The 1,144,216-nt window shown below is 46.3% G+C and overlaps 4 protein-coding genes and 1 pseudogene across 7 annotated transcripts; 2 read left to right on the top strand and 3 right to left on the bottom strand.

The window, feature by feature from the left end:
* Positions 1-69,802: 69,802 nt before the first annotated feature.
* On the top strand, positions 69,803-167,420 carry LOC144772341 (uncharacterized). Its single transcript, XM_078656590.1, has 4 exons — positions 69,803-69,883; positions 82,112-82,222; positions 100,213-100,323; positions 164,743-167,420. The coding sequence occupies exons 1-4, from the start codon at positions 69,829-69,831 to the stop codon at positions 166,170-166,172; spliced, it is 1,707 nt and encodes a 568-aa protein (XP_078512716.1). The 5' UTR covers positions 69,803-69,828; the 3' UTR covers positions 166,173-167,420.
* An 89,211-nt stretch (positions 167,421-256,631) lies between these two features.
* On the top strand, positions 256,632-808,916 carry LOC144772340 (uncharacterized). Of its 2 annotated transcripts, XM_078656589.1 has the most exons (14): positions 256,632-256,875; positions 323,789-323,998; positions 329,960-330,086; positions 332,664-332,765; positions 335,550-335,723; positions 539,529-539,636; positions 567,336-567,443; positions 583,215-583,304; positions 614,250-614,363; positions 616,455-616,547; positions 676,077-676,187; positions 694,299-694,409; positions 727,338-727,442; positions 806,650-808,916. In XM_078656589.1, the coding sequence occupies exons 3-14, from the start codon at positions 330,053-330,055 to the stop codon at positions 807,579-807,581; spliced, it is 2,082 nt and encodes a 693-aa protein (XP_078512715.1). In that variant the 5' UTR covers positions 256,632-256,875; positions 323,789-323,998; positions 329,960-330,052; the 3' UTR covers positions 807,582-808,916. The 2 variants fall into 2 exon arrangements, with proteins under 2 accessions (XP_078512715.1, XP_078512714.1); XM_078656588.1 differs by lacking the exon at positions 323,789-323,998.
* On the bottom strand, positions 319,506-319,589 carry LOC144774644 (small nucleolar RNA SNORA17; annotated as a pseudogene).
* A 115,409-nt stretch (positions 808,917-924,325) lies between the features above and the next one.
* LOC144772339 (uncharacterized) lies at positions 924,326-992,972 on the bottom strand. 2 transcript variants are annotated; one of them, XM_078656587.1, is made up of 8 exons: positions 992,694-992,972; positions 979,091-979,217; positions 971,148-971,258; positions 969,975-970,271; positions 951,723-951,833; positions 950,434-950,538; positions 938,260-938,370; positions 924,326-926,588 (listed from the first exon to the last, which is right to left on the bottom strand). In XM_078656587.1, exons 1-8 carry the CDS (start codon positions 992,715-992,717, stop codon positions 925,954-925,956), a joined length of 1,521 nt encoding a protein of 506 aa, XP_078512713.1. In that variant the 5' UTR covers positions 992,718-992,972; the 3' UTR covers positions 924,326-925,953. The 2 variants fall into 2 exon arrangements, with proteins under 2 accessions (XP_078512713.1, XP_078512712.1); XM_078656586.1 differs by having other exon boundaries at positions 924,326-926,591; positions 992,694-992,922.
* A 33,743-nt stretch (positions 992,973-1,026,715) lies between these two features.
* Positions 1,026,716-1,138,082, bottom strand: LOC144772338 (uncharacterized). Of its 2 annotated transcripts, none has more exons than XM_078656583.1 (7): positions 1,137,849-1,138,082; positions 1,100,430-1,100,556; positions 1,093,097-1,093,207; positions 1,091,855-1,092,151; positions 1,060,560-1,060,670; positions 1,029,470-1,031,428; positions 1,026,716-1,029,362 (listed from the first exon to the last, which is right to left on the bottom strand). In XM_078656583.1, the coding sequence occupies exons 1-6, from the start codon at positions 1,138,077-1,138,079 to the stop codon at positions 1,030,707-1,030,709; spliced, it is 1,599 nt and encodes a 532-aa protein (XP_078512709.1). In that variant the 5' UTR covers positions 1,138,080-1,138,082; the 3' UTR covers positions 1,026,716-1,029,362; positions 1,029,470-1,030,706. The 2 variants fall into 2 exon arrangements, with proteins under 2 accessions (XP_078512709.1, XP_078512710.1); XM_078656584.1 differs by having other exon boundaries at positions 1,026,998-1,029,362; positions 1,029,470-1,031,425; positions 1,137,849-1,138,012.
* Between the last annotated feature and the right edge of the window lie 6,134 nt (positions 1,138,083-1,144,216).

Here is a 1,144,216-nt window from a genome sequence, read left to right as displayed (position 1 = left end):
TATGCATGTTCAAAGTTCATCAACAACAATACTCAAAACATTTTCCACCGGTTTAAAATAAAATCTCTTAAATGTGGATTCACAACTCCAATCAGCTGCCTTCATAATTCCACTTAAACTAAAACCTCTCATATACGCCTTACTTGCCATTGCTCCCCTGACTGAATGTGCGCCAAACACACTAATATCAATCCCAGCCTTAAACATTACCTCTCTCACCCACCTAGCCAGAGTAGCAGATGAGACACCCTTAAAAGCCTTTCTTAAGGAAATCAACAACTGTGAACATCCAGAAGGTCTCAGACCATACGTCCTTTTCTCATACTCTTTTAAACAACTGACCACACATAACCTTTTATTCTCATAAAACTGAGGATAAAAAATAGTCCTCGTCATAGTCTTAGTTCTCTTGCGCAACTCAAAACACACACCCTCCGGTTGAAAAAACCTAGAATCTACCTCCAAAGCTCTAATATCTGAAACCCTTTTACAAGAGACCAAACATAGTAACATTGAGAGTTTCCACGTCAAAAACTTAAACTCCATCAACTCATTCTCACCCCAACTCTCTAACACCTTAAGAACCAAAGACACATCCCATAGAAAAACATATTTCGCCTTAGGGGGAAAAAACTATCCTCACACTCTTAATCAATCTCCTAACTAGAGCATGCTGCCCAATAGGAAGGCCATTAACCAAAACATGACCAGCCGAAATTGCAGATCTACTCATATTCACCGAATTATAAGCTATGCCTTTCTCAAATAAAAAGGTCAAAAAATTCACCACATTTACCACAGAAGCTGATATGGGATCCAAATCCCTCTCAAAACACCAACTAGCCCATCTTCTCCAAGCTGACTTATACACCTTTGTTGTTCCCTTTGACCAAGACTTAGTGATGAGACTCTCAGCCTCCTCCGATAATCCATGTATTTGCCAAACTCTCCTGAAATCAACCAAGCCATTAGTCTTAGCTGCCCGTTTCCCACCATGCTGTGAACATTCCCCAAAGGATCTAGAATGATTTCCTCCAGATCCGGTAGCAACACAGGATCCTCCACCAACAACTGAATCAAAGAGAATGGGAGAAAAGCATAATTCCTTCCTAGACTCCAATCCTGCAGAAAAGCATCTATCCCTTTGGCTTCCGAATCCGGTTTCCAACTGTAAAACCGCTCTATCTGACAATTCAATCTGTCCGCAAACAAATCTATCTGAAATGGACCCCATTTCCTTTCCAAACTTATGAATACTTCCCTGTTCAACTTCCAATTGCTTACATCCCTCATATACCTTGAAAACCAATCCGCTTCTACGTTGCTCAGACCTGGAATATACTGAGCTTGAACAACCATCTCCTTTTCCAGACAATAATTCCAAAAATCCTTCGCCAAATTCGCCAGACCCTTTGAACGAGGACCGCCCAACTTGTTCACATACCTCACTGCTGACAGATTGTCCATCTTTAGAAGAACACAACACTTCAACCGATTCTTCATAAAACTTTTCACTGCAAAAGACCCCGCCAGCAGTTCCAGACAATTTATATGCATCTGAGACTCCTCCAACGACCATTTCCCCCTTGTTGACACCGAACCACATCTTGCTCCCCAACCATGAAGACTCGCATCTGACTCTATCTCCACCTCTGGAATCTCTCCAAATATTGCCCTGCCATTCCAAGCATCCAGGTTCATCATCCACCAATCCAACTCCTCTCTGGATTCCTGATTTAACCATACTCTCTGAGAATACCTTGCCCCCTTCCTCAGATGAAAACCTTTCAATTTCTGCAATGCTCTGTAGTGAAGAGGAGCTGGAAAAATTGCTTGAATCGATGCAGATAACAGACCCAACAGCCGAGCTAAGTGTCTCAATGTAATCCAATCCGCCTGCAAAACTCTCTTCACCTCCTTCTTGATCGTTTTCACCTTCAACATTGGTAACCTCAACACACATTCCAATGTCTGTATCTGAAAACCTAAAAATTGAATCTCCTGTTGGGGAATCACACAAGACTTCTCTCTGTTCACCACGAAACCTAAGTCCTCCAAAACCCTGATTGCAAAATCTGTCTGATCCCTCGCAAGATCTTTTTCCTCTGTGTAACACAGCAGGGTCACCTCGAAGTAATGAATATAAAGGAATTGTAACTAGTAAAATGTTAAACACTACCTCTTCATCTCCACAGAACGTTGAAACAGAGGTAGACACGCAATCCACACACTGGCCCTTTAATTCAGAATGGACGTCGGAGTGGGAGGAGTCTCTACAGGACACGGAAACCTCATATGCCGGAATGGACGAATCAAGGGTGTGCTTGTTCACCCAGAGCGAGGAAGGAGACGAGGAGGAAGGCGGAAGCGGAGCGGAGCTACGGAAGGACGTGTATCCCGAGGACGAGCGGAGAGACGAGAGAGAAGCAAGAAGAGGAGCGGTGCGTCGGAAGACCGGGTCCGAGGGAAGACAGCCAGAGGACCGAACGGAGGACGGCAAGGAGGGAACGCCAGGAGGCCAACGACAACACGAGTCGCCCAGCCATACACCCGGGGGAGGTGTATGGCTTAACCAGGTGCGTGACAAGCTACGGGGTTGGGTCACTCGTAAAACCATAGCGTCGGACTAAACCCGGGTCCCCATTCTCCCTGGTGGTCCTACCCCCTACCCTGAGCACAAGAACCCTCACCTCGGCATTTAGAAATAGAATATCTCACGTGTGTTTGGTCCCTCACTCCCCTCCCTGTGAGCCACAAAACAGAACAGACACTGATGCACCGTTCTCTTGCCTTTTGTTTTCCCGGTCACGGCCAGTGAAGAACACCACGGAAGTAGACGGAGACCTTCCTCGGCGGGGCCCCGACCGAGGACGAAGGGTCGACTCCTCAGTTTCCGGCATCAGGAAAGCAGCAAGGAGCCGTTCTCCAAGACCGGCCCGAACCAATAGACAGAAAAGCTCAGATACACTATATACTAAAATAAAGCCCAGAACTACTAAAATTAGCGTATTGCCCATTATTCCCGTAACCGCTACAGTGGTGGAGAATGCGGACCTAGGCGCCATCTGCGGAGTCAAGATGGAGACAGTCGTAGATCAGTTAGTAAAGGGGCAAGGACGACTTGAGTGGGTGTTAGAGCAACATCTGGTATCCGCACAAGCCGACAGAGAAATATTAAAGAAGGCCATTGAAGAGAAACAGCCCTGGGTGGACCCTGTATCGAGGAGTGGAACACCGGAAAGAACCGTGTCCCATGGGACGCCGACTGTGTCTCTACAAAAGTATAGACAGGGAGAGGATCCCGACGCCTTTTTGTTAAATTTTGAGAGGGCCGCAAGGGCCTGTGGCTGGCCCGTCGCAAAATGGCCATTCTTTTTGGCACCTCTCTTAGGCGGAGAAGCCCAGGCTGCTTACCAAGTAGCGAATCCAAGAGGAGACAACACCTATGTTGAAATCAAGAAAATAATCCTTGATCATTTGGGGTTAGATCCAGAGGCATATCGCCTGAAGTTCAGAAAAGAGAGAGGATCTGTAGGGGAAAATCCCAAGACTTTATTTGTGAGATTAAAAATGGCGGCTGACAAATGGCTGACACCTACCACCAGCACGAAGGAAGAAATACTCGACCGAATATACCTGGAACAATTTCTTGAGGCACTTCCCTATGCGACGCAAAAGTGGCTTCGACAACATAACAATTTAACAACCACTGAGGCAGTGGAGATGGCCTCATCATTTACACGGGCTCAACCTAGGAATTTTCCGTGTGAGTTAGAAAGGAAGGGAGCTGTACGAATTGAGAAACCGGTGGCGCGAGGGAGAGATACCATCCGCCCCCGTACATGGAGGAGTGAAAACACGACAAATACTGGGCCGCAATGTTTCGATTGTGGCCAATGGGGACACATTGCCCGGATGTGTCCCAAGAGAAAGAATGAGGAGGAACCAATGGAGGTCGGGTACCTCCCCAGAGCTGTACTATTTTCCGCAGAGATGGGAGGCTCTTTTAGAGTAAGTGTGAAAGTCAATGGTCATGTATTGTCAGCTTTATTAGATTCAGGCTGCCGACAGTCGGTCATCCAAACTCCCTATGTCAGAACAGGACAATACATTTCACAAGGGTTAGTGAACATCAAATGTGTTCATGGGGACATTCGGCCATACCCTATTGCTGACATTGTAATTGAACAGACTGGGGAACAACCGCAAACTGTGAGAGTAGGAGTAATGTCCAACCTACCCGAAGACCTCATAATTGGGACCGATAATCCTAGCTTCCTGAACATGTTCAAGGATAAACTCGACACAGTATGTCATACAGGGAAGGAGGGTATAACCCTAATTGATCCTCCCCCTAGACGCAGCCTCCAAGTTAGGTGCTTAACTAGTAACGCGACACCCCCCACTAAAGGTTCAGCGAAAGCAGCCGGTTATGATCTATGCAGTGCATATGAATATTTGGTCCCTGCAAAAGGGAAGTCTCTTATCAAAACTGACCTACAAATTGCAGTTCCCCCCGGATGCTATGGTAGAATTGCTCCGCGATCAGGGCTAGCGGCAAAGCATTTTATTGACGTAGGGGCTGGGGTCATTGACGAGGATTATAGAGGGAACGTTGGAATCCTCCTGTTTAATTTTGGTACCGAACCCTTCCAAATACAAAAAGGTGATAGAGTGGCACAACTGATTTGTGAGTGTATAGCTGAGACTAGGCTGGAAATGCTCCACCAGCTGGAAGATACAGAAAGGGGCTCTGGGGGTTTTGGCTCTTCGGGCATTCGTCCACAGCCAGTGGCCTCGCTCTTAACACAGGACCCTTGGGTTATGGATAGAGGATTTAAATTTGCGCAGATCAGTGATCCCACCCTGTTCAACGCGTGGGAACAGGCGCATCAAAGGGCGGTGGACTCAAAGATTTTTCCCGGGTTTATTATCGATAATGACCTATTGTACAGAATAGGTGGCGAGGGACAGCCTGCCCAACTATTGGTACCTGCCTCTTTCAGGGAGCAGGTTCTTTTCTTTGCTCACAGCCATCTCGTCGCCGGTCACTCCGGCACCGAGAAAACTACGCAGAATATCCTCAGACAATTTTTTTGGCCCGGTATTTACAGGGATACCGAATCCTACTGCAGGTCCTGTGAGATTTGCCAAAAGATGAATATGGTTAGACCACAGGCAGTCCCTTTACAGCCATTGCCGGTCATTGGCAAACCTTTTGAGAGGATCGGCATGGACCTCATCGGACCACTGCCTAAAACTAAAAAGGGGTTCCAACACATCTTGGTTGTGGTTGACTATGCCACGCGGTTCCCCGAGGCTTTTCCATTGTCTGTGGCCAATTCCAGACAGATCGGTGACAAGATGATTGAGTTGTTTAGTAGGGTCGGTTTTCCGAAGGAGATTTTGACTGACCAAGGCACGCCATTTGTGTCTAAATTGATGAAAGAAATTTGTGAGACGTTGAACGTCCACCAGATCCGTACCTCGGTTTACCACCCACAGACGGACGGATTGGTGGAGCGCTACAATCGGACCCTGAAATCCACACTGCGTAAAATGATGGAGGTTAGTGGGGAAGATTGGGATAGGATGTTACCGTTAGCACTATACGCCATCAGGGCTCAGAGACAGAGTAGTCTGGGGGTGTCGGCCTTCGAATTACTTTATGGTCGGCAACCTCGCTCACTGCTAGAAATGACCAGGGATGCCTGGATTAATGAACAGGGGGAGGAAGCAAAGGCTACTCTTGAGTACGCCAGAGACCTGAAAGCCAAATTGGGTAAACTAAGGGAATTGGCGTTGGACCATCTAGAGCTTAATCAGCAGAGACAGCGGACTAATTACGATAAAGGGAAGAAATGGAGACACCTTGTTGTTGGGGACTGGGCTTTAGTTCTCCTACCATCTTCGTCCCATAAATTCAAGGCTGAGTGGATGGGTCCCTTTAAAGTGGTAGGGGTCATTGGGAGTACTAGTTATAGATTACAGGTGACACCACGGAAACAGCAATCCTATCATATTAATTTGCTAAAGAAGTGGTTGGGTCCTCCTCCTACGACCGTCCATATGGCTACTACTCCTGGATTGGAAGGCTCTACTATTGACATGCTTGTTCATAATGACGAACTTAAGGCCCAACAACAAGTAGAGCTGAGGGGGACTTTAGAACTTTACGGGGATGTCTTTTCCAACAAACCTGGAAAGACCTCCCTGGCGGAACATTGTATCCACACTCCACCCAACAAAAAGGTTAGGATTAAACCTTACAGAATCCCCGAGGCCAGACGAAATGCGATTAAAGCTGAAGTTGACGAAATGCTGAGATTGGGGGTAATTCGCCCATCAAAAAGTGATTGGTCGAGTCCCATTGTGATGGTCCCTAAACCTGATGGCAGTAGAAGGTTCTGCATGGACTTTAGGGCTCTTAATGAAATTTCACTCTTCGACGCCTATCCCATCCCAAGAGTGGACGAGTTAATTGAGCGACTAGGACAGGCCAAATACATCTCCACCCTAGACTTAACGAAAGGGTATTGGCAGGTGCCTCTGAGACCCGAAGACATCCCAAAAACGGCTTTTTCAACAGCAGAGGGTCATTTTGAATTCACGGTCCTTCCATTTGGACTTCATGGGGCGCCGGCTACATTTCAGCGCCTAATGAATAATGTCCTCGCAGGGTTGTCAGATTTTACATCGGCTTACCTGGATGACATTGTGATCTACAGTCCAGATTGGCAGTCTCACCTCCAACACCTATCTGTGGTTCTGCAAGCACTTAGAAAAGCTGGCCTCACTGTCAATGCTAAGAAATGCAAACTAGCTTTTAACAAAGTTAAATACCTTGGTTATGTCTTGGGGCATGGCCTGATCGAACCACAAATTGAGAAGGTCAGGGCCATTGCGGACACTCCATTCCCATCCACAAGACGGGAGTTGCGTTCATTTCTGGGACTAGTAGGTTACTATAGACGCTTTATCCCACGGTTTGCGGACATTGCGGCCCCTCTCACTGACGCCCTGAAAAACGCTGGGCGAGCGTCTTCACCGGTATGTCCCACAGTACCGATGCAGGAGGCATTTAGAGTTCTGAAGTCCGTGATCACTTCTACGCCTGTTTTGGTTTCCCCTGATTTCACCCGACCATTCTCATTACACACTGATGCTTCGGACTACGGGATTGGTGCAGTGCTCTCCCAAACTGGTCAGGATGGCCTCGATCACCCAATTTTATATGTCAGCCGGAAGTTGTTCCCTAGGGAATTGAAATATGCTACGGTCGAGAAAGAATGCTTGGCCATTAAATGGGCCATTGAAAAACTAGCGTATTACCTAGAAGGCCGCCGTTTTGAACTATTCACTGATCACGCTCCCTTGCTCTGGATGGCACGCAATAAAGCAAATAATGCGAGAGTGTTGAGATGGTTCCTCTCACTGCAACCATACTCCTTTTCTATACATCACCGCAAGGGCTGTGAGAATGTCGGGGCGGACTTCCTATCACGTCATCCACTCCCCGATCGTGAGTGTCCGGAGGGGGAGGTGTGTAACACAGCAGGGTCACCTCGAAGTAATGAATATAAAGGAATTGTAACTAGTAAAATGTTAAACACTACCTCTTCATCTCCACAGAACGTTGAAACAGAGGTAGACACGCAATCCACACACTGGCCCTTTAATTCAGAATGGACGTCGGAGTGGGAGGAGTCTCTACAGGACACGGAAACCTCATATGCCGGAATGGACGAATCAAGGGTGTGCTTGTTCACCCAGAGCGAGGAAGGAGACGAGGAGGAAGGCGGAAGCGGAGCGGAGCTACGGAAGGACGTGTATCCCGAGGACGAGCGGAGAGACGAGAGAGAAGCAAGAAGAGGAGCGGTGCGTCGGAAGACCGGGTCCGAGGGAAGACAGCCAGAGGACCGAACGGAGGACGGCAAGGAGGGAACGCCAGGAGGCCAACGACAACACGAGTCGCCCAGCCATACACCCGGGGGAGGTGTATGGCTTAACCAGGTGCGTGACAAGCTACGGGGTTGGGTCACTCGTAAAACCATAGCGTCGGACTAAACCCGGGTCCCCATTCTCCCTGGTGGTCCTACCCCCTACCCTGAGCACAAGAACCCTCACCTCGGCATTTAGAAATAGAATATCTCACGTGTGTTTGGTCCCTCACTCCCCTCCCTGTGAGCCACAAAACAGAACAGACACTGATGCACCGTTCTCTTGCCTTTTGTTTTCCCGGTCACGGCCAGTGAAGAACACCACGGAAGTAGACGGAGACCTTCCTCGGCGGGGCCCCGACCGAGGACGAAGGGTCGACTCCTCAGTTTCCGGCATCAGGAAAGCAGCAAGGAGCCGTTCTCCAAGACCGGCCCGAACCAATAGACAGAAAAGCTCAGATACACTATATACTAAAATAAAGCCCAGAACTACTAAAATTAGCGTATTGCCCATTATTCCCGTAACCGCTACACTCTGCTAAAATCAGAAAATCGTCCAAATACACAATCAGCCGAATTCCTCTTGACCTCAACCAAGCCGCCACTGGTCGCATCACCTTCGTGAAACACCATGGAGCTGACGTCAGACCAAATGGGAGACTTTTGAACCTCCACAATCTCCCTTTCCATCTGAATTGCAAATAATCCCTTTGTTCCCTGCACATAGGAATCGTTAAATAGGCATCCTTTAGGTCCAATCTCGTCAACCAATCTCCCTTCCTTAAAAGATCCCTTAACATGTGAATCCCCTCCATTTTGAAATGATTGTACACAACCCAATCGTTCAACTCCTTCAGATTTATCACTGGGCGCATTCTCTTGTCCTTCTTCTCCACCAAAAATATATTGCTTATAAATCTTCCTTTTACTATTCTGGCTTCCTCTATAGCCCCTTTCTCCAAGAGAGCATCTATCTATTTTGTCACTAAATCCTCCATATCTCTTGAAAACCTTAAGATTTCTGGGACCCTCTTTTGAATAGGAATCTCCGCAAAATCTATCTTGTAACCAACAGTTTCCAAAACCCATGGATCTTTTGTTATTTCCTCCCATCTCGAAACAAAAAGGGCTAGTCTGCCACCCAACTTTATTCGGATAGAAGTAGGGTCTTGAATATTGCTTACCTGAGGCCCCTCTAGTTCTCCTCTCAGAGCGCATGCCTCTTCCTCTGCCCCTCTGTCTCTGGGGGAAAAAATGTCCTTGTCCACCTCTGGATCCATAGAAACTTGATCCATAATTTGAATAGTAGGGTCTTCCTCTGCCAAAGCTGCCTCTCGACACTCCTTGCCCTCGGCCGGGAAAACGACCCCGCATTCTCCCGGCCACTCTAAAAACACGCCTAATGTCTTTCTGCGCTTTTTCTAGCGAACTGAAAGTATTCACATAACGGGACATATCTTTGACAAAGTCGTCCCCAAACAACAACCCTTCTGATTTTTCTCCTGGTTCCTTTGAAGCCAAATCAACCAACTTTGGATCGATCTTAAACAGGATTGACTTTCTCCTTTCAATACTCAAAGAAGTATTTGCATTCCCCAAAAGGCAAACAGCCCTTTGAATCCATTGACGTAATTCTGCAACGTCAATTCCAACATTATGAGTATGCGCTTCTTCGCACATATCAAAAATCTTAGTCAAAGGGCCAAGAATGTCTAATAATCTATCTTGGCACCCTTTCAATCCTTTCTCCAACCCTCTCCTAGGGTCCTTCCCTGTTTTGTTTATAAAAGCTAGCATCCTCTGATCCAGCTCCAGTGTGTATGCCACCTTACTTTCCAAACATGGTCGAGGACACTCACTACGCATACGTGTCCTTACCTCCTTTGGAATCTCCCTCCTAATCCAATAGCGAACATATTTCGCAACATGATCTACAGGAGTCCATTGGGGAGATAATGGATGTTGTATCAACAAAGGGTCAAACATCTCCTCACCCTGAGGATCATATATTTCATCATCTTCCACTTTAATCTCCCTCTCACTTATTTTCCTCTTCTTCTGAGGAACCTCTTCAAAATCAGATTCCTCTAAATTTGAGCTGCAAGTTAACTCTACATCACCACTTGAGCTCGAGTCACACGCAACCACCGTGTGTTTCATTTTCTGCGCCTTTTTCGCGCTCTTTCTCGCCTTTATAGCGTCCTCTCTTTGAACCTTATGTTCTTTCCTTTTAATTTTACCATCCATATTCTTTCTCTTTAGACCCTTTTTGTTTTGACCAGAAGTACCAATACCCATCTCTATCTCCTCAGTAGTCCAAAAACTCTCTTCATCACCAACTCTCTGTTTTTTCTGTACATTTTTCTCTAATGTACTTTCTATTTTTTTTGTCAATTGACGCTGTCATTTCTCCAAACATCGTTTCCATGTACACCTTCATTCTCTCCTCAAAATTCCCTTCTGATCCTTCCATTTCTGCTCCTTTATTAACAACCTTAAAACTATCAAGGTTTAAATCAAACAAACCCACTGTGTGAATTTCCGCCAAAAACCAGCCTTATCCGTTTTCCTTTTCGTTTTAATGCTTAATCTAAAATACAACAAACTCAACCTCGCCTGTCACCGATTCCCGACAACTGACAGGAAAACAAACCAACAACTGACACTTCGTCGATCACACCACCCCAAAATATGGCCACTCGAATCTCTTCATTAATAACATAAAGTTTCCCAATTTCTCAAAATGGCCGCCGCACGTAACGTAAGTACAGTGGTCCTTTTACATCATAAATTAATCGCATGCGAGACTACGCTCGCGCTCCCCTCGTCTTGAATTCGATTCGCGCGCCGGCCAAGGCGCACTCCCAACTGCCGTCTCCCGAAGCTATCAAACCGCCATACCACGACAGACGGTAAAAAACTTCTAAAATACATCAATTTCGAACCGTTTCACACAAATTCCTCTCCTACAACTCCGCCTCAATTATATTGTCAAATACTCTTTTCTTACGAATAATCAAGACGTTCTCTAATTCGAAATTTAAAGTTTTAAATAAATCACAGTCTTAGAAATTAACACATATCATATATCATAACTGTAATAATCATTATTATTAATATTTTTAATTCGAGGGGCGTGGCTTAAGCGCCGACGAGCATGGTCGCCTGAGTCCCGAGCTCCGGGCCGATCTCGGCGAGTTATCCTGATTGACCCCCTCCCCAGCGGCGCCACCGACCTGCTGTGGTCCCTGGAGGTCTGGGGGCGACTCGGCAGCTGCTGCAAGCCGGGGGAGCTCCGCGATCGCCTTGATTCCGGCAGCCGCCGGGAGGCTGGAGCACTGACGGACGGCCATCTTGCTGTGGGCCTGCGACCGTCCCTGATCCCCGACCTCGATTTCGGAGGGACAGCCGAGGGGTCTGACACATCGCGACAGCGTGGGAGCCGGCGCGACCGGAGGGTTGGCCCAGCTGCGGAGGACGTCGCGGACATCTCGCGCCGGCTTCCGAGGACCTGCGGCTGCACCTGGTGGGTGTGTACGGACGGAGGCCCAGACCCGAGTGGTGCAGAGGCGGCGCTGCGCCCGGCTGGTGGAGTGTTTCCCGCTGAGTAGTGCACCGCGTCTGTGGCAGTTACGACGGAGCGGGCTCTGTGTGGGGCGGCACTGGGCTAAGGTCGTGCGTCAGGCGCTTTGGGGCAGAGGCTTCTGATTTAGGGGCGGCACCGGCCGGGCGCCGGACGCAGGAGTGGGTGCCCGGCCCCCTGAGGGCCTGATTATTTGTTTGGAGGACTGGGAGCTGGGATACTGCCAAGGGCCCACTAACACCTTGGGGGGACCGTGCTGGTACTCTGGTGGTAGCGCATTGGAGCCTACGTCACGGGTCCCGGACTGCGAGCGGCCTCCGGCTGGCCTACTTCGGCGTGCCTGCTCTCCCTGGCGCAAGTCTCTGTCCTTGGTCCCGGATGTGCGCTGGTGGGGTTTCGGAGAGACGTTTGAGCTCCCCTGGCTGTGGGTTCTGCTTTCTGGACTCTACGGACGTCTGTTGGGGGCCTGGTATGACTTGGCATAACCTGCATGGCTAGCGGTCCGTGCTAGCACACGAGGGGCCGGAGAGTGGGCCTACACTATCCCCCGAAATTATCCAGTGGCCCTCAACCTATATTACACACAGGCCAGCTAGGTGGAGGTGAGTCCTGCGACCCTGGTAGCGCTACGGGACAGACGTCTGGTGCTTGCCGCAACGGTGTGCTCTGGTGGTACATCATGGGGAAGCCACGGAAGGGCGCTGGTGCGGCCTCAGCGGACCAAGCTGAGGACTCCCTTGATACGCACGACCAGCGATCAACGGATAGCCAGAACACAGGTCTTCAGCAACAGCAGATGGACCAGATCCTCAAAGCCATAGGGGACTCGAGATAGGCGCTACGCCAGGATATTGCGCTGGTCTCTACGAACCTCGGCCTACTGAAAGCGGATCACGACAAGCTTGCTGACCGCGTCAAATCCACGGAGCTGGTGCTTGAGACACTCGAACCGGCCCAGAAAACGACGGACGCTACGCTGGATGATCTGGCGCGTAGGGTGCAGCAACTGGAGAGGAGGGCGGCTGATGCAGAAGGGCGCAACAGACGCAACAACATCAGAGTGGTGGGTTTGCCCGAAAATGTCGAGGGGGATGACATGGTCTCTTATCTTGAACGCTGGCTGCGAGATGTGGTGGTGCCTGTGGGCCTGACGCCCTTCTATACTTTGGAGAGAGCCCATAGGGTACCGGCCCAACCTCTGGCCCCGGGCCGTCCCCCTCGGCCTGTCATAGCCCGCCTGCTGCACTTCAGGGATCGAGACATTATCCTACGGCAAGCTAGATCAAATGGTCCGTACAAGGTGGACAATGCGTCTGTGTCCCTCTTTCCCGATTACTCTCAGGAGGTCCAGCGCAGCCGCTTTTCCTTCGTCGCTGTCAAGCGAGCTCTTCGCGACGAGGGAGTTCAGTACTCTCTGCTGTTCCCGGCACGCCTGAAGGTGCTGGTGGACGGAGTGGCGACGTTCTGTGACTCACCTGATGACGCCTGGCAATGGCTGGAACGGTACCGAGCGGGCAAGGATGGTACGGGAACAGGGACGGAGGCTACTGAGGGCCGGCCGCGGCGGAGCAGGCGCAATCGGAAGCGGGGACTGAGCCGGCGATCCCCATCGGCGTCGCAGACGGAACTGGAGAGACAGGCCGCCTTACAGGCGGTGTCGCTTATTTCTGGAGTGGCGGCGGAGGGCCCCGTGTTGGACTCGGGCTCCCGTTCGGGCTCTGATGAAGCGGGACTAGGAGGCACGGATGGGGGCTCGGAGAAGGAATCTGGGGACTTGCCTAAGGTTACCCCCCAAACGGCCGAGGGACTGTTGGACGAGTGACCGCCAGGCGGCTGAGCTAGGAACAGTAAGGAGGGGTGCTTGGCCTATGGGGATGACTATGTCAGGGTTACTGGGGTCCTTTTCGAAGGGGTGTTGGGTGGGGCTACTTCCCTATCTTCCCGGGGTATTGATGGTGCTGTCGGGGGCCCTGTGGCACTTGATCTTGTTTGGGCGGGGGCGCTGCTTGGGTGATGGGGGGGGGGAGAGGTCCTTTCTCAATCGGGATCGGCCCATCACGGTGTGGTGGGTCTCTGGCTGTCCAGCCGGAGGTGTTGCGCTATCCCCTCTATCTCACATAACCTGTGAGTCTCTGGTGCTTTCCAGAGTTTAAAAGAATCCCTGGAGAAGATTTACTCACACACTAGATATTCTGAACCTCATTCATAATCACTGGTCACAAACTAATTTATACCGTTCACAGACTTTTTATTAAAAGAACCGTGTCACATATAAATAAAACACAATTCATTACATAATAAATTCTGAAACTCATAAGAGAGACAACTTATTAATACAATAAAAACAACGTTTAAAATAATTTATCAATGTTAAAAAATATCCACAGGAAAGGAAGCACACATTTAACACATCCTATCTAAGTTCATCCAAGCTAAATTTCAAATAAAGCACATGACATTTGCAATTGGAAACAAGACCCCAATAGAAAGAAAACATCTATAAAAAATACTGATTTCAAGATTCAAAAGCCCTTGTTATATTTTGGAACACATATCCACTTCACGAATAAACCTGATGACAGGGATTTCCTGGGCTTGAATTCTAAGGAACAAGAAAAAGCGTAGACGCGTTTCGGTGTCTCTGCCTTTAGATAATGGCACACCTTCGTCAGGACAATTTTGGAGTAGTTGGGGTTAACCTCATGTGTCCTTCCTGTGTATTGTAAAAGGAATAGTTCAATACATAGCGAAAACGATTAATGTTTTCTTCTACAGAACTGAATCTTCTCTACTAAATGCATAATTAAGACATCTATATTCCTATACATGCCTGGTAGGTACATATATATCATACTATGGACATATTGCCCCTAAGGTGTTGACGGCAAAACATAAGTAGTTATTCCAATTTTTTTGTCTACCACAGCCCTCCGTTATAACCTAGTTGATGACCAGTTCCTACTATATCTACTCATACAGTCCATTCACACATATTAAACTGACCTTTAAAAATAAGGTTCCTTGTCTTATAGATGGAGTCAGGACCTCACGTTATCCTGGATATTTGAATACGACCGTCGAAGTTTCTGCGGTCTACAAAGGCACATTATTATGTATATGTTAGTCTTAATACTTGTTCGACAGTATTTATTCCATTCCCACTGTCTCTAGGTCGATGTTACTCTGGGTATACTAAAAACATGTGTAATTACCGTTTTAGTCAAATCCCTTGCTCTTTTATATTCTCCGGTTCAGATAGGTGCCCTGTCGGGTAGATGGACGATCCTTTGGATATAGGAGTTTCCTCTGTTATAGGGATGGAATCCCTGCATCAAGAAATACCAATATATTCTATTAAACTAGGGGGATTTATGGAATATATACCTCCCTTTGATGACACATCATTCACTGCAACAAGTTTTTTAATAGACCATTATTTTACATACCTACTGGTTTTCTAGGGTCGCCTTTTTTAAAAAAGAATATGAAGAACAATTCTCAGGATGCGAGAGTTCTGTAGCTGGGGTCCCTGTATGTGAGATAATCCCAAGTGTTTTTATTACCAGGAGTTTAGAGTATAAATATCTCTAAATTAAACAGTTTCTACCGCTAGTATACATACCTACTAATGTGGGGGGATGCCTTCTCCCCGCGGTATTCCTTCTTTTATGCGTTCCCCATATATCTCTGGATAATAGTGGGTGGCTTGGACGTGGATATGTCCGTTCTATTTGGAACGTAAAATGCAAAGTTTTGCACTCAATTTTGGTTTCAATATCGGAGTGTTTAAATTTTAGCATGTGTGTATGATACCAGGCATATAGCACTGCGCTAATCCCTGTTTCTATATGTATTTAGTATAGTTTATAAAGGGTTACTCCTCCCCCTGAGTTACCTTCGTTCACGAGGACTGCTATTCCACATACAACGAGACGATCAGTTCCCCTTTTATTTAAATGTCCTATAGTTAAGACACGCTACATAGAACGCTGCACTATATACTAGTTGAATACATTAGGCGTGGTCTACAGTGATTCCTATTCCCCAGATACTGACTACAATGCCAACTGCGTGTTAGCTATACACTAGTTGGATTAATAAGGCGTGGTCCAAAGCGATTCCTATTGCCAAGATACTGACTACGATACTAACTACGTGTACGGGTCCCTCCCACTGTCACGATAGGGTTCCTTCCCGCTTACCTTCGCGTTCGTTCGATGTAATCCAACCACGGGTACGTCTGCTTCTGATTTCTGCTTCGCTGCCCGAGTATCGTTATCCCCTGAATTTATACATCTAGGGATCCTGACTTCTAATGTGTGTCAGCTGTGGACACAAAGGTTTGGGACACGCATGCGCAGAGGTGCCCAAACCAAAATTGAGTACAAAACTTTGCATTTTACGTTCCAAATAGAACGGACATATCCACGTCCAAGCCACCCACTATTATCCAGAGGTATATGGGGAACGCATAAAAGAAGGAATACCATGGGGAGAAGGCATCCCCCCACATTAGTAGGTATGTATACTAGCGGTAGAAACTGTTTAATTTAGAGATATTTATACTCTAAACTCCTGGTAATAAAAACACTTGGGATTATCTCACATACAGGGACCCCAGCTACAGAACTCTCGCATCCTGAGAATTGTTCTTCATATTCTTTTTAAAAAAAGGCGACCCTAGAAAACCAGTAGGTATGTAAAATAATGGTCTATTAAAAAACTTGTTGCAGTGAATGATGTGTCATCAAAGGGAGGTATATATTCCATAAATCCCCCTAGTTTAATAGAATATATTGGTATTTCTTGATGCAGGGATTCCATCCCTATAACAGAGGAAACTCCTATATCCAAAGGATCGTCCATCTACCCGACAGGGCACCTATCTGAACCGGAGAATATAAAAGAGCAAGGGATTTGACTAAAACGGTAATTACACATGTTTTTAGTATACCCAGAGTAACATCGACCTAGAGACAGTGGGAATGGAATAAATACTGTCGAACAAGTATTAAGACTAACATATACATAATAATGTGCCTTTGTAGACCGCAGAAACTTCGACGGTCGTATTCATATATCCAGGATAATGTGAGGTCCTGACTCCATCTATAAGACAAGGAACCTTATTTTTAAAGGTCAGTTTAATATGTGTGAATGGACTGTATGAGTAGATATAGTAGGAACTGGTCATCAACTAGGTTATAACGGAGGGCTGTGGTAGACAAAAAAATTGGAATAACAACTTATGTTTTGCCGTCAACACCTTAGGGGCAATATGTCCATAGTATGATATATATGTACCTACCAGGCATGTATAGGAATATAGATGTCTTAATTATGCATTTAGTAGAGAAGATTCAGTTCTGTAGAAGAAAACATTAATCGTTTTCGCTATGTATTGAACTATTCCTTTTACAATACACAGGAAGGACACATGAGGTTAACCCCAACTACTCCAAAATTGTCCTGAGGAAGGTGTGCCATTATCTAAAGGCAGAGACACCGAAACGCGTCGACGCTTTTTCTTGTTCCTTAGAATTCAAGCCCAGGAAATCCCTGTCATCAGGTTTATTCGTGAAGTGGATATGTGTTCCAAAATATAACAAGGGCTTTTGAATCTTGAAATCAGTATTTTTTATAGATGTTTTCTTTTCTAGTGGGGTCTTGTTTCCAATTGCAAATGTCATGTGCTTTATTTGAAATTTAGCTTGGATGAACTTAGATAGGATGTGTTAAATGTGTGCTTCCTTTCCTGTGGATATTTTTTAACATTGATAAATTATTTTAAACGTTGTTTTTATTGTATTAATAAGTTGTCTCTCTTATGAGTTTCAGAATTTATTATGTAATGAATTGTGTTTTATTTATATGTGACACTGTTCTTTTAATAAAAAGTCTGTGAACGGTATAAATTAGTTTGTGACCAGTGATTATGAATGAGGTTCAGAATATCTAGTGTGAGTGAGTAAATCTTCTCCAGGGATTCTTTTTGACTTGTTGTCTGTAGTACCCTGTTCCCTGGAACTTGTGGGGTCATCTCTCTTCTTTGTAGGCTTTCCAGAGTTTCCCTCACCTGTGGGGGTGGGAGTTTGGATGGGTCACAACTGTTTGACGCCTGTTCTGGGGGTGGGTGGGTTGGGGATGAGTTGTGGGTGTTTGATGTTGCAGGGGTTTGTCAGTGTGCCCCTAGGGTTGTTGAGGTTCTGTTACCGCTATAGATTTACTAATGGCGGCTAGGTTGGAACTGAAGTGTGTTACATGGAATGTGCGGGGGCTCAACTCCAGGAGTAAGAGGTATAAGGTGCATGCATATCTAGTGCGTAGGGGGGTTCAGGTAGCCTTTCTGCAGGAAACGCATTTGACTCTGGCAGAGGGGCGAGCGATGCAGCGGCGTTGGAGGGGGCAGCTTTACTATACTACCTATTCCGCCCATGCTAGGGGGACATTGATTTGGGTTCGGGCGGGAGTCCCCTTCCAGCCCATGACGACGGAGGTTGACTCAGAGGGGAGGTTTGTAGCGGTGTTGGGGAGATTGGATGGCCGCGACGTCACGCTTTGCAGTGTTTATGTCCCTAATTTTGACCAGGCCGCGTTCTTCTCGGCGTTATCGAAAAGATTGGCATCTCTGTTGATCGGCACGGTGTTCATGGGGGGGACTTTAATTCGGTGGTGGATGTGGATTTAGATCGCTCTCATCCCCCTCTAGTTCAGTTGGTGGTGCGCAGGGTGGCCACAGCCCAGAGGGCCTGGCAGGAGCATTGGGGCCTCCTGGACACCTGGCGTACGCTCCATCCCAACGATAGGGACTACACGCCAGGGGGTGATGGTCTCCCGGTGGAGTTCTATGCTGCATTCCTGGACCTTCTGACGCCACGGTTGTTACAGGTCTATGGTGAGGCGTGGGAACTGGGCAGGCTGCCGGAGTCGGCGAGGGAGGCGATTATTGTGCCGTTGTTGAAGAAGGGCGGCCAACACGCGGCGAGAACGGCATACCGTCCACTCTCGATGCTCACTGTGGACTATAAAGTGCTGAGCAGGATTCTGGCTACGTGACTGTCGGCCCATATGTGCTCCCTCGTTCACCCGGACCAGGCGGGCTTCATCCCCACGCGGAATACCTCTGCGTGTATACGGCGCTTGATACGGGTCATGGACGTTGAGGGGGAGGGTCCTCCGACTGCGGCTGTCCTTTCGGTAGATATTGAAAAGGCGTTCGATAGCGTGGAATGGCCGTATCTGTTCGGTGTGTTGCGTCGGTTCGGGTTGGGGGACGGCTTCGTCCGTTGGACGCAGCTGTTGTATGCTTCCGCTACTGCCAGGGTTCGCACGGGCCGTACGATATCTGCGGCATGTGCGGTGACGAGGGGTACTAGGCAGGGCTGCTCCCTGTCCCCACTTCTATTCGCCTTGGCGATTGAACCACTGGCGGTACGGGCGCGTCAGGGGCGGCACTACGAGGGGGTGCTGTTGCGTGGTGTCCGACACCACATCTCTCTGTATGCCGACGACCTCCTGTTGTACCTGGCTGACGTGACGACTTCGGTGCGGGGTGCGCGGGCCTTGCTCCGAGAGTTTGGCGAACTATCGGGCCTATGTGTTAATTGGTCCAAGACCTGCCTGTTCCCCCTGACCCCTCGGTGTGCACAGCCCACAGAACTTGGGGAGCTGCGCTGGGAACCGGAGTGTATGCCGTACCTCGGGGTTCACATTTATCATACCCATTCGTCCCTGTATGAGGGAAATGTGGGCAGGGCGCTGAGAGGCGTCAGGGGCAGTATTGGATTCTGGCGTACCCTCCCCTTGTCTGTGGCCAGACGAATAGCCTTACTGAAGATGGTGGTCCTCCCGCGCTTGCTTTATTTTTTCTGTACACTACCGGTGTGGATCCCGCTCTCCTTCTTTCGGACTTTAAGGTCGATGGTGATAGGATTCATATGGGGCTCTGGCAGGAGGCGCGTAGCTCTCTCCACCCTACTTCGATCGCGGGAGGAGGGTGGCCTAGCTGTGCCGGATTTTGAATGGTACTACCTGGCGGCGCAGCTGCAGTGGCTCACCCAGGCTGTGGCGCGGGAGTTTAGGGGCCCGGACAGCCCGCAAGACAGAATTGTACAGCGCCATGTCCTGTCCTTCATATTGCTTCAGCAGGGTCTTCGTCTGGACCAGCTGTCTCTGGAGGAACGCACCCTCCGCCTCTGCTGGCTTCGTAGTCAGAAACGGGCAGGTATCCACGTTCCGTATGCGCCGGAGATCCCCTTAGGCATTTGTACAGCCTTACCGCACGGCGGGGACTGGTCAGGGCTAGCCACTTGGGAAGACTGTGGGCTCCACATGGTAGGAGACTTGTACAGGGATGGTGTCTTGCTGTCGTTTTCCGACCTGCAGGAGGCATTTGATTTGCCGAGAGGCGACTTCTTACTCCATGCGGCTTTGGTCTCTGCGATACAGAGACGCTGGAGGAAGGGTCGGGCGGAGCCACCTACGTCTTTGGGCTGCCAGTACGTTGTGATGGCAGCTGGCACCTTTAAGGCTATTACTTGTTTGTATAGGAGATTGGCGCTAGATGGCCCCCCCCCACTGGATAGGCTGCGGGAACGCTGGGAGACGGACCTAGGCCGACAGATACCGGAGACGACTTGGCCACAGCTTGTGCGCCGGGCCTGGAAGGGCACGCGCAACGTTCGGTTCCAATTGGTCCAATACTTCACACTCCATAGAGCGTATTGGACGCCGGCCAAGATCCAGCGGGTTTTTGGTGGGGCGCGATCGGTCTGTCCCCGTTGTAACTCAGAGGGTGCTGACTTTGGACACATGTTTTGGGCCTGCGCGGGGCTTGGTTCGTATTGGGCTGATGTTGTGTCCTGTCTGAATGAGATTACAGGACGCCACGTTGAAACTGGCATGGGAGTTTGCCTCCTACTCTGGTTCCCGCACACCCGACCACGAAGGTTACCAGTAAATTTTCCGACCTGGGGCTGATCCTGGCCAAGAGGGAGCTCACCCTACACTGGAAATCTAGGGGAGGTCCCAGCTTCCTGAGATGGCGGGGGTGTTTTCAGCAATGGGCATCTAGTGAAGGGACTCTCCGCTTACAGTTGGCCAACCGCGCAGCTAATGATAAAGCACTAGAAACAGCCAGGGCATGGTGCGCGCTAGTAGCAGAATTACAGTCAATGTCAGAGGTTGCGGAGGATAGTGAGGCGGAGGCTCCAGCGAGCCAAGAGGAGGAGATGGCAGCGGGGAGGGCGGGGACGCCTGCGGGGGAATTAGCACACTAGGACTGCACACCCGTTGGCAGTTGAGGATATGGATCATCGAACCGAGGGTAGTGGAGATGGGATGTAGAGGCATGCACGGACCTGCGTAGCGTGTAGACCTCGCCTAGGCGTGGGAGTTACTGTCCAAGATCTAGGAGGAGACACCTGCCGTTTCATGCTGAGTTATGTTGCACTGCAGGAACACTGTACGAGGCACACTGACATGGGGGGGTGGGGGTAGAGGTGAGGTTCCGTGACGATTTTACTCATGTTTGTAACATTGTCGGAAATACATAATTTTGGTATCAGTGAACCGCAAATGATCCATTTAGTATATCCTGGTGTTTTCGCTATGCTACGAGCAAGAGCACTCCAGTTACAAACACATTTCTGTTCTACCCGTGACATCCATCTTAGAACACGGAAGCCATTTTGTATTCCTTGCCCTCACATAGTCAATGGACACGCAATGATCTCTTTTTCATTAAAGGACACGTAGGCTTTAACCGGCAATTCACCTTGCTAGTGACACGTGCACCTTAGGCCAGCAACGCTGTAGCAGCATGACTCGGCAAGAACTGCCTCCCCAGCCTGAGGCCAGTCCTGCTATACTGGTTCTTGTGTTCGTTGGCCTGATCATGATTAGGCGGCCGAAGCTGGTAACCGTGCCCATTTACGACCCACAAACATTTCTTATCCTGTCTTTCTATCTTCTACACCTGGCTCTGCTCCTTTCCTTCTGGGCCTTTATTAGGGGGAGGTAACGAAATTTACGATGAGGCGGTCCGGGTCTTGAATGAAGAATTGACATGGGATTATGATGGACTAGTGGGAACCCCTCATTCGTAATGTTTTGACATCAGATACTGTTGACGATTCCTGTGCAACGCCAAATATTTATTGTTTAAGACACGAATGTTTAGAACTGTGGTAACATGTAAAGAATTTGCCTGAAGCCCAATATTTAGTATATAAGGAGCAATCCTCTTTGTACAAATCGAACAGGCTCCTAGATACTGCCCATGTGTAGTTTCTGTGACTTCTGTGTCCCTGCAGTAATAAACCTTTGGTCTTTGACGCCACCATCGAGAAGCCCGTGTTTCTGTTTGTTTGTGTACCAAGACAGGTTGAACTCCGGGGTCTTCGGGTGTTGTCCCTGACACCTCTGGACGGAAACTAAAAAGTCCAGAACTCCATTTGGCGCCCAACTCGGGGCGACGTCATTCGGTACCGGTCCAAAAGCCTGAAGAGTTCGAGGAGCTTCGTGTGAAGATTTCAGAGGGAGGCGCCCCACTTCATCGATCCCGGCATATCGCAAAAGTGGCCCCGACGTCCTCTTCCACGAGGGTTCCCGTTCAGACGGCTGCAGTGCTCCGTTGCCTTGACCGTCGCCCTGTCTTGGACCCGAGGTGCAGTCCTCAGTACGGCGAAACGTGACGGGTTTCTCCTTGGTGACGTCTTCAGTGCCTCAGTTAAGTATTCAGTGGTTGCTAGTTAAATATTTTGTAAGGATTGCTCCTGTTTGGATAATCCTTTTAGTTCTCAGTTCAGTTCAGTTCTGTAAGGTTATCACTGGTTATTCTGGTTACGATAATCATTCTGTTCAGTTCAGGTATCGATACATTTGTCAGTTCTGGTAGGCCTAAGTTCGTGGTTCGAGTGCGCATCTTTTCTGTTTGTGTCTTGTTTGTCTTGTGTTCCGGATTATAAAATGGTAAGTCGGAAAAATTGTATGTTGTCTTGTTTTAGTTGCAACAGTGATTCCCGGTTGGAGGACTCGTGTTTGGTTCCTCCGATTGGAACTCCCCTTTATGATCTATATTGCAAATTTGGTGTGGGCCCTATCTCTTATAATGAGGTATGGATCCGCTACACAGAGAAAGACAGTGTCCTTAGTTGGCCACTGCATGGTAGTTTTGAACCTGAAGTTCTCGATAATCTAGAAAGAAGGTTGTTTAAGAAGAAAGCCCGGCCGGCAATGTTTGATTCTTTCCGTTATTGGCGAAAAGAATCTAAACAGAGAGAAATTAAAAAGTTGAAGAAAGAACAGAAAGAGCAAGAGTTGACTTTAGAACAGTCTGCTAGGCAGCTGCAACTCAACGAGTCTGAGAAAGCGATGGAGGTGGCCGATAGAGAGCGTAATTTAGCGATAGACAAGTGCTATCCTGCTTTGCCATCGAGTACGGCTAAGACAGTAGAGGACCCTGAAAAGGATCCCCTGTTGTCTTACTTGTTACGATCACCCCCACCGTATGCACAGGGTGCTACGGCTCCACCTATACCGAATGTTCAATTACCGGTTGCTGGACAACCTGGTGTCCCTGTTCCCGCTCCCCTGAATCTAGTTCCTGTACCTCCTGTGGTCAATATTAATGTTCCTTCGACAACCCCTCTTCTAGGGTTGCCGGCTTCTTTTCCTATGCCTGTGTCACTCACACCTGCTACTTCACAAGCTATCTTGCCTGCTACTCCTACTGTTCCTGATCTATCTATTCCAACTACTACTCTATTCACTGCCTCTGCAAGTATTATGACTCCGATTTCTGTTCGACGAAGAATCACTGATTCTGTCTCCAATATTCTATCTCCCTTCTATAAAACTCTGATTAAGACTCCTACCTCTGACTCTGTGCAGAGACGTAGTCAGCTTCCCAGTACTGAAGAAAGAGGAATACTAGATTCCACTGCCCTTAGATGGGTTTCGAAAGTTGGAAGATATAATGTACAAAATGTATTAGATACATTTATGCAATGGAACGAACCGACACAACGATATGTGTTCGATGAAATGTGTTTCCTTCTACGTGAGGAATTGGAAGAGGATGACCCTGAATCAAATTTAGGAGAATTAATTAATGTTCAGAAAGAGTTTGCTACAGGTATGATAGTTGGTCAAAATATAAAAGAAGCGATGGAACTAATTTTAAGTTATAGATCCGACTCATCCCTTCTTTCACCGAGAGAGTTAGAGAAACGTAGTACGAAACGAAATCGTCAATATCCAATGAGAGAGGTTCCACCAATTTGGCGCGAAGCTGTGCAAGCTAATGCACCGCTTGGTATTGCAGCCGCTCCGGCCCAATTCCAGAGAGTCTGGATACATATTCCATGGAAACGAGCTGAAGTGTTAGCAGTAAAACAGGCCTTGCCAGATCCGCGTAAAAATCCTGCAGGGTACTACAAAGAGTTGGCTCAAACAGTTGATGCTTGTGTATTGAATCTTGCTGACATAGATCTGCTATTTGGTAACGTAGTACCGCAACCAATTTGGGCTAAAATTCGTAAAGAGAATCATCCAGTTGCCCTAGGTGGTGACTGGGCAGCTATAACTGCAGCGGATGGTCAACAAATAGGTGGTTCCAAACCTGAACCTTTAATTGCTAACTTGCCTGGTAGAATAATCGATTTAATGAAAACCTTAATGCCTGCATTACGCGTTAACTGGGATAAATTGTCCGCATGCAAACAAAAGAAAGACGAAAGCGTCTCCGACTTTTTCACAAGATTCGAAGAGACTTTCGTAGATCATAGTGGTCAGGATATGAGCACAGAAGGGGGCCAGAGATTATTTGTTGATAAATTTGTGCACAATCTGTTGCCAGAACTTAGTGGTAAATTAAAGAATTCTGAAAGTGCGTGGGCTGTCTCTACGACTGCGCAAATACTTGCGACTGCTCAGTACTACGAAAATAGGGATAAAGAAGAGAAGGAAAAATCAGATAAAAAGACGAAAGATTTAAAAACTAAAGTACTTTTACAGCAAGCTTATCCGCCTCGCATGAATCAAACTAATATGCAGCAAGGGTCATATCAAAGAACGGATTATAATTTTCAAAGGCCACAATACCAATGGAATCAATGTGCTTATTGCAAAAAGGAAGGTCATTACAAAAGTGATTGTCCAGTTCGGGCGCAAAATAATGATGCGGCCGCTCAGAGAGGTCGTGGTAGTTCTATGCAAAACTCTAGAGGTCGAGGACGAGGTGCTATGCCTCCACAGACAAGTGATCGCCCCTCTAATTATTTCGACCAGCGTAATGGACAATCTGCCCAACAGAATAGGTCTCCACAGTATCATGTTGAAGACTATTATGAAGCTAGTGAGGAAGGTCAGCAAAGTGAATACTAGGACAGCCATGGACAAAGAGAGGGAGTAGTATCAGTACCAGTAGATCAGAGTGGGCCTTATGTCGCGGTAGCAACATCAGGTATAGTCGAACCGTTTCTGTTGGATACTGGTGCAGCAAAAAGTTCTATCATACATGCGAAACTCCCTGGCGCACCTTTGTCTGGCTCAACAAACGTTTCAGTAGGTTTTTCGGGCGCCCCTGTTCACAACCCTGTTTCTGGTCCTTTGTCTATTTCTGTTGGACCCCGTCAATTGAAAGCACCCCTGATTTTGACGACAGGTTGTAACGAAAATCTGCTTGGTTTAGACTTGTTAAAACGCCTGTACGCGACATTATACTGTTCTCCAGCAGGAGTACAGCTTACGTTGGGTAAAAGAATAATCTCTCCGATGTACTTGTCGATGGATGCGCTCCCACCAGAGCTGCGTTCACTCCCTGATACTCTTTGGGCGACTGGTCCTAATGATGTAGGCCTATTGGAAATTCCACCCTATGTAGTAACTTTGAAAGCAAATGTCAAACTTCCACGAATTCCACAATACAGAATCTCTAGTGAAGGTGAGCGTGCGCTCCTACTGATAGTACAAGACCTGATCAAGAAAGATGTTGTAGAAGAGACTAGAGGTAATGTCTGTAATAGTCCTGTACTGCCTATTTTGAAATGAACTGACCCTACAAAGCCTCCAGTATATAGGTTCGTAATTGATCTTAGAGAGGTTAATAAAATTGTGATCCCACAGTTTCCTGTGGTTCCAGACATTACTGCATTGTTAACGTTGATTCCTGCTACAGCAGCATGGTTTTCGGTTGTCGACTTGAAAAATGCCTTTTTCAGCATTCCGATAGCCGAGGAAAGCAGAGATATCTTCGGTTTCTCTCTAGGAGGACGAAGTTTTAGATTTAAACGCGCTCCACAAGGTTATTGTGAAAGCCCATCCATTTACAGTCAAGCATTAAAAAGCCAGTTAGATTCCTTCGTACTTCCTCGTGGTTCTGCTTTAGTACAGTATGTCGATGATCTTCTAGTGGCTGCCGATGACAAGGAAACTTGCAAAACAGCTACGATCTCTTTATTGCATCACTTGTCAGATTTGAATCACAAGGTGTCACCTTCAAAAATGCAATACTGCTGCCAAGAAGTGACCTACCTAGGTCATCTCTTGTCAAAGGAGGGAAGGAAGTTGACCCCAGAGAGAATAAAAGCAATTACACAGATGAACGTTCCTAGCACGCAGAGAGAAGTACGTGCCTTTTTGGGTATTACCTCATATTGTAGGCAATGGATCCCAAATTTTTCTCTTCTAGCAAAACCATTGGTAGCCTTGACTGGGAAAGGTGTCCCGAGTCCGGTACCATGGTCTGCTGAATGTCAACAGAGTTTTTCTGAGTTACGGAATGCACTGTGTTCAGCACCTGTATTGGGTACACCCGACTACAGTAAGCCATTCACGCTCTATGTCCACGAGAGAGAAGGTTGTGCATTGAGTGTTTTGACGCAGAAATTCGGTGATAAACAACGCCCTTGTGCGTATTTTTCATCAACATTAGATCCAGTAGCTAGAGCATTGCCTAGTTGCTTGAGAGCTACAGCCGCAGCTGCAGCTTCCATTCGACAATCTGCTGGTTTAGTAATGAACAACATGTTAGTAGTCATGGTTCCTCATGCTGTGGATACACTCATGAACCGAACCAAGACGCAACACCTTACCAGTGCTAGATTATCAGGTTATGAACTGACACTGTTAGCTAGTCATATTCAGATCAAAAGATGCAATGTATTGAATCCAGCAACATTGTTGCCGACTAGCGAAGAGTCGAGTGATTCCGAACCACACGACTGTTGTTTCAGAACTGAGGAAGAAACAAAAGGACGAATCGACCTAAAAGACACTCCGTTGTCAGAACCAGATGGCACGTTGTATGTTGACGGGTCTTGCTTCAAATTGGAGAATGGTGATGTGACTGCTGCTTATGCAGTAACGACCTTGAGTACGATTGTGGAGACTGCAAGAGTGAGTCAGAATTCTGCCCAGGCTGCAGAATTGATCGCGCTAACAAGAGCGTGCGTTTTAGCTAAGGGAAAGAGAGTGAATGTGTTCACAGATAGTCAGTACGCGTTCGGCGTGGCCCATAGTTTTGGCCGTTTGTGGAAAGAGAGAGGTTTCATTACGTCCCATGGGACTAAGATTCAACATGGTCAGCTAGTTAATGACTTGTTGGAATCTCTAACCTTACCGACTGAAGTTGCGATTGTGAAATGCAGTGCTCATAAAGCAATCACGGATAATGTTGGTCGTGGGAATGCTTTTGCTGATGAGACTGCAAAACAGACAGCCAGAAATATGATGAGTAGAATGTATGTTGCAACGTCTGCAAGATGGATTTCTGAGTCTGGAATGTGTGAAGACACAGTGGAAAGCGTGAAGGAAATTCAGAAAGAGGCGACTGAGGAGGAAAAACTTGCATGGAAAGAGAGCACGGGTAAATTGGACTCGAGTGGGTGTTGGATTGACTTGTCGGAACAACAGCGTTGGATGTTGCCTGATGCGTATGTGCTTGCAGTAGTAACAATGGCACATGGAACAGCGCACATCAGTTCAAAAGGGATTTGTAAGATGTTGGCTCCGGTCTGGAAGAATGACGGGATTAGTAGGTGTGCAGAGAGAGTGGTGAGGAATTGTATGGTATGCTTGATGCATAATCCTGGCAAGGGAATCCCCACACCTGCAGGTCACTTCGCTCCTCCTTCCTGCCCCTTTGAAGTGATCCAGCTAGACTTCATTCACATGGATCGTTGTAATAACCTGAAATACGTCCTAGTGGTAGTTTGTGCTTTCTCCAGATGGATCGAAGCATACCCACTGAAGGACAATACTGCCTTATCCACTGCCAAAATTCTTCTTAAAGAATACTTCCCCAGATACGGAATGCCACGGATTGTATGGTCAGACAACGGAAGTGAGTTCGTAGGGAAAGTTATGCAGAGTGTGTGTGCCGGCCTAGGGATTAGACAGAAATTTCATAGTGCGAATCATCCCCAGTCCGCGGGTTTAGTCGAGGGTTACAATGGCACCCTTAAACTGAAACTCGCTAAGATACAAGCATCCACGGGTTTGTCCTGGCCAGACGCATTGCCTTTGGCTTTGCTATCAACAAGAGCAACTGTACATTCTAGAGTAGGGCTTAGTCCCTACGAAATAGTTTTCGGTCGTCCTGCAAATGTTTGGGGGGTACCTAGACCGAAAGAATTTAAGCAGCTGGAATACCCAATGTTAATTGATTACCTTTTCGACTTGACTGCTAAATTGAGTCTTATTCACCAACAGGTTTTCGATGCATTGCCAAAGCCATCGGAGAGTCCAGGTCATCAGCTGAAACCGGGTGATCAGGTGGTCATCCGAAATTTTGCAAGAACGAAAAATCTTCAGCCCAGATTTATTGGCCCGTTCCAAGTCCTGCTAGCAACGAGAACTGCTATTCGTGTGGCCGGAAGAAGAAATTGGATCCATACGACTCATGCTAAACGTGTGCCTCTGCCACTTCCTTACGACAACTGGGTAAAGAAAGGAATCGGTGCCTCTGAAACGGAACAAATCCCCAGGTTCATACCTTTCAGCGATGCAGAACTGATCACGGATTCACCAAATTCTGACTCTCCTCCCGAAACTGCTCTTTTGAACCCTGAACATTTGTCATCTGTACCAAAAGAACATTTGTCATCTGCGAACGTGAACATTGCAACGTCAGCTGAAAATACATTGTTTCCAGATCAGACAGCTCCTGCAAAACTGAGATACAACTTACGTTCTCGCAATATGGACAAATAAAGCAGGAAACTGCCTATTTTCAGATTTGAATTTGCTATACATTGCCTCCAGCCAGGAAGTTTGCTAATACTATGTATTGTTTCTTTTTGTTTTAAAATTGCCTTGCCGTCTGGATAGCCGTAGGGTCGTGGCTGTGTGCCTAGTTGAATCTGCAGGGGTCTGACACAAGGTCGATCTTTCTGTTAGTTTTGGGAACTCCCAGGGCTGATAGAGGCATTTTCATCTACGTACACATCATCAGTGGTCGCGAACGGTCGTAGAAGATGGAGCTTCCTGAGCTACAACGAGAAAATGTAATTTATGTTCGCAGAAATAGACTGAACAGAATACTACACAGCAAATGCTTTCTAATGCAATGTGCAGTTACATTTTTAATTGTTTTAATAACGTTGGTGGGTGGAATCGTCTTTGGTGTACATTTGATTTTTATGCCAGTAACTACAGTACCTTCCCTTGATCCTGCTACTTCTACGGTTTCTTCTATGCATTCTTTTCACTCATTTCCTGAACACGAACAAGCTCGACGCTCAGAATTTATTAACAATACATTTGTACAGCTCTTGCATCAACACCAACTGATAGTTAATACTACAGACTGCTGGGTGTGTGGTTTGATACCTCACACTATGGATAAAGGCATTCCCTATCTAGTCTTGCCTTTTAGCTATAATGGATCATTTCAGGCCTTTCAGACCATTTTTTCATATGCCCTTGAGACCTATCCTCCGCGTCCACCACGGTCCACTAAATACAACTCAGCCAACAAAGCTTTAGTCCAGGGAATTATTGATATGATTAAAGACGTCAATAATACTCCATCTTATCCTAGAGATGAATTGCTGGTGTATTTGACTTGGAACTCTACAGAGTACCGCCTTGGTTTGGGAGAAAGCAAGCGTAAAAGCTCCACTTCAGTTTGGGTCGTGCCTCACCGAGGTCAGGTCTGTTTGCAAGGAAATGGGAGAAATCCGAGAGCTCAGCTAGGGAGCAGTGAGTGCGTTGAAACTTACGTATTTCCGTCTGACTCCTCCCCTGCCTTTCTGACTGCTAGGGGTACCTACTTCATTTGTCAGGACAGAGCATATACATGGCTGCCTGCTGACTTTTCAGGTTCATGTTATATTGCTCGATTGTTACCTCCGACATACACTGCTTCTTCAGATTATCACAAAACCAGAGTAGCAAGAGGTGTCTTCAGCAAGGAAGATACCGCTGGTCAAGAAGCTGGAGACTTCTTCAAAGGTTTCCTTCCGTTTTGGGGGCCTATGGCCAATAGTAGAAATCTTCGTCAACTAACACGGGTAGTTGAATCTACAATCACAGAAACTGCAGGTGCCCTTAGTAACCTAACAGCTGAGCTTCAGGCGGATCGTCTCATGACGTTGCAGAACCGTATGGTTCTAGACGTAATACTTGCAGATCGAGGTGGGGTATGCAGAATGATCCAATCGAGCTGCTGTGTCTTTATTCCAAATAATGCTCCAACAGTCTATGAAGCAATCTCTAAGCTACATAAGATTTCCGACTCTATACACGTAGATAAGGGAAACTGGTCCTTCATGGAGTGGTTTTGGACTCTGGTATCAGAGTGGGGATGGAAGGTTCTGATGGTCATTGGTGTCATCCTAGTATTTCTGTTCTCGTGCTGTCTTATTATCCAATGTGGTCCCGCTCTGTGTAGCCTCTGTGCTGCAACCTGTTTCAGAAAACCACCTACATTAGGAGAAAAGACACGAGACAGGATGATGATACAACAACATGTCACTGACCTGATGAGCATAGAATTAGACTCTGACTCTGATATAGACTAAGTAATTGCCTATGTAAGGGCAAAAGGAGGGTCTGAGGTTCCGTGACGATTTTACTCATGTTTGTAACATTGTCGGAAATACATAATTTTGGTATCAGTGAACCGCAAATGATCCATTTAGTATATCCTGGTGTTTTCGCTATGCTACGAGCAAGAGCACTCCAGTTACAAACACATTTCTGTTCTACCCGTGACATCCATCTTAGAACACGGAAGCCATTTTGTATTCCTTGCCCTCACATAGTCAATGGACACGCAATGATCTCTTTTTCATTAAAGGACACGTAGGCTTTAACCGGCAATTCACCTTGCTAGTGACACGTGCACCTTAGGCCAGCAACGCTGTAGCAGCATGACTCGGCAAGAACTGCCTCCCCAGCCTGAGGCCAGTCCTGCTATACTGGTTCTTGTGTTCGTTGGCCTGATCATGATTAGGCGGCCGAAGCTGGTAACCGTGCCCATTTACGACCCACAAACATTTCTTATCCTGTCTTTCTATCTTCTACACCTGGCTCTGCTCCTTTCCTTCTGGGCCTTTATTAGGGGGAGGTAACGAAATTTACGATGAGGCGGTCCGGGTCTTGAATGAAGAATTGACATGGGATTATGATGGACTAGTGGGAACCCCTCATTCGTAATGTTTTGACATCAGATACTGTTGACGATTCCTGTGCAACGCCAAATATTTATTGTTTAAGACACGAATGTTTAGAACTGTGGTAACATGTAAAGAATTTGCCTGAAGCCCAATATTTAGTATATAAGGAGCAATCCTCTTTGTACAAATCGAACAGGCTCCTAGATACTGCCCATGTGTAGTTTCTGTGACTTCTGTGTCCCTGCAGTAATAAACCTTTGGTCTTTGACGCCACCATCGAGAAGCCCGTGTTTCTGTTTGTTTGTGTACCAAGACAGGTTGAACTCCGGGGTCTTCGGGTGTTGTCCCTGACACCTCTGGACGGAAACTAAAAAGTCCAGAACTCCAGAGGGGGTGGGGGAAGTGGGAAGGATAGGGTATGGTTATGCGGGGTGTAATAATGGAACTATTGATCTGTAACATGCAAACAGGGAACCCGCAGTCATTTGTTTGTTTGTTGATGTGAAAACTCAATAAAATTTTGTTAAAAAAAAATTAATATTTTTAATTCGTTTTAAAACACATTTAATTATCCTACAAATAAACAGTTAAGCCAAAAGAAAGAACTTATCTCATGCCTGAGCAGCAACAAAAGAGGAAGATGGCTGCAGGTACTATGAGATTATACATGTTCAGAGTTCTGGAATGTGTTTTGGATTCTAATTCTATGTTTTTATTGTTGCTGCTGCCTGGGTGGTAATAAAAGTATAGTGCATAATATTGGCCTCCGGGCCTTGATGTAAAATACGCTTTGCTTTGCTGGAAGAGCCAAGAGGTGATAGGTTGTAGTGAATAAAAGCTCGGACAAGTGACTCCTCGCTATTTTCCCACCAGAGGAATCACAAAGGAAGCAAGTGTCCCACCGGGGATCAGAACAACGGTGAGTAATGTTTTATACAGCATCTTGTTCTTTTTTTTAATTGCAACGCAGTGTACAGATGAAGTAGCAACCATTACAAGTTGCAATAAATGCAGAAAAAAGATAACACAAAGGCGAATTATAACAGAAGATAGTAATGAAAGTTTTTAAATCTGTCTTTACAGAACCAGTCATCATGAAACTTGCTTCTCGACCTCTCGAGGCTGCGGGGGCATAGTTACCCACATTTTGTATAAATCAGTGAAAATATAAAGCAATACCAGTGAAAAATGTTGTATCAATTTTTTTCTATAAGTTCCAAGCACTCAATAGTATAAACACTGTTGTTGAATACAGTCTTTAACTCCTTCGCTGCGGCGGCTATTCCGCCGCAGCGCTAAGGGGGCGGGGCGGCCGCATGCTGGTGACGGAACCGCTCCGTCACCAGCCTCGGTTGAGCTATGCTGATGACGGAGCGGTTCCGTCATGGCACGCCCCGCTCAATAGAACGCTCAGCGCAGGCGCGGAATCCGCGCAGCGCAGGCGTGCCGAGCGGGTCATGACGGAACCGCTCCGTCATCAGCACAGCGCCACCGCAGCTGATGACGGAGCGGTTCCGTCATCAGCATCGAAGGAGTTAATGTCCAATGTCTTTTTATTCAGACAAAATCTCTCATTCTCATCCAGTTATAATTTTCATCTGTCCATAATTTTCTTTATTTGTTCAACAACACCTTAGGTCATGCCCTGTACATAATTTTCTTCATTTGTTGACAACACCTTAGGTCATGCCAACACGTCTTTCGTCCGTTTAATTTAAACTGGACTTCATCAGGGCCCATAGCAATTGATATTTTCCATCAAGCTCGTATCAATTACACATCGGCGAAAGACGATTGACCGACGGGAGTACTCTACCTTATGGTTACGATAAGGGAGCATAATCCTAACCCGGAGTCCGGAATAATTACAGACCTAAAACTAGACTTTGTAGATCTACTGAGATTTGAATATCTTATTTAACAGTAATTGATACAAGCTTGATGGAAAATATCAATTGCTATGAGCCCTGATGAAGTCCAGTTTAAATTAAACGGACGAAACACGTGTTGGCATGACCTAAGGTGTTGTCGAACAAATGAAGAAAATGATGTACAGGGCATGACCTAAGGTGTTGTCGAACAAATGAAGAAAATTATTTACAGGTGAAAATTATAACTGGTGGATGGGAATGAGAGATTTTGTCTGAATAAAAAGACAATGGACATTAACGACTGTATTCAACAACAGTGTTTATACTATTGCATGCTTGGAGCTTATCTACAAATTTTTTATAAGGAGAAGACTTTGTTCTTCTTCTGTTGTGTTGGGGATTGAGTGGCTCTCCCTCCTGTTGAAGCACCAAGATTTTGTAAAATATTTGGACTACTATTGACCTAACTGGAGTGCGCGCCATTGCCCAGCCTCTGTGTCTTAATTATTGTAAAATGTTGTTTCAGTTATGTAAAGAATATGATACCTCCCTGCAAAACAGGGAGCAGTGCCTCTGACTAAGGCATCTATCACAAACACACATGCAGTCACATTGATTGCATTGAATGCTTCCATTCACTCGATCCTAAAATCATTTAATTTATGCACCATCTTTATTTTTTGTGGTAAATTATTTTTTCCCAAACTGGGTCTAACGGTTCAGTAAACTGATTTACTGAGTACCCCAACTCTAGTGAACTCAACCAAGTCTCTAGGAATCACGCTAGATAAGGAATGCAAACTCACATCAACACAATGGCAAAAAATGCCCGCTTCCATCTGAGCTATCTTAGAAAACGGAAACTGTTCATCAATACATCTGACTTTAAAACAGCAGTACAGGCTTTGGTCATTTCGAGTATTGAGTACGGATGCGCAACTCTATCAGGACTACCCAAGATTTCAACAGCCTCCCTAAAAGCTTGCCTCAATGTAGCAGCTACACTCATAACAGGATCTAGAAAATTTGACCACATCACTCTACATCCAAAAGTGCTCAAATGGCTGCCTTACGAAGCAAGTATCCAACTAAAGATGGTATGTTTCACACACAAGGTGCTTCACTACAAAACACCACTTTATCTTGCCCAGAAAATTACGATATCTAGAGGCAGCAGATTCCCTCGGCGCTCCGGAGATCTTTTACTGAAACCAGCATTCTTTCATATGAAGAGAACATACAATGGAGCTTTCTCGGGAGCTGCACCAAGAATTTGGAATTGTCTACTTCCGAATATTAGAAGAATCACGTCCTCTCCAAAATTCAAAAAGGAAGCTAAGACCTTTCTTATGAGCAAACTCCTCCCATAACTAACAGCGGACGCTACTAGGATTCTATCTGAGACCAACAGACAATCCCTTGATCTTCTACAATCGGCGGCCTGTCTCCGGACGTAGCGGTTGCTCCCCCCTTGCCTCCTGCAGCTCTGGGTATCGTAGCGCTGCTCTCCCCCACACTGCTGCTAATTTGAAATTCCACATTTTAAGCGCCTCGCACTGCTGAACATTTATTTATTGTGCCGTGTGTTTGCCTACTAGCGCCTCGCATTGCTGGACAATTATAGCGCCGTATGTTGATTTTGATTTTAATGGTGCCTGTGTACTTAACTGTGCCCACGGAAGTATTTTAATTTGCATTACCTTTATTTTCATTACTTGTGCCCCAATATCGGCATGTTAGCCTTTGTTTTCTGTTTTCTGCTTGTTGCCATTTGGTTGTGCCTCCAGCCCGTCCCTCCCCCCACGCTCCCGCCTCCCAGCCGCCCCGCCCACCCACTGGCTATCTGAATCATCCGGTCCGACATTTCCTTGTGACCAGCCTGTCTCCGGACGTAGCGGTTGCTCCCCCCTTGCCTCCTGCAGCTCTGGGTATCGTAGCGCTGCTCTCCCCCACACTGCTGCTAATTTGAAATTCCACATTTTAAGCGCCTCGCACTGCTGAACATTTATTTATTGTGCCGTGTGTTTGACTACTAGTGCCTCGCATTGCTGGACAATTATAGCGCCGTATGTTGATTTTGATTTTAATGGTGCCTGTGTACTTAACTGTGCCCACGGAAGTATTTTAATTTGCATTACCTTTATTTTCATTACTTGTGCCCCAATATCGGCGTGTTAGCCTTTGTTTTCTGTTTTCTGCTTGTTGCCATTTGGTTGTGCCTCCAGCCCGTCCCTCCCCCCACGCTCCCGCCTCCCAGCCGCCCCGCCCACCCACTGGCTATCTGAATCATCCGGTCCGACATTTCCTTGTGACCAGCCTGTCTCCGGACGTAGCGTTTGCTCCCCCCTTGCCTCCTGCAGCTCTGGGTATCGTAGCGCTGCTCTCCCCCACACTGCTGCTAATTTGAAATTCCACATTTTAAGCGCCTCGCACTGCTGAACATTTATTTATTGTGCCGTGTGTTTGCCTACTAGCGCCTCGCATTGCTGGACAATTATGGCGCCGTATGTTGATTTTGATTTTAATGGTGCCTGTGTACTTAACTGTGCCCACGGAAGTATTTTAATTTGCATTACCTTTATTTTCATTACTTGTGCCCCAATATCGGCGTGTTAGCCTTTGTTTTCTGTTTTCTGCTTGTTGCCATTTGGTTGTGCCTCCAGCCCGTTCCTCCCCCCACGCTCCCGCCTCCCAGCCGCCCGCCCACGCTCCGTCCCCCTCCACCCTCCATTAATGACAACTGGACAATCGCGCAGCGTTCACGTGCAGCGGACGCGCCCCATGCGCGTCGAAGGTGCGCCAAAGGTAAGCCCGTCTACGCCCGTCCACGCCTGGACCGTGCCCAGCGCCATTCCCCCTGGTCCCCGCCGCTCCCAACCCTCTAGATTCACATATGATGCCGCTACTCTCCTCGCCCTCAACCCCGGACGTACACCACTATGCTGAGAAGCTACTCCTGGACGTACTCACGGCCCATTCGCTTGCCTCTCCTGCAAGTTCAACTGCTTCAGGACTCTCGCCAAATCCACGTCCTCCAATCACAGTTCCGACTCTAACCGCCTAAAGTGCATCCTACTCAACACCCGCTCGATCCACAAACACGCAACAGAACTTTGGGACCTACTCGACACTGCGTCACCTGACATCGCCTTCCTTACTGAAACATGGATGAACACATCATCAGCACCCGACATCGCCATAGCCATACCGAACACATACAAGATCATCCGAAAAGACCGCACCAATCAAACTGGAGGAGGCATCGCCATCGTCCACAGAAACACCATCAAAATCACAACCAACTCCGACGACAATCTTGCAACCGCCGAACATCTCCACTTTCATATCCACACCGACCCCAGGACCACACTTAGAGGCACCCTCATCTACAGGCCTCCAGGTACCCGCTCTCAATTCAGCGATGACATCACGGACTTCGTCAGCCCACACGCCCTCGCCTCCGAGAACTACATTCTACTAGGAGACCTCAACTACCACCTTGAAAACAAACACGACAGCAACACCACCACCCTTCTGGACAACCTGGCCAATCTCGGACTCAAACAACTTGTGGACACCCCCACCCATGTAGCCGGACACACGCTCGACCCCATCTTCACTTCCAGCAAGCACATCTCCTTCGATCGCACTACTGCTCTCCACTGGACGGATCACAGCTGTATTCACTTCAGCTACAAAACCACCCTGACCCTTAACCGTCCACAGCCTATCCCTCGGAGAAACTGGAACAAAATCACCTCCGACCAACTCCTCACATCACTCAACGAAAACCCTCCCACCATCTCAATGGACCCAAATCAAGCGGCCATCAACCTCAGACAATGGATTACCCACAGTGCTGACGAATTAGCACCCCTGAAAAAGCACCAGATGAAATCAGCCAGCAAAAAGGCTCCCTGGTTCAATGACGAACTTAAAAAATCCAAGAAGCTATGCCGCACCCTGGAAAAGATATGGAGAAAAAACAACAACTCTCATAACGGCAAGGAACTCTTCAACATCGTTAAAGAATTCACCAACCCCACCGCAGCATCCAACGACATCACTCCCTCCCAAAACCTCTGCGACGCGTTATCCTCCTTCTTCTACAACAAAATTGCCGACATCCACAACAGCTTCGAGAATACTCCCAGCGATCTACCCTCCCCACCCCCCTCAGATCCTACTCCGCCAACTAACAACCTCAGCGCCTGGAACCCAATCACCACTGAAGACACCATTCGCCTGATGAACTCAATCCACTCTGGCTCGCCCACCGACCCCTGCCCCCACCATATTTTCAACAAAGCTGACTCCGTCATCGCACCCCATCTCCGTGATGTCATCAACTGCTCGTTCAACTCTGCCTCCTTTCCAGAAAGCTGGAAACACGCCGAACTCAGCGCCCTTCTGAAGAAACCCACAGCAGACCCTTCTGAACTTAAAAACTACCGACCCATATCCCTCCTTCCTTTCCCGGCCAAAGTCATTGAGAAAGCCGTCAACAGCCAACTCGCTGCCTTCCTCGAATCCAACAACTCCCTTGATCCATCCCAATCCGGGTTTCGAGCCAAACACAGCACCGAAACCGCCCTCATTGCAGCGACCGACGACATCCGAACACTCCTGGATAACGGAGAAACAGTGGCCCTCATCCTACTCGACCTATCCGCCGCTTTCGACACAGTCTGCCACAGTACCCTTATACATCGCCTCAGCAACATCGGCATACAAGGAAAAGCCTTGGACTGGATCATCTCATTCCTCGCTGGAAGAACTCAAAGAGTCAGACTTCCACCATTCTACTCAAAGGCCACCGAAGTCATCTGCGGCGTACCACAAGGATCATCACTCAGTCCCACCTTCTTCAACGTCTACATGAGTCCTCTCGCCTCCATAGCGCCTCAACACAACCTTAACATCATCTCTTACGCCGACGACACCCAGTTAATCCTTTCCCTCACCAAAGACCCCAACACCGCCAAAACCAACCTTCACGAAGGCATGAAAGAAGTAGCCGAATGGATGAAACATAGCTGCCTTAAACTCAACTCAGACAAAACAGAGGTGCTCATCCTAGGATCTAATTTTCTAATAATCTAATAATAATCTAATCTTCCCCCTCAGCCTGGGACGACTCTTGGTGGCCTTCCGCTCTGGGCGCAGCACCCACACCCACAGACCATGCACGTAACCTTGGCTTCATCCTAGACTCCTCTCTCTCGATGTCCAGACAAGTCAACGCCGTCTCGTCCTCCTGCTTCAACGTACTTCGCATTCTCAAAAAGATCTTCCGCTGGATCCCCCTCGAGACAAGAAAGACTATCACCCACGCTTTGGTCACGAGTCGACTGGATTATGGTAACACACTATACGCCGGAATCTCAGCAAAACTACAGAAAAAACTCCAGCGCATCCAAAACGCGTCAGCAAGACTCATATTAGACATCCCTCGCCAAGATCACATCTTCGGACACCTAAAAGACCTCCACTGGCTACCCGTCAACAAGAGAATTACTTTCCGCCTTCTCACCCACGCACACAAAGCCCTCTACAACCTAGGACCCGAATGCCTCAACACTCGACTGTCCTTCTACAAACCCACCCGCCAACTAAGATCGTCCAACCAAGCCCTCGCCGCAATCCCGCGCATCCGGAAATCCACCATGGGTGGCAGATCCTTCTCCTTCCTGGCTGCCAAGACCTGGAACTCTCTCCCCACCCACCTCCGCCTTACTCAGAACCACATCTCCTTCAGAAAAGAACTCAAAACCTGGCTATTCGACAAATACTGAACCCCTTCCCCCAGCGCCTTGAGACCCTCTGGGTGAGTAGTGCGCTATACAAATGATCGAACTTGAACTAGACTTACTAATTTTAATGACAATGAAACTTTGGATAGCGCATTCCAGATCGCTTTTATTGATTTAGCTCTATCTTCTATTACCAGCTCTGTTTGATACACTCAGTCCCTGCACTAGATGACAGGAGATTTGGCTATGGACAGATACCTCTAAAAAGCCACATGGTGTATTCAACAGGACATGTTCTACTGTAACGAGCTGATTTCTAGTAATCATTAGTATACATATTATTTGTAAGTTTAAGAGCTTCCCACTGTTAGATTGAATACTTATGACTCGTAGTCTGCTTGAAAGAGTTGTATAATTACAGAAGTTGAATATTGTTTAACTGTGAGACGCTCTGATACCCAATCTTGGGTCTTGTTTGTGCTATAGAAAACACTGAATACATAAATGATGCATCCACTGTGGAGATCTGTGTTTTGTCCTGGGGTCACAGGTTAGGATCTTGTTGGATCCATTCAGCCTTTCACCTTTCTGAGGCTGATAAAATGAATGCCATTTTGGTAGGTAACAAAAACCATCGGATATATCTGTCAATAGTGCCAATAAGCCCTATATGTTTACTTCCTTCAACCCGGGTTGGCCTTTTTGTCACTTCATTCCATCGCCAAGTAATCTCCAGACTTTTACTCTAGTTGGTACCATCAACAATACTAAATGACTCTTCCCAGCCTGTGTCGGTGTCTGCGGAGCTACGTAACAATCTACCCTTGTTTACCATTCGTAGGCTCAATTTCTTACTCCATGACCAGGCTTAGATTCCATCACAATAATACTTTTATCATCTTGTTTCACCCGTTACCCTATGCACTCATTACCCTATTCCTCAGCTAACCTTTTGACTGTGTATCAGTAAGACACCAGAGATTCGGTGGCCTCTCTTTCAGCTTCCTCACACCAAAGGCTTGGAATGCCATACCACTTTATTTGCGACATTAGATGCCACATTTCTTGCATAGAAAACTATTGAGGGGAGAGGATGTAGCCCAACGGCCAGAGCTGCCGACCTTGGAGGTGGGGAACCAGATTTGAGTCTCGACGTCGGCTCAACATCCTGTGATTCTGGGCAAATCACTTAATCTCCCTGTGCCTACCAAAAAATGAATGTGTCCATGTGCAACATAACTGATGCTCATGTAAAGCGCTCCAATACCTTCAGGTCTAGTTTGCGCTATATACAACTCATCCCTAATTTGTTGTCTGCCTTATTGCTTAGTTTGTTTATCCGTTTTCCCCTTAATGTCCATGTTGTATTAGTGCCTTGATGCACTGTGAGGTTAGCAGCTGCACTTCATGAATGTTTTTTCATTCATTCATCCCATATATTTTATTTATCATACACTTATCTTTGCAACTCTCATCTCAACCATATCCTCTTTTGAATGGCTATCTTTAAACTGTACAGTGCATTCCAATGAGTGTGTGTAACCCTTGATTTCTAGAGCAAATCAAACATGTATTTGACTGCCTTATTATTCAGAACATAGTGATAGAGCTTCTATATACTTATGCAAACAGCCTTGATAAAGCCCCAAGCTTGCATGGTACCTTAAGGGGGTGAAATAGGTTTTGGATGTAAAGGAGACAGTAGCACAATAATACACAATTCCTGCATCCAGAAAATAAGAGTATAACCTAAGCCTTTCAACATGTTTGGGGAGTCAAAATAAATATTCAATAATTGATCATGAAAAGACTGTCTCTTTAACCTGAATTTGAATAAATACATTTCTGACTTGCTGTGAAAATCAAAGGGTACACGCACACCCATCAAAATGTATATATTGATTATTGAGAGTTGTTTTTGGCCCAACCCTCATGTGAGTGTTTAATACCCACCTGAACTGAATCGCTGACACACAACAAGGGTAATAAAGGCGGGTTCTGAGTGTGTAGAGCCTCAAGAAGAGATTTAATTAAACTGTACAGGGCTGGTCCTACATCTAGCCTTCTTTCCGCATCATCTTGAGAGAACTGACCCAGTGTTGTTGTGTTCCACTATGCTATATGAACAGATACTTTTGAAAACTACCTCCCTCCACAAATATCCACCAGCATTTGCAACTTACAGACTCTTTGACTTAATTTATTCTGTTCACTACTCTGCTGACCCACGGATTATGCAGAACTGTATATTTGTGCTCTGCTGACCTTTTTGTATGTTTGCTTTTCAAATGCACAATATTGTAAAACCCCATTATTCATAATTGTATGAAAACCGCCCTTTCTGCATGGTAACCCAGATTGTTCTCCTTTTGCTGGACCATATATTATTTTCTAGCTGTATATCTCTCTGCACTTTACCCTGCTAACTAGGGGTAAAGTGCTTGTGCTCCTCCTTATAACTCGAAGAAATTGGTATACTCTTAATTGGTATATTCAACTTACATAGAAGTACCCGGTATATGGTACATAATGTACCCAGGGCCTATAACTTAAATGCCACTGGTGGACTGCATCATCTCTTGTTCCACCCACTACAGAGATATTGTAAAGCATGGTTTCAGGCTTACCATTGCAGCCTAACCTGTGGCAGTTTAAACACTGCATTTCGACGTGCCAAAATCTACCCATTTGCCAGGTCAAAACCTCCCATTTAAATATGAATAAGTCACCCTATTGTGGGCCTTGTTTCCCAAAACAGGCTTCATGGTATTTAAAAGTAGGGCATGTAAACATTTAATGTTAGCATGTCTATTTTTTTGCTATGGCACCCAGCTGCTGCTCCCGCTTGCTGTCCATGCAGGAGGGGAAAAAAGAAACCTGCTGTGCTTGCGCTGCCCGCGTATAAAATCAGAAATGTTGCTACGCTTCAGTTACCCTGGCACACTAGTATCCCAAACCAGGATATCGTGGTGTAAGCAACAAGGCCCAAGCTCTTAGGCAGATGTGTACCCTGTAATATTTGTTCAGATACTGCAAAACTGGATTCCATAGTTTGATAAATTGATAGTTTTTTTTCCTGCCAGATAGTGTGCAATCTTTTCGTGACCAAGTAGTGCTCAAAGTTTGTGTAGCCAAGGTCCATAGGATGGAGGTTTGACTCCAGAGTGACAAAACAGTGTACTTCATCTGCCCGCTGATGTACGTAATAATTTACATGTTAAGTCTGTGCCTTGATTATATTTAGATCTATAACATCAGACATTACCCATCAGTTTTTGTACGTAATAATTTACATGTTAATATTGCATGCAGATGGCAGCAGTTGAACTCAGAGAGTAACATATTGTTTTCGGTTTATTTTCCATATAACAATATGAATGGGAACAGATTCCAAAATCATCCGCCACAAAATTACATCCCACTTCTAATAAACTCCGGCATCCATGCCCTTAAGAGATTAAAACAGCAATAACATACTTTGGGTCAAATTGATAATTAGATTTAGACACAGCCCACGGACCACAGGAACTAGGATAAGATGGCGGAGCCACTAGCAAACACGCTATACCTAAACAGGAAGTACAAGCCCACACTAACCCGTAGTCTCGCGAGACTACGCTTCACTCACTGACCCATGGCGCCAGATAGCTTTCTATTTAAACACCCCATTAGAACGACAGCTGCTAGATCGACAATCAGAATATATCGAGGACGATACCCGAACACATCAGGTATGCCACGCTCATCCATTTAGATAGAGGCGCGAACGATTCATTTTTTCTGTCTATCTCCACGATAATACTAGCCTAAGAAATGTATAATTTCCCCCGCTTTACGCTATCTATAGGAGATCATCCAGCACGTAGCATCCAGGGTCCGAACACGCCAGCAGTCAAACATCAAAGCAGACCAAGCGGTAACGCATAGAAGAAGTCTTAGATCAGTTTTAGGTAAGCGCTACGCTGTATCGTGTATGAGCTTCACAGCCTAACAACATTAGAAATAGATACCGCAAGTGTCCCCTTGTTTCCCAGTATAGGTCCAAAATTATCTATAGCCGAAATGCAGACCCATGAAAGAGAATGAGGCAACAGTTGTGGTGGATTCGACAGGCACTCTAAAGGTAATTTAAACATATCCTGCTCATGAGATAGATATTACGAGGATATGAGCATGATTTAATTTAAATTAAATAGCCATAACTTTGTGTCTTGCACAGTAGATAATGTAAACCACCCCCGCTGATCCCAGCAAACAAACAGGAAGCTACCCTGCTTTGCAGCAAACGAGACTGATAGACGGAGACATACAGCACTAAATAAGCATTAGACAAGGTAATCTTTCTATCGGAATAAAAACTAACGCAAACTTCCTTTTAGAACGATAAATTAAAAGGCATTCTCCGTTTCATCTAGACACATAGATTTGGGTCCTCGGCCTCTGCACAGAAGTAAACAAAATATATCTATTAGAAGCCGTTTTGCTCCTATAATCAAGGTAATAACATGCTCCTCTAGTCAACAACAACTATCGTCTCCTTGGAAAATTTAATTCACCCTATCTTGAATGTCCAACTGTTAGAAAGTCCCATTTGGTCATATAAGCCAATTAAATGTTGAAGCTCAGTAGAGTAGCTGCCATCTGCAAGCAATAACCCATACGGTGTAAGATCACATGAGTCAGAAAATGTGAATTAGAGACAAATGTACATAATGTATAGGATGAATGAAATAAATGTACAGATATTTGTAAATACAAGTATGTAGATAAGTGTAAATATGAAAGTACCTAGTTGTTGATGGCCCTCAGCGGACTTAGGAGTTTGCGCAACTGTAACAGATATAAATACAATAGTGTGTAAGGTCAAAATAGAATGAAGTAAGCATTAAGACATGTGTAATATATAACTGTATATAAGAGAGATACTAAAGCATTATTTTTTCATCATTCTTTAGCCACGTTAACTATAGTAAAGAACAAGGCAGATTTCCTGAGGAAGGCGACGGCCGAAACGCGTTGAAGGAATTAATTCTGCGTTTACATTAAGTTTCTTATAATGATTATGTGGTTATTTTAAAAAAAGCGATTATTTATGTGATAATTTCTTAATGTTTTTGTATATGACAATGTCCTTGGTAAACAAAAAAAGTATATATATATGTGCAAAAGTATAATAAGGAAAAAAAACGTAATAAAAACAGGAACTGATAATTTTCTTAAAATAAAACAAAAAAATGATATCAACTACAATTATATGAGTGAAGAATGATTTATTGTAAAATACATGTCTAAATTACTCTTAGATTAATAATACACTAAACCCGGTGTGCACTTTCTTTTCTAAAAAACAAATTTACCTTGCCAGGGTTCATCCTATTAGGCAGGGGCCCCACTTTTTCCAAATAAGATATACTCGCGGCAGGTCCGTGAGGGGTTTACGATATACACATCAGAGATGACAAACGTTTGTCTAATTTAATTAAGGTGACGGAGCAAATTCCTAAGGAGAGCGTGGGCCTCAAACACAGGGACTGTGTATGGCCATCAATACTACATAATAATACACCCCTTAGACCAGTTGTTAGAAACTAAGAATATAAATACAGCTCAGATGGCTAAGCTACCAGCTTTTGGATTTACTGATGAACAATACGCTAATATGGTGGGAAGTTCAGTCTCTTTTGGGGAATCTACGACAATGGGTCAAGATAAGAATAAAGATGTAAACACCTTATTGGGACTAAGAAAAAAATTAAAACGTATTGAACAACATGGGCATTTCATGCTCCAATATCTTAAGGCTGGGGTCATACCACAAGGACTCAGGATACGAAATATCCCAGGTTTATTTACACACATCAGGGAGTTCCTGGAGCGCTGGTCGATGATATCGAACAGGTGCTCCAGGGACTACATGATGTTGATAGTGGAAACATCCAAAGGAATGCTACAGGAACTGGCACAAGAAATAGCTGAACTTGAGGATAAAATCAAAACATCAGGGATAGTGGAGGACGTCAAAAAGACCTTAGACGACATAGAAAAAGATTTAAATTCATACACGGATTATCTTATAAAAAGAAAAACAGAGAAGCTGCAGAAAGACATTAAGTTCTTCAAGAAAGAAACAGTGTATCCTTATTTATCGGATGACTTTTACGCCAACAAAGATAACGGGGCAGAGAACTGGGGCTACAGACAAAACAGATATGGTAAAAGAGTGAACACATTTTCGGAGTCCTCAGGCACAGATAGCGATGGAGCCTCATATGATGGAGGATATCAAAGGGGTAGATCTAACTCCAGATTCCAAAGCAGACGACCTTTTTTAGGACAGCGCCCACCAAGACGCTCGAACTGGAGACCTCAATATCGTCAGGCATTTCAGAATCCCCCACCACAAGAGTACCAGTACCCAGCACATCAAGAGATGGAGTACGACCAATACCTGGAAACGAGGAACAACAGGTATTGGAGAAATTAGATCAATTACCCATCTTTAATCTTACATCTCAAACTCTTCTCCCTAACACCATCGCAGTACTCTCTAAAGGTCTCTCATTTGCTCCACATTCAGGACTAAATAAATTTGATTTATTTAGAGACCTACAAACATTCCTGAGAAAAATAAGATTAAAATTCTTTTTCTTAAACAAAGAACTAGACCTAGAACCATCTAATTTGTCAGGTCTTAAACCCAAGTCCATCTTTACCCCAACCCTGGAACAAGTGCCTCCCCAGGTAGCAATCTTTAAGCAAATCATGAACGAAAAGTTCACAGATATTGCCAACTATGCCCCCAGACCAAAATTTAATCTTACCAAAACCCAATATGAAGCAATGAATATGATCAAAAAAGACCCAAATATCACAGTGAAAGCATGTGACAAAGGGGGAGGAATTGTTGTCTATGAAACATCAGGATACATAGCAAAAATGGAGGAAATGTTAAGCGACCAACAATACTATGCACCTATCACTAGAGATCCTACAGGTGAGACCAAGAAAAAAATCAAAAGAGTGACTCAACAGGCTCTGAGGAATGGGGAAATATGTGACAAAGAATGTCAATACCTAAATGTGGAAAAACCAAGACTAGCCAGCATCTATGGTATCCCCAAGGTGCACAAAGATATACGAGACCCACCCCTAAGACCGATTGTCACAACGATAGGCTCGGTAACCGAACCCCTGGCTAAATATATAGATACCATTTTGTGCCCGCATGTAGCAAACATCCCAGGACATGTGAAGGATACTAAACAAATCATTAACCTTGTGGAACACGTACCATTTTGTGACACGGCTAATATTTTGGTTACAATGGATATTGTAGCCTTATACAGTAACATACCTATAGCAGGAGCATTGACAGCCACACATTGGTTCATACAGAAGTACCAAATACAGTGCCCGAGTGTCTTCATATTAGAATGCCTTGACATTGTACTTAATGATAATGTGTTCGAATTCAATGGTAAGCTATTCAAACAACAACAAGGAGTCAGTATGGGGGCTTCTTGCGCCCCAACAATTGCCAACATTTATATGGCCTATTTTGAGGCACAATTTGTTTTCAATGAAGTAACACCTTTTTTTGAGTCGGTATGTAACTGGGCCAGATATATAGACGACGTGTTCTTCATCTGGCTTGACAATGAAGACACGCTAGAAGAATATCTGCAATGGATAAATTTATGTGATGATAACATCAGATTCACAAGCCACACCAGTAGAGAAAGAGTAACCTACTTAGATGTGGAGATAAAACATCAAGATCAGGCACTAATAGTAGACCTGTTTGTTAAGCCCACCTCAAAAAATACGTTGCTTCACTATGATAGTTTTCACCCCACAATCCAAAAGAATAGTGTGCCATTTGGGGAATTCCTAAGGTTAAGGCGCAATTGTACTCAAATACAGGACTATGACACCAGAGCCATATCTATGAAAGAAAAATTCTTGTCCAGAGGGTATCCTAAAAAGCTAATAAGAGACTCATTCAAGAGAGCGCGCTTCTTTGACAGACAAGTACTGTTACAACCCAAAATAGAGAAAAACAGCCCCCAGTTAGTATTTGTCACTAAACACTCCAGCATCAACGAAAGGATTAGACAAACAGTAAGTGCCAATTGGCACATACTAAATGTAAATATCCCCAAACAAGACAGACTACCCAGGCCCATCTTTGCGTACAAAAGAAATAAGACATTAAAAGATCATATAGTAAGATCCAGAATGGCAACCAAAAGTGAACCGAGACAACAATCACTCACACACCTAAGACCTGTAGTGGGTAACTACAAATGCTCGACCTGCAAATCCTGCGCTTCAGCCATAGAAGGTACTAGTTTGACCTTCAATAAACAAACAATTGAACCGAAAGATCTTAATAATTGTAGAAGCACCAATGTAGTCTACCTTATCATTTGCCCGTGTGGCAAAGGCTACGTAGGACAAACAGGAAGAGCATTTAATGTCAGATTGACTGAGCATAGGTCAGCCATAAGAACAAGAAAAGAGACAGCCCCTATGGTTAGTCATTTTTTGGAAGAAGGACATACACCAGAGGATATAACATGGTACATCCTAGACAAAATACACCCAAGGGTAGGATATGATCAAGAGAAAATACGTAAAATGAGGGAAGTATATTGGATATATGTCTTGGGGACAGCCACCAATGGACTCAATGCTGAAATCCCGTGGGATCAAGCTATTATATAATAATTGTGAAATGCATGAAAGGCGATAACAAGTTGTAGCAAGGAGATGGGGAGCTAGTAGTAATTGTTTATAGTCTGTGCCTTAATTATATTTAGATCTATAACATCAGACATTACCCATTAGTTGTTGTACGTAATAATTTACATGTTAAGTCTGTGCCTTGATTATATTTAGATCTATAACATCAGACATTACCCATCAGTTTTTGTACGTAATAATTTACATGTTAATATTGCATGCAGATGGCAGCAGTTGAACTCAGAGAGTAACATATTGTTTTCGGTTTATTTTCCATATAACAATATGAATGGGAACAGATTCCAAAATCATCCGCCACAAAATTACATCCCACTTCTAATAAACTCCGGCATCCATGCCCTTAAGAGATTAAAACAGCAATAACATACTTTGGGTCAAATTGATAATTAGATTTAGACACAGCCCACGGACCACAGGAACTAGGATAAGATGGCGGAGCCACTAGCAAACACGCTATACCTAAACAGGAAGTACAAGCCCACACTAACCCGTAGTCTCGCGAGACTACGCTTCACTCACTGACCCATGGCGCCAGATAGCTTTCTATTTAAACACCCCATTAGAACGACAGCTGCTAGATCGACAATCAGAATATATCGAGGACGATACCCGAACACATCAGGTATGCCACGCTCATCCATTTAGATAGAGGCGCGAACGATTCATTTTTTCTGTCTATCTCCACGATAATACTAGCCTAAGAAATGTATAATTTCCCCCGCTTTACGCTATCTATAGGAGATCATCCAGCACGTAGCATCTAGGGTCCGAACACGCCAGCAGTCAAACATCAAAGCAGACCAAGCGGTAACGCATAGAAGAAGTCTTAGATCAGTTTTAGGTAAGCGCTACGCTGTATCGTGTATGAGCTTCACAGCCTAACAACATTAGAAATAGATACCGCAAGTGTCCCCTTGTTTCCCAGTATAGGTCCAAAATTATCTATAGCCGAAATGCAGACCCATGAAAGAGAATGAGGCAACAGTTGTGGTGGATTCGACAGGCACTCTAAAGGTAATTTAAACATATCCTGCTCATGAGATAGATATTACGAGGATATGAGCATGATTTAATTTAAATTAAATAGCCATAACTTTGTGTCTTGCACAGTAGATAATGTAAACCACCCCCGCTGATCCCAGCAAACAAACAGGAAGCTACCCTGCTTTGCAGCAAACGAGACTGATAGACGGAGACATACAGCACTAAATAAGCATTAGACAAGGTAATCTTTCTATCGGAATAAAAACTAACGCAAACTTCCTTTTAGAACGATAAATTAAAAGGCATTCTCCGTTTCATCTAGACACATAGATTTGGGTCCTCGGCCTCTGCACAGAAGTAAACAAAATATATCTATTAGAAGCCGTTTTGCTCCTATAATCAAGGTAATAACATGCTCCTCTAGTCAACAACAACTATCGTCTCCTTGGAAAATTTAATTCACCCTATCTTGAATGTCCAACTGTTAGAAAGTCCCATTTGGTCATATAAGCCAATTAAATGTTGAAGCTCAGTAGAGTAGCTGCCATCTGCAAGCAATAACCCATACGGTGTAAGATCACATGAGTCAGAAAATGTGAATTAGAGACAAATGTACATAATGTATAGGATGAATGAAATAAATGTACAGATATTTGTAAATACAAGTATGTAGATAAGTGTAAATATGAAAGTACCTAGTTGTTGATGGCCCTCAGCGGACTTAGGAGTTTGCGCAACTGTAACAGATATAAATACAATAGTGTGTAAGGTCAAAATAGAATGAAGTAAGCATTAAGACATGTGTAATATATAACTGTATATAAGAGAGATACTAAAGCATTATTTTTTCATCATTCTTTAGCCACGTTAACTATAGTAAAGAACAAGGCAGATTTCCTGAGGAAGGCGACGGCCGAAACGCGTTGAAGGAATTAATTCTGCGTTTACATTAAGTTTCTTATAATGATTATGTGGTTATTTTAAAAAAAGCGATTATTTATGTGATAATTTCTTAATGTTTTTGTATATGACAATGTCCTTGGTAAACAAAAAAAGTATATATATATGTGCAAAAGTATAATAAGGAAAAAAAACGTAATAAAAACAGGAACTGATAATTTTCTTAAAATAAAACAAAAAAATGATATCAACTACAATTATGAGTGAAGAATGATTTATTGTAAAATACATGTCTAAATTACTCTTAGATTAATAATACACTAAACCCGGTGTGCACTTTCTTTTCTAAAAAACAAATTTACCTTGCCAGGGTTCATCCTATTAGGCAGGGGCCCCACTTTTTCCAAATAAGGGCCTTGTTTCCCAAAACAGGCTTCATGTTATTTAAAAGTAGGGCATGTAAACATTTAATGTTAGCATGTCTATTTTTTTGCTATGGCACCCAGCTGCTGCTCCCGCTTGCTGTCCATGCAGGAGGGGAAAAAAGAAACCTGCTGTGCTTGCGCTGCCCGCGTATAAAATCAGAAATGTTGCTACGCTTCAGTTACCCTGGCACACTAGTATCCCAAACCAGGATATCGTGGTGTAAGCAACAAGGCCCAAGCTCTTAGGCAGATGTGTACCCTGTAATATTTGTTCAGATACTGCAAAACTGGATTCCATAGTTTGATAAATTGATAGTTTTTTTTCCTGCCAGATAGTGTGCAATCTTTTCGTGACCAAGTAGTGCTCAAAGTTTGTGTAGCCAAGGTCCATAGGATGGAGGTTTGACTCCAGAGTGACAAAACAGTGTACTTCATCTGCCCGCTGAGGAGTGCAGAGGGTATATTCATTCCGTAGGTATGCCCAGCCAGCAAACTCTGGTAATTTGCCTATGGTTTGGTTGTGGATTTGTGAGATGGTTAGGAATATTTCTTTCCAGAAATCCTCCAGCTGTGAGAGTCCATAATATATGTACCAAGGATCCCGCTTCACAACACTCCCTCCAGCAGGCTTTGGGATATGCCTGGTCTGTGGTGTGGAGATGTGCAGTTGTGAGGTGCATTCAGAAAAGTATTTTATAGAGAATCTCTTTGCCTTGGCGTGATGGACAAAATTCTTGGTTCGAACAAATATCTCACACATTGCTTTGCTTCAAGGGAGATGTTGAGGTCTTTTTCCCATTGTATCTGAAAAGGCAGTTTGCATATTTTAGTTGGGGAATTGAGCAGGACATATATTCTAGAGAATAAGTGTTTAGTGGAGAAAAGTTTTTTTAGGTATTTGTTTCAATGTGTTACTTACCTGACCTATAGCAGTCCACTGACCTTTAGTGGACTGCTCCCTTCCCTGCACAGCTCTGCCTAATAGCTGCTTTCCACGTTGCTGCTGCTGACCCTCTGGTCAGGAATTCGAGTGCCTGGTGGTCTAGTGGTAGAATGTCACTGCTCTGCTGCTAGGCTGCCCTTCTGCATCACTCTTTCTGCCTTCTCTGCATTTTGCTTTTTATTGTTGCTTTTTGCCACTTTCTGCTTTTTGCCTTGTTTATGCCTTACTCTGTTCCTTTGCACTTATCAGCCCCTTGTCCGCCCTTGCCCCTGCTGCTGTGATCCCCGCACTTTGCTCCCCTCCAGTTACTCTTTCCCGCTCCCTGCATTTTCCGCCTCCCAGTTGTCCAGCCCCCTACACACTACTTAATGGCGGTTGCTATGCCCATCCCAGCCTGGACCGTGCCCAGCGCCACGGACTCTGGTTCACTGACCTTCCACAGATACGAAGCCAGCATCCTCCTCGCCCTCAACTCAGGACGTCACACCACCTGCCACCTCATGTCGCCAAACGACACCCAAGGACCCTCCTCCTGCCAGAACTGCAGCTACATCCTCACCCACCCCAACATGCCTGCTCCTCCCTCCCCCCAGGTGACCAACAGTGCACCCGACCTTATCAGCTGCATCCTCCTCAACACGCGCTCTCTTCACAAACACGCCATGGAAATCTGGTACCTCCTCGATGCCGCATCTCCCGACATTGCCTTCCTCACGGAAACCTGGACCAACCCCAGGTCTGGTCCGCACATTGCCACTACTATTCCCGACGGCTACAAAATCACCCGCAAGGACCATGCTGACCCACCAGGAAAAGGCATCACCATCGTGCCCAAGAACACCCTTCGCCTGAACCCTCACTCGAATGACCCTACGACAACCATGGAACACCTTCATTTCCAGATCCAGACCAACTCCAACACCACCCTCCGCGGCACACAAGTATACAGGCCCCCTGGCCCCTGCTCGTAGAGTTCTTCACACCCCAGGCTCTCGCATCCACAGATTACGTCCATCTCGGTGACCTCAACTTTCACCTGGACAATCCCTGTGATCAAAACACTGCATTCCTTCTGGAGAAACTCGCCAACATCACACCCTCGCAGCCTGGCACACTCTCGACCTCGTCTTCTTCGCCAGCGGAACATCACCTACAGCTACACCACGGACCTCCTCTGGACCGACCACCACTGCGTGCACATTGCCTTCACCATTCCCACCATACACCACCACCCTCATCGCCCCCCTGCCCCTCCTGTCGTAGTTGGAACAAGGCCACTGAAGAACACCTCGCCGCCTTCTGACATCAGTAGACGCCAACACCTTAGCACGCAACTGATCGATCGCCAACTGCGCCAACACTCTGGCAACCCTCAAGAAGGCACCCAGCAAGCAACACTTCAAGAAAGCCATCTGGTTCACTCCTGCCCTCCACGAGTCCAGACACACCTGCAGACGACTCGAGAAGAGATGGAGGAGCAACAAAACCACAGAAACCCACGCTACCATCAAAACCACTGTCAACACATAACACGTTTTCCTCAAAACCACAAAGAAAACGGCCCTCCAAGACAGAATCAATGCTAACACATACAACAGCAAAGAAGTCTTCGCCATCGTCAAGAAGTTCGCCTGGCCCAACACCGAGACTACAGACATCCCAGCCTCCTAAGACCTCTGCAACAAACTCGGCACCTTCTTCCACCACAAGATCAGGCAGATCTCCAACAGCTTCGACACCCAAGACCCTGCCACAATACCCATCACCACTGTATGCAACAATGCCGCACCCCAACAGATCCTGCTCAACTGGACTCCACTCAACACAGATGACACACTCATGACCATGAAAAGCATCCTTTCCAGAGCCTCATCGAACCTTTGCCTGTATCATATCTTCCATAGAGGAACCACCTCCATTGCCCACTGAGCTTTGCCACACCATCAGCTGCTTTATTGAGACTGACACCCTCCCCGACTACTGGCAACATGTAGAGATCAACCCCCTGCTAAAGAAGTCATCCGCTGACCCAACAGGCCTCAAGAACTTCAGACCCTTCCCAGCCAAGGTCATTGAGAAGTCCATCAACAGTCAACTCTCCAAGTTTATCGCAGAGAACCACGTCCTGGACATCTCCCAATCCGGCTTCAAAAGCAACCACAGCAATAGAAATACATTTAAAACATATTGGAGGCCTGATTCCATCAGAGCATACCACATTCTCTTTGATTGTTGCATGTTTAATACTAAGGCTCAGCTTGCAAGAACAGATGCAGTACTTTTTGGTGAATCATACAATTTTTTAGCATATTAGTTCCCATTTATTGTAGGATTCACTGAGCTTCAGTGAATATTAGTGTGACGCGAGGAAAAGTTGCTAACTATTTTGTCAGCATTCATATGTAAAAAGAAATCTAATTTAGGCCATATCAAACTAAAGAAAAAACAAATCATGCATGCTATTCTTTGCTATAATCCTCAGTGCTTCATCAGACTCTGTACTCTTTAGGTTCTTGGGGACTATTCATTTCCTTGTATTCTCCTTACAATTCAAGATAATGGTTTCCTCCCTGTAAATTTGTGAATGGATTATTAAATACAGATTTCTAGTATGCAGATGTAAAAGGCTTGATTTATATCATCTCTTATAAGAAAGGTCAAACGCAATTTCCTATCTGAGTTTACATGCAACATACCTTATGGCTAATTTCCCTCGCTACCATTCCACGTGTCCATTCAGTTGCCTTTAGGAAGTTATGAGCTGGCTTTTCTATTCAGTGTTTTTGAATATTATTGAAAATCCCTTTGAGAGAAGAAAAAGCTAGTTACCTTTAACACCGTTTCTCTGTCAAGGGTAGCATCATTACATTTAAAAAAACAACCAGTCCTCCTCCCTTCGTGGAACCATGCAAATGGAGGCTGTAATGTAGTTATAAGAGTCTGTGACCTTCAGACTGTCAAAATGAACTGAGGGCATAATGGTCACTGTTCTGCACACTAGAATTGCAGATGCGTAGGGGCAGCCTGAAAGTAACAGACCAGTTTTTTCTTTACACTAAGTTCAGTGCCCAATAGATACATTTCCTTTCATATTTTTCACTTTATAAAAAACACACAGAGCGGCTTTGCTGCACAAAATCATGGTTTTCTTTTCTATTTTCAAGATACATTTTTCATTTGCTAAAGCAATTTTAATCATTTTAATGGATTTAGAGTTATTGAAAGGTAAAACATGCAAATAAAATGTTTTCTTTCCTCCTGTGTTTTTTCTGCAGAAATATGCTGGTTTAATGACTGAGGTGGAATGTTAAGTACTTATAAATTTAATAAAAATACATTTGATACGTTAGATTTTTTAATCTTCCTTTATAAAGACCGCTTATCTTTAAGCTTAAGCATAATTACTTTGGGTTTGTTTATTTTTTGTATATTTATTTGGAATATATAATTAATACTTTTGTCTCATTCTGCAGGTAACCAACCAGGGACGAGACATATGAATGAGAAGGAATCCCTGGTATGCTTTGTTGAAAAAACCCAAACTGTCCACAAGAGTGACAGAAGCTTGACATGTACTGAGTATGAAAAGGGATTTAATAAGGAAGCATTTTGTGTGGTGCATCAAAGAATCCATTCAGAACAGACATCTTTTCCATGCACCGAATATAAAAAGAGCTTTTCTGAAATGCCAAGTCTTCTTAGACAGAAAAGGTTACACAGTGTTAAAAGGCATTTTCAATGCACCAAGTGTGCAAAAACCTTCCCTTCCAAGTCAAATTTTATAACACATCAAAAAAGCCACACAAGAGAGATGTCCTTTCACTCCAATAAGAGGCAGAAAAGCTTTAATCTAAAGTCAAATTGTCTAAATCATCTGGGAATTCACACAGAGGTCATACAATTTCACTGTTCTGAGTGTGAGAAAAGCTTCACCCGAAAAAAAAGTCTTCTAAATCACCAGCGCATTCATACAGGGGTCAGACCCTTTCACTGCTCGGAGTGTGAGAAAACCTTTACTCAGAAAGACCGCCTTTTAACTCATGAAAGAATTCACACAGGCGTCAGACCCTTTCACTGCTCGGAGTGTGGGAGGAGCTATACTCAGAAGGAACATCTTCAAAATCACCAAAAAATCCACACTGTGGTGAGGCCTTTTCAATGTACGGATTGTGAGAAAAGCTTTGCTCGCAAGCCAAATCTTCGAAAGCACCTACGAACACACACTGGAGAGAGGCCTTATCACTGCAGTGAGTGTGAAAAAAGCTTTACTCAAATGCCAACTCTTCTAGTCCATGAAAGAACCCACACTGGAGAGAGACCCTATAACTGTACTATGTGTAAGAAAAACTTCACTCGAAAATCAAATCTTCTAGAGCATGAAAGAACTCACACAGAGTTAAGAGCCTTTGACTGCACTGAGTGTGAGAAGAGCTTTACTCAGGAGTCACATCTTCAGTTGCATCTTAGAACACACACTGGTGAGGTGTCCTATCCTTGCACATTGTGTGAGAAAAGCTTCACTAAACAGTCATATCTTCTAACTCATCAAAGAATTCACATAGAGACGAAGCCCTTTTACTGCACTGAATGTGAGAGGAGTTTTACTAACAAGTCAGCTCTTCAAAAGCACCTACGAGCACATACGGGAGAGAGACCATATCATTGTGGAGAGTGTGAGAAAAGCTTTACTACAAAGTTCAGTCTACTAACACATGAAAGAATCCACACAGGCGAGAAGCCCTACCATTGCACTGCTTGTGAGAAGAGTTTTAGTCAAATGCCAAATCTTGTAGACCATTATAGAACACACACGGGAGAGAGGCCCTATCACTGCACAGAGTGTGGAAGAAACTTTACTCAAAAACAAAATTTTCTAAGGCATCAAAGAACACATATTCAAAGAACACATCTAACTCCAAGACCTTTTAACATCACTGATTATTGACCAAGGCTATTTAATGGCACCAATTAAGGTAAGGGGTTAATTTGCATTCCCTACCATGTCCTGCACCAGTAAATCAACAACAAAGCACCCTTTTCCATGCTCTATGTATATATGTATATATATATATATATATATATCTCGAATACTTCCAAAGAAGAGACACCACCGTGTATCCAGACAGGCACCCACTCTCGAGATGCCAATTCTAATTTATAATGAATATATATATATATATATATATATATATATATATATATATATATATATATATATATATATATATATATATATTATTATTTTTTACACAAAGGACGCCGCACTCAGCAACTTGCAGTTTTCGTGAACAAGGCCATTAGGCTGAAACGCGTTGGTGTGTCAGACTAGGCACCAATTAAATCTTTGAAAACAAGTTGCTGAGTGCGGCGTCCTTTGTGTAAAAATTAACTTTGGCCTCTGGTCTGGCCCAATGCCGGCACCCGCTGATGTGCGATCCTGCCTTTCCTTGACCACATTGCGACAAAAAAAAAAATATATATATATATATATATATAGCCCATCTTCAGATTATATTTGCAAGATTGTATTTCTCTTTCCTTCGAAAAGATGGCAATTCTAATTTATAATGAAAATAATTTATAATAAATAATCACCACTGTACATATATTTAACTAGAAATCAAACTCCTAACCTATTTCAAAGGAAAGATGAAAGAAAATTATGCCGTTAACACAACCATCTGTTTGTAAATGCAGATACCCAACCAGAAAATACACTTAATCGAGCCATAGAAAACAACAAATGCCCAAACTTCATCCCAGATGCTGCCAACCCTGGGAAATGCTGTTTAGATGGATTGGTCATGGAAATTTCACTACGTCTTTGCTCCAGTACCACAGATCCTGTTTGTCATGAACAAGCTAAAACATTCAAAGGCCAGGATGGTGACAATGGTCTTGAGCGCTAGATGTTCACACATATGAATGCTGTGCAGGCAATCTTTTTGGGAAATTCTTGGGTCCAAACCACCACTATCTCCAACATCTGTTGGGTTTCACAGCCTGACTCCTGAACCCACCTGCTATGGGAATCTGTGTGTCTCACAAATGCATGGGCATTCTAACAGATGCTAAATCGCCTTCTTTCAAAGCAGCATACTCCCTTAGTAGGAAGAAATTACGCATCTGGTGTTGAACTTCGACCCTTTAAAATGGCAGGATGAAGCTTTTCTATTTACATATTATACATGGGTCACCCAGGGCAGCTATTTTCACAATTAAGGTACATATTACAGCTATTTTCTCATATGGAAAGCTTCCATCACCAAATGTTTTAGAGGCCCTGTTAGAAAGCATTTGCTTGAAGGGAGTAAAAAAGTGCTGCCTTCAGTCAGGATATTGTCCTCTCAAAACTTATGCGTATACCCTTTGCATTCACCTATAAAGCTTCTTTTCGAGTGGCCATAACCTCAGTACCTAGAGTTAGTGAAAATCAATTTCTGTGCTCTCATACACAATGTTCCATATTAACAAGACAGCCATAAGAGTTCAACCAAGATTCCTTAACAAAGTATTTTCAGACTTTTTTGGTTAATCAGCCAGTTTCTTAATCACCATTCTTTTATAATATATATATATAGATTTCCATATAATAGCTGTCATGAGAGCAAAGCTTTTATCTGCTTTTTAGGTCGAGCCTAGACAGCACTTGTGCTGTCTCTTTGAGACATGTTGTATGCACCTTGTGGGCTTACAGCCCACCCATTGCCTTAACATTTGTTCCTTCGATTGTGCTTTAAAAATATTTACTTGCTAGTGGTGAATCCTTCATCTTTGTCTCTCCTTTATGTATTTTGTTTCCTCCCTCAGATCACTGCCAAAGTACTGGTATCTTTGTGCTTCGGTGTTTATGTGGTTTTTTTTCGAACCTTTTTGTTTTTTTGCTTCCGGCTCGTGTTAAACTGTTTGCCTGTCTTCAGTGGGTGCATGTTCAGCTTCGGCTCCTTTCACTGCTTGCATTTTATTAAATCTTCTGTACTAGTTTATCAAATGAGCGCTAGAGAGACTTGATGCCTTTCAATTTGCACAAGGGCACCGATAAATGTCAAAGTTTTAAAAAAACAAGCATATACCTTTTCTGTTTTCATTCTACATTGCATTTGTGCCTTTGGTAAAAGTATATGCTTGTTTATTTAAAATTTGACATTTACCTGTGCTTTTGTGCAAATTAAAAGTCAGCGTGTCCCTCTCTCATTTGCTAAACTGGTACAGTATTTTCATTATATGTTGTGTTTGTGCCTTTTAAAAAAGTATGTGCTCATTAATTACTATGACATTTATCGGTGTATTTGTACAAATTGAAAGTCTGCATTTCTCCTATTTTTTTTGTGAAGTGCTTTGGGGCATCTGAAAGACAGTGTGTCTTTTCTTTCTTATTTTTGTTTTTATTTGCAAACATTGAAACAATTTTTGTATATTGGAAATGTTGCATGTGCAAACATAAACTAATTAATGTTACAATATGCCTACACACTCCCTTTCAACATAAATAGACTCTTTCTAACACGAAGAAATAAATGCGGAAGAACACGCAATCTTTCCGATATAAAACAAATTAACCTTTGCAATAAAAAAGGGAAAATACATGCTGCATTCTAATGCCCCTAAAGCACATTACAAATAAACAAAGCAAAGAGAGACATGTAATTCTTTCATCTCGTATACTCGTGCATAAAAAATTCAAGGTTATAATAAACAGACACATCTGAAAGGCACACACGTGAACTAGAAAAAAATACTGTAGCAGATGCACACAGTCTTGGGTTCTTTATCTGCTTTTGAAAGAGATAAAATGCAACATGTCTCTCTTATTTATTTGTAATGTGAATTTCTGGGATCTTAATGCAGCATTGCTTAACTTTTGAATGTAGTAATTGTTAAAATAAAATAAAGCAGCCTTTGTTTGTTCCTTTGCTGTTGCCAAATTGCATCATGTTTTATTTTTTATCTACCGCATGGTAATCTTTTACTTTCGAGAGACTAAATTACACTTAAAGAACACCAGAGGTGCCTTTTATTGCTACACCAAACTTATTTGCAAGTTGTAAACTAGGGTTATATCTCGGTGGGAAGCTTCCCATCCAGTGATGTAGGGTAGTTCACTGATTGTTTATGTTCCCAAACAAGACCCTTATGCATGTCACGGTGGAGATCTTTATAGTTATACATTTCGGAACTCTTTACCGCCGGACCTTCGACTACTGTCTTCCACCTACGCCTTCAAAAAAGAAGCCAAAGCATACCTACTGTCTAAGTTCTTACCCTAAATTATCAATGTCAGTGAATAGATTCAGATCGCAATTTATGTAGACTATCCTAGCTTAGCACTGGCTGTATTATACCCCAACCACAGTTAGCCTATTCTTAATTGTTGATTTGTTTGTCTCTCACTCATATGTTTGCATGTTGATCAGACCAAGTGCTAATCAAGTTATCTCCATGTAAAGCGCTCTGATACCCTCGAGGGTCACGTTCGCGCGATACAAAACTTTCTAAATAAATACATTATTAGTTCCCCCTGTGAAAGTGCCAGTAGAAAGTTACGGAGGGCTGGAAAGGCCACCTGGTGCAATTCCGGCAGGATAAGTATTTATATGCACGTCCCTCCCATTGACATGAAATTGCTGCGAATCGTCCCTGATCGTCGGTCCAGGACCTGTTAATAATAAGCGAGAAGTCTTTTCAAACCAGGACACCCACCCTACATGAACCTGAAGTGAATTGGGAGTGCACCACCATTTTAAAACCCCACCGACCAGTCCTCTCTCTATTTTGTCACCGAGACTCTTTACGTTCCACGAAATAACTGAAAGAGGAGGGCCATCCGTACTATGAGTCGCGGACTTCATGTTTGTCAGGGCAGTCGGTGTTGCTGAATGCAGCATGTATTGTAATGGTAAAAGGAGAACAAGCAGGATATTGTGGTAGGAGCACTGTGTGGAAGCTTTGCATATGCATCCTCAATTTGTGATGAACATTCACAATCAAAAAATATGAAACATGTAACTTTTCCCTTCTCCGCAAAAATCAAATGAGTGAAATGGACTTATAAATCAATCTATGCAAATAAAAGAACCAACTATTTCATAAATTAGTGTGAATTTCTATGGTGCATTCCAAGTAAACTCATCCTTCAGCTAATAAAAAACCACTTGGGAAGAGAGGAACACTTGCTTCTCAGCAGCATCCACGTGATGCCTTTGGGGCCCGTCCATGTCAAGTTCCTCCCCGGCCAGCCCTGCTTCAGCCTCTGGAGCAAAGTAGTTGAGATAGTGAAGTGGGGGGCTGGGCTGTGCAGTCTCATGGTCCTCGGCTCTCGTTGCTAGAGCCCGTCCTGGCTCTGTGAATGAAAGCAGCTTTTGACTCCTCCCAACCCATCCACTTCAGGGAAAGCAGACGATCTGCATGTTCACAGCAGCTGTGAAACAAACCATTCTTGTTTGTGAAGGGATCAATGAGAGCGGATCTGTTTTCTACCTGACGTGTCCGTCTTGTCTCCCACCCACCACTATCTACTTACTTTCCTGTCTCTTGTGTACTTTTGTTTGCCCCTCCTTCCCTCCCTGCTTTTGTCTCCGACCACTCTCCCGCCCTGCTGTCACAGCCTTTCAACCCCCACAACCAGTTCCTGTTTTCATGCCATTTTCTTTTCTTATAAACGCTATCAGCTTTGCTTATTGTGTGCTTAAACGTCCATTTTGGTTCCCAGCCAAAATAATACAACATGTCTTTCTTGAATTAGGCAGTGCTGTGCCTTCCGGACATGCAACTGTAGCAGTTAAACAGGTTTCTTGCAGCTAGATTCATCAAGCTTAAATCAGCTCGCAAAGGGGCAGATTCTCAGAATCTGCCCCTTTGCGAGCGGTATTTTAGCATTTGGGATGCATCATCCCAAATACAAAAATCGCTAATTAAGAATTCGCTAGATTGCGATTCTTTGCATTTAAGGAATCTCAAATTGAGATTCCTTAAATGCAATGCATGAAAGTGAGAAAAATAGCGAATTCGCTATTAGGGCACGCAAATTACCATAAAGTACAACTTCATGGTAATTTGTAAAAAATTTGAAAAATGCACTAAAGTGCATTTTTCAAAGTTTCATGTTGCGCACACACATGCCCTAAGGGCATGTGTGTGCGCGCAACATATGTGCACACATCAATTTCAGGGGTGCAACAGGGTGTCCTTTGGACACCCCTGCACCCTTGAAATCGCAATCTCAATTTGCGATTCGCTAATTGCGATTAGCAAATTGAGATTGTCTCCCCATTCATTCCTAGGCCCATAGGAATGAATGGGGAGATATTCCTTAATTGCGACTCGCTATTTGCGAGTCGCAATTAAGGAATTATTAGAAATCGCTATTTTTTTTTGTGATTTCTTGATGCATAGCATTTTGCTATTCCTTAATAGCGAATTGGTATTTTTCGCTATTAAGGAATAGCAAAATGTGTTCTTGATGAATCTGGGGGTTGGTTTATTGAATTTAGATAGTTGTGCCAAATTTTGTCGCAACAAAACAAATGGGTGGAATGCGTCTGTTGCAGATGGAAGCAGCTGGTTTAGGTAAGAATGCCACCTTGTGCGGGTGCTGCTAACTGAAACTTAAGCAGCTGCTTACGGCGAGTGTATGTGCTAGGTATTAGACAAAGGTTGTGAGTTTTCTAACGTTTCTACAGGTTCATAGGAACTGCTGGTTTAAAGTGTCTCCATTCCAGTTTTTTTCTTCATTTTATGTTCACTTTAAGAGTTAGTGAGCGATCTAAGTTTGTGGTAATCAGGTATGGAGGGTGGCGGGAGAGGTGGTATCACTTGGCATGAATGAAGATCGTTTGACGGCAGACTTTGTATTAGCTCCCAGGTGCATACCACCATATATCACAGTAACTTTGCTTTTTTCGTTAAATCCATTTGGTGGTGCACCCCAAGTGAATCTTGATTTTCTTTATTATACGAGCGTTTCTTGGTTTGGCACTTCAGTTTTTCAGGGCACATCTGCCCCTGAACTATTAACTCAAAATACAAACTTGAATAACAGCAACCGATCTAACTTAAGTTGGATGATTTGAAATGATGCGTTATCTTCTACCTCCTAACCTGTGCAGTCAAGTCACTGCCATAAACCCCAGTTGGTTGCAAAACTCCTTTGTGGAGTAACTTGACTGCAATTTATAAGTACATTCATTTAGAATTGCCTCATGCAGATGTGATATAGTTGTCAAACCCATCTATTTAGTCAGCTCACAAATGTTTCTCGATTACTTACCCTGGCCTCAGGAGGCTGCAAAGTATAAGACCATTCTTTTCTGGCTGGGGGTTCTTTTGATTCTCCAGCTTGTTTCATTGACAGTAGTCTTCAATGGTTTGCTACCTGCACCATGCAAGCTCCAGGGCACTTCTTATATCCGTGAACATATGCACACCTCCTCTTTGTTCAAACGAAAGCGAGGACGCACTTGAAGAAACAGGCGAATCCTGCACCTTGAAGCAGCACTCTTTATTCATTTAAAACCGGACATCACAGCATTTGTTATAATATTTTGCCCTACGCATTTCAGAGCTCATGCTCCTTGTTCACGGGCTCAGTGCGATGTCAGCAGGCAGAAATAGGTGAGGAACCGAGTCAGTTCATTTCTAAGCCTTTAAACATCCTCAGGTGGATCACGCCCTCTGGTGGGGTAATTAATGAAATCAGCACTCTGGGACTCGTAGTTTTTCACTTTGATGAACACATCCTTCGGTGGATTCCGCCGACTTAACATCTATTTTGGCACAATTCTTTCTCTCTGGTGAGTTTCAAACCCTGGATTCCGGTTAACTTTCATTCCTGTTTTGACCTACGAGGCGCTAAAACAGACAGTCTGTGCGCCGTAGCCCACCATTACTTTCAGTGGTAGTGCAGTCCTCTCGGCCGGGACTGGCCAAATTAAATGTTCAAACGAAAGGTATCCCCCAGCGAGGACGCACTTGAAGAAACAGGCGAATCCTGCACCTTGAAGCAGCACTCTTTATTCATCTAAAACTGGACATCACAGCGATTGTTATAATATTTTGCCCTATGCGTCAGAGCTGATGTGCCTTGTTCACGGGCTCAGTGCGATGTCAGCAGGCAGGAATAGGCATTCTGCCAGTCCCGATTGAGAAGACCGCACTACCACTGAAAGTAATGGTGGGCTACGGCGCACAGACTGTCTGTTTCAGCGCCTCGTAGGTCAAATCAGGAATGAAAGTTAACTGGAATCAAAAATTAGCTAGCATTCGCGCCAAGAATTTTCAATTCTATTAAGTACACGGAGGCGAGGATTATGCTTCTCTTTCTTTACTGTCATTTTCACAGCAGCCAATAAATGTACAGTTTAGTAAAAATAAACTACAAAGGCCATGATGCTTAGCCTTAGCCACGCCTCCATGAGCCCTATAAGAGTCCTGGTAACATTCCCAGCGTCCTCTTTCTTTGCACGAACTTGCAGAATAAGTCCAACAACCAAAAGTCTATAATATTCTCCAACATGGAATAACAGGGAACACCGTTCCAACTTCATTCTTCAACGGAAGACTCTTCATTCTGATTTCTTGTCTTTGCCTAGAAAAAAGGGAATAGAACAACCCGTAATTCCTGTATAAAACAGCCTTAAACAGAATGGGTGGGTAAGCATGATCATACATTTGAACATAGCCGGGTGGGATAATCCTCGCCTCCGTGTCCTTAATAGAATTGAAAATTCTTGGCGCGAATGCTAGCTAATTTTTGATTCTATTACAGGACCAGAGGCTTCAGATTATGCTAGTTTAACGCTGTATCAAAAACAACAGATGTAATGTCTCCCACCGGCTTATAATAAAACTGTTTGAATGTCGATTCAGATGACCAATCCGCACAATGCATGATATCCTGAAAGTTAGCTCCCAAGAAATATGACTTTGAAGCCATGGCACCACGTACAGAGTGAGCCCCAAACAGTTGAACATCAACACCAGCCTCCTTCATGATAAACTTAAGCCATCTTGCAATAGTAGCGGAGGACACAGGTTTAAATGGCTTTTGAACAGCAATCAAAAGCTGCGTGACACCAGCTGGTCTCAAAGAACGAGTACACTCCTCGTAAGCTTTCAAGCATTGGACCACACACAATTTGGAATTAGTAGGGAAAGCATTATAATCAACCTGTCTAGAAAGGGTCTTAGTACGACCTGTAATGGTAAAAGAAACTCCCTCTGGAGTAAATACTCTACCTGTAACTTCCAAGGCGCGTACATCCGACGATCTGCAAGCTGACAAACATAATAGCATGGCTAGTTTCGCAGATAGCTGTTTTCTGGAAAGCGAGTCATTAGCGGGCCAACTATCAAGGAGTTTGATGACCAAAGAAACGTCCCATAGCCCAGAATACTTGGGCTTGGGAGGATTCGCGACACGTATGCCCTTGAGGAGTTTGCATACCAAAGGGTGTATACCCACCAGTTTTCCGTCAATGTGGGTGTGACCCGCGGAAATGGCCGAACGGAAATTGTTCATGGATCTATAGGCCAATCCACTAGCCGCTTTGTCTGATAAAAAATTTATGATATGTGAAAGTCTTGCCCCCACGGGATCCAAATCCCGTTCCACGCACCAACATAACCAACCCTTCCAGGCTGAAGAATACGTTTTTCTCGTGGAAGGGGCCCAGGCCTGATTGATAAAGTCGCTAGCCGTTCCTGAAACTCGAAGGCAAACTCCATTGTTGCCTGAAAGCCTCCATGCCATCAGCGATATTCGTTGAGACAGGATCAACGGATGCTGTTCCCGCAGAGGTCCTAGGAGGAGATTCTCCGACCACGGGAGCATCCTGGGTAGGTCGCAGCACATCCCCAATAACATCGGGAACCAGGGCTACGATCTCCACAGAGGCGTCACCAGGACCACCTCCGCCTTCTGTTTGGAAATGTGAGAGGCCACTCGTGGAATCAGAAGAAAGGGAGGGAATGCATAGGTCACCGCCCCCGACCAATCCAGTAGAAAAGCATCTGTTGCTTCCGCTGCTGGATCCGGCCTCCAGCTGAAGAACCTGGGAAGCTGACGGTTCAGTCTGGATGCAAAAAGTCGATCTGACACGGACCCCATAGATCCTGAAGGCAGTTGAACACTCTGGGGAGCAGCTGCCAATCGCTGTAATCCCGAAGATTTTTCGAGTTCCAGTCCGCTATTACGTTGGACTGACCCGGAATATACTCTGCTATAATCGTGATCTGATGACTGAGACAATAATGCCAAAAATCCTTGGCTATCTCCACCAACATGGAGGATCTCGTCCCTCCTAGCTTGTTTATGTAATGCACCGTCGAGACGTTGTCCATCCGAAGGAGGATGCAACAAGAGGTCCGTTGCGGTGAGAGGGTCTTGATGGCGAAGGAGCCCGCAAGGAGCTCTAGGCAATTTATATGGAGTTCTAGCTCTTGCAGAGACCACCTTCTGCCTGTGGAAACATCTCCACAGCGTGCCTCCAGCCCCAACGGCTGGCGTCGGACTCGATGACTATCTCGGGCAGAGAGCCGAAGATGGCCCTGCAGTTCCACGCTTCCACGTGGCTCAACCAACGCATCTCGTCTTTCACCTCCTGAGACAGAGGGACCAGGATTGAATAAGCCAGACCTCTCTGGAGATGCTGAATTTTGAGTCTCTGCAACGCCCTGTAGTGTAGAGGGCCCGGAAATATCGCCTGAACGGACGATGCCAATAGACCCACTACTCTGGCAATCGTCCTGAGCGAGATCATCTGCTTGCTGAGAAGGGATACAATCTCCTTCTTCAGGTCCTTCAATTTGGACTGCGGCAGACTGAGTTGCGCCATCTGTGAGTCTATCACAAACCCTAGAAAATCCATCGACTGAGATGGGATCAGGGCTTGATTGATCACAAACCCGAGATTGGAGCAGTGAAATGGTCATGTGGAGATGTTGCGATACTAGAACTGAGCTTTGGGCCATGATCAGGATGTCGTCGAGATATATTATCATGCGCACTCCTTGCTCCCGCAGGTGCGCAACCACCGGCTTCATTACCTTGGTGAAGCACCAAGGAGCCGAGGAAAGCCCGAAAGGAAGAGCCGAGTATTCGAACCATCGACCGTTCCACTGAAATTGGAGGAAACAGCGATGAGGAGGGTAGATGGGAATCGAAAGATAGGCGTCTTTGAGATCCAACGCACCATCCAATCGTTTGGTTGTAAAAGATCCGTTAACAGATGGTCCCCTCCATCTTGAAATGATTGTAGATCAGAAAATAATTGAAGTCCCTTAAATTCAACACTAGCCTGTGACCACCACCCCTTTTCTGCACTGGGAAGATATTGCGGCAAAACCCGTGCGGACTGTACTCGCATGTGGCTATGGCTTGTTTGCGCAGCAATTCTTCTATCTCTTTGTCTATACAAATCCTCTCTGGTTAGGAAAAATGGAGAACCCTCGGGTGATGTGCCTGTCTTGGCGTCTCGTAAAACTCCAGTCGAAAGCCCTGAATAGTTTGTAAGACCCATGCGTCCTGAGTCAGGAGACTCCAACTGTGAAGGAAATGAGTGGTGCGACCCCCCAATGACAAATGGAAACAATCTATTGCGCTCACCTGATGAGTTCTGGGCATGGAACCCAGCCCTGTTGCCTCCTCCTTGGTATCTGCCTTTGGAATATGGACGTCGTGTGGGGTAAAATGTGCCACCTCTGGTCGAGTCCCAGTCTCCTCGTCCGAAGTCCCCTCTGGGGGGACCTTGATTGGCGAAACGGCCTGGCGAGCGTCCCCGACCTTGTCCGGCCCTGTTACAAAGGTGTTGCTGAAGCACACGTTTAATACCGGATTGAGCTTTATCCAGTAAAGTGAAGGTGCCCACATATTTGGAGACATCCTTCACGAAACGGTCGCCAAAAAGATTGCCCTCCGCTAGTGGCCCTGGTTCCGCCGTCGCAAGTTCTGTCAGATTAGAGTCCATTCTCATCAATAGTGACTTGCGTCGCTCTGTGGACACTGCGCAATTAGCATTGCCTAATAAACAAATGGCACGTTGGGTCCAGCCTGCCAAGATGTCGGGGTCAACCGGTACATTGGACTCCTTTGCGTGTAATGCCATTTCTAGGATCTTTGCTAGCGGGCCTACAACGTCAAGCATCTTGTCCTGGCAACCGCGCCAGGCTCGGTCTAACCCTTTTTTAGGGTCCTTAGCGAACTTCTTCAAGAAGGTAAGCAGGCTAGGGTCTACTTCAGGAGTCTCCGCTACCTTATGGGGAAGGTTGGGACGAGGGCATTCTGATCTAAGCCGGTTACGCACCTCCTTATCAAACCCCTTCCTGATATTTTGTTGAAGGTATTCCGCCACCGCAGGAGCTGGAACCCAATCTTGTGATCGAGGATGAACTATGTCAGTGGGATTGAATGTAAAGGGGGTAGTAGGAGGAGGAGCTGACGCCAAAGAGACGTCTTTCTTAGCCTTCTTCTTCGGTGGCTGTTCCTCATCTGTATCTGTGGTGTCCGTGCCAGTGGTAGTAGAGGTGTCTGTGTCAACATAATGTTGTTTACTCTTAGCCTTGCTACTGGTGTGGTAAGCATGATCTTGCCCTGATGCAGCAGGGAGGGAGTCTAGCGCGCCCGAGTGTGGCCACTGATCAGCAACGCCTGACGTCGTGGGAGCTGGTGGAGTCTTTTTAGCGGACTTATCCTTTGTAAACCCATGTCGCTTTGCAAAGTTCTCCAGCTGCTTGGTAATTGGTTTAAGTGCAGCCGCCAATGCTTGATGCACAGTCGCAGGAACTGCGCTTTCCACTGCCTTGCTGACTGAGGCCTGGACCAATGCGTCCAAAGCCTCCACAATCTTGTCCTCCACAGCAGCAGCAGGCTGCTCCTCATAAGTTTCTTCCCCCGCCTCCTCATCAAAATACACCCACTCCTCCATATCCAACAAAAGTGGGGTAAGTTTAAAGATTGAATGCAAAGTTCACAAGAGGTAGGCACTAGGGGAGTCGGGGGGGGGGGGGTCAGCCCAATGCACACAGTCCAACACTGAAATAACCAGTACCAGACCCCCTCAGCAGATGCTGTAGTCAAGTTCTTGCAGCCCAGCAGGGCGTAGGAGCCAAGAAATATATATAAGGAGCGTGTGCTCACTCCAAAAAGGCAAAACTGTTATTACAACCAGGTCAGGTGTCACTCTCCACCAGCTCGTCGAGAATACGCGGTCAAAAACGGTGGAATGGCAAAGAACAGCGTGTGCAGCCCAACGCGCGCCCAAATCCTACCAAAGGAGCATGCACTTATCTCTTGCTGTGTGAGCAGCAAAGAAAGAGGACGCTGGGAATGTTACCAGGACTCTTAGAGGGCTCATGGAGGCGTGGCTAAGGCTAAGCATCATGGCCTTGGTAGTTTATTTTTACTAAACTGAACGTTTATTGGCTGCTGTGAAAATTACAGTAAAGAAAGAGAAGCATAATCTGAAGCCTCCGGTCCTGTAATAGAATCCAAGGTTTGAAACTCACCAGAGAGAAAGAATCGCTCTTTCTGGCAAGCTCCTTGTTCTGAAGCTCCGCGTCTTGCCGGCAAAGCTATGGTGTTTGTGCATGGACTGCACAACGCGGCGCCCCCCGACCTGGATTCTGTTAAAGGTATCAGGGAGAGGGAGCAGACTGACTGCTGAGTGGGTTGCCCGGCAAAGATGCATTCCGCCAGGAACCTTTCCCGCAAACTAAAAGGAGATGGCTGACCAAAAGCATTATTATATGGGAATAGCGGGTCACTGTACCTGGCTGTGAACTTTGGACTGTCCAGTTTCCTTAAGCGGGATGTGTTGCACAGCATACGAGGATCTTTGGTTGGAAAGAGGCAAAGCACTGACGAAGAGGAACTTTCCCTGTCCTCTTTCTGTGGTGATATTCTACAGCAATAGAAGCCCTCGGAATGACTATTTAACAAAGCCCTGCGAAATCCTACAATTTTGAACTTTCAGCAATACCCGGCATTGAGAAAGGCATCTGCCGAAATGCGTCTGCCAGGGGCTGATGGTGTGGACAACGCATGATTTTAGTGTGCATCCTGGTGGCATTAAATCTTTTGTTGGGCAACCCAAGTATGTGCCAGACCCGTTTTTATTAAAGCGGGATTGAAAGCGGGATTGGTGGTATCCTCCCGTGATCAAGCCTTGTGGAAAGGCGAAACGTGTTGGGCTTGGCAAGCGTTTGTGAATAAAGCCGCTTAAACTTTCTGAATGACACGAGGGAGTGCGTTTTTACTTTTCCGATCGAACATTTGACCCTGCTGCAGGAACATTAGCAGGCTGCCTTTGCGTCTCAACACATGAGGTATATATATATATAAATATATATACCGGTATATATTTAGATATATACGGTATATATATATATATATATATATAAATATATATACACATATTTATGTATATGTACACACATAACTAACTCTCTCTCCCTCTATCCTCCCCGCCCTGTCGGGTAGGACTTTGGAGGGTGGGAGGGCAGTCGAGTTGGAACTACCACAACAGTCACAAGGGATATGTTTTTTTTTTTAAAAAAGTCCAAAAGAAGACTGGGCGGGTGCAGCCCTTACCGTTTCATGCCATTCCTTGACCGACCTTTTATTCACTACAACCTATCAGCTCTTGGCTCTCCCTGCAAAGCAAAACATATTTTCTCAAAAACGGTAAAGGCTCTAACTGCTACCCTCCACGGAGTAGGGACGGGTATGCAAGCAGGTTACTCGGTGTAAAGCGCCTTCAATTCATTGCCAGGGCACACTAGCCTCTCTCGCGCACGCACGTTACGTCCCACGTGGAGGGCGTGATCTCGCTCTGAGCGTGCGCCTTTGAGGAGTTAGGGTGCACTACACATAGAGCATGCGCAATTGAGGTTTGCCCACAGCCCGTGCTCACTAAGTGTCTCTTTTGAGCGCATGCGTATTAGACCTGTTTGCTTTCTCCGCGCGGGTACACCGGAAGCGGTCTGTTTTCTGCGGTTCTTTTCTTTCCGGGTTGTTTCCGGAGGGAGTGGAGAGGCGGCTACCCCGGTATGGAGCCCTCGCTGCATTTACAGCAGAGTAAACCCAAGGAAGGGCTGAAAAGGGGTGAGTAATGTTTTGTACAGCCTCTTGCTCATTTACAATTTTATTGGAGCGTGTTGTACACATAAGGTAGAACTATACAAAAGATGCATTCAATGCAGCAAAGTAAAACGAAGTAGAAAGACTGATAATAACATTAATATAGCGCTGTAAAGAGAATTTTACCTCTCCGGTTAACCAGCCGTCATCGAATGGCATAAAGAAGGCCGCAGGTGCCTTATTACAACAAACACTTAACTTGCACAAAAAGACAGCCTCCCAGCCATGCAGTGTGATGGCACAGGTCCCCAGGTCTCCATAGAATCTACACATCACCTTCCTATGCTAAAACACATCCTTTTTTGTGTAGCAATAATTTTATTTGCGCAAATTAGGTACCAAAAATAACAGCAAATACACTGAACCCTAAATCAGTCACAACCCCATATTAAGATAATGATGCTGTTTGCAGTATTTCTTACTACATCCATATATGTGGTAGTAGAAAAACTTTTTTTTTTCGTCCTCATATTCGCCCTTGGTGACCATATAGTAACAGACAGATAGAGGAGATGACAGGGACACTGACCCAGATATACTGGGGGGGGGTGAGGGGGGGGAATATTAATGGTTCTTGCCGGAGTTCCCCACAGTGGATAGCATCAACGTCTTATTCGTTACATGATACCATCTAGGCTAGCATGCTGCTATGTTATACCCACTTCGTAAACAAAATCACCCTTGTGGGGTATATGTAGCCAAAGGGGACCAGTTAAGGAGACCCTTCCAAGCAGCGTAATCATAGGACATGGTAGTAGAAAAGCTTTATTCGATTTCACAGAATATAAAATCATAAAAGCAGCAAATTAATTTCACAAGCAGTCAAAATTTCATAGATACAACTTTTAAAACCAAATACATAAATATTAAGAACTGATTAAACTTTTCCTTTTCCTCAAAATGCTTTTTAAAAATCCTGTCATTGTAGCAACACAGTTTACATCGTTTAAAGATTGTAAAAACAGCAATGCCAAACAACATTGTCTCCAGGTCCCTTGTTTTTTTAAAGTGGTTTTATCCATCTAGACCTTTCTACAGCATAAAATTTACAGAAACATATCACATGCAAGGTGGATTGGTCTGACGTGTAATCGCATGGACACTTACAGAGCGATCTGGACCAGTCGTTTACAGTAGGAAATGTAATTAGACGAAAAAAGACATCAAATCTAAATCTTGTCACTAAATATCTGTCAAAGCCGTCTAAACACCAAATTAAATAGGGTTGAATTGTACACGTTGCTAAGGTAAGTTGATGTTGCGATACTTTTTTTATTTTTTATTTCTAAACTTAACCTTAATGATTCTAGGTGGTTCCAACAGAGCAACTTTAAGTCCCTCCTCGTTATATTGCTCATGGATTCAGGATGTCCAAAAAACTCTGGTCTCCCCAGATCGTTAGTAAACTTACAGATGTAGGACAGCCATGGTATCTGTAGTAATCTAATTTATCTTAATACATCCTCTCAGACAGCTGCTCAGCAAGAATGAATGAGTTATGTGTAGAATGTTAGAATGCCTGATGACTGCATGTTTGGAATGTGTGAGAGCTTGCTTGTGTGAGAGAATGACAGTTGGAGAGAGTGGGCTGAGCAGCAGTCATGCAGCTCCTGGTGGGATTCCCTTTACCAACTAAGTTACCTTCTTAAGACCTTCTATGGATTAACTTTGGATTACTAATAAACCTCTACATGATTATACTACTTGGCTACACCTTGTCATCTATCCAGATTCTACCTACAACAATTTGGCGACGCTTGGAAACAAACCCTGTGAAATTCATTAGAAGTGAGAGAAATCGTGACATTTTAATGGAAATATATTATCAACTTGTGACTAAAGATAGACTAGCAATTTAAGTAAATTACAAGATAAGAAAAGAATGCCCTTGAGGATCCCACCAGTGTCCTTTAACACACGGACAGCCTACTAAGGGCAAATCAACCTTCTTGTAAATATGGAATTTAAAATTTATAGACAACATAGCAGTCACATTTGGAAGCTACTGTCTACGTTTTTAGTTGAGCGCTATGATGTTCTGCAGCTTCAAATCAGTCTCAAAAGATGTTAAAGGAAATTACTAACGATACTATTATCGGATTGTTTATTGAAGAACTTGCCATCTGCTTAAACTTTGTGAAAGAAAACATCGGAAGTACTCGTAAATTTGATTTATAGAGACAAAGAAACCCTATAAGCTTTTCAAAGTCTGCTGTTCGTTATCGTAAACTCTGACATGTGAGAACATTTTATATTGAAGAGTAAACCTCCGATGAAAAGCACAAATAAAAAACGATAACCAGCTTTAAGAACTTATTGCTTTGGCATATTTATGGATATTGCATACAACTTGTTATTTTAACTGTAAAGCAGGAATTTCAAGAAAGGCAGTGACTGTGGCTATGTGACCTGGACAATATTAACAAGGCAAATTTGTTTTTAAAATTTTTGCGCATGATGTACGCAGAACTTCGTTACCACGGAGCAGTTTGTCTTCAAATCCTTAGCGCATGCTGCGTTCTTCAAATATTCCTATTCAAGCCACAGCACGCGCCCATACCTCCGTACTGCCATTCTTCATGACATCACCAATGACACTTCATTGTCTTCACGTATTAGCAGCTACTGACCAGCACTCCTATGCACAAACGTGCCGTGAGCCACTCAGCACAGCGTAAGGCAACGTGACGCCATTTTGAGAGAGTTGGTTTTCATTGCAATGAAGATGCCTACTGTTCACACTTCAGACATTGGCATCTTCCTTTTTGCCGTTGTGCGTGACATTTGTGATGCTGATTGATCGGAGCGGAGGGTGTTTGAACTTTGACGTTTTCTTCCGAAGCAGAGGGTATTTGGACATTGGCACATACTGCTGGATCCTCGGAGAGCACGGTCCTTCTGCCGTGGTGTATGACATTCGAGACTGATTGATTGGAGCAGAAGACATTTGACATCTCGGGTGAGACAGTTCGCTCACCGGCGTACTTTCAATTTGCTGTGTTTTTTTTTTTTTTTTACAGGAATAGTTGTCATTCTTGTACTATTTGACAGCATTTCAACTTTGATTTATTATCATTCTGAGTTAGTGATGTATCTAATTATAATGTTCACTGCCATTATGTACCTGTGTATGTAATAATTAAGTGAAATATTGTATCTTAGTGTTGTTTAAGCATGATTGCTTTGTGGGTAGTGGTGTGTAGGAGCAGGTCTCCTTACTATGGTCTATTCTCAGTGTTGGGTGGTGCGCACACTCTTTCACTGGTCCCTCCCTATATATGCCTGATCTTATATATTTCACAGTGTAGGTTTTATACTTCTCGGCAGTTGTTTTGTGGTTTTGTTATCTATATTGCACTTTAGTTAGTGTAACTTAAAGTAATATCCAACCCATGTTTAAAAAATACAGCGGTGTGTCTTTCACTCTTTAGGCTGTACTTGTAATACAGCAGTGTGAGCTTTAATTTTTGCTGTGTTTTGGAATTTGCTCATTTTTAATGTCATTTAGTTTGAGTACCTTGAGTACAGTATTCAAAGGACAGTATACTCTAATATTGTGAAGTAGCTTACGCCTGAACTCTTTAGTTGTGAAAAGGTACTTCATGGAGTTTATATTTTTTTTAGGAATGGTTTACATACATTCTTCAAATTTACACCCGTAGTGATGTGGTGTGTGTTGTATATTAAGCTAGTTGAACAATGACTGTAGTGAGGAATTTATACATCATGAATTTCATGTGTATCCTCTACTTTCTTTGTTCTGCGCTTTCAGCTATGCTTACGCCTAAGCAGTATTTGTCACTCTTTACTTTAGATGTGAAAAGGCAATTCGTAGAGCTTTTTATGTTGTTGAATGATTTACTTACAATCTTCAAGTTTACACCCGTGATGTCGTGGTGAGTGTTGTTATTTTAGCAAGTTGAACAATGACTGTAGTGTGGAGTTTATACTTCATGAATCTCATGTGTATCCTCTACTTTCTTTGTTCTGCACTATGCTCCAACGCCTATAATCATAGGTGCGTTATGAGGGGTGTTTATCTCCCGGTTAACAGTGCACTTTTGTGTACTGCCTCATTGATGTTTGTTTAGTGCCTCAGTTGCATTTTAGATTTAGATATCATCCAAGGATATTGAAAGTGTTTGTGACATTGATAGTGCTTTGAGATATTTTTATATCATTACATTTTTTGCACTTTAGTCTTTGTCCCATTCATAGATTCAATTTTTTAACAATTTATGTTATTGGTGGAGATGTGTGTAACATTGATTATCCACACTATGCCTCCTTTGTGCGAAGTTCAGAAACATAGTTGGGCTAGTACTCTTAGTACCCACTTTATTAATCTGTCTCCAACTATGCTTTTAACTAGCATCTTGTTTCTTTTTCTTTTCTCCCTTTTCTTGCTTGAACTAGTTGCTAGAAAATTTATTTATGCACATTTTCATTTGTTTTCCCCTAAGAAAGGAGAAGTGATGTGCTATCTTGCATGTAGTACTTTCTCATGCTGTGTTTTCTAGCATTCTGTACTCTATTTAAATTTTCATTTATATATTCAATTGTATAATGCACTATGTATCTTGTAATCAATTATCTTGGTATTGATGCATTATCCCAATCATTATTGTTTGTTCCCTCTAAAGGAAGAGGATATGTAGTAATCTAATTTATCTTAATACATCCTCTCAGACAGCTGCTCAGCAAGAATGAATGAGTTGTGTGTAGAATGTTAGAATGCCTGATGACTGCATGTTTGGAATGTGTGAGAGTGCTTGCTTGTGTGAGAGAATGACAGTTGGAGAGAGTGGGCTGAGCAGCAGTCATGCAGCTCCTGGTGGGATTCCCTTTACCAACTAAGTTACCTTCTATGGAGCAACTATGGATTACTAATAAACCTCTACATGATTATACTACTTGGCTACACCTTGTCATCTATCCAGATTCTACCTACAACAGTATCCTGGTAGCCTTGTCCAAGCCCAACAAGTCAGAAATGATGTCTCTGTTTAATACAAGATCAGGCGAAGTCCGAACTCTGTGCCATAGTAATATAGGTTGCATACTAATCAGATCGCTAATGTAGCGCATGCCCAGCTCCGAATGACAGTTAAAAATAGAAGAACTTTGAGGAATGGCTAAAATGAATCTTAAAAAAGCGTTTTCTACCTTTTGAATAGGTGAGGAGTCGTAAATTCCCCAGACGCCTGCCCCGTAGATGGCAGTACTTATGTACTTAGCCTGGTAGATTTTTAACAGGATTTCAGGGGGTCTTTTCCCCATTTTTTTGGCAAATATCATAAGTGCGGCTGTAGCTCTTTTAAACATTAGTGACCTACTTATGATAGCTTGTCCCCGGGAACCTGAATCCTCTAATACGATACCCAGGTAGGAAAAAGTTTTAGTTGGTACTATTTTCTCTTTCCCTGCGAACAGAGAACAGCCTCTGTTCTTTCGTCTTCCGCAGGTCATAACAAAAGTTTTAGTCACATTGAGTTTCAGGCCCCTGTTATCCATGAAATTTATGTATGTATCTAATGCCGTTTGTAAGCCTATTTGTGTTCTAGCCATTATCACGGCATCATCTGCATACAGGAGCGACACAATCTGTTTATGTTTTACCTGCGGGGAATCTTTGACCTTAGCCACCAGTTCTTTTTCCAGATCGTTAGTATATAAGGAAAAAAGAAAAGGGGCGAGTACACAGCCATGCCTTACTCCTCGCTTCACATGGAACGACTTAGTGCATTCCCCATTAACCCCGTATCGCACTTTTACCCTAGCGCCTGCATAAAGTTGGATATTAACACCTCATCCACCTTCATATTTGTTAAAATCTGCCATAATCGGCTGTGGATTACACAATCAAACGCAGCGCTGAGGTCGACAAACACTGTATACAATTTGCCGTCGTATATTTTCCTATTAACCTGGAAAAACTTAAGACCTGCTCTAAAGTACCCCGCCCCTCCCTGAACCCATATTGTACAGAGGATAATATATTTTCATCTACTGCCCATTGCTGCAAGCGATTCAGTATAACCCTGCCCGTGACTTTCATAAACGAATCTAAAAGGGATATGGGGCGATAGCAAGAGGGGTTTTCGCTGTCCCCTTCTTTAAAAGTAGGTATAATTACAGAATCAGACCAGGTTTTAATTAGACCCAGTTTGCAGCTTGCCTCAAGCACTCGCGTAAGCAATGGGGACCATAGTTCTATCGTGTGCTTGAATAGATCAATTGGGGTGCCATCGGGGCCTGGAGCTTTGCCACTCTTGCTTTGTTTGATAGCATCCATAATTTCTTTATTGCTAATAATTATGTTAATTTCCACAAATTTATTAGGGGCCTCTTGGGATAATGACCCCATATCTACGATTTTATTAACCCCTCCTGGATTATAGACTTCTGAAAAAAAGTCTATCCATGTGTCTTCTGTTATCGCGACCTCAATTCTCGCATTATCCCCTGGCCTAAAAAAAGGTGCATTGACTGCTCCCCAGAAAGAGGAACTGTCCCTTTTTAACAAAGCCTCATATAGATTAGACCAAGCCTCATTTTTAATTTTACGCTTGCAGATCTTTCTAGCTATATTATATTCCTTCCTGCACTTTTATACTTCTTCATGGTTTCTCACAGTATTATGGAGGGCCCTTTTTAGTTGTGAGTAAGCCTTTGTACAAGTCGAATCAAACCAGCTATTCTTACAGGTTTTAGGATCTTTGTTTGGGCGCCGTAATTTTTCTTGTATTATCCTGATAATATCTGCGATGGAGTCCAATATATCTGAATGTGAAGTCTCCTCCTGTAGACACTTCGTGATCGGTAAGATCGCATCCTTAATTATTTTTATATTGGTGACCTCCTCTTCACCCATCTAATGCGTATCCTTTTTGCCTACCCACTGCGCATCCTTTAGTCCAGGCTAATCTTTCTACCAGTGAACGTTCCTTATCCTGTGGGAGTAGAATACAAAAGCTAAGTGGGAGATGATCACTAATTCCTATTGTGTGGGTTACGAAGTCAGCTATCCAGGTTGCATGGCTGTTAGAAATTGCAGTGAAGTCAATCAGGGTACTGTGCCCTCTCCCCACAAAAGTGGGGCTAAAGTCCACAGTAGGTGTACATAACCTGTTGACAAAACCCAAGTTATGAGTAGCCATCACCTCGTTAAAGGAATCGCCCCCATTAGGATGGGCGAAATGGGGCTGGTGTTCAGTACCGTCTTCCTCATAGTCGCCACATCCGCTCAAGAACTGTTGGCAGAGGTTATGGTTAAAGTCACCGCCCCAAATAACAATGGATTCCCTCCGCGAATTATCGGTCATGCTCTTAACATCCCCATTTAGGGCACAGACCATGTCACTTACTTTGGCCTTTTCTAGATTGTTATACATGTTGATAATTATTAGCTCAACCTTGGGAGATGCTTTCATAACAATAATCTGGTATTGACTACACATTTTCATCATTTTAATCGTTACTGTCCCCATTAGATTTGTAACATAGACACAGAGCCCCCCTTTGTGCCTCCCATGGCTGGAACAACCTGCTGGGACGTGATATGTTTTAAAACCATCAATATGGATTTCATCCAGAGAGCAAGTCTCTTGCAGGCATAGATAATGTATGTTTTTAATGAAATCTGCCCAGATCGGGTTATTTAACTTAGAACGAAGGTCCGATATATTCCAGAATGTTACCCTCAACCGTCCCTTAACACGTGTACCTTGAGATCTAGGGTGATCCGTTAAGCCCAGTTGATTAATTAAACTAGCTGCCTTTACGTGTTCTACAGCAGCAGGCTGATTTTCACAAGAGGTAACCCCGCTAATCTGTTTTGGAAGTCAGTCGACTCCTTCCATGCCATGTAGCACAGAGAAACGGTGAAAGGTGGGGATACTAAAACCATAATGGGTAAAACTAGGACCACAGGGAACGCGAGAATTAGTGGGATTATCCAACATGGATTGTGGATAAAAATAGCTTAGGTCGTGCGTAGCAATTTCACCCTTCCCTCCCGCAGAATACCAATCGTTGATGTATCTCACAGCTCCACGATCCCTAAAATTGACCAAGACAATGTCCCCTCTAAGGCCCTTTGGTCTTTTCCCCACCGATTCCAGCCTCCTAACGTTAAGGATTTTGCCATTGAAATTTGCCGGTAGTGGTCTGTTATTACACAACCACAAGATTACTTTATTCTTTAACTGATGGTAATCTTCGTCTTTTCCCTCCAGTAGTTCTGGCACCCCAGTTAAAACCACTACGTATGGTACCGCCTCGGGTGGTAGATCTATCCTATCTTGATTTTTTCTGCCACGTATTTTAGGGGAGGACCTAATATTAGTTGTCTCAGAAGTGCCCTGTTTAAAGCCCTTTGCTTCATTTCTCTCCCCCACTAACAACCGCGCCTTTATATATGTCCTGAACTACTGGATTGTTTTGTCCTTGTGCGGGATTGATATCCCTACCAATCATCTCAGTGGGTAATATCTGTCCTGATATGATGTCCTGACTAGGAGTTACATGTTTACTATGCCCTATGTCACCAATCAATTTTGAGTGTATTACCGTTTCCGCTTCTATTCGTCCTAATTGGTCACACATTCTTTTTACTCTTTCTACCACCGGAAGTGTCAGTGACTTAATCAGCTGTTCCATGCTCCCCATCAGCTCTTTTATTGTAACTGTGGACGAGAGAGACTGTTCAGGGATTTACTTTTTTATAAATGTACTTTTATTCCCTACTGGACTCTGAGATGTTTTTGATAGTTTTGCCCATCTATCTCCCTTGCTATCATTCCCACGCTTTCTTTTTTTTAGAGTGGGACCTGGGTCTTTAGATGTACTAGATATGTACTCTTTCGAGGTGTCCATCTCAAGAGTTACCGTACTATCTCGATAGATGTATCCGCTGAAGTTTCTAAAATCGTATCATTAGATTCCACCTCGTTTGGGGATATTTGAATCTGTTGGGTACTTATCAAACAGTGGGGCTGCTCAGGGTATTTCGTCCCAGAGTTATACTCGTTATCTATTCTGGAACTTGGAGGGGTAACTACTAATCTTATGTCGCCCAGCGAGGATCGCTTTTTATGTGCAAACTCTGTGGAAAGGCGTTTTTCTGCCATTACTATTTCCTTTTCCAACTCTGATGTTACCCTAGTAATGAAGCTATCTAAGGTTCCCCTTACTGCACCTCCCACCAATGTTGTCTTCCCTAGGGTATTATGTCTACTCATGGTATCTTCGGGTATGTAATCGTAGGATAATACAGTTTAAGCAACAATGAAATAAAAGAATTAAATCCTAGTGTGATTACTGTGTAGAGGGCAATGCTTTTAGACTAGGACAACGTTAAACGGTGCACTTTTAGCTCACAGTCTTTTGTCGTTAAATGTCCCGGACCCAAATGTTGGTGGGGTGGCCCAGCCCAGTCAGCCCCGGACGGCCACAGACGGTCCCGCCCTTGTCCTGGGCTTCTTCCGGCGGCGCCCGCGCGAGTCCCGCGACGCGGGAGTACTCGCGGTCTTTTGTGCTCCACTGGGCGCGTGATGTAGTGGCCGTGGTCCTCAGGGCTTATGGGAAATGTAGTTTCCCCCGCTCGGCGGCCGCTCGCGATGTCCAAACAGCGGCGGCAGTTGTCTATATCAGGAGGTTCGAGATCCAATAGAAGTACAAAAAATCTACTCCTGAAACCTCGTAAATTCCGGAAAGAAAAAACATACAAGCGCTCCTTCTCAGGAATGGCACCCAGGATCTGGAATGCGCTCCCTCCTGAAACCAGGCTTATCTCCTCCACTGCACTCTTCAAGAAAGAGGTGAAAACCATCCTTCTGGCCAAGATCTCCTGAACTTTACAGGTGCTGGATCAGAGACTCTGCATCGCTTTGTACCACTGATCACCTTGTCCTTGGCACTATACTCCTACTTGATGGTGACACTACTACGCTACTCTCTTACTACCGACCAATATATGACACACTTTGGATTATTGAATCACCCTCCCGATGCCCCCACCCAGTGTTCTCTCTATCCTAAGAAATTGATATAAGCCATCCACACATCCAAGGTTTACCTGAACCCTTCTGTAGTGGGATCAATGACTTGTGCCGTCTTATATTACTTGTTTACCTGATTGTATATTGCTATGTTTTCTGTACGTTATTGTTATCCTATTATGTTAGTGACTATTATACTGCTCCCATTATCTCTGTCCATTCCTGCTGCCCCTAACCCTGGCTCTGTGAAGCGCTCTGATATCCGTAAGGATCTTGTTCGCGCTATATAAAACTTTGAATAAATAATAAAATAAATATCAGCTTCCAATGTAGCCATTTTAATCGATAGCTACAGCTCTGCCAAGCCTTAACTCTATACCCTGTTCTTTTGTCTGACCTTCCTGAATTCAACCCTTTAGAGAGCAAGTTGCTTATGGCAGATCTGGTCCACCGCAATATTGCACAAGTTTACCAGGCGCTCATTTTGAATTGGCTCGGATACGTTCACAGCTCTCCGACTGGCATGGGAGGCCGATGTAGGGGCGTTAGAGGATAAGGAGTGGACTGGGGCTCACCTCACACTGCAGCTATCGTGGGCCAACTTAGGCTGATCCCGCTTAAATATCTGACCCATCATTGGGTGTGGCAGATGGGAGTGATTATCTCTCCAACCTGTCTCCTCTGTGAAGCGGGGCTGAGCACCTCCTTACATGCGGTATGGAGTGGCCCTGCCATAGATAACTTCTCGCGAAAGCCCAGATGGACTCGAAAATCACTCTTTCGCATCACTGATGCACTGGGGTAATCAATATAGGTTGTCCTTGTTGTTCCTTGGCCCGACTCTGACGATGTGGGACATAGCAAGAGAGTGGAACCACCCACTTTGTATTCTACGCATCCTCCGCCTCATTGGGGCTGGCTACCATCCCACTTATTCGCAAGACCACTGCCGAAGGAAGCTCCATCTTCTACCTCACAGCAAAGACCTCGAACAGCTTGTCTCTTCACCTCAGGCAATCACCTTCTCTACCTCAATTCAGGAAGGACCTTAAGACCTTGCTCTTTGACTGACCCACAGCACCTTAGGCAGACCAGCTGTTGCCCCCCTGGGGTGACCAGGCATCCCAGATTTGTCAGGACGGTCCCCGTTTTTCACCAGCTGTCTGGGCAGATTTCGAGAAATTTAGCTCATGTCCCCTTTTTTGGAGAGGGTCGACTGAAAACGGGGGATGTGTTTTTTATGTTTTACAAAGCGTGGATAGTTAGCAGTTGTTCCAAGAAAGCAATTTAATTCACAGGCAAGCTACTGGGTTTAAAAATAGCATCTTATGTATGTTCTTACTGCCTGTTTTGAAATTCTCTGCTGAGGAGCGCTGTCATTTTGTGAACTCGCTTGACGTAAAATTATAGTCCTTCTATTTTTGTGAAATGTCCCCTTTTTTGCTTTAAAATTCTGGTCACCCTACCCCCCACCCTACTCCCCCAGCGCCTTGAGACCATTACAGATGAGTAGTTGCGCTTTACAAGTAACTTGATTGATTGATTGGAAGACCGCAGCTCCCTGTCATTCGCAGTGCGGATGGGTGGTCTGGATCACGAGTATGTGTTTGGTGGTGGCAGTGTATAGGGCTCGGGGTGTCCGCAAAAGCACTCAAAGATCTGGCAGGCGGGGGCAGATTAATGGGGCATTGTGTTAAAACCTGTCTCCTCTGTACAACAACTGGTGAATTAATACATATATTTATTTGCAGGTTAAGGTGGAATCGGGAGGGAATGGACAGGGCGATTTGGTTTTCGGGCATACTATGTTTTGTTTTGCAAGAACTTGGGTGTGGGTGGGGCAAACTGTGCAGCTATTTGCTTTTGTTTCTCCTTTTATTTTATCATTATATTTCCAGTTTCCTGATTTGTTGGCATTCTGAGCTGTGTAGTTCTTGTAAAATCTGTTAAAAAAAATGGGAAACACGAGTGATCAATATTGTCATCAGGACGCTGGATAGAAACTGGTCTGTTACAACTGCCATTGTGATATTGCTTGAGCTGTATGCCTGTGAGTGCTTGAATTTTCCATACATCATATGAAATAGATGCAGAAATTGATGAGGCATGCAGGAAGCGAGATGTTCAGGACCCCATATGCAGCTATTATGTCAGGCTATGACACCACTCTTTCATATTTCTGTTACTACAGGAGAAGAGTTCACAATAGAAATGATCTCAGACCACATCAAAGAAGAGGGAGGGACCTATGCGATAGCTGATCAGAAACAAGGGGAGTTTACAAACTCCTATACTAAAGACGGTAAGCCATCTATTTCTATATATATATATATTATATAGTAGGATGATGGAATCTATGGTGAAACTCAAAAGGGTCCATTCAGAGTGATGAGGCCGTTCGGATCATTAACAGGTCACTGCTACAGTCAAACTGGCATACAGGGGCTATAAATAGATGGCGTGTGTTGTGTTCTTAGTCCAAGCCTTAGTACCAGTTTGCGGGGAAACGCATACTGAAACATTTCACAAATTCAAAAATTAAAAAGCTGTGCTTCCCACCAACAAGGTCAGTGCAATTCCTATCACATAAATTATGGTCAGACGCTCATTGGCACTGCTGCATCTTTCATTTTTTACTTCTATAACGTTTATATATAATATTCATTTCAGTCCACACAAAAATGCATTGATATTAAAAGCCCTTATTTCACAGGTAACTGAAATATGGGAAATATTTTACAGTTCTCTGTGAAGTATTGCTTTCAATATAATCACAGCATGAGATCACTCTACAGCCTTTACCATTATTAGGACTGCTGTGATTATTAGATGAAGAACCAAATTATTCAGCAAAATAATCAATATTTTGTGATCAAGGGAGTGAATATAGGACCTTATTAGAGTTTGAACCAATGTATTTTTAAATGAGCAAATTGTGTGGTAAATCAGTCATTGCTAGTAAATGCTGCAGCTACACAGTTTCATAAATCCCTGGACCCATACCATTGTCTTCTGTTTATTCATGAAAGGTAAACAAAACGTAAATATTCTAATGTCAATTAGTACCCACTGTGAGCTACACTTTGAAGTAAATAGTTTTTTAACCGAGCTCCCCTAAAACATACATGTAATATAAAAAACATTATCTTGTTTGTTGCCAGTGAGGTATTCTGGTGACATAAAGCTAAAAAAAGACACCGAGACCGCCCTCCTCGCCGCCACCGATGACATTTGCATGCTACTCAACCAGGGCCACACTGTGGCCCTCATCCTACTAGACCTCTCCGCAGCCTTCGACACCGTCTCCCAGCCCACTCCCGCCAGCATACCCCCCTCGACTGTATCCGCTCCTTCTCACTGGCAGAACCCAAAGGATCAGGCTTCCACCCTTCCTCTCCGAACCCGTAGCGTTGGGCTGTGCGAGGATCCTTGGGGTACTCCGCAGTCGATCTGACTGCGGAGTACCCCAAGGATCCTCGCTCAGCCCCACGCTCTTTAACATCTACATGGCCGCCCTCGCCGCCATTGTTAGACAGCATGGGCTCAGCATAGTATCCTATGCCGACAACACCCAGCTCCTCTTCTCCCTGACGGAGAACCCTGAAGACACCAAACTCAGCTTCCAGGATGGAATGAAAGACCCTTCTCCACCTCCTGGGACAACACATGGTGGCCTTCCGTCCTCGGAAACCCACCCACTCCATCAGACCATGCCAGAAACCTCGGCATCATTCTAGACTTCATACTCACCATGACCCGCCAGATCAACGCTGTCGCCTCCACCTGCTTCAACTCCCTCCCATCCTCTGCAAGACCTTTAAGTGGATCCCCCCGAATGCAGACAGACCATCACACGTACTCATAAGCATCACACTGGACTACGGTAACGTCCTCTACGCCGGAATCAACAAAACCCTGTTACGCAAGCTCCAAACCATCTAGAACACTGCAGCCAGACTTGTCCTTGGAACCCCACGACACAAGCACATGACCCAGCACCTACGAGATCTCCACTGGCTCCCCATTGAGAAGATAGTAAGTAACCTTCAAGCTACTCACCCACTCCTACAAATCCCTCCACAATATCGGACCCAAATACCTCAACGAAAGAGACTTCCTTCCACGTACCCAAAAGGAACCACCGCTCTGCCGACCTCGCCTTGGCAGAGACCCTGCGTATCCGCAGAACCAGAGCAGATGGAAGAGCCTTCTCCTACGTCGCAGCAAAGACCTGGAACAAGCTCCCAGCCAACATCAGACGCTCTGTCACTCTGCACACCTTCAGGAGGAGCCTCAAGACCTGGCTCTTCGACTGATCCGGAGCTCCACCTCCACCCCTCTCCCAGCGCCTTGAGACCCTCACGGGGGAGTAGCGTGCTTTATAAACCCTGGATTGATTGATTGACGGTACTGCAGTGACCAATGACCTGGCGGTGACGTTGGAGGATGCTGAGGGCAGGGCTTGCTGTAACAGTTTGTGGGCTTTCCCTGAGTGACTGTGAGGGCCCGTTGATAGAACTTTTTCTAGACCAATGGCTCTGCTCATTGATGCCTTCAGAGGCCCAGTTATTGAGCGGGCTCACTGGGCATTAGTATGATGCCCTCAACCAGGGGCCAGGCCTCGTCCTGTCATCGCAAAGCTCCTTAATTATCTAGACAAAGACAATATTCTCAAGCATGCCTAGCTTCAAGATAAGCTCTCATACCAATCTCACACTAACCTGATATTCTCTGATAATACCAGGATGGTGCAACTACAATGGCACTCCTTCTTGACAGTGAAACAACTGCTTTGTGACCTCAACATCCAGTATATGGTATTATATCCGGCTAATTTAAAGATCATTTACGTTTCACAGACTCTCTTCTTCAGGACATCCAAGGAGGTCTTTCAGTGGACCGATGAACAAATTCAGTTGAAGCCGCACACTCCCCACGCATGGATTCTGAGGAGACAGACGTAATCAACCTGCCAACACCCCAACAAAGAAAAGCAATGGATCTCGCCCCACATGGAGGAGCTACCAACAGGATGGAGGGGGCCCGGTAGATGGTGGGGAGCCCTCGGTGGGCTATCTCCTTGCCTTCTACATGACATTGGTGTTTGTTATAACTCCCTGTGGTGTCTGCAATGATTCCCAATGTTGCTGTGATGATTAGCGTCCGCTGACCTGTGCGAGTGGAATATTAGTTTCCACAGTTAGCTGACTTTGTTGGGTTTGGGGATCCACAGAGACCGGCCCGGCGGGATCCCCTGTTGGGGGCCAGCCCTGTGACAGCTACTTCCTGTTCTCTGAATTATGGAGGTGGGGTGGTTGGTTGGGACATCTCCCTTTGCCGGCCTTGCTTGCCAAACATTCTGCCCTAGTGCGTTTTTAGTGGCCCTACTGTTTATGATTCCCTTCATCTGTTAAATTTGGTAGCCTCGAATGTGAATGGCTTTCTTGACAAGGTCAAGAGAGAGGCAGTTTTGAAGCACGCTAAAAGAGGGGGGGAGGATGTTCTATTACTCCAGGAGACCCATCTCTTGGGCCGGAAAGTCCCTTGTATTGCCTGCTTGGTTACACGAAGATGTATCACTCCGGGTTCTCGAGGGGATCCACAGGCACTTGCATTTTGATCAGGAATCATACTCCATTTCAACTTATCCAGGGTCTGTATAGGGCTGTGACAGGTACGTTGTTTGGGAAATTTCTCTGTATATACCTCTCTTCCCCATGGTCAGTCCCTTATTGACTTGATTACCAGGGTGTGGAGTGAGTTTCTGGAGGGGCTCACAGTGATGGGGGGCGATTGGAATGGTGTCGGAGACCATTTGCTGGATCGGTGGCATTCTCAAGGACCTTCCCCTGCATCTGGTAGAACTCCCTCTGCCTTCCTTTGTGAGTGCCTTAGGTTTGGTCAATGTTTGGAGGGCACGCAATCCACTTCGGTTCATATTGGCAGGACCTGCAGGTATAGGGTAGACTGGAGGATGGGCAGCAGGTGCGTAGACAACTGGATCTAATGCAACCCCGCTACCAACAGACCCTCTTGTGGAAGGCTTAACAGTTTTGGCATGCGGCCCATACATCGATGGGGTGACAAGTCGAGCAAAATGCTCCTTAGATTGTCAGGGTTCTCAACACCCTCTCCATTCCTCCTTTACTTGATTCAACAGGCACTGTACTCACTGACTCCTGGGTAATGGCCTGCAGTTTCACTGCTCATTTCCAGGCTATCTACGCTTGATGGCAAGTCGTGGCTCGGAAACAGATAGTGGACTTTGTGACTTAGAACTCTCTTGGATTGCGTCATCCTGGACAGTGTGCTCACTGGGGAGGAGTTCTCAGACCTGGCTGGGCTACGCCGCGGGAAGGCTTTTGTGCTAAAATTCTAGGAACTCATGCTGGGGGTGATTCAGTTGGCTGTTGAGTGTGCTGGTCTTCCCCCCCCTCGACTGGCGCCAAGCGAAGATAGTGTTGTTTCCTTTGCCTGGCTGCCCAGTAGATGATCATTCCTCTTATTGCCCATCTCCCACGTTTCAATTTGGAGGTGAAGATCCTCTCGAAGTCGCGATTGACCTGCTTCATTCCAGATTTAGTTCATCCTGATCATCCCAGCTTTACTCCCCATTATGCTACCCGACACAATATTCTGTGTTTATGTATTGGCTGACAGGCTCACAGCGTTCTTTTTGTGCTGATATTGACAAGGCCTTCAACTCCGTCAGTAGGGTATATTTCCTAGCACTTCTTCGCCTCTTGAATTTTAGGCCATGATTTCAGTCTTATCTCAGACTTCAATACACTGATTTGACAGCGATGGTGCGGGTGGCTGGGCCTAGTTTGGACTCTTTCCCAATTTTGGCGTGAGATGAGGCGAGGATGCCCGAGCCCCCTGCTGTTCGCTCTTGCCATGGATCCCTTGTCGTGTGGGTGAGTATGGATGCTCAGGTCCATAGTTTAGAGTGGGGGGCAGGATCCGCCGATTAAATAGCACTATAGGTGGATGACGTCCTATTCTTTTTGACCAATCATGCGTCCTCGGGGCATCATATCTTACAAATAAATCATTTGCATCTTTGGTGAATCCTCTGACCTCTATCTTAACATATCTAAATCTGCCGTGTTCTCAGTTAGTGTCTGCCCACAGGACCGTGGTTGGGCGTCTGGATTGGGGATGATCGTGGGCGGATTTGTTTCTCCCAATACGGCATTGGCGTTGAAACGTAACTTAGACCATTTTCTGGCTTGCTTAAAAGAAGATATAGGAGTTTTGTCAGTTTTGCCGCTGTCCCTATCCGCTAGGTCAAAATGGTATTGTTCCCCCAATTTCTAGATCAATTGCAGAATTTTCTGTTTTCTATTTTGCGACAATGGTTTTGCTCCGTCAATTTCACTCTCAATAGCTTTCTCGGGGAGATCTTCACCCCCTGTTTTGCCCTTGATAAGTGTTTTTAATCTACTTACTGAGGGGGTATTGCTGCGGCTGCTATTGAGTCATATAATCAGGTGTTACCTCTTCTGGTCATTAATGATTGGTGGTATGATGTGCACATCAGCCCTTCTTTTACGTCCGAAAAATGGATGGGGGGACACTCCTCATCTATGAGGGGGAGGCAACTGGAATGTTCTTCCTCCGATGATTAGATTAACTTTGACTCTGTGGCGGCATTCCCTCCGATGGGTGGGGGAGACTGACAAAGTGGACACCACCGTGGCATGTTCGTTGGCTGCCGCAAGGGGCTGCGTTGGAGGGTTTCAGAAGGTGGGATCTGATTGGGAGCTCCACTCTGGGCAAATTCATGAGCAGGATGATCCTTAAATCCTTTCAGACCTTGCAGGCAGAGAATATCAACTCCATTTCAGCCATTTTCATCAGTACCTGTGGCTCCTCCATGCCTTAACTCCATACCATGTTGCTTTGTCTGACCGTCCCGAATTCAACCCTTTAGAGGGCAAGCTGCTTATGGGAGATCTGGGCGACTGCAAGATTGCTCGAGTTTACCAGTAGCTAATTTCTAACTGTTCGGATACATTCACAGCTCTCTGGGCATGGGAGGCCGATGTAGATGCGTTAGAAGACGAGAATTGGACTGAGGCTGTGGGTGACTGTGGCTATCGCGGCCTGACTTAGACCGATCCAGATTAATTATATTCAGGTTTATTTTGCCCGTCACTGGCTGTGGCAAATGGGGGTGATTGCTTCTCCAACCTGTCTCTGCTGTGAAGTGGGGGAGGGCACCTTTTTACATACGATGTGAAGCTGCCCTGCTCTAGATCACTATTGGCGTGGAGTGACATCTTGTTTGGGCGGGGCCTTAAATTGGACTGTCTTGATGGACCACAAACTCACTCCTTCACATCAAGGAAGAATTGGGGGGAGTGGGGTAATCAATATAAGTTCTCCTTGTTGTTCCTTGGCCTGACTCTGGCGAAGCAAGGCATAGCAAAACAGTGGAAGGCCACGGCTCCCCAGTCCTCGACAGTGTGGAAAGGTGGTTTGGATCACTGAATGGGTTTGCAGGTGGCAGTGTAATAATAATAACTTTATTTGATTTAAAAAAAAATTATAAAAGGGTGGACTTACCACCATGCCAGCAACATTTCCTTCATAAAAATAATACAAAATCAACTTTAAATCAAGTTAAAAACTCATGTCCTGTAATTGGCAAAATTATCGTGTGAGTTCATTCTGGGTACACTTTGTTTTTAACTCCTAATAAAGGGGGAGAAGTAAAAAGGTATGGGAGATGGCGGATTGTTCAAACAGGGGGCGCGTTAATTTTAACTTGTGATACAAAAAAACGACCGTTTGAAAAGGAGAGGAAAAGGATGGAAGAGTCCATGGCCGGCCAAGCCTGGCCTATTGTCCGGGGCCCTCTTTGGTTGCTGCCCTGTTTTCCAGCTCTATGGCGGCGAGATTCAAAAACTTTATGGTTTTACATGAGAGTTCTATCCAGGATCCACTTAGGCATTTTATCACCGCCGCCCTGCAAGTTCTCACCTGGGCTTCTCTTAGAAGTGATTGAAGAAGCGTTTTTCTAAGATTCTGAAGTGCCGGGCATATACATATAAGGTGCAGAAAAGACTCCGCGCCGTTGCCACAAAGTCGGCGGTCGGAAGTTGCCCACTGCCGTAGCCATTTAGGAGTGAGATCTTTGGACGGGAAGCAACCCAGCCTTAAAAGGCTTAGTTTCCTTTTGTAGTGGTCCCTAAAGAATTCTTTCAAATAATCTTGAGGTTTTAAGTAGGTGTATGATGGCAAAACGATCCAGGCGTGGCTCTTGCCAGCCATTGCTGCTTTGTCCATGAGTTGATCCTTGTTTGACTGCTTTCTTGGTTATCAGCTTGAAAGCAGAATAAGTCATGGGCAGAAGCCAGGATTCTTCCAGTTTTAATGCTTCGAGAGCTTGCCTCAAGATCTTGTATGTTGAGTTTGGAGGCCCGGCCTGTTTTTCAACTTCTGACCAGCAAAGTTGCGCCAAGGATTCGTCTGCTGCTTCCCTCATGCGCCAATAATACTTGACGAGTGCTCCTTGTCTTGCCGGGAGCTGGTTAGTGAGTCCGAACTCCAAACGAATTTGGGCTTGAGAGATATGACGCTGGATTGAGAAAAGATTTTTAAACAGCCTGGATTAGGCGAGATTTAACACTGCGAAGTCCCGGGTTGCCAGTAATTCAGAGCCGTATGTTAGTGATGGCAAAAATTTAGCGGCTGCGATCTTAAGAATGTGGCCGGTGGAATGTCCGTTTAATTGCTTTTGAACAGTCTTAAAAGCATATTGAAGCTGCTTAGCTTTGGATTTCCCTTGTTCCAGGTGCAGTTTAAACTTTAATCGGTGGTCCAGTAAGATTCCCAGGTATTTATATTGATCTACCTGGGTTAGAGAGGTAGAGTTTATCTTCCAGACAAAATTTTGTTTTTTCTTTCTTGTGCCGCAGAAGCATAGGATGTTTTTTTTTTTTTAGATTTATAATCAGTTGTACGTTTGAGAGGTACTGCGACAGTTTGGAGATCAAACGTTGTTGTCCAATGGGGGTTTTTGAAAGGAGCACAATATCGTCTGCATATTGAAGACTTGTTATAGGTGAGTGGGCCAATCTTGGTGGATCCTCCTGAATGGTACGTAGGTCACTTTCAAGGTCCGCAGTGTAGATATTGAACAGGCTGGGGGCCAGTACGCAGCCTTGCTTTAAACCGTTGGTTGTATGGAATTTCCCTGTCAGGCGTCGACCATCTCCTTTTTTCACTTGAACCCAAGTGTCTGAATAAAGCTCAATTAATGCTCCCAACAAATTTGGCGGCACACCCCAGGCTTTCATTTTGGCCCAAAGATTGGATCTGGGCACTTTGTCAAAAGCCGCTTTTAGGTCCAGGAAACAAGTGTACAGCGGGGTGGAGTTGTGGGTTGCTTTATTGACAAGGAGGGTTAACGCGGATAAGTTGGTCAAGGTGCCCAGTCCTGGCCGAAAGCCTGTTTGTGTCTGGGGAATTATCCCTGAGCTGATCACCAACAAGTTGGAAGCATAGATCTTGGCCTCCACGTCTATTAAGGCTATCAGCCTATAGTTGTTAGGGTCTGCACAGGATCCGGATTTGTAGATTGGATGGAGAATGCTGCCTCTCCATGATTCGGGAATGATCCCGGTCTTTAGACTGTGACCAAATAAAGGTGTTAGTTGGCTGGCCCAAAACATTGGGTCTTTCCCAAATAAGGCGTTGGGAAGCCCGTTTGGTCCGGGCGCTCCATCTGCTCTCAATGATTTTATGATGTTTGAGACCTGCTTTAATGAAAATAATTCCGTGTCTCCTGTATTCTTTGATGTCGGCGAATTCCCTATGATCTTTGTAGCTGGCTTTGTACTCAAGCTGGAACGGAGAAGCTCCTCAGGACGCTTGGCGTTATTATCCTTCAATGGATTGTGCGAGGAATTATATAGTAAGTCAATGTGACTGCTCCAGAGCTGGTCCGTCATATCTGAGTTATACTGGCAATGCTTGCCATTTAATATAAAGTTTATTTTTGCCCAAAAATCTTTTGAATTCTGCAATTTGCTTGCATGGAGAATGGAGCACGCTAGTTTTTCCCTGTGCATTCGCTTGGCCAGATTGGTCTCTCTTTTTAGTTCTTTTTTTAGAGATTCGATTATTTTCAGCGTAGGTTGTGATAGCTGAGGGTCTTTTTTACGTTCGGCCCTAAGGAATGCATTTAATTGCCTTTTTAGCTGGCGCAGTTTCGGCGTATACCATTCCCCACCTCTTTTTCTTATGGGTTTGCGTCCTCTGTTGTTGGATTGATGGTTCTTGTTGATCTCCGTTACGAAGTTTTCCCAGGTTTTAATTATGTCTCTCGACGTTTCGGATTGTTGGAGCGATACGTGGCATGACGCCATTATGCTAGAGAGATTGCCTTCGTTCCAGTTTAGCCGTTTTAAGTTAAAGATTTTTGTGTTCACGGACAGAGGCGCGGCCTTCTCCGACTTTGTAGGTTGGAGGTTGAGCATAAGGGTCTGTGGAAAATGATCGCTTTCTCCGTGTTCTTGAATCTGGAAGTCACGAATATGATGGAATAGGTCGGGGTCTGCCAGGGTGTAGTCTATGGTAGAGCCTGAGTTCTTGGAAACCCTCGTTAGGGCGGCTGGGTCTGTCCAGATGGCCTCTCCCGTTTAGGGTATGCAGATGAAGAGCTTCCAGTTCTGAGGCACATTTCCTTCCCAATGTACTTTGTCTGCATTGATTGCCCTGCCGTGGCTCAATGTGAATGGGGAGGATTCCCTCCTGTCCACGAATTAGGTTCAAATTAAAGTCTCCCGTTATAATCATGTTATCACTTGGGTAGATTGATTTCAGTGACTTGATTGTGGTGACTAGTTGTTTTATCCTTTTGCCTTTGTGTTTCCCGCCGGAGTGCATGTAGAGATTCACGATCAGGAGACCCAGGTTAGGGGAAATTTCCACTTTGATACATTGCATCCATGTAGAGTCTAGGTCGATGCAGGTTGGTGACCAAGTAAAGTCTGTTGATATGAAAATGGAAAGGCCCCCTTTGGCCCTGCCGGAGCGTCCAACCTTCTGGGCTGGGACAAAGAATTCTTTGTATCCCAATAAGGATGAGTTTTTGGTCTGCCATGTTTCTTGAAACAAAAGTATTTTAAATTGGGTTATAAACTCAATAAAGTCGTCTTCTTCCAACTTTGCATTTAAGCCATTGATGTTCCATGAGCAGATCTTACAGCCCTGCGTTTCCCCTATCTTTGGTCTGTTATCAGTTCAAGCTGCGATCCTGTGGAATTGTGCCCGACTAGCGTGTTGGGGCATTTCGGGCATATCTGCCTCTTGGTGGGCGAAAGTGATTGTAATTTGCCTTAGTTGCTGCGCTTCCACTTCGCTACTGTTTTTTAAATCTGGCCCTTTGGTGTTTTTTAAAAGGCTTATTTTAAAGTTTTGTTTCCGTAGCGGGCTGGGATATCGTGCGGGCTCCACTTTTTTTATTTCAATACCCCATGCGGCAAAGACCTCCCAATGAGACAGGATTAGATCTGTGATGGTGTAATTGGTCCACGTTGTAATCGTTGAGTCGGAGCCTGATTGAAGAGGGTTTGGTTTGAACTCTATTAACTCAAGGTCGCTTGATTTTAAGTGTCGCAGACCTGATAGTTCTTCTAGCAGTCTTAAAATGGCCCCTCTGTTCAGGATGTCATAGGACCCTCTTGAACGATATTGTGGAGTAAACTCGATTTTGTTGCTTAACGTGGACCGCTTTAGGCTGTTCAGTCGTCCGCTCTCTTCATTAAGTGGAAGGGCCGTTCCTGCCCGGTCCCCCTCTAGCTCTAATGTGTGTGAAATTGCCATCTGTGCACTGTTGGCAAAGTCTTGTTTTTTGGAGGCTAGAGCTGAAGGTACATGAGATTCTCCGCCCTGTGTGTCTTGTAAGTTGATTCCCTTGATCTTTGCGGTGTTAACTGAGATAACTTGGCTTTTGATGTCTGGGGCTTGGCTAGGTGGGTTAATGTCGCTTAATTCCTTCCTTTGATTGGTATTTATGTTTTTTCCCAGATCTTGAGGTGATGCCTTGCAGTTTGATTTTTGTCCCGCGGGTTTAAAAATGCTGAACACTTTTAATGTGTTCTGATTTGTCATTGCATGGACTATTGCTCCTTTTGAAGTTGGAGTTGAGGGTGCCTTGGTGGATAAGTGAATCGTAGGCGTGGACCCTTGCTCTGACGTAATTCTGGTTAGTGGTGGGATACTCTTGGGGTGCTGTTTGGCGTCCTTGATCCCAAAGTTGTTGTTGGATTTTTCCGAAGAGGTTTGTGGGACCCATCGGTTGTGAGCTTTTCCGTTTCTGGCTTTTCTTTGTCGCTTCCGTTCTCTCTTAGTAAGCGTTGTAGCCTGTTTGATGTGGTTAGCGATTGGCGCCACGTCGGGAATTGGCCCCTGAGTTAACTCCGCTACCTCTGTGCGGTTATCCTGGTTGTGTTCCTCTAGGCTTACTGGCGACCTGTTTTCCTTTGCTGGGGGAGAGTGTGGGTGGTCTTGGAGTTCCAAGCTCTCTTTGCCCCTGCTAGCATTGGTCGGTCTTGTCAGCCTACCAGGGCCCTCTTTAAAATGCTGATTGCAGGTTGATTTGCTTATTATTATTGGTGTTTCCATTGAAGAGTCTTTTGACGAATCCTTGACTGCCCCCAGTATCTGCGTCATCAGACTGGGTACTGTGGCCAGTTTGTCTATTATGTTGGAGCAGTGACAAGTGTAGAAAGTATGGTCCTTGTTTAGTTGAACCTTGGCAATCATGGTGTTTAAGGCTTGTAGATTAGTTTCAATCCCCTGGACGTGAAACGCCAGGAGATTGAGCAGGTCGACTTGAGTGTCCAATTTGTCCGTGTGATAGAATATGGCGACTCCTATGGTTTCCATTGTCTTTAATAATTGCGGCCAAATGGAAGTTGTTTGAATGTTCTCTGGCGATTCCCCCTGGGAGTGTCTGGGAATGGGGATGGGTGATATGGCGGAGTAGACAAAGGGGTCTGATTGAGTAAAATGCTCACGCAGTTGGTCGTTCCCTAGCCTTTTGTCGGTTCTCTCTTCCTTCCCGGGACCTTGATTGTATTGAGTTGATAGCTCGCGTGTGCTTCGTTCAGGTTTTACAGTCTCGGTTGCTGTTAAATTGAGTTCCTGTAGCTTTGGTGGCAGACTGTCTTCGATAGCATCGGTGTCTTCAATGACTCGTCCGGTGCCAAGAGCGTGGTACTTTTTTTCCAAACCCGGCGTGAGCTGGCTGGACGTTGGGCTATAAGGGTTTACCTGTGGCGTTGGGCACGGATTTTCAAAACGGGATTGCACCTGGGGCTGCAGAAGGGATTCCTCAATCGTGGTCAGGGATGTATTCTGAATTAGATGTACACTCTGCATGTTCTGCTCTAGAAAAACCGAGTCATCAGTTGCGTCCGGGGCCCAGTGTACTAGGGCACGCACCGGTGGTATGTGGGTCGTTAGTGGTGGTCGAACGGGTGGTCCCCCCTTTGCTTGCTCTGAGTCTTTGGCTATTTGTTGGATCTTTGAAGCATTTGACCAGAGAGGGCCGGACCCCTTGCTCCCGGAATTCCTTCTTGACTTTGTGGTGTGGGCTTTGCAGGATTCGCTGTAAGACCTTAGCCGGTATGGTGGTGATGCGGACCATTGGGCTTCCTTTTTTGTACCCTCCATGAAAGCATTGTGTTGTGTGCTATTGCATTTGGAGCCAGAGTCATGTAGTAGCGGTACCTTCCCACTCCCGCTCCCCGTGGAAAGTTTTTGACAAACTTTGAGGAAGTCAGTAATCAATGCCCTTTTACTTGCTTTTAAGTGCGGGCCTGTTCGCTATGTGCTGGGCGAGGTGTTACTTCTCTCAAATTATTTCCCTCATTCTTTACTTCAGGACTGCTGGTTGTGATGTCCTTGTTGATCGTATTTACTCCCTCGTCCAAACTTGGTGAACCCTGATTGACAGATTGCTGTGACGTACCTTGGGGGTTTTTTGCGAGGTCTGCCGAGACAGTGGCAGGGGCTGTTATGCTGAAGCCTTGCTCTTCTTGGGTTGACTTTGTGGGCCGCTTACCCCTACCCACGGCTGTTACTTCGTCCCTCCTCCTCCGCCTCTTCCACCACCTCGTTGGTCATACATGGGGGAGCCACCTTGACCTTTTTCGTCTTCCCCTGAGGTATGGCTGCTATGGTGTCCTCGCCTCGTAGTTTCCCCGACCTCATGCTACTTCGAGGTGGGAGGTGGGCGGTGCAGATTGACCCTTTGATTGATGATGATGTGCCCGGTGTGCAGACTGCGGTGATAGATCGATGTTCGCCTTTTTAATAATTTTTTGTCTCTGTTAGGCATTGGCTTTTTAACTCTGTTGACTTTTTTGTGATAAATTTATGTTGAATTCTGGTGAGTAGCGCTGTTGGTTTGTTGCAGAATTGTCTGATTTACTGTCTGATTTACTACTGTTTGGTTGTACCGCATGTAATAAGCATGGCAGAGAATGGAGAGTAGCAGAAGATGGCAGCAGACCGCGAGTTGCAATCGGCCAGCAGCGAACAAGCAAGCGGAGCACACGTGGGGCCGCAGGCTGGGAGGACCTAGTCAACCAGCCTCCCTGGGTCCACCCCCGGCTCTTACTTTGGGGCCGGCTCTTACTTTGCGGCCGCCTCTAACGGCTGCCGCGCTTGCTTATCGTCGTCCCCTCCGGCCGCCGCCTCTTGCTTTGCTGGCACCTGTTTGCCTATTCTCCAGGTGACTGCGGCTTCTCCTCTGCAGGCTGGCAGAAAGCGGGCAACAATTTCTGCTTGGAAGCTTGTCCGGTGTTTGCCCGACTCACTTGGTGATCCACGGGGTGTCTCACTGCGGCTCCCGTTTCCGTTGGGCCGATCCTGCTGTCCCCGCAGTTTTACAGTCCTCGAGAGCCAGCGAGAAACCACAGCTCCTGGGCAACTCCCTACGGCTCACCTCTCACTGCGGCTCCCGACTCACTCGGGCCGCTCCCGCCGCTCCGGCCGGCGTCTCTATGAGGAGCACAGCCTTCGCCTGGGTGCCTAGAAGCCCGGAAGCCTCCCGTGCTCACTGTGGCTCACTGGAGCAGTCAGGGGTCTCTGTGGTTTCTGTGAAGCGGCGGTCGGTGGGTTAGCGGGTCGGCGGTCGACTCTAGCGGTCAGCGTTGCCCCGACGTGGACACGGACTGTGGGACTCCGAGATTGCGTCTGCCTTCTGCACATGCGCGGAAAAGACTTACGTTGCAGGTGGCAGTGAATAGGGCCCAGGACTGTCCTAAAAGCACTCAAAGATCTGGCCGGTGTGAACAGATTACAAGAGGATTGTGTTAGAACCTGTTTGTTCTGTACAACAACTTGGTAATAATGACATTTTGTTTATTTTCGGGTTAAAGTGGGACCAGGAGGGAATGGACAGTGTAAGAAGCTGGCTCTTTATACTGTATGCCACTGGGTGGTTATACTGTGCATAGAGTTCAGGGGTTCCCCAAAAGTGTACAGGGCTACATGTAAAACCCAAAGTGCTCTATTAGTACAATTGTTGGGGTGCAGCCTTTGGTCTAAAACAGAGGAGTATTAGACATTTATTGCACACAAATGACCAATAAATGACACATGACTCAAAAAGGGAATCCACACCAATTTTACAAAAATAAGCTTAGTTTGTACTTTATTTTAAGACCAAGATGTTTGCAATAATGTAAGTACGTTTTTAATTTAAAATACTTTTTACTTTTAAAAGTCGACTAGGGCCTGATTATGATGCCGGGCCGATCGGGTCCGTCCAACATCGGAGTCGCATAATGATGCAGTCGGTTGGACTGACCAATGGTTCTGACAGGCTCAAGGAGCGTAGGGGCACATGCACCAAAGTAAGCTTTTGCAAGTCCTTAATTGCGATTATTAAGGAATCACAATTAGGGATTCTCAAAAGCCTATGCATGTAGAAATCGCTATTAAAATAGCGATTTCTAAACATTCCTTAATTGCGAGTCGCAATTAAGGAATGCTTCCCATTCATTCCTACAGGCCCAAAGAAATGAATGGGAAATTGCATGTGCAATTTGCGAGTACCAATAGGTACTCCCAAATTGCTCATGCAATTTCAAGGGTGCAAAGGTGTCAAAATGACACCCTGTTGCACCCCTGAAATTGTGATGTGCACCCATGTTACACATGCCCCAAGGGCAAGTGTGCCTGTGTGTAAACAAAAGCCTTATAAAAATGCACTTTAATGTATTTTTCAAGGTTTTTGCAAAATACAGACCAGAGTAATTTGTATGTATTTTGCAACCCCAAATAGTGAATTCGCTTTTTCTAAGGGGTACACGCGTTGCATTTAAGGAATCGCAAATTGCGATTCCCTAAATGCAATCGCAATTTAAGAAATATCAATAAATTGCGATTTCTTAAATTGCGAGTGCCTCACACCTTGATGCATCACAGTAGCCCTTTTTGCGGGTGCAAACTGCCGATTTTTGTGTATCGCACCATTTGCGCTTGCAAACAGGTTGATTCATGTGCTTGGTAATCCCTACAATTGAGGCGGTGCCTGCGGAGGCACCGCTGTAGGTATTACAATGCCCCCTTTCCCTCTGCCTTTACGTGGCGGGCTGATGTTGGTCTCCACTATGTGGCCGGGGGGGGGGGGCCACATGTGGTGTCCCCCAAACACCTATGCACTGTGAGCTAGGAACCGCATGGTGCCTGGCACAAAGTGCTTGGATGTTTTAAAACCTGCCTTTTTCAATTTTGACTTGAACTGCAGCCCTTTTCTAGCCCGCAGCACAAGCCGTAATTGTAAAAGGCATGTTTCTGACCGCCTTTACAGGGGGTCTCATTGTAATAAGGCAGATGGAGCCGCTGACTACCTGTCGGGGTATGGTTCCATCCGGATAAGATGGCAGTCGAACGCTCATCCGACTGCTATTGTAATGAGGGCCTTAGTGCCATTTCTGAACAGTTCAATGTTACACTTTGGAGGAAAACAATAATGCGGTTAAACAGGTTAAGTGCACAACTTACAGTCGGGGGAGGGGGAGGGCACAAAGCAGTACCAAATATACACCACCAGTGGCCCCGAGACGGCTGGGTGCAGGGTGCAATTTCAGTGTTGGGCACCCAATGCAATCCTATGGAGATTCTTCTTTTGGAAAACAGGCTGCAGGCGTTGAACTGGAGTGTGCAGGCAGAAAACCAGCTAAGTCACAGATAAGTTGGGATGTTAGGCGTCACAGGGGGACCCCTGGGCAAGCTCCCCAAAGCCAGGGTCTGTAGGTGCAGGGGTGCCTTTGGACGTCGGGTTTCTTCCTATCAGGCCGGTCACAGTTGGTGGAACCCTTTAGATTTACAATGCAGACGTCGTTGTGGATGTCAACCAATGCTAGATTCGAGGTTCAGATTGCTGGGGGACCTTCCTTGGATCGGTGGGTCATGGGTATCTGGCGCAGAGTGGGCAGGACTCACGGTTCCATATGGCACAGGAGACCTTAGAGTTGATTTCTTCTGGACAGGTCCGCTGTTCACGGGAGATTGGATTCTTTTTCGAAGGTAACAGTCCTTCCAGGGTTTTCAGAGGTCGCTGCCTGCAAGACAGGTCGTCTTTTGGTTGCAGGCACTTCGAAGCTGGAGTCAAGCTGGTAGAGCGGGAACAGAGGCAGGCATCGTCTTCAGGCTTCTCTGCAGGGTTGGCTTTTGGGATGTCTTCTATCTTCTTAGGTCGTTGCAGCTCTACTTTCAAGGTCTGAGGGAGCCTCCTAAATATTGGATTTAGGGGGGCGTAGCAGGTAGGGTCAATGGGCACCTTACCTGGGGGGACTACACCCTCAATTATGCCACCCTGCTGTGGGAGGGGCATAATCCTAGCCCTGATTGGATGAGACCCCCTCCTTTTTAAGATGGAGTGGACTGAAAAGTGTGTTTATCATCGCCTTCTCCAGCAAGGTGTGGAGTTGGCAAAGGTGGGCTCACCACCTTGTTTTTTAAAGTTTTCCATTTTCTGCTAGCAGTAGAGGCTGGGGGTCGCATTACCAAGGCGGCATGCCTTTAAAGCTTCCACTTCAAGACGTGTGCCTATCCTTGGGAAGGAGGCGTAACACCTCTGCCCAGGATGTGCATTGTTTCTGGTCCCGAAGAGCAGAGGCTCTCCACCCAGAGGTCCAGAAACATAGCTGTGTGTGGCAGGCTGCTTAAAGACACTCAGTGACCACACCAGGGTCGGTAGGTTTTCAGGGGCCGTCTCTCAGAGGTGCCCTCTGAGTACATGGTGTAATAAATCTCACACTGGCATCAGTTAGGATTCATTACAAGGAGTTGTTTGGTACCAAACACTCCTGGTTTCAGTGAAGTCATCATGATGCTGGGGAACTCGAGTTGCCAAGTTTCCAGCCCATGTATTCCTTATGGCTTCCCTGGCACTTACAATACTTAAGAATTGACTTAAGTATTGTACGGGCATATCTACTCATGCAGATATGGCCTCGCCTGTGGTATAGTGCACCCTGCCTTAGGGCTGCACTATACCACAGGCCTGCAAGAGGGGTGACTTACCTATACCGTCAGGCTATGCTGACTGGCATGGCACCCAGGCAGGGTGCCATGTCGACTTTGTAATTTTTCACCTCACCAGGGCATGCAAGCCGCAAGGGCAGTGGCATGGTTCTATTGAGGGGCCCTCTTCAGCTCTCAGGCCATAGGTACCCAGGGTACCATTTACTAGGAACTTACAGGGGCAGAAGTACTAATAGTGGATAGTTTTAGGGAAGAAGCACTGGCACAGGGGACCTGGTTGCCAGGGAACCTGTGCACTACATTCGAAACCACATCAATTGCCAGGCTAACCATGTCAAAAGAGACACTTTCTCAAAGACAGGGTCATTTCGTTTTCTGGTATACTATGTTTCATTTTGCAAGAATGTGGGTGGGGCAAACTGCAGGCATTTCTTTTTGTTTCACCTTTTTTATCTGCATTATGTTTTCAGTTTCCTCATTTGTCGGCCTTTTGTGCTGTGTTTGTCTTGTAAAATCAATAACCTTTGTTACATAAAAAAACAATGCAAAACAGGAGTGACTAATGTCATCAGGACACTAGATAGAAACAGGTCTATTTTCAACTTAGAACTGCCGTTGTGATTTTGCTTGAGCTGTATGTGCCTGTGAGTGCTTGAATTTTCCATAAATCATATGAAATAGATGCAGAAATTGATGAGGTGAGAGATGCAGAATCTCATCAGCAGCTCTTATGGTTGGCTTTGACACCACTCTTTCATATATCTGTTACTACAGGACAAGGGTTCGCAATAGAAATGAACTCAGGCAGCATCAAAAAAGAGGAAGGGGCCTATGCGATTTCTGTTCAGAACCAAGAGGAATTAAAAACAGTATATACTCCAGATGGTAAGTCATCTATTTCTATACACATTATATTGTAGGAATATGGAATCTATTGCAAAACTCAAAAGGGTCCATTTGGAGTGATGATACCACTAGGGTCATTAACAGCTCACTTCTACAACGAAGCTGGCAGTCACAGGTTATAAATATATTAACCAATATTATGACACAATTAGGGCTGAAGTTCACAGTAAGAGAAATTGTAAAATAGACCCAATATGACCCAGCATTGGGAAAAGTTAGTTGTTGGCAGGAAAAGAAAGGTCGGATGGGAGCCCAACGACATGGATGTTTCGAGCAGTACATCAAGATCAGTAACCCCGCCACAGCTCATATAAACTGGATGTTTCATTCTATAAATACTGTTGATCGTAGGAGGTATATAATATGGTAGTCATTACAGTTGAAGAAGAGGCCGAGGCATGGTCCTATTCAGGGTGCCCTAGGGGCCCTCTTCAGCTCCCAGGTGCCCTGGGTACCCAGGGTACCATTTACTAGGGACTTACAGGGGGCAGAAGAAGGGGGTAGAAGATGGTTTTAGGGATGAAGCACTGGCACAGTGACCCTGGTTGGCAGGAACCAAACCACATGAATTACCAGGCTGACCATGTGTAAGGAGACACTTTCTCAAAGACAGGGTGGTTTTGTTTCCTGGCATACTATGTTTCGTTTTGCAAGAATGTGGGTGGGGCAAACAGTGTAGGCATTTGTTTTTGTTTCTACTTTTATTCTACATTATGTTTTCAGTTTCCTGATTTGTCAGCCTTTTGAGCTATGTTTCTCTTGTAAAATCAATAGCATTTGTTAGAATTCTATAAATATATATAAATACTGTTGATCGTAGGAGTTATATAATACGGTAGTCATTACAGTTGAAGTTGAGGCCATGGTTCACGAGAAGCACATTATTCAATTTTGTGTGTACTGGTCAAGTGTCAGTTTAGTCACCAGTGCAAGTCTGAAGTTTAGAAGCTGGCTGAGCACATCTTTAGCAACAAAGATGGCCTTCATCCAAGGGATCCCAGTCTTTGATTGCTGAACATACAGGAACTCTGGCATCAAACACTGCTTTGACCTACTAATAAGAATAGCACTGAAATGTGTCTCAGCATGTTGAACCCAAGCTTTGTACCTATTGTACGAATCATGTTGTAATTCTGCCTGAATTTTTACAGCACATGATAACTTTAAACACGCTCTCCCAGTGCAAGTTCATCTTTTATTAGAGATACACCAGAAGCAGATCCGTTGGGAAAGTTAGTTAGTCATTGTTAGGCTCAGTACTACTTTATTGTCCAATAATTTACAAAGCAGCACTTTTGGAGTAGAGGTTAATTTGTGGTTGAGATTAATGTCTGTGGATATTGCTGAATCTTGATTTCTTTTTTCACCACCTCTGTCTTGTTTTTTATCTTCTGATATTTTAATGTTTTTAATGTCATTCTATTTTCTACTTGGTGTTCCTTTCATTATGTCAATGTGTGGCTATTGATTTACATATGGTTTTATAAAAAATGAATTCAACAAATCAGACACCTGTTTGAGCCTAAGTGACCTCCTAACATGTGGCATTTTATTCATTTTTTAATTTTTTTGTACACTGTCGGCTAACATGCTCACTGTTTGTGCATTTAATTCACTGAATGCGTTGAAAACAGGCTTAAGAAACACTTCTGTTTCCAATACGCTTTCATAAAGACAGCAGCTGAAATGTAGATACATTACCATAACATGGTGCCCAGTCATACTACTGTGGGCCCAGAACCCTGTAAATAAGTCGCCCACAACAAATCTGTCCAGTGAAATCCTGTGGAATTTTATAATCCTCCTCAGTATTAGTATGTGTATAATACATACTCATGTAGTGTAAAATTCCAGTTACTTGTCATACTGAGGTTTGTTGGGGACTTAATACTTTCAATGGATCTGCTTTAATCCTTCTTGCCAATTCATCGTCTTTCCAAACAATGGTGAGCAAACAGAGGAGATAGATATATAAACAGTGAATATTTCAGATCTTGTGCTCTGCTCCACTACGACGCTGCTGTAGAGGTACCCAGATTTCGTTTGGCCTGGGCCAGCGGGAGTTCATTCTTGGTATTTGGTTCCATGGTATCACTTATTTCCATTTTTCACAAATCATTATTTAAGGAAATCTCTCGAAACCTACCACTTTTATCTCAGCGCATAGGCTGGTCTGCATGTTTGCCTGTACATGTATAGCACTGGGACACTGTTGCGTAGCTGTGCACTTTCAAAATACATTCATTCATTCGCAACCCAGCTTTACTGCCCATTTGACAGCCAGAGATTTCTCATTAGAAGGGCATGAAATTACTCTGGTGGTCAGAGGGGATTCATATATAGTGCTGAAATATATTATTAATGGATGGATACAGTAGCTGCAGGGCTGTTCACAAGGTCCATTTAGATTTATTTCAGTGCTGTCAACATACAATAACTATATGATCTTGTGTAAGGGAGTTACTGCATACAACACAAAATGTGCATTAAGGGCTCTTTTCATTGCTTGGACAGACATGGCCTGTGTTAACCATATACATGCCTCACCCAGACAGGGGTCGACTACCAATAGCTAAGGCTAGTGAGATGTTGACGGAGGTGATAACAATACACAGAAAGCTGAGACAATTTGTATTGCAGCAGCTCGGCACTGAAGCCACAGATGCTGGGACCTCTGCCAGTAATTCACAAACTGTAAACACAATAATAAGGCATTGCCCACCTAAACTTCATTAAATCTCAGCTAGAGGCTTGTGGGCTTATTCCACCCCACAGGTGAAACCCAGAATTATGAACATGTGCTCTCCGATGAGATGGTGCCAAATCCACAGCAGTGGCAATCTTGGGGTAGTATTTTGTGATCCTGTGTACTACTACACAAGGAATTCCCTGTACAGCATTGCTATCTGATGGTCTAAATCATATACAAGGGGGGGGGGGCATTGGAGCTTCTCCAGCAGTAGACCTATGTATGCATGTGATGGGCATATTTGAAACAGCAGCTGAAATAGTTCTTGGAAATATCAAGAAATGTGCAGCTCTTTTAGCCATATGTCAAGGGTTTGCTGTGATATCAAGTCAGTAACAAGTGGAGTTACTAAAAATTCTCGCAGGTTTGCTCATTTCTGGATACAGCAGGGAGAACTGTATAGCAATAAGTGGCTGCTCTTTTACCATGTGTATCTGAAGCTTACAGTAAGAAGATTCACAAGAATAATGATTCACCCAGCAGAAGAATCCGCATTCACTTCCTAGGCAATAGTTTTGTTATGTGCATAAGTAGAAACTCAATACAAAGAGTGGGCAATCTTTTGTTGACTACATTTCAACAATTTTCTATACAAAAAGTAGGCAACCTTTTGTTAACTGCATTTCAACGACGAATCTACGATTTCCTTTTATTCCTGATTGGTCCATACTAGTCCTGCTGATACCACCCCACCGTCCTGAGGACCGAATACACTACTGTGAAGGCCGCTGGGAGCTGTGGCGGGGTGCTGTCCTCTGTCATTCAGTCTGCTTGACGTTGTATGCCCGACTGCCCTACGTTTCACCACCGCTCTACACGCACCGACTGCCGCTGTATGTCAAACAAATCGTTCCTGGGATAAACGCCTACAACCTGGTGCGGCTACTTCCACGTGCTCCTCGACCATTACGTTCTGTGCTGGCCTGCTATCCTCCCCCCCCCCCCCCACGGTGCACTCTGTAGACGCCACATCGCTGTAGACCAGTCCTGCATCACTGCTGCACCACGAGTATTCCTCTCCTGCTGTAAACACACACCGAGCGGCATTTACTCCCCTCTACGGCAGAGAGGCCTGTCTGTCTTGGACAACAGGACACAATGGGTAAACCTGACGATCGCCAACCTCGCCTCACATTTGACACACAAAAGAAGGCAGTGACAAGATCTAATTTGGCAGACCCTGTGCCATCCAACATGGAACAAACAATGCAGTGTAGTTACTATATTCCCAATAGGCTCTGCGCATTGGATTAATATATCCTATAGATTAGACGTAGGACTGAGGTCGACTAGGTCTCTATGGAATATATTAAACTTAATAGTGAGTGCCAGCTAGCTCAGAGGTCACTAGAAACTTTCTCTGATTCACAAGAAGGGATTAGTTTCTGACAACCGCATAAACATGACAACTCTGTTTCTCAAGAATAAGAAATACATCTTAGAGTCGTGGAAACCATAGATTAGTATTTCACTAAGTCAATCGTGCATGCTTCGTTTCTACAGAGGTGCAGAGAAATAGAGAGACAGGCGTTTTCAATAAAAAGGGTTTATTGAACAGTCTTCTTTATCATGTAAGAAAAGTGAACTGCTACAATCGTTATGCAGACTGCAAAGTATAATGCATACAGCGTAAATAGTAATCTAAAATAATACTGTAAGAGCATTGTATGGTTTCTGAGCCATATAAAAATACATACATAAATACATAGACTAAAAATACTCAACTGGTGCTTCTAAAATACGCCTACCCCAATGTACCTAACCTAAGTCTAGTACGCGTGAAGAAGTAAGTATTGTGGAGCATAGGTTTAGTTTTTGCCAAGAATCTATCCAAGATTTATCTTAGGTTTTAATCTGCTCCATACCTTAGTTTAGAATGAAGGAGGTCTGGTATCTCTGTCTCGGGACTCGATTTCCCAACACCCTGCAAGGGGAGCTTGGAAACACTGGAGCTGGATTTCTCGGCAGGGGAAGGGACAGCTTCCTGATCAGTGCGTCAGCTGGAGGGTCGACTTCCTTCGGCACTTGCTGTAGCGAGCTGCGTCGGGCAAGTAGATAGTCGAAGTGCTCCGAACCACTGTGCCTTTCTTTAGCAAGTGAAGGCATATTTATACCTTTAAGGTGTCTAATTTGACGTAAAGTTGGGCATGATAACGTCAGGAAAGAACCCCTAGGGAATAGTAGTTCTTTGCAAAGTTTCCAAGAAATCGTTGTGACGTTTGGTACGGGTGGAAGTAGCCATGCCTTTAATTGGTCTGCATGGGCTATGCCTAAATAAGGGATCGATTTCTATGCCTATATTAGGGCAATGTTATTTGTACCTATATAAGGGCATGAATCGGGAAAATTCACTCTGAGTCTAAAACGCCACACAACACCCACTCCACTTTATCATGTATGACATAACTAAGAGGCCGATTACGATGGCGGATGGAAACGGGTCCGACCGCCATGGTCGCGGCAAATATACTCCCGACCGCACCGCGAAGGGTCCGCCCGCACGATTAGGATAACCCTGCAAACACAACGGAACTCATCCACGACCGCCGCGGAAAAAAATCCATCGACAAACGGAACATGACCGTGAAAGAACCAAACGAACATCACATCTGCCGTCAAACCGAAACAAAAATGGCGGACTGAAGTAAATAGTAAACCAAAAAAAGACACACACCTACTTGGGAAAACCCACCCCCCACAACTCCACGCCCCAATGACACACCCCCAGCACAAACAAGAGCATCCAAGTCTCCACACCCACAGAACACCTGACTGCAAAAAACCATTGGGACACAACCACCACACAGATTATAAAAGGAATCCCTCCCATCACCACAATCCTTTGCATCTCAGCACAGCTGCAAGAAAGAGGCACACATCACACACTACTGACACATCAACACACATACAACCTGCACACCAACACACCAACACACCCACCACACCAACCCCGACAACACAATCCCTACATACCACACACCTGCACACCCAACACCGCCAACACCTTGCACATCACACACCATGGCCCCCCAGAAAAACCCAAAGTTCACAGAGAGTGAGTTGAAGGTCCTGGTGGATGAAATCATCCGTGTAGAACCACAACTGTTCGGTACCCTAGTCCAGCAGACCACCTTGGCAAACAAGACCACAATGTGGGACAGGATAGTGACTAGACTGAATGCTTCAGCGACCGTGCCACGCACCAAACACGATATCCAGAGGCGGTGGCACGACCTCAAGGCAAGGGTGAAAGGCATCAGGGCCAAGAACCACCTGCGGGCACACCAAACTGGCGGTGGCCCTCCCATGGGTCCAATACCATACACCCAATGGGAGGAGAAGGTGCTAGCCACAATGCACCCTGAGAGCCTGGAGGGAATAGACGAGGGAGTGGAGGCTGGTAAGTACAAACCAATGACCACCATCACACTGTAATGTCCTGCCTCGCACAACTGCTAAGACACATCTCCCAGTCTCCAATCCATGCATGTGGACCACACAGTCACCCAATTGTGAACACCCAGGGCTCAAATGCACCCACCATGATCAACCACAAATGTAGCCTCCTACGTTCCCAGGCATGCATGTGGTCAAGCAGCTAACACCAACTCCCAACAGGCCCCCATGTCCACAGGGAGGGTGGGTGGGTAGATGGGTGAGAGGCCAGCACTACAACTCCCAACAGGCCCCCATGTCCACAGGGAGGGTGGGTGGGTTGAGAGGCCAGCACTACAACTCCCAACAGGCCCCCATGTCCACAGGGAGGGTGGGTGGGTGAGAGGCCAGCACTACCACTACAACTCCCAACAGGCCCCCATGTCCACAGAGAGGGTGGGTGGGTGGGTTCGAGGCCATCACTACAACTCCCAACAGGCCCCCATGTCCACAGGGAGGGTGGGTGGGTGAGAGGCCAGCACTACAACTCCCAACAGGCCCCCATGTCCACAGAGAGGGTGGGTGGGTGGGTGAGAGGCCAGCACTACAACTCTCAACAGGCCCCCATGTCCACAATGGGTGAGAGGCCAGCACTACAACTCCCCCAACAGGCCCCCATGTCCACAGGGTGGGTGAGAGGCCAGCACTACAACTCCCAACAGGCCCCCATGTTCACAGAGAGGGTGGGTGGGTGGGTGAGAGGCCAGCATTACAACTCCCAACAGGCCCCCATGTCCACAATGGGTGAGAGGCCAGCTCTAAAACTACCAACAGGCCCCCATGTCCACAGGGAGGGTGGGTGGGTGAGAGGCCAGCACTACAACTCCCAACAGGCCACCATGTCCACAGGGAGGGTGGGGGGGTGGGTGAGAGGCTAGCACTACAACTCTCAACAGGCCCCCATGTCCTACCCCAGAGCTAAATGGAGTCCCCCCACCATGTGCTGACCAGTGCATCTCCCTCTTCAAACTTACAGGTAGGTTGCCATCTTCACAGGGAGGGTGGGTGTGAGGGGGAAGTCTGTACTCCAAATACAAATGTGCACCCTCCACCCTCATGATTGCAGCTAGGAGCAAAACAAGACATGGCTATGTAGTAACTCCATGGTGAAAATGTGACTTAAAACATGGGACAGGTGAGCACGCAGTGCCTGCATACTGCATTCGTCGAACAACAAAGTACCATATGTCTACATAAGGACCCACAAATAACAGACTCTTGGACACATGGAAGAGAAGCGTCACATCTGCACACATCAAAGAACTTGCAAGGGGAAACTCAGACATGGTGGCAGTCCACACAATCCATGTAGTAGGCAGTCTGTGTAAGATGTGAGACTTGACATAGCCACAACAGCAAGTACAATGTGTGTCCTGACACAAGGCACATGGATGCATGCAATGTCCAAAGCTTGTCACTAACACAAGGTAGACCATCCACATGAAAGACCACCACATGCCTCTTATGACAGTGACTAGACCAGGTACAGTAGCAACGTAGGTCGTCCACCGCCCTGGTGAATATGCCCTAGTCCACATTGCTGAACAACACCAACCATGTCAAAAGGACTCCAATGCTACACAGAGTCCAGGGGTACCAACCAATAGCAGAACAGCACTACACATATCCAAGTATTGTCTCCCCACCTCCACACCACCATAATGCCCAATACTGTGTGCCACACCAATCTGATGACACCAACAGCCATGTCCTGAATCCCTAGGAAATTGTAATGTAACAACAACGAACCTGTCATGTCCACAGCATTGATTTTACCATTTTTGTCCCTCAGGTGACCAAGAACTGGCAGGAGAAGCCAGCAACCGCCAGCACCAGTCGCCCCATCCCAGCATGGATACTCTGGTGATGATTCCCTGGACACCTCGGATGCGGAGGGCGATGCCGGTCCGCATACACTCCCTGGGCCATCAGGCTCCCCGGACATCCCTGCCCCCACCACCGTGGCCAGTGGAACCACAGCAACTTCTGCCATTGTGACCTGTGCAGCTAACACCACCACCACCACCACCAGTCCTGCCTGTGTCACCCTCCCTGATCCATTGGACGATGCCAGACCATCAACATCACAGGCTAGCAGGGAGAGTGGACGGGTGAGGACACTGGTTCTGGACAGGAGGGCAGGTGCAAGGCCTGGTGGAGGACAAGACCCACCCAATCCTAGGACCGAGACCCTGGATCTCATTTCAAGATTGCATGCATCGTACGAGTGGTCCCAGGCACAGGCGGATCGTGCGCGCCAAGACTCACTTGAGACCCGCCAGCTGTTGAGGTCCATTGACAACCGTTTGGGACAAATAGTGGACCTCATGGGCCAGCAAACATCTGTTTGGAGGGAGTGGTTATCCCGCAACACACCACCTCCCCCTCACCCAAGTGGCCAGCGAGACAGGACACCACCACCACCACCACCTGAGGCCACTGACAGAGAGGTGTCCCCCGAACAACCTGCCCCCACAGCTAGGTCCACTCTGGCTCGAAGACGGAGGGGCCGTCCGAGGCTGGATCCAAGACAGAGCAGTGGCAATGCACCAGCCACCCGCCAGAAGAGGGCCCGGCACTGACTTCAACATACCTTTAGCCTGGCATTCACTCTGTGAACTATCTTGCCCCACAATGTCATGCATTGGCACACGACTGTTGGACTAGGTTAACACCACACAATGTGGTGTCTACACGGTGTGATCATCTGACATGACCTTCAACTCACTCTTCCCTTCCACCACCATTTTGTAAATAGGTACTGACACAAATCCCCCCCTGTAAATAAACAGCAAGGAAACACTCAAGGCTGTGTGACCTCCATGTTTTAAACACACGTTTGTCTTAGTAGCTGTCATTACCAGGTGCAGGGATCAATAATCTTCAGAATCATGGCTCTGTGGGAGTGACCTAGGGATAATGAGAGAACAACAAGCACAGGTCAGGAAACTGAATCACACCCATCACACCACACCGTACTGCAACATCCCACAAACCACACTCATCACAAATTAAGCGGATCACAGGACACACATCAGGGAGCATTGCATGTGCACCATCTCCCACACCCATTTGCGAACAGAACATACCAGAACAGGCAGCATTCACACACCACATCCACACATCACCAGCAAACATACATCACACATTGAACACCAGCACAAGACGTACTTACTCACATTCAAGGAAAGTAGCGGTCAGTGAGCTGACGTCTCTGGTCCACACCTTCTTCCTCCCCACTATCGTCATCACTGGACATGGGTGGGATGGGAGGCGGAGCAACCTGTTGGTCTGCAGGGTCCATGATGATTTCAATGTTCTTGCGCAAGGCCAGGTTGTGGAGCATGCAGCAGGCAACCACGATTTTGCATACTTTGCCGGGTGAGTATTGCAGGGACCCTCCGGTTTTATCCAGGCAGCGAAACCTAGACTTCAGAAGACCAAATGTACGTTCCACCACCCGACGTGTCTTCCCATGGGCCTCCATTATAGCGCATTTCCACTGGGGTAGTTGGATTCCGTAGGGGGCTCAGCAGCCAAGGCTGGTTTGGGTACGCAGAGTCAACTAGGTGGGGGGATGACAGACACATACATCAGTACCAGTATTGGTGGGAACAGCATGGCACACATACAACACAGTAGTCATCACAGCACACTCACCTACAAGCCACGCACGATCTTGATGCAGCTTAGCCATCAGTTGGGGGAAATGGATGTAATCATCCTTGTAACGCATCATGGCTTCTAGCACATCCCGCAGTACCATGCTAAACATGGATTGGGACATCCCCCCGGCATGACCAACTGTGTACTGGAATGTGCCCGTGGCGAAGAAGTGAAGTGCCGCCATCACCTTTGCTGTGGGTGTAATTGCTCCAGGATATGCCCTGTGTGGCTGCAGGTGAAGTGCCAATTGTGCTACAAGGTCCAGCAATGTTGGTCGGTCAAGCCGGAATTTGCGGATCACCTCCTCTCCTACCATGTCCTCCAGCACAGTGTATGGTCGATGCACATTAGGAGCCCTCCTGTGTGGGAGTAGATGTGAGCAGATGTCAATTGTACAACACAGCACAGCTGAACCACACTAGCACATCTTGACCAACACACCACAAATAATCCATGTTGCAGACACTGATTGTATGTGTGACGTGACAGAAATATAAGGCACTACAGACCACTACACACACAATGTTCACCCACAAACAACATCCTGTGAGCAAATTTGTCCAATAGAACGTTCACACATGTTTCGAGCACAGCCGACATCACATGACGAAGTGCCCATGTGTGGACAAGCATCACCACAGACACACATGGATGTGCACTCAGAAGACGAACCTGGAACACACTTTCCTTGTCGTCATGCACCCATGAAAACACCAACCATGCTGTGCATGCTCACATGACAGGCATTGACATTCAACATACGAGACGCAGATGCATACACTGAATGCATGTATCCCCCATCATTACTCCTTGCACACACAAAACACACACTCACGACTGGATTAAACTGTGGCTGCACAGCCTTAATGGACTGTGTCTGTGTACACTTTCAAACGTGTGATCTCAAAACCAAGATGTCACCACATTGCTGTTGCACATCTGACTCAATTTGAGGTCACATCATTGTCCTTTGACGACCACTGGTGATGTGAATAGTATGATTACACATGCAACAAATGGACATCGATAAGACACATGGACACAGCCCATTTACATAACATGCTGAGTATAGATGCATTCCGGACATGCCCTGACACACATGGACAACTATTATCATTAGATGAGTGCGGATACATGCAGTGTGTCTACACACCGCGTCACAGCACGCCAACCGACATTACAGAAAATGGTCCTTACTACTGCAATCGTGCGTATCTTTGTCTGCATGGGGAAGGTCCATCACGGTCACAAACCGCCAACCGCCTATGCGCGCTACCGCGATGGTGCATCATTTGAAAATCAACACCCACTGGCATCGAAATGGCTGAGCACGCATTCCGCGGGGGCGGGGCAGGCTAACAGATACATTTGACTGTGCAAGGGGAAATGGCAGTTGGTATCCCCCCATTCAGTCACATAGCGGCACCCACCGCCGGGTCCGGGCGGTTACCTACCGCCGGGTCCGGGCAATTAGCTACCGCCGGGTCCGGGCAGTTACCTACCGCCGGGTCCGGGCAGTTACCTAACGCCACCCAAGCCACGGTGACATCAATACACATATTGGCACCCACTGCCCGGACCCGGAGGTAGGTAACCGCCCGGACCCTGTGGTAGGTAACCAGCCATGGACATCCATGCCACGGTGACATCAATACACATATTGGCACCCACCGCCCGGACCCGGCGGTAGGTAACCGGCCATGGCCATCCATGCCAGGGTGACATCAATACACATATTGGCACCCACTGCCCGGATCCGGCAGAAGGTAACCACCCGGACCCTGCGGTAGGTAACCGCACGGACCCGGCGGTGGGTGCCGCTATGTGACTGACTGGGGGGATATCAACTGCAATTTCCACTTACACAGTCAAATGTATCTGTTAGCCTGCCCCGCCCCCGTGGAATGCGTGCTCAGCCATTTCGATGCCAGTGAGTGTTGATTTTCAAATGATGCACCATCGCGGTAGCGCGCAAGTGCGGTTGGCGGTGTGTGACCGTGATGGTCCTTGCACATGCAGACAATGCAAAGAGGTACCGCGGGGCGGGTAAGCGATTTCTAAAAAAGTGGAAGCCGTGCACCGCCACAGCAAGGCCAGTCATTGGCTCATTTTGAATGAGGCAACCCGGGAACACCAATTGCTGCTGACGTGTGCCACTGCAATCAGCTCAGGGCCCTATAAATATGTGAGTTTGTGCACCACACATCCACTGCTCCAGCCACTGCTGCCTGCACCCATCACTTCGACCTGCTGCTGCTGCCCACTCCACCAACTGCTGCCAGCACCCATTACCTCTACCTGCTGCTGCTGCCCACTACACCAACTGCTTCCGGCACCCATCACCTCTACCTGCTGCTGCTGCCCACTCCACCAACTGCTGCTGTTGTGCCAGTGTCCTGGACCTTGCCATGCCGAGAGTTGGACAGATCTGGTCCCGTCCATTCAGTGCAGAGGAGCTGGAGGTCCTTGTGGACAGTGTGCTCCGCCACTATGAACGGCTCCACGGTGCCCCAGGACAGGTGGTAAGTGCAGTGGGGAACATGTTGGAGTGCATGAACTGGTCCCTGACTCCTGGCCTCTGCAATCTGGGAGGTGTTCTGTTGGAGTCAGTGTGGGTATGTCCCAGCACCCCAGGCACGTTGTGATGTGTTCCTGGTTCTGTCACTGACTGATTGACCTCTATGCTGCAAATTGTTATCTTTGGGGAGTCACAAACATGACATGTGTAGGCTTGCGGCTGTGCTGGGTCACAACCGATCACATATATCTTGTGGGTGTGTACCTCACCTGCTTTGCATGATGGAATAATGCCATATTGACCTGTCCGTCCCATACGTTGTACTGTGCTTGGCTGCAGACAGATACCTGTAACTTCTATCTGTGAGAACGGCCAACTGTTCACTGACTTGCCCCCTCTTGTCTCCCATTATGGTAGGTCAAGCTGCACCATCGCAAGGCCATGTGGAGGGCCATAGCATGTGATGTACGGGCAGTGGGGGTGTGCAACAGGCGACACACACACTGCCACAAGTGGTGGGACGATATCTCCAGGCTCAGCAAGACTGTGGCGGAGATGACACTGGGGATGATTCCAAGATCAGGCTGTCTTGCACGACATACCATGACCCCTCTGATGCTATGTATCATGGATATGACCCATCCTGACCTGTCTGCACGGTTGAGAGGGGAGCAGCAGCAAACTAGCGGTAAGCACACTGAATGGGTCTGTGAATTGGCACTGCATGCATGTATTGCTGGTCAGACACAGTAGTGACATCTGTGGTGTATATGGTGTGCTGTTATTGCATGTTGGTGGCATTAGCGGAGTGAGAGTTAGCATCCATGTCAGCCAGCTGCACATACCAGTTGCATTGTAGTGCAGGGGCCCAGGACATGCCATTCAGGTCCGTGGTCCCATGCCATCACATGTGTGGTGGGCTGCATGCACTTGCCATGTTTCTTTCATGTACACAGGGCCCACTAATTCTCTGACCTGAGGATGTCCGGTAGGGGTGGTTCATGTGCAGGATGGGTGCTACAAGTTGGTCATCAGGGAAGGAAGTTTGTATTTTGTAATTTGCTGTACGTGTGTGTGGTAATTAGGTATACCTCTTTTCTCTCTCTTTCAGCTTTGAACGAGGGCACTGACCCACATACGACGGAGCTTAGTGGTGGCAATGCATCTGGATCTGAGATCACACACACGCAAACTGAGACTGAAGAGAGCAGCCCCGGAGAGGGGGACAGAACTATCCCTGAGGACTCACATGTGGAGACCCCATCGTCCTCCTCTTCAGACAGCGGTGGTGAGTCAGCACTGTTGTTAGACACAGGGAGTGGACAATCTAGAACTTTAATAGGTACACAGGACACTGGGCCCTCACTGCCACCAACTGCAACAAGTACTGCTCATGCTCGCCAGAGTAGGGGGAGCAGAGTGGCCTTTGGTGCAGGCACCGCTGCTCCTGCCGCTGTGACACAAACTGCCCTTAGTGCTGAGGCGGTTGATCTGCTGCGCCAACTGTGTGTAGGGCAGACAAACATGATTAATGCATTTCTGGACCACGATAGGAAGTTGGGGCAGGTGGTAGCATTCATGGAGGGGATGCATGGTGATGTTGCTGGTCTCCACAGAACAGTACAGTCCTTATCCAACACAGTATCTGCAGCCATTCTACAGTCACATGGACAAGGTCCTACTTCAGTTCCCCCATCCACACCACTTACTGGCTCAGGGGAGAGTGACATTTCTGAACAGGCCTCATTTTCTGGGTATTGCACTAGAAGCAGGCACAGGCAGCAAGGCAGGCAACGGAGGCCACAGACACCATCCCCTAGGAAAGGGAAATCTTTCACAGAACACGACATCAGCTACCCTGGAGTTGACACACAGGATCCTCAAGGGGTGTCGGGGGACACAGATTCACAGGGCAAACAGGCATACCCCTCAAAAAGTACTCCCAAGGCAAAGTCACATCTCATGGACAAGGCACACAATAAGGACAGGACACCACCCACGGACACGCCTCCGCCCAAGGACAGGGACACTACAAAGGACAGGGCATCTCCCAAGGACAGGGCACCTCCCAAGGACAGGGACACTGCAGAGGACAGGGCATCTCCCAAGGACAGGGCACCTCCCAAGGACAGGGCACCTCCCAAGGACAGGGACACTGCAAAGGACAGGGCACCTCCCAAGGACAGGGACACTGCATAGGACAGGGCATCTCCCAAGGACAGGGACACTACTAAGGACAGGGCACCTTCCAAGGATAGGGCACCTCCCAAGGACAGGGGCACTGCAAAGGACAGGGCACCTCCCAAGGACAGGGACACTACTAAGGACAGGGCACCTCCCCAGGACAGGGACACTACTAAGGACAGGGACACTGCAAAGGACAGGGACACTGCAAAGGACAGGGCACCTCCCAAGGACAGGGCACCTCCCAAGGACAGGGACACTCCCACGGACAAGGCACCTCCCAGGGAGCAGGCCGATCCCAGGGCCGAGGCTTCTCCCATGGACAGGACATCCACCAAGGACCGGCAGCTATTACCCCTGCGTCCCCTGAAGCCGGTGTTAGTGAAGGAACGTAAAGCACATGTGTCGGAGGTGGAGTCGCCCCATACCTCTACTCCCATCCACACCCGGGTGATGCAGAGGAAGGAGTACACTGTTGTTGCATCCCCCATTACACATGATGCAGAGGGCAGAAGGCAGGGCGAGAGCAAGCGTCAAGCAGAGTCCAGCACATCCCCAGAGGGCAGACCCCCACCAGCAAATGATCCACCTTTGATGTGTGATGTTTCAGATGACCCCGCACCGCTTACCAGTCCAGTCATGTCCAGGGTGCCCTTACATATCCCAAAGAACGGAAACACACATCGGTGACACCTGACCACCCCAATGTCGCTCCAGTACAGCTGTCCCCAGCTCCCAGAGCCACCCTGCCTCCTGGCCCATACAGCCCTGTGGCTCATCATTTCAGTGGTCCTAGTGGGTCAGCTGCAGTTCACTCTCATTTGTCAGGTAGTGGCACTGTGTCTGTTGTTTGCTGTAATGCCTCATGTAGTAGCACTGTGTCAGTTGTGCCCTCTCCTGTTTCAGGTACTGCCACTGTGTGTGTCCGCCACTCTCATGTCTCAGATGCTGGCATGGTATTTGTTGGTCACTGTCCAGGGACATGTCCTGCCAGTGTGTCTGGGTCTATGACTCATGTGTCAGTCACTAGAGCTGTGGCTGTGTCTCACACTCCTGTATCCGGTCCTGCCAGTGTGTCTGGGTCTATGGCTCATATGTCAGTCACTAGAGCTGTGGCTGTGTCTCACACTCCTGTATCCGGTCCTGCCAGTGTGTCTGGGTCTATGGCTCATGTGTCAGTCACTAGTGCTGTGTCTCACACTCCTGTATCAGATCCTGCTACTGTGTCTGAAACTACGAGGTCCCACAGTCCACCTGATTCTGTGCTGTAAGGTGCAGTTACCATCACTAAAATCTCATTGTACTTGATGTCTGGAATGTCCATTGTAACTACCTTTGCATTCTTATTGTCCATGGGACTGTCCACATGACACACGTTCATGTGCTGCCTCAGATGTACCTGCTCTGTTGTGAACACTGCCCTGTTGCTGTTAGGATGCTGCATTGTGCCCTCTCATGTGCTGCCTCAGATGGACCTGCTCTGTGCCATGGACTGTTGATGCACTTTGCCCCTCTCATGTGCTGCCTCAGATGTACCTGCTCTGTTATGAACACTGCCCTGTTGCTGTTAGGATGCTGCATTGTGCCCTCTCATGTGCTGCCTCAGATGGACCTGCTCTGTTCTATTTAGTGTGCATGTTCCTGCCTACTCACAAAGTCAACCTCTGTGCTGTGAAATAAAGCAAGTTAATCCTGTGTTGTGGTTTATCTGTGTCATTCCTGGTTGTCTCCTTCCATTGTTGATATATTGCTGCTGTCGTACATGCTGTGTCTGCCACTTTAACATGACCATTGCCCAGCCCAGCCCTGTTTACTTTCGTTTGGCAGGGGTGATAGTCATTCCAATATGGCTGTGGACTATGTAAGGGCGGGGAGGCTTACTTTGGGACAACAGTGGCTTCCCAAACACTGCAGGTTATGTGGATGTTTTTCATATGGTGCAGGTATCACAGTCATGATTTGTGGCTACCCAAGAGGTTGTTCAGTCTCGACTTTGACAGTCAACATGTCCAGGCGTGTGTATGTTGGTTCTTGATGTGTGTGCAGCATGGTTGATTTTTGTGGTGGGTGGTGTATGGGCCCCTGTCTGTTAGTGGGGTAGGTGTGGTGTTGGCCTGAGGGTGGGCCAGATGTCTCCTTGTGTGTGCTATGCCTTTGTGTGTTGGTGTGTGTATGTGAGCCTGGGAGCTGTGTGGTGTAGCCATTCCTGCCTGCCTGCCTAGTTGATTGTGGGTATGATATCCGTCGTCTGATCCGCTACGTTGCGTTGTCCGTGGTGTGGCTGTTTGTTCGCGGTGCGTGGGGTCAGTTGTAGCCAGGAGGTTTTGCTGGGGGTGCATGTATGTGTGTTCCTGTCCAGACCTGGGGTTCTGTTGTGGGCAGGGGCTTGGACACATGCGTGGTGTGTGTGTTGTGTGTTTGCGTACCTGCGTCGTCGTCGGCGACGGTCCATGACTTGCAGGTGGTGGAGCACGAAGAGTACCGGGAATGGGTGTAGGGCTGGGTCCATGACGGTGGTCTGCCTGTGGTGGGTCTCTCTGCTATGTTTTGCCTCTCAGCTGTGGTGGTTCCACCGTGTTCGGGCTGGTGGGTTTTCCGCAGCGATTTGCTGTGTGTTTAACGCCATGGTGATTGTGAGGACGGTAGAGACGTCATTCCGTACGGCAGTGTCTCTGGATTGGTTACGTCCGCCGCGGGGTCGGGTGCATTTCCGCGGCGGTACACGTATTTCCGCGGTGTACGGAAATTTGGCAGTGCTTCCCATCCTATTATGGTAGACGGACTATCCGTTGCTTGCGGACTGTTAAATGCATTTTCCGCATACTACAGGCCGGCGGTCGGCCTTCCGACCCCTAAGTTCTAAACATAATAAAACATATCTAAACATAATGTGTTAAAACCCACCCAAAATACATAAAAATGCATTGGTACTGGTTGTACACGAAAAAGAGCAATTTGTGCTATACGCATTTAAAGCAACGTTTCATTCAAAGCATATAGTATGACACTTGAAATGCTATCCAAATGATTCATGAAAATACCTTTATGAAATGGCTCTTAATTAACGAAGAAAAAGGCAGAATATATAAACTGTTTGAGTGTGGACAAGGTCAAATATTGTCTCTTGGAAGTTTTTCAAAGAATGTCTAGTTCTCTGTGAATAGTTCTGTAGAGTAGTTCCTATATCCCAATAGGCTCTGCGCATTGGAATAATATAAACAGTAGTGTGGACGTAGGACTGAAGTCATCTAGGTCTCTACTGACTATATTAGACTTAAGGTTTGCCAGCTAGCTCAGAGGTCACTAGAAACGTTCTCGAATAAACGAGTTTAACCTCCCTGGATAGACAAGAAGGGATTAGCTTCTGACAACCATAAAACATGACAACTTTGCTCCCTCAGAATAAGAGTGTATCTCTAGAGTCGTGTGAAAACAAAAGACGGCTATTTCACTCAGTCAAATGTGCGTACTTAGTTTCACCAGATTGCAGAGAAAAGAGAGACGGGCGTTTTCAATAAAAGGTGTAATTTATTGAGCAGTCTTCTTCCTCATACAAGAGAAATGAATTGCCACAATTGCAATACTCATAGTAAAGTAAAGTGGGTACAGTAAAAGGAGGATTATAAAATAATACTGTAAAAGCATTGATATGGTTTCTTAGCCATATGATACTTTAAAATAGATAAAATATATACATACATATATACATTGACTAATCGTACTCAACTGGTGCATCTAAATACGCCTACCCCGGTGTACCTGACCTAAGCCTAATACGTGGGAAGGAGTAAGTAAGTAGCAGTTTAAGTTAAGTTTGTTTTGCCAAGAATCTGACTCAAGAATTCTCTTTAAGGGTTTAGTCCGCTCCGTACCTGGGTAATAGAAAGCAGGAGGTCTTGTATCTCTCTCTCAGGACTCGATATCCCAGTAACTCGCGAAGGTATCTGGAAACACCGATGCTGGATTTCTCGGCAGGAGAAAAGACAGCTTCTCTCTCAGGGCGTCAAAGAGGAGGGGCAGCGTCCGTGGGCTCTCGCATCAGCTGGGCTCTCGGGCAAGTAGATAGCTGCTCTGCTCCAAAACCACTGTCCGTGTCTTTGCTTAAGGCAACGTTGGTATATTTATACCTGAAAGGTGCCGGGTTTGACGTAAGGTTGGACATAAGACGTCAATAAAGATGTCACTAAGAACTGGCCGTTCTTACAGTGCTTTACAGGAGTTCTAGGACGAAATCAAAACAGAAGCAAGGGGGATTTCCCAGGTTGCTGGAGGTTTTGTTTTGTTTAGAGAACTCGTTGTGCTTTCTAGGGTGCCGGGAAGTAGCCTTGCTTAATGTGACAGCATGTGCTACGACTGAATTATGGATATGATTACTATGCCGTTGTATGGATATTATTGAATAACCGGACAAGGGCATAAAATAGAAATATCGATTCAGGTTCCTAGATAAAAACACCACACCCACTCCACGAATTAATGTCCATCATTACTAAAACTAAGCAATAGTAAACAATTAAAGGTGCATGTGTATACCAACCCACCCCAAAATACATTTTTGCATTTGAAATGGTGTATGCGAAATACATGAAAATGATTATAGGTACTGTACGCTTTTCAAGCAGTGTAATCATTCATTTAAAAAAGATGCATATATATATCAGCTGAATGATTTGCGAAATTTACACATGAAATGGCTCTTAATACAGAAAAGAAGGGCGAGAACATTCCAAGACACATATAAATACAGTTATTGTAAATGTGCTAGAGGCTGAGGTAATATATTGTCTCTAGAGTTCCTAAAAATAGAAGCTCTGTTCTCTAAGAATAGTTCTACTTTAAGCAGAGAGCAAGTGCCAGAAAAAAGGTAAATATTTTGGAATCGAGAAAAATAATTTTGCTTTCAGGGGAAGAAGAAAAAATAGTTCCAAATATTTTCAGTAGCTTTTGTTTAACAAAGCTGAAGGCCGAATTCAGAGTTCAGGGAACGCTGTGTGCTTGTTGCTTAAAGGCTATTCTTTCTGTTCAGGGGAGAACATCATTCCAGACAGACTCGCAAAAAAATGGTCGACGGCTTCAGGTGACAGTTCAATTAAGTTTGAAAATGCCGCAACTGTGCAGTCTTGAGCATGATTGCTATCGTCGATGTCAGGATCAGCAATGCTCACAGAAGGTCGTACCTGGGTGATGCTGCTCTCGTCTCGTACTTCACTACCACCTTATCGTAGTGTAGAAGTTTCAACGAATGCTGTCATCAGGATGGGTAGCCGCTGGGGACAACACAATGCATGAGCCGTTACAAGACTTAGCAAAGTATCTGTATCCAATGGTACTGCTGATGGTAGAGTAAGACAGACGTCCAACACGCATTCTACTCCGCACAGCATACATCGAAGCACAGGTAAGATACAATTCTGCCAGATGGGTCTGAATGAAAGAAACCAGGTCCTATTCAGATCTCTTAGCCGGGCTAATCCAAGGACTTTAGTTATGCGGTCCCGATAGCGTATAGCCAGGATCGTTTCTTCCATTGTTGCTGGAGTCTTGTCTGCGATTTGGCTTGCCATATCGAAGCAGAAGTATCAAAAATAAAATGCCTGCTACGAGTCCCAACAGAAGTGGTAGGCCGCCAAAGACAGAATGGACAAAATTAGGAAAAATGCCCAGAACTGTTTTGAAGGGTGTTAACAGTCCTGAAAAAATTGTCTTAAATACATGTGGGATACCACTGGTATCAGACATATTTAGGATTTGGCTTAGCATTTCTGCGAAATGCAAGGGGCAATTTGTTGATAAAAGTGTATGTATCTCTGCCGTTGTCCTTGCAACTTGCAGATCATATGTTTCTTTTGATGACGTCAAGGGCACAGTTGTCTGTAAAAGAACAGACTTCATTCTGCTTAAAGTATCAATTCGAATAGAAGAGATATTCAAAAAGGGCCACATTTTCGCCATTGTCTGGAGTGCTGTTTGGATACAATACTTGCATACAGCAAGTGACCATGGAACTAACGCTCACGAGAAGCTTTTCCTGGCACCATGCCTCAACATCTGTGGTCCACTATTAGAATATAGCTCCCGTTAGAAAGCCGTCTAAAGAATGGCTCTATTCGTGTTGCAGGTGTGCCATGCTGGTGACATGAAAGGTTATTCGAAGTCCCCTCACAGGCCCCATGCAAATTAATACCTTGATACAGAAGTATACCACTTAGTGATCTTTTACAATTGTTACCACTAAGAAATACATTTATTTTTATTTATTTATTTATTTATTTATTTAAACTTATATGCGCGACAGCTACCCGCAGTGGGTTTCCCGGTGCAAGGGATAGACTGGAGCAGAAAGAGTAGACACAACAACCATACTATTGACAACTAAAGCGGCAGAGAACCTATTGAAAGAGTAGGGTTTTCAGTTTTTTTCGGAAACAGAATATATTAGTCTCTGATTTCAGGGCAATAGGTAGCGCATTCCAGGACTTGGGGCCTAAGTGGGAGAAGGATCTACCCCCGATCTTCACAAGTTTAAATCTTGGAATTACAAAATCACAGTTAGCCGAAGATCTTAATGTACGGCTGGGCCTGTAAGCTTGAACAAGACTCTGAAGATACTGTGGGGCCGAGCCCTGCTTAATCCTAAAAAGATAGCACAGGGCTTTAAATTTGATACGGCTCGGGACCTTGAGCCAGTGTAAATCGCGAAGAGCCTGAGTGGCCGAAGATCTCCTCGGGATGTTACATAAAAGTCGGGCTGATGAATTTTGTACGACCTGCAATTTGTTAATGGTCGCTACATCGGCACCAAGGTAGAGGACGTTACCATAGTCCAGGCGAGATGTTGATGGACAACGGTTCTCCTGGTGGCATATGGCAGCATCCAGAGGATTTTCTGGAGCCATCTCAAGGTGGTAAAACAGATGGCAGCTACCTTGGTGGCTTGCTGCCTCTAAGAGAGCTTGTCATCTCTGAGAAATCCAAGATTGCGGACCACAGGGACCGGTTGAGGAAGGGGACCCATGGCAGAAGGCCAATGTTGTGGGCCCCAAAGATCTTTGTTTCCCCAGAATAACGATCTCGGTCTTGTCACCGTTTAGCTTGAGGAGATGCCTCTGCATCCAATCAGCTACTCGTGACAGTCCGATTTTCAGACTAGACACATTGTCGCCTACAGAGCTGGAGAGGGAAAAAACAATTTGAGTGTCGTCGGCGTATGAAAATATAGTCAGCCCGGCGTCCTCTACGATGGAAGCTAGGGGTTTGATGTAAATATTAAATAATAAGGGGCTGAGAATAGACCCCTGAGGGACGCCATACGCCGACGGACAAATAGCAGATGCGGCTTTCGTAGAAAAAACCTGAAAGTGCGCTCACTTAAAAAGGAGGCAATCCAGGCCAGCGCGGGACCATCTACTCCTAGGGACCGGAGAGAGTGTAAAAGAATGAAATGAGACACGGTATCGAACGCCGCACTCAAATCCAAAAGGATGAGGGCAGATGTTTCCCCGCGGTCGATACCGTGCCGTAGCCGCTCCGTCACCCCGAGTAGCGCGGTCTCAGTGGAATGATGCGCACGAAACCCGGACATTATGTTCCTTTTCACTATAACATGTGTGTGCGTAAGGTAATTTCCATGATGACTTAATGTACCCTTTACCCAACCTTTCATACTGGCCTGCTGGTATATACTCTTGACAGTATTTAAATTGGAAAGTTGTTATCGGAATAGTTATGATTCCGTGTATTATCCATTCAATGACAGGTCGTTCTGACATGGTCAATGGTAATCTCTCAAGTTTTTCAATGCTCAGAATTGTATACTCTGCTCCTTTTTGTGCCAAACTGATTTGTGTATCAGTAAGGTTAAAGATAGAGAATAATGACGTTGTGTTGATTAAACGCCAGGGCACGTAGCCTGAACGCAGATTTTGCAACGTCCAGCCAAGCTGTACAATAGAACGTAATTGGGACTGACCGTGTTGTAACATTAGTAATCCTGCTCTATTATATCAATAGCAGATGATACAATACTGTCCAGTGAATATATTCTGGAAGACAGAGTCATTAACCCATTGTCCACAACAGAAAGTGATTTTTCCAAATTGATACGGTCAATTTCCCGTATTTTTTCTGCTGTTTCAATTTGCGTTTCTTTCCAAGCTTCGTTGTAAGCTGCGTGTATACCGGCCGCTATGAAACGTTTTTGTCTCTGTTTGCGTGGTCCCATTATGAAATCACGCAAGTCAGCACCGTCTTTTAGTAAAGTCAAGTGTTGCTTAATTTCTGCCAGTGTGGATTTCTGTAGCCATTCGAGGCAGAGTTTCCCTACACTGTATGTTGTAACTATCCCTGGATGTTGTCTCTGGGAGTATCTAGGGTCTGGCCTGGTCAATTTGAACCCCTGTATTTTGTTCAGGAATCTATCTTGACAGTTATTTGTGTCTGTGGGCCAGATCAACCATTTTTGCCAATCAGGATGTGTTCTGTTTTGGTTAAAAATATGGGATACGTCTATCTCAACATCTGTAGTGCTATTACTGTCAGGTGTTGGCTTTGGTATAGACGGTTTATTTAAGTCTTTAATTTTGGCTAGGCCAAGACAGGTTAAATGTTGAATTGTGTCATTCAAGAATATAATTTGTTCTGGGATCATGCAGGCTCTAAATAATGATTCTAAACCTTGGACCTGCCAATCATTGGTACCCCAGATGGTTTTTGTTTCAATGTTGTTTTTCCAAAAATCAAAACCAAATGTAGTCATTTTTTCATAAAATGTTTCCGAATAGATTAATTTAGTGTTTGTCAGCATTGTTTTCACCCCTGTCTTATTTAACAGTTTGAAATAAAACGTTTCTGCATCACCTGTGTTAAACCCTGAGAAGTATGGGAATTTCTCGTAAAATGTTTTTGAACTGCCTTTTGGTGGAGTTGCACAATGTTCCCATTGATTATAATTAAAAACATTTCTAGGTTGAGCAGATTTATGCAAATAATGATGTGCAAAGTGGTTGTAGCAGTACATTTCTTCATAATTAGATGAACCCTGTAAGTAATCATGTTCTGTAAATTTTGCTGACATAACTAAATCTGACATCATATCATTAATACTTTCAAAGTCCCAATCATCAGAGAATGTGCTCGGTTTTACAAAGTCACTTAATGAAACCTTAAATTGGTGTGAATACTTCAAGAGTTCGACCGGGCCATAAATTTCGTAATCTGTTTTGTCCCAAGCTACCCCACCGGGTATTGGATTGGCTGTGACATTTACTGATGATAGTTCTCTTTTCTCGATGTGTGATGACTTGTGTGGCTTTAGGACCAAGTTGATGTTCTGACTTGCTGTGTCCATTGTACTGTATTTTACCTCAATGAATTTTCCCAAACAAATAACCATGATGAGCCAAAGCAGGAGGAAAAGTACACCTAACACAATCCAAAATTCAATCCATGGAGAAGTCAGATAGGTTTCTTTGAGTTGATGAAAGAGTTCAGTTACTTTGTCTTTAAAAGTTTTTGTTGTTGGCTGTTCTTCAGGCTCGTTTGGATCCTCAGAAAAGTAATCGAAATCGATGAAGTAGCCAGATGCAGTTCTGTCAATTGTTGGAATCGCTTCCGGTTTTTCATTTGCTTTTGGAATTTTCTTTGTTTTGTTAGCATTGTCCGTGGCTACATTGTCGTAGACAGGTGTTTTTTGACGAACTGATTTAATTTGGGTTTTAAGAGGTATAAGTTCTATGGCTTTGTTGCATAGTCCTTTTTGATTCACTGTAGGTTTATCAAATGTGATTAGTCTCTCAGTTTGAACCTCTTGTATTGTAGCAAACTTTGGTGTTCTGTTATTTCTTGGGAGTCCACTGGGCCTACTACTTATTATTGGCCACATGATTGTGGTTTTACCAGGTCGATGGATACAACTCGGTTCTCCTTTTTACCAGTAAGGGGCGGTAGTACAACTGATCGTGTTCCGTTGACAGCTAAGACAAGTACTGCTTTTCTGTAAGAAGGCCCAAATTCCTTCTTCACCGCGATCTTCTCTCTGACCAGATCCCCAATCTTTGGAATCCAGACAGGCCTTGCTGGGACAGGGGGTTTCTCTTCAGTGGCTGTTGGCTGCTGTTTTAGCTTTATGTTGCTCAGGTCTTTTCTTGTTTCATTTAAGTCCTGTAAAATAGCCAAACGATCTTTGATGTCAAAGCATTTTCTTCTACCACTGAAGTCTGAGTATCTAAGTTCTGAATATGCATTCTAGTCCCGAACAATAGTTCGTACGGACTGAAACCTTTTAGAGAATTTCTTGGCAGATTGTTAAGACTACGTTGGACACTTGTTAAATGTTGGACCCACCCTGCATCACCCGAACCTAATACCCTCGCCGTTATAGATTGCTTTATGTCTCGGTTTTTTCTTTCCACAATCCCGTTTCCCTCAGGATGGAAGGGACAAGAGCACCGCAATGCAATGCCCATGCTGGTCATGGCCTCCTTATTAGCTCGAGAGCTAAAAGCAGGACCCTGATCAGAATGTAGCATGCCAATTGCGTATATGCCGATATAGACCTGCAAATCATTTATAACAGTTCTGGCGTCAGCCGAGCGCTGGGGTCTACATTTTAAGTGAATCTAGTCCTAAATAATATACTTTGGGACGCATTTCTCCGGTTTGATTATGCGTATAGATCGCCTAATGCTTTCTAACAGGGGTCCTGGCACTACTCTGGCCAGTTCACTACTGCGATCTCGATTGCAGTTTGGACAATTCTTTGCAAATTTTTAATTTTGCAGGCTCATCCCCGGCCACCAGTATTCTGATTGTAATTCTTTCAGAGATTCCTTGATCGTCTGGTGTCTTAGACCCTCACCCATGTGTGCTTCTTGAATCAAGAAGATTCTCCTGTTCGTGTTTGGAATTACTCTATCCCCCACTCCAGGGATTCGAGCAAAAGGAACGGAGTTTGCATCGATTATGTATGTATAATTGAGTGGATAGTTCACGGGTAGTGCTGCACAGTCGCCTTTTGAAGACGTTTTTACCGCCAGCATGGTTTCCCCGTCTATGTATTTTTCTGAACGCTTTTTTGTGGCTACGGAAGCCGGATTAGTTGCTTCCGCTGTGGCTGTCTGAGCCAATGAATTCCCTGCAACGTGAACGCCATCACGCTGGTGACTCAGTGTATGTATCACATGAGTCTTTTGTAGTTCTTTCTGTTAAAGAACTACTTGTTCCCAAAGCGCTTTATGCTTGATTGTGGCACCTGTGTCGTCTTTGTAACCGTTTTGAACCCATTTCTGCAGGATTTGACGCAGTAATGCGAATCGCACACTATTAGTGTCGGGAATTCGCGATCAGCAATATCGAGCGCCATTGTTAAAGCCAATAATTCAGTTCGTTGACCTGAATTGTCTTTCACAGATTGAGACATGGTTACCAGTGGTCTCAATTTACCTCCGTGCCACCAGCATTTAACAACCTCGCACGTAGCATTGTAAGCTTGCTTTCCCCAGACTGAGGGTTGAGCATATCCATCTGTATATATTGCACAGGCGTAAAGTTGTATGGGCAGAATTTCGATTGGCAGAGGATATTCTTTCATATGTTAGATCTTTCAGTTTTTTCATGTTCGGGTCAAAATAGTATTTCACTTTATCTGTAGCAAGGGAATTTTCCCATTGTATCCATTTTGGATCTAGTGCCACGGTAGATAAATTGCGTGGGCTTGTTAATGCCTCAAAGGCTGATTCTGCTGTTAAAACAGTAATCTGTCTGCCTTGGGCTTGGGCTCTTTCTTTTGCTACAGCTGTTTGAACCGCATTTACAATGTTTTCTGCAAGACTGAATGTTTTTTCAGCTTCTGTGTACAAATGTGATTTGTATGCTATTGGTACCTTTTCTCCCTCATTAGAGGTCAGGTACGTGAATCCGCATCTTCCTGGGATGACTCGGATTACAAGGTTGCGTGTGTTATCGCGAGTTTGCAATTTTGTTTTTGCTAACATGTCTGTTTGCAATGATCTCAAAATTTCTGTGTGTTTTTGAGTCCAATTGATTGGTTTAAAATCAGGTTTTATTAGTTCATAGAGAGGTTTAATCCTCTCTGCATAATTTAGAATGTAAGTTCTTCCGAAATTCAGGAAACCTAGTATTGATTGCAAGTTCTTCAGCGTTTTTGGTGCTTGGAGTACAGCGCACTTCTCTAAGAAATTGTCTGCTAGGCTTTTGCCTTCACTTGATAATTCATATCCTAAAAACAGGACTGTTAGATGGGCAATTCGTGACTTTTTAAAGTTGAATTTGTAACCCTCTGCTGCGAACCCAAGTATTATGGTGTTCACCCTTTTCAAGTGAGTATCCAAGTATGTTAGATAGATTTCATCGACATAAGATAATGCCTCATCATCATACATTTGTAGTAACTTTGTTACCCTTGCTGAGAATAAACCTGGGCTATTCTTGAACCCCTGTGGGAGTCGGCAGAAATTTTTTTGAGACCCCATTATTGAGAAAGCGGTCAAATACCTGCTTTCAGGTGCTATGTTTTGACAAAAGAATCCATTAGAGATGTCTAATGTCGTTTTATATTTTTTGCTCACGATGTTATTCATTAGTGCTGCACTGTGTGAGTTTTGTACTGCAAATGTCTTGCAACATGAGTTACGGTGTCTGTAGTCCAAAACTAGACGATATGAATCATCTGGCTTGGAGACAGGAAACAAAGGATTGTTCATTTGTGAGGTGCATGTTTCAATCACCCCCTGGTATTCAAGTTGATCTAAGATCGCCCTGACTTGTTTTTTAGCTTCTTGCTTAATTGGGTACTGCCTTTGTGCAGTTGGTTGACATTTTAACTGGATTTTGTGAGGAGGAGAGTCCTCATCCCATCCTACATGATTTTTATATAATGCAGGAGCTTGCAAGTGTATATTTTCTATGAATTGGAATATGATTTGAGAAGGCAGGCATAATCATTTCTTCGCCATGAGGGCACTCCCTGACAAACTCTGGTGGCCAGTCTTTCTCAGCTAAAAGGATGTCATAGCCTATTGAAAGGTTATCCCAAAATAGACCCCTTACTCTCCTAGTCTTATCTCCCTCTATACGTAATGTTATCTCGTATATTTAATGAGGTTTGCTAACTCTGCTATCTGCAGTTTCCACTTGAATGTATTCATTTGTGTCCACTGTCTCCTGATGATTCATCAGGATCTTGCGAGCTATGGTCACTTCTGCTACGCTGTCTAGCACTGTCTGGGCCCACTCTCCGTTTTTCAGTTGTGTCCTCAGTATCCTCGGCATGTTTGATTATTTTAATACTGGCTACTTTCTTTTTTGGAAATTGTAATTTTTTACTTTGATGAGCAGGTTCCTTGTCTTTGGACTTGACGTGCTCTTCCCTGTGTTCTGACCGTCCTCTTCTTTTCGATTTCTGCGAGGAAGTCTGAAAAGATCGAGAGGGACGTGTATCAATATCTTGATATCTATCAGGTTTCTTCAAATTATCCCCATTTCTAAGGTTGTATCTTTTCTCAGAGGGCTCCCTCTGGGGAGACTTGTGTCCTTGGTCCGGACATCTTTCTCTCCGCCGAGGAGACCTTCCTCTGGACTGGAATCTTTTTTCTTTGGGAGTGGATTGTTTATTTCCATCCCAGCTCTTTTATGGAGTGTTTAGATTATTTTTAATAAATATATTTTCAGAATTTTCAGTTAGTTGGGGTTTTACTGGTTTCCCACCCAAACTATCTCTTCCTAGTTCTTCATAGGATTTTTCTATGATTCTGGCAAGTTCAAATGGCTGTTCTGTTATATCTGTTTCTTTCAATTTCTGGAGGAAAGTTATATCCTCCGTTGCCAATTGAACTAACTCTCTATATGCCTGTGTTAATTCTTTTATTTTAACTAAGAGTTCTGTGCTTGACATTTTATTAATGTCAGGATGTGGTGTGTAGCTGGCTAGAACTGGCCACGTTGCTCCTGGTCTACCTAGTGGACCGAACCTGGTGATGTGATTATTATGTTTTAGGGCGCCTTTAAACCAGAGCAGGTGCTCTTGGTATTTTAATGGGATTTCCACCTCCTCGAAAGGAGTGTACTCATCCGGAGGTTCCTCTATTTTGCAATAGTGGAATTCGTGTGTGGCAGCGTTTGCTTCTGGAAAGTTTATCCATGAATAGAATACCTCTGTCTGCCGATATTCGTGTGCCTCAATTACGAATATAGTAAGTGTAAAGGGGTCCCCGCAAGGAGAACGTGTTGTGTGGACCACACACTAACACAATAAAAATTCACAAAGACCTAAATCAAGAATAATCAAATTCTTACTTATAACCAATATTGTCATTTATTAAACAATACTGCGTTTAAATCAATCAAACATGACATATGACTTTGTGTTTAAGTAAATCGCCCCAAAGCAAGGGGGGAGGGAAAAAAAGGGAGGGAAAGAAAATAGTGCTCAAAGCGGTGTAAAGTCAGAAAAAGTACACAGAATCAGAAAAATAGAAATGGATTACAACATTCAAATCACACTTGGAATTAGTCCTAGAAAACAAAAAGCCTACACAATTGCGGCATATATTGTATCAATAACAACCTAGGGTCATTTCAACGGACACATACATAGTTCAATGTAATCAGGGGACTGTGCCGGAGGTCCCGTATTAGAACAAAGGTAGTCGACGTTTCGACCCCTAACCGTAGGCTACATTAAGTCCTTTACCGGGGTCTTCATCAGGACAGGTACAGGGGGGGGAGGAAGTAGGGTGGGGCAGTCTTATCTGTGAAATTAAAAAACCAAGTTTATTAGATGCAATCATATGAGCTAAAAGTCATCATTAACTCAAGCAGAGAACTTTATTTATAAAGAAATAGACCATGGAGTCCGGGCCAGAACAAGCCTCCGGACGTGGATAAATGAGAGAGAGCCAGCATGTGGTCAGGCTCAAACTCAAAGAGCTGGTCTTGTATCTAAAGCGTCTCTCATCACGTCCAAGGCATCCTGTTGGGGGATACTAGTGTAAAGTGATATGATGTCACACGTCACCAATAGTGTTGTTTTAGGATCAAAAGGTCTCTCATCTATCAATTTGATGATTTGGGTGGTGTCACGTAGGTTTTGGCCCTCTACATGTAGTGTTTTATTTTATTTGAATTCTTAAAGTGATCATGTTGACACCATGGCCGTTTTTGTTCTGTTTCAGCAACTGAACCCGCCACATTATCAACTGAATACACGTCGTTTTTGCCCATTTTAACACAACGAGACATAACGGCTTTTTCTTAAGGTATGACCCTCCTAGTTGGGAAATTGTGAACCGTATACAGGACAACCACATAATGATGGTTTTAATATTCCTTAACAGTGATAACTCTTGAAGCTGCATGATCTCCGGCACGACACCCCAATTGCACAGACTACTAGTGGAATCGTCCCTACGTAGTGAATGTAAGTCATTCATGCATTGGGGTACCACTATATGTACGTCCTCGCCCTCAACTGCGAATATTTTAACAACATTGTTACACCTTTAATTCACAGCTGGTGTGCTGTTGGAGCAGCTAGTCGTATCTGGAATAGCATCTGACTGGACGCTCCTTTTTACTTCAGCTCTCTGAATGTTCTAGGCTGAAGTAAGTTTGTTTTTAAGTCTTAGTTGGTTAAATCTCCCTCTGTAAAGCTTGATTTATATCATTGAGTTTGAGCCTGACCACATGCTGGCTCTCTCTCATTTATCCACGTCCGGAGGCTCGTTCTGGCCCGGACTCCATGGTCTATTTCTTTATAAATAAAGTTCTCTGCTTGAGTTAATGATGACTTTTAGCTCATATGATTGCATCTAATAAACTTGTTTTTTTAATTTCACAGATAAGACTGCCCCACCCTACTTCCTCCCCCCCCCCCCCCCCCTCCCCCTGTACCTGTCCTGATGAAGACCCCGGAAAAGGACTTAATGTAGCCTACGGTTAGGGGTCGAAACGTCGACTACCTTTGTTCTAATACGGGACCTCCGGCACAGTCCCCTGATTACATTGAACTATGTATGTGTCCGTTGAAATGTCCCTAGGTTGTTATTGATACAATATATGCCGCAATTGTGTAGGCTTTTTGTTTTCTAGGACTAATTCTAAGTGTGATTTGAATGTTGTAATCCATTTCTATTTTTCTGATTCTGTGTACTTTTTCTGACTTTACACCGCTTTGAGCACTATTTTCTTTCCCTCCCTTTTTTTCCCTCCCCCCTTGCTTTGGGGCGATTTACTTAAACACAAAGTCATATGTCATGTTTGATTGATTTAAACGCAGTATTGTTTAATAAATTACAATATTGGTTATAAGTAAGAATTTGATTATTCTTGATTTAGGTCTTTGTGAATTTTTATTGTGTTAGTGTGTGGTCCACACAACACGTTCTCCTTGCGGGGACCCCTTTACACTTACTACATTATGCCCAGGTTCCCAGCACTGCATGGGTTCAACCCCCTTTTTTGTAATGTCAATTACGAATATGACTGTACCACCTCTCGATGTTAGTCCATGTTCTATAAGTTTAAGGGTTATAGTTTTCCTTATGTTGACCGGAATGAGTATAGCATTCGGGTCGTTCTGCAAGAGACTTATGTCATCCTCTAGGAGTCGAGCTGCTATTCTAGCTGCCTCCCTTTCGTCGTCACTTTCCGTCATTTTTACTAACAGAAAGGTTTTTTGTTGCAGATCAAGTTTCAAGGAAACAAAGATTAGGTGCACAATATTTTGGAACACTGTATCCTTCAACGTTGACTAAACCAAGAACTATACATAGAAATCTCTTCCTACTAAGTTCCGGCGGATTTTAACCTTTTACCCACTCCAGACCTCTTTTTGAGTATTTACGGGAAAAAGGGTCTGTGTGAAAGAGCACGACTGAGTTACTCTAACGTCTTGCGTTAGATTTATCGCCTTACCAAACGTTGGGCGCCATGTAGTGTAGTTCCTATATTCCCAATAGGCTCTGCGCATTGGAATAATATAAACAGTAGTGTAGACGTAGGACTGAGGTCGACTAGGTCTCTACTGACTATATTAGACTTAAGGTTTGCCAGCTAGCTCAGAGGTCACTAGAAACTTTCTCGAATAAACGAGGAGGAGTTTAACCTCCCTGGATAGACAAGAAGGGATTAGCTTCTGACAACCATAAAACATGACAACTTTGCTCCCTCAGAATAAGAGTGTATCTCTAGAGTCGTGTGAAAACAAAAGACGGCTATTTCACTCAGTCAAATGTGCGTACTTAGTTTCACCAGATTGCAGAGAAAAGAGAGACAGGCGTTTTCAATAAAAGGTGTAATTTATTGAGCAGTCTTCTTCCTCCTACAAGAGAAATGAATTGCCACAATTGCAATACTCATAGTAAAGTAAAGTGCGTACAGTAAAAGGAGTATTATAAAATAATACTGTAAAAGCATTGATATGGTTTCTTAGCCATATGATACTTTAAAATAGATAAAATATATACATACATATATACATTGACTAATCGTACTCAACTGGTGCTTCTAAATACGCCTACCCCGGTGTACCTGACCTAAGCCTAATACATGGGAAGGAGTAAGTAAGTAGCAGTTTAAGTTAAGTTTGTTTTGCCAAGAATCTGACTCAAGAATTCTCTTTAAGGGTTTAGTCAGCTCCGTACCTGGGTAATAGAAAGCAGAAGGTCTTGTATCTCTCTCTCAGGACTCGATATCCCAGTAACCCGCGAAGGTATCTGGAAACACCGGAGCTGGATTTCTCGGCAGGAGATAAGACAGCGTCTCTCTCAGTGCGTCAAAGAGGAGGGGCAGCATCCGTGGGCTCTCGCATCAGCTGGGCTCTCGGGCAAGTAGATAGCTGCTCTGCTCCAAAACCACCACCCTGTCTTTGCTTAAGGCAACGTTGGTATATTTATACCTGAAAGGTGCCGGGTTTGACGTAAGGTTGGACATAAGACGTCAATAAAGATGTCACCAAGAACTGGCCGTTCTTACTGTGCTTTACAGGAGTTCTAGGACGAAATCAAAACAAAAGCAAGGGGGATTTCCCAGGTTGCTGGAGGTTTTGTTTTTTTAGAGAACTCGTTGTGCTTTCTAGGGGGCCGGGAAGTAGCCTTGCTTAATGTGACAGCATGTGCTACGACTGAATTATGGATATGATTACTATGCCGTTCTATGGATATTATTGATTATAACCGGACAAGGGCATAAAATAGAAATATCGATTCAGTTTCCTAGATAAAAACACCACAGTTCTACTTTAAGCAGATTACTGTGTGCCAAACGTAATTCTGGAAACACAAAAATTAAACATAGGAAAAAAGACTTCCAAATTAGAAACTTTGTTTTTGAAAAATTAAGGTTGAATTCAGAGTCTTTCAGAACACTGTGTGCCAAATCAAAAGTCAGTGTTATTGCTTGGGGAAAACATCAAGTCTTCTAAATCTGTAAAGAATTCGTCAACCATTGTAGGTGAAAGTTGGATTACCTCTGTAAGAAGATCGGTTGTACACAGATGCGAAACATCGCCGTCAGCGCTTGCCGCATTAGCAATGCTCGGATTGGAAGGTACCTGTGTGCCGCTTTCCTCTCGTACCGCAGCAGTAGCATGTTGCGTCTGCGAGATCTCAACGAATGCTGTCATCAGGATTGGTAGCCGCTGGGGACAACACAGTGCATGAGCCATTACTGGTCCAAGCAAAGTATCAACATCCGTTGGCAGGACTGATGGTAGTGTAAGACAGATGTCCAACACGCATTCTTCTCCACATAGCAGGCACCGTAGAACAGGTAAGATACAATCTTGCCAGATTGGTCTGAATGATAGAAACCATGTGGTATTCAGCTCTCTTAAACGAGTTCATCCCAAAATTTGGATTATGCGCTCACGACAACTCAATGCCAGAAGAGTGTTCTCCGCGGTGAATTGAATGTCGCTGGTGATTTGGCTTGCCATATCTGAGCAGTAGGCTCAAAAATAGTATTCCTGCTGCGAGTCCCAATACCAGAGGTAGTCCGCCAAACACCGAGTGCACAAAGTTTGGAAATATCCCTAGGACTGCTTGGAAAAGTGCTAACAGTCTCGAAAAACTATCTTAAATACATGTACAATACCACTCGTATAAGACATGTTTAAGATACAACCTAAAATTTCTGAGAAATGTATAGGGCAGTTTGTTGATAAAAGGGCATGTATCTCTGCAGAAGTCCTTGCAACCTGCAGATCATATGTCTCTTTGGACGAGGTCAGTGGCACAGTTTTCTGTTAAAGATGGCTTTCATTCTGCTTAAAGTATCAATTCGTATAGAAGAGATGTTCAGTGAAGGCCATAACGGCGACTCCCCGTCTGTCTTGGTTTTAGGAAACTATACTTGCATACAGCAAGTGACCCTGGCTGACACAGTTACGAGATATGCTATTCCTGGCAACATGCCACAGCAGCTGTGATCATTCAACATAAAATAACTCCCATTTGAAAGTTGCCTAAAAATTGGATCAATCACTGCAGCTGGAGAACCTTGCAGGTGGCAGGATAAGTTGTTGGAGGAACCATCACAGGCCCCGTGCAAATGAATACCCTGACATTGGAGAGAACCGCTTAGTGCGTTTTCGCAATTGATACCACTAAGAAACACTTCTTTCTCCCCACTCCAACATCTGTGTGTATAAGGTAAATCCCAAGATTGTCTTGATGTATTCTTTACCCAACCTTTCATAAAGGCCTGCTGGTATATGTTGTAAGCAATACTGAAAATGGAAAATTGTAACCGGCAGAGTGATTGTACCGTGTATTATCCATTCTGTTGCTGGCTTCTCAAACAGTTAATGGCAATCTTTCCAGTTTTTCAATGCTCGGTACCGTATAGTCTGCTCCCCTCTGTGCCAGTGACATTTGTTTATCTGTAAGGTTAAATTCAGGAAACAATGACGTGCTGTTGATTGGACTCCATGGCACATAGCCAGAACGAAGGTTTTGTAACGTCCAGCTTAAAAGCATTATAGAACGCAATTGTGACTGACCATGCTGTAACATGACCAAATCTTGTTGCATTATGTCTATGGCAGAGGATACTATGCTGTCCAAAGAATATATTCTGGATGACAGAGTTGTTAACCCATTGTCAACTACAGAGAGAGATTTCTCTAAATGAATACGATCAATTTCTCGCATACGTTCTGCAGTCTCTGCTTGTGTTATTTTCCATGCTTCATTATAACCAGTATAGATACCTGCGTACATGAAACGTTTATGATGTGGCTGTGGGAGTGCAGGGCGGATATACAGACGAGAAGGCTGGATATATTGTCGACCAGGGGTTACTTTATTATCAGTGGTCACAGTTTTCGGTTTGACTACATGGTCACAAGTCTCTTCCTTTGGGTGGGTCTTCTCGCTCTCAGGGTGGAGGGTTGAAGATGCCAGCATCGGTCTTCCTTCTTCAGGTGGGAGATAGAGGTGACGTGGATTTGGTGTGTCCGTTGCGCTAGCTTCACCCGGAGGCTCGCCAAGAGGAAAAAAATGGACCATGTCAGTTTACTGGCTCACACGTTTGAACCAGTCCCCTACACCCGGTAGTGCCTAAAGAGTTTAATAAACTGTGATTGGGGTGATATTTAGTCTAAAAAGAAAAGAGTTTAGTAACAGGGAAGGTTCAAAGGCATTATCGGGGTGTCAAGGTTTAGGGAGATGACTGTGTGGCTAAAGACACGATAGTGGTGGCTAGATCGGTGAGCACTTTATATCAACAATTCCCTTTATGCTCCCCCTTCCTCAAATTTGCCAGTGTTCCCCTCTTCCCCCACCTCCCTCAACAGTCCCAACCCACTTTCCCCAGGATGGGTTCACTCACCGGCTCTGCCGCAACTCTCCGAAGTTGCGAACCGCTCTCCAGCCTCCTCCGGTGGATACGACCACTTCTCTGTCCAGTGGTCGTCGGTCTCTTCTGCCTCCTCGCCGCTTGGGTCGCTGGCCTTACTCCCGGCACTCTGCTCCGTGTTGCGGTTCTCGATCACGGCTTCCTGCTCCACGCTTTGCTTCTCTTCCGTCTTCGGCTCCTCCTTCAGCTCCTCCCTCCTGCAGGTCCAAAACACCTCTTCCTGTGTTGCTTCCACTTTTACGGGTGGAACCGTAATTCTTCCGGGATCAGCTCCTCCTCCCACTTCCAACTTCAGACCTCGCTGCAGAGACAGGAAAGGTGTGTGTTTCTTTTCTTCGGTTTAGATGTTGTCTGTTCTGTCCCTCAGCTCCGTCTTCTATGCGCGGGGAATTCTGGCCGCGGTAGTCCCAGGCAATGCAGTCCCCCGAAGGTCACCCTCGCACATTCCCTTTCCCTTGCTGTCTTGCTACTAGGGGTTTTCCCTTGGGGATATCTTGATAGGAAGTCCACATTCCCTTGGTCTGCTCCCTTACGATGTTGTGTTCGGAATCTGTAGGGCTGTAAAGCTAGAAACCACCTCGAAACTCTATCATTGTTCCCTTTGTTACGTGCCAACCATTCTAGTGGTGCATGATCAGTATATAGTGTGAATTCCCTTCCTTCCAGGTAATACCTTAGAGTTTCTATAGCCCATTTAATGGCCCAGGCTTCTTTTTCTATTACCGCGTAATTCTGTTCCCTCGGAAACAGCTTTCGGCTAATATACAAGATCGGTTTCTCCAGACCTTGTCAGGTTACTTGGGATAATACGGCCCCTATTCCTTGGTCAGATGCATCTGTCTGTAGGACAAAGGGGAGGGAATAGTCAGGACTAGCTAACACCGTGTCAGACGTGAGAGATCCTTTAAGGGACTCGAATGCTCGGAGGATTTCTTGAGTGGATGTTTTAATAGAGCTTCTGTATTAGTTGTTTTCTGTAATAGATTCGTGAGGGGAGCTGCTATTTGAGAAAAGTTGGGAATAAATCTTCGGTAATAACAGAGTAACCCTAAGAAGGCTCGGAGATCTTTCTTCGTTTTTGGTAATGGAATTTGGGAGATGGCTGATAACTTGGAATGTTGAGGTCATATCATTCCTTCTCCTAATAAATAACCCAAGTACCCGACAGTCTGGGCTGCTAGATGGCTTTTAGCTGGGTTGATCTTAAGTCCATGTTGTCCTAATGTCTTGATTACTTGTGACAGATGGTCCATGTGTTGGTCCCAATTGTTACTATAGATGACTATGTCATCAATGTATGCGCCGGCATACTTCTCATGGGGTCGTAGAATACAGTTCATGGCCCTTTGGAAAGTAGCCGGTGCCCCATGCAATCCAATGCAACACTTTGAATTGGTATAACCCATCTGGAGTAGAGAATGCCGTCTTTTCTTTGTCTTGGGGACGTAAAGGGATTTGCAAATACCCTTTACACAGGTCCAGGGTGCTAATATAATTGGCTCTCCCTATTTTCTCTACCATTTCGTCTACCCTAGGAAGGGGATACGTGTCGAACTCTGAGATTTTGTTGACTTCTCGGAAGTCAAGGCAAAAACGGACCGAGCCATCCGGCTTCGGTGCGAGGACTATCGAAGAGTTCCACTCGCTGATGGTTGGCGCTATAATATCCATCTGTAACATCTTCTGTATCTCCTCACGTATAGTAAGGCGGCGTACCTCCGGTATACGATAGGGTCGAAGGCGTACTCGTTTACCCGTAGGGGTTTTGATGGCATGTTTCACCAGGGAGGTCCTCCCTGGCGTCAAGGAGAAAACCTCCCTAAGGGGCAGAAGGACGTCGGTTAGCATGTTTTTAAGAGTGGGAGAAAGAGCCGGGTCTAGACACTGTTTCGCAACAAGAGTCGGCATAGGTCCCTCCCATTTTTTAAATAAATGAATGCGATAGATTTGTGAGGTGCCTCGAACTGGATCCAATTCGATGCGATATGTAACAGGTGTTACTTTCTGTAACTATGTATGGACCCTGCCACTGACCAAGTAGTCTGTGATCAGACGAGGCCATCCTAAGTAAGACGGGATCACCTATGTCACATTTCCTCTCTTTCGCTTTTTTATCGTATTGGCTTTTTGGGCTGGTTGTGCTTCCTCTAAGTTAATGCGGACAATGGTCCTGATCTGACTCCGATGGGTCTTAAGACTAGATACGTAGTCCACTAAGGGCTTGGTGTTGTCAGGTTCGGTTTCCCATTTTTCTTGAGCCATTTCCAGCAGTGTTCTAGGCTGATGGCCATACAACAACTCAAAGGGTGAATACCTTACAACACCTTACAACAGCGAACAAGGCCAGGGGCAACATATCCTACCATTTTCTAGTCTCTAAGTTTAGAAGTTTTTTTCAGGGTGGTCTTAAGGGTGGCATTGTATCTTTCCACTAGCCTGTCCATTTGTGGGTGATAGGTTGCTGTTCTAATCTGTCGTATCCCCAATTGGTTGAATTCTTGTCTTGGGGTTCCCTGGTCGGTTAACATTTCCTTTGGGAAACCTACTCTGGAAAACACGGTTACCATAGCCGTAGCAATATTGGTGTCATCAGGCCGGCGTAAGGCTATCGCCTCTGGGAATCGGGTGGCATAGTCAACAATGACCAATACGTATCTACACCCGCTTTGAGAATGTAACAAGGGGCCTATGATGTCCATGTCTACTCTGCTAAAGGGTTCTTCTATGAAGGGTAGTGGATATAGGGGGGCGGTGGTGGTTTATACCAGCTGTGTCACTGACATATGGGACATTCTTTGCAATATTTTTTTACTTGTTGGAAAATGGCAGGCCAATGGAAACGTTCGGTGATCTGTTTCTCAGTTTTGTCCGCCCCAAAGTATCCCCCTAATAAATGACTATGGGCCTGGAATAACACTTGCTCTCTAAAGGGCATAGGAATCAAAAGCTGGGGTGTTTGAGTGGGACTTCCTTTCCTATACAACAACCCATTCTTAATAAAAAAAATAAGGACCTACATGAAAGGGGTCTTCTTGATCTAAAGCTTGGTATAAAGCGTTTTTCCAGGCTTCTTGTAATACAGAATCTTCTCGAAAGCTTCTGTCGGTTTCCCAGGGATTTTCTTCCGGTAAAATTGGTAATATGGTAGGGGTCTTTCCTTTCTCTGCCCTTTTCTGTTTTTTGGCTTTTCCGTGATTTGGAAATCGGCCAATCTGGTTTTTCTTCTCCGGAGAAGGGGACTACGGCCCACCAATCTTTCTCTTTGCTCGGGTTGTGCTTTATCATCTGGGGAAGGTGTGGATAGTCATTTCCCAGAATGACTTGTTCAGGCAGGTTAGAAATAAGTCACACCTTCAGGGAAGTACCAGGATCGTTTTCGTGTTGAATTTGGACTCTGGTTGTTGAATGGTAGGGCCGAATTCGACCACGAACCCTTCAGTATTTGCCCGGCGTTAGCCGCCTCTCATACCATTCGAGATTACCAAACAAAGAGGCAGGCGCTGGAGACAGAAGGCAGGAAACAGGAGTTTATTCCGACGGAGCAGAACACGTCAAATCAGACAACAGGGTATCTTCTCGAGGTGCTCTAACCGCATCTCTGAGGCCTGGCCTCTTATACACAGTTTTATGGTTTTATTGCATACATTGCATCCGTAATATTACTTTGAAGTACAGCATGACATCCTCGGAATCCCCGGTCCAGGCCCGTTCCCACACACACATCTACAGTAGAGTTCCCACCCCGATCTCAGCATGTGATGGCAATCGCGCAGCTGGACATTCCTCTGGGAACGGGAATGTGGGCGATCGGTCGGATCTAGGGGTGTGAAAGTATTGATTAATCCCCGCTCCTTTGATGTGGGGTGAGTTCCTACAGTAGGGGCAATAAACTGCAGCTGCAGGGCAAGGTGGTGACCTGGGAACGGTTCGGACAATGGACGAGGAGGAAGAGGTTATCAATGGGAAATGAGATGAAAGGAGTGTGGGGGTTCAGCACGGGATGTGGCTCTGAGGCAGGGTCGCGCTGGAGGTGCGTTTATGGCTCAGGCAGGAGAGATCGGGGGCTATCAGAGCGCGGGGGACGCTTGCGAGGCCTTAGAATGAGGGGGAGAGACGCGCTGGCTATCGACAGTGGGCAGAGAGGCCATGGCATTCAAAATGGCTGTTGCTTACGCGCACGTACGAGTCTGAAAAGGGACAAGATGGCGCCGATAATGTTTATGCCACAGTCTAGATTTTAACAGTCCTCCCTTTTCAACATATCTAGCCAACTTGTCAATTTACGTCAATCCCCATTATGTTTCTTATTTCAAGGTCATACAAGGCTTTCATGCGTTCAGTTTCAAAGTCCAGAGTCTTACGGCAGATACAGTTAGTCAAAAGTGAGCATAGAGGTGGCAAGCATTGAATACCCAGGCAGAATCCACATATTACGACAATCGGTACCAATATGATCATAAACAACCTCCACCCCCAGTCCTTTACAGCACTCCAGAACCAACTCCCAAGTGACCATTCTTCTTGTTCCTGATGAACCTCTGAGGAAAGTCTGTGGAGGTGTTCAATGGCTTTGTAGACTGAGGGCGAATTGTCTGGTACGTAGGTGCAACAGCTGGACCCGATGATACGGCATGCTCCTCCCCGATCTGCAAGAACCACGTCTAGAACGAGGCGGTTCTGAAGGGCTACCAGGCGGACCGCCTGAAGCTCGGCCGTGTTGTTCGTGAGGATGCCAGCTGTAATGTTCATTGTCGTTTCAACCGCCTGGGTCAAATGTCGGATGGCACGGCTGTTCGCCATCGGTCCCCAGAGCGGGACGAGTCCTTTAACTGCATCCAGGAATTGTGCCCCGGCTGAGTCGGCTTGCTCAATGTCTCGTGCTCGCTTTTGTGGTGATGGTTTGCTGGAGCCACATAGGTTAGTGGAAGGATGAAGGCAATATAGCAGGTACCTCCCCAGCCCTTTGGGAGCCAGGTGTAGGCTTTCGTACCACAGATGAAATACATGTTCGGGGAGGTGACGAAAGGGGGTGGATCAGTTGAGTCCAAAGTTCTGGTGATGAGGCAAGCACTGTGGCCCACCATCTGTGTCCCAAAGCCTCTGATGCACACAAGGCCCGAGACATTGACGACAGATAGGGCTACAGTTAGGGTGGCAGCTGTTCGTTTCCGGAGATAGGAGAAGGTGGGTCTGGCTGGATTGTTGAACACCTGCATCTCGATTCGCTCTTTAGCAGGGATATCCAGGTGAACGGAGGTGTTGGATGTTAGAGGGCAAAAAGGAGCAGCGTCTCTTCCTGTTTTGTTCAGCCAGACCCCATGATAAAAGTGTGACATAGTTTCGCTGGAAGTGGTATTGTCCTTGTAACTCTCTTGCAAGAGGATCAGCCAAGCAAGGCAGGAACCATGGATAGAAAAAGGCGAAGGTATGAAAGGGATGGAATGTCCAGCGGCATGTGGTATCAATCCCCAAATCCAGCAGTTTGTGGCATTGGCTGCAAGGTTGTGTTGGTGCAGCAACTGTACAAAGGAGTTGTTCCAGAACTACTTAAGTCTTTCTCGGAGTTGAGGTGAAAGAGAAACCTGGTAGTGTTCCTTCATGGTGGTAGGCTGTGCAGTTGTGAGAAATGTCTTATGAGCCGGGGCGCTCTCTTCCACAATCCAGAGGGTAGTCATGAGGAGGAGGCAAAAGAGAAGAGCGATAAAGAGGGCAATAGTCTTTGAGCTGTGTAACCTGTTTGTCTTCGGGTTTCTGTAGTGGGTCTTCGGATGTCCAGTTGCTTCCATCATCTTCGTATCGGGCGCTTCCATCATTTTCAAGGGGCTCGGTAGCGGGCAGAACCACAAACTTCGTTTGGCTTCTCTCCGGGCAGCCTTAGTAGTGTTAGGCCGCCGTTCTGAGAATTGTAACTTAGTCAGTGGTCTGCTTAGCCGAAGCTCCCTCCTTTCGTCGCAGGTTATACCCTTCTCTGGATGGCACAGTGGGATCAGGGAATTTTGCCAATTCGAGTGTCTCTGTTTCAGGGTAGCAGCTCAGGGATGGTCGGTCTTTGTTCAGGAGCTCTTCTTGGGTGGCCACGTCTTCGGTCGCCGTCAGGGTCGGAGAGATCTTCTTGCAGTGATGTGCGTGCAGCGAGTTTCGCTTCCCCTCCACTCGAAGAGCTGTTCGGGTGGTGATCAAAACTTGCCTGGGGCCCGTCCAGCGGGGTTCCAGACTCTTCTCCCGTTGGAAGTTCCGAATCAGGACGAAATCTCCAGGCTGGATGGTATGTCCGGGGCCCCTGGAAGCATCGGGGATGGCCTGCAGCACCTGATGATGAATAACAGACAGTGTTTTAGTTAGGTTATACAGATAGTCAGACATTAGGACGTCCGGGATGTCGTGAATAGATGTCGGTTTGGGTGCGGACCAGATACTCATGGGCCGGCCGAAAACGACCTCGTAAGGGGTCAAGTGGTGTTTGGTGGGGGTGGAACGCATTGACAGCAATGCTAGGGGAAGGGCATCTTGCCATTTTAGTCCTGTGGTAGCCACTATTTTCGCCAGCTTTAGTTTCAATGTGGCATTGTGCCGCTCGACCAGTCCAGCAGATTGGGGGTGGAAAACTGCGTGGAATTTCTGTCGTACCCCCAGTCCTTTCAGGATGAGCTGGATAACCTCGGCTACAAAATGGGGGCCATTGTCACTCCATAAAATACGACAAAGGCCGTAGCGAGGGAAGAACTCTTTCAGTAGTACTTTTGCAGTGGCAATGGCAGTGTTGTCACGCGTCGGGTAGGCTTCCACCCATTTGCTAAAAGCGCACACAACAACAAGTACATACTTCAGTCCTTGACATCTCTCTAACTGGATATAGTCCATCTGTAGGACTTCAAATGGATGGTTGGGGACCCCAAACCCTCCCCGGGGTACGACAGTTCCTTTCCCCGGGTTGTGTTGCAGGCAGACTAGACACTGCTGGACTAATCGTTTGGCTGAGTCTGCAATTCTATCGTTATGCCAAACTCGAGAGACAAGTTCGGTCATAGGGGCAGATCCTATGTGTGCAGGGGAGTGAGCCATGGTCAGTATAGAGACCAAGTATGAATTTGGTAGCAACCATTTGTTAGTGTCTTTCGTACGCCAGCAGCCTTCATCGTCCTTCAGTCCCACCCGTGCCCATTCAGTCAATTCGTGTGGTGCACTGGCCATCTGGATGTCCCTAATGGTCTCCCTAGTGTCTTTCCATTTTTCCGTTTGTGACCTGGTCACATATATGCGTGTTGTCGTCCTATTATCTGCTGTCGTCTGGGCGGTGACGTCGGCCAGTGCATTTCCCTGTCCAATGATATCCGTCACCTTTTTGTGTGCCTGACATTTGATCACAGCAAGTCGTTTGGGAAGGAGAACCGCTTCAGTCAGGGCGGAGACTAGATCTCCATGTAGGATGGGTGTGCCGTGTGAGGTCAGGAATCCCCACTCCTTCCACAGGAGCCCAAAATGATGAACCACCCCAAAGGCATACTGGCTGTCCGTGTAAATGTTTGCTGTTGTCCCTGCTGCTAGAATACACGCTCGTGTGAGGGCAATCAGTTCTGCTGCCTGTGCAGATTTCTGTGTGATGCGGGCGGTCTCAACTACAGTTCGGGCTGTGGTAACTGCATACGCAGCTGAGGTGGTGCCATCGGTGAGTTTGATGCAAGAGCCATCTACCCATAGCTCTCCGTCAGGATCAGGGAAAGCTGTGTCTCGTAGGTCAACTCTACTCCTAGTCTGTTCGTCCGTGAGGGTCACACAGTCATGTATAGGGGGCACACCGGGATCGTTCTCAGGCAGAGGCAACAAGGTGGCTGGGTTCAGCGTGGTGCATCTCTTCAACGTGATGTGGGGTGCAAGCAGTGTCAGTTCGTACCCAGTCAGTCGTGCGCTAGTCAGGTGCTGTGTCTTAGTCTGGTTTAAGAGGGTGTCAACAGCATGGGGCACCAGTACCGTGAGGGAATTCGAGAGTACGATCCCCTCACTTTGTCGGATAGAGACAGCAGCAGCGGCTACTGCTCGAAGGCAGGCAGGCAAAGCTCTCGCTACAGGGTCAAGAGTGGCCGAGAAATAGGCACATGGGCGTTGCTTGGGACCAATGGTTTGAGTCAGGACAGACAAAGCGCATCCCTCCCTTTCGTGAGTGTAGAGAGAGAAGGGCTTTGTATAATCAGGGGTTCCTAAGACGGGTGCTGAACAAAGGGCGTCTCGTATTCCTTGAAGGAGGGTTGGCATTCAGGGGTCCAAGGGAGTGGGAAGGGAACATCTTTAGCCAGTAGGGAAAGTAGTGGTTTCACAATGAGGCTGAAATTTGGCAACCATTGCCGGCAGAAGGAGGTGAGGCCCACTAGAGAGCGGACTTGCTTCTGGGTTTTAGGGACAGGGGTTTCTAGAATCGCCTGAATTCGATCGGGTGTGAGTTTTCTCCCATCTTTGGACAAGAGGTGGCCTAGGTAAGTGACTTGGGGTTGGCAGAATTGCAACTTCTTCTTGGAGACCTTGTGGCCATTTTCCGCGAGGAAGTGCAGGAGTTGGAGGGTGGCTGTGACTGCAAGTGGAGTGGTGTCGGCCGCCAAAAGGATATCATCGACGTACTGTATCAACACCACTCCATCCGGCAATTGGACTGCATCCAGCTGTCTCTTGAAGGCCTGGCTGTAGATGCTTGGACTTTCAGTGTAGCCCTGGGGTGCTCTGCAAAATCTGTATGAGCGGGATTTTAAAGTGAAGCCGAAAAGGTAGCGGCTGTCCGAGTGAATGGGGATGGAGAAGAATGCGTTCTTGAGGTCGATTACCGTGAAGGTGGTGGCAGTGGAAGGAATCAGGGTCAGAATGGTGGTGATGTCTAAGACTACAGGGTACTGGGGTACAACCACTTTGTTGACTTCTCGTAGGTCGATGATGAAGCGGTACGCTTTTTCATCTCCCTCACCCTGCTTCTTCACAATGGGTAGGATAGGGCTGTTGCAAACATTGCTAACTACTTCTTCTACCACTCCTGCATCTACCAGGGACTGGATGATTTTTACTAATGCCTTCTCGCCTTCGGGCGATATCCGATACTGTGGGAGTTTTGGGAGCACTGCGTCCTGTCGAACAGTTATGTGTACACGGTCTATCATCATGCGTCCTACGTCCGAGTCAGTCTTTGCCCATAGGTACAGAGGTAGGGTGTCGAGTAAGGACAAGTCAGCGTCAGTGATAGAAAACATGCGTCGTGTGGGACAAGATCTGAGCAGTGTTGGGTTGTCGTACAGAATGACCCGAACTCAGTCTTGTGAACACCTAATAGTAGCTCGAAAATGTTTCAACAAGTCAAGTCCCATAATGGCATCGGGGGTGTTGGAAGAGAGCAAAAACGTCGTGTCAGTGGTGTTATTGTCCAAGTTAAAAGAGATCGGTGTGGACAAGGGATTAGTGGAGGGCGTTCCATCAAAACCTATTGATGTCACATATGAGCCAGACAAGGGTGCCCTGGGAATCAATCGTTTAGACAACGCACTACGTGTTGCACCAGTATCTACCAGAAATGGAGACTTCGTACCTAGGACCTTAGCGGTGACATAAGGGCCTTGCTGGTCAACATAGAGCTCGACTGGATCCCTTCCTTGCCCTTGGCAGTCCTATGCAAAGTTGTGGGTATTGTCACAGTCAGACTGTTGGCACTGATTCTGTCGGGGACGGTCAAACGTGTTCGGTCTGCTTGGTCTGTCATTGTTGGTGTCGTTTGTGTGCCCTCGTACCTGTCCTCTATTCTTTGGCCCGCCCGCTACGTCTCTCGTGTCTCTATTTTTGAGTGCTTCTTGCATAATTGGGCATTGGGACTTCCAATGACCATAGCCTCTGCAAAACGCACATTGGTTCTCGTCGATGTCTGTTCGCGGAGCGTTAGGTGCGGATGTGCGATCTCTAGGGGGTGGATGTCTAGGAGCATTCGACTGGTAGTTTCCCCTATACTGTTCCCTTCCTATAGTCACCCCTTGCAACTGAGCAATCATCACTCTTTTTTTCAAGTCCTTTTTCTTTTTCTCAGTCGCTCGATCGTTTTCGTTCTTCTGTCGCTCATAGTATTGAGCCATCTGAAGGATAGCTGTGGGCTTGGAGGCCGCCCAACTACTTTCGCTAGTCTGTAGTTTTTGCGAAACTTCTGGTGTCAGGCCTTTCACATAGTTCTGGACAAACAAGTGATGTCCGGTTGCAGTGGTCATGTCCTGGCCGCTGTAATCGGAGAACACCGTTTCAAACCGGGAGAAGTATTCCGATACGTCTTCCTGGGGTTTCTGGCGGCAGGCCGTTACTATCGACCAGTCCACCTTCCTTTCTGGGACGAGGGTTTTCAATTTCTGCACAATCTTGTCGGGCAGGTCTAAAATGGCCTTTAAAGGTTTCTGTCCGGGCTCTCGCTGCTTGTCTACGTCACCGAGTTGTGTCCAGGTATGTCCGAACAGCTCAAGGTGGTCGACTTTCCGGATTTGCTTCCACACATCAGCTGGCAGACATAACCCGAAAAACAAGTCGATATCCGCTAGGGTCATAATCGTCGAACCCAAAGCGGTGGCTAATTCTGTATAGAAGGCTGTGGGGTTCTTTCGCAGATCAGGCAAGGACTTTCGGAAAGTCAGGATGTCTTGCCGATCCCATTGTTGGTAAACCCAGTTGTAAACCACCCTCCCTCTCGCATCTTGGTGGTTAATATCGTCGTGTGTTCCCTGTCCTCGTGGGGGAACCCAGTAGGGAGCGGCCCTCTTTATGGGCATCATCGTGTCAACCTTTTCTACTCTGGGTTCAGTCGCTACAGGAGTCGTAGTGTTTGGTTTCAATTCAGTGAGGTGGCGGAAAACTTCAAGCGTACGCGTGAAGAGGTCCGTCACATCACACTCGCCTTCACCTCCAATGTCAACTTTCCTATACAGAGTCGTTAGGTTTTCAGGGCCTTTGTCTTGGTACCGGTCTTCGTAGGCATTAAGGGTGTGATAGCAAAGGCGTACGACAAAGTGTCGCTTATGGCTATTGGCATATGTATTGTACATATCCGTTATATAATCCTCACTTTCCTTTCGCACCACCAGTGTCTTTACAATCTTATCGATCCCAGCTCGTTCATCCTTACTTAATCTATTCGATCTAGCAGGGTCTTTCCTCCCAGCTTCGGGATCATCTGAAGTCGCTGCTCGCGCTGCGCTGAGTACGAGGGGTTCGGTCGGCGCAGAGGCCATGAGGACCGAGGCTCCGGCACTACTCTCGCCTGTCGGTGAGGGTTGCGGGTGCTGCACTAAGGGTTGGAAAGGGGCGTATGGAGGGGGCATGTAGATGATCGGGGGACCTAATAGTAAATCATCATTCGTTCGCTGTTTCGAAGGTAGCTCGGGGTAAAGTGTAGAGGGTGTCCTGACGGGACACTGGCCTGATGATTCGGAATCTTGTTTCAGCTTAGATTCCTCTTTCTTTTATTTCTTCCTTTAATTTGTTAGCAACCAGGTTAGCTGCTTTGCGTAATTCCTTTTCTAACCTGACCTCATTTCTCTTCTTCCGCTGTTCTGTTTCTTTGCGCCACATGCCGAAGCTATCGAGCATAGTGGGTGTTGTCTTATTGTTATAAAGGGCTGTTTCCAGCGCATTTATTTTGTCGTTCTCAAAGGATCCTATCAGTGGCCACTGACTTTCCTGATCCTTTCTCGTGTATTTATGCCACAGCTTACTGTAAGCCACGGCGACTAGTCCATATTTAGTAAACATGTCCTTATTAGGGGTGCCCTCCAGTGGAGCCGGATGGTTTACCTCTAATAAGCGGTCCGGGCTGAACCAACTACCAACAAACGGGGCAAAGATAGGCATGACGGGTTACAAAGGGGACAAAAGTCTGCACTACCTATCCTTCACTATCCGCAAAGACTAAACAGAGTATTGCAACTCTGTGCTTATTTGTGAATGGAGAATAACCCAAAGAGAACCAATTCCGAACGATCAATGTTCGGTCAAACAATCAATCAAATGAGGGATAAAAATAGGCACGATGGATTACAACGGGGCAAAAGCCTGCGTTACCTATCCTTCACTATTCACAAGGACTAAACAGAGTATTGCGACTCTGTGCTTATTTGTAAATAGAGAATGATCCAAAGAGAACCAATTCCAAAACAGTAAATGCTTGGATAACAATCAATCAAATGGAGAGGGAAGTAGGCACGACGGATTACAACGGGGCAAAAGCCTGCGTTACCTACCCTTCATTATCTGCAAAGACTAAACAGAGTATGGCGACTCTGTGCTTGTTTGCAAATAGAGAATCTCTCAGAAACAATCAAATGAGTAATACTAGTATTTTCAAACAATCAATTCGCAATTCGTCGTGTTACACAACCTTACCCGAACCGCATGGACGGTTTCTCGTCTTCCGCTTCCAGCGCCCGATCTTCCTCTATTCTCCGTAATTGCTGTGGCACTCCTGATGGTTCCCAGTCAGGACCGTAGATCACTCGAGAGAGGTCTGCTCGGAACCAGTGAAGTTCGGATGATCGGCTGCCAGACGAGGGTCTATCGGGCAGGAGCTCTTCCCGATCGTTGCAGTCGTTCACTCTGTCGTTGGGACCTCTCCCACTGGATCCACGCGTCGCTGATGGGCCCCACGTTTGGGACGCCAATTGTTGAATGGTAGGGCCGAATTCGACCACGAACCCTTCAGTATTTGCCCGGCGTTAGCCGCCTCTCATACCATTCGAGATTACCAAACAAAGAGGCAGGCGCTGGAGACAGAAGGCAGGAAACAGGAGTTTATTCCGACGGAGCAGAACACGTCAAATCAGACAACAGGGTATCTTCTCGAGGTGCTCTAACCGCATCTCTGAGGCCTGGCCTCTTATACACAGTTTTATGGTTTTATTGCATACATTGCATCCGTAATATTACTTTGAAGTACAGCATGACATCCTCGGAATCCCCGGTCCAGGCCCGTTCCCACACACACATCTACAGTAGAGTTCCCACCCCGATCTCAGCATGTGATGGCAATCGCGCAGCTGGACATTCCGCTGGGAACGGGAATGTGGGCGATCGGTCGGATCTAGGGGTGTGAAAGTATTGATTAATCCCCGCTCCTTTGATGTGGGGTGAGTTCCTACAGTAGGGGCAATAAACTGCAGCTGCAGGGCAAGGTGGTGGCCTGGGAACGGTTTGGACAATGGACGAGGAGGAAGAGGTTATCAATGGGAAATGAGATGAAAGGAGTGTGGGGGTTCAGCACGGGATGTGGCTCTGAGGCAGGGTCACGCTGGAGGTGTGTTTATGGCTCAGGCAGGAGAGATCGGGGGCTATCAGAGCGCAGGGGACGCTTGCGAGGCCTGAGAATGAGGGGGAGAGACGCGCTGGCTATCGACAGTGGGCAGAGCGGCCATGGCATTCAAAATGGCTGCTGCTTACACGCACGTACGAGTCTGAAAAGGGACAAGATGGCGCCGATAATGTTTATGCCACAGTCTAGATTTTAACATGGTAGTCTGATATTGTTTGGTATCCCCGTGTACACAACGTATAGCAACGGCTCCATCGATGGGTCCAATCCAGGGTTCCAAATCTTGAGGACGGATAACACTTTAACGACATCCGGTGTCCGCTAGTGGCATGGTTTGTCCATTTACCTTCACCGTACAGTGATCAGGTGTGAGTGGCTTTTCGGATGAGGAACAATAGTAATTTCATGCCATACCTATTTCCATTGGTTCCTCTTTTTGGGGACAGAATCTAGCAATGTGACCCATTTCGCTGCCGTGGAAGCATTCTGGTCCTGGATTCGGTGGTCGGAATACAGGGGTTGCGGTAACCACTCCAGGGATAAGGGTTACTGGTTCTGGTTTCTTGGGAAGTGGGGGACGGGATGAACTATGTGGTCCGGGACCACCGGACTTCCATGGTGGGTCATCTTTTCCTTTTTGGATATCCTGTGCACGGCTATATGCGCCTGCTATCTCCACGACGGTCTCAAGCGTGAGGTGGGCCTGTTGTCGAACCCATCTCTGTATAGGGGGTGGAGGGAAGCCAGATATTGTTCCAAATAGATTTTGGACATGATACCGTCTTTGTCGGTGGTGGCTGGTTTCGACCAACGGTCAGTCATGTCCTTCACCCGAAAGTACATAGCACAAGGTGTTTCTTGGGGACCTTCCTTAATCTGCCGTAATTTTATCATATTCATCATCCACTCCCAGCCTCTCCATGATACACTGTTTAATGTCGGCATAGGGAACTGTTCTTTGTACCGTTGCTGCCTGGTAGGCTGCTGGAAGATCGCCCGACAGTAGAGGCCCCAGATATTGTCCCCATTTATCTGCAGGCCAGGCCGCCGCCGTGGCTATTCGCTCAAAGTTGTTAAAGAAGTCCGGATCCTCCCCGCTAACTTATTTCTGTAACACCATAGAAGGTAGGGAGGTGGGACCTCTCTGGTTTCCCAGGACTTCAGCAATCTTATCCATGGCCGCTCCATGTGTCTGGCTTTGCCCTGTTAGGGCCTTCTGTATCTTATCTCGGTCGTCTTCTACCACAAGCAAACATTTCTCCATCACCTTACCCAGGTGTTCTGGTTCTCTGCAATCTTTGTAAGGGCAGCCTTCATGTCTCCGCTGTATCCCACTTCTGACACCACTTGTGGGAGTGCAGGGCGGATATACAGACAAGGAGGCTGAATATATTGTCGAACAGGGGTTACTTTATTATCAGTGGTCACAGTTTTCGGTTTGACTACAGGGTCACAAGTCTCTTTCTTTGGGTGGGTCTTCTCGCTCTCAGGGTGGAGGGTTGAAGATGCCAGCGTCGGTCTTCCTTCTTCAGGTGGGAGATAGAGGTGACGTGGATTTGGTGTGTCCGTTGCGCTAGCTTCACCCGGAGGCTCGCCAAGAGGAGAAAAATGGAGCCTGTCAGTTTACTGGGCACGTTTGAGCCCGTCACCTACACCCGGTAGTGCCTAAAGAGTTTAATAAACTGCGATTGGGGTGATATTTAGTCTAAAAAGAAAAGAGTTCAGTAACCGGGATGGTTCAAAGGCATTATCGGGGTGTCAGGGTTTAGGGAGATGACTGTGTGGCTAAGAACACGATAGTGGTGGCTAGATCGGTGAGCACTTTATATCAACAATTACCTTTATGCTCCCCCTTCGTCAAATTTCCCCGTTTTCCTCTCTTCCCCCACCTCCCTCAACAGTCCCAACCCACTTTCCCCAGGACAGGCATCACTCACCGGCTCCGCCGCAACTCTCCGGCATCGCGGCCCACTCTCCAGCCTCCTCCGGTGGATACCACCACTCCTCCGTCCAGTGGTCGTCGGTCTCCTCCGCCTCCTCGCCGCTTGGGTCGCTGGCCTTACTCCCCGCGCTCTGCTCCGTGTCGCGGTTCTCGATCTCGGCGTCCTGCTCCACGCTTCGCTTCTCTTCAGTCTTCTGCTCCTCCTTCAGCTCCTCCCTCAGCTCCTCCCTCCTGCAGGTCCAAAACTCCTCTTCCTGTGTTGCTTCCACTTTTACGGGTGGAACCGTAATGCTTCTGGGATCAGCTCCTCCTCCCACTTCCGACTCCGGACCTCGCTGCGGAGAGACAGGAAAGGTGGGTGTTTCTTTTCTTCGGTTTAGATGTTGTCTGTTTTGTCCCTCATAGCTCCATCTTCTATGCGCGGGGAATTCTGGCCGCGGTAGTCCCAGGCAATGCAGTCCTCTGAAGGTCACCCTCTCACAGTGGCCTATTAGGTCCTTGTAAGAAGTCCCTCAAGTCAACGCCATCTTTAAGTAAAGATAAGTGTTGTTTCACTTCCCTTAGTGTAGATTTGTGTAGCCACTCAAGGCACAGTTTCCCTACACTGTATGATGTTATTATACCTGGATGTTGTCTTTGGACATATCTTAAGTCTGGCCTAGTTAATGTGAACCCTTGTGTTTTATTCAGGAATCTACCTTGACAGTTTTTTGTGTCTGTGGGCCAGATTAACCATTTTTTCCAATCAGGATCTGTTCTGTTCTTAAGTAAAATAGTATTTACATCTACGGATTTGTTTGTCAACCTCCGTCCCTGCTGGGAATCCCAGGTCGGCTCTTTGGAAGACGGAGAATGGAGTGAAGCGCTTATGGCCCTGAGGGAATTAGCCATATTATCCCAGCCCCGGATGATTAGGGTGAATGTTCTCCATACTACATATCTGACACTGCTAAGGTTATGGAGGGCGGGCGAGCTTCAATCGTCCTCATGTCCTAGATGTGGAGCAGAAGGGGCAGACTTATCATGTAATCTGGTCATGCCACATCATACACAGGTACTGGTCCCGCCTCCTGGGAATGTTGTCAGGGGTGTTGGGAAGGCCAATTGAATGCACACCACGGATTGGCCTCTTGGGGTTGTTAGAGGACCTGGTGGGAGGCGCCCTGAGAGAGATCTTTTGGAGCCGGGGGACGCTACTTGGTAAAAGGGATATATCCCACATTGGAAAACAGCCTCTGTTTCATACTTGCAGGCCTGGCAGAAGGGCTATAGACTGGTGTTCCAAAATGAAGCGGACAGTAAATGCAGCACAGAGCTGCCTCAAATGCATCAAACGATATTGGGTCCTCGGTGGGATTACTAACCGAATATTGCAGCACAAGTCGAGGGTAAAATATAAAAAACCAGGGGCACCTTTGGTGAATCATTTTCAAATGAACAATCACTCGGAAAAAGATGTAGAGTGGTCAGTATTGTGTATAGTGGCCAATACAAGAAGAGGAGAGACAGAGATCAGACTTAACCGACTAGAGGCGAGACTAATGAAAAAATACCAGACAGCAAGGCCTCAATGACAGAGATGAAATCTGGGCGCTATTACAATGAATTTTCTGTCTGTTCTCCTTATTCACACATGCATTATGGAGATTGTTGTTTTTTCTGACCCTCAACAAATTGGGAACGATTGTGAGTTTTTGGCATAACACAGGGCTATAAGGTGTTGTATTGGCTACATGTGGACTTGTTCATGTCATTATTTATATAATTTCACTTATTATTTATGTTTATTATTTTCCTTTATAAGTTATCTTTTATAGTAATGAGGACCTCCCTGCTGCGAGCATTTATAATTGGCCAGGACAGGTTAGTCGTTCGATGTTTTATTGCCGAATAGTCTTTTTTCCAAGGCTGTACCGAGATCGTCTCTGGGAAAGGATATTGTTGTTATACCTAGTCCTGTGTTTGTGTTCATTTCGGAAATACCTAGGATTACAAATATCGCGGTATGTCACAGGGAAGGGGAGTGTTGTTTTACTTAGTCCTGCATTTGTGTTCATTACGGAAGTATCCACGATTACCAATATCGCAGTACGAGAGCCTGAGTCTTACTTGGGATCGTGACGGCGGCCCGGGAGTTTGCTCGACTTTAAATGCACTTAAGGTAATCCAGCGCAATTGTGTAGTTCAAAGATATTCCCCATTGTCATTATTTATGTTTCTCTCGAGAGCCTATAGTAGAGAGTAATGCCGGTATATTAACTTTTAGGAATACCGTTTCTAACGAGTTGAGAAGAGTGAGAACTCTGATCTTGCTGACGGAGGGTGTAACGACTGTTTTTTTCTGGATACGGTGGCACATCTAAGATGGCTCCCTCAGCCGTCACCTAATTACACTCCTCTCAGGCCACTATTTACAAGCCTATATTTAGAAGACTCACCTGAGAAGACGATAATTAGCTATTTACAAGCCTATATTTATAAGGATAGAACTAACATCTAGGGGATCCCTTATCTTATATTTACAGACTATTTACTTACCTGATTTAAAGTCGCCAGACTGTTTACTTACCTGATTTAAAGTCGCCAGACTGTTTACTTACCTGATTTAAAGTTGCCAGACTGTTTACTTACCTGATTTAAAGTCGCCAGACTGTTTCCCTAACTCTCGGGCCAATTCTATTCTACACTTCCTGACGGTATACCTTATGTCTTCCGACAGGGCATTCTATTAGGGCCGACAGCACACCTAAGGTGCGCTGACGATATTAACTGGTCTCAATTTAGAAGAGTTATAACATTAGAATATCTGAGAGTTCCTTCCAGCCAAAGGCTACACTGTCTCCTATTTCTCAGTTACCTGCTAGAAGGGTCCAATCACCTGCTAACCCACCAGTATCTGGTTGAAAAGAAAGGTTAGTCCTGTCATGGAAACAACACTCAAATATATGTATTGGACATTATCTCTTTTATTCTATACATAAACATAGTCATAGAAATTTAGACACTATTACAAGTAGTTATCATCTACAACCTAAGAAGGGAGGAAAGGTGTATTATTAGATGTATGTTTTCTACACTAACTCAGAACGCCTCACCTTATAAGTGCGTCTTTCCATCTCAGTAGCGGAGCTGATCCCTCTCTCCCTCTCGGGTCTTCACTCGCTCGGGACTCTGCTCTCCCACTATGGCTCACGGATACACGTCTGCACCGCTACACCTCATCTACGCTGCCTTGGCTCTGAAAACTCGAACCCTCTTCTGGATTGCGTCTCGGCTTTTACCACTCCTGCATGTTGATCTCACAGGACCCTTGATCTCTTCCTCCTCTTTGTTAAAAGCTAGTAGTTAATCACCAGCTCTTAGGACGACTTTATCTGTCTGCTCCGCACGTAGCTCTCTCTCTGTCTGCTACTTGCACTTTGATAATATATCTCTCCCTTTCTCTATGGAAATTTCCAATCGTAGGCCGACTCCCACCGAATTCCTGTACCAGCCTCCGGGGTCTCACGCCGTCTGCAGTGGCCACCTGCGTATTGCGTCTACCGCCAGCGAGCAAAATATATTCCTTCGATAAGGGCCGGTCTTGACCGGTTTCTAACTAGCGAATAACAGCTCTTCTCTAAATATGCCCTTTGCTCTACAAGCACCTCGCACAGACGAGGCAGCTATCTATGATGGATGAACAGCATCCAAGATGCCTGCTCTATGGTTTTGGGCCTACAGGCCTAACTAACGATTAAAAGGCACTAAACCCTAATAAAGCGCACAATTAAGCCCTATTAATGAACAGAAGGGTTACTTAGGCTGAAATGGTAGTATATTATAGTCACTTTTAGTCTGATAAAGGCTAGAAATTAGCCGGGCGTTACAGAGGGTAAGCATTAGATAGAACTAACGGTAGCATATAGATTGAGTACTCGGACGCTTACATTTGCAATTGGTTTTTTATTTAATGTCTTTTTCAGTAATGTCAAGTGGTATACTTGGGATCGAAATGAGACCCTAATACCGAGACTGCATATGAATGCATGACATGACGGTATGGATCTTTTAAGTGTTGATCGATAACATTGGGTGTTGTTTTTCACTTTTTGGTTGCACGTGTATATTATACCGTGTATGCTCCTATTTTGTTCTGGTGACCTGTTTATAAGGAATGTTCTTGTATAATTGATTGAAAAACATCCTTTTGATATTATTGGGGGCAAAGAACCCTGAAAAAGGTTCAAGGATATTTGTGTTTGTTTGTACACAATAATTTTGTTTGTATATTGTGTATATATATGTAGGAGTTGTGTCTATATATATGTGTAAAATAGAGTAACAAATGATATACAATTAATCCTTTGAGAAAGAAATGGTTTATTAAATGAAATATATAAACCAATAAGTTGAAATTAATCTTTTGGATTGCCAGTTAGTTGGAGAAGTCTAAAAGAAATTCACGATTCATTTAAAAAAGAATAACTTTATTTAGGAAAAGATAATTAATGGTATCTGTTCCTAGAAAATATATGCGTAAATGTTCCGTAGGCACCACATCTATTATCTTATGTATTGTTTTTCCAGATGCCTGTGTGTTAATTGGGTTCCCCTTGTAGTATATATAACCTTTTCCTAAGCATGGTGTAAAATTAATTTGTATTTTCACTCACCCATATATGCCAATAGACCCAATTCAGGTGGAATATTCCGTTTTTTAAAGCCAAACAATTGCTTTATTTTAGCTGTCTCCTGTCTCGGTTTCAATAGAAGTCAATAGGGAAACACAGGCCCCTTTTTTTTGTTCTCTCCAGAATCTCCCACTTTCCTGTTATATAATGTTGGCAAGTTTGCTCCCCTACCTCCATTTGAGGCAGTTTGTGAAATATACTCGCCCACTCCATGCCAATATGAATTGTACAGAATGTGAATGTGACTGACCTTGTCCACTCTACACCTCAGCTACCACAATAATATATACTTTTGTATGTAATTAATAATAATAATAATAATAAGGTAGTTTATAAAGCGCATGGTTACGCTATCCCGGCGTGTCCCCCGCGCTGTGGAGAGCAGACAGCCCACCAATCACCATACACATAGCGCCTTTCCGTTTGACTGCACCCCTAAATAGTTAACAAATAAGTTTTAAGGAGATTTCTAAACTTGGCCTCCGACCTTTCCAGTCTGAGACTGGAATTAACCTCCAGAATATGAGCTTTTTACTCACTATAACAGGTACGTACTTGTGGTAAAAAGATTTGTAAATCAACCAAGACATTTATTCAAAACACCATGTTTATGGTACGTTTTCTCCGCGCAGAAGGGACGGGCACGTGTAGAATGAGCAGACAGAAAAGTAGTCCACACAAGACTGCCTTCCACAAGGCAATAAGAAAAAGGGGTGCTAAGGGATCAAACCGCCAACCCAACTAACCAGTAAAACCATCAGTAAAGATTAAAATATTAAATATACATGCAAATTATTTACCACATCATAACACCTCTCACAGTGCTTTAATACCTGCATATAAAAAATACATATTCCTTCAAACAGAATAACACTAATAATTAAAGAGTTCCAAAATCACCTTGCATACTATACCATTTTCTCTCCAAATATCAGTGAGAGGTGCACCCCAAGGGCCTTCCTTTAGTGTTTCGCCTTAACAGTGGGACATGCCCCCTCTTGAAATATATTTCTAGCCTTCTGCCATCTGAACTACCTCACAGCTTTGGATAAAGAAAACATAATGCGATGTTCACAAAGTTTGAAACTCCCCCTCTTTTATTGTTTGAGATTTTTTCTTGAGACTGTAACACAATTTGCAAATCTGCGCGCAGTTTCATAATTAGAACGATAACATCATGTTCAGCTCCTCGTCGGAGTGCTCAAAATAAAATGTGAGCATCTGTGTATTGGAAAAATAAATAATGCTCACTAGAGCTCTTTGCGCAGTAAAAGTCAAATCTGCACTAGTGACATTTGTCGCAAGACATTGGCCATATGTTAAGACATTTCAAGAGTTGTTAAGCTGAAGGCTTTAAGTGATAGAAACATACCTAACTTCAAACTGGCCTTAAACGTATTGCACATTCCGCACCTGTATCACCCGCCCAGACAAACTACAACAGAGGGAGACCATATGTCCGTGACGTTTAGACAGCTAGGATTGAAAGGACATGCACCCCAATGTGAAGTCCACGCAGGACAACACATATGTTGGTCCTTCCAAACACTGAGAGAACGACTAGGTTTACCACATGTCGTGCCATCTACTCGCGTACCTTGTGCGCTAGTTCAGCTTGGCACTCAGTCAAAAACAAAGGCATACGTATGCTGTATGCATGTTATGGCCCAGCAAAAGTCCTGACTGAGCTAAAATGTATAGAATTCCTCAGAGGAACTTGCATTTGCTTAGGTAACTAAGGAAATGTGCATAGGGTGGGATTTAATTCATACAATGTAAGCACATACACCAAAAGACGCATGAGAGCCATACTGATCAAGAGTACGTCTTTAAGTGACACAAGGTGAATGAGCAATGCTTATGGCAGAGTCAGATTGGGAACACACAGAGCGACACTGGAACAGTTAAGCAAGACTTGTGAAGGAGGTTGCCCGGGAGCAGAAGGTGAGCCTGAGGCACAATGTGAGTATGTTACTTGCCCACAAAGAGGGGGGACCCACAATGAGATTCAAAACTGCTTTCTTAATTTATGAAAATATCCTTATTTCAGGGAAAATGCTAAGCATTCTTTGTAAAGAGCCTTTTAAATCCATGCGTTCTGAAGTATTTTAACTTATATTGATTTTTCGAATGAAAGAACACAAGTGTTTTGAAATGAGTTATTAGATTTCCTCACCATGAAAGTACATTCATTATTTGCAGCACCCGTAGATACAGTGCAGTTTGTCAGTAAAATGTTGAAATTTTCATACAACTGGCTTTATCTGACTAGAGGTTGCTACTTCCTTGCAAGATACTGCCAGCCTACGATCACCCGAAGTGATCAGCTTTCCGTGCTCACCCCCAGGCAGCAGAGCCCACGCCGCAGACCCTTCTCACACTGCCACCCAGGTCTTCGCGAATTGCTGCCCAGACGCATACTGGTCCATCACTGTTGTGACCGCAGTAGCACCTGCAGCCATCACAGGGCCCTTGAAGAAGGGTACCTAGGTGTTCCTGTCATTTGTCGTCCTCTGCCTACACTTATTAAGCACTGTCACCAAAAGAGAGAGGGTGATTTTTCATGCCGTTCATTTAAAGAAATAAGCAGCTGAATACTGTACTTTCTCTCCTGTGTAGTGTGTGCTCTGACGTGCGTGCTACCTGAGCACGTCCGCGTGCTAAGTGAAGGCAGGGATCGTGCACACCATAGAGGGAACATGGGACATATGTTCGAATTTGTAGAAAAACCTTCAACGACTTCACAGCTAAAAGTAAAATATTGGCATCTGCATCTATTACAAACAAATCAACATCATGCCAGAAAAAGAAACAATAGAACTGGTCCTTAAAACACAGAGGATCTTACGGATTTACACTCATTTCTTACTCATAAAGAAGACAGGAGTGTGAACACCGATTCTGGATCATCGTAATCTCAACAAATACCTGAAAAAGCACATTTAGCCTGCATTGCAGTCTGTTCTACAATTTCTATGGCATGTAGACTTCAAGATAACTCTCAACCTACTTCCATATACCTATTTACTTTTAGTTTCCTATTTACCCCACACAGAAAAATTATAAGATTTATTATACATGCACCCAAAGGGCCCCTTAAAAGTGCTCCCTTAAAACCTACTGACCGCTGGTGTATTGACTGACTGGTACTGAACAGCCTGCAATCACCAACTAGTTTCTGAGCCCCTGGAGGTGAGAGCCTATGCTTCCTGAGGTCAGAAACAAAGCCTGTTCTGTGCAGTGGTGTTACCCCCTCCTCCAAGTAGGATGGCTAGTTATCAGAATATCAAGGCAAAATGCTTCAAAGCCTCTGCCGTCTTTATGTGACCCTGTCTTCCCCAGTCTGGAGGTACCACCCCACTGCCCCAGCCCATTTGGCTCCTGGGCAGGCACGAAAATTAGCGCATGTTCACTATCAGGCTATTTCCACCCCTAAGGTGGGCTACTTGATGTGAACATGAAACTTAGAATACCACCATTTTGGTTTTTGGTGGCATTAGGCTCACTGGGTCAGGGTTATGCCCACTCCCCACAGGAAGTTGTCATACAGAGGGTTTAGTCACCCTAAAGGTGGGCAGCCCATTGGCTACTACCTGTCATACCCCCTAATGCCCCTAAATCGAGTATTTAGGAGGACCACATGAATCAAGGAACTGAGATTCAAAGGATACAGAATAAAAGGACTAAGAAGAGCTGCAAGAAAGTGAGAACAGAGTACTTGCTGTGGACTTTTGGTGCCAGGCCGCCTACCTGCACCAGTCTCGACCATTGCCACAAAGTGACTCGTGCTGCATCTGAGCATCTGCCAAGTACCTCAGTAGACTGCCAGCCCTTTGTAAATTGCCAGAAATCTCACTTTGAGTAGAGGAGATACTCTCCTGCAGTCCACAGGCACCGAAGCAGCGGAGTCCAGCCCAACATTTTGCAGCTCCCCGGCCAGCCCGACGATGCAGCCGCCCAGGCAGAGGTACCTATGCCCCAGAAGGCCAGAACTGTCGCCCCACCCGCTGTGGAAACACCAGGACCAACCAGAGCTACAGAGCACCAATACCTGGGCTACCATATGCCTTGCAACAGGTCAAGCCAGTGTGAGTCCAATCCGGACTCTCCTGCATCAAAACGAGCAGCCGTTGAGGGAAATCGCCACCAGAGGGACCCACTTCTAGAGTAGCCCAGCTGTCCTAATTTTTGCACCTTCAACTGGCGAGACCGACAACTGCGAGGACCTTTGGTGCACCGAGTCCAGCCGACCTATCTACTTTGCACCGGAGCGCCCCAGCCAGAGTACCCAAGAATCATGTATGCCTTCTTGCTCCCAGGACCCTTGCGACTGAGTCCCCCATTGGGAGCTCCTGGACTTGTCCCCCTCTGCAGCCTCTTTCCACCGGAATAGTGGGCAAAGCTACCAACCCGACCAGCACCTCTGCACCTGGAGCACCCAGAGCAGGTAACAAATAACTGCTGGTGGTACCTTGAACCTTGGCTCCCCCTACATCCCTAGGTCCCGAAGAAGACCTCCAGAAACCAACCATAAAAAACTGTATGAGACATATGCCCTTGTCCCCATAAGAAAGCATTGCTGTGTAAGGACGCATTCAAGTGAACACTTTCCTTACCTATAAACGATATTTTCAAAAGTACTTACTTGATAATTACATACTTGGTATCAAACTTTACATAATAATTCTTGAGTGTGTGTCTCATTTATTGCTGCTGAGTACAACAAATGCTTAGCACTAACCTCTGATAACCCTAAACTACTCCCAAAGTACTGAAAAGCTCTTCCTGTTGTGGCTTTGAGGAAGAATTTGTTACTGAGCCTGCCCATTGATTAATTCAAGAGGGACTCTCCAACCTTCAACTAAATAGATTAGTTCTGGTTGTTTTTTTGGAGACTCGGTATGGAAGAGATAGGAAAGTTTTCCCTCCAGACGAGGAGCCGGCTGGCTTTTGTTATAATTCATTCATCAGTCCCCATACTGGAGGTTATATTCAATCAATCAATCAAGACATTTATAAAGCGCACTACTCACCCGTAGGGTCTCAAGGCGCTAGGAGGGGGGGGTGCCGTTACTGCTCGAACAGCCAGGTCTTGAGCTTCTTCCTGAAGGAGAGGTGGTCTTGGGTCAGGCGCAGGTCGGTCGGGAGGGAGTTCCAGGTCTTGGCGGACAGGTAGGAGAAGGACCTTCCTCCTGTTGTTGCTCTTCGGATGCGGGGGACGGCGGCGAGGGCGTGGCTGGTGGATCTGAGGTGGCGCTTGGGAGCGTAGAAGTTGATTCGGTTGTTGAGGTATCCTGGGCCTTGGTCGTGTAGGGCTTTGTGTGCGTGGGTGAGGAGACGGAAGGTGATTCTTTTGTTGACGGGGAGCCAGTGCAGGTCTCTCAGATGTCCGGAGATGTGGCTGTTTCGTGGGATGTCGAGGATGAGTCTGGCTGAGGCGTTCTGGATCCGCTGGAGTCTCTTCTGGAGCTTGGCGGTGGTTCCGGCGTAGAGGGCGTTGCCGTAGTCCAGTCGGCTGGTGACGAGGGCCTGGGTGACAGTCTTCCTGGTCTCGGTGGGGATTATATGACTCCAGGTTGCTCCCCTTTTCATTGTGTACCTTGTCCTGATGAAAACTCATGGTTAATGTCCTCACAGGCCTCTTCCCCTTTTTTCGTGTTGAAACGTCGACATTCCCTGCTTCAACTGCCTGGTTTGAATACACTGACAATTACCTCTTAAGAGTGGAACAAAATCAAACTGTTTAATTGGATATATCAACAGGCTCTGTTGTAAAAAAGATTAATTATGTTATGGGTCTTTCCCCTTCTTTTTTTTTTTTACTTTAATCTGTACATATGCACTTTTTCTGAGAAATTTGTTGTCCTGAGTGGAGCAACCATTTGTAAATAATGTATATATATATCATCGATTTCAAATGCAATCTATATTTTTTGCATCCAGTTTGCATTTCTTTTTGTGATGTATTTCTGTGTCTACTCTTCCCTTTGGAGAAATTAGATCTACGTCTCCGATTTCTTGTGGAATTATGTTGTGATAGTATATGTTAATTGAGTTAACCTTTCCAGATTGTCTCACTGCTCCTTTCTAACTGTAAAAGTAGTATTTACTGTTAACGGTCACTTGCCTTTGACCTCTGTCAATGTCGAATTACTGCGATTTTGTTCAAAACAAAAATAAAGTAAATTTTTAAAAAACATATCTGGATTGTCCGTTTGGACCATTTTTGTAGTATGTTTCGCACTATACCCGGGTCCTTCTGCTTTAAGGGTAACCCCATTAGTGTGTAATGGCACATTGCAGTGTTTTACTTGTATTCTGCAGTACATAGGAATTTAACAAACCCTCAATTAATGGAATAGAGCTCACAACCTCCTCATTGCATTCTGGTACATGAATACGCATTTTGGAACATCTGTAGCGATTCTCCAGATGGTCTTGTTCATTGAGCAATGCTAGTTCCCTTTCCAGTTACTCAATTAATTTAGTAGTGTTGTGGATTTATCCTCACAATCTTGACACTCGCTGTCCCATTTCTTCAGTTTTAGCAAATAGCCCAATCATCTGTTCCTTCATACTTCTGAAACTCTTTCATATCATTTGCCGTCTGCAACTGGGTTGATTTTAGCTCTATCAACACTTCCATACTAGAAGCAACATGTTTTTAGGGGCTGATTTGCGTCTCCCCCTACTGTGTTCAGTGGATCTGCCTGTGACTAGCTTATATCTGATGGTTGCAGCAACCCAATATTCTGAAGATTCTGAGCTCCCACTTCATTTCCATTTATTTTAATGCCAATTGATTCCTCAATTTGATGGTCTTCACCACAGGTCTAATTGGTCGTAGCTTTGTAGCATCTTTACAGGCTGGAATAATGCAAACATTCCACTTGTTGTAAAGGCGACCTTAGAAGGAAGAACCTGCGTAGGTCGCTCTGGTTTATTGTCCATTGCTGCATCTGATTCAGTTTCTAGTCGAGCTGTCTGGAGCTCTACCGAGCCCCTGAATTTGATGTTGAACCAACTAAAATGCTTCTTTTGGTGTGTCTGGGATTGTAGTAGAGTTAGGGGCTAAAGGACTGCTGATGTCGACCCTTTCTGTGAGTCTGTCTCCTAATTCTGGGACGCCTACCACTGAGAGGCTTACTTATCGGTGAATCATACCAGTGCTAGAGTCCTGGTGTCATAGGATTCACTCTGAGCTTCACTGTCACAAGATGTTTTTGTTGCTGTCATCTGCGGGCTGTGATCAAAGTTTCTACTTGTCAAGTTCATGGAGACTATTAATTTCCTTGTTTTTATCTAATTCAAGAAAATGGATTTCTCGCCATGTACTGATGGATGGATTAATAAAATGTTCTGTTTTTTAGGCTAGCAACTCCACCATAACCTCTATGCGCTTGTATTTGTTTGTTTGTACATTATGGTTAATGTGGAGGTGCTCATTTCTACTGTTTATATAATCCAGGTAAAGAAACCTCTGTCTAATTCAAGATACATATATTATCTTTGCTACAGAACTACCTCTAGAGCTTTTCAGCTGTTCATTTGGATGCGGTACAAAAGGGGGTGGTGATGGACGGAGCATCTGAACTAATCAAACACTCCCAACATTCCCATGAGGCACAGGCCAGACTGATTTACATATGGCCATGTCTGAACTGGGGTGGCAGAATGGGCTAAAGAACGGTGATGGATTAAACCCAGATCTTTTGACTGGGTGTGAGTGTTTGATTGGTTCAGATGCTCCGTCCATCACCACCCTCTTTTGTACCACTTTGTTCGCCATAAGTTGGCAGGGTATGCTCAGACGTGAGTCCCTTGCTCACTTTGCCACTGGCTGAAGACGGCTGAAATGCCAGAAACCGGACCTAGGAAGCTTGTTTCCGGTCCAGGGAAGGCATGGCTTGGCAGTTCGGGCTGGACTGTTCCCATGAGGCACAGGGTCAGACTGATTTGCATATGGCCATGTCTGAACTGGGGTGGCAGAATGGGCTAAAGAACGGTGATGGATTAAACCCAGATATTTTGACTGCGTGTGAGTGTTTGATTGGTTCAGATGCTCCGTCCATCACCACCCCCTTTTGTACCGCTTTGTTCATTTGGATGCAACAGATGCTCTTGTTATTTTGACTTAAACTCTCTATACGATATGATGAGCTACACCACCTGTCTGGAGGAGCCACCCAAAGGAAATTTTCTTTTCTCTTGAAAGATTATTTAGACTGTCAAAATGAACTGCGGGGAGAACTATCCCTGTTCGGTATAGTGGATACCTTGGAGTAGTCTTAAAGGGTAAACAGCCCTCACAACGAAGCCATCACCTTGCATGCAATTGCAGCGCAGTGTCCGCACAGACGGGAGTTGGAATAGTAAATTATACTATTCCAACATCCAGCGCCCTCAACGAAGCCATCACCCTGCATGCAATTACAACGCATTCGTTACAACAACTGCGTTGTAACAACGCATACCATTACCCTGCAAGTCGTAACAACGACTTGCGGGGTAATGGTATGCGTTGTTACAACACAGTTGTTGTAACAACCGCTTTGTAAATGCATGCAGAGTGAAGGAATGCCTAATTAGGAGGCATATTCGTCTTGTGACAGAGCGGTTTTGTCTCTGTGTGCTACGTTAAGTGCCTAAAATGTCTTTTTCCTTTCATTTTGTTCACTTTTAAAAGTGGAAAAAGGAAATATTTTGGGCGGCAAAGCTGTTCTATGCTTCTTAAGACACTTTTCAGCTGCTAAAAAACTTTTCGTATTTGTCAAATATTTAGATTTAATAAATGGTAAAATATGTTGCCTTTTCCCTTACTTTTCATTTTCACTTTATTTGCAGAATGTTTCTAATTTGAAAGTTGTTCATTGATCTTATGACTGAGGACTATTAACTCTGATGAATTTAATGAAACTACCTTTGATAGAGAAACTGTTATAGTTAATATTTTTGTATTCCTGTATTAAGACTGTTTACCTGTCCAATTTAACATCATGTGTGCTTTTTATTTTTTAGAATTAGAAATTTATATTTTTACTTCTCTTCATTCCGCAGGCAACAAATCGGAAACAAAAGATATGAATGTGAAAGAGTCTGTTCCATACTCCCACGAAGAACACCAAACTGCCCACAAAATTGACAGACTTTTGACCTTTACTCCGGATGAAAAGAGATTTAACAAGAAAACATTTCCTGTGGTGTATCAAGAAATCCGTTCAGAGCAGATATTGTTTCCCTGCACAGAGTGTGAAAAGAGCTTTTCTGAAAAGCAAAGTCTCTTAAGACATAAAAGCTTACACACAGTAGTAAGACCTTTTCAGTGCCCCGTGTGTGAGAAGAGCTTTATTCAAAAACATCATCTTTTAATTCACCAAAGAATCCACACACAAATTAGGCCCTATCACTGTTCTGAGTGTGAGAAAAGCTTTACTCGAGGGGACCTTCTTTTGATTCACCAAAGAATTCACACAGGCGTCAAACCCTTTCACTGCTCTGAGTGCGAACAGAGCTTTGCTAGAAAGCAACATCTCTTAATTCACCAAAGTATCCACACTGGTTTGAGGCCATTTCACTGCTCTGAGTGTCAGAAAAGCTTTGCTCGTAAGGCAGATTTACAAAAGCACCTACGAACACACACTGGAGAGAAGCCTCATCGCTGCAGTGAGTGTGGGAAAAGCTTTACTCGATTTTCAATTCTTCTAGACCATGAAAGAAGCCACACTGGAGAGAGGCCCTACCACTGCACAATGTGTGAGAAAAACTTTATTACAAAGTCAACTCTTCTATACCATGAACGATCACACACTGGAGAGAGGCCCTACCACTGCACAATGTGTAAGAAAAAATTCACTGCAAAGTCAAATCTTCTAAGCCATGAAAAAACTCACATAGATGTAAGGTCCTTTGACTGCAACAAGTGTGAGAAGAGCTTTACTCAAAAGTCATCCCTTCAGAGCCACCTTAACGCAAGCCATGGTGAGGGATCCTATCGTTGCACGATGTGTGAGAAAAGCTTCACTAAGGAGTCCCAACTTCTAACTCATCAAAGAATTCACACGGGGGAGAAGCCCTTTCACTGCACTGAGTGTGAGAAGAGCTTTACTCGCAAGCCAGCTCTAAAAATGCACCTCCAAGCACACACTGGAGAGAGGCCCTATCTCTGCACTGAGTGTGAGAAGAGCTTTAATCGCAAGCCAGCTCTACGAAGACACCTACGAACACACACGGGAGAGAGGCCCCATCACTGCAGTGAGTGTGAGAAAAGCTTTAGTCAACTGTCAACTCTTCTATACCATGAAAGAACCCACACTGGAGAGAGACCCTATACCTGCACTATGTGTAAGAAAAACTTCACTACAAATTCAAGTCTTCGAGGCCATGAAAGAACTCACACAGATATAAGGGCCTTTGGCTGTACCGAGTGTGAGAAGAGCTTTACTCAAAAGTCTTACCTTCAGAAGCATCTTAAAGCACATCATGGCTAGGGGTCATATTGTTGCACGATGTGTGAGAAAAGCTTCACTAAGGAGTCCTAACTTCTAACTCATCAAAGAGTTCTCACAGGGGTGAAGCCTTTTTACTGCACTGAGTGCGGGAGGAGCTTCACTTGCAAGCCAGGTCTACAAAAGCACCCAAAAAGCACACACTAAAGAGAGACCTTATCACTGCACGGAGTGTGAGAAGAGCTTTACTCCTAAATCATATCTTGAGACTCACCTTAGAATACATGCAGGAAAGAGGCCTTATAATTACGTAGATTGTGAGAAAAGCTGTGCTGCAGGTTTCAATCTTTTAAGACATCAAAGAATACACAGGAGATAAGCCCTATCACTGCACATTGTGTAACAAAAGCTTCCCTAATGAGTACCAATTTGTAGCTCAGCACATAATTCACACAGGAGAGAACCCATTTCACTGCCTTGAGTGTGAAAAGAGCTTCACTCACATGTTTCATCTTAAAAAGCACCTGAGAAAAACATACAGGAGAGAAGCCTTCTAGTTGCAAAGATTGTGAAAAAAAGCTGTACTACTAGGTACTATCTTTTAACACATCAAAGATTACGCACAGAAGAGAAACTCAATCACTGCACCACATGTGGCAAAAGCTTTCCACAGAAACAATATCTTCTAAAACATGAAAGAACCCATACGAGTGTGAGACCTTTTAACTTCACTGATTGTGACAAGACCTTCACAAGACGTCAAGTCTTCAGAAGCACCAGTTAAAGCCTAGAAAGGAGGCCAGTCATCTCAACTGCAGTACCCACCTTCTCTTGCCAACCTTCACCTCAACAAACGGGAAAGCGTTTTCCAAGCATTATGTTTCAAATATCAAGGTAGCTTTATTGACTGTCCTGTAGCTGCATCATAATAACAAGGATCACCTGTGGTTACCAAACGTTCTTCTTTAATATCAGATCCTATTAGAATAGACTTTGTCATGTAAAGCCTGTATAGATGGTATTCTTTATATTCTGAGGTTGTAAGCAAGTAAGCCCTGAGGAAGGAGCAGCGCACCACAAAACACGTTTTAGCTCCCTGTAAAAGACTCTGGCACCATTATCTCTACCCTTCACTAAAGAGCCTGGCTACTTGTTAAAGACTCTGGCACCTACATTTCAGCTCATGATTATAGAGCTTGTATGTCACATCAGTTGAAACAGAAATTTAGACCCTGATCAAAAAGTTGTGTTCTGATATATACACAAAAACTGAGTAAAAATGAAGGACTAGATTAAGTAGTTTAAGGATCCATTTTTTAAATCAATTGGATGGGTAAAAAGATTTATGGAGGTTGATATTTGTCCTAAGGGGTGATTTTAGGTGGTGTCTGAAGATGAAATATAATACAATGTTGATATATTATTTGTGATATTTTGCAGTAACTTGGTTCATGAGAAATGCTACCCATTCCTTTGGTATTTTGTAATGTGTGAGCCAGATAGGTTACATGGCTCAGTGGGTGTGAGGAATTGCAGGTCACAGAACCAGAATAGTCAAACCTTTTCTGAAGGATAACTTATTTCCAGAAGATTCCTAAGCCTTTTCTTATCCTGAACTATCACCTGTCAGTACTTGCTTGCTTTATTTATTTCTTTATTTCGGCCAACGGCCATAAAAGACACACATAAATACATTCATTAACTCATACATTTAGAACATAATACATGTGTAAGATCAATTAAAACGATAATTACAGTAATAAGGTGTAAAGTTAATTCTCACCAATTAAATCAAGGACATAATTCATTCAGCAGGCAAATACAGTTTTAACAGCAGAATTCACTATTTAGAATCTATCCATCTTCAAAGTACCTGTCCCATTTTCTTTCGGACAATAAAAACTGAATGAAGAAACCTACTGATACTGAATACGATAAACTGTGCAGTATTAGTTTTTAGGATCCTGTATGCTATATAACAAGATCTAGTGCCTAAAAGAGCACACATTGGTTTGAGCCATTTTTTTCGAGCTTTCTGGTATGCTTTGCATATGAATAACATATGCACCTCATTCTCCTTACATATATCTGAGCACATAGGGCATCTCTCACTTATATTATTAGGACAATCCAGTTTTTTATTTGTCCAACGCTCAGTATTAGATTTCAGCATGAGGTTCCCATACCTGAACTTCAGGAAGAGAGTCTTAGCAAGGGGAGGCTCTATTTCGTCCAAAAACGATTCAAAACATGGTTCAGTTTTAAAAGTTAAAAAATGATTGGTTAGGGTGCCGGTTCTACTATCATGAATATATCTGTCATTCATGAAACACCAGTATGCTCTTTTTACTGTATTTTTGGCAAGAGCTGGTAAATTCTCTGGGTTTTCCCAGAAGGAACTCAACCCCAGATTGTTAAACCATTTTTTAACATGCCCGAACCACCGAATGGAATTGAAGGAGTCCAGATTCAATACTTCTTGGAGACCATTTCTGTAATCTACCAGTTCCGGAGTGGACCAAATCCTAATCCAGAACATTAACGGTCTTATAATAGCTAGGTGGTCGGTTCGTTTAAAGTTCAAATCGAGATGAAGAGGTATTAAAGGTGTGCTGGTTGGGACCTTTACAATCGATCTCATAAATTTGTTATCGAGCCCTTGGAAACTCTCCCTGGCCCAAGGACCCCATATCTCAGCCCCATATAAAGCTGCGGATTGAATTTTAAATTTAAAAAGTTCAAGTACGGGAGTTACACTTTTACTTGTACTAGCATTCAATCTACAGATTATAGGTTTTGCATTATGGGCATATGACACCTTACTTTTTTCGATTTGCGCTTTCCATGTCAACTTTGAGTCAAGTACCACCCCCAAATAAGTAAAATTCTCTACAGTACCTAAAGTTTCCCCATTCAGGGTCAGGTTCCCTCTATCCGGTCTAATAGGATTTAAAGCCATACATTTTGTTTTGTCAATATTTATTTCTAGCCCTTTAGTCTCACAGTAACTGCTGAAGGAGTTTAAGAGTGCCTGGAGGCCCTTCTTGGTTTGGGATATTAAGATGGTATCATCCGCGAAGAGCAACGCAGGCACTCTCTCTCCATTCAGTTGTGGTGAATCGTTATTGCAAGTGTTGAGATAATCAGGCACATCATTAACAAAAATAGAAAATAGAGTTGGGGCCAGGACGCATCCCTGTCGGACACCACGCTTGATCGGGATATCATGCGTCAGTTCACCTTTCGGACCCCATCTGATATTTGCGTGATTTCTAGCATGCAATTCAATAATGTGGACCAAAAGGCTGTCTGGCAGACCGGCTATGTTTAATGATCTCCATAGCAGATTGCGAGGAACAAGGTCGAATGCCGCCCTCAAATCGATAAAGGCTACATACAGGTGTCCTTTCCGAATGTAAACATACTTCCAAATCAGACAACAAAATCTAAAGACCTGGTCTATCGTGCTGGTCTTAGACCTAAAGCCTGCCTGAAATTTGGAAAGTATGGCCGAGTCCTCCAACCAGTCATTTATCCTGAAAAGCAGATGCTTGGCATAAAGTTTTTGCAGAGTGTCCATTAAACTAATAGGTCTGTAATTAGAGGGAACAGACCTTATTCCCTTTTTTTGCTTGCTTTATTCCGGATTCCTGAGCTAGCACCATGTTATTCGATGCTTGAACATTTGCTTCTTCTGTGGTTACCTTTCTACCCAATCCTTGCCTTTCTTTCACTTTACCTTAGTTCCAGTTTTTAGTTTGCTACGTTCTTTCCTCTACTGGCTTAGATTCCAGTTTCCTTTATGTGGAGTTTACTTCCTTACTGTCTAGTGTTCCATTTCTTTCTCTCTTTTTTTGTTAAGCACTCCTCTCTAGCTCCTGGCCTATTGTGGCTGTGTATTCCTGTTTGACCACCAACATTTATCGGTGCAGTTCATAACCTAGGCAGTGTTTCTTTTCCACTGTTTTTCTTTCTTATTTTTTATAACATCCAGTAGGTATTAGCTCCTCAGATCTTGCTTTTACATCTTTATCCTATATTAAGGTGTTTGCAGTCAGTATCTATATTAGCAATCGTGGGTGTGGAACTTATTGAGCTTCAGTCTTACCGTGTGGAGCTTCTGAGTGCTTTACCTCACATTCCCATTGTTGTTAACGTTGTTACTTGCATGTCTTACATTTCATTGTTGTTCATTCTATAGAATGCAGCATAGCCTATTGAGTGCCTGTTATTTTCCTTTTGTTTCCCTTGTGCAGAGCTCCCCCCTTGGATTTCTTTATTGCTCCAACTCCCTGTGTGGTTTTTGGCAGCTATTTAGTCATTGTATGTTTGTTTTGTCTACCCTAAACCAAACACAAAAAAAGGTAATAGGAGGATGTTTGCAATAAGTGTAACCTCAGGCAATCCCTCTGAGTAGCAGTCCAACCCATTGTTCTTTTGTCTACCATGCCTCCTCTGATTAGACCCAGCCATATGCAAATCAGTCCTGACCCTGCTTCATTAGGAACAGTCTAGCCATAACTGCCAAATCAGGTACTTTCTGAACCAGAACACAAGCGACCAAAGGCCAGTTTTTCCCTGATTGAGGTTCTTCAGTCATTTGTAGTTTGGTTCAAGAGGCACAGTGCAGAAGGGACCCACGTCTGGGCATACACTTGGCCACCTGGGACGGTACATCAAACACACAAAAGATGATGGGAGGATGCAGGCAATATGTCTAACCGCTGGTAATTGCTCCGGGTACAATTCAAACCCATTGTTCTTTTTCCCACCAAGCCTCCTCCAATTAGACTCAGCCACATGCAAGTCTCTCTTGACCTGGCTCCAATAGGAACAGTCCAACCCAAAATGCCATACCAGGTTCTTTCTGAACCGGAGCACAACAACACAAGACCTGTTTCACCTTTGCCTACCTTGCAACCAGTAGTTGCCAGAGTCTCACATTTTTATAAATAAATAGAATGTAAGTGGCCTATCTGCAGACTAAATTTGCAAGACTGCATTTATTTTATCTTAAGGAAGAAAGACGTATTAATTTCAGAAAATTACTACTGTTAATATATGTGATAAAATCAAAATCATGACCTTTTTTAATGGCAGTCTGAAAGAAGATGGGGGAATCGGGGTGGGGTGGCATCGGCAGGTAACGTAGCCTGAAATGCTGGGGATATAGGAAAAGTACCCGCTCTTTTAATGGAGCCCACACCACCAATATCACATTATGCCCTTAACACAACCATCTGTTCTTAAGAACACAGGAAACACACTTCTTAATTGATTTATGCTTTTATAAAGCACACGGTGACTCTGGTAGGAACATCTTGGCACTATGCGGGGGGTGAGCAGAAGATTCAGACCGTTATGGATTTCACCAAGGAGCAACAGAGGGTGTCTGGAGTTGTAAAGATCTAGGTCTTATGTGCTTTCCTGAGGAGCATCTCTGATTCCAAGAGTCTTAGTTGTGCAGGCCAGGTGTTTCATGCTCTTGTACCTATACTGGCCACGGACTTTCCACCGCCAGATTTGAGTTTAAATGTGGGGGTTTTAAATAAATTAGCTGAGAAGGATCTGAGTGTTTTAACAGTGACATAGAGTGTAAATCTAGCAGTCAAGTATGAGGGTCCTGTTTTCCTAAAAGCTCTGAAGGTGGTTATAAGAAGCTTGAATAAAATTATCTTGTGGATTGGCAACCAGTGCAAGGTTCAGGGCTGTTCTAGACTACGAGTGTGCCGGCAGTTTCAAGACCAGTCGCACAGCCGCATTTTGAGCCATCTGAAACTATTTTAAGACCTGCTTGTTTGCCCTGGCATATAGGCTGTTGCAATAATCCAGTCTAGATAATATCAGGACGACTGACACCGTTTTCCTTGCAGCAATGGAGACGAGATAAACATTTTTTAAAATTATTTAATTAGATTAAAACACATCCCTGCCACTGCAAAGGCTTGTGGCCGGAATGTTTGACTCCCAGATTCTTGACTATGTTCACTGTATCAGGTGGAGCCGGAATATCTTCAGGCCACCATTTGACTGGATCGAACAGGATGTCTTTGCCTGTTAGCATTAACTCGGTCTTGTCAATATTACATTTAAGATGGCTGGAAGACATCCACCGAATGACCTCTGATAAGCATTTGTTAAAGTTCAATTTAGATTCATTTGAGTCCTTATCCAAGGCTAGGATAAGCTGTGTGTCATCTGCTTAAGATATAGATTTAATTCCAGATATTACCACCCACAGGCAAAAGGAAATCCTTCTTTGATAGATTGGTTATGGACATTATTTCTCTACCTCTGTCCTCCATTGCCACTGATCCTATTCGTCAAGATCAACCTAGCAAATAATATAGGGCCCGGATGGTAACGAGCATTCTAGGGTGTTGGAATGCTTACACAAAAGGCTGTAATATTTCATTTGGAAATTCCAGGGAGTGAACCTGCACACTCTTAATGTTGTTGTTCTTCACAGCATGGCTCCTGAATTCACTTGCTGTGGGTATTTGTCTGCTTCATGACTGCATTGGTGTTGTAAAAGAGGCTATACAAATTTCTTCTAGAGACTCCTTCAATTGGAAGAAATAAAGTATTTAGTAGAGGAAAAATAACTTTGACCCTTCAAAATGGCTGGAAAAAAGTAGTGGTTTCTTAACTGTAATCCTAGGTTTCTCTCAGGGTAATCTCCACTGACAACCTAAGCATTGAATAGTCCCAACCCTGTGCGGGGATCCTGGAGCAGTTCTTTCAACGTCTTATTTTCACAGTATCTTCGACTTACTTTGGGAAGGCCGGGAAGTATTTGTGACAAAAATGTAGTATTTTGTAGCCTTTGGACAGGCTATAGTGCCAATTCCTTTAAATGTACATTTAAAAAGTGGAAGAAAAGCATACAGCTTCTTTTAAAAACCACTATGAATATGTAGGAGTGTAGTTTTGAAATCTCCTTAACAAAGATTGTAGTATCCTCAGGTTGTATGCATGTTCCTATTCTCCTCTTCATCTAGCTGCTCAGCCAGTATGAGTGTTTTGGTTAGAATCTTAGTGTGAGTGGAATGTGTGGATGCATGAGAGTTGTAAGTTGAGCATGGGCTGAGGAACTAGGAGGCTGCTCCTGGTGGGGCTGCTTGTTCCAGACTTATACTTCCTGTTATTCTATTTATGGCTGAATAAACCTTCTACATAACTCAACCACATCTGCCTCGGCTACATCATTATATGTATGTATGGACTAAGATACTACAATTATGGTGACGATCTGGAGCAAAGAACCTACCATTTTCAGAGGAAAAGTCACAAGACTCAAGCAACTAAAGGAAAAGAAATCTTTCAAGCTAAGTAATCAGCCAAACACGCCTGTCTGCCCCACCAGTGTCCAACACACCGCACAGCCCAAGCCATGGCGTGTTGTGCTCGTGTACTTTCATCAGCTGTCATCAAGATGCCTATGTCTTCGCCTCTTCAAAAGTCTGCAAGCCACAAGAAAGCCTGTGCAACTTAAAGAAACGCATACAGTGCATAAAAAAGGAAGGTATCTGTGGCGGTTTGTGTTTTTGCCCAGCAGTGCGAGGTTAAAATGTACTTTTTGGCGAATGGCATCCTAGTACAGCTTTGTGTTTAAGGATTAGCAGTTCAAATCATTGTGTGCCATTGCGTGACAAATGCTAATGTCAATGCAGTGTAACCTGCCTTGTCCAATGACATTTTTAATGGATGTGGTGGAATTCTAAGTGGCAAGTATAAGAAGCGAGTGAAGTTTGATGTGGGACTTTTGTTGTCTCAAAATTGCATTTGGGAAAGCACTTTTTTTTTTGTCAGTTGAACCGCTGCATCTCTCACATGTTGATGCTCACGTTGCAACCTGTTTGAGCCTATCTGTTGTGTGGCAGTGAAGAAGCCAGATACTTGGTGCCGGCGTGTACTGTTTGGTTCTTAATATAAAGTACAGATAGTCTTCTTCTACATAATCATGTGGCAGTTTGTTCTCAAGATTTTAAAATTAGGCACTTCTTGCCTACAGCGCGTGCACTCTTACCTGGAGTTCTGTAGTAACGTCGTGAAGCCTCTGTGACGCAGTTGTCTCTGCATATGGGTGGGCTGCTGAGAGACGCTCTGAAACACAGACGTGCCGAGAGCCTTTCGGCATGACGTCCACTGCGTCCCGCCATCTTTTGTGTGGAAGCACCAACAATGTTTCTGAACCATGCTGTGTTGTATTTCACAGCGTAGCTACGTGTTCCCTGCCAACCATTGTTCATTTGTTTTACTCAATAAAGTTATTTATCCAGCGTCGCAACGTGGGATTTCTTCTTCAAGTGCCTGCTTCATTAATTCATTGTTATAGTAATCTTCACAAGTCACCGGACACTCGATAACAGCTTTTATTTCATTGCTCATTTACAAACACGACGTTTGTGGAAAATGATCTTTTATTGTCAAGGGACATTTTACACCGGATTGGGTCTCTGATGCTTGCGGTGAGTTTGGTGTGCCAAGTTTTTATCTACATCGTCTGAGAATGATGTATGCTGCCCAGCGTTTTGATGTACTGCAAAGTTCTTTGTAAATCTGCCAAGTACTTTGTTTTACAAAAAAACTGTTATCGTTAGAAGAGTACCATCTTTTGGCAGTATAACATTTGGAAATAACAAATTAGTAAAAGGAATATTTGGAAAGACGATAATTTTAAACATGAACAGTTTTGCAATGCACTGAACAAGGTTACACTGCCATCTAGTGTCTTAAATTGGAATTCTTGCTTAATATTAGTGACTAACCATCATTCAAAAGTATTTTGGTGTATTTTTACTGCATTTATTTCTGAAATGTTTTCTCTCACATGTAAAAGAAGACTATGCATTTTAGTGTCTTATTTTTGTAGTATGCCAACTTTCTTGATTTTCAATTCTCATGTGGATGTTTTGTTGGCATGGGAGTGGGTTTTTAGTCCCATGACCCCAGTCTACAGATATTTGATCCCTGTCTAGGGATGGGAGTGGGTTTTAGTCCCATGACCCCAGTTTACAGTTAATGTATCCCTGCTAGGAATGGTAGTGGGTTTTAAGTCCCATGACTCCATGTTACAGATATTAATCCCTGCCTAGGGATGGGGGTGGGTTTTTAGTCCCATCACCCCACGTTCACTTGGAATGGGTATTAGCCCCATTTTCTGTTTAAAGGGGGTCCTAGTCCCACCTTTGTTATTTTGGTGTTGGGTGTTAGTCCCTTCACTTCATTGTATGTTGTCATGTGTGTGGGTAGTCATCTTTTGGTGCCACACTGTGCTGCATTTTGTTCTTCATGCTGCACAAGTCCGTGGGTGTTAGTCCCATGAGACGTATTCCGTACAATTGGGTTTCAGTCCCCAACAATGTTTGTTTTTCCCTTGGGTCTTAGTCCCATAGTGTTCCTCACATGAGGGGTGGCGTATTGGGTTTTCGCCACAGTCTTCTCAAGTGAGAAGTACTTCCTTGGGTCTCGTTTCTCCCATTGTAGTCTTGTCTGGGGTTTTGGTTTTCCCCTCACTTCGGTCATGTTTGTCTAGCTTACTTGTATATGTGAGCTCTACATTTACTACTTACCAATTTTTTTTGTTCATTATTAAAGGAGGAGGATAGTGTTAGTGTATTTCTATCTATTCGCTTTCTTCCTTCTTTCTTTAATTGGATGTCTGTTTTCCCTCTTGCGATTTTATTTCACTTTCATCCCTGGGTTTACAGATCTCTGGCAATATTTGTATATTTTTACTGTGCATAGTTCATAGTGCATACTCCTAGTCATTTGCTCTTTTTATTTTTCATTTTGAGAGGAAGAGGATAATGTAGCATCCTCAGGTTGTATGTATGTTCCTGTTCTCCTCTTCATCTAGCTGCTCAGCCAGTGTGAGTGTTCTAGTTAGAATTTTATTGTGAGTGTAATGGTTGGATGCATGAGAGTTGTCAGTTGAGGATGGGCTGAGCAGCTAGGAGGCTGCTCCTGGTGGGGCTATTGATATCTACATCTGAAGAGCTAATAAACATCATCTACATGTACCTGGTCTGGTCTACAGCATCTACTTATGTCAGCTTAACATGTGGGACCAGCTCACTACAAAGTCTTTTTGTTATTGTAAAGAGACTGATGGGGAAATATAAGGCCATATAGGCTGCTGCATTAAAACAATGTGAATTGAAAACTTCATCTTTATGAGCCTATTGTTAATAGCAGTAAAGGATCTAAACACATTTTCTGTTTCCTGGGGAAGGTGGAATGGTTGCTTATGATTTCAGTGCAGACTCCCTGGGAGAGAAATAGGATTGCAGGTAAAAAAATATTTCTGCTTTCTCAGGGTAACTCCACTGATAATCATAAGCATTGACTAGATTAACTGGATTGAACACCAGGAAAGCCATAAGGGAAAAGATAAAAATGAAGCACAACGGAGGCAAATAGATTTCTCAGAAAGACTTGCTCAGCCTTTGTACCTGAATCAAGAAAATAGTGCCTTGTAAAGTGTGAACGTATTTCTAAGTCGCAGCTTGGCAAATCTCAAATCTGAATATTTCTAAGCAAAGCAGCAGTACCTGTTTGCATCTGGTGGAATGGACTTTAGATTTCCCAGGTAAGGTTTTGTTGGCTTTCTAGTAACCTAGAATTATGCTGAGGATAATCCTTCTAGACAAGGATTACTTCAAAGTGGTGAATCCTGTCCTCATATAGAAAAGATGCTTTGGTTTTAACAGAGACTTTGTTTTATCTGAATAAAATTTAGAAACCCTTCTTATAGCGAGAGTAAAGAGAGATCTCTCTGCAGGAGAAGAGTGGTTTTGAAACAATATAGGTAAAGAGATAGTCTGATTGACATGAAAATCTGACACTATTTTAGGCAGGAATTTAGGATGTTTTCTCATCACTGTCCTACGACTATGAAACACTGCGTAGACTTTGTGTGAACGTAAGAACTGTACTTTGCTAACTATGTACAGAGATTATAGAGACTAGGAAGAAAGCCTTCCAAGATAGTTGAAGAGAAGCCTTAGGAATGGGTTCGAAAGGAGGACGCATAAGTCGAAAAAGTACAAATTTGAATTCCCAAGGAGGAGATGGCCTTCTTAGAAGAGGATAGATTTTCTTAATACCCTCTAAGAAATACTTGACATGGGGCATTTTGAAAAGGTATTTTTGTTAAGGACATACCTGTCATGGGTGCCTTGATTGTGGTGGTGGTAAGAGGCATTGTCTCTTTTCATGGTGGAGGATTTTGGACAGCTGCCCACTCCAGGGGCCTCATCAAGACGACTGAGGAGGTAAAGGCTGCCCCACCAGTTCCCAGGAACTTAATCACTAAGTTAACTCTTCATGTTAATTTTCTCTCATTTAAAAGCATTCAGCAATATTGTTTTGTTTTGTTCTCATGCTCCAATATTGAGTTGAAAGCGACTTTTATTTAAGAGTTAAATACCGCAGTGCTTCAGTTCTGAACCTCTGTGACCCACATGGGTTATAATCTGAATAGAGCACTACTCATTATCAGGCTCAGCTATCTGCAGCCTGATAGTAATGTAAAATAAACATAGCCTTCCCTTATTTTTTCTATAGAAAACACAACACTTGCTTATTGCAGTTCTTAGTTAAAATGAACTTAAGGCTTCGAGCTACTCTGAAGGTTTCTGCAAGCTGCTTGTAGCTCGCAATTAACTGGTTGGAGTCACCTTTTCTAAACACTGTTGGAAAGGCTGCATGTAGAGACATGAATTTGTAGCCAGAAAAATGCATGCTATGATCCCAGGCGGGAGAAGATTTGTCTCGCAATTATTTTCAGATTGCAACGTTTCTGAAGGATAATCATCTCTCCTCTGAGTGAAGCACTTTTGTGGGCACTTTGTCTAGGACTGCATTCCTCCGGTAGCTAAGTGATTGAACTGTTCTTGAGATAGGTTGTGTGTGATTCACATGCAGTCCAGCTGTTTGAGAATGATGACAGTCAAATTAAAATGTTGGATTGCTAGTTCGCACAAAGATGCCGTGATGAGCCAGTCATCTAGGCATGGATAAAAAAAATAATTTCTCTGAGGTAAGCCAATACAACTCCTGTGCATTTGGAGGTCGGTGGTTTATTTGAGGCAGAAAGAAAGGACCTTGTATTGGTAATGGTCTCTTCCTACAGTGAACCTCATGAATTTTTTATGTTTCTTGGCTATTGGGATTTGAAAGTATCTTGCAGATCTATTGAACATTACCAATTCCCCAGATGGAGTTGAGGGTAAATTTTATGAGAAGCCAACATTCTGGATTTTTCTTCGCAAATCCACTTCTTTGCTTACTTGAGATCAAAAATGGGTCTGTACTGGTTTTTCGTTCCTTTCTTTTTCACCAGAAAGTAACTTCACATTCCTTTCAGAGTAATGGGGTACCTTTTCCGCTGCATGTTTTTGAATGAAGATGAAGACATCTTGTTGCAGTTCTTCCCAGTGGAATGACTGTTTCTTCAGTGGAATGGATGGTGGAGGAGGACACTACAACAAAATAGAAGAAGGCCCCCCGATGGGTAAGGATATAGGCAGGCTAGCGGGGGAAGAAAACAAAACCAGTCAGAACAAAAAGACCCTGCCAATAGTACTCAAATACGGTCCCATGTAGGGATCCTGCAGTATCAACTGAGCAACGGACCTATCATTCAGAGCCAAACACCAGATCAATTGAATAAGGATATGCATTTTTTTATTTGTTCATTTTTTTTAGTTTTCTAAATTTCATATATTGATAATACAAAAATATATAAATACATTCGTAATTCAAAAGATTAGATTAAAACACACATGATCAATATTACACATAGTGTCCCACACACACCGTACACACCCCATCATAACAGACTCACTTACTCAAAAGACAACCTCACAATCAATCTTTCACACACCCAATCATAAATAATACCACTAGTACATAAACGCCATCAAATGAACAGAATGGACCACAATTCATTAAGCAAAGGAATGTGTGGCGGACAATGCAATGGGAATCCTGACTGATGATGGAATAAACAGTCCTGCCACCAAAAAGAACCACGCCAACGCACTTTTCGGTGTTAAGGCCCACACAAGCCACACCTTCGTCAGGGCGATGATGTACCACGGAGTGGGGGACAGAATATCTGAAAATACAAAATAGGTGATATAATCACCTAGCAACTATTGTTGCATTTTTTACATTACAGTTTCTAGATCACATATGGCTCTGAATGCGGAGGTTGTCCCACATCATTTAATTTCTTTAATTATTACATAAAAACTTAAAGAGAATTCATGAGGCCGCTCAAGGGTCTGGAAACAACAGTTCATCAACCGGTATATATATATATCATATAATGATTCACATTCATTTTCTCAAACCTCATCAGTACTGCTCTTTAAAGGAATCACATCTAGATCCTAATGTTTTCAACTGTCTATAATTCTATATTCAAAGCACGACCAAATCTCCTTAAAACACTCCGAGGGAAAGTGTTTTTTTACTATCCAAGCATATTAGTTTGACCGCCCAGTGCGGTCCCACCCACAGGGACTAAGCTTGTATACATGAAACAGCCTGCCGATAAGTGCCAACCGCCCGGACGTTTCCGAATATATTGCAGGGAGAAACAATTGAAGAAACGTAAAACAGGCCCTGTCAGGGAGGGACTGCCCAAATCAGTGAGTGGGTCTATTCATGGTATCCGAAAAGATAAAAAACATATGTAACATAGTCTTCAATAGGCTAGCTCTAAATCAGTGATAATCCGGTTTTCCTGGTCCATGACCGCAAAATTATGGAACATACACTTACAAGTATGCGTTTAACACAATCCAGATACCGCACTTCGGTCCTAGAGGACTAGGTTCAGATTAAAGTCTATAGTAGGCTACTTCTCAAAGAATGCTTCCGGACAAGGACGCTCTCCAGGGTTGGCGAATCAGTTGGGCCCTTCAAAGGGGATATTCGGATCGGGGGGGGGCAGATGGACAAACCATATATGAATGCCACGTAAAATAACTCCATAATTCAGTTTAGAAGTCATTGGGCTCCTTCATTGTCGCCGAAGAGTTGAAATACCCTGGGTACAGACAGGGTAGGGCTACCCAGTGAGAGTGCTAACGATCGGAAGCGGCCCACGGAAATCCTTATGAGAACCCCCCCCCCCCCGGGGTGGGGCACACACAAACGGTCCCTGCAACTCCACAGTGAACCCTGTATGGGGGATGAGGAGGGTGCCTACCTGAATTTCTCAAAACGAGAGAGGTCCATTAGGCGTCTTAGGAATGGTGCCTCTATAATGCAGGAGCCTCCTGTATTGGTGACCTGTAGTAAATAATATAAGCAGTATCCAGGTTTAGCAAGGGTGTTTACTTTCCGTAAAGGGGCGACGAACATGTAGACAACAACTGAGCCCAGTTTGTTAGAACAGACTATAGTCGGAGGCAGTATCCATGTTCTATCTTATTCAGAACCCATTTTTCATTGGGTATTTTTCTCCACTCTTCTAGATAAGATGTTATGCATTCACCTACCAGATTTGACACCATCATGCCTTTGTTGACTTTGTCTTGGAAGTCCTGATGTCTGTCTCTGGGAAGGTCTTTTCAGCAAACATGCCAACGTTTTAGGACAGGGAATTGGGAGATTTTTAAATTGAAATCAGAAGAATGTAACTTCCCCATTGACTACTATTGAAGAAAAAGCAATTTTAGGTGGGAGAAAGCTAAAATAAACCCATTTTGGTCTCCTTCCTGAATCGGGTCTATTGGCATGTATGTTTCAAGTACTGCTGAATAAAATCCCCAAAAGACCTGTCATAATGCCCAAGAAGAGAGGTCGTGGTTGCAGCTTTCACCAAAATAGCAGAGGTACTACACACTTTTCTGCCCATAGAATACAATTTTTGACTTTCCTTGGCAGAAGGAAAAGTAGATGATGGAGCTGTGTCATGTATTTTCCAGGCAGCCAAGACAATGAAGGAATCTGTTGTAGGATCCGAGTAACTAAAATGATGGATCCTGATGGTCTGTATTTTTTCTGTAGGCTCAATGGTGCATACCTTACAGAAGCCAGTGTCAAATCTGTAGATCTTTGATGGAGTGTCTCAAAGATTACCGACATGGAGATTATGGTAGTCGATAAATCAATATTTAATTTGTTAGTACCTCTAATAAGTACCTCCTTGGAAATAAATGTTAGTATTACAAAGCACACGGTATTCAATCAGTTTTATACCACACACGTCAAACCCACCTTGAATGGGTCCCCACTAGAGCTTGTCCATCTGTTTGAATATCGAGGCATGATCCTGCCTAGAAGCTAGACTGGGCACCACACATCTCAAAACGAAAGCTCAAACTGGAGCAATACGTCGGTGGGCTGCTTAAGGTCCATTGGGGCTCCATTTTCAAACCACTCTCTCCAGCGATTCAAATATACTCCCACCAAGCAGTGGGCGTGGCTCTCTATGGCGCTGAGCTCTGGAGCCACAAGGACACAAAACCCCTAGAAATTATCGAGAATAGGTTCCTGAGGCAAGTCCTGAGCCTTCTGGCTAGCATTCTGCTAGTCCCATTGAGGCTAGATTTGGGACACAGACAAATCTCAAAAAGAATTGTAGTTAGACCAGTCATGTATTGGAGAAAACTATGGGTCACCCCGAACATTTCCATTACAGCCAGGGTCTAAAAGAGATACTTAACCCCCATGGGGCTGGCAATCCCTCCTGGATCACACACTGTCAAGCATGGGGTTAGTCAAACTATAGGATGATCCGAGGGCGATTGGTCCACTAACTAGAAAATTAGAGTTTAAGAGGTGGTTTAGAAACTTAAAAACTGGTATTCTCATGTCTAGCCTGGCCCTGGGTTCTTTGATGGACTCCTTTTTAAGGCTGAAGGATTTTTACACAAATGAGTTCCTAGATGAAGTCGAACCAAATCTGGCAAGAAAGCTGTATGTTCAGTTTAGGCACGGGTCTCTACCAATCCGACCAAACACATCGAAATGGGTGTGCTCAGATACACTGGCCGAGACAGACTGTTCATCTTGTGGCCAAGGCAAAGAAACGGTGGTCCACACCCTGTTTTTTATTTAGTATAATAGGGCCAGGGCTAAATGGATAATCTATTTGCAGGATCCTGGGAACCCCAAACTGTAAGGACGCCTGCAGAATCTTACAATCTGACCCTAGCAGGCCTATAGTATTTGCAGTCTCCAGGTTCTTTTTTGCTATGTGTCGAATGAAAAGGAAAAACGATTCACCACCGGCTGATTGAATGGATAGTACTGTTGTAAGGCCGGTAGGAGATCCCCTCATGGAGGAAGGGTGGCTTGGCTGATGTTTCAATTAATAGTCTAACTCTGATCTACTAGCCTGCTGGTACCATTGGTGCCCGGCATCAAGTTGTTGGTTCTAGTTTTAGCCTATTGAAAATCCATGTTCTTCTTTAATATGCAGTGTCACTTTTGTGTATATAGAATCTGGGGCAATGTTTTACTGATTTTATCAAATTATTTTTAATTTCCTTAATTAATGGTTGTGACCCATTGTTATTCGCTTTGTAAATTGTACATATCCACAAACATCTTGTACTTTAATGTTTTTATTTGCACCTTATTTGGCAAATGGCCAAAATAAAGATTATTGACTTACAAAAAAAGTACCTCCTAGAACGTGTTTATATCATCCACAGGAGATATTATTGCTGGAGGAGAATCTGTCAAAGTAGGAGTACAGGCTCGAAGAAGAAATGGTATGATGAGACCTTGAGGATCTTGATCTGGGGGAAGAATATTTTCTCCGCCTTGAGACAAAACGCCTGGGAGATCTTGAGTGGGTGTGGGCTTCAGATTTTAACTGGTTTATTTATTGAGAAACCATAAACTCAATCTGACTAATATAGTTGAGGATAGTTTACTTTAATGTTTGTTTAATGTTTAGATAATGGATTTTCCAAAGGAAAGTTTTGATGTACATTTATAAAAAGTGCTTTGGGTTCTCTCCTATGGATGAGAATATTCAGTGCCTGGGACTTAATTGAAGATTCCCTTGAAAGAGAACTTGGATTGAAGGTAGTAACTTTTCCTTATTCAGAAGACACATTTTCTAAATCAAATAATCCACATAGAAGAACAAAATTAAATTTATAAAAGCGCACATACAAGTTTGCCCATTTACTCCCACCATAGTAATTAACAATAAAAACTAGTTGATAAAAAAAAACTATGTTCCCATAATATCTGGAGATCTGTCTCTTTACCACCTATATCGAACAAGCTGTACACAGTGATAGATGCAGAACAAACGAGTGAGTAGACCCTAACAAATTCCAAATTAAAACAAGCATTGGAAATGCAATAGGGCTCGCATTAGGAAAGTTTGAGCTATTGGTCTTATAAATGAATTTTTTTTATTTATGTGTTATTTTTTAAAATAGCTAAATTAATAGCTTTGTCATTTACAATGCCAATAGTTATAACTTTCGCAAATGTGACACCTATAGCATTTGTAATGTACACAAAGTCTCGTGAATGAAAAATAAATTCTAACCCATAAGTTGTGCATATCGTGGACGATGGAACATGAGGTTCGTGCTACTTTGACAGCTGTGGTGTGCAATTAAGGTGCAACAACGAGCATGGTGCTCAACGAGTTGGTGAAAATGTCAAAAGGTAATAGAAACTCGTGCTAGAGCGTGGTGTCCTAAAGCTGGTATCTGGTGTGAAGAAACCGTCGGGGGAATTAACAGGGTGATGACTGAAGAACGGAGTTAGTTAGATCAAGGGAAACCGCGTAACAAGCGTTAATCTGTGAAGAAACCGTCGGGGGAATTAACAGGGTGATGACTGAAGAACGGAGTTAGTTAGATCAAAGGAAACTGGGTAACAAGCGTTAATCACAGCTAGTGAGTTGTGCACACCGGCGTCGGGTTATCGTGGGTTACAGTGATATCAAGCGTACGAGTAAACCAAGGTGGTGAAGTGCAGTACACAGTACATTACATAAAAGGGCAAGATCTAGTCTCTTCGAAAGTGCCGTCAAAAGAGATTACTTACTGGAAGTTCCTCCGTGTGGTCAGAACCGGTCGCCGTAGTTGCGGGCAAGGGTGTTATTAGAACTGTGATTACGGGATTATATGTTAATGCAAAATGCGTGATGAACATAGACATTGCTGTGGTGGGGAGGGGGGGCGGGGAGAGGCAAGAAGGGAAGAATAGGGGCCGGGAGCAGCAGCCTTTGATGTGCCGGCCGGCCGTGCAGTGAATAATTAGGGGAGGAGAAATGCCGGCTGGGAGAAGCTTGAGATGCCTGAGGAGGCTGGTGGCTTTAATGTGCACACGCTTTTTGCCAATGCGCTTGCGCATTGAGCTTGTTTTTCTCGGGCACTGCAACAAATCGCCGAGATGGTTAAGCTCTGTTTAAGCCACAATATAGCTCGCCAGCTATGCGCAAGCGCATCAGCAGGCGAGCCCTAAAAAAGGGATGACAAATTGGTTGAAGACTGCAAGAAACAATTTACTGTGCCAAAGGTGAGTGGTACAGGTATTAACAATTGAGACACTGGGTAATAAACCCAGGTATTTTGCTACTAGACCAAAACCTCATTTGAATCGTTTATAGCTAACGTTTGAGGGACCAACAGAACTGGTATCAGAATGATGTCCCCCGATCGCCACACTTTTGAATGACCCAATGTGGATATATGTGTGGACATTGTATCGTGAAATGAAAAGGGATATCCTATGGAGGCCTGAGATGCTCTGCGGAAGGACATTACATAGCATAACATCAATATCCAATGGAGGCGATCATCCCTCAAAATAATAATGAAATGGAAAATACTCTTGATAAACTGTTTCCAATAGTTCTCAGTTCTTCAGCAATGTATTCCAGGAGTTGCAGGGAGGAGGGCACGCACTGCATAATTGTTTAGTATGTTCACAAATTCAGACATCCTGGAAAACATTCTTGGCAGCCATTAAAGCTATAGTAAGGGTTGTGAAGCCCCCCAAGAATGCTAAGACCTTGGTTGTTATTTGGAATACTTCACGTTTACACCTCCATTTTTCCATGTAAGGTATCCGCACCCAATTTGATTCCTGTTTACCCAACAACAGGGGTCTTCTAAGGGTGCCAACAAATAGCAATTTGGGTGGCGGGGGATATGAAAAAGTGCTTTGCAAAAATGCATCAACAAAAGGTTTGCTGTGCTAAAATCATTGTCCCAGTTTTCAGGAACAAGCAGAGCTGCATACAAAAAACGTTTTTTACCACATTATTGGCATTTTTCTAAGCAGTAGCCCACTTTTCCTAAATTTTATGCTTTCAAACTACTGTCAATTTGTGGAGGAAACTCATGGGTGATTCCAGAAAGCTATACATTTTTGAAACATAGACACAATCCTGAATTCAGCAATGGGTCATTTCTGTGGATCCCTCAAGGTTTTCGCAAATAAACTAAAATATTGAAAATGATTAGCAAAAAACAGTCATTTGTGACCACGCTTATATCTGTAACTTCTTGTCATGATTGGTAATTTACAAAAGCAATATATCGTTACGTCCACTAGACCCTTTTGGTCGCTGAAATGTATAGAGTTTGTAGGCTCTCCATTAACCTGAGGTACCTAGAGCCAACAACAGAACCAGGGCCGGACTGTGAACATACACCAGCGCTGGCAATACAGCCGGATCGGCCCCTGTTTGGGGGGGGGGGGGTTAGTGTGCTGGTGAGAAGCACTGCTGTCACACTTGTTACAGGGGGCCGATATTGTAACACACTTTGCTGCAAAACCGACCCCTAGTAGCAAAACTGGCTCCCACCCTTCCGGCCCACTGGGAAAACGCCCGGTGCCTGCTACGGCCAGTCCAGCCCTGAACTGAACTGTACCTTTCAATGTTTTTTTTATTGTGTACCAACTATACCGCAATTTGTATGGTAACATATAAAGAGTGCAAAATGGGTGTGACGGAAACCTATGTATTTCTGAAACTTGCATCAGATATGGAGTTTGGGGGCAGTGGTTATGTGGTTAGCAGTTATCTCTGAATTTGTGGGTATGTACCCATACTAGCATATGATTTAGAGGGCATTTTTCAAAATGTCTTCTTTCGTACTCACTGACTTACATTTGTATGGCATAAATGCAAAGAAATCCAATTGGTAATAACAAATGTTTTACTATAGTTAGTGTCTTCTGATAAAAATTGTACTTCACTTGTGTGGTATTCCTTGTGCCTGCAACAGAAAAGGGCCCAAAACTTGACATCTACACAGAACATAACTCGGTTACCTGCACACTGCACTTTGCCCCGATTGTTACGAATGCCTGGTAAAGGGTTCCACGCCGCATCTGAATGTCTTTTGCTTGCCTTTAAAATTGATTATTTCCTTGTTTTCACTTTGCTGCACTTTTCCCCCACTTGACCCAAACTCTCTACAAAAAAAGACATAAAAGACTAATCAGATTTTTTCAAGACAAGGTCATGTTCTGATTAGTCTTTTATGTCTTTTTTTTTGTAGAGAGTTTGGGTCCTGATGAGAACCTCTTAAATAGGAGGTTTGAAACGCGTAGACCAGAGGATTAAACCAAACGTTGACATTTTCTACTAAATGTATATTGTGTTCATTATTATGATTGATGTAAAAAAGATTAAGTTGATCAGGTGTAACATTTTCCTTTTTGGCAACTAGGTCTGCTGTGTTTAAATATATATGTTTGGTTTATTCCAGTTGAATGGAGTAATGTGTGTGTGTATGAGTGTAGAATGTTTGAAATTGAGAGTGAGATGTGAGGTGTTGTGTAATTTGTGATTCATGGTATTGTATTAGTTGGTATTTGTATAAAGCACTGTCTATATATAAAAATGAAAAATGTCCTTTTGAAAAAATGAAGAGATATATTCTTTTATAAAAATTAAAAAAGCAATTAAGGAGCTTTAAGATGTATTGATGGTCATTTCTTATATCTGGTATCAATTTTGTTTGAATAGTAGCAGCATTGGCATTTGGTTTAGTTGTTTAGTTAGAGTGTGCTCAGCCTTGCTGTCTTTTGAGCCAGACCCTTTATTGTTATTCTCATTTTATTTTTTCCAGACTAGCGTCCGTTCTATCCCCTCACATCACCAAAATATTTAACCAGTCTCTGGAACAAGCTTCACTCCCAGACATACAGAAGAAGACAGTGGTATTTCCACGTTTAAGAAAAGCAGGACTCGTAATAAATGACCCAGCTAACTTTTGCCCCATCTCTCAAGTGCCCTACTTATCTAAAGTCCTGGAGCGTCTAGTAAATAAACAACTTACCACCTTCCTTGAAACCAACAACCTACTTGACCCCTCGCAGACGAGCTTTAGAGCCAACAATAGCACTGAAGCCACTTTACTAGCAGTATCTGATAATATTAGATCACTTGTTGATCAAGGAAGAGCTGTAGCATTGATCCTATTGGATCTTACTGCGGCCTTCGACACAGAATCCCACACCAACCTTCTCCAAATCCTGCATAAAAAAGGGATCAGTTCTAAAGCCTCTGCATGGTTCGCCTTTTTTTTGAAAGATCGGACCCAAACAATTCACATAGGACCCTGCACTTCGAAATCACAGAGTATTAAATACGGAGTCCCGCAGGGAGCTACACTAAGCCCTACCCTGTTTAACGCATATGTTTCGTCTCTGGCTGATATTAGTAGGAAATGGGGATTTGACATATGCTGATACGCTGAAGACACTCCATCGGTGAATCCCCTAATAGACACGCTGACCAACACTGAGAGTAAGGACAACCTAACTAACTGCCTCACTGAACTTGCAGGCTGGATGTCCAAACACTGCCTAAAACTTAACGCCGGGAAATCAGAAATCCTACTTTTCGGGGGTGCCAATGGTATTTGGGACAATAATTGGTGGCCCCAGGCACTAGGCACCGCCCCAAAACCCAAACAAGCTCGGGCTTTATCTTTGAAGACAGTCTATCTATGCAGGACCAAATACGCTCGCTGTGCGGAAAGGCGTATTCCATCCTAAAACTTTTAGACAACTCTTTCCCTGGATTCCACAGAATTGCAGACAAATGGTCACACAGGCTCTGCTTATGAGCAGACTGGATTACGGCAATGCCCTTTGGCATGACTGACTATCTATTTTCCAGACTTCAGGTGGTCCAGAGTGCCGCTGCCAAACTAATATGCAACAAAAGTAAATACAGTTCAGCATCATACTGCCTGAAGGAATTGCATTGGCTACCGGTCCATCAGAGAGCCAAATACAAGCGCCTCTGTTTTGCACACAGAGCCCTATACAAAAAAGGACCACACATCTTACAAGATAAACTACATTTTCATATCCCCTCGTGAAACCTGAGATCTTGTGACTGAGCCCTTGCCTCTGTCAAACGCACAAACAATGTCAGAATGGGCGACCGGTCGTTTTCCAAATCAGCCGCGGTCCTCTGAAATGGCTTGCCACTTGACCTTCGCCTAAATAGCAACTATCTTCTGTGCAGAAAAAAACTAAAAACCATCCTGTTTCCCAGACACTGATCCCAACTTTGATCATTCCAGTATACTCTATTCCGTCTTAGCGCAGTGATGTCCCTTGGGACGATTGATGCGCTCTACAAATACTAATAAATGTTTCCGCTGCAAACAAACACTTTTTTCTTTGCTATGTGGGTAGTTGTGGATGTTGGGCCTTAGCTCATCTGGCACCTTGGGAAACCTGGTAAACTTGCACATTTTTTAAAGCTAGATACCAGTGAGAGTCCAGGGTGGGGTGATTAGCATGGCTCTTAACATGTTTCCATACCTAGAATCCTTGGGAAACCTTAAACTTTTTCTGTGAGGAAAACACCTGGAATATGTGGGGAGCCATATATTTCCTAGCACTCAGCGTTCCCTCAAGTCTCCCAATACAATTGGTACCTCACTTGTGTGGGTAGGCCTAGTGACTGTGATAGGAAAGGGCCTAAAATGCAACATCAGCTCATCAAATGTTTCTGCTGACAACTGACCCTTTTTAGGTCTCGAATAGGCAGCGCATGCACTACCTCTCTGAGGCATCAAGTAATCAGTATCAGTGATGAAACTCCACCCATTGCATTTCCATTTGTTTTGTCGCTTGCCATTGGTTAAATCTGGCATTACTCTTCTTATCTCGCTCATTGATTGGCTGGTGGTCCGATACCTCACTTCCGTTTTCCTTCTGTTTTGCAGGAAGCAGCACCGACCAACTACAGTTTCGTTCCGCTGCTGAGATGTTATCTTTTATTTAGGAACTACTTCCTTGTTTTGTACTGTTGCTCTTCCCTGCGCTACAAGCCTATCTCGTGTGTTCGGTGCCCCTGCTCATCAGCACCTATTCTCTCTGTGCCGTCGCTACCCCTATCCACATGGCTGCAGCTGCATATCTTCGTGCCTGTTTATTCTTACCCCTTCTCCGTGTGGTACACTCCACCACCATCTCCCGTCACTGCCCTTATCCCCATCAGCTGTGCGCTGCACTCACTGTGGGTTTATATGGCTCCTTGTTTATAAAATTTCTGGAAGACACTTATTCATCAAGAAATGTCACAGACGCCGTTGGCAAGCGCCCCGTTGTGGAGCAGAGGCAGGGAAAGAGACTGGGACTGGCAAGGTGAGAAACCGTTGCGTGCATAGGCTTCAAGAAGTTGCTTATCTTATGTTAGTGCTATCAATTAAGCAAGCGCTGTGTATGACGTCGCCTGCACTGGTTTATTGTGGGGCGTGGCAGTAGAGGGTGTAGGTGATGTCACTGCTCTTATTCCGGTACTGGTGTGAGGACCCGGCGCTAGTATTTTGTGTGACATCACTGCCCTGTTATCTTTATGTGACTATGTGTGTGACGGGATTCAGTGCACTGATTTACACTGCTCTAAGTTTATACGCAGAGACGTCAGCGTGTGCAGGTTTACTTTGGGTCTATGGTGATGTATTCCTTCACAACACAGGTTTATAGTGCAGGACGAGCATAACTATGATGTTGCAGCTTTAATTAACCTTAGCGAGTTAAGCATGAACTCACGTGTAAACATAATATCATGTCTTTGGGGTGTTGTAAATAGGGCAGGTTATAGACGGAAGGGGAGGTGCATTCTTGTAATGGGAACTGTTATATTTTTAATTATTTAGATTTACAGCTGACGTTTTTCTTCAGTGAGATTATGCAGGCTTGTTTCACTGGTCATATAACGTCAGTTGTGGCGTCAACGCTAGATGGTCAGCTTATGCGTGGTAGGAGGTTCCGGATCACCAACCAGAAGGGTGACAAGTGAAAAAACCCCGTAAATAGGTTTGGTATAGTTGTGTCTCTGGCCTTACAGCTGCGTGGAGCTTGTCTCATTTGAGGTACGCCCAGGTGAAAATTGTTTACTTAAGGTTCGCATGACGGATGCGGTTTGTCGTATCTCCTAGCGGATCCACGGAAGGTGAACTGCAGTTAAACAGGACCTGGAAATCTTGGTTCATGACACTTTGGCAGGTTTTAAGCATCCAGGGTCGGAGATGGACAGTAGGTACTGGACATCTGTGATCCGACGGCAGTTAAGCAAGCGGGGTACTCAGCGTAAGTTGTAATTGCACGAAAGGGTGAGGTGTCCCCAATAGTGAGCACAATACATATATTGTTTAAAACCAGATTTGACACCATTAAGGTGTTCACCAGGGTGTGAAGGGGTGGGTTCCCCGATGGGGGTACAGTCCCAGGACATGGACTGGTGGTCCGCCACCCCGCTTTCACATACTCCCCTTCCCTTGTCTCAGCAGCCTGAAGCCGACCCGCGGGATGCGTGGGCAGTCCAGGACCGCTGGGAGCAAGACGAGGAGCTGGAAGTAACGGAGCCCTTTAAGTGGGAGTTTACACCGCACGTAGACACACCCCCTAAGAGCGTCTCGACGTCAAAAGAGGAGAAGACCCAGGAAGTGACGGACGGCGTTTTCCCGGAGGAGAAAGGAGATTGCTACCTCGGAGAAAAGACGAAGACCGAAGAGGAGATTTTCGAAAGAGCCCAGCAGATCAGGAAGGAAACGGAGAAGCCCGGAGGCCACCGTTCCCACGAGTCGCCCCGCCACGTGCCCACGGGAGGAGCGTGGCTCCAACAGGTACGGGGCAGAGTGGCAGGTGGGACGTAGGACACCGCCTACCGAGTAGCCTGTACAGTGTATATAACACAGCCTTGGGTATAGTCCTCGACTCCCCTGTTCCCTGCACTACGGCTGTATATTTTCACTGTGAGCACTGGTTACCCTCACTCTCGGTCCTAATCTTCCTCGAGTACCCTATCCGTCCACTAAATCTGTCCTCTTATCCTTTCTTTATTTCGGTGACTGCTCTGGAATCTGCGTGACAAGCGGACACCTGAAGTGGGAGCAAGCTGGAGTCCTTGCTTTGGTGAGATCAGCAACTACATGGGTCAATGTGAGCTCTGGTGGTCCGAGATGATCCCCCGCAGAGGTCGGAGCTAAGTCAGAGGAGGCCATGGAACATCCCTGTAAGAAGGAACTGTTCATGGCCTAAGTTCGCAGACCAGAGGGGCCTGGGTTTCATCAAACACGAGCTGATTCATGCAAATGTTAAAGGCTACATTGCTAAAATTGGGGTCCATTGTCACCATTGCCATCCAGGCGTACGCCTAGGTTAGGTTGACAAACATGGAGTGCATTTGTTACAGTTGAGCATGGACACTTTCCACTGGACATGCACAAGGCCCTAGAAAGCAGGTTGCAGGTCAGAAATTAGCTTTTTGGTGGGGTGGCTCTGGCGGCGACGGGGGGCGCCTACAGAGCTGTGGCAGAGTTACAGGGCGATCTGGAAGCAGACGGTTACAGTAAGGGTACCTCTGCTGTAGACAGGTATAGTAAGGGTACCTCTGCGCGACACAGTAGGGGTGCCATAGCCAAAGACCAGTAGCTTCAGGGCAGGTTCCTGGAAAACTGCAACATCGCCCCATTAGACCTTGGGCGGTTGGGGACCTGACCAACCAGGGGTTTGCCCTGCTACGCTCCACCCCGAAAAGGGCGTGAGTAATAAGAGACCAACGTTGTCACGTGATCCGGAAGAGGAAGGTGTAGCACTGTCTGGGTGTCGTTCCACATTGCTGGCTCATCAGGCGGTCAGGGCAGCATAGGTTGGTACAGCTGCCCGCCCTTGGATCACCCATAAGATAACCCACCCTATTGCATACTTTTTCATGGAATAAACCTGCAGCAATATTTTCCCAGAACAAAAGTGGTCTTATGTATTTATTTATTCTTGCATGCTCAGACTGTGGGTGGGGGAAGTTGCCGATAATGGCACTAAGAGACTGGGACCGGCAAGGTGAGAAATAGTTGTGGGCATAGGCTTCAAGGAGTTGCTTATCTTACGTTAATGCTATCAATTAAGCAAGCGCCGTGTATGACGTCACCTGCACTGGTTTATTGTGGGGAGTTGCAGTAGAGGGTGTAGGTGATGTCACTACTCCTATTCCGGTACTGGTGTGAGGACCCGGCGCTAGTATTTTGTGTGTCGTCACTGCCCTGTTATCTTTATGTGACTATGTGTGTGACGGGATTCAGTGCACTGATTTACACTGCTCTAAGGTTGTACGCGAAGACGTCAGCGTTTGCAGGTTTACTTTGGGTCTATGGTGATGTATTCCTTCCCAACACAGGTTTATAGTGGAGGACGAGCATAACTATGATGTTGCTGGTTTAATTAACTTTAGCGAGTTAAGTGTGAACTCACGTGTAAACATAATATCGCATCTTTGGGGTGTTGTAAAGAGGGCAGATTATAGACGGAAGGTGAGGTGCAATGGGAACTGTTTTATTTTTAATTATTTAGATTTACAGCTGACATTTTTCTTCAGTGAAATTGTGCAGGCTTGTTGCACTGGTCATTACCCCTAAGCAGCTTGTGTGTAGGCCAGGCTAAGTGTTGTACAATAGATTATCTCCTTGTAGCTGCTCAGCTAGTATGAATGTGATGAGTGAGTAGAATGTTAGTGTGCTTAGTGTGAATGTGGAATGACAGTTGAAGAGAGTGGGCTGAGCAGTGACCATCCTGTTCCTGGTGGGGTTTTCTCCTGTATATCTTATTACTATTCTACTTGAATAAAGGAACATCAAGAAACTACATGACTATCCATTGTTTTATATCCACGACACTAAGTTTATACCGTGCAAGAGAGAAAGATGTAAACCTTTTACCACAACCACGGGCGAATTAGCTCTTTGCATTATGTGTAGTCTTAGTTTTCCGGTTGTGTCGCCAGGCAGGCCTTCAAGTACTACAGCGCAAAATGATATCCTGAAATGCTGGGCCTGTTTCTATGCGTCACTACATTCGATAATACTAATCGCTGGTTCAGAACAGACACGTAAAAAACAAAGCTGTAGTGCTTCTCCCAATGCTGCGAAGGACAATGACAGGCATGCAGTCTTCAGACCATTATCTGCATCTCTGCACCCAATAAAGAGAGCGTCAAGGGTTTTCTGTAACTGCTTCCTGTTCGTCTATGCCATGGGTACTCACAAACTTTCTCTCGGGGGCCAAATTTACAGTGTGGTTTGTGTCCGAGGGCCGCACAGGTGGGGGCGGGGGCAGTGGGCGGGCAAGAGCAACAAAAAAATACTGTGACCTTGAGGTTGAACACAGGTCACTGCAGCGGACACCTTCATCCACTGAGCTACCAGACCCGGTATGTATGTATGTATGTATCTATCTATCTATATATATCTATCTCTGACTCCCTCCCTCCACCCCTCTACCTCCCTCTCTCTCCCTGTCTCCCTCCCTCTCCCTCTCCCTTCCATCACCCCCTTCTCCCTCTTCCCCCTCTCCCTCCCTCACCCCCTTCCCTCACTCCCTCCCTCACTCCCCTTCCCTCACCTCCTCCCTCACTCCCCTTCCCTCACTCCCCTTCCCTCACTCCCTCACTCCCTTCCCTCACCCCCTCACTCCCTCCCTCGCCCCCTCCCTCATTCCCTTCCCTCACTCCCCTTCCTTCACTCACTCCCTCCCTCACTCCCCTTCCCTCTCTCCCTCACTCCCCTTCCCTTACTCCCTCACTCCCCTTCCCCCCTCACTCCCCTTCCCTCAGTCCCTTCCCACCCTCCTCCTCTCCTCTTCCCTCAGTCCCCTTCCCTCACCCCCTCCCTCACTCCCCTTCCCTCACTCACTCCCCTTCCCTAACTCCCTCCCTCACTCCCTTCCCTCACTCTGTCTCCCTCCCGCTGTCTCCCTCTGTCGCCCTCCTACCTCTGTCTGTCTCCCTTTCTCTGTCGCCCTCCTACCTCTCTCTGTCTCCCTTTCTCTGTCTCCATTTCTCTGTCTCCCTTTCCCTCGCTCTCCCTCTGTCTCCCTCCCTTTCCCTCGCTCCCTCTGTCCCTCTACCTCCCTCTGTCATCTCACCCTGCCTGTGTGTCACCGGACTGAGACAGCTTCCCCAGTCAGCTTCCCCAACGCGCATAGACACACAGCCCCACCCGAGCACTTCACTGGTCTTTAAAAAGACCATTTGCATGTGAATGGGGCTTTGCTGTATTTCACCTCCTCTTAGGCCCCTGCAGCTCCACTCTGGCCTCGCTGGAATGAATCGCCCGGCCCCCACAGAGCAGCAGAGTCTCTCCGAGTGTCTCTACAACCGGCAGTGTTTGCCGACACTCTTTGAAAAGGTTTTTTTAAAACAAGGGTACGATGACTCATGGACCGCGGGCCGCCACGGAAGGCTTGCCGGTCCGTACTATGATTACCCGTGGTCTATGCGTACAATAAAGAACACCTACACCACACATATCTGGCTCTTGTATGTGCCTTTAATTCTGGGGTGAAGCGCAGCTGCCGAGGGTTTTCGTGATAAATGGGACTCAGTGCAGGCATTTTAGCCAACAGCAGCTTGCATTCTGGGACTTTGAGTTTCTTTTTCATATTGCAAGTAGAGACCCAAACATGTCAGCACGTGAAGTGTAGGTGAAGGTAAAAGCACAAGTCAAGATAGAAAGAAGCTCTTTAGAAGTCACTGAGGGAACATGGGAGAAGGTGGAATGCTCCTTGTCCCTTTTGTGTTCGGGTTGGAGATTTCTTCTGTGGAATGCTCCTTGTCCCTTTTGTGTTCGGGTTGGAGATTTCTTCTGTGGAATGCTCCTTGTCCCTTTTGTGTTCGGGTTGGAGATTTCTTCTGTGGAATGGTCCTTGTCCCTTTTGTGTTCGGGTTGGAGATTTCTTCTGTGTAGAGATCTGTTTGTAGGGAAGGAGCGCACTCTTAAAGAAATACAAGCATTTGCAATGCAATAGGTCTCGAATTTACGAGAGTTTAAGCTATTGGCATTGTAAATGACAATGCATTTATGTTATAAAAATGAAAACAAAAATAAAAGGCATTGCCATTTGCACTGTCAATAGCTCAATCTTGCGTTAATGCGAGACCTATTGCATTGAAAATGCTTGTTTACATTGTGGGAAGCTAGGGATTTTGGGCCCTAGCTCAGCTGGCACCTAAGGAAACAGCAAAACTGCATAAAGAATCAGTTTTGCAGATAATCAGTTTGACTCCACTTCTCTCTGTGTCGCCTTCTTGCCTCACAAAGTCACTGGGGCTGCAAATCGCTCTTCTGTGCACTTCCCTGGCATCAAACTTGATTGGAATCTGCCCACCGTCAGCACTGGACTTTGCATCTACTTCTCTGCCATAGACCCCGCTGAGTGGTGTCAAACCAGTGCTGTCATTAGCTCCAGCAGCATCAATCTGGAATCCACAGGCGCCCACTGTGGGGTTGCATCCTTTATCACCTGCAGTCTGTTCTATTACTTGCAATACTATAAATAAGGCACCATCCTGCTGTGTTCAAGATGATTCACCCTTTTCATGACACCAGCACACCCTGAGATAGAGGCTTTTTCTCGCATCTCATTCTTGTGAAAATCTGACACCCCAGCTAGTCCCACATGATGACAATAATTATGAGAAAGCAGACCATTTATGGCCCCATCTCTATTCTGGTGAAGACCTTATCTAGATTTACTGGACACTAGTGGTCTTAATATTTCACCTGAGTTGGCTATTGAGTATCCACATGGTCCTGCAACTGAGGAGAGTGCATCATTTACAGTGGTCATTCACAGAGCTGCAAAGGTATTGGAACGCCATCTACCTTCTGGAGAGACATGCCAGTCTGCTTCCAGAAATCCTCCTGCTTCAACTTCTGAGCTTCTTTTGCATTTTGATCTCAGCCCTTTTCTGTCCTGGATGTTAGTAGTCCTTTTTCCAGGTGACATAGACTAGCACCTGGGACCTGAGGTTATTGATACAACATCCAATCCCTGTGAGTTTGGAGCAGAGGTCTTTATACTTTTGCTCTGAGCCCCCCAAAGCAAAATGTTTTGAAGACATGGCCTCTAAAACTATATGCAAGGACTGGGACAGCAGAAGGGGCACGGATGAGTGCAAGGGGGGAGCTGCTGAGGTCATTTCAAGGATACTTTTTCTGTAGTTCATAATGTAGTTCCAGCCCCTGGTAGCAGGCGATCTCCTCTAAATCTTTCACTCCTACCCCGCCATAGCTGACCATCACACCAATCTTGAAAAAAAAAATCCCTGTTCCTTATTTTGGAGCTTTGTATGGTGTAATCTCAACCAAAGGGCATTGAGCACTTTGCATCAGCACCAGTTACATTATACAAAGTCAGATATATATTTTTAAGCATGGAGAGATTAGGTAATTTTCCCAAAATAACAGAAAATTGAGCTGAAGCTGGTTGTTGTGCTCCGGTGTGGCGCTGTTGAGGTGAAGAAGTGTGGCGGCGGCAGTGTTTAAGGAAAAGGCGAGGAAACCTGGTGTCCATTTGCCGCCGTGGTGGAGGCGCTTCGGCGTCTGAGGATCATCGGACTGACCGCGACGGCTCTCTGCCTGGGGGTGGCGTGTGCGGCGGATTCAGCCGCGAGAGCCTGGTGCGTTTGGGTTTGAATGCGGAGACGTGCCGCAGCAGGAGGGGGTATCGAGTCCTGCGGCTGTCGGCTGCTACACTGTGACGGAGGCAGGCTGCAGGCTACAGGTACCGGGGTAGCCACATAGCGAGGTGGATGTGTGCGAGTGACTGCTCCAAAAAAACAAAAGAGAAAAGTAGTAGCAAGTGAGATACTTTCTTTGTCTGGTTGAGACTGTATGCATATTTATTTTGCCTACATATGGGAGTATGATTATAATTGGAGTATAGTTTGAAGTTAACTACTCAGGCTGGTGCATTGTATCCCTGAACACTGGAACTGTTGCTAGTAGCACGCCTGTTAGCTGCAACTGTTGCAAATTTTGGATATAAAAAAAAAGGAGATAAAAGTCTACTACAATTAAACACCGGGACTGTGGCTGTATATAAATGTTTAAGTCTATTTGAGGAGTCTCTTGTTCATCGTTAATCTTACTTCTACGCGCTCCATCTCAGGTGCACTGAGAAACAGTTTCTGATTGATTGCGGAGGAGGAGTCACGACACGAGCGGCGGTGCTGCAGAGGTGCGGAGTAACGGTCGCAGCAGCTGCAGCAGCTGCAGCAGCGCGTGTGAAGAACGCCACGGGAGAAAAGCCAGGAAACCTAGCCCGGTCCCTCAGCCTCCCCCCAGGTCCAAAAGGGGGTCGAGGGGCTACGGTTTCGGCTGAACTGCTGAATTGCCGTCGGAGGCCCGAGGCAGACGGGGTTGAGTAGGGCGCGGGCGTGGCAGCCCGAGGCAGCCGAGGCAGTCGGTGGTCCGGATTGGATTTGGGCAGGGAGTCGGAGCCCTGTGCCCTGAACCTCGAGCCTGTGCATTCCTGAGCATTCCCCCGCTCTGGGGGAGAAGTGAAGTTATCGGGCAGCTGTGAGGCAAGCTGTGAAGCCGAGGTCCTGCTTTGGAGCTGGTGCAGGCTAAAGGACAAAGGAGTGGTGTGGACTGAAGTTTTGCTCCACGAAGTGAAGGCGGAGGCAGCCGAAGGAGGAGAAGGCTAAAAACTGGGAAAAATTGGCAAACACAGCGCTCAGAAACTTCCCTTCCACGGCCGTGGTGGATTGTGTTGGATTGTTGGTTTGTTTAGCGGATTTTGTGAGAATTTGAGATTTTGTGACATATAGTGAGAGTAATGTGAGTGGCGGACAATCAAGTCACGATTCACAAGCCGCAAGTAAACTTTTTGGTCCCTGAGGACGTATGGGAGAGAGGGCACGTATGTGATGAGAAAAGCAAGCCATCCATAGTTGAGCAGGGGATGAGAGTGCTGCCAGAGTAAAGCCCGGGGGCAGCTGGACTTGCCGGAGGTGTTGTGGTGGCCGTGGCCGTGGCTGTGGTTTAGAACAAGTGCCCGTTGTAAGTTTCAAAAGTGTCTCAACCGTGGTAGCGTAGTACGAGCCAACAAGATCACAAATATAGCAGGAATGATTGGATTTTGAAGGATTTTGAAGGCGGTAGGAGCTGCTGAAGGCCAGTTGTTATACCACTACCCAACTATCTTCAATCCTCCATTTCCCAGACTTTAATATCCGAAAGCATTAATTGAATTTGAATTTGAATTTAAAAAGCTTATATAGCGCATCATACACCGTTACGGTTTCTTGGCGCTTTTGACGGCATGCAGAGCAGACAGGGAAAGATCATTAGTGTGGAAAGGCCTGAGCAAACAAAAAGGTTTTCAGGCCCTTGCGAAAGAGGGAATATTGTTTTATCGCTCGTAGGTGGTCAGGCAGGGAGTTCCAAAATACAGGAGCCAAGATGGAGAAGTTGGAACCTCCCCATTTTTTCCTAGTGAAACGAGGGACCTGCAAAAGGGACCGATCGGACGAACGAAGATGTCTGACGGGAACATAATTAGTTAAAAGGGAAGAAATGAAAGCAGGGGCCGTTCCCTGTCGTGCCTGAAAGACCATGCACCCAATCTTGAAAAGAGATCGTTGCCGGACAGGCAACCAGTGCAGTTCCTTCAACAATGGTGTAGAATGGTGGAACCGGGGAAGGCCATACACCAGCCGGGCTGCTTGGTTCTGCACAAGCTGGAGTTTGCGTAGACTATATGCCGGGATGCCGTTGTACAGGGCATTGGCATAGTCTAGCCGGGAGATGACCAAGGCAGACATAATAAGTTTAAGTGCCAAAGGGGAAAAGAACCGGGAGACAGTGCGGATAGTTCGGAGCATCAGAAAACAAGAGGAAACAACAGAACCAACCTGTGAATGAAGAGTGAGCTAGTTGTTAATTTTTATACCTAGTGTCTTAACCGTAGAAGAAGGAAGGGGAGGGGAACCAAGAGTGGGGGGCCAAAAAGAAGAGTTCCAGGGACTGGAGGAGCCACCAGTAAGCACCAATTCGGTTTTATCCGGATTAAGCTTCAAATGGTTGTGGCTCATCCAGTCCCTAAGTATAAGTTATCCTGACGTCTCCTATGCAATGGTAATGCCAGACAGGGTTCTACGCTCACAATTAAAAGGGAATTCAGCGGTGACCCAAGAAGGCAGTAAGTTGAGAGATAAAAATTTGAAGCCGCAAAAAACTATTCGCCGTCGGAGAACCGGTGAGCATCTCGCACTTGTTTTCAAAAGGGATAAGAAGTTCTAAGCGCGGTAAAGGCTCAATGGATGAGGAGAATAGGGAGAAATTAGGTGAAGAATTAATGGACACAAATGTAGCACCCGGGTCTAGTGTTGAATGCAAATCTATAAAATCAGAGGTGCTTTACCCTGCCGTAATTATATGTCAGAACAATGGAGGTGAATCTGGAGCAGTATTTCCTTCAGGAGAAGTAGATTTATGTCAAGCAGAAAGAGAGGGTAACTCCACGGAAATGGAATCTGAAGGAGCGTTATTGTGGGTGGAAGGAGGCAGTCACTTCCGGGAGACGATTACTGAAAAAAAGGAAGTTCCATTATTATCTCCACTAGCTGATTTGGTAACCCTTATGGACAATACAACAACGACACAGAGATCGGCGTTGAGCTGTCAACCCACAACAGGTTTTGATCCTTTGCCTAGGACGGAGTAAATGTAAATGTAAATGTAGTATACTTGTAAAGCGCACAGCTGCCCCAGCAACGGGGCGTCCCGGCGCTGTATAACTCTGGGGAACCCGTCCTGGCTTTCCCTGTGGGATGGTCCCTTGCTGGGAGTCCCCAAGGTGGAGCCAGGCATCCCCGGAATTGGTGGGGCCGTTGTGGAGATTAGGCAAGCTAATGCCCAGAGTTGCCGAGTGGAACCCCTGATTAGAGTAAGCACCGAAGCGAGAATTATCGAGTCCGCTGACCAAGGTCCACGACCCTGCCGCGTCGGGAATTGAACCCTGGTCCCGGGCTGACTTCTGCTCTCAGGCCTGCCGCCTCTAACCAGTGAGCCACACTACTCCGTCGGTTAGAATCTAGCCTTAACCCCGGGCAGTTGAAATCGGAGGATCTTACATTACCGGATATTGCTGTTCAAATAGAAAAGAACGAAGAACGATTGAAGCAGTTGAAAAAGCCGGGAATTTCAGAGACGGATTTAGTATTGTCCCCGGATATTCAAGTGAGCCCGCCACCCACAGGAGCTCAAACACATATGCCAGCCATGTACAGTAGTACACCGACTAACTTATCTTTGGCTGGGGATTTGTTAGATCTTTCAGTGGAAAACATATTGGGAGTTTCAGCGGCTGAGGACAAATGTGTAGTGAACTCTTTGAACTCTCTGAATATAAGTGAAAATGTTTGGTCTGGGGGATCTTGGAGTGCTTTTTGAGATTGGAGAAGATTATGTCCGCAATCTTGTCCCTGTTGGAGAAAAGTACTTTAAATTCTGATCATATACTGGAAGTTCTTTCACCTATATTGATAGGGGTTCAAGATCTTACGCAGTATAAACCAGCCCCACTAATCCTGGAAAAGGCCCCTCCAGTATCCGGTCAAGTTGATCAATTATATAGTGGGATACATAACATGGGTACAAACTCAGTGGTGGGGGGTCTAAAAGAGCCTATCGATAGTTCTGAAAGAGGTTCCCTTGCAAGGAACCTAAGTTCTGATTTACCTAATTCTAATCTTAAGGAATGTGACAAGGTTCCTAGTTCTGGGGAAAAGATAAAGATAGAGGTTTCCTCAGCTTTAAAACCAGTACGTCTTTTCCCAATCTTTAATAAAATCATTTCAAAAGATCTAAGTCCACAGCCATCTGACGATTTATGCAATTCCCTAGCGTGTCCACCTGTGGGGGAGGCCTCTCTCGCAAGGAAAGGAAATACTAAAAATGGCCGTAGGGGAAAGAAAAGGAAGATGAAGAACCGTCTGTTACCGAAACGGAAACAGAAAAAACTGCGGTTCCATCCCGAAAATGAAATTGGAACTAGTGACATATCCCTCTCCCTTGGAACAAAAATAAAAAGGTCCGTGGCGCAACCTATATTGGAAGAGAGTCAAAGATATGGGCAGGAAAATGAACCTCAATGTAATAGTTCAACCATAGAACCGAATGCCCCCTTGTCTCAAGAGGATAAGGAAGTTAGTCCTCAAACTATTGGCTTATTGAGTGACCTTGGTTTAGGGAGAAAGTTGGGTAATTCAAACAGCCCTGTAATAGACCCTATTGGAGCCTCTGGAGGGGTATTACAACACCCCAGTGGGCCCGTTTTACCCTTATCAAGTGCAGTATCTGGTCAGGATTTGGATGTGGGACTAAGAACAATGTTGGTTGATAACAATAGGGGGGGTGAGCCAAAATGTAACTCACTTACGGACCAATTAGGCATGAACATAACCAGGAACATTGATATAAGTGCCAGGCAAGCGAACAAGCTTTTAATTTTTAGTTCTCTTTTTGATGACGAACCAATGTTATTGAACAGAAGCGCCCTCCTTAGACTTCTCTCTGAGATAGAGGATCTGGGGTTAATCACCACTAAAGATATCGAACTGGTATACTTAGATTGGAGGAGCTCCCCCCCAGCACTATAGCCACTTTTACCTCAAGTATAGTGTCAGCTCTTGTTCTAACAAATATTGATAGTTTTAGGAAAAGAGGAATAGACATCTTACCAAGTGTTGTCCCGGATAGAACTCTGATTAAAAATTCTGGAGTATGTCATCGGGAGCAAGGGAGGAGTTGTACTGAGTACAGGGATGAAAATGCACACGTAAAGTTTGACGCCATGGAAATAACGGTAGGAGGTAAAACAGGAGTAAGAGAAATCAAGCTTCCAACATTCAAGGTACAGGAGGCACCTAAAGCTGATGGGGATGATGAGGTGTCAAAATGGAGTTGGGTTGCTGGTACCTTGAATGGGGTAAAAACATAGAGTATAAATACCATAGAACGAGGGTAGCCAAGTGGGGACATTTATTTCATGGAACGTGGCGGGGCTAGGAAAATCTTGTAAGATAAGCTCAAATCATTGGTTGGTTGAGATAAACCCCATGATCATCTGTCTCCAAGAGACATGGGCCATGGAAGAGTTCCAGCTAAATAATTATTATGTGTTTTGCAGTTTAGCAAAAAAATCCACAAAAGGGCACCCTAGCGGAGGCCTAGCTATTTTACTCAGTAGTAATATAGCTTGGGACCCCGTGATATACAAACACCCCTCAAATTGTTGCATTTGTGCAAAATTGAATTTAGGAAATGCTAATTTAGGGTATGTAAAGTTTTTGTTTCTGGTAAATGTGTACATCCCCCCGGGGAGGGCATCCAATTCATTGGTTGACTCTATTTGCAGTTTCGCGCATAATTTGTGTAATGCGGAAGAAAATGCGCGTATATTGATGGTAGGGGATTTTAACGCTAAAATAAATAATAGTGCTGCTATAGTCTACTCTAATACGGATTTGGAGGAGGTGTGGGATATTCGAGAGCCTGTATTTCCGGCTCAGTTAAAAACTGATAAACGAGGCCTTTCCCTTTTACAAAACCTTAGGAATCTTGATTTAATATTTTTGAATGGTAGATTTCCAGAGGACTCACCTGCATCTTATACTTTCAATGGTACCTATAGTCAGACCCTTATTGATTACATGGCAGTTTCCATTCAACTGTTTAGTGCATGTACACAGTTTAAGTTGCTCCCCTCTACGATGAGTGACCATAACATTTTATTAGTACAGTTGGCTATAAATACCGAGAAGCCCGAACGCTGGAATCAGAGGATGGAAAATGTCACCTACTCCCGAAACAATGGCCGTACCTATTGGTCATATAAGGCACTGCCGAACTTCCAGAGGGTTTTTAAGAATATTGCATTTAGACCGAGTCTGGAGACTCCGATTATGAGGTATGAGAGAGTTTTGGCAGCAATCAGAAAATTGGGAAGAAACAAAAAAGAGATGAGAACCTCCCCTACAGTATTAGTCTCATGGGAAATTAAAAAACTGAATAAGGAGATTAATGAGTTGATTAGACTCCAATTCAAAGCCACTAGCTTAAAAATCAGAGAGAGATTCATAGACTTAAACAGGTACGGAATAGAAAAAAGTATCAGATCGGAGGAAAGTAGAAGATGAAAAATGGGTAACTCTTCGTGAAGTGTCCTTATCCGGGGACACCAGAAAGTATTGGGCATTGATAGCGAAGTTTTGTGATGGTAGAGAAAAATCCCAACCCATTTTAATCTCCGAATCTGAATGGTCTATGTATATTTCCCAACTGTATGCCCCTAATCAATTAGCAGACCAGTGTGAGGGAGTTCTTAAGAACTCAGAATTGGGTGTTGACGTAGGGGAACCAACAGAATTGGAAATTGTAGAGTATATTAAGGGATCAAGATACTCTAGGGCAATGGGACCAGATGATGTTCCAGTAGCCATAATAAAACAGGATTGTGAAGATTGGGCACAATTTTTACATCCATTATTTGCTTATTGTTATGACACTGGAAACATCCCGTATTCCTGGAAAGGAAGTATATTGGTTCCTTTATATAAGAAGGGTCCAAGAAATTCCCCGTCTAGTTTCAGACAAATTTCCCTCTTAGACGCAACGGGGAAACTATTTGCGAAGAGTATTCTTGGCCACTTGCAAGAGTGGGCTTTTGGAAACAACCATATACCTCTGGAACAAACAGGATTTCGCAAGAATAGTGGCACTCTGGACAACATTTCTGTTTTACAAACTTTAATTGAAAAATATCCTATGGGCCGAATGGTCCCGTTGTACACCGCTTTTATAGACTTCTCCACAGCGTTCGATAGGGTTGATAGGGGGACGCTGTGGAGGAAATTGGTGACAATGGGGATCCCAGGGAACCTTTTAAGATTAATAATTGCGCTTCATTCCTCTACGTGGACACAAGTATTATTGGGGGGATCCCAAAGCCTATCAAGGAAAATATGTACCCACAACGGGCTAAAGCAGGGGTGCCTTTTGGCACCTTTACTTTTTTCTATTTATATTAATGATCTGCCGAGTAGTGTGGGACGGAGTAAAGGTGACCCTCCCCAATTAGGTCCCCTTAAATTAAGTTGTTTGTTGTATGCAAATGATGCAATAATAATGGATCTAACACCAATTGGGCTACAAAGAAGATTGAGGGAGCTGGTTAAGTACACAGAGGAGCATTTTTTAAAAATAAATATTTTAAAGAGCAAAGTCATGATTTTCAGTTATCAAGGGTGTAAAGTGAGAAAAAACCTGAGTTGGTTTTTGGAAAGGGAAAAACTTGAAGTTGTGAAATTTTATCCATATTTAGGAAAAATATTCTCAAACAGGTGCTCTGCAGACATATGGACCATTGTAAAGGGAAAGCTATTTCACAAGCATCTGCAATTAATCGCCTGTACATGCAATGTGGGAAAATAAATTTTTCCCACATCATTGCGGTGTAGAAAATAAAAATACCGCCGACATTGAATTATGCAAGTGAAATAGTAGATGAGTGTGAATGGGCCAAATTTGAGAAAGTGGAAGGAAAGATTTGGCGCCAAATATGTAATCTGAATTATGCTGTGCCAATAGCGGCACTAAGGCTCGAATTTGGTCTACTGTCAACATATGTGTTATCAATGGCTGCCTGTTTAAGATGGTGCAATGCTTTGAATAATAGCCCCGATAACCTATTGAGGGAAGCATTGCACAGAGAAATATTTGTAAATATGAAGGGGAAAAGCGTCATTTTTAGAAACTACATAAAGGCTTTAAGTATGTTTGGTATAGATAAGGAAGGGGTAGCAGTTTTATGTAAAACCGTGTTAAAGCAGATAATTAGGAAGTCAATTTATGTGGTCTCTCGTGAAAGAGATATGACACTATGTTCATTGAATGGGAGGATGGACTGTATTGCGGGGAGCTCTATTGTCAAAAATCCCCAACCATATGTTCTGTGGAACCTGGAACATGGTGTTCATGGAGTTATTCTGTTGCTAAGATTGAATTTATTACCCCTGAGAGTTGTAACAGGTGCTTGGGAGGGTATTCCCAAAAATGAAAGATTTTGTCATCTGTGTAATTGTGGAATACAAGATTTGAATCATGTTTTGATTGTGTGCCCCGCACTTTACGCAATACGACGAAGATACTTAAGGATTGCTATTTTAAAGTATAATATTTATACAGCTGAACAGGCCCGTAATTGTCTTATGTCCCCTCCATCTGAACTGATGTGTTTTAAAAAAATTCGGTTTTTTAAAGAATTTTTAAATGTCTTTTAGGAGTGTAGGATTGTAATATTTTTAAGTGAATTGAAAGTTTGAAATACCTTCAAGGTAATTTACCTTCATCTGCTGCTATATCTGTTAAATGAAATTGCACTAAGCACTTGCACTTTTTTGTATGACGTAAAGAATTGTTTAATGTTTTGGGGTTGAAATGTCTGTATAGCTGATAGGGGAGCGTTGGTAATATCTCTGCCAAATTTTGCACATAGCATTTGCACATTTCTATGTCAATGGATTGTTTTTCCCCTTTCGCTAAACTCGGATTACATTTGGTATTGTATTGTGTGTGCATTTTTAAATTTAGGTATTCCTTATTAACTCATCTGTGTACTTCTTTTTTAGGTTCTCCGTATTCCCCATATTGTGTTTTTAACTGAAAAAGGATCTTTTATATTGATATGACGTAGTCCAGTGTATATTTTAGTCCACTGTAGGAAAGGACCTCTCCTTTAAGTATTGGGATTGTAGTATAAAATTGTACTTTTACTTCGCATTTCTGTATGTAATGAATGATGTTTTATATATGTATTTTATGTGGAATTCCCTCGGAATTCTAAATCATAATAAATACTAATTGAATTGAACTGAAGCTGGGACTTAAACCTGGTTCCGCAGTTCCAAATTCAACATCTGTCTCCATTAGGACACACCTTCTCCTTTTCAGAAGACAAATTAGCTCCCACGTGTTGCCCCATCCCCTTTTTCAGCAAAGATTCCTTTTGCTCTAATGCTAGCAAGGAGACCTAATTGTAATCCAGTGGTCCTCTTGCCCCAGTGCTGCTGTACCTGCTTCACTAATGATAGCTACTGTTTCCTCCTCCCTTTCTTAAAAAAACAGGAGCTTCCAGCTTGTTCAATCTTCCTCCTCTGCTTCAATTTTCCTCTCTCTTGAGCAGTTGCTCTGAGGCTCAAAGCAACACAGGCACAGCAAGTGTGCGCTGGGCCCTAATGCAAGCAACGATAGGTAATAGAACAGCCATAACTGGGGTTTAGTTGGCCCCTCATACTGCTCAACCTTGATGACATTGCTCCTGAAACACTACAGCTGCTCACAAAAACCGACTTGTCTAATCTGTCCACTCCGTTGGGCCATTACTCCTAAACCTGGGGCCCAAGGTTGGCTTTCTCTGCCACTTTGTCTGTAAAAGGAAAGAAAACAGATCTTGTCAACCCCAAATTCCCTTCACCTTGTTTGAGCCCTGATATGGGCACAGGAAGCATGACCTGGCCCATGATTCTAGCAAATGGGCTCCCACTATCCTTTTCCATAGTAAGCCATAATTGGGGTGCAATGACCACTCACACCCCTGGCCTCAGTGCCAAAGCACTTGCTGCAGTAACGAGTGTTGGCCCATTAACAAAAAGATCCCCATATATAGCCCCCTTCCCCAGAGGCATCTCTCAGAGGAAGCTGTCTCTGTCCCTTTGTAAACAGAAAATAAGCCCCCACAATTCTCTGATCCTATCCACAAATCTTTCTAATGTCCTATTGCACCTGAGCCATTACTTTGAGGCCCCAGGGGTCAGGAGGATCAGGGCTCTGCACCTTGTTAAGGAGAAACTGAAATAAGAAGAAATCTTGCTACCGCAGACATCAGTAGAGAGCGCTGTAGAATTATTTGTGGCTAAAGAGCAGTTCAGGCCTAAGCTTCACGGCGGTACAAAGTAGGTGAGAGTTCACTACAAATTAGAATGCAAGATCAGCAAGTTTTAGTCAAATGGAAATATTTGTTTAAACAAACCTTAAAGAGTTTATGATCATAGTACACAGGGATGTATTTCTTTCTCCTAGTTAACGGAAATGTGACCTTGAGGATATGGGTGACAGCCAACCAGTCTAGAGCAGAGGTCTTCAAACTTTTATCGACTGAGCCCCCCCCCATCTAAACCTTTTTACACATCGAGCCCCACACCACCACCACCTGACAAAAAAGTTCTGGAAACTGGTACTCTGCATCATTGATGGCCATTTCCTCCTGTAGAGCCCACGTCATAATGGGCAAATAATATTAAATAAAGTAAGAGTGTTTAGTTAACTGAAGTTTTTGTAGTGCATGTGCTGATTATAAATAGGGCTCCCGGTTTTATGGTATTTATTTTTTTACCATTTCCGTCTGTATTTATCCATATTTATTTTTGGGCCATGTTATCTGTATTTATCCATATTTCTTTTGTGTTTTGCGTATAAATGTAGTTGTAAAACTGTACATTTCAATATTTATTTAAATGATGTCTGTCGTGTTTTAGCTATTTAAGTTGCCAAATATTACATAACAGTCCATCCACCTGCCAATATTAACATTACACCATAGATGTTAGTTGACAAATGTAGTTATTTAAAGAAATGTCATCCTGTTTTTCAATTTCCCACGTTGTCCATCTGCTCTGCTGTTGGGCTAAATTCAGAAAGGACTGCACGAAGAGTCACTGAAAAGAAGCAGATTTTCTGTATTTATCCATTTTTAAAAATAAATGCAGACAGAAAACACATTGTTTTCTGTCTGTATTTATCTGTAAAACCCCGTTAAAACGGAAAACAGGGAGCCTTAATTATAAAGTTCAAATGAAAAGTCTCCAAGAGAACATTACCCCCCAAAAATTACATTGGTGCTTTATTTTTCAGGCTATTCCGAAACCCATAACGGTTTAGTGTTGAATTAGTATAGTGAAATATGAATTAAGTGGTGGATAGGTTAGTCAATTGGGCCGAGTAGCATGCTTTTCTGGAAACCCATAAAGGATTATTGGTGAATTAGTATAGTGAAATATGAAAGTAATTTGAGTGGTGGATACATGTAACCCACCCAAAAAATATTGATCACGTTTAGCAGTGCTCAACTCGTGTCTGGCAGGTCAATTACACAAGGTGTATAGCTGGCTACACATAGGAACATGGGTGAAATATGGACACGAATGTTCAGAGTTCATTTAAGGAAGCACCAGGCTCACCTCCGTTTTGAAGCTGGGTCAAGTCTGTTCACTGAGGTAGTGGAGCCAGGGTAAAGCACTAAACACGTAGTCGAAGTGACACCATTGACTGCCTTTGACAGACAGTGCAGGGATCCTACTAAGTTTGGAGCGGGATGAAATTTGCATTGCGTGCCAAAGGGAATATCTTGCTCTCAAGCAGCTGCATCAACCGTTTATATCCACAAGATTTCAGTAATGTGACTAGTAACGGTACATGAGAAAAATTAAAAATATGAACTTATGACGCAGGTAACTCTTGAATGTAATATACAACCCCTTTATAAACAACCTCAGCACTCTTCTCCAAATTGAAATGTTATTCTTGTAATGTTAAAATTGTCTTATTAAACGCTGCTTACTGTTATTTAACATGAACGTGTTAATTTTAGAGCTATAACCAGGGGGTCTGGAATTATGCCCCAGGAGAGGCCCAAGATATACATGGGTTGCACATGGTCTTTAAAGACCTGTAAAAAACTTGTGCGTGCAGGAGATAAGACTCCAGACCCTGCCCAGAGGAGCCCTCAGCAGCTCGAGCTGCAGCAGCAGCCCGGGTTGAGACACACAAAGGTTAATGGGCCTGGAAGGAACAATGGAAGGTTAGGTGGTGGGGAGGAGTGTACGCCCCCCCCCCCAGGGGATGCTGCGCCTCCCCCAAGGGGTCGCGCCCCACAGTTTGAAGACCCATGGTCTAGACTGGTCTAGAGTATACAGATTCAGAGAAGAAGGCAATAAACACTCATACACGTTTGAGGGGAAGTTAATGCTTCATCAAAACTTTGTTAGACTTACGATAAGAGAATGTGGAGACAGGATTAAGAGTTTAAAGGACACAGGTGATGTTTATGTAAAAGTATATTATTTAACCTATTGTTTGACCTGTTATTGGCTTTTTTAGACAATTGTATTTAGGACATCACCTTTTCAACTATATAAGCACCTGCCTCCAAACAGCAAATTGAGATCAGCTGTTTACCTCTGCCTCTACTTATGCCTTACCAAGATAAGTCTTGTCTCTTTTTTTATTCCAGTTTTCCTCCATCAGTCTAACTGCAACCCTGCTGACCTTTACTATGCCACCGCCTGGACTCGCCCTTTTACAAAAACAACCATACCTGAAAGGTTAAGGCTTCCTTGGAGATGCCTGTGCCTGAAAAGTGTAAGGGGAAGGGGGGGATTTCTGTGCCGTGAAGCAGAAGGAGAGTCAGACATTTCAAGCAGAAACAAGGCTTCCCACCAGGGTGCCTGCTACCTGAAATACATGTAAATGTGTGTAATTGTTTAATCCGCACATGTAAAGGCTTCCTGGGAGCAGGTATAGGCTTTAGTTGATGGAGTCACTAAAAGCTTCCTAATTGCACAGATTAATTATGTTTAAAAGGTAATGTAAGGGAGTTACCGGCTGAGTTGTGAAGTGCATTCTTTTATTGATTCTTATGGAAATGTTTATAGGCATGCTCTGATTACATATTACTAAAATGTAGATAAAAATAATTATTTACATATGCACAGTGTTTTTTCCCCACAGGCCTGGACTTCGTAGCACTATACGTAAACAAATCACTATACCGACTGTGCCAACCTGGAGTTAGTTCTCTGACTCTGTACTAACACACAAAATGCGCTAATTGCCATTAGCTAACTGAGGCTTTATAATGGAAAAGACTGTTTCACATGGATTAGTTTAACTTGCTCTTGTTCTTTCATTAAATGTGCGTGTGTGTTATTTTTATATGCAGTTACCCGAAGGTAAAAAAATTACAAAATAGTCTTTGACCCCCGCCACGCCTCGCAGTACGGGCTGCTGTGCAACATGCCTTAAAGTAAATGAAAGCAAAGTGGAGTGGTGTGGCTCACTGGTTAGAGGCGGCAGACCCGGAAGCAGAGGACGGCCTGGGACCAGGGTTCAATTCCCGACGCGGCAGGGTCGTGGACCAGGGTCAGCGGACTCGATAATTCGCGCCTCGGTGCCTACTCTAACCAGGGATCACACTCGGCAACTCTGGGCATTAGCTTGCCTCATCTCCACAACGGCCGGGGATGCCTGGTTTCACCTTGGAGATACCCAGTAGGGACCATCTCACAGGGAAAGCCAGGACGGGTTCCCCAGCGGTCTACAGCGCGGAGATACCCCATGTGGGGTGATTCATGCGCTTTACAAGACATTATTACATTACATTACAAAGCGCTATGGCGCGCCCTGCCTTTACTGTATCACAGCCCTTTGGCTTTATTGACTTTAAGCCGTGTTGTACAGGAGCCCACACTACTATGTAACATCTTTAAAAAAAAACATTAACAAAGCCAAATTGTTAATGTTTCGCTGCGAGCGTCGGCCAACGCCGTCGCGCGCACTTCCTCCGTAGTACTGCGCACGTCCGTTTGCCGATGCGGCCCCACACGCGCACGGAAACGCCCGCGCTGTGGAAGATTTTACGCCGCGGTTAACGAGACACTAACCAGCACTAAAATGTGAACTATGCTGAAAGGCAGCCTACACTCCAGAAAGCCTTTTGAATGGAACATCGGCATTCCAATGTTATAATGATTAATAACGTAAAGTAATAATAAACATGAACACAACTGAGCCTTCAGAAATTTTCCTGGCAGAATCAAATGCTTGTCTGCAAAGCACAACCCAAGAGGTGTCCAGCTTTTATCTGAAAGCGAATATTTCTGCACAGAATTCCATATTTGAGTGTGTCATGAGCATCTATAAACGGTACTCAGGATCTCAAAATAAGTTAGCCCCCTGGTTTAACTTTGGGAGCTTGTCAGACAATCAGGATCATTTCTTTGCAGGTTATGTGGGTGTTACAGGCTCACAAAAGGAGCATTCTGTGTTGTAGCTCCCAATGCCCTTCCAATGTGCTTTGGACCATGGGAACACTGTTGAAGCAGAAGCTGCATTTTCCTTAAAAGTGTTTGGAAAACAAGCATTAGCAAAGCCAATAGGTTTCGCCTATGCGAGGTCTGTTGGCTTTGCCAATTTGTTTTTACATGTCGTAAAACAGGGAAGACTGCTGTGCTACTTGGCTTAAAGTATTTTTTTTAAGTACTATGAGGCAGCCAGTGTTGACCATGTCATAGCGCTCTCTTTTCCTTTAAGCCATGTTGCTGTGCAACATGTAAACAAGAAACATTAACAAAGCCACTATCTATTGGGTTTGCCAGTGCTTGTTAGATACAGAAATGTATATCCCATTACCAAGAGCATGGATTCCTAATTATAAACCATATATGGTAAGAGTTCTATCTCCTCGTAATCGGTGTACAGACCTTGAGCTGTAATTGTCGCCTTGCTGGTAACACCGCCCATACCAGCCCAGCTTGTACTGGAGAGGTACCCAGAGGGCTTTCAAGGGACCTTGCTGGGATTGGCTTGTTATCCACCTTTGCAGACCTGACAGTCCTTGCCTGCCATGGGAAAACGTAGGTCGGAGGCAGGGGCACCTCAAAAGACCATTCGAGTATTGTGAGCATGATGGAGGTCTTCTTACAGCAAGCAGAAGGGGTTGTGTACAAGGAGATTGACTGGGCACCCAGCGTCTGTCTCAATCACCTATTCTCCCTTCCTCACAGGGCTCCTCTGATTTACAAGAAGGTTTATTAGTACCAGTCCAGGACATACGTGTTGGATAGACAGTCACAGCCCATGATCAAGCTGCGTTACCGAGCCCTCCTTTTGTATAACCACACCCCCTGTTCAGATCACAATCCAGCCATAAGTGCCCAAGGCGTTTCCTGGTCTACCTCCTAGAAAAGTACCAGCTCACAGTCAAATCTAACTGCCTTGGACACCACATTGTTTAACACACTTAAATGAGCCTTTCCATCTGCTTTTTATATCAAATTAGACCCAATCCTGTTTCGCTTATCTGCACTTGAATTAAAACTTACTGATCTAACCTTTACATTGCAAAAGAATAGTACACTTCCTCATATAAGACCACCTCCCTTAAGCATCATGGATAACAGGCTAAGTGGTAACGGTATGGGGCCAGAATATAAGTTACACCAGAGAAGGCAGAACTGGTTCTGGCTGGGCACAGACACCCTCTGCCTAGAGGATCAAAGGATTTTTGGATTCAAATACTGGGGCCCAAACCCCTGAACTTTAGAACTCTTTTGGATCAAGAAGACTGCCAAGAAGAAGAGCTGGAGAAGCTGTGAGGAGGGACTACCACTTTGCTGTGTGCTTTGCTGTGTTGGCCTACAGTGGCTGCTTCTGTCTTGGGCAGTGAAAGGACTGGACTGAACTTTATGCAATCTACTTTTGTCAGTTTCTCCAAGGGCTTGAGGTAGAGCTTTCCCCCCTGTTCGAGAAGTCTCAGGAACAGCAAAGACGTCAAGCTCTTCTGCCCTCAGCACTGGGGACTGTGTGTTTTGTGCTGCGACAGAAGAAAAGCAACTCGACGACGTCTACGACGAAGCTGCCGACTCCGTGTCTTGAAGGCACCGCAGAGGGTACGGCCGCAATGCCGCACCGCGACCCTGGTCTTACCGATGCCGCCTACTGCCACTGCTCGCACCGCGGCCTGTGGACACCGCACGCCTCACTTCACGCCGAAGCCTGGGCAACGCAGAGAGCACTGTCCCAACGCCACACTGCGACCCTGGTCTCACGGACGACACCTACTGCCGTGACCGAGCCATTGCTCGCACCGCGACATGTGGGCCCCGCACCGCCATGCTTCACGACGACGCCTTGGCCTCCCCGATGCCGCCGCTCCACGCCAAAATCGACGTCGCTGCTTGCACCGTGGTTCGAGGGCACCGCTCGCAAAGGTACACAACGCCCCGCCCTTATCCCGCACCGCCGACACCATTGACTCCCGTTCGACAGCTTTTCAGCAACGACACCGCTGCTGTTTGCACCGTGACCTGCCAGCACTGTGACGAGCACCGCCTTCACCTCGCACCGCGGCCCTGGTCTCACCGAAGACGCCATCTGACGCCGCCACCGAGCCGCTGCTCGCACCGCGACCTGAGAGCACTGCACGCTGCACTTCGCACCAAAGCACCCGACGCCTGCTGACGCCAGCGCTCCTGATCCCAACAGAAAGGAGCTCGACCTGCAACACGAGTGACTTCAAGGGCTCGGCGCCCGCATCTCTAAAAAGGAATGTTTGCGGGTCTTCTCGACACCGTAGCTGGTCCGCGACCGGCCTGAACTGTTTGGATTTGTTTGCTCACGACACCGTGATAGCCCAGGACGGAGCTATCGGCATCAAGGAACTGTTTTTAAAGCGTGTTTGATAACTGTAGATTTTTAAGTACTGTATTGTGGATTCTTATTGTCTTTGGTCTTGTATATAAAAATAGTGGCTATTTTTCTAAACTGGTGTGGTGTCCTTTTTTAGTGCTAACACTGTATTACTGTTGGTTATGTGCAAATGCTTTACACACTGCCTCTATGATAAGCCTGACTGCTCATGCCAAGCTACAAAGGGGGTGAGCATGGGTTATTTTAGGAGTTAATTTCCTGGGTGAAATGTACTCAAATGCCACAGCCAGGGTGAGATTTGGAGCGGGAGGGGAGTTGACAGCGCCGTTTAGGGTTGAGAGGGGTGTCAGGCAGGGCTGCGTCCTGGCCCCCTTCCTTTTTAGACTTTATACAAATGGTCTAGAAGCAGCCATGTTGGAGGGGTGCCAGGACCTTCCCCTTCTTCAAAATCGCCCGATACCCGCCCTCCTCTACGCGGACGATGCTGTGATTATTGGATGCACTCCCCTGGAACTACAACATTCACTTAACAGATATAACACCTATATGTCTAATCTAGATTTAAAAATTAACATTAAAAAAAACCCTACAATGAACGCAGGGCCAAGGCATAAGAAAAGGAGAGACATCTTCATCAACAATACCAAGGTGGAGAATACGAACACGTATCCCTATCTTGGAACTTTAATTGATGATAAATGCACATGGAGAAAAGCTATAGAGGCCAGAAAGCTGTTATTTTTAAGGGCCACTTCGGCACTAGTAAGCTTTACACAGAGGCTAGTTATAAGACCTCCGGCAGAAATATTTCAAATCTACCAGGCAAAATGTATTAGTCAGACCCCCCAGGATATAGCGGCATGGATTAGCAAATTTAGCGGCACAAAAATGGAAATTTAGCGGCACAAATATGGAAATTTAGCGGCAATTTTGCGGCATTTTATGTGGCCATTTTTCCTACAACAAACACAGATATCTTAGTTTTTTTACTTATTTAACAACATGAACCTATGTATATTTGGTTTCTTTACAATGTAGACACTTTGGGGCAGATTTACAAGCCCCTTGCGCTGCTTTTACGCCGCCGTTGCGTCACTTTTGTGACGCAGCGGCGGCGCAAAAGATGCACCATGGTGCAGAGTATTTACTACGTGACGCATCTCCCAGATGCGTCACGTTGCAAAGCCTTGCGCCAGAAGAGGCGTACCATTGCAGGTCAGTTTGTGTCTTGCAATATCCTTAGAGCTTGGTGCCACTGTACCTGCTGCACTAATGATGGCTATACCTATCGCCCTTTTTATTAGTAAGCCCGTTAAATAGTACAGTGTATTTTGAACACAACCTGATATCCCACCGGATGCCCATTCGACAGACCTAAACACTAGAGAAAGAGCAGTCAAAACCGCCAAGTGGTCACTTGTTAAACAGTAGCGAACTGCATGTTGGTACTTGTAGTTTCGTTGCAAAATGTCAGCCTGCAAATCGTCTCCGATTTAAAAGCGGGGACTGGTTGAAGTTGACACCCATGACATGGGGCCACTTGACGCCCGTGTTAAATTTCTCGCCTCTAGGATTTTTCCCATGGCTCACTCCCAGGGGGAAATGGTCTGCAATAGGTGAGCTCAACCCTCTGACTTCATCCCTTGTCCAGCGCGCCTCTGCAGATACCCCGTCCCGTGTGCGCCTCAGCTCTCTCGGCTGAGTGGTTCTGTCTGTTTATCTTGAGGGACAGACATCTCTGCACGGCACTCCGTCTACAAGCCAGCGAATAGGGTGACCAACTGGCATTGGTGCAAATTCAGGACGGTGAGTGTAAAAATTCAGGACAAAGGGTCAAAATTCAGGACACAAATTCAGGACAGGAGCTCAAAATTCAGGACAAAACTTCAGGACAATAGGTACGTTTTACAGACACATCAGAGGTCGCGCAATAGTATATAAGTAAGCCCAGCCATTTCCAAACATATTCAACCGTTTGCAAACCTATCCATCATGTATCCTTCCATCTATCATTTCACTCATCCATCCCTTCATCCATCCCCTCATCCATCCTTTCACTCATCTCCATTATCCATCCACCCTTTCACCCTATCCATCTGTACACTTATCCATCCACTCTTCATCCCATCCATCCATTCACTCATCCATTCAGCCATTTACCCTTTCACCAATCCAGCCATCCTTTCACTTACTAATCCTTCCACCCATCCACTATTTTAGTCATCCATCCATCCTCCCTTTCTCTCTCCATCGACCCTTTCACTTAGCCATCCTTCCTTCCATCCATCCTTTCACCCACCCATCATCCATCCATCCATCCATCCATCCATCCATCCATCCATCTGTCCTTCCCCTCATCATCCATCCATCCATCCATCCATCCATCCTTTTCCCTCATCATCCATCCATCCTTTTCCCTCATCCATCCATCCATCTACCCACCCACTCTTCATCCATCCATCCATCCTTCCCCTCATCATCCATCCATCCTTCCCCTCATCATCCATCCATCCTTTCACCCACCCCCTCATCATCCATCCATTCCCTCATCATCCATCCATCCACCCTTCCCCTCATCATCCATCCTTTCACCCACCCCCTCATCAACCATCCATCCATCACCCCCTCATCAACCATCCATCCATCCCCTCATCATCCATCTATCCATCCTTCCCCTCATCATCCATCCTTCCCCTCATCATCCATCCATCCATCCTTTCACCCACCCATCCATCCATCCTTCCCCTCTATCCGTCCCCTCATCCATCCTTCCTCTCATCCATCCTTCCTCTCATCCATCCTTCCCCTCATCCATCCTTCCCCTCATCCATCCTTCCTTTCATCCATCATCCATCCTTCCCCTCTATCCATCCCCTCATCCATCCATCCTTCCTCTCATCCATCCTTCCCCTCATCCATCCATCCTTCCCCTCATCCATCCTTCCTTTCATCCATCATCCATCCTTCCCCTCACCCATCCATCCATCCATCCTTCTCATCCATCCATCTTTCCCCTCCATCCATCCATCCATCCTTCCCCTCATCCATCCTTCCCCTCCATCCATCCATCCATCCATCCTTCTCCTCATCCATCATCCTTCCCCTCATCCATCTTTCCCCTCATCCATCATCCAGCTACCCTTCCACCCATACATCCAGCTATTTACATTTTCTCTCCATCTTCCCCTGTCATCAATCCATCCATCCTCTCTCATTATCCATTTATTCAATCTTTCATTCATCCATTCACCCTTTTACTAATTCATCCAGCCATTCAGCCATCCCTTCACTTACTTACTCGCCGACCTTTCCATATTAATTTTGAGCTGAGCCCTTTTGAGAAGAGGCCCATCAAGAACTTCACCCTCGCTGCAGGGGCCGTTCCAGGACTGGGACAGAAGCCACCCAGGGCGGAGACAGGATCCACCACAGGGGGGGGGACAAGAGCCATCACAGGTGTAGGTGGACTGGAGCCACAACATGGGGGGACAGGAGCCATCACAGGCGGGGGGTGGACTGAAGCCACCACATGGGGGGACAGGAGCCATCACTGAGGGGAGGGCAGGAGCCATCACAGGAGAAGGACCAGGATCCACCAGGGTAGGCACAGGGGTGGGCATGCAGTATTCTAGTATCATCTTGGGCTCCTCGCCCCCTCCTGCACAAGACAACGAGAAGACAGGCTCTCTGTCCAAAATGCCATCCCCCACTGTGATATACAGTACTTACAGGAGATACTCTAAGAGAACTGATTGAACTGATTGTCCTCCATACTTTGTTAATCAGTGTGGGTGCGATTGTGCCATTTCTTTATTTTCTTAAATTATAGACTGCATGTTTGAAGAACCGAGGTTTGCTTACAATTTAGTGACAGTAATTACGCTCTGTGAAGAGAACCACGTGCTGCCTCGGTGTAATCAGGGGTGTAATCTGGCCGAGTCTCGGATGTTTGGGGCCCTGGGTAGAAATGGAATGTGTGAGCCTCCCTCTAAATAGCAGAGACATGACACATTGCCTCGTATAGGAATTCACAGACGCAGGGCGCTTGCCGCCCCAGAGCTCGAGAGACAACCCTCCAACCTCACCTCTCTCCAGCCCCTCTTCCACCTGCTGGCGCGTGCTGCCCTCCTGGGACCCTGTGACCTCTGCGGCTGGCCCCTCTCGGGCTCTCCGTGGCTGGATAGCTGAACCTGTCTGCTCCTTAACAAGCACGTGCGAGCTGGGATCAATGGGGCGCAGGCTAGCCACTGAAAGGTGCTTTTATCTGATAATTAGCATCAACTTGGAGACAAATTGATTGTTGGCTCGGGGTAACAAGAGGGAAATGGCAGTCGCGGATTCCACCATCAGGCAGGGCTGTTTGCATGTGAATAGATGTCACTGCTCCTGAACCTGCAGCCCCTCCCTCTCAGTCACCTTCGAAGCACCTCTTAACAGGTCATCAAGGGCTGGAGGTGTGAGGGTTGCCATCCCGCTGTGCCTCTCCAATGCTGCTGATAAAGCAGACCTCCCAGGATATAGCGAAAAATGCCGCGATTTCTACAAAAATGCCGATTTCGCGGGCCTTTTTGTAAAAATCGCGGCATTTTTTTAAAAGTGCCGATTTCGCGGCAAATCGCGAAATCGCGATATCCTGGAGGGTCTGATTAGTACTGCCATCTATGGAGCAGGGGTGTGGGGCTACGTACAGGCGGAACCCCTCCAAAAAGTGGAGAACAGTTTTTTGAGGTTCCTCCTCGCTGTTCCGCGAGGTACCTCAACCTTTGGTTGCCACCTAGAACTAGGTTTGCCATACATTATCGATATCATAAAAATGCAGCCAATTGTATTGTGGCACCGCCTTTGGTCATCTACTAAGTTCGTTTTTACTCAGAGCTTATTGAAAGACTGTCTCGCACAAAATTCAGTTAAAATCGGTTGGCTTCTATATGTTAAGAAGTTCCTGTACCATTTGGGCCTAGAATGATATTATTATAATCCCCTACTTATTCCAGAGCTATCGAGAAAAAGGTTGAAAAATCAATGCCTGACTCATCTGGAAGATTTGCGTCTGGTGTCTGAAGTCAACAAAAACTCGGTCCAACACTCACAGCTGATCCAATCTTCTATGGCCATTCAGCCTTATTTAATCTGCAATCTGAGTGGCTACAAAAGGTTTCTGTTGACTCGTTTCAGGTTTAATATTTTTCACCGATTTGTAACCCTTCCCAAAATCAACGATTGTTCGAAGCTATTACCACCTTGCCCCTGCGATGACGTCTCAACCCAATCTTTAATTCATGTGGTCCTTTTCTGTAAATTTTATGTAGAACCAAGAAAGCTCTGGTTAATTCCAATTGTAAAAATTTTAGGCTTACGTCAATGTCGTCCTGCCCTTAACGTATTACAACTCATGGACTCAGAATGCGTGGTGACAAATATTGTTAAATTCCTGAAATTCTGTATTAGCCATAGGACTAACCTATAATAGAATACTGTTGTACTTTTTACTCAGTTTTATACTGTGCTTTCGATCGATATCTAATAATTTGTATGGTTTTTAAAAATATGTGTGTATATTAAGTTATTTTATCCAGACATACTTGTCTTTTTAAATTTGTATCAATTTTTATCAATGTATTCGGCTTCTATGTATGCACTTTTATGGCTTTTCTTAATTGAAACCGAATAAAGTAATTTTGAATTTGAGTGTAACTCCCTTATCTTGACTAGGAAGAAGAGTCCCTACTTGGACAAAGGTGCAAGCCCTTGCCAACTAGAGACCCCCATTTTTAACATTGGTTGTCTACGGTGGGATAGGACTTGCGTTTGCACTTGACTTACAGTAATCGGTGTGCACTACTATAATATTACAGACCATTACATGCCACATACTAGTCTTTTTTCTTTTTGGTCTCTTTAGCAAAATAACAATGGATTAAACCCAGATCTGTGACTGGGGGTGAATGTTTTGCCAATGTGCAACATTCCGTCCTTCATCTTGTGTGTTTTGATGTTCGCCCTATGTGGGAAGGGTATGCCCAGACGTGGGTCCCGTGCTCACTAGACCACTGTAGTCAAGCTATCCTAGCTGATGACGGCTGATAGCCAGAAACCGGTCCTAGGATGCTTGATTCAAGTTTGAACTTGCTACTTCGTCATGCCGGAATCAAGAGCATCATCCATGCATCCCTGGAAATTGCCTTTGAGGAGGATAGGTTAGAACTCTACAATGTTAGGGAATATACATCCATTTGCAAGAGCCTTCAAAGTCCAAGTCCGAGGCCTCGCTAGGAAGGACGAGCTACCAAAGGCGCTGAGGGCCTAGGTAGCAGACAGATATGCAAGTGGGCAATCTGGCGATCTTAGTGGAGAGGTGGAGAGGCGGAGAGGCCTATTCCAAGGGTGGATGTGCTTTTGGAAGGGGAGTAACCCTTCAGGCCAGGCAGCAGTAGCCTGTCCCCAGAGGAGATGGAGGACGGGTAGGAAGCAAGGTGTCGAGATCACAAGAACTCCTCAGGATCTGGGCGGTGCTCAAAGGGTCCACCTCCTGACATCCCCAACTCTGACTATAGAGTATCGAGGAGATCAGGCGAGGGATAGGGAAGGTGCAGCATGGGAAGAGGGATACCTGCAATACAAGAAACATACAATTACTATTCAGTTAACAGTCTAACTACTCTCATATGTTCTCGCTATATTTGTTCCACATACCCAAACTACTTCTTCGCTGTAGAAAGGAGAATTCCACGTTCTTCAGGGAGGCTTACTGTAACAGGCTGCCTCTCTTATCGTGGAATCATCTGAACTGGTACCTACAAAATCCAAGCACAAGTATCACCAACTCGTCCATTCAATAGAGCAACAGGGAAACATCACCACACGCCCTCTTCAAACATACCCCATGTCCGGCACTCCTGCACTTAAAACAAAAATAGCCAAAAAACAAAAGAAAAAATAGTCCCTGGATTAAAGGTTCATAAACACAAATATCACCATCCTGTTGAAAGAACAGACGGTGCTGGTCCCAACGCTATGTTCAGCTCAAAAGAAAAGAACGGTATGTCCAGAATCAAAGAATGAACAATCCCAGAAAAGGTCGTCAATACTCCATAGAACCCAGAACCAAAAGCACACAGTACCTCCTTTACTTTGAGACACTCCTCAAGATGCTTCCAGGTCCCAACTTGGCACAGGGTTCCCTCTAGAGATCTTCAGGCATGGCAAACCTGCTAGGGAATCGAGTGTGCGATAACAGGGCTGTCACACCGCAAGGCACAATAGCCGGTACTCGGCTCCAGCCGCCAGCACAACAAGGAGGCTGAACAAGACGGTAACGTTCTTCTGCGTCCCGATGGTCTCCCGATGCAGCCACAAGCAGGAGAAAGTAAATGTCCCTGCGAGTCTTGCGTTACAGCGGAATTCACACCAGATCGCTCCGGGCTGATGGGAACAACCGGAAACCAACCAAGGCCGGGGTTCCGCGTCTCAGAAGTGAGACCCAGCAGAAGCCTCATGGACAAACCAACATCAATCCAAAGTTCGGGGGAGCAGCCAATCCGCTTTGGAACAGTTCGGAAACAATCAAATACATGTACAACTGCTCCTGCGTGTACGTGATTGATATAGAGATCCCGCCTCCCAGAACAGATGGATCTGTGGAAAATGTAGTGCGTCCTAACTCGGTAGGCGCAAGGTTGTTTCAGGGTCTGACACAAGGGAGTTCGAGTTGGAAAAACTCAGGATGGAAAGTGAGAAAGAAAACAAAAGAATAGCGATGGAGGAAAGGAAGATGATGTTAGACCATAAGCGAGGTCTTAAGGAGCTGGAGCTTCGGAGTAGGCCTAGCTCAGATGGTAGCAGCAACTCATCAAGACAGGCAGACAGTCAAAGTCAAAGTCAAAAAGATTTATTGCATATTTAATTAAAATTATTACAATTTACACATAATAAAAATGTTAATTCAAAATTTAATACATTCTACTAAAATAGTTTCTCCTCCCCAGTTTGGAAATAATGTAAAATTATGTTTAAAAACCCCCTGTTCAGCTTGAGTCAAAAAATTTTTCACCTCTGCCAGAAACTTAGTTCCTCTGCACGCCATGATGATAGAACTCCCTCCCAGCCAACTTATTACAGCTTGTCTGCAGGAACGGATCTTTAGCTCATTAAAGATGAATTTCAGAAGTCTTTGCCTCTGTGCCATAAGTACCGGACAGACGCACAGGAAGTGGGGTAAAGATTCAGATTTGTACCCGCATAGTCGGTATTGCTCTGTCTGGTAGGCTCCTTTCCAGGAAGGTAGTACGTCCTTCGAGATGTGCATATTTTTATTTATTCAATTTATATAGCGCATTATCACCAGTTGGTCTCTAAGCGCTTGTACTGGAGAAAACTGATCAATACAGAAGGGCAGGTAACCAGATTAGATCAAGCCCCACGCTTCTCGGAAGAGTACCGTTTTTAACATTCGCCTAAAAGGCAATAGATTCGGTTCCTTCCGTAGGCAGAGAGGTAGTTTCTTCAAGGCTGCCGGTAAGGTAGTTGAAAAGGCACGTCCACTGAAGGTAGCCATGCGGTAGCGAGGGCAGATCAGAAGAGTGTCATCGGATGAACGCAGGGTCCTTCTTGGAAAGTATTGCACCAACCTAGCTTTAATATAACTAGGAGCGTTGCCATAGACTACCTTGTGCGCGATGCACATACCTTTAAATAAAATCCTCTGCCTAATGGGGAGCCAATGTAATTGGCATAGGAGAGGAGAGGCATGCGCACTTCTAGATTTTCCAAAGATCAATCTCGCTGCATCGTTCATCACGATTTGCAGTCTTGACAGTTGTTGCTGAGGGAGCCCTACATAAAGGGAATTTCCATAGTCCAGACGACCTAAAATTGTTGCAGACACCACAGTCCTTAAGGTAGAGAAGGACAGCATCTGCGAGATTTTACGCAGCTGCCTAAGGAGGCCAACGCAAGTGCCCACCACAGACGACACCTGATTTTTCATGAAAAGATTACCATCAATGTGGATGCCCAGGCTTTTCACCACCTTAGCTGGTGCCGGGGTCCTGCCCAACTCCTTAGGCCAGAAGCGATCATTCCACGGGTTGCCCAAGCTGGTAATGGGCAACACTTCGGTCTTCTATGGGTTGATCTTTAAGGAGTTGGTGGACATCCAGTTACTCGTGAACTTTAAGATGTTATGCAACCTAGCCTGGGCTCCAGATGAATCCTCAATTTGTATGATAATCTGTGTGTCGTCGGCGTAGTTGTAAATCTGACACTCCATATGATTGAGAGCAGAAATCAGTGTCTGTAAGTATATATTAAAAAGGAGCGGTGATAGTGCCGAACCCTGCGGAACTCCACAGGTTATGGCTGCTGATGTAGATACAAAGTCTGACAGCTGGACCCTCTGCGATCTTCCCTGCAGGAATGAAGTTAGCCAGCCTAACGCGGTCCCCCCGATGCCCAGATCTCTCAAACGTTTCAACAGTAGAGTGTGACACACCGTATCAAACGCGGCGGAGCGATCTAAGAGCATCAAGGCCCCAGGGATCTTCTTGTCAGCTCTGCATCTTAGTTCATCCAAAATGGATACCATCACCAGCTCTGTACTATGATGTTTTCGAAAGCCAGCTTGATTTTGCTCTAGCAGGTCGTTGGTCTCCAGGTGTTTCGACAGATGCGTCAAGACATGCTGCTCAATTACTTTGGCTAAAAAGGGTAATTGGGAGATGGGCCTATAGTTCTTTAAATTTTTAACATCGGCCCCAGGTTTTTTAAGGAGCGGGATCAGCCGAGCTTCTTTAAAGGACGTTGGAACCTGTCCCATCTCCAGAGACCTATTTAAGAGGGTAAGTACATCCTCTTCACACCCCGATATAGCGAGCTTAAAGACACTAGGAGGGCACGGGTCCGCCTGAGAGCCTGAATTCACTCTCTCCACCAAACTAGAGAACATCTCCTTAGTAATCAAGGGTAATGTGTTAAGGAATTGGTGTACGTCAGGGGTATCTGGCAAAGTGTATGATGGGCAGTAAAAAATTGGAGTCCGAGATATTTCACCCTGAAGATCCTCAATTTTACTTATAAAGAAATCCTGGAAGTTCTGACAGTCTTCCTGGGAGAACTCCGGTTTCTGCTCTTTGACATTTTTCAGTTCATTAAGTACCTTGAAGATTTCTTTCTGCGGGACCCGAGCTGTTGCTATTCTGGTCTCAAAGAAATCTGCTTTATGAGCCAGAATAGCCTTTTTATAATGCGCTAGTTCCTGTACATATAGGTTCTGTGCATTAGTGTTATAATCCCTCCTCCAGGCTCTTTCCACCCTCCGAAGGGCCTGTTTCTTTGCTCTTAAAGTATCGTCAAACCAGGGCGACCCCGGCCCTTTATCCACCCATTTCATCTTTTCCGCCGGAGCAACAGCGTCAATGGCTTTCTTCAGTTTATCGAAAAGCTTTTGGCTACCAGCCTCGATATTCTCATTAGCTATGTTTAAATCGGTGGAATTTAATAGCTGGCCAACCAAGTCTTCCTTATTTATGTGATTCCATCTCCTTACAGTTTTCCACACCGTTCTCTGACGGTTTTCCCCCCTGTGAAACTTCCTCTGGCCTGTGATTAAATAGTGGTCAGACCAAGCACACGGTGCGGTGATAGTATGACCTGGGATAGAGTCTGTAGTCCATACCAAATCCAGGGTATGACCCTTGACATGGGTAGGGCCAGTCACTAATTGAGTCATCCCTAAGGCCATTAGGGCCTCTTCTAGGTGAAGAGCTTGCCCTTCTTTTGGGGAAAGCTCCCAATGAAAGTTAAAATCTCCCATTATCAACAGGTTCTCATAGCGGGATCTAAGATCATGAACGATTTCCAAAAAGAGATCCAAAAAAGTTGGTTTAGCCCAAGGAGGACGATACAGCAATAAGATAACCCAACAAGTGGTGCCCATCTCAAATTTCACGCCCAGCACCTCTGCTCCCCCACAATTTTCTGCGCATACTCTTTCTGTCCGCCAGTGACTGTTATAAAAGAGCGCGACCCCCCCTCCTCTCTTGGTACCCGTGCGGTTGAGCCAGATAGCCTTATAGTTCGGGGGAAGAGAGGCCACCAGGTCTGGGTTAGAAGCATCCTCAAGCCACGTTTCCGTGACTCCCAGAATATCAAACCCACCATCCTGTAGCAACGAAAATATTTCTAGATTGTGCCTCTGCAAAGAACGAGTATTTAACACACCATACCTCAAGGTGGTATCATCCATCCCGTTTTTCCTCCCCTCCTTTAACAGCATGGATTTGTACAGTCCCTCCTGTCGTAACAGAGTTATACATTCCTGGGTAAGCTGTACATCGACCTGGTTTAACTGTGTTAAGGCAGTTCTACAGTACCTGATGGATTGGCCAGGGGTTATGGCCCCTGGTCCCGGTTGGTCGTGGATGGGCGTAGATGGGCTGCGCGCATACGGTGCGCGCTAGCATGTGGCAGGTTTAAGTAGACGTCGTAGGTAGCCGCCTGACAGCTAGAACGCTGCCCCAAGATGGCGCCCAAGAAAACGTCCCAACTATCCCCAAGATGGCGGTGATAGTCGTGAATGTGGCGAGAGACCCGCTAAATAGCGGTGAGGAGACAATTTACAGTGCAGGTAAGCGGGCATATACACTAAAAGGTGTACAGTGGGAAATAATATCCCACCAGTTAAAAGTTACACTAAAATAAAAATGCCTCGAAAAACGAGCAGAAACAAAACGCTAATAAGCCTCAGAACTCGATACTTCTCTGTAGACCTTCTCCTGAGCAATTCAGTTTAACCATATACAGGGTATACCCATCCTATAGTCCATAAAAGCTCTTTTTAGGTGCTTGTTGAAATAGGAAGTTAAATAAGCATGTGGTTTTCCTGCTGTGAAGGAATTTATAATAGACCAGCCGTGTCGCCGTTTTATAAATGTACCTTTATCTTCTTGAAAAGATTTCTTTTTTGCTGCCATGTTGGCCGATCTACTTAAGCTTACTTTGTCCATCCCGGCTTCCCATGTTGCTTCCAACTCCAGCTCTTTCACACAGACTTTCAAGTACTTTCCCCAGGTACACGGGGTTCCGGACTCCCCTTGATTTTTTATTTCTTCCCAGCTTAGCCAGTCCATTGAATCTGGGTCTGCAGATCTGAGTTTATTGCACAGTTTTACGAAGCCGCTCATGCTCCTGTATTTCTGGTTTTGCAGACCAAATTCGAGACTAACTTGCGAAGCTGAGGCACATTTTGGGAGATTAAAAACAGCTTTATAGATTTTAGTTTGTAGGTCATTTAGTACGTCGGCTTCCTTGCCACACCAGGTGACCAGACCATAGGACAGGGTGGGCAAAATTTGGGCCGACATGACTTTCAACAGATGCTTATAATTTGGGCAATCCATTTTTGCATTTAGTGAGCGGTAAGCGAAAATCAGGGTCTGAGCTTTTGCACGGATTGCTGTTTTGTGCTCCTTTTGTTTTGCTCCCTGAGATATTATAATTCCGAGATACTTGTAAGACCCTTGTTCTTCCACCTTTGCCCCGTTCGCCATCCATGTGTACCTACGTTTTTTGGGGTCCACTAGGCGGACCACTTTTGTTTTTTCTTTGTTTAGGTCCAAACCTTCCTGTTTCAAATAAGCTGCTAATTTATTTAGTGCTCTTTGTAGTCCTATTGGCGTTTTACTCAGCAATACTATGTCGTCTGCGTATTGCAGGCAAGGGATTCGATGATTAGACAATGATGGCGGGTGAACTTCATCCGAGTCCAGCACGGTTGAGAGGTCGGAAAGGAAGAGGTTGAAAAGAGTAGGCGCTAAAACACAGCCTTGTTTTAGGCCTTGGTGCGTTGGTATGCTCCTCGTTGTATAGGCTCCATTGCCCAGTTTCACTCTTGCCCAAGTATTTTGGTATAGAGCTTTTATTGCCTTTAAAAGATTGGTCGGCACACCCCAGGTCTTTAGTTTTCCCCATAATCGCTCTATGTTAACCCGGTCGAATGCCGATTTGATGTCGACAAAACAGGCGTACAACCGTGTCCCTTTGCTACCGCTATGTCCATTAATAATGACACTGTAATCAAAAAGGTCCACCTCAAAGGGTTTATTTTAGTGTGTATCCTGATGACTCTGGAATACACACATTTGTTTAAAATACCCCTCACACACCAAAAGGGCCCTTGGTGTCATGCTTCATCATCGGGGTCTTCCCGCCCGGCTGCCGGACGGGGCAGTGCTGCGACAAGCGACTACGCTGGAGCACCTTATTAATTGTGGGTGCTATGTGAGTGAATAGGAGTGAGTGTCAGTGGGGTCAGGAGTGATGGAGAGGTGATGTTAAAAAATACCTGGCCTAGTGATAAAAAAGACTGTTTAATAAACACTGGCTGGTATTGTTAAAAAGAATTAAAGTCGGAAAGAGTAAGCGGGGTTATGAGCTTACTTTCCTGTGTGGGTCGACATGTTTCGGGGCGTCAAGCCCCTTCGTCAGGACCGGGGTAAGAGATCCCCCTGTCACTCACTAGTGTGTCGCCACAGTGGGTGTATTTACAAGAAGGTGAAAAAAGGGGTCTATGTGTATGGATATAAACTTTATACTATAATACACATCCCTTTCTAGATAAGCTACTCATGTAGTATGCCTGAAAAAACAAGAGCACGGTATTAATGCGCGGATCCCAGAGCGCTATATCCAAAGTACCTGTGAAAAAAAGTGGACAAACATACATATAGCAGCGGTACATCCCTAGGGAACCCAGGGAGGGATCTGTACTTTTTCAATGATAGTTACACACATAGAAATCACACATTATATTCGTGTATAGTGCAGAGAAATTGGATAGTCTGCACTAAATTCAAATACATACTTATTATGGTGAGGAACAGTGCCTCATGAGCCAACTCTAGATCGAAGGGTATTTTAGGGGTCCAACTGCAGGTGGGAAGAAAATGAAACAGATATGCATATGTAGAGGGTTAAGTCTAAGTATTCAGGTGGTAAGTTTCTAAGAGTCAAAAATAGTGGCAGCCCATGTGCCTCTATCTACTCGTCCTTCCTTGCCGGCTATGCCGTACTTACTCAACCCCCAGCCTCGTTGTGCTTCCTCCTCCGTCCGTGGCCTCCGTGGTAATGAGGATGGAGGTGCGGGCGGGTGTTTAAATAGCTGCAATGATTGGATAATAGGGGTGGGTCTGATTGTTAAAGGGTCACTGATACCGGACACCTGTGTTGGAAAACGGAGAACCGAGGTTCGGTTACTACGGCGGCCATTGCGTCCTCCATGGTGGGAAACTAACTGGATGTGTGAGGTAAATATGTGTGTGAACTAACTGTGAAGGAAGGACGAGTAGATAGAGGCACATGGGCTGCCACTATTTTTGACTCTTAGAAACTTACCACCTGAATACTTAGACTTAACCCTCTACATATGCATATCTGTTTCATTTTCTTCCCACCTGCAGTTGGACCCCTAAAATACCCTTCGATCTAGAGTTGGCTCATGAGGCACTGTTCCTCACCATAATAAGTATGTATTTGAATTTAGTGCAGACTATCCAATTTCTCTGCACTATACACAAATATAATGTGTGATTTCTATGTGTGTAACTATCATTGAAAAAGTACAGATCCCTCCCTGGGTTCCCTAGGGATGTACCGCTGCTATATGTATGTTTGTCCACTTTTTTTCACAGGTACTTTGGATATAGCGCTCTGGGATTCGCGCATTAATACCGTGCTCTTGTTTTTTCAGGCATACTACATGAGTAGCTTATCTAGAAAGGGATGTGTATTATAGTATAAAGTTTATATCCATACACATAGACCCCTTTTTTCACCTTCTTGTAAATACACCCACTGTGGCGACACACTAGTGAGTGACAGGGGGATCTCTTACCCCGGTCCTGACGAAGTGGCTTGACGCCCCGAAACATGTCGACCCACACAGGAAAGTAAGCTCATAACCCCGCTTACTCTTTCCGACTTTAATTCTTTTTAACAATACCAGCCAGTGTTTATTAAACAGTCTTTTTTATCACTAGGCCAGGTATTTTTTAACATCACCTCTCCATCACTCCTGACCCCACTGACACTCACTCCTATTCACTCACATAGCACCCACAATTAATAAGGTGCTCCAGCGTAGTCGCTTGTCGCAGCACTGCCCCGTCCGGCAGCCGGGCGGGAAGACCCCGATGATGAAGCATGACACCAAGGGCCCTTTTGGTGTGTGAGGGGTATTTTAAACAAATGTGTGTATTCCAGAGTCATCAGGATACACACTAAAATAAACCCTTTGAGGTGGACCTTTTTGATTACAGTTACTTTTGCAAGAGGAGGACGTGCCCACCTCGGTGCCACGCAGCACCACCTCTTCCTCCCCCTTTTTGATTTCCCTACATTAATAATGACAGGCAGGTCAGGTTGGTAATTGTTCCCTGTGAGAAGTTGGCCTGATATATAATGTTCACTATTCTAGTGAGCACTTTGTATCAGTCCAAACAACCCTTATTGATGATTGGTTGTAAGTCAACCTTATAGACCAGCTATCCTAGTAGCATGGATACGAGCAGTCTAAGGCTAAGACTCTAGAGGGCGTGTTAAGCCAGCTGTTTTACCATCACATTAACCCTTGAACACCAAGTGAAAGGACACCACACAAGTTGTTATGAAAATAAACAGATATTTATTTATAACAAGACTACCCTGAACTCTTTATGAGTCAGGGAGCTAAGCACAATACAAAACTCTTAAGAAAATACTTTAAGTCGCACAATTTACACAAATGCCCTAGGGGCACGAAAAACCATATACACAGTAAGTGGAATGCGAACTTGCTAGCAGGTAAGTAATACTTTTCTAGACTTAGGAATCGCTAGGCCTACAATTCTAAACACTGAGATTAGATGCAGGAGGCCTGTGGACGTCGTGTGCAGAGTGGGAACTCTCACGCGTAAGGCGGGAAAAAGTCTATGGAGGCTAGCAGTTGCAAAGTTACTGTTCTCGGGCGAACCCGACTAGGTGGATCAAAAACGGGAGTGGATCCGAACACTTAGGGTGTTGGACTATGCTGGAGCACCGGAGTACTCAGGTTACCTAGCCCAGGGGCTGCGGCTGCATAGGGTTGAAGTTGCGTCGGAAACCCTCGTTGAAGATCCAGGAGCCTGAAGAAAGAGTTGCTGGCAGGCGGCCAGTGAAGAAAGTTCGGAGTGATCCAAGCCTGGATCAGGGAAGAAGAAGACCTGAAAGCAGAGGGGACCAAGTTCTGAATCACTAGCCAGTGATTAAGTGGGCACCAGGATGGCACCGGGCGAAGTCACCGCAGTCAGGTGAGTGGGCGCTGCTGGGCTCTGCAGTCTCTCGGACCAGGAGGCGTTGTCGGCGACCAGGATGGAGGTGCGAGCTGTCCCACGAAGGTTCTTGCTGTCGACGTCGCTGGACCCAGGATTGGGCAACAAGTCTTGGCAAATGCAAGGCCCACGCGGTGGACCTAAAATGACGTCTTGAGTGGACCAGGAGGGTCCAGGGTGCTCCTCTTTTGGAGGGGAGCAAGGGCTAGTCTCGAGCAACCAGACCAGCAGTAGTTGTCGTCGTGGAGCGTCGTGAGAGGGCCACTAGCCAACGGGCAAGCGACCTGGACAACGCGGTGAGCAGCAAAGAGCAGAAGGGCCCCACGCCGATCTCGTGGATGCAGGGGGGCTGAACTTCGGTGCTGGAGCTGCTCAGGGTTGGGGCTTCTCTTACCCCAAGGCACTCAGTCGAGGGTCACTCAGGCGTCGTGCTGGACAAGCGTCGTGCAGTTCTGAAGATGGCCGGTCCCTCGAGGTCTCGTCACACCCACGGATCACAGCTGGGCTGATGATGCAGGTTGAGGTCAGAGGTGCCAGGGAAGCCGGTTCTCATCGTGCTGGAGCAGTCTTGATCCGAAGGAGAGACTGGCAACAAACCGCGATGCTTGGTTGGTGCCTGCTGCTGCAGGGTGACTACTCCTTAGTCACAAGGGAGAAATCTTGAGAAGAGTCTTGAGTTCCTTCTTGCAGAAAGTAGTTTCAGGATTCAAAGATGATCTGATTTGGAAGGGGGCCAGTTCCTACCTTTATCCTGAAAAAGGGGGCTGGCACGCGACTAAGTCCTGCCCTATGGGTGGGACTAGGAGGGGGGTGGTTACACCCCTCTCCTTTGGCGGGCTTTCCCCAGGCCAGGGGCTGGAGTGCCCCTGGAACTGGTTTCAGCCGGCCTATGCACAGTGAGCACCGGGGTGCCACTTGCAGTCACCTTCCTTTAAAGCCCTGCCTACCTAGGATACACAAAATCCTGTCTGGGACGGTGCTGGCACCGCCCCTGACAGGAAACCCTTTGTCCTTGCCTCCTGCTCTGGGAGGACTCCCAGCAGCAGGAGGGCAGACTTGTGTCTCGGTGGCAGCATCCATTTTGTGGAGCTAAGGCTATGTCTGACTTTAACCGGGGTTACAGGTTACATACATGTCGTGTCCCTCTAGAAGGGTGGAATGCTAACCCCGTCGCCAGAATTGGCGAGGGGTTAGTATTCCAATTCGTATGACACCTTACTCGACATGTTTTGATAAAGCGATACCAGAGTTGGCATATAACCGCGAGGATTATAATGCACTTAAGAGTATATGGTATGCGATATCATGGAAATGGCTAAGGGATGGATCCCGAAAGCCGCAGACAGGCTCAGCTCATGCCAGAGCACTATCTCACACGATTCCAAGCACTCTGCCTTCAGGATTGTTAAGGCCTGCCATAGGAGTGACTGATAGGAGATCTGTGTGTCCATTTAGGTTTAGATATAGGAATACTATATCTACAGCAGAGGGTGGGTACACCACTCTGCCCCAGCTGTCAAGCATCCAATTGTGTCTGATTTAGTTAGCCAGCCCAGGGGTGGCATAATGCATGCTGCAGCCCCTGGGAGACGTCTGGGTGCACCTCAGCCCTGGGTACAGGGACTTGAGAGGGCCCAGGGCCAATTCAGTACCTGGGTACAATTTGGATTAGAGAGAACAGCTAGGCTGTGGGTCTGATTGGCAGGCCCACAGCCAGGGAAAGTCGTAAACCAGTGAAGCAAAAAGCAAAAATCTGGGTGATCATAGGATTGCAGACCCTACTCTCCTACATGACCCCCCCCCCCAAACTTTGGGACAATAAACTAACCTTGACCAGGTGAGTCTTCTTGCTCTAAGTGGAAATACCTGGAGAGCCCATCAGCATTGCCATGATCAGTACCAGGTCTGTGCTCCACTGTAAAATCCATCCCCTGTAGGGAAATGGACCACCTAAGTAGTTTGGGGTTTTCACCCTTCATCTGACTTAGCCATAAGAGGGGCTTATGGTCGGTCTGAACTGTGAAGTGAGTTCCAAACAAGTAGGACCTCAACTTATTCAGGGCCCATACCACAGCAAAGGCCTCCCTCTCAATAGCTGACCAATTTTTCTCTCTGGGGGTCAGCCTTCTGCTAATGAAAGCAATTGGCTGGTCGTTGCCATCAAAATTCAGCTGAGATAGAACAGCTCCCACACCCAACTCAGAAGCATCTGTTTGGACAATGAATGGTTTGGAGAAGTCTGGACTCTTTAGGATAGGTGCTGTGCACATGGCCTGCTTTAGGTCATTGAATGCTTTCTGACAGCTTTCTGTCCACTGAACTTTCTTTGGCATCTTCTTGCTTGTCAGGTCATTAAGGGGGGTCACTATGGACCCATAATTTCTGACAAATTTCCTATAGTACCCAGTCAGGCCCAAGAAAGCTCGAACCTGAGTCTGGGTGATTGGAGGAGCCCAGTCCTTGATGGCCTGTATCTTACTCTCCAATGGCTGAACCTGGCCTCCACCTACAAGGTGGCCCAGGTATACAACCTGTGTCTGCCCTATCTGGCACTTCGTGGCCTTGATAGTGAGGCCTGCCTTTTGCAGGGCCTCTAACACTTTCCTCAGGTGGACCAGGTGATCCTCCCAGGTGGAGCTAAAGACAGCAATATCGTCCAGATATGCTGCACAGAAGTCATCCATCCCAGTGAGAACTTGATTCACCAACCTTTGGAAGGTGGCAGGGGCATTCTTCAACCCAAAGGGCATTACCACAAACTGATAATGACCACCAGGGGTAGAAAATGCTGTCTTGGGCCTGGCTTCCTCAGCTAACCTGATTTGCCAGTACCCAGCTGTCAGGTCAAATGTGCTTAAGTAGTTGGCAGAAGCCAATCTATCTATAAGTTCATCTGCCCTTGGTATTGGGTGGGCATCAGTCTTAGTGACTGCATTGAGGCCTCTGTAGTCTACGCAAAACCTCATCTCTCTCTTACCACCCTGGGTGTGAGGCTTTGGCACTAGAACTACTGGGCTAGCCCAAGGGCTATCTGAGGGCTCAATGACTCCCAACTCCAACATTTTCTGCACTTCTGTTTTGATGCAGTCTCTGACATGATCAGGCTGTCTGTAGATTTTACTCTTGACAGGCAGACTGTCTCCAGTGTCAACCTCATGGGTACACCAATCAGTTTGGCTGGGTGTCAGAGAGAACATATGTCTGAAGGATTGCAGAACTTGCCTGCAATCCTGTTGCTGATGTTCAGAGAGGCTGCCACAAAAGACAACACCATCTACTGATCCATCATCAGGATTCTGAGTGAGCAGGTCTGGGAGAGGGTCACTCTCTTCCTCCTGTCCCTCATCTGTGGCCATGAGCAAGCTCATGTCCTTCCTGTCGACATATGCCTTGAGCCTGTTCACATGGAGCACCCTGAGGGGGCTCCTGGGGGTTCCAAGGTCCACCAGGTAGGTGACCTCTCCCTTTTGCTCAATGATGGTGTGGGGCCCAGACCATTTGTCTTTGAGGGCTGCTGGGGCCACTGGCTCCAGTACCCACACCTTCTGTCCAGGCTGGTATACAGTCAGGACAGCCTTTTGGTCATGCCAAGCTTTTTGGAGTTCTTGGCTGGCCTCTAGGTTTTTAGATGCCTTCTACATGTATTCAGCCATCCTGGAGCGGAGGCCAAGTACATAGTCCACTATGTTGGTTGCAGGCTTTTTGAGAGGTCTCTCCCATCCTTCCTTCACCAAACACAGGGGTCCCCTTACAGGATGCCCATACAGAAGTTCAAAAGGGCTGTAGCCAACCCCCTTCTGTGGGACCTCTCTGTAAGCAAACCAGAGGCAGGGGATCAGGACATCCCATCTTCTCCTAAGAGTTTCAGGTAGTCCATGAATCATCCCTTTGAGGGTCCTGTTGAATCTCTCAACAAGCCCATTGCATTGTGGGTGATAGGGTGTGGTGAACTTGTAGTTCACACCACACTCCTTCCACATTGCAGTCAGATACCCTGACATGAAGTTTGCACCTCTGTCAGAAACAACCTCCTTAGGGAAGCCCACTCTGGAGAACACTCCAACTAGGGTTCTTGCCACTACAGGTGCTGTAGTGGTCCTAAGTGGAATAGCCTCAGGATACCTGGTGGCATGGTCCACCACCACCAGTATAAACTTGTGCCCTGATGCCGTCTGGGGTTCCATTGGACCAACAATGTCAATCCCCACTCTTTAAAAGGGAACCCCCACCACAGGTAGTGGTATGAGGGGGGCCTTTGTTGTGCCACCTGACTTACCACTGGCTTGGCAAGTGACACAGGAGCGACAAAACTCCTTGGTATTCTCATTCATGTGGGGCCAGTGAAAGTGTGAGACAAGCCTGTCCCACGTCTTTGTCTGACCTAAATGACCTGCAAGGGGAATCTCATGGGCCAAGGTGAGAAGGAAACCTCTCAGAGACAAGGGGATGACCAGCCTCCTGGTTGCACCAGGCTTGGGGTCTCTTGACTCAGAGTACAGGAGTCCATCTTCCCAGTATACCCTGTGGGCACCTGTGGCATTCCCTGCAGCCTCAGCAGCAGCCTGCTGTCTGAGGGGTTCAAGGGAAGGGCAGTCTAACTGTGCCTTCCCCAGGTCTTCTCTGGAGGGTCCCCCTGAGCCCAGAAACTCAACTTGATCAAGTTCAAGCTCTTTAGGCTCAGTTTCCCTCAGCTCTCTCAGATCAGCCTCCTCAGAGACTTGATCCTCAACCTGGGGCAAGGGGGAAGGCAAAGCCTTAACCCTACTGCTCTTCTTCTTGGAAGGTGTCTGGTCCATTCTTTCAGGATCCAGCACCTGTTCAGTGGGGCATCTTCTGGCCTGTGACCTAGTCACAGCAAGCACATGTGCTGGCAAGCCTAACATTTCCATGTGAGTCCTCTGCTCCACTTCTGACCATAGTGATGACTCCAAATCATTGCCCAACAAACAATCAACTGGGAGGTCTGAACTGACTACAACTTTCTTTTGGCCACTTACCCCTCCCCAGGAGAAAGCAACAATCGCCATACTATGACTGGTAGTGACGTTGCTGGCATTGGTCACCAGGAAATCTGTACCTGGCATGATCTGTCCAGGGTCCACAAAGTTAGGTGTCACCATGGTGACACTGGCACAAGTGTCCCTATAGCCCTGAGCCATTTTGCCATTTATTAAAGGTGTCTGCCTGTATTTGCCCAATGTTTTGGGACTTACATCAGGGGACATATCCATATCCCCTGTACAGACAAGGACAGCCTGAGTGAGTGTGCCAACTAAGTTGTCAGACTCCTCAGTTCCCAAGGTTAACCCAACTAATCCCTTGGGAGGTGCACTACCACTACTGACTGTACTAGGGGGTGCAGTTGCTTTAGGGGCTGTAGTGGTAGAGGTTTGCCCTCCTCTTTTGGTGCACTCACTAAACCAGTGAGACTTACTTTTACAGTACTGGCACCACCTTTTTGACTGGCCTTCTTGAGTCTTCTTTTTCTGCTGTGAAGCCTGACCCCCACCCTCTTTGGTTTGTTGGGGACCTGTTGAAGACTTCTGGTCATTTTGTTCACTCTTAGTGTTACCCTTCTGGTCTGCTTTCTTCTGACCACCCTGGTTCTGGTTCTGCTTGATCCTTGTTCTGACCCATTTGTCTGCCTTCTTTCCCAATTCTTGGGGAGAGGTCAGATCTGAATCAACAAGGTGCTGGTGCAACAACTGGTTCTGACAGTTATTTAAAATGTGTTCTCTCATCATCAGATTATACAATACTGTGTAATCAGTAACCTTGCTACCCAGCAACCAGCCCTCCAAAGCCTTAGTGGCACTATCCACAAAGTCAGACCAGTCCTGAGACTGAGTTTTCTGGGTGTCTCTGAACAGCAACCTGTACTGCTCAGTGGTTAAACCAAACCCATCAACCAGTGTACTCTTCAGGACCTGGTAATTGTTAGCATCCTCCACTCTTGTAGTGAGGAGCTTATCTCTACCTTTGCCATCAAAGGAGAGCCACAGTATAGCTGCCCACTGACTTTGGGGAATGCCCTGCACAGTGCAGGCCCTCTCCAAAGCAGCCATCCATTTCTGGATGTCATCCCCTTGCTTAAAGGGGGGCACTATTTTTGTCAGGTGTTTAGTGTCTAAACCCTTCTCTCTATCTCTTGGGAGATTGCTGCCACCAGTGGGAGCTAACCCACTCATCTGCTGCTCTCTTGCAAAGGCAAGCTTCTCTTTGGCCAGGGCAAGTTCTTCCCTTTCAATCCTCAGAGTAGCCTGCCTCATCCTAGCTTCATGCTCCATTCTCTGAGGGGAAGTCAATCTCCTCTGGGGAGAGTTCCTTCTCCTCTGAGAAGAGGCATTAGAGTGCAGAGATCTATTGGAGTCCCTAGAAAGAGATCTATCTCTCCTAACTCCAAGGTTAGGCCTACTTAGGGTCAGTACTGGGGGTCCCCCAGATCCTAGCCCAAGCAAGTCTATGTTGGCCCTAGTTAGCCTTCTGACTACCTCAAGACCTTTGTCTACCTCATCCCCAGAGAGTTCCTCAGGATCCTCCTCCTCAACTGCATTTACAGTGTTGTGGAGGTCTGGATCACCAAGGTGCCCTTCTAAGGCTGGCATATTCCCATCTCCCTGAGATGCTTTCCTAGCATCATAAGTCTCTAAGAGACCTAACAGAAAGGGAGTGGTGGGGTTAGACCCCTGTTTCAATTTCCTGGAGGTACACAAGTGTCTCAACTCCTGGAAATTGAGAGCTGCATATCTTGAGCTGACCTGTGGAGGGTCAATAACCACAAGGGGAGTCTCTGAAGACTCTCCATGGGTAGACATGCTTTTCTAGTGAGGTGTAAGTGGTGCACTTACCTACACTATATGTTTACCTACTGATCCCTTGCTAGAGTTGTAGTTTAGGGTGTGCTAGGCCCTAGGAGCTACAACAGCTGGTTCAGTAGAACTCAGAGTATTCTAAGCTAAGTTATATGTACCTTTAGTACTTATGTGATCTTTCACAAGATATTCTTAGGATATGTGTGGTAAAACAACAGCAAGCTCAAATCCCAACCGCTGCTCACCTATGTGAGAAGTTGGCCTGATATATAATGTTCACTATTCTAGTGAGCACTTTGTATCAGTCCAAACAACCCTTATTGATGATTGGTTGTAAGTCAACCTTATAGTCCAGCTATCCTAGTAGCATGGATACGAGCAGTCTAAGGCTAAGACTCTAGAGGGCGTGTTAAGCCAGCTGTTTTACCATCACATTACCCCTTGAACACCAAGTGAAAGGACACCACACAAGTTGTTATGAAAATAAACAGATATTTATTTATAACAAGACTACCCTGAACTCTTTATGAGTCAGGGAGCTAAGCACAATACAAAACTCTTAAGAAAATACTTTAAGTCGCACAATTTACACAAATGCCCTAGGGGCACGAAAAACCATATACACAGTAAGTGGAATGCGAACTTGCTAGCAGGTAAGTAATACTTTTCTAGACTTAGGAATCGCTAGGCCTACAATTCTAAACACTGGGATTAGATGCAGGAGGCCTGTGGACGTCGTGTGCAGAGTGGGAACTCTCACGCGTAAGGCGGGAAAAAGTCTATGGAGGCTAGCAGTTGCAAAGTTACTGTTCTCGGGCGAACCCGACTAGGTGGATCAAAAACGGGAGTGGATCCGAACACTTAGGGTGTTGGACTATGCTGGAGCACCGGAGTACTCAGGTTACCTAGCCCAGGGGCTGCGGCTGCATAGGGTTGAAGTTGCGTCGGAAACCCTCGTTGAAGATCCAGGAGCCTGAAGAAAGAGTTGCTGGCAGGCGGCCAGTGAAGAAAGTTCGGAGTGATCCAAGCCTGGATCAGGGAAGAAGAAGACCTGAAAGCAGAGGGGACCAAGTTCTGAATCACTAGCCAGTGATTAAGTGGGCACCAGGATGGCACCGGGCGAAGTCACCGCAGTCAGGTGAGTGGGCGCTGCCAGGGCTCTGCAGTCTCTCGGACCAGGAGGCGTTGTCGGCGACCAGGATGGAGGTGCGAGCTGTCCCACGAAGGTTCTTGCTGTCGACGTCGCTGGACCCAGGATTGGGCAACAAGTCTTGGCAAATGCAAGGCCCACGCGGTGGACCTAAAATGGCGTCTTGAGTGGACCAGGAGGGTCCAGGGTGCTCCTCTTTTGGAGGGGAGCAAGGGCTAGTCTGGAGCAACCAGACCAGCAGTAGTTGTCGTCGTGGAGCGTCGTGAGAGGGCCACTAGCCAACGGGCAAGCGACCTGGACAACGCGGTGAGCAGCAAAGAGCAGAAGGGCCCCACGCCGATCTCGTGGATGCAGGGGGGCTGAACTTCGGTGCTGGAGCTGCTCAGGGTTGGGGCTTCTCTTACCCCAAGGCACTCAGTCGAGGGTCACTCAGGCGTCGTGCTGGACAAGCGTCGTGCAGTTCTGAAGATGGCCGGTCCCTCGAGGTCTCGTCACACCCACGGATCACAGCTGGGCTGATGATGCAGGTTGAGGTCAGAGGTGCCAGGGAAGCCGGTTCTCGTCGTGCTGGAGCAGTCTTGATCCGAAGGAGAGACTGGCAACAAACCGCGATGCTTGGTTGGTGCCTGCTGCTGCAGGGTGACTACTCCTTAGTCACAAGGGAGAAATCTTGAGAAGAGTCTTGAGTTCCTTCTTGCAGAAAGTAGTTTCAGGATTCAAAGATGATCTGATTTGGAAGGGGGCCAGTTCCTACCTTTATCCTGAAAAAGGGGGCTGGCACGCGACTAAGTCCTGCCCTATGGGTGGGACTAGGAGGGGGGTGGTTACACCCCTCTCCTTTGGCGGGCTTTCCCCAGGCCAGGGGCTGGAGTGCCCCTGGAACTGGTTTCAGCCGGCCTATGCACAGTGAGCACCGGGGTGCCACTTGCAGTCACCTTCCTCTAAAGCCCTGCCTACCTAGGATACACAAAATCCTGTCTGGGAGGGTGCTGGCACCGCCCCTGACAGGAAACCCTTTGTCCTTGCCTCCTGCTCTGGGAGGACTCCCAGCAGCAGGAGGGCAGACTTGTGTCTCGGTGGCAGCATCCATTTTGTGGAGCTAAGGCTATGTCTGACTTTAACCGGGGTTACAGGTTACATACATGTCGTGTCCCTCTAGAAGGGTGGAATGCTAACCCCGTCGCCAGAATTGGCGAGGGGTTAGTATTCCAATTCGTATGACACCTTACTCGACATGTTTTGATAAAGCGATACCAGAGTTGGCATATAACCACGAGGATTATAATGCACTTAAGAGTATATGGTATGCGATATCATGGAAACGGCTAAGGGATGGATCCCGAAAGCCGCAGACAGGCTCAGCTCATGCCAGAGCACTATCTCACACGATTCCAAGCACTCTGCCTTCAGGATTGTTAAGGCCTGCCATAGGAGTGACTGATAGGAGATCTGTGTGTCCATTTAGGTTTAGATATAGGAATACTATATCTACAGCAGAGGGTGGGTACACCACTCTGCCCCAGCTGTCAAGCAGCCAGTTGTGTCTGATTTAGTTAGCCAGCCCAGGGGTGGCATAATGCATGCTGCAGCCCCTGGGAGACTTCTGGGTGCACCTCAGCCCTGGGTACAGGGACTTGAGAGGGCCCAGTGCCAATTCAGTACCTGGGTACAATTTGGATTAGAGAGAACAGCTAGGCTGTGGGTCTGATTAGCAGGCCCACAGCCAGGGAAAGTCGTAAACCAGTGAAGCAAAAAGCAAAAATCTGGGTGATCATAGGATTGCAGACCCTACTCTCCTACATTCCCATCTTCCGCCTGAAGTCTGTTTGCATCCGGGGGATTCTGTTTGTTTCTTCAATCCAATCTTGCAGGTTTAAAAGGATGCAAGAGGCGTAGAGCTTTGCCTCCACATCTATTAAAGATATAAGCCTGTAGTTTGTGGGATTGCAGTGGTCACCATGTTTAAAAATTGGGTGAATAACACTGCCCTTCCAGGATGACGGGACCTGGTCTTCTTTATAAATATGATTGAAAAGTGACGTTAGAGTTTCTGCCCAGAAGGCCGGATCATATTTGAAGATGGCGTTTGGCAGCCCGTTCGGGCCAGCTGCACCTTCTGCCTTTAGTCTTGATATTATTTTACACAGTTCCCCTCTGTTGGTTAATACCGGGATTTCGAATGCCTCTTTTAAAACCTCCTCTGTCTCTAAGCCTTTGGTATCTATGTTATTCTCTCCAATTGATTCTTCCTCATTTGTATTTGTTGCCCTAGAATCGTTTGTGATGCCTACGGCTGATGTGCAATATAGGGTTTGTACGTGCAGGGTCAAGAATCAGCTCCCACTCCTGCTTCGTGATGCAGTTTTGATCCTTTATTTAGATCATTTATTATGCCCCAAAAGTCCCAACTGTTAGGTTGTTTTCCTGCACTTAGGAGTTTATACCACAACATTTCCTTGTGGAAGGACTTTGCTGCACTTTCTGTAAGAGCTTCTGGCTTCAATCAGGTTTCCCTTGTTTGTTTGTAACCCCAGTTTATTTTGACGGGCTAGTGCTCGGACCTCTTTGGCTACCCTTCTTTTTTTTGTTCTTAATTCCTTGTCAAACCAAGGCTCCTTCTAGAAAATAAACTTACTCTGTTTCCCTGATGTTGCTGGAAACTTGTGAAGCAAGTCCGAAATCAGTTGCTCCCAATTTCTTACAAGGTTTTCGTCTTTTTTGGACCCCAAGTTGAGTATTTGAGCTTTTGCGACAGACTGAATTTTTTCCAACCCTTCTCCTCGCCATTTTAATTTCTTTAAGTTGAATTTCGAAGCATGGAGTAATAGACTGGGCATATTCTGTGCCAGGGTGGGCACGGTGTTCAAACTAGTTATTTGGGGGAAATTATCACTTTCTGGCCATTGAGCGATTTGAAATACCTCAATGCCTGAGATTAGCTCTTCGCTTACTATGGTGTAATCAATTGTGGAGGTGACTCTTCCACTCAGGTATGTAATCCCCGCCGGCATGTCACCCCTTGTGTTTCCGTTCAAAATCGTCAGACCTAGTTCTTTGAGGTTGGTTGCTAGCCTTGGTCCGCCACTGGACAATGGTGCGTTTCCTTTTGTCCCCTTTTTGCCAATTAGGTCGCAGTTGAAATCCCCAGAAATGAACAGTGGACATCCTGAGTATGTTCTTTGCATCAATTTTATCGGTGAAGTTAAACTTGCATGTTTTTCTTGATGTAGCTTCCTGTCTGGGTGGATATAAACGTTGATAATTAAAATTTGCCACTGTTCGGGCCCGACTGTCAGAGTTTCAGAGATTTTAATCACTTGTACCCAATTAAATCCCACGTCCAGTACTTCCGCTTCCCAGTTGTATTTTTGGGCTATGTAGGTTGATAAACCCCCCCCCCCGAGGATGCCCGAAGTTTGAGAGTCTTTCTGCCAGGATATGGTGGTCCTTAAATCCTGATATTACTGTGGGTGATAGTTTCCATGACTCCTGAATCAAGATTACATCATATTGATGGAAAAGGCTTGTGTGTCATGGTCCAGCTCCATTTCTTGGAAGCCATGTACATTCCATGAACAAAGTGAGAGACTTGTTCGTTTTTTAACACACTGCGTGTCCTTTCTCGTGCAGGATGACATGGAAGATTTTTGCTCAGGGTTAGGTGTCCTTATTGCCCAGAACCAAGGGAACCCAAGACCAATCCATTCTTTCCCGGCCATGCTGACTAGTTGTTTGCTCATTTTCTTTTGGGTGTGCCCCCTCCCTTATACTTGATGCAACTGGTGAGGCAGACAGATTCGTGCACATCCCTTAGAATGTGGGCAAGGAATTCAAGAAGGGGGATGACATACAAAGGTGGTTTCAGGGGTACGAGGCAGCAATCCACATGAATGGGGTGCCTGAGGAGAAATGGGGAGTAGGATTGTGGCCTCTCTTCCCTGAAGAAGCGAGGTTTGGGTAAGGGGTATCACCTCCCCTATCCAGCCATGAAGGACACCCTCCTCACTAAGTATGGTATTGCTCCTGAAAAGTACAGGGATAAGTTCAGGGCCAGTAAGAAGTCTGATGCAAACACTTGGTTGGAATGTGTGGATGTGTTCTGCCGGTCACTGGATGGCTGGGAAGCAGTAATGTGACAGATTATCAGGGGCTCTACAATTTGATTGCATGGGAGCACTTGTCCAATCTATGGTTTGCAGATCTGCACCAGCACCTAGTTGATAGTAAGCTGACTTACCCTAGAAAGCTTGCTATGGAGGCGGACCGCTGGTTGAGTACCAGGGTCCGCAAGAAAGTGTTTGAGGGATACTCAGCCAAAGGTGGGCAGGGTACCCAATAAAAAAGTGGGGGGGACAAGGATAAAGCATAGGAATTCTCTAAAGGGCCCAAAGGTAACACCCAGCGTAAGGGTTCCCATCCCCCTGGAGATAAGAAACAAGGGGTCTCGTCAGGAAAGCCTGCTGAGACCGGCCCCCGCAAATGTTTTGCATGTGACCTGGTGAGGCACATGAAGGGGCTCCCCAGGTGTTACAGGGGGGCACAGCCACCCACTGGTGGGTAGTCCAAGGTGTTGGCTAGTGTGGCGCTTGGGGAGTAGGAAGAATACCCACAGGAAGGTGGGGACCCCGCAGAAATGACCGTCGTCTCACTAGGGGACAGTGAGATGGTCCCAGGTACTCAGGTGCCCCCTAACACAAAGAAATACAGCACCTGGGTGACCATCAATGGAAGAAGGGTAAAGGCTCTCAAGGACACTAGAGCCAGTGTGACTTCAGTCTGGTGTCACCTGGTCCCTGAGGAGCAGGTTGTTCTTGGGGCATTCCACCAAGTAATTGCAGTCAACAATTCTGAGCGCCAGTGTTTGGTGGCGCAGGTTCCCTTCAAGTGGGGGGGGGTCGCAGGTCCCTTTAGGGTATTTTTGAGCCCTTCCATGCCTGTAGATTGTCTGCTTGGTAATGAACTGGAGCAGTCCTTGTGGAAGGATGTTGAGCTCAGGTCCTACTTAGAGATGCTTGGGTTGCCAGAGTGGGCATGCGTGTCCACTCGGTCCACGGCGGCCAGAGAGGGTGATCAGAGGGACCCGGAGCATGAAACAGTGGCCCAGGTCCCTGCCAAGAGAAAGGGCAAGGGGCGCGGGAAACCGGCCCCCGAAGTTCCCACGGCCCGGGAAGAGGCAGACCTTGAGGGGGACGCCCCGGTACCTGCAGGGGAACAGGTAGCCGAACTGGGGGACATCTCTGAGCTGACCCATTGGCAGCAAGAAGGGGGTCCCACCAGCGAGGAGTTCTGCCGGGAGCAGAAAGAGTGCCCTTCTCTGGAGAGTCTGCGGCAGCAGACCGCAGCCCAGACGACTGGTGATCAGTCCGGATCACATAGGATCTACTGAGAGAATGATCTCCTGTATAGCTAGCCTAAGGCAGCTGAGCCTGGGTCAGTCCGTGTGCTGGTGGTACCCCAGCGCTTCAGGACCTTCCTACTGGGTCTGACTCATGACGTGCCTTTGACAGGATATTTGAGGCAGGACAAGACCATTGACCGGCTTGTCACCCACTTCTTCTGGCCCCAAATGCGAAGGCAGTCAGATGTACATTGCCGGTCTTACCAAACTTGCCAGGCAAGTGGTAGGAGTGGAAGGAAGGTCAAAGCTCCTCTCCAACCGTTCCCCGTTGTTGGGATCCCTTTGAAAGTGTAGGGATGGACATTGTGGGGCCACTGGATCCCAAGACAGCCCTGGGCAACAAGTACATCCTGGTCTTGGTGGACCATGCCATCCAGTACCCGGAGGCAATCCATCTCAGGACAACGACGGCATCAGTGTTGGGCCGGGCGTTAATGTGGATCTTTTCCCGCGGGGGTTCCCCCGAGAGGTGGTTCCCGACAGGAGGAGCAATTTCATATTGAAGTATATGACATCCCTGTGGAAGGAGTGTGATGTCACTTACAAGTTCACCAGCCCTTACCGCCCACATGTTAACGGTCTGGTAGAAAGTCTCAACCAGACCTTGAAGGGCATGATTACGGGTCTAACAGAACCCATGAGGCGTAAGTGGGACGTCCTCTTGCTGTGCCTTCTCTTTGCCTACAGGGAGGTACCCCAGAAGTCTCTTGGGTTCAGTCCCCTTGAGCTTCTGTATGGTCACCCTGTGAGAGGACCTTTGAGTTTGGCAAAGAAAGGCTGTGAGGCAGCTCCCAGGAAAACTCCCCAGGATGTGTTTAGTGACATGCTGGCCTGCCGGAACTAAAATGCCCGCTCAGGAAACTCGGTAAGGCGAACCTCGAGGCCAGCCAGGAAGAAATGAAGAAGTGGTATGACCAGAATGCCACTCTGATCAAGTTTTAACCTGGACAAAAAGTGTGTCATGGCCCTAGTGGAACCTTGTGCCTTACAGGACAAGTGGACTGAGTCGTTTGAGGTGGTGGAGCGCAAAAGTGAGGTCACCTACCTAGTGGATTTGCAGGCTCCCAGGAACCCTTTGCGGGTCCTCCACGTGAACCGCCTCAACCCCACTTCGAGAGGTCTGAAGTGAGCATGCTCTCAGCGACAGATGACGGGGCGGAAGAGGAGAGTGAGCCTCTCCCCGACCTCCTGCCCGCCAAGGAAGCTGACGGGTGAGTGGGAGGTGTGATCCTCTCCCCGACACTGACTGCTGAGCAGCAGAGCGACTGTCACTGTTGCTGGGACAGTTTGCACCGCTATTCTCCCTGATCTCAGGTGTTACTCACTGGTGTGCCCATGACGTGGACACTGGTGACAGCCCCCCTGTGAAGCACTAATTTTACAGGTTGGCTGGTCAGCCAACCTGTAAAATTAGTGCTTCACAGGGGGGCTTCACAGTGGGTCAAGGCCAGCATCAAGGAGGAGGTTTCTGAGATCTTGGCGTTAGGGGTGGTAGAGCAGTCCAGCAGTCTGTGGGCCAGCACAGTGGTCTTGGCCCCAAAGGCTGCTGCACCCAGGGCCACTCCAGAACTGGGGTTTTGTGTGGCCTACCGTGGGCTCAATGCCGTCACCAGGACTGACGCAACCCTATCCCCAGAGCTGATGAGCTCATTGATCGGTTGGGAGCTGCCAAGTTCCTCAGCACATTTGATTTAACGTCTGGGTACTGGCAAATTGCCTTAACCGATGGGTCCAATTAGAGGTCAGCATTTTCAACCCCAGAAGGACATTACCAGTTCCAGGTGATGCCCTTTGGGTTAAAGAATGCCCCTATCACCTTTCAGAGGTTGGTCAACCAGGTGTTGGCTGGGCTGGAGGATTTCAGCGCTGCCTGGATGACATTGAAGTGTTCAGTCCTGGTGGGAAGAACACTTGCAGCACCTCGGTGAAGAGTTGAAGGCACTGCAGAGGCCAGGCCTCATGATCAAGGCCAGTAAGTACCAGATCGGGCAGGGTTCTGTGGTGTACTTGGGACACCAGGTAGAGAGCGGCCATTTGGCGCCCCTACAACCCAAGATTGACACCATTCTGGCCTGGGAGCCCCCCAAGACCCAGACAGAGGTGAGGGCCTTTTTAGGACTCACCGGACATTCGTTAAGGGTTATGGCACTAGTGTTGCCCCCTTCACCAAGCTGACTTCCAGGAAGCAGACGAAGAAAGTGATCTGTACTGAGTCCTGCCAGAAGGCTTTTGATGCCCTGAAGGCCGCCATGTGCACGGCACCCGTGCTCAAGGCACCCGACTTCTCCAAGGAATTCGTTGTGCAGACTGACATTTCAGAGCATGGTGTGGGAGCGGTACTCTCACAGCTGAACAAAGAGGGCCTAGACCAGCCTGTAGTATTCCTTAGCAGGAGACTACTCCCCAGGGAACAGAGGTGGAGTGCCATACAAAAGCAAGCTTTCGTTGTGGTCTGGGCACTGAAGAAGCGGAGGTCCTACCTGTTTGGGACTCACTTCCGGGTTCAGACAGACAACAGGCCCCTCAGGTGGTTAATGCAAATGAGGGGTGAGAATCCGAAACTGCTGAGGTGGTCCATCTCCCTACTGGGAAAAGAGTTTTCGGTGGAACACCGTCCTGGCACAGAACACGCCAATGCAGATGGTCTGTCCAGGTTCTTCCGCCTTAGTGAAGAGAACTCCCAGGAGGTTGGGTAGTTCTCCCTACTTTCAGCTGGAGGGGACATGTGTTAGACTTGGCATCTTTTGGCGTGTTTCTCCTGAGTTTTAGCTTTCTGCCCTCCCAGTTTTTACTCTATTTTTGCAGGCGTAGTGTTTCTGCGCACTTTTCGCACTGCTGATCAGTGGTAAAGTGCAAGTGCTCCTGTGGTAAAGTAGGTTATGGATTGGTGTTTCTGTGATTGGCTGTTTGGTTTTCGTGTCAGCCCGTATTAAAGTGCACTGAGTGTGCCATGGCCTGGGAATCAAATGCTACGCGTGGGCCTGCAGCACGGATTGTGCCACCCACGTGAGTAGCCCGGAAAAGTTATCTCAAACCTGCCATTGCAGAGTCTGCACGCTGTTTGTAACTGTCATGTCGACTTGGCCCGTGCACACACTGGCCAGTCCCTAACCTTCCCTTATCTTACATGTCAGGCACCCCAAAGGTAGGCCCAAAGTACCCCAGTGGGCAGGGTGCAGTGTATGTGAAAGGTGGGACATGCCCTGGTGTTTGTGGCATGTCCTGATAGTGAATTACAGCCCATTTCGGGTTTTTTCACTATTGCAAGGCTACCTGTTCCCCATAGGAGAGAATTGGAAGTTTGTTTATAACATCTTATAAACATAACTGACCCTGGGAACTAGGTAGGAAAATAAAAATGTGCAGGCCTGAACTCTGGCTCTAACGATGCATCTTTTAGTAAAGGTGATTTTTACATTCTGTGTTTGAAAATACCACTTTTAGGAAGTAGGTATTTTCTTGCTCAGTCATCCTATGTGCCTCTGCTGGAATGTGGATTGCTGTCTGGGTTTTGAAGAACAGATGGCTAGGAAGCAAGTGTGGCTCCCGATAGTCTAGGTAGGTCAGGACAGGGCTGAATAGACCTGGGCTGCGATGGGGGAAGAGGGAGGAGAGTTCCTTGCACCTCAAAGGGCCTGGTCTGCCTCTAACAATGCCGTCTCCACCCCCTGCCGGGAAATCACACCAGAGAAGGCAGAACTGGTTCTCGCTGGGCACAGACACCCTCTGCCTAGAGGATCAAAGGATTTTTGGATACAAATACTGGGCCCCAGACCCTTGGACTTTAGAACTCTTTTGGATCAAGAAGACTGCCAAGAAGCAGAGCTGGAGTATCTGTTAGGAGGGACTACCACGTTGCTGTGTGCTTTGCTGTGTTGGCCTGTAGTGGCTGCCTCTGTCTTGGGCAGTAAAAGGACTGGACTGAACTTTCTGCAATCTACTTTTGTCAATTTCTCCAAGGGCTTGAGGTAGAGTTTGCCCCCCTGTTCAAGGAGTCTCAGGAACAGCAAAGACTTCAAGCTCTTCTGCCCTAAGCACCTCTTCTGCCCTAAGCACTGGGGACTGTGTGTTTTGTGCTGCGACAGAAGAAAAGCAACTCGGCGACGTCTACGACGCCGCTGCCGACTCCGTGTCCTGAAGGCACAGCAGAGGGCACCGCCGCAATGCGACCCTGGTCTCACTGACGCCGCCTGCTGATGCCGCCACCGAGCAGCTGCTCGCACCGCGACCTGTGGGCACTGCACCGCCTCACTTCACGCCAAAGCCTTGGCACCGCAATCCGCACCGCCTCACTTCACGCCGAAGCCTGGTCACCGCAGAGAGCACTTCCGCACTGTGACCCCGGTCTCACTGACGCCGCCACTGAGCCGTTGCTCGACCCGCGACCTGTGGCACCGCACTCCGCACTGCCTTGTTTCACGACGACTCCTTGGCCTCCCCGACGCCCCACGCTGAAATCGACACTGCTGCTTGCACCGAGGTTCGAGGGCATCGTTCGTAAAGTTTCACAACGCACCACCCTAATCCCGCACCGCAGCCTTGGCCTACCAATGCCGGCACCATCGACTGCCGTTCGTCAGCCGACGACAGCGCTTCAGCAACGACGACGACGCTGCTTGCACCGTGACCTGCCAGCACTGCGACAAGCACCGACTTCACCTCGCACCGTGACCCTGGTCTCACCGACTACACCAACTGACGCAGTCACCGAGCCGCTGCATACACCGCGACTTGAGGGCACCGCACGCCGCACCGATGCCTGCCAACACCAGCGCTCCTGATTCCAACAGAAAGGAGCTCAACTTGCAACGCGAGTAACTTCAAGGACCTCAGCGCCCTGCATCTCTAACGGGTACTGTTTGCGAGTCTTCCCAACACTGTAGCTGGTCCGCGACCTGCCTGAACTGTTTGAATTTGTTTGCTCACGTTGCCATGATAGCCCCGGACAGAGCTATCAACATCAAGGAACTGTTTTTAAAGTGTATTTTGATAACTGTAGATTTTTAAGTACTGTATTGTGGATTCTTATCATTTTTAGGTTGAGGTGGTGTGAGCAGTGCAAAGCACTGCGTCCAGCGAAGCATCTTTTGTTACTCACTTCCTGGGAATGTGAGACAGGGGATGGGCACGCGCTGGGCTGTCTGAGATTTCCGCGTGTGTGCGCGCTTTTGCTGCTGGGCGCTCGTGACTTTCTTACGCTGCTATGTGCCCAACGCCCCCCCCACATTTCTTCAGCAAGTGGATAACACATACACAGATACACACACGAGCGCGCACACGCACACGCACACACACACACGCACACCCCCCCCCCCCCTCCCCCCTCACTCACTCACTGGGTCTATCGGACTCCTCTCGTCTTGCGGTGGTGGCGGCTGCACGGGTTGGCAGGCGGCGGCGGCAGGCACCGGCAATGTGCCTCGAGCCCCCTCCGCTTCTCTCCCCAGGCCCAGCAGCAGGCGGGGCTCTCCCTTAGCACAGGAGCCCCGCTGGGTCACACGCTTGCTCTCTTCTCTTCATAGGAGTGCGGGGTAGGCTCTCTTCCGCTTCCTGTCTGTGCTGGTGGCCCCACCCTCAAGCAGGCAGCCCCGGGCAGTCCCACCTGGCTTCCTGTGTGTCGCACTGCACCCGAGCCGTGGCGGTGAAGTCGCAGGGTCCGTGGCTTTTTGTTCCTCCTGCCCCCGGTCTCCCTGTTTGTCACTCCTGGGATCTTGCCCCCATTTCTGTATTTCGATCGGTTTGACGTCTGTGCCACCATCAATGTACTGAGGGGCGACTTGTTTCAGACTTCACTTCATGCAAATTACCCTTGTCTGCTGGAGCATTTGCATACCCGACGCGGGAACATTTCTATTGTTCTCTCCTTAGAAGGGTCTTTGTACGAGATATTTATTCAACAGACACGAGAGCGCATGTGGATTAGAGCGGCTGACTTGGGAAATAGGGAAACCATGTTTGAGTCTCGGCGTCTGCTCATCCTGTGATTTTGGGCCTATAAAAGTGAATGTGTCCTGGTGTAGGTAACTGGTGTTCATGTAAAGCGCTTACTACCTCCGGTTCAAGCTCGCGCTATATAAAACTGCAAAAAAAACAACATGAACGCCACTCCCTTCTGACAACATCTGTTCTCTTAGCACAGTAGTCAGTCGGGTGAAATTACGAACTTTAGGAACCCAATGGCAAAGCCTTTCACACACGTCGGTAAAATAGCTCCTGGGCCTAAGCGCTTGCTGCAGAGACCTGTTGCACCCGCAGCCAGTGACAGCTTCGTTTCAGCCCTTAGTCCTTGCGAGAATTACATGAGTACCAGTGCCTCAGGTAATGCTAGCATCGGTTGTTAGAGTGCTTGTAATGGGAAGACTCTGGCACGAAGCGCTATAAAAAAAAGATATGTTGCTCACATCTGCTAAAAAGCGCAATGGTGACGTAAATCGGGCGAAGCACAAAGTACGTTGTGTCCTGGCATCCAAAGAATAGTTTCATTTGCCCAACAGAATAGTAATTATTGTACCCACTTCCCAAAGAAGAAAGACAGAACGTGCACCACTAGAACGCGAAGGATTAAGACTTGTCTTTATATTACAAACACTGTGCAGCATGTGTTAAAGCCGCTGTGCTAAGTCTGGACAATAAACAAGCGCGGGGAAGAAGGGCACAAATATATTTCCAAACCCAGGAATTAAACAGATTCGGAATGTGTATGTGTGACGGGGGATGTAAGTCCACCCGGCCCGCTCCTTCCCCACTGACCAGCTGCTGCTGGGGGGTATGTAACACCCTGAGCCTCGAGGACATGTCTCCCCCTAAAGTAGTCCGGGGGAGGCACCTTCTAAGACGTTCAATCGCTGGACGTCAGAAAACCTGCCAATCAATGCTGGACGGCAAGTAGGGAGCAGTCTGCGGGCAAAGGGCGGCCATATTGTACAACCCCATCCACAGGGCATGGCTTGTTTTTTATCTGATTAAGTAAGTATCTCCATTTCTGAGGCTCAATTCAAGTGGTCTTACGCGCCTGCTCTCATTGCTCCCCACAGTGCTACTTGTGAGGATGATATCCCAAAGTCCCAAAGGTGTGCAATGGGGGCGTGGCTGCTGCTACTCTGCCCTCGGCATGAGATGCAGGTGGCTGCAGCCTGGGCAGGAGCTGCTGAGCAAAAAGTTCCTCCTCAACTTCGACAGACTGGTGAGTGGGCTTCGAGGTGCTTCTGTCAAAGTGGCTAATAATTCACCCCTACTATCAGTGCCTAGTTTTCCTTGGGGTCGGGAAATATGTACATATTCTGTAGATACTGTCAAGAGAGGGTGCTCAACTTCTTCCTTGTTAACAATGCCTTGCGTCAAGTGCAACAGGCATTGTAGGCTACACTGCACGTAAAGTGGTTGGTTGTGTGTGTTGATTCAATTTGACTAACTACATCCTTAAGTTATCGGACCCATCCGCACTTGCTTGACTACTAGTTGGGTGCTGCAGAGCTCACAGTGGTACCAGCCTATAGCAGCGCACCTACTTATGGTTAAGGAATCCATATACTGTATCTGTAAGAATAACACCAGGGAACCAGCAGGACACAAGAACACAAGAATAAATCATAGCAATAAGGAAACGTGATTTAAATAAAAAAAACTCTCTCTGTACACCCCTCTCTCTCTCTCTCTCTCTACACACACCCCTCTCTCTCTCTACACACCCCTCTCTCTCTACAACCCTCTCTCTCTCTCTCTCTACACCCCTCTCTCTCTCTACACACCCCTCTCTCTCTACAACCCTCTCTCTCTCTCTCTCTACACCCCTCTCGCTCTCTCTACACCCCTCTCGCTCTCTCTACACCCCTCTCTCTCTCTACACACCCCTCTCTCTCTCTACACCACTCTCTCTCTCTCTCTCTCTGTACACCCCTCTCTCTCTCTCTCTCTACACACACCCCTCTCTCTCTCTACACACCCCTCTCTCTCCACACCCCTCTCTCTCTACAACCCTCTCTCTCTCTCTTTCTCTACACCCCTCTCGCTCTCTCTACACCCCTCTCTCTCTCTACACACCCCTCTCTCTCTCTACACCCCTCTCTCTCTCTTTGCACACCCCTCTCTCTCTCTACACCCCTCTCTCTACACCCCTGTCTATCTACACCCCTCTCTCTCTCTACACACCCCTCTCTCTCTACACCCCTCTCTCTCTCTTTGCACACCCCTCTCTCTCTCTACACCCCTCTCTCTACACCCCTGTCTATCTACACCCCTCTCTCTCTCTACACACCCCTCTCTCTCTACACACCCCTCTCTCTCTACACACCCCTCTCTCTCTACACACCCCTCTCGCTCTACACACCCCTCTCTCTCTACACCTCTCTCTCTCTACACCCCCCACTCTCTCTACACCCCCATCTCTCTACACCCCCTCTCTCTCTACACCCCCCTCTCTCTCTACACCCCCCTCTCTCTCTACACCCCCCTCTCTCTCTACACCCCCCTCTCTCTCTACATACCACCTCTCTCTCTACACACCCCTCTCTACACATCCCTCTCTCTACACCCCTCTCTCTACACCCCTCTCTCTCTACACCCCTCTCTCTACACCTCTCTCTCTCTACACCCCTCTCTCTCTCTACACCCCTCTCTCTCTCTACACCCCTCTCTCTCTCTCTACACCCCTCTCTCTCTCTCTACCCTCTCTCTACACACCCCTCTCTCTCTCTACACCCCTCTCTACACACCCCTCTCTCTCTACACCCCTCTCTCTACACCCCTCTCTCTACACCCCTCTCTCTCTCTACACACCCCTCTCTCTCTACACCCCTCTCTCTCTCTACACCCCCCTCTCTCTCTACACCCCCATCTCTCTCTACACCCCCCTCTCTCTCTACACCCCTCTCTCTCTCTACACCCCTCTCTCTCTCTCTACACACCCCTCTCTCTCTACACCCCTCTCTACACACCCCTCTCTCTCTACACCCCTCTCTCTACACCCCCTCTCTCTCTCTACACACCCCTCTCTCTCTACACCCCTCTCTCTCTCTACACCCCCCCCTCTCTCTACACCCCCCTCTCTCTCTACACCCCCCTCTCTCTCTACACCCCTCTCTCTCTCTACACCCCTCTCTCTCTCTACACCCCTCTCTCTCTCTACCCTCTCTCTACACACCCCTCTCTCTCTCTACACCCCTCTCTACACACCCCTCTCTCTCTACACCCCTCTCTCTCTCTCTACACACCCCTCTCTCTACACCCCTCTCTCTCTCTACACCCCCCTCTCTCTCTACACCCCCCTCTCTCTACACCCCCCCTCTCTCTACACCCCCCTCTCTCTCTACACCCCTCTCTCTCTCTACACCCCTCTCTCTCTACACCCCCCTCTCTCTCTACACCCCCCTCTCTCTCTACACCCCCTTCTCTCTCTACGCACCTCTCTCTCTACACATCCCCCTCTCTCTAAACATCCCCCTCGCTACACACCCCTCTCTCTACACCCCTCTCTCTACACCCCTCTCTCTACACCCCTCTCTCTTTCTACACACCTCTCTCTCTCTATACACCTCTCTCTACACCCCTCTCTCTCTACACCCCTCTCTCTCTACACACCCCTCTCTCTCTACACACCCCTCTCTCTCTACACACCCCTCTCTCTCTACATACCCCTCTCTCTCTACACACCCCTCTCTCTCTACACACCCCTCTCTCTCTACACACCCCTCTCTCTCTACACACCCCTCTCTCTACACACACCCTCTCTCTCTACACACCCCTCTCTCTCTACACACCCCTCTCTCTACACCCCTCTCTCTACACCCCTCTCTACACTCCTCTCTCTCTCTCTAAACATCCCTCTCTCTCTACACAACCCTCTCTCTCTACACCCTTCTGTTCTTGTATTTTTTTCACAATAATATACACTGAACATAATCTTCACAAAAGTTATTTACAAAAGTTTAAGCTATTGCCATTATAAATTACAATAACTTTTATTTAAGTATTAATTATAAAAAAAATAAAAGACATTGTTATTTGTAATATCAATACATCTAAGTCACGTAAATACAACACATATTGCATTACAAGTGTCACATTTGCGAAAGTTAAAACTATTGGTATTGTAAATGACAAAGATATTAATTTAGCTATTTTCAAAACCAACACATAAATACAAAATGTGTCATTTACAATACAAATAGCTCAAACTTTCCTAATGCGAGACCTATTGCATTGCAAAGGCTTGTTGGTCTTGTATATAAAAATAGTGGCTAATTTTCTAAATTGGTGTGGTGTCCTTTTTGTGGTGCTTACACTGTATTACTGTCGGTTATGTGCAAATGCTTTACTCACTGCCTCTAATGTAAGCCTGACCGCTCGTGTCAAGCTACCAAGGGGGTGAGCAGAGGTTATTTTAGGAGTGTAACTCCCTTATCCTGACTAGGAAGAAGGGTCCCTACTTAGACAAAGGTGCAAGCCCTTGCCAATTAGAGACCCCCATTTCTAACACTGCTTCTCTGTGGAGGAGGTTGTTAAGCTTGAGTGAAGCAGCACAAAATATGAAGTATTTTGGAAGTCTGTAAAAGCCATATTGTGTAAATCGCTGTTAAAGCCTTTCAGCATGGAGTGAGTGTACAAAAGATGGTTGTTTGACCACTGTCACTCTTAATATGGGTTAAGAATGGTCTTAGGGGTTTCGTTGTACCAAACCATCCAAATATTCAATTGTAAAGATCATGACTAGAGCACAAATCTTGGCCCTCTCTTCAATTGAATGTTACTCTCCATCTGCTGGAGTGCTGAAATATCAAAATACTGACTAGCATTAGGTTTCTTCGGATTAAATGGTAGCACTGTCTCCTTCCTAGAAAAAAATGAGTGTGCAGTGCAATTTAAGAGCAGCTCTAAAATCCTACTGTTTTAAATGTTTTTCTTTTTTCTGACCTGTCCTTGCTGCTTTACCTGCTCCTTGGTACCCAAGTTTTTTGGTGCCCTAAAAATACTTTCTTCACTTTTAATGATCTAGAGCATAACCCATTTATTAACCAGTGTACTTAGCTATACTTAGCTCTAATCTGCTGTATATTAATAGTTACTTTTATATACTTTTCCATAATTTGTATATGCTTATTGACCACCGTTTACAACATCTAAATCAGAAAATGATGAAAGCCAGAAAGTCCTCGCTTGAAATCCCCTGGCAGATTAAATAGAATACACACATCTGAGAGGCAGTCGAAGAACTGAGATCAAAACATCTTCTTCAACAGTACACAAGTGATTGGTAAATCTTAGCCAACAATAGCACAACGTGTATGTGCTGTTCATGGCTATGTTAATTAATTTGGAAAAACCTACGCAATGTCTGGAATTAATTTAAAAAAATTCTAAAAAAAAAAAGAATGATCTTAGGCATGTGATCATTCAGGCAAAGGTAAAGTTCGCTAAATGCCGGTGCAGGGAATGAGATAGACCGCAAACCAGTGGAATTTTATTCTTAAACCAGAGCAGAAGAGGCAAGTCTTCAAAATACTCCAAAACGTATGCACGTTTGGCTCCTGCAGCCCTCCCACCTCAGCAGCTCTGGCCCCCACAGATAGGCGGGCAGACTCACGCTGATAAATACCTCACCTGCCCTCCACGAGTTGGGAGGGCAGAGGGGGCCTCAGGCTTGTGTATAGTAATGAAAACTTTACTGACGCTGTTTTTAAAAGGCATGAGTAACAGTGTGTGACAGACTCAGCTCACCGTTGATTGCAGCAGCAGCTGTAGATCTTACTGACCACCTTTCCACACTGAACTAAGAGAGCGGCTCAGGGCCTGCCTACCAGAGCAACGCAGTCATGACCATTAAGTTCAGGGCTGACCAGTATTGGGGCAAATACAGATTGCAGCAGCAGCTGTAGATCTTATTGACCACCTTTCCACACTGAACTAAGAGAGCGGATCAGGGCCTGCCTACCAGAGCAACGCAGTCATGACCATTAAGTTCAGGACTGAGCAGTATTGGAACAAATACAATTTCGAGGAGCTCAGGAGTCCACCACTGCAAGAGACCATTACAGCAGAGCTCCAGCATTTCCTAGCAGCTGGTAAGTGGCCACACCAGAGGCACACACTGGCTAGAAAGTGATGTCTCTTTAGAGAGCTGACATTTGGTGTATACAAATGAAAGAAAGGAGTTAGGAGTAAATTAGTCTTGTGGTAATGTGTATGTAGCCTGTAGCTTACAATGGTCTGGCAACTTTGAACTGGAGACAGCAGTGCGATTTGTCTGTCGTACTGCAAGCATGTATAGTGGAGCAGATGTAAAATATAGGATGTGAGGAGACTGTACTTATGGGAGAGTTTTGGAGAAGAGTGTTTTGGACAACTTAATCAAGTGGTAGTAAATTACTGAAATTCCATTCCAGTCGTTTTGCAGAAGTTTCAAGATCTTTTGAAAGCTTATTGTTGTTCAGAAGAGTGCAATTTCTTATATTTATCTCTCTACATGCACTTCATTTTTGGTTTTATCTACCAGTGTCACACATTTGGTCCCTGAATTTTAATCTTAATTGAATTGAAAACCATGGCAATGCCAAACACAAGGAATCTGAAACTTGGCAGCTATGATGGGTGTAATTTCTTGTATTTATGTTTCCCTCGTCTTGGTTGCTTGATATTGCTAGTTAGAAAGTGTCACGCATAGTCATTGAATGTCACTCATAATTACACTTAAATTATGAAAATGTCACACCTAAGCAATCTGAAACCTTGGCAGCTAAGCCTGCCGCGGAGCTTCTAGTTCCTTGGTGAACGTTGTCTCACCTGAGACCGTCTCGGTGCATTCTTCAGGTGCATTCTCTTTTCAACGGTGCCTTTCGAGTTTTAAATAAAGGCGCGGGCACGCGTGACTTTATTTTGCGCATGCGCACATGAGTGTGTCTGCGCGTGACAAGCGCACAGGACAGTGGCTTCTCGAAAGCACGCGTTTTTTTTCTCTTCGTACACATGCGCATATGATTTGGATTTTCTTCCGTGTGTGCAGCGTCTCCTCTTTGCGCATGCTCCGAAGCAGGGGTTCTGTTGTGCGCCTGCGCTTCAGATGTGTGTCGTCAGTTTCCCCTTTTAAAAAAAAAAAAAAAACGAAAAATAAGGAGGCCGGGCTTTCACTTCTGTGTCAGGGGTTCACCTCTTCAGCTGTTGCCCATTTACAACTCGGTCTTCACATTTCTACCCGTGCAACTGCGACGAACAACAGATAAGAAATGCTCCACCAGGAGTCGGGAAAAGTGAGTAACCACTTGTTAAAAAAATCATGTTTTTTTCCATGCTGTCGCGATATAAAATGTCTGATGCACAAGAAGTAAAGTGGTTTCTCCGCAGCCATGATAGCGCGTTATCGCCACACCACATACTTATAAAAGTTGCTGCCTGGCTCCATGTTACGAAGTGTGGGACGACCCACTTCATTTTCGTTGGGTACCAGTGCACTCTGGGAGTTGTAGTTCAAGCTGAAATTGTGAATTAAGACGCATAAAAACAATGGTTTTAATAACGAACATTCCTGCAGTGGGTACTTTGCCTTTTGATGACTTGGAAAAATCTGGAAACCTTATCCATTCCTGAAATACCTTTTATTTATTTACGTACTTACTTAATAATAATAATTATATATATATATATATATATATATATATATATATATATATATATTTATATTTAATTTGCTCTCTCCGTGCGCTGTGTCTTCTTTGCTTTAATGATACCAATTTCAAATATAAATGGTGGATTTGCACTCCTCATCTTTCAGTCGTGTGACCTGCAACCTACAATAGACGCTGGTGGTAAGGGTGACCCTCTTTATCTGGTTGTCACAAGTCTTCAACCGTTCGTTGTCGCACGTTGGTAACCGTGATTGACGGCTCGTATTCTAACGCTGTTAATCAGACCGTAGTAATGCTTCAGAAAGTCTCTCGAGCAGCTACAAATAATACATGTGCGTCGGTCTGACTACAGCCTGGTTTTATTTTTTTGTTAAATTAAGATGCACAAAAAAATGTAGCAGACGCAGAAAAGATGAGCAAGTTGCAGCTCAAGATTTTCAAATACGCTTGACAAATCCCCCCCCCCCCCCCCCCCAAAATCCAAATGATCTACACAGGTTTCACCACCAGAATACACATTTTTTGTTTAAATGTTTTTTTAATAAAAAAAAAATAACAAAGACCATATACATATGTTTCCCATAATAAAAAAGGATCATTACATATTACAATGCAGTTTAAGCCAGTATATATATTAATGGTAAGTTCTAAACACAAAGTGTAATAATGTGACGTGTAATGAAGGAACGCAAGTGAAAAAGAAAGGAAGGTGAAGATCATGATGTAAAATAAGTAGAGAACCTCCCTCTGGTATCTATAGACATACAATTGCGCTAAATAACACACGTCTCGTCTGCCATAACCATGCTTGTGAAGAATATGCACCGACTCAGTCAAAGAAGCAACCAGCCCAGTGACACCTTGTTGTGTGATGGTAATCACCCATGCCTACGTGACTGATGTGTAATATTTTAGTGCCAGGGAGTATCAACAACCTCGCATATTGTATCTAGTCCTATGGGAGCTAAGTGGGTGTCCGTTGTGGTGGTGTTACTTATACATCATCATAACTTGCTGCCACGTCAGGTTCCTGGTTTGCCAAGCGTAAATCCGACCATATTGCTTCCCATGCTGATGCCAGTGGTTGCTTACGCAACCCAATCTTAGCGGTGTAGTGCAACACTCTCCGCCCGCACCCAGCACAGGAGGGAGTGTGTTAGATTTGGGGGTCTCTGGTTGGCACAGGTAGGTACTTGTGACAAGCAGGGACCCTCTCCTCTCTAGTCAGAATAAGGGGATCACCCTTTAAAATAACCCCTGCTCACCCTCTAGGTAGGGCTTATCTCAGAGCGTTATTGGTTAAGCATTTGTGAACACATACAGTAACTCAGAGACAACAACACACATGGACACCACACTAGTTTTATATAAAAAAAAATAGTATCTTTTATATAAGGATTTACCACAAGACCAATAATCGCCAAAAATGATCCACAATACTGTTTAGGCAAAAATAGTTCGTAAAAATGCGTAATTCAATAGTCTGGGGGGCAGAAGTCGCGTTGCTCGGGCCTGACAGGTCCGTTCCTTTACGTTGCGAGCTACAGCTCGAAGGGGGCAGAAGTCTTGTTGCTCGGGCCAGACAGGTCCGTTCCTTTACGTTGCAGCAAGCTACGGCTCGAAGAGGGCAGAAGTCGTGTTACTCGGGCCAGACAGGTCTGTTCCTTTACGTTGCGAGCTACAGCTCGAAGGCGGCAGAAGTCTCGTTGCTGGGGCCAGACAGTTGGGCACGGGTTTCTCAGAGTGCGCAGTGAGTTTTCATGAGGCGCACACAGCTCTTCCTTCAGCGCTGCGGGTAAAGCGGCGCTCTCAGCAGCGATTCTCCAGGTTGTTGAAGTCCACTGGCCCTGGGACTTCGTTCAGGGGCAAGCTCACTCACAAGCCCTTGGAGATCTTTCAGAATGCACAAGTTGAATAAAGTCTCTTTAGTCTTTTCCTCTCCTCTCGCAGCAAGGCAACCACTGCAGGCCAATCCCCCAGGTCGGGGACAGTACTCCTCCTTGCAGCTTTCCCAGTTCCTTCTAAGTCTGGCAGAGGTTCTTCTTGGTTCAAGCAGGATCTAATTTCTTAGGAGCAGGTCTCCTATATTTATACTACAAATCTTTTGTTATTTGTGGCCAGGGGGCTTTTGCCTAGTTCAGTCCAGTTCTTGAGCACTTTGTTGACTTGAGGCTGCCTTCTTCTTTCAGGGTGCAGGGCAGAGACATCAGATGCTCCACAGGAGGTGGAGCCACCATTGTGGTGGCAGAGCACAGCCCTGTTCAGAGTCGAGGGGCACTCCTCCCACCCATCCTGGTGTAATCTTCCTATTCACCGACTGGCTGCCCAGCCTGTCTCCTGGAATTCCCCAGCCCGGTAACACACAGAAACCAGACAGCAGATACACATCCTAGCAGAGGCCGGCTGAAAAGGTGAGGCAAGCAAATACCAACTTTCTAAAAGTGGTATTTGCAAACACAGAACATCAAAATAAAATAAACTCGAATTTCTACCATGTTCCCTGAGTCTGTTAGGATCATAGGATGTAACAATTCTAACAGCCCATTCTGGCCTATGAGAACAGGTAGCCGTACAATAGTGAAAAACGAAAATGGCTGTAATTCACTATTCGGACATGCCACACACATCCTGGCTTGTCCTACCTCACACTTACAATGCACCCTGCCCTTGGGCCTGCCATAGGGGTGACTAATATGAAGTTAAGGGAAGATGTAGGGACTGGCAAGGTGGTGCCCTTTCCCAGTCAGCATGACAGTACCAGACTGCACGCAGGTTCTGCAACGGCAGACCTTAGACACTTTTTACAAGGCTGCTTCAGTGGGTGGCACAACCAGTGCTGCAGACCCACTAGCAGCATTTTGATTTACAAGCCCTGGGCACTCCTGGTGCACTTTACTGGGGTCTGACAGTAAACCAAATAAGCCAATCATGGAATCAAATCACCATATACATTTTATACAGGGAGCACTTGCACTGTGGCACTGATTAGCAGTGCACAGTGCTCTGAGCAGCTAACACCAGCAAAACACATGAGGCACAGTAACAAAAATAGAAGGGAGACCCACGCCAATGGTGCCAGGTCTAACCGAGTGATACCAGGCCTTAACCACTGGGGAGTCCGGGGGACTTCCAACGGCTCCTGAGCAAACACTTTCCACCAACAGATCACTAATACAAAGAATAACATATATAATACAGAAACGGTGGGAATGCAACTACCAAGATAAAGTAGCACACAAGATGAACATATGTACTCGGCATACACCCCCCACCCCCCACAAAGAATGGCAAATTGCACACTAACTTTTACAAAATCGGTTTTGATTTTAGGAACCAACCTATGTAATTGTAATTGCATTTATATAGTGCTTACTACCCTTGATGAGGCATTGAAGCACTTTTTTGGTGAGTAGCATGCTACTCCAGGACCCAAAAAGAAATAGTGGTGAATAAGGGAATATGAAATTAACTTGAGTGGTGGACATGTGAGTTTGTTATTTGAATTGAAAAAAGATATTGGAGGGATAGAAAAGTGAAGGGTTTGCATTGATATAGTGATTGCTACTCCTGATGAGGTGTTGAAGTGCTTTTTGGAAGGTAGCACGCTACTCCAGAACCAAAATAGGATCAATGGGGAATTAGTATAGGGAAATATTAATTTATTTTGAGCAGTGGACATGTTCGTCTGATATTCAGATCGAAAAGGAATAGTGGAGGGCTAGATGAGGGAAGGATATAGAAAGTTTAATATTTTTTGGAGTTCTAGCAGTAGGAGGAGCGTTGGCATGAGTAAAGGGGAGTTGGAGGGGGAGAGTAAGAGGGAAGGGTTTAGAAAGGCTTGTTTGGGAGATCTGAATAGTAAAATAGGTATAAGATGATGCAAGGAGGGGTAGAGGACAGAAGAGTCTAGAAAGGGTTATTTAGGGGATCATAGTAGCAGACCGGTGTTTGGGATGAATGAGATAGTGGCAATAGAGGATCTATTGAGAGAGATATAGGGTAGTGCCTTTGAAAGAGTAGTAAAAGAGATTGGAGATGAGTCAGAGTTGAGGTAGATGATATAGTAAGAGAGGTATAGGGTCAGAAATAGGGTAGTGCATTGGAGATGCTGAATTAGAAGCAAAGTAATAAATATAAAGGTACTTGAGTACTTGAGAAGGTATATATGTAGATTTAAGTTGTATTTAATAAAGTGTTGCTGTACTTTAAATAATTACTTTTGTAATTCAGTAGTGAAGCAATTGTAGATAACTAGTTACGATAAGATTGTTATTTATGCGGGCACCTATGTACATGTTAACCCATTGCGTGCTCATGACTGCTCCACGCCGTCATGAGCCACGGGCGGCGTGTGCTCATGACGGCATGGAGCTGTCATGCCGCCGCCGCTCCTCCCACGTGGCACTAACTCCTCGCCTGTGCGGGCGAATTAATGAGCGGGCGTGGTCATGACAGAACCATGCTTTCCTGAGCACACGCCGCCAGTGACTCACGTCGAAGTGCAGCCGTCATGAGCACCGAAGCGCCACGCTTACCCCCTAGCCCCCACCCGCTGCGAAATTCACGTGCTCGGAAGGGGTTAAACATAGAATGCTATAACTATAAGTAATATGTACAGTTGCGAAGCAGAACTAACTAATAGTTATATATTTAAAAACATAATTATTATACATGTTATACAAAGCAGTACACATCTAAAGGTGCACATCTACAGTCCAAATAAATGTTTTTTAAAAAAAAATCTTTTTATTGGCAGAATAAGTAAGAGCAATCATATTAGGTTCGACATAAACATAATTTGCACATTTCTTAGTTCTCACATGTTTGTCGTATCTGTTTAGTGATTAAGCATTTTCATTTTACACAACTTCAGTTATTCCCAACGAAACACCCCCCACCCTCTCTCTCTCCCTCCCGTGGCACTTACATGTAGTCACAATAGTCATTTGTGGTACTCGGCCTAGTCTAGTACAATCAGTTCACTGTTGTTATCCCGCCTTAACCTTACAGAGGACTATATACAGTTCTAAGCATATACTGATTCTGTTTCTTGCACCCAGAACAACTCACAACATCCATAATATAGGTTGGCTATAATCATAGAGGGGGGGTTACATACGTTTCAAGTACGACGTCTTACACCTAGGCATCTGCAGTTGAATCGTTAGATGAAGCACCGTCGCCCGCCTCAAAGGACCCCAGTATAGTGTTCCAATCTAGTGATATTGGGGTCTTTCTGAGTCCCTTACGCTCTTCGCGCTGCAATGTCAAGCCCTCGCCCATCCCCCAGCGTACTACCTCAGCCCTCCACATCTCTGGATCTGGTGGTCTTCTCGACTTCCATTTCATTGTTATGGTGCGTTTAGCAAGGAGCAAGGCTAGGTCTGTGAAACGTGTAGCTACGCTCTTTTTCCGCTCTGTAGGGCCCAGCCCCAGTATGGCATACTCTAATGTAGCGTATGGTTTGGAAGGAGCCAGCCGAACTAAGGCATCTTGAACTGTCTTCCAGTAGTATCCCAGCTTCGGGCAATCCCATAACATATGTATTAGTCGCGCATCATCTGCGCTGCACTGAGGCCATGTGTCAGCTGTGTTGGGGAACATTGCGTGTAGGCGGTGGGGCGTCAAGTACGCCCTATGCAATATCATAAGCTGGATGAACTTAAATTTCGGGTTTCTCGACACCTTCCTTGGGAACTTGAGGATACGCTCCCATTCCTTATCCCTGACTGGCCTCCCTAAATCGCCTTCCCATTTGTCTCGCAATGGCTGCAACGGGACTGCCCTTCCCTCCCGTATACCATTCTTTATCCATTTCGTCAGGTGACTGCCCGATCCCATCAGGTACTGCATTGTTAGTAGCGGGTTCGTTAGCGGTTCCTCTCCGTTCTGCGCCCAAGTATGTGCTATATAACGACGCACCCCAGCATGTAAGAGAAACAGCCCTCCCGAGGCGTGATGCGTGTTCTGAAAGTCCTCTAAGGGCATAACCTGACCATCCGCAAATAAATCCCCAATCTGTGTCACTCCCGCATCGTGCCATGCAGTGAGCATTTGACTCGATAGTGTGCCCGATCCTACAGGGATTCCTAATAGCGGTATCGTGGGTGCATAAGAGGACGTAGGGGACGTGTATTTCACCGCTTTCCTCCAATAGCTAATCGCGAGTCTAAGCAAGGGGGGCGTTGACCTTGGGACTTCCACCCTTGGTAGTAACAGGGTGTGAATCCTCCCCCTATTCCGGCCCGCCTCTGACATGTCTATTTCATGCAAGTTGCGTCCCGCCAACCAGTAGGCCAGCCATTGCAGTTGACAGGCGTAGTTGTACGCTTGAAAATCCGGGACCCCCATGCCGCCCGCCGTAGTGGGGAGCTGTAGTTTAGCTAGACTAATGCGTCGTCTCCCCGGCCCCCACACCAGCTCCGTTAGTAGGATATTTAGCATCTTAAACATGGAAGCAGGGACCATGAATGGCAGGCTCGTGAAGTAGTAAAGAAGGCGGGGTAGTACTACCATCTTAGAGATGGCCACTCTGCCGGCTACCGATAGTGGTAACGCGGTCCAGAACTGGTCCTGCGATTTCAGTGCCGCGGATGCCCTGCCCAGGTTTCCATCGAGCATATCCCTTGCACCTCTATACACCTGTATCCCCAGGTAGCGAAAGGTTGTCTCCGCCATCTGGAAAGCGTGCGCCCCTGCGGCGGAGAAGCAGAACCCGTAAGACTTGTGCTCGCTGATGGTAAGTCCCGATAGTGTTCGAAAGGTTTCAAATATTTCAGGAATAGGGTCCAACTACCCCACAGATCTCGTAAGTATATGATAATATCATCAGCATAAGCCGATGCCACATGAATAGTCCCATCTCTACATATGCCCCTGTGGTGCGCCGATCTACGGAGTCTGCAGAGCAGTGGCTCTAGTGCCAAGATAAATAATAGCGGGGACAGCGGGCATCCCTGTCGTGTTCCCTTCACTATGTCCAGTTGCGTCGATATGCATCTGTTTGTGTGGACCCTGGCCGTTGGGCGGGTGTACAACAACTGGACCCAGGCAACATACTCGGGCGGTATCCCGAACTTCACGAAAGTCGCAAACATATAATCCCATCTGAGGGAATCAAACGCTTGCTTCAGATCTAGGGAAATACAGCCCTCAGTCCCCGCCTGTGCTGGTCACAGAGCATAAGTTGGCTGAGCCTCCGCAGGTTCATAGCCGTGCTCCTGCCAGGTACGAAGCCGCATTGGTCAGGGTGTATCAGCTGTGGGATATATTGTGCTAGCCTCGTCGCGAGGATCTTGCCCAATATTTTATAATCTGTGTTTAATAAGGACAGGGGTCTGTAGTCCAAACCGATCCTGCCCGGTTTCAGTAGTGACACTATTAGGGCCTGCAGCGACGATTGCGGCAGTCCCCTCGTTCGCAACGCTTCTTGGTACACCACCTGTAGACGCGGGGCTAGTAGATCAATAAAGGCCCCATGGAATTCAGCCGGGAGGCCATCCGTTCCAGGGGTTTTGTTCCGCGGGAGTGCGCGTATAGCCTGGCGTATCTCTGTGACCGTGATAGGGCGTGACAGCTAAACACTCTGGTGCTTTTCAAGCCGTGGCAAATCTAATCCCTCCATAAACTCCTCAAATGCTGTGTCAGAGAGTGGACTATGTGGGCCATTTAGTGTTTCATAGTAGTTCCTAAATGCAGTGTTAATGTCTATTTGTGTCGTGGCTGGTGACCCTCCTAGATCGGTGACCTCCATTATAGACAGATGCACCGGATCGTCCCGTATCAATCGGGCTAGTAAGGGTCCGGACCTCTCTGCTTGCGCGTGTTGTCGGCATGTGTATTCTCTATAATCCAGCACTCGTAGCTCCTCTAGTAACTCGGCGTGTTGGATACGTGCCTCTTGCAGTGGTGTGAAAGGTATGTTCGTTCCCGCAGCCTCGCTTTCTAGCATAGCCAGGCGCCCCTCTACCTCCCGAAGTCTCCCCATGACAATGTCTCATGCCCACCCATGTGCACATCGCCTCCCCTCTGATGGACACCTTAAAGGCGTCCCATTCTATTTGTCGGGAGCCAGTGTTTATGTCAGAGTAGCTTGTTATTGCGTCAGCTAGCGATGCCTAAAAGACCGTGTCTTATAGCAAGTCTGGTGCAAGACGCCACGTTGGTATAGGCGTTGGGACCCTACCCCACTGTATCATAACTTCTACCGGGTTGTGGTCAGAGAAAGTTTTGCCCATATGTTCCGCTGTGATCACCGCCCCCCATCAATGGTTTGGCGCAAAAGACACGGTCTATCCTGGTATGGAGCTTATGGGGCGGTGAGAAGAAGGTGTACTCGCTATTCAGCATGTGTTTACAACGCCATGCATCAGCCAGATTCCATCCCGCCGCCCACTGCGCAAGCGCGTCAGCCTGTCTCCTACTCTCAGTGGCCTGTAGAGGCGGGTGTGACCTGTCTAGTGAAATATCCAACACTGCATTAAAGTCCCCACCTATAATCCAAGGATACTCTGCCCAGTCCGCCAGAACTCTATTGACGGTGGACAAAAAGTCTGACTGGCTTGAATTCGGCGCATAAATACTGCCAAGCACTACAGGTAAGCCAACTAACATCCCACGGATAATTACGTATCTACCCTCAGTATCCAGTCTCACATCTACCAATTTAAAGGGAACTGAGTTTCTGAGCCATATAGCTGCCACCCTCGAGAACACAGAATAAGAGGTAGCAAACAGTTGTCCCTTCCATTTTTTGAGTAATTTCACACTTTCTGCACTGTTCAGATGAGTCTCTTGCAGGCAAGCTATCATAACATTTCTCCGGTTGAGTTGTGCCAACAGTCTGTCTCTTGTGGACTGACCCCATACCTCGTACGTTCCAGGTGCACATTTTATAGGTGTTAAGAGTCCCCATTTCGGTCTGCGGTAGGTATATTTAGTGGGCTCCGTACCATAATGAATGAGTGTGTGACGGGTAGTGACTCAGGTGCCAAAACAACGTGTAACTCTACAACTACAAGGTCCCCAATCGAAAACCCTCGGGGTCCAAACAGTATTGCCCAACATGGGCAAAAGTTAAACCGGAACATGTCTATGCGGTGGGGAGTGGGAACCACTGATACCTGCCCAGAGCCTTTTGGTGTTACTTCAGTCTGCCCTAAGCTATTGTATCCCTCACCCCCGGTCGCTCCCCGTTCAAGGTTCATACTTTACCAACCGGAGTCTTCTAATGGTACAGTCAGAATTCATTCGCCATTTGGGCCGTGATTTCGGGAAAGAGCTGCAGGCTATCTGCCGATCCCGACACCTCCGTGTGTGTGCCGGAGCGGCTGCCCACATCTGATATACCTCTCGCATCATGTGCTGCCAGTGCAGCCTCCGTCAGCTGGCTTATCTCCGTTGTCTTTCCAGATCGGGCCGATGTCGTCCCTCCACTTGCCGCTGACCCCTTCACGCGTTCTTCACGTGTGTCAGTCTGCTGCTCACCCTGGCGCGCGGGTCCTCCGCCCCGGTCCTCTTCAAACGGGTCCTGCGTGTTTGACGGTGACAGCATTATTTCCATCCACTCCGCCGCTTCGTCCGGTGTATCGAAGAAATGCGACTTGTTTTCATATAGTATTTTCAGACGAGCTGGGAACAGTAGAGCGTATTTCAAGTTCCTGTCCCGTAGTTTACGCTTTATCCCCAGGAAAGTCGACTTGGCTCTCTGTACTGCCGGGGTGAAGTCTGGGTATACTGAGATGGTCTTATCCTCGACCTCAGCGGTGCTTTTTCCCTCGCCACTCTCAGCACTGAGTCTCTGTCCTTATAATGTAAAAGGCACGCTATTGGCGGGCGTGGCGGTGCTCCCGGCCTAGGTAGTTTCGCAGGCATCCTGTGCGCCCTCTCCACACTATATAGCGGGGTAAGATCTTGTTGGCCCACAATCTTTTTCAGCCAGTCTTCCACGAATTGCGTGGGGTTCCTCCCCTCACTGCGCTCCGGAATTCCCAAAATTCGCACGTTATTGCAGCGGGCCCACCCTTCAGCGTTGTCCATCTTATCCCAGAGCAGCTTGATCTGTTTCTCCATATGTTCCAGTTTCGTGGAGTGATCCGTCTGTTGTGGTATCAGGTCATCAAGCGCGATCTTATGTTCCGAGAACTTTTCTGCCAACTTTGTCCATACGCACCTCTAGCGCTTCCCTGGATGCCTTTATTTCGGCCAGTATAAGGTCTAGTTTAGCGTCCTGCGTGCACTTGCCCGTCGGTGGTATGAACTCCATGTTGGAAGAGGCTAGTGGATCCTCCGATCCAGTGGATTGAATGTCCGCGTTGGTGCCGTGGTCTTGCGCCTTGGCCCTGTTCCTCCCCATGGCCCTCGTTTGCAGACTGGCGGTGGCAAAATCACTCCTGCTCACTGGGTGCCAATGTTTGTCTATCGGTCCTTCAGCCCCTGCACACCCAGGATCTATAGCCTTTCCACAGATGCTGATATATGTGTGGGTGCAGATGTACCTTCAGTCTACAGGGTCGTATCCGGCTCCAGCGCCAGGTTCCAATTGCGCCCCTAGTTGGTATGCAGCAGATGTTTCGCCGCTTTTCCTCGCAAGGTTCGGCTCCACGCCACAGTCGGAGAACCGGTGGACGCCGCTCACGGCACTCCCGGGATTTATACAGTGTATGAGTAGGAGGTCAGTTCCCTTCGTCTCTCCGTGGGCACTATCTCGCGCTCTGGTCTCACCAGTCTTGGGTCCCTGCTGTCTTAAATGGGCCCCACCTTCTGGATCGTGGCATGCGCAGCGCAGGATTCCCGTACGTCGTTGCTGTTGGAAGGCACTAAATGATGTTTCACTCCAGTGTCTGCACTGGCCGCGTAGGGATTGTTTCCTTACCCAGCGGTATAATGGCGGCCGGCGCGGCAAATCTAAGATGGCGCCTTTCAGTTTCAGCCCTTCCGCAATGGCACGTACCTCCGCCTGGGCTTGCATGCGGGTCCCGCGGATGGGTAGCAGCGGTATTCAGGGCACCCGGCCAGTGTTAGCGAACCAGCCGTTGTCTCCGCAGATCCTTCTTGCCGAGGTTTCCCTCTGCCCAGGCGCTCCAGTCACCGCCTCCGGTCACTCCCAGGATTTTCCTGCTGCCGGCCCGGGGATCACAGCCACACCGTGTCGCATGTACATCAATCGCGCGGGTAGTTGCGGTGCTGGCGTATACACACTCCGGCCACTCTGTCGCCTCAAGGCTCAGCCCTGCTCAGATGGTCCCCACGTGCCGCAGCTCCAACAGCGCTCGCCGAGGCCGGCTCGTTTTACCACTCCAGCCCGCGGATTGCAGCGGGGCTCCAGGCCTCTCCGGCGCCAGTCGTCGCTCTCGCTCCCAGATAGACGTCGGGGCTTGCAGTTGGTTGTCGACTGTACACCACACTCACGGCGTGTTCAGGGAACAAGTGGGCGACCGGGGAACACGGTGAAGAAGGATAATTAGCTAATATTGCGGGCAATGGACGGTGCTACCTCAGATCACGTCCGCCATGCTCGGCTCGTGGCCACGCCCCCCCGCCTCCTCGTCCAAATAAATGTTTATATACAGTGGGATATGCTGTATATTTATGTTTGAGTATGGTGGTTATGTGGGGAAGTACCAACTCTTGAGCAGCCTTCTGAAGATAAGGTAGTTATTTGTGGATCTTATGTTTGGGGTAAAAAGCTTCATAGTTTGGCTTCCTGAACACAGAAGAATGTGCCACCTATGTCTTTTTTTTCTTGTATGGTGGGATATTGAGGCGAAGTGGCAATCTAGAGCTGAGGTTTCTTTGTTAAATATATTTTGGGATTTTGTTCCTGAGGGAGAGCGGTCCTATTCCATATATCACTTTTTGGGTGATACAAAGCAGTTGGAATGTGGATCTAATGGCACCCGGTAACCAATGTACTGCCTTTAAGGTAGGGGAGATGTGGTGTGTGGCTTGATATGTAAGAGTAGTCTGGCAGCAGGGTTCTGCATCCGTTGTATTATTATTATATTAATTTTCTAGAGCGCGTAGTCACCCGTAGGTATCCCAGCGCTAGGATCAATACAACTGGCGGGTCAGCAGGGCAGGGATGGCTTAAGGGAAGAGGTGGGTTTTCAGTTGTTCGTTAAAGGTGATCCATGGTAGAGGCTATTGGCGTAATTGAGATTAGACAGAACAAGAGATAGTAGCTTGGACTGTTTGTGGAAATCGTAGGTGGGGGAATATGTGTCTCAGAGTTTTTATAGTAAAGAAGCTTGATCTTGCAAGTTTGTTCACTTGGGCATTCATTGATCTCTTGGAGTCCATGGTAATTCTGAGGTTTCTAATATCCTTTGATACTTTAGGTGGTGTTCTCAGATCATCAGGCCAGGTGGCGAGTGGGTCATAATTTTTTTAATCGCCACACATGAGTATTTCCGTTTCTAAGGCATTCAATTTGCGATGGCTTCATGTCATCCATTGATCCATGGCTCTGAGACAACTGAAATTTGGTGAGTTTCCGATGTCTTTGGGGCTTTCCAGTTTGCGGAGTATTTGTGGGACATCTGCATAAGTTATAGCATGTGAGGTGAAGTTGATTGATCAGGGCCTGTAATGACTTCGTGTAAATGTTGAAACGCATGGGTGAAATGATAGTCTGGAGGGACCCCTGCTTTTGTGAAGTACAGTGTGGAAGAGAAAGGGGTGATATGGATGACCTTAGTTCTTCTGTGAAGGTAGGATGTGATCCAGTCTAGATCTGTCCCCTCTATGCCGGCTTCATAGAGTTTTTGTATTGAGTACCTTGGTCAACCATGTCAAAGACAGCTAAGAGGTTCAAGAGAAGTAGTGCAGCAAACCCCATTACGATCAACTGTGATAAGGTCATCCCAGATTGAAACTAGGGCGCAGATTCTGTGCCTCTCTTGGACAAAATCCTGTTTGGAAGTCTGAAATACGAAATTATCTTCAATGAATTGCTACACCTGGGCGAATGCTGCTCTTTCTATCTGTTTGCCCAGGAAAGGTCCATTTGTAATCCGTTTGTAGCTGGCGGGTTAAGTGGGTCCAGGTTTATTTTCTTTACTAATGGGCATATGTATGACATTTTTAGTTCTTCAGGAAATATTCCCATACTGAAGGAATTGTTGATGGTTCTGTAGTGTCTGTTAATTAAATAATCAGACTGGAAAGAAGAAATGTAATCCGAGAGCAAGCTTTAATTAATTCCTCAGCCACAGGTCTAGCTCTCAACTGCTCAAACAACCCCGTGTATTCCAGAATCTCCACGAGATTGGAATCACAGAGAGAAGTGTTCCAACATATTAAAGTCACAGTAAACAAAATACATGTACACCATTACACATCGCCCCACTAAACAGAAGCATCAAATAGTGAGCTTTACAAAACAAAGAAAAATAGAGAAAAGACTTACATTAAATAATCTCTTAAATAAACGGGAAGTCTACGTACTCTTTGACTCCTACGAGAAGATGAAGTAATGTTAGAATCATTAACAAAATGAGAAGAAGACAAATGATGTAACTCTTGGGGAGGAATTTTTGACCTAACTACAACTACTCTACTCTTATTCCATATCCTCCCATCTTCCGTTTTAATTGCATTTCTGAAAACTTTCACCACAGTCCTTACATCAGTATACTTCGACCAGGATCTACAACCAACAGGAGCTTTTATTCTCACAAGGTCTCCCACTGAGATCTTTTGCACATTCACACAATTTCTTTTATCAAAATACTGTTTTCTTTTATCCAGTTTTCTTTCTTCCTTGCAACGCCATTCACCAATCCCATTATCCACCAAACCCTTTTCAATTTTCATCCACCCAGGACATAACCAGGTGTTGGGAGCTCTCCCTTTAAACAACTCAAATGGAGTTCTCCCAGTTGTTGAATGTGGTGCAAAGCGATAAGCATCAATTCTCTCCTTAAGAACAGACTTCCAATTCAAGCCTGATGATCTAGCTAACTGTATTGACTCCTTCAGAGTTTTATTGACTCTCTCAACTGCTCCATTCGATTCAGGATGGTACAACGAGCATCGCTTATGTACTACACCACACTTACTCAAAAACTCCTCAAAAACCCTCGAACAAAATTGAGGGCCATTGTCTGAAAGAAGACTGTTGGGAAAACTCTCCTTGCTAAAAAGGGAATCAAGAAATTTAATCACCTCCTCCGAGGTAATCTCCCTAACAGCAGAGACCTCTATCCACCTTGAATATAAGTCAATTAACACTAAAAGATAAGGCGTATCAGACACACCTGATAACGGACCAACTATATCTATTGCTACCTCATCCCATGGATGTCTTGGTAATACTCTTTTCACCATTGGCATTTGCTTCGTTTTTAAAATCTTATCACTTGCACAGCACTCAGGACAATCTCTCACTAATCTCTCAATCTCTAGATCCATTCCAGGCCACCAAAATCGCATACGTAAAATCTCCTTAGTTTTAACAATTCCAAGATGTCCTGAATGTGCATGACTCAACAATTTCTTTCTAATTCCTAAAGGTGGAACCATTTTTGTTCCACGAGTCAAAAACCCACAATTCATTGAAAGCTCATCAGAAACTAATAACCAAGGCTTCTCCAAGCGAGAATTATTACTTAAAGACAACATTACTTTTTTAATTTCCTCATCCTTCTCCAACTCATCTCTCCACTCTTTCTCTTCAATTGCCCCCTCCGTAATCTCACATACACTTATACTTTCATCACACTCATCAAAATCTTCTTCATCTTCAAAATTCTCCTTACCTACCATTCTCGACAAACAATCTGCTGATTTGTTTGACACACCAGGACAGTAATCAACCACAAAATCAAACTCTTGTAAAGAAACTATCCATCTCCTAATCCTTGACCAGATTGCATCCAAACCTTTTTTATCAAAAATCTCTTTCAATGGCTTATGATCTGAAAATATAAGTACTTTCGTGCCCCAAATCAATTTTTTGAGTTTTCTCAAAGCCCAGTAGATAGCCAGAGATTCCTTTTCTACAACAGAATAATTCAATTCCGATCCTCTTAAGCACCTTGATGAACAACATATTAAATAATCTTTCCCATACTTTTTTTTTAACCAAGACAGCGCCAAGTCCTTTTTCACTCGCATCTGTAAATAAAATCGTAGGTAAACCCGGAACAAATGCCTGAAGAGCGGGCGCTCTATTCAATTCAGATTTAATGCATTCAAATTCTTTTTTTACAGTCATCCGACCATTCAAATATGACATTCCTAGAAGTTAACCTCCTCATACACTGAGTTTTATCAGCAAAATTACAAATAAATTTACCATAGAACTCTACCATACCAAGAAAGGAAACCAATTCCTCCTTGTTCCCAGATTCTTTCACTTTATTAATTGTCTACTAGTTCTTTTTTTGGATAAATTCCTTCCCCAGTTATCCTATGTCCCAAGTAATTCACTTCTTGCATACCAAATTTGCATTTACTTTTCTTAAGTGTCATTCCTGCATCTTCTATACGCTTCAGAACCGCACATACTCTACTAAAGTGTTCTTCTAAACTATTTCCATAAATCAGTAGGTCATCTTGATAACATCTCACACTAGTCATACCTCTCAAAACTCTTGCCATTATCCTTTGAAATACAGAGGCCGCAGATACGAGACCAAAAGGCATCCTAAGTGCCCATGGGGGTGGTAAATGCTGTCATATCTTGGGAAGACTCATCCAGCTCCACCTGATGATAAGCGGAAGCCAGATCAAGAGTGGTGAAAAACTTGACCCCCTCTAACGTACTCACCATCTCATCAATATTTGGTAGCGGAAATCTGTCCACTACTACCTCTTTATTTAATGATCTGAGATCAACACAAAGTCTAATCTCACCCGTAGGTTTTTTTTTTTTACAACGACTACTGGAGCCAACCATTCAGTAGCTTCTACCTGCTCAATCACACCGTTTTTTAACAACTTATCAATCTCTTCCTTTACTTTCTCTTGTTCCCCTAAGGGTATTCTCCTTACTTTCGCTATAACCGGAACAGCATTATCTCTCAATCTGATGTGATGCTTATATCCCTTCAAACATCCTAAATCCTCCCTGAAAACCTTAGGATATTTTCTTGCTAATACTCCTCCCAAATCTATTTCATCTACTTTCTTTTCATTTACATTCACTTGATGAATTTGGACTTGGGGATTAGCATTCGGATTTAAACTCACTCCAAGTTGACCTTGATGTACCCAACCCAATAATGTATCGCCTTTCTTTGCAACATAAATCTTACCAACTATAATCTTATTCCCAAGTTCTATTTCAGCCATAAAACAACCAACCATCTTAATTGGTTTGTCACTATATCCAAGTGGTCTTAAATCTGATCTCGTCAGTTTTACTTTACCCTCAAAATGTTTTTTATATAAATTTTCATCAATCAATGTTTTTCGTGAACATGAATCAAATTTAAAGTTTATCATTTCATTTTCTACTTTCACCAAATGTGATGGATGATCAGCCACCTCACATTTTATTTGAAAAGTTACTGTTCTTACTTGTGGCTGATTCTGTAATATCTTAGTTAAAATGTTTTACATGCTTTTCACCCTCCACTGTAGAACTCTATAATGTTGATGTCACCTAGAATGTTGGGGCATGCAGCAGACAGTTGGAGAAGGGCTGACAGCCTTGCTGGCTGCTCCTGGTGGGGCTGATTACATCTATACTTCAATGCTGTAACTTATCTAATTAAATCATCTTGAAATACCACAACCAGCGTGGACTAAGTTACTACATAATTTATGGTGACGATTTTAACCTAAGAACCTACATCTGCTACCTCTGAAAACCACTGTGGACATCCTAAGTTTCTACTCTCAAGCAACTTTTCCAAATTTTGAAATTTCAACTACTCCAACTCTTCTCTGGCACATCAGCCCCACCAGTGACCACCCACCGGTCGCCCTCAACGCTCAAGTGCCAGTTTGAGTTCCTGTTTCTTCAATGAGGGTAAGCCTGCCTGTATGCGTCCTACGTGATCTGTTTACCTATCACTTGCCTACACACTTTGCCGTGTAAAAAAAAAAAAAATTTTAACGACACAGGCAGCACCTCAAACTTTTCTTGATTCAGTTTGTGTCACAGCGTTCCCTATTTACAAGAAACAAGGCGTTTCAAATTTTTTTTTTTAGTATAAGCCTCTGCCTTCTGTGTTTTCCTCAGCCAAAGTTTCTAGCACTAAATGAGGCTTACAACATCAATCTACTGGCTTTTCATTTTCCAGCTCGAGACATTTCATTTAGAAACCCTACAACTTTTAAGTTCGTGCCTTACTACGAAGCTTTTTATGAGATAATACCTCAAGCACTCGAAAATTTGATTTATAAAGACACAAATTCAGTCTGCGTAGGACTTCGACATCTGCCAACAGTTTGATTTTCAAAAATGACATTTTACCGACATTTGCCAGCAGTGTTTTTTTTGTAAAATTGTAAAATGTCATCTATTGAGTTTTAAAAAGCTGCTGTTCATGAGGGCAATTGAACGTGTTTAGTCGACATGTTTTTGCTGGTCTTGGACGAGTTCTTAATTAGTTTAAAGGATTGATGACAGTTTATTTCCATGACATTGAAAATTTTAACGGCGTCAGTTTTTACCTTTCCTCGAGCCTTGCAGCACACTCGTGGATCATTGCTGATGTCACATCATTCTTTGGACTGCCCATGCACGCCTTGCTCTATTGACGTGCTGTGAACCATCCGGCTTTGCGTGAGGGGACGTGCCGCCATTTTAGAGTACTGTTTCCTTCCTTATCTCAAGTATGTATGTACGCTGTCCGAAATGCAGTGACTCCAAGTGCGGTGAAACCTACGTGTCAGACTTTGGTAGTCGCAAAAGTTTATTTGAAGAAAAGATACTCTCTTTGATGGCGAAATGGAAGAGTTCATCCTACGAACTTTTAGACATCTTCTTGGAACTATGTCAGTCATCGTTAACTTTCAAGTGTGTCTGCGTTGAGAACACTTAACATCTCGGGTGAGAGTGTTTACTCACCGGTGTACTTTTAACTTGCTGTGTTTTATTTTCTTTTACAAGATTGTTTTTTTACTTTCTTGTGTTATTTAACAGCATTCTAGCTATGTTTTATTATCATTCTAGATTGTTGATGTATCAGTTTGTAATGCTCACTGCCAACATTTTTTGCCTGTGTATGTGGTAGTTTGGTGAAATGTTGTATTTTGGTTTCAATTGGGCACAATTGTTTTGTGGGTAGTGGTGTGTGGGAGCAGGTCTCCTTACTCTAGTCTATTCTTAGTGTTGGGTGGTGTACACACTCTTTCACTGGTCCCTCCCTATACGTGCCTGATCTTATGTACTTTACAGTGTGGGTTTTAATTTTTTTGGGCAGTTGTTTCGTTGATGCAGCTAATTCAATTATTCTACCCTACATAGGGTATCGTGAGGTCTTTGTTCTCAACATGGTGTACACAATTGTTTTTACCTTCTTATTTCGTTATTATGGGTATGAGTCCCATATTTCTGTAGTGGGTGTCAGTCCCATCTACCTTGTTGTTATGGGTACAAGTCCCATGTTTCAGTAGTGGGTGTCAGTCCCATCTACCTTGTTGTTATGGGTACAAGTCCCATGTTTCAGTAGTGGGTGTCAGTCCCATCTACCTCAGGTTATGGGTTCTAGTCCCATGTTTCTGTAATGGGTGTCAGTCCCATCTTTATTGTTCTTATGGGTTCCAGTCCCATGTTTTTGTTTTAGTGGGTGTTAGTCCCATACATTTCATGGTTCCTCTAGTTGAGGTACGTCCTCACACGAACATGACTTTTCCTTCACTACAGTGCACGTTGTAAGCCTACTTAAGCTGTCCAATTGGGTTATATGTTTTATTTTGACTGCGCACATTAGTTTTTTTATCCCTTTTTATTACCTCTGCACAATCATATTGTGAGTTGTTTTTTTGCAGTGGTCCGTATAAGACTGGGCGTTTCTCTATTTCTTCAACTTTCAGTACACTGTAGCCCAGTACTTTTCATCTTTATTCATTACTCTTATGTTTGAAAATGTATGGAGAAGGAGTTTTACATTGTAATTCTCTTTCTCTGTCACCTTCTTTTCTCCTGATGTGGATTGCTCTCTCGCATGCTTCCCTGGCCAGTTTGTGTGCAGTGGGTAATCATTGATGGTTTCTTCCTTATTCCTTGTTCTTCGCTTTATTTCTTTCTCGCAATTATCAAAATAGAGGATATGTATTTATGTTTCTTTCTTTTAACCTTTGTTGCCTTCTTTGTCTCTTCTTTTGCTTTGTTCCTTTCTAGCACTCTTTTCTCTTCTAGCTAATACACCTGAATGCGTTTTGTCTTCTCTTTTGTTTTCATTTGGAAGAGAAGAGGATATGTAATATCTTAGTTAAAATGTTTTACATGCTTTTCACCCTCCACTGTAGAACTCTATAATGTTGATGTCACCTAGAATGTTGGGGCATGCAGCAGACAGTTGGAGAAGGGCTGACAGCCTTGCTGGCTGCTCCTGGTGGGGCTGATTACATCTATACTTCAATGCTGTAACTTATCTAATTAAATCATCTTGAAATACCACAACCAGCGTGGACTAAGTTACTACAGATTCCAACTTTTCTTTGTTATTTCAGGCCTAAACAACTTAGTTCTACAAAATTTTGCATAATGACCTTTCTTTCCACACGAATTACATACAATTCTCAATGCAGGACATATTGATGAATTTGCCAAATTACCTATTTGACCACATCTGAAACAGGTACATTTGTTGCTTTGCCCTGCAAATAAATTCTGACTTGTAAGATTAGATCCGGTATTTTCTTTCTCTGGGTTGTTTGAAGTCTCAATTTTCTTCACTTGACAGACCACTTCTTCTACTTTTGTTTCTTCTTTTTTTTCATTTAACAAACCCTTTTCTTTCTCCTTCTTTAATTCTCCAACACATTTAGTCATATGTTCTACCTGTTTCGCTATCTCTAACACTTCCTCAAGAGCCGGTTCATCTTTCAACCAGAGTTCCTTTCTGATATCATCATGTGCACACCTTAGTACAAATTGATCCCTAATACGTTCATCTAAAGTCTGACCAAAGTTACATGAGGAAGCTAATTTTCTTAACGATGAGACATATTCTTCAACAGTCTCTTCCTTTTTCTGTTCTCTCAAACCAAAATTATACCGTTCCATAATAGTACTGACTCTTGGCAAATGTTTGTCAAGTTGAGCAATAGCAATCTCGTATTCATTCAAGTTCCGTTGTTCTCCAGCTGATAAGTCAGGTAGATGTTCTAGTACGTCTTGACCTTCTCCTCCTAGACCATGAAGAAGAGCTAATTTCCTTTCTGCACTTAAATTGGTTCCGTACACCCTTGCATAGTTCACAAATATTTTCTTCCATTTTTTCCATTTTCCATTTGGTTCTCCTGGACTTATAAGAAAAAAAGCTGGTTGAGTTACATTCTGCATTTATATATATATATATATATATTTCCTTTTTTTTTTTTTTAACTTTCCAAAAAATATGCCTCTCTTTTACTTTTATTTATTATAGTTTCCAAAACTATTGTATTTTTAAAGAGTCCTTTTGACTTCCTCCTATATCTTTACTCTTCAATTCTTTTCTCTTATGATGTAATTATCCAAGGTAAGCACAATTTCTTTCTTTTCTTTTAATCGACATACTGCTTTGTGACTTAACAATTTAGACTTCAATCCTCTGCGCATATTTTCCAAGCTTTGTGATGTAATAATATCGGCTTCCTTCTTCTGTGCGTGTTCTTACATTCTAAGCTCAGCCTCTGTTTATTAAATGGAACGCAGCGCTTCCCACGCTGTCCTTGAAACGTAAACGTGAGGCTTCAGAGCGTCAGCTGCTCTTGAAACGCATGCGTTAAACTTTTGGAACGCAAACAGAAGACGACGTCAGAAGTGCACCCACACTGTCCTTGAAACGTAAACGTGAGGCTTCAGAGCGTCAGCTGCTCTTGAAACGCATGCGTTAAACTTTTGGAACGCAAACAGAAGACGACGTCAGAAGTGCACCGCTTCTGACGTGCAGCTCTGCGTCAGTCGGTCACGAGTCTTTCATTTCACGAGAGCAAGCGCGTGAAACTAACGTTTTCCCAATTTCTTTATCCCTTTATATATGTATTTTCTTTCTTTTAAGGTAATATTCCGCACTCCCAACCAAACTCCTCACCGTGTAATCTTCTGATTGAATATCAGTCGCAGGGAAGACTCCGCTTCCTTTTTAAGTTTACTGCCGCTGGAGGAGCAGGAGCATTATTCGTTTCCTCGCCTGTGTTGAGGTAGGATCCAACCCGATCGTCGCCAATAAATGTAGTGTCTGTTAATTAAATAATCAGACTGGAAAGAAGAAATGTAATCCGAGAGCAAGCTTTAATTAATTCCTCAGCCACAGGTCTAGCTCTCAACTGCTCAAACAACCCCGTGTATTCTCCACGAGATTGGAATCACAGAGAGAAGTGTTCCAACATATTAAAGTCACAGTGAACAAAATACATGTACACCATTACAGGTTCTTCTTACAGGTGTGGCAGCAGAGGTAGAAGAATTATTTTCTTGAAGGGTTGTGGTGGACAAGGGTCAGAAGGGTGGCCGGATGTAGCAGGACACTGCCCTTAGCCTGTTCAACAAGTAAAAAACCACGAGATTAAGATAGACAACCAGGTCTCTATATCGGAACAGGTTAATAACACTACTCCCTCCTGCTTCTTTACTTTAAAAGTCCTTAGAAAGATTGTAGTATCCTGATATTCTCTATGCTATCCCTCTCTACCTCCATTGGAATGTTGATGTGATGCATCTATCAGAATGTTGGTGATCTGCTAACAGATTACAGTTGGCTGGGCTGAGCACCATACTGGATGCTCCTGGTGGGGTCTCTCTATACAACTTGGAATAAAGCATCACTAAATACTACTCAACGTGTGGACTTCACAACATTACATTCATGGCGACGATCTTATGAAAGAACCTACGTTTGTCAAGTCAAGAAATACTTCAAACTACAAGATATTAACAAAGAAATCAACAAAGTATGAAAGGACCTTCTGCAACAAGAAAAGCTACCCTTACTGCCAACATGACCCCACCAGTGACCTACAACCGGTCGCCCACAGCAGTCTGGCAGTCGTCCTGTGTAACAGTGAGTCTAAATTTTTTTAAATTGGAGCTGTGCCCTGACTCTGGGTAAGCCTGTTTGTATTGACTTTGGGACTCACGCTCCATCCTCACATGAGGGTGAGCATTCCTCTTACCAACTCTGCCTGTTGTCCTATTTACAAGGAGAGCCTTCTTTATGCTGTGTTGGAGCTGTGCCCCTTAATGGGTTAAATCAAAATTGTTGCTCCTGGCTCATCCTGTGTTTTGCCTAGGCATTGACTAGCGCTGTTTGGGAGAGAAATGTGGCTGTTCTTGTGCTATTGCAGCAATGACTTAATGACTTAAAGTTAATTTCTGGAGTTTTACCTTCCCCAGAGCAAACTGATCGCTGCAGTATTGGTCTCTTGTTGTTTAATGACAGTTTGTCATTTTCATCGTTTTTTTTCACCATACTTGCCCAAAGCTGAAATGTATTTGCTTCAATTTTGAGCAAAATACTACTAAAAACGAGCCAGTGAAACTATCTTCGGTTTAACTGTCATGTTCTTCATTTAAAAATCCAACGCGCGTGTGCACGCTCTTACCTGCTTTCTTCTATGGAGCTCTGTGACGTCCCTCTGCTGTTCCAGTTTCTCCGATGTCGTTTGCTGTGGAGAAGCGCCGTGAGCCACCCTGCTGAGCGTCACTGTAAAAGTCCTTAAAAAGATCTTGCCGTTTATCCCCATAGACCTCAAAAAGACTAATTACCGCCTTGATACTGTCTAAAATTCATTATTGTAACACTCTCTATTTGGGAGCAAAGAAGAGCGTGATACGCAAATGACAGACACTGCAAAATGCAGTGGCACTTTTGCTTCTTAAAATTCCAAAGTTTGGCCCCATAAGCCACGTTATTCGAGACCTGCACTGGTTACCAGTCCAGGCAAGGATTCCTTTTAAATCTATGTGCATTCTGCATAAGACTCTGCAAGGGGCTGGCTCAGCCTACCTTAACTCACATATCGGGCGCTACACACCTCAACGAGATCTTAGATCTGTTACTGCCTCTCTGCTGGTGGTTCCAAGGATAAAAAGATTAAAGTGGGATGGCAGAAGTTTTCTACATCTGGCCCCAAAACTGAGGAACACAATTACCATTAATCTCAGGAAATAAACCAATCTGTTAATGTTCAGAAAGGCATTGAAGACATGGCTGTTTGCTCACAAAGTTTAGTCAACTAGCCCGACTCCTTCACAATCACTGGACAGATAGCTCTAAGACGCCACAGCAAACACGCGCTCTATAAAAACGCACATTACATTACAAGGGCTGCCGGCAGCCCGGTTTTCTTTGACCAGGTCCATAAATTCATTGTGTGAAATTTGTTGGAAGGAATGTAGCTGCTGTGTTAGCGTACTCGTGGATTGTTGTTTTGTAAAAGGGTTGGTGCTGGTGTTTTTTCTTTGTTTTTAATAGGAGTCCAACTTGTCTGCTTTGGTTGTTTAATGATCTGCCAGTTTGTCTGTGAAATCTTGAGTAATGGGATGAGCTCCTTCTAGACAATTTGGTTTAGAAAATTCAGTGAGAATTTTATAGAATTTTTTATTTGCACATTTAGCATTTTGAATTTTGTCTGAATAGTATCTTTTAAAATCTTTTTTGATAGCTGACTTGTATAATCTGTTAAGTCACCGTAGGCGAAGTTTGTCTTGATTTCCAGGTACGTTATAGCTTTTTCATTTGGGATTTTGACGCTTTTAGCTCTGTATTTCTCCAAGGTGCCTATCTTTCTTTTGTTGTGTCGTTCTTAGTGGTATTAGGATATAAAAAGCTTCCTGTAGGCACTCATATCGTTTTTGAACAGACTTTATTGTGTCTAGTTCTATACTGGATGTTACTTGTGTTTCTAAGTATTCAAAATTGAGTTTGTTCCACGGTCGATAGGTGGATGCATGTAAGGTGGTTTTAGGTGTGTTGCTTTGTTTTGAAAAGAAAGCAAATGGTGGTCTGACCATGTGACCTGATTCATTGTTTGAAAGGTAGCTAGTTCTGTATTTGCAAAATGACATCTAGGATGTGACAAGTGATTTTCTTTTTTTTTTTTGGGACAATATGATTTAGGTTCAGTGTCTCCAGGCCAGGGATGATTGTTTATGGATTGGGCACATTGGGGTTGTCAAACCAATTGTTTAGGTCACCCAGAATGCATGCATTGATACGTACCCCTAAGTATGTTGTATCCTCAGTGACCCAAGAATCACTAAAGAGTGTTTGGTCTGTACACACTACGTGTGTCTTAGCTATATTTAACTTATACCCAGATCTTTGCAGGACAGATAAAAGTGCTGTCCTGGAGAATGTCGTTTTTTTCGTGACTATGGCTTCAATGAAAGGTTTGCTGTGCTAAAATCAAAATGTTCTCAACTTTCAGGAAAAACCAGTGCTGTATTAAGCAATTAATATATATATTTTTTTTAACCACAATGTTAGAAATGGGACTCTGGGTTGGCTGGGGTATGCGGCCAGGCAGTATCCACCACTCTAGTCCGGGTAAGCTAAATGCAAACCTAAAGATAACTTTTGCTCACCCTCTGGTAGCTTGGCACAGTGCAGTCTGGCTTATCGAAAGAGGCAATGTGTAAAGTGTTTGTGCAACACACACAGTAGCACAATGAATACACTACAAAAAGACACCTCAAAGGTTAAGAAAAATAGGTTATTATATTCTGGAGAAAACAAGACCAAAATGAAAGAAATCCAATATATAGAAGTTGAGATGTTGAATTTTAAAGGAATAAAGGCAGTAAAGCGTAGAAGCAAATAGCACTAAAAAGGTTGCTTTGGGTTGCGCTGGACCATGGCAAAGTCAAACTTTGGTGTCCGGCATGGAAAGCTGGCTGGCTCCAGGATCCATGCAGGCCCAGGTGAACAAAGTACCTTTTTCTGCTCGCAAACAGCGAGATGTTGATTCTGTCAGCAGAGTAAAGGCGATTTGTCAATTATGAAAACAGGTGCCTGAGTTGAGAGGTGTTGAGCCATGTGCCGGATTCTGCCATGCAGTCGAGGAGATGTGTCTATCCCACCAAGCTTCAGCTGTGGCAACACGCTTTGCGATGCCTCGATCTCTGGAGGCAAAGTGCTGGTTCTGAGGTGATGCGCCGATTTTACTCCTGCAACCTGGTCAATGCGCCGACTCTGCTATACGCCGACGGGAGATGTGCTAAAATCTGTGTTGCAAGTATCTGGCCCACTTCCGGTCAGCCAAGCACAGGAGCAGTGGTAGAAACTTTGATATCCCTATGTCTCAAGCCACAGAAGGCAAGCCAACAAGCCCCTGGTGATCACTTGGAGAGAAGGTGGAGTTCAGCTCTCCTTCAGCAGAGTCGGAGTCCAGCAGGGCAACAAACAGAAAAGTTGGCATTCCAGATCAGCAGTCCATTTGAGTCCTTTAAGCAGCACAGCAGTTCTTCTGACAGGGCTTCAGTTTTCAAGCCCAGTAAAGGCCTAGAAAAATCCTATAAATGTTACTAAACCTGCAGGTCTAGTGACATGACATGAATAATCTACTCTACCTAATTATAATTAGGTAATTATAATGCTCTTGACCCTTAAACTGGTTTCAAATTGTGTGATACTGGGCAAGTATTTGAATTCACTGAGACACCATTTTCTTATTTATTATATATAAGAGTACCTTAAAATATGCGAGTTCAGCATGTCTGATGTACATAACTCTTGTTTAGTTTAATAGACTAAACTTTTGCTTCATATATAATACAAATCTAGCCACTTATAGGATACACATGACCGCTGACCTGCCTCAGTTCACTAACCACATTGTCATCAGCGCAGGGGCAGGAATGTTTCTGAACTCCCGTTTACAAACAGTCACTTTTAATAAATACATAACTAAAGCATAAAGTAGCAGCACACTGTAATTTGCAATCAGCAGATTTTACATTGAAATGCCCAAAGAATTTCCCACTGACGTGGTTTTGAAACTATATAGAGTACAATGTCTGGAATTCGAGTTTCTGCAAATATTTTTGACTTGCACATCACCATATAAAGTGTTGCCATTTGTTTTGCTCCTTGGTAAATTTTGCTTGCATCCCACTGCTTAATTACAAAAAAAGTTCTTTCATAATTCCTGCTATATTTCGAAATAACTGTTCTATTCATTTACAAGCTGTTTAAATGTCCTGTTTGAAAAAAAAACTCACATTATGCAGCTTTTTTTATTTCACAATTGTCGGATAACTCTCTTGACAGAAAGTGGAAAACTGAGCCTTATGGGCCCAGCGGCGCAGGGCACGCCTAAAATCCCCGGGTTCACCTGCCTTGTCAGACAGACACGAGACACTCTGTTAGGCGTAGAAAATAAAGTTTATTAGCTGCAGCTAAGCACAGTTGTCCCAGAAGTACACCAATGGTAAGTTCTCAGGAGACTGCCACTTAATTCCGTGGCTCACAGTCTCTTATAGTACACACATTTACAATGGCTACTCACAAAACTGACAAATAAGAAAAAACAAGCTATCCAGTATCTTAAACACGCCCTCCTTTCAGACCCCGTGTGCTCTCCTCCCCTCAAGTTAATCAACACTAGTGCCCGTAATTCAATTTGCAGGTAGTAGAAAGGATAGTTTGTGTAATAAGAGAATACACGAAGAGAATAGCGAAGGCCAGTCAAATAAGATAAAGTAAGAAAGAATGGTGGGACCCAAACAGTGGAGTAAGACAAGGATTAATCAGTCTAGACATGGATTAACAAACTCGGCCAGACCCTGACATCGGCTTCGTAAACAAGGACAAGGGTTTACTTTTTAACTAGGGAGACGCAAAGCAACTGAAAAAGCAAAAATACTCCGTGCGCTGTGCTGTCTGAGTAAAATGCAACACAAGATGGCGCCGGATACAAAATGGCAGCTAGATACGAAGCGAAGTCGAAAATCACAGAACCTCAGACACTCCTTTTGCCATTACTCAGGCAAAGCACAAAGGACTCCTGTTAGTCTGAGTCGATGTCAATGGTCATGAGGTCATTGAGTTGTTGCTGCAACATCATTTTAATGTTCTCCGTTTGCTGCGACACTGGCTTTGGGACACACAAGGTGGCACAAAGTCCACAGATGGCGGGCCCACACTGCAAACAGAGACAACAAGAAAAGATGATCTCTAGAATCGCCCCAAAGAAAGTTAACGCTTTCCATCCCCATGTGGACAGTAGTCCCCAAAACCATCCCATCACAGACCAATCTCCGCTGTCCTGATGAATAGACTCTGAAATCACATGTAACTTAGAGATGGCTTGGTATACTGGAGGGGCATTATCAGGAACATAAACGCAGCAACTAGACCCAATCAATTTACAGACTCCTCCATCTGCAAGGACAATGTCTAAAACCATTCGGTTTTGCAAAGTCATAAGGCGATCCGCCTGAAGTTCAGCTGTCAGATTACCCAGGGCTCCAGAAGTCACATTTATCGTAGTGTCGACCACACAAACTAGTTGTCTAATATTTCTACTATTGACCATTGGACCCCAAAAGGGAAGAAACCCTTTTAGAAAGTCTCCTCCCTCTTGCCCAGCTGTGTCTCCAGAGTCAATAACCCCTCTCCCATATCTTTTCTGTGATGATCTGAAGGAGCAGTGTATGTCGGTGGAAGAAGGAAAGCCACATAACATGTTCCTGAAAAATAGGTGGGAAGCCATGTGTAGGCTCTATCGTGGCAGATAAAGGCTCTATCGTGGCAGATAAGATAAAATATGTACCTTGAGATGGTTCCAGTGGTGAAGAAATCAGAGGTGTATAGATGTATGTATGGGAGCAAACACTCTTTTCCTGTTTGTTCTTAGTGTTCTGACCATTTATTTGCAGACATGGGTTACCTTTATGAGGTAGGGCCCAAATTGGTGAAGCTCTTCTTTGTCTAGCCTTATCAGTAAGACTGGTAACGTAACGAGTCACGTTCCAACCATCATATGCTCGTTTCTCATGGATGGGAATCTTACTAATGTCGGCAATTTTAGCCATTGTCACTATTCCCTTTATTAACGGACTATGACTAAAGTCTGCTCCACCATTAAATGGATCACCAGGAGGATATCTAAGTTGGTTCTGGTATGCATTAGAAAACCTAGCCAGATAAGCCCAAGCAGAACCTTCATATGAAAACGGAAGGACTAATTACGGCATCCCTCTCTCTGTGTTATGGGGCATGAGCCCACAAACCCAACAGTCGGTAGTGTTGACTATCAGTCGATGCTGATGTAACAACTGGATGAACGAATTGTTGAGATATTCTGTTCTCCTAATTAGCTCATGGTCTGGGAGTGCATAGAATACATGCGGGGAAACAGTAGTAGTAGAAGGCAAAGAAACAGAAGTAGGAACTGGTGCTTGCTGCATAGTGTGGACAATCCATCCTACACAAGCTAATAAACTACATAGACTTACTAAAATACATAATGCTACGCCACATCGACTAAACAATAGTTTTTTATACTTATTTCTTTTTAGAATTGTAATGTCATCCCCTTCCACTTGGTTACCCATTCTCTAAAGGCGTTGCTCACGGTAATTTTCCTGGACCACTTAGTTGTGATTATTAGCCGTCCTATGACACTGCAAGTCCTGTTGACCTAGTCACTATTCAGGTCACACCCTAAGACTCATACCGTGACCCTGCAACTTGATGGATAGTGGAAAAGGAAATGTCTTTCAACAAGAGTAATCAAAAGGAAAAAAAAAGGAAAACACAAAAAGTTCAGTTTTCCTTTAACAACCTAGGTCTTAGGTTGTACCGTGTCTTGCCAGGTATCGTTTGGTCTCGAAATAAAGTCTCTGGATTCGTCGTATTCAGGTGCAAATGTGGTGATACAGCTTCTTGCAACACGTCGTCGTCTTCTTTCTCAGAACTTGTCCAGTCCAGGCGTGCACTACTGAATGGCACAAATCGGGGTACTTTCTCACATTCACTATCACCAACTCCTTCTCGGACCCACTGGTCATAAGGTAAAGGTAATGGTACCCTTTTACAGTGTACGCCGTGGACTCAATTTTTCTTCCCGACGACCTTCACAGCTGTACGTGTCGTCAAAAGCACTTGTCGCGGTGGCCCCCAGCGAGGTTCCAAATTCTTTTTCCTCTGAAAGTTTTTGACGCAAACAAAATCACCAGGTTGAATGGAATGACCTGGATCTGAGGAAGCCTCCGGCAAAGCGTTTTGGACCTGTTGATGAATAACACGTAATTTAGTGGTGAGGTCATGCAAGTAATCAACCAACAATGGATATGGAATATCAGAATACTTTTTAGGTCGAGGGACTACCCAAACATTGGCTGGGCGTCCAAAAACGACCTCATACGGACTAAGTCCTAAACGAGAGTGGACAGTCGTTCTTGTTGAGAGAAGCGCCAAAGGCAAAGCATCAGGCCAAGAAAGGCCTGTGCTGGCCTGAATCTTTGCTAATTTGAGCTTGAGGGTACCATTATAGCACTCTACCAAAGCCGCTGACTGAGGATGGTTTGCCGCATGGAATTTCTGCCTAATACCAAGACCCACACACACCTTCTGCATAATTTGGCCTACAAATTCACTTCCATTGTCACTCCAGACAATGCGCGGCAAACCAAACCTCGGGAAGAATTCCTTCAAGAGGACTTTGGCAGTGGACAAAGCAGTATTGTCCTCTATCCATCTGGAAAAGGCACACACCCCCACCAGGACATACTTAAGGTTATTGGAACGTTCCATATGAATGAAATCAATTTGTAATACCTCAAAAGGATACGTAGGGGGAGCAAAATGACCTACCGGAGTTGGGGTTCCCTTTCCTGGATTATGCATCAAACAAACAATGAAATGCTTTACCACATTTTCCGCACATTTAGGGATACCTTCATTCTGCCACACTGGAGCCAGAAGCTTGCATATTCCTTTCGCACTGATGTGAGCTGGACCATGCGCCATAGTAACTACAGGCAGTACATAGGCATCTGGTAACAACCAACGTTGGTGTTCTGACAATTCCGTCCAACATCCTGTCGCATCCAACATTCCTGTACTCTCTCTCCACTTACTCAATTCCTTCTCTGTTGCTTCTTCTTGAATCATTTTCACACTTTCTACTGTCCTCACACATACCTGCTTCTCTGACCCATCTTGCAGGTCCTGCAACATACATATGACTCTTGACATCTTTCGCTGTTTCTTTCGCTACCTCGTCTGCAAAAGCATTCCCGCGACCCACATCATCAGTGATCCTTTTGTGTGCACTGAACCTCTCAATCGCTATCTGAGTAGGCAAAGCAAGTGATTAGAGAAGCTCAGTCACCAACTGACCATGCTGTATTTTAGTCCCATGGGAAGTAAAGAATCCTCTTTCCTTCCACAAGCGACCGAAACTATGAGCCACGCCAAAGGCGTATTGGCTATCGGTGTAAACAGTCACTCTCTTTCCCTTAGCCAACACACATGCTCTCGTCAGTGCAATCAACTCAGCTGCTTGTGCTAAATTCTGTGTAATGCGTGCAGTTTCTACTACTGTATGCAGTGGTATATGGTAGATTTAGGAAGTGCCTTCCTAAATCTACCATCCACCATGGATGCTGCTTCTCAGATTAGTGATCCTCACGATCAGTGTTTTACTAAACTTAAAGCCCTTTTAACTCTGCCACTAAAACATGGAAAAGTGTTGGTCCCGGGTGCCCAGAAAAAATGGTATAAGAACTGCAGGATGGCACATAGTAGCCTAATAAAAGCCATTAAATCTAGGGTCTCTAACGAAATTAAAATGGCCCGCCAAACGTATAAAAAGGTACAGTGGATTGCGAAACGAGAATGGGACGAGCGCCATTGGTCTGATCTCTTTGAGGCTTGTCAATCATCTAATCAAGTAAAGTTTTGGGAAATTGTTAAATGGGGTAGGACCCTGGATTCCCAAATTCCAGTAAATTATGTCCTAGTTGAGGCATGAGTGGACTTTTATTCTAGCCAGTTTAAAGATCCAGACTTAGAACCTCAAATTATTGAGGTACAGCGTGCATCCCCGCTCGATGCCCCTAATACTATGCTAGTTTTTACAACTCTGGATACAGAGTCTGCACTCAATTCAGTACAATCAGGGAAAGCTCCAGGGATGGATTCCATCCCTGCTGACCTTTTTAAAACAAATTTTCAATTATGGGTTCCCTATATAACCCTACTTGCAAATGCCATTGCACAGGGCGCTAGGATCCCAGAGTCCTGAAAAGGGGCGGAAATCCTCCCCATTTTCAAAAAAGGGGACCGTTCGGTGCCGGGAAACTACCGTCCTATAAGCTTAATTGACTCTCTACAAAAAATTGTCGCCAGGATGGTTCTAGCTAGAATCCTGGGGTGGATGGAGATGGAAAGCATTCTCTCCCCATTACAAGCTGGCTTTAGATCAGGCACTAGTACCATCGACCAGGTTTTCAGATTCACTATGATTTACTGGAAGGTGGTACTATTAGGCGGCGGTTCCATCTATGCCGCCTTTGTGAACCTTAAGTCGGCCTTCGACCTTGTGCCCAGGGCAAAATTGTGGGATGTCCTAAGAAAATTGGCTCTACCACCTGAACTTATAGACCTCATGGTTAGATTGCACGAGGACAATTTTGCCCGGGTAAGGTGGGGAGGCCAAGGGCAAGTGACGGATAGCTTTCCTGTAACACGAGGGGTCCGTCAGGGATGTGTTCTGGCTCCTACCCTTTTTTTGTTGTTTATTGATCAGGTAGTGAAGTTTTTTGCCAACACCCCCACTGACGCACCCTCCTTAGGTTGGACCAAGTTCCCAATGCTTATATTTGCTGACGACACTTTACTCCTTTCTAAAACACGTAGGGGGCTGCAAATTGCACTTAATCGGTTTGATGAGTTTTGTAAATTAAACGATTTACAAATCAACGTAAGTAAGACCAAATTTATGGTCTTAACCAAAAATCGTCCCATTAAAAGTACAGTCACCCTGAATGGCATTGGCATTGAACAAGTGGAGGTCATTACATACCTCGGAGTGACAACAACAAACGGAAAGATTAAAGGAGGGTCCGAGGGACAGTTTAACGACCTGAGCACAGTTAAAATCCCCCTAACAGACTATAGAAAAAACAACAGATAACTGTGGGTCTGAAACAAAAGACTATGTGTGTGTGTAGAGCTGGCTATGTGTCTGCTTCGAAGTTTAGAGTAAAAACGTGAAAAAGAAAATACAAAAGGACAAATGTGAACGATAATGCTAAATGTCACCTGTTCACTTCTGGTTTTCCTCCTTAATTTGTAAGGGGAAACTGCCTCTCCTCACCTGGCAAACAGCTCAGGACATTGAAGCACCGCTCTATCCGTCGGTACTCCAGTCAGCCTAAGACCTCCCCAAACAGCCCGGTAGGCTGACTGGAGTACCGACGGATAGAGCGGTGCTTCAATGTCCTGAGCTGTTTGCCAGGCTTTTTCACGTAAGAGCAGTAGCAATCAAGTTAATGGGTCCTGAGGAAGCGGCAAGTACTAACTTGGACCTTTAATGTCCGCAGAAACATGTCGACCAGATTACCCAGTCAGAAGTTATTTGTTTCAACCATCTGACTTTTTTGCACTCTATTGTTTTTAGATTTGGAGGTGCACGACTCCAAAATAAAGTTACATTGCGTTCACTATCCAATTTGATCATAACCATATTCACTTCTCACTAATCACATATGCACTGCTTTCAGTTACAAGTAAATAACATCTACCATACATCCATTGCAAGTAACCATCTCCTTACTAAATCTGTGGAGATGGAATGGACTACCTACTGTGAAGTAGACCAGATGATGTACTGGGTGGAACAGAACGAGTAACTGATTTTTTCACAAAGGGTATATGTACTATAGTTTGCTTTTACTCTAAACTTCGAAGCAGACACATAGCCAGCTCTACACACACATAGTCTTTTGTTTCAGACCCACAGTTATCTGTTGTTTTTTTCTATACCTCGGAGTGACCCTGGATTACCGGCTTCGCTGGAAACACCAGGTCGATGTACTCCAACTTACATTTGCACGGCTTACGGGCTGTTTGGTTAAGGAGCAACAAATGTTATTAACTAAACGGGTTGCACCAGCTCTTAAGATTTACGAAGCCAAAATTTGCTCTGCCATACTTTATGGGGCTGACCTAAGGGGCTATAAGGATCTCTCACCATTAGTAACAGTCCAAAATAAATTTTTACGAAAATTGGGAGGATTGCCTCAATCCACTCCGATCACACCCCTCTTGCTGGATATGGGCTGTAAGCCCATCAACAAAATGGCTCGCAATCGGATAGTTGCACTATGGAGACGTATCTGGACTTCTCCGGACCTAAGTCTCTTTGCAAAAGAATTGGCAGAAGTTAGATCAGTATGGGGTTCTACTAATATTCCCTGGTTACGAGAGGTCAAAATGGTACTGGAGGAGATGGGCCTTAACCAGTTGTGGGTTGCCCCAGAGTCATCCACCTTCCCCCTCTAAGCAAGATTTTAAAGCACTCTACTGGGCTTCCGTTAAAAACTTGGTTGTGGCACAATCAGATGCTACTAGCTTGACGGGCAGATTCCTGGCTCACAAACTAGACCCTTCACTGGAGATCTACTGGGATGTGATCACTAAGACCCTAGGCAAAAAAACTGTATCACCAGTTTCGAGTAGGGTCCTTACCAGTAAGGTCATTTTCTAAGAAATGGTCTGTTTATCATCATTTAAATGACTTTTGTCCCTGGTGTTGTGACCGAAAGGAAAGTAAAGGCCACTTTTTCTTTGCATGCCCCGCCTATCAAGCCCCAAGAAATAAATGGATCAGGCCTATTTGTTGTAGATTGGAAGTTAGAGGGAGTATGGAGGCCTTGAGGGTGCTACGTACCAACACTTCTGAGATGGTGGTTGTGGGTGTTGCTAAGTATTTGGGGTGGGCATGGGTTATCAGAACTAGACATTTAAATGCACCTTAAATTTTTAATATTATTTGGGTGTTTATACATTAGGTCTTTAAAAATGTTATTTAATCTTTTTTTTAATTGATGGAAGATGTTCTTATATGACGATTTAAATGTTTTTCTATGTATGTTTTATTCTGTCATGGTAACTGTTTTTATGATGTAAAAATCGAAATGAAGACCTATGAAACTGAGTAACAGCATAAGCTGCAGTCGTCTTGCCATTAGGATGCTTGAAACAAGACCCATCTACCCATAGGATCCCATCCGGGTCCACGAGTGGTGTATCTTTTAAATCTATTCTGCCTTTAGTTTCCTTTTCTGTACGAAGAAAACAATCATGCTGTTCTTGTGTATCTTTCTCTTCTGGAATAGGTAACCAAGTTGCTGGATTTAAAACATTACATCGCTTGATATGTATGTGACTAGCCAAAAGCGTCAACTCATACCCAGACAAATGAGCACTAGTGAGATGTTGCGTTTTCGTTCTGTTCAGGAGAGTATCCACTGCATGTGGTACCATAACAAGAGTATGATCCAACACCAATCCAGCAGATTGACGAATGGAGATCGCTGCTGCTGCTGCTCTGAGACCACTAGGCAATGCCTTAGCTACTGGATCCAATGTAGCCGAAAAATAGGCACATGGCCTTTGTTCGTCTCCAAAAAGTTGTGTCAAAACCGACAACGCACAACCTTCTCTTTCATGTACATAGAGTGTGAAAGAGTTACTATAATCTGGAGTACCCAACACAGGAGCAGAACACAAAGCAGTACGTAAATCTGAAAAACTCCTCTGACATTCATCTGTCCATGGGAGAGGCTGGGATGTATCTTTCAGATTAAGTGCCAACAAAGGTTTAGCCAACAAGGAAAAATTCGGAATCCACTGTCTACAATAAGAGGTAATGCCCAAAAAGGCACGCACCTCCCTTTGTGTGGATGGTACAGACATTCATGCAATTGCATGAATACGTTCTGGGGTCAATCGCCTTCCCTCCTTCGACAAGAGATGACCTAAATAGGCAACCTCTTGGCAGCAATATTGTAATTTTAGAAGGTGACGCCTTATGATGTAAATCAGACAAATGACACAAAAGCGAAACAGTTGCATTTTTACAAACATCCTCCGAATCAGCAGCCACTAACAGATCGTCAACATACTGAATAAGAGTAGCACCAGGAGGCACAGAAAAAGCATCAAGCTGAGATTTCAAAGCCTGACTATAAATGGAGGGACTCTCACAATATCCTTGAGGTGCACGCTTAAATCGAAAACTTCGGCCTCCGAGAGAGAAACCAAAGAGATCCCTACTCTCCTCAGCAATAGGAATGCTAAAGAAAGCATTTTTGAGATCGATAACTGAGAACCAAACAGCTAAAGCAGGGATCATTGTGAGCAAGGCAGTAATATCCGGAACAGGAAACTGAGGGACAACAATTTTGTTGACCTCTTGAAGATCAATCACAAAACGATATACAGGAGGCTTAGAAGGATCAGTACGTTTAAGAACAGGCAAAACAGGACTATTGCAAAAATTTCCTCTCGTTTCCTCAATCACATCCTTCTGAACTAAATCAAGAACAATAGCCAACAAAGTTCTTTCGCCATCGTTAGAGATCTTATACTGAGGAATGTGAGGCAACTTAACATCAGGCTTGACAGTGATCACATAAGGTGGAATTTTGAGCAAACCAACATCATTCGGACCCGCAGCCCAGAGCGTAGCAGGAAGCGAACGCAACTCAAGTGGCAGCTGATCTTTAGACAGATACATGGGAGAAACTCATTTTGGGTGACAAATTGGATGTACACCAGAGGGGGAACAATACAATGTTGTATGTAGATGTTTCAATAAATCCAAACCCCACAAATTCTCCCCGCAACCAGTCGTTAAAATGAGCGGGGCTTCCAAGTCATAAGGACCAATGGAAATAGGCAAAGGACAAGAAACCGGGTTGCGAACTGGGGCGCCAGAGAATCCTACAGAAACATTCGTTAAGCCAGACAAAGGTGCCCCAGGAAGTTTGGAGTGAATAATAGAACTCCTCATTGCACCAGTATCCAAAAGAAATAGTTCTGAAACACCCAATGCAACAACGTTAACATAAGGCCCATTCTGATCAACTGGAACTGATACCACTCCCTTGCTTTGTCCATGGCTGTCCTAGCTAGTATGAAAATCCTGATTTTCACTTTCAGTACAATAATCGTCATTGTAATATTGTGTGGACTGGGAATGCTGTTGATCAAAATAATTCATAGTATTCTGAGGGGGAAAAGAACGCTGTTCCTGAGACAGCGCACCTCGTCCTCTACACCTAGGTGCTGACTGAAAACCACCACGGCTTCGTGGCCCTGGCAGTCCACCATTAAGCTGCAATAAAACCGGACAGCTACTTTTAAAATGACCTTCCTCTTTACAATAGGCACATTGATTAGGACCCAACAAAGGTCACGGAACAAAAGGTGTAGGTTTCTGGAACTGCAGAGGCTGTTGCATTTGACGCTGAGCAGAACGAGGGGGATAAGCTTGTTGTAAAAGAACCTTTGTTTTCAATTCTTTAGTCTTTTTCTCCACTCTATCCTTTTCTTCCTTATCCCTATTCTCATAGTAGTGAGCAGTGGCTAATATCTGGGCGGACGAAGAAACGGCCCACGCACTTTCATAATCTTTCCATTTATGCGATAATTCTGGAAGTAAATTAAATACAAATTTATCCACAAATAACCGCTATCCACCTTCAGTACTTATACCTTGACCACTATGGTCGATGAACGTCTCCTCGAAACGGGTAAAGAAATCGGAGACACTCTCGTCTTTCTTCTGTTTACACGCGGCCAACTTATCCCAATTAACACGCAAGGCAGGCATCAACGTTTTCATTAAAGTAATGATTCTACCGGGCAATTCTGTAATCAAAGCATCAGGTTTAGCACCACCTACTTGTGCTGCCTCTGCGGCAACAATAGCTGCCCAATTACCACCTAAAGCTTGATCGTGATCTTCCCTACGAATCCGAGCCCACAACGCTTGAGGGACCATATTTCCCATTAGCAAATCAATATCTGCTAAATTCATGATACATGCATCAACAGTCTGGGACAGCTCTTTATAATACCTAGTAGGATTCTTACGAGGGTCAGGTAAAGACTGTTTAAGCGCTAAAACTTCCGATCGTTTCCAGGGGTCATGTACCCATATACACTGAAAATGAGCTGGGATAGCCAGATTAGCACCTGCTTGTGGAACCGCATCTCTCCATATCGGGGGAACTTCTCGCATAGGATGGTGTTTCGTTTTATGCCGAGCCCCAGAATCGGGTTCAAAAGAGGCTTGAGAGAAAAAGGAAGACCTAAAATTAACAAGTGTCTCCTCAACATCGGGACCCACAATAAGTCCTTTATCAAATTTATCCTGCATGTCCAACAAACCCTGGGGGGGGGGTAAATCCAAATCCATATCTCCCCATCCTTTAGCAAGAATATGGCACATAGCATTAAAAACATATCTCTACGTGGGCGCATTCCACTGAAGAAAAGTATCCAAAATATCGCGCTCACTATATTATGGACCACTCATGATCCAATTGTGAGCAAGAGAGTCTAACCTAACTCGCTCGTCAGAATCTGGAATTTGACTACGGGATTGCCTTCGGGATGGACCAGGAGTAAAATTAAGAGACCCAAAGAAAGGTGATAATAGACCAGAAACAGTATCGACTAGTCGTTTACGAGCTGTAGGAGAATCTGACAATAAAACAGGAGACAATATATTAGGCGCAGCAGGAGAAGAGCTAGTAGTTAGAAGAGGAACAGACGGTAAGGGAGACTGAGGTACAGAAGTCGGCGGCAAAGGAGGTGTAGGTGGAATCACTGGAAGAGGCAATTGTGGAAGAATCGGAACAACTGGTTGAGCAACTGGAGGCTGAACAATAGGTAGTAATGGGGGTGCATTAGCACCTAATACATAAGGCGGAGGTAATCTCAACAAATGAGACATTAAGGGATCTTCGTCAAGATCTTTAGCATGTGGGGAAGTAGGCAACGCGGGATAACATTTATCTATTGCCATACGATGCTATCTTTCTGAGACATCAATCATCTGATCTGTCTCATTATTCTTAAACTGTTGAGCAGCCTGTAGAATTGTGATATCTTGCGTTTTCTTATCTCTTTTAGCCTGTTTAATTTCTTTCTGTTTGGCTTCCTTACGCCATAGGCGGAAAGAGTCAAACATTGCCGGCCAGGCTTTTCTCTTAAAAATAATTGTTTCTAAGTTATCTAATATATCAGGCTCAAAGCTACCATTTTGTGGCCACTGCAGAACACCATCTTTCGTCGTATATCGGATCCATGTTTCATTAAAAATAATGGGACCAAGACCATGTTTTGAATAGAGCTCATAAGTGGGAGTTCCAACCGGGGGAATAGGACAAGAATCCTCTAGCCGGGTATCCCTATTACAGTCAAAACAGAGCTTCCTAAATTTACTAAGCCCAGGCATTTCGTAACGAACTGGACTATTCACGAACTTCAAGGGCGTTAAAGCAATGAGCACAGCACAAACGTACTTACCCCTTGGCTTCGACTAATGCATTTGTCGAATAACAAAAACAAGACAAAAGAGTAGGCGCTACCCACAAATACTTAACTAAATGTTTTCGTACGCCAACAGGTGTTCGTCTAACGTCTCGCGATACCAATCATCACCAGAGCGCCAAGGCAGGGCGGCAGTCAGGGCAGCAGTTGTCTGCAGCCGTTGGAAAGTAGTAGCCGCGCTTCAAAAGACTTTTGGTCCACTTCGACATACAGGGGTCGCTTGACGTGGTTCGCGATTCCTCCAGAATTTTCTTGTGATGTTCCTCTAGATCCTCAGGCTGAACCGCTACCACTGAAGCCGGCCACACGTTGGGACGCCAGTTGGAGAACTGAGCCTTATGGGCCCAGCGGTGCAGGGCATGCCTAAAATCCCCGGGTTCACCTGCCTTGTCAAACAGAGACACGAGACACTCTGTTAGGCGTAGAAAATCAAGTTTATTAGCTGCAGCTAAGCACAGTTGTCCCAGAAGTACACCAATGGTAAGTTCTCAGGAGACTGCCACTTAATTCCGTGGCTCACAGTCGCTTATAGTACACATTTACAATGGCTACTCCCAAAACATACAAAACTGACAAATAAGAAAAGTTCGAAAACAAGCTATCAAGTATCTTAAACACGCCCTCCTTTCAGACCCCGTGTGCTCTCCTCCCCTCAACACTAGTGCCCGTAATTCAATTTGCAGGTGGTAGAACATGTTCGCGTGTTTCAAAGGATAGTTTGTGTAATAAGAGAATACACGAAGAGAATAGCGAAGGCCAGTCAAATAAGATAAAGTAAGAAAGAATGGTGGGACCCAAACAGAGGATTAATCAGTCTAGACATGGATTAACGAACTCTGCCAGACCCTGACATCGGTTTCGTAAACAAGGACAAGGGTTTACTTTTTAACTAGGGAGACGCAAAGCAGCTGAATAAGCAAAAATACTCCGTGCGCCGTGCTGTCTGAGTAAAAGGCAACACAAAATGGCACCGGATAAAAAAATGGCGGCTAGATGCGAAGCGAAGTCGAAAATCACAGAACCTCAAAAGCACTAACTATAATAAGAGAAAGAAAGTAAAACAAACTTTCCATGACCAGATAAGCAACAATTAGTAAAAGACAAACTGACATTTGACCTCTGCTATTGAACAGACCGCAAATATGTCAAGACAAAAAAGATTTCAGGGCGTCTTTATTGCTCATTCTATTTCTGAGTAAACAAAACACCCATTCCTTCCAGTTTAAATTAACTCTCAAGCACGATCGAGTAAATGATGAAAATAGCTCAGCCTGTTAAAATCTCACTCGTTTTTGCCAGTGGACGAGTGGATTTTTTCAAAGCCTGCAGTAGTATCTGATTTTAGTGAGTCAGAGACCCAGTAATTCAACCTAAAAGTGCCTTTGATTTGGCGGCAACATTATAAAATGGTAATGCCAAATCCAACTTTACCAGTAAGGAGGATTTGTCATTACAATTCCAAACATCTGAAACATGAAAAAGCTACTCTTCTCTGATCAGAAATTACAGATCGAAAGGATATTAAGGAATCCTCAATGCTAACCTGTGAGAGGAGTAGGCCTCACAGTAGTGAAAAACAAAATAGGCTGTTTGTCACTACCAGACATGGGGAAAACATCACAGTAAATGGCCTATCTTTCGTTTACATAGTACCCTGCCCATAGGCCTAGCTAGAGTCTATCTTGGGGGTGAATTATGTGAAATAAAAGTGGAGTTTCAAGCTTGGCAAATAGTTTTAAATGCCAAGTCGAAGTGGAAGTAAACTGCACATACAGGCCCTGCAATGGCAGACCTGAGACAGGTATGAAAAGCTACTTCTGTGGGTGGCACAATCGATCCTGCAGGCCCACTTGTAGCATTTTATTTACAGGGTATATGGTATACCACTTTACAAGGGACTTCAAGTAAATCAATTAGGCCATGTCTAGAGGAGAGAGCACATGCACTATAGCACTGGTCAGCAGAGGTCAAGTGACCAGAGTCATAAGGGCAACCAAAAGGTGGTTAGAAAAGAGAGGAGGAAGGCAAAAGGTTTGTGGTGACCCATCAGAGACGGCCATTTTCCAACACACATTTTTAGGTCTAGCCTAATCAGCAATTGTACTGTCTCTTTGAGATATGTTGCATATACTTTGTGGGCTTACAGCCCACTGATTGCTTTTCATTCATTTCTTTTAGTGTCCTTTAAAAATCCTTGCTTCCAAGTGGTTAATCTTTCCTATTTGTCCCTCCTTTTCATCGGCTGTTCATTCCCACTGAACAGCATCCCTTTATTTTGTACACTTACACTTGTCTCATTTTAGCAACTGTAAAAGGGGCTAATTTTTCCTTTGTCTAAGAGCACTCCACATGAGCGCTGAATGTCTTCTGGAGCTCCGACATCTGTTTCTGTAAAAGGGCTGTAAATCTTGTTGTCTCCTCACATTTGCTGTTCATTCAAAAACTGGGGTCGAATGTCACACTGTTTTTGAGAACGTCTCTTTAATTTTCTTTTTCTAACTTCAAAGTGAGTATTTTCCCTAAACCCCTCGCTTAGCTGCTTGTTTTCTTATACCTGCAGACAAGCCTTCCAGCGCCTCCCACAACTGGTAGTGCTGTGTGAACTGCAATGAGTGCGTGGAATCAGACAAATGTACGCCAACAATGGGGACTCTCCTTGTAAAACTCTCTAACCCAGCTAGCACCATTAACCTGAGACCGAACAATAGCATCCTGTCCCGAGTAACTGACCAATGCATTCCTAACCCAAGACACTAAATGAGGACTGGGCAATGTACACTTAACATGAAATATTCACAAGCTCTGTTAGCCCGAGCCTGGCCAATGCAACCTTCTCAGCAGACTCGCTACTATGCAGCCATAAACTAAAACCGATAATGCATCATCACCCAGGTTTAGTTATGTATTGTAATCCAAAACTGATCAAGGCATTCTTACCCAGAGACTGGCACATGCAGCCCTAATCAAGACTGACTCTGATCTTAAACCAGAGACGGACACCTAATGCCTTACTGAAAACTGATCCCTAGATTCTGACCGGAGAATAATCATGCTCATCCCAAACCTGCAACAAACACCTTCTTCACCCTACATGAAGACTACCCAGAGAATATCTCACAAATTCCTAACCAGCGATAGACCCGTGCATCCTTAATGGAGATTTATCCATGCATCTATAACCCAAGACGGCCCTCTTCATACAAACTGAAGACTGACCATAGCTGTGAGAAGTTGGCCTGATGTGCAGTGTTCACTATTCTAGTGACCACTATATATCAGTCCAAACAACCCTTATTGATAATTGGTTGTAAGTCAACCTTATAGACCAGCTATCCTAGTAGCATGGATACGAGCAGTCTAAGGCTAAGACTCTAGAGGGCGTGTTAAGCCAGCTGTTTTACCATCACATTACCCCTTGAACACCCAGTGAAAGGACACCACACAAGTGTTATGAAAATAAAAAATGTATTTATTAGAATCACAACAACCCTGTACTCTTTATGAGGACAGGGTGCTAGGCACACAACAAAACTCTTACGAAAATACTTAAGTTAGCACGTTATACATAAATGCCCGAGGGGCACGAAAAACCATATACTCTAAAAGTGGAATGCGAAATTACTAGCAGGTAAGTACAGTACTAATAGGCTTTGGAATCGCTAGGACTTGACTAGGGAATCGTTAGATTACTTCTAGGAGACCTAGGGGACTCGGGTGCAGAGTGTGCACTCTCACGCGGGATGCGGGACAAAGTCTATGGAAGCTAGTAAAGGCAAAGTTAGTGTTCACGGGCGAACCCGACCTGGTAGGAAGAAAACGACAGTGGATCCTGACCCTAGGATAGTGAGGCTATGCTGGGACACCGAAGTGCCGAAGTTACCTAGCCCAGGGGCTGCAGCTGCATAGGTCTGAAAAGGCGTCGGGAATCTCGTTGCCGGACCAGGAGCCTGGAAGAAGGAAGTTGCTGGCAGGCGACCAGTGAAGGAAAGTTCGATGGATCCAAGCCTGGATCAAGGAAGAAGGAAACCTGAAAGCAGAGGGGACCAAGTTCTTGAATCACTAGCCAGTGATTAAGTGGGCACCAGGATGGCACCGGGCGAAGTCACCTCGACTAGGTGAGTGGGCGACGCTGGCTCTGTAGATCTCACGGACCAGGAGGCGTTGTTGGCGACCAGGATGGAGAGGCGAGCTGTCCCACGATGGATGAAGCTGTCTGCGTCGAAGTTACCCAGGATTGGGCAACAAGCCTTGGCTAATTCAAGCCCACGCGGTGGACTCAAAATGGCGTCTTGAGTGGACCAGGAGGGTCTGGAGGGCTCCTCTTCTGGAAGGGAGCAAGGGCCAGTCTGGAGCAACCAGACTAGCAGCAGTGATGTCGTCGGGCGTCGTTCAGGAGGCCACAAGCCAGCGGGCTAGTAGCCGAACAACGCGGTGAGCAGCAAAAAGCAGAAGGGCCCCACGCCGATCGTGGAGATGCTGGGGGGCTACTCTTCGGTGCTGGAGCTGCTCAGGGTCGGGGCTTCTCGGACCCCAAAGCACTCACCAGGAAATTACTCGGCGGGCTTGCTGTGCAGAAGTCGTGCAGTCTTGAAGATGGCCGGTCCCTCGAGGTCTCGTCACACCCACGAATCTCAGCGTGACTGATGATGTAGGTAGAGGTCAGAGGTGCCAGGGAAGCCGGTTCTCGTCGAGCTGGGCAGTCTTGATCCGGAGGAGAGACTTGCAGCAGACCGCAGTGTTCTTAAGATGGTGCCTGCGGATGCAGGGTGACTACTCCTTAGTCACAAGGGAGAAATCTTAGGAAGAAGTCTTGAGTTCCTTTCGTGGAAAGTAGTTTCAGGATTCAAAGATGATCTGATTTGGAAGGGGGCCAGTTCCTACCTTTATCCTGTAAAAAGGGGCTGGCACGCGACTAAGTCCTGCCCTAGGGGTGGGACTAGGAGGGGGGTGGTTACACCCACTTCCTTGGCGGGCTTTTCCCCAGCACAGGGTCTGGAGTGACCCTGGAACTGGTTCCAGCCAGCCTATGCACAGTGAGCACCGGGGTGCCACGTGCAGTCACCTTCCTCTAAAGCCCTGCCTACCTACAATGCACAAAACCCTGTCTGGGACGGTGCTGGCACCGCCCCTGGCAGGAAACCCTTTGTCCTTATCTCCTGCTCTGGGAGGACTCCCAGCAGCAGGAGGGCAGACTTGTGTCTCGGTGGCAGCATCCATTTTGTGGAGCTGAGGCTCTGTTGGACTTTAACCGGGGTTAGGGGTTACATACATGTCGTGTCCCTCTAGAAGGGTGGAATGCTAACCCCGTCGCCAGAATTGGCGAGGGGTTAGTATTCCAATTCGTATGACACCTTACTCGACATGCTTTGATAAAGCGATACCAGAGTTGGCATATAACCGCGAGGATTATAATGCACTTAAGAGTATATGGTATGCGATATCATGGAAACGGCTAAGGGATGGATCCCGAAAGCCGCAGACAGGCTCAGCTCATGCCAGAGCACCATCTCACACGATTCCAAGCACTCTGCCTTCAGGATTGTTAAGGCCTGCTATAGGAGTGACTGATAGGAGATCTGTGTGTCCATTTTAGGGTTAGATATAGGTATACTATATCTAAAGCAAAGGGTGATTACACCACCTTGCCCCAGCTGTCAAGCAGCCAGTTGTGTCAGTTTAGTTAGTCAGTCCAGGGGTGGCACAATACATGCTTCAGCCCCTGGGAGACTTCTGGGTGCACCTCAGCCCTGGGTACAGGGACTTGGAGAGGGCCCAGTGCCAATTCAGTACCTGAGTACAATTTGGATAGAGAGAACAGCTAGGCTGTGGGTCTGATTAGCAGGCCCACAGCCAGGGAAAGTCGTAAACCAGTGCAGCAAAAAGCAAAAATCTGGGTGATCATAGGATTGCAGACCCTACTCTCCTACAATAGCCATGTAACTCCGGATGAAACAATAGCTCCTAACCAAAGACTGACTCGAAAGATTGAGAACAAATGTCAGACCCTGTTTTCTGAGGGCGCCTGTTCCGTGCCTCCACCCCCTCCCTCATCGCTGCTTGTTTATTTTGTTAAGAGCACTTCACACGAGTGCTGTAGCCTTGTACATAATAAATGTGACCTTTATCGACTTAGCCGATGTACTCTGGGTAAAAATCACTCTTAACAACTCCTGCCTCGCCCTCCTGACGGTATATCGTCCCCCGAGATCAACCCCGCAGTTTAACGATCTCTTTACAGATATAATTTCTGCACACAATACCAAAGAGTATTAGTAGTGGGAGATTTCAACTTACACTGGGATAAAATACCCAAAGACCCGGTAGCTCTACATCTTGAGACTCTTATGACCACACTGGGCCTCCAACAACTAGTTGATGTCCCTACACACATTAAAGGTCATACTTTGGACTTTGTCTGGACCTCCCAACCAGGGGCCATCCTTACAGATCTTGCCCCGTGTATGTGGTCAGATCACTCCCTAATCAGGTGCTGTATCCCAATATACAGCCACCTAACCAATCTGCCCCAAATATGGAAAATGGTGCGTCAATGGAAAAAAATCGAACCTGCAACCCTAGTAGATTTTCTTCTCTCTTCCACTCCTTCTTCCGTTGGACAAGGAAATTTAGATCAGGAATGCGAAGCTCTTACAAAAAGCTTACGCACAGCTATAGATCAGGTAGCACCCGAGCGGAAGCTTAAGATCAAGGATGAAGTAAAAGGCGCCCCCTGGTTTAACCACTCGCTAAGAGAAACTAAAAGAAAGCTTCGCCACACGGAAATACGTTGGCTTAAAACTAATGATCAGCAGAGCGAGAGAAATACAAGTCACTACTCAACTCCTACAAAAAATGCATCATGACAAGAGGCCGATGTGACCAACCCAAAAAACTATAGACCTATCTCCCAGCTACCCTTCTTGGCTAAAGTCCTAGAACAACATGTTCTGAAAACACTCTCACCCTTCCTGGAGGACCACCATCTCCTCCAGGGACTCCAAGCTGGGTTTAGAGCACATCATAGCACTGAGCTGGTTATGTTATCAGTGCTTGATGAGCTTAGAGCTATGGCTGACAGTAAAAGACCCTGCGCCCTGGTATTATTAGATCTATCAGCGGCATTCGATACTGTCAGCCATGCTCTACTACTGGACAGACTTACCACCCTAGGTATTCAGGATCAGGCCCACCGATGGCTTGAATCCTTCCTATCTGGTAAGCCCCAAAGGATCCAACTGGGAGATGCAGTATCTGATATAGGCTCGCTTAACTGCGGAGTTCCCCAGGGCTCAGCCCTATCCCCACCCCTCTTTAATGTTTAATGCAACCACTGGTAACAGCTTTAGCCAACATGGGCTGCAACATTTTTAATTATGCGGATGATACCCAGCTGCTTCTCCGCATCGATAATACCGCATCCGCCCAGATCCAGGCACAAAATATCCTCAGATTCACCGTGAGTTGGATGACAGCCAACTCACTAAATATCAATCCTGACAAAACAGAGATCCTGGTCATCCCTACAACAGAATCCCCCTGGAGTGACCAGTTCTGGCCTCAAGAACTAGGTCCCACCACCAGACCTAGGCCAGCTGTAAAGAGCCTTCGCATAAAAATTGATGTCGAACTTTCAACGGCCAACCAAATCTCCTCCGTGGCTGGTACCTGCACGGGCCTAATTAGGCTCCTCCGCAAACTGGTCCCCCTTCTCTCTACCTCCACACTCCACACGATCGTTTCAGCTACCATTATCTCGAGGCTAGATTACGGCAACGCCCTATACCTTGGTCTTCCCCAGATACTGGCAAACAGATTACAGGTGGTTCTAAATGATGCAGCCAGATTGATCTTTAGACTTCCTAGAAGATCTCATGCCACCCCGCTTCTACGCAAATTGCACTGGCTCCCTATAAAACAAAGAGTGAAATTCAAGAGCCTCTGCATCGCCCACGAAGCTATATAAGGCCTAGCTCCTACCTACATAAAAGAACGCCTTGAGGTTTACACCCCGGGACGCTCATTGCGATCCTCCGAGGCGCACCTCTTGTCTTGTCCTCGGTACAAACTCTCTTCAGATAGGGGGAAGAGCTTTTTCAGTACTTGTTCCCCAGCTCTGGAACAAGTTACCTGATCATCTTCGTGAAGAACCTAGCCTGCTCCACTTTCGGAAACTACTCAAAACTATCCTGTTAAGGGAAGCACTAAGCACAGCTTAACCCTCTCTCATATCTGACCCAACTACCGATCTGTTGGTGATTTAGCACTATATAAATATAAATTAACAATAACTATAACAACTTTGTAATGTTGCTTACATTAAGCATTCCAATGATAAATCAAGAAAAAAGCCTGTAATGAAACCAAATGAAAGACTGAAGAAAACAAGAAACGTCAGTGCGCGAGGTTTTCTTTGCCGTCGGCCAGAGTGCCAAATGTTGTAAACCGAGTTCAGTTTTTGTTTTTATTGCCTTTTTAGAGGCTTTGTTACAATGAAAGTAAGGAAGAAGGCACCTGAAGTTGTTGCAGCCTCATGCACTTGTTGTTTTCACTTTTATGGAAATCATTGTTGCCGTCTAAATAAGGTTGCACTACTGTCAGGATTTATAATATTCATAATTAATCAGCATATTGCCCTGTGTTTACCAGAGTGCCGGTATTGTAAAACAGCTTGCCCCAGCTGACTTTGTACAACTGCAAATTATGACCAATTTGTTGTAATTAGTTTTATGACAGTTTTTTTTAATGTTGAGCTCATGCAACTTGTGTGAATTTATTGAGTTTCACCGGGGGGCCTAAAGTTTTAAGATCTTCACCTGAACAGAAAGGGCTCGACTCTTGCTGTCTTTGTTGTCTGGTGTGTAACATGGTCAGCGACTAGCTGCCGCCTCCCCCCCCCCCAACCGGCACCCAACACCCAGAAACGTGGACACGAGACTTCTTTACTTTTTGGAAGGCGGGCGCTAGTCGCCCGGCCGTATTTATTAAGATATGAAATTAAAAAAGGTTTTAATTGCATGATCAACAATTTATACAAAAATCAGCAGGACATTAGATACAAGTTTTTTGTCAACAAGTTTGAGAGCCTGACCTTAACAAAACTCTAATACATGTTGTTTCCTAACCGAGTCTAACATCCTCATCTTGATTTTTGTACATTTCTGGCCATATGGCAAGGTCACTACCGGTGTCAGGTCCTACAAGCTGCGCCTCCCCTAGAGACGTGCGCATGCGCAGTGTTACCCCGGGAATTGCCCGGTCTACGCCCTGAACTCCATTTACCCACTAAAGGAGGGCCCTTACTCTGCGCCATCCGGTGACGTCATGAGTCCACGCGCGCGGGGTGGCTACTAGCCTAAGGAAAGCGTGAACTACTCCTACCCGCGCTCCTTTGCAGCATCAATTACCTTGCCCCTGGAGTTCTAGGAGTGGCCCGCAGGCCCCTCCCCCTGGGCGGGAACCTCCATAGGATGATGCCCGCCCCCTCAGACCTCAAATATGTGCTCACCGATAATGACCTTACCGCATGCCCCATACCTAATAAATACGACGACCTATGGGAAAAAATTCTAAAGGACAGCTACACTGGCTAATAAATAACAGCATCACCGTACAACTACAAAGGGAAAAAAGGCCTAAAGACACTTGGCATCAAAGACAATTACTTCACACAGTTTTGCTAAAAGGGGAAACAAATTCCTAAACAAAAGCATCATCAAAATATACCGACAGATCCATGTCTACTACCATGAAGGACATGTGGACAGTACCTTCGCCAACTTACCATTAAACCAGACATAATGAATGCCACAAGACTTTGTTCCAAGGGATGGTGGGTGGGAAAACAAAGAAGCCCCGAGCGCGGGGCACACGGTGCTGTGGGGGAGCGTCCAGGGACAAGGGGGTCTCCTGGGCGCTCCCCACCTCTTTATTCTCAAGGGGCCAGGCAGGGGGGGGGGCACGCCCCCCCGCCCCCCGGCCCGCCCCTTCTGTAGCCCGCCCCTCCTGACCCGGACCTTCTTCCTGGTATCCGGGTCAGGGAGGCCGCCGGCCAATCGGTGGTGGGTCGCGCCCCCCAGGGCCCGCCCCCACCACCGAGAGGCACAAAAGGAGAAAGGGGATGAGACGGTCGCCGCGCCGCCATGCGTGCGGGGGGGCCGAGGGCCCCCCCTTTTCACATGGTCAGCGACTAGCTGCCGCCTCCCCCCCCAACCGGCACCCAACACCCAGAAACGTGGACACGAGACTTCTTTACTTTTTGGAAGGCGGGCGCTAGTCGCCCGGCCGTATTTATTAAGATATGAAATTAAAAAAGGTTTTAATTGCATGATCAACAATTTATACAAAAATCAGCAGGACATTAGATACAAGTTTTTTGTCAACAAGTTTGAGAGCCTGACCTTAACAAAACTCTAATACATGTTGTTTCCTAACCGAGTCTAACATCCTCATCTTGATTTTTGTACATTTCTGGCCATATGGCAAGGTCACTACCGGTGTCAGGTCCTACAAGCTGCGCCTCCCCTAGAGACGTGCGCATGCGCAGTGTTACCCCGGGAATTGCCCGGTCTACGCCCTGAACTCCATTTACCCACTAAAGGAGGGCCCTTACTCTGCGCCATCCGGTGACGTCATGAGTCCACGCGCGCGGGGTGGCTACTAGCCTAAGGAAAGCGTGAACTACTCCTACCCGCGCTCCTTTGCCGCATCAATTACCTTGCCCCTGGAGTTCTAGGAGTAGCCCGCAGGCCCCTCCCCCTGGGCGGGAACCTCCATAGGATGATGCCCGCCCCCTCAGACCTCAAATATGTGCTCACCGATAATGACCTTACCGCCACAGGCCAGCATTGTTAACCGACGATCTGGCCTCCCCCTGCCTTGACCTACCCTAGAAAGTTCTCACTATAGCAAAAACCCTCCAACCAGGCCCTGACATTACAGACACCCAGGACCTTCCCTTCCTCCGTCTAATGGACTCCCCTCACCGGGTAGAATTATGCACCCCAAATACACCCATGTTGGATCGTCTACAACCGGTGGGGCTTGAAATAATTTGTCCCACTGTGTGTTGATCCTCTTTACCGAGTGATTCAACGCCCTGCCCGAGTCCGCCCCTCGCCCCTGCCACCGCGGGATAAGTTGAGACCCTACTACTGTGCCACCCGGGCAAGTCCTAGCGACCCACCCGCAGCGGAGATGAACTCATCAATGAGTATCCGCCTCCCAAGTTTTGGCCCAGTCATTCCCCCCCTAGGTGAAGTATCACCATTGACGGGGGGTCGGGCTGCTGAGCTAAGAGTCCCTGAAAGAAGTTCCTGAACTGACCAAGGCACAGACCCCCAAACGAAATCTTCCCTGTCCCGCATCCAGCCCGTTGCTTGTGCTGGGACGTTGTAGCTCCTCCACTTCTAGTGGTGAGTTCCTCCCCTGCGTCACAGGTTTGAGAAACTCCAAGAACCAGGAAAAGACCAAGAAAACCTGGGTGACAATCCCACTTCCACCTTAGGGAATGGGTAGCACTTACACCTGCCAACACTACTTGGGCCCTTGGGTGTCCTCTTTCTCGACGTATGCTTCCTTTTTGACGTCCACCCGCTGCTGATGTTGCGGTGTGGAGCACCCCTCAGATATCCGCCATGGACCCAGCCGTGACTGACGTAAGCATCCCGTGGGCCGCCCACCTGTTGCAGCTGTTGTGATGTGACGCACTGGAGCACTCAGGCATCCACCATGGACCCAGTCATACATAAATGGAAAAGATAAACACAAAGCATTAGTGTTTCTGGCGATAACTGCTGTACACGTGCCAGTCTTACATTACCATCACTTGCTAAGTTTTAGATAACATTAGCGCCAGATGACTACTCATTCGTGTGCAGTACAGCAACTTGCAGACAATCACGTTAGGGCTACCTAAGGGTGCCTGGTAGTAAGCCCTTCATGAAAGCTTAGACCTGTGGTCCATAGTGAATGCAATAGCCCATCCATTGTTACTCCAGGACCATACAGTGTGAAATGCCGTGGAATCGTACTGTATATTTAGGTAATGTTCCTGACTTCATACCCCAAGTCGATCCACACATGCCTGCATTCCACGTACTCAGATGCTAGGCTTTATGCCACTTGCTGACATTTACATTAGGGCTACCTAAGGGTGCCTGGTAGTATGACCTTCATGACAGCTTAGACCTGTAGTCCACCCTGAATGCAATATCCCCTCCATTGTTACTTCAGAACACTACCCCTTGTGAAATGCCGTGCAATAATATTGTATATTCAGGTAATGTTTCTGGCTTCTTAACGAAAGCTGACCCACCCATCTGCATTCAATGCCCTCCGATGATGGTACCATCATTTCTGCCCTGTAATTGGATGGGATACATATAAGCATTCCTCAGAGGCCTATTCACACTTGCCCACCCCTAACCTTATTTACCATTTCTGTTTTCACTATCAAAGCCTTGAAGCCTATTATTCAGATCGAGAGGAGGGGGGGGGGGGCACCGTCTTTACCAGTTCCACAGCAAAGTCATAAAGCATAGGATTAGCACCTTGCTATCCGTGCTGAGCTGTAAAATTGGCCCTAAGCCTCTTACCAGCCCAGTTATAGCTTTGGCTTTTGGTAAACCACTATCCAAACCAAGCTGGCATGAGGAAAAACAACCCCTGACATGTGTTCCCCTCTTATTAAAGCCCTCAGAGAAGTATAGCTCACCGTTACCCAAGGGAGCACCCAGTTCAACCCTAATCTAAACCCCTTCAGACAGCAAGTGCATGAATTACTCAATAAAGAAGCAGGGAACCCTGGGTAGTTCTCAAATTTAGGTAACAAACAGCTCCCGTATAGAGCACTGTGTGCCGCGCAACCTAGGAAACTGGCTTTCACACTATTGGTGTGCCGCGCAACTTAGGAAACTGGCTTTCACACTATTGTCAAGCCCTATACTTAAACACACGATACTCGCAAGGAGGAACCCAAGGAAGAGGGCATCAGCATGGAGAACTTACGTGGGCCCGCCACCCTCTGAACAGACCGACTCATTGAATAGTCTATACAATAAAGAGGTAGTTAGCTACGTCTGGTATTCCACTAATACCACACAAGTGGAAACATAAAATGCGGTAACTCACAAGCCCACTAAAGGAAACCCTTCACTGTAGATTTTGGAAGCAGCATCATTGAACATTCAGTTTTACCAAGTCAGTGCTGCTCGTAATTCCCTGCAATGATTGCGAAGCCAGGCTTCTGGGAGCATCAATAGTTGATGCCACCAGTATATCCAGGATAAGGACAACGCTGACCTATTCTTACTGTTACAGGTGAAAAGACTGGCCCATTTCATCTAGCCCAACATTGTTTTCATTTTGCTGAAAATATCAATGTAAATGTAAATGTGGGTACAAGACACAATTGATAGCTAGAGGAAGTTGGAGCACTACTACCTCCCCTATTTGTCCCCTAAGCGACATCTGGCGCTGCAATATATCTGGCCACATAGTACTGGCCTTTCCCCAAGATCGTAACCAGCATGCAAGAGAGGCGACCAATGGCCCCTTGTAGCAATATCAACTATGACAAAATAAACAATGCTACACAACACTTTCCCCATTAAGTAGCACCATTTGCTACTATGTCAGTGAATCAGGACAGACTATATTTGTCACCCAGACCCAATAGTTAAAAATGAAACGAACCGCCGAATGTGATTCCAGTATTTCCCTGCTGCGACCTTGTGGTTGAATCACCAATTGCGGGGATTAAAAGCATACACCGTTACTTGTGTTTGCAACGTTAAATACGCTGACTTATCCTTTCCCCCGCACTTCTTCGGCCAGTATTCACATTACAAATTCAGGCACCGAGAGATTAAGTGAATTGCCCTAGAATCACAGGATGTATACGCGACCCCGAGTACCCTGGCCTCCAGCACCAGCGTCGGGCTTCTATGCCGACGGACCACATCCCTTCCTTCTGCATTAATGCATGCATTCGCTAATTCACTTTTAAAACTTTGGCAGCTATGAGGACACCTTTTAAACAAGAGAGCAACCGGCGCCTCTTGGTTGGTTATTTTGGTATGGCAGCACCACAGTCCCACTCGGTCACCCACACCTCAGAGATGATATTTTATTTATTTTCTAATTTAATTTATTTACTTATTTTTGGCATCATTATATCGCGCAGAATCAACCAGAAGGTGTTGGAGCGCTTCACACGGGCACCATATTAACATTACACCGTCAGGCAAACCTGCACTATTCGTACTTTCAATTCCTGTAAATTGATAAAAGTTTAAAATTAAGGTGCAAGCTCTGCATATCTTTATACATACAGACAACAAGCAAAGTTATTTTCCCAACCAGAGAAGGGAAATATATTAAGGATTGCTGCAAACAGCACTCAAGGCACTGCCACCTAAGTTAGAACAGAGATAATGCCTCGGTTACTGAGCCTGAGGCAATACATGCCTGATTTGTCGGTCTTTGTCAAAGAGCCACTTCCCGACTGTTTACTTGCTACCCCGGCGTGCCCCAATATGGTGGCCAAACGCAGATTTCCGCCCTGTCCCTTCCCAAGAACGAATACCATGGCGGAATGACTCTAAACAATTTAAAAGTGTCTCCAACAAGGTCTCGACAGATCAAATACTCGACCCAATTTATTTAGAGTTACAATAGTGGGCCATACCTTAATTAAGGGCATGGTATAAGATTAACTAAAGCTTGACATCTGTGCTTAGCCTAGCGTGCTGCCCTAATTGTGCTTCGCTGTTTCTGTTATTGCATCCAGATATATGATACAACAACACATAACATCATACCTACAAGATTTTCAATGGTTGTTAGTTATAGAAGATAAATAAGCAGCAACTATGGCTCGTACTCCACTAGTGAGCAGTGAGAGCACAGGTACCTCGAAGTGCCTGCTGTCCCTGCAGTCCGGAAACAGGGCCCCCGTGCCAGGGCTCAACACAGAGCCCTAATGCGATATTTGCCACTTTACACCTAGCCTGGTTATACATGGCATTCACCCCACCAACCGCTTAGAGTAACCATTAGCGCATATTGTCGTACCCATGTAAAGAAAACCCCCTCGTAGTCATGCTAGATATCCTTCTATCTGAAACACTAAATTACGCACACACACATATTGAAGCTCATGAGTAGGGCCATAGTATAGTGCAGCATCATTGATTGCACAGCAAATTGAAAAACAGTCTACTGTAACTTTACAGATTATCACTGACTGTTCCCCTGCCCCACCAACTTTTCAGAGGCCGATCAGGGAGAAACCATCTTACAAGCACTAAAATTCAAATTCAAAATACAAATACACAAAATTCAAGTATTGCCTGAGTAAATGCTTGGATTACTAACATAAAAAACACCAATGTCCACTTTGCCATATTTAATTTCGGTGCTTTTCGTCCATGGACTGATTTTAGTTCCTTTTACGCACAAGTACATTAAACACAAAAGAGGTCAGAACCAGGTCAGTGACAGCAGTGCACCCAAGGGCTCCATGCTTTCAGAGTTTCTAAAATCGGAGAAATTTTAACTGGCAAAGATTTTTACTTTCCACTTGGGTGTAATGAGGATGTCAAGTATCTTGACCTTGACTTAATTGTGGCTGTATATCAAGAGAAGAATTTTCGAGGACTGAAAAGGTTTGTCGCAATGAAAGGATCATCTATATTGTACAGTATGCAATATTTGTTACACTCCAGTGTGAGTGAATACATTAGAGAATCCCAAATCGGCCATACACTGTGTCAAATAGTTGATAGACAAATACGTTCCCCTCACATGTCCAAACGAGGTCGGTTTTTGGAAAAATATCTGAGTATATATCATTGAGGGTACAGATGAAGATCATAAAAACCCCCATGCGCGCTACTCCCAATATCGTTAGCAGGGGAACATGGTTTTACCGGCACACCGGGTCTTTACGGGTATATACATATTACCGCCGGGATTTGAACCTGCGCCAGAACAGAGACCACTGCACAGGGCCTTAGTCACTGAGCTAATGCCGGACCCTTTCAAACAACAAAAGACAATCATTCCTTCGTGCCGGCCCCCCACCCACAATAGAGTCAGCGCTGCCCAGACTCCCGCTGCACCATCACCGGCCAGCCATTCACAGTCTTGCCATAATGTCCCTTGAAGCAGTGAAACTCACCATTCCTGTGCTGAGCACGAGAACCTCAGCTTCCTTCACAACCTTCGACTGCTTCTCAAAAAAGTTGATGCCCCGGCTGGCTGTAGACAGTCGCCCGACCCTCCGGAACCAGTACGTGGTGCCCTCGCGAAACAGGACTTTGTTCCCCTTCTTTGACTCGGGCCATGACATCCAGGGTGGGCGCCGCCGATGGTATCTCTCCTCCCTTCCTTTTTCGGCTCCCAAGACCTGCAGAAAATAAAGAATACTGCGATAAATAATGCCCCCCCTCCCCACGCGGCCATCGTGACCCGCCCTGTCCCGAGCAGGAATCCAGCAGACCTGCAAGGGGAAACAAAACAAAATTAATTACAGCCTCCTAGAGGCTGAAAACAAAGAAGCCCCGAGCGCGGGGCACACGGTGCTGTGGGGGAGCGTCCAGGGACAAGGGGGTCTCCTGGGCGCTCCCCACCTCTTTATTCTCAAGGGGCCAGGCAGGGGGGGGGGGCACGCCCCCCCCCGGCCCGCCCCTTCTGTAGCCCGCCCCCCCTGACCCGGACCTTCTTCCTGGTATCCGGGTCAGGGAGGCCGCCGGCCAATCGGTGGTGGGTCGCGCCCCCCAGGGCCCGCCCCCACCACCGAGAGGCACAAAAGGAGAAAGGGGGTGAGACGGTCGCCGCGCCGCCATGCGTGCGGGGGGGCCGAGGGCCCCCCCTTTTCAGATTCCAAAGAATGCTGTTAAGACTTTAAGGAAATAAATAATAGAAAACTCTTCATTTGTTTCCTTATTCTTATTTTTTATATTAATGCATGTTTTCATTTGGCACTTGTACGGCAAACATTAAACAGATCTCTCTCCAGTGACCACTTGTGATTTAGGCCATCAGTGGCGGTCCTACCGACATCCAGCATTGTGGGCTGACCACCGCATTGTGATGCGGTAGCGATGCGGTTGGTCGGACCGCAACAGTTGAAGGGACTGACAGACGCTTCCAACAGGCTCAACGAGCCTGTTGGGGCATCAGTCGGATCATATTCCCTACAATGAAGGCAGGGCCTGTGCAGGCCCAGCCGTAGAGATTGCAATGTCCTTTTCCGAAAGCGTTACCCGGGCAGTCCGACTGCCATGGACAGGCTGCCGCAAAGGAATTTTCGGGCCCCTAGCATGGCCTCTGTGTGTCTCGGCTATGGGCCTGGGGGGGGGGGGAGGGCACCTGTGGTAACCCCCCCCCACACCATGCCCCACACAGTGCCTGACAGTGCATGGATATTGTAAACTGTCTTTTTCCCCTACGGCCCTTTTCTAGGGCCGCAGAAGCCGCACTGAAAACAGCAGTTTTCCAACTGCCTGCATGGCGGTCACATTGTAACCGGACAGGTGGCACCACCGGCATGTACTCGGTCGGACACCTGCCTGAGGCGATGGGGTTCATAGTTAAGTCTCCTTCCTTTCACTAATTTGAACATGTTCATTTACTGCATGTTGCCAATTTCAAAGTCTTTCTTTTTTTTGTTCTAATGGGCATGAACTATGATTACTTAAACTCTCAATTTCCTGTGTCACTACGGCAGTGTTGCTCCTTTAAAGGCTGTTTGGGTGTTTTGACTGCAAAACTTATTATTCATAATTTTTTGGGGCTTTTAACAGTTTGTGGTGGAAACAGCTGTGATGTCGTAAAACTATACATTTTTGAAAATTAGACCAAATTCTGAATTCAGCAAGGAAAATTAAATAAGAGAAAAACCTATTTTGTGATCTCGTATGTAACTTCTTGTCACGATGGCAGACTTATAAAAGCACTAACTGTTATGTCCGCTAGACCCTTCTGGTAGCAGGGATATAGAAGGTTTGTAGGTTCTCCTTGAAAACCTATGTATTTCTGAAATATCCACCGGATGCTGAGTTTAAGAGTAGTAGTTTTGTATATCTCTCAATTTGTGGGTACCCATACTAGCATGGGATTCTGAGAGCTTTTTGCAAAATTTCATTTTTTTAACACGCTTGCTTACATTTGGAAGGCAGAAATGCAGAGAAATCAGTTGGTAAAAACAAATGGTCTACTAATGTGTGGGAAACACAGATCTCTTGATAAAAATGGAACCCCATTTGAATGGCTGGGCCTAGCGCCTGCGACACCAAGCACCCTAAAATGTGACTTGGAGACATTATATTTCACCCAGCAGAATCTATTCCGTTTTTTTACAGTGTGGGTAGAAGTGGATTTTGGGCTTTACCTTGTTGCCCCCCCCCCGCCCCTTTTCCTTTTATTTTTGTGATGGAAACGTCTGGAACCAGTAGGAAACCACAACAATCCTACCAATCAGCATTACCCCACTTGTCACGATAAAAATGGTACCCCACTTGCGTGGGTGGGCCAAGAGCCTGTTATAGGAAAGCGTCCAAAACACAACATGGACACATCAAATCTTTACACAGAAACCAACTGTTCGCAATGAGGCTAACTTTGGGTTTTGGAGCTTGTTGGTCACCACCCAGGGAGACCTACCAAACCCACACTTTTCTGAAAACTATACAACCAGGGTAGTCCAAGATGGCATGATTTGCGTTTTCTAACCAAGAAGCCCCTGCAAACCTCAATCTTTGACTAAATACACACATTTCCTTCACATTTCTCTGATGGAAAGTTGCGGAATCTGCGAAAATACACAAATTTCCTACCATCCAACGTTACCCTACTTGCCCTGATTGATAGCGCTGTCTCACTTGTGTGGCTGGGCCTAGTGCCTATATCCTGAACGGCTCAAAACAAGGTAATTGGGAGTCTTCGAAGCTTAGTGTTTTGTGCCTGTTGTGGGTGCTAGGCCCACCCAAACAAACTGGGTTCCATTTTATGAGGAGAGCTATGAGAACGCTGGGTGGTTGGGAACTTGTGGATCACTACATATTTCTGAACTTTCTGTCACAAAATGTAAAGGAAATGCACGATCTCTGCCATTTAGGCAGAGTTTGCAGGTCATTGTGGGAAAGTGAGTGGGATCAATACAAGTGATACCAACCTAGACACCTCAGGGTGTTCATTTTCGAAAATGTGAGGGGCTGTTCCTTCAGAATCCATCCATTACTGAAGTACAGACTTGCACCAGTTGGTTTTGGCACCTCCAGAAGTGTTAGCATCAAAGAGGAAATACTAATAACAGAATGTGAACATGACTGCTGACTGTGAGCTGTAAAGCCATGTCCAGGCACCAGCCACTTTATGGGACATTCACACGCCTTTAACGCACCACACAAAATGACTTTAATACCACTAGCCAATTTTTCTATGTTTTTGGGACACTTTTCCTGTGCCTATGGATTTATAAAAAGTTAGGTAAGATCTGTCACCTGTTTAGGGATGAATGTCCTTCATTATTTGTTAAAAAAGAAAAGTTTGTTTCCTGAAATAAGAGAATTTATTTATTTTTGTTTAATCTGAATAGTAATTAACTGTTATTTGTTTAAGGCTTTCTTTACTCTTTTGGAGATGTTTTTTCTCACTTTATGATGACATATGGTTTTTTTTTAAACATATTTTTGACCTTTCTTAGAGGCTTTGTCTGCCCTCTTTGAGGACAGAATTACACATTGCATAAAAATAGAAAAGCTTTTTCTTTCATCTTTGCATTGTTTTTGTTGTTAAAAACATTTGCGTACTGATGCGATGTGTTGAGTTGTTTTGCGTTGTGATATGTTCTGATGCATACATATGCACAACACCTCAGTACTTTTATTTTGGTGAAAATATAAATGTTTTTATATTTAAATGATGTTGGCTAAATATATTTTGTATATTTTAAAAAAAGCTAGATAAATGCATGCATAGTAAAGGTAACTTTAATGTAATCCAATGTATCTTCTTGGTAAAGGCATGCATGGTAAAGACATGCGTGGTATAGGTATATGCGTTGTTCAGACTGTGTTGTAAAGGCATACGTGGGAGAAGCATGTGCTGTTCCATCATACAAGCTTCATGACAGGCTGCATTTTGAACGACATGTCATGGTCTGTATGGTCCCAGGGCATTACAACAGAATTAACTTTGAAAAAGCAAAAAACAAAACATTTGCTGTTTTGACTTTACATCCAGCATCTGCAGTGAACAGGGGGATTTGGGGCTGCCAAGTGAGTACTCTGTCTACGCTTGTTGCCACGTGTGCCTGCTCTCTGGGTTGGCCTACCCTAGTACTTTCTCTCTGTGGAAGACCGGCCATTGGCTGGAACTCCGCTGCCTGAAAAATTGCTTCCAGACCCTGCACCATTTTCCTCATCCACTGATGCTGTCTCAGTGTCTGATCTTGCTTCAGAGCTGTCCTTCATTAGTTAAGTTAGGGCCTGGGCAGCAGTCACTCACTTAGACGCCATCTCTGATTGTCTAAAACCTTCCTTCTGAAATTCTTTGACCTACTTACAAGGCATGGGTATGCTTCTAAAACAGTGGATGGGGGTTTGCGTCTGTGAGATATCAGTGTGGTATGACCAAGTGGAAAAGTAAAAAAGCACTTCGCTTCTTGATGCTTTGATCTGATGAACTCCTCTAAAGACACTAAAAGAGACAAAGTATTACTTCTACTTTCCAAATAAGCATTACCACAGCATACTTCATAGCAAAATGAGTGAGCCCACTCCAGCCACTGTTTATTTATTGACACTTGCATGCAAGTAGAGACCATTTTAGATGGGAGACGGCTAGCACCAAGCCATATCGGAGTCCTACAGAGACAGAAAGTAGGCCCTGCCACCTCAATAAAAGTGTCCTCTTTACCAAACCAGATATGTAACCAACTATTTGCAAAGCCCGTAGATCTGGCGTTTGCTGCCAGCCTTTTGGCTTTCTCAATACTTGTTTAGTTTTGTCATGGTTTTGATTAGGTGACTTAACGTAATAAAATAAAATTGCCTGAAAGCAAAAATCTGTCTTTGGTTTCAAGAAACACAGTTTGATATGTTATCCCCTGAAAGTGAAGAGCCCTACTTTGTGTGCATATGTGCTCCTTCTAAAATGACAGACTGCTGTCACTCACAGTGAAGTTGACCAATGGTAAATGTGGGCTGACCCATTGCAATATAAGGTAGTGGGTGGACGAAAAGTGAGTGACACAACACTCCAATAGATAAAAGACTGCATGCATATGTGCTTGTTGCAGGGAACGTTTTTGGTATTATGAAGGAAATCAACTGTAAAAACATACCTGTAACATGGAAACGCACAAGGTTGTTCTGTTTTCCCCAGGAGGGAGGAGAGGTGTCATACTCTTTGGTGCCTCGATCACCCCCCAGAGGAAAATAAACTTTTATCTAAAAAACACAAAAGTTGCACCGGCAAGGGGGATCGACCCACCTGGCATGCTGGCCGACCCTCCCACAACATTTGGCTGCCCTAATGGGGGGGGGGGGCGTTCACACCCTCCTTAGGTTCTTGATCGCACCTCTCTGGAGAGAACTCCCCCCCCCCCCCCCCCCCCCCCACCCCGAGGAGGTTCGACCCCCTTACAAATATGGTGCCACTTTCTTTTCCCCTGTGGGGCACAATTGTACACTCCTTGAGGGCCATGATACCACCCTCACTCCCCAGTGAAAAATCATATTCAATAAGAAAGAAATTCCTCCCCCCCCCCCCCCCCCTTTGGAAACACTGTCATGTTATTTAAATAGAACAATATAAACCATTTTAAGTCCGCAGAGAATATTGAATATATAAAGTTTTGAAAAATGTTTAGAGCGTTTAACAACTCTGATGCATTACACAACATTCCGAATGCCGAACTGATGATCTGGACGCAATTTTCCACTCATATCCTACCTTATCGCAGCAGCGCGTGTTACGAAATCGCGGTCGTGCGTCTTGCGAAATCGCGCCCAATGCTTGTTGCATTTTGCTGCTGTGTTGTATCCCTTTGTGAGTTCCCTTGCCCCCAAATCTGTATAAGAACAAAATGTGGGATGTCTGTACCTTGTCTCTCTTGCGCGTGTGCTTTGTTTCGAATGCTGGCTGTGTGCTTTGTTTTGAATGCTGGCTGTGTGCTTTGTTTTGAATGTCCGGATTGGCGTCTGTTTTGGCCAATAATGGTGGCTGAAGTAGTCTGGTAATGTCCCATGCTCATAGGTGCTGGAATATGTGGCGCAATGTTGTGCATTATTTCGTAGCGTGGGCGAAAGACAAATCTCTGCGATTTTACCTTCTCAACATTCGGTGAATTTTGTTTCCCTGCCCTACTCATTGGGTCTTCCTGTGAAATATTTTTTTATCTGTACAAATACGATCTACTCAACTATATACTTTTAATGTGTTAACTGCTCAGTACTCTAACACGAATCTTTCTTGCCTGTTTCCCTGCCATCTATACATGTTTTCCCACTTCTTTATGATTCCACACCATTTATTTACGCTGTCGCATAACCTTTTGAATTTGTTTAATCCGTTTGTCCTGCCACCCCTGCTACACACATGAATGTGATGTAAAATACCATCGTTGGATTTGAGGGGATAAGGTCTGCTGCCCCGCTGTTGTCCATAATGCCTTCAGTCAGGGCACAAGTCCTAAAAAACGCTGTCACCGGAAGTGACGTCACGGCGGGTGGATTGCACCATCGGGCTCATTACCTCCTCTCGCTCACCCCTTAGATGCGATTGCATCTGAGAAGTTAGCGCGTGAGCAGCGTGCTGTGAGCTCCGATCTCGTCCCAGAGAGGCCAAAGAGTCCAGCTGTTTGGCAGGGGGGATGGCGTCCACCCGGTAAAATAAGTGGGCGGACGCCGTCCACCCGCCGCGTGATACCCCGACTCGAGCCCTGCCTTCAGTGTTGTCGAGATGAACGAGCAGGGCAGTTTTAGTCCCATTACAGTGGCTCATGGCCACCCCGCAGTGCCCAATTCGTCGAGAGAGTAAGCGGATTCTAAGATCATGGCGGCAAAGTACAGCAGCGAGGGAAGATGATCATTTGAAAGGATTTTAGAATCAGCCATAGATTTTGGAGCAATGGATCCGCCGCTGCTTGTTTCAAACAACTCGCGAGTATTGATCCTTAACCCCTTCCATGCTCATGACGGAATGGTTCCGTCATGAGCATCGGTGCTCCTGTGCTGATGACGGAACCAGTCCGTCATGAGGCCAGGGGCACGAAATCCCTCTGCTGCAGACAGCAGAGGGATTTCCTTTTCACCCCTCTGACCTTGGGAGCAGCTCCCGAGGCCCCCTCCCTGGTTTCTGTTCACTTTCTACATGCTCAGTGGGCTATCTCAGCCCCCTGAGCACGTAGAAAGACGGGAGGGGTATCATTGGAAAGGGGAGAATCTCCCCTTTCCAATGATACCCCTCCCCAGGAGGGCGATCCCCAAGCAGGGATCCACCCACTAGACACCAGGGAGGGGGCAGCGGCCCCTTGGGCAAGGGCCTTCACTCCCCCCATAAATAAATTTATAGTATTTAGTCTTTCTGCCCCCCCTGTGGGGCAGATGGGGCAATAGCCCCCCAATCTGCCCCCCCCAGGGGGGCAGAAAGCCCACTATACACCAGGGAATTTTTTTTAGGGCATTTTTTTAGGGTGGGGGCTGCTCAAATGGGCGCGCCAATGCCCCCACCCCCGGCACCATTACAGCCTTTCTGCCCCCCTGGGGGACAGGTTGAAAGCCCACTAAGCACCAGGGATTTTTTGTGTGCACTTTTTTTTAGGGTGGGGGCTTCCCGAAATGGGCAAGCCTATGCCCGCACCCCCGCCACCATTGCAGACTTTCTGCCCCCCCGGGGTGCAGATGGAGGCAGTAGCCCCCGATCTGCACCCTCGGAGGGGCAAAAAGCCCACTAGACGCCAGGGATATTTTGGGGCAAATCTGAATTAGGGTGGGGGCTGCCCAAAATGGGCATGCCAATGCCCATGCCCCTCCCCCACAAAAATTACAGCCTTCTTGCCCCCAGGGGGCAGATGGGGGCATTAGAACCCAATCTGCCCACAGGGGGGGGGGGGCAAAAAGGCCAGTAGAGGTCAGGGTTTTTTTGGGCACATGTTAATTAGGGTGGGGGCATTATCATGCCCGTTTTGGGCAGCCCCCACCCTAATTAAAATTTGCCCAAAAAACTCCCTGGCGTCTAGTGGACTTTCTGCCCGCCCTGGGGGGCAGTTGGGGGCCTTAGCCCCCAATCTGCCCCGCCAGGGGGGGCAAAAAGCCATCTAGAAGCCAGGGATTTTTTTGCGGGCAAATTTGAATTTGGATGATCTTCCCAGAATGGGCATGCCTATGCCCCCACCCCCTCCCCCACAAAAATAACAGCCTTCCTGCCCCCCCTGGGGGCTGATGGGGCAGTAGCCTCCAATCTGCCCCCCCTGGGGGGCAAAAAGCCCACTAGACGCCAGGGATTTTTTGAGGGGGCAATTATGAAATGGTGTGTGGCTGCCCAAAATGGGGATGCCTATGCCCCCACCCCCTCCCCGCAACAATTACAGCCTTCCTGCCCCCCCTGGGGGGCAGATGGGGCAGTAGCCCCCAATCTGCCCCACCAGGGGGGCAAAAAGCCCACTAGACACCAGGGATTTTTTTTGGGCACATTTTTATTAAGTTGGGGGCATTGGCATGCCCGTTTTGGGCAGACTCCACCCTAATTAAAATTTACCCAAAAAACTCCCTGGCGTCTAGTGGTCTTTCTGACCCCCCTGGTGGCATATGGGGGATTACCCCCCAATCTGCAAAAAGTCCACTAGACAACAGGGATTTTGTTATGCCCCCACCCCCCAAAAAATATAGCCACAATGTTTCTGCCCCCCTTGGGGGCATATCGGGGCAACCCCAGCCCCGAAATCTTCCCCCCAGGGCAGCAGAAAGCCAACTAGGCATGAATTTGTTTATAGCAATATGCCTACCTGTGGATTTTGGGCCCTAGCGCAGCTGCCACATAGGGAAACCTAGCAAACCTGTACATTTTGAAAACTAGACACCCGGGGGAATTCAGGATGGGGTGACACGACTGCCTCCCACCAGGTTCTGTTACCCAGAATCTCTTGCAAACCTTAAAAATTGACAAAAAAACGCATTTTCCTCACTTTCTGTGGTGGAAAGTTCTGGAATCTGCGTGGATCAACACATTTCCACCCACCCCGCGTTCCCCCAGGTCTCCCGGAAAAAATGGTACCTCACTTGCGTGGGTAGGCATAGTGGCTGCAACAGGAAAAAGCCCAAATCGTACGGTGGAGAATTTAAAATAACCTATAGCAAAACTACCTTCTTTTTTGGGGGTGGGGGGGGCACCTGAGTTTTTGGCCCAGGGCTCGGCGGCAAACTTGTGAAACTACCAAACCCAAACAATTCTGAAAACTAGACACCCGGGGGAGTCCAGCGAGGTATGGCATGCGTGGGTCCCCCAAGGTTTTCCTACCCAGAATTCCCTGCAAACCCTAAAATTTGGTTAAACATTTTCATACATTTTTGCGTGGGATCTCCGTGCCGGCACAAATGTCCTACCGCCCAGTGTTCCCCTTGTTCTCCCGTGTAAAATGATACCTCATTTGTGTGGGTGGGCCAAAGGCCTGTGACTAAGGTGAGGTGCTTAATTTGTCAATCCCAAACACTACAATTTTTTAAAAATCATTTTAGCCTGTTCTGCTTTGGGGCACCCACACAAGTGAGGTATCATTTTACTCAGGAGAACAAGGGGAACACTGGGCTGTAGGACATTTGTGCCGGCACAGAGATCCCACGCAAAAATGTATGAAAGTGTTTTTTTTAACCTAATTTTAAGGTTTGAAGGGAATTCTGGGTAGGCAAACCTTGGGGGACCCATGCATGCCATACCTCCCTGGACTCCCCCGGGTGTCTAGTTTCCAGAAATGTGTGGGTTAGGTAGGTTTCCCTACATGGACGCAGAGCCCCGGGCCAAAAACTCATGGGAACCCCCTTGCAAAACCAGGTTGGTTAGTGATAGGTTGTTTTGATGTCGCCTCCTTAGGTTTGGGGCCCTTGCCTGTCGCGGGTCCTTGAACCACCCACGCAAGTGAGGTACCATTTTTATCGGGAGACCTGGGGGGACACTGGGCGAGAGGAAATATGTGTGAGCCCAGTGGTGCCACGCATTCCCACACATAAAGGTGTGATAAAAATGTTTTTTTTCAGCAGAAAATTAGGTTTGCAAGGGATTCTGGGTAAGAGAACGTTGGGGTATCCACGCAAGCCATAGCTCCTTGAAAGCCCCCGGGTGTCTACTTTGTAGAAATGTGTGGGTTTGGTAAGTTTCCCTAGATGTCCATCTAGCACGGGGCCAAAAACCCAGATGACCACACTTTCAAAAGCTGGTGGGTTTGACAGAGTCAATGTTGAAGTCGCCTATTTTTATTTATTTTATGCAATTTGTTGAGCACACGATTACCCAAGGGTGTCTTGGCGTTTGACAGAAAAAAACTGAAGGTTATACCCAAGAAATGATGCAATCTAATGATTAAATAGCCAGGTCTTCAGCTGCTTTCTAAATGATATTAATGTATCATTATGTCAAAACCTCCAGCTTTTGCTAGTGGGGACATCTGGGTTTTTGGCCCCGTGCTAGACGGCCATCTAGGGAAACCTACGCAGATTCCAGAACTTTCCACCACACAAATGTGAGGAAAATGCATTTTTTCACAATTTTTTAGCTTTGCAAGGGATTCTGGGTAACAGAAACTGGTGGTAGGCAGTCGAGTCACCCCATCCTGAATTCCCCTGGGTGTCTAGTTTTCAAAAATGTATAGGTTTGCTAGGTTTCCCTAGGTGCCGGCAGAGCTAGGGTTTAAAAACAAAAGGTAGACTCTTTGCCAAAAAAGGGCACGTTTTCACTGCGAAATTGAGGTGCGACCACGTTGCGTTTTGCACTGTTTCCTGTCGCAGGCACTAGGAAGACCCACACAAGTGAGGTACCGTTTTTATCGGGAGACTTAGGGTAATTCAGATTTGTAAATCAACTGTTATTACCTATTGAGTTTTCATGCATTTCTCCCTTCCCAATGAAAGACATTGTGTAAAAAAAAAATCTTTTTAAAAAATGACCAATTCTCATGCTAGTATGAGTATTCCCAATTTTGAAAATGTGCAAATATGTACTGTTTCTAAACTCTATAATTTGTACCCAATTCAGAAATACATAGGTGTCTTTCATACCGATTTTTCCATGTATACATTTTCCAAGAATAAGTGCTCTATACCCAGTAAATAATAAAATACCATTGCAAGTTGCTGCTCAGTTTTTGGCTCTGGGTTCGTCAGGTTCTTGGTGAAACTACAAGTCCTATATATCCCCACAACCAGGAAGATCAAACGGATGTAACGGTATATTGCGTTCCAAGAGCTGTCAAAATTACAAGAAGTTATAGGTGAAAACGTTGCGACAAAAGGCTGTTTTTTTCAACAATTTTTCAATTATTCCAATATTTAACTGTTAGTTTCTATAAAGAAACCTTCATGGATTTAGACCAATGACCCCTTTCTGAATTCAGAATTTTGTCTACTTTTCGAAAATGTATAGCTTGCCAGGATCCATTATTGCTTTCAAACTCATTTCTACCATTAACTGGAGGGAGGCTGAAAGCTCTAAAAATAGCAAAAATAGTCTATGTCCCAGAAAAATGCCAAAACTGTGTGAAAAATGTTGGTTCTCTGACAAAAGACTGTCATTTCCTAAAAGCTGATATAAACCCAATAACTTGAAATATCTGCGTAAAATTCTGCTTAACTTTTCAGATTTTAGGGTGAAGGAGAGAATTCTAAACACAGCATATTCCAAGAAATCATTTAATGCAGAAGGAATAAAGAATTTTCGAATTTTCTCGGACATGTCAGCGGCTTCTGCCCACAGACGCAGAGACTTTGTCAAAATGATAGACTCTTTCAAAAGCAAGGGAGCCCAGGCTATGATTGTGCAGCAGTCAAAACTCAAGGTCCTGGCTAAAGGTAGGTTTTTTATTTTTACAAATGTCCACGAAGCCCAGTCCTACCTGGAAGGATTAGGAGGATAGCCCAGCAGATCTCCAGCTGTATCATACTCCTAGCAGATTCAAGAGTTTAGTCTATAACAGCTCTGATCGACATGGGGTGGTTGTGCATAACAGGAAGCACAAAAGGATGCAATGCAATGGCATCCAACAAGAAGAAACAGAAGGAAAGGACGGACGTTGAACACGGGGGGGGGGGGGGTTCCGTCCAACTGAGGGGGGAGGAGGGGGGTCCGGGGTGGTGAAGGGAGGTGTTGCAAGGGAAAAAACGAGAGTTCAAATGCAATATGTTTCTCGACACTTTTATGACTACAGTACGAGCAATGTTATTTTTTTTTCATACATCTTTTTTCTTTTTTCTATATCCTGCACAAATAATATTTTGCACTCGCCACTTTTGCCCATATGGATCATGATAAGTTGACAAGTTTCTTTAAGTATATTTGCCTATTTTGTACTAGAGGGCTCTTAATCCTTCAAGCCCGCGCTGCTATTTGTATCAGCCTGCTGATTAATTGCATATTTGCACAGACAATGGTAATTTATTTTTATCCAATGATCTTTCATATTTATGCGGTATATTTCAAAATTTATACATAGGAGAAAATTGCACAATGCGTTGTCTATCTGCATGCTTTGCACAATGAATGGAAGGACTATTCAAATAGCATCACTTTACATTTTTGCTGCTGGTTTGCATATTTGCACATTGCAATTTAGATTTTTATGAATGTTTCTATCAATATCTGCTGCTGCTATTATATTATTATTTTATATTGTTATATATATATATATATATATATGTATTACTTATTGGTTATATACGTCGCTGTTGTTGATTATATATTTATAGATTTGCACACTTGCACATTTTCTGAGGGCCTCGTCCATCATCTCGAGTATGTCCGCTCGCAGATTTGCACACTTAATCTCCGATTCTTTAGGAATATTTCTATGAATATTTGCTGCTATTATGCTATTGGCCTATATTGTTATATACATATATATTACCTATTGGTTATATTTGTTGCTGCTGCTGTTGTTTGTTTATTTGCAGATTTGCACACTTGCACATTGGCTGAGGGCCACGTTCAACATCTCGTATATGTTTGCTTGCATATTTCCACATTTAAATCCAGTCTCTTCACGAATGCGCCTGTGAATATCTGCTGCTATTATGTTATGGGTCTAGATTGTTATATATATATATATATATATATATATATATATTTATATATATATATATTATTTATTGGTTATATGTGTTGTTGCTGTTGACTCTATTTTTCCAAATTTGCACACTAGCGCATTAGTTGAGGGTCACGCCCAACATCTCGAACATGAAATAATATGGTGAAATGTATTTCTTTAAACGTTAATGGATTGAATAACGTTCGTAAAAGGAATGCTATTGAGTGCTGGCTGAAAAACCTTTCACCAGATGTCATCTATTTGCAAGAAACCCATCATCAAGACCATGCAGAGTCAGCTAAACTCTTCAAAAGCTGGGTGGGCTATAACATATCTGCCCCTGCTGGGATGGCTCAGAGAGGAGTTTCCGTATTAATAGGGAGACACGTAGGTTTTAATCTTGAAGGGACTTGCACGGACCTCAGAGGTAGATGGGCAGTTGCACACGGTAAATTAAATAACGTCAGTGTTATTCTTGCTACAGTTTATGCACCAATTCTGGACGACCCTCAAGTCATTTTACAAGTAAAACAGGCATTAACTGGTCTGTCTGGGCCAATAATAATTTTAATCTATTACAAAACCCGCGATTGGACTCGACTAAGAAAGACCGTCGACAGAATAAACCCCAAGCTGCCTTAGCAGTCCAAAGTTGTAAAATAGATCTTGATCTTATTGACCACTGGCGAAAGTTAAATCCTATCAAGCGTGAGTTTTCATGCCACTCAGCAAAATACAATTCAGCGTCAAGGTTAGATTTTTTTTCTGTCATCCCATGATTTAGTATTATACAATTATGCCCATCTACCTAATGCTTTCTCAGACCATGCAGCTCTTTGTATGGAGGTCAATCTGGGGAATTATGAAGCAAGACCTAAAAGTAGATGGTTTTTTTAATAAACTTAATCTCCTTGACCAACAATGGTGCACAGATATTAACGAAAGGATTGAGCAATTTTTTACACAGAATAGAGGTTCAGCCCCATTAAATATAATCTGGGATGCTTTTAAAGCTACTCTACGTGGAATAATTACATCTAAAGAAATCCCTAAACTGAGGGCAAAAAGGGAGGAGAAAATCAAACTCCAAACTGAACTTTCACAGGCAGCCCAAGAGCATTATAGGGTCAGATCTAAGATCTCTGGTCACAAACTCAACGTGGCAAAATTCAAAATGAAGAATTTTTATTATGATTTAGGCGAGACAAATAGCAACCTACATGCACAAAAAATATATGAAGAGAGTGAATATACAGGAAAGCTTTTGGCCTGGCAATCTAAAGAAAAGCAGGTCCGCAATAGAATAGATCAGCTATTAGACCCCACTACTAAAATACAAGTTAAGACCACCACCTCTATTGGTGAACTGTTTTTAAAACACTATGAGGGAATTTATCAAGCATCTGAGGGGGCTACATCTGACTCTATCTTGGAATTTCTAGAGCAACTTGAAATACCTAAATTAGACCCTGAGGGTAATAATTATCTTACTCAAGATTTCACATTATTGGAATTAGAGGAAGTGATAGAGTCTTTCCCCAACGGTAAGGCCAACGGTGAGGATGGCCTTCCCATCGAATTTTTTAAAAGATTTGGGGGAACACTACGCAAAGAACTTCTGAAATTAGTTAATAACTTACTCCAAGGAGGTCCCCCACCGGATTCCTTCCATACAGCGGTGGTGGTCCGTATTTTAAAAAAAGGAAAGGATAAGGAAAATATAAATTCATACCGCCCGATTAGCCTTCTGAATACAGATTATAACATTTTTACAAAACTTTTAGCAAACCGATTAAATAAAATAGTAGGATCCCTGGTAGCTCACGATCAGTGCGGTTTCATTGCAGGCAGACACCTCCATTCCAACACTACATTTTTATTGGAGGCACTAGATTATTTTAAAACTAATAAGGTGATGGCTCAAATTTGTTTTTTAAATGCGGAGAAAGCCTTCGATCTAGTGTCTTGGGATTGCCTGTTTTCAATTTTACGTAGTTTTAATTTCCCGAATGTTTTTATTTCTTTCTTACGACAATTGTATATGAATTCTAGGGCACAAATTATCATTAATAATACAAATATTGGGTCCTGTAAAGTCACTAGAGGCACGCGACAGGGATGTCCCCTGTCGCCAATTTTATTTGCATTATTTATTTAACCTCTCGCGATTGCCATCAGGAATATTAAAGCTGACACAGCCCCAATATTAGGAATGACAAATATAAAACTGTATGCAGATGATATTGCCCTTTTTATAGACTCTAAACCCTCTAGTCAACGGAGGATTATAAAAATCGATTTTGAAAAGCTAGGGGGTTATAAAATTAATGTAAACAAAACGGAAATTATTCTGGTTAACTGCACTATAGACACTTTAGCTCCAGAATTCAGGCGGATATATAACATGGATCCAAAAAGATATCTTGGAATATTTGTATCGGATAGCCTAGATGACATTTTTTTACAATTTTTTTTACCTTTATTAAAAAAGGTGGGCTCACTCTTAGACCGTTGGAATTTGTTACCCCTGTCTATTATAGGGCGGGCATCGCTAATTCGGATGTCGGTATTACCCCTTTTTAATTTCCTTTTTAGTGCAATTCCCTGCGCAATCCAGGCTTCTTATTTTAAAAAAGTAGAAGCTCTGATTTCTTCTTTCCTATAGGCAAAAAAATCTCCCAGACTTGCACTGAGCACTTTGTATTTATCATCTACACAAGGAGGGCTGTCCCTCCCAAATATTAGAGAATATTATTTTGCGACTTTTGCACATTATAGTCACAGGTTTTCTGTTTTAGATTTCCATGAGTCGAATGATTTTTTTATTAAAAGGATGTTGTTGGAATTGAAAATCTATGACCCAGTCAGAATCACTAAAGATCCAAAAAAAGTACGCTATAAATCCCTGCAGTGGATCTTTAAGGTGAAAACTCAGTTTTTTAAATTCTATGGATTACCTAATTTTAGCAACAAGACAAATTTAATGAATTTTAGCTTGGGAGATGCTGGATGTATGGACAAATATATATTAACTATTTGGAAGGAGAATGGCTTTGAGAAAATTGAAGACTTCCTGTTGGACAACAGATGGAAATCCTGGGATGAAATCAATAGTCAGTTAATCCATTCGCACTGTATGCTGAACTGGTTGTTTATCAGGATAAATCCAAAACTTAGAGAACTCACTATAGGAAATGTATTCATGAAAGAAAATATTTCCACTATCCTTAACAACAAAACACAAAAGAAAATGAGTATTTGGATTAAAACACTAAGAGAAGGTAAAGATCAGGACTTTTACAGCAAGATTACTGAAAGATGGAAAAAGAGGGAAGATATTACAATTAATCAACAGGTATGGGACAAAATAAATAAATTTAATTAAACCATTTTTCGAGGAGCAAATTTTAAACGTATGCAATTCTTTAATAAATGGTTAATATATAGAACTCCGTCCTTTTTGCATAATATTTTCCCCCAAGTAGCCGACAAATGCTTTCGATGTGAAGGAAAAGGCACGTGGAAACACATTGTTTGGGAATGCCCCAAAATCCAGTTATTATGGAAGGAAATAGAAAAATATCTCTCAATTGTCCTTAAAACTAATATTGTATTGGATGAATTAATTTCCGTCCTAGGTTGCTCTTCTATTCATACCCAACATGATGAGTCCCTTTTCATAGCTTCTTTAAGAGCTAAATCCCTTATATTACAGTCCTGGAAAACAGATCTTGTCCCATCCTTCCTAGCATGGAAGACAAAATTACTCCGAATCCAGGATAGGGAAAGAAAATACGCTCTAAGATCAGGGGCTCTGAAAAAATATGATACATTTTGGAGTGGGTTTTATCCTTAAATTTGCCTTGTTACTATTTAATTGGATTTAAAATTGGTTTATTAAGATCGTTTTGTATATGCACGATGCACGATGCACTTTACAAATCTAGCTATGAAAAATTAACTGAGAATTCTCACCGGGAATTTAAAGGCTTTGTATTGTTTTAATTCTAACAAAATCTTTTGAATATAAGTGAAAGACGATTGCCTGCTTGCTCTTACACAATTTTGCACTTTATAATTTAAATGTTATAATGAAAAAGTGTATGGTTGTTTTCAATATTCTTTGCTTCTGTATTGTATTAATTGGATTTCAAATATGTCTTGTCTCTTGTACTGTATTGTTATATTTGAACTCTCAATAAAAAAAAAAGAAGAAAAATAAATAAAATAATTAAAATCCGTCTTAATTTTGAAACTAGAATAAGATTCTATGGTGAGTACAGCATTTCAGGAAGGTCTGATTTATAGAGGTTGACCCTTCCTCTCTTCAGGAAATCATGGCGTTTCTTTGATCGTAAAAGAAGCCCAACTTTGACCCGGTCACTCCATTGTTTGGAGGTAATATTAGAAATTTTACAATGTGGTGGCATTTGTGTAAAAAATATTTAGGACACAATATTTTTGTCGCATAATATAAAGGTGGTTCTGGTACCATACCGTTTTAGTTCATATCAGCAAGGCTTTGATGGTATGGTTTAAGACACTATTTTGTCAATTACATGTGAACTGTGTGGGTTAGCTGGAGTTAATTTTATCCTTTTATCATGCAGGGTTTTTGAGCCAGAGGAGAATATATCTTATGTTATAATGCATTTTGTTCTACATCATGCCTGACTGTTCAGTATTTGAATAGAACATAAATGTTTATAATTGCAATATTTTCTTACAGGCACGACGAACATTCCAGGATGTTGTTGCCTGTTTCTCACGAGAGGAGTGGGACCTTTTACACAAATGGCAGAAAGATCTTTATTCAAATCTGATGAAGGACATAGATCAAGTCTTGATGATGTTGGGTAAAGTTACACAATGTGTTTTAAAGTCTGCACAGTCTATAAATTAACATTTGTCTGTTGGCTCCTTCTTGTGAGTTTTGAACAAGAAATTAACTTCCACTCACAATTTGTATGCTCATTGCACGTGCATTTTCCCCACAATTGAATTCCTTTTAAGACCTATACAAGATATGACTTGTACTACCCGGAATGTGTGTCCAAACCAACATGTTTGCTTAACAGTTATCTGTGTGGAAACACATAGAAGTGAAACTGGTCCGCAAAGAACAAACTGCAGACCCCAAAACCTCAAAAAGCACTGCCCTATCTTCCTACTTCCATTCCCAGCCAAGGTGCTAGAGAAAACTATAAATCTCAAACTCGCCACCCACTTGGAAAAGAACAACCTACCGAACCCCGTGGAATCCAGATTTTGCTCAAATCACAGCACCAAGACTGCACTAATTGCGGTGTCAGAACTCTCCTAGATGGGGGAAGAGACCGCCGCTCTGATCCTCCTCGATCTCTCCACAGCATTCAACACTGTCCCCCCAAACCCTTCAGCATGGACTCTACAAAATGAGATCCAAGGTAAAGCACTTGAAGAGGTCTTGTCCTTCCTTTCTCGACAAACCCAGAGTGTCCTCCTCCCACCTTCACCTCAGGACGGGAAAACATGATATGCGGATTTCCACATGATTCCTCTCTAATCCTGACCCTTTACCACACTTATATGGCACCTCTCGCCACCCTGGTCAGGTCCCGTGGCTTGAACATAAACTCCTATGCAGACGACATTCCGCTCATTCTCTCACTCTCTTCAGACCTGACTAGCCCTAAATCTAGCTTCCACCGGTGCATGACCAGCACCTCAAGCTGGATGCAAAGCAAATGCATCAAGCTGAACACAGAAACAACTGAAATACTCCTCTTCAGGAACAACTCCTCCCTGTGGGGTGACTCCTGGTGGCCAAACGGAGCTTGACCTCACACCCACAGACCATGCAAGAAACCTCAGACTAATACTCGACAGCAAGCTCTCAATGAGAAGGTAAATAAACTCTCCCTCATCCTCCTGCTTCTTCATCCTGCGCTTGCTCTGAAAAAGTTCCAAATGACTCCCCTGCGAAGTCAGACGCACCGTCACCCAGGCCCTCCTCACTAGCTGCCTAGAGTATGGCAACACCCTCTACATGGGAATTACCATGCAACTACTAAACAGAATCCAGATCATCCAGAATGCAACTGCCAGACTAGCCCTCAACCTCCTGAGGCGGACCCATATACCACCCCCCACTTCCCCCACCTCAAAGCTCTACACTGGCTTCCCATCAGCAAATTGTACCAGTTCAAACTGCTCATTCAAGCTTACAAAGCCCTTCACAACAAGGGACCAACCTACATCAACCACAAGGTGAACTTCACCAACCTACCTGCATACTTTGCTCCTTAGCCCACACAACCTGCATCCACAGAAGCAGGAGCGGCTGCCGTGCCTTCTCGCACCTAGCAGCCAGGTCCTGGAACATCCCAACACCTCTGCACATCCCCCACCCTGCAAGAGTTCAAGAAGGATACGAAGACCTGGCTCTTCGACTAATTTATCTCCGCAGCAACTCCCCTTCTCCCCACCCCCTCTCTGCGCCTGGATACCCTCACAGGTGATGAACAGCGCTTAACAAATCCTAGTGATTGACTGATTGAGTTAGGAGTTGTAATGGCAGCATTGAAAATCTTTTAAGTAGCATTATTTGGAGAGGACGAGAGAAGCCTCTACACTTGCCCTCAGGGTTCATGTGACATGTAAGCATCATTCAACAGAATGTAAGATTACATTAATATTTTACTTGAAGGATTATTGCTATAAGCCGACGTTGCCTTGTTAGGTTTTTCGCTCACTGCTGGATGTTCAGTTGTAACCAAGGACATATGATGCCTTGTAATGTTCTTCTTGGGGTTCAGAAAGTGTATGGCTATGAGGTCCTATTTTTATCTAAGCTCCTTTTCATTGTCTCTTTATCGCCGATGGATGGCTGGTTGGGCATATCTCACTGTCACATGTCCCTCAGAGCTGCTATAGTCCACTTGTATAGATATTTATGTAGCCATGCTACTACTAAAGACACTGAACTTTCACCTTTGTTGGTCCTGCCCTCACATTTCCATCTTCTTCCAATCCAGCTCCTTCCTAAACAGTCCTACGAGTCTATTCTTACTGCCACTAACACACCAACAAAATGGTGCCTCTTTTACTGAACCAGCAATTTCACCCGTACCAAAGAAAGGTCCACCACCGCGATGTTCCCTACAGTCTGTTATACTACCCAGCTAATGATTGAGTGATTTTTGATTTTCTGTCTTTTTTTTCTGATCTGGTCTAATATTCATGCTTTTGTTATTATTTATTCATTTTATTTTATGTTCGGTTAACAAATGGCTACAATGCTCCGCAATTCATCCTTGGGTTGATGACTGCCATTCCACAGGTCGGGTTCACTTCATTTCTTTAATCGCATTCTTCATGAGCCCCACATTTATACTCTGCTTATTGGGTCATAACTCAAGGAGCTGCTGATCTCTTATGCATTCCCTTTACAGGTCCTGTGATTGCAAGCACTGTGTTTTCATTGAGAGCGAAAGAACAGGGAGAAGTGGACACCATGGACGATGACAAAAGACACAAGGATGCCCATACCCCAAGTGAGTGAGACCAGTACCAGTCTTTTGTCCATGATCAGACAAGGCTTTTCACATAGCCACAAGATCCATATACTTGGACATCTGCAAGAATCTGATTTTACTGCTTAAGAGAACTCTCTAACATTTTTCTGGGTGCCTGGTTGGATTTGTAGGAAAGTTGGATCTGCTTGTTATGGTTACCCCAACGTTTTTGCTTGATGTCTCACTGTTTTTGACTTGTCTGACTGGGGTTCTGATTAACAGGATCCGTCTGCTTTTTCCCTTAAATTGACATACATGTACTTTGGTACATGTCCCTAGTATATGGTAAGACTTGAGATTTTACGTGGACAAGATTCTACAAGAAGAAACCACTGACCTTCGACCGCCTGGACACTCTGGACTTCGCTGGACCTCGATTGCGCTCGACCTCGTCCCCCTTTCCTTCTGAAACTTAGTTTGCACCTTTGCTCCACACAGGCTCAGTGCTGGACCTGTGGTGCATTTAAGACTACTAAAGAATCTCCCTTTGAGTGAAGGAGTCACTCCCCTGCATGCGCAGGCACCTAACCACAACTGACCGGTCTTCTGCTCCTGTGGACTCTGAAGATTTCAGCAACAGAGGAGGTGGGTTTCCGAGGGTCCCTCTCACCTCCCACCGAGTTTGAGGCCAGTATCCCTCGTGTATAACCTGAACCCCTGTGCACCACGTTCATTTGCAAGTGCATATGCTTGGTGGCGATTCACAACTTGTTCATTGAACTCCGTGTAGTCCTGACCCTGAGCAGTATTTGCACCAAAGAACCCCGTCCTCCTCGCACAGAGTGCTCAGTGGGCTGGTACTTTGCAATCTTGCTCGAGGTCCCCTCACGACTCCTGGTCCTTTGGCCTGTGGGTCATCTTTATTTCTGTTGGGCTCCAGACGTGCCCTGACTCCCTATCGCTTGGTGAGTCTCCTGATTTTGCTGGTCTACACCGTAACCTATTTGACCTTCCTGCGTGGCTTGCTTTTGCCATGGCTTGTTGGTGCTCCCGCCAAACACCCACCCCTGAGTACTCGACATCCTTCGTGGGATAGCTCACCTCTGGCTCCTGGTCATCCTTGACGTCTCCTTGACGTCTCCTGGTCCTCATGGCTGCAGAGTCAAACATCCCTTCTTCACACCTGAAGCACCCGCCATTGGTGGGCATTTTGTCTCCCGAGCCACTGGTCACTCTGAAGTGACCCAGACTCTATCCCCTCTGCTTTCAAGTTCCTTCCTTCCAGAATCCAGGCTTGGATTCCACCGGACCCTTTTAACCTTCACGGCATCAGTACTTCTTCACAGTCCTCCTTTGAGAATGACAAGAGTTTCTGATGCTACTTTAGACCTATGCACCCGTTGTCCCTGGGATAGGTAACTCTGGTATTACGGTATCCACGGGTGGGGATGGCTCTTCAAAATCTTAAGTTCCAAAGGGTTCGCTCAAAGTCCTCCAAAAGGGTCCTAAAACTTTAAAACTGCAACCGTGACTTTCCCAGAGAATTGTACGAAGCACGCGGTCGTGTTCCCACACTACACCCGTCCTCCGTGGGGTCCCTTTGTACTCATTTTGGGTGGATCCTTGGGGTCCCAGCGATCTACGCGTTCTAATCTAGCCTGTGTCTTGTTCACAGTCGTGCTTGTTATACCACTATTTTAGTATATGGTTTGGTGTCCCCCTGAGCCCACTCTGTGTTGTGCTACTTACAACTGTTGTATTGATTACGTATTGTGTGCTTTGTGTTCTATCCTTGTGTAGAGGATAGTAGAGTGTTTTATTAATAAATACATATTTTTATATAACTACTGTGTGGTTCTCCTTCATTTAGTCATTCAGGAGGTGATGCACTGGTACAACAAGCTGATTTACATTCCTTCAAGGTTAATCCTGAAGGCTGCTCGCCACTGCTACCACTAGGATAGCTTTCTAAATGTTATCTTTGACCTCATACATCATAAGGGTCATTTGGACTGGTACAAGGTGCCCACTTTATTAGTGGACAGCATATGCCACGCCAACTTATCACAGGATTGTTTTTCTGTGTCTTTTTCTCTTGATTTTAATATCCTGTTAGTTTTTCAATCCAAAGTAATCGGAAGGAATTATGAGATACATGACCTTCCAAGCCGGTGAAGCGCTGATGAAGGCTTTCGATGCAGTGCCACGTGGCATTTGTGTTCGTACTGGTTATTGTTCATCATACACCTCTACATCATACATCTCTACGCAAAAAAGGGAACAACTTGTTAAAAACTCGCAAGCAGTGCCTACAGATTCTTGATCACTGATGGAACGTTGCAGCCCATTTGTACTAACGTCGTGCACGTCCTGAAGTTGGTTATAATGCTAATGATTAAATTCTAAACTCTGTTCATTTATTCGCTTTCCAGCCGGGGTACAATCCACAACCAGGGGAGGTGTTGAATCCGATCCTCCTTTTCCGACAATTACGCAACACTTCAATCTACATTCAGAAACAATCATATCAGAGTTTTTCTCTAAATGCTTTGCTGCATTTGGACTGTGATTTCTTTTTTTCTCATTTAGTGAAGAGGAAATGTATTATAATAGAAAGTCATGACGTATAACTGTGTTTTTTCATGTTGTATAGTTTTTGATAACGTTGCATTTCTTTGACTGTTGTAACTGAGATTAACATAGAATTTTTATTTAAGTAAATTAGGTTCACCTTTTCAAACGAAAGCATAATCTCTCCTGCAAACGGATTTATATTGTATTTCGGTGAGATTGCAGTCTATTACCTTTTCTGTCCTGTTATAGGTGCATCAGTGATGAAACTGGACGTGATCACCATGAGCAGTAAAGCAACCCAATGGCCGATATATCCTCTGAACACAAAGAAAAGGGTTCGCCCTCATCTGTTCAGCACAGCCAACATCGAGAGCCCTGACCTGCTCTGCTCGGACTGGGATATCCCCAGTACCCTTGGCACAGGTCAGGAAAAAGTTTGTCTTTTTTATTATAACCAGTGAGTCTCAAGCAGTACACTATATTCACTTGCATACATTAAGATGTAAAGGGTTTATTTCGCGGAGTAAAGAGCAGGGGCGGTGTTGTTTATTTTTGTGGAGTGATTATCAAATGTGTTTAGTTTTTTGATATTTTCGGTTTGGGTAGGCTGGATGTTGAGTTGAAAGTCATTGGCACAGAGGCCATGTCCTGCCTTGCTCCTTTGATATACCTGCACAGGCCATGCATGACTTTCTTATTGCTCACCAGCAGAGTTCAAGGGAGCTGCTGTCCTCATTTCCAGGCCAAAGATGGGAAATGGTTGCTGGCCTTTGAAAGGGCTGTGGTACAGACCATAACAGCAAGTTCTGTCTCTTCCTTGTAAAACCTATATAATGTGAAGATAAGCGTACGAGCAGTGCTTAAGTACAGAGTGGGAAGGAGCTCCATCATGGATGTTTCCCTGTACAGATTACTAGGGTGCTTCATAGGACAGTGCATTCCCAATTTTCTTGCATGCTCTCTTGCACTGCTCTCTCCATTAATGCACTCCATGTATCAGCGATTTTAAACCAGGTGTTCTGTATATAGATCTGAATTCACATCTACTGGTGCTGGAATATTTCTTTACGGGGGCACTACAGTGCTACATGCCAAGATGGCAGCCTTTTGAGGGAGCTCCATGATGTGCCTGGCAAGTTGGATATTTCTGTATGATTCTGCTGTTTCATTTCAAGCATTCTGCTGAGCAAACACCTTGAAGCCTTTCCTAAACTCCTAACATGGTGGCCCTGGCACAGCACCTAGACTTGCATGCCTGCTTCCTAATTGTAAACAATAACAGGTTGATGGATGGAGTGCCCGAATTAATATTTGCCACTAGCAAGCTCTCGGACCACATTCCAGTCCATTTCCACCCACTATGCCACTTTAGTTAAAAGCCCGTTTTATGCCAGTCTGATCAAACCTGTTCCTCATGGGAACAGTGTATCTGGGGCATGACTGATTTGCGTATGGCTGTTTCGAACCTGAAGTGGCATGGTGTGCCGAATAACGATGAACAGGGATGTGGCCACGAGTGATTACCAGTGGCTGAGATTAATTCAAGCATTCCATCAATCCCTATTTTGTATACTTCAGTTCTTCCTAATCATAGCAAATGATGGCTCACTGACACATGATTTGTAACAAACACGGCATAAGTGAGGTTGTGGGCAGAGAGCTTAGTGGATCCAAGTGTGGCCACTTGACAATCCCCACCTCTTAATATGTGAATCTTTTTTTTTTTTTTTTTTTTTTGTTGATTTTATTGTTTTTATTACAGGGAAATACAGCAATACAAATAAACCATCATAAACAAAAGAAAATTTGTTATCATCTTGGATGCGTACAGGATACAAAAAAAACGTATAAAGTCCAAGAAATTAATTAAATCCAGTCAGCGATTGGAGCCCAGATTTTCTCCCCCAAAGTTCTTTTTTTGATGCCTTTTAACTTATAAATGGCAGACTCAATATTATACATAAACAGTAATTTTTCACGCCAAGTAAAGAAAGAAGGAGGATCTGAATTAATCCACTCCCTGGTAATACAGGCTCTAGCCACTGCCATACAAATAAACAAAAAATAAGTTACCGATTTTGATCTAGAGATAGAAAAATCCCTTCCTAATAACACCATCTCTGTGTTTACTGTGATATCACAATTGAGAACGACAGCAAGAAAGCTTTCAATTTGTTGAAAAAAACTCCTAAGTTTGGGACATTGGAAAAACATATGTAAATTATTAGCTGCATATAACCCGCAGCGGCTACAGCTCGTTCCAGTACTGGTGCTCCACTTAACAACCTTACTAGGGGTATAGTAAAGATCATGTATACACATGAAATGCTGGGATTTCATCATCCCTGTGATTAAACATTCCGAAGCACATTTAACAGATGACAAAACATCTATACCAGGGAGGCCTAATTTACTAACCCATTTCAGCTGACATTGTTCCATATCATCTCCACATTCTTGAATTAAGCTTAAATAGAGAGAGCCTATAGAGATTTTATTCTGAAGAAGTTCCAGTAAAACAAATGTCATTCTAGCTGAAGTAATAAATGTATGGCTCTGTAAAAAACTGCGGATCTGAAGGAATTAAAAAAAATCATTTTGTGCCAACAGAAATGTATTCTCTAATTCTTGAAAAGATACAATTTGGCCGTTGCTAAATAAGTCACCCAAATATCGTAATCCTTTCTGCTCCCATCTATAAACCGTCAAATCACAAAAAATATCGGGCAAAAGCCCAGGCGACACTAAAGGGGTATAAGCATTTAATTTAGATATAGACAGATGCTTCCGTACTTTTTGCCAAGCTCCAAAAGCTGACTTCAGCGTCTTATACTTTGTCTTTTTGTGGTAACTTGGCTCAACGACCTTGAGAAAACTACCTTTTACTTTCTCGCCCATGATTAATTCAAAAATAGATGGGGCTTGGCAAGCAGGAATGTCTGCTCTGTCACCGATTATAAGAGGTCTAATATATTGGAGCGTTGCTGCTAAATAATAAAAGAAGAAAAAGGAACGTTCCATCCCCCACACTCCTTACTCAATATCATCTTCTTTTAAGCTTTCCGATGGCGTTTATAGCCCCATAACAACCTAGAGGTGGTCCTTTCTAAGCTTTTAAAACAAGAGGGAGGAAATTCCAACGGTATAGTGCGATACATATATAGTACTTTTGGTAAAATCAACATTTTTAAAATGTTAAGTCTACCATGCAGTGACAGGTGTAAGTGGTCTAGACGTTGTAACGAGCTATTAATTCGGGATATCACGGGATTAATATTACGTTCGGGTATTTTCTCTATGGGCAATGATATTTTAATTCCTAAGTATATAACCTCTGAAATAGTAGGAATGTTTAAAGATGGATTATCTCCAGAACATAAAATCTGCGTCTTCTCCATGTTGAGTTTATACCCGGAAAATGACCCGAATTGTTTAGCGAGTTCGTTAATTGCCGGAAGAGCCGTCTGCACGTCAGTAGTTGTTATAACAATATCAGCATAAGCCAATGCACGATAGTTAATATTAGCTAAACAAATAGGGCTGATCCTTTGTTCCATAATAAACCGGTTAATTAGGGGGTCAATGTAGAGTGTGAAAAGTAAAGGTGAGCAGGGGCATCCTTGACGAGTGCCCCTAGTAATAAAAAAAAAAAGGGAGAAAGCTGGCCATTAATTCGAATACACGCCCTTGGAGCAATATACAAGGTTTTTAAAGCCATTAGAAACCCTGAACCTAATCCCTTCCTGGCTAACACATCCCATAAATAGCTCCAAGCAACCCGGTCAAAGGCTTTTTCAGCATCTAAAAATATAAGTCCAACATTGGACCGGGTTGCCTGGGACCAATCCAGAAACGTGATCACTCGTCGGTAATGATCCGCGGTGTCTCGGGAAGAAGGGATGAAACCATGTTGGTATTTGGAAACTAATGGAGATATGATGTTCGATAAACGTGAAGCAAGGATCTTAGAGAAAATTTTGCAGTCAGCATTTATGAGGGAAATAGGGCGAAAAGATGACGGTAGCAGAGGAGGTTTACCCTTTTTAAGAAAAACAGTTCTAATAGAATCGTGCCATGACTGAGGGGCGATACCTTGTTGGGCTCTTTGAAATAAGCCCAGCAGTTCTGCTCTTAAAATACTGCGGAAGTGTTTAAAGAACTCCAGGGGAATAAGGTCTGGACCTGCAGCTTTTCCAGAAGCCAGTGACATTAGCGACACCTCAATCTCTTCCCAAGTAATGGGCAGATCCAACTTCTCCCTCTCCTGCATGGATAAGATGCCATTCAAGGCCTGGTCAGTGAAATGAGTTATTCGGTCTGTGCAGTCTCCTGCCGTATCATCAGTATAAAGTTTAGAATAAAAATCGCGAAAGACTTTGAGTATATCTGCAGGATTACTAACAGTCGCCCCTGCAATGTCATTAGTTTTATCAATACTGGCAAACACAGCTTTCTGCCTTGCCCTCTTGGCCAGATGTTTCCCCGAATTTTCTCCCACCTCATAAACCTCAGTTCGAAAAGCTGCAAGTAACTGAGCAAATTTTAAAGCGAATCCCTGGTGAATCTTGACCTTATGGGCTAATAGCTCCTTAATAATATTATCTGTAACTGAGCCCTTATTACAGGCCTGCATGAGACGAATCTCTAACAATCTCAGTTTATTCAACTCACATTCCTCATTATTTCGAATCACCCTCTGTTTTTTTATTAGATAGCTCAAGTTTTTTCCTCGAACCCCACACTTAAATGCATCCCAGACTACCTCTGACGAGGCAGAGCCCTTGTTGTTAGTAAAAAACTCAGGGATCCAAGTATTCATATGCTCAACATAGGATGCATCGAACAAGAGTTTACGGTCAAAAGACCAAGGCCGGGGGCAGAATGGCATAGTTGATTCAAAACTAAACAATATGGGGTTATGATCTGACACAATTTTGGGTAAAACTCTGTATTCAACTTGTCAACTCATTAAAAAAGTTCCTTGCAACAAAGAAATAATCCAACCTAAAATGTTTTTGATGTGGGGCAGAAAAAAAAGTACATCCATAAGTTCCCCCCCTTTTCTCAAAACCCACATCTTTCAGACAGTATTCTTGAGCAATCCCTTTAACTGCTTTAAAGACATTCTTTTTTTCTCCCCACATATGCAATATTTCCACAGATATCAAATGTTTCATCCATATGAAGGTTAAAGTCCCCACATAATATTAACCTAGGTGGCCATAAAGCCAGCTCCACACTTAGTTGATGGAAAACTGTGGGGTCATCAACAGTAGAAGCATAGACTGAGCAAATAGTAATAAGCGAACCCCCAAGTTTAAATTCAGCAATGACCCATCGTCCCAACGGGTCTTCTTTAACTCTATTGACTTCCCCCACCCCAAACCTCTTTAAAATGGCCACCCCCCTTATCGTGGAACTTTGACGTGAGCATCCCACAAACTCCATTCCTAGGTCCTTAAACCATCCCCTATTTGACCAAGAGACATGAGTCTCTTGCATGCATATTAAGTCAGCCCGCATAGCTTTAAACACCTGAGCAGTTATCCCCCTTTTTCTTCTATCATTTAACCACACACATTGATAGAACAAACTGAAAATTTCACCATTATCTTGTATTAGTATAATACCACAGTTGGTCTTACAATTACAAAAAGAAAACATTCCTACAAATGAGCTCAGCCATACATAGTTCAAATACACCAAAACTAGGCATCCTTCAGCTGTACTTCCCTGCACCCCACAGAACACCCTTTTCCCTCCAACCCCCCCCCCCCACAAACCCCCCCACCCAAACCACCCTCCTCCCAAAACCCCACCACCAGAAGCTTAAGGGCGTAAGCCCTCATTGATGGAAAGTGATGATGAGCTAAGTGGTTCTACCTGATCCACCCAGGCCCATATTATATCTTACCCCCTGCATTATTGAGAAAAAAGAAAACCCCGGAAACTCAAAAAGAAAAGAAGCATGACTGGGGTATGTAGCCCTTGTCCTGGTTTCTATTGCATTTCATCTAAAAATTGCTGTGCTTTAACCTCGGACATGAGAAAAGTGCTTTTCCCCCTGTATACCACCTTGAGTTTTGCAGGGTTTAACAAAAATACTTGCGCCCCTTTAGACTGGATTGGAGCCATTAACTGCTTAAGCCTCCAACGTTGCTGCACTGTTACCGGGCAAAAGTCGGGCCTTACAAAAAATTCATGCCCCAATCCCTTTCTGGTCTTTGAAGGTCTTGCTAGGTCATACAGAATCTCACGGAGCAAGTAATTTTGCAAGCAAATAAGAATGGCTCTTGGATTCTTATTTTCCCCGCCCTGATCACGTTTTTGATTAAAGGGAAAACGATGGGCTCTTATAATTTCTTAATATGTGAATCTACTGCCACTATATCCGGATAGTCAAAGGAGGAGATTGGACTAGTTTGGCGGGTTGGTTATGTGTGAGTACGCCTTATTTGCTTGGCAGATGTTGGGTTGCAGTGCTCAGTTTGAACCCTACACCAAGGGCCCTTGATAGCTTGAGTCCATGCCTTCATCTGACCGTGTCACTGCAAGTGGAACCAAGATGGAGCTAGCTGTAAAATAAGTAGTCCTGATGTGGGTTGGTCCAGTTGTATAATAAGGAGGTGTACCTCTTTTGTTTATTTCAACAGCTGCTTTTTTGTTTTGCTTAAACTTGTTTTATTACATTTTCAGTGCAGTGAAATACACCACAAAAATAATCAGTGTTTGGTCATTATCGGAGGTACAGTTTATAAAGATAGTGATTATAGGATGTATGTAACTGGTCTTCAATTGTTTTCCCTCACTTCTTTCTTTCCATCCTTTCAATAACTTGGTCAACCAGTGTGGAGCTTCGTAGCATTCCTGCCTTTGGGAATGGCGATTCTCCAAATGAAATGAGAAGAGAATCAAGATTTTATTAAAGACATGGGGGCTAACATTATGCATAACCTCTCTTAATTCCACTCCGCAGCACCTTTAAAGAACATCCAACAGCAACAATCTAGAGTTAGAACACTTCCGTTCATAAGTAATCCCATTTTGGAACACTTTTCCGCTTTAAACCGAGATATAACCTTTCCCCTGTAAGTCTCTTCTTTCCTTAATTATCCGCGGTCTCCTGTCCTCTTCTTCTCTACGAAGTCTTTATAAAGAAAATCAAATTGTCACTTTTGATGAATCTTGCACAACTCTCTGTTTAATTTAGATATTTCACTACCCTTATTAATTTACTCTAATTATACTATTATTCCACTTTTACCTTGCTACTTTACTACTTTACTCCTGTTCAATATCTCGGTCATGGCGGCTAGATAATGTTAGCCTCTGTGTCTTTAATGGAATATTGATTCTCTTTTCATTTCATTTGGAGAATCTCCATTTAATTTTTTAAGACTGGATGCTACCATTATGATTGTTTAAATCTCTTCGTTTAACACCACATTTGACACATGCTTTATTGGTGTAAAATAATGCTTTGCAAATGTCCAAGCATTTGACTAATAGGCCGCATTAAGAATCTCTTCCAAATGCCGACCAGACATATATAAATTACGTGCCATTGCACCTCTCAGCGAGTGTGGTTTAAATTTGTTTACAACCATTCCAGCTTACTTCATATTGTCTTTTACCCATCTTGCAATTGTTGCCGAACTCACTGCCTTGTGTGGTTTAACATTTGAAATAAATAGTTGATTTTGTCCATGACCTCTATGTTCCAACGTTCTCCCTTCATACTCATGCAGGCATTCCACTAAACACAATTTAGTCTTTTCTGAAAATCTAGGATAAAAGACTGACTCCCACATGGTCTTAGTCCTCTTCCATATTTCAAAATGCACTCCTGCTGGACCATAGATTCAATTACTTACCTCCAATACATTTACGTCAGAATATCTACTACATGACATCAGACTTAAGTGTAGCCAACTTTTCAGAAAGCTTCTTTAAATCTAAATATCTATTTAGAGGTCATTCCTGAAATAGCTTCAAAAGCATATTCACGTCCATGCCCTGGGAGGTCTCCTCAACCTCCCACTCTTCAATATTCTGCTAACCAACACATTCCTACCAACCGATCTACCATCCACTTGAGCATGTCCTGGAGATACCGTTGATCTTTAATAATTCATAGTCCTGTCTCCACTGTTCCAATTAAACATTTATCACTTCCACGATAGGAGCCTCCACGAGATCCAACATTTTGTCACCATATCTATCTGACATCTCTCCTCCCTCACTTTCAATACTCTCTAGAACATCGCAAATGGAAGAAAAGTATAAGCTCTCTTCACTTTAGAAAAGTATAAGCTCTCTTCACTTGCCAAACCTGTTGGAATGCATCCTCTACATTCTCCTCTGGATTCTGCATTCCAACTTTAATAAGTTGGTAACTGGCGAATCAACCAGCTTGCAAACCTATTTACCTCTAATGGTCCCCTATCTTGTGTATCTTGCAAAAACAACACCGATCCAACTGCCAGTCGCTTAAATCCCTGAAATTTCTTTAATTCAAACACCCCGACATATTCATCTCTCCATGTAAATACTCTGCTCTGGCAGTAATCCTGTGCTCAAAGCAAACATTCCAGAAATATTTTGCCGGCTCTGACAATCCACTGGAACTGCTCCCTCCTAATCTGTTGATCTACACTACTGCTGACGCATCAATTTTCATCAACACGGTCTGTCCCTCAAAACCTCTTTGAAACTTTTAAAGGCATACAATCCCTCTGTTAGTTATGGGCAATTTATATGTCGTAACCTCTTCCTGTGATCCTTACTCCTCCTGAGCTCCCAACCGAGCTCTTCGACCTCTCTGGCTTGCATATGTTGCTAATACAAAACTCTGGGCACATTCAGATATGGCTCGGCATTTCCACGTTTGCATATTGTCCTACCACCATAGCAATTCATCCTTTGCCTCTGAACGCAATGTTATCCTGTCTCCATACCAAAGCCCTTTTCTTTGCATAGGTTGAAAGGAGAAGTACTAATAATGAAGAAGTCCTGGAAAAATAGCTTGGATAGACTATAACAATCCTATCATCTGAGCTGGATCTCTTAGTAAAAGAAACTCTTTCCTTTTTCATCTTCACCTCCCTCTCTGGAGGCTGACACATTAATTTCTTTGTGTCAAAATATTCCTAATGGCCATTAGGAAATGTCTCACATACCTGAACCACTCTATTCTCATACTCCCCTGAAGGTTCATGCAGTCCTGGATGATATCCCTATTTAACCCTGTCTCTTGGGAAACCCACACCCTATGCCACAGCAGGATTGGGCTCGTCTTAATGAGGTCTGACATGTAGACTAGGCCCAACTCTGGGTGAAACATATGTGGCGGTTGATTTAGGAACAGCCAGGAGATAACGAAGAAAGGCATTTTCACAAGCCTGAAACTTTTGCGGTGTCAGTAATGCCCCCATATGCCTGCTCCATAAATTGCAGTGGACACGCACTTAGCATTATAAATTTCAATCATGATTTTTACTGGTCTTCCCCCTAACTTAATGGTGAAATTGCGTATCGCGCCTATTGCACGCGAGAAGGCCAATGTCCTAGCATTTGCTGCTGCCACCAATTTGCAAAATTTATGCTCAGGTAAGTGAAAGTTTTAGTTTCTTCAATCTTAGCATCAGCCAAATAGATGTCACAATGTGCCTTGCTTTTTTTGACAACCCGTCTAGCATGATAGGCATTCCTAGGAAGAAACTGAAGGAAATCTGTCTCCCTTACCTGGGAGAGACTAGGTGGCAGCTGGAGAGTAAGAAAGTGTCTGTCATGCAAAATCATCTGATGTTAGAAGGCCAAGGCCCCCAGAGATACTTAATAATTACCCAGAGTAGTTATTCCCGTATGCTCTTAACTCGCTTTAGGGGGGGCAGTTTCTTCAGACTAACCACTTTTCCCGAGGTTAATTCCTGGTCAAGATCCCTGACCCCCTGTCCTTGTGATGATGTATCTCAACAATCCACGTTACACTGCATCCTATTTTGTAAACTTTACACCACAATCAGGCAAAGGTATATACTCAGTTTACTTGGGGACTGAGACAATGCAGACCTGCTCTACTCAGACTACAAATCTTGGAGGACGAATTTACCTGTATAGTGTGACAACTTTTTTAAAGAGCCTACTGCGTTTTAGATTGTCAATGAATTGATTTTCTTTTATATTGAATTTTAGTGGCAATTCGGTATGTTTACTTCTGTTTACTTCTGTTTTTATGAAATAGGTCTTATTTAATGTAATATAATGTCTGTTTTATATTTTTATGTGCTTTTATGGATTCTCGAAACTGAAACCGAATAAAGCTTCTTTTGAATTGAATTGAATTTCTTTGTGTCTCCTTGGAAGCCTAAAAGGTCCAATTTCTTAGTTGACTTCTCTCTGTTGACAATGAAACCTAAACCTTCCAACATGCTCATCACCTGCACTAAAATCTCTCTTTAGATCGTCCATATCCTGGGACATAATTAAGATGTTGTCCAACTACACAAATAACTGAGTTCCTCTCTCCCATAAATACACAATCACTACTCCCATGACTTTCGTAAAACACCATGGTGCTGATGAAAGCCTTAATGGGACGCATTGAAATTGGTCTATTTGTCCTCTCCAACAGAACTGTAAACCTCTCTAACTCTCCTGTCCTATGGGAATCGTGAAGTATGCCTCCTTAAAATCGAATTTCACCAACTAGTAGTTTCCTATCAACAAATCTCTCGGACAATGGATTCCCTACATTTTGAAGTGCCTGTATGCCAAAAATTTGTTTCATTTCCGTCTCCATCCCTTTCCTTCTTTTTTTACCCCAAAAACTGTTCTTACAAAGCACTTTGCTGTTTCTTTTTAAGCATACCACTTCTTCCTTTTGTAATATAGACTCTATCTCCAAGTCCACCACCTTTCTTAATTCCTTCTCTGCCAACTATCTTAGCTCCTTTCTCAAAGTGGCAAACTTATACATTCTATACTTTAACCTTGTATTGTCTCCAATACCCAGTGGTCCTGAGTTAACTGCTTTCACTCTCTTATGACCTCACTTAAACGTCCCCCTACTCTTTTTTGGGAAGAGCCAAAAATAATCTCCATACTCACCTTGGTTTCCGTAACTTTTACCACATGTACAGAAAAACCTTCCTCTTCCACGATTTGGATAAAAGCCAGATGAGGCCTGAAATACTCTGCCTCTAAATTGGGTGTAATACTGGTACTTTTGATAGCCCGTCCAGCTGTGGGTCCCCTTCTACTTGCCCTTCCAAAAACTGTGTTACCAAACACCTTCCTCATATTGTCTGAGCTTTATCCAAGACTGTAAACATAGCTACATATTTACCTAAACTCTTCACAAGCCATTTGCCAAAGAGTAGACCCTTAGCATTATCGCTGGGTTCTCTCTGAGCCATGTCACCCAATTTGGAGCTTAGTTTGGGGATAGCATTGCCTTCCTTCTCTCTGTCAGTAAACCAGTGTTCTCAACAGCACCCCTGCTCTCTGCCTCCAACCCCTGAGCAGCTCTACATCAAGCAGAGTATAATTCACATGGCCCTCTTCCCCATATCCATAATTCTGTCTTTTTGACCCATCACATCTAGAAACTTATCCTGACAGATTTTTTTATTTTATTTTGGAAACCGATTTTATTTTGTCGAGTATCAAATACAATGCAGGGCTCTGTAACCCAGATGCCTACTGCCTCAGTAAAAGGTACAAGATAATTGAATTGTCATTTAGAATAGAATAGACATTTTCAGAAAGAAACAATATAACGTAAACCACATAACATCCCCTGTTGCACTATTGCAGCACTAGACATTCTAGGCCGCATTGATACCCACCTCCCCACATAAAAAGTACCACTGAGTCGTCGGTCTATCACTCCATAGTCCTGAATGGTCATTACAGGATTAAAGCATCTACAGAAGGAATTGGTTCAAGGTAGAGACCTCGATAGTCTGCCCATTGCCTCCATATCTTGGGATGTTTTTGCGGACATTCTCTAGCCTTAAATATTGGAATCTCTAGGCCATTTTTCCACATAGACAAAGAAGGGGGGGCTTCCGCTTTCCATTTCCGTGCAATATCTCTCTTCGCTAATGTGAGCCCCAGTAATAATGTTGTTTATAAATATTTCCCCCGATAGCCTCCATTATATGTAGCAGTACCAATTTGGGTTAAGAGGGGAGCTTCCACCCCAACACTTCTGCAAGGCAGGCCAAAACCCCTCTTCAGAATATTGTGAGGGTCGTGCAATGCCAAATTGTATGAATGAGGGTTCAATCCTCCCGACCACATCGTAAGCATGTTGGGGTTGAAACCTGGCCTGCTCTCCACAACCTGACCCTGGTATAGTAAACCCGATGTAGGTATTTAAATTGAATTAGGCGAAGGCGCATCGTAATGGCTGCCTCCCACAGGGAGGCCAATGCCTCTGTCCAATCGTCCCCATCCAGTGGGCTGAGATCTCCCTCCCATGCCTCTCTAAGTTTGTCTAATGTAGAGGGACTAATTGTCACCAAGGACTGATAGATTTTGGAGATTGTATGGTCTTTTAAGTCTCCCATGAAGACTTTGGCTTCAATGGGACTGAACTCTGGAAGGGCCTCCAGTCCTGCAATACTGGGGGAGATGGCATGTCTACATTGGAGGTATTTGTATATTATCCCAGCCTCGAAATCCCGAAAGGGCTGCTAATTGTGGCACTCGTCCATTAAACCACAGTGGTGTTTCTTCCGTCAACCTGCCCCACCACTCCATTTTACGCAGGGCCTGTTTCCAAACCTGGAATATTACTCCTATAGCCGACGGTACAGAATTGCGAAGTGGTGCCAAATATAGAATAGCATGTACGGTAGAGTCCCCGATACGTCTTCTCTCCGCCGCATATGCAGGATATGACCTGTCCCCATACCACCATTCATTCATTATCAGGTGTGAGGCCATGTAGTATGATTGGACATCCGATGTGGCCAACCCCCCACAGTACGTCGATTGAAAGCAGATTCGCAACGCCACTCTGGACGACCCCGCCCATAGAAACTGACCCAGAGCCGCTCTGACCTGGTGAAACCATTGAGGCGGAAGAGGGTATGGATGATTCAGCAGCTGGTGAAGCAGACGCGTCAGCGCCCCCATATTCAAGATGGCCGACCAACCATAAATAGATTGGGCATGTGCAACCATGTCCTCAGCTCTTCTCGCACCCACGGCCATATTGGAACAAGGTTCCTACCACAGGACACACTTGGTGAATCTGACAAAAAGACACCTAGATATTTCAGTCCCGCCGTCGTAACTTGTGTAGCCGATACCCAAGACCCCAACTCCATCTGTTCCTCCAGAACCCACTGAGTAGATTTGCAGGGATTCATATATAAACCTGACGACTCTCCGAATACTTGAATGATACGAAGCAATCTTGGCCCCGTTTTATTGACATCTGTTAAGAAGAAGAGGACATAGTCAGTGTGAGAAAGTGGCTCTACATATACTGGACCAAAGTAAGGTACAGTGTGTATAGAGCAAAAAACACAGTTGATGGACAGAATGTAGAACAATGTCATACATTCACCCCAGTGCAAGGATCTGGGCCTAAATCCATCGTTTTTTTGCACTCCATCTGTGTTTTTTGCAATTTTCACCCCGAGTGGGCTGGGTATGCTCCGACGTGAGTCCCAGGCTCTCCACACCACTGGAGTTAAGCTATTCAGGCTGATGAAGGCTGATAGCCAGAAACCGGTCCTTGGATGCTTGATTCCGGTCTGGGAAAGACATGGCTTGGTAGTTCGGACTGGACTGTTCCCATGAGGCACAGGGTCCGAGCTGATTTGCATATAGCCAGTGTCTAACCCAGGGTGGTTTGGAGTGCAAAAAAACGATGGATTTAGGCCCAGATCCTTGTACTGGGGTGAATGTATGACATTGTTCTACATTCTGTCCATCAACTGTGTTTTTTGCAGTGTGTATAGAGTCCACAATCCCCAGAGGTATAACCGAGGTTAAAGTCAGGTCTGACCTTACTCTCTAAAGTGGTAGCTTGGTCGAGCAGTAAGGCAGTACCAGAGGACAGTGTAAAGCATTTGTTGTACACACTCAGTCAGCAAAAGGTTCACGCACTCAAGAACTGAACTCTAGGCCAATTGTTTTTATATTAAAATATATAGGTGTATCTGAAAGAAACAGGTTAGTGTTAGATTCCTTACCTTAGAATATCCCCAGACGTCTGGCTGGATCCGGAAAGTTTTCGTCAGCAGTACCCTTGCGCGTCGGTAGACGTCGTCTGTGGCTCCGCATCCGGCGTCGTAAACGCCGGAATGACTTCGTCGGAGTACTTAGACGCCACCCTCGCGCGCTGACGTCAGTTATTCTTTTTTCCGCGCCAGCTAGCGCAGATCCGGGAAGAGCAGTACTCTAGTCATTTTTGACTAACTTTTTTGATCTCTTTTGATCACTTCTCGAGTCGACCTTAGACTCGCGGTGTCGCTAAGGATGCCTGGTTTTAAACCTTGCGAGGACTGTCACCGCCTGATGTCGGTGACTGACCCCCACCATCGGTGCCTTTACTGCCTCTGGGCCCACCATGAGGACAAGTCGTGCCCCGACTGCCGGGCCTTGACCTCGAAGGCTAGAGTGGAGCAGTCCCGTAAGCTGCTCGAGCTCTGGCAGTCGACTCTGCGGCGCTCGAGGTCCCGGTCGAGGAGGAAGTCGAGGGACTGGTCGCGGAGCCGCAGTCATTGCCGCTCGACGAGTCACCACCCCTCGTCGGGCTCCAAGTCCTCGGGTAAGTCGAGGCATTTGAAAAAGAAGTCGAAGAGGCGTCATCGCTCTTCCGATTCCCCCCGAAGCTTGCACGATGCGGCCGGCGGTTCGGGCGACACCGCCCGCGCCACAGGCGTCTCGTCCAGCTCCATACCCGACGGTCCCTGGGCTGCACGCGACGCCAGAGGAGATAAGTTCCTTCCTCACGGCCATGAGGTCGCACTTCCCTCCGTCGGAAAGTGCCGAGGCGCCTTCTGGCCCCACGGGTCCGACTGGGAGTCCTAGCGGGCCGGCGGCCCCGGTGCCGTCGGGTGCTTCGGCCCCGTCGTCGACTCCGGTCCCGACGCCGCAGGGCCCCGCAGGATCCAGGCCTGGATCCGGGTCATCGCCAGTTGACCTCCCGACTCCTCCGCTGACGCCGACCCCCCCAAGGGTGTCGCTCCCGGCGTCGTCCACGGACAACGTTAACCCCAGTTTCAGTCCGGGTCCGGCGTTGGACCGGCGTCGATGGGTGAGGCCTTCACCTACGACCCGGCTCCATCATTCTTGCCTGTTTATCAGGAGATGGATGACAAGGAGGACTGGGAGGGGTCTGAGGACCCTCTGGCACAGCAGTGCCGGTTGAACCAGGACTGGGCAGATGAGCTGGGGGAGGCCAGTAGTCTGGACACTTCGCCCGACACTGAATTCATCTCTCCTCCTTCCGTGACTTCAGAGGTGGGGGCTGCTTATAGCGTGGTGTTGAGCTCCCTGTCACAGCCGTGAGGACTAACATCCTCACCGAGGTGCTCAAACCGCAGGCAAGTTCCTCGGAGCCTCTACTGCAGTTTAACGAAGCCGTCACCAACAATCTGATTGGCACCTGGTCTAAGCCCGCTACAGGCCTTCCTGTGGATCGGAACGTTGCCCGACGGGCGACCCCTGCTTTCTGTCCGTTTACCCCACCCCTGAGAGCCTGGTAATTCAGGCCTCTACGTCCCTGTTGGACTTGGCCCTTCGGGCAGGTTCACCCCTAGACTTTTTGCTTTTAATGGTGACCTGGTGATGGTGATTTTTGGGATCTGCGCACTTTCACTGTGTCCCAGTGGAAAGTGCGTGCGCACTCTGAGTGCGTGGAGTAAGGTTGGCCTGCCCTCCCATTGGAATACATGGGGAATGTCTGTGTCCCTGGTAGTTACTGATGCGGGGGGTGTACAGGCTCGAGTCTGGTATGTGCGGACTCGTGTGATTGAATGCTGCGAAATGATGTATATGGCGTGTATGTGTCTAGTGTGGAAGTGCCACTTCTAGACATGGCTGTGCCTGTGCTGTAAAGGTGCTGGCATGTGATTGGCTGGGGCTGGCTGCTGAGCCTGGCTCCAGGAGTCTGATGGGTCAGCCCGGTGGTGAGTGTGCAGATTAGCATGCTGATGGCTGGGGAGGAGTGCACCTGGGTCCTGAATAGGGCTGGGCTTTCACCACACAATGCTGGCTCCGCCCCCTGTGGTGCATCTAATGACCCAAGCCTCCCTAGTGAATAGAAAGGGTGGTTGAGCACATTAAGGGTGCTCCAAAACCAGCTGCAACTGATTTCTCCCCCACCCTGCACCTCAGACAAATGAATTTACAGTATAAGAAGGGGCTGTGTCCCCTTACAGGGAGCGGTTCTGGACTCTGCGCAGTTTCGGATTCCCCCCCTCCCCCCCCCCCCCCGAGCAGCAGATTCGGGATATTCAGGCTCTGATTCCGATCTTTCAGCCTATATCCTGGGTCTCGGTCAGGTTGACACTGCGGCTCCTGGAGCTGATGGCCTCCTGCATCCTACTGGTGCTTCAGGTTCCACTGCGGGCTCTGCAGTGGGACCTGAAGTTTCAGTGGGCACAGCACCAGTGCAACCTGTCCGACCACGTCCTGATCTCGGTGGGCACTGCGAGACAGTTGCAGTGGTGGCTCACGGACTGCGATTGGGTCAGCGGCAGATCCCTCTCCCTTCCCCAAATGGAGCACGTAGTGGTGACTGATGCGTCCCTCCTGGGATGGGGTGCCACATGGGAAAGGCGGAGATCAGAGGCCTCTGGTCTCCGGCGGAGTCCTGGCTCCATATCATCCCTTCTGGAGCTGCGGGCAATCCGCCTTGCACTGAAGTCATTCCTTCCCTCTGTCCGGGGAAGTGTAGTGCAGGTGTTCACGGACAACACCACCGCCATTTGGTACTGCAACAATCCAGGCGGGGTGGGGTCAGGGACCCTTTGTCAGTAGGCTCTGCGCCTCTGGACATGGCTGGAACGCCAGGACATCACCCTGGTGGCTCAACACCTGGCAGGTTCCCTGAACGCCAGGGCGGACGAACTCGGCTGCCGGTGCATGATGGCTCACGAATGGCGTCTGAACTCGGACGTGGCGCAAGGTCTCTTTCAACAGTGGGGAGAGCCTTGGTTAGATCTATTCGCCACAAAAGAGAAAGCGCAATGTCATCAGTTCTGCGCATTGGAATTTCCAAGGCGGCACTCGCTAAGGGACGCTTTTCATCGCGAGTGGAACTGCGGTCTGTTGTACGCCTTTCCGCCTATACCACTTCTGCCCAGAGTGCTGACGATCAGGCGAGCCCGGACCCATGTCATCCTTGTGGCTCCGGACTGGACACGAAGGTACTGGTAACCCGAGCTACTCAGCATGTCAGTCGATCCCCCTGATTCGTCTGCCTTTTCAGGAGGACCTTCTGTCGCAGCAGCAGGGGATGGTCCTCCACCCGAACCTGTCCAGTCTCCACCTACATGTGTGGAGATTGAGCGGCGACAGTTGAGGCCATTTGACTTGCCTCCTGAAGTCTGTGATGTGATTCTGGCAGCCAGGTGTCCTTCCACAAAATCGGTATACGCCTGTAGGTGGAAAACATTTGTGGCATGGTGCACAACAAAGGCTGTGGATCCACTCTCTGCCCCCTTTCAGAGGTTCTCCTCTTCCTTCTTTATCTTGCCCAGCAGGGCTCTGCTCTGGGCACTATCAAAGGCTATCTCTCGGCCATTTCAACCTTCCTAAGGCTTCCTGATCAGCCTTCTCTTTTCAAGTCCCCTGTTGTAAATAGATTCTTAAAAGGCATCACGTACATGTTCCCTCCTGTTCCTTTCATTATGCCTTAGTGGGACCTGAACCTTGATCTTACCTATTTGATGTTCGCTCCTCTCGAGCCACTTCACAATTGCCCTCTTCGTCTTCTGACTCCTAAGACTGCACTCCTGGTTGCCATCACCTCTGCCAGGAGAGTGAGTGAGTGAGCGAGCTCCAGGTTTTATCTTCTTAACCTCCTTTCCTCTCTGTCGATCTGGACAAAGTTGTTTTGAGAACTCGTCCTTCTTTCCTGCCTAAGGAGGTTAGAGCCTTTCATATCGGGCAGTCCATCACCTTGCCCACCTTCTTTCCGCCTCTGTATCCCTCGAAGGAGGAAGAGAGGCTCCACTGTCTGGACCCAAAACGTGCGCTCTCGTTCTATCTAGACGGCACACGCCAGTTCCGGGTGGACGACCCGCTCTTTGATGGTTACGTGGGCGCTAAGTAGGGACGGACGGTGCACAAACAGATCATCTCTCGGTGGGTCGTGTCGTGCATCAAGGTCTGTTACTTCTTGGCGAAAAAGGAGCCTCCTGTTGGGCTGAGGGCCCATTCCACTCTGGCCACGGTGGCTACTACTGCCCTGGGTCGGGCCTCGCTGCACACGTTTGCTAGGCACTACTGCCTGGACAGCCAAGTCCGGAGAGATGGCTTTTTTGGCCGTTCCGTTCTCCAGGGCTTTCTGGTGTGATCTTGGTTCACAGACCCACCACCTGGGTTGGTATTGCTGGGGTATCTATTCTAAGGTAAGGAATCTAACACTAACCTGTTTCTTTCAGATGCACAAATTACTTACCTTCGGTAACAATATATCTGTAAGAAACAGTAGTTAGTATTCGATTCCTTACCGCCCCACCCATCCTCCCCGTTTTACGATCCGATATCTAGGGTTAAGGTCATCCCTTTCAGGGCCCTAGTTTTATGGCTCCAGTGTCGGTTTCTCTCATGGCTCTGCGTTCCTGGCACGGAAAGCTATGTGCAGAACTGACGTCAGCGCGCAAGGGCAGCGTCTAAGTACTCCGTCATTCCGGCAATCACAACGACGGACACGGAGCCGCAGACGCCGCCTACCGACGCGCAGGGTTAGTGCTGACGAAAACTTTTCGGATCCAGCCTGACGCCTGGGGATATTTTAAGGTAAGGAATCGAACACTAACTACTGTTTCTTACAGATATATCGTTACCGAAGTTAAGTATCTAGTGCTTTATTTTTAGAACCAACAGGTATCAAAATATACTTTTCTCAATATGAGTACTCTCAGGTTGTTACATTGCAAAGAGGCAATAAACTTTGTAAACACAATAGGTACAATAGTTGCAGTAGGCAACACAATTCTAAACACAATTTAACATTGAGCTCAATGGCTTTTTCTACATAAATGCAGCTGATTACTTTATAAATTACTTTTGTAATTCCAGGACTGGATCCTAGATTCAGTCCTCGGGTCTAAGCCGAAAACAGTTTAGTAAAAACGTTTTAGTTATTGCAATGATTTTTAAAGACTATAAAGGTATTTTAAAAGTTGACACTTAGAAACTTTTCAGTGAAAAACTAGCAATGTTATCCAATGGAAGGAAATTCAAATCACATGTAAGGTAGGCTCTTGTTACTTTTGTAATCCAGTACTGGACTCCTAGGTCCAGCACTGGGGTCTCTACCTAAGACAGGTAAGTAATTACGCTTTAGTTATTGGTACGATTGTTAAGCAATATTTGTAGTTTGCAAAAATAGACAGAAGAAATTTCACAGAAAAATAGTCCATGGTTTCCAATGAAAGAAAATTCAGGTTACTAGTAAACACGGTTAGGATTACTTTTGCAGTTCAGTACTGGGCTAAAAGGTACAGTACTGGCTTCTCTCCTGATCACAGGTGAGGAATTCGATATTCGGTATTCGGCTGATTTTAGATTAATATTTTAAAGTTTCAAAACTTCACACTTCGAACATTTTTTGAGTCAAACCAGTCAATGTTATCCTATGGAAGGAAAGTGAGGTATCAGTTTTCAGGTTAGTACTCGACTGGTGAAGCTAAGGTTCTGGACATAGACTCAGGGGTTCCCAGGGTCAGGTAGGTACAGTTGGTACACCCTCAGCGGCACAGGGGCAGCTGGGTGCAGAGGTAGTTAGGCCCAATGTTATCCAATGCGAGGCAGTGGGCCTTCGGTTAGTGGCTGCTGGCTAGCAGGCCACGCGGCTGTGGGAGCTGGGCTCCTGGTCACTTGCTCAGGCCAAATGGGTAAGTAGTATAGGACAAAGGTTGCACTACCAGAGGCACTCGGGCGGGTGGGTGCAGGGTGCTTTTGAGCCGCCGGGTGCTCAATGTTATTCAATGGAGATCTTGAAAAGGGATCAAAGGCTGCAGGCTCGGGGACGGAAGATCTTCTGGTGCGACCAACACTTCGAGGGGTAAGTTGGGATCTTGGAGGACAGGTAGGTACCCAGGAGTTGGGCACAGGGGGCCGTGGGGCGCTGGGTGCAGGGGTGACTTTTGAGGTCAGGAAATCTTACCCCCTGCTGGTTGCGGTCGGAGGGGTCCTTTGTCGTAAGGCTGCAGGCGTCGTCTGGGTCGTCAAGGAGGGTCCTTGGGCACTGGATTCCAGGTTAGAATCGCCGGGGGGACGTCTTTGTGGTCTTGATTCTCTCCAGCACAGGCCAGGCTTGGCGGGTGCAGAGTGTGCAGGGTTCGTGGACCGGGCTGATGCCAGTGCTTGTTACTTGCTTTGAGCAGTTCCGCTGCTCGTGGAAGACCCAGGTAGTCTGAGTCACAAGGCAGTCGGGTCCTCTGAGGTTTTTTGAGGTTGCTGACCACTGGAGATGCCGGGGTTTAGCTGGAGCAGGTTCGAAAGTCGACAGGCCGGTAGGACTGGGGCCAAATCAGTTGGTGTCTTCCTCTTTTTAGCAGCTGCACGGCAGGTCTTCTTGTTCCTTGTTCTTTTTTCTTGTTTCATAATCTAGATCTGTGGAAAAAGGTTCAGGGTGCCCCATAATACTAAATTTAGGGGCGTTACAGGTAGGGCAAGGGCAGGGACCAATGGGTCCCTGTCCTGGGCTGGGTACACCCCCTATCCTGCTCCTCTCCTGTGGGAGGAGGCAGGAGCCTAGCTGTGATTGGGCAGGGCTCCCCATCTTCAAGATGGGGAGCCCGGGGTCATGCATCAGCTCGCCTCTCCCACCTGAGTGGTGGAGTTGGCACAGGCTGGCACACACCCCTTTCTGACGTAGGGTTTCTCGCCAGTCTTCCCGCCAGAGTGGAGGTCAGAACTAATGGGGGCCATTTGCTGAGTACAGCAAGTGGTCTGGAGAAGCTCACAAAGGCGGAATGCCTTTGAAGCTTCCCCTGCCCATCCTGGGGGAGGAGGCTTGGCACCTCGTCCCAGGTTGTGCATTGTTGCAGGCCCAGGAGAGTGGGAGCTCTCCACCCAGGGGTCCAGCAACTTGTCTGCTGTGTGGCAGCCTAGACAGCCTCTCAGACAAGACGTGGATTGTATGTTAGGTTTCAGGGGGCATCTCTAAGATGCCCTCTGTAATGCACTTTACATTAAATCTCACACTGGCATCAGTGTGGTTTTAATGTGCTGATCAGTTTGATATCAAACTTGTCAGTCTTCAGTGTAGCCATTATGGTGCTGTGGAGTTCGTAATGACAATCTCCCAGCACCATATACTCTTAAAGGCATCACTGCACTTAGTGCCCAGGAATGGCCCTGGGTACTGTAGGGGCACAAGTCTCGGGTACCTGTGCCCACACCACTGGCATAGGGTACCCAGCTAGAGGGGTGGCTGATGTATGCCAGGGCAGTGGGTTTGTGGGCATGGCACACAGGGATGTGTGCCATATCAACACTTTGTTTAGTTATGCACTAGGACACTCAGTCGCCAAAGGCAGTGTGTGTGTGTGTGTGTCGGGGTACAGGACCCCTAAGGGTGGCACAATAAGTGCTGCAGCCCTTAGGGTCTTCTCTGGTCACAATACCCTGGGTACCATTTACTAGGGGTTGACATGTGGCCAGAGATGCCAATTGGGTTTTTGGCATTTGTACAGTTTTTAGGGAAGGAAGACGGGCCCTGGGTAACTGATCGGCAGGGACCCAGGACACACCAAGGAAAAGTGCATCAGGTATCAGGTAAAAAGTGGGGGGGGGGGGGGTACTGCAACAAAAACTCACTTTCTCACAGTCTGCATATAATGCGATGTGGTCTGAGAGCCTCTTCGCCCATTCAAAGCCAGCTACCTGTGCGTCTATCCTCACCCAGGCCGCCAGGGGTTCCATTGCCTTGATGAGTGCCCCGTCCAATGTATATGATTGGGACCTTGCAATCCTTACCGATGCCGTAATGTCTGTATATAACAGTTTCAGGTAAGATAGAAAACGTGGGCCCATATTAAGACGACTCAGTAGGGCGAATAGATCTACCCAACTAAGGGAATCAAAGGCCCTATCCATGCCCGCCAATAAGAGCGCAGCTGTAGCACCCAAACCCCGGATGGTATCTACGGCTACGTGTGCTCGACGGATATTATGGCATGTGGCTCGCTGGGGCATGAAGCCTGCCTGATCGGGATGGATCATTGTAGTGATCTATGTTTGGAAGCGGGTAGCTAATGCTTTGGCCAAGATCTTCGCCTCTACATTTAGTAAAGAAATGGGGCGGTACGAGGCATGTTGATCTGGGGTTCTGCCCGGCTTATGAAGCACAACCACCTCGGCATGTCTCCAATTCCATGGGAGGCTACCGCGATCCCTTGATTCATCCACCACCCTAAGGAAGTGAGGCCCCAATATTGAGAAATATTTCTTTTAAAAAAACTCACAAAGATATCCGTTAGAGCCCGGGCCCTTCCGGAGTTCATGTCACCCAGGGCCGTACTCTGTTCCTCCTCAGTGAGCGGAAGATCTAGCTCTGCACAGGCTGCATCAGAGAGGGCCCTCTGCACAGGCTGCATCAGAGAGGGCCTGTGGTGGTAGTTCTAGAAATCGATGAACCATGTCTTCCGGCAGGAATTCCTTTGGAGCGTATAATTCTGCAAAATAGTTTGCAAAACTCTCCGCTATTAAAGAGGGGTCTCCAGTGATCTTTCCATCAGAGCCCGGTATACTTGGGGGAGCCTGGGGACGCAGGGCCCCCTGACACAATCGATGGAGTAGCTTGCTAGATTTGTCCCCCCATTGGTAGATCCTACTTTGGGATGCTAGCCACGCCACACCAGGCGGGCCTCATCCATTAGTAGATTGGCATGAGTAGCTGGTGGTGCACCTTACCTCCCCCCTACCCCCTCCCCTCTCCTCCCAGCTATCCCGCTCCAGTTGCTTGATATGGGCTTGTGATTCCTTCTTAATTCGACGTGCCACTGAGTAGTAGGAAGTGTCTACTCCTCGTATAGTTGGTTTCATTGCTTCCCACAGAGGTTTGGATGCCATTACCAAGCCTATATTGAGGTCGAGGTATTGTTCTCTATATTTATTGCCCTGCAGATTCCAAGGGGAGCGACACCATCTAAAGGGCTGCTTTGCAAGGCCCAGCCGTACCATGAGAGCGACTGGAGAGTGGTCTGATAAACCTCTTGTATTTCCGCAGCTCCCTAGCCAAACGGCCGCACCTGCTGGCACAAATATGTAGTCGATTCGGGAAAATGATGTGTACAGCTGACACATTTGTGTACCCCTGTTACTCCCTATGTAACTGTCCCAAGGGTCCGCCCAGCCCAGCCCTGACACTAGGGAGCGTAGTTTGGTGGTGTGGCAAGCAACGGGCTGTCCTTCTGGTGGCCATCTATCCTTGGCCATGTCCATTACGTCATTCCAGTCACCCCCTATAACTGCCAACCCATCGGGCATATCTGCCCAGAGTCTTGAGGCGTTCAACCAGTATCCAAGACAGCGGCAGGGGCATAAATACTGCCCAACACCACCTGCTCCTCGTAAATGGTGCCCTTAATGAAAACGTACCATCCTTGTGCATCTACCCAAGTCTTAGAATGTTTTTATGGAACCCTTCGATGGATAAGAATCGCGACCCCACTGGATCCCCTTGTAAACCCTGAATGGAATGCTTGAATATACCCATATCTAAGGAAGCATAGGGCCTTCATCCCCATGAGGTGTGTCTCCTGCAACATCAGGACATCTGCCCGGTAGCGCATGGTCTGTTGAAGTATTCCCCCTCTTTTCACTTTGTCTAGTGCTCCTCTGACATTCCAACTCATCACCCGGAGATACCCTGCAGGGGTTTGCAACCTATCAAGAGGGACCACCATCTGTAAATTCTATAACTTTGGTGTGTGGGTCACCTATGAACCAGTATACCAGCAGTGACTTCACAACTTGAATACCCCAGACCATGGTACGTTTGATAAGGAACATTCAGTGAGACTCTGGCCATTGCGAGATTAGATAACCGATGTGTGCATGGTGGTTTTGTATAGCTGTGACATAGTGCAATTCCAGAACTGAAACAACCCAACTGCCCCCCACCCTATACCTCAACAGCTGAAGTATCTGTCGCAGTGGGGGGCGGCCTGCGGACTCCAACGGGAGCACCCAGTCATCCCCCGCCAGTGGTTCCCCCCAAAACCAGCCCATTGTCAACAGCTGTTCCCTCTGTCTGCAAAGGTTCCAGCAAAGGTACTGGCCTCCCTATATGCTTCCCCGAAATGACCAATCGGCACCCAAGACCACCCCCCCTTACCGGGAGTGACAGAGCAGTGTCTGAGGTTGAGGCCCCTTGTTACAGCATCGATATGGCTCTCCTAGGATCATTGTGGGATTGACGTCTGGGTCTCGGTCTCCTGTTCACTGTGGCTTTGGATCTGGGCAGTTCCGAACCACATCACTGGAGGATGAATCGGAGTCTCTCCTGGGTGGTGAGTGAGGCCGGACCCTCACTGTCTCATCTGTCCAATGAAAGACCTCTTCAGGTGATTCGAAGAAGAAAGTTTTCTGCTGATAAATGACCCGTAATTTGGCTGGGTAGAGGAAGAGCTTCAGTTCATGCAAACGAGCCTTGGCTGCCAAGAACGACTGTCTTTTTTTTGTTGAACCAGCCACGTGTAATCCGGGAACACGAGTATTCAGGCGTTGTTGTATGTCAAGGGCTCCATAACTCTGGCATGCTTCAGAATCACGTCTGTCATGATAGTTTAACAACTTAGCGATGACAGGCCTTGGTCGCGCCCCTGGAGGGGGCTTCTGAATTAAGGCTCTATGAGCCCGTTCAATCACAAAGCAGCGGGATAAGGTTTTGGGGGGAGATCCACGCTCGAGCCATTGAGTAAGAAACCGCTCCATATCACCCCCCTCACATCTCTCTGGGAAGCCCACAAAGCGGAGGTTGTTTCGTTTGGCCCTACCCTCTGCGTCTTCTACTCTCATCGCCAGTCCCCGCTGGGCTGCCTCCAGCGAAGTGGAGATCCTGGTTTGGGCCTCTGTGATGCGCCCCACTGCATTGCGTGCATCTTGTCGAAGGAGCATCACATCGGAGTCCACTGCCCCTATGTTTTGCATCCAAGGCATCTATGTATTGAGTAATGGCTGCCATGAGAGCAGCGTTGTCCGGCATGCCTCTAGCCGCCCCACCATGCTCTGCCTTGGCAGCCCCGGGGCCGGTGAATTTATCGAGTTTGCTTTGGCCGAGCCGTCCCCGGTTTTATCTTTCGTCATGGTTGCCGCCCGTTAATGTATTCCTGTAGGATTACTTCTTTAATCTGTCAGTTTATGGAATATCTGGAGTCTGTAGGAACTGGTCTGCAGGGGAGGGTTTTCTTTGTCCCACTTGGACGTCTGATTCCGCGTAGGACAATGCCGGCTCTTTCAGGGTGTCTGGGCTCTGGTTAAGACCGCCCGCCCACAAGCTGTCCAGTGGCCTCCCTAGAAAGGCGGAACTCCCGACCCCCACCTCCCAGCCGCTCCTGCAGGTCTGGGCAAGCTTTGCGCTTGGCTTCCACCTGTCCCCCGCGTCAAGGGAGGCCACTGGGATCCGCCCGCTGTCGGAGCACTGTCCACGTTGTAGGCCAACGGGTTCCAGGCCTATGCTCTTTCCTTCGGGCCACAGTGCTCAGATCTGGCTAGGGGGAGCGGCACCACTGCGACCAATGCTGGTCTCCCTTGGTCGCTACTATATATAGGCCCCTGTTCTCACACCCCGTGGGAGCCCGGAGTCCAGTGCTGCTTGCGCCCCGACCGTAGGGCACCTCCCGCCCGGCAATCGTAGATATGGGCCAAATTATGGTGCCCCACTCCTGCAGAGCCCCAAGCAGTTGGTGTTGTGATGCTGTGTCACCGATCAGAGGCAAGGGAGTCTATTCAGGGCCTCCAGACCCCCTCTGGGGCCTCACGCAATCATTAGGCACTCACCACACCGGCCCAGGTCCCACCGAGCTCCCGCTAATGTACAACAGTCTCCTGACCCCTGGCCTCCTGTGCGATCCAATCCGGTCGCCGAGCATGAGGCTCCTGATGGGGGGAGGGGGAGAGCATCAGGAAACGCTCACTTGCTCGTCCCTGGAGCCGCCAGTCTCAGTCGGCGCTAACGCGCCATCCTCTGCATCAAAGGATCGTCTCTCAGAGCTCCCGCAGCGGTGTGCGTCAGCTCCGCCACCAGCACTCTCGAGTGTAGATCTGCGAGACCCCTTAAGCCTCGGCTGGCACCCAAGAGGCCCTGCCTCGATTTCTCTGGTCGGGTCGTCTGCTGTGTAGGCCGCTCCTGCTTCCGATCTCCTGCCACCGTTTCTATGCTGCTAGACGCCTCTATGGGATTCCGCTACTGTGCCATGTGTGAGGAGTATCATATGTGCCCAGATAATCCGGGGAACGCAGGAGAAATTAAGGATAATTTGTTTAGGCTGAGCGGAGCTCGCCTAGCACACGTCCGCTATGGTGGATCGTTCGGCCACGCCTCCCAACCTGACCAATTTTGAATGACTCTTTTAATCCTTTCCTTGGACCTCTGCCCAATTTAAATAAAAACACATTAATTCTGGATCTAAATTTGTCATACTGCACGCTTGCTCTTCCATGACTGGCCAAGAGCACTCTGCTCTCAACACCAGTCTCACCTCTTTGTCCAAAGGTTTACATATCCACTCCTTCATAAACCTACCCACATGCTCCATGGGCCACCAGTCACAACTTCTTGGGTGTTCTGAATTGAAGTGTGAATGCTCCTCCGCAAAAGAAACTTCCTCCAAACTCTGAAACTAATTTCCAAATTCTTAATCCTGCAAGTCTAAAATATATTCATCCCACTCTTTGTCATTCTCAGGAGTTGGACTCCCTTCACCTCTGCTGCTTCCATCACCATGTGTGTCTCAAACGACACCTTTACTCTGTGTGCCACTGAGGAAACCCAATTTCTGTGTGCCACCTTTCTGATGGAATTCAGGCCATCCTTCCCTCTCTTTGACAAATGAATGTCTTCCACATGCTTGGTTTTCATTAAGCTTTTTCCTCCTATTCCAACCAAATGGTCAACCTCCTCAAACAGGGAAAAAACTCTTCCCTTGACTCCCAATCTTTCCTTCTATTACTCCCCAGAATATTTGCCACAGATTCCTGCACTTTGTTTTTTGTTTCCTGCTGTATTATTCTCCTTACTAACTCATCATCCAACAAAGAACCAACAGTCCCTTCACTGCTTCCTTGCTCTGGCTCAGTTTGTTATTAATCAACTCTGAACTCTAATCATTATGATTTTAACTAAACCACTCTTCTCCAAACCCTTCTTACAATTAAGTGAGTTTCCTAATCTACGGTGACTTCTATGCAGTCCTTGTTCCCAAATACAAACTAGTATTTCCACTTCACTATCGTTCTCTCACCCAATGCACCGCTACCCTCTGGTTTAAAAAAAAAAACCAAACAGCCTGAATCGCCTCAGCCTGTTTTTGTCAAACGACGCGGACATTCCGATGTTTGCGCTTTTGTATTTCTTTTCATTGGTATGCAACTGGGCCGGTCAAATCTCGCGAGACCCAGAGAAGCTCAAGCCTGCATAAGAGTCTGAAAGCTGCTGCTGCCTCCTGGTAAGTGCAGTGCGTGCGCCTCTAGACCCCTTGGAATCGGCCTGCCTCTTTCAATCCTTAGTGAGGCCTACACACCATCCCGATGTTCACACTCGCACCTGGTAACATTATTTCTAAACCTTCAACCTCACTATAAAGTAATAAGCTTGTGTAATTTAGAAGTGTCCCGCGTTGTTTTAAATATCCAAACTGAAAACATACCTTCTTAAAAAGCTTAAACTCTTAACAATATCACAAATTTACTGTAAATATTAAAGGTACTTCTCTGTCCTATAGCAGCATTTGATAGAGGAACAGTGTGGGGTTAGTAATGGATGGCAGTGGTCCAACTATAAATTATTGAGGTATGTTCTCTAAAGGAGCTAAGGAGTGGCATTAAAATGTGTTATGCATAATGTTAGCGTCGCGTCTTGAAGTGAAATTCACTGTAACCATGTCTGTATGAAATAGGCTATCTTCTACCGTGGACATTGCATGTCAGTTTGTTTGCCAAGGTTTCTGGGTCAGTGTAACACTTCATTCTATTTGTGAACATTTTTACCAATTGCAATCATGGGAACCATTGTCCGCCATTGCATTCCAGTCTTTCAAGGCACCATTGGGTGGTGGACAGGGGGATGTCTCCCCTCCCAGCCCAAGGTTAAGGTAATTCTTCCTCTCCCAGAACAATTCCACATCCGAATGGTGTTAGAAAAATGGGATAGAGGCCCAACAGAGCAAAGGCAACATCTGAAGTGATGGGGTATCCCAGTTTCTGTAGTAGGGGATCTCTGTGTATAGTCCTAATCTAGTGAATAGCTCCGCCCATGTGCGTGGACCCCGGAGCAATACAAAATAATCTCTTAAAGTGTTGAAAAAATGCAGAACTGCACAGACACTTAAGAGAGAATTTAAAGACAGATAATGCAGCCTATAAAAGCTACACTGTCCAGTACTTCAACTAGAAATTCCACCACAAAATCCACAAAACAGCAAAGCCTGTACAGATTTTCCTTGCTTTAACAGCAAACACCCTCTGGAATGATAGAGAGGAGGACCTGGACAGACAAGCCCCGTAGGCTGCCATTATGTGGCTCAGAACAGGATACTGTGCCTTTAAGAGAACCTTCCAGAACTTCACAGTATCCCAGAATGCACTGCAGGTCCCATTTACTTTCAGTTCTTTTTTCCGGCTCCTGCAAGCAGGACCCTGGAGCATTGAGCTCTCCCTTTTTAAGGGTTTATTGGTGATTTTTCACGTTCAAGTTAAGTGCTTTTAAGTACTTTAGTGCTGTTCTTCTTGGTGTTTTTGCTCCTTTTGAAGTCAAATATGCCTGAATTATTTGACAAATGCCCGGAGTGCTCCAGGAAGAAGGCAAAATCAGATTCCCATGAGGTGTGTATCCTCTGCCTTCCCTCTTCCCACATCCCAGAGGAGTGTGAGATTTGTCAAGGCTTCTCTGGCAGGACCCTGAAGGAAAGACAGAAGATCAAGCTTCAGGGCCTCGAGGAAAGAAGGCTGAAGGCGCAAGGTGGGTCTGGAGGGGCTTATTCTGCCCATGCTGAGGCCTCTTGTGGGCTCCCCATGGGCAGGAAGACCAGCAAACGTTCCCATTCTCCGTCTGAGTCGGTTGCACTGACTACGACGTCGAGAGGGATGACTACGGTCTGTTCCCTGTCTCCCCAGGGCTCTGGGCCGAAGCGACGTCGAAGTCTCCTTTGACGATTTCGTCGTCATTGTCGGCGTCGACGTCGAGTGATCGACGTCGAAGGGCCCGGCGTCGGCGCACGCCGTCGAAGCGACACCGCCGTTTGCCGTCGGCGAAGAGGAAACGATCGTCGTTGAGGGGATCCTCGTCGTCTAGTTCGCCGTCGAGGCGGAAGAGGTCGCCGTCGAGGCGGAAGAGGTCGCCGTCGAGGCGAAAGAGGTCGCCATCGAGGCGAAAGAGGTCGCCGTCGAGGTCGCCGTCGAGGCGCATAAGGTCGCCGTCGAGGCGCATAAGGTCGCCGTCGAGGCGCAAGAGGTTGTAGTCGAGACGGTCTAAGTCGCCGTCGAGGCGGACGAGGTCGCCGTCGAGGCGTGGTAGACGGTCGACGTCGAGGAAGGGACGCTCGATGTCGAGGGACCTGCGCTCGCCGTCTGGTCTGACGTCGAAGAAGCGTGGAGAGAGGCCTGATGCTGTGGGAGGCTCGCCAAAGTCCAGGTCTGGAAAGGAAGGCGGATCACCGGGATCGGTGTACTCCGAGGTGTAAACTCCATCACAGCAGCCTCCGTTGCCGAGGGGTCTCCCTCCGAGGGCTCCGACCCCCCCTCCTTTGCCTCCGCTGCCTCCACCTGTACCTCGGCCTCAGGGGCCTGATAGGCCGCCCCCGGTTCCTCCGAGGTCGGTCTAGTTGCCCAGGCTTCCGACCCCTCCCAAGGGTACTCCTAAGCCGCAGGCCCCTTCCAAACCCAGGACTCCCACCCCGGGGAAACCGGCGGAGCGTCCCAGACCTAGGAAATCGCGGTCACGCTCCGGACGGAGACGAAGATCAAGGAGTCGACACAGGTCCTCCACTAGATCTAGGCATCGCCACAGGAGGCAAGGATCCAGGTCCCGTACGGACTCCTCCAGGACTCGCTCATATTCGCCGACCTTATCGAATTCCCCGGAGACAAGGGTGTCTCCGGTAGACGACATCAGCACGTTCCAGGAGGTTCTCCTGAGGGGGGCTACGAAATTGGGCATCACGGTGACGGCGCCTACACCTACGACGTCCGTGATATTCTCGACGCTTCACAAGAAGCATCTGTCTCGCCCTCTGCTGCCATTGGTGCCAGGGTTGGTTGAACCTGCGGAAGAGCTGTTCCTTACGCCGGCGGTGGTGAAGGCCGCTCCCTCCCGACTTCTGAAGGAGTACAGAGCACCGGATTCGGACCCGGCCTTCCTGCGGATGGACCCAGTACCCGACTCCGTTATAGTGATGGCGGCCAGGAAGTTACATTCTACCTCCCCGTCCTCCACCGTGCCGCCTGATAAAGAAAGCCGTTGGATTGATTCGGCTGGAAGGAAGGCTTGTGGGACTTCTTCCACGACCATGAAAGCCTCCAGCGATTCGGCATTGCTGGGGCGGTACGGCCGTGCACTGTGGGATTCCCTAGAACAGTTCACGGACCTTCTGCCGCGTGACAAGAGGGTGGACTTCCAACAAAATACTTAAGGAAGGGATGCTGGTTTCAAACCAGGTCATCAGCGCGGCTGCGGATATCTCGCTGTTGGTGGCCCATGGTTACTGTCACGGGATCAACCAGCGCCGCCATGCTTGGCTCAGGCTCACGTCACTCAAGCCGGAGGCCCAGCAGCGGGTAGCCAATCTGCCCTTTTCCGGAGAAACATTGTTCGGAAAACATGCCGATGATGAGATGGCCCGCATGAAGGCGGAGGCGGAGACCCTGACGGCTGTGGGCTTGGAAAAGCCCAAAGAAAAGAAGTCCTACCGCCCGTTCCAGAGACGGTTCGGTGCACAGGGAAGAGGACGAGGACAGTCTTCGGGACAACAGCAGCAGCAACAGCAGCAGTTCCGGAGACCCTTCCAGAAGCGCCAGAAGGGTAGAGGTGGACAACAGTCCTCTACAGTGAACAAAGGCCCGGCCGGGTCTCGACCCTGAGCGGTTACTTCCCCTTCATCCGTTACCCGCTCCGGTGGGGGGAAGCGTTCAATTTTTTCTGGCAGAGTGGAGAAAAATTACTCAGGACAAGTGGGTGCTGAATATTGTTTGCAATGGATACAGTCTTCGGTTCACCAGCCCTCCTCCATCGATTCCTCCGGTCAGCTCGCAGTATCAACTGCGCGAGCTCCAGGCGGAGGCCGATATCCTGTTAAGGAAAAGGGCGATAGAAGATGTACCTCTGTCTCAAAGAGGAAGAGGTCTGTACTCCCGGTTCTTTCTGGTCCGCAAGAAGGACAAGAACGAGTTCAGGCCCATTTTGGACTTGCGACAGGCAAACCAGTGGATTCGCAGAGAAGTTTCGCATGCTGTCGTTGCATCAGATTTATCCTCGGTTGCAACAGGGGGACTGGCTATGTGCAATAGACCTACAGGATGCGTACTTCCATGTGCCCATTGCACACAAACACAGGAAGTTCCTGCAATTCCAAGTCGGCACCAATCACTATCAGTACACGGTACTTCCATTCGGGCTGAAATCTGCGCCAAGAACTTTCTCGAAGTGCATAGCAGTGGTAGCAGCACACCTGAGGAAGAACAAGGTGTTTGTCTACCCGTACCTGGACGATTGGTTGATCAAGGCCTCCTCATTCTCGGAAGCTCAAGCACATTTCCAGAAGACGTGCGTTCTATTGAACAAGCTGGGGTTGCACATCAACATGTCCAAGTCTGTCTCGACTCCGGTCCAGTGCATCCAGTACCTGGGAGCCACCATCAATACGCTGTCAGCAAGCGTGTCTCCTTCGGAGGAGCGACGATTATCACTGCTTCAGAAGGCTCAGGCTCTGATGTCCACTCCATCTACAACAGTGAGGACGATGTCTTCTCTACTGGGATCGATGGCCTCTTGTATCTTCCTGACGCCACATGCGCGGCTGCACATGAGACCGCTGCAGGAGTGCTTGGAGGATCAATGGGACCAGAGGAGAGGATCTTGGGACGACAAGATAAGACTGTCTCTGCATGCTCTTCAATCTCTGAAGTGGTGGTGTTCAGCGGAGAATCTCCTCAGAGGGGTTCCCTTCCACAAGGACATTCCCACTCTCGTGACGGATGCTTCTCTCCAGGGATGGGGAGCGCACTCCGGAGATTTACAGACTCAAGGGACGTGGTCCCCGACTGAGTCCACGTACCACATCAATTTCCTGGAACTCAGAGCTGTTCACTTGGCACTGAAGGCTTGTCACCCGTCCTTCCAGACCAACTCTCTGCTTGTACAGACGGACAATACGACCACAATGTATTACCTCAACAAGCAGGGGGGTTCGAGATCACGCACCCTGTCGCAGGAGGCGCAGGCGATCTGGCACTGGCTTCTGGCTCGAGGACTGACGATAACGGCCACCCATCTGCCAGGTGTGCAGAATGTTCAGGCAGACGCACTGAGCAGACTGATTCAGGAAAACCACGAATGGGTCATAAACGACGAAGTACTAGGAGAAGTCTTCGCAAGGTGGGGAACTCCAGACGTAGATCTGTTCGCCACCGCAGAAAACAGCAAATGCCGAGACTTCGCCTCCAGGTACTATCAGCCGGGGAATGCGTTATGGATCAACTGGTCGAACAGCTTTCTGTACGCTTTTCCATCCATTCCCCTGATTCTGACGGTTCTCATCAAGCTGTCCCAGTCCAGGGCGCGGATGATACTGATTGCCCCGGAATGGCCCAGACAGTGGTGGTTCACGGACCTGCTTCACCGGTCTCTCCTTCCTCACATGAAGTTGCCGTGCAGGCCGGACCTTCTCACGAGGTTCGGGGGCAGATGTTGCACCTCAACCTCTAGTCTTTGAGTTTGGCGGCATGGCTCCTGAGAGAGTGCAATATGGCCATCTTAATCTCCCAGAAGATTGCATGGACATACTGAAGGAGGCTAAGCGCCCTTCCACTAGGACTTCTTATGCTTACAAGTGGAAGAGGTTTTGTATCTGGTGCAAGTCCAAGAACTATGACCCGACGACATGTAAGGAAGATGTCATCCTTCCATACCTTTTACATCTGGCGCAGTCTGGCCTTAATGTCCAGTCCATTAAGGTTCATCTGGCTGCTTTGACTGCCTACAGGAAATGCCCTTCACAGACTTCCTTCTTCCAGATCCCTGTGATCAAAGACTTTTTGGAAGGCTTGAACAAAGTGTTCCCTCCTGTCAGGCTTCCTTCGCCTTCATGGGAATTGAATGTGGTGCTGTCCAGACTGATGAAGGAGCCTTTTGAACCTCTTCATAAGGCTTCGTTGCAGCACCTGTCCTGGAAGGCGGCGTTCCTCGTGGCCATTACATCGGCCCGCAGGGTGAGTGAAATTCAGGCGTTGTGTTGCCATGAACCTTATACTGTATTTCATGCTGCTAAGGTTGTTATGCGTACTCACCCTAAATTTCTTCCCAAGGTTATTTCTGATTTTCATGTCAACCAGACTATAACTTTGCCTACGTTTTTTCAGAATCCTTCATCTCCAGCGGAAAGGTCTTTACATTCCCTGGATGTTAGGAGGGTGTTGAAATTTTACCTGGATAAAACCAAAGATATTCGTAGGTCAGACCAATTGTTTATCAATTATGGATCAGTCAGGACGGGTCTTGCTACCTCTAAACAGTCCAACTCGAGGTGGATTGTGTCCTGCATACAATTGTGTTACCAAAAAGCTAATAAGACCTTAGGGGGCAAACCTAAGGCTCATTCCACCAGGGGCAAAGCTGCCACGACGGCTTTGCTTCGTAATGTTCCCATTGCAGAAATCTGCAAGGCGGCCCCTTGGAAGTCGGTCCATACCTTTGCTAAGCATTACTGTCTGGACACTGATGCCAGGGCAGACGCTCAGGTTGGGCAGGCTTCGCTGCGAAACCTGTTCGCACAATAGTGGTGTTATTTCTCGTTTCTCCACCGCCGCTTTGGTGTGGGGATGGGCTTGCCATTCTATTCACTAGATTATGACTATACACAGAGATCCCCCTACTACAGAAGGAGTAGTTTCTGTCCTGTAACTCCAGTTCTGTAGAGGGGTATCTCTGTTATAGTCATTAGCGCCCGCCCTCCTCCCCGGTGGAGAGAGATATTCATGTACGGAATGCTACAGGTCTGGCGTGTTACGCCTTCAAAAAGAACTGAAAGTAAATGGGACCTGCAGTGCATTCTGGGATACTGTGAAGTTCTGGAAGTTTCTCTTAAAGGCACAGTATCCTGTTCTGAGCCACATAATGGCAGCCTATGGGGCTTGTCTGTCCAGGTCCTCCTCTCTATCATTCCAGAGGGTGTTTGCTGTTAAAGCAAGGGAAATCTGTACAGGCTTTGCTGTTTTGTGGATTTTGTGGTGGAATTTCTAGTTGAAGTACTGGACAGTGTAGCTTTTATAGGCTGCATTATCTGTCTTTAAATTCTCTCTTACGTGTCTGTGCAGTTCTGCATTTTTTTGACACTTTAAGAGATTATTTTTGATTGCTCCGGGGTCCACGCACATGGGCGGGACTATTCACTAGATTATGACTATAACAGAGATACCCCTACTACAGAACTGGAGTTACAGGACAGAAACTACTCCATTGTTTTCATAGGTGCCGGGATCTCTGCCCAGAATGGTTTAATATGTGGACAGTGCCATAGGGTATAGTCTCCTGAGAGGCTTCAGCCCCCGTCAGCACAGGGCGCTCATCATCTACAACTAGTGTTATTTTTTAATATCCTGCCCATCAGTGGACATACCTACTCATGCATGCTGTGAAGAACTCGAAAAGGGGCAACCATGACATGTACATCTACTCGGAACAAAAGGATGTTACCGTTTGTCATTTATGGAGACGTTTGCGGTGGGAGCATGGTATCTCATGGCTGAGGCTTTACCTGTGCGGCATAGAATTGTGACTGCACGTAGGAGTATTAAGTTAGATGTTGCGCTGTCAGCATTTTTGGAGCTCACCTTAAGGGTTCATCTTCAAAAGGGTCGATGAAAAACTGAGCCAGTGCATGGGGTGGAACTCCCCACCTACTGGAGAACCACAGTGTGTCTGAGTTATATAGTTATAGGAAGAACAGGAGGAAAACCCATAAACCACGTTGGGATGGGTATGTTATGTAAACAAAAAACAATTCCCAACAGGTATTATTGAGAGACAATTTCAATTATGTATGCTTAAAGACATTACTGAGAACAGAGACAAGGAGTCAAATTGGATTTTGAAGAAAGGTGGTATTATTCACCAAGGACAAGGGGTATTAGATGTACATTTACAGTTTGGAACAGCACTGTAAAGATTAGATCTTGTGACAACCCAGTGGCACTTGGTGCAAGGTGCTATATACAGTTTAAAGTGAAATAAAAAAGTGCAAGTGCTTAAAAAACAGCATTTGGTGGCGCATAGAGTATATTGTATACATCAATTACAGCTTCAATTACAGTACAAGTTACAGTCACTTGGAAAGGGTTAGTTTCTTGTAAGAGCTGAATGTGTCATATGCGTCTTTTACTTCAAGCTGTGTGGTCGACGGCGTTTCGATCCCCTTTGGTCGGGATCGTCATCAGGACGGGGTTGTCGATAAGTACAGTGCTGTGGAAGGATGAAGGGAAGAGTGAGTGTGGTTCACCTGGGGGGCGGGAAGTGAGGGTGCAGCAGCACTCAAAGGGTCTAACTCGTAAAGGTATACTGTGTTTAGGGAATGGTGGTGGTGGTGGTGGCCAGAAAGGGAAGAAGAGTGAGATTGGGGGTGCCTATTATGAAGGTTGGGAAAAATTCTAGGTGGGATCGTGTTCCACAATAATAAATGATTGGATGAACACTTACAGGAAGCCAAGCAGGGATGCGTGGCTTGTGGCATTCGGGGGAACTGTGCGCCGGTAGCTGGAGGAAAAATGGTTGGTATAAGTATAAGCACGCTTGTGTGAGAGTAACCAATGGCGCAGGGGGTATTAATACCTGGTCGCGGTGAGGTCCTGGGTCTGCTCACGTAGTTGGGCAGCGTCTATGTGAAGGGAAACAGATAGCGCGCGGTCAATCGGGAGAAATGCCACCGTTGTAGAACAGGCGTGCAATTGAGCAGCGCGAGCTTAAGGGCGTAGTCTCTGTCCAAGAGAGAGGCTCTTACCTGAAGATTTAAGGGCACAGAAGGCGGAGGCTCATCTGGCGAGGTCAGTCAGCAGTGAATGCGATAACAGACCGCATCTGCACCGTGTACTTGGAGATATGAAGGATGCCGCGAGGGGGAGGCGGGGAAGTGGGCGTGTGCCGGGGGCGGGATCTGCGACTGAATGCAGATGTGTCGCGAGGTGATTGGAGTGGTGCTGCGAGGTGGGCGGGGTCAGGGCGGGGAGGCGAACGGTTCCTAAGGAAACCGGAGAAACAGGAAGTGTCAGAACCAGGGCGGACACATTGGAGAAGGGCGCTTGGTAGCGAGACACATGATTGGACAAAAATGCGTTAGTTACATATCAGAGTGAACGCAAAGAAACCTAACACAATAACTGTTTCGCACATTGATAAATCAGCTGGCGCTTAGAGACAAAGTTCTGAGTTACGTTGTAATGTTCAGCAACACAGATTCACAAGGTATTACTAGTTAATTAAAAGGGGTTTAACATAAAGTAGGTCAAGGTATGAAACCGGGTGGTTAATTACAAAGTCACATTATGGGTGGGACAAACCTCTTATATAAAGAGGGAACTAAATTTCAGAGCAGTGGTCAATCATCAGGTTACGGTACAGGGATAGTATTATCTTAGACCATTAGTGTTGATCCAAGGCGTGTAAGCAGGAGGGAAGGCAAGGGCGGGGGGTTAGATGGAAATAGTACTGGTCCATTCGTCCAGGGTGTTGAGCCCATGATTCACCGAGTCCACCCTCGCGATCCATTTACATTCGGCTCTGTTGAGCAGGGCAGTCATGTTACCTCCTCTGAGGGGTAAGGTGGGTTTCTCAATGACTTGCCATCTGAGATCCGAGTCCATGTGGGAGTGCTCAATGAAATGTGAGACCAGGGGTGCTGTAAGTACCTTGCAGTTGATTCTGCTCTTGTGTTGTATGATCCGCAGTTTCACCATTTGGGTTGTCTGGCCGATGTAGATCAGGTCGCATGGGCATCGGATAGCGTAAATAACGTTTTGGGTCTTGCAGTTGGACTGATGGGTGAGGTGGTGTGTCTGGTCTTTGTATTTGAATTCCTTGGTGTTAGATGTCAACTCGCACACGCTGCAGGATTGGCATTTGAAATGCCCGATGACCGGGGGCAGGCCCCATGCCGCTGTGATGGTGTTTTTTTCGGTGCCGGAAGTCGGCCAAGTAATGGCACGAACGAGGTGGTTGGCAATGTTGTTGCCCCTCTTGTATGAGAACAATGGTGGTTCATTGAATTGTTCTTCTGATCGTAGTACAGTCCAGTTCTTTTTGATTATTTTGGCTACTTTATTGCTGTCTGGGCTGAAAACTGAGACAAAGGGAATCCTCTTTAGAGTAGGTTTGTTAAGATTTGGCTTCAGTAGATCCTCCCGGTGGTTGTACCATGCCCTTTTCTTGGCCTGCTTAACCAGTCGTCTGGGGTATCCCCTGTTGATCAATTTGGAGCCTAAGATGTCTGCTTCTCTAAAGTAATCCTTTCTCCATTTGCAATTTCTCCGGATGCGGAGGAATTGGCCAAATGGGAGACCATCGCGTAGGCCTCTGGGGTGGTTACTTGAGTAGTGCAACAAGGTGTTGCGTTCAGTTGGTTTGCGGTACAGTACAGTTCCAATTTTGCCTTCCTCCGCATGTATTGTTACATCAAGGAAGTGTAGGTCGTTGGTTTTTGTTTCGTGGGTAAATTTAAGGTGTTCCTGGGAAGAATTTAGCCAGTCAATGCACGGCTGTAGAGAGTTAGCTGAGCCATTCCAAAATAGTAAAATGTCGTCGATGTATCGACGCCACAGGTGGATCTGGGGTCGATGTGGATTGATTTGGTTGAGGAACAGTGATTTCTCAAGATTAGATCTTGTGACAACCCAGTGGCACTTGGTGCAAGGTGCTATATACAGTTTAAAGTGAAATAAAAAAGTGCAAGTGCTTAAAACCAACACCCTAGGACCCCGATCCTTTACGTACTTCCCAAAATACACAAAGATGCCAGAAACCCTCCTGGTCGCCCGATTGTATCAGGGTGCGGCTCCATCTTGGAACCCCTTGGCAAATATGTGGACTCTATGATTAAAGAGTTTGTACCCATCACAGACACCTACATCCGGGACACGATGGATCTAATTAACACGATCGAAGACCAACCGTTCGATATGGACAATCAAATCATGGCCAGTCTGGACATCGAGTCCCTCTACACGAACATTCCCCACTGTGAAGGACTCGAGGTAATCAAAAATCTTCTGAACTCCAGACCACAACCATCCAAGATTCCCACTGATTTCATTATGGACCTTCTAAGAGTGGCACTCCAAAACAATTACTTTATGTATAAGAATACCTACTACCTACAAATCAAGGGAGTAGCAATGGGGGCTTGCTTTGCTCCAAATTTTGCCATCCTCTATGTACATGCCCTTGAGAAATCACTGTTCCTCAACCAAATCAATCCACATCGACCCCAGATCCACCTGTGGCGTCGATACATCGACGACATTTTACTATTTTGGAATGGCTCAGCTAACTCTCTACAGCCGTGCATTGACTGGCTAAATTCTTCCCAGGAACACCTTAAATTTACCCACGAAACAAAAACCAACGACCTACACTTCCTTGATGTAACAATACATGCGGAGGAAGGCAAAATTGGAACTGTACTGTACCGCAAACCAACTGAACGCAACACCTTGTTGCACTACTCAAGTAACCACCCCAGAGGCCTACGCGATGGTCTCCCATTTGGCCAATTCCTCCGCATCCGGAGAAATTGCAAATGGAGAAAGGATTACTTTAGAGAAGCAGACATCTTAGGCTCCAAATTGATCAACAGGGGATACCCCAGACGACTGGTTAAGCAGGCCAAGAAAAGGGCATGGTACAACCACCGGGAGGATCTACTGAAGCCAAATCTTAACAAACCTACTCTAAAGAGGATTCCCTTTGTCTCAGTTTTCAGCCCAGACAGCAATAAAGTAGCCAAAATAATCAAAAAGAACTGGACTGTACTACGATCAGAAGAACAATTCAATGAACCACCATTGTTCTCATACAAGAGGGGCAACAACATTGCCAACCACCTCGTTCGTGCCATTACTTGGCCGACTTCCGGCACCGAAAAAAACACCATCACAGCGGCATGGGGCCTGCCCCCGGTCATCGGGCATTTCAAATGCCAATCCTGCAGCGTGTGCGAGTTGACATCTAACACCAAGGAATTCAAATACAAAGACCAGACACACCACCTCACCCATCAGTCCAACTGCAAGACCCAAAACGTTATTTACGCTATCCGATGCCCATGCGACCTGATCTACATCGGCCAGACAACCCAAATGGTGAAACTGCGGATCATACAACACAAGAGCAGAATCAACTGCAAGGTACTTACAGCACCCCTGGTCTCACATTTCATTGAGCACTCCCACATGGACTCGGATCTCAGATGGCAAGTCATTGAGAAACCCACCTTACCCCTCAGAGGAGGTAACATGACTGCCCTGCTCAACAGAGCCGAATGTAAATGGATCGCGAGGGTGGACTCGGTGAATCATGGGCTCAACACCCTGGACGAATGGACCAGTACTATTTCCATCTAACCCCCCGCCCTTGCCTTCCCTCCTGCTTACACGCCTTGGATCAACACTAATGGTCTAAGATAATACTATCCCTGTACCGTAACCTGATGATTGACCACTGCTCTGAAATTTAGTTCCCTCTTTATATAAGAGGTTTGTCCCACCCATAATGTGACTTTGTAATTAACCACCCGGTTTCATACCTTGACCTACTTTATGTTAAACCCCTTTTAATTAACTAGTAATACCTTGTGAATCTGTGTTGCTGAACATTACAACGTAACTCAGAACTTTGTCTCTAAGCGCCAGCTGATTTATCAATGTGCGAAACAGTTATTGTGTTAGGTTTCTTTGCGTTCACTCTGATATGTAACTAACGCATTTTTGTCCAATCATGTGTCTCGCTACCAAGCGCCCTTCTCCAATGTGTCCGCCCTGGTTCTGACACTTCCTGTTTCTCCGGTTTCCTTAGGAACCGTTCGCCTCCCCGCCCTGACCCCGCCCACCTCGCAGCACCACTCCAATCACCTCGCGACACATCTGCATTCAGTCGCAGATCCCGCCCCCGGCACACGCCCACTTCCCCGCCTCCCCCTCGCGGCATCCTTCATATCTCCAAGTACACGGTGCAGATGCGGTCTGTTATCGCATTCACTGCTGACTGACCTCGCCAGATGAGCCTCCGCCTTCTGTGCCCTTAAATCTTCAGGTAAGAGCCTCTCTCTTGGACAGAGACTACGCCCTTAAGCTCGCGCTGCTCAATTGCACGCCTGTTCTACAACGGTGGCATTTCTCCCGATTGACCGCGCGCTATCTGTTTCCCTTCACATAGACGCTGCCCAACTACGTGAGCAGACCCAGGACCTCACCGCGACCAGGTATTAATACCCCCTGCGCCATTGGTTACTCTCACACAAGCGTGCTTATACTTATACCAACCATTTTTCCTCCAGCTACCGGCGCACAGTTCCCCCGAATGCCACAAGCCACGCATCCCTGCTTGGCTTCCTGTAAGTGTTCATCCAATCATTTATTATTGTGGAACACGATCCCACCTAGAATTTTTCCCAACCTTCATAATAGGCACCCCCAATCTCACTCTTCTTCCCTTTCTGGCCACCACCACCACCACCATTCCCTAAACACAGTATACCTTTACGAGTTAGACCCTTTGAGTGCTGCTGCACCCTCACTTCCCGCCCCCCAGGTGAACCACACTCACTCTTCCCTTCATCCTTCCACAGCACTGTACTTATCGACAACCCCGTCCTGATGACGATCCCGACCAAAGGGGATCGAAACGCCGTCGACCACACAGCTTGAAGTAAAAGACGCATATGACACATTCAGCTCTTACAAGAAACTAACCCTTTCCAAGTGACTGTAACTTGTACTGTAATTGAAGCTGTAATTGATGTATACAATATACTCTATGCGCCACCAAATGCTGTTTTTTAAGCACTTGCACTTTTTTATTTCACTTTAAACTGTATATAGCACCTTGCACCAAGTGCCACTGGGTTGTCACAAGATCTAATCTTTACAGTGCTGTTCCAAACTGTAAATGTACATCTAATACCCCTTGTCCTTGGTGAATAATACCACCTTTCTTCAAAATCCAATTTGACTCCTTGTCTCTGTTCTGAGTTATATAGGCCACATTTCTGCAGTGGAGTGGTCATAATACTACCCAGGGTTCCAGTGGCCTCTGGGACATACACGTAGATTGACAACATGAGGAAGAGAAAAGAAGAAGTACTAGAGATAAAAAAGAGAAAGGAAAGGGTGGAAAAGAATAGAATAAGAAATCATCCTAACTCTGCTATGCATAGGCCATGATCAGCGGTTGTTGGCTCAGGTCATGGGTTGGAAAAGCCTTCCATCCAGACTTTCCACCTCCATGGGGCACTCCCACTTCACCTGGGCCCATCACTGTTTCTCAAGTCTGGCAAGGGTTATCACAGTTCACTTCACATATCCCCTATTCATTTCACAAACTCAGTAGCTACAGTCAGAGCATGACCATGTTACTTAATGGCGACCGATGTGCTAGTGTGCCAAAGGCAAGCCCGCCTGCACCTGTCCACGACCAGACCGCGACCAGCACCAGGGACCCTGGACCACCGACCCCTTGCTGCTACAACCCCATCACTCTCCACGCACTGAGCCCCGGATGCAGATCAATTGCCATCTCTCGACGCCGAGCAATATCGAAACAGCCATCCCTGACGGATAGAAGATACTGAGGAGAGACTGCCCCATCAGCCCGGGAGGAGGCCTCGCCATCTTCCACAAAAGCTCCCTCTGACCAACAACCTCCAACTTGGATGACGCCTCGCCTCTCATGGAACACATCCACTTCCGGATCCAGTCCAACCCTAGATTGACGCTCCGTGGAACACTAGCCTACAGACCTCCCAGACCCGCACCCCCTTCAACAACGTCCGTACAGACCACATCGCATCCCACGCCCTCGCCTCTACAGACTGCGTACTACTCGGAGACTTGAACTTCCTCCTAGACAACCACAGTGATTTCCAACACCACCACATTTTTGGAGAACCTCAGCAACATAGGACTCCACCCTCACTCATACAGCAAAACCCCAGCAGCACGCTTCGCCTACAAAGCAGCCACCACAGTAGACCACCAACTCATCAAATCGACCAAAAGAAACTTCATCCTAGTCAGAATCCGCTCCAACTCCCACAAATCCAAGAAACATTTCACGATCCTACAGGCATTCGCCAGACCCAACAGCAAAAAAGTTGACGTCCCACCTTTCCAAGACTCTGTACAACAACTTTGACTATCAAGACTACAGCACCGCCCGACTTCCACCCCCAACTATGCCACCCAACTGACCCTCCTCACCTGGCCCACTCACCACAGAAGACACCGTAAAGACTATGAAAAGCATCCACTCTGGAGAACCTGCGGATCCCTGCCCTCTGGACATCTTTCACAGGGTTGGCACCGCCATTGCACCCGAACTACGCCAAACTATAAACTGCTCCCTCAAGACCGCCACATTCCTGGATGACTGGAAATGCGCCGAAGTCAAGCCCCTCCTAAAGAAGCCCTCCTCAGACACGACTGATTTCAAGAAATTCAGGCCCATCTCACTGCTCGCTTTTTCTGCCAAAGTCATTGAAAAAGCTGTCAACACCCAGCTAGCACACCTCCATAGAAACCAACAACGTTGTAGACCACTCTCAATCCGGATTCTGCGTCAACCACAGCACAGAGACTACCCTCATAGCCGCCACCAAGGACATCGTGCGCTCCTCGACCAAGGCCACACAGCAGCCCTCATACTCCTGTACCTTTTATCAGCCTTCAACACAGTCTCCCACTGCGCACTAGCTTCCAGGCTCCACCCGGCCAGCATCCAAAGCACTGCCTTCGACTGCATTCAATCTTTCCTCTGAGGCAGAACTCAAAGAATAAGACTCCCGCCCTTCCTCTTCGAATAAACAGGGATCATATTCGAAGTACCTCAAGGATCTGCCCTCAGCCCCACACTCTTCAACGTCTACATGTCCCCCCCCTCGCAGCTGTCGTCAGAAACCACGTACTCCACATAGTCTCATATGCCAACGACATACAGCTCATCCTCTCCCTCACCAAGGAACCCAACATCACCAGGGGCAATTTCCAAGAAGGGATGAAAGACGTTGCAACCTGGATGAGCAACAGCTGCCTGAAGCTCAACTCAGACAAAGCAGAAGTCCTCCTCCTCGGCTCCACCCCCTCCGCATGGTGGCCCTCTGCCCTGGGAAACCCACCCCAACGGACCACGCATGCAAACTCGGCATCATACTTGACTCTACACTCACCATGAATTGCCATATCAACGCAGTGTCCTCCACATGCTTCAAGACACTCTTCATACTTTGCAAGACCTTCAAATGGATCTGTCCCGACTCCAGGAAAACCATCACCCAAGCACTCGTCACCAGCAAACCGGACTACAGAAACACAATCTATGCCGGAATCAACAGAAAACTCCTCCGCAAGCTCCAGACCACCCAGAACGCCGTAGCCAGACTGATCCTCGACCTCCCACAACATGACCTCTTCACCAAACATCTCTGAGACCTCCACTGGTTCCATGTTAAAAGAAGAATAACCTTCAAACTACTTGCACACGCATGCAAAGCCCTCCAGAATTTCGGACCCCAATACCTCAACGATCGAATCTCATTCCACACCCCCAAGTGAAATCTCTGCTCTGCCGACCTCCCCCTAGCCACGGTCCCTCACATCCACAGTGCCAGAGCAGGTGGCAGATTGTTCTCCAACCTCGCAGCCAAGACCTGGAACCAATGACCTACTCTCATCCAGCAAAGCCTGACACTACACCAGTTCAGAAAGGACCTCAAAACCTGGCATTTCGTGTGATCAGCGGACCTGCTTGCACCACCCCCTCCCCTGCAGTGCCTTGAGAACCTTACGGGTGAGTTGTGCGCTCTAAACATCACTGATTGGTTGATTGAGAATGAGCGTGTTCACCGAGTTACTGAGCAGACTTCCCTTTGCAATAAATGAAGCTGTTATAAGGTTGTTTGATGGTGACAGAATGAAGTTTGAATAAAGGAATGATGATGCTGTTTGAAGATTTGTCTGGCTCCTGCCTATTGTTGCAAACATTTTAAGTTGTTAATTTGAAGACCTGTATAGCATTTATTAAAGATTAAGTGGCATATGAAGGGTAAGATGACAATAACCTTTAAGGAGCTCTTTATTATGCTAATGAAAAACACGATTTTGGTGTGCTTACTTAGTATTGCTGTGTCATTACTTGGCTGACTTGCAAATTACTGGACCCAAGGAGCTTGTAGAATGTGCTTGGAAGTGGAAAGCAAACTAAGCAGACCAGAACGAGTAATGTAGTGAGCCAATGGAATATATAGTTCAGACCTCAGAAACAAACCTCCAGTAATTACTAGGTGGCTTATCAAAGGGGACAGCTCAAATAGAAGGGATCATTTCATAAAATGGATATAATCCCATCAAACATAAGTGCCCAAACATTGCTGCAATACTGACTGTGTTTAATGTACCATTCAGAAATTGTGAATGCTGCCCCAGTGTCTCTCCTAAAGTAGTGTTGATGTCTGTATATGGCATGGAGGGGAGATATCTATCTTCAAATAGTTCATTCTCCTGTGCTGCTGAAAAATTATCGCCTGCCTTAGTGGAGGACACCAATTTGAATCTGAACATCCGTGCTAGTCGGGCTATAGTTGAATTGCAGTCAGTAAACTCCAAGACAATTCCTGGAATCAATTGTCATAGAGCACTGCAAACAGTGTTGAGGTCTAGATTGGTCATGCATTTAGGAAAATGTCAGCTGGATCAAGGAAAGACCTCAGCAGACATTGATTGCAGAGAAATGAGTTGTGGTCTCTTCGAGACTGTGCTAAGCCAAGCACAAAGGACATGAAGATTTGAGGATGAACCACGATTGAGAGAGAGGTGTTTGGGGCTGGCCTAGACACAACAGATGGGTTTATACTGCATACTGAACCGTCTACCTTTTCAAGAATAAACAAGGCGCGCTAGATCTGGAGAGCCTGTCGGGGGCTTGATAATAAAGTCCCTGGGAAAGCAGAGTTTGCCAGTGTTCAGAAAGTCTTGACTCTGGGTGAGCTACAATAGAAATAATATCTTCGAAGTCGCATATAAAGATGGCCCACTCGTCGGTGAGCCCGCAAAACCTGGAATCCAGAACCTGATCACAACAAGCAAAAGAAGCACCTTAGCTTGACTAAGAGTGTGTATGAAACTTATAGTCCAGCTAATGTGCTTCTTCTGCTTGTTGTGAGTTTTCTGAATATTTGGGCATTCTAGACCGTTGACCCTAGGAGTGAAGCCCTTCTACTGTGTGAACTGTTCATTGTGCAGGAATAATGAGCCATAACCGCTCTCGTTGTATTTTGTGAATCCGTAAAATGATAGTCCTCCAGGTACATTAGAATTTCTTAATGAAGCTATTCCATTTGGTTTTCTTTTCCGAGCATTAGAAGGTTAAAAAGCGTATGGGGAGGATTTTCTTATATTTCTAATAGCCTGTTATGAACTGGATATTGAGTTGTTATGCCACTCATGTTCCTACCTGCGTGTCAAGTAGTTAGTCTGAAGGACAGTCAAAGGCAGCAATACTGGTGGTAGGCGTGTCCTTAAAGAGGGACAGACTTAACAGTGGTGATCATCTCTGCCACACAGTCTGCTGGAGTAATAATAATAACTTTATTGCGTGATTAATAAAAATCTCTTTGCAATGACTCTTTAGAAAAAGCATTGGAGTAGATACATGTTCAACAGTTAAAAACAATAAAAGAGAGTTAAAATGTGGACAAAAGACCCGTACAAACTGTTGCAATACATTGTGATTGTAAGAGAGAGCAGTTCAAGATTTGCTGATTCTTTGTTAATCAAAAAAGAGTTTTCTTAAGATGCAAAAGCAGGTCTTTTTGAGTCAAGTTCAATCGCTGGGTTCTGGATTTTGGATCGTGTTAACTGTTTTCATGAAGCGCACTAGACTGCAGGCTAATTGGATATCATCTCCCTTGAAGCTGATCAACAGGGCTTGTCTGCGGGTTCGCACACCGTTTTGGTTCCAGAGCTGTGTTAGATGGCCCCTTCGGGCTCTGTCTAGAGCTTTGCAGCTGCATAACAAGTGCAGAACGTCCTCCATTGGGTTGTCGCAAAGCCTGCAATTGGTATTCAATTCCTGGCGTTTCCATGGGGGTAGATGTACTTTTGACGGAATTACCCCCATCCTCAGCCGCAGGAAATCTTCCTTCACCTTCCTTGAGAAGCTGGTACTGAGGTATGGCTGAGGTAGGGCGCTAGTGTAGCCTTGAATCACGAACCACCCATGTGATCTCCTGATTAGTGCTGCTTTGTCTTCTTCCATGGAAAGAGTTTTCACTGTCTGCTGGAGTATATGTAGGTGGTCCTGGAGCAAGCAAGCAATAAAGTACATCTGTTAAGGATGCCAAGCCCCACTATGGCAGCGAATGCTCCAATTGGTATTTTATCATGCATTTGATTCACTCCAGTGCTGATTTCTGACCATAGGGAAAATTTCATGTCTAGCTACATGCAGCGTAAAATGTTTTCATTTAGGGGAACATTATTATTTCATGTTTTCTTTACTACATCATCTCAAATACTGTAAATAGAGTAGTTGAGCTTTAATACACAAAACGATAATTGCTATTTAAATATCAAATCTAGTCACTCAGCAGTTATGTAGACTTTCACACACATATATATATATATATATATATATATATATATATATATATATATATATATATATTTTTTTTTTTTGTCAGGGGTGACGGGGGGTTTGCATAATAAAGAATTTTCTAAATCGGATTCCAGTGTGCTCGCCTGTTTCTAACGTGGACAAGTTGGAAAGTTGTAGAGTTGTAAGCGCCTCACCAGCGCTGGCGTACCAGCACCCGGGAAGTGGAGGAGCGACGGCGGTGCAAAGGACCTGTGCTTTAAATTCTTATGGCCGTTAGCCCCGAGGCATACAGAGCAACGGAGAAAAGGAAATAGCGGGGTTTGGATTTCTGGACCCGAAGCTGACTGTTATCGATACCGGACACCGAGCATCTGTGAGCCAGCAGGAGGCAGACGTCGGCAGGCGGAACCGAATGCAGGCACCGGGTGTGGTGAGTGAACCGGCTCACACATTTAGTGTGTTTTTTGAAATTTCCTTGCTCAACCCTCATCCCGTAGGAACCGTAACCATATGCAAACCCCCTAAAAGTAGTGAGAAATCACCGCCCCGTATGTAAAGAAGCAAAAAGACTCTTTGCACTTCAAAAGCGTAACATTAAAATGATGGCGGAACCTGAAGACATTACGGGTGAAAGGGAATCCGCAGCCAATATAATGTTTAGATCCTCCAACGACCGCCCGACAAGAACTGCCGCTGCGGAGATAACGTCAGTGACGCACAGTAATTTAAAAAGATTGTTCTTGAAACTTGAGAAATTAAAAGAAAGAGAAGTGCGAAAATGGTGGGAGGCCACTTCATTACAAAGATACATAGATTGCAACAGAGTACCAAGAGGCCTCTGAATTTTCACGGTCCCATCGTACGAAAATCCGGACCCGGCACTGCTGAAAGATTGGGCGGAATACACGGCTGAATCATCTAAGGGTATGGTACGACTACTACTTAGATTTGCGTGGAGCGATCACGACAAATGTGTAAAGGAAATTGCGGAAGTGGAGGCGCATATCGCAAAAGAAAAGGACCAAAAAACATGTGAGGATCTAAGAAACAGCTTAATGAAAAGAATTAAGGAATATGAACTGGGCATACGTAAACGTAAACAAATAAAGTTCAAAAGAGATGAACAAGATTATTTATCTGGCAGAATACGGACATTTGCTAGGAAATTCGACGCCACCAGAAAAAGATTAGCACAAGTGATGGAAACTGTAAATAACGTGGACACGGAAGAATCAGAAGTGTCTGACGGCGAACAACCCTTGGCTCCAACAAGAAAAGAAACCCCAGGCGCAGAACCTTTTTTAGGCGAATATCAAGTAATCAAGGAAACGCGCCAGAGGCCGCAACAAAGAAATCATCCTCCTCTGGTGCAATCAAATCAAAAAGGAGGACAAGGCGGGGCAAAAGGGGCAAAAGGCGGTACGCAAGCGATGGCCTCACCCAGGGTAACTCGCAGTGCCTCAAACCGCAGGAGAAAGTGACATTGACAGAAGAGAATAACGTCATCAATTTGTCAAAGAGAGAACTAACAATTGATGAAATCAATGTCCTAAAGAAAGGATTGAGTTTCTGCCCTACAAGTGAATACAACATGGTGGACACGAGAATTGATTTTTTTAGGTACATTAGGAAGCTGAAGTTTAAGAAAATTTTCCTCTTACACCCAAAAGACGAGCCAGTTACAACATAGATACAATGTGAGAATGAGGAACAAGAAACTTTAGATCCTAACTCTCTGGCAAGCATGCTGCTAACTCCAACACAAGAAATCCTCAGTGAAGCAGCAAACACACAACATACGAATGTACCTATTCGACAAACACGAGATCCTAGCAATATGAAGAGCAAATCGAAAAAAACTGCCCATTGCACCACACGATGCAATAGATGTTTTCAATGAGGCAGTACTTGAGGACTTGGAGAAGTTGTCAAGAGAAAAAATAAACATGAAATCATCTAATATTTCAAGGAGAGAGTGGGAAGCAATAAAATCTCTCAAAGAGGACAAGACTCTTGAAATAAAGCCCTCAGATAAGGGAGGCAATATCGTGATTTTCAGCAAAGCACATTATGAACAGGAAGCACTAAAACAACTTCAAGATAAAGAGTGCTATGTCCCCATCCAGAGATCTGAATATGCTACTAGCATCGCGAAATATCAAAGGATGCTATGTGAATGGAAGAAGGAGGGCATGCTTAATGACGATGAGTTCCGATATTTGCATTGTGATTCACCTGTTATTCCCACCTTTTACCACCTTCCCAAAATCCACAAGCACGCCAAGAGACCACCCGGACGCCCGATCGTATCTTCGATTTGGGAGTCTGTTGGAAAATACGTCTAGATTCATAGACCAGTATCTCGCGCCTTTTGCTAAAGATCTCCCATCTTACGTGAGAGATACACAAGACTTTCTCCATATTATGGATAACATTGCCTGGGAAGAAAATTTGTTATTGATCACACTAGATGTGGTTAATCTCTATACCTGTATAGACCATGAAAAAGGCCTGGAGGCAATTGAATGGTTGCTGGACAAAAAATTGGAAAAATACAGAACCCATAGTGCAATGTTACTTGAAATGATACGTTTCTGTTTGTACCATAACATCTTCTTGTTCTCTAATCAACTATATAAACAAACAAGAGGGACCTCTATGGGCTTGTGCTTCTCCCCCAGCTACGCAAATTTATTTGTTGGCTGGTGGGAGAAGCACAATGCTTGGGCAGAACAAAATGAGATCTGGACTAATAACATTTTAATGTGGACAAGGTATATAGATGACCTTTTTATCATTTGGCGCGGTGATCGGACCTCGGCTGAGGATTACATCACCAAACTTAATGATAACACCAAAAATTTGAAGTTCACCAGCACTATAAGTGCCACTAACATCTGCTATTTGGATTTGGAGATCTATGTAAAAAATAACACACTCCAAACAAAACTCTACAGGAAGCCTACTGCAGGCAATGCTATTCTGCATGCAGCTAGTTACCATCCGTGCAGTCTGGTGAAAAATGTTCCTTATGGAGAGCTATTACGCTTAAAAAGGAACTGTTCCTTGGAAACTGATTTCCATCAAGCAAAATCTGAGGCCAAGAACAGATTCCTCATCAGGGGATATTTGAAAAGCTTGCTAAATCAAGCGTCCTCAATAGTATCTGAAACAAACAGGAGGGATCTCCTGATACCAAAAGTAGTGCTTAAAAGTAAAGATGATGTGAGAATGATCACCAGATATAATACAAAATCTGGTGATTTGATTCACATCTTGAAAAAACATTGGCACATTTTAAAGACTGACAGCGTTCTTAAACATCTAACGGAACAATCTTTCGTAACTTACCAACGCTGCCAATCATTATCAGATCACCTTGTCCACAGCCATTTCTCAGCCAAAACAACAAAACCAGCAACTATGTCTGCCCTAAAAGGGCAAAGCCCGTAAAGGGAGTAGAAAAACCTGGGAGTACCGAATAGAACTGGAGAAGGCAGACCCAATAGAAAAATCACCAAACTGCTAAATTGTAACTCTGAATTCACCATTTATTGCCTATAATGTCCCTGTAAGAAGAGGAATATAGGGAGTACCATCAACCCCACTAAACTTAGGATCTTAGAATATATGCGTGCGGTTACCAATAAAGATAAATCTTACCCGGTAGCACGCTATTTTTCTGAATGTCATCAGAGTAACAGAGATCTACTAAGATTCTATTGCATAGATCAAGTCGAGAGACAGGAACGTGGAGGAAACGGGGAGAAGGCACTTAGAATCTTGGAGTCTAAATATATAATTGATTTAAAAACCATGACTCCATGGGGTTTGAATAATGATGAGGAACTGTGGGTCCACCTCTAGGAGACAAATACATGGGAATAGGTACCACAAACACTGATACTCCAAGGTGCACAATAATGGAATATAGAACTCCCCAAGAACTGAACAATGTGGACAGTCCGCTATCATTTCGAAATGAATAAACAACAACAAATACATGCCCATACAGGGCTACAAAACAGGACAGACACAGGGCAATTATTTTTTGAAGGTTAAGTGGAATATAAGAAACTTTCATAAATTGCCTTGTGAAAATCCATTGAAAATGCTTTAATTTGATGTGTACAGCTATTTGATGAAATGTTTGTCAGTCAATATGTTTTTAATGAGCACTCAAGCACTTTATATAGAACAGCGCCTGGTTTTAAAAGTTAAATGTATGTAAAATTATATACTACAAAATGGCCGCCACATTGGCGATTGAATACCTCTTTGATGTCAATGATTTGTGTAGTGGCAAATCACTTTAAAATGGCGCGTTTTTTCACTGACAAACTGACACTGACGAAGCTAGAGTAGCGAAACGCGTCTGTCAGGGGTGACGGGGGGTTTGCATAATAAAGAATTTTCTAAATTGGATTCCAGTGTGCTCGCCTGTTTCTAACATGGACAAGTTGGAAAGTTGTGATATATATATATATATATATATATATATATATATATATCACAAAGACATTCTTCCAGGAAAGAATCAGAGGCCACAAGGGGAGTCAGGAGCAAGCAAGCCGTTTATTTCAAATGTCCCAGCGGCGGCGAATGCATTTCGGCGATAGCCTTCATCAGCGCCCTTCACTGTAATGAACCTCTCCCAAATAGGCTCCTCCTGTGTAAAATACTTGCAGTTACTTGAGTTCCCTCCCCCTAATGCAGTCAGCACATCAGTGGTAGTCCGTATCAAATGTCACGGACTCCATGTCCCAGCAGGCATAGTCTTGGCGTTGCATGGTAGGTGGCGTGGGGGGGTTGGAAAAAATATATATACTGAAAAAACCATAGGTTTCACACCAGTTATAGTTAGCTGGAAGTTTTACTCGCATAAAACCATTGAAATTCCCACGTTATAGTTAGTTGGACTCACTATAACTTGTGCGTGCAATGCACTGCTGATGACGTCACATATTACATCACTCATGACATGGTCAGTGACATCACTCATGACATCACTGATGACACCATCCAGTGAATGTCTGTCTTTCTGAAAAGTAAATATTAGTGAGTAATGTTTAAATATTTAAATATTTGTATTAGTGTTTCACTTTGTGTATAAGTGGCTACATGTGTTGGTGAGTAGCTACATGTGTATGTATATGGGTTATTAGATGTTTTTTTTAATATCAGTATGAGTCTCTATATGGTTTGGTGAGGGTATTACTTAGCACATAGATGCATGAATGACTGACTCTCTGTATGTGTTTTGAAGACAGCATATGTGCAGGACTGTATGGGTGGATGAGTGTGTATATGTGTGTGTTAGTGAGTGAATGACTGTCTCACTAGTGTCTTTATCAGTAACTACATATGTTTTAATCTAGTATAAGTGAGTATATGTGAGAGTGAGGGATTGTAAGAGTTCCTGTTTAAATAAGTATGTTTTTCTATAAGTGATTGTTTAACAGAGTAAATATGTGTATGTTTTCTTAGAAGTAAGGTGGTAGTGTGTGTATAGCTGTATATGCAAATAAATGGATGTTCAATAGTTTATTTGCATGTGTGACTGTGTGTGAGTAACTTTTGGATGACTGTCGGTGTGTAACAGGATATATAGGTGTATCACTATATATGATGAGTGAGTATATGTATGAGTGACTACATAGAACTGTTGGTGAATGAGTGGATGTGTATATAGATGGTGGAATTACTGAATTGGTTGTTGTAACTGGTATGGGTATCTCCATTTTTTTGAAAATTTTAGTTTCTATTTTTGAATGTGTTTCAAAGGTTACATTACAGTGAAAGGAGGTCTGTCACTCTGTCACAAGGATGGTGTCATCAGTGATGTCATGAGTGATGTCACTGACCATGTCATGAGTGATGTAATATGTGACGTCATCAGCAGTGCATTGCACGCGCAAGTTATAGTGAGTCCAACTAACTATAACGTGGGAATTTCAATGGTTTTATGCGAGTAAAACTTCCAGCTAACTATAACTGGTGTGAAACCTATGGTTTTTTCAGTGAATTTAATAGGTTTTTTAAATGCTAATTCCTAACTATAACTGGTGTAAAACTTATGGATTTTTCAGTGAATTTCAATGGTTTTTAATAGCAAATCTCTATAGGTATAAAAAGTAAAACATTTTATATTGTATAATTATGTAAATTATTTTTTTTTTGCCCCGGAGTGCGTACCGGTGAACGCACGGGTAAGCGCAATGTTACGGCGCGCCCCGGGACGCGTACCGGTGAGCGTCCCGTTAGCGCTATTCCCGCGAACGAAAACAACATCGTGACGTATCGCGTAGCCGTGTGATGCGTCATATGACGCACAGCGTAAGCGCACCCGGAAGCAAGCGAGCGCATACGATCGTGCAACGTCCTGACGCGCTTACGCTACGCACCCCCGGGCATGCCCCGGAGCGCGACTACGGGCGCGCCCCGGAGCGCGTAGCGTAAGCGCGTCAGGTCATGTGACCTGAAAATAACACTTTTTATTGGTGCAGAACAGTTTTGGTTTCCAAATGATGAAAGCCCGGGTCATGTGACCTGAAAATAACACTTTTCATTGGTTCAGGACAGTTTTTTTTTCTCCCAAATGATGAAAAACCCCACCTTTTTTCCTTATTCTGACTTTGTACTTTGACTGAGGAAGACCTGTTTGAACAACTTAGAGAAATATTTTGTACTTTAAAATGGCTACAGTAGCAGCAGCAGCTGGAGCATCTGCACCACCACCACCACCACCACCAAGAGGACCACCACAACATTACATTGGTGGTTAAGAAGAAGAAGAGGAGGAGGAGGAGGAGGAGGAGGAGGAGGAAGAGGAAGAGGAGGAGGGAGAAGATAGCTGCATGAAGACAATACCCCATACAAGCCAAGGCCACACATTGTATGGGAGTTTTTTTCTATCCCAGAGGGCAAGAAAAAAGTCAATGCGGCCAAGGTGACTTGCCTAATCTGTGGCATGGAACTTTAATGGGGGAACCCTAACAAGAAATATTCTTTTCGTAATAATACCATGATTAGACACATGAACCGCAAGCATCCAAACAACTACTCTGCTGCAGAGATGAGGGAACTGGCCAGTAACCTCCCCCAATCTTCAAGGACCACCTCCAAAAGAAAGCAACCCACTCCATCGGGACCAGAGACAAGTGAGACGATGCCTTGCATTCAACCACGGTTTGAGGATTTACGAATTACATGTATTTATTGTGGTAAGCTCATCTCCTATGGTGAAAAGAGCGTAAAGCTCATCGTCCTTGCTGGTGACAACCACAATTGCCCCAAAAAAACGTAATTTTTTCCGTTTTCTGTTTTTTGCTCCAGTTGAGCCATTTTCAATTCCCTTTTTTTTGTTTCTCCCCATAAAAAATAAAAAAAATATAAAACTGTTCAGAAAAGCCAAAAAAAGTACAAAATGTTCAAAAAAACATTAAAAAAATATAAAACAACAAAAAGAAGAAAAAAAACGTTCTTTTTAAAACTACCTTTAATTTATAAAAAATAAACCTATATTTTTAAAGCATCTCTGTCAATTTTTCTCCTCAGGGTACGCGCACCGGGGCGCGCACCCAAAAAAAGAAAAAAAAATTCATGAAGGAGTTAGCATGAGGGAAGAACACAAAGAAAGTAATGTTAAGAGAAAGAGAGCTAGAGGGAGAAACACAGAGGGATTGTTTATTACATAGTAAAAAACAGAGAAGGTGTAATAGGGTGAAAGTGAGAAAAGTAAAATGAATAAGGGAGCGAAAGAAGGGAAGAGAGAGGAAAAAGACTAAAGTAGAGATAGTGGGAGAATGTGAGGGGTGTTGTAAGAAAAAGAAAGGACAGTAAAAAATGGGGAATGAAGGGTAGTGATGGAACCGGGATAAATGAACAACGGTGAGGGAGGATGAGAAAAGAGCAGTGAGTGTAAGTAAAGAGGGGTGAAAGAGGGTGAAAAATTGAATAAGGAAAAGACATGGGGAGTGACAAAGAGAAAGGACAGAGAGAGTAAAGGAAACAGTGCCTGAATGGGTCTGAGTGAAACAGCAAAGAAAGGTAAGTAATGCAGTGTGTGTGACTTATAGGGAGTCAGTGGGTGTAGGTCGGGGTGTGGGTGTGTAAGGTGTGTCTATGGGTGTGGGCGTGTGGGGTGTTTCGGTGTGGGTGGAGGTGAGGGTGTGTGAGATGTGTGTGTGTATGAGGTGTGTGTGTGGTGTGTGTGTGGGGTGTATGTCAGAGGTGTGTATGTGTTGGGAGGGGATGAGGTGTGTGTGTAGGAGTGAAGTAAATAATTAAGAAAAAGAGAATGAGTGAAGAAGCAAAGGAAGGGAACAGAGGGTAAGTGAAGTAAAGAATGGGGACTGAAAGGTTGAATATGAGAGGGGAAATGGGGAAAGGGGAGTAAACATGGAGAATAAGTGAGGGAAGCAGAGTAAAGAAACAGGAGTGAGGTTGGTTGAGAAAATATTAGTGAGGTTAAAGCAAAGGGTGATGACAAACTACATTTTTTTAGTCACACTTACCATATAATAAATGTAACTTTAATTACATTTTTTTTACTACACTTTGTATCTGTGAAAGAGAGAAGAAAAAATAAGTTATAATTAGTAAAATATGTATTTTAAATTAAAAGATACAAATGAAGAGGTTAAAAATCATAACAGTGTATTTAGAAATAAAGTAAGAGTGAAGGACATAGAAAGGGAAATAAAGTAAGGTAGAAGGACAAAAAGAGAGAAAAAGAAATAGGAGAGCAAATTACTAAGAGTAACGCATATAGATTCACTGACCGAGAGGAAGAGAAGAACAGAGAAATGAACTGAAGGTAAGAAAGATACTAAAACAATGTGAGTTAGCAAAACTAAATCAGGAAACAGTAGTAAGTAAAAAGATAATGACAGACGGAAAAGAGTCTAATTAAGGATGCATTTAGAAGAATGAGGAATAGAAGATAACTAAGAGTAAGTGAAGAACAGTCATAGAGTGAAGGGATGAAGGGAGAGAGGATAATATACAACGATTGAGGGAAATGGAGTGAGGAAGTTAGTAGACAGACACACTAAGAGGAAAAACTGAGTGAGGTGGAGTACAATGAGTGAGCAAAGGAAATGAGTAAGGGAGGAAAAAAAGGAAAGAGAGGAGAAGAGTACTAAAACAGTGGTACTGAGAGAAAATAATTTGGTGATGAAAGTAAAGAGAAGGACACTGAAAGAAAGGAAATGAGGGATAGTAATGGAACCAGAGTAAAAGAAATGGGATGAAGAACGATGAGAGAGGAGCAGTGAAGTTGTTGTAAAAGAAATGATAGAAGGTAGATAAACACAAGTGAACATAACCCAAGGAGAGTGAGGCACTGCGGACATAGAGTTAGTGAACGAAAAATAGAGAGAAGAGGTCAAAAGAAAGGAGCAAACAAAGATAAGCGAGGGAGAGTGGGTGATTTATAGTGATAGAGCGACGATACTGCTGAGTGAGTAAAGAGGAATTACTAAAAGAGCAAAGGAGGAAAATACGGAAAAGGGAAGTAAAGCAGAGAGACTGAAAGCTGAAAAGTTATGCAAGGGAGAGTGGGGATGCAGACAGTTGAAATGAGAATGAGGGGTTATGAAAGAAGTGGAGTAAAGGAACGGGGGTTACAGAGAGTGAGAGACATTATAAGTGAGTAAAAAGAGCTGAAAGAAGATGGAAAAAGGAAAGTGAGTGTCAGACAATGGGAATACAATTTAATTTACACAATCCAAAGTATAGAATAACTTGTACAACATGTTACATAGTTTATTTTTGCTGTTCTCAGAATATATTGAATTTCACTTAAAACAGTGAGTTCAAATTACTCATCATATGACGGCGGGAAAAAAAAACACAATCTAAAAGATTGTGTTTTAAAAAAAACCTTAGATAATGACAAATGTACACTAATCTTTGATTCACTTACTTTTCCTTTAGGCCAAATAGTATATCATGAAGGTCCTTTTCTCATTGGAAAGTACTCTTCACTAAAAAATCCATTTCATCGACTTTCTAGAAGAAAAGCTCCAAGAACATCTGAAATATTTTCATTATTTTCATATACTCCTTTTTTCAGTCATGACTCTTTACTCATTCCTTTACTTTTCCTTTTGGCCAAATAGTGGCAGATGTATGAGTATATTTTCAAATTAATTCTAAGAAACGCTGAAATTACCGTTTTTCCGACGTTCTGAAAAAACGGCTCATACAACATTTTCACAATATTTAAGTATTTGTAAAACCATCTCTGACTCACTCATGTTCATCATTTTGTATAATACTGATATCACTTATTATGAGATCCACTTACAGTACCTATATGACCAGTCAATTTTTTGTATTACCTGGATCACTTTTACTCAGAATATATTTTTAAACCGCAAAATAACCTTTATTAACTGCTCCCATCATCATAGGCCAATTACCTTTACTTAAATTTTGGTTCTAAAAACACTAGGTATGAATTTTTTAAGTCAAAAGGCAAACGTTGTTTGAAAGTCAAATGAGTGTCATTACAGTGGGTCCAACCTTTACGACTTTTTAAATAGCATGTGTATGCCCTGATGTTGTTGAAGGACCGTCATGATAAATAATAGCTACAGTTGCAAACGTTCTTCCTGAAATTGATAACTGAGAAGCCACACATTTTTTAATAGAAGTTGACAATTTACTTCCATCAGGTCTACATCGTTGGAACATTAAAATCACATATTTACCATAAGTTTGTAAAAATAATGTGGACAGTATTGCAGACTTACATTGGGTACACACCATATTGTGATCAGCTGCTTTAGCTAGATTATTAAAAGGCACTGATTTGCAGTCTGGTAAAGTCAAATATATAAATCTTTCAGTGTCTATTCTAGTACTACTTGATAAACTACAGTTGTCGCAGACATGCTACCATTGATAAGAAAGGCTAAAAAGATTTTTTATATCTACACCTTCATCTTCCAAAACATCAAACCTATACATTAAAAATTCCTGGCAATCCTGCTGAATAATCTGTGAAAATTGATTTTGACCAGAACATATGTCTAGAAGATTTCTAATTTCTGAAACACTTTCTATTTTTGCTCTATCACTGCTACATTTCTCAAACACGGAATTCAATAAACAGCAGAATGTTTGATCCCGATTTTCAACAATCTGTTCTTGTAAATTTTGAAGAAAAAAAACATTAAGCACTACATTAGCATAGCAGTTGACACCAGAACTGTTTTCAAACTGAAATCCAACAACATCTTCAACAGAATCCTTTTTTTTTCTGCTTACAACTACAGTTTCATTTACTTTTTGTCTTTTTGCTACTACCTCACTGCAATTATTCTCATTTCTTCTTTTTCGGCCTACCACACGTTTTTCAAACAGAGGATATTGAGGCAAATGTGGAGCATACGCTCTTCTTAACCTATTGTATTCTTTAACACAATCTAGATCAGCACAAATCTTTGTTTCATCACACTCCATCAAATACAATCCTGATAAAGTTCTGACTCGTGATAATGCCACATATGCCATACCCTCTTTAAACACAGAACTTCCAATGTTCACCAAAGCACTATCTACACTTAAACCTTGAGATTTATGAATTGTCACCGCATATGCCAAACAAATAGGAAACTGTTTTCGGCGAACATATAAGTCTTTCACAAGCAAAAACCTAGCTGAACAACGACAAATTTGTTCTATTTCGTCAATGCCATCAAATTTAATTTTTAAAATTTCAATTCCATCTCTATTTTTGTAATTCACAAAACCAACAACATGACCCATTGCTCCATTTACCAGACCTCTTTCAACATTAAAATTCCTTCTCAAAATAATACGACAATTTAAACACACATTCAGAGTGTTTTCAAAACCAGCAGTTTTAGATATAGTCTTCTCTAATGAATCCAATTTTGATTTCAAATTTTCAGACAAAATAATTGTTGCTCCCATATGCTCTATTTTATCTATAGCTTCCAGTTTCACTATCTCTTCATTTTCTAACTTTAACATTTTGTTGTTAAACATGGAACATTCTTTCAGAGTTGGCATCAAACATATGCCAGATTTCTTCTCGTTACTTTCTTAAAAATATTCTCTGGAAGAATGTTTTCATTTGGATACAAATTTGAAATGAATCGTCTGTGTGAAGCTTCTTTCCCATGCTGACTTACTTTTCCGATTCTTACATCTTGTAGAATATTTTTATAATCTTCATCCTTTGCCCGCCGCATATTTTGGAGTAGTTCTGCATATTTGAAATTTAACCATATATTAACGTTTCCAATGCTTCCTAGGCACTTCTTGGTATCTTCATGCGTGACCATTTTAAACACTGGTTGTCCTTTCACTGGAGTCAACTGCAGTAGATCTCCAAAAACAATGATGTGTTTCCCTCCAAATAACACATCATACTCTGTTCTAAGAATTTCTTGCATTCTCAAATGCACAAAAGCAAGCATTAGATTTGAGACCATGCCTACTTCATCAATGATAAGAAGTTTCATTTTCTTCAGGACTCTCGAAACTTCGGAACACGCATCTCCAGATAGCTTGTGGTATTGCAATTTGTTATCATGCTCCACTGGCAGCATCAGTAAACGATGTAAAGTAATCCCTTTAATATTATGTGCTGCCAGCCCAGTTGGAGCGGTAACAACACAAGATAGCGGTGATTCAGTCCTTTTCTGCAGATAAGTTGCAATTGCTTTAATCAGAAAACTTTTTCCAGTTCCCGCTTCTCCACTCACGTACAGTTGGACAGGCTTAAATGATATACATGAGCACTCTTTTTTTCTCATGAGTGAATCCATGTTCAATCTGTTCTGTGACTTCGTCATATATCTGCTTCTGCTCAAGGTTTAGTTGTTTCACCAAATCTTCTAAATTAACTACATCATCTTGAGCTTGTTCCATAGCTCTTTCCACCTCATCCATGGCAGTGGCAGCTTCATTTTGGATAATTGGTCCTCCTAGTGGATCCTGACTTAATGAAGTAGAACTCTGACTGTCTTGAGAACTGTCTCTCGCAATCTCTGCAGCAATTGTTGCTTCTTGCTCTATTTCTTCGTTCAACATTTGCAGATAATTTGGAAAAACAAGACATTCCATGGTATCCTTGGTTGCATTAAAAGAATATTCGTAACAGAGAAAATCTCCGAGTAGTTCCTCTTCTGTGCGCCATGGCTTAAAGAGTTGCAAAAGAGCCAAATAGTAAAATTCCCTTTTGTCTGGATTTTCGCAACTCAATTTTCGATGATTAATCAAATGACCTTTTCTCTGTTTCACTAGACATCCTTCACATCCAATGACAGCATATATTCCATTATTGATATCTTCTCTGACGTTTCTCTTATAAATATAGCTTTGAAGAACTTCATAGAGACAAGCGTTCTCAAGGTGAGGACTTCTATTTGGATAGTATGTATCCAACATGTTTGTCTTCAAAATATCTGTACTTTCTGGTTCTTTCTCCGCCAAATACTCTATTTCTTCTACAGAGTTCAAAGCTCGGTTTCGTGTTGCAGCAAGACCTAGACTCACCCAAATGATGGTTCTAGATTTGGCATATAGACTTGCTGATGACAATCGATCAGAACATTTATATGCTCCAATTTCTCGATGTGACAACATCTTCAGACTGTAACTGTATAATTTCTTGCTTAGACTCTTTTCATGTGAAATGTCCTCCCACATTTACTTCAGTGCTGTCTTTTCTTTTTTTTGTGATGTAAGAAGTCACATATCGAGCCACAGCAATAGAGTTGTCAGCAACGAACTGAATGTCCATGTTAGCATTCCACATGAACAAAATCACTGGGTTGTAGTCGTTGATGTACTTGGACTCTTCGTTTCTTTTTAAATTGTATGTATTTTTTGGTGATTTCCTCGTCACAGTATGTCGTAGAGAAGACATCAAATTATTTACTCTTCCTTTAGAAATCACTGATCGTGGAAAGCCGAAACGACATTTTGTGTAGAACTTTTCCTTGTTTTTGAATTTTCGACGACAATACTTCCCACAACGATGGGATTGAAAGCGTAAAACTTGTTGCCTTAAACTGTTTTCCTCTGTAGTTTTCGGAACAGCACATGTTGAATACTCTTCAATGAAATCTCATCACTGTTTCATCCGAATCTGTTCCAAATTTTAGTGCATCTTTAATCCACAACAACATATGTATGTGAGGAGCACCTCTCACTTGATCCTCCTTTCTCCAAAAGAAATCCAAAACCTCTCCAAGGGGAGGATTTTTTTGTTGGTAATGAAAAACATCATAGCTTCAAATCTATGATTGAAATATCTGCATACATTCACTGGATCCAAAGAACACAGTTCTCCAGGTGTTTTGAATTCTATATTTTGTATATTTGCATTTGCCTCGCGTATAAATTGAAGTAAGTCGTCCCATGCATACTCTGCACAGCTAGGAGTAAGGAACCATGTAGGAGTTCCTAAGTTTCTTAGCATACATTTCAATTCCCCATGACGACTGTACCAATACTCATTTGTACCACACTGACATGCCATGAGATTGATTAGATGAGATTCCAAAATATTATTTTGCAGATTCACTTTCTCCATAAAGTCCCTCGCCGCAACATTTTGCAGATGTGCTCCACTTTTCAGTATATGGTTTACTGCATAAGAAAGCCCAGACAAGTCACTTTCATACAGTAGGTGAAACAAATATGGGATGCATTGACGAAACCTTGGATCTTCAGCATATAATCTTAAAGTCCGGTATTCAGATGCAGGAATTTGAAGTGGTCGATCGTCATATCGTCCACCTCGACCTGTTGGAAATAAATGTGGAAAACAACGAGCTTCCAAACTTTCTTCCCATACACTAATGGGACTTCCTTTTGCTGATTTCATTTGAAACCATTCAATTGCATTCCCCATTACTTCTCTGGAATGCAAAGGATGAACAGTATAATGTTCATATATTTCTTCACTTCTAGACACATCAACTTTTTCAATTTGGCCAGCTGAACAATCACTGTCTTCATCTGCAGCTGTTTCCTCTGCTCCAACACATACATGTTTGTAGTACTCATTGTTTTTGACCAAATACAACGTTGCCTTTTTGACTTTCCTAACATCCACTAAATCTTGCCAAATTTTCTTCCTCTTTGTCGGAACCCCATTAACTAGAATAACTAAAGGTTCCTCTTCCACTTTTTCTACACCAATTGTATCAATATTTTTCTTGAAATCTAGAGGCAAATAAAGAACTCTTCCCTTTAATCCTCTCTGCAAATCTGAAGGAGGCAATTTCCCTATCTTAGGCTCCATGCGAACAATAGCCTGAAAAGAATGGACACATTGAATCAGTATAGATTCATATGTATTTAAATCCATCAATTCAGCAGGAAATGTCTACCAACTCCAGATTATTATGAACAGCTCTAGCAGGCATTCTATTTTCATTTAATTTATTATAACAATATTTACAGATACGCTGATCCGAACTCAAATTAAACGAATTCTCCACCAACAAATGAGTTGCAAAATTCTTCCATTCACTATTTTCCATTTCGCATATAAATCAACTAACCTAGTCTGAATCTTTTAATGAGTCCGTCGACAACACACACAAGTAAAATTAGGCCTTTCACTTGATTTTACCTTAAACTTTGTAATTTCCTGGTCAAACTTTTCTGTACTTGAAATCTGTACATTGTCTTCCACATTCCCTTCTATTACTGTGTCTATTTCTACACTGTCCTCTTTTTCACTAAAATAACAAAACTCAATGTCTTCACAAATCATCTTCACATCTAATTCAGTTGCATGCAAAAGAGCACTGTTTAACTGTTTAAGCTTAAGTGCTGGACTTTTTGCATAATACAACCTTCTCACTAATTTCCTCATTTTGTTATGATGCACTGCTAACATCCTAAAATGATGAAAAAGACTCTGACATACTTTTCTTGAAAGACAAGCCAGTGAATGACCTTGCAAACCTGTCTTTTCTCTCACTCTGCAAGGATCTAAGTCTTGCAACATCTTTATTTTTTGTTTTAGACTTTTCTTACTTTATGTACGTAAGAAATTACGAAGCAAATCGATTGATTCCTGTCGCACACTACAAATACTACTACACTTCCAAGTGTACACTGGACCCTTAGTACGTCTACCTAAAACTTCACCAGTTAACACCTCTTCTGCATCTCTAGACACAAGTTTTTCTTTTTCAATCGCACAACCATCTTTCACCTCATATGCTCGACCACTGGTGTCAACTGCATGCACCAAATCATTCTCCTGAAAGTAACTCTCCTCATTAAAAAATGGCTCACAACTTTAACTATGCATCCATTCTCCAGAAAAAACTTTACAAAAATTAGTCCGATTAATTACTCTTTTGCATCTACTCTTTGATTTGAAAACATCAATTGTCTTGTTAAGTGTCCTAATTGTATTGATTACTAAAATAAATAATTTTTTCTTAACTTCAAAAGCCTGATCGACAATTTTCTCTACATTTTTCTTTTTCTTGTAAAAAGCAGCTCTCTGTTTACCTTGTTTTTTAACAAATTTAAAACTACCCTATTGCGAAACATTCGTTTACGAATGTCCCTAAATTGGTTTTGCCTTCTATTCCTATACATATTATTCTCTGCTCCTGCGGTATTAAAATTTTTAGGAGACCTCTCCTTCCTCTTCAAATTTGGTCTCTCCTTCTGTTTATGGACATTGTCATCAACATTTTTTTTTTATCTACATATATTCCGAAAGAAAGAGCTTTTTTCCTGTCTTTTGAAGTATTTGTTGTAGAAGAGTGCTTTAATTCCGTTGCTGTTTTTAATTTTTTCCGCTTCACATCTTTTATTCTTCTTTGCCTTGACGGCATTTTTCCTTACTATGCAAATCTTGATTTCAATCTGTGATAAAAGAAAAGATAACACATTTTAGACCACTATTACCAAAGAGCAAAGCAATGACAATAAACAAACTATATAAACACCACTATACAACATATCTAAGTTTATATCACAACAACTATGTAACTAGGATTAAGACAGAGAAAAAGATCTAAAGGAACTAACACAAAAAGACAGAGTCGGACAAAGAAACAGATAGAGGAAGAAAAACATAGAGAAGGAGTAAGACAGAAAGACTGTATAATATGTTATAAGACAGAAAAAGGATGGAATAAGGAGAGGGAGTCACTCAAAGAAATGGACATAGGGAATTAGTTAGAAAAAGGATATAACAGGGTGTAAGACAGAGACGGTGTTAGAAGGAGACAAGATGTAAAAGACTAAAACACAGAGTCTGTAAAAGGTAGATAGAGAGACTAAGTTTGAGACGGGGTGTAAGAGGAACTAAATCTGAGAGGATGTAACAAGGATTAATGAGAGAAAGGGAATACATCAGAGACAGGGTGTAAGAGAAAGTAAGTTAAAGAGAAAGTATAAGACAGTATAACACAGAATCAGGATGTAAAAAGGAATGAGTCACAAAGGATGTTAGAAGGGGACTAATGTAAAAATACAGTAAGTCAGGAACCGAATATATCAGAGACTTATACATTCTTCATAATAATTGGTAAAGAAACCTTGGTGCATAAAGGAATTGTATTTTATAAATGAGCGATGTTTCAGTACTGTAATGAAAAGCTTATACATATGACCTTTTCTCTGTTTTTAAAATGTTATTCTAAAAAAGCATGACCGAAAGCAACCGCAAAGAAGCTCAGGACCTCATTTATGACACCCTGCGTCACTTTTGCGCTGCTGATACGTCACTTTTTCTAACGCATCGGCAGCATAAAACATGTGCCTTGTTGCGCCATATTTAAAAAGTGACGCATCTATGTAGATGCGTCACTTTTTAAACCCCTGCGCCACATTATACCTGCGTCAGGTATAATGTATGCAGAGGGGGCGTTCCCCCGCAAAAAGCCTCGTAATAGTGACGCAGTGAAATCTATGAGATTTCACTGTGTCACTTTTAGGACGCTGTAACGTAAAAATCTTGCGCCTGCTTCACAGCAGGCGTAAGACTGACGCAAGCCCTTTCACATGGGACTTTCCCCATGTGAAAGGATGCATTGCTGGAGTAGCGTCACTTTTGTGACACACTCCAGCAATGCGTCACTTTTGCGCTTACAGATACGTCAGAAATACTGACTTATCTGTAAGCCCTTGCGACATGATGCGTCATACATTAAATATAACGCATCATTCGTCTCGCAAGGAGTACACAGTTAAAATTGGCGCATCGCTGTTTTCATAAATAAGGCCCTCAGTGTGCTTCCTAATCTGAAGTAACACAGGTGACATGATTGTGAAAGGTTCACATTTTTTTATGTAATCATGCACACACTATTTATTCCTTCTTAATGTAAAAGCCATTGATTTGCCCGAAAATCGATTTTTGAATAAAATTTTACAGAGTGCAGATCCTATGTACAAGCATTCCATTTCAGTACTGAAAACTCACTATTTTACAAAATACATTTCCTCTCTCTTGCAAACATTCCTACCAAGCATTACCCAAAAAATTTACACAAACCAACAGCAAAGAAACTCAGTCTGCTTCCTAATCTGAGGTGACACAGGTGACATGTTTGTAAAAGATTCAAATATTTTTATGTAATCATGCACACACTATTTATTCCTTCTTAAAAATGTAAAAGCCATTCATTTGCCCCAAATTCGTTTTTTCAATAACATTTTAGGACCAGAGCATAGGTCCTATATAGAAGCATTCATTTTCACTACTGAAACCCATTGATTTGCCCTAAAATCGTTTTTTAATTTAATATTTTATGAATAGAGCACAGATCCTATTTACAAGCATTCATTTTCACTAATGAAACCCATTGATTTACGTTAAAATTGTTTTTTAAATAACATTTTAGATACAGAATGCAGGTCCTATGTACAACCATTCAACTTCACTACTGAAACATCACTATTTCACAAAATACAAATCCTCTATCTTGCAAATCTAGAAACCATGCATTTTCGAAAAGCATCACACAAACCAACAGCAAAGAAAATCAATGTGCTTCTTAATCTGAACTCTCTATCTACATGAATCATAACTCACCTTTACAAATGCTTTGGGAGATTCAGAACAGTGTCAGATACACACACCAATATTTCTTTAGCAGAGCAAAAGGTATGTTCTCCAGGCACTGCAACCATTAATGGCACAGAAAACCTCTAATTCTACACACCTATCCCTTTTTGTTAACCAATCAAAACTCTTCCCTCTCTATTTTCAAACCAACACCCTTCCCCCCCTCAGCCTTTTCTACCTGTTACCATAGCAACTCCCTCCTCACTGAGCTGTCAGGGTTAAAAGTTTATTCTACAATGTTGCAAATGAACTCAGCAAGGATGTTTGACCTCTCAATACACCAGCTTATCCACTGCAATATTTCTTTAAATGACTTTTTCTTAAGCATTCAAATTACTTCTTTCACAGAACAGAACCATGCACCCTAACTTCCAGTTTTCAACTATCTGAATCCACCAATCATTGCTTGTGATTGAAGAGCACTGAAACTCCACAGGTTTTTTTTTTTTACAAACTCATACTGTTCCAACTGCCATTTCATTCCCACACTTCATCTGACTGCACCAGAACCTCCTCTTACCATGTATTCTGTCTGGATTATTGGACATAGCTATATCCACTGGGCTCAAAGGTATGCAGCTCTCAGAAATTTTCACAACCTTGATTTACCAAATGTGCACATCAAATGGATTGGCCAAAGAGGATTGAGATGTCATCAATTGATACCATTGGTGAAAACCTTTTTGCATCTGCCACACCCTAACCTCATAATTCTGCACTGTGGTGGAAATGACTTAGGCACTTTGGCTGGGGTAGGTCTGGAAATGCTTTTAAAGGACACCTTTGAGCAATTGATGGCACTTTTTCCTCAAACTGCCTTGGTATATTCCAATATATGCCAAAGACAGAAATGGAAGTGGTCCAACCAATTTTGTCCACAATTTGAGACAGCACGGAAACATGTGAATAAATCTGTTTCTGCTTACATGAGAGACTATGGAATGGGTTCAATATACAACAATAACTTGTGTTACAACATGCAAGATATTTACAGAGGAGATGGTGTGCACTTCTCAGATGAGGGGAATAGAATATTCCTCCTGAATTTAAGACTGTGCATTGGTACCTACTTGTAGGTACCTAAATCAGCCACACAACCCAAAAGCTCTTTTCAGGGCTACCCTACCTCTGATCACTCCAAATGAGTCTTTTTCTAACTTTTTTCACAATTTTTCACCAAAGTACGCTCCCCGGTACGCTCCCCGGTGCGCATAACAGGCGCTCCCCCCACGAAAAATATATATATTTTTTTTTGGGGCATATATGTACCTCCTAAACTCCCCTCAGAAAACCTAGGGGGTCAGGGGGTGCCTACCGTGCCCCCTTATACCCATTCCCAACGTTTTGTCCTCCATCTTCTGTCTCAAATCTACCTAAACACAAAATGGAGGACTCCCGTTGCGCTTACCGGTACGCGTATCGGGGCGCTCACCGGTAAGCGATCCCAATTTTTTTTTTAAAGTTAATTTACATAAAAACCTCTGTAGAGAAGTTCACCAAATATAGAATAGGCCATACTACATACCAGTCCCTACCATTTTCCCAAATTTGGTGGAATTCCATTGATCCATTTGGCCTGTAGCCCTGTCTAAATATCCTGAGGTAAATTACATGACAAAAACACATCTGAAGTGTTAGAATTTACGACCAATTAAAAAGTTACTTTCATTTTCTACTATTATTTCCTGACATTTGATTGGTTATGTACATGAATATATATAAAAAAAGAGAGGGAAACACAGCCATTTTGACTACTACTTCCTGAAGTACATTTAAAAAGGATTTTCACTGAGAACTTCAACTGCTTTCACAAAGGTAAGTTGTTATTTAGGAAAGTGAAGTATGTTGTGCACTTTAAGTTAATTTGGGAAAACATTTTCTGATAGTTATATGCTATCCCTCTGTAATAGTTATAGATTGAGATAGGCTTCTCTGTTATAGTTATGGATTGAGTTACTCTTCTCTTGTATAATTATGAATTTACTTAGGCTTTATCCCTTCCACTTTTTTATATTTCTACTTCCAGCCTGATACCATACACTGCCCAAAGATAACTTCACTGTTAAAAAATCTGAACTACCTGTCTGAACTTAAACCCAACAGTGCCATAACTCTACTGATATAGTGATTTTATATGCTTTTTACAGCAAGAAAATGGAACGGGAACAAGAAAAGATCAATGTTTCTTTCGAGATTACAAATAAGGAGATTCTTAATGAAGATTTTGTTGATGATGATTTTATGGACGAGTCTTTGGATCAACAATTTATTGACTGTTTACAAAACATTGAATCTTCCATTTTTTAGGGGATTCCAGATGAACTAATGCTGGAAGTCTTATTAAACTATGAAAATTCGAACCAATACATTTTTATTTCATAATTAAAAATTATTTGAGACATTATTCATTTTTATATGTAATTCATGAAGTACTACCAAAATGATTATATTTATATTATAATATAAAGTGAAACTTACAGTATACTGTGCAATTTTAAAACATCACAAGGGAGCAGGGTAGACTACCCATGATCCCTAGGTCTTCTCAGGGAGTGCATAAAGTATCTATTTCTGCTTTCCTGACAGACTATGATATGGATTCCATTTACCACAATAACTTCTGTAACAACATGCAAGATATCTACAGAGGAGACAGTCTACATTGAATTTAAGACTCTACATTGGTACCTACATGCTGGTACTTATATCACCCACACAACACAACAACTCTTTGCAGAGCTACCCTACCTCTAAGCACTTTCAAATATTATTTTACTGTTTCACTGTGTTTTCCCCTTGGTACGCTCCCCGGTGCGCGTACCGGGTGCTCCCCCGCGCGAAAATCAAAAAAAAAAAAAAAGTTTGTCCCGCGGGGCCCTTTTATGACCCCCACATCAAACCTACGGGGTCAAGGGGGTCTACCTTTGTTTTTGCCACCTCTTGTGTCTCGATCCTACCGAGACACAAGATGGCGGCCGCTCCGGACTGTTTGGAATGTTTACTGACACCCGAGAGCCAATCAGCTTTCCGCGCACGAAGTCTGTAGCGCGCACCGGTGCGCGTACCGGATCGCGGCTATAGATATATATATATATATATATATATATATATATATATATATATATATATATATATATATGTCAGCTCCAATTTCCCAAAATACCCAGCCGGGTTCGTAGAAATAACGGCACTCACACAGGCAGCGGCAATCTTTTAGCAGGGCGGTTTATTTAAAAGGCAAACAAACGCGTTTCGGGACTAGAAATCCCTTCGTCAGTGTTATCGTTTGGGCGCCAAACTTTTTTCCTTTTTAAACACTGTTCATGCCTACTGTTGACATAAACAAAGGACTAATGCATTGCGTCTATAGGGCGCGCCATCTTTGAACGCCTTACATTTCACACATTTCGTCTTAATGGCTACATATAAAGCAGTACTTCTTTTGTGTATAAAAAAACATTATGAGTGTATTTTACACTTAAAACATATCGCCGTGTATCGGCAAATTTCAATTCACATTTCGAATCCTTTCATTCCCAAAGGTGGCCAAATGTCTGAGAAACAACGCATTACTAAGAATGCACAATTAAAGCCAAACATCGCTATATTTATAAACAACGCTATTTCAAGCAAATCTTGCCGTGGATCGGCATTTGCAACCTAAAATCAGGTTGCATAATTCTCAGGACACCGGCCATGGGATCAACACAACAGCATAACTCATTAAGACGAAAAAAATTCTTTCACTATATATACATTTTCAAAAATATATAACCCTGATATATACTTCAAAGCATTCCAAAAACCTTCCAGACCAATATCGTATGATTTAGACACATTCCTCACAATATTTAGCCCAAGTGAGAGGCAAGTTCCTCCCCCATATTCAATCCCTTCGGAGCCTTGGTCTCAAGGTCGATGATAAATCTAGACTCTAATCGTCTCAAGATCTGCAACCGGTTACCTCCTCTTGGGGTCTCAGCTGCTTGATCTAGGCAGAAGTATCTTAGTAGAGTCCTATCACTTTTGTGCTTTATGGCAAAATGCCTTGCTACCGGGTAGCTGAAATCCTTGTTGGCTATAGCCCGCATGTGTTCGAGTATCCGAAGTTTGACGGGATTGATGGTACTGCCCACATACCTCAATGAACACGGGCAGATCAGGCAGTAAACTGCGTGGTCTGTGTGACAAGACATAAACTTAGTGATTTTTCTAGCTTGACTGCCAGGCACCTCATATGCTAGCGTTCTCTTGCTTGCTGAGCAGGCTTTACATTTCCCGCACGGGAAAAACCCCTTAGCCTCTTTTAGGGTACCCAGTTGTTTCCTTTCAATTGGTAGATAGCTGTGGACTAACTCATCTCGCAGAGACCTTGCCCTCCTAAAAGTAATAGCTGGCACAGCTGGAATATCAGAGCCCACAATTGGATCTGATTTCAATATGTGCCAATGTTTGGACAAGATTGTTCTCAATCTAAAAGAGTTTGCAGCATATGGTGTAATCATTCTGAACTGTACCTTTTCAGATTGAGTCAATGCCTTCTTTTTAAACAGTTGGCTGCGAGGAATTTTTCTCACTTTCTTTAAGGTTTCATATAGCTTGTTAGTATTGTAGCCTCTGTTTTGGAACCTAGTTATACTGTCACTTGCTGCTCTTTCAAAATCTGCATCATGGGTGCAATTGCGTTTTAAACGTAACATTTCCCCATAGGGGATGTTGGAGATTAGTTTGCGGGAATGACTACTTGAAGCGTGTAAAACGCTGTTCCCTGCGGTTGGCTTACGATAGAGCTGGGTACTTATTTTTCCATTCCTCACACTTACTTCTAAGTCAAGGTAATTGACCCTTTCTCTGCTAATATCCCCAGTAAATACCAAATTGCACTCATTGTTATTGAGCACTGCAATGTACTCTACAGCCTCCTCCATAGACCCATTCCATACCAGGAGCAGGTCATCAATATACCTGCTCCATGCCACTATCTTATCGTTCCATACGGCATTATTGGGGGACCAGGCTACCTGCTCCTCCCACCAGCCCACGAATAAATTCGCGTAGCTGGGGGCGAAGCAGGAACCCATCGCCGTACCGGAACACTGTTGGTATATAGTCTCCTGAAAAAGAAAGATGTTATTGTAGAGACAAAATTTTATAAGTTCTAACAGCATCTTGTTGTGCAATGCAAATTTTAGTTCTCTTCGATTCAGGAAAAACTCGACAGCTTTCATGCCTTGTTCGTGGTCTATACAAGTGTAGAGGCTTGTTATGTCAAGTGTGATCAATATGTAACTCGGTTGCCAAATAATAGACTCCATCTTTTCAATAATAGCGTTGTTTATAAATATAGCGATGTTTGGCTTTAATTGTGCATTCTTAGTAATGCGTTGTTTCTCAGACATTTGGCCACCTTTGGGAATGAAAGGATTCGAAATGTGAATTGAAATTTGCCGATACACGGCGATATGTTTTAAGTGTAAAATACACTCATAATGTTTTTTTATACACAAAAGAAGTACTGCTTTATATGTAGCCATTAAGACGAAATGTGTGAAATGTAAGGCGTTCAAAGATGGCGCGCCCTATAGACGCAATGCATTAGTCCTTTGTTTATGTCAACAGTAGGCATGAACAGTGTTTAAAAAGGAAAAAAGTTTGGCGCCCAAACGATAACACTGACGAAGGGATTTCTAGTCCCGAAACGCGTTTGTTTGCCTTTTAAATAAACCACCCTGCTAAAAGATTGCCGCTGCCTGTGTGAGTGCCGTTATTTCTACGAACCCGGCTGGGTATTTTGGGAAATTGGAGCTGACATATGGGACGCGAGCACCATCGCGCTACGCGGCACCCGCCCTGTGAGTGACTCACGTTATGGTGTGTTGGAGCTTTCATATATATATATATATATATATATATATATATATATATATATATATATATATATATATATATATTTTAACCTAAATTACTCAAAATCCACTGGAGCACATATCTTGAGACATAGCAAAGGCACATCGGGCTACCAGTCCCTACAATTTTGCCAAATTTGGTGGAAATCCATTCAGCCGTTCGGGCTAAAAGTGAGTCCAACCGCCCTATGGAAATTAACATGGGGAAAACACGTTTTGGGATATATATATAATTTTTTTTTTTTTGCTCAAATCTTTTTATTTTTCATTAATAGAGTAGACAGTTTAATTTCCATTTACACGTTTCTGGGGACATCCATCTCAATGTTATAATGGATTACTGCAACAATACATATTTGGTTCCAACACATTAGCAGCACCATACATGTCAATTACGATTTGTATCCTAGGCGCTTTGCTTGTGTCCTGACCAGCTGCATGTCTCCGTCAGTAGTGGCTTTTGTGTCGAAGGTCATCCCTGTGTACTATCTGCACTTTTCAAGTTGCTAATTAGTCTACTAACATTGGGAGGTGGAGAGTAATCGGTGGGCCAAAATAGAAATGCAGGTAGCCGTGTGTCTAACTAATACGACCCTCGATCCCGAGCTTAACATTTTTGTGTGCATCTTGTGACTTCATCATAGGATTATTTACTATTAAAACTGTGGTGAGAGGTGCACCCCGAATTCCGCATTCTGCAGGGAAGGGTTTCCAGGTCCATGTTTGGGAAGGCTCAAGTGACTTCCACCTTTTTGTGTACAGTCGCTTAGCTACTATAAGTCCTAGTCCAATAAAACAAGAGGTCACCTTTTGCCTGTTGTGTCTGCGATAGAGTTGTAGTATACAGGTCTCCCATGTGAAGGGTACTGTGCGCTCAGTGCAACGGGATAGTCTGTCTGTAACTGACCTCCAGTACTCGTGTAGGAGCGGGCAGTTCCGTAATATGTGCAGAAAGCCCGCCCCAGTATTGTGGCAACGCAGGCAGCTGGGGTCTCTGTGGCTAAAGTCTTTGTTAATTTTAGCTCAGGTGAGATGTGCTATCTGCATAGTATAATATTGTATTAGGTGAAAGTGCATGTTCCTGGGGACATGCGCTGGGCTTTCCACTCTCTGCTAAAGGATGGTGTAAGTCCTCTTCCCAGTGATGCCTCAGTGGTGATAGCCCCAGTGCTGCATGTTGTCGGGTGAGGGAGCAAACCATTTAGTGAGGTTCTTGCCCTGTCCCATGACATGCAAGTATTGGGCAGTTGGGTGCATTTGAGGTTCACATGTCATGTCTGCCCGTTGATTGGTCAGGCTGCAAGAAGCGAGCGCTGTAGCAAGAAGTGAGCGATGTAGCAAGAATTGGCCTGGGTTTAGTCCATCCTCTGTGATCAGTGTAGCGTACAAGATCAGTGTGCCGTCTCTGTACAAATCTCCCATGGCATGAATCCCTGCCCCATCTACTGGTGTAGTTCGGTTGATGTGGTGGTCGCGTAACCTCTGGATGTGCCCTGAAAAAGGCAGTGCAGTTGCAGACAGTGTCCCATTCCGGGTTTATATATAAGCTCCTACTGTAGCATCGTGTGCGATTTTAAGCAACAGGGGTTCTTTGCTTTTGCGCAGGGGTGAAATTGGGAGAGCTGGGAAGAGAGTGATCAGGGTGGCAAAATAGTGGGTGTGTCAGCCATCTGAAGACACTCATCCATCTGGCCACCCACTGGAGCTGAGCAGCAAGATAATTTTGTTCCATATTAGGCACTGCCAAGCCACCCTGGTTTGTTGGCAGGTAGAGCTTATTAATGGCTACGCAATGGCGGGAGTTGCCCTAGAGAGCCTCGGAAGGTGCCTTCAAGTACTCGGAAGAATGGATATAAAGGGGTAGATTGGAAAAATAGTATTGGAGTCTTGGCAGGACCATCGTTTTTATTAGGGCCACGCGGCCCCTGACAGACCATGGAAGAGTTCCCCAAAAAGACATCCGAGGGCGAATGGCTGTCATCATTCTCTCTCATCTAAAAGGAACGTATGCTGGCAGTAGATCCATATCCCTAGATTGCGGAAAGTGTCAATTCGCCAGGCTATGGGATTCCGTTAAGCATGTATGTCAGGTCTGGGCACTTGGAATCAAAGGGGTATAGGCATGATTTTGCTGCGTTCATCCTCCGTCCCGATGGCGTGGCAAAATCCACCAATGTTTGCGCTAGTAAGGGGAGGGGAATCTATCTTACAACTTTAACGTACAAGAGGAGGTCATCTGCATATAGTGAAATTGGGGGTATGGAATTAAATCCTCCCAAAACTAAATATATGTGCATCAGGCCCCATAAAAGTTTTAAAAATAATATCACACTAAATGGTGCAGTAATAGAGAGGGTTGATAATTTCGTTTATCTAGGAGTGACCCTAGATTCTAAGCTTTCGTGGCGCCCCCACATTAGGAAATCAGGAACGATTTTAACGCAAAATTCAGTGCCCATCCTGAAAAAACTCCATGCGACATATACCAAATCTATCACCCCGGCATTGGAGGTATACAAATCAAAGGCTCAAACTGCGGCCCTCTATGGTTCTGAATTGTGGGGTGGGGAGCAACTGACCTCAATTACTATGGGGGAAAACAGGGTCTTAAGAGCATTGATCCCGTTGCCCCAAAATACCCCGGTGATTCCGTACGTGTATGACCTAGGGTTAAAACGCATAGAGGACAGAGCAGTTTTGATGACCCTATTATATTGGATCAGGTTATGGGCTACTGATGAACTTTTTATTTACTGACCGGCACTAAAAGAGGAATTAATTGCACTAGACACACATGTATCCTTCCCTTGGTTGACCAACATTCGTAGGTGGCTAATAGACCTGGGGCTCAGCGAGTCTGGCTCCACCCAGAAAAATTTACTGAAAAAATGAACTTAAGATTTATTGGAGCCAGCCTGTACTAAAAGTAGCATCGAACAGCAGCGCTGGCCCACTTACGAATGATTACTTGATGGTTAAATCCGTCCCTTGTTTTGAGGTTTTCTTGATCAAATAGAACCTCAACTAGCAAAAATATTGTATCTAAAATTTAGGTATGGGACCTTCTAGTCAGGTCTTTTACAGCCAAGTGGGTAATGACCCGCAATGGGGAGGAAGATAATAAATGTATTCTGTGCCAGTTGTCTACAATGGAAAGCATAGCCCATGTCATTTTATTTTGTCCTATTTACATGAAAGCTAGACAGAAATGGATTGCACCATTAGGAAGGAAGGTGGGTGTGAGAAGATATATGGAAATGCTGCGCATTTTAAAGACTGATAATACCCAGGTTGTTGTTTTTGGAGTTTAGAGATTCTTACTGGCTGCTAACTTTATTAGAATGAAAAAGGTTTTGAAATTTTAAACAGGGTTCTTATTTTAACAACAGATCTGAGAATGTACTTCTTACTAGCTGAAATTTTTATTGTATATAGTATTTATATTTTATTATAAAACATATTCCTAGTAATTCTCGGAAAATCAGTTTAGGCACTGTAACTTATGCATTGAATTGTATCCTTTGTTTTAATGGCGATTGCACTTTAGTCCGGATCTTGTGCATTTGTACAAATGTAATTTCCCATGAATTAGCCATCTACTCTTGTGAATATTATCATACTGGACTTTATGAATGTGTTCTCTTTTGCACTGATTTGATTGCACTTTAAATTTGTATTGCATATTTGCACAAATGTAATATTGCATAAATTGGCAATCTACAAACTGTGAACATATCTTAACTACTGGAAGTGTTTGTGTATTTTATGATTTGCTTTCTTTTATGATTCTTTGAATCGAATAAAGATATTTTTGATTGATTGATATAGCGAAATTACATGTGTTCTGTCTCCCAGGGGGATGCCCCAACCTGCACCCCGTGCCCGGACGGCCGCTGCGACGGGTTCTATAGCTAAAGAAACAAGCATTTACAATGCAACGGTCTCGCCTTTGCAAAAGTTAGAGCTATTGGCATTTTAAATGACAACATTTTTATTTATGTGTTGGCTTTAAAAACAGATAAATAAATGGCATTGTAATTTACAATGCCAATAGCCTAATCTCTCTCAAATGCGACACCTATTGCATTTGCACCCACACACACACCAAGCATTTGCAATGCAATGGGTCTCGCATTAATTAAGTTTGAGCTATTGGCATTGCAAAATATTGCTACACCAATTGCAACCAAAGTCTATAAATTGTAAGGCAAAAAAATTTATATTTATTTTTGTAACAATGGTGACATGCTGCGGTTTAGATGAATATGTTTTTTAAAAGTAAAGTGTGCCATACTGCGATTGCTACAATAGTTAATTGTGGATGCGTTAACAATTGATGTGTGCACTGATGGCTGGTGGTGTGTGTGCCTGCAGAAATTGTGCACTGATGGCTGGTGGTGTGTGTGCCTGATGGAAGTGTGCACTGACAGCTGGTGGTGTGTGTGCCTGGTGGAAGCGTGAACTGGCGGCTGGTGGTGTGTGCCTGGGGAAAGCGTGCACTGACAGCTGGTGGTGTGTGTGCCTGGTGGAAGCGTGAACTGGCGGCTGGTGGTGTGTGTGCCTGGGGAAAGCGTGCACTGACGGCTGGTGGTGTGTGCCTGCTGAAAGCGTGCACTGACGGCTGGTGTTGTGTGTGTGCATGTTGAAAGCGTGCATTGATAGCTGGAGTTGTGTGTGCCCTGTGGCAAAGCGTGCACTGACGTCTGGTGGTGTGTGTGTGTGTGTGTGTCTGGAAGCGTACACTGAAGGCTGGTGGTGTGTCTGCCTGGTGGAAGTGTGAACTGGTGGCTGGTGGTGTGTCTGCCTGGTGGAAGCGTGAACTGGCGGCTGGTGGTGTGTGCCTGGTGAAAGCGTGCACTGACGGCTGGTGGTGTCTGTGCCTGGTGAAAGCGTGCACTGATGACTAATGGTGTCTGTGCCTGGTGAAAGCGTGCACTGATGACTAATGGTGTCTGTGCCTGGTGAGTGTGCACTGACGGCTAGTGGTGTGTGTGCCTGGTGAAAGCGTGCACTGACGGCTGGTGGAGTGTGCCTGGTGAAAGCGTGCACTGATGGCTGGTGGAGTGTGTGTGTGCCTGGTGAAAGCGTGCACTTACGGCTGGTGGTGTGTGTGGTGGAAGCATGCACTGACGGCTGGTGGTGTTTGTGCCCGGTGAAAGCATGCACTGACGGCTGATGGTGTCTGTGCCTGGTGAGTGTAGACTGACGGCCAATGGTGTGTGTGCCTGGTGAAAGCCTGCACTGACGGCTGATGGTGTGTGCCTGGTGGAAGCATGCACTGACGGCTTGTGGCCTTTGTGCCTGGTGAAAGCGTGCACTGACGGCTGGTGGGGTTTGTGCCTGGTGAAAGCGTGCACTGATAACTAATGGTGTCTGTGCCAGGTGAGTGTGCACTGACGGCTGGTGGTGTGTATGCCTGGTGAAAGCGTGCACTGACGGCTGGTGGTGTGTGCCTGGTGAAAGCGTGCACTGACGCCTGGTGGTGTGTGCACGCCTGGTGAAAGCGTGCACTGACGTCTGGAGGTGTGTGTGTGGTGAAAGCGTGCACTGACGTCTGGAGGTGTGTGTGTGGTGGAAGCGTGCACTGACGGCTGGTGGTGTTTGTGCCCGTGAAACCGTGCACTGACGGCTGGTGGTGTTTGTGCCCGGTGAAAGCGTGCACTGATGACTGATGGTGTCTGTGCCTGGTGAGTGTGCACTGACGGCCGGTGGTGTGTATGCCTGGTAAAAGCGTGCACTAACGGCTGGTGCGGTTTGTGTGCCTCACCAATCTCGCCAATCTCGCCAACCTCGGACTCAAACAACTTGTCAATACCCCCACTCACTACGCAGGTCACACACTCGACCCTATCTTCACCTCCAGCAAACATATCTCCTTCAGTCACACCACAGTTCTCCATTGGACGGACCACAACTGCGTTTCACTTTACCTACAAAAAGACCACAACCCACAACCATCCTCAACCTACTTTGCGAAGAAACTGGAACAAAATCACCATCGACCAGATCTCATCACTCCTTCAAAACCCCCCTGCCCACTCCTCGAACCCCAACCAAGCAGCCATTAATCTCACTCAATGGCTAACCAACAGCGCCGACAACCTAGCACCTTTGAAAAAACGTCAAATCAAACTAGGCAGCAAAAACGCCCCCTGGTTCAACGATGATCTGAAGAAATCCAAGAAACTCTGTCGATCCCTTGAGAAGGCCTGGAAAAAAGACCCAAACACCAGCACAAGAGACGCCTTCAAAAACGCCACCCGCATACACCACCAACTGATCCGGACTGCCAAGAAAGCCGCATTCAAAGACCGACTAGACAACAACGCCCACAATAGCAAGGAATTATTCAACATCGTCAAAGAGTTTACCAACCCCACTGCCAACTCCAACGACATCACTCCCTCTCAAACCCTTTGCGACTCCCTAGCCTCGTTTTTTTTTTTTTTTTTTTTTTTTTTTTGAAAACCTTTATTGGTCATAAACACATGAAATACAGCTCAGTGCCTACAACCCACAATCGTAGGCCGGCTTTTACAGTGTTCCGTGAGAAGATGGTCAAGTAGTCACAATAAGGGTATGGGATGCACACAGCAAGCCGCCTACAACCCACAAGGGCCGGCCGCGATGGAATTAAACATGGGTCATAGAGGAGAGTGCAGGAGATCTACTTGAGTACACTGTGATTTTTGAGCAACAATGCAATGAGGTTACTTTTTACAATTAAAACAACTTAACAACGTAGTATGTTCCTTTCCTTCCCCCTGCGAGGCCCCCATGCTGAAACAGTGGAATGGTGGAGCTTTGTAGCGCGGGGGGCGCAAAGTTGAAGTCACTGTCCAGCCTTGGATACCAGGCCATGCCGGCCGTGTCATTACCACTTCAATAATGTTGACTCAACCACGGGGAAGGTAGTTTGCACGCTTGCCATGCGGAGAGTACGATATTGTGTCGTGCTATGGGTATGTTGCAGTGAATGTTTGCCTGAATGAGAATATCCGTTCCTGAACCAAGTCCGAATAAAACAAAAGGTGAGGGGGGGGACGCTCGTCACCCCGCAATCCCGTCCCTCCACGTTCTTTACGTTATGTATTAGGGGGCCGTAACATTCGGTGCTGTGTGTGTTCGCAAACGCAGGTCCTAAAGCAAGCAATTTCCAGCAGGGGGGTAGCATATGTAGGAGGCGCGCGCTGGGGCAATGTCGTTGACAGTGTGAGAGTGGGCATAGCCCACGTGTGGGGGCGGAGCGGCTATCACTGCAATCTATCCCTCAGTTATCCCCCTCCACGGAATGTTGATCAGTGTGTGAGTGAAGTAGGTACGAAGTGAGGGGACCCCATAGATCTTTGGGTCATGATTTGGGTGGTAAGAGGTCAGCATAGTTGTGTAATTGTTCTTGCCAGGTAGCCATGCAACTCAGCCAGTCCTTAAATTTAGGTGCCCGCCCCCTGCCCCATCTGCATGCCACCTGACGTTTAGCCAAAAGGAGGCTTAGTGCAAAAAATTTGCGGTTCGTCTTAACAGCAGGGTGAGCTAGTCCGAGCAGTGCTATTTTAGGACAAGGGTCTATGGATATTCCGAGCATGGCCGATAGAGCGTCAAACACCTCCAGCCAGTACGTGGCGACTGCATGGCATCCCCACGCTAGATGTATAAAATCTGCTCCCGGGGTGCCACATCGGAGACATCTATCGTTGTCCTTGAGGCCCAGACGGTGCAACTTTGCCGGCGTGAAATAGAGCCGGTGCAAGAATTTATAGTGTATCAATCGGAGGCGTGTGTTTCCGGTTACGGCGTGTGTGTGAGAGCAGCTTGTCTCCCACTGCTCGTCTGTCATGGGATCGGGTAGGTCAGCATCCCAGTCATGCCGGGCTCTAAAGGAGGGAGGCGATGGAGCCACCTGGACGTGTTTATACAACATGGAGACTACATGCTTCGGGACAGTGGCCTGGAGCAGGGAGTGTAGAGGCGTCATGATTTCTGGTTCGTCCGGAAAATTGGGCGTGACGGATTTAATGTTTTGTCGGAGGCGAACATAGAGGAAAGTATCCATCATCGTGGGGGAGTTGTCCCCAAAAATCTGCACAGCCGTGCGGAAAGCGCCCTGCAGGTAAAGATCTCCCCAGGTGTTGATAGCGTATTTGGCAAGGAATTTACGTCCTAATTCTTCTCGGGCGATACTCACTCTGGGGTCATTAGCCACCGCCATTAGAGGCGAGTAGGCGAATAGTACTCCCATATGCCCTGCAATGCGCTTCCAGGCTCTGACAGTACAGTCCACCGTAGACGGGTCTCTATCGGTCATACTGACCGTAGTGTAGAGATACCCAGAGGGTTTTTCCGGTCTCATATAACCATCCTCAACCGCCAGGTGGGCCATGAATGGAGGGGGATGGAACCAGTACGAAGCAAAATGTCCTTGGGCACAATCGTAGTATTTTCGGAAGTCCGGGACTTCAAACCCTCCCTGGTGATAAGGTAACATCAGGGTTTTCAAACAGTCTAGCTTGTTTGCCTCCCCAGATCAGTCGCGATAGCTGGGAGTCGAGGGCCCGAAAAAAGCAAGAACCCGGGCTATAGGGTATATTCGTAAAGAGATACAATAATTTGGGGAGGACCACCATCTTTATAAGTGATATGCGGCCTGCCATGGATAAAGGAAGGTGTAGCCACCTGGTAACGCTGTCTGTCAATTTGTCCAAGACCGTCCCGTAATTTGCCCTGATAAGGTCCTCTCGATTCCTGGTGATTCTGATTCCTAAATATTTTATTTCATCGGATTCCCACACCAGGGGGTAGTCCAGAGGAAACTCCGAGGTCTTGTCTGTCAAGGGGAACATAGCAGATTTTGCCCAATTGATCTGTATCCCCGCTATAGCTCCGAATTTAGTAATCTCGCGCAATAAGGGATTTAGATTATCTCGTGGTTTGTCTACATAGAGGGTCATGTCATCAGCGTATAATGCGATCAGGAGTTGCCGTTCCGGGTAGACTAGTGCACGATGTCTGTGGTGTTGTCTAAGCTTCGCGGCTAGGGGTTCGATGGCGATCGCGAAGAGTATCGGGGACAGAGGGCAACCCTGCCGGGTACCCCGATGGATCTCAAACGGAGCGGAGCGCGCACCGTTGAGCAGCACCGTGGCTTCGGGTTTATAATATAACAGCCGAATCCAGTCTAAAAAATTAAAGGGGACCCCCATCCTTTCGAGCAGTGTAAGGAGGTAATCCCACTCCAGGGAGTCGAACGCCTTTGTGGCGTCAAGGAATACAGCAGCAGCTTCGCACCTGGGGTTAATATCTTGCAGCACTGCCTGTAAAGTACGCAAATTATGGGATGTGGCACGGTTCGGAACGAACCCCGCCTGATCAGGAAGGACGAGTCGTTCCATAAGGAGGTTGAGACGTGTAGCGAGAACTTTAGCTAAGATCTTGCTGTCCGTATTCAATAGTGAGAGGGGTCTGAAGGAATCGCATTGTTCGGGTGGCTTACCCGGTTTCAGCAGTGATGTTATTAATGCTTCTCGCATCGTGAGGGGGAGTGAGCCTTCTTCCAATGCCGCATAGAAGACCTGTTTCAGTATGGGTGCTAGCACATGTATAAAGGATTTATAAAAATCTATCGGTAGGCCGTCCGACCCCGGCGCCTTCCCTGACTTCATGGACATGATGGCATCCTTGATCTCATCAAGTTCGAGCTCGTGATGAAGGAATTTTTGCTGGGACGGTCCCAGCCAGGCAATAGCAGTGTCATCTAAGTATTCCTGCAAATTGAGCTTGTCGTTCCTATGTGAGGTGTAAAGCGAGGTGTAGTGTTCAGTTAACACTTGGAGCTGTGTCGCGGTATCGTGGTGCGGTGTGCCATGTTTGTCCAGTAAAGTTGGGACATAATTTTGATATCGAGGGGTTCTGACTGCATTGGCCAGCGCCTTACCAGGTCTGTCTCCCTCACCATATATTCGAGCATTGAAGGGCTTACCCAGAAATTTGCCTTCTCTATCCGCCGCTTCTGAGTATTCGTTCAGTTTTTCCCTGATCTGAGCATGCGCTGCGCCGTCCCTGTCTCCATTCGTCATCTCTCGCTCTAGCTGACGGAGCTCCAATTCAAGCCTGTGTATGTCTGTTCGCAGCGCCTTGAGAACTCCCCCCCCCTTTGGCGATACAGCTCCCCCTCATCGTCACTTTAAAGGCCTCCCAAACTGTAGTGAGACTAGAAACGGAATCAATATTCCGTTCAAAGAACTCTGTGATTTCCTGCTCCAATTCAGCAGTGAAGGCAGTGTCAGTCAGGTGTGTGGGATTTAGGCGCCAGTTCAAGAAAGGGGGTGTGGTAAGGGGAATGGTTAGGGAGAGAAGAACCGGGGAGTGATCTGAGTATGTGCGCGCCAGATGACTTGCTTTGGTTAACCATGGGGATAAACCTGCTGAAACAAATACATAGTCTAGGCGGGCCCATGTGGAGTGGAACGCAGAGCAATGAGTACCCTGTTTGGCAGTGGGATGCATATGTCGCCACGCATCCACCAGGCGGTGCTCCCTCAGTATTCCTAGCAGTGATCGCTGAGTATTAGTGTAATGAGAGGCATGTGGGTGCGACCTGTCCTGTGCGGGTATGAGGGCCGTGTTGAAGTCTCCCCCCAGCACCACGTGATCTATCCCCAAAGCCTGTATTTTCCCCCACATGGTGAGAAGAGCATCCGGGTCATCTGTATTAGGACCATAGTAACATGCAAACAATATTGTGTGCGAGTGTAATTTCCCCCATAGCATACAGTAGCGCCCCTCAGCATCTATCTCAGTCCCAGCTGGAGTGAAATGCGTTCCCCGTTTCACCAGTATTGCTACCCCTCTAGCGTAATTAGAATAGGAGGAGAACACCCTGCTCACAGCCCATTTAGAAGCGAATGGAGGGGAACCGCTAGGCATCAGATGAGTTTCTTGCAACATAGCTACAGAAATCCCATGCCTGTCAAGATACCCCAGTATTTGTCTTTTTTTCTTCGGGTTATTTAACCCACGTATATTCCAGGAGGTTACTCGGAACTGCGAGGCGGGCTGTGGTTCAGTTACGTCTCCCATATTTCTAACGGAAAAAAAGAGCGCCAAACATCTACAACATCCATGCACAAATAACAAATGGCATCAGATATATGAATCGAATCCCAACTACCCTCTCGGTATGCCCAACTGCTAGCGTGAACAATAAACAATTCTGTCCTGCAGGTAATATGTTGGAACATTCCACCTCCCACTCCGGCAACCCCAACTCGCCGGGCATCCTGAACCCTCCCAATCCCCACTATCCCTCCCATTCCCCAACTTAAAAACATTAGCAATGTCACATATCCCTCCATTCTACCACAAGAAGGGAGAGTTTGGGGCTCGCCCATTGGGGTACCGTACTAGAGGCACCAAACTTGCCATCCACCTCCCTACTCGCACCCACTTGGAACCAGGTAAAGACCCGGTCTCTTGGCGTGGGACGGAGGTGGGCGATCGAGCCTGCCAAATATGTATACCAAGTCAAGCAACATTTTTGATTTGTATCTCACCATGGTGTTGGCGCCTAGTCCGTCACCTCTCCTTGTCCACGGAGCGGTCACTGTGAGTATGGACTATTCCTGCTGGTTCATAGGCGAAGTGGATCTGGAGCGATGGTTTTCAGCGCTTCCTCTGGTTTCGTCCGCCCTGTGGCGTTTAAGAAAGTCCTCCACCTGCTGAGGATTTTGAAAGAAGTGTTGTTTGCCCCCGTGGGAAACCTTCAATTTCGCCGGGTACAGCATGGCGTACGTCATCTCCCGGTCCTGGAGCTTCTTCTTTACACCTGAGAATTTCCTCCTGGCTTCCTGCACCGTCGGGGTGAAGTCCGGGAAAAATGAGAGTGTAGTGTTACAGTAACCTACTGTGCCAATCTCTCTCGCTCGACGGAGCACCGCGTCCCGGTCTCTATAATTGAGGAATCTCGCTATGATGGGGCGAGGTTGGGCACCTGGCGGTGGGCGTGCGGCCAAGGATCTGTGTGCTCGCTCCACTATTAAGTGCGAGGAGAACGATTCTTTACCAAAGAGTTCGACGACCAGATTTTCGATGAACACCTCCATTTTCCCAGTGTTGGTGGACTCCGCAAGGCCCAGGACGCGGATGTTGTTGCGCCTGGACCTGGCTTCTAAATCCTCGTTTTTCTCCGCGATGATTTTTAAGAGCCTGTCCATTTGGGTCACCTGCCTGGCATTCGTAGTGGCACCATCTTCCAGATCTGATATCCTAACTTCCGCTTCTTTAAGTCTGGTGTCGTGCTGTTCCAATTTGGTAACCACACTATCCATGCGAGTATTGATCGTGTCAATTTTGGCGTCTATACTTGTCAGACTCTGTTGCATGGTCAGCAGCAAGGCTTTCCAGTCGTCATCAGGAGGTCCACGGGCGGGAGGGCTACCTTCGGGTTCTTGCATGTTTCTGGAGGCCCGCTTAGATTCAAACGGTATTTTTGTCTGTTTGGCGTCATTGCGGCCCATGTCGCGTCTAGGCGCACGCGAAGCCGGCGTGGTAGGAGCAGCCAGTGTGTGGTGACGCGAGGTAGCGTCTAGGCGACAAGGCGGAATTGCAGGGCGGAAAAGGCTCTCTTGTAAGTGGCGCTATGGGCGCAGTGTAGTTCAGAGGTGACGCCTATTTGAAGTCTTTGGCTCACGAGCCCAAAGTAGTAAAGCAGGGCTGGTGAACAATGTCGCCCCAGCCACAGGTGAAGCAGGAGACGCAATTGACGTTAGCTTAATCCGCCCTCCGCTGCTCCAGCTAGGGTCCCTCTGTGCGGACCACAACAGGAGAGGAACCAGAAGAGCAACCAGGAAAGCGACGCTGCAACTGTAAAGGGGGCCAGATTACCTTGTAGGTTATGTCCTGTAGCAGATCAAGTGGCTTTGGTCAGGTATCGCCGGCTCTGCGCCAACGTTCAGTGTAGCCGGTGGGCAAAGCCACGTATGCAGGCGAGGGAGCGGTGAGGTGGCCTCCGCGCCTCGTCGATGTGAGCTGGAAACGATGAGTTCCCTGGGCCGGTGCGGTGACAACCCCTCGGTAGTGCACGTCGTGTAATGAAAGGCGGGAAGGTCGTCTCAGGAGAGCAGGCGGGTACAGTGAGCGCCGTAGGAATTGCTTGCAGGGTCACACAAGCAGCATGGACGAGCCTACCGCCCTTGGGGTGCCAGCAGGTAGATCACAGCAATGCGAGGGCGGCGGGAAGGTCATGAATAGCAAGTGGGATTTGTGCAGCCTCAATGCGCTACAGCGCAGGATATATGTTTGCTCCCTGTCAGAGTGTAATATTGTCCCGGCTGTATTAGCACCTATGCAGTCCGTAAAGCAGTGCGGGAGGCGGCGCCAGATAGTGCGTCTTGCCACTGCCTGTTGAAATCCGCTCCGCCGTTAATGGCGTGTTCGCGCCCTTTTCGCCGTTACCGGCCGTCTGCAATCACTCCCAGGATGTGGCAGTAAGAGGAAGGGCTCACCTTCAATGTAGGGAGGTCCCCCTCCAGTAAGACACAGGCGCAGAGGAAGCGACGGCACAAAGTCTGTTTCGCAGTTGATGTGTCCGCAGCCCCGATCAGGCCGCAAATCCCTGGAGTTTCCCAGCCAGCCGGCCCAGGAGCGGCGGGTTACTGGCAGACAGCCCGAGCCGCCTCCGAGTAAAGCAGCGGATATCTTCGCTCTCAGACGGGCGATTCCGACGCCACTGGCACCGCTGAATGTGGAATGGCGCCGCGGTCACCACGGTGGGGAGATAGAACAGCTGTCCCCGGTCAGGATGGTCAGAAGGATTGATCAAAGGCTCGATCTGGCGAGAGCCTCACTACAGTGCGGCCATCTTGGTTTGGCGCCACCTAGCGCCCTCCCCCTAGCCTCGTTCTTCCACGACAAAATCGCTGACATCCACAACAGCTTCGACAACCAACATGGAGACCAACCCATCCAACCTTCTGCCGCACCTTTACCCCCCCTTGAACATCCTTAATGACTGGCACCCAATCTCAATTGAGGACACCATTCGCCTGATGAACTCCATCCACTCAGGATCCCCCACAGACCCATGCCCTCACCACATCTTCAACAAAGCAGACTCCATCATAGCACCACACCTCCGTGACGTCATCAACTGCTCCCTCAACTCCGCCACCTTCCCGGAAAGTTGGAAACACGCCGAACTCAGCGCCCTTCTGAAAAAACCCACAGCTGACCCCACCGAACTCAAAAACTACCGCCCCATCTCGCTCCTTCCATTCCCAGCCAAAGTCATCGAGAAAGCTGTCAACAACCAGCTCGCCGCCTTCCTCGAAACCAACAAATCCCTCGACTCCTCACAGTCCGGCTTCCGAGCAAAACACAGCACTGAGACCGCACTCATTGCAGCAACAGACGACATTCGAACTCTACTGGACAATGGAGACACAGTCGCCCTCATCCTCCTCGACCTCTCCGCAGCCTTCGACACAGTCTGTCATAGCACCCTATTACAACGCCTCAGAAACATCGGAATCCAAGGAAAAGCACTGGAATGGATCACCTCGTTCCATGCCGGAAGAACTCAGAGAGTCCGCCTCTCACCATTCAAGTCAGAGGCCACTGAAGTAATTTGCGGCGTGCCACAAGGATCCTCACTCAGCCCCACCCTCTTCAACGTATACATGAGCCCCCTCGCGGCCATCGCGCGCCAACACAACCTCAACATCATCTCCTACGCTGATGACACTCAACTGATCTTCTCACTCACCAAAGACCCTAACACCGCCAAAACCAACCTACATGAAGCACAGCCGTCTGAAACTGAATTCAGACAAAACAGAAGTCCTCATCTTAGGTACCTCCCCCTCCGCCTGAGACGACTCTTGGTGGCCAGAGGCCCTTGGAAAAGCACCCATCCCGACGGACCACGCACGGAACCTGGGCGTCATCCTGGACTCCTCACTCTCGATGACTAGACAAGTCAGCGCCGTTTCATCATCTTGCTTCAACATTCTTCGCATGCTCAAAAAAACATTCCGCTGGATCCCCACCGAAACTAGAAAAACGGTCACCCACGCACTGGTTACAAGCCGCCTGGACTACGGAAACACCCTATACGCCGGTACCACCGCAAAACTTCAGAAAAAACTCCAACGCATCCAGAACGCATCAGCCAGACTCATACTAGACATCCCGCGTAAAAACCACATTTCTGGTCACCTTAAAAACCTCCACTGGCTCCCCGTCAATAAGAGGATAACATTCCGCCTCCTAACCCACGCACACAAAGCACTCTACGAACTTTGACCCGAATGCCTCAACACACAACTTTCCTTCTACACCCCCCCCCCCCCCCCCCCGCCAGCTTCGCTCTTCCAATCAAGCCCTTGCTGCTGTACCTCGCATCAACAAAACCACCATGGGAGGAAGATCCTTCTCCTACCTGGCGGCTAAAACCTGGAACTCACTTCCCATTCACCTGCGCCTCACTCAGAACCACCTAGCATTCAGAAAGCAACTTAAAACCTGGATATTCGACAAGTAATTCCCCACCCCTCTTCAAGCGCCTTGAGACCCTCTGGGTATGTAGCGCGCTATATAAATTATTTGACTTGACTTGCCTACTGAAAGCACGCACTGACGGCTGGTGGTGTGTGCCTGGTGGCAAAGTGTGCCCTGACAGTTGATGGTGTGTGTGTCTGGAAGCGTGCACTGAAGGCTGGTGGTGTGTTTGCCTGATGGAAAAGTGTGCACTAGAATTTGTTGGTAGGCGGATATGTAGACACAAACAATGGCCAATTGAGTCGAGGTAGGCGCATTTTATGAGGCAAACCGAGCTGAGGATCCAATTAATGTCAGTTGTGATCAGGAAAAGGGGAATATCATAGGTTTGGTGGACTTCACTGGCTAAAGGTTCGATACAGACTGGTCTACTAGAATGATAATTTGATTCACAGTTTTGCTGTAGAAAGTGAAGAACAGGAAATGAAAAACTATGTAGGTGGAGTGTTTGAGCAAGGTGAACACCATTACTGGAAGAGAGCTGAATGTACAGTACGAGTGTGGTTGGGGAGAAAGGGAATGTGTACAAAGATCTTCACAGCCTTTCAAAATGTACTACGTTTTTCATAATTACAAATGAGGCTACCATGCTCCCTGCCCCCAACAATTTGATGTCTCAAGTCACAAGCCTGGGCCAAATGGGAAAGCTTAAAAAATGTAAGTAATTTCCAAGGAAATGTAAAAGGCATAATATACAAAACAGCACGCTTTCTCAGCTTTCACCAGCAGCTCCACAATAGGTCTAGACCTACAGATCGCTTTAGATGTCTATTGTCAACAACCTACCCTACAATTCCAGATCTGTAGAAATTAAGCATGGTGCCAAGTATGCGGTGACAGTGGTGATCTCACATAGGACGTACTATAAATGAGCGCTGTAGAAACAAGTGCACAACATCTGCGCAGTGCTTGAAGACAAGCGGTAGCAACGTGCTGTGTGAATACGAAAGCCTACAAAATGCCACCCCACTCAAATAATGTTTCCATCATTTGCAGGCTATCCATTATTTTGCTCAGAGGGGCGCAATTCTGCAAAACTGTCCATGGGTATCTGCTTTCCAAACGTTTGATGCCAAACGGGAAGAAGAAGCAAGACTCATCACTTGTATAACCAACCCCGCTGGCTGTTTAAAGTCAACACAAAGCTCGCACCGCCAGGCAAAAGCAAATCTGTAAATGCAATAGGTAGATGAAGGGAGTATCGGCCCGAAAAATAAATTACAGCAAGGAAATAGAAGCAAGGAAGCCAGGGACACACGAAAGCTGTCAGTACAGCGAGACTCCGAATTGTGAGGCAGGTGAAGGGACCCCCCTAGCGCCGTGGTTGTCTCTCAGCAGGCAGGGAAGCTGCCGGCGTTCGGCCGGTAGGGCTTGCAAGCACGCCTTCTTTGAAACGAACCGCTGAAAGAGCCCGGTGAGTGGGGGGTGGGGGGGGCGCGGGAGGGCGAGAGGGCGAGAGAGAGACAGACACACAGACACACAGACACACAGCGTGCTGTGCTTGGCCATCTCTTGTCTGAATGCTGGTTTGCCTGTGGGACAGGAGATGTGCACGTTGGCGTGCCTGTACGTGCTCGTCCAAAGACCAGTATTGCCGCGCGTGCACCGCTCTGTGTCCCTTGAGAGCGAACTCGGCGACAATAGGTCTCTATGCCGAGACCTAAAAAGGAGCGGGGACAGGGGCCTTCCCTGCTAGGTTCAGCGGCCCAACCGGACTGTGTCAGACATAAGGGCCCGTTCGTATCCACACTGTTGATTCCCTAGATAGTAGCCTAAACATGCGAAGGAACTATTTCCCCACCCCAGGCCCTCCAGAGACCATACCACGGCAGCATGGCAAACAGAAATTCTCATTCCAGCGAATCAAAGGCTTTCTCAAGATCATGTATTAAACATCCTTCATAGGGCCTCCGAGCCACAGAGTAAGTGGCTACCCTGAAAAAAAGTTGGAGGTTTAGGGAAGTGTTGCGGGCTGGCACAAATCTGTTTTGTTTAGCATGGACCAGGGATGAAACCAGCGGCGACGGTCTGCTATTATTTTCACCAATATCTTACAGTTTACGTTCAATAGGGCTAAAGGGCAATACGAAACCAGGTCGGTTGAGTCCCCATAGGGTTTGGGCAGGGAGATCAGGAGTGCTAAGCGCAGCAACGGAGGGAGAGCGGATGCCTCAAAGACCGCAGTATACAGTGTTTAGCCATTGCGCTAGTGCTGCTGCATAGTCCTTATAGTATTAGGTGGGTAGACCGCCTGGTCCGGGGGCTTTGCCCATCGCAATCACTTCTACGGCGTCCCTAATCTCAGTGAGGGCGATAGCCATGTTAAGTTCTGCGTGTTGCCCAGGGGTATTTGTAGGTAGCTGTACCGAATCAAGGAGTATGTTCAGAACAGCCTGGTCATGTTGTATTGTGGATTTGCACAGAGATGTGCAATGCCTAGTCATCTCTGCATGGATTTTGTGCTGTGTGTATAGGAGGTGTCCTGCACTACTGCGCAGTGTGTGTGTAGGGTGTCGAAGCTGCTCTTGGCATATCAACAATGCCAACAAACGCCCTGCTCTTTCCAATGCTGCCTGCACGGAGTGTGCCGCATAGTTCAGGCATCGGAGTCCTTCTAATAGCGCTGTATGTTCGCTGCTCGTCCGTCTAGCAGCTGTGTTTCTCTAGAAAACACATCTCCGCGCGTGTCTCAAGTTGCAGTAGTGTGCGTTCGATCTTGCTGACAGCATCCTCCAGCTCTTTACAGATTCCATGTGAGCCCCACACACGGCCTCGCAATGATCACCTTGAAGGTATCCCACTCAAGGAGCGTATTCTTTGTGGAACCGTCATTAAGGTCAAAATATTCCGCTGTTGCGGGACCAATGGATTCCTGAAATGGTGGCTCCTCTAAAGCTGCCGGTTGGAGGCACCACATGGGGATTGCAGGTGGGCCTACCGCCCATGTAAGTTTCAGCTACTGGGGATTTTTTTTGTGTGTGTGTGTCCCGGTATTCGGTCTGTCTCTACAATATGATCTAATCTGCCATGCAGACCATGCGTCGGGGAGTAAAAAGAATATATGCCCGCGTTGGGGTTGCTTGTACGCCATATGTCTATTAGGGACCAATTGGCAATCCAAAGGGTCAGTGCCTGGGCGTTGGATGTGGCCACAGTGAATGACAAGGGTGAGATTGAGTGGTCTACCGTGACATCAAGTACAGAGTTGAAACCGCCTCCTGTCAGAAATCGTGAATCCTGCTCCAGCAGGCCAGGACATCAGACAGTTTCCGCAGGAATGAGGCCTGGTCTGTTTTAGGGGCATATATAGAGCCACAAAAATGTGTTGACCATTCAGGCGACCCTTTGTGATCACACATCTACACTCCGCATCTGTCTCCACCTCCTCTGCCACATAAGGGGTCCCGCCTTAACTCAGACCCGCACCCCCCTGGCCTGAGAGGAATAATTATTGGTGAACACCTGCCATCGCCAGCGCCGTTGCAGACAGTCCGCCTCAATCCGCATTAGGTGGTTTTCTTGCAAATATATAGTATCGGCATGCAGGTGTATGTGTCCCCCTCTCATTCCGGGTAATGATATTGGTGGGCACCATACTAAGGGCTTACTTTTGTCCACACTGCACATGTGGCGCTTTTTTTTTTAGTTACTCATTAATTACAAGATTTGAGTGCTTAACGGGGGGGTCAGGCGGTAGCACAGGGCTCCTCGGGCTAGGGAAAAAAATCTAGGGTGTTTAACAGTAACCTTTGTAACGTTATGAGGGCAAGCCCACAACGGGGGTCCATCCAAACTGTGTTGCCCAGCCATGACTAATACCGGGTGCATTGTTATCTGAAAGGGGGTCGTGTGTAATGAGTTGTTTCTTGGGATACCCCTACAGTGTTATGCATCAGGTGTAAGGTTTGTTCCTCCGTGTTTGGGTGTAGCACACGTTACGCTGAAACATTACGTCGCCAGTTCCTGGTACCCCTTCAACATAGTCTACGTGTAAGCTGGTTTTGCACTTGTCTCACATAGACAATGCATATAGTCATTCAGAAAAACAGCATTATGGTCGATAAGTCCCTGGTGCTTGTTCATATTATATTCTTCGATGTCTGTGGGGTCCCGACAGGCAAAACCGGCATTTCCAGATCTGCCGACCAAGTGTGAGTGGAATCCTTTTCGGTCAGGCATTTGGCAGAATCTGCATCTTGGTCCAAACTCTGTGCCTGGTCCTGGATTGTAGCTGCTACATGAAGAGCCTCTTGGTGCTTTATGATCTTTTACAGGTTGGGGACTGTGGAGGAGGGCGGCTAGTTCTCCTGCCTAACCTCCTACGGTATTCTTTCCTTCGCCGCAGCCTCCGGAAGTGCCTCCAGGTGAGGAGTGCCTGACTGTTAGTCTGATGCTCTCCAGCCAGACCCAGGCATCCGTTTGGGAGTCAAAACAGGTGGTGCCCTACACCACCACACTGAGATGGGCCAGGAACAGTAGAGAGTAGTGTATGTCTAGTTGCAAAGGTGGCATTTTACTGCTTGGAAGGACCTCCACTGCTTCTGCACCTGCACTGTGTAGTCTGGGAATAGCATGTCCCAGACACTTTTAATCTTTATTTCATGCAATTTGCGTGTTTCTCTCAAGATGGTATCTCGATCTCTTTAGGTTAATTCTCTGAACAGACGCAATCTAGTATGGGCGCCCTATGGCGTTCTGCGTGCAGGTACCCTGTGGGCACGCTCCACCACAAAGTGGGGCGACTTCTGGTAATGGGCCTCGTAGCCAGTTCTCCACTTACGACACTGCATCTGGGCCCTCCTCTCCCTCTAGGAGGCCTACCACTCTTATATTGTTCCTATGTGAGCTGCCCTCTGTGTCATCTAGTCTGTTTTCTAGAGTGCCCACATGATCAAGTGGGATTTGCCGCATTGTGATGTTTGCACGGGTCGTTGGCTTCAGGTCTGCCAACACAAGCTCATTGGTGTGTACTTTATCAGGTAGTGGCCTGCACGCAGGAGTGTAAAGTCAAAAGTTACTTACTCTAGTTTAGATCCCAATGATGTACATGTTTTGGTCAAGAGTAACTCTGATTTTCTCATCCAGGGAATACTCATCAAAGTCATAAGCTATGAATAATCCCCGCCTATGTGCGGGATCCCGGAGCATATAGAAAATACATATAAATATATATGTATATATATGTGAAAACCTATATTTGCAGCCGAAAACATTTCCCAACTGGCAAAATTGCCGCAGAATTACATAAAATTAGCATACACACAGTAGTACTCTCCCAACCCCTAAGGAAGAAAGAGAGAGCAGTAAACATTTGCATACAACAATGCTTTATTGCCATAGGAAAAACCTGTAATTGCAGGCATTTGCCAGTAGGCTGCAGTAGAGTATAAAGCAACAAGAAAACTGACACCTTGTCTTTAAGGCATTAGAGTAGGGGTACCGTGCCTTTAAGACCTGAAGGCGACCCCCTGCTCCCATGGTGCACCACAGGTGGCAGTTGGGTCAGTTCTTTTTTCCGGCTCCTTCTGTGAGGATCCTGGAGCTTGAGCTCTTCAGTTGTTAACTGAAATTGTGATTTTGAGAGATTTTTTTGCGTATTAAGGCTTCTAAATATTTTGTTTTTGCGGTAACCCACAAGAATTTCCTGTCAGAATGCCTGCTTTGTTCCGGAAATGTCCTTCTTGTGACAAGAAGATGGCTCTAGCTGACCCACATGCAGTGTGCATTGTGTGCCTTCCATCAGCACACAACCCTGACCAGTGCTACCACTATCACAAATTTTCTAGACGGACTCTTTGTGACAGGGAGAGAATTAGACTTCATGTCATGCTGGAGAACGACAAAAGTCACCAGATGGGGGCCCCTGCAGTCCCCAGATCTTCTGCAAGCAAGCATGGCCAAAAACGGCGTTGTTCCGCTTCTCCTGCATCCAGAAAGAGGAAGGAAGGTCGAATAACTCCGTCGAGGTCGACATTGAAGAAGCCCAGATCACCATCGCGACGTTGAAGATCTCCGCTGCAGTCAAGTAAGTCAGCGTCTAGACGCCACGCTTCGGGCTCGAAGTCTGTGGCTGCTACCATCTCTAAGTCGACATCGAGGCTTCCGTCGACGTCGAGACACTCTCCGTCGCCCCCGAGGGGGTCAGCGTCGAGAGCTTAAGACGCTTCCAGGTCGCCGCCGGCTTGCGGGCCGCCGTCGAGAAGTTCTTCAAGATCCCACCATTCGACGTCAAGAAGGTAGACGTCGAGGCAAAGCCAGGAAAGGTCGCCGTCGACACGATGTCGTAGAAGGTAATCGTCGACACGACGTCGAGGGTCGTCGTCGACACAACGTCGTGGAGGCTCTCCATCTGACCGACGTCAAAGATCGACGTCTAGGTCACCGGCTCGACGTCAAGGTTCGCAGTCGAGCCCCTCACGGCGTGGGCGATCGACGTTGAGAGGATCAAGGCCCCGCTTGACGCCATTGGTCACACAGACGTCTTAGAAGTCGAGACTTTCGCCGTTGAGGGATCAGGTGATGGTCGTGATGGAGTCCCCTGGTTCCAGGTCTTCAGGAGACAAATCATCATCTCCCGGATTGAATATTGTGGAGATCTCCCCGGAACCTTCCCCCAGATCTGCGGACAGATCACGCAGCTTAGTAGCTCATCGTCCTCAAGGGACTGTCTCTGGCGGTCATAGTAGTCTGGGCTCTGATTACACCTGCACATACTCTCCGTCTACTGCAAGAACCCCGGCCAGACCGTCTAAGTCTGTTAGCGATCAGCGAAAAGGTTTTTTAAGTGTTTCAGAAAAAATGGCGCACAACTTGTTACGGTAGGGTAATGTTCTAATGGATTGTTTTAGTAGGTGCTTCTTGGTCAGAGGAAAACCTTAACCTCTGCGAAGGAAGAAAGACGAAGGACCGCATCCGGAAACCGAGACTCGTTCGACTTCACGAGAAAGGCGCAACACTGTCTTTACCTCTTTGAACTTGCACAACTTGCCAAGTTCAGAAGTAACCCTAATCAAGGGTTCTGGCGACTCTTCTGTTGCCGCCCCTTTTTTTCTAAACCACCCGATTAGGACCGGGTTGGAATTATCACCGGTCCCCCGAACCCGACTTTTGACGATTTTCGTCAGACCTGAAGAATCACAGCCATATGTTGTGATGAAACACGTGTCGGCTTGATTTATATTTACAGTGATTCCCAAGTGGGGAACACTGTGGTTGAATAAAAACCCTTTAAGACTACACGCTGTGTCCGGTCTATCCCTACCATCGTTATTTTCAGACAAACCAGTCTACTTATATATATTGTGTGCTCTGGACATAATCACATAAGACCGTCGAAGTCTCCTCGGAGGCCCCGGGTTTCACCCAGACCAAGATCTCCGGCCAGATCACGTTCTCCAGTGCGGCCATGAACACCTATCAGGCCAAGACCTTCTCCTAGACAGAGATCTCTGTCAAGACATCGCTCTAGGTTCAGGGACCGTCACAGCAGGCATCGTGACTGGCACCATAAGAGGCGGCGCACAAGATCTTTATCATGGTCCTCTTCCACTAGGTCATCTTTCCGAGATTACTCTCCGACCTTCTCCTCGACGCCTCCTTCACAAGTTTTTCCTATTGATGACATCGCGACTTTCTCAGATGTTCTTGGCAGGGGAGAAACAAAGCTCAACATTACGCTGGATTTACCAGCGGTACCCACTTCTGTGAATTTTGATACCCTTAATCATCGCACAGCGCCCAGACCTCTACTGCCCCTGGTTCCCGGCCTCCTAGAACCGGCTATGGCTACTTTCCTCACACCGGCGGTGGTGGGATCTGTTCCATTTCGGATAGCCAAGAAATACAAGGCCCCGGCAGAGGATCCCTTGTTCCTCAGATCTGATCCTCCTGCGGACTCTATAATTGTGGCGGCTGCCATGAGGTCCCATTTGGGGTTGTATGACGATCCATCGGAAACAAAGACCGCGCGGGAGTTTTCATCGCGGTCATAACATCGCAACAGCAGTCACATCGGCAATTTTCTCATCGCACGTTGTTGCGACGCAAATGCGGGCATTTAATTGGTTAGCGTGTCACATCGGCGACTTTACATCGCGCGACATGACAACGCAATGTTTGAGCCCAAAGAGAGAAGTGGAAATGCATCACACTTCAAATGAATGCACTTGACGTGATGTTTCTTTTTTCGCACCAGCGAGAAAGCAAAGTAAAAAAAAAAATGCTTTCTGTGCTCAAATGCAGTGTCAGAATGGAAAGCGCATCGGCGATGCTAACAAGGGTAGGTGGTCGTGTCATTCTAAGTTACAGTAGCGAATGAAGCGGCACGCTTGGATAAAAGACACCTCTCCCTCTGCATAATGAGTGCCCACATTTGTGCTCAGTCGCTGCAAACAGTGGCTTGTTGCTTACTCCGCGTTTGTGGTTATTCATTTAAAGTATTTTACGTGCATTTGGCAATTTTGGCACTGTGTTCTTTCTAAAGCCCCAATGAGCTGAACATGCGTCAAGAAACTGATACAACACCACACGTTAAATCCAGGTCGTGACGAGCACAATGAGGTTTGATAAGCAAACATTTGCTTTGTCACCCGAGTCTAGTTTCTGATTAATCTGTAATTCACTTTTCAAGTCCTTGTTTTATGCCGCAATATTGTACACTCAGATTATTAAATAAGAGTCGCCTTAAAATGCGGCTGCAGGACTTACTTTTCAGGGATTCCTGCCTTTCTACCTTCTTTGGTTGCACGTGAGGCTTTGCTTTTTATTAGGTGAATGCCCTGAATAACTCAGATTATTTAAGTTTGCCATTATGGAGTGAGAATTATCCCATTTACGATGTGCGCACTAGGCTACACCTGCGCCCATGGGTCATCAGTACACAATGAGGTCTCCATACACATCTAGACTAAAGGCAGAGAAATGTCCTTCCTCTTCTACATGGCAAAGACATTGCACATGTTGGTGAGCTTACCCAAAAATAACTCAGATTGTTTCCTTGGGCCTGTAAAGTGCACGAGGCCTGTGGAGCAGCAATAAAAGCCTCGGGGCAGCATGATATGTGCGGAACTGGTCGATACCATCGCATATGGCTGTGCTGCGTTTAAATCTTGTATATAAAATAATAAAAACATAGGACCAGATATGTGCACCTGTCACCTGCAATTATCATCGTATATGCCAGTGCTGAGCATTTTGCAGTGCTGAGTTTAAATCTTGTGTAAACATAGCACCCGATATGTGCACCTGTCACCTTGGGGCAGCATCTGCAGGCAGCAATTACCATCGCACTATGTGCAGATCTTGTCTTGTATATAAAATAATAAAAACATAGGACCCGATATGTGCATGTATAGGGAGCTTATATTCAATATTCCCCAGAAATTCCATAAGCATAATACAAGATCCCCGGGGAAAGCATTGCCCATCCCCCGCAATCCTGCTTCCTGTAGTATAGCGAGTTCTCCAGGCTCCCAAGTGACCAATAGGGACGGATGGTGTAACAATGGCAGTGCTGGGGCATACCATGGAGTTTTGTCCGCATGTGTGGCAAGTGCCTGCCAACCTTCTGTTGTACTGTACATCAAGCTAACTGCTTTAGGTGCATTCGCCGTGGGAGTGTTTGGTAATATGGCTTTGAGAGGGATGGGATAATCTGCATCAAGCTCAAGTGCAGTGTGTGGCATATAATGCAAAGGATGGTACCAGTAGTGTGCAAAAGTAGATTGTGCACACAGATAATACAACTAAAAATTTAGTACTCCAAACCCCCCTTGAGTGTAAGGAGTGTGAGGGTCTGCCAGCTGATTCTTGGCTGCTTTCCTGCCCATGCCAACGTTTTCATGCAGGATTGGAGTGTCTTGAAAAAAGTCTGCATCAAAGGGATAGGAATATTAAGAAAGAAATATAAAAATCTGGCAATACAATCATCTTCTTAATTGCTAGCCTGTGGTGCCAGAGATAAGGGACAAATTGGTCCATGGGGCTACCTGGTCCTGTAACTTAAATATGGCTATGCCATAATTTTGGCAGAGTACAACTCAGGGTCATAGCAAATCCACACCCCCAGGTATTTTAAGGAATCAGTACACCACTCAGGTGGATATTCTAGAGCATGGGATGCTGTGGAGGGGGTTGGAGGAAAAATAACTGATTTTAACCAATGAATGCTCCTTCCAGAATATCATTCATATTTTACATATTTTTGAACTGTCTGGGCTAAAATGGCGGTCAGATCTCTCACATACACCACCATATTGTCCGCACACAGTGATATGGCCAAAGGGCATTAACAAAATTTCAGGGCCACAGCCGAGTGACTTTGTCTAATGATACAAGACAGAGGCTCTAATGCTAGATCAAACAAAATCAGGGAGATTTGGCACTACTGTCTCATCCCTCTGTAAATGCTTCGGGGGTCAGATGTTACACCATTTACATGGTCACTTTAGTCCTTATTGATCTTCCCAATGTAAATGATTGGGCATGGACAAATAATTGCATATATCATGTTTTTCGTTGTGCACCCATCCACCCATCCATACACATCCATGCATCCATTCATACACCCATCCATGCACCCATCCATCCACCCATCCCACCCATCCAGCCATCCAGCCTTCCATCCATCCATCCACCCATCCATCCATCCATCCATCCAGCCACCCATCCCACCCATCCCACCCATCCATCCATCCACCCACCCATCCATCCACCCATCCCATCCATCCACCCATCCCATCCAGCCATCCACCCATCCAGCCATCCACCCATCCCACCCATCCCACCCATCCAGCCATCCAGCCTTCCATCCATCCATCCATCCAGCCACCCATCCCACCCACCCATCCCACCCATCCATCCACCCATCCATCCATCCATCCACCCATCCATCCATCCATCCACCCATCCCACCCAGCCATCCACCCATCCCACCCATCCCACCCATCCATCCATCCATCCACCCATCCATCCATCCATCCAGCCACCCATCCATCCATCCCACCCACCCATCCCACCCATCCAGCCATGCATCCATCCATCCATCCATCCACCCATCCATCCAGCCACCCATCCATCCATCCATCCACCCATCCCACCCACCCATCCCACCCATCCATCCATCCATCCATCCATCCACCCAGCCATCATTCTAATTGTAATGTTTTAATGTGAGTTGCCATCAATATTCCGGAACCAAACATTAAATAACATAAAATATTGTTCATATGCGCATATGAAGAAACCTTATTGATATGCGCTTCATATTGTCATTGGCATTCTCATGTTAATGTTTTAATGTGATTTGCCATCAATATCCAGTGTCATAAGTAAATGAAAATAGTTTAATAAACATTTCAAAAAGTCATTGCCACCGCTTACAAAAATCATTGCCACCGCGAACCGTGTCTGGCAGCACCAAAGTCTGTGTATGTTTCCGTTAGTCCACCTGTTGTTGCAGTGTCACTGCGCGCATTTAGGAAATACTTAACATTAGGGAAATTAACATTAAATAAACATTAGGGAAATTAACATTAAATAAACATTGTCGCTTCAAATTAACCTTGTTCATTTTATGAAATACTTCATATCAGCGCGCATTTGGCATTCGTATTTTAATCTTTTAATGTGATTTGCCATCAATATTCAGGTTCATAAGTAAATTAAAAGTCTGTGTATGTTTCCGTTAGTCCACCTGTTGTTGCAGTGTCTCAGCGCGCATTTTGGAAATACTTCATATTAGGGAAATGAACATTAAATAAACATTGTCGCTTCAAAGAAACCTTCATATCAGCGGGCAAATGAGCGCGCATTTATTTAATACTTCATATTAGGGAAATGAACCAAAGAAACCTTCATATCATCTTAGGGAAATGAACTTCATATTATGGAAATATTAGCGCGCATTTATTTAATACTTCCTATTTATTCATATTAGGAAATAACCCATATGACATCGCTTCAAACATCGCTTCATATGCGATGATCTTAGGGAAATGAACTTCATATTATGGCAATTAACCTATCTTTCTCGCTAGGAATCTTTCTCGCTAGGAAATAACCCATATGACATCGCTTCAAACATCGCTTCATATGCGATGTGATCGTTAACGATGCATTAGGGAATGCGATGTACTTGCATGCGCCGTGATGGCATGCGATGTGATGACGGACACGATGTAATGGCCGCGGTGCAAAGTCATCGCGATGCGATGTATCCGATGTAAGGGGTGCTTCCCCCCATTTGGGCACTACCTCCTCCTCGGTACCACCTGAAAGACAGCAAACTCATGGACTCGTTTGGCAGAAAGGTATGCAACACCTCCTCTTCATATATGAAGGTAGCTAGTGCCTCTGCCTTACTTGGAAGGTACGACAGGTCCCTCTGGGACTCCCTGACTCGCCTTACAGAAAAGCTTCCTAAGGAAGATCTGTAGGAGAGTAGGGTCTGCTTCCTATGGTCACCCCCACTTTTTGCTTTTGCTTCTCTGGTTTTCGACTTAGATGTGGATGTGAGCCTGCTGATCAGACCCACAGCCCAGATGGACACTCTCTAAATTTACACCATGTACTCTAGGTACATCCACAATTGGGAATTGGTTCACCTTATCAGCCACTGTACAAGTGTACCATAGGTGACCAGGGCATAGGTGCAACCAAGGCCTACTAGGGGCTGCAGCATGTATTATGCCACCCCTGGCTGGCCATCCAAACTGACACAACTGGCTGATCACTCAGCTGGGGCACGGTCATGTAATCACCCCTTGCTTATGTATAGTATTCCTATATCTACCCTTATATATAGACCCACAGTAACCTATAAGTCATTCCTATGGCAGGCCTTTAAAATCCTGGAGGCAGAGTGCTTGGTTATGTGTGAGATGGTGCTCTAGCATGAGCTGAGCCTGTCTGCAGCTTTCGGAACCATGTCCTTATAGCTGTTCTATGATATCTCCATACCATATACTCTTAAGTGCATTATAATCCTCGCGGTTAAATGCTAACTTTGGTTTGGCTTTATCCAAACATGTCGTGTAAGGTGTCATACGCTTTGTAACACTACCCCTTCGCCAATTCTGGCGACGGGGGTAGCATTCCACCCTTCTAGAGGGAGAAGACATGTTGTTGCTGACTATCCCGGTTAAAGTTAACCAGAGCCCCACCGTCACAAAATGGACGCTGCTGCCACAGACACCAGTCTGAGCTCCTGCCGCTGGGAGTCCTTCCAGTCACGAAGGTTTGGACAATAGGTTTCCTGCCTGGGAAGGTGCGACCACCACCCCAGACAGGACTCTGTGTATTTGGACAGGGAGGGCTGAATAGATTGAGACACTGCCTGGGGCACACTAGGTGCTCCTTGCATACCCCAGTTCAAACCGGTTGCTGGGGCACTCCAGCCCCAGCTCTGGCGCGAAACTGGACAAAGGAAAGGTGGTGTAACCACCCCCCTTCCTGGTCCAACCCTTAGGAGGGACCTAGAGAGTAATCCAGCCCCTTTTAGTTGTATAAAGGTAGGAGCTGAGTCCTGAGACTTTAGATTAATCCTGAATCGAAACTTGACACGAAACTCTGGACCTTCGACATTCTGCTGAAGACTGAAGAATCTCTCTTGTGGCCAAGGAGTGACCACCCTGGGCAACCAGGCACCATCCAGCAAATCAACGGCTTGCTTTGTCGACGTTCCCGCCGGAACCCGAGCACAGAGCCTGACAAGACCCAGACCTCTCTGACCCTCTCTTCACGACTGTAGCATAGCTGAGACCCGTGGAGGTGACGAGACACGTGGGACCGGACATCTTGGAAAGCCTGCAACTTGCTACCCGTGCAGCTGCTGAGGTACCCTCGAAGCTGTGCACTGGGGATTGAGAAGCCCCGATCCGGAGCTCCATCTGCGACGAAGATCAGCCCCCCACACTCCACGAGTTCTGCGTGTGGCCCTTCTGCTTTTGTTCTGCTCGACGCGTTGTCCGGTTGCTGGCCTGTTGGCTAGTAGCCTCTGTGACGACAATCCTTTTGAACCACCTCGCTGTTCTGGTTGCTCCAGACTGGCCCTTGCTTTCCTGCAAAGGTGAAGCACCTCAGACTTTGCAGGTCTGCACCAGAAGCCTTTGTTGTATCCTGCGTGGGTTGCCTTTGCCAAGGCTCGTTGACTCCAATCCGGAAGTCGACCCCTCCATCTGCGAGAACCTTCGTAGGGCAGCTCCTCTCCAGCACCTGGTCGTCGTTGACGCCTCCTGGTCCACGTGGCTGCAAAGACAAGCTTCAAGACTGCACCTGATTGCTCCTCGACATCGGCTGTTTCCACCCGGTCACTGGCTAGTGACCCAGACTCTGTCCCCTCTGCTTTCAGGTCCTCTTCATCCTCGATCCACCCTTGGATCCACCCCGACATCTTCCTCCTGGTCGCCTGCAGCATCTTTCTTCAAAGGCTCCATAGGACTCAACGGCGAAACCCGACACATCTTCACTCCTGCGCACCCGCCGTCCGTGGGTGAGGTAACGCGAGTACTTCAGTGATCCCAAGGGTATTGACTATCCAAGTGTCTAGGTTTTTAGTTGTTTCCTCCTAGCTAAACCGGAAGTGTCCTAAATCCTTCTAAATCTAACTTCTAAGTTCCCATTGACTTTGCGTTGACTCACGCGTGTGTGTACAGACACTGCATGCGCCGCCTGTTGGCCTCCTACTCCTAACCTAAGGTTCAGATAGTGTAGCCCCAGCGATTCTCTAGGCCCTAGGCCTTTCCTTTTCTCGTGACGTGGTAGTTATACCACTTTCTTAAAATATGGTTTGCTTCGGCCCTAGGGCCTAACTGTAATTTGTGCAACTTAACGTATCCTAACTAAGTATCTTGTGATGTGCTTTGGCCTCTGATCTCATAAAGAGTTTAGAGGAGTGTGTGAGTAAATTAATACAAACATGTTTTATATATATCCTGTGTGGTGTCCTTTCATTTGATATTCAAGGGGATTACATATGGTAAAACAGCTGGCTTTACATGCCCTCAAGAGTCTTTTAGCCTAAGACTGTTCTGTCCACGCTACCACTAGGATAGCTTGTCTATAAGGTTGACTTACAACCATCACCATAAGGGTTGTTTGGACTGGTGCAAGGTGTTCACTAGAATAGTGAACATCATATACCAGGCCAACTTCTCACATTGGTGTGCAGCGGTTGGGATTAGAGCTTGCTGTTGTTTTACCACTTGTAATCTTGAGATATCATTTGAAAGATCACATAGGTACCTGTAGGTACAAATAAAAAGAAGTCTTAGTATACTTAAGTTCTACTGAACTTAGCTGTTGTAGAGCCTGGGCCTAGCACACCCTGACTACAACTCCTAGAAAGGTTCTGTAGGAAAACAAATAGTGTAGGTAGGTGCAACACCACACCTCACTAGAAACCATGTCTCAGACAGTGAACCCCAGTGGCTATCTGCCTGCAGAGGTAGATCCCTTGAGGACTGCTTCGAGATATGAAGCCTTAGCCTACCAAGAATTGAGACAACTGTGTACTTCTAGAAGGCTAAAACAGGGTTCAAACCCTACCCTCAGATTCCTGGTTGAGCTCTTAGAAGAGTATGATGCTCAACAGCCACCTAGGACAGGTGACTCAGGTAGTACAGATGAAGTCCTTCCCTCCTCAGATGATAATGCTGATACTATTGTACCAGATGAGGAAGAAGATGGGGTAGAAGAGGAAGATTCTGATCTTGAGGTAAACAGCCAGGTCCTAGTCAGAAGATTTAGCAAGGCTAACCTAAGCATACATGGGAGTCCGTATGGGCAGCCCCTATACAGACCCCCAAGTGGGCTTAACCAGAGGCAATGGAGAGGAAGATCCCACTCCAGGGAATCTCTCTAATCTCAGGCTTCAAATGGCTCTCATGGCCCTGCTCAGAGAGGTATGACCTCCCCTCAGAGAAGGGAACATGAGGCCAAAATGAGAGAGGCTGCTCTGAGGATTGAGAGGCAAGAACTAGAAGTTGCCTTGGCCAAAGAGAAGCTTGCTCGTGCTAGAGAGAACACAGAGAGTGGGTTAGAACCCACTGGTGGCAGCAATATCCCGAAGGATAAAGATCTGTCCTATGAGAATAGACATCTGAGCAAGATTGTGCCCCCCTACAAAGAAGGGGATGACATCCACAAATGGATAACTGCTTTGGAGAGGGCCTACAAAGTACAGCAGGTACCCCAAAGTCAGTGGGCAGCAATTTTATGGCACTCCTATTCAGAAAAAGGTCGAGATAAGCTCCTCACAGTTGGTGATGGGGATGCTAACAACTACTCTGTCCTGAAGAGTGCGCTGATTGATGTGTTTGGCCTAACAATATAGGTTGTTGTTCAGGGATACCCAGAAGACACAGACTCAGGACTGGACTGATTTTGTTCATTGTGCCACTAAGGCTCTGGAAGGCTGGTTATTGGGAAGTCAAGTTAAGGACTATACAGGGTTGTATAATTTGATCATGAGAGAGCAAATACTTAATTGTCAAAACCAGTTATTGCATCAATACCGGATTGACTCTGATCTGACCTCTCCCCAAGAATTGGGAAAGAAGGCAGAGAAATGGATAAGGACCAGGATTAAGCAGAAAAACCAGAACCAGGGAGGTGATCAGAAAAAGGCATACCAGAAGGGTAATGAGCAGAAACCAAAAGACCAGAAGTCTCCACCAGGCCCCCAAAAGGCACAGGGGGAGGGTGGCTCCAGAAAGAACAAACAGAAACAAGAAGGCCCAAAGAAGCCCTGGTGTGGATACTGTAAATCAGTCTCTCACTGGTTTAGTGAGTGCACCAAGAAGGGCACAGCCCCAACCACCATTGCCCCTAAGGCAACTGTCGCCCACTCGCAGCATTTCCGCGCCCGGAGGCGCTTAAGAGTATTGTCCTCCCTCTGCATCGCGGGACGTGCGTGGGCGGCGCCGGGCTAAGCCCGGGCAAAGGGCGGGCCGTCTGTGGCAGTCGGGGGCCGGAGGAGGCTGGGCTCCCCCCCCCTTTTACTCGCACCAGCGAAGGTACTGTACACTTATCATTGGCTAACTGCATCTGGTACAATGGGGAAAAGGAAAAATCCGGAGGAACTTACTGACGCTGGAGGGGTTACTAAGGGAGGGAAGCATCCTAAGAGGCAAAAGTGTAAGATGGTCAGAAAGCGCCAGCCTCACGCAGTGGGGAATTGTGTAATGGACAGAATTGATGACCTGCTCTCAGATTGCACTGACCTGTTAGCAGCCACCCCTAATCCAGGGGTTGATGATTGTGTGGTAATTGGTTCAGGGATTGTAGAGGATGGAAAGAGTAAAACAAGGGGGCCAGTAGTTATACCTAAAATGTTTATGTGTAAACCACAATCAGGGGATAAATCACCATTACCTGACAAACCAGTGGAAAGTAGAGCGAATGCGAACCAGAGCACTGAAAATGTTCTAAATCTACCTTGCACTAACAAATTCGCTATTTTAGTCAAAATTGAAAATCTCCATCTAGAAAAGGGATTGGATATGATAAGCCCTGGTTTAAGTCAAGTTGAAGTACTCTACAGGCAGATTCTGGGGTAGATGATCAAACTGATAACCCTTTGTTTAAACTTGTAACCCACCTATGTGATTTAATAAAAGGGATGCAAGTTAAGATGGATCACCTAACTACTGTAGTTAGCAACCTAAATGTGGAACATAACAAAGTCCCTGTAGCGTCTAAAGCCCCTAGAACTAATCAGGGAGGCGTATCAGGTCAGACAGGAAACGATCCCCCTAAGTTAGGTGAAAAACCTAAAACATATGCAGTTGCATCTAGAAGTTGTAGAACTAGTGAGGCGATTAGAACAGGGAACCAAGTGTCTGAAGATAACCAGCTATCCCAGCTCCCTGTCACAATTCCAATAAGTAGCATATCAGGACAATTGGGAGGCAAACCACCTCCTAGGCTAAAACAAGCTTACCACAATCCCCTACCCAGTCGGCAGAAAACGGGCCCTATTCCATCAAACTCTGGGCCCATTAAACGCAGTCCAAATATTACTAAGTCACCTCCAGTATATCTGATTAATATACCCAAGCTCCCTGTTGGCAGAGATCGTGAATCACCTGACACTCTAACCAGCAAAGCTATTCATTGGATTAGACACGTAAGGGGTTGCAGGTCGGTGATTAGGGAAGATATTCTCCGTGCAAGTAGGCTTACTCTCCAGGGTGATGCCTACGATTGTATAGAACATATTTAAAAAAATCCAATGGTAGCCGGAGAATTACTAAACTTAGAATTTAGATCTTGCTCCCCGGATCATTCTAGGATCCAGATGAGAGCTACTCCCCCGCAATTTTGGAAGTCCATAAGAGAGAAGCAGGCCGATACCTCGCATGGGGAAAGCTTGAGACTGGATTGCAATGATTGACTTCAATCACAATCCCTAACACAAGCAACCAATGATGTAGAAATAACTGGTCAGGAACCCAATGGTATCGTAGTAAGCTTTCCAAAAAAAAAATCACTAGCTTGTTCCTCTGTTGAGGTTATTCACCCAGATAATAACCTGGAGCTTGCAGTGCAAGCTAGTCCCATGTCCAGTGCCGGCAAACCGGGGTCCGTCCTTTCCTGGAATATAGCTGACCTAAAGTCTAAATTGGAGTCACCTGAGTGGGCACTACTTATTAGAGAACATGAAATATGCCTATTTCAGGAAACCTGGACAATGGAAAAACTGCATTTTCCAGGTTATTTAAATTATAGTATCCCTGCAGTAAAGGAAGGGAGAGGGAGACCAGCCGGAGGGCTAACGATCTGGATAAGACTGGATCTTGGCGCAACGATAAAAACGATACCGACTAATCACAGGGCTCTGCAGTTAAGTCTTAAGCTCCCGAACGATGTACCAGTCTATGTTTATAACATATACTCAAGAAGTACGGGGGGTAGAAAATCTGAGGTTCTATTACTCCTGGAAGACCTATTGGAAAGTCGATATTTGCCCTCAAACGTAATCATTGGGGGAGATTTTAATGTAAATTTTGAACCTCTTTTGAAAGGAAGTTGGAATGTGTCGGACGAGGAGGACAGGGAGTGGGGGATTCCCAAATTGGATCTTGACCCAGTTAGCAAATGGACAGATATAGTGGTCCAAATGAACTCTATCTGCTTAAATAAAGGCTTAAGAGCAATCAATGGTAGGACCACAGGCGACAAGTTTGGTGCATTTACATTCAAAAGTGGTATTCGTAAGAGTAGAATAGACTACATTTTGATCAACCTGGGCCTGTGGAGATACCTTCAGGACATGATGATCATAGATAGGGTAGAGAGTGACCACAATCCCCTGTCTGAGTCTCACTTACTGGGAATCTCCTGATCATCCCGGGGCTATGATGGTTGCCACCCCCTCCCATGACATTGTAATATCTAATGATATGCGTCACGTCAGATGGTCCAAAGTTTCACTTCACAAAGAGAATGTGGATTTTATAATCAGCAAGTTTGAACAGGCGAAATTAGATTTATTGTTGCTATCTGAAATGGACAATAATCTTTTAAAACTAGGAGAAGGGACCAGGATTCATGAGGTTCTTTTTGGGGAAATAAAGAGTCTTTTTATTAAGCCCTGTCGGCGGAATGCCTCTCGCGTTCCAGAGGTATCACGGTGGTACTCCAGTGAATGCAGGAAGGCCCGCCTTAACCTGGGAAAAGCAATTCAAACAGAGATGACTGAGAACATCAGAGCGGCCAGGCTGACTTATAAAAATACTGTCTCAAGTGCCAAAAGAGATTGGGATGAGAAAAGGTGGAATGACCTTAAGGAGGCAGGATCTTGTAAAGATTCGCGAAGATTCTGGAATGTCTACAAGTGGGGTGTGGATACTAACCCGGATAAGCCGCAGAACTGGGCCCCCCCAAGAAAAGTGGGTAGAACATTTCCAGCCGCAGTATGCTAAGGGCGAGGGCTCGCAACCGGTAGTGGAAGTATTTTTGGAACCCCTATTGTAAGATTTCTTTACCCTGAAAGATGTTCAGTGCGCTCTAGATCTGGTGGTTCCTGGTAGAGCGCCAGGCATTGATGGCATACCCGCTGACCTATTTCTGCAAGATAAGAACTCCTGGGGTCGTTATTTACTTCTTTTATCAAATATGATAGCTAGGGGAGCCCCTATACCAAGTTCTTGGAACGGGGCAGAGATCATACCCGTTTACAAAAAAGGGGACAAGCCCCAGCCAGGTAATTATCGCCCAATCAGCCTGATTGATACATCTCAAAAAATATTTGGCAGGCTGGTTTTAAACAAAATTCTTGACTGGGAGTGCGACAACAAGATCTTATTCCACTTGCAGGCTGGGTTTAGAAACTCAATTAGCACTGTCGACCAGGTGCTGCATTTTGCAATGCACTACTGGAAGACAGTGATAATTGGTCATGGAAGCCTTTATGCCACTTTTATAGATTTTAAGAGCGGCAGTCGACCTGGTCCCATGCACTACGCTATGGAATGTCCTTAATGGCATGGGTATGCCAGGGACTCTTATCTCTGGTAAAAAGACTGCACGAACAAAACTATGCACAGATCAGGTGGGGGAGTCCTGGGAATGTTACCCCACAGTTCCCAGTGGAAACGGGAGTACACCAGGGCTGTGTCCTGGCGCCAACCCTATTTTCCCTATATATCAACGACGTGGCTAAAATCCTAATTGACTCCAATATTGGCGCACCGATCATTGCTGGAGCCAAAGTTCCCATTTCAATGTTCGCTGACGATTGTCTTTTAGTTGCAAAAACCCCAAGTGGGCTTCAAAAGGGCCTAAGGCTCTTTGAAGACTTCTGTACAGCACGGGTTTAGAAGTAAATGTGCAGAAATCGAAATTTATGACTTTTAATGCTTCTAAATCTTTTAACGGTACTGTGATCATGAACAAACGGCCTTTGGAAAGGGTCCAAGCCTTTACTTATTTGGGTGTCTGTATTCAGCATAATTTGTGCTGGAAACAACAAATTGAACTGGCTACCCTAAAACATAGGCAGTTATCGGTGGCCCTGAGTTTGGAACACTCTAAATCCCTTACTAAACCGATATCTCCGGTATTGGCGGTTTACAATGGTAAAGTGGTTAGTTCCACTCTAACCGGGTTGAAATGTGGGGAACTGAAAATCTCAGGGGGATGTTAATCTCTGAAAATTCATTCTTAAGGAATTTAATAAAACTACCCCAGAGTACACCCCTGAACCCTCTTTTTTATGATTTAGGGATGTTCCCAATAGCCCTTATAGCATCCTTACGCCCAGTCTTGTATTGGAGGAGAATTTGGACCACCCCGGAACTCGAAACCTACACAAAAGGACTACTTGATATAATCAGCAGTGATATTTATCACAAAATCAAGTGGTTAAGACGCATCAGGTGCCTCTTGATTGATTTGGGTTTACAGGATCTGGAGAACCGGGTTATTTAGAACCCAGCGGTGCCAGGGGACACACCCGAAATCTCCGGATTCACCTGTCTCAGAGTTACAGAAACGCGGCAACTTCTTGGTGACGTCAAATATCAAATTTATTGGCTGCAACCAGTAACAGAGGTCCACGAATATACAGTGGCTGTACATTCGTAGGAGACTGCTCAATCTTACAAAGCCAGTCAACCCTTTTTATACAAAATATTATGCTTCAGGCAAACATTCCTTATTTACAGTAAACCAATCCCATGTGTACACGACAAAAGCATTGCATGACGAACCCACATTTTATTGTCCAGCCCACCATCAATTACAAGGCCCACACTCTTCATCAGATAAATCAGACGGACCCCTAATAAGAACGGGCACCTCCTCATCGTAAAGCAGGCCATAAAGAAAGGAGCAGAGACAGGTGTGAGTAAGAGAAGACATAGCTGTGTGCAATAAAGGGTTTATGGTGTCTTGTGCCTTGATCCTCAATCTCGACCAGCTGCTGGGAAAGGAACTGGCCTAACCTGTTTGGCTTCGGGCAACGGTGTCAGCTTGCCCAGGTCACACAGAAGTCAGCTAAAGGTGTACGTGTCCCAAAGACTCGTTCGGTCTTAGTCATCGGCCTATGTGAGGGCAACCACAAAATGGCTGCCGTGCACAAAATGGAACCCGAAGGTTCAGAACGAAATCTCCGATTTCATGGTGGTCTCGTCACTCGAACATGACAAACACTTGTATATATTATACTCGCCATTTTCGGTCTGCTGACACCAAAATCGTCACAATACGATGATATTTATGAAACGGGTCCAGAATTCACGGAACCTCAGATCTGTGGGAAGATCCTACAAACACCACGTTCCCTCCCAAGAAGGTACTAAAGAATTTGTACTTGCAGTTTGTGGCTTCTAGGTCCTTTGGGTCTATTGACCCAGGGTCTTTGACTGGATTGTTTTTGGATATTAAAGATGCGCCAAAGCTGGAAACTTTTTGGGATGTCATCCTAAAAACCCTGGACCACAAATTATATTTCCAATTGAGAAATGGGAGTCTACCGGTTGGGGCATTTACTAGCAGTTGGTCTGCGGGAGCCAATGCTGCTTGTCCATCTTGTTCAGCGCCCTCGGAAACCATAGGCCACCTGCTATTTGAATGCCCAGTGCATGCGGTGCCCCGGAGAATATGGCTTTGCCCAATGTGCAGGTTGATGGGCACCGACAGGGGGTCGGTGGCAGTTAGAATTATTCGTTCCTGCACTGATATGACAGTTTATATAGCTGTGGCAAAATTCTTGGGCTGGGCCTGGACCATTAGAAGTAGAATGTTAAATGATTAACATGTATTCATGGTGCCAAACTGAAATTTTAATTCAATGAGCAAAACTTGAAATGGATATATAATTGTTATATGTAATGTACATACAAATTCTAACTTTGTTACATTTTAAAAATTTATATTTATTTGTACTGTCTGCTTTTATGACAATCGTCGAATAAAGCTTGTCTGAACTTGTAAATCAGTCTCTCACAGGTTTAGTGAGTGCACCAAGAAGGGCACAGCACCAACCACCATTGCCCCTAAGGCAACTGTTCCCCCTAGTCCAGCTGTTAGTGGTGGTTCCCAGCAAAAGGGTGTAGTAGGGTTGACCCTGGGAACTGAGGTGGACTCTGGCCTAGTCAGAGTACCAACTCAGGCTGTTCTTGTCTGTGATGGTGACATAGCAATGTCCTCTACTGTAAGTCCCAGTAATCTGAGCAAGTACATGCAGACGCCTTTTATTAATGTCAAGATGGCTCAGGCCTACAGGGACACATGTGCCAGTGTCACCATGGTGACACCTAACTTTGTTCACCCTAACCAGATCCTACTAGGTGAGACCTACCTAGTGACCAACGCTAGCAATGCCACTATCTCCCATAGTATGGCAGTGGTTAACTTCTCCTGGGGAGCGGTATCTGGCCTCAAAAGAGTTGTGGTAAGTTCAGACCTTCCAGTAGAGTGTCTGTTAGGAAATGATCTTGAAACCTCTTGGTCTGAGGTGGAGTATAGGACCCATGCAGAAATGCTGGGAATATCAGCACATGTCCTAGCTGTGACCAGGTCAGAGGCCAAAAAGTGCTTACCTGAACAGGTGCTGGATCTTGGAACAATAGACCAGACACCACCCAAGAGAAAGAGCAAGAGGGTTAAGGCAGTGCCTTCCCCCTGCCTCAGGTTGAGGATCAGCCCTCCCAGGAGGATGATTCTGAGATCCAAGAGGGAACTGTCCTAGAAGAGCTTGAGCCTGATCAGGTTGAGTTTCTTGGGACAGGGGGACCTTCAAGGGCAGATCTGAGGCAGGCACAATTAGACTGTTCCTCTCTTGAACCCCTCAGACAGCAGGCTGCTGCTGAGGCTGCTGGGAATGCTCAAGGTACCCATAAAGTGTATTGGGATGATGGGCTCCTTTATTCAGAGGGTAGAGACCCCAAGCCTGGTACAACCAGGAGGTTGGTCATACCTCTGCAAATTAGGGGCTTCCTTCTTACCTTGGCCCATGATATTCCCTTAGCAGGACACCTGGGCCAGAACAACACTTTGGACAGGCTTGTCCCTCACTTTCACTGGCCCCACATGTCAGAAGATACCAAGGAGTTTTGTCGCCCCTGTGTTACCTGCCAAGCCAGTGGCAAATCAGGTGGCACCACAAAGGCCCCCCCTTATACCACTACTTTTGGTGGGGGTACGCTTTGAGAGAGTGGGGATAGACATTGTAGGACCAATGGACCCCCAAACAGCATCTGGGCACAGATGTATACTGGTGGTAGTGGATTATGCCACCAGGTATCCAGAAGCTATTCCCCTGAGGACCACAACAGCTCCTGTTGTGGCAAGGGCCCTACTTCGAGTTTTCTCCAGAGTGGGGTTTCCAAAGGAGGTTGTCTCTGACAGGGATCACTGGGGAACGGTCTTTTGATCAGCTGGTCACAGACATTACTCTACGCCTTTCCTCACCTGCCTCTGATCCCTGCGGTGATCCAGAAATTTTACAGGACCAACACCAGGATGATCCTGATGGCGCCAGAGTGGCCACGCCAGTGGTGGTACCCCGATCTTCTACAGCTGTCAGAGGTCCCGCACAGGCGACTTCCTTGCCATTCAGACTTGTTATCCAAGGACCAGGGAAAGGTGTTTCACCCCAACCTCCCTTCCCTTCGCTTGACGGCATGACTCCTGAAGTCATCCAGTATGGACACCTAGACCTCCCAGCAGACTGCATGAACATTCTTAAAGAAGTGAAAGAACCCTACACTAGAAAGTCATATGCTTTCAAGTGGAAGAGGTTTTTCTTATGGTGTCATGAACACTCTCTCGACCTGGTACATGGCCAAGAGCAGGTGATTCTACCTTATCAGTTGCATTTAGCGAAATCAGGCCTAAAATACCCCTCCATCAGGGTTCATTTAGCTGCCATGTCAGCATATAGGAAGAAACCTTCTCAAACCTCTTTCTTCCTTATGCCTTTAGTTAAAGATTTCTTAGAAGGGCTTAAGAAAGTCTTCCCTCCGGTGAGATCCCCCCCCTCTCCCTGGGAGCTTAATATCGTCCTGACTAAACTGATGAGTGCTCCTTTCGAGCCTATACATTAGGCTTCTTTGCAGCACTTGACCTGGAAAGCTGCTTTTCTAGTGGCGATTACCTCTGCCAGTAGGGTCAGCGAAATCCAGGCCTTGTGCTGTAAGGGAAACCTTACATGTTTTTCATGCCAACAGGGTGGTCCTACGAACGCACCCAGGGTTTCTGCCTAAGGTAGTCTCTGACTTTCATATCAACCAGTCTTATTACCTTACCTACTTTTTTTCCTCAACCTTCTACTCCCCCGGAGAGGTCATTACACTCTCTAGATCTCCGGAGGGTCCTGAAGTTCTACTTGGCTAAAGCCCTTCCACTTAGAAAGTCTGACCGGCTTTTTGTTAATTATGGCAGCACTAACACTGATCTGTCAGCCTCAAAATGGTCCATTTCTCGCTGGATTGTTTTTTCCCTTGTATAGCTTTAGCTTACCAACTAGCTAACAAGACCTTATAGGGTAAACCACAGGCGCACTCTACTAGAGGGAAAGCTTCAACTACAGCTCTCCTCCTATTTCTCAAAATTGTAAAGAGGCAACTTGGCGGTCTGTGCATACCTTTACCTGCCATTATTGCCTGGACTCAGATACTCAGGTCGATGCCCAAGTAGGGCAGGCCTCTTTAAGGAACTTATTTGCATACGATGTATTTGCAATGTGTAACTTACTCAGTCTTTGATGTATTAGCAAGGAGTGGCAAATCCTCCGATAAGTACCTCACCAACCTGCTCCAAATATAATCAAAACCTCTTCGAGTCTGGGTCATAATGTCAGTTATGCATTCACGGGCTAGTGCCCGCCACAGCTGGGCATGCCACTGTGAAAGAGAAGAGACTGCCAGTTTCTTCCATGCTGCTTCCACTGCAAATTTTAGCTGCCCTGAGTCATAACCACATGATGGATCATCTCCCTTAGTTTTATGTTTTAGGCTAGGGCCACACAGCCCCAGCAAAACCAGATCCTGTACATTTATCGGGTATCCTAGTATTTGTCAGTCAAAGAAGCTTTATTCGACGATTGTCATAAAAGCAATACATTAAGACAATTCATACAATAAAAATTAAGATAAAATTCACACAAAAAACACTAAAAAGACTACAATTCATCAAGATGGGAAAATATCATCAAGACTGGGGACATCAAGAGTCATAAAGTTGATCATAGCATTACTTATCCATTAGAAGATTGCTTCTAATGATTATCATAAAAGCAAAACATTAAGACAATTCATGCAGTAAAAATAGGGATAAAATTCACACAGAAATACTACAAAAGCTAAAATCCATCAAGATAGTAATGTTTCATCAAAAACTAGGGACATCAAGAGTCATATGGTTAATCATAGAATTACTTATCCCTTTATCCATTTACTTCTAATGACCCATGCCCATCCCAGAAATTTAGCAACTGCTATGTATATTAGGGGGCTGGGATTTGTGCAGATAATTCTAAGGGCCAGTAGTCCACTCCTGGTGCCCAACAATTTAGCCATTTGGCGCAACCAAGCTCTACGCGGGGAGAGTATGCTTGACATTCAAAGAGTAAGTGGCTATTTGTTTCCTTAGAATTCGGGCAAAATGGGCAGGAGGGATTTCCACCACTAGACCACCTGGATGTAAATGCTCTGACAGGAATGCTGCAGAGTCTCAATTGAAAGTAAAGCTTTCTGTCCAGCGGTTTAGTTATGTCGTCCCAGAATGGCTCAAATGACGTCTCGTCCTTGAACTCCATGAAAACCCCGGTTAGCGAGAGTGGGGGAGTAGACCTAAACAATTTGGAAAATATAATTTCGAAATACATGCCCTTTAAGGCTTTTTTTTTTACGGGAAAGTAGCATTCGCCAGGTCCTCACATGTCTCCACCAGACCCAGCTCTCTGAGAACCGCTCCAATTCCAGAGAGCCATTTTATCTGGTGAAAGACATCACTTTTAATAATATCAAGGAGGCCTCTTGCAAAAATTTCCAGTTCCGGTGTTGCCCATATTCTCCTCCAGTATAATACCGGGCGAAGGTTTGCAATGATTTTAATCGGTTTCATACCTAGGTCCTGGTAGACAGGCCCCATGGGGGTGCTCTGTGGCAGCATGGTAAGTTTCGCAAAAAGGTATTTTCGGAACATGTTAATTTACTTAGGTTTCCTTGCCCCCAAATTTCTACACCGTAAAGGGCTGCACCCAAAGCCTCTGCTTTGTAGACCATGATTGCAGGGGCCAATGGTTTAGTCGGGGACTTAGCATGTTCTCTATTCAATACCCCGACAAGTTGCCTATGTTTTAAGGCTGCAAGGTCTATCTGATCATTCCATCGCAGGTCATGCTGGATAGTTACTCCCAGGTATAAAAATGATTTTACTTGTTCCAGGGGTTGTTTGTTCATTAATATTTTCCCTCTAAACGTCTTGTGCTGGTTAAAAGACATGCATTTTTATTTTAAAATGTTAATTTCAAGCCCCTGGTCAGTACAGAAGGCTTCAAAGATTCCCAGTGCTTTTTGCAATCCACTCAGAGTCTTTGAAATAATAAGGCAATCGTCGGCGAACATTAAAATAGGTATTTTAGTGCCTGCTAAGATTGGAGCATCACCACTAGCCTCGATCAGGACCTTTGCCACATTATTAATATAGAGAGAGAAGAACGTTGGGGCAACACACAGCCTTGGGGCACTCCTCTCTCTACTGGGAACTGGTTGGTGACACTACCGGAGGGTCCCCATCTTATTTGGGCATAGTTGTGCTCGTGTAGTTTCACAATCAGGGAAAGAAGGGTGGGAGGCATGCCCATATCTTTCAATACAAGCCAAAGGTTTGTGCGCGGAACAAGATCAAAGGCGGCCCTCAGGTCAATGAAGGCAGCATACAAACTACCCCCTCCCAATTGGACAACCTTCCAATAGAGCAAGGCAAAATGTAGGACTTGATCCACTGTACTTATGCAGGCCCTGAACCATGCTTGAAGATGAGACAAGATTCGCATCTCGCGCTCCCACTCAAGAACTTTATTTAGTACCAGTCTGCCATAAATCTTTTGGATGGTGTCGATTAAACTGATAGGGCGGTAATTGCCTGGAAGGGACTTGTCGCCATTTTTGAAGACAGGAATTATTTCTGCCCCCTTCCACGATTTAGGTATTAGTGTTCCTTTGGCTATCGAATTTGCCAATAATAAAATATACTTTCCCCGGGTATCCTACTATCTTTTTTATCTGCGATAGAATTTCCTTCCAAAAAGGTTGAATAGAGGGTCAGTCCCACCGTATATGGCGTAAGTCATCCAGCATCTCACACCCCCACCAGCATCTGTCTGTTGTAGTTTGTAGGGGATGTAAGTACCAGTCGTACCTGATCTTATAATGGGATTCCCTGAGAAACATGGATAGGTTATATTTAGAGTTATCAATATAGAGAGTACTCCATTGTTTCTCTGTAAAGGGGGTCTGCAGGGTGGATTCCCAGAAATCTGCATGTCTTGTTTCGAGAAGGTTGCACTGTGAAGAGGAGTGAATAAAGAAATGAGATGCAGCCCTTAGCCATGCCTCCAGCCTGCACAAATTTCTCAATAGGGAGCAGCTCCCTGGTTGCAGCCCGATGCATCTAAAGCTGCTGCACCCAATGCTTCAACTGAAATTACTGGTATTCCTCTGTGGGCGGTAGTTTAAAAATGGATGCACAGTTGTCAAAGGAGCGTACTTCTCCTCTTACAAACAGGTCTGACCGCTTAGGCAACCACCCGCCTTCCATCTATCAAAAATACTCTCTAACAGAGCTGGCGGAAAAGTGTGATTGAAATGGATAGAGCTGTAGGGGGAGGGGAAAGTTGTCAGGGATAGAGTTTTGGCGGTAATATCCCACACCTTAAGATTAGTAGCTGTGGGGGTGCTTAGGTAGGCATTTTCTAGAGTATCCTGTTTTAGGTTTCCAGGGAAGGTCTGTGGTCCTTCCCGCCACCAATCTGTCCAATGTTTGTTTGAGGCTTTAAGGGACCTTTCAGCCAAGACTCTGATCTGAGCTGTTCTGTAATAGAGAGGGAAGTCTGGAAGGGAAAGTCCCTGTGTTAGTCGCGGTCTGGTCAACAACCGTTGAGATAGGCGGGTCCTGCATCCCTGCCAGATTAAATTAGTTGTCATCGCCTTTAGCGCCACAAACAATTCCCTATCAATCATGATCTGGAGACCTTAAAATAGTTATAGAATCCGGGGCAACACTGTCATCTTGATCGCATTTATGTGACCAATCCAGGTGACGTACGTAGACCCCATTTTTTAACATCTAATTTAAGTTGTCGTAGCAAGGGGGAAAATTGCTTCATACATATCAGATAATTTGAGGGTAATTGTAATGCCTAGATCGGTGATTTTTTTTTTAACGTACTTAAAGGGCGAGGCGGCCGCAATGGCTGTCATCTCATCTGAGGGTACTGGGTTAAGTAAGAAAGATTTTGATAGGTTGACCTTAAAACCCGCCACCTTCTCGAAGCAACGGAGTCCGGCTTGTATAGCTGGCAGAGAGGTTCAGGGGTCTGTAATGGGCAGCAGAACATCGTCTGCAAATAAAGACATTTTGTGTTTGTCCGGAACAAACCGCATACCCTGAATTTCAGGGTTAGCTCTGATATGCGCAGCTAGCGGTCCTATGTAGAGCGCAAACAGCATAGGTGAAAGGGGGGCAACCCTGTCTAGTGCCTCTGGATAGGTTAAAGAAGTCCGATGCCACTCTGTTGACAAGGAACCGGGATCTGGATACCCAGGAAGCTATTGCCAAACCCAAATCGCCGCAAAGTGCTCATCGGAAAAGGCCATTCGACCCAGTCGAAGGTCTTCTCAGCATCCAAAAAAAGCAAGGCAGCCGCAATGTTTCTTTTGCGTTTTGTCAATTAGATATACAATCCGACGCAGATTTTGTTGTGGCCATCGTACCATCATGCTTGGAAGCGTAAAATAGTATTTTCTGCTCGGTTCGTGTATATTTCCTAGAATTTCCCTTTCAGCACTGTCACTTTTCTTTGGACCTTTACGGATGGGGCTTCCTTATGTTACTTCTCACAAGAAGCAGTTCCCCCTCCAGAGACAAACGTTCCGTATTTGGTTGCCCCTGCAGGGTGGTGGTTAAAGCAATGCACTTGCCCCGCATTAGTGCTTTAAATGCATCCCAGTTATTCAAGTGAGAAGTCACTTTAGGATCATTGTTGAGTAAAAACTCCTTATTGTCTTCCTAAGTTCATCTCGAAGAAGCCAATCCCTACTGAGAGTATTGGGAATATACCACCTCCTTTTTTTTTTTTTTAAACATTTTTATTGTTTTATCACAAGGAAAGACATAGAACAGGCATGTCATCATCAAGCAATAACCCGTGCCCCATACCACACATCCCCTCTACTTCGGTCAAGATGCAAAGTCCCAGTATCATAGTTCAAATGTTCTTCCATAGCAGTTCACCCAGTAATTCCCACCCACCTTCTTGATTTCGCATAGCTTTTCCCCCCTAACAAGCCAACTTGTGTATGCGTTGGCCTCTTCAGAGACCTCAGTCTAAGCAATGATAACATCTCCATTTACTCCATACTTTACGGAATTTCTTCGGACAGCCTCTCGCTTTGTATGTGACCCTTTCTGCCGCCATGTAGATGTCCAGGCCCCTCCTCCAGTCCCCAACCTGGGGTGTGTCAGGCGCCCCCCATTTCCTAGCTATGTCTCTCTTGGCCACTACTAAGGCCAACACTAGGAAGATTAACAGTGGGCGGGCCAAATCTATGTCATTGGTCATTCCTAACAGGACGAGCTTCGGGTCTAACGGTATGCCTATCTCCAATACCTCACTCAATTCCGCGATGATCGCATCCCAATAAGCCTGAATATTTGGGCATAACCATAGTATGTGTAGGAAACTCCCGCTCTCATGTCCGCAACGCAGGCAGCTGGGTCTGACACCCTCCCCATTTGATAGAGCCTTACTCTATCATAATACGCCCTGTGTAGGATTTTGAACTGGATTAGGCGTAGGCGTGACTTAATTGCTACTTCTCTAGGGTGCATCAGTACCCCCCCCCCCCCCCCCCAATCCACCTCATCCATCTCCCCTACTTCTTGCTCCCACGTGATTCGAAGGCCCGCTAGTGTATTCGGTCTATTATTCATAATAGTTTTGTATGTCAGGGAGACCGCCTTTTCGGGGATCCTTTCCTGTAATAGTCGGTCCTCTAGTGGCGTGTATTTGGGGAGCGGCTCTCGTAGTGCCCCCTCTGCCCGCCATGCATATCTCAGTTGTATGTATTTAAAAAAACTGAGAGCGGTGTAGCCCAAATTCAGCCTGTAGGGAGGTAAAGGGTTTTAATGCTTCATTTATGACTACATCCCCTTGGGTAGAGATGCCGATGGCGTCCCATCCCGGGAACCCTCTCAAATGCCAAGTTCTTTGAGCCAGGAGCACTCCCATAGTGGTGTCTGCTTCGTAGCTCTGCGAACCCACCCGGTGACATTCGTGGCTCTTTTCCATGCCCCCAGTGTAATTTTAGTGGCTGGCAATAGTCTGGCCTGACCCTTCCCACCATATATGTAGTGGAGGCTTGAGTGTGTGCCCATGGTGTACCTTTCTAGGGCATACGTGGGGTGAGTGGCAGGTGCGTGTAACCAATCATTAATGGGGGCCAGGTCCTCCGCCCAGTAATAGGTTTCCAGGTCAGGGAGTGAGATCCCCCCATCATATTGGTGTCTCTGCAGAGTTGCCAGTGCCACTCTGGGGGGCTTTCCCAGCCATTGGTAGGACCGGAGCTCCGCGTGTATCTCCCGAAAGGTCTTGGGTGGCACTGGGAAATATTAATTTTGAAAGGCATAGAGGAATTTTGGGAGTGAAATCATTTTGAACATAGCTGTCCTACCGAGTATTGTCAGGGGAAGTGACTGCCATCTACAAGCATTGGATTTGAAGTCCCGAATAACACGGGTAATGTTTCGTTCATATGAGACGACTCTGTCAGTTGTGACAAATATCCCTGGGTACTGAAATCCTTCTTCGGTCGTCTGTAGACTTTGCGGCAATTGGGGCCAGTCTTTACGCCCTTGTGGGTCATAGAGCGTCGATTTGTGCCAGTTAATCTGGTATCCTGACCTCGTGCCATACCCTGCCAACTCATCAAACAGCGCCGATATTGTGCTTTCCGGTTGCGTGACATAAAGCAGGACGTTGTCGGGGTATAAGGACAATTTCTCATCCTGCATGTCCGCCTGTCCTATGCGGAACCCCGTGATCCTCTCGTTTTGTCTGACTGTGCAGGCCATCACCTCGATCGTCAGGGCAAACAGCAGGGGCGAAAGGGGGCATCCTTGTCGGGTTCCTCGCTGTATGGGAAAGGTCCTTGACATTGCCCCGTTAACCCTTAGACGGGCACTAGGGCCTGCTAGGAGTAGACTAATTTTGCGTCTGTATTTGGGTCCAAAACCCATTTGTTCTAGCACTCCCTCCAAGAAGGGCCAATGGACAGCATCGAACGCCTTTTCTGCGTCCAGGGACAGGAACCAATTTGGCTCTGTTCTGCCTTCCACCACATGGAGCCAATTATGTGTCCTTCATAAATTATATCTGGTTGCCCTTTCCGGAATGAACCCTGTCTGGTCCATATGGATCATGCCTGGGATGATCCTTCTCATGCGTAGAGCCAGTATTGTGGCATAGATCTTTGCTTCCACGTTCAGCAAGGAGATGGGACGGTAGGAAGCACAGTCCTCTGTCGGCTTCCCTGACTTGTGAATCGTGACAATCGTGGCCTGTCTGATATCCGGAGGGAACTGTCCCTCCTCCTCAGCATCCCTGAATAGGCCCCGCAAGTGTCGAGTCAAGAGGTCAGCCATCTTCTTGAAGAGCTCCGCAGGGAAACCATTTGGGCCCGCAGTGGGAATATACCACCTCTTGAGTTTAGAGCGAGGTGCAGGCCAGTTAAATAGTACTTCAAGAGGTGCATGGTCCGAGAGACATATCTGATGCAATTTAGCTAGAGGGATCGCCTGGTGGAGAGACTGCCTAATATAAACATGATCTGTCCTAGAGTATGATTTGTGAGAGTGGGAGAAAAATCAATGATTGTGTGTCGAGGGATTCAGGGTCCTCCAAGTGTCTACCAATCCCATCTGGTGTAGAGTGGATTTGAGTGTCTTGGTGAAGACCCCTGCAGCCGTCCTGTGCAGATGTGTAGTGTCCACAGAGGGATCCCATATCAGATTAAAATTGTCCAGTAAAATTATATCACCAGAAGCAAAACCATCCAGTGTTGTAAGAAACGTGAGGAGAAATTCAGATTGCCCAGAGTTAGGTGCATAAACCATTGCTATAGTGCATGGGCGACCTATCAGGGTACCCTTAACCATAAGGAATCTCTCTGTTTTGTCTGTCTTTGTGTCCTGTGGCTGAAAGTGAATGGCAGAGTGAAAGAAGAGGGCAACCCTGTTTTGTTTAGTGTTAGCAGAGGACCTAAAAAGCTGGGGGTAGGATTTGTGTCTTAGTCGGAGGTCCTTGCCTCTCCAAGTGTTTCCTGTAGTGTCATATAGTTACTGCTTACCTATATACCATGTTAAGTTAGCATGAGCTTATTAAATGCTTAAACGCCATGTTTCCTTTTGCTGCTTCTGCACACGACACATAATTGTTATTTTAGCTTTCAGCCTAGAAGAGCGTTGTTATTTACATGAGAATAATATGTTATTGCTCTGATATCAGCTTTGCTTGGTTCACTGTCTGCACAGTGAGTGCTGAAGCCTACAAGGATAACTCGACACAGCGTTGTTGTGAGGTCTGATCTTCGCACCTTCCTAGACATAACATAAATGCAGCTGCTGCCAAAATCTGGCTTTACGCGTGTTTTATATTGCTTTGCTTAGAGCACACGTTAGACACTTGATGGTGCTTCGCATGCAGAGAGCTGGTGGAAGATGATGTGATCCTCTGCCACTGAGATTTTGAGGTATGGGCCCGCCCTCCTAAAACCCAGAGACCTTCTTAGATACAATATATACTAGATAGGGAGGGTGAGAATTAGGTGTTAACTCCTATTCATTTCAGCATTATAGCATGTTGTCACCTTTTGCCTTTTATGGACTAGTAACAATGCTGATAACTTTGCTTCTGATAATGTTTGCTTGTATTATCTAAGATACTGCGTTTGAGAACCTGCATTAGTAAATAAATATTTCAAATGTGCACGCGTCCTCATTTACTCCACGTTCTGGCTTGAAATGATTGTATAACGAAAGAGTGTTCATGTGTTCCACGTGACCTGAGGTATTCTAAGATCATGTTCTGGTTTGTCTAAATATTGGGAGTTTGTTATGACCAATGAGACACTGTAGCTAGCTCGGTAAGGGGATTTTTGGGTACTAAGGTGAGTTTTGGGACAGCCTAATTCACTAAGGTTCCATATCTCTATGCACAGTTCTGTAGAAGTACGGAATTCCCGCTACATGGCGCCCATACGTTGGTGGTCTTCTATCATGACACTCGAGTAGTATATCATTCAATCCTTAACCCCTTCGCTGCCGTTTCCGGAAAACAGTGGTGTCGGAATAAACCTACCTATTTGTGAAATAGGTCTTTTCAAGCTTGAATCTTTCTAAAACGGTTTCCTTGAATTACTACTCAGTTGTGCTACGGAGTTTCCTTTGTCTCTTTCCTTTTCCGTACAGTCATGGCTGCAGTAGACATTCCACAGCATAGTCTCATTGCGGTGCGCAATCATTTGCTGAATTATAATGTCACTGTGGATGGTTTAGCCGTGATAATGGTGGTGAGTGCGGCTGCAGCTTACCCATACTAACTCTTTTATTCGTGGGTAACATTTCCGGCTGTGGATGCAAATTCTAGTGTGTTCCACACGTACACTCCCACCCCTGTGCCAAATGAATATACTCCGTATAGGGCACAGGAAGTACCTATAGATACTTGGCAGCATCGCGTTTGGTTTGGTGGCGCCCTACCCCATTCTTTGACCGCTCCGAGGTTAGGTCCTTTGTCCATTCCAGGCGCAAATTGGCCTGTTTTGGCTGGATTTACTCCTCATCCTCTACACGGCAATTGTACCCTAGCTGAAGTTCGGAGGCTACTTGTGGTCTCTATTGCCGTGATTCGAGCTTTAGTGCAATACATAGCCCGTAATCTTCCGGGTGGGCCCCCGGGGGGTGCGGCGCTTCCGGCCGGACAGGGCGGTATGAAGCTCAGTCCCGTGATGGTCAATGCTGTGATGGGCAGGCGTCCCCAGGATAAGGATGATTTTCCTTTCTGGCTTGCTGAGAAATTTGACCAGCTGGGAGCTGTATTTCCTAGCACGCCTCCTGGTGAAAAACACAGGATTCTGACAATTAGCTTGCCGAAAGACTTGGCCCCTGAAATCGGTGACTGTGAGACCTGGGGTAAAATATTGGCGGCGGTCTATGCGAGGTGATACGGCACTCCGTCTATGGCTGTCTTGCCTACAGTCCTTAAACGTGTTCAGGACGAGCACAGACCCGAGGCTGCGGTTGAGTTGGGTATGCGTCTGTGTGGCTTCTATGATGTGGTTTGCGATCTCATTCTTGCTAATTTCAAGGGGGATGCAGTGAACTTTCAGGTAGCTAATGCTTTGGCGGCGCTTCCCGATGCCGAGAAATCCCGACAGTTGGCTAGGATTATTGTGGCGGCTTATAAAACCGTGGGTCGCAATAGTAGGGGTCTCAAGCCTTTCTCTGTTAACCCCTTCGATGCTAATGACAAAGCCAGCTCGTCATGCGCGTTACCTGCGCTACGCGGATGACGAGCTGGCTTTGTCATGAACCGCGCGATTTTTAAAAGTCAGCGCACAGCGGGAAAATCCGCTAGCGCGCATGCGGTTAAAGAGAAAACACAACCCCAAGGGCAGAAGTCTGAAACGGACGTTCAGCCCAAGTCCAAGAAACAAAATTGGCCTAAAAAACAGAAACAGGGAAAGCAACAGCAGCAACAACAGAAACAGGAGTCCCGTCCTGCGTCTCCATTGCCTGCGCCCCCAGAACGTATTCATGACTTGCGCGAAGATTAAATCACCTGATAGATTTCAGGTTTCTGATCAACGCTCTCCTCGTTCCTTTCAGGACTCATCGGCCTCGGCAACCGGCGGTGGAGGAGGCGGAAGGGGTCGGGGTGGCCAGCAAGGACGTGACCAGCCCCGCACGAAAGAAGGTGCAGGAACGCAGGACGGCTCAACGCCGAAGAGACCGCAGTTTGCAAAGAAAAAAGTAGCCGTTTTAACAGCACACAGATATGCCACAGATAGTGTGAACGCGGCTTCGGAATCTGACATGGGCTCTGACCTTGCTGGACAGCGCGGCGGAGATTACCATTGTGAGAGAGGCCCTGCGTCCACTACTGAAGGTGACAGCGACAATATCCCATTCGGCGAGGCCAAAGATTCCGTCGCGGCGATCCTTGAACAATTGGAATACCAAGGAGTGATTGAAACATGTGTGTCACCAATGAATAACCCTCTTTTTACTGTAACCAAGCCTGACGGTTCATATCGTTTGGTGTTGGATTACCGGCATTTAAACTCGCATTGCCGTAACTCTGCCCTTGTGGCTAGTCTTGTGCGTAAGCATTTTAAAACCACGCTTGACATTGCCAACGGTTTTTATGCCCATCGATTAGATGGTCTAAGTTCCCAATGGACCTCCTTTACTTGCGGCGGTGTGCAACAACAATTTCGGCGTTTGCCTATGGGCTATAAGAATAGTCTTGGGATTTTTACTGCCCGCATAGTCTCTCTTTTGGAGAGGATCGACCCAGATGCATGCTTGTATGTGGATGATATATATCTCACTGATGACGAACTTTGGGAGCATCTGTGTCGAGTTAACAGCGTAATTTGTACCTTTGCAGACATGGGTTACAAATTCAACTTTGCAAAATCGCACATTGCAGAATACACAGTGTTTGTTTCTGGGCTACGAGCTCAACAATGAAGGTAAAGGTTTGGCTCCTCACTTCCTGGAGAAATGCGCTCAATTGCGCGCTCCGACGACACTGAAAAAATTACAGTCTTTACTGGGTTTCTTAAATTTCGGAAGGACATACATTCCGGAATATGCCCAGCGTATCAAGCGTTTATATGCTTTGATACAACTAAATTTTACCAAATCATGCTGGCTGCCTGAGCATTCAGCTATACTGCAATCTTTGCAAGCTGATCTGCTCGCTTCTAAATTCTTACTGACTCGTGATAACCACACCAACCTGATGATAAGAATCGTTCCTGGAACGGTGGGTTTCACGTACCTCACTTTTAATGAAGGAGACACAGTACCTATTGCTTACAAGTCACACTTGTACACTTCGACTGAAATGCGGTTTTCCACTGTGGAGAAAGTTTTGACAGCTGTACAGATGGCGATTCTTAAGGAACGTGCTCTGTCACAGGGAAAACGCATGTTGGTTGTTACCCCGTGTTCTTCCTTGGAGGCAGTTACGAAAGCCAGTGTACCGAATTCTAAAGCTTTGCACCCTCGGTGGATACAATGGGCTGCTTCCTTGACGTTCCAGGATGTCACGTTTATTTTTGACGCCTCATTACGATCGCAGGAGTATTTACAGTATGAATTTGTTCATCCAGCTCCTTTAGCAATGCGACCTTTGGAGGATTTCCATTGCATCATTTACTCTGATGGTTCGGCGCAGGTTGCGCTTGGCTCTAAACATGCCTACATTTCTGCATGCGCCATTGTGGTAGGTGCCATGGTGAACGATGATTTCAAGTCCAGTGTCGTGCACACGCAGACACTTGGGGACTGCACCACACAATTGGCAGAACTTCGTGCTCTACTGCTTGCATTGGAGTACGCAGATCCTAGTGTGACAACTCCTATTGTAATTGATTCTTACTACTGTGTCCAGTCTTACAATGAAAACTTGTTCTTTTGGATTCAGAATGATTTTCGTGATTCCAAGTGTTAGAACCGGGGTCTCTAGTTGGCCGGGGTATGCACCCTAGTCCAAGTAGGGACCACCGCTTCCATAATGTATCTGAGGAGATCCTCATCTGCGGCCAATAAAAATGTGGGACAAGCCTAGCAAAGGTCTTGTCTTGGCCCAAGTGTCCTGCCAAAGGGATCTCATGGGCCAGTTCCAAAAGAAAGGCCCTGTAGCACTGGTGAACCACTAAGGCCCTTGATTGTTTTTTTTTTTAATAATTTTTATTGTAGTCATGCCTGTACAGGTCGTTACATATAGAAGTAGCATCATAAAATTTAGCAGATACACAATATGCTTCGTCAATCAGTACACAGCCGTCATGCCCACAACCCGGGGGTTGGGCGGCGATGTTGTCTCAGCTCTTCCATGCCTGACGTTCAATATTGAGGAGTGGTTAGTGTCCGGATTATGTGCATAACTACTTTTATAGTCCTACTGAACTACGCGCTAATCCCCAACTCCCATTCCCTGCGCAAAACCTAAAACTCCCCTCCCCAACCCGTCCCTCACACCACCCCCCGCCTAAGGCCACGTTGTGATCATTTCTGGATTGCTGGAGCCAGCCCCCCTGCATACCTGCTGCTCCTAGGGCCTCAGCCTGCCTCCTCCTCCCCATCCGCCCTGGGGACCCCCTCTTCGTCATCAGCCTCGCTGTCCCTAAGTGCCTGCACCATTACTTCCCATGAGGTCGCAGTGTCAGCTGCTGTCTGGCTAGGGGTCCATTCGCGCAAGCTGGTACCTATGTGTGCTGTCAGCCGTAGCCCATTTTAGAAATTCCTGCCGCCACCTCCGCGGAGTTGGCCCCACTCTCGACTTCCAGTTCCTAGTGATCTCCCTCTTAGCCACCATCAGTCCCATGTCGATAAACTTACTCGTGAGTTTATTTTTGGGGGTATGGGGAAACCAGTGCAAAAGACATTCCGCTGGTCCATATTCTATGGATCTTTCAGTCACCTCATTCAGCACCTCCCCAACTTCTTGCCAATAATTCCGCAGGGCCGGGCATGCCCACAACATGTGCACTAGCTCGGCCCCCTCTTCCGGGCATCGGGGACAGGTCGCTGTCCCATCGCCAAAATACCGCCTAATTCTACCCGGGGTCATGTACGCCCTATGCAACACATAGTAGTGGATCAGCTGAAACCTAGCGTTTCTCGTGCTGTTGCGAGCCCGACAGATAATTAACAGACAGATAATTAACAGTGTTTGCTTCACCCCCCTCCTACTTTTTTTGTGTTTAGGGTACATAGTTGTATATTTGTATATATTGTAATTACTTCTTTTTTGATTACTGTATATAGTCTGGTTCTTTTTCCCCCCCGGTTTTTTGACCCAATATTTTGTCCTGTGTTAAAATTATAATCATTTATTGGCAGAAAAGAACATTTAAAAAAACAGGTTAATAAATTGTTTCCTGTTATGAAGTAGTGTTGTTTAATTTATCCCTTTATACCTTTTTTGTTCTACTTTTTCATCTAATTGATGTTCCTTGCCCAGGTATGGGAGGGTAATATGGGCAGAACCCCTGTTCATTTCGTAGTTGCGAGCCCTACGGACAAGCTGTGCCCACGTTGTGTCAGGTACGTCCCTTCCCAGGTCCGCCTCCCACTTGGCTTTTAGGGATGTGAGAGGAGGGATATTCTCTCCAATCATTCGATTATAGAGGCACGTTACCGCCTTGATCGTGCCCGCCGCCATCATGGTGTACTGGCACGCCGCTGCCGTCCCAGGTTCCTCAAGTCCCGTACCCCAGTGGGCCTGCATCGCCCTGGTTACTGCTGCATGAAGCAGAAATCCCCCTCTCGGGATGCCGAAGCGTTCTATTAACTCCTGGAACGGGAGCAGTGCGCCGTTTTCAAAGAGGTCTCCAACCACCTGTATTCCTGCTTCCTCCCACTCCTGTAGGCGCGACCAGTCGCCGCCATGTGGTAAGGCCGTTAGCATGCCCAGGGGGATCTCAGGCGCATATGGGCGCTGGATACCCGCTCTCTTTTGGGCCCGGTTCCAACATTGACGGTACGTGCGCTGCTCCAGCGACAGATCCCGACTGTCCAACCGCTGCCGGAGGACTATATATGCCAGGACGTGTCTGGGCGTCCCTCGCAAGCTGTCGTCCTCTGGGCCCCGAAACACCCTCGCTACCTCCTGCGTGAAGACTTGCAGTTGGGCCGCTAGGTAATAGAGCTCAAAGTCCGGCACCGCCAGACCCCCCTCATCTTTCGTGCGAGAAAGCGTGGCCAGCGCTACTCTGCACCGTCCCGCTCCCCAAATGAACGTCGTAATTTGAGATTTAAATAGTCTAAAGAAGGAGCTAGGTAGCCAAATTGGGAGCGTCCGGAAATAATACAATAATCTCGGTAGGGCAACCATCTTCAGTAGGGAAATCCGGCCCGCTACCGAAAGTGCTAGCGTGGCCCAGAAGGCCATGCAGCCCTTCAGTCCGCGTACGCAGCGCCCCAGGTTGCCCTCAAGCAAGTCCTCCGGCTTATGGTAAATATGGACCCCCACGTATTTAATACAGGTAGGGTTCCAGGCCACCTCCGACCGGTGTTGCGGCTGGGCAGCGCCCTCCAGCAGTGGGAACAAACTCGTCTTGGGCCAGTTGACCCTTAGGCCCGACATCTCTCCGAAGCTCTCCAGTAGGGCTTCCGCTCTCTGCAAGTCCTCAACACCGTCGCAGAGGAACAGTAGTAAATCATCGGCATATAGCGAGATGAAATGTTGCCCGCACTCCGCGGATGTGCCGCCCCGTTCGGGCCGCAGCCGCCAGCGGCTCAATAGCCAGCGCAAATAGAAGCGGCGAGAGGGAGCAGCCCTGTCGAGTGCCCCGCTCCACTGGGTAGCGTAGGGACACTGTCGGTCCCACCCGCACCCTTGCTATCGCCCCCGCATAAAGGACCTTCGTCCAATGAATATAACCAGCTCCCAGCCCAAAGCGCTCCATGACAGCATAGAGGTAGTCCCACTCGAGGCTGGTCGAAGGCCTTTTCAATGTCGACCGAGAGAACCAGCTCCGTCCCTGCCCCGCCGTCTAGCCCGTGCATGAGACGGACAAGCCTTCTGATATTTATTGTGGTGTTGCGCTTTGGTATAAAACCGTTCTGGTCGTCGTGCACAAGCCCCGTCATGTGAGGCAGGAGCCTCGCCGCTAGTATGGAGCTTAGGATCTTATAGTCCGCGGTGAGCATAGAGAGTGGTCGATAGGACGCTGGGTCACTACCCTCCCTGCCGGGCTTCAGTAGCGGGACCACTAATGCCTCCCGCATCGATTGCGGTAGTCGGCCCGTCGCCTTGGCCTCCTTATAGACGGTCAGGAGTCGCGGTGCCAGTATGTCCAGATATTTGCTATAGAATTCTATGGGGAGCCCGTCTATTCCCGGCGATTTGTTCCTTGCCATGCGCCGCACCGCCGATCGTATCTCCCCCACGTCAATGTCCGACCCTAAGTCTTTCGCCTGCTCAGCTTCCAGCCGGTGTAGGGGTAGGTCAGCCAGGAAGGGTTCTACCAGCCCCGTCCTGTCTCCCGGGGCACTCTTGTACAGGCCCTCGTAATATTTCTGGAAGCCGTCGACTATGCCCAGTTGAGTGTGTTGTATCACGCCCGCCGTATCCCTTAGTTGAAGTATGGGAGCGCATCGTCTTGTGGGGTTCGAGAGCCATGCCAGGAGGGTGCCCGCCTTATCGCCGTCAACATGGGAGCGCAGCACATATCGCTTGTAGTCAAAGGCTCGGAGCCTCTCCACTTCAACGGCTACCGCCTCCCTAGCCGAACAAAGTATCTCCTGGAGTTCCGGGTGTCCAGGCCGCCCCCTTTCCGCCTCCCTCAGCTTTGCATCCGCCTTAGCCAAGTCGCCCAGCAACACTTTCCGCACGCCTACATAATCCTTGATACAGATACCCCTCACCACTACCTTAAAGGCGTCCCATTCCGTCGCTCTAGAGGCCGCCGTCCTTTCATTCTCCGTGAAATATGAGGCCACTCCTTCCGCTAGGGCCTCCCCGAAGAGGGGGTCCTCCAGGGTCTCAGGCCGCAGTTTCCAGAGCGGAACCCTGGGCTTCTCTGCTATCCACGCTAGCCGAACCAGGAGTGGATTATGGTCCGAGATCGTCCTTGACAGGTACTCCGATCCAGTGACGCATGGCAGCACCCCCCGGGAGCAGAGTATCGTGTCCAATCGGACATGCAGATCATGCAGTCCAGAGAAAAATGAATAATCCCTGTCAGTCGGGTGTTGCCCTCTCCAGACATCTACAAGTTCCCAGCTCTCCTGCCATTCCCTCCTACCTCTAGACAGCCTGTAAACTGGAGAGTCACGTAGAGGGGGGTGGGACCTATCCAGCATGGGGTCGGCAATGGAATTAAAGTCGCCCCCCAGCAGGACCGGGCCCGCCAGGGAGTGGGCCAGCATCCCTGAGAGTGTCGCGAGGAAAGCCAACTGGTCCGTGTTTGGGGCATAAATACTAGCTATCACAATATCTCTACCTTCTAGCTTCCCCTCCGCCACCACATACCTCCCGTCTTGGTCTACCCATTGGCGCGTGAGTTGGAAAGGCGTGCCTGCTCTAACCCATATGAGTACTCCCCGCGCATAGGCCGAGTAGCTGGTGTGAAAAACCTGTCCCCGCCATCGCCTTTGTAGCGCCGCCCCCTCTTGTCGTGTAAGATGCGTCTCCTGCAGCATCGCGATGTGTACTCCCCTTCGCACTAAATAGGCATGTACTTTGTGTCTGCGCTGCATAGTGTGTAGGCCTCGGACATTCCAAGTAATACAGGTCAACCCATTCACATTAGCCATTGTCCCAGCAATCCGGTCGAAACACTCCCTCCAGCTCCAGCCCTTCGACGGTGGTGGTGCCCCCCCTGAACAAAACAAAACTTCTCAACAGCCCTTCCCATGGTACACCCAGGGTCAACAACTTCGAGAAAAGTAAACAATCCCCAACTGTGGAGCCCCCCCCCCCTCCCCCAGAACAGGCCCCAATATCGAGATATCAGTCCCCATCCAAACTCCCACACCTGTTGACCCAGGTCTCAACTACACAGCCGTAGCTGTGGGTGCCTTAAGGGCCTACGGAGCGCGGCGTCGTCCCGAGGGGGGCTGCGCCGCCCAGCTCCTCGCTTCCTCCCCAATTCCTCATAACCACCCTGCCCTGAACCCCTCGGTGTGCCCCGACCCCCGCTATGTGCATAGGCAATGGTTCCCCTCCCAGCCCTTCAAACATTACCCACTCAGCAATGCCAGCAGTTCATATATTCAGGATCTCGTCCGCCGTCTGCGGTGTCACCAGCGGTCCCTCTGTGCGTTGAATCCCCGAAAGATCCGATTCCGAGCCAGAGGCCGATACATGAGTGTCCGAGTCCGTGGCCCCTCTAGATCCGGGGCCCTCCGCCCGTCCGAGCTTCTCCACTTCCAGCAGCGCGGCCTGCCGTTCCGCTTCAGTCTGGGAGGCCGTCGGTCCTAGCTTCCCCCGCCCTCGTTTCCATAGTCTCCTCGATTTCCGCAGCCGTTTGGGCGAGCGTTCCCGCTCCTTCTCCCGCTCTTCTCTTGCCTTGGCGCCGTCAGTCCCGGCCTTGTAGGTCTCCCACCAGTCCCAGGCTTCCGCTGACGTTGCAAAGAAGATCGCCTTGTCGTCCACTACCACTCTTAGCCTGGCTGGGAAAAGCAAGGAGTAGGCTATTCCTTCATTCCGTAGCTCCTTCTTGATTGTGAGGAAGGAGGCCCGTTGCTTCTGCGTCTCGAAGGTGAAGTCCGGGAAAAGTGTGACTCTGCTGTTCGCTATCTGGTAAGGGCCATCCTCTCGAGCTTTCCGCAGGAGCAGATCTCTGTCCTTGTGGTGTAGTAACTTGGCTATGATCGGTCTGGGTGGGAGCCCGGGCTTGGGAGGTCCTGAGGGGACTCTATGAGCACGCTCCAGGGTGAAGAATGGCGAAAGCCCTTCCGGCGCCACCACTGTTTTCAGCCATTCCTCCATGTAGGCAATCATGTCCCCCGTCCCCTCCGTCTCCGGCACGCCTACGATCCGCACATTACTGCGTCGGCTTCTATTTTCTGCGGCCTCCGCTCGCCGTTCCAGGGTGCGTATGCGGTCCAGGGCCTCAGTTAGCTTACTCTCCATCGCCTTGTGAGCCGGCGCCAGGTCATTGAGCACCGCTTCAGCATCCTTGACCCTGTCCTTTAGCTTGCCGTGGTCCGCCCGGAGCAAGCCCAGCCCCGACGCCACCTGCGCTATATCATTATGCAGCGCGTCTCTAGTGGCCGTTATGGCGTCCAATATCTTATCCTGCAAGCGCTGCAGGTCTGTCTGCTCAGCGGGGCCCCCTTCTGCTACATCTGACGTCGCCGCCTCCTCCACCCTGGCTCTTGGCTTCCCCATAGTAGCCGGCCTCACCGCCCTCGCCTTATTCGGCTGCCTTCTGTCTCCGGGCCTCCGCCACGTGGCTAGCTCCTGCGCGCTATGGGGCCCTGCTGTTCAAACACTGCGCCCCAGAGGTAGCGTCCGCCGTGGTGTGCAATCCCCGGGTACTGTGGAGGATTGTTCTCTCTCCCCCTGATCGGCGTGGTAGGTTGGCCGCGCCACCGGGAGTCTGGCGCCGCCAAAGACCCTTCACTGGCCCATGGGCTCCTCCGTTATGCCCCCTTATGCTTCGCGGGCCTCCGTTGCGGGGGTGAGGGGCCCAAGCTGCACAGCGCCGTGCCCCGTCCCCCGTGAACCCCCTCTCCGGGCGTCCCCCGCTCACCTGCTGGCTCGTGTGGCGCTCAGGGCTGGGTCGAAGTTCCGGGTCTCACCCTCTCGGCAAAGGAGTCTGTCCGTAAGCTTCGCCCGCAGCGGCGCACCCGGGTGGCCTTCACCGCTCGCTCCCGCGACCGCTGCTCACCGCAGCCGGGGTCCGAGGATCGTCCCTCGCTGTGTGGGGTCCGTCGCTGGCGGCAACCGCACCTCCCCTGTGCGCGCCGGCAGTGTGTTCTGCAGCACAGCCCACCGACCTTCAGGGCTCCGCCGCGGCCGCCATCTTGCGCGGCGCCGTCCTTCCCTCCGCTCCAGCGGCCGCAACGATCGGCTGCCGTTCTCGGCGCTGTGATGCCGCCGGCCGCCCAAACCTCGTCCAGCTGGTCACCGCCGGTCACTCTATCGGCGCCGGGGCACACACGGGCTCTCCGGCCTTTCTTTCAGGATTCTCGTGGGGAAGAGGCACGGAGCTCCGAGCTCACGCCGCCATCTCCCTCGGCGCTCAAGCCACGCCCTACTAAGGCCCTTGATGACCCATGCACAGGAGCCTTGGGCTCACTGTAAAGGAGCCCATCCTCCCAGTAAATATGATACTTCGCGGAGGCATTGCCTGCTGCTTGGGCTTCGGCCTGTCGCCTCATGCCCTCAAGGGTAGGACACTCCTTCTGTGCCCGGCAAAACTCCTCCCTGGTGGGCCCTCCTTCCACCTGCCACCCTGCAGGGGTAGGTAGGTCCCCCAAGGGAGCAACGTCCCCCTCCATGGACTCCGGTGCAACCTCCTCAGGTGCCCCATCCATCTCACGGGGTGACTGCCCCGGGCGGGCTTCCCACGCCCTCGGGCTCCTCCCTTCTTAGCAGCTGGCTGGGCCATTTTTCCAGGCTCCAGCCCTGGCTGACTCCCTTTCCGGGCAGCCATAGACCGTGTGGTAGCACAAATCCACTCCGGTAACCCCAGCATCTCCACATGCGCTTTGAGCTCTACTTCCTTCCAGGCAGTATGCTCTAGGTCATTCCCTAACAGACAGTCCACTGGCAAGGCAGGGCTCACAGCAACTCTTAAAAGGCCTGAAACCCCTCCCCACTCAAATGGAACCTGTGCTATGGGATAGTGATCCCCCTGTTGTCAGCCATCACAACTGGATGGACTGCATCGGGAATTATTTGCTCTGGGGACACCAGCTGACTCCTTACCATAGTCATGCTGGCACCTGTGTCCCTCAGGGCCTCCACCCCCTGACCATTGAGGGTGACCCACTGCCTATACTTAGTAGTATTGGAGGGCACATGAACCTTAGGGACCATCTCACTGTCTCCCAGAGACACTAGGACAAGCCCTGCCCCCTCACTCCCACCATCTAGGGATAGCTCCTCCCCAAGCGCTACACTAGCCACCCCGGGGTTTTTACCTCCAGTGGGCTGTGGTGCTCTCTTGCGACACTTGGGATCCCCCTTGTAGTGTCCAAGTTCACCACACTCATAGCACCGGACAATTCTGGGCTGCTGACCTTTGTCAGGATAAGTGGGCTTCTGGTGGCCAGATTGGGGCTGGGACCCAGACCCTTTCCCTTGTGAATTATTTTGGGGGCCTTTGGGAAACTTTCTTTTTGTCTACCCCCTCTTTCTTCTGGTAGGAACCCTGACCACCCCTTTGGGAGTCCCCCCCCAGAACCCTTGTTGGACACCCTGGTACTGACCCAGGTGTCCGCCTCCTCTGCAAGCTTCCTAGGATTGGTCAACTTGCGGTCAACCAGGTGTTGGCGCAGCTCTGAAAAACATTTCTCTAGAAGGTGCTCTCTTAAAAACAAGTCATACAACCCTTCATAGTCATGCACATTGCTGCCCCGCACCCAACCATCTAAAGCTTTACTAGCGTAGTCCAGGAAGTCTACCCAGTTCTGTGTGGGAAGTTTGTGGCTATTCCTAAACCTCTGCCTATACCTCTCAGGGGTAAGACCGAACCTCTTAAGCAATGCGGCTTTCATGACAGAATAGTTAGTCTGGTCTTCCTTCTCTAGGTAAAGGAGGGTGTCCCTAACATCTGGAGGTAGGTACTTATACAAACCCCCCCCCCAATAACTCTCTGGGACCCCATGGGCTCTTAAAGACACCTCATAGGCGGCTAACCACTTATCAATATTATCCCCCACCTTAAAACTTGCCATCACATCTTTAGGCATAAAGACCCTGGACTCACGTGAAGTTTCCATAGGTACGCTGCCACCATTCTTGTTGCTGTTGGCCCCTACTTCTAGGGCCCGGATTTCCAGTTCCTTCAGGCTGAGCTCATGGGCAAGTTCTTTTTCCCGCATAGCCAGTCTCTTGTTCTCGCGATCCTGCTCCATGGCCCACCTTTCTCTTTCCCGCTCTTTCTCCAGCTTGGCAAGCTCCAACCTGAGCTGTCTCTCCTCCCTCCTGTCCTCCAGGTCCTCTAAGGACAGGCTCTTCACTGACACACTACTGCCTGCCCTGGAAGGTACCCTTGTACCTGGTAACAAATTACCATCTCCCGCCAAGTGCAGTTGGTCAAGATTTCCTGTGGTGTCGTTCTCCGGTCCTTGCCCGTCCCCATCCCCTTCTGAGTGGGCTGTTACCCATGCTCTCAAAACTTTCTGAAGCTCTGCCTTCTTGGCCCTTCGCTTGAAGGGCACCCCTTTCTCCTCGCAGAACTCTTTGAGTTGCGCCACTGTGTAAACTTCCAGATTGGCCAGCTCGAATTCCATGTTGCTAGGTGGGGCCTCAGACGTTTGTAGAGAAAACCAAATGGGACTTAGGCAAAAGGACTTTTAAAAAGAGCAGCCAGTCAGGGAGAATTTAAAAAAAATTCAAAAATGCCAATTGGAGAGGGTAGACAAAAATTCAGTAGAGTTAGGTGTAGGGTTGTGGTGTACACTGCGTCGCTGCGTGGTGTTACACAAGCACAATTCCTATCCCACCGCTGCCACCAATGTTAGAACCGGGGTCTCTAGTTGGCAGAGGTATGCACCCTAGTCCAAGTAGGGACCACCGCTTCCGACCTGGTAGCTTGGCGCAGAGCAGCAACGGCGTAACTTCAGAGGCAATGTGTAAAGTATTTGTGCAACACACAACGGCGATGACACAGTAAAAACACTCACAAAAGGAACACCACACCAGTTTTGTATAAGAATTTCTTTATCTAAAAATTATGCGAGAACCATAAGCAGGTAAATCCAGCTCCAGGCAAGATCAATAATAAAAAAAGGATTCCAGTTTCCAAGCAAGATCAATAATCAATAAGAATGAATCCAGTTCCCAGGCCTGATCAAATCACCAAAAGCTCATGTGTGCCAAGGGCTCCTTCTGGTAATGTCTTTCTCACAGTGTCCTTGGATGGCAAAAGTTCACTTGAGGTAGGTTCTTATGGTCAAAATTCACTGTGGGAAGGTTCTTAGGCCAAAGTTCCCTTGCAGCGTAATAAGTGTGCCTCTCATAGAAATGATGCTCCCAGCGTAGGACGTGCGGCTGCCCAGGCGCTGCTGGTAATGCTTAAAAATGCCCCATGTCAATTTCCAAGTAATTGTGCCCCCGTAGGCCGGTCAGTGAAGGACGGTTCCCAGCCAAGCACAAAGCTCACACTCCAGGTACCCAGCCAACCCGCACCCCGCCCCCTCGCAGTAGCCTGGTTGCACTGAGGCGTTACCTGGGGAGGTGGGGCCTCGGGCTCAGCAGGCGCTGCACGGGTGGGGGTCACGGCCACACAGCGCTCCTTTAGCCCAGCGCTTAACAGTGCCTCCAAGTCCGGGGCAACGACGGAACCTCCTGCCACACAGCACTTCGCTTCTCAGCGCTACACAGCGCGCTCTGGTCCCAGTGGTGGTGACCTCAGGGCCAGTTTCAGTCGGCTTGCGCCAGAAGCAGAGGCAATCACAAAGCCCTCGGGAGGATCACGGGGCAAGCAGTGCTAAGGGCTGGCACAGCGTTGCAGGGCAAATCTTGAGTGTTGTTGCTGTTCCAAAGGGCAGTCTTTAAAACGCTGTGGTCCAAGGACAGGTAGTTTCCTTTAGCTTAAAAAGGGTGCAGTCCCAAAAAGGCAATCTTTAAAAGGTAGAAGACTCTTTAAAATGTGGTACAAAGAAAAGTAGTTCCTTCGGAATGTTGTGGAGACACTCTGGTGGTGGTGAAGACACACTGAAGACAATGAAGTCAATCCACTCAGGGGCCCCCACAGACCCCTGCCCCCACCACATCTTCAACAGAGCCGTCAACACCATCGCACCCATGCTCCGCCAAACCATCAACTGCACCCTGGCGACCGCCTCATTCCCCGACGACTGGAAACACGCCGAGGTCAACCCCCTCCTAAAGAAACCCTCAGCGGACCCCACCGACCTCAAAAACTACAGACCCATCTCCCTGCTCCCGTTCCCAGCGAAAGTCATCGAGAAAGCCTTCAACAGCCAACTCGCCACATTCATTGAAGAACACAACATCCTCGACTCCTCCCAATCCGGCTTCAGAAAAAACCACAGTACGGAAACCGCCCTCCTCGCCGCAACAGACGACATCCGCACCTTACTGGACAAAGGAGAAACAGTAGCCCTCATCCTCCTCGACCTATCAGCGGCGTTCGACACAGTCTCCCACCGCACCCTAATACGCAGACTCTACGATGCAGGAATCCAGGACAAGGCCCTCGACTGGATCTGCTCCTTCCTCTCCAGCAGGACGCAGCGGGTCAGACTCCCCCCTTTCCTCTCGGACCCCACACCTATCACCTGCGGAGTCCCCCAGGGCTCCTCCCTCAGCCCGACGCTCTTCAATGTCTACATGGCTCCACTTGCCCCCATCGTCAGAACCTACGGACTCAACATCGTGTCATATGCAGACGACACCCAGCTCATCCTCTCCCTATCCAACGAGCCCAACACCGCCAGACGCAACTTTCGAGAAGGCATGGAAGCCGTCGCCAAATGGATGAAAAACAGCTGCCTACAAATAAACACCAACAAAACAGAAGTACTCATCATGGGCCCAAACCCCGACGCCTGGAGTGACACCTGGTGGCCCACCGCCCTCGGAAACCCGCCAACCCCCACAGACCACGCACGCAACCTGGGAATCATCCTGGACTCCGAGCTCAAAATGGACCACCAGATCAACTCTGTCTCATCTTCCTGCTTCCACACCCTCCGCCTCCTTCGTAAGACCTTCAAATGGATCCCCCTCGAACACCGAAAGACAGTCACTCACGCCCTGGTCACCAGCAGACTCGACTACGGCAACGCACTCTACGCCGGAATAAACAAAAACCTCATCCGCAAGCTACAGAACATCCAGAACGCCGCCGCAAGACTGGTCCTCAACCTACCAAAACACTGCCACATCTCCCAGCACCTGCGCACACTCCACTGGCTCCCCGTCGAGGCGAGAATCACCTTTAAGATGCTCACCCACGCACACAAGGCCCTCCACGGCACCGGACCAGCATACCTGAACAGCCGACTCAAATTCCACGCACCCCAAAGGACCCTACGATCAGCCCAGCTTTCCTACGCTGTGGTCCCCCGCACCCGAAAGACCAGATCGGGAGGCCGCTCCTTCTCCTTCCTCGCGGCCAAAGCATGGAACGCCCTTCCGCTCCACCTCAGACAGACAACATCGCTCCCCATCTTCGCAAGAAACCTCAAAACCTGGCTCTTCGACAGACCCCCTCCTTGATGGAATGGAACCTGCACCCCCTAACCCCCCCCCACTGCTAGCGCCTTGAGACCCTTACGGGTGAGTAGTCGCGCTTTAACAAACTCCTGATTGATTGATTGATTGATGTTGGCAGCTCAGCAGGTTGTGGGGCAGCAGTTCCTTGGAGTAGTCAGTCTCCTTCCCAGTGGTAATCCTCTTGTGCAGCAGTCCTCACTCCAGCAGGGATTCTTCCAGGTCCAGCAGTGTAACAAGAATGTGAGGCCAGGACCCTCCCTTATATATCTTTTTAGTCTAGGGGCTAGAAAGTGGTGGAAGTCTCTGGAAGGGTCTGGGGGCAGGGGCTTCTGGAAGAGTCCAGGGAATTCTGGTATGTTCCCTGCCTTCCCTGACCTAGCTGTCACAGTGACGAGAGACAGGCCGTTAAGGCTACAGTGGGCAGCCCATCACAGCTCATCCCAGGGAAGAAGGTGTGAATCACCACTCCCACCTCCCAACCCAGGCAGGCTATCAGTATGCAGAGGGGAGGGGGGGGGAGTCTGCAGCCTAATCTAAGGGTAGGCAGGAAAAGGTCCCCTTTATAAAAGTGGGATCCCTAGCGTAGTAATGCCCAAACCCTATATATCATTGGAAAGGGTTCCCCGCCCCGAGTCCAACAAGACCAAACATGATACTTATTAGGTCCCTGTCAGAAGTTAGTCCATAAGGGTAGGTTCCCAATGTTAGCCTATAGAGGAGTAAGCCTTACTGTGTTAGCAGTGGCTTGTGGCAGATATGCCAGCCTCACAAGGTTTTAGGGGAGAGCACCTGCACCTCAGCACTGTTTAGCAGTGGGGAGGCGCCCAGAGTCCTAAGTCCAACAAAATATAGGATAAAAATGGGAGGCTAAAAGGGCAAAAATGTAGGGGAGACCACCCTAAGGCTGACAGGTCTAACACCAAGGGTAGCACAATAAAACATAAAATGATCTGGGTCCGAGTGGCGGAACTTAAGGAAAAGTTGCCACTTGTTTGTGATTCATACTCTCGGCCATCAGCATGTTGGAGTTCACGCTGTCGGTAACTCGCTTGCTGATGAAGTGGCGAAATCTGCAGTATCGACATATCTAGTTGCAGCAGTTACACGGTCCAAAAGTAAGATAGATGATGACATGTTGGCGGCTGTTGCTGCCACCGAGAAGGGAGGTAAATTTCCTACGGGTTTCCCTTCGAAGTACACATACCACTTAAGTCCCGATAAGGTTCCTTTTGTGAAAATTCCTGAAGTTGGAGAACGGTTGATTCCCAACTCGGATCGCAGGGCTACGTTGATTACAGCGGCGCATGAAGTTGTGGCGTCTACGCATGCGGGCGTCTCAGCCACTGTAGCTCAATTACAACAACGTTTCTGGTGGCGGGGGCTGTACAAACAGACGCGCGATTATGTCCTTCAATGTGACATTTGCCAGCAGATTAAGCCTTCGACTGCTGCGCGTCCGCCACAGATGCAGTTGTACATTTCTAATAAACCACCAGGATGCGTTTATTTAGATCACTGCAGTCCTTTTTCTTCTGATACTGCGTTTAAGTACATCTTAGTAGCAGTTGATTCATGCACATGCTTTGTATAAGTCTGGCACCATCGCAGCGCTGATTCACGGACTGTCATAAGAGATTTGCGTGTCTTTGTAGGGATTTTTGCCTGTGGCACCTTCCATTCGGATCAGGGTCCTGCTTTCGCCTCTAAGGCGTATAAGGATGCTATGATTTCGTTGGGGGTCCAAGTCAAGTTTTTGTCTCCATACAGACCTGAGGGTAATAGTGTAGTGGAACGTATGAACTGTGACTTAAAGCAATCTTTGACAGCACGAGTTATAGGCACTGGCAGAAACTGGTTGGCCCATCTCAATGGCGTGCAGCGTGCTCTTAATCTCCCTAGAAGGTCTCTGGGTGGGCGGACCCCATACGAAATGCTCTTTGGTACCAAGATGTACGTCCCGGGCCTTGACGGGCTAGACGGCGTGGCCCGCGCCACAGCCTTTGACGTAGATGAACATTGTAATGTTTTACAGGATCTACAAAAGACCAGAGACAGTCTTGCAAAGGAACATTTGCCCTCCACATCGGATGCTGAGTTGCAGATCCCGGTAGTTGGCTGGCTACCCCAAGTTGGAGAACTGGTTCGAGAAAAGATCGATAACAAGAAAGAATTTGGTCCCTCCTATCGAGCTCCGGTTCCTGTGCTTGGAGTGAAGGGCACAAGAACAGTCATTTTACCCCCTCTTCCAGGTCGTAAGGAAAACCGGTTTATCTCAATTGACAATGTCAAGATACACAGAGTGGCCGATTCTTCTTAGTAAGACACCGGTGGTCTCCTGTCCTTCGATGCTGAGGAATTCTGTTTTGGCCACTACTTCTACTGCTGAGCCAGAAGTGGCCCTCGAGTTGCCTGCTGTTTCCAGTCCTTTATGAAGTACTTTACCTGGTGATAACATTGATGAACTTGATTACACTTACCCAACTGACTTATCTATGCCTGATTTGCAGACACGTTTGGCCACAGAATCCAGATTTTCATTTGACACTGTTTCACATAATTCGAAGAGGCCCTCATGTTTTGCAATTTATGCCAGTTTATTTTAAAAACATTTTTTAATTCCCCCTTGGACATATATCTGCTTGGTACTTTTTTCAATTTACCTTTTTATGTCAATTGGTTTTGTATTTTATTTTTTTCGATTAGTCGATGGACACTATGTCGAAGAGAGAACATGCATTCGACATTTGAATGGAACTTTGGCCCCCCTTTCCTCATCGCATTCACACAGAGTGAAGAGAGACTTAACTTTTGTTAACATCACTGCGTGGCCTGTCCTTGATGGGATTGTGTGGGATGCGGTTACATTTCAAATTCATGGCCCTACTGAGGTTGTTAATGTCCCTAATGTGCTCAGGGTAAACATGGGAGATGTGGTGAAACAAAACATACGTTCTGATGATTGGGATATTCAGGCCGTAGAAGCGTTGTTTGCTGATTTGAAATATTATGCGGCCTTTGATGCTGAAGATTTATATTTAGATTCTGCTTATTATGGTGAATAATTTTGCTTTCAACATTTTGGCAACCATTATCTACATAAAACAAGTTCCAGAAGGGGTACTGTAAATTACACACAGTGGGAACATTGCCCAGCCCCTTTACAAGGCAGTTCGAGTACTTTTTTTAAAAAGTACACTTATTTTACTGACTTTAATCAGTCCAATCCAGAGTCTTTTTATTTTAGAATGACACAGAAGTCCATGTCCAAGGTTAGATTTACCGATACTAAATTGTTGTATTCGAAGTCCTTTCTAGACAAGTTTGCTGTAGAAGGCTACGAGCTATGGAAGGAGTCCATTGACCTTAAATCAGTTTGGGGTTCTAAGAGTTGGCAGGTACAAGGCACTGAGGCTTTGCACCGTGCATGTCTCATCCCAAATCATATGTTTTTTTTTAATTCTACCATTTTTCAAACCACATGCTTTGGATTGGCGACTTCAAAAAAATTAAATACACCTACAGTCCCTGATTTAGATGAATATTCCGGTTGGAATAATATTACACAATTTTCCATTAGGGAATTTGCAAGCTCTATTGCATAATTCGTCCTTTAACTTATCCAGGGTGGATCCAAAAGGTTGGCTATTGTGGCACAGGAGTTCAGATTCATGCCAACGTCGCTTTCTGGGTTTAGCTGATGGATTTACACACGTCAGGCCTGACCCCCGTTTTGAGGCTGACCATTCTGTCACCACTTATTCGGTAGGCAAATTATGTCAGAATTGGCTGAAACATTCTACATTGGCTGCTGTTAAACTGCATTTATCCAAATTAACTGATGATGTGGATTTGAATGATTTCATAAAGGGCCCGGCTAGTGGTAGATCTAAAAGATGGATAGATGCGATTTACAATGAAATCTGGAACACATCACAAATTGAGGCTGCTACACGCCTTAGAGCAATTGATCAAGCTAATTTAGAAAAAGTGCTTGCGGTTGTTGATAATAGTATTAACATGCTTTCTTCCCGAATTTACACGTTAAACAATATTGCGTCATCTGTTGTTGATATTGTGCAAGATGAAGTGTCTGTGTTATACCATGGTCAAAATCAATAACGTTCCATTATGCAATTTGCGTGGACCCTGCAGACGCTGAAGGCTGGTAAGGTGCCTTGGGATTACATGAACGTGTCCTCCCTCTTTGCCCCTTTTAATTTGACTGACAAGCAGCGCATGCTTTCCATGCGATATGCATCCTTTTCCATGTTACACATTGAGAGATTGGAATCTTTACCTTTCTCTGTGGCTGAAGCCACTGCTGCGACGTGGCTTATCCACGGGTTAATCACGTTACCATTTGCTTTGTACAAATTTACAAATTGTATGCGATATATTGCGATAGGCAGATATGAACTACTGGGTAGTTCGTTTCTCCATGAGGTGTGGTCCCTTCCATTCACTTACAGATGCCTGAAAGACGGGAAGGAAGTTTATCTAAAAGGGGAGGAGTGCACAGAAACACCAGATCACTCATTAATATGTAGACACATTCAATTGCACGGTTCATGTAACCAAGAACTGCCGAATTTAGCCTGTGTTTTGAAAGGTACTCCGGTTCCCGCAATCGTCCCCACTCTCACATTACTGGCAAACGGCAGTTATTTACTTTTGAATAACGAAGACTGTTGTGGGTTAATTAAAGGTATCGCTTATGTGGTTACAGGCTCGGAACGTGTTGTGTGTTGCAAAAACGTTCTGTATCCTCCTACACATGGGAATTCAGATGTTTCCATCTGGCCGCGGATCCCAACCTTGAAGGTAGAGTTCAATGGTATGAGTAGAATAAGAGACCTTTTGTCTCAAAAAGAGGTGGCCCTGAGTTAGTCTTGTGAAACATTTATCCTTCATGTAGCTAACACCCGCACAGAGGTACAGGCGCTTTTGAATACTGACTTACCATTGCATTTCAGCGAGCTGATGCATTCAATCTTTAATGCCTCCTCCACTTCTGGCCTCGCACAGGTTTTTAAGATAGTTAGCAGTGGTCTCGTGACTTCCTTTGTGACGATATTTGGAGTCATTCCTGCTTTCTTTCATTCTATATTTTCAAGCCTATTTGGTGGTTTTCCTGTTCTGCTGGCGATGGCTGCAGTCGTTCTGGTGATTTTTTGCTTTATTAAAAATGGATGCCCTTCCTGTGTTACACGATCAGCAGCCCCTCCTTGCACTGTTTCGCAACAGGATGCTTGGATACTATGGCACGATGCCGCTTGCGACTGTAGGAGAGTGGGGTCTGCAATCCCATGGCCACCCCAGATTTTTGCTTTTTGCTTCACTGATTTACGACTTTCCCTGGCTGTGGGCCTGCTAATCAGACCCACAGCCTAGCTGTTCTCTCTCTAAATTACAACCATGTACCTTAGGTGCATTTTACCAATTGGTACTGGGCCACCTTATCAGTCCCTGTACAGCATACCTTAGGTATCCAGGGCCTAGGTGTACCCAGGGCCAACCAGGGGCTGAAGCATGTATTATGCCACCCCTGGCTGGCCATCCAAACAGACACAACTGGCTGCACGACAGCTGGGGCAAGGTGGTGTAAACACCCTTTGCTTTAGATATAGTATACCTATATCTAACCCTAAAATGGACACATACATTCCTATCAGTCACTCCTATGGCAGGCCTTAACAATCCTGAAGGCAGAGTGCTTGGAATTATGTGAATTGGTGCTCTGGCATGAGCTGAGCCCGGTTGCAGCTTGCGGAACCAAGTCCAAATAGCTGTTCCATGATAACGCTATACCATATACTCTTAAGTGCATTATAATCCTCGCGGTTAAATGCTAACTTTGGTATAGCTTTATCAAAACATGTCGAGTAAGGTGTCATACAAATTGGAATACTAACCCTTCGCCAATTCTGGCGACGGGGTTAGCATTCCACCCTTCTAGAGGGACACGACATGTATGTAACTGTGAACCCCGGTTAAAGTCAGACATAGCCTCAGCTCCACAAAATGGATGCTGCCACCGAGACACAAGTCTGCCCTCCTGCTGCTGGGAGTCCTTCCAGCAACGGAGGCCTGGACAAAGGGTTTCCTGTCAGGGGCGGTGCTAGCACCATCCCAGACGGATTTTGTGTATTCCAGGTAGGCAGGGCTGAAAGGAAGGTGACTGCAAAGTGGCACCCCGGTGCTCACTGTGCATAGCCCGGCTCAAACCAGTTCCAGGGGCACCCCAGCCCCTGAGCTGGGGGGAGACCGGACAAAGGAGAGGGGTGTAACCACCCCCCTCCTGGTCCCACCCATAGGGCAGGACCTAGTCATGGGCCAGCCCCTTTTCTTAGAATAAAGGTAGGAGCAGGTCCCCTTCCCAAATTAGATAATTCTGAATCTTGAAACTACTTTCCACGAAAGGAACTCTTGACTTTCTCTGAAGACTCTCCCTTGTGGCTAAGGAGTAGCCACCCTGCACAGCAGGCACCACCGAAGCTCTTTGCGGTTTGCTGCACATCCATCCTCCAGATCAAGACTGCCCAGCTCGACGAGAACCGGTCTTCCCGCCATCTCTGACCTCTACCTACATCATTCAGCCCAGCTGAGATTCCTGGGTGTGACGAGACCCGTGGGACCGGCCATCTTAAAGACCTGCACGACGCTTCACCAGCACGACCCCCGAGTGACCCTCGAGTAAGTGCATTGGGGTTTGAGAAGCCCTAACCCTGAGCAGCTCCAGCACCGAAGTCCAGCTCCCCAGCATCCACGAGATCTGCGTGGGGCCCTTCTGCTCTTTGCTGCTCACCGCGTTGTCCGGCTACTTGCCTGCTGGCTTGTGGCCCTCCTGACAACGAACCAAGACACTTTCACCGCTGGTCTGGTTGCTCCAGACTGGCCCTTGCTCCCCTCCAACAGAGGAGCACCCTGGACCCTCCTGGTCCACTCCAGACGCCATTTTGAGTCCACCGCGTGGGCTTGAATTTGCCCAGGCTTGTTGCTCCAATCCTGGTTTCAGCAGCGCCGACAGCAGACACCTTCGTGGGACAGCTCGCCCCTCCATCCTGGTCACCGACAACGCCTCCTGGTCCGAGAGACTGCAGAGCCAAGCATCGCCCACTCACCTGGTCGAGGTGCCCTCATCCGGTGCCATCCTGGTGCCCATCTGATCACTGGCTAGTGATCCAGAACTGAGTCCCCTCTGCTTTCAGGTCATCTTCAACTCCGATCCAGGCTTGGATCTCTTCGAACTTCTTCACTGGTCGCCTGCCAGCAACTTCTTCTTTCAGGCTCCATAGACTTCAACGAGGATTCCCGACGTCACTTGAACCCTATGCAGCCGCGGCCCCTGGGCTAAGTAACTTGAGTATCTCGGTACTCCAGCACAGGTTCACTATCTAAGTGTCCAGATCCTTTGTCGTTTTCAGTCTACCTAGTCGGATTTGTCCGATAACACTAACTTTACGAAAGCTAGCATCCATAGACTTCTCCCCGCATCCCGTGTGAGAGTGCACACTCTGCACCCGATCTCCCTAGGCCTCCTGCTCGTAATCTGAAGGTTCAGTAGTGTATCCCTAGCGATCCTGAAGCCTCTGGATCTTGTTACTTACCTGCTAGTATTTCGCATTCCACTTTTAGAGTATATGGTTTTTCGTGCCCCTCGGGCATTTGAGTAAATTGTGTAACTTATAGTATTTTCTTAAGAGTTTTGTATTGTGCTTAGCTCCCTGACTCATAAAGAGTTCAGGGTAGACTTGTTATAAATAAATATCCTTTATTTTCATAACAACTTGTGTGGTGTCCTTTCACTTGGTGTTCAAGGGGTATACGTGACGGTAAAACAGCTGGCTTAACACGCCCTCTAGAGTTTAGCCTGAAGACTGCTCGTGTCCATGCTACTAGGATAGCTGGTCTAAACGGTTGACTTACAACCAATCATCAATAAGGGTTGTTTGGTATGATATATAGTGCTCACTATTCTAGTGATCACTTTGTATCAGGCCAACTTCTCACATTGGTGTGCAGCGGTTGGGATTTGAGCTTGCTGTTGTTTTACCTCGCACGTATCCTAAGAATATCATTTGAAAGATCACATAAGTACCCAGGTATATATAACTTAACTTAGAATACTCTGAGTTCTACTGAACCAGCTGTTGTAGTGTAACAGGGCTTAGCACACCCTGACTACAACTCTTAGCAAGGGATCAGTAAGTAAACCCATAGTGTAGGTAGGTGCATCACTTACACCACACTAGAAGCATGTCTACCCAAGGAGAATCTTCAGAGACTCCCCTTGTGGGTGTGGACCTTCCACAGGTCACTTCCAGATATGCAGGCCTTAGCTTCCAGGAGATGAGACAACTGTGTACCTCCAGGAAACTAAAACAGGGTTCTAACCCTACCACTCCTTTTCTGTTAGGTCTCTTAGAGACTTACGATGCTAGAAAAGCTTCTCAGACAGATGGGAGCATGCCCCCCTTAGAGGGTACCCTTGGTGATCCTGACCTCACTGAAACAGTTAATGTAGAAGAGGAGGAGGATGAAGAGGTAATTTCTGGGGATGAGGCAGACAATGGTTCTGAGCTAGTCAGGCTTACTAGGGCCAACTTAGACCTACATAGAGAAGGATCTGGGGGACCCCCAGTACTGACCCTAAGCAGGCCTAACTTTGGAGTTAGAAGAGATAGGTCTCATTCTAGGGACTCCAATAGATCTGTGCACTCTCATGCCTCTGCTCAGAGGAGAATGATCTCTCCCCAGAGGAGACTGACTTCCCCTCAGAGAAGAGAACATGAAGCAAGGATGAAACAAGCTAATCTGAGGATTCAGAGGGAAGAACTTGCCCTTGCCCAAGAAAAGCTTGCCTTTGCTAGAGAGCAACAGTTAGGTGGGGTGGTCCCCACTGGTGGCAGCATAATCCCCAAGGATAAAGACAGGAGTTTTGATACTAGACACCTGAGTAAAATAGTGCCCCCTTTAAACAAGGGGATGACATCCACAAGTGGATGACTGCTTTGGAGAGGGCCTGTACTGTCCAGTGCATCCCCCAGAGTCAGTGGGCAGCTATTTTGTGGCTCTCCTTTGAAGGCAAAGGTAGAGATAAGCTCCTCACTACTAGAGCTGAGGATGCTAACAATTACCAAGTCTTGAAAAATACACTGATTGATGGGTTTGGCTTAACCACTGAGCAGTACAGGTTGCTGTTCAGGGATACCCAGAAAACTCAGTCTCAAGATTGGACTGATTTTGTAGATTGTGCCACTAAGGCTTTTGAAGGCTGGTTACTGGGAAGTAAAGTTACTGATTACACAGGATTGTATAATCTAATAATAAGAGAACAAATCTTAAGTAATTGTCAGAATCAGTTGTTGCATCAGCACCTTATTGACTCAGATCTGACCTCTCCCCAAGAATTGGGAAAGAAGGCAGACAGATGGGTCAGGACAAGGGTCAAGCAGCAGAACCAGAACCAGGGTGGTGGCCAGAAGAAAGCAGATCCCAAGGGTAATGAGAATAAGCAAAATGACCAGAAGTCTTCACCAGGGCCCCAACAAACCAAAGAGGGTGGGTCCCAGAATTCCCAGAATTCCCAAAAGAAGAAGAATGGTCAGAAGAAACCATGGTGCCAATACTGTAAAAGTAATACTCACTGGTTTAGTGAGTGCACCAAGAAAGGCCCAACTCCTACCACTACTGCCCCTAATGCACCTGCACCCCCTAGTTCAGTTAGTAGTGGTAGTAATCCTCCTAAGGCTATAGTGGGGTTAACCCTGGGAACTGAGGCGGGCTCTGACTTAGTCAGAACACCTACTCAGGCTGTTCTTGTTTGTACTGGGGACATGGATATGACCCCTACACTAAGTCCCAGTACTCTGGGCAAGTACAGGCAGACGCCTTTGATTAATGGAAAAATGGCTCAGGCCTACAGGGACACTTGTGCCAGTGTCACCATGGTGACACCTAACTTTGTGGACCCTGACCAGGTAATACTGGGAGCAGACTACCTGGTGACCAATGCTAGCAATGCCACTACCTCCCATAGTATGGCACTTGTTAACTTCTCCTGGGGAGGGGTAAATGGCCTCAAAAGGGTTGTTGTTAGTTCAGACTCCCTGTGGACTGTCTTGTGGGCAATGATTTGGAATCCTCCTTATGGTCAGATGTGGAGTATAGGACTCATGTGGAAATGTTAGGTTTGTCAGCATATGGCCTTGCTGTGACTAGGTCACAGGCCAAGAAATGCCCAGCTGAACTAGTGCTGGATCCTGGAACAATGGACCAGACACTAACCAAGAGAAAGAGCAGTAGGGGTAAGATTGACTCTTCCCCCCTGCCTAAGGAACAGGATCAGCTCTCTCAGGAGACTGACCCCAAGACCCCAGAAGGAACTGTCCTAGAAGAACTTGAGCTTGAACAGGTTGAGTTTCTTGGGACAGGGGGCCCTTCCAGGGCAGACTTGAGGCAGGCACAGTTAGACTGTTCCTCTCTTGAACCCCTCAGACAGCAGGCTGCTGCTGAGGCTGCAGGGAATGCCACAGGTGCCCATAAAGTGTACTGGGACGATGGACTCCTTTACTCTGAGGCAAGAGACCCCGAGCCTGGTGCTACCAGGAGGCTGGTCATCCCCTTGACTCTGAGAGGTTTCCTTCTCACCTTGGCCCATGAAATTCCCCTTGCAGGTCACTTAGGCCAGAATAAGACTTGGGACAGGCTTGCCCCACACTTTCACTGGCCCCATATGTCTGAGGACACCAAGAACTTTTGTCGTTCATGTGTCACCTGCCAAGCCAGTGGCAAATCAGGTGGCACAACAAAGGCCCCCCTTATACCACTACCTGTGGTGGGGGTTCCCTTTGAAAGAGTGGGGATTGACATTGTTGGACCAATGGACCCCCCAACAGCATCTGGGCACAGATTTATACTGGTGGTAGTGGATCATGCCACCAGGTATCCAGAAGCTATTCCCCTTAAAACCACTACAGCTCCTGTTGTGGCAAGGGCCCTGGTTGGAGTTTTCTCCAGAGTGGGGTTCCCTAAGGAGGTGATCTCTGACAGAGGTGCAAACTTTATGTCAGGATACTTGACTGCTACGTGGAAGGAATGTGGTGTCAATTACAAATTCACCACACCCTATCACCCACAATGCAATGGGCTTGTTGAAAGATTCAACAAGACCCTCAAAGGGATGATAAAAGGGTTACCAGAAAAGCTTAGGCGAAGATGGGACATCCTTTTCCCTGCCTTCTGTTTGCTTACAGAGAGGTCCCACAGAAGGGGGTTGGTTACAGCCCTTTTGAGCTTTTGTTTGGACATCCTGTAAGAGGACCCCTATGTCTGGTTAAGGAAGGATGGGAGTTACCTCTCAAAAAGCCTAAGCTAGACATAGTGGACTATGTACTTGGTCTCCGCTCCAGGATGGCAGAGTACATGGAGAAGGCATCTAAAAACCTTGAGGCCAGCCAGGAACTTCAAAAAGCTTGGCATGACCAAAAGGCTGTCCTAACTGTATACCATGCAGGACAGAAGGTGTGGGTGTTGGAGCCAGTAGCCCCAGCAGCTCTCCAAAACAAATGGTCTGGACCCCACATCATCATTGAGCAAAAGGGAGAAGTCACCTATTTGGTTGACCTGGGAACTCCCAGGAGCCCTCACAGAGTACTTCATGTGAATAGGCTCAAAGCATTTGTTGACAGGGAGGACATGGGCTTGCTCATGGCCACAGATGAGGGACAGGAGGAAGAGAGTGACCCTCTCCCAGACCTGCTCACTCAGAACCCTGATGATGGGTCAGTAGATGGTGTAGTCTTTTCTGACAGCCTCTCTGAGCATCAGCAACAGGATTGTAGGCAGGTCCTTCAATCCTACAGACAAATGTTTTCTCTGACCCCCAGTCAGACAAACTGGTGCACACATGAGGTGGACACTGGAGACAGTCTGCCTATAAAGAGTAAAATCTACAGGCAACCTGACCACGTCAGGGACTGCATAAAAACTGAAGTACAAAAGATGTTGGAATTGGGAGTCATTGAACCCTCAGAGAGCCCTTGGGCTAGTCCTGTAGTTCTAGTGCCTAAACCTCACACCCAGGATGGTAAGAGAGAGATGAGGTTTTGCGTAGACTACAGGGGTCTCAATGCTGTCACTAAGACAGATGCCCATCCAATACCAAGAGCAGATGAACTCATTGACAGATTGGCTTCTGCCAAGTTCTTGAGTACATTTGACCTGACAGCTGGTTATTGGCAAATCAGGTTAGCTGAGGATGCCAAGGCCAAGACAGCATTTTCTACCCCAGGAGGTCATTACCAATTTGTGGTGATGCCCTTTGGTTTAAAAAATGCACCTGCCACTTTTCAAAGGTTGGTGAACCAAGTTCTCACTGGGTTGGATGACTTCTGTGCAGCATATCTAGATGATATTGCTGTCTTTAGCTCCACCTGGGAGGATCACCTGATCCACCTGAGGAAAGTTTTAGAGGCCCTGCAAAAGGCAGGCCTCACTATCAAGGCTACTAAGTGCCAGATAGGGCAGAGTCAAGTTGTATACTTGGGCCACCTTGTGGGTGGAGGCCAAGTTCAACCTCTGGAGAGCAAGATACAGGCCATAAAGGACTGGGCTCCTCCAACCACCCAGACACAGGTCAGAGCTTTCTTGGGCCTGTCTGGTTATTACAGGAAATTTGTCAGAAATTATGGAACCATTGTGACTCCACTTAATGACCTGACAAGTAGGAAAATGCCAAAGAAAGTTCAGTGGACAGTCAGCTGTCAGAAGGCATTCGATGACCTAAAGCAGGCCACGTGCACTGCACCTATTCTCAAGAGTCCAGACTACTCCAAGCCATTCATTGCCCAAACAGATGCTTCTGAGTTGGGTGTGGCAGCTGTTCTATCTCAGCTGAATATTGATGGTCATGACCAGCCCATTGCTTATATAAGCAGAAGGCTGACCCCTAGAGAGAAACGTTGGTCAGCTATTGAGAGGGAGGCCTTTGCTGTGGTTTGGGCCCTGAAGAAGTTGAGGCCATACCTGTTTGGTACTCACTTCAAAGTTCAGACCGACCATAAGCCCCTCTTATGGCTAAATCAAATGAAGGGTGAAAACCCCAAACTTCTTAGGTGGTCCATTTCCCTACAGGGGATGGACTTTACAGTGGAGCACCGCCCAGGGACTGACCATGGTAATGCAGATGGTCTCTCCAGGTACTTCCACTTAGAGCAAGAAGACTCACCTGGTCAAGGTTAGTTTAATGTCCCTAAGTTTGGGGGGAGGGGTTATGTAGGAGAGTGGGGTCTGCAATCCCATGGCCACACCAGATTTTTGCTTTTTGCTTCACTGATTTACGACTTTCCCTGGCTGTGGGCCTGCTAATCAGACCTACAGCCTAGCTGTTCTCTCTCTAAATTACAACCATGTACCTTAGGTGCATTTTACCAATTGGTACTGGGCCACCTTATCAGTCCCTTTACAGCATACCTTAGGTATCCAGGGCCTAGGTGTACCCAGGGCCAACCAGGGGCTGAAGCATGTATTATGCCACCCCTGGCTGGCCATCCAAACAGACACAACTGGCTGCACGACAGCTGGGGCAAGGTGGTGTAAACACCCTTTGCTTTAGATATAGTATACCTATATCTAACCCTAAAATGGACACATATATTCCTATCAGTCACTCCTATGGCAGGCCTTAACAATCCTGAAGGCAGAGTGCTTGGAATTATGTGAATTGGTGCTCTGGCATGAGCTGAGCCCGGTTGCAGCTTGCGGAACCAAGTCCAAATAGCTGTTCCATGATAACGCTATACCATATACTCTTAAGTGCATTATAATCCTCGCGGTTAAATGCTAACTTTGGTATAGCTTTATCAAAACATGTCGAGTAAGGTGTCATACAAATTGGAATACTAACCCCTCGCCAATTCTGGCGACGGGGTTAGCATTCCACCCTTCTAGAGGGACACGACATGTATGTAACTGTGAACCCCGGTTAAAGTCAGACATAGCCTCAGCTCCACAAAATGGATGCTGCCACCGAGACACAAGTCTGCCCTCCTGCTGCTGGGAGTCCTTCCAGCAACGGAGGCCTGGACAAAGGGTTTCCTGTCAGGGGCGGTGCTAGCACCATCCCAGACGGATTTTGTGTATCCCAGGTAGGCAGGGCTGAAAGGAAGGTGACTGCAAAGTGGCACCCCGGTGCTCACTGTGCATAGCCCGGCTCAAACCAGTTCCAGGGGCACCCCAGCCCCTGAGCTGGGGGGAGACCGGACAAAGGAGAGGGGTGTAACCACCCCCCTCCTGGTCCCACCCATAGGGCAGGACCTAGTCATGGGCCAGCCCCTTTTCTTAGAATAAAGGTAGGAGCAGGTCCCCTTCCCAAATTAGATAATTCTGAATCTTGAAACTACTTTCCACGAAAGGAAATCTTGACTTTCTCTGAAGACTCTCCCTTGTGGCTAAGGAGTAGCCACCCTGCACCAGCAGGCACCACCGAAGCTCTTTGCGGTTTGCTGCATGTCCATCCACCGGATCAAGACTGCCCAGCTCGACGAGAACCGGTCTTCCCGCCATCTCTGACCTCTACCTACATCATCCAGCCCAGCTGAGATTCGTGGGTGTGACGAGACCCGTGGGACCGGCCATCTTCAAGACCTGCACAACGCTTCACCAGCACGACCCCCGAGTGACCCTCGAGTAAGTGCATTGGTGTTTGAGAAGCCCTAACCCTGAGCAGCTCCAGCACCGAAGTCCAGCTCCCCAGCATCCACGAGATCTGCGTGGGGCCCTTCTGCTCTTTGCTGCTCACCGCGTTGTCCGGCTACTTGCCTGCTGGCTTGTGGCCCTCCTGACGACGAACCAAGACACTTTCACCGCTGGTCTGGTTGCTCCAGACTGGCACTTGCTCCCCTCAAACAGAGGAGTACCCTGGACCCTCCTGGTCAACTCCAGACGCCATTTTGAGTCCACCGCGTGGGCTTGAATTTGCCCAGGATTGTTGCTCCAATCCTGGTTTCAGCAGCGCCGACAGCAGACACCTTCGTGGGACAGCTCGCCCCTCCATCCTGGTCACCGACAACGCCTCCTGGTCCGAGAGACTGCAGAGCCAAGCGTCGCCCACTCACCTGGTCGAGGTGCCCTCATCCGGTGCCATCCTGGTGCCCATCTGATCACTGGCTAGTGATCCAGAACTGAGTCCCCTCTGCTTTCAGGTCATCTTCAACTCCGATCCAGGCTTGGATCTCTTCGAACTTCTTCACTGGTCGCCTGCCAGCAACTTCTTCTTTCAGGCTCCATAGACTTCAACGAGGATTCCCGACGTCACTTGAACCCTATGCAGCCGCGGTCCCAGGGCTAGGTAACTTGAGTATCTCGGTACTCCAGCACAGGTTCACTATCTAAGTGTCCAGATCCTTTGTCGTTTTCAGTCTACCTAGTCGGATTCGTCCGATAACACTAACTTTACGAAAGCTAGCATCCATAGACTTCTTCCCGCATCCCGCGTGATTGTGCACACTCTGCACCCGATCTCCCTAGGCCTCCTGCTCGTAATCTGAAGGTTCAGTAGTGTATCCCTAGCGATCCTGAAGCCTCTGGATCTTGTTACTTACCTGCTAGTATTTCGCATTCCACTTTTAGAGTATATGGTTTTTCGTGCCCCTCGGGCATTTGTGTAAATTGTGTAACTTATAGTATTTTCTTAAGAGTTTTGTATTGTGCTTAGCTCCCTGACTCATAAAGAGTTCAGGGTAGACTTGTTATAAATAAATATCCTTTATTTTCATAACAACTTGTGTGGTGTCCTTTCACTTGGTGTTCAAGGGGTATATGTGACGGTAAGACAGCTGGCTTAACACGCCCTCTAGAGTTTAGCCTGAAGACTGCTCGTGTCCATGCTACTAGGATAGCTGGTCTAAACGGTTGACTTACAACCAATCATCAATAAGGGTTGTTTGGTATGATACAAAGTGATCACTAGAATAGTGAGCACTATATATCAGGCCAACTTCTCACAGCGACTTTAAGCACGGCATATGGATTATCGTTTCGATTTTCCTATTTCACATGTGTCCAGCCTGTGTTTCATTGCCTGAGCTGCGATTTCGACTGGGCCCTTGATTTGTGTCTCTGCAAAATGGTGTCTCCTGACGTCGATTTTAATCATCTGATGAGTCCCATAGGTACTCACGAGTTGGTTTGTTCTGGCGAAAGGATTAAGGCCTTGGCAGCGATGCATGGACTAATGGGTCATTGGAACATACTAGCAGCGGCGCAAGAATTCTTGACACTGAGCTATATTGAGAACCCGCAGAGTTGTCCTCTGATGATGCTAGAGGCTCTGGTGCTGGAGGAGCACTTATGTTCTTTCCCGCTACTAAATTGGATGGCTTAACTGTTTTCGGATGATGATAGTGACTTCATGCTGGAGGCTCTTGCTGCATATTTTGCATATTCGGTCCTATCCTAAAGGCCTTCGGGACTTTTGATAATACCCCAGTTCTTACTTAAAAAATTTTTTCGAAAATAATAAGTACATTTTTCACATCCCAGACCTATTGACTTGAGAAAGTGAACAGTGGATTGGCAAGTTGGAATTTTTTTAAGTTGACTTATGAAAAGGTTTTTTCACCCATTTTTTTAAAATTTGAGCTAGCACATAGTTCTTGAACTTAATCTTATCTTATCCGTGCTCGGATCATGGGGGGATGTCATATAGTTACTGCTTACCTATATACCGTGTTAGGTTAGCATGAGCTTATTAATTGCTTAAACGCCATTTTTCCTTTTTGCTGCTTCTGCACACGACACATAATTGGTATTTTAGCTTTCAGCCTAGAAGAGCGTTGTGATTTACATGAGAATAATATGTTAGTGCTCTGATATCAGCTTTGCTTGGTACACTGTCTGCACAGTGAGTGCTGAAGCCTACAAGGATAACTTGACACAGTGTTGTTGTGAGGTCTGATCTTCGCACCTTCCTAGACATAACATAAATGCAGCTGCTGCCAAAATCTGGCTTTACACGCGTTTTACATTGCTTTGCTTAGAGCACACGTTATACACTTGATTTTTTTTTTTTTTTTTTGTAACAAAATTTTATTGATTTTTCACATCAACAAACAAATGATTGCTGGCTCCTGTTTAACAAAACTCAGATCAATGTCTCAAGTAGTGCGCCTTACATATCAATACCCTACCGTCACCCTTACCCCCACCCACTCTACCCCCACCCCCCCCCATGTCAGTGTGCCTCGTGCTTTGGTCCCTTGGTGCAACATAACGCAGCATGAAATTGCAGGTGACTCCCCTCAGTACTCAGACTGCGGCTCCCCCACCCAGGTGGGTTCTAAACGCCATGCAAGTCCGCACATGCAGCCCCATCCCGTCTCCACAACACCGGGTGTGATGTTCTAGTTCCTTAAGTGCCAACCGGAAAACAGTCCTAGCTTGCAGTGTCCCCCGTGGATATCCCCGCCCTCCCCGCTGACATCTCCTCCCCTTGGCTCGCTTGCGCCTCCACCTCACTATCCTCCGCCTCCTCCGACATTGATTGCAACTCTGCCACTAGCGTGCACCACGCCCTGGCTGTTTCTAGTGCCTTATCATTAGCTGCGCGATTGGCCAATTGTAAGCGGAGAGTCCCTTCACTAGACGCCCATTGCTGGAAACACCCCTGCCATCTCAGGAAGCTGGGACCCCCCCTAGATTTCCAGTGTAGGGTGAGCTCCGTTTTGGCCAGGATCATCCCCAGGTCGATGAATTTACTGGTAACCTTCGTGGCCGGGGTATGCGGGAACCAGAGTAAGAGGCAAACTCCCATGTCTGTTTCAACTTGACGTCCAGTGACCTCATTCATACAGGCCACAACATCAGCCCAGTATGAACCAAGCCCCGCGCAGGCCCAAAACATGTGTCCGAAATCAGCCCCCTCCGAGTTACAGCGGGGACAAGCCGATTGCGCCCGACCAAAGACCCGTTGGATCTTGGCCGGCGTCCAGTACGCTCTATGGAGTGTGAAGTATTGAACCAACTGGAACTGGGGCCACGTTGTCTCCGGTATCTGTCGGCCGAGGTCCGTCTCCCAGCGTTCCCGCAGTTTATCCAGTGGGGGGGGGGGGGTCATCTAGCGCCAGTCTCCTATACAAATACGTAACGGCTTTAAAGGTGCCAGCCGCCATCACAACATACTGGCATCCCAAAGACGTAGGCGGCTCCGCCCGACCCATCTTCCAGCGTCTCTGGATCGCAGAGACCAAAGCATGGAGTAAGAAGTCGCCTCTCGGCAAATCAAACGCCTCTTGGAGGTCGGAAAACGACAGCAGGACACCCTCCCTGTACAAGTCTCCTACCATATGTAGCCCACAGTCCTCCCAAGCGGCCAGCCCCGACCAGTCCCCGCCGTGCGGCAAGGCCGTGCACATGCCTAAGGGGATCTCCGGCGCATACGGAACGCGGATACCCGCCCGCTTCTGACTACGAAGCCAGCAGTGTCGGAAGGTACGTTCCTCCAGAGACAACTGGTCCAGGCGATGTCCCTGCTGGAGCAATATAAAGGACAGGACATGGCGCTGTACAATCCTGTCCTGCAGGCCGTCCGGACCCCTAAACTCCTGCGCCACCGCTTGGGTGAGCCACTGCAGCTGTGCCGCCAGGTTATACCATTCAAAATCCGGCACAGCAAGCCCTCCCTCCTCCCGCGATCGAAGTAGGGTGGGGAGAGCCACGCGCCTCCTGCCAGAGCCCCATATGAATCCTATCACCATTGACCTCAAAGTCCGAAAGAAGGAGAGCGGGATCCGCACCGGTAGTGTGCAGAAAAAATAGAGCAAGCGCGGGAGGACCACCATCTTCAGTAAGGCTATTCGTCCGGCTACAGACAGGGGGAGGGTACGCCAGAATCCAATACTGCCCCTGACGCCTCTCAGCGCTCTGCCCACATTTCCCTCATACAGGGACGAATGGGTATAATAGATGTGAACCCCGAGGTATGGCATACACTCCGGCTCCCAGCGCAACTCCCCAAGCTCCGCGGGTTGTGCACACCGGGGAGTGAGGGGGAACAGGCAGGTCTTGGACCAATTAACACGGAGGCCCGATAGGTCGCCAAACTCTCGGAGCAAGGCCCGCGCTCCTCGCACCGAAGCCGTCGCGTCAGCCAGGTATAAGAGGAGGTCATCGGCATACAGGGAGATGTGGTGCCTGACACCTCGCAGCAGTACCCCTTCATAGTGCCGCCCTTGACGCGCCCGCGCCGCCAGTGGTTCAATCGCCAAGGCGAACAGAAGCGGGGATAGGGAGCAGCCCTGCCTAGTACCCCTCGACACCGCACACGCCGCAGAGATTGTACGGCCCGTGCGGACCCTAGCAGTAGCGGAAGCGTATAACAGCTGTGTCCAGCGGACGAAGCCGTCCCCAACCCGAACCGACGCAACACATCAAACAGATACGGCCACTCTACGCTATCGAACGCCTTTTCGATATCCACCGAGAGGACAGCCGCAGTCGGAGGACCCTCCCCCTCGACATCCATAACCCGTAGCAAGCGCCGTATACAGGTAGAGGTGTTCCGCGTGGGGATAAAGCCCGCCTGGTCCGGGTGTACAAGGGAACACATATGAGCCGACAGTCGCGTAGCCAGAATCCTGCTCAGTACTTTATAGTCCACAGTGAGCATTGAAAGGGGACGGTATGCTGTTCTCGCCGTGGATTGGCCGCCCTTCTTTAGCAACGGCACAATAATCGCCTCCCTCGCCGACTCCGGCAGCCTGCCCAGCTCCCACGCCTCACCATAGACCCGCAACAACTGTGGCGCTAGAAGGTCCAGAAATGCAGCATAGAACTCCACAGGGAGACCATCACCCCCTGGTGTCTTCCTCCGTGCCATGTGCTTAATCGCCGCTCTAATCTCCCCCTGTGTCACAGCAGCACCCAGAGCGTTCCCTTGTTCTAGGTCCAGCTGCGGCAGCTGGGCCTCCTCCAAGAAGGCATCCAAACCCGTCGGGGGCAAAGGCAGCCTGCATCGGTACAGCTCCGAGTAATAAGCTAGGAACTGGCCATTGATTTCCCGCTGGGAGTAAACCAGCGCCCCGGTAGGTGTGGTCAGGGACAGAATCGGCGCGCCTCCAGAGTGGGGGTTAGCCAGCCACGCCAGCAGCGATCCGGCTCGGTCCCTCTCGGCGTGAGCCCGGACCATGTATTCCCGGTAGTCATGACAGCGAAGCCTTTCCACTTGTGCAGCTACACGTTCTCTTGCCGCCATCACCTCCTCCCTGTCGCTCCCCGCCGTGTGGTTAGCCTTCTCCACCCGCCTAAGCGAGTCCTCCTCCCGTTCCAGGTCTGCCAGCAGCGTCCTACGCACCCCAGCTGAGGAGGAGAGGCATGCGCCCCGTACCACCACCTTGAAGGCATCCCATTCGACCGCTCTGGTAGTTGCCGTGCCCGCATTCTCCCGGAAATAACGTTCAAGGCACTCCTGCAGTTCCGTGCGGAATACCGGGTCCTCTAGCATCAGCGGATTCAACCGCCATGTGGGAATCGGCTGCCGCTGCCTAGACCAGAGGACTGTGAGCAAGCAAGGGTTGTGGTCTGAGATGGTCTTCGCCAAGTATTCGCTACTGCGCACTAGTTCCTGGGCCCCAGCAGTACAGAGAAAGGCGTCGAGGCGGACATGGAGATAATGGGGTGCGGAGTAGAACGAATAGTCCCTATCGTTGGGGTGGAGCGTGCGCCAGGCGTCCAAGAGGCCCCAATGGTTTTGCCAGGCCCTCCGGGCTTTGGCCACCCTGCGCACCACCGACTGAGCTAGAAGAGGATGCGAGCGATCGAAATCCACATCCACCACCGTGTTAAAGTCCCCCCCATGAACACCGTGCCGAGCAACAGAGGCGCTAACCGTTTCGACAACGCCGAAAAGAACGCAGCTTGGTCAAAATTAGGGACATAAACACTGCAAAGCGTGACGTCCCGCCCATCCAGTCTCCCCAACACCGCCACAAACCTCCCCTCCGAATCAATCTCCGTCGTCATGGGCTGGAAGGGGACGCCCACCCGAACCCAAATCAACGCCCCCCTAGCATGAGCAGAGTAGGTCGTGTAGTAAAGCTGCCCCCTCCAACGCCGCTGCAGCGCTTGCCCCTCTGCCAGAGTCAGATGCGTTTCCTGCAAAAAGGCTATCTGAACCCCCCTACGCACTAGATATGCATGCACCTTATACCTCTTACTTATAGAGTTGAGCCCCCGCACATTCCATGTAACATATTTCAGTTCCAGTTTAGCCGCCATTGGGAAAGCTATAGCAGTAACAGAACCTCAACAACCCTAGTGGCACACTGACAGACCCCTGCAACATCAAACACCCCCAACTCACCCCCCACCCACCCACCCCCAGAACAGGCGTCAAACAGTTGCTACCCATCCAAACTCCCACCCTCACAAGTGAGGGAAACTCTGGAAAGCACCAGAGACTCACAGATTACGTGAGATAGAGGGGGTAACGCAGCACCTCCGGCTGGACAGCTCGAGATCCACCACACCGTGATGGGCCGATCCCGATCGAGAAGGGACCTCTCCCCCCTACCACCCAGGCAGCGCCCCCGCCCAACCAAGTGCATAGTGCCATGGGGTCCCCACAGTACCATCAATACCCCAGGACGACAGGGAAAGTAGCCCCACCCGACACCCCTTCGAAAAGAACTCCTGTAGCCCCGTCAAAGTCATCTCCACAGGCCAAGCACCCCTCCTTACTGTTCCTTGCACAGCTGCCCGGCAGTCACTCGTCCAACAGTCCCTTGGCCGTCTTAGGGGTGACCTGAGGCAAATCCCCAGATTCCTTCTCCGAGCCCCCATCCGAGCCTCCCTGTCCCGTGTCATCAGAGTCCAAACGGGAGCCCGAGTCAATCACAGGGCCCTCTGCCGCCATTCCAGAAATAAGCGACACCGCCTGTAAAGCGGCCTGCCTCTCCAGTTCCGTCTGCGACGCCGGTGGGGATCGCTGGCTCTGTCCTCGCTTCCGATTGTGCCTGCTCCGCCGTGGTCGACCCTCCGTAGCCGCTGTCCACACACCCGTGCCATCCTTGCCCGCCCGGTACCGTTCCAGCCATTGCCAAGCGTCGTCCGGCGTGTCACAGAACGTCGCCACTCCGTCCACCAGCACCTTCAGACGTGCCGGGAACAGCAGGGAGTACTGAACTCCCTCGTCGCGGAGAGCTCGCTTGACAGCCACGAAGGAAAAGCGGTCTCGCTGCACCTCTTGAGAGTAGTCAGGGAAGAGGGACACAGACGCATTGTCCACCTTGTACGGACCATTCGATCTGGCTTGCCGCAGAATAATGTCACGATCCCTGAAGTGCAGCAGGCGGGCTATGACAGGCCGAGGAGGACGGCCAGGGGCCAGAGGTCGGGCCGGGACCCTGTGGGCTCTCTCCAAAGTATAGAAGTTCGTCAGGCCCTCAGGCACCACCACATCTCGCAGCCAGCTTTCAAGGTAAGAGACCATGTCATCCCCCTCAACGTTTTCGGGCAAACCCACCACTCTAATGTTGTTGTGTCTGTTGCGCCCTTCTGCATCAGCCGCCCTCCTCTCCAGTTGTTGCACCCTACGCGCCAGATCATCCAACGTAGCGTCCGTAGTTTTCTGGGCCGGTTCGAGTTTCGCAAGCACCAGCTCCGTGGATTTGACGCTGTCCGCAAGCTTGTCGTGATCCGCTTTCAGTAGGCCTAGGTTCGTAGAGACCTGCGCAATATCTTGACGCAGCGCCTCCCTCGTGTCCCCTATGGCCTTGAGGATCTGGTCCATCTGTTGTTGTTGAAGACCTGTGTTCTGGGTATCTGTCGATCGATGGTCGTGCTCTTCAAGGAGGTCCTCAGCCTGATCCGCCGAGGCCGCACCAGCACCCTTCCGTGGCTTCCCCATGATGCATCACTAGTGCAGACAGTTACGGCAAACACCAGTGGCCTGTCCCGTAATGTCACCAGGGTCGCAGGACTCACCTCCACCTCGTTGGCCCGTGCGTGGAAGAGGGCAAGGGCTGCTGGACAATTCCAGGGGGTAGCGTGTGCCCGCTCTCAGATTCCTCGTGTACACAGGCCGCTAGCCATGTGGGCCACTCCAAAGCATGCCAGGCCCCCAGCTGACATCCACAGAGTCAAGGTAGCCGAGCCCAATCCAGGGGAGCTCTAATGCGCCTCCGTGCCCCCACAAACGCAAGACCTGGGCCAAGGCCAAAGAGTAGCGACAGGAAGTTCAGGTACACCAAAGCAAAGCAGGCCAGCCGGGAGCCACCCGCCGTCCAGCGCCCGTGACGCAGGCCCAAAGTGCTTCCACAGGAGCGCCAGCACAGTCCCTTCAGGGCGTCAGCGGGCCCCTGGAGGTTCCCAGCTCTCAGTCCTCCAGGCAAATAGGTTCGGGCCCCCAGGGGCCGGGCACCCACTCCAGCGCCCGGCCGGCGCCACTCCAAAGACCAAAGTCACTGCCCCAGAGCGTCCTTCCTGCGGCCTCAGCACCGCGCCGTACCCCACAGTACCTGCTCCGTCGCAACTGCTACAGGCACATCGCACTCCTCAGCCGGGAGCGCGCCACCAGCCGGGCGCAGCGCCGCCTCTGCTCCACTCGTAACTGGGCCTCCGTCTGCGCACGCCCGCCAGGTGCAGCCGCAGTTCCCTGGAAGCCTGCAGGAGAAGGCCGCGGTGTCCTCCACAGCTGGGCCAACCCTCCGGTCGCGCCGACTCACACACCGCCGCGATGGGTCAGCTTCCTCGGCAGTCCCTCCAAAATCGAGGCCGGGGATCCGGGCCGGTGGTAGGCCCACAGCAAGATGGCCATCCGTCAGAGCTCCGGCCTCCCGACGTCTGCCGGAATCAAGGCGATCGCGGAGCTCTTCTGGCACCCAACTGCTGCCGAGTCGCCCCCAGACCCTTAGGGACCACAGCAGGGCGGAGGCGCTGCTGGGGAGGGGGTCTGTCAGGATAATTCGCCGAGATCGGCCTGGAGCTCGGGACTCAGGCGACCATGCTCGTCGGCGCTTAAGCCACGCCCCCCCACGTTAGACACTTGATGGTGCTTCGCATGCAGAGAGCTGGTGGAAGATGATGTGATCCTCTGCCACTGAGATTTTGAGGTATGGGCCCGCCCTGCTAAAACTCAAAGAGACCTTCTTAGATATAATTTATACTAGATAGGGAGGGTGAGAATTAGGTGTTAACTCCTATTCATTTCGGCATTATAGCATGTTGTCACCTTTTGCCTTTTATGGACTAGTAACAATGCTGATAACTTTGCTTCTGATAATATGTTTGCTTGTATTATCTAAGATAATGCGTTTGAGAACCTGCATTAGTAAATAAATATTTCAAATGTGTACGCGTCCTCATTTACTCCACGTTCTGGTTTGAAATGATTGTATAACGAAAGAGTGTTCATGTGTTCCACGTGCCCTGAGGTATTCTAAGATCATGTTCTGGTTTGTCTAAACATTGGGAGTTTGTTATGAATAATGAGACACTGTAGCTAGCTCGGTAAGGGGATTTTGGGCACTAAGGTGAGTTTTGGGACAGCCTAATTCACTAAGGTTCCATATCTCTATGCACAGTTCTGTAGGAGTACGGAATTCCCGCTACAGTAGCGCTACTAGACGGATATGGTAGTCCCATAAGAATTTCCAGAACTGTTGTCTCTTGTTGGGGGAGTTTAGCCCCCTTACATTTCATGACATACAATTAAATATCATTGTGTCATGTGGGGGCGTTCTACCACCCACTCCAAACATCTCCCGTCATGCGCCGACCTCTTCCCCACCCTAGCCTACACTCCACCACCCCCCTACATTTCCTCTCCCATCTGGTTTTCAGTCCGACATTAAAAGCATCACAGGAAGAACAAACCAACAATACATGAAGAAAACATCTAACTGTATAGTCCCCAAGGTGAAGATAAGTCCTCACCGTTGGTTTCTCCAGGGGGCGAGTCCAGTCCGCACCTGGGGCCCTGCATAAAGGAATGACTGGACTCCATTCTCCATATGACATTAAGCAACCGGAGTGGGCAGTGCGCCCCAGACTGCTCCGCAGTGCCAACAAGATAAGGAGGTTATTAACTTATTGCTACCTTAAACCCAAGACCCCTGAACCTGATTATCCAACTTCAGCAGTGTAAGCAAGAAGAGAGGGTTTTCCTGATCACCCTTCATGTTAGAGGATACTGCCCGCATGGAAAAGTATTTGAAGCGGGGTACCGGTGCTCCTCAATGTTTTAACGTCTTGCCTCCCTTCTTTGTCCTCTGCCAGGTCCTTGGTGGGCTTTGTTCCAGTGGCCGTTCCTTGTGTACCTGCCCAGTAGCCTCGTTCTGTTGCAAAGGAGTGATATCTAGGCCGATCAGAGCCGCCGCTGCCACCTCCTCCAGCTCCGAAAAGTGACATTGCTTGTTTCCATAAGAGAAGGCAATGCCAAAAGGATAAGCCCGTCTATATTTGATCTGGCGCTCCCTTGGAGCCGAGGCGATTCGTCGAAATTGCTGCCTGCCAGCCAACGTAGCTTGAGCGACGACTTGGGAGAGTGAGCACAAAGCCCATTGAAAGGTGATAGTCACAGTTTCGAGCTTTCCGCAATACTAGCCCCTATTACCCGATAGACACTGTCCCACCCTATGTACCCGTTGCAGCCTGACCTCTGGGCAATCTACCCCCATCCCACCCCCATCAATCCATCAGGACATTGGAGAAGAGACCCGCCATCAACGTCTCCAAATCTGGCTCCTCCAGGCTCTGCACTCTTCTGTTGTCCCTGCGGGAGCGAATTTCCAGGTCTTTGCATTTTAGTAAGGCAGTGTGCAGCGGAGTGCTCAAGTTAGCCGATCGGGGGCCACGACCCAGAGATTCTCCCAGCTTTCCCACGGGTGCTCTCCCACCTGTGTAGTGGCGTCATCCGTGGGCCGCTTCGTGTAGTTTATTTCCTAGACCGGGGCAGCTCCACTTTAGTAGTAAATGTTTTTATTGAAGAATTCAACACAGTTCAGGCATCAACAATCACGAACACCTGTCGATCAGTTCAGTAGAGCTAGGGCGCGAGTACATCAGAGGGCAGGGTATGCAGCATATAGAAATCGTAGTTATGCACAGCAAGCCGCCTACAACCCAACCGGGCCGGCCGCGTTTCAAAACAGTGCAACGTTAGTCAAGGCAGTTCTGATTCCTGTCTTCAGCCCGTGCCCTCTGGCGCGGACTTACGATACGGCCCATTTCCTTCGCTCAACCGTGCAATTTGTCAACACACTATTAACCTACAAACCCCCCTCCAATACACCCCGCCCATCCCATCCCCTCCCGTACCCAACCCTCCCTTTACCCCGAAACTCCAGCCCCAACAAATTCAAACCCCAACCCCATTGCCCCCCCTTTCCACACCCCCCCCCAGTGATCCATGGTGACATTCTGGCAGATCATACCTCATCCGGTTCCCGATGTAGGGGCAGGCTTGGTGTTCCCCTCCGGTGGGGCAATCTCAGTCAACCTCAACAATCGAAGATACCTCGGACAGGTGACTTCCACAAATTCAGAGGACAGGAGGGCTAGAAACGGTTGCCAAAGTTCCGCATACTTTGCCCCTTCCCCCGCTTTATACAGAGAAAGTCTTTCCATACCCAGGACCATCCAGAGGTGGTGGAGCCACCCCTGATATGTGGGAACGTGGGTCGTGCGCCAGTGGGTTACAATGTTCTGAAGTGCCGAACCCAGAGCTATGGCTATCAGGCGTCCCCTTCGTGAACGTAAGGGGTATGTCAGTGCGTTTGGGAGCCCCAGAATGACGTAGGACGGGAAGCGCGGGATTACAGTGTCAAAATGTTTATCCACATCATCTAGAACTTGACGCCAGTACTCCTGCAGGAAGCTGCAGTCCCAAAGAATGTGCGTGAGGGTGCCTAGTTGTCCGCGACCTCGCCAACATAGGGGGTCTTTGTTACTATCCATTTCATATAGCCGTTCTGGAGTGTAGTACCAGTAGGTCACCACCTTCGTGAGAGTATCCGTGAGCCCCATATGGTATGCAGAGTGTCGTGCCCTGTAATATATACCCTCCCATTCTTTATGGGTAAATGTCCTCTCCATCTCTCTCTCCCAACGTGCCCTACTCGCGCTGTAGGTGTGTTGATGCTTGAGTGTGAGCATTTTGTATAAATCAGAGATTAGCTGCTTGTCTGACTTGCGGGTGATCAACCAATATTCGAAATTAGTCAGTCGCCGATCCGCGTCTGGCCTCACCGATTTGCTGAGGGCCCAATGTCTGATTTGAAAATAACGGAGTCGCTCGGTCTCCGGGAGGCCGAAGTCCTGGCGTAGTTGCGGAAATGGGATTATTCCTTCGGGCCCGTATATCTGGCATAGGGAGCGACAGCCGGCCGACTGCCAACGTTCGAAGGCCTTTCCATCCAGCCCGGCTGGAAGTCGGGGTTATCAAGAATGGGGGTGAGAGATGAGGGGTCGGTTGTGAGACCGAGCTCCACTCCCACTCGATCCCAGATCTCAAGTGGGACTCGTGTAATGTGGGAGGCGTACAAGTTGCGGGGCCAGTGTATTTTGCGCATAAACGGGATCCCTTGCAGTGTGCGCCCCGCTACTGCCTGGTCCTGGAATAACCAGTGTTTCCCGGACTCCCATTGGACCCATTCCGCCAGGAAGCAGAGTTGTGCCGCCTGAAAGTAGGAGGCCAAGTTTGGAATCCCGATCCCCCCCTCTTCGGGCGCGAGCATCGCTATTTGGGCTTTTAGACGCGGTTTTCTCCCGTTCCATACAAATTGGGATAGATCTGACTGTACCAGCTTAATCCAACCCGTGGGAGGCACGAGAGGTATAGTGCGAAAAACATACAGAATCTGGGGAAGGATCGTCATCTTTATCGCCGCGACCCTGCCCAGCCAGGACAACGGGTAGTGTTTCCACTGTCCTAGCTCCTGTCGGACTTTCTGCCGGAGGTGGGTGTAGTTAACGTCCACCGTGGTCTGAAGGGAGGCCGCCAGTTTGATCCCGAGGTAAGGAACTGTCTCCGCGGCCCACCGCAAAGGGAACTGGGCCTGCAGCGTGGCGCGCGTGTCCACGGCCAGTGATAGGTCGAGGGCCTCTGATTTCGACAGGTTGACTTTGAAGCCCGACACACCACCGAACCTGTCTAGGACGGCCATGCAGGCAGGGAGAGAGCTTCGGGGGTCCGCGAGTAACAACAAGACGTCGTCAGCGTATAGACTAATGACATGGACATCCTCCCCGAATTTAATGCCTCTAACTTCCGGGTCGGTTCAGATGAGCTGTGCCAGCGGCTCCATATATAAGGCGAACAGGAGAGGGGACAGCGGGCACCCCTGTCGGGTGCCTCTCTCAATCTGGAAACGCGGGGAAGACAAGCCATTAACCCTGACTGAGGCCGAGGGAAATTTATAGCAGTTAAGTACTCTGGTCCGGAATTTGGGACCCATACCTGCTTTCAGAAGGACCTTCTCGAGATAGGGCCAGTGGACCCTATCAAAGGCCTTCTCTGCATCGATGGCGAGTAGCATATATTCGCCCTGCGTTCGGGACGCTTTCTCAATGAGATGGAGGGCCCGCTTGGTGTTGTCAGAAGTCTGGCGCTCGGGGATGAAGCCCGACTGATCCGGCTGTATAAGGCCTCCCATATAGGGGCTCAGCCTAGAAGCGAGGATGCTTGTGTAGAGTTTAAGATCGACATTTAAAAGGGAGATGGGCCGGTACGCCCCACAGTCAGTAAGATCTTAGTTGGGCTTGGGTATGACCGCGATGGATGCTTCGAGCAGGTCTCTGGAGATCGCCCCGTCTTCTGCAAACGATGTAAAGAGTCTGGCCAATAGAGGTGCGAGTTGAACACAAAAGGTCTTGTAAAAGCACGCCGGGAAGCCATCCGGCCCCGGCGCCTTACCAAGTTTGAGCCGAGAAATTGCAGAGATAACGTCCTCCTTTCGGATGTCCCTCTCTAGATTATCCACTTGTTCCCGAGTCAGGGCTGGCAACGGTATCTCTTCGAGAAAGGCCAGTTCCGCCTCCGGGTTAGGCGGGTCTGCTTCATAGAGAGAGGCGTAGAAGTCGCTAAAAGCTTCCGCTATTGCGCGGTCACCGGTGACACTAGTGCCATCAGGTCCCTTCAGTTCTTTAACCTCACGTTTCTGGGCCACCGTACGTAGTTTGTGTGCTAGGAGGCGCCCGCACCTATTCCCCCCCCAGTGTAGTAGGCATGTTTCAGCCGTAAAGCTGCATACTCCGCCCTATCAATGTCCAGCGCTGCCAGTTGCTGACGGGCAGTCCGTAGTTGGCGCCAAATTTTCGGGGCTCCTGTCCTTCTATGGATTTGCTCAAGCTCTCTGGTCTTTTGGGTGAGTTCGTCCCTTTTGACCTGGCGTTCTCTGTTTTCCGCGGATGAGAGCGATATAAATTCACCCCTTAGCACGGCCTTGAGCGCAGCCCATTGCGTAGCCAGTGCCGTGTCCTCGTTACTGTTGTGGGACAGGTAATCTTTTATGGCATCTTGAATTCTAGTGACTGTGTCTTTCCTATAAAGCAAAGAATCCCGTAGTCGCCACACCCTGCCCGAACGCGGTTCTCGAGGCCCTTTTAGGGTGATCGTGACCGGCGCGTGATCAGATAGAGACGCTGTTCCGATTTCTGCATTGGCAACAAGTGGGCGAGCCGCAGTGGAGACAAGCAAGTAATCTAGGCGTGCATAGGTCCTACGCGCTGCTGAGAAGTGCGTGTAATCTGTTTCGCCTGGATGAAGCTCGCGCCATACATCCACAAGCCCAAGGTCCCTCAAGCGGGCCAAACCTGACGTTGACAAGGCACCCACCTGGCTAACGCGCTGACAGGAGCGATCCAGCAAATTGTCTAGGACCAAGTTCAAATCACCCCCAAGTAGAATGTGACGGTCTATCGTGTCAGTCGCCTCTGTGAGTGCGGAGTGTAGGAATTTTTCTTGGCCTTAGTTTGGTCCGTAGATCGAGCCAATCGTGTAATTCAGACCTCCTAACGCAAACCTGTAAACCAGCAACCGACCTTTAATTTCTGCCATCTTACCCAGAACCTTACCCCTGAATGTGCGTGCCTCCAGGATTGCTACCCCGGCTTTCTTCTCTGTGCAGGAGGAGAAAAATTGCAGTGGGAATTTACTAGAACGGAGGCGGTGGCAGTCCTTAGCTAGGAGGTGTGTCTCTTGCAATAGGCAATTGTCAGCCTTGGAGTGCTCTAGAAGCGAGAGTATCGCCTTACGTTTCACCGGGCTGTTCAGGCCTCTCACATTGAGAGTGAGCACAACCAAGTCACCCATTGTTATCTAACTAAGTAAAGACTATCGGCTGACCCTCAGTGCAGTGCCCCATGCCCGTACCGGCAGACCCACCCCCCCCTCCCAGCATTGCCGCCCTTCCAACCCCTGCAGCATCGCTACTTCACACTGCCCGCCGACCATGAACCACGAAACCCCCCGCCCCCCCCTTTGCTCAACCTCAAAGAACTCACCCAACCCCCAAGGCCCCACCCCCTTCCCCCCCAACCACAAACTGTCAATGCATGTCCAAAAGAAAGTCATAGTCTCTCATCCAGGGATGAAAAGTAGAGAAAGGAAATAAAGTAAGGTAGTCTTACTGGATTGTCCGGGAGTCTTCCTCCCGCCAACGGCCAGAAGGCCAGAGCGGACATGTGAATCAAGCAATGTCTTGAGTCGGTCATCCTGTGGGGCCCGAGCTACCATCCATGGCCACTGCGTCCACTGCGGCGCGCTGACCTGCTGCAATCTCCGTCGCCGGAGGTTTCCTGACCCGTCTCCTACGTCGCTGTTGGCTCCATTGCGGCCTCCTCCCCTCGGTCTCTGGCATGGGCCCCCGGGCTTCCGCGTCCTCAGTCGGTGTCTCAATGCCATGCAGGAAGCAAGCTTCAGCCACCGATCGCAGCTGGTATTGCTTATTTTCGAGTCTAAAGATTAGACGGAAGGGGTGGCCCCAACTGTACGGAATACCCTTCTGCTGTAGGAAGGAGGTGACCGGCTTGAAGAGCCGACGTTTGTGTAGCGTAAGCGCCGCCAAGTCCTGAAACCGCAACGGCGATGTGCCCTGAAATGCTATCGGGTGCGTCTGTCGCGCTTTTTGAAGAATTTCTTCCTTAGTTCGGTAGTCCTGAACACACACTAGGATGTCGGGTGGTGGGGCCGTCACCGCACGGGGCGGGCCAGTCCTGTGGGCCCTGTCAAGCTGCAGGGGCGAGTCTAGCGGCCTCCCCAGCACGTGGTTGAAGAGTTCCCTGGCGTATCGGAATGCATCTTGGGTAGCGTCAGACGTGGCAACATTGCGAATACGGATGTTATGTCGCCTAGAACGATTTTCTAGATCTTCCAGGTGAAGTTGCAGATCCACCTGTTGATCGTGTAGGCGAATGATCTCCTGTTGCTGAGTTGAGAGTTCTGTCTCCCGTTCGTCACCCTTGGCCTCCAGGTCCGCCACCCATTCCCATTCACCTATACCGTCCATCTCGCGCCGCACCTCTCGAATCTCGCTGGCGAACTCAGTCTTAAGGGTTTGGATGTCCTCCCTCAGGGTGGCGAAAAGGGACTCCAAGAAGGCCTTCGTAATGGGTTCCGCGCCCTCCTCCAGGGCCCGTTCCGCCTTTTTCGGTGCTGGGGCCACAGCGTCCTTCTGCTGAGGGGAGAGCGACTTAGCAAACATCTCCTTTACCGTCTTGCCTCTGGGCGGCCTGCCCATGGACATTCCTCCGTTTCGGTGGCCCAGGCGCCCCCTCCTCTGCTGCCCCCTTTCTGGTCGCTGGTCTTGGTTCGCAGCGGGCCTGCCACCAGCCGATGGACCTCCCCGGGCAGCACTCTCTCAATAGCCCCTCCGCTGGTCGTGGCGCAAGACCGTGGCACGTCTCTCACGTCCCCCGTTTATTCCCCTGTAGAAGGCCTGTCTTCTTGCCCAAGCTGTGGGGGTCGGGGCCCCCGAAGAGGGAAGAAAGTCCGGGCCGTGGGGGGTGAAGGGCGCTGCTACTGTTCGCCAGGTATCAGTGGGCCGCCGGTTCCGGTCCGAACGCCCCTCGGGTGGGATCGAGGGCCACGTGGGCAGGGGGGCAAAAACAGCTCCAGGCGCCGTTGGCAGGAGCTGTAGCGAGACGCGTCCGCTCACTCCGCCATCTTGGCCACGCCCCGGCAGCTCCACTTTAGGCTCCAATCAGGCGTTCAGCGCCTCGGCTCCGGCTTCCTTTCAGCGCCTCTGCCTTCCTTTCAGCACCTCCGCATCGGTAACTCAGGCCCTTGCAGTGGGCCAGACTGCGAGCACTCGCCAGCACCCTATCTTGGACATAGCTCGGCCCTGCCTGTTTCGAGCGCTGCACTTAAATGAAGCGGAGCAAGCCTGCCATCTTGCCAGCTCCGCCGCGTCTCCCCTCCGGGCCGGGACGCTACTTGATTTCCAACCTCCTGTCTGGGCTGCGTGATCATGCAAGTGTCCACCAATGACAGCGTGCAAAATGCCTAAATGTCAGGTGGATCAGGCACCTTTTGGCTTGCTGGGAAGCTATTGATTGCGGGGCGAGGCGCAGTGCCTACACGGAACACTTCCACGTGACCATGATGGTTGGCCATGATCCCCTCTTTCCCCCCACACTCCCCCCCCACACCCCTTCAATTATATCTTCATATTGATGTTCCCGGTGGTTAGGCCTAGGCCGAGTCCGACCTAGGGTGACCAACCGTCTGTAAATTTCATGGACCGTCAGTAATTTGGACCTCACGTCCTTTGTCTGTGAGGATCTCTTTTACGGACACCTTGTGCCTGTAATTGTGTAATTGTGTCCTTGATGGGGCGCGTCGCACTCCTCTTTGGAGCACAAGAGCAGTTTTCTCCTGAATTTTGACCTTCTGACCTGAATTTTTGTCCTGAATTTTGACCCTCTGGCCTGAATTTTTACACTTACCGTCCTGAATTTGCACCCATGCCAGTTGGTCACCCTAGTCTGACCTCTGGGACTTTGACTAGGCCGCCATTTTCGTGAAGTCAGAGCGCCGGGTAGGGGCACGCATCTCCTCCCTCCCTGCTCTCCTCAGGACGCCTTGACGCCAGCCTCTTCAGAGCAAGAATGCAGGTGGGCGCCACAATCTTGGCGTCTGCTCATTCAGGGCAGGTCGCAGTAGTAAGACACCCGCCGCGGCGGGCAGCTCTTCATAAACTACTACCGCTGTTATGCTGGCCTGGTCGGTGCGCCGCCGCTAGATCAGGGCCTTCTCTCCCCCAGTGTGGGTCTGGTCGCGGCGATCTCCCGGTTTCTCCGCCTGCGTCCCTGATGGACGTAGGCCCAATCTGACCTCCATCTTCCATCAGGGCCTCGTGACTAGGTTATCATTTCTCACTCGTTTCATTTGTTTCCTCTGCCGTCGCCCTTTCCATCAGATCCCTGTCCCAACTGTCAGGAGATGGTTGCTTGGGACTAAGACAGTGTATGGTTATTCGCTTTTTAGCCTACATTGTACCATGTATCAGAAGTTTTCTGCCAAGGCGTTTTTTTTTTTCATTTTCGGGATTAACCCTAACAGGCATTTCTTCATTGTAGGTTGCAATGCTCATCCTATACAGTATCTGAGCCTATGAAATACTTCAGCACAAAATCCTTATTGCTTGGTATCCCAATGTGACATGTATGACATTGGTTTCTTCATCTTGGCATTTAAGAGGCCCTAAGGGGGCATCAGAGGTACATTTTGCTTAATTTGATTGGAGTCAAATATGTCATATGATCATAGTTGTATTGTACTATATTAAATCATGCACTACTCAATGCTGTCCTGAGTCCCTGCCAATTGTATTCACTCTGTGTGGTTCATCCATGTACGTTTGCTACGTTTCCTGTACTTTTGATGTCATTTTTGGGCCTATCAGCCCGTAACACTCTGTGTATTAGATTTCAATTGCTGGCGATGCTAACATCACTATCCATGTTTCAGTAGGTCAGGGTGCCTCCGGAAAGGTGGTCTGTATTTCTCTGGCTACAAGGCTATCCGGACACATTGTAGAAATTGACATTTTCTGTCCCGTAGTGATCCTGTCCCCCTCTAAAGTCAAGAATCTATTCTCTAGATAGAAGTCAGTGAGTGTATGTTGATCAACATGAAGCCCATCTGAGCTGAGGTTTATAAAACCTACACAATGTTTGACAACTTACCACCTCCAAATCCTAACACTTGTTAAGACTTATTTTTTTTTTTAAACTGGCAAGAACATCATGGGTGCTTTGGAGCAACATTTAAGGAGAAAATCTAACATCTTCCCGCCCTGCTTTTATATGTGCACTTTGTCATCATCCCAGTCGTTATAACATAACATGTGTATTTGTAAAGCGCTGGTTTGCCCAAAAGGAAATCTTGGCGCTGAATAACAGATGTTTATTGTTTATCCAAATCAATGGTACTCATTTTATCGACCTCAGATGGATGAAAGACTGAGTGGACCTACCGAGATTTGAACCTGTGACCATGAGGTCAAACGCAGCCCCCTGAAGTGGACACATTCAATCAATCAATCAGGACACTTTTAAAGTGCACAACCTACCCGTGAGGGTCTCCAGGCGCTGAGGGGAGGGGGTGCTGCTACTGATCGAAAAGCCAGGTCTTGAGGAGTCTTCTGAAGGCCAGTAGGTCTTGGGTCTGTCGTAGGTTGGTGGGGAGGGTGTTCCAGGACTTGGCGGCGAGGTGGGAGAAGGGTCTGCCGCCGGCGGTCGTACTTCTGATGCGGGAGACTGTGGCGAGGGCCAGGCCGGCAGAGTGGAGGTGAAGAAGCTGAGTCGTCTGAGGTATGCTGGGCCGGTGTTGTGGGGGACTTCGTGTGCGTGGATGAGGAGCTTGAAGGTTATCCTCTTGTTGGCGGGGAGCCAGTGTAGGTCTCTATGGTGGGGTGTGATGTGGCTGAGGAGGGGGATGTCGAGGATCAGACGTGCCGAGGTGTTCTGGATGCGTTGCAGCAGTCTCAGGAGCTTGGTCAAAGTTCCTGCATAGAGGGCGTTTCCGTAGTCCAGCCTGCTGGTGACAAGGGCCTGTGTGACTGTTCTTCTCGTTTTGGTGGGGATCCACTTGAAGATCCTGCGAAGCATTCGGAGGATGTTGAAGCAGGAAGAGAAGATGGCGTTGACCTGCTTAGGGAGAGGTGTGGCGCCGCGGCCAGGGTGACTGACGTTGGAATCTGGGGGTCACGGTTCGATCCCCGGCTCTAGCGGTAGGCTAGCCCAGCACCATGTGACTCAGGGCAGTAGCTTGCTTAATCTTCCCAACGGCCCCCAGCGCCTAGAGACCCTTATGGGTGATTGTTCACACTTTATAAATGTGGATTATTAATAGTCTGTTTGAATAGCTTTATTTCGATATATTTATCATATCATAAAAGCATTGCAATACAAAAACAGTTAAAAATACAATTTAACAATACATCCCTCTATTCAATTTATACCGTTTATCAATTCTTCAATTTCTTGTAACCATCAATAAAATAACATAAAAAGGAATTCATTTACCATAAAGTTATTAAAACATACTAAATCAATGCAGATCTTGTTACTGGAGAAACAATTTCCTCACGGATCTTATCCGCCATACCCAACCCAGGAATTTTGCCAGGCAACAGGCGAACAAAGGGCGAGCATCAGATCTTAAGATGCGTAGAGCCTCCAAGTGCGATCTAGTGCCAAGGCTCCTGCATAGTGGTTTCAGCCATCTGCACCGAGGTGCTACATAGGCTGGGCACTCAAACATTAGATGGGCAATGGACTCATCCCTTTTTTGGCAAAAAGGGCAATACGGTGTGGTTTGCAGCGGTGGCTTCCAGCTTGCTGTCCACTGGCCTAAAGGTAGAACTCCCACCCTAAATTTGAAATACAATTACCTATCCATCGGGTTAAGGATCAAGTCCAGATAAGGTTCTCTAAAGGGGAGCTCCTTGATTAACAGAAAGTCAACAGCAGATCTGCATAATTTAGAATTGCTCATTCTCTCATTTGCCACCCACGACCAATATAATTTCTTTAACATCTGTTTGGGTGGAGCTGTTCTATTGACCCAAGCCTCTCCAAGGCCCAGTTCACAGAGAAGCCGCTTAACTTCCATGAGCCAGCCAACCTTGTGCCAGCCAGGGGATGAGAGGAGTTCACTTAGGGCTTCCGCATAACTCGACAATTCTGGTACATTTCATATTCGAGCCCACAGTAAGAGGGGACGTAACCTTGCTTGCTCGCATATTGGGCGTGTACCTGCATCTAATAAGAGTGGGAGTGTGGGGGTGCTGTATGGTAGCCTCATGAGATCTTTGTGGAATTTGTTTTCAAGATGAGTCAAAGTATCAACTCTCTTGACACCCCACAATTCCGACCCATACAGCGCCGCACTCACCACCCTTGCCCTATAGATATCTAATATCGAACCAATGGGTTTAAGAGACGAGGCACGATGTTCTTTTAGCAGGGCCCCTGTAACCCTCTTATGAGTCAGAAAGACTTTTTGGTGGTGAGCCTTCCAACTCATGGAGTCACAGAGTCGGATGCCCAAGTAATCAAATTCCTTTACCCTTTCAAGTGGGACTGAGTCTAAGGTTGGGGGGATGACTGTCTTCCTAGGGGGGTTTAAGACCAGGAATTTGGTTTTGCTTACATTAATGACAAGGCCCCTAGAATCACAAAAGTCCTTGAACCTGGAAAGCAACGTTTGAAGGCCTATCGGGGTTTTTGAGATCAGGAGGGTGTCATCTGCAAATAGGAGGGTAGGTATTTTTCTGCCCGCCAGGGAGGGTGCATCTGCTGGATGTTTGAGAAGGTGCTCCACCACTCCGTTAACAGAGTGAAAACAGAGTGGGGGCTAGCACACAACTCTGACGGACACCCCTATCTACAGGAATGCGAGATGTTTTTTGGCCCTGGTCTCCCCACCTGATCTGAGCAAAGTTGCTTTCATGGAACTTAATAAGCAAACCCAACAAATACGTAGGGATACCCAAACCCTCTAAGACATTCCACAATTGGTCACGTGGGACCAGGTCAAAGGCAGTCCGTAAGTCTATGAATGCGAGATACAGACTGCCTTTGCCCAATACGACCACTTTCCAATAGAGCATTAAAAGGCGAAATGTCTGTTCAATGGTACCAGTTCCTGATCTAAAACCGGCCTGGAAGTCAGACAAAACCTGATTTTCTTCAGCCTAGTCCAAAATCCTACCTAAGACTACTTTGCCCGCTACCTTCTGGGTGGAATCGAGCAAGCTAATTGGACGGTAGTTAGCAGGGTCGTCCCGACAGCCTTTCTTAAAAATCGGGACGACCTCCGCCCCTCCAGGAGTCCGGAAGGCAACCTCCCATCACGGCCTCATTCAGGAGTGAGGCAATAAGTCTGCTCCACACCTCTATATTGACCCGCAACAGATCACCTGGGATGCCATCTGGGCCTGCAGCCTTGTTAGCAACAAGGCACCTAATTGCCCCTTCAACTTCCTTAGCAGCAAAGGGGTGGTCATTGGTTGTGTTAGCAACAGGCGCTTTATGCGAAGAACCCCTATTTATTTCTAATGCGCCTGATGAAATGGAGTAGAGCTTAGAGAAATGGGCAAACCAAGCCTCCCCTGTAATGTTGCAAGTCAATTGTGAGTCGACGGGCTTATCCCTACCTCTAAGCAAATCCCAAAACCCCTTCGTGTCCTTTTTAGAACTCGCATCCATTAGCTCTCTCCAGAAGTTGGTTTCATGTACTTCCCTTGCCACGGATAGAGCTTTTTTATAACTTTTCCTAGCGAGTCTAATTCGAACTGGGTCTTTTAGTTTCACAGCTAGGATGAGTTCCCCTTTGGCAGCACGACATGCAGAGGAGTACCATTTATCTCTACCCTTGGTTGCGGTTCTACTTGTGGCCCTTGCCCTACTCTGTGGGACTATGAACAACTCACTTAGAGCTGAGACAGTTTCAGTGAGGGTCGTAAGGACATCATGATTGATGGTTTCCGATGTGTCTAGACGGAGCTTCACAGCTGTCATTATGGTCTTAGCTTGGGCCATCCTTCCCTCGTCCGCAGCAACTTTAGCCCATTTTAATCGCCTACCGCAGTTCGAAGGAACAAATTCGTGGGATGATTTCCATATAGGTGGAGACGTAGTTGGATTCCTGTCTTGCCACGGGGGGATAAGGGTTAGGGCCAGAGGGTTATGGTCACTGTCAGATGTCAATAGGACTTCCATGTCATGGAAATACGACCATAGCTTATGGTTCAGCAATATGTAATCAATTCTAGAAGTATGTCCCACCCTATTATAGGTGTGCGCTCCCCTAGGATCTGACTCGGATCGACCATTAGTTGCTCTAAGGTCGTATTCCATACAAAGTGAGTTGATATCTATGGCACTCTGGGTCCATTTTTTGATCGGATCTAGAGAGAGCATAGGAATGCCTCTCCTAGCATAGTCTACCCAGGTGTCCAAGATGTCCTCACTGGCTAGAGGTTCGAAGCAACAGTTAAAGTCTCCTGCTAAAACAACAAGGGAGTCGATGTTACAGGATCTAAGCTCCTCTTCTACTCCGGATGAGGATAGCATTGAAGTCCCCCCCCTAGCCCCCCTTAAATAAAGGTTAAACACTTCTAGCTTCCTACCCCCATGGCACTGTATTGTGAGTCTCTGAAGATCAGGAGATTGTGTGTTTATATGCCTTATGGTTAATCCCAATGCAATACTGACCCAAATAAGGCCACCCGACGGGCGACCTTTGCCGCCCTAAGGTTGGGATGCAGGCACAAAGTAGGTTGTATACCCTACCCTGTGGCGAGGTTCCAAGCACCATGTTTCTTGCAGAAGACAAATCCCGAAAGGATCCACAAAGGAATTCCAATCTGGGTTGTCAACATTACGTGCAAGGCCTGCCACATTCCAACTTAAGATCTTCAGCTGTGGGTTTCCTGTGGTTCTCTGTCTGGTCATTGGGGCAAAAGCAGGGTGATCCAGGTTAGAAACAGGGCCTACCCTTGAGCCATGATCAAACACTGCCGCCACTACATCGGCTCTGGTTGGTATTTGAGTGGCCTCTTTCTGGATTCGGATATTTGCCCTGGTGACGGTAATTTGTTTGCCAGCAGGCAGGGACAACTGGTGGAATAACATAGAAGTCGTTGGTGGTGCAACTATCTCATGCACGATTGCATGAGTTCTATGGGTATTAAAGGTGTTCGGCGCTCCCTGCACTAGCAAGACATGTGCCGTTGGTTGGACAAGTGGAGCGGAGCTAGTCCCGTCAGGTTTGGTTACCAAGGATAAGGAGTCAGGTTCCCCATGAGATAAGGAAATCTTTGGAAGCAGTGGAGGATCAAGGGGCTTGAGGAGTCAATCTACTTCTTCGAGACAGCTGTACCTGTTCGAGGTTGGTGCCCCGAACCAGCGTCTAGTTGGAACTTGCTCTTTAGTAGAATACCCCCTCCCGGACTGATGATGTACCATGGACCAGTCGCCCCCATAAGTATGTGTGGTACGTGGTGGGTAAAAGAAAGTTAGTGGCCTGGGTGCAATGGATGAGCCTTCGCCATCAGTAAACCATGAACAGATATGGTAGGCCGTGTATGGATCCTCAAACGTCACGACTATGCAATCACCAGATCTAGATTTCCGTGAGGGACCTACCCAGGGAACTCTTCGCACCATTTTAACTCCGCTTGTCCGACCATTTGGGATCGGTCTATGCACATTAAGCCAGTGCATGACCTTGTTCTTTAGAGACCAATGATTTTCGTAATGGTCATTCTCGACCTCCGACACACCCGTCAGCACCACCACGTAGTCATTGGCCTCTGGGGGGAGATCAATATAACCCCCTCGAAAGTTGCTCTTGTTGTGTGAGCCCTGAGTGGGTCGGTGGGTACTGTTGCTAGCATTCTGCCTCGGAAGAGCACCCACATTAGTATGTATGGGGGCTTGGGGAATGGGGTGCTTTGGCTTTGGCGCCCTAGGCGGGGGATCAGAGATTTTGTGATCGACTCTCTTAGTACGAGGTTTGGGGACTGGCTATGTTATAACTGGTGCTGGAGGGGGAAGGATTGGAGTCTGTGGAGCTATATTATTCTCTAGGAGACCTTGGTTTTCTAGACCTAGCAAGCCAAGAGTGGCCAAAGCTATAATGCTCTTTTCCATCTCTAATAGATGGTTCTCAATGCGTGAAAGTCTTAGGTCCAGAGGAGATAGGAGCTTTTTTAAGGTTTCCCAAACTACTCCTATGAACTCCCCATCCCTCCCTTCCTGATCCTTTGAATGTAGTCCAATTTCCTCTGCAATTAGGTTATCTTTAGTGGTTGCAGAGGCTGCACCATCACTATCTTTTCCCCGGGGAACCTGTGGCGAAGGAGCATACCCTCCTATAACGCTAGTCACAGGGATGCTACCAACGATAAGTTGTTGTGCCCCAGCAATTTTAGCCTTCTTACGTGAGTAAGCAGACCTTGAGGAACGTTTCCTTTGGTGTAGTTTACCCTTGGTACTATTACATGTAGATACATCGGGAATATCTGGGGTATGAGGAGTGGTAGTGGGCTGTTGGGAGCTGACTTACAGACGGAGGTGTGGGGCACAAGGGTGAGGGTGAGACTAGCGAGACCGGAGTGTAATGGACATCCGCCTGCGTGATTACGCTGCGCGGATTGTCCAGACGCTCCGGAGTAATGGCAGATGCTATGCGACCCAAGGATGATTTTTTAGAATTAGCAAAGTCCTGCGACAATCTTCTAGCAGCAGCCAAATCTAAAGAGACTCGCGTTTGCAATTTGGTAATTTCATTGTCTATAGCAATGTTTGTGCGTGTAATAAAATCATCCATGGGACCATTTTGTATCAACCCCCCCTTAGCAACCCTACTGCGACTAGCCCGTGTGCAAATATATAAATAAAATAGGCAACCAGCATAAACAATAGGAGGGAGCAGTGTAGACTGTATCGATGGCAGAGCAAGGGGCGAAAAGGGGGGGGCCCAGACCAGACCTCTTGGACCTCGAACGGCCTCAAACGGCCCGCTCTTTGCCCGGTCTTCTCCCCGAGCTGCGTCCCGCGCTGCGGGAGTCTGAGGCTATAAATAGGGGGCGTGTTAGGCGGGTGGGCGGGCCCGCAGGGAGAGCGGACCGGATGCTGACTATCGGTCTCGCAGGGACTCCTGGATGTTGGAGTCCCCGCACGCTCGCAGCCCCGTTGAGCCTCTTGCCCGGAACCGCCTTACCGCTCCTGTCCTTGGGTGATGCTGCCCCAGACACTCCTGGACGATGCGGCACACGTGAAGCGGGTGCGGCGAGATGCGGGCTCAATGAAGTTCAAAAATGCTGCCTTAACGGTGAAGCCTCCGTGGTCAAACAACTGGTGTCCCAGCGAGGAGAAGATGCAGGGAGCTTTTACAATCCTCAGGTGGGCGGGGGGCGGGCCCGCAGGGAGAGCGGACCGGATGCTGACTATCGGTCTCGCAGGGACTCCTGGATGTTGGAGTCCCCGCACGCTCGCAGCCCCGCTGAGCCTCTTGCCCGGAACCGCCTTACCGCTCCTGTCCTTGGGTGATGCTGCCCCAGACACTCCTGGACGATGCGGCACCCGCGAAGCGGGTGCGGCGAGATGCGGGCTCAATGAAGTTCAAAAACGCTGCCTTAACGGTGAAGCCTCCGTGGTCAAACAACTGGTGTATTATTAGTCATGGAGAGGGCGGAGTCGAGAATGACCCCTAGGTTGCTTGCGTGGTAGGTGGGTGTCGGGGCTGTTCCAGTGATTCCGGCCACCAGGAATCGGATCGGATCATTTTGGTGTACCTTTTTACTTACGCAGTGGTTTACCCTGGAGAAACACTTCAGAGCATAAACATTGGGTGGAAAGAAGAGACCTTAGCCGTATAACTAATAAGGCTCTTACTAGCTTATTTGACAATTACCTTCCCTCTAGGCATCACGATTTTAATTAGGTTGCTATGGAGTTGTCGCAAAAATTGTCAGATGCTTTGGTCAACTTGGCGCCAGTCAGGAAGCACTATTCGGCTAGACTAAAACCTTCTGCTTCTTGTTTTTCGTAGAAACTTAGAAAATTTAGATTAATGTGCCGCAGACAATAATGGCATTCAAAGATAGATCCTGCGGACAGGGAACTCCATAAGATTTCTTTGAAACATTACAAGGAGGCAATTATGGAAGAAAAAAGGCTCTATTATTCAAAGATGAAGGATTCGTCTAAATCCTCCAGGGAACTGTTTAAGGTTATCAACTCCCTTACTGTTCCGACAACAACTCATACTGTTGATTTCTCAGTCATTTTGTGATAAAATTTCGGATTTCTTCACTTCTAAGATTAGAGAGATATACCTGGCTCTTGAAGTTGCCAATGTAGGACAGTCCACGTCTTTGATCACAGCAATGGAGGAACTGACTTCCTCTGAGACTCTCCCCAGGCTCCTCACTTTTCCATTATTAGCGCACAAGGATACGGACAGATTGCTTGAAAGTGTTAAGTCGGGCTCTCCTCTAGATCCGTGTCCCCTTAAGATACTAAAACGTTGTTGAGACGTAATTACACCACATCTCACTGCTGTTTTGAATGTGGCTTTCTCTGAGGGACAGTATCCTTTGTCCTGGAAGACAGCAGTGTTAAAGCCTTTGTTGAAAAAGTCTTCCCTCGATCCTGCGGAGCTTAGGAATTATAGTCTGATTTCGTTGCTCCTGGTCCCGGACAAGATTCTTGAAAGGCATCTTAATTTTAATCTTACTTCTTATCTTAGCGACCATCAATTGCTGGATGATTCACAACACGGTTTTAGAAGCCTGCATAGCACGGAAACGGCCCATACGGTGGTTTTCAATAACATCCGTATGAAGGTGGATGCAGGTCATACTACCCTGCTGATTCTTCTCTACCTCACAGCAGCTTTCGATACCCTGTCCCCTGTGAGGCTAGTGGAGCGCCTCAGGGAGATGGAGATCGGGGGTTCAGTCCTGGGGCTTCTTGCCTCCTTTTTGAATGATCGGACTCAGATGGTGAACCTTGGGCCTTTTTTCTCTGCCCCCAATACTATGGTGTGTGGCGTCCCTCAGGACTCCTCCCTGAGTCAGACGCTTTTTAACATTTATGTGGCCCCGCTTGCGAAAGTTGTAAGACCGTTTGGATTGGAAGTATTATCCTATGCAGATGATACTAAAATAATGTTGTCCATTACCCATAATATTAGAGATGCAGCTTCTAACTTCAGGCTCTGAGTGGAAGCAGTCGCTTCCTGGATGAGTTAAAACTTTCTTAAATTGAACGGGGAGAAGACTGAGGTGTTGATTTTTGGCAGTAGATCGGATATCTGGTCCAGCGATTGGTGGCCAGATTCTTTGGGCACTTGTCCCTGCCCTGTCCCACTTGGAAAAAATCTTGCCATCATGGTGGACAATACTCTCACCATGAGTAGGTAGGTGAGTAGGACAGTCTCCACCTGTTTTGGGATTATCAGAACTTTGAAGAAAATCTCACGCTATCTTTCATTGGACTCACGTAAACAGGCAGTGGCCGCCCTTGTGACCTCCAGATTGGACTACTGTAATGCCATTTGCCTGGGCATTAATAGAGGTCTGATTCAACAGCTGTAGCTAGTACAGTACGCTGGGGCAAGGCTCGTGATGAATCTGCCTAAATTCCATTCCATCTCTTCCTCTCTTAGGGCGCTACATTGGCTTCCTATTGAACGCAGGATTCTCTTTAAAACCTTTTGCTTAGTTCATAAGGCTTTTTTTGGTACTGGTCCAGAGGGTGTCAAGACAATTTTACATCGTTATACTCCCTCTAGGAAGCTTAGGTCAGCTGATAAGAATCGGTTTATAGTGCCACGGTTCAGCAAGGTTAGGTGGGGAGGCCGTGCCTTTTCTACAGTGGCTCCCAAACTCTGGAACTCCCTCCCCTATGCTCTTTCCGGTCTTCCCTCTCATTTGCTTTAAAGACATTGCTTTTCACTCAGTCTGCAGCTTAATATTCCTTGCCTTCTCCCTGCATAGTCTGCTTTAGCGCCTTGACCTTTGGGCTAAGTCTGTGCTTTATAAGATCCAGTTTCATTTATTCATTCATTCAGGAACCGTCCCAGGCTGAAGGGGTGGAGCCGAGGATGAGTACCTCCGTCTTGTCTGAGTTCAGCTTCAGGCGGCTGTCCTTCATTAGTCCACTTGGCCACCAGACCCTTATGGTGAAGGAAAGTTAAGGTTCAAGGCAGGGAAACCAAGTTGTCTTACAATCAATGTGGTAAGTATGAGCTTGACTTCAGAAGGATAATGTTCCATTGTTTTATTATGTCTAAAGTGCATAATATCCTTCAGGCTAGACATGAGCTGCTGAAAGAACTATAAAAGTAAAAAGCAAGGCTGATTAGCTGCCATGAATTGCGGAACTTCCTAATAAAAGCTTGCAAGTTCTCCAGTATTGGGGTGTCTTTCATAGATTCACATGCCTGAATCATTCCCCGTCGTCTGAGTGGGAGTCCCATGGTACATAAAAAAGCAATAATATGCACATAATAACCAAAAACCTTGGTAACATAAAACCAGGTAGTAAAATAGCCATAAGCTACAAGGAAGAACATTTCCACATCTCGGACTGTCCAAGTCATTATATATGGTCCAAACTGCAGGCAATCAGGCGAAAGCACCCACCAGAAAGTTCTCCTCAGAGGCTCAGGCTCTCAGATTTTCTACCGCACGTCGTGTGAAGGGAGTCTCTCTGAGCTCTGCTCAGTACTTTCCTAATTCCTCAGGAATTTCTTCACTTCATAATGTCTTCTTCAAAGAAGTCTCTCTTTTAGACCTTGTGAGCCTTGTGGGAAGCTCCAGCTGTTCTCGGACGATCCCCACAAGAAGTGCATTTACTGCCTTTACCCAGATCACCAGGTGAGACTGCAAGATATGCAGGACCTTCCCTCAGAAAACACTCGGGGACAGAGAAGGGCGTCTACTTCTGTGGCTACAGAAGATTAAGGACCAAGACAACCCCTTATCTGAGGTAGGAAGTATTGCCTCTGGTTCAACTATGTCCTCTAGGTAGAGGGTTGCTGAAGAGTGTAGGAGAATAGGGTCTGCAATCCTATGATCACCCAGATTTTTGCTTTTTGCTTCACTGGTTTACGACTTTCCCTGGCTGTGGGCCTGCTAATCAGACCCACAGCCTAGCTGTTCTCTCTTCCAAATTGTACCCAGGTACTGAATTGGCACTGGGCCCTCTCTTGTGTCCCTGTAACCAGGGCAGAGGTGTACCCAGAAGTCTCCCAGGGGCTGCAGCATGTATTATGCCACCCCTGGATTGACTAACTAAACCAGACACAACTGGCTGCTTGACAGCTGGGGCAAGGTGGTGTAATCACCCTTTGCTTTAGATATAGTATTCCTGTATCTAAACCTAAAATGGACACATATATTCCTATCAGTCACTCCTATGGCAGGCCTTAACAATCCTGAAGGCAGAGTGCGTGGAATAATGTGAAATGGTGCTCTGGCATGAGCTGAGCCCGTTTGCAGCTTGCGGAACCAAGTCCTAATAGCTGTTCCATGATAACGCTATACCATATACTCTTAAGTGCATTATGTACCTCGCGGTCATATGCTAACTTTGGTATAACATTATCAAAACATGTCGAGTAAGGTGTCATATGAATTGGAATACTAACCCCTCGCCAATTCTGGCAACGGGGTTAGCATTCCACCCTCCTAGAGGGACACGACATGTATGTAGCTGTAACCCCGGCTAAAGTTAACTCGAGCCTTAGCTCCACAAAATGGATGCTGCCACCGAGACACAAGTCTGCCCTCCTGCTGCTGGGAGTCCTCCCAGCGCGGGAGGCAAGGACAAAGGGTTTCCTGCCAGGGGCGGTGCCAGCACCGTCCCAGACAGGATTTTGTGTATCCTAGGTAGGCAGGGCTTTAGAGGAAGGTGACTGCAAGTGGCACCCCGGTGCTCACTGTGCATAGGCCGGCTTGAACCAGTTCCAGGGGCACTCCAGCCCCTGCTCTGGGGAAAAGCCCGCCAAAGGAGAGGGGTGTAACCACCCCCCTCCTTGTCCCACCCATAGGGCAGGACTTAGTCGCGTGCCAGCCCCCTTTTGCAGGATAAAGGTAGGAGCAGGCCCCCTTCCAAATTAGATCATCTTTGAATCCTGAACCGACTTTCCACGAAAGGAACTCAAGACTCTTCTCAAGATTTCTCCCTTGTGACTAAGGAGTAGTCACCCTGCAGCAGCAGGCACCATCCAAGCATCACGGTCTGCTGTAAGTCTCTCCTCCGGATCAAGACTGCCCAGCTCGACGAGAACCGGCTTCCCTGGCCCCTCTGACCTCAACCTGCATCTTCAGCCCAGCTGAGACCCGTGGGTGTGACTAGACCTCGAGGGACCGGCCATCTTCAAGACTGCACGACGCTTGTCCAGCACGACCACCGAGTGACCCTCGACCGAGTGCTTTGGGGTAAGAGAAGCCCCAACCCTGAGCAGCTCCAGCACCGAAGTTCAGCCCCCTTGCATCCACGAGATCTGCGTGGGGCCCTTCTGCTCTTTGCTGCTCACCGCGTTGTCCAGGTCACTTGCCCGTTGGCTAGTGACCCTCTGACGACGAACTTCGACGTCAACACCGCTGGTCTGGTTGCTCCAGACTGGCCCTTGCTCCCCTCCAACAGAGGAGCACCCCGGACCCTCCTGGTCCACTCCAGACTCCATTTTAAGTCCACCGCGTGGGCTTGCATTTGCCAAGACTTGTTGCCCCAATCCTGGGTCCAGCGACGTCGACAGCAGATACCTTCGTGGGACAGCTCGCACCTCCATCCTGGTCGCCGACAACGCCTCCTGGTCCGAGAGACTGCAGAGCCCAGCAGCGCCCACTCACCTGGTCGAGGTGACTTCGCCCGGTGCCACTCTGGTGCCACTTAATCACTGGCTAGTGATTCAGAACTTGGTCCCCTCTGCTTTCAGGTCTTCCTCTTCACCGATCCAGGCTTGGATCCTCACGAACTTCTTCACTGATCGCCTGCCAGCAACTTCTTTCTTCAGGCTCCTGGTTCATCAACGAAGAAACCCGACGACACTTGAACCCTATGCAGCCGCAGCCCCTGGGCTAGGTAAACCGAGTACTCCGGTGCTTCAGCGTAGGCCAACTCTCTAAGTGTCTAGATCCACTGTCGTTTTTGACCTAACTAGTCGGGTTCGCCCGAAAACACTAACTTTGCAACTACTAGCCTCCATAGACTTTTTCCCGCCTTACGCGTGAGAGTTCCCACTCTGCACACGACGTCCCTAGGCCTCCTGCTTGCAATCTGAAGGTTCAGTAGATTAGTCCTAGCGATTCTAAAGCCTATGAGAATAGTACTTACCTGCTAGTAATTTCGCATTCCACTTGTATAGTATATGGTTTTTCGTGCCCCTCGGGCATTTGTGTAAATTATGCGACTTTCAGTATTTTCTTAAGAGTTTTGTTGTGTGCTTAGCTCCCTGTCTCATAAAGAGCCAGGGTAGTCTTGTTATAAATAAATATCTGTTTATTTTCATAACAACTTGTGGTGTCCTGTCACTTGGTGTTCAAGGGGTATATGTGATGGTAAAACAGCTGGCTTAACACGCCCTCTAGAGTTTAGCCTTAGACTGCTCGTATCCATGCTACTAGGATAGCTGGTCTATAAGGTTGACTTACAACCAATCATCAATAAGAGTTGTCTGGACTGATACATAGTGATCACTAGAATAGTGAGCACTGCATATCAGGCCAACTTCTCACAAAGAGGACTTATCTTCTCCTGGGGATAAGGTGTTGAGAAAACAACAACCCTCTAAGGGTTCTGAATTGCCTTCCACCTCAAAAAAGGCTCCTCCACCTTCTAAGGGCAAGCTTCTGATTTCTACGCCCCCGAGAAAACCCGCGAAGTCTCTGGCTTCAAAACGGCCTTCTGAGAGGGATTTACCTCAGAAAAAGTCCCCGTCGTCGACGACTTCTTCGTCGACTGTTTACTTCATGTCGCAGAGACCTCAAATGATTGTCATCGGCGTCATCGGTGTTATTCTCAATCTCCATGAAGCCCATCTCGTCGACGAAGGATATATTGCCTATCGTCGATGCTTCGTCGACGACGAAGGTTAGAAGAATCTCGTCGGCAGTTGCCTCGTCGACGACCACCTCGTCGATGAAGACTTCCTAGTCGTCAAAGATTACCTTGTCTTCAAACTTCCTTGTCGACGGTCACTCCTTTGACTGGAGCTCAACCGACGACTGTTGACTGCCCCCGCGTCGACGCTGCATTTATCATCTTGCACGGAATTGCAAGTCTGGTCAGCATCTACGGCTACGGCAACCTCTATATCGTCTATGACAGCATCTTCTTTATTACAGAGACGTGGTTTTTCACTGGAGGCGCTCTCTCCATTGCATATCTCTCCAACCAAGGTACCTCTGGAGGTTCCTGAGCAATTACTGGATGCGGAGGAGAGTGAGGAGGACTCTGACGAGGAGGACAGATTTCGCACTGCCAGAAGCCCTTCAGAATTGTTCATTAAATATCAGGAGGATGACCAGGATGAACAGCCTTCCCCAGAGCCTGTGGCCCCACCTTCTGATACGATTCCTACAGCACAGATGCCTCTAGCTCTGCTGAATAATCTTCAATATATGTTGGACAACTATTATCGCCGTTTCCTCCATCTGAATCGGCGGAGTCCATTCCACCGACACCTGTACCTCAAGCTTCCACCTCTGCATTCAGGTCTCCTAAGCCGCCTTCTCCGGTACCGTCTCCTCATTCTCATGATGCAAACTCATCTGATGTTGATAGGGAGGAAGGAGAAGTGGACAATAGATCTCTTATGTCGGAGTGGGACGAATACCAAATTCAAACTCCGTCTCTTCAACTCCAGCTCCCATTGATTCTCCTCCGGTGGACATCGGAGGCGTCGACCTCCTGATGGGAAGGGCAACGCGGAGGTTCCTTCTACCAATGGAAACGAAGGATGAATGCTTCCTATACGATTTCAAGGATCAACGAAGAAAGCAGATTGATTTAATTTGGAAGGAAGGATTAAAGGTTATGACAGCCCCTGCTTCCATCCCTCCGGTATTGCCTCGGCTCGACAAAAAATATAAGGCTCCAGACAACTCACCGGCATGCCTCATAGGTCAACCAAAAGCTGAGTCTGTAATTGTACAAGCGGCACAAAGACGGGCTAGGAATCCCTCTTCTCCAATCACAGCCCCTCCGGACAGGGATTGCAGACGATTAGACGCAATTGGCAAGAAAGTTTCCACCATGGCAGCGACGACAGTCCGTGCTGCTAATTCACTGGCCCTCTTAGATCGGTACGACAGACAAATGTGGTCAGACATTTCTCCATATATCAACATGTTGCCAGAACCATCAAAGGCTGAAGCTTTAAAGATGCTATACGAAGGGGGCGTTTCCCTGCGGAGATCATCGATTTGGCAGTGGATGTCGCATACACAGGATTTAGGCAGCTAGCGGGTGCCGCAGTACTACTGAGACAAGGCTGGTTGAAATCTACATCTTTTCTCCAGGATGTTCAGGCAAAGATAATTGACGTGCTGTTTGATGGAGAGTCACTATTCGGCCAGCATGTGGAAGAGTCCCTGCAGACCATCAAAAAAGATACCGAAACAGCAAGGTCTCTTGGTGCTCTTCAATTCCGTAAGCCGCCCTTACGGGGTGCTAAAGGACGTGGATCATTCTCTAATCGAGGCGGCACAACCAACAAAGATCATACCAGTCCTATCAGGGTAATCGGCGATATCCGCCCCAAAGACCACAGTCGTGCGGACAACGTAATACTTCCTATTCGCAAAATAAAAGGAAGCCCTCCTACCGCGGACGGGATTCAAATAAGAAACAATGAGAAACGCCACCTCTTCTGCCGCCATCCCATGTAAAAGTTGGAGGGAGGATCTCCCAATTTTACTCTAACTGGTCCGCAATAACATCAGACAAGTGGGTCCTGGACATCGTGGCCGGAGGCCATGCTTTAGAGTTCATAAAGATTCCTCCAAGAGGCCTACCTCCAGCTCATCTCAAGGAGCTTTTTTCCCAATTAAATTTGATGATTAAAAAAAGGAGCGATCGAAAGGGTTCCGCAGTTACAGAGGGGAACAGGATTTTATTCAAGAGTTTTCCTGATAAAGAAAAAATCGGGAGAGTGGCGTCCCATTCTCGCTCTTCGCTCCCTCAACAAATACTTAAAGAAACTGTCCTTCCGGATGTTAACGCTTCAAGATATCCTTCAACTCCTTTCAGCGGGGGTCACATGGCCACCCTCTACCTTCAAGACGCTTATTTTCAATGGCCAATTCTTTCCAGACACAGAAAAATTTTGCGGTTCAGAGGTACTGGCAGGGACTTGCAGTTCAAAGTCCTTCCTTTTGGACTACGCTCAGCATCCCGTGTGTTTACCAAGGTTCTAGCACCGGTGGCGGCACACCTTCGTCTGGAAGGGATTTAAATCTTTCCATACCTAGACGACTGCCTTATCCAGGCAAAATTCTTTTTCAGACACAAGCACCCACATCCAGAGATGTTTGGCCCTGTTTCAATCTCTGGGTCTCTCTATCAACCTCGACAAGTCTCATCTTATTCCTTCACAAATACAGACGTTCTTGGGAGCAACATTTGACACGCAGTTAACTCAAGTCTTTGTCTCAAACGAAAGACAGCAAAAGATCTGCAAACTAGCCCGCCGGTGCGTTTCAGTCCGGCAGTTCAAGTCGTTTTTAGGGATGATTTATTCTTCTTCTCATCCCCTTGATACCCAACTGCCGTCTCAGAATGAGGCCCCTACAAGAGGAACTCAACCACCAATGGTTGCAGGTTTCGGGGACATTAGACTATCTCATTCACATCACTCCTCAGATGCGAGAAGCATTTCTCTGGTGGACTTGAAAAAGAATGTGGAGGAAGGAAGCGCATTCCTAGAAGAAGCGCCAAATTTTACCATCACCACAGATGCATCCCTCGAGGGATGGGGGGCACATCTTTAAGGGCTGACTGTCAGCGGAAAATGGAACGTCCAACAGCAGACGTGGCATATCAACCTTCTAGAATTGCGAGCTATCTTCTTGGCCCTGAAATCCTTTCGAACAGTCATTATGGGAGCTTCAGTGCTAATTCGGACAGACAATACAAAGTATGCACTACTTGAACAAACAAGGAGCAACAAGGTCTGCCCTACTTTCTCAACAAGCCCAAGAAATCTGGGACTGGGCGATACAACACAGGTTCAGCCTATCAGCGATCCATGTGCCAGGAGTTTCCAATCTCACGAGTGGGAACTGCATCAACCAACGTTGGATCAAATCTTTCAGGAGTGGGGTTGTCCCGATCTAGACCTTTTTGCGACCAATCAGAACCGCAAATGCCCATTCTTCCTGGCGCTAGTCCCTCTTCTGTGTTTACTTTTCCAAAGCACACGGCCCAAAAGCTGCCTCTCAGAGAGCCACTGGTTATCAGCTATCCCGCTATACCGGACGGTATTCCCTGCAGCCCGTCGCTGGTGTCTCATTGAGGTAAGGCAATCTCCACTCATTTGTGAAGAAATTCGGTGGCTGTTTATGGCTCTGACTCCCGTTCCCAATTGTACACAGGACCAACAACCACCCGGATTGCTTTATTTAGCAGCCGAGCCTTGCAGCCCACCACCCAGCCCACCACCCAGGCTTCCAACTTCTACATTTACGGGGCACGCTGTAAAGTCTACAGGTACATTATTATTCGTGCTAGCCCTTCCGTTATTCAAGTATAACGGTTATTCCCCACTAAAAGCTTGCCTTCTCCCACAGGTCTATTTTAACACGACAGGAACGCTCAACTGACGTCCTGCCGCACAATTTTGCCCTTCAAAAGAAGCCTCATAGGCTTTTGATGTATCCGTTCAGGTAAACTTAACTCCTCGGTTTACCTCACCTCCTCCCTACTGTTTCTTCGACCTGCCTTTATTAATTTATCTTTATCCTTAGGTACATTCGCTTTTCCATGAGGCTTTGTAACTGATGCCGATGGACCGCACCTTCCTTTGAAAGAAGGTCAGCATCTCTCCCCTATAGCCAGGCGCCCTCCCCCGGCACGATTAATTCCCTACACGGCACCATATTCACCCGTAGGTCACAAGCTTTTATACACGCCAAGTGTCCACATAGGCACTTCACATAATAAAAAAGAGCACAGTCACGCCAACACTCATTCAGGAGTCATTTGGCTCACGGCCCAAACTCACTGCTCAACGTCCAGTCACCCCCACAGCACCGTGCAATCTTTACTGTCTGATAATATGTCACTGGGAACGGCAGTTCCAGAGCACCGAGTCACCTAATTTAAAATGTTTAAAAATGCTCTCAAATGCGTGACATGCTTCATGAAAAATTTGAAATGTTAGTGAAATATAATTGTCTTTTTCCCCCCCCCCTTCCTTCCATTCTTCCTGTTTATTCCCGCAGGCCAAAAACTCAGGCAATAGTAATGTATATAGTCCTGAAGATGATCCCAGTATATAATTGGAGATAGGGATCGAAACGTCACGTCGACTGTGTTAACAGTACTGCATTTTCTCTCTTGTATTAATTATTGCAGTTACTGTTAGGTTTAGCTTACACAGGATTTGCATTGTTTTGTAAGCATCCTTTCGCTCCACTCTGTTTGCCTGTCATTTTCCCCTTGTACTGTCTTCACCCCTTCCATACTTGGTACAGGCTTGTGCCCAGTTTGTGATTTGTGTTCCCTTTCATCATCTGAATTCTTAGTTTATCTTAAAAATAAAAATCTCCTCTGTCCGGCTGGACATTGGATAGAAAACATAGTTCTTATTTAAGTCTATGCTTATTACTCTTAACCGTATTTGTATGAGTTCAGGACCTTTGTTTTCTTGAATAATCATTCTTTGCAAGTTGGCTTCCTCACAAAGGGTCTGAGGGGAAACGCGTTTTCGATTAAATGGTTGCGGATATATGCTTACGCCTTTCCTCCGATAACGTTGGTTCTCAGAGTCCTCCGAAAATTAAGAGAGAACCTTGTCGCCTAATTCTCATTGCTCCCAGATGGACTCGCCAATTCTGGTTCACCGAACTTCTCCTTTTATCAGAATGCGATCCTATTCAGTTTCGACTAATACCGAACCTCCTGTCCATCCAGAACGGACAGATCTGCCACCCGGACCCTGCATCACTGAGATTAGCATCCTGGCACCTGAACACCTTGAATTCGCTCATTTAAACATTCCTGAGGATTGTAAGGAAGTTATATTTAACGCCCGAGCGCCTGCCACTATTAAGACGTACAGGCTTAAATGGAAAATATTCAGCATGTGGTGTCAATCTGCCAATATACATCCGATTCAGGCAAAACCAGAACAAAATGTACCGTTTTTTCTACACTTGGCAACATCAGGCCTCTCCCATTCTGCTTTGAAATTATTTTTGGCAGATATTTAAAGGTTTCGGCAGGACAGATCCAATTCCCTGTATTTAGCTAGGGTCTTTCAACAGTTCTTCAAGGGATCGTTTCGGATGTTTCCCCCTATCGGACGTCCACCTCTATCCTGGCATCTTATTGTGGTGCTTGCACAACATATGCAGCACCCCTTTGAGCCTATTCCTAGAGTGGATCTGAAGTTCCTTTCGTGGAAAGTATCTCTGCTTTTGGCGCGAACATCAGCCAGGAGAGTCAGTGACATTCAAGCATTCACTATTAATCCACCTTTTCTTAAATTCACCTCAAATTCAGTAGTGCTCTTAACAAATTTTGGCAGACCAACAACTTCTCTAGACCTCGAAACATATCAACATCGTATGTACAAGAGCACCAGTGGGTTAAATTTCTCAGGGAAATATTTAAAGAAGCACAAGTCCTCAAGATAGACAATTTTTAGTAATCCTCCGCAAAGCAGACTAACGAGAATTAACTGATATCACAGACCAATCAACCAATGTATGCAATAGAAGAAATATCAAACATAATAAAGAAAGGCAGAAGCTACGGTGCTCCCGGCCCGAACGGCATTCCCCAGGCAACTTTTAAATACGACTTGGAGTATTGGAGCTCGATCCTAGGGAAACTCTACATTGATGTAGAACTTAACAATCAAATCCCAGATAGTTGGCAGGGATCAATCATTACCCTTATTTACAAAGGAGTAGACAGATAGAATCCAAAAAATGATAGGCTAATTGCCTTACAGGATGTCGAAGCCAAATATTTTGCTTCATTAATGCTTAAAGACCTAGCCGATTGGTCTAGAGAACGTAACCTAATACCAAAAAATTAAACCAGCTTTAGGAAGGGTATTGGAACTATTACAAATATTCTGTCAATTTCATTGATCGCTGAAAGTTGCAAAAATAGAAAACAAGTTCTTCATCTGTGTTACATCGACGTAAAAGCCGCCTTTGATAGTGTAGATCGGAAACTCATGTGGTCTAAATTAAAATCGTGGGGTATACCAGATAGAATATTGAAGGGTCTACTACTGTTTTACACAGATACCTGGGTACGCATGAAGCTTGGGAATGGAGCTAGAATATCTAGAAAAGTGTATACCAACATGGATCTGAAGCAGGGGTGCATACTGGCCCCGCACCTTTTTAATTTATTCTTCTCAGACCTGTCAGCTAGATGAAATCAACTCACACTCACCAAAGCTGGGAAAACTACAATTATCACACCTTGCCTATGCAGATGATATTGTTCTTTTAAGCTTGACCAAGGTAGGTTTGACAAGACTACTCAACGAACTCTCCGAATTTCTGTCGGTAAATAAGTTGGAATTAAATTTTTCAGAAACGAAATCAATGCTTATCACAAATCGAACAGCCTGGACTAAACCTATTAGATTAATGTGCAATCTACTGGAGAAAGTATCTTGCTTTTAAACATTTAGGATTCTATATCAACGATAAATTATTGTTTTGTGATCAGAAGAAATATGGCACAGTGAGCAGGAGCACTAATATTCACCCTTAAAATGCTTGCAAAGAAACTGGAGGGACCGTCTTTGAAACCATGATTTACGATAATTGCAGACAAAGGACTGCCAACACTATCCTACGCCAGTGCTGCAATGCACGGTAAGGACTCAGAAACCCTAAACAAACTAATGGCACACATTTATAAAAAGGTTCTTCAACTCCCGAAAACTGCTTCACCAGCGCAGGTGCGCCTGGAGTTCGGGCTCCAGGAAATGGAACAAGATAAACATTCGCCAGCATACACATTTTTTGAATATGCATTAAAGGCTACCTGCACAAGTGAGTTGTGGAATAAACAAATGTCCTACCAAACATTCAAATTAACACTAACCAAGGCTGCAAAGTTTCACTCACTACTCGTTGATAAAGACCTTTTTTCAACAAGTCATTCATGGTCAGTGATCGACACTTCTAAAACACTGAACCAAGCGGCCTAATTGGATTCCACTTACTCTATTTATGTAAAGAGGAAATTAATAATATTAAGGTTTGGACAGTTCCCCACTCTTGCGGAAGCCCCTCATTGGAAACATAAACAACATTTAAGTTGCCGGCATTGTGGCTATAAAAATGAAGATCTGATTCATCTTGTATGTCATTGCAAGATACTGCAACCAGCACGAACCACAATTTTACGGCGAGCATTTCTGGATAGAGGCATAAAGTCGTGCAGAACAGCTATCCTAAGAGGACTGGACTCTACTGACCCCCAAATGAACAGTAAAGTTATAAAATTTTTACGTACTCACGAACTAGCACTAAAAGCTAAACATGAACACTGATAAAACATGACGTTTATTTTGTAATTACATACATTTTAAGATGTTTTAGAGATGTGTGCCTTATGAGATTTTGCTCCTTTAAAAAAATGTTTGTAATATTGTTATGGTTTTAATTAACTGAACAATAAATCAATCAATAAATCAATCAGTAGTGCTACACACTAATCCCAGTTACTCCAGTATTGGAACTTTAATAGATTCACATGCCTGAATCATTCCCCGTCGTCGAGACGGGAGTCTCCGGTATATAAAAAAGCAATGCTTAGTAGTATAGCAAACTGAAAAGAGGCCTAGGCCCATTTTCCTTTTGCAACCCATAGCCTTTGTTCTGTAAAAAAGGCCCAAACTTTTCCCTGAACCAATCAGAGCTCCTCACCCTCTAGAACACTCCTGAGAGAACCTTCTGCCACTCAGATTTTCTACCGCACGTTGTGCTAGGGAGTCTCCTTTGAGCTCTGCTCAAACTCTTCACTACAACAGTATTTTGACTGAGATTTGAGGTCTCATCTTCTGCTTTCTTCTTATTGGAATTCCCTATTCATCTACCATGTCTGGGAACGATAAAAAGGGATTATTTAAAGCTTGTTCCACCTGTTCTAAGAGGCTTTATACAGATGACCCTCACAAAGATTGCTTATACTGCCTCTATCCAGACCATAAGGCAGAGGATTGTAAGGTATGTCGAACCTTTTCAAATAAAACCTTGAGGGATCGTGAGGGGAGACTGCTGATTTGGCTCCAGAAGATTAAAGCCAGCAAAGAAGTCCTCTCAAGTGAGAGTGAGGAGGAGTCTGGATCGTCTAAGAGATCTCAAAAGAGAATTAGATCTCCTCAGACACATACCTCAGGAGAGAGACCTGAGAAGGTCCCAAAAAAGACCACCCCAGGGTCTTCAGGGCGCAGTCCCTCAAAATCTCCTTTAGGCAAAACTAAGGGGAAGAAGGGTTCTGCTTCCGAGGTAAAACAAGGGAAGTCCACCTCAGAACCACCAAAATCGCCTCATAGAGTCAAGATTACCATCAAGAGAACTTCCTCTACGCCTTCTGAGGAGAAGGGAAGTATTTCAGCGCTGTCAACGGGACAGTTGACGAAAAAGATGTCGTCATCATCGACGTCGTCGACGAGAAAGGAAGAGGTAAAAGCTTGTGAGAAGGCGCCGTCGACGCTTTCACCGCCGACGGGAATACGCCGGGATACGGCTATGCTCGTCGACGCCCTCGTCGACGAGCATAGCCGTATCTACATCGTCGACGGGAGCATCGTCGACGAGGACGACGACGACGACGATAACTACAACGTAGACGGTGGCGTCGACGACAATAACATGGTCAACGACCGCGACAGGAATCTCGTCGACTGGCTCGTCGACGACAGAAAAAGACACCAGAAAAAAGATTGGTACCCTGGAAAAAGCCTATAACGCCAGAGGTTACATCGCCAAGCAAGGTTTCTCCATTGGTTCCATCTCATCTGCTGGAGGAAGAAGACTCGGAGGACGAGGATAACGAGGGTCCTTATGGTTTTGCGAGTAGTCCTTCACAATTGCAAGTCAAGTACCAGGAAGTCGATTCTGAGGAAGAATATGGGGATTTTCAAGAGCATCCCCAAGAGTAGCACCAATATCGCCAACAGCAGCGTGAGGATATGACCAGTGTACCATCCTCTTTGTTGAAAGACCTCCAGGGTATGTTGGAAGATTATAGAAGAAGATATCCAACTACTCCAGCCACTCAGGACGTACCAGAGGCTACTCCGCGTCCATGGTCTGTACCAGGGACGCCAGTGCGTAGGAGAGAGATTTTGCCGGAGCCTACTACTAGGTCTCCACCACTAGCGTCACAACACGACACCACGGATGATGACCACGAGGATGGAGAGATTGCAGAACCGAGTGGAGAATGGGATGACTATCTCATCCTCTCACCTTCAACTCCTATGCCGAAGCCAGTAGATTCTCCTCCGGAGGACATTGGTGGTTTTCATAATTTAATGGAAAGAGCCACTAAGAGATTTGCACTCACCATGACTGAGGATAAAGCGGAATGCTTTTTATATGACTACAAGGAGTCTTATCGCAGGTTGGTGCGGTCCTTGCCTATCGTGAGTCATATTTGGGAGGAAGAATTAAAGGTCATGGAGACGCCAGCTACAGTGACACCGGTTCTGACCAGACTAGACAAAAAGTATAAAGCACCTACAGATGCTCCAGCTTGTCTTTTGGGTCATCCAAAACCAGATTATGTGATTACTCAGGCGGCACAGCAGAAGTCCAGAAATCCATCTGCTCCAATCACGACCCCTCCGGACAGAGAAGGCAGAAGACTGGATAATGCAGGAAAACATTTTTTCTTAATGTCGGCACTGCTGGTTAAAGCCGCTAATACCCTCGCTGTCTTGGGAAGGTACGACAGGCAAATGTGGTGTGACCTGTCTCCGTACATTAATCAGGTGCCGGAACCGGAGAAGCAGGAAGCCAGAAAGATTCTCCTGGAAGGGGAAGGGACTTCGGCTGAAGTCATAGACTGCGCTAAGGATATAGCGACGACGGCATTTAGATCTTTGGGAGGAGCAGCAGTCCTGCGCAGGCAGGGATGGCTACGAGCAACCGCTTTTTGGCCGTAAGTTCAAAACAAGATTCTAGACCTCTCATTCAATAGAGAAGATCTATTTGGGAAGCATATCGATGATACTCTGCAGAGTATCAAGAAGGATACCGATACTGCAAAGGCTTTGGGAACACTGCAGTACAGAAAAGCCTCTTTTTGTGGCTCCAGAGGTAGAGGGCAGTCCTCTTATAGAGGAGGATATCAACAAGGGAGATATTCCTCTTATCCTGCCTCATCGCAGCCTTACCGCCAACAGTACAGTCAGCGTCAATCAGGAGGATATACGAAATCAGCTCCAAGAGGAAGGGGGGAGCCGTCAGGGGAAGGACAACACCCGACGGCAATGGCAACCTCCATCTTCCGGCTACGTCAATATTCCAGAGATCAAGTGCTCCCCTGGGTGGAAAGATTGCTCACCATCTTCAAAATTGGCGAAAAATAACGACGGACCAATGGGTCCTCAAAATAATTCAATTTGGCCACACCCTAGAATTGCTACAAACGCTCCCTTGTACGCCACCGATGCATCAGAAAGCCAGCCATCTGCATCAACTCCAGCCGGAGATTCGGACAATGCTCCGAAAGGGAGCAATAGAACCAGTACCAAATGCCCAAGAAAACAAGGGGTTTTACTCCCGTTTTTTTCTTGTCAAGAAAAACAAGCTCCAATGGCGTCCCATTCTGGATCTCAGATCCTTAAACACCTATCTCAAAAAGCAATCTTTCAGAATGGTGTCTCTACAGGACATCCTTCCGTTATTGAACCCAGGAGATCATATGACTACATTAGACCTACAGGACGCGTATTTCCACGTGCCGATCCATCCCGCACACAGACAGTACCTTCAGTTCTTAGTAGCCGGAAGACATTACCAATTCAAGGTACTGCCATTCGGCCTGAAGTCAGCACCAAGAGTGTTCACAAAATGTCTGGCTCCAGTGGCGGCAGTGTAAGGAAGCAAAAACATCAAAACTTTCCTTAAGTTGACGACTGGTTAGTCAAAGCACCATCGAAAGCACAAGCCAGGGCGTCAACACAGGCTTGCATAGATTTGTTTGCCAAACAGGGTTTGACTCTTCACGTTGGGAAATCAAACCTCCAACCAACAAGAGTGATCACATTTCTGGGGGCAATACTAGACACGGACTGCAACAAGCAGTTTCCCTCCGTAGAAAGGCAACTGAGGATTGTGTCGCTCTTCCAAGACTTTGTAAAAAGAAAGTCTCTTTCAGTCCGCAGGTAGAAATCTTTGCTGGGCATGATGTCATCTTGCATTCCCCTCGTGCCTCACTGCAGATTAAGGATGCGCCCATGGCAGGAACAGATCGATCTTCAGTGGCGTCAAGCGGAGGGATCCTTCGACGACACAATACGAGTGATACCAGTAATGGTGCAGGCAGCGGCATGGTGGATACAAAAAGAAAATGTATCTCAGGGTCTGACTTTTCTTTCAAGAGCGGCTCCATTAGTGGTGACGACAGATGCGTCCCTAGAAGGATGGGGAGCTTTCCTTCAGGTGCAAAAAAACAAAGGTTTCCCTTTTCCTGGTTTTTGCAGATAGATAAGACAAGTTATGAACAGTCTTATTTATCAAGTTCTAAATCACATAAATATGAGGCACCCACAACTGATAACAAATTTACAAATAAAACTACTACTGAATGCAGATTGTGCAATTGTTGAGATATCCTTATTGCATGCAATTATCTATTTCAAAACAGCGATAGGTTATTGAATACTAGAGTCATGTTAAAATTCACACATTTATTTAATTTATCCGACAAAGTGATACAATTTCATTAGAGACCAACATTACATTCATTTAAAAAAATGTGAAATACAATACAGTTTAATTAAGAACAAAAAAGCACGAATACGAAGTTCGCCGGTGTTGGTAAGAACAGACAACACTACGGCGATGCACTATTTAAACAAGCAGGGAGGAACAAGATCTCTCTCCCTATCTCAGGAGTTATGGGAATGGGCTCTTAAACAAGGAATATCCTTGTCAGCAGAACACCTCTCGGGAGATCAAAATGTCAAAGCGGATACTCTCAGTAGGATCAAATCGTCTTGCCAAGAATGGGAGCTGGACCAGGGGATCCTGGACAGCATCTTTCAAAGGTGGGGAACACCAATTGTGGACCTCTTCGCCACAAGAGAGAACAGGAAATGCCGGTACTTCGCAAGCTGGCTTCCCCAGAAGGGATCTTGGGGGAATGCGTTTTCCATGGCATGGTCTGGCATCTTTGCTTACCGTTTTCCTCCAATTCCTCTTCTCCCCCACGTACTGGTGAAGATCAAAAAAGAGCCGTGCAGGCTGATCCTAATAGCCCCGTGGTGGCCCAGGCAACAGTGGTTCACGGAACTCCTGCTGCTGTCGGAGGACCGTCCAGTTCGGCTGCGACCAATTCCATCGCTTCTGACAATGTCCAGGGGTCAGGTGCTCCATCCGGACCCGAAATCCTTGCGATTAGCGGCCTTTCTCCTGAACACTGAGTTTAGTCATCTAAATATCTCACACGAATGTAGGAGAATCCTGTTCAAAGCTAGAGCAGACAGTACCAACAAAACCTACAGGATGAAATGGAAGAGGTTTTGTCTGTGGTGTAAGAGACAGAACATTCACCCTTTTACTGCTGCACCTCATCAAATTATACCTTACATTCTGCTGTTACCAAAGTCCGGATTGGCACAGGTTTCCATCAAGGTGCATTTGGCTGCGTTATCCCGCTACAGGAGGTCTTCTTCAGGCCCGTCCTTATGGTCATCAAGGACCATCAAACAGTTTATGAAGGGGTTATTCAGGGTCTTTCCTCCAGTAAAGCCTCCACCACAACTATGGAATCTCAATATAGTACTGTCACAATTGATGAAACCACCGTTTGAGCCTATAAACAGAGTGGACCTTAAGTTCTTGTCCTGGAAAGTGGCTCTTCTCATTGCACTAACTTCAGCGAGAAGAGTAGGTGAACTGCAAGCGCTCACAATTCAGGAGCCTTTCCTACAGTTTCAGGAAGATAGAATGATTCTTAGGACGAATCCAAAATTCATTCCTAAGGTACCAACTGATTTTCATCTGAATGAGCCGTTGGTGTTAAAATGTTTCTTTCCTCATCCGTCAACAGCAGCGGAAAGAGTGTTACACTTACTAGACGTACAAAGATGTGTGAAATTCTACTTAAAGGAAACTAAGAGCTTTCGCAAATCTTCTCAGCTCTTCGTCGCTTTCAGCGCACCCAGGAAAGGTTTCCCTTTATCTAATAGGGGAATTGCCAGATTGATTTCCAGTGCAATTGTCTACTGTCATCAAGCTGCTGGAAAGCCTCTAAATGCACACGTTTGTGCTCATTCCGCGAGGGCAGTGGCCACATCCACTGCACTGTTTGGAGGAGTGCCAATCCAGGATATCTGCAGAGCAGCGACCTGGGCATCTACGCACACCTTCACCAGGCACTACTGCTTGTAAGCAGCCGCAGAGTCGGATGCGGCGGTGGGAGAGGCGGTACTGCGGAATATCATCCAGTAACGGTGAGCCTTCTTTCCATCCCTCCATCCGTAATTTCTCTTGCTTTACAAAGTCACATTATATACATATACATATATACATATATACATATATATATATATATCTATATATATATATATCATGTGAATCTATGAAAGCTCCAATACTGGAGTAAGAAAACAAGTTACTTACCTGTAACTTTAGTTCTCCAGTATTGGAAGCTTTCATAGATTCACATGCGCCCACCCTCCTCCCCTGAGAGGCTCACCTTGGATTTAGCACCACAAGTGTTCTTTATGCACAAGTGTGCCAAAATCTGAGGGGCAGAAGGTTCTCTCAGGAGTGTTCTAGAGGGTGAGGAGCTCTGATTGGTTCAGGGAAAAGTTTGGGCCATTTTTACATAACAAAGGCTATGGGTTGCAAAAGGGAAATGGGCCTAGGCCTCTTTTCAGTTTGCTATGCTAAGCATTGTTTTTTTATATACCGGAGACTCCCGTCTCGACGACGGGGAATGATTCAGGCATGTGAATCTATGAAAGCTTCCAATACTGGAGAACTAAAGTTACAGGTAAGTAACTTGTTTTCTTTCATGCCAAAAGTACCTGCGGACTTCCATCTCAATGAGCCAATCATTTTAAAGACTTTCTTTCCAAATCCTCAAACTCCTGCGGAAAGAACATTACTTTCCCTTGACATCAGAAGATGTCTCACGTTCTATTTACAACGGACTGCAACAATCCGTAAATCTGATCAGCTGTTTGTGGCCTACGGGAGGATACATCCAGGACATTCAGTATCCAAGCAGATCATAGCTCGTTGGATTTCTGCTGCGATTTGCCTTTGCAATCAGCAAGCGAGAAGACCTTTGCAGACAACTCCAAGAGTGCGTTTTAGGAGATCAATCTCCTCCTCTACCGCTCTCTTTGCCGGGGTGCCTCTTCATCAAATCTGCGGAGCGGCAACTTGGTCCAGCAGACCCACGTTTACCAAACTATACTGTTTGGAGGCTTAAAGTGATGCAGATACGTCAGTGGGACAAGCGGTTCAATCTTTTTAAATAAGGCGAGCCTCTGTTCTTCCCTCCTCCACTATGCTGTTTCTCAGACGCTTATTGACATGCTTATTCTATGTAGTAACATTGCTCTGCATATGCTTACACACATGTATTTATGCAGGATTATAACATTCTGGGTATGTTATTGCATGATGTGTGTGTGTGTGTGTGTGTGTGTGTGTGTGTATATATATTATGTTACAAATAGCATCTCACCAGCATTATGTTGCTGTACTGCTATCTACTCTGATTCAGGCATGTGAATCTATGAAAGACACCCCAATACTGTAGAAGAACAATAGGTACTTACCTGTAATCTGTGGTTCTCCTGTATTGGTGTCTTTCATAGATTCACATGCAACCTGCCCACCTCCCCTCAGAGACTTGTTTATGCCCTTATCTCTTGGTTACACTCTTGTGCGAGAAAATCTGAGAGCCTGAGCCTCTGAGGAGAACTTTCTGGTGGGTGCTGTCGCCTGATTGCCTGCAGTTTGGACCATATATAATGACTTGGACAGTCATAGATGTGGAAATGTTCTACTTGTAGCTTATGGCTATTTTACTTCCTGGTTTTATGTTACCAAGTTTTTTGGTTATTATGTGCATATTATTTCTTTTTTATGTACCGACGACGACTGGGAATGATTCAGGCATGTGAATCTATGAAAGACCCCAATACTGGAGAACCACAGATTACAGGTAAGTAACTATTGTTCTTATGGAGCTTTTCATAACAAATGGTCTGAGATTTTTACTGTTTTCAAAGGCTGATTACATCAGCAGTTCTTTCGGACTTTTTTTAATATAGCGCAATCTTGACTCGAAGGTATCAGGGCGCTTTACATGAGCACCAGATACATTGCCCAAGGACACTTTCATTTCCGTTAGGTACGGGGAGATTAGGGGCCCATTAGGGTGTCTGGCGGATTGCCCGACATCCTTGCCCGCCAGCCACCAATTCCCCCCCGCCATATTACAATGGCGGGGGTACCACGGCGGACGGAAACACCGTCCACCGCTTTTCCGCCCCGGTTGCCTTGCGACCGGGGCGGAAAAGGGTTTATATGGTGGCGGTGTCTATCAGACACCGCCAGCCATATTAGGATGGTCTTTAGAAGATGCCTTTCCGTGGCGGCAAAAGCATGCGGCCTTCTAGTTTGGATGATGGGGTGTGTGCATGCACAACATGGCAGGTACCGCACGGTACCTGCCACGTTGTGCATGCACAACATGCATTTTTAGCATTGTGGCGGGCGGGGCTGAGAACAGCGCCCGCCACTGTGGCGGGCGCATCCTAATTCCCCCCCCCCATGGGACCCCCGCCTTTCATAAGGTCGGTCCCGTTATCCGATAGGATGGCGGGCGGACTTTCTCCGCCCATCATCCTAATGACTCCTGAGGTAACAGGTTTTTAGGAACCCGTTTGGTGCCAGGGGATAACACCCGAAGACCTCTGAGTTCTCCCTGTTCCGGACCACAGAAACACGGAGTCTTCTAGTCGCAGTCAGAGATCAAGTTTTATTGGCAGCTACCAAGTAACAGGTGTCCTAGAAGCACGACAAACACGGGTCATGTGTTCTCAGGAGACTGTTCGTTATTACAGAACCGGCCTTCTCCTTATATACAAAAATAATAGCTGCAAGCAAGAATTCTTACGTTTATGATATGGCTATACACATATTTCTACAATAATACAAAAGAGCGAAGTCATGTAGGCAAGCCCGTATTTTAGACGTCCAATTCGTGATAGATTACTCAGCCAAGCCCGGAACTCCCATCAGATATCGGTGAAGCCCCAATAAAAGAAGGCACCTCCTAGTCATAAAACTGGCCATAAACAGGGAGCGTGGACAGGTGTGTATGTGTGTAGAAAACATGATCTGTGCGCGGTGAATGGTTTATGGTATGTTGTACATTGATGCTATCGTGTTTGGCCACTGGGCGAGGAGCTGCCTAAACAGGTTTGGCTGGAGGCAAGGGAGTCAGTTGGGACAGGTCAGGGGGAAGTCAGGGAAGGTGGACGTGTCCTTTTAGATCAAGCTCGACCTTTAATTGACTTATCATGAGGGCAAGACACAAGATGGATACCGTTTACAAAATGGAGTCTGGGGGTTGGGACGGAAACTACGATTCAGGGGTGTTAGCATGCCTCGATCATGACGCAAATGCATAGGAATGATGTCCGATTCATTATCGGTTCGTCGACACCAAATTCGTCATGGTACGTTGAGGTTTCGGGACACGGATATCGGGCCTCGATACCGGGACAACAGTAGGGTCCAGAATTTCAGAACCACACTCCCTAAGTGATCTGCTCAGAATCCCAGGATGTCGAGCGTCACTGCCGAGACTAAACCTGGTTCCCCAGATTTGAGATCGGCCACCCGAGCCCGTTCGGCCACATCCTATCCACTTCATGTGTTTTCTTTTTTTTCGTTTTTTGATTCTGTTTTTAGCTGTTAACCCCTTAAGGTAGATCACATGAAAAGGGCTGAAGATGGGGCAAGATGGCTACTCTTGTAAGTTGAGACAGAAGAGGACAAGGAGCTCCTCCCCAACTTGTAGGAACACTAAGAGCTTAATGTCTACTCACCCAGGACAAGCACAGTCCAGGACATTAGCTGAGCTAATAATATGACTTTCCACCTGTCCTGGATATGGAGCACCAGCGGTGACTGAAACGGGATGTTATAAATTAGTGAACTCCACGTCTGTGAATGTCTGACTCTTTCCTAGATCATTTCAAATGTATACTGAAATGGATGTAGTGAGGCAAGTGTGGATGTGTCGGTCACAGCAACTGCAAATTAGATCCATGTTTGCTGACTGTGAAATCACTCTTATGTTTCACATCATACAGGAGAGTTCTCTGTAGCGATGAGCGAAGAACGCTTCAAAGAAGAGGGAGAGGACTATGCTGTGTCTATTCAGAAGCCAGAGGTAGTTAAAAACCTTCACAACCCTACAGGTAAGTCATCCTTTTCTACTTGGAATCACACAAATGTGCAATCAATCCCAGGGATCAGTAACACCGCACCAATTTAAAATGAGGCTGTCATGATGACAATTAATAAGTCTCTTTAATGCTTTAGCCGTTGGTGAAAGAATATGAATAGAATCACGGATACTATGACGCAAAAGCTACCAAAGGCTTTTCACCATGTTCACTCTTACAGCTGCTTTTGAGAGTAGAATGCAAACCCAACAGCCAAAATGTACAACAGTACTTAACGTGTCAACTAAAAGTCGTACAGTCATTTTGAAAGCATTTTAAAAATATCGCTGAAAGTACATAAACGTAATGAAATAAGTGAAGTCAATCAATCAGAAAATATCTTTATTTAGACCATTGGCCTTTAAACAGTACACCAATTTATCAGATGTACTATATACAATTCCTAATTCCTTTAAAAAAAAATTTTTTAAAACAAGTGCATAAATAACATTCAAATTCATCCAGTAAAAGCTTATAGAAATCTACTCATTAAAATCTACTGTCAAGTGAAATATATAATATGGTCCCATAAAATACTTAAAATGCCATGATTACTAAAACTCAGTGATCACAGTTCTGACTGCCCTCATGAATCTCAGTTAAAAACTGTGCAGCATGCCCTCCGGTCTGAATTTCAGATTTCCAAAATATTGGGCATAAAAACTGTCTCCTCTGTTTCTGATTTTACCATATCGTATATCTTACAGGGGCTGAGTCCAACCCTTACACTCGATAATTCACTTCTTAGCAGCTGGGTTGGTAAGGTATCCACATATGGGGAGCTCTCTTTATTCCGCCAAGAGTTTAGCTTAAATTGTACCTATTTCTTTCTTTTTTTTTCCCCCTAATTAAGTAGGATAGTCCTATTCATGGGACAGATCTTTACCTACCTCTTTTAACTCTCTATTTGAGATTTCAGTTAGTATGTTCTGTGGGAGCAACATTCCTTTCATAGCTTTACAGACAGCCCCCAATTTGATCCTAACAATTTTTGACCATTTTAATTCACTTTGCAGAATTTCATTCTTGCACCACTGAGAAACTTTCAGTACTTCCTCCCCACTCCGTTTTCCCCAGAATCTTATTAACACTTTTGCAGCCAATATAAACCATGAAATCATACCAGTTTCTAATCTTAATGCTTGGATCATGGCAGATCTGGGGATTGACCATAAGCTCTTCAAACACTTCCCTCCTCAGCATTGCTCCTATTTTTGCCTCTAATATATAGCAGTTCCGCTCCATATTGCAATTGCGGGGGGGATCATTGCTACATAAGCTTTTAGGACTGGTCTGTAAGGCATTTCACCGAAGTCCCTATTGAATTTCCGAGGCCATAGCCCTGGTCTTCAGTGACTATAAATGTGTTTTCCACTGGAGAGACGCTCTAATGGTCCTGCGCGCCCACTGCCAGGCTCCGCCTAATCCAAATATACTACCTCCACTGTGCCTACCTTACTAGAGTCCGCCTACATCGGGCTGGATTCCACCCCACCCCTAGATGCCTGAGATGCGCAGCGGAATCCCCAGATTTCTATGATATGGATTGGACCTGCACCTCCCTCACCAGTTATTGGGCAACAGTAATAGCGGAACCAAGCGACATACTGGGTTGGACTGTCCCACATAACCCCCTTGCCCTTCTCCTGAGAGTGATGGAGGGATTGGATGGTTCCCAGACCGACAGATCATTCCTGGGAATGGCCATCCTGATGACCAAAAGAGATATTGCAGCAGCTTGGAAAGATGCCCCCCTAACCCACGAACATAGCTAAATGGCGGAAAGGGGTGGACTGGTGCACCATGCAGGAGAAACAGTGTACGAGGGGAGATGTCCTGCTAAGCATGAACGCATATGGGGCATATATATCGCTCGGGTTGATGAATTGAAGTCCTGTTATCGGGAGGTGGGTAACCTGAAGTCTCAATACGCAATACATCTGGTTTGGCGAGTGCAAGAAAATGACTGGGGAACTAATCAAATGTGTCATATGTCAGTGCATTGTGCGGTTGTTTGTAAAAACCAATAAGGTTGAATATCAAAAAACAAATGTTTTCCATTTCAAGATCCTCTCAAACCAGACTCCAAGATACTTATATTCATTAAGTAATTCAAGTGTCTCAGCACCTAGGTGCCAATTAAATGTACTTTTTGTCTTCGCAAAGCACCCAAGTTTTATCCATGTTTACCACACATTTTTACACCTACAGTAATCTTTAAATAGGTCTAATTTCCTTTGCAGGCCTATTTCTTTTTGGTCTACAATCATGCGATGGTCTGCATCCAGGAGGCATGCCACATGTCTACCATTCATTCTAGGGCTAAATCCATTTGCAGCAGTTAGAGTTGAAGGCAAATCCTAAACAAATGAGGAGAAGAGTAAGGGAGCTAATACACATCCCTGTCTCAACCTGTTATTAATTTGTATTTTTTGTGTTTGAGTCCCTTCAGTGTCCATAATGATCTGGGCCCAGTTGCTTCTCCGTAGCTCCTGGATTAATTTTAGACTGTCTTTTGGGATGTCTTGTTTTGTCAATGCCTCCCATTGGCAGTTTCTGACTACCAGAAGCTGCACTGAAGTCTGCAAAGCAGCAGAAAGAGGTCCCCCTTTCCTCAACAAACTTGCATGCAATGGACCGAGTGCAAAGCATTGTTCAATTGTAGAATGATGTCCTTAAAGCCCCCCTGTTCTAGCGGCACTATAGAATTCAAGTCAGCCCACTCCTTTAACATTCACAAGATTATTTTAGCGAATACCTTTTCTGCCACACCGAGACGATTGATCAGCCTATAATTTTTATTGCCGTTTTATATCTTCCTTTTTGTGATGATTGCGCCTCTCCAGTTTTCCGGTATATTCCTTGCCTGTATCCAAAATATTTTCAAACAGCCTATAAAGTAACTCGGCCCACCAATCTGGGCAGGTTTTATGATTATTGCAGGCTTATTATCGTGTGCGGATGCGCGAGTCCGTGTTAATCTTGAGATGATAGTTCTGATGATACTCTTTCTTTACTACTCTTGACAGGGTGAAGGTGACCAATCCTATTCCGGTGGGCTGGACTGACCACTTGTTGGTGGAAGTCCTGTGTCCCATTGATGACCTGCCATTTAAAGCGGCAGAAAGATTGGTTTTTAAGAGACAGTGGCACAAGTTGAAATTGGAGGAGTTTTTTGGGTTGCTGGAGAAGGACCCCCTGGGCCTTATTCAGAATGTGGAACAAGGGTATGAATCGTTCTGTAAATGGATTTTGGATGCCCTCGACTCCCTTATACCAATGTGCTGGTCAAAATGCCATACTAAAGTACCTAGCCCATGGTATAATGACTCGCTTGCCGAGCTAAAAAGAACTTGCCGGAAAGCTGATAGGGAGTGAAGGAAGACTTATGATCCTATCCTGAAGCCCATTTATTTTGCTAAACTCAAGAACTATCACAGAGCGATTTGCAGAACCCGTGCCACATTCTATGCCCAGGAATTCCAAACCAGCTCTAATCCCTCTAAACTACTCTTTAAGGTCATCAAGGATCTTCTGAATAAAAGGGCCACCTCGACTGCTATCTGCACTGATGCTCATTGTGAAGGGTTGGCATCCTTCTTTTTAGAAAAAGTGCAGACTATTTATCGAGGATTTAACTGTTCATTGCATGACTCAGAGTTGGGGAGCCTCCACCCGTCTGAGGCGGAGACTTTGTCCTGTTTGCCGGCGCTATCCATGGAGGCCTTTGACACACTGGGTTTGAGGATTAAATCTGGATCCCCGTTAGATCCGCTGAAGCCTGATCATATCAGGATTCTTCCCCTTTCGTGCTGAGCCTCGATGTTATCTTTGATTAACTTGTCCTTAACTTCAGGAACGGTTCCTTCCTCATGGAAGCAGGCGGTAGTTACTCCTGTTTTAAAGAAGTCCACCTTGGATCCAGCTCTACCTGAAAACTACCGCCCTATATCCCTTCTTCCCTGGATAGCCAAAATCACTGAGGCACATGTAAACTCCACCCTGACTGAACACCTTGCTCGCAATAACATCTTAGATCCGAGCCAGAATGGCTTTCGGGCGGGACACAGTACCGAGACCGCGCTGCTCTACATGACCGAGCACTTACGTGGAGTACTCGATGCGGGGCGAACGGCGGCGCTCCTCCTATTAGATCTGAGCGCCGCGTTCGACACTGTGTCTCACCGCATTCTGGCCTTGCGTTTGCAGGAGGCTGGTATTTCGGGGACTGCCCTTCAGTGGTTCTGCTCTTTCCTCTCCGGCATGTTCGTTAAAGTGGCTATACCACCTGGCCAGTCCACCTTTCACTCATTGGATCTGGGGGTCCCTCAGGGTTCCTCGTTGAGCCCTACATTGTTCAACCTATATGTACAACCGCTAGCTGTGATCGTCAATCAATGGGGTCTGACTATGACCTCATATGCTGACGATACGCAGCTGGCGGTGACTCTGAGTAGTGACCCTGAGATAGATGCCCCCAGATTCCGAGCAGGACTTTTGGCCGTGGCAGATTGGCTAAGATCTAACTGCCTACAACTGAACGCCAAAAAAACGGAAGTTATGGTGTTGGGGAAACATGCAGGGCTCTGGGGTGATCAGTGGTGGCCGCCGGAATTGGGCGTTACTCCCGTCCCTGTCTCTGAGGTGAAGAACCTAGGAGCCTGGATGGACTCTGCCCTATCCTTCTCGAGTCACACGAAGAAGGTCGCAGCCACCTGCTATGGCATTTTGCGGGGCCTTAGATCTATCCTCAAGTTCTTCGACTCGGCCAATCGTGGTTCAAGCCACGGTTCTATCTCGGCTGGACTACGGCAGTGTGCTGCTGCTGGGGGTCAATCAGGCCAAAGCATCTAGACTCCAAAGGGTGCAGAACGCCGCAGCAAGGGCGATAGTTGGCCTTCCTAAATATTGCTCTGTGTCCAGCACGATCTCCGCTCTTCATTGGCTGCCGGTTAGGCAAAGAATTCAGTTTAAGTCACTATGTTTGGCTTTCAAAATTCTGAAGCTTTCCTCGCCGCCGGCATTAGCGAATCTGCTAACTCCGTATGTACCACAGAGGTCTTTAAGATCGGAGGCGCTTCATCTGGCGCTTTGTCCCCGTTTTAAGCTCAGTAGGATGGGTGGCCGATCTTACCGAGTACTTGCCGCTGGCTTGTGGAATGCTCTACCGGTGCATATCCGTGCACTGAATAATCTTACCGTTTTCAGACGTATGATTAAAACTTTCCTGTTCCCTGCTCTCGACTAGGACTCCCTCCTTTTTATTCTGTTATATTTAGTACCTGTTCACGCGCCAGGACGCCCCTTTGCTGGGGCAGCTGTGCGCGATACAAAAATTAATAACATAACATAACCTAACTCAATGGGAATTTGGACCTTAAGTCCTCACCGACTTTCTCCCAAGATGTTACTTGTTCCCCCACTCATTCCTCTTTTTTGCTATTTATCTCCTCTAGATAATCCATCCAAGCTTCTTCTACCAAAATGCTCATCGTGCCCTGTGTTTTTCCTGATCCTTCTTTTACTAGTTTCCAGAAGAGTTTTATGTTTTTAATTTCTACTGCCTCTATCATGTTTCCCCACCACCACTCTTCATGACCTCTTTTTTTGGTCTCTGATTAGTTTTATACCTTTGCCTTAACTTCATCAGCACATTACGACTTCCTGTTTCATATCTTATTTTGAGGTTTCTTTCCCCTTTCCTTACCTGCGCCTTTAGATTCCCACATTCCTCAGCATACCATTTGTTTTTCTTCCTTTGGTTATTCAAAGCTTTCTCATTCCTTATTCCCTTTCCTTTTAGAACTACTCTAACGCACTGTACCACCTGTCTGATTATATTCTCATACCACCCAGGATGTACTATCAAGACCTCCTTTAGTGATCTGTTTTGCTGAAGATGAGACCATTTTTCCATATGTTCTTCTGTTAGTCTAGTGGTCAGTCTTTTTGGATAACCCATCTGAAGAGGGATCACCTATTCCCTCTGCATAATTGTTCCTCTTAGCAAATTTAATTTCAGAGGATGGTGATCACTTCCCTCTTCAGACCCCACTTGAAAGTCCCTCATTTTATCAAAGTTCCGAGCATGCATGTGTATATAATCAATTGGCCATAATTGCTGCCCAACTTTAAAGGTCTGTTGTGCTGGGCAATCCTCCCCTACCCTACCATTTAAACAAAGTAAACCTTTTGAGCCCAGATATTTTCCCAGATCCAAATCCCACTTAGACCATTTAGTTTTAGGAAAATTTGACGCCTTTATATTGTATGATTTCATCATTTCTTTAGACCATAAATCCACTTTATTTGGGTGTAATTTATGGTTCAGATCCCCCATCGGTATAAAAATATCTTTCTGGAAATGTTCACACAACCAGTCGTCAACCTCCTTCATCCTTCCCATTTCAAACCTATACTCCTAAACTTTTTATGCATAGGGTAAAGATCCCGGAGCTCCACTTTGCATGCTACCAGGCATTTGCATCTTACTGATAGCGTTGTCACCTTCCTAGCTATTCTGATGGCTGTCAGAGTACTGCAGGACGTCCTTGCTCGCTTTTTGATGCAAACTTATGAAAAAGAAACAATTGATGGATGGAATGCTGGACAATGCAAGTATTCATCCCCAGTCACAAGGATCCCTGTTTAATTCCTCATTCCTTTGCTCACCACACCACCGCAGTTTGGACCCAGCCATATGCAAATCAGTCTTGACCCTGTTCCTTGTGGGAACAGTCCAGCCCGAACTGCCAAGCCAGGTCCTCCCTGGATCGGAAACAAGTATCCTGGGACGGTTTCAGGGCATCTGCCAGGCTAGCTTGAATCCAGTGGTGTTGTGAGCATGGGACCCACATCTGCGCATACCCTTCCCACTTAGGGCAACATATGCAAAAGAAACAATTGATAGACGGAATGCTGGATAATGCAAACATTCACCCCCAGTCACAAGGATCCGGGTTTAATCCATCATTCTTTTGCTCACTGCACTACCCCAGTTTGGAATCAGCCCTATGCAAATAAGTCCCAACCCTGTCCCTTGTGTTAACAGTCCAGCCCGAACTGCCAAGCCAGGTTTCTTTTGCAAACTTATGAACTTGCACATATTCTTCTATCGATGGGGTTCATCACATAGCCATGTTACTTGCAGACACACAATTCCATAAGTATCTATTCGCTTTTATAGGTTTCTGATTTTGCTATCTTACTGAAGCCATTTATATTCCATGAAAGAATCCCAAGGCTGTGCGATGACCCGATATCCTAATCTATTTCACTTAACCACTCCTCTTTTTCCTGGGCTGGTATAGTATGGTTCATGTATCTATCTGCTACGTTTAAATCACTCGAACCCTTTGCGGTCCTCACCCCCTATACTGTGATTCTATACCATCATTACCATTCAGTCCTTGATCAATTAGTCTTTGCCCTAGACCCACATGTTGACTGTGGAATGCTAAGCGATGGGTGCCCACCATAGATGGTTCAGAGTCTGAAACAAGCCTTTTTCCTTCCTTCTGCAGCTCATTTTCTGCTTTGATTAATGTTGATTTTACTCAACCAGACTCCATCAGAACTTTGGTGACCTCATTCCCCTTTTTATTTTGCATGAACCCTACTTGTCTACGGTAATTTGTCTCTATTTCCTTAAGGCTAGCACATTTACAGAAGGTTAACAATAGCTGGGATCGATTTCAGGGGTGCAGCTTTCTTAATCTTTTTTCCCCCGTCCTTATGATCAGATGTTTCAAGGTAAAGCCACAAATTTCTTCCCTTTTTTTTTTTTACTCATCTGGGGTTCCTTCTCATAACTTCCACCCCCCCATATTATAGGCTTACTAGTAATCTCTCCTTGGTCCATCTGATTTTCCTTCCTTCTTAATCTGCTTGAGCAACTATTCAACTTCTTACTGCTCCCATCCTTTTTTGATCTTAATCTTAATTCCTTTACTTTCTCTTCATCTTCATCCCTCATCCTACTTTCAAGCTCTTTCTTGATTTTCAGGGATTACTTTTATAAATGTGGGTTTTCAAGATTCCTCTTTCTACTGACAATGGCAAAGTTCTTGTTTTCCAATAATTTCACCCTCACTATCCCCTTTATACTTGTCACCTCCCTCCTTGCTCTAGGTGTATATTGTCTATATCTGGTTAGCTCTCCGCTCTTCTTTATGAGCATAGGTAACCTAGAGACGTATACGCTCTGTCCCCCTACTATGTGTAGAGCTGACTCTTCAGACTCCCTGTTTCTATTTTCACTCCCTACCGGTCTGAGTATAGATGGCATATGCTCGAATTTGTTTAAGCTCACCCACAATAATCTGTAACTGATCTTTTTGGGATTTAAATTTTCAACATAGATACTTCCAGCGGTCCTTGCACTGCCTTTTGTCAAATCACCATTAAATACAGCATGGTTGATAAAGGGGAGGCTAAAAATCTCTAAGTTGGGGGTGGAGTAATGAACTGAGCTTGAGGTTTCCTTTCAGGTATAGCCCCATGCTCTTAATCTGCCCACCTTGCGCAATCTCATTACCTACTCGCTCTGTTGCAATGTTTTATAATTCCAGCCTTCACCCTCTGTTAATATACATTTCCACTGGTCCAGGGGGTAAACAGTCGTGGTGATGAAAACAACTTTGGGTCGAAAGAAAATACACTTTGATTTGGTAGTATATGATTTCTTAGGATGGGTAAGCTTAGGTCCAATGGATTTGGCCTGTCTGACCCAACATTGATTTAGGCATTTATTTGTTGCCCTTTGTCACTTGTGCCATTGTTTTGCAGTAGATCTTTCCTTTTAAAATGTTCACCTACGAACTCCTTAATGGATTTAGTGACCGACACTCCTCCCTTCTAGTCTTGCTGGTGGCCTTCATGGAGTGTCCTGTAGTTGATCTGGCGTGTTCTTTACTCTTTCTCGTAAAACTGCCTTGCCCTCATCTGTGGGTCATTACTCGTAGAGTGCCCATTCCGAGTTTTGGTTCTACCAGGAGCCATCCCCACTGAGGTACTACACCTTTCTCATGCACTCATCCCAGTGCACTTTTCAATACTTACTTTGATTACTTTGCCTTACTCTACTCAGTAGGTTACTTTAAAAAACACGTTCACTTACCTCTGCTGTGCCATTGTGTTAATTCCCTCTATTGTTGCCGCCACAACTCGGATTTCCTGTTCACCAGCCTTCTCAGCTACTAATTATGTCCCAGTTAGTTGGCAATCCAGTCCTTTTGGGCTTTTCTGCAGCTATAAGCACTGCTGCTTGCCTGCTCCACCTCACAGACCCTCCCCCACCCCCGCACAGAAGCCGACACAGTTACCGCCCTGCCCAGCATTCTAGATTAACGTTCCCAATGATAAGCCCAAAGCTAAGGACAAGCAGTGGTATTTTTAGCAATAAACAGTGCCTTCCTCTGCGTTTCTCTTGCTTCTTTCGCTAACGGGCGGTTACGAGCGCGGCAGGAAACACTCAAAGGTGCTCGTCGTTACGAGTACGTCTGGCAACAGTGAAGTCATTTGACCCAAGATAAATGTCAAGGCCACATTTTAAATGGACTATTAGCTAGGTCTTGTTAGTCGCCAATACAAAATAAGTAAATATAAAGTGGGGGAAGAAGATACTGGTCCAGTCAGTCTGGTGACGTAAGGTCATAACTAAGGCTCCCAGTTTGCCCTTTTTACAGATTTTTACAGATAAATACAGGCAGAAAATAATCTATTTTTCTTTATGTATTTCTTTTTTAAATATGGAAAAATACAGAAAATTGTTTTTCCTTTGGATAATCCTCAATACGGTGAATCATAAATGCTGTGTTAATAGCTGTGCAGATTGATACATAGATGAGGTCCAAAAAAGATTTCCTAATGAAGCTTATCGAACTGCACCAGTAAAGCTGGTTCGACTGTTCTACGTTGCAATTGCGTTCAGATGACTGTATTGTGCTGTAAATGGTTAAAACACATTGAACATTCAAACATAAGTAAACATTTGTTGGTTAAATAAATGTGGATATATACTCATTGGGGCATAATTTTGTACACTTAGACAGATAAAATCCCAAAAATTATAGGCTAATTGCCTTACAGGATGTCGAAGCCAAATATTTTGCTACATTAATCCTTAAAGACCTAGCCGATTGGTCTAGAGAACGTAACCTAATACCAAAAAATCAAACCAGCTTTAGGAAGGGTATTGGAACTATTACAAATATTCAGTCAATTTCAATGATTGCTGAAAGATGCAATAATAGAAAATAAGTTCTTCATCTGTGTTGCATAGACTTAAAAGCTGCCTTTGATAGCGTAGATCGGAAACTCATGTGGTCTAAATTGAAATCGTGGGGTATACCAGATAGAATATTGAAGGGTCTACTACTGTTTTACACAGATACCTGGGTACGCATGAACCTTGGGAATGGAGCTAGAATATCTAGAAAAGTGTATACCAACATGGGTCTGAAGCAGGGGTGCGTACTGGCCCCGCACCTTTTTAATTTATTCTTCTCAGCTGACTTTCAAGTCAGCTAGATGAAATCAACTCACACTCACCGAAGCTGGGAAAACTACAATTATCACACCTTGCCTATGCAGATGATGTTGTTCTTTTAAGCTTGACCAGGGTAGGCTTGACAAGACTACTCAACGAACTCTCTGAATTTCTGTTGGTAAATAAGTTGGAATTTAATTTTTCAAAAACGAAATCAATGCTTATCACAAATCGAACAGCCTGGACTCAACATATTAGAATAATGGGCAATCTACTGGAGAAAGTATCGTACTATGATTATTTGGGATTCTATATCAACCATAAATTATTGTTCTGTGATCAGAAGAAATATGGCACAGCGAGCAGGAGCACTAATATTCACCCTTAAAATGCTTGCAAAGAAACTGGAGGGACCGTCTTTGAAACCATGATTTACGATAATTGCAGACAAAGGACTGCCAACACTAACCTACGCCAGTGCTGCAATGCACGGTAAGGACTCAGAAACCCTAAACAAACTAATGGCACACATTTATAAAAAGGTTCTTCAACTCCCGTAAACTGCTTCACCAGCGCAGGTGCGCCTGGAGTTCGGGCTCCAGGAAATGGAACAAGATAAACATTCGCCAGCATACACATTTTTTGAATATGCATTAAAGGCTACCTGCACAAGTGAGTTGTGGAATAAACAAATGTCCTACCAAACATTCAAATTAACACTAGCCGAGGCTGCAAAGTTTCACTCACTACTCGTTGATAAAGACCTTTTTTCAACAAGTCATTCATGGTCAGTGATCGACACTTCTAAAACACTGAACCAAGCGGCCTAATTGGATTCCACTTACTCTATTTATGTAAAGAGGAACTTAATAATATTAGGGTTTGGACAGTTCCCCACTCTTGCGGAAGCCCCTCATTGGAAACATTAAAAAAATGAAAGTTGCCGGCATTGTGACTATAAAAAGGAAGATCTGATTCATCTTGTATGTCATTGCAAGATAATGCAACCAGCACGAACCACAATAATACGGCGAGCATTTCTGGATAGAGGCATAAAGTCGTGCAGAACAGCTATCATAAAGTGATTAAATTTTTACGTACTCACGAACTAGCACTGAATGCTGAACATGAACAATGATAAAACATGAAGTTTATTTTGTAATTACATACATTTTAAGATGTTTTAGAGATATGTAACTTTTATGAGATGTTGCTCCTTTAAATAAATGTGTTTGTAATATTGTTATGGTTTTAATTGACTGAACAATAAATAAATCAATCAATAAATCAATCAGTAGTGCTACACACTAATCCCAGTTTCATGCCAAAAGTACCTGCGGACTTCCATCTCAATGAGCCAATAATTTTAAAGACTTTTTTTCCAAATCCTCAAACGCCTGAGGAACGAACCTTCCTTTCCCTTGACATCAGAAGATTTCTCACGTTCTGTTTACAACGGACTGCAACAATCCGTAATCGGACCAGCTGCTTGTGGCCTACGGGAGGATACGTCCAGGACATTCAGTATCCAAGCAGATCATAGCTCGTTGAATTTCTGCTGCGATTTGCCTTTGTCATCAGCAAGCAAGAAGACCTTTGCAGACCACTCCATGAGCGCATTCTAGGAGATCAATCTCCTCCTCTACCGCTCTCTTTGCCGTGGTGCTTCTTAATCAAATCTGCAGAGCGGCCACTTGGTCCAGCAGACACACGTTTACCAAACTCTACTGTTTGGAGGCTTAAAGTGATGCAGATACGTCAGTGGGACAAGAGGTTCAATCTTTTTAAATAAGGTGAGCCTCTGTTCTTCCCTCCTCCACTATGCTGTTTCTCAGACGCTTATTGACATGCTTATTCTATGTAGTAACATTGCTCTGCATAATGCATGATGTGTGTGTGTGTATATATTATGTTACAAATAGCGTCTCACCAGCATTATGTTGCTGTACTGCTATCTACTCTGATTCAGGCATGTGAATCTATGAAAGACACCCCAATACTGGAGAAGAACAATAGTTACTTACCTGTAATCTGTGGTTCTCCTGTATTGGTGTCTTTCATAGATTCACATGATTTATGCTCTTATCTCTTGGTTACACTCTTGTGCGAGAAAATCTGAGAGCCTGAGTCTCTGAGGAGAACTTTCTGGTGGGTGCTGTCGCCTGATTGCCTGCAGTTTTGACCATATAAAATGATTTGGACAGTCATAGATGTGGAAATGTTCTACTTGTAGCTTATGGCTATTTTACTTCCTGTTTTTATGTTACTAAGATTTTTTATTATTATGTGCATATTATTGCTTTATGTACCGACGACGACTGGGAATGATTCAGGAATGCGAATCTATGAAAGAGACCAATACTGGAGAACCACAGATTACAGGTAAGTAACTATTGTTCTTATGGAGCTTTTCATAACAAATGGTCTGAGATTTTTACTGTTTTCAAAGGCTGATTACGTCAGCAGTACTTTCGGAGTTTTTTTTTTAATATAGCGCAATCTTGCCTCGAAGGTATCAGGGCGCTTTACATGAGCACCAGATATATTGCCCAAGGACACTTTCATTTCCGTTAGGTACGGGGAGATTAAGGGGCCCATTAGGATGTCGGGCGGATCGCCACCGCCATGCGGGCCATATCAGGATGGACTTTAGAAGATGCCTTTCTGTGACGGCAATGCCGCCATGGAAAGGCATGCGGTCTTCTAGTTCGGGGGCCCGTTGCGGGCCCCCAGGATGAGGGGGGGGGGGGGGGGAAGTGGGTAAGGCACATGGGGGGTACCTACGGTACCCCCCTACATGTGCATGCACAACATGGCAGGCACCGCGCGGTGCCTGCCACGTTGTGCATGCACATCATGCATTTTTAGCATTGTGGCGGGCGGTGCTTAATTCCCCCCCCACGGGACACCGCCCTTATGTCGGGCGTCCCGTTATCCAATAGGATGGTGGGCGGACTTTCTCCGCCCATCATCCTAATGACTCCCTAAGTGATCTGCTCAGAATCCCAGGATGTTGAGCGTCACTGCCGAGACTAAACCTGGTTCCCCAGATTTGAGATCGGCCACCCTAGCCCGTTCGGCCACATCCTATCCACTTCATGTGTTTTCTTTTTTTTCGTTTTTTGATTCTGTTTTTAGCTGTTAACCCCTTAAGGTAGATCACATGAAAAGGGCTGAAGATGGGGCAAGATGGCTACTCTTGTAAGTTGAGACAGAAGAGGACAAGGAGCTCCTCCCCAACTTGTAGGAACACTAAGAGCTTAATGTCTACTCACCCAGGACAAGCACAGTCCAGGACATTAGTAGAGCTAATAATATGACTTTCCACCTGTCCTGGATATGGATCACCTGCGGTGACTATAAAACGGGATGTTCTCCACTATTAGGGTGTCTTTCATAGATTCACATGCTTGAATATTCCCCGTCGTCGGAGTGGGAGTCCCACGGTAAATAAAATAGCAATAACATACTAATAATATGTATAAGTAAAACATAACACATGAAATACACATTAGAAAAAAGGCAGTAAATATAGACATAATTCCACATAGGAATACATGAAGAGAGAAAAAACACTTGTAGTCTATTCCTGCCATTATGTTGGTCCAAACTGTAGCCAATCAGGCACCAGCAGCCCTCCAGAACCTTCTCCTCAGAGCTCAGTACCTCAGATTTTCTACTGCACGTCGTGTGTAAGGAAGTTTGCCTGAGCTCTGCTCAGTTTTCTCTACTTCTTCAGGTTTTTCCTGTGTTTTCAGCAGGTCTTCAAGTAAGAAGTCTCTTTTTAGACCTTGCTCTTCTTGTGGAAAGCTACGCCTTTATTCAGAAGATCCACACAGTAAGTGTATTTACTGTCTTTACCCCGACCATGATGTGGGTAAATGTAAGTTCTGTAGAACTTTTTCTACAAAGACTCTAAAGGACAGGGAAGGCCGACTCCTACTTCAGAGACTTAAGGACAAGGATAATGCACTTTCTGATGCCAAAAGTCTCATTTCTGGTCGTTCCCAAGCAGCTTCTAAACGTAGTAGTGTGCAGGAGTTGCCCTCTCCATTCATTAAGAAGAAGATGTCTCTCTCTATGGCCCCTGCGGTGTCTTCACCTCTACCTACTACTTCCACGCCCACGAGACCTGGCTCTCAGGCGTCTGCTGCATCTTCCACTCATGTTTCTGTGAAAAAACATGTTTCATCGTCGACAGGAGCGTCGTCGGTCATCCCAACGACGAGATCTGCTGTCTCCGGCTCGTCGACGGCGACAGTGATGATGTCTGCTTCAGGATCGTTGACGACTGTTTCGACGACGGTAACCCTCAGTTTCAAGACTGTGCCGTCTGTCATTCCGATTTCTTAGTTGTCGAAGAAAACTCCACCGTCTATGACCAAATCATCGTCGACGAAGAGTGTTAAGAAACCAGCTTCATTGACGGCCTCGTCGACGAGTACCCCGTCGACGACCGCTCCGTCAACGAAGAAGAAATCATCTTCGTCGTCGACTCTGTCGACAAAAGCTCCGTCGACGGCGCCATTGCCGTCGATGACGGTACCGTCGACGACTGATTCTTCCAGTGTGGTTCCATCAACTCCATCGTCGTCCGCTCCATCGACGACTTCTTCCGTGTTTGCCTCTCTGCCTTTGCTGCCACTGTCGTCCACTGGGTCTGCCACTGTCGACCCACTTCACGAGCGCCTCAAAGTGCCTATTGACCAGATTTCTATCACCAGTGATCCACAGCCTCCCTCGCCCTTGTTTGCCACGGACTCGGAGCAGGGCTCGGAGGAAGATGTACACGAGTCTTTTAGAGTGGCACGTAGTTCTTCTGATTTGGTCACCAAGTGCCTGGATTATAGTAATGATGATGAGGACCAATATTTCCAACAGGAGGAAACGCCTGTTCAAGTTCCTACTGCGACTGTGCCTTTGTCGCTCATCTCTAATCTCCAGCATATGTTGGACGACTATAACAGGCGTTTCCCGCCATCTCCATAGGTGCCTGCGGTTCATTCTGTTCGGACGCCTGTTGCAGTACCTGCTTTGGCTCCTCTGTCGCCTCTTCCAACTTCTGCTCCTCAAATACAAACGTCAGTTCGCATACACATGACTGTGTATGCCGATGACGAAGATGAAAGTTCGAGGCATATGGGCTGCTGAATTCATATCTATAGCATAGATCGCCGCCTAGTGTTGGGTCCGGATGATTGCACATTGTTGTCCTGGAGGAGTCTTCGAAGTATCACGAGATAGGTGGCTCCTCCCCTGGACTACAGTGCGCATGGGCATCGACTCCATCCTCAGATTGTTTTTTTCCGCCATTGGGTTCGGATGTAATTTCGTTATCTCCAGTTCGGAATCAACATAAACTTTTTCGAGGCCCGACGGCCTTTTTCGAACCGTCGGTATTGTTTGCGTTCGGTGCCCGGTTCTGTTCCAACTCAGTTCGAGTCGGATATCCAAGGAGTCGTGTGACTCTTCGGTGATCGAGGCCCAGTCGACGCAGCAAGACTTTCGACGGCATGGAACGGAGTCCGTTCAAGAACTGTCCCGTGTGTGGATCTAAGTATCCCCACATTGACGTCCACCCGGTGTGCAACAAGTGCCTGTCACCGGACCACGACGAAGCCAACTGTATGGCTTGTTCCAGGTTTCGTTCGCAGAAGACGATTCGGGGCGCACGGCCCCGGCACCAGTGGACATTTTCGACGACAAAGAAGCAGACGAACAAGAGGTTCAGTTGCAGATTTCACCCCCAACGGTGGCCATCGAATACGACTACGAAGCGGATGTCGAAGGCCAAGACGAAGACTAAGTCGTCGACGAGGTAGGAGACGACAATGAGGCCTATGGGGCCATGGAAGATAGCTCAGAGGAAGAGCTATGCCCCGTTCGAACAATTTCAAAGGCTCAGGTCGAGGGATCGCCACACGGCCTTACCCAAGACCTTATACCAGCATCCACGGCCCCGCCTTCCGGCCCGGCTACGGACACTTCGGCGGAGCCGCCATTGTCGAAAACGAAAGTGAAACCATCGGTGTCGACAAAAACAAAAGCGGTTGAGGCGCCATCAAAACCGAAGACGTCTGCTCCCCCTTCGACACCGTCGTCTTCCGAGGTGTCGGGGCAATCAAAGCCGAAGAAAGCCATCGACCCGGTCAAAACGGGCAAAGGCGGCGTGCCAAAACTGGTCAAGGGCGTCGAGCCGAAGTCCAAAAAGGGCGTCGAGCCGAAGACAAGCAAGGGCGTCGAGCTGAAAACTGGGGCCCCGAAGCCAGTAGTACAGACCGCCGATCCGAAACAGTCGGCGTCGACGTCTGCTGCCACGGACAGAGATCGTAGCGCCCCTAAGGAGGATGCTCCTACGCCTCGGACGGAAAGGCCAAGGTCATCGACGCTCGAGTCTACCCATGTTGGTGGACCGAGGTTGGCTGTCTGGTCGACGAAACCATCCGCTTCCTTTATGAAGCAGGTCTCGGACTCCCTCAAACGGATTAGGGACAAGGCTTCTACGGCGGGACCGAAGACGCCTTCCACCCCGAAGCAATCTGTTCCAACGCCAATCCTCTTCACGTTGCCGCCGAAGGCCTTTGCACCACGATCGGTGCCCAAGGACTCTGTGGTGTCGAAGCCGACTCACACGGCTGGGAGCTTGAAGCATCGTCCGCCCTTACTAGAGGAGCAGTCGGAGCATTTCATCGATGCCGACACCGGAAAGCTTACGCTTTACAAAAGAAAAATCACAGCATCGAAGCCTTTGGAGTCGTACACAATTCCTCTAAAGCGCAAAAGGCCTGCTTCGGAATCACCGGTCTTGGTCGAACCGATAGTGCCTCAGACTCCAAGAATTGCAACACCCTCACCCACTTATTCTGATGGAGAGGATGCCGGGGATGAAGACGAGGAATACAATTTTCCTACCAACACAGAGCCTGATGAACAGAACTCATGGGTTGTAGCAGGTGACCAAGGGGATCAGCACACCGCCCATTACCCTCAGGTGTACAACGTCAAGACCTCCCCCACTGAGGATTCTGCGGCATTTAATGCCTTAATTGAAAGGGCAGCTAGAAACCACGACGTTGAAATGCATGCTGACCCAGTTGAGGTGGACTTCCTCTTTGACACTTTCTCAACTGCTGAAAAGACTGTAAAGACTCTTCCAATGCTGAAGGGGGTCCTTAAGCATGCTGCGGACATTTTTAAGGAACCCACACGGTCAAGGGTAGTGAACCCTAGAATTGAGAAAATATACAGACCGGCACCTGGCGATCCTACCTACATCAAGGGCCAGTTGCCATTGGACTCTCTGGTAGTTTCTAATGCCCGCAAAAGGGCGAATTCACAGACCACTGGTGAAGCTCCTCCCCCAGACAAAGAATCTAAAGTACTGGAGGCATCAGGAAAGAGAGTAGCAGCTCAGGCGGCCAATATCTGGCGTATCTCTAACACGCAGGCACTCTTGGCTAGATACGACAGGGCACACTACGACACACTAGAGACCCTGTGTGAGAAGTTGGCCTGATGTGCAGTGCTCACTATTCTAGTGATCACTATATATCAGTCCAAACAACCCTTATTGATGCACAGGGTCTGGAGTGTCCCTGGAACTGGTTCAAGCCAGCCTATGCACAGTGAGCACCGGGGTGCCACGTGCAGTCACCTTCCTCTGAAGCCCTGCCTACCTACAATACACAAAATCCTGTCTGGGACGGTGCTGGCACCGCCCCTGGCAGGAAACCCTTTGTCCTTATCTCCTGCTCTGGGAGGACTCCCAGCAGCAGGAGGGCAGACTTGTGTCTCGGTGGCAGCATCCATTTTGTGGATGCTAAGGCTCTGTCTGACTTTAACCGGGGTTAGGGGTTACATACATGCCGTGTCCCTCTAGAAGGGTGGAATGCTAACCCCGTCGCCAGAATTGGCGAGGGGTTAGTATTCCAATTCGTATAACACCTTACTCGACATGTTTTGATAAAGCGATACCAGAGTTGGCATATAACCGCGAGGATTATAATGCACTTAAGAGTATATGGTATGCGATATCATGGAAACGGCTAAGGGATAGATCCCGAAAGCCGCAGACAGGCTCAGCTCATGCCAGAGCACCATCTCACACGATTCCAAGCACTCTGCCTTCAGGATTGTTAAGGCCTGCCATAGGAGTGACTGATAGGAGATCTGTGTGTCCATTTTAGGGTTAGATATAGGTATACTATATCCAAAGCCAAGGGTGAGTACACCACCTTGCCCCAGCTGTCGTGCAGCCAGTTGTGTCAGTTTAGTTAGTCAGTCCAGGGGTGGCACAATACATGCTTCAGCCCCTGGGAGACTTCTGGGTGCACCTCAGCCCTGGGTACAGGGACTTTGAGAGGGCCCAGTGCCAATTCAGTACCTGAGTACAATTTGGATAGAGAGAACAGCTAGGCTGTGGGTCTGATTAGCAGGCCCACAGCCAGGGAAAGTCGTAAACCAGTGCAGCAAAAAGCAAAAATCTGGGTGATCATAGGATTGCAGACCCTACTCTCCTACACCCTGTAGCAGCATCTACCAGACCAATATAAAGAGGCAGGAGAGATGCTTATCCAGGAAGGCAAGCTCATCTCTAACGCTTCCATTGAGTGTGCACTTGATGTTGCGGACACTGCAGCCAGGGCAATTAATACCAGTGTGATGCTAAGACGTCAAGCATGGCTTAGGATCTCCGGTTTTAAGCCGGAAATACAAACTACCATCCTTAACCAGCCGGTAAACCCTGACAGATTATTTGTTCCAGAGGTGGATACCACCCTGGAAAAAATAAAGAAGGATACCGAGACTGCCAAGTCCATGGGGGCCCTCCAGTCCCAACAGTTTCGGGGGAGCACTTTTCGTCGCTCAGGCAATAGAGGTGTTTCCAGAGGCCAGATGTCCCAACAAACACAATCCAATAAAGGTGGGGCGCAATCCTCTTACCCCAAGCAGAATAGAGGAGGATACCGGGGCAACAGCGCCAAGGGCAGAGGCAGGGGCAACAACAACTCCCGTTCCTCCGCCACCAACAAACAGTGACTCCCTGTCACTGCCCCCCGACCATCCAACACCTGTCGGGGGGAGACTCCAGCTGTTCCTGCCAGTCTGGAAATCCATCACCACAGACAGGTGGGTCAGGAAACTTATCCAGTTTGGCTATTGTTTGGAGCGAACGTCCACTCCACCCAACATACCACCAAAGCACCGTCCTATGTCCGCAGAGCATTTGCACTTATTGCAGCAGGAGGTTCTTGTCATGCTGCAAAAAGGCACAATAGAGCTTGTGCCGGTGGAGGAAGAAGGCTCAGGGGTGTATTCTCTGTACTTCTTAATCCCAAAGAAGGACGGGTCCCTCAGACCTATTCTGGACCTCAGGCCCCTAAACCAGTATATTCTCTCAGAACACTTCCACATGCTAACACTGCAGCAGGTTCTTCCGTTGCTCAATCAGGGAGACTTCCTCGCAACCTTGGATCTCAAGGATGCTTACTTTCACATTCCACTCCATCCATCACACAGGAAATACCTCAGATTCACCATTCAGAATCGGCATTATCAATTCAAGGTCCTTCCTTTCGGTGTGACCACAGCCCCCAGAGTGTTCACAAAATGTCTGGCGACAGTGGCTGCGCACCTCAGGAGACAGAACGTCCATGTCTACCCTTATCTGGACGACTGGCTGGTTCAGGCAAAGTCAGCCCAGCAGTGCGCCGCCGACATTTCCCACACCATTCACCTTCTTCACGGTCTGGGCTTCTCACTGAACTATCCGAAGTCGCACCTTCAGCCAGCCCATGTGCGGCAGTGTCTGGGCGCGACGATAGATACTCTGGCGGCCACGGCTCAGCCAAATTCAGTGAGGGTCGACAACATCCAGTCGCTAATCCAAAAGTTCAGACTGCAGCACTCACTTCCAGCAAGAGTGTTCATGCAGTTGATAGGCATGAGTTGATACGCGAGGCTGCATATGCGTCCGCTCCAAGAATGCTTGGCACATCAGTGGACTCAGGCTCAAGGACAGTTGAAAGACCTAGTGTTGGTGACCGGTCGGGCATACAACTCTCTGCATTGGTGGAATCCACACAACCTTTGCAAGGGCCGACCGTTCCAAGAGCCTGTGCCACAGATTGTCCTGACGACGGACGCATCTCTTCAGGGATGGGGAGCTCATGTACTCCACTACACGGTGCAGGGACTATGGACGACGCATTAAAAGAAGATGCACATCAACTATCTAGAACTGATGGCGATCTTCCTTGCACTAAAGTCCTTCAAAGTACATCTGTGCAACAAGGTTGTGTTGGTCCGGACGGACAACATGACGGCCATGTACTACATCCAAAAGCAGGGAGGTACACACTCTCCACAGTTGTCTCATCTGGCTCAGAGCATGTGGAAGTGGGCCATTCAGAGGAACATCTTCCTCATGGCGGAACACCTCCCGGGCAAGGACAATCAGATGGCGGATCTGCTCAGCAGGTACAGCCACCAGATGCACGAGTGGGAGTTACATCCATCAGTACTCCGCCCGTACTTCCAGCAGTGGGGTCATCCAGAGATAGACCTGTTTGCCACAAGGGAAAACGCAAAATGCCAAAGCTTTGCCGCCAGGTTCCCGCACCCACAGTCGCAGGGCAATGCGATATGGATGAACTGGTCAGGCAGATTTGCGTACGCTTTTCCCCCAGCACCTCTCATACCGCTGGTGGCACGAAAGCTAAAGCAACACTCTATGACACTCATCCTGGTTGCTCCAACGTGGGCACGCCAACCATGGTACGCCACGTTTCTAGAACTCTCCGTGGTACCGCATCAAAGGCTGCACCTCACACCCAGGCTCTTGATGCAGAACCATGGCGACATTCAGCATCCAGATCCGCAACAGCTCAATCTGGCGATCTGGCTCCTGAGGTCTTAGAGTTTGGCTACCTTAATTTGCCTCCTGAATGCATGGAAATCATCCGGGAGGCAAGAAAGCCCACCACTAGGGCCTGCTATGCAGCAAAATGGAAGCGTTTTGTCATTTACTGTACAGAACATCACATCAACCCGCTAGATGCATGCATTCCTAACATCATCTGTTATTTGTTACATCTTTACAAATGCAATCTAGCATATGCTTCCATTCGGATACACTTATCCGCCATAGTGGCTTATCTCCAAAACAGGCAGCATCTCTCTGTTTTTAGGGTGCCTGCCATTAAAGCCTTCCTAGAAGGGCTGAAACGGGTCATCCCTCCCAGGACCCCGCCAGCTCCTGTATGGAACCTCAATGTGGTCCTCACCAGGTTGATGGGCCCACCTTTTGAGCCTCTGCATTCATGTGAGATTCAGTTCTTAACATGGAAAGTGGCTTTTCTCATTGCCATCACGTCTCTACGGCGTGTTAGTGAGCTACAGGCGCTCACTGTACAAGAGCCATTCATTCAAATTCACTCCAACAGGGTGGTGCTGCGCACTAACCCTAAATTTCTTCCTAAAGTGGTTTCGCAGTTTCATGTCAATCAGACCATTGAACTGCCCGCATTCTTTCAAAACCCTGAGACAGTAGCTGAAAGAATGCTCCACACTCTTGATGTCAAACGAGCGTTGATGTACTACATTAATAGGACCAAGGACTTTAGAAAAACACAACAGCTCTTTGTTGCCTTTTCAGCCCAGCACAAAGGCAACCCCATTTCCAAAGCAGGGATAGCCAGGTGGATCGTTAAGTGTATTCAGATTTGCTACCACAAGGCTAAGCGCACTTTAACGGTCCCCCCCAGAGCCCACTCCACCCGCAAGTTTGGGGGCCTCCATGGCGTTACTGGGTAATATTCCTTTGGAAGATATTTGTAGAGCAGCCACATGGTCTACACCACATACATTTACTAAACATTACTGTGTAGATGTGCACTCAAAACAGCAAGCAGCTGTAGGACTGGCTGTTCTTAAAACACTTTTCCAAACTTCTGCAGCTGGCACAGGCGGCCGCCGTTAATGAAGGGACTGCTATGTATCCTATGCTATAGATATGAATTCAGCTGCCCACATGCCTCGAACTGAATATGCTACTTACCAGTATGCATCTGTTCTTGGCATGTAGGGCTCCTGACATTCATATCGCCCGCCCTCCTCCCCGGCGCCTGTAGCGGCTGCAGACTTTCTTGCATTTACTCTTAGCATGGCCATCACTTAAACTGTTACACTCCATCTTTGCCACAATGGCTAAAAACAATCTGAGGATGGAGTCGATGCCCATGCGCACTGTAGTCCAGGGGAGGAGCCACCTATCTCATGATACTTCGAAGACTCTTCCAGGACAACAATGTGCAATCATCCGGACTCAACACTAGGCAGCGATCTATGCTATAGATATGAATGTCAGCAGCCCTACATGCCAAGAACAGATGCATACTGGTAAGTAGCATATTCATTCCTCCAGACCGCGAAGATGGTGAGGTTCGAGATGATGATGAGGATATGGCGGAGTGGGATGACTATCAAGTTCAGACACCGTCCCCCTCTCCGGTAACGCCAGGAGATTCCCCTCCTGTGGACATTGCGAGTTTCCATCAGCTGATGGATAGGGCGGCTCAATGCTTCAAGTTACTAAGAGTCCAGAGGGAAGAGGATTGCTTCCTCTATGATTTTAAAAATCAACCATTCAAACAAGTCCATACTGTTCCCATTATTGACTTTATCTGGACTGAAGGGGTGAAGTTGATGCAGACCCCAAATTCACTACCGGCACAGATGCCCCGATTGGAAAAGAAATATAAGGAGCCTGTTGGCACTCCAGCGTGCCTCATTGGACAGCCGAAACTGGATTTGGTGGTTACGCAGGCAGCTCAGCGTCGTTCTCGGAACCCTGCGTCTGCTGTTCCTGTCCCACCAGATTGCGAAGGTCGTCGCCTGGATGCTATAGGCCGCAAGTTTTCCACGATGGCCTCCACCACAGATGTGGGCAGGTATGTCTGCTTTTGTGGCTTTGGTTCCAGACGCTGCAAAGGCGGAAGCCTTGCAACTTCTCCAAGAAGGAGAGAGAACATCGGAGGAGATTGACTGTGCCGTTGATATTGCCTGTACTGGTTTCCGGCAGCTCGCTGGAGCAGCTGTTCTACGCAGGCAAGGTTGGTTGCGTTCCACATCCTTTCGCCAAGAGGTGCAGACGAAGATCCTGGATATGCCGTAAGACGGCGAGTCACTTTTTGGAGCACATGTTGATGAGGCATTACAATCCATCAAAAAAGACACTGACACTGACACTGACACTGCTCGCTCTTTAGGAACCTTACAATTTCGGAAACAGCCCTTTCGGGGAGCACGCGGACGCGGCACCTCTTCTACTTTTAGAGTAGGAAGCAATCAATATCGCTTTTACAACCAAGGCAACCAACGCTACTCCAATAACCAGCAACAGTCTTCCCGTCAGCAGTCTTCTAAGACCTATAGGGGGAAATCTTCTTACAGAGGATATGCTCCCAAGAGACAATGACTTGCCTTTACCCGAAAGAGTTGGAGGTCGAATCTCCCTGTTCTGTTCTCAATGGTCCTCCATCACTTCAGATCATTGGTTTCTGGACATTGTAGAGAAGGGCCATGCTTTAGAGTTCATCAAACTTCCTCCTCTCACTCCACCTTCCGGCCCACCACCAGCCCACATCAAGGAACTCTTCCATGGGGTTCACCCTATGATTCAGAAGGGTGCCGTCGAAGTGGTGCCCAAGTCTCAAAGGGGGAAGGGATTTTATTTCAGTTTTTTCCTGATCAAGAAGACAGGGGATTGGCGGCCGATATTGGACTTGCGAGCACTCAACAAGTATCACAAGTGCCAATCCTTCCGCATGCTAACGCTGGTGGAGATCTTACGCTTACTCTCAATGGGAGATTTCATGGGAACCATCGACCTCCAGGACGCCTACTTCCATGTCCCTATTCTTCCGCGACATCGGAAGTACTTGCGTTTCCGCGTGGGTTGGAGGAACTTCCAGTTCAGAGTACTTCCTTTCGGCCTACGCTCAGCCCCTTGCGTCTTTACGAAGGTGTTCGCTCCTGTGGTAGCTTATCTGCGTCTTCAGGGTGTCCAAATTTTTCCATACCTAGACGACTGTCTCCTAAAATCACAGTCTCGCACGCAGCTGCTTCAGGACACACGCCTTTGTCAGGAGGTATTTCGCTCCCTCGGACTTTCCATCAACACCGCAAAGTCCCAATTACATCCAGCTCCCTGCAAGAATTTTCTAGGGGCCAAGTTGGATACAACTCTTGCAAAAGCATTTGTGTCTCGAGCGTCAGCAAATGATTCTTCAATTAGTGCCTCTTCTACGGACAAAACAGTCCGACTATTAAAGTCATTTCTAGGGATGGCATTGCACTGATCCCAAATTGCAGACTAGGGACACGCCCCATTCAAGAAGAATTGGATGGACAGTGGCGTCGGGTCACCAGTTCCTTCAACGACCTAGTCTGTGTCACCGCTCGCATGAGAGCGGCTCTCAAATGGTGGGCGCAGCCATCCAATCTTTCGGCAGGGACTTTGTTCCTTTCCATCACTCCGGAACTTACTCTGACGGACGACTCGTTGGAAGGATGGGGGGGCACACCTTCAAGGCCTGTCCATAAAGGGCAAGTGGACTCTGCCTCAGAGAGCCTGGCACATCAACAGGCTGGAGTTGATTGCCATTTTTCTAGCGCTCAAGTCATTCCATCTATTGATCCAAGGGGAGTCAGTCCTTATTCAGACGGACAACACAACCAGCATGCATTATATAAACAAGCAGGGCGGAACAAAATCTCCAATCTTGTCTCAACTGGCGCAGTCGATCTGGTACTGGGCTCTAAGTCACCACGTCACTCCCACCGCAGTTCATCTTCCAGGTGTCTCCAACATCCTAGCGGATTCCCTCAGCAGGTCCGCGTCATCGACCCACGAGGGGGAGTTACATCAACCAACACTCGAGTTGATTTTTCGGCGATTGGGTCGTCTGCCGCTGGATCTCTTTGCCACACCAGAGAACCGGAAATGCCCATCTTACGCAAGCTGGCATCCCCATCGAGGGTCACAGGGCAATGCCCTTTTGATGAATTGGTGCAATCTGTTTGCTTACGCTTTTCCTCCAATCCCTCTGGTGCCTCGAGTTTTGTGGAAGATGCGGAGACAGCCTTGCCACATTCTTCTGATCGCTCCCAGATGGCCTCGTCAGGCATGGTTCTCGGAGCTGCTTCTTCTATCCCAGTGCGAGCCCATCCTTCATCCTCTGGTGGACCTCCTCACGATGGACAAGGGTCAGATTTGCCATCCGGACCCCTCCTCTCTGAATTTGTCAGCCTGGAACCTGAGCACCTTGAATTAGCCCATCTAGCCATCCCGCCAGACTGTAGAGACATTCTCGCTCAGGCCAGAACTCCGTCAACTGTTAAAACCTACAATCTTAAATGGAAGAGATTCTGCCTTTGGTGCGCAGCTGCTGGTGTCCATCCCATTCGTTCCACGCCTGCGCAGCTCCTCCTGTTCTTTTTGCCACTGGCTCAGTCCGGACTTTCACATTCAACTTTGAAAGTTTTTCTGGTGGCAATTTCCTGCTTCCGCCAGGATGGCTCCACCTCACTCTATTCTTTCAGGATAATATGTCAATTTTTCAAAGGATTGTTACGCAAATTCCCACCGGTTCGGCGCCCTCCTCCTACTTGGCGCCTTAACATCGTGTTAGCACAACTAATGAAGGCACCATTCAAACCTATACACAAGGTAGACTTGAAGTTTCTCACTTGGAAGGTTGCTCTTCTCCTTGCGCTGACATCACGTCACGTAAGTGATATTCATGCCTTCACTATAAAACCTCCTTTTCTTCAATATCAGCCGGACTGTGTAGTGTTTCGCACTAATCCCACCTTCTTGCCTAAGGTGCCTTCGGATTTCCACATCAACAAACCTGTTTTCTTAAAGACTTTCTTTGCTAACCCACAGTCTCCAGCGGAGCAGCGATTACACTCCTTGGACATTAAAAGGTGCTTAAAGTTCTACATCAGCAGAACGGCCCCTTTTCGCAAATCTGGTCAACTGTTCATAGCTTATGGACGCTTCCACAAAGGGCGTCCAGTTACCAAACCTACTATTGCTCGTTGGGTTTCCTCGGCCATTGCTTCCTGCCATCAAAAGGCAGGCAAGCCTCTACAGTCTTTAGTGAAGGCCCATTCCACCAGGGCGATGTCGTCTTCAACTGCCCTGTTCGCCGGTGTGCCGCTGCATCAGATCTGCAGAGCAGCCACGTGGTCCAGCAGGCACACGTTTACGAAACACTACTGCCTGGGTGCCAAAACGAAGCAGATACTGCAGTGGGACAGGCTGTGCTTCGCAATCTTTTTCAATATGGTGAGCCTCTGTCTTCCCTCCTCCATTATCGTTTACCATTTTACTGTTATGACTTGCATGACTATATATATTTTGGTCTTATAAGTCTGTTCATGTGTATCATGACTATGGAAGCCCTTTTCGGCTATTACTGCTTTCTATTCTATATTCAAGCATGTGAATCTATGAAAGACACCCTAATACTGGGAAGAAAAATTGTTAATTACCTGTAAACAGGTGGTTCTCCGGTATTGGTGTCTTCCATAGATTCACATGCGACCCGCTCACCTCCCCTCAGAGGCTCTCTTCTCCTCATTGACTATATGGTCACTCTTGCGCTACGAAAATCTGAGGTACTGAGCTCTGAGGAGAAGGTTCTAGAGGGCTGCTGGCGCCTGATTGGCTTCAGTTTGGACCACCATAATGACAGGAATAGACTACAAGTGTTTTTTCTCTCTTCATGTATTCCTATGTGGAATTATGTCTAGGCATTTACTGCCTTTTTTCTAATGTGTATTTCATGTGTTATGTTTTACATATACATATTATTAGTATGTTATTGCTATTTTATTTACCGTGGGACTCCCACTCCGACGACGGGGAATATTCAAGCATGTGAATCTATGAAAGACACCAATACTGGAGAACCACCTGTTTACAGGTAAGTAACAATTGTTCTTATAAATTAGTGAACTCCACGTCTGTGAATGTCTGACTCTTTCCTAGATCATTTCAAATGTATACTGAAATGGATGTAGTGAGGCAAGTGTGGATGTGTCGGTCACAGCAACTGCAAATTAGATCCAGGGTTGCTGACTGTGAATTCACTCTAATGTTTCACATCATACAGGAGAGTTCTCTGTAGCGATGAGCAAAGAACGCTTCAAAGAAGAGGGAGAGGACTATGCTGTGTCTATTCAGAAGCCAGAGGTAGTTAAAAACCTTCACAACCCTACAGGTAAGTCATCCTTTTCTACTTGGAATCACACAAATGTGCAATCAATCCCAGGGATCAGTAACACCGCACCAATTTAAAATGAGGCTGTCATGATGACAATTAATAAGTCTCTTTAATGCTTTAGCCGTTGGTGAAAGAATAGGAATAGAATCACGGATATTATGACGCAAAAGCTACCAAAGGCTTTTCACCATGTTCACTCTTACAGCTGCCTTTGAGAGTAGAATGCAAACCCAACAGCCAAAATGTACAACAGTACTTAACGTGTCAACTAAAAGTCATACAATCATTTTGAAAGCATTTAAAAAATATCGCTGAAAGTACATAAACGTAATGAAATAAGTGAAGTCAATCAATCAGAAAATATCTTTATTTAGACCATTGGCCTTTAAACAGTTCACCAATTTGTCAGATGTACTATATACAATTCCTAATTCCTTTAAAAAAAATTTTTTTAAAGCAGTGCATAAATAACATTCAAATAACATTCAAATTCATCCAGTAAAAGCTTATAGAAATCTACTCATTAAAATCTACTGTCAAGTGAAATATATAATATGGTCCCATAAAATACTTAAAATGCCATGATTACTAAAACTCAGTGATCACAGTTCTGACTGCCCTCATGAATCTCCAAATGGCACATGATATATCCCAAAAATACATATCAGTTAAAAATTCTGCAGCATGCCCTCCGGTCTTAATTTCAGATTTCCAAAATATTGGGCGTAAAAACTGTCTCTGCTGTTTCCGATTTTACCATATCGTATATCTTACAGGGGCTGAGTCCAACCCTTACTCTTGATAATTCACTTCTTAGCAGCTGGGTTAGTAAGGTATCCACATATGGGAAGCTCTCTTTATTCCGCCAAGAGTTTAGCTTAAATTGTACCTATTTCTTTCTTTTTTTTTTTTCCTACTTAAGTAGGATAGTCCTATTCATGGGACAGATCTTTACCTAGCTCTTTTAACTCTCTATTTGAGATTTCAATTAGTATGTTCTGTGGGAGCAACATTCCTTTCATAGCTTTACATACAGCCCCCAATTTGATCCTAACAATTTTTGACCATTTTAATTCACTTTGCAGAATTTCATTCTTGCACCACTGAGAAGCTTTCAGTACTTCCTCCCCACTCCGTTTTCCCCAGAATCTTATTAACACTTTTGCAGCCAATATAAAGCATGAAATCATACCAGTTTCTAATCTTATTGCTTGGATCATGGCAGAGCTGTGGATTGACCATAAGCTCTTCAAACACTTCCCTCCTCAGCATTGCTCCTATTTTTGCCTCTAATATATAGCAGTTCCGCTCCATATTGCAATTGCGGGCGGATCATTGCTACATAAGCTTTTAGGGCTGGTCTGTAAGGCATTTCACTGAAGTCCCTATTGAATTTCCGAGGCCATAGCCCTGGTCTTCAGTGACTATAAATGTGTTTTCCACTGGAGAGACGCTCTAATGGCCCTGCGTGCCCAACTTTTCTGCAAGGCTCCGCCTAATCCAAATATACTACCTCCACTGTGCCTACCTTACTGCAGTCCGCCTACATCGGGCTGAATTCCTCCCCACCCCTAGGTGCCTGAGATGCGCAGCGGAATCCCCAGATATCTATGATATGGTTTGGTCCGGCACCTCCCTCACCAGTTATTGGGCAACAGTAATAGCGGAACCAAGCGACATATTGGGTTGGACTGTCCCACATAACCCCCTTGCCCTTCTCCTGGGAGTGATGGAGGGATTTGATGGTTCCCAGGCCGATAGATCATTCCTGGGAATGGTCATCCTGGTGGCCAAAAGAGATATTGCAGCAGCTTGGAAAGATCCCCCCTAACCCACGAACATAGCTAAATGGCGGAAAGGGGTGGACTGGTGCACCATGCAGGAGAAACAGTGTACGAGGGGAGATGTCCTGCTAAGCATGAACGCATATGGGGCATATATATGGCTCGGGTTGATGAATTGAAGTCCTGTTATCGGGAGATGGGTAACCTGAAGTCTCAATACGCAATACATCTGGTTTGGCGAGTGCAAGAAAATGACTGGGGAACTAATCAAATGTGTCATATGTCAGTGCATTGCGCTGTTGTTTGCAAAAACCAATAACGTTGAATATCAAATAATAAATGTTTTCCATTTAAGGATCCTCTCAAACCAGACTCCAAGATTCTTATACTCATTAAGTAATTCAAGTGTCTCAGCACCTACGTGCCAATTAAATTTACTTTTTGTCTTCGCAAAGCACCCTAGTTTTATCCATGTTTACCACACATTTTTACACCTACAGTAATCTTTAAATATGTATAATTTCATTTGCAGGCCTATTTCTTTTTGGTCTACAATCATGCGATGGTCTGCATCCAGGAGGCATGCCACATGTCTACCATTCATTCAAGGGCTAAATCGATTTGCAGCAGTTAGAGTTGAAGGCAAATCCTAAACAAATGAGGAGAAGAGTAAGGGAGCTAATACACACCCCTGTCTCAACCTGTTATTAATTGTATTTTTTGTGTTTGAGTCCCTTCAGTGTCCATAATGACCTGGGCCCAGTTGCTTCTCCGTAGCTCCTGGATTAATTTTAGAAGGTCTTTTGGGATGTCTTGTTTTGTCAATGCCTCCCATTGGCAGTTTCTGACTACCAGAAGCTGCACTGAAGTCTGCAAAGCAGCAGAAAGAGGTCCCCCTTTCCTCAACAAACTTGCATGCAATGGACCGAGCGCAAAGCATTGTTCAATTGTAGAATGATGTCCTTAAAGCCCCCCTGTTCTAGCGGCACTATAGAATTCAAGTCAGCCCACTCCTTTAACATTCACAAGATTATTTTAGTGAATACCTTTTCTGCCACACCGAGACGATTGATCAGCCTATAATTTTTATTGCCGTTTTATATCTTCCTTTTTGTGATGATTGTGCCTCTTCAGTTTTCCGGTATATTTATTGCCTGTATCCAAAATATTTTCAAACAGCCTATAAAGTAACTCGGCCCTCCAATCTGGGCAGGTTTTATGATTATTGCAGGCATATTATCATGTGCGGATTCGCGAGTCCGTGTTAATCTTGAGATGATAGTTCTGATGATACTCAATGAGAATTTGGACCTTAACCCTTTAAGTGCTGCCGTCGGCCAACGGTCGTCACGGGCACTACCTCCCCAGTGCTGCGTGCGACCGCTGGACGTCCAGTTCAGCACTGGATAATGGACAGCGCAGCACTGGGGAGGTTTATTTACAAGCTCCTAAGGTGTTAAGTCCTCACCGACTTTCTCCCAAGATGTTACTTGTTCCCTCACTCATTCCTCTTTTTTGCTATATATCTCCTCTAGATAATCCACCCAAGCTTCTTCTACTAAAATGCTCATCATGCCCTGTGTTTTTCCTGATCCTTCTTTTACTAGTTTCCAGAAGAGTTTTATGTTTTTAATTTCTACTGCCTCTATCATGTTTCCCCACCACCACTCTTCATGACCTCTTTTTTTGGTCTCTGATTAAAGTTTTATACCTTTGCCTTAACTTCATCAGCACATTACGACTTTCTGTTTCATATCTTATTTTGAGGTTTCTTTCCCCTTTCCTTACCTGCGCCTTTAGATTCCTACATTCCTCAGCAAACTATTGTTTTTCTTCCTTTGGTTATTCAAAGCTTTCTCATTCCTTATTCCCTTTCCTTTTAGAACTACTCTAACACGCACTGTACCACCTATCTGATTATATTCTCATACCACCCAGGATGTACTATCAAGACCTCCTTTAGTGATCTGTTTTGCTGAAGATGAGACAATTTTTCCATATGTTCTTCTGTTAGTCTAGTGGTCAGTCTTTTTGGATAACCCATCTGAAGAGGGATCACCTATTCCCTCTGCATAATTTTTCCTCTTAGCAAATTTAATTTCAGACGATGGTGATCACTTCCCTCTTCAGACCCCACTTGAAAGTCCCTCATGTTATCAAAGTTCCGACCATGCATGTGTATATAATCAATTGGCCATAATTGCTGTCCAACTTTAAAGGTCTGTTGTGCTGGGCAATCCTCCCCTACCCTACCATTTAAACAAAGTAAGCCTTTTGAGCCCAGATATTTTCCCAGATCCAAATCCCACTTAGACCATTTAGTTTTAGGAAAAATATGAAAAAGAAACAATTGATGGACGGAATGCTGGACAATGCAAATATTCACCCCCACTCACAAGGATCCCTGTTTAATTCATCATTCCTTTGCTCACCACACCACCGCAGTTTGGACCCAGCCATATGCAAATCAGTCTTGACACTGTTCCTTGTGGGAACAGTCCAGCCCGAACTGCCAAGCCAGGTCCTCCCTGGATCGGAAACAAGTATCCTGGGACGATTTCAGGGCATCAGCCAGGCTAGCTTGAATCTAGTGGTGTTGTGAGCACGGGACCCACGTCTGGGCATACCGTTCTCACTTAGGGCAACATATGCAAAAGAAACAATTGATAGACGGAATGCTGGATAATGCAAACATTCACCCCCAGTCACAAGGATCTGGGTTTAATCCATCATTATTTTGCTCACTGCACTACCCCAGTTTGGAATCAGCCCTATGCAAATAAGTCCCAACCCTGTCCCTTGTGTTAACAGTCCAGCCCAAACTGCCAAGCCAGATTTCTTTTGCAAACTTATGAACTTGCACATATCCTTCTATCGATGGGGTTCATCACATAGCCATGTTACTTGCAGACACACAATTCCATAAGTATCTATTCGCTTTTATAGGTTTCTGATTTTGCTATCTTACTGAAGCCATTTATATTCCATGAAAGAATCCCAAGGCTGTGCGATGTCCCGATATCCTAATCTATTTCACTTAACCACTCCTCTTTTTCCTGGGCTGGTATAGTATGGTTCATGTATCTATCTGCTACGTTTAAATCACTCGAACCCTTTGCGGTCCTCACCCCCTATACTGTGATTCTATACCATCATTACCATTCAGTCCTTGATCAATTAGTCTTTGCCCTAGACCCACATGTTGACTGTGGAATGCTAAGCGATGGGTGCCCGCCATATATGGTTCGGAGTCTGAAACTAGCCTTTTTCCTTCCTTCTGCAGCTCATTTTCTGCTTTGATTAATGTTGATTTTACTCAACCAGAATCCATCAGAACTTTGGTGACCTCATTCCCCTTTTTATTTTGCATGAACCCTACTTGTCTACGGTAATTTGTCTCTATTTCCTTTAGGCTGGCACATTTACAGAAGGTTAACAATAGCTGGGATCGATTTCAGGGGTGTAGCTTTCTTAATCTTTTCCCCCCATCCTTAAGATCAGATGTTTCAAGGTAAAGCCACACATTTTTTTACTTTTTTTTTTTTCTCATCTGGGGTTCCTTCTCATAACTTACACCCCCCATATTATAGGCTTACTAGTAATCTCTCCTTGGTCCATCTGATTTTCCTTCCTTCTTAATCTGCTTGAGCAACTATTCAACTTCTTACTGCTCCCATCCTTTTTTGATCTTAATCTTAATTCCTTTACTTTCTCTTCATCTTCATCTCTCATCCTACTTTCAAGCTCTTTCTGGATTTTCAGGGATTACTGTTTTTAAATGTGGGTTTTCAAGTTTCTTCTTTCTACTGACAATGGCAAAGTTCTTTTTTTCCAATAATTTCACCCTCACCATCCCCTTTATACTGGTCACCTCCCTTCTTGCTCTAGGTGTATATTGTCTATGTCTGGTTAGCTCTCCGCTCTTCTTTATGAGCATAGGAAACCTAGAGATGTATACGCTCTGTCCCCCTGCTATGCTACAGAATGCAGCAGCACGTCTGCTGTCTAGAACACCTAAGTTCGCACCCATTTCTGATACTATAAGGACATACCATTGGTTGACGATCCAAAACAGGATCAAGTTTAAATCACTCTGCATAGTCTATAAGGCACTTCACGATCAAGGACCACGCCCCCTCAAGGACCAGCTTATACCCTATAAACCGGTCAGACAGCTCCGATCTATAACTCTCAACCAATTAGTGGTTCTACGTTCTAAAACAGTCTCCTGGGGTGACCGCCACTTTTCAGTAGCGGCTCCTAAGATATGCAATACCCTGCCACAAAACATCAGAACCAGCCCCTCACTTTTGCAGTTTCGAAGAGATTAAAAACTTGGCTGTTTAACCAGTGACACTCCCCAACGATCCGCCGAAGTTATTAATATCTGGGGAAAGACAGCTGATTAGTCTAGCGCCGAGGCGCCTTCGGGTATTCGTTCGCGCTCAATAAATGTCAGAAATAAATAAATAAATAAAATAAATGTGTAGAGCTGACTCTTCAGACTCCCTATTTCCATTTTCACTCCCTACCGGTCTGAGTATAGATGGCATATGCTCGAATTTGTTTAAGCTCACACACAATAATCTGTAACTGATCTTTTTGGGATTTAAATTTTCATCATAGATACTTCCAGCGGTCCTTGCACTGCCTTTTGTCAAATCACCATTAAATACAGCATGGTTGATGAAGAGGATGCTAAAAATCTCTAAGTTGGGGGTGGAGTAATGAACTGAGCTTGTGGTTTCCTTTCAGGTATAGCCCCATGCTCTTAATCTGCCCACCTTGCGCAATCTCATTACCTACTCGCTCTGTTGCAATGTTCTATAATTCCAGCCTTCTCCCTCTGTTAATATACATTTCCACTGGTCCAGGGGGTAAACAGTCGTGGTGATGAAAACAACCTTGGGTTGAAAGAAAATACGCTTTGATTTGGTAGTATATGATTTCTTAGGATGGGTAAGCTTAGGTCCAATGGATTTGGGCCGTCTGACCCAACATTGATTTGGGCATTTATTTGTTGCCCTTTGTCACTTGTGCCATTGTTCTGCAGTAGATCTTTCCTTTTAAAATGTTCACCTACGAACTCCTTAATGGATTTAGTGACCGACACTCCTCCCTTCTTGTCTTGCTGGTGGCCTTCATTGAGTGTCCTGTAGTTGATCTGGCGTGTTCTTTACTCTTTCTCGTAAAACTGCCTTGCCCTCATCTGGGGGGTCATTACTCGTAGAGTGCCCTTTCCGAGTTTTGGTTCTACCAGGAGCCATCCCCACTGAGGTACTACACCTTTCTCCTGCACTCATCCCAGTGCACTTTTCAGTACTTGCTTTGATTACTTTGCCTTATTCTACTCAGTAGGTTACCTAAAAAAAAACTTCCACTTACCTCTGCTGTGCCATTGTGTTAATTCCCTCTACTGTCGCCGCCACAACTCGGATTTCCAGTTCACCAGCCTTCTCAGCTACTAAATATGTCCCAGTTAGTTGGCAATCCAGTCCTTTTAGGCTTTTCTGCAGCTATAAGCACTGCTGCTTGTCTGCTCCACCTCACAGACCCTCCCCCACCCCCGCACGGGAGCCGACACAGTTACCGCCCTGCCCAGCATTCTAGATTAACGTTCCAAATGATACGCCCAAAGCCAAGGACAAGCAGTGGTATTTTTAGCAATAAACAGCGTCTTCCTCTGCGTTTCTCTTGCTTCTTGCGTGGTATACGCTAACGGGCAGGTACGAGCACGGCAGGAAACACACAAAGGTGCTCGTCGATACTCGTTACGAGTAAGTCTGGCAACAGTGAAGTCATTTGACCCAAAATAAATGCCAAGGCCACATTTTCAATGGACTATTAGCTAGGTCTTGTTAGTCGCCAATACAAAATAAGTAAATATAAAGTGGGGGAAGAAGATACTGGTTCAGTCAGTCTGGTGACGTAAGGTCATAACTAAGGCTCCCAGTTTGTCCTTTTTACTGATTTTTACAGATAAATACAGGCAGAAAATAATCTATTTTTCTTTATGTATTTATTTTTTAAGTATGGAAAAATACAGAAAATTGTTTTTCCTTTGGACAATCCTCAATACGGTGAAGCATAAATGCTATGTCAATAGCTGTGCAGATTGATACATAGATGAGGTCCAAAAAAGATTTCCTAATGAAGCTTATAGAACTGCAACAGTAAAGCTGGTTCCACTGTTCTAAGTTGCAATTGCGTTCAGATGACTGTATTGTGCTGTAAATGGTTAAAACACATTGAACATTCAAACATAAGTAAACATTTGTTCGTTAAATAAATGTGGATATATACCCATTGGGGCTTCATTTTGTACACTAAGCACAACATAAATATGGATGAATACAGACAAATATCATAAAAATAAAAACCGTAAACCGGTAGCCCTAGTCATAACCCCTGCAATGCATTGCAGTCCAGCCCGGACTACCAGGCCAGGTCCTTCCTAAATGGAAACACAAGCAACCCCAAGGCAGTTTGGCACGATTGCTTCTATTGTGTCAGGGTCAAGTCTTATTTACATGTGGCAGGGTCCAAGCCGAGGTTCTATGGTGGCCAATACAACAAAGAGTTGGAATACTACCCAGGGCAATTGCCACTGTTTCTGCTCAAGCCATCTCCTGTAGCCCAGCCAGCCAGATAAACCTCAACCTGGTTGCAGCGGTTTCCTCCTATATGTTTATTCATTTTTAAAAAAAATGTTTTTATTGACAAAACGAAACAGAAGAAAATAGGAATACAATTTGATAAAACAAAACCTGCTAGGGAGAGAAAAAAACAAGAATAGCAGAATGAAAATTAAAGCAATTACATTACAGTTCAAGACATTAAAGAGTGTGACGTTGCGGGCAATTTTCCCATGATGTATACAAAATTAAGACGAATGTTTAAAGAATGAAGGTGCCCCAAATTTGATCACATTTCAATAATGAGCGGATACCTCTTAGTTTAGCCAGGGCATGCTCCATAGCATAAATTTCATTTGCAATGACCACCATTCCATGATATGTGGGAATTTCGGAGAGATCCAAGCACGTGCAACAACAAATTTAGCGCATGACAATACAATAGTTACCAAAGCTTGCTGAGGGATAGTGGTGGTATGTATATCTAGTAATACCGCAGATGCCGTGAGAGGGGGTGAACAGACCAGTTTTAATTTCATTATCTTGTCCAGAGCTGACCAGAACTCGGACAGAACTGGGCAAGAAAACAGCATATGTTCCAGATCCGCCTCGATAAGACCGCATTTGGGGCATTTGGTTCTATCACTGAACGAAATATTCGTGGACCACTTAGATATCCTTTCAGGTGTGTGGTATAACATACAAGTGGTTTTAAATTGCTGGAGTCTTAAGCTAGAAGATTGGACAAGATTGTTGATGTTACAAAGGGAGGAAGCAATCTTATTGGGAGTTATATTAAGCCCCAACTTAGTACTCCATTTTTCAGCTAATTTGGAGCAGTTGCTGACTTTATAAGCATTGAGGCACTTATAACCTATGCTGATCAAGGATTCATTCTTGGGTGAATAAAAACAGTCCCAGATTTCCGAATCCGAGATTTCGCATACTTTCATCTGGCATATGAGAAAATCATGAATTTGGACATATTTAAATCTCATTCATTCTGTCACTTTATATAGATTTTTAAGTTTCTCAAAGTCCAAAAAGCCATGAGTGCCATATAAGTCCCCCAATGTTTTTATACCATGTGCAAACCATATATTTACCATACCATCACTAAAAATCCCCGGGAGTCCGGGAATTCCCAACAGTGAAAGTTTAGGAAGAAAAAAGGAAGTTTTACAAAAAGCCAAAATATTAAACCAAATCTTAACTGTATCCCTGGCAGTCTTAAATTTCATCCTTTTTAAAGTAGTTGGGGTCATTAACTCTTAACAAAAACATGTTGGAATCCGACTTTAATATGAAAATAAAGTTGAGTGTCTGTATTAAGTAGATACCGTAGACTACCTAAAAAAGTTGCCCAGAAATATAATTTAAAATTGGGGAAATTGAGCCCACCGTTATCTAAAGAGCCTTTAAGTAATACCATGGACCTACAAGCTTTACGATATCCCCAAATAAAACTGCTAAATATTCCGTCCAATTTTTTTTTAAAAAAAAGGTTACTGAGTGATAAGGGGATGGACCGGAATTAGTAAATAAACTTAGGGAGTACTTTAATTTTAAGCAAGTTGATCCTACCAGTAATATTTAAAGGGAGCTTATGCCATTTTCTTAAAAACAAAACAGTTGCCTTAACTAAAGCGTCGTAATTGATTGTGATTATCTCACTGATTTTGGATGAGATTTTGACCCCCAGATAGGTGGCAGTCTGACACAACCCTGATATTGCGGCTATTGGTTTATAATTAGCGATTATTTGAGTTTTGTTTAAATTTAATTTATATCCGGAGACATCTTTGAATCTACTAGCCTCAGCAGTTATCCCCTGTAAAGCCTCTGCGACATCGGTGGAGAAAGTGGCAATTCCATCGGCATATGCCGTTATTTTCAATGAATGAGGGCCCGATATAAAAGGAATGATTTGTGATTGTGACTACAAAGCATGAAGGAAGGGTTCCATTGAGAGAGCAAACAGGGGTGACAGGGGACACCCCTGTCGAGTGCCCCGACATATGGAAAAAGTAGCCGACATCAGACCCGCATAGCTAATTCTTGCAGTAGGGTTATCGTATAGGGCTCGGGTCCATCCTACAAATTGGCCCCTAAAACCGATAGTCATTACCGACCAGAGATAATCCCACCCCTCTCTGCTATGTCAAGGCAGTGATGGCCATATTAATATGAGCTGTGGTATCCCTACCTGTTACGAACCCATGCTGCTGTGGGTTGACTATTTGGTATAAATGGAGCCAATCTGGTGGCCAGAACTTTAGCAAATACCTTAGCATCTGTGTTAATAAGCGAGATGGGTCGATATGACCCACATTCGTCGGCTGGTTTACCCCTTTTCAGAAAGAAGACCAATTTAGCAGTATTCCAGGATCTCTGGTCTTTCCCATTGTCACCGATAGAGCTGATGACCTGATGAAGAAGTGGTGATAGCTCATCAATACAAATGTTATAAACCTCATCAATACAAATGTTATAAACCTCTACAGTTCAAGTATCTTCCCCGGCCGCTTTTCCTGATATGGAAAGAATAGCTTGCCGAATCTCTAGCAGGCTAATATGTTCAGATAATTGATCAAGCCCAGGGATATCTTGCTTTTCTATAATATTACCATCCAAATAATCCTGAATGCTTGCCAGGGTGGGGTTGTTTTCTTGCGTGTATAGTTTTCTATAGAATTCTACGAATTGTTCTAGTATCTGTGCTGGTTGGTCGTATGTGATATTATTAGGCCCACTTAGACTTTTAATCAGGGTGTTAGCTCTCTCGTCAGCGACTTTATAAGCCAAAATTTTCCCAAATTTGTCTCCGCTCTCATATTGAGAAATTTGAAATTTATGTAATTTTACACTGCTTCTTTCCCTAAGTATTGTTGTTAGAGTAGCTTTTAAGTGTCCTAACTTTAGCCCCAATTCTGCCACATTAGGAGAACATAAACGTAAAGCGTCAGCCAATAGAAGTACATGTGAAAGGATATTAGTAGTCAGCATTTTATTTGTTTTATGGCGCTCGGAGATCTATCTAAAGAGAAATTGTTGAGTAAACCCCCGGATACTGGCTTTACAGGCGTCCCAAACTATAGTACATAAGGTGGAGTTAAGATTAATTTGAATGAATTCTATAAGATGTACTTTAAGCTGGGAAATAAACCCTGTGTCTGATAATAGATGCTTGGGAAAAGAAAACATCCTAGGGCCTGTATGGATATGTGCTACGTTGAATATGAGCAGAATAGGATTATGGTCTGAAGTGACCCGTGGGCATATCTCAATAGAACTAGTGTTCACCACATTGTCAGTTGCCCAGGCCATATTGATACGGGAGCAAAGTTTGTGTGGTGCAGAATAGTAGGTATAGCCGGCCACGTTAGGATGGATACTACGCCAGATAACCCTGATATTTTGAATGCGTCCTATTTCTCAAATAGAAGCGCGTGATCTGCGCATATATTGAAAAGCACCGTGCCTGGTGGTATCTTGCTGGTAATCCATTATGCAATTAAAATCTCCCATGATGACAAGTTCTCCTTCCCACTCCAGAAGTTCCATATTTAATTGATCAAAAACGGAAGGGTCGTCAGAGTTTGGGCCATAAACCACACAGAAAACATATTTAAATTTTTCAATAGCTAACTGCACAATAGCCCATCGTCCACTTTTATCACAAGTAGTTTTACAAATTTCTGCTCTGAGTCGTCTGTCTTTAAGAATGGCAACCCCCCTGATTCAGGCATTTAAAGTTGAACATAGCCAAGTTGTCCCAATAACTTTCTATCAATATAGGCAATGTGAGTCTCTGATAAAAAAACAAAATGTGGGTCGTACAGTCTTAACTCTTCTTGAACCAGTCGTCTTTTATTCTTGCTATTAAGACACGCAACATTCCAAGCTAAACATCTTAGCCATAACATTAAAAAAAATATATAAATCTTATCATTCTGCAAGAAGAAAACAAATCAACACCTCCCAACTAATTCCAACAAATCTCCTTCTCGAGTTGCCTTTTTCAAAAGAAAACCCCCCTCATACAACCACCCCACAAGAAACCCACTCCCCTTTCCCCGATCACTCACCCCCCTCGGGAAGGAACACCCCTCTATGTTCTGCTGCCGCTGGATTGATAGCTACAGCGAGGAGCAGCGTGAGGCTCAACCTACTAACCTACCCAGGAGTAGAAATCCAAAAAAAAAGAAAAAAGAGAAGCAGAATAAAAAGAACAATGAGATAGTAAAAGAGAAGAAAAAAAAGAGTATCATGAAAAAAGTCAATAGAGAAGTGAACATTAAAATAAAAGATTAAGTTAAAGCTCTAAGCTTATCTTCTCTTCTGATTAAGCGAATGTGGAAAGTACGTTCTCGGCCCCCCTTTCGTCAGTAAAAAAATAAGTATGACCGCCCTTAATAACTTTGAGGCGGGCAGGCTCCTGTAGGAACACTTGCCCCCACCCCCCCCAAGAGATTTGAATGGATCAATAATCTTGCGTAGCTTCCACCGTCTATCCATAGTGGCCTTGCTGAGGTCAGAGCGTACAAAGAAAGACAAATTCTCAATTATAACCGGGGAATTAGGTCTTGCTTTTAGTGAAACTGCCTGTCTCAGTAAAAAATTCCCGAGATAAATAAGAAAGGGACGGGGGTATTTGCTTTCCTTGTTCCTCTGAACAAGTGGCAGCCTGTGAACTCTCTGGAGCTGGGAATCCCAGTCCCAGTCGGATAGATCCGGGAATGCCCTCTGGAATAGTTTTACGACATATGCCCTAGAGTCTGCCCCCTCAGCCCCTTCAGGAATACCACAGAGTCTCCGATTCGATCGTCTTTGCCGATTTTCCAAATCTTCAACATTCAGCTGTAGGGACGTAATCTGGGCATCATGCTGGTTCACAACAGATTCTGTACGGTCTGACCCTTCTTCTATGTTAACTACCCTATTTTGTAATTCCTCCATTTTCTGTGATATCCCCCCCAGCTTAAGAGACATCTCTTGCAAGGAATTCTGCAGCTTGCTGTTATCACATAGCTGTAGAAAATGTTCTTGTGTCTCCTGACGGTGATTGGTTAGAGTTTGCAGAATAATATCGAGAGATGAACGAACAGTCTCTTGTTCTCCTGAGATGGCTGGCACAGAGACTGAGGTTGAAAAATCAGATATCACCTGAGCTGGTGAGGCAGGGGGAGTTGATGAAGTTGAGCTAGAGGCAGGGTTAGTGTTATTTAATATTATCTTGCTTGAGGATATTGTCTCGGTAGGCAGAGTCAGAGCAGGTGGGAACAGAAGCAAGTTCAGGGGATAGCACTGGAGAAATTATATTTATAGAAGGCAATGACGATATATTGTCGATGGAAGAGAGGCCTTTTAGTAAAACAGAACAGTCTCGAGAGGGATCAGAGTCTGTAGGGCTAGTACGAGAAAGTCGCAGAGTCCTATTTTTCACAAGCCCTTTTGCCTGTATCCATTTCCTAAGAGGGCTTTTTTCCACAAGGAGAATCTTCCTAGGGGGAGGGGCTGTGATTAAGGACGGTGAGTTTGCAGAACCAAGAGCTTTCCCTCTCTTATTCTTGGTTTTTAGCTTTAATTTAGCTTTGTCTCTTCTATCAGCCAAAAATTTGGCGGTGTGTGGTGGAGAACCGGTATCCACTAGATCCTCGTATTCCTCATTGAAACAGTCTTCACCAGCCCCCTCTTCCCCCACACCTTGTGTACATTCGGTAGATGCATAAGCTCCATCAGTAATAGAAATTAATGTTTTATCAAGTGTCCCCATTATAAGAGGGCCACACATCTCTGAGTGATCCAGGGCCAAAATCAAGGTACAGTCACCTACTGGGTTTGAGGGCTCCAGAAAAATTGTCTCAGACCCGGATCCCTCCTCTGACCCTACACCTTTAGTTTGGTCTGCGACCTCCTCCGGACCCCGCAGCACTGGCGACCCTGGCTCAATTAGCGGGGGAGTTTCAAAGCTGTTGGTTAAGCACGATACCAAATTGCCAGTATCAGTCAAGGGATCAGCTTGCTCAGTGAGTACAGTTATATTGCTCTCTCCATCATCTGCAACTGTGCCGGTAGCAGTAACGGCGTCCGCTTCGTTTCCCCTGCTACTTTCAAAGGTTCCGTCTGACCCGCTTTTAACAGAAGCAGAAGTACCCGAAACCACAAGCACGGGCGGGCGGAGAACTTGCTTACTCAATGGTACCAGGACAGCTCTTCCTGGTGATGTCAATACATTCAGAGCGGCCACCAGGTGTGTGGAGGGCTCGAGGGTCAACGCCGCTGCATTCTTCGCGGGGGCCGTCTTCCTTGCTGGACTGTTCCCATGAATCCGAAACCGGTCCCAGGATGCTTGTTTCCGGTCCAGGGAAGACATGGCTTGGCAGTTCGGGCTGGACTGTTCCCATGAGGCACAGGGTCAGACTGATTTGCATATGGCCATGTCTGAACTGGGGTGGCCGAGTGAGCTAAAGAATGGTGGTGGATTAAACCCAGATCAGTTGACTGGGGGTGAGTGTTTGATTTGCTCAAACGCTCCGTTCATCATCCCCTTTTGTATCCCTACCTCCGCAGCGGCATTCTTATTTGCGCGTGTCGCTCTGGGCCGTCTCAGCCCGAGGCACCCGCACCAAACACTCGGCGGCAGGCACTGCCGTGCGAGACAGACCCAGCCGCAGCCAAAGACTTGACCAGCCGAGCGCCGACCCGCTAACCAACCGCGGAATTTCATGCCGGGTGAACAGCAGGGGAATTCAAAGCAGCCGAAGCGTCCGCCGCAGTGACTCAGCAGCGGTAGGAAAAACAAGCCGGGTGGGAAACCCAGACTCAAACTGAGTTGAGTTGCTTCTTTTCTTATTATAACTCTCCAATCTCCAGTCGAAAAGTCTAAATAATCCGTTCGCCTGAGAGCAATAACAAACACATCTCTTTATTCCGAATTTGTCATAGCTTTGCCGGATAGGGTGGGTAGGGAGCCTCCAACTAGTTGCTGCTCCACGGCGTCCTCAGTCCGCCATCTTCCCGACTCCCCTATGTTTATTCCACAGACATTTGAATTTGGAATACAAGCATCATGGTTCTCCAGCTGGGCTTTAGTGCAGTTTGCATGTTACTGAATTTTATGTCATTAAACATTTGACCAGTGATACAAATATTTATCATTCTGAATCAGACTTTACTATAGTTGCTCATTATTTAAAAATTAATCTCTATTTATTCTCGTTTTATGGTCCACTCAGCAGCTGTGACAATAAATTGCATCTTCTGTGAAAAGGATTAAATCAAAACTAATTTGGAATATATCAAATACAGTGTTATAGTCTGAAATTTAACCGTTTTACCTCTTCCAGGATTTCTTCCACTGACCTCTGCTCCTGAGGTGAGTTGTCCGGACCCTGTAGATGAAAGCCCAAGAGACGGCTGCTCCAGTATGGATGCAGGTAAATGGTAGATCTGTGCTTTGTTACGTGATATGGGCTTCCCTGCATGTATGCACATTCCAAGCCCAGTGTACTATTGAGATATCAGAATTGTTTAAGCAGCGGTATAGGATGGAGTTGCACCCATCTTTTATTCTCAGCTGCTCCCATAGGTAACATGTTACTAAAGTTGCACATTGAATTACCATCCTGTTTCTTTCAAACATGTTGCCAAATGTGTTTTTCCCAGTTTGTCTTGGTTTACACGATCAACGCCGCTCTGTTATAATGTTCTATTTCTTTTAAAATTTCCTCCTGTCTTATTTTCCTTTTGCTTTCGTTAATATAGATATATATATATTGATAGTCAATAAACAGTTTTTACTATTGCCTTTGTGACTTTTTTTGTTACTTTCGTAGTGCCGCTTTACCCCAGAGAATATAAAGTGCGTTACATAAAAGCCAGAAATGGGGGTTAAAAGCTTGCACCTTAAAAACTGTTTCAACTGTGTCTAGGATAGATGGGTGTTTTTGAAAAGCATATGTGATTCTATGAGTTTTTGGTCTAATTAAACTATACATATTTGATTCATCTGGGCTGCTGAAAGCTACAAATATTAGCTGATTAAGTCTTACAATGAGAAATAGTCATATAGTGTCTTTTTAAAGCCCAACACGATGCACACGCATGCAGAAAGTGGGCTGGCAAAAAGAACAAGGACTTCCTGCCAGCAAGAGTTTAATAACCTGTAGGAAGATTTGGAAGAATATTTTGGATTTCCTTAACTTTTCACCTCTGAGTCTTACATGGCTCTTCGTTCATTACAGGGCATTGTTGGAAGCGGATAGATTGTCCAAAGAAGGACTTGTTGACTCCTCTAGTCTGAGTTAAGGAAAAGTGAATGATTCATGTTACGTGTACCCCTCCAATGCACTCCTATGACCAGTGCTGCTGTAAGGCTCGGGAGAACATTAAAGTTGTTTTCCATATCGAAGATGGTCTTTACACTAAGGTACTTTTTCTAAGACTGCTGACCTTAAAGGGTCATCATTCTCATCAAATACCTCTTAGGCCTACTAATATGAATAGCTATAAAATCTGTAACTGCATGTGGAAAATGAGCATTTCAACCCATTAAATGAATAGCGGTTTAACTAAGGCTGCTCACTTCCTCTATCTGAGTGTAGGCAAATCCAGACTTGCATCTTGATGCGGGAAAGAGACTCCATAAATTGTTCTAAGGAAATCAGTTGTAATGTTTCGTCCTGAGTGTCAGGCAGCAGTCCCTAATCGCGGATCATTTAAAAAAACAGTCTAAGTTCAATTTGAAGATCAGATCAATGATAATCATCTCCTGCGTGTCTACCAGTCTTGTTTCAGATCACACTGCAGAGCAAAGACCACAGCCTTACACACAATTGAGGATTACCTCTTGACCACAGATAAAAATGACCCCTGCCTCTTGTTGTTCCTGGACTTCTATGCTGTCTTGGACACAGTCGACCAAACCTCCCTCAAGGGCACCCTTGAGTCTCCAAAGGGATTCACGGTCTCTCCGTCTATCTTTCCAACCAACACAAGTTTACTCACTCAGGTATCTCCGGTTCACAAAATGTCCCTATCACCTGCGGAGTCCCCTAGGGCTCCGTGGTGTCTGCTATCATGTACAGCATGGGGGCCCTACAACGACTGGGGGCATTGACGAAGTAGCTTACCTGCAAGCCCACCTGGACATCACGCCTTCTTGCCTCGCTCTCCCCCGCCGCCGCACCAGCCACCGCGGCCGCCGAGAGGGAGGAGCACTCACCAAACCTTGCCTACATTTCTCAGGATCCCTTGCTGGGACTCAGGGACGCTGCCTGCAGCATCACTTTGCCGCGCCCGGAGGCGCATTAAAGACGCAACGCTTCTCCCGCGTCGCGGACAGAGCCCGGGTAGTGGGCGGGCCGGGGACGACCAGGGACGGGATGGGCCACCCCCCTTGGACCTGCCCTAAGGTATTTTCCGTGACTCTTTGCTGCTTGACTGAAAAATTACATACTGGAGTAGGCACACTGAAATACAGGAGGTATTAACGTGGAAATTTCTGTGCAAATTGACCAAATCATCTAGGTTAATTATAAACATCATTGGTTTAAGTATACCGGGAGGAAGGGGGGTAAGAGCCTTTATTACGATTGTGAAGTATGGCCACTAAACCTAAAACTCGCTCCACTAAGGGCAAAATAGGAACCCCCCTCAAATCGAAAACCCAGGGCCAGAAACAAGTGATGCAGTAGCCCACAAAGCCACCCCGACAGTTATCGATCTAATGCTAAGGAAGGTTGCAGGGGACATAGAGCGTGCAGAGAGATGTATATCAATGACCTGAACCTCTTTGCCCCTGACCCCTACCCAAACTGGGGATCTAAACACCAATGACACACTAGATAAAGGTAGTAGGGACAATTCATTTGATGCTGTCCCCTGTGCCCAACTAGTATTCGAGGACGATGAATCTATAAACAGAGAGGTAAATAGAAAACCTAGGCAAAGAAGTAAAAAGCGTAGAAACAAGAATTCACAAATAAAGTCCTGGAAAAAGCCTACAAAGGGTAACAAGCCAAAAGATACAGAGGATGAGGTTCTAATAATAGAACCTAAAGCCCCCCCAATTCCCCCGAGGTGGCTTGATTCTGTAATTCTAGACTTGCAAAAGCACTTGGAGGTGTTTATAACCAGCCAAATTAAACCGCGGGTGAGTAAACTAGATAAAATAACCAATGAATTGCAGAGACAGGGTAAGGCCAGAGAAACTTCTATATCTAACCAATCAGAGAAGGCTTTGCCAGTAGCCAATCCACCAGCTCATCACCCCCTAGTACCTAATAACTGTGTAAGCAATGAGCAATGCACCATTGCACAAGTGCATGCAGTGCCCAAAGGGGTAAAAGAGGGGGGGGAGGGAAGAATACAATCGCAGGGAAATATGGATAGAAATAAAACAGTAGGACAGGGACACTCAATACAAATGCAGCCAGAGATAACTGTTATCCAGTATTGGGGTATCTTTCATAGATTCACATGCCTGAATCATTCCCCGTCGTCGAGGCGGGAGTCCCAAGGTAAATACAAAAGCAGTGCCAAAAGCACTTTGTAGTAGTAGGCCCTAGAAAAGGCCTGAGGCCTAGATTATAGTAGCCTATCTACATCATTATGCTAAAAAGACCAAAGTCTTTGCTCCAACTAATCAGCTTACAGCACCCTCTAGAACCTTCCCTGCAGAGCCAGCTCTCCTCAGATTATCACCGCACGTCGTGGGTGAAGAGAGTCTCCCTGAGCTCTGCTCAGTTTTTCTTCAGCTTTACTTCTTTTTGGATACAGGATCATACCTCATTTCTCTGACCCTATTAAGGCAGTAATGTGGCAGAATGGCAGTGAACAAGGTAATAGACTATGATTTATGTCTAACCTTTTCCTCTATACTCTCACGTTCTGAGAGATGAGGCTTTGATGGGTCAGAGACTTTAATCTGCCACCTCTGATGAGGATGAAGAGAGATCGAAGGGAGAAGTCGCGCCAGTAGCTTACTGAGGGCGCGCATAAAAGCCATAAGATTCACCTTGAGTCTTTATTGGCACTTCTCGCAGAGGATACAACTCCCTTTTCATCCCTGACACTACATCAGGGAAGTCTTCTTGACCTGACATTAGGAGTATATACATAACTCCATGTCTACTATTACTGCCTCACCTTCATGATCCTCATCTACGATGATCGTTCATCTTATATGGTCGTCGACGATGGCCTCTTCTGCGAGGGTCTTTGACGATGGCCTCATCTACGATGGTCGTCGACGACTGCCTCATCTACGGTGGTCGTCGACGACCGCCTCGTCTACGACGGTCGTCGACGACGGCTTCGTCTACGACGGTCGTCGACGACGGCTTCGTCTACGACTGTCGTCGACGACGTCCTCAACGCTCGTCGACTGTGGCTTCGTCTATGACGGTCGTCGACGACGGGCCTCGTCTGCGACAGTCGTCGACGACGGGCCTCGTCTGCGACGGTCGTCGACGACGGCCTCATTCATCTACGACGGTCGTCGACGAAGGACGGTCGTCGACGACTGCCTCATCTAAAATGATAGTCTATGACTGCCTGATCTTTGATAGTGTCATCTACAATGGCAATGCCTAGCTAAGACAGTCGTCTATGACAGCCTTGTCAAGGTAGCCTCATATACATATGGCCTCATTTGTGAATGGCCTACACTACACATGGCACCATCTATGAATTGTTTCACCTATGGCTGGTCATCATTCGACGGAGGATCTCACCTATTTTAACCTCATCTATGATGGTATTGTTATGACTGTCTTCTATGACCGTATCACTCTAACAATGGCCTTGTATGCCAATGGCCTTGTCTACCAATGGCCTTGTCTACCAATGGCCTTGTCTACCAATGGCCTTGTCTACCAATGGCCTAGTCTACCAATGGCCTAGTCTACCGATGGCCTCATCTACCGATGGCCTCATCTACCGATGGCCTCATCTACCGATGGCCTCATCTACCGATGGCCTCATCTACCAATGGCCTCATCTACCAATGGCCTCATCTACCAATGGCCTCATCTACCAATGGCCTCATCTACGAAGGGCGAATGGCCTCATTTATGTTACCCTCATCTACGGATGCCCTCACTTATGATTGCCTCATCTTCAATGGCATTGTATATGGCTGTCGCCTATGACAGCCTCGTCTAGGATGGTTGCTCATGGCGGTTAGGTATTACGCTGTTCTAGTCTGCAAAAAACCTCGCCTACATAACCATGTCTACTACAAAGTCTATGATGAGATTGGCTGCGATGGCTTCAGCGGTGACAGCATCATAAATATAAATTTTTTAATGTAGTGGGCAGCAGCTAGATTTTGACTGCCAGCTACGGGTGAGCAAACAGAATATCTCCTTCATGGTTTCGAGGAGGTATGCAAGAAGATCACAAGAGTGGTACCTATAATAGACTAAGTCTATTCCAGAAGTGTTTCTGCGCATAGAACAGAAATGATGTGTACCTACTAGCAGCCCATCCGAACAGATAGGCCACCGTTCGACCAGATTCAGTAATTTCACAGACCGCTCAACGGCAATCTAAAATCCTGCAATGCCTATTACCACACCGCCTGACAAAGAAGGATGTCGTCTGGACCTTATAGTGAAAAAATTCTATACTTTGGCAGCAGCCTCTAGTAGAGCTGACAATCCTTTATTCATAATCGGTTGTTATGACCTTCAAATGTGGTTGGACATAGCGAGTTTCAATGACCTCATTACTGAGGACCGAAGGCGTGATGCAGGAAAGATTCTATTGGAAGGTGAACATGCCGCATCAAAAACTTTAGATTGCGCCTTGAACATTGGGAACACCAACCTCCTTCACTTAGCAGGGGAGGCACGGCTTAGACGCCAGGGATGGCTTAAAGCTGCTACCTTCAGCCCTGAGCAAAGACTCTAGGCATGGCCTATGATGAAAAGGTTTTGGTTTGGTAAACATTTTAATGATGCCCTCTTAGTTATAAAATCTGGCACTGATACTGCACGATCATTAAGCACCCTTCAATATGGGCGCGGATCTTTCAGATGACCGAGATGAAGGGGTTTTTCATCAAGAGGAGGATACCAAAACCAACCTAATAAGCAGTATCAATCTCAGTACAGCCTTGCAGCCAGGCATCTTGCCGTAGATAGTCTGTCTAGTTTCTCCCGTCAGGGTGGTCGAAAGAGATTTAAGTATCAAGGCTGAGACACTAATAGGAAGCCATTATCACCACAGGGCTCCAATCATTTTACCCTTTTCTCGCGTGGGCCCGAAGATTTCAGGTTTTGTTTACAAGTAACAGGGAACTATGTCAGACCAATGGGTTCTAAACCTAGTAACCAATGGCCACTCCCTGGAATTAATCAAACAGCCATATACTACTCCGCGCAGGGGTCCCCCTCCCCTCGTTTTCACAACAATTAAGTTATTTAAACGAAGGATATTTTATGGCTTCTCTGGATGGAGAGGATTGGAATTTCCTCATATCTGTCCACCTCAAACAGCACGAATATTTTCGCTTTCACGTGGCTGACGCATATTATAGGTGCGAAGTGCTCCCGTTTGGGCCGAGATCGTCACCAAGAGCCTTTCATGAAGTACTTGGTACCAGTGGCAGCAGCATTGAGATCTTGAGGAATGCAAGTATTCCCCTGTCTAGACAATTGGCTGCTCAAAGGTTCTTCAGAACACGAAACCAAGATTGCCACAGTAGATACACCCATCTCGTCTTTTCTCTGGAGCTGATTCTCAACGACAGCAAATTGCAGCTAGGTCCTATCCAAGTAAATGTATTTTCTCGGAGCAGGATTAGACACAATCCAGAACAAAGCAGTCTTGTCGCACGACCGCCAGTTGCGTTTTCAAAAATTGGCAAGGTTAACTTCAAAAGGTCAGTTTCAGTTCAAATGTTTGCATAGTTCCTGAAGATGTGCTCTTCAGCGATACATTTCATACCCTTAGCATGGCTCAAAATGAGACCTTTTCAGGAAGAACTACAGTTGCAAGAACAATAAACAATGGGTTCGTTAGATGATACCATCAAGGTTACACCGTGCATGATGAATTCTGCAAATTGCTGGTCGCAGACAGAGACTATAACCCAGGGTCGCACGTTCCTACAAACCATTCCAGGGTTAGTTTTAACAACTGATGCCTCCATGGAAGGATGGGGAGGTCACCGGCAGGATTTGCAGAATTCAAGGAAAATGGTCTCAAAGACAAAGACAATAGCAGATCAACAGGCTTGAACCCACAACGCTGTTCTGTCCCCTCAAGCATTCCTCCTGAGGATTGAGGTTTCCTCTGTGCTAATCCAGACCGACAATACCATCAGCATGTATTATATCAATAAACAAGGAGGAACTAAATCAGCTACACTCTCGTAAGAGGTTCAGGAATTGTGAGAAGGTGTCGCATTTCACAAGATGTCTTGAAAGCTGAACACGTCAGGGCTCTCCACAATGCTCTGAGCATGTCTCAGTCGGACTGTCACGAGTGGACGCCGGAAACGGGACAGGTGAACCCAGTGTTCCAAGTTTGGGTTAGGCCGGCATGGAAATCTATTTGCATTCAGAGAGAACAAGGAAGGCCGATATTATGTCAGCAGGTTCCCTTAATAGGGATCAAGAGGGAATGCCCTGTCCATGCAATGGTCAGGGGTTTGTGTGTACGCTTTTTCCCCAATACCATTGGTTCCAAGGGGGTTCTGCAAGATGAAGCTGGAAGGTTACCATCTGATCCGATTGCACCCCGTTAGCCAATATTGGTTCTCGGAATTTCTGCTATTGTTTGCAGGCAAGCCCATTCGGCTATGGCTTGAGCCTACGATGTTGTCAGGGGACGGAGATCAAGTGGTTCGTCCGGACCCACAGTTATTACACTTGCACGCACAGCTTATCATTTGTTAGAGTTAAAGGGCATCAACGTTTCAAAGAACTGTTGTGTAATTTTGGCCAAATCTCGTGCCCAAGGCACAATCAAGGCTTATCGCCTCAAATGGAAGCGATTTGGCGGTTGGTGTGAGGTGAATGCCATTCACTCAATTACAGTTACTGCAGAACAAGTTCTCCATTATCTTATCTTGCCAAGTATGGGCTTAGTTTTTCATCGAACAAAATGTGTCTTACTGCTCTTTCCAGATTTAGGAAATGTTAAAAATGTTTCTTTTTTCTGCTCTTCGGCACTTGCCAAACAGTTTATGGAAGAGCTTTTCCGAGCCTTCTCTCCAGTGCGAGCACCCTCCCAGAGTGGGAAATCAGCATTGCTAGTGCAGTTAATGCAGTGTACATTTGAGCTGATCCATAAACCAGATCCCAAATTCCTCACCTGGAAGGTTACCCATTTACTGGCTCGTACCTCGGAAATAGGGGTTGTGAGATCCGAGCTTTCACTATAAAGGAACACCTAATTTTTACATTTTCTTCGGAACTATGTAACCCTTTAGACAAATCCCAGGTTCATTCCTAGGGTACCAACACAATTTCACTCTAATGAACCGGTAAGATTAAAGACATGCATGTTTTCTTTCCAAATTCTTCAACCCCAGCGGAGAGAACATTGCATTCTTTAGACATCAAAAGATGCTTAAAGTTCTACCTCCAGAAATCCAAGATTTTAAGAAAATCAGATCTTCTGTTTGTGGCTTATGGCCAGACTACATTGGGTAAAGCGGTCCCTAAAGCTACGATTTCCAGATGGATAGCCTCTGCCATCCAGTTCTGTCACATCAAGGCTAACCGACCATTGACAAGGTCTGTTCGATTTCATTCCACAAGAGCTGTGGCAGCGTCTGCAGCTTTGTTTGCAGGTGTGACGCTTGAGAACATTTGCAAAACCAAAGGTGGTGATGGACGGAGCGTTGACAATACAAGCACTCACCCCCAGTCAACTGATCTGGGTTTAATCCATCACCGTTCTTTAGCCCACTCTGCCACCCCAGTTCAGACATGGCCATATGCAAATCAGTCTGACCCTGTGCCTCATGGGAACAGTCCAACCCGAACTGCCAAGCCATGCCTTCCCTGGACCGGAAACAAGCTTCCGAGGACCAGTTTCTGGCATTACAGCCGTCTTCAGCCCAGCTTGCTTGAATCCAGTGGCAAAGTGAGCAAGGGACTCACGTCTGAGCATACCCTGCCAACTTATGGCGAACAAAGCAAAACCAAAGGTGGTGATGGACGGAGCGTTGACAATACAAGCACTCACCCCCAGTCAACTGATCTGGGTTTAATCCATCACCGTTCTTTAGCCCACTCTTTGTTTGTTCGCCCTAAGTTGGCAGGGTATGCTCAGACGTGAGTCCCTTGCTCACTTTGCCACTGGAGTCAAGCAAGCCCGGCTGAAGACGGCTGTAATGCCAGAAACCGGTCCTGGGAAGCTTGATTCCGGTCCAGGGAAGACATGGCTTGGCAGTTCGGGCTGGACTGTTCCCATGAGGCACAGGGTCAGACTGATTTGCATATGGCCATGTCTGAACTGGGGTGGCGGAGTGAGCTAAAGAACGGTGATGGATTAAACCCAGATCAGTTGACTGGGGGTGAGTGTTTGTATTGTCAACGCTCCGTCCATCACCACCTTTGGTTTTTCTTTGTTCGCCCTAAGTTGGCAGGGTATGCTCAGACGTGAGTCCCTTGCTCACTTTGCCACTGGAGTCAAGCAAGCCCGGCTGAAGACGGCTGTAATGCCAGAAACCGGTCCTGGGAAGCTTGATTCCGGTCCAGGGAAGACATGGCTTGGCAGTTCGGGCTGGACTGTTCCCATGAGGCACAGGGTCAGACTGATTTGCATATGGCCATGTCTGAACTGGGGTGGCGGAGTGAGCTAAAGAACGGTGATGGATTAAACCCAGATCAGTTGACTGGGGGTGAGTGTTTGTATTGTCAACGCTCCGTCCATCACCACCTTTGGTTTTTCTTTGTTCGCCCTAAGTTGGCAGGGTATGCTCAGACGTGAGTCCCATGCTCACTTTGCCACTGGAGTCAAGCAAGCCCGGCTGAAGACGGCTGTAATGCCAGAAACCGGTCCTGGGAAGCTTGATTCCGGTCCAGGGAAGACATGGCTTGGCAGTTCGGGCTGGACTGTTCCCATGAGGCACAGGGTCAGACTGATTTGCATATGGCCATGTCTGAACTGGGGTGGCGGAGTGAGCTAAAGAACGGTGATGGATTAAACCCAGATCAGTTGACTGGGGGTGAGTGTTTGTATTGTCAACGCTCCGTCCATCACCACCTTTGGTTTTTCTTTGTTCGCCCTAAGTTGGCAGGGTATGCTCAGACGTGAGTCCCTTGCTCACTTTGCCACTGGAGTCAAGCAAGCCCGGCTGAAGACGGCTGTAATGCCAGAAACCGGTCCTGGGAAGCTTGATTCCGGTCCAGGGAAGACATGGCTTGGCAGTTCGGGCTGGACTGTTCCCATGAGGCACAGGGTCAGACTGATTTGCATATGGCCATGTCTGAACTGGGGTGGCGGAGTGAGCTAAAGAACGGTGATGGATTAAACCCAGATCAGTTGACTGGGGGTGAGTGTTTGTATTGTCAACGCTCCGTCCATCACCACCTTTGGTTTTGCTTGAGAACATTTGCCGTGCTGCGACATGGAAGAATGCCCACACGTTTACAAGACACTACTGCCTACAATCAGCAAATCAGAATGATGCGGCAGTGGGCCAAGCTGTTTTACGTCACCGGTTTCCATAAGGAGTATATTCAGGTACTAATGTTGGCTTATTTCATATAATGTACTCACAATTCAATAGATGTCTTATAATAGACAAACATATGTTAACATATTGTGTGTTTTTATGATGCTTAAAGTTCCTTTCAAGAAGGATATTGCACGATTTCTATGTTGAATATGAACATGATTTATTAATAGATCATTCTCTAGGCGATTGTTGGTTGTTAATTATACATTCATGGGCGTGCACTACAATAAGTCTCCCACCATCCGCAATCGACTTTGCCTGGCTTACTGCTTGCTATTCTGATTCAGGCATGTGAATCTATGAAAGATACCCCAATACTGGATAAGAAAACGAGTTACTTACCTGTAACTTCAGTTATACAGTATTGGTATCTTTCATAGATTCACATGCACCCACCCTCCTCCCCGGAGAGTCAGTTCTCTAAGTTCGGGATACTTTTTTTTTTTTTTTTTTTTTTAAACTTTATTTGTCATTTTCAGAAGCATCATACACAAACCATTAGCAATGGAAACAATACACCCCATCTTGCAGTACAAAAACACCCTGAATGACAGCTTTCGGCATAGGAACAAGTGCAAAGTCCAAAGGGATTGGGGATATCCACAACAGTTTATCACAGCCAGTAAATAGCCCCGGATGCAATAACCAGCCCAACCGGCCCCCACAGATAGTGTTCAGCAGCAGCGCATAAGTTGTACCAACAGCACAGGCTAACCCACTCCCTCCGGGTACAGTTGGTTGTCTAGCTGCGCCTGGTGGTCAGCTGCGAGTTTAGCAATGTATGCGCGGTACGGCCCCCATATGTCTAAGGGTCTAGACGATGTAGGGATGGTGGAGGAGTACTCTACGCAGTTGACATTGCAGGAGGCCAAGCTCTTCAACCAATATTTCACCGTCGGGCTTCTTGCGGAGCACCAAAGTAAGGCCACCTCGCGCTTAGCTAGCAAGAAGCCCAGCGTCGCAAGCCTGCGAACCGCTGGTGGGAAGTTCGTCACGAAGCCTAACAAAGCAATTTCAGGGGTCGGAGTTAGGGGGACGCCTAGTATTTTACCAAATGTGCTGTGTACCTGTAGCCAGTAGTCTTGCAGTCGGGGGCAGGTCCATGATAGGTGAGCAAAATCAGCCTCTGTAGTTTTACATTTCGGGCACATAGGGGATCGGGAGGGGTCTATTCTGTGGGCCAGAGCAGGGGTGTGGTACATACGCCTCAGGAATTTGAAATGAATGAGCTTGTGCCGGGTGTTCAACGATACTGTTTTTGTTACAGCACAGCACCGAGCCCATTCCTCATCCGTGATCTGTTTCCCCAAATCTCTTTCCCAAGCCAGGCGGACCTTCTCGTCTGCTGCAGGAGCAGCCGCTAAGCTAAGTCTGTATATCTTAGTTACCATGTGTGTCCCCGATGGATGTTGAATAACTGCGGTCAGGGGTTGCGCCTCCTCTGGAGCCAGTGGGAAGGTGGGAAATGTGGCTCGCAGTAAGGAACGCAGTCGGGACAGTACAAAGGAGTCCATAAAAGTACGGTCCTGGAACCGGGGGTCCTCCGTCAAACTAAAGGCATGTCCGTCTGGGAATAGGTCCCCCACCGTGTGTAGGCCGAACTTAGAGAGTGTAGTATGCACCACCGCCTCACCAGTGATCGGAAGCCAGTGTGCATTAGGGAGGGGGAGGAGTGGGGAGTATAGTATATCAAGTTTAAGTAACCTCCGGATTTTCTCCCAGGCCCAGCATGTGGACGATACCGTTTGGATATCCTGGGGGTCGCGGGGGAACCCTCTCGGGAGCAGTGTAGCCAAGGAGTGAGGCAACACCAGGTCTGTTTCCGGCTTCAAGAACAGTATGCGCGCATCTGGGTGGAACCAAGGGTATGCGAAGGAACCCTGTGCTGCCAAAAAATATCGATAAAAATCGGGCACTCCCAGGCCACCTCTTTCGTAGGGCAGGGTCAAAACGTGCCACGCAACTCGAGGGGTTTTGTTGCCCCATATCAACCGCAGCAGCAATGTTCGCAGCTGCGTGAAAATTTTTTTTGTCAGAGCTATTGGGATATTATTAAATAAGTACAAAAACCGAGGTAGCACCACCATTTTCACTATGGCAATGCGTCCCACCATTGAGAGCGGCAGCCTGAGCCACTTGGTAATGTTGTCCTCCAAAAATTCCAGCGCTCTGCCATAGTTGAGCCGGATAATGTCCACCGTGTTAAGATGGACGTGTATACCCAAGTATTTCACCGATTCGTCGCACCACTCCAAGGGGTACTCGCATTCCCAGGGCGTAGTGGCGGCGGTCAGTGGAAAAATGAGGGATTTGCGCCAATTCATGCGCAGGCCGGAGTATGTGCCAAACAGCGTGATTTCCGCTAATAATGGTGCCAAGTTTTCGGCCGGAGCCCGGACATAGAGTATTAGATCGTCCGCATACAATGAAGCGAGCAGAGGACCCGTGCGAAACTGTAGGCCCCGGAAGCTGTGGTTGTCCTGGAATTGACGGACCAAGGGGTCCATCGCTAAAATGAACAACAAGGGGGACAGGGGGCACCCTTGCCTCGTGCCTCTGGACAGGGAGAACTCCTCTGTAAGGGTGCCATTTAGGCGTATACGAGCCGTTGGCTTAGTATACAGCAACGCCACTGTGGAGACAAAAACCTCCGGCATGCCCATCCGTCTCATAATGGACAGGAAAAAGGACCACTCCAGGGAGTCAAACGCCTTCTCAGCGTCTAAAAGCACTGCGGCTGCCGGAGTGTCGGGGTCTACCCGGTGAAGCACTGCGAATAAGGTGCGCAGATTCAGCGAGGTGGATCGATGCGGCACGAACCCCGATTGAGCTGGGGATATGATGAATTCCATTAAAAGGGCCAGCCGCGTGGCCACTACTTTCGCCAAGATTTTATAGTCAGTATTCAATAGCGAAAGGGGCCTATAGGAGCCACAGAGGGCAGGGTCCTTTCCGGGTTTCGGGAGCAAGATGATAACCGCCTCCCTAAACGTGGGGGGCAAGACACCCATCTCCAGAGCCTCAGCATAGACCTCTAATAACTCCGGCACCAGTTCCTCCTTGTAGGCCTTGTAAAAATCTGCCGAGAAGCCATCGAGACCTGGAGCCGCCGAGCCTCGTAAAGCGTCTATGGCTTCCACTACCGAGTCGGATGTTATCGGGTGTGCAAGGAACTCTTGCATGTGTCTTTCCAGAAAGACCAATGCAATTTCGTCAAGGTAGGAACCTTGAGCGCGCAGGTCGTTGGCAATGGATGAGGAGTAGAGGGTAGTGTAGTAGGAGAAGAAGGTGTGGGATATTTCGGGGGTGGTATACCGCCGCGTACCATCCGGGGCCGTTATTTCCGTGATGTATTGCGCCTGTCGTGGCGGGCGTAGTAGGTGTGCTAGTAGCCTCCCGGGTCTGTCTCCCTCCCCATACTGCCGTGCCGAGTGCTGCGTGGTCAGAAAATGTAGCTCTCTATCGGCCGTTTCCCGAAACTCCAGCAGCAGGGAAAGGCGGCGCGTTTCAAGTGTCTCAGAAGGGGCTCGGAGCTGGTCCTCCTCCACTTGTCTGATGTCTTTCTCCAGGCGTGTAAGCGTGGTTCTAATAGAGCGCAGAACTCCCACATGAGTGGCAATGCATACCCCCCTTATAGTGGCCTTAAACCCCTCCCACAAGGTAGCGTGTGTGTCCACTGACCCCGTGTTCAGCTCAAAATAGTCCATGATAGCAGTTCGGAGTGTTTCGGTGAACACCGTGTCAGCAAGGGCCTTACCAGGGAACCGCCAGTGCCGTTCAAAGCCGCCAGGTCGTGGTATATCTAGCTGTAACGCCACTGGGGAGTGGTCCGAAAGTGTACGCGGCAGTGTGGTGTGTGATGTCACCCATTCAACCACCCCGGGGGAGAGCAGCCAGTAATCTAGTCTAGTCCAAGTGTTATGGAAGCTGGAATGGTGTGTATACTCCGTGGAATTCCCGTGTAGTCTAGCTTCGATGTCTACGAGGGAGTAGTCCTCACATATTTCAACCATGACCGGTCTGGAGTGTTTCTTAGTGTCTGCAGCGGTGGAAGTCCCGTCCCGTGTGGGGTTAAGGAGTAAATTAAAGTCCCCCCCGACAAGTAAGTGGCCAGTGGCTGTCGTGGTCAGTTTCGTCTGTAAGTTGTGAAAGAAGGCAGGGGTGTCAACATTGGGGCCATACACGTTTACCAGGGTAACCGTCTGATGAAACAGTGAGCCTGTCACCAACAAGTATCTGCCCTCCGGGTCTTCCACCGTGGAGTGTAGCATGAAGGGTATTCGCTTATGCACCAAGATGGCCACCCCCCTGGAGTATCTGCTAAAGTCAGAGAAAAAGCGGTGTGATCCCCAGCTCCTCGCCAGCAGCCGGGACCCCGTAGGACTCAGGTGCGTCTCCTGAAGAAACACAATATCGATTGTATGTCTGCCGAGGTAGTTGAAGACCTGCCTGCACTTCCTTGTGTCGTTTAGGCCCCTGACATTCCAGGACATCAGGGTAATCCGGGATAAGTCATGCCGCCTAGGCTGTCTGGTCATAAGAGATCGTGTCTATATGTGCAATCCAGGGTGAGCCAGGGGCTACTGAGACGTGCGATGGAATGTGGTGTGTGTCTGCCATCTGTGCGCAGAATGCTTTCAAACTAACTAACAAACTTACCCTACCCCCTCCCCCCACCCAGCCTCCAAACAACCCAGGGAGGCATATCCCTATGAACCAAGCAGCGAGCCAAACAAAACACAGAATTGCAAAATACAATGAAAGAGTATAGCTCAGCTGCATTAAGAAAGAGTAGTGAGACAACAGTGGCATCCGCCATGGGGAGTGGCAACGCCACGCCGGTCGGGGAGTAAACGATATCGGATGATCTGCGCACGAGCGACCAAACCAGTTCGTGCGCCAGGTAACAAGAGCAAAAAAATAATTTTTCAGCCCAAAATGTCTAGATAAAATGTTCAGCCATTGCCCGTCTCGGCAAATAAATCAACGCTGGTTTGGGAGGCATGTCCGAGCGGGGAAGCAGGCGGGTGGGACCCAGACCGAGAGGGGCCCTCGTCACGTCGCTTGTAATGGTGGCAAAATTCCTGGGCCTCCGTGGGTGTTTCAAAGATGCGGGGCCTGCCATCAATGTCTACTTTGAGTCTAGCGGGGTAGAGCATTCCGTAGCGCAGACCAAGATTCCGAAGTGTGGCCTTAACCCCGTTGAACTTTTTTCGCGCTTCCTGGACTGTGAAGGTGAAATCAGGAAAGAAGGAAAGCGTGTTGCCCTGCCATGTCACCTCACCACGGTCCCTTGCCGCCCGGAGGACTGTGTCGCGGTCTCTGAAGTTCATGAGGCGGGCTACGATGGGGCGTGGTGGGAGACCTGTTTTGGGCCGGGGCCCCAGCGATCTGTGGGCACGTTCCACCACAAAGCCCTGAGTGAAGGATTCTCGGCCAAAGAGATCAATGAGCAACTGTTCAACAAACGTGTCCATCCGGCCAGTTTGCGTCGTCTCCGCCAGGCCAGTAATGCGCACGTTGTTTCTTCGTCCCCGGGCTTCAAGATCCTCATTTTTGATGGCCACCTCCTTGAGGATCCTCTCCACTCTCTCCAGCCTCTTCAGGGATTTCGCTGCGCCATCTTCTACATCGGAAATCCTGGATTCTGCTAGGTCCAGCCGTCGGTCGTGTGCCTGGAGTTTGGAGCCCATGTCGTCCATGCGGCGCTCCAGACTGTCAAAGCGCCCGTCCAGCGCCTTGAAACCTGCCCTCATCTCTGTCATCATGGCTGTCATGAGGGAGGTGGTATCTTCCCGGTCCTCACCCCCAGTCGCCTCCATTCGGGCCTCCAGTGGGGGGTCGGTGACGGGTAGGGAGGCCCCAGCAAAGTTCAGTTTGCGCTGATTGAGGTCGCGCTTTCCCATTGTGGTCGCGCTGCAGGGCCACCCGGCCCAGGTCTTCGTGTGTCTTCTCGTCCCCTCGCACCGGCGCTGTCAGAAATGGCTATGTGGCCGTGCCGGGCAATGGGTCTTGTACCCTCTGTAGTGGCTGAGTAGGGCTCTGTCTGGTTCGGGTCACCCGCAGCAGTGGATGGCGTCCTGTGAGGTGTGGGTCAGGCGACCACGGAGCAATTCCTCCAGGCGCCCTCGTGGTCCGGTAGGACAGGCTGTGAGTCCTTGTAGTCCCCTCCCTAACGTACCGGGGGGGTAGAGGGGGAAAGCCGCGCCGCAGACGCGAGGACGGGCAATGCTGGCGCCAGCGGCACCCAGAGCGGCCCCACAGGCCAACCGCCAAGCAATACGCCCCCCGCGCCGGGCCTACGTCTCCGCCACAGGCCCAATGGAGCACCCGGCTTTAGCCCGCCCCCAAGGCCGCAAAGGCCCGAGAGCGGATCCGGCGCGCAGCGCCGCCCTACGGTAGCCGGGCAGCAGCGGGCCCGCCGCGGAGCCGAGCCCCCAGCCCTCGGAGCACAGAAATCGCAGCGGCCGGTCCCTGCAGGCCACCCAGGCGCCCCCCGCGCTGCTCGCCCTACCTCCGCACTGAGCCGCCGCCTCTCCTCGCGCTCCGCCCGGCCGCAGGTCGGGTCACCGTATCTCCGGATCCGCTGCCGCCACCGATCTGGAAGTTGCACCCGTCGTGCTGTAGAGGATGTAGCGCAGGATCGAGGGTGTGGGTGCACTGTAGGATCTGGGGTTACCGCATATTGCGAGCGCTAACTCCCCGGACCGGCGGAGCTTCAACAAGAGGCGGCCATCTTGGTCTCCTCCTTGGCCACGCCCCTAAGTTCGGGATACTTGTTCCCACTTGTGCTACGAAAATCTGAGGAGAGCTGGCTCTGCAGGGAAGGTTCTAGAGGGTGCTGTAAGCTGATTGGTTGGAGCAAAGACTTTGGTCTTTTTAGCATAATGATGTAGATAGGCTACTATAATCTAGGCCTCAGGCCTTTTCTAGGGCCTACTACTACAAAGTGCTTTTGGCACTGCTTTTTTATTTACAGTGGGACTCCCGCCTCGACGACGGGGAATGATTCAGGCATGTGAATCTATGAAAGATACCAATACTGGATAACTGAAGTTACAGGTAAGTACCTTGTTTTCTTATCCCTCATCAAATCGATAACCATCAAATAAGTAGGGAGAAAAATTATAGATCTCAAGGACCCCTACCATGTGTAAATCTACCCCCAGAAGCAAGCCCTTTTGTTGTTATCTTTGCTGGGGTACCTGAGCTCAGACGGGGGCAGAGAGAATCCTATATAGAACTCAAAAATAAGATCACTAACTGGTTAAACATCCACAGACCCCTGCAAGGGGGAGAAATTTTACACGTAAGGAGGGTAAAGTGGGTGGGTACCAGAAGGAAAGATATAGAAGGGAACTGTATTATTGCCAACTTCAGGAACCCGAATTTAGTGGATTATATATTGGCTAACAACAACAGAAATATAACCAGTACAATAAGGACCATGCCACTAGCGTACTTCTACCCTAGGAAATCGGCCACATATCCCCCAAATTTCCAGCAGATTAGAAGGGGTGGACTTACAGTATGGCATTCAGCCCTTCTCATACCAGGGTGGATCACAGTGGACAAACAGATTTAGCCCCTTACACTCCCTGGATGAGAATGAATGACGAGGGACAGAAGGTGAGGTGAAGGACGAAAAGGGGATAACGTATGATAGGGAAGTTGTAGTCCAAGGAAGTAAAGAAAAGCAAAAACTTGTCGAACACCACATACCCAAGTTAAAGATGCAGAGAGGGCTAGGATAGAGAGGATAGTTGACCTGAATCTAACCGAGCGGGACATAACGGTTGGTGAAGAGCGAGTAGGAAAGTTGAACATTATGTCATGGAATATAGCGGGCCTATCCAGAAAATTTGAAAACCCAGACTGGAGGAATCAACTCCGGGGTTTTCACATTCTAGCATTCCAGGAGACATGGGTAGTCCATCCTACACCATGCCAAATAGAGGGCTACAAGTGCTTCTTTGTGCCGGCACAAGAAAGTAGAGCAGGAAGAGCCAGAGGAGGGCTGGCACTCTGTCGACCTAACCCTAGAAGGTAGATGGTCAGTACCAAACTGGACGTCACACACTCTGCAAACTGTAACTTTCCAGAGTAGAGGGTTAAGGCTACAGCTGTTTAATGTTTATAACCCAGGATCTATAAATGGGAAGAATGCCGCCCTATGTGAGATAGATGAAAAACTCACACAAGAGGCGGAACCGAGGAAAGGGGGGGGGGGGACCGATGATATTATTAATGGGCGACCTTAATTGCCACCTCTGTCCAAATCTGCCCCCCGTTTCATCAGATTGGGACATCTGCCCACTTAAAGATGGGCCACATTTTGAACATAACCATGAGGGCATAATACTAAATACAATAACAGAAACCCACTCATTAGCACATACCATTGACTTAATAGACCCAGAGGTAGAGGGCACATATGTTCCAACGTTTAAAGGAAGAGGGTGTACTACTATTATAGACTACATAATGATATCTACCTTCGCCAAAAATAGAATTAAAAAGGTTAGAACGAAATGGAGCACGTTTAGTGATCATAACCCCCTAGATATGGAAATTATACACTCTAGTAGGGAGAGTAAGTTTATACAGGGGGACACTATCCTGCAGCCCACAGATCAGGGGAGGTGACTAAGGTGGGCGAAGATAAATTCCCAGGAGTTCTATAAAACATTAATCCAAAAAGGAGGGAAACCGGTTGAAGACTGCTTGGATCCCCTAATAGAAGGACCAGAATTGGTTGCATCATTTGCATCCCTGACAAATCTATTTGATAAATTACTGGAAGCAAAAAGCCCAAGTAAGGGTCCTAAGCAACCACGGTGGTTCGATAAGAGTTGTTCTAAAGCTTTGAGGAATCTAAAACTATGCCTCAAAGCTAACCCAAGGGACAAAACAGAAGTGGCATACTGCAGACTAGTCTATAAAACTAAAGTAAAGGAGAGGAAGAACACCTTACAAGCAGAAGTATGGGCTGACTTGAGAGAGGCGGGTGAAAACAGGGACTTTGCAGAATTTTGGAGAATTGTAAACAGGCCCTGTTTCCAAGATAACTCCGCCCCGGTGATTAGCACCAATATCCTACCAGAGCAATGGGTCGCTCATTTTCAGGGTCTTTATAACAAGTCTAAACTAGTAATTCAAAAAGGGGAGTGGGAGGGTACCCGGAGTGCTGAAATAGTCTTCACAGTAGAGGAGATAACAAAGGCTATCCAAGGTTTGACCCCAAATAAAGCCCCTGGCCCAGATGGTACTCCACCAGATCTATATAGAAGCAATATAGACTTATGGGCCCCAATCCTAACCAGGGTCTTAAATGCGGCTATTAAATCAGGGCTACCAGGCTCCTGGTCGACTGCATTGATCGTACCCATTTTTAAGAAAGGGAGCAGGGATGATCCAAAATGTTATAGGCCGATCTCGCTTATTGATGTCTCGGCCAAAATATTAGGTCGAGTGATCTTGAATCGGCTAATGGAGTGGACAGAGGAGCACCGAACTATAGCTGACATCCAGTACGGGTTTCGAGCCGGCAAATCAACTAGTGACCAGTGTCTGAATCTGTACCTGCTAACTGCCAAATACACAAAAGCCAGCAAGGGCACGGTCTACATGGGATTTATGGACCTGGCTGCGGCCTTTGCCAATGTGAACAGGACTAAATTGTGGGCCATGATGTACAAGATAGGCATTGATGTGGGGTTGATAAATATCTTGAAAGAGTTGCAATGGAATACCACCGCCAGGGTCCGTTTTAGCCCAGAGGGGGGGCGTACTGACCCATTTCAATGCTCAGGAGGAGTAAGGCAAGGGTGCATCCTCGCCCCTTTTCTTTTTTCACTGTACATCAATGCCTTAGAGAGTGCCCTCATCTCCCTAGCTGTGAACTGCCCTAAAGTAGGACCGTGTCATATCCCAGTACTACTGTACGCGGATTACGCGGTCCTGCTTGCTCGAACACCGAGGGCCCTACAACAACTGGTGGATGGATTTGTTAAGTTTATGGCCGACCTAGATTTATCTGTTAATCTAAATAAATCCTTTGTTATGGTGGCTAGCAAAAAACCCGTAAATAAGTGTGTGTTCAAAATAGGGTCACATACCTTGGATAAAGTAAACACTTTTCCCTATCTGGGCCTCCTATTTGATGGTGATATTCAATTTAGCCAACTGATCGAGGAACATTGTACCAAGTTAGTCTCCTCGAATGGTGCCATATTAAGTTTTGCTCGGAGGCTAGGGCGATGGTGCCCCGAACAAGTAATGACTTTATATGGTTCAATTAGCACGGCAAAGGTTTTGTACGGCGCGGAGGTGTGGGGCTTCAGGGACTGCAAACAATTACAAGTAGAGGAAGATAAATTTCTTAGCAGAATCCTGAAAATCCCACACTCCATCTCTGCCGAAATTGCTCATGCAGAACTTGGGATGCCATATATCTCAGACTATGTTAAACTGAGTCCAATTATAGCATGGATTAGAATTTGGACCAATCCGGAGGCATCACTGAGTAGGGAAATTATCTCAGACTGCTTGCAAAGGGATAAAGGGCTACAAATTCCTTGGCTAAAATATATGTTAAAGGCTCTTTATTGAACATAGACCAGTATCACCTCTTTAGCAACCCATCTTTGATCTCTAGCAGCTGTAAATCAAGGGTGAAAAAGTTGCTTCTAGAAAAATTTGAATCTGCTAGATGTGGTCTTGGTCCTGTAAAGAGATCAATAGCAGCTCATGGCTTAGTGACAAATGGGGTGGGAATGAAGTCCTATCTGTTTCTGATGTAAAGCCAGTATGATAGATTTTTAATATGCCGTTTTAGGCTCAATCTGTTACCTAACATTTTAGCTGACCCCGCTGGTTTTACTGTAACAATTGAGCAGAAGGGTGCCTGCGGCTGCGACAATAGGTCTCCGCAGGACACCCTTCATTTTGTACTTTTATGTTAATTTTATAGAAATCCTAGGCGTTTTTTTTTTGGTTGACATCCTTAGGAAACAGAAATTTTGCCATGCAAGAGCTGCACTGTTGTTCTTACAGAAAGCCAGTGATACCCATACCTTATGTGCCATTTTAGGTTTTTTAAAAGTAGCCGTAAGATTGAGAAATACAAGAAATTAATTAATCTTTGTAAATAACTATTTCTCCCCATGAATTGTGGCCCCTCCTCTCTATACTTTTTAATTTTATATTTATCAAAAGTTCAGAAATGTAATTTAATGACATTTTTATTGTGTAATGTATTTTTATGAGGATTTTTTATTTTTCGAAATAAAGATTTACTGAACTGAATGTACAGCATTAACATGGAGCCACTTGGTGCTCTACTCAGATAATATTACCAGGATTCACTAGTATGCCATTGATAAACAACTACACCTGAAAGCAGACATCCAACTCCTCAGACACTGCTTGCCCATCTTCCAGATCTGCATGTCTGGTGTCTACCTGAAGCTCAACCCGCCAAAGAAATAATTCCTTTTATTTATGAAGAACAAACAACGCAAAACAGTACAAACCTGGCTCAGTTGCCGTCTATCCCCACTACTTCTCCTTAGATCGCTTCCCCCACCCCCGTTTTATCATTGTTTGCACCACCTTCTCCTCCCTCTTGGAGACAAATTGAGGGTCTGGGTGAAGGGATACCGCTATGAGTGTATGCTGGTACTGCTGTTTGTTTATTACTGTTGGTTTGTTAGTTGTTTTTCCTTCTGTTTTGTCTTTATTGATCTAATCTAGGAATATGTAGATTTGGTTGCGTTTGCTGTTAACCATATACGTACTGGGAGATGTGTAGTTATGTGCCTGACCTGAAGAGGTTGCTGTACTGGACGCTCAGCCCCGACTGTAGATGATTGTTTAAATATTTCATTTTCTTTGGGGGCATTGTTAGACTAGGATATATTACTGTCTATGATCCTGGCATATGTAATGTACTGTCCTGAGATGTGTTATTCCGCTGCAAATAAAAACAAGTAAACATTTTTTTTTAAAACCTGGCTTAGTGACCTGAACCTTGAATTTTATTCAAACTCCGACTTTCACTGAATGCCAAGTAACTTGAATTCACCCTGGGCATGAATCTTCTCCTCAAAAAAACACATGCTAAAAACAAAGTTGGCCTGGTACCATTTCTTCCAGAAAGTGACTTCTGAACTGCTGGTCAAGGCCTTGTACTGTTGCATCTGGATGGTGGTAACTCCTTGCTTCGTGGTGTCCCAGACTCCAAACTGGCACCCCTTGGGGGTATCCTACATGCCACAGCACATCTCATTAAGGGCCTGAAGAACTATTATTACATCACTTCCATCCTGATGGAACTCCTTTGGCTCCCCTTGCCGACCCGCACAGTCTTCAGAACCAGCTGCATCGTTTACAAAGCCATCAAGGGCAGGACCCTACTTATCTTGCAGACAAGTTCACCATCTCTAGTTGCTCACAGCAAACCAGCAGCCATGATACATCATACTGTGGACTAAGAAGTAAAAACAATTTTTTTTAAAAGAAAACAAAATAGCAACAGACCTTTTCAACTATGTATCCAGGATCTGTAGCAACATCCGGGTATTCATCCGAGCTGCCCTAACGCTGCTCCAATTTAGGAACGAGTTAGAGTTGCCTTCTTATTGAATACTACATCACAGAACATTGAGTCCAGGAACCAGTTACCTTTCCTATCGCTCGTTGACTTGGACTGTCTACAGTTCTCTGCAGCCTTTTGGCTAGGTTCATGCTGTACATACATACAACTGTTTAATTTTAGACTTGATAATGTACCAATTAAATCTGAATATGAAATTTGATTACTTGTACAAAATGCATTTTTGTTTCATTTTCAACAATTTTATTAAAGCACATCTTATCTGCAAAGGTTATTTTGCAGAGATTCAGTCACAGCTGTCATTTTGATTGCAGTCTTTTCACATGGAACCAGTCTGGGATTGGCCTGTGGATTAATGTTTGAGTTCAGGATCTACTGTCTTGAGTCACAGTAAAGCCAGAATCCATCACACATGAAAAGTGATTCAGCTACAGGGGCTCCAGCAAGAGTGGTGTCCTGTGTGGCAGGTCCTTTTTCAGTAAAACACTCATTTTACACACAAGAAGGGACTGGCTGCATTTTAACATGAACACAGTAACATATTAGAGTACATTTATCAGGCAAAGGCCTAGAAATGGAACTAACTCAATTAATGAGAATGCTAACAAATGTGTGTTTGATCACCATGTTTTATATCCACATTTTGTTTTGCCTACATTCGCTAATAAGGATGTGAAGGAAAGCTTTCTATTCTCTGGTCTGCGTTTTAGAATTGCAGTAGCAAGGTGAGATGGCCTTGTGCAAATCCAAGTTTGAGGGATGCAGAGACAGTTACTTTGCTTGCCTTTCGTACATTTCTGCAACGGAGGCATTTTGTAAGGAGGTATTTAAAACCAGTTGAAGAGATGCCGGAATAGGGGAGGGGCAGAACATGTGAACCTGTTGCTAAGGAGAAATGTTGAATAACCAAATTCTACCTCACAGTAATGTCAGAAAATGTGGCTTGGCTTCAAAAGAGCTTATCTGGAAACACAACAAAAGAACTAGATTACTGCTACATTCTATATTTTTTTCTTTTTTTGTCCGAAATAGATCCCCCGGGAGCTTATCCAGGCCAGGTGCCTTATTGGGTAGAAGTTTGACGATGGCGGTTTCGACCTCACAGGAGGTGATATCCCAGGCCCCCTCCAATCGATGCTCATGGAGGAGGCCTGAGATTTGGGTCGAAGTACCGTCATCCCTTGAATATGCATACAGGGCGCCAAAATGTGCTTCCCAAACAGCTGCAGCTATGTTAGGTTCGATCGCTGATCTACCCTCTCTTCCCCCAGAGCTAACAATTGCCCAGAAAGATTTTGAGTCCTTACACTTGAGTGCTATTCTAAGGTCCTCCCATTTGTCGGCTTCCCATTCTTTCTTTTCCCTTTGTATAGCCTGATTGCACTTAAACCGACATTGCTTAATACTTATCTTATCCTTCGCTTTTTATAGCGATTAGCAAATCTTTTTTAGCTTTCCGGCAATTAGCATTATACCAGGGGTGGGCTGTGACAGATCTTGCCTTTTTAGTTCCTTCCGGATAGAACACATCAAACAGTTTAGAAGCCAGCTGTTTGTGTATTTCCAGAGGCCTGTCCTCTAGTCCTAGATGCATATCCATATCCCCAACCTCTCCCATTTCTCTCAAATGTGGCAGAGCCTGTTGGTATATACATGCAAGTTTGTTTGGGGAACCCTGTATATGTGGCCATTTACCTCTCCGCCTGTTGATAGTTGGCGAGAGAGGATATTGTACTGGGTTGATCTCTGGTGTGGGGTTAGACAGGCCCAAACTCCCTGGTTTAAGTGTCAAAACCAGGGCATTGTGGTCACTGTCATTCCTCGGATGGACCTGAAAATCCAGAACCCTATCCCAAGTTCTGGGTTCAACCAAAATGTAATCTATAAGGGAATTTTGCCCTTCTCTATTGAAGGTCGGTAAGCCAGGTCTGTCCGATTTTGTCCTCCCATTACATGCCCTCAAAGAAGATGAAAGGGTGAACGAGTTTATTTGGAGAACCAGCGGCGTCCATGCTCTAGCAGGCGAAATCTGTGGTTCAGGGATACGCCAGTACTGGTCCTCGTCAGCTAGGCCATCTAAAGTTACATTGGTAAGGGGCTCGAACTGACAGTTAAAGTCGCCACCTACTATTAGAGCAACTGCTGGGTCAAGAGTTGTAATGAACTGCCTCAGTTGATCAATTACGCCAGATTCTTGCCCGCTCTGCGTAGGCCTTTGAGTAAATGTTAAGTGGGGCAATTTGTGTCAAATCTGGGAGCGTTAGGAGGACACATTGCGCATCAGGCGAATTAGTTGGTATATGGACTGCTTTAGCACCCAGGTGAGTACCCACCCAGATGCTTAGACCGCCCGATGGTCTACCCCTACCCTTTGTTGTGGCCAATATGCTAAAAGTGGCAAAACCTCCCCTCAGGTTCTCCTCCAGCGCCCACGTCTCCTGCATTAGGCAAATAATGCACTTTTATACGAACAAACCCCATGCTAATTTACTTTTGATCCCAGTCAAATTCCAGGAGAGAATTTTAATATTTCCGCTAGTCACCCCCCACCCCCACCCCCACCCCACATGGTTTCCCCTTGTGCACTAGAGCAACTATCGTCCCCAGCGCATGGGCCTTCGCTAAGTTCCCCCCCCCCAATCCCCGTCATGATTTGACCCCATGTCCCCATGGTCTCTATCCTGGGCCCTTCCCGTTAACGACGGAACTGGAACACAGCCGACAGCCTCCTGTACTGCTGGAGGCGAAGCTCCACGCAGTGTACCCACGTATTTACACGCCCTACCCCGCCTCTCATTGGTCCTTATTACCTCCCTTGCACACACTCCCACCTGGTGACAAGTTGTAAAAATATGGCAATCATTTGCATCAGAGCCATCTCTAACTACTGGCGGGCCCTGGTCATGGGGAAGTAAGGGCAGGCAGCTCCTCGGCCGTTAATCTATTTGGTCTAAAATGCTGAATCTATTATTTTGGGGAAACATAGCCAGTAAAGAGGTGTGGGTGTTGGCTCCCTTCCAGTTTGCAAACCCAGCCTGAACACTAGGACCAAAAGAATCATGCCCCCCCCCCCCCGGAACTGGCCTCCTCTGTTAAAACTAGAATCAGTGTGGGTAGCAGGGTAAAAATAGGTTAGGGGCAGGGATTGAAGGGGCAGGGATTGAATTTGCGTAGCAGAATGTACCGGAACCCAGTTACTGATATGTTCAGCAGCCCGTCTGTTCCTAAAGTTAATTATAACACAGTCTCCATAATGGTTTTTTTCCGCTGCCACACCCATTCCACTCGTCTAGCGAACAAAATTTCGCCAGATACCATAGTGGGAAGTGGCCTATTGTAGTTAAGCCAATGGCTGCATTTATTTTTAAGCTCCATGTAAACCTCCCTTTTACCCTGGCTCATAACTGGGACCCCCGCAAGCACCACCACATACGGTATAGACTCGGGAGGGAGATCTATACATGGTAGTCCTTTTGTTAATACATCACAGGGCATATTACTGTTTGCTCGAGGTTGTTGGTTCTCAGTCCCGCTGCCACCCTCAGTCTCCGCCCTTCTACTCATTACTGTGTTATTGATCGCAGCAGTGTCACTGGATTGGAGTAGGGGGTCATTAAATACTACAGCAGGGGAAGTTAAATCAACTATATTGTTCGTGGTAGACTGGGCAGGATGGTGGCCATCTTCGTTGGTTGGCCTAGACAGCCTCTCTTGGTTTCCAATTGCCCCTTTGTCCCGGGTTCCATATTGTGCCTGGGCAGGAGTAAACAATAATTCAAGGCACGCAAGTCTGTTTTCTATCATATTGAGTCTTTCGTAGATAGGAAGACCTGTCTTAGTAAAAATGTGTTCCTATTTGGTCCAAAAGTCTAATCCCAACTCAGTAGGGCACACAGCACTAAGGCTCGTTGTAGGTGTAGTCACTTGGGTAATGGGCTGGCATACGGCAGGACTATTTGGAGTTCTTGACGTTGGACTCTCCCCCACATTATTGCGTTTCTGAATTTTTGCTTTCCTGCTTTTCAAAGGGGCTCCCCCACGCTTCCTTTTAGGAATTAGATCTACTGCAGGTTGTATAGCCCCCACTTTAGAACTATATGCAGATCGAGTTTTCAATCTTGGCGTCGGTGGTCCAGAATGCTCATAGTTGTGGTTAGAAACACTTCGAGTAACTGGTATAACATCCGTACTAGCTGAGGAAATGGGCGAACCTCCATCGGCTTGTAGTAGCTGGATCCCCTCGCCATTGCCACCAGGTGAGGTAGTTTCTATAACTTGTTGGTGGTTTGGCGACGGTACCTGGGCCAGCCTACCCATAGACGACTGTTTATCAAAGGCAGGGTCCAAGGATAACCTCCTTTCGGTCAATTCTATTTCGTAGGCCAACACGGAAGATGCTCTTGTGAGAAATTGGTCCAAAGTCCCACTATGGACGTCCTGCCCTTCCCAGCCTTAGAAGTAGTCATGACAGGAGGAAGTTAAAAGACAGCTACTCCTTTACTCACTTGCAGTAATTAGTACAGTAGAGATCTGTTAAGAAATGGCGGTCTGCTATTCATGCACTAACTTTTGTTTGCAGATATAAGGGGGGGTGGGCGGCTCGTCCCGTTCTCGAACGGGCTCAAACGGGCCCTGGCTTTGCCCGGTGTGCGCGCGCCCAGCGAAGCGGGGGCCGCGAGCAGTTATGTAGCGGCGGGAGGAGCACAGCTGTTGGCAATGTAATGTAAAGGCACATTTTTATAGCGCGGCTATCACTCCAGGGAGCATCTTGGCGCTAGTACCGTTGCCAGTTAGAGTGAGGCCAGCTGACTGTTGGGTTTCGGAAAGATCCTGCACATTTTACACCAAGGCTTTACTGGCGGTATCAGTGAATTTGAAAATCCAGGTTTTCAAGGCTTTCCTAAACTGGCTCTCTGAGGGGATTTGACGAAGCTGCAGTGGGAGCTTATTCCATGCCCTGGATCCTAATACAGCGAGGGATTTTCCCCCCTTGGTGACAAGCCTGAAACTTGGGATCCGCAATAACTTCTGATTTAATGACCTGAGGCTCCGAACTGGTAAGTAGCGTCTAAAGCCGTTTGACAGGTACATAGGTCCTTGTAGGTGGAAGGCCCTAAAAGTGATGACCAGTATTTTAAATAAAATACGCTTATGTATTGGCAGCCAATGAAGGGCATTGAGTGTGGCCGAGGCAGATGACTTCCTCGGCCAACCAAGGACAAGGCGGGCGGCTGCATGTTGGCCCATCTGCAGCCTGTGGAGTACAGATTTATTTGCTCCCGCATACAGGCTGTTGCAGTAATCAAGTCTTGATGTTGTAAGTGCAACCGCCACCGTTTGCCTTGCTGTCAGGGGGAGAAGATCTAAGAATTTTCGAAGGCCTCTAATAATGTTAAAACAGGTATCAGCCACAGTCACCGCCTGTTGTTTAAATGACAGGGAGTCATCAAACTTAATGCCCAGGTTACGGGCGGTGGAGATGGTGTTTGGGGGAGCTTCAGCATCTTCCGGCCACCACTGTTTGGGTGAGAACAGGTTTTGATGACCGAAAGGCAAAATTTCGGTTTTACCCGAGTTACATTTGAGATGGTTACTCCTCATCCAATCGAATGTGGCAGCCAGGCAGTGTTTAAGCTTTTCCTCAGCTCCAGGTGACTCTCTATCCAATACTAGGATGAGCTGAGTATCATCAGCATATGATATTGTGCTGATCTGAAAAGATGAGATTAGTTCGATCAGGGGGACCATGTATAAGTTGAAAAGAAGAGCGCGCAAACTGGAGCCCTGCGGCAGCCCTGTCATGATAACCTTCTCCTCAAAACAAAACTCTCCCAATACGGTGACTTGGCGCCTTTGACTGAGAAAATTCTTCAGCCACGCCAGCACTGCTCCCCCTAAACCTGATTTTACTAGGCGGTCGATTAATATAGGGTGCGAGACCGTATCAAAAGCCGCCGATAAATCTAGTAAAATCAGGACGGCTTTCTTCCCCTGATCGATGGCTGCCCGCAGGGTCTCAGCCGTAAACAGGAGGGCAGATTCTATCGAGTGCTTGGCCCTAAAACCTGTCTGGTTAGTATGCAGGATATCATTGTCCTCTAAGAACTTAGTAAGCTGTTTATTTGCAAAGGCTTCCGTCAATTTAAACAATACTGGGAGTAATGAGATGGGACGTAGGTTCGAGAGAGTTGTCGGGTCAGCTAATGATTTTTTCTGTAGAGGCTTTATGGCTGCCAATTTCCACTCCCTAGGGATTTCAGCGGAGGACAGTGATGAATTAATGATCGCAGTGATGATGGGATTCACCTCGTCCACTAAGGCTCGTAGAAACATCGGGGGACAGGGATCAAAAGGGGATCCAGACCTGCTTGATAAAATGGCCAAGCGGGACTCTTCTAGGCTAAAGGGACAGAACGTATTAAGACAGACAGTCTCGGAATTCTCCCCAGTCAACTCATCCATAGGGAGAAGCACCGGTTGGGGAAAATCTTTGGTAATGTGTAAGATTTTTTGCTCAAAGTAATTAGTGATGCAATTACAGAGGGTCAGGGAGGGCGGAATTTCCTGCGAAAGCGATCTGGGATTACTAAAGCTAAAAGGCAATAGCGGGGCTGCTGGTCCTCGTAGTCCCGCTGTGAGCTCACCCAGTGGCGGCTAGTACAGGCAAAGATCCAAAGACTGCTGCGAGCGGCACATTCTATTTAAATCAGGTAGGTTATAGATATGGTTTAGGCTAACAGAGTAGTGATGTGTGATGATATGTTTGAGGCATTTTTTGCGTTTACAGTGATCTTTGCAATTGCTGCTACGTTTCTCATAATCCTTATCATTGTATTAATACATATGCTTTGTAGGCCAATAAAGCGTAAATAACCATGCTTTAAAAAAATGTTGTCTTGTAACAATTCCTGTGTGTCTACTATTTTCTGGGACCAGGTACGGGCTCCATACGTAATGCCGCCTTCAGAAAAGAGTTTCTAACACACAATGCCGGACTCCTGTCTAAAGGAGCATAATTTGTTGGAAGGAAGAATGAAACACATTGCCAGTTCTCAGTTTCGACAAACCGGGTGTATTGCATATATTTCCTTTTGGAGCTAAGGGGATTTATCAGGCGTGTCCCCCAAAATGACGGGTAATATGACGGCGGAGGGTACACTCTTGGCATTTCCGTCCAACAGTATGCAAGCAGTCATGGATTCTGGATTGAGGTGCAATTAAAATGAATGTGGCCTCCACCATGCAACCTGACTGGTGGTCTTTTGGAGAAGTGGAGAAGAGAAAGCCACTGTGACCAAGAAGAAGCCGGAGATGAGAGGGGACTGTGGATCCATAACAGAGGGTGGTGTTGGTGACGCTATCGGGTGACTAGGAGTTGTTGGAAAGCAGTATGCTATTATGTTGGTGTCAGGAGGGGGACGCAATCCTAGAGCAGAGAGCCGACCTATTGCACACCACCATTGGTTTGAAGTTTCTGATATTAGGGCACCAACAAGGAAGCCTTGCCAGGGAGTGTTAGAATGTTCGGTGTTACATAATTGTTAGGTACCACAGCGCCACTGGGCAGTGGGATGTGTCAGGTTGTCAGTAGGGGAACCAAGAGCTCACTGCGAGTAGGGCATTTGCATATATCAGGGTGCTCTTGGTAGCAGGAGGCTGATGGAGCAGGGAGATTAATGTCTATTAGAACATTAGATGGGGCAGGATGTTCTAATTGCTTTATAGCCCACCATGGGTGGGGTATACCGGCCTTTAAAGGCATGCTCCCTTGGGTTAGGACTGGAGCGGGCCTTTTAATGACCAGTATAGCCTGTTGTGGCGAGCTATAAAGAAATAATGGATGCTTTTAGTAATCTAATGGTCACCTTCCTCCTTCAGGTCTGACACAAACTAAGTGTTCTAAATTTCCCTTTTCCTCTTAATTGCTGACGTGGTAAAGTCATTGATCTCCTCATTATAACAAGTTTGTGTCTCCCATCTGGTTGTTTGTTCTGAGGCTGTTGCGGATTCATGTCCTTTATCTTTCCAAACAATCATTAGTTTTTTTGGTTTGGTTTTTTACAGGACTGGAGGCTTTCACAGCTTTAATTTCATCACACATCAAAGAAGAGGTGGGGAAATCTTTCTTGGGCCGTAAAGATTCGGGGGTAAGGAAAAGAAGTATCCCTAGTCTCCAAGGTGAGTAAACGATGCTTCCCAAGTAACCGCCTTTAACATTAGATTAGGATAGTATTTTATTATATGAATTCGTTATTGCAGGCTCCTCATTCACTGGGACTTCACTTTGACTGGTCACTGCTTGTGGTTAATAAACCACATCTGGTTTGTTAGTTTTTCATTTCCCCTCACGTCTTCTCTGTTTTAGTGGATTATTCATGGGATTTGACATGAGAAATGGATGTGCTCCTGATTCTTTTATTCACTTGGAGGTGCAGAACGCAATGCTCTATTACATGTTTACATATTATTTGGTTACTAAGCGTGTGATGCCTTTGCACTACTGGAGTGCATGACGTTTGCATTACGTTTGTGCTTGCATGGTTTTGATAAAAAGTGGGGATGTTGTTCATGTGTCACAGCTCAAGCACAATGCTCTTTCTACTGCTTCCTCTGCCTAACCACCCCTAAATATTGTGTAGAATCTTATTATATGTAGAACCTGCTTACGTCATCCATGCGGGGATTCCAGATTTCCGTTCTCATCAGGAGGTTTGACATGTTTTGAATTCAAGGGGCGGCCAGTCGTGGATTGGTTGCTGATCTAATCTGGCTCAGAATGGTTGCTCTGGGGAGCAGGTTTATAAAGCTTCAACTTGTGACCACATGAACTGGATAAAGGTTGTGTGCCTGCACATCCGTACTATGAAGGAACCTCGATCACTAATGACTTTCAGTGCCTTATTCTGTTTACTTGGGCAGCCTTGTGACTCTTACCGCAGAAATGAGCCAATTCTGTTCACTGTCCTGCCTCTTCTACCTCTTTTGCATATCAGCTCAAATTACTCGCAGCACTTAAATGAGCCTTCTCCATGGTTTCTTGACCAGTCCTAAGCATGTTGGGTTATTTCATGGCCCCCATTTGGAAAGTCTGTCTTTTGCATCTCATGTGGTCGTTTTCTTCTCTAATCTGGATTGCTTAGTACTATTTCATCCAACATTGGTTAGTAGTGGCTATAAGCCTTTGGAAAGGCCAGACTCCTGATGAAGGTAACGCACGCCGTGACTTGGAGACTGTCCGTGAAATGATGCCTGTGATGGAAAGGCTCTATAGTTTCAGAAGCATAATCTCAAAACTGATTAACTCTGAGATCCGGTATTACCTGGGATCATCCTCCTGCCCGTCCTCATGCTTGTCCCATTTTGAAGTTACTCCTACGTCATAAGATGCCTGGCAGAAGTCTTGGATTTATTACAGTTTGTCATTCGGCCATCGGTCTCTATTATAACATTGTTGGACAGACTGAAGATTAGTGTGAGTTGCAGGTTGCAGTTTTAGTGACTAAGAGCCTTATTATGAGTTTGGCAGAGCTAGACCGCCCCACTCGCCCATTGCCAAACCTTTGTAGGAACCGCCCACCAGATAATAGTTTTCTCCTGGTCTGGCAGGTGGTTCTTTGGCGTTCCCATGGCAGTGCTTATGAAAAAGGCACCGCAATTGGTATCAAAGAAAGTACCTGCACTGCATTGACATATGCTGTCCATGCCGTGCAGGTACTGAGGTGCATGCATAAAGGGGGGCACCTTTTGTGCCCCCCCTGTGTGCATCCACATGGTGTGAGACACCAGGGGACCCTGTAGGATCCCCTTTGTTTCCTCTCCGCCCTGGGTTTCATGAAAGAGGAAACTCGTAATATGTTTGGCGGGTCCACGACAGTACAGCCAAGCATATTGCTGCCTCAGGACCGCTGCACAACTGCCAGGGAATGGCGGTTGCAGCGGTCTCATTGTGGCCCGACCACCTATGCCGTAATAGGGCGGTCGGGAGACCGCTATTGATAGTCTGTTGGTCCGTGGACCGCCAGACTCCTAAATATGGCCTAAGACAAACGTGTCTGGTTAAATGAGATCATTAAATAATTTTACAAAAAACTCAAATCCTTGTTGTCAGATAGGATTCAAGCAGCTGGAGATGCAGATTATATTTTTGTTTGCCTAATTTGCTAACAGACGATATTTTAGAACAGTGTGAATTCAATGTCTCCTTCTGTGCTAGACTGCGCTCTGCTGAGATTTCATAGGATTGTTCCTATTATTTTTTCTTTCTTTCAGATGATTCAGTTGCAGCTTCTGTGGCTTCACAGAGTTTTACAGATGAAAATGCACTGTTTCAGCAAGAGACAGAGGTTGACACAGTAAACGCAGGTGGGACTGAGAATGGTGCAATGATTCGGCATGTATGTGTAATTTATGCATCCGGGAAAGTTTCTTCACTGTTTTTCACTCCATAATAAAACCTCTGCTCTGGTTAGAAATTGAAAATGTGCACAAAGCCCAGATTATGTCAATTTGTTAAAAATGTAATTCTAAATATATGGGAATATATGAGAAATGGTTTTATACTAGTAGACCAGAAGTGATGTATGGATTTGGGATGATCAAGACATTTATATTTTGATTAGGAAGGAATAAGAGCAGGCATGTTATAGTTAAGCAATATATTTCATAGAAACTAATGAAACTCTGCCTACACTGCTTATGGAATACAGACTTTAGAGAGTTCACACAAAGTGGTTTGCATGTGAGCAACTTTTGTCTGTGAATGAGTGTACAGAGGTGGATGAAAACACAGGTCTAATAAGTACTCGAGACACAGTACATACAACCCTCTCATTGGGAAATGAACTTAAACTTATAACCTGAAAGCCCAGGCAGTATTGTGTTGTTGATTCATTATCTAGTGTTTCCACCTCTGACGACTGGTAGCATACTACTCTATGGGCTTGCTTGTATAGAAGAGTGTGGGTATTTGGTGTGGCACATGCAGGAAGGTCTTCGAAATCATGCATAATTTCCCTATTTTTTGTTCATGCTCAGATTGTATTAACGTTAAAGACTTAAGAGAAAATCCTGATTTGTGTGCAAACCGTTTACTGCACAACTACAAAACCAGATTTGTATGCAGTTACTGCACAAGGTATTTACAGCGAATATATGACGCTATTTAGCATGCTATTAGTTCGCATGCTTTTAGTACAATGTTTTTACTTCGCAACAACCATTACTTTGCATATTTATACTGCGCATACCATTAGTACGCAAATACATTTATAATTTAACAATCTTCGCTTACTTCGGATTATATTACTTCGCATACCACTACTCGCAAACATTTTAAATTTCAGATATTTTTTTCAAAAGTAACCTAACTCCTGGTACGGGACAGCAGGGAAATAGGGGTTTTGGGTGGGGGAGCAATTTAAAAAGGAGTTTAAAAATTAATACATGGGTATGTAAATTATTACTCACAGCTGTAAATTATTAATTATAAAAACAGTAACTTTCATCGAGGAACATGATGCCAGGGTAATGTGGGTTTTTGGTGGGGAAGTAATTTAAAAATTGCGTTACCCCCTGGGATGGGATTGCAGGGAAATAGGGGTTTTGGGTGGGGGGGTAATTTAAAAAGGAGTATAAAAAATGTAAAACCGATATGAAAATGAATACTCGTAGTAGAAATGTATTCAGTTAAATTACAGAAACTTACCCTCTGGGGCGGAATTGCAGGGAAATAGGGGTTTTGGGTGGGGGAGTAATTTAAAAAAGTTTAAAAATGAATACATTGGTATGTAAATTATTACTCGCAGCTGTAAATTATTCATTATATAGACAGTAACTTTCGCCGAAGAACAGGATGCCAGAGTAATGTGGGTTTTTGGTGGGAAAGTAATTTAAAAAATGCGTTGCAAAATTAATACACTTGTGTGAATTTTTACTCTTGGTTTATTTTTTTTTAAATCTAAAAATAAACACACCCAAAAAATAAAAATGAACATATTTAAAAATGAAGTACTAAATTAAAACCGACATTAAACGCTCAATGCAAATTACAATTTAACTATTAAACGAACATAATGTACTCAAAAGATATACAAAATGAACATGAATTAAATCACGTTTATACAATGGAAAAAGTCCTTTCTCAATTTCTACAGTTTAAGCACTAACATTCACATCACAAAATGGCTGACATTCTTAATGATTACGATAAAGTCAAATTAGAATTAAAAAAATTAAAATATAAGTTTAGTCAGTTATTAAATCGCAGTAAAAAGCAGATAAAAAAAATTATTTCACTGTAATTTATCAATAATTTATCAAAAACTTATTAAGCAGCTGACCACCATTTTGAGTTCACTTGACTGCTGTCATTCACAGTCAGGACGCGATCTTCAGGAGAGCGACCACCATTGACTTTATTATGAAACGGTGCCATCTTCTGTCAAAAGTAAGTACCTCTAAAAGAAATTAAACTAACAGCACTCGAATAACACAGGAGAAAGAATATTTTTCATGAAAGTGTTTTGATAATTCATTTGATAGTTTAGTCAATTAAGCGGTTTATGATAAAAGATGACAAATATTTTACTCTGTTTATGTTAAAAAATCTTTTTATTACTAAATGTATTTAGTACTCGGGTATTATTAATAAATGCTCGGGTATTTCTTTTAATAAAAAAAGGTGCAATTTTGAGCATCTCTAAATGCAAGACCGGAGAGTATCCCTGAGGAGAAATGTCAAAAAAGATATTAAACGAGAGTCCGATTTGAGGTGTTGAATAACTAGCACATTGCACAGAATATTCCTGTTTCATATTTTTAAATGTCAAGGTTCTGAAACATAAAAAAAATTGGTATTTTACAGGACAAATTGGAGGAAAAAGATAACTAGCTAACTGCCTCTGATCGAGAATAGACAGTCTCTGAAGGCAGATTAGAGGTAAGTGAGAAACAAATCGAGCCTTATCATTCAAATTTTTGAATGTTTGACATTGTTTAAGGAGCAGCTAGAGAGGAGGATTATAAAGGTCTATTACACGAAACGAGGCACATTTTTCAAAATAAATATGACCACATAAGTTTTTAAATGGAATAGTCATAAGGGCATCATTACAACATCGACCAGGTAATGTGCAGCGGTTTGTAGGTCACATGAATCTTTTAAGTGATTGGATGATGTAAAATGTGACGCATCATCTTTCAAACAGGGTGTAGGATATTAGAACTTAAAGCTGAGGGATTTAAAGAGTATAGAAATGAAGGTGGGCTGTGCTGGTGTTTTCAAATAAAGTAAGAGTATGATTTTGAAAATGTAATTAAATCTGAGAATATCGTAATAAATGTGTAATATTTCAATATTGTTTAGCATTTCAATTAATTCGCAAAAATGCAGCTAAAAAAAGAGAATTTAACAAACAAGAGGTTTCCAAGCAAGCACAAAAAAGAACATAGAAGGTATTGTAATTTAATCACATTTATTTAAACAGACTAAGGTGTAACAGACATAGAAAATGTAAAAGCATAGTGTAATGCAAGTAAAAGATGGTTAACATGTTTGGAGGTGGAGGAGGACCTGGATGTTGTTCTTAGAAAACCCAAAGATAATTACTTTTCAGAATGTCAAAACGATTATTTATATAATAAAAAATAATGATTTGACTGAAACAATCGAAACCAATTTAAAAGATCATTTTTTTGTCTCTACAGAATTACATAAATAACTGAGAAACAAAGTTCAAGTGTGTAAAACTAGACAAAAGAATCATTCAATAAAACTCAAAAAAACATGAAAATTAAACTCCTCAGGTGTGACAGAGAAAAGGTGGAGGAGGGTATGATATGCCCAGGGTGAGCTGTTGTTGGAAGATATAACAATGTAATATTATTTTGGAACGCAAAATACTCAATGTTTTTAATTAAATCTACAAATTGTCTACCTAAGATTTATAAAATAACAAAGTGTATATTGAAAATGAAAAACAATACATAATACCCTAGGGAATGTTTATTTGTAAAATTTACTCTACAGACACGCAGAGGAGATACTAAACCACTTTTCACAACAAGAAACACAGGAATACCATTTGAGCAAAATAAAACTTCAATTACATACGGTAATTTCTAATTAAGAAAAAAACTATAAAAAATAACGGTTCTTGTAGGATAACAGAAGAGTTTAATAGAATATTAAAACTCAAGAATGAGCATGAATAGGGAAACCGTTGTATGTCCGGACTATTTATATTACTATTCCAATCACAGCAGGTGCAAAAGTAGGGAAAGTTTTGCATAGCGGGAGGGTTTAATTTACAATTCCAACTCCAGCAGATGAAACATTAGGGAAAGTGTTGGATAGCTTGAGGGTTTTAAATTACTATTCCAACTCCAACATGCGCAACAGTAGTAAAAGTGTTGGATTGCGGGAGACTTTAAATTATTAATCCAACTCCAGAAGGTGCATCAGTACGGAAAGTGTTGTATAGCGTGAGGGTTTAAATTACTATTCCAATGCAAGCAGGTGTATTCCCTACTGTAGCACCTGCTTGCGTTGTAATAGTAATTTAAACCCTCACGCTATACAACACTTTCCCTACTGTTGCACCTGATGGAGTTGGAATAGTAAATAAAAGTCTTCTGCTATCCATCAGGTGCAACAGTAGGGAAAGTGTTGTATAGCGTGAGGGTTTAAATTACTATTACAACGCAAGCGGGTACAACAGTAGGGAAAGTGTTGGATAGCGTGTTGGTTTAAATTACTATTCCAACTTCAGCAGGTGCAACAGAAGGGAAAGTTTTGGATAGCGGGAGGGTTTAAATTACTATTCCAACTCCAGCAGGTGCAACAGAAGGGAAAGTGTTGGATAGCGGGAGGGTTTAAGTTACTATTCTTACTCCAGCAGGTGCAGCAGAAGGGAAAGTGATAGTGGTCGTGTTAAACGTACTATCACAAAACTAGCTTATCAAAAATTAGTGTAACAATTTGATATCGTGAGATAACTAATAATGTAGATTTCAATACAGTTTTGAGCTTGAATTTGAATACTCAAAATGGGCTTTTTTCTTTTTTTCAATCTTTTTTAGATTATGGCAGAAAGAAACATTGCAAAATACATCAAGTCACGAAGAGGAAACAGGCTACTCCCAACACCATGGTTATGTTTACTGTAAGGAGAGACTTACTGAGCAAAAGTGTCTTTGGATGCCATACAACATTGCTATATATCCATTTTTGTAACCTTTTTTTCTCGAAACCAATGTAAACGCAAGCAGAAGGATCTGCATATTGTTTCTTCCAAAATATCTTAAAATATGATCCATCTACAAAATTGATATTATTAAATTCTATTCCTTTAATCTTTTTATTAATCTTGTGCCCATAATCCACGGTAAAACATTCTCCTGCTTTCCCCCACAAAAAAGGTTATCTTTAATCTACTTTTATAATTTTTTTATTAACTTACTAAGCCAATATTCACCTTATCTATCAATTTTAAACTTTAATTACAAATTTTACATTAAAATGAATATTAAAAATGTTCCTACCTGGTCCGCTCACCTTCGATTCTCCGTAAAACGTTAAAACACAATTACGTCACTCTTTCCAAGCATCGCTAAAATAGAAAAAGGACCATGTTAACCATTGCAATCAATAGTAAACCGTGGGAAATTAAAATGCAATTCTATTTTAAATATACTTTTTTTTTATTTACTTACAATTTATACTTTTTTTTAAATTTAAGACCTATTTTAATTCTTTTTTTGTTTCGTATTTTTTTTAAACAAATTAATTAGATCTATTGCATTTTCAAAAATGTAAATAAAACTTATACTCTTAATTTCAATATGTTCTTTTTACAGCATTTTAAAATTGCTCTTACCTGTTCCGCGTGGTATCCGGCTTCTTCCCATCTCGCCTTCATTCATCTGTATGACGTTTTAACGTATTTGCATCACGGATTGCTAATATCATTAACATTAAAAAAGGACTAATTTTAGCACGGAGAACTATATAAAAGCGTGGGAAATAAATACAAGTCAATACATAATATACTTTTAAAGTTAATTATAATTTTAATTCATTTATACACTATTTTAAAATATTTTTTAAATACATACTTTTATTTTATTTGTAAAAATTAAAAAAATCATAATTTAATCAAATTACAAATTACAAAATAGTAATAAATAAAACGGGAACTAAATTTGTTAAGTAAAACAATGCGGAGTAATAGCATTTGCGAAATAACAGAATGCTGTGTAAAAGCATGCGAAGTAGAGTAAAATGCGGACTAAAAAATGCGTAGTAATAGCACTTCGGAGTAATGCCCATGTAGTAACGGTGTCTCACCAATTGCAGCACATGGTAATTGTCACATTTGTCACATTTCTCCAGGAAAAGTTGAATGAAATTTATCTTGTTAAAATTGATGGGAACATGGTGAAATGTAGACAAAACATTAACCCTGTATGTTATGCCCCGTTCCACCCTGCATAGCTCTGAAAAGGCAATTCCCACTCTCAGCTATCTGTATTATAGGTGGAAGTAATTGCCCACATTTATCCCTCTACTCAAGAATGGAGGCCTTTGGCTTATAGAAGTACTAGTGTACAGGGGACAAAGGTGGGGATTGTTGTGTGGCTTATATGGGAAAGACTTTCACATTGCCTGTGTATGGCAGAGGCTGCATACGCTGCATTGCTGCATATGTGTTGCTGTGCTTGTACATTTTGTGGAGTGCAGGCGAGTGAGAGATACCACCCTAAAGATGGTAGGTTGTGCCTGCCGTCCTTTGTGTGATCTGTACTAGTTTCTACTGGGCATGCTATTATTCAAGAATATGATACATACCAGCTCGTTATTTGACACAGACCGATAGTTGGTAATCTAGAATATGGTTTATAGCGCCTTACTGACCAAGAGTGACCGTCTCTGCCCAAGAGTCTTTCTTCCAGATTTTAGCCTCAAAACAGTAGCAGTCCTCCAATTTTTGTTTATTTAGGGGTTAGTCTTTATTGCACCGTTCAGGCTGAGCATATTTCGCTTGTGTTTGTGGGACCAGGCTAAGCCATCAGCTGATCATGGACATTGCTAAGATTATCTAAGGATAGCTGCTCCGTGCACGCTGTTTGTGCCTCCATGTTCATTGTCTGTAGTGTCCGCATGTTGTAGAATTGAGTGTTGTGTCCTTGTTGGAGACACTTGCTTTACTCCTGACTTTGCAGCCTCTACTTTATCCTTTGCAGCAAATACAGGCACACCCATTGTGATACAAAACAACAACATAGATGCAACGCTACAAATATAATACTGCTACGGTACAGCAGTGTAAGAAACATCACTTGCTTCAGCTACAGTACCACTAACCTGACAACATATTTTTACTGATATTTTAAGTCGATTGTTTGGCGAAATCATAAACACTGTAAACATTTTTGTTTAAGACCAGTACATATGAACATTTGAGGTGGGCTGGTAATAATTATTGGTAATAGGAGATGTACTCAACTTAGAGCACAGACCCCCAACTTCACATATGGATTTTTATTCCCTTCCTACCTCCTCCCTTTACATATCTGTATTGCTAAAGCAAAAACTGACATCTTGTACTTGTATTACAAAGTTTTACAAAAATACAGTTGCATTTGCATTAGGATATAGAAAGGTGATATCCCCTTTCAGAGATTTCTTATTGGACAGAGTAAACTTTGTTTACCAATGTGAAGTCAGCACCTTAAGCAGATTATATTGATTACACAGATCAGAAATACCCTTTATTTGAAGTCATTTTTAAGTGATCTCCTCGTATTCCCTTGATACATCATCCTTCTAGCCAGACCTTCTTCATGGGCTACCGCAGGGGCCAATGGCTACATGGTATACTCCCAGACTTTGAAATAAATTACCTTGGGTCGACCTCCAAGTGAATAGTTTTGTTGGGGGCACAACTGCTCAACCCTATAGTGGGCCTGCAAATGAGAGGTTCTATTTTGCAAAACAATCCCTTATGGGTGGCATTGATGCTACTGGGTTGATAAGCCTTGAGGAATTTACAGAATGGGACTCCCTTTGAATTACACTGCTGGGAAATGTGGCAACTGAGAATTAAAACATCAGTAACCTTACAGGAGTAGTTTGTATTACTGTGGACTAATTTCTGTCACTCCTTACAACTCGCCCTGCTCCCATCCCTGACTGACGCAGAGAACATCCCTGAATGTAGTCCTCTTGATCAAAAGATCATAGTAGCACCGCTCACAGAGAAGATATCTAGAATATACAAGACACATTCCAGAAACTTAGAAGTAATTGGAAGGAGGTTGTTGGGCAGATGGGTGCTAAGGAATGGCGAAGTGCTTCGATGGCATGCCTTTAATTTAATTCCAGATGTTCCATATCGCAAAGGGGTGAATTGAGGTGACCGTTATCTTTAAAAAAATAAATAAAAAAAAAAGCAGCTGTCTGGATTAACGGATCTATATGAAATCTGGGCCTGAAAAATTATCAAAATTGAGTGATCCATCACAGATTAAAATCCCTGAATGTGAGAGACATTGGTAAGAGCTTAGAGAGCTGTCTAGAGATTATGGTAATATCAACACCCTCATAGGGAAAGGATTTAGAAATTGGTAGAAATGGCATGGCAGTGACAATATCTGATCCTATAATTCTTGTTATTTAGAACAACAATAGGAATAAACCTGCTTTCACACATTTATTACTACATTGCAGAGGTTAAATTACAGTCTATTACAATACTACTGCATGATCAGCTGTTCATGCTTACCCAAATCGTGTGTGTATTGAGTTAACCCATCACCCATGCTACTACAAATACTAACTGTGCCATACTAATGTTCTGAGAGACATATGTAGACTATAGGTGTGTATAGAGGTCTATATTCAGTCCACCTGGAGATTTGGAATTTAGTCCTACAATGTTATGTTACGTTAATTGAGAATTTCTAAAGTGTACGTTCACCTGCAGGTCTCTTGGCGCTAACCTTGGCAGGGGTGGAACAATTCCTTGTTGAAGGAAAGAAATTGCACTCTAAGCATTTCCAAATTATTGTAGTTTTGAATTCTGATAGATACATCTGCCAGTGGATTCCTCACCTTGTGAATATCCCCCTGTGACAGCAGCATTCGGAAATTCTTTTTGTAGCTTTGCGCCGACGTGGAACGACGTCACAGAGGCACGGCATAGCGCGCGACTCCGCTGACGTCACCGACACCATATTAGGCCCACGCCGGCGTGATGACATCAGTTCCCTTTTTTCCGCGTCGTCTACGCTAACGGTGTTTCTGGGATTTTGCAGTAGCTTTATAGTAACCTTGTTACTCTGTGTTATTTTCACTGTATCTTTGTCTTCTATCGAGATGACTTCGAAGAAGACTGGTTTTAAGGCTTGCGGAGAATGTGGCAAGACTATGTCTATAACTGACCCGCATGAATGCTGCGTCTGGTGCCTGAGCTCCGACCATGATGTAGAGGATTGCCCATCTTGCAAGAAGATGACTCCTAAGAGAGGGAGACGAAGCTCCGTGTGGCGAAGCTAAAGAATGAAAAAGATAAGAAGACTTCGAAGTCTCGGTCTCGGCGGTCGAGGTCTCGATCGAGGTCACGTTCGTAGTAGTCATCAGCCCATGCTTCAAGGTCCTCGAGGAAGAAGCATAAGAGGAGGAGCCATGAGTCACGTCATCACTCAGTGAAGGACTAGAGTTCGAGGCCGAAGTCACAAGTGAGGCTTCTTCCTAAGGAAGTGGAGGCTTCGGCGTTGGAGGTGCAGGACTCTGATGGTGAGGCTTCGAGTGCTAAATGGAGAAGTGTGGCTCACTGGTTAGAGGAGGCAGACCCTGAAGCAGAGGTCAGACCCGGGACCAGGGTTCAATTCCCGACGTGGCAGGGTCTTGAGCCCAAATATCCACGGACTCGATAATTCTCGTTTCGGTGCCTACTCGAGTCACGGGTTCACACTCTGCAGCTCTGGGCATTAGCTTGCTTAATCTTCACTACAGCCCCCCCGCGGCGGGATGCCTGGCTTTCACCTTGGGGATGCCCAGTACAGGGAAAAGCCAGGACGGGTTCCCAAGGCAAGCGCCGAGATGCCTACGTGTAATCGAGCGCTATATAAGAACGCTTAATAATAATAATAATAATAATAATAATTCGCCAGGATCTCCGAAGTAGCAGGCAAACCCTTCTCCGGATCCATCTAATCCTTCTGGTCAGGAGGATGAAGGTGAGGTTGAGGAGGTTGGTGAAGTAGAGGTTCCGGTGCCTGCGGGTTCGTCTACCCCAGTACCGCAGCCTGAGGAGATCGACGTTGTGACGACTCCGCCTCCTCGTGAGCAACCTGGGGGCCCGTATCCAGCCTTTCCGGCTCCACGCCAGGATCCATCCCAGGTCCTGAATGATATGTTTGGGGTTTACTCCAGGGCAATGTACCCCTCTGGAGCACATGTTGGTCCCACGGGTCCTATGGCATATAACTTGGGTGTTCCCCAGGCTTATGCTCCTGCGCCCTTCATGCCTTTCATGCCGGGTCTAGCACCACAGTGGCGTGTTCCGGCGCCGCCGAGGCCTTCGCCGCCGACTCCATCTACGCCGGTTCAATCGACGCCGGTGCCCATGCCTTCGTTGCAGGATCCTGTTCAACCTCGGGTGAAAATTCCTCGCCCGACTTCCGGTTCGACGCTGGCTCCGACCACGGCGGATTCGGTTCCAGATCAGTCTACTTCGTTTCTGAAAATGAGGTCACGGCGTGAAGCCCAGAGACTACTGGAGGAAGAACAGTATCAGTATGCTGACGTGGAGGAAGGAGAGTTACAGGATTCTGATGATCTTTTTGATGACCTAAGAGAGGCCAGTGGACTTGAACTTTCTCCTGAGTGGGATTTGGCTTCTGTGTCAGATGTGCCTTCCAACAATGTGGTGCCATATCACGTTGATCTAGGCTGATGACGGCTGATAGCCAGAAACCGGTCCTTGGATGCTTGACTCCGGTCCAGGAAAGACATGGCTTGGCAGTTCGGGCTGGACTGTTCCCATGAGGCACAGGGTCAAGGCTGATTTGCATATGGCCATGTCTGACCTGGGGTGGTGTGGAGTGCAAAACAACGATGGATTTAGGCCCAGATCTCTGTACTGGGGTGAATGTATGACATTATTCTGCATTCTGTCCATCAATTGTTGTTTTTGCTTGTGATTAAAAAGGCGGCAGGCTTGTTGAACATTACTCTGCCCACTGCTGAGTACAAATCTGATATTCTTACTGAAGTCCTTCACTCGCCTTCTTCAGTTATTGAGCTGATGCTGCCATTTAATGATGCATTAGCTGAACCCATCTATGAAGTTTGGAAGAAGCCTTTGACAGCTCCTGCGGTTTCAAGGGCTGTTGCGAGGAGGTACAGGGTTGCACCTGGTGACCCGGACTTTTTATCAACTCACCCTCTGCCTGAGAGCCTTGTTGTGCAGGCTGCCTATTCTAAGAAGTCTGCGGGTGCTTTTCCGCAGGTTCCTGGGGAAAAAGAATCCAGGAAGCAAGATCAAGCTGCCAAGAAGGTCGTCGTCTCAGTTAGTATGGCATTAAAGTCTACAAACGCTACTTGTCTGATGGGGCGGTACATCCATGCCTTAATGGATTCCGTGAAGCAGTTGGTGCTAAATTCCTGAGGTGGATAGAAAGGACTTTCAGGAGGTAATTTCAGACACTCAAGCTGCTGCGAGGCAAGTGATTCAGAGTGGGCTGGACAAGGCTGATTCGGTGGCGAGAGTCATGGGCTCTTCGGTGGCCACTAGAAGAGCTGCATGGCTAAAATCATCGGAGTTCTCTGTTGATGTACAGTCTGCGCTTATGGACTTGCCATTTGATGGTTCAGGATTGTTTGGCAAGAAGGCTGACGCTGCCTTAGAACGTTTCAAGGACAGCAGGGCCACGGCAAAATCTTTGGGTCTTCAGACCAGAGGTGCTACTGGAAGGCGCCTCAGAGGATTTGTCAGGTCTTCCTTTCGTTCCTATAAAACAACTCAGCAGCAGCCACAACAACAGCAAAACACGCTGTACAAGTCATACAGGGGAAGACAAAGAGCTCGTTCTAGAGGTCGTCAAGCCTCCTCCTCCTCCTCTTCCCCTTCCCAGTCCCCTACCACCGCAGCAAAGCAGCCCTAGATCCGCCATTCCGGATCATGTGGGCCCTGGGGGGGGGGGGGCGGCTTACCCATTTTCTACGAGATTGGGAATTGATAACATCAGATCTTTGGGTTCTCAATCTCGTGGAGAATGGGTATGCTCTTACTTTTCGGGAGTTTCCCCCCAATTACCTTCCTTGCCAGGGTTATTGTTTGGAGGACCATCTGCTGCTTCTGCAGGAAGAAGTCCTGGCTCTGTTCGGAAAGGGTGCGATAGAGGTGGTTCCGGAGCAGGAGAGGGGTCAGGGATGCTACTCCCGGTATTTTCTGATCCCCAAGAAGGATGGCAGGCTCCGTCCAATCCTGGATCTCAGGATATTGAACTTTTATCTGAAGCAGGAGAAGTTCAAGATGCTCACTCTTGCTCAGGTTCTTCAAGCGCTGCTGGAAGAAGACTGGATGGTGTTGATCGACTTGCAGGATGCGTATTTTCATATCCCAATCCTGAAGTCGCACAGAAAGTATCCCCATTTCACAGTTGGATCGCAGCACTACCAGTTTACGGTCTTTCCGTTTGGACTTAATACTGCGCCTCGAGTCTTCACCAAGGTGATGGCTGTGGTGGCAGCGCATCTCAGAAGATCGGGGATTCCTGTATTCCCGTATCTGGACGATTGCTGATCGAAGCGGAATCTCCAGAGATAGTGCTCCGTCATTTGCAAGAGACAACTCAGTTGTTGCTCAAGTTGGGTTTTTCGATAAATGTACCCAAATCTCACCTGGTGCCCTCCCAGCGCAACCTGTTCATAGGTGCGGTACTGGACACTACTGTGTGTCGTGCATTCCCTCCTCCTCAAAGGATTCGCGACATACAGGAAATGATTCCTTTATTTTTCAATGGAGCGGTCGTTCCAGTCCTGAAGGTCCTTTGCCTGCTCGGTCTGATGGCTTCTTGCTTTCTGTTGGTCAACCATGCACGCTGGCACATGAGGGCACTCCAGTGGTGCCTCCGCAGGCAGTGGTATCAGCACAACGGAGATCTCAGGGAGTCAGTGAGTATCTCGAGAGAAACTGCAGCGGATCTGTCTTGGTGGAGCGTGGAAGGCAATCTGTCACAAGGAAAGTGTAGGAGAGTAGGGTCTGCAATCCTATGATCACCCAGATTTTTGCTTTTTGCTGCACTGGTTTACGACTTCCTGGCTGTGGGCCTGCTAATCAGACCCACAGCCTAGCTGTTCTCTCTATCCAAATTGTACTCAGGTACTGAATTGGCACTGGGCCCTCTCCAAGTCCCTGTACCCAGGGCTGAGGTGCACCCAGAAGTCTCCCAGGGGCTGAAGCATGTATTATGCCACCCCTGGATTGACTAACTAAAACTGACACAACTGGCTGCACGACAGCTGGGGCAAGGTGGTGTACTCACCCTTTGCTTTAGATATAGTATACCTATATCTAACCCTAAAATGGACACACAGATCTCCTATCAGTCACTCCTATGGCAGGCCTTAACAATCCTGAAGGCAGAGTGCTTGGAATCGTGTGAGATGGTGCTCTGGCATGAGCTGAGCCTGTCTGCGGCTTTCGGGACCCCTCCCTTAGCCGTTTCCATGATATCGCATACCATATACTCTTAAGTGCATTATAATCCTCGCGGTTAAATGCCAACTCTGGTATCGCTTTATCAAAACATGTCGAGTAAGGTGTCATACGAATTGGAATACTAACCCCTCGCCAATTCTGGCGACGGGGTTAGCATTCCACCCTTCTAGAGGGACACGACATGCATGTAACCTATAACCCGGTTAAAAGTCAGACAGAGCCTTAGCATCCACAAAATGGATGCTGCCACCGAGACACAAGTCTGCCCTCCTGCTGCTGGGAGTCCTCCCAGAGCAGGAGATAAGGACAAAGGGTTTCCTGCCAGGGGCGGTGCCAGCACCATCCCAGACAGGGTTTTGTGTATTGTAGGTAGGCAGGGCTTTAGAGGAAGGTGACTGCACGTGGCACCCCGGTGCTCACTGTGCATAGGCTGGTTGGAACCAGTTCCAGGGTCACTCCAGACCCTGTGCTGGGGAAAAGCCCGCCAAGGAAGTGGGTGTAACCACCCCCCTCCTAGTCCCACCCCTAGGGCAGGACTTAGTCGCGTGCCAGCCCCCTTTTACAGGATAAAGGTAGGAACTGGCCCCCTTCCAAATCAGATCATCTTTGAATCCTGAAACTACTTTCTGCGAAAGGAACTCAAGACTTCTTCCTAAGATTTCTCCCTTGTGACTAAGGAGTAGTCACCCTGCATCCGCAGGCACCATCTAAGAACACTGCGGTCTGCTGCAAGTCCTTCCTCCGGAATCCGACTGCCCAGCTCGACGAGAACCGGCTTCCCTGGCACCTCTGACCTCTACCCACCTCTACAGCCCAGCTGAGAACCGTGGGTGCGACGAGACCTCAAGGGACCGGTCATCTGCAAGACTGCACGACTTCTTTCCAGCAAGCCCGCCGAGTAAATTCCTGGTGAGTGCTTTGGGGTCCGAGAAGCCCCGACTCTGAGCAGCTCCAGCACCGAAGTGCAGCCCCCCAGCATCTCCACGATCTGCGTGGGGCCCTTCTGCTTTTTGCTGCTCACCGCGTTGTTTGGCTACTAGCCCGCTGGCTTGTGGCCTTCCTGACGACGCCCGACGACATTTCTGCTGCTGGTCTGGTTGCTCCAGACTGGCCCTTGCTCCCTTCCAGAAGAGGAGCACCCCGGACCCTCCTGGTCCACTCAAGACGCCATTTTGAGTCCACCGCGTGGGCTTGAATTAGCCAAGGCTTGTTGCCCAATCCTGGGTGACTTCAACGCCGACAGCTTCATCCATCGTGGGACAGCTCGCCTCTCCATCCTGGTCGCCGACAACGCCTCCTGGTCCGTGAGATCTGCAGAGCCAGCGTCGCCCACTCACCTAGTCGAGGTGACTACCATTCGGTGCCCTCCTGGTGCCCACTGACTACTGGCTAGTAGTCACGAACTTGGTCCCCTCTGCTTTCAGGTGTCATCTTCCTTGATCCAGGCTTGGATCCATCGAACTTTTCTTCACTGGTCGCCTGCCAGCAACTTCTTCCTTCCAGGCTCCTGGTCCGGCAACGGGATTCCCGACGTCTTTTCAGTCCTATGCAGCTGCAGCCCCTGGGCTAGGTAACTTCGGCACTTCGGTGTCCCAGCATAGCCTCACTATCCTAGGGTCAGGATCCACTGTCGTTTTCTTCCTACCAGGTCGGGTTCGCCCGTGAACACTAACTTTGCCTTTACTAGCCTCCATAGACTTTGTCCCGCATCCCGCGTGAGAGTGCACACTCTGCACCCGAGTCCCCTAGGTCTCCTAGAAGTAATCTAACGATTCCCTAGTCAAGTCCTAGCGATTCCAAAGCCTATTAGTACTGTACTTACCTGCTAGTAATTTCGCATTCCGCTTTTAGAATATATGGTTTTTCGTGCCCCTCGGGCATTTGTGTATAACGTGCTAACTTAAGTATTTTCATAAGAGTTTTTGTTGTGTGCTTAGCACCCTGTCCTCATAAAGAGTACAGGGTTGTTGTGATTCTAATAAATACATTGTTTATTTTCATAACACTTGTGTGGTGTCCTTTCACTGGGTGTTCAAGGGGTAATGTGATGGTAAAACAGCTGGCTTAACACGCCCTCTAGAGTCTTAGCCTTAGACTGCTCGTATCCATGCTACTAGGATAGCTGGTCTATAAGGTTGACTTACAACCAATCATCAATAAGGGTTGTTTGGACTGATATATAGTGATCACTAGAATAGTGAACACTGCACATCAGGCCAACTTCTCACATTGGTGAGCAGCGGTTGGGATTTGAGCTTGCTGTTGTTTTACCACACATGCCCTAAGAATATCTTGTGAAAGATCACATAAGTACTAAAGGTACATATAACTTAGCTTAGAATACTCTGAGTTCTACTGAACCAGCTGTTGTAGCTCCTAGGGCCTAGCACACCCTAAACTACAACTCTAGCAAGGGATCAGTAGGCAAACATATAGTGTAGGTAAGTGCACCACTTACACCTCACTAGAAAAGCATGTCTACCCAGGGAGATTCTACAGAGACTCCCCTGGTCAGTGTTGACCCTCCACAGGTCACTTCAAGATATGCAGCTCTCAGTTTCCAGGAGATGAGACAGATCTGTGTCTCCAGAAAACTGAAGCAGGGGTCTAACCCCACCATTCCCTTTCTGATAGGTCTCTTAGAGACATATGATGCCAGAAAGCTTTCTCAGTTACATGAGAACATGCCAGCCTTAGAGGGAACCTCTGGGGATCCAGACCTCCCCAACATTGCTACTGCAGTTGAGGAGGAGGATCAAGAGGAACTCTCTGGGGATGAGGTAGACAAAGGTCTTGAGGTAGTCAGAAGGCTAACCAGGGCCAACTTAGACTTACTTGGGCTAGGATCTGGGGGACCCCCAGTACTAACCCGAAGTGGGCCTAACCTTGGAGTTAGGAGAGATAGATCTCTTTCTAGGGACTCCAATAGATCTCTGCACTCTAATGCCTCTTCTCAGGGGAGAAGGAATCCTCCACAGAGGAGATTTACTTCCCCTCAGAGAAAAGAGCATGAAGCTAGAATGAGACAAGCTGAACTGAGGATTGAAAGGGAAGAACTTGCCCTGGCCAAAGAGAAGCTTGCCTTTGCTAGAGAGCAGCAGATGAGTGGGTTAGCTCCCACTGGTGGCAGCAATCTCCCAAGAGATAGAGAGAAGGGTTTAGATACTAAACACCTGACTAAAATAGTGCCCCCCTTTAAGCAAGGGGATGATATCCAGAAATGGATGGCTGCTCTGGAGAGGGCCTGCACTGTGCAGGGCATTCCCCAGAGTCAGTGGGCAGCTATACTGTGGCTCTCCTTTGATGGTAAAGGTAGAGATAAGCTCCTCACTACAAGAGTGGAGGATGCTAACAATTACCAGGTCCTGAAGAATACACTGGTTGATGGGTTTGGTTTAACCACTGAGCAGTACAGGTTGCTGTTCAGAGACACCCAGAAAACTCAGTCTCAGGACTGGTCTGATTTTGTGGATTGTGCCACTAAGGCTTTGGAGGGCTGGTTGCTGGGTAGCAAGGTTACAGATTACACAGGATTGTATAATCTAATGATGAGAGAACAAATTTTAAACAATTGTCAGAACCAGTTGCTGCACCAGCACCTTGTTGATTCAGATCTGACCTCTCCCCAAGAATTGGGAAAGAAGGCAGACAAATGGGTCAGGACAAGGATCAAGCAGAACCAGAACCAGAACCAGGGTGGTCAGAAGAAAGCAGACCAGAAGGGTAATGTTAAGAATGAGCAAAATGACCAGAAGTCTTCACCAGGTCCCCAACAAACCAAAGAGGGTGGGGGTCAGGCTTCCCAGAAGAAGAAGACTCAAGAAGGCCAGTCAAAAAGGTGGTGCCAGTACTGTAAAAGTAAATCTCACTGGTTTAGTGAGTGCACCAAAAGAGGAGGACAAACTCCTGCCACTACAGCCCCTAAGGCAACGGCACCCCCTAGTACAGTCAGTAGTGGTAGTGTACCTCCCAAGGCATTAGTTGGGTTAACCTTGGGTACTGAGGGGTCTGACAACTTAGTTGGCACACTCACTCAGGCTGTCCTTGTCTGTACAGGGGATATGGATATGTCCCCTGAAATAAGTCCCAATACTTTGGGCAAATACAGGCAGACACCTTTGATAAATGGCAAAATGGCTCAGGCCTATAGGGACACTTGTGCCAGTGTCACCATGGTGACACCTAACTTTGTGGACCCTGGACAGATCATGCCAGGTACTGATTTCCTGGTGACCAATGCCAGCAATGTCACTACTAGTCATAGTGTGGCAATTGTGGCTTTCTCCTGGGGTGGAGTGAAGGGACAAAAGAAAGTTGTAGTCAGTTCAGACCTCCCAGTTGATTGTTTGTTGGGCAATGATTTGGAGTCATCACAATGGTCAGAAGTGGAGCAGAGGACTCACATGGAGATGTTAGGCTTGCCAGCACATGTGCTTGCTGTGACTAGGTCACAGGCCAGAAGATGCCCCACTGAACAGGTGCTGGATCCTGAAATTATGGACCAGACACCTTCCAAGAAGAAGAGCAGTAAGGGTAAGGCTTTGCCTTCCCCCTTGCCCCAGGTTGAGGATCAAGTCTCTGAGGAGGCTGATCTGGAAGAGCTGAGGGAAACTGAGCCTAAAGAGCTTGAACTTGATCAAGTTGAGTTTCTGGGCTCAGGGGGACCCTCCAGAGCAGACCTGGGGAAGGAACAGTTGAGCTGCCCTTCCCTTGAACCCCTCAGACAGCAGGCTGCTGCTGAGGCTGCAGGGAATGCCACAGGTACCCACAGGGTATACTGGGAAGATGGACTCCTGTACTCTGAGTCAAGAGACCCCAAGCCTGGTGCAACCAGGAGGCTGGTCATCCCCTTGTCTCTGAGAGGTTTCCTTCTCACCTTGGCCCATGAGATTCCCCTTGCAGGTCATTTAGGTCAGACAAAGACTTGGGACAGGCTTGTCTCACACTTTCACTGGCCCCATATGAATGAGAATACCAAGGAGTTTTGTCGCTCCTGTGTCACTTGCCAAGCCAGTGGTAAGTCAGGTGGCACAACAAAGGCCCCCCTCATACCACTACCTGTGGTGGGGGTCCCCTTTGAAAGAGTGGGGATTGACATTGTTGGTCCAATGGAACCCCAGACAGCATCAGGGCACAAGTTTATACTGGTGGTGGTGGACCATGCCGCCAGGTATCCTGAAGCTATTCCCCTTAGGACCACTACAGCCCCTGTAGTGGCAAGAGCCCTAGTTGGAGTGTTCTCCAGAGTGGGTTTCCCTAAGGAGGTCGTTTCTGACAGAGGTACAAACTTCATGTCAGGATATCTGACTGCCATGTGGAAAGAGTGTGGAGTGAACTACAAGTTCACCACACCCTATCATCCACAATGCAATGGGCTTGTTGAGAGATTCAACAGGACCCTGAAAGGGATGATTCATGGACTACCTGAACCTCTTAGGAGGAGATGGGATGTCCTGATCCCCTGCCTCTTGTTTGCTTACAGAGAGGTCCCACAGAAGGGGGTTGGCTACAGCCCTTTTGAGCTTCTGTATGGGCATCCTGTAAGAGGACCCCTGTGTTTGGTGAAGGAAGGATGGGAGAGACCTCTCAAAAAGCCTGCAACCAACATAGTGGACTATGTACTTGGTCTCCGCTCCAGGATGGCTGAGTACATGGAAAAGGCATCCAAAAACCTTGAGGCCAGCCAAGAACTTCAAAAAGCTTGGCATGACCAAAAGGCTGTTCTGACTGTGTACCAGCCAGGACAGAAGGTGTGGGTGCTGGAGCCAGTGGCCCCAGCAGCTCTGAAAGACAAATGGTCTGGGCCCCACACCATCATTGAGCAAAAGGGAGAGGTTACCTACTTGGTGGACCTTGGAACTCCCAGGAGCCCTCTCAGAGTGCTCCATGTTAACAGGCTCAAGGCATATGTTGACAGGAAGGACATGAGCTTGCTCATGGCCACAGATGAGGGACAGGAGGAAGAGAGTGACCCTCTCCCAGACCTGCTCACTCAGAATCCTGATGATGGGTCAGTTGATGGTGTTGTCTTTTGTGGTAGCCTCACTGAACATCAGCAACAGGATTGCAGGCAAGTTCTGCAATCCTTCAGGCATATGTTCTCTCTGACACCCAGCCAAACTGATTGGTGTACCCATGATGTTGACACTGGAGACAGTCTGCCTGTCAAGGGTAAAATCTACAGACAGCCTGATCATGTTAGAGACTGCATCAAAACTGAAGTGCAGAAAATGTTGGAACTGGGAGTCATTGAGCCCTCAGATAGCCCTTGGGCTAGCCCAGTAGTTCTAGTGCCAAAGCCTCACACCCAGGGTGGTAAGAGAGAGATGAGGTTTTGCGTAGACTACAGAGGCCTCAATGCAGTCACTAAGACTGATGCCCACCCAATACCAAGAGCAGATGAGCTTATAGATAGATTGGCTTCTGCCAACTTCTTAAGCACATTTGATTTGACAGCTGGGTATTGGCAAATCAGGTTAGCTGAGGAAGCCAAACCCAAGACAGCATTTTCTACCCCTGGAGGGCATTATCAATTTGTGGTGATGCCCTTTGGACTGAAAAATGCACCTGCCACCTTCCAAAGGTTGGTGAATCAAGTCCTCACTGGGCTGGATGACTTCTGTGCAGCATATCTGGACGATATTGCTGTCTTTAGCTCCACCTGGGAGGATCACCTGGTCCACCTGAGGAAAGTGTTAGAGGCTCTGCAAAAGGCAGGCCTCACTATCAAGGCCACAAAGTGCCAGATAGGGCAGACACAGGTTGTATACCCGGGCCACCTTGTAGGTGGAGGCCAGGTTCAGCCACTGGAGAGTAAGATACAGGCCATCAAGGACTGGACTCCTCCAATCACCCAGACTCAGGTTCGAGCTTTCTTGGGCCTGACTGGGTACTATAGGAAGTTTGTCAGAAATTATGGGTCCATAGTGACCCCCCTTAATGACCTGACAAGCAAAAAGATGCCAAAGAATGTTCAGTGGACAGCAAGCTGTCAGAAAGCATTCAATGACCTAAAACAGGCCATGTGCACAGCACCCATCCTCAAGAGTCCAGATTACTCCAAGTCATTCATTGTCCAAACAGATGCTTCTGAGTTGGGTGTGGGAGCTGTTCTGTCTCAACTGAATTTTGATGGTAATGATCAGCCTATTGCTTTCATTAGTAGAAGGTTGACACCCAGAGAGAAAAATTGGTCAGCTATTGAGAGGGAGGCCTTTGCTGTGGTCTGGGCCCTGAAGAAGCTGAGGGCCTACTTGTTTGGCACTCACTTCACCATTCAGACAGACCATAAGCCCCTCTTGTGGCTAAATCAGATGAAGGGTGAAAACCCCAAACTGCTTAGGTGGTCCATTTCCCTACAGGGGATGGATTTTACAGTGGAGCATAGACCTGGGACTGATCACAGCAATGCTGATGGGCTCTCCAGGTATTTCCACTTAGAGCAAGAAGACTCACCTGGTCAAGGTTAGTTTATTGTCCCAAAGTTTGGGGGGGGGTCATGTAGGAGAGTAGGGTCTGCAATCCTATGATCACCCAGATTTTTGCTTTTTGCTGCACTGGTTTACGACTTCCTGGCTGTGGGCCTGCTAATCAGACCCACAGCCTAGCTGTTCTCTCTATCCAAATTGTACTCAGGTACTGAATTGGCACTGGGCCCTCTCCAAGTCCCTGTACCCAGGGCTGAGGTGCACCCAGAAGTCTCCCAGGGGCTGAAGCATGTATTATGCCACCCCTGGATTGACTAACTAAAACTGACACAACTGGCTGCACGACAGCTGGGGCAAGGTGGTGTTCTCACCCTTTGCTTTAGATATAGTATACCTATATCTAACCCTAAAATGGACACACAGATCTCCTATCAGTCACTCCTATGGCAGGCCTTAACAATCCTGAAGGCAGAGTGCTTGGAATCGTGTGAGATGGTGCTCTGGCATGAGCTGAGCCTGTCTGCGGCTTTCGGGGCCCCTCCCTTAGCCGTTTCCATGATATCGCATACCATATACTCTTAAGTGCATTATAATCCTCGCGGTTATATGCCAACTCTGGTATCGCTTTATCAAAACATGTCGAGTAAGGTGTCATACGAATTGGAATACTAACCCCTCGCCAATTCTGGCGACGGGGTTAGCATTCCACCCTTCTAGAGGGACACGACATGCATGTAACCTATAACCCGGTTAAAAGTCAGACAGAGCCTTAGCATCCACAAAATGGATGCTGCCACCGAGACACAAGTCTGCCCTCCTGCTGCTGGGAGTCCTCCCAGAGCAGGAGATAAGGACAAAGGGTTTCCTGCCAGGGGCGGTGCCAGCACCGTCCCAGACAGGGTTTTGTGTATTGTAGGTAGGCAGGGCTTTAGAGGAAGGTGACTGCACGTGGCACCCCGGTGCTCACTGTGCATAGGCTGGCTGGAACCAGTTCCAGGGTCACTCCAGACCCTGTGCTGGGGAAAAGCCCGCCAAGGAAGTGGGTGTAACCACCCCCCTCCTAGTCCCACCCCTAGGGCAGGACTTAGTCGCGTGCCAGCCCCCTTTTACAGGATAAAGGTAGGAACTGGCCCCCTTCCAAATCAGATCATCTTTGAATCCTGAAACTACTTTCTGCGAAAGGAACTCAAGACTTCTTCCTAAGATTTCTCCCTTGTGACTAAGGAGTAGTCACCCTGCATCCGCAGGCACCATCTAAGAACACTGCGGTCTGCTGCAAGTCCTTCCTCCGGAATCCGACTGCCCAGCTCGACGAGAACCGGCTTCCCTGGCACCTCTGACCTCTACCCACCTCTACAGCCCAGCTGAGAACCGTGGGTGCGACGAGACCTCAAGGGACCGGTCATCTGCAAGACTGCACGACTTCTTTCCAGCAAGCCCGCCGAGTAAATTCCTGGTGAGTGCTTTGGGGTCCGAGAAGCCCCGACTCTGAGCAGCTCCAGCACCGAAGTGCAGCCCCCCAGCATCTCCACGATCTGAGTGGGGCCCTTCTGCTTTTTGCTGCTCACCGCGTTGTTTGGCTACTAGCCCGCTGGCTTGTGGCCTTCCTGACGACGCCCGACGACATTTCTGCTGCTGGTCTGGTTGCTCCAGACTGGCCCTTGCTCCCTTCCAGAAGAGGAGCACCCCGGACCCTCCTGGTCCACTCAAGACGCCATTTTGAGTCCACCGCGTGGGCTTGAATTAGCCAAGGCTTGTTGCCCAATCCTGGGTGACTTCAACGCCGACAGCTTCATCCATCGTGGGACAGCTCGCCTCTCCATCCTGGTCGCCGACAGCGCCTCCTGGTCCGTGAGATCTGCAGAGCCAGCGTCGCCCACTCACCTAGTCGAGGTGACTACCATCCGGTGCCCTCCTGGTGCCCACTGACTACTGGCTAGTAGTCACGAACTTGGTCCCCTCTGCTTTCAGGTGTCATCTTCCTTGATCCAGGCTTGGATCCATCAAACTTTTCTTCACTGGTCGCCTGCCAGCAACTTCTTCCTTCCAGGCTCCTGGTCCGGCAACGGGATTCCCGACGTCTTTTCAGACCTATGCAGCTGCAGCCCCTGGGCTAGGTAACTTCGGCACTTCGGTGTCCCAGCATAGCCTCACTATCCTAGGGTCAGGATCCACTGTCGTTTTCTTCCTACCAGGTCGGGTTCGCCCGTGAACACTAACTTTGCCTTTACTAGCCTCCATAGACTTTGTCCCGCATCCCGCGTGAGAGTGCACACTCTGCACCCGAGTCCCCTAGGTCTCCTAGAAGTAATCTAACGATTCCCTAGTCAAGTCCTAGCGATTCCAAAGCCTATTAGTACTGTACTTACCTGCTAGTAATTTCGCATTCCACTTTTAGAATATATGGTTTTTCGTGCCCCTCGGGCATTTGTGTATACCGTGCTAACTTAAGTATTTTCGTAAGAGTTTTGTTGTGTGCTTAGCACCCTGTCCTCATAAAGAGTACAGGGTTGTTGTGATTCTAATAAATACATTGTTTATTTTCATAACACTTGTGTGGTGTCCTTTCACTGGGTGTTCAAGGGGTAATGTGATGGTAAAACAGCTGGCTTAACACGCCCTCTAGAGTCTTAGCCTTAGACTGCTCGTATCCATGCTACTAGGATAGCTGGTCTATAAGGTTGACTTACAACCAATCATCAATAAGGGTTGTTTGGACTGATATATAGTGATCACTAGAATAGTGAACACTGCACATCAGGCCAACTTCTCACAGAAAGCCTTTCCAGCTGCCTCCATCGGTCGCCACAGTGGTAACGGATGCATCCACTCTAGGGTGGGCTGCTCATCTGGGGGACCTGGAGGTCAAGGGTCTTTGGTCTCCAGAGGAAAGGTTGCTTCACATCAACTTTCTGGAATTGCGGGCCATACGTTTAGCACTCAAGGCCTTCCTCCCTTTCCTTCACGGTCGGTCGGTTCAAGTCCTGACGGACAACACCACCGTGATGTGGTATGTCAACAAGCAGGGAGGAGTAGGGTCGCAGTGTCTCTGCAGAGAGGCTCTGCGTCTCTGGTCCTGGGTTGAGGTCCATCAGATTTGTCTAATGGCAAATCTGGCCGGGTTTCTGAACGTACGTGCAGACAGTCTCAGTCGGCAGTTCTCGGCCGACCACGAGTGGAGGCTTCATCCAGAGGTAGTTCGTCACGTCTTCCGGACGTGGGGGACTCCTCAGGTGGACCTGTTCTCCACTCGCGAGAATGCTCACTGCCCGTCATTCTGCAGCCTCCAGTTTCCAATGCAGGGAGCCTTGGGGGACGCGTTTCAGTTGAGTTGGGACTCACAACTCCTTTACGCGTTTCCTCCCATACCTTTGATTCCTCGGGTTCTGAGGAAGGTTCGCCAAGACCGGGCCCAAGTCATATTGACCGCCCCGGATTGACCAAGAAGGGTGTGGTTTACAGATCTTCTCCACCTCTCCTCGTGCCCTCCGCTCCGTCTCCCTCACAGGGCAGATCTCCTCTCCCAGATGGAGGGGCAGGTTCTACACCCCCACCTCCAGACCTTACACCTTCATGCCTGGAGATTGAGCGGAGCAACCTGATTTCCTTTTCTCTCCCGCACGATGTGGTGGATGTCACCTTTTCGGCCAGGCGTCACTCCACCAAGTCCATCTATTCTTATAGATGGTCTAAATTTGTTGCTTGGTGTCCGTTGACCCTTTAAGGGCTTGTTTGTCCAATATACTACAATTTGCTCTTTCATTTGCCCAGCAGGGTTTTGCTGTGGCAACTATCAAAGGTTATTTGTCGGCCTTGTCGGCTTTCCTTTGTTTGCCAGACCAGCCCTCTTTGTTTAAGTGTCCTGTTTTACGTTTCATTAAGGGCCTTGCCAATAAATTCCCTCCTACACCTTTTATTGTGCCTCAATGGGACTTGAACCTTGTTCTTACGTTCTTGATTGGTTCTCGTTTTGAACCTTTACACACATGTCCCTTAAGACTTTTGTCTTTCAAGACTATTTTTCTGGTGGCAATTACCTCGGCAAGCAGGGTAAGTGAGCTTCAAGCTCTTAGTTCTAAGCCCCCATTTTTATCCATTCATTCTGAAAGAATGATTCTTAGGACCAGGGCTGCTTTTCTGCCTAAAGTGGTAACTCCTTTCCATCTGGGGCAGTCCGTTACCCTCCCTACCTTTTATCCTCCCCCTCACCCTTCCAAGGAGGAGGAGAGACTACACCGCTTGGACCCTAAGAGGGCGGTGAGCTTTTACCTGGACAGGACACGGGAGTTTAGGTTGGATGACCAGCTGTTTGTTGGTTTTGCTGGCTGCAAGAAGGGGAAGGCGGTGCACAAGCACACGCTCTCGAGGTGGATTATCCTCTGCATTAAGATTTGCTACGCCCTGGCGAGTAAGGACCCTCCAGAGTGTATAAGAGCTCACTCTACTAGAGCAAAGTCATCAACTTCTGCTTTGTCTAGGGGTGTTCCTGTTGAGGACATTTGTAGAGCGGCGACTTGGGCCTCCCTCCACACTTTCACGAAGCATTACTGCTTGGATACCAAAGTGAGGAGGGAGGGCCACTTTACGCGCGCTGGGCTCCAGGATTTTCTGGTTTAGGAGAGTGGACACCCTCCTCCGGGAGTGGGGACTGCTGTGGGACTCTATTCACAAGGTGAGGAATCCACTGGCAGATGTATCTATCAGAAGAACAAGTTACTTACCTTTGGTAACGCTTTTTCTGGTAGATACGATATCTGCCTGTGGATTCCTCACTGACCCAACCGCCTCCCCGTTGTCCACTCTTTTATACCTGAGTTTATTGTAATGTAAATGTTTTTATTGTCAAGGAGATGTTTTATTTCAATTGCATTACTGCATTTGCTTCACACTGTGTGTGTCATCTTGACATTTGTGTACTGTGTATACTGTGTATATATCTGCTGGCATCGGTCCGTCCGTGTGCCTCGAAGGCACGGAAAAAAGGGCGGAACTGATGTCATCACGCCGGCGTGGGCCTATTATGGTGTCTGTGACGTCAGCGGAGTCGCGCGCGATGCCGTGCCTCTGTGACGTCGTTCCACATCGGCGCAAAGCTACAAAAAGCATTTCCGAATGCTGCTGACGCAGGGGGATATTCACAAGGTGTGGAATACACAGGCAGATATTGTATCTACCAAAAAAAGCGTTACCGAAGGTAAGTAACTTGTTCTTTTTGTTCATACAGCCTGCTGCTGTGAACTCACTTACTCACATCATTCTAGTTGATACAACATTCTATATAAGATTAATAGGTCTACCGCCAGCGTATTACTCCTAAATATGGATTCACATTATATTATTATATTTAGTATCTCCAGTTGCTCCATATCAACCTTCTGTATTCAGTATTCATTTGTGTGCAAATTATAATCACATCATGGTTATTTTGCTCAGGTGGGTTTGTATGTGAACATTGTACCCTAAGAGACCACAGCTTATTAATACTAATGAATATTTTTTTTTAAACGTAATTGTGTGCTACTCTATTGTCCTCATATCTTGCTAAACCAATTAAACTTTGTGTAGTAAATCATACTGTGTGGGGAAAAAACAAATATGTGTAAAAAATAGTGGTGTCAATCCCCTAACTAAATCTATATAAATTACCCTAAGCAAGTGTAAAATTCCTCATCCACGTTTAAACTGTGTGATTCCTTTCTGTCCATTTCTATAATTTACCAGGTCTCCAATTTTCTCAACTCTATCGGTCACCTCATCTCACATCTATAGGGATTTGTGCTGTACAGTTAAAGTTCATCAAAGTCTCATCACCCGACTATCCTAGTATTTCTCAAAATGTCTGGCAACTGGATAACTTCGATCTTTGTTCTTGATCACTTCCATATGTTGGAGGATACATTTTTGTTTTGGTATGATATTACTCCCTATGTAGATTACTCCAGTATTAGAGCTTTCATAGATTCACATGCCTGAATCATTCGCAGTCATCGAGACGGGAGTCTCCGGTATATAACCAAGCTATGCTTCGTAGTAAAGCAAACTGAAAAAAAGCTAGGCCCATTTTCCTTTTGCAACCCATTACATTCGTTATGTAAAAGGGACCAAACTTTTCTCTGAACCAATCAGAGCCCCTCACCCTCTAGAACCCTCCTGAGAGAACCTTTTGCTCCTCAGATTTTCTACCGCACGTTGTGCTAGGGAGTCTCCTTTGAGCTCTGCTCAAACTCTTCAATTCATCTTACTTTGACTGGGATTTGAGGTTCTCTCATTTTCTAGTTTTTTCTTATTGAAATTCTTTATTCCTCTATCATGACTGATCAAGAGAAGAAAGGATTATTTAGAGCGGGTGCCACCGGCTCTAAGAAAAGGCTTTATACAGATGACCCTCTCAAAGACTGCATATACTGCCTCTATCCAGACCATCAGGCAAAGGATTGCAAGGTATGTCGAACCTTTTCAAATAAAACCTTTAGGGATCATGAGGGAAGATTACTTCTTTGGCTCCAGAAGGTTAAAGCCAGAAAAGAGATCCTCTCAAGTGAGAGTGAGGAGGAGTCATCTTCGTTTAGGAGATCTCAAAAAAGGAGTAAATCTCCTCAGGCACATACCTCAGGTGAGAGACCTGAGAAGGCCCCAAAAAAGACCACTCCAGGGTCTTCAGGGCGCAGTCCCTCAAAATCTCCTTCAGGCAAATCGAAGGAGAAGAAGGGTTCTGCTTCTGAGGTAAAACAGGTGAAGGAAACTGCCTCAGAACCTTCAAAATCTCCTCCAAGGGTCAAATTTGCCATCAAAAAGACTTCCTCTACACCTTCTGAGGAGAAAGTGAAAGGATCTACACCGTTGACGTCGACAAGGAAGATGACGTCGACGACGAAAACACCATCATCGTCGACGAAACAGGAGATAAAGACTGTTGCTAAGACGCCGTCGACACTTTCACTGTCGATAACAGTATCGACGAACCCAGCTACATCAACATCGTTGACGGGACCGCCGACGACAAGATCGTCGACAACGACATGAGCGTCGACGATGACCACGTCGATGGTAACTACAACGTCGACGATACCGTCGTGATGGCATATGAATACAATAGATACATGTTGTTGGCCTAGTATATACAATATAACCTTATAACCACACGTTAGCATTGTATTATTCACGTTGTATTATTCTGGTTAGAAACGATTCACTCCCTGCTTGCTCAAGCCTATTGGTGTGACCGGAGCCATGTTCTTTAGTTTCTCTGTGTCTAGTACTGTTTCCCTGAAATCACGTGATTAGGCTTTCTGCACGAAACCATGATGGCAGACTTAGCTGTCTGCTCCACTCGTTAGTTTGTAGCTCAGGGAAACTCAAGGTCACACCTGCCCTTTTAGTGGGATGCGCACATTCTAGCAGAGCCTGTTCTTGTCCTCCTCGAGCTTCAGATAGAAAGGGAGGCACCTTACTGACCTGCCCCCGGAATAGCTTAGGCCGAGCTACTAGCAATCAATTGTGCCTTTATATGGGTCTTCCTGTTGGCCCTTTGACAAACTGTATCTTTCCTTCTAAGGTGACATCGTGCTATGTGTGAAACGTATATATGCTTGTATTACTTGTGTGAAGTCAGTCTTCTCTGCGCACCTCTGAGGGTCGTGCAGACTGAGGCTCCCCTGTCAGGGTTTGTATTATGGAATAAACGATTGAACCTTCTCCATTGCCGACTGACTTATTATTTATGGATAAGATATATGGGCTATTGGTGAGTATAGTCCATTAGCATAATATTTTGGTTCCTTCAGTTGGCAACTCCGCCGGGACTCCGCAATAGGGTCGTCCCCTCCTGTAAACAGGAGTTAGAGGGAAAAGGAGGAGTTCTGGCCGAATGGGTGGACAGAAATAGGATCCTGATTTTGTGGTACGAAAACAAGTATCTCCACTCTCGAGCCAGTATCCCTCCCAGCTGCTGAAGACCCTACGACGGAGTCCTACGGGCTTAACCAGAGAGAAAAAGAACAGACTGCCGGTCTGTTTAGGAGTCGGCAGTGGAGAACTCGCAATCAACCTGAGTGCACCAGGTGAGTGAATTTTGATTGTATTGGATATGAAATACTTGGAAGAAGTGTTTCTTTGGTAGCGGTTAACTGCTTTTGAAGGTGGCCGGGGAAGCCGGACCACGAGGGAATCTGGGGATATGCCGTTGCGGCGAAGCGGCTGCGCGGGTGGATACCTCACGGACTTGTTTGGTGAAAATTTGAGACTACACCTTGTGCCTTAGCGGAGTAAGGAATTACTCGCTCGGCCGAATCCTCTTCAGGAAAGCCCTGGGAGCAACTGGGTAAGCTAGGGTTCTGGAGCTACGTGCCCAGATGCCCGGCCCAACCAGAACAGGACCATGGGATGGCCTGTAAGAGGGTTCGTGGTTCGCCTATCAGGTGATCTCAGCACAGTCTGGTGACTGTTCCTTCTTTTTGGTTGAATTTTGTTGGTCTGGAATTCTTTTGAATCGATTCCCCGAACAGGAGTCGACGGGCTCTGTTCGTATTTTGAAGACGTAATTTGCATGAAACTAGTAACGGCCTTGTGACTCTTCACAGCACTTTATTGTGGAAGAAATATGAGAGTGTGAGTGGTGAGAAGGACGCGTCAGATAGTGAATGGCTTTTGAAGTATGTGAGTGGATTTGAGTACATATTATTGAAATGCCTTGTTTTAGTAAAATATGTTTTGGGTGCTGCTGTTGGCGAAGTGCAAGGTTGGGAGAAAAACAGCCTGCCCCTCCCGAAGGCAGCCCCAGTTTCGATATGTATGTGAAACACTGTCTCCAACCGATTTTATTTAATACTCTCTGGCACAATTATACTTAAGACAATTCTGATTTGCAATGGCCTCTAACGGGGTCATTTGATGAGAAAAAGATTAATTATATCCAGAATAAGCTTTTTATGAAGAAAAGCCGCCAGTTGATGTTTGACTCTTTGAACCTATGGTTGAAGGAGGCAAAACGACAACAGTTAAGGGAAGAGAAATTAGGAAATCTCAAATCAGGACAGACGGTTACGCAGAAAGCTGTAGCTTATGATAAAGCAAAGGTGGAGGAAAATATTGTACAAATGGATAGGCAGTTCCGTTTAGAAACGGACAAAAGTTATGTAGCCCGACCTGATACTGGAGACGAATTAGAGGATTTATTAGAAGCCAGACCACCTCTTCCTTATGCCCCTCAGGGCTTATATCCCGCCGTACCTTTGGTAAGGGCGGATCAATCTGGAGCAGCGTCGGCTGTTAGAGCGCCGGCGGGAACGGTTGCCACAGCCCCTGCTGACTGGTTAGTACGGAGTGCGTTACTCCCCCCTCCCACTCTCCGACAGACTACCTTACCCTTGATATCCTTACAGCCGGACGCGGCTGTTCCTTCCTCTTTGTACCCTGTATTTCTCTCCCCTCCAATTCAGACCGCTATAGATCCCCGATATACGGCTTGCCTGGATACCACGCCCAAGCGCCTCCGGTCTGACCCAAGCGATCAGCGAGTATATACGAGGTCGCTGATGGGTGTGGAAGAAAAAAAGCTATAGTAATTCAGGCATCCCAGTGGATGCGAAATGCTATTTATACTTTGGAAGACATTTGGAGTACCATGAAAGATTTTGAACCGGTTGCACAGCAACTGGCTTTGGAAAATATGGCGTTTCGATTGATTTCACTATGGGAACAGTGTTTTGAGGAAGGATTTCCTCCTCCGATACTGCGTGATATAAAAGATCGAGCCCATAAATTCCAATTACAGTTTGAGGAGGTATATCAGAATGTAGAAACTCTGGTACATTATCGTGAACGCATGCACCGAAAGTGTGCTGATTGGGGAGCACAGCACCCCATGAGAGAGGTGCACCCCCTCTTTTATCCTGAAATACCAGAAATAAGATGCCAATAACGTGATAACTAGGGCTCGTGTGGATGCTAGGCTTCAGGAACAATGGGTTTATACCCCTTGGAAACTAAGCGAGGTTCTCACTCTAAAAGCTCAGCTCCCCGACCCCCGTAAGAATCCCACTGCCTACTATAAAGAATTACCCGAGGCCGCCAATTCTACTATTATGACAATACCCGATATTGAGCTATTTTTGGTCTTTTGATCCCGGTAGACATCTGGAGACAAATACATGACACGGACCATGTTCCCGAATTAGGAGGGACATGGGACCAATTAAAAGCTTGGGACAAGAAACCTAGGGACGAGGTACTAGCAGTACCAGATAAAATCATTACGTATATGAAAACTCTCCTCCCTTCTAGAAAAGTTGATTCGGACAAATTGACGGCCTGTAAACAGAAGAAGGATGAAAGTGTGTCAGATTTCTTTACCAGATTTGAGAAAGTTTTCATTGTCTTTAGTGGGCAGGACCTATCCACGGAAGGTGGGATACGGTTGTTTGTGAAAAGGTTTGTTACAAACTTGCTCCCCGAAGTTATGTCCCGTCTCCAAGCAGCCGAGAGCACACGGACTACGGCTGCCCCGTCAGTAATTCATAGTATGGCTCAATATTATGAACATCGAGAAAATGAGAGCAAAGAAAAGTCAGAAAATAAGATTTAGGATTTAAAGACTAGAGTTTTGTTGCAACAAGTTAGTAGAGGACAGAATACAGGACGGGGAGTACGAGGCTCATTTCAGAGGGGTGCAATGACTGGGAGGGGTAGAGGAGGTCCCCCAAACATTGGTATAAATCAATGTTCATATTGCAAACAGGAAGGGCATTGGAGGGCAGATTGCCCTCTGTTGCTAGCCAGGAATGGTCCTATTAGAGGACGAGGAAGAGGTCGAGGAAATATAGACCAGAATAGTATGCGAAGAGAAGAAATGCAACATGAGGATTCTCGGAAGAATTATTTAGACAATCCCCAGAATCAACAGTATTACAATGAGACTTACGGGGATGGGTGGGTATGATGGACAAGATTATGCATGAGATAGCCAAGGACAGAGCGGGGGCCACATTACAGTACCAGTCGACCTAGAGGGACCTTATGTTAAAGAGAACTATTGGGAGCGTCAGGAAAATTTCCATTGGATACCGGGGCAATGAATAGTTCGGTTGCCCATACGTTGGTCCCAGGGGCTGCTCTGTCTGGCCAAAATAATGTCTCGGTGGGATTCTCTGGAATACCTGTGGTAAGCCCCGTATCTAAGCCTCTGCCTTTTACTGTGGGTCCCATTTCTATACAATCACCTTTTCTTTTGACCTCCAATTGTGGAGAAAATCTTTTAGGACTAGACATCTTTACAAGATTACATGCGCATATTTATTGTTCCCCTGATGGTGTCTATTTAACAATGCAAAAACCCCCTTTAAATGCAACCCAGTATTTTGCAAAGAATGTGAAACCTCCCTCCTGAATTTTCTACTGTCCCTTCTACACTATGGGCCACGGGAGACACTGATGTTGGCTTGTTAAGAATAGCTCCCGTGTCAATAACCTTGAAACCTAATGCCCAGCTGCCTTGCATTCCGCAGTATAAAATTTCACCAGAAGGTGAACAGGCCTTGCTGCTCATTATTCGTGACCTCATTAAAAGGGGGGTGGTAGAAGAAACAGCTGCCAATGTCTGTAATAGTCTGATTTTGCCGATCTTGAAGAAAACACCAATTGATGGTGCCCTGGATTATAAAGATACATATCGTTTTGTGATTGACCTTAGAGAGGTAAACAAAATTGTAGTCCCGCAATATCCGGTGGTGCCTGACATTACTGCAATTTTAACAATGATTCCCCCTACGGCTCAGTATTTCTCTGTAATAGATTTGAAGAACGCATTCTTTAGCATTCCAATTCATCCTGATAGCAGACATGTCTTCGGATTCTCATTAGCTGGCCGAAGCTTTAGATTTACAAGTGCACCCCAAGGCTATACAGAGAGTCCTAGCATTTATAGCCAAGCTTTAAAGACTGTACTCGATGAATTAAGTTTGCCCCCAGGAAATTCCATCATCCAGTATGTGGATGATATCCTAGTGGCCTCCGATACGGAAGAAGGTTGTAAGGAGGCCACAGTTAAATTGCTGCATCATTTGGCTCACAAAGGGAATAAAGTGTCCCTTTCTAAATTTCAGTATTGTCGACAGGAAGTGACCTACCTCGGCCACTTACTGTCGAAAGCGGGGAGGCGATTGACCCCCGAGCGAATATCTGTAATTACTAACATGTCTGTTCCTCGTACTCAACGTGATGTTCGTGCTTTTCTTGGCATAACCTCTTACTGTCTCCAGTGGATTCCTAACTATTCACTCCTCTCTAAACCCTTGTTGTATTTGACCACCAAAGATGTGCATGAACCCCTACCCTGGACGGATGAATGTCACGAAGCCTTTGACTCTTTGAAATCTGCTCTTTGTTCTGCACCTGTCTTAGGTACTCCAGATTACCGGAAGCCTTTTTCACTTTATGTCCACGAGGTGGACGGTTGCTCACTTTCAGTATTGACAGTGTTTTGGCGGAAAGCAGAGACCCTATGCTTTCTTTTCATCAGTCTTGGATACTGTTGCTCGAGCCCTCCCGAGTTGCCTGAGGGCCACTGCTGCTGTAGCGATGGCCATCCGGCAATCAGAGGGGATAGTCCTGAATACGGATCTCAGTCGTGGTACCGCATGCTGTGGATATTCTTTTGAATAGAACTAAGGCCCAGCACCTTACGAGTGCTAGATTAACAGGATATGAGTTGACTCTGTTTGCACCCCATATTACGATCAAAAGGTGTGCCACTTTCAACCCAGCCACATTACTACCCCTTCCCTCAAATGATGTAAAGGACGATGTCCATGACTGCATATTTAGAACTGAAGAGGAAACGAAGGGGCGCGTAGATCTCTCTGACACCCCTTTAACTGACCCCCAAGGAGAGTTGTATGTGGATGGCTCTTGTTTTAAGTTACCAGATGGCACTGCGACAGCTGCCTACGCAATCACGACACTAATGACTGTGGTAGAAACAGCAAGGATTGCTCACCACTCGGTTCAGGCAGCTGAACTAATAGCCTTGTTAAGAGCATGCGAGTTGAGTGAAGGATTAAGGGTGAACATTTTTACAGACAGCCAGTATGCCTTTGGCGTGGCCCATAGCTTTGGGAGTCTGTGGAGCGAAAGGGGTTTCTTTACTACACATGGTCAGAAAATTCAGCATGGTCCTTTGATTGATCAATTGTTATTTGCCTTAACGTTTCCAGAAAAAGTGGCCATCATTAAGTGTAGCGCTCATAAGAAAGTTGCTGATTCCACTGGAAAGGGAAATGCTTTTGCTGATACAATAGCAAAAGAAACGGCCCAGACTAGAACGAATCCTATGTTCCCTAGTACATCGGCTCGATGGGTAGCAGAAACATCTTTGTTTGATATTACTATTGAAAGTGTGAAAGAATTACAGAAAGAAGCCACGCTAGATGAAGTACAGAGATGGGAACAGGAAGTAGGAAAATTAGATAAGAATGATTGTTGGATAGATCTTTCTGAGAAACAGCGATGGTTACTGCCCAATGCACTGGTGTCTGCTGTAGTGACACTGGCCCATGGCCCGGCCCACATAGGCGCGAAAGGTATTTGCGCTGAGTTAGACCCAGTATGGAACAACCCAAATATTTCCAAAACTGCAACACACATAGTGAAATACTGTCTGGTGTGTTTGTGTTATAATCCAGGAGGTAGAGAATCCGTTTTGAGTGGAAGCTTTGCCCCGCCATCCTTGCCCTTTGAGGCGATACAAATTGATTATATACAGATGGAAAGAGTGAATAATTTAAAGTACGTATTGGTGGTATGCGCTTTTAGTAAATGGGTTGAAGCCTACCCCACCAATGAAGCCACTGCAGTTGCCACTGCAAAAGCTTTGAATAAGGAGTATCTGACCTGGTATTGTCCAGAGTGTGTGTGAAGGGCTGCAGATCAAGCAAAAGTTCCACGCCACTAGGCATCCTCAGTCGGCTGGACTGGTTGAAAAATATAATGGAACGTTAAAACTGAAAATGGCAAATATCTGTGAAAGTACTGGACTAAAGTGGCCTGATGCCCTCCCATTGGCCTTACTGTCCCTAAGAACAACCCGTCATACTAGAACTGGATTGTCTCCTTATGAAGTGATCTTTGGTCGGCCTGCTAATGTGTGGGGAGTCCCCAGACCCCGATCCTTTAGGGATATTGATTACCCATTGATAACAGATTATTTGTACGCTTTAACTAAAGATCTGCATTCCATTCATCAACGGGTATCGGACACACTGCAGCCGCTACCAGAGGGTCCTGGACACCGCTTGGAGCCCGGCCAGTGGGTGATGGTGAGGAATTTTCAACGGAAATCAAGCCTGGAACCGAGGTGGTCCGAGCCTTATCAAATCGTCTTGGTGACCAGAACGGCGGTGAAGGTGCATGGAAGAAAGCACTGGATCCATGGGAGTCATTTGAAACGTCTCCCCCTGCCATTTGATCTCAGGAATCGAGAAGGAATTCCGAGTCAGGAAGGAGAGCTGAATCAAAGTTTTGTGCCCTTTTCGGATGCTCAAGAAATAGGGCAACCAAGTGAGGTGTTGCCCACCGTGGAAAGTGCGACAGCTCGACCAGCAGAGGCTGTTGTTCTCAGGGCACCACAGGTTTCGAATGCATTGGATACCCTTGCAGCAGAATTGTTTTCTGACCAGGAGCAACCTGGCCGTTGTAAATACGACCTGCGGCCCCGAAAACAGCGCGGTACCCCAGCTCCCAATGGTAGGAGCTAGACCGAGATCCGAGTTGAGGAATATCGGATAGAGCTACTGTGGTCCTGAGCGAGACACTGGACTGAAACCGCTGAGAACTAAGGGCATTGTGTTAAATCGCTCTGTTCAGAAAGAAAGACTGAGTTGAGGGCCGCGGTTGTACTACTGGAATATACAAGTTGGTTCTTTTTGTTTTTGATGAACGATAGGAGTCAACCTGTGAGACTCTAATGGACACAGGGAGAAGACCCCTTAGTGGGAAGAAGAGCCCTCTGTTGGTGTACGTGCTTTGTGGATACAAAGTTAGTTTTGGACTTATAGAGACAAACCGAGTTAGATTTGGACTTATAGAGCGCATGTTTCCTTTTGTCGATTTGCAATGGAGGATGAACGACCACTTGCCCCTCGAAGATACGTTGATACTATGCATTTGTTTTCCGGATGGCCCACCAGAGTGAAGGTGACATTTGTTGCTTTTATTGTTATAATCAGTGATTTTGATGTGTGTATTTGCATATTTAGAATTTCAGCACCCTGTACAGAAACTACTGCTGCCCCGGAGGAACACCTTTTATTCTTTACCCCCTCATAAGGCTCGACATAGAGAAACTTATGTGAAAAATGCTTTTATTGAAATGTTACATCAGACCCATAGTACCATGAACAAAACAAATTGTTGGGTTTGTGGGTTACTTCCCTCAGTAATGCACCAGCATGAATTATTCATTTCCCTACCGTTATCTTACATAGCTAGCTGTGAAGCCTGGTTTCAATTACTGTCATTGATGTATTCCCATTATGTAGCTGAACCTAAGATATATATACTGAAAGGGATTATGAGGCCAATTTGAAGTATATAGAACAGCATCAAGGATTTGATGCCGAGGGAAATGGAGGAGAGGGATCCCTGGATCCTAATGCTTGCATGAATGTATATACTGATTATAAAAATGTGACCTGGTTACAAGAGGAAATGCAGGATTTTGAACTTTTTAACTACACCATGTATTTTCAGCATTTTAAAGAACGAAATGTCACCAATGACAAAGCCTTGCCGATCCCTATTATTAATACTACCTCCCCCTTTTGTAAACAGGGACGAGGTCATGTTAAGGTAGGGAAGAGTAAATGTAATTACACTTACACTCTGCAGGTATATAATACTCCTCCTATGATTACTCCCCCCGATGTATATTTTGTGTGTGGTGAGAACGCGTATACTTGGCTCCCAAGGGGATGGCCAGGGCGTTGCTACCTCTCATTCCTCTACCCTCCAGTTTATATTGCCCCACCTGATTACCATAGGACATATCAATTGGTTCGGAGGGAGGTAGCGGCTAATCGAAGCATTAGGAGTTTTTATACTGAGGGTACCGATCTGTGGTAAATAAATAAATAATACCCTATTTTTGGATGAATGAATGAATAACAGATAGCTCAATAAATAAGAGTCAAGATTCGAGGTAGTAGGAGTTTCTGCAGGTTTATTACAGCATAAGGGACAGGATCAGGACAACCTGCATAGGAACAGAATGACAGGGCCCAGCAGGACAACTGGGACCCAGCAGGGGAAAAAGAGGCCCAGCAGCTGCTGGGGCTAGGTCTGGGATGAGCGCGCTAACATTTAATAACATAACATTGATATATATACATAGCGCGAACACATAGCATTACATTGCAGTAGGCGTAACAGTGGGTGGAGCAGAAGGCGTGACGCGTAACAGTCGCGAGAGATAACAGTAAAAAGAGGTGTAACTGGGAGTATACATAGACATGTGATGTGAACGTAACAGAATATGTCATGAATGGGCGGAAACATAGGAGGGGGCTACCTAAGGAGCCGGGACCTCTAACCTAATGGTGCGCGAAAACTGGCAATGACGTGTTACTAGGAGAAGCTGGGGGCTACGAACTCTGTGCTAGGAGCAGAGACTAGAGTCTGGAGGGTCGGAGCGACATGTACCTAAACCCTATCTGGTATCTAATGTTTAGGGAACATGTTGATATGAACTAGAAGTCATGAGGGGAGAGGCTAACCTGATTCTAAGACTGGACCATGCATTATTCTACATGTAGTGCGTGAAGAATATTAAATGACCATTAAATACAGTATTTCTCTAACGTGGAGCCGAGTAGGCTAGACAATGACGGAAACTATTGATGCAGTTCAGTAGCTTAGGAATGCAGAGGAGGAGGACTGAACTGATAGCAGGAACTATAACATACTTTTGGCAGACTCAGAGGCAGGCACCGGGCACTGCGAGGCAGGAAGTAAGTGAAGGGTCGAGGATACAGGTGGGGGCTGTATCGCTCCTCAGCGAGGCTTTCAGGAGACAGGAGCTGAATCTGTGGTCCGGGCCCTTTTGAGGCCTAGAAACGGGGACTTTATAATGGAATAACGTGCACACTGAGAAACGTGGCAACATTACTTACATAGGCCTGATATTCGTAGTATTCACGAGGACTGGAAACTAGCATACTAGAGGTGGACACAACTGTAATTGCGTCTTTAATCAGAAATGGGGAATAACATATGCATATTGATCATGCACACATAACATATGATGGATGAGGCGTAGGGACACAGAACATGGCAAAATTTACTTTTCCACATTCCCTCCTTGTCACTACGTTTCCATCAGGAAACATCAATATTCATGATACCGTCTATCATTTCATACAGTACCATTTGCTCGTCTCGAATTGTCTTGGAACGGGATTTAGAACGGGGCTTGGGACTGGGAATACAAGAGGTAGCACACATACTGCAAATCGCAGGGCCACATTGTATACAGAGGCAGCAGCTAAATATGATCGCTACTGCAATACCTAGGAAGGACAGGACTTTCCATCCCCATTCGGAAATTATATTCCAGAACCAACCGGACCATGTCCAGGTGCCTGGATCTTGATGTAACAGATGGGCAATTTTATGGAGTCTGGTTATAGCTGAATAAACAGACGGCGCGTTATTTGGAATGAAAATGCAACAACTGGATCCGAGAATTCTACAGGCCCCGCCCCTATCGGCCAGTATGACGTCAAGGACGAGACGATTCTGTAAAACGACAATTCTCATAAAGGATTGCTCTTCAGTTAAGTTACCTAGAGCAGAGGCAGTCTCATCTACTACTGCTTCGAGGGTTCTGGTTAACCTACGAATTAGCTTACTATTTACAACTGTACCTAAATAAGGGAAAACACCTTTATCTATATCAATGAATTGCTCTGCGGCGGTTTCAGTATAATCGATAATCGGGAGATTTCTCTTGTGTCTAGTGTGTACTAAGAAAGAATTCCTATGATAGTCAGGTGGGGCTAGAAAAACAGGTGGCAGTAGGAAAGCAATGTAACATGTTCCCTCCCAATCGAGGGGCAGACGGACATATGCAGTTTGACCACAAATAAAATAAGAATGACGTGAAGCTTTAAAAATAGATTTCCTACTGTCACTATACTGGATAACAGTAGTACATTCACTATGACCTATATGTACAGAACCATAACTACGGACACATAATTCGCCTTTGACTGGTAGTACTGAAATAGCGGGTGAGTCTGGAGTAGTATCAGACTGAACATTCAGGACCATGAAATTCGACGAATAATTTCCTATATTATATACTTCGTTTTCTAGATCTAAACCTGTTCTGTGGGGGAAACCTTGCTTGTCTGGGAAACATGTACTGTTAAGAAAAGACATATCTGTTGAGGATGACGTTAACGTGGACCATGCTCCACACGAACCATTGTGTGAGAATGGATAAGGAAACAGTGGCAGAACTCCCTTCGGTGTCTGGAAAGGGGGGAGTCGACCACACACCCAACAATTAGTGGTATTGCTGGTCTGGTGTGAATAATGTAACATACGGATGAATGTGTTATTACGCATTGCGAGGCGGTATGAATATTCGTGAGGAGGCAGATCACTAAACGTGTGCTCTACTGTAGCATGAGCAGACATATTTACATGAGGAACTGAAAAACACAGATAGAAAGCATAGCTGGTGCAGGAAATCATTATGCTGAGAAATAAGACGAAACTCAGAAAAACGATACATTGAAGTGAACTTCGACTGACTCTCTCACTATGGGGGCCTATTTTATACATGTCAGAAACAATTTAACCGTTTCACCTAGGGGAGGACTTATACAATCAAACTGGCTGACTTATTAGACCTGAGCTTTAACTTATACTCCTGTTGCGGAGTTTTCTCTAACAAGGGAGGGGTTGTAATAATGTTCGGTGCGGGACAGTCCTTTAAAACAATGTTCTGGCAATCCTTTGAATCCTGGGAAATGTTCTTGGAAATGTTTTTGAAGACGGGCTTCGGTCCTTTGAAAAGTTTTACATGAGAAAGGTGTACCCACCCCTTCCTGCCTTCCAACTTGACGGCAGTTCGGGTGGTCAAGAGGACCTGACGTGGCTCCTTCCAACGTGGTTCCAGCGGACTTGATCTGTCAAAATTTCTGATCATCACCAAGGAACCTGGAACGATCTCGTGCGGTGCCACCTCGGTATTGTCTGGAAATGCGGCAGCAACCTGTGAACGACATGAGTTGAGGGCAGACATCAAGGAAGCTAGGTAATCTGTCAGCATATTACATGAAACATCTGTAATACTTCGGGGTCTAGGAGTACCCCACATGTTAGGGGGGCGGCCGAAAACGACCTCATACGGGGACAGACCTGATCTGGAATGTGCGACCATACGCATGTAAAATAGAGCGACTGGCAAAGCTACTAACCAGTCCACACCCTTGTCTTTACAGACTTTTGCTATACGGATCTTCAGAGTCTGATTATGTCTCTCGACTAGTCCAGCTGCTTCTGGATGGCGTACACAATGGAACTTCCACTGGTACCCTAACAAAAGGGAAACGTGTTTCATGAGTTCGGATGAGAATGGCTGGCCGTTGTCAGAATATACGACTCTAGGGAGTCCATATCTAGGGAAGAATTCACGAACCAACTGCTTGGCAGTGGTCGCGGCTGTGTAATCTGGGACTGGATATGCTTCTGTCCATCTGGACAAGGCACATACAACTACAAGGACATACTTGAAACCTCGACATCGCTCCATTTGAATATAATCCATCTGGAGGACCTCAAAAGGGTGGTCAGGGGGCTGGAAACCACCTTGTTCCACCGGGACACTTTTACCTGGATTAAACTGACAACATATCATACAGGTACGGACTTTCTGCTTGGCTGCAGCTCGTAAATGCTTGTTGAACCAAATGTTCTGGATACTGTCTAACATAGCTTTTTCTCCTAAATGTGCTGGACTATGTGCGGTATTGATAATGACTTGAACCATAGAATCGGGGAGAAACCATGTGGCTCTACCCTTCGTTAACCATCCTTGATCTGTCTGGACCCCTCCTTGTACAGACCATTTCTTGATTTCATCGGGAGTAGCATGTGACTGTATATCTGACATCCTGTGTAGGGTCCTTAACTGTCATGCATGTAGTCAGATCTGGAATATGTGTCTTGTTTACTGGAATGTCTGGAGTCTGTGCTGTAAGCTTGGCTGTGCGGTCTGCTAAATCATTACCTTGGGAAATAATGTCAATAACTTTCGTATGTGCTTTGCACTTCATGATAGCAATAGATGTCGGTAAATGTATGGCATCTAACAGGGCTTGAATAAGGAGACCATGCTGAATCTTGGTTCCATGAGAAGTCATGAAACCTCTCTCCTGCCAGAGCACTCCGAAGTCGTGTACAACTCCGAATGCGTAACGTGAATCTGTGTAAACATTAACCTTCAGGTTCTTGGCATGTATACAGGCTTGTGTCAGAGCGACTAGCTCTGCTGCTTGAGCGGACAGAGTATCAATACGGTGTGTTTCAATAACTTCAGTGTCAGTAGTCACTGCATACGCGGCTACTAGTTCTCCTGTACTAGTTCTCATACATGAACCATCCACATAAAGTGTCAGGTCAGGATCTGATAACGGAATATCTGTCAGGTCTTGTCTTGGCTTAGTCGTAATGTTAACTACTTCCACACAATCATGTGGGTCTGGATTTGAACTAACTGATGGTAACAGTGTAGCAGGATTCAGAACGTTGCAGCGTCTAATTTCTATGTGTGGCTGGAACAGTGTCAATTCATAACCTGTTAAACGTGCAATTGTCAAGTGCTGAGTTTGTGTTCGGTTTAAAAGAACTTCTACTGAATGTGGAACTTGTACTGTCAGGGAATGTCCTAAAACTATGGAATCACTTTGTCTGATAGCTAGTGCTGTGGCTGCAACTGACTTGAGGCACGCAGGCAACGCCTGGGCGACTGGATCTAATGTGCTCGAAAAATAAGCACAGGGCTTGTATTGACCTGCTTGATCTTGCGTGAGAACAGATAATGCTGTACCTTCGCGTTCAGTAACGAAAAGTGTAAAAGGCTTACTGTAGTTCGGTGTAGCTAGAACTGGAGCTTGACATAGGGCTTTCTTTAACTCGTTGAAACTAAATGTATGGTCAGATGTCCAAGGGAGGACAGTCGATACGGCTGCCTCCTGTGTCGTTAACTGTATCAATGGCTTGGCTAGAAATGCATACTGGGGAATCCATTGTCTACAATAAGAAGTAAGGCCGATAAAAGCACGTACCTCCTTCTGGGTTCTGGGCTGGGGAAGATTCGCTATTAACTGGATACGGTCGGGTGTCAACTGCCTACCCCTCTTGGACAGCAAGTGTCCTAAGTATACCACTTGCTGGACACAGAATTGAAGCTTTGAAGGTGACACTTTGTGCCCCATCTCGGCTAGAAAATACAGAACTGTAAGTGATGCTCGCTCGCAAGCACGTTCAGAACGGGCTGTGATCAGTAGATCATCGACATACTGGAGCAGGGCAGTGTCAGTTGGCATGTGAATATTGTCTAGTTGTCTCTTGAGTGCTTGACTGTAAATACTAGGGCTTTCTGTGAAACCTTGAGGAGCGCGTGTAAACATATAGCTCCTTCCATTTAAACAGAATCCGAAAAGAAACTGGCTGTCTGGATGAATTGGTACACTGAAAAATGCATTCTTGAGGTCAATAACAGTGAAAAACATGGCTTCGGAATCAATGGCTGTTAACAGGGAAGAAATATCTGGGACAACTGGATACTGAGGAATAATACATTTATTAAGCTCTCGTAAATCAATCACTAATCGATATACTGGGGGTGCATTTGGATCAGTACGTTTCATGACTGGAATGATCGGAGAATTGCATACATTGGAGTCAGTTTCTACAACTACTCCTTGAGCCATGAGCTCGTCAATAATTCTGGATAAGGCTGCTACAGCCTCAGGTGGCAATCTGTACTGTCTGATTCGGGGTAACACTACACCTGGTTTGAGAGTCACGCGATGGGGTGTGATTTGCATGTAACCTACATCAGTTGGACCTTGCGCCCATAAATGCTGCGGAACATTAGACAATCTTGAATCAAAATCTCGTAACACATAGTGACCCTTAAAGTCACGTAGAAACAGACGTATTCCCTCTGGGGAACAGCAAATAACTGCACCTAATTCTTTCAGTGTCTTAATGCCTAATAGATTTTCTGGACATGACTTAGTAAGTAACAGATCAGTAGTACGGGACAATGGACCTACTTCTAGAGTAACTGGCTTTGATATCTCATTAACTATGGGTTTTCCTGAAAATCCAAGGGAAACATTTCTTGAGCCTGAGAGCGGAGCCCCTGGAACTTCGGCGTGACTAATTGTGGTCCTACTTGCCCCTGTATCGATCAAGAACTTTCTGTCTTTCCCTAATACTTGACTATGAACATAGGGACCTTCTTGGTCTACAGGTATCTCGATGAGAGGCAAGCCTACCTCCCTCTCTAGGCTGTTTCATGAATATGACTGGTACTCTGGATACTCAGACTGTGCATACTGGTACATCTGTGATGTAACGTGCTGTGTTGCAGCAATAGGCTGCGGTACTGTAACTATCTGTTGTGCATTCTGTGACTGAGGAATCTGTGAAACTTGTTCTTGTCTAGGTGGACGTGGTCTTTCTTTAGTCTTACCAGTAGCTATATTATGTTTCAGAACTGCACACTCGTTTATAAAATGACCTGGCTGTTTACAATAATTGCAGTTCCCTTTAACGGGAGCCGCAGGATGACTGGCTTGATTCGGACCCCTCTTCTGACTGTCTTGAGGAATAGATTGTGCAACTAGCACTTTCATTTTCGTGTCTTTCATACGTTTTCTCTCGTGTTCTTGCTCTTCTCTGATTCTATTCTGGTGATACTGGAGCATCTGGAGCATCTGGGACGGAGTATTTGCTTGCCAGGTGCTTTCGACTTTCAAAACTCGATTTTTAATTTGTGGACTTGAATTCTCGACTAATTTGGTAACGAAAAGATGAGGGTATGACTCACTACTTGTCTTGAGACCACTGTTAATACTGAAACATTTCTCAAATCTAGAATAAAAATCACTAATATCCTCATCTTGTTTCTGTTTACAGGCTGAGATTGCATCCCAGTCTTCTTTCCTAGTTGTCAATAATCTGGGTAAAACTTGAATCAATAATTCTGGTAATTCTTTACATTTATCTCCAAGACCGGTACCTGGTACTCGCGCCTTGTCTTCAGCTTCTAGAGCTGTCCAATCGATCTTTTTCTCTCCCACCTCCCATTCTTTTTCCTTTAACTTTTCGTACACCCCTGCGGGTAACAGGACCTTTAACATTTTAATGATATCTGGGTAAGTGTATTCTCCCATACGGAGCATGTCTTTTAATTCTCTATGGAACCCTGCTGGATCTTTGTCATGACAGGGAATTAATTTTTTCATTTCTAAGAGTTCCATCTTTGAAATCGGAGTGTATACAAACACTCGTTGCATTACGCCACCCGCCCCTTGGACTGGGTGGACTTCTCGTAACGGATTCTGTCTGTCTATGTAAAACGATTTACTTTCTGGGGGTGAGACATGAACAAAATGCGGGTTCAAAAACGTTCTATATTTGTGGCGCTGTTCTAGAATGACAATAATTAAGTCCGTACCTAGACCTCTCCATTTATACTGGAGTAACTCGTTCAGGATATCGTGTAACGGGCCTGGATCAGAATGTTGACCCTCATACAGAATAATGAGGTGCTGGATCATATACATACCCACCAGTCGTTGCTCGGCTGGGGGCAGTTTCAGAAACATTTGTGCCACTATTTCGTCTGGAAAAGTGGTAGAATCAGTAATCCATCGGACTGCTGATCGGGCTAGTTCTTGTTCATGCATGGTACTTAACTCACTATAACCGACTCGTGATTTCAGAATGTGATCGGTAGCTTGAAATACTTGTTCTAGAGAACCTTGTTCTGGTGCTGGATGATGAAAAACAGACTTGGGTTCTAGGCGTAAATGGCGATCTGGAAATCTGGATTTTCCTACATACGCTATTCTGGCGGGATTCTCGTTCTCTTCCTCTTCAGGATCAGAGATACTTTCTTTCTCGCTTACTTGTGCTGCTTTACGCTGTTCGTGTAACCTTACTATTTCTTTACGAATTTTCTTGTACATACTCTCCATGGCACTGACGGTCTTGTGCTTACCCTCGGCTATATTATCACTCCACCTTGTCAGGATTCTCATTTCGGCGGGATCTTTAGACGGGTAATCTTGTTCTCTTATTAGACAATTGATCAGGAACTTTAATATCATGAGCTGAATCTCGGCTTTCCTTTGAGACATAATCTCGCCAATACTTTCTGGATCATCCCCTGTACGGATGAAACGATATATTCTGTCTAGATCTTCTTTCATATTCGGCAAGGTGACTAGATACTCGGTCACTCTCCTTACACGTAAGGAATATAAAACCATAGTATATTCGCCTGGAACTGGATCATAAACACATTCGTTAAGGGCTTGCCTGATTTCTGTAACAGACTTATTACTTTTAGGAGTACGCTGTGATGCTTGAGCATGTAATTCGAGTGCTGATAAACGCTTGTGTGGCGGCGGGGTTTGAGGAGTAGCTCCTCCTGCGGCCCCTAAACTGGAGTCGTCTACTGAGGCTCTACGTCCTGGCAGAGTGGGAAGTGGAACTATAGGCTGGACCGGGGGTACCGTAACAGGTACTCCGGTGTCTGGAGGAACATGAATTACCTGGTTTACAGGGACTGGCGGAGCGCGAACAGGATTGGCATATTCGGGGACTGTGTCGTCCAAATAGGACGAAATAAAAATATCAGCTGCGGTCGGTTTGTGACGTAGCTTGGTCGGAACTAATGGTGGCGGGAAATTACTGGATGCCTCTGGGGTCGCTTTTTGCACACCTTCGGCAAGAAGAGGATACATACCCTTAATAAGGGCATGCCTCTGTCTGTCTGACTGTTCGGCTTTGACTTGTTCACCTATCTCGATTAATTCTCTTTCTTGGGCTCGTTCTTGGGATTCTCTACTTGACTCTGACTTTCTGACTTCCTTTTCCGTTCTTCTATGCGCTTCCTTACGCCATAACTCGATGGCATCTTTCTGTGACTGTCTGGCTTTCTTTTTCCATAATGCTTCTTCTACTCGCATGATACATTCGGCATCCCATGTACCCGATACGGGCCATCTATACTTTTCTTCTAACTGTTTGGTATACTCTACCCATAAATCTAGATACAATATGGCGCTTATGCCATGTTTCTGATACATAAAGTGACCTGGACTGTCCCTAGGCGGAACAGGAACTGCTGCTTCCAGCAGACCCTTTCTGGTTTTTAACTGACGTAACTTTGAAAAGAGCGGCATTCTAAACTTGAATCGGAACACAATACAATACACGAAAAACAATAACAATTGGGAAAACAATTCAGGCATACCACGACATTGGAAATACATTAAACAACATTATAAATAACAGTTCGAACAGAATACTACCTGAAAAAACTGAAAACAGAAACAGAACAGAATTTCTCGAGAACGGAACAGACTAGAGTTACTGGATGCACTGCTAAAACAGTACGGAACATACCGGTCCCATAAAGGAACACATCAAGACCCGTATCCACCTAGGTGAACACTTCGTTTGTGGGCTTGGGTACCACCAACCCACGGACCAGGAGTCAATTTAGACTGACCCTGTCTAGACACTACCCCAGCAATGGTACTCACCGGGCAGCACGGAACGGAAGGCCTCGGACGGGACTGGACTACGACGACGAACTTCGGACTTCGGACTTCAATTACGGGTGGACCTCCGGATACCTCGGACCTTGGACTCTCGGCTTGGGCTCTGGTCGGGACTCGCCGCGTTCCTCCACCGTCTCGTTCGGATGCTGGACCGCCTCCTCCGTCTCCTCCGTGGGCCTGAGGGATACTTGAGCAGAAATATCTGCCACTGCGCAGAAGAGTTCCGTCACGACTGCAGAGGGTCAGGGGGTCGGCGTGGCTTCACCGACGCGTGGGGAAAGGGCAAGTCCCTATTCGGGCGCCATTATGTGGTAAATAAATAAATAATACCCTATTTTTGGATGAATGAATGAATAACAGATAGCTCAATAAATAAGAGTCAAGATTCGAGGTAGTAGGAGTTTCTGCAGGTTTATTACAGCATAAGGGACAGGATCAGGACAACCTGCATAGGAACAGAATGACAGGGCCCAGCAGGACAACTGGGACCCAGCAGGGGAAAAAGAGGCCCAGCAGCTGCTGGGGCTAGGTCTGGGATGAGCGCGCTAACATTTAATAACATAACATTGATATATATACATAGCGCGAACACATAGCATTACATTGCAGTAGGCGTAACAGTGGGTGGAGCAGAAGGCGTGACGCGTAACAGTCGCGAGAGATAACAGTAAAAAGAGGTGTAACTGGGAGTATACATAGACATGTGATGTGAACGTAACAGAATATGTCATGAATGGGCGGAAACATAGGAGGGGGCTACCTAAGGAGCCGGGACCTCTAACCTAATGGTGCGCGAAAACTGGCAATGACGTGTTACTAGGAGAAGCTGGGGGCTACGAACTCTGTGCTAGGAGCAGAGACTAGAGTCTGGAGGGTCGGAGCGACATGTACCTAAACCCTATCTGGTATCTAATGTTTAGGGAACATGTTGATATGAACTAGAAGTCATGAGGGGAGAGGCTAACCTGATTCTAAGACTGGACCATGCATTATTCTACATGTAGTGCGTGAAGAATATTAAATGACCATTAAATACAGTATTTCTCTAACGTGGAGCCGAGTAGGCTAGACAATGACGGAAACTATTGATGCAGTTCAGTAGCTTAGGAATGCAGAGGAGGAGGACTGAACTGATAGCAGGAACTATAACATACTTTTGGCAGACTCAGAGGCAGAGCCGGGGTGCACCGGGCACTGCGAGGCAGGAAGTAAGTGAAGGGTCGAGGATACAGGTGGGGGCTGTATCGCTCCTCAGCGAGGCTTTCAGGAGACAGGAGCTGAATCTGTGGTCCGGGCCCTTTTGAGGCCTAGAAACGGGGACTTTATAATGGAATAACGTGCACACTGAGAAACGTGGCAACATTACTTACATAGGCCTGATATTCGTAGTATTCACGAGGACTGGAAACTAGCATACTAGAGGTGGACACAACTGTAATTGCGTCTTTAATCAGAAATGGGGAATAACATATGCATATTGATCATGCACACATAACATATGATGGATGAGGCGTAGGGACACAGAACATGGCAAAATTTACTTTTCCACAGATCAGACAGACACCTCCCTGCAACAATTCGAGGATTGTGCCAAAGGTCTTACCCCCTTTTGGGGACCTATTTTCAATAGCCGTAGTATAAGACGTTTGTCCAGAATAGTGGAAAATGTGGTTCAGACCACAACTGGGATCCTGACTAACATTACTGTTGAGCTTCAGGCGATGAGGCTGGTTTCGCTTCTGAACCGAATGGTTCTTGACGTCCTCCTCGCAGATAGGGTCGGAGCCTGCCGCGTGATCGGCAGCTCTTGCTGTGTGTTCATTCCTGATTCGGCCCCTACCATTCATCTTGCAATACAGAAACTACATCGATTAGCCAGTGAAGCACATGTGGACACTGGTACCTGGTCTCTTAGTAGTTGGTTTTGGGGTCTTTTGGCTACTTGGGGTTGGAAGATATTTATGGTCCTAGCTGGAGCCTTTGGAGTAATATTTACTTGCTGCCTATATCTCCATTGCGGTCCGGCTTGTTGTTCTTTCTGTGCAGCTAGAGTAACGTCTGCCTTGAATGTCTCACGACAAGCAAAAGTCGACAAACAGATGATTCAGAAGGAGGTGTCGGATCTGGTGCAGATTGATGAAGGAGTGTTTGTAGAATGAACTCCGTTATATTGGCTATAGTAGGCCAAAAGGGCCGTCTGATGGGATATAAATACAATAGATACATGTTGTTGGCCTAGTATATACAATATAACCTTATAACCACACGTTAGCATTGTATTATTCACGTTGTATTATTCTGGTTAGAAACTATTCACTCCCTGCTTGCTCAAGCCTATTGGTGTGACCGGAGCCATGTTCTTTCGTTTCTCTGTGTCTAGTACTGTTTCCTCGAAATCACGTAATTAGGCTTTCTGCACGAAACCATGATGGCAGACTTAGCTGTCTGCTCCACTCGTTAGTTTGTAGCTCGTGGAAACTCAAGGTGACACCTGCCCTTTTAGTGGGATGCGCACATTCTAGCAGAGCCTGTTCTTGTCCTCCTCGAGCTTCAGATAGAAAGGGAGGCACCTTACTGACCTGCCCCCGGAATAGCTTAGGCCGAGCTACTAGCAATTAATTGTGCCTTATATGGGTCTTCCTGTTGGCCCTTTGACAAACTGTATCTTTCCTTCTAAGGTGACATCGTGCTATGAGTGAAACGTATATATGCTTGTATTAGTTGTGTGAAGTCAGTCTCCTCTGCGCACCTCTGAGGGTCGTGCAAACTGAGGCTCCCCTGTCAGGGTTTGTATTATGGAATAAACGATTGAACCTTCTCCATTGCCGACTGACTTATTATTTATGGATAAGATATATGGGCTAATGGTGAGTATAGTCCATTAGCATAATATTTTGGTTCCTTCAGTCGACGACGATAATATAGATGACGGGGATCTCGTCGACGGGCCCGGAAAAGAGGTTTTCATCCTGGAAAAGAACAATAACACCAGAAATTACGTCTCCAAGCAAGGTGTCTCCATGAATCCCTTCTCACCTTCTGGAAGAGGAGGATCAGAGGACGAAGAGGAAGGTGGTCCTTATGGATATGCGAGTAGTCCTTCGCAATTGAGTGAAATATCAGGAAGATTCGGAGGAAGAATATGGGGAGTTTCACCATCATCACCAAGAACAGCAGCAATTCCACCAAGAGCATCATGAGGACTAGTGTGCCATCATCTTTACTGAAAATCTCCAGAGCCTGTTGGAGCATTATAGAAGAAGGTATCCAGTGCCTCGAACCTCTCAGGAAATTCCTGAGATTACGCCTCGACCTCGCTATGTACTGGGTACACCAGTACGAAGAAGGGAGATCTTGCTGAAGTCCATTCCTAGATCTCCACCACCAAGATCTCAACGTGATCCAGATACCTCGGACGATGACCATGAAGATGGAGAGATTGCAGAACCTAGTAGAGAATGGGACGACTATCTTATTCCTTCTCCTTCAACTCCTTCAAACCGGTGGACTCTCCACCAGAGGACATTGGTGTTTTTCATAACCTAATGGAAAGAGTCACTAAAAGATTCGCACTTACCATGATGGAGGATAAGGCAGAATGTTTCCTGTATGACTTTAAGGAACCCTATTGTAGATCTGTTCGTTCCTTACCTCTTGTAAGTCATATTTGGGAAGAAGGCTTGAAGGTTATGGAGACGCCGGCTACAGTGACTCCGGTTCTAGCCAGACTAGATAAGAAATATAAAGCGCCGTCAGATGAACCAGCTTGTCTTTTGGGTCATACAAAACCGGAATCAGTGATTACGCAGGCGGCGCAGCAGAAATCGAGAAATCCGTCAGCTCCAATTACAACACCACCAGACAGAGAGGTTAGGAGGCTGGACAACGCAGGAAAGAAGTTTTCCTTAATGTCTGCCCTGCTGGTAAAAGCTGCAAATGCCCTCGCTATTCTAGGAAGCTACTACAGGCAAATGTGGTGCAACCTGTCGCCTTATATTGACCGGGTGCCGGAGCGAGAGAAACAAGAGGCCAGAAAAATTCTTCTGGGGGTGAGAGGACTTCGGCGGAAGTCATTGACTGCACTATGGATATATCGACCACGGCATTTAGGTCTCTGGGAGGAGCGGCAGTTCTGCGCAGACAAGGATGGCTACGAGCGACGGCTTTTAGGCCTGAAGTGCAAAATAAGATCTTAGACCTTCCCTTCAATGGTGAAGATTCATTCGGTAAGCATATTGATGACACACTACAGAGTATCAAGAAGGATACGGATAGTGCGAAAGCATTGGGAACTCTACAATATAGAAAGGTTCCTTTTCGAGGCTCTAGAGGTAGAGGGCAATCTTCTTGTAGAGGAGGATATCAGCAGGGGAGATATTCTTCTTACTCCGCTTCATCCCAGCCCTACCGTCAGCAGTATTCTCAGCGTCAATCAGGAGGTTATACGAAATCGACTCAGAGAGGCAAAGGAGGTGGTCAGGGGAAGGACAACACCCGACGACAATGACAACCTTCAATCTCCGGCTACATCGACGCCTCTAAGATTAAGTGCTCCCCTGGGTGGAAAGATCGCACATTATTTTCAAAATTGGCAAAAAATAACAACGGACCAATGGGTTCTCAACATTATTCGATTCGGCCACACTCTAGAATTTCTACAGATGCCTCCTTGTACGCCACCGGTGGATCAAAAGGTCCATCATCTGCATCAACTCCAGAAGGAGATTCGGACAATGCTCCGAAAGGGAGCAATAGAACCGTTACCGAATTCCCAAAAAGGAAAGGGATTTTACTCCCGATTTTTCTCTAATCAGGAAAAACACCCTCCAATGTCGTCCTATTCTGGATCTCAGATCCCTAAACACCTATCTCAAAAAGCAATCTTTCAGGATGGTGTCTCTTCAGGACATCCTTCTACTGTTGAACCCAGGGGATCATATGACCACTTTAGACCTGCAGGATGCGTATTTTCATGTCCCTATCCATCCTTCACACAGACAGTACCTTCGATTCATGGTAGCCGTAGAGCATTATCAATTCAAGGTGCTGCCATTCGGCCTAAAGTTAGCACCTAGAGTATTCACAAAATGCCTGGCTCCAGTGGTGGCGGTGTTTAGGAAGCAAAAGCATCAAATATTTCCTTACCTCGACGACTGGTTAGTCAAAGCACCAATTGGAAACTCAGGCCAGGGCGTCCACACAGGCCTGCTTAGACTTATTTGCCAATCTGGGTTTGACTCTGCACGAGGGAAAATCAACCCTTCAACCGACAAAACTGATCACGTTTCTGGGAGAAATACTGGATACGGAAAGAAACAAGGCATCTCCCTCCAAAGAAAGGCAACTGAGGATCGTGTCTCTCTTCCAAGACTTTATAAAAAGAAAGTATCTTTCAGTACGCAAGTACAAGTCATTACTGGGCATGATGTCACCTTGTATTCCCCTTGTGCCTCACTGCAGGTTAATGATTTGCCCGTTGCAAGAACAGATCAATCTTCAGTGGCGTCAAGTGGAGGGATCCTTTGCAGACACAATCCAAGTGACACCAGTCATGGTCCAAGTAGCGACATGGTGGATGCAAAAAGAAAATGTCTCTCAGGGTCTGTCATTTCTTTCAAAGCCAGCTCCATTGGTAGTGACTACAGATGCGTCCCTGGAAGGATGCGGAGCTTTTCTTCAAGACCTTCAAGCCAGCGGTCGTTGGAGAGTGCACAAGCAGCAAACACATAAATCTGCTAGAACTCAGGGCAATACGCCTCGCATTGCAAGCTTTCCTACCAAGAATAAGGCGCTCGCCGGTGTTGATAAGAATGGACAGCACAACGGCAATGCACTACTTAAACAAGCAAGGTGGAACAAGATCACTCTCCCTGTCTCAGGAAGCCCAGAGAATATGGGAATGGGCGCTACAGCAGGGGATATCTTTGACAGCAGAACATCTCCCGGGAGATCTGAACATCAAAGCGGATACTCTCAGTAGGCTCAAATCGTCCTGCCACGAGAGGGAGCTGGATCAGGGGATCCTGGACAGCATTTTTCGAAGATGGGCAACACCAAGAGTAGACCTCTTCACCACAAAACAGAACAGGAAATGCCGGTTCTTCGCAAGCTGGCTTCTCCCAAAGGGGTTTTGGGGGAATGCGTTTTCGATGGCATGGTCCGGCGTCTTTGCTTACGTTTTCCCTCCAATTCCTCTCCTGCCCCGAGTGCTTGTGAAGATCAAGAAAGAACCGTGCAGGCTAATCCTAATAGCCCCGTGGTGGCCCAGACAATACTGGTTCACAGAACTCCTGCTGCTTGTCGGAGGATCGTCCAGTTCGTCTCCGACCGATTCCATCGCTTCTGAGAGTGTCCCGGGGACAAGTGCTCCATTCGGACACGAAATCCTTGCGCTTAGCGGCCTTTCTCCTGAACACTGTGAATTTCAACATCTGAAAATGTCAGAGGAATGTAAGAGAATCCTCTCCAAGACTAGGGCGGATAGTACCAACAAAACCTACAGAATGAAATGGAAGAGATTTTGTCTATGGTGTCAGAGAAATAACATTCACCCTTTAACTGTGGCACCTCATGAAATTATCCCATACATCTTCCTTCTAGTCAAGTCAGGATTGGCTCACACTTCTATTAAGGTGCATTAAGCCGCATTATCCCGCTACAGGAGGTCTTAATCGGGGCAATCCTTATGGTCTGCAAGGATCATCAAACAGTTTATGAAAGGGCTATTCAGAGTTTTTCCTCCAATAAAACCACCACCACTGCTTTGGCGTTTAAATATAGTGCTATATCAGCTAATGAAACAACCCTTCGAACCTATACATAGAGCAGATTTGAAATTCCTGTCATGGAAGATGGCGCTTCTCATTGCCTTGACATCAGCAAGACTGGTAGGAGAACTACAGGCCCTCACGATTTTAAGCTCCTTTTTTGCATTCAAGAAGACAGGATGATTCTTAGAACTAACCCAAAGTTCATTCCTAAAGTGCCAACTGACTTTCACTTAAATGAACCGTTAATATATTACGCTTCTTTCCTCAACCAGTGACAGCGGCAGAAAGAGTACTGCATTCACTGGATGTTCAGCGATGTCTCAAATTCTATTTGCAGGAAACTAGAGCTTTTCGTAAATCCTCACAGCTCTTCGTCGCTTATAGCGCACTTAGGAAGGGTTTTCCTTTATCAAAACGAGGAATTGCCAGATGGATTTCCAGTACGATTGTCTACTGTCACCAAGCGGCTGGAAAACCTCTTAATGCACAGGTTTGTGCTCACTCACGGAGGGCAGTGTCCACATCCACTGCGTTGTTTGCAGGTGTGCCGATCCAGGACATATGCAGAGCAGCAACCTGGACATCCACGCATACCTTCACCAGGCACTAGCGCTTGGTAGCGACAGCTGAGACAGATGTGGCGGTGGGAGAAGCAGTTCTGAGAAATATCATCCATTGACGGTGAGCCTCTTTACATCCCTCCTTCCTTTATTTTTGCTCACAAAGGCACATTTTTATTGCTTACTGTGTATGAGATTATTCATACTGTTTAGCATGATGTAAGAATGCAGAGGACAAATGTGCTTTGTTATATCACTGCTCGCTATTCTGATTCAGGCATGTGAATGCTTCAATACTGGAGTAAGAAAACAAGTTACTTACCTGTAACTGTATTTCTCCAGTATTGGAAGCTTTCATAGATTCACATGCAACCCACCCTCCTCCCCTGAGAGGTTCACCTTGGATTTGGCACAGAAAGTGTTTTATGCACAAGTGCGCGAAAATCTGAAAGGCAAAAGGTTCTCTCAGGAGGGTTCTAGAGGGTGAGGGGCTCTGATTGGTTCAGAGAAAAGTTTGGTCCCTTTTGCATAACAAATGTAATGGGTTGCAAAAGGAAAATGGGCCTAGGCCTTTTTTCAGTTTGCTTTACTACTAAGCATAGCTTTGTTATATACCGGAGACTCCCGTCTCGACGACGGGGAATGATTTAGGCATGTGAATCTATGAAAGCTTCCAATACTGGAAAACTACAGTTACAGGTAAGTAACTGGTTTTCTTCTTGGACGGGGCATTTTAATAGATCTACAATAAACTTGTTTTTACAAAGTGAGTCTGCCTCTCACTCTATTTTAAAGGGTTTTCTAATGCTAGTTGTATTGTCCCCATGTTGGCATGCCTTACATTAGGTGCATCTTATGAATCCATCAGTTGGTGCAAGCCAGGTCATCTTTTTTTCTTTTGACCGAATATCACTTCATGCTAAATGATCCTTCATTTACTTGCCTCATCTAAAACATATCTATGGGCGTCGAGCTATTTACTGCCCAATGATGGTATCATCTTACAAGGTGCCAGTGTATATTTAAAGCAGACCTCACTTTCATGTGCTTTATTGTATGTAGTGATAAATCTGTGTACATTGTTGTACTTTGTTCTTTTTCTTTGTGAATAAAGCCTTTCCCCTTTTGTATTGCCTTGCTCTCTTAGCTGCCACATCTAGGATGTTATCTGGATAGCCTTCATGTGCCTTTCAACCTCATGATATTCCTCTTCAGTACTGCACACTCTACTAGCTCTGAATAATCCTCCAAAAGGGAATCTATTAATTGGCAGAGTATGGTGGAAACTTTGAGCATGCAGCTCACTATTTCCTGTTGTGTGCTTTTTATATAATGTATTCACTAACTTGCTTTCTTCTACTCTCACCAGCACATCCAAGAATTCTATCTCTTTGTTGCTTATCTTGCTGGTAAATGACAAGCTCAAAGTATTCTTAATTTATTGTTCTACAAATTGTGTGGCTGCAGACGTAGATCCCTTCCACAGTATGATTAAGTCCTCTATAAATATCACCCATTAAACTGTATACTCAGCCCATTTTTCTGACAACCTGCTTCTCCCACCAGCTCATAGGCAAATGTGTATAGTTGGCGGCAAAGCAAGTGCCCTTTGCCCCCACCCAGAGCTGCTTGAAAATTCCCCATTAAACATAAAGATGTTTTTTGATAGGTATCATTCCATCATGCTAAGCTGCATCTCATTATGTTAAAAAATGAAGGATCTCGCTCTCAAAAAGTGTTTTAGCACAGCAAGCCCATCTGAATGTCTTATGCTGGTATACAGCGATGTTTCATTTAGTCATTAGTAGCATGTTGTCCTCTCCCCAAATATCCGTTGCAGAAAATCTGCAGTATCCTTGATATAGGGTGGCAGGGTAGCTACCACTGAGCCGAAGAAAAAATCAATAGACTCACAAACATTTCCAAACATGCTGCCCTGGGCTGCTATAAGAGGGTGCCCTGACGGGGCTTCTTTCTTTAATGTTATTTAGGGATCAAATACAAAATGGGAATTATAGGGGGGATCTGGTTTTAGAATCACATACTCATCCCAGCTCATTAAGGTTTGTTCCCTCCAATTGTTTAACTTCTAGACAAAGTCCTCTTAAAAATAATCAGCCATAGTAATCCTACTACAACATTCCTTATCATCAAGGTGCTTGTATGCTTCTTGCATATACTTATCCTTGTCCAATAGAACCACATTGCCTCCTTAAACTGAATAAATTACGAGCACCTCTGTTCTCGCCACACTGCATTAACTATAACTCGCTCCTTCTCCATGCACTAGTTATAACATTTCATATTACTTAACCTATTATTTTTTTACATATTTTATTGGTTTTATGGTATTCATGAGACATGTATATCTATCCATTTTTCTTTCCGCCAAGTTATGGAGGAGCAATATGTGAGCTCTCATTTCTGATAAATTTTCATAACAATTAATCAAACCTTCTAACTTTAATAGCCCCTCCCATTCGCGGCGCCTGTTGCAGAACAATGCCATATATTAAGGATTAGCATGTTGCTGTTTCTATTCTTCGTTTTGGTGGTTTCCCTTCTTTGCTAGCTCCCACCTCCTTAATCCAAGTATTACTTATTCTTGGTCATATCTTTGGCACCTTCAAGCCTCTCTCTTCCTGATTCTGGTTGCACCAGGCTCCTCTGAGGAGATGGTCCCATTGGAGTGAATTCCCCTGATTCGGATTCTGGGTTTTATGTACTATCAGTACCCTCTGTACTGACCCAATCCCCCGATGGGCATTCCTGGATCCTCCCCTCACATCCAGCATGTCTTTCCAGTTCTTTTTTCCATATTGAGATTCGAGGTCCTTCAGGGACCTTCCATTGTCTTTTTACTTCTCCTTTAGCAAAGATAAGGACCAGGTCCTGAAACCTGCTAGTGACCCATGTTATGGAGGTGTGGGGGAACAGGCCTTAGAGGCAGTGTGCAGGGGCACAGGGAACTGGGCACTCTATAATTGCATCAATTGTGTTTGTAATTTAATTCCAATAGTTACTTAACGCCGGACATCTCCAGTGCATATGGATTCGTTCGCCCCTAGTTCTCCACACCTCGGGCATCCCACATCCTCCCTGTGACAGAATTTGATTTGTCCCAGGGTGAGGTACGCCCTGTCTAGTATAAAGAAATGAATTAACCAGAAACGGGCATTCCTGGAGATAATAGGGGCCCCAGCCACTATCGTTTACCAGTCTTCAATAGGGGTGTTCAATTCATTTGTCCAGCTGTCCTGCAGCGCAGTCAATGGTTGGAGGGCATCCCTTCCCATGTGACCACTTTAACTCTCCCTTCCGTGGTGCTGATGTATCTACAAGTGTTATGATGCAGAGGCTCTGACATTCCCGCCCTCCAGTATTCCTGGCTCCCCATCTCTGTAGAGGCCTCCCAATCGAGTTGCCCCTGCTTCTACACAGTCCCTAAGGTCCCTCCACTGTCCCCCGTGTGGTAGTATTTGTAGTATCGTTATTGGGAGATCAGGTGAGCAGGAGATACATGTTTGTGTTTTTTGGAGCCCTTTCCTCCAGCAGTGCCATATCACCTGTAGCTCGCCTGTGACGTCAAGTGGGGCTCCGCCCACTTTCAATATCATTCTTAATAGCACGTCTGAGTCTCGCGTGAACTGTCCCGGTTCGTGTGTCTGTTTCTGTTGATCTGCCACCCAGCAGGCAAACCACTACAGTTGCCCAGCTAGGTAACATCTTTCAAAGTCAGGGACTGCAAGGCCCCCTTCCTCAGACAGGCGCTGGTTTGTTTTCAGGGCTACACGACTACGGTCAGTAGCTTATAGAAAATTCAATGTTGAGAAATGTAGGTCATTATGCCATTTTGCCAGTATGGGTATTCGGGGTACTGTGAGCGCCACCCTCCCAGCTAGCGACAACGCCAAGCCTTTACAAAACTCCATACTGGTCTTTAAGGATCGTAGAGCCGCCCCCATGTTTCCCTCAAAGAGGTCAGGTTGAGAGTGGTATATTTTTACCCCTCGAGTTCTCTATCTCTTGTCAATGTTGAGAAATCTAGGTCATTATGCCATTTTGCCAGTATGGGTATTCGGTATTCTGGTGAGTGGTGATGTGACAGAGGTAGGTGTGTGTGAGAGCTATGTGTGTGGGTGTGAGAGCTATGTGTGTGGGTGTGAGAGCTATGTGTGTGGGTGTGAGAGCTATGTGTGTGGGTGTGAGAGCTATGTGTGTGGGTGTGAGAGCTATGTGTGTGGGTGTGAGAGCTATGTGTGTGGGTGTGAGAGCTATGTGTGTGGGTGTGAGCTATGTGTGTGGGTGTGTTCACTGTGCATGTGTTTGTGGACTGCGAGTGTGTGCGCTGTGCATGTGTTTGTGGACTGCGAGTGTGTGCGCTGTGCATGTGTTTGTGAGCTGTGAGTGTGTGACCTGTGCATGTGGGAGCTGTGCGTATGTGTGAGCTGTGCGTATGTGTGGGAGCTGTGCATGTGTGGAAGCTGTGCATGTGTTTGTGGACTGCGAGTGTGTGCGCTATGCATGTTTGAGGACTGCGAGTGTGTACGCTGTGCATGTGTTTGTGAGCTGTGAGTGTGTGACCTGTGCATGTGGGAGCTGTGCTGTGCGTATGTGTGAGCTGTGCGTATGTGTGGGAGCTGTGCATGTGTGGAAGCTGTGCATGTGTTTGTGGACTGCGAGTGTGTGCGCTGTGCATGTGTTTGAGGACTGCGAGTGTGTGCGCTGTGCATGTGTTTGTGGACTGCAAGTGTGTGCGCTGTGCATGTGTTTGTGAGCTGTGAGTGTGTGACCTGTGCATGTGGGAGCTGTGCTGTGCATATGTGTGAGCTGTGCGTATGTGTGGAAGCTGTGCATGTGTGGAAGCTGTGCATGTGTTTGTGGACTGCGAGTGTGTGCGCTGTGCATGTGTTTGTGAGCTGTGAGTGTGTGACCTGTGCATGTGGGAGCTGTGCTGTGCGTATGTGTGAGCTGTGCGTATGTGTGGGAGCTGTGCATGTGTGGAAGCTGTGCATGTGTGGGAGCTGTGCATGTGTGGAAGCTGTGCATGTGTTTGTGGACGGCGAGTGTGTGCGCTGTGCATGTGTTTGTGAGCTGTGAGTGTGTGACCTGTGCATGTGGGAGCTGTGCTGTGCGTATGTGTGAGCTGTGCGTATGTGTGGAAGCTGTGCATGTGTGGAAGCTCTGTGTAGGTCTGAGTTCAGAAATAACATGAATTTGTTCTATATTTTCTTTCTTTTTTTTTAAGTGGTGGGGTTCAATGGTTCTCTTAGAAGACGACTGCCGAATGCCAGTGTTGCTAAATACCATGGCTGCTTTTATTCTCCCTACACTTAAATTGAATCTTATCTCAAGCTTGCAGGTTCTTGTTCATACCAGCTTTCTTTCTTTATCACTATTATCATGTCTTTCTCTTACTCTTTCAAAGGCAAACTCTGAAAAAATAAGTCCCTGTCCCCACAAATAAGCACAGCTATATAGATGTGCAAAGAGAACGACAAGAGCCAGAGTCTTTAATACTTTACTTTTACTTCTTTTCATAGATTATTCCAGTCTTTTGACCAGTTTTCATTCTGCCAGTTATTCCTTCGAAGAGTCAACCGCACCACTTTTAGACCCTGGAGTGCCACATTTCGTAGGAGAAGGAAAAACGGGTAGGTGAAAACATTCTAATAATATTAATGAAAAAATATTATGAATCCATTTTTATTTACATTGTGCACATACACCTCCCAGTCATCTCTAGCCACAGCCCTAAAGATTTTCTTGCCCAGGACCTCTGGAGGCTCCAGTATTCTTCTAATTTAATGGATGAGTCTTGACCGCCTTTCTAAAGGATCGTTTATGTACTAGCTGAGGCTTCAAGGGAACTCGTAGGTACGTTTGAGCTAGTCTGATCATTTGTGGGTTTGCAGAAACCCAAATACAAGGAATCTATAAAAATTGCAGGAAGTAACAGCTGCATGACATTGATGTGGGAATAAAGGAAGAATTTTCTTAAATTGACTTAACGGAGAAAAATAAGTGCTCACCACATGAGAGATACAGTGGTCAAAGGCCAGATTGTCATTAATGGTCATCCCCAGAGATTTGACCTTGGCATTTGAGGCAGTAGGATGACTACTGATGCAGCCATGTGCAGTGATTCTATGTCAGGACCGGAGGCTTCAGATTATGCTTTTCTCTCTCCGCTGTTTATTAACAGAAAACACATAGCAGCCAGAAAAGCAAAACTTTGTAAAGGATATGCCATACCACTCAACACTGGGATAAACATATCTCAAAAAACATCAACACATGGGATAAACTACAACTCCCATCAGTCCATAAACATAGTCCTTCCATAGTGTCCACTGCGCTAAGGTAGGGCATCCATCTTGTGATCCCCTCCTCTTTCTTCGCTGCTGCGCAGCCAGTTAAGTGCCTTCCCTGTTCTCTCCCTCGTTTTTGGGTGTGGTGAGAGCGTTTGGGGGTTTTGGTACTGCGTGTGTTAATACGATTGTGTGGGCTCTTGTTGTGGGGGTTTTAAAACGTTTTGTTTCCCTTACAGAGCCCGTGTTTATTGCCTTTGTCGCGGGGACGTTTCGCCCCTGACGCGACTGTCCCCGGAATTGCGGCTCGTTTCGCTTGCCGCTAGAGGGCGCTGCCGCGTCTCGTTCTCCTCAGCGCGTCTTTCCCTTCATCGGGAGCCGCGCTGAGGAGAGCGATCGCGCCAGAGCCTTCGACTGCTGCCCCACCGTGACGCCCGACCAGGGTTGTACTACCCCAGTATCTTGACGCCCCTTTGTGGGTCTGTACTTGCGGTTTACCGCGCTGACGCCTACGGGCGGTATTTAGTTCAGCACTTGCCGATTTTACTCGGCGTGATTTGCATATTGTTCTGTGAGCGCGCTGGGGGGCGGCTTGAGACCCGGTCTTGATTAAGAGGGTCAGCGCGTTACGAGGAGTGCTGCCTCTTGCTGTCTGGTGTGCCAGATATTCAAAGCCTTTGCTAACCTCTGGTTAGCCCACATTGCTGGTGCCTGGGCCAGTCTAACCCTCCTTCCCCCGCCCTAAAGGACTTAGTCATGGCAGAGGGATATTATGTGGAGGAGGAAACCCACTAATACTTGGGGGATGACTAATTTTATGAAGCTGTAGATCAGTCCATCTATAGGTGTGTGCAGGAGATCGTGGGGCCTATGGAGGATAGACTCTCGGCCCGCATTGTGGAGGAGTGCACTAAATTGGCCTCTACGGCACCGGGTACCCAGGGTTCTGCCCCTGCCACTTCTGAGATTAAACCACCTGCCCCCAAGAAGGTATGCAGGGATAGTGGCTCCGGGGGGTCGCAAGGGGTGGATAAGGACGCCTTTGAACGCCTCCGGGATGCGTTCCTGGCTAAGGCAACGGAGCCTGACACCCCTGCGTCGCTCCCAGCCCCGGGCCCTTCGGGGTCGACCGCGACAGCCCCTTCCTCCCCGGGAGGGCTCTCCCCGGCGGACACGGATGACGACGAAGATTCAGTGCGCTCGTGGCGCCCGTCCGGATCAGCGGCGGAGTTGCCTCATGACGCCTCAGGTATGCTTGACCCGGACGATATTATCCATCCGAGGTCGGCAGCCTGGGCACCGGGCGACAAAGTCGCGTAGTTCGTGGCGGGACGTCTGCGCAAGCCACTGGAGAAGGAGGCACGTAGTTGCCTCAGGGGAGAGTGTCCGCGGCCTACACTGGAGGGAAAAGTGGCCCTGACCCCTGAGTTAGACGGGAAAATGGCTACTTTTATGGCAAAGTTTGTTAAAGACCCGCGAAAAGGCATTGACCGTTCCTGGCGGTCATGCCAAGACAAGCTTTTAGATACAATAGGCCCCTTAACGAAGATCCTAGACATGGCGGAGGAGGCCAAAGTTTCCGGTTCCACCATTTCACCGGAAGTTCTCTCTAATTGGGCTCAGAGGGCAGTGATATTTTTGGGCAACGCTAATTGCGCCCTTTCAACAGAGCGTAGACGCTCGCTGCTCATTAAGTTAGATCCTAAATTGGGAGACCTAGCCTCGTCAGAGGCGGGAGCAGTAGCGCAGGGCGGCCTATTTGGAGATCCATTCATAAAAGAACTGGGGAAATTTGTCTCCACCTTTTCATCCCTAGACAGAGCACAGTCCACCATAAAAAGGGTGTTTAACCAGCGTTTTTCCCGGGGGGCCGGCCGTGGAAGGGGCCTCACGTCCGGCCGTGGTGGACAGAACCAACCGAATAAGGGTCAAGGCTCCGGCAGAGGTCAATACAACTCCTCAGCTAATTACACTAACTTCTACCCCTCCAGGGGTCAACGCTTCAGAGGAGGCCGCGGCGGCTTCAGGAATGACGCAAACAACAACAATTCTCACGGTGAGTGTAATCCCGGCGGACCAGGTCCAGATTGGGGGGAGACTGGCCTGCTTCCAGGAGGCCTGGTCAGCACTTACGAAGGACGCGTGGGTTCTTCAGACAGTGCGTGGGTTTCACATAGAATTTTACGATCACCCGATTCAATTAAGGGATCCACGGCCCATTCTTTTTTCCCAAGGGGATGCCCGGTTGATCGACGAGGAGGTCTTGGCGCTGTGCCAGAAAGGCGCCATCTGTCGTTCAACACGGCATCCTTCAGGTTTCCGCAGCAACATCTTCCTGGTGGAAAAGACGGATGGCGGCAAGAGACCGGTGATAAATCTCCGAGAGTTCAACGGTTGGTTGGTTTACAACCATTTCAAGATGGAGGGGATCCATCTTCTCAGGGACGTCCTACGGGCGAACGACTGGATGGTCCGTTTGGACCTGAAGGACGCTTACTTGGTAGTGCCCATCCACCCGCCTCACCGTCGGTTCCTGCAGTTCCTCTGGCGGGACCAGGTTTACGAGTTCACAGCCCTTCCTTTCGGGCTCTCCTCGGCCCCGTGGTGTTTCACCAAATTGTTACATCCAGCGGTGGAGGTCCTTCGGAGTCAGGGCATCAGAATGATCGTCTATCTAGACAACATCCTTTTAATGGCGCAATGTCCCAGCAAGCTGATTCTTCAGCTCAACCAAACGATAACGTTATTGCAGGGTCTGGGTTTCATCGTCAACAAGGACAAGTCTGTCTTGACGCCTTCCCAGAGAATGGTGTTCCTGAGGTTCCTACTGGACTCGGTGCAGGCCTCCCTCAGTCTGCCATCACGGAAGATGGCCAAGATCAGGCACGAACTCCGGCAGACGATCGCCAAGGAGCGCACGTCCCTGCGTCAGATCGCCAGGGTGGTGGGCCTCCTCTCGTCCTCCATCCAGGCGATCTTTCCGGGTCCGCTTCATTATCGGGCCCTTCAGCGCCTCAAGGCGTACCACCTTCGGAAAGGTCTATCTTACGAACAGTTGGTCCCATTGTCCGAAGAGGTAAAGGAGGAGATGTCCTGGTGGCTCTCCCACATGGAGGCCTGGAACGGCCGGGCGATTTTCGGGTCGGTTCCGGATCTAGTAATAGAGTCGGACGCCAGCAGATCTGGTTGGGGTGCCCGTTGCGGCGATTTCTCCACAGGCGGAGGCTGGTCGTCAGAGGAGCAGCGTCTCCATATCAATTGTCTGGAGCTCCTCGCAGGTTCTTTCGCGGTCCGTTGCTGGACCAAGGATTCAGCGTCATCGTGCGTCCTTCTACGGATGGACAACATCTCAGCGGTGCGCTATGTCAATCACCTGGGCGGCCCTCGGTCCAAAGCCTTGGCGAATTTAGCAAAGGATTTTTGGGACTACTGCCTAGCCCACCAGGTCTCGGTGACAGCAGAGTACCTACCGGGTCGAGCAAACCAGGTGGCGGACTGGCACTCGAGGTACCTGCGGGACTCGAGTCTCTGGAAGTTGGACACACAGGTGTTCCATTGGCTACAGACCATTTGGGGCCCGTTCTCGGTGGACCTGTTTGCGTCCCGTCTCGACTTCCAGTTACCAAGGTTTTTCAGCTGGAGGCCGGATCCTCTAGCGGAGGCCACGGATGCGTTCCTTCAAGACTGGAGTCAGGAGCGCCCGTATGCTTTTCCACCTTTTTCAATGATAATGAGGTCGGCGGCCCTTCTTCACCGCCAGCAGGCGGAGGTGGTGATGGTGACGCCGTGGTGGAGGTCGCAAGTTTGGTTTCCGGTTCTTCTGGAACTTTCTTGGGATTTTCCAATCCTACTCCCCCGGCTCCCTCATCTTCTCCTCAATCCAGACGGGGACCCGCATCACCTGATAGTGCAGGGTTCTCTCCGCCTCATGGCATGGAGGCTTTCCGGAGACGCTGGTCGCTCCCTGGCCTTTCGGGAGCAGCTGACTCCTTTTTGTCTAAAGCATGGGCCAGCAGTACCACGAAGAGATATAGATCAGCGTGGTCCAGGTGGGTGCGTTGGTGTCTTCGACGGGACCTGGATCCCCTGGTCGCAGGAATCGTTCACGTACTGAATTTCCTGGCGGAACTAGCGACTAGTGGTTTGGCCTATCGAACGATTAATGCCGTTCGCTCGGCGATTTCGGCGGCACATGAACAGATAGACGGTGCCCCGGTTGGGGAACATCCCCTGGTGTGCAGGCTCCTTCGGGGGGTACATCTTGATTTGCCCCCGGAGCCAAGGTATTCTGTCCTTTGGGACGTTAATTTGGTCCTGAACCTTTTCCTTTCTTGGCAACAGAATAGATATCTTTCTCTGAAAGAACTATCGGCAAAATTGGCCATGCTATTGTGCCTGGTGTCGTGTCGGAGGGTGTCCGATGTACGTGCTTTGGATATCTCAGCGAGAGTGTTCTCTCCGGATGGAGTTACCTTCACGGTGGGTCGTCGAACGAAGTCCGCAACGAGATCTATATCTTACCCGGCCTTCGTGGACGTTCCCAAACTATGTGTGGTCCAGTGCCTAAAAGAATACGAAGATATGACTTTAGAACTTCGTCCTCCGGGCGAACAGCAGCTCCTGATCGCACTGCGAAAACCGCATAAGGCGGTATCCTCTCCCACCATAGCCCGTTGGGTACGGTGGATATTGCAAGAGGCTGGCATTGATACCAAGCAGTTTGGAGCTCATTCGGCCAGAGGTGCTATGGCCTCGAAAGCTTTCTCCTTGGGAGCGCGTTTGGAGGACTTAATGCGTGCTGCAGATTGGTCCTCGGATTCCACTTTCAAACGGTTCTATTTCAAGCCAGTGGTGGATATTGCGAGTTTGGTGGTCGGTCAGCTTTAAACAAGCATAATCTGAAGCCTCCGGTCCTGACATAGAATCGAAATTTGCCTAGCATAGTAACGGTAAGTTTCAATTCTATTAAGGACACGGAGGCGAGGATTATCCCACCCACTCTCCGGCGGAGATCCCTCCCCGTATTGGTGTAAGTAAAGATTCTTGAAAGTACTTGCTTCTAACGTATTGGTGTAGTAACAACACTTGAAAGTGCTTGCTTCTAACGTGTCGGCATATTTATTGTTTCTTGCCTTGTTCAAGTCACTTATGAACGTTTGCGGCGCTGACGCTGTTGCTTTTTTCCTTCCAGGTAACGAATCTAAACAGGATCGTGGTTGATTTGGCGTGACTCGCGCGAAGAAAGAGGAGGGGATCACAAGATGGATGCCCTACCTTAGCGCAGTGGACACTATGGAAGGACTATGTTTATGGACTGATGGGAGTTGTAGTTTATCCCATGTGTTGATGTTTTTTGAGATATGTTTATCCCAGTGTTGAGTGGTATGGCATATCCTTTACAAAGTTTTGCTTTTCTGGCTGCTATGTGTTTTCTGTTAATAAACAGCGGAGAGAGAAAAGCATAATCCTCGCCTCCGTGTCCTTAATAGAATTGAAACTTACCGTTACTATGCTAGGCAAATTTCGATTCAACCTGCATTTGTCTTTCTGACATTGAGCCTTAAAGTGTGCCTCCTCCACTGTTGGACTGCTCCGAAGCAGTCCTGGAGATTACAAGATGATTGATTTAAACGAACCACACCCTGAGTGCCATCAGTTTAAGAATAGGCACAATAGCCATAAGAACAAACAATGCCCGTCAATAATTGCACAAACAGGCTAAATAGTGTGTTCGATTGTAAAATTTGAATGGTAGTGAATTTCTTAGTTCCTTTTCTTTATCTTGGGAGGCTGGAGAAAAAAGCCTCAAGATTGTGATGTTCAGGTAATACATTGAAAAAAGTAGTTTTTTTCAATGTATTCTGCAGGCACAACCCTGCAGAACTTTATAACATATACAAACAATGGAAATCACCTATGCTGCTTACAAAGAAGGCAAGAAAATAGGAGAGTACCCTGAGGCACGCCACAGATAATATAGACACTGGGAGCATCAAAGGTGGAACGTTTAAAATCTACTAGATCTAATCCAGTGCAGCGGTGTCTTTTAGAATCTCTTCTGCTATCCTATTCACCAAATCCTCATGGCCTACTGTGTCCAGTGCAGTGGAGCGGTCCAGATATATTACTCCGGCTGCATTATTTTCATTAAGACTAGTTTGGATGTGTCTACCATGGTGACTAATGCGACCTGTGTCCTTCTACCTGGGAAGAAGCCTTTCCACTAGTCATCCAGCTTGTCGCTGTCCTCCATGAAAACCTACCACAAAATGAGTCCGGTGGCACCGACGAGAGAGTGAGGATTTATTTTATTTATTTATTTTGAAAGTTTTATATAGCACGAACAAGATCCTTGCGGATATCAGAGTGCTTTACAAATACAGGGATAATAAAAACGAGTGAATGTTTAACAATCTTTTTGTGCACAGAGTAGCTGTAGGTTATAAATGGATAACAAAATAGGATAGGTAAAAGAAGGAGCATAGTAGATCAGACAAGACAAGAAGTAAAAGTATAAGTGAAGAGTCTCAAAAATCCAAAGTAAATGTTCAGGTGAATTTAGCCATGAGGATCCCTTTTACTTCCTTCTTGAAAAATGCAGTGGAGGAGACAAGTCTGGTTTCTGGAGGGAGTGCATTCCAGATCCTGGGTGCCATTCCTGAAAAGGAGCGTTAATAAGTTTTTTCCTTCCGGAATCTTTGAGGTTTCAAAAGAAGATTTTTTGTGCTTCTTGGGCCACCTGAAATTGTCAGCTTCTGAGTGAGGTAGCTAGGCGAGTTGTGGTGTACAGCCCTGTGTGTCATGCAGGCGATTTTTAGATGGATTCTAGCTTCATAAGGCAGCCAGTTCAGTGATTTTAAGTCAGGTGAAATGTGCGAGTGATTTTTTGATCCAGTAATAAGTCTCGCTGCAGCGTTCAAAGAGGCTCTTAGGGGTGCAGTTGGTGATAGGGGGAGTCCGCAGAGGGCGACGCTTCCATAGTCTATCCGAGGAATGACTAGGGCTTGTACTGCAATTTGGAAGTCCTTAGCTGGCAGGAAGGGTTTAAGTTTCCTCAAAGTATTGATTTTGAAATTAGCTCCCTTAGTTGCCTTGCTGATATGATGTTGCATATTGAGATTGGCATCAAGGGTTATGCCTAAGGATTTCGCAGAGTCCACGATGGTAGGTTGGACATTGAGTGCAGTTAGGTGTTTAAGCCAGGTTTGAGTGGTAAAGATTGTAGCGGGGGATGAAATGAGAAGGAACTCAGTTTTCAAAGCATTAAGCTTGAGGTGATTCTCAGCCAGCCACGTCTGGGTGTTCCTAAGCGTTGAGTTGAGAAGTTTGATGTCTTCGGGATATTGTATTTTGAGGTATAGTTGGGTGTCGTCAGCGTACATGTGAAAGTGTACATTAGATGCTTGCAGCAAAGTGGTGAGTGGCTCCATGACTAGGTTGAACAATGTTGGGGATAAGGAAGATCCTTGTGGGACGCCAAATGTTACAGGAACGGGTGACGACATCGAGTTGTTGCTCTTGAATTTCAGAGACCGGTTATGCAGAAAGGAGGTAAACCACTTAAGTACAGTCCCTGATAGACCCATTCTGATATTTAACAGCTTGAGTAAGTTCTCGTGTTTGACGGTGTAGGATGAGGAGGCAGGTATCGTTATGATCTAAGATTTGGAGGGCGTCATCAATTATGTGTGTCATGGCTGTTTCCGTACTATGTCCTGCTCGGAAACCTGATTGATGAGGGTTGAGGAGGTCAATGTGTTTTGTCAATTGGAGTTGTACACATTTTTCCAGCAGTTTGGCCAGGGTGGGAATATTGGCATTAGGACGGTAATTGTTTAGGTCAGTAGGGTCTGCTGTGGGTTTCTTGAGTATAGGCGAAACTTGTCCCACTTTGAGGGAGTAGGGATGAGTCCTTGTTGAAGTGAACTGTTAATAATTTTGGTACATAGTGGGAGGAGCAGTGGGATGAAGTCCTTTACAGCGTTAACAGGAAGGGGGTCAGTGAGGTGATTAGAAGGTTTCAAAGTACTGAGCAGTTTGCCAATTGTTTCTTCTGAGTAGGTGTCAAAGGACGACCGTGTGGCATTGTTTTTTGGATTGGTGGGTGTTATGCTGTGGGGGCTAGAGTAAAGGCTTGGGTCATTGAGGAGATCGTTCCTGATGTTGTTAGATTAAAGACTGCAAAGAATTATTTACAAGACGGTATAGCGCACGTTGTGCTATGTGATTGTTGGGGTTGTTCCTTGGATTGTGTTTTGATTTAGCTCAAACAGTTTTCTTGGCCAGTTTTTTGCTTGGTCGAGCTGGTGGCTAAAAAAATCTGATTTTGAGCGTTTGATTTTTCTAAAGTAGGCGTTTCTCTTGTTCTTAATAGCTTTAAGGTGCAAAGCCGAGGGGGCTGATCTCGAGTTGCGCTCTGCCAGTCGCATGGCTCGTCTATCTTCGTTGAGCCTACCATCGTACCAAGGTTTAGAGTTCTTAGCAGAGACTCTCTTAAGTTGCAAGGGGGCGACCTCATTGATTATTGAGGACATAGAGTTAAGGTAATGGTCGGTGAGAGCTTGAACGTCTGAGGCACCAGTAGGGGGAAGGAGAAGATTGCAGCTGGGGGAAGGTAATGAGTTGGGGTTGAGTTTCTTCAGGTCTCTTTTCCGGAACTTAGGTTTGGTGGATTTAACCGGGTTGAGTTTAACATTTTAATTGATGAAGAATGTGATAATGTGGTGGTCAGACCAGTCACAGGGTTGGATTGACCCAAGTTGGGTAGAATCCTCTTTGGAGATGATTAGGTCGAGGATCGAGCCTTTGTCCTGAGTGGGGCTGTTGGAGATTTGGGTAAGGTCAAGAGCGTTGAGGAAGTTTTTGAGACTATTTACCAACGCGTCATTATGGTCATTCCAGTGGAGGATGAAATCACCAAGGAATATTTGAGTGTTGTGAAGACCGGAGTTGGTTGTGATCGTGTCCATGAGTTGTTGGGTGAAGGTGAGGTTGTCCCCAGGTGGATGGTAAATAATGTGTAGAGAGCATACAGGTTTGCCCTCGCTGATGACATCAAGGCAGATGTATTCACAGGAGGTAAGTGTAGGGGAAGTGGCTCTAGTAACTGAGAGGTTGCTCCTGTGGAGGAGTGTGGCTCAATGGTTAGCGCGGCACACCCTGATGCAGAATTCTAGCCAGGGATCAGGGTTCGATTCCCGCCTCGGCGGGTTCTCGGGCTCAATTTCCTCGGACCTGTTACTTCTCGCCTCGGTGCCTATTCTAATCACGGGCCCCATGCTGCAACTCTGGGCAATAGCTTGCTTAGCCTCCACACCGGCCCCAACAGCGCTAAGGATGCCTGGCTTCACCCTGGGGGTGCCCAGGAGTGGGCACTTCACAGGGAAAGCCAGGAGGGGTTCCACAGTGGTATGTGTATCAGCGCCAGGAAGCCGCATAGGCGACACCGCAAGGTGACCGTCTGGTGACAGTGCGCTCTATAAGTACCATGACATTCCTGTAAATGCATGCGATCCCACCTCCTGTCTTGCCAGTCCTGTCCAGTCTAATGATGTGATAATTGGGGGGAACTAGAATGTCAATGATTGGCGTTGAAGATTCTGTTAAACAGGTTTCAGTGAGAATGATCAGGTCAAGGTCCAGTGCTTTGATGAGGTCAGCTATGTCGGAGGAGTGTCTAGGGGCCGATCTGCAGTTGAGTAGTGTGCACTTGAGCCATGGGGTGATAATGGAGGAAGAGTGTTCTAGAGTGAGGGGGACTTTTTTAAGGTTATTGGGGACGGAGCTTCTATTGTTGTGTGTAGGGGGCCTAAGGGGGTTGGAGTGAATAGTGGGGATGGAAAGGTGTGTGGTGGCTATGTAGTTCAGGAGAACGGGGTCATAGGAGCGAAGGAGGGAGCGTATGTCGTATTCCGAGAGTGGATTGATGGTAAGTCGAGTGTGGGTGGAGGAATTACGAGCGGGGATTGAGGTCTAGCGTGGGGAGTTTTGTGTGAGAGAGTGAGTAGGATGGGTGAGGGACTTGTTAGGAGAGGAAGTATTGGTGGGTAAGGGGTGTCTGGGTTGCATAGAGAGTAACTCTTTGAAGGTGTGAAGATCCTCTTGGATTTGGAGGAGGGTGGACATAATCTTGTCCAGCGTGGAATTAGGAATGGTGTTGTAGTTGGGGATGGGAGCTGAGGGTGAATAAGTGTCAAGGGTACTGGAGTGGGGGGAGGGGTGTGGTGGGATTAGTGAGGGGGTTGGTGGGATTAGTGAGGGGGTTGGTGGGATTAGTGAGGGGGTTGGTGGGATTAGTGAGGGGGTTGGTGGTAGGAGGGGGAGGGAAGATGCACCGAGACACCCAGGGAGTCCGATCGGGTCACAGAGCAGGAGAGAAATGCTCATGGGACCGCTCCTCACACGCGGCTCCTGCAGCTGCTCACCTCCTCTTGCGGCTCCCAGAGCTGCTATCTCTCCGCTATCTCTCCTCTCGCGGCTCCCGCAACCGCAACAGCTTTCCACCACTCTGTCACTGCTACTGCCCTCCACTTCCGCTTCCTCTCGTCTGTGCGAGATCAAGTCCTTTCTGAATAAATCTCCAAAAGGGAATCTATTATTTAGCAGAGTATGGTGGAAATCTTGAGCATGCAGCTCACTGTTTCCTGCTGTGGGCTTTTTATGTAATGTATTCACTAACTTGCTTTCTTCTACTCTCACCAGCACATCCAAGAATTCTATCTCTTTGTTGCTTATCTTGCTGGTAAATGACAAGCTCAAAGTATTCTTAATTTGTTGTTCTACAAATTGTGTGGCTGCAGAAGTAGATCCCTTCCACAATATGATTAAGTCCTCTATAAATATCACCCATAAAACTGTGTACTCAGCCCAATTTTCTGACAACCTGCTCCTCCCACTAGCCCATAGGCAAATGTGTATAGTTGAGGGCAAAGCAAGTGCCCTTTGCCCCCACCCTGATAGAAAATTCTCCATTAAACATAAATATGTTTTTTGATAGGTATCATTCCATCATACTAAGCTGCATCTCATTATGTTAAAAATTGAAGGATCTCGCTTTCAAAAAGTGTTTTAGCACAGCAAGCCCATCTGAATGTCTTATGCTGGTATACAGCGATGTTTCATTTAGTCATTAGTAGCATGTTGTTCTCTCACCAAATATCTGTTGCAGAAAATCTGCAGTATCCTTGATATAGGGTGGCAGGGTAGCTACCACTGAGCCGAAGAAAAAATCAATAGACTCACAAACATTTCCAAACATGCTGCCCTGGGCTGCTATAAGAGGGTGCCCTGACATGACTTGTTTCTTTAATGTTATTTAGGGATCAAATAAAAATGGGAATTATAGGGGGATCTGGTTTTAGAATCACATACTCATCCCAGCTCATTAAGCTTTGTTCGCTCCAATTGTTTAACTTCTTGACAAATTCCTCTTTCAAATAATCAGCCATAGTAATCCTACTACAACATTCCTTATCAAGTTGCTCGTAAGCTTCGTGCACATACTTATCCTTGTCCAATAGAACCACATTGCCTCCTTAAACTGAATAAATTACGAGCACCTCTGTTCTCGCCACACTAAATTAACTATAACTCGCTCCTTCTCCATGCACTAGTTATAACATTGCATATTACTTAACTTATTATTCTTTTTTTACATATTTTATTGGTTTTATGGTATTCATGAGACCTGTATATTTATCCATTTTTCTTTCCGCCAAGTTATTGGGGAGCAATATGTGAGATCTCATTTCTGATAAATTTTCATAACAATGAATCAAACCTTCTAATTTTAATATCCCCTCCCATTCCTGGCGCCTGTTGCAGAACAATGCCATATATTAAGGATTAGCATGTTACTGGTTCAATTAGTTTTTGTGGTTTCCCTTCTTTGCTAGCTCCCACCTCATTAATCTAAGTATTACTTATGCTCTGTCATATCAGGGGCAGCTTTGGGTCTCTCTCTTCCTGATTCTGGTTGCACCAGGCTCCTCTGAGGAGATGGTCCAATTGGAGTGAATTCCCCTGATTCGGATTCTGGGTCTTATGTACTATCAGTACCCTCTGTACTGACCCAATCCCCCGGCGGGCATTCCTGAGTAGGATCCTCCCCTCACATCCAGCGTGTCTTTCCAGTTCTTTTTTCCATATTGAGATTCGAGGTCCTTCAGGGACCTTCCATTGTCTTTTTACTTCTCCTTTAGCAAAGATAAGGACCAGGTCCTGAAACCTGCTAGTGACCCATGTTATGGAGGTGTGGGGGAACAGGCCTTAGAGGCAGTGTGCAGGGGCACAGGGAACTGGGCACTCTATAATTGCATTAATTGTGTTTGTAATTTAATTCCAATAGTTACTTAACGCCGGACATCTCCAGTGCATATGGATTCGTTCGCCCCTAGTTCTCCACACCTCGGGCATCCCACATCCTCCCTGTGACAGAATTTGATTTGTCCCAGGGTGAGGTACGCCCTGTCTAGTATAAAGAAATGAATTAACCAGAAACGGGCATTCCTCGAGATCATAGGGGCCCCAGCCACTATCGTTTACCAGTCTTCAATAGGGGTGTTCAATTCATTTGTCCAGCTGTCCTGCAGCGCAGTCAATGGTTGGAGGGCATCCCTTCCCATGTGACCACTTTAACTCTCCCTTCCGTGGTGCTGATGTATCTACAAGTGTTATGATGCAGAGGCTCTGACATTCCCGCCCTCCAGTATTCCTGGCTCCCCATCTCTGTAGAGGCCTCCCAATCGAGTTGCCCCTGCTTCTACACAGTCCCTAAGGTCCCTCCACTGTCCCCCGTGTGGTAGTATTTGTAGTATCGTTATTGGGAGATCAGGTGAGCAGGAGATACATGTTTGTGTTTTTTGGAGCCCTTTCCTCCAGCAGTGCCATATCACCTGTAGCTCGCCTGTGACGTCAAGTGGGGCTCCGCCCACTTTCAATATCATTCTTAATAGCACGTCTGAGTCTCGCGTGAACTGTCCCGGTTTGTGTGTCTGTTTCTGTTGATCTGCCACCCAGCAGGCAAACCACTACAGTTGCCCAGCTAGGTAACATCTTTCAAAGTCAGGGACTGCAAGGCCCCCTTCCTCAGACAGGCGCTGGTTTGTTTTCAGGGCTACACGACTACGGTCAGTAGCTTATAGAAAATTCAATGTTGAGAAATGTAGGTCATTATGCCATTTTGCCAGTATGGGTATTCGGGGTACTGTGAGCGCCACCCTCCCAGCTAGCGACAACGCCAAGCCTTTACAAAACTCCATACTGATCTTTAAGGATCGTACAGCCGCCCCCATGTTTCCCTCAAAGAGGTCAGGTTGAGAGTGGTATATTTTTACCCCTCGAGTTCTCTATCTCTTGTCAATGGGAGAAGTCTAGGCTTTTGCCAATTAATTTTGCATATCACATCACTTGTAGCATGTTAAATCATAGCATTCACAACAACACAACATCTCAAATGACTTCACTTGTCACAACAAAGTGCATGCTACAGTGAATAGTTATTGTTGTCCGGTTAGTAAGCTGAAAAGTGTGTGTGGAGGTTCACTACTTAACAATGTGAAGGTGGTGCATACATTATATATGCAAGTTATAACTATAACTTTAGAATTTTTTATGTTTCTGTAGTTCACATTTAGTTTATATAGGATTTTTTTCCCAAACTACAACTAAGCTTTAACATATATATATATATATATATATATATATATATATATATATTTCTCCCCACCACCGCTGGTTAGGAGATAAGCTGGCGTGGGCGGTCCCGTTGCAGCCACCAGCTGGCTGTGTCAATTCACTCCACCAAACATCAAAGATTTTCGATGAAAACGGGACTCCCAGGGCTGCAGTGTACAAAAAGTTTATTCAGCAGATGAGGAAAGTACAGCGACGCGTTTCGCCATTACGGCTTGGCAGCCCTGGGAGTCCCGTTTTCATCGAAAATCTTTGATGTTTGGTGGAGTGAAAATATATATATATATATATATCACACACAGAGTTTCCCATTTAGGAGAGCCACATCAGCAGGTAGGTTCAATTCTGTTTTATTCAAGAAGCTGCAGCAGAGCGGGTGAACAAACGCCATAGTTCATAGCGGCCTGACGCGTTTCATGCTATCAAAGCATTTCTTCAGAGGCACAAAGTCCATTACCAGCGTGCAGCGTCAGCACTCATTTGTATTCCTACCACCTGCCCCAGTGGGCGTCGGCTCTCGCTGAGCCCGATGGTCCTTGTAGTGCTGTTGGTATTGCTCCAGTGAGTTGCTGGCATGCTGTAACAATTGAGACAAAAATTAAATCCACAGTGGGTCTGGAGAGAGTTCATAGCACGCTGTGTTGCACCATACTACTTCAAGACAACAACCTCGCTGCCAAATGTGCCGTCAGTCGGGTGACTGCAGCACTTACCACAGACTGTATGGCAGGGCTTCTCCCACGACCGGGACCGGCCGTTTTAAATTTCAAACACACAGAGTTTCCCATTTAGGAGAGCCACATCAGCAGGTAGGTTCAATTCTGTTTTATTCAAGAAGCTGCAGCAGAGCGGGTGAACATACGGCATAGTTCATAGCGGCCTGACGCGTTTCATGTGTTTGAGATATATATATATATATATATATATAGATATAGATATAGATATAGATATAGATATAGATAGATAGATATAGATATATATAGATATATATATAGATAGATAGATAGATATATATAGATAGATAGATAGATATATATAGATATATATATAGATATATATATATATAGATATATAGATATATATATATCTATGTATAGATATATAGATATATATATATATATATATCCTACTGGCGATAGCCAGTAGGTATATATAGTTAGGATTTTTTTCCTATGGGATTTTTGAAAATTCTATGTCGAATAACTTTGGCGTTTGAGGACAGAATTGGCTGAAATTTTCAGGAAAATTGAACATTTTGTTTCTGAGCAGCCCCTGAAAATTTGGGGGGGTTTCGTCAAGGGGGGGCCGAATGTTTTTCCCATTCATTTTTCCATAGGGCGGTTGGACTCACTTTTAGCTCGAACGGCTGAATAGATTTACATGAAACTTGGCAAAATTGTAGATATGGTTTGCCCGACGTGCCTTTGCTATGTCTCAATATATGTGCTCCAGTGGATTTTGAGAAATTAACGTTTAAAAAAATATATATATCTGTGACAGCGCTCCGGTTAGCGCCCCGGTTCGCGTACCTGACGCGTAACGGAACTTCGCGAAGCGAAGCTGATTGGCTCGCCGGTGTCTGTCAACATTCTAAACAGTCCGGAGCGGCCGCCATCTTGTCTCTCGGTACGATCGAGAGACAAGATGTGGTGAAAAACGAAGGGGGAAATGAAGGAAAGGGGACAAGGTAGACCACTCCTGACCCCCTAGGATTGATGAGTGGGATATTAAAGTGCCCCGCGGGGCAAAAAAAAACCAAACATTTTTTTTGCGATTTTACGCCGTAGAGGCGCGTCCCGGTACGCGAACCGGGCAGCTCACCGGGCAGCTAACCGGCAGCGTAGCTGTCAACATTGTAAACAGTCCGGAGCGGCCGCCATCTTGTCTCTCGGTAGGTTCGAGAGACAAGATGTGGTGAAAAAAGAAGGGGGAAATGAAGGAAAGGGGGCAAGGTAAACCCCTCCTGACCCCCTAGGATTGATGAGGGGGATAATAAAGTCCCCCGCGATTTTTCGCGGTAGAGGTGCTTCCCGGTACGCGAACCGGGCAGCTAACCGGCAGCGTAACGGGAGTCCGCCATCTTGTGTTTTTGGAGCGTCCGGTTCGCGTACCGGGTAGCTTCCCGGTAAGCGTAACAAGGGGAAAACCAAGAGAAACAGTAAAAAAAAATTAAGGGAATAGATTTCCAGCAAACTTGGCAAAATTGTAGGGACTGTTTGTTTGATGTGCCTTTGCAAGGCCTCAAGATATGTGCACGTGTGGATTTTGTCTAATTAAGGTTAAAAAAAATATATATATCTGTAAGCGTGCTCCGGCACGCTTACGTTACGGGTTTTGTTTGCGCTGCATTTGAGCTGTCATCAGTGATGTCATCAGTGATGTCACTGACCATATCATGAATGATGTAATATGTGACATCATCAGCAGTGGATTGCGGGTGCGCGATATATAGTTAGTGCAACTAACTATATATGGAATTTCATTGGTTTTATGTCAATAAAATGTCCAGCTAACTATATATGGTCTCTAACCTATGGTTTTTTCAGTGAATATATATATATATATAATGCATGTGTGTTTATATGTATGTGTGTGTGTATATATATATAATATATACATAATATATACACATGCATATTCAAGCCTATGGTGATAAAGAAAAGGAATATGGTTTTATACTGAAGAATGAATAAGGGAAAACATTAATTACAGCAAATTCAGATTCATTGGCTTTTTGCATACCCATCTAGTTTTTTTCTGCAAAACGTAGTAAATACAAGATTGTGGAAGTGTGTTCCTTAAGTGTATCTGATTTACAATTAAAAACTGAGCCTGGCTTAGGTGGTGTGTGCTTTATAGTTTCTAACAATTACTGTTATGGTACTTTTGTTTTATTTTTTTTATCGACGTTTGAAAGTTATTGAAGCTGCTTAGCCGATTCCACACCGATCCCTGCAGAAGATGCAACAACCCACTGAGCTGTCTTACGTTAATTGTTCAGCTGTGCTCTTCGCTTTGTGTTTTTTGTTTGTAAAACTTGTTAGCTAAATATTGTAAGTGAACATGAGCTGCGACTATTGACATCAACGTGTTTTGTGTTTTTGCATACAAGTTTATCACAACATTCTTATTATATTCCATAAATGTTCACTGCAGTGATACTAGCCTATTGAAAGCTAGTGGTGCTCAATAGTGGAGCCGTGTATGTGTGTCTTAGTCTTGGGACATTAAGGATGCTGAACGGTGATGAGCCTTGTCCGGGCATCTGCTCTCAGCATGAATGCTTCTGGTGAGTGGCTATGTGACAGAGGTAGGTGTGTGAGCTGTGCATGTGTTTGTGGGCTGCGACTGTGTGACCTGTGCATGTGGGAGCTGTGCTGTGCATGTGTGGGAGCTGTGCATGTGTGGGAGCTGTATGAGGGTCTGAGTTCAGAAATAACCTGAATTCGTGCACTTTTTTTTTTTTAAGTGGTGGGGTTCAATGGTTCTCTTAGGAGACGACTGCCGAATGCCCGCCCGTGTTGCTAAATACCGAGGCGGCTTTTATTCTCCCTACACTTAACTTGAATATTTCTCAAGCTTGCAGGTTCTTGTTCATACCAGCTTTCTTTCTTTATCCCTATTTTCATGTCTTTCTCTTACTCTTTCAAAGGCAAACTCTGAAAAAATACGCCCCTGTCCCCACAAATAAGCACAGCTATATAGATGTGCTCAGAGAACGACAAGAGCCAGAGTCTTCATTACTTTTACTTCTTTTCATAGATTATTCCAGTCTTTTGACCAGTTTGCATTCTGCCAGTTATTCCTTCGAAGAGTCAACCGCACCACTTTTAGACACTGGAGTGCCACATTTCGTAGGAGAAGGAAAAACAGGTAGGTGAAAACATTCTAATAATATTAATGAAAAAATATTATGAATCCATTTTTATTTACATAGTGCACATACACCTCCCAGTCATCACTAGCCACAGCCCTAAAGATGTTCTTGCCCAGGACCTCTGGAGGCTCCAGTATTCTTCTAATTTAATGGATGAGTCTTGACCGCCTTTCTAAAGGATCGTTTATGTACTAGCTGAGGATTCAAGGGAACTCGTAGGTAAGTTTGAGCGAGTCTGATAATTTGTGTTTGCAGAAACCCAAATACAAGGAGTCTATAAAAATTGCAGGAAGTAACAGCTGCATGACATTGATGTGGGAATAAAGGAAGAATGTTCTTAAATGGACTTAACGGGGAAAAATAAGTGCTCACCACATGAGATACAGTGGTCAAAGGCCAGATTGTCATTAATGGTCATCCCCAGAGATTTGACCTTGGCCTTTGGGGCAGTAGGATGACTACTGATGAAGCCATGTGCAGTGATTCAACCTGCATTTGTCTTACTGACATTGAGCCTTAAAGCGTGCCTCATCCACTGTTGGACTGCTCCGAAGCAGTCCTGGAGATTACAAGATGATTGATTTAAACGAACCACACCCTGAGTGCCATCAGTTTAAGAATAGGCACAATGGCCATAAGAACAAACAATGCCTGTCAATAATTGCACAAACAGGTAAATAGTGTGTTTGATTGGAAAATTTGAATGGTAGTGAATTTCTTAGTTCTTTTTTTTTATCTTGGGAGGCTGGAGAAAAAAGCCTCAAGATTGTGATGTTCAGGTAATACATTGAAAAAAGTAGGTATTTTCAATGTATTCTGCAGCCACAACCCTGCAGAACTTTATAACATATACAAAGAATGGAAATCACCTATGCTGCTTACAAAGAAGGCAAGAACATAGGAGAGAACCCTGAGGCACGCCACAGATAATATAGACACTGGGAGCATCAAAGGTGGAACGTTTAAAATCTACTAGATCTAATCCAGTGCAGCGGTGTCTTTTAGAATCTCTCTTCTGCTATCCTATTCACCAAATCCTCATGGCCTACTATGTCCAATGCAGTTGAGCGGTCCAGATATATTACTCCGGCTGCATTATTTTCATTAAGACTAGTTTGGATGTGTCTACCATGGTGACTAGTGCGACCTGTGTCCTTCTACCTGGAAGGAAGCCTTTCCACCAGTCATCCAGCTTGTCGCTGGCCTCCATGAAAACCTACCACAAAATGAGTCCGGTGGCACCGACGAGAGAGTGAGGATATCACTATTCTCTCTAAATAGTTGTCTAGCCATTGTAAGAAACAGACTGGAAACCAGAATACTTTTTTCTTTTTGGACTTCTGCTGTGTTTACAAAGAAAGTCATCCTTTATGGAAGAGGAAGCCTCACAAGCCTAATAGTGTCATGCGTCACCATTGGTATCCTCTCCGCACCCTGGTAGGTGAATAGCAAGGTGGACTCGACCTCTTCGAAGACTTAAATGGTAGGAGAGAGTTCTTGAATAAGGCTGACAGGACCCAGATCTTTTTAAAAATAAATTGGTGTTGCCAAGTTATTACCTGTTATTAAGAGGTACACCAGGTATCTCTAAAAACAATTATGAACAGGTATAGTGAGGACAATGGCTCCAACCTGTTCATCTGCCAATATCTTTCTGCATGATGACGTTAGCCGAAACGCTCTGGGGCACTCTTCAGGGCCAAAGGATCCCCATCTGAAGTGAATAGGACTTCTAATAGTGTGACTTGAGAAAAATAAATTACCTAGAAATAGTGAGGGTGTGGATTGCCTTTTAACCCAGGTGATTCTTACCTGCTTCTATTACTCAGTAGACTCTTAGAAAGAAAAATAGAATGACAAAGAGCAATCTCTTCATTACAAACATATTACATGAAAAGGAAACACAGCATATATAAGCTCTATATACACAATTAGAATTTGTGGGCATGCAAGTTCAATATTACACCACAGCAAACAAAAATGTTAAAGTAAACAGCATGGCAGTCATGAGTGTGCATGCAACAATTCATGTGTGTTTATTTTCATTATTGTTTACAACTTGAAAACCATATTTAAGAAAAAACCTTACTATTCTTTAACTTGACTTTATGGGATACCGACTCACTGGTCTTGAAGGGGGTGGTGTCCTTTGTAGTTACACTTTTGATCTAATTGGTAAAAAAATATTTAGTAGTGTAGAAATATAAATATACTCATGTTTGTGAATTTAATCAGGATGAGGGCAACAGAAAAGCACCTATTTAAAATGTAATTAACGTTGTTTGACCTAACGGTACCAAAAACATGGTGCTTGCCTTTTTTTATTTTTTTTATTTGTTTTTATAAAACATGAATTATGCCTTGAAGTTTATTAGTGCAAATGGGTAACCTTCTCGCAGTTAAAAGTAGGCTTTGGGAGAGCATGAGCCGAATTGGTGAAAATCATGAATTGCTTTTGCCCTTAGCCGTAAGGGATCACATCTCATCAAGAAAACATCCATGCATCTATTAATTTCCACTGTGGGATTAGTGTTTTTGGTGATGTAACTGTTGCCTCCCCCCTCACCCCTCCCACAAACACACACGTCGCGCATTAAAAAAAAGAAATCTTGCTTTTCTGTGATATGTTGGGTGATAGCTCCTCCCCCACTTACTCAAAAGTTATACCAAGTTTGGTTACCTGTGTGTATCCCGGTCTGGACCACTGGTAGGCGTGTCTCGGGCGGCGGAGGTGTATTTGAACAGTGCGCTTCCACTCGTGCTTGTTGGTCACCGGAAGGGCATGGTCTGGAGACCAGAAGGTGACTCGCCCTCTAGGTTTATGGGAATTATAGTATCTCCCATTGGCTCAACACTTCTGGAAATCAAGGGTCGTATTACAGCATGGTTGTTCTTGGGAGATGTAGTTCTTTATTGTATAAGATGAAATATTTGTCAGACTCTCCCATAGTTTAATGAGTGAATCAGGAAGTTTAGGGCAAAAGTTCGATTTTAATCATTTTTCAAATAAAGATATTTACTGAAGATGGCCACTAGTGATGATGATATCCGCATATCCAGCGGGCCATATAAAAATTAGGTGGGGGGTGCCTGCCTGCGATTGAAGTGATGTGTTGTTACTACAGGGGTATTATTGTGCTCTGTAGTGGACCAAGTGAGAATGCTTCAAGGCAGGACAGTGTTTTACTTATGCTACTGATCCAGCGCTCAGATAGAAAAACTGTCTCACAAACACTACCTATCGCCATGATACTCACCATTAATCATGAAACACATATAAAGGCCCATAAACCAACAAGACAATTTTTGAGCAACTGAATCATGTGGCCTAATTAATCAAAACTATTCACAAACTAATTACAAAATTATATACAACTGCAGTTTATCTATTCTCACCATGGTTTTAAGCTTGTATCATTTATAATTAAGCCACTAAGGCGATTGGATCAACTGATGGAAACTAGACCATGAATAAACAAGACCAGCTTGTCTTTTCAAATCTAATTTTTATTAGCTTTAGTTTTTCAAAGAAAGAGCATTTACGTTAATGAATCTTTATTTTATAAGCAAATAGGAAAACAGCATTTTAATAAGGAAATGATTTATTAGACTGACATTCTCAAGGCAAGCTCAGAAAACATGAAAAATTCGCAGAATAACAGTTTCCATTCCCTAAATCTATTTCCCTGTCTATTTCTCACTCCACCTAGGAAGGAAAAAATAATTTAAAGTCTGCTGTCCTTACGTGAGTCAAAAGTCCAACAGCATGTCACGTCAATCAGGAATCGGAAAGCGAGAAGCAGCAGCCCTCCTGCTCATAATGTCCGGTTTTATACCTTTCTTTCTAGCTAAATTTTCTACATTTTACATTCTTTCAAGAGAATCCAAGCTTTTCATTGGCTGTCCTGTGTCAGTCCATGATAAAAATATGAAATCTCCGATTCTTGACCAAATCCAGGCTTTACATAAGCCCTATTGTCCTTTACTTCCACGTCTTTCGGCTTCATCAAGAAAGATACTTTTCCCTCGAGTTTCAAACTTTGACTTCCTAGCCTTGGCAGACACTTTAAGTTCCTGTCCTTGAGCCTGTTCTCCGAGAGCACGTTCAGCACAACCAAAAAACTGCTTTTTCAATGAATGATGACTGTGCGGTAAAAATCTCCACAGCTACGCATGTGCGAAGGCCTCACTCTGGACAAGGTTTTGCGTCTGCAGCTGTCAGCCATATTTCTGAACCACCTTCAGGCCTCACTTTGAAAACTATTATTAAACAAACACAAGACATCAATTAATTAAAGAATTAAGACCCATTCTGTTACCCACCCCCATTTCTAATTAATCCCATTAATTATGTTACATAGCAAAGCACATACAAGCAGCATCATAATTACTTTTCTTCTTTGAACTGCACGATCTCCACGAGCTTTTGTCACAGAAAGGACATAACATAAGCACATGCCATTAGTTAAACAGCCGCATTTAATACTGACAAAGACAATAGACAAGGTTAGTTTATTATTTTTCTTTGCGTTTGCAACATAAAGCACATTAGTTCATCCCGCGTGTACTGATGGATGCATTTTTAAACTAAGTTGATTAATAATTTCACCACATGCTTGTTAATTCAATTACTACTGTTATGTGAGATTAACTTCGCAAGTTTGAACAAAATCTTGTTCTTTACCTTGCTCCATCAACTCCCTCATCTGGTGATTTCTGAATCACCAAATTATACCCAAAATTTATAAATTTTCAACCCTTGAACATGTTTTGGACTTTCCTAATATTAGTATCTCTAAAGTTTAGTTTCATTCACTTTTGAGTTCTCCGAAACTCTTCTAATTCTATTTCTTTTTCTTTTTCTTTTATAAGATTGTAATTTCTTTTCTTTTCCATTACATGTTTTCTTCTTCTGTGTATCATGCAACTAATTTTTAACAAAAGTATCACTATAGCTATTAAAGGAAAAACTACTTTACCTATAATTGAACTACCAATCTCTTGAAACCAGTGTTTAATTACTGCAAATCTTTTACTTAATCGGTCTGAAAAACTATCATCTTCTAAAGGTTCAACCTCATTATGTAATTCTGTAATATTTTTAATATACATTTCTATATTTTGACTCTTGTCAGGTATGTACGTACAGCAATGTTGGACATGCAAAATTCCACAGACTACACCCTCTTTTGCTAGCAAAATGTCTAAAGCAAGACGATTCTGCATTACCATAGTTCTCATAGCAATAAGCTCTGTGTTCACTAATTGAAATCCACTAGCAGTATCTGTTGACAATCTATCAACAATTGTAGACATTTTCTAATTTTGTTAGCATTCAGGGTTATTCCTACCATAGGTATTAATGCACCAAATATGTCATCCGTTATTTCTGAAAAGCTTTCCCTTCTGAATCTATTCAGATGATTACTAATTTCAAATGAACCTTTTGCGTTTCTATCTACATGAAAACATTTTGGAAAAACTAAACCCACATAACATGTCCCATACAAGTGGTCTGGGAGATTGTAATAAGCTTTATTCCCACAAACAAAATAAATTCCAGGAAAAATTGGATCTTTGCCTCCTTTAAATCCCCATCCCCCTATAATACAATAAGTGTCTTCACATTGACTTGCACCTACAAAGTAATTATCAAACAAAGTATTATCTCTTGTAATACTGTTTATCTATATGAATAGCAACATTTTCATTTCTACCATTGAGCTTTTCATCTTCTATTTGCCAAAACTTAGATTTAGTGTGTTTCAGCATCTCATTTCGCTTGTAAATTGCCCTTCTCTCTTCCACCATATTTAAGAATGTTTTCTCTTCCGTTCTCAATTTACATGTTAAATTATTTCTAAAAGCATACTCATAAGTAAGTTCACTAGTCACCAGGAAAAATTCCCTCATCTGTTTAGCAAATTTCACTTTATTCAAGCTATTTTCAACTTTTAAATTTGCAAAAATCTCATCAAAAATCTGAATAGTAATATTCTAATCGACCTGTTTGATAAAACAAACTAGCTATTACACTACAGGTTATGCCATAAGTAAGAGGAAGCATATTATACGTAACACCTTCAGACACAGAAGTAGGTAATTCCACACATGTAGCAATCTTTCACATCCATCACCTTCACATATTCAGATAAAAGTCTTGAAAAGGTATTACTAGAAAAATCTCCTACACATCTATCTTGGTGAATCTCTGGTTTATGTACAATAATTGTATTAGTCTTATCAACTTTATCATTATTTACCACAACTTTACTAGTTATGTTAGTTTTATTCATCTCTTTGTCTATTCCAAAAGGAAAAATGACAGCTAAAATTAACCAAACTAAGATTATCAGGATTACACATATTTAAGACAATTTGCAACATCTTTTAAAAATTGAGCATCTTGAATTATTATTGAAAGAAGGCATCTTTACTTTCAAACAAGAGCCTTTGGATTTTTTTTTTTTTAATTACTAAATATACTCCCCTCCTTTTTTTTTTTTTAAACAGATAATTTTATTCTCTAACAGCTTTTCTTCGACCTTATGTCATACATCAATGTATTTTCCAGCTAACACAATTTCTTCAACCTTGTGTCAGAACAAAATCAATCATTATCACTTGCATCATCTAAATTTACTTGACTACTATTTACTTCTACTTCTGGTGGAATTATGATATAGGTCCACTCAGGTGACTTCTGATTCGGTTTTATTACTCTTTTTGCTCTGCTGTTTATCACTTCAATTTTCTTTCCTGCTTGTTTTTTCTTATTTGAGTCTTCTTCCTTTTGACTTGAAATCTCATTGACTTGCTCTTTTGTTTTATTCACTAATTTAAATTTTAGGCCTTGGTTTTAATTTGGCCAGTTATCTCCTTTTCTTGATCATTTCCTTTTTGGTTCAGCTAGATTATACTCCACTCTCCAAGCTCTTTTTCTTGATCTTTTCACTTTTGATTCATCTCCACTTTCATCTGTTTCACTTTCTGTATTATCAGCTTTAGATCCAGGTACTTCTTTACTCAGCAGTTTCACTCTGTTAGGAACAGCATCCTTATAGCTGCTACTTGGAATTTCGTCTTCTTCTTCAATTACTTCCAATTCACCAGTTTCAGAATTTTCGTTCCTTCTTCCAGAGCTTCCAATCTGCTTTTCAATACTCTCCTGATCTTGAATCACATTTTGTTCAGACTCCTTTTCTGCTTCTTGATCTAGCAGATCTTCATCATTTTCATAGTCTTGTATTACAATCTCTTCATTTTCTTCATTCGATGCTTCATTCGCATTTGAATTTTCCAGATGTCGACTTCCTTGTCGATCTTCAGGGTCTGGATTTCTTTCAGGTTCTTCTTCTGAATCTGAATCAGCTGTTTCACCTTCGTCAGGATTTTCAGGTGCTGGCACACGCATGGTATGGCTAGCATGAATCCATCTCTTCAATCCTCTACACTTTATTGCATTTGTTTTGACTAATATCACTTATCTTGCCTTCTGCCACCTTGGTACTAGGCAATTTCTTCTTTGATGAACTTTTGTCCTTACCCAGTCTCCGGGTAACAGATCATGAGCTTGTTCTGTCTCTTTTGTAATCACATCAGTTCCCACCTGATGGAACACAGAAGTCACCACGTCAGATAGCGTCATATTGGAATATTGCAAGAAACTATCATTAATGCTCAACAGTTTATCAACTGGAACAAATGCTTGCCTCATGACCCTGCCCATTAATATCTCATGAGGACTCAAACCTGTTTTTCTATCTGGAATGCTTCTCAAAGACATCAAAACAAGTGGAAGTGCATCTGTCCACTTCATTCCTGTTTCTAAGCACATCTTTGCTATTCTGTTTTTTATTGTACCATTCACTTGCTTAACAACACCTGATGCGTCTGGTTTGTAAGCACAATGTAATTTTTGCTTTATGTCCAATGCTTCACATATCAATTTTAGCAATCTGTTTTCAAAATGTGTTCCACGATCAGTCTCGACCGTCACTGGAAATCCATACCTAGGTATGATTTCTCTCAAAAGCAATTTTGCCACAGTAACTGATCATTGTGACTTGTTGGGAATGCTTCTACCCATCTCGAAAACAGACAGATTATCACCAAGACATATCTGAATTTGTTGTGAGGTGGCATGTCAATGAAGTCAAGCTGTATTCTGGTAAATGGACCACCCTCCCGTCCTATGGTTTCCATGCTCACAACTGTTTTTCTGTTTGGATTGATCTGCTGACAGATTAAACACCTCTGACAAAAAGATTCTGCAATTATTCTGAATTTTGGATTGCACCATGTCTGTCTAAACAATCTAATCATTGAATCTGTTCAAATATGTCCTGGACCATGATACATGCGTGCCATGTCAGAGATCATACTGTCTGGCATTACTGGTCTGTCATCTTTGTAAACCCAAATCTCATCTTCTTCTCTCTGTCGGCATCCTGCTTTTAACCATGTGTCTTTCTCCTCATCATCTGCCTCATCTTGCAACTCTTTTACTCCTTGCCAAGTCTCAATTACAGATGTTAGCATAAGTGAGTTCAAAACATGTTCATTGTCTTTTTCCCGATTAATGGACATATTATTCTTTGCACAGAATGTTGCTATTGAGTCAGCATATGAGTTTCCTTTTGTTATGTAATCTGCACATTTTTATGTGCTGTGCACTTTACAACTGCAATTTTCTCTGGTAGCTGAATTTCGTCAATTAATCTTTTGATTAACTTTGCATTTCTGATTGCTTATCCCACAGAAGTCAAATAACCTCTTTGAGACCAAAGCTGGCCATAGTCATGGACTACACCATAAACATATTGACTATCAGTCACTATGCTAATTTTTAACTCTTTTCCCTTTTCACATGCACGAATCAAAGCAATCAATTCTGCTACTTGAGCTGAACTAATTCCTTTGAGACAGGAGGCTTTAATTACATCTGCAACTGTGCATACTGAATATGCTGCACTCAGAACACCTTCATCTGTTCCTAAGCATGAACCATCAACAAATAAAACATAATCTGATCCAGCTAATGGGATATCTTTTATGTCTTGCCTAGGTTTAGTGCAATATTCTAATACATCCAGGCATTCATGATCAATCTCATCCCTGACTTCTGTTTCAGTACCATCAGGTAATAATGTCTTTAAATAATGTGGAAGGATTTAAATTCACACATCTTGCAATTGAAACATTATCCGAACCAAGGATAACCTTTTCATATTTTGTTAGCCTATTATTTGTCAAATGCTGTTTTTTGCTTCTAGTGAGGAGAATTTCAACTGAGTATGGTACGTATACTTTTACAGGGAACCCCATTATTATTCCTTCACTTTGTTCCAAACTTACACTTGTTGCAGCTACTGCTTTTAAGCAACCTGGTAATGCTTTTGCAACAGGGTCAAGAACAGCTGAGAAATATGCAATTGGCTTTCTCAATCTTCCATGTCTTTGAATCAGAACTGATAATGCACATCCTTCTCTTTCACTGCAATATAGCTCAAATTATTTTTCATGATCAGGCATTCCTAATGCTGGAGCTTCACACAAACTTTTCTTTAACTGTTCAAAAGCTTCTAATTCAGTTTCTGTTAGGCTAATCGGGTTTTTTATGTCTGCTTTTGTCAGTCTCTGTAGTGGCTTTGCAATTACTGAAAATCCACTAATCCATTGGCGACAATAACCTACCATTCCTAGAAACATTCTAACCTGTCTGTGTTTTTGGAGGTTGCATTGCCTGAATCATTTTTATTCTTTCTGTTGTCACTTGTCTGACTCCCTTTGCAATTCTGTGACCAAGATATTTTACTTCTTGTTTGCAAAACTGTAATTTTGCAGGAGACACTTTATGTCCCTCATCTGCCAGATGATTCAAAAGAGTAATGGTATCTGTTACACAATTATCTCTCGTTTTTGCAGCCACAAGGAGATCATCAATATACTGCACTAACGTAGATTTTCCAGGTAAATCTAGATTTTCCAATGATTTCTTTAACAACTGATTAGAAATAGATGGACTTTCTGTGTACCCTTGAGGGATTCAACACCATGCTAGGAAACGCTCTTTGAACCTGAACGCAAACATTTGTTGGCTTTCTGGATGCAATGGAACAGTAAAGAATGCATTACATAAATCAATAACTGTATACCATTCTGCATCATGCGGAATCTGATCTAAAATTACCGCTGGGTTTGGTACAACTGGGGAACATGGAACAAAAATGTTATTAACCTTTCTCAGGTCTTGAAGAATCCTGAAAGTTCCGTTTGGCTTTTTAATTTCCATAATCGGTGAATTACATGGACTGCTCTCAATTTCTTTTAGAACACCTTGTTTTATGAATTTATCTATTACAGGTGTGACACCTTCAATCACTTCTACTTTCATTTTATACTGAGGAATGTTTGGATAATCTGCTCCTTGTTTTACTGATATTTTTACTGGGTCTACATCTTTCATCAAACCCATTTCATCTCCAGTGAAATCCCAAATTTTTACATTCGCTGTCTCTTTTAATTCTTCTGGTAAATTACTTTTATCAAACACAGGAAATAATTTACTTTCTTCTGCCTCAACCATTAACATTGTTAATTTGTACTCACGCATTGATATGATCTGGGCTTCAGATTATATCCTCAGTAATTGCTCAATGGTTATATATCCAAGGGTAACATCAGACCACAATCCAATTTCTTTGACTTTCGAGGTTACTGCTGGGGAGTTTTCTCCTCGCCTTTTCTCATTTCCAAAATATTTGCTTACTGACTATGGGTTTGTGAATCAGCTTAAAGAACACATAAAAGAATTTATTAATATAAATATCCAATCCAGTCAACCAATGATAGTTTGGGATACTTGTAAGGCTAGCATACGCGGATTTACCCAACAATATATCTTTCGACAAAATAAAGAACATCGGAATCTAAATGAGAAAAGGCTTGGAGAAATTCGTGAAATTGAGCTTCAATTATCAGCGGCTCTGTCTGATGGGGCATCTAATATGGAAGTACTCAATTTTAAACTAATTGAACTGAAAGTTGCATTAAAGGATTTTTATCGAGCTAAAAGCATTAATAAATTGAGAAAATATCAACTTGATCAATATGAAAAAGGTGATAAAATTGGTAAACTTTTGGCTTATAAAGCTGCTGAAGATCGTTCGCAGAACATAGTCAAAGAAATTAAAGGAGACAATAATCAATTATTTTGCGATTCTAAATCAATATTGTTACAATTTGCTTCCTTTTATCAAGCTCTATATACACCAGAGACCATAATTTCGGAGGATTGTATTAAAAACTATATAGAACTTAATATGGTTAAAACTTTAGAGTGGGAACAATCTGTATAACTAGGGGAAGACATCACAGCAACTGAAATCAGGGACGCCATCAACTCCCTGGCAACAGGGAAAGCTGTCGGGAGGATTCCATACCTTTGGAATTATATAAACACTGTGTCGAGGAGCTAATACCTCTTCTAACGGATGTTATCCGGGCTATAGGTAATGGGCAACAGGCACCCAGATCTTGGAACTTAACTCAAATTATTTTCTTTTTAAAAAAGGGTAAAATACCTCAAGAGAGAGGTTCATACAGACCAATCTCGCTTATCAACAGCGATGCTAAAATCTTTGCTAAAATTCTGGCTATTCGGCTCGCGCCAGTAATGTCTCAGTTGGTATCTTTTCAGCAACACGGATTTATCCCTAAACGGGATACTACAGCACACATTAATATGGCCATCTCTGCTTTTGATGCTGCTCGGACTCATTCCACCCCACTCGGTATGATTCTACTAGATGCAGAAAAAGCATTTGACCGAGTGGGGTGGGGTTTTTTATGGGCAGCTTTACAGGCATTTGGTATTAACGGCCAATTTTTGAGATGGATTCAATCACTTTACGACAATCCTGCGGGTAAAGTATGCTATATGGGAAAATGCTCTCCTATGTTCTCAATTAAGAGGGGGACAAGACAGGGGTGTCCATTATCACCCCTTCTTTTTGCTTTAGGTATGGAACCTTTTTTAATTGCATTACTACGCCAGCCCCTAATCAACCCATTTCTCAATGGTTTAAACAAACTTGATATTACCGTATATGCTGATGATGTAGCAGTGTTCTCTTCGGATGTGCCTCAAGCTTTGAAAGGTATCATAATTGAAGCCGATATATACGGCTCAGTCTCTGGCTATAAACTTAACACCGCTAAAACTCAAATTGTTTCGAATTATCAGCTGGCTGTTCCCACTCTAGGAATTTGTGGTGTGGCAACGTACTTGGGTGTTAAAATCTCCTCGGATATTGACTCAATTGTAGCAATAAATTATGAAATATTATTAAAAGAGACTGCTATGCAATTTAAAAAATGGCATAAATTACCACTTAGCATTATTGGCCGCATAAATTTAATTAAAATGAAAATATTACCAAAATACTTATACTTGTTTCGTGCAATCCCTTTACGTATAAACAATTCTTATTTTCTTAGATTAGAAGGAATTATTAGCAGCTTTATATGGGGGTATAAAAAAGCCCGTCGAGCTGTCTCCTCACTCAAACTTCCGTTTAGCCAAGGTGGCTTGGCTCTTCCGGATTTTAAGCTATATTATTGGTCTGCTTTTTTGGTTCGTTTCCGTAGTTTAACAATTTTTGACAAATGTTTGTATTTTCACAAATTCTTACTTGGACAGGACGCTAATATGTTTATTTACCGATTAAATGATCCTAATTACTTCAAAAGAGTAAAATTTAAGACGGTACGAGATACCGTTAATATCTGGCGATCTATTATGATTAAATGCAATATTTCCTGTTTACATTATAAAACACCTTTGTGGGGCAATCCTTGCTTCCCTGTAATTTTTCAGGATTTAACATGTCGATTATTCTTAGAATCTGGTATTAAACTCTTGGGAGATTTGTACGATCGTCAAGGATTCATGTCATTTGAAAATATAAAGCAATGTTATAATTTATCAGAGCTTGCTAGGTTTAAGTATTATCAGATTAGAGATCATTTGGTGAAAAAATTAGAACTTACTATGGTAACTGATTCTGATCTGTGGGATTGTATTTATAGCGAATCTGACAAAGCCACGATCAGGATAGGATATAAGATATTCTCTGACTTCAATACTAGCGATATCACTAAATTAACGGAGAAATGGAGTAGAATATTAGCTTTAAATGTACCAATAGATCTAATTACTCTTTCCCTTAAGAGTCTTAATTCATCAGTTCACTCTTCTAGTCTTAAACTACAAATGTTTAAAACTATATGTCATTTATATCATACTCCCGAGCGAATTCTCAAATGGGCAAGTAATAATAATTATAGTGAACGTACGAAATGTCCGAAATGCGACCTAATTGGTGCTGATATTGTTCACATGTTTTGTTTGTGCCCCCATCTCAGTGAATATTGGGACGGAATAGTTAAGGTGGTTTCTGATAGACTTACTGAACCTATTTCTCTCTCAACAACTGATATGTTGATCGGTATATATGCGTGCTCGAATATACCTAGTGATCTATTGAATATATTAATTACTTGTGCAAGACTTGTTATTGCTAGAGCTTGGATTCAGAAAAATTCACCAACTGTTATGGATTGGTGGTGTTTAGTTAAGGAAATACATACAATGGAGAATACCCTAGCCATCTCAAAGGGCGTTCGCGCTAAACGTAAAATTGACAGAATCTGGGGATTATTTATGTCTTAAATTTAGTATATTTTACTCATCGAGGTTTTTTTTCTTTTTCTATTTTTTTATTTTTTTTTTATTTTTATTTTATTATGTATTTTTTATTCTGTATCCTGTAAGATCTCGTTACTGACTATGATTAATTTAATGTTGTATGTTCTTCTGTGACTCTACTGAAAATTGTGTAGATGGACTCTGATTATTAGGATTGATTTTCTCTGTGTCTGTTTGATGCAAATAAAAAATATTTAAAAAAAAAAAAAAAAAGAACACCTTGTTTTATGAATTTATCTATTACAGGTGTGACACCTTCAATCACTTCTACTTTCATTTTATACTGAGGAATGTTTGGATAATCTGCTCCTTGTTTTACTGATATTTTTACTGGGTCTACATCTTTCATCAAACCCATTTCATCTCCAGTGAAATCCCAAATTTTTACATTCGCTGTCTCTTTTAATTCTTCTGGTAAATTACTTTTATAAAACACAGGAAATAATTTACTTTCTTCTGCCTCAACCATTAACATTGTTAATTTGTAAAGCCCATCTTCCTCTGGAGTTTGAAGCTCTATACCATCCGATGAGCAATATATTGCACAATTCATCTTACAGAGGATATCCCTTCCTAATAGATTCACAGGACTACTGTCACAAACTACAAATCTATGCATGTCTTTAAATTTGCCAATTTCAACTTCAACTGGTTCAGTTAAATCTGTTTTTATTTGCTGATTAGCTACACCTACTACTTGGATTTTGTCTCCAGAGAGAGGAAGGTTTTCTATTTCCACTGATCTAACAGTAGAACGGGTAGTACCTGTATCCACTAGGAAAGTAATTTCTACATCATTCACTTTACCATTTACAAATGGACCAGATTGATCTACCTCAAGAGTGGCTCCAAGCGCACACTCTTCCTCCTCTCTCAGGCACCGTCAGAAGTAATCCTCAGATTCACTCCCTCCATCCTCTTTCAACCAATATTGTTGAGACACATTCGACACATTCACTCTTGGCGATCTGTTTACCTGTTCACCTCCGCTGAATCCTGTTTCTGCACTGTATCTCTGCACATTTACACAGTTTGGAAGTGGCGGTTGTGGTATCTGACTTTGCTGAATCACTACCTGTCGCTGTAGCTGTTGATGCTGATTTATCTCATTCTGCATCTGTGGATTTAATGATGCATTTTTTAAATAATTTCTGGGCGGATTCTTACATTCACACTTCCAGTGTCCAATTTCGCCGCAATTAAAACATGGGAGTTTCTGTTTTAACTCTTCTATATTTCCCATCAATTTTGGCTTATTATAATTACCTTTAAATTTTCCTTGATTCGGATCAACATTTTTATTCCCTAAAGTTGCTATTTGTTGTTCAGCCACTTTTACCTGTGCCCACATTGCCTTTTCTTTTAACTTCTTTTGTTTCGCATCCAATTCATCACTACAGTATTTTGCTTTTCTCAAAATTTCATCTACAGTGAGTGATTGCCAACCAACTATTCCGGATCTTATCATTTCACCAATTTCAGGTCTCAGGCCATATACAAATCTGTATATAAAATGGCTCATGTCTTTTTCACTTACATTTTCATAACCACTGTATTGTTTAAATACCAGCAGTAATCTTTCATAAAATGAATGTACTGATTATTTTGGCTCTTGGGTTGTTCTATCTATTTTAACCCAATCTATTTCTTTTGGGGGAATCTTGTTTTTCAAAAACACAATTACCTTTTCGTACATTCTCATTACCTCTGGTGAAGGAGCACCTGTTACCTTATGTCGAGCAAATTCTTCTTTTGGCCAATCTACAGAAATTTTACATTCTGTCCATAGATCTGATGGGACAACTATGTCCAAGAACCCATCAAGATCAACCCACAAAACTTTAGAAACTTTCACAAATCTGTCTACCTGTCGATACCATTCTACAGGTGCACATACCCTCCTCCCGGTATTTCTCTCATTGGAAACTCATTCACTACTGCTTCCTTTTCTCTGGCAGGAAAAGCTAAGCTTGTTCTGTCTTCCTCTCTTTTCTTTGACCATTTTATTCTCCATTTGCTTAATTCACCCCATTTTCTCAGAATCACAATTAATTCTTTTATATGAATTATTCTTCCAGTGGTATTCATATTTTCAATGTCTTTTTCTGAGAAATCCACTCTGTATGTTTTCTGCAAACCCTTCTGCTTACTTAAATCCACTTCTAATTCAAAAGCTATTTCCTCTAATTGATCATATTTGTTTTTCATTTTACATGTTATGCTTTTGCAAATAAATAATAATTCATCATCCTGATATGCCTTCAAACTGTCAGTTCCAATCGTTCCAATTATCAACTCCTCTATATCTTCTTTAAATTTTTGCAACATCAAGTAATTTAGATTCTGGGCTTTGCGTTAAATCTATTTTATTCAGGCTCTTTTCCGGAGTTCCGGAATCAGATTCTGCACCAGATGGAGTTTTACATGACAAACTCTGATTAAAAGGTCGGGCATCATTGTTTTCTCTCGATGTATTTCAGACCAGTCTGAATAAAAATGTTCTGCCACTTTCTGTATTTCTGCATTTAATGGAACAGTTAAAACTGAATGTCTAACTTCTCTTTGATCAAATACTGGAAGAACTGGTCCAATTGTTACTGGTACTGTTACTGCTTCCATGTTTTTAGTCAACTGCTGTATTAATTCATCCTTTGAACGAAAATATTCTGAGGTATTTGGTATTTCCTCACATCTTTCTGTTCTCATTACATTTCTTGGGGTTTCATTTCTCTGAACTGGGGTTTCAGCATAATTTCTCTTTTCTCCTGATATACTGGAAGTACATCTTGTTTCTACTCTTTCAGGTGTTTTCTATTATTCGGATTTGATTTGGGAGATATCTCATCAATAATTTCTCTTGGAGGAGCACTCGGGGAAGATCTTGGTGGGGCACTTGGGGAAGACCATGAACAAACTGGTTGATAAGGTGGCGGTTTTCTCGTATAAATTTCCTCTAATACCGCATCCTCTGAATCACTTTCTTCACTATTTTTCTTTTTCTTTTGGGCACTCTTTTGTCTAGTTACCTCATTAATTATTATCGCCGGGTGCAAGCCATCACACATGTCTGCACGTCTCCATCGACGCATTCTATCCTCATGTGTTTCCCTGTTAAGACCTAATCCAGTACCTCTTGGTATTCCTCTATGCTCTCGTTCTAATTCAAACATTTCATACTCCCATTCAGCTAAAGCCTCAAATTGAGTAGGTCTAGGCTTTGGTACAAGATTTGTCATTTTTTCTCTTACATTTTTCAAAACTCCTATATTAAATGATCCATCTTCGGCCATACTAATGCACCATCATTTTTAGTATACTTCATCCAATTCTCAATCCAAAGACCAGTAGGATAACCATATTCACCCAACATATAAGCTGCAGGTGTTTTGTACTTCTGAAGTAATCTTCCACCTCGCGTTGCAATTTTCTTGTCAGGTTTAATTTTGTTTTTTAATTTCTGAAACCATGAAAGCTTCTTTTTCTCCTTTATGTAATAATCCATGTTTTTAATCAATATCCCTTACTTCGGTAAAGATCGTAACTACTTCCTTGTTGTTCTGCAATACCAACCAATCCGTGCGCGAAACTCACCAACAAGCCAATCAGGTTAAGCTTCGTCACTATTTTGCTCAACCAATAAAATTACTGCTTTTCAGGATGAGCCAATCAGCTGTAAGCTTTCTTAGTCACATGAGCCAATCAGTGCGTGAATACTCTGACGTATGTTAGCCAATCACAGCGCGACACCTGTGACGTATGCTGCCGCTGCAGCTTCTCTGTCCCTCGCTCTGCTCCTTAAACTAACACCTCCTTTACAAAATATTTTCACTGCACCATATTTACAAATCTTTCAATTGAATTCAGTTAGTAACTCCACAATAACAAACCATTTGTCTGTTTTGCTAAAAAAAAGTGATGGCTTTCCCAAACATTCAAGTATTCTTTTTGCGTGAAATAGACGACGCTATTCTCACAGAATATTTAAATTTGTTGATAATGTAAGGCTACTTTACCCTTCTAGCAGGTAATAACGAACTCGTTTCTCTCTGAATGCACATAAAGAGACAATTCAGAGTTTTACTTGATCATATATTACAAATTCATTTACGCACATTCAAACAGAAAAATCCCTAACCATGCATACATGAATCTTTAGTAGGACTTTAACCCACTAGTAGAAATCCTCACTCGCCAGTAAGATAGACGACGCTTCCTTACCCTTCACTCAAGCTTGGATAAATTCTACTACTCTTTTCACAGTGAGTTTTAAAACAGGACAGAAGTCCCTATACTCGAAAGCTACGATTTCATAGACAATCCTCACTATGCATTCTACCTTACACACCTAAAATCCCTAAACTTGTGCTGTACGTCCACAACACTTGTGATATACGACGATACCACTATTTTGAAACAGAACAAATGCACTTTGTAACTTCACCTGTCACACTACTCATGCCGGCAAACCAGGAATTTTCACACTGCTGGAAAAAACCTTTCGACTACATATAACAACTGAACAAACTTAACATGTTTAGACATCAATCCTATGTATTTACCATGTAACATACTAGTTAACATAGAAACCAAACTCTGCTACCAAGTAATTGATCCAGCGCTCGATAGACAAACTGTCTCACAAACACTACCTATCGCCATGATACTCACCATTAATCATGAAACACGTATAAAGGCCCATAAACCAACGAGACAATTTTTGAGCCATTGAATCATGTGGCCTAATTAATCAAAACTATTCACAAACTAATTACAAAAATATATACAACTGCAGTTTATATATTCTCACCATGGTTTTAAGCTTCTATCATTGATAATTAAGCCACTAAGGCGATTGGATCAACTGATGGAAACTAGACCATGAATAAACAAGACCAGCTTGTCTTTTCAAATCTAATTTTTATTAGCTTTATTTTTCAAAGAAAGAGCATTTACGTTAATGAATCTTTATTTTATAAGCAAATAAGAAAACAGCATTTTAATAAGGAAATGATTTATTAGACTGACATTCTCAAGGCAAGCTCCGAAAACATGAAAAATTAGCAGAATAACCGTTTCCATTTCCCTGACTATTTCTCACTCCACCTAGAAAGGAAAAAATAATTTAAAGTCTGCTGTCCTTACGTGAGCCAAAAGTCCAACAGCATGTGACGTCAATCAGGAATCGGAAAGCGAGAAGCAGCAGCCCTCCTGCACATAATGTCTGGTTTTATACCTTTCTTTCTAGCTAAACTTTCTACATTTTACATTCTTTCAAGAGAATCCAAGCTTTTCATTGGCTGTCCTGTGTCAGTCCATGATAAAAATATGAAATCTCCGATTCTTGACCAAATCCAGGCTTTACATAAGCCCTATTGTCCTTTACTTCCACGTCTTTCGGCTTCCTCAAGAAAGATACTTTTCCCTCGAGTTTCAAACTTTGACTTCCTAGCCTTGGCAGACACTTTAAGTTCCTGTCCTTGAGCCTTTTCTCCGAGAGCACATTCAGCACAACCAAAAAACTGTTTTTTCAATTAATGATGACTGTGCGGTAAAAATCTCCACAGCTACGCATGTGCGAAGGCTTCACTCTGGACAAGGTTTTGCGTCTGCAGATCTGTCAGCCATATTTATGAACCACCTTTAGGCCTCACTTTGGTAACTATTATCAAACAAACCCAAGACATCAATTAATTAAAGAATTGAGACCCATTCTGTTACCCACCCCCATTTCTAATTAATCCCATTAATTATGTTACCTAGCAAAGCACATACAAGCAGCATCATAATTACTTTTCTTCTTTGAACTGCACGATCTCCACGAGCTTTTGTCACAGAAAGGACATAACATAAGCTCACTAAATAAGCACATGCCATTAGGTAAACAGCCGCATTTAATACTGACAAAGACAATAGACAAGGTTAGTTTATTATTTTTCTTTGCATTTGCAACATAAAGCACATTAGTTTATCCCGCGTGTACTGATGGATGCATTTTTAAACTAAGTTGATTAATAATTTCACCACATGCTTGTTAATTCAATTACTACTGTTATGGGAGATTAACTTCGCAAGTTTGAACAAAATCTTGTTCTTTACCTTGCTCCATCACTACCCTAGATATGTGACAATGGGACGAAACAAACATGGGGTGTAGGGTATGTGCTGAATCCAAGTAGGAGTTAAATAAACAAGGACTTTAGTAGAGAATAATATAAAAAATGGGGTTAATGCATATTGATACAATTCAGGTTCTGAGCCGTCCCCATGGTATCTCATTGTTCATTTCCTGTAGATCTGTGCGTAACCTGTACACCCAACTCTGCACAAAAATAAGTAGTGGTAACGTCATGCCTAAGCGAGTTTCTCCAGCACATTCAATGTAACTCTCATTCTGTTTTTTCCCCAATGTAGTACTGTTAGCTTTGTGGTGGTCCTGTGACACCGAATGGTACTTCTGTCTTCTGTTATGCTGGTACGTACTTTTCTGGTCGTGATCCCAATGTACAGGAGATGACCTGGACACTTGATAACATAGTCTACATTGCTGGTATTGCAATTGGTTAAATGTTTCTCCAAGATGTCCTCAAACCCACATCTAGTTCTTTGCCTCTTTTTGTCATATGGCATACACTGTACTTGCTGCATGAGGAGTGTCAGACCGGAGATGGTAGGTTCCAAAGTGTAGACTGTTTCTCGTGGTTTTTGCTCTTTCTGCACCAGCAGATCCTTTACGCTTGTCGCTCTTTAAAGAGGATATGGGTTTTTCCAAATTTAAACCACCCGAGATTAAGATGTTCCAATTCTTGTTGATCACTTTCTGAAAGGTATTGGACATTGTACTGTAGGTAGTGACACAAACCAACCTATCACTGCCTTGTTTTTGATCTGTTGAGAGGAGTTGGTCCCTATTGTTCATGGCTCTTTTTTCCACCCATCTTACACATTTAGTTGGATAAATTTTCTCAGCTAGCTTGCGACTCAGTTTTTTGGCATGATATTTGTAATCATTAACTTAAGAACTGTCCCACATGGAGGTTCTCCCTCAAACCATGGGGATGGAAACTTTCGAACTGTAAGAGGTTGCTGCGGTCCGTTGGTTCATAGTAAACCTCACTCTCCAATTTCCCATTACTCTCGTTAATCAGAAGGTCAAGGGAAGGGAGTTCACTGCCACCCACTGTCACAGTGAACCTCAAGCAGGGGTTCAGGGCATTCAGCCAGTTCTGTAGTAGGGGATCTCTGTTATAGTCATAATCTAGTGAATTGTCCCGCCCATGTGCGTGGACCCCGGAGCAATCAAAAATCTCTTAGTGTCGAAAAATGCAGACCTGCACAGACACTTGAGAGAATTAAAGACAGATAATGCAGCCTATAACACAGGCCAGTACTTCAACTAGAAATTCCACCAAAAAAATCCACAAAACAGCAAAGCCTGTACAGATTTCCCTTGCCTCAGCAGCAAAAACCCTCTGGAATGATAGAGAGGAGGATCTGGACAGACAAGCCCCATAGGCTGCCATTATGTGGCTCAGAACAGGATACTGTGCCTTTAAGAGAACTTTCCATAACCTAAGACGCCCGCTCCGGTGGAACCGGCGGATCGTCCGAGGCCTAGGAAGTCAAGATCACGCTCCGGACGGGGAGGAAGATCAAGGAGTCGGCGCAGATCCTCCACTAGATCTCGGCATTGCCATAGGAGGTGGGGATCCAGGTCCCGCACGGACTCCTCCAGGACACGATCCTATTCGCCGACCTTGCCGGATTCCCCGGCGACAAGGGTGTCTCCGGTGGACGACATCAGCACGTTCCAGGAGGTTCTCCTGAGGGGGGCGACGAAGTTGGGCATCACGGTGACGGCTCCTACACCTACGACATCCGTGACATTTGAGACACTTCACAAGAAGCATTTGTCTCGCCCCCTGCTGCCATTAGTGCCAGGTTTGGTGGAACCTGCGGAGGAGCTGTTCCTTACGCCAGCGGTGGTGCAGGCCGCTCCCTCCCGACTTCTGAAGAAGTACAGGGCCCCGGATTCGGACCCGGCTTTCCTACGAATGGATCCAGTACCCGACTCCGTTATAGTGACGGCGGCCAGGAAGTTACACTCTACCTCGCCGTCCTCCACCGTGTCGCCTGATAAGGAAAGTCGATGGATCGACTCGGCTGGGAGGAAGGCTTGTGGGACTGCTTCCACGACCATGAAAGCCTCCAGCGATTCGGCTTTGCTGGGGCGGTACGACCGTGCCCTGTGGGATACCCTGCAACAGTTCACGGACCTCCTGCCACGAGACAAGAGGGAGGACTTCCTAGAGATCCTTAAGGAAGGGATGCTGGTTTCAAACCAGGTCATCAGCGCGGCTGCGGATATCTCTCTGTTGGGGGCCCATGGTTACTGTCATGGGATCAACCAGCGACGTCATGCTTGGCTCAGGCTCACGTCACTCAAGCCGGAGGCCCAGCAGCGGGTTACCAATCTGCCGTTTTCAGGAGAAACACTGTTCGGAAAACATGCAGATGATGAGGTGGCCCGCATGAAGGCGGAGGCAGAGACCCTGACTGCGGTGGGCTTGGAGAAGCCCAAAGAAAAGAAGCCCTACCGACCCTTCCAGAGACGGTTCGGTGCGCAGGGCAGAGGGCGAGGACAGTCTTCGGGACAGCAGCAGCAACAACAGCAGCAGTTCCGGAGACCCTTCCAGAAGCGCCAGAAGGGTAGAGGTGGACAGCAGTCATCTACAGCTAACAAAGGCCCGGCCGGGTCTCGACCCTTAGCGGTTACTTCCCCTTCATCCGTTACCCGTTCCGGTGGGGGGAAGCGTTCAATTCTTTCTGGCAGAGTGGAGAAAAATTACTCAGGACAAGTGGGTGCTGAATATTGTTTGCAATGGATACAGTCTTCGGTTCACCAGCCCTCCTCCATCGATTCCTCCGGTCAGCTCGCAGTATTAACTGCGCGAGCTCCAGGCGGAGGCCGATATCCTGTTAAGGAAAAGGGCGATAGAAGACGTACCTCTGTCTCAAAGAGAAAGAGGTCTGTACTCCCGGTTCTTTCTGGTCCGCAAGAAGGACAAGAACGAGTTCAGGCCCATTCTGGACTTGCGACAGGCAAACAAGTGGATTCGCAGAGAAAAGTTTTGCATGCTGTCGTTGCATCAGATTTATCCTCAGTTGCAACAGGGAGACTGGCTATGTGCAATAGACCTACAGGATGCGTACTTCCATGTGCCCATTGCACGCAAACACTGGAAGTTCCTGCAATTTCAAGTCGGCACCAATCACTATCAGTACACGGTACTTCCATTCGGGCTGAAGTCTGCGCCCAGAACTTTCTCGAAGTGCATGGCAGTGGTTACGGCACACCTGAGGAAGAACAAGGTGTACCTGGACGATTGGTTGATCAGGGCCGCCTCCTTCTCGGAAGCTCAAGCGCACTTCCAGAAGACGTGCATTCTATTGAACAAGCTGGGGTTGCACATCAACATGTCCAAGTCTGTCCCGACTCCGGTCCAGTGCATTCAGTACTTGGGAGCCACCATCGATACGATGTCAGCAAGTGTGTCTCCTTCGGAGGAGCGACGATTATCACTCCTTCGGAAGGCTCAGGCTCTTATGACCACTCCATCTACAACAGTGAGGAAGGTGTCTTCTCTACTGCGATCGATGGCCTCTTGTATCTTCCTGACGCCACACGCGCGGCTGCACATGAGACCGCTGCAGGACTGCTTGGAGGATCAGTGGGACCAGAGGAGAGGATCTTGGGATGACAAGATAAGACTGTCTCTGCATGCTCTTCAGTCTCTGAAGTGGTGGTGTTCAGCGGAGAATCTCCTCAGAGGGGTTCCCTTCCACAAGGACATTCCCACTCAGACTATCGTGACGGATGCTTCTCTCCAGGGCTGGGGAGCGCACTCCGGAGACTTACAGATTCAAGGGACGTGGTCCCCGACGGAGTCCACGTACCACATCAATTTCCTGGAACTCAGAGCTGATCACTTGGCACTGAAGGCCTTTCATCCGTCCTTCCAGACCAACTCTCTGCTTGTACAGACGGACAATACGACCACGATGTATTACCTCAACAAGCAGGGGGGCTCGAGATCACGCACCCTGTCGCAGGAGGCGCAGGCGATCTGGCACTGGCTTCTGGCCCGAGGACTGATGATAATGGCTACCCATCTGCCAGGTGTGCAGAATGTTCAGGCAGACGCACTGAGCAGACTGATTCAGGAAAACCACGAATGGGTCATGAACGACGAAGTACTAGGAGAAGTCTTCGCAAGGCGGGGAACTCCAGACGTAGATCTGTTCGCCACCGCAGAAAACAGCAAATGCCGAGACTTCGCCTCCAGGTACTACCAACCGGGGACGCTGGGGAATGCATTATGGATCAACTGGTCGAACAGCTTTCTGTACGCTTTTCCACCCATTCCCCTGATTCCGACGGTTCTCATCAAGCTGTCCCAGTCCAGGGCGCGGATGATACGGATTGCCCCGGAATGGCCCAGACAGTGGTGGTTCACGGACCTGCTTCACCGGTCTCTCCTTCCTCACATGAAGCTGCCGTGCAGGCCGGACCTTCTCACGAAGTTCGGGGGGCAGATGTTGCACCCTAACCTCTCGTCTTTGAGTTTGGCGGCATGGCTCCTGAGATAGTGCAATATGGCCATCTTAATCTCCCAGAAGATTGCATGGACATACTGAAGGAGGCTAAGCGGCCTTCCACTAGGACTTCTTATGCTTACAAGTGGAAGAGGTTTTGTATCTGGTGCAAGTCCAAGAACTATGACCCGACGTCATGTAAGGAAGATGTCATCCTTCCATACCTTCTACATCTGGCGCAGTCTGGCCTTAATGTCCATTCCATTAAGGTCAATCTGGCTGCATTGACTGCCTACAGGAAATGCCCTTCACAGACTTCCTTCTTCCAGATCCCTGTGATCAACGATTTTTTGGAAGGCTTGAAGAAAGTGTTCCCTCCTGTCAGGCTTCCTTCGCCTTCATGGGAATTGAATGTGGTGCTGTCCAGGTTGATGAAGGAGCCTTTTGAACCTATTCATAAGGCTTCGTTGCAGCACCTGTCCTGGAAGGCGGCGTTCCTCGTGGCAATTACATCGGCCCGCAGGGTGAGTGAAATTCAGGCGTTGTGTTGCCAAGAACCTTATACTGTATTTCATGCTGCTAAGGTTGTTATGCGTACTCACCCTAAGTTTCTTCCCAAGGTTATTTCTGATTTTCATGTCAACCAGACTATAACTTTGCCTACGTTTTTCAGAATCCTTCATCTCCAGCGGAAAGGTCTTTACATTCCCTGGATGTTCGGAGGGTGTTGAAATGTTATCTGGATAAAACCAAAGATATTCGTAGGTCGGACCAATTGTTTATCAATTATGGATCAGTCAGGACAGGTCTTGCGACCTCTAAGCAGTCCATCTCGAGATGGATTGTGTCCTGCATACAATTGTGTTACCAAAAGGCTAATAAGAGCTTAGGGGGCAAACCTAAGGCTCATTCCACCAGGGGCAAAGCTGCCACGACTGCTTTGCTTCGTAATGTTCCCATTGCAGAAATCTGCAAGGCGGCCACTTGGAAGTCGGTCCATACCTTTGCTAAGCATTACTGCCTGGACACTGATGCCAGAGCAGACGCTCAGGTTGGGCAGGCTTTGCTGCGAAATCGGTTTTACACAATAGTGGTGGTATTTCTCGTTTCTCCACCGCCGCTTTGGTGTGGGGATGGGCTTGCCATTCTATTCACTAGATTATGACTATACACAGAGATCCCCTACTACAGAAGGAGTAGTTTCTGTCCTGTAACTCCAGTTCTGTAGTAGGGGTATCTCTGTTATAGTCATAAGCGCCCGCCCTCCTCCCCGGTGGAGAGAGATATTCATGTAAGGAATGCTACAGGTCTGGCGTGTTACGCCTTCAGAAAGAACTGAAAGTAAAAGGGACCTGCAGTGCATTCTGGGATACTGTGAAGTTCGGGAAAGTTCTCTTAAAGGCACAGTATCCTGTTCTGAGCCACATAATGGCAGCCTATGGGGCTTGTCTGTCCAGATCCTCCTCCTCCTATCTTTCCGAGTGTTTTTGGTGCTGAGGCAAGGGAAATCTGTACAGGCTCTGCTGTTTTGTGGATTTTTTTGGTGGAATTTCTAGTTGAAGTACTGGACAGTGTAGCCTGTGTTATAGGCTGCATTATCTCTCTTAATTTAATTGTCTGTGCAGGTCTGCTTTTTTCGACACTTTAAGAGATTATTTTTGATTGCTCCGGGGTCCACGCACATGGGCGGGATTATTCACTAGATTATGACTATAACAGAGATACCCCTACTACAGAACTGGAGATCAGTTACAGGACAGAAACTACTCCTTCCAAGTCTTGAGCCTCCTCTTTAGTGCCGGTTCAAATTAGTAGGACGTTATCAATATAACGTTTCCAAGTGTTTATTTTGTCTTGGAAAGGGTTTTACTCATTTTAGACAAAATCTGATTCAAAGGAGTGCACATAGAGGCAGGCTAAGCTTGGAGCACAGGTGCTCCCCATTTATGTTCAGTGCACCTGCTGGTAGCACTCCATGACCCTCAAAAGCTGCTTAGCCACTGACATTTCCACGTTTTTCCCAAGTGCACGGGGAGAATTATTTATTGGCGATAATTCTTAATATTAGTCTGGTTCATATCAGTCTCTTTTGTTTTGTGTTTATTTTTTTTAGCAACAGGGAGACCTCTGTTTCCAAAGTATTGTGAAGGCGCCCACATTAATATTACTTTATGCAAGCTTTTCTTTTTCTCTCTGACATTATATATTCCATTCCTTTAATACATAGTCTCTTTGGATGCTGCCGTCGTAGTCCTATGGCTTAGGATATTTGGTCATTGTTGTTTATATCCCCCATATCTGAGGCGAGAAAGAATCCGTTATTTCCTGTACCTAGCAGCATTACCACAAGTCTACCAATGTAATTAGAAATGTATGAAACTGTTTTTAATTCCACCCCACCCTCCCTCAAGATTGCGGACTGTGTGATCCATTCTCTGCCCATGGTCTCCAGAGCTCACCTGCTTCTTCTGGTCTGCTGTTCTAGTGTGGAATAGAGCTTATTTGTCTCCTCTTTCTTTATAGCTGCCAGTCCCTTTTGCACGACTCCACAGGTGTGGTCCTATCCGCCCTCGACACGTGTCTCCCACGAGCCACACGTGTCTCCCACTAGCTCCATGGGACTTCTTCGGGGTCCAGTGTTGTTCGCCTTCTGCTCTCAGGCGAGTTGCAGGTTTACATCGCCTCCTCTAATGCAATCCATTCTTTCATAGGCCTTAACTGATCCTCTTCCAGAGCAGTATTTCTTCTCCTCCATATGCTCTTCTCGGTCGACTTCCTACATGAGTTTCAAAGGCACATAAGGTAGCCTGTCCCACCTGCAAACATTGGCATGAATCAAGCACTAGCATTGATGCTGGAGGCGCAGTGCTGATCTGTACGTGTTTGTCTGAGGTCAGGGATAGCATGGATGCTGCTAGTGCCGATGAATGCTCAATAATGGAGCTGTGTGGATCTCAGTTCTGAGATGGCATGGATGCTGCTGGCGCAAATAGTGCTCGGTAGCGGAGAAGTGTGTGGGTCTCAGTTCTAGGATAGAATAGATGCTGCTGTTGCATAGTGATGCTCGGAAGCAGAGCTCTAGACTGGTCTGTCTTCTGCAATAGCATGTATGCTGCTGCCAGAGCATGCTAATTATGGCAGAGTTACATGTATGTATGAAGTCCAAAACTGCATGATGGCTTGTAGAGTGCGCTCTGTTGCAGAGTTGTGTGGGTCAGAGCACCTTGATTGCATGGTGCAGAGTTTTCAGATCACAAATTAGTATTTCTCTTCTCTTTGAGAGTATAGTCTCTGTATTTATGCCTGCAGTCCATCTCTTTTTCTCCTTATCCTAAAGGACTCTCAAAGCAGCTGTTCCTTCTAGATATACCAGTACACGTATGACCGAGACAGTCTTGCTTGTCAGACTGTGGTCTGCCTAGTCTTCTGGCATTCTGGTTCTCTGATGGTGGACGTATGCTGGTAGAACTGCAATTGTCAGATCTTGGCACCCATATGTTCAAGGCGATACTTTAATTTTGGATAGGATGAACAAGCCTTCTTATGCTTTCTGACCTCTTTCACACTGTATGCTATCGCTTCTAATGCACTGTGATCATGATGGTCTTACTTCGCTTCCATCACTTTTGGTTTTTAGCAATAATCCATCTGGTGGCTGTGTACGATTACCCTTCTTTCTGGAACATCTCTTTGGATAGGAAGGCCTGGTACATTATACTTTCCATTATTCTCTATGATTTATGTACTATATGATACTGAAAGCCTGTATTTGGGAGTTTTATATAGAGTCAAATTTCACCATGTAGCTTCTTCAGAGCACTGGATTGTTCCAGTATAGCTCAGGATTTTCGAGTCTGAAGAATCCACCCTTAGCCAATATTGGTTGTATGTAATTAATTTGACCTTTAAAATATTGATTACATTTAAGAAAAGTTGAAATTGTCAGGTTCATTATTTTGAGTCCTCCATTATCGCCTATGGCAACTCAAAAAAAATGTCACATTAAGTTTATTTTTATTTTTTTTCCCTCTCATTCATTAATTTTTTTAACTGTACCTTAATAATCCCTTAGTACTCCTTAACGCTTCTGATCCTTGAACCTTTGAAACCCTGAGCTACCTCTTAAATGCTACCCTTCCCCAAACCCTAAATATTTTGGCCACCCCTTAACGCTAAAAGCTGTTAACTATAATTTATTATAAGAATATTTGTATATTTTTATATCTATATTATATATGTATATTTGTTACAAGTTTACTCTTGAAAGCTGCAATGTGATCTGTTGCCATGGTTTGCAGAATTCCATATTCCATGTAACAGATGTGATGGACTTTCTTTGCGGAGCAGTTCCTGTTCTGTGTTCCTCTTCAATAAACCATATTTTTGTAATTTTGCATCTAATGACTACATATACCTCTTAACACTACCAATCCCTTTATGCGACCCTTCCCTAAATCCTAAAAACTAATTTCTTACCCCTTAATGCTACATTTCCTTGAGCACTAAAAAACCCCAAACTACCCTCTTATGCTACCACCTCCTTGAATCCTTATAAACCCTTTTTCTTAAACCTACCCTTCCTTGAACACCCCCCTTCCTTACCTCGCGGTAGCAGGAGGATGCCCCTTACCACTGCACCCTGTACAGAAGGCACAATTATTTTCATCCCTATTTCACTCTTTTTGTCAGTAATTATTTTTGACACAACTTCTTTCAGACTCTTTTCAATTTTCTTTTTTCCAGGACAGTATTTTTACTGTAAACGTCAGTTTTATGTAATTTTTACTCAAAGTATTTGGTAAGGAATAAAACATTGAACCAGTTTGTCTAGGACATTTTGTCAAACACTGCCAGGAGTTTTTGTGAAATGCAAATGATTGCGTTCTGCTCCCTGGGTGGGAGTTCTACATTATCTAAGCTTGGGGCCTTGGGCATCCAGTAACCCGCCCCTAGGTTTTGGTGGATCAGGTTGTGCTGTTGGATAAAGCTCAGGTAAACAAATAGAGGTCACTGTGGGGGTTACCAGGTCATGAATAAATGCAGCTCATTTGTTCCAGGAAGCCTGCAGAGTATCTTGATTTGTAGCCTCTACTGGCCCGAGAGCCAGCACTGTGCTTTCACGGCTGCTTTGGCATGACTGCATTTTTGGAGGTAGAGACATCATTTTGCACCCTTATTTTGTCCCCTGAGCTTCCTAGGGCGCTCCTTAAAGATTGTTGCAGTGGTAAAGATGCCCCGTTAATAATCTACTCCGCTCGACTTAGTGCTTGGTTTGCAGTGGAGCAAGAAGTTTACTGAGCTAGAAAAGTTGGACGCTCGCGCCCTCAAACTACTGCCATAATTGTAACAAGTACAACACCTCTTTATCAAAGCTAACCCTCACGTTTTTGATTTTCTTTGTAATATTTGTATGGCCTGGGGTGTCTGAAAGATCACACTGCACAGAATTCCTTAATTATGCTTTAATGAAGTATTGGATAATATGTGCGATCACACGTGGCAAGATCCAGAAGGTAACTGCCAGTACAATATTCCAGTTCCCAAATATTCCCAAATATTCTACATTCTACTTGCTATGTCAGAACCCACCAGGGTTGCTAAGCTACATGTGACATACTAAATCAATTACCTAATACATGTATATGCAGCAGTTTCCAGGCCATACAAATGTTTTGGAACCTCTGCTACCCTGTATCAAGATCTGTTTTTGCTTAAAATGCTTTCCTTTATCGAATAGGATGTGTGGCCAAGACATTCAGTGGTATTTGTTTAGTTGCATGTTCTTTAGATGCATATGAATTTGAGTTTCAAAATGTATTTGTTCAATGTAGTCTTGCAGTTCGCGTGTCATGCTCTTACTTTTTTTGTGTAGGTAGTTTGGAGATCAACCTGTAGATGAAGATGTCTTTTGGGTTTGCCGTTTTGTTTCTTCTTTAAAGTGAGTTGTAAAAATCTAATTTTTTAGATGACTTGGGAGTGTTCCCTTGGACTGACAACCATTTTCATACCTCTGCTTCTAGTATCAGGCGAAATTGTTTAATTGCTGTACTATTTGGCGACATAATGAAGCATACAAAAAATATATAAATGTATTGCTCAGGAAGTACCTTGTGTGCAAAATGATTGCTCGGGTTGCGGCTTTGAAGAATTACCAGTGGCTGAGATTAATTCAAGAATTCCATCCATCACTTTTTGTATATTTCAGCGTGTCACCGTAAGTGGTACGGGAATGCTCAGACATGAGCCCTGTGCACACTTTGCCCATGGGGAAATGTTAGACCTGTCTGATGAGCCCTAATAAGGGTGAAATCGGTCCTGCGTTGCTTGTTGTTTGGTTCAATGAGGACTTGGCCTTGCAGTGCAAGCTGGAGTGTTCCTATTGGAGCAGGGTCAAGACTGATAACCATATGGTTGAGTCCAAACTGAGGTGGCAGGGTGTGCAAAATAACTATGATTTATGATGCAGTCTAAGTAGTTACCAGTGACTGAGACTAAGTCAAGCATTCCATCCACCAATTTTGTATACCTCCATTTTCGAGAACACCCATAAAGTAGTCCTGAGACCGCTGGAAATGGTGTGGGAGAAGCCTCTTTAAGGGTCCAGTTAAGGTCGTAGGGCTGATGTAATTTCCAGTGGTTTATACCTATATTTGACACTACATTACTCCTGGACAGAAAATCTTACCAATGTCCCTCAACGGCAAGGAAACATCTGCCAGTGTGTTGTTCATTAGTTATGGGTGAGGGATATTGAGACCCTGACTACTGCCATGGCATGGTAGACCTTTCACTATGTTTTCTTTGCTCCAATGGAGCTCTCACAATGCTTGATGCAGGAATCTCTACATTTGGCTGCCTGACAAGCCATACAGGTGCCACTTGGTCTTACATTCTATGTGACCTCAACTAAAATCATTAACTCCAGTAAAGTTCTCAGATATTCAGACAGGCGTTTAGGGAACCTCATTAAATAATCCAATGCTTTAAGGTGTGCTACAAAACGCAAGACACTAGTGTTTTGCATCTCTATATAAGTGTGTGCCTGGGAGAAACACTGGTGTCTCAAAACAAAAGATGTGTTGCTTTATTGCTTGACGGTGATAATTTGCAAGATTTCCAATTTCTTTGCTCTTCTTTTGACTAATACGTTGGTTGGTGGCTAATTTGAAAGGTGAGAGCTTATGTGGTAGCACAGGTAGTCAAAGGGGCTACATGTCTGATCATAGGGAAGGCAACTGAACTACTGGTGGACACTACTTGGCACCCCTTACAGAGAACAGCAACTAGGTTGGCCAATTGACTCTGCCCTATTACAGAATTAATAAATAACTATTTATGCATCATGTCATACCTTAATGTTGAAATTTTTGCACTGTAAATAATGGTTGATACTTTTACCTAATGCAATATTACTCCATGTAATGACCTCTGAGGGCAGGAAGGCCGACTCTATCTTTCTGGGTTTTTTATACTTGAGATCACTGCATATAACCGGCGAGCATCAATTTATTAGATTGTAAATACATGGATATCAGAAAACTGTTTTCAGTCTGCCTATTGGATGACTCTCTGACATCTAACTGTCTTGCCTAACACTTATCATTTTATGTTAAGTTAATTATATCAACATTCACCATAAATTGATTCTTCTTGCTAGCTGAAGAAACAAGTAAACTTGGATTCACAGCCGATCAAAGATTAGTGGTTTCACCCTGCTCAGAGGAAGAGGTAGATTTGTGTAAATATTCATTGACCAAAATCTGATTTTGCCTAAGTGCCTATCTGAAGGTCTTCTTCAAAGCATGTGAGGCTTGTGCCAACAAAGATCTGAAACAATTTCTTGTCCTGGAAATTCTGTTGATCAGACAGGAAGGAAGGAGCAAAGGTTTATCCACAATGCACAGAGTTTCATATTGAATCCATCTTTAACTGGGCAGCTAGTGGTGCTAAGTCAATGTAAGAGCAGTGATTCCTCTTAAATCTGTAACAAATTACTGGATATGAGACATGAACCCACACCTCACCGGATCTGTGACATGATAAAGATTCAAATAGGGCATAATTTGTCAAGATCTCAGGACCCATAAAGACTTGTAAGGAGTTGTGGAGCCATGTCTCTTTTCAGTGCCTAGGGAACAGACCCAGACCAAAACATGCCATAGATGATAATATAGAAATTCAAAGCAATATCCAAGAATGCTAGCTTCCAGCTTTGTCTTGGGCAAAGGTCCCTAGGAATGTCCCGTGTCTGGTTCATTAGTTTAAAGGAGATGATATCATCTAAGGAAACAGTGGGGGCCGTTATGAAAAAGAGGCTGGTGTCTTTGCATCTAGTTAATATTAGACTTTTTAGCAAAATTGAAAGACAAAAGGTAAAACCTCATGTTGTGGAGCCTGGAACAGTCTTGTATCGAAGTGATAGGTGTGTATATGGGAAGGACTATAAATGTTGGCTAGAGCAGCTGTAAAGGCAGCGCCCTGGAGGATGGACACACAGTTAATACCATTACAGCACATTGCTCATTTAAAAATGTCTTTTCTTTTGTGTTGTTTTTTACAGAACATCGATCCAACACAGGAAGTATGAATGAGAATGAGGCCCATACAGGCTCACCGAAGAAACGCCAGAAAGTCCGCAGGAGTAGAAGCAGCATCCCCACAGAGTGTGAGAAGAGATAAGATAAGATACTGCATTTTTGCTGACGAGGGATATAGAGGGGCACCAGAAAATCCTACCAAGAGGGCTTTGGAATGCGGATTATGGCCAGTGCATGTGTCCCGGGAGCGCACTCGCTCCCCCACGCCCCCCCCATCAGACTTGAAAGGAATCCGCTCGTACACCACCATTTGTCTCAGCTTCGGCATCAGACTGCAAAGGCTGCCCCGCCCCCGTCCTCCCCCCCACCCCCCGCCACAGCAATGCCGAGAGCTTGTTTCACCCGCCCCTTCTCGCTTGCCCTCTGCATCATCTATCTTTATACCTGCCTTTTCCCCCGTCCATTCCCCTCTTTCCTACCCCGTCCCAGTTAGCACCCTCTCTCCCCATCACGAGCCTCTGTCCCGCCTGTTTCCATTCAACCTCCTTATTGCTTCAGCTCGGAAGTGCTCTACAGATGTTTGCACTTTTCAAAAGGCTGCTGCTCCCCCGCCCATCCCCCGCCACAGCAATGCCGAGAGCTTGTTTCACCCGCCCCTTCTCGCCTGCCCTCCGCATCATCTATCTTTTTATTACCTGCCTTTCCCCCCGTCCATTCCCCTCTTTCCTACCCCGTCCCAATTAGCACCCTCTCTCCTCATCACGAGCCTCTGTCCCGTCTTTACTTTTATCTGGAGCTTCCTTTCTCATCCCAAACCAGCTCCAGATTAGCACGCCTGTGAGAGTTTTGCTGTGCAAAATTAACAACCCATGTAATAGAATAGACTGGGATTAAAATGGCCGCCACAAAATTTGCTTCATAGATTAGAGGGAGGGGATTTTTGACATTGACCACGAGTGACTTAAAAACATTACCAACAAACCATGTTTTTAATCATAGTTTATACAGGCATTACAAATCAACACTGTGTTCTGCGTTGACCATGCCTGACCAATAGGGTGTTTACGTACCGTTCATACATAGATTCAAATGCCGAACTTCATTGCATACATAAAAGAAACGTAAATCACATGCCGCTCACTGTTGTAATATAGATCTGTTCGCCACTACTTTGGAAAGGTTGCCTTACCGTTACCAGCTGACTCTCCTCATTTCTAACCCTCTTGTTTCTCCCAGCTAGTTTAAAGTGCACTGAATATCAGCAGGTCTTTCGTGACGCTTTCAAAGGTACATACACACTTCTCACCGAAGAAATAAACTCCACCTTCCAACTCCACCTCCAACTCCACCCTCCATCACTCAGAGGCACCACCACATCACTCAGAGGCACCACCACATCACTCAGAGGCACCACCACATCACTCAGAGGCACCACCACATCACTCAGAGGCACCACCACATCACTCAGAGGCACCACCACATCACTCAGAGGCACCACCACATCACTCAGAGGCACCACCACATCACTCAGAGGCACCACCACATCACTCAGAGGCACCACCACATCACTCAGAGGCACCACCACATCACTCAGAGGCACCACCACATCACTCAGAGGCACCACCACATCACTCAGAGGCACCACCACATCACTCAGAGGCACCACCACATCACTCAGAGGCACCACCACATCACTCAGAGGCACCACCACATCACTCAGAGGCACACCACCACATCACTCAGAGGCACACCACCACATCACTCAGAGGCACACCACCACATCACTCGAGGAACACCACCACATCACTCGAGGAACACCACCACATCACTCGAGGAACACCACCACATCACTCGAGGAACACCACCACACCACTCGAGGAACACCACCACACCACTCGAGGAACACCACCACATCACTCGAGGAATACCACCACACCACTCTAGGAACACCACCACACCACTCTAGGAACACCACCACACCACTCGAGGAACACCACCACATCACTCGAGGAACACCACCACATCACTCGAGGAACACCACCACATTACTCGAGGAACACCACCACATCACTCGAGGAACACCACCACATCACTCGAGGAACCCCACCACATCACTCGAGGAACCCCACCACATCACTCGAGGAACCCCACCACATCACTCGAGGAACCCCACCACATCACTCGAGGAACCCCACCACATCACTCGAGGAACCCCACCACATCACTCGAGGAACCCCACCACATCACTCGAGGAACCCCACCACATCACTCGAGGAACCCCACCACATCACTCGAGGGACACCACCACATCACTCGAGGGACACCACCACATCACTCGAGGGACACCACCACATCACTCGAGGGACACCACCACATCACTCGAGGGACACCACCACATCACTCGAGGGACACCACCACATCACTCGAGGGACACCACCACATCACTCGGGAACACCACCACATCACTCGGGAACACCACCACATCACTCGGGAACACCACCACATCACTCGGGAACACCACCACATCACTCGGGAACACCACCACATCACTCGGGAACACCACCACATCACTCGGGAACACCACCACATCACTCGGGAACACCACCACATCACTCGGGAACACCACCACATCACTCTGGAACACCACCACATCACTCTGGAACACCACCACATCACTCTGGAACACCACCACATCACTCTGGAACACCACCACATCACTCTGGAACACCACCACATCACTCGGGAACACCACCACATCACTCGGGAACACCACCACATCACTCGGGAACACCACCACATCACTCGGGAACACCACCACATCACTCAGCCCAACCACATCATCACTCAGCACCACAACAGCACTGTCCTTGTTAAATCACTAGTGATCACGTACAGGAGTGAGGTCCTTTCACTGTGCTATCTGCACGAAGAGCTTTACTCTAAAGACACATCTGCCACAGCACCGAAGAATGCACGCGGCAGACAGATGTTTAGTACGAGAAGAGCTTTATTCAAGGGCAAGAGAGCTTCTAAATCAACAATGGTCTCATACAAGGACACGGCAGCTTCGATTTAGGGAGTGCTTTACTCAAAGGTTAATTCTACTAACGCATGAAAGAATCCGCACCGAAGTGAGGCTCTTTCACTTCACTAACAGCAGGAAGAGCTTTGTTGAAGTGTGGTTTTGTAAATCACCAAAGAATGAGAACGTTTAACTCTGTGGCATAGCTGAGTTGCCATGAGCCCTAGTGCAAGCAAAGTAATTAGGCCCCCTTACTAGGGTGGCATCTCAGTCGGTCAGCTACCCCTGACACTCCTCAACCTCCTTCCACATAGTCTGCATCCGTCATATCAAAATGCACTACCAATCTCATTTCCACTCCCTGCCCTGCATTTCTGCAGGTTACAGTCACAATTGTGTAAACTATTACCAAAGCCAATAGGTTTGGCACACACACACAACATGCTTGGTTTTGTGCATGCATGTACACTCACAATGCAGTTCTCACATAGGCACACCTCTCGCGCTGCTCTCACATAGGGATATGCTTCCCTCTGTACTCACACAGGCATAACTTACAACCTGTAGACCACTTACCCTGCATTCACAAACGATGGTAATCTTAAATTTTCACAGGCTCACCCCTCACAGTGTACTTGCAAAACATGGTGGCTATCTTACACTCACACACAGGCATAGCTGCCAATGTTTCAGATTGCTATGTGTGACATTTTCGTAATTTCAATGTAATTATGAGTGACTCTTCAACGACTATGAGCGACACTTTCTCGCAAGCAAAATCAAGCAATGAAGACGAGGGAAACATAAATATCACGAATGACACCCATTTTAGCAAGGAGAAACTCTAAGAAGTTCAAACTGCTACAAAGCAATGGAAATGAAGGGGCACTAACATTAATATTAAGAATTTCAATAGAGTCAGTTGACTTGCGGATGCTGGCGCAGAAAGGCACTGGGCAAGCATCAGGCTGAACGGCATACAGCCACAGCCGGCAACCAGGGCACTGTAGTCTATTTCAAAAACGACCCTCAACTCTAATAAAAATCATGATTACCCTGATTCGGCACCCACAGACCGCTCAGCCCTCCACAGGGCTTGGTCGCCCCACTCACTGCTGCAGCTCCTGCCTGCCTTTGCCGCCTCCTGCCTGCAGATTCCTTCGCTCGCTGCCCGCTGCTCCTGGGATTTTCCCGCTGCTCCTGGGAATTGCCCGCTGCTTCTTGGAATTTCCCGCCGTTGCCTCCCTGCGGCCCGCCCCCCTGTGATTCCATTCGCCGCCCCGCTCCCGCCACCCAGCTGCTCCTCCCTCCCGGCTCCTTACTTATGACGCCCCCAGTCTTCAACAAGGCCGACTCCACCATCGCACCCCAAATCCGGAACATCATCAACGCCTCCTTCAACACCGCCACCTTCCCGGAGAGCTGGAAGCACGCCGAGATCAGCGCCCTCCTGAAGAAACCTACAGCGGACCCCACCGATCACAAAAACTTCCGCCCCATCTCGCTCCTCCCTTTTCCTGCTAAAGTAATCGAGAAGATCGTCAACAGACAGCTCGAGACGAACGGATCCCTCGACCCCTCGCAGTCCGGCTTCAGAGCCAACCACAGCACTGAGACCACCCTCATCGCAGCCACAGACGACATCCGGACCCTGCTCGACAAGGGGGAAACAGTGGCCCTCATCCTCCTGGACCTCTCCGCTGCGTTCGACACGGTCTGCCACCGCACCCTAGTCCAGCGCCTCAGCAACATCGGTATCCAAGAGAAGGCACTGGAGTGGATCATCTCGTTCCTGGCCGGAAGAACACAAAGAGTCTGCCTCCCCCCGTTTTGCTCCGAGGCCACCGAAGTCATCTGCGGCGTCCCGCAAGGATCTTCACTCAGCCCCACCCTCTTCAACATCTACATGAAACCTCTCGCAGCCATCGCACGCCAGCACAACCTCAACATCATCTCTTACGCCGACGACACCCAGCTGATCCTCTCCCTCACCAGAGACCCCGACACCGCCAGAACCTGCCTACACGAAGGGATGAAAGACGTCGCCGAGTGGATGAAGGACAGCCGCCTGAAACTGAACTCGGACAAGACGGAAGTCCTCATCCTGGGATCTTCGCCCTCCGCCTGGGACGACTCCTGGTGGCCCCCAGCCCTGGGCACCGCACCCAAGCCAACCGACCATGCACACAACCTGGGCTTCATCCTGGACCCCTCCCTCTCGATGACCAGACAAGTCAACACCGTCTCCTCATCGTGCTTCAACACCCTGCGTATGCTTCGCAAGATGTTCCGCTGGATCCCGACCGAGACCAGGAAGACTGTCACCCAGGCACTCTTCACCAGCCGACTGGACTACGGAAACGCCCTCTACGCCGGAACCACAGCCAAGCTACAGAAAAGACTCCAGCGCATCCAGAACGCCTCCGCCCGACTCATCCTGGATGTCTCCCGACGCAGCCACATCTCCAGCCACCTGAGGAACCTGCACTGGTTCCCCGTCGACAAGAGGATCACGTTCCGGCTCCTCACCCACGCATACAAAGTCTCTCCACGACCTGGGCCCCAAGTACCTCAACGACCGCCTGACCTTCTACACGCCCACCCGCCAGCTACGGTCCACCAGCCTCGCCCTCGCAGCCGTACCACGCATCCGAAGAGCCACCGCCGGAGGAACATCCTTCTCTTACCTGGCTGCCAAGACTTGGAACTCCCTCCCCATCCACCTTCGGCTGACCCAGGACCATCTCGCCTTCAGGAAACAACTCAAGACCTGGCTGTTCGAGCAGTAGCATACCCCTCCCCCCAAGCGCCTTTAGACCCTCCCGGGTGAGTAGTGCGCTATACAAATGGCATGATTGATTGATTAAAACACTATTTTAGCAAAAAACAAAGATTTGTGCAATACACAAACGTTCGTAGTTCATTTCTAACCTCCATAAAAGGCCAGACCTGATAATGCCTCCCAGACCTTATTATCATATAAACTGTACACAATTAACTGGATAGGTCTTTTTTCTCTATCCTTCAACAGTATCTTAGTAGAGTTCAAGAAAAAGGTCACTCTAAACCGGGAACTGAGCAGAGAGGAGTGCTGAAAAATCTACATCAGAAACCTTTCACAAGAACTTTGCAACATTTTTACATACACAACATACCAACTCGCTAAAGAGCTAACCTAGCCATCTACTAAAACCATTCCATCCCAACCATCATAAACAACGTTGCCTGTTTGACAAGACGTATACCCTGTGGTACACCAGTGCACTGAACAAAGGCAAAGGGCAAAACACTAGACTTAAGCACTTCAAAGAACAGATTTACAGAGCGAAATCGTTCCAAATTTCTATCTCAATCTATAAACCTCTGCACCAATCGCAGGCAACAACCCAAAATAGCCAGCTCAGTTAACAATACTGAAAAGTTGTTCTCAGAGAAAATGTAAAGGCTTACACAGTGGGCTCATGAGCACCTATCAAACATTTCTCTCCAGCTCACCAGTGAGAACAATCAAAAAGTGTACATGATCTCAGCAACTAAACTCACAAGTACCCCAAATAAAGATTTCCAATAAGTCCTCAACATATGCTGACGACCCAATGCTAGAGTTACCATAACGAAACCTTTTAATTCTGAGGTTGTTGAAAGAAGATTGTTAGAATATTTACATTCCTGACTATAAGAAGGCTTATTCTCCTCATCACTAAAGTCTGACCAAATCGCCCCGGCTAATTTTTACCCCAGAAACTTCAGAACCTAAAACGAATCACCAACCGTCCCTTCATAGCAAAAAGCAACTTCTGACCTCCTTTTTTTTAACAACTTGCTCAATGGTCATTCAGTCCACCTGCAGACCCAAATGCAGCACTGGACCTGTACGAGTACTTGATGATAGTCTCTGAACTCTGCTGAGTTTCCAGTCATCCTGGACTGGGATAGGAGGAAAAATGTTTAAATGAATGGAAGGGTAAAATACATTTATTGAGCTCACTCTTCACTACGTCTCTTTACAGCCCAATTGCCTGTGCTAAACATCAGGCCATGAATGATGTGCAGAGAGTGCACATCAATTGAAGAGAATAAAATCAAATCAGTTTTTTTTATTGTAGATCAATTAAGATTATTACATTAGGCTTAAAATGCTTACTAAAACTCATTAGAAAACAAAGTGAGAACCCCCATTTGAACAGTCTTAACTATAAGCAACCTATTTACAAGGCAAAATAAGTAGCCTCTATCATAAATTACACGGTCCTTCGGCAACATCACTCTTTACAATCTTCTCTGTCAAATATATTGCTGTACTTATTTATGGAGCTACTTTTTCTTCTGTTTGTAAACTTTGGGTTTATATCAGGCTTCTTTAATGCAAATTGTTATGTTTTTGTAAAGAAAAAAAAAAAAGAAAACTAAGCCAACACCATCCCATTTGCAGATTTAGTTCAATTTCTGCTAGATACCAGGATATTATAGAGGGTTTTAATGAGTTTAGTCCTCCTTTGGTGTGTTCTTCTCCCTTCTTGATGCTAGTTACAAGCATACTTTTTTATTTGTACCAGAGCACCTCTGTACTAGACTCTTCCTCCATTTTAAGCTATGTGTATTGCAATTGAGTTTGTGTTTTTTTGGTTTTGGAGCCCATCTCTACCTGTCATGGTTGTGAGGTTTGAGGTGTTAGAATTTTGTTTTGCTTCCTTCTTGGTTATCAATGCTCCTTTGCTTGAATGGAGGTGGATAGCATTTGAATAGTTTCTTCTGAAATAAATATTCCATATCCCATTAGGCTGTCACAGTGTGCTATTATTTGCCTCTTTATTATGGCTGTTTTCCAAGTAACTTTAGCTGTTTACCTCGGTGCACCATTGTACTGTGCTACTCTTGGTATAAAATCTAAACTGGCAATGCTGCAAAATGTTACATATGCCCGTGTGGTCATTGCTACCAGTACTTTGACAATAGCAGTGTATTTAATGTATTGTGTTTTCTTACACTTTTGTATTCTGGGGACATAATGTGTACCGGCTCACTTTGGGGTGATGCAATCTCCTATGGTTTAGGAGCTAGTGTCTGGGCTTTTACCGACGACAAATTGTTACTGGTTCTGTTTTCTAAACTCCCATTGTTGTGCTGCTTTTTGGGTCTAATTATTGATTGCTACTTGGTAGTATTTGTAACCCAGGTTTATTTTGGAAATAATGACTGTACAAATGTGTCCAGTAGCTGGTGATAAATTACATTGCACCTCTTGGTTGATCTTTGTTTCCACTGGTATTACATCCTGGATAGTTATGTAGGATGACTGTTTGGTGCCCTGCTATGACCAGTGGTGTTGCTTGTCTGTCGCCTGAACAATTCAGTCTTTATTTATTATATCTTGTCACCAGATGCGGACTTTAGTTAATTTACTTTATTTTATTTATTTATTTTATTTTATTTATTCATTTGAAGAGCGCATGGTTACACCGACGGTGTGTCCCCGCGCTGAGACATATCCAGATGACCGTGATTGCTATTCTTACGTGGCTCTTATGCTGTCCCCTCCTCAGTTTTTGAGAACAGCCATGTCTTCAGCTGTCTGCGGAATTAACTTTCGCTGGGTTCTGTTCTTATGGTGATTGGCATAGTGTTCCAGATTTTAGCTGCTATGTACCTATAAGAGCGAGCCCCCATACAGCCTTTGAATATTCTTGAGACGTTCACTAAAAGCCATGTCCATGGATCTCCGTTTTCTTCCTGGGGTATATATTGAGTCAGCAGTGGTTGCAGGTATCTAGGGCCTTTGTGTGAGAGGATGCGATGGCAATAGCACAAGGCCTTGAACATGGCTCTCTTCTCCGCTGGAAGCCAGTGTAAGGTGTTCAGGGCTTTCTTAGCATTAGTTCTCCTTGGAAGGCTGAGAACCAGGCATGCCACAGCATTTTGTACCCTTTGTAGTTTAGCTAGGCCTTTTTGGAAGCGCCTAAGTACAGTACATTACCATAATCTAATTGTGAGGGCATTACTGCGTGTACTATCGTTGTCCTGGCTTTAGATGGTAATAGATCTATGATTTTCCTCAGGGTTTTCATAGCACCATAGCACTTCCCCGCTACCTTCCAGATCTGATTGTCAAAAGACAGCTTGGAGTCGAACCAGATTCCGAGATTTTTCACCTCTGATTTTGGGTGCAGGACTTGGCCCAGTACTTCTGGCCACCAAGCAGATGACCAGATGGTAGGTGTCTTACCCACCACCAGTACCTCCGACGTATTCCCATTTAGCTTGGGGCAGTGGGTTGACATCCAGTCAGCCACCTCCTCTAAACATTTGGCAAAGCGGGTCGCTGCCTGAGCTTTGTTTTGGGATAACATTACAATTTGCTGCGTTTCGTCTGCGTAGGACAATATTGACACGTCATGTTTCTCTACACATTCTGCTATTGGTCATACATAGAGATTGACGAGGGTGGGACTAAAAATTGATCCCTGTGGGACCCCTTGGGGCAGAGTGTAGCTATCAGACAGATGCGTCCATAGGGCAACTTGGAAGCACCGTTCAGCTAGAAACGAAGTCAGCCACTTGAGAGCGTTGCTCTTGATGCCAGCAGGATCAGCGCGGCTGTTTGTCCCTCATCAACATGTTTCCTCAGTTTCTCTGTCGCCATTAGTAGTGCAGATTCTGTTGAGTGTGTCATTCTAAAACCTGACTGCGAGGGGTGAAGTAGGTCGTTCGTATTGATGTGGTCTACCAACTGTTTATTTGTGATTTTTTTCTGCGATTTTAGCCACGAATTGGAGTAGTGAAATAGGGCACAGATTGTCTAGTCTAGTCTAGTATAGTCTAGTGATGGTTTTTTCTTAAGTGGTCTAACAATGGCCTGTTTCCATTTCTTAGGAACTATTCCCGTCTGAAAGGAGCAGGGAATAAGATCTGCGATATATGGAAGGATTATGTCCATCCCCTCCATCACTCTCTCCGGTCGTGCCGGGGCTCGAGTAGAGCCGGATTTTATTCCTTTTACTGTGGCTTTTAGTTCCTCACTTTCTTGTAGTCTAAAAACATCCAGCATTACTCTTACAGAGTTGACAGTTTTGACAACAGATGAGTGGTGCCAAGTCGCGCCTCTGTAGGAAAGATCTCATATATGTTTGTTACTTTGTTAGCAAAGAATTCTGCTATCTCATTGCAGATCTCTTTCGTGGCTGGGATATCTTCTGTCTTCGCTTCTTGGTTTTTGAGAGATTTTAGAATTATGAACATTTCTTTGTTAGTTATTAGCTTTGTCTATTTTATCTGTATAAAATTCACATCTGATTTTTTTGATCAGTGAGTGATAGACTTTCAGTTATTTTTTACAGTCTTCTTTGGATTTATTACAGTAATTTTTTCTCCAGATTTCTTGCATGATTTCCTAGCCTTCCTTAGTTCGTCATTATACCAAGGTGCTGTTGCCCTTGGCCTTCTAGGGATTCTCGTGCTCCAGGGTGCTACCTTATCTAGCGCATCAGTAATCCATGTTTTTATCTGGTCATTGGCTATGTTAATATCATTGTCCAACATTGGCTTCTGCTCCTCCAGGGCTCGTGTAAATGAGGTGGCGTTAAATTTATTTCACTTTCTGGTGGTTAATGCCTCCCTGTTATATTGCGTCTTCCTCCTCTGAGATGACACAGTGAATGAGACCAAATAGTGATCTGACCACGGAACTGGCCATGGTACTCCTATTTCTATCTCATTGCAATTTAAAGGTAGTTTCTAAATTGTGGCCCCCCCTGATGAGTTTGAGAATCCACTTTTTGCGCCAGATTTAGTGAGAGAAGGTACAAATTGCACTTATTTCTTGGTTTTCTGTGTCGTCAAAGTGTATATTTAGGTCCCCCCAGTACCAGAAAATTGTTGTATCTCAGTGCTGGCGATAAATAAGGAATCCCACTAAGGTGTTATCATCTGCCATTGACATCGTAAAGAAGAGTGCCTCACAGTTATCTAGGCCAGTTTGTAGGACCTCACATTTCATCTCGTCTTTATGGATTATGGCAATTCCCCCACCTCTTTGGCCTATCCTGTCTTGCCTAACTAGGCGATAGCCGTTTGGGATGGCATCTATCACATCAGGTGTTGAGTTCTCATTAAGCCATGTTTTAGTCAGAAATAAAGCGTCCAGAGATTTTTCACTGAGTAGATCGTGTAGCTCATGCTTATGTTTAGCCATAGACCTGCAATTTAGTAGTGCCAGCTGTATTTTTGATTCCCTAGCGATATATGTTCTGCAGGTGAATGTTGCATTGCAGTGCCTACATGTTCGTGCCATGTTCTCTACAAGGATTTTATGTCTACATGTAGTACTAATGGGTTTATTTAGTTTTAATAGTGCTTCTTTAGAGTACTTAATCCTCTCTAAGGACTTCTTAGAGCCAGGGTTTCTGGTCCCGGCCGGGCGCAGATGGGTTTGCTTCTGGCGCGCCAGCGGCGCGGTCGCGGGCACATTGATTTAAATAGGTGGGAAATTGAGGTGGAAGGAGCGCCTCTGCCTGCTAGACTGGATATGACACGCCCTGCTCCGCCCTCCACGCAAACGGCACACACCCAGGGTGGACCGGGGCGGGCAGGCTAATGCAGGTGAGTGTAACACTTCCCCGCCTTACGTTGTGCAACAAAAGCTTAGTGTCAAGAAGCTAGTGCCATTAAGAACATTTAAAAACAAAGTTAAAACAAATATTTCACAGACATTAGCGCACACTCGGCAGTCTCACCTCGAGTGTCTTTACTCTGTAACAATGAATTTTCTCTGGTCATGCTTTGAAAAGTGGTGGTCCCGGTTGTTACCTCTGCCTCCTTAATGGAGAACATTATATTTGATAAGACATCAGTAATATTCTATTCCAAAAATGTATTTGAGTTAATCTGAATGTAAAGAAGCAGGGACCCCCTGAAAAAAAGATTGTGGTCCCAAGGGCAGGGAACAATAGAACAATGCAGTGAAAAACCCCTTGGCAACCAATGGAATATTATAAAGCTACACAATGAAGGCCATGTGTGAACACAAATATTTGTGATCTTTATTGTTATAAAAAAAAATTAATTAAATATTTCATTTATTATCTCATTAGACAGAAAAAATAGTTTTAATGTTTATCTGATATAGGGTGTGTCATTTAAATATTTATCAAAAGAGACGAGAGGAAAAAAGCACAACACATCAAAGATAACCAATACATTCACAACAATCTCCTACAGCTGAGAATTCAACTTTACAACGGGAACAGGAACAAAAAAAAACACACAAATACATAAAGTACATCACCATTAAAGTGCAAACACATAACATATCGTATAATACATGTAAAATTCAAAAAATAATCTACAAGTTTTAATATTAATAACAATTAAAAAAAAAACTCCTTTCTAATTGCAGTTCATCTGTTACATAATGCATCAAAACCATAATCACTCTTCTACATGTGTTTCGAAGTGAACCCAGACCTTCTTCAGGAAGAGCCACAGATGAAGATGTTGTGAAAAGATAGCTCAGTGAAATGTAGAAAATTGTTCCCTCACAGTTATGACCTTTGTTAAGTGTTGTTTAGGTATTCAAATTCTTTATTACATATATCCCAGCTTGTAGAGCCAGTGATGTAACACGTTTGATAGTTTTGGCTATTTTAAACGTGGGGTCCGAATAATTATTACATTTGACCCCTGTACTACATGATATGTTACATTTTTGCACTGTATTGATGATGTACAATATGTATTTGTGTTTTTGTTCCTGTTCCCTTTGTAAAGTTGAATTCTCAGCTGTATGAGGTTGTTGTGAATTTGTTATCTTTGATGTGTTGTGCTTTTTTCCTGTTGTCTCTTTTTTTATAAAAAAATATTTAAATGACTTATACCCTATATGAGATAAACATTGAAACATTTATTTCTGTTTAATCAGATAATTAAAATATTTAATCTACAAAAAAATAAAATATAACCATAAATACACAAATATTTTTGTTCACACATGGCCTTTATTGTGTAACTTTATAATATGCCATTGGTTGCCAAGGGGTTTTTCATTGCATTGTGAGTTCATTATTCTGTCCCAGTTTTCTCTGATACTCAAAAGCATGCAGGAAGTATCAGCTATTTGTAATTGCTCATTCATTTCTTTAGATATATCATAAATGAGACTTTTTGGAACCGTAATTCTTTGTTGCCTTTCAGCGGGCTAGTGGAGCTCTCTATTAGTGAATTGGATTGTATTATTTCAGTGTAGCCTTTTGCCTCTGTTACCTACTCCAGGATCACATACGGTTTTTGGATTTACCTTGTTTTTGAGCAACCGTGGGTTGTGAGGGTTTGCATGTAGTCTTTATGCTTCTTTCTCTTGATAACATTTAAGTGACCATGCTAGTTTTTTTGCCAAAGGTGCTTTTCTTGGATGTCCAGGATTATTCATCACCAAAGATTACATACTACTTCCAGGGTTCAGTACATCCTTTGCAGAACACTTTAATGAAATCCCACTCCTCAACTAACATTTTTGTTGATCACTGGCCGATACTATTTTTGCAAAAATCAAAGATTTGGGCCGTAAACAAAATTCCACAGTTCGCTTCATTTCCAACTCACATAAAATACCTGACCTGTTAATATCTCGCAGACTTGGCTATCAGATACACCATAAGAAATTGACAAATGTTTGCCAAATGTTGATCATTAAATATAACAACATTTTTATTTTTATTGAATTTGCTAGTCAGTGTGTTAGTCATTTTATGAGCAATATCCGGTAGGAAAAGAGCAAATCCTTGAAGGGTATTAGTCTGAACCTCAGTTTTCACTAATTGATAGTTTGAAGCTCCTACTATGGTTTTCATTAATAATGCCAAGTACATCCCGAAGTACATTAATCTTATCTTACAAAGACCAATTTTATTGTTTCCCCTTGACTTTCCCATACTTGCCTGTCTAAAACCGGGGTCTTAAAGCAGTGCATCATTCTTTTCACTACTTTTGAATAGAAGGGGATTATTTGGATCCAAATTTCTATTTTAGTTGTCCAGCCTTGAAACAGTTTTCAGTGACCAGCGGATGTTTGTTATCTGGCTCCAATGTGTCTATTGAGGGATCTAAAAGGACAGATGCATTTGTTGCATGACTACCTACTTATTCACCTTGCCTAATTGAGACTTTTTTATTTCTGGGTGGCCGTTGGTTTCTTCTGGGTGCTCACTGGTTTCATCCATCTCTTAATGGCCAGTATCCTGCCTCATTGTGCTGTTAAATTATCGGAGCGTATAATTGGCCATTGTTATCATCACTGTTTGGATTTTACCAATATATTGTAATTCATAGTGATTCTACCTGTCTTAGGTCAGCCTATTACATTTTGATGATTATTATTTTAACTGCCTGAGTCCAAGACCACCTTGTTAGCATAAACAAAAATTGTCCTTTTTGTGTCTGTCATCGTTTTTTGGGGTGCAAGTTACTGTCCGCTTGCTTTATTATTAGGGTAGCCCGAGGAGAGAGGAACATCTTTCTTTTGCCCTTAAGGACCAAGATGATTAAGCACCTTTACTTTTGTTGCTTTGTTTTCCTCTTGGTAAATTAATTTGTACAATTGTGTGGGATTGGTAGATCATATCATCCTATTAATGTTCAGGGGTATATAACTTGTTACTGTGTGAGAAACTAATAATGCAGAGTGATACAGGGTTATTAGTTTATGCCTGGCTTAAGTAGTGTCGGCCCAATTGATAACTTGACACTCGTCTGACCAGATGACTCTCAAATGTATTGCTTGCGGGGGACAAAGATGATAGCTATGACAAACTAATGCAGTACTTGTGCCCCTCGGTCAGCTACACTCCATTTTCCCTTCCTGGTCTGCAAGGTGTGTATGAATAGTTTTCATGCACAATTGATGGATAACACTCTAGTAATTATCACAATACCTCATACACCCCAGGGGTAGAGGAAAGTCTGATAGCTTGCCCAGTGTGAGGATCTAGTGTTCCGATACTGATATTGCAGGGTTAGTAATAAAGGTTGGAGTTTTGATTTAGGGTGTTCTGCTGCTTGGGCTCTGACACGAAAGCACACTGAACTAGGATTCTGGATTCCTGGAATCTGAGTCCCATTAAAGCTCTGTACGTAATCCCATGCAGTTTACCACTACTGATCACATGCAGTTCTTTGGCGATATACACATTAGTTTTATACCAGTTAACATAGGCGCTGCCTCACCCCCTTGTTGCTCCTTCGCTGCATTTGTGCTCCTGCGTTTATTGAACTGAGGTTTTGTGTAAGATTGTCTGTGACCTGCTATCCTGGTGCCAATTCAGGAGCTGTTATGGGTCCCGTTACAAGACTCCCTATCCAGGGCTGCTTAATTTGTGTCATCGGTAGGGGGTATGACCCTTTGGCTCCTTGAGGAGGTACTGCATCATGCTCCAGTTAGACCAGTAGCGGTGCAGTCCTGTGGCAGGTTCAACTTAGTTCTATTAATGTAGTTGAAATATGGCTGACATACGGCCTATATGGTCTCCGTCACGGGCCGCCATCAGTGGCTCGGCTGCTCTGCCAGACAGTATTTTGACTGCCTCAGTGTTTCGGCCTGCAATAGTTTGGCGGATTCAGTATGTCTGCAGGCTTATGGATGGCAGATGGGGCAGCAAGTGAGCGGAACTCCGACAGTGCATGGCAACGCAGGAAGAAGGAGGGACACGGGCACGTGACAGTCAAGTTGAGAAAGCAAAAATGGCAGACTATACCCCTTCTCACCCGTGACAAACAAGGTAAGAAATGGAGTGCAAATGCCTTTATTCAGCTGATCTTCACACTTCCTGTTTCAAGCGAGAAAACACAGTTGAAGAATTTTAAACGAGGAGCAGAATAAAAGACTACAAATTTACCCTGATATTTTGATGTCAGAGTTCCAGTATGGGGGGGCGTGGGGGCGCTAGGTGGCGCACGATCAAGATGGCCGTACGCCTGTGAGGCTCCAGCCCTGCCAAGCAGGAAAAAATTCATCAAACCCATCCTGAGTCGTATTTGAGCACTTTCGACCTCACCGCGAGAAACTCACTTTTCAGCTGATGCCAAGGATACCATTAATGTGGGCATAGCTCATGGCGCGACTGAGGCAGAGACCGCTAAGGCTGGGAGCGGACTGCGGTGAGCTTTGCCTGGTGCTGTGCTGCGGTTAATTAACTCAACCAGCAAACACCGAGGCTGGGCAGTCCTGGGCACCGTCCAGGCGGGCGGAGGCCGACCGAGAAGCGTCTCCTCTCTCAAGTAGCAGCTGTACGGTGGGCGCCAACACTTGGGACCGAGAGTGCGCTAGCGCTGTGATAGCCTGAACTGTGCCTCATAGATCTGCCCTATTGGTGACACTGCAGCGCAAGAGTACGCGCGCGCTGCCCTAAAGAATCTGTACAATCATCTGGCTGCCTGTGATGCCTTGGGACTGCGGAGTAGCAGAATTTGTATTTACTGCGCCTCACTTGCACGCCAACCCACCGCTCGCTGCACGCGCTCCTCTGTTAGGACTTGAGTGCCGCCGTGTCCATTCAGCTGTGACCTCCGGGCGGAGCTGCCGCCATTTTGGCTCATCGCGGAATTGCTGGGCGAGATAGGCGGAGGTGCACAACAACGTCTGCTGCAGCCCTACACTGCTCGAAAAGCCCAGCATTCGGCTACTCCCGGCACATATCACCTTGCACAGTGGCGACCATATTGATTGCACCCTGCCATTAACTCATCGCAGAAGCTACCGAGGGCGGCCATCTTAGATGGCCTAAACGAAACTGCTCTGTTACGGTGATCGTCACCTGCTGGGACAGGGAGTGCTGCTCGTCCTTTTGTGGAGGCGTGCCCTGCATTTCACAATTAAGCATTTCTCTGCTTACTTCACTGCATTTTGCTTCCCCCTGTGGCGCCCTTAATCAATCAATCAATCAAGTCATTTATAGAGCGCACTACTCACCCGTAGGGTCTCAAGGCGCTGGGATGGGGGGGGGGTGCCGTTACTGCTCGAACAGCCAGGTCTTGAGCTTCTTCCTGAAGGAGAGGTGGTCTTGGGTCAGGCGCAGGTCGGTCGGGAGTGAGTTCCAGGTCTTGGCGGCCAGGTAGGAGAAGGACCTTCCTCCTGTTGTCGCTCTTCGGATGCGGGGGATGGCGGCGAGGGCGTGGCTGGTTGATCTGAGGAGGCGCTTGGGAGTGTAGAAGTTGAACCGGTTGTTGAGGTAGCTCGGGCCTTGGTCGTGTAGGGCTTTGTGCGCGTGGGTGAGGAGACAGAAGGTGATTCTCTTGTTGACCGGGAGCCAATGCAGATCTCTCAGGTGTCCGGAGATGTGGCTGCGTCGGGGGATGTCGAGGATGAGTCTGGCCGAGGCGTTCTGGATCCGCTGGAGTCTCTTCTGGAGCTTGGCGGTGGTTCCGGCGTAGAGGGCGTTGCCGTAGTCCAGTCGGCTGGTGACGAGGGCCTGGGTGACCGTCTTCCTCGTCTCCGTGGGGATCCACCGGAAGATCTTACGTAGCATGCGCAGGATGTTGAAGCAAGACGAGGAGACGGTGTTTACTTGTCTGGTCATGGAGAGGGAGGAGTCCAGGATGAAGCCCAGGTTGCGTGCGTGGTCCGTCGGTTTGGGTGCGGTGCCCAGGGCGGGGGGCCACCAGGAGTCGTCCCAGGCGGAGGGCGAGGAGCCCAGGATGAGGACCTCCGTCTTGTCCGAGTTCAGTTTCAGGCGGCTGGTCGTCATCCATTCGGCTACATCTCTCATCCCTTCGTGCAGGTTGGCTCTGGCGGTGGTGGGGTCGTTGGTCAGGGAGAGGATCAGCTGGGTGTCGTCGGCGTAGGAGATTATGTTGAGGTTGTGTTGGCGTGCGATGGCCGCGAGGGGGCTCATGTAGACGTTGAAGAGGGTGGGGCTCAGTGAGGATCCTTGAGGGACGCCGCAGATGACTTTGGTGGCCTCTGACTTGTACGGTGGTAGGCGGACTCTCTGTGTTCTTCCGTCGAGGAAGGAGGTGATCCATTCCAGTGCCTTGTCCTGGATTCCGATGTTGCCGAGGCGCTGTACTAGGGTGCGGTGGCAGACAGTGTCGAAAGCCGCGGAGAGGTCCAGGAGGATGAGGGCCGCTGTTTCTCCGTTGTCCATCAGAGTTCGTATGTCATCGGTGGCAGCGATGAGGGCGGTCTCGGTGCTGTGGTTCGCTCGGAAGCCAGACTGTGAGGGGTCGAGGGATCCATTCGTCTCGAGGAAGGCGGCCAGCTGTTTGACGGTCTTCTCGATGACTTTGGCCGGGAACGGGAGGAGCGAGATGGGACGGTAGTTCTTGAGGTCGGTGGGGTCTGCTGTGGGTTTCTTGAGAAGAGCGCTGAGTTCGGCGTGCTTCCAGCTCTCAGGGAAGGTGGCGGTGTCGAAGGAGGTGTTGATGATGTCCCGCAGGTGGGGTGCGATGACAGCGTCGGCCTTGTTGAAGACGTGGTGAGGGCAGGGGTCAGTCGGAGATCCGGAATGGATGGAGTTCATTGTGCGGATGGTGTCTTCGGTGCTGATCGGAGTCCAGGTGCGGAGGGTGGTGGTGGGTGGCGTTGTTGCGGTTGTGGCTTGCGTTGGTTGGTTGCTGAAGCTGTTGTGTATGTCCGCGATCTTGTTGTGGAAGTAGGACGCGAGGGAGTTGCAGAGGTCTTGCGACGGGGTGATATCATTGTTTCCGGCGTTGGGGTTGGAGAGCTCTTTCACGATGTTGAAGAGTTCCTTGCAGTTGTGTGCGTTGTTGTCCAGCCGGTCCTTGTATGTATTTTTCTTGGTGGCGCGGATCAGTTGGTGGTGTTTCCGGGTGGCGAGCTTGAGGGTGGTCATGTTGTCCGTAGTTGGTTCCCTTCTCCAGACTTTCTCGAGGGCTCGACAGTTCTTCTTGGAGCTCTTGAGTTAGTCGGTGAACCATGGTGTTTTTCTGCTGCAGGGTCCGCTGGGTGGGGTTCTCAGAGGGGCGAGTTCGTCTGCGCAGTTGTTGATCCACTTCGTGAGGTTGTCGGCGGCCTGGCTGGGGTTCGCTGAGCTGGCGGGAGGGTGCTGGCTCAGTGAAGCGGTGAGCTGGTCGGCTGTGATCTTGTTCCAGCTTCTTCGGGCAACCTGTTGCTGGTGGTGGTGGATCGTCGTTCTTTTGAAGGTGAAGTGGACGCAGCTGTGGTCCGTCCAGTGGAGTCCTGTTGCGTGGCTGAAGGTGACGTCTTTGCTGGATGAGAAGACGGCGTCGAGTGTGTGTCCGGCGAGGTGGGTGGGGGTGGTCACCAGTTGCTTGAGTCCGAGGTTGGCGAGGTTGTCGAGCAGGCTGATGGTGTTGCGGTCGCTGTTGTTCTCCAGGTGGAAGTTGAGGTCCCCCAGGAGGATGTAGTCGGCGGAGGGGAGGGCATGCGGGCTGACGAAGTCGGCGATGTCCTCGCTGAATCGTGTGCGTGGTCCCGGGGGTCGGTAGATCAGGGTGCCTCTGAGGGTGGTCTTCGGGTTGGTGTGGATCTGGAAGTGCAGGTGTTCAGCGGTGGTTAGGGTGTCGTCGGTGTTGGTCGTGATGCGGATGGTGTCTCTGTGGATGATGGCGATGCCTCCTCCCGTCTGGTTGGCGGTGCGGTCCCTCCGGATGATCTTGTAGCCCTCCGGGATGGCGATGGCGATGTCTGGGGCTGAGGAGGCGTTCATCCAGGTCTCGGTGAGGAAGGCAACGTCAGGGGCGGTGGTGTCGAGGAGGTTCCAGAGTTCTACGGCGTGTCTGTGGACGGAGCGGGTGTTGAGCAGGATGCACTTGAGGTGGTTGCTGCTGATGTTTGGCTTGGCGAGTGCTGGTGCAGGGTGAGTCCGGATGCAGGTGAACTTGCAGGCGTGGCAGCTGAAGGGTCCGTGGGTGTGCTTCGGGGCGGCTCGATGACATCCTGGGATGCGGCCGGTGTTGAGTGCGATGAGATCGGCGGCGTTGTAGGTTCGTAGGGTCGGCTTCCGTCGGTGGGGGCCAGGGGTCCTGGCCCTGGGCGCGGTCCAGGCGCGGACGGGCGCAGACGGGCTTACCTTTGGCGCGCCTTCGGCGCACAATCGGCGCGCCCGCTGCGCGTTCGCACGGTCGCCATATAAGGCGAAGTGCGCGGGTGGGCGGAGCAGCTGGGAGGCGGGAGCGGGGAGGGAACAGAAGAGAAAGGGGCGGGGCAAATGGCGGTGGTGGGAAGCGGGGAGGGAGAGCGGCGAGGTAGGCGGGAAAAGGGGAAGGAGCCGAGTAAACAAACAATTACAATACAACAGGCACAGATGGGGGGGGAAACAGATCGAGAACAGGAGGAAAAAACGTTAGCACAGCAAAATAAAATACCACAAAATACAAGCACAAATTACGGCGAAAAACAGCTGGAGCAAAACACAGGGGGAGACGCAAGGCGGCCGCGAGGCCGGCGGCGAGGCAGTAAGGCACAGCAGAGCAGAGGGGCACACGCAGCAGCTGGTGGCCGTGAGGCGCGGGGGTGTCCCACAAGTGGACCTGGAACTCTCTTGGTGGTGGCAACTGCCCGGATGTTTGACATTAATTGAGTTCTTCACTGAGCTTGTGGACATATATTCTCTGGGGACCTCGGTGTAGGCCTGCCTAGAGCTGTGCTGATTGGGGCTTGCTGCTATTGTTTCTGAGCGTGGTACCCTTGTAGCTGGCCGCATCAGCCCTCGCGGAGGTGCTAATTCTGCACACTGCCCTAAATCACTTCTGCACTTGTTCACTTATACACGTCTGCGTGTGGTGGGTATTAACGTGGATCTGGCCATATTCTCCTGCTCTACTCGCCTGCCTGCACCATGAGTGCACTGACGCCAAGCAGACCAAAATCCTGTTTGAAACGCGCAAAACACCCAGATCACACTCCGAGGAACATACCGAATATGATACTGCGGGCACGCTGGAAGAGGACTGGAAGGTGATTCTACTTGGCATGAAGCAGAGTCTTAGTCCATAGACGCTAAAATAAACACAATGAACTTGCGGATGGACTCTGGTCACTAAGCTGGATCAGCATGAGCAACACCTTAAGGAAGTAGAGACCAGGGTGTCGGATCTGGAAGAGGGCACCACTACGAGCAAAGGTCAGATGTCACAGATGGACAAGTTGCTCAAGATAATCACCGATAAAAATTAAGATTTGGAGACCCGCTCTAGGAGGAATAATGTTCGTATTCTTGGCTTGGCGGAATCCACCAACATGGGCCGTATGGAGGACTTCATTGAGAAGTTGGTTGTGGAGTTATTCGTCGGAGAATCCTTCTCGGCGCACCTCGCGGTGGAAAGAGCGCACAGATCTCCGGCGGCTCGCCCGCCCCCGGGGGAGCCCCCACGGCCAGTGATAGCCCGTTTTTTAAACTATCATGATAGAGATGTGATCCTGCTCCGAGCCCAAGAAAAGAAACAGGTACATCATGAGAACAACATTGGCCTTTTTTCCGTACTTCACGCAATCGGTGCAGGACGCCAGACGGAAATTTGCTACTGTTAAGAAAAAACTTCAATCTCAGCAAATCCCCTACGCCATGTTGTGTCCGGAGACGGAGGCACAGGACCGCTCCAGATCTCAATCGCCCCTATCGAATCCTGGTTGAAGGGCATAATTTGCAATGGTACATTTTATTAATAAACAATACAACAAAGAAAAATAACTCTCAGGTGAAGGCATTCAATTACATCATATAGGTCCATGTGGCACAATACAGGATAAAACAGTCAAAGATTAACACTAGGGTCAAGGGGATTCCTGCGCTACTTGGTCCGGCACCTGTGTAGGCGGTTCGCAGAGTCCCACATGATGATTATTCCACGCTCCCCAAATTTTCCCCCACTTCCGCGGGCAACCTCTAGCCACATATGCGCCCGTTCTCTGAGCATGCACCAGTCAAGGTCCTCCGCCCATTTATTGACCCGGGGTGGCTGACGAGCACCACATAACTGTGCAATATTGCGTTTGGCCACCATACATGCTAACGTGACCCACTGCTTCTGGTAGTCATTCAAGTCAGTTGGCTCCCACACGTTCAACAAACATCTCCGGGCCTCCAGTCGCACTTCCAGCCCTACCACATCTCTCAGCTCATCATGAATCTTTACCCAATATTCTTGTATTACCGTACAGTGCCAAAGGATATGCATCACAGTGCCCTCCTCCCCACACTCTTCTACAAGCTCCGCTCTTGGCTCGCACCATTCGCACCAGACGCGGCCCGGTCATATAGGATTTGTGCAGTATTTTCAGCTGCACCAGGCGGAGCCGCATCTGGATAGCGACTACGTTGGGGGACTCCCTGACCGTGAAGGCATGAGGAAGAGAGACGTGTGTGCGCTAAAAGAAAAATAATTGAAGAGTACATCGAAGAGTGGGCATTGGAGCGTCCCAGCTGTTAAACAGGAGTGAGTTGATAGATCTATTTAAAAAGATTTTTGCCTCTGAGGCGTCACATCCACCGGCTGGTGGTTAGTGATATACTATGTGCAACGGGTCCTGAGGATGGTCCTATGGATTGATTAACCAAGGAGGACCGAAACGTCGACGCATGACGCCGTTCTGCCGTTTCTAATATCATTGATGTTAGATAAATTCGTATGACTGTGTTATATTTGATGGTGCATGGTATTTTATTTTTTCCATGTAATGTGCAGAAGGTGTCAAAAATACTACTGAAAATCAATTACTTATAGTAGTATTCTGTTGCCATGTTGATAAATTCATTCTTTGACTCTTTTGGAAAATAATAAAACAGTATGAAAAACTGTATGTACCTTGCTTCCAGTTAAATAATTGATCACTTTCGGTGACAATATGAATTGTTGAAATTGGTGAAAACGATTCCTTTGAGGATAATTGTGTATGTGTTATTGATTATACCCAGTCCTCATGGGATTATTGGGTGGCTCTGTTTGTATACATACGTTGGGGGAGGGCACTGCTTCAGTCCAATCTTCATCATCTAATTCCAACCCATCCGCACTCCACTAAGCCCGAAGTATCACCAACGGGTCTTCTGTGTTGTTAATCAATTTCCGATAAATGAGAGAGAGATGGTTTTCTCCGGAATATGCCCATCCAACACTCGGTCCTCGAGAAGGGATGCCTCCGGGAGCTCCGAGCCCTTGGGGACATGAGTAACAAGAGCATACCTCACTTGCAGATATCGGAAGTGTTCGGTCTGGTGCAGACTATACTGTTTTGCTAGAGAGTCGAACGTAAGTACCGAATCCTTCCCCCGCACATCCTTAATCGGAGTAATTCCAATGAGGTCCCACCTATCAAACCCTTTAGTTTTCCACAAATTACCTAATTTTTCGGAATTCAACAAGGGAGTGGCGAGGGTGAGTTTTCCCTCCCACCCCAAACATTTGGTGGCCGCGTGCCATACTTGTACCGCATGCGCTGTCGGGCCTGACAGTGGATATCTCCCTAGCCTCGAATAAAGCGCTCTGTCTATCTTCCCACCTGGGGCCTGACTCCGGTCCATGGCATAGCCCGAATCTCCCAGGAGTCCGTAAACGATTTGGTTCACTGCAGCTAAGTGCGAGACCCAGTAATTCCTACGTAGGTCAGGAAGTCCTATACCCGCCAACATACCAGGAGAGAGTTAATTTATTAAAAGCAATACGGGCCCCACCATCCCACAGAAGCTGCCTCTGAAGAGCCTCTATCTCCTTGAAGTACACTACCAGCACTGGGTCCATCGAATATTGCAAGGCATATAAAAACCGTGGCAGAGCCATCATTTTAAAGAGAGTGGCTCTACCAAGCAGGGAGAGTGGAAGGGTTTTCCAACACTCCACATCCCGTCTGCACCGGGCCAGTGGGGAAGCCAAATTATTATCGTAACGCAACTTTGGGTCAAGCGTGATAAATATACCCAAGTATTTAAAGCCTACCGTCTCTATATGAATAGGACAAGACCGCGGGACTTCCGGGAGATCTCCGGTCAGCACAAAGATCACTGATTTATTCCAATTGATAGCTAACCCAGCATACCTTCCAAAGATAGCAAGTACATCAAGAAAAAAAACGGAGGGAGTCCTTGGGCCTTGTGAGATAAAGCAGGACGTCGTCCGCATACGAGATCTTGTCCTCCCAGTCAGGCGTCCACCGCAGACCGCGTATTGTTATGTCCCACCTTACCCAAGCCGCCAATGGCTCCATCGCTAACGCGAAGAGCAACGGGGACAATGGGCATCCCTGTCTGGTGCCCTTCCCGAGGGAGAGATTACTCGATTTACAGTTGTTAACAACCACTCTCGCTAGGGTAGCAGCATATAACAGGCGCACCCACCTGATGAACTCCCACCCAAATCCCAACTTCGCCAATACCGCAAACAAATAAGACCAATCCACTCTATCAAAGGCCATTGTGGCGTCTAAGGATACCAACACTGCCTGTTCCTGTATTTTATTGGCTGCCCCAAGAATACTAAGCAGCCTACACAGGTTTAAAGCCGTGCTGCGGCGCGGCATACATCCGGATTGATCTGGATGAATCAAGGTCGTAATCACCTTCACCAATCTGGTAGCCAGGAGCTGTGCCAATATTTTGGGCTCAGCGTTAAGGAGCGATATGGGCCTATAGGAGGAGCACGCCGTCTTCGGCTTACCAGCTTTGTGGAGAACCACGCTATTGGCCACTCGCTGGTCATACGGAAGTTCTCCGTTCTCCCTACTTTACACGAACATGGCACAGATGTAAGGGGCGAGTTTATTGGCGTTCAATTTATACAGTTCGACGGGTATTCCGTTGGAGCCAGTAGCCTTGCCGGATTTAACCTGCCGAATCGCCTTGGCAACCTCATCATCGGTCAGCGCCGAATCAAGATAACTCCTATCGTCCTCCGATAAGCGCTGCATAATAATATCTATGATTATGTCGCCATTCTCTTCAGTAAAGTCACTACCCGCCGCATACACCCCTCGATAGTACTCAGCAAATTCATCCGCCACGGCCTGTGGATCTGTGATCTTACCCAGCTCCGGCCCAACCAATTTGGGCACGAACCGAGGTGCATGTTCCCCTCTTTCAAGCCACGCAATCAACTTTCCCGCCTTATCGCCGTGTTCGTAAATACGGCTCTGGGTGGCATTATGCTGAGCTACCACGCATTCCCTAGCGAGATTACTATACTCCTCCTCTCGGAGTCTCAACAGATGGAGGTCCGCCGTCGTTTGTGACTCTGCCACCCTCTCCTCCAAAAGCAAAACCTCCTCCTCTTTGCGAACCACTGCCACCTGTCCCTCTTTCTTCTTCCTAGACACTATAGATAACACCTCGCCTTTAGCGACAGTTTTATACGCTTCCCAGAGTGACCCAGTGGAGTCCACAGACCCCTCATTTTCCATAAAATACCGATCCGACATCTGGAGGACTTCCTTCTTAATCGTAGGGTCTTTTAACCGCCAAGCCCCTATGGGAGCCACCCTGCCCACCGTCGGCAACTCGAGGGCGAGACTAAGCCACAGTGGGGAGTGGTCTGATACTCCTCTCCCAAGATATTTGACTTCTTTAATCGAGGGCGTCATCGCCGCCGGGATCAACACATAGTCCAGTCGAGATAGGGTGCCATGTGCGGCCGAGACATGTGTGTAGTGCGTGGAAGCTGGATTACGCACTCGCCAACTGTCAACCAACCCTAGCGTAGCCAGAAAATCAGACAGCCACGTCTGCGACTGCGTGAGCACCCGGGACGGTCGACTATCAATCTCCCCATCCACCACAGAATTAAAATCGCCACCTAATACTAGGTCTCCAAGAGGAAGGGTAAGAAAGATAGTGCTCAAATCTCGGAATGTCTCGGTCTGAAGGCCAGGCGGCACATATATCGACAGGAGAGTGATCGTCCGGCCCCCCACCTGTCCAAAAACTCCAGCGTATCTGCCCCTCTGATCAATCCAGGTCGCCTGTATGGATAATGGGAAGGAATTCTTAACCAGGATCCCCACTCCCCTGGAACCGGAAGTGAAGCCTGCGTGTACCACCAGTTTGTACCCCTCTTTATGGAGGGCCATACATTTGTTGCCCACTAGGTGTGTCTCCTGGAGTAGTACCACATCTGGGGAATGTCGTTTGAAAAGCTGACTGACCATCCCCCTCTTGATCTTGTCCCCCAAACCATTAACGTTCCAACTCAACACTCTCATCCCCGACCCATGAATATCATGTGCCGTCGAACTGTGTCAATACGTTAGTTTCACCTGAGATGAAATAATAATAACCAACAAAATCACTCACACATACACATACAAAACACACCCCCCTCGCCTCCCCCCACCCTGCACGAGGCCTTTGCCAACCCCCAACTCGCAGTGTGCCTGTCGCCCCTTCATCTAACTAAACAGCTATCTAAAAATAGATCTGAGGAGGAGTTCAGCCCTCCGCTGCGCCACGCACCCCCGGGGATGCTAGACTCAGCCTTGTCAATCTTATCAACAACATTTTACGGGAACACCCAACAACTGGCCCCCCACCCGGACCACAGAAACCAATCGCGCTCAATATTACTGTTCTTGCAAGCCCCCGTCTTCTTCGCCACTCTGTCTCGAAGGGCCTCCCCGAGAGGGAAGGCTCTCCACCCAGTCTGAAGCAATTTCGGGGTTATCAAAGAACCAGACCTTCCCCTCTGTCTCAACTCACAGCTTGGCAGGAAACATCATGGCATATTTAAATCCTTTATCGCTGAGTCTCTTCTGGACTCTTATGAAACTCTGCCGCTGAACTGCCTGTGTAAAGTCTGGGAAAAAGTTGAGGGTGGAATTCTCAAACTGTAAAGGCCCTAGAGGCCTGCAGGTATAGCGTCTCTGTCCCTGAAATTGAGCACCCTCGCAATCATCGGTCGGGGTGGGGCCCCCGGTCGCGGTCTTCCACCCGGGACCCTATGTGCCCGTTCCACCGTAAAAAAGTCACTGAGTCCCTTCGGTTTCAAGTGGTTCAGTATTATGTCCTCCACAAATAGATCAGGAGCTTGACCCTCTGCCCTCTCCGGGACTCCGATAATTCGCACGTTGTTCCGCCGGGCCCGTCCCTCATAGTCATCCAGCTTACGACTCTCCATTTCGCTGGAGGCCTTGAGGTTCCGTACCTCCTGCTGCAGTTCTGCCACGTCGTCGGTCAGACTCGTTGTTTTAATGTCTAGCGACTTCACCTTCTCACTTCTCTCTTTAGTAAGATCAGCCGGGATTAGGTTCACTTCAATGGTCAGTGTCCAGCTTATGTTCTAGTGACTCCATCTTATTCCCGAGGGAGGTTTGAACCCCTTCTATGGCCGCCATCACATCCGACAACGTAGGTTCCGATGTTTGGCCGGAGGCCTCCCCACCGCCGTCTTGTGACTTCCCAAACCCGGCAGGGGAACCCCTGGGCTGCGTGTATCGGTCCAGTTTGTTCGACTGGACAAACCGGGATCCCCTGGTGGTCTTAGGTTGCCGCTTATCCGCCTCTGGCTTGGTCGCCATTCCACCTTCGGGCTCGGGACAAGTCGCTCAACCAGAGAAGCACAATGTCTTTGTCCTCCAGGCGGACCACAACACTTGAGGTCCCTCTCAGCCCTCCGCAGCAGCAACTTTCAAATTAGAAGCACACAGGCCTCCGGGCCACTCATCCGCCCCCGGGGCGCCAAATCCGTGGTGTCAGTATGATCTTGATTTAGGCATACGTGCTAGCACGAGTCTCTACCGACCCCGGCAGGTGGCTTGAGCTGGCCCGGGCGAGAGGCGGGGACGAAACAGTGACTTCTGGTGACTGGCCCCGTTGTTGTTGCACTTGGGCTGGGTTCTCACACCCACTCGAGTCCCCGGCTTCCAGGCTAGCAGGCCGCAAACTTCCACTCGATGTTTCTCAGGACCCCGGGGTCAAAAAAGAACGCGGAGATCGGCATCCAAGTCCGCTCCACATCCGCCATGTATTCCCACCACTTGGCATCAGGATATCTCCGGAGGTGGCGGGGTTCACGGGAGCCCTAAGCTCACGCGGCCATCTTGGACGCGCGCGAAGCTCCTCCTCTGTATACCCATACTTAATGTTTGGTACAATGATTTGCCCGGCCACTTGCCTCCGTCCCGCCATAGCTGCCCGCCCTTACAGCGGTGTAGCAGGTGGGTGAGAGTATGGAAAGGAGTGGGCAGGTTGTGTGTTCCCTACGAGGGCGAACCCCTGAAGTTACGTTAAGGAGGGAAAACAGTAGTTAAATAATGTTTTTTGAGTGGGGGGGGATCATGTACCCGGCAAGTTGGGGAAGCCGGTGTGGGTGGAGGGGGGATGTTTCTCTATAGCAGATTTACAACTTGTCCGGTCCGCTATGGTTATTGTTATATGGGTCAATATTGAATATCACAAGTGACACAATGGTAGACAGCACACAAGATATTAATAGTTTTAAAGGAGCATTGTGGAATGTACGAGGTCTAAATAATCCTAGGGAAAAAACAACAAATACTTGGTTATTTAGATAGACATCACATCACAGTAGCTATGTTACAGGAAACACTGCTTCGCATCTTGCTCTACATACTCCCGGGGAGTAGCTATCTTAATTAAGAGAGGGATGGCGTTTGTACCTAGTGGGTCGGAGGCTGACGTAAATAGTAGGTTCTGCCTAGTCTGGGGGAGATTTTACTCTTATGATGTGACTTTTACCAACTACTATGGCCCCAACACCGACGACCCCCATGCTATCCCCCAGTTATGGAGCAAAATTCAGGAGATAGGCACTACTTACATGATTTGGGGAGGGACTTCAATACAACGATACAGTCAAAGTCAAAAGGTTTATTGTTTACAATTATTAAAAATTATTACAAAAATACATTAGAAAATCATTCATTAAAAATGTGCTTGTTTTATACAATATTGGATTTCACTGATCCATAAAAAATGTTGTTTATTTTTTTATTATTTTCTGTTATGTTCTTCTTTTTTTGCTGGTCAGCTCAAATCAGTCCATTTCTCTGCACTTTGAGTTGTTATGGCCATGCTGAGCTTTGTCTGTCAAGCGTTGGGTTTACCATTTTCAACTTCTATTGTCTCCCCAAGTTCCGCTTGTCGTAGGAGGGATTGTGCTTTTCTCATGTATTTAACCCCCCTACAAGTCAAAATGCGAGACGATCCCTCCAACCATCAAATTACAGCTTGCCTACATGTACGAATGTTCAATTTATTAAAAATATGTTTTAAACGTCGTCTCCTTAGGTCCAAGAGTGCTGCACAAACGCATAGCAGGTGAGGTAATGTTTCATTTCGGTAACCGCATAGGCGACAATGAAGGTCTGTATAATTACCTTTCCAGGATGGCAACAAGTCCTTCGAAAGTTGTAAGCCCAGCCGATGTTCTATATATCTGTGTTTTAGTGTCACGTTAAAGTGACTTTCTAAATAAGGCTGCGGCTTTATCCCAGAATATGAATTTATCACTGTCCACCCGTGTTGTCGCTTCGAGAATGTTGATTTATCTTCCAGAAAGGATTTACATTTGGCAGCATTATTTGTTGTTTTATCAAAGCTGGTTCTATCTGTGATAGAATCCCATGACGATTGAATTCCTAAATCCCTCAAGGATTGCATCAAGAAATCTCCCCAACTGCCTGATGTGGGCTGTTTCTGCTGGTTTTCAATTTCTTTCCAACACAGGCTGTCCAGTGAGCCTTCCTCTGACAGACGTATTTTGTGGCAAAGCTTCACGAAGGTGTCCATGCTGCGAAACTTCTGGTTCAGCAGGCCAAATTCTAGCCGAACCTGTGCTGGTGAGGCTGATTTTGGAAGCTTTAGAGCCGTTTTGTATACCTTTGTTTGTAGGTTATTTAACAACCCCGCCTCTTTGCCACACCAGGTGACCAATGCGTATGACAAGGTGGATAAGGTCTGTGATTTCATCACATTTAAAAGATGCATGTAGTTTGGACAACTCAATTTTTTTCTGTAGTAACCGGTGTGCATAGATCAAGGAGTGTGTTTTCGCCTTTAGGTCTATTTTGTGTTCTTTGTTGGTCGGGCCTCGCCCCAGTTTTAGACCTAAATATTTATAGGATGCTTCCTCCTTTATTTGGGTTCTGTTTGCATACCGTTTGAAGGTCGATTTTTTTTTTTTAGGGTCTACTAAGCGGACCACTTTGGTCTTCTCTTTATTTAATTCCAAACTTTCGTGCTCCAAGTAAGTTACAAGGTTGTTAATCATTCTTTAGAGCCCTAAAGGGGTTTGGCTCAATACAACAATATCGTCGGCATATTGCATAAAAGGGATTGGCGTGTTTGCCAAATTCGTTGGATGTCCTTCCCCTACCTGCATATGTTTGACCATGTCCGCCATGTAAAGATTAAATAAGCTGGGGGCCAGGACGCAGCCTTGTTTTAAGCCCTGGTGCGTGCTGATTTTGGCAGTAATACTGCTACCGTCTCCCAGTCTAACTCTTGCCCAGGTGTCACTATACAATGCTTATTATTGCCTCCAATAGGTTCTTCGGTAGCCCCCATGATCCTAATTTTTCCCATAGTCGATTTCGATTCACCCTGTCAAAAGCTGCCCGCAGATCTATGAAACAAGCAAACAGTCTGGTCTTCTTTGTTTCTGATTTTTCCTTAAGGAGGGCCAAGGTTGTCAAGTTTGTTAATGTGCGCGTCCTTGGCCTGAAACCCGTTTGAAACATGGGATTTATTTTTGTTTCCTCCATCCAATCTTGGAGGTGCAGCAACAAACATGATCCATATAGCTTCACCTCCACATCAATCAGCGATATCAGTCTGTAGTTTCCTGGTTCGTTATGATCACCTTGCTTGAAAATAGGATGTATTATGTTCCCATTCCAGGACTTGGGCATTTTGTTCTGGCTATAAATCAAATTAAAAAGCGGTGTTAAATATTCTGCCCAGAACTCAGGGGAGTATTTGAAAAGAGCATTTGGGAGCCCATTGGGACCTGCTGCACCCTCTGTTTTTAAGCGTTTAATTAGTCCTTTTAGCTGTTTAATGGTAACGAGGGTGTCTAGGACTGGTATTGTGTCTGCTGATGTTTTTGATGATGTAGTAATCTCGTTACCAATGTTGTCTTTAGGCCGGTTCTTGTTGCCCAGATATGGCATCCTGATATCTTCCGACAGAATTTTTTTTGTTTTAAAAAGAGTTTTTGCATGCTCCGAGTTTTTGGTGCATATTTCACACTCTTTTTTGCTATGCCACTTTTGGTCATTCTCCCTGTCAATAAACATATTTTTGACATATTGGATCCAATTACTTTCTCCAATTCCTGCCTCTTGTCTTAGTTGGTGGCCTTTTGTCAGTTTGTTAATATTACCCCAAAATGACCGGCCATTTTTGTTTTTACCAGCAATTAGTAGTTTTGTCCAGATTTCTTCCTGGTATGAATTTTTTGCTTTGCTCTGCAGTATCTTGTATTTATTTTGCATGGCCTTTAGTTTCGCCTTATCCGGTTTCTTTCCATTTTTCATCATTGTTACCTGCTTTCGGACTTCACTTGAGATCTTCCTTTTTCCTCCCGGAGGGTGAGGTTAAACCATGGCTACTTCCCGGTATCGATTCTTCCATTATTCGATTTCGTGGCTGGCGGATTTCTGGTTAAAGCGTCACACGGATATTCCCAAGTTTTTATCGGGTTTTCTTTTTCTTTAATTGTCATTTCAAGTAAGTGACTTTTATATTTATCCATTATTAGTTTTATGTCTTTTCCACCCCATTTTAGTTTCCGTAAGTTGAATTTTTCAGTGTTTGGAATGACAGTCTTTATTCTTTGAGTTTTGTAAGCCAACATTTTGATTTTGGTAATTAATGGGAAGTGGTCACTTTCTGTGCATTGCCCGACCGAAAATGTGTTTACTTTCCGCACCAGGTTATTGCTCATTATTGTGAAGTCTATTGTTGATTTCCGTTTGCCGCTTAAGAAAGTAAGTAGGTCTATCCCCGTTTACATTCCCGTTCAAAATTGACAGGCCCAGCTCTCCCAGCTCTTGGATTATATGATTCTCCTTTACTAGGTTGCTATTAAAATCTCCTGAGATGATCAAGGAATGCCATTCGTGTGAGATTTGTAGTGCTCGGATCAGGGTCTGTAAATCTTTCCTTCTTCTGTTTCTTTTCTGGGTGTACATAGACATTGAGCACTAATAAGTTTTGATTATATAAATTTGAATCGATTTTCCCTGAGTTTTGTTGCTTGCAGCCAATTTAACCCAGTATCTATTTCTTCTACTTGCCAGCCATATTGCTGTGTGATGTATGTTGCTAGGCCTCCTCTCGGGTGTCCAAATTTTGAGAATTATTCGACTAAGACATGAAACTCTATGTAACCGGGGATGGAACCAGGGCTTGGATTCCAAATTTCTTGGAGTAATATTAGTTCATGTTGTTCCACGAATTTCGCGGTTTCATGGTCTTGCCCCATACTGTTGAAGCCATGGACGTTCCAAGAACAAATGCTGATCGTATGTGGGTTCAACGCGATGTATTCGTCCATAACTTTTTGAATTTTCCCCAGTTCCTTTTGGTTACGAATTGTTATGTGCAGCTGTAATTTTTGTTCTCATTTGGCCTTTTATGCTGGTTAGGAACTCTTATTGCTCAATGCCTTCGCGACCCAGGACCAGTCGGTCCTCTTTTCCAGCATACTTTCTTGTTCCTCTGGGGTTACCTGTCTCTTTGCTCTTTGTGATATTTTTTGTGGAGTTACTGAACATGCACTCTTTAGGCATGATTTCTGATTGTTTCCGGCTTCCATTCCCGGATTTTCAGTTTTGATGGTTTTTAAAAGGGGGAATGGATATTTTTTCCGTTCATGACGCCTCAGCCCAATACCCATGCTTCAAAGGTCTGGCTCGTGGCATATATCCTATCTACTACGGCCTTTGAATACCAGGTAGTCAAGGACTCCTCAACGTCTGGATTATTTGCATTCGTTTTAAATTCTACGGATAGGAGATCTTGCGATGATATTTCATCCAATTCTGGAATTTCTTTAAAAAGCCGCATTATGTTCCCTCTGTTTAAAAAGTCTTGTCCACCAGTTGTCTGGTATTCCGGTACAAATAACAGTTTTTCAGGGGTTTCTCCTTGTATTTGGACTACTGATTTTTCTTCTTGCCGTTGATTATTTTTAGTTTTTTTTCCCTTTACATTTATCGTTCTGCTTAGCCCTTGGTTGCTTTTTGTTATTTCTCCAGTTGAATTAGTTGTTCTATTTGGCTGAGAAATGGGTGCCATAGGCCTTCCTGTATTCAAATTATTCCCTTCGTTTTTTTCAACTTCAAGTTTGTCACTCTTTGTATATTTGGGTGCTTGTGTATACTCTAAGTGCTGTTCTTTTTGTGGCAGCTTGCATGACCTCCCGTTTCCATTTATCTTTATTTTTATCGGCATTATTACACTTCGATCTTCGCTGTCTTTTTTTGTGGTTTGCCTTGGGGTGATTTTATCTCCTTCAGTTAGTTGTTTTTCCTCATTCTTCGGAGAGTTTTGGGTCCACATATCTCGTTTTGCTCTTTTGACTTCGGCCATTGGGCTTTCGTCTGCCCGTTGTGTCATTACTACCCGATGTCCAAAATCCTCTTGGTCAGGTGGCTTTTTATCACCTTCAACTTGAGTCCGATCTTTGCCTTGTAACTGTGTGATTTTGTGTTTTTGTGTGTTCGGATTTTTTATTCCTTGTATGTGGTTTGACTTTATGAGCACAGGGGAGGTCAATGATTCGTTAAGCGAATTGCGTCCATTCTCTGCTCTTGACTGGTTTGAGTGATCCAGGGCCTTATCTGTAAGGTTTAATGATTTTTTTTCCGTTGATCATCTTTTTCTTTGAAGTTGTTTGGTTGAAGATAGGATAAGTATGATCATTTATCGGAAGTGACTCCTTGGGCTGAGCCCTACCCTTTCGTGCTCGTTTTCTTTGTCTTTTTGTTAACTTTATGTTTAAGTTGTCAGTTGCGCTGTGTGTCTCATCAATTTGGCAAACTCTCTGGTCTAAGTATTCCTCGTTTGTCTTTTTTTCCTCTTGTTCCGGGTCATAGTTTATATTTTGTTCCTTGACTTCATTTAGACTCTCATTTTCCTCTTCAGCCTCCCTTGCCCCTCTGGGGCTCATGTTTTTAATGTTCCCTATTGATGACTGTACTGCCCCTAGAATATCTTTTAGGATGTCAGGTAGATTTGACAATTTATCCACGGCCTGGCTCGGCCAGGGGATTGGCTGGTCTCCTATTTGCATGATAGGCATCAGGTAGTGGCCTTGCCACCCTATAGATCTGTTATCAGAAAAGTGGGGCAAGGTGTGCCTCAAGGGTCGGCAATTAGCCCCATCTTATTTAATCTTTATCTCCGCCCTTTGGTCAAGCTGATTAAATCATTTGGTATCTCAGTTATGAATTATGCTGATGATACTCAGCTTATTTTTTCCTTCTAAGGCAGTGATGCCGTGTCTCGGGAGACTTTCCATCATTGCATGACAGCTACCGCGGACTGGTTGCACCTTAATTCCCCCCAGTTTAATGGCTCCAAAACGGAGGTGCTGCACTGTTCCGTGGATCGCATCCCTCGTCCTTTGCCTATGGATTTTTGGCCTCCTCTCTTCCAGGGTACCGTTGCGGCGGCAGGTTCCGCGCGCAACCTGGGTGTCATGTTTGGCCCAAATTTACAGTTGGATGCCTTCGCTAACAAAACAGTTGCTACATGCATGTTGTTGCTTCGCACTTTGCGTAAAATTCTCCCTATGCTTCCGACTCAAGCCAGACCAGAGGTAGTGCGCAGTATCATCCTTAGCAGGCTTGATTACTGTAACGCACTGCTTCTGGGTGCCCCTGGAACTTTGATTGGTAAGCTGCAGCGCATTCAGAACATGGCAGCTAAGTTGGCCCTCTCTCGGCTGCGTTCGGCTTCCCCTTCCTTGGCGTTAAAAGATCTCCACTGGCTGCCTGTCAACCAGTGTATCGGCTTCAAAGCATCTTGCATAGTCTTCAGGGCCCTTCATGGGCAGGGGCCTGTTCGGTTGCAGGAACTTTTTTCATGGTACAAGACAGCCAGGCCTTTGTGATCCTCATCAGCATGTCTGGTGGTGGTGCCCAGAATTCAAAGGTTACGGATGGGCGGCCGCTCCTTTGGATACACTGCAGCCAAATTTTGGAACTCCCTTCCCTTGGCCTTAAGGAGTGCTGTTGAACTCACCTCTTTTAAGAAAGGATTGAAATCCTATCTCTTTCCTAGGGCAGTGTAATTTCGCTTTCGTGTGTCAGGCCAGGAAGAGTCAAAGCGCTAGGATACCCTCTGGGTGGCAGTCGCGCCATAAAAGTATGGTTACAATGGTTACAATACAATACACAGCTTGGCTGGAAGGTGTCTATATGTTGTGCCATATCTATCCTCCTGGGTATAAGGCCTGCCATGTGGTGCCATGTGGTCCAGCTTGGTATATAGGCCTGAAATGTGTCTAGCGATGAGGTTTATTAGATCGATTTGTACGTCCATTTTATCCGACTGGAAATTCAGGGCCCTAATTGCCTGATCCAAGGTGTTTAATAATGCTTCACTCCATGGAGCCTTATGAATCTCTCCAGCCTGTATTTCCAGGACCTCCGACACTTCTTCTAGCCCGCTCACGGAGGAAATCGTGATTGGGGACGTCCGGTTTAGTTTTTTTGGCCATCCTTTATTGTTTTCGTACTTCTCATCCAATTTGTCGAGCTTTTTGTCTGGACATAGTGGTGTAGATTCCAACCTTCCTTCTCCACCCAGTCCCTTTTCCTGCTTTTGTGCTGGTCTGTGTCTGCCTTGCGGAGTTTGTTTATTCTTGAGATCTTCTTGTATTTGAGATTGGGTGTGCTTTTCTGTTTGAATGTTGGATTCCATTAATCTGTCCAGACTTGTCTCATTGGGTAAGGAAAAGGAGGTTGACCATATGTCATCTTGTGCGTTAATATGTTCAACCCCAGTTTTATTTTCCTTTACTGTAGGACTTTTATCCTTGACCTTTTTCCTGTTCTCTATTTTCATGACTTTTTCCAACACTGGGGAACTGTGATTGTGTATTTGGGCTAATGCAACAACTGACTTGCAATCTTCATTATTGCATTTTAACTTTGTAAAAGTTTGGGAAATTTGTAACTGTTCTGTTGGTTTAATTGGGGAATTATTCTCAATAATAATTTTTTGTGCGTCCTTTTCCTCCTTTTTGCTTGCAGCTGTTCACTGTTTACCCTTGATGCAGGTGTGATTGGACTTGGCAGGTGGGCTTATTCGCGTGTGGGCATAAATGGCCGCCATTGGGTCCTTTAAAAAGAAGAATTTTTGAATCCCAATGATTTTTTTCGGACTAGTTGTCGACAGTTCGGGTGCAGACACTAGTCTCTCTCTTTGTAGTGCGGCCTTCTACTTTTTTTTCCGGTCTTAAGAGGCCCCTGATCTTTATCTTCATCATTTCTTTTTGTCTCTTCACTTATCTCCTGCCGCACTTTCCCGGATCTCATGATTTCCCGCTTGCTTGCTAACGGCAATCGCTATCACTACTCCTTGTTGCTCCTCGGCAGTAGAGTGCTATTCTGCCTGTGTCACCTCTACCTCTACCTCTGCCTCCACCTTCTATACAGGGGAAGAAGTCCAGGCCAGGTCAGGCGTAACGACTCTTGCCTGAGCCTTTCGACGAGATCTTTGAAGTTATGGCACTGCTTCAACAATTTGTAGAGTTGGTCAGTGATTGATTTTTTGGTTAGAGCTAGAGGCTTGGGGCTTCAGCTATTGTGATACTTATAGTTCAATGGGGCAGAATTTAGACAAAGCAGAGGCCAGAGCGTTGGTGCTTTGCAGCTTTGCAGCGGCTGTGGGTATCTACTCAGTCTGTCTCCTTCCTCCCACAGTACCCCCTGCTGGACCAGCGCTCACTAAATGCTAACTTACCAACCTGTCTCCGTGGTGTTACTGGTGTGACAGTCCCCACTCCTGCCACCTCTGGAATGTGCACAAGGGGGCGGTGTTGGTATCGTGCTGGGGGCCGCAGGCCCTGTAATCGCTACGTGATCGCTCTTGGCGCCACTTCGCTGCCAAATGCTGAACGCTGGCTTTTCAAATGCCGCTGCACCACTGGCACCTTTCAGCTTTCAGGCGCCCGGCGTTCTTTTCCTCTTTGTGGTGTCCGCTGGAGCACACACCTCACACAGCTCACTGCAGGGCTGCTGGGTGCTGTGTGCTCGGACCTCAGAACTCTGCTCTATGCTGCTCTCTGCTGGCTGGCTTGCAGTACCGTAATGCAGGAATGGAATCAAGGTATGGGGAATGTACACAAGTCGTAGGTGTAAATCTCGGTGCCTCACCTCACTCAGAGTCCCTCCGCTTGCTGCGGGCTCGATCACCACGTTCTGGAGCCTCTCTCACACTGCTCTTGCAGCTGCACTCCGCTGTGCTCCACGTTTCCAGCAGTTGAGCAATAGGTCTGTGAGGCAAGAGTGCTGGAGGACCTTGGAAGCTTCAAACAGCTTTGCTGATTAGTCCGTGGGGCAAGATAGGCGAGGCGTGAGCCGGGGGCTGGGAGCCGGCTCGAAGAGAGGAGCAGCAGTTTGGCGTCTTCCTCGTTGTGGGCTCAGTCAAACGGTGAGGACGGTGTAGGCACACGGACAATGGCGCCAGGTGTAGTTGCCGGTGTTTGTTGGCAAAGACACATGCTCCTGCGGCTCAGTCCCAGCTCACATCAGCTATCCTTCACTCCGCTACCACTCCCGCTCTGCTCCGTGCTCCACTCCGCTATTGTGGCTCTCGTGGCTCCCGCGGTTCAATTCCAGCTCGCGGCAGCTCTCCTCTCTGTTGCTGCTCTGCTCTGTACTCCAACAAAGAACCGGAAACCAGGCGACGATACAACCTCACATGGACAGGTCCCGAGTTTCCCCAACACATTATACGACTACGCAAAGAACACTATGTGACATTATTGATGATAATTACTTGCTTGACTCCTGGAGGTACAAACACCCTACATTGCAGGAGGGTACACATTTCTCAGCGATTCCCTCATCTTGGGCCAGCCTAGACAACATTCTTATACCTGTGGGGATGACGCATTGGCTGGGACATGCAGCCCATCTTGCCCGCACGCACTCAGACCACTCCCCGGTTGTTGCTGAATTCCACGCGCCCCTCAACCACTCACCATATAATAGTTGGCGCCTTAACCCCTTAAACCTTAGGGACACGGTATTCAAGGCTGAACTGGAACAAGATACAAGATTTTTTCGAGCATAATTTGAAATCTGTTCCCAGTATCACAACTGTATGGGAGGCGTTCAAGGTCACGACCCGGGGCTGGTGTATTTCCAAGGGCGGGGCAACCTCAACACACTGCGTGATGACTTTCCCAAATTGGAAAGGGAACTCTAACACTTAGTGATATCGGCTTCAGTCCTGCTGGGAACGCCATCAGAGCCACCATACGCTGTAAGTTTACAGAATATGAAGTTCTTGCTGACAGAAAGAGTACATTTCGGGGGAAATCTCATATGGCACGGGTCTACAGTGAAGGTGACCGTCCAGGGAAAGCCCTGGCAGCTGCGACCAGACTCCCCCCAAGTTCTCCAATTATGTAACGGAGATACAAGATGCACAAGGTAATACACATAGGAACCTCCCAGATCAACTACACACGTTCAGGGATTACTATAGCAACCTGTACTCCTCCCAAAGAGGCACCCCTCTCGACTTGCCTGACTATTTTGAAAATACCGCTCTTGCCTGGCTGAGGGACACTCAGCGGAAATTCCTGAATTTGGATCTAGAATTAGATGAAATCACAGAAGCGATCATGCAGATGAAGTCTGGACGGGCCCCGGGGTCCGAGGAGCTACCAAAATGTTTTTATGAAACCTATGTTTCAATTCTAGCTCCAATCCTGAAAGAGGTATACTATGGTGCACTGGAGGAGAGATGCTTAGCTAGGACAATGAGCGAGGCCCTTATAACCTCATTATTAAAACTAGGAAAGTTCCCACTTTACTGTGATTCATATCAACCCTTTTCTCTTTTAAATTGTGACACTAAAATATTAGCTAAAGTCCTAGCCACCCGGCTCAATCTTTTGATGCAGCGCCTGGTACTACCTGACCAAGCTGGGTTCATTTCAAACCAGGCCACATCGCACAATCTCAGGACCCTGGCAGCCGTACTACAAGACATTGACCCCATTTGCTCAGTGGCTGCTGTATTCCTTGACGCTACCAAAGCGTTTGAATCTCTAGAATGGGATTACTTGCTGGGCACACTAGGATATATGGGGATGCCCCCTACCTTTCTCCACTGGATCCAACTGTTATATGACTGGTAGGTGGCCTCAGTACTCCTGAATGGTGCTAAATCCTCCCCCTTTACCAAATCCCGAGGTACACGGCAAGGATGCCCATTATCTCCTATTTTATTTGCCTTGGCCATTGAGCCCTTAGCCGCCAAGCTCCGGCAGCACCATAACGATAAAGCATTGATTTACCCGACTAGACAACTGCTCATCTCTCTATACGCAGATGATATGACGTTTACGTTAAGAAACCCCAAGATAACCTGATACTACGGGAGATAACTACATTTTGAGCCATTTCTGGGATACAAATCAATTGGTCTAAATCTGCAATCTTTCCCCTTACAGAAAAAACCTCACCACACTAACTGGACTACCCCCTAATTTGGGAGACGTACAAAATAAAATACCAGGGCATACGTGTCACCTGAGTCTCCTGATTGCTCTCTCTGGCGCTATGTTATGTGCCTCTGTTGCTAGCATTTTACTAATTACTCCTACTGCACTGTGCAATATTTTAAATCGTGTTGCTTCGCTTTATCAGTATTTTTAATACATAACATTTTGTTGGCTGTTAAGGGTTTGTGTAACCGGCGGTTGGGGAGAGGCTGGCAGTGGAGTTGCTCCTCTGAGGGTACTTCTGCCCCGTTCTGCCACGGCATGTGCCGATTGTAGCGGAGGGCGTTGCGTTCTACCTCATTGAGCTCTCTTCACCTTCCTCACTTCCGGCCTGAGCGTGATGCAGGTGGAGCGGTCTAAGGCTCCCAGCGCTCACGCTATTAAACCTATGATCAAACTGACACGCAGCGGGCGTGCCACAGGTGTGCCGCAGGCGCCCCGAAGGCAAGCCTGTCTGTGCCCGTCCGCTCCTGGACGGCGCCTGGGGCCAGGACCCCTGCTTCCCCTACGAAAACCAGGAGAGTGTTCACCACTGAAGAACTGCGGGCCCTCAGAGGTAGGGTAGATGCTACATGCTTACACTCCCTGTGGGCATCGGGTGGGCAAAGTGATTGTGAGCACTGTGGCTTCCGTCTGGCACCAGATGAGGAAGCAAGGGATAAAAGGGATGCACCTAGAACAACTTGCTCCTTCCTGTACTGTCTCTCCTTGAATTGCAGATCGCTCAGCAAACATAGGTTAGAAATCAGTGATCTTCTTAGAGACCATGACCAGCTATACTATTCTTGGTTGAAACCTAGCTTAACGAGGCATCCGCCCCTGATATCTTAGAGGCCATACCCAAAGCATATGCAATTTTGAGGGTGGACAGGATCGGCCAGAAGGGGGGCGGCATTGCTGCAATTTTTAGGAGAGATCTCCACCTTAAATTGGAGAAATTTGCGCTTTTTAGCTGTGAAGCGGCCTTTTTTAGTTTGAATATCACTAGCACCAGATCAGTGTCTGGAGTACTCATGTATAGACCACATGGCCCGGGTAGAGTCTTTATTGATGAATTTTTGGAAACTCTCCATTCATATATCTTCCACTATTTTAACTTTCTCCCATTAGGGGACTTTAACTTGCATCTGGAAGACAAAGGCTGTAAAGAATCAGCTGAGTTTTTAGTTGGTCCTCAGGCCTTGGGCCTGAATCAACTGGTCCATTCTGCCACACATAACAAAGGTCATACATTACATATTAATTTTACCAACTGTGCAGGGACAGCTGCCTTATTGCCAGTTCCTGTAGCTTGGTCAGACCATTTTTTATTATCTTTTAGCTTATTGATGCCTGGTCAGGCCCTCCTTGGTAGCTGCTCAAAACCGACATTGGTTCGGAAATGGGCGGCATTAACTGAGGAATACTTTGAAGGAGCACTGGTGGGCAGCCTTCCTGAGGTGGGGGGACAATATCCTGGATGCCGATAATTTAGTATCTATTTGGATGCTGGAGGCAGTTAACTCCCTGATTCTGTTAAAACATTGCAAAAGAGGGTGCACCTCTGCATCTGAGAAGTGGTTTTCAGCAGATCTGGCGCAAATGAAATCTAGTTGTAAGCATCTTGAGAGCCTATAGAGGAAGAGCTACAAGGATGAGAATAAACAGAAATATCTGGAGGCTCTAAAGCTTTACCGTCGTCCGATTAGGAGAGTGCGTAGGGAATACTGCTCTGGGCAAATTGATCTAGCTAAAAATTCAACGAAGGCCATGTTTCAGGTAGTGAAACAACTGTCCTCTTTGGAACGAGTGACCGCTGCGCTTCCTGCCTCTACGGACTACTTTAATAAACTTGCTGACTTTTTCACTAATATGATTGCTAACATCTATGCCACTTTTCCAGAAAGCAGTAGGAGTTATGCTCCCGCAGCTGGCTTGGATATTTCGGGGCCTGAGGATATGTTTACCCTCCGTCCTTTGGGGGAGGCGGAGGTTACCAGGCTGATGGAGGTTGTAAAATCTGGGTCACCATTAGACCCGGTCCCTCCTAAATTTTTCCTACTGGGAGAGAGCATTATTGCTCCTGTCTTCACCTCGCTATTGAACCTGTCATTCAGAACTGGTCCGGTCCCTAGCAACTGGAAACATGCAATGGTGGTCCTTCTGTTGAAAAAATAGTCATTGGACCCTGCTCTTCCTGAAAACCTAAGGCCAATATCTCATCTTCCCTATGTGGCTAAAATGGCAGAGAAACACCTGAGTGGCCATCTCTCAAAGTTCTTGGAAGAGAGGCAGGTTCTGCATGATTCCCAGTCCGGGTTCAGGCCCATGCATGGTACGGAGTCCGCTCTCCTGCTGGCAGCCGAAGTCCTGAGGGCCGCAGCTGATGAAGGTAGGACGACGGCCTTGATTCTGCTGGACCTGAGCACCGCGTTCGACACTGTCTCCCACGGCCTTCTATTAGAAAGGCTAAGGGAGGCCGGGGTCGGAGGTATCACGTGGACCTGGGTGAAGAATTTTCTGGCAAATAGATCCTGGAAGCATCCTTTCAGTTCCAGAATCTATCCTTTAAACCAGGAGGTGCCGCAGGGTTCGGCTCTTAGCCCAACCCTTTTTAATAAAATATGCGCCCACTTGCAGACAAGTTCTGAAACATGGAATTCTGCTGGTCATATGTTGATGACACTCAGCTAGTTCTGACCGTGGAACAGAAGGAACCTGAAAGGGCTGCCGATTTTAGAACCTGCCTGAGGGAACTCATGGACTGGATGAGACTGAGCTGTCTCCAGCTAAACGCAGGGAAGACAGAGGTGATGGTGGTTGGAAAACAGCCCTCTCTCTGGTCACAGCATTGGTGGCCCGAAGCATTGGGAATTAGTCCAGTGTCGAAAGCCAAGGTGAAAAATCTCGGAGTGTGGTTTGACGATGATCTCTCCTTCTCCTCACAAATAACAGCTGTGGCTGGGGTGTGTTTTGGCATTCTGAGGATGATACTTAAGATCTTTGACTTTCTCCCCCTAAATCCTAAAAGGTCGACTGTACAGGCGTTGGTTACATCTCGCCTTGATTACTGCAACGTCCTGTATATGGGGGTAACGGCAAAAATCTGAACATTCTGCAGAAGGTCCAAAATGCCACAGCCCGGCTCATCCTGAATGTACCTAGGAGGGCATCGGTGGGAGAAGTGCATTGGCCTCTTATTTGGGCTAGAGTTACTTTTAAGGCTCTATGCCGGAGTCACAGGATTCTGGGGGAGAGTGGACCGTGCTTTTTATGGCCTCTCCTGACAGCCCACCAGCCTGCTCGTAATTTGAGATCATTGGGTAGTGCAAGAGTGATTGTGCCCAGGGTGTGTAAGGCGCGGTTGGGAGGAAGATCTTTTGGCTTCCTGGCAGCTAAGGCCTGGAATGAGCTTCCAGTGGATCTTAGGACAACTGAGTCAGAGTCTCTGTTTCGTAAGAAACTAAAAACATGGCTCTTCTGTTTTCCCCAGGTAGGTATGTAGTGGTGAGGTGTCATCTGGTTGGATGCCCGCGTTTTCAGTGGCAGCTTGGGAGAGTTGTTGGGTTCAGCTATGTCCTAGCGGGGGGACATTCCGGTTGGAGTAACCATTGCGCTTTATAAGCTTACCAATAATAAAAATAGAGACAGGGACGCACTAATGACATTAAGTTATAGCACGGCCATAGACAAATTACTGACACTATCACCAAGTGGATAAGACTTCCACTCTCCATGGCAGGGAGAATCTCCTTGATCAAGATGGTATTATTGCCAAAACTTCTGTACCTATCCATTAATATACCTTACTATCCTGGACCTTTTTTTTTTTTAAGTACACTCAAATCTCAACTCACGAGGCTCATATGGGGCGGGAAACAGGCGCGACTTAACCTGAACACACTGATGTTGCCTTAACACCAGGGGGGGGGGGGTTTGACGTCCCTAATTTTGAGTTTTATTATTACTGTGCGCAGGCCCATTTCACTACGTATTGGTGTCACCCTCCAACCTTTATGCCTCACTTGGCGGTGGAGGATGGTTACATGGCCCCGACGCCCACGATGTGCTATCTATCCATGGCAGTGAAGAAGAGTGAGCGAGACCCGTCCACCGTAGATTGTACTATTTTGGCATGGCAGCGGAGAGCTCGCAAGCTAGAAAGCCCCATGTTGGATTCTCCTAAGATGCCCCTCTTAAGGAATCCCTTACTACAAGTCACCTTTGAAGGGGTATGTCGGAAGATACTAGAGAGGCTCAAATACTGTACCTGGGGGGACCTCTATATAGGGGGACAATTCCGCTACACAGAACAATTTTTTGAGGCATGCACGCCGACGACAATGGACACATTTAAGTAACCCGTCTCTGGCAGAGTGTGAGGGCTGTTACCCCTGCCTTTCCAGAAGAGCCTACTACACTTGCCCCTTTACATGGCTTACTACAAGCAGACACCCCTTGGCATATCATATCCCTCCTTTATCAACATACTCAGAACGCACCATCCCCATGCCCTGTTCGTGCCAGGCAAGAGTGGGATAACGATTTGAATGTCACATTAACGGATGATCAATGGGAGTTTAGCTGTGTGCAGACAGGTGCCGTGACTGGCAACAGTAGGCTGTGTCTCATTAATTTCACATTTTTGCACCGGTTGCACCACACCCTGGTTAAACTTTACAGATTACGTCTCAGGGACAGTGATAAGTGTTCGTGATGTGGTCAGGACGGAGCGAACTTTCTACATTTGGTGTGGAACTGCCCCCCGGTGGTGGACTACTGGGCACAGACGTTCAAAGGATTATTGACCATGAAAGGTACCCAGGTAGCACCATGCTCACTTATTGCCCTACTGGGCCTGTCCCAGGGAATAGAAACCGCTCACAAAAAGTTCTTAGTAATGGGGTTGTTACTAGCGAAGCGACAGGTAGCGTGTAGGTGGGGGAGAGGTTGTGCTCCCAAGTTCAAAGACTGGATCCACACTATGTCTACATGGCAAGATCATATGCATTATTATGCAGAAATGCTGCCCACCAAGTTGTGCCCGAAAGACATTTGGTGCCCGCTCACCTCATATCTTCTTGCACTGGAAGCAGATCTTGAGGAGGGGTGGAGAGGGAGGATCTGCAGGTGGAGAGTACAGCTAGGCCTGTGACCAGAGCTGCTGGCATGACTCCTGGGGGCGTAGTGTGTTCGCCTCCACCAGTGCGGCTCTGCGGGCTCTTAACACTCTGTGTGTTTTGGCTAGGGCCACTTTTTGATTGTGGGACTCTGCAAAGTCCCTTATGTCTGCCGCTTCTCTGGGGGGTTCCTGTGTTGATTTGCGGCACCATGTCTTGGATGGCCGGGAGCTGGCAGCTTTATTCTTCGCTCCGCTCTGGACATCTCGGAGGTGCTTAGTCATGCCATGGCTTCTTCGGTCACGCTTTGTTGACATGCCTGGCTTCGGTACAGCGTGTTCCCCGAGAACGTTCAAGAACGGCTGGTGGACCTTCTTTTCGATGGCAGTCTTTTGTTCCATGCCCCTGTGGACTCAGACATTCAGAGGTTCTTGGCGGGGCTTCGGCCTCCTCCTCCTACTACTACTCCTCCTCCCCCTCCCCCTCAGTGACCTGTGAGTTGATCTGGTTTTCGGGAGGTGTTCTTCCGTTTGGGCGGGTCGTCCCAGTTGTGTGATCTGTGTGATTACGGTGCATTCAAGTACTTCCTCTTCAGACTATGGTGCTGTTGGCTGCTGGCCGGACCTTTTTTGACTGTGTTTTGGCTTTTGCTAAGCCGTGTTGGCCCTGAGGCTAGGCCTTCTGTTATTCTTATTGGCTGATTTGCAAGCCGTCTGCGGGTTCTCCGCAAGTCTTTTTGTTGTCCTCTACTGCAGAATGTTTTTTCCTTAAAGGGTTTCCACATCTTGGGACGTAACATACCCTATGTGGGGTAATGGTAGCTATTATATAGCTCTGTCATGTGCTGGGGAGGTGTGGTCACCTTTCGGGCCTCTGCTCTCCGTGGGTTTGGGGTTGGCTTGAGTTGCGCTCGGGCTGTCTTTCTCCCTGGTCACTGCGTTGTTGGCCTGGTTTGGCCTGCTGTCATGGCTCAGCCTAGTTCCACTTCTTTTTGGGCTGTGTGTGTGGACTCCTCCCTTGGGGATGTGTCTGGGCCCTTCTTGGCCTTCCTGGTCTCTGTCTTCAACTGGCGCCTGGCTTGCCCTGAGTGCACCATTCTGTGGTGTTGTCTGCGTCTGCCCGTGCATGCCGGTGCCGACCTCCTGTTATTATGCACCATTGTGCCTTCTGGCCTTGTCCGCTTCTTCCAGTGGGCCCTGCCTTCAGTTCTGCCTCTCCTCCCTAGGGGTTGAGCTGGTTCTTGAGTTCCTTGTCCCTCTTTGGGCGCGGTCTATCCCTGCGGGATGTTGGGCGGTTCTCCCTGGGTGTCCTTGGGCTACCCTTTCTGCGACCGCCTGCCTAGTTGTTGAAGGCACCGTTCCGTCTGGCCTGTTGCCTTCTGGCTGTGTTGGGCTTGGCTGCCATCTTCACTGAGTGTGTTCCCGGTAAGGGGGCTTGCCTTTGCTCTACCTCTTTTCCTTGGAGTTTCTAGGTTGCTCTTCTTCCTAGGTGCTCCTCTTCCTTGTTTGGGCCTTGGGGCTTCTGGGGGAGGTTCTTGATACCTTGAATGGGTGTGGGGCGCTCTGGCCTCCTTTCGCATTGCCCCCGTTTCTCCGGCTGATGGACGGCGGGCTGCCTCTCTTCTCGTCTTCCCACATCCCCTCTGGGGTTGGTGGTCTTCTAGATGCAGGGCTCTTTTACCCGTGGGCCTCGTCCCCTGTGGGACCCTCTATGTCCAGACTGGTGGGGTCCTCTCGCAGACCCTCCTTCTCCTTGGGTATGGCTAGGGTATCTATTCTACGTTAAGGAATCTGCAGCTAGTAGTCTCTATCAGATGTACGAGTTACTTACCTTCGGGAACGATGTATCTGGTAGAGACTATTCTAGCCGCAGGTTCCTTCACGGCCCGCCCTTCCTCCCCGTTCTGCGAGGACCTTTGGCTTGGTCTTCTGCATTTGCCTCCCTGTGGGTGGCTATGTCTTCAGTGAGTGCATTCGGTCACTCTTTCTGACATGATGTTCGTCCTGTTTGTTTCTTTCCTCCCTTTTTAACACATTGGGAGATGGGTTTATAGGTACTTCGGTGCCCTTGTGCTCTGGTTGCCCCAGGTTGGGGCCTACCTTCCCCCCCCCCCCTCACCTTCCCCTTTCATTACTAGGAGTCTAGCCCCTTTATATTGCTATATTTAGAGTCCTGTGAGTTCCTCTGGGCAGGTGCCAAGTAGGCTTCATCCCTCACATTTATCTGACACCGTACCATTATCCGGCATCTGCTTCCTGCAAACCATGCTCTTTGCTTTGCCTCTTAACTGACATTTTATCTTTTGTGTGTAGCAATTATATTCAATAGTCAATTGTCAAGGTAGAAGGGGCTGATGTGCCAGTGGAGGGTAGGTGGTGATAGTTGTGAGGGAGCAGAGTGTGAGTATGAAGTGTATGGCAGCTGAATTCTGTATGATCTGGAGTCTTCTGGTCAGTTACGCGTTAATTCTTACACAGAGCAGCTTGCCATAGTCCAATTTGCTGAGGATGATGGCCTGGGTGACTGTTCTGCTGGTGTTGATGAAAAGTCACTTAAAAATCTTGAGTATCTTGAGTGTGTGGAAACAGCAGGAGGAGACTGTGTACACTTGGCCTGACCTAGCGAGCTAGATGCCGACTATTATTCTAAGATTCTTCACATGGGTAGTCCGGTGTGGGTCCGAGATCGGCAGGCCAGCGGGTGAAGTCCCATGGCAATGTGTGTTGACCAAATAGGACTATTTCCATCTTGTCTGTGTTGAGCTTGAGGCAGTTAGTTTTCAATCATCTAGCGATTACGGACATGCAGGAGGAGTAATTGGTTCTTGTGTTAGATGTCATGTCAGAGTGGGAGAGGATGAACTGTGTCATATGCGTAGGATATAATGTTGATTCAATAGGTGCAAATGATGCTGCAGTGAGGCCACGTAGGCGTTGAACAGACTGGGACTGAGGAAGGATCGATCCTATTTGAACTCCAAAGTTGAGTTTGGGGCCACCCAAGTGAAAGTTATCTGGCTGATTGACTGGGTATGGCCTGTGCGGAATGAGCAATTCTCTTCCAGGGGATACTCAACATTAGTCCTAGTCAAAGTCAAATAATTTATATAGCTCACTACATACCCAGAGGGTCTCGAGGCGCTTGTGGAAGGGTGGGAAATTACTTGTCGAATATCCAGGTTTTAAGCTGCTTTCTGAAGGCTAGGTGGTTTTGAGTAAGGCGGAGGTGAATGGGAAGGGAGTTCCAGGTTTTAGCCGCTAGGTAGGAGAAGGATCTTCCCCCCATGGTGGTTTTGTTGATGCGTTGAACAGCAGCGAGGGCTTGGTTAGAAGAACGTAGTTGGCGGGAGGGGGTGTAGAAGGATAGTCGCGTGTTGAGGCATTCGGGTCCAAGTTCGTAGAGTGCTTTGTGTGCGTGGGTGAGCAGGCGGAACGTTATCTTCTTATTGACAGGGAGCCAGTGGAGGTCTTTCAGGTGACCGGAAATGTGGTCTTTACACGGGATGTCTAGTATGAGTCTGGCTGAAGCGTTTTGGATGCGTTGGAGTTTTTTCTGAAGTTTTGCGGTGGTACCGGCGTACAGGGTGTTTCCGTAGTCCAGGCGGCTTGTAACCAGTGCGTGGGTGACAGTTTTTCTAGTTTCGGTGGTGATCCAGCGAAATGTTTTTTTGAGCATGCGAAGAATGTTGAAGCAAGATGATGAGACGGCGTTGACTTGTCTAGTCATCGAGAGTGAGGAGTCCAGGATGACGCCCAGGTTCCGTGCATGGTCCGTTGGGATGGGTGCTTTTCCTAGGGCCGCTGGCCACCAGGAGTCGTCCCAGGCGGAAGGGGAGGTACCTAAGATGAGGACTTCTGTTTTGTCTGAGTTCAGTTTAAGACGGCTGTGCTTCATCCACTCGGCTACTTCTTTCATCCCTTCGTGTAGGTTGGTTTTGGCGGTGTTAGGGTCTTTGGTGAGTGAGAGGATCAGTTGAGTGTCATCGGCGTAGGAGATGATGTTGAGGTTGTGTTGGCGTGCGATGGTCACGAGGGGGCTCATGTATACGTTGAAGAGGGTGGGGCTGAGTGAAGATCCTTGTGGCACGCCGCAGATGACTTCGGTGGCTTCTGACTTAAACGGGGGGAGGCGGACTCTCTGAGTTCTTCCGGCAAGGAACGAGGTGATCCAGTCCAGTGCTTTTCCTTGAATTCCGATGTTGTTGAGGCGTTGTATAAGGGTGCTGTGACAGACTGTATCGAAGGCTGCGGAGAGGTCAAGCAGGATGAGGGCGACTGTGTCTCCGTTGTCCAGTAGTGTTCGAATGTCGTCTGTTGCTGCGGTCTCGGTGCTGTGTTTGGCTCGGAAGCCGGATTGTGAGGAGTCGAGGGATTTGTTGGTTTCGAGGAAGGCGGCAAGCTGGTTGTTGGCGGCTTTCTCGATGACTTTGGCCGGGAATGGTAGGAGCGAGATGGGGCGGTAGTTTTTGAGTTCGGTGGGGTCTGCTGTGGGTTTTTTCAGAAGGGCGCTAAGTTCGGCGTGTTTCCAGCTTTCCGGGAAGGTGGCGGAGTTGAGGGAGCAGTTGATGACGTCTCGGAGGTGGGGTGCGATGATGGAGTCTGCTTTGTTGAAGATGTGGTGGGGACATGGATCTGTGGGGGGATCCTGAGTGGATGGAGTTCATCAGGCGAATAGTGTCCTCAGTGGAGATTGGGTTCCAGTCGTAAAGGATGTTCAAGGGGGGTTTAGGTTTGGTGGGTTGGTCTCCGGGTTGGTTGTTGAAGCTGTTATGGATGTCGGCGATTTTGTCGTGGAAGAATGAAGCTAGGGAGTCGCAAAGGATTTGAGAGGGAGTGATGTCGTTGGAGTTGGCAGTGGGGCTGGTAAACTCTTTGACGATGTTGAATAGTTCCTTGCTGTTGTGGGCGTTGTCTAGTCGGTCTTTGAATGCGGATTTCTTGGCTGTCCGGATCAGTTGGTGGTGTTGAAGGGTGGCGTTTTTGAAGGCGTCTCTGGTGCTAGTGTTTGGGTCTTTTTTCCAGGCTTTCTCAAGGGAACGACAGAGTTTCTTGGATTTCTTAAGGTCATTGTTGAACCAGGGGGCGTTTTTGCTGCCTAGCTTGATTTGGCGTTTTTTCAAGGGTGCTAGGTTGTCGGCGCTGTGAGTTAGCCATTGTGTGAGGTTGATGGCTGCTTGGTTAGGGTTCGACGAATAGGCAGGGGGGTTTTGAAGAAGAGATGTGGAGATCTGGTCGATGGTGATTTTGTTCCAGTTTCTTCGCAGAGAAGGTTGAGGGTGGTTGTGGATTGTGTTTTTTTTGTAGTTAAAGTGGACGCAGCTGTGGTCCGTCCAATGGAGAGCTGTGGTGTGATTGAAGGAGATGTGCTTTCTGGAGGTGAAGATAGGGTCGAGTGTGTGTCCTGCGTAGTGGGTGGGGGTGTTTACTAGTTGTTTGAGTCCGAGGTTGGCTAGATTGTCCAGGAGGGTGGTGGTGTTGCTGTCGTTGCTCTTTTCCAGGTGAAAATTGAGGTCTCCCAGTAGAATGTATTCCTCGGAGGGGAGTGCGTGTGGGGTGATGAAGTCAGTGATGTCTTCACTGAATTGTGTGCGGGGTCCTGGTGGCCTGTAAAGGAGGGTGCCTCTGAGTGTGGTCTTGGGGTCGGTGTGGATCTGGAAGTGAAGATGTTCGGCGATCGTGAAGTTGACGTCTGAGCTGGTTGAGACGCGGATGGAGTTCTTATGGACGATGGCGATGCCTCCTCCTGTTTGGTTGGTGCGGTCTTTTCGGATGATCTTGTAGCCGTCCGGGATGGCTATGGTGATGTCTGGAGCTGAAGAGGCGTTCGTCCATGTTTCTGTTAGGAAGGCGACGTCTGGAGAAGTGGTGTCTAGTAGATTCCAAAGGTCGTTGGCGTGTCTGTGGATCGAGCGGGTGTTGAGCAGGATGCATTTTAGGTGGTAAGTGTCGGATCTCTGTTTGGTGTTTGTGGATTTGGTGTGGGTCTTGGTGCAGTCGAACTTGCAGGAGTAGCATGTGAAGGGTCCATGGGTGTGTCCCGGTGCGGCTTGGTGGCAGTTTGGAGGGCGGCCAGGGTTGAGGGCAGTGAGGGTTGCGGCGTCGTATGTTATACGGGAGAGCTGGGAAATGCGGGGGCCAGGGGGTCTGGCGCTGGGCCCGGTCCAGGCGCGGACGGGCGTAGACGGGCTTACCTTTGGCGCACCTTCGGCGCGGCTGCAGCGTGTGGACGCTGCGCGTTGGGACATCTGTCTTAAATGGCTAGTGGAGGGGGCGGAGCGTGGGAGGGTCAGCTGGGAGGCGGTAGCGGGGAGGAGGGGCGGGCCAGGGGAAACCACAACAACAAAATGGAGGTCAAAGGGAAAGCGAGACAGGGGCAGCAAATGTACAATGGCACCGAGTGTGCAGCCAATGTACCAGCATGCAAATAAAGCCTCAGCAATGTCGTGCTGTAATGCAGAGCAGAGAGTGCGGCACTACGTATCAAAACGCTCAATTTGGTGAAATAAATGCTCCAAAAGTAAAGCTACGATGACAGGCAAAAAACAATAGCAGTTACAGGTAGCACAGTAAACGATACCATTTCCAGCAAGGAGTGAGTTTCAGCAGAGTTCGTTGCGAGCAGCAGCACAATGAGATTGTGGAGTCCGGGAGCGTGGGGGAGCGACCGTTCTGGAGTAGGTCCGGACGGTCACCAAGCACAGTCCTAAGCATTGAATAGTCCCGCCCAGGTGCGGGGACCCCGGAGCACATATCAAATACAATATATTATGAATGTTTTGACCTTAAAAAATACAAAGTACCATAAAGAAACAGCTATATATATGTAAATCTTTGTTATCTACTGGCGACTGCCAGTAGGTAGTTATAGTTAAGACCTGCTTGCCATAGGAAGAGCGTTTTTGTCTTGCCTATATCTTTGGCATCGTTTGACGAATCTTCAAGATATTGTCCCAAAAAGTCCCCTCCCCATTATTGTTGCGCATGGAAAGTTTCAGGGTGATCTGTCAAGCAGATGCAGAGAAAAGGGGTGGGTTCAAAAACATATATTTACAATGTTAATTCTCATAGGACCTTTAGACACTGCTACACCCTGAACTGCTGAACGGAATTACACCAAATTTTGCTGGAAGCTAGATGTTGGTCCAAGGAAGTGCCTTTTTGTGATTTGGTGTAAATCTGTTCAGTAGTTTTGGAAATATTAACCGAAATCCAAATTTGTATATATAGGGACGCAAAGGATCTGCGACCCCTCCTGATCACGTCCTGATATCCGATTGGCTGCTAACGCTTCAAACTAGGATGTGTTGGCAGCCTTCTTGGTACTCCAGTCCCAGAATTTTTTTTACAAAAAAAAGAAAAGGGTGCAAGGTAGAAATACCCTGACCCCGTAAGCCTTTTGGGGGGAGGGGCCCCACAGTCACCCTGCGGGGACCAAAAACATTTATTTTTTTATTTTTAGCGAGATCCACAGATTCTGCTGAAAACAGAAAAAAAAATGTAAAACTAAGCGCGGACTGCTGGGCTTTGTAAATTATTGCCCACCGGATGGGCCAGGTCCCAGGGACATTTTCCAAATGGAATAAAGGAGGGGGTCTCTCCTGGGGCTTATTATGCCCCGGAGACCACCACCTCCCTGAGGCTTGTTTAATTATAAATGGGGGGGGCTCTTGGCTCCCCCGGGGACCACCATTTCCCTGGGGCCATACATTAAAAAGAAAAACGGACTACCTCCTCCCCGGGGCCAAAATGAAATTGTATTGGGGGCCTCAGACTGCCCTGGGGACCACCACCTCCTGGGGTCAAGTTATTTCTTTTTTTAATGGGATGGGGGCCGTGTGGCCCTCCCGCTCAGGCTGTTCTTGACCCTGGGAATCACCACCTCCCCAAAGATGGCCCAAAAGTAAGAAAGGAGGGGAGCCACACTGTATACTTGAGTGGGTGAAAAGAAAGGTTAGAGTCTAACCGTGTTAACTATTTGAAGCACACATCTATCCAATGTGATGCTTTGCCACACATGGAGGTAATAGCTTATCCAACCTCTGACTGGATGACAATTCACTGCTAATGGTGACCTAAAGGGTTTTGCAGTTTGGGTGTTAAGTTGCCCCTGGGACTTGGACATGTTTGACAAGATTCCCTACCTCTGTATCAAACCTCCTGGGAGGTCTATTGGAGCTGAGATGAAGTATGTTGTGGCCTCTGGTGTAAGCCTCTTCCAATGCCCTGAAAGTGGTGTTACTGCTGAGGAAACTTCTGTGTGGGTGGTGCTAGGCCAAGAGACGCTATCGCTATGCTTTCCTTAAAACAAAGTGCTGAATCAATTTTTTCCCCCAAAGAGACAGGGACTGTCAAAGGGCTATCCATGAGTGATTTTTGGACATCACTTGAAACGCTTGTAAAGCGTATCTAGGTTTGGCGCTAGAACCCCACACTCGTACCAACAGCCTTACCCAGATAATTGGTGGTGGTGAGGCCCGACCTAATGACACGCTTTGCTGCAACTTGACTATCTTGAACTATCAGTTGGAGGTCATCTGGGAATGCGGGCAAGATATCAGCCACCATAACCCACAATGCATGGAAGTAACTTCCCAAGAGCCAACTCGAGTTGAGATCCAGTCTAGGAGAAGATAGCATACTCTCTCTGAATGTCTCCATGCCTTTTCATTGCGTTTATGGTGGGTGGCTGGGAATGCTTTTGTGTTCAATCTACTGATGCAGGCTTGAACCATCAAGGGCGCCGTTGTCAGGTGCTGCAAGAGCTTGTCTGTGTTTTCTGGTTATTTGGTGGTTGACAGGAAGCCAAAATCCTGGTTTTGCTTGGGCACCCCAAAGTGTGCCTGATGCCTCATTAAAAGGAAATAGTATTTCTGAGGTCTGCCCCGGCTGCAGTACCCACATGAGTACACTGATGATCACCTCCACTGAGGAAAGCTGGAGGTCAAGCACTTCCACTACCCTCCTTATCAACATTGAAAACAAGGCAGTGGTGCCAGGTGGGTAGGTGAGACCAGTGTCAGGTGAGCTATCAAGTCCACTGGCCTCTTGGTGGCATACAAATATGTTCTTTTTGTCATATAGTTGCCATGTGTTAACAGACATGGAGCTGTAAGCTGATGACAAGGATATGTTATGAAGGAACAAACCTGGCAGGTGGGCGTTTTGGAGGAAAGGAGAAAAATCGCGACCTGGCCATCGGGAGGAGCAGCAGTCCCAGTAGGGCCAAAAATATCTGCAACACGCGACAAGAGCATTGAGGACTCTGCACTAATCAGCTTCAGGATAACAACTTCCCCTCACAGAAGATTCTTTCAGTGATGGGCAACTGAAAAAACCATTGGAAATCAGCCGACCCAGAAAGAACTATACACTGTGCCCTTCAAAGACACACACTGCCCTGAGGAAGACCTTCAATTTAAACCAATCTTAGGTCCAGAAGGTCGAAAGGCATTGGCACATTACAAAGTGAAGCCAAGAGCTAGTATGCACAAGTGAACGGAGTACATTAGGCACCATAAACCAATGCGCAATTAAGGGTGCGTGGACCATAAAACAACTTAGCCCTGCTCTGACCTCAGTATGACCTCTCTCTATCATTCAAAGTGTGTGAGGACATAAGGACAATAGGTCCCAAAATGTAATTCTAGTTGGACACCTGTATATAAAGTGCACATGAAATGTCTGTGGGTAAAACGTAATGTTAATTTTTGTTTCACTAATCATGGTCATTGTTGATATTGTTTTTTGTAAAGTTCTAAAGTCCTTTGTAAATATATATGTAATATCTTGAGTCACGTGTACATATATATGCCATCTATCGCAAAAAGTGAAAATAAGATTTGAAATCTATAAAATAGAGATAAGACCTCATCTTAAGTCAAGTACCTGGCTCTTGTGTATTATTTTGATGGAAACAGATGGGTGGAAATCTATAGTAAGGTATGGGAAATCTTAGTTCTACTAAAGGCTAAATCATAATCAGGTTTGTTCATTAATTGAACTTCCAGAGGGAGAATGTTGTAGCTCCTTCATATTGAAAGTATTCAGAATTTATGGTCTCAGATGTACCCTTTTCTAGAAACACATGCTTATTTATTTGGCACGCAAGTCACCCTGTAAGGTATCATGGCACCTAAGAAGGCTATTCTGTCTAGGGTATATTGGAAGAGCCAGGTTTTTTAATTTCTTACAGAAATCTACGATGGATATGATGGCTCGGATGTGGAGGAGGTGATTGTTCCAGGCTTTGGGGGCATGATAGGCAAAGACACAAACCCTGGATGTGGCTCGATGATTCCAGGGACGAGGAGGAGGTTGGCCAAGCGAATATTTGAGGCCTGGGTGTAAAACTTGATGTGGCTGTTCAGGTATGCTCGGCCTTAGTTTTGTAGTGCTTTGTAAGTTGGTGTGTCTGAGGAGTTTGTAAAAGGCGCATTTGTGGATTGGGAGCCAGAAAAGACCCTTGACTTGTTTGGATATGTGCTTTCGGTGTGGTAGTTTGAAAGTGAGTCCTGGGGCTGTGTTTTGTTGGAGTTGGAGCCTCTTGGTGAGTCGAGAGGTTATGACATAGAGGGAGTTTCTATAGTCCTGTCTGGTGGCTCCCTTAAAGTTTGTCACACAACCACTCACCATTGAGTACTTTGTTGAATAGCTGGTAGTGTGGACGTAGGTGAATGTGACTGCTGACATCGAGATTTGGTTGACGATCACAATTCCTACGTTCCTGGCAGAGTTGGATTGCGGTGTAGTAGGTCCTAGCTCTCTGGGCTACCAGCGGAGGACCAGAGAACTGTCTTTACCAGAGAGGATCACTTCACTTCAGTTTTATCTCTGCTGAGCTTCAAGCTGTTGATTATTATCCAGTATTTGAGCTTGGAACAAGTTTGGTCAAGTTTGCTTGGGTGTTTGAAGTGGCTCAGATAGGGAGAGGTTGAGCTCTGTGTTTGTGTGATTATGCCGAGCCTGTGTGTATATATGATGTTGGTGAGAGGGGTCACGTAGATGTTGGAGAGTGTGAAGCTCAGTGATAAACCCTGAGGGATGCCGCAAATCATGTTGAAAGTAGTAGACTTGCTATGGTGACTGTGTGTGTCCTGAGAGGACGGAGCTGATTCATTAAAGTGCCGGGCCACACATTCCAGTCTCAAGGAGGTGCTGAATGAGGAAGGGGTGGGAGACTGTAGATGTTACTAAAAGGTTTAGTTGAATTAATGGCGCTGTGTCCCCCTTGTCCATTCTGACATGGATGTAGTTTGTGGCCGTGATAAGGGCTGTCTCTGTGCTGTGGTTCGGCCTGAATCCAGATTCAGAAGGGTCCAGGAGGTGGGTTAGTTGGGTGTTGATAAGCTTCTCTATGACTTTGGCCAGGTAGGGGAGGAGGTAGATGCGTCCTTAGTTGGGAAACACCATAGGGTTCTTTGAGGGTTTCTTCAACATGCGTAGAATGATAGGATGGTGGTGTGCTTCCAAGAGTCTGAAAAGATGGCAGTGGAGAGAAAGACGTTCACCTGCTGTTTTACATTTGTTGAAGGCGTCTTGGACCGCGAGCATCAAGGACTCGCTCTTCCTGTTTGAGGCTGCTGTTTTAACTTTGTTTTAGCCTTCACCACTCGCCTGCATCTACCGGAGATAGCGCTTTGAAAACTCCAGCGCTTCAGCTTCTGAGGTGGTGGGGAAAGCAGGGCTGCGAGCGAGGGGAGGCGCAGGACTTCCAGTCCCAGGAGCGCCTTACCCTCGGCATATACAACAGCTGACCCGCTCTCCCTGCTGGCTCCTCCCACACCTCAGCGCAGCTAAAGGCTGCTCGTCTCCCGCTTTGGTTGATTGCTCACCTGCTGTTTTACATTTGTTGAAGGCGTCTTGGACCGCGAGCATCAAGGACTCGCTCTTCCTGTTTGAGGCTGCTGTTTTAACTTTGTTTTAGCCTTCACCACTCGCCTGCATCTACCGGAGATAGCGCTTTGAAAACTCCAGCGCTTCAGCTTCTGAGGTGGTGGGGAAAGCAGGGCTGCGAGCGAGGGGAGGTGCAGGACTTCCAGTCCCAGGAGCGCCTTACCCTCGGCATATACAACAGCTGACCCGCTCTCCCTGCTGGCTCCTCCCACACCTCAGCGCAGCTAAAGGCTGCTCGTCTCCCGCTTTGGTTGATTGCTCACCTGCTGTTTTATTTTTGTTGAAGGCGTCTTGGACCGCGAGCATCAAGGACTCGCTCTTCCTGTTTGAGGCTGCTGTTTTAACTTTGTTTTAGCCTTCACCACTCGCCTGCATCTACCGGAGATAGCGCTTTGAAAACTCCAGCGCTTCAGCTTCTGAGGTGGTGGGGAAAGCAGGGCTGCGAGCGAGGGGAGGCGCAGGACTTCCAGTCCCAGGAGCGCCTTACCCTCGGCATATACAACAGCTGACCCGCTCTCCCTGCTGGCTCCTCCCACACCTCAGCGCAGCTAAAGGCTGCTTGTCTCCCGCTTTGGTTGATTGCTCACCTGCTGTTTTATTTTTGTTGAAGGCGTCTTGGACCGCGAGCATCAAGGACTCGCTCTTCCTGTTTGAGGCTGCTGTTTTAACTTTGTTTTAGCCTTCACCACTCGCCTGCATCTACCGGAGATAGCGCTTTGAAAACTCCAGCGCTTCAGCTTCTGAGGTGGTGGGGAAAGCAGGGCTGCGAGCGAGGGGAGGCGCAGGACTTCCAGTCCCAGGAGCGCCTTACCCTCGGCATATACAACAGCTGACCCGCTCTCCCTGCTGGCTCCTCCCACACCTCAGCGCAGCTATATATCCTGCAATTGGTACCGCAACGCGGGAGCGCGCGGGAGCGCGCCGGGAGAAGCCCGGGACAAGGGCGGGACCGTCTGAGGCCGTCAGAGGCTGCAGTAGGCTGGGCTGGGCCCTCTCCCTTTGATTTCAATTTTGTTATTTTCTTATTGGGTATTTTCTCTTGCAGACTATTATTGCTTTACTTTACTTTACTGGTCTTATGACGGCTAAAAAATTACGTTCTGGTCGTGTCCTAGTAGGGAAATCTGGGTCTAAAACTAAATCTAATCCCTTACGCAATAAAATTACATCAGCCATGCAATTAAAAGGCCAGTGTCAGCTTTTTAACTTGTGGGACAAAGGGAAAGAGAAGTCACCTGATTTGCAAACCCCGAGGGAGGGTTCTGAACACAATACTCTGGAAGCCGCTAATACGATTATTAACATCTCAGCCTGCCCGAGTTTGCTACCTAGTCAATCTTTGTTATTACCGCTCAGCCCCGAAATATTAAGTGGTTCACGCTTGTTGTCAAATGGATTTCAACCAGGCCTAATTTGTCCTCATGAGTTGGTGGGTGGTAAGGTTTTGATTGCAGATAGTATTATTTCCCCCCATGAGTCTCCAGTGGAAGTTCCTAATGCCATAGTAACAACTGGCCCTTTGCCTTCTTTACCTGTTAATTTGCCGCTCCCTGACAGTGACTTTACATTACCTGACATCAATTTAACAGCCCACAAGAATCGGTTGCTATCTCTCCAGGGGAAAGCTAGGGCAATTTTAAATTCTAATGAAGTTATAACCATCTCAAGTACGGGCCCTTTAAGTAGTACCCCCTCTAACAAATTAGATTTTTCACCGACTCAATTAAACTTTTCTTCTTGTTCTGGTCCGTTTCTGAACAATGTAGTGGAGGATTCTCCAAATGCTGATGGGAGGTTATTTTCCAAATCTTTGTTTTCTTTGGAATCCATACTTTCTTCGATTCTGAGTCTACTGGAAAAATTTGTTGGAGGTTCTGAATGTATTTTTGATACGGTAAATCAAATTTTAAAAGTGCTTCTGCAAAAGAAGAATGGTCCGGAGTCTGATTGCCCTCATTTGTTTACCAACTTGATGGAGCTCCCTAAGAAGAGTCCCTCAAGTGATCAATTAGACCTGGACCCTGTCTGTCCTGTTCTCCTCATGGACAGCCAAAAAACTTTGAATTCAGTAGCATTTTCTGCTGATCCTAAGATCCGCAAAGCGGCTTCGGCCGGTTTTAATTGTATAACTTCTATTAGTGATAAAATTGAGGCAATATCCTCGTCCCCTGTCGTCCATAAAATTGATACTCCCTCTCTCTTTCCAATATTTTCCGTTCAGTCTAAAAATGAGGAGATCTGTATGGCAAATACAAATACTGGTATAGTTAATGAATCGATCCCCTTAAAACATAAAAAGATTAAAATAAAGAAGAGAAAACCCATTCGAAGAATCTCTAAAAAAAGACAGAGAAAACTCTTATTTGATAAAAGGGTGGAATCAAGTTTAGAACATTCCCCTAAGGTTGTCCAGTTGCCTGTTCCCGTAGAAGCGTTGATTGCCTCCCCGAAAGGGGAGTTCGCCTCTACGGGTCTAGGTCCTATTAGTTCTACGAATCCTTTTTGCCTCAGGGTTACCTCACCCGCAGTTAATCCCTCCCTTTCCTGTCTTAATCCATCCGCAATGCCTTTTCAAGAGGTTCCTAAGGTCACTTCCTCTTTTGCTAATTCTTGTCGCCCCTCTCTTAACCCTTTAGCACGACCTCCTTCAGAGGTACCCCCAACTGTAGTTAGTCCTATTAAAGGAAAAATAACTGTAGATACTTTTTTTCTGGATTTTTTGCCTTTGTTTGATACTGATTTAATTTTAAATAGATCAGCCCTACTTAGTTGTTTCAAAGAGATTGTAGGTTTAAAATTAATTCAAACGTCTGATTTGGACGTAGTATTTCTCCTTAACTCTGTGTTGGGGAGATCTACAAGGGTGAAATTTTATTCAAAAATAGTGTCAAACCTAATTCTACAGTGGGCTGCGGAACTGCAAATTAGAGGAATAGATGTTATTCCATATTTTGGGGAAAAATGTAATTCTCAGGTACTCCCCAATTTGTCATCTTCTCCCCATTTGGGTTTGAAGCTGACGGAGTGGTCTAGTTCTGGGTCAGAGGATTTAAAAATATGTGTGTCCAGGAATGAAAGGCAAGTGTTGTATAAAAATCCCCCCTTGAAACAAATGTTGAAGGATGATCAATCTAAATGGAGTTGGCTACCGGGAGTCTTAGCAAGTAAAGCTTCTTCTGGCCTTAAACCGCATTTAGATTTTTAACAAAGAGTTGAAGATCATTTCGTGGAATACAGCAGGCTTTAAAGATCACAAGGAGAAATTAGCCTTTTTGTATTCACACAAGGTGGATATAATTTGCTTACAAGAAACATGGGTGGAAGGTAGAATAGCGTTGGAAAAGGATTTTTTCGTTTTGGAAAAGTGTGCAACCTCCTCTAGAAGAGGTCACGCAAAAGGAGGAATAGCATGTTTGTTAACAAATAGAATAAAATGGAATTATTCTCATTATCTCGATCCAGGGAATTTGTTCCAAGCAATTACCTTAAAAGATGTTTTTGAGGATTGCCCCAATAGATCGTTGGTAATAATAAACATCTATATCCCCCCAAATCGCTGCTATAATGATGGTCTCAAGACGTTATTTTCCTTTTTAAATGCTACGTTGGATGTTGTTTCGCCTCCTTATGTGTTATTGTTTGGGGATTTGAATTGTAGTATATCCAATTGCGGGCTAGCTCTATTCAGAAACAAAATTAGGGAAGAATCTCTAAATATCCCATTGGCCCAGTTCCCTGTCAAAGTCAAAACTAATAAAAGAGGTAAACTTGTCTTAGAAGGTCTACATAAAGCTGACTGTTTAATAGTAAATGGGAGGCTTCCTTCTGATACCCCGGCAGCTTGTACGCATAAATCACATAAGGGTAATTCAATCATTGATTATGTCATGGCTGATTATGCTCTATTCTCCAAGTTGAAAAATATGAAAGTCATTGAGTCTAATCTTAGTGACCATAATGCGTTGTTGCTTATAGTCTCCGTTAGTCTTCCGAAAGTGGACTCTTGGAGTATTGAGAGGGATCTGGTGAATTTTAACTCCATCTCTGGGAAATGTTTCTGGAATTTTCGTTGTTTTGAAAATCTGCTGCCCCTTTTAAATCAAACTGTTAAAAGCTTATCTCTCTGGGAAGGGAGAGAGCTGTTAGGATTTGCTAATTTTCTAAATTTGGTAATTGCAATAGCGAAGAAAAAACCTGGGGTGAAAAAATCGCTTGCAGTCCCTCCTTCTTTGCGGGCTTTAAATATAGAAATTAATAAAGTAATAAGGGGGCAATATTTATTATTCACTCAAGAAGCCAAGCATAAATTGTCCATTTTAAAAAGAAGCAGAGCTAGGCTTAAGGCCCGTCTAAAACGTGATAAGGAAGACTCTCTCTGGATACAACTGAGAGAAGCTTCTTATAATGGTCAAGTAAAAATGTTTTGGTCTTTAATCGGCAGGGGCTGTGGGACCAGAGCCAGTGCCTCTCCGATTGCCATCGAGGAACAGATTTGGGTCCAATACATTGAGAAACTGTACAGTAATAATAATGTGCAAGTACAAAGGGTGGAATTCAATGATGGTTCATGCGTATTTGATTGTCCCTCTGAAAAGGAAATTGAATTTGCTATCATGAACATGCGTTCCTCGGGCGCGATGGGGCCAGATAAAGTTCCCATCTCAGTACTGAAACAACAGAGTGAACTCTGGAGCAAGATTCTATTTCCAGTTTTTAAGTTCTGTTTTCTTAGCGGAACAGTCCCCCCCTCCTGGAAAGGAAGTATCATTGTCCCCTTATATAAAAAAGGGGCGAGAGATCTTCCCCAAAATTATCGTCAAATCGCTTTGCTTGACGCCATAGGTAAAGTTTTCGCAAAATGTATTCTCACTTTAATGAATCAATGGGTAACTGAATTTAATATTTTACCTATTGAACAAACAGGTTTTAGACAGAATCATGGAACTCTTGACAACCTGTCAGCTTTACAAGTCATCACAGAAAAATATGTTAAAGTTCGTGGTGGGCAGGTTTATGGGGCTTTCATCGACTTTTCCACCGCATTTGATAAGGTGGATAGGATATTACTGTGGAGAAAGCTATCTGATTTGGGTATGCCCTCATATCTCATTAAGTTAATTCGTGCACTCTATTCAGATACTTGGTGCAGAGTTCTATTGGGAGGTGAACGCGACTTATCCAAATTAATTTTTACCTCTAATGGGTTAAAGCAAGGATGCCTTTTGGCCCCCTTGCTATTCTCCCTTTATACTGTCGATTTACCTGTTGCCCTTTCATCGTGTGCTGGTATTGCCCCTTCCTTGGGGGGGGTTCCAATTGCATGCCTCATGTATGCAGACGACATCCTGATTTTGGACCTTACCCCGAAGGGCTTAAATAATCGCTTGCAGGCACTGTCTGAATACGCCGAAAACCATTACCTATTGATAAATACGGCAAAAAGCAAAGTGATGTGTTTCTCCGGCAGGAAGAAACCTAAATTTCTTAATTTTCCTTGGTGTGTGGGGGAGAAAAAATTGGAAATTGTGAAATCATATACCTTCCTTGGTAAAATTGTCACAACTAACCTCAGTGACAAAGCCCATATAGATAACAACTCCCGAAAGGCTATTTCACAGGGAAAGAGTTTAGTAGCCTTGTATAAAGCTACAGGTAGAAGGCATTTCTCAATTCTCTTAGATGTATTTAGAGCAAAAGTCCCTGCCTCCCTGTTATATGGCTTAGAGTTAATAGAGCAAAATCAATGGAGTTTCTTATCTTCCACGGAAGGAAAAATCTTGCGTAGTTTACTATCTGTTAGTTCTGCAAGTTCGACTGCTGCTATGAGACAGGAACTTGGCCTTCGTAGCAGCTGGGCTCAAGGTTTGGCTGGCTCCATTCGTTGGGTTGTAGGCTTAGTAAAAAGTGAGTCTAATACCCTGAGATTTCTTATAAAAAATGAATTGCTAGGCAATCTAAATGAACATTCTTTGATTGTAAAAAACTTTAGATTTGCTGTGGCTCAATTGAAATTGGATGAAGAAACTTTATTTTCTTTATCCTCTTATCAATTAAAATCTCTATTGAGGATTTCTTCATGGGAATTGGGGTTTTGTCATGACAGAAATTCCCGTCTGTTAAAAAAAGGTTGTACTCCTGTTATTGATTCATGCATCTTGCGGAAAGCACAACCTTATATGTACTGGAATATCCCTCATGGCGTTCGTCGCTTAATGTACTTAATAAGACAAAACCTGCTTCCGCTGAAAGTTCTTTATGCTAGATGGTATGGTCACTCTCCACTCTGTGATCTTTGTCAGAAGCATGTTCAGGACTTAAATCATGTAATCTTTGTTTGTCCAGTCCTGATGTCTTATAGGCGCAGATGGTTACGTTCAATTTGCTTACAACTTAATATTCTTTCTGCCCAGTCATTTCAGATGGCCTTGATTAACCCTCCTAATGAAATGTTTTGTTTTAAACTGTATGGCTTCTTTAAATGTTTCTTGGATTTTTATTAATATGTCATTTTTTCACTTGTGTTTGGTGTTATATGGACATTGTATGCATTTTTTCTTTTCTGTATGTATATTTTGTTTTGTGTGGACCTCGAAAGAGTTCCTTTATCATAACAAATAAAACTTGAAACTTGAGAAAGACGTTGAACATAGGCATGAAGGCTGTGCTGATGGGCTCAAGTCCTTTGGCAAAGATGAAGTATGGATCTGAAGGGTCTCCCATGTGGACTGTGAGCATGGTATTGGCGGTTTAAATAGGGGTGGTGCGAGGACAGCATGTTAGGGTGGATTCCGGGATGTTCTTGTCCTCAAAGAGAAGGGTTACAAGGGTGGAGAGGTCCAGCAGGAGTGCAAAGTTGTTGTAGATGGTGTTGATTTTGTAGGTGAAGTAATTGCAGAATTCCCTTGATGAGGTGATGGGTATGGAGCTGGCAGAAGCGGATGTGAATTCCGTCAGTGCGGTGAAGGTTTCTTTTGAGGTGTTGGAGCTGTGTTGGATCTGATTAGTGAGGGCAAGGTGGTTAGTGGTTCCGATTTGTTGGTGGTAAATCTAAAGGGCAGATCTGAAGGTGTCTTTGATGTTGTCCTCATTCCATCAGCTTACAGTGACACTTGGTGAGTTTGAGGACTTATGCATACCAGCTTGCTTGTGGCTTGGACATCGATGTGGAGGTGGTTTTAGGGAGAACCAGGGAGGCTGTACAGGTGCTGTTCAATGTATTGAGGTTTGCTAAGCAACAAGTGAGGTTGCTGTGTTGGAGAGGGCATCCTGACTGAAGCTTGGAGAATCGGATATCTTTTGTGATCCTGTTCCAGTTGGGCTGGAAAGTTTGAGTGTGAGGGGTTCTAGGCTTGTTGGGTAGCTGCAAGCTGGAACTGATGAAGTGGTTGGTCCAGGTTAGCTTTTGCAGCTTGTCCACCGTGATGTTGGGAAAGTTGGTGAAGATAGGGTTGAGGAGGTGGCCTCCTGCATGGGTAGGGTTGTTTAAATTGTTTGAGGCCTAGAATACTCTGGTGGTGTTAGAGTTTAGTGGTGTCTTTGTCAGTCTGGTCCTATAAGTTCAAGTTGAAGTTTCAAAGTAGAATGAAGGGGCTAGATGCAAGGGCCAGAGGGGCAATGAAGTCTGGGAGTATGGAGCTGAAATTGTATGTAGGTCTGTGAGACCAGTGGGGTGGGGCTTGGGGAGGGGGGTTGCTCAAGGTGCTGAGCTTGAAGCCAGTATCTTCAAGGTGGTCGCTGGTATTGGCTGAGGTGATGGAGCAGTTGATTTTCTCTCCGTAGATGATTGTAAGCCCTCTTGTCTTGTGATCTTGCAGCAGGGGGAGATCGCCACTGCAATGTCTGGCATGGATGCTGGGTTAATCCAGGTTTGGCTGAGATCTCTTGAGTCCAGGAAGCTGTCATGCAGATGTTCCCAAGCTTCTGTGGCCTGTTTGGCGAGAGGTGTTAAGGAGTAGGCAGGTGAGGGCAGAGTGTGTGTTGTCTGTTGTTAGCCTGGGTGAGATATCTGCAATGAGCATTGGCGTGGAAATCGCTAGGTGAGGGTCAGAGGAGCGCAGGAGGAATGGAGGCTCAAGCAAAGACACCTTCAGTTTATGTGGGGGAGGCCTAAGCACAGATGAACGTCTGGTGGTTCATGGCAAAGAGAGCATTCGCCCAGTAGCATCTCTGACTCTAATGTGAGGCTGGCAGATCAGGGTTCCTGGCAATGGGAATGGTCGGTCACAAATTGGCCTGACTTTGTCACATTAGTAACATGCCCGCTGCACATCAATTCTGCGGTCCAACATTAAGGTCTGTTGATTGTGGGCGGGGCTACCGTAGGGCGTGAAAATGTGTGCCTGGCCCAGCGTGAGAGGAGGGAATCGGGTGTAAGAGCAGATAAGTGCAGAGTGTGAAAAGGGACCAAAAACAGAGAAAACCAGCATGAGGCAAGCAAAGCAAAGGTGGTAGAAAAAGAGACAACCCAAGAAAAAGTGAGAAGATTGTGAAAATGGGGCAAAAGGGAAAAAGCTGGCAAGGAGCAAAAGCAAATCGGAGAGGAAAGGCGCAAAGTCAAAAAGAGTGGAAGAAGAGACAAGTAAAGAAAGAGTGCAAATGGGGGCAAGAGAAAGAAGATGGGAAAGGCAGTAAAAACTGGAGGCAGAAATCGCAGATAGGTTGGAGTCTGGGAAGGTCAGAAGCCACAGGGCACTGTGGGCCTCAGGCAAGTAAAGCAAGAGGTCGGAAAGGTCCAGTGCTGGTCTGAGGATCGGCCACTTTCATGCTTGTAAGGTGGTCAGGCAAGACCAATCCACACCTTTTTTAATTGCTTGTTCGTGCTGCTGCTGCCATAAAGAATGTCTTGTGGGTGGGGCTGGCATGGGAAAAGTTGTGCAGGAGCAGACACGAGAGGTTGGAAGTGGGCGCAGAAGTTGTAATTGCAAGAGCGTGGAAAAGGACCAAAGAAGAGAAAACAAGCTCAAGGGAAGTGAGTTAAGGATGGGAGGATACGAGGCAACCTGAGAAGTGGAAAGATGGCAAAAATGTAAAAAAAGAGCTGAAAAGGGGCAACCGTGAATAAGAGGTGAAAGGTGTAAAAGTGAAAAAGTGCAGAACAGGCACAGGTAAAGAGAGTTTAAGCTTGAGTAAATGTGAAAAAGGCCAAAGGTGGTAAATATTTGAGGCAGAAATAGCAAGATTAGAGAAGTGCAGGTGTTAAAAGTTAGGCTGCAGACGTCAACATTATCGGCGCCATCTTGCTCACGTAATCGGCAGCCATTTTGAGCACCATGGCCTCCCTGCCCCTCGCTGATAGCCAGCGCGTCTCTCTCTCCCCCAACCTCGCAGGCATCCCCCCCCCGCGCGCTGACAACCCCCCCCCCCCTGCTCTCGCATGCCCTGAGTCATAAACCCCTCTTCAGCGCAGCTCTGCCTCAGAACCCCATCCTGTTCCCAGCGCGACACCTCCCTTCATTCCTTTTCATGGTCCCAGGCCCTTTGATACAAACCCCCTTTCCTGTGTGCCCGTTTGTCTTCCTCGTTCCCAGGCCGCCACCTAGCTCTGCGGATACTGTTTATTGCCCCCCCCCCGTACAGTAGGAAGCTTCCCTCATCAAAGGACCCTCGAGTTGATCAAAGCCCCCACCCTATGAGATCCGATCAACCCCCCACATCCCGTGAATCGGCGGGATGTCCAGCTGCGTGATAATCATCACCTGTTGTGACCGGGGTGGGGACTTCAACTGTAAATGTGTGTGGGAACGGGCCTGTAGGGGAGATTCAGAGGATGTCCTTTCATACTTCAAAGCATTACAAGAATGTGTTACCTGCAATAAAGATCATGAAAATGTGTATAAGAGGCCAGGCCTCAGAGATGCGGCTAGAGCACCTCGTGACGATACTGGCTGTCTGAACTGATGTGTTCTCCTCCGGAGAGAATAAAACCTTTGTTTCCTGCCTTCCAGTCTCCAGCGCCTGCCTCTTCATTGGTTAATATCTTGTGGGTTTAAGAGGCGATACCGCCGGGCAATACTTAAGGATCTTTATTCTGGTTGGTAGCCTGACCTTTTTACAATTGGCGTCCCAAACGTGGGGCCCATCAGTGACTAGTGGATCCAGTGGGAGAGGTCCTGACGACAGAGTGAATGACTGCAACGATCGGGAGTGCACCTGTCCGATAGACCCTCGTCTGACAGCCGATCATCCGAACTTCACTGGTTCCGAACAGACCTCTCTCGAGTGATCTACGGTCCTGACTGGGAACCATCAAGAGTGCCGCGAGGATTACGAAGAAAAGAGGACGATCGGGCGCTGGATTCGGAAGACAAGAAACTGTCCATGCGGTCCAGGTAAGGTCGTGTAAACACGACGAATTGCGAAATGATTATTTGAATTGTTTAGAAAATACTAGTATTACTCTTTGTTAATTTATTTGGAGATCCACTGTCTGCAAACGGAGAAACAACAGGCTCTCTCTTTGCAAGCAGTGGAGGATAGGTAATGCAACCGTCGCGCCTATCTTTCTCCCCCACTGATTAATTATTTGAAACTGAACTATTGTTCGCAGACTGTCTTCTGGAGATTCTCTGTCTGCAAACAGGAAAGAACCCCCCCACCCCCTTTTTACAGATAGTGAAAGGGTAGGTAACGCAGACCTTTGCGGGCCTACTTATTCTCCCCACTGAATTGTTTTGACCGAACATTGACTATTTGATATTGGTTCATGAGGTATTCACTGCCTGCAAACAACGTAGAATAGGAATATTCTGTCTAGTCTTTGCACGCAGTGATAAGATAGGCAGTGCTGACTTTTTGTCCCCATTGTGCTCCGTCATGTCTGTCTTCTCCCCACTGATTGGTAGCCTGTTTAGCCCGGACCGCTTATTAGAGGTGAACCATCCGGCTCCACTGGAGGGCACCCCTAATAAGGACATGTTCATGAAGCATGGATTGATCGCTATAGCCTATAACAAACTGTGGCATAAATATACGAAAAAGGATCGAGAAAGTCAGTGGCCACTGATAGGATCCTTCGATGATGACAAAATAAATGCGCTAGAAACAGCCCTTGGTAAAAACAAGACAACGCCCACTATGCTTGATAGTTTCGGCATGTGGCGCAAAGAAACTGAACAACGTAAAAAGAAAACAGAGTAGGTTGGGAAAAGAGCTGCGAAAAGCAGCCCACCTAGCTGCTCAGAAACTAGAAGGAGAGATTAAGGAAAGAGAGAAAGCCAAACAGAAACTAGAAATGGAAACATCAAGTCAGTGTCCGGTTAGAACGTCCTCCATGCTCTACCCCGATTTACCCTCGAGACAACGAGCCAACGATGATCTGCTGTTAGGTCCTCCGACCATCTACATGCCCCCTCCATACGCCCCTTCCCAACCCTTAGCACAGCACCCACCACCTCCAGGTACAAACGAAGGTAGCATCACAGCTTCGGCCCCCATGGCCTCTGTGCCGGCCGAACCCCTTGTATTAAATACTACACAATGTTAGGCGACCCCGAGACCCGAAGGGCTGGTTCTGCAAGAACAAACAGACTAAGCAAAGATGAGCGAACAGGGATCGACAAGATAGCAAGGACACTGGTAGAAAGGAAGGAAGATGAAGAGTACATCACGGATATGTTTAACTCGTATACCGGGAGTCACAGACGACATTTTACCGTACGACTGTGTTACCATGTCTTGAACGCATACGAGGACCGATATCGAGACAAAGGTCCCGAGAGCCTAACGACTCTGTACCGGAAGGTCGATATCGGGGATGAGGGCGAGTGTGATGTGACGGACCTCCTTACGCGTACGCTTGAGGTTTTCCGCCACCTCACTGAACGAGAATCGGGAACTAAACCCACGACCTCCGTAGCGACCAAGCCACAAACTGAGCAATCTAACACCATGATGCCGATACGAGAGGCTGCCCCTTACTGGGTTCCTCCACGAGGTGCAGGGACTAACGATGATGCAAACCACCCAGATGCAAAGGGAAGGGTAGTGTACAACTGGGTCTACCAGCCATGGGACCGGCAAGAGATTCTGACATTCCGGAAATCTCTGCCTGACCTACGTAAAAACCCCACGGCCTTCTACACTGAATTGGGTACAGCCCTAGGTTCAACGATCATGACCCTGGCTGACATCGACTTGTTTTTCGGGTTATGTCTACCAGCTGATGTGTGGAAGCAAATCCGGAAAGTCGACCACCTTGAGCTGTTTGGACATACCTGGTCACAACTCGATAACATCGATAAACAACGAGGACCTGGACAAAAGCCTTTGAAATCCATTCTAGACCTTCCAGATAAAATCGTACAGAAATTAAAAACCCTGATCCCAGAAAAGAAAGTGGACTGGTCGATAGTAACGGCCTGTCGCCAGAAACCCCAGGAGGATGTATCGGAATACTTCTCCCGGTTTGAAACGGTGTTCTCCGATTACAGCGGCCAGGACATGACCACTGCAACCGGACACCATCTGTTTGTCCAGAATTATGTTAAGGGTCTGTCATCGGAGGTCTCCCAGAAACTGCAGGCTAGCGAGAGTAGTTGGGCAGCCTCCAAACCTACGGCTATCCTCCAGATGGCCCAATATTATGAACATCAGAAAAATGAAAACGATAGGGCAACAGAGAAAAAGAAGAAGGACTTGAAAGAGAGGGTGATGATGGCCCAACTGCAAGGGGTGACTATAGGGCGAGACCAATACCGGGGAAACTATCAGACAAACGCCCCTAAGGCTGCATTTCCCCAGGACCGCACTCTGACTCCCCACAGTGGACGTACAGACCTTAGAGAGGACCAGTGTGCTTTCTGCAAAGGAACTGGCCATTGGAAATCCCAGTGCCCAGTTCTTCTGGAAATAATCAGGAACAAAGACCCCAAGGACGTAGCAAGTGGACCGAGAAATAAGGGACAACAGCGAGGGCCCCCAAATGACACGACTAACGACAGATCAGGCAGACCAAATACGTTTGATCGACCCAGACAGAACCAATACCAGCAATCTGACTACGATGACGCCCACAAATTTGCATAGGACAGCCAAGGGCAAGGGAGGGATCCAGTCGAGCTCTATGTTGACCAGCAAGGCCCTTACGTCACTGCTAAGGTCCTGGGTACCAAGTCTCCATTTCTGGTAGACACTGGCGCAACACGTAGTGCGTTATCTAAACGACTGATTCCAAGGGCACCCTTGTCTGGCTCACTTATAACATCGACAGGTTTCGATGGAACGCCCTCCACTAACCCTTTGTCCGCCCCGATCCTCTTTGACGTAGAAAACAACACCACTGACACCACGTTCTTACTTTCCTCCAATAGCCCTGACGCCATTATGGGACTTGACTTATTGAAACACTTCCGAGCAACGATCAGATGTTCTCAAGACGGAGTTCGAGTTTTCCTTTACGACAACCCCGTTCTGCTTAGACATTGCCCTCCCCGACGCATGTTTTCCATCACCGACGTTGACACATCCCTGCTTGACACTCTGCCTCCGTATCTGTGGGCCAAGGCGGATTCGGACGTAGGGCGCATGTTGATTGACCCAGTGCACATTACTGTCCGACCAGACGCAACACTCCCAAAACTTCCACAATATCGGATATCGCCCGAGGGCGAGAAGGCATTGGTAAAGATTATTCAGTCACTAATAGATGCAGGAGTGGTAGAGGAAGTGGTAAGCAACGTTTGCAACAGCCCTATCTTGCCCATCATCAAGAAACAGGGAGAGGGAGATGAGAAAGCATACCGTTTTATCATTGACCTTCGAGAGATCAACAAAGTGGTGGTACCCCAGTACCCTGTGGTCTCAGACATCACCACCATCCTGACTTTGATTCCTTCTACAGCCACCACCTTCACTGTCATTGACCTCAAAAACGCATTCTTTTCCATCCCCATCCACCCAGACAGCCGATATCTCTTTGGCTTCACCCTAAAAGCCCGCTCATATAGGTTCTGTCGAGCACCCCAGGGCTACACAGAAAGCCCTAGCATCTACAGCCAGGCCCTCAAGAGACAACTGGATCAAGTCCAGTTACCCGATGGAGTGGTGTTAGTGCAATATGTCGATGACATCCTCTTGGCAGCCGACACCACTCCATTAGCAGTTACAGCCACCATTCACCTCCTGCGCTTCCTTGCGGAAAATGGCCACAAGGTCTCCAAGAAGAAGTTGCAATTCTGCCAACCCCAGGTCACTTACCTCGGCCACCTTTTGTCCAAAGAGGGAAGGAAACTCACTCCTGATCGAATCCAAACCATTCTCGAAACTCCTGTCCCTAAGACCCAGAAACAGGTTCGCTCCCTACTAGGCCTCACCTCCTTCTGCCGACAGTGGTTACCGAACTTTAGCCTCGTTGTGAAACCGCTGCTTTCTCTGCTAGGTAAAGACGTCCCCTTCCCACTCCCTTGGACCCCTGAGTGTCAAACCTCCTTCACGGAACTACGAGATGCCCTTTGTTCGGCCCCTGTCCTAGGTACCCCCGATTACAAAAAGCCCTTCTCCCTTTACACGCACGAAAGGGAGGGGTGCGCTTTATCTGTCCTGACCCAGGCCATTGGCCCAAAGCAACGACCGTGCGCTTACTTCTCTGCCACTCTTGACCCTGTAGCCAGAGCCTTGCCTGCCTGCCTTCGAGCTGTAGCTGCTGCTGCAATCTCTATCCGACAGAGTGAGGGGATCGTACTCTCGAATTCCCTCACGGTACTGGTACCCCATGCAGTTGATACCCTCCTGAACCAAACCAAGACGCAACACCTAACGAGTGCACGACTGACTGGATACGAACTGACTTTGCTTGCACCCCATATCACCCTGAAAAGATGCACCACACTGAACCCGGCAACTCTGTTACCCTTGCCAGAGAACGATCCCAATGTGCACCCTGTACATGACTGCGTGACTCTTACGGACGAACAGACTAGAAGTAGGGTTGACCTCAGAGACACGGCTTTCCCTGACCCTGACGGGGAGCTGTGGGTGGACGGTTCTTGCATCAAACTCCCCGATGGCACCACTTCCGCTGCCTATGCGGTCACCACGGCTCGAACCGTAGTCGAGACAGCCCGCATCGCGCAACGATCTGCCCAGGCAGCAGAACTGATCGCCCTGACACGAGCCTGCATTCTGGCAGCAGGAACCACAGCGAACATTTACACCGACAGCCAGTATGCCTTCGGGGTGGTCTACCATTTTGGGCTCCTTTGGAGGGAAAGGGGATTCTTGACCTCACACGGCACCCCCATTTTACACGGGGATCTAGTCTCCGCCTTGATCGAAGCTGTCCTTCTCCCCAAAAAGCTTGCAGTCGTCAAATGCCAGGCACACAAAAAGGTGACAGACATCATTGGGCAGGGAAATGCGCTAGCCGACATCACGGCCCGAACAACAGCTGAAAATAGGACGACAACACATATGTATGTGACCAGGTCACAAGCAGAAAAATGGACTGACGCTAGGGACACTATTAGAGACATTCAAACGGCTAGCACACAACACGAGCTGACTGAATGGACACCGGTGGGATTAAAAGATGATGAAGGCTGCTGGCGGACAAGAGACACAAACAAATGGTTGCTACCTGACTCATACCTGATTCCCATACTGGCTATGGCACACTCCCCTGCCCACATAGGATCAGCCCCCATGATTGAACTTGTCTCCAGAGTTTGGCACAATGATAAAATCACAGATTCCGCCAAACGTCTGGTCCAACAATGCTTGATATGCCTGCAACACAACCCCGGGAAAGGAACTGTAGTACCCCGGGGAGGATTTGGGGTCCCAAATCACCCATTTGAAGTCCTGCAGATGGACTACATCCAGCTAGACAGGTGCCAAGGCCTGAAATATGTACTTGTCGTGGTGTGCGCATTTAGCAAATGGGTGGAAGCATATCCAACCCGTGACAACACTGCTATGGCCACTGCAAAAGTACTGTTAAAGGAGTTTTTCCCCCGTTACGGCCTTTGTCGTATTTTATGGAGCGATAATGGCCCCCACTTCATAGCCGAAGTCATCCAGTTCATCTTAAAGGGGTTGGGCATCAAGCAGAAATTTCACGCAGTCTTCCACCCCCAGTCTGCTGGACTTGTTGAGCGACACAATGCCACACTAAAGTTTAAACTGGCCAAGATAGTGGCTACCACGGGTCTGAAATGGCCAGACGCCCTCCCACTGGCATTGCTATCGATGCGTTCCACCCCCACCCGACATCACTTGACACCTTATGAAGTTGTTTTCGGTCGACCCATGAGTGTCTGGTCTGCACCGAAACCAACTTCCATTCATGACGTCCCGGACGTCCTAATGTCTGATTATCTGTATAAATTGACTGAAACTCTGTCTGTTATTCATCAGCAGGTGCAGCAGGCCATCCCCGATGCTTCCAGGGGTCCGGGTCACGCCATCCAACCTGGAGATTTCGTGCTGATCCGGAACTTTCAGCGGTCGAAGAGTTTGGAACCCCGGTGGACGGGCCCCTGGCAAGTGTTGATCACCACCCGGACGGCTCTTCGTGTGGAGGGGAAACGGCACTGGCTGCACGCACACCACTGTAAGAAGGTCTCCTCGACCCTGGCCACGACGGAAAACATCGACAACCAAGAAGAGCTCCTGAACAAAGACCGACCGTCGCTAACCTGCTATCCCGATACCGAAGCACTTGAACTTTCAAAATTCTCTGATCCCACTGTGCCATCCAGAGAAGGGTATTTCCTGCGTCGAAAGGAGGGAGCTTCGGCTAAGCAGACCACGAACTAAGTTAAATCTCAGAACGGTGACCCAAAGCAACCAAGGGTTACCTGGAGAGAAGCTAAACTAAGTCTGTGGTTCTGCCCGCTACCGAGCACCTTGAAAACGAAGATGATGGAAGCGCCAGATGAGAAGATGATGGAAGCGCCAAATAAGAAGATGATGGAGGCAACAGGAAATACCCACTACAGAAACCCAAGGACAGACAGACTCCATAGCTCAAAGACAATTGCACTCTTCCTCGCAATCCTTTTCTGCTTTCTCCTCATGACCACACTCTGGATTGTGGAAGAAAATGCGCCTGCTCACGAAACATTCCTGACCACTGCTCAGCCTACCACCATGAAGGAACATTATCTGATTTCGCTCTCTCCTCAACTCAGAGAGAGGCGAAAGGAGTTTTGGAATAACTCTTTCGTACAGCTCCTTTACCAGCACAATCTCGCCACCAATGCCACCAACTGTTGGATCTGTGGGTTGCTACCCCACGCCACTGGACACTCGATACCATTCATCCCCTCACCCTTCTCAGTTCATGGCTCCTGCCTTGCTTGGCTGATCCTCCTGCAAGAAAGCTATAAGGACAATGCCACCTCCAGCAAAACCGTAACGCATTTCTTCCACGGGGTCTGGCGGAACAAAACAAAGGCACACTTCTGCCCGCAGACCTCCAACGACTCGATCCACATGGACATCCCTGCTAAAGAACGAATTGAAATGCAGGTGTTCAACAATCCAACCAGACCCACCTTCTCCTACCTGCGGAAACGAACGGCTGCCACTCTGACTGTGGCCCTGTCAGTCATCAACGTCACAGGCCACATGTGCATAGAAGGACATGGGACACAGCTGGTGGGCCGCAGTACTTGCCGTTTTACCAGAACTTTGGACTCCACGGATCCACCTTCCTTTGTGTCGTCCCCAAACATGTATTTCGTCTGCGGCACAAAGGCCTACACCTGGCTCCCCAAAGGCTGGGGGGGCACTTGTTTCATCTCCTTCATCCTCCCTCCGACTTATGTGGCCCCAGCGAATCATCATAGACATAAACGAGCCAAGGACATTGAGCAAGCCGACTCAACAGGAGCGCAGTTCCTCGATGCTATGAAGGGACTTGTTCCTCTCTGGGGCCCGATGGCAAACAGCCGTGCCATCCGACATCTGACTCAGGCAGTTGAGACAACGATGAACATCACAGCTGGTATCTTTGCTAACAACACCGCCGAACTCCAAGCGGTCCGCTTGGTGGCCCTCCAGAACCGCCTTGTCCTAGATGTGGTTCTTGCGGACCGTGGTGGAGCATGCCGCATTATTGGGTCCAGCTGCTGTACATACATACCGGACAACTCGCCCTCAGTGTACAAAGCCATCGAACATCTTCACAGACTCTCTTCAGAAGTCCACCAGGATCAGGAAGAATGGTCGCTTGGTGGTTGGTTCTGGAACACTGTTAAGACCTGGGGCTGGAGACTGTTAACCATTATCCTGATTCCTGTAGTTGTAATATGCGGTCTATGCTTAGGAATCCAATGTCTGCCACCCCTGTGTTCATTATGTGCAAACTGTATTTGCCCTAAGACTGTGGACTTTGGAAACGAACGCATGGGAGCATTATATGATGTCGAGGTTAGGAATTTGATGAAGATTGACGTTGAATAGGCAAGTTGGCTAGATATGTTGAAAAGGGAGGACTGTTAAAAGTTAGGCTGCAGACGTCAACATTATCGGCGCCATCTTGCTCACGTAAGCGGCAGCCATTTTGAGCACCATGGCCTCCCTGCCCCTCGCTGATAGCCAGCGCGTCTCTCTCTCCCCCAACCTCGCAGGCATCCCCCCCGCGCGCTGACAACACCCCCCCCCCGCTCTCGCATGCCCTGAGTCATAAACCCCTCTTCAGCGCAGCTCTGCCTCAGAACCCCATCCTGTTCCCAGCGCGACACCTCCCTTCATTCCTTTTCATGGTCCCAGGCCCTTTGATACAAACCCCCTTTCCTGTGTGCCCGTTTGTCTTCCTCGTTCCCAGGCCGCCACCTAGCTCTGCGGATACTGTTTATTGCCCCCCCCCGTACAGTAGGAAGCTTCCCTCATCAAAGGACCCTCGAGTTGATCAAAGCCCCCACCCTATGAGATCCGATCAACCCCCCACATCCCGTGAATCGGCGGGATGTCCAGCTGCGTGATAATCATCACCTGTTGTGACCGGGGTGGGGACTTCAACTGTAAATGTGTGTGGGAACGGGCCTGTAGGGGAGATTCAGAGGATGTCCTTTCATACTTCAAAGCATTACAAGAATGTGTTACCTGCAATAAAGATCATGAAAATGTGTATAAGAGGCCAGGCCTCAGAGATGCGGCTAGAGCACCTTGTGACGATACTGGCTGTCTGAACTGATGTGTTCTCCTCCGGAGAGAATAAAACCTTTGTTTCCTGCCTTCCAGTCTCCAGCGCCTGCCTCTTCATTGGTTAATATCTTGTGGGTTTAAGAGGCGATACCGCCGGGCAATACTTAAGGATCTTTATTCTGGTTGGTAGCCTGACCTTTTTACACAGGTGCAAAAGTGCAAGATGTCATGAGAGCAAGGGAGGCTGGGGGCTTCACGAGCAAAATAAGCGGAGGTCTGAAATGCCAGGCCAGGTTGATGGGCCCAGCGCTTCCAAGCGGGTAAGGTGGTGAGGCTGGGATTTGCAGCACATTCCAAGAGGATCTATTGTGTAATCAAAGCGTATCAGAATTCGAGTGGGTGCGCTAAATGTATCCGGAAGGGTATTGCAACAGGGCCTCCTTGAAGGCTTGAATCTGTTGCGGTGCTGTGGATGGCCCAAGGAACTGAAGCTGGATCGGGACTAGAGTGAAAATAAGTGGGGGATCAAGACATGGAGGTACCCTGATGTCCACATGACCTCTCCTGGATAGAGTGGTGGGAAGAAGGGGAGCAGTGTTTAGGTATTGTGTTTCTTCATTTTTTACTTAAAGGCTTGGGGTGGTGGGTTGCGACCTCTCTCTGGAATGGCTCTGGGATCAAGAATGCGTCCTAATCCTCAATTTTGTGCAAGGCTGGTCCTTCCAAGCTTTTCTGAGGTGCTCAGTGAAGTAGAGTTTGGCCTTGCAGCCAGAGTAGCCTTCAGGTTCATCTGAGTTTATTTGTCGAACAACATTTAGTCATGCGAGGAGCCTAGACACCGCAGACATACCTCGTGAGGGTCCGTCGCTCACATCTGTTTGTGACTGTCCTTGCAGGGTTTGAAACCGGTCATTTTAGGGAGATATATGTTATGTCCCGTGCACATTTGAGAAATTTAGCAAAGATCTCCGTCAGGTGACAGAAATCAAGGGAGCAAGCTACGGAACTGCGTATGAAAGGAACTGATGTCAATCTATGGCAGTGGCAGTCATATTGTTGCCCCGATGTCACTTCCAGGGCAGAACAGACCCGACATGAAGACTCGCAAATCTGATCCAGATCCATTCTGGCGCCTGAGTGGGAAGTGGGTGTGGGATTTTTACAAGGTGATGAATTTGCATGTTAGAAGTTGCCATCAAAAATTAATATTAAATAATTTTATATATTTATCTTAAATGTAGATTAATATGTTACAACATTAATAACTTAATTTTAAATTAAAAATTTCATTTTTTAATATATTTAATTAAATGAAACTTGTTCATTCCAAGTTTAAATTAAGAAAAAGATTCCCTACCTAAGTAAAAACTAAAAACATACTTTTTTAAATTATGTATTAAACATTGTTACAAGTGATGTAAAAGATTAATTAAAATGTTATTATTAATAGAAATTAATGCTGCATTAATTTGTAAAATGTAAAAAGGTTGTTAAAATAAATAATTTAGTTTTAGATTTGTTAAAGATTGATTTAAATGTATTTATAATTTAAATAGTTCAACTAAAATTATGGGGTACTAGAGATGACCTGGTACTGGCGACAAATCCATACCGAACTGAAGGCTGTGGTGTGCCGCGGGCCCCCTTATAGGCATCCTGAGCAAATAGGAGGGTAACATTGGTGCCAAAGCTCTGGTCGGACTTGGCTTCCGGGTGGCCAGATGAGACATTGCAAGTAAATGGAATACCAAGGAACCCCCTCATGTGACCGAATGGCAAAAGGACATGGACAGATGCTTGGCCGCAACAAAAACCGTTACTAATACTGCATGTATGTGAGGAAAAAACATACTAGACTCTGGGGTGTGTGGGACCACAATAGGGACCTGTGTGGTCAGGGCTGTTTAGCCATTGAGTAACGTCAAATGTGTTCTTTTTTTTTTTTTTTTATTTACTCTCATTTCATGTGCAGGAAAATTGGTGAACGGTGGGAAAAGTAAGACCTCCAACTATTTGACCTAATGTTTGTCTGGCATCTGTGCGACTTGATTATACCTTACATTCATGCTGTTCTAACCCCTTATACCTGTACTGCTTACTGGAAACTAATAAAAGCTGTTTAAATAATTTAATTTATTTAACAGTACTTTCTATCTGATTTTATTGTAAGCCCCGGTCTCCTTTATTTTCGAAGGAGGTGTTGCAGTACCAGTGTTTGGCCGTGTGTGGTGCTGCTGCAGCACCAGTAATTGGCAGTGTGTGGTGCCGGAGTACATTTTCAGCTTTTCAGGGTTCTTTTTGCCTCTAGTAACTATAGAAGAGTAATTTATAAATAGTAATGGGTTTACTTGGGTGTAGGTGGAAGCATGTTGCTTCATAAATACCTCTTTAGCTCTCTTTCAACACTCTTACTCCTCCCAAAACCCCTCCCCTTTAGTAGGAAGTATCCCCCTATTTTCAAACCACTCCCACCTACCTCTCCCATATTTTCTACTTGAATGTATACTTGCATCTGTGGATAGCTCAGCACATAGGTATGTGAATAGCATTTTGTAGTTCGTTAGTAGTACCTTTAAAGTTCTACAAAGTGAAGTTTGTGAATAGGCCCCTTTATGTTTTCTCCTTGTAGAGCTAGGTTCACAGGTCGTAAATATTAAGGAACACCAGAGAATCTGGTGTATCTTAACATGGGTAGAAGATGAGTAGTACTTCTTCTGGAGAATTTTCAGATTTAGAAATACCATTAGACTGCTCTGCACTTACTGTTAATATACGGCCTTATACTTACTGTTAATATGCTGGCTAACATTTGCATAGCCCTATTTTCTACCATGCTAATGTCTTTACTTGGCAAATTTAAGTGTTGACATGCTGTACTAAATAATGCATCTTCCTCTCCTCTGTACAACAACATAAATACCACTGGACAGGACTTATTAATCTCTGTTTATGGCTTAAATGGCCTCATTATCTGCTCTGCTAATCCATAATTGTTTCTCTCGAACACTCTCCACACTGATTTAGTCAAACCACAGAACTAGTTGTCTGTCTTGATGACTTTAAATCACCAAAGGTTTGGTTACCTTGTTGAAAAAAGTGACTTTATCAATCCCCCACCCAATCTAACTACAAATTTTTCTGATCTCCAGAACATTTGAAAAAGAGTAACTTTGAATTACTCGCGATTAGCAAATTAAAATACAATTTCTCCACTTCTAATCACCGGAGTCTGTGACATTCTGACTTTTTACAACTTCACTCCATGAAAGTGTATTTCACACATCTCCAACATTCTCCCTTCTGCCTACTATGCTATCCTCTATATAATCTTTGATCTGTGTTGGTTAGACTCATTCTATCACAAAACATCTGTGGTAAAACCTGCTGCTCAATAAAAAAACAGAAATAAATATGAATGCTCCAATAAGGGAAAGCTGGACATGTTTCTTTCATCAGAACACCCAAACACTTCCTTTAATGGCACTGAGTACCTTTGAACTGTTGTTCGTTTGTTCTTATTTCCTATTAACAACAACACATCTCTTATTCAATTTCCATGTTTCTTTTCATTCTGCAGCATGCCTATCAGAGGTTGGAAGTATAAAAGAGAATGAGTCCCATACAAGTGCATGCAAACAACAATCAAAAATCTTCAAACGTAGGAGACGCATTACCTGCACAGAGTGTGACAAGAGGTTTAATAAAAAGGCGCTTTTTGTGGCACATCAAAGAATCCATGCTGGGCTGAGGCCTTTTCCCTGCACCAAATGTGAAAGGTGCTTTTCTAGACTGTCTTGTCTTAGACTTCATCAATCAATACATACAGGAATCCATCCTTTTCACTGCAATGTGTGTGAGATGAGCTTTATGAAAAGGGAGCATCTTTTACGGCATCAAGTAATACACACTGGAGAGAATCCATATTGGTGCCCAGAATGTGAGAAGAGTTTTACTAGCCGGAATTACCTACAAATTCACAAAAGAATACACACCGGAGAGAGGCCCTTTCATTGCACAGAATGTGAGAAGAGCTTTATTAAAAAGACTGCTCTTCAACAGCACCAAAGAATGCACACAAAGGTAAAGCCTTATCCCTGCAGTGAATGTGCGAAAAGATTTAGTATACTGACCAATCTTCGAAGGCATCAAAGAATCCACACAGGAGTTAGGCCGTACAGCTGCACGGAGTGTGAGAGAAGCTTCACTACAAAAGCAAACCTTGTTAGACATCAAATAATTCACACAGGGGTGAGGCCCTTTCACTGCACTGAGTGCGAGAAATGTTTTGTTCAAAAGTCCGATCTACTGTATCACCAAAGTATACATACAGGAGTGAGGCCCTTTAAGTGCAACGATTGTGAGAAGAGCTATATTGTAATATCCGACCTTCAAAATCATATAAGAACACACACAGGCGAGAGGCCCCATCACTGCACTGAATGTGAAAAGAGTTTCTTTCAAAAGCAAGATCTTACAAAGCACTTACGAATACATAGAAGAGAGAAGTAATGTCACTGCACTACATGTGATATGAGCTTTGCTTTGAAGTCAAATCTTCGAAATTACCAATGAATACATATTGTAGTAGTTATGCAGAATAATCCACAAGCGGTGAAGCACATTTCAATGCTCAGTGTGTCAGAACACCTTTATGCTGAAGACTGCATGAGAGAAGAGGTTCAATTGCAAATAACACCGGAGGATCCGCTTGAATGAGGACCTTGCCGTACACCAAGTGTCAGAAGAGAAGTTGGAGCATTGTTTTACTATGAAATTATAATTTTAACAGCTCCTGAAAACTGAGGCCCAAAGGAAAACAATCTTCAAAGCTTTCTAAGGCCGAGCGTGTTTCAACACAATCTCTGCACCAAAAGGTATCAGGAGAAACAGTCAATCAGCTTCAATCAGCAGGAATGAAGGCCACAAAGCAGTTCTCCAGTCCCACCACAAGCCAGCACTGGCCAGCAGGATGCATTGGCGCTGTATACATGTAGGATTTGCCTAAATATACAATACCAATGGCACTGAACTATCAGCACGCTTGCACAATGCAAAACATAATCTGATGGGAATGAAGAAAAGCAGAATAAACCGTGAGATGCCTTGTTCATCCCAGCTTCATATTTAACGTAAGCAGGACCAGCACATACCCTTCCAAAGTAACAGGGGCGATAAGGGGACACCACCTTTATCTTCCATCACATCAATCATGGTGGTTAGTTTAAAAAGAACTAAATAGCATTTCAGGAATTACACACCGAACAGGCAGTTGAAAAGAAACCAACAGAAGAAGAAACTAGCTAGACTTGCCAAGACCTAACTTTTACTAGGTATGAAATCATACCGGGGACAGCAAAGAGGGAAAATACCATCTACCCGCGTTAATAAAGAATGGAACAAACCCACCGTACACATGGACCAAGAGAATGAAGAAAAGTAAAGAAGCACCTCAGCCAATATTGGGATCTGATGTAATTGCGTAACTTGTGCAATGAGGGCAGCTCATTTTCACAAAAGACATTATTGTGTTTAGTGGTGCTTATGGCTATCATTGTTGGCTCCCTGACCCTTCAGCTCTTCCCTCTTACAGGAGCACTTATTTTATTTACCACGATCGCCACCTTGATTTCCTTTTTCACAACACTGAACAAAAATGTCTGTCTAAAAAACTAAGACCCACAGCTGCCTGGCAACTCTATGAGCTAAGGAAGCAAGACATAATGTTCTACAGCAGCCGCCTCCTCACTGCAGCATGAACATGAGATGGGCCTGTGATATCCACATTCTGGTTGGTTATTAGTGCCACAAACATGTAACTTTATTGAAATAAATGAAAGTTGTCACTATTTTCCTTGTGCCTGGATAAAGTATGTTAGGTCTGTAAGAAATGTATTAAAAAAAATGCTTTTGTCATGTGATGTAATTTGCTCTCTAACACCAAACGAGGAAGATGGCTGGAAGAAATTCTAGTCCAATAGTAAGAGTTGGGTGATGTTGGTGTTTCTTCAACTAAGATAAGATGTTTACTTTCAACTCTGACTCTGTATCACATTCGCTGCAGCTATTCAAGTATAAAACAAAGGACCGCGTTCATCTTGAGATGTATTTTATTTATGTTTTTTGGGGAGATTTTTGTGTGTGGATCAGGTCAGCTGAAGCATCCGAGCAACGTAGAGTAGCTGCACAGTGGATGATAATATTACAGCTACTTTGCATACAGACAGAATTTAAGCGGTATATTGATCTGTAGCAGCAGCAGCTATGGTGAACCTGTACCAGATCCAAAAGCATTTTCTGGTAAATCCTTTACACAATATGACTTTGAGAAGCAGCACATTAGGAAATGTGTGCTCCTGAATCCTATGTGAATATGTAGGTGTCTGAAGGCAACAGTAGAGCAGTAAATCTGAAGCTAGTCTGCTCAGCCTCAATTCAGGGTGGCAACTTTGTTTTTGAAATGCAGACACTCTATGGGGTCAAAGGCAAAGATCCAGTCAACAAATCCCTGAAGAGGTAGCAGGGTTCCGGGAGCAGAAGAGGGATGTAACTGCACGATAACTTAGTATTTTTTAAAGAGGTGCATCTTTAGTCCATTCCTAAATTTGAGCAGGGTTGGCCTGGTTTTGATGGATACAGAGATGTTGGTCCAGATCCTGGGTGCATAGATGAAAAGCCCTGTGACCTTGTGGTCTGAAAGAGACTTTTGGTTATAGATTACTTACCTTAGAATTACCTCCAGGTGCCAGATTGGGTTCGGAGAATTTTTTCTTCGCAATACCCCTACGTGTGGGTAGGTGGTGTCGGTCAACTTCTCGTCTGTCATCAGCGTTGTGGTCACCGGGATGATGTGGCGGTGCCTACATAGACGCTGCCCCTGCACGCTGACATCAGTTCTTTATTTTTCCGAGCCAGCCTACAGCAGACCCGGCGACTGCTACCCCTTAGCCTATTTTTGGCTAAACGTTTAGTGGCTTTTGTCGACTTCTTTTTGAGTCATTTGACTCCTGGTGCGCGAGTGATGTCCCTATGACAAACCGGTTTCAAGCCCTGCGCCATTTGTCACAAGGCGACGTCTGTGACAGACCTGCACCTCGTGAGCCTGTGGTGTTTGGAGTGCAACTATGACCCGAAGTCGTTCTCCGATGGCGGTGCCATGGCGCCTAAGACTTTGCAGGAGCGGTCCTGAAAATTGTTGGAGGCCCGACGGTCGGCTCCACGTCGCTACCGGTTTCGTTCAATAGGAAGGTCTCGAGGCCGCTAACGGAGCCCCCACTCCTCGTCGCACTCCAAGTTGTCGAGGTCTTCGGATAAGTCCAAGCACAAGAAGACGACAAAGATGCACCAGCGCACTTCACCTTCTCCCTGTCGATCAGCTGACACGACACAGGATTCGGAGCGTTGTTGCTCTAATGCACCATCTCCAGCGCCTGTTCTTGAGATGACTCCGCGCCTCCCACCTTTTCATGAGCTGGGGCATCTCATGCCGAACTAAAGCGCTTCTATGAGTCCTTGCACCTCATTTTTGGACAGCCCCACTCTGTGGGGCCGGTCGGGGCCCTGGGCCTTCGGCGGCCCCGGCGCCAGAGGGTTCCTGCTTATCCAGGCCTGGATCTGAATCGACGCTGGTGGATCTTACTTGACCTTCCCCACTACCAATCCCGATGACGCACGTGGCACCGCCTGTGCCCCCAGCTGACGTCGACCCAAGCCTCATCCCTGACTTGGACACGGAGCCGGACTGACGTCCGTACCAACGCCGGAGGGTACCTTTGTTCCCCTGTTCACCACCCTCTGGTCGATAGGGAACACCAGCGATGATGAGGACTGTGAGGGATTGCTGGACCCGTTAACTGACCAGCTGGAAGAACCGGACTGGTGAGAGGACCTGGGTGAGGCTAGTGGTCTGGACACCTCTCCAGACCTTGGCATGCTTTCTCCCCCCTACCGTGGCTACAGAGGAGGTGGTGTCTTACGCTGCAGTGGTGCGAAGGGTGGACAATGTCTTGGGCCTTGAGTTCCCTTCAGTGGCAGTGTGGACTAACCTGTTGACAGAGGTGCTTCAGCCTGCGGGATCATCCTCTTAACCCCTTCTGCTCGTCAACAAAGACTTCACTGACATTCTCCTGAGCACCTGGTCTAAGCCCATCACAGGGATTCCTGTGGAAAGGATGACTCCCCACAGCCATCACCTGGCCCTGCGTGCCCCAGTTTTTCTCTCCCAACACCCTTCCCCAAGAGCTTGGTGGTCCAAGCCTCTAGTTCAAAGGGCGCATTCCCTTCTGCTTCTCCAGATAGGGAATCCAAGAATCTGGATCACCTTGGGAAGCGTATGTTCTCTTCCTCCAGCTTGGCCCTGTGGTCTGTGAAAACCGCATGCCACTTGGGCCAATATTCCCACACCATATGGGATATGGTTGCGCAGGTGCTGCCTCAGTGCCTGGAGGAGGCTCGGGCCATTCTCTCCCAGGAAGTGGCGAATGGAAGAGACATAGCCAAATTCATAATAAGATGTGGGCTGGATACCACTGACTCATTGGGCAGACCGATTGCCACATCGGTAGCCCTTAGGCGCTACACCTGGTTGAGGACATCTGGCTTTTCAGAGGATGTCCAGTCAACATTGCTGGCCATGCCCTTTGATGGCAGTCTGCTTTTTGGTGGCAAAGCAGACTTGTCGGTCGAGTGCTATCAAGATTCTCGGGCTACGGCCAGATCTTTGGGCCTCGCTGCATCTTCCCAACCCTCCAGTCTGCTTTTCACCCCTTTCGTGGCTACGGAAGGGGTGCCCGGCTACAGAAGCGATGCCCAGCCACGTCTGGCCCAGTCCAGCCACTTTTGCACACAAGCTTTCCAGCCTCTGCGTGGCCATGGATGTGGGACCCAGCAACTTCCCGGGAGCCAGCGGGTTGGCCAGTCTACCCATCCCCCTCCGCAGCCTTCAAACCCTCCTAGTCAAACATTTCAGGCACACCAACGGCCAGTGGGTGGCAGAATTCACCATCACCTCCCCCATTGGCCATCCATCACATCTGATAGGTGGGTTTTGCATATAGTCCAAAGGGGCTACTCCCTCCCTTTCAAGACTACCCTTCTCTCCATGCCACCGTCTTTCGATCGCATGTTGGAGGATCATTTGGAGCTTCTCCACCAGAAAGTTATGGCTCTCTTGGCCAAAGAGCTATCGAGAGGGTCCCTGCACCAGACGTAGGTGGTGGTTACTATTCCCACTACTTTCTGGTGCCCAAAAAGGACAAAGGCCTGCCTCTTATTCTAGACCTCCGGGCCCTCAACCGCTTCCTCCGGAAGGAGAAGTTCAAAATAGTCACGTTGGCTGAGGTCCTATCTGCCCTCGACCCTGGAGACTGGATGGTGGGGTTGGACTTGCAGGATACCTATTTCCATATTCCCTTCCTGCCAGCCCACAGACCCTACCTACGGTAGGCCACAAGCATTTTCAGTTCACCGTGCTCCCCTTTGGCCTTACCAGTGCCCTTCTGGTGATGGCAGTGATCACAGCTCATCTGCACAGATCAGGGGATCCAGTCTTCCCCCTATCTTAACGACTGGCTGTTGAAAGTGGGCTCGCCCCAGGCTGTCGTTTCCCACCTCCAGAATACGGTGGACCTCCTGCTCTCGCTAGGGTTCACTATCAACGTGCCTAAGTCACACCTGACTCCCTCTCAGATATTCCCATTCATCGAAGCTGTTCTGGACACAGTGCAGTTCTGGACACAGTGCAGTTTGGGGCCGATACTCCCTAGCAGCGAGTCCAGGATATTCGGGCTATGATACTGATGTTTCAGCCTCTATGCTGGATTTTGGTGAGAATGACCCTGAAGCTGCTGGGCCTCATGGCCTCCTGCATCCTGCTGGTAGATCATGCCAGATGGCATATGTGGGCTCTGCAGTGGGACCTGAAGTTCCAGTGGGTGCAGCACCAGGGGAATCTTTCAGACTATGTCCAGATCTCAGGGGGAACTGCATAATAATTGCAGTGGTAGCTGACGAACCACGCTTGGGTCGGAGGCAGATGTCAAGATCCAAAACATGAGTGAACTAACCTCTCAAAGGCAGGATACAGCAGGAGCGATGAAGATGCTTGATTCCAACTACCCCTATATGCAATACCCCGCAGGAGCGATATTATACAACTCCACCACGGGCATCACACAAGGGGAAGGGGAAAAGTGGATAAATAAAATATAAAGATGCAGCAGTGTAAATCAGCAGGTCTTGATAGATCAGGATATCAGAATCACTTCTTCCTAACCAAGGACCCTGTAGAGGAAGAAAGCACACGTCACCACACACCACGCAACACGTAAACATACAATGATAACTATGTGTGAGTGACTAACTTACAGTAACCACTGCTGCAGATGGCATTACTCAAAACGGCACAAAAAGGAAAAATAAAGAAAAGAGAAAGAAAAAGCAATAATCGCAGTAGATGTCAATTCTCTTAAAAACAGAAAATAAATTCTTGCTGCGATTTAAGACCCTTCAATACTACTTATCTTCACCAGCGAGAGTCCTTTGTAATTCTGGGTCCACATGAAGCAGTATCCGTTGCGACTGCTACACACTCGTTAAAGTCACGAGTCAGAACCTCTCTAATCCAGCGCGGCATGCGCTACAAAACTAACTACAAAGTCTTGAAATCCTGCGCGACTACTGAAAGTCCACGCGACCGTCTTTCTGCAAATACAAGCGTTTCCTCACGCTTCCGGAATCGCGCAACGGCTCCAAACAGTCCGCGCCCCAGCAACACGAAAGATATCTTCGCGGTTTAAATCCAGCGCGTCATGCGCTACCGCATAAACGGAGAAAGCAGCGTTTTCTCCTCACAGGCTCCAAACACGAGTGTTTCCTTCAAGACCAGGACTCTCACTGAAAATCAGGTGACAAGCACCGGAGCACAGGAAAAGGAAAGCCTAAGTAGTAGAAGGGAAAGAGAGAGAGGCCAACACATTTCGCCAGGCATTCTGGGAGTTGAAGTTCTAAAGTAAAATCATTCATCCATAAATGCTCATCCTCACTGAATCATGACAGAACCCCCTCACAACGACCGACGTCCCGGCGGTCCACCAGGCTTTCCAGGAAAGCGCGCATGGAAACGCCGCAAAAGGGCTGGACAATGCAGATTAGACCGGGGTACCCAAGAGCGATCTTCAGGCCCATACCCTTTCCAATCAACCAAGTACATCACCCTGCCCCTAACCCTCTTGGAGTCAAGAATTGCCCTTACTTCATACTCCAGATCTCCCTCCACATCCAAAGGGCAAGGCTTCAAAGGTAACCGAGCGCAGGGAGCGCATGGCTTCAAAAGGGAAACATGAAACACCGGATGTATGTGCCACTTAGGGGGAAGGACAAGCTTAATGGCAACAGGATTTATCACACTATGGACAACATACGGCCCCACAAACTTCGGTTGCAATCTGGTGTTCCCTTTGAACTTCAAATACTTAGTGTTCAACCACACCTTATCCCCAATTTGATAGGAAGGCTCCTCTCTTCTCTTTTTGTCAGCATAGAGTTTGTCCCTATCCCTCGCTTCTCCCAAATGTAGCTTTGCTTCCCTTAATACTGTTCGTAAATGTGCATGATGACATTGTATCGAGGGATGTGAGGAAGTGACAGGATGGGCAAAAGGCAACATATTGGGATGATAACCTAACAAACAAAAGAAAGGCGAACAACCTAATGAAGAGTGAGTAGCATTATTGTAGGCAAATTCGGCAGTCCATAAGAGAGTACTCCATTCAGAACAATGCTGGAGGGTAAAACATCGAAGATATTGTTCCAAAGTTTGGTTTAACCTCTCTGTCTTACCGTCTGTCTGAGGATGGTAACTTGTAGACAGACGAGCATCAATATTCATGCTGGTGCACAACCCTTTCCAAAATCGCGATGTAAATTGCGCCCCCCTGTCAGTTATCAAGACTGAAGGAAGTCCGTGTAATCTTACTACATGTTGCAAGAACGTTATGGCCAATTCCCCTGATGTAGGCAATTTCGACAAAGCAACAAAATGTCCCATTTTAGTCAGATGATCAATAATGACTAAAATGGCAGTGTTTCCATGAGAAGGGGGCATTTCAACAATAAAATCCATGGAAACCGTATGCCACGGGGAGGGAGGTACTGGTATCGGACGCAACAAACCACTTGGTGATTGATGACTTGGCTTGGGCACAGATAGAACATCTGGAAACATAGTCCATAGTGTCTTTTCTGATCGAATCCCACCAAAAAGAGCGAGACATGTTCTGCAATGTTTTCTGTTGCCCTAAATGACCCCCTAATGAAGAATCATGAATCCATTGCAGAGCTTGTTGACGCAAAGGACCCACAGGAACATACAGCTGGTTATCGTACAACAGCAACCCATCCTTCCTACATCGATGAACAGGGTCTGCATCCACCCAAGCCTGGGCATCCGGAATATCGCATTGTCTCCTCACATCATCCAAAAAAACTCGCAGATGTAATAACCGCTGTCAACCCCTCCTGATAGGATGCATTATGCAGAATAGATGGCGGCTCCTCCTTTTCTTCATGTAAACGAACATCTGCAGGATTTGCAGGCCTAGACAAGGCATCGGCCTTTCCGTTCTGTGGACCTGGACGATACTTGATTATAAAATCAAAATCCGCAAAAAATAATGACCATCTAAGTTGTCGAGGTGTCAACGCCTTGGCACTTTTCAAAAAGAGGAGATTACGATGGTCCGTGTATATTTCCACCGTGTGCCTAGCCCCCATTAAATGGTGTCTCCACTCTTCACATGCTCTTTTTATTGCCAGCAGCTCTTTATCAGTAATACTGTAATTTATTTCAGAGGGAGTCAATTTCTTGAAAAAGAAAGCGACTGGATGGATTTGCCCAGACTCAGGATGTCTTTGAGACAGAACATCCCCCCAAAGCATAGTAGGATGCATCTGTTTCCAGCACAAACGGTAGATCAGGGTTTGGATGACGTAAAACAGGAGCACTAATGAAGCATCTCTTCAATGTCTGAAAGGCAACCTCCGCTGCCTCGTTCCAACAGAAGGTAACTCCTTTCCGCAGCAGTAATGTCATCGGTTGAATGATGGAGGAAAATCCCTGGATAAACCGTCTATAAAAGTTAGAGAACCCAAGGAAGCTCTGCAAACTTTTCACGCTGGTAGGAGACTCCCAACGAATGATGGCATCAGTTTTCTTTTTGTCCATAAATATTCCCCCTGGGCCAATCACATAACCCAAAAACTCCACCTCTTTTGCATGGAACAAGCATTTTTCCAGTTTCACAAACAAAGTATTCTGTTGCAAACGTTGCAACACCGCCTCCACGTGCTGGACATGTAGGTCATCAGTCTTGGAATATATTAAAATATCATCAATATAGACCATACATGAAACATCCAATAAACCTCTTAAAACCTCATCCATGAAAAACTGGAGGGCGGCAGGGGCATTGCATAGGCCGAAAGGCATCACACAGTATTCATACAGGCCGTATTTCGTTCGGAATGCAGTCTTCCACTCGTCGCCCTGTTTTACTCTCACCAAATGGTATGCACCCCTGAGATCCAATTTAGTAAACACTGTGGCTCCCTTCAGCTGGTCCATCAGCACCGGTATCAACGGTAAAGGATACCTGTTCTTCTTTGTGACCCGATTTATTGCCCTATAATCAATGCATGCCCGCAAACTGCCTTCCTTTTTCGAAATAAAAAAAAGCGGCGAAGAGGCAGGCGAAGTAGACGGTCGAATGAAACCAGATGCTAACATTTTCTTCAGGTAGGATTGCAAATAAACATTCTCGGGCTCCGTGAGTGCATATATCCTACTACACGGTATGCTTGCGCCGGGTTCTAACTCTATTACGCAATCATACTCCTGATGGGGAGGTAGTCGACTCGCTTCTTTCTCACAGAACACATCCTGGTAGGCCACATATTCCTCAGGTAAAGCTGACACGAGGCACACTGACTGTACACCACAACCAGAGGCCAATAACACAGCCGGGTTCTCCTTGTTGAAGTTTTCTGATGCATATTGTGCTTTAGTACAATGCTCAGCGCAGAATATAGAATTCATTTTGATCGTTCTAGCGGCCCATTGAACATGTGGATCGTGCGTCGTGAGCCAGGGCATTCCCAATATCAATTTAAAGTTCGGGGCATCAATAAGATCAAATTGAATCTTCTCAAGGTGCGTTGTTCCCATTTGCATCAAAATAGGGTGCGTATGATAGCACACAGGCCCAGAAGTCAATGCTGTACCATCCACTGCTTTGACAGGTTCTGGCTTCAATTTTCGAATGCAAGGAATACCCAACTCATGAGCATACGTTTGGTCGATAAAATTCCCTGTAGCTCCACAATCAAGTAGGGCGTGTACCAATTCCTGTTTTCCTGCAGACACCTCCAACGTGACACACACATTCATATGGGCAACAGTGTTTTGTATGGTGTTAATCAAAAAAGAAGAGACATCATTTTTCTCAGACCTCAAACAAGGCGTCTCCTTCATGCTTGAGGTATTCAGTTTTCCGCCGGCTCATCGTCCCACTCCACCACAGGTACCTTTTTCACTACTTGCCTTTCCTTATAGGGGGTCTTGTTTCTCATGGAACAATTTTGAATGAAATGGCCCGCCTTCCCACAGTACATACACAACTTCAGCTGTCTTCTTCTTTGTCGTTCTTCTGAACTAATAGGCCCTCTAAGGCCCCCTACTTGTCTTGATTCAGTTCCTTCCGAGTTGGATGAACTTCCTTCCGCCAACACTCTGGGCCTATTATATAGGATTTTGGTTTCACCACGTTGCCTATCCCCCTTTCTCTCCTGCAATCGATGGTCCAACTGAACTGTTAAATCAATAAGACCCTCACAAGTGACAGGTAGAGGAACTACTGAGGCTAAAACATCCTTCAGTTCACTACGCAGCCCCTGATAGAATAATGAAGTGCGTTTTTCCTGAGGCCACTCCGTTTCCACCACTAATCTATTAAAATCAGTTATATAAGGCAATAAATCCTGTGTGCCTTGTTTTAAAGTGATTAGTTCCCTATCCAAAGACAGAGAATGAGCCTTCCTGTCAAAAAGCTTCCTCATTTCATCACAAAACTTGGAAAAATCAACAAGAACAGGGTCGTTTCTTTCAATCAACGGGAAAGACCATGTAGCCGCGTTGCCTCCCAAATACGACATAACGAACGCTGTCTTGGACTGATCATCAGGAAAAACAGCCGGTTTACACATAAAGTGCAGCCGGCATTGTCCCAGAAAGATGTTAAACGTTTTTGGATCCCCAAAAAATCTTTCAGGAGGTGAAAGAGGAAGTTGAAGGGGCTGTATGACCTGTATAGTAGAGGGACTAGCACCCCCACTTTGACCCTGTGGTGTCTCCTTCGTAACAGGAGGGGGAAATGTCCAACCCCTAATATAGGAACCTCCCTGTGCACCAGCAGGACCACCCCGTGAAAGACCTGCGACTTCCCTGCGCACTGTAACCATCTCAGTACGCATAGCAGCGTGTTCCCCTCTAAACGCTTCTACCTCCATCCTTAGGGCAGACAATGTTTCCAACACTGAAGTTAATACGACGTTAGAATCCATCGCTCAGGCCGTATACAATCCGTGGGCTTGTCACTCTGTCAAGATCCAAAACATGAGTGAACTAACCTCTCAAAGGCAGGATACAGCAGGAGCGATGAAGATGCTTGATTCCAACTACCCCTATATGCAATACCCCGCAGGAGCGATATTATACAACTCCACCACGGGCATCACACAAGGGGAAAAGTGGATAAATAAAATATAAAGATGCAGCAGTGTAAATCAGCAGGTCTTGATAGATCAGGATATCAGAATCACTTCTTCCTAACCAAGGACCCTGTAGAGGAAGAAAGCACACGTCACCACACACCACGCAACACGTAAACATACAATGATAACTATGTGTGAGTGACTAACTTACAGTAACCACTGCTGCAGATGGCATTACTCAAAACGGCACAAAAAGGAAAAATAAAGAAAAGAGAAAGAAAAAGCAATAATGGCAGTAGATGTCAATTCTCTTAAAAACAGAGAATAAATTCTTGCTGCGATTTAAGACCCTTCAATACTACTTATCTTCACCAGCGAGAGTCCTTTGTAATTCTGGGTCCACATGAAGCAGTATCCGTTGCGACTGCTACACACTTGTTAAAGTCACGAGTCAGAACCTCTCTAATCCAGCGCGGCATGCGCTACAAAACTAACTACAAAGTCTTGAAATCCTGCGCGGCTACTGAAAGTCCACGCGACAGTCTTTCTGCAAAAACAAGCGTTTCCTCACGCTTCCGGAATCGCGCAACGCCTCCAAACAGTCCGCGCCCCAGCAACACGAAAGATATCTTCGCGGTTTAAATCCAGCGCGTCATGCGCTACCGCATAAACGGAGAAAGCAGCGTTTTCTCCTCACAGGCTCCAAACACGAGTGTTTCCTTCAAGACCAGGACTCTCACTGAAAATCAGGTGACAAGCACCGGAGCACAGGAAAAGGAAAGCCTAAGTAGTAGAAGGGAAAGAGAGAGAGGCCAACACATTTCGCCAGGCATTCTGGGAGTTGAAGTTCTAAAGTAAAATCATTCATCCATAAATGCTCATCCTCACTGAATCATGACAGCAGATCCCTCTCCCTTCTCCAACTAGAACTCACAGTGGTGACAGATGTGTCACTTATGGGATGGGGTGGCCATCTGGGAGAGGCGGAGATCAGTCATCTGTTCTCCGGCAGAGTCTGGGCTCCCTATCGACCTGTTGGAGCTTCGGTCGATCCGCCTGGCACTGAAAGCATTCCCTCCTTCTCTCAAAGGGAAAGTGGTGCAGGTGATCACTGACAACGCCACCGCCATGTGGTATGGCAACTAACACGGTGGGGTGGTGGACCCTGTGTCAAGAGGCTCTTCGCCTCTGGACATGGCTGAAACATCAGGGCATGGCCCTGGTGGTTCAACACCTGGCAGGTTCTCTGAATGCCAAGGCGGATGAACCCAGCTGTCGGTGCCTGGTAGATCACGAATGGTGTCTACACTCTGAGGTGGTGCAAGGTCTCTTTCAGCGGTGGGGAGAGCCTTAAATTGATCTGTCCGCCACTGAAGAGAACACACATTGTCAGCAGTTCTGCATGTTGGAATTTCCAAGGCGGCACTTGCTCGGCGATGCTTTTCGTCGCAAGTGGAGTTGCGGCCTCCTGTATGCCTTTCCGCTTGTACCACTTCTGCCCCAAGTGCTGACGATCAAGCACGACCAGGCCCAAGTCATTCTTGTGGCTCGGGACTGGGCATAAAGAGTCTGGTACCCCAAGCTCCTGAGCATGGCCATAGATCCTCCGATCAGACTGCCCCTTTGGGATGATCTGCTGTCGCAGCAGCAGATGGTTCTTCACACGAACCTGTCCAACCTCCACCTCCTTGCATGGAGATTGAGTGGCAATAGTTGACAGCTTTTGACCTTCCACCTGAAGTTTGTAATGTCATTTTGCCAGACAAGCGTCCCTCCACCAAAATGGTATACACCTGTAGATGGAACAATTTGGTGGTATGGTGCACAGCAAAGGCTGTGGTCCCCCTTTCTGCCCCTTTTTCAGAGGTTCTCTTGTATATACTTTCTTTCACCCAGCAGGGCTCTGCTCTGGGCGTTCTTAAAGGCTATCTTGCTACTATCTCTGCTTTTCCTTGGCTGCCAGATCGGCCATCCTTATTCAAGTATCCTATTGTAAATAGATTATTTTCAGGGGAGAGGATGAAACCTTATGGTTAAAGCGGTCGATCTCGAATCTGGGGAACCGGGTTTTGAGTCTTGGCAAGGAAGCTCAACATCCTGTGATTCCGGGCAAATCACTTAATCTCCCTGTGCCTAACAAAAAAAAATTAATGTGTCTATCTGTAACTAAATTGATGCTCATGTAAAGCGCTCTGATACCCGATGTCTCTGGTCTAGTTTGCGCTATATAAAACTCTCAAAAATAAATAAAAAAAAAGTCATCACTCATCTCTTTTCTCCATCTCCTTCCATAATGCCCCAGTGGGACTTGAATCTTATGTGTGCTCCCTTTGAGCCTCTTCACAACTGTCCTCTCAGACTCCTTACTCTAAAAACTGACTTCCTTGTTGCTATCACCTCTGCTCGCAGGGAGAGTGAGCTTCAGGCTCTATCTTCCATGCTCCCTTTCTTCTCTGTGCATCTGGACAAAGTGGTGCTTAGGACGAGGCCCTTGTTCCTTCCTAAAGTGGTTACACCATTTTACATAGAACAAATAATCACTTTGCCCACCTTTTTCCCACCTCCACACCCTTCCAAGGAGGAGGAGAAACTCCACCATCTGGACCCTAAATGTGCGCGGTCCTTCTATCATACAGAATATTTCCGGGTGGATGATCCACTCTTCGTTGGCTATGTAGGTGCCAAGAAAGGTTGGGCTGTTCAAAAGCGTATCATCTCTCAATGGGTTGTCCTTTGTATTAAAATCCGTTACGCTTTAGCAAAAAAGGAACCTCCATTGCGGCTGTGTGCTCATTCCACTAGGGCTACAGCAGCAACCACTGCATTAGCACGTGCAGTACCACTTCTGGACATCTGCCAGGTGGCCTTGTGGGCATTATTACTGCTTGGACAGCCAGCCAAGTCCGGAAGGAACGGCTATTTTGCCCGTTCGGTATTCCAGAATTTCTGGTGTGAACTTTGTTTGCAGACTTTCCACTGTGGTTGGTTACTGGGTATCTATTCTAAGGTAAGGAATATATAACTAACAGTCTCTTTCAGATGAACAAGTTACTTACCTTGTGTAACGATGTATCTGTAAGAGACATCTGTTAGGTATAGATTCCTTACCGCCCCACCCATCCTCCCCGCTCTGCGACCAGACTTCTAAGATAGAGACTGCGCTTCTGGCGTTGAAAGTCGTGTCAGAACTGACTTTAGCGCATAGAGGTGGCGTCTATGTAGGCATTGTGAAGTCATCCCGGCCACCATGACGCCGACGGACGCAGAATCGACCAACGCCATCTACAGACGTGCAGGGGTACTGCTTAGAAATCTCCAGATCCAGTCTGACGCTGGGGGTAATTCTAAGGTAAGGAATATATAACTAACATATCCTCTTACAGATGCAGATTGCCTCCAGTCTAATGGTGTGCTGAATGATTGTCTGCCAGATAGGCAGGCTTTGAAAATGTTACAAAGATGGTGGAGACCAGCAAGAGCCATAGCCTGAGACTTGCTGCAGCATGTAGGATACCTTTGGAGGGGGTTGGTAATGTGGAGTCTTGGAGGCAAATGAGCATGGCATTAATACGATCCAGATGCAAGAGTGTAAGGGTCTGAATAGCAGTTCTGATGTCAATTTCTGGGATGAATGGTTTCACTTTCTTTAGTAGAGAAACCACTCCCAGGCCTGCTTTGTTTTCTTGGCAGTGTTTTCCTTAAGGGTGAAATTTGTGCTCCAGGTGAATTCTAGTGACTTGTCATTAGACGAAAGTTGGGGTATAAAGTGGGTAAGTTTCACGTCATTTAGCCTGGTTTTGACCAGTTGGGGCTTGTTGTTCCTGGCAGTTAACAGTAATTTTGTCTCTGTGGTAATCTACCACTACAGTGAGGGATCACTACAGCACATTCACTACAACACATTTACCACTACAACGAGTGAAGTTACAACAAGGCAAGATATACCGAATTACATTTACATTGCATTTAAGGGTTTAACAGTGGGTGGTGGTTAAGGGTAGTAAGAGGTTTTAGGATTCAGGGTGGTTAGTGGTAAAATGTGTTAAGGGTTCTATGGCTTATGGATGTGTAGTGGTATGAGATAGTAAGGGTTTTAGGGTTCAGGAATGGGTGGTGGTAAGGGGCTGTAAGACATTTTTAGGTTTCAGAGATGGCTAAAGTATAGGGGTAGTAATGGAGCTTTAGGGTCCATAGATGAATAGTTTTAAGGGGTATCAAGGTTTTTAGGGTTCAGGGATGACTAGTGAATATGGGTATTACAGGATTTCATGGATAAACAGTTTAGGGGACTGTAAGGGTTTTTTAGGGTTCTGTCAGAGGTGGTGATGGGTACTAGGCACTTATTTTTGGGCTTATACTTGAGGCAAAATGGTTTCTTTGGGTTCATGGTAGTGTGTAGGGGTGATTAGTATGTTTTAGGTTCAAGGAAGTGTGGTGCATAGAATAGTTAAAATATTTTAGTGTAATGTTCAAGAATTATTTAGATGTATTATATCTTTCTCCAACAAAATATATACATATTTATTTGTTTGGTCAGTCCTTTCCCTCTGCCTCCAGCCCTAACAATTTAGAGAGCTAATATCTTCTTGTTATGCCGTTGCACTCAGCAAAATAAAGATGCTTGTGTAGATTTATTTATTTATTATTCCCATACAGCAAAGAAAACATGTTTCGACTACTAACCAGATACTTTTTCATGGTAGCAGCCAATTTGGTAAAACAAACATTATAAACAGAAAAAACTGCAAAATTAACGAAAGTGAAGACATAATATAAAATAATATACTCCTGTCATATACTTATTTAAGGTACATAGTACACTAATCTATAATAGTTCATTTTGCTCCATTCTTAGTGGTGAAAACAAATAATTTTGAACCTTATTTGTGTGAATAAATGCAGCTATAAATATAGTAATATTAAAGCAGAATAATTTTCATGATTTAATACACAGCATAGGTTTCTAAGGGAACAAAGATTGTGCAGTATTTCAAATGTCAACTTAATGGTCTTACTTGATCCCTTGGCATTTTTAAACACTCCAATTACATATGTCTTTATGCTAAAGGTTGTGCCCATGCATAATAATAGTATTAAATTGCCCTACTGGGCACTTATCTATATGTTGAGTCAATGACTGCATTTCCTCCCCCAGTTTCGGCTATTACTATATTTATTGCTGCAACACAAATATACAAAAGGGGATGATGGACGGAGGATTTGAGCAAATCAAACACTCACCCCCAGTCAACTGATCTGGGTTTAATCCATCACCATTCTTTAGCTCACTCAGCCACCCCAGTTCAGACATGGCCATATGCAAATCAGTCTGTCCCTGTGCCTCATGGGAACAGTCCAGCCCGAACTGGGGTGGCAGAGTGGGCTAAAGAACGGTGATGGATTAAACCCAGATCTTTTGACTGGGTGTGAGTGTTTGATTGATTCAGATGCTCCGTCCATCACCACCTTCTTTTGTACCGCTTTTGTCTGCCATAAGTGTGGCAGGGTATGCTCAGACGTGAGTCCTTTGCTCACTTTGCCACTGGATTCAAGCAAGCCGTGCTGAAGACGGCTGGAATGCCAGAAACCGGTCCTCGGAAGCTTGTTTCTGGTCTAGGGAAGACGTGGCTTGGCAGTTCGGGCTGGACTGTTCCCATGAGGCACAGGGTCAGACTGATTTGCATATAGCCATGTCTGAACTGGGGTGACAGAGTGGGCTAAAGAACGGTGATGGATTAAACCCAGATCTTTTGACTGGGTGTGAGTGTTTGATTGATTCAGATGCTCCGTCCATCACCACCCCCCCTTTTGTACCGCAACACAAATATGTTCCAAATAATTTGAATTTCCCCGCAATAGATGGGAGAGTAATGGATTATTATGGATTGTAGTACTATGTAACCAAAATAAGGATATGCCAAGCGTATTTGTTACTTTATAGCATATCTTCACTGCTGAAGATTTGACTGTCGTCATTTTTTCTGTTTATAAGGTGTTTTACCAAAATGATACCTACAGTGATAAAGTCTGGTTGACAGTCAGAAAGTGTTGGGTTTTCTGCTGTGTGAAACATGAATGATTAAATCCACACTTAAGGTGACTGCGCTGTTGCTGAGTGTATCAAGAAGCTATTAGTAGGATTCTTGACCCACTGAATGCGCTCTACCTTGTTAAGGTGGGTGGAGGCAGAATGATCGGAAATAGACGTTTGTGTTTGTGTATGTGTGTATATATATATATATATATATATATATATATATATATATATATATATGGATATGTGTGTGTGTGTAAATATATATATATGCTCCCCTGCTTACTTCCTGACGCAGCGGAGCGTGTAGGTGAGCCAGACTGCTCTGAGCGAGAGCAGCGACACTACGTTGAGTGTCCATATGCTCTGCTGCGGTCTGATGAAGCAGCACTTGAATCCTTCAGAGGTTGGCTGCTTTTCTCCGGGGCAACGTCCTACCGAGAGAAGAAGTGGTATGTAGAACCACACTACACACTGTAGATAGTTTTCATTTAGTCACTAGTCCTGAGGAATAGCCAACTGATCTATTAGAGACATTTTATAGCCAAGAAACCTGTTGACCACTAAGAGGTAGAGCGTAATTTTTGTCAGGTTAAAACAAAATAGTTGCCCTCCTTCATCCTTTTACTTTTTAATCAGGTTGTGACCTCTCCAGAATAAAAATAATTATAGAGGATTCCCTTACCTGTTTTAACCCACACACCACATCTACATCTTATAAGGCCCCTCACACTCACGGCACCTATACTGCAAGTAACAAAAGATCTCTGATAAAGAGCCCCTTTATGGGTGCCCGTCTAGTACTGCAGTGCCGGCTCGACGAGGAGCAGCCCCGTATGATGAAGCATGACACCTAGCTTGCTGGGTGTGTGAGGGTCCTAGTTCTGAATGGAGGTACTCCCAACGTCCCCACCACTCTAAGAACTCACCTGGTGGCCAACTGGCCACCCAGGAACACCGTACCTCTTTTGTCTTCTAGTTCTACCCAGGGCTAGTACGATGGACCTTTATCAAGCCCTCATTGCCCCCCTTGTTTTTTACTAAATTGCAGCTAAGCCAGCCAGGGACAGGTCTGTCACAAATTTGCTCCCAGAGATTGCGACTCAGTTGCATGCTGCCGAGGGCACCTGGGCTACTTCTACCCCTTCAGTGATATTGAGTATGGCTCAGTATTATGAGCATAGAGAGAACGAGGAAAAAGGGAGGGTAGAGAAGAAGACAAAGGAGCTGAAGACCAAGGTATTGATGCAGCAGGCATCTAGAGGGCAGGGATGGGGTCGGGATATTTCCCCGGCCAGATAGCCTTCTCGTACTGGCCGAAATGCCGTACCTGTGGCCCCAAATCAAAGCACATATTGCAAGGAGGAGGGGTACTGGTGCAGCTAGTGCCCAGTTTTGCTGCAAAAGGTCGCGGCTCCTAGAGGATGGGGGCGAGAGGACGAGGCCAAGTAGCATATGATCAGGTTGGATATCCGGCTACTGGGACATCGCAGATCCGTTCCGATCAAAATTACTTTGATCACGCTCAGGGAGGATCGTATTATCATGATGATTGTGATTTGGACAAGGTGACAGGGATGTCTTGCAGCGAAGCCAGCCAGTGACAAGGTAAGGGACCAGTTCTGATACCTGTAGATCAGTGCAGACCTTATATTACTGCGGATTTGCATGGATCGGAGAAGACATTTTTAGTGGATATAGGAGAAATGAATAGTTCTGTTTCAGGGTCACTGTACACTGGGTCCGCCCTGTCTTGCCATAATAATGTTTTGGTTGTTTTTTCTGGTGTGCCGGTCGTGAGCCCCATCTCCAAACTCTTTGCTTTGACTGTAGGTCCTTTCACTGTTGATTCGCCGTTTTTGTTAACATCAAATTGGAGAGAGAACTTGTCGGGTTTAGACTTATTGAAGAAGTTGCATGCTACTATGTATTGTTCTCCTGATGGTGTTTATATGACAATGGATCCAAATGTGGTTAGTACTAAGCAGTGTTTGTCTAAAGATGCTCCCCTTATAGTTGACTTCAAGGATGTACTATCTGTGTTGTGGGCCACAAGTGACATGATGTGGGACTTTTGCAGATACCTCCAGTTTCTATTAATGTTAAAGAAAATGCAATTTTGCCTCATATTCCTCAGTATAAAACTTTGCATGCAGGAGAACAGGCGTTGTTACAAATAATACAAGATTTGATTAAGGCAGGAGAGGAGACAGCAGAAAACATGTGTAATAGTCTCATTCTTCCAATTCTTAAGAGGACTCCTGGTTTCTCTGATGATGTTGTCGATGTTTATCGTTTTGTGATTGATTTGCGTGAAGTTAATAAAATTGGGGTTCAGTTCCCCGTGGTCCCTGACATAACTGCTGTTTTATCAATGATTCCTTCTTCTGCTAAATTCTTTTCCGTTATTGATCTGAAGAATGCCTTCTTTAGCATCCCTGTTCACCCAAATAGCAGGCATCTTTTTGGACGAGCCTTTATTGGTATTACTTCCTATTGTCGTCATTGGATACCAAATTTTGCCCTACTAACAAAACTGCTATTGTATTTAACAACTAAAGATGTGTATGAAATTTTGCCTTGGACACTTGAATGTCAACAAGCTTTTGAGCAATTGAAGGTTGCGCTTTGCTCGGCTCCTGTGCTTGGCACACCTGACTACAACAAGCCGTTCATATTATATGTACACGAGTCGGCCGGTTGAGCGCTTTCTGTCTTAACACAGGCCTTTGGAGGTAAGCAGAGGCTGTGTGCAAAAGCCCTCCCGAGCTGTTTGAGAGCGATGTGGCTGTGGCCGTCTCTATCCAACAATCGGCAGGGCTTGTCCTTGATACTGATCTCACAGTTATGGTACCTCATGCTGTGAATATACTCTTGACCAGAACACAGACACAGCACCTTACTGGTGCATGTCTGCCTAGCTATGAGCTAACCATCTTTGCACCACACATTCCGATTGAAAGATGTGTCACCTTAAACCCAATCACATTACTGTACCTCCCTTCCGAAAGTAAGGATAGTGACATGCATGATTGTATGTTTCAGACGGAATAGGAGACGAAGGGACGGGTAGATTTGACTGATGTTCCCTTATCTGACCTCCAAGTGGAACTAAATGTCGATGGCACTTGTTTTAAGTTATTGGATGGCACCACAACTGCTGCTTATGCAATCACAACACTAAACACGGTAGTTGAGACATCACAGGCTCCCTATCAGTCGACCCAAGCTGCAGAGTTAGTGGCCCTCATTCGAGCCTGTGAGTTATCAGGGATTGGTGGTCAATATTTATACTGACAGCCAGTATCCCTTTAGAGTGGCTCATAATTTTGGGAGGCTCTGGGCAGAGAGAGGATTTCTAAGTTCACATGGCCTGAATATTCAATATGGCCCCTTGATAAAAAGGCTTTTGTCGGCTTTAATTCTGCCCAATAAACTAGCAATAGTGAATTGTAGCGCTCACAAAGCGATCACTGATGTTATGGGAAGGGGAAACACCTTTGCAGATCAGACAGCTAAAGAGACGGCCCGATCTAAGATGAAAAAGATGTTTGTAGCTGGTCCTGCCAGAGGTTACGATGTTTGAGGACACACTAGATAATGTGAAAGAGATACAGAGCGAGGTGACAGTTGAGGAGTTAGCAATATGGCAGAAAAGTACAGTGCAATTGGATGACCATGAATGCTGGGTAGATCATACGGGGAAGCAGAGATAGATACTGCCAGATGCATATGTCCTTCCTGTAGTGTAAACTATGGCTCATGGACCAGCTCACATTCATTCTAGGGGTAAGATGCTAGACCCTGTATGGCAGAATGAAAATATACCAAAGAGAGCTACCCATTTGGTGAAATATTGCACAGTGTGTATGATGTACAATCCCGGTAAAGGTGCTCCTACACCGCCTGGTAATTTTGCTCCCCCCCCTTCTTTCCCTTTTGAAGTCCTTCGAATGGATTTCATTGAGATGGAATGGGTGAATAATCTGAAATCTGTGTTAGTGGTGGCCTGGGCATTCAATAAATAGGTTGAGGCTCATCCCACGAAGGAGAATACAGCTTTGGCGACAGCAAAGGCTCTTTTGAAGGAGTTATGTTAATTTATTAATTAAGGGATGGACTTCATGGGACAATAGATTAGGGACAGGGAGATTGGTGCATTGTCCGAGACACTGGACGGGATACGTTGAGGGTGTCTTTCCAGGAGGTAGGGTGCCCTATCCTGAGCAAGTATGAAGTGAGGATGGTTATGAAGAATGTTATAATTTTTCTATAAAATTAAGATTTTGTAAAAAATAAGATGATGTTTTGAAGTACAATGTATATTTAAATGCAATGTTTGGTAAATTGTTTAGTCTTTGGTATGTAAAAAAAAATAAAAGAAAATGATTAATTCTAGACAGAATAAGAATTCTAAGGTACATGTTGTTGGATTCTCAGTATGTTCACCTACTAATGAGAATATAAGTGGTTTAGCAGTTGTTTAGTTTTGTGTGCCGTACAGTGCAACACACATACAAAGTCAGAAAAGGAAGGAGAAATTAAAGCATTGCTCCTTCATAGCACCTACTTGAAAGGGGCGCTATTTTCTGACGGTAAACTGTGTGAACTTTTTTAAGTAAATAGGGCTTGGAATCAGAACGCTATGGTGGTTGCATGGGAAAGCCCTTGCAACCACCATAGCTGGTCCGCTCCATTGGTGGGGGGCCTGTATGGCCTCCCCTACTGTCCCAGGGACCACCACCTCCCCAGGGCTTATAGTTTTATAAATGGAGGGCCTCTTGGACCCCCTCAAGTCCTTCGGGCCGCCACCTCCCCGGGGCTCCATCTATAAACAAAGCAGCGGCGCGTGGCTCACCACAGCCTCAGGACCACCACTTCCCTGGGGCAAATTAAAGCAAAGGAGTGGAACCCCTTCCTGGAGCCAACAATGGTCCTCGGGAACACCTCCCACTGCCCACCTCGGGGACTTTACTGTTTGCTATGGCTTGGCAGGAGCGCGGCTCCTGCAAAGCCATAGCAAACACTGCTCCCCTTTGTGCTAGCAAGATCAGAAAAAATGCTGTTGCTTGCACGAAGCAGAGCAGAATTGCTTTTGGACAGAGGGAGCTGCCTTTTAGCAGCACCCTCTGTCGTAAAGCAATGCTGGCTCCTGCAGGACAGTAAGAGCCGGCAGGCACCGAGGGGGGGCGCTGAGGCTCGCTCCCTCTGCCGTTCCCAACATTTAAAAAAGTGGGTGCCCTAGGTGGGACCAGGGCATCCAAACTACAGACAGGGGTTGGGGTCCCTACGGCCGAAATCGCCCTTTTTTGTAAATGAAAATGAAAAAAGGTGCAGGCCCTGGGGGATGAGGTCCCACAGGCTGAAAATGGCCAGGGAGGGCAGCTGCACAGCCACTCCCTTTTTTTATTTATTTAAATAAAGGGCTGGCCCCAAGGGAGGGGGGGCTCCCCGGTGCCAAAATCAGCCAGGAAGGGGGTGCTACATGGCGCACATTTATTTTAAAATGTTTTAAATAAAGGGCAAGTCCCGGGGAATGGGTCCCAGGGGCCAAAATTGGATCGGGGAAGAAATATTATTTTATCTAAATGAATCGTCTGGCCCCAGGGGATAGAGTTCACGGGCCATAATCAGCCTGGGGTTGGGGCCCCCCTACCCCATCCACACAATACAATTCCTGGCCCCAGGGGATTGGGTCGCCGGGGCCAAATACAGCCAAGGGAAGGGGGCTACATGGCCCCCTTCCTTTATAATTTCAAAAAAGAAAATGCTACTGGTATAAATTCAGAGGCCCTGCCCCCTTTCTGCGGCACTCTGCAATCGAGCCTCCTGGTGCGCTGCTAGTTGGGGATGAGGTCCCCTTGGCTGCTGAGGGTCCCTAGGGGTCAACAAGCTCCTGTTACCTCCAGTAAGTCCCATGCAGAGGGATTGATAAGAGGTGGTTGGAGGGGCCCCCTTTCTCTACCACTCTGCAAATGCGCTTCTCGGTGCAGTGTTGGTAGGGGGATGACATAGCCTTCCCTCCTGAGGGCCTTAAGACTAATGTGGACTTCGTCCCCCAACCAGTAGTGCATCAGTAGGTGCGTTTGTAGAGTGGTGGAGAGAGGGGACATGGGCTCCAAAGAACTCTCAGCAATCCCGCTGTGAGAGACTTACTGGAGGTCTTGTTGGACCCCAAGGAACCTCTACAGCCGAGGAGACCTCATCCCTCAAACAGCAGTGCACGAATATGGCTGAAAAGTGTTGGTGACAACTTTACTATGTGATTAAAGTTCATTGAAATTTCAAGTGTCTACAACATCCTTCACGTTTGAGGATTGATTTTTGGTTATATTGAGGGATCCAGAGCCCGACACAGACTGCCACGTCCTCAGCCTCTGGAACCTTGCTTTCTCAGATGGATGAGATGTATTTTACCTACTGGCAGTCGCCAGTAGGTAGAAGGACCTGACTGGGAACAGAACCGGCCCTGGCAAACTGCACCCCCTTGGGGTGAGGGGGGAGTGCAGCCTAGCAGTTTGCGAGGGCTGGTTTCGGCCGATTTTGTTACAGGGGGCCGATATTGCCAACCCCCGGTAACAAAAATGGCCCCCCAGGGATCCAAAACCGGCCCCCACCCTCGTGGCCTAATGGGGAAATGCCCGGTGCCCGCTATGGCCAGTCCAGCCCTGGTAGGTAGTTATACTTAGGACCATGTTTCCGTAGGATTTTTTTTATTTTTTTATTTTTTTTACTAGCCTTCATCTTTGGTGACGTTTGACGAATCTTCACAAAATGTTCCAAACAAACTGCCCTGGTGATTCTAGTTGTGCATGGAAGGTTTCGGAATGATCCATCAAACAGGGGCCGAGAAAAGGAGAGGAGGGTAAAACAAAGTGCATTTCCCAATGTTAGACAACTGTTGGATGGAATTACACCGAATTTGCCAGAAAGGCCGCTTTTGGTTCACAGATTATGCTTTCAGTTATTTGGTGTAAATATGTTCAGTAGTTGTGGAAATATTAAAGGAAATCCAAATGTGGATATCTCGGGTTGCGAAGCCCTAGCGAATAATAACAAGCTTCTACAGAGATCTGCAAAGCTCTCATTGGATACCGGCACTTCAACCAGGAAATATTGGCTGCCATCTTGGGACTCAGCTGAATAAATCCCCCACTAAATTATGTCATTTGAGATGTCATCCATGTTTTCACTGACCATGTCATGAGTGATGTAATCTTTGAGGTCATAAGCAGTGCATGGGGGGGGGCCGAATTTTTAGTTAGCTGAGGTACATATAACTGCTGAATTTCTACGGTTTTGTACGAGTGAAATCTGAGCCTATCTACAATTTCCCTGTAACCTTTGGTTTTATCAGTAAAGAGATATATATATATATATATACACATATACACATATATTCAGCTACGAGGGGGATGTCCAAGATTAGGCAGCACTCAAGCATAGCAGAGCTTTCCCCAAAATCACTTTATTTGGTCCAGCATACACGTTATCCAGTACATTAGAATTAGCGGACCAAAGCCCTGACCCGTTTCGAATGGCTTTCTTTTTCAAAGGGATAATTGCTGTCCTTGAGCGCCGGTAGTGGGAAACACCTTCACTTTATTAACACATATTTCTAAATCATTCTTGAGGAAGTGAGTAAATGAAAAGCGACGGATGGCGGGAGTCAGGTGTTGTAATGATGTGTGCATTTCCATAACCAATAAAAACTGTGGGGAAAAGCTGTTTTGCTCTCATGTGCCGCTCATTGTGTTGGACACTCCCCAAAGAGCTGGATATATATATATGGCATTGTTATATATCCCAAACATTACTGTCGCTCTGACCCAAGCCACTTGGAGACAGCGGTACGCGGCGGGGTGGCGAGCCCCTATGAATCCCAACAAATCGCTGTTACTTCCTCTGGTGAAAACAACACACCATGGTCCAAAACTGCTTACAAAGCGTGTTTCTTTATTGGCAAGACAACTCTAAACATTTCGGAGCACGAAGTTCCTTGCTCACGACTAACTTTGTTGCAATTATAAACATCGTTTAAATAATACACCATGTGACATTGCCTTAACAATCCACAGAATTCAGTTTGTAACTAATGCATTATTCGAGCAAACATGCTCATTCGATAATCTAAATTCATCACTTTTTGCAAGTGGGGGCAGTATAAAAGATTATAGCTGCTTATTTAAGAATCGATCAAATGAGCTGAGACGCTACTCTACATTGTCCAATAAGCGCGTTTCAATAAAGTTTGATATTTTGAAAATTTTTATTTTTGTTAAAGTTATTTTGTGAGTAAATACTTCACAGCCCACCCTGTGCTCAAATCTTCATATTAATTCATAATGTGTAGCTTCAGTCAACACACTACCTTGATATTGTTGCCCCATATCAGCGCACTAGTGTAAGTTCCTATATTTCACTGAGGCAAGATGATAATCGCTCGGTCACAGGGTTCTTTAAAACTACCGTAATGCGCATTCAGCACTTAATGATTAATTTGGTCAGCATTTTGCCAAGTGGGCCAAGATGTCACTTCTGATGCCTTTTGCGTAGTGGGTTTATTCTACATATATCATATCATCACCCTTCCAATTCTGCCCCAGTGGGCCTAGTCAAATAGAGACACATCTGCTGCTACATAAACCAGTATCCACAGGGTGCGTTCATAGTCTTAAAAAGTAGATCTTGCTACTCAGCACTTTCAAACAGAGTGACTTAAGTCTTCTATTTATAGATCTATTTTGCTTGTTTTGCCTTCCACTTGTATAGGATATTCACAAGGAAATCTGAAAAGACAGACTAAAAATGTAAATGTAAATTGATTGATGCATGTAAACCCTCATGTGTTACTTTGTTTTAGCAACAAAATAAGTGTTTATAAACAATAGTGAGAATACAATTATTGTGAAATAAAATCAAGAACATTTTATTTGCAGCTTATTTTAAATTTGGCCTTATCCATATTCACCCTAGGTGTACAGCCAGTTCCTCGTCACCATTATGACCAGTGGGGTTCTTGGTGTGACACTGTATTAAGATTCTGGATTCAAGATGCCTAAGTTCTTGGACCTGATCTCCCCCTAACAGGAATTGTATCTAATACACAAAAGGAAAGAAGATTACTGTTTTGATTATGTAGTGATCTGAAATGTCTAGTGAGGATGGAGTGTGAACAATAATGATTTCCTAGTGAGATGATCATGCGAAGATATCGTAATATTTGATTTAGATAACCATAACCAACATGGGTGTCCAGGTAGGAGGGTGAGTGCATGTGAATCAACAGCACTAAATGCCACAAACAGTTGCTTACTGGGAAAGTAACATTTTCTGTTTGATGGCATGTGTGGCTGTAGATACACCTGGTTAGCATAGACTGTAAAGCAGTTTTCCTCTCAAAGCATTGGCTAACCTGGGTGGGTAGCGTTTGCTCGAAATAATGTTCTTAGAACCGCTTGGCCCACATTGGTTTGTTGATGGGCTATAACATCTACACAGTAATGTTTTGTAAATGTATGTGGTGTACTCCATGTAGCGGCCTTACATTTGTCAGCCATGGGTTTATTGCCCAGAAAGGTCATGGAAGCTCCCTTTTTTTTCAAGTAGAGTGAGCTTTTGGAGGGATAAGAAGAGTTCTTTTAGCTTTGGCATAACAAGTTTGGGTGTGTTTTACAATTCTACATGAAATCGATGCTTTAGATATCTGTCAATATAATACATGAGTCCTCTTTTTAAGTCTAGTGTATGTAAAGCTGTTTCTGTGACTGAATCAGGCTTTGGAACCAATACTGGCAATTCAACAGATTCGTTTAAATGGAACTGTGAGACTACTTTTTGTAGAAATTTAAGGTTGGGACATAGTATCACTTTGTCTCTATGAAGTTGAAAGAATGGTTCTTCTAGAGTTAATGCCTGAAGCTCACTGACACGTCTGAGTTAAGTGACTGCAATGAGAAAAGTAACCTTTCAAGATAGGTACTGCAGAGGACATGAATATAAGTTCGAAAGGTGGACCGTATGGGGGCGTAACCTGGCATGCAAGATGGCGGACACTCCTTGAGTGAGCTCCCTGCAATTAATTCAGCATTTGACTTTTATCCTGCCATCCGGCCATTCAGGACACCAGTTGTACCCCCTGTGGCTCCAGTATTGTGGCACTAATAGATACCTGCAAATTCGAGTGTGTGGATCACGGGAAGAGTGGCGGAGCGTGGTGTGGCCTGGTTTCACTTCGCGGGCCTGTGCGGCGTTGTGGCTTTTGTCAAAGCCCAGTCAAGTCTGCTGGTAATGCCCTGAGGACTCCCCGGCCCTGCGGATCAAGAACGATGGTGAGTGAAGTGCCTGAGTAGGTCCGTGGTCGGAGGACATGACGCAGGCTGCTGTGGGGGCCTTGTGACTCACAGGCCCCGGGCTTCGCTGCCCCGGCAGCCTGTAGAGCAGCCCACACACTAAGGAGGAGACGTGTGGTGCCCCCTCAAAATACCTGAGACCTTTTGACCCGCACTGGCTGAGAACGGGTGCGCTGCCTGGTCCTGACAGAAGGGAGAGGATGGGCTGCAACATTTACCAGAGACAGTGGAGGCCGGCGGATGGGTGTGGCTGGCAGGTGCAGTGTGGCAGGCACACCCAGTTGGGGCTTGTTGACGCGGTCGGGCTGTATACCCTTCCTGCCTCAGAGGATATTGGTGCATCTGGCACGCACAGGCAGAAGGCCCCCTGCTGGCACTTAAAAGACAGCTTGGGGAGCGGGTAGATCCCAGTGGCTTGCCCCAGTAAACCCTGCTATCCTCACTCTACGAGTTGGGATGGCAAGGGAATGAGGCCTACATATGGAGCAGCAGAATATTAACGCCACTATGGTAGGACGGCTCTGACCCTGGGAGGTAGTGCCCAGCTGGGGGTGTGCGGCTGTGGTGGGCCTGCGTGAATTTCCCATCCCTCCCAACTTGCTTGGGTCTCGACTCTCCCCGTGGGGGTAGCGGTGGCAACGCAATCATCCGTGTGGCTGATACGGTGCAATGCTCAGCTAGTGGGTACAGCACTGCGGCCAACCCCTTGTTGTGGAAGTGGCCAGGCCAGGTCCTGGTGCAGTTTGCGGCTGGGGTGGCCCGAGTATAACGCTAGATGAAGGACCTGCTGCCGCTGCGGACCGATGGCCCTAGAAGTGGAGGGGAGGCCAGACATCCATCGGTGAATTGAAGCTGCCCCCACAATGTCTAAGGATAAACCACCACCAGCCTCAGCAAAGCAGAGTACTATGGACCAGTACACAAGTGCAAACTCTGGTGGTACAGACCGGGCGAGATCCCAGTCGGGCTACCCCAACAATGCCATGCTGCATGCGGCCATTAGTCAATCAAGGGAGGCTGTGGAGGCTAAGACTGGGCAGTGGGCTCCGACATGAATCTGTTTTCCCGAGCAAGGTGGTTGATTGCATCACAGAGGCAGAAACAAGAGTGTCTGGATTAGAGGACTCAGTGGCAACCTTGCAGTAGAAGGTCACAACATTAACAACCACGACCAAGGAGCTGGCCATGTGGGTATAAGACGCAGAGGGCCGAGCGTGACACAACAACCTACGCTTTGTGGGCATTCCTGATGGATGCAAATGTTCCTCTGGGGGACAATTCCTGATGCAGTGCCTGAGATCTGCGGTACCACTAGAGAGCCTGTCATCTCGATTTGTGGTTGAACGGGCTCACCGGGCCCTGGTGAGGAACCCCCCCCCCCATTGTACGACCCCAGCATTTTATTGCAAAACTCCTGAACTACTTAGATTGCGACGCTATCATGCGATATGTCCGGAGTCAAGAATCATATTTCATATATGAATCTGCCCACATTATGATCTTTCCCGATTATACTAGATTGGTCCAGCAAGAGAGACACTCCTTCCTTGCCGCTAAACAAAAGCTGTGAACCCTCAAGATTGCTATATCCAAGGTGGCTGAGCATAGTCTATAATTCCCAGACATTTCTTTTTAATACTCAGAGGTTGCCTTCCAGTGGATAGACAAATCGGTGGGGATCAAACCACATACTCTACCTAGACTAGACTCATCACAAAGTGATCAACGTAACCGTTCCAAGAAGTCCACCTCCAAGTGCCCAATAGATTTTGTTTGTCCTGGAGAAGCTCACGTACAAATGATGACCATTGACGGTCTTAAGGGGCTGACATCCTATGTGGGACTGGTATACTGATTATTATATTTCTCTTCAACTACTCAACTGTTTTTAATTTCCAGCCTTTAAGGGGATCACACGCTCTCTCCTCCTTTATATTGCCTGTGCATGAGGTGTACATTGGGTGGGCCAATTGCCTTGAGGGAGATTAGTGTGCTTACCAGACATGGGCCGGGGCAGGCGGGACGCCCTTTATAAAACTAACACTTCGGAGAGTCATTCCTAGGAATCCCTTCTAGTGGCCATGCTCCTTGGGTGTTGGGGTAGTAGGATCCATTGGTGGTGTTCCTTCCCAATTCCCCGGTTGGGGTTCAGTAGGGGAGCAAACCACGACAGATGCTTCCAGTTTCGTGTAGTATGGGTGCAGGGGGGGGGGGGGTGGAGGGGTTATTTGTTGCACCTATGTTCTGTTTCTTGAAAATTTGTAGTCCCATTGCTCATCCCACATTTGACATACACTTATTGAGAATCATTCTCTACCACCGATATACATGACTATGTGCACATCAGGGAGCACAGGGGGTCAACTCGGCATCTTAACATGGAATGTGAGAGGGGTACTGGATAAAATTAAACAAGGGGCAGTCCTCCAGCAGGCCAAACATATGGAGTCGGACGTTGTCCTCTTACTCGAGACCCACCTTATGGGGACAAAATCACCCTGCCTAGCTTGCCTTGGCTATACACAGGTATTCCACTCTGGGTTTACACGGGGCTACCGGGGCACACCCATTTTAATCCATCGCAAGGTCTCCTATATCACTCAGAGGGTCTGGGTGGATACCTATGGTCGCTATGTGGCAGTGGAGGCCGTCCTCCAACTCCATGAGTCAACAAGAGATAGGATTTGGACCTCCAGTTTGAATATAGCAGCCACCAGCTTTAAGTACCTGGGGGTATATATTGCTCCTGACCCTGCGATAACCTGTGTCCGCAATATTGCTTCGTATTGCCCCGAATAAGAGACGAGGTCAAAGAGTGGTCCCGGCAGGTCTCTCTCTCTGCTAGGCCATTCAATGATCTTTAAAATGGTCTCTGTCACAAATGTTATATCATTTACAGAACTATACCTTCACCATCCACCCAATATGGTTTAAGCAGGTCATTGCAGCCCTCACACAGTTTCTTTGGGGTGGGGAGCAGTGTTTATTGCTCTACGGACTTGCGTCCAGTTTACTTTCAATGGGGGCATTGCTAACCCAGACATCTATTCTATTATGCAGTGTCCCATCTCCTCCTTATCAACGAATAGTGGTATGCGCAGTGGGCAGATCCAGCGTACGCGATAGAGCTTTGGGTGAGGGGAGACGTTTCGCTCATACACTTCCTCTATGGTGGGAAGATTGGTAGTCCTATTCCACATGCAACCCAAACAGTATTTCGACTGTATATCGGACACTAATACGGATAGGGTGGTGGGCCTGACTGACTCAGATGACGCCACTGTTGGCTGGGAACTTCTTGGGCCAGGTAACGTCTCTGTCGTGGTTTCGGCAGTGGGATGCTATTGGCATCTTAACATTAAGAGATATCATACAGGGTTTAGTCCTTAAATCTTTTCAGGAACCACAGACACTGCATAGACACCAACTCATTAGATCTCTCCAGTTACGACATGCTATTAACCCCTGTCTATGTGATCTTCACAACTTACCAGAATTCAACTCACTGGAGGGCAAACTACTGCTGGGGATCTGGGTACCCATAAAATAAGACAGTTTTACCAGCACCTAGTGATAGTGACACATAGTGCATCTACACTTCCAACCTTGAGAATGACCGGGAGGGGCACATACCCACACTCAACAATGACAACTGGACAGAGGCCCTTATGGCGCTACGTGAAGTGGCGATACCGTCCAGACTACGCCTTATCCAATTGCAATTCCTTCATAGAGCTTACTTCACTAGCTATCGCCTGTGGCTCATGGGTGCCATTACCTCGCCGGTATGCCTAAAATGTGGGGTGACCGAGGGCACCTTCCTACACCAGGAATGGGAATGCATAACACTCTGGAGTTTTTGGCGCAGGGGTTACATGTCTGGAGAAGGTCCTATCCTGGGAGGTTCCTTTTTACCCAAAGCTGATATTCCTTTATAGCACAGAAGGAGTTGGAGGTAATAGATATAAAAGATATTTACTCTTCCCGGGCTTAACTCTAGCTAAACATGACATTTGCATGGCTATGGAAGGATGTGTCGCTACCTACTGTGGGTACATGGGAGCAAGGAATGGGTCATTGTATGGGAATGGAAATAGTGGTATATCGTGCTAGGGGGTGCCTGCAGAAGCACACAATGATATGGCAGCGGTGGGCACACCACAGAGACATAGTTTTGGCACTGGTCCCTTCAGTGAATTCCCTTCTTAACACAGAGATAAAGCGATTTGACTGAGGTTCAATAGGCTCCTGGTCCCCTATCACATCCACATTTCCCCTATACAGAGTCTAAGAACATTGTTCATGATGAAGGAAGATTTGTGTTCCTACGAGTGATACTGGACGGTAGATGCATAGTTCTGGGTTGTATTTATGCTCCTAACTCGGAGCAGTCGAAGTTCTTTCAGGATCTCAGTGGAGTGTTATCAGGTTGGGTGACACAAGACTGGGTGATAGGAGGAGACTGCAATGCAGTGTTGGATATCACACTCGACAGGTCGCACCCCCCACTACATGCTACAGACAGTAGAAGACAAGCTGAGGCACTGGCGTCCTGGGCAGACGGGTGGGACCTTGTGGACACATGGAGGGTAATGAACAGGGCTAATAGAGAGTACACATTTTATTCCCTGCCTCACAAACTACACACTAGGATTGACCGTATTTTCTGTTCACGACCATTAACCGGGTCCATAACAACAGTGTTACATATGGGCAAGACGTTGTCAGACCACAACCCAGTAGAGCTAACATTGAGATGGGGGAGGATTCCTACCCCGATACTAACATGGCGTTAACCGCCCAACCTATTAGAGGACTTGGTCTTCCGCTCCGCGTTACTGGATACTACCACCATATACTTTACCGAAAACGAGAACACGGCCAGTTCCAGACAGATCGAATGGGACACGTTTAAGGTAACGTTACGCGGAGTGGCGATTGGCATGAAAGTGGGTGTCAAACGTATGATACTGGACAAACTAAAGACGGTAGAAGGCGTACTGGCAATGCTAGAGAACGAAGCTGTGGGCACAGATGGTAACCTCACTCAACTCCAAGAGGCACATATCCAACATGCAGAACTGTTAGAGGAACTGCGGGTGATAGATTATAGGGAATATACAAATAAACAGAACACACAGGCTGATAGGGCGGGCCCTCTGCTAGCGCGCTTAATACGCAACACTCCAGAGAGCACCCCCATCACGGAAGTGAAAGATAAAGATGGGAGGACAATACGGCCTCAAATAGATATAAATAATAAGTTCAAGGCTTATTACGCGGAATTATACGGCACGCATGTCCCACCTTTCGGAAGTACAAATCCCACAACTTACACCGGCACAACGAACTGAACTTTCAAAACCCATAACACTGCCAGAAGTTAGGCAGGCCATTAAGGCAATGCCAAGACACAAAGCCCCTGGATCAGACGGTCTGCCGGCTGAATTTTATCTAACGTATATTGATATCCTGGCCCCGAGACTGCACAAGTTATACGGGGAAGCCCTGGCAGATGGCACGTTACCTGATTCGACGTTACAGGCACTGATAGTCTCCTTGCCGAAGCCGGGCAGAGATGCCCTACAACTGGAGAACTACAGGCCATTATCCTTATTAAACACGGATTACAAAATTCTCAGTAAACTGCTAGCAACCAGACTATCTCACTGTGTTGCGGACATAATACACCCAGACCAATGTGGTTTTGTTCCGGGGAGGAGCACCGCACTGAATCTGCGAAGGCTGAGTCGGCTGATGATACTGAATGGTAGAGATGGAGGAAATGAGGGGTGTATCTCCTTAGACCTTACACAGGCCTTTGACTCTCTGAGATGGGACTACATGTTCGCAGTGCTGGCCAAATTCGGCGTTCCTTCTGAATACATAGCATGGGTGAGATTGCTTTATCACGGCCCCACAGCGCGCGTCAGGACCAATGCTTGTATTTCTGAGCAATTTGAAATAGCGAAAGGTACTAGGCAGGGCTGCCCATTGTCTCCCCTACTCTTCATCATCGCCCTAGAGCCCCTCTTAATAAAGGTACGGACTATGGCGGTTCATAGAGGAATAACCAGTCTTCATACCCATCATATCATCTCCGCTTATGCGGATGACATTTTATTGTTTCTTAAGGATGTGACGGGCCCTCTAACGCCACTGCCAGAAATATTTAGAGATTTCCGGGACCTCTCAGGCCTTTCGATCAATGAAAATAAATCATATGGCTACTACTTCCACAGGCCCCTTATGAATGCCCATTTACAGTTTATGCCGTACAGCTTCAAGGTTGCACCTGAGACTTTTAAATACCTGGGTATTCAGATTTATAAGCGACCGCAGGACCTACTAGAGGGTAATCTGGGAAAGGCCCTTAGTACCCTGAGGACACAAGTCCGCTTCTGGACCACGTTACCGCTCTCAGTGGCGGGTAGAGTAACGATCTCAAAAATGGTGGTACTGCCCAGGTTGATATATTATTTCACAAATATACCTATTTTGTTACCCATGGCCTTTTTTAAGGCTCTAAACATGGTGTTGACGGAACTGGTGTGGGGCACAGGTCGGAGACTAATCATTCTAGCGAAATTACAGCTGCCGACGGACGGGGGCGGGTTGGGAGTCCCAGACCTGATTGCGTATGGTTATGCATGCCAACTACAGTGGCTGGCCTACTGGCTAGCGGGATGCAACCTACACGAACTTAATATGACTGACTCTGATAGAGCTCGAGGGACCATTCACCGGTTACTGCTCCCACGTGCCAAGATACTGAACACTGCCCCGCCTCTACTCAGGCTAGCACTAAAACACTGGAAGGCGGCAGTAAAATACACTAATAAAACTTCCACGTACGCGCCCACAATACCATTGCTGGGAATACCTCTGGGGACAGGTACACTCACGGAACGCAGGCTGAAAGCGTGGCATGATGCAGGAGTACTACAAGTCGGGGATTTTTTCTCGGAAGGGAACCTACTGACATATGCGGACTTCACCAGTTTACACCACACCCCGAGAGAATTATTCCTCACACATGCACAGCTGACACATTACATCACCACGCACTGGGCTAGAAACGGACAGGAACCAGTTACAAACAGATTGCTCACAATGCACTACCTGATGGGGACGGGCAGTCACCTGACGAAATGGCTGACAAACGGAATACGGGTGGGCAGAGCGGTGTCATTGCAGCCCCTCCGGTCCCGCTGGGAAGTTGACGCAGGCAGAGCTCTCAATCAATCAATCAATCAAAGCATTTGTATAGCGCGCTACTCACCCGGAGGGTCTCAAGGCACTTGGGGAGGGGGGGTCTGCTACTGCTCGAACAGCCAGGTCTTGAGCTGCTTCCTGAAGGCGAGGTGGTCCTGGGTCAGGCGGAGGGGGGTCGGGAGGGAGTTCCAGGTCTTGGCGGCGAGGTAGGAGAAGGACCTTCCTCCTGTGGTGGCTCTTCGGATGCGGGGGACGGCGGCGAGGGCATGGCCGGTCGATCGGAGCTGGCGTTTGGGAGCGTAGAAGTTGAGGCGGCTGTTGAGGTATCCTGGGCCTTGGTTGTGCAGGGCTTTGTGTGCGTGGGTGAGGAGACGGAAGGTGATTCTCTTGTTGACTGGGAGCCAGTGCAGGTCTCTCAGGTGTCCGGAGATGTGGTTGCGACGGGGGATGTCCAGGATGAGTCGTGCTGATGTGTTCTGGATCCGTTGGAGTCTCTTCTGAAGTTTGGTGGTGGTTCCGGCGTAGAGGGAGTTGCCGTAGTCCAGTCGGCTGGTGACGAGGGCCTGGGTGACCGTCTTCCTGGTCTCGGTGGGGATCCACCGGAAGATCTTGCGTAGCATGCGTAGGATGTTGAAGCATGACAGGAGACGGCGTTGACTTGTCTGGTCATGGAGAGGGAGGAGTCCAGGATGAAGCCCAGGTTGTGTGCGTGGTCTGTAGGTTTGGGTGCGCTGCCTAGTGCGGGGGGCCACCAGGAGTCATCCCAGGCGGAAGGTGAGGATCCCAGGATGAGGACTTCCGTTTTGTCCGAGTTCAGTTTCAGGCGGCTGTTCTTCATCCATTCGGCTACCTCTTTCATCCCTTCGTGTAGGCTGGCTCTGGCGGTGGCGGGGTCGTTGGTGAGGGAGAGGATCAGCTGGGTGTCGTCGGCGTAGGAGATGATGTTGAGGTTGTGCTGGCGTGCGATGGCTGCGAGGGGACTCATGTAGACGTTGAAGAGGGTTGGGCTGAGCGAGGAGCCTTGAGGAACGCCGCAGATGACTTCGGTGGCTTCTGATCTGAACGGGGGGAGGCGGACTCTCTGTGTCCTTCCAGCGAGGAAGGAGGTGGTCCACTCCAGTGCCTTCTCCTGGATTCCGACGTTGCTGAGACGCTGTACTAGGGTGCGGTGGCAGACAGTGTCGAAGGCTGCGGCGAGGTCAAGGAGGATGAGGGCCGCTGTTTCTCCATTGTCGAGCAGAGCTCGGATGTCATCGGTGGCTGCGATCAGGGCGGTCTCGGTGCTGTGGTTGGCCCGGAAGCCAGACTGCGAGATGTCGAGGGATCCGTTTGTCTCGAGGAAGGCGGCCAGCTGCTTGTTGACGGTCTTCTCGATGACTTTAGCTGGGAACGGGAGCAGCGAGATGGGTCGGTAGTTTTTGAGGTCGGTGGGGTCGGCTGATGGCTTCTTTAGTAGGGCGCTGAGTTCCGCATGCTTCCAGTTCTCCGGGAAGGTGGCGGTGTCGAAGGAGGTGTTGATGATGTCCCGCAGGTGGGGTGCGATGACAGCGTCTGCTTTGTTGAAGACGTGGTGAGGGCAAGGGTCCGTCGGAGATGCGGAGTGGATGGAGTTCATCGTGCGGACGGTGTCTTCGGTGCTGATCGGGGTCCAGGCGCGGAGGGTGGTGGTGGGGGGTGGTGGTTCGGTCGTGGCGTGCGTCGGTTGAGTGCAGAAGCTGTTGTGTATGTCCGCGATCTTGTTGTGGAAGTAAGAGGCGAGGGAGTTGCAGAGGTCCTGCGAGGGGGTGATGTCGTTGTTTCCGGCGTTGGGGTTGGAGAGCTCTTTAACGATGTTGAAGAGTTCCTTGCTGTTGTGTGCGTTGTTGTCCAGTCGTTCCTTGAATGCAGTTTTCTTGGTGGTGTGTATCAGTTGGTGGTGTTTTCGGGTGGCAAGCTTGAGGGCAGTCATGTTGTCCGGTGTTGGGTCTTTGCGCCAGGCTTTCTCAAGGGCTCTGCAGTTCTTCTTCGAGTTCTTGAGTTCGTCGGTAAACCATGGGGCTTTCTTGCTGCCGGGTCTGCCAGGCGGGGTCCTCAGGGGGGCTAGGTCATCTGCGCAGTCGCTGATCCACTTCGTGAGGTTGGTGGCCGCTTGGCTGGGGTTCGTAGCGCTGGTGGGTGGGTTCTTGCTCAGGGAGGTTGCGAGCTGGTCGGCTGTGATCTTGTTCCAGCTTCTGCGTGCTACCTGTTGCTGTTGGTGGTGGATCGTGGTCCTTTTGAAGCTGAAGTGGACGCAGCTGTGGTCCGTCCAGTGGAGTCCAGTGGCGTGGCTGAATGTGATGTCCTTGCTGGAGGAGAAGACGGGGTCGAGTGTGTGTCCGGCGTAGTGGGTGGAGGTGGTCACCAGTTGCTTGAGTCCGAGGTTAGCGAGGTTGTCCAGCAGGGTGGTGGTGTTGCGGTCGTTGTTGTTCTCCAGGTGGAAGTTGAGGTCCCCGAGGAGGATGTAGTCAGCGGAGGGGAGGGCGTGCGGGCTGACGAAGTCCACGATGTCTTCCCTGAATTGTGTGCGTGGTCCTGGGGGTCTGTAGATGAGCGTGCCTCTGAGGGTCGTCTTGGGGTTGATGTGGATCTGGAAGTGCAGGTGCTCGGCGGGTGCGAGGGTGTCGTCGGTGTTGGTTGTGATGCGGATGTGGTTCCTGTGGATGATGGCAATGCCTCCTCCTGTCTGGTTGACGCGGTCCCTCCGGATGATCTTGTAGCCGTCCGGGATGGCGATGGCGATGTCGGGCGCTGAGGAGGCGTTCATCCAGGTTTCCGTGAGGAAGGCGACGTCTGGGGTTGTGGTGTCGATCAGGTTCCAGAGCTCGACAGCGTGTCTGTGGACTGAGCGGGTGTTGAGCAGGATGCACTTCAGGTGGCTGCTGCTGTTGCTCGTCGAGGTCTTGGGCACTGCTGGAGTGGTGCAGGTCCGGATGCAGGTGAACTTGCAGGAGTTGCAGCAGAAGAGTCCGTGGGTGCGTCTCGGGGTGGATCGGTAGCAGCCCGGGAGTCTGCCGGTGTTGAGTGCGATGAGGTCGGTGGCGTCGTAGGACAGTCGGGTCGGCTTCCGTCGGTGGGGGCCAGGGGTCCGGGCCCTGGGCGCGGTCCAGGCGCGGACAGGCGCAGACGGGCTTACCTTTGGCGCGTATGCGTGGACTCTGCCATAAATGGCGTAGTGGGGGGCAGGGCGAGGGCGGGGCAGCTGGGAGGCGGGAGCGGGGTGGACCAATGGGCGGGAATGACGAACGAAGCTGGGCGGGTCCGCAGGGGAGCAGTGGCGGGGAGCGGGGAGGGTGACAAGCGGCGGGAAGGACACGAGGACGGCACAGGAGGCACAATGAGTGGGAAAGGGTGCTAAAATATCCAAAGAGAGTGGCGCGAAGCCCGAAGTTTAAGTACATTCAATTGATGATAGTCCATAGAGCATACTTAACTCCGCACAGATTACACGCAATGTTCCCTGAGTCGGCAGATAACTGCCCTAGATGTGGTCTGGCTGACGCAGGTCTTATACATATGTTCTGGGACTGCCCCAAGCTTGGACATTACTGGTTAACGATCCATGAGACTATGGCAGCGGTGGCACCGGGTAGGCCATACACCTCCTTGTTATATGGAATTTTGGGTCTGGGACACACCGAAAAGAAGAGGAGTGTTGCCTCTAGGTTTTCAGATTTGGCTCTGCTACTGGCGAAACGTGCAATAGCGATGAAATGGAAATCGACAAGGCCGCCAGACATCGCGACCTGGCACGGTGAGGTGCTGAGGTGGGGGAAGGCAGAAGGTTTGGAACTGCAAAGGGAGGAACGTAGAAGGCTTAGAAGGACACACATTTCACTGGACTGGAACTCAATACTATTGGAGTTTGAAACTTACGCCTCAACATACATTGAGTGAGTATCCAAGGTGCTTCATGATATCTGACTCCACACACACGAGCTTGCCGACATATGACGCCGTTGTAAGGGTAGCGCAGACTACATTCCCGACCCGTGTACAAGATGGGATGCAATGTCACAACGGGAAAGATAATGTTGTTTTGATTATGTATATGACACTGAAGTATTACTGCACCAATAAAAACATTTAAAAAAAACTAAACATTGTTCATGATAGAAATGGTAGATTTGACTTCAATAACATATGCTGATAGCATTGGGGGTGGGCAATGGGTTGTTATTGCGCTGCAAGTTTGGGTAGGCCATGTTGGCCACCATGTAATGTAAAAACAAAAAATGTATAAAATATGTTGTGGAAAAAGAAAAGTGGGCGCAAATAACCTTGTCAAGATAACGTGGAGTTTTCACACTGGTGTTGGAGGAACGCTAGGTGGGATAACTCCTTTGAGACCCTCTAGAAAAGCTATGATAGGAATTTTGAATATAGAAGCTTGTTCCCTGTTTTGTAGATATGCAGCTACTGCTGCTAGGTGTAGTCTCATGGAAGTGAAAGCTAACCCTGAGGTTTGTAAATACAGAAAGTAACAGGCAATGTCTTGAGGTTTTGCTGGAGGTTAATATCCTTTGAACTGCAATAGTGAACAAATTGTTTCCACTTTGCCGCATAGCATGCTCTAGTAGTGGGTCTTCTTGCCTTTTTAAGAATATCCATACATTGTTGAGGTAAATTCAAGTATCCGAACTCTAAGACCTCAGCACCCAGATTGGAAGATTCAGAGATCTGGGGTGTGGGTGCCTTACCGCTCCCTGGTTTTGGGTTTGTCGCTCCTGCCAATTGGGAAGTACCTGGTGTGGACTACTGAGAGTTCTAGTAGTGTGGGGAACCATGGTTGTCTGACCCATGTGGGAGCCACTAGGATGACAGTCAGAGATGTTTGTCGGAGTTTGCGAATCACTAATGGAAGCTGAGGGAGAGGTGGAAAAGCGTAAACAAATATCCCTGACCAATTCATCTATAGTGCATTCTCTTTGGAATGTGGGTGTTGTAACCTTGAGGGGAAGTTTGGGCATTTGGCGTTTTCTGCCGTCGCAAATAGGTATATGTCTGATTAACAAAACACACAAGATGATGGACGGAATGTTGCACATTGGCAAAACATTCACCCCCAGTCACAGATCTGGGTTTAATCCATCGTTATTTTGCTCACCACGCCACCCCAGTTCAGACATGGCCATATGCAAATCAGTCTTGACACTGTGCCTCATGGGAACAGTCCAGCCCGAACTGCCAAGCCATGTCTTGCCTGGACCGGAATCAAGCATCCTAGGACCGGTTTCTGGCTATCAGCCAGGATAGCTTGACTCCAGTGGCGTAGTGAGCACGGGACCCTCGTCTGGGCATACCCTTCCCACATAGGGCGAACAGCAAAACACAAGATGATGGACGGAATGCTGCACATTGGCAAAACATTCACCCCCAGTCTCAGATCTGGGTTTAATCCATCGTTATTTTGCTCACCACGTCACCCCACTTCAGACATGGCCATATGCAAATCAGTCTTGACCCTGTGCCTCATGGGAACAGTTCAACCTGAACTGCCAAGCCATGTCTTCCCTGGACCGGAATCAATCAAGAGGAGATCCACAAAGTTGTTGTCCACACCTGGTATGTACTCACATGTAGGTAAATGTTGGATCAGAGAGCATACCTCGCGATGGTCTGTGCTAAGTGAAATAATTGAGGTGACCTGATGCCCCCCTGTTTTTGCAGATAATGTTAGTCATATTGTCTGTTTGGATGAGAATTACCTTGAGGTGCAGAAGAATGCTTTCAGAATTGGAAGAATAGCTAGTAGCTCTAGGTAATATATATGGAGATGACTTTGACTGGGTGTCCAGTGACCCTGAACAGTTACCTCCTGTAAATGCGCTACCCAACCTGTGAGTGATGTGTCCGTTGTTATAGCCCTCTGTGGAACTAGGTTTAGGAAAGGCTGTCCTTTTAGAAGATCGTTCAAATTTCACCACTGCAGAGTGTTGTAAGCTTGACGGTTGATCAACACTAGATCTTCCATCTGACCATTCGCTATTACCCTTGCTACTGTTTTTGCTTCCCTTTACCTTCGCTGGTAGCTGGCTTCTCTGCTGGTCAAAGCGCCGGGACGCCCCTTTGCTGGGGCAGCTGCGCGCTATAGAAGTTTAATTAAAATAACATAACATAGCTTGAGACCAATCATGTGCTAAGCATTCCTGCAAATGGTGCATATTCAGACTGGCATATGATACTATGGCTGAGCATGATGCCATGGTGGCTAGGAGATGCATTACTGTGTTATTGGTATTAGTTGATGAGGCTGAAACTGCGGGATAAGCTTTCGAAAGGATTGAATCCTTGCTAAATTTGGGTAAGCTATCCGTGTTTGACAATTGAGGATGGCTCGAGATACGGTTGTATTTGAAGTGGTTGCAGATTAACTGCATTGACTGTGAAACCTAAACAATGAAGTAGGTTTATAGTAGTTTGACTGTGTTAAAACAATTTTGATAGTTTAAACTTTTGATGAGCCAATCGTCCAGGTATTTGAAAATGTGTATGTTTTGTCTGCGTAGATGAGCTGCTACTACTGCTAGACATTTGGTGAACAACCTGGATGCTGTAGTGACCCTGAACGGAAGTACCTTGAATTGAAAGTGCTTCCCATTCAATACAAATCTGAGGTTCTGTCGATGTTCTGGGTGAATTGGAATGTTCTGGGACCTGCTCTCCCCGGACGTCATTTTCTTCACAGAAATATCAACCTTCTTCACAGAAACCTCACACAATCAATCAGTGCTTATTAAGCACAACTACTCAGCTGTGAGGATCTCAAGGGGCTGGGTGGGTGGGGGAGAGGGGGATGCAGCAGTTTCTTGTGGGCGCCGAGTTTCAGTCGAAGAGCCAGGCCGTGAGGTCCTTCTAGATTTGAGTCAGCAATGGGGATAACCATGAGGTTAAGTGGCAGGGTGTTCTTTGCTCTGGCGGCGAGGTAGGAGAAAGATCGTCCACCGGTCCTGGTCTTGTGGATTCTTGGAACGGTGGCAAGGGCCAGTTTGGTGGAGCAGGAGTCTGGTTGGTACGTGGAATGAGAGGTGTGGTTGAGGTATTCTGGTCCGGCATCGTGGAGGGTCCTGTATGCGTGCATGAGGAGCTTGAATGTGAGTCTTGTTGACTGGGACCCAGTGGAGTTCTCACAGGTGTTGTAGATGTGGCTCCGGGCAGGGATTGTTGAGGCCCAGTCTGGCTGCTGCGTTCTAAATGTTCTGTAGCTTTCTGAGGAGTTTTTGGTTGACTCCTGCGTAGAGTGCATTACCGTAGTCGAGTATGCTGCTGCTGAGAGCATGGGTGATCGTCTTTCTGGCCTGAAGGCCTTTTGAAGCAGACGACAAGCGTGGAAGCATGATGAGGAGATGGCGTTGATCTGGCAGTTCAATGAGAGTGAGAAGTCTAGAATGAAGCAGAGGTTTCATGGGTGGTCCTCGGGGGGGTTTCAGACTTCCACGGTTCAAGTCAGAACCCACAGTCCACAGCGATCAGCTGCTGAGTGCCTCAGGAATCCTCCCTGAGCCCTACCCTCTTCAACATCTACATGGCCCCGCTTGCACCCACAGTCAAGAACCACGGACTCAATATTGTCTCCTATGCGGCCAACACCCAACTGATCCTCTCAGTCACCAAGGAGCCCACAATCACCAGAAACAACTTCCACGACTGAATGAAGGCCGTCGCTGCCTGGATGAGAGACAACTGCCTCAAGCTCAACTGGGACAAGGCTGTAGTCCTCATCCTGGAGCCCAAAACCTCTGCTTGGGAAGACTCCTGGTGGCCACCATCCACGACAAAGAATGGACCCACTCCTTCCTCACCGGCTGAATGCAGTGTCAGACTTCCACCATTCAACTCAGAACCCATAGAGATCGCTGCGGAGTGCCTCCAGGATCCACCTTGAGCCCTACCCTCTACAACATCTGCATGGCCCGCTTGCATCCATCGTCAGAACCCACGGACTCAACATAGTCTCCTACGCCGATGAAACCAAGCTGATTCTCTCCCTTACAGACGAACCCACAGCCATCAAGAGCAACTTCCACAACGGGATGAAGGCAGTCATCACCTGGATGAAGGACAGCTGCCTCAAGCGTAACTCGGACAAGACTGAATTCTTCATCCTTGGCTCCTTCCCCTCCGCTTGGGACGAGTCTCAGTGGCTCACAGCACTTGGAATACCCCCACACACAGGGACCACGCACAAAACCTTGGCATCATCCTGGACTCCTCGCTCTCAATGAACTGCAAAATCATGCAGTTTCATCCTCCTGTTTTTTAAGATATTCAAGTGGATCCTCACAGAGTTTAGGAAAAAAGTAATCCATGCGCTAGTCAGCAGCAGACTCGACTACTGCAATGCACTCTATGCCGGCACCATCCAGAAACTCCAAAAAACACTGCAAACAGTCCAGAACGCCTCCACCAGACAGATCCTAAACATCCCACGCCACAACCACATCACCAGCCAACTGAGAGACCTTCACTGGCTATCTGTCAACAAAAAAATCTTCTTCAAGCTTCTCACGCACCCCTACAAAGCCCTCCGCAATGCTGACCTGCATACCTTAACCGCCGCCTCTTCTTCTACACTCCCACCAGATATATCCGCTCCGCCCAAATGGCCTTGGCTACATCCAACAGATTTGCAAGTCCACAGTTAGTGGAAGATCCTATCCTACTTCGCTTCTAAGACCTGCAACTGCCTGCCTCTGCACCTCAGGCAATCATCACCATCACTGCTACAATTCAGGAAGGACCTCAAGTCCTGGCTCTTCGATTGAACTGCAGATCCAGCACCCCCACTCAGCGCCTTGAGACCCTAACGGGTGAGTGGTCGAGCATTATAAAATTACTGATTGAATGTGAAAGTAAGCGTGCTTTAGGTCCAATGCGGACATGAAGTCGCCTTGTTGTAGTAGTGGAATGACATTGTTTAGAGTGATCATATGGAAGGGCAGTGAGAGAAAGTATCTGTTTAGAGATCTGAGGTCTAGGATTGGCCTGAGGCCCCGTCCTTTTTGGGAATGAGAAAGTAAATCGAATATATGTCTGCGCTGTGTTGGTGTTGTGGTACAGGTTTTATTGCTCCCTTTTGAAGAGCTGTTACTTCCTGTATGGGCAGCTATTGATGGTCTGTTGACAACCTGTGTGTGCAGGTTGAATGTTTGGAGGTGTGGAAATGAGCTCCAGGCAAATACCATGTTGGATAATATCAAACACCCACTGGTCAGAGGTGATAGTTGCCATGTGGGAAAGAACTGATGAAGTATTTCCCCAATATGTGTAATATGATCGCAGGGAATGGCAGGTAAGTCAAAGTTTTGGGGTGGTAGCGGCTGTTTTATTGTAACCGCCTCTACCTCTGCTTCTGGAATTGTTCTCTCTAGGATCCTCTATGAGATCCCCTGGGGGATGTATTTTGCGAGTGGGGACGCTGATATGTAGAGGAGGTGTATTTTTTTGCTGCTCCATGTTAGGAGGAGCCATGAAAATTCCCTCTTTGGGTCGAAGTTTGTATCACCCGCTGGCTTTAGCCGTATCATTATATATTTTGTTTTTCTCAAGTAACGTGTCTACTTGAGGGCCAAAGAGATTCTCTCAATCAAAAGAAAGTGCCAGAATATTTTGTTGCACTTCTGTTTGAAGCCTGAAACCTTGAGTCAGACATGTTCATATGAGGAGAGGTGTTAGTACCTCTTGCAGCTGTATCAGTTGCATCCAGTGCACAGGGGATGAATGCGTTAGCTATTAGTTTACCTTCTGAAGCAATTTTAAGTGCCCTTTTTAAGTCTAGCCTGGCGTACGCAGCGCAAAGCGTTGTCGCCAGCGAGCTCTATTGTTGTGGACTTGCCTCGGAAGTGGGATAGGAGATGGGCACGCGCAGGGCGATTGGCGATTTGAGCAGGTGCACCCGCATGTAGAGCCACGAGGTGTGCACGTCTCCTGTCCCGCTTCCGAGGCAAGTCAGCCTCCTGCAATTTAATTTTTTTAAATGGTCACGCGCGCTCCACACGTACAACATGCCCCATTTACCGGGCGGGGTGGGCTTCCATGGGAGTTCTCTCTGCGGTGTGCGCTCCTTCACACGGGCTGCAACACGCGGGGCTCCCTCAGCTCACAGGAGCCCCGGACACTGCCGCGGCTCCATCCCCGCCCATGTCCCCGGCAAGGTTGCCAACACGCATGCTCAGTACGTAAGCGTGTGTGGATGAGTAGCTATTGTGCCGCGCTCTCAGTTTCCCTCCCCGCCCGCTTGTTTACAATACCGTTCGCGAACGCTTGTTCTTCTGGGCATGGGCTGTCTTTTCTCAGGTAACTGTTTCTAAGCCACTTAGGTAAACGGGCATTTGATAGCTCACGCAGTTGTATTTCCGATGGGCTTTTATTAGAAGAAACTTATATATGAGGGATATGTTTCAAATTTATTGTATGATTAATTAAAATCGTTACAAATATCCAAAACAATTAAATATATTTGCATCCACAGTTGAAACCAAACTACATTAAATACTATATCCTGTTGATTACAAGTACGAGTACTCTACCAACGCATAAAATACTAAGAATACAATAATTAAAATGTAGTCCAACATCTATGACACCTAACCAGTTAAATTCTAAGTATATTTAATTTTCAGTCCGTTTATTGCACAACTTGTTCCATTGACACAGTGTCCTGTCGGTTAGACCTCTCTGATCTCCTCCTGATCAGCTTGGAGTAATAGTTTTTTTAACTTCTGCTAAGTATTTTACTCCTCGGCAGGCCAGGATTATAGAGGAACCGTCCATCCAGCGTATTACGGCTTGCCTACATGTGCGGATTTTAAGTTAATTGAAAATAGCTCTTAAGTAGTATCTCCTCCAAGCCGTAACTGCAGGACAAACGCAAAAAAGATGGATTTGGTATTCCTTTTGATAGCCACACAGGCGACACTGAGATACTTGTTTGGGTTGTTTCCAGGACGGCTGTAGGTCTTTCGAATCGTGCAAGCCCAGCCTGTAGTTTATATAAGACTTTTTTAAATGCCAGCTAAAGTGAGATGTTAAGTATGCTTGTGGTTTCAATAATTTTTAAGATGACCGTCCACCCGTGCCTACGTTTAGAAGTTATAATTTTGTCCTCCAGAAAGGATTTCTTTTTTGCTGCGTCGTTAATCACTTTACTAACAGTTGCTTTGTCTAGACTTTTTTCCCACTCTGCTTGTATATCCAGGTCGGCCAAACAAGTTCTCGAATAGCTTCCCCATAAGCTTGATGTTTCTTGGCCCATCTGGAGCTTGATTTCTTCCCAGCATAGGCAATCCATTGAATCTGGTTTTGCGGAGCGGAATTTGTGGCAAAGCTTTGCAAACCCGCTGATGCTCCGAAATTTTTGATTTTGAAGGCCAAATTCAAGCCGGACTTGGGATGGAGAAGCTGACTTGGGCAAATCAAAAAACGGCTTTGTAGATCCTTGTCTGGAGATCATTGAGTAACTCCGCCTCCTTGCCACAGCAAGTGACTAAGCCATATGACAGAGTAGGCATACTTTGCGCTGACACTTTTAAAAGATGGTTATAGTTTGGGCAATCCAATTTACTTTTTAGTTGTCTATAAGCAAAGATTAATGATTGGGCTTTTGCTTTAGTGACCAGTTTGTGCTCCTTGTGGATTGTACCCTGCCCTATTGTAATACCAAGGTATTTATATGACCCTTGCTCTTCAACCTTCGTCCCTTTTACTGTCCATTTGAACTTAATGTTGTGTGAATCGACCAGGCGGACAACCTTTGTTTTTCCGTTAAGTTCCAGATTTTCCTGGTCCAGATAGGTTGCTAAATTATTTATCGCTCTTTGTAGGCCGATTGGGGTTTGGCTTAACAATACGATATCATCCGCGTACTGTAAAACGGAGATCTGCGGGGTATGTTTCATTTTTCACTGTCACCTTTCCAAACACACAACTGCACTCTTGTTCGTCTTTCATTTGCCGTCGAGGTACAGGGTTTAATTAATAGTAAAACAACAAAAGCTGAATTATTATTCAGCAAAAATCATGTCTGGCTGAACAATATGATTACGATAAAGTACCAGGCTTAAGTATTTTTCGTTTGAAGTTTAAGTTCTCAATCATTTTTTCAGCATGTTGCCACCTCTGCTAAGCACGGCCGCTAATTGCAATAAAACAAAACCATTGTTTGTTTGAAGTCAACACATGAATTCGAGACAAGAGGCACAGATCTTACGGGCGGGCTCAAGAGCATTAAAGCCGAAATATGAATTATGAAATGCAAATGTCAGACTCAGCCGGAACGCGCTTGGGGTCCTGAAAGATATTCACAGTATGCTAACCAGGCCACAGTTTCACTATGTAGGCCATTCATATTTTTTGGACTTAACTATTGGAATTGCTTAGAAAGTGCATGGGGCAAGGTGATCCACGGAGTGCATGCCTTTTGTGTATGGCCAGTGATTTTTACCATGTTTGTCAACTGTGTTTTGACAGTTTTTATTAACCCTTTTTGATGGCCATAAATGCAGGGGTATAAAAAATATGTATGTTTGTCCTCTGAGGTTAATTTGTAAAAACAATAAATGCCGGGGCAGCTTCAACCAGCCCATTTCTCCTGTTCGAGCTACCTAACACAGAACTAACTACTAACTATTAAACTTTACGAGTGGAGAGATGATGTGGCGTAATGTCCAGAGCTGCTGACTTCAGAGCTAGTTATGTCCTTCCATCCAGACAAGTGACAAGATGACGTTCGTGTCATTTCGGGTTTGCGTGATGTGTCAACCTCATGCTGTAAATCACAGTCATGTGAGCCAGAGAGCGTTCACGTAACTACTGTAGAAGTGGTTACAGGTGCATTTATGGGAGAGAGTTGTGCCTGGGGAACGTATGTAGACGCACTGTGCCCGGCTGTTTAGCTGTCACTGTTCCCAGAGACCCAGACTCTTGGTGAACACCAAGAAGTCTGCACCGGCCTTCCTGGCGCTGCCGGTGGCGGCGTGACCCAAGCGGGACCCTGGAGTTCAGTTTGAGAGCTAATGTTAAATCCGATCGGAAAAACATATTTTTGTCCACATACAGAGCAATGGATTTTACAAAACCAAAAGTTCACTGTATTTTACTGTTTGATTATATATAGCTCCTAAACTGCCAATAGGCGGCTTCGAAGCCCTGACAGTACGGCAGTGAGAGAACTGGATGTAGCTCATAGTAATGATACACAAATGCTCAGCATGCATTGCACAGAGATACGAAGTGATGGGTGAAAGCAGCAAACCTACAGCCCCATCTACTAAAGCAGGGCTTTAAGTGGGGTGAAAAAACTGGGGGGATCTCTCAAAGGGGCGTGGCCAATGTAATTAAGGGTGTGGCTTAAAAACACATAAGCGAAAAATCTGGGCTTCGCATAGTGTGCCGCCCGACTTGTATTTTGCTGTTTCTGTCATTGTATCCAGATATATGAGCAAAAAGTAATATCATACCTACAACAAGTCAGGACTATTGGCTTTGTTAATGGTTGTTAGTTGCATAGGATAAATAAGCATCAACTACGGCTTGTATGGGAGGAGCTTCGCGCGCATCCGAGATGGCCGCGTGAGCACAGGGCTCCCGAGGACCCTCGCTGTCTCCCGCATTTATCCTGTACAATATCCTGATTTGATGGAAGATCATTGAAGACACAACCCGGCTGATGTACTAGCAGGTTTTTGGGTCGAAATCGGACGCAGGGTCCCCGAGCTTTGCCGTCTTGAAATTTGCGGCCTTCTCCATGGAACAGCCTGGACCTTGAGTGGTGGCAGTGCCCGGGTCGTAATTTAACAACAACGGCTTGAGGAGATCAGACCACAGCCTCACTTCACTTTCGGTTTCGTTTCTCCGGCGCACTGCCTCATATATGAGGTGTGTCTGTTGATCGGACGAGCCCCGATGCCAGCCCATTGAGTTTCGAGCGGGCGACTGTTTGGCTGTTGACTCCACTTGGCTCAACTTTCCCTCCTGTATTCCCGTGTGTGAATTCTAAGGAGCCATTAGGACTAGTTCCCAAGCCTCCCTTCGGGGCACCGACTAGCCATGACGGGCAAGCCTGAGGGTGAGAAACGGAAGGTCAAGACCACCATCCGTGGAGGTTCAACCCAGACGAATGTCATGGATCGCTATACACTTTCTAAAGGATCCCCTGGTGGCGCACCTAAGACCCGGGAGGAGATTGTCGACGATCCTGCTGTGTTGGCGGACTTAACGCTACAAGACGTGATAGGCGCCATTGCTGGTATTCAGTCTTCTATTGGCACACAATATGAAGCCTTGGCTCTGAAGTTGGACACGGTGGCTATCGATGTCAACCTCATTCGCACTGATTTGGCCAAGATGAATGAGAAAGTGAAGTCATTAGACCTGAAGACATCCAGCCTTACCACGGATGTGTCCGACTTGCAAACAGAAGTGCGCAATCTTAGATCTGCTAATGACTTTTTTGCTCGTCGCCTGGAGGATTTTGAAGGCCGTGCACGGCGCAATAACGTGCGTATTATTGGGGTCCCGGAAGAATCTAGTCCACTCGCCACTGATCTTCGAGTGGAGGACCTCATTCTTAATCATCTGGCACCAAAGGGCCTGAGCAAATTCTTTGCCATCGAACGTGCGCACAGAGTGCCAGGGGGACAGGCGAAGCCCGGTCTTCCCCCCCGTCCGATTATTGCACGGATCTTCAACTTTAGAGATCGCGACGCCATTTTGCAGGCGGCACGGACAAGCGGCCCTACGCAGTTCGAGAACGCCGCTGTGAATTTTTATCCAGACTTTTCTCAATCGGTCCAGAAACAACGTATGGGATTTCAAGGTGTGAAAAGGCGACTAAGAGACATGGAACTAAAATATGCTATGTTATTCCCGGCCCGACTGCGTGTTGAATATGACAATCGAACATTTTTCTTTGTCAGGCCTGAGGAAGTGAGTGATTGGTTGGACACTTTGCCGACTCGCCGTGCTGGCCAGGAACATGCTGGAGGTGCGGAAGGGGGACTGAAGGGCCAGGAATGATTATGGTGCCTGTGTCCGGAACAATTTTCAGCGTGATCAGCCGGAGTTCACTGACTTTTTTTTTTTTTGATCATTCCGTTCGTATCCTCGGAGGTATCGGGGATGGTGGGACCCTTTCCTCCTCTGGGGTTTTCTTTGTGTAGATTAGTTCATGTTTGTAATTGCTAGGGCAACAGGCACACTGCAAATTGGGGTGGCTTTTGAGTCGGTGCAGAGGTGCAGGGTGGGGGGGAGTTGTGTTGGGAACCTTGGGGGGAGGGAGGGACTTGTTCTGGGATTGTTTGTTTTTTCTTTTTCAAGGCAAGGTACTTTCATTATCTTTGACATTGGTGTGATGCTCGTTTTGAGATGGGACTTCATTTTGGATTTGGATGGGGGGTAGAGGGTTGAGGGTATTATGCTGGAATGTGAATGGGTTGGGTGATCGCATAAAGAGAGGGGTGGTTATGCAGCTGTTGCGGCACCTTTCGGCAGATGTCGTTCTGTTACAAGAGACACACTTGATAGGAAACACTTGTCACGCTCTTAATAGAAGGGGTTATCGTCTTGCTGCCCATTCTGGATTTACATCTAGTTCTAGAGGAGTGGGTATTCTGCTTAGGGTTTCCCTCCGCCTCGAAGTTGATGATGTGATCCTCGATGCCAGGGGTCGATATGTTGCACTTGTCGGGGGGTGGGAGGGAAAACCAATCTCGTTGGTGTCAGTTTATGTCCCCCCGGGCTTGCAATCCACGACATTTACGGACCTGGGGCGGATGGTTCTGGGTCTCCCCGAGGGTGTTTTGATACTGGGTGGTGATTTTAACTCTGTCATTTCTGGCAGGATAGACCGCTATCCCCCCCCCCGAGATCTTCCTGCTGCGCAATCCTGGTTGGGCGACTGCCTGGAAACATTGGGCCTCATAGATTGTTGGAGACTAATGCATCCAGAGCAAACACAGTTCACTTTTCACTCGGGAGCTCATGGCAGTCTTTCTAGATTAGATTATCTCCTGATACCGGCGGCACTGTCCCCCTCGATTGGAGAGATTAGACACCTGGCCCGGGGTATATCGGACCATTCCCCTATTTGGTTTCATTTTAATCTTAGCATCGGGGCCGAAGGCAGGGTGGCTCCGATTAACCCCTGGTATCTCCTCACCCCCAAGACACGTGCTGAATTGATTAAATCATTTGATCTGTATTTTACTGAAAATGCTGGTTCTGTATCCTCACCTGTCTCGTTGTGGGAAACTTTTAAGACTGTGATCAGGGGACAGGCATTGTCTTTGATGGGGTGTGCCAAGAAATGTAAGAACGAGGCAATTGTTCAGCTCGAAACTGAAATCACAGACCTGGAGACTGCATTGGAGCGGGGGGTGTCTCGAGAAGCATTACATGTCCTCCGCCTTAAACAATTAGAATATAAAACTTTGGTTACGATGAGTAGGGAACAGCAGGGACGGCTCTATGATGTGGGTGATAAAGCAGGAAAATTGATTGCCTGGCTGGACAGCAGGGAGAGAGCGAATCAAGTGGTTCCGGTGATTGTGACATGTGGTGGTGTGAGTGTAACTGATCCTGTTGGCATTGGGCCCGATTCACAGAATGAACTTAAGACTCAATCCTAAACTTACTACTATTGTGGTATTCACAGAATGCACTTACTACTTTTGGCATTCACAGAAGTTAGGATTTTGTCTTAAGTTTGTCTTAAGACAGAATTAAGACAGACTTAAGTTAGGATGTTGTCTTAAGTCTGTCTTAAGTTTGTCTTAAGTTTGTCTTAAGACAAACTTAAGGCAAAATCCTAACTTCTGTGAATACCAAAAGTAGTAAGTTCATTCTGTGAATGCCAAAAGTAGTAAGTGCATTCTGTGAATATCAAAATAGTAGTAAGTTTAGGATTGAGTCTTAAGTTCATTCTGTGAATCGGGCCCATTGTTTTTAAAAAAAAATTTTTTTTATAAAGAACCTTTATTTCCATTAGCATGAAATTACAAACACGGGCCTACAACCAGTGTGGCCGGCCGCTATGTAAATCGAGATTCTCTCAATCAAAAGAAAGTGCCAGAATATTTTGTTGCACTTCTGTTTGAAGCCTGAAACCTTGAGTCAGACATGTTCATATGAGGAGAGGTGTTAGTACCTCTTGCAGCTGTATCAGTTGCATCCAGTGCACAGGGGATGAATGCGTTAGCTATTAGTTTACCTTCTGAAGCAATTTTAAGTGCCCTTTTTAAGTCTAGCCTGGCGTACGCAGCGCAAAGCGTTGTCGCCAGCGAGCTCTATTGTTGTGGACTTGCCTCGGAAGTGGGATAGGAGATGGGCACGCGCAGGGCGATTGGCGATTTGAGCAGGTGCACCCGCATGTAGAGCCACGAGGTGTGCACGTCTCCTGTCCCGCTTCCGAGGCAAGTCAGCCTCCTGCAATTTAATTTTTTTAAATGGTCACGCGCGCTCCACACGTACAACATGCCCCATTTACCGGGCGGGGTGGGCTTCCATGGGAGTTCTCTCTGCGGTGTGCGCTCCTTCACACGGTCTGCAACACGCGGGGCTCCCTCAGCTCACAGGAGCCCCGGACACTGCCGCGGCTCCATCCCCGCCCATGTCCCCGGCAAGGTTGCCAACACGCATGCTCAGTACGTAAGCGTGTGTGGATGAGTAGCTATTGTGCCGCGCTCTCAGTTTCCCTCCCCGCCCGCTTGTTTACAATACCGTTCGCGAACGCTTGTTCTTCTGGGCATGGGCTGTCTTTTCTCAGGTAACTGTTTCTAAGCCACTTAGGTAAACGGGCATTTGATAGCTCAAACAGTCCAGAACGCCTCCACCAGACAGATCCTAAACATCCCACGCCACAACCACATCACCAGCCAACTGAGAGACCTTCACTGGCTATCTGTCAACAAAAAAATCTTCTTCAAGCTTCTCACGCACCCCTACAAAGCCCTCCGCAATGCTGACCTGCATACCTTAACCGCCGCCTCTTCTTCTACACTCCCACCAGATATATCCGCTCCGCCCAAATGGCCTTGGCTACATCCAACAGATTTGCAAGTCCACAGTTAGTGGAAGATCCTATCCTACTTCGCTTCGAAGACCTGCAACTGCCTGCCTCTGCACCTCAGGCAATCATCACCATCACTGCCACAATTCAGGAAGGACCTCAAGGCCTGGCTCTTCGATTGAACTGCAGATCCAGCACCCCCACTCAGCGCCTTGAGACCCTAACGGGTGAGTGGTCGAGCATTATAAAATTACTGATTGAATGTGAAAGTAAGCGTGCTTTAGGTCCAATGCGGACATGAAGTCGCCTTGTTGTAGTAGTGGAATGACATTGTTTAGAGTGATCATATGGAAGGGCAGTGAGAGAAAGTATCTGTTTAGAGATCTGAGGTCTAGGATTGGCCTGAGGCCCCGTCCTTTTTGGGAATGAGAAAGTAAATCGAATATATGTCTGCGCTGTGTTGGTGTTGTGGTACAGGTTTTATTGCTCCCTTTTGAAGAGCTGTTACTTCCTGTATGGGCAGCTATTGATGGTCTGTTGACAACCTGTGTGTGCAGGTTGTGTTAGGAATTAACATTGGCAAGTGTGCTTCATTCTGGTTCGTGCATTTTCAGTTGAACCCTTAGCGTCAAAATCCGTACTTTCCTGACGCTCCCTAAGTGGGATAAGGAGGAGCTGGGCCCTCCCATCATTGCTTGGCTTACTTGCTGTGACCACGCCCCCTTCCCACTTCCTGGTTCCTGTTCGAGTTGCTTTGCTGCCGTCTAGAGCTCTGCTGGGCTCTGTCTTCTAGTCGCCTGATATCTGATTCTCCTGACCCTCTGCTACTCGCTTTTCTGCCCTGTGAGTGTGCGTGTGGTGTCTGGTTGTGAAAGCGGTATTCTTTGCCGCTTCGTTTTCAGTGAACGCGACGCCCTGCTATTCCTCACGCATTTTGCGGGCGTAATCGGTTCACTCTCTGCTTTATACTGGTTTTGCTACCACTGTTACCTCTTTGGTTTGCCCCTTTGCTTTAGTGGTTTTTTCCTCTTGAGAGTGAGCGCTCCACCCTATCCGCCTAGGGGCCGGGTGTCTCACCTCCTGAGTGGGTGCTGCTCCGCTGTATTCGCCCCCTGTGCAGCCGGTCGGTGCCCCTCACTCCTTTTCTGTTTTGTGTGTGTTTTGTCTGGTGTTTTGGTGTTACTGCTCCGCTGGCCTGGTCCTCTTTAGTCAGCCGGCCAGTTCACCTCACCTACCCTTACCATTTGCTTTGCGTCAGAGGTGTGTTGAGTCCTTCGTGAGTCCTGTTTGGACCCCTCCCTGATTTCCTGGAATCATCGTTGACGCCGGCCCGATCTACACTTGGGGTAAGATCCATGAGTGATCACACTTGTCAATGTTTTATGGTGTTTCAGGTGTTTCATGTAAGCATAGGAATTGTGTCTATTCCTAACTTGATCTTTGTTTCCTAGCCTGGACCACCCCCCCCGGAGACGCCTTTTCTACTATTCTGTTACCCCACGTATGAGGAGAGTGGTGGACACTCCTTGGGTAAATTCCCTCATACTTTTAGGATACAGCAGATAGGAGTGTGGTCTACCTTGTTAGCGCATTCCTGCTGCTGTGTCTTGGAGGTGTGGGGATTTGTCTTCGCTCCCGTGGAAGTTGGCCCTTCTCCTAACAGAAAGCCAAGCCCACGAATTTTCCTTCCCCTGAGCGAGGATGAATTCCGACACATCTATGGAGGCGTCAGGCCCTGTCCCACAGACCCTTTCCATGGAAGACTTAATGGCAGCTTTTGTGGCCCTACAGACAGAAGTAGGAAGATTAGGTACAGAAAATCAGAGGTTAGTTGCGGAAGTCCATCAATTGAGAACAGGCACCATCCCTAAAGTCCGCAAAAGTTATATCCAGCCTGCCAAATTTACACTTTCCCCAACAGAACAAGACCCACGAGCTAGCCCTGATCCTCAGGCCTCCCCTGTGCAAGTCACGGTAAACACCCCTAACCCTGTGCCCCTAGCCATGCCCGAAAGATTTACAGGGGATAGCTCTAAATACGAAGTTTTCATGAACCAGTGCCAACTCCAGTTCTTGTGCAAAGCTGCGTCCTTTCCGGACGATTCTGCTAAGGTAGCGTTTATCATATCCTATCTAGTCGGGAATGCGGCAGAATGGGCGGTGCCGCTGGTACGGAATAACGATCCCTTGTTATATGACCTTGACCTGTTCAAAGAAAAAATGAGAAGTCTTTTTGCTAAGCACGCCTACATGCAAGCCAGTGACACTGAGTTACTAAACCTTCGACAAGGGTCGAAGGATTTGCTCTCGTACATAACACAATTTAATCGCCTAGTAGCCGAAACCCACTGGCCTGAAGACAAGAGAACTTCTTTGTTTTACAGGGGGTTGGGTGAAGAACTTAAAGACCTACTCTCCCAGATAGTAGATCCACCAGAGGATTGTGCTTCCTTTATTGATCTGGTTGTTAAATTAGACCATAGATTGCATGAGAGAAAAGGAGAAAGGCCTCGCACTGTTGGGCCCAAAATGGTTTTCCACAGAACTGAGAAACCCATAACCAGAGACGCCCCTGAGCCCATGCAAATAGGGGGAATACGCGGGCCTCTATCCTCGGAGGAAAAAGAGAAAAGAAGGAAGCTCAATCTGTGTCTATACTGTGGCAAAGGAGGGCATTTTGCTCGAGAATGTCCTGTGCGTCCAAAAAATCCAAGGCAATCAGTAAGCAGTCTTACTAGTTCGGAAAACTCGAAAGCTTGAGGAACAGAGAGATCGATTCCTTAAGCTCAAAACCTCCACAGATCTCCTCTAAACCTGTCCTAGTGGTTAAACATTTTATTGTACCCATTACTCTCACGTATTTAGAGAACAAACCATACACCATGTCAGTTCTCTTAGATTCCGGTGCTACAGGTAATTTTTTTGACATCCACCTAGCCAAACAATTGGGGCTTGCCTTTGTAGCTAAACCTCAGCCTGAAGCCATTTGGGCCGTAGACGGTTCGGAATTATCCTCTGGAATGATTAGTTACCAAACATCTCCACTGACCATTGTGTTCAATAACGGACATTCCGAGTCCCTTGTATTTGACCTAATTGATGCTCCCAATTTTGGTGTCATCTTGGGTGTCCCTTGGTTGCAGATCCACAACCCTGCGATAGATTGGGAAAAACAAACGGTTACATTGGGTTCTTCTTTCTGTAGGCAACACTGCTACCAAGAAGCCCAGGAACCAGATTTGCCACTATGTTGTGCAATACAAGCAGGGGTGGATGCATGCTTACCTGACCAGTATGCCGAATACTCAAACGTATTCAGTGAGCAGGAAGCCACCAAATTGCCTCCACACAGGAGCTATGATTGTAGGATTGACCTGATACCCGGTGCTGACTTACCCTGCAGTCGCATTTATGCCTTGACTCCCTCAGAAAATGACTATCTAAAAAATTATCTGGAGGAAATGCTTGCTAAAGGCTTCATCCGTCCTTCCTCGTCGCCTGTTTCTTCCCCTTTGTTTTTTATTGATAAGAAGGAAGGAGGGCTCAGGGCATGCCTGGATTATAGAGCCCTGAACAAAATCACCATAAAGAACAAGTATCCCCTTCCTCTTATTCCTGTCCTTCTAGACCAGATAAAAGGGGCGAAAATCTTCACTAAAATCGATCTCAGGGGTGCCTACCATTTGATCAGGATAAAACCGGGCGACGAGTGGAAAACTGCCTTTCGCACAAAATATGGTCTCTATGAATATTGTGTAATGCCGTTCGGGTTATGCAATGCCCCGGCGGCATTCCAATATTTTATTAACGACATTCTGAGGGAGTACATCGATGTTTTCGTTATAGTTTATATCGATGATATTCTTATATTCTCTCAAAACGAAGCAGAACACATAGAGCATGTCCGGAAAATCTTACAGAAGTTGCAGGAGAATCAGTTATATGCCAAACTGGACAAAAGCACCTTTCATACCTCAGAAGTTGATTTCTTGGGTTTCACCATCAAACCTGGTGGCCTTCAAATGGACCCTAAAAAGGTAGAGGCATTGACACTATGGAAAAGCCCCACTTCAGTTCGAGAAATACAATCCTTTCTAGGATTCGCCAATTTTTATCGGCGCTTTATTGATCGGTTTTCTGACACGGTTTCCCCCATCACAAGACTATTGAAAAAAGGGGTACCGTTTGTTTGGACATTGGAGGCAGAACAAGCATTTTGTGCCTTAAAAGAGAAGTTCACTTCAGCTCCTATTCTTCGTCACGCAGACAACTCTCAACCTTTTTATGTGGAGGCTGACGCATCACAATATGCTGTAGGAGGGATTCTATCCCAGCGAGACACAGATACAGGTCAAATGCATCCCATAGCTTATTTTTCCAAGACCTTGCTGCCTGCAGAAAGAAACTACACCATAGGGGAGCGTGAACTGTTGGCCATCAAATTGTCCTTTCAAGAATGGCGACATCATTTGTTAGGGTCTCCTCATGTGGTCACCATTTATTCCGATCATAAAAATCTGCAATTTTTCAAATCCGCCAGAGCGCTCACGCCCAGACAGATGAGGTGGTTATTGTTTTTTAGTGAATATGATTTTGTGATCACTTACAGGCCCGGCACACAACAGGGGAAAGCCGATGCATTATCCCGGCTAGGACTAGCTGACCATTCCAACAGAGAACAACCGCTTCCCATCATCCCAGAAAATAAGATCCTTGGGGTGGGAGAGAAAGATCACACACTTCTAGAAGACCTCAAAAGCCTACTACCCACCATCCCATCGGATGAATGGTTACAAAATCCTCTTCACACCATCAAGGAAGGGATTTATTACCATGATAACAAGATGTTTGTGCCTGCTTCACCCTTGAGACAAAAGATCATTGTATGGTGTCATAGTAGCCCTTTGGCCGGCCATACGGGTGGGCGGAAGACTCTTGAGTTATGCCGCCGATGGTTTTGGTGGGAGTCATTGTCTCAAGACGTCTTGGAATATGTACACGCTTGCGCCATATGCGCCCGCCAAAAGGCTTCTCATTGTGCTCCTACAGGGCTGTTAAAGCATATAGCCATACCCCCTGCACCCTGGCATACTATCAGTATGGACTTTATGACTGATTTACCACCATGTCAGGGCTATACCACCATTTACGTAGTAGTAGATCTCTTGTCTAAAATGAGTCATTTCAACCCTCTAAAGAAAGTGCCTTCCTCTAAAGAACTGGTGGCTGTTTTCTTGGACTCTGTGGTGAAACTACATGGGTTGCCCACAGTTATCATTTCGGACCGCGGTCCCCAATTTGTCTCTAAGTTCTGGAGAGGAATGTGTGAGGTGTTGGGAATTGATCACAGGCTTTCTACCGCATATCACCCTCAAACAGATGGGCAAACCGAAAGAACCAACCAAACTTTAGAACAGTTTCTGAGGTGTTTGTTAACTACTATTCCATCTACCTGGGTTCAAGCACTCCCTTTAGCTGAATTTGCTTATAATAATTCCAGTCATGCAGCCACCAAGGTCTCTCCCTTTTACTTTGTTCAAGCCCAACACCCTAGAATGCTCCCCATTGTGTTACCCCCTGATGACACAGTACCCGCTTTAGAGGAACAACATGCCCGCATACAGAGCACATGGGAAGCAGCCAAGACAGAGCTAGAAAAGGCTAAAGAAGCAATGAAGAGACAAGCAGATAAACATCGTAGAACGGAACCAGTATACGTGATAGGAGAGAAGGTGTGGCTGTCCACAAAAAACCTTAGAATGGAAGGGTCAAAAAAGTTCCAACCCCGCTTCATAGGACCCTACCCAATAGAGAAAATTCTCTCTCCTGTCACACTTAAACTCCAGCTCCCCCCATGTATGAAGATCCATCCTGTGTTCCACAGTTCCTTGATCAAAAAATACATACCTTCCCTTGTCCCTGAAATCCCTCCCCCTCCAGTACAGATAGACGGAGAAACAGAATATGAAGTCAGCAAAATATTGAATTCCAGACGAATCCGAGGCAAACTCCAGTACTTCATTGATTGGGTGGGATATCCCCCGGAAGAAAGGTCTTGGGAACCTGCTGAAAACATACATGCAGTGCGGTTGATCCGACAGTTCCACAGATTGCACCCCACAAAGCCAGGTCCTGTGAATAGATCTTTAAGGAGGGGTACTGTTAGGAATTAACATTGGCAAGTGTGCTTCATTCTGGTTCGTGCATTTTCAGTTGAACCCTTAGCGTCAAAATCCGTACTTTCCTGACGCTCCCTAAGTGGGATAAGGAGGAGCTGGGCCCTCCCATCATTTCTTGGCTTACTTGCTGTGACCACGCCCCCTTCCCACTTCCTGGTTCCTGTTCGAGTTGCTTTGCTGCCGTCTAGAGCTCTGCTGGGCTCTGTCTTCTAGTCGCCTGAGATCTGATTCTCCTGACCCTCTGCTACTCGCTTTTCTGCCCTGTGAGTGTGCGTGTGGTGTCTGGTTGTGAAAGCGGTATTCTTTGCCGCTTCGTTTTCAGTGAACGCGACGCCCTGCTATTCCTCACGCATTTTGCGGGCGTAATCGGTTCACTCTCTGCTTTATACTGGTTTTGCTACCACTGTTACCTCTTTGGTTTGCCCCTTTGCTTTAGTGGTTTTTTCCTCTTGAGAGTGAGCGCTCCGCCCTATCCTCCTAGGGGCCGGGTGTCTCACCTCCTGAGTGGGTGCTGCTCCGCTGTATTCGCCCCCTGTGCAGCCGGTCGGTGCCCCTCACTCCTTTTCTGTTTTGTGTGTGTTTTGTCTGGTGTTTTGGTGTTACTGCTCCGCTGGCCTGGTCCTCTTTAGTCAGCCGGCCAGTTCACCTCACCTACCCTTACCATTTGCTTTGCGTCAGAGGTGTGTTGAGTCCTTCGTGAGTCCTGTTTAGACCCCTCCCTGATTTCCTGGAATCATCGTTGACGCCGGCCCGATCTACACTTGGGGTAAGATCCATGAGTGATCACACTTGTCAATGTTTTATGGTGTTTCATGTAAGCATAGGAATTGTGTCTATTCCTAACTTGATCTTTGTTTCCTAGCCTGGACCACCCCCCCCCGGAGACGCCTTTTCTACTATTCTGTTACCCCACGTATGAGGAGAGTGGTGGACACTCCTTGGGTAAATTCCCTCATACTTTTAGGATACAGCAGATAGGAGTGTGGTCTACCTTGTTAGCGCATTCCTGCTGCTGTGTCTTGGAGGTGTGGGGATTTGTCTTCGCTCCCATGGAAGTTGGCCCTTCTCCTAACAGGTTGAATGTTTGGAGGTGTGGAAATGAGCTCCAGGCAAATACCATGTTGGATAATATCAAACACCCACTGGTCAGAGGTGATAGTTGCCATGTGGGAAAGAACTGATGAAGTATTTCCCCAATATGTGTAATATGATCGCAGGGAATGGCAGGTAAGTCAAAGTTTTGGGGTGGTAGTGGCTGTTTTATTGTAACCGCCTCTACCTCTGCTTCTGGAATTGTTCTCTCTAGGATCCTCTATGAGATCCCCTGGGGGATGTATTTTGCGAGTGGGGGCGCTGATATGTAGAGGAGGTGTATTTTTTGCTGCTCCATGTTAGGAGGAGCCATGAAAATTCCCTCTTTGGGTCGAAGTTTGTATCACCCGCTGGCTTTAGCCGTATCATTATATATTTTGTTTTTCTCAAGTAACGTGTCTACTTGAGGGCCAAAGAGATTCTCTCAATCAAAAGAAAGTGCCAGAATATTTTGTTGCACTTCTGTTTGAAGCCTGAAACCTTGAGTCAGACATGTTCATATGAGGAGAGGTGTTAGTACCTCTTGCAGCTGTATCAGTTGCATCCAGTGCACAGGGGATGAATGCGTTAGCTATTAGTTTACCTTCTGAAGCAATTTTAAGTGCCCTTTTTAAGTCTAGCCTGGCGTACGCAGCGCAAAGCGTTGTCGCCAGCGAGCTCTATTGTTGTGGACTTGCCTCGGAAGTGGGATAGGAGATGGGCACGCGCAGGGCGATTGGCGATTTGAGCAGGTGCACCCGCATGTAGAGCCACGAGGTGTGCACGTCTCCTGTCCCGCTTCCGAGGCAAGTCAGCCTCCTGCAATTTAATTTTTTTAAATGGTCACGCGCGCTCCACACGTACAACATGCCCCATTTACCGGGCGGGGTGGGCTTCCATGGGAGTTCTCTCTGCGGTGTGCGCTCCTTCACACGGTCTGCAACACGCGGGGCTCCCTCAGCTCACAGGAGCCCCGGACACTGCCGCGGCTCCATCCCCGCCCATGTCCCCGGCAAGGTTGCCAACACGCATGCTCAGTACGTAAGCGTGTGTGGATGAGTAGCTATTGTGCCGCGCTCTCAGTTTCCCTCCCCGCCCGCTTGTTTACAATACCGTTCGCGAACGCTTGTTCTTCTGGGCATGGGCTGTCTTTTCTCAGGTAACTGTTTCTAAGCCACTTAGGTAAACGGGCATTTGATAGCTCACGCAGTTGTGTTTCCGATGGGCTTTTATCAGAAGAAACTTATATATGAGGGATATGTTTCAAATTTATTGTATGATTAATTAAAATCGTTACAAATATCCAAAACAATAAAATATATTTGCATCCACAGTTGAAACCAAACTACATTAAATACTATATCCTGTTGATTACAAGTATGAGTACTCTACCAACGCATAAAATACTAAGAATACAATAATTAAAATGTAGTCCAACATCTATGACACCTAACCAGTTAAATTCTAAGTATATTTAATTTTCAGTACGTTTATTGCACAACTTGTTCCATTGACAGTGTCCTGTCGGTTAGACCTCTCTGATCTCCTCCTGATCAGCTTGGAGTAATAGTTTTTTAAACTTCTGCTAAGTATTTTACTCCTCGGCAGGCCAGGATTATAGAGGAACCGTCCATCCAGCGTATTACGGCTTGCCTACATGTGCGGATTTTAAGTTCATTGAAAATAGCTCTTAAGTAGTATCTCCTCCAAGCCGTAACTGCAGGACAAACGCAAAAAAGATGGATTTGGTATTCCTTTTGATAGCCACACCGGCGACACTGAGATACTTGTTTGGGTTGTTTCCAGGACGGCTGTAGGTCTTTCGAATCGTGCAAGCCCAGCCTGTAGTTTATATAAGACTTTTTTAAATGCCAGCTAAAGTGAGATGTTAAGTATGCTTGTGGTTTCAATAATTTTTAAGATGACCGTCCACCCGTGCCTACGTTTAGAAGTTATAATTTTGTCCTCCAGAAAGGATTTCTTTTTTGCTGCGTCGTTAATCACTTTACTAACAGTTGCTTTGTCTAGACTTTTTTCCCACTCTGCTTGTATATCCAGGTCGGCCAAACAAGTTCTCGAATAGCTTCCCCATAAGCTTGATGTTTCTTGGCCCATCTGGAGCTTGATTTCTTCCCAGCATAGGCAATCCATTGAATCTGGTTTTGCGGAGCGGAATTTGTGGCAAAGCTTTGCAAACCCGCTGATGCTCCGAAATTTTTGATTTTGAAGGCCAAATTCAAGCCGGACTTGGGATGGAGAAGCTGACTTGGGCAAATCAAAAAACGGCTTTGTAGATCCTTGTCTGGAGATCATTGAGTAACTCCGCCTCCTTGCCACAGCAAGTGACTAAGCCATATGACAGAGTAGGCATACTTTGCGCTGACACTTTTAAAAGATGGTTATAGTTTGGGCAATCCAATTTACTTTTTAGTTGTCTATAAGCAAAGATTAATGATTGGGCTTTTGCTTTAGTGACCAGTTTGTGCTCCTTGTGGATTGTACCCTGCCCTATTGTAATACCAAGGTATTTATATGACCCTTGCTCTTCAACCTTCGTCCCTTTTACTGTCCATTTGAACTTAATGTTGTGTGAATCGACCAGGCGGACAACCTTTGTTTTTCCGTTAAGTTCCAGATTTTCCTGGTCCAGATAGGTTGCTAAATTATTTATCGCTCTTTGTAGGCCGATTGGGGTTTGGCTTAACAATACGATATCATCCGCGTACTGTAAAACGGAGATCTGCGGGGTATGTTTCATTTTTCACTGTCACCTTTCCAAACACACAACTGCACTCTTGTTCGTCTTTCATTTGCCGTCGAGGTACAGGGTTTAATTAATAGTAAAACAACAAAAGCTGAATTATTATTCAGCAAAAATCATGTCTGGCTGAACAATATGATTACGATAAAGTACCAGGCTTAAGTATTTTTCGTTTGAAGTTTAAGTTCTCAATCATTTTTTCAGCATGTTGCCACCTCTGCTAAGCACGGCCGCTAATTGCAATAAAACAAAACCATTGTTTGTTTGAAGTCAACACATGAATTCGAGACAAGAGGCACAGATCTTACGGGCGGGCTCAAGAGCATTAAAGCCGAAATATGAATTATGAAATGCAAATGTCAGACTCAGCCGGAACGCGCTTGGGGTCCTGAAAGATATTCACAGTATGCTAACCAGGCCACAGTTTCACTATGTAGGCCATTCATATTTTTTGGACTTAACTATTGGAATTGCTTAGAAAGTGCATGGGGCAAGGTGATCCACGGAGTGCATGCCTTTTGTGTATGGCCAGTGATTTTTACCATGTTTGTCAACTGTGTTTTGACAGTTTTTATTAACCCTTTTTGATGGCCATAAATGCAGGGGTATAAAAAATATGTATGTTTGTCCTCTGAGGTTAATTTGTAAAAACAATAAATGCCGGGGCAGCTTCAACCAGCCCATTTCTCCTGTTCGAGCTACCTAACACAGAACTAACTACTAACTATTAAACTTTACGAGTGGAGAGATGATGTGGCGTAATGTCCAGAGCTGCTGACTTCAGAGCTAGTTATGTCCTTGCATCCAGACAAGTGACAAGATGACGTTCGTGTCATTTCGGGTTTGCGTGATGTGTCAACCTCATGCTGTAAATCACAGTCATGTGAGCCAGAGAGCGTTCACGTAACTACTGTAGAAGTGGTTACAGGTGCATTTATGGGAGAGAGTTGTGCCTGGGGAACGTATGTAGACGCACTGTGCCCGGCTGTTTAGCTGTCACTGTTCCCAGAGACCCAGACTCTTGGTGAACACCAAGAAGTCTGCACCGGCCTTCCTGGCGCTGCCGGTGGCGGCGTGACCCAAGCGGGACCCTGGAGTTCAGTTTGAGAGCTAATGTTAAATCCGATCGGAAAAACATATTTTTGTCCACATACAGAGCAATGGATTTTACAAAACCAAAAGTTCACTGTATTTTACTGTTTGATTATATATAGCTCCTAAACTGCCAATAGGCGGCTTCGAAGCCCTGACAGTACGGCAGTGAGAGAACTGGATGTAGCTCATAGTAATGATACACAAATGCTCAGCATGCATTGCACAGAGATACGAAGTGATGGGTGAAAGCAGCAAACCTGCAGCCCCATCTACTAAAGCAGGGCTTTAAGTGGGGTGAAAAAACTGGGGGATCTCTCAAAGGGGCGTGGCCAATGTAATTAAGGGTGTGGCTTAAAAACACATAAGCGAAAAATCTGGGCTTCGCATAGTGTGCCGCCCGACTTGTATTTTGCTGTTTCTGTCATTGTATCGAGATATATGAGCAAAAAGTAATATCATACCTACAACAAGTCAGCACTATTGGCTTTGTTAATGGTTGTTAGATGCATAGGATAAATAAGCATCAACTACGGCTTGTATGGGAGGAGCTTCGCGCGCATCCGAGATGGCCGCGTGAGCACAGGGCTCCCGAGGACCCTCGCTGCCTCCCGCATTTATCCTGTACAATATCCTGATTTGATGGAAGATCATTGAAGACACAACCCGGCTGATGTACTAGCAGGTTTTTGGGTCGAAATCGGACGCAGGGTCCCCGAGCTTTGCCGTCTTGAAATTTGCGGCCTTCTCCATGGAACAGCCTGGACCTTGAGTGGTGGCAGTGCCCGGGTCGTAATTTAAGAACAACGGCTTGAGGAGATCAGACCACAGCCTCACTTCACTTTCAATTTCGTTTCTCCGGCGCACTGCCTCATATATGAGGTGTGTCTGTTGATCGGACGAGCCCCGATGCCAGCCCATTGAGTTTCGAGCGGGCGACTGTTTGGCTGTTGACTCCACTTGGCTCAACTTTCCCTCCTGTATTCCCGTGTGTGAATTCTAAGGAGCCATTAGGACTAGATCCCAAGCCTCCCTTCAGGGCACCGACTAGCCATGACGGGCAAGCCTGAGGGTGAGAAACGGAAGGTCAAGACCACCATCCGTGGAGGTTCAACCCAGACGAATGTCATGGATCGCTATACACTTTCTAAAGGATCCCCTGGTGGCGCACCTAAGACCCGGGAGGAGATTGTCGACGATCCTGCTGTGTTGGCGGACTTAACGCTACAAGACGTGATGGGCGCCATTGCTGGTATTCAGTCTTCTATTGGCCAACAATATGAAGCCTTGGCTCTGAAGTTGGACACGGTGGCTATCGATGTCAACCTCATTCGCACTGATTTGGCCAAGATGAATGAGAAAGTGAAGTCATTAGACCTGAAGACATCCAGCCTTACCACGGATGTGTCCGACTTGCAAACAGAAGTGCGCAATCTTCGATCTGCTAATTACTTTTTTGCTCGTCGCCTGGAGGATTTTGAAGGCCGTGCACGGCGCAATAACGTGCGTATTATTGGGGTCCCGGAAGAATCTAGTCCACTCGCCACTGATCTTCGAGTGGAGGACCTCATTCTTAATCATCTGGCACCAAAGGGCCTGAGCAAATTCTTTGCCATCGAACGTGCGCACAGAGTGCCAGGGGGACAGACGAAGCCCGGTCTTCCCCCCCGTCCGATTATTGCACGGATCTTCAACTTTAGAGATCGCGACGCCATTTTGCAGGCGGCACGGACAAGCGGCCCTACGCAGTTCGAGAACGCCGCGGTGAATTTTTATCCAGACTTTTCTCAATCGGTCCAGATACAACGTATGGGATTTCAAGGTGTGAAAAGGCGACTAAGAGACATGGAACTAAAATATGCTATGTTATTCCCGGCCCGACTGCGTGTTGAATATGACAATCGAACATTTTTCTTTGTCAGGCCTGAGGAAGTGAGTGATTGGTTGGACACTTTGCCGACTCGCCGTGCTGGCCAGGAACATGCTGGAGGTGCGGAAGGGGGACTGAAGGACCAGGAATGATTATGGTGCCTGTGTCCGGAACAATTTTCAGCGTGATCAGCCGGAGTTCACTGACTTTTTTTTTTTTTTATCATTCCGTTCGTATCCTCGGAGGTATCGGGGATGGTGGGACCCTTTCCTCCTCTGGGGTTTTCTTTGTGTAGATTAGTTCATGTTTGTAATTGCTAGGGCAACAGGCACACTGCAAATTGGGGTGGCTTTTGAGTCGGTGCAGAGGTGCAGGGGGGGGAGTTGTGTTGGGAAGCTTGGGGGGAGGGAGGGACTTGTTCTGGGATTGTTTGTTTTTTCTTTTTCAAGGCAAGGTACTTTCATTATCTTTGAAATTGGTGTGATGCTCGTTTTGAGATGGGACTTCATTTTGGATTTGGATGGGGGGTAGAGGGTTGAGGGTATTATGCTGGAATGTGAATGGGTTGGGTGATCGCATAAAGAGAGGGGTGGTTATGCAGCTGTTGCGGCGCCTTTCGGCAGATGTCGTTCTGTTACAAGAGACACACTTGATAGGAAACACTTGTCACGCTCTTAATAGAAGGGGTTATCGTCTTGCTGCCCATTCTGGATTTACATCTAGTTCTAGAGGAGTGGGTATTCTGCTTAGGGTTTCCCTCCGCCTCGAAGTTGATGATGTGATCCTCGATGCCAGGGGTCGATATGTTGCACTTGTCAAGGGGTGGGAGGGAAAACCAATCTCGTTGGTGTCAGTTTATGTCCCCCCGGGCTTGCAATCCACGACATTTACGGACCTGGGGCGGATGGTTCTGGGTCTCCCCGAGGGTGTTTTGATACTGGGTGGTGATTTTAACTCCGTCATTTCTGGCAGGATAGACCGCTATCCCCCCCCCCCCCCCCCCCCCGAGATCTTCCTGCTGCGCAATCCTGGTTGGGCGACTGCCTGGAAACATTGGGCCTCATCGATTGTTGGAGACTAATGCATCCAGAGCAAACACAGTTCACTTTTCACTCGGGAGCTCATGGCAGTCTTTCTAGATTAGATTATCTCCTGATACCGGCGGCACTATCCCCCTCGATTGGAGAGATTAGACACCTGGCCCGGGGTATATCGGACCATTCCCCTATTTGGTTTCATTTTAATCTTAGCATCGGGGCCGAAGGCAGGGTGGCTCCGATTAACCCCTGGTATCTCCTCACCCCCAAGACACGTGCTGAATTGATTAAATCATTTGATCTGTATTTTACTGAAAATGCTGGTTCTGTATCCTCACCTGTCTCGTTGTGGGAAGCTTTTAAGACTGTGATCAGGGGACAGGCATTGTCTTTGATGGGGTGTGCCAAGAAATGTAAGAACGAGGCAATTGTTCAGCTCGAAACTGAAATCACAGACCTGGAGACTGCATTGGAGCGGGGGGTGTCTCGAGAAGCATTACATGTCCTCCGCCTTAAACAATTAGAATATAAAACTTTGGTTACGATGAGTAGGGAACAGCAGGGACGGCTCTATGATGTGGGTGATAAAGCAGGAAAATTGATTGCCTGGCTGGACAGCAGGGAGAGAGCGAATCAAGTGGTTCCGGTGATTGTGACATGTGGTGGTGTGAGTGTAACTGATCCTGTTGGCATTGTTTTTTTAAATTTTTTTTTTTATAAAGAACCTTTATTTCCATTAGCATGAAATTACAAACACGGGCCTACAACCAGTGTGGTCGGCCGCTATGTAAATCGAGCAAGAGTAAGTAAGATGTAGCACATCAATCAGGTGATTAAAACCAAGCCACATACAGGTTACAGCAGAGAATCAAAACAATACGTGAGAACAAGGATTAGAAACGGTTCATTTTTAAATAACCAAAATTAAATCAGAAATCGAATATCGCATTGTCATTCCGGCTCCCAACACAGTCAGTTAAAACACATTATCACTCCGATGAGGAACATAGATAGATCGGGAAAGGAGAAGAGTACCAAAGTCAGGATAAATGCAATAGTAACATGCCAAGCACGGCATAGGAGCCCCACCCCTAAAGGGAATGAACTATGGGAGACATGAAGACGACGACATCGAAAAAAGAAAGGGCAAAGGGCCATAGAAACAAAAAAAGAAGCAGAATACAAACCCATCCCCCAACCCCCCACCCTGCACCCCTGCAAAAGGCTACGGCCTACCCCCCCAGCAGCGTGCCTGTCGACCTAAGTAAGAAACCCGAAATATAGAAAAGAAAGAGAGAAAGAAGAAAAAATGTGAGGAGAAGGGCCTGTAAATCGGTTGCCCAGTCCCTCCCATCCCCGCATACTAAAATCGTATGAACAGAAGCAATGAAAAAGTACAAATATCAGTAGGCACAAAAAACGCAATCAATTACAGCCCCACGAAACGTGCCCTTGAATCACCATTAACCAGCAAGAAGTCCCTCTGGGCCCCAAGCGAGGTCACCCCTGGCTCCTTCTGTCAATGGTAGCAATGTTAAACAGCTTTGTAGTCGGGAAACAATTCGATGCAAAAGGTTCAAACAGTCCAGGCAAACCTAGTATCGCCGCCGCCCAACATGGCCCCAGCCACCGAGAGACAACTGGCAATGCATGGCGAAGGCCAGAATGCAACAATACCCAGACCACCAACAGTTCCAAGTCCAAGAACAGGTCCGCCAAACACGGAAAGGAACGCACAGGATGTGGGAAGCACCGCAGCACAGTCCGGGCCTCATGTACCATGAATCGATGTAGCTGCTCCACTTGCTGGTCAGAAAAAGGCCCCGATGTGACAACCACCTGCGGAACAGGTGGGACGACAATAAGCTCAGGTACCAAATTATTCGCTCCTCCAAAACTGTAGACTCATCCGAGGAACATGGCACTGTGGCAGAGGGAGACGCATCGGCACCGACTCGGAAGCGAACCACTCCGTTACAAAATGGCGGGTCAGCAATGGCGGCGATCCGTCCATCCAAGTCCCAGGCTCCCCGGAGCAGAGCAGTCCGCAAGGTTGTCAGTGCAGCCATTACGTGGCTACGCAGAAGCGTTTCCCAACGTAGCCGAACTCCGGGGGTCTCAAGATCAGCGGCTTCTCTGTTCCTTGGAGGGGTGCACTCCGAGACGCCATCCGCCATTTCAGCCATCTCGGTCTCCTTCACTTCCCCTCCACCTCCGAGTCCGGTCCGACCACTATAGTCAGCAGGTCCCACGGCTGGACCGCGACAGGCGGCGCTTGCTGCAGAAAGGAGAGTCACCAAAAGGCCGGACGTGCTCCCCACAGCTCGCCGGGAGCCACCCGGTGGTTCCCGGACGGGACTATTAACATGGCAGGGCGTCTCACCCAAGGGGAGCTGGGCAACATGGGCTCTCTCCGGCTCGGCAATATCTCGGGTTCACGCGGCAGCCCACTATAGGGAGTGGGTTGGCACCAACTCTCCTGGCTCGCGGCTCTCAGGCTCCCACTGACCGGCTTCTCATCCCGATCAAGGCCGCCAACACTACGATCACTGCCGGGCAACGTCTGCACTCGAGGCCCCGGCTTCAGCGCCACGAAGGCCGGCAAGCAGACGGGGGACAGTTCTTCGGATCTACTGCACGGTGGAGCTCCAGAAACAGACGGTAAGTAGTCGCTTCCCTTCAACAATTGAGATCAGCACACCTCGGCCAGGATTATCTTCAGGATAGACGTGCGGGGAGGAAGGGACCTCGGAGCCGAGCGGTTATGCGACTGTTCCGATCGCCATCTTGGCTCCTCCCCCCCCCTGTTGGCATTGTTGAATGCTTTGCTGATTATTTTCGAAAGGTCTATACCTCGGTCTCCGACAGGCCTGAAGAGGATGCGCACTTGTTGCTTCGGGACATAGCGCTCCCATGTTTGTCGGAATCTGAGCGTGATTGCTTGGATGCCGCGCCCTCGGTGGATGAGGTGGCTCTCGCGCTGCGCTCCCTTCGCTCCGGCAAGGCTCTGGGTCCCAATGGCCTTCCTGTGGAACTGTATAAGTTACGCCCTGATACTTTAGCTCCCCATATCCGTGCTATGTTTTTGGCTGCGCGGGATAATGGCTCCCTCCCCAGAGATCAGCGTATTGCGACCATTGTGGTGATCCATAAGGAGGGTAAACCACGAGATCGCTGCTCGTCTTATAGACCCATTTCTCTTTTAAATGCGGAGCCCAAGATCCTCGCCAAATTGCTTGCTAATCGTCTGATTGCGGTTATTGGCGACCTGATTCATCCGGATCAATCGGGTTTTATCCCGCACCGTAACACGGCATTAAATTTGCGACGTCTGCATGGTGTTCTCGCGAGGGCCCCGACACTGCGTCAACTGGCCATCTTGGCGTCCTTGGACGCCACGATGGCCTTTGATACAATCGAGTGGTCTTATCTCTGGGCGGTACTCGCCAAGTTTGGATTCGGCGCGGGTTTTATCGGTTGGGTCAAACTCCTGTATGAAACACCACTAGCCCAGGTGGTGGTTAATGGCCGCGTCTCCGTGCCTTTTACTCTTGGTAGGGGCACACAACAGGGTTGTCCGTTGTCCCCGCTCCTTTTTGCTTTGGCGTTGGAGCCTCTTGCTGCTTGGCTATGTAGTGTAGTTCCTATTATCCCAATAGGCTCTGCGCATTGGAATAATATCTTCAATAGTATAGACCTAGGGCAGAGGTTAACTAGGTCTTCTACCGACGATATTAGACTTAAAGTTTTGTGTTTGCCAGCTAGCTCAGAGTTCACTAGAAACTTTCTCGAATAGGCAAGGAGGATTTTAACCTCCCTGGATAGACAAAAAGGGATTTAGTTTCTGACAACCATAGAACATGACAACTTTGCTCTCCCCTAATCAAGAGTGTATCTCTAGAGTCATGTGAAAACAAAAGACAACTTATTTTACTCAGTCAGTTCAGTGCATTCTTAGTTTCACCAGATTGTAGAGAAAAGGAAGAGACGGGCGTGTTCAATAAAAAGATGTTATTTATTGATCAGTCTCCTTTCTCATACAAGAGAAATGAATCGCTATTATTGTAATACTTATAGTTAAGTAAAGTGCATACAGTAAAGACAGAATTATAAAATAATACTGTAAAAGCATTGATATGGTTTCTGAGCCATATGATACTTTAAAATGGAAAAAATAGATACATACATATATACATTTGACTAATCGTACTCAACTGGTGCTTCTAACCACGCCTACCCCAGTGTACCTGACCTAAGCCTAATACGTGGGCGGGAGTAGATAAGTAGCAGTTTAAGTTAAGTTTGTTTTGCCAAGGGACTGACTCAAGAATTCTCTGCAAGGGGTTATTCAGTTCTGTACCTGAGATCTAGAATGATGGAGGGCTGGTACCTCTTATCCCAGGTCTTGATATTCCAGCTGCCTGCGAGGGCTGCTTGGAAGCGCCGGAGCTGGATTTCTCAGCAGGAGAAAGGCAGCGTCTCGTTCTCAGCGCGTCAGGAAGGCGGGGCAGCGCCTGTGGGCTTCGCTCTCTGCTGGGCTCCTCGGCACGTCTCGCTGCTCCAATCTCGTCACCACCGCATGTGTTTGCTTAAGGCAATGTCGGTAATATTTATACCTGAAAGGTGCCGAGATTGACGTAAGGATGGACATATATACGTCAATAAGGATGTCATATGAACGGGCTCGTTCGCACATTCTTTTGCTGAAGTTCTCGGTGAAATCAAAACAATGGCTATGCGAATTTCCCAGGTCGCTGTAGGTTTGATTTGTTTTGAGAACTCCGTATGCCTTATCAGGGGCTGGAGGAATATCGCTTGTCTAATTAGATGGCATGCGTTATGACCTAATCAGATAACGCGCTTCTGTGCCGTGGTGTGGCTTAATCAGATAATGGTTTCTGCACCGTTGGATGGCTGCTAGTTAATTATTAACCAAACCAGGGTCAGGAATAGGGGAATCGATACAGTACCTATAGGAATACATCACACCCACTCCACGTAGACTATGTCCATATTTACAAATCTAGGCATAGTGAAACCAGTAGCGTTTGTGTATACCGTACCACCCCAAAATACATTCATATGTATCCTGAAAAATTGGAACTACGAAATATACGAAACACAATCACATGTACTATCACATGTACTATATGCACAAGCAGTCTAATTATGCTAAACATATAACGCATATTTTAAATTTAGCATGAAAAAAAGCGAAAAATACACATGAAATGGCTCTTAATACAGAAAAAAAAGGTGCGAGACCATTTCATCACAATCATAAAATTATGTACAATAGTGCTAGAGGATAGCGAATGTCTCGTGACTACCTAAAATAGAAATTTAGTTCTCTAAGAATGTCTACTTTAAGCAGAAGATAAGTGTCCCAAAAAATCGTAAATATTAGTGAATTGGGGAAAAAGCTCTTGCAGTCTGAAAAAATGATGAGAATTTTTTTTTTCCATATCGCTATTTAAAAGTTGAAGGCCAAATTCAGCATGTAGGGAACTCCAAGTGCTAATCTGCTCAAAGTTATTGCTGCTGCTCTGGTGAAAACATCATATCATTTAGACTGTTGAAAAAACTGTCAACAGCTTCTTGCGTAAGTTCCACTAATTCGGAAAAAGTTGTTACCATGCATTCATGAGCCTGAGCATGATTGCCTCCATTGATGTTTCGATCAGCATAGCTGACTGAAGGTCGTACCTGATCGATGCTGCTTTCATCTTGTACTTCACTACCCCTCAATCGTAGTGGTGAAGTCTCCACGAATGCCGTCATCAGGATTGGTAGCCGCTGGGGACAGCACAATGCATGAGCCGTTACCGGACCCAACAAGGTATCTGTGTCCATTGGCACAACCGATTGTAGTGCCAGACAGGTGTCCAACATGCATTCTTCGCCGCATAGCAAGCACCTTAATACAGGCATAACACAACTTTGCCACATTGGTCTAAATGAAAGAGACCAAGTCATGTTTAGGTCTCTAAGCCGGGATAGTCCAAGGATTTTAGGTACCCGGTCCCGGTAGCCAATGGCTAGGATCATTTCTTCCCTTGTCGCAGGTGTTTTGTCTGTGACATGGTTTGCCATAGCGAAATAACAGGATCAAAAATAGAATACCCGCTACTAGTCCCAAAAGGAGAGGAAGTCCGCCAAAAATGGAATGGACAAAGTCTGGAAAAATACCCAGGATGGCTTTGAATGGAGTTAAAGCACCCGAAAACACTGCTTTAAATACACTGGAGACACCAGTGGTATCAGAAATATTTAAGATTTCGTTCAGTATTTCTGCGAAATGTATGGGGGAATTAGTTGATAACAATGAATGAATCTCTGCTGTTGTCCTTGCAACTTGGCGATCATACGTTTCTTTTGATGACGTGAGCCTGGTCGGCGTCTGTAGGAGCACAGTCTTCATTCTGCTTAAAGTATCTATTCGAATAGAAGCAATTTTCAAATCGGGCCATGACCTTGCCTCCCTGTCTGGAGAATTGTTCGGGAATAATACTCGTTCACAGCACATGACCTTCCTAGTCACGGTTATGAGATAAGGTTTTCCGGGCAGCAAACTACAACATCTGCGATCTACTATTAGAATGTAACTCCCGTTCGAGAGTCTCCTAAAGAATGGTTCTATTTGTGTTGCAGGTGTGCCTAGCTGGTAACATGAAAGGTTATTCGAAGTCCCTTCACAGGCTCCATGCAAGCTAATACCCTGACACAGAAGTGTACCGCTTAGTGATTTTGCACAATTATTGCCACTGAGAAACACTTTCTGGCCTTTATTACTGACACATTCGTGTGTATAGGGCAAGTTCCATATTGACTTAATGTACCCTTTACCCAACCTTTCATACTGGCCTACCTGTATATATTTTTGGCAGAATTGAAACTGGAAAGTAGTTATCGGAATATTTATTATTCCATGTATTATCCATTCAATGACAGGTCGTTCTGACATTGTCAATGGTAATCTCTCAAGTCTTTCAATGCTCAAAATTGTATAGTCAGCACCCTTCTGCGCCAAACTGATTTGTTTATCAGTAAGGTTAAAGATGTTAAATAATGACGTTGTGTTGATTAAACGCCAAGGCACATAGCCAGAGCGCAGATTTTGTAACGTCCAGCCAAGCTGTACAATAGAACGCAATTGGGACTGACCGTGTTGTAACATCAGTAAGTCTTGCGATATTATATCGATTGCTGAAGACACAATGCTGTCCAGAGAATATATTCTGGAGGACAGAGTCATTAACCCATTGTCCACCACAGAAAGTGATTTTTCCAAATTAATATGGTCAATTTCCCGTATTTTTTCTGCTGTCTCAATTTGAGTTACTTTCCAAACTTCGTTATAAGTTGCATATATAGAGGCCGCTATGAAACGTTTTTGACGCTGTTTGCGTGGTCCCATAATGAAATCACGCAAGTCAGCCAGTGTGGACGTTTGTAGCCATTGAAGGCAGAGCTTGCCCACGCTGTAGGTGGTTACTATCCCTGGATGTTGTCTTTGGGAATATCTAGGGTCTGGCCTAGTCAATGTGAACCCCTGTATTTTGTTCAGGAATCTGTCTTGACAGTTATTCGTATCTGTGGGCCAGATCAACCATTTTTTCCATTCAGGATGTGTTCTGTTTTGGTTTAATATATGTTTTACGTCTATCTCAACATCTATAGAGCTATTAATGTTCACTGTTGGCTTTGGAATAGACGGTTTGTTCAAATCTTTGATTTTGGCTAAGCCAAGACAGGTAGTTTGTTGAATAGTGTCATTCAAGAATATAATTTGTTCTGGGATCATGCAGGCTCTAAACAATGATTCTATACCTTGTACTTGCCAATCTCTTGTACCCCAAACAGTTTTTGCTTCAATATTATTGTTCCAGAAATCAAACCCAAATGTATTCATTTGCTCAAAAAATGAATCAGAATATATTAATTTCGTGTTTGTAAGCATGGTCTTCATACCTGTCTTATTTGACAATTTGAAATAAAATGTTTCTGCATTACTTGTGTTAAACCCTGAAAAGTATGAATATTTATCATAAAATGTTTTCGAGCTATCTTTCGGAGGAGTAGCACAATGTTCCCATTGGTATAATTTAAAACATTTCTAGGTTGTGCAGATTTATGTAGATAATGGTTACCATAGTGGTTGTAGCAGAACATCTGATCATAATTAGACGAACCCTGCAAATAATCATGTTCTGTGAATTTAGCAGACATCACAAGATCAGACATCATATCATTAATACTTTCAAAGTCCCAATCATCAGCAAATGAGCTTGGTTTTACAAAGTCACTCAATGAGATCTTGAATTGGAGTGGATACTTCAGGATTTCAACCGGACCATAGATCTCATAATCAGTTTTGTCCCATGCTACACCGCCTGGTATAGGATTGGCTGTGAAGTTCACTGAAGAAAGTTCTCTTTTCTCGATGTGTGAAGATGTGTGTGGTTTAAGGACCAAGTTGATTTTCTGGCTTGCTGTGTCCATTTTAGCATATTTTCCTTCAATGAAATGTCCCAAGCATAGTACCATGATGAGCCAAAGAATGAGGATAAATGCACCTAAGGCCACCCAAAATTCAATCCATGGAGAAATCAGATAGGTTTCTTTCAGCTGTTGAAAAAGTTCCTTAGCTTTATCTTTAAAAGTTTTTGTTGATGGCTGTTTCTTTGCTTCACTCAGGTCTTCAGATGAATCATCGAAGTTGATGAAGTAGCCGGATGCTGTTCTGTCAATTGTTCCAATTGCTTTTGGATTTTGCTTTGTTTCATTAGCAAAGTATGCAGTTACATCATCATAGGTTGTTGTTTTCTTGATGAAAAGCTTTGATTTGGGTTTTAAGAGGTTCAAGTTCCATTGCTTTGTTGCATAGTCCTTGTTGATTCACTGGAGATTTTCCAAATGTGATCAGTCTTCCAGTTTGAGCCTCTGTATTCGTAGCAAACATTGGTGTTCTGCTACTTCTTGGGAGTCCACTTGGCCTACTATTTGTTATCGGCCACATGATTGTGGTTTAACCAGGTCGATGGATATGACTCGGTTCTCATTTTTACCAGCAAGGGGCGGTAGTACTACTGATCTTGTCCCGTTGATAGACAAGACAGGAACTGCTTTTCTGTAAGAAGGCCCAAATTCCTTCTTTACCGCAATCTTTTCTCTGACTAGATCCCCGACTTTTGGAATCCAGACAGGCCTTGCTGGGACAGGTGGTTTCTCTTCAGTGGTTGTTGGCTGTTGTTTCAACTTTATGTTGCTCAGGTCTTTTCTTGTTTCATTTAAGTCCTGCAAAATAGCCAAACGATCTTTGATATCAAAGCTTTTGTCTTTAACCACTGAAGTCTGTCTATCAAGATCTTGGATCATCATTCTAGTCCCGAACAATAGTTCGTACGGACTGAACCCTTTCAGAGAATTCCTTGGCAGGTTATTTAGACTACGTTGGACACTTATTAAATGTTTGACCCACCCAGCTCCCGAACCTAATACCTTTGCTGTTATAGATTGCTTTATGCCCTGGTTTTTTCTTTACACCATCCCGTTTCCCTCAGGAAGGAAGTGAGAAGAGTCCCGCAATGCAATGTTAATTCTGGCCAGGCACCCCCCATAAGCTGCACAACATGCTTCTAGCGTATATGCCATTATAGACTCGCAAATCTTTTATAACAGTTCAGACGTCAGCCGAAAGTTGGGGTCTACATTATAAGTGAGAATAGTCTCTATATGTTAATACGACGCATTATTCATACTGGGTTTTAGTTTTTTGTTGATTTGATACATTCTGGAGTGAAACGCCATGGTATTAACCCGTTTCTCTCGCCACTGCGATCTCTATTGCAGTCTGGGCAGTTTTTTACAAAAATGTGATGATGCAGGATCATGCCTGGCCACCAGTACACTGATTGTAATTCTTCCAGAGAATCTTTTAGCTTAAGGTGTCTGAGACCCTCACCCATATGTGCGTCTGCTATTAACAAGCCTCTCCTGTCCGTGTTTGGAATTACTCTATCCCCCACTCCAGGGATTCGAGCAAACGGGACTGAGATTATGTATGTATAATTGAGTGGATAATTGATCGGTAGCGCTGAACAGTCGCCTTTTGATGACGTTTTTACTACCAGCACTGTTTCACCGTCAATGTGTTTTACTGCATGCTTTTTTGTAGCTACGGAAGACGATTTAGTTGCTACCGCTGTGGCTGTCTCAGCCAATGAATTCCCTGCAACGTGAACGCCATCACGCTGATGACTCAGTGAGTGTATCACGTGAGTTTTTGGTAGTTCTTTCTGTAAAAGAGCTACTTGTTCCCAATGCAATTTTTGCTTTATTGTTGCACCTGTTTCATCTTTGTAACCGTTTTGAATCCATGTCTGCAAATCGTTATTGTATGATTTGACGCAGTAATACGAATCGCACACTATAAGTGTCGGGAATTCGCGATCGGCATTTTCTAGCGCCATCTTTAACGCTATTATGTCAGTTTGTTGTTGTGAATTATTTTCCACTGAGTGTGTTTTTGTGAGTAGAGGTCTTAATTTACCTCCGCGCCACACTTCTTTTACAATTTCGCATGTGGCGTTGTAAGCCAGCTCTCCCCAAACTGAGGGTTGAGCATGTCCGTCTGTATATATTACACAGGCGTACTGTCTTAAAGGCAGAATGTCGATTGGCAGAGGGTATTCTCTCTCATATTCTGGATATTTTAATTCTTTCATTTCCGGGTCAAAATAGTATTTTACTTTGTCTGTAGCAACAGAATTTACCCATTGTACCCATTCTGGATTTAGTGCAGTTGTCGGTAAATTACATGGTGTTGTTAATGCCTCAAAAGCGGATTCTGCTGTTCTGACTGTAACCTGTCTACCGTCTACTTGGCATTTTTCCTTTGCTACAGCTGTTTGAACCGCATGAACAATGCTTTCCTTAATGCTGAACCTTTTTTCAGCTTCTGTGTACAAATGTGATTTGTATGCTATTGGTACCTTCTCTCCCTCATTAGAGGTCAGGTATGTGAATCCGCATCTTCCTGGGATGACTCGAATCACAAGGTTGCGTGTATTGTCACGTGTTTGTAATTTTGTTTTAACTAACATATCTGTTTGTAAAGATCTCAAAATTTCTGTGTGTTTTTGAGTCCAATTGATTCTTTTAAAATCTGGTTTTATAAGATCATAGAGAGGTTTAATTCTCTCTGCGTAAGTTCTTCCGAAATTTAGGAAGCCTAGAATTGATTGTAAGTTTTTCAGTGTTCTAGGTGCTTGGATTACAGCACATTTCTCTAGGAAATTGTCAGCCAGGCTTTTGCCTTCACTTGATAGTTCATATCCTAAAAACAGGACTGTTAGATGGGCAATCCTTGACTTTTTAAAGTTGAATTTGTAACCCTCTGCTGCGAACCCAAGTATTATGGTGTTCACTCTTTTCAAGTGAGTATCCAAGTCATCATCTGTTAGATAGATGTCGTCGACATAAGATAATGCCTCGTCATCATATGTTTGTAGTAATTCTGTTACTCTCGCTGAGAATAATCCTGGGCTGTTCTTGAACCCCTGGGGCAAACGACAGAAATTTTTTTGCGTGCCATTTATTGAGAACGCCGTCAAATATCTGCTCTCTGGTGCTATATTTTGACAAAAGAATCCATTAGAAATGTCTAATGTGGTTTTGTATTTTTTGCGCTCTATGTTATTCATTAGTGCAGCACTATGCGAGTTTTGTACTGCAAATGTTTTGCAACATGAGTTAAGATGTCTGTAATCCAAAACAAGACGATATGAATTGTCTGGTTTGGAGACAGGAAACAAAGGGTTGTTCATTTGTGAGGTGCAAGTTTCAATCACCCCCTGGTATTCAAGTTGATCTAGGATCTCTTTTACCTGTTTTTTAGCTTCTTGCTTAATCGGGTACTGCGTCTGTGCAGTAGGTTGTGATTTTAGCTGGATTTTGTGAGGAGGAGAGTCCTCATCCCATCCCACATGATTTTTATATAAGGCAGGGGCTTGAGCTACTGCCCACTTTCTTGCAAGTGTATATTTTTTATGAATTGGAATATTGTTTGAGAAGGCAGGCATAATTATTTCTTCGCCATGTGGGCACTCCCTGACAAACTCTGGAGGCCAGTCTCGTTCAGCTAGAAGGATGTCATAGCCCTTGGAGAGATTATCCCAAAATAGACCCCTTATTTTTCTAGTCTTGTCCCCCTCTATACGCAATGTTATTTCATATATTTTATGAGGTTTGCTAACTCTGGTATCTGCAGTTTCCACCTGAATGTATTCATTCGTGTCCACTGTCTCCAGATGATTCATAAGGACTTTGCGAGCTATGCTCACTTCTGCTGCGCTGTCTAGCATTGTCTGAGCCCATTCTCCGTTTTTCAGCTGTGTCCTCAGTATTCTCGGCATTGTTAATTACTTTAATACTGGCTACCTTCTTTTTTGGAAATTGTAATTTTTTATTCAGATGAGCAGGTTCTTTGTCTTTGGACTTGACATGCTCTTCCCTGTGTTCTGATCGTTCTCTTCTTTCCGATTTCTGCGAGGAAGTCTGAAAAGATTGAGAGGGACGTGTATCAATATCTTGATATCTATCAGGTTTTTTTATATTATCCCTATTTCCTAAGTCCGCATTACATATTGGACTAATTGTCTATGTATTTTTATTAATTGTTTTAGCTGTGCTAAAAGATCTGGTGCAGGCATTTCTTCAATGTCTGGATGTGGTGTGTATCCGGCTAGGACCGGCCACGTTGCTCCTGGTCTACCTAGTGGACCGAGCCTGGTGATGTGATTATTATGTTTTAGGGCGCCATTAAACAAGAGCAGGTGCTCTTGGAATTTGAGTGGTATTTCCACCTCCTCGAAAGGAGTGTACTCATTAGGAGGTTCCTCTATTTTGTAATAGTGGAAGTCCTTTGTTACAGCGTTTGCTGCTGGAAAGTTTATCCATGAATAGAATACCTCTGTCTGCCGATATTCGTGTGCCTCAATTACGAATATGACTGTACCACCTCTTGGTGTCAGTCCATTTTCTATAAGTTTTAGGGTTATAGATTTCCTTATGTTGACCGGGATGAGTATTATATCCGGGTCATTTTGCAGCAGAGTATTGTCTGCTACTAGGAGTTCAGCTGCTATTCTAACTGTCTCCCTTTCTTCTTCACTTTCTGTCATTTTACTGACAGGAAGGTTATTTTGTTTATTTGCAGATCAGGTTTCTATGGAAACAAAGATTAGATGCACAATATTTTGGAACAGTGTATCCTTCAACGTTGAATAAACCAAGAACCATACATAGGAGTCTCCTCCTGCAAGGTTTGGCGGATATGACCTTTCACCCACTCCAGACGTCTTTGGAGTATTATGGGAAAAAAGGGGTTCTGTGTGAAAAAGCACGACTGAGTTACTCTAATGTCTTGCGTTAGTTTTATCGCCTATCCAAACGTTGGGCGCCATGTAGTGTAGTTCCTATTATCCCAATAGGCTCTGCGCATTGGGATAATATCTTCAATAGTATAGACCTAGGGCAGAGGTTAACTAGGTCTTCTACCGACGATATTAGACTTAAAGTTTTGTGTTTGCCAGCTAGCTCAGAGTTCACTAGAAACTTTCTCGAATAGGCAAGGAGGATTTTAACCTCCCTGGATAGACAAGAAGGGATTTAGTTTCTGACAACCATAGAACATGACAACTTTGCTCTCCCCTAATCAAGAGTGTATCTCTAGAGTCGTGTGAAAACAAAAGACAACTTATTTTACTCAGTCAGTTCAGTGCATTCTTAGTTTCACCAGATTGTAGAGAAAAGGAAGAGACGGGCGTGTTCAATAAAAAGATGTTATTTATTGATCAGTCTCCTTTCTCATACAAGAGAAAGGAATCGCTATTATTGTAATACTTATAGTTAAGTAAAGTGCATACAGTAAAGACAGAATTATAAAATAATACTGTAAAAGCATTGATATGGTTTCCGAGCCATATGATACTTTAAAATGGATAAAATAGATACATACATATATACATTTGACTAATCGTACTCAACTGGTGCTTCTAACCACGCCTACCCCAGTGTACCTGACCTAAGCCTAATACGTGGGCGGGAGTAGATAAGTAGCAGTTTAAGTTAAGTTTGTTTTGCCAAGGGACTGACTCAAGAATTCTCTGCAAGGGGTTATTCAGTTCTGTACCTGAGATCTAGAATGATGGAGGGCTGGTATCTCTTATCCCAGGTCTTGATATTCCAGCTGCCTGCGAGGGCTGCTTGGAAGCGCCGGAGCTGGATTTCTCAGCAGGAGAAAGGCAGCGTCTCGTTCTCAGCGCGTCAGGAAGGCGGGGCAGCGCCTGTGGGCTTCGCTCTCTGCTGGGCTCCTCGGCACGTCTCGCTGCTCCAATCTCGTCACCACCGCATGTGTTTGCTTAAGGCAATGTCGGTAATATTTATACCTGAAAGGTGCCGAGATTGACGTAAGGATGGACATATATACGTCAATAAGGATGTCATATGAACGGGCTCGTTCGCACATTCTTTTGCTGAAGTTCTCGGTGAAATCAAAACAATGGCTATGGGAATTTCCCAGGTCGCTGTAGGTTTGATTTGTTTTGAGAACTCCGTATGCCTTATCAGGGGCTGGAGGAATATCGCTTGTCTAATTAGATGGCATGCGTTATGACCTAATCAGATAACGCGCTTCTGTGCCGTGGTGTGGCTTAATCAGATAACGGTTTCTGCACCGTTGGATGGCTGCTAGGTAATTATTAACCAAACCAGGGTCAGGAATAGGGGAATCGATACAGTACCTATAGGAATACATCACAGCTACGGTGGGAGCCTTCGATGAAGGGTATACGCTGGACGCCGGAATTTGAGGATCGCATTTCCTTATACGCGGATGATATTTTATTGTACCTTACCTCTCCCCAAAAATCGCTCAATGTGTTGTTTGACGTACTTACCTCCTTCGGGAAGAACTCGGGCCTCATCATTAATTGGTCGAAATCCTACATTTATGTACTTGCGGGTGATGTCCCTCGTTTGCCACGGGGCTGTCCCATCCAGTTGTCGCAGTCTGGCTTTAAGTACCTGGGTGTGTTTATCTCCATGGATCCGGCGGTTCGCTACGAATGTAATTTGCTCCCCCCCACTCCAACGTTTACGCTCCGATGTAGCGCGTTGGCGTAAATTACCATTGTCTCCCCTAGGGCGTGCGGCGCTTTTTAAGATGATGTCCTTACCGCGGTTCCTATATGCCCTCTGTGAGAAGTTGGCCTGATATATAGTGCTCACTATTCTAGTGATCACTTTGTATCATACCAAACAACCCTTATAGATGATTGGTTGTAAGTCAACCTTTCAGACCAGCTATCCTAGTAGCATGGACACGAGCAGTCTTCAGGCTAAACTCTAGAGGGCGTGTTAAGCCAGCTGTTTTACCATCACATATATCCCTTGAACACCAAGTGAGAGGACACCACACAAGTTGTTATGAAAATAAAGGATATTTATTTATAACTAAACTACCCTGAACTCTTTATGAGTCAGGGAGCTAAGCACAATACAAAACTCTTACGAAAATACTTTAAGTTGCACAATTTACACAAATGCCCGAGGGGCACGAAAAACCATATACACAAAAAGTGGAATGCGAAATGCTGGCAGGTAAGTAACAAGATCCAGAGGCTTCAGGATCGCTAGGACTACACTACTGAACCTTAAGATTACGAGCAGGAGGTCTAGGGAGATCGTGTGCAGAGTGTGCACTCTCACGCGGGATGCGGGGAGAAGTCTATGGATGCTAGCGTTTCTAAAGTTACTGTTTCCGGACGAATCCGACTAGGTAGACTGAAAACGAAAAAGGATCTGGACACTTAGATAGTGAACCTGTGCTGGAGTACCGAAATACTCAAGTTACCTAGCCCAGGGGCCGCGGCTGCATAGGGTTCAAGTGACGTCGGGAATCCTCGTTGAAGTCTATGGAGCCTGAAAGAAGAAGTTGCTGGCAGGCGACCAGTGAAGATGTTCGGTGTGATCCAAGGCTGGATCAGTGAAGGAGACGACCTGAAGGCAGAGGGGACTTAGTTCTTAATCACTAGCCAGTGATTATGTGGGCACCAGATGAAGTCACCTCGACCAGGTGAGTGGGCGATGCTGGACTCTGCAGTCACACGGGCTAGGAGGCGTTGTCGGCGTCCAGGCTGGAGGTGCGAGCTGTCCCACGAGGCTGTCGGCTGTCGGCGATGCTGGACTCAGGATTTGAGCAACAAACCTTGGCAAAGGCAAGCCCACGCGGTGGAGTCAAGATGGCGTCTGGAGTGGACCAGGAGGGTCCGGGGTGCTCCTCTCTTGGAAGGGAGCAAGGGCCAGTCTGGAGCAACCAGACCAGCGGTGAAATCGTCGTGGTACGTCGTCAAGAGGGTCACTAGCCAACGGGCAAGTGACCGGACAACGTGGCAAGCAGCAAAGAAGCAGAAGGGCCCCACGCAGATCTCGTGGATGCTGGGAGGCTGGACTTCGGTGCTGGAGCTGCTTAGGGTTAGGGCTTCTCAAACCCCAATGCACTTATTCGAGGGACTCTCGGGGGTCGTGCTGGTGAAGCGTCGTGCAGGTCTTGAAGATGGCCGGTCCCACGGGTCTCGTCACACCCACGAATCTCAGCTGGGCTGGATGATGTAGGTAGAGGTCAGAGATGGCAGGGAATCCGGGTCTCGTCGAGCTGGGCAGTCTTGATCCGGAGGATGGACTTACAGCAAACCGCAAGAGCTTCGATAGTGCCTGCTGGTGCAGGGTGGCTACTCCTTAGCCACAAGGGAGAGTCTTCAGAAGAGTCAAGAGTTCCTTTCGTGGAAAGTAGATTCAAGATTATCTAATTTGGGAAGGGGGCCTGCTCCTACCTTTATTCTAAGAAAAGGGGCTGGCACGCGACTAAGTCCTGCCCTATGGGTGGGACTAGGAGGGGGGTGGTTACACCCCTCTCCTTTGTCCGGTCTCTCCCCAGCTCAGGGGCTGGTGTGCCCCAGGAACTGGTTTGAGCCGGCATATGCACAGTGAGCACCGGGGTGCCACTTGCAGTCACCTTCCTTTCAGCCCAGCCTACCTGGGATACACAAAATCCTGTCTGGGATGGTGCTAGCACCGCCCCTGACAGGAAACCCTTTGTCCAGGCCTCCGTTGCTGGAAGGACTCCCAGCAGCAGGAGGGCAGACTTGTGTCTCGGTGGCAGCATCCATTTTGTGGAGCTGAGGCTATGTCTGACTTTAACCGGGGTTCACAGTTACATACATGTCGTGTCCCTCTAGAAGGGTGGAATGCTAACCCCGTCGCCAGAATTGGCGAGGGGTTAGTATTCCAATTCGTATGACACCTTACTCGACATGTTTTGATAATGCTATACCAAAGTTAACATTTAACCGCGAGGATTATAATGCACTTAAGAGTATATGCTATAGCGTTATCATGGAACAGCTATTTGGACTTGGTTCCGCAAGCTGCAAACGGGCTCAGCTCATGCCAGAGCACCATCTCACATAATTCCAAGCACTCTGCCTTCAGTATTGATAAGGCCTGCCATAGGAGTGACTGATAGGAATATATGTGTCCATTTTAGGGTTAGATATAGGAATACTATATCTAAAGCAAAGGGTGTTTACACCACCTTGCCCCAGCTGTCGTGCAGCCAGTTGTGTCTGTTTGGGTGGCCAGCCAGGGGTGGCATAATACATGCTTCAGCCCCTGGTAGGCCCTGGGTACACCTATGCCCTGGATACCTAAGGTATGCTGTACAGGGACTGGTAAGGTGGCCCAGTACCAATTGGTAAAATGCACCTAAGGTACATGGTTGTAATTTAGAGAGAGAACAGCTAGGCTGTGGGTCTGATTAGCAGGCCCACAGCCAGGGAAAGTCGTAAATCAGTGAAGCAAAAAGCAAAAATCTGGGGTGGCCATGGGATTGCAGACCCCACTCTCCTACATAACCCCCCCCCCCAAACTTAGGGACATTAAACTAACCTTGACCAGGTGAGTCTTCTTGCTCTAAGTGGAAGTACCTGGAGAGACCATCTGCATTACCATGGTCAGTTCCTGGGCGGTGCTCCACTGTAAAGTCCATCCCCTGTAGGGAAATGGACCACCTAAGAAGTTTGGGGTTTTCACCCTTCATTTGATTTAGCCATAAGAGGGGCTTATGGTCGGTCTGAACTTTGAAGTGAGTACCAAACAAGTATGGCCTCAACTTCTTCAGGGCCCAAACCACAGCAAAGGCCTCCCTCTCAATAGCTGACCAACGTTTCTCTCTAGGGGTCAGCCTTCTGCTTATAAAAGCAATGGGCTGGTCATGACCATCAATATTCAGCTGAGATAGAACAGCTCCCACACCCAACTCAGAAGCATCTGTTTGGACAATGAATGGCTTGGAGTAGTCAGGACTCTTGAGAATAGGTGCAGTACACATGGCCTGCTTTAGGTCATCAAATGCCTTCTGACAGCTAACTGTCCACTGAACTTTCTTTGGCATTTTCTTACTTGTCAGGTCATTAAGTGGGGTCACAATGGTCCCATAATTTCTGACAAATTTCCTGTAAGAACCAGACAGGCCCAAGAAAGCTCTGACCTGTGTCTGGGTGGTTGGAGGAGCCCAGTCCTTTATGGCCTGTATCTTGCTCTCCAGAGGTTGAACTTGGCCTCCACCTACAAGGTGGCCCAAGTATACAACTTGACTCTGCCCTATATGGCACTTAGTAGCCTTGATAGTGAGGCCTGCCTTTTGCAGGGCCTCTAAAACTTTCCTCAGGTGGATCAGGTGATCCTCCCAGGTGGAGCTAAAGACAGCAATGTCGTCCAGATATGCTGCACAAAAGTCATCCAACCCAGTGAGAACTTGGTTCACCAACCTTTGAAAAGTGACAGGGGCATTTTTCAAACCAAAGGGCATCACCACAAATTGGTAATGACCTCCTGGGGTAGAAAATGCTGTCTTGGCCTTGGCATCCTCAGCTAACCTGATTTGCCAATAGCCAGCTGTTAGGTCAAATGTACTTAAGAAAGTTGCAGAAGCCAACTTATCTATCAGTTCATCTGCCCTGGGTATTGGATGGGCATCTGTCTTAGTGACAGCATTGAGACCCCTGTAGTCTACGCAAAACCTCATCTCTCTCTTACCATCCTGGGTGTGAGGTTTAGGCACTAGAACTACAGGACTAGCCCAAGGGCTCTCTGAGGGTTCAATGACTCCCAATTCCAACATATTTTGTACTTCAGTTTTTATGCAGTCCCTGACGTGGTCAGGTTGCCTGTAGATTTTACTCTTTATAGGCAGACTGTCTCCAGTGTCCACCTCATGTGTGCACCAGTTTGTCTGACTGAGGGTCAGAGAAAACATTTGTCTGAAGGATTGCAGGACCTGCCTACAATCCTGTTGCTGAGGCTCAGAGAGGCTGTCAGAAAAGACTACACCATCTACTGACCCATCATCAGGGTTCTGAGTGAGCTGGTCTGGGAGAGGGTCACTCTCTTCCTCCTGTCCCTCATCTGTGGCCATGAGCAAGCCCATGTCCTTCCTGTCAACAAATGCTTTGAGCCTATTCACATGAAGTACTCTGTGAGGGCTCCTGGGAGTTCCCATGTCCACCAAATAGGTGACTTCCCCCTTCTGTTCAATGATGATGTGGGGTCCAGACCATTTGTCTTGGAGAGCTGCTGAGGCCACTGGCTCCAGCACCCACACCTTCTGTCCTGCATGGTAAACAGTTAGGACAGCCTTTTGGTCATGCCAAGCTTTTTGAAGTTCCTGGCTGGCCTCAAGGTTTTTAGATGCCTTCTCCATGTACTCTGCCATCCTGGAGCGGAGACCAAGTACATAGTCCACTATGTCAAGCTTAGGCTTTTTGAGAGGTAACTCCCATCCTTCCTTCACAAGACATAGGGGTCCTCTTACAGGATGCCCAAACAAAAGCTCAAAAGGGCTGTAACCAACCCCCTTCTGTGGGACCTCTCTGTAAGCAAACAGAAGGCAGGGTAAAAGGATGTCCCATCTTCGCCTAAGCTTTTCTGGTAACCCTTTTATCATCCCTTTGAGGGTCTTGTTGAATCTTTCAACAAGCCCATTGCATTGTGGGTGATAGGGTGTGGTGAATTTGTAATTGACACCACATTCCTTCCACATAGCAGTCAAGTATCCTGACATGAAGTTTGCACCTCTGTCAGAGATCACCTCCTTAGGGAACCCCACTCTGGAGAAAACTCCAACCAGGGCCCTTGCCACAACAGGAGCTGTAGTGGTTCTAAGGGGAATAGCTTCTGGATACCTGGTGGCATAATCCACTACCACCAGTATAAATCTGTGCCCAGATGCTGTTGGGGGGTCCATTGGTCCAACAATGTCAATCCCCACTCTTTCAAAGGGAACCCCCACCACAGGTAGTGGTATAAGGGGGGCCTTTGTTGTGCCACCTGATTTGCCACTGGCTTGGCAGGTGACACATGAACGACAAAAGTTCTTGGTGTCCTCAGACATGTGAGGCCAGTGAAAGTGTGGGGCAAGCCTGTCCCAAGTCTTGTTCTGGCCTAAGTGACCTGCAAGGGGAATTTCATGGGCCAAGGTGAGAAGGAAACCTCTCAGAGTCAAGGGGATGACCAGCCTCCTGGTAGCACCAGGCTTGGGGTCTCTTGCCTCAGAGTAAAGGAGTCCATCGTCCCAGTACACTTTATGGGCACCTGTGGCATTCCCTGCAGCCTCAGCAGCAGCCTGCCGTCTGAGGGGTTCAAGAGAGGAACAGTCTAACTGTGCCTGCCTCAAGTCTGCCCTGGAAGGGCCCCCTGTCCCAAGAAACTCAACCTGTTCAGGCTCAAGTTCTTCTAGGACAGTTCCTTCTGGGGTCTTGGGGTCAGTCTCCTGAGAGAGCTGATCCTGTTCCTGAGGCAGGGGGGAAGAGTCAATCTTACCCCTACTGCTCTTTCTCTTGGGTAGTGTCTGGCCCATTGTTCCAGGATCCAGCACTAGTTCAGCTGGGCATTTCTTGGCCTGTGACCTAGTCACAGCAAGGACATGTGCTGACAAACCTAACATTTCCACATGAGTCCTATACTCCACATCTGACCATAAGGAGGATTCCAAATCATTGCCCAAAAGACAGTCCACAGGGAGGTCTGAACTAACAACAACCCTTTTGAGGCCATTTACCCCTCCCCAGGAGAAGTTAACAAGTGCCATACTATAGGAGGTAGTGGCATTGCTAGCATTGGTCACCAGGTAGTCTGCTCCCAGTATTACCTGGTCAGGGTCCACAAAGTTAGGTGTCACCATGGTGACACTGGCACAAGTGTCCCTGTAGGCCTGAGCCATTTTTCCATTAATCAAAAGCGTCTGCCTGTACTTGCCCAGAGTACTGGGACTTATTGTAGGGGTCATATTCATGTCCCCAGTACAAACAAGAACAGCCTGAGTAGGTGTTCTGACTAAGTCAGAGCCCGCCTCAGTTCCCAGGGTTAACCCCACTATAGCCTTAGGAGGATTACTACCACTACTAACTGTACTAGGGGGTGCAGGTGCCTTAGGGGCAGTAGTGGTAGGAGCTGGGCCTTTCTTGGTGCACTCACTAAACCAGTGAGTATTACTTTTGCAGTACTGGCACCATGGTTTCTTCTGACCATTCTTCTTCTTTTGGGAATTCTGGGAATTCTGGGACCCACCCTCTTTAGATTGTTGGGGCCCTGTTGAAGACTTCTGGTCATTTTGCGTATTCTCATTACCCTTGGGATCTGCTTTCTTCTGGCCACCACCCTGGTTCTGGTTCTGCTGCTTGACCCTTGTCCTGACCCATCTGTCTGCCTTCTTTCCCAATTCTTGGGGAGAGGTCAGATCTGAGTCAATAAGGTGCTGATGCAACAACTGATTTTGACAATTACTTAAGATTTGTTCTCTCATAATTAGATTATACAATCCTGTGTAATCAGTAACTTTACTTCCCAGTAACCAGCCTTCAAAAGCCTTAGTGGCACAATCTACAAAGTCAGCCCACTCTTGAGACTGAATTTTCTGGGTGTCTCTAAACAGCAACCTGTACTGTTCAGTGGTTAAGCCAAACCCATCAATCAGTGTATTTTTCAAGACTTGGTAATTGTTAGCATCCTCAGCTCTAGTAGTGAGGAGCTTATCTCTACCTTTGCCTTCAAAGGAGAGCCACAAAATAGCTGCCCACTGACTCTGGGGGATGCACTGGACAGTGCAGGCCCTTTCCAAAGCAGTCATCCATTTGTGGATGTCATCCCCTTGTTTAAAGGGGGGCACTATTTTACTCAGGTGTCTAGTTCCCTCTGGATCCTCAGATTAGCCTGTTTCATCCTTGCTTCATGTTCTCTTCTCTGAGGGGAAGTCAGTCTCCTCTGAGCAAAGGCATGAGAGTGCACAGAGATGTTGGAGTCCCTAGAATGAGATCTATCTCTTCTAACTCCAAAGTTAGGCCTGCTTAGGGTCAGTACTGGGGGGTCCCCCAGATCCTTCCCTATGTAGGTCCAAGTTGGCCCTAGTAAGCCTGACTAGCTCAGGACCATTGTCTGCCTCATCCCCAGAGACTTCCTCTTCCTCCTCCTCCTCCTCCTCCTCCTCTTCTACCTCTTCTGTTTCAGGGAGGTTGGAGTCTGGGTCACCACGAGTACCTTCTAAGGGGGGCATGCTCCCATCTGTCTGAGAAGCTTTCCTAGCATCATAAGTCTCTAAGAGACCTAACAGAAAAGGAGTGGTAGGGTTAGAACCCTGTTTTAGTTTCCTGGAGGTACACAATTGTCTCAGCTCCTGGAAGCTAAGGCCTGCATATCTGGAAGTGACCTGTGGAGGGTCAGCAGCCACAAGGGGAGTCTCTGAAGACTCTCCATGGGTAGACATGCTTCTAGTGTGGTGTAAGTGATGCACCTACCTACACTATGGGTTTACCTACTGATCCCTTGCTAAGAGTTGTAGACAGGGTGTGCTAAGCCCTGTTACACTACAACAGCTGGTTCAGTAGAACTCAGAGTATTCTAAGTTAAGTTATATGTACCTGGGTACTTATGTGATCTTTCAATTGATATTCTTAGGATACGTGCGAGGTAAAACAACAGCAAGCTCAAATCCCAACCGCTGCACACCAATGTGAGAAGTTGGCCTGATATATAGTGCTCACTATTCTAGTGATCACTTTGTATCATACCAAACAACCCTTATTGATGATTGGTTGTAAGTCAACCTTTCAGACCAGCTATCCTAGTAGCATGGACACGAGCAGTCTTCAGGCTAAACTCTAGAGGGCGTGTTAAGCCAGCTGTTTTACCATCACATATATCCCTTGAACACCAAGTGAGAGGACACCACACAAGTTGTTATAAATGAATATCCTTTATTTTCATAACGAGACTACCCTGAACTCTTTATGAGTCAGGGAGCTAAGCACAATACAAAACTCTTACGAAAATACTTTAAGTTGCACAATTTACATAAATGCCCGAGGGGCACGAAAAACCATATACACAAAAAGTGGAATGCGAAATGCTAGCAGGTAAGTAACAAGATCCAGAGGCTTCAGGATCGCTAGGACTACACTACTGAACCTTAAGATTACGAGCAGGAGGTCTAGGGAGATCGTGTGCAGAGTGTGCACTCTCACGCGGGATGCGGGGAGAAGTCTATGGATGCTAGCGTTTCTAAAGTTACTGTTTCCGGACGAATCCGACTAGGTAGACTGAAAACGAAAAAGGATCTGGACACTTAGATAGTGAACCTGTGCTGGAGTACCGAAATACTCAAGTTACCTAGCCCAGGGGCCGCGGCTGCATAGGGTTCAAGTGACGTCGGGAATCCTCGTTGAAGTCTATGGAGCCTGAAAGAAGAAGTTGCTGGCAGGCGACCAGTGAAGATGTTCGGTGTGATCCAAGGCTGGATCAGTGAAGGAGACGACCTGAAAGCAGAGGGGACTTAGTTCTTAATCACTAGCCAGTAATTGTGTGGGCACCAGGATGGCACCGGATGAAGTCACCTCGACCAGGTGAGTGGGCGACGCTGGACTCTGCAGTCACACGGGCTAGGAGGCGTTGTCGGCGTCCAGGCTGGAGGTGCGAGCTGTCCCACGAGGCTGTCGGCTGTCGGCGATGCAGGACTCAGGATTTGAGCAACAAACCTTGGCAAAGGCAAGCCCACGCGGTGGAGTCAAGATGGCGTCTGGAGTGGACCAGGAGGGTCCGGGGTGCTCCTCTCTTGGAAGGGAGCAAGGGCCAGTCTGGAGCAACCAGACCAGCGGTGAAATCGTCGTGGTACGTCGTCAAGAGGGTCACTAGCCAACGGGCAAGTGACCGGACAACGTGGCAAGCAGCAAAGAAGCAGAACAGCCCCACGCAGATCTCGTGGATGCTGGGAGGCTGGACTTTGGTGCTGGAGCTGCTTAGGGTTAGGGCTTCTCAAACCCCAATGCACTTACTCGAGGGTCTCTCGGGGGTCGTGCTGGTGAAGCGTCGTGCAGGTCTTGAAGATGGCCGGTCCCACAGGTCTCATCACACCCACGAATCTCAGCTGGGCTGGATGATGTAGGTAGAGGTCAGAGATGGCAGGGAATCCGGGTCTCGTCGAGCTGGGCAGTCTTGATCCGGAGGATGGACTTACAGCAAACCGCAAGAGCTTCGATGGTGCCTGCTGGTGCAGGGTGGCTACTCCTTAGCCACAAGGGAGAGTCTTCAGAAGAGTCAAGAGTTCCTTTCGTGGAAAGTAGTTTCAAGATTCAAGATTATCTAATTTGGGAAGGGGGCCTGCTCCTACCTTTATTCTAAGAAAAGGGGCTGGCACGCGACTAAGTCCTGCCCTATGGGTGGGACTAGGAGGGGGGTGGTTACACCCCTCTCCCCAGCTCAGGGGCTGGTGTGCCCCAGGAACTGGTTTGAGCCGGCATATGCACAGTGAGCACCGGGATGCCACTTGCAGTCACCTTCCTTTCAGCCCTGCCTACCTGGGATACACAAAATCCTGTCTGGGATGGTGCTAGCACCGCCCCTGACAGGAAACCCTTTGTCCAGGCCTCCGTTGCTGGAAGGACTCCCAGCAGCAGGAGGGCAGACTTGTGTCTCGGTGGCAGCATCCATTTTGTGGAGCTGAGGCTATGTCTGACTTTAACCTGGGTTCACAGTTACATACATGTCGTGTCCCTCTAGAAGGGTGGAATGCTAACCCCGTCGCCAGAATTGGCGAGGGGTTAGTATTCCAATTCGTATGACACCTTACTCGACATGTTTTGATAATGCTATACCAAAGTTAGCATTTAACCGCGAGGATTATAATGCACTTAAGAGTATATGCTATAGCGTTATCATGGAACAACTATTTGGACTTGGTTCCGCAAGCTGCAAACGGGCTCAGCTCATGCCAGAGCACCATCTCACATAATTCCAAGCACTCTGCCTTCAGGATTGATAAGGCCTGCCATAGGAGTGACTGATAGGAATATATGTGTCCATTTTAGGGTTAGATATAGGAATACTATATCTAAAGCAAAGGGTGTTTACACCACCTTGCCCCAGCTGTCTTGCAGCCAGTTGTGTCTGTTTGGGTGGCCAGCCAGGGGTGGCATAATACATGCTTCAGCCCCTGGTAGGCCCTGGGTACACCTATGCCCTGGATACCTAAGGTATGCTGTGCAGGGACTGGTAAGGTGGCCCAGTACCAATTGGTAAAATGCACCTAAGGTACATGGTTGTAATTTAGAGAGAGAACAGCTAGGCTGTGGGTCTGATTAGCAGGCCCACAGCCAGGGAAAGTCGTAAATCAGTGAAGCAAAAAGCAAAAATCTGGGGTGGCCATGGGATTGCAGACCCCACTCTCCTACACCCTCCAGAATAGTTTTGATGTCATCCCGTTTTCGGGAAGTAGAATCGTTGTAGAGGCAACTAATATGGGACGGACGTTCGCGCATAGCTCTTCCGAAATTGACGCTCCCCTGGTATGATGCCGGTATAGCGCTCCCGGATATTCGTAGGTATTATTGGGCTTCCCACCTTGCTGCTATCAACCACGGGATGTATGGCCCGGCATTGAATCCAGCATTTGAAATGGACAAGTGGCTGCTCCCGGGTGGTGATTATTATAGGGCACTCTACTCACGGGACCTACCGCTATAGCAGTGCGGGTATGGCATAGCGCAACGGCGGCTATGGGCTGGAGTGATAAATTAACGGGTGCGACACCGCTCTATGCCTCTGCGAAGTTGGGTGGCCTATGGAGGACGAAGGGATTTGATAAGTGGGACATGATCGGTATTGGTAAAGTGCGTGATCTCTGGGTTAAAGGAAAGGTTAAGGCCTTCTCTGAACTGCAAATAGAGTATAAGCTGAGTGACAGGGAAAGATTTTGTTACATCCAGGTACGTCATGCTCTGAATTCTGTGTTGTCAGTGGGTAGTGCTGTCCCGGATTCCTCCCCCCTCGAAGATCGTATACTAGATGGCTATGTGCCGGATAGTACTATCTCACTGTTCTATAAGAAAATGATTAATGACCGATCAGGTCTGCTTGATCACCTCCGTGAGGCCTGGATTGCTGATGGTATTGAACTGGATGACGAGGATTGGCAGTCCGTGATCTCCTCTCCCAAGGAGGTGGCGATTCCGGCCCGCCTCCGTCTGGTCTAACTCAAGATTCTCCACAGAATCTATGTCACTGGTCCCCGTCTGATTCATATGGGTTTCTCTACGGATGGCATGTGTCGGCGTGGGTGTGGTCTCCTTGGCACCTATCTCCACATCATATGGGAATACCCTGAGGTGGTGCGATTCTGGAAACGTATACATGAGATTATGGATGATGTCACGGGTGTTGTGATGATGCCGGAAGCCCGACAATGTTTATTGAATGTATGGGGTCCGAATGACTATGACGTTTCGCAGCTTCGGTGGGTGACTTTGGCCAATATGGTTGCGAAGAGGGATATTGCCCAGTTGTGGGGATCCCCAAGGCCGCCTACAGTGACTGCTTGGAAAGAGAGTCTGGACTGGTGCATGTTTCGAGAGAAAACAGTATATGTTGCAAGAGGCAGGCCCAAAAAATGGGGGAAGATTTGGAATCCTTGGAACTCATACCGTGGAGATATTTGTACACCCCCGCTTACCGCTATCCAGAATCCTTCCCAGTCGCCCTGACCTACATCCCTTCCAGCTGTGGTATACTGTGCTGTTCATATGCAATCCTGCCTCTGCCTCCCTCCTCTCATCTGTATTCAAAGACTTTTTTCTCCTACTATCATCTATCTCCCGTCCTCCTTGAGCACAGACCTAATGGCTGTATTATTACTGTACTGCCTTGCTTGTTTGTTTGATGTTTTGTTTTTTGTGTTTCAAATAATAAAAAGTTACAAAAAAAAAACTACGGCTTGTATATAATATTGAAAAAGCCTCCACTTAAAGCCCTGGTGATACCACAACAATTCATTTAGTCACTACTCCTAAGTTTAAACAAGCATTTGCAATGCAATAGTTCTCGCATTTACGCGAGTTTGAGCTATTGACATTGCAAATAACAATGCCTTTTATTTTTGTTTTTAAAACCTAAATAAAAGGCATTGTCATTTACAATGCAAACAGCTTAAACTTGCGTAAATGCGAGACCTATTGCATTGCAAATGCTTATTTATATTGGGTTTTTTGGTCAAATCTTTTTATTGGCATTTATATATTTCAACATTACGTTGGGTGCACCGTTATAATCCAGGTAGGTCACCAACTCTGCCTAGTTGCCACTGCACTGGTGGTGCGGCATGCCAAGAATGCACTACAGAGGTGACACAATGATAGCACGTAGCTGAGTCTTGGGCGCCCAGACATGTCCGTGATCTATAAGAGTCAATGCGTCCCATTTCTGCGTGAAGAGACAAGTCTTACATGTGCAATCCAAACATTTGCAAGTAAACAAGAACATCAGATGCGGCACTGTCACCAGGATACAGTACAAATCACCCCCCCCCCCGGTCCCATCCCTGAGGCCCGCCTCCCCCACCCCCCGATTTTATGCTGCCCCCTTTTCACTCCTCCTACCTCCCCTCACCCCCCCCCCCCGAAGCATGCGTGCACTTCCATTCCGCACACTGGGCGAGTCACTTGCCTTCCATTTCCTTGTGAGGAGTCGCGCCGCTGTTACCATCCCCAGATCCAGGAAGCGGGACGATGCCTTGTCTTTAGGCGACCGCTTGAAACGATGCAAGAGGAATTCAGGCCAGTTACAAGGGACTGTGCTGCCAGTGCATTGTGTGAGCAGGACACTTATGTCTCTCCAGTAGGTGCCAAGCCCTGGGCAGCGCCACAGAAGGTGGAGAAGATCCGCATTCAGCTCGCCACACCGGGGGCAAGACGCATTCGCCCTGTGAAAGTATTTATTTATTAAGTCGGGGGTGAGATAGGCCCTATGAACTATGTACACTTGGATCTGGCGAAAGCGCATATTTCTGGGGATGCGCACCGGGCTTTTAAGTATCTTCTCCCATTCTTTGTCCGTTAACAGGTGTCCCAGGTTGCGTTCCCATTTTCCCCTGAGTGGGGTCAGATCTAATTCCGTGTGCATCCGTAAGGATGCAGCAAACCACTTGGTCAGATGCCTGCCCCTGCCCATGACATGCAGGTATTGCACCGTCAAGTGCTGCGCTGGTTCCTCTGTGACGTCGCCCCATCCAGCCGCCATGCGGGCCGTGAGGGATCGGTGCATTAGGAACCCCCCGCAGGGAAGCCCAGCGTCTGCGACTAACGTCTCAAAGGGAATCAGAGCTCCATCTTGATATGTCGCCCAGCGTCTGGATATCCGCCTCCTGCCACTGCTCTAGCATGTGGCACGTGAGGATACCCACTCCTCCCGGCGAGCCTTCTAGCGGCACCGCAGGTGCATAGGGAAGCACCTTCCTCGTACGAAACAGAACCCTGCGGAAGCATTTGTATGCCACTGCTAACAGTAATGGAGTGGGGCGTGCCGATGCCGCTAACGGGTGGAATAACGCAGTAATCCGCTCCAGAGTGTAGGGGGGCTCATTCGTGGCAGTGTCTTCTCTCCCCCTGTCCGCTAACCAGTGGGCAATCCATTGGAGCTGCGCTGCCAGGTAATAGTGCTCGAAGCAGGGAGCGGCCAATCCACTTTTGTCTGTGGGTAAAAACAGTTTCCCGAGAGCCAGACGGTGTCGGGATGCACCCCCAGATAAAGTCGCGCAGGATCCTGTTAAGTTTGGAGAAGGACGCAGGCACAAACAAGGGCAGAATCGCAAAATAATATAGAAGGCGAGGGAGCATCACCATTTTGGCCAGGGCCACCCTACCTGTGGGTGTCAGGGGGAACGTGGACCAGAAGCCGATGTGGGCCCTGAGCACCGTCACAGCCCTTCTCAAGTTCCCATCCAGCAGGTCTGCCGGCCGGCGGTAGATCTGGATCCCCAGGTATTTAAACATGTCCGCCCGCCTCTGGACTAGCGTGCCATGGAGGCTATACTCCGGGTCGGCAACCTCACTGTTAAAGGCGTAAAGGCAGGACTTGCCTGCATGAACATGGAGCCCCGAGAGACTGACGAAGCGGCTCAGCAATGGGGCCAGCTGCACCGGCATGCGGCCCACATCTCTAACAAAGACCAATAGGTTATCCGCCAGGAGCTGTCTCATGGCTGCGGCTAAGGGTTCCATGGCCAGTGCAAAGAGCAGCGGTGACAGAGGACATCCCTGCCGGGTGCCCCTGCCCACCGCCACTTCCTCCGAGACATACGACCCCAGTCGGACCCTGACCACAGGGTTCCTATACAGTAGTCCCACGATTTGCAGGAAACTTCCATCCAGGTCGTACGCCTCCAACACCGACAGCAAATAGCTCCACTCCAGGCAATCAAAGGCCTTTTCCAAGTCCAGCACCAGGCACCCCGCCCTGGGCCAGACCGCCGCCGCCTCAGTCGCCACTCGGAAGTACCTCCGGAGGTTCAGAGATGTGGACCTCGCTGGCACGAAGCCATTTTGGTCTGGATGTACTAAATGCGGAACCACCGGCGCCAGTCGCTCTGCAAGGATTTTGGCTAGTACCTTATAGTCAGTGTTGAGCATCGCCAATGGGCGGTATGAGCTCAGGGATATGGGGTCCCTGTCCGGCTTAGGCAGGGACACCAAAAATGCTTTTTGCAGAGATGGCAGGAGGTGGCCCGCATCGATCGATGCCTTAAATACATGAAGTAGCTGAGGCGCTAGGATGTCCTCATTTGCTTTGTAATACTCAGCCGGCAGGCCGGCAGGTCCCGGTGATTTCCCGGTCGCCAATGCCCAGATTGCATCTCCCACCTGCTCCAGCATGAGCGGGGCACCCAGCTCCACCTTCTGGTCTTCTGTGGCAGTAGGCAGTGCAACCGCCTCCATGAATTCGGCCACCTCTTGTGCATGACCAGCACCTCGAGCCCGATAGAGGTCCCGATAGTAATCAGTAAGCGCCCGGTGGATCTCGCGCTGTGTGTACACCGCTGTCCCACCCCCCAAGCGAATGCCACCAATCAGAGTGTTGCGGTCTGTTGCCCGAACCAGCCAGGCCAACAAACGGCCAGCCCTGTCTGCCTTGGCGTGTGTCTTGGCTGTGTGCGCTGCATAGTTGTGGCATCGCAGCCTCTCAAGTAGGACTGCATGCTCGCCACTTAGTTCCCCAAGCTGTATCGCATGCCTGCCCGCCCCTTCTCCCTCCCTTTCATACTGCAGAAGCTCTGACTCGATGCGGGCCAGAGACGCGGACACCTGTGCGCTGATGTTCCATGTGGCCCCTACGCAGTGTCCCCGGATAGTCACCTTGTGGGCGTCCCATTCTACCATATGGTCGCTCGCTGAATCCTCATTTTCCTCTTAGTAGGATAAAATGGCAGTGCCCAGTGAAGACCTAAACTCGGCGTCTTCTAGCGCAGCCGGCTGTGCCGCCAAGGAGGCTCCGGGGGCCTGTCCGCCACCCAGCTAATCTGTAGCCATAAGGGGATATGGTCTGAGTGTGTCCTACCCAGGTATTCTGACTTAGTCAGAAGCAAGAGCAGGCACTGGGAGCCCACTATTCGATCCAGTCGGACATGAAGATTGTGCAGCGCTGAGTAATATGAGTATGCTTTGTCTGCAGGGTGCTGCGTGAGCCAGAGGTCGTGTATGTCCCAGTGTACTAGCCAGTCCCTGAGAGCCTGCGCTGTCTGCTGCCACCGCTGCACAGAGGGGTGGGAAGGAGCGGTCCAATCGTGTGTCCAGTACCATATTGTAGTCACTGCCCAGTAGCCAGGGGAGGCCTGCGTATCGCTGAAGGATGGGGTTTAAGGACGCCAGGAAGGCAGGCTGCTCCGTATTAGGGGCATAAATAGAACCCAACAGTACCTCCTGCCCATTGAGCCTCCCCCTCGCAAAGGAGTACCTCCCCTCTGGATCTACTTGCGCGTCCGTGCATACAAAGGGAACACCTGCCCTCACCCATATCAAAGTGCCGCGCGCGTGCGGTGAATAGGTCGTGCCATGCATCTGTCCCCTCCAGCGCCTGCGAAGTCGCTCCAGTTCCACTTGGGACATGTGGGTCTCCTGGAGGAGCGCGATCCCTACCTGGTGGCGCTGCATATATGCAAAGACAGAGTACCGACGAGAAGGGGTGTGCATACCCCGTATGTTCCAAGTCATGATGTTGGTGCACGCCATGCGTTCTGTTGTAGCGTAACCACCCGGGGGGTCAAGGGGCGTGTCGTGCGGGGCCAAGGGGCAGGCTCTCGGACGGGGATCCCTAAGTGCCGCTTCTGAAACATGTGTACCATAGCTGACATTGCCACTTTATGGGCGTATTCCCAACGGGGCATGCGTCCAAACTGAATAACGTGACTATCTTTCAATGTGTCGTGACCGCAATTGAGGTGCGTGCGGGGAAACGCGCAGTCAGTTATGCCATCAGGTTACACCCACACCTAGGGACCCTTAGCACTACTGAGATGTGGTTGGTAAGTCGCAGACAGTGAAGTGAACCGGGCTGATGGGTGCCACCCACGGGGACCACCCTGCGTGTCAGTTACTAGACCCGTGACCCAGTGCAAGGCGCAATTGTGTACCTGTGCTAGCGGCTTCTAATGCTAGGCGTGTACAAGCGCGAGGCTCCAATGTCAGCCGTTAGATACATCAGCATGTTACAGTGGACATATAAAGGATACAATGGATCTGGCATATAACACAGGCAATACAGCAGGCTATCTCAGATCCGCCATCAGTCACACTATGAAGTCTGCCGTCTGGGGTGTCACCACAGGCAGTGCAGCGTCCTCCGACAGTGCAGTGGGCGGTGAGGATGATCCGCTAGCATCGATCCCACTCTGCTGTCCACGATCCGGGCTTTCATGCACATTCGCCACTCCCAGTGTCTCGACCGCCTCCAGCGCCTCTTGCCGCTGCTGCCGCATCTTCACCGGACTGGGTGCAGCCTGTCCCAGGCCCGCTTCTCGCCGGTCCCCTCTCTTCCTCCTCCGCTTCCTGGAACGCTGTTCTCGCCATCCGCCACCTTCCGGGTCCATCGGTCGCGTCCCCGTCCATTGCCCAGACTCCTCAAGCCAGTCCCAAACTTCTGACGGGGCCTCAAAGAAACGAGTGCCCTCCTTGGAGACCACTCGCAGTCGGGAGGGGAACAGCAATGAGTAAGGCAGTTCCAGGTCCCGCAACTGTTTCTTCACTGCCGTATATGAGCCACGCCTTTTCTGCACTGTTGCTGTGTAATCCGGGAAAAACATCACGCGGCTGTTGCCCACCTGAAGGTCACTCGTCTTCCGGGTTTGTCTGAGTACCGTATCCCGGTCTCTGTAGTTGAGGAGCTTAAAGAGAAACTGGCGAGGTCGAGCTCCCGGCCTCTGAGCTTGCGCCGCCACCCTGTGCGCCCTTTCCACCACAAAGTGCGGGGACAGCACCCCATCCGGCAAGAGTGTAGTGTAGCTCCTATTTTCCCAATAGGCTCTGCGCATTGGAATAGTACCTACAGCAGTAAAGGCCTAGGCCAGACGTTAACTAGGTCTACTACTGTCGATACTAGACTTAATTTTTGGGTTTGCCAGCTAAGCTCAGAGTTCGCTAGAAACTTTCTCGAATGTTCAAGGAAGGAATTAACTCCCCTGATTAGACAAGATGGGATTTAGTTTCTGACAACCATAGAACATGACAACTTTGCTCTCCCCTAATCAAGAGTCAATCTCGAGAGTCGTGTGAGCACAAGGCAATTATTTTACTCAGTCAGTACGTGCATTCTTAGTCTCATCAGAATGTAGAGAAAAGGAAGAGACGGGCGTGTTCAATAAAAAGGTGTTATTTATTGATCAGTCTCTTTTCTCATACAAGAGAAATGGATCGATATTATTGCAATACTTATAGTTAAGTAAAGTGCATACATTAATAGCAATAGTATAAAATAATACTGTAAAAACATTGATATGGTTTCTGAGCCATATGATGTTTAAAATGATTAAAATATATTTACATACACATATACATTTTGACTAAACATGCTCAACTGGTGTTTCTAAATACGCCTACCCCGTGTACCTGACCTAAGTCTAATGCGTGGGCGGGAATAGAAAGTTACAGTTTAAGTTAAGTTTGTTTTTGCCAAGTGAATAACTAAAGAATTCTCTGTGAGGGGTTATTCAGTTCTGTACCTGGAATTTAGGATGAATGAGGAATGGTATCTCTTTCTCTGCTCTCGATATTCCAGGCTGCCTGCGAGGGCTGCCCAGAAGCGCCGGTGCTGGGTCTCTCGGCTTGAGATAGCAGCGCGTCTCTCAGCGCGTCAGGAAGGCGGGGCTGCTGCCAGCGGGGTCTGCTTCTGCTCTCGGCTTCGGCAAGTATGGCTGCTCCGTCTTGTCACCACGCGTGTGTTTGCATAGGGCAAGGTCGGCAATATTTATACCTTAAAGGTGCCGAGATTGACGTAAGGATGGACATAGATACGTCAATAAAGATGTCATACGACTTGCTCGTTAGCACATTCTTTACTAAAGTTCTCTGTGAAATCAAAACAATGGCCGCACGGATTATCCAGGTTGTCATAGGTTTGATTTGTTATGAGAACGTCGTATGCCTTATCAGGGGCTGGAGGAATGTCTCTTGTCTAATTAGATCTCAAGCGTTATGACCTAATCAGATAACACGTTCCTGTGCCGTAGTGTGACTGCGTCAGATAACGGTATCTGCATCATGGGGGTTTTCTTGCCTCATGGGCTGACTGTTAGTTAACTTGATAGTTAGTTTAACCAGAATAGGGTCAGGAATAGGGGGACTGATTCAGAACCTATAGAAATACACGACACCCACTCCACGCTAACTATGGTCATATCTACTAATCTATGCATAGTATAACATAGTACAACATACTATAGAGTATAGTGTATACCTTACCACCCCAAAATACATAAATGCATTTTGAAATTTTCAAATATACTGAAAAATTGCAGTCATATATATTGTATGCACTTAAGCTATGAATTAAATGCAAAAGTAAACACGCATTTTTATGCATTATTGCTTATTGGTATATGAGAAATACACATGAAATGGCTCTTAATATGGCTATACAGAAAGGAAGTTCGAGACCATTTCATCACATAATAAAATATTCGTGAACATCCCAGCGAGCAGCTAAAGTCTATAAAGTATCTAAAAATAGAAATTTTTAGTTCTCTAGGAATAGTTTCTTACTTTAAGCAGAAGATCAGTGTCCCGGAAAAAAATATGTAGAAAAATATTTTAAGGGGCTTGCTGAAAAATATTGCTGTCCGTGAGCTGGAGTGAAATTGTTCATGTGACTTTATTTTTAAAGTTGAAGGCCGAATTCAGGGAACGCCGTGTGCGAGTTTACTCAAAAGTCTCTATTTCTGTTCTGGAGAGAACATCGTATCATTCAGGCTTTCGAAAAAACTGTCAACAGCTTCATGGGAAAGTTCCACTAAGTCGGAAATAGGGGTAACCATGCATTCGTGCGCATGATTGTCTGCATTGACATTCTGATTCGCATTGCTGACAGAAGGTCGTACCTGTTCGATGCTGCTTTCATCTTGAACTTCACTACTCTTCAATCGCAGTGGTGAAGATTCCAGGAATGCCGTCATCAGGATTGGCAGCCTTTGAGGGCAGCACAAAGCGTGAACCTTGGTAGGAACCAACAGTGTATCTGCATCCACTGGCGCATCCGATTGTAGCGTCAGACAGGTGTCTAACACGCATTCTTCTCCGCATAGCAGACACCTTAGTACAGGTAAAACACACCTTTGCCACATTGGTCGAAATGATAGAAACCAAGTCATGTTCAGGTCTCTAAGCCGGGAGAGTCCCAGGATTTTTGATATCCGGTCCCGGTATCCAATGGCTAGGATCGTATCTTCCATTGTCGCGAGAGTTTGATCTGTGACATGGGTTGCCATAACGAAAAATAAGGACTAGGAATAGGATTCCTGCAATTAGTCCCAGGATCAGGGGAAGTCCGCCAAAAATCGAATGGACGAAATCTGGAAAAATACCCAGTATGGCTTTGAATGGTGTTAATGCCATCGAAAATACTGTCTTAAATACCTTTGAGACCCCAGTGGTATCAGAAATATTTAAGATTTCGCTTAGGATTTCCTCGAAATGTACGGGGGAATTAGTTGATAATAATGTATGTATCTCTGCAGTCGTCCTTGCGACTTGTAGATCATATGTTTCTTTTGATGACGTGAGCCTTGTAGGCGTCTGAAGAAGCACTGTTTTCATTCTGCTTAAAGTATCTATTCGAATAGAAGTAATTTTCAAACTGGGCCATGCCCTTGCCTCCCTGTCTGGAAAGGAGCTGGGGAATAAAGAGCGTCCACAGCACTTGACCTTCGCCGTTGTAGTTACTAGATAAGGAGTCCCGGGCATAAGACTGCAACATCTGCGGTCTACAATAAGAATGTAACTCCCAATATAGAGTCTTTGAAAGAATGGTTCTATTTCAGTTGCAGGTGCGCCTTGCTGGTGACATGAAAGGTTGTATGAATTCCCTTCACAGGCTCCATGCAAACTAATTCCGTTACACAGAAGCGTGCCGCTTAGTGACATAGCACAATTGTTGCCACTAAGAAACACTTTCTGTCCTTTATTACTGACACATGCATGTGAATAGGGCAGGTTCCAAGTTGTTTTAAGGTACCCCTTTCCCAATTTCTCGTACATGCCAGCCTGTATATATTTTTGGCAGTATTGAAACCTGAAGGTTGAGATTGGAATATTTATGATTCCGTGGATTATCCATTCACTGACCGGTCGTTCTGACATTGTCAACGGTAATCTTTCTAGTTTTTCAATGCTCAAGATTGTATAATCAGCACCCTTTTGCGCCATACCGATTTGTCTATCAGTAAGGTTAAAGATTTGGAATAGTGACGTTGTGTTGATTAAACGCCAAGGCACATAGCCTGAACGCAGATTTTGTAACGTCCAGCCAAGCTGTACAATGGAACGCAATTGTGACTGACCATGTTGTAATAACAGTAAGTCTTGCGATAATATATCGATTGCTGAAGACACAATGCTGTCCAATGAAAAAATTCTGGAGGACAGAGTCATTAACCCATTGTCCACTACAGAAAGTGATTTTTCCAAATTGATACGGTCAATTTCCCGTATTCTTTCTGCTGTTTCAATTTGAGTAACCTTCCAGGCCTCATTGTATGCTGCATATACAGAGGCTGCTATGAAACGCTTTTGACGCTGTTTGCGTGGTCCCAGTATGAAATCACGCAAGTCAGCACCATCAGTAAGTAAAGTTAGGTGTTGCTTAATTTCAGGCAGTGTGGAAGTCTGTAACCATTGAAGGCATAATTTGCCCACACTGTAGGTTGTTATTATCCCTGGGTGATGTCTTTGGGGATATCTAGGGTCTGGCCTGGTCATTTTGAAACCCTGTGTTTTATTCAGGAATCTATCTTGACAGTGATTTGTATCTGTGGGCCAGATCAACCATTGTTTCCAATCAGGATGTGTTCTGTTTTGGTTTAATATATGGTTTACGTCTATCTCTTCATCCGTATCAGAGCTATTGCTAAACATTGTTGGCTTTGGAATAGACGGGTTATATAAATCTTTGATTTTGGCAAGGCCAAGACAGGTGGTTTGTTGAACAGTGTCATTTAAAAATATCATTTGTTCTGGGATCATGCAGGCTCTAAACAAAGCTTCTAAACCCTGTACTTGCCATTCTTTTGTACCCCAAACACTTTTCAAATCAACATTTTTGTCCCAATAATCAAATCCAAAAGTATTCATTTTTTCAAAGAATGAATCTGAATATATCAATTTTGTGTTGGTTATCATGGTTTTCATCCCTGTCTTGTTTGACAATTTAAAATAAAATGTTTCAGCATTACTTGTGTTAAAACCTGAAAAATATGAATATTTGTCATAAACGGTTCTTGAGCTCCCTTTTGGAGGTGTAGCACAATGTTCCCATTGATTATAATTTAAAACATTTCTAGGTTGTGCAGATTTATGCAAAAAATGGTTACCATAATGGTTATAGCAATACATACTATCATAATTTGTAGAACCTTGCAAATAATCATGTTTTGTAAATTTAGCAGACATTACTAAGTCAGACATCATGTTGTTAATACTTTCGAAGTCCCAATCATCAGCAAATGAGTTTGGTTTTGCAAAGTCACTCAAGGAGATCTTGATTTGGTGTGGATATTTCAGGATCTCGACCGGACCATAAATTTCATAGTCAGTGTTGTCCCAGGCTACCCCACCAAGTATAGAATTGGCTGTGAAGTTGGCTGAAGAAAGTTCTGAAGAAAGTTCTCTTTTCTTGACGTGTGAAGATGTGTGTGGTTTGAGGACCAAGTTGATGTTCTGACTTGCTGTGTCCATTTTGGCATATTTTCCCTCAATGAAGCGTCCCAAAGTAAATACCATGATGAGCCAAAGTATGAGGATAAATGCGCCAAAACCCACCCAAAATTCAATCCATGAAGAAACCAGATATGTTTCTTTCAGTTGTTTCAAAAGTTCCTTAGCTTTGTCTTTAAAGGATTTTGATGATGGCTGTGTCTTTGATTCACTGAAGCCGTCAGAGGAATCATCGAAGTTGATGAAGTAACCGGATGCAGTTCTGTCAATCGTTCCAATTGGTTCAGGATTTTTGTTTCTTGCATTGTCACTTGGTACTTCAGTATAGATTGGTGTGTCTCTGCTAAATGTCTTTATTTGGGTTTTCAGAGGTCTGAGTTCTATTGCATTGTTGCATAGTCCTTCTTGTTCTTCTTTAGGCGTTTCGAATGTGATGAGCCTTTTTGTTAGGACCTCTGTGCTGGTAGCAAACCTTGGTGTTCTGCTACTTACTGGGAGTCCACTTGGCCTACTGTTTGTTATCGGCCACATGTTGTGGTTTTACCAGGTCGATGGATACAACTCGGTTCTCCTTTTTACCAGCAAGTGGCGGTAGTACAACTGATCTTGTCCCGTTGACAGACAAGACAGGAACTGCTTTTCTGTAAGAAGGCCCAAATTCCTTCTTTACCGCGATCTTCTCCCTGACTAGATCCCCGACTTTTGGAATCCATACAGGTCTTGCTGGGACAGGTGGTGATTCTTCAGTGGTTGTTGGCTGTTGTTTCAACTGTATGTTGCTCAGGTCTTTTCTTGTTTTGTTTAAGTCCTGCAAAATAGCCAAACAGTCTTTGACATCAAAGGTTTTTTCTATTACCACTGAAGTCTGACTATCAAGGTCAGAGATCAACATCCTAGTTCCGAATAATAATTCGTACGGACTGAATCCCTTCAGAGAATTTCTTGGCAAGTTATTTAGACTACGTTGGACACTTATTAGATGTTTGACCCACCCAGCTCCCGAACCTAATATCCTTTCTATTATAGATTGCTTTCTGCCTTGGTTTTTTCTTTACACCATCCCGTACCCTCAGGAAGGAAGTGAGAAGATTCCCGCTGGGCTGTGCTCATTTGGCCATGTTTCCCCCCCAGGCTGGATTGCCTGAGTGAAAACAATGGTCGAACGTAGCATGCTCTTAGCGTATATGCCATTTAGACTCGCAAATCTTGTATAACAGTCCGGACGTCAGCCGAGTGCTGAGGATCTACATTATAAGTGGAAACTAGCCTGTATATGTTAATCGCAAGCCATTCTTCTTACTGGTGATGTTATCTGCAGTCAGATTCCACCGTATTTTATTTTTTCTTTCCCCACTGCGATTTCTGTTGCAGTTTGGGCAGTTTTTTACAAACATGGTATGATGTAGGCTCATGCCTGGCCACCAGTACCGTGATTGTAAATCTTCCAGAGAATCTTTTAGTTTGAGGTGTCCAAGACCCTCACCCATATGTGCGTCTGCGATTAACAAGCTTCTCCTGTCCATGTTTGGAATCACTCTATCCCCCACTCCAGGGATTCGAGCAAAAGGGACGGAGTTTGCATCGATTATGTATGTATAATTGAGTGGATAGTTGATCAGTAACGCTGAGCAGTCGCCTTTTGATGACGTTTTCACCGCCAGCAATGTTTCACCGTCAATGTATTTTAATGTACGCTTTTTTCGAACTACGGGAGCCGGTTTAGTGGCTGCCGCTGCGGCTGTTTCAGCCAATGAATTCCCTAAAACGTGAACGCCATCACGTTGATGACTCAGTGAGTGAGTCACGTGAGTCTTTGGTAGTTCTTTTTGTAAAAGAGCTATTTGTTCCCAGAGCAGTTTCTGTTTTATTTGTGCATCTCTGTCATCTTTGTAACCGTTCTGAATCCATGTCTGCAAATCCTTGTTATATGCTTTGACGCAGTAATATGAATCTGACACTATAAGTGTCGGGAATTCGCGATCCGCATTATCTAGCGCCATTTTCAAAGCTATTATTTCAGTTTGTAGTTCTGAATTAGTTTCTACTGAGTGTGATTTTGTTAATAGAGGTCTTAGTTTACCTCCGTGCCACACTTCTTTTGTAATCTCACATGTGGGGTTGTATGCGTGTTCTCCCCAAACGGAGGGTTGAGCATGTCCGTCTGTGTAGATTACACAGGCGTAATGTCGTAGAGGAAGAATGTCGATTGGCAGAGGATACGTCTTTTCATATTTTAGATTTTTTAATTCTTCTAGTTCTGGATCAAAGTAGTAGTATACTTTGTCCGTTGTGATTGAATTCACCCATTGTATCCATTCCGGATTCAATGTTGTTGTTGGTAAATTACACGGTGTTGTTAGTGCCTCAAAGGCTGATTCTGCTGTTCTGACTGTGATATGTCTACCGTCAGCTATGTCTTTTTCTCTAGCTATTGCGGTTTGAACTGCACGAATGATTTTTTCTGTATTACTGAATTTCTGTTCAGCTTCTGTGTACAAGTGTGATTTGAATGCAATTGGTACCTTTTCTCCTTCATTAGAAGTCAGGTATGTGAATCCGCATCTCCCTGGGATGACTCGGATCACAAGGTTGCGTGTGTTATCACGTGTTTCTAATTTTGTTTTAATTAGCATGTCTGTTTGTAAGGATCTCAAAATTTCTGTGTGTGTTTGAGTCCAATTGGATCTTTTAAAGTCTGGTTTAATTAGATCATAAAGGGGTTTGACCCTTTCTGCGTAATTTGCAATGTATGTTCTTCCGAAATTTAGGAAGCCTAGAATTGACTGTAGGTTTTTTAGTGTTTTAGGAGCTTGGATTACGGCACATTTCTCTAGGAAATTGTCTGCCAGGCTTTTACCTTCACTTGATAACTCATATCCTAAGAATAGGACCGTCAGATGGGCAATTCTGGATTTTTTAAAGTTGAATTTGTAACCCTCTGCAGTGAACCCAAGTATTATGGTGTTCACCCTTTTCAAGTGAGTCTCCAAGTCATCATCTGTTAAGTAAATGTCATCGACATAAGATAATGCTTCATCATCATATAGTTGTAGTAATTCTGTTACTCTCGCTGAGAATACCCCCGGGCTATTCTTGTACCCCTGGGCTAACCGACAGAATTGTTTTTGAGTGCCATTTACTGAGAATGCAGTTAAATATCTGCTCTCTGGTGCTATGTTTTGACAAAAGAATCCATTGGAGATGTCCAAGGTTGTTTTGTATTTTTTGCGCACTATGTTATTCATTAGTGCAGCACTGTGTGAGTTTTGCACTGCAAATGTTTTGCAACATGTGTTAAGGTGTCGGTAATCCAAAACTAGACGATATGAATTGTCAGGTTTGGAGACCGGAAACAAAGGATTGTTCATTTGTGAGGTGCAAGTTTCAATCACCCCCTGGTATTCTAGCTGATCTAGTATCTCATTTACTTGTTTTTTAGCTTCTTGCTTAATTGGGTACTGCCTTTGTGCAGTAGGTTGTGATTTTAACTGGATTTTGTGAGGAGGAGAATCCTCATCCCATCCTACATGATTTTTATATAAAGCAGGTGCTAAGGCCACTGCCCACTTTCTAGCAAGTGTGTATTTTTTATGAATCGGTATTTGATTCGAGAAGGCAGGCATAATTACTTCTTCGCCATGAGGGCACTCCCTGACAAACTCTGGTGGCCAGTCTTTTTCAGCTAGAAGGATGTCATAACCCTTTGAGAGGTTATCCCAAAATAGTCCCCTTATTTTCCTAGTCTTATCTCCCTCTATACGTAATGTTATCTCGTATATCTTGTGGGGCTTGCTAACTCTGGTGTCTGCAGTTTCCACTTGAAGGTATTCATTCGTGTCCACTGTCTCCAGATGATTCATAAGGACTTTGCGAGCTATGCTCACCTCTGCTGCGCTGTCTAGCATTGTCTGAGCCCACTCTCCGTTTTTCAGTTGTGTCCTCAGTATTCTCGGCATTGTTAACTACCTTGATACTGGCTACCTTCTTTTTTGAAAATTGTAATTTCTTTTTTAGCTGAGCAGGTTCCTTGTCTTTGGACTTGGCGTGCTCTTCTGATCGTCCTCTTCTTTCCGATTTCTGCGAGGAATTCTGAAAAGATTGAGAGGGACGTGTATCAATGTCTTGATATCTATCAGGTTTTTTTAATATTATCCCTATTTCTAAGGTTATATCTATTCCCCGAGGGGTCACTCTGCGGTGACCTCTGTCTTTGGTTTGGAGATTTCTCTCTTCGCCTAGGAGACCTTCCTCGGGACTGGAATTTCTTTTCTTTAGGATTGGATTGTTTGTTTCCATCCCAGTTCTTTTTTGGTGAATTATTATTATTAAAAAATATTTTTTCTGGACTTGTAGTCAGTTGCGGTTTTACTGGTATTCCACCTAGACTATCTCTGCCTAGTTCTTCATAGGATTTTTCTATGATTCTGGCAATTTCAGCTGGTTGGTCTGCTATATCTGTCTCTTTTAACCTCTGGCGGATCGCCACGTTTGCTGCTTCACCTTTTATGTTGGCTAGTAATATAGCCGAGACCTGCTTGAAGTCTTTCAGTAATTTCATACCAAGAGTTAAAGCAGGTTCTGGACCGTATTCATCTTGAATTTGTTTTAGCACATCTGGTATTACCGAAATGGATGGAACACCGTGCGTTTTTGTGTAGATGGAAGCAAAGACTGTACCCCAAGTGTCACAGTCCTCAATGTGTGGTGCGATTCCCATTGGGAGACATATAGTCAGAATCCTGTGTTTTTCTAATGGGGTGGTGTCAGGAAACACCGCCTCTATTTGGGTGATTTTCTGTGCCAACCAGAATGGTATCTGTTCCCGTTTAGCTGGAACTTTACCTAGGCAGGATTGGATGTTCTGTGGTGTAATTTTATTTGTGTTCCCCTGGTGAGGGGTCAGCTGTGGAAGTTTAATCGCTGGCTGAATTGTTGAAGTCCGCATTACATACTGAACTAATTGTCTATGAATTTTTAATAATTGTTTTAGCTGTATTAACAGCTCTGCTGCAGGCATTCTTTCGATGTCTGGATGTGGTGTGTATCCGGCTAAGACCGGCCACGTTGCTCCTGGTCTTCCTAAAGGACCGAGCCTTGTAATGTGATTATTATGTTTTAGGGCGCCATCAAATAAGAGCAAATGCTCTTGGAATTTGAGTGGTACTTCCACCTCCTCGAAAGGAGTGTATGTTTCAGGAGGTTCCTCTACTTTGTAATAGTGCAAGTACTTTGTTACAGCATTTGCTGCCGGAAAATGTATCCATGAATAGTATACCTCTGTCTGCCGATATTCGTGTGCCTCAATTACGAATATGACTGTGCCACATTTTCTATAAGTTTTAAGGTTATAGATCTCCTTTTAATGACCGGAATGAGTGTTATATTCGGGTCTGCTGCTTGCATGGTAGCATCAGCATCTGCGAGTTCAGTAGCTAATCTAACTGCCTCTCTTTCTTCATCACTGTCTCCCATTTTACAGACAGGATGGTATCATGTCTATTTGCAGATCAGGTTTCTTTATGGAACAAAGATTAGATGCACAATATTTTGGAACTGTTTATCCTTCAACGTTGACTTGACCAAGAACCATACATAGGAGTTCCCTCCTGCGAGGTTTTGGAGGATATAACCTTTCACCCACTCCAGACGTCTTTGGAGTATTTGGGAAAAGGGGTCTGAGTGAGAAAGCACGACTGAGTTACTCTAAATGTCTTACGTTCGTTTTATCGCCCTTTCCAAACGCGTTGGGCGCCATGTAGTGTAGCTCCTATTTTCCTAATAGGCTCTGCGCATTGGAATAGTACCTACAGCAGTAAAGGCCTAGGCCAGACGTTAACTAGGTCTACTACTGTCGATACTAGACTTAATTTTTGGGTTTGCCAGCTAAGCTCAGAGTTCGCTAGAAACTTTCTCGAATGTTCAAGGAAGGAATTAACTCCCCTGATTAGACAAGAAGGGATTTAGTTTCTGACAACCATAGAACATGACAACTTTGCTCTCCCCTAATCAAGAGTCAATCTCGAGAGTCGTGTGAGCACAAGGCAATTATTTTACTCAGTCAGTACGTGCATTCTTAGTCTCATCAGAATGTAGAGAAAAGGAAGAGACGGGCGTGTTCAATAAAAAGGTGTTATTTATTGATCAGTCTCTTTTCTCATACAAGAGAAATGGATCGATATTATTGCAATACTTATAGTTAAGTAAAGGGCATACATTAATAGCAATAGTATAAAATAATACTGTAAAAACATTGATATGGTTTCTGAGCCATATGATGTTTAAAATGATTAAAATATATTTACATACACATATACATTTTGACTAAACATGCTCAACTGGTGTTTCTAAATGCGCCTACCCCGTGTACCTGACCTAAGTCTAATGCGTGGGCGGGAATAGAAAGTTACAGTTTAAGTTAAGTTTGTTTTTGCCAAGTGAATAACTAAAGAATTCTCTGTGAGGGGTTATTCAGTTCTGTACCTGGAATTTAGGATGAATGAGGAATGGTATCTCTTTCTCTGCTCTCGATATTCCAGGCTGCCTGCGAGGGCTGCCTAGAAGCGCCGGTGCTGGGTCTCTCGGCTTGAGATAGCAGCGCGTCTCTCAGCGCGTCAGGAAGGCGGGGCTGCTGCCAGCGGGGTCTGCTTCTGCTCTCGGCTTCGGCAAGTATGGCTGCTCCGTCTTGTCACCACGCGTGTGTTTGCATAGGGCAAGGTCGGCAATATTTATACCTTAAAGGTGCCGAGATTGACGTAAGGATGGACATAGATACGTCAATAAAGATGTCATACGACTTGCTCGTTAGCACATTCTTTACTAAAGTTCTCTGTGAAATCAAAACAATGGCCGCACGGATTATCCAGGTTGTCATAGGTTTGATTTGTTATGAGAACGTCGTATGCCTTATCAGGGGCTGGAGGAATGTCGCTTGTCTAATTAGATCTCAAGCGTTATGACCTAATCAGATAACACGTTCCTGTGCCGTAGTGTGACTGCGTCAGATAACGGTATCTGCATCATGGGGGTTTTCTTGCCTCATGGGCTGACTGTTAGTTAACTTGATAGTTAGTTTAACCAGAATAGGGTCAGGAATAGGGGGACTGATTCAGAACCTATAGAAATACACGACAAGAGTGCCCGCAACCAGGCCTCGGTGTACTGTTCAGGGTCCCTCCCCTCTTCTCCTTCGGGCAGGCCTACCACTCGGACATTATTGCGCCGAGAGTGTCCTTCCGCATCCTCCGCACGGTCCTCCAGCGCATGGACACTATCAATCAGGTCTTGTAGGGCTGAGGGATGGCTGTGCACCACAGGCTGCAGTTCCTGGACGTTTGACGTTGCTTAGCTACGGACTACGACAGCTTACGATGGTTCGCATGCAGCAGCGTGAAGTCAGATGTGACTTTATCGATCCCCACTTCTAAAGAGGTCTTAGTGGCCATCCGTCCCTGTTCCTGCGGGAGGTTAGGGCCGCTCGCATCCTGTTGCTTCCCTTGCGCTCTGTCCTGAAGCCTGCGCATTACAAGTTGCTGCGCCGTGGGCATCCGCACGTCCTGCCGCGGGTCCAGGAGCGACGTCGGGTAGTGGGGAGGGGCTCCTGTTCCTATCGGTTAACCAGTCGACACTGTGCGCCAACTAGGAGAACATCAGCTGGGTTGGCCCCCAGAAGCCCAGACGTTCGAGGACAGTACACCGCTCAGTTCTGCTCCCAGACTCCTACTTAAGCCCTCTCCCGTTAGAACCAGCGAGTGCAGTCAGCAGCTTTCCCCCAAGCGTTCACTGGCCTGTTTCAATTTCTGTTGATGGCTGCGGGGGAATCAGTCTTGCTCAGGCAGGTGAGGCTGCGCGCTGATTAGGCGGGAATTGGCTGCGGTGGACCTCCGCCGTCCGACGCCTCTACCTGGACATTCGGAGGCTATCCTCAACCCAGACCAACCCCAATCCTGCGGTGGGCGCCTCGCTGCCTGGGGGCTTGCGGACGCAGGCAGCGATGTTTCCCCAGGTGCACCCCCGCTCCAATATCGATGGGGGGGTCCCCTCTCCTCTCAGTTCTGCGCTGCGGGCGCGGCCTCGGTGTCCAGCGGTGCCCACCACAAGGGGAGCGACGGTTGCGGTCCAGGGGGCAGGGGTCTTGTATCGTGTGAGGGAACAAAATGGCGCCCGAGGGGGGTGACTTCCGTGGCCTGCCGAACCTTCCTCGCCTCGCGACCCCGACCTCCGCAGTCCTGCCAAGCCCTTCGGCTCCGGCCGCAACTTCCAGCGCCCCTGCAGCCTTTATACACCCAACGCGCAGTGTCCCGGGGGCCCAGCGACTCACCGGCCGGCCACGGGCACCAGCTACGTCCTCTCCGCGGCTGCTCACCAGGGCTGAGCCTCTCCCCTGCTGTCCGCCACCGGACCACCGCTGTGTGCCGCAGGGGTCTGTTGATTCACCACTGCTGCCCTCAGCCCCGCCGCCGGCCCACAGGGCACGCAATCTCCAGGTTGGGCGCGCTGTAGCTTGTCTCCCTGCTTTCCTCTCTGTTGCCGCCCGCACTCAGAGTCCTCCAGTGGGCAAAATCTCACCTCCACCTCTCCCTCGAGCTTCGGGGCCCTACCGTGGATGCGCAGCGTGTGGCTCTCTCACTTCGTCACAGTGCCAGTCGAGAGCAACGCGCCTTCATCCGCTCTCGGCTTCGCGGAACCAGCTGCCCCGGGGTCTCTCCTCGCGGTCCCCCTCTCGGCCTTCCTGGAAGCCTCCTGTCGCCTGGTCGCCCACTCCAGGGCCGCCGCTGCACAACGCCGGCCTGCACAGGGGTCCGCAGCGCCGAGCAGGCCCGGCTCCCTCTTCCTCCGCCCCAGCGCCGAAGCCGAGGGCCTTCCTACTCGTCAAGGCCCCGGCTGGGTTTCGTGCCGTTTTATCTCCTCCGCACCTCTTCAGTCCGGCAGCCGATTCTCCTCCGCTGCGGTCTCGGTTTCCGGCGTTTCACACACCGGCAGGCTCCTCAGCTAGTGCCGCAGTTGCTCCGCCCGGTATAGGTGAGCTTAAACCACTCTCACAGGAGAAATCAGGGCCCTAGGGACGGAGCTCTAAGGAGTCACGTCCGCCATATTGCCTGGCTGGCCACGCCCCTCCTGCTTGTTTATATTGTTCTGGGAGATGTTGGAGGAGCCCCTCCAGTTCATCCCAATGTGCCCTGTCGTAACGAGAAAGGAGACCAAAGAAGTTGGCTATCCTCCCATGGTTGGCTGATTGTGCTGACATTCTTTTATCCGTAGCATCTATTTTTCTTGCCTCTTTATCTAGTGGTGGTGCCTAGCAGATGTTTGTAAGTTCACCTTCTTTGATGCTGTAGCAACCCCTAGGGAATTTAGTGGTAGATGACCCATTATATATGTTGGAGCTGTAGGGGACAGCTTATACTTTTATCCACTCACTGTGTAATGACCCTTGCTTGTACTGGGTCTTTAAAAATGTATGTGGTATGTTTGAGCAAAGCTTTAAGCATGGGCAGATATTGTGCCGACCGGTGAGTGGATGAAAGTGTTTCAAATGTAAAAATCATCTTCCACTGGTTCTGTGTGGCGCTGAACCTTATAACCAGCAGCTCTGCCTATGATGTCATGGTATGTTGTATTATCATCTGGAGGGGAAGGTTTAGATGGATACAAATCTGGGTCCATGTCTGCAGGCGGGTCTGTGTAGTATGTGTCACACAGATAGTCTTGAGGGGGAATAGAGTATTGGAAATTACTAGAACCCTCTGGGGAGAAGTGTGAGTCTGCAGGAGGTGAATGTGGTGGAGAGTATGCCCTTGGTGTCACTGGTGGTGGGCTAATTGATGGTAAACAGGTGGCCTTATCCACCCTTTTCTTGTGCTTTGGCGGGCAAGGGCTGTCCAATGCGTCCTCAAAAGACAACTGACTCATAGCTGACTTTTCTTTGGTTTGTAAAAGCCTAGCCATAATTCTACCAGGTCCTTGGTAGACTAGCAGGTGTTTTTTTCTGGCATCAGGATATTCTAGTAACATTTCAAGTACCAATTCTACAGTTTTGGAACTGGTCTTTTGTTTGCCCGAAGTATGTGACTTGGGTTCCAAAGCAGTTTTCAATGCTGATGTGCTCGGTCCGAAGTACTTGATTTCTGTGCCGAGGTACCCCTCAGTTTGGGTGACAGGTTTTCTATTTCGAGTCTCGACTCAAGGCCGATGCCTGGTGGGGATGGGCCTTATTCTGTTGCTTGGGTGCCGAGCCAGGACTAGGCCTTCCCGGTACAGCTGTTCGGTGCCGACCATGGCCTGAAGGTCAAGGTGGCCCGTGAGAAGACTGTTGTTGGTCTAAGCCAGACTGCCGACTCTTCGGAATAGTCTTTTGAGAAAGATTGTGGTTGGGATGGATGGGGCACATTACTCACTGTTTGATCCGGTAGAATGTCCTTAATTTAGAGTTTGGATCCTGAGTTGTCGCCATGAGAGGAGGTTTTCTCTTCTGCTGCAAAGCCCTGAGTGTGTGCCTTGTGGTAGTATTCTTCAGATCCAAAAATGTCTGGGGTGTTGTCGACTGTTCGTCTGGACATTTGGAGTCATCTTGACCAGGAATCTCGCAGCGTCTTCTTCGGGCGGAAGCACTTACACGCCTCACATGTAGTCTTGATGATCTGGCGACAAGCACAAGTTTCAGACCATGCATTAGTCGGAATGTGGAAATTTGGCATGGCAGCATGGGCAAAAAGGCATCTGTTCAAACACCAGGTGGGCAAAGTGTGAATGGAACTTGGAAAAGAAGAATCCACCCTGAAGGGTGATGGCTCTCTGGGCCTTGGTCGGCTGGAATGCATCAGCATCGATAGGCGACCGATGTATACTATTAGTAACCGCAATCTATAACAATACGGACATTAGAGGCTTAAATGCTACTTTTCCAACGTTGTTGAGATGGAGCAGAGGAGTACGCAACCGATCCCAATGGTAGAAAAAACACAATCTAACAATGGAGTCGAGGACCATGCGCATTGCAAACAAGAGGAGTCACTACACCTCGTGACTCAAGAGACTTCACGAAGAAAAACAACTTGCACACATCCAAGCCCAACACTAAATGGCAGGCTTATGCTCAGCATGAATATCTACAACCACTCATGCCATCACACAGTCTGTTACCTCATCTGGGATTTTTGTGGATACCGTTGATACCAAAGTATCAGATATTCTTATATTTACCATCATGTACTTCCACAAAATGTTTAACTGTACCATGGCTCAAATCTTGATTAATTATTGCTCTCATGATCCACGATCCATTTTTGTTTTACACAAAAAAGATGCTTTATGTTTTCATGCTCAAAATAGTGTTTCAATCCAAAAGGCACAGGGACTTAAAATGACCAGAGATAGATGGAAGAGCCCCATAGAGACAAAATGGTAAGAGCCCAGTCACCTGGCAACATACAATTAACTACACAAATGCTTCATCCTTGTTTAAATCTAAAACATCCATAGCAAGATGCCAGTGTTTGTACAGAAGCTTCTTTATTTGGTCACTTTTTGTTATCTTGTCTCAAAATTCATCTTACAGTACCTTCTAGACCTTATTTTTATAGTACATGATGAATTCAATGTCCCCTGACCTGGAGTTTAACCAGATTTATAATACTTCAAGAGTGACCAAATATCACGTCCAATTTAGGAAACCATCACCAATGTATTGTCTTCAATGTGTGCTATTTGTCAAAAAGGGGTGTATATATATATATATATATATATATATATATATATATATATATATATATATGATGAAGATATTCAAAACTATCCCAGCTAGGTTTGCCAGGTCCAGAGCACACCCAGCTCCTATAGTTATCTGTGACAGAGACAATAACATCTGTGGGGATCATTACCAACCTTCTATTTTGTTCAAAACAGTTCTGTTATCATATAAAGTTGTGTGCTGGGTATATATTACTATATATAGAAATTGTATTTTTAGTATGACCAAGATTTGTATCACACAGTCAAAAAAAAATCGTTTAAGCTGGTATTCAAATTCATACTTTATGTAACATAAGCACTTGTAGATGATACAACAGTTTGTATGAATCAGTCGATACACTTACAGAACGACTCCAAAATAGAACTCCATCTATAAACTATATTTCTCATTGGAAGGTTTTGTAGTGGTTTGTGAATCTCTGGTAAGGGATAGATTGTGGGAATTCTTAGATTTTTTTGTTTAGGAATTCAAGTTCATTTCGACTAGGAAATCCCACACATTATACCTCATTTGTGACACTGATCACTTCATTCTGTGGGATCACCCCTGTGCTTGGTGTAATAACCTATAACATATAACTGATGGAGAATTTCAACAGAGTTTGTAAAACAGTACCACCCCCCTTATCAGCAAGTTTGATAATGTTGTAATTGTCTATGGAGACTAATCCCATTTCTTTTTTTAGAGATTATGTTTTTAATATACTCTCACTTCTGAATCAACAAATCAATGCTTCTGAAACCAACTTGTTCAAGTGTCAAAACCTCTATAAGGACTGTGTGAACAGGGAGAGTGAATGTTGAATGAGGATGTAAACATGTGGCATGTGTAAATACTTGTTAACATTTTGGATCAAAATAATGTTTAAGCTAACCTTCCAAAAAATTGACAAACTAGGTCTTTCAGTGGGTACAAAAAGATATACTGTCTCTTAAAAGAGATATTTCTGAAGCGATAAGAGCAGACTTTGACAAACTGAATATGGACGCCATATCTAGAGGACTCCTTGGGCGTTTTTCAATACTAGTGTTCAACATTTGTAAAACTGGCATGGGTTTGTCTTTTCCCATAGGCCTCCTGTTGGTAAAATCCACTACCACAGCCTCTGCCCAGCCCTTTTCCTCCATTTATCTTGTTCTATTTTGCCTCTTTGGGAAAAAAAAGTAAAGTTGGGACTCAAGCAGTTCAGACTTATGCCACTGAGACAGGGTTGGACTAGTTACTGTTAGTAGCTTTTGGTGAATAGCAGCAATTTCATTTTGGTGGGGTTCAGCTTCAAGCCAAATGCTGAAAGCCAGATCTGTATGATATGCCGTCAGTGTTTAAGAAACGGCAGTTTAAAGTAATTTCTTTAAATTGGCAACCTTATTACGAGTTCTGGAATGATAATGGGCAACTACCAACAAATGCTCGACTCATTCACACTGCATAACAGAACACTGAGTTTTTTCATGAATGTTCTTTTTGAGGACCTTTCTTCAGTGCAGTTGTTGCGAGACCTTCAACAGGTGATAACAGTCTAGTAACGGGAAAGAGTTACAGTTGTTCTGAAACAAATAAGCAACATTTGTACATTCTGTGCCTGGTTTTGAAGCTGAATGGACAACCATACTCATTACTATTACTCATTTGTATTACAATTTCGGATTTCAGCTTTCTCATGTGAGGCAAATCGACACCCCTCATAGACCGTCTCAGTACAGACCTGATGTTACATTTGCATGAACTCTTGATTCATTTGTTCCTGTACGACTTTAAGCTCCAACAGAAGTTGTGACTTTTTAGTAAATGTTTTGACCACTTAGCGCAGCAAAGGGGTTTAATTCCTGTATCAATTCTCAGGTGCTGTTGAAGATTATTATTACAATTAAATCTCTTCTTACATTGACTTCAGGAGAACGGCTTCGCTCTTGTGTGGGTTTTCATGTGGCATTGGAGAGTTGTCTTTAGAGAAAAGCTCCTCCCACACACTGTGCAGTGAAAAGGCTTCCCTCCTGTCTGAATGCGCCTGTGACACTGATGGTCACAATGCTGAGTAAAACTCTTCTCACACTCCGGGCAAGGAAGTGGCTTCACCACTGTGTGAATTCGCAGGTGACCTTGTAGATGTGCCTTCTGAGTAAAACGTTTCCCACACTCTGTGCAATGAAAAGGCTTCACTCCTGTGTGGATTCTCATGTGACGTTGCATATCACAATATTGCCTAAAGCTTTTTTCACATTCTGTGCAGGGAAATGGCTTTACTCCCATGTGGATTCTCATGTGACGCTGAAGATTTGCCTTCTGAGTAAAGCTTTTTTCACACTTGTTGCAGGGAAAGAGCTTTATCCCTCTGTGAATCCCCAAATGAACTTGAAGAGACTCCTTTTCAGTAAAGCTCTGTTCACACACTGTACAGGTAAAAAGGTTGTTGTCTGTTTGAATTGTTTTATGCAGCTCAGTTGTGGATTTCAGCGGCGAAACTTTCTTATAGTCAGCAAATGCATGTGGCTCTTTCTCACTTGTACTGTCTTCTTTTGACTGCTCTACTGAAAATGAAAAGAAAACAAATTATAACATGTTTATTTAAAAATTATAAACACAGCATGATGTGGACAAAGTCCTACTACTGAAGTGCTAGGTAATCTACAAACATAGTGGCTCTTCGACAGAGACGTCACATCCAAAGCACCCAGATAACTCTACGGGTGACAGTGCTGTGCTTTACGAATGCTGATTGAACTTGAGTCATATGTCTTTATCTCTTTTCTTTTCACACTTTGTATTTTGCTTTAGAATTGTATGATGTACTTGAGTACTAATCATGCTTTTTCACATTGGCCAGTTTGAATTAAATCTCTTTTATTATCAAAGTAGTTTACTTTCTCTTTTTGAACTGTTATTTATGTTGCGACATTTATTGTCCAAATTGTGATTAATCTTAGGCCCATTCTAAGGAGACGTTGTTCTATAAAAAAGCGATAATTATAGCTGGTGCGGACCCGAATGGGCCAAAGGCAACTGCTGCCCAGTATAGACCGTTGTGATGATCAAGTTGTAGTCTCGACTGGCTAATAGGCAACTGCAGGTCCAACAGGGCCAAAATGATTATCACAACACACAGAACAGAAGGAGGTTGCCTGATCCTGCTTGACACTTCTCCTAGAGTTGTGCTCTGGAGCCCCCCACTCCCGTGTCTCGGTCCTCCATCCAAGACTCCGGACCCTGTTGGACCTATGATGTTTCTCCTCTAACGCCTACTGCTTCCCTTCTGTGCCACGCTTTGATGCCTGTGGTCTGTTAGTTTGTGCCTCCTTTCCATTTACTGTCCCTCTCTTTGGGCCTTGTTTTCTCCTAATACTGCCTCTCTTGTACTTTACATTGTGAGAGGTGAGAAAAAAGAGAAGAGCTAGGCACAGACTCTCTTGTACCCCTAATGCCTCTCCTCTACTGCCCTTCGTTGTCCGCCGCATTTTTTACGCTTAGTCTCTTTGCACCTATGTTTGCCTCCTGCCCCTCTTCTTCTGCAGTCTTTCCATTTGTGACATTCCGTTTCTTGCTCTTTCTTCTCTCTCATCTTTTCTTCTCTCTCCTCTTCTTAATTCTACTTGTTTTTCAGCTCCTTCTCCCTGTACGTATCTCGTTTCCCCTTTCCACTCTCCATCCTGCATTCTCTGGTCCAGTGCTGATTGTGCTGCCGATCACCCTCTCCTCTACCATCCCAGAACTCTTCTTAATGGTAGCTTCAGAACAGATAAAATCATTGGCATGGCAAAGGCAAGCCCCTTAGTGCCCAGTAGTAGACCCCCCCCCCCACTCCACCTACCACCCATCGCAGCCTGAGACGCTACTTGGCTGAAACACTTTGTGCCCTCAACCCCAGATGCCTGTCACCACACTGCACCCTAGCATCTCTAGACAGAAAGCGGGTTCTGCTGCCCCAACCCAAACCCCCACCCACTACACCATACACAGAACTGCACCAAGCTCTCCACCAACACACACTCCATCACCTGCCTACTCCTCAACAAACATGTCATGGAAGTCAAGGACCTCCTGCATGATTTCTCTCTGGATCTATTATTTCTCACCGAAACCCAGCATCTGTTCCAGAAATAGCCGTAGATATACCCCCACCCGGCTTATCCCCTCCACTGGCACAAGATCTCTGGAGAAGACATCCAACAAACCTGAAGGAGAAATCACTATCATCTACTAAGTGGGCCTCAATTGCTTCACCGCCTCAGCTACCACTAGCGACCGGCTAGATCACATGGCCTCCAAAATCAGCACCTCAGGCATCACAACTCTGAGACTAGCAATACATTAACACCCCCTCCCCACTCCCGAGCCAGATTGATTTCAACTACACTCTTACTGATCTTCTCGCTCCTCTGGTCCTCGCATCCAACTCCTTTTTTCTACTCACCTATCCCAACTTCAACTTAGAGGACAACACTGATCCCAACTCTACCCCTATGCTGTAAGACCTCAGCATGAGAGTGAATAACCCCACCCATATAGCCGGACAACTCCTCAACCCCATTTCACCAACTTTCAAGACACCATTGTAGACAAGCTTATGCCACCCACCTTGACAGACCACTTCCTCATTAGTTTCTGCCTCCACTTGCGCAACCATCTCATAACCACTCAGACAGCCCATCGCCAATGGAACAAAATCCCTAAGGACATCTGGGTCTCTGATCTTCGGTCTCAACACTCTCTTCCACCACAACAACCTAGCATGCTCCATCACAACTGCAACAAGTGAATCACCTCCTGCGCAATTCCCATCCCAACACTCCTTTGAAAACCACCCCCATGCCCCAGTCCAAGCCATAAGCAAGCTGCTACATTTGTGAACTTCTGCCCACAAAGTGCGATACGACAACTATGGCACCATTCCCACGACAACACAGACTACTACAAATCAGCCCCTGGGAACTACCACCAGTGCCTCAAAACCATCAAGCACGTAGCAGTCACCGAAAGAATCAAAAGCAGTTTCAACACCTCCAAAGAAATCTTCACCATAATGACGGAAATCACGTCCCAATCCACCAGCCCCACACCCATCACCCCATCCTAGGAACTCTGCATGAAACACAGCCACTACTCAAAAAAGAAAATCAACGCCATTTCCAACATCTCTGCCCCCCCCCGCCCCCCCCCCCCCCCCCCCCCCCCCCCCCCCCCCACAATACAATCCGGAAACCTCAATGATCCTCTGGCCAACCATCACCACAGTGGAAACCTTTCTTTATGAGAATAAGCTATTGGACCCCACTCAGTATGGATTTAGTAAAGGGTACACTACTGAGTCTGCCCTGATAAAATCAACAGAAGAAATTAGGAAAGCCCTGGACCAAGGAGGTGAGGCTGCCCTTATTACGCTGGACCTATCCGCGGTTTTCGACAAGGTCCATCATGATCTCCTGATGGACGGTTTGTTGTAGTGTGGAGTCAAGGAAGGGTAAGGCATGGATGCTATTAAAAGCTTTATTTAACTGATAGAACACAAATAGTGTCCCTAAGCAAATTCTACTCTAAACCTTTTTCTTTGCCATGTAGAGTGCTGCAAGGGTCGTCCCTTAGCCCTACCCTCTTTAATATTTATGTGGCGCCTTTGACCCCCCGGATTAGATCCTATGGATGCAGTCTTACTTCATATGCAGATGACACGCACATTGTAGTGTCACTGCTGCTAGGACAAGAAGTAGGGATGAGCAAGAAGTTTCATGACTGCATGGAAGCAGTCAAAAGTTGGATGACACAGAATTGCCTGAAAGTAAACTCAGGCAAAACGGAGATCCTCATGTTCGGAAATAAGGGCAACTTCTGGATCCCGGACTGGTGGCTGGGCATCCTTCCTAAACCTACGAGGAAGGCAAAGAATATGGATTTTATGCTGGATGATAGACTGAGCTTTGAGGACCAGATAAACGCCACAACCTTGGCCACCTTTCTTTCCCTTAAGCTGATTAAAAAGGTCAAACCTTTCCTGCCAGAAGACAGTTTACAAACGGTCATCTCATACCTTATTTTATCACAGTTGGATTACAGCAATGGGCTCTATTTGAATTTTCAAGTGCGCCACCTAAATAAATTTTAGATTCTGCAAAATGCGGCAGAAAGACTTGTGACAGGTACCCTCAAATTTGTATTGGTCGCTAAGTAAATTAAAAGACTACACTGGCTGCCTATCAGGAAACGGGTGCACTTCAAGTCTCTATGTATTGTCTTTAAGGCGCTACATGGCCAGGGTCCTGAATTCTTGATTAGCCAGTTTCAATGGTACCCGCCCTAAAGAACTCTGCGCTCACTAGGAGCCAAACTAGTGAGCGTACCACCCACGAAGAAAGCTATGTAGGAGGGGAGAAGTTTCATTACAGGTGCAGCCAAAGCTTGGAATGCCCTCCCCTGGAATCTGAGGAACTCCACCGACCTCCTCGCATTCAGGAAAGAACTTAAAACTTGGCTATTTAATACCAGGACCAGGATACCCTTGGGTAACGTTGCGCTCTATAAACATAATTAACATAACACCCAGTGCACCATCCATTCAGGAGCCCTATTGGTTCAGTGCCCATACTATATCGTTGCCAAATGCCCCAACGCCATCTGAACAGCCCTTACACCAATTCTCAACTCTTCCCTCTCCACCGCTACTTTCCCTGACTCCTGGAAACACATCACCATCCTACTGCTCCTCGGGAAACCTTCAGCAGACCCTTCTGACCCGAGCTACCTACAGGCCCATCTCCCTCCTCCCCTTTATAGCCAAAGTACTGGAGAAACTCATCAATGTCCAGTTGGCTAACATCCTCAGTACAAACCACCTCCTAGATCCTTCCTACTCTGAATAACGGCACAACCACAGCACAGAGACAGCCCTCATCTCTGCCACCGATGACATCCACCTCTTCTTGGACAAAGGGGAAACAGTAGCACTTATTTTACTAGATCTCTCATCAGCACTCAACACTGTCTACTATATCACCCTCATCCTATGTCTCCAGGAGGAGGGAATTCAGGGCATTACGATGGATCAGCTCCTTCCTCTCATGACACATCTAAGCGATCAACCTTGGACCCTGAATCTGATGCTTCCAACTTGACCTGCGGCGTCCCATAAGGTTCCTGCTTGAGCCTTAAAAATGTTCAACACCTACATGTCCCCTTTCACCTGCATCATTTGCTCCCAAAGATTCAGCATCATCTCCTACGCTGACAAAATTCAGTTCGTCCTCTCCCTATCAGAAGATACCTCCACCACCTAGACCAAATTCGTCAGAAGCATATCCTTAATAGTAGACTTAGATGAAAAGTAATTGCCTTAAACTCAACAGCAACAAAACAGAAGTGGTCCTCTCGGGCAAAGACACCTCACATTGGTTTCCTAGGTGGTGGTCCACCAAGCTAGGATGGACTATCTGCCCATTCATCGCACCCAGGATCCTGGCTATTGTGATCAACAGCAGAATCTCCATGACACATCAAATCAACACAGGTGTCTCCACCTGCTTCCACATCTCCAAACTACTCAGAAAAACCTTCAAATGACTTACTTTGAACACCCAAAGATCGTCATGCAAGCCCTTGTCAGCATTAGGCCAACTAAGGCAATGCCCTCGGTGTTGGCATTACTGACCAACTCACCCAAAAAGTCCATGTTATACAGAGCGCAATTGCAAGATTCACATTCAACCTACCACACTGCACACGTATCTAAACACCTTAAAGACCACTTGCTTCCAATCCATAAGAGTGCCCTTTTCAAAGGCTTCACACATACCTACATACACAACCAAGGCGTAGCATACCTCAACAACTGCATTTTTTCAACACAATGTTCAGACACCACTGCTAGGGCCAGCCTCCTCACTCACGTCTCATACATCTACTAGGAAAGAGGTTGATCAATGTCCTATCTTGCCCCAAAGCTTGGAATGAACTCCCCTACAGCAGAGCAGTCAGCTGTATTGTTGAATTCCAGAACAAACTAAAATCCTGGCTATTCCAATGGGTCCCTAGACAGGCCAGTAACCTCCCCCTCCTTCCTTCCCCACTTTCATACGTGCAAAGAATACCCTCCCAGGTAATATGAGAGTCCTACAAAAAAAATAACGTAACATATAACATAACGCAGCACTGACCAGATAAATGGTACAACTTCTGTAAGTGGTTCCTGCTAGGAAATAGTCGTGAGATACCAGGGAGACCCTCTGCAGGGCTAGCTCTGTCCCCTTGGGCACACTGGGCCCCTCTCCTCCTAGACAGCCAATCCTCATAGAGGGCACAGCAGATTCCTTCTCTCTCTCAGCAGGGTAGGCACAGCAGTCCTTTAAGTATTCTGTGGGGCACTCCCATGGCCATTAAAGACTAGGAACCGGACCAAAGTGAGGTGGTTTGCGTTCTACGTTTGTACACCTTCATAAACAGGGATGTGGAACAACTATGTCAAATTGATGAAAAAAATATTTTGGGTAGTTTTTCCTCAGACGTTTCCTACTCAGGTTGTTCTCCAGACACAGCCTTCGGGTACAGTGAAGCTTCTCACAGCAGAATGCACTGGGGCTGTCTCAAAACAGAAGCACACACAAAACAAGCACAAGAAGGTGGAAGGATTCTGCACCTGGCTGGCATCAGTCCAGCTGAAGTAGTCAGGGATATCTGAAGGAAGACTTGACCTAGAACTCCTACCCTTCGGACCTGCCATCATCCAAATAGTATTGCTTAGGAAAAAGAATTTGCAACCACATATTAACAAAATAACTCATAGATAGCCCTGTCTCCGTCCTCACTTCAGTGCACGTGTTTCCTTCATATAGTCGCAAAAATGTAAGCAATACAGTTCATCCATCTGCAGGAGCAGTCCTCCCCTCCTTCTTGTGCTATCCCGAACCAGGAGCAACCTAAAGGGATCCCATCGACTTTAGTTCAGGTGGTGATGGACTTGGCAGACATTGATAAGATGAGTTGGGTGTTATCTGCGTAGAAAATGATGGAGATGCTGTGTGCTCTAATGAAGTCAGTGAGAGGCGGCATGCAAATGGTGAACAGGGTTGGGCTGGGTGATAAACCTGGGGGGGGGGGGGGGGGGGGCTCTGCAGATCAGGTTCTCGGGTTCTGATGTGTAGGGTGGGAGTCTGACTCTTCTGATAAGGCTGTAGTCTGATACGCAATTGAACCCAGCTGAGAGGTCAAGCAGTATCTCCACAGTCCAGTATGGTGCGGATCTCATCTGTGGCAATGATGAGTGCTGTCTCCTTGCTATGGTTGTTTCGAAAGCTGGACTGGGTGTGGTTGTATAGGTTGTGCAGTTCAAGGTAGTTGGGTAGTTGTTGGTTGATTTTCTTCTCTATCACTTTAGTTGGGAGTGGGAGCAGGGAGACAGGATGATAGTTGCTCATCTCTCTGGGGTTGGCTGAAGGGTTTTTTGAGGAGGGCTGTGACTGCTGTGTGTTTCTAGTCTTTGGGGAAGGTGGCGGATATGATGGAAGAGATGATGATGTGGGGGAGAATTCTACTGATCAGTGGTCCTCCAAAGTTATAAATCAGATGGGGCAAGGGTCTGTTGTGGACAGTTTTCATGATTTTTGCGGCGTCTTTTTTGACGAGTGTTCTCTAGTTGGTTAGGAGAATGTCTTGGTTGGCGGTGGACAGGTTGGAGGTGATGTCCTTGGGTTGGGTTGATGCTCGAATTACTGTACATCTTTTCAATTTTGCTGTGAAAGAAGTTGGAAATGTTGGCGCAGAGTTCCTGGGAAGGGCCAATGGAGTTGGCTGTAGCATCTGGGATGGTAAACTCCTTGATGATAGAGAAGATCTCTTTGCAATTGTTGGAGCTAGCCTCCATCCATTCAGTACAGTATCTCTCAAGATATGGTGATAGTGCCCGAGTGCGGTCTTGTAGGTAGATCTGGCATTGGCTTCATGGTTGGATCTCCATTTTCTTTCCAGCTATTTGCAGTATCATTTGGAGACCAGAGCTCCTCTGTGTACCAGATGACCTGTCTGGTTGGTTCTGCAATGTTTTTTTTAAAGATCTTTTTATTTAAGCAATGAAGCAGGTTAATACACCAAATCTCATCATCATCTTGAATTGATAAACAGCGAATAAATTGCAGTACACATTGGACACGTTCTCTTCCTCCCACGCCTCGCTCTCATCACCAGTAAGTCAGCAATACAGGTACTGCAATGTTTATTCATTTTGATGGGTGCGAGTGAGCTGGCACAAGTCTATATCCACTGGTTGAAGTTGGTGATATCCTTGTCAAGGTTGTCGGTGGTGCTGGGTTGGTACGTTTCAAGGGCGTTGCACCAGTCACCTTCTGTTTCGGCTGGGAAGGTTGATGGTGGGGGTGCTTTTGCTTGTGGTCTGGAAATTTAGAAGTGTATGATGGAGTGGTTGGTCCAAGTTAGTGGTGTGGCATGGTGGTATTTAATGTATTTGCAGGAGGCAATGAGGTTGTGGAAGTTTATATGTGGTCATGGTGGTCTGTACGGTAAGGTACCTTTCAGGGTGATGCTGCTGTTTGTCCGGAGGCTAAGGTGCATGGTTCCAAGTAGGGGGTGTCGAAGTCTATGGTTGTTTTTTTTAAATTTATTTTTTATCCTCATTCCACCAAAAGCTGTGCAAATAAACTTACTAAACCCGTTCCGTCGTGGGCGCCCTGCGGCTGATGATCTTGCAATAGCCTGGGCAAACCTGCCCTGCCACTTTATTCCGAGGCATGGTGTAATCATTGGACAAGAGGCCTTAGACCAGCCTCATTTCCCTTCCCCATTCCACCAAAGGATCCCACACCATACTATTTACATTTTGCCCCAATCCAGATTCTAAGCGCGCAGTACACAGTGCCACCCGTAACCAGCTTTCATACAGGGGCGGACTGGGGTCCTTCCATAATTTACATATCTCTCTGCGCGCAATTAAAACTAAACTTAGAAATAACGCCACCTGTGCCCCCCTTAATAAGCTAATAAGATCAATATCAAGCCCAAAAAACACTCCAGCTGTATTCAAGCTTAATTGAACCTTAAAGATTCCTTCTAGTGCCTTCTCTACCATGGACCAAAAGGGGACCAATATAGGGCAATCGTAAAAAACATGCACATCGTCTGCTTCAGCTAACCCACACCTTGAACAAGATGGGGGGGATTCACAAATTTAGCTATTTTTTGGGTGTGTAGTATAGCCTATTGATGGTAAAATAGTGATTTTTCTTCAAGGAGGCTGATCTGACATATTTGTATACAAAATGGAGAGAAGTGTCATAAAGAGCGGCTGCGGCATCTTCCAACCTAGAAGTATTCCAAATATGATACATTGGGGGGGCTTCCGATTCCTCCTCCTCCAGCATTTTCCTGTACCAGAGTCCCACTTCCTTCTTCATCGGACTCTGGGATTGGAGAGAAGACTCAACATCCCAGTTTCCACCTATGTTATCTCTCTCAGCGGCAAACTAAGAGCAGATCTGGGTGTACTTGAATCTAGAGAAGGAGTCCCCAATCTTTGATCTAAGAACCTCCCATGGTAATACCCCCTCTGAGGATACTATATCTGACCATATTATTATCCCTGCTCTCCTAATAGGAAGAGAGAGACTATCATCAAAACAAGACGGCAGCCCTGGGGAGTCCCAAATTGGGGCAAGGTGTGTGTAATACTTTATGCCCCATTTCTCCTTAACTCTAAGCCAGACCAAGAGTGCATGTTTCAAAACCTTTAGACGGACCTTTTTATAGAATTTTGGCACACCAAACTTGTAGAAGAACCCGGGACCCCCACCCTCTTGTTCCACCATTGTGTTCAATACTCGCCCCCAGTTGGAATCATCGGGGCTGGAAAGGAGGCATCGAATGTTTTTCAATTGGAAGGCAAAAGAGTACGAGAGGATGTCCGGAAGTGCAAGCCCTCCCTTAATCTGCTTTTTAACTTTTTCCAGGAGATCTTAGAGTTCTTATTCGCCCATATAAAGCTGCCTATTTTCCCCTGGATTTTAGCCAAAGATTTATGCGGGAAGGTCAGTGGAATCATGTTAAATAAGTATCTGAGCTTTGGCAAAATTACCATTTGAACCAGGTTAACCCGGCCGTATATTGTGAGCTGAAGGTTCTGCCATCTCAGCAGAAGATGATCAATATCCTTTGTCACCTTCTTTATGTTGGTCTGTGATAAAGTGTTAAGATCCGATGTTATTATTATTCCCAGGTATCTAAACTGTTTACTTTGAGCTACTCCCCAGTTATCTACCCCCCAGCACATTATTTCAGTTTTTGAGTTATTAATCATATACCCGGAGTATTGGCCAAAGTCCTTCACTATCTCTTCTACTCTGGGAAGTACCTCCACCGGGTTGTCAGTGTAAATTAACAAGTCGTCAGCGTATACTGCCAACTTACAGCTGAAATTTCCAGCCCTGAAGGGTGTAACCCGATCATCCAGCCGCAGTGCAGGTGAAGTGTTTGCTTAGAGCTCGAGTGTTGAGGAGCACGCACATGAGTATCTGCTGAGAGTCAAATGTGGCGTGCTGGTCTGGGTGGGCGGTGTGGTGTATGAGTTATGGGACCGTGTGTAGGGGGGACACTGCAAGTGAAGCAGGAAAAAGGTCCTAACATGAAGTGTGGAGCCATACGGCAGCAGTGGTCTGTTCCGGGTAGCACTTGTGTTGCATTGGGGCGGAACGGACCAGTGGACGTGGTGGTGGCCACGGTCCAGGTGCAGAGGACACAGACAGACTTCACTTTGGTGCACTAGCGATGCACCCGCTGCACAGACGCTCAGTGCCTGCCATTATGTAGGTCCCGGGAGATGAGATGAGTGCAAGGGGTGATGGCTACAATGGGCAGGAAAACAACATGGGCAAAAGCAAGAAGATGCGAGAGAACAGATTAGGAGCAGATGGAGGTGGGAGGGTGAAAAGCACAGGAGGAGCTGGAGGGGTTGTGGGGGCCTGAATGGGCAAGCAAGAAGAGAAGCAGCACAAAAAGAGACAGGCCTGCCTTTGGTGCACCGGTGGTGCATCTGCTGCACAGTCATTCAGCGCCAGTAGGTCCAGGAGGGGGAGGAGTGCAGTGGGCAGTAGGCAGGGGCTTGAATGGGTGGAAAGATGAAAGTTTGATTGTTCAAGGATAGAACACCAATTTCACTGCAATTCATGCAATAGATCTTCCTGTTCTTTGATAGATTTTAGTGATTTTCCGATCATTAGGTCCGTGAATATAGGCTTGCTTTAAGTGACCTCAGAATGAGAACCTTAGGCTGAAGGACATCATGGAGTCTGAAAATGCTTTCAGGGTTCTTCCAAACTAAAAATCATCACTCGTGGATTAGAGTTCAACAAGATGGGAGAGTACGGAAGGGAGAGTACGGTGTCCTTCTTTGAACAGCTTGGTCACAATGCACCATGCAGAATGAAGAGCCAGGATTATCGTTAGCTTCATGATTCAGGGATTCTTCAAATCTTAGTCCATTTCTTTTGACTCCCAACTTCCCTTATCGCTTCCTTTCGAACCTTCTCTGTATCAGCTGCATGGTGTGTCCTCTTATGAGTCTATGTATTTCGGAATATATAAGAACGTTTTTCTTCACTGATCTTATAGTTTAGCGTTTGTGGATTTCTAAAGCTTTGTTATCCTATAAGCCCAAGGTTTTTACAACAGTGAACTTGGTCATAATATTTTAGTCATTTTTTGTTTATCTATGCATCTGTAAAGCTATCGGTAATGTTTAATGAAACATTACAATTTGTCTAGCAATGCTAACCAACCTTTTTACCTATTAAACTGTCTGGTACTGAGAAGACACCTGAATACCAAAATATTTGAGAAATCTAATGGAAGATCATTACAACACAAAATTCTGAAATGAGAAGGCTCCGCACCCCTCCGCCTCCCTCACTGGGACAACTTATATTTAGGCACAGTGAACAGAAGTTCAGAATTAGCACGGCCGTTAAAAGAAGAGTGCAGACACAAAAATGCCTAAGCCAAACTCAAAGGTACAAGTTGGTAAATTATCTAGGGCATAATGTGCCACTATATATTTACAGTCTTTCTTGGTCGGTGAAGCCACACCAGTAGCTTGTTTTTAGTCCCTGTGAGAGAACTAATACAAACTGAAGCCAAATGTTATTGCTCTCCTTGATTCGGGTGAATAATTCCACATTCCTGTGATGAGAAGAAAGAAAGTAAAAGGACATGTACCTGCAGGGCTGCGACTGTTTTTAACATCCCCTGGGTTCAGTTCAGCCATGGGAAAGGCCTCCTCCTCCTCTTTGATGCTGTTGGAGGTCATCTCTATGGTGAACTCTTGTTCTGTATTCATGGAAACATCAAATAGCGATTTCACATTCATTTACAACATCACCAAGCTCTTTAACAACCAGCAGAGAAAGCGAAGGTTAGCTACAGTCCTAGACCCCCCCTCTCTTTGGGTGAATACTCAGTGTGCTTCCGCAGACTAGGTTTCTGTTGTAATTGTACAGTGCACTGTTTTCTGCTGATATTCATCTGCTTACTTTCACCTCTGCTCATCCATCTGCAATACCACAATGAGAAATAGCCACTCTAAGTATCAATTCCTTGAAATACTTTATTCCGGCCAAAGGCCATAAAAAGTTTCACAGCAATAGAAAATATTCACAATGTATTCAAATGCCTATACTCGACTGTACTGTATACATGTGTTAAACACCCGCATGATATGGTCTAAAATTCATCAGGCAATATATATAGTATTGTCAGTAAAATGATCATCAATCTCAGGATAAAACAGTATAAGCTGGTCACGGAGTATTCCAGTACATTCCCCTGATGTACACATATTTAAAATCAGCTAAAACTTGGTATGGTACAATTAAAATAACAGTTTTGTGCAATTAAAAAAAAATTCCAATTGAAACGTGCGTTATTCATTGCGACATCACAGCTTTAGCCCCATTTTGCTTCTTATAATCCCTACAACAAAGAAATATGGGGATAAGGCAAATATTATATACGGTACAGTGCTAGCTGTCAGCACCATCAGTGTGTTGGACCCGGCCTCGTGGCGTGGTTCGCCCCTGCTCCTCCGCACCCAGTTAGCGTAGCCCTGCACCCTGAGTTCCCTGCGCAGCACCCAGTCAGTGTAGCCTGCACCCCGAGCCCTGGTCGTCCTGCTCCCTGTACGCCCAGAACCCGTAACCGACGACCAGCCCCGCTTATCCCGTCCCACTCCCGGCTCCTAGCGCCTACAACCTGCATGCCCCACAAGGCCCGGCAGCCATTTTCCCCTCCTGCGATCCCTGTCTCCCTGGGCCTAGCGTGACCACGTCCCCAGCGAAACCCAGACTCCAAAGGCGCGCCAGTTCCGGCTGGGGGGTAAAGGGCTCCCCGAGTGAGATAAGCCAGGGAGTTTCGATGGCACCTCCGGCCTCCCCTGAGAGACTGGTATCTATCACACCTTTGGCCTCCCCCTGTGGGCCAGTTTCGATTGCCCCTCTGGCCTCCCCGAGGGCTGGCCCCAGACCTGCTGGGCGTCTGGGAATTCCCGGACGCATCTTCCAAAGAGATCAAAGAGCCAACCGCCGGACCTCGCCAACGACCAGCCCCCAAGGCCTGAGGCCTCCGCCTGCGAGGGTCCGGACATCAAAGGGCCAATGGACTATATCAGGGCCCGCCCGACAACTAACGGGCAGTTGTATCTTGGACCTGAAGCCCTGCTGATCTGATCGCGGCTGACCCTGAGAAGAACTCAACCTCGCATCGCTGAGCCCTGCTGACGCTGTCGCGGCTCCCTCTTCGCAACAAGGAACTGAACCACCTGAGCCCAGCTGACGCTGTTGCGGCTCGAGCTTGAACTCGTAACCATCGGAGCCCTGCTGACGCTGTCCCGGCTCGTCCTCTCTAAGACCTCGGAGCCCTGCTGACGCGGTCGCGGCTCGAGCTAGAACTCGTAACCATCGGAGCCCTGCTGACGCTGTCGCGGCTCGTCCACTCTAAGACCTCGGAGCCCTGCTGACGCTGTCGCGGCTCGAGCTTGAACTTGTGACCACCTGAGCCCTGCTGACGCTGTCGCGGCTCCTCACGAACTTCTCCGGATCGAGCCTTGCTGACCTCGTCGCGGCTCGAGGAGTACTCTGGTCCGGCTGGACCATCGAGATCACCATCACGACCGAGCCGACTCGACGTGAGTGAAGCAGCCAGTACGACCATCACTCTTCCGTATCCCCGGCTCGAGGATTGAGAGCTGTGCGTAGGGTACGCTTCGTACGCTTCGTACTGGCCTAAAGGCTAAAGACTGTCCCGCTTCCCTCTTCCCGAACCCTCAAAGACTTTGTGATCCCTCGATCAATTGTACATAAGAGTGCTTCTTTCTTTTACTGCTTATAAAGAACCTGTAACTGAAATTCAACGGTGTGGTGTCCGTTCGTAAGTGTGGTGTGAGCTCAGTGTGTACGATCCTAGACTCGAAGTCCTCCCCGGTGAGGACCTCGCGATAAGACTCGGCAAGATCAGTGGGAGAGGTGGGTCCTGGGGTGGTCGGGTGAGCACAACCTGGCCCTCTGAGATCGCCCCTTCTAACACAGTGCATCTTGGTGCTTCCTAAATACCAGTGTTTTGCACAATGGACATATCCATTTCCTCCTTGCCCGGGCATGTGCTGGGCAGAAGAATAGGATATGTGCTGTGTTTTCGGTAGACCTTAAAGTGCATGTAGTGCATAATGTGCAGGTGCGGTCTCCCTTTGTGCCCTACTTTGCTGTATAACTCTTGATCTGCTGAATGTCATACCTTGGTTTCAAATAAAGTGTTATTGCTAAATGTGGTTGTACATTGTCAAGAAATTCTTCAAAGCTTGGGTTCAGTTTCATAGTAAGAAACTGGGTTGTTAGCCTTCCCAATCTTGGGTCACCGTCGAGTACGTTCAGCATGTGTAACCAATAAGTTCTCTTCAGTACGTTTTTACAACTTGGTATTAAGCTATACGGCGCGGTCCAGTATGAATTGAGACATAATTCTATGAGCCATTTCTTGACAAATCTTAGCCAAGGGAAAGTGAGACTTCTATCAATTGCTAGGAGTTCTCTTACACCGTCTCTATATTCAACTAATTCTGGTGTTATCCACAAGCGTATCCAATAAAGCAGCAGTCGTAGTGTTGAAATATGTCCTATGCGCTTCATGTTTGGATCATGAAACATTGGTAAATGAGTGGTGTTGATGATGATAGCCCCATTAGTCTCCTCGCAAACATATTTTCCCCATTTGTTAGTTGTTTAGTGTCACCAATACCCCAGAGTTCTCATCCATAAAATGCTGCTGCCTGCGCCAACCACTCTTAGTATATTTATATTGTTTCCAACGAAGGACGGGTAGAGAAAAGAAGTACAGGGTAAAAGTGCGAGTTACTTACTTGTACATTTTATTTTGAACTCTGGTGCTTTTAGACGGTGATCTCAAATATGGTAGCCGGATCACATGACCTCTTGTTAAGAGTGAATAGGGTGAATAGTATTAGCCCAGGAGTGTTGGCCTCCATCAAAGTGTTTCATCATCTAAACCACCTCTGTCTCATGAATAGACGTAAATATCAGAGATGACTGTGTATTGACGGAAGACACCTGTTAATTTGCCAGATAAAAAGCCCAGAGGGATCTGTTACTGATTTCTTGGAGTGAGAGCCTCATTACGAGTCCTACTGTAATCTTGATGGAGCCAGTAACAAAAGCTACCAACTCAATCGAGATTGAGAACCTTGGTAAATCAGCTTCTCTGCAATATTTTACCAGTAGACTTTGGCAGGAAGTAGGCAAGTGTCAGGGAGAAATATTGGACGAAACGTGGAAATCAGTACAGAAATACAGATTCTTCCATGTTGTTTCATTAAATCCTTTAACTGCAAGTATTTCCACTGGTCTGGAGTCAACAAGGCTCTCTGTATCAGTAATTCCAAGAGGCGAGGGGTATCGGGCAGAAAACCACCAAACTAGTCCTGGGTTCCTGAGAAAGGCATCCATTTTACTATTGTTATATGACACATTCCTACTGCACAGATTGGTCAATGCAAATGTTGTAATGGGCTGTATGTGGAGACGGATGAGCTGGTTGAAGGTTGTCAAGGAGTTCTGGAATTGAGTAGAGATGATTTCGATAGCTGTCAGGGGACATCAGCTGACAGGGAGGATTACTTATTGCCTCTGGTGGTGACCAGTTGTAACACAATACCTTTTGCCCTCTGTGATAGCGGTTGACACTTACGGCTTTAGTTATCATAAAATGCAACAGAAAATGACAATGTCATACTAGCACTATTCTCAAGACGTTGGTTGCAGTAGAATGCAATATTTTATTATAATAATTTAGATCATGCAGGAAACTGTCTTCATAGATTAATTTTATAATGAGCATTGTAATTGTTATCAGTGTCAAAGAAATGTGATGTCGAGTTTTACAATTTTAGATGGTGGATAAATCTGCACTTTTCATTTTCTGTGAATGTAGTGCCCAATTTTTGTTTTACCTTATTTTTAAAAAGCGTTCGAGTATGTACACGCAAATGGTAACTATCTTTATAAATGATTTAAAATGTAAATGGCAGTGGCTAGTCAAATGTTTTTTTCCAAAACTGAGAACGGACATTAGTGAGTTTCCTACACTGCACAGTGTTGACAGAAAATATAAAACCACAGTTACTAAAAATGCCAAAGTACAGAAACAGAGCAGTATACAACCAGATAAAATACAGACCAAAAGTTATAACTTCATTGCATTGATGGCTTCGTCTGAATCTAAAAAAGGATATTTTGTGGAAGTAATGATGGTGAGCCTCTCGGCTTACGCTAATTCCACACAAAATGTGTGGGGCATTTATGCCGTTGGTGCTTCTTATGACTACACAGTCCTGTTTGGCCACACCCTGCACTGATATGTGGTAGTTGGGGGAGAGGGGGAGGGGGCAAAAGATGGAAGATGATCAGTGCAGTGGACAGATGTTGCTTCAGAGGATCCCACACAAGCAGTCAGCCAGGAGGAACTACAAGCTACTGTGGAGAAGGATGAAAGTATTTTAGCCTCGTAGGTGAGGTACATTTTTATGCCCCATTTTTTGCTTAATGTCTGTAAAATGCACAACCCAAGGGTGTGATTTAACAGGTGAGTGACTGTCCTTCTCCTGCTGAAAACACGGACCTTAGATCCCAATAACTACTGGCCCGTCACTCATCTACTCTTCATCCTCTCCTCAAGAATAATAAAAAAGCAGTCCACACAAGACTCCAAAAACACATCAACACCAATCACCTTCACAACTACCAATCAATCTTCAGATCACACATCATCATGGAACCACCGCCATATGAGGGGTAGATGACAGCAGACAGACCACAAAGACGGCTCCTGCCTCCTGGTCTCATCAGCTCCCTTGACATCTCCAAAAAGATTTACTAACGTCTTCCATTGGTTCAATTGCAACCTATCCAACTGACAGACCTGGTTTGCCCACATAGGTACATCAAGATCCCAGATGATTTCCATAACTTAGAGAGTAACCCACACCCCTGGACTCTATCCTGTCCCCCCACCATCTTCAAGCTGTATGTAGGACCCTTTAAATGAGTACTCACCAACAACAGCATGACATTTCACCAATACGCGGATGACACACAAGGCTCCCTGCACCTACCTTAATCTCAACCCCACCAGGACTAAATACTTCCTGTTCACCAATAACAACAGACATTAACTAGCTGAAACCTGATTCAACAACATGAACCTGGGCGGATTCAACTATTATCCGCCATGTCACTTGCATTCACCCTCAACAGTGACTTCTCCCTAAAGGAACACATTTCTAAGAAGACTAAGACTTCATTTTATCTGGGAAGGTGAAATTGTGCCATCACCCTGAAACCAACTTCTAAAGTGCAATCCAATCCATCGCACTCTCACAATTGAATGGAGGGAAAAAAGCTCTAAGTTCTCTCTGATACCACACTGGCCCTCTGAAATTCTCGCTCTCTCTTCCTTCGCTCTCGTTGTTTTTTAATTACCCTGACGGGTCATGGATGCACCTGCAGTATTCTGGTTAATGTGAAGTGGGTGAGGACTTGTGTACAGGCCTGGTATGTATTGTTTAACCAGGCTGTGAGCCCACTATTAGGGTCGAACCCATGATGAGCAGTCAGACGGGACAGGGTGTATGTGAGTACCATTAAAACGAGTAACTTCTGATGGTTCCAAAGGAAAAATTAATCTTCTGCTTGTGCAGCGTTGACAAACTGAATAAAGTATGTGTGACACTGTAATCTACACAAGTACTTGAAATGCACTAAAGAAAGCAAGAGGCGCATCACACGTCTCTTCCAGTATCCTAAAAGGTATGGACAGGTTTTGCAAACTTACCACTGCAAATGGTCCCAAGGTGGCTACTGGAACCGACCTCTTCAAAGCACTACACTGAACAGTGGTGACGTTCCATGGGCATCCGGAAACAATAAGGTCAATAAGGGAAGGAGTACCATTGCCTAAACTGTAGATTGTGTGCTTAGAAGAGAAGGCAGAGCAGTATCTGGGGGATTATGAATCGTAGAAGAGCTCCAGAATGAATACGCCGGTGTCTGTTTTACGTGTCGGATGAAATACACTCCGAGATACTTATTCAGTCTGGAGCTCTTCTACGATTTGGATGTTTTACTTACTAGACCTATACCTACTTACTTAAGTCCCCCTTTGCATTTTCAATTCTGATTCAACTATCCTTATTACATTGACACCATTCCATTCAGGATATTACGATAGCCTAGCTATAGCCCTGAAGAAGCCTGTGGTCTATACCATCAAAAGACAAAACACGTGTTGGCGGCTAGATTTCGTGAGAAGAAAAGAAAAAACATTTTAGTTGAATAAACTGAAGAAACGAAGATCATCTTTCTTGTGATTTACTTGAGGAACTCTTTATAAATTGTTGTGATTAGCTCAGGATATAATTTTCTTTTTTGGACTTACATGGGGTTTTGAATTTTCACTATCCCTGTTGATTCATATTGGATGGCTATCATCTTATCCTTGGAGCTTTGTTTATTGTGACCTTAGATACCGTCACAATCCTGCGCAATTAACGCTCAGCCATCCTTCGTTCTTTGTAGCCTCCTGGAAACTGTTCTAAACTGCACACATTATACCTGCCTCTTTAAAGGGTAAGTATCCCACTGTTTTGTGTTCAATTCCAATGAAAGAACCAGCCGATCTGCAGAACCTTCTGTGCTCACAATAATCAACACATCATTCTAAACTCAAACGATTTACTGAAGCTTGAGCATGGTTCCCATGCTGATACTGTAGGAATTGAACACTCGCTTTCTGTCAGAGTGCCACACCTGCCACAGTGGGGATGAAGGAGGATGTTATTAATCAAGAATAGCTGTAAATGTTTAGTAATCGGATTCTTCATGTGAAGTTTGTGAACTTCAAGCACAGTGTGCTCTCCTAAAGATATGCACTGATTGAGACTGCAACAACAGGAACTTGTCTTAGAGGAAGGCATGATACAAAGGAGTCTCGTACATGGCTGGATTTAGTGTCTTAGTTAGCCCAAAGGAGGTTGGAAAGGCCTGTAAATGTAACATTAAGTTTCACTGATCTTGCCGTTCATTTAGCTGAATTCAGACTGTTCAGCCTCAGTTATAAAAGAAAATATACATTTGTTACTCTTAGCATCTTGAGACTCATTTGTTACAGTGAATATGAATGACTTCACCTTTACAGAAGTATTGCAAAGGTGACTTGTGCTGAGCATATTCTGACTTTTCCTTCTGTCAGTCTCGAGCAGAAAAGGACTCTCCTTTCTGTCGGTACCTAGCGGATCATGGCTCTGTCTTCTGTCTGCGTCAAGACGATCAAGGCTCCCAATTCTGCCTCTGCTGAGCAGATTAGGATTCCCCCACCTCTCTGTGCAGAGCAATTTAGAACTCTCCATTCTCTCGGTCTTCAGGGGATCCTTCAGACACGGGACTAACTCTCTGCTTACGGTACACATGTCCACTATGGAAATTGTAGCACCTACAGGAAGCAGAACCTCCTTAATTTAAATAATGAATTGTAGGAAAGGGCCCCTATTTGACAGTCACCCCCACGTTTTGTCTGGTAAATGATGTAATTTCGAATGGAAGTGAACTGGGTCCCTTCTAATCAGGCCCCCAGTGCCAAATCTCTTTCCCAAAACTGTACAAATGTTTCCTACAATTAGAAACACCTTTAGCACCCTCTGTAACTCCATAGTAAATATTATTCCTGGTACCTAGGGCTTGGGGTACTGAAGAGGGTCACCAAGGGCTGCAGCACAAATTGTTCCACCCTAGGGGACCCCTCACCAAACACATTCAAGGCTGCCATTGCAGGATACGTGTTTTAGTGCAGACAAAAGTGAAAACGCGGCATGTCACACATTCCTATGTGCCTTGTCCCCTAACACTGCAAGTAGTATTTGGAAGCCACCCTTACAGCCCTACGGCAAGGTGCTTAATATTAGATGGGAGGACATAGCTTCATGAGCAGATATGCCCCTGTGCTGGTCAGTTCTATTACTGCCAGTGCAACTGATCAGGGAAGCCATTATATATATATATATATATATTTTTTTTTTTTAAACCTTTATTGTACAAAGAAAGCTCACAAATACGGGCCTACAACCCCACGGGCTGGCCACCACACGGTAAAAAACGTAGCAAAGGAGAATAAGTTCCTCACAGGATATGACACCAGGAGCACAGGAGAAACAACAAAGGCCATCGAGCAATCAACAAAAACAGGATAACAAAAGGTTAATTTTCTAATACGGGGCGGGGGAACAGAAGAATAACGGGCCGTGGAAGGAACAACAGGGGAGGGGCCGCGGCAAGCCGCCATTTTATGAACACAGGATGAAACAAAAAGCCATACAAACATAGCTACCAAAGAATATACACATAATCGGCGTACAAAGAAGCTACAATGGCATCAGTCAAACCGCGCTCACCCTTCACCGCCCCCACCCAAATTGTAGAGACAGAACCAAAAAGGCCCCCAATGCAAAATACAATACGATACGCACCCCAACGGAAAGAAAGAGACCCCCATAAAGGAGGAAGGGGAAGAGGGAAAAAGGGGACAAAAGAGGGACTCCCACCAAATCACGCACCCCCAGGAGACAAACCAGAACAACATGACCCGGCAAGTGATATACCAAAAAGTCGATACCAAAAGAACCAGCGGGCCACAATCAGACACACACCGGAATACGAACGCCACAGAAACTCCCCAGGGGGACACATGAGGAGACAGAGTCCCGAAAAGGTGAATACACAAGAGCCATAGAACAAAAAAAGGAAGAAATGAGGGGGGAAAAAGACCCCCCAATAGAGACAGACCCCACCCACCCACCCCTAAGCCCACCCTGCACCCCTGCAGAAGGCTACGGCCTACCCCCCCCGCAGCGTGCCTGTCGCCCTAATTAGAACCCGAAATATAGCGGAGTAAAGTTAAGTCGGAAACAGAAGACAAAAACGGGAGGGGCAGGGGAAGGGAACACGGGATGGGAGACACATACATACACATACACGGGGGAGGGCCGGGAAACAGGAGGAAACGCACCCGGCCACCCGCCTGAATCGAAGCTCCAAGACCCCGGGAAGCCAGAGATTATCAGGTTAAAGTCCAAGAGCACCAAACAATTACACATAACCATACCAGGACACATTGACCATCCAAATCAGTACAAGACTACCGCACGCAGGTGCCAGTGCACATCAGCCCTGTCCCTGTTTGTCCAAAGTGAGAACAGTCCGGTCCAGCGAGGACCAGGCCACGAAGAACAGAAGGCAGACAGCAGGAAAATACAACGGCAGTCCAGAAAATACACGTGAAGTACAACACGGAAGATCCAGGAAAGTCACGAAGTGTAGCAAACGATGCAGGCACAGGTCCAAGGATATGTCCAAAGAAACCGACCCATCTGGGCCAGCACAGGAGAGATCGCCGGGCAGCGGCGGCAAAAAGGAACCGGGAGAGTCATGAAAGTCAGGCCGAGCAAAATCCAGCTCCCGGGCCAGAGGCAAAGGAGGCAGAGCCGGAGGAGGAGGCATCATCAAGGTCCGCACACCCACGGACGCGGTCGTAGCCGGGGCCAATTCTGCCAGGATAATTCCAGCCGTACCCCGCAACGGCAAAGCCACATCCGGTCGTGGGGGCCCGGGAGGCCCGTAGCGAGGAACCATCTCCGAAGTAATGACAGGCGCGGCCACCAAGAGTCGCCAGGAGAGCAGGGCATCCAGGACCTCCTTAAGTGTAGGAAAACCTTTACAGTATTCGGCACCCGGGCCATGTGGCGGGCCTCCAGCGCTCGTCCAGGCCCGGCCGAGACAATTGGGGTCGGTCGCCATTTGAGAGCCCAACAAGGCCGCGCGGTCGCCAACCTCCGCCGGGGCGACAGAAAGGCAAGTATAGTCGCGCCGACCAGCGGCAGAGCGCCCCGGGCAGGAAGGGGGGCCACCAGAAGAAAGGGACCTCACCGGCCACCCAACGCCGCCGGTTCCGTTCTCCGAGTCCGGGCGGCAAAATCAAAATGGCCGGACCGGAGAACAAAGGGGGAGCAAGCCGGATACACGAGGAGCTCCGGCAATGGAAGGCAGCGCCTCCACCAAAGGCCTCCTCCCCACAGGAATCAGCCAGGAAGGACCTCCGGCCCACACGAACAACAGCCTTCCGACCACCTCCACCGCGCCCCGAAGGGCAGCACCGCAGGCTCCGTCCGGCCCGGGAGCCAGCAAGAAGATCCAGGCCAGTCCGCCTCCGACGCCACAAAACGATCGGGGGGCACCGCTCCGGATCCACAGCAGCCAGGACAACCGGAACAAGAGGTAAGTGCCTGCAGGGTGTCGTAGCACTACCACACAGCAAAGAGGGCTTCCCGGGGCAGGATAACAGCAGGATAAATGTCAGGGAAGCCATTATAAAACATGTACTGCACACTGGTGAAAACGAGTTCCCCAGCTACATGATGGCTTCACTGAAGACAGGGTTGTTTGGTATCAAACATCTCTTATTGATAAATCCCCCACTGGAATCAGTGTGGGTTTATCAATACATGGACCAAGAGGGCACCTTGGAGGTGCCCCTTGAAAACCTACCAGCCTCTGGTGTACTTTCTGATTGGTTTCTGCAAGCCTGCCACCAGAAACACGGTTCTGCCCTAGGGTAGAGCATTTTGCTCTCAGGAGAACAAAAGCCTGTCCGGGAAGAGGGTGTCACACCCCCTCGCACAGGATGACCTGCTGAGCTTCAAAGAGCTGCAGCCTTTAAAATGAAAATCTGGCTCCCTCTCACAGGAGAGTAAGCTGACCCCCTTGTCCAGAGCCCCCTTTGGCACCTGGACAGGTGGAAAAATTAGCTAGTCAAGTAGGTGTGCCACCCCCAAGCTAGTACCACCCCTAAGGTGGACTAAACTAAGGTAAAGATTAAAAGAGCCAGCTTGCTACATACATTATCCAATTTCACTGAGATTTTATTTGTATGGTGAGTGTATATGTCCCATTCAATCTATTGAAGGAAATTCTTTGTTTTATGCAAAACGGAATGTTCAACGTGCTTATAATTACACGTTTGACCAAAGTACAGGTTTCCAGACATTTTATAAAACGCAGAGGCGTAATTCTATATGATTCATTGTTTAATATGTGTAATGTTATTCTTCACTTAAGGGTATAATAAAGCACAGTGTACACACACACATGCACACACACCTACACCTACACCCACACACGTAGTCTACCATCTCCTTAACACACTTTAATTTGCACTGTTTAGGGTGCACATTGCTAGCAAATAAGGGGTCACAAAGATCCTTCAGTGAGGGATGTAATAAAACTGGTCATGTTCACGTGCACGGAGAAGAGAAAATCTAAAGAATACCTCCATGCTCTGGCAGAGTCATTCACAAACAAGCAAATCTTCCTAGATGTCGTAAAGTAGTCAAACCTGAATAAATCCACTCTAGTGACTTACGCAACCTCTGCCACTTAATAGTCAGTGCCAAGAAGCTTTAAAGCATCCAGTACAAATGTAATGCCACCTGACACCGATTCAAAAGCCTTAATTAGCACTTCCCCTGGTTGGATGTCTTCATATTCCCACAATTCGTCTCCTAATTGCATCCGACTTAGTCTAGGTTTGAAAAATCTGAAAATATCAGACCATGAAGTAAAAACAGAGGGTGATAATTCCAGCGGCATTTTGTGTAAGAAGCAAGGAAGGTGCAGGTCTGTCCTTATGCGTGTGTTCCTGTGTCCTTGAAAAAGCATCAATTCACAAGTTATTTTTGCACCCTATCAGTTAATTCATGCAACACTTAAATCCGTTCTCACTCACTTTGGGAAAGGCTGTCTTTGTGTCTCCGGTCAGGGTCTTCATTGTCAAGAGGGCACAGACCTTCCTTTTCTTTGGATCTAGAGACAGAGTTTGTAATGACAGGGCCTAGATAAACATAAAAGGGAATGTGTAAGTGATCAAACGCTCCTTTCGTGCCGAGCAAAGAGAAAATGAGTGTACACACACAGGTTTACAAATAGCAAGATTAGTGACATGAAGAGCAACTGGACTTCTACAAGTGAACTTGGTCATAATATTTTAGTCCTGAAATGAAATGAACCCGGAGGCCTCGCAGCGCTTTAGACTGATTGCTTGTGGCGGGCTCAGGGTGAATTAACACGCTTTTGCGAACAGGTGCGTTTTTAAAGCCTTTCTGAAAGACATAAGGTTATTGTTCTCTCGAAGGGAGAGGGGGAGAGAGTTCCACAGCTTGGCCGCAGTATGGGAAAAGGAGCGACCGCCCCAGCGGGCTTTGTTCACTTTAGTAGTAGTCGCAAGCTGTAAAGAACTAGAGCGCAGAGCTCTAGCCGGGGCATAAGGCATAGATATAGGGTGCAGAATTGCCGGGCCAGTGCGATGAAAAGACTTGAACACAATGCACATGGCCTTGAACTGCACTCTGGCCGCTACTGGAAGCCAGTGAAGTTCTTTCAAAGCTTTCTTGGCTGACTGCCATCGAGGAATGTTATACAATAGTCGGGCGGCACAGTTTTGTGTAACTTGAAGCCTGTGGATCACTGCTGCCGGGGCTCCTATATATAGGGCGTTCCCGTAGTCCAGGCGGGAGAGTATATTTTAGTCCTGTCAGTCATGTTTGCTTTATCTACGGATCTATCGAGCTATCCATCTGCTTAATAAACCATTACAATTTATCCCACAATACTAATCAAAAATTGTACTGAGAAGACAACAGAATACCTGCCAAAATATTTGTTCTTTCTTTAAATCTAACGGAAGATCATTACAACACAAGAAGGCTCTGGACCCCTCTTGGGACAACTTACATTTAGGCACAGTGAACAGAAGTTCAGAATTAGCATTGACATTAAAAGACGACTGCAGATACAAAAATCTTTAAGCCAAACACAAAGGTAGGATTTGGTACATTATCTAGGGCGTAATGTGCCACTATATATTTACAGTCTTTCTTGGTCAATAAAGCCACATCAGTGACTTGTTTTTAGTCCTTGTGACAGGACCAATACAATCAGAGGCCAAATATCATTGATCTTCTTGACTCTGGTGAATTATTCCACAGTTGTGATTAGAAGTAAGAAAAGAGGACATACCTGCAGTTCCTGGAAAGTTTTTAACATCCCCTGGGTTCAGTTCAGCCATGGGAAAGGGCTTTTCCTCCTCTTTGATGCTGTCCGAGATCATCACTATGGTGAGATCTTGTTCTGTATTCATGGAGATATCAAATAGTGATTTCACATCAATCAAAGCATCACAAAGCTATTTAACATTCAGTAGAAAAAGCAAAGGTTACTATCCTCTACGCTTCTGTCCTAGACCCTGCCTCTCTTTGGCTGAATACACAGTGTGCTTCTGCAAACAAGGTTTCTGCTGCAGTGGTACAGTGCATTGTTTTCTCCTACTAATTATCTACTTTCACCTCTCCTCGTCTACAATACCAAAAGAGAAAAATCCAACCAATCTAAGTATATTTTGTTGTTTCCATGAAGGACGGGTAGAGAAAAGAGGTACAGGGTAAAAGTGTGAGTTAGTTCCGAACTCCGTTGCTTTCAGATTGCGATCTTAAAGATGGTAGCCGGATCACATGACCTCTTGTAAGGACCTACCTGGTGAGTAGGCTGAATTGTATTAGCCCAAGAGTTTTAGCCTAATCATCTCAACCACCTCTGTCTCACAAATAGACAAAAATATCAGAGATGAGTGTCAGATGCTTTGACGGAAGAGCTGCCAACCCCATTGAGATTATAAGAAGCTTGTTAACTAAGCTTCTCAGAAATATTTGACCTAGAAACTTTGGCAACAAGTAGGCAAGTCTCGGGGAGAAATACTAGATGAAACAAGGAAATCAGTGCAGAAACACATATTATTGCACGTTATTTCACAAAATCCTTTAACTGTAAGTATTTCCACTGGCCTGGAGTTACCGAGGCTCTCTGTATCAATAATTCTAAGAGGGGATGGTACTAGGCAGAAAACCACCCAACTAGACATGGGTTCCTGAAAAAGGTCTCCGCTAACCTGTTATAATACAAGGGATTCTGCAGTCCCTGCTTAAAAGCCTGTCTCTAATTTCTTTAGAATCGGCAACTTGTGACAAACCCAGTCACCGGTTATAAAGAAAAGAAATCAGAACTCGACTTCATTAAGTTATTACAGTCGAGTTCTGGCGTCACATTGCCTGCTGCCAGCAGCCGAAGTGAAAGGCAGGTCAGGTCTAGGAGCAGCTGTTTAATGTTATAAAAGTGAGGTGTTGCTTTTTTTTCCATCTGCTCCATATTTCTAGCTTAAAGTGACTAGCAGAAAGAACATGATTATTTTTGCATTCCATACATAATTATAGAAAAGTTCGAATTTTTCTGCATGTTTCTATACATTCTGAACTACTGCAGCTTTTTTTTTTTAACTGATTTGATTTGAACTGCTTCTAATATCTTTTTGCAACTAATATCTAACAGGTTTTTGGTGTGTTTAATTTTTCACTAAATGGTCTATTTATACACTTCATCTTTAAAAACATTCTCTCTCTTTCATGTGAAAGAGCTATACACCAAGGTTTTAAGTGTTTTGTGAGAATGGTGATGGTATAACCATGTATTATATGGCATACAGAACCCCCTGCTATACATGATAAGGATACTGTAAGTCACCTCGGAGTTCCATAACCTTATAAACCAACTCGGTCTTGTCCCTCGATATGGTTATAGAACTCCTCGGTGACTTGCATATCCTTATAATGTATGGCAGGGGGTACTTTATCCCTTATATATGAAGCTTTCCAAATGCACAGATTGGTCAATGCAAATGTTGCAATGGACTCTATATGGTTTACCACCACTTCAAGATGGAGGGTATCCATCTTTTAAGGGGCCTCCTTCAGCCCAGCAACTGGATGGCGCATCTCGACCTCAAGGACACATACTCAACCATCCCGATTTTTCCTCCCCACCGCCGATTCCTCCAGTTTAAATGGCGGTAGGATGCGTTGGATTTAACCGTTCTCCCCTTTGGTCTGCGTCCGCCATGTGGTGCTTTACCTAACTAATACACCCAGTGGTACAATTCCTCAGGATCAGGGGCATCTGCCTCATCAGCTACCTGAACGACATTCTCCTGATGGACCAATGCCCTCAGAATCTCTGTGCATCTACAGATGGTTTATTATGAAACCGAGAGACTGCCAACAGAAGTCGGTTCTGACGCCCTCTCAGTCTCTAGTGTTCCTGGTCTTCTTGGTGGATTCAGTACGAGCCATCCCCAGTCTTCCCTCGAGGAAATTGACCAAGATCAGGCATGAGCTGCACTGTTGGGTGGCCAAGCCTTCCACCATCCTATGCCAGGTAGCTAGCGTGGAGGGACTTCTGTCATCCTCCATATAGGCCATCTTCCCTCCATTATCGGGCCTTCCATCTACCAAAAGCCTTTCAACTTAGATGGGGACTCACATATTCTCAAATGGTCCTTTTATGAGAGGAAGTTTGAGAGGAGATTCAATGGTGGCTGGCTCATTTGGAGGCATGGAATAGTGAAGCGATATTCGGCTCCCTTCCGGATCTAGTCATAGAGTCTGATGCCAGTGGCACGGGCTTGGGGGAGCGATGTGGGGATTTCTCCACAGGAGGAAGATGATCATATCAAGAAAAATCCATGCATATCAAGTGCCTTGAACTCCTGGTAGGATGGTTCTCCGTCTGGTGTTGGACCAGGGACCAAGTGCAATGTTGTGTCCTTCTCAAGATGAATAATGTAGAGGAAGTGCGCAACATAAATCATCTAGGGGGTACTTCATCCAAGAACCTCTCGGATCTGGCCAGAAACGTCTGGGATTACTGCCTCGGGAATCAGGTCTGGGTGACGGCGGAACATCTCCCAGGGGTAACCAATCAAGTAGCTGATTGGCACAGTCTTTGTTTCAGGCTGATGGGACAGATGGGGCCCATTGACGGTGGAGCCCTTTTCATCGAGCCTGGACCATCAAATCCCAAGTTTGTAGTTGGTGACCAAGCCCAGAGGTCGCAGCCATAGATGTGTTCTTTCAAGATTGGCAACAGAAACAGGGTTGTTCCTTCCCTCCTTTCGTGATGATCATGTGCCTCTTGGCTGAGGTACGCATGCAGGGGGCAGACATCGTCCTTTTGTCCCCGATGTGGAAATCACAAGTCAGGTATCCTGTTCTATTGGAACTTTCTTGGGATTTTGAAAAACATCTACCCCATTTCCAGATCTCCTCTTGGATCCAAAGGTAAAACCCCATCATCTTGTTTTGGAGGGGTCTCTGTATCTTATGGCATGGAGGGTTACAGGGATTGCTAGAAAGTCCCAGGACTGTCGAGACAGGCTCCATCCCTCCTCCCTAAGGTGTGGGCCAACAGTACCATCAAGGGTTATAGATCTGCAAGGGCTCGATGGTTGGGCAGGTGTCAACGAAATTTAAATGCTGGGGGGGTCAGAAATTGTCCACACCTTCAATTTGCTTGCTTCTTTGGCATTGGAGGGTCTTGCCTAAAGATCCATCAATGCTTCGATCTCAGCTGGCCACTCAAATAGGTGATCATCCAGTCTGGGAGCATCCTCTGGTGAAGAAATTCTTGCGGGGCATTCACTTATCCCTTCCTCCGGAACCAAAATTCTTTGCTTTGTGGGATATCAACAAGGTTCTTAATCTGTTCTTGTCTTGACAGTCCAATAAGTACCTCTCACAGAAGGAATTTTTTACCAAGCTCACTACTCTTCGCTGCCTGGTTTCATGCAGGCGTGTCTCAGACATCAGAGCACTGGACATAACAAGTAGAGTATTTACCCCAGATGGGGTCACCTTTGATATATCACGACATACAAACCGTAATTTTCAAATGGTTAATCACCCTTCTTATCCAGATTTCTCAAAGCTGTGAGTTGCAAGGTGTATGAAGAGTTATGAAGCTTTGACGGTCGACCTCCACCCCCATGGGGAAAAACAACTATTGATAGTCCAAAGGAAACCATTGAAGGCGGTCTATTCACCTACCATTGGCAGATGGGTTTGATGGGCCACGCATGAAGCTGGCATTGGTACCAAAATATTCATCAGAGGAGCTCGTCTGGAAGATATCGTCAATGCAGAGGACTGGTCATGAGATTCTGCCGTTAAGTGGTTTTATTTTAAACCAGTCCCTAACATTGCTTCGCTGGTTGTGGGTAAGCTTTAAACCAGCATAATCCTCGCCTTCAAGTCCTGTCATAGAATGAAAAATGTCCTAATTAGCGTAACAGAAAGTTTTAACTTATTAAGGACACAGAGGCGAGGATTAACCCACCTGTTATTACATTCTCCCTCCCTGGGATGAGACAGCTTATGTGGGTATAACTCATCTCTTTTATAGTTAGAGTCATGGGGTTTTGATGCATATTGTGATGATGATGACTTCTTCTCGATCTGTTTGTGTCAGGAACTTTCAGGTTCCAGTTTAATACACTTCCGTTCATTTCCTCTAGGATCTGATGGGTTGAAACAGGAGTTAGGATGCCATTATCTGTCTGCAGTCGCAGAGAGTTAGAGCAAGCGGCAACATTGAGGAAGGACTATTGAGAGGTCCTGGCCTTAACTGACTTAACATTGTTTGTGGTTAAAGTGTTAACTTTTTCCCTAAGGGTTATGGGAACTGAAGACTTTTGTTGTTTAGCTAAATGACTGCTGTTAATGAAGTAAAGAAAGTACACCGTAATCCTCGCCTCAGTGTCCTTAAGAGAACTGAAAATTTCAGTTTCGATAGCTAGGAATTTTTTAAAATTACTATTACAAGTGATTTAACATATATGCGCGGTGTGGTGTGCCTATAATTTTGCCTTAAGCCTTTTGCCAGAGAAGGGACAATGGCCCAAAATGTTTATTCCTGTACTCAGCTGATAATACATTTCTAACCAAGTAAACGCATTTAAAAAAAAAAAAAAAAAAAAAAAAAAAAAAAAAAGCACAACCTATTCAACTTAATCAGCCATACAAACCGACAACCTCCAATCTACAGAACTGGTGTCCGGCCTCTAGAATTTCACTTATATTGGTAGCCTCACAGGCATATAAAGATTTAGGGGGAAAAGGGGCACCAAACTGGGTGGAGGTCTCCCGGAAACTGAAGTGTTCTAAATTGCACACATTATACCTGCCACTTTGAAAGCTTTGTATAATAAAGTTTTGTGTTTAATTCTAATGCAAGAAACAACAGATCTGCAGAACCTCCTGTGTCCAAGTGCAATGCCTGAATCTGTGGGGATGAAGGAGCCTGTTATTTGCCAAGCACAGCGGAGTGTGCTTAGCAACCAGTTTCTTCTTGTGGCCTGAAACTGGACAGCCTTTTTGAGGACTTTGTGAGTGGATGTCTTACATCACTGAGCTTCAAGAGCATTGTGAGTGTGCTCTCCTGAAGATCTGCACTGATTGAAACTGCCAGATGTAGATCATGGTGGACAGGTGACTGTCACAATGGTGACGGATATCCTGTGCGCCGAAATACAAATCCCATCAGATATAATGTGATTTATATATAGGCGGACTGGATATCTGTCACCGTTGTGATGGAGGCCATCAGGCCCAGATTTTGTGCAAGCTACCCCTGAAGGTTATAGCGTAGCTAGACAAGATAGAGCCTCGGGGCGAGGCGGAGGCCTAGCCATTATTTATAGGGACATTTATCGTGCCAAATATGAGCCTATTCAAAGTACCAGTTGCGAAGCCATCGCATTTACTATTAATCTTACTCATAAACAGGCTTTCAAAGGAACCCTGGTGTACAGGCCACCTGGGCCGCGCACTAAATTCCTAGCTGCACTTACTGAAATTATGGAATCAGTAATAGAATCCCCGACTTATACAATTCTTGGGGATTTCAATTTTCCTTTGGAAAATATGGAAAATAAAGATACATCCCAGCTTATTACTGATATGCAGGCAATAGGACTGCAGCAGCTGGTGAAGGGCCCCACGCATGAAGCCGGACACACGCTGGATGGCCTGTTCACTAATGATCAAAGCATTGAGCTGGGAGCAATGCTACCTCTGATATGGTCTGACCACCAAGCCATTACTTTTAGGATTCGGATGCTACCACTCAAACCCCATCAGACTAGCGTTAGAGCATCAGTGGGGGCGCGGATGTGGAAAAATGTAGATATACCACATCTTTCAAATCTTCTGTTGTCATCAGCCCCGGAAAACGGAGGCGATACTGAAACCATGTCCATTAAATTTCAGGAATGGATCTCAAAAGCAGCGAACGAAGTTGCACCTGAAAAAATCTATCGCCCCAACAGAGCGACTCCTTCTGCTCAATGGTACACAGAGAAGCTACGGCTCCAGCGCCAGTTCTGTAGAAATTTAGAAAGACGCTGGAGAAAGCACTATAGTCCTTCGGCTAAACTAGAATATAAAAGTGCTCTAGCAATATATAAAAAAGCCATCAGTATACCGAAGAATCTGTTCTTCACTGGTCGAATTGAGCACGCACAGAACTCAGCTAGGATGCTATTTCAAGTGGTGAACTCTCTGTCCAATCCTCCAGCTGGATCTACAATAGAGAATTCGCAGGAATTTTGCACCGCACTAGCCACATTTTTTACCACTAAGGTAATGGATATTTATTCCACCTTCTCCAAAGAGCTGGCAGGAAGAACCGCTGATTTAACCATTCAACCAGCACTGAAGTATCCTTCCCTTACTCAGTTTCAGTCAGCTACCGAAGATCAGGTCAACATACTTATTGGCAGGATTAAATCAGGCTCTCCATTGGACCCATGCCCTCCGACCATAATGAACCAACTACACAATGTGGTTACTCAGCCGCTGACCAACATATGCAATTCCATCTTTAAAACCGGTGTCTATCCACAGATCTGGAAGAAGGCTATTGTTAAACCTTTGATTAAGAAGCCTTCCTTAGACCCTACCATCACCTCCAACTACAGACCTATTGCCTGCCTTCCCTTCCCTGCCAAAATAATAGAGGCAATAATGAATAAACAGCTCTCTGAGTTCATTGAACAACATAAGCTCTTAGATGATACTCAGTTCGGGTTCCGGAAGGAACACGGAACTGAGACAGCATTGGTAAAAGCCTCGGATGAAATTCGAGAGATCATGGATTCGGGAGGCGTGGCAGTGCTTATCTTGTTGGACCTGTCTGCTGCCTTTGACACGGTCGACCATGTCATCTTGGTCGACCGTGTCGCAGCCCTTGGAATCAGTCATCTGGCTAAAGATCTAATAGCCTCTTTCCTAGTCAATCGTAAACAGGCAGTCAAATTGGGCAACTACTACTCGCCCACTTCTGAATTGCTCTGTGGGGTCCCTCAAGGATCCTCGCTAAGTCCCACGCTTTTTAATATCTACGTTGCGGACTTGGGCGAGGGTCATTAAATCTCATGGGATGCGATTGACTACCTACGCAGATGACACCCAACTTGTGTTGGCAGTACACAAGAATGGTCCAGTAGTGGCAGCTAAGTTTCAGGAGGGGCTACTGGATGTACAATCATGGATGCACAGTAACTGCCTGAAACTTAATGCAGAGAAGACCGAAGTGATGACCTTCGGTAAGATCTCCCCCGAATGGTCCTCAACATGGTGGCCCAGTCAGATGGGCTCCCCCCCGGTTCCTGCTGTTAAGGTTAGGAATTTGGGAGTTATCTTCGATAACAAGTTATCATTTGGTTACTGTTAGAACCTGAGATGCCAGGTCACCTAGGGTAGCCTGGCCTAGGGGTAAGACAAGCAATTCTAGAGGCACAGTGTGAAGGTTGCAGACCACCCAAAAGTAAATCCACGCAATAGCACTTAAAAAGGACACTACACCAATTTGTTGTAAAAATACGTTCTGGTTTATAAAAATAATTTCTTTGTATTTTTACTTTTAGGATTCACAATTAAATTACATTTCAGTTTGTGTGGAATAAAGCAGGAATACTTTTCAACTCTAGATCATATTAACAACCAGCATTTATAGTATAGACACTTCACTTAGACAACTGGCAGATAACTCTTACTCTTTTATAACTCAGTTAGGTAATGACTGTACTCAGCTTACTTTATATCATCTATAAACACAGCATTACTTTAAAATTTGGCAAGAACAGCTCCTAAATCAGATCAGAGCAACACTTTCATTTGCATGGAAAACATTACAGGTCTTCTACTACCTATTTGAATGCAATGGGGATAGACCCACTTAAATCAGCATTTAATTAAGCCCCAGAAGTAGTGAAGGGGGTTATTATGCAGCGCACTATACTTGTTTCCCACAGTACCAGTAACCTCCTCCTTATAGTACACAGTCACTGAGGGTTTCCTAAAGTTCCTCCCCACTGTATGCTGCACAACTGTGGAACTGATCAGTGAATAAGTTATTCTCAAGTTAAGCGCTAGCGTCACTCTCCCCCTTCAGAACACCTCCTTACTTGTTTTATACCAGGCGGTGGTATTCTTGCTGCACCAGAGGGTGAGGGAGGGACAGTGATTAGGACAAAAGAGAGCCACGTGCTGGCGAGTTATACCAGCCTCTGGGGCCCCTCAGCTCTCCTCAGTGTGACACCAGCAGCTACAGAGGCAGATTTCCCCAAAGCTCTTCAGCCGCTTTTGGGCTTCTCAGATCTCCCTCCCCGCTCGCGCCCGCCTCACTGTATGGCGCTCGAGCAGGGGGAGAGAAGCTCTTGTGTGCAGCTACCGCCGTGGGACTCCCGGCGCTCCTCCTCGCACTGGCAGGGGACGCGCTGATCTTCCGGTCATGCGCGAGGCGCTCCTTCTCGCTCTGGCAGGGGACGCGCTGATCTTCTGGTCATGCGCGAGGCGCTCCTTCTCGCTCTCCGCCTCCTCGGATCCGGCTCCGCCTCACGGAGCCCGGCGGCTCAACGGGGCATGCGCGGAAAGCTAGCGTCTCCCTCACAGAGACCGCGCTGGTTGCGCTGCGCTGCCCTTCTTCTCCGCTCCTCACCTCAGGGCTTGCAGTTGCAGGTCAAAATCGGCGCCGCCTCACCTCACACCAATCCGGGGGGAAGAACGTCACGTTGCCCACCAGCCTCCGCTTCCTCAGCACTATCACGCCGGCCCAGAGCCAGGACAGCGCGTTTTCTTGCTGCCTTCGTTCTCTCAGCCCTCAACACATCAGGTAGGAAGGGGGCCTCGGTAGGGTCGTTACAACAGCAGTTAAGCAGAACGTTTTTAACAATCTGAGAACAGTGGGGCTCAAGGATTAGCCCCTCTCTGCTGGGAATTCTTACAGCAACAGTCTCTCTGGAATCTTTATGCTGGGCAGAGGACTGCACACCGCAGCACAGCAGTCTCCTTCTCCTGAAGACTTCACCTGTACAATTTAGACAAGGGGCAAGCTAGGCGCCCAGGGTCTCCGGTAACTTCCCACAGCGGGGCCAGGACAAGTAACCAAAAGGGGAGTAGTGGGGTGGACCAATAAGGCAGCTTCCCAGTCCAGGAGGTCAACCCTAAGTCTAACCTTTTCCCACCCTTAGCTACAGCCTGTCCTTCAGCTGACTTCCACAGGTAGACAAAATGGCTGCCCCGCATTCCGCCTTTTATAGGCTGCCCCTCAGTGGTCCAGAATGGACCAGAAGGTTCTAGAACGCCCTATGCTAGGCTATGGCCAAGTTCTGAGTGTGACAGTTAGGGCAGTTGGAAGCCACCATTTTGTGTGGTTCCAACTTTCCTGTCAGAACAGGCCTCTGGGCCTGAGGTAAAAGACTATGGGGGGGGAAAAAGAACACCTATCCCCTTGACCAACACCTATAAAAAGTAGTAGACACAAAAATATTAAGGGTATGAGGGGCAAAAAGGGGACAAAATAAATAATAATGAGGAGGGACTACGCAAAAAATCCAGACAGGTCTAACACGCGTCCCCCCCAGCTGAAAGTGGGGAGAACTACCCAACCCCTTGGGAGTCCTCTTCACTAAGGCGGAAATACCTGGAGAGACCGTCTGCATTGGCGTGGTCCACTCCAGGCCGGTGTTCCACCCGGAAGTCCATTCCCTGTAGGGAGATGGACCACCTCAACAGCTTGGGATTTTCCCCCTTCATTTGCATCAGCCAACGAAGGGGGCGGTGGTCAGTCTGAACCAGGAAGTGCGAGCCAAAGAGGTATGGCCGCAGCTTCTTCAGAGCCCACACCACCGCAAAAGCTTCCCTCTCAATTGCACTCCACTTCTGTTCCCGGGGAAGCAGTCTCCTGGATAAGAAGACTACAGGCTGATCCAGGCCCTCTTCATTTAGTTGCGATAACACTGCCCCAATGCCATGTTCGGATGCATCTGTTTGGACAATGAACTCCTTGGAGAAATCGGGAGCCTTCAGGACCGGTGCTTCACACATTGCCTGCTTCAACTTTTCAAAGGCTTGCTGACAAGCCTTTGTCCAAACTACCCGTCGAGGTTGTTTCCTAGAGGTGAGCTCTGTGAGGGGCGCTACAATAGTGCCATACCCCTTCACAAAGCGACGGTAGTAACCTGTGAGGCCCAGGAAAGCTCGGACCTCAGTCTGTGTCTTGGGGGGTTCCCAGGCCATGATTGCCTCAATCTTCGCCTGCAGGGGCTGCACTGACCCCCTACCCACCAAGTGTCCAAGGTACACAACCGACCCCTGCCCAATCTGGCATTTGCTGGCTTTGATGGTCAATCCAGCCTTTTTCAGGGCCTGGAGAACGGCTTGCAAATGTTGCAAATGGTCCTCCCAACTGCTACTGAAGACAGCAATGTCATCCAGGTAAGCAGCAGAGAAACTCTCCATTCCAGAGAGGACCTGGTTCACCAGTCGCTGAAATGTGGCAGGGGCGTTCTTGAGCCCAAAGGGCATCACACAGAACTGGAAGTGTCCCTCAGGCGTGGAGAAGGCTGACCTTTCCTTTGCTCCATCTGTCAAGGAGATCTGCCAGTACCCTGAAGTGAGGTCAAAGGTACTTAGGTATTGGGCAGCTCCTAGCCGGTCAATTAACTAATCCGCCCTAGGGATTGGATGAGCATCAGTCTTTGTAACTGAGTTCAGTCCTCGGTAATCCACACAGAACCTCAGTTCAGGTGTGGTGCCCGGTGGGGCGGCTTTTGGGACTCGCACCACCGGACTGGACTAAGGGCTGCTGGAAGGTTCTATCACTCCTAGCTCCAACATCTTGGCAACTTCGCCATGGATGCTAGCCTTCACCTTGTCCGACAGCCTGTAGGTCTTGGACTTCACTGGGAGGCTGTCTCCTGTGTCCACATCATGGGTACACAGGTGGGTTCTTCCCGGGACAAGGGAGAACAGCGAAGAGTACTGCCCCAATACCTGGCGGCAATCCTCTCGTTGCTCAGGAGTTAGGGATGGGGAGAGAATCACTCCCTCCACCGACCCATCCTTCTCTTGGCATGAAAAGAGATCTGGGAGAGGCTCGCTTTCTGCTTCCTCAGCACCATCAGTCACCAACATCAGGATGACCTCTGGCCTCTCATGGTGGGGTTTGAGGCGATTGGCATGCAGCACCCGTAGGGGCTGCCGCGGGGTTTTAAGATCCACCAAGTAAGTGGCCTTACCCTTTTTCTCCAACACCTCAAATGGGCCTGTCCAACGATCTTGAAGGGCACTTAGCTCTCCAGGTTTCATCACCCATACTTTCTGGCCAGGCTCCAACTCCACCGGGTGAGCATTTTGGTCGTACCATTCCTTCATGACTGCCTGACTGGCCTCCAAGTTGTCAGCAGCCTGCTTCCACAACTTGGCCATCTGGCTTCTGAAGGACAGCATGTAGCTCACCACATCCTGGGGAGGTTTTCTGGGAGACTTCTCCCATCCATCCTTCACCAGGCTGAGAGGCCCACGCACAGGGTGCCCATACAACAATTCAAAAGGGCTGAAGCCCACTCCCTTTTGCGGCACCTCTCTGTAAGAGAACAGCAAGCAAGGTAGGAGAACGTCCCACTTCCTCCGTAAGCTCTCCGGCAGACTTCTTATCATGCCCTTCAGGGTCTTATTAAACCTCTCAACCAGTCCATTGGACTGGGGGTGATAAGGAGTGGTGAACCGGTAGGTCACTCCACACTCCTTCCACATTGTCCGCATGTAAGCTGACAGGAAGTTGGTCCCCCTGTCAGACACAACCTCCTTGGGAAATCCTACCCGGGTAAAGATTCCCATCAGGGCCCTAGCCACCACAGGTGCAGTAACAGTCCTCAGAGGGATGGCCTCTGGGTACCGTGTGGCATGATCCACCAGAACCAGGATAAACCTGTGACCAGCTGTTGTTGGTGGATCCAATGGCCCTACAATGTCGATGCCCACCCTTTCAAAGGGGGTGCTAACGACAGGAAGTGGTTCCAGGGGAGCCTTTAGCTTCACCCCTGTTTTCCCACTAGCCTGGCAGGATACACATGTCCTACAGTATGTGTTGGACGCCACTTTCATCTGAGGCCAGTAGAAGTGGAGGACAAGCCGTGCAAAGGTCTTGTCCTGGCCTAAGTGTCCTGCCAGTGGTATCGCATGAGCCAATTCCAGCAGAAAGGCTCGGTATTGCTGCGGGACCACCAAGGCCCTTGATGAGCCAGGTAGAGGTACCTTGGGTTCACTGTAGAGGAGGCCATCCTCCCAGTAAATATGGTGGTGTCCCGTAGCATCACCTGCTGCCTGGGCTTCAGCCTGACGCCTCAGTCCCTCAAGGGTAGGGCACTCCCTCTGCCCCTTACAGAATTCCTCTCTGGTAGGACCTCCCTCCACATGCCATTCAGCAGGGATGGGTAAATCCTCCAGAGAGTCTACTCCCCCCTCCATGGACTCCTGGCCTACCACCGCAGGTGGCCGATCTGTCCCATGGGGCGTGGAAGCCGAAGCAGGCTGTCCCTGTCTCCGATTCTGTCCCTTTTTGGCAGCGGGTTGGGCCATTGTTCCAGGCTCCAACCCAGGCGAACTCCCTCTCCGGGCAGTCGCAGACCGTGTGCTTACACAGGCCCAGTCAGGTGTACCCAGCATCGCAGAATGCGTCCGGTATTCCACCTCTCTCCAAGTGTTGTGCTCCATGTCATTCCCCAACAGACAATCAACTGGCACGGCAGGGCTTACGGCAACTCGAAGTGAACCTGCAACCCCTTCCCACTCAAAGGGAACCTCAGCCACTGGATAGTGGCCCATTCTGCTGTCAGCCATCGCGGCGGGGTGGAGTACATTAGGAACAACCTGCTCTGGAGACACCAGTTGACTTCTCACCATAGTCATACTGGCTCCTGTATCTCTCAGAGCCTCCCCTCTTTGGCCATTGATGGTAACCCATTGCCCATACTTTGTAGTATTTGGGGGCACCTGGATCTTTGGTACCATCTCCCGCTCTCCCAGGGACACTAAGGTGACACCCGTCCACTCACCCCCCTTATCTAAGGGCAACTCCTCCCCGAGCGCTACACTAGCTACTCCCGGTGACTTTCCTCCGGTGGGAGGGGGTGGTCTCTTTGGGCATCTGACATCTCCCTTATAATGTCCAACACCACCACATTCAAAACAGTGGGGAACCCTTGGCTGCTGGCTTTGGCCAGGATTAGGGTTTCTGGGCGGGTTTGCCCTAGGGGTGAAACCTGCTCCCTTACCTTGGAAATTATTTTGGGGACCTTTGGAGAACTCCTTTTTATCTCCTCCCTCTTTCTTCTGGGGGGCGCCCTGTCCGGCTTTTTGAGAATCCCCTCCAGTCCCCTTTGAGGACACCCGGGTACTTGCCCAAGTGTCCGCCTCCTCTGCAAGCTTCCGGGGATCGGTCAGCTTGCTGTCCACCAGGTGTTGGCGCAACTCGGGAAAACATTTCTCGAGGAGGTGTTCTTTCAAAAATAGATTGTACAGCCCCTCAAAATCTTTCACCTCGCTGCCCTTGACCCAACCCTCCAAAGCTTTCTTGGCGTAGTCTAAAAAGTCTACCGAATTCTGGGTACTCATTTTGTGACTTCCCCTGAATTTCTGTCTGTACCTTTCAGGGGTAAGTCCAAACTTTTTCACCAGTGCCACCTTCATTGCAGGGTAGTGGGTTTGCTCATCCTGCTCCAGAGCCAACAAGGTGTCTCTGCCAGCAGGTGGCATGTATTTATACAGCCCACCTCCCCAGTGAGTTTCTAAGATCCCGTGAGCCCTTAAAGAAACTTCGTAGGCGGCCAACCATTTGGCAATGTCATCACCTGGGGTGTAACTAGCAATGATATCTTTGGGTAAATAGGGTCTGGATTCCCTGGTGTTCACTTTATTTTCGCTGCCACCATTATCAGGATTGGGAGACCTTAGTACGGCTTGTAGGTCCATCTCCTTGATGGTTCGCTCATGAGCTAACCTCCTTTCCTCCCTTTCCATATCCATCCTAGCTAATTCCAACTTCATTCTCCTCTCCTCCCTCCTATCTTCTAGCTCAGCTTCAGTTAACCCCCTGTCTGAGACTCTGCTGCTTGCCCTTGAAGGTATCCTGGGACCTGTCAGCAGATTCCCACCTCCCACTTGGTTCAACAATGCAGCCTCAGGGACAGTGTCCCCTTCACCCTCTTCAGTTTCTGGTTCCTCCCTTAAATGAGCTTCTACCCATGCCCTTATGCTTGTCAGCAACTCTCCTTTCTTGGCACCTTTATTAAAAAATACCCCTTGATGCTGACACCAATCCCTGAGTTGGGCCACAGTATTGGCTTCCAGCTCTTTAAAATTCAATTCCATCTTTCGCTATGGGATAGAATCAACTCACAGGAGAAAACCAAGAAGTGACCTGAGGTTAACCTCCACCCACCACCAGAAATAAATTTAGAAAAAACAAAATTCAAATTAGGAGGGCCGCAAGGAGAAAACTCCTGGTGTAGGTTAGTGTATTGCGTTAAATTACTAGTGAGTAGCTGCAACCAAGTCAGTATCCCACCGCTAGGCACCAAATGTTAGAACCTGAGATGCCAGGTCACCTAGGGTAGCCTGGCCTAGGGGTAAGACAAGCAATTCTAGAGGCACAGTGTGAAGGTTGCAGACCACCCAAAAGTAAATCCACGCAATAGCACTTAAAAAGGACACTACACCAATTTGTTGTAAAAATACGTTCTGGTTTATAAAAATAATTTCTTTGTATTTTTACTTTTAGGATTCACAATTAAATTACATTTCAGTTTGTGTGGAATAAAGCAGGAATACTTTTCAACTCTAGATCATATTAACAACCAGCATTTATAGTATAGACACTTCACTTAGACAACTGGCAGATAACTCTTACTCTTTTATAACTCAGTTAGGTAATGACTGTACTCAGCTTACTTTATATCATCTATAAACACAGCATTACTTTAAAATTTGGCAAGAACAGCTCCTAAATCAGATCAGAGCAACACTTTCATTTGCATGGAAAACATTACAGGTCTTCTACTACCTATTTGAATGCAATGGGGATAGACCCACTTAAATCAGCATTTAATTAAGCCCCAGAAGTAGTGAAGGGGGTTATTATGCAGCGCACTAAACTTGTTTCCCACAGTACCAGTAACCTCCTCCTTATAGTACACAGTCACTGAGGGTTTCCTAAAGTTCCTCCCCACTGTATGCTGCACAACTGTGGAACTGATCAGTGAATAAGTTATTCTCAAGTTAAGCGCTAGCGTCACTCTCCCCCTTCAGAACACCTCCTTACTTGTTTTATAGCAGGCGGTGGTATTCTTGCTGCACCAGAGGGTGAGGGAGGGACAGTGATTAGGACAAAAGAGAGCCACGTGCTGGCGAGTTATACCAGCCTCTGGGGCCCCTCAGCTCTCCTCAGTGTGACACCAGCAGCTACCGAGGCAGATTTCCCCAAAGCTCTTCAGCCGCTTTTGGGCTTCTCAGATCTCCCTCCCCGCTCGCGCCCGCCTCACTGTATGGCGCTCGAGCAGGGGGAGAGAAGCTCTTGTGTGCAGCTACCGCCGTGGGACTCCCGGCGCTCCTCCTCGCACTGGCAGGGGACGCGCTGATCTTCCGGTCATGCGCGAGGCGCTCCTTCTCGCTCTGGCAGGGGACGCGCTGATCTTCTGGTCATGCGCGAGGCGCTCCTTCTCGCTCTCCGCCTCCGCCTCCTCGGATCCGGCTCCGCCTCACGGAGCCCGGCGGCTCAACGGGGCATGCGCGGAAAGCTAGCGTCTCCCTCACAGAGACCGCGCTGGTCGCGCTGCGCTGCCCTTCTCCGCTCCTCACCTCAGGGCTTGCAGTTGCAGGTCAAAATCGGCGCCGCCTCACCTCACACCAATCCGGGGGGAAGAACGTCACGTTGCCCACCAGCCTCCGCTTCCTCAGCACTATCACGCCGGCCCAGAGCCAGGACAGCGCGTTTTCTTGCTGCCTTCGTTCTCTCAGCCCTCAACACATCAGGTAGGAAGGGGGCCTCAGTAGGGTCGTTACAACAGCAGTTAAGCAGAACGTTTTTAACAATCTGAGAACAGGGGGGCTCAAGGATTAGCCCCTCTCTGCTGGGAATTCTTACAGCAACAGTCTCTCTGGAATCTTTATGCTGGGCAGAGGACTGCATACCGCAGCACTGCAGTCTCCTTCTCCTGAAGACTTCCCCTGTACAATTTAGACAAGGGGCAAGCTAGGCGCCCAGGGTCTCCGGTAACTTCCCACAGCGGGGCCAGGACAAGTAACCAAAAGGGGAGTAGTGGGGTGGACCAATAAGGCAGCTTCCCAGTCCAGGAGCGACACAGGCATCGGGTCTATTATTTCCCAGTATACCCCTGGTAGGAGCCTGCGTTCCTCCGGGAAATTGCTTCTTAAAGCCCCCCGTGTACGAAGAGCTAAATGGGGTGGCAGGGCTTTTTCCACGCTAGCCCCCAAATGGTGGAATGACCTTCCGCTTGATTTGAGATCCCTTCCATCTCTACAGAATTTCCGCAATGCTTTAAAAACTCACTTCTTTCGAGAAGCCTATATGTAAGGACGTCTGTTTCAATTTGATTGTATTGTTAGGCGCCTTGATACCTGCGGGTTATTGTTCATGCGCATTATAAATTTTTATCATATCATAACCCTAAGTCTAACCTTTTCCCACCCTTAGCTACAGCCTGTCCTCCAGCTGACTTCCACAGGTAGACAAAATGGCTGCCCCGCATTCCGCCTTTTATAGGCTGCCCCTCAGTGGTCCAGAATGGACCAGAAGGTTCTAGAACGCCCTATGCTAGGCTATGGCCAAGTTCTGAGTGTGACAGTTAGGGCAGTTGGAAGCCACCATTTTGTGTGGTTCCAACTTTCCTGTCAGAACAGGCCTCTGGGCCTGAGGTAAAAGACTATGGGGGGGGGAAAAAAGAACACCTATCCCCTTGACCAACACCTATAAAAAGTAGTAGACACAAAAATATTAAGGGTATGAGGGGCAAAAAGGGGACAAAATAAATAATAATGAGGAGGGACTACGCAAAAAATCCAGACAGGTCTAACAGTTACCATGTAAATAAGGTGGTCTCTGCTGCATTCTTCGTGTTGAAGAAAATAAAAAAACTCATGCCATACCTGCCTGCCTCGGCAGGGAAAACACTCATTACCACCTTAGTGTTTTCGAAGCTGGATTATGGAAACGCCCTCTTCCTTGGTACACACAAATACATTCTGAATAAACTACAGTCTGTGCAAAATATGGCAGCACGGATCCTACTTAATATCCCCTGGCGACACCCCACTTCAGTAGCCATACGCCATCTACACTGGCTAAGGGTGGAGAGCAGAATCAAATTTAAGGCGCTCTGTATCACCTATAAGGCCATCCATCAGACTGGACCGAAATTCCTAAAGGAAGCTTTTCAGGTGTACATACCTGGAAAGGATCTAAGATCAGCGGCAAGCTGTTTATTGCATGTCCCTCGCACAAGAACGGCCACATGGGGAGATAGACGTTTCCTGGTAGCAACTCCCAAACTGTGGAACACACTCCCCTTGCATATTAAAACAGCACCAACACTCATTGCCTTTCGCAAGGCCTTGAAGACATGGCTATTCAACCAATAAGTTCACGCTCTGAATTTTGTGCATCCCAGAGTATCTCACTGCGCCTAGACACCCAAGGGTATTAGTTGCGCATTAAAAATTCCAAAAATAAATAAAATAAAATAAAATGGAGTAACCCGTCCGTCAAGATCTAAATTAGGCCCTTAGTGTAAGGCAAGGAACAAAGGCTGCTCAAGGAAATACACACCAGCTTGCATACTGCTGTATTTTAGTGATTCAGTTAGCCCAGAGGATGCTGGGAAGGCTTGTAAACGTAACATGAAGCTTCACTGCTCTTGCTGTTTATTTGGCTGTATTCAGACCGTTCTGCCTCAACTATTAAAGCAAATATTTATTTTTTACTCTCAGCATCTTGGGACTCATTTGTTACAGAAAATATGAAAAAAATCACCTTTACACCAGTTCATTTGACTTGTGCTGAGCATATCATGACTTTTCCTTCTGTCTGTTTCGCGTGGATAAGAACTCTCCTCGCTGTCTGTACCAAGCGGATCATGCCTCCGTCTTCTGTCTGCATCAAGATGATGAGGGCTCTCAATTCTGTCTTTGCTGAGCAGATCAGGATTCCCCCACCTCTCTGTGCAGAGCAATTTAGGACCCTCCTTTCGGTCTGTCTTCATAGGATTCTTCAGACACGGGACAACATCTCTGCTTGCCGTACACACGTCCAACTTGGAAAGTGTAGCACCTATAAAAAGCAGAAGCTTCTTAATTTAAATACTGCATTAAGCAATTTCACTGAGATTGTATTTGTATGGTGAGTATACATATCCCATCCAATAAATGGAATTGAAGGAAATTCTTTGTTTTATGCAAAACAAAATGTTCAACGTGCTTATAATTATACATTTGAGCAAAGTACAGGTTTCTAGACATTTTATAAAATGCAGAGGCGCAATTCTATGTGATTCGTTGTTTATTATGTAAGAGGTTATTCTTCTTAAGAAGATAGTTAAAAAAGCACAGTGTGTATACCCCCCCACACACATACATTCAGTCACACACCCACACAGTCTTCCATTCACTTGACACACTCTAGTTTCCATTGCAGAGGGTGCACATTGCTAGAACGTCTTCTGCATTGTATTCAGTGAGGGAAATAAAACTGTTCATGTGCATGGAGGAGAGAAAATCTGAAGAATGTCGCCATGCTCTGCCAGTCATTTACAAACAAGCAAATCTTCCTAAAGTAGTCAAATCGGATTAATTCCACACTAGTGACTCGTGCAGCCTCTGCCACTCACTCCTCTGTGCCAAGAAGCGTTGAAGAATCCAGTACGATTCAGAAGCCTTAATTAGTACTTCCCCTGTTTGGATGTCTTCACATCTCCACAATCCATCTCTAATTACATCAACTTCGTCTGGGTTCGAAACATCTGAAGATATGAGATCACGAAGTAAACAGAGGGGGATAATTCAACATGCATTTTGTGTAAGAAGCAAGGATGGTGCAGGCCTGTCCTTGTGCGTGTGCGTTTTTGGGTCCTTGAACAAGCATCAATTCACAAGTAACTTTTGCACCCTGTCCGTTAACTCATGCAACACTTGAACCATTCTCACTCACTTTGGGAAAGGCTGTCATTGTTGCTTCTATCAGGGTCTTCATCGTCCAGAGGGCACAGACCTTCGTTTTCTTTGGCTCTTAATGAAAAGACAGAGTTTGCAATCACAGGGCCTAGTTCAAAATAAACGGGAAAGTGTTAGCGATCGAAAGCTCCTTGGGTTCTTAGCAAAGAGAAAAGGAGTGTACACATAGGGGTTTAAAAAAAGCAAAATTAATGAAATGAACAGCAACTGACTTCTTGTTCAATGGCAGTCATCACTACAATTGTGCACGTTGAGCGCGAACTGAAAAAGGAGTCCCTGGTAAACACACACTTTTATTGCTAGAATATTATGCCATATTAACAGGAGAAAGACAATTATCTGTAAACCACGAGCTGGCACGAGAATTCAGAAACTTCTACACAAAGAGAAGCCTGAAGTCATAGTCCTATACAATGTTACTGATGTTTTGCTTTCTAGTCCTACCCTGAGATGCATAAAGTAATTCAGTTCACAGATGCAACTTAAGAAATATAATTACTCGGAAAAAAAAGTGTACTGAATATAAAAATATGTTCGAGGCATATGAGTTGCAGATTGTACACTTAGCATTAGATCGCCACCTGGTGCTGGGCTCGGATGATTGCATGTTGTTGTCGTCTTGGAAGAAGTCTTTGTAGTCACGAGATAGGTGACGCCTCCCTTGGACGATAGTGCGCATGGGCATCGGCTCCATCCTTATATTGTTATTTTCCGCCACTGTGTTCGGATGCAACTTTTTCGCTCCGGTTCTAAAATCTACTTTTCAAAGACTTCAACGCGCAAAACTTTCTAAAAACAAACTTTATCTTCAATATACATAGACTCGACCTCATCACTTCGATTCCGGTTGTCGACGTGGGCCGTCGGGCCTACCCACGTGGCGAGGCCTACAGCTCATGGAAAGGACACCATTCAAAAGATGCCCTGGGTGTGGAGCAAAATTTCAACACAGCGACCATCACGAGGTGTGTAACCTGTGTTTATCCCCAGAACACGACGAGTCGAGCTGCACAGCTTGTGGGTCCTTTTGATCCAAAATGACCATTCGAGATCGGAGGGCCAGTCGACGTGACATGCAGAGATCAGCTCCGGAACCGGTGGATATCTTTGACGAAGGTCCATGTGTCCCCGAGGAAGATTCCGATGATCTCCAGATCGTATCTGAGGCAGACGACTCCGATGACTCCATACCATCAGGTAAACGTGTAAGTACGACTGCCCCTACCCCAGCCCCAACACCTAAACCAAAGCCTAAAGTCAGAACTCAGCCTGCGGGGCCCAGTCGATACCAAGACATTGCTTCAAAAGCCCCGCCATCGGGCTCGGCTCCGAAGAAAATATTAAAGCCTTCCGGAAGCTCCATACCGAGCAGATCGTACGTGCTGATACAACCAGCTCTCTCTGCACCGAAACCGAAAGCCCAGTTCCTAAAAAGATTCAGAAACCATCGACTCCTAAAGACAATACGATTTAGAAAAGGGGGTGGTGATGGACAGAGCATCTGAATTAAACAGAACACTCATACCCAGTCAAAAGATCAGGGCTTGATCCATCACCGTTTTTTAGCTCACTGCACCATCCCAGTTCAGAACCTGGCTATATGCAAATTAGTCTGTCCCTGGCCCAGTGCATCATGGGAACAGGGCAGACCAAACTACCAAGCCAATTCTTTACTGGAAAGGAAACAAGCTTCCGGGGACCGGTTTCTGGCATTGCAGCCGTCTTCGGCCCGGCTTGCTTGAATCCTGATGGTGCAGTGAGCAAGGGACTCATGTCTGAGCATACCCTGCCACTCCTATAGTGGCCAAAACGATTCAGAAAAGGGGGTGGTGATGGACAGAGCATCTGAATTAAACAGAACACTCATACCCAGTCAAAAGATCAGGGCTTGATCCATCACCGTTTTTTAGCTCACTGCACCATCCCAGTTCAGAACCTGGCTATATGCAAATTAGTCTGTCCCTGGCCCAGTGTATCATGGGAACAGGGCAGACCAAACTACCAAGCCAATTCTTTACTGGAAAGGAAACAAGCTTGGTTTTTGTTCTTTTCTGGTTAAAGCAGTCAGCTCACTAAGATAAGAAGGGTAAGAAAGTCACGGTATGAAATTTGATGGCGGGGGTAATGGGGGTACACGAGATATAGGTTAAAACCTGGGTGGAGGGAGAGAGGGGAGCGATCATCACGAACCAGAGCGGCTACACATAGGTCTCCTTGACCTATTTGCCAGTAAGAGGGGGGGGTGGAGGGGGGGGGGGGGAGAAGGAGTCAGGATGGGTGGGATGGGGCTATTAGGGGGTAAGAGGGGGGAAAAGACAAAAAAAAGGGACAGGAAACTTAAGGAAGCACAGAGTGACTCATGTTAGCGCACAAGGGATACAAGCAAGACAATCGATACAATTATTAACACAATCATCACTGAACGCAGCAATACGTAGGAGGGGTGTTGATCTACCCCAGATATATAATCAGTACAATAGTATGGGCAAACCCTTCCAGGTATTTTAATGAGTTGTATGATAGCTACTATTAATGTAAGTGGCCTTAACGATGCTGGAAAGAGGTTGAAAGTGGCGGCTTTATTTAGAACATTACGGTTAGACCTGGTCTGCCTCCAGGAAACACATGTAGAAGATTCCAAGGGGTACCTTCTTGACCAACTAGGATTTGACGTTCTGGCAAGAACAAAGCAAGCAACTAAACACAGGGGGGTGGCCGTATTAGGAAGACGGAGGGAGATAGAGGTGCTAAAAAAAAAAAAAGGAGGATCAATGGGCAGGTGGGTAATTTTGGAAATAAAATTTAAAGGAGAGAAATGTACAGTAGTGTCCATATATCGTTCCACAGAGGATGACCCAGAGATATTCCAATATCTAGACGCAGAACTGGCACTATGGACCGAACCAATTATTTGCTGTGGGGACCTTAATATTCATGACCCCAGCAGTTCATTCACACAGAGAAGAGGACATTATTTAGGCAGAAAGAGGAGTATATAGGGCACTGTCGGATATGGTTATACACAACTCTTTAGTGGATCCTTGGGTTAAGCTGAGACCAGGTATGGATGGCAGCACATTTTATTCAGCGCCCCATAAAGTGTTGGTTAAGTTGGACTACTTTCTGATATCCACTCCCCTGACGGTAGGGGCTCAGATTGAAAAACTGCCTAGAATTGTATCGGACCATAGTCCGTTGGTTTTAACCATTAGATTAGGTCAGATACACCGGAAGGATATACAATGGTCATTCGATAGAGCTCTATTAGAAGATGAAGCATACAGGGTCCACATGTCAGATTGGATTAGGATGTATTGGGATAGCAACAGAGGTACTGCCCACTCGGGAGTAGTCTGGGATGCTTTTAAGGCCGGGGTGAGGGGAGAAACAATGAGCTACGTACTATATAAGCAGAAAAAGATAAGAGATAAAATTAGGGAAATTTATCAAAATTTGTTGTATGAAGAAAAAGAATTGGCAAAAAATTTACAATTGAATACACCAATTGAAGAACACCTCCTTAAGATCATTGCTCTTAAAGCAGAAGCTACAGAAAATCTCGAAAAAAGCAGCAGAGAATTACTTGACCAAGAAGGAAATTGCGTATGAATTAAGTGAAAAGGTGGGACACTTACTAGCGGTCCGCACTAGGCAAAAATTAGCAGCTTCAGATATCTTGGAGATTAGGGATGGGAGTGGGAACTTAGTTTCAGAAACAGCTAAAATTAGGGAGGTTTTCAGACAATTTTTATGAAGAGCTGTACGCAGGGGGCAGAACAGGGACTCTAAGAGAGGTAGAACGCTATCTGAGAGACATTACTCCTCCAAGAACAACTATGGAGGAAAGGGAGATGCTGGACTCGCCCTTTAGTTTAGAGGAGTTCCTCACGGCACTGAAGATACTACCCTCAGGCAAGGCAGCGGGACCTGACCAACTTCCGATCGAGTTCTACAAAGTGTTTCATCAAGTCATAGGCCCAGATATGTTCAATGTAATGCTCAGAGCACAGAGGGGGGAAATTATTCCCGAAGCCTGGGGGGAGGCGGATATCATTGTCATCCTAAAAAAGGGCAAACTACCATCGCTACCTGGATCATACAGACCCATCACGCTAATGAACGCAGATACGAAACTGTACTCCAAGATACTAGCTAGCAGATTAGCTGGTGTAATAGAGGGGTTAGTAAGTCACACCCAGCATGGGTTTATCCCGGGTAAAAGCACCACACAACATATTAGACAGCTTGTTACAATGTTTGATGCGGCAGGAATCCTGGGAGACCCTATGGCGGCGCTTTTTTGGATGCCGAGAAGGCGTTTGATAGGGTCTCCTGGGAATACCTCTGGCACACGTTAAAGTGGAGTGGAATCGGGAAAGGCTTTATAATAGCAATGCAGACTCTCTATAAAAACCCGTCAGGAAGGATTAGAGTTAATAGGGGATACTCAACATCAGTCAGTATTAAAAGTGGGACGAGACAGGGATGCCCATGAGACAGGGATGCCCATCATCTCCACTCCTGTTTGCACTTTATTTAGACCCACTGATACGCAAGCTGGAGAGTAACTACAGGATTCCATCTATCAGGCTGAACGGATGCGAGGCAAAGACGCTAGCCTATGCAGACGATTTGGCCATCTTGACATCCAACCCCACCGAGGCAATAAGGGAAATGGAGATTGAGACACATAAATTTGGGCAAGTGGCAGGATACAGTCTAAATAGTTCTAAAACACAAATTGTCTGTAATCAACATGTTATTTGCAATGATCAAAGGGTGGTGGACTCAGCAATATACCTAGGGGTGGCAATTACAGCTGATCTAGACTCAGTGGTTCAGATTAATCTTGCGCCCCTGATGAGTAGGGTAAAAACAGATTTAGAACGAATGAACAACCTACATCTTTCGCTAGTTGGATGTACGAACGCCATAAAGATGCTGGTCTTGCCCAAATTTTTATACTTCTTTAGGGCAATACCTCTGTTTTTCGAGGCAAAATGGTTTAAAGAATTGGAGAATATACTGAATAGGTTCATCTGGGCTCACGGCAAGACACGTAGGGCCTACAGATTTATGTCATTACCGAGAGAAAGAGGAGGGTGGGGAGCGCCTGATTTTAAGTTATACTACTGGGCAGCTGCATTACAGTACATGAGGGGTTTAATTGGAGCGGGCGGATTAGATCAGAAAACCACCAACGATTCAGCTAGGATATACTCTGCGGAGTTGGGGTCAGATGTGGATAACTGCTTACTGAAATGTACTGACTTCGGATATTACAAAAGGACAAGATTCAAAACAGTCCAAGCTGCAGTTAAGATCTGGACTGCTGTTATGAAGAAGGTTGGAATTGGCCGATATAATTATTATACCAGGATGTATAGAAATGTTTCGTTCCCATCACAGATTTTTGGGGACATGATTATGGCAGGGTGGGCAGATAAGGGGTTAATTCAAATGGGCATGTAAGGGATATGGAGGGTGTGATACAATTTTCAGATTTAAGGTGTAAATATGGTTTGGATAGGAGGGACTTTTTTAAATATTTGCAAATAAGAAGTTTTCTCAGGGATAAGCAGGGAGGGTCAGTGGGTTTCAGTAAGGTAGAAATTATGGAGAAAATAAGATTGGGCGGAGACTGATCGATTCGAAGCTTCTATGTACGCCTCACAGCAGAAAAACCAGATGATTTGGACAAACATAGTGCCAAGTGGGCAGAGAAATTGAGTGGGGAGGCTAGCTGGTTTCAAGAGTCATTGGATCTAGGACGCACCTTATTATGCTCAGCACCACTGCAGTCTCAACAATATACAACCTTGTATTCGTTGTATTTCACACCTGCAAAGATTGCAAAGTGGGGGGGGCAGCACAGGTATTACATGCCCAAGGTGCAGCTCGCCTGACGCTGATTTGATACACATTTTTACTGTGTGTCCGCAGTTGCACACCTTATTGAAAGAGATTGAGAACTTTTTGGATTTCTCTCTAGGCATTCAAATCACTTTAAACCCTCCCCAAATATTATTAGGGTTAGTCATAGATAGCAGCATCATTCATAGAGAATTCATTTTTGTAGCCATGGCAGTTTATAGACTCTGTATCGCCAGAACTTGGTTAGATAAGTATCCACCAGCAATGCACGTCTGGTTGGCTAACCTTCTGTCAACGTATAATTTGGAAAAGAATATATATGCACGAAAAGGCAGGAAAGGAAAGCGACTAGGTTTAAGAATTTGGGACCCGGTCAGAAGATGGAGAGAGGGCCTGGGGTTATCATGAATAGGGGGAAGTAGGATTTGACAAAGCATATATATATATATATATATATATATATATATATATATATATATATGAATGAGTTGAAATGAAATATATTGTATTTGCTGAATAAACAAAATTCAGGATACAAAGTAATATTATTATGATTTTATCATATGTGTTGATCGAGGGACGTCAAGAAAAGTACTGATAATTGTATGGAAACGAATTTATTTGATGAAGTGCGTTGTAATGTGTTAACTGTGCAAAGTAAGAAAGAAAAAAAAAGAAAAAAAAAAGGAAAGGAAACAAGTTTCCGGGGACCGGTTTCTGGCATTGCAGCCGTCTTCGGCCCGGCTTGCTTGAATCCTGATGGTGCAGTGAGCAAGGGACTCATGTCTGAGCATACCCTGCCACTCCTATAGTGGCCAAAACGATTCAGAAAAGGGGGTGGTGATGGACAGAGCACCTGAATTAAACAGAACACTCATACCCAGTCAAAAGATCAGGGCTTGATCCATCACCGTTTTTTAGCTCACTGCACCATCCCAGTTCAGAACCTGGCTATATGCAAATTAGTCTGTCCCTGACCGTTTTTACAATTACACCGTAACAAAGTGGTTCTAAGAATGAACCCTAAATTCCTTCCTAAAGTAATTACTCCTTTTCATGTAAACCAATCAGTTGAGTTACAAGTGTTTTTTCAAAACCAGACTCAGTAGCAGAAAGAGCTTTACACACACTAGATGTCAAAAGAGCTCTTCTCTATTACATAGATAAGACCAAGTCCTTTCGCAAAACAAAGCAACTATTTGTAGCCTTCGCTCCACCACATAAAGGCAATCCCATTTCAAAATCAGGCATTGCACGGTGGATTGTTAAAGGTATACAAATATGCTATCACAAAGCAAAACGCACATTAACAGTTCCTCCTAGAGCGCACTCCACACGCAAACTAGGAGCCTCCATGGCTTTCTTAGGAAACATTCCTCTAGAAGACATATGCAAGGCAGCAACATGGTCTACAACACACACCTTCACTAAACACTATTGTATTGATGTGCAAGCCAAGCAGCAAGCTGCAGTAGGCCAAGCTGTCCTTAAAACTCTCTTTCAACTACTGCAACAGACACAGGTGACCACCGCTAGGGGAAACACTGCTGCACAATCAATGCTAAGAGTACAATCTGCAGCTCATATGCCTCAAACAGAAAATGCTACTTACCAGTATGCATCTGTTCTTGGCATGTAGAGCTGCAGAGTTGTACACGCCCTCCCACGGACCTGTATCTGTTCCAGTTTTATCTTAATTAGATATACACGCATGGACATATTTTCTTCTTTCTACTAACTCCATCATTTCCCATCATGGCGAAAAACAATCTAAGGATGGAGCCGATGCCCATGAGCACTATCGTCCAAGGGAGGAGTCACCTATCTCGTGACTACAAAGACTTCTTCCAAGACGACAAAAACATGCAATCATCCGAGCCCAACACCAGGTGGCGATCCAATGCTAACTGTACAATTCTGCAGCTCTACATGCCAGGAACAGATGAATACTGGTAAGTAGCATTTTCCTTACCACCTATTATAATAACCCTAAACCAGCCAACAGTCTATTTAGGTACATACTGCACAAACGTCATTGTACTTTACCCAGCAACAGGAAGATTTGGTGTATTTCCTTCATCACATTTGTATATACATCCTTCTGCCATTTGTGCAAAAGCTCCCGCTCCACCTGTGAGAAACAGGCAACAACATCCTGGAACGTAAGCAGCGCCTGGAAGAAGAAATTAAATTACAAACATTTATATCTCACTCAGAAACTGCTCAACCTTGGGTATGATGTAGAAGAAGAAAAAAAAAGTGTTCAGTACCACAGTCTTGGGTGCCCAGGTCCTATATTACAATTATATTGATGTGATGACAGGAGAGGGATGGTCTCAGACGAGACACGCATGGTACCCATGACAGATGACACACAGTGTGCCCGCTTCACACCAATACAGCATGGATAGGTCTAGGCAGAATTAAGCTCCTACTGACTGCACAATGGACCAATTAGAGATACTCTCCACACTATCTGTCTATTTTGTTTGCTGTTTTTATTGAGGTAGGAGGCAATATTCATGATACAAGGTATAGACACATCAGAGTAATATCAACATGTTTCCTAGTTCACAGTTCCTGAACATCATAGGATTAGAGAGAATTCAAAGTTGCATTGTACATTGTTTTTCTTGGAGGGTTGATCCCTCAGGTATAACAGAGATCAGATAAACAAAAAATGTAACATACCTAACATCCCCTCCCTCCAACGATTGTCCAAGTTACAGACTTAGACGGAGAGGCACTGTTGCATTTCCCTTTTTCTTGCTTTCCTTTCTTTCCCTGCTATGCTCTGCCTGGAGCATGGAATGCTGTACCTGTGCTGTACAAACCCCGTTCCATGTTCCAGACTGGGCAGTTAGATCTGTTTTTCATTGCTTCTAGACCGAGCAAGGACCGAGGACTTCACCTGCTACGTTAATTTTTGAGGCACAGGTGCTGTGAAGTCTTCGTCTGAACCCATCTGCGTTTTGGGTCTTTGATGTATCCTCCTTTCTGCTGTTTATCCTCCCGCACCGCTGCCGGTGAGAGCCTGATGAGAGATTTCTGATTTTTCCTGCTTTTCAGCGTGCTTGTTCCCGGTCTCATCGTTTAACAGATGTATTCTTCTTGCCTCATGCCTTCTGGTGGATGTCGGAGGAAGCACGGTGACGTCTTCTGCAAATTCCATGAATTTTCTTGCCTTCCTGAGGATTTCTTCGATTTTTGAGTGCTTGTACCATTTTTGTGGCCAACTGACGCTTTCTACTACGTCAGGTTCGTTGCTTGGATACCGGCTGTGAGGTCTACAACTTCGGCACAGTGGTTTACCTGGTTACACTTCCTGACGCTTATTCACGTCTCTCCTCCTATTGGTCATGCCGGCGGCCATTTTGGAAGAGGATCGAGACGGTGATTTGACTGCGTCTATCCTTTTGTAGTGCTTCTCTTCACCGCTTGTGTCGGAAAGTGCATTTGCGCTCATTTCAACTGCTCCGCTTCACCGTTAAGGGTTTGAACTTTATTTATTAACGTTTTTGAGGTACTTTTACTAATTTACTTTGATTCTATATTGCTCAAGAATTTACAACTATATTGCGACCAGGCAATTTACTACGTTCCACAAGTGTGGGTGTCCTCATATGGTATTTGGATTCCTGGCAGATTTTAATATTATTCATTTTATATACTGTTGCAACCAGGCAATTTAATGTGTTTTACAAATGTATTTTGTTAATACCAGCCTGTTTGTTCGGTGACAGGCACACGTATTACATATTAATTCCAGATTTAGTGAATCTCTTCACAATTACATTACTTTACCCTCTCATCTATTTCTTTACTGTTACATAACTGTTTTGCCACCATGGATGTAGGACGTTACCACGCATGCTGTTACAACGCAGTTTTTACAACGCATACCATTACAACGCATAGCGCTTTGGGGTGCTGGATAGTGAATAGTTTAATTTACTATTCCAACTCCAGTCCCCGTGGACACTAGGGAAGGTGTTGGATAGTAAATTAAATCTATTCCCTATCCTAGAGCGCCCCCCAGCGCAATGCGTTGTAATGGTTTTCGTTGTAAAACCTGCGTTGTAATAGCACTGCATGTTAAAAGTTGCATTGTAAAGGATGTTTCCTTCCCGTCACCATTCAATTAGATCCGCCATCTAAATTTTTACAATCAAAAGGTGAACCACCAATACCCTGGACAAGAAGGAAGAAATAATTTTTTACTTACCTCAAAGCTATGGATGGAGAGCGTATGTCTGCAGAAAGAAAAAAAAACATTTTCCTCCATTGCTTAGGCTCAGAAGGACAATTGGTTTAATGAACTCTTCCTCCAGTCAGATCCAGTGGTGATTGCAATGTATATGATGAAGCAGTTTTACGTATAGAGGGTAGATTTAAACCAACAGCTAGTGTAGCACTTAATAGATTTAAATTGTATACCAGAGTTCAAGATGATACTGAAAGTTTTGATGAGTTTCTTACAGCTCTTCGTGCATTATCTTTACACTGTAATTTTGGTTTAATGACTGACGAAATGATCAGAGATCATATTATTGTACATGTAAAGAGTAAAAAAGTCCAGGAATGAAAAATAGGAAAGCGAAAATCCAAAAACGGAATAATGAGGGGGAAGGACAAAGTACAGGAACTCAAAACAGCCCAGTCGCAAGCCCGCTCACTGCACAAGCGGCTATACCTACAACGAGCTTCAGTGATGCGGGTTCTATTGAGCTGGGAGCTGTTTTTTGGGCCAAATTGGAACTTATTTTCACAAAGACTTGTCTCCCTATCTATGAATGACTTACCATGATAGAAAACAGACTCCTCCACCTAGAATCATTGCACAAATCCGCCGAGGCATGGGATGGTTTACAGGACACAGGGGCGAATGGAAACCTTGATAGGTCGCAACATAACTGAGCTCCTTTGGTGGTACCACCTAATGACCCTCCAGCCAGACCAAGGGATATTGTTGTAATGAATAATAATGACAATCAGAAGGGGGGGGGTTCCTGGGGGGGTGAGTGGGCTTCAGAACCAACAACCCCGAGCAAGCAGAATTATGCCCCAAGAAGGATTAATAAAAGCTCTACCACGTATAGATCTTCCCCCAGAGTCATTACCATATGTGGTGGTGCTTGCAGGGGTCCCAGTTTTGAGCCAGGGGAAAAAGGAGGATTATAATGAGCTCAAAAATAAATGCATGCAGTGGCTTTACCTCAATAGGCCACTCCCCTTACAGGTCCCTGTAGAAATCTTGTTTGCAAGACGAGTAGATTGGGTGGGGCCTAGGCAAAAAACTATCCCGGGAGATTGCGTAATAATCGTTTTAGGAACAGCCATGCTGTGGAATATCTTTGAAACTGGGCTCCAGCACGGTCTGATACGCAAATTCAATCCCTACACCTATCCTACTTCTATCCTGCTCCACAGCCTGATCGCAGCCGAAATAGAGGTGGACAGCCCTGGGGGGCCCAGGACATGTTTCGCCATAGAGACCAAGTGGGGGCAGTAAATTGGAAGGGTGTAAATATATTTACCCCTATACTTGCAACATTTCCCCAAAGCAATAGATTTAGTACCCTAGATCCAAGTGGATTGACGGCTTGGGAGCAGATCGCCTACACTCCCAACGATTGATGGCCAGGGTTCAAGAGTAGTTAGAGTGGGATCCAATGTTGAGATAAATGTTATCCCAATGAATACCCAGCAAGAGGGTGCAGATGGCAGGGTGGCACCCAGGGCTAATGCGGGACAGGCCGCGGGGAGCGGCTATGTGGCCGTACATTGTGGAGCTCAATCCCCCGTGATACAGGTGGATGTTGGCGGTGTTCCATCTAAAGTGGTAAAGGGAGGGGTTCAGGAAAGAACCCAGGGGGGTAAGCGGTCAATACGCACTAGAAGGGAAGAAACTGGCGAAGCCTCCAATGCTGGGGAAACCAGCTGCATGAGGGTATTAGGCGAAACAAGGGCTAGAGTTACGGGTGGAAACATTAAAATTCTCTCCTGGAATTTGGCGGGAATTAAAAGAAAATTATATTCCCCGGAGTGGGGACTGTTTATAGAAAAGTGCGATATTTGCTTAATGCAGGAAGCGTGGGCACTGGAAGAGACCTCAATGGCTGGATTTGCCACTTTTAATATACTGGCTACATCACGGGGCAAGGGTAGACCATTGGGGGGTTTAAGCACCTGGGTGGGTACACACTTGGGTGCCAAAGCAGCCCATATACCAAATAACTCACCTGATATTCAATGCGTTGTTTTAACGCTTCCAGAACTCACACAAATTGCCCTACTTAATATTTATTCGAGGCCTATGCAGAGTGGGCATGAATCTGTAATCATGGACGCATTAAGGCAGTTCATCATGACCCTCGACCCAACAGTTGCCTTAATAGTAGGTGGTGATTTTAACTGCCAATTTGAGCCTCTAAGCAGCGCAGATTTAGATGGACTAACCGATGAGGATCAGTATTGGCGTATTCCAGAACCACAGATAGTACCTGTTAGAGCATGGACACCCCTAGTTCTTCAAATAAATTATTTTTCCCTCTCATTGTCCTTGAGGGACTTGCATCGGGAGGACAAAATCAGATATACCGGGTCTATCAACCTTTAATAGAGAAGGACAAAATTCCGTCATTGATTACATACTGGTTGAACTCAGACACTGGGATAAGATCCTGGATTTCAAGGTTCACCCGAGGAAAGACACTGACCACAATGCCCTGGTCTTGACATTGAAACCAGGGAGTTTTGGGTTGTCAAACCCCGTTCCCGAGCCCAACATTGCACAACTGCCCCTCCTGCTAACCAACAACAGGCGGAGAGTTAAATGGTCATACTTACAGGGCTCCCCGACTAAACTTGCAGGTATATCTCAACAGGCTTTGCCACAGTTGATAGAAATGGGAGAGATTGGGGATAAGGACACCTACCAAGAATCTTTGATTAGGCCTCTGGAAATTCATAAACAGATGGTTGCTAAACTGTCTGATCTGTTCTACCCCGAAGGAAGCAAGAAGGCAAGCCCAGTTGCAACCCACCCCTGGTATAACGTTACTTGTCGGAAAGCAAAAAAAGATCTGCTAACCGCAATAGAAGTAAAGGATAAGCCAAGCATCAAGCAATGCCGGCTTAAGTATAAACAGGTTATCAAAAGGGAAAAGAAAGATTGGGAAGCAATTAGATGGGAAGATCTAAGAACAGCAGGGACTCTAAATCATTTTGGGCTATTGTAAGCTCTGGGGCGAGAGAGGGCAGAACAGCTTCCGAAACGAACATAGCAGCTGTCGTCTGGGAAGCCCACTTTGAAGCTCTCTATGCAAATTCTGGTGAAGAGGGTCCCTCGTTTTCGAGCCCTGGACCCCTCCATGAGTATCGATTGGAGGGGTCCTGGGATATCACGCCAAGTGAGGTCAAAATAGCAATAGTCAAACTCCTACCCAACAAGGCGCCCGGCCTGGATAAGCTCCCAGGGGACTTATTTCGGTCTGAACCGAAAATTTGTGCACCATACTTGGGTGCTCTTTTTAATGCAATACTAAAGGACATGTACCCGCCAGATACCTGGCGTGGAGCGGAGATAGTTCCTATTCACAAAAAATGCTGTCCCCTAATGCCGTCTAATTACAGGCCTATCAGTTTGATAGACACCACACAAAAACTGATGGGAAGGATCATTTTAGATAGATAGCGTCCAGGGGTGGATAGAGGAAAATGAGATTCTGAGTACTCTGCAGGCTGGGTACTTCAACCCTTGATCAGATATTTAGACTCCAGGTATTGTTTTGGAAAACGGTGAGTGTGGAGGGTGGCAGCCTCTACCTCACCTTTGTTGACCTGCGGGCCGCATTTGATTTAGTGCAGAGGGATAAGCTGTGGAGTGTATTATTTGATCTGGGCTTACCTACTTATTTATTGGATGTGCTAATTAGACTCCATACTGATAATTATGATAGTTATGCTCAAGTCAGGTGTGGGAAGTATGGAGAACTCTCGGCCCGCTTCCCTGTGAAAAAGGGGGTGCGCCAGGGGTGTGTCCTGGCCCCCACCTTATTCTGTCTTTATATAAATGGGCTAATGGACCACCTGCTTGGAGTAAAGGATAATGATGCCCCTAGGCTAGCCACAGGTCGGGTGCCCGCGCTGATGTTTGCGGACGACATTCTGTTGTCCAAAACTTCAACAGGTATCCAACGAACCTTGGATGGTTTTTGCCACATTCTGTGCTTTGCGAGGTCTAGAAATAAACTCAGACAAGACCAAGTTTATGATTTTTAATCCCCCAAGGCAAACCCGTCCAAATCCACTTTTGAATGGAATTTCTTTGGAGCGAATTAAGACCTTTGAGTACCTAGGCATCACTTTGACTGAACATCTCGACTGGGATATCCAGTCAGCAAAGGCGGCTCTCAGGTTATCTCAAGTGGCGGGGGAAATTGGAAAAGTGCACAGAATATCTGAACTTAGTTTGTTAGTACCAGGATCGGCTTACCCGAGCTGTGGGACAATCCTGAAGAAACTTGTCCAGGGCTATCCAAGACAGTGTTGGTCCACCACTTTAGGTACCACAATTTACTATCTCTCCATAGATGTACTACAGTGGGAAGACTAACAACAGAATTCCTCCAAGTAAAAATGTAACCTAAAAAGGAGGACCTTTTGGATTTAATCTATCCCCATTGGCGAGGAAACTTTACATGCAATTTAGGATTGGCAGTCTCCCGCTTAGGGCATTTACCAGCAAATGGGCCAATACCGAGAATCAAGTGTGCCCGGCATGTAAATATAACCTAGAAGATGAATTTCATGTCCTGTTTTTTTGCCCTGCCTATCAGGTAATAAGGAAATGTTGGCTGATACCACTTTGTAGAAATGTAGGCTTCAGTCAATGTGCTCAAGCACGCAGGGTTTTAAAGTATGACACCCATCCACCAATTGTCTTTGCTGTTTCGCGGTTCCTAATTGGTATGTGGCACAGACGAAGAAATTTTTTATAAAGAACATATGTAATTATAATAGTGTATTCAATGAACATCTTGATAACTACTAAAAGTTTAATTCGATTTTAGATGTATGAATTTTATTGTATATGTATTTATCGTTTTATTCATTCTATGTGTAATGTATGTATTTTATCTGCACTTTCATGGTCCGCGGTGACCGAAATAAAGTTATTGATGATGATGATGATGGTATTCAACTCACGTCGCATGGAATAAAGGATTTTTTTTTTACATGTGTAACATCAAACATATCACCACATCATTATATGAACCAAGGGAAAATGGTCAGGTAGAACCTTTCAATCATGTTCTTAAGGATAGTGTTCAGTCAGCTAAGTTGTCCAGTGAACCATGTCAAAGTCAAGTCAAAGTCAAAGAATTTATATAGCGCGCTACATACCCAGAGGGTCTCAAGGCGCTTGAGGAGGGGTGGGGAACCATGGATGGATGTGGTGAGAAAGAAGTTGTGGATGTATTGTATCACTCCACACTCAGTTACTGGTAAAAGTCCTTTTAGGTTATTGAAAGGAAGAGATCCTTCTTCAGAAATGTGTCCTTGGTGGATTAAAAAACTAAACAAAACTGATGACAAGGTTGACATCAATCTCATTGCTAATCGTGTGGAAAAAAAACAAGAAAAAATGAAAGAACTATTGGATTCAAAAATGAAAGTCAAAGTTCCTGATTTTGTGGTGGGAGATTTGGTCAGGATCAAAAAACTTGGTTTCTTAGCGAAGGGCTATTCCAAGTTTTATCAGCCTATTAAGATTATGAAAGTTCGTAAAAACAGTATTATCACTCAGGGTGGCAGAGTGTGGAATGTTAGAAGAGTTGCTAAGTGTAAACCTTTACAATGTGTTAAACCTCTTATCTTACGCAATCATACTAATATGTTTGATGCTGTTCCTCAATCTACTCATTCTGTGGCATCCAGAGTCAAGAGTAATGCTAGACAGATAAACATACCGAGAAGATATATCTGTTAATGATTTTTAGTTTTCGAGTCAAGAGTAATGCTTGTCTATTAAATATGCTGTGAAGTTATATCTGTTGATATTTTTAGTTTTGTTAGGAATGAGATGTGTTGCATTTCCCTTTTTCTTACTTTCCTTTCTTTCCCTGCTACGCTCTGCCTGGAACATGGAATGCTGTACCTGCACTGTACAAACCCCGTTCCTTGTTTCAGACTGGGCAGTTAGATCTGTTTTTCATTGCTTCTAGACGTACTGTGCCTCACTTCGTTTTAACTTCAAATAAATTATTTAAACTTACCTGATTCCTGGATTTCATCTTTACAGGCACCTTCATCCCGTAAGTGCAATACCACTAAGTACCTGTGTCCTAACCCTACGAAACCATAACAGTACTGAGTCGCCCCCCTGTGGTGTCCCAATCTTCCATTGCATTTACAGAATCACAATGTTAGTATGCAGTGTAAAGCTATGTTTGCCAGGTTGGTCATCCTTGGCAAAGTCTTTGAATTGCTTTCGGAGCATTTACCAGGCTTGAGCATTAAGGTACTTTGGTAAGCCCACCCTCTCCTCTCTGTGAAGCAGTGTACTTTCTGCCCTTACACAAGAGGCAACCGCCCGGCGCATACCTGCAGGTGTGGTGGGTAGCTTCCAATGTGTACCAACGGTAAATTTTGCGAAGATTAGGACCAGGTCTAGGAATTTAAGTGCAGGCATTTCCAGCTTAGGTCGAGGAAACAGTCCCAAGAACACTCCCTCAGGTGAATCCAGCATGGGGAGGCCAGTCGTAGCACTAATTGTTTGTAGTAATCGAGATCAGAAGGTGTGCAACAAGGGGCAGGACAGTGCATATGGAGAAGATCCACATCAGGAAGGGAGCACAGGGTACAGCAGTCATTGGAACCGGGGAAGATTTTATTTATACGGGCCGGGTTGAGGTAAGCCCTATTTAAAACACTGAATTGGATGTATTTGAATCGGGCCCCCCTGGCTGCTCTATGATGGTATTCAAGTACCCAGTTTCAAGAGTTTGGCATGGTCTGTCTCCCATACGATTCAAAGTGATAGGCAACATCTATCAGACTGATGCTCTATAAAGCGACCGAACCGGTCTCTCCTGGCTGTGCAGCTTCCAGATGGTGGTCATTATGTGATCCTACCTAGGAGCAGGAGGAGATGGAGATCAGGTAAGGCCAGGTGCTCGTTTGTCCCTGCCACCTCTGATTGTGTGAAGAAACGGGTACGCTGGCCATCCAAAATGCATAACTTAGCAGGAAATATTAAGGCGTAGTCAAGTCCCAGTTCAAGTAGTTTCTTCTTCACCTGTGTAAATGATGCCCTTTGCTTTTGGACCGAGAGTGTGTAAACAGGGAAAAACATCACATTTGCAAGACAAATAGTGCCTTTTTCATGGGGTGCTGTCAGAATCTCATCGTGGTCACGATAATTCAACGGTCTGGCAATCATGGGTCGGGATGGGGCACCGGGGTAGGGGTGAGTGCTGAGCCGGGAACATATGCTTCTGTTCAAGCACGAAATACGAGAAGAGTACACCAAGCGCAACATCACATTTAATCCAGTGCTCCAGGAATGTGACCGGGTTCGCCCCCACACCGGCAGGCCTACAATTCGCACATTATTGGGATGAGAGTGGGCTTCTGCATCGTCTAACTTACTCTCTTCCATAAATAGTCATTCCAGAATCAATAGTGTTTGCTCTCCAATGTGTTGGGTAGACAGCCTCAGTTCAACAATGACTTGAGCATTTGTGTGTATCCTTTCAGTTTCTGTTGATTCCCCATATCGTTAGTAAATGAGTCAATTTTTGCCTCAAAAGCATCCCTGGATTCCGCACTAGCAGCCAATATCTTGTCCAGTTAATCCAAGGGGGAAGCCTCTGCAGGGAAGGGAGTCTACCTCCCAAGAGAGTGTGCAGTAGTCACAGTGGGTGCCTTCTGCTTTGAGTAAGGCTTGGCAATAAGGAACGCAGTGCCTGCGATTGGTGCGCAGGTGGTGAAGCTCCTTGTTGTTTGCACCCCCTATCACATCCACCCATAGGAGGACATAACGCTGGGCGACAAGGAATATGTTGGATGAGCCAAAAGGACCATGAAGGAGCACCCACATGTGATTATCCTGGGACCCGCCTCACCCACGCAAAGTAGGAGCTGAGAGCCTTGGGGTACGAGCAGTCCCAACCTCAGCAGCAATTGAGGGCTCACCTTACCTCCTCCGGAACCTTCACAACTCATTCCAGCAGTGGGACCTCCTGCACGATCTAGGTCCTCCGGGGGGAGGGGAGGCTCCAGTACCAAATGTGTACCAAATGAGACCTGAGGCCCCTGAAGGCCTAAGGTCTCATCGCCTAGAGAAGTGTCACTCATGAAGCCGCCGGGCTCCACACTAGTGTGCTGGATGGACATCTCAGAGTCCAGTCAGTGCTTGCACCCTCACAAAGCCCGAACTGGGTCCAAACAATGCGCTGTGTATGTAAGGAAGAGGGGGTATCCCCGACTAGAGTTCCTAATACGGGATAAATACAATGTTTGAAAGAAAGAAATTAGGAACTAGTGTTTGAAAACCATGGACATAGACGGACTATTGACAGCATAGACTATCAGCCTTGTATAGATCCCAATTCTAGTTACACCATTATAAAAACTGTATAGGATCTGACAACAGTAGTCTGTATATGTAGACAACAAGTCACATATATAATGAAGGCATGCACACAATAACTATGTATATCCAAATGATAACTGTGCTTTTTATTACAATGAAAATTCAATAAAATAATTTTGTATCATGCTTCCTGTCTCACTATAGTCTATGCTGTCAATAGTCCGTCTATGTCCATGGTTTTCAAACACTAGTTCCTAATTTCTTTCTTCCAAACAATGCGCTGCAATGAAATCTGCAGTGCTGGTCACAGGCATGCAGGACCAGCCCCACACGGCGCCCCCTAAATAGCGAGTGGAATCATGGTGAGCAGCTCTCCAGGGTGAGTTGTGTGTTCTACAAATACACATAACATAATAGATGTCACTCTCTGTCAAACAGCAGACCATGCAAGCTTTCTTGAAAAGCCTGCCACCTATGGAAACCAATGGGAACGAAGAAAGAAAAGACATCAAGCTGCAGTAAATGAAGCAGCCATCCTTTAGTGATGAGGCTTTCATATTATTAAAGGTTCAAATGTTAAGTGAGTAAGTAGTGCCTGCTGCTGTGCCATCTTCCAATATACAAGTGCAGGTTGTGCACTGGGCCAATATACAAGTGCAGGTTGTGCACTGGGCAAAAACAATCTAATGTATTATGGTTAAATGTTTTTGCATGTTAAAGATATACCTTTATATTTCTCAAGAGAGTTCTTTTAAAATGTGTGTTGCATGATTTAGATACTATGTTCAAGGTTCAGCTGGTGTACAGGCCTTTAGAAACCAGCCAGACCTTTGGCACAGTTGTCCAAATAATGACAGGATTAAAGTAAAGGACAAGGAAGTGCTTACAGTGAGTGGGTGTGTGCGGGACAATGGTGATGTGAAGGAGATTGAAGCAAGGGTATAAAGGATAGAGTGGAAAGGCGCCGCCGAAGGGGAATGACATGAGTGAGAGATATGCAGATGGAGAATTTCAGAAAGATGTGGAAACAGAAAGGTTGTAAGTGTCTTAAAAATTGACAGTAGAGGAAAGAGGTGTGAAGGAAAAAACATGCATGTGTGGGACTCAGAAGAACAGTACTTACACAGACCTCAATAATGTTTAATTCAGATTAAAGTCATTGTTACTCATTTACCTTATACAGCTAATATGCATTGGCAAAGCCAATAGTTCTGGCTTGCTTTAGGCTTATGTCCATTGTTGCTATCACCTTGATACATTAACAACAATTTAACACAGAAGCACCAACATCGTTGTTGAGTAGAAGCTATGAGAGGCACAGAATTTTAGTTTACAAGTTTTTTGCCATGCTCTTATTTACATAGGTCATGCCTCCTGAAAAGGATTCCTAGTTGCACTTCTTAGGCCACACTTCTTTTTTCATCCCACTTAAAGCCTTGAATGCCATCAAATACTGAGGCAGCAATCTATGCAATATTTTGAACAGGCACCGGGTAAAACGTTATGGGGCCTTCTCTGGACGAAGATGAGGTGTGTGGAATAACTCTTCTCAGGAATCCCAGTGCTTTCTAAGAAGTAGAATTGTGGTAAACCTGCTTAATGGATATTTAATCTCATGCAAAGTGTCACTGAGATGTTTAATAAGAACACCCAAGTGTCACAGCAGGCAGTGCAGTTATGAAAACATCTGGGAGATTTCTGGCCCTTGTGTTGAGTGATCTAACATGCAAATCAGGTCAAATGCTGGCCAGGTGACAACTCTATCTGTATCTTGCAATGTCCTCTGTGCACAATTATTAGAAGTAATTCACCTCACATGTAAGACAACCACACACAGCTCATTAAGTTTCCGTCAACAATCAATCAATCAATTATTCAATCAGCATTTATGTAGCACTGTCACCCCCTAGGGGTATCTGGACGCCGTGGATGAAATATCTCCATTGAAGAGCCAGGTCAGAAACAAGCCGAAAGAGAAAAAATAAAGATCATAAACTAACAGAAAGAGGAAAAATAACACGCAGAAAGTGGCAAAGTAAAGGTTAGAAACAAGCAAAAAAGGCAAAATAAAGATCAGAAAGAGGCAGAATAGGTCAGAAACTAACAGGAGGCAAAACGAGCAGTGAGAGGCAAAAATTGAGGGCAAAGTTGGGCAGAAAAATGACCAGCTAGTGAGCATAAAGAAGGCATAAAGTGAACAGAGGAGGCACAAACCTAAGGCAGCAGAGGGTAGCAGACTGTGGGCAAGCTGGACAGGAGAACTGTTGCAGGGAGGGCTGGTGCGAGGACCTTCTTAATGGGGTTCTGCTGCGGACCTCATTAAGTAGGCCCTGGGAGGAGTTCTGGGTAGCGGGAGAAGAGAAACAGAAGGAAGAGAGAGGAAACGAGAAGGAAGAGGTAAAGTAAAGATCAGAAACATGCAGAACAAGGAAAAATGGAGGTCAGAACGAGCAGAAAGAAAAAATATAGGTCTGAAATGAGCAGAGGAAAAAAATAACACACTGAAACAAGCAGAAAGATGCAAAACAACAGACAGAAAAAGGAAAAAGGAAAAGGCAGAAAACGAGCCGAGGAGACGCAAACCTAAGGAAGCAGACTGCAAGCAAGCTGAACAGCAGGGGGGGCGGGCAGGAGACAAGTCCAATGGGGTCCCGCTGCGGCCTCCATGAAGTAGGTCCTGGGGGAGAGGACGGTCCGCTGGGCGGAGGGAAATGGCAGGAAGAGTGAAGAAAAAAACAGAAAGAGGAATAAAAAATAGGCAGAAAAAATAAAGGTCAGAAAGATGCAAAAATAACGGGCAGAAACGAGCAGCAAGAGGAAAAAATGAACAGAAGGCAGAAAATGAGCAGAGGAGACGCACACCTCAGGCAGCAGAGGGGGCTGGATGAACAGACCCGTCGCACTCGGGGGAGCGGGTCCTGTCACGGCACCGCCATCACCGGGCAACCACGGTATTGAATGAAATATTGCAACATTTTAAAACAAAATATGTTATATCGTGACATTCTTCACAGACAAAAAGCCGAGCATGTACACAATATTACTCACTTTTTCCGACCCCTGGCTGACCATTTCTCTCCTCCTCCGCCGTGTAAAGTCAGAGGTGGAAACGCAGCCTGGACTGACGCCGGGCCGAGGGTGGAGGGTAAATAACACCGCTGTCCGGGCTCCCGGAAATACCCCAGTACGGAAGAGAGGTCAAAGTTCAGTACATGGCTCCCCCTGAATAACGGGAAACAAGTCCGAGCAGCAAAGCGCCTAGATGTAAACAGCGCCCGGAAACAAGACCAGATGAGAGACGCAGCCACAGCGCGTTCTGCGGTGACTGAGCATGCGCACAGAGGAGATACTTATCTGTAGCGCACGCGCAGAGAGGAGATATCTATCTCACGCGCATGCGCCCAGAAACAGACCAGGGAAAATGCACCTCCACATCACGTTTCGCTGCTACTGGGCATGCGTACTGAGGAGATTTCAGTTCTCCGGCGCATGCGCAGTCAAAAGACAGTGACATCCCACATATGTGTGAAGTGAAACTGGGTTCTCCGAACCGTCTTTTATGTGTGGTTTTTTTTCCTGCAGTTTTGATGTTGCGCGAACTCGACCCGGAGGTATCGGACTGGTTACCAGGGTTGGATTGGGATTGAAAATCGGCCCGGGCACGCAAAAAAAATCGGCCCACGTTTGCATAATGCCTCAAATGACTGCTTCGGCGTAACCTTCTAAAAAAAAGCGAGAGGGTAAAAAAAAAAAAAAATACCCATAAAATAAATGTACACGTTAGTTTACACTGCTGAAACACACCTGGAAACAAGTGAGGCCACTTCTACTCGGGCCCCTGCCCCCGCTCAGAATGTGCACACGTCAATGGGCCGGCCAAACAGGCAAAGTTGCTAAACAGGAGGTAATGAGCGCCCATCTGCCTATAGAAAGGCCACTCAGACACCCACTGGCTGTTCGCACAATAGAGACAGCGCCCAAATCGCCCCCAGACTGCTAAAAAAGGCAGCCCACAGCAGGAACTCGGACTCCGGAACCTCGGGCATTGTCCAAATGCCCGCGTTACCAATCCGACGCTGCTGGTTACACTACACATTTGTTTAGTCACAGGGAGATCAAGTGATTTGCCTCGAATCTCAGGGAAATCAAATTATGTTGAAACCGGATAGATTGATCCAGCGCCGAGACTCGAACCTGGGGGTCCATTAGGATGGCGGGCGGATCGCCATCGTCATGCAGGCAGTAGCGATCCGTCTGCCAATCCTTGCCCGTCCGCCACCTTTCCCCCCCCCCCCCCCGACATAGTACAATGGCGGAGGCAACCGTGGCGGACGGGAACACCGTCCGCCGCTTTTCCGCCACGGACACCTTGCGACCGTGGCGGAAAAGCTCTAATATGGTGGCGGTGTCTATCAGACACCGCCAGCCATATTAGGATGGCCTAAGGGGAATGCCTTTCCCTGGCAGCAATGCTGCCATGAAAAGGCATACGGTTCCTGCTTTGGGGGCCCGTTGCGGGCCCCCAGGGTGAAGGGGGGTGCACATGGAGTGAAGTAGTGTGGCTCACTGGTTAGAGGCGGCAGACCCGAGAGCAGAGGACGGCCCGGGACCAGGGTTCGATTCCCGGCACGGCAGGTTTCTGGACCAGGGTCAGCGGACTCGATAATTCTCTCGCCTCGGTGCCCACTCTGATCAGCGCTCACACTCGGCAATTCTGGGCATTAGCTTGCCTCATCTTCACTAACGGCCCCACCAGACCGCCGGGGATGCCTGGTCTCACCCTGGAGATACCCATTAAGGGACCATCTCTCAGGGAAGCCAGGAAGGGTTTCGCAGCGGTCGAAGCGCCTTGGGACGCTACGGGTAAGTAGTGCGCTATATAAATGCCTATACATTTACATACATACATACATGGGGGGTACCTATGGTACCCCCCTGCGTTTCACAGCACAACATGGCAGGCACCGCGCGGTGCCTGTCATGTTGTGCTGTGAAACGCACAACATGCATTTTTCACATTGCGGCGGCCGGTGCTTTATGCACCGTCCGCCGCAATGTTAAAAATGCGGGATGCACCCGCCACTGTGGTGGGTGCATCCTAATTGGGGGCACGGTTCCTCCGCCCTTGTGGCGGACAGTACCTGCCCCAGAAGTCCATCCGCCATCCTAATCGACCCCCTGGTTCTCCCAGAGTGCTAATCTGGAAGATCCGGCTGCAACACTATGTCCCAACGATATCTTTTTGCTCTTCGCGACCTTAGCACACGGGCATTACAGCAATTTACACACGAACCGGTGGTTGCATGTTTTTAGCCATGAGGAGGTTAAGATGATGTTTTTAGAACCGCGCGAGCCGTGCTTAAATTGAGATTGTGGTTTCTGTTTCTGGTGCTTGGCACTGGCACTCAATTGTCAACACTGGTCCTTGTGACATTCTGTCACGAGGTGGCACTGTCTGGATAATTTAGAGATGACCACCACAGGTTAATTCAATATACATTAAAATGACTATGACCTGCCCTTCAAGCCATTCTTATAGCTTTGGAGGCCTGAAATAGTCTGAATTGTCACACTTGTGATGGTTAGTAGTTGTGCAGTTACTATCATTGGCAGCATGGCAGGGGCAATGTGTGGTGCAAACTGCAGTGGCCTCCTGATGAGAGCCCTGGCACTTATTTATTTTACAAATTAAGCACTGCCTGCAAGTAATGGAAATCTATCCCTGTTCCTGTCACATATTTGAAGTATCTGTCCCATAAATCTGCTAAATATCACGTTTTATTCTAGTCGATAGATACAGTCTGGAGGATATCTCCTGATGCTGCTTAGTCACTTGTCAATCAGGAGATTGTTAGGTAAATAAGTGGTGTGGGAAGCTGGCTGTGACACTCAACAACACAGCTGTGGGGAGGAGGGGTATACAACATTCTGGACAATGTAATTCCATCAAAGAAGAGTAACAAAACGGTATCTCAAGATAAAACCCCCTGGTATTCACAAGAGCTAAGACAATTAAAAAATTAATATAAAAAATTGGAAAGGAAATGGTGAATTAACCCTTTCGCTGCTGCGGCAATTCCTCCGCAGCGCTAAGGGGCGGGGGGGCCTGGGCGGCGCTCCGACGCTTATGACGGAACTGCTCTGTCACGCCCCTCGAGTGAGCTGTGCTTGTGACGGAGCGGTTCCGTCACGTCCCCGCCCGCTCAATAGAACGCGCCACGCAGGCGCGAATTCAGCGCCACGCAGGCGCAGCGAGCGGGCCGTGACGGAACCGCTCCGTCACCAGCACAGCCCACCCGAGGGGCGTGACGGAGCGGTTCCGACAAACGTGGGAGGGGTTAAATATGATGATTTAAGTAAACAGACCTATAAAGCGTCTTGAAAAAAATATCATCAAGTTATCCGGAGAGCCCGTGCAAATAGTCTTACAGAAAGGATCCACCAATCGGCCAGCTCCTCAACAGAAATTTACAAAATAGTAAATTCCTTTCTAAAATGCGATGTACCACAAACAGGTCCTACGGCATCAGAACACTGTGAACCTCTGGCAAACTATTTCTTAAGAAAGTGAAGGACGTTTCTGACACTTTAACAGGCCCCCCAAACCATATGGACATTACAGACAATTGTTTGAAAGCTAACAATAACAAGGCTGTACTCTCTGCCTTTTCACCACTGACTACAGAGGATGTTATGGCTGTAACACCCTCAATTAAATGGTCTCCGCTCGATCCAGCTCCGATTGATATTCTAGTGAAAGGGGGCCTGCCTGGAGATCTTCTATTACATGACCCCCCAATCTGGGCCAAGTATATAGCTTCTTTAATGGCTCTTATTCAGCTAGGCCATCCTATCCCTGAATCATGGAAAGGGGCAGAGGTGATCACAATCTTTAAAAAAGGAGACAGAGAGGACCCTGCCAACTACAGACCAATCAGCTTGATTGACACCATCCAAAAGGTAGTTGGCAGGGTCATTATAAACCGAGTGGAGACCTGGTTAATGGATAACGACATTCTTACGCACTTTCAGGCTGGTTTTAGGCGGAATGTTGGTGCTATGGACCAAGTTTTCCGGTTTTGTGCCGTTTATTGGAAGACAGTATCGATCATTAAGGGCTGCTTGTATCTGGCTTTCATTGATTTGAAAACGGCATTCGATGTCATCCCTCGTGCCAAGCTATGGGAGATTTTACAAGACATGGGGTTCCCAAGCCCATTACTCCAATTAGTTATTAAAATGCACGAGAACACCTATGCAAGAATACGGTGGGGCAGGCAGGGTCAACTGACAGAGAGGGTACCGGTCAGCAGGGGGGTTCGGCAGGGATGCGTGATGGCGCCAACACTATTCTCCCTCTTCATAAATGGGGTGGTGGACCATTTGAGGGAGGTTCCGGCAGATGCCCCCGTCCTTGCCGGGGAGAAAACTCCGACACTCCTCTTTGCCGACGATACCCTCTTGATGTCCAAAACCCCTAAGGGTCTACAAACGCTGCTTGACCGTTTTTCCCTATTTTGTGATGACCGTGGGTTAACTGTCAACACCCTGAAGACAAAACTAATGGTCCTAACCCCCAACAGAAAGATCAGGAAGGTTCATGTTACCTTGCGTGGATCCCCCTTAGAGGTTGTGAATGAATTTGATTACCTCGGGGTGAGACTGTCTAACCGAATGACCTGGGATTCTCATATTTCCAAGATGGTACTTAATTTAAAAAGGGTGTCCGGTGCAATAATAAAGAACCAGCGACTCTCTATAAGTAGACCGGTAGCCCCTGCTTTAATAGTCTATGAGGGGAAGGCTTTATCTTCGGCAGTTTATGGCGCCGAATTATGGGGGGCAGAAAACACTAGGCCACTGGTAATTGCTGAAAATAAGTTTATTAGAGACTTAGTCTCACTTCCGACTTCTTCACCCTTGTTACCCCTATTTTTTGATATGGGTAAAAAATCAATCTTGGATAAAGTTCGGCTAAGGCCATTGTTATTTTGGGTGCACCTTAGAAGAACCGAGGAACTTACGGGGTATGCTCGAGTGTTGGATGAGCTAATAATTCTTAATGTTTCTAATCAAATAAAATGGCTCAACAACCTCAAGAAATTAGTAGTGTCATTAGGTCTCGGGGAGTCTTGGGTGTCACAAGATCCTCCCCCAAAAGAAATTGTAAAGAAATTGTATTGGGACTGGGTTGAGGCCAAGATTAACAACAGCTCAAACTTGGGCACCTTAACAATGAATTTCCTTGTTCATAAATCATCCATGAAGTTGGAACCGTTCTTGGATTTTATCCAAGTAGCTAGTCACAGAACCTTATTCCTGAAATTAAGGTATGGCACCTTGCCTCTTAATGGTTTTTTGGGAAGATGGAAATCTAAGGGGGGAACTGAATTAAAATGTCCAGGTTGTCATTGTCCTGAGGAAACCCTTCCCCATTTTCTATTTGCCTGTTCAACATATAAATTTGTCAGAGCTAAATGGCTGAAACCTGTATGTAGGGAGTTGGGTGTAAAAGATTATATGTCAGCCCTACGTATTATCACTACCAACACGGTGTCTATGTACATTGTTTGCGGGGTGGCTAAATATTTGGGGGGCGCCTGGTTATTACGCTCCAGACTGTTGAACAATGTGTAAATACTGAGAAAGGGGAAGACATTCTTTTAAATATTGTTTTTTACTTGTTTTATGAGATCTAATTGTAGTACTATGGAGTATTTGTTTTTATATGTTTGTATGTTTGTACTTTTATGATGTATTTCCATCGAATAAAGTATTACAACAATTCCTTTCTAAAATGCGATGTACCACAAACAGGTCCTACGGCATCAGAACACTGTGAACCTCTGGCAAACTATTTCTTAAGAAAGTGAAGGACGTTTCTGACACTTTAACAGGCCCCCCAAACCATATGGACATTACAGACAATTGTTTGAAAGCTAACAATAACAAGGCTGTACTCTCTGCCTTTTCACCACTGACTACAGAGGATGTTATGGCTGTAACACCCTCAATTAAATGGTCTCCGCTCGATCCAGCTCCGATTGATATTCTAGTGAAAGGGGGCAGTGTGATGCTTATTGCCCTGACTGAGCTGAGCAATCTTCGCCTGAAAAACTATAGGGTTCCAGAGATTTGGAAACATGCTATTGTCTGTCCATTACCGAAGAAACCAAATTCAGACCCAGAGATAATAAGTAACTACAGACCCGGCTCTCTGCTACCTGGGGTTAACAACATTTTGGAAAAATAATCGATAGAAATATTACAGATTATTTGGAAATTAACCACTCGCATGCTCATGACAAACCCCCGGCTGTAATGCTTCACGGTGGGCGTGAGCGCACGACGGCCGGGGGCCGTGCAAACTCCGCCCACTCATAAAAACTCCCGCACAGCATGAAAATTTGCTACACACGCAAGGGGTTAATGACATTCTTCATCCAACCCGGACAGGTGTTTGTACTGGCTATACTACTGAAAAAGCTCTTTTAAGGACAACGGAAGAACTAAAAATGATCATGGACCACGGCTAATCTACAGCACTGATCCTTCTTGATTTGAGTGTCGCTTTTGATACGGTCTCATACACCAATCTTCTCCATATATCGGAAGAAGCTGGTATCACAGGTACACCCCTTAGGTGGCTTGCCTCATTTTTGGAGAAGCGCAGCTCTCTGGTTAGTGAGGGCCCATTCATGTCATCTAGCCCTCCTTTGCTTTGTGGAGTTTCCACAGGGCTCGTCTTGGAGCCCAGTGCCTTTTAACATTTATATCTACCCATGGGCAGATATTTGTTCCTATGGCCTGAAGATGGTATCCTACGCAGATGGTACCCAGTTGATCATCACCTTGGCCCCAGACATGGACACCATTGCCGCTGGGCTTAATAGCTGTCTAGAAAAGGTGTCTAAAGATCAGTTGGCTAAATATAAATGGTGAAAAAACTGAGGTCTTTGATACTAGGGAACAAACCAAAGCTCTAGGATTATATATTCTGGCCACCAGGCCCGGACTGGCCGTTGCGGGCACCGGGCGATTCCCCGGTGGGCCGCAAGATTGGGGGCCGGTTTTGGGCCGTTTTTATTACAGGGCCGTTTTTGCAGCATAGCTGCAAAATTGGCCCTGCAACAAAATCGGCTGAAAACCGGCCTCGGCAAAGAGCTTGACGGCACCCCCAACCCCCCGGCGGGGGGATAGCCGGCCGAGCACTTTGTCAGGGCCAGTTTTGGTTCCCAGTCCGGCCCTGCTGGCCACCGTCCCTAGGGTAATGCCCAGTCCCCAAGTCAGAAGTAAAAAAATCCTGGGCTGGTTCTTGACAATCAGTTAACCATGGCCTCCCAAGCAAAAAGGTGTCTGGCTGCTGCTTTGGCATCTTAAAAGGCCTGAGAAATGTGCTGAAATGGCTCCCGATAGATGCACGTAGAACTATGATTCAAGGCCTTGAAGGAAGGATGGTTTTTTAGATGTCAGAGGAAGGGCGCACTGCCAGTATGGAAGCACTGTAGGACCAAGTGGAGTGTGGTGCAACTGGGTGAGTGGATAACCATATAACCACTCAAAGGAGAAGCCAGCAAGCTGACTAATCCAACATAACAAGAAAAAACATACCCTATGCACACACTTGACAGGTACAAAATGGGACATTGTTCCATTTTGTACCTGTCAAGTGTGTGCATAGGGTATGTTTTTTCTTATGATTCAAGGCCTGATTCTATCGTGCTTTGATTATTGCAATATTTAGGTAGTCCAAAATCAGCAAGTTCATTCAGAACGCTGCTGCCAGGATACTGTTGGGTAGCTCGAAAAAACAGTCAGCAGATGATGTGCCTAGAACTCTCCACCGGCTGCCAATAAGCTGCAGGATACAATTTAAGGCTTTATGCCTTATTTATCATGCAAAGCATAATGCAGGGCCGCTCATTCTTAGACAACAGGCCACTATTTACCAGGCCAAAAGGGACTTGAAGGCAAATAATCTTGAGTGGCTCCTAGTCCCAAGGATCAAGATAGTCAGGAGTATAGGATGGTCTTTGACCTACCATGCACCCAAGCTTTGGAATTCTCTGCCCATTAGCATCAGAATAGAGGACAATTTCATGATTTTTAGGTAAAAAACTTAAGACGCATCTTTTCCCTGAATTTTTAATCATTAAACTGTCACTCAAACCCCCTTTCTTAGTCCTGGGAAGTCTGACTCTTGGGCAGCCATGCGCTTTATAAAACTGGTGAATCGAATATATATTACCCACTGGCGGTTGCCCCAGGGTAGTTATAGTTGGGATTGTGTTTCCATTGGAAATGCCTTTTTTGGTTTGATAATAACTGGCACCGTTTGACAAATCTTCACAGAACTTTCCATAAGTTCTCTTTTTTGCCTAGTTTCTTCATGGAAAGTTCCAGGGTGATCCATCAAGAGGCTAGAGACTCACAGGTCTATGTGGGCGAAAAAAAGAAACACCTTTGATCCATAAACACCATACGGCAGTCCCCATGTCGACACATTTCGGCCTTGACGTCCTTTTTTAAAGGCTACACAGAAAACACTGCAGCACTTCTCCCAATGTATGCCCTTAATTACACATCAATCTCAAGTGAACTGCTTAGCTAGTTGAATGCGTTATGGGATTGGGAGCCCAAATGTGACCCACATGGTTTGCAGTGAAACATATGTCCAAAAAACGTTCTTGCCGCCAGTGCCAATAGCATCAAAGTCAGTTTCTCAATCAATATCAACCTGGATCCATATGTCCCTACCCAAATAAACATACCACAGATCCACTTCTCTTTCCGCGGAGGTGCAACTGCACAGCTGGGCAGCACATACAGAACCAGGTTGGTCCATGTTAGCAGACTGAGAATGGGACGGACCCTACTAGGACATGTTGCTTGAAGGCATGCTTGAAAGACCAGGGACATTATAGGACATAGTGAAACAAACTAGGCTTATTAGTGACTGGCCAGAGTATGACCAGCCTAGCTAATTGCGATACATATTTTAATTCCGGTTAATGCACATATCAGAATGAGTACTAACAGAAGCACCACAGCCCACAGTTGTCCTTGGATATATTGCAGTCAAATGTTTCCAAACTTTACAGAATAAATGCATGGTAAACATCGGGACATGCACATTTTGTAGCAGTATGTACTAAAAATCCATATGTAAAGCCCCATTGATTTCAGATAAAACTCATATTTGGCGCTGTCAAACCTGATAAATTCTGATTTTCCACAGCATGGGTGGATAGAAAATTGTGATTTTATTAAAGACACGTAGGCTAATATTATGAATTATCCCATATTGCCCCTCAAATTCTGGTGCAGCAAGGATAAAATACAGAAACAGAACGTTCCTTCTTTTTTTGCTGCAAATAATAATGTGTTATATATCTGCATCGTACTCGCTCCGGCAACTGTGAGATTAAACAAAATTAATAAACTTTCCTAGAATTTACAGCTGTGTGCCTGAAAGTATCAAGTCAACATTTCACATTTAAAAAACACTTTTTATAATGTAGAGGGAAACAAATAAAGATCAGAGCATCCCAATCTAATTCCAATTAAACTCAAAAACACTTGTCTCAACATTTTCAAGGACACAAAACCACTTTAACCCCAAACAGAACTGCACAACCTGTTAAATATATATCCTTAATCTTTCTAAACATATATAATATATATTCAGTCTCATGCAGAGTACTTACCTGTGCGTGAGGAGCAACAAAGAATCAAGATGGCTGCAAGATCTGAGTAGTTGTACGTTTGGAATGTATTAAGGTCTGATTCTGAGTCAACATTTTATCTTTATTGCTGTCGCGTGAGGGCGATAAAGAGGATATGCAAGAGATTGGCAGCTTTGCCATAAAATTCCAATCCCTGTTGTTTCTGATTTTAACATGTGTAACCCTCCTTCAGGGCAGTCCCAATCATGGCCTGAGATCAGTCCTGGAAATGCTTGCAGGAATGTACATCTCACAATTAGAAATTGTGCTGTTTAAAGCAACATTCAAACTAATATTTTTTGGGGCATTCTGAGTCAGTGTGCTGGTGTCACCGTCTGCTTGTGCCAAAGGACACTACTGACAACTGAGAGTGTTGGGAGATGAGAAGCAAAAACTTGATTATTGTGTCCTGGACTAATCAATAAAAGGAGGGAAAAATGGAAAACTGGCTTGTTTGTCGGGCCCCGGATTACTTATTTGGAATGTATGTTGTTATTAGCCTGGTTGGAAGTCACGCGTTGCTGACGCATGTAGATGCAAGACCTCTGAGTGGGTTACGTTTTCAGGTTGTTCTACACAAGTGTTTTATACAAGACCGGGGTGGAGGCCACTGGCTTTGACATACAAACATTCGTGATCGGGCAGCACAAACCCCTGACCAGGTAGGGATGCAAGAGTAGGACTTAATAAGGACATCCAGATGGGAGTCCAGTAGTTGTAGACCTTGGGTTGGGCATGATTTCATTTCAACACAGTGAGGGTTCTGATCATCAACGTGATACAAAGATCCGGGTTGAGTTAACAACATGAACTTTGGTATATATTTACACAATATAGACACAAAGATGAGACAGGGGAACAGGTACTATTATTTCAGAAGCTTCGTAGGGTGTCTGCCAGCTGGTTGTGTTGGCTCCTTTCTGGGCTGGCACTGACTTTCTTCTTCCGATGCACACTCGGCCAAAGGTGCAGGAACTGGCGTCACTACCTCCTCGTCCGTCTTCCTCTTCTCCGTCCACATGTCATAAGCTTTGTCTCATCCGGGTACAGAGACAAATCTACTGTAACGAGGAAGACTAGGACTCAGAGTAATGAAGATGATTACCAGTACGTAATTCGAGCATCATCAATGTATTATGGATGCATTACGTGTAATGACACTCAATATTATGTCCTCTGTGTGGCAGGTAGCAGCTCCCAGACACTTGCGCCTCCATAGAGGTAGTGGAGGTAGTAGTGGTTCTGAAATTGGAGCCTTTCCAAAGCGTACATGGAGTGATCTCCCGTAGCGTGCCCCCATTCGTTAATTATAATTAACAGCCCTAGAATAGAATAGGATTGAATGTCTGGAGGGCGATTCCCCTGTTGTATTTGTTGTGCTCTAACGTTTGTAGCGCCACTCTTGGATGGTACCCATTCCATAAAAGTGTGCTGAGGTCATCATTGTTAGCCTTGAAGATAGCCCCTGGGACTCTGGTGTGTGTTTTGGAGTATGTATAGCAGCTTAGGAAGCGTTGTCATTTTATACGTGGCTGCTCTTCCCAGCAGCATCAGGGGGGCCGCCTCCACCTGTCCACCTCTTCATGGAATTCCATACGAACCCACTTGATGTTGTGGCGTAGGCAATCAGCTTCATTTATGGAAATGTAATGCCCTAGATATCTGAATCCCTCTCTGGTCATGTGAAGGTGTACCGTATTGGGCACATATCGATGAAACCTCCCACAGGGTAGAGACTTTACTTTACCCAGTCTGTGTTATTTCCCATCCCGCGTGTTTACCATACTCCATAAACAGTTGCAAAATCAGTGGGAGTGTCTTGTCAGGGTAGGTGATATAAAGAAGGATGTCATCTGCGTAGAGAGCTATCCGTTCATCTTTAAGGTGACCTCCTGTATCGTGGAACGTACTGAGCTCCGGACAAGCTCTAACCAAGCATGCCAATGGCTCCAGTATCAGGGCAAAGAGCAAGGGACATAGGGGGCAGCCTTGTCTGATTCCTCTTCTTATGGGGAAGTCGGCCAACTTTAACCCATTGACCCGGATTTTGGCTCTAACGTTGGTGTAGAGCAGCTCCACCCATGTCATAAAGCCTTGCTCAAACCTGAATTTCACTAGGACTTGCAGCATAAAAGGCCAGTGAACAGTATCAAAGGCCTTTTCTGCATCTAGGGAAAGGAGCGCATGTGAGGCAGACTTATCCAAAACGGGATGATATTTTTCCTAAAACAGAAATGTAGCATCAATGTATGTAGAGTAAAAATGGTGACATGCTTTAAGCTGTAATTTCGAGAGCATGCACGCTCTAGATGGTTTTAACTAACACTGTTGATGGACAAGCACTGAGGGATTTAAATGGAGTGTTTACACACTGGGAACTCTAGGATCCAGCTGAAGGCGGAAGCCAAAAATGTGTTGCCCGTATTTCCTTAATTGTACAGGAATTATGTTTTTGTGGTGAAAATAATCCACCATTGTACCTTGTTGTGTGTCGCTCCCTTCTCTGTGCCTGAAGACAGGGGAGAGAGAATATATATATATATATATATATATATATATATATCATAACAAGGGTTGGCACTCCAGGTAGTTCCATGATATCTTCGTTATATCGATTATATTTTTATCTTATGGCAGGGTGATGAAAATCTCCTTTTTGAAAGAAATTAAAGATAATGCCCTCAATTTAAATTTCACGTCTCATATTAGCAAGAAAGAAATTGAATTTCTAAATGTGAAAATCTATATAAAAATTCCAGAATAGAAACTACTCTTTTCAGGAAACCTACCGCAGGCAATACCATCCTACATGCCACCAGCCTACACCCTAAACACACTATTAATAGCATTCCTTATGGAGAAATTTTAAGACTCAAGAGAATTTGTAGTACCACCAGTGATTTCGAATCTTGTTTAAATGACATGAAGGCTAGATTGAAAATGAGTTTAAATCAGGCTATAGCTAAAGTCAACTTGCGAGCCAGAGAAAGTCTATTTCTTCCAGAACCTACCGATACTGAAAATTCCAACAATAGTTTGAATACCAATAACTACATTGAAAACAAATAATGTCCAAGGCTAGTTACTGCGTTTAGTAATGAGGAAAGCAAAATCAGGACTATTATGAGGAAAAACTGGCCCATAGTGTTGACTGATGTAGTACTGGGGTCTAAACTACCCAGTTCCCCTCTTATAACATTCAGAAGAGCAAAAAATATGGGGTCTATTTTAGATAAATGCAGTCCAGAAGTAAGACAGAATACTATGTGGCTCCAGCCTGCAAGTGGTTTTCATAATTGCTCTACGTGTAGAGCATGTAAATTTGGTATTAATAAAACCCATTATCGAACCGCTTTCAGTTCTCAAGATATAGCTAACTCAGGTAGTTTTAATTGCAAGACTGATCATGCTGTTTATGTCTTGTCATGCACCTGTGGCTCGAATTACATTGGAAGCACCAAGCTGCAGGTGCAAGTCAGGATTCTCCAGCATCTTAGGGCGATTTTACACAATGATCCAGCCTATCCGGTAGCGCTGCATTTTAAAAGATTCCATGATAATGACCTAGCCTGTCTGAAATATTATGTGGTAGGGGCTATTCCAAAATCACGCAGAGGTGGTAACAGAGAGCACAGGTTAAGGCAACGTGAAACCACCATGATTTTGGAATTTGACAGTAAATGGCCAAACGGGTTGAACAATACAGAAGACATGCACAATGTTTTACGATGATATTGTTCCCCGTCAATATTGCAATTTTGTTTCTATTTCTGCCATTTTACTGTTGTTTTTATTCATGCAGGTATTTATATGTATTTTATAATCTTTTTAAATACATGTATATATCCATGCTAGAATATTATGCCCTGAAATAGTACATAAATTATAGTTGCTTCTTTTGATCTCCTAATACTGACTGTCCACTACTTTCCCGCTAGTTACTAATTCATCAATTACTTCCTCAACTGCTTATATAGATGAACATTTATCAAGATTTAAAATAGAGAGGGATAAATAGTTCCTTGTTTCATCTATGTTATTCTCTACTTTTTTATTACATTTGGAATTTTTTTACTGTGATGATGATATATTGTTATTTATATGATTTTAATAAGGAAATTGGTTTGTTACCTATTTTTATTGTTATTAATAGCTATATTTAATATTTATCACAGTTAGCACTTTATATTATATTTGCACTAGTTTTTTGCACAGTTTTGCACTTCAATCATATATGCTGTTTGTTATGTAGGAGAATTTGCACTGTACCAAGATCATATCTACCATCTATTGCTGTCTGTATATTATAATGTCGATGATTTTAAATCATCCTGATTGCCTTTATAGAAAATTTTAGGATTTATCCTTTGATAAATTATAATTTCTGTATTTATACTGATATATTTGGGTAATACATGCATTTGTGCTGTTATAACTACCTTCGAATATTCCTGCTTTTATGTATTTCAAAGTATGGCATTATGAAGAAGGAAAAAAGAAAGAGCACAACAGTATCTTTTCAGTGTCTATTGGTGACATGACCGGCATTGCAATGGTGTGTAGGCGGGCCTTCTTTAAGCATTTAAAAATACACTATGGTTGTAGCTTTGCGTATGTGAACAAGGGCTCCTGAGCCCGAAACGCGTCATCGCTGTTTTTTCACCTGAAAGAAACTTAAATAAACCAACTTTACCAGATCCTGTGGTCCGTCTCCTGCTTCGCCGGTTTGCGTGATCGGAAGTGGCTCAGGAGTTTGTTCTCTCTCTCTATATATATATATATATATATATATATATATATATATATATATCATAACAAGGGTTGGAACTCCAGGTAGTTCCTGGGTTAAGGTGCAGATCAGCTCCTGATTACGGGGCACAATTACAATACCAACAATACTCTGTGGGGCACATGCATATCAAGGTATGATTTTGCGAGTCCTTAATTGCGATTATTAAGGATTCACAATTAAGGACTTACAAAAGCCTATGCATGTAGGAATCACTATAAAAATTACGATTCCTAAACAGGCCCATAGGAATGAAAGGGAAATTGCATGCGACATTTGCGAGTACCAATAGGTACTCGCAAATTGCGCATGCAATTTCAAGGGTGCAAAGGTGGTAAACAGTCAAAATATCGACTACAAAATATTGAATGGATATAATATCGAGTTTAAAATATAGAATGGACAAAATATCGAATGGACAGAATATAGACATCAAAAATATTGTTTTTAATATAAGTAATGTAATATCGAATGTTAAAAATATAGAAAGTTAAAATATCGAAGTATATAATATAGGTTATTAAAATTATCGAATTTTTAATAATATCGAATTTTTTAGTGTTTTTTATGTTATATGTGTGAAAAGTGTGTATTTATGTTATAATTTATTTTAATTAATGAATTTTGTTTTTTAATTTTTGCGTAATTTAATTCTGTAGCGGGTTGTGGGTTTATAGGGGAATAGGGTGGGAAGTAATTTAATTATAATTATTAAATATGTAAATGTATTTATTGGTATTAATTTTTAATTAATTGTTAATTAATTTATATTTGGTAATTAAATGTTAATTGGCAATTAATTTTACTTAATTGATTAATTGCTAATTATGTTAATTTTACAAATTTATTTTCTGTAGCGGGTTGTGGGTGTATAGGGGAATAGGGTGGGAAGTAATTTAATTATAATTAATTAAATATGTAAATGTATTTATTGGTATTCATTTTTAATTAATTGTTTAATTTATATTTGGTAATTAATTACATTTTAATAGGCAATTCATTTTAATTAATTGATTTGCTAATTATGTTAATTTTACAAATTTATTTTCTATAGCGGGTTGTGGGTTTATAGGGGAATTGGGTGGGAAGTAATTTATTTATAATTAAATATGTAAAATTATTTATTGGTATTTATTTAGAATTAATTGTTAATTCATTTTTATGGGTAATTAATTAAATTTGAATTGCCAATTAATTTTATTTAATTGATTAATTGCTAATTATGTTAATTTTACTAATTTATTTTCTGTAGCGGGTTGTGGGTTTATAGGGGAATAGGGTGGGAAGTAATTTATTTATAATTAATTAAATAAATCAATGTATTTAATTTGAATTAATTAATTAATTTTTAAATGTTAAATTATTAATTGGTAATTTGTAATTAATTTGTATTAATAGGTAATTAATTGTAATAATTAATTTTAATTTGTAATTTTAATTGATTAATTATTATATTATATTGGTAATTACTTTTAATTAATTTTTTAAAGCTATTAATTTATATATTTTTAAATAATATATGAAGTATTTACTTTCCCTACTGTTACACTCTCTGGAGTGGGAATAGTAATGTTTACCCCTACGCTATCCAGCGCTTTCCCCACTGTTTCACCCACTGGAGTGGGAATAGTAATTTCTACCTCTACGCTATCCAACGCTTTCCCTACTGTTGCACTCACTGGAGTTGGAATAGTAATTTGTACCCCAACGCTATCCAACGCTTTCCTCACTGTTGCACCTACTGGAGTGGGAACAGTAATTTTTACCTCTACGCTATCCAACGCTTTCCCTACTTTTGCACCCACTGGAGTGGGAATAGTAATTTTAACCCCTACGCTATCCAACGCTTTCCCTACTGTTGCACTATTTGGAGTGGGAATAGTAATTTTTACCCCTACGCTATCCAACGCTTTCCCTACTGTTGCACTCTTTGGAGTTGGAATAGTAATTTTTACCTCTACACTATCCAACGCTTTTCCTACTGTTGCACTCACTGGAGTGAGAATAGTAATTTTTACCCCTACGCTATCCAACGCTTTCCCCACTGTTGCACCCACTGGAGTGGGAATAGTAATTGTTATCTCTATGCTATCCAACGCTTTCCCTACTGTTGCACTCACTGGAGTGGGAATAGTAATTTTTACCCCTACGCTATCCAACACTTTCCCTACTGTTGCACCCACTGGAGTGGGAATAGTAATTTTTACCCCTACGCTATCCAACGCTTTCCCTACTGTTGCACTCTTTGGAGTGGGAATAGTAGTTTTAACCCCTACGCTATCCAACGCTTTCCTCACTGTTGCACCTACTGGAGTGGGAACAGTAATTTTTACCTCTACGCTATCCAACGCTTTCCCTACTGTTGCACTCACTGGAGTGGGAATAGTAATTTTTACCCCTACGCTATCCAACGCTTTCCCTACTGTTGCAATCACTGGAGTGGGAATAGTAATTTTGACCCCTACGCTATCCAACGCTTTCCTCACTGTTGCACCCACTGGAGTGGGAACAGTAATTTTTACCTCTATGCTATCCAACGCTTTCCCTACTGTTGCACTCACTGGAGTGGTAATAGTAATTTTTACCCCTACGCTATCCAACGCTTTCCCTACTGTTGCACTCTTTGGAGTGAGAATAGTAATTTTAACCGCTACGCTATCCAACGCTTTCCCTACTGTTGCACTATTTGGAGTGGGAATAGTAATTTTTACCTCTACGCTATCCAACGCTTTCCCTACTGTTGCACTCTTTGGAGTTGGAATAGTAATTTGTATCCCTACGCTATCCAACGCTTTCCCTACTGTTGCACCCACTGGAGTGGGAATAGTAATTGTTATCTCTATGCTATCCAACGCTTTCCCTACTGTTGCACTCACTAGAGTGGGAATAGTAATTTTTACCCCTACGCTATCCAACACTTTCCCTACTGTTGCACCCACTGGAGTGGGAATAGTAATTTTTACCCCTACGCTATCCAACGCTTTCCCTACTGTTGCACTCTTTGGAGTGGGAATAGTAGTTTTAACCCCTACGCTATCCAACGCTTTCCCTACTGTTGTACCCCCTGGAGTGGGAAAAGTAATTTTGATCCCTACGCTATCCAACGCTTTCCCTACTGTTGCACTCTCTGGAGTGGGAATAGTAATTTTTACACTTCCGCTATCGTACGGTAATAATATTGGATATTAATTAATTATATTATGTTACTATATATATATGTTTTAACAAATATGATTGTAATTTTTTTTTTATAACTTTCATTAATTATTTAATTATTATAAGTTAATTTAAGTATGTTTAAGTATATTTTAGTAATCCATTTTTAATACTAATTTAATTTAACACTGTTTTTAATAAAGTCGATATTTTTATAAACTATATATTTTGTAAACGATATTTTTTACTCGATATTTTTGTACTTACCTGTTTGTAGATACAAACTCGATATTCTGTCTGTCGATATTTCATGCATCACAAAAGGGGATTTTTACGAATCGCACTGTTTGCGATTGCAAAATCCCTTGATGCATGTGCCCCTAAGTCTGCCCAGCTCAAATATCTGCTTTTTTATTAATTGTTTGGGTACCAAATTAGGAGCCTAGAATATCTAAATTATGCCACAAAAATTCAAATGATGTGGCACAGTCAGTCCGGGAGTAGTATTTTCACACATCTGACCTGGAATCATTTTATTTTTACTATGCAAATTATCTGCCAAATGTGCTAAACCCATAATCATTCAGTAAATCATGCCGCAATGGATTCACATTAGTCCACTGGCCCTCACCAGTGTTTTACAGAGTTACACACAAACTAAACATTCTAAATCCAGTAAGTAGCCATTGTCAGCAACACTTTGAACAAAACGGCTTTTTCAAGCCGACTACTCAAAATAAACATGTAATGTAAGTAAATACTGTCTCTCTGAATGGTGGACGGGTGGGATCTCCAGCAAAGAGTGGCCAACTGCTTTTGTCTAGTATCCTGACAGTGGTTTGTCACTAGAGTCCCACTAAGGTAGTTTCTGTGCATTGGCCTAGGCTATCCCTGATGGGTAGGTCCAGGACTTTTCCTGTGACTGGAGAATTGCACTAAGCATGCCCAATTGACTGACGGAGGACTACTGTCCCAGTCATGGGTTTCCCCATACAGAGTGGTGATGGCAGCATAACATGTTTTGAGAATCCATATTATGATCAGACCTTGTCTGTGTCGATGGATTGGAGACTTATTGGCTCTCTTGTGTCAGGTTCTACTTCTATGTGCTTATTCAGTCCCCTGCCCTAGCTCCGCGAGTGTGTGTTATGTACATTGATAGATGTGGCATATGCTTTGTGAGTGAGCCAGAGTAAGGGAGGTCAGGGGGGGGTCCATTTTTTATACCTCTGGCCTGGCTTTGTTCAAGAGGGAATGGAGGGTCTTGTACCCAAATAGTGGATGAGTATTGATCACATTCTTGTAGCTGGAGGGGACCCAGACACTGAAGCGAGGGGAGTGGAGACAGGAGGCCATTAGATATTTGAGACCCTTTTGCTTAGCTGCTATTTAGTCTTCTTTAACAATACCATATTGTGGATGATGGCAGGGGTAAGAAAAGGGACTACAGGCTCTTTTGTGTGAGGTGAGAAAACGTTTAAGTGAGGCCTGTCCTCTGCTTTCCCTGATTACATCATCCTCACACCTCTTATGATTGCAGCAACCGTATACCTTTATGCAGGTTTTGTAGGTGCTCAAAGTTGGAGACTATCTTGCTGTGAGAAGCATCACTCTTCACAAAGGCGGAGTCTGAAGAACAGCCTGGAAAAGACACCTGAATGGAGAACCTTTCAAAACCGGTTCTACAGTTTCAGATAGTGCATACAATCTCATCTCTGCCATTTGTAGACAGACAGACCACAGATGCGTCCATTTCACCTTCAGGAAACCCACCACACACCACCGCACCCAACAGATGCCACGCCGCTGCTGGGGCAAGGTCACCGAGGACCAATTGACCACCCTTGCCCTGGGACCACCCGCCGACACACTCGCCCCACTCAAAACCTCTGCCACCAATCACACCAACAAGAAAGCCGCATGGTTCACAGAAGACCTCCGGGCCTCCAAGCGCACCTGTCGAAAGCTGGGGAAGAAATGGCTCCACGACCGAAAACCAGACAGCTACACAGCCCACGAGAACGCCACCCGCAGACACCACCAACATATCAGGACCGCCATAACGCCACCCGCAGACACCACCAACTCATCAGGACCGCCAAGAGTACCGCCTTCAAGGACCGCCTAGACAGCAACGCACACAACAGCAAAGAGCTCTTCAACCCCAGCTCCACCACCAACGACATTCCACCATCACAAGACCTGTGCGACTCACTGGCCACCTTCTTCCACCGCAAGATCACCGACATCCACGACAGCTTCAACACCACCACCCCCACGCCCACCGCAAAGACCACCACCCCTACAACCACTACCCGCACCAGTCGCCTGACCGCCTGGTCCAACGTCAGCAACGAAGACACCATCAAGACAATGAACTCCATCCACTCCGGATCCCCATCTGACCCATGCCCTCACCACGTTTTCAACAAAGCCAGCACAGCCATCGCACCCCATCTCCGGAAAACAATCAACATCTCCTTCGAGACAGCAACTTTCCCAGAGAGCTGGAAACACACCGAGATCAACGCCCTACTGAAGAAACCCAAGGTGGACCCCAACGACCTCAAGAACTTCCGGCCTATCTCCCTGCTCCCCTTCCCGGCGAAAGTCACGGAGAAGATAGTCAACAGACAGCTAACCCGCTACCTCGAAGACAACAACATCCTGGACCATTCCCAATCCGGCTTCCGCAGCAACCACAGCACCAAGACCGCCCTCACCGCCGCCACCGACGACATCAGGATCCTTATGGACAAAGGAGAAAGAGCCGCCCTCATCCTTCTGGACCTATCAGCAGCCTTCGACACGGTCTGCCACCGCACGCCTCCATGACGCCGGAATCCAAGAGAAGGCCCTGGCCTGGACCACATCCTTCCTCTCCGGCAGAACCCAGAGTGTCCGCCTCCCACCCTTCCGCTCCAAGACCACCGAGATTATCTGCGGCATTCCACAGGGATCATCCCTCAGCCCGACGCTGTTCAATATCTACATGGCACCGCTCGCCCACGCCACACGACAACATAGCCTCAACATCATCTCCTACGCCGACGACACCCAGCTGATCATATCCCACACCGCCAAAGCCAACCTCAACAGAGGAATGAAGGCCGTCGCCTAATGGATGAAGGACAGCAGGCTGAAGCTGAATTCTGACAAGACAGAGGTACTCATCCTTGGCCCCACCCCCTCAGCATGGGACAACTCCTGGTGGCCAACATCGCTAGGAACAGCCCCAAAACCCACCGACCACGCACGCAACTTGGGGGTCGAGTGCGCCCTCTCCATGACCAAGCAGGTCAACGCCGTCTCCGCTTCCTGCTTCAACACCCTCCGAATGCTCCGCAGGATCTTCAAATGGATCGCCTCTGACACGAGAAAACCCATCACCCAGGCCCTCGTCACCAGCAGACTGGACTACGGGAACGCCCTCTACGCAGGAACAACAGCCAAGCTCCTGAGACGGCTCCAACGCATCCAGAACGCCTCGGCACGACTGATCCTCGACGTCCCCCGACGCGGCCACATCACACCACACCTGAGAGGTCTGCATTGGCTCCCCGTCAACAACAGGATCACCTTCAAACTCCTCATCCACGCACACAAAGCCCTACACAATGCCGGACCAGCATACCTCAACGACCGACTCAGCTTCTACACCCCCACCCGCAGCCTCCGCTCTACCAACCTCGCCCTCGCCACAGTTCCACGCATCCGGAAAACCACCGCCGGCGGCAGATCCTTCTCCTACCTCGCCGCCAAGACCTGGAACACTCTCCCTACCAGCCTACGACAGACCCAGGACCTGCTGGCCTTCAGAAAACTTCTCAAGACCTGGCTTTTCGATCAGTAGCAGCCCCCCAGCGCCTTGAGACCCTCACGGGTATGTAGCGCACTTACAAATGTAATGTAATGATTGATTGATTTGTGTATAAATGTGGAGCCCCACTATCCCACTGGTTGTTCCAAATCCAAGCCCTCTATTGCCAAGGATAGAAGTGCTCTACAGAGCACCCAGAAGACTGCTGTACAACCAGGGCTGGTGCTAGCTTGATAGCCAGTCTCCCAGAGGTGAGTGGAGGTCTGGACCTCTTGCTGGAGCAGCACAATACTCACAGAAGTCTTCATCCCTGCTGACAGATAGAACGCAACAAGTAAAGCGAATCCAATCAGAATCAACCATGAAGCATGCTGTTAAAGTAACACTCCTCAAAAGAATATCTCTTCCTCAGATTAAAGGATCCTCACCCACACGTTGTAGCAAGCTTCATCAAGGTCTCATCAGTTGGAAACTAGCCCCATTTTGACATGGTCAATCCCACTTTTTGCCTGATATCTGATGCAATTTGACACAAATGTACTGGGTTCTTGCTAGACAGGTCCCCAGTGCCAGATGTCTTTCCCGAAAACTGTACAACTGTTCCCCAAATGGTAATACCTTTAGCACTTCTTATAAGTCCCTAGTAAATGGTACCCCTGGCACCTAGGGCAAGGAGGCTAAAGAGGGTCCCTAAGGGACCCCTCACCTAACCCATTGCAGGCTGCGTGTCTCGGTGCAGATATAAGTGAAAACAGATATGGCACCCATCCCTGTGTGCCATGCCTGCAGACACTGCATGCAGTAAAGGTAAGTCACCCCTTTAGCAGGCCTTACAGCCCTAAGGCAGGGTGCACTATACTACATGTGAGAACATATCTGGCAGAGCAGATATGCCCGTGTGAAGTCTAAGTTGATTCTTATACATTACAAGTGAACAGGGAAGCCATTTTGAGTATATGTGCTGGACACTGGTGTTTACGAGTTACCCAGCTACAAAATAGAGATGTTTGGTATCAAACATCTTGTATTACTTAGCCAACACGGACTCCAGTGATAGCTTTATTAATATAAGTACCTGGAGGGCACCTTAGAGGTGCCCCCTGAAAGCCTACTAATAGTGTGCGGAATGACTGGTGCAGACCAGCCTGCCACCATGGACAGGTTTCTGACCCCCTGCAGGTGGAAGCCGCGCTGTCTAAGGGCAGAAATAAAGCCTGCTCTGGCCGGAGGTATTGTCACCTCCTCCAAGCAGGATGGCTAGGTAATCAGCATATTAAGGCAGGAGGCTTCAAAGGCATCTGCTGCCTTTTATATGCAGCCCAAGGTGTCACAAGCAGGGGAATTGCCACCCCTTCCCCCAGGATCATTTGGCACCAGGACAGGTGGGAAATTAGCTAGTTAGGAGGCGTGTCACCCTCTCAGGTTAGCAGCACCCCTAGGAGGGACTACTTGATGTGGACACGACATTTAGGATTCCACCATCTTGATTTTGGTGGAATTAGGCTCTCTGGGTCAGAGTTATGCCCACTTCCCACAGGAAGTGATCGTATATAGGGTGTAGACACCCTAAAGGTAAGTAGTCCATTGGCTACCTGTCACTCCCCGTAATGCCCCTAAATTGAGAAGTTGGGGGGCACCCCTGACACCAGGAACTTTGATTCGATGGATGAGGAAGAGAAAGACACCGAGAGCCGCAAGAACTGAATACCGCTGTGGACATTTGCCCTGACTGCCGTACCTAGTCTGACAATTATGACACAGCAGATCAGTCTGCAGCTATCCACCTTCCAAAAACCCCAGTAGACTGCCAGCCTTCACAAATCGCCAAGCAATCCCCCTTGGAGTAGAGAAGTTACTCTCCTGCATACGCAGGAATTGAAACGCATTTTGGTTTACAGTGCCACCACTCCCCGGGCCAGCCTGACTCAGTAGCCCCCCAGGAAGAGGGCTGTGTGCTCCTGAAGGTCAGCTATGTCCCCTTCCCGAGTGAGAGGACACCAGGACAAACCGGAGCAGCATAGGACCAATACATTTGGTACTGGAGCCATTGCAGCAAGAAGAGAAGTGAGATTACAGTCGGGACTAACGACTCCAGAACCAAGCAGCCGTTAAGGGACATCAGCACCACAGAGACTCACTTCCAGAGTGGTCCAGTTGTCTTGATTTTGCACCCTCAACTGGCGAGACCAATGACAGCAAGTTTTCACTGCACACAAAGCCCAGCCACCCTTTCAACTCTGCTCCTGAGTTCCCAGTCAATGTACCAACGAATTGACTGTGGTCCCTTGTCCCGCAGACCCTTGTGACCAGAGTCCCCTGTTACGAACTCCCGGACTTGTCCCTAATTCCCCCTTTGCAGGCTGTTTCTAGGTGCCCCACCCCCTTCTTCTTACCAGCATAGCACGCAGCTACCAACACGACCAGCTCTCTGCAACTGGGACGCTCCAAGGCAGGTAACGAGAAACAGCTGGTAGTACTTTGGACCTTGGCCCACTACGACCCTATGTCCCGAAGGAGATCCCCAGAAACTGACCGTAAATAGCTGGATGCTATCTTTGTCATAGGTAAGTATTGTGCGTAAAGGTGCATTTAAGTGAACATTTACTTACCTGCTAAAATCAATATTAAAAAAGTACTTACTAGCTATTGAAGTTCTTTGTATCAAAATATATATACAAATACGACTTATTTGTCTAAATTGGTCTCAAATTTATTTGTGAGTGTTTTATTTATTGCCTCTGTGTGTGTCAACAAAAGCTTAGCACTACCACCTGAAAAGCCTAACTGCTCACCCACACTACCATGAAAGAGAGCCTTTGGGTTATCATTTGTGCCTTTGCATACCAACTGGGGTTTGCTTTGACTCTTTACACAGTGTACCTCATTTTGTCCCACTATATAACGAGCCAGCTTCCTACATCATAACAGACACATTTTTTGTCAGGATGGGTTCAATCTTAACAGGAAGCCCTTGATATCATACTGAAGGATCTTCGATACAGCCAGAAAGAATGCAATTAAAATTATCTGTTGGACTGCGGTGGGCCTGAGGAGTGCGTGGGGCCCCGGCTTGTGAGCCTGGCCCTGGACAATTCAAGCTGCGGGGGCCGGGGCCAGAGGCCTCTGCAGGCGAAATACTCTACAACCCTGGTGTCGGCTGGGGGGGGGTCGCTTTGCGGCCTGAAGGACAGTGCCAACCACGCGGCCTGCGTGAGGAAGCCTCAACGCCTGGCTGACGCGACGGAGGGAGGCAACAACGCCTAGAGGGGTGATAGCACTTGGGGCCCTGCGCGGGTCACGGCAGATGGCTCCCCGGCCGAAGCGGGCTCCAGACGACATTGGCATCAGCTAACCTGACGCGTGAGGCCCGGGGGGACACTACCTACTGGACGAGGCAGGCGGGCGTGGATGAGAGCAGGTCGGGCCTAGTGAAGGGTCGCAGGCAGCAGTGGTTGGTCGCTTCCTGACGGATTCCTTAGTCAGGGCCAGTGGTGTGCTGCTCTTGGGGTCTACGGACTGTAGTGTTCAGCAGGGCTGGAACGCTTCGGGCCTGCCCTCTTCGATCTCCTGGGCTGGCTGTGGAGGGCCTGCACGGTTTTGACTCTCCCTGTCGTCCTTTTAAAAATGCGGATCTCACACACTCCTGAAACTGCCTTGTGACCACCGCACGGCGGGGACACTTCACGTCACCATGAGGCCCAAATCTGCTATCCCCACACAATCCAACAAACTGGACAAATATGCCGTCCATAAGGGGACCCCCTCAGGCGGGTGGTGCGACGGGCGATATCGCTGCCCCTCAAGAACCATCGCTGGCCTCCATCATGGCGGCCATACAGGCCCTGGGCACTAATCTGGAGACGAAAATAGACAGAGTCTCCATCGAGGTTAATCTCCTCCGTGCGGACCTCAGCAAGACCTCTGACAAGGCCCGGGCGAACGAAGACGGAATCAAGGAGCTTCGGACGTCGACGAAAACGTTGGAGCACCGCGTCAATGAGCTAGTGCACCAACACCGTCAGATGGCCCTCAAGCTCGAGGACCAGGAAGGGCGGGCTCGGAGGAGCAATATACGCGTGGTAGGCGTTCCGGAGGAAACAGAAGGACCTAGTGTTGAGCTGGTCCTCGAGGACCTGATCCTCAACCATCTGAAACCTAAGCGCCTATCGTGTATCTTTACCATCGAACGCGCGCACCGGGCGCCCATCCCCAAGCCAAAACCAGGGGCGCCGCCTAGAACAATCATAGCAAAAATCTTAAACTATCTGGATAGAGGTGCCATCTTACAAGCGGCGAGACTAAAAGGAGACCTCCAATATGAAAACACCACTATCCGGTTCTTCCCAGACTTCACGCTGCAGGTGCAAAGGGAGCGCCGTTCCTTTACAGGTGTCAAAGCAGCACTGCGCGACAGAGGGATAAAATATATGATAGTCTTCCCGGCCAAACTCAAAGTCATTGCTGGGGGCAAGTCCCTCTTTTTTACCAACCCATCGAATGTGCAGAGCTGGCTGGACGAGGAAGCGTCCAGAAACCCGCACCGCCTCGACAGCGGTAGCAGGAGAGACACGCTGGTTGCCCTACCGGGGTCGACGACTGGATAGTCAGAAGCGGGAGTACGGAGTCAATGCTTTTGGAGGTCGAGGTCGGCCAGCCCTCGTGGGGACAATCTCCGTGAAGCGGGGGAGCAGTAGCGGTAGCAGACCGGCAGGAATGAACTTCTACGAACTGTAACGTATTGCAGGGTCTGAACTTGGGAGTCATGCCTTCTCTTTGGGGGGAGCCACCGGGTGGCAGGACACGGGCCGTCTGGAAGGAGCAGATTGGGTTGTGTTGAACGATGCTATATGTATTGCTCCCCTGAGGTAACTTACTGTACGGTGTATATCTTCTTGGGACAGGCTGGGACGTTGTTGAACTGTGTTTGAGCCGGGCTATTTGCTTACTGCCAATACGTGACTTTTGAGAGGAATTTTGAGTGGTACACAGTAATACTCAAGGGTGGGAATGAGTGGCGGTTGGAGCTGGGGCCGGCGCACGTTCCTCTTAGCATAAAGCTTTGTTAGAAGAGGGGAGCTTTTCTCCACTCTAGGTTGGGGTTCTGGGCGAAAGGCGCTCTGCTAATTGGGGATGTGGGTAGTTCTAATCCTACGGAGCAGGGAAGCAGGGAGGGAGGCTTGTTTGGGGGAAGTGTGGGGGGCCTGGTGGGGTGTCTGGTTTGGGTGGTCGGGACTGGGGGGGGAGTTGGGGGGAGGGGGTTGGGATTGTTTGGTGTTGTCACACAAGACGAAAATGATTGTACTACAGTGTGGTGGCAGGAGCATCGGGGCTTTACGCGCATTTCAGTATGTCTACCAACATGAAGTGGGACAAAAGCCTTAAAATTCTGAGTTGGAACGTCAACGAGCTGGGGGACAAGCTTAAGAGAACAATAGTCTTGCAATTCCTTAAAAGACACACACCGGGCGTGGTTCTCCTGCAGGAGACCCATCTCCTGGGCAATACTTGTCACGCGCTTAACAGATTTGGTTACTCCCTTGTTATTCATGCAGGCTTCACTTCTGGCTCCCGAGGGGTTGGTATTATGATACGCCGGGGCCTGCCCTTGGTCATTGACCATACCGAGACAGATTCGCTGGGCAGATATGCTGCCATATCAGGTCGATGGGAGGGTTGCAGAGTGAACCTCGTGACTGGCTACATCCCGCCGGGGCTACAGACCCAGTCTTTCCAGGCTTTGGGGAAATTACTCCTCTCCCTTCCGGAGGGTCAGCTCTTTTTCGGGGGCGACTTTAATGCGGTGGTCTCCAGTCACTGTGATAGGCATCCCCCGAGGGACCTACCCTCCGGCCAGATGTGGCTAGCCGATTTTATAGACACGTTTGGCCTCACAGACCTCTGGCGCTTCAAGCACCCCACCGACAGGCAATACACTTTCTTATCGGGTCCGCATCGCTCCTTCTCCCGTCTAGATTATGTTTTTGCACCTCTACAGTGCGGCATGGTTGTTCGGGAGGCTACCCACCTGGCGCGTGGTATATCAGACCATTCCCCTCTACTGGTCCATCTTACGATCGGAGACAAACGAGAGGGCAGAGTAGCTCCGATTAGTGCCTGCCATCTCCGAAACCCTGATACACGTAAGGCCCTTGCTACAGCGATAGACCGCTATTTTGAGGAGAACGAGGGTACAGTGGATTCCTCGGTAATACTGTGGGAGGTGTTTAAGACGGTGCTGAGAGGGGAGGCCCTGTCAGTAATTGCGGGCCGTCGTAGGGAGCGAGAGGCACAAATGCTCAAAGTGGAAGGTGACTTGCATGCCTTTGAGGATGCGGTGCTAGCCGGGGACAGCCCGGAGGGGACCCATCAGCTGAACCTCAAACGAGCCGAGTATAAGGCGCTGGCCAAGGATGCAGCGCGTACTACCCTTAGGGATAGGGAGGGTAGGATTTATGATCAGGGAGACAAGGCTGGCAAGCTTATTGCGTGGCTGGACAAAAAACAGCAGATGCAGAAGGTAGTAGCGGAAATCTTGACCGATTCTGGAACAGCTGTCACGGAACCCCGGGAGGTGGTTAGAGAGTTTGAGAAACACTACCGACAGGTTTACATTAGAGGGTCAGACCGGCCTGAGGAGGACATGGTTGACTTGCTGACCGACATCCGAATGCCTGCCCTTACGGATGTGGAGAGGGAACTACTGGAGGCCCCGCTCTCGGTGGAGGAGCTTAGCAGGGCCATATGTGATCTGCGTTCTGGTAAGGCTATGGGACCCAACGGGCTCCCTATTGAGCTTTATAAGCTCAAATCTGATGGCCTTAGTCCGTACCTTAAGCGGATGTTTGAGGAAAGTAAAGAGCAAGGCCTACTACCCAGAGATCAACGAATAGCTACCATCGTTCCCATCCCTAAGGACGGCAAACCCAGAAACCTGTGTGCCTCCTATAGGCCTATCTCCCTACTTAATTCGGAACTCAAGATCCTGGCTAAGGTTCTCGCTAACAGGCTCCGAACTGTCCTCTCGACACTGGTCCACCCAGATCAGTCGGGTTTTATGCCACATCGCAATACCGCTCTTAACCTCCACCAAGTGCAAGGGGTGTTGGGGCGCTGCCACACCATCCGGGAGGACGCTGTGCTAGTGTTCCTAGATGCGGCCAAGGCTTTTGATACTCTTGAATGGCCATACATGATAACGGTCCTCCGGAAGCTGCGTTTCGGGCCCGAATTTATTGGCTGGGTCCGCCTCCTTTACTCTGAGCCACTTGCCCATGTTACTGTTAATAACAAACTCTCTGAGGTATTTGCTCTGGAAAGAGGGACACGGCAGGGGTGTCCCCTCTCGCCGCCGCTCTTTGCTCTGTCCCTGGAGCCTTTAGCTGTCTGGATTCGACATGACCTTTCTATAAAAGGACTCCGATGGGCAGACGGCTGGGAGGACAGAATCTCGCTATATGCAGACGACATCCATCTGTATTTGGCTAGTCCATGTAAATCACTCATGGTGGCCATGGACATTTTCACGCGCTTTAGGCGAAACTCAGGTTATAGCATAAATTGGAGCAAATCTGTACTCTATGTCCTTCATGGCAACCCACCGGCTGTGCCCCGCGATTGCCCAATTACTGTAGCTGCGGATGGGTTCAAATACCTGCGGGTCTATGTCTCCAAGACTGCGAGCACTCGCTACGAGAAGAACCTCCTCCCTCCTTTGCAGCGCTTCCGGAGGGACTCGGCCGCGTGGCGCAAACTCCCACTGTCCCTGTTAGGCAGGGCGTCGCTGTTTAAAATGATGGCACTACCGAGATTCTTGTATGCTTTACAGAACCATCCTGATCTGGTGCCACAGTCATACTTTGCGACACTTGAAGCCTCACTCCGGGAGCTTTTATGGGCTGGGGCGCCTCGCATCTCCCTTCAGAAATTGACGCTTGGTTGGTTTGATGGGGGTATTGCGCTACCGGATATCCGCAAATATTACTGGGCTGCACACCTCTCAGACATCAACCAGGGCACGTACTGTGATGGTAACGACCCGGGGTATGGGATGGACCGGTGGCTGTTGCCGAGGGGGGAAATACGAGAGAGCACTGTATTCTAGGCCGGGTAGGTTCCCGCTCACCGGGCCCACCAAACACTCTGTGCAAATCTGGCATGATTGGGATCTCCCACTTTCGAGACCTATGGGGATCCAAAGGGGTCGTATCATTCGCACACCTCCAGCAGACTTATGAGCTTGCCCCTAGAGAATTCTACCGCTATTTGCAGGTTCGCCACTCCCTCCAATCCAACATTCCCCCTGGGACCCTTCCCCCAGCATCCTCCCCCCTGGAAGACAGACTACTGGATGGTCACATTCCTGACCACGCCATTTCCCTCACATATAAAAAGATTGTTAATAACTCCCCTGAGTTGTTGCATAATCTCAAGAGAAAATGGGAGGCGGATGGGCTGGAAATAGATGAAGAGGAGTGGAATGGAGCGCTGGCATCCCCTAGGGAAGTGGCCATATCGGCTAGACTTCGTCTGATTCAACTGAAAATACTCCACCATGTGTATATCTCAGGAATAAGGTTGCGGCTCATTGGCCATGGCTCTGACGGGCTCTGTCGGAGGGGCTGGGGGAGGTAGGGACGTTTTGTCACATTCTGTGCGAATGCCCACTGATACAGGTCTAAATATATGATGTAATCCTGTCTACTGTAAGGCTTATATCTGTGATTTCATGTGCTATGCCTCGGTCTTGTCTGGTACAATTATGCGTTCAATGCTGCAGCTGTGATGTACACCACTGTGTTTTTTCTATGCAGTTAAAAAAAAGAATATAAAAACAAAAACAAAAGAAAACCAAGATGTTGTGTTGTGGGATGTTAATGAGCCCCATATCTCTTCACTACCACTGACTGTCAAGTGCTGACGGCCCAGTATTGCAGAACCTTGGTACGGCTTTAAACCCTAAGGCAGAGGTAAACTAACTCAACCTCTAGAATAGAGGCTCAGTAGCTCCCGATTGCCGAGGCTCCCTGAATGGGGTCTGAAAAATACATTGTCATTTTGGGGTTATGCTAATGTCTACAAACAACTGCACTTTTGACCTACTTATGATTTCACCAGAACTTATCATGTCAATGTATACAGTTAATGGTTATGTATTGTAACAATATATATTTTTGGGGTTGCAGACTGGACACACCCAAAATGGCACCCTGTGTGTGCGGACTCAATAACTATACCTCGATCTCTACCTACATGGCACTCTTTAGTCCATGGCCTTGTTACCTAGACCGTGTACATTGCAAACGGTCAAATATTGACCACTTAGTCTGTGGCCTCAATATCATTTCTACCAATTATGAGCTGTGGCCTTAAAGGAGACCATGTAAGAAGGGACCTGCACTCTATTTTAGTGGATAACAGGAATCATTTTAGGCGTGTTCGGTCTGCAGACCTTTAAAACTACTGAACGGATATTACACCACACCAACAAAAGTAATATTTCTGAGTGAAGTTCTAATTTCATTCCACATTTGTAGTTAATCTGTTCAGTAGTTGTGATCATAGGTATAAGCACACATTGTTATGAGAGCTATATGTAGAAAACACATTTTTTACCCCTTCCTTAACTGCACATAATTTGGCATGCTGGACCTATGCTAAGCAATTCCCAAATCTGATTAAAATCCATCCAAAGGAACCAAAGTTTTAAACAAATCAAAGCATGCCTTTTTGTTTGGCAACATAGCTATAAGGCCAGAGCAGAGGGACCGCTATGGGCACATGCTCCGGCCCCATCTATACGACTCTCTCTTTCCATTGCCTGGAGGGAGGGACAGGTGTCCAATGATGATAGACACATCAACTTTAGTTTTAGAAAGTTTCCCTATGACTCCGTTATTTAGATGGCAAGTTCATTTTATGGACAAAGAGCCAACAGGATCTGAATTATTTCCGGGAAATACTCATTGATGACAACTGAAATATCAGATTGAGTATTGGGATGTGTACAACTAGGACCTGTTGTTTCCTGGATGTAAAGACAGAAGCAGCAGGGAGTTACATACATTCTTCCCTGTATAAAAAGCTAACGTCTGTTAACAGCATACTATGAGCAACCAGCTGCCACCCAGAACATATCAAATGGAATATACCGAATGGGGATTTGGTCCATATAAAGAGAAACTGCAGTATGGAGAGGGCTATGAGGGGACCAAAAATTAGCTCATGAAAAGGATGTTCACCAGGGGCTACCCATTAAAGGTACCCAAAATAGCAGAAAACAAAGCTCGGCGTTTGAAGAGTGAACATCTTATTTCAAATCTAACCTTGAAAGCAGTGGCAGCTGCTCTAACCTCAAAGCAGTGAGGCAATGCAAACATTGGGAGGGTGGGTGCGGGGAAATAATACATTAAAAGCCCTTACCTGCCACTGTGGTCTCCACCTTGGTGCTCTTTTAACGGAGTGCACAGGCTCCCAGGGGTCAGTCACAGGGCTGCTCTCCTACAGGTGATACCAGCAGGAGAGCAGTGCTGGGAGTGGTCTGAGCGGGCTGACCTAGTGCTCGCTTGGGCACTGGGAGTCTGTGCCTTTTCTCCACATGGCTGTGCAAGGCAGCCAGGTAGAGAAATCGGTTTGGCCGGCCCAAGACGGCAGGCCAAACCGACTTGCGCACTTATGGTGCACAACTCTTCTCCACCTTTAATGACTCTCAGTCAGGATGGCCCATCCCGTCGGAGGAGCCACTCCTGCTTGAAAGACCTAAAGAAAGGACAACAGAACAATTGAAAAAAACAATAAGGTTTATAACCAATTCTTTGTCAGTCCAGTGCAATAAGGAAGAAAAGGTTAATTCACTGGGACATTTTGTTCATTAATACTGCTATACAACCTTTTTCGGGGCCATGTCCTGAGATAAAATATGAGAAGGCTAGGATCATAAAGGATAATATAGTACCTAACCATTTTGATGACACAGCAGAGGAAAAACAAAAGATCTGTGTTTTTTCCCATGTGAAGGATGCAAAACATGTAGTTACCATTCTTAAGTTGCAGACTGAGGTTCCACATAAAAAGTATAGGATTAATCTATATCTAACATGAACATCTCATTTTTCGTCTATGTGACATTATGTCCGTGTCACATGAGGTACATATATTTTCTATGAAGAAACATATTTTAGAACATCTAAGGGCTTTTACTGACAAACGTCAGAAATATCCGGTTGCAAGACATTTTGAAATGTCATAATTCAAATTGGACAAAAGCGACCCTTTTTGGTAATGGCAGAATACCAAGAAATATAAAGAAAGGCGATAGGGAAGCCTCCTTTCGCCGATTGGAGTCACTGTATTGATTTGAAAACCTGTGAACCCAACAGTCTGAATGCTGGTGACGATGTGCATCTAAAACCAGCTTAAAGACATCTTCCATGCATTTGCTTCAGTTTTCTGATTGTATGTAATGTTTTCATTTGACAATTATAGGGTTTTGGTAACTTCTAAGGTATTTTTAAAATTTTATCCCTGGTGTTTATGTGTGTCAGATCATTCATTTGGGATTTCCCCCCCTTTGTTTCCAACTTATAGAGTCCTCGCTATAGGGCTGAAGCTTAAGGACAAATCCGTGACTCAGAACAGGACCTTTGATATCCTAAAGTGGAAAGTTGAGGAATAGCACTGCTGTGTCAACCACCTACTTCAGGTTGCATCACTAATACGTACATTTATATTAGTTCATAGCCCACTTGGTATTAAACGTTTTATCATTTGTTTGGATTATTTTGCGACTGCGGCAAAATCAGAGTTTAGTGGATGTGGATCCCACCCACTTGGGTTATATGATACTGTAGAAGACGACATGTTTAATCATTGGATCCCTTTCAGTGTATTTAAGGCATGAAAGGTAATGAAAAATGATCTATGATGTACTTAGTGATAAAAGGATAGAAAACGGACAATAACAATATTTAATACTGGATAACACGCTGTACAAATTGGGGCACACTTATGTTATATTCTAAGAGTACATCTGCCACTTGGGTTTTGAAAACATTACAGTAGATAATACATTTTTGGGGATTTCTGTGTATAAATGAAATTTATTCCGTTCACAGGGAGTATAAACGGAACGAAGTGTTAAAAAAGAAGAGCTGGAGACAGCATTTTCAATATCTGGAATGGCACACAATGGTATTGACACCTGAAATTAATTGTATTTGATAAATATTCTTCGGCATCGGGGAATCGTTATCTTTGTTTTAATTAGAAAATTTGGTTTTGTAGTCTTTTTACACAATTCATGAAATGAGTCTCTTTTCACCTTTCATGTAATCTGTAAAAACATGTCACTGTTTACAATGGAACCTACTGTGAGAAAGATTTAAGGGTCAAGTCGAAACATGTTCTTCCCTCATGCAACAATAAAATGACTGTACAGCAGCGTATCTCGCCTCTCATGAGTGTGCCCCACTGTGGCGTTACGGTATGTTGCGGGACCAGGGCTTGGTTGCAGGACATATGAAATCCTACTTTGTATTGAATGACATCATGCTGTCAACTAAGAAAGAATCAAAGAATAACAGAGTTTGCTGTTGTGCCTTTATTGTTATCAGCTGACGAACATAGATAACGCAGGCAAGGCCCAAACAGGTCTTGATCATAACAACACTGCCACCGCTAAATACCCGTACAGAACTCAAATCATCATTGTCAAATATTAATGTTCGTAATGAAATCCATTGTAAAAAAATGGTCATGTAGTAAAATAGAATAGTGAAATTTTACATTACATGATTAGAATAAAAATAATCATTGGAATTATCACATCACTTGTATTAATAAAAAAAAGTCCTCCATGTACATAATTATATTATATGTTAATTCAAAGTTTATATTACAATTATGAAGACGGTTACTTCATACATTTCTACTTGCTCATAGATTTTGCTTCTCAACAGATTTAATCTTGGGTGTCAAAGTTAAAGCCTATTGAGATACTTGCCTTAAAAAGTGCTTTAGACTTATAGAGCGGATAATATTCTTTCAGAAAAAGATTCTTCTACACACACATCAACAGACCTGTTCTTTCATTTGAAATTACTTACTGCAAAGTTGGCCAGGTCACTATTGACAAATTATTTTCACCAACACCATGTGGCATTCTTAACAATATCTTATGTCATGAACAGGGTCATATGGCGTAGTACAAACCGATATAAAAAATTAACTGTTGGCAACTCTTCGATTAAGCCCAAGGGAGTGGGTCAAGAACAAAAATGAATACTCCCTATAACGATCATGATGGCCACTGTGAACAAATCATGCATAATTATGTGCCAGACCACGGTGAAATGTGACGTGCTTGAAATTAACTAGTACACCAATTGGTAAACAATTTGTGGGTCTAAATTAAATTGCTATATCAGTCTCCTTGACATTAAATTGTTAATCTGTCATTATCAATTTTCAAATCTAATCTAATAGTGGGCATTAAACTTCTTCCAAGATAATAAGAAAGGGGATCCACTTTTCAATATAATACCACATCTTAAGTGAAAAAGAAACAAATGATTGAAACATTGATTACAACCCAAGACATATTGTGACAAAGTAGCACTGAAAACATTGGGCTTGATTTCAAGCCTGAATAATTGCATCATTACAAATGTACAAATGTTCTTCATCCTTATTTAAACCTTTCAACTATGGATGATTCAGTTTATATTTTGATTCCAAGCCCTTTACTTGAAAAGTCTGTTACCTCCTCTGGGATTTTTGTGAATAAAGTCAATACCAAAGTATTAGAGATTCTGATATTCACCATCATTTACTTCCATAAAATGTTAAACTGTATTGTGGCGGAAATCTTGGTTGGTTATTGCCCTCATATGATCCAGTATATGTTTTGTATCACACACAAATATTCTCCCTACAAATCAGTTGTTGCATGGGCACTCATCGGTAGACTACAAAGTCTGCTTTACTGAATGGTGAGAGTGGAGGAAATAGCTCATCCATGAGGTTTGGGCACCATCTGCTCAAACACTTGCCACTATCTCATCTGGACTCTATCTAAAATCATGGAGGTGTCCCACTAGTGGAACGCAAGCTGTATTTTATCTAATTTGGCTGCAATGTAAGATGCAGGCCTTAACTTTTATGTAGTCTGACCAATATAGATACGAACACATGGACACTATAGTGCACAGATCACACTGGAGGACTTTGAGCTGATAAATTGTTTCAGTAGATGCTTTATGTTATCATGCTCAAAAAAGTATTTAAATCCAAAAGGCACAGGGACTTAGAAGGACCAGGGATAGGTGGAAGAGCCCAGTTGAGACAAAATAGTAGGGAGTTAGGCAACTGGTAAAAAGAGCTTTGTTTGGAGTGTCTGAAACATCCCTAGAAATGTGCAAGTGTTTATTCAGAAGCTTCTTTAGTTGGTTACTCGTTTATCTTTTATCCTAATAATAAGGTCAATACAGGTAATCTCAGGTGAATTGATGTCCCCTGAACTGGAGTTTAACCAGATATAGAATAATTCAAGAGTGGCCAAATCACCAGTCTAAATTAGGAAACTAATATAGTGACTAAAATGTGTGATATTTGTCAAAAAGGGGCTTGTGTCACTATAGATATGATGCAGATATTCAGGAGCAGATGTTCTCCAGATCCAGAGCAAACCCGTCTCCCACAGTTATCTGTGACAGAGGCAATACAATCTTTGTGGATCATTACCAACCTTGTCTTTTGTTCCCCCCCCAAAATTCTATCATATAAATAGTTTTTTGTTTGATATATAAAATAGTGTATACAGAGATTGTATTTTTAGTGTGACCAAGATGTGTATCACATAGTCAATAAGAAAATCCTCTGAGCTGGTAATCAAATCCATACTATACGTTACATAAGTCCTTGAGGATGATACAAAAGTTTGGATGAATCAGTCAATAAACTTATAGAAAGACTCCAAAAGTGAACGTCTTCCACCTACTAATTCTCCTTGGAGGGTTTTGCAGTTGTTTGTGAATCTCTAGTAAGGTAAAGATTGAGGGAATTCTTTGATTTGTTTTTAAGAATTCATGCTCATTTGGACTAGGAACCCTCACTGATAATACCTCATTAGTGACAGTTCTCATCAATTCACTCGCTGGATTCAAATCTGAGCTTGGAGTATCACTCTATAACAGATAACATCAGCAGAATTTCAGCAGGGTCTTGTTTAACCCCTTCAGCGCTAATGACAAGGGTAACTCGTCATGGAGTTTCCATTGATTTCAATGGAAAGTCAATGGGATTGTTGGGAATGCCTTAGCAGCCAAGTGGTTAATAATACCACCCTCCTTATAAGCAGGTTTGATAATGTTATTACTGTCTGAAGTTACTAATGAATACCATTCATTTTTGGAGATGATAGACTTCACTTACTCTCTCTTCTAGCTCAACAAATCAAAGTCCCCAAAAACAATCTATTCAAGGGTCAAACTTTCTAGACGTACTGTGTGAACAGGGAGAGTGAATGTTAGAGGAGGATGTAAACCTATGGCGTGCATGCATCCCTGTTAGAAGTTATTATCAAAATAATGTATAAGCCTAACCTTACAAACAAATTGTGTACAAAAGATATACCATCGCACAAATAAGAGATCTCTAAAGAGATATGGGCATACTTTGACAAACTGAATATGGACACCATATGTAGAGGACTCTTTGGGTGTTCTTTTCTCATAGTCCCATAGGCCTCCTGTTAGCAAAATCCACTACAACAGCCTCTGTCCAGCCCTTTTACTCCCATTATGTTGTTCTATTCTGCCTCTTTCAACAAAAAAAGGAAAGTTGGGGCTCAAACAGTCCAGACTCATGCCACTAAGACAATGTTGGACTAGTTACATTTAGTAGCGGTGGGGAATCGCAGGAATTTCATTTTGGTGGGATTCAACTTCAGGCCAAACGCCGGAAGCCAGATCTGGATGAAGTGCCGTCAGTGTTTAAGAAATGGAAATAAAGAAATGGCAATTTAAAGTAATTTTTTTAAATTGCCAACCTAATTAAGAGTTGAGTAGAATGAAAATGGCCAACTACCAACAAATACTGGACGCTGAAGGTCCTTCTCAGTGCATGCAGAACTAAGGGCTTTTTTATGACTGTTATTTTCGAGGACCTTTCTTCAGTGCAGTTGTAGCGAGACCTTCAACAAGGTGATAACAGTCTAGTAGTTTGAAATGGTTACTGTTGTTTTGAAACAAATAAGCAGCATTTCTACATTCTGTGCCAGGTTTTGAAGCTTAATGGGCAACCATTTATTTTGCATACTCATTACTATTACCCATTGTATTACAATTTTGGATTTCAGCTTTCTCATGTGATGCAAATAGACTCCGATTGTAGACTTAACATTACATTTGCATGAACACTTGGTTCATTTGTCCCTGTACGAGTTTAACCTCCAGCAGAAGTTGTAACTTTTGAGTAAATCTCTTTGAACACTTGCAGCAAAAGGGTTTGATTCCTGTATCAATTCTCAGGTGCTGTTGAAGATTATTATTGCGATTAAATCTCTTCTCACACTGACTTCAGGAGAGCGGCTTCGTTCTTGTGTGGGTTTTCATGTGGTATTGGAGAGTTGTCTTTAGAGTAAAGCTCCTCCCACACACTGTGCAGTGAAAAGACTTCACTCCTGTGTGAATTCGCCTGTGACGTTTAAGGTCGCAATGCTGACTAAAACTCTTCTCGCACTCAGGGCAAGGAAATGGCTTCACCCCTGTGTGAATTCGCATATGACTTTGAAGATGTGCCTTCTGAGTAAAGCTTTTCCCACACACTGTGCAATGAAAAGGTTTCACTCCCGTGTGGATTCTCATGTGACGTTGCAGATCACAATGCTGACTAAAGCTTTTCTCACACTCGGTGCAGGGAAAGGGCTTTAATCCTGTGTGGATTCTCATGTGACGACGAAGATCATTATGTTGAGTAAACCTCTTTTCACATGCAGTGCATTGAAAGGGCTTCACCTCTCTGTGGATCCTCATGTGACGGTGAAGATTTGCCTTCTGAGTAAAGCTTTTTTCACACTTGTTGCAGGGAAAGAGCTTTAACCCTGTGTGAATCCCCAAATGAACTTGAAGAGACTCCTTTTCAGTAAAGCTCTGTTCACACACTGTACAGGTAAAAAGCTGCTTGTCCGTTTGAATTGTTTGATGCAGCTCAGTTGTGGATTTCAGTGGTGAGACTTTCTTATATTCAGCGGATGCATGTGGCCCTTGCTTACTTGTACTGTCTTCTTTTGACTGCTCTACTGAAAATGAATAGAAAACAAATTATAACGTGTCGATTTAAAAATAATTAACACAGCATGATGTGGACAAAGTCCTATTACACCTATAAACAGAAAGATGACATGCAAAATACATACAGTAGAAAGTTTAAGGACAGATGGGAGGCAAATAAACTGGATAATTGAGAAATGCTGATCCTGTAACTAGGCAGAATGTGGCAAAAGGAGTTCATGTGCACTATTATAATGGATCTTCTGTAGATCTGCATACCCATTGGAATCCAAGCACCAAATAGTAGGTCAGAGAGAAACAGAAATACTATTCACTCATGTTGTTTGATGTCCCCCTGAATCGAAGCACAGCCAGTTTATAGAAAAAGATTATTCTATAAGGACCCAGGAGTGTGCATTTAAAAGAATTAGGGAGTTTGTTTCAGGAGAGTATTCAAGAGTAAATGTGATTTGAGGGATCGTACCTAAAGTCATAAGTGTGTATGGTGTGTGCATAATGGCCACTGTGAAGTGTATATACCTGTCATGTGTGCCGGGCATCTACATCAGTCTAAGTGAATACAGTCTATTCATCATGTGGGTTGATAGTGCTGATCTTGGTCTGAAGATTTCATCTAGGTGGATAATTAGAGTTTTGATTGTTGAAAGGTTGGCCCTGACCCGTGAATCATCCAATATGCAATGCAAAGGGTGTTAAAGGAAATTCTTTTACACATAAATAACCAATACAGTGCTTGAGTGGGAGTAAATGGTCCTACCTATTTAGGTTTAATCTTGTCTGGCTGCTGCAATTAGGATTCCTTACAACTTCTTAAGTTATGCAATGTAGCTGTATTTGTAAAGTGCGACTTGTCCCCCGGTAGGGTATCCAGGCGTTAGAGCTGGTCTATAGATCTGAATCTGCAGGAGTGGTGAGTGAGCCGGCCATGGGTAGTTAGTCGAAGAATCAGCTCTTCAGCTTCTTGAAATCCACAAGAAGCCAGGAGGAGCCCTTAATGTGTAGAGGGAGGCAATTCCATGCTTTTGGTGTGATGTGTGAAAAAGCTAGACCTCCCGTTCTGCTTTTGTGGATGAGGGGTGCTAGTGAGAGTCAGGCTGGGTGCAGGTTTCTGGTGGGTTCACGGAAGTGAAGGTGGCTATTAAGGTATTCCAGTCCTATTTTGTGCCGTGCCCTATATGCGTGCGAGATGAGTTTGAATTGGCAGCATTTTTGTATAGGCAGATAGTGGAACTCTCGGAGGTGTGAAGTTATGTGGGTGCGATGGAGGAGTCTTGCTGTGGCATTCTAGATGGTCTGACCTCAGTGGAGGAGGTGGTTAAAGATTCCGGAGTATAGTGCATTACTGTTGTCTAGTCTGCTTGTGATGAGGGCGCGAGTGACTATATTTCTGGAGCTCCTGGGAATCTATATGAAGGTTTTTCGAGGCATGCGTAATACGTGAAAGCAGGAGGAGCTGACTGTGTTGACCTGCGCTGCCATGCTGAGTTTGTTGTCTAAGATGATACCCAGGTTACTTGTGTGGTTGGTTTTTGTGGGTGTGTGAACACGCTCTGAAGGTCAACAGGTGGAGTACATGAGGCTGTTCCAGTTTCTAAAAATCAACACTTCCGTCTTGTCGGAGTATAGTTTAACAATTGGAGGAGTGCCCCCTGGGTATAACAGAGAAAGACTCTGTAACCACAACTTAGAGATCAATAATGCACAATGTGCCCAACTTTATTACAGGACATAGGATGTCCTTTTTGAAGACCCCTCACTCACCAACCTAGTTGGTGACATGCTTCATCATCGGGGTCCCACCCCGCAGGCCGAGTGCCAGCAGGGTGTGCTTCGACACCTGACTACAGTGGAGCGGGTATTTTGTTTTCTTTTTATATGTGCGGTGATATTAAAAGGTGATTAGTGATTTAAAAAGAGTCCAATGCTACTCACTCTAAGATTTTATTCCTGTGTGATTGGACACCCTTGGAGATAAACTGTGACACCTATGTCTAATTAGGTAGACTCCGGTGACGTGTAGTGAATTAAAATAGCGACGTGTGCTATGTGATTAAAATACAGGTCTACATGTTTCAACCATCTTGCCAATGTGGGTTTTCGTCAGGACCAGTGTGGATGACCTGGGCGGTACGCACACGCTAAGATGCGCCCTACCCTCGATCATGAAAAACAGAACCACAAACTTGTGGCCCTTTACAAAATAGTGATGTCTTCTCCCCGTTCTGGAAGAAAAACCTGTGAAAAAAAGATTAAGGAAAAAGGGGGTTGGGATCACATGGACAATGAACAAACATTTTTGTACATAAAACATATAATGAGTGCTCCTAATGGCAAAGGCCGTGAAGATGTGTCTTAATCACGGGTGCAGATCGCCAACAATGGGAGCCTTGTTAAACCTGGTGGCATTTTTGTAGGGAGCCGTACCAGATCCGTTCTGATACAATTGTACACTTGTAATTGGCCCCCTACGGGTTTGTTAACCCCTCGTCTGGTGTTAAAGAATGGCGGGTTTTCTGAATGACATCCAAACAGAAGCGGGTTCTCACTCCTGACCCAGAGCACAGCTTGTAAGAATGTTTCAATCACTTATGAGCTTATCCATTGTCAGCATCAATAATCCATGTACTGCCAAAAATTATAAGTCCATTATTTTATTTCTTGATTCTTTGTTGTGAATAAACACGTAAGATGAATATGTTTTTATACAGCTTCTAGTGCCTCGGGTATGCTCATCCAAGCATTTGCCCGGGCACGTGGCAAAAACATAAAGCATTCATAGTTGTAGTCATAGTTCACAAATCACCCAATGCTTTTCGGGCTGTCATTAAGCCCTTCTTCAGGAGTTTACTACAAATAGAAAAAAAAATTAAACAGAATACGATCGTCTGGACATCATTCCATCACATATACATTTGCCATACTAACAGGTCGATACTCTATGTTTTCCCCACGCTTTTCCCTCTACACAAGCGGAACTGTACTCCTCCCGCTATTATACCTAAAGAACGTTATCAACAATTATCACTGGTGTTACTAATGTTTAAACCACCTTTAAATCCCCTCCCATGAGGCCACCCAGGACAGTTTTTCAGTCATATCATAAAATGCTAAAACAGTAACCCGTACCTTTCACATCTCCGTTACGTCTATTCGCGCTGAAATCCATTTTCTAAATTCGAGACTTAAAAACTAACAACGGACTTCCTGTACCAATTTTAAACCACCATGACGTTACCCCGCCTCCAGTAGTTGACCTAGCGCTCCTGCCCTGTAGTTGTTACTGACCTCTCTTGCCTACATGTCCCATAAACCATCTAATCAGATAGCTCGCAGCCCTCAACTTCGTCAAAAACTTCCTATACTATCGCTCTTGGATAGTAACAATAAACGTTTCAATTGTGTACCCCGCCCTCCCATTCGATGTCAAAATATAGCACGATTCCTATTACACCAAATAGCACGTATCCTTAGCCTGTACATACATAATTGCAATCTTAACAACACCTAGTGGTTGATGGTAAAAACAGTGTTAAAAAAATGGAAAAATACAATGCAATTGTTCGTGTCCATAAAATCAAATGCTGGCTCATGCTCTCTTCAACAAACTCGAATGTTCATCTCACGTGTATTGCGTTACGTGTTTATACCAATTGATCCAATGTTTTCCACTTTGCGGGTGCATCTAGCTTGTCGGGTAGACAAAAAATGAAGCATTATCAAGGGAGGTTGCTGTGCACACCTGTTAATCCACATAATTTGTTTTCTTCACCTATAAAGTTATTGAAACATTCTTACAAGCTGTGCTCTGGGTCAGGAGTGAGAACCTGCTTCTGTTTGGATGTCTAACTTTGCACCGTGACCTCGGGTAGATCACGGCACCCAAGATGCACGCAAATAAACTTTATAGTTGAAGAAAACAAATTATGTGGATTAACAGATGTGCACAGCAACCTCCCTTGATAGGGGTTTTCTGAATGGACAGGGGGTCGCCTTAGCAGGTATTCGTAAACGCAGTGATAGCAATTGCGTTTACTGGGAGCACATGTGTCTCACAAACACCCAGGGCTCGCCACAACTTTCAATCCCAAAGATCGGATTTCTCATAGATATTGTTAGATGTAGCGGATTAAAACCTAGGTACATGTAAAACTAGTAATGCTATCAGCTTACTCAGAAAGCGGCAATTGACCGCTTCATGGGCGTCCGGGTTCCAAGAGCTGTGTGCTCACATAACCTGGTAGGTAAAGAAATGAGGTGCGAGCATGGAATTAGTGCCGCAGCGTGGTTCGCAGATGTTACATCAAAGATCCGGGACGATCAAGTGTTGCGGGACTTACTTGCGGCTTCTGCTTCTCAGTCAGGTAACCTACTTGGTTCCTATTGCGGTACGCCCCGTGGAAGTAACCAGCAGCCCTTCCCAGCGCCGGAGATATACTGAAGGCACTCGCTTCCTGGAGTGGGCGTGGTTAGGCGGGACCCGGGTCACGTGGATGCCTGGGCCAATGGAGAGCGGGCATGGCATTTGGGAAGCGTGTTTGTCGGTTGACATGGTGCCGGAGCTCCATGTTTCAAATGCATGTTACAATAAAGTTTTCAGACTCGTAATATTGTTCAGCGTGCTCCATTGCAATTCACGAGCGAGAATAAGGGTGTGCAAAGCGAGGGAATCCTTACACTTTGATAACACCTGAATATTGATGGGCAAAGAAGGGAGAAAAAAACGGAATTCAATTGGAATAGGGAACTAGGTGAAGAGCCGACTTGGTGCTCCTTCATTGTGAATATGGATATATTGTCCCAGGACAGAAGGGGGCAACCCACATATGATAAGTGTATTTGATTTGTAAGGGGGTGTTCTCATGGTCCTGGATAAATGTGTCGTCCCCGTGTTATTGCAGAGAGGTGATCAAAGGTTGGGGATTATGACGCTACCTCTAGCCCATGACGGAGTATAGATTAAGTCAGTTGGTTTTCATCCACCTATCTAAGTTGATCATGCATTTGGTGAAGTTGTGCCTGTACTTTTCGGACATTGGTAGGATGAGTTAGGTGTCATTTGCGTAAGAAATGATGGAGATGCTGTATGCTCTGATGATGTTGACAAGTGGTGAAATGTAAATATTGAACTGGGTTGGGCTGAGTGATAAACCCCGGGGACTCCGCAAATCATAATCTTGGGATCAGATGTGTAGGGTGTTCTCTGTGTCTTCCTGTGAGAAAGGGGCATATCCAATTGGGGGTCAATCCTTGGATGCCTTTGTCATTCAGTCTTCTGATGAGGCTGGAGTCTGATACGGTATTGAATGCAGCTGAAAGTGTTGTGTGGTGTTTTAGGCTCCGAGTGAATTTTCCCGATTCATGCCCTTATATAGGTACAATTCACATTGCCCTAATATAGGCATAGAAATCAAGCCCTTATTTAGACATAGCCCATGCAGACCAAATACAGGCATGGCTATTTCCACCCGTACCAAACGTCACAACGATTTCTTGGAAAATCGGCTTAAGCTGTTAGCGCACTTCCCCTTGCTAGAATATTGATTTGTCCAAGAACTCATGTACTTTGCAAAGAACTACTATTCCCTAGGGCTTCTTTCCTGACGTTATGATGCCCGACTTTACGTCACACTATGGCATTCCTAGACACCTTCAAGGTATAAATATAACTTCACTTGCTCTAGCAAGACGCGGTGGTTCAGGAGCTGTTCGACTATCTACTTGCCCGACGCAGCTCGCTACAGCAAGTGCAGAAGGAAGCCGACTCTCCAGCTGAAGCACTGATTGAGAGGCTGCCTTTCTCTCACTGAGAATCCAGCTCGAGTGTTTACAAGCTCCCCTTGCGGGGTGTTGGGAAATCGAGTCCTGAGACAGAGATACCAGACCTCCTTCATTCTACACCAAGGTATGGAGCTGAATAGAATCCAAGAGAAATCTTGGATAGATTCTTGGCAAAGAAAACTAAAACCTATGCTGCACAATACTTACTTCTTCCCTCGTACTAGACTTAGGTACACTGGGGTAGGCGTATTTTAGAAGCACCAGTTGAGTATTTTAGTCATTGTTATTTATGTATTTATACATGGTTTAGAAACCATACAATGCTCTTACAGTATTATTTTATAATAGTGTTCTTGCTGTACGCATTATACTTTGCAGTCTACATTACGAATGTAGCAGTTCACTTCTCTTGCATGAGAAAAAAGATTGTTCAATAAACCCTTTTTATTGAAAACGCCCGTCTCTCTAATTCTCTGCACCTCTGTTGAAACGAAGCATGCACGATTGACTCAGTGAAATACTTATCTATTGTTTCCGCGACTCTAGAGATATATTTCTTATACTTGGGAAACAAAGTTGTCATGTTTATGCGATTGTCAGAAACTAATCCCTTCTTGTGAATTCAAGAAAGTTTCTAGTGACCTCTGAGCTAGCTGGCACTCACAATTAAGTTTAATGTATTCGATAGAGACCTAGTCGACCTCAGTCCTACGTCTAATCTATAGGAAATATTATTCCAATGCGCAGAGCCTATTGGGAATATAGGAACTACACTACATGGCGCCCAACGTTTGGTAAGGAACTAATTTAACGCTACATACTAGAGTAACTCAGTCGTGCTTTTCTCAGAGACCCCTTTTTCCCGTAAATACTCCAATAGACATCTGGAGTGGGTAAAAGGATCAAATATCCGCCATAACGGAGTAGGACGAGAATCCTATATATTAGTTTTTGATTTGTTCAACGTTGAAGAATACAGTGTTCCAAAATATTGTGCACCTTTCTTTGTTTCCTTGAAACTTGCTCTGCAACTTTCATTAAACACTGTCGGTTAAGGGCGACAAAAACGCAACCGGTGGAGCTGTAGCAGATGCAGCCCTACCAGGTTTTGATATTACAGGTTTACAAGAAAACGACCCGGATGCTATAATAATCACTGAAAATTTACGGAAAAACCACTCTAAAACTTATAACAAATGGCCTATCATCAAAAGGTAGTAGGGTAATTTTTGTAAATGAGGCACTCGAATATAGTCAGACAGAGGTATTCTATTTGTGGATTATCTTCCCTGAAGCAAATCCAGTAACACATGTGTTTCACTTCTACAAAGACGAGGAACATCCAATGGAATACATTCCTTTCGAGGGTATTGAAATTCCACTAACTTACCAAGAGCATGCGCTCTGGTTTAAAGGCGCCCTACAACATCAAAATCACATTACCAGGCTTGGTCCACTAGGTAGACCAGAAGTAACATGGCCGGTATTAGCCAGCTATACACCACATCCTACCAGTGAAGAAACGACAGGTGCAGAATTATTAGTTCAACTGAAACAACTAATCAAAATCCTTAGGCAATTGATTCAATATGTCATGCGGACTCTAACAGTCCAACCTCCTATAAGAATTCTACAACACACTCCTTACCAGGGGAATACAAATAAAATTACACCACAGACTATACAATCAGTCATTGGTAAATTACCCGCAAAAAGAGAACAAATTCCACTCTGGATAGCTCCAAAAATTACTCAAATCGAGGCAGTATTTCCTGATTCTACCCCTCATGAGAAACACAGGATTCTAACAATCTGTTTACCAATGGGGATCGCACCACACCTGGAGGACTGCGACACTTCGGGTACAGTCTTTGCTGCAATCTACACAAAAACACATGGTGTTCCGTCTATGGCGGTAATGCCAGACGTCCTGAAAGAGATTCAAAATTAATATGGGGCAGAGCCGGCTTTGAATCTAGGTATGAAGTTACTGAAAGATTTCAAACAAGTTTCAACAATAATATTAGCTAATATTAAAGGTGAAGCAGCATCCGTGGCAATCTGCCAAAAGCTAAGAGAATTTTATGTACCTGAGCAACACAAGAACTGGCCAGAATAATTGAAAAATCCTATGAAGAACTAGGTAGAGACAGTTTGGGTGGTAAACCAGTGAAACCCCAACTGACTGAAAGTCCTGAAAAGGTCTTTATTAAAAACACTCTTACTCTTCCAAAAAAGAAGTGGGAGAACACTAAACAAACTTCTAAAGAGAAGCGTTCTCAATCCAGAGGTAGGTGTCCTCAAAAGGAGCCCTCTGAAAGGAGGTATAACCTCAGGAATAGGGATACTTTGAGTAAACCTGATAGATAAAGATACTGATACACGTTCCTCTCGTACCTTTCAGACTTCATCACAGAAATCTGAAAGAAGAGGACAGTCAGAACACAAGGAAGAACGAGTGAAGTCGATCAACACATTCCAAAAAATAAGAAAAATCAATTCACCAAAAAGAAGGTAGCAGGTCTAAAAATCAGACATGCCGAGGATCTTGAGGACACAACTCAACTGGGAGTGGGTTCAGACAATGTTGGACAGCGCAGCAGAAGTAACCGTGGCTTGCAAGATCTTGAAGGATCATCTGGAGACAGTGGACTTGAATGAGTACATCCAAGTTGAAACTGCTGATACCAGGGTTAGCGTCCGACACAAGTTATATGAAATAACACTCCGTATGGAGGGGGATATAACTAGAAAAATAAGAGCACTTTTTTGGGAGAAGCTCTCTAAGGGTTATGACATTCTTCTAGCTGAACAAGACTGACCACCTGAATTTGTCAGGGAGTGCCCACATGGTGAAGACATCATTATGCCAACCGTCTCCAATCATATTCCAATTCATAAAAAATATACCTATGCCAGGAAATGGGCAGTACCCTGCATTATACAAAAATCATGTAGATGGGATGAGGATTCTCCTCACCATAAAATCGAATTAAAAAAATCAACCAACTGCGCAAAGGCAGTATCCATTTAAGCAAAAGCTAAAAAACAAGTCCGGGAGATCCTAGATCAACTTGAATACCAATGGTTGATTGAAACATGCACCTCGTCCATGAACAATCCTTTGATTCCTGTGTCCAAACAAGACATACATATCGTCTAGTTTTGGATTACAGACATTTAAACTCTTTTTGAAAACTTTTGCATACAAAATGCACACAGTGCAGCACTAATGAATAACATTGTGTGTAAAAAATATAAAACGACATTAGATATTTCCTCTGTCAAAACATTGCACCGGAAAGTAGGTATTTGACCGCTTTCTCAATTATGGGGACGCAGAGTCAGGTCTGTCATCTCCCCCAGGGATTCAAGAATACTCCAGGGTTATTTTCAGCCAGAGTAACAGAGTTACTACAAACGTATGATGATGAAGCATTATCATATGTCGATGACATCTATCTAACAAACGATGACTTTGATAGGCACTTGAACAGGGTGAACACCATAATATTGGGCTTCGCCTCTGAGGGGTATAAATTCAATTAAAAAAAATCTCGAATTGCCCACCTCAACGTCCTGTTTTTAGGATATGATTTATCAAGTGAAGGCAAAAACCTGGCAGCAAACTTTCTAGAGAAATGTGCATGCTCCAACCTCCAAAAATGCTGAAAAACGTACAGTCGATTCTAGGTTTCCTAAATTTCGGAAGAACATATATTCTAAATTACGCAAAAAGGGTTAAGCCCCTCTTCAAATTAATCAAACCTGATTTCAAAACAGTTAATTGGACTCAAAAACACACAGAAATTTCGCGTTCAGTGCAGAAATGTTAGCAACAACACATTTACAGACTTGCGTAAACATACGCAATCTATCGCTCCGAATCATTCCAGGAAGATGCGGATTCACGTACTTAACCTTTAATGAAGGAGAAAAAGTACCCATAGCTTATAAATCACACTTGTACACATAAGCAGAAATGAAATTCACTTCTACAGAAAAAATTCTGACAGCGGTTCAAACTGCAGTAGCAAAAGAGCGAGCCTTTACACAGGGTAAGCGCATAATGGTCGTTACTCCTGTACCTGCCTTAGAGGCAGTAACAAAAGCGAGCATTCTGAATGCAAAGGTTTTACATCCAAGATGGATACAATGGATTAATTCTCTTGCTGCAACAGATGTTGAATACGTTTTTGACCCCTATTTGAAAACACAAGAATTTCTACAATACGAACAAGAATGTCCTCTGCCTACTGAGATTCTGCCTCTAGAACAGTATGAATGTATAATTTATACAGACGGATCAGCACAACCGGCAATTGGGGGTAAACAACCTTATAGTGCTGCGTGCGCGATCGTTAAGGGTCCCTGGCGCGATGGTAAATTCCGACCTATAGTCACAAAAACGTGACCTCTCGGAGATTGTACAGCTCAGCGAGCTGAAATAAAAGCATTCAAGATGGCGCTTGAACATACTGATCGCGAATTCCCCAAACTCAATGTGCGATTCCTATTACTGCGTCCAATCTTACAATGAATACTTGCAGAACTGGGTTCAAAACGGTTTCAAAGATGCAAAAGGTGGCACAATCAAGCATAAATTGCTTTGGGAACCAGTAGTTCAGTTACGACAAGAACTGCAAAAAGCTCACGTGATCCATACACTGAGTCATCAACGTGATGGCGTACCGCTTTTGGCCGCCATAAGTGTGGCAGGGTATGCTCAGACGTGAGTCCCTTGCTCACTTTGCCACTGGATTCAAGCAAGCCGGGCTGAAGACGGCTATAATGCCAGAAACCGGTCCTCAGAAGCTTGTTTCCGGTCCAGGGAAGTCATGGCTTGGCAGTTCGGCCTGGACTGTTCCCATGAGGCACAGGGTCAGACTGATTTGCATATAGCCATGTCTGAACTGGGGTGGCAGAGTGGGCTAAAGAACGGTGATGGATTAAACCCAGATCTTTTGACTGGGTGTGAGTGTTTGATTGGTTCAGATGCTCCGTCCATTACCACCCCCTTTTGTACCGCTTTTGGCCGCCTTAAGTGTGGCAGGGTATGCTCAGACGTGAGTCCCTTGCTCCCTTTGCCACTGGATTCAAGCAAGCCGGGCTGAAGATGGCTGTAATGCCAGAAACCGGTCCTCGGAAGCTTGTTTCCGGTCCAGGGAAGGCATGGCTTGGCAGTTCGGGCTGGACTGTTCCCATGAGGCACAGGGTCAGACTGATTTGCATATAGCCTTGTCTGAACTGGGGTGGCAGAGTGGGCTAAAGAACGGTGATGGATTAAACCCAGATCTTTTGACTGGGTGTGAGTGTTTGATTGGTTCAGATGCTCCGTCCATTACCACCCCCTTTTGTACCGCTTTTGGCCGCCATAAGTGTGGCAGGGTATGCTCAGACGTGAGTCCCTTGCTCCCTTTAGCACTGGATTCAAGCAAGCCGGGCTGAAGATGGCTGTAATGCCAGCAACAGGTCCTCGGAAGCTTGTTTCCGGTCCAGGGAATGCATGGCTTGGCAGATCGGGCTGGACTGTTCCCATGAGGCACAGGGTCAGACTGATTTGCATATAGCCATGTCTGAACTGGGGTGGCAGAGTGGGCTAAAGAACGGTGATGGATTAAACCCAGATCTTTTGACTGGGTGTGAGTGTTTGATTGGTTCAGATGCTCCGTCCATTACCACCCCCTTTTGTACCGCTTTTGGCCGCCATAAGTGTGGCAGGGTATGCTCAGACGTGAGTCCCTTGCTCACTTTGCCACTGGATTCAAGCAAGCCGGGCTGAAGACGGCTGTAATGCCAGAAACCGGTCCTCGGAAGCTTGTTTCCGGTCCAGGGAAGGCATGGCTTGGCAGTTCGGCTGGACTGTTCCCATGAGGCACAGGGTCAGACTGATTTGCATATAGCCATGTCTGAACTGGGGTGGCAGAGTGGGCTAAAGAACGGTGATGGATCAAACCCAGATCTTTTGACTGGGTGTGAGTGTTTGATTGGTTCAGATGCTCCGTCCATCACCACCCCCTTTTGTACCACGTTGAAGGGAATTCATTGGCTGATGAAGCCGCGGAGGCAGCTGTGCAAATGGCTTCCGTAGCTGCAATCACTCGTTCAAAAACGAAAATAGATGGTGAAATAATGCTAGCTGTCAATGCTACAAGCAAAGGCAGCAGTGCAGCGTTACCTCAAAACTATCCACTCAAATGTTCATACATAATTGATGCAAACTCCGTTCCTTTTGCTCGAATCCCTGGAGTGGGGGATAGAGTAATTCCAAACAGGAAACGTAGAGTAGCTTTGATACACGAATTACATTTGGGAGAGGTTCTGATACATCAGGGGGGTCTCTAAATCTATACTAGAATTAAAAGTGAGGTACTGGTGGCCAGGGATGAATCATCACATTCACACATTTGCAACAAATTGCCATGACTGCAACAGAGATCGCAGCAGAGAAAGCCGCCAGATACCCGACTACAGTGTAGCCAGCCCAGTACAGACACCCTTGTTAGACAGCATTAGACTATCTACACGCAGACGTCCCTGTGGACAAATGCGGTCCTACAAATATTAGGACAAGATTCATTTGGATGTGGCTGTTAGGACACAGAACGGGTCAACAGCGCTACCGGTCCGTCAACGGAACTACAACCCCCAGACCACATAAGCTCCGGAACTATCCTACCCAGAAGGCCAAGCCTGGAGCATGCGCAATACGCGCCGGCAGACGACCCGGCATAAAACCAACAGAGGACGCAGAGGAAGGCGTCGGATATTCAGAGTCTGTAGAGCGAGCCAGCGCTTCTGCAAGGTGAGACCTTGATTCTTGAACCAGCCCTTAGTTTACACCGCAAAGAGCGTTCCGACTTCCTTTGTTGCGACCCATAGACCACAGACGCTGTCCCCGCTCGAGGGTTAATGAGCAACTTCGGAGCGCTATTAACTCTGCAGCAGCCGTGCCCGCCTGAGAGGTATCAGGCGAGCCAAACTTGTGCTTTGCTGCGCTGTTTGCCTCAGTCCCCGCTCAAGGGTATTGAGCGCTTTGGACCCGAGTTTCAATGCGCTACTTGCCTCAGTCCCCGCTCGAGGGTATTGAGCGCTTGGAACGCGCGCTTCGTCGCGCTACTTGCCTTTGTCCCCGTTCGAGGGTTATCGAACGCGCTGGACTGGACCTTTTGCAGACGACCTTCACAGTCCCCGCTCGAGGGTTTTCGAGTGTGCAGGGATCTTCGCTTTACCTTATTGTTTCAACAAACCCCCGCTCGAAGGAAACGAGCCAGACCAGAGCTCGTGTTTGTTGCCCTCCGTTGGATAGTGTCGGGACCGACACTAATGCGGAGGACGATCTAAGCAGTAAAGCGGTACTCCCCCAACAACGCTCGAGTGGCATTGTCGGCCACTACTTAGCACAGTGGCCTCTGTTGGTGAATGCCGGGACAGGCATTCGTGCAGAGGACGGTTGGAAGGAGAGGTCGTTCGCCAACAGAAAGGGCTTACGCCCATGCACCGACCCATCGCTGTACTGTGATTAACTGTTCATCCTTTGATTGATTAAACCTGGTTTAACCAATACAACTAGCTATCCTGTGTACTTGCACGGACAGAAGTCGGGTGGTTTTCTTCTCTACTCAATTCCGAGGTACCCAGGGGTTACAGTGGCCTCAGCGCTCGGCTGACGCTCGAACTGTTATAAAAGATTTGCGTGTCTTAATCGGCACATACGCAGTCGGCACGCTACATTCGGACCAAGGTCCTGCTTTGTGCTCAAAAGCTTACAAGGAGGCCACGGCCAATCTGGGTGTTGCATTGCGGTATTCTAGTCCATTCCATCCTGAGGGAAATTTGGTTGTGAAGAGAAAAACCCGGGACATAAAGCAATCTATAACAGCTAGGGTATTAGGCTCGGGTGACGGGTGGGTCAAACATTTAATAAGTGTCCAACGTAGTCTTAACAATCTGCCAAGAAGTTCTCTAGTGGGAATCACTCCATATGAAATCCTTTTTGGAACTAGAATGATTGTCAAGGAAGGACCTTGATCGTCACACTGGGGTAGAAAAAAAAACCTTTTGATATCAAAGACCGTTTGGCTGTTTTGCAGGACTTGAATGAAACAAGGACAAGTCAAAGCAACACACTGCAGAAGCCAACGACCACTGAAAGGAAACCATCCATCCCAGCAAGGCCTGCCTGGGTTCCAAAGATTGGGGATCTAGTCAGAGAAAAGATCACGGACAAGAAGGAATTTGGACCTTCTTACAGACAACCAGTACCTGTCTTAGCAGTCCACGGATCAAGAACAGTGTTACTGCCGCCCCTTGCTGGAAGAAAGGAGAACAGGTTCGTATCCATCGACCTGGTTAAACCACATCATGTGGCCAATAATAAGTAGTAGGCCAAGTGGACTTAAAAGATGTAGCAGACGACCAAATCTGGCTACTATCCAAGAGGTTCAAACTGAGAGACTCATCACCTTTGAAGAATCTGCAGTACGAAAAGAAGGACTATGCAACAAAGCCATGGAACTTGTACCTCTTGAGACCCAAATAACAGTTCGTCAAGAAACACCTGTTTACAATGAATCAATCAATCAATCAGAGCATTTATATAGCGCACTACTCACCCGGAGGGTCTCAAGGCGCTGGGGGGGGGTCCGCTACTGCTCAAACAGCCAGGTCTTGAGCTGCTTCCTGAAGGCGAGGTGGTCTTGGGTCAGGCGGAGGTGGGTCGGAAGGGAGTTCCAAGTCTTGGCGGCCAGGTAGGAGAAGGACCTTCTTCCTGTGGTGGCTCTTCGGATGCGGGGGACGGTGGCGAGGGCGTGGCTGGTCGATCGAAGCTGGCGTTTGGGAGCGTAGAAGTTGAGGCGGCTGTTGAGGTATCCTGGGCCTTAGTTGTGTAGGGCTTTGTGTGCGTGGGTGAGGAGCCGGAAGGTGATTCTCTTGTTGACCGGGAGCCAGTGCAGGTCTCTCAGGTGTCCGGAGATGTGGCTGCGGCGGGGGATGTCCAGGATGAGTCGTGCTGAGGTGTTCTGGATCCGCTGGAGTCTCTTCTGGAGTTTGGCAGTGGTTCCGGCGTAGAGGGAGTTGCCGTAGTCCAGACGGCTGGTGACGAGGGCCTGGGTGACCGTCTTCCTGATCTCGGTGGGTATCCATCGGAAGATCTTACGTAGCATGCGCAGGATGTTGAAGCACGACGAGGAGACGGCGTTGACTTGTCTGTTCATGGAGATGGAGGAGTCCAGGATGAAGCCCAGGTTGCGTGCGTGGTCTGTTGGTTTGGGTGCGCTGCCCAGGGCGGGGGGCCACCAGGAGTCGTCCCAGGCGGAGGGTGAGGATCCCAGGATGAGGACTTCAGTCTTGTCCGAGTTCAGTTTCAGGCGGCTGTTCGACATCCATTTGGCTACGTCTGTCATCCCTTCGTGCAGGTTGGCTCTGGCGGTGGCGGGGTCGTTGGTGAGGGAGAGGATCAGCTGGGTGTCGTCGGCGTAGATGATGTTGAGGTTCTGCTGGCGTGCGATGGCTGCGAGGGGGCTCATGTAGATGTTGAACAGCGTGGGGCTGAGCGATGATCCTTGTGGTACGCCGCAGATGACTTCGGTGGCCTCCGATCTGAACGGGGGGAGGCGGACTCTCTGTGTCCTTCAGGCGAGGAAGGAGATGATCCACTCCAGTGCCTTCTCCTGGATTCCGACGTTGCTGAGGCGCTGTACTAGGGTACGGTGGCAGACAGTGTCGAAGGCCGCGGAGAGGTCCAGGAGGATGAGGGCCGCTGTTTCTCCGTTGTCAAGCAGGGCTCGGATGTCATCGGTAGCTGCGATCAGGGCGGTCTCGGTGCTGTGGTTGGCCCGGAAGCCAGACTGCGAGAGGTCGAGGGAACCGTTCGTCTCGAGGAAGGCGGCCAGTTGCTTGTTGACGGTCTTCTCGATGACTTTTGCCGGAAACGGGAGCAGCGAGATGGGGCGGTAGTTCTTGAGGTCGGTGGGGTCGGCTGATGGTTTCTTAAGTAGAGCGCTGAGTTTGGCGTGCTTCCAGCTCTCCGGGAAGGTGGCGATGTCGAAGGAGGTGTTGATGATGTCCCGCAGGTGGGGTGCGATGACAGCGTTGGCCTTGTTGAAGATGTGGTGAGGGCAGGGGTCTGTCGGAGATCCGGAGTGGATGGAGTTCATCGTGCGGATGGTGTCTTCGGTGCTGATCGGGGTCCAGGCGCGGAGGGTGGTGGTGGGGGGCGGTGGTTCGGTCGTGGCGTGCGTCGGTTGAGTGCTGAAGCTGTTGTGTATGTCCGCGATCTTGTTGTGGAAGTAGGAGGCGAGGGAGTTGCAGAGGTCTTGCGAAGGGGTGATGTCGTTTCCAGCGTTGGGGTTGGAGAGCTCTTTCACGATGTTGAAGAGTTCCTTGCTGTTGTGTGCGTTGTTGTCCAGTCGTTCCTTGAATGCGGTTTTCTTGGTGGCGTGGATCAGTTGGTGGTGTTTTCGGGTGGCGAGCTTGAGGGCAGTCATGTTGTCCAGTGTTGGGTCTCTGCGCCAGGTTTTCTCGAGTGCTCTGCAGTTCTTCTTGGAGCTCTTGAGTTTGTCGTTAAACCATGGGGCTTTCTTGCTGCCGGGTCTGCTCGGCGGGGTCTTCAGAGGGGCGAGGTGGTCTGCGCAGTTGCTGATCCATTTCGTGAGGTTGGTGGCCGCTTGGCTGGGGTTCGTTGTGCTGGTGGGAGGGTTCTTGCTCAGGGAAGTAGCGAGCTGGTCTGCAGTGATCTTGTTCCAGCTTCTGCGGGGAATCTGTTGCTGGTGATGGTGGAGCGTGGTCCTACTGAAGCTGAAGTGGACGCAGCTGTGGTCCGTCCAGTGGAGTCCCGTGGCGTGGCTGAAGGCGATGTCCTTGCTGGAAGAGAAGACCGGGTCGAGCGTGTGTCCGGCGTAATGGGTGGGGGTGTCTACCAGTTGCTTGAGACCGAGGTTGGCCAGCAGGGTGGTGGTGTTGCGGTCGTTGTTGTTCTCCAGGTGGAAGTTGAGGTCCCCGAGGAGGATGTAGTCGGCGGAGGGGAGGGCGTGTGGGCTGATGAAGTCGGCGATGTCTTCGCTGAATTGTGTGCGTGGTCCCGGGGGTCTGTAGATGAGGGTGCCTCTGAGGGTGGTCTTGGGGTTGACGTGGACCTGGAAGTGGAGGTGCTCGGCGGGTGCGAGGGTGTCGTCGGTGTTGGTCGTGATGCGGAGGGTGTTCCTGTGGATGATGGCGATGCCTCCTCCGGTCTGGTTGATGCGGTCCCTCTGGATGATCTTATAGCCGTCTAGGATGGCGATGGCGATGTCGGGCGCTAAAGAGGCGTTCATCCAGGTTTCCGTGAGGAAGGCGACGTCTGGTGAAGTAGTGTCGAGCAGGTTCCAGAGCTCGACGGCGTGTCTGTGGACGGAACAGGTGTTGAGCAGGATGCACTTCAGGTGGGTGCTGCTGGAGTTCGCTTGGTGGGTGCTGGTGTGGCGTGGGTCCGGTTGCAGGTGAACTTGCAGGAGTGGCAGCTGAAGGGTCCGTGGGTGCGTCTCTGTGTGGCTCGGTAGCAACCCGGGGTTCGGCCGGTGTTGAGTACGTTGAGGTCGGTGGCGTCGTAGGTTCGTCGGGTCGGCTTCCGTCGGTGGGGGCCAGGGGTCCTGGCACTGGGCGCGGTCCGGGCGCAGACGGGCTTACCTTTGGCGCACCTTCGGCGCTCAATCGGTGCTCCCGCTGCGCGGTCGCTGAGGGGGCGTCATAAGAAGGGAGCCGGGAGGGCGGGTCAGCTGGGAGGCGGGATCGTGGTAGCCAATCGTCTGGCGTGGGGGGGGGGGGGGCGCAGGCAGGCAGCGGCGGGAAAAAACGGGTGCAGGCAAGCGGCCGGCCCAGCGGCGGCTGGGGTGTTGCAATCGGCGTCGGCTCTCAGCGGCGATGTGCTCAGGCAGCAGGAGGCTCAGGAGAGGTGAGGAGCGTGGGGGCGACCAGGCCGAAGGCGCAATGAAATAGCATCTGACTATACTAATATGACAAGTGATCAAGTAGTTCCAGCGATTTCAACAAATCTTGATGCAATCACTACAATTGACAGAACTGCCTCTGGCTATTTCATTAACTTTGATACGTTTTCCGAGGATCCTAGTGAACCTGGAACAACGCCAGTAAAAATAACTTTTAAAGAAAAAGCAACAGAACGTTTTCATCAACTGGAAAAGACTTATCTAGTTTCACCATGGATTGAACTTTGGATTGTGATGGGTGTACTTTTTCTTCTATTTTGGTTGGCTATGGTAATTACTTTGGGAATGCTGATAAATGGAAGATATAGTAAAAAGGACACAGCAAGTAAGAACATCAACTTACTCCTCAAGCCACACAAATCATCCCATCGTTAACAACGAGACTTGTCATCAGTGCACATCACAGCCGCACCTATACCTGGTGGTATAGCTTGGGACAGAACTGATTACGACATCTTTGGTCCTGCAGAGCTGTTGAAGATTCCACACCAATTCAAGGTTTCCTTGAGTGACTTTGTTTCATCTAGTACCTTTTCTGATTATTGGGATTTGGGACTGTTAATAATATGATGTCAGACTTAGAAATGTCTGCAAAATTTATAAATCATGAATACGTAGAAGGTTCATGAGATTATGAACAAATGTACTGTTATAATCACTATGGTCATCATTTCTTGCACAAGTCTGCAAACCCTAGAAATGTGTTAAAATGTAATCAAAGGGAACATTGTCCTACATCACCAAAGGGTAGCTCGAAAAAAAATTGTGACACATTTTCATACTTTTCAGGTTTTAATGTTTCAAATCCAGAAACATTTTACTTTAAATATATAAATAAGACAGGAATGAAAAGTATGCTGACTAATACTAAGCACATTTATTCTGCGGCTTTTTATGCTCAGCGGTCTACATTAGGTTTTGACTTTTGGAAAGACAATATTGAGACGAAAACTGTCCGGGGCACAAATGACTGGCAGGTGCAGGGATTAGAAGCTTTATTTAGAGCCTGCATCATCCCTGAACAAATGTTTTTGAATGACCCTGTTCAACAAACATCTTGTCTTGGGTTAGCTAAGATAAAGGATTTAAACATACCATAGATCGTATTAATTTAGAGAAATCTCTCCCTGTAGTTGACAATGGGTTAACAACTGTAATCCAGAATATATTCTTTGGACAGCATAGTATCCTATGCCATAGACATAATAGAACAGGACTTGGTCATATTACAACATGGTCAGTCACAATTGTGTTCTATGATGCTATTGGGCTGGACGTTACAAAACCTTCGTTCTGGCTATGTGCCTTGGTGTCTAATCAACACCACGTAATTGTTTACTGAATTTAACCTTACAGATAAACAAATCACTTTGGCACAAAGAGGAGCAGCCTATACGGTGCTGAGCATTGAAAAACTGGAAAGATTAGCACTAAATGTTTCTGAGATACCTGCAACAGAATGGATCATACACGGAACAATCACTCTGCCTGTTACAATTTTCCATTTTCAGTATTGCTTAAAACATATAGCAGCAGGCGTGTATGAAAGGTTGGGTAAAGAATACATCAAGACATCCTGGGATTTACCTTATACACACAAATGTTGGAGTGGTGAGAAAGAAGTGTTTCTTAGTGGTAGAAATTGCGAAAACGCACTAAGCGGTTCTTTCCTATGTCAGGGTATTAATTTACACGGGCCTGCGATGGCTCTTCGAACAATTTATCCTGCCACCTGCAAGGTTCTCCAGCTGCAGCGATTGATCCAATTTTTAGGCAGCTTCTAATGGAAGTTACATTATGTTGAATGATCACAGCTGCTGTGGCATGTTGCCAGGAACCCCCTATCTCGTAACTGTGTCGGCCAGGGTCACTTGCTGTATGCAAGTATTGTTTCCTAAAACTAAGACAGACGGGGAGTCGCAGTTATGGCCTTCACTGAACATCTCTTCTATACGAATTGATACTTTAAGCAGAATGAAAGTCATTCTTTTACAAAAAAGTGTGCCACTGACCTCGGCCAAAGAGATGTATGATCTGCAAGTCGCAAGGACTTCTGCAGAGATACTTGCCCTTTTATCCACAAACTGCCCTATACATTTCTCAGAAATGTTAGGTCGTATCTTAAACATATCTGATACAAAGAGTATTGTACATGTATTTAAGACCATTTTTTCGGGACTGTTAGCACTCTTTGAAGCAGTCCTAGGCATATTTCCAAACTTCATGCACTCTGTGTTTGGCGGACTGCCTCTCATTTTGGGACTTGTAGCAGGGATACTATTTTTGCTCCTTCTACTCCGATATGGCAAGCCAAGTCACCATCGACACCGAGATCACCTTGGAGAACACCCTCCTGGCAATGAAGTGTTGTGAGCGCATGATACAAATACTGAGATTAACTTGTTTGAGAGATTTGAATACCACGTGGTTTCTATTATTCAGACCAATCTGGCAAGATTGCATCTTACCTGTTCTGCGATGCCTGCTATGTGGAGAAGAATGCGTGCTAGACATCTGTCTGACACTCCCATCAGTCCTGCCAACGGAAGTTGATACTTTGCTTGGACCAGTAACGGCTCATGCACTGTGTTGTCCCCAGCGGCTACCAATTCTGATGACGGCATTCGTTGACACCTCACAGACACAACATGCCGACGGTGAGATACGTGGAGCAACAGGCGCACAGGTAACATCTACTTCGAACATTGCTAATGCGACTGACACCGATGGCGAAGCTTCGCATCTATGTGCGGTTAATCTACTTAACAAAGTTGTCCAACTTTCACCAACAATAGTAGACAAATTCTTTACAGACTTAGAAGATTTGATGTTTTCTCCTAACAATGACACTGACTTTTAAAGATAGCACACAGTGTTCTGAGAGACTCTGAATTCGACCTTCATTTTTTTTCAAAACAGATTCTAACTTTGGAACTCTATTTTTTCTATGATCAGACTTTTTTCCAAATTTATATTTTTTCTTTTTTTGGCACAAAGTAATCTGCTTAAAGTAGAATTATTCATAGAGAACTAGAATTCTTTGAAAGACTTCCAAGAGACAATATTTGACCTTGTCCACACTCATACAATTTATATATTCTGCCATGAAATGGTCTCAACCTTTTCATCTGTATTTAAAAGCCATTTCATGAATGTATTTTTGTGATTCATTCGGATAGCATTTCCAATGTCATAATATATGCTTTGAATGAACCACAGCTTTTAATGCGTACAGCACAAATGCTCTTTTTCGTGTACAACCAATACCGATGCATTTTTATGTATTTTGGGTGGGTTTTTAATACATGTTTAGATATATTTTAATGTGTTTAGAACTTAGTAATGTCGTATATAATAAAGTGGAGTGGGTGTTGTGTGGTGTTTTAGGCTCCGAGTGAATGTTCCCGATTCATGCCCTTATATAGGTACAATTCACATTGCCCTAATATAGGCATAGAAATCAAGCCCTTATTTAGACAGCCCATGCAGACCAAATAAAGGTATGGCTATTTCCACCCGTACCTAACGTCACAACGATTTCTTGGAAAATCGGCTTAAGCTGTTAGGGAACTTCCCCTTGCTATAATATTAATTTGTCCAAGAACTCATGTACTTTGCAAAGAACGACTATTCCCTAGGGGTTCTTTCAGGACGTTACGATGCCCGACTTTACGTCAAACGATGGCATTCCTAGACACTTTCAAGGTATAAATATACCTTCACTTGCTCTAGCAAGACGCGGTGGTTCAGGAGCAGTTCGACTATCTACTTGCCCGACGCAGCTCGCTACAACAAGTGCAGAAGGAAGCCGACCCTCCAGCTGACGCACTGATCGAGAGGCTGCCTTTCTGTAGCCGAGAATGCAGCTCCAGTGTTTGCAAGCTCCCCTTGGGGGGTGTTGGGAAAACGAGTCCCGAGACAGAGATACCAAACCTCCTTCATTCTACACTAAGGTATGGAGCTGATTAGAACCTAAGACAAATCTTGGATAGATTCTTGGCAAAGAAAACTAAAACTTATGCTAAACAATTCTTCTTCCCTCGTACTAGACTTAGGTACACTGGGGTAGGCGTATTTTAGAAGCACCAGTTGAGTATTTTAGTCATTATTATTTATGTATATATGTATTTATATATGGTTTAGAAACCATACAATGCTCTTACAGTATTATTTTATAATATTGTTCTCGCTGTACGCATTACACTTTGCAGTCTGCATTACGATTGTAGCAAGTTCACTTCTCTTGCATGAGAAACAAGACGGTTCAATAAACCCTTTTTATTGAAAACGCCCGTCTCTCTATTTCTCTGCACCTCTGTTGAAACGAAGCATGCACGATTGACTGAGTGAAATACTTATCTATTGTTTCCGCAACTCTATAAATATATTTCTTATTCTTGGGAAACAAAGTTGTCATGTTTATGCGGTTTTCAGAAATGAATCCCTTCTTGTGAATTTCGAGAAAGTTTCTAGTGACCTCTGAGCTAGCTGGCAGTCACAATTAAGTTTAATGTATTCGATAGAGACCTAGTCGACCTCAGTCCTACGTCTAATCTATAGGATATATTATTCCAATGCGCAGAGCCTATTGGGAATATAGGAACTACACTACAAAAGGTCAAGCAGTACAAGGACGGTGGTTTCTCCACATTCCAGTATGGTGCGGATGTCATCTGTGGCATTGATGAGTGCTATCTCCGTGATATGGTTAATTCAAAAGCCAGACTGGGTATGGTTGTGTAGGTTGTGGAGTTGAAGGTAGTTGGTGGGTTGTTAGTTGGTAGCCTTCTCTATCACTTTGATTGGTGTGGGAGCAGGGAGACAGGATGATAGTAGCTCATCTCTCTCGGGTTGGCCGATGTTTTTTTTAAGAGGGTTGTGATTGCTGCATGTTTTCAGTCTTCGGGAATGGTGGCGAATATGATGGAGGAGTTGATGATGTGGGTGACAATTTTGCTGATCAGTGGTCCTCCCATGTTGTAGATGTGATGGGGCAAGGTTCTGTTGGGGACCCAGAGTGGAAAGTTTTGATGATTTTGGTGGTGGCTCGGTGAGTGTTCTCCAGTTGGTTAGGATAGTGCACAGCTTTCCAAACTTTTTATGTTGGGGACACACTTTTTGGAGGTGCATAATTTTGGGACACAGTAAGGCAGTGTAGCGAGCGAACGAAGCGTAGCGAGCCCAAACTACCTAAGGGTGATGCTGGGGGGGGGTTCTCACTCACTCTGTCTGTCTCCCTCTCTCTCGCCCTCTCTCTCCCTCTGTCTTTCTCTGTCTGTCTACCTCCCTCTGTCTCTCTCTGTCGGTCTCGCTTCCTCTGTCTCCCTCCCTCTGTCGGTCTCGCTTCCTCTGTCTCCCTCCCTCTGTCTGTCTCGCTTCCTCTGTCTCCCTCCCTCTGTCTGTCTCGCTTCCTCTGTCTCCCTCCCTCCCTCTGTTTGTTGCCCTCTGTCTCCCTCCCTCTGTCTGTTGCCCTCTGTCTCCCTCCCTCTCTCTACCTCTGTCTCCCTCTGTCTGTCTATCTCCCTCTGTCTGTCTGTCTATCTCCCTCTGTCTGTCTGTCTATCTCCCTCTGTCTGTCTGTCTATCTCCCTCTGTCTGTCTGTCTGTCTCCCTCTGTCTGTCTATCTGTCTCCCTCTGTCTGTCTATCTCCCTCTGTCTGTCTCTGTCTCTCTCCCTCTGTCTGTCTCTCTCCCTGTCTCTCTCTGTCAATCTGTCTCCCTCTGTCTGTCTGTCTCTCTCCCTCTGTCTGTCTCTCTCCCTCTGTCTGTCTCTCTCCCTCCGTCTGTCTCTCTCCCTCCGTCTGTCTCTCGCCCTGTCTGTCTGTCTCTCTCTCTGTCTGTCTGTCTCTGTCTGTCTGTCTCTGTCTGTCTCCCTCTATCTGCATCTCTGTCTGTCCCCGTCTCTGCATCTCTGTCTTTCCCCGTCTCTGTCTGCATCTCTGTCTGTCTGTGTCTCCTTCCCTCTCTCTGTCTCCCTCCCTCTCAATCTCTCAATCTCTCTCCCTTTCTCTACCTCTCTCCCTCCCTCTTTCTCACTCCCTCTGTCTCACTCCCTCTCTATCTCTCCCATATCTCCCTCCCTCTCCATCTCCCTCCATCTCCCTCTCTCGATCTCCCTCTCTCTCTCCCTCTCCATCCCTCTCTCTCTCCATCTCCCTCTCTCTCTCCATCTCCCTCTCTCTCTCCATCTCCCTCTCCATCTCCTTCTCGCTTTTCATCTCCCTCTCTCTCTCTCTCTCCCTCTCTCTCCCCCTCTCTATCTCCCTCTCTTTCCATCTCCCTCTCTTTCCATCTCCCTCTCTCTTTCCATCTCCCTCTCTCTTTCCATCTCCCTCTCTCTTTCCATCTCCCTCTCTCTTTCCATCTCCCTCTCTCTTTCATCTCCCTCTCTCTTTCCATCTCCCTCTCTCTTTCCATCTCCCTCTCTCTTTCCATCTCCCTCTCTCTTTCCATCTCCCTCTCTCTTTCCATCTCCCTCTCTTTCCATCTCTCTCCCTCTCTCTCCCTCTCTCTTTCATCTCCCTCTCTTTCCATCTCTCTCCCTCTCCATCTCCCTCTCTCTCCATCTCCCTCTCTCTCCATCTCCCTCTCTCTCCATCTCCCTCTCTCTCCATCTCCCTCTCTCTCCATCTCCCTCTCTCTCCATCTCCCTCTCTTTCCATCTCCCTCTCTCTTTCCATCTCCCTCTCTCTTTCCATCTCTCCCCCTCTCTCTCCCTCTCTATCTCCCTCTTTCTCTCTCTCTATCTCCCTCTCTCTCCATCTCCCTCTCTCTCCATCTCCCTCTCTCTCCATCTCCCTCTCTCTCCATCTCCCTCTCTCTTTCCATCTCCCTCTCTCTTTCCATCTCTCCCCCTCTCTCTCTCCCTCCCTCTTTCTCTCTCTCCCTCTCTCTATCTCCCTCCCTCTCTCTCTCCCTCTCTCTCTCCATCTCCTTCTCTCTCTCCATCTCCCTCTCTCTCTCCATCTCCCTCTCTCTTTCCATCTCCCTCTCTCTTTCCATCTCCCTCTCTCTTTCCATCTCCCTCTCTCTTTCCATCTCCCTCTCTCTTTCCATCTCCCTCTCTCTTTCTCTCTCTCCCTCTTTCTCTCTCTCTCTATCTCCCTCCCTCTTTCTCCTTCTCCATCTCCCTCCCTCTTTCTCCTTCTCCATCTCCCTCCCTCTTTCTCCTTCTCCATCTCCCTCTCTCTCTCCGTCTCCCTCTCTCTCTCCATCTCCCTCGCTCTCTCTCTCTATCTCCCTCGCTCTCTCTCTCTATCTCCCTCTCTCTTTCTCTATCTCCCTCTCTCTCGCTCTCTCCCTCTCTCCATCTCCCTCTCTCTCTCCATCTCCCTCTCTCTCTCCATCTCCCTCTCTCTCTCCATTTCCCTCTCTCTCTCCATTTCCCTCTCTCTCTCCATTTCCCTCTCTCTCTCCATTTCCCTCTCTCTCTCCATTTCCCTCTCTCTCTCCATTTCCCTCTCTCTCTCCATCTCCCTCTCTCTATCTCCCTCCGTCTGTCTCCCTGTATCTCCCTCTCTCTGTCTCCCTCTCTGTCCCCCTCTGTATCCTTCTCTCTGTATCCTTCCCTCTGTCTCAATCCCTCTGTATCCGTCCCTCTGTCTCCCTCCCTGTCTCTGTCTCCCTCTCTCTATTTTCCCTCTCTCTCCCTGTCTGTCCTTCCTCTATCTCACTGTCTCCCTCCCTCTGCCTGTCACCCTCTGGCACCTCAACCCAGCCTCCCGGGTACGCAGGTCTTTTAGGCGTCACTAGGGGGGAGCGGGAGGTGCGGGGGGGCGCACCGGGTGACACCATCAGTGGGGGGTGACACCAAACTGTGAGCACAGCTCTCAGTGCTGCCTCGCCTCTGCAGACCGCTTTAATTCTATTTATAAAGTAGGAACGGAACAAAAGATCACATTAAAAAAAATATTCTTCCGAGTTTAAATACGAAATGGACAAGTGAGGAACATAGAATTAATTGCGCCGCACGTTATAGAAAGAAGCAATTTTTACATAGAAATTTGACTGAGGAAATTGAGTAAATGCCGAGCCAGCAATGCATTTCTCTTACCAAGGACAGACAGGCAGTTTTTAAATTGGCCCACATTTATTGACAGAGATTGTTTTTTTTATTTTTGCTTTTCAGTAAATTCGTTTTGGGACATGTTTGCATCGATTGGCTACTGCGCACTCTCCTTTCAGATGTCAGTACTTTATAATTTAAACATTGAGGGAACAGGTAAATTAAAAAAAATCTAAGGATCTCACGTTTTTGAGAAGTTAAGGCGTCTTTAAAGGACCATTTACTTGTTAATGGGGCTTTGTTGTGAATCTCCCGGCACCCCTAGAGCAGAGTGTCTCGGAGTCGCTGCTGTGGCTGACTCAGAGACACTCTTTCAAAGGAATGCCTCCTAATTAGCAATTATGTGCTAAGTGCCTCATCCTGCGACACACCCACCGCTTGCAGGCGACACACTACTGTGTCAGGACACAGAGTTTGGAAAGCTCTGGGATAGTGTATTGGCTGGCGGTGGGCAGGTTGTCGATGATGTCCTTAGGGTTGGGTTGATGTTCAAAGTTACTGTAGATCTTTTGGATTTTGCTGTGAAAGAATTTGGAAAGGTTGTTGCAGAGTTCCAGGGAAGGGCTGACCGAATTGGTTGTAGCCTCTGGGGTGGTCAACTCCTTGATGAAAGAGAATATCTCTTTGCAATTGTTGGAGCTAGCCTCAATCCATTCAGTAAGGGCTCTTCTCTTGGTATCTCTCAAGATATGGTGCTAGTGTATGAATGCGGTTTTGTAGGTAATCTGGCATCAGCTTCTTGGTTGGATCTCCATTTTCTTTCCAGCTGGTTGCAGTATCATTTGGAGTCCGGAGCTCATCTGTGCACCTGGTGGCCGGTCTGTTAGTTCTGCAATGGTTATGAATTTTGATGGGTGCGGGTGAGCATGCACAGGTCTTGAGCCACTATTTAAAGTTGATGACATCCTTGTCAAGGTTGTCAGTGGTGATGGGATGGTCAGTTTCAAGGGTGTTGCAGCAGTCAGCTTGTTATTTTGTTTGCTCCAGTTTCGGCTGGGAAGGTTGATACTGGTGGGTGCTTTGGCTTGCGGTGTTGAGTCTTGGAAGTGTATGAAGGAGTGGTCGGTCCAAGTGAGCGGTGTGGCGGAGTTGTAGTGAATGTTGCTGGAGGGTGTGTCCGGCGTTGTGTGGGGTGTATGACGAGCTGGGAAAGTCCAATGTTGTTCAGGCTTTTTTGAGGAGGTCAGTATGAAGTCTATGGAGTTGATAAAGAGGGGAGTGATGAAGTCTGAGATGAGGTTGCTAAGTTTGGTTCTCTTTATGCTTCTGTACCTTTCAGGGTGAAGCTGCCATTTGTCTGGAGGCTGAAATGCATGTGTTCCATTAAGGGGGTGTCTGAATCCATGGTTGTCTTTATAGATAACTGCAAATACACCTCTCAGTTTGTGAAGACTTTCTTGGGGTGAGATTTTTATACTGCTGGGATGCCGATGGCCATATCAGGAGACGACGATGGTTTCAGCCAGATTTCCATCAGGAATAGGTCTGTTGCCATTGAGGTCCCAGATTTGGATAGAGTGTTTGCTGAGAGCATGGGTATTGAGGGGCATGCACGTGAGTGTCTGCTGAGAGTAAAGTGTGGAGTGTTGCGAGTTGCTGGTGGGGTGGGCGGTGTAGTGTATGAGTTCAGGGGCTGTGTATAGGAGGGAAGCTGCAAGTGAAGCAGCACTGAAAGCAGGAAAAAGATCCTACCATGATGTGTGAAGTGGAGCAGCAGCAGTGGGCTGTTGGGCATTCTGTGTTGAGCGTACAGAAGGTAGCAGCTGTGTAGCATCGGCCTGAATGGACCAGGGGGCGTTGTACTGGCCGTGGTCCAGGTGCGCATGGCACAGACAGATTTAACTTTGATGCACCAGCGCCGCACCCGCTGTACAGTCGGGCAGCGCCCCATATGAAGTAGGTCCTAGGAGGGGGTAAGAGCACAGGGAGCGTGTGCTGGCGGTAGAATGGGCAGGAAAACAACATGGGAAGAAGCAAAAAGATACGGGAGAGCAGGTAAGGAACGCGGAAAAGTGGGGGGCTATTCAAGGGGGTGTAAGGGGTTGTGGGGGCCTGAAAGGGAAAGCAGGACAAGAGCATAGGAGAGAAGCGGCACAAAAAAAGACAGGCTTGCCTTTGGGGCACCAGTGGTGCGCCCACTGCACGGTCACACAGCATCCGCCATTAAGCAGATCTTGGGAGGGGAAGAAGTGGGTGGTGGGAGGGGGAAGGAGCATAGCGGATAGGTGGGAGGGGGCTAGAATGGGCAGGAAGGCAAAAGTTTGATAATGCAAGGATAGAACACCACTTCTACGGCTATTCATGTAATCGGTCAAATCCTTTCCTGCGCAGTGATAGATTTGACTGATTTTCCGTTCATTAGTTCAAAGAGGTCCGTGATTATAGGCTTGCTTTAAGTGTTCTCTGACTGAGAACCTTAGGCTGAAGGACATCATTGAATCTGGACAAGCCTTCAGGGTTATTTCAAACAAAAAATCAGGACTCATGGATTAGAGTTCAACAAGAAGGGGAGAGTACAGTGTGTTTCTTTGAACAGCTTGACCACAAGGCACCGTGCAGAATGAAGAGCCAGGTTTGTCTCAGTGATGGTTGGTTTAATAACTGAGGGATTTTTCAAACTCTTTGTTAATTTCTTCTGACTCCCATCTTCCCTTATTGCTTCCTTTCAAACTTCCTCTGTATCAACTGCTTGGTGTGTCTTCTTATGAGTCTATATATTTCGGAACCAATAAGAACATTTTTCTTCACTAGCCTTATCGTTTAGCATTTGGGGTCTTCTGAAGCTTCGTTATCCTCTAAGCCTAAAGTTTTTACAAAAGTGAACTTGGTCATAATATTTTAGTCCAAGCTATGTGTCTGTTTAAGGAAACATTTCAATTTGTCCTGCAATACTAACCAAATATTTTACTTATTAAAGTGTCAGGTACTGAGAAGACACTGTAATACCAAAATATGTTATTCTTTCTTTAAATGTAAAGAAAGATCATTAAAACACAACATTCTGAAATGAGAAGGCTCTGCACCCACTTATATTTAGGCACAGTGAACAGAAGTTGAGAATTTGCACGGACATTAAAAATAGACTGCAGATACAAAAATGTTTGAGCCGAACACAAAGGTAGGATCTTGTACATTATCTAGGGCATAATGTGCCATTATATATTTGTAGTCTTTCTTGGTTAATGAAGCCACATCACTGACTTGTTTTTATTCCTTGTGACAGGACTAATATAAACTGAGGCCAAATGTAACTGATCTACTTGATTCTGGTGAATAATTACACATTTCCACAAAAAAATAAAGGACACATACCTGCGGGGCTGTGAATGTTTTTAATGTTCCCTGGGTTCAGTTCAGCCACGGGAAAGGGCTCTTCCTCCTCTTTGATGCTGTCCGAGATCATTACTATGGTGAGATCTTTTTCTGTATTGATGGAGACATCAATTAATGATTTCACATTCAGTCACAGCATCACCAAACAATTTAACATCCAGTAGAGTGTAGGTTACTATCCTCTAAACTTCTGTCCTAGACTATGTCTCTCTTTGGGTGAATACACAGTGTGCTTTGCAAAATAGGTTTATGCCGTAGTTGTACAGTGCACTATTTTCTCCTGATAATCATCTGCTTACTTTCACCTCTGCTCAACTGCAATACTAAAATGAGAAACATCCAACCAGTCGAGCAAGTTTTTACCTTCGGTAAGGCATTATCTGGTAGAGACAATATCTAGCTACAGATGCCTTTCCTTTGAATTTTCCAGGCGTCAGACTGGAACCGGAAGATTTTTGTGTGAGCAGGAACCCTACACTCCAGTAGGTGGTAACGATGGGATCCACGCTGTGTGGTCCGCGCTGGAAATGGCATTTGCGTCACATATATAGGTGCCACCTCAGCGTGCGGATATCAGTTACTTTCATGACTTTCCATGCCAGAATCGCAGAGCCATGAAGTGTGTTTAAACTAGGGCCCTGGAAGGGATTATCCCTAACCCTAAAAATCTGTCTGCAAAGCGGGGAGGATCGCTGGGTCGGTAAGGAATCTGCAGCTAGATAGTGTCTTTACCAGATAATGTATTACCAAAGGTAAGTAACTTGTTTATCTGATAGAGACATCTAGCCGCAGATGGCTTACCTTTGAATAGACACCCAAGCACTACCAGCCTCGGTGGTGCGCAGCGGACAAATTCTAAACTAGAACGTCCTGTAGGACCGAATGGGAGAAATGCCCATCCCTGCAGACCTGACTGTCCAGGCAGTAATGTTTGGTGAACGTGTGCAGGGACGCCCACATTGCTGCCTGGCAGATGTTCAGGATTGGGACTCCATATGCCAACACAGTGGTCACAGCTTTTTCTGTGGTGGAATGAGCCCTTAACCCCTCAGGGAGCAGCTTCCTGACCAGTGCATAGCAGATTTTAATACAGAGAACAACCCAGCATGAAATGGTTAATTTCTGCACCCTCTGACCCTTCTTTACTCCAACATACCCCACAAAGAGTTGGTCGTCCACCCGGAATGCTCGTTTGCGGTCAAGGTAGAACGTCAACACTCTTTTTGGGTACAGACGGTGGAGCCGTTCCTCTTCTTTTGAGGGATGTGGAGGAGCATACAAAGTGGGCAAGGTGATGGATTGGCCCACATGAAATGGTGTTACCGCCTTTGACAAGAAATAAGCCTAGTGTGAAGCACCAGTTTGTCTGGAAAAACAGACAGGAATGGAGGCATGTATGATAAAGGCTGCAGCTCATTCAAACTTTAGGCAGGTCTTATTGCCACAAGAAAGGCTGTCTTGATGGTGAGCAGCCGGAGGGGACAATTATGAAAAGGCTCGAAAGGAGCACACATTAAGAAAGTGAGAATTAAATGAAGGACCCACGGAGGCATAACGAAAGGAGAAGAAAGAAACATATTTACAAGACCTTTAAGAAACCTATTTACAATAGGGGACTCAAATAAAGAGGTTCGGTCATGCAGCTACAAAAAAGTCAGACAGAGCAGAAAGTTAACCCTTCTGAGTGCCCAGAGTAGAGCCCTGCTCGACAAGGATAAGAATAACAAGCATTGGCAATGCCAATAGGTTTGAGGCATGTGGGCTGCTGAATTCATATCTATAGCATAGATCGCCGCCTAGTGTTGGGTCTGGATGATTGCACATTGTTGTCCTGGAAGAGGCTTCGAAGTATCACGAGATAGGTGGCTCCTCCCCTGGACAACAGTGCGCATGGGCATCGACTCCATCCCCAGATTGTTTTTTTCCGCCATTGGGTTCGGATGCATATTTGATCACTCAAGTTCGGAATCGATAGAAACTTTTCTTTTTGGCCAAAAGGCCATTCCTATATCGTCGGTATTGTCTTCCGATCGGTGCCCAGTTCTATTCCAGCTCAGTTCCCGAGTCGGACATCCGGAGGAGTCGCGTGACTCTTCAGTGCTTGAGGCCCGGTCAACGCTATAGGCCATTTTCGACGAACCATCATGGAACGGAGCCCGTTCAAGAGGTGCCCCGTGTGCAACTCCAAGTATCCCCACATCGACGCCCACCCGGTGTGCAACAAGTGCCTGTCGCCGGATCACGATGAAGCCAACTGTATGGCTTGTTCTCGTTTCCGGTCCAAGAAGACGATTCGACTTCAGCGCGTAGCGTGCCAGGAGGCCCAGCAGACGGCACCTGACCCGGTGAACATTTTCGATGCCGAGGGAGAAGAAGCAGACGAGCAGGGAGATCAAGAGCCAATTTCCAATACAGCGGCAGAGATCGACTCCAACTACGACGCAGACGTCGAAATGCTCGATGCAGAAGAAGTCGTCGACGAGGTAGGAGACGACGAAGAGGCCTATGTGGCCACGGAAGATAGCTCAAGCGAGGAGCTATGCCCCGTTCAGACAATATCTACGGATCAGGTTGAGGGATCGCCACATGGCCTTACCCAAGATCTTGCACCATGTTCTACGGTCTCGCCTCCGGGCCTGACTACGGACACTTCTAGAGAGCCACCATTGGTGAAACGTAAACCGAAAGAGAAAGCTTCGGTGTCTACAAAACCGAAAGTGCTAGAGGCGCCGTCGAAAACGAAAGCGCGTGTTGCCTTGGTCGGTTCCACGTCTTCAGACCTGTCGGTGCAGACAAAGCCAAAAAGGTTGTCGAACCGGTGAAGTCGCTCAAGAGCGTTGAGCCGAAGACTTCGGCACCGAGGGCCGTCGACACAGAGAAAGGACTCGGCGCTACAAAAGTTGTCGATCCTGCGCGTCGGCCGGACAAGGCCAGAAGTACTACGGCCCTCGAGTTCGCACATGGTGGTGGCTCGAAGGCACCTGTCGAGTCGACGCAGCCGTCCGCCTCCTTCACGAAGCAGGTGTCGGAATCATTAAAAAACGCATCAAGGACAAAGCTTCCGCTGTCGAACCGAAAGATGCTTCCACGCCAAAGCCCGCCACCAAACCGCAAAAGTCGACGGCGCCTATTTAATTTACGCTGCCGCCGAAAGTGGCGCCGAAGAAGGTTGTCGAGACGTCCATGAAGGTGTCCACAGGGCCGAAGCCTACCCCTGCAGTTGTGGCCACAACGCATCGACAATCCTTGCTGGAGGAGCAGTCTGAACAGTTCATCGACGCCAACACCGGTAAACTTTCGATTTACAAACGAAAGATCACACCAGCACAACCTATGGAGTCCTACACAATTCCTTTAAAGAAAAAGAAGGATTCCACGGATTCACCAGTTCTTGTTGAACAAATAGCTCCACGTGGACAGGACACTGCTCCACTCTCGCCCACTTACTCAGATGTGGAGGCTGGGGAAGGGGACTATGATGAGTACAACTACCCTGCCGACACTGATCCTGAAGATCAGCATGACACATGGGCGGATGCTGCAGACCCAATCCACAAACTGCCCAGACACTCAAGTGTATAATGTCAAAACATCACCTACTGAGGACTCAGCAGCATTTAATGCGCTTATTGAGAGGGCAGCCAAGAATCAGGACGTCCAGCTCCATGCTGACCCTATTGAGTTGGATTTTTTGTTTGACACCTTTTCCACCGCTCAAAAGACTGTAAAGACTCTGCCAATGCTGAAGGGTGTCTTAAAACATGCTGCAGACATTTTTAAAGAGCCCACAAGGGCCAGGGTTATAAACCCCAGAATTGAGAAGAAGTACAAGCCGGCGCCTGGGGACCCTACCTACATCAAGGGCCAGTTGCCATTGGACTCTCTAGTTGTTTCCAATGCCCGGAAGAGGGCAAACTCACAAACTACTGGTGATGCTCCTCCCCCTGACAAGGAATCTAAGGTGTTAGAAGCATCAGGGAAAAGGGTGGTGGCTCAAGCGGCCAATATCTGGCGCATTTCAATCACTCAGGCACTCTTGGCCAGATATAACAGGGCACATTACGATACACTTGAGACCCTGTTACAACACTTGCCAGATGAATATAAGGAGGCAGCAGAGATGCTCATACAAGAAGGGAAACTCATCTCAAATGCTTCTATTAAGTGTGCACTGGACGCAGCTGACACCGCGGCCAGGGCCATTAACACCAGTGTAATGTTACGACGACAGGCCTGGCTCAGGATCTCCGGGTTCAAACCGGAGATACAGACCACCATCCTAAATCAGCCAGTAAACCCCGATCACTTATTTGGACCTGAGGTGGACACCACCCTGGTAAAAAAATAAAGAAGGACACTGAGACTGCAAAGTCTATGGGGGCTCTCCAGTCCCAACAGTTCAGGGTGGTTCTTTTCGTCGCTCAAGCAATTGAATATGCTACTTACCAGTATGCATCTGTTCTTGGCATGTAGGGCTGCTAACATTCATATCTTTAGCATAGATCGCCGCCTAGTGTTGGGTCCGGATGATTGCACATTGTTGTCCTGGAAGAGTCTTCGAAGTATCACGAGATAGGTGGCTCCTCCCCTGGACTAAAGTGCGCATGGGCATCGACTCCATCCCCAGATTGTTTTTAGCCATTGTGGCAGAGATGGAGTGAAATAGTGTAAAGGATGTCCATGCAAATGATTGAATGCAAGAGAGTATCTGCAGCCGCTACGGGCACCGGGGAGGAGGGTGGGCGATATGAATGTTAGGAGCCCTACATGCCAAGAACAGATGCATACTGGTAAGTAGCATATTCAGTTCGAGGCATGTGGGCTGCTAAATTCATATCTTTAGCATAGAATACATAGCAGTCCCTCCATTAACGGAGGTTGCCCGTGCCAGCTGCAGAAGTCTGAAAGAGTGTCTTGAGAACAGCCTGTCCTACAGCTGCTTGCTGCTTGGAATGTACATCGACACAGTAGTGTTTGGTAAATGTGTGCGGTGTAGTCCACGTGGCTGCTCTACAAATGTCTTCCAAAGGAATGTTTCCCAGGTAAGCCATCTAGGCCCCCATCTTGCGTGTGGAGTGCGCCCTTGGGGGTATTGTTAAAGTACGTTTAGCTTTTTGATAACAGATTTGAATGCACTTAACAATCCATCTGGCTATTCCTGCTTTGGAGATAGGGTTGCCTTTGTGCTGTGCAGAGAAGGCAACAAAAAGTTGTTGTGTTTTCCTAAAGGGTTGTGTTCTATCAATGTAGTACATCAACGCCCTTCGAACGTCTAATGTATGGAGCATTCTTTCCGCTACTGTTTGTGGGTTTTGAAAGAATGCGGGCAGGTCAATAGTTTGGTTGATATGAAACTGTGACACCACTTTTGGAAGGAATTTGGGGTTAGTACGCAGTACTACCCTGTTTGAATGAATTTGTATGAATGGCCCCTGAATCGTGAGCGCTTGCAGCTCACTAACACGTCTGAGCGATGTAATAGCAATGAGAAAAGCCACTTTCCATGTTAGAAACTGAATTTCGCAGGAGTGCAGTGGCTCAAAAGGTGGGCCCATCAGCCTAGTGAGGACCACATTGAGGTTCCACACTGGAGCTGGCGGTGTTCTTGGAGGAATTACTTGTTTCAGTCCCTCTAGGAAGGCTTTAATGGCAGGCACCCTGAAAACAGAGAGATGCTGCCTGTTTTGAAGATAAGCCGCTATGGCGGATAAGTGTATCCGAATGGAAGCGTACGCTAGATTGCATTTGTAAAGATGTAACAAATAGCAGATAATGTTAGGGATTGAAGCATCTAGCGGGTCAATGTGATGTTCTGTACAGTAAATGAGAAAACGCTTCCATTTTGCTGCATAGCAAGCTCTGGTAGTGGGCTTCCTTGCCTCTCTGATGATGTGCATGCATTCAGGGGGCAGGTTGAGGTAGCCAAACTCTAGGACCTCAGGAGCCAGATCGCCAGATTGAGCTGTTGCGGATCTGGATGCTGAATGTCGCCATGGTTCTGCGTCAAGAGCCTTGGAGTGAGATGCAACCTTTGATGCGGTACCACGGAGAGTTCTAGAAACGTGGTGTACCATGGTTGGCGAGCCCACGTTGGAGCAACCAGGATGAGCGTCATCGAGTGTTGCCTTAGCTTTCTTGCCACCAGCGGTATGAGAGGTGCTGGGGGAAAAGCGTACGCAAATTTGCCTGACCAGTTCATCCATATCGCATTGCCCTGCGATTGTGGGTGAGGGAACCTGGCGGCAAAGTGTTGGCATTTTGCGTTTTCCCTTGTGGCAAACAGGTCTATCTCTGGATGACCCCACTGCTGGAAGTACGGGCGGAGTACTGATGGATGTATCTCCCACTCGTGCATCTGATGGCTGTATCTGCTGAGCAGATCCGCCATCTGATTGTCCTTGCCCGGGAGGTGTTCCGCCATGAGGAAAATGTTCCTCTGAATGGCCCACTTCCACATGCTCTGAGCCAGATGAGACAGCTGTGGCGAGTGAGTACCTCCCTGCTTCTGGATGTAGTACATGGCTGTCATGTTGTCCGTCCGGATCAACACGACCTTGTTGCACAGATGTACTTTGAAGGACTTGAGCGCCATGAAGATTGCCATCAATTCCAGGTAGTTGATGTGCAATGACTACCTGGTTCAGCGCCTTCAGGTGGTGCAGAACTCTGCCGCCCGGGCTATTTTTGGCCTACGCAGACGAGCTCGAGCTTCCGGGCTGCTTCAGACGCTACACTGGCTGCCTATCAGGAAGCGGATCCAGTTCAAATCCCTGACTCTGATGCATAAAGCCCTATATGGATCAGGGGCTGGATATCTGCGGCGGAGACTGGCTTTCTATCGTCCTGTCCGCTCCCTGCGTTCGGAATCCCTCTTTAAAGCGGTGGTCCCGCGGGTGAGGAAGGCCCGCGTGGGAGGGCGTTCTTTCAGCTGCAGAGCCCCCCAGCTGTGGAATTTGCTTCCTCTTCCGCTCCGCAGCACTGCCAATTTGCTCCAGTTCAGGAAGAGCCTGAAGACCTGGCTTTTTAATCTTTAGTCTGTTTTTACTGTCTACTGCTCTTATTGTTTTCCTCTGTTGTTTTTTTTTTTCTTCATTTTAGCTGTGTTGTGTTATTTTTACTCTGAGCTGCAGGTGGAAAGCGCCGGGACACTCATATCGAGTAGCCGTGCGCTATATAAAAGCTACATAACATAACATAACAATGTCCGTTGTTGAGTCGTCCACAGTCCCTGCACCGTGTAGTGGAGCACATGGGCTCCCCACCCTTGGAGAGATGCGTCCGTAGTCGGGATAATCTGTGGCACAGGCTCTTGGAACGGTCGTCCCTTGCAAAGGTTGTGTGGATTCCACCAATGCAGAGAGTTGTATGCCCGACCGGTCACCAACACTAGGTCTGTCAGTTGTCCCTGAGCTTGTGTCCACTGATTTGCTAAGCATTCCTGGAGCGGACGCATATGCAACCGTGCGTGTGGGACTATGAAGATGCAGGAGGCCATCATGCCTATCAACTGCATGAACACTCTCGCTGGTAGTGAGAGTTGCGGTCTGAACCTTTGGATCAGCGACTGAATGTTGTCGATCCTGGCTGGGTTTGGCTGAGCCATAGCAGTCAGGGTATTTATTGTAGCGCCCAGATACTGCCGCACGTGTGCTGGCTGAAGGTGCGACTTTGGGTAGTTCAGTGAGAACCCCAGACTGTGAAGAAGGTGAATGGTGTGGGACATGTCCGCGGCGCACTTCCGTTCTGACTTTGCCTGAACGAGCCAGTCGTCTAGGTAAGGGTAGACATGTATGTTCTGTCTCCTGAGGTGCGCCGCAACTGTCGCCAGACACTTTGTAAACATTCTGGGGGCAGTGGTTACTCCGAAGGGTAGGACTTTGAACTGATAATGCCTGTTGTGGATTGTGAACCTGAGGTATTTTCTGTGGGATGGGTGGAGTGGTATGTGGAAATAAGCATCCTTGAGGTCCAAGGTTGCTAGGAAGTCCCCTTGGTTTAGCAGGGGAAGAATTTGTTGCAGTGTAAGCATGTGAAAATGTTCTGACAGTATATACAGGTTGAGGGGGCGTAGATCTAGAATGGGCCTGAGGGATCCGTCCTTCTTTGGGATAAGGAAGTACAGGGAATAGACCCCTGTGCCTTCCTCCTCCACTGGTACGAGCTCGATTGCGCCTTTTTTCAGCATCACCACTACTTCTTGCTGCAATAAGTGCAAGTGCTCTGCCGACATAGGACGTTGCCTTGGGGGAATGTTGGGTGGAGTGGAGGTTAACTCCAGACAATAACCGTACTGGATAAGCTGTCTTACCCACCTGTCTGTGGTGATGGACGTCCAGACTGGCAGGAACTGCTGGAGTCTCCCCCGACAGGTGTTGGATGGTCGGGGGGCAGTGACAGAGAGTCACTGTTTGATGGCGGCAGAGGAACGGGAGTTGTTGTTCCCTCTGCCTCTGCCCTTGGAACTATGTTATGTTATGTTATGTTATGTTAAGGGGGTGCTTGTAAAGCGCACTGTCACCGTGAGTTTCATGGCGCTGGTAGGGTGCTGAAAGGAACAGAGGGACTTTTAGCTAGATTGTGGGAAAAGCCAGGTTTTTAGTGATTTACGGAATTGGATAAGAGTGCCAGAGATCCTGACTGAGAGAGGGAGGGAGTTCCAAAGTTTGGGGCCGAGGTAAGCGAATCTCCGACCACCAGATCTACAGAGTTTGATGGGAGGGACAACCAAGAGGTGTAAGTGTAGTGATCTAAGGTTACGTGAAGGACAATAGGGCCGAATGAGGGATTTCAGGAAAGCGGGGCAAGTGCCAGAGAGAGACTTAAAAATAAGGCAGCCAAGCTTAAAGGCAGCCCTTAGGCTAACAGGGAGCCAGTGCAATTTAATGAGGAGGGGTTTGGCAGACTGCCATTTCGGTATCCCGAGGGCCAGTCTCGCCGCCTGGTTTTGAATGATTTGCAGCCTATAGATGGAACATTTAGGTAAACCATGGTAGATGGAATTCGAAAAATCCAGGCGGGAGAGAACGAGGGCCATGATGACTTGCAGCAGAGCATCGGGGGTGAGGAGGTAGGCCACCTTCCTAATCCTGCGCAGCTGGAACATGCAGGAGGAGACCACCGTCCCCACCTGCGGCCCGAGAGAAAGCCCAGCGTCAATAGTGACCCCGAGGCTTTTCACCGAGGCCACCGGGGTGGGAGGGGAGCCAAGCTCTGCCGGCCAGAAATGTGGACCCCAGTGGGCGGCGCTCTTACCAGGCAAGAGGAGCTCCGTCTTTCCTGGGTTCAATTTAAGCTGGTTCTGACACATCCACTGAAAGATATGGGACATAACTGCCTGGAAAGTAGGGATAGCAGAGGGGGAGTTTAAAGAAAAAACGAGTTGCAGGTCGTCCGCGTAATTAAAGACTGTGACGTCCCACTGCCTCAGAGAAAAAAGAAGGGGGCGAAGATAGAGATTGAAGAGAAGGGGGGATAGAGAGGAGCCCTGGGGGACCCCGCAAGGCAGGTACTCCCTGGGAGCCCTAAATGTACCTAGGCTGAGGGTCTGGGATCTCCCAGTAAGGAAGGATTTAACCCATGCCAGCGCCAGGCCCTGGATGCCGGCCTGTTCGACACGGTGGAGAAGGATGTTATGGTCCACCGTGTCGAAGGCGGCCGACAGATCTAATAATACCAAGGCCTGGGAGGTACCCTTGTCAGCTCCGTCTCTCAAGGTATGCAGAATGGCCAGGATCACGGTCTCCGTAGAATGACCAGGACGGAAACCGGCCTGGTTAACTTCAAGGAAGCTAGAGCTCTCGATAAACCTCGAGAGACAGGCGGTGACATGGGCTTCCAAGATTTTAGAAAAGAAGGGTAGAAGAGAGATGGGACGATAGTTCGCCGGGACTGCAGGATCGGCTCCAGGCTTCTTCAACAGAGGCACCAGAACGGCCTCCTTGAAGGAGCTGGGTACCGTCCCGGAAAGGAGAGAAAGATTAAGCAAGGGAAGGATGCAGTCGGGTAGAGAGTGGCAGATGTCCCGTAATATAGAAGGTGGACAGCGGTCGTCAGGAGAACCAGACTTAATACGAGCGGCCAGACTGGCTAGGGATGTAAGATCTAAGGGGGGGTACTGAGTAATGGAAAGAGCATTATGGGGGGGAGTAGCAGAATCAGCGCCCGGTGAGGTGACCGGAATAGTGTCCTTAATCAAAACAATCTTCTGTATAAAAAAGGTGCTGAGTGCATTGCAGGATTCCTGTGTGGGAGCCTGGGTCGGGAGCGTCCTGGGATCGGAGGTGAATTCATCCAGGACTCTGAAAATCTCCTTCGACTTGCAGGGGGCTAGTAAGATTCTCTCTGAGACATAGGCTTTTTTTGCTGCAGAGATGGCAGATTTGTACTTATTACGGACTGCCACATAAGTATCCCTGCTTGACAGGCCGTAATCTCTTCTCCACTTGCGTTCAGATTGGCGGAGTTCCAACTGTATGGCTTTAAGGTGGGGAGTAAACCATTTATGGGAATTGCTGTGTCGGGATCGAGGGAACCTGGTTAGTGGGGCAAAGATGTCACTAGCTGACACGAGCCAGTTGGAAACTTGACCATCTAGCTCGTTGATGTCAATATTGTTGAGGGTAGGGGGGCGTGTGTTAGACAGGTGGGATAACAGTTTGGAGGAATCAACAGCCTTCCACTTACGAGCCATGCCACCCTCCCGCGGGAGAGTCCTAATCTGACCTGCCACAGAAATGGTGGTGTCAATAAGAAAATGGTCAGACCATACACAAGGTGTGGTAAGCAGGTGGGAGGGCTTCACCCCATGGACCCAGATGTGGTCAAGTATGTGACCGCCACTGTGAGTGGGAGAGGTGACTAATTGGCTGAAGTTCAGGCTCGAGAGACCTTCGAACAATTCAGAGGCATGGGGACCGGCATCCTTATGCTGAAACCAGTAGTTAAAGTCCCCGACCATAGCTATACGTGAGGAGGAAGTAGCTAGGCTGGTAAGCTGTTCAATGAAAGATGCAGGGAAGGAGGGCATGGGCTGGGGAGGGCGGTAGAGTACCATAAAGGTGACTGCGCCCACCTCAGTCCCAAGACTGAGAACCAGATTGTCCACATCAGGCAGAGTCATAGAGGTGGAGGCAGTAACCCTGATGTTCTTATGTATTACCGCTGCGACCCCCCCCCCAGAGCGGCCCCCTTGGCGATTGGTGTTAAGCAGGTAATAGTCTGGAGGTAACGCCGCCAATATGTCCGGGAGGGAGTCGTCCGTGAGCCAGGTCTCAGAAAGTAAAAGGACGTCAGGCCTTTCAGTCAAAAGTAAGTGAAAAATGTCAGTTTGATGTCTGACAAAAGAACGAGTGTTTAAATAAAGTAAACGGATCTGTGACTCGGGGGTACTAGGAGAGGTGGGAGTAGTGACCGGGCCCAGATGGGGGGAGAGATCACCAGCGATTCCAAGTGAAGTGATCCGTGTCCAGGTGTCCGGTGATAGGGGACAAGCGGCGGATTGAAGGTGCATGAGGGCAGAAGGACAGTAGGGAATAGCAGTAGCAGCGTCCCTGGCCCCTGGGCCCGTCCGGCCGCGGACGGGCGCAGACGGGCTTGACTCCGGCGCGCCTCCGGCGCGCCCGCTGCGCTCGTCCGCTGCGCGGCCGCATAGGGGACATTTAAATAGGCGCGTGACGCAGGAGGTGGGAGGAGCCAACAGGGCGGGAGGAGTGAGTTTTAAAAAAAAAGTGGATGACGTCCAGCGCTTGCAGTCAGCGGGACGAAGGGCTGCTCTTCGGTCAGCAGAGGAAGAAGGTAATTAAAAGCAAAATGTAGCGCCCAGCGCGCGCGAGCCCTCTGCCACCGGGCTGCTCGTCTGTTCACCAACAGAAAAAGGGGCGTGGCCTAAATAGGTGCGTGACGCAGGAGGTGGGAGGAGCCAACAGGGCGGGAGGAGTGAGTTTTAAAAAAGTGGATGGCGTCCAGCGCTTGCAGTCAGCGGGACGAAGGGCTGCTCTTCGGTCAGCAGAGGAAGAAGGTAATTAAAAGCAAAATGTAGCGCCCAGCGCGCGCGAGCCCTCTGCCACCGGGCTGCTCGTCTGTTCACCAACAGAAGGGGCGTGGCCTAAATAGGCGCGTGACGCAGGAGGTGGGAGGAGCCAACAGGGCGGGAGGAGTGAGTTTTAAAAAAGTGGATGGCGTCCAGCGCTTGCAGTCAGCGGGACGAAGGGCTGCTCTTCAGTCAGCAGAGGAAGAAGGTAATTAAAAGCAAAATGTAGCGCCCAGCGCGCGCGAGCCCTCTGCCACCGGGCTGCTCGTCTGTTCACCAACAGAAAAAGGGGCGTGGCCTAAATAGGCGCGTGGCGCAGGAGGTGGGAGGAGCCAACAGGGCAGGAGGAGTGAGTTTTAAAAAAAAAGTGGATGACGTCCAGCGCTTGCAGTCAGCGGGACGAAGGGCTGCTCTTCGGTCAGCAGAGGAAGAAGGTAATTAAAAGCAAAATGTAGCGCCCAGCGCGCGCGAGCCCTCTGCCACCGGGCTGCTCGTCTGTTCACCAACAGAAGAAGGGGCGTGGCCTAAATAGGCGCGTGACGCAGGAGGTGGGAGGAGCCAACAGGGCGGGAGGAGTGAGTTTTAAAAAAGTGGATGGCATCCAGCACTTGCAGTCAGCGGGACGAAGGGCTGCTCTTCGGTCAGCAGAGGAAGAAGGTAATTAAAAGCAAAATGTAGCGCCCAGCGCGCGCGAGCCCTCTGCCACCGGGCTGCTCGTCTGTTCACCAACAGAAGAAGGGGCGTGGCCTAAATAGGCGCGTGACGCAGGAGGTGGGAGGAGCCAACAGGGCGGGAGGAGTGAGTTTTAAAAAAGTGGATGGCGTCCAGCGCTTGCAGTCAGCGGGACGAAGGGCTGCTCTTCAGTCAGCAGAGGAAGAAGGTAATTAAAAGCAAAATGTAGCGCCCAGCGCGCGCGAGCCCTCTGCCACCGGGCTGCTCGTCTGTTCACCAACAGAAAAAGGGGCGTGGCCTAAATAGGCGCGTGACGCAGGAGGTGGGAGGAGCCAACAGGGCAGGAGGAGTGAGTTTAAAAAAAAAAGTGGATGGCGTCCAGCGCTTGCAGTCAGCGGGACGAAGGGCTGCTCTTCGGTCAGCAGAGGAAGAAGGTAATTAAAAGCAAAATGTAGCGCCCAGCGCGCGCGAGCCCTCTACCACCGGGCTGCTCGTCTGTTCACCAACAGAAGAAGGGGCATGGCCTAAATAGGCGCGTGACGCAGGAGGTGGGAGGAGCCAACAGGGCGGGAGGAGTGAGTTTTAAAAAAGTGGATGGCGTCTAGCGCTTGCAGTCAGCGGGACGAAGGGCTGCTCTTCAGTCAGCAGAGGAAGAAGGTAATTAAAAGCAAAATGTAGCGCCCAGCGCGCGCGAGCCCTCTGCCACCGGGCTGCTCGTCTGTTCACCAACAGAAAAAGGGGCGTGGCCTAAATAGGCGCGTGACGCAGGAGGTGGGAGGAGCCAACAGGGCAGGAGGAGTGAGTTTTAAAAAAAAAGTGGATGGCGTCCAGCGCTTGCAGTCAGCGGGACGAAGGGCTGCTCTTCGGTCAGCAGAGGAAGAAGGTAATTAAAAGCAAAATGTAGCGCCCAGCGCGCGCGAGCCCTCTGCCACCGGGCTGCTCGTCTGTTCACCAACAGAAGAAGGGGCGTGGCCTAAATAGGCGCGTGACGCAGGAGGTGGGAGGAGCCAACAGGGCGGGAGGAGTGAGTTTTAAAAAAGTGGATGGCGTCCAGCGCTTGCAGTCAGTGGGACGAAGGGCTGCTCTTCAGTCAGCAGAGGAAGAAGGTAATTAAAAGCAAAATGTAGCGCCCAGCGCGCGTGAGCCCTCTGCCACCGGGCTGCTCGTCTGTTCACCAACAGAAAAAGGGGCATGGCCTAAATAGGCGCGTGACGCAGGAGGTGGGAGGAGCCAACAGGGCAGGAGGAGTGATTTTTTTAAAAAAAGTGGATGGCGTCCAGCGCTTGCAGTCAGCGGGACGAAGGGCTGCTCTTCGGTCAGCAGAGGAAGAAGGTAATTAAAAGCAAAATGTAGCGCCCAGCGCGCGCGAGCCCTCTGCCACCGGGCTGCTCGTCTGTAACCCCCCTCTATTCTGTTTGGGGTACGAGGATTGTGCGCCACCTTTCGTGAACTGTGTTTGTTGACCCAAGTGTCCTCTGGTAACACCGCGTGCACCTGAGCGACGAAAAGTGCTCCCCCTGAACTGTTGAGACTGAAGCGCCCCCATGGACTTAGCGGTCTCATTGCCCTTTTTAATTTTCTCGAGGGTGGTGTCCACATCTGGGCCAAACAGTCTGTCGGCATTAACGGGCTGGTTGAGTATTGTCGTTTGAATGTCAGGCTTAAAGCCTGATATGCGAAGCCATGCTTGGCGCCTTAACATGACGCTAGTGTTAATCGCCCTAGCCGCTGTATCAGCCACATCAAGTGCACACTTTATTGCTGCGTTTGAAATTAGCTTTCCCTCTTGTATGAGCATTTCTGCTCCCTCCTTAAACTGGTCAGGTAGGTGTTGAAGGAGCTTGTTAGAATCTGGGGTAGCCTAGCCTAGGGCAAGACATATACTTCAGAGGCACAGTGTTAAGGTTGCAGACCACCCAAAAGTAAATCCACTCAATAGCACTTAAAAAGGACACTACACCAATGTTTTGTAAAAATACGTTCTGGTTTATAAAAATAATTTCTTTGTATTTTTACTTTTAGGATTCACAATTAAATTACATTTCATTTTGTGTGGAATTAAACAGGAATATTTCTCAACTCTAGAACATATTAACTACCAGCATTTTTTTAGTATAGACACTTCACTTAGAACACAACTGGCAGATATCTCTTACACCTTTTATAGCTCAGTTAAGCATTCACTATACTCAGCTTACTTTGTATAATTTCTCATTACAATATTACTCTCCAGTTTGATAAGATCAGCCCCTTTAAATAGATCAGGATAACACTTCTCTTTACATAAATAGCATTTCAGGTCACTTTGTTATCTGGTAAAAGAAAAATGGGTTAAGACCCATGTATGTCAGCTTACAACAGTACCCGGTCAGGGATTCCCCATAGACGCTGTACTCCCAGAGTCAGAGTCTCAATTTATCCAGTTACTTCTGTGCAGATACTCCCCCAGATAACCACCTCCTTACTTGTGTCTCTCGTTGTGGGGATAAACCAGCATCAGGGGGAAGGCTTTACAAGCGCGAGGGGCTGGGGAAAGGAAGGCTGACGAGGCTCCCTCGCCTCACAAGACTTCTCAGCGCCAGCCTGCTTCTCCGCGCTGCTTCCGCTCAAGAAACCACGAGGGCAGAAGCCTCAATGCCCCCAGACCTCTTTCTGCCTTTCAACTCTCCCTCCCTGCCCGGGCCGGCTCCCCAGCGCGGCGCTCGAACAGGAGGGACCAAGCCGAACTCTCGGCCAGCTGACAAACCCTCCGGCGCCTCTCCTCAGCGCTGATCTCCGCTCACACTTCTCCAGCGGGCATGCGCAGAAGCGTTCTTGCCGAAGTCGCGTCCCACAGATCCCGCTCCAGGGAGAGACGCTACACACTCGGGCCTGCTCACTTCCTTTGCCCCTCCTTCCGGGGATAACCACCTCAGAGGGGGCATGCGCGATGGCGCTCTTTATTTCCTTCAAGTATGAGACACTTCCCGCAACGCGACTCTAGCGCGATAGGTGCCCCCGGGGTCCCGCTCACGAAGGGAAGCCTCAACAGGCTTCTCAGGCTCAGTGGATCCCGGGGAGGTGATGGCACAAAGCGTAATCGGTGTTTCCAAGGTCCTGCTCCCAGTTCACCTCACACCTTTCACCCCACAGGCAGAAGGGATTGCCCTACGCCACAGGACCAGTCCAGGGTAAGGCAATATTACAGTTATTCAGTGATGTTACTTCCTTTCTTCACTAAAACGAAGCGGAAGGGGGAAGCTTCTTCAGGATAAGCCAATATGTACTTCCTTAACACTAATCCCCCTATTCCTCCTTACTGGACAGACTAGGGATCAAGGGAACTCTTAGTTCAGCTCCCAGGGCAGGGCTCTTCTTAGCTTCCAAAACTACCAGAATTAACCCCTTCACCTATCTGCCCAGGATCAGCAGGATGGGCTAACTTGGCTAGGACAACAGGAAATGGGGGGGAAGAAACCTAGATAGAGGGCTACTCTTGCAGAGGAAACCACCCTTCAGGATCCTACCCCTGCCAGACCTCAACCTTCACTCTAGCTGCTCCTCACTGACAGACAAAATGGCTGTCCAGCATTCCGCCTTTTATAGGCTGCCCTTCAGTGGTCCAGAATGGACCAGAAGGTTCTGGAATGCCCTATGTTAGGCAATGGCCAAGTTCTGGGTGCGACAGTTGGGGCAGTTGGAAGCCACCATTTTGTGTGGTTCCAACTTTCCTGTCAGAACAGGCCTCTGGGCCTGAGGTAAAAGATTATGGGGGGAAAAAGAACACCTATCCCCTTGACCAACACCTAAAAAAGTAGTAGACACAAAAAATATTAAGGATATGAGGGCAAAAAGGGGACAAAATAAATAATAATGAGGAGGGACTGCGCAAAAAAATCCAGACAGGTCTAACAGCTGTTCTAGGGTGTCGTAATGCGCCCTATCATAACGCGCCAATAGTGCCTGAGTGTTTGATATACGCCAGATATTGGCAGCCTGCGCAGCCACCCTTTTGCCCCCTGCCTCAAGCACTTTCGACTCCTTGTCTGGGGGAGGAGCTTCACCCGTTGTCTGGGAGTTCGCCCTTTTGCGGGCATTGGCGACGACCAGAGAGTCCAGAGGCAACTGTCCCCGAATATATGCAGGCTCCCAAGGTGCCGGCCTGTATTTCTTTTCGATACGTGGGTTCACCACTCTCGCCCTGGTAGGTTCTTTAAAGATCTCTGGGGCATGCTTAAGGACACCTTTTAGCATAGGAAGGGTTTTAACTGTTCTTTCTGAGACGGAAAAAGTGTCAAACAAGAAATCTTCTTCCACTGGGTCAGCATGCATGTCCACATTATGATTTGCAGCTGCCCGCTCTATTAAGGCATTGAATGCCGCTGAATCCTCAGTTGGGGATGTACGTGCACCAAAAACCTGTGGGTCCTGTACCACCTGATGGCCTCCCTGGTCACCAGTGTCGTCATATGAGTCCTGATGGACATCAGGGTCATCATTGTCCGGGAAATTGTACTGGTCATTTTGGTCATCCTCCTCTCCCCCTGACTGGTTTGGAGAAGGTGATGGACTCCTCCTTGGTGGAGGCTGAATAGGTTCCACAAGGGCAGGAATGTCCTGTACTGGCCTTTTCTTTTTTAGAGGAATGACATATGATTGTAGTGGTTGGGAAGTGATCTTTCTTTTATAGAGAGTCAATGTCCCTGTTTCGGCATCGATGTAACGCTCAGATTCTTCTTCTGATGCTTGATGTCGATCCGACCGGCCACTTTGCGTCGAAGGTTCCGACGTTTCCGTGATCTTTGGCACCGATTTGGGTGCAAACGCCTTCGGTGCCACCTTCGGCGGCAGGGTGTAGAGAAGCTTGCTCGAAGGCTTCGCAGGCACGTCCACTGGTTTCGGAGCCGACGGCGTGTGGGTCGTCGACGACGAAGACTTCTCCTGAAAACGTTTGAGGGAGTCAGCGACTTGCTTTGTGAAGGAAGGCGACGGTTTGGTAACCGACGCCGTATGTCCGGTACCATCGGAGGCCTTCGGCGTTGAAGCGGTGGCCGCCGATGCATCTTCAGTTGCGACGGTCCTTGCCTCCGTTACAGGCTTAGGCGCCGGTGCCGTTGTTGTAGATTTGGTGTCTTTGTGCCGATGCGTAGTGCCTCCAGACTTCGGGTCGAGGGCTTGAGCAGACTTTGTTTCGACGGCTTTAGTGTATTTAACCGGCGCAACTGTGACCGACACCTGATGGACGACCTTCTTCGAGGACGGGTCCTTGGGCACCTTCTGCGGCGCTGTCGACTCGACAGCCTTCTTCGACTTCGGAGGGCCGGAGGGCGACGGAGTCGATGAGGTAGCAGGCTTCGTCAGTTTTGACGGGACGTCGGCCATTTTAGGTGTTGTCGAAGCCGTAGGTTTCGGTTTCGTTTTTGATGGGACGTCGGCCATCTTAGGTGCTGTCGAATCTGAAGGTTTCGGTTTCGATACGCGCAATGGCGTCTCCGCTGTTGTGTCCGTGGCCGGGCCAGAAGGCGGGGCCGGGGATAGCGGTGCAGGGTCGTGGGTAAGGCCGAGTGGCGATCCCGTGACCTGAGCCTGAATCATGTAACTTTCGGGGCATAGCTCCTCCTCTGAGCTATCTTCCGCGGCCCCATAGACTTCTTCGTCGTCCCCTACCTCCTCGACTTATTCAAGGTCTTGGCTTTGTTCCTCGACTTGTTCCTCGGGATCGGCCTCAACCTCCGTCGACGGGGGTGAAATCTGAAGATGATGGCTTCGGCCTTCTTCTGCGGGGTCGTCGAATATGTCGTCGGGTGCCGGAGCCGCTCGCCGGGCCTCGAGGCGCGCCGAAGCTTGAGCGTTTTCTTTGACCTGAACTTTGAGCAGGCCATGCCGTTGTCCTCGTTGTGGTCCGGCGAGAGGCATTTGTTACAGACTGGATTCACATCCATATGTGGATATTTAGATCCACAGACGGGGCAGAACTTGAATGGAGTTCGCTCCATGTTAAGGTCGTCGGGGTCTTGCTGCGACGATAGGGCCTCGATGTCTGAAGAGTTACTTGACTCCGCAGAAATCCGACTCGAAGAGTGGGATGATGGCCGAGACCGCACGCTAACAATACCGACGCAGGGAACGAAGGCCTTTTGGCCTTAAGTAGTAAGTTTTTTTCGATTCCGACAAGGAGTCGTCGAAATCACATCCGAACCCAATGGCGGAAAAAAACAATCTGGGGATGGAGTCGATGCCCATGCGCACTGTAGTCCAGGGGAGGAGCCACCTATCTCGTGATACTTCGAAGACTCTTCCAGGACAACAATGTGCAATCATCCGGACCCAACACTAGGCGGCGATCTATGCTAAAGATATGAATTTAGCAGCCCACATGCCTCGAACAGAGGTGTTTCCAGAGGCCAGCTGTCCCAGCAAACACAGTACAATAAAGGTGGAGCACAGACCACGTACAACAAACAGAGTAGAGGGGGCTATCGCTGAAACAGCGCAAAAGGCAGAGGTCGTGGAAACAACAGCTCCCAATCCTCAGCCACCAACAAACAGTGACGCCTTGTCACTGCCCCCGACCATACAACACCTGTCGGGGGGAGACTCCAGCAGTTCCTACCAGTCTGGAAGTCCATCACCACAGACAGGTGGGTCAGAAAGCTTATTCAGTACGGTTATTGTCTGGAGTTAACATCCACTCCACCCAACATACCCCCAAAACACTGTCCTATGTCCGCAGAGCATTTGCACTTATTGCAGCAAGAGGTACTCGTCATGCTGCAAAAAGGGGCAATCAAGCTCGTACCAGTGGAACAAAGAGGCACAGGAGTGTACTCCCTGTACTGCTTAATCCCAAAGAAAGACGGGTCCCTCAGACCCATACTGGACCTCAGACCCCTAAACCAGTACATTCTATCAGAACACTTTCATATGCTCACACTGCAGCAGGTTCTTCCGTTGCTCAATCAGGGGGATTTCCTCGCAACTTTAGATTTAAAGGATGCATATTTTCACATTCCACTCTATCCGTCACACAGAAAATACCTCAGATTCACCATTCAGAATCAACATTACCAATTCAAAGTCCTCCCTTTCGGAGTGACCACAGCGCCCAGGGTATTCACAGAGTGCCTGGCGACAGTGGCTGCGCACCTCAGGAGACAAAACGTGCACGTCTACCCTTATCTGGACGACTGGCTTGTCCAAGCAAAGTCGAGCCAGCAGTGCGCCGCCAACATGTCCCACACCATTCATCTTCTTCACGATCTGGGATTCTCACTCAATTACCCAAAATCACACCTTCAGCCCGCCCATATACGGGACTATCTGGGCGCCACAATAAACACTCTGGCAGCCAAAGCACAGCCAAAATCAGTAAGGGTCAACAGCATTCAATTGCTTATACAAAAATTCAGACCACAACACTCGCTTCCAGCACGAGTGTTCATGCAGTTGATAGGCATGATAGCCTCCTGCATCTTCATAGTCCCGCATGCGAGACTACATATGCGTCCGCTTCAGGAGTGCTTGGCACATCAGTGGACTCAGTCTCACGGGCAGTTGAAAGACCTAGTATTGGTGACCGGTCGTGCATACAACTCTGCAACTGTGGGAGCTCATAGCCAGGTATTAAGGATTGAATGTGGCAAGGGAAATGATCTGGTCCTTGTTAATTTCTACAATAACATCTTCGATGCCACCAGAGGGAGTATTCTGTTCCCTTTGGAAAAAGAAATCGCCAAGGCCATGGGCACTTCTCACAAGACGACGGACATCCTTTGGGCTGGGGATTTCAACCTGCAGCCATGCCACCTATCAAAGGGGAATCCCTGTGGCTTTGGGATGGAGCTGGACATCCTTAGCGGGGGCACTGACAAGGGTGAGGATTTTCCCCATTTTCCACATTGCCACTATGGCTCTGTTTTGAACAAACTGCTACTTAAATTAGATCTACTCCTGTTAAATTGTAATAAAAACAACCAGAATGCCAGCTGCCCTACTTTCACAGGGAGGGAAGCTGGGACTTTTATCGATCACATCCTGTTTTCCAGTAATGGTGATTACCTAAACTTGTATGTGAGAGAAGAAAGTCTCAGTGATCACAATAGCATCTGTGTAACCCTTCCTGGTAGAGGTGCCATAATAGAGACCGGGGAATCATGTACCACTGAAATTGTTTCAAGCAGACCAAATGGCCCGAGGATTAAATGGACAGGGGCCAATTCTGCGGCCAAACAAAGGGAGGTCATAGTTAGCTGTAAAGCTGAGATCAGTTACTGCTTGAATGATGTTATTGATCCTGATCTCTTGTTATCACAATTCATCAGTATCAATGTTGTTATTGAGGGTATTTTTAGAAAGAAATTGTCAACTAACAAAACTGTAAAACTGGGTTGGTTTGATAATTCCTGTATAGTAGCCTTACGGGATCTGAAGTTTGCCTTAGGGTTCAAACCTCGAGATAGTAATAGAATTAAACAAGCAAGGGCCAACTACAAAATGGCTATTTCTAATAGGAAAAAGGTCCTACAGAGAGAAGCATGGGACAAGTTGAACGAAGCAGTTGAGACTAAAAACAGTAAACTCTACTGGGAAATAGTCAACAGCCCATTTTTAAATACAGAAGGCATCCCGGAAATTACTTCTCATGTTGCATGTGAGGAGTGGATTATCCATTTTACTAAAATTTTTAACCCTGAAGGGATATTATTAATTCTACCTCTTGTTGAATCGTCCCTATGGACACCTATACCTTTGGGGATAACCCTGGAAGAGGGACTTGAAGGCCTTGCCAACAGTAAGGGGGGAAAGGCCCCGGGCCCCGATGGGGTCCCTATAGACTTATTAAAAGCTGTACCTGACCTGTGGGCCCCCATTTTGGTGAGGACCTTCAACTGCGCAGCCGAAGGTAACATTCCCCCTTCTTGGGGCCAATCGGTTATTATCCCCTTATTTAAAAAAGGTAGTAAAACCGAGGCCTCCAATTATCGACCTATTTCTTTATTGGACGCCTCAGTAAAGGTTATGAGCAGAATTCTGCTCACAAGGCTAGAAACTTGGGCTGAAGACATGAATATTTTAACTAAGGTGCAATATGGCTTTAGGAAAGGCATGGGCACTTTAGAGCAATGTGTAAATTTGGACCTTTTAATCAACAAATATACAGTAGCTAAAAAGGGCAACTTATTTTTATGTTTTGCTGATTTGAGCAGCGCGTTCGATTTAGTCGATCACGGTATTCTTTGGCAGGTTTTACTGGAGTTAGGGGCACCGAAAGAAATAGTCAATTTTTTGGCAAGGCTCTACGAGAAACTTTCTTGTAAAGTCCGATACGGTACCGTAGGTGAATGCACACCATTTTTTAAAGTGTCAAGGGGCATCCGGCAAGGATGCGTGTTAGCCCCTCTTTTATTTTCCCTTTTTATTAATTGTGTTGATCGCACTTTAGCCACTATACTGGCAGACGCTCCGCTGATTGGCGGCAAACCTGTCACAATCTTATTATATGCGGATGACGCTGTCCTTTTATCCCGTACTCAGATAGGTTTACAGCGTCTCATTAACAGTTTTATGCTGTTTATCCAAAACAGGAGACTCTGTGTAAATAAATCCAAGACCTATGTCATGCTGTGTGGTCAGTCAGCTAATAAACTGAAGTCCAGTTTTTATCTAGATAATGACAAAATGCTTCAAGTCAAATCATTTTGTTACTTAGGAATCACCTATGCCAACGACGGGTCTTGGAAATCCGAGCTTGATAATATCAGGATGAAAATGTTGCGAACTACCAGCAGCGTATTTCGCTTTGCCTCCAAGTTCGGATCAAGAAGTATCCGAGATATGATCAATATATACAATATACGCTGTGTTCCCTCTGCATTGTACGGGGCGGGTGTGTGGGGCCACATAGATGGCACTCTCCTACAAAAAGATGAAAACAAGTTTTTAAAAAGAGTGTTATGTGTCCCCCAGTCTGCTTCTGTCCAACTAATCCATGACGAGGTTGGGGTCGAGTTTATTTCTGACTTAGCAGCCGTCTGCCCACTTTTATTGTGGCGCTCTATTTGGGCTAAGTCAGAGACTCGATTCACTCAAGAAATTATTCTTGATTGTATAGGTTTGGACTTCTCATCACGCATCCTTTGGTTGAAATATATCCACTTTTGGTACAAAACTCTGTTTGATATCGATGTTTTCCTTGACCCTGAATTGGCGGTTGAAATACCCAAAAAAGAAATTAAACAAACTTTTTTAAAGTATAAAAAGAAAGGGCGAGATGAGGTGTTCGGCAAGTTGGCTACTGTGAAGTTTTATAAGGAACTTAGTTTACCATCGGGGTTCCAAGTCTATCTCTCAATGGTCAACCGTCCATCTCATCAATTTGTCCTAACTCGTGTTAGGTTGGGTATCGTACACCATCTTGTTGCGTTTCCAGTACAGAAACTCAAATCAGAAACTCCCTGCCCATGTGACAACATTTCACGCCAGAGCTGCTGCCATTTTTTACTTTTTTGCAAATTTTATCACTTTTTAAGAATAAGGTACCTAAAACCTATTTTCATCAAATACAATATACGGTCTTTTAAGAATGCCCTTGTTTTATTATCAGCCCTAGAGAGTGTGGATATTTGTTTTTTTGTTGCCACTTTTATTCTGAAATGTACAGCTGCCAGGAAATGTATTGTATTGCCATAATCTTATATGCTCCTGTCTGTACTTATTTGTTTTTAAATATAGTTTGTGGCAAATCATTATGTAATATGTCTTTTTACTCCGGGTTTGATTCAAACTGTACAGCTGCTAGGAAGAGTATTCTCTGCGATAACTATTTTTTAGCCTTGTTTGCACAGGTATGCTCCCCTGCCTTCTAGCCTTCAATGTTTAATTATCATCCAACGTATATATTGCACCTGAAGTCAATTTTATTCGATAAGTACAGCTGCCAGGAAGTGTCTAGAGTTGCCATATTTTTACACTGTCCTGTCTGTACTTATCTGTCCTTTATGTTTACTTTGTAATTTATAATGTTCCATGTCCTTGGCTTGGGGTTTGTTTAAAATGTACAGCTGCCAGGATATGCACTTCATGTGATAATTACTTATTCCTGTTTGCACGCGTATCCCCACATTTTCTAGTTTACTATTATATCTCCAAGTACGAACTGATGTCTAGTATTGCCATTATTTGTCTCTCTTCATATGAAATTTCCCAGAGTTCTCTTGTATAACTTTGCCTTCTTATAATAATTTTAATGTAATGAATTGTATTATAAGTTTTGCTTGTATGATTTGTACTTACAAATCGAATAAAAGCTTTTGAAATTGAAATTGAACTCTGCATTGGTGGAATCCACACAACCTTTGCAAGGGACGACCGTTCCAGGAGCCTGTGCCACAAATCATCCTAACAACGGACGCATCTCTCCAGGGATGGGGAGCTCATGTACTCCACTACACGGTGCAGGGACTATGGACAACGCAGCAAAAGAAGATGCACATCAACCTCCTAGAGCTGATGGCAATCTTCATGGCAATGAAGGCATTCAAAGTACATCTGTGCAACAAGGTCGTGTTGATCTGGACGGACAACATGACGGCAATGTACTACATTCAGAAGCAGGGAGGTACACACTCTCCACAGTTGTCTCATCTGGCTCAGAGCATGTGGAAGTGGGCCATTCAAAGGAACATATTCCTCATGGCGGAACACCTCCCAGGCAAGGACAATCAGATGGCGGATCTGCTCAGCAGTTACAGCCACCAAATGCACTAGTGGGAGCTACATCCATCAGTACTCCACCCGTACTTCCAGCAGTGGGGTCATCCAGAGATAGACCTGTTCGCCATGCGGGAAAACGCAAAATGCCAAAGCTTTGCCGCCAGGTTCCCACACCCAGAGTCGCAGGGCAATGCGATATGGATGAACTGGTCAGGCAGATTTGCGTACGCTTTTCCCCCAGCACCTCTAATACCGCTGGTGGCACGCAAGCTGAAGCAACACTCAATGACGCTCATCCTGGTTGCTCCAACGTGGGCACGCCAACCATGGTACACCACGTTTCTAGAACTATCTGTGGTACCGCATCAAAGGCTGCACCTCACTCCCAGACTTTTGACGCAGAGCCATGTCGACATTCAGCACCCAGATCCGCAACCGCTCAACCTGGCGATCTGGCTCCTGAGGTCTTAGAGTTTGGCTACCTCAACTTGCCTCCAGACTGCATGGATATCATAAGAGAGGCAAGAAAGCCCACCACCAGAGCATGCTATGCGGCAAAATGGAAGCGGTTTGTCATTTATTGCGTAGACCACAGCATAGACCCGCTTGACGCGTCTACGCACAACATAATTTGTTATCGGTTACATCTTTACAAATGCAATCTAGCTTATGCTTCCATTCGGATACATCTATCCGCCATAGCAGCTTATCTCCAAAACAGGCAGCATCTCTCACTCTTCAGAGTGCCTGCCATTAAAGCCTTTCTGGAAGGACTCAAACGAGTCATTCCTCCCAGTACCCCACCGGCTCCTGAATGGAACCTTAACGTGGTCCTCACGCGACTAATGGGTCCACCTTTTGAGCCTCAACATTCATGCGAGATTCAGTTCTTAACATGGAAAGTGGCGTTCCTGATAGCCATTACGTCACTAGAACGCGTTAGTGAGCTCCAGGCACTAACTGTACAAGAGCCATTCATACAAATTCACTCCAACAGGGTGGTGCTGCGCACTAACCCTAAGTTTCTTCCAAAGGTGGTTTCACAGTTCCATATCAATCAGACTATTGAACTGCCTGTGTTCTTCCAAAATCCTGAGACAGTGGCGGAGAGAATGCTCCACACTCTTGACGTCAAAAGAGCTTTAATGTATTACATTAATAGGACCAAAGATTTTAGGAAGACGAAACAACTCTTTGTTGCCTTTTCCGCACAACATAAAGGCAACCCCATTTCCAAAGCAGGTATAGCCAGGTGGATCGTTAAGTGTATTCAGATTTGCTACCAAAAAGCTAAGCGCACTTTAACAATCCCCCCAAGAGCCCACTCCACCCGCAAGTTGGGGGCCTCCATGGCTTTCCTTTCCTTTCCCTTTAGAGGACATTTGTAAAGCAGCCACATGGTCTACCCCACACACATTTACGAAACACTACTGTGTAGATGTGCACTCCAAACAGCAGGCAGTTGTAGGGCAGGCTGTTCTAAAAACACTTTTTCAGACTGCTGCAGCTGGCACAGGCGGCTGCCGCTAATGGAGGGACTGCTATATATTCTATGCTATAGATATGAATTCAGCAGCCCACATGCCTCGAACTGAATATGCTACTTACCAGTATGCATCTGTTCTTGGCATGTAGGGCTGCTGACATTCATATCGCCCGCCCTCCTCCCCGGCGCCTGTAGCGGCTGCAGCACTTCCACTTACTCTTAGCATGGTCATCGTTCACACTGTTACACTCCATCTTCGCCACAATGGCTAAAAACAATCTGGGGATGGAGTCGATGCCCATGCGCACTGTAGTCCAGGGGAGGAGCCACCTATCTCGTGATACTTCGAAGACTCTTCCAGGACAACAATGTGCAATCATCCGGACCCAACACTAGGCGGCGATCTATGCTATAGATATGAATGTCAGCAGCCCTACATGCCAAGAACAGATGCATACTGGTAAGTAGCATATTCAGTCTCACCGATGGGAGAACTAGTAGCTTTGTCATTAGGGCGGGGCGGCTATAGGGGCTAATGAATGCATGTACATAATATGCGTACTGAGGCACTAGACATTTTTAATTTACCAATCTAACATGGTGGGCAGCTATGTTAGATCAAGTAATTCGAAAAGTAAAAACAATGTGCACAATGTAAATAAATGAAGTGAACAGTCCAGCGGAAAGAAAGATGTGTGGGGGGATTAAATATAATAAAAAAAGACAACAAGCATTTTCAATGCAATAGGTCTCGCATTAGGAAAGTTTGAGATATTGATATTCTAAATGACAAATTTTTTATTCATGTGTTAGTTTTGAAAATATCGAAATTAATAGCTTTGTCATTTACAATGCCAATAGTTATAACGTTTGCAAATGTGACACCTATAGCATAGTAAAAGTAAAAGTTATTGTAATTTATAATGGCAATAGCTTAAACTTTTGTAAATAACTTTTGTGAAGATTATGTTCAGTGTATTTTATTGTGACGAAAATCCAAGAACAGAGTGAAATATTAACATCTTTTTGTGACATTTGTAATAAAGCTTGAAACATTGAGAGAACATATTTGAACCAGTTGTTGTTGAATGGTTGCACAGATTGATGCTGTGGTGTCGCTGAGTGATGCTGTGGTGGTGCTGAGTGATGTTGTGGTGATGCGATAGATAGAGAGAGGGAGGGCGATAGATAGAGGGAGGGCGATAGATAGATAGATAGGGTGAGGGCGATAGATAGATAGAGAGGGCGATAGACGGATAGAGTGAGGGCGATAGATATATAGACAGATAGAGTGAGGGCGATAGATAGATAGATAAGAGTGAGGGTGATAGATAGAGGGTGATAGATAGATAGAGTGAGGGCAATAGACAAGAGTGAAGGCAATAGATAGATAGAGGGCGATATATAGATAGAGGGCGATTTTTAGATAGATAGATTGATAGAGTGAGGGGCGATAGATAGATAGAGTGAAAGCAATCATCAAGGCGAGTTAAATTGAGAGGTGCGCTCAAGCATAAAGACGAGGCCTATTTTAAAATATGTTTTTGGTCTCCCTGACAGAATATTATTAGTCAGTGAAACCCCTTCTTGTAACAGATGTTCTGCAAAACATTAGCACCCTTAGAATGGCGACAAGCGGGTTGGACCGGAGTGCAGCAGCAACCCTGACGTTTTAGAGGGGGGAGAGTGAAGCCCGCGATGAGGGCACCCCCTGCCAGCATTCGTAAGCAGTGACCAGTTACCCGCTGGGCATGAGGTGAGCCCCGGGTAGACTGATGTACAGCATGCGTGGCAAAGAAGCTAGGCACGTAAGTCAGCCTGTACCGTGTCCCTGGTACCTGCACGCTGCTGACCAGCAGTGCGATGGAGAGCACTGGCCACAGGTGAGCACGTAGGGGATCGTCTCTGCAGCAGCTGACATGAGGGACACCGCCTGCGGCCTGGTGACAGTGGATGGTCCACAGCGCGAGGCAGTCTGTGGTGGGCCCTCAAGCAGCAAGCAGCACAGGGAAATCTGCAGGTGAAGGCCCCAATGTAAGAGAAAGAGGGGTATGGAAGAAGAGCACCTTAGCAGCGTGGTGCGCCAATACCTGTGGCGAGGGCGAGGTTGGCTGAGCGGAGGCTTCGGGTGGAGGTGTGGAAGCTGAGTCGGTTGTTGAGGTATGAGGGTCCGGTGTTGTGTAGTGCTTTGTGTGCGTGGATGAGGAGTTTGAAGGTGATCCTCTTGTTGATGGGGAGCCAGTGCAGGCCTCTCAGGTGGGGTGTGATGTGGCTACGTCAGGGAATGTCCAGGATCAGTCGTGCCGAGGCGTTCTAGATTTGTTGTAGTCGTCTCAGGAGCTTGGTTGTTGTTCCTGAGTAGAGGGCGTTCCCGTAGTCGAGTCTGCTGGTGAAGAGGGCCTGGGTGACGGTTTTTCTTGTGTCATGGGGGATCCATTTGAAGATCCTGCAGAGCATACTGAGAGTGTTGAAGCAGGACGCGGAGATGGCGTTGACTTGCCTGGTCATGGAGAGGGTGGAGTCGAGGATGACCCCCAGGTTGCGTGCGTGGACTGTGGGTTCCGTGGCTGCGCCTAGCGCTGTAGGCCACCAAGAGTCATCCCAGGCCGATGGGGTGGGTCCGAGAATGAGGACCTCCGTCTTGTCTGAATTTAGCTTCAGTCTGCTGTCCTTCATCCAGTCGGCTACGGCCTTCATTCCTCTGTGGAGGTTGGCTTTGGCGGTGTGGGGGTCTTCGGTGAGGGATAAGATCAGCTGGGTGTCGTCGGCGTAGGAGATGATGTTGAGGTCATGTTGTCGTGCGATGTGGGCGAGCGGTGCCATGTAGATATTGAACAGCGCTGGGCTGAGGGAGGATCCCTGTGGGACGCCGCAAATGATCTCGGTGGTTTTTTAGCAGAAGGGTGGGAGGCGGACGCTCTGGGTTCTGCCGGAGAGGAAGGATGTGGTCCAGGCCAGGGCTTTCTCTTGGATACCGGCGTCATGGAGGGGTGCTGATAGGGTGTGGGGGCAGACCGTGTCAAAGGCAGCTGATCGGTCCAGGAGGATGAGGGCGGTTGTTTCTCCTTTGTCGTCAGTGGCGGCGATGAGGGCGGTCTCGGTGCTGTGGTTGCTGCGAAAGCCGGATTGGGAAGGGTCCAGGATGTTGTTGTCTTCGAGGTAGCGGGTTAGCTGTTTGTTGACAATCTTCTCTGTTACGTTTGCTGGGAACGGGAGCAGAGAGATGGGCTGGAAGTTCTTGAGGTCCTTGGGGTCCGCCTAGGGCTTTTTCAGAAGGGCGGTGATCTCGGCGTGCTTCCAGCTTTCCGGGAAGGTTGCTGTCTCGAAGGAGCTGTCGATTGTTTTCCGGAGGTGGGGCGCGATGGTTGTGCTGGCTTTGTTGAAGACGTGGTGGGGGCAGCGGTCAGATGGAGATCCGGAGTGGATGGAGTTCACGGTTTTGATGGTGTCTTCGTCGCTGACGTAGGACCAGGCGGTCAGGCAGCAGGTGCGGTTGGTGGTCGCAGGGGTGGTGGACTCGGTGGTGGGTGTGGGGGTGTCGGATTTGAAGCTGTCGTGGATGTCGGTGATCTTGCGGTGAAAGAAGGTGGCCAGGGAGTCGCACAGGTCTTGTGATGGTGGGATGTCGTTGGTGTTGGAGCTGGGGTTGGAGAGTTCTTTTACGATGCTGAAGAGCTCTTTGATGTTGTGTGTGTTGTTGTCTATGCGGTCCTTGAAGGCGGTCTTCTTGGCGGTTCTGATGAGTTGGAGGTGTCTGCGGGTGGCGCTCTTGTGGGCTGTATGGCTGTCTGGTGTTCGGTCGTGGAGCCATTTCTTCTCCAGCTTTCGACAGGCGCGTTTGGAGATCCGGAGGTCTTCGGTGAACCAGGCGGCTTTCTTGTTGGTGTGGTTGGTTGTGATGGCCTTGAGAGGGGGAGGGTATTGGCGCAGTCGTTGATCCACTGTTTGAGATTGGTCGCGGCGGTGTCTGGGTCGGTGTGGTCGGTGGGTGGACTCAGGGCGAGGATGGTTGTCAGTTGGTCCTTGGTGACCTTGCCCCAGCAGCTGCGTGGCAGCTGTTGGGTGCGGTGGTGTGTTGTGGGTTTCTCGAAGGTGAAGTGGACGCATCTGTGGTCGGTCCAGTGGGGCTCGGTGGTGTGGTTGAATGAGACGTGGGGGCTTGTGGAGAAGAAGGGGTCCAGCGTGAATCCATCGGCGTGGGTGGGTGTCGTCACAAGCTATTTGAGTCCGAGGTTGGCGAGGTTGGCGATCAGGGCAGTGGAGTTGGCGTTGTTGTTGTTCTCGAGGTGGAAGTTCTGGTCCCCGAGGAGGATGTAGTCCGTATGCATTCAAGACTATGGGAACACATGGGTGCTGGGCTATAGGGAGCTCATTTGATATTTTTGTTTAGCAGGGTTGGAAGGTGTCATAGGATGATCGTTTGGAAAGAGTTAAGGGTTTACGGTTGTAGGTCTGTATGGCTGAATAAGTCAAAGAGGTTGTGTGTTCTCTCTTCTGTGTAAGGCGTTTACTTAGGAAGAAATGTATGATCAGCTGTGAATAGGAATAAACTTCTTGGGCCATGTACCTTTATCTGCCAATGGCATAAGGTAAAACCATAGGGGCCCCTGCACAATTGGTGTTCAGTCTCCAGGATTTCACTTAGACTCGTAGCCTCACAGACATAATAAGATTTTAATTTAAACGGGGGCACCAAACTGGGTGGACTCCTAGTAACCCAAGTGTTCTACTTTGCACACAATGTACCTGCTACTTTAAAAGCTTTGTATCATAAAGTGTTGTGTTTAATTCTAATGCAAGAAGCAACAGATTTGTAGAAACTCCTGAGCCCAAAATAATCAACACATAATCCTCAACTTATAAATGATTTACTGAAACACCAGCAAGGTAGTAATGCGGATTCTGTGGGAACCGAAGACTCTCTTTCTCTTAGAATGAAACACCTGAAGCGGCGGGGATGAAAGAGCCTGTTATTCGCCAAGAGTGGCTGAGTATGCTTAGTAACCGGTTTCTACACATGCCCTAAAACTGGTCAGCCGTTGGAGCAGTCTGTGAGTGGAAGTCTTACATCACTGGACTGCAAGCACATTGTGAGTGTGCTCTCTTGGAGATCTGCACTGATTGAGACTGCAAAAACAGGAACCTGTCTTAGTGTAAGGCAAGGTACAAAGGTAGCTCAGGGCAATACATACCAGCTCATATAAGTCTGTATTTTAGTACCTCAATTAGCCCAGAGGAGGCTGGAAAGGCTTCTAAATATAACATGAAGCTTCACGGCTCTTGCTCATTATTTGTCTGCATTCATATCATTCAGCCTCAATTATAAAAAGCAAATATCTATTTTTTACTCTGAGCCTTTTGAGAATCATTTGTTACAGTGAATATAAAAAACTTCACCTTCACACCAGTTCCTTTGACTTGTGCTGAGCATATAGTGACTTTTACTTCTGTCTGTTTCGAGCGGATAAGGACTCTCCTTGCTGTCTGTACCAAGCGGATCATGCCTCCAGCTTCTGTCTGCGTCAAGATGATCAGGGCTCTCAATTCTGCCTCTGCTGAGCAGCTCAGGATTCCCCCACCTCTCTGTGCAGAGCAATTTAGGACTCTCCATTCGGTCGGTCTTCAGAGGATACTTCAGACGAGGTACAACCTCTCTGTTTACGGTACACGTGTCCAATTTGGAAATTGTAGCACCTATAAAAAACAAAAGCTTCTTAATTTGAATAAGGCATTATCCACTTTCACTGAGATTTTATTTGTGTGGTGAGTGTACATATCCCATCCAACCTATGGAATTGAAGGAAATTCTTTGTTTTATGCAAAACAGTGTTCAACTTGCTTATAATTATAAGTTTGAGCAAAGTACAGGTTTCCAGACATTTTATAAAATGCAGAGGCGCAATTCTATGTGATTCATTGTTTAGTATGTATAATGTTATTCATCACCTCAGAGGATAATAAAGCACAGTGTATACACCCACTCATGCGAACACACACAGTCTTCCATTAACTTGACACACTTTAGTTTGCTCTGCAGAGGGTGCACATTTTTAGCACACAATGGCCCACAAACCCCTTCTGTAATATGCAGTGCCGAGCGGTGGATCCGCTGGAAATAATGGGACTTCCTCTGCCTTGTGTTCAGTGAGGGACATAAAAGAACAGCCCATGTTCATGTGCATGGAGGAGAAAAAATCTAAAGAATACCTCCTTGCTCTGTCAGTCATTCACAAACCAGCAAATCTTCCTAGATGTCGTAAAGTAGTCTAACCTGATTAATTCCACATTAGTTACTTATGCAGCCTCATGCCACTCACTCCTCAGTGCCAAGAAGCGTTGAAGAATCCAGTAAGATTCAGAAGCCTTAATTAGCACTACCCCTGGTTGGATGTCTTCATATTCCCACAATCTATCTCCTAATTACATCCAACTTAGTCTGGGTTCGAAAAATCTGAAAATATCAGACCATGAAGTAAACAGAGGGCGATAATGCCAAATGCATTTTGTGTAAGAAGCAAAGATGGTGCAGGTCTGTCTTTGTGCATGTGTGTTCTTGTGTCCTCGAACAAGCATCAATTTCCAAGTAACTTTTGCACCCTGTCCGTTAACTCATGCAACACTTGAACCGTTCTTACTCACTTCGGGAAAGGCTGTCATTGTTGCTTCTATCAGGGTCTTCATCCTCCAGAGGGCACAGACCTTCTTTTTCTTTGGATCTTAATGAAAAGACAGAGTTTGCAATCACAGGGCCTAGTTCAAAATAAAAGGGAATGTGTAAGCGATCAAAAGCTCAGTGGGTCCTTTGCAAAGAGAAAAGGAGTGTACACATAGGGGTTTATAAAGAGCAGGATTAGTGAAATAAAGAGCTAAGGGACTTCTTGTGCAATGCCAGTCTTCACCACAATTTATCTTATATATTTATTTTTAAAGTTTTATATAGCGCGAACATGACCCATGAGGGTATCGGAGCGCTTAACAAATGATCAAATAGAAGAAACATGTATTGTAACAACAATATAATTGAAACCGGTACAGGATGTAGTAGCTCCCCAGCTGAGGGAGGGACCACCTTAAGGTCTAATCCGACAAATCAAGACCACAATCGTAACAGGTGGGTAATAAAAATGGGTGTAGTCAATATGCCATTTTGGGCACGGAGAGTAGAGTTCCTTGGTGCTATGGCAGAAATGTCTTCATGAATTGGATTTTAACTTCCTTTTTGAATGATGCAGTTGAGAGATTCAGTCTGATTTCAGGGGCATGAAGTTCCAAATACTCGGGTGATACCAGAGAAGGCTCAGTTGTAATTTTGTTCTTATACAATTTCTGTGGTTTAACCAGTACAGTGCTGGTACTTCTAGAGGATCTGCGTCCGCCAGATAGCTCCAGTTTGTGTGCGAGGTATCTTGGTGTGGTGAAGTGCTGGCCATTATGGGTCATGCAGGCAATTTTTAACTGTATTCTTGCTTCATGTGGAAGCCAGTTTAGAGACTTTAGATGTGGGAGTGAAATTGTTGATTGTTTTAGTTCCATTAGGGAACCCCTCCAGGTCTCTTGGTCAGATCATTATCTGATCCAGTTCTCTTGGACTATCGAGAGGACGCTTCCCCCTAAAGCCATGGCTCAAGGCAGACCGTCACAGAAAATAGATATCCGTGCTTTCTCTAGGGCTTTACTAGCTATGCTGCCGACTGTTGCTCCTAATTCGGAAGGAGCGCTGGATAGTCTTGCCAATTGGATCTCCCAAGGGACGGATTCTGTATTTACACCCCTTCCTAATAGATGAGTGAGAAATGCTCCCTCAAAAACCTGGTACTCTGGTAAACTTAGAGATCTCAAGCAGGGATGCAAAAGACTTGAACGTTGCTGGAGACTGCAGTATTGTCCCCTGGCTAAAATCGCCCTTCGAAGGGCTCAGAGAGACTACTATGCAGCCATTGGGGAGGCGAAATGTAGCTTTTATGCGGAGCGCATTGCTAAAACCTAACAACAACAGCAAGGACATTTTCTCCATTGTCCAGAGCTTTTTATCACCTTGCGCTGAACATACTGCTCTCCCGGCTTCGTTAAAATGGTGCGAGGAGCTGTCATGTTTTTTTACTGAGAAAATACAGACTATTCAAAATAGCCTAGGGATGGGCTCCCCCGAGCAGGCAGAATCCCACACCCCATCCATTTCAGTTCCCATCACGTCAGCTCCCCCATTGATGGAATTCTCCCCCATTACTTTATCAGACACACTGTGTATCCTTAAATCACTTAAGTCGGGCTCTCCCACAGACCCATGTCCGGCTAAGCTACTAGCAGGGGTTGCGGAGGTGGTCAACCCGAAGATAAATATTATTATGAATCTATCTTTACAGACCGTCACTGTCCCATTGATTTGGAAACAGGCTAAACTGCTGGCACTTTTGAAAAAGCCCACTCTAGATCCCACCAAACTCGCTAGCTACCGCCCTATCTCTCTTCTACCTGCGGTGGCAAAGGTGTGTGAAAAAGCTACCTTTAGACAGCTAGACGCCTATGTCGAGTCATCCGGTGCTCTCCACCCACTAAGGGGGTGCCTGGACGCAGGTGGCAGAGCAGCTCTGATTTTACTAGACCTCTCTGCCACCTTCGATACGGTGCCCCACCAACAACTACTTGCCCGACTTTCGAATATTGGAGTTACTGGTTATAACTGGGATTGGCTTAAATCCTTTCTAGAGGATCGCACCAAGCAGGTCTAGGTGCCACCTTTTTCGTCGGCACCCAGGAAAATGTCCACAGGGCTCCACTTTGAGCACTTTACTTTTGAATATTTATATTACACCACTGATCTATCTTGCTGAGGAGCTGGGAGCCAAGATCATAATGTATGCTGATGATACCCAGCTCCTCTTTACCTGGAAGGATAATGACCTGTCCTCGGAAACAGCCCAGAAATGTCTTTCTACTGTCTTCAAATGGCTTGCACCAGCACAAACTTAAATGCAACGAGGACAAGTCGGAGGTCCTCCTGTAGAGATCCATCCCTCCTTCTTTTAGAGAGACTCTGTGGCCCTTAGACTACCCTCGGCCCAACTCAGTGGGCAATCCTGCTAAGAACTTCGGGTCTGGTTTGGTGAGGACCTTGAGTTCTCCGTGCAGATGAAGAAACTTGTGGGGGTATGCTTTGGTACTCTCAAATCACTTAGAAAGTTTTTTCCCTTTTTACCCAGGTCAGCCAAAGAAATGGTGGCCCGTGCCCTTATTTTGTCATGCATTGACTATGCCAATGCCCTGTACATTGGCATTCAGGGCTACCTGCTAAAAAAAACTAAAAACAATACAGAACGCAGCTGCCAGACTTCTGTTGAACATCTCATGAAGGTTAAGCGTTAGACAGCATCTGCGGGATCTGCATCAGCTCCCTGTGGAACATAGAGTGCAATTCAAAGCCCTCACTCTGGTTCACAGCGCCCTGTATGGACTAGGGCCGATGTATCTCAGGAAGCGTTTCGCCTTCTATGTCCCCAGCAGATCTTTGCGCTCGGCCACGCATCGGCTTGCTCTGGTCCCCCGTTTTCGCAGGACGCGTTTGGGGGGCCACTCCCTCTACGTTAAGGCAGCGGTAGCATGGAACTCCCTTCCCATGGAACTGCAGAATACGTAGGACCCTAGGCTCTTCAAAAAACAATTAAACACCCTACTTTTTAATATGCCCATTTAAATCTCAGCTCCTCATTGCCATGGTCACTTCCCGCGCCCGGACACTCGAGTATCTGTGCGCGTTATAAGTGTATTATAACATAACATAACATGAGCCTTGCAGCAGAGTTAAGAGCGCCCCTTAGTGGAGACATCTTCGATCTAGGTAGGCCACAGAGAGTTGCACTTCCATTGTTCAACCTAGAGATCACTAGGGCTTACACAGCAGACTTGAAGTCATTGAGGGGGAGGAAGGGTTTTATTTTTCTTAAGATGCTTATTTGGAAGTTCGCTCCTTTGGTGGCAGCACCGATGGGCTGCCTGCATGTTCAAGTTCTGGCCTAGAGTTATTCCCAGTGATCTCGCGGAATCTAAAACGTGTGGTAAGCAATTAAGAGCTGTTAGTTGAGTGATTGTTTGGTAGGGGCGATTAAGAGGAATTGCGTTTCAAGAGTGTATAGTTTGAGGTGGTTGCAGGGTCAGCCAGTTTTGGTGTTTTTGTAGAGTTAGGTTGTTGTGGATTTTTTAAAAATAGGGGTACCCTGCCTGAGGAAATAAAATTGACAATTGTGCCCCATCATTTCCCTGTTTCTGCCTGGTAGCCATTTTTCATTCAGACAAGCACCCATTTTCATGTGTGTCATCCATTTTGTCTTCAGACCCACGAGCAAGACACCCTGCACCTGGCATCTCAGTTCATTGACCACACATTCCTGTGGTTCTGCCAATTCTGGGAACCAGCAGCAGATAGTTCCTGTTTTAAGAAATAGTTCCTGTTCTTGACTAAAAGTCAGAGATAAAACCCCCGGATGAGGAAGGGCTTTCAACTGAAAAGAGCAAGAACACATTTCAACATCAGGACATGCCCATACCTTGACACATCTTGTTTTGAAATTACTGTTTGTCACTTCTGTTTGCCACTTCCTTTTTCTTTCTTTTGCCTACTGATTGGATATGTATAAATATTCTGCTGTGTGAATGAAGCTTTAGACTACTCCTGCACCCGCTTGGTGCTGGAGCTCTCCCCTAACTCGAGTTACTGAATAAAGTCTTTAACTCTGAACCACGAACTCTTCTCTCTTTACCTTTTTGATAGCATTCTAGAAAATCCGATATATGAGGTAATATTATATTTGACTAATACTAGGCTTCCCCAACTTGGAGGGAAGCTCCCCGGTGCACAGCACTGAAGAGACAAAAGTCTAAATGTTATAGTGAGTTCATCATGTAGTGAAGTCAACAATCTTCAAAGTTTCCACATTTTTATTCCAACTCATTGATTCCATGAGTACTTCATAACGATTTCACAGTGATGTATAAACATGCGTCATCAAAAATAAATGATCCCAATGCATTTCGGGCTGGCCAACAGCCCTTCTTCAGGGGAATGCTCTACAAAATAAAGAAAGCCATCTATCACTGGACTGTCCGTGAGAAAACCATCAAGCTCTGTTAGAAATACGAGTGTGGGTACAAACACGTCATCATGCTCATAAGAAACACCCTGTGCCTCGACCTTAAGTTTTGTAATAGTTCATAAATTAAAAGCATGTGAGAGGGTTAGTCGCAAAAAGGTAAATTGCCAAGACGCAATAGAACGCAGCCGCAATGCAAAAAACAAAAGTCGCCCAACCCACGTACTCGAAAATCAGAAAATGAATGTGTGACTGAAAGAAACAAGTAAACCCAAATCAACCTAACTCACGTGAATAATCACATCACAATAACGGCCTGATGGCGAGCACCTGCAATAACATAAACGCGCATAAGTAAAAAGTAAAACTAAAACATGACTCAACGCTAGAGTATGGACTCGGTCCTCGGGAGAGGTACTTACGATAGTCCGACTGCTTTGAAAGCCTCAATCCGCGATCGGCTGGGAGAAGACAGCCGCTCGTGTGTGGGTAAGATTAGTAAGCGTGCAACGTGCAAGGTGAACATAAAAGTAGGACTAGAAAAGTGAGGGGTGTGGTCCCCGCATAGGGGGCCAATGCCATCGCCACCGGTAAGGAGTGAGCGTTACGTTGCGACCAACTGCGGAGGTCCGGCGTTTTTGGGAGCAGATAGGAGAGCTGGGAGAGTAGAAGGGCTAAAGAGTAGTAGTTTTCTACAGACGGTAGGTCCAGGCCACCAAAGTTGCGGCTGGCCATAAGTTTGGACGCAGCTAAGCGGGGGCGGCTGGAACCCCAAACGAAGGCCTGTATTCGGGTGTCAATGAGGCATAGAGTAGTCAGAGGCACTATGATGGGCAACATTCCCTAGGTGTAGGTAAAGCGCGGCAGTGTAACCATTCTTACCGCCTGTACTCTGTCGAACATGGGAAATCCCAGGAGGGACCATTTGTCGAAGTATGATTTCATCTGCACGAATGTAATTTGGCTCATAGACAAGTCAGACTTTGGCTTTTCTTCATGGACGGGGCAGTAGAATGTAGTAGTGCCTTTTATCACTAGAGGGAGTCTCAGTGGAAGAAATACTTTTTCTCACTCATTTCTAGATTATGTTGAAATTGGAACAAAGTAGACTACAAGTTGGTATAAAGACCACAATAGTGAAGAACTGTGCCGGTTTTGCCGAGTGATTATGGAATATGGAGAATACTTGCCTGTAGTACTAAAAGTACAGGCTAACTCTCACCTTTGTTTCAATATCATAGATAACCATTTGTGTCTAAATTGGCACAGGACAGGGACACAGCTATTTTTACAGTTATCCTTTCGATATAAGAAGTAAGGACACCCTTGACATAGGAGGGGTAAGCGTTCATGTGTGGTTTTGTCTAGAAAAAAACAGCAGTATGTTCTTTCTCACTGTAAAATTTCAACATTGTATACAAACATTGTGATATACTGTATTTACAGATAGAAAAATCTTCAAAATATCTACTAAATAAATGAATCGGTGAACTTGCGGTCAAGGAGAAACTTGCCTTTCCAGGATTGGGAACTTAGCAAAGACTCCTTAATTGGAGAAATCATGCTTCAGTTCTAAGACTTAAAGATAAGGTACACTTACCGTCCTTACTCCATATCTGTTACCCTGCCCGCATAAATGGGCTAACTATCATTTTTTTCAATACACCGTTTTTTAACACCATGTTTGATAAATAATGCCAACGTAGTGCTGCACTTCCTGTGCTTTCCTCTCCTCCTTTTTAGGCAAAGTGTGTCAATCAACTTCATGAAGGATTTGCTTACCTCTCTCTTTCAAAATCTATTACCTTATGCTAATTTCACATGGGGGTCGTTTGTCAGGATTTAGAATAATTATTTGAATGAAATTGTCCAGAAATACATGTAACACTATTAAAGTGATGTGTTATTTTAACAAAAGCTGCATGTAATGACACCATCCTGGAGATACTTATGCAAAACATTGGTCTCCCTGTCTCATATGCAGTGTGTTTCCTTTTTATATGTATCTATGTAAATACATTTGTCAATATAAGTATTTTTGTAAAAAGCATTAGATGTGTATATTACATGTCTTTTTATACGGTATATATATTGTTTACAGCCCTGAAGAAGCCCGTGCTGGGGGCGAAACGCGTAGGCTGTGGAGTTTATGAATCACAATAAACGTACTTGAAAACTACGCCATCTGTTTGGAGATTCTTCACTCCTGTCATCTATTTATGTTAAATGCATGGCATCTGAAGCCAGAAACTTGTACTGTACACATTGCTTCTACACATATGTATCAAGTCATAGTCATAGTGGAGTGGTGTGGCTCACTGGTTAGAGGCGGCAGACCCGGAAGCAGAGGACGGCCCGGGACCAGGGTTCAATTCCCGACGCGGCAGGGTCGTGGACCAGGGTCAGCGGACTTGACAATTCTCGCTTCGGTGTCTACTCTAACCAGGGATCACACTCGGCAACTCTGGGCATTAGCTTGCCTCATCTCCACAACGGCCCCCCACATACGCCGGGGATGCCTGGTTTCACCTTGGAGATACCCAGTAGGGACCATCTCACAGGGAAAGCAAGGACGGGTTCCCCAGCGGTCTACAGCGCGGAGATACCCCATGTGGGGTGATTCATGCGCTTTACAAGACATCATTACATTACATTACATTTACAATGTTAGTGGCATTTGGATTTCTAGTCCTACCCTGAGAAGCATAAAGTAATACAGTTCATAACTTCTATGCATATGTTTATAAAAAGGAATGTGAATTAAGAAATGTAATTACTGAAATAAGAATGTGCACTGAATATGAAAATATTTAGCACCTATTATAATAGCCTTAAACCAGCCAACAGTCTAGTTAGGTACATACTGCTCAAATGTTATTGTACTTTACCCATCGACAGGAAGATTTGGTGAATTTCCTTCATCACATTTGTGTAAAGATCCTTCTGCCATTTGTGTAAAAGCTCCTGCTCCACCTGTGAGAAACAGGCAACAACATCCTGGAACGTAAGCAGCGCCTGGAAGAAGAAATGGAATTACAAACATTTATATCTTACTCAGAAACTGCACAAAGTCAGGTACGATGTAGAAGACAAAATGTGTTCAGCATCACAAACAGTCTTGGGTGCAGGGGTCATCTATTACAATTATATTGATGTTATGACAAGAGAGTGATGGTCTTAGACGAGACACACTTGGTACCCATGACAGATGATGCACAGTATGTCAATTTCACACCAATAAAGCATAGATAGTTTTACGCAGGATTAAGCTCCTATTGACTGCACAAAGGACCAACTGGCGATATTGTCCACACCGTTCTATTTATGGGGAATTACTGGATGTCGAGAGCCCCCTTGATGCCAGCTGAGGTTCCAGTAATTAGAGACAGAACCAAACATGCAGAAACAGAGGTGGTTGAAATACATTCCAGGGGCATCAGTAGCAAACGTTGCAGGTACAAAGGTAGATTGTGCTCTTCACTTCTGACAGGTGTTAGGATGTGTCCAACCTTGAGCTTCCTACTCTTGTTGACAGAGGAAGCTTTGAATGTTCTGAATTTCTTTTTTTTTTAACTTTATTAATTGTTCGGATTATATTATAATCCACAGTGTACACATTTCTTTTGAATTTCTCAACGTGAAGCTGTTACATCATTATTCAACATGCGCATCGTGTACATATAGAGTACGGGTCATACGCGTCTTTCGCTGTCAATTCTTTCATTAGTAGCAATATCGAACGGTGAAACTCAAAGAGCTTCGACTGGCCTAGGGTCTTATGGGGGGCACACATCTACTCCCCACAGGGCAGTTCCTCCTCCCTGCTATTGAAACCAGGAGCAAACCCTATCTGAGTGGTGTCTGAATCAGGGCATGGTGTCGTAAACATTTCCCAGTTCCTTGGATTAAGGTGGGGGCCCACAGCATCTAGCAGGTAATCTACGAATCTCGGCAGCAAAAACATCAGTCAAGTCACTCCAAAGATCAGCTACAGGATGCTTAAGTAGCCCCCTGCGATTATACTAAGTCAGGTGGCCCCCTCCACTGCTACCCATTTTATGACCTCTGCTTTCCATCTGCACAGGAGGTCCCTCTGGGGATCACCAGTGCATTGCTATGGCACAGTGGGCCAGCACCACGGCCCGGTCCATGAACCTGATGCATGCCCTCCAGTACGTTGGGCGAGCACAGAGGCCCAGCAGGAAGGCCTCCGCGGAAGGCAGTCAGTTTTCATCCAGTGCTCCCCGAGCCTCTTGATGACCTCCTTCCAGAAACCTGTGATACCCATACATGTCCAAGTCATGTGCAAGACGTCTGCGTCAACTGTGGCACAAATGTGTGGTGTGAAGTTAGTGGTGTGCAAATAGTTAAACTGAGTATACCAGAATTGGGTGCTCCTAGTCAGTGTCGGGGTGAGCCACAGCGGATTGCCATTCCTTATCTCTGAGGTCCCACCATAGCTGAATTTTCAGCTTTGAAAGCTTTGCTCCAGGCAGAGGGAATTTCCAGCTTTTGGGACATTTAACTTGCAGATGGCCATACACCAGACTGGAGCAACTGCACATCCCTGCTAATTTTCTCTCACCCTGGGCACAGCTTATATGTCGTTTACAGGTATACTGGGAAGATCTTGAGGAAGAAGACCCGGCCTGATCCTAGATATGTTATGGGAGTGAGAAGTGAGTCTGAAATTTTGTAAGATGAACAACAGATTAACACCTTCAATGCTAAGGCAATTCCCGCTGGATGCTGAACTATGACTTTTCCCATTGTTCATGACAAGGTCAGCTCGTCATAAGCACAGCTCCAGTGTACTGCATGACGAGCTGGCCTTGTCATTAGCAAGGAAGTGGTTAAGGAGTCTCTTTTTGACCGTCTAAGCCTAGATATAGCTTGAACATGATGTTCGTATCATTCAAGCTTATTTTTTCTTAGAGGACCTAAAAACCTTGGTGCTGCATTTGGCTACCTACGGTAAAATAATTACAGCTCGTCCTCCAACCCTTCATTTGCTGGACTTCAGAATAGCGACAGCTCATGCCTATCCCATTACCCTACTTTACAATATCCACAGCTCATCCCCATCCCCAGGCCCAATTTAAAATATCTACAGCTCAACCTCATCCCCTTCCCCTGGCATGCTGTATCTAGAGTAGGCCAGATGATGGACAGGAGGATGAGCGGTAGGGTTTCCATAGTAGACCAAATGAAGGGGATGAAGACAAGCGGAATGTATTCAATAGCAGGGAAGGTGAAAGGGACATGGGTGAGCTGTACACCTCCTACAGTAGTCCAGGTAATGGGGAAGAGAATTAGCTGTAGATATTTTATATTGTGCCAGGTGAAGGGGATGAGCTGCAGATTTGTTTTCACTTTTTTCTTTATTGAGTTTTTGCACAGCTGCCATACAATCTATTCAGTCATTATTTATTGCAACAATCATCTACTTAGTACTGCAGGTCTTCTAAAATCTGTTCACAAAACCTGCAGTTTCACACTCTGTTCTCTAATCAATAATCTTATCATCAGCCCCACTGATAACGTAATATTTTATAATGTGAGGGTGGATGCGCTTATATGCACTGATGTGCGTTGGTATGTAGGATGCTAAACGCACACAGTTTAGTGGTCATGTTACCACCCAGGTCGAACAGCAATGACCCCTCTAGTGTTCTGTATCCTATAAAACGTAGTCTCTGCATTTTATGGTCTTGAGTCAAATCGTGGAAGCTCATTATGGTACCATCCCCAGAAGAAATCATCCAGTATCAGGATTCCATAGCCACCCAAGTGGGGCAGGTCTTTTACAAATCTGGTGCTCAGTGCCACTATTGGGACCTCAGAGGGATACACGGTCTTGCATGGTCTTTTACTGAGGCATCACGTCCAGTGAAGCTCATAGTCTGGGGCACCAAGTCCTCCATGTAAGCAGGGGCTCTAGAGTATCTTTAGCACCACCGGATGTCTGGTCATACAGTAGAGGAGTGGTCTTCAAACTTTTTAATGCCGCACCACCCCAGTGAAAAAGAAAAATCACCTGCCCCCCCCCCCCCTCTACATTTGTCACAATTATTCTATTAAACTTTGCAATGTTTAAATAGGTCTTGACTTATTTAAACATTACAGTTAAGTTTTGCTACCGTTTTAAAAATGCAATCAAATACATGATTGCCAAACATACTATTCCGGCCAGGCAGGCCTTGCTAAAATGTAAAAGTATCCACGGTGTGATTATTAGAAACAGCGGTGGAGGTTTTGAAGAATATCTGATGTCCCTTCCCTTTTGACACAGACTCCCAGCCAGGATATAAATGACAAAAGATGTTAGTGATGGCCCCTGACATTTTTTTCTGCTGAAAACAAAGCACTGTTATCAGCATAAAGCTTCCTTTGGCCAGAGTCTGGCGCCACCTCCCTCCCTCCCCATCACTTGCGGCCCCCAGTTTGAAGACCCCTGCAGTAGAGGATAGGCACAAGGGGCCAGATACCCACCGACGTGATTAATAATAAAGCATTCGCGTCAATTACTGCGTAACCAATAGTGAGCTATGACATCCATGTGAATTTTTTGTACGTTTACATAGTATTTTAATTCATCCAGAAAGGAAATGCTTAAAAGCATTGTTCATATCAGCAAAATTGTAACTTCCCTGGGCCTAAAAATGCATAATAACATCATTGCATTTAGTCCAACTAAAACCCTAGTGAAGATATCTACTGAACTATCAGAACAATGCTTTTAAAGAACAATAGCTTTTCAACATCTGTTAATAATATTGCATTAATTCCCTTAATTATGGCATCAACTGAATGAGTATCAAATTGATTAGACAGATGAAGATTTTGAGCAGTATCCTAAATACATATGTTTCTACAATGAATTCACACATTGAATGTACTGCTTTTATAACAACTTAAGGACATGCATGTTATTTTGCATTCACATTTACTCGGTTCTCTGTGCGATTCATTTGAGGGTGTTTAACTTTTGTAAAATAATCATATCACTATCTTTATTAGCAGCTCTGCCTGTTTTATTTATTTATGTGTCTTATAAAGCGCACAGTCACCTTGCAGGCATCCTGGCGCTAAAGGCTCAAAGAGGGCGAAAGTGTCAGACAGAACAAGACAGAGCGGGCAGTCACATATCCTAAGGAAACAGCCAGGTTTTAACCCTTTTTCTGAACGGGAGAAGCTCATTGATTTGCCTGATTTCGCACGGAAGCAGGTTCCACAGCTTTGCTGCGGCCACCTCAAAAGATCTGCCCCCAGATCTGATCTTCCTAAACCTAGGCACTCTCACCAACCTAGCCACTGAGGAACGAAGCATCCTGGATGGGGAGTACCACGCAAATTTAGATTGCAGGGGAAGAGGGCCTATTCCGTGTAAGGCCTTAAACACGAGGCAGAGGACCTTAAATTGAACCCTCTGTCTCATGGGGAGCCAGGGCAGCTTCGCCAGGGCCCGCATGTGCTCTCCTAGGAAGCCCCAGGACCAACCTAGCAGTCGCTGATTGCAGTCTTTGGAGCCTATCCAGAAGGAAACCAGGGGACTCCAATAGCAAGGCGTTACAGTAGTCCAACCTACTGAGGATTGCGCACTTTGCCACCTGGGCGCGCGCCTGGGATGGTAGTAATGGCAAGATCTTCCGCAAAGACCGCAGAATAGCAAAACAGCAGGAGGTCGTCTTTTTGACGTGCGTCTCCATGCTGAGCTTCTGATCAAGCATGACCCCTAGGTTGCGAACTGATTACACTGGCCGCACTTTCGTCTTTGTCTCCGGAGGCCAAAAATGTTCTGGAAATGGCCGAGAGATCTTATTCCCAGTGCTAAAAAACACCTCCGTCTTCCCAGAATTAAACTGGAGGGAAATATTCTTTAGCCAGCATGACGTATCACGCAGACAGTTGTGGAATACTTCAACAGGTGTTGATTCCTCTCCCTCGAAGGAGAGGATCATCTGCGTGTCGTCAGCATAGTTTATTATTTTAATTTTATAGGCTTTAATAAGTGAGATCAGAGGTCTTAAATATAGGTTAAAAAGAATGGGACTAATTGCTGATCCCTGTGGCACCCCGTGTAAGACACTGGAAAAAGCCGATTGGAAGGGAGGCAGGGATACCGCCTGCTGTCTGTCCTGCAAAAATGACTGAAACCATCTCAGAGTGCAGCCTCCCACCCCAGCATCACTTAAGCGGCCCAGCAAGATCTCATGGTTAACCGTATCAAAGCCGGCAGACATGTCAAGCAGGATCAAAACCGCTGCCTGTCCCCTGTCTGCACGCCTTTGAAGCTCGTCCACAGCAGTGACCAACGCTGTTTCGGTCCCATGAGACGGCCGGAAACCAAATTGATCTTTCACTAGTAAGAGATGCTGTTGCAGGTGTTTGGAGAGAGTTAGACTAACCCAGCGCTACACAATTTTAGTGGGGAAAGGTAGCAGGGAAATGGGTCTATAGTTCTTAGAGCAGCCCGGGTCTAAAGAAGGCTTCTTCTGCAGGGGAGATATCACCGCCTGCTTCAGCTGGGCTGGAACAGTACCCGTGTCAAAAGATTGATTGCAGATCAGGCGGAGAGTGGGAAATAATTCCTCCTCAAACTCCTTCCAGATCTTATGTGGCACCGGGTCCAAAGGAGAACTAGACGAGATCCCCCTTGCCAGCCCGCTGAATGCTTCTTCTGTGAGTAGCGGGAACTCTAATAGAGGTTCACCCAACGACCAAACCTGCTCATTGATCTTGTCTACCAGCGCCCCATGACCCGTGGCCACTGGACAGTCAGTCACAGTAGAGTCCTCCAAGTCCTCAATGATTAGCTCGATTTTCTCCTTAAAGAATTTAGCAAGGTTCTCGCAGAGTTCCTGAGACGGAGCAATCGAGTTCTTAGAACACTCAGGGCTAGTAAGACTATTTAATATATTGAAAATGCTCCTAGAACTATTGGTAGCATTACAATTCACAGATGAATAATAGTCGGCCTTAGATTTCCTAATCTGATTCTTGTATTCCAAGATTTTAAGCTTCCACTGCATCCTATAGGATTCCTCATATTTGCCCCTCCAGCATCTCTCCGCTTGTTTACAGCCACGCTTCAAATTCCTCAGCGTGTCGTTAAACCAAGGGGCAGAGTTTTTTCCCTTGCAGCTTCGAACTTTAAGGGGGGCATGAGAATCCAGCACCTCCGTGATCTTGGTGCAGAGTGAGGTATAATTCTCCTCAGTTTGCTTATCCAAAGCAAAACACTCTTCCACTTCAAACACCCGGCCGGAGGACTTCAATCGGGCAAGAGCCTTTCAATCTCTACACAGAAACTCCTTGGTCAACCGTGGAGTCCTTGTTTGAGAACCCTTGCTTTTAACATAAAATTTGACAAGGGAGTGGTCAGTCCAATCCATAGGCAAAATGTCCCCCATAACCACCAAGTCTAGGACACTAAACACCAAATCCAGGAGGTGCCCCGCCTTGTGGGTAGCTTCAGTGACTTGTTGATAAAGTCCGAAGCTTTCGCATGAGTGAAGCAAATTTGCTAACCCTACATCCAGGGAACCATTTAGCCAAAGGTTAAAGTCCCCTAGAATTATCAGATTATGATGGGAAGCTGCCATATTAGTTAGGGTCGATAATAGCGATTGTTGCTGCTGAACGTTAAAGGCCCCTGGAGGCCTGTAACACAAGACTCCGGAAAAAATAGTCCCGGAACCGCTCTGAATAGATAGTCCCAGCAGTTCCGTTCCCTCAGCCGGGTCCATGTCAATAAATCCAATCTTCCAAGCGGTTTTATAAATAACCCCTACCCCCCCACCCCTCCCGTTAGACCTGGGGAGGTGTAGGAATTTAAAACCAGATGGACACGCCCAGCCGGGGTCAACGAAACAATCAGGGCGAGTTTTGTGTCCTTGAGTTTAGACTTATTTTGATTGATGTCCTTTTACTGCCTTAAATGAGTGGGGTGTCTCTGTGAATATGTCGGCTGTACTCCAATCAAATTTTACAGGTGAGTATCAATATTCAATGTCGCAGGAAGATGTTAATTGTTTTGAGGACTATTTAAACTGTCTAGGGTAAAAAGTACAAATGATTGGACAGTATAGGCCAACAATAACTTCCTGTTTTGAACATTCTGCCTGAATTTGAATACAAATGGTTTGTAAGTTCACAAAGAATATGTGTGGAAGTCATGTCTCACTATTGGCTACACATTACTTCTATATGGATATGATGCTGCAGCTGATAGCATTTTCCCTGGTATTATCAAGGGCAAATGTTTGAAATGGAATAACAATCGGAGTGATTACTTTTTTTGGTGATATTCTGCTCATTATTGTGATCGGCAGGCAGTGTGTTCCGGTTTCCGTCAGATATTACTCCAATTTCACAGCTATCTCTAGGGTTCATAATGTCACTCCTGTCTCCTATAGGTAATGAGCTTGGTACTGAATATTGTTCCCCATCTCATCTTTATATAGCCTTGCATGCAGATACTGAAAGGCCTGGTTTATTTCAGGCTATATATGCAGTTGTTGTCCCACCTCATTGCCAATATCCGTCAGCATAATCCTTTTGAGCTCAGGTTTTATGAGCCATACTAATATTTTATCTACTTCCATGTGATCTTAGTCATATAAGCGTTATAATCTAGGTGGTAAAAATGCTCAGTTAATTGCATGAGAGCATGCCTTTGATTATAGAGGAGCACCAGGTGGAGGAAGGGAGGAGAAACTTTGCTGACACTTTGCACCCTTTCCATGGCAAGTATTCCAGTCAATCCCTGATGGGTGCAGGGTTCCCTGCATTAATCGTTCTAGGATTGTCCATAATGAGTGATCCCAAGGGCCCCAATAAGAGGAGTAGAGGGTGAGTGGTGTTTAAGTGGGTGCCGCAGCACCAAGTTGCTGCCAGCCTATTGTGCAGGGAACGGACAAGATTTCACTCCATAATTTGCATATTCCCTATATTGAGATATTTTATGTTGCGGGAGGATCCAGCCATGATGCTGGTCATGTTGACCGTGGCTGCTCAGGGTAGGCCTCCTTGTGTCCTTCTTGCAATCAGTGCATTTCAAGCTGGGGGTACCTGCTTTTGGGGCGATACCATAAGCTTCTGCCCCCCTTAACCCCATCTTAACCACTGTGGAGACACCCACATTCCTCCTCCGACTAAGGACCAGGATTCCGTTAAGGCATGCAGTTATTCCTGACACAATGGCAGGGGGTTGGGGGTGGAGGGAGGGGCAGTCTGTTGGGTGCTAAAATCAATAGGATCTCTGCAGATGATTAAACTCCCTCCTGTTTCATGCTTTAGGTCCCTGTCCTTGAGCAGGCTATTCCCTGTTTTCTTTTCCCCTCCTCCCGGGGCTAGTGGTGCAGTCTGTTAGCTCAGACTCACTTGCCTCAACAAGCTATAGGCAGCTTTGTTAAAGATCACCACATTACCTCCATTGAGAAACACATCAAATGGGTTCACCAGTCACTGGTGCAACATGGCCTCCAGCAATTGAGCCTCCTCACACACCAATCCTCAGCGGCACCATGCCGAGCGGCAATTCTTGCCTCAAACGCCTCTGCCTTCAGGACGAGCATTCTATTTGTAGGCTCGGGGCACCATCAGGCCCAGTTCCACTCATGCTGCCATCTTGCCAGCAAGTCTGCTCAAACCAGCACAGCATATTCTGCTTCTTCTGGCACTTTACCACCTCTATGTCCCAGCTCCTGCAGGACCAGAGAGAGCAGACATGCTGGCATCTCATGGAGGTGGTGCAAGCTTCACCAGTAAATATAGCTATAGTTGGTAAACTCCAGTAATTTAAAGTCCATTATGATTCTTGTAGCAGCTATTTCCTGCCTGCCGTCAACAACAACCGCAACACTGGCTAGCCTGGCTATGTTTCTACTGGCCATTATTGTTTAAATTTGGGGTTTTCTGCCACAAAAATGAAGCAGTTCAACCCCTAGTTTGACGGTTTATAAGCCCAGGGCCTAGTTTGACATTAGCTGGGCTTAATATTCAGTTTTTTAGTTCAGATGAGAGGAGCATTAACAATCTAGTAGCAACCTGTTATGCAACCAGAAGACACCATGAACCAGTAGACTGCAAAAAGACATGGGTGGGAAACCTTTGTAGGCGGCTGGGGGAGGGTTTTGATCAGCTGTCAGCTGGTGTGGAATCACTGAATGACCCGTTAGCTGGCACTCAATAGGAGCTGGCCGTTAAGTTTCGATATGCTCAGTAACCCCTGTTACCGGGAAACAATCTTTACAACGCAACTTTTACATCGCACTACCATTACAACGAAACTTTTACAACGCAAGATCCATTACATCGCATGCCATTACAATGCATACCATTACAACGCATGTCATTACAACGCAGTCATTACAACGCAAGCCATTACAACGCATACCATTACAACGCATACCATCACAACGCATAGTACACTTACACTATCCAAAACTTACCCTACTGTTGCACCCTCTGGAGTTAGAATAGTTATTTTTACCCCTACACTCTCCAACACTTACCCTACTATTGCACCCTCTGGAGTTAGAATAGTTATTTTTACCCCTACACTCTCCAACACTTACCCTACTATTGCACCCCCTGGAGTTAGAATAGTTATTTTTACCCCTATACTATCCAATACTTACCATACATGCAATGTAGTGGTATGCGTTGTAATGGTATGCGTTGTGAAGGTAGTTTTTAGACAATTCGTTGTAATGGCATGCGCTGTAATGGAATGCGTTGTAAAGGATGTTGCGTCGTAAAAAATGTGTTGTAAAAGTATGCGTCGTGACATCCCCTGTTAACATACACATCGGACTTAGGAGCATTGTGATAAAACCCACACCCCTTTGATATTTGTTTTATGAGGGTATAAGGAAATGCTTTCTTTTGTATGGTCACCCCCTAGTTTTTAGGTCTCACCCTGGCGAAAGCGTGCCAAGCGCATTCTCGCCGCGAGGACCTATAGCTGTCCACTCGGCTTTCAAGGAGCCAAGAGGAGACGAGAGATGTGAACGCGCAGCACGCCGGAATCGGATCAGGTCTCACGCGTGAACACGCGCTCCGATCCCGGCGTGCTATACACACACACAATGGATCTTGACGCGCAAACGCACACACACGAGCACACACACGCCGCCGCCCCCCGACAAGCAAGTTCTGACCGCGTAGACACACACACGCATTACCTGGTATACGCGGGGCTTCCCTCACTCATGGGAGCCCCGCACTTGCATCGACAGCCTCATTCGATGCCATTTCTGACCCACGGCTTCTTCTGCAGCCACAGCGGGGCTCTCTCCTTAGGCATGGGAGCCCCGCAGTGGTATCTGCTGGTCTTCACCCGGGCCCCCTCCTGGGACCCGGTACTTCCGCTTTGGCGCCGGGGCTCGCTCGTTCCCATCAGTCCTTTGTCTCTTTGTCCAGGTCTCCTACCTGCCAGTGTAGCATGGGCATTCCGTCTTTGGATCATGTACTTTCAGAAATCTTGCATAACAAGAGTAACAAACAATTCCTGAAATTAGCCAAATTGAGATGGCATAATTTAAATTTCACCCAGGCCTAGTCTTATCGCTATTCTGAATTGTAGTTCCCTTAGTAATTGTGCTCTCTCACCCTACAGAGTTTCTGTGATCCTGTGCTTCCAAAATGCATTCAGGATATTCCAAACACCAGTCTGCAGGACTATGTATCTCCCCATCCCTCCTCATCTCATTTTCCTCTTAGTCTTGGTCTTCATTATTTACCTCTGTATTTATTTACTTGAGTTTTATATAGCGCTGGCTAGACCCGGAGGTATCAGAGCGCTTTGCATGTGGAGAGTTATATAGGTTACAAGTTACACATTGTTACAGAAAGGTACTTCAATTACAAGTTATATCCGTTGGTTTGTGGCATGTAGAAGGGTAAGGGGGTAATGTAAAAGGCCGACAGGGAGATTAAACGAAACAAGGTAGGCAGGGGGAGAGAGATTCAGGGGACAGAGGATAGGAATAGGGGAGGCAAGAAAAGAATGAAGGAGGGAAGAGGTGGGGGGGTAGGAACACAGAGAGGAGACAAGGAAGTAACTGTGTCTGATGTGGGAGAAGGCTCCCAGCGGTAAAGGGATCATTCCCAGTCTCCCATTATGAATGATTCCCTTGTCACAGTGGACTCTCAGCGGGGTCGCTGAGACTCCAGGGCATCAGGGCATAGATGCTCGATCCCCCCGACCCAACAAGGGGAGCTGAGTGCTTTGGTCACGGGCACACGTAGAAGAATGAAGGAGGGAAGAGGAGGGGGAGGGGTAGAAATCCCAGCGTGAACACAGGGTCCGACTTCCGGCAAGGTAGGAGACATTTCCCAGTGATAAGGGGATCAATCCCAGTCCTCCACTATATGTGACTCCCTTGTCACTGTGGACTCTCTCAGAAGGGTCTCTGAGACTCCAGGGCAAAAAATGCTGGTTCCATCCCCAACAAGGGGATTAGGAGTGCTTTGGACAAGTGCATACTTATGGGGGCCATTTTAGGGAGTCAAGCTGGTAGGGTTACATAGGTTACAAGTTACACATTGTTACAGAAGGTGCGTCAATTACAAGTTACATCCGTTGGTTCATGGTGTGTAGAAGGGTAAGGGGGTAATAAAAAAGGGCGCAAGGAGGGCGATTAAGCGGAGCATAGGCACAAGGATAAACAAAGCAGGCAGGGAGAGAGAGAAACAGGGGAGAGAGGAAAGGAATAGGGGAGGCAAGCAAAGAAAGAAGGAGGGAAGAGGCGGGGGAGGGGGTAGGAGACACAGCGAGGAGACGAGGAAGTTACTGGGTCTGAAGTCTGGTGGGGTGGGAGACGGCTAAACCCGGAGGTATCAGAGAGCTTTACATCTCAACCCAGCCCAGCGGGCCCTCACACATCAGGGGCCCACACTGAGGGCCAGGGACGTCTCCCCATGTCACTCAACTTCCCACAGGGAGTCCAGGTAGCCACCGGTTCACCAGGGTGTGTCGCCGCAAATCCTCTGCAAAGTTCCGGTCAGCTGCCCCACCAGCAAAAACACACTTCTCACCTCCGTCAAGAGCGGAGCTCTACTCAGCAGGGCATTCACTGCTGTTGATTCGAGAGCAGGAGCCCAGTCAAGTGCAGCGCAGATCCGGTACAGGGGCTCGGCCCCGGGGTCCCGCTGCACAGCCATCGGCCCGATTCCTCACAGCTCAGGCTCACTTGATATCGCGTCCAGGGGTCATCTGCTACATATACACTTGGCCAGGCTCCTCGAGGCTCGCTTCCCGGACCACCAGGTCGAGTTCCAGACCACCTCTTGGCTACGAAAAAGCCAGAGTCAGCCCCATCAGATTGTGGTCGCCATCTTGGATCTGCCTGCATATCACTGAGCTGGGGAGAGTTAAGCTGAAAACACGAGTGAGCTGCTGAGGGTATCCCCCAGATCAGAACACTCCCCGGGCATTCAGACGCTCGGAATTATGCACATATCTTCGTGCCCCGGGCTCAGGACTAGCAGTGTCGGGGTCTCCGTGGACAACGCTCCGGAGCCCACTCCTCCTCTAGAGCTTCTCCCGCCATTTCCCATTAACATCCTTGTCCTGGTGCAAATAGCTAAATCAATCACTAGGTATAGACCGAGAGACTTATGTCAACAGCCACACTCTTGAAACACTTAGTTCATGACCACTGTCACCAAAGCACACAACAGGCATGCCGGGGACGGTCAAAGAACGGAATCAACTTTTGCTAGTTTCCCCTTCCCCCAAATTAAAACCGAATTTAAAGTAGAATTGGAAGAAACATACAATTAGGGAAAATGTTATAAAATAAAAAACAGTTTTAGTCTAAAAGCACAGGAGCTATATATCCCTTCTCCTCACCAGTGGACCCCATCTCCGCAGCACCTAACCTTAACTTGCTTACAGATGCAACCCAGAGGCAGACAGTACCACCATGGCCAACAAGGTGATGTGGCCCATTTCAACCCCTGGCTCTGCCTTGTGTTCTCAACCCAAGGAAAACTCTGTCCACAAAGACAATAGCCAGACCATTCAGGGCTCTCTGACCTCTGACGTTTTTCACAGTGGGGGGCAATAGCCCCAGGTGTTTCAACCTAGGGTCTGTACTCTTAGGCTGAACATCTGCCTGGCAAGGCAGAACTTCCAGGGGAGTACAACTACCGCCCCCAGGGGAAACACATTCTGCATGTGTTGTGTGCGAGTCTGCCTGGCACAGGTCTCCAGCCCTCTGGCCCTGTGACAGTGCATGGAGCCCCCCAGGCCAGACAGGACCTCACCAGTGTCCATCTTGAGGTGCTCTAATCTCAAGGCTGGCAACCCCTGACCCAATGGTCCTCCCACTGTGAACAGTTTACACCTCTTGCCCCTACCTCTGGGTCTCTGTACCCTCCGCTGTGGTGTGATACCCCCAGAAAACAGAACTGGTAGGACGTTTGTGGTAGCCACCCTCCCAGCTTTCCTAACACTATGGGACTCCCCCCAGTGGCTGGTCTTATGGTACAAATCATGTCCCCCTGCTAGGGCTCCCGCTGGTAACAACACACGCTTTGGGAATAGAACACCCTGGGTCTCTGCCCATCCCCACCTGTCCTCCTACTCTTAGAAGGGGCATGGGACCCCCCCCCACGCCACCTCTACAATGGAACCTGTCTGGGTTACTGAGAATATACCCCTCACTCTGTTGAGGGGATCCTGAGCCACCTCCCTTAGGATGAGTCCCAAATTCCTCCTGAGACACTCTAGTACTCACCCAGAGTTGTGCCTCCTTTGCAAGTCCCCTGGGGTCAGAGTACTTACAATCAACCACTAGGTGTTGGCATAGCCCTGGAAAACAGTCAGAGAACATGTGCTGTCTAGCCACGAAATTGTACAGCCCCTGAAAAGTCTCTACCATTCTATTCATTCACCCAACCAGCCAGTGCCTTGCAAAAGTACCCCACAAAATCCTCCCAGGACTGGTGAGACAGTTTCTGACAACTCTTGAATTTCAACCTGCAATTTTCTGAAGTGAAATCATACTTCCTGGCAAGGGCCTACTTTGTGGTTTAATACTTCAACCTGCCCCCCCCCCTTCTCTGGGGCCAGCAGGGCCTCCCTCCCATCACTAGGCATAGGACTCCAAAGGCCAGCTCCCCAATACTCATCAGGGGTGCTGTGTACTTCTAAAGCTACTTCATATGTCTAAAAGCATTTGTCTATGTCTTCCCCCTCCTTGAAGTCAGGAAACAAGCCTCAGGGTATGTGGACTCTTTTTTTCTGCACTGGACACAGTCGTTTTACTGCAACCATTTTTGGACTCTAACTGCTGTTTGACTTTCAAGTCCAGCTTCTTGAGACTCAGATTATGAGCCAGCAAGATCTTTCTCTTCTCCAAAGCCCTCCCGGCCTCAGCTTTTCTCACCTCTACAGCCATCTGGACCAGCTGCATCTTCAGGTCCCTCTCAGCCTGTCTGTCCTTGAGCTACTCAGGTGACAGGCTTTTGGATGAGACACTCCACACAGTTTTGCAAAATAGACAGTAAATTTTATAAATAAATCAAGAACAAAATGATAAATATCCAATGAGTAGAGGTCGAGATGAATATTTAAAGAATAAAAAGAATTCTAGTGCTTAGAAGCAATAAGGGCCAATGGGAGTTATCTGGACACGCTGGACCAGTACAAAGTCAAGAATTACAGCATCCTGCAATTAAGCACAGGCTGGCTGCAGGACCCACGTAGGGCCTGCTGAGCAAAAGTACCTTAATCATTGTCGCAGCACGAGATGCGTTAATGATCCCCAATCAGTGGTGGTGCTGCGCTGGATTTCTCCACGTAATTGGGGTGATGCACCAGGTCCGTTGAGCGAAGCACCGGTTCCAAGGGCAGCACTTCCAAAGGAGATGCGCCGGGTTAATCTATGCTGGAAGGGCACTGTGTCAATCATCTACAGGCTGTGGCGGCAGTGAGTTGGTTCCGAAGCAGTGATTCAGGATGTGAAGCGACGGTTCTGAATGTGATGTACTGATTCTACACCTGCAACAGAGTTAATGCGCTGGTTCTGCTCTAAGCAGACTGGAGATGCATTAATTTCTGTGGTGCAAGTATCTGGGTCCACTTCCAATGAACCAGGCACAGGAGCAGGGGCAAAGACTTTGATAGCACTGAGTTTCAAGCAACAGAAAGCAAGCCAACAAGCCCTTGGAGATCACTCTGGGTTCAAGGCAGAGACCAGTTCTACCTCAGCAGGGTCAAAGGGCAGCACAGCAGAAACGCAGTCTTCCAGAGCAGCAGTCCAGCAGAGTGACAGTCCTTGTAGCAGCACAGCAGTTCTTCTTACAGAGGGTCTTTCCAGGTCCAGGAGTCGAGAAATTTCTGATTTGGTCGTGTCGGAGACCCAATACTTATACCCAGTAGTGCCTGTGAAGTGGGGGTGGCTTCGAAGAAGGATCTTCGAAGTGTACAGAGGCCCTTTCTTACCAGCCCTGGTTCCAGAATACCTGTGGGTTTTTTTTTTTACTGTCAAATCTGTTTATTGAATCCCCAAAACAGAGAGTGGTAAGCATATGTTCTGTTACACAGCGTTAAGCCTACAACCCGCTTGGGGCCGGCCGCGATAATATGCAACGCAATAGTCCACAAATAGGCAGTAGTCATGTAACCAGCATCATTGTACACAGCGTTTTGCCTACAACCCCTCAGGGCCGGCCGCGTCATTTGGTAACCAATGTCCGCTGAACAGACAGCGCTTGATGCGTCTCAGCCCCTAGGGCCAAACGTGACTAGAAACCACGTAAAGTAATACAAAGGAACCACGAGGGTCCCAACTGTCAACAAGATATCGAAGGAAAGAACAGATAGTTAAAGCAGAGAGTAAGAATAAGTAAAGGAAGGAATGAGAGAGAGAACAGCCAAAAGAAGTGCGAAGCAGGACAACGAGGAGGCAGGGAATGGTGTAATGAGTAGGAGGTGTTGCAGGGTTTCTGTACTCACACAGAACTGTGCACAGAGGAGTGGAACCTCGGCAAATTAGGATGTCCCAAAACTTACCTTAGCAACCAACTCACCCCTTACCGAGCTAGCTACAGTGTCTCATTGGACATATCAAACACCCAATGTTTAGACAAACCAGAACATGAACTTACAGTACCTCAGGGTACGTGGGACTCATGAACACTCTTTCGTTATATTATCATTACAAACCAGAACATGGAGTAAAGAAGACACATGTGCATTTGAAATGTTTATTTACTAATGCCGTCTTCTCAGGCGCAGTATCTTTGATAATACAAGTATACTTATTATCAGTAGCAAAATTATCAGCATAGTTACTAAGACATAAAAAGAGAATGGTGACAGCATGTTAACATGCTGTAATGAATAAGAGTTAACAACACTTATATCTCACCCTCCCTAACACATATATTATATTATTATCTAAGAAGGTCTCTTTGGGTTGTTTTAGGGCGGGCCCATACCTTAGTGTCCTAGCATGAAGGAATCACATCAGCATACACCAGCTCTCTCTGCATGTGCACCGCATCAAGTGTGTTAACAATTCTCGTGCAAAGCAATATCAATCCCGCCTCAAGCCCAAGTTGGCAAAGGCTGCACTTGTGTTATGACTATGAAGGCGTGGAGATCAGACCTCATAACAATTCCATATCGTGTTGCTCCTGAAACTTCAGCACTCTCCGTGCAGACATGGTTTATTAAACAAAACTGATATCAGAGCAATAACATATTATTCTCACATACACCACGGCAAACCACTAGGTTGAAAGCTAAGTCAACAATTAAGGGTCGTGTGCAGAAGTTGCAAGAAAGGAAAAATGGCGTTTAAATCTCAAATGTACCTATGCTAACTTAACACGATATAAGGATATATAGGAGCTATACAACACCCCCCCATGATCCGAACGGACTAAATAAGATAACAGAAGTGCCATCACATGAGAGCAGAATCCATTTATAAAAGAGCATGAATAAAAATTCAATTATAAAAACTAATGCTAAAAAATAGCCCACAAGTATAATGTGGCTCAAGCCAATAGGCAAGCAAAAAATAAAATGTCTTGACCAAAAGTCAATAAAATCAAGGAAATGCTATCAATCAGCATGTCAATTTGAGGCAGTGTCTATGATAAGACTGTATATGAAAAGTAAGCTGCAACAGCCTCCAGGAGGAAGTCACTGTCCTCATCCGAAAACAGTTCAGCCATCCAATTTAAAAGATGAAAGGAACATACGTGATCTTCCAGCACCGGATCCTCTATAACCATCAGAGGACAGCTCGGTGGGTTTTCAAGAAAACTTCGTTCCAAGAAACTTTGCGCTGCCGACAACACATCCCAGGGACCCATTAGTCCATGTGCCACCGCCAAGGCCATAATCCCTTCGTCAGAACAAACCAACTCGTGAGCAATGATAGGACTCATCAGTTGATCAAAATCGACGTCAGCAGATATTGGTCCGCAGAGACACAAATCAATGGCCCAAAGGAAATCACAGGTCAGGCAGCGAAATACAGGCTGGACACAGGTGAAATAGGAGAACCGAAAAGATAATCCAAAAGCCGTGCTTAGAGTCGCCAACGGCAGTGTGCCATAATAATCAAGCATGCGGTTGCGAAACCGCGTCAGTAGTAGCTGTGCGTGGACTTGCACAGGAAGGGCATCCATATTTAAAAAGGCAGAAAACCACCAAAGCGCCAGCCGCTAAAGCAAGTAAAAACGGGAACCCTCCAAATAAGGATGAAAAAATAGAATGGAAGAAAGCAGGGATGACTCCAAAAATCTTCTCAAAGGAAGTCACGAGACCACCGCTAACAACTTTAAAAAAATGTGCTAGGCCCGTTGTGGAGGATGCGTTAAAGATAGAACGGACCATGGCTCCGAAATGCAAGGGCAAATCAGTGTTTAAAAGAGCCTGAACCTCCGTGCGGGTGTTAGCAATGTGAAGCACGAAAGTTTCACGGGCCGAGCTCAAGGCCACCTCTTTCTGGGACAATAGAGCTCTTATTCTAGCCATGCCGCTGAATTCTGCTCCCAAGGTCGGTATCTGTGGCCAAATGGAAGACTCCCTATGTTCACGTGTGGGAGGATAAAGAACATTTCTGCAGCAAATAACTCGCTCACTAACTGTTACTATGAAAGCTATACCTCTAATTAAACCACAACAGTTTTCATTATTGAGCATTAAATAACTACCATTCTCTAACAATTTAAACGTGGGGATGATAGCAGGAACTGGCGTGCCCTGTAAAACGCAAGCCATATTCGGGCGGTCCTTGTTACATGAACCGTGTAACTGTATGTGTCTGCACATTAAAGAATGATCTGGCGTCTCAGTACACTCATCCCCTGTTAGATAAACCTCTTGGTCATCCTTGAAACATCTGTATGTGTATGGGAGTGACCAGACCTCATGAAGAAAACCGCTACCTAAGGGTTCAAAACGACCTATTGGCACATATTTCATACAATTTGAAAACTTATATAAAGCAAAAGGCAGTGTTATTAAACCGTGGATAAGCCACGTAGCAGCGGTGGATTCTGCCACAGAAAAAGGTAAAGATTCCAACCTTTCAATATGTAGCATAGAAAAGGAAGCATCACGCATTGAAAGCAAGCGTTGTTTGTCTGTCAAATTAAACGGTGCAAATAAAGAAGAAACGTTCATGTATCCCCAGGGAACTTTACCCATTTTCAGAGTCTGAAGTGTCCATGCAAACTGCATGATTGAGCGTAATTGATTTTGACCATGGTATAATACAGATACTTCATCATGTACAATATCAACAACAGACGACACAATATTATCTAATGTGTAAATTCTAGAGGAAAGCACGTTAATGCTATTGTCAACAACTGCAAGCACTTTCTCAAGATTTGCCTGATCAATAGCCCTAAGGCGTGAAGCAGCCTCAATCTGTGAGAGTTTCCAAATTTCATTGTAAACACCATATAACCACCTTTTCGACCTGCCACTAGCTGGGCCCTTAATGAAATCATTCAAATCCACGTCTGCATTCAGTTTGGAAAGGTGATACTTAACCGCAGGTAAAGTTGAATGTTTCAGCCAAGCTTGACACAACTTGCCAACAGAGTAAGAGGTGACAGTATGACTCAAATCAAAACGGGGATCAGATCTAACAGTCTTAAACCCGTCAGTTATACTTAAAAATCTTTTTTGGCAAGAATCAGCACTACGGTGCCAAAGCAGCCAACCCTTGGGAGTCATACTGGAAATGTCAAAGGAGGAATTCAGAAGCAGAGCCTGTACATCTCTAATGGACAATTTAGTAAAATTACTCCAATTCTCATATTCCTCCAACTCCGGGAAAGACGGGGTGTTTAACCTTTTAGATGTAGCCAATCCAAAGCACGTGGTCTGGGAAATGGTTTCATTTAAAAACCACATATGATTTGGGATGAGACATGCACGGTGCAAAGCCTCAGTGCCTTGTACCTGCCAGGCCTTTGAGCCCCAAACTGATTTAAGGTCTATGGTATCCTTCCATAACTCATACCCTCCAGTAACTAATTGATCCAGGAAGGCCTTTGAATATAACAATTTTGTATTTGTAAGTCGAACCTTGGACAGTGGCTGTTTGTGAAATTTAAAATAAAAGGACTCCGGATTGGACTGATTAAAGTCAGTGAAATAAGTATACTTTTTAAGAAACGTTTCTGAACTCCCTTGTGTTGGTGCTGGGCAATGTTCCCACTGAGTAAAATTAACCGCATCCCTTCTGGAAGATGTCTTGTGTAAGAAGTGATTGCCATAATGTTGGTAACAGAACAATTCACCATAATTAGCAGATTCCAAATATAAATCCTCAGCATCAAAAGCAGCATAATATTTCAAATCAGAAAACAAACTTTCCACAGCATTAACATCCCAATCATCAGAACGAATGTTTTGTTTCACCACATCCCCCATATTAACTCTTAGTACATTAGGGACATTAACGACTTCCGTTGGACCATGAATCTGAAAACGAACTGCATCCCACGCGATTCCATCCAGAACAGGCCACGCTGTGATGTTAACCAAAGTCAAGTCTCTTTTTAATCTGTGTGTAGAATGTGAAGAGGAAAGTGGGGCCAAAGTTCCATTCAAATGAGTAATGCAAGTTCTCTCCTCGACATAGTGTCCATTCATAATCCGAAAAAAATAAAACACAAAACCAATTGACATAAAAAGGTAAACTGAAAAAAGGACCAGCCAAATGTATATCCAAGGAGGTATCAAAAAATGTTTTTTAAACAGGCTGGCATATACTGCAATTTTAGAGGGTTTTTTCGAGGCAAGTGAAGCAGAGTCAAATGAAAATCTGGATTCCGTGGCTAAACGAGCTTGTAGGTCAGGCATGGACAAATCAGTGGGGTATGTATAGTCTGTCTCATCAAGGTTAGTTCCTGGTAAATTATTCAATAATGGACTGGAAACAGCAGGTAATTCGATGGCCACCTCAGGTTCATTATTAGAAGCAGTGGGCATAATTGAATTTCTCACAATGGAAGGACAGGAAACAGCCGGTGTCATGCTAAGAAGAATCGGCCACTCTGTGTATCTTGACATTGTCAATAGAAATAAACCTGTTTTCCTTACGACCTGGAAGTGGTGGTAGAATGACTGTTCTTGTGCCCTTCACTCCAAGCACTGGGACTGGAGCTCGATAGGAGGGACCAAACTCTTTCTTGTTGTCGATCTTCTCTCGAACCAGTTCTCCAACTTGGGGTAGCCAGCCAACTACCGGGATCTGCAACGCATCATCCGATGTGGAGGGCAAATGTTCCTTTGCAAGAGTGTCTCTCGTCTTTTGTAGATTCTGTAAAACAGTGCAATGTTCATCTGCGTCAAAGGAAGTGGCGCGAACCACCGAGTCTAGACCGTCAAGGTCAGGGACGAACATCTTGATGCCAAAGAGCATTTCGTATGGGGTCCGCCCACCCAGAGACCTTCTAGGGAGATTATTAAGAGCACGCTGCACGCCATAGAGGTGGGCCAGCCAGTTTCTGCCAGTGCCTATAACTCGGGCTGTCAAAGATTGCTTTAAATCACGGTTCATTCGTTCAACTACACTATTACCCTCGGGTCTGTAGGGTGACGAAAACTTGACTTGGACCCCCATCGAAGTCATGGCATCCTTATACGCCTTAGAGGCGAAAGCCGGACCCTGATCCGAATGGAAGGTACCACAGGCAAAAATCCCTATAAAGATACGCAAATCTCTGATGACAGTCCGGGAATCAGCGCTGCGATGTGGCCATAACCACACAAAGCGTGTGCATGAGTCAACTGCTACTAAGATGTATTTATACGCAGTATCAGATGAAAATGGACCGCAGTGATCTAAATAAACACAGCCTAGTGGTTTATTAGAAATGTACAACTGAGTCTGAGGCGGACGCGTAGCAGTTGAAGGTTTAATCTGCTGGCATATGTCACAAAGAAGGACATAATCACGCGTCTGTTTGTACAGTCCCCGCCACCAGAAACGTTGTTGTAGTTGCGTTACAGTGGCTGAGACGCCCGCATGCGCAGACGCCACACCTTCATGAGCCGCTGTAATCAAGTCTGTTCTGCGATCAGAGTTGGGAATCAGCCGTTCCCCAACATCAGGAATTGTCACAAAAGGAACCTTTTCGGGACTTAAGTGGTATTTATACTTCGAAGGGAATCCCGAAGGATGTTTACTTCCCTTCTCAAAGGCAGCAATCGCTGCCAAGATGTCGCTATCAATCTTGGTTTTCGACCTAGTAACTGCTGCAACTAAGTATGTAGATACTGCTGATTTCGCTGCCTCATCAGCAAGCGAGTTGCCAACAGCGTGAACTCCCACGCGCTGATGACCGAGAGTATGAATCACATAAACGAGTGGCAACATAGCCTTAAGCTCTGCCACTCGAACCCAGATCATTTTATGTTTTATTGTGCTACCCTTGGAATCATGAAAATCATTTTGAATCCAAAAGAACAAGTTTTCATTGTAAGACTGGACACAGTAGTAAGAATCACTTACAATTAGAGTAGTAACACTTGGATCTGCGTACTCCAAAGCAAGTAAGAGAGCACGAAGCTCTGCCAATTGTGCGGTGCAATCGCCCAGGGGCAACGTGTGTACCTCCCTGGAAATGAACTCATCATTCAACATAGCACCGACCACAATGGCGCATGCGGAAACGTAGGCATGTTTAGAGCCATGCGCAACCTGCGCCGACCCATCAGTGTAAATGATGCAATGGAAGTCCTCCAAAGGTCGCATCGCCAGAGGAGCAGGATGAACGAATTCATACTGCAAGTACTCCTGCGACCGTAAGGAAGCGTCAAAAATAAACATGACATCCGAGGATGACAATGACGCAGCCCACTGAATCCACCGAGGGTGCAAAGCTTTTGAATTTGGTACACTGGCTTTCGTGACTGCCTCTAAATGAGGACAGGGTGTTACCACTAGCATGCGTTTCCCCTGTGACAGAGCACGTTCTTTTAGAATTGCCATCTGTACAGCAGTTAAAACCTTTTCTATGGTGGGAAACCGCATCTCAGCCGAGGTGTACAAGTGTGACTTGTAAGCAATAGGTACTGTGTCACCTTCATTAAAAGTGAGGTAAGTGAAACCCACCGTCCCAGGAATTATTCTTATGACCAGGTTGGTGTGGTTATCACGAGTCAGTAAATATTTAGAAGCGAGCAGATCAGCCTGCAAGGATTGCAAAATGGCTGAATGCTCAGGCAGCCAGCATGATTTTGAGAAAGTTGGTTGTATCAAAGCATACAGAGGCTTGACACGCTGGGCATATTCCGGAATGTAAGTTCTGCCGAAATTCAAAAAGCCCAGTAAGGATTGTAATTTTTTCAGAGTTGTTGGTGCGCGCAATTGTGCGCACTTCTCCAAGAAGTGAGGAGCCAAACCTCTACCTTCATTGTTGAGCTCATAGCCCAAAAACAACACTGTGTGTTCAGCAATGTGCGATTTTGCAAAGTTGAATTTGTAACCCATGTCTGCGAAGTTGCAAACAAGAGAATTTACTCGACACAGATGCTCCCAAATATCGTCGTCTGTGAGATATATGTCATCCACATACGAAAAAGCATCAGGGTCGAGTGCCTCCAGAATAGAGACAATTCGAGCGGTAAATACACCAGGACTATTCTTGTAGCCCATTGGAAGACGCCGGAATTGCTTTTGGACTCCAGCGCTTGTAAAACTGGTCCATTGGGAGCTAAAGCTGTCCAATCTGTGGGCATAAAAACCATTGGATATGTCAAGCGTTGTCTTGAAACGCTTACGCACGAGACTATCCACTAGGGCAGAGCCGTGGGTATTCTGTACTGCACAGTTACGGCAATGCGAGTTCAAATGCCGGTAATCCAAAACCAAACGATATGATCCGTCAGGTTTATTCACAGTAAAAAGGGGATTATTCATCGGTGACACACACGTTTCAATAACTCCCTGATATTCCAATTGTTCAAGGATTTCCGCGACGGAAGATTTTGCTTCACGCCGAATGGGATATTGAGGTTGAGGCTGCGGCTGAGACCGCAACGGAATTTCGTGGCAAGGCGACAATTTATCCCAACCACATTGGTTACGGTACAGAGCCGGCGCGAGAGCCCGAGCCCACTCTTCTGCAAAATGCTGCGCATGCTCTTTCGAGACAGTGTTCGCGAAACTGGGTAGGATTACCTCCTCCCCTCGCGGCGCCGCGAGCACAAAAGGTGGGGGCCAGTCAGCCTCCGAAAGTAAAATATCATATGTAGAAGACAGATTCTCCCAAAATACACCTTTAACGGTACGCTGTATGTCACCTTCAATTAACAGGACAATTTCATATAGTCTTTCAGGGGGAGCAAGTCTCGTATCCGCTGTTTCTATCACAACGTAGACATCAGTCGCTGTCACCCTCAGTAGTGGACGCAGCGCCTCTCTGACTATGGTTATCTCCGCCGCGCTGTCCAGCAAGGTCAGAGCCCACGTCAGATTCCGAAGCCGCGTTCTCACTATCTGTGGCATATCGATGCGCTGTTAAGGCTGCGACTTTCTTTTTCGCAAACTGCGGACGCCTAGGCGTAGAATCCTCCTGCTTCACTGCGCCGTCCGTCTGGCGGGACTGACCACGTCCTTGTTGGCCACCACGTCCACCCCCTCCTCCTCCACCGGTCTTGAGAGCCGATGTGTCCTGAAAGGAACGAGGAGAGCGTTGATCAGAACCCTGAAAACGATCAGGCGATTTAATCATCGCGCGGTCGCGCAAATCATAAACTTTTTCGGGTGGCGCAGGAGCTTGTATTGCAGGAAAATTACCCTGAGTCTGCGTTGTCTGCTTCCCCTGTGTCTGTTTTTTAGGCCAATTTTGTTTCTTGGACTTGGGCTGGGCATCTGTCACTGCAGATTGTCCCTGTGGTTGTTTTTTCTCCTTTACTGGAAAATATTTTAGACCTCTACTTGTGCGGCCAATTGTTTTATAAGCGGCCACCACAATCTTTGCTAACTGGCGGGGTTTGTCGGCATCGGGCAGAGCAGCCAAAGCATTCGACACCTGAAAGTTAACTGCATCTCCTTTAACATTGGAGAGAATGAGATCACTTACAATCTCAAAAGAACCACACAGGCGCATACCCAATTCAACCGCTGCCTCTGGACCGTGATCATTCTGAACACGTCTAACGATTTCAGGCAGGGCAGTCATAGACGGGGTGCCGAAACACCTTGTATAAACTGCCGCAAATGTTTTTCCCCAGCTGTCACAGTCAGCAAGTTCAGGAGTAATATCCTTCGGTAGAGTAATCGTTAACATTCTATGTTTATCAGCAGGAGTAGAATTCGGAAAAACCGCCTCCAGTTGATCAAACTTCTCTGCTAGCCAGAATGGGAAGTCATCGTTGTCAACAGGACGCGCACCAAAAACCGAATTTACCATCACTGGATTGAGACGCATACCGCCTCGTTCCATGGGAGCGGCCGCACCCCCCTGGGGACCACCAGGAAGATGTCGACCGATGTATTGCACTAAAGCACGAATCACGGAAATGGATACTACATGCAGCCTGCGAATTTCAGCCAGGGTGCAAGCCCCGTGATTCGGGTGCGGGGTAAAGCCACCCAACGCAGGCCAATTAGTACCTGGAATTGAGAGTGGACCTAACCTCGCAGGGGACATAGAGTGGGGGAGGGCGCCATCAAACCAAACTCGATGCTGCCAATGATCAATAGGTATTTCCAATGCCCTGTATGGCGTATATTCAGCCGGGACATCCGAGGCGGTGTAGGAGTGGAACAAACCAGAATTAGCGTCCACAGCCGGAAACGTAACCCAAGAGTAAAACAACTCGTAAGGAAACGCCGGATCTGCACATACCACGAAAATCACAGCCATCCCATCTACTGGGACTTGGTACGTCTGAAGATGGTTGCGTACCGCTACGCGACTATGCTGCGCAATAGCCACCGCTGCCGCCATTACAGTATTGGAAATAAGAAAACACAAAGAATACTTTGTAGCACAACTGGGTAGTAATTCAAAGAAACCGTTTAAGAAAGAATCAAGCTTGAATAAAGACCTACTTCAAAAAATAGGTAGGTTTCACCGACACCCCGTTTTCCGGAAACGGACGTGAAGGGGTTAAGGCATGAACGATAAACTACTCGAGTGTCATGATATAAGACCACCGAAACCGTTGGGCGCCATGTTGCAGGGTTTCTGTACTCACACAGAACTGTGCACAGAGGAGTGGAACCTCGGCAAATTAGGATGTCCCAAAACTTACCTTAGCAACCAACTCACCCCTTACCGAGCTAGCTACAGTGTCTCATTGGACATATCAAACACCCAATGTTTAGACAAACCAGAACATGAACTTACAGTACCTCAGGGTACGTGGGACTCATGAACACTCTTTCGTTATATTATCATTACAAACCAGAACATGGAGTAAAGAAGACACATGTGCATTTGAAATGTTTATTTACTAATGCCGTCTTCTCAGGCGCAGTATCTTTGATAATACAAGTATACTTATTATCAGTAGCAAAATTATCAGCATAGTTACTAAGACATAAAAAGCGAATGGTGACAGCATGTTAACATGCTGTAATGAATAAGAGTTAACAACACTTATATCTCACCCTCCCTAACACATATATTATATTATTATCTAAGAAGGTCTCTTTGGGTTGTTTTAGGGCGGGCCCATACCTTAGTGTCCTAGCATGAAGGAATCACATCAGCATACACCAGCTCTCTCTGCATGTGCACCGCATCAAGTGTGTTAACAATTCTCGTGCAAAGCAATATCAATCCCGCCTCAAGCCCAAGTTGGCAAAGGCTGCACTTGTGTTATGACTATGAAGGCGTGGAGATCAGACCTCATAACAATTCCATATCGTGTTGCTCCTGAAACTTCAGCACTCTCCGTGCAGACATGGTTTATTAAACAAAACTGATATCAGAGCAATAACATATTATTCTCACATACACCACGGCAAACCACTAGGTTGAAAGCTAAGTCAACAATTAAGGGTCGTGTGCAGAAGTTGCAAGAAAGGAAAAATGGCGTTTAAATCTCAAATGTACCTATGCTAACTTAACACGATATAAGGATATATAGGAGCTATACAACAGAGGCAGCCCACAGAGCGGCAGGCCCCAATGTAGCGCGTATAGGGATCCAATCTGCATGGGCTATGCCTCCTACCTCAACAGCCTACTCGGCTCCGGGGGGGCCACCGCGTCTTCTACCAGCCGCAGCGTCCGGAGTCTGACAGGCATATGCCGCGCATTGTCTACTGTACAGAAATATGTCACTAGGGGTTGCCAGATCGCCTTAAAGCGCGTGTCGCGGGCTTGTAGCCTAGCTTTGAAGAGCTCCATTGTGACAACGTGCCAAAGTCGCACAAACCAGGCTGCAATTGGTGGCGCCTTAGTCTTTTAACAGCATAAGGCTATAAGCTGCTTAGCCGCTCCTAGCACTTGAAGCGTCAACGTCCAATCGCTCCGGGTCAGTGCCTTCAAACCAGCAGGTTTAATGCCTAACAATAATGTGCTTGTGACCTCAGGCAGAGGAAATCCCAATATCCCCCTGATGTGGCTCAGGATCTCCTTCCAAAAGAGAGTCAGGGTTGGGCAGGTCAACCATAAGTGCATGAAGTCCCCGATCGCCGACCGACACCTCCAGCACTCGGGGGATGAGGTAGGGAACATTTTGCTCAAACGCTGGGGTGTGTAGTACCACTGGGTCATTATTTTATAGGCGTTCTCCTGCTGCGGGACGCTAAGATACACTTTAGGAATGTCCCACCATAAGCGACTCCACTGCGCCGGGGTAATATCCGCTCCAGTGATAGAATGCCAGCGTTGCTGGTACGGATGAGATGGCGGCACGCAGGGATGCTGTAAAATCTGATAGATTCTCGAGATTAAGCCCTTCGAGTCGCTGAAGAAGCGAGCCAGTCGCTCGAATGGGGTGAATGCATGCGTGGCCGCCTGGTGGGTGTCCTCTGCCAACGCCCAATGTCGCAGTTGAACATACTGCAGATCAGCCCCGATCGGAACTCCAAATTCCTCTCTGCATTGCGCAAAAGACTTGAAGGAGCCCCCATCGAACAGATCCGTAAGTACTCTGGAATTACCCTGCAGCCACCCGCGGAAAGCCCTGGTGCGATGCGCCGTCGGGAAGCACGGACTCCCCTCAATCGGAGTGTGCGTGTAGGGAAAGGTTGTAAGGCCCCTACGAACCGCAACCCTGTCCCTGACCTCCAATACCGTTTTCGTGGGTACCGCCATGTATGCACTCCTAGAGCGCTCCCCCTTGGATTTCCACCGTAGATCCCAGATAGTACGTCCAGTCACCGCTCTGTCCATGTGCAGCCATCCTTTCTCGCTGTCAACTGTGGGGGGTTTTAAGTCCTTTGTGTGGGGATAGAGCACTGCCTATTCAGGTGTGTCAGCCCTCCCTCTCTTCTTGCCCAGGAAGAGTCCTTAGAATGAAGATGAGTACTCATACACCTAACCCTCCTGTGTTTGTAGCTGTCTAGAGGGAAGGAACAAAGTGTAGCAGTCACCTACCCCAGACGTGTATTGGAGACAGGCAGCAAGCACACAGAGTTGTAAGCACAGAGAAATGTCCACTTTATAAAATAGTAATGTTAAACCAGTAAAGACGATATATCATTACCATTCGAAAGATATAAAAAATGAAACAACCACTCCGTCCTAATCAGGAATTACAGTTTAAAAGTATATTAAGGAAAGCCCAATGTTAGCCTATGAGAGGATTAGACCTCATAGTAGTGAAAAACTAACGTAGGTGTTTGTGACTACCAGAACACACAAAACTTCGACAGTACATGGCCTACCTTTTATTTACACAGTAATAATAAATAATAATAATACTGAAGTTTATAGCGCAAACAGCTACCTCACAAGGAGGTGTCCCGGCGCTTTGTAAGCATCAAGATAAGCAGAGTAATAAAAAGAACAAGCATTTGCAATGCAATAGGTCTCGCATTAGGAAAGTTTGAGCTATTGGTCTTTTAAATGACAATGTTTGTATTCGTGTTGGTTTTGAAAATAGCTAAATTAATAGCTTTGTTATTTACAATTCCAATAGTTTTAACTTTCGCAAATGTGACACCTAGAACATTTGTAATGCAATATGTGTTGTCTTTACGTGACTTAGATGTTTTGATATTACAAATAACAATGGCTTTTATTTTTTTTAATAATTAATACTTAAATAAAAGTTATTGTACTTTATATTGGCAATAGCTTAAACTTTTGTAAATAACTTTTGTGAAGATTATGTTCAGTGTATTTTATTGTGACGAAAATCCAAGAACAGAAGTGAAATATTAACACATTTTTGTAACATTTGTAATAAAGCTTGAAACATTGAGAGAACATATTTGAACCAGTTGTGGTTGTTGAATTGTTGCACAGATTGATGCTGTGGTAGCGCATAGTGATGTTGTGGTTCCCCTGAGTAATGTTGTGGTGCCCCCGAGTGATGCTGTGGTGATGCTGTGGTGATGCTGTGGTGGTGCTGAGTGATGCTGTGGTGATGCGATAGATAGAGTGAGTGCGATAGATAGATAGATAGATAGGAGGGAGGGCGATAGAGGGAGGGAGGGCGATAGATAGATAGAGAGCGATAGATAGATAGAGAGCGATAGATAGATAGAGAGCGATAGATAGATAGAGAGCGATAGATAGATAGATAGAGGGAGGGCGATAGATAGAGGGAGGGCGATAGATAGAGGGAGGGCCATAGAGGGAGGGCCATAGAGGGAGGGCCATAGAGGGAGGGCCATAGAGGGAGGGCCATAGAGGGAGGGCCATAGAGGGAGGGCCATAGAGGGAGGGCCATAGAGGGAGGGCCATAGATGGATAGAGTGAGGGCGATAGATGGATAGAGTGAGGGCGATAGATGGATAGAGTGAGGGCGATAGATGGATAGAGTGAGGGCGATAGATGGATAGAGTGAGGGCGATAGATGGATAGAGTGAGGGCGATAGATGGATAGAGTGAGGGCGATAGATGGATAGAGTGAGGGCGATAGATGGATAGAGTGAGGGCGATAGATGGATAGAGTGAGGGCGATAGATGGATAGAGTGAGGGCGATAGATGGATAGAGTGAGGGCGATAGATGGATAGAGTGAGGGCGATAGATGGATAGAGTGAGGGCGATAGATGGATAGAGTGAGGGCGATAGATGGATAGAGTGAGGGCGATAGATGGATAGAGTGAGGGCGATAGATGGATAGAGTGAGGGCGATAGATGGATAGAGTGAGGGCGATAGATAGATAGAGTGAGGGCGATAGATAGAGTGAGGGCGATAGATAGATCGAGTGAGGGCGATAGATAGATAGAGTGAGGGCGATAGATAGATAGAGTGAGGGCGATAGATAGATAGAGTGAGGGCGATAGATAGAGTGAGGGCGATAGATAGATAGAGTGAGGGCGATAGATAGATAGAGTGAGGGCGATAGATGGATAGAGTGAGGGCGATAGATGGATAGAGTGAGGGCGATAGATGGATAGAGTGAGGGCGATAGATGGATAGAGTGAGGGCGATAGATGGATAGAGTGAGGGCGATAGATGGATAGAGTGAGGGCGATAGATAGATAGAGTGAGGGCGATAGATAGAGTGAGGGCGATAGATAGATCGAGTGAGGGCGATAGATAGATAGAGTGAGGGCGATAGATAGATAGAGTGAGGGCGATAGATAGATAGAGTGAGGGCGATAGATAGAGTGAGGGCGATAGATAGATAGAGTGAGGGCGATAGATAGATAGAGTGAGGGCGATAGATAGATAGAGTGAGGGCGATAGATAGATAGAGTGAGGGCGATAGATAGAGTGAGGGCGATAGATAGAGGGTGATAGATAGAGTCGGGCCACTGCTATACAAGAAACATACACATTGATGCTAAATGTATGCATTAAGGTGGTCAAAGCATTAATACATTGGCTTGTTATGTCTCTACTAAAATAGTGAGACACAGGACTTCGAATCGCATGAACAGAAGACCCCCTTTCCCATCTAGCGCTTACCACCCCCAGCTCTGTTCTAGGCACACGCCTTCCAAAAGGGCGCCCAGGAATCGGTAACAAGGATAGTGCTTCAATGCACTCCCAGAGTACGAAGCGCTATGCAAGTGCGCCAGTACTACACAATGATTAACTTTTGCCTCCAGTGGCACAATGCAAAAGAAGGGGGGGGGGGCGCACGTTTGAAGGGGCTGGGGGGGCTTCCACAACCCAAGGCGTGAGTGTAAGCAGGGCGTGAGACCCTCCCTGGACCTTAGAATACTGAGAGCAGGGCTTGGACGTGACGCCATCGCCTGGAGTAAGGGAGGAGGAGGGGTACAGGATGCCCCCTGCACAGGTGGCAGCGGGGTGTGAACGATTTAAAGCAGGCTGGTGAACAAGAGCAGAGGGCGTGAGACAGCTCCGAGGAGCCGTGACTAGAGAGAGAGGCGACTCCATGAAACACTACCCCTCTGTCCTCGGCTGCTGGGGAGGGCGAGGGGGCAGAGCCCCTCTTTGTCGGCAGGGCTCTGTGCACGTAGGTCAACCAAGCATCCAATCAGAAGGCAGGACGCGCAGTACGTATGTGTGGTTCAGGGGAACACTTAACAAGGGCACCGAAAGACACACCGAAGAGAGTTGGATAGCCCTGTGCGTTCGCTACCTGCTGCTGAGATCACTGTGACTCCAGAGGGTCACATTGCATTTTGTCGCGTTGATAACACGCACACAGGCTGTTAGTGGCAGCGCTGTGACACTACGCGCCTACGGCAGAGAAGAAAGCGCGGCAAAGGGCACAATTATGACAGAAAGCGCTGCAACTGGCACAAGTATGACAGACCGCGCTAAAAAGGGCACAAGTAAGGCATAAAGCGCTGCAAAGGGCACACGTATGACATAAAGCGCTGCAAAGAGCACAAGGATCACAGAAAGCGCTGCAAATGGCACAAGGATGACAGAAAGGCTTCAAGGCGCCCGGAGGTGGCCACCTACCTCCGCCGTTCTTGTAGCACAGGTACGGGAAGCGCCACACGTTGCCCAGGCTCACGGCGAAGCCCACGCAGGACATGGTGAAATCCATCTGCCGGGTCCAGGTGGCGCGCTCGGCCGCGGGCTCCCGCAGCCCCAGCGGGGGGTACCCTCCGGGCAGCTTGGCAGACCCGTTGGCACACACGTCGGCATAATGCCCACCTCCGTTGGGAATCAGTTGCCCTTTCTTCTCCTCCAGCGAGCCGTGACATGTCCCGTTGGAGAGCGACCCCCGACACTTCTCCATTTGGAAATCCGTTTCAAGTTTATTTAGCGTTTTTCTTTTTTCTCTACGAGGCGCTTTAGTCGGGTCGAACTGCCCACCACAGGGGGCACCCCGTTAGTCTGTCGCTGACTCGAGAGGGCAGGTAGTCGGCAGCTTTTTTTACCTCTCCACTAGATGTACTATATTCTACACTCGTCTCTGTCCGGAAACGTGGTATAAGAAAGATAGTGCGGAGGGCCATTAAAGGTAGGGGATAGAGAGGAGCCTGTGAGAACTCACGCCGAAAGTTAAACAAGCATTGGCGGCCGCGAATGAAAATTTAAAAAAAAACGCGAGTGTGGTATCCGGGCTGGGAGGAGTGGGAACGTGCCGCAGCCAATAGAGCCTGTACTGAGACCTGGGGCGTTTGGTATTGGCTACTAGTTGTTGAGTGGGCGGGGCTGTGTGTTCCGCGCCGCTCTGTGTGTAGCTGGGCGCCGCTGCCAGCTGTAGGTGCGCTGTCTCCGTTTGGAGCTTCTGAGGCCGAGGTAATGTGGCGCGGAAGCCCCGGGCTCCTAGTGCTGTGTTCCGGCCTGCGGGCGGCGGCCGACGGGGACTCCGTGGCCAGGACAGCAGCTGTGACAGGGGATCCCCGCCGATGGAGGCTGGGGCGGCTAGAGCGCCGGGCGGCCCGGCGAGCAGTGGTGCGAGCCTGGTAAGGGGGAGTGGGGGTGAGTTTGCCTGTATGTGTGTGTCTGTGTGCCTGCGTGTGTGTGCCTGCCTGCGCACTTATGTGTGTGTGCCTGCGTGCATGTGCGCGCGTGTGTGTGCCTGCGTGCGTGCCTGTTCACCAACGCGAAAGCGTGTACGTTCACGCACCCAAATCCAGCCAAATCGGCAACAGAGGCGCGTAACACCCTCTTGTCCCTAATTCCCCCGAGACGGCCAGCTATACGTCTCCAGCTGGACGCATCCTTCAGATGCTATCCCAGCGAGACCTAAAAAGCAGATAAAAAAAACAGATTACTGATTAAAACCCTGTCCTATGGTCTAGCCAGGGCCTATCTTAGGAGTGATGTGTAATAAAAGAGGAGTTTAAGGTTTGGCAAAGGATTCTAAATCCAAGTCAAAGTGACAGTAAAACTGTACACACAGGCTCTGAAGTGGCAGGCATGAGACATGTTGAAAAGACTACTTGTGTGGGAGGCACAAGCAGTGCTGCAGGCCCGCTAGTAGCATTCAATTTACAGGCACTGGGTGCAGGTAGTGCACTCTACTATGGACTTTCAGATAAATTAAATATATCAACTGTGGATATACTGAATTTAACCATGTTTAGGAGAGAAGCACATGCACTTTAACACTGATAAGCAGCTGTAAAGTCCCAGAGTCCTAAAGTCAACAAAAACAGGGTCAGGGAAGGAGGAAGGCAAATTGTTTGGGGTCACCCTTCAGAAAAGGCTATTTTCCAACACCCTTATTTATATAGGCCACACCTCTTGGAAAGGATTCCTAGATGTGCTTCTTAGGTAACTCCCTTTTAGAAACACAACCGCTCACTTTTTCATCCGACTTAAAGAATTGTATGCCATCAAACACTGAGGCTGTAAACAACAACAAGGGAACCCAATCGGTTATCCGGGGACCGTGGGTAGCTATATTCTAGAAACAACAGTGGTCCCCAAGAGTATATGAATTCAAAAAGATAAACAATAGTCCACAATGGAAACTATGTAGGCCACTGTCCAGCCGGACAGGGTAATTTATTTTCCAATAACACAATTACTGGGGTGTGGAGAGGCACAATCCTGTACCAATTCTAAGAACAAACTTATAGAGTTTTTTAGGCAAGAAGGAGCATGATTGGCCACTTGTGATTCAGTAGACATTCAAAGTTGTGCCAATTTATAGTGCTAGACACAGCAAAATATAACACAATAGTCGGGCTGTGAAAACACTTAGAACAAGTCGACGTTTCGGTCCCTTATGCTCAATGTTACGGGACCATCATCAGGACTAACAGTACATACAATTGCTTGCCTGGTTTAAACAATTTAAACACACATCCGCCCCTGTGGGTCGGGTGGTTTAATCGGGTATTGTATTGGGTTGCATTAACCTCGTTTTGTGAGCCGCCTGTAAAATAAGCGCGGTTCCGCTAATTACGCCTCAGTTCCAGGGTGCAGTGATATCTTGCGTTTAGACATCGGCCGGTGTGGTCCGATCTTGATCAAAAACGGGTCGGTTCGGGGCAAGCAATTGTATGTACTGTTAGTCCTGATGATGGTCCCGTAACATTGAGCATAAGGGACCGAAACGTCGACTTGTTCCAAGTGTTTTCACAGCCCGACTATTGTGTTATATTTTGCTGTGTCTAGCACTATAAATTGGCACAACTTTGAATGTCTACTGAATCACAAGTGGCCAATCATGCTCCTTCTTGCCTAAAAAACTCTATAAGTTTGTTCTTAGAATTGGTACAGGATTGTGCCTCTCCACACCCCAGTAATTGTGTTATTGGAAAATAAATTACCCTGTCCGGCTGGACAGTGGCCTACATAGTTTCCATTGTGGACTATTGTTTATCTTTTTGAATTCATATACTCTTGGGGACCACTGTTGTTTCTAGAATCAAACACTGAGGCAGCAATCTACGCAATATTTTTAACTGGCCCCGGGCAAAACATTATGGGGCCTTTTCTGGACAAAGATGAGGTGTGTGGAATAACTCTCACGAGTCCCAATAATTTCTAAGAACTTAAATTGCAGTTAACCTGTTTAATGTATATTTCATTTCATGGGCCCTGTCACTGGGAGGTTTAATAACACCCCCAAGTGTCACAGCAGGCAATAAGTGCTGGGAGATTTCTGGCCCTGTGTTGGGTGAGACGATATTCAAATCAAACCAGACAACCATATGGCTTTTCCGATATATATATATATATATCAGCCATTTGTTAAGCGCACTACATACCCACAAGGGTCTCAAGGTGCTGGGGGGTAGAGGGGAGGCGCTACTGATCGAACAGCCAGGTCTTTAGTATCCTCCTGAAGGTCAGCAGGTCTTGGGTCTGTCGTAGGCTCAGTGGGAGGATGGTCCATGTCTTGGCGGCGAGGTGGGAGAAGGATCTCCCACCAGGGGTTGTTCTTTGGATGCGCGGGACAGTGGCAAGTGAGAGGTCGGCGGAGCGTAGCTGGTGGTTGGAGGTGTAGAGGGAGAGCCGTCTGTTGAGGTAGGCTGGGCCGGTCTTGTGGAGTGCCTTGTGTGCCTGGATGAGGAGCTTGAAGGATATCCTCCTGTTGACGGGGAGCCAGTGTAGGTTTCTCAGGTGGGGGGTGATGTGGGCATGTCGTGGTACATCGAGGATCAGTCGCGCCGAGGCGTTTTGGATGCGTTGTAGTCGATTGATTAGCTTGGTCGGGGATCCCGCGTAGTCTGCTGCTGAAGAGGGCCTGGGTGACTGACTTTCTTGTATCGGTCGGGATCCCTTTGTAGATCTTGCGGAGGCTGTTGAAGCAGGAGGAGGAGACGGCGTTGACTTGCTTGGTCATTGAGAGCGTTGAGTTGAGGATGATTCCCAGGTTGCGCGCGTGGTCGGTGGGGGTCGGGGCTGCCCCCAGTGCCGTTGGCCACCAGGAGTCCTCCCAGGCTGAAAGGTTGGAGCCGAGGATGAGGACCTCCGTCTTGTCTGAGTTCAGCTTCAGACGGCTGATCTTCATCCAGTCGGCAACGGCCTTCATTCCTTCATGAAGGTTGGCTTTGGCGGTGATGGGGTCCTTGGTGAGGGAGAGGATCAGTTGAGTGTCGTCGGCGTAGGAGATAATGTTGAGGTTGTGCTGTCGGGCAACGTGTGCGAGCGGGGCCATGTAAATGTTGAACAGGGTCGGGCTGAGGGAAGATCCTTGAGGTACGCCGCAGATGATCTGGGAGGCTTCGGAACGGAACGAGGGGAGGCAGACGCTCTGGGTTCTGCCGGAGAGGAAGGAGGTGGTCCATTCCAGAGCCTTGTCTCGGATCCCTGCGGAGTGGAGACGCGCGTGCAGTGTGCGGTGGCAGACGGTGTCGAAGGCGGTGGAGAGGTCTAGGAGGATGAGTGCTGCAGTCTCCGCGTCGTCTAGCAGGGTCCAGATGTTGTCGGTGGCGGCGGCGAGGGCGATCTCGGTGCTGTGGATGCTGCGGAACCCTGACTGGGAAGGGTCCAGGATTCTGTTCTCTTCGAGGTATCGGGTTAGCTGTCTGTTAACTATTTTCTCGATGACCTTGGCCGGGAAGAGGAGCAGAGAGATGGGTTGGAAGTTCTTGAGGTCTCTTGGGTCTGCCTTGGGTTTTTTGAGTAGGGCGTTGATCTCTGCGTGTTTCCAGCTCTCTGGGAAGGTTGCGGTCTCAAGGGAGAGATTGAGGACATTGCGTAGGTGGGGGTGTGATGGGGCTGCTTGCTTTGTTGAAGTCGTGTGGGAATGGGTCCGACTGTGAGCCGGAGTGGATTGTGCTCATGGTCTTGATGTTGTCATCGACGCTCACGCTGGTCCAGGCTAGCAAGGGGATGTGGTCGATGGTGTGCGGAGGGTCTGTTGTGTTGCTGCCTGTTGGGGCTGTCTGGGTGTTGAAGCTGTTGTGGATGTCTGCTATCTTGCGGTGGAAGAAGGTAGCGAGGGAGTCGCACAGGGCTTGTGACGGCGGGATTTTGCTGGGGTTGGAGAGTTCCTTCCCGATGTTGAAGAGCTCCGTGCTGTTGTGTGCGTTGTTGTTGAGGCGGTCTTTCAAGGAGGTCTTCTTGGCAGCCCTGTTGAGGTGGTGGTGGTTGTGGACGGCGTCCTTGTATGCTGCGTGGCTGTCCGGAGTTTGTTCACGTTGCCATTTCTTCTCTAGTTTCCGGCAAGCTTGCTTGGAATCTAGGAGTTCTGGAGTGAACCAGCTGGACCTCTTGCTGGTGTCTCTGTGGGGGGGGTTTCTTCCGCGGGCGAGGGTGTTGGTGCAGTCCTCGATACAGCGTCTGAGGTTGTGGGCAGCGATGTCGGTGTTGGAGGGTTTGGTGGGTGGGCTAAGAGCCGGTTTGCATGTAGTTGGTCTTCGGTGTATGTGTATATATATATATATATATACACACACATACATACATAAACAGCCATACGGAACACACCACAGCATGGCTGAGTAAGTCTTTAATTTTTCATGCTTCAGAGGTGTATGAGTGTGATTCTGGCCTCGGGTGCTCGCTGGGGTTTATTCATGCAACATTCTGCTAGGCCTGGTTGGATGGACTGGAAGCCTCACATGACCAGATTCCATACAACGGCAGTTCGTCCGGGCTTCTCGTTATGTGTAGACATAATTAGTTATTGTACAAATAAACCTAACTTTGAAAAACATCCTCGAGCGTGACACCTGCTTATTGGAAAGAGAATGTTACAATTCACCCCACGTGTAAAACAGCAGCGCAAGCCTCGTAATTGTATGAAATAGTCACATTTAAAAAAAACATATTTTATATAACCGGCCGATATTCTTCAAAGAAAAAAAGCGGAACATATACACAACATGACTCACTTTTTCCGACCCCTGGTCGTTCATTTCTCTCCTGCGCCGCCGGGTGAACTCAAAGGTCAAAGCGCAGCCTGGACTGACGCCGGGCCGAGGGTGGAGGGTAAATAACACCGCTGTCCGGGCTCCCGGTAAATACCCCAGTACGGACGAGAGGTCAAAGTTCAGTACATGGCTCCGCCCGGAATAACGGGAAACAAGTCCGAGCAGCAAAGCGCCTCCATGTAAACAGCGCATAGACACAAACCAAGTAAGTTGCGCGGCAAGAAGCGCGTTCTGCTGCAACTGGGCATGCGCAAAGAGGAAATATTTCTATCTCGCGCGCACGCATAGATACTAACTCCAGCGCATGCGCCCAGAAACACACGACATAAAATGCGCAGCCACAACACGTTCTGCTGCGACTGGGCATGCGCACTGAGGGGATACCATCCAGCGCACGCATTCAGAGGAGACACTTATCTTCAGCGCATGCGCAGACAAAAGACAGTCATAGATTCCCTACATGTGTAAAGTGAAACTTGGTTCTCATGAGTTATCACCGTCTTTTGTGTGTTGCTGCAGTTTTGATGTAGCGCGAACTCGACCCGGCGGTATCGGGCTGGTTACACTACACATTTGTTTCGTCATGGGGAGATTAAGTGATTTACCTCGAATCACAGGGAAATAAGATGATGATGATGATGATGATGATGTTGAAACCGGATAGATTGATCCAGCGCCGAGACTCGCACCTGGTTCTCCCAGATTGCTAATCTGGAAGCTCTGGCTGCAACACTATGCCCCAACTATTTTATTATTTTATTTAAAACATTTTTATAAAGCGCAGACTTTACCCGAAGGTGTGAGAGCGCTGTACAATAGAACCGGTTACGTTACATGAGAGAACTGTTATAGGAATAGAACAAACAAAAATAGCATGCCATAGAATCAAAGCGACGTAGGCATAAGGCACATAATCTCAAGCACCGCATGAGCACACTGAACAAGCAAAAATATGAATATATAAGACACATTTTACAATGACTAAAGCACTTCCTGGCAAAAAATAGCAGGCCATTGAATCAAAACAACGCAGGCAAAAGGGACACAATATGAAACGCAGCAAGCACAGGATGTACAAACAAAAATATACATATATGTGACAAATTTACAATGACTAAAGAACTTCCTGGCAGGGTCTGAGGAGGGAATTAGTTCTGAAAGTGTCTTTGGAATAAAAGAGATTTGAGGTCCGCTTTGAAGAGCTGGATGGAGGTGATGGCACGGAGCGAAGGAGGAAGCCAGTTCCAGATTCTCACCGCATTACCTGAGAACGATTGTGCCATCAAGTTTTCCCTTTTGAAGGAGGGGGGCTCAAGAAGGAACTTTTCCGCATTTCGAGAAGGTCTTGAGCCTCCAGACAATTTCAGTTTATTCACCAGATAGCGGAAGAGTGCAAAGCTTTGTGGGTGAAGCACGCCGTTTTGTAGATAGCTCTAGCCTCGATGGGAAGCCTTCGAAGATAAGACAGGATAGGAGTGATGTGGTCATTTTGTTTGGACCCTGAAATGAAGCGAGCTGCTGAATGGAGGATGGATTTGAGGGGGCAGAGGTGAGATTTGGGAAGGCCAGTCAGGAGATAATTACAATAATCCAGTCTAGAGAGAACTAGCGATTGGACCAAAGTTTTTAGGTCATTCTCCAGGAGGAACTGACGAATCCCCCCCAAAAAGGCACTGCAAAAATGTCTTTTTGCTGTTTTATTTATCACAACCTTAGCACACGGGCATTACAGCAATTTACACACGAACCAGTGGTTGCAAGTTTTTAGCCATGATGAGGTTAAGATGATGTTTTTAGAACCCCCGCAAGCCGGGCATAATTTGAGCCGGCGATTTCCGTTTTGGTGCTTGACACTGGCACTTAATTGTCAATACAGGTGCTTGTGACAGTCTGGTCACGAGGTGGCGCTGTTTGGATAATTTAGAGATGACCCCAACAATAGGTAATTATTCATTCAGTATACATTAAAATGACTATTACCTGCCGTTCAAGCCATTCTTATAGCTTCGGAGGCCTGAAATAGTCTGAATTGTCACACTTGTGATAGTTAGTAGTTGTGTAGATACCATCATTGGCAGCATGGCAGGGGCAATGTGTGGTGCAAGCAAGAGCTAAGACAATTAAAAAAAGAATATACAAAATTGGAAAGGAAATGGTGAATTAAATATGATGATTTAAGTAAACAGACTTATAAGGCGTCATAAAAAAAATATCATCAAGCCATCCGGAGAGCCCGTGCAAATAGTCTTACAGAAAGGATCCACCAATCGGCCAACTCCCCAAAATAAATGTACAAAATAGTGAATTCCTTTCTAAAATACGATGTACCAGAAACAGGTCCTACGGCATCGGAACATTGTGAATCTCTGGCAAACTATTTCTTAAAGAAATTAAAGGACCTTTCTGACACTTTAACAGGCCCCTCAAACCATGTGGATATTACAGACAATTGTTTAAAAGCTAACAATAACAAGGCTATACTCTCTGCTGCCTTTTCACCACCGACCACAGAGGATGTTATGGCTGTAGCACCCTCAATTAAATCAGGGTCTCCGCTCGATCCAGCTCCGATTGATATTCTAGTGACAGGGGCCAGTGTGATGCTTATTTCCCTGACTGAGCTGAGCAATCTTTGCCTGAAGAACTGTAGGGTTCCAGAGATTTTGAAACATGCTATTGTCTGTCCACTACCGAAGAAACAAAATTCAGATCCAGAGATAATAAGTAACTACAGAGCCAGCTCTCTGCTACCTGGGGTTAGCAATATTTTGGAAAAATAATCAATAGAAATATAACAGATTATTTGGAAATTAACCACTCGCATGCTCATGACGGCCCCCGGCCGTAATGGTTCACGGTGGGCGTGAGCCACGACGGCCTTCCGAACCCTGCCCACTCATAAAAACTCCCGCACAGCGTGAAAATTCTCGGCACACACAAGGGGTTAATAACATTCTTCCTACAACCCGGACAGGTGTTTGTGCTGGCTATACTACTGAAAATGCTTTTTTGAGGACAACGGAAGTTCTAAAAATGATGATGGACTATGGCGAATCTACAGCACTGATCCTTCTGGATTTAAGTGCCGCTTTTGATACAGTCTCAAACACCAATCTTCTCCATATATCGAAAGAAGCTGGTATCACAGGTACAGCCCTTAGGTGGCTTGCCTCATTTGTGGAGAAGCGCAGCTTTCTGGTTAGTGAAGGCCCACTCATGTCATCTAGCCATCATTTGCTTTGTGGAGTTTCCACAGGTCTCGTCTTGGAGCCCGGTGCCTTTTAACATTTATATCCACCCATGGGCAGATATATGCTCCTATGGCCTGAAGATGGTATCCTACGCAGATGATACCCAGTTCATCTTCACCTTGGCACCAGACATGGACACCATTGCTTCTGAACTTAATAGCGGTCTAGAAAAGGTTTCTAAAGATCAGTTGCCTAAAGATAATTGGTGAAAAAACTGAGATCTTTGATACTAGGGAACAAACCAAAGCTCTGGGATTATATAATCTGGCCACCATCCCAAGGGTAATGCCCAGTCCCCCAGTCAGAAGTAAAAAGTCTAGGGCTGGTTCTTGACAATCATTTAACCATGGCCTCCCAAGCAAAAAAAGGTGTCTTGTTGCTGCTTTGGCATCTTAAAAGGCCTGAGAAATGTGCTGAAATGGCTCCTGATAGAGGCTCGTAGAACTATAATTCACGGCCTGATTCTATCGTGCTTTGATTATGGCAATATTTTGGTAGTCCAAAATGAGTGAGTTCATTCAGAACGCTGCTGCCAGGATACTGTTGGGAAGACCGAAAAAATGGTCACCAGATGATGCGCTCAAAACTCTCCCCTGGCTGCCAATAAGCTGCAGGATACCATTTGAGGATTCATGCATTATTTATCATGCAAAGCATAATGCAGGGCCGCTGATTCTCGGACAATAGCCCACTATTTTCCAGGCCAAAAGGGGCAAATAATCTTGAGTTGCTTCTTGTCCCAAGGATCAAGATAGGCAGGCGTATAGGATGGTCTTTAACCTACCTTGCACCCAAGCTTTGGAATGCTCTGCCCATTAGCCTCAGAATGGAGGACAATTTCATGATTTTTAGGAAAACACTTAAGACACATCTTTTCCCTTAATTTTTAATCCTTAAGCTGTCACTCAAACCCCCTCTTCTAGTGCTGGAAAGCCTGAGTCTCGGGTAGACATGCGCTTCAAAAAACTGGTGAAAAGAATATATATTACCCATCGGCGGTTGCTTCTGAGTAGTTATAGTTGGGATTGTGTTTCCATTGGAAATGCCTTTTTTGGCTTGATAATAACTGGCGCAGTTTGACAAATCTTCACAGAACTTTCCAAAAGTTCTCTTTTTTGCCTAGTTTCTGCACGGAAAGTTTCAGGGTGATCCATCAAGAGGCTAGAGACTCACAGGTCTATGTTGGTAAAAAAAGAAACAGCTTTGATCCATAAACACCATACGGCAGTCCCCATGCCGACGCGTTTTGGCCTTGACGTCCTTTTTTAAAGGCTACACAGAAAACACTGCAGCACTTCTCCCAATTTAGCCCCTTAATTACCCATCAATCTCAAGTGAGCTGCTTAGCTTGTTGAATGCGTTATGGGATTGGGAGACCAAATGTGACCCACATGGGTTGTAGTGAAACATATGTCCAAAAAACGTTCTTGCTGCTAGTGTCAATATCATCAAAGTCAGTTTCTCAATCAATGTAAACCTAGATCCATATGTCGCTGCTCAAATAAACCTACCACGGATCAGCTTCACTTTTTGCGAAGGTGCAATTTTACAGCCGGGCAGCGCATACAGAACCAGGTTGGTTCATGTTAGCAGACGGAGAATGGGACGGACCCTAATAGGACATGTTACTTGAAGGCATCCTTGAACGACCAGGGACATTATAGGGCTTAGTGAAGCAAACTTGGCTTTTAAGTGACTGGCCCGAGTATAAACGGCCTGGCTGATTCCGATACGTATTTTAATTCTGGTTATTGCACATATCAAAATGAGTTCTGCCAGAAGCACCACAGCCCCACAGTTGTCCTTGGGTAAATTGCAGTCAAAGTTTTTATACTTTACGGGATAAATGTATGGTAAATATCGGGACATTAAACGTTTGTAGCAGAATGTACTAAAATACATATGTAATGCCCCATTGGTTTCAGATGAAACTCATATTTGGTGCCATCTGTCAAACCTGATAAATTCAGATTTTCCACAGCAGGGGTGGATAGAAAATCGTGATTTCATTAAAGACACTTAGGCTAATATAATGAATTATCCCCTATTGCCCCTCAAATTCTGGTGCAGCAAGGATAGAATATAGAAACAGAACCTTCCTTCATTTTTGCTGCAAATAAGAATGGGTTATATATCTCCATCGTAATAGCTCCGGCAATTGTGAGTTTAAACATAATGAATAAACTTTCCTAGAATTTACAGCTGTGTCCCTGAAAGTATCAAGTCAACATTTTACATTTAAACAACACTTTTTATAATGTAGAGGGAAAACATAAAGATCAGAGCATCCCAATCTAATTCCAATTAAACTCAAAAACACTTGTTTCAACATTGTCAAGGGCACAAAACCACTTTGACCCCAAACAGAACTGCACAACCTCTATATATAAATATTCAGTCTCATAGAGAGTACCTACCTGTGCGTGAGGAGCAATAAAGAAGCAAGATGGCTGCAAGATCCGAGTATTTGTACGTTTGGAATGTATTAAGGTCTGATTCTGATTGAACATTCTATCTTTGCTGCTGTTGCGTGAGGGCAATAAAAAGGATATGCATTAGATTGGCCGCTTTGCTTTGCCGTTAAATTCCAATCCCTGTGGTGTCTGATTTTAACATGTGTAACCCTCCTTCAAGGCAGTCCCAATCATGGACTGAGATCAGTCCTGGAAATGCTTGCTGGAATGTACATCTCCCAATTAGAAATTGTGCTGTTTAAAGCAACATTCAAACTAATATTTTTTGGGGCATTCTGAGTCAGTGTGCTGGTGTCACCGTCTGCAGGTGTCAAAGGACACTCCTGACAAATGAGAGTGTTGGGAGATGAGAAGCTAGACTTGGTTATTAGGTCCTGGACTAATCAAAAAAAAGAAGGGAAAAATGGAAAGCTGGCTTGTTTATCGGTCCGAGGATTACTTATTAGGAATTTATGTTGTTATTAGCCTGATTGGAGATCACGCGTTGCTGAGGCATGTAGATGCATCACTTCTGAGTGAGGTACATTTTCAGGTTGTTCTGCACAAGTGTTTTATACAAGACCGGGTGGAGGCCACTGGCTTTGGCATACAAAAATTCATGATC

Source organism: Lissotriton helveticus, chromosome 8 (assembly GCF_964261635.1).
Source record: "Lissotriton helveticus chromosome 8, aLisHel1.1, whole genome shotgun sequence".
In the NCBI taxonomy this organism is placed as follows: domain Eukaryota; kingdom Metazoa; phylum Chordata; class Amphibia; order Caudata; family Salamandridae; genus Lissotriton; species Lissotriton helveticus.
This window is presented reverse-complemented; position numbering and strand designations above follow the sequence as displayed.

What these genes read in the sequence shown, in the direction of transcription:
- LOC144772340 (XM_078656588.1), top strand. Translation starts at nt 256,852, where the DNA reads ATGCTCCACCAGGAGTCGGGAAAA. An exon ending in TCAAGTCTTGATGATGTTGG is followed by an intron (nt 330,087 to 332,663) that starts GTAAAGTTACAC and finishes TTCCCTTTACAG; the next exon opens with GTCCTGTGATTGCAAGCACT. An exon ending in AAACCTTCACAACCCTACAG is followed by an intron (nt 539,637 to 567,335) that starts GTAAGTCATCCT and finishes CACATCATACAG; the next exon opens with GAGAGTTCTCTGTAGCGATG.
- LOC144772341 (XM_078656590.1), top strand. Translation starts at nt 69,829, where the DNA reads ATGGAGCCCTCGCTGCATTTACAGCAGAGTAAACCCAAGGAAGGGCTG. An exon ending in CAAGGAAGGGCTGAAAAGGG is followed by an intron (nt 69,884 to 82,111) that starts GTGAGTAATGTT and finishes CTGTTACTACAG; the next exon opens with GAGAAGAGTTCACAATAGAA. An exon ending in AACAGTATATACTCCAGATG is followed by an intron (nt 100,324 to 164,742) that starts GTAAGTCATCTA and finishes TTCATTCCGCAG; the next exon opens with GCAACAAATCGGAAACAAAA.
- LOC144772339 (XM_078656586.1), bottom strand. Translation starts at nt 992,717, where the DNA reads ATGGTCAGCCAGGGGTCGGAAAAA. An exon ending in AAACTTTCCAGGAACTGCAG is followed by an intron (nt 950,539 to 951,722) that starts GTATGTCCTCTT and finishes ATGTTTATCTAG; the next exon opens with GCCCTGTCATTACAAACTCT. An exon ending in CAAAGACAGCCTTTCCCAAA is followed by an intron (nt 938,371 to 950,433) that starts GTGAGTGAGAAC and finishes CCATGAATACAG; the next exon opens with AACAAGAGTTCACCATAGAG.
- LOC144772338 (XM_078656583.1), bottom strand. Translation starts at nt 1,138,079, where the DNA reads ATGCGCTGTTTACATGGAGGCGCTTTGCTGCTCGGACTTGTTTCCCGT. An exon ending in CCAAATCTTCCTGTCGATGG is followed by an intron (nt 1,093,208 to 1,100,429) that starts GTAAAGTACAAT and finishes ATTTTGAACTAG; the next exon opens with GCCCTGTGATTGCAAACTCT. An exon ending in CAATGACAGCCTTTCCCGAA is followed by an intron (nt 1,092,152 to 1,093,096) that starts GTGAGTAAGAAC and finishes TGTTTTTTATAG; the next exon opens with GTGCTACAATTTCCAAATTG.